The 1153433-nt window shown below is 40.1% G+C and overlaps 6 protein-coding genes and 1 long non-coding RNA gene across 18 annotated transcripts; 2 read left to right on the top strand and 5 right to left on the bottom strand.

Annotated features, from left to right (window-relative positions):
• Positions 1 to 76177: 76177 nt before the first annotated feature.
• Positions 76178 to 173035, bottom strand: MYOM2 (myomesin 2). The gene is made up of 37 exons (XM_089531083.1): positions 172936 to 173035; positions 163092 to 163225; positions 159661 to 159789; positions 154999 to 155140; positions 154655 to 154812; positions 153148 to 153240; positions 139162 to 139250; positions 138782 to 138832; positions 136530 to 136694; positions 131682 to 131843; positions 129136 to 129277; positions 126952 to 127151; positions 125844 to 125897; positions 123930 to 124057; positions 121614 to 121797; positions 119956 to 120130; positions 117350 to 117471; positions 116035 to 116222; positions 115161 to 115287; positions 111424 to 111602; positions 111020 to 111134; positions 109422 to 109578; positions 109232 to 109338; positions 106658 to 106702; positions 106048 to 106184; positions 100159 to 100303; positions 99982 to 100041; positions 98675 to 98742; positions 95272 to 95385; positions 90322 to 90409; positions 88690 to 88728; positions 86509 to 86614; positions 81982 to 82145; positions 81629 to 81665; positions 81496 to 81518; positions 79716 to 79771; positions 76178 to 78310 (listed from the first exon to the last, which is right to left on the bottom strand). Exons 2-37 carry the CDS (start codon positions 163196 to 163198, stop codon positions 77957 to 77959), a joined length of 4410 nt encoding a protein of 1469 aa, XP_089387209.1. The 5' UTR covers positions 163199 to 163225; positions 172936 to 173035; the 3' UTR covers positions 76178 to 77956.
• A 58502-nt stretch (positions 173036 to 231537) lies between these two features.
• On the bottom strand, positions 231538 to 263683 carry KBTBD11 (kelch repeat and BTB domain containing 11). 5 transcript variants are annotated; one of them, XM_089531077.1, is made up of 5 exons: positions 263498 to 263683; positions 254051 to 254224; positions 253192 to 253328; positions 242804 to 243122; positions 231538 to 239518 (listed from the first exon to the last, which is right to left on the bottom strand). In XM_089531077.1, exons 4-5 carry the CDS (start codon positions 242826 to 242828, stop codon positions 237411 to 237413), a joined length of 2133 nt encoding a protein of 710 aa, XP_089387203.1. In that variant the 5' UTR covers positions 242829 to 243122; positions 253192 to 253328; positions 254051 to 254224; positions 263498 to 263683; the 3' UTR covers positions 231538 to 237410. The 5 variants fall into 5 exon arrangements, with proteins under 5 accessions (XP_089387203.1, XP_089387205.1, XP_089387204.1 ...); XM_089531079.1 differs by lacking the exon at positions 253192 to 253328; XM_089531078.1 differs by lacking the exons at positions 253192 to 253328; positions 254051 to 254224.
• Positions 263684 to 273872: 10189 nt separating this feature from the next.
• On the bottom strand, positions 273873 to 405933 carry ARHGEF10 (Rho guanine nucleotide exchange factor 10). Of its 4 annotated transcripts, none has more exons than XM_089531073.1 (29): positions 405846 to 405933; positions 377193 to 377276; positions 362922 to 363092; positions 361118 to 361417; positions 359920 to 359986; positions 356385 to 356464; positions 355058 to 355114; positions 353103 to 353266; positions 351827 to 351943; positions 350324 to 350438; positions 344491 to 344597; positions 339999 to 340076; positions 339636 to 339815; positions 338871 to 338987; positions 337883 to 337975; positions 337222 to 337392; positions 335947 to 336092; positions 332232 to 332404; positions 319611 to 319726; positions 317908 to 318035; positions 317261 to 317361; positions 315416 to 315537; positions 313983 to 314069; positions 312629 to 312852; positions 308774 to 308931; positions 305617 to 305759; positions 297524 to 297695; positions 281697 to 281819; positions 273873 to 277727 (listed from the first exon to the last, which is right to left on the bottom strand). In XM_089531073.1, exons 2-29 carry the CDS (start codon positions 377230 to 377232, stop codon positions 277225 to 277227), a joined length of 4053 nt encoding a protein of 1350 aa, XP_089387199.1. In that variant the 5' UTR covers positions 377233 to 377276; positions 405846 to 405933; the 3' UTR covers positions 273873 to 277224. The 4 variants fall into 4 exon arrangements, with proteins under 4 accessions (XP_089387199.1, XP_089387200.1, XP_089387201.1 ...); XM_089531074.1 differs by lacking the exon at positions 405846 to 405933 and adding an exon at positions 394824 to 394856; XM_089531075.1 differs by lacking the exon at positions 351827 to 351943 and having other exon boundaries at positions 350324 to 350462.
• Positions 405934 to 418533: 12600 nt separating this feature from the next.
• CLN8 (CLN8 transmembrane ER and ERGIC protein) lies at positions 418534 to 437133 on the bottom strand. Of its 2 annotated transcripts, XR_016281798.1 has the most exons (4): positions 437019 to 437133; positions 432614 to 433287; positions 425202 to 425583; positions 418534 to 418910 (listed from the first exon to the last, which is right to left on the bottom strand). XR_016281798.1 is itself a non-coding variant. In XM_089531071.1 (3 exons), exons 2-3 carry the CDS (start codon positions 433163 to 433165, stop codon positions 425260 to 425262), a joined length of 876 nt encoding a protein of 291 aa, XP_089387197.1. In that variant the 5' UTR covers positions 433166 to 433287; positions 437019 to 437133; the 3' UTR covers positions 425137 to 425259. The 2 variants fall into 2 exon arrangements, 1 of the variants encoding a protein (XP_089387197.1); XM_089531071.1 differs by lacking the exon at positions 418534 to 418910 and having other exon boundaries at positions 425137 to 425583.
• A 38259-nt stretch (positions 437134 to 475392) lies between these two features.
• On the bottom strand, positions 475393 to 1022246 carry DLGAP2 (DLG associated protein 2). 4 transcript variants are annotated; one of them, XM_089531068.1, is made up of 17 exons: positions 1021964 to 1022246; positions 969277 to 969386; positions 925122 to 925176; positions 779731 to 779763; positions 655080 to 655112; positions 614127 to 614192; positions 572579 to 573651; positions 560525 to 560736; positions 545736 to 545883; positions 541956 to 542175; positions 517547 to 517896; positions 505905 to 505990; positions 504877 to 505292; positions 495446 to 495537; positions 486954 to 487106; positions 484827 to 484895; positions 475393 to 482117 (listed from the first exon to the last, which is right to left on the bottom strand). In XM_089531068.1, exons 2-17 carry the CDS (start codon positions 969289 to 969291, stop codon positions 481899 to 481901), a joined length of 3240 nt encoding a protein of 1079 aa, XP_089387194.1. In that variant the 5' UTR covers positions 969292 to 969386; positions 1021964 to 1022246; the 3' UTR covers positions 475393 to 481898. The 4 variants fall into 4 exon arrangements, with proteins under 4 accessions (XP_089387194.1, XP_089387193.1, XP_089387195.1 ...); XM_089531067.1 differs by lacking the exon at positions 969277 to 969386; XM_089531069.1 differs by lacking the exons at positions 484827 to 484895; positions 969277 to 969386.
• A 429-nt stretch (positions 1022247 to 1022675) lies between these two features.
• On the top strand, positions 1022676 to 1108929 carry ERICH1 (glutamate rich 1). The gene is made up of 6 exons (XM_089528575.1): positions 1022676 to 1022814; positions 1043420 to 1043572; positions 1058246 to 1058386; positions 1099811 to 1100179; positions 1101506 to 1101700; positions 1106717 to 1108929. The coding sequence occupies exons 1-6, from the start codon at positions 1022787 to 1022789 to the stop codon at positions 1106821 to 1106823; spliced, it is 993 nt and encodes a 330-aa protein (XP_089384701.1). The 5' UTR covers positions 1022676 to 1022786; the 3' UTR covers positions 1106824 to 1108929.
• Positions 1108930 to 1134006: 25077 nt separating this feature from the next.
• On the top strand, positions 1134007 to 1139117 carry LOC149311440 (uncharacterized). The gene is made up of 2 exons (XR_016281630.1): positions 1134007 to 1134250; positions 1137809 to 1139117. It is a non-coding gene; the product is annotated as an uncharacterized LOC149311440 (long non-coding RNA).
• The last annotated feature ends 14316 nt before the right edge of the window (positions 1139118 to 1153433 follow it).

Below are 1153433 nucleotides of genomic sequence, written 5' to 3'. Positions count from 1 at the left end.
ATCCAAATATTAATTCCACCTTTGCTTAGCTTTCAAGGTCAAATGGGATCTGATGGCTTCAAGTTATTTAGACTCTTTTATGGTGAAATACTGTAGTTCTATGTTTTGCTTCAACACAAATCCAGTTTACCGCTTAGCTGCACTTGCTGGACAACGTTCAGCCTATCAGAGGTACTTGGCATGGAAAACATGATTCTGTAGTCCCTGGGAGGGTGACCTGAAAACCATAAGATCTTCTGGACTTTACTCTGTTCTTTATGGAGTGAAGAAGGACGTTGATCCACAGAGGTCTCTTTGAAATACAGGAAACTTTCCACTATCTTTGATGCCCCCAAAAGGGAAAAGGGTGGGTCAATGGTCAGATCAAGGGAGGTTTTGGATCCACATAACCCAAGCCCTCTTGTACCACTTATTCATGTTAATATTTGTGTATGTGTGTACATGTGCATACACACATACACACACATCAATAGGGAAATATGCCTGTTTTGAAGTGGCATACTTATATTAACTACTGAAAAGGTTGGTTTTCTTTGGTCCCAAAGAATTTCCTTGCTAGTGATTAGTTTGACACTGGGTAAAACATAGTTTGTCCAGATACCACACAGACTGGCTCAACCAACAATATACCAATGCCTGAGCTGGATCTAAAGCTAGACATAAATACAGTGTGGGCAATTCACTTCATGTGCCTTCTGCACCTTCATGGATCTGCTGAGTTGATTCTTTGTTTTAAGTAACAAGAGACACAATCTAGCCAGGTCTTTACTTCTGTTTCTGATTCAGTCTCTGAATGCACATATATTAGAATCATGGGAGGGAGGGAGGGAGGGAGGGAGGGAGGGAAGGAAGGAAGGAAGGAAGGAAGGAAGGAGAGATTGCATTCGTACCCTACTTTTAGCTAATAAAGCTGTCAGAAGGTTAAGGGTGGACGGAGGGAAATGAAACTTTCAGATAGATGGGAATGGTCCCAGTAGCCTCATGGAATGGCAACTACTAAAAGATGGGCAGTTGAGGGAAAGCCAAAGATAGCCAATATCTCAGCAGAGGTGGAAACATAACCCTTCTACTCTTCAGACTCCTGGAACAGATGCCACTAGGTCAATAATAACATCAATAATGTCCCTCTAATGTCTAATATGAAATACAATCTTACATTTTCACTGAAATTAACTGAGGAAGAATGACTTTTCCAACATCACCAACTAAGCTTGATTTGGGATTTGAATTTAGGTATCAGACTCAATGCAGCTTGGCTACAGTGACTCATGTAATGATTTCCCCTTAATTACAACACTAGTTAATTTTATCCACTCCTGCTATTTGATCTAACATCCAGGAAACAAATCATTTGCATTGATTTCTATTGTTTTCCCACCACTTTCTTTCCTGCTGTCCCCTTCACTTAGTGCCAGATAATTCAACTGAGATTAGCTGGAGGGGCTGCTGATGAGTAATGTTGTTTACACTACCCCTTTCCACCAAAAGGACTGAAACTTTAATCTTCTCTTCTTCCTTGTGGTGGTCATGGATTGACATGCCTGGAGAAAAAAACCAGAAGATTACTGTTCAACATATCTCAGGAAACTAATACAATACTGTGCCCCAAAACTGATTGCTGCTGCAAGGACTGTAATCAAATTGTTAGTCCAAACTAGTATATGAGTCAATGCAATTTGCATGAGTGTTGATTTTAGCAAATTCCCATGGATTCCATTGGACTAACATTTAGGTTTAGGTCACTGTTTACTGTTCCAAACAGTAAACTTTAATACAACTAGTCCATCCCAAAGACATGCATTCTCTTGCCATCTTACAATTATGGCATGAATGCTTCACTGCATAATGTTTTAATTGTAATAATTTCCACACATGGATGCAAACTTTATGTCTTTTTTTCTAAGTCTGCCCTTGAGGACAAACCAACCATGCAATATGATTAAACGAGGCTGAACTCAGAAGTATCAAGAGATGAAATTGCAGCAAATTCCTTGATGGAGAAAAGAACTCAGACCAAATGATGGACACAATCATTTTACTTTCCTTCAAAAGAGAAAAAATAATATCAGCCAAAATATCAGCCCCAAACAGGTCCCAGCTGCACAGTCCTGGGCTAAGACAGTTGGTTGCATGCCACCAGAAGGGCTGAATTCAGACTGTTTTGGCTTATGGCATATCAAAGCAAATCTCCCAAAACATTTTTCCCCATGTTCAATGTGTTTAACTTTTATTGAAAGTCATATAATGGGATATAACCTAGATTTACCCATCCATAGCTATTCTGTATTCACAATCACTACTTGTTCATGATTGTGAACCTGTTGCCTTGGTGATTATAACTCTTCCCCACTCCCTACAACTGGGCATCAGTGCATGGGGAGAAGGAGGTCCATTCTGCCATCAATTAGAGCACTGGTGAATAATGTTCCCATCAGGTTTGGAGGGGTCAGGCCAGGAGAGGTTAGATAGCTGATATGGAATGTGTTTGTGTATGCACCTGTTGACTTATGGCAACCCCATGAATTTCATAGGGTTTTCTCAGACAATGAATGCTCAGAGAGGTTTTTACCAGTTCTTTCCTCTGAAATATAGCTTACGGTACTTGGTATTCATTGGCAATCCCCCATCCAAGTACTAACCAGGGCTGACCCTGCTTAGCCTCCAAAGTGATGAGATCTGGTGCCTTTAGGGTATTTAGGATACTGACCAAAATTTACAACCTGGCAGCATTCCTTAGCAAAACTCATACTTAACACATATAAACACATTTATTTTCCAGCCTTCAAGTTAACCTATCATTCTCTAAAGACTGACATAAGAATGAGAAGGATCAAGATTACCTCTGTTTCTATTAATGAAATAAATTAATAAAGTAAAGCACTGGTTCTATATCCACAATTTTGAGTGATAACCACACCCCATATCATTAAATGTGGCAACATCATAATACAGGGCATGATGATGCGTGTTTTTTCTTGTCCATGGGGAGGACTGGAATGGAACCCCCATGGATCCAAAGGTTCCACTGTACTTTTTCTATATGTTGTTCTTTCCATTCCATTGAAAAGCAACCAAAATCTTTTGACTTTTGGACAGCTCATGTGAAAGAAAGTACCTACAGCACTGCAGTTTCTCCAACTTTTAGCAGATGTTTCCTTATTTATATAACTGCATTTCAGTGGATTACTATGCCATTGATAAAATGATATTAAAACCATATTAATATATTTTAGCTGAAATTGATTTGAACAGAACAACTTTCCATAAATTATAGTTGTGGTGTTTCAAAAACTGTGCAGAATTATGCTCATATTGGTATTTTTCTGTTTTGTTTCGAACACTGCTACTGTGTGGATCAGATTACTGTTTTAATAATAAGGCCTTATTGCTTAGAAATCTAGGCTCTTGTGTTTTCAAAATAAGAATGTTAGTGAAGAACAAACTTAACTCAGCAGACAGAAACAGGGCATACTCTTTAATGCCTTCTATCATTGGGGGCAGAAAATACCTAGAATTCACACAAGGCAAATTTGTGCATTTTTGTCCCTGAAGGTTAAGATCTTCAAAAGGAGGTTTCTTGGACATGCTGTTATCTGCATAGGGCTACTAGAAGGATGCCTAGGAAAAGGTTGTCTTCTAGTTATCCCAAACAGCAGAAAGTCATCCTTTCAAAATTGCTTTGGTTGTTATTTGTTGGCTTGGGGTTTTTTTGTTTTTGTTTTTTGTTTTGGTGGCAGCTGGTTTGAAAGGCAGTTGTTATGTGCCTAGAAGTTGACCCTATCACAGAGTTTTCTTGTCAAGATTTATTCAGAGGTGGTTTGTCATTGTCTTCCTCAATGGTTAAAGGAGTGTGGCTTGTCCAGCATCACTCAGAGGGTGACCATGGCTGAACAGGTATTTGAACTCATCTCCTGAATTCTTAGCCCAACACCCAAACATTACACCATGCTGGCAATGCATAGAATCATAGAGTTGGAAGGGGGCCTCATGGGCCATTCAGTCCAGCACCTTGCTCAAGGCTCTCCAACTAAAGCATTCCCAAAAGGCAGCTATTCAGCCTCTTTTAGAGGACATCCAGAGAAAGAAACCCCATCACCTGTCTAGGCAATTGGTTTCATTCACAAGCTGTTCTTACTGGCAAGAAGTTTCTTCTAATGTTCAATTGAACTCTACTGTCCTGTAACTTCAACCAATTAGACCTAGTCCTATCCTCTGTGCCAGTAGAGAACAGGATTACTCCCTCCTTTCTGTGATAGTCTTTGAGTTATTTAAAGAATGCAATCATGTTGCCCTTCAGTCTTCTCTTTACCAAGCTAAACATGCCTAGCTCCTTCAACCTTTTCTCAGATATTTTCTTATTCGTGCCTTCTTTGCTGCAGCATTACATTGCTGGCACATGTTCAGTTTATGATCAACAAAGTCATTTTCACATGTAGAACTGCTGACCCATATATCCCCCATCTTATACCTTTGCATTTGTGTTCATTTGTTTATTTGTGGCCTAAATGGAGAATTTTGCATTTGTCTCTATTGAAATTTATTTTGTTAATTTTTGCCCAATTTTGTATCTTATCAAGGTCCTTCTGCATTCTTTCCCTATCTTCCAATATGTTAGCCACCCCTCCCAACTGCAAACTTGATGAGACGTTACTCCACCCTGCCATCTAAGATTCTAAGTCAATTCGTAAAAATGTTGAAGAGTAATAGCTCTAGAACTGAACCCCGGGGAAGTCCACTGGAAAAGCCCTTCCAATTTGAAGTAGAGCCATCGATGATCTCTTTGAACATGGTTTTCCAACCATTTATGGATGCATGTGATAGAGTTCCCATTTATTCCACATTCAATTAGTTTGCTAATCAAAATATTGTGGGGGACCTTATCAAATGCTTTCCTGAAATTTGAGTAAGTGATGTCCATAACATTCCCACCACCTAATAAACTAATTGAAAAGAGATTTAAGATTAATTTGTTAGTATTTGTTCTTGACATCCCATGGTGGACCCCCCTGATCACTGTATTGTCATCGAGATGTTTGTAGTGGACTTCTGCAGTGGGTGGGATTTCCAGAAGTCCAGGGCCAGAAGGACATCCATGAGGGCCGCAGCCCTGCCCCTGGGGAGAGTGAGTGCAGGCCCAGAGAGAGTGAGTGCAGGCCCAGGGAGTTGTCATGCCCAGCCTGGAGGACGGCTTGGAGGACTCAGAGGATGAGCTAGAGCCCCTGGGACCTGAACCTGTAATGGAGGAGCCAGAGCCCCTGGGGCTTGAACCTGTAATGGAGGAACCAGAGGCTGGCCCTAGTTCTGCTGGAGCAGAGTCTATGGCCGCTCCAGAGGTTCAGCAGTCAAGTTTGCCTGGTGCCGAGGCTGTGGACACGGAGGAGGATCTGGGCAGTGTGCCTACCTTCAATGAGCGTCGAGCAGAAAGAGAGGGCCTTCGAAGATCTCGGAGGCTTTATCAGAAGCGTCTTCGTAATCAGACACAGCTGAAGGCCAGCTCCTTGCCTTCTTAAGCACCTGGAGCATGTGTGGTTCTTTGCCAGTGGATATCTGACTCTTTTAGAGGAAAGACTCTGTCTCTGGCTCCTTTGGCTTCTTGTCTTGAATACCTGGAAACCTTGACCTTGGACTGCTTCATCGACCTGCCTATCTGTTACCCTGAACCTCGGACCGTCTGACAATTCTCTTGGTAATCCCTTTTGCTAGAACTACTGTGAATCTCCAGGACTGTGTAGCTTACACTGACTTTGCTGTGCTGGGAGGGGGTTTGTTTGTTTGAAAACTAGCTGCCTTATCAGCCCTTTGGCTGCTTTCCCGGACAGGAGTGCCCACCTGGCTCAAGGAGAGCTATTGCAGTCCGGGGAGAGCCAGCACGAGCCCAAGCAGCTCCCACGCAGGCCAAAACAACACCTGGTCTGGACGCCCTGCACCCCCCAGTGATGCTACTGCCTCCTGTACAGCAGCCCTTCTATTAACTTGGTCCTTCTCCTGTTGCAAATGTATCTGGAGGGGGGAGGATGTTTTGTTGCTCCTTGCTTGCCTAACTAATTTCAGATCATTCTCAGCTTTAACTTTCTTTACTCTTTCTGCAACCTTGGGCTACACATCTGTACTCTTCTTGGTTATCTGAGCATCCTTCCATTTTTTGTACATACTCTGTTTTTATCTGTTTACTTCCTTTTTGAGTTTGTTTTGCAGTCCTACTGGCTTTTTCACGTGTTTTCTGTTTTTCTTCTTCAATGGGACTGTTTCTGATTTAGCTTTTTGCATGATTGTGAGAGCATTTGCACTTTTTTCAGTTATTTTGTTTTTGCATTTGGGGCCAAAAGTTTTTGAATCAAGATACATACACCAAAATCCTATATCTGCTACATAGCTATATCTGTGTAACTGCTGGTCTGAACCCTAGCCCAGACCATTTTAAGAGCCAGCAACTAGATTGCGTGATGAGTGTCTTTTCAGTTTCCTATCAGGATGCAAGGAGGATGACATTTCCATCCCTTTCCCACCAGTGACTGAAGTCATAACAAGGACTTACAACAAGGTCCTGCTTCTGGTTATCACAATCTCACTCATTTGTGCAATGGTGGTGGTGGTGATGATGATGATGACAACAACAACCCCTGTGACAGAACTCCTCCTCCCCAGCCTGGATCTGCAGTTCCAACCCTTGGGCCTATGTCACTCATCTTGCCCTTTTACCCTCAGGATTCCTTCCTACATCTGGTACTTGAGCCTCAAGGTGATCCCAATTATTGACAAGTATCTATTGACAAGGTGTGGTAAGTGTGGCCAGGCTCCCTGACAATTGTTAAATGAAACTGCCAGACACAGGGTACATCTACGCCATAGAAATAATGCAGTTTGACATCACTTTAAGTACAGTAGCTCCATCATATGGAATTCTGGGTTTTGTAATTTTACAAGGTCTTTAGCCTTTTCTGCCAAAGAGTGCTGGTGCCTCACAAAACTACAAATCCAGGATTCTGTAGGATAGAGTCATGGCAGGTAAACTGGGATTCATTATTTCCACAGTTTAGGTGCACCCACAGTGTATAAAATAAAACAAGGAAAGATTTATTATGTAACAAAATGAGTTTAACAAGAAGTCCTTGAACTCTTTCTTCATTCACAACTCCTCAAATCCTATTCAGCTCCCCACTCTGTCTCTCGTTGCCCTCATTCTATTCCGTCTTTTTCTGATCAGACACTTTAACAGACAAACCTCTACTTTGTGTCCTTTCTACCCGATTGGCCCCCTTCACCTAATTCTCTGAGCCGTGGTTTGCTGGCTCTAGCCACACTTGCCCAGCTTCTCTCTTCACAACCCTCAACAAAAATGAAAAGAAATCAAGAAGTAGTGCTGGTCTTTTTAACATTGCATAGGGAGAAATGTCTGGTGGGAGATGACAATTTGTGGACGGGCTGTCATATCAAGATACCCATTCACTTTGAGGATGAGAACATTTGTGAAAGCTCTTTTCATCCCTACTTCAGTATCAATTAATCAACATTTGCAAGGTTAATAAAATAATTGGGAAATATTGATGATACCTTCCATAGGGTATGCCTCTCCAAATATATTTCTCAGTTACAGAAGCAAGGAAACATGAGCCTTACTCCATGAAACAAGGACAGGCTGGAGGTTTCTTTTCTTTCCCTCACTTCTCTTACTTGTTGAGGTAAAAGACATGTATTGCAAGCCTGAGCACTAGAGAACCATAGGAAATATAACCTGGCATGCTAATAATGCTTTGAGCAGAACTGCAGAGCTATCCTTGAGTAGAGCAAAACTCAGCAGTTCAAACAACTTGAGATTTTATACGCAGGGAATGAACAAGCCAACATTGATCTGCCTGATTTAAAATCATAAAGTGGGTGATAAAAGTTATTCAGATAGTTTAAATGCCAGCAAATTGTCCATCAAGGAAAACAATAAACATGGAAATAAAATGGTCCCCCTTTAAAATGAAATGAAAGGGCAATTAAATCTTACTGCAGAAAATATGTAAAGATTAAGCACCCTTGTCGCACACGTGCTGCAGTGGACAGAAACCCCATGCCTAAATTTGCTAACGTTGAGGTCAAAAAGAAGTCTGCAAGCTAAGGCAACCTTGACACTGTCATTTAGAGATGTGGGAGCAAATCTCACAGATTTTAGTTGAGAAGGATTATTTTGGCATGATGAGACAGTCAAGGATCTGCCAATCCCATGATATCTTGCCTTCAGCATGAGATTTGGGGTGCACCTACACTTATGAAATAATGCAGAGCTGACACCACTTTAAGTGTTGTGGTGCCATCCTATGGAATCTTGGAATTTGTAGTTTTACAAGGTCTTCAGCCTTCTCTGCCAACAAGTGCTGATGCCCCACAAAGCTAATTGCCCAAGGTCACCTAGTGCTGAAACAAAAAAGTGTTCACAGCCTCTAAAAGATTAGCCAGGAAGTTGCCAATCTAACTTCCCTAGGGAAAGTGTTGCAGAGCCTGAGAATATCCACCAAGGAGGCCCTCTCCTCTATTCCCAACAGATATACTAGTGAAGGTGATGGGATAAAGAGGAAGGTCTCAACAGAAGATCTCAAGCAGATAAAGTCTTTCAGATAACCTGGACCTGAGCCATAGAGGGCTTTGTAGGTCATAAGCAAGACGTTGAAATATGCCCCAAAACACATCCGTTGCCAGTGGAACTAGTGCAACAAGGAAATTGTGGGTTGCCACAAAGTGATGCATCATCTATGACTGATGCTACAGACTGATACATTTCTGTCACAAACTGATGCAACATGAAACAAAGAATGAATTATCATGCCCAATGGCAGCTTTGTTCCAATTGGAACAACATCATAGAATCCAATGTAGAGAATGAACAATGCCAGGCAGTGCAGTTGGAATCCATCTATGATGGTGGACAATGGGCCTCTTTACCAAAGTCCTTTTTAGAGCTGTATTCTCTCTCCATATTACACAGGGATGATTCTACAATTCTTTTTGTGCAGTGTTAGACTGATATTTGTTGTTGCTGTTAACTGCCATCAGGTTGACTTTGACTTATGGAAACCCTATGAATGAGAGACTTCCAAGTCATTCCTTTATCAACAGCCCTGCTCACATCTTGCAAACTAAAAGTCATGGCATTCTTGATTGAGTTGACTCACCTATAATGCAACCTTCTTCTTTTACAGCTGCCCTCTACCTTGCCAAGCATTATTGCCTTTTCTAGTGAATCATGTCTTCCCACGATATGTCCAAATTATAACAGTCTCAGCTTAACCATATTGGCTTTTAGAGAGAAATCATGATTGATTTCTTCTAGGACAGAGCACTATCACCACCAGTGGAAAGTTTTGCATTTCAACCCATGACTTGCTCCTCCAAATCATTGAATCCCCATCCTCACATATGCTTTAAACTAAACCCAGCCATTGAGGCCAATGGTCAGGGATAATGGGAGTTTATAATCCAATATGATCTGAAGGGCCACAGGTTCCCTATCCCAGTTTAAAGTTCTTTATATGGCAATATATTCAGAGCAAGCCTGTTGCAGCTAAATGTCTGTGGCAGATGTGGAAAAGATGGTATCATTCTCCCACTAAAAGAAAGATTTTGTTTTTCCAAGAAAATATCACACTGTTCTATCAAAATTATTAGGATTCAAATTAAAAGGATTTAAGGGAATGGAACTGCATATGGCATCAGTTTTGAAGGATCAAAGACTGCTACTTTTTGTATTCCTTCTCCTGCTTTCTTCCTCCTCCGTTCATGTCCATACTCCAAGCAGTGAATTATCCCAATGATTCCAAAGCACAGATATTCTGCTGAACTGTCTGTAACCCCTAACAGTCACAGAATGCCACTTTCTATTCATCATTGCACATAAATTAATGGTTCTAATTGCATAGTCATATCTCCTTAGCAATAAGTACAACTGCATGCAGTCAGGCTTGTAAGAAAGATCTTGACTTTATTAAGTCATAAAAACATCTCTTCATTAAGCTGTTTCATGTTATGTGGATAGACAAGCTCTACCATTATGGCACTAAAAGTCATGTTTTCTTTTCTCTCTTCTTTCCAGTAAAACTTCAAGTTAATTCCCTTCCAGAACATAAATTTAATTGTTCTGTTCCCTACATTTCATCTTTCTCAATGTATCAAATAACTAATGTCTATTACATTTGAACCTCTGGGATTGTGAAGCCTTAGCTGATTAATTTCTATCTGTAAGACTGTTAGGTGCACTAAGGAGGAAAATTTACTGAGAAGCTGGGTAAATATGAGTCTTAAAAGTAAAATGTATTCTCCCCTGTAAATAGAAGACTTTGTCTCTCTCTCTCTCCCCTCTCCCCATGTGTCTGCTCTTATTACTGGAATACAGAATATATGTTATGAAATTCATTCCTTCATTTCCATGTATACAATACCTTTTATCCAATAAACTGAAGTTAAAGTGGACCCTCAAAAAGAAGAAGGGAAGCAGAACTACATATTACACTATGAGCAGGACTGCCACTCAAGATATGAGTATGAATTGAGGGTTGAACAACACCTGGGAGAGGCACACATTCCTAATTTGAAGTAGTTGTTATTTGCTATCAAATAGACTTTGAAATGCAGTAACCCAATGAATGAGAGACCTTCAAGATCCCCAAGTCATCAACTGCCAGGCTCAAGTCTTGCAAACTCAGGAATCAGTCCATCATATGGCCAAGTATATGGTCAAAGAAATGGCTATGTTCTCTATCTACAAAAGAGTATGCCAAGGATTGCATTTTACAACTCAAGAATTTAAAAAATAGCATAAAGATATTTCTCACAACCACTATTAACTGTCAAGTTTGGGAATGGGTTTAGGATTATAGGGACCGGAGATGGAGGAGTTGATGGATTCTGAAAACCAGATTAGGATTTCAAGTCCAGACCTTGTGTCATAGGTCATGGATATCATTTCCAAGCAATTGGGTATTTAAACTTTCTACTCAGTACTTTTGTTGTGGTATGGTGGAAAGGGACTTGTTTTCTTATTGTCAGGCCTACTCTCAATGCCTCAGGCATTAAACAAAATCTATTCGTCCCTGCATTATACTTCTTTGCTGAGTTAGATGGAGATCCCTCTTCTCAGCCAACATAAAACCATTGTTTTCCTGGTATTAAGAAACACCACATCAACCTTTATTTCCAAGCCATCTAAAGAAACCCACTGTAACCCTTACTACAGGCCAGATGTATAACAGTCATACATTTATGACCTCATCAAAATACTCATAATCAGATCTAAAGCAACTATCTGTATTTCTTTAAAAGATTTATTGCCTGACTTTCTCCTTGCAAAGTGCCTGGGGTCTCTAAGAAAACAAAACAGGCTAATAAACACTAAGATAATAAACATCAATAAAAACAAAAAAGCAGACTAATACGAGCACAAAAGAGACAGAATCCATTAAAAATGAAGTAAAATTAGGCAATCTAAAAGCTCAAATAGACAAATATGTTTTCAATTGCAGAGAAATCAAGGATGGTGGAAGGAATAGAGAGATCTCTTGGGACAGAGACTTTCACAATAAAGAATCTTTTATGTGTAAACATCAGCTTAGAACAGGGTGCAGTTCATGTCCAAATCTTGAACTACTAGACCTAGCAAACCTAGCCAGCATTTCCCATATTTCAGAATCTGAGAGTTTCACTACAGCAACATGTGGAAGGACATATGAGTCCCACTTCTGGCTTCAAAGGTGGTGAGATGTACAAAAGGCCCTCACTAGGTAACCTGACCAGTATGACTAGGATATTCCATGCAGAAGTTAGCCAATGTGACCCTAAGCCATTTAGCGTGCTGGGTGGTGCTGGGGAACTGTTGTTCATCCTTTTGGCTATTAGCCTGTGGTGTTCCACAGGGGTCAATACTATCTCATATGCATTACAATATCCCCATGAAGCCACTGGGAGAGGTCATCTGTAACTTTGGGGCTGGGCATCATCACTATACTGATGATACCCAGTTCTATCTCTCCCTTACAACTTATGCCAAAAAAAAGCCCTGAATTATTGTCTGGATGCAGTAAAGAACTGGATGCAAGTGAACAGACTGAGGCTTAATCCAGACAAGACATTCACCTTCTCTGTCAGAGAGCTCTGGTGCCACAATAAACTTCAAATGGCAGAACGCCATAGCATTGAGCCATGGGAGTTTATTTATTTAGTTATTTCATTTTTATGCCCCCTTACTCCTGGAAAGGGACCCAAGGCAGCTCACCAAAAAATAAAAAATAAAATAAAAAATAAAAACTTTATTAAAAAACTTTTAAAAACTTTTAAAAACATCAAAATAAAAACAGTATAAAATTACATACATTAAAAAACAAACCAAAGGTACAAGTCACACACCTCATATAAAAGCAGCCCCACTGATTATGTATTAAAAGCCTGCCTGAATAATAACAGTTTTAGTTTTTTGTGGGTTTTTCGGACTATGTGGCCATGTTCTAGAAGAGTTTCTTCCTGACGTTTCACCAGCATCTATGGCTGGCATCTTCAGAGAATGCTTTGCCTGGAAAGGAGTTGGGTATATATAATGTGTGACCTGGAAAAGCAGGAATGATTTGCATGTGTATTGTTCTGTTGCTAATGGCAGGCCTCAGGGTGGGAGGATCTGCAAATCTGCTTGACTAGTTCTCATTGTCTGCTGGGGAACATTTTTGCTTGTCGGTGAAAGGAAACCAGGGACGGGGACAGCCTAGCCTCCTATGGAAGGGCATTCCAGAGGGTGGGAGCAGCCATAGAGAAAGCTCTCTCTCATGTACTCACCAAGGGAGCCTGTGATGGTGGTGGAACCTAGGGAAAGCCTTCCCCTGAAGATCCTAGGGCTCTAGCGGGAGTTAAAGTAGTGTCAAACTACATTATATCTGCAGTGCAGCTTAGACCATAGATTTGGTGTAGATGCAAGTCTGATTCTTCAGGACCAAATTTATGAAAATTTATGCTACAAATTCTTTCACAGTTAGTGTCAAAAGTGCTACAAGATCCCTTTTCAGGTTGAAATTCAGCTACAAAAATTTTTCTCAACCAAGAAATAGGGATTATGGTGGAATGCTTCTAGCCAGGAGGATCTACGCTCTCCCTTTCCTAGTTGAGAAACAAGTAGGATGAATTTGTGCATTTACAACAGTACCAAAGGAAGAGGAGCAAGTGAGTTGTACTTTACTTGGCTTTGTTTTTGGTATTAACATACACTGGATCCATGTTTTATATCTAAGTCTATGCAAGCAGACTTGTGCATGCACAACAAAACCTTTTCTTCCCCCTTTAACCCTACAGATCCCAAGTAACTCCTCTCCCATAAATCTGCTCCAAAAGGTCCCCAGTTTATTCAAAATAGACTTGGGAGCAAGTGATGGGCTCTAGATGTAGAGAATCCCCCCCATCGGGGTATCTATTCCCTTGACAGAAGGATACTATTCAATACAACTGCATGGTAGGAAAACCTGCAGCTTCCATTAAAAGGGAGCGGGGAGTAGGCTAAAACAATAATACTAACATTAAAAAATGCTAATAAAAACAGGCAGTTTTATATCCAACAGGTTTTTAACATTTTCATTTGGGTCTGTGTTTTATAATGCTGTATAATTCAGTATATATTGATATGTATATATGTATATGCCAATAGCATAAATCAGGCATTCTCTCTGTGCCGTTTAAAGCACTCTGAGAGCTAAAAGAATTCACCTGAAATCTGCATTTCAAATAGGTCTCTAGAGGTGTTTTCAAAGGGCCTCTTCCATTAAAGTAGCACTGTCCATATAAATCTCTTTTTACCCTTCTAAAATGGCTGAGATGAATAAATGCATTTTTACAAATTCAATTAAAATTAGCCCATTGTGCCTAAACACCATATTTACACATTTTGTGTCTGATGCTGATCAGAATGGCAAGCGACTACCAAATGGTGCCATGTCTGCCTGAGGTAAAACTTATTTTCATACAAAATGTAACATTTTCTATTCAAATGTGCCATCTGTTCAAGCCTTCCCTGACAAAACCAGAACTAAAGAATAGTGCTTTTGCATCCTGCTTGCCTTCTTTTCAACCTTTGTCACAAAATAGAAAAACAAAAACTTGTCATGCCTTTTAAACTGGTGGTATTCCGATACAAAACTGGAGCAAAATTGAAACAAACAAACAAACAAACAAACAAACCCTCATGTTGGATCCCCTATAAACTAATACAGTCACTGGCCCAGCAGCCTATGTAGACTAGACAGTGAAAATTAGGGGTGTAATTCTTCACCAAGTTGCTTTTCAAAGGAAGCAACAGGTAATTTCAGTAATTTTCTTCCCAGTGACAGAAAGTCTTTGAAAGCCATGCCCACTTGCAGGGCCTATTTGCAATTTGGGTCTTATTCTGTGCATGGCCACTGTGTATTACGTAGCATCGTAACAACTGTACTGCATTTTGAACTGCTTCCCATTCCCTAGCTACATACAGTACTCTAGGCAAATAATACTTGGATTTGTATTAAAAACTGTAAGTGTTTAATATTCACAATCACTATCACAGTTTTCACACTAATGTCAAGAGTTTAACTCCCCCCATCTCAATCTGCTTCACTGGATAGCAGCTGCATGGGGAGAAGAAATTCAATTCTTCTGGTAATGGGAGTGCAAGTGTAAGATATTTCCATCAGGGTTTTTTTTTTGGGGGGGGGGTGGATCAGGTCAGAACAAATTAGCTAGTTAAGTACTTAGTTAAGTATAACCTGATATAGGATTCCAGTAGGGCCTTTGTCCTTATTGAAGATCTGGTTCAGGGTCCCCATCATAATATGAGAACTGGTAGTTTTTGTTTGCAGTGAAGTTGTTGTGCGAGTCAGTATGGTGTAGTGATCAAAATGTTAGACTGGGACTTCAGAGGTCACTTCCCAGAGCTTTTGTGAGGATAAACTGAGGAAAGGCAAAACCATGCACATTGCCTTGAGTTCAGTGGAGGAAAGATGAGATATAAATGTGCAAAGATAGTGGTGGTGGTGATGATGGAAGAGGAGCAGGAGCAGGAGGAGAAGCAGGGGAGAAATACTTCAGATGAATCAAAATTTGCTACATTGCCTGTTACAGACTGCCAAAATAAAGCTGCTTCGGGTCTCTTTGTAAGTGTGCTGTTTAAATGATGCATGCATCCTAAGAATCCAGAAGCTACACCAAAGCTGCACTCCAGTGCTTAGGAAAGGAGTGTGGCTTTGGCGCGACCTCCGGACTCTTAGGACCCATGCATCATTTAAATAGCATACCTCCAAGGAGACCCAAAGGAACTTTATTCTGGCAGTCTGTAACAGGCCTTACTTTCATTTTATGCCTTTCCTTCTCAAAGTTTTACTTATTTATTTCTATGTAGCAAAGCCTAATTTCTCATTTTTTTCCATTTTTGTGGTTCATATATATTGCTCCTTGAAAATGTATATGAAGAGATCTTGCACAAAACCATTGTGCATAGTTTTAAACAGTGGGCCTCTTGAGAACCATTTGAAAACCTATTGGGAATATTTCCTTCTATATTTTTCTCAAACTTTGGCTTCATATATTGCTCTCGGGTGCTCGTTGAAGACTGATCTTAAGGATTGGGCTGGTTCTCTTCTTGACATTAGACGTAATCTGAGCAATAGAATGAGGTCTATTACAGACATAAAAGTCTAAGTCTCACTAATCAGTTGTTAACAATTTCAGAGAAAAGATTTCTAACTCAGGGAGATCAATATGTGCGTATAAATCTAGGAAAGGCCATTTATATAGCCCCCTTTAAAACACAGATTATATTATGCCCTTGAAGATGCATTTCCATGGAAGATTTTCCCCCTTAAGATCTGCATTAAATCAAATTATCAGGGCGAATACTGAAGAATAGTTTGTTAAAACTGGTGGGAAGAGTAATTTGCAGAAAGGGCTGCAGCTTAGTGTTAGCACACATACTTAACATGCAGAAGGTTCCATCTCCACTAATGATGGTTAAGACTGTGAGAAACCTTGCTTTGGACCCCTAAAGACATGTTTACAGTTTGACCAATACTGAGATAGATGGACCAATGATCTGACTCGCTGTAAGACAGCTTCCTGTATTGCGTACTGCTTCCTGTATTTTCTGGATGTAGAAAGGAGTGAACATCTCTGCTGCTAACAAAATATGCTACAAGAACTCAAACACAGGTTTTCATTCAGTCAGAGCCAGCCCTATCATTAGAGCCATTCCTGACAGAATGAAAACTAAAAGGACTTCAGATGACAGAAACTGTATGGATAATTTTGTGTGTCACATGCATAACTTGCTAGGTGTGTCCCAACCCAATCTGCCCTACTGTCCTCAGATGTATCAGAAAACCCGTGTGTGTGTGTGTGTGTGTGTGTGTGTGTGTGTGTGTGTGTGTGAAGTACCAAAAAGGAATTAATCTACCAGTAGTTACTTTTGACAAAAATGGAAGTAAAGAGTTGCTTTTTAACATTTGTAAGCACAGCAGGAACTAACTCTATACTGTGTCTAAGAACTATAACTAACTACTTTTTACAGTAACATCCCAGGCTCTGCTAGATTTTGCTTTTAGGCCTTTGCTCTGAGTGCACAAATATAAGAAATGGAAGGGGTATGGCTAACAGATGAGAAGGAACTGGGGGAGAATTGTGTGCCTTCAAATCATTTCCAACTTATGGCATCCCTAAGTGTACCTATTACGAGGCATTGCTGTTTTTCTGCAAGATTTGTTCAGGGGGCGGTTTGCCATTGCTTTCCTCTGAGTGTGATAGAGTGTGACTTGCCCTAGATCATCCACTCATGGCTGAGCAGGGATTCACCCCCTGTTTCCTGAAGTGCTAATCCAACATTCAAACTATACACTTTGGTAAAATCAAATAGGGGATGTTCACTGACAAAAACAGCATCTTCTGTTGGCAGAACTGGGAGGGAATGTCTCTCATCCCCTCTGCACCCCTGTCATTTTTTTAAAAAAATTGTTCTATCAGCCAGTTTCTAGGCATCGGTGGTAAGAGCTGGGCAAACAGGGGATTGAAGAGAAAAAAAGAATCACATGCACCAATACAGTGTTGTCTCTCAGCCATCATCTCAGTTCAGTTCAAGCTGAACACCTCAGCAGAGCCAGAAAGCAGCAACCGTCCTCTGTGAATTTATATGCAGATACTGCAGTCACCCATTCACAAAGTTTAAAATATCTCTGCACAAGCTAGCATTGACCTCCTTCTGTACCAAGTAATGGGATTATTGAAATATTTATCCTTATACATTGTTGTCAAGGAAAAGCACACGAGAAAAATTCAAAAGGTACAAATCCGGCACCTTGAAGAACATGTTAAGGTTCTTACGCAACAATGTGCTGAGCATGAAAATGAGCTTTTTAATCATAAGTAGCAAACAGGGCAGGACAAAATTCACCCTCCCATCTGTTCTTGACACATTCACTGGTACTGGTTTATACTTTGGTTCATAAAGTGCTGCAGTAAAAGCAGCAGGGCCAGTCTTATCACAAAGTCAGAGGAATGAGTCTGTTTCGGCAATAGGTTTGAAGGGAGGCACTCTTCTCCTGCCCTCAGGCTCCTTTATGTGCATTTAAAACGGATCAGGGAGAAGCATGCCATTTTGACTTTTCACGTCAGGTGTAAAAATGCCTCAGGCAAACATTAAATAATGAAATTCAACCGTGTATATCTTTGGTGAAAGAGCACATGACTGCACACTTCTGGAATGGGGTAGGGGAGGGCTGCTCCCTTATGGCCTCTACAAGATTGTCATGTTGGGATCAGGAAAGCTGCAGAGAAGCCTTTTGCTACTGCTTACATAAAAGGAGCCCTCCTGGATTGGATGAAAAGCCTATCTGGTTCACCATTCTATTTCCACAGTGGCCAACCAGAAGCATCATGGGAAGCGCTCCAGCAGTGCAAGAGCACAGGCGCACTCTCAGCAGCTCCCAGCAGGCATCTCCAATGACAGTTCTAAGACCCATGAGCCACTGATGAAATAATCTATCCAGAAAGAGGATAAGGCTCAAAGAACACTCTGTTCAAGGAGAAGATTAGATGGAATTGTAGTGACAATAGTCTACTCAGGGATGTTTCATTCAAAACTAGCTCAAATGATGACACAGATTTTCCTGTGTAATCATGTCTCAGACTCTTCTTTTGTTTTAAAAAAAATACACAAAACAGTGAAATGCAAATATTCTAAACAACATTTTTGAATGGCACCCTGAGCACCTCCAACAGTGAATAGCTTATTTTCAAGAAAGAGTTTCATGGAAAACTTGTGGGGAAATTGCATTTTTGATACTGATTTTTGAAGTCTGTACTCAGTTTGACTATATATTTTATTATTACTGATGAAGATATATCAAAACAACTTCAAAATCCTCCAGAGGTAGTTGTCTCTACTACCAATCTACTACCAACATTTTCAACTACTAATATAACCACATTATTACTACCACCATCAATTTTACTATTTTCTATCACATCATGTGGAAAATATATTGCTGGAACAGAGGTTGTGAAGAATTCTTCATGAAATTACAGTAGAGGAAGCACAGTGGATTTATTTTTTGCAGGATTTCAATTTCATTGGATATTCTACTACAGCAACATTTACTATCAGTATTTACAATAATGGTAAAGACCTTTTCTGGTCTTCAGTGTTGTTGAATTATATCATACATATATAGTATGCTTTATTCCATCCATATAACTGTTCAAAATATGTATCAATGTGTTTGTTAGTATTATTACAATGTGATTATTTACATAATATTATGGTTATCTTTGATAATTGTTGAGTTTTGGTTTTACTCCTTTGGGATATTTTCATAACAGAGTGTAATTACCATTGTTAGATCACCCCTGAACACATTGCGCTGAGCATGCCGATGTGCTACTAGTGATGTCTCTTTCAGAATTGATCCAAATGGATGAAAATGCCAAAGCTTCAAGCATATGATCAATTTTGGTAGATTACTGGTTGTTAAAGGATTTGAACTGGTTGTGAACCTCATTTCTGGAATTCATGCTACACTGCCGCTGCCACCATTCCGCTCTCTGTGTGTTCACAGAATTGCAAAGTTTAGTTACAATACTAGGTAATGGTTTGATCTGCACTAATTTAGATCTAAACTCAACATGATCTTGTGACTGACTGCTAGTATGATGGGACTTTCTTCTCCTTCCCTCTCTTCTTCATGCAACCCTCCCCGATACCCCAAACTCTTTTCTGGGAGTTCCCAGCCTTCTGGAGCAGGTTTTGTGTGTGCAGTGGGAAAAGAAACAACCACGCTCCCAGGTCCACTAAAAGAAACAGTTCCATCAGCGAAAAACATTCTGTGTGTTTCCTGGGTTCAAATGAAGTATAACATTCAAAAAAATATAAAAGATGATTCCTTCCTTCCTTGCTCAATGGACTTCTTCAGTTCCATTTGCCCTATGGCCTATGACCAAATATATATGGTGAATGCTGGCATGCCACGCACTTCATTTTTCTCTCAGACTTCCTGACACCTGTACATTTGAGGGAAAGTTTTGAGAACTGTAACTTCAGACCTATTACAGTGTAGGTGGGAAAGAATCGACTGAGTTTTCTAAATCAATGTATATCATCCTCGCTGACTTGATGATGTTTATTCAGACAACAGATTGAAAGAAAATGAAAAGCACAATATTAAAACAAGAAAGATGACCTCAATTTTCAGAAGACACAAGAAAATACATCTTTGCAAAGGAAGAAAATGAACATAACATGGAGGAGGAGGAGAATTAATTAGAGATCAGAAAGAGGATGGGAATGAAATTTTCAATATTATTAACAGTTGCAGACTCTGAAAAGACAAATGTTAGATTTACATTATGAAAAAAGATCTCTCTTGGACTTGGAGATAAAGAAAACTTTTGCCAAGATATTTGCAATGCAGCCAGAAGAGAACCACAAGCAGCACAGAGCTGTGTAAAAGAATTCAGATTACTACTTTAACAAATTAACTATGCAAGATATTAATCATGAACAGGCCCAGTCCATACATAATGGGAAAGCCTGATCTGTCATGTTAGTACTACAGTGATCCTTGGACATATGCACTTCCTCTTGTGCCTCCCTCTCTCTTTCTTTGTGTGCAAAGGATGTATGAAGTTTGGAACACATTACAGTCTCATGTTATACTGAAATACAGGAAAGCATGAATTGTTCAAACCACTGGTAGTTAACAAACTGAATTGTAATCTATGTTGTGGCCTTGTTTTTTTTAAATAACTAAATGGGATTTTAGTAAATCAGTTTCCCATATTTTCACAGAATGAGGAATCATCCCTTCTCTTGTGTAAGGATGAAAGAACATACTACACTCAGATGCATACTCATAACAGGAAACTTTGGTCTGTGTATTTCTTCACTGCTCAGGACTGTTGTTGTTTTAATAAGGCAACCATTCAGGCACATTGTCCCCAAAAGAGAACAGTATTACAAGCCTTGTTCCAAATTTTCTCACTGGATAGCTTTTTATATTATATGTAAAGAAAATTGGTACCTGTTGCTTTTCTCCTAAAGGACTATAAACTTCTGGGGAGGGAATTCAATGCTAGGGAATGGGGGGAAAGAATTAAGGTGCCATCCTCACTCCCATGTATCAGGGGCAGTCTCATATGGAAAAATGCAGCCTGGTTAACTACTCTAAAATAGAGAGCACATATCAAGCAAATGCTATGCATGTTTAACCCCATGTACTTCTGTAATTTAAGACAGAGTCCATTTTATTTGAACTAGAGGAAATAATAATAATATCCAGGCTGAGTCCCAGTTTGGGGAGAATTACAAGATATGTGGGAGAGAGAGAGAGAGAGTTATCCAGCATATTTAGTGGGGAAAGTGAAAGATGTGCCATAGTTCTACTAAGGGATGTGTATTCTGAACAACTAGCATTGTTAGCAAGAAAAGTTGTATGTTAAAATGTTACTTTTTGTATTTATTACCTTTTATCCCAGTCACTAGCCAAGAAGGTCAAGAAGGCATATAGATTTGTTCTCTTCTACCTGTTTTACCCTCATAAAAATATTGTGTTAATACTGTGTTAGGTTAAATAAAATTTGCTAATAATAAGTGAGTGAGTTTCATGGCTAGGTAGGGAGCTGAATCCAACATTCACTGACCTTAGTCAACACTCTTAACCATTAAGACACAGTATGACACATTACAGTATATCATATTAAAACACATGAATGAAATTTGTGAGTGGTTCAAAGGCATGGTGGAAAGCATCTAGATGTTGATCAGTGACTTTAGAACAGAAAAAGTATAGTTTAAGAAGGGTAAAGCACACAAACAGCCAATGCTTCTCTGCTCCAAAAGCGTAATTTATCCTCACATCCTCAAAGTATCATATCTCCTTTCTGAAAAGGTCCACCATTTTTTTAATTCAGCCAACAAGTCCTCAAATCTTGAACAGATACATTAATTTTTCATTACATCTTAAAAAACAAAGAAGAAACATCAAAGAGCAAGAGTAATAATCAAATATACTTTATCTCATTTGCACATTTGTATTTTGTTAACCTTATTTAGTTTATATCAAACCTTGTAGTTACCCTAAATACAAAAAATGTGGTTAAATTGCTTCCTTCTTGTTTTTATTGTTAATCTACATTCAGCCTAAGGGCTCTTCATTATTATAACTTCCTAAAGTCATTTAACTTTATTATAGTTTTCTAAAGTTGTATAGTATGTAAGGTTGTCTAGCTCTATCATTTCTGCCAATTTTATAACCCAGTCATCTATTGATGCTATTTCTTTTTCTTTCTGTTTTTGTTTACATGGAGAATACAAGCAACTGTTACAATAGAAAAGGTCCACCATTAAAAAAATAAAATAAACACACACATACATATACATGATGCTTAGAAACAAATGAGATCTGCTGTTAATTGCCCGAATGCAGTTAAAGTGCATCCTTTTTATTATGTGCATTAGAGCGCTTAGGATGGCCAAAGCAGCAAACAGAATTGCACGAATTTAGGGAGAAATATCATCTCTCCGTGCATCTGATGACAAATGCCAACCCTTCCTTTTTTTAGCTGCCATTTCCATTGGAAACAAAACCTCCATCAGCCCAAAGAGACACTTCCCTGTCTATGCAAGGAAGAACTTAAAAGTGATTTTTGTCAAGATCACAGCAAAGGGTTAAATTCATCCTGTCCACTTTAGTTCAGTCGAATAGTTGCATTTGAAAAAGAATCTTGCATTTGAAAAACATCGATGTCACATCTTCTCTGACCCTTTGTGAAGCCCTGGGAGACAGAGAAAGAGTACTAATAATAAATGAGCAAGTAGTGTGGAGGGATTATAGAGAAATAGAAAGAGTCTGCAAGGGTGATTTGAAATGTATTTTTTGCAGCTGACTAAAGAGCATCAGTCTAATGTTAGGTCATCAGAGAGAAAGTTGGAAGAGGTGTCTAGGAGAAAATAGGCACCCTGGCATAGTCAAGAGTTTGAAGAGCAGATGACATGCAGAGAGGAAGGTAAGTGGGACATTTGGGACAGCTGAAGTGGAGGGGGGAAAGGTTCTACTTTGCAATTGTTACCTCGATGTGGCAGGACAAGAAAAGGACATACTCAAAGCTGACCCCAGCATAGCATGCTTGGATAGTGGGAAAGATAACAGTGCGTCTGTGACAGGGGTAGGAGAGGTGATCAACTGCTTTACTACAAACAGAAGCCACCTTTTCAAGTTGTCAGAGCAGTGAAAGATAAAAGAGGGTTGCCCGAGGAAGTGGAAAACAGAATATTTTCTAAAGAGCTGACAAATAAACATGTATAATTAAGGACAACAAATAAGGGGCACAATCCATCATTGCAGTCCCAGAGCTGAGCATCCTCCCGTGGAGAAGCCAATTGGCTGAATCTCCCTATGGCACAGTGTAACAGAAAATGTGTGGGGAACTGTAGGTAAATGATTTCTGCTGAGTGCTGTAGAAATGCTCTCCTGCACCAAACAGATGGATCATGTCCTATTCTATTGGGGAATCCATCCAGCACAGTGATTGCTCACAAAACAGAAGGTAAAATAAGGCAGCTGTCTGGTGCACATTCTGGAACAGAGCTAGTTTGGGACCCTGGATAGTACAATAGGCAACATGGTTGTTTTTTTAAGACAAGGAATACTCAGAGATGGTTATGCTGGTTCCTTTCTCTGAAATATAGCCGACAATACCTGAAAGGGCATTATAGCCTTGTGAAGGAAGCCCACCCACCTGCCATTTGTCCTTCAAAGCAGTGCTGGTCAAAGAGGTAGAGGCCTGAAAGCCACTACTGGTCTGCAAGCCATTGTCTGTCAGTCTGTGGAAACAAACAAACAGTTGTAGCCAATGGGTACAAATATGGTGAGAACCAGCATGGTGTGGTGGTTTGAGTGTTGGACTAGGACTCCAAGAGGCCAGTGCACAAATCCCTACTTGGCCACAGGAACCCCCTGGATGACATTGGGCAAGTCATACTCTCTCAGCCTCATAGGAAGGCAATTGCAAACCCCCTTTTAAAATATTTGCCAGGAAAACCCCAAGGCAGGGTCACCTTAATTTGGAAAATACCTGAAGGCATTCAACAACAAATAAATAAATATGGTACTGACCCCTGGCACATAAAAAACAAAGGCTATTCTTTCACATCAAATAGCCTGAAAAACACTGGTTTATAGCACTAGCACCCTTTTCTTCAGTGAATGGCTTCTTCTGAAGGCTGATGGCTTGAAGAATCATGATCACATTTAGGAATGCTTCCCAGGACATTGCAATTCACTAAAGAAGTCTGAGTTCCCAATCACAGAGACAGTTTGTGGCAATAATTCCATGGGGTTTTCTGAGTGAGGTGAGGGATCCTCCATGGACCATCCTATCTGGGAAGAGACCATAGACCAGTTCTGACTCCTCAAAGAGACTGCTGTTGGAGAATGTATTAATTGCAAGTTCTTAATTCTGGACCATGACACAATGGCCCGTTCTGCACGGGTGTAATAGTACGGACTGGGTCATTACTAGGGTTAGAAAGGGGCATCCCTTCCGGACGCCCCTAACCCTTGTACGGATCGAGTCCGTACAAAATGGCGGCACCCGTTCCACACGGGGGCCGCCATGACTATATCACCACCGCGCCGCCTCCAAACGAGGCAGTGCGGTTGTGACATCGTCACACTGCACAAAGACGCCTAAAGCGCCCTTTCCGCGGCGTGAGAAGGAGCTCCAAAACAGAGCTCCTTCTGCAGTTTGCGTCACTGGCTGCGCCAGGGACGCAAGAGAGAAAGGGGCCGAGCAGCCCCTTTCTCCTCCTCCCCGCTGCCATCAGGTGTCCTTGGGGCATGAAGCCCATTTCCAGGCCACGGGGAAGTGGCCTTTTGCCGCTTCCCTGCAGCCTGGAAAGCGGCAGATCAGGGCCTCGGAGGCTGCCGTTTTGGTGCGTTACAGACCGCCCCTTAGTATTTGATTATTAAATCACTGTGGACCAAGATGTCTATCACCTAAAGGCATCACTAAGGTGGTGCAGGGGTGTGTGGGCTGCATCAGGTGACACCAAAAGTGGGTGACACCACTGCTACAGAGACATCTGGCTTTTGGCAGGAATGGGCTTTGACATTCACCTGTGTCCCTTTAAAACACTGGCGCTCATGGGAAGAGATGATATGAGTAGGGCAAGGCTCAGTGTGAAGAGAAAAGGGAAGCCTCAGGGTTTTTTAACAAAATAATTTTGAATGTTAACATTTAATTTTTAATATAATATTTTAATATAGATTTTAACATTTAATTTTTTAAATTTTTAATTAAAAATCACATCTTACCAAATTTTTACTAACCATATGGAACTATTTGTATGTAAAAAAATTTAGGCTAAGTATATGATATAGTAATTTAAAGGTGTAAGTATAGTCCTCAGACAACACTGGCTCTTTTTGTGGCTGCTTTTTGTGGCTTCTTTTTCTGCCGCAGGGAAGCCTCCCTGTTTGGAGGCTGCAGCTTCCTGGCAGCGGAAATGGAGGCGGCGTCAGACCGCTGCTTTCAGGCGGTCTGTAACGCACCATTCTTTCTTACAGAAAGAATGGAATCTCCTTCTTTGGAAGTCTTTAAGCAGAGGCTGGATGGCCATCTGTTGGGTATGCTTTGATTGGGATTTCCTGCATGGCAGGGGGTTGGACTGGATGGCCTTAGTGGTCTCTTCCAACTCTACGATTCTACGATTCTATGATTCTACAGGTTCTGATCTTAATTGGATGTTCCTGTTTTGTTCATAATTTCAAACATACTAAACAGATTTTATTTTTATTTTTATTTTTATTTTTTTGCTGATATGAAAAATAAAGCAATATATGGGAAACTAAAGATGACAGAAATTGGTAGAAGAATGTCCCTCCCCTCCCTTCCCCTTTTTTTGTCAGCCATAAATTAGTCAGCCTAGAACAGAGCAAACGTCCCTGCCGGTGGAGCAGTGTCAACTCATTTCTTCCGCTACACATTCCTTTCATCTCTTGCAGCATCCCAACAAGGATCCCATGCTGTGCAATCATACAACAGACTCAATGATATTCATATCTCTCAGTGAAAAACATATAATCTTCTCCATGTAAGATATTCTTGATAAAATTGAAGGAGCACAAACACATTGGGGCAGAAGACTCTCCTTCAAATCCATTTTGAGCAACCCAAAGGCCTGCTTTTGCAAAGACAACACAATTTCTTTGGTCTTTGGTGCCCAAGAAAGATATTCAAACTTCTCAATAAAGAGTGTCAAAAAGTGATTTGTCCCCCTTAGATCAGTTTTATATCACACACAGAAGACCTTTTGATAGATCTGGAAGTTACTAATATACCACTTCTATTTCCACTTCCTATGCAATGTGTGAAGGAACCCACTACTCCCCTACAGAGATGCATAAGTCCAGACCATAAGGAGTGTGTATATAGAATGGAAAGAAGGACAAATCACCAAGGAAGAATACACACATGTAGCCCAAGCTTGCAGGGATAGTATAAAGAAAGCTAAAAAAGAGCTGAGACTGGCTAGGCAAGCAAAAAGGGGGGGTTTGAGTCAAGAGAATGAACAAGGAGACACTAGGGTCACTGTTCAATAAGGATGACAAAATGCTAACAGATCACAATGAAATGGCAAAACTATTCAATACTTATTTTGCTTCAAACAACACAAAAGAGAACAATGTACTTCCATGCAGCAGCAGAGATCTTGATGGGCAATGGATCTGGGTTTCAAATCAAGATTGATAGGGAGTTTGTCAGGAATCACCTAGCTAACCTAAATGGGTTCAAATCTGCAGGATCAGATGAACTGCATCCCAAAGAACTGAAAGAACTTGCTGATGTACTTACAGAAACCCTTCCCATCATTTCTGAGAAATCTGGGAGACCAGGTGTCCCTCTCTTTAAAGGGGGCAAAAATAAAAAGATCCAGGAAAATACAGACCAACCTCAGTACCAGGGAAAATATTAGAATAGATTACACAGGAGTCTGTCTGCAAAGATCTTGATGACAATGCAGTGATCAGGAGGAGCTTCGTTTTATCAAGAACAAATGCTGCCAGACTAATCTTGTTATCTTTTTTCAGTCAGGCTACTAGTTTAGTAGATGGTAGTAAAGCTGTGGTTGTCACTTATTACGATTTCAGCCAAGCATCAGATGAGGTCCCCATGGCATTTTGATAAGCGAATTGATTAAATGTAGAATACGTGGGAACACTGTCACATGGATCCATAAGTGATTAAAAAACCATGCTGAAAAAGACACCATGAATGGCTGTGGGTCTAGTTGGACACAGCTCTCAAGTGGGGTGCCTTAAGGTTCTATCCTAGGACCATTACTCTTCAACGTTTTTATCAATGTGAAATCCTTCAACTTTACATTTTATCAATGGCTTAGATGATAAGGTGGAGGGGACCATCAGGTTTGCAGATAACACAGAATTGGGGGGGGGGGTGATATCTAACACACTGGAAGATAGAAATAGAATTCAGAGGGACTTAAGTAACCCAAAAAATTGGGCAGAAATTAATAAAATGAAAATTAATAGAGACAAAAACAAAATTCTACATCTAGAATTCTGCAAAACCCAAAAGCACAGGTATAGGATGAGGGATAACTGGCTTGGCTGTACTCATACATGCTAAAAAGGACCTTGGGATTATTGTTGATCCCAAATTGAACATAAGCAAGCAGTGCATGCTGCAGTAAAAAAGATGAATGCAACTTTGGCCTGCATTAACAGAAACATCATTTCCAAGTTGAGAAAAGTAATAGTCCCTCTATATTCTGCTCAGGTCATGCCAAATCTATAGTACTGTGTTTAGTTCTGTGTGACTCATTTTAAGAAGGATATAGACAAGTTCAGAGAAGGGCAATGAGGATAAGAAGTATGAAGACTAAGACATTTGAGGAATGGTTGAAGGAGCTTGACATGTTTAGCTTCTTAAAGAGAAAACAGAGGGGTGGCATTAATGCATTCTTTGAATACCTCAAGAATTGCCACAAAGAGGAAGGGTGGGCCTGTTCTCTTCTGCCCCAGAGGTCAGGACTAGGTCTCATGGTTTAAAGTTACAGGAGAGTAGAACATTACAGGAGAGTAGAACATTTGAACATTAGAAGGAATCTCTTGACAGTAAGGGTGGTTCAGGAATGGAATCAATTGCCTAGAGAGGTTGTGGAGCCTTATTCTCTGGACATCATAAAAAAAAGCAACCCCTGGACAGTCACCTACTGAAGATGCTTTAGCTGGGGATCCTGCACTAAGAAGGGGGATGGAGTCAATTGGCCATGAGGCCCTTCCAGCAATACGATTCTATGGCCCAATTCCAACTTATCTCTTGATTCGATTCCTGTATCAATTCCTGAAACTGGTTCAGCAAACACAGTGGTTTCCACTTTGTTTGCGCCGGTTTCAAGACTCAGTGCAGGAAGCAACAGCTGCGGCTTCCCCGCTGTGCCTCCCTCCGTCCTCCTGGCCATACTGTGCACAGAGGAGACGCTGGGGCAGAAGGAGAGAGGCAGGCCAGGAGGACTGAGGCATGCTGGGGTGGCAGGAAAGAGGCAGGCCCAGAGGACATAGGACAGAGCAGGCATGTATGGCCGGGAGGCCAGGGAAGCCGCTGCCACTGGGAACCAAGGCGGATTCAAATCCGATTAGGATCTGCCTGGTTTCCACTTGGGCTGAATCGATTTATTTCCAAATAAATTGATTCAGCCCAAAAAACCCCACCCCATTTTACCGGTGTCTTTTTGACACGGATTAAATGGGTAAAAATGGGTAAAAACCATGCCCCCCCATTTCTGAATCACTTCAGTGATTCAAATTAAATGGGAACCATGGTGGTTTAAACTGGATCATTTGGAATTACAATCCAGTTTAAACCACAGTGGGAACAAGGCCTATGATTCTATGTGAGTTTGTGCATCTGACTGTTATTATTCTAGACAAGTCAAACCATATATATGAGAGGAGGAAGAGCTATATAAGCATGTTTATATATCACAGATGGACAAACTGTAGACTTGGATGCCTCAACATTAGTTAAGCCAATGGGGATATTATATAGGTAGAAATGGTGGCAGTTGTGGTTCAGTGACACCTGAGGACTTCAGGTTGCCCACTGATCTACAGAATACACCAGGATGGAAAATGTGTGGCTTTTAGATCTCATACAGCCTCATAAGGTTGCACCATGGTCCTCCTGGATCTCCCTCCCCATGTCCACTTTTGCCAGGAAAGAAATAGCCACATAATGGAGAGTTATACCCTCATAACCCTTGCAAAAGAAACAAGTCTCCATTTTAAAGCTACCATCCCTATTTAGGGATCTCCCACATCCTTTTTTCAAAAGGAAATAAGTGTCTGGTAATTCCAGTTTTGGAAAAATTAGTGAGTGCAGTCCACAGGAGTCCAGATGGAAAACTGGACAGTGGTCTTCCCTCACGCCTCCAATAGTGGTCCATCTCTGGTTTAAAATCTAAAACCAAGAATTTTAACTATGTAGATGGGTAGATTTATCATTTCAGTTTCTATTTTATTAAAGATTTTTTTCCAGCTAGATGTGAAGAAATTTACATTGCAAATTTATATCATAAATGAATTCTTTAAAATTATTATTACTTCCTAATGGACAAAGGGAATGTTTTTCTTCTTAGAGACACTGATCATCATAACCTAGCTGGTAAAAGGTCTAGTAACTATCTTGTCTATCATCCCTTTCTTATGTATTTACTTATATACTTGTTTAATATCTCAGTATGGGATCCACATTAGGCCATGTACAGACAGGTCGTTTGCACCGATATTAGGGCTCGATAGGATGCAGCATCCATATGCGCTGAATATCAGTGGCCTTATGTCACAAGGCTGTGGCCCCGTCCACACGGGGTGTAGCCTCGTGATGTAAGGGCACCCGAGTGTCCAAATGGCTCTGGCCAGAAGAGTCGTCATAAGGCTGTGTCACAGCCCTTATGATGCTTCAAAAAGGAGCCGCCTAGAGCAGCTCCTTTTGGAGGGTGCATCTGTGCTGCAGCATGCAGATGCTGCAGCACAGATGCGGGGCTTACAGAGATGGCTTCTAGCTGCCCCCTTATTTCATGTAGTTGCTACGGCTCTGATCCAGTGCTAAAAGGGACAGTCTGTTGAGCCCCTAAGAGAACATCTGAATCAGCAGGCCAAAATGTCTAAACTGGTGCAAATGGAAATTTGAGACAATTTATAGTCTTCCATGCTTAGATTGTTCTTTCTCTGTACATGAGTTCAGCGGAGCTAAAGTTGACCACTTTTTTTAAAAAAAAATAGTGACAAATTAAGCACATTCTCACATTGAAATCAATGGGCTTTCAAAATGGATAGCTCTGGGTTCTGACAAACACATAGTTCAACAGAAGTTGGGGAAAGGGTAAATTAAGCAATGAAGACTGTAATCTACTGAGCCCTACTTTATTGCAACATCTCTGTTCCTAATGACCTAACATATTTGGACCTACTGATTAATTCATTATTTTAATCAGTAGAAGCAAGGTTTTTAATTAAAATGCAAAATTAGCAACAACATACTGATATGAAGATTCTGCCCAAACAACTCAACAGTATCCATAGCAATGATTGCAATAAATCCGGTCTGGGAGAGACTGAAAAGGCAGACCCAACTCCATCAGGCCTAGCCTGAAGAAGAAGGACCCTCCCTCCATGCCATCTGTCATCATCTGTCCTGGGAGGGGAATGGAAAAGAAGGCCCAACTGCATCAGGGCTAGCCAGAGCAAGAAGAAGGGCCCTCCCTCCAGTCAATCTGCTATGGTCCAGGCCTCAGAGGGAGAAGAGAAGAGCCACTGGACTCGACCCCCTTCCACACCACCATTCCCTTCTCCTTTTGTGTCATGTCTTTTTAGATTGTTAACCTGAGGGCAGGGAACCATCTGAATAACTGAGAGCCTTTAGGGCTGAAGAGCAGGGTATAAAAACAGTAAATAAATACGTTCAAGTGGGTAGCTGTATCAAAAGTGGCCTATTGTAGCTCCAGAATATAAAATATACCTCCAGAATATACCTCCAAATCAGCTCTGAACTTGAGATTTGACAGAACATGCTAGAACCAAACATCAACCAGCATCGTATACAGCATGGTGATGTTAGCAGATTCTTTCCACTAACAACAGTGTGAAGATGCTCCAGGTTTCATATCCTAGAGGTCCCACACTTTCAAAAAAATTAGCTAGGTTATTTAACAAATCACTTAATAGCTTACCCCACTTGATAAACTGGTGACCCTTCATACAATTTAAAGCCACTTTGCTGATAGTGTAGGTGACCCAGTATAAGGGATTTAAAAAGGCATGGGAGTATAATTGAATCAGTGCATACTGGATAGGCCAGAGCTGAGCAAAGTTCAGCCAATGGGACATATGCAACCCTGGAGCTGTTTTGGTGCCCCTCTCGGACTTCCAGGGGTCAATAAATTTCAAAATGCCTCTAAATTACTTTTGGGGGCATAAAGACAATTGTGCCGTGGTTTTGGCCCCCTGGGCAAATTTAGGTCCAAATTTAGCCTTTTTATAAAATAAGAAGTGAACAAGAAGTGACTATGACTCACTTTGTCTTGTTAAAAATGCTTCTCCTAGGGTTAGAGTGGCCTACTGGCTTAGAGGCATGGGAAAAAAGCCTCCATACCCCCTAGAGAGTATTTGGGGGCAAATACATTTTTTTAAAAATGCAATAGCTGCAGTGGTTGGGTGCTGTCCCCTGAAGTCTCCTGGTGAACTAATGCAGCCCCCTAGCTTTCCACAGTTGCCCAGCTCTGTGATTAACAGTGGAACAATCCCAGATAATCATGCCCCCTAAAATTAGTCTCTTCTTATACAAGAGAATCAACAATTTATTTCTAGCATCAAATGCTAGTGTGATCGCCACACATTTCAGCAGGCAATTCAACCATTTGTTGGAGAAGACTGACTTGATTGATTCTTATTTTCACTTATGGTAGTAATTTGCACTTAAATTTGACATTTTTGGCTGACAGAAGAGGGTGAAATAAATACTATCACAAATCAAAATATATGCCTTGATCCTGAGTTGGTCCTGTTAAACCTTTTTTGCTTCGCCTAACAAGACTGTAACTCATAAAGTTCTTACTACCTCCTTGTTGGTTGCAGCTAGACAGGAAATTGCTAAACAGTGGAAATCGGGATCAGTGTTGAGTATACATAATTGGAATAGCAGAGTCCGGAATTTAGCTTTGTCCAAAAAGTTAATATGCAAAGTCAAACAGTTACAGAACCAAGAAAGCACTGGCACATTCTGGGGAACATGGGCTCCTTATATTTCATTGATAAATCAAACAAAAGATCAAACAAACTAGCCTCCAACCTCTTATGTACCTGCATGGATAGACACTGTAATTGGTTCTGGCCTTTCCTTTCACGCCTGTTAGGTACAGATTTCTATATTTTATTGTTCTGTAATCTGCTGCATTTTTGATTTTATTGTGAAGATGTGGATATTTGTAAACACAGGGTTTTTAAAATCAATTATAAAATAACCACAGTGTCAAGATGCCAAGCAGAATGGGTGGCAATGCTCAACATCTGTAGCTTTTGTGGTTTACAATTTAGAATTAAAGCCTGCAAATAGAGAAGCTAGAGGATTGGGCTACTGGCTGTTCATGACACATTGGCATTTGTATAGCAATTCTCAAAATAAGGAAAAAAATTCTAGAACATGGCCACATAGCCCGAAAAACCCACAAAAAACTATGGATGCCAGTCATGAAAGCCTTTGACTTCACATTGAAAAAAATTGTGTTTCAGACTTAGATGGACCTCCCCAACATGCCCGACGTTGCATGGATGTATTCTTTTTTTCATCAATGGCATGTACACTGATTGTGCTGTGGTACACTATTAGCGTAAATTTGACTGAGGAGATCTGAGTTCACAAATAAGAAGTTCACTGGGTATCTTGAAGGCAGTCAATACTGAAGCATAGCATAGCCTTTCTACAAAACAGACCATATGCCAGTCCAGACATCACCCCTCCCTCCTTCCCTCCAGGCTTGAAGCATTGTCATACACTGTTCTAGAAGATGATTGCCACAGTTTCAAAATTTTATTTTGGGCTACAGTTTCCCAAATCCCCCCTCCCTAGCATAGACTGTGGCTGTGCTGGCTGGGGTATTCTAGAAGCTGCAGTCCAAAGAGGAATCTCCCAGTTCTAATGGTATCATTGTTCCTGCTGTGGAAATAATCCTGGAGTAGGTTTCCCCCTTGTTCCTGCTCTACTACATCACTGAAAGTACAGATGACACACTCACCACAAGATGAAGGTTGCCTGAGCTGTTGTCTAACAAAATGGCTTAGAGTTCTTCTGGGAAAGTACGGCTCTATGATTCTTTTTTCTCAAAAATTCAACTCAAAATGAATATTAAGTGTCAGGAAGGAAAGGAATCAGAATAGTGGGTAAACAAGCCTGAGCATTTCTTCTGTCTGCAAGACCCACATATTTACATAATCTTTTTTTTTTTTTCTTCCTCTATTAGGTTACTGAGTGGGTTGCGATCATTTATTTCTCAAGTCAAATTACTTTTGAAGTGGATGCCTCTGTAAGAAGCTTTTCCTGGGAGCAGACTTAAATCAAAATGCTGTTCAGTGTGGTGGAATGAAAAGGGTAGACAAGAGAAAAATCAGAGGCACACCACTCTAAACTATGATTTTTATAAACATAGCTGATACACTCTTTAGAAGCAAAACTGTGAAGGCATAGCTTCCTTAAATTGACTTGTGATGTGAGAAAAATGTTTTCTTAGAATTTTTTCTTTGTGGTTGAGGAATGATTTGAAAGAATATCTTCTCCAGCCCAGTGCTTTCCATATATATTTTTTAAAAATACAAGTCCCATCAGCCCTAGCCATGATGGCCAGTGACAGTGGAAGATAGAAAATACAGTCTGAGGGATGAGGTTGGGGGAAACCAATGGATGTCATCATTTGTAGCTGGTTGGTTACAATAATTCTTTGCCCCAATTCAATTGAAAATGGTTAAGGCCATTTACAATGACTAACGAGAACACAATAAAAATCCAGAGAAGCATGTGTCCACAGTAGCCCTAGTCATATGAAACACTCACAGCTACATCAGTGAGTGAGTACAGCCATTCCAGATCTCATGCATGACACCACTGGTAGGTATATGTATGCTCCAAATGTTTGCAAGGAGGAAGTCTTGCATGAGCCGCTGTGCTGGAGCAGCTTGGGAAATTTTACTAAAATTTTACTAAGATGCTATCTTCCTGCCATTCCATGTAGCTAACTCAACTGGACCAACAAGTGAATCTTAATTTGACACTGGAGACAAGCTGGCATCCTCCACAACATGGGAAGCAGCTGGCTAGTTTAGATAAGGCTGCATTAAGACCTGCAGAAGCCCTGAGGTGTGTCAACTTGAAGAGGCCTCACAGTATTACCTTTTAAAATGTAAATTATTGTAACAATGTTGTTTTTTAAAAAAATTTGTAGAGATCCTTCACAATCTGGGGCCACAAGCTGTATCTTACTTAGCTTGTGGATACAGCAGAGCTGATTCTAGGAAATACATATATCGTTGGACCCGAACAGACAGGCCAAAATAAAGCTGCTTTGGGTCACTTTGGAGGTATGCTGTTTAAATGATGCATGCATCCCAAGAGGCCAGAAGCCACGCCAAAGCCATGCTCCAGTCCTAAGAACTGGATTGCAGCTTTGGCGCAGCTTCTGGACTCTTAAGATGCATGTGTCATTTAAACAGCATACCTCTAAAGTGACCCAAAGCATCTTTATTTTGGCCTGTCTTTTCAGGCCCTATCTTTCAACAAAACAGAACAGTCTGTAGACTCACAAAGAACAGTCATGGGGGACACTTTTGTCCCCCAGTGTCTGTTTTCTGAGGCAACAGAAGTCAGACCTGAGCTTTACAGGTTAAGTAATACCAATGAACACGATTTGGGGATTTATGAGTGCTTTTGCATATACAGCTCCACAGATGTAGCCTTTTCCTCTGAAGATGTTCATTCTGGATGAGCAGAAGTTAGGAACATGTGGCAACATCAGAGCTGATTATAGAGGTAGTCTTGCCTGGTCCTACCCATATGTGATTGAACCTTGTGTCGCATATATTTCCCATGAACATGTTTAGCAATATGTAAATATTTTATTCTCATACAGCAAATTTGTTGGAATCCAAGGTTTTCCCTTCCTCCTGTCTTAAATTCATTGGGATACTTCTTATTCATAGTCCTTAAATCCCAAGGTCATGTGAGCACAAAGTCTACAGGTTTTGAAAGGCTGCCATAATAAAACATGTTGTGTGAAATTCCTTGCAGAGTTAAACTCTGGTTTTGAGTCTGCTTGACTTTTCATAGAAAATATGACCTTGGCTTTCTGATCTCATTATATGTAGACATCCTTGACAATGCAACTGGGACCTGCCTTTACTGAAATCCCAGTGTCAAAGCTGACTACAATAAATCACACGTATAGCTTTGTGCTGGTGTCTCAAGGTCCATGATATCCCAAAAGCCCATTGGATGGTGTCTAGAGAGGTTGGATAATATTATACACAGATTTCAAACAGCGGATGGTGACTAGGGAGGAAAATGAACCCATCTCCTTAAGCTGAGATATAGGAGATTGATCCCTACATCAGCAAAATGAACATGTCTTCATGAGACATATAATTAATTCACAGGGTACATTGAGCAGGATAGTATGTGAAGTTCAGCCTCTCTAAAACAATTATCTGAATATACAGAGTACATTGTCAGAATCCAGACTACTATTATATCCACAATACCATGATACATGGCAGTCTCCATATAATTCAGCAGGACATGGTTCATGTGCAATTTTCTTTTTACCCATGGACTGATAAGTGAATTGGGTAATATGTACAATTGGGGAGCATTTAGTGCCCCCTGTAGCTCCTGAACCCATGAGATTGAAAATAAACTAAACTAGTTTTAATTAGAGCAGAGTGTCTAATTTTAGATGTAATAAAATGGTAATAGTTTCCCTTAACGCAAAGCAACACATGAATCTGTATGCAGGATGACCAGAATGGGCATTGAACTTTACTTCAGCACAGCTATTCTTCACCTCACCTAAAAGGAGTAGGTTCAGGGAGAGAAGAAAGAACTCAGACAGAGTTTGGGGCAGGCACCCTGACACATAGCTCTGTCCTCCAATGGACAAAAGTGCCTACTGTCTTGACTTCCTCTTTCTGAACCATTGTGAGTATCTGCCACCTGAGCTGACTGCTCCACTCTTCCCAATTGAAGCACTAACTTTGCTTTTCATTTTCTGGGGTTTTCCCTGTGGAATCAACCTGACTAGGGCAAAAACATACCATAGCCACATCACATAGCTTATGAACGCAGGCAACAACAGTTTTCCCATCTATTCTTCATTCAGTCGCACTATGCTGCCCAATTTGTACCACAAACTCAGGATGGAATATATTTTCCATAAGAATTTTAAATTAAAAGGAAGTTGTCTGTCATCTAAGTTGTGAGGAGAAACCCTACTGACAAAAAAGCACATTAAAATAATTAAGCTCTTAGCCCACAGATTTTTTTTCATGATGATGATGATTTCCTTTTATTACATTCATGTGCCCAAACCAGCAAGCTGGCACTCCTTGTGCCCACTTTAACCTCACAATAATGAGTTACTAGCTATGAGGTAGATGCAGCTAATAGAAAGTAGCTACTTCAAAGTTACCCAATGAGTTCTGTGGTTCATTCAGGACTAGAAATTGATCTCCCAAATCCTACTCCAACATTCTTACCCTTATACCACATCAAATAAATATGAAGTTTACCATAATTCTAATTCTGATGTGAACCTTACATCCGTGCATATGGGAAGATGAGCATTTAGGAAGGGAAAGTACTTCTTCATCCAGCATGAACTTCTGCTGAGTATTTCCTACTACAAGTTGTGGTGGTGGTTACTAATTTGCATGGCTTTGCAAGAGAGATGAGGCAAACTCATGGAGGATAAATGTTTCATTCACTACAAAGCATGATGGTTATATATTCCCTCCAGTTGCAGAGGCAGTGTGCCTCTCAATATCAGCTGAGAACCCTAGTAGGAGGCTGCAGTACTCCTCCTGCCTCACTTGTGGGCTTCCCAAAGGCATCTAATTGGCCACAGTGGGAGTAGAACATGGGACGAGATGGGCCTTTGGATTCATCCAGAAAGATTCTGCCCAAATACTTTTGACAGTCATATTTATATTCCAGACTGTTGGGAGAATGTTAAATATTATTCTGAAAGAAATATGATCAGCTTCCCAAATATAAACCTCTTTGTTAGTATCCAATGAACAAGTAGTTGACGAGTATAAGTGCAGTTTGCATTGCTTTTAATTTTATACATTAGATAAAATCAGCACAATGCTGTTGTAATTACCGCATAGACCCATAATTCAGTTTTTTCTTCCCTGTTGAATTCTCTTCAGAAATCAAGGATTTGTTGCAATCTGCTATGCATTGCAGGTGTGTTGATTTAGCAAAGTTTACACATTATTTTGATTAAATGGAAGTTAAAGGTTTGTTTGCAAGTGAATTAGAGGACTAATCCAAACCCACAGAAGACAATAGGAGCTTTCCACCTGATTTCAAAGGTTCATTAAAGTACAGTTTATTGATTACAAAGGCCCCCCTGATCATCTTATTTTCATTTGTTCCACTGTTCACAATTCTCTGCAGTGCATTTCAGATCCTTGAAAGTTGTGTTTTCAGGAGGAAATCGTCCTCCTGAAGCTAAGATTTAAAGACTCTTAACCTTGTTGCAGGTTCTTCAGACACACATTTATAACCTGCTTTCTCTCTCCATAAAGGAATGGCCTAAAGAGGCTTACAAAATATAGAAACAGATATGAGGATGAGGAATGAAGATGATGCATCATTGAAACACAATTGCCAGCCTCAAGCTAGCATCAAAGAATCACACAAACACACACACTATCAGTAATTAATGAAGCAACAAGAGAATTTATTTTATTGCCTGAAGAACACAAAGAAAAATAAATCATGAAGTTGCAAGGGACCCTGGAAATCATCTAGTCCAAAGGTGGGAAACACCTTTCAATTTATGGAATAAATTAAATGTCTGAGAAGTTCTTGGGCACTGCAATTCTGTAGCAGGAAGAGTAAAAAGCAAAACAGTGGGACACAAAATTCCAGCTTCTTCAAGGAGGATACCTACGTTTATCTATTCCTCATACCCACTGCACTACTTCCCCCAAGAAAATTGCTTCTGAAGCTGGCAATGCACACTGCATTCACCTTTGGACACATTATAGCTCTTTAAATGCAGCTAAAAAGCCACATTAGTGAGCCAGTGTGGCATAGTGATTTGAGTGTTCAACTACAACTCTGGAGGTCAGGGTTCGATTTCCAGCTTGGCCATGAAGCCCACTGGGTGACCTTGGGCAAGGCACAAACGCTCAACTCAGGGAAAGGCAATGGAAAACCTTCTGTAATCAAATCTTGCCTAGAAAACCCTAAAGTAGGTTTGCCTTAGGATCACCATAAGGTGAAAATGATTTGAAGGCATACAACAACAGCAAAAAGCCATAATGTAACCAATGATGAATGCAGTGTGGATTGCAACCTTCAGGAGCAATTTTCTTGGGGAAGATATTGCAGTGTGTAGAGTGAATAGACAAAAGCAGGTGTTTCCCTTGAAGAAGCCAGAATGAGAGCAGAAAAGCTCTGGAGCAAAAGTCTGCTCTATTCCCTTCCTTGAAGAGAAAATTTGCAGTTACTCCAGTTATCTGTACAAGGAACAAGAGAGAGGGCCATCCCTTTTTGCTATCATTACTCTTACTGAATATTGTATGGAAGTATTCTCTGATTGCCGTGTTTGCCCCAAGGAACTCCTCCGACACCAAACATCTGTGCAAGTAGACCCATTGGAAATGAGCCATGAGAGCTCACACCTGAACCAAATATGCCCAAGAGGGGACATGTGCCTATGGCTTGCCTCCCTCCTCAGGAGTAAGAAGCTAACTCCTGAACATGAGTGATGCGCAGACAAGGGAGGCAGGGATGGGAACAGTAAGCCTGCAGGGTAATAAGGAGAGAAAGGATGGAATAAAGTGAGGGTGATAAAAATCTAAAACTGAAGTGTGCACTCAAGGTAGAAATGAACTTAATAAGAGATTAAACGGGAATTTATGGAAGCTAATAAAGGAGGAAGCATAATCATTAATGCAGGGTTATTAAAGAACCTATATCCCAACAGCAAGATCCTTAGCAAAGAAACAAGATGTCTCAAACTGTATGCATATAGATAAATGTGTAAGATTAAGAGCCTAACTAGAAATTTGCTGGGAGACAGAAATAAAAAAAAATTATTATTAATACCAAGAGATTACAAATTGTATTAGAAGGGGCAAGTAGTCTCATAATCCCTGGGCAATTAAGGCATACAGAGAGGGCACTTTGAAGAGTGAACTGCTGTGTGTTCAATGAGAGCATGACCAGGACATTTTTGCACAAAAAAAGAGTAGGCCCCTGGAATCTCTCTGTCTCCTCTCCCTTTCTCTCCCTCTTTTTCACTCTCCCTCCCTCTTTTTCTCTCTTGCAAACTTTTTTTTCTAGCTCTACAGTAGTAACTAGAGGCTAACTTTTGCCAGACAAGAAGATTGGATGAGGGAGAAATGCTATACATTCAACCAATCCCTCATATGGTGTCATAGTTTAATAGCATGGCTTTCAGTGACATGCAGCTGTCCTCTCAGCTCTGTTTCAGACATTTAAAATAGTAAGTTTCTATAAACTTCAACATTTTCTAGCCTTCTAAGTAGTGCTTAGTCTAGCCTCTCAAATAAAACCGAAGAAATGATGTCCCCACTTGCTTAGACACACCTATAGGAAGTTGGGTTGAACCAAGATGTGTGGGTGCTTGAGGTGCAACAATAAATGGTGGCCCGCTATACCTCCAAATGAAGGTATATAATGCCCCAAACCAGCTCAAATCTCCCCATTTCTGGCACCCAAAACACAATAACAGAAAACTGAATAGCTAACCATTTGCTGCCCTTTCATGGTGGCCACTTCACTCGTCATGAAGGTAGGGCTAACACTGAAAGAGAGGTTCACTTGAATCTCTTTTATACATGAAAGGGAATTAGGACTTTGCTTCATAGCTCTGCCCAACACACATACACACACCATGCCATGCCCCCCAGTTAAAATGCCAGAACCAATACCACCCTCAAAGTGAAGCTATTCACACAGATCTATAAACCTATAGAACCCCTTCTCTTTGAAGCTGATTTCCCGATTTATGGGTGATGTGCAAAGGTCATAGTCAGGTGATGAGTTTTAGCTTTCCACTTGCATTCATAGAATGCTTGCAGGGATTTTCTGGAATGTTCCTTACGTTCCCCTCTTTCTGGCAACTCTACAATCATAAAGGGGGGGAACTACAGTGGGGGGGGGGGGTTCTGGGATATTGTATTTTATTGTGTTTTAATGTTGTTAGCCACCTCAATCTTAATAGAGAGGAGGGGTACATATTATTATTATTATTATTATTATTATTATTATTATTATTATTATTCACCTCCTGAAAAAATCTTCTACTGCTTGAGACAAGGGGCAACATGATGTTTCCCCTATTCCATATATGAATGCTGACCAGTAGACAGTAGAGTCTAATTTTAACACAAGTGATCGTTGGCAAGACAGCAACATAACTGGAGGGAAGGGGTACAAAGAAGGTCACCATTCTCTCCATTCCATGGCCCTGAACATCTCCTGATTGAAGTGGCTGTCTCACTTTGATCATGGTAGGTCTTGTCACTTAGGGGCTGAACAGACCGCCCCTAAGAGGCGGCCTGCAGCCGCCTTTTTCTTTGCTGGATCAGGGCTGTGGCAACTAATGCCATGGTCCCAATCTAGCCTTTCCACAGCACAAAAAAGAGCTGCAAAAAGCGGCTCCTTTTTGCACTGCAGAAAGGGCACCATAGCCGCCGGCGCCACAGCTTTTCAGCACTCCTTTGGCACTGCCTCATCTGGACACAATGTCAGAGGAGTTCTGTAATGTTGCCCACTGTGTGGTGGTGTGCACAATATCATGCCGGCATGGGGGCGGAGTCACAGAGTGCATCGTACGGACACCACACCCCCACTCTGCCCCCATGCCAGCCTTTGATGCCAGTCTGTATGGCCTGTTTCTTTTTTCAGTGTAGGTGACCAAACAAGTAGTTCCACATTTAAAAAAAAAAAAAAGGAACTCGGGTATGGTCATAGGAGATTGGTGCTAAAAGAATTATTCCAAGCCATTGTATTCCCCATCACTATTGTATGGTTGTGAGAGCTGGACAATAAAGGAAGCAGACAGAACAAAGATCAACTCACTTGAGATGTGAGAGAAGAGTGTTTATGATACTGTGGATAACCAAAACAAACAAACAAACAAAAAACAGATTTCTCTTGGAACAGATCAAGCCAGAGATGTCATTAGAAGCCAAGATGATAAAATTTAGACTGACGTACTTTGGCCTTGTAATGAGAAGGCATGGATCAATTGAAAAGACAATAATGCTAGGAAAGACAGAGGACAGAAGGAAGAAAGATCGCCAGATGGATTGACTCTATCAGGGGGCACACGGGCATGGGATTGCAGGAACTAAGCAGTGAATTGGAAGATAGGGGCTTTTGGAGGTGTATCATCCACAGGTTCGCCATGGGTCAAGATCGACTTAGGAGCAGTTAAGAATAACAAAGTATTACTAGACTTTTCTCTAAAACAGCACCTTCATCAGAGGGCCCCATTCATTTCAGTGGGGAGATGTGATCTATATTCAGTATGCATTTCTTTGCATGGGAGGATCAGTTCCTTTTGTTGAACTAGATTCTTATTGGCAGGGAAATGCTGTATATGCTGCACCTGTAAGCAGTCTTTGAATCAAAAACTGTGTCTGCAGCTGTCAGTCAAGTCAATGGTTGTTTTTCCCCACTATACATAAACACAGGAGACATTAAAAATAAGACCAGGTGCTCCCCAATGATGCTTCACTTCAAGAGTTGCTTTTTGCAGAAAGGAAAATAAATACAAAAATAGCAACACAGTGCTAGACTCAATAAAATCAAACTGGATCAAGCACTTGAAAGGACAGACAAATTAGAACCATTAAAGAAGAGCTGTTTGTGAACACAAACAGGCAATTTGCCACCTGCAAAAACAACTACAAAGAAACGGGAAGATTTCAAGACTGTCTTTGCTTACAGGGATGTTAATGTGCATAGACTTCCTCAATTAAAACTAACAACATGAATAAGATTCACTTGAGGAAACTGGTGGTGCAACTTAGAGAGAAGAGCATTAAAATTTTTTTTGTTGGGGCTGGAATAAATCTGAAGCATGTGTCTTCCAGATCCATTTAAGAAAGAGACTTCAAAATTGATGTGTATAGGAAATTCACTTTGTGAGACATGCTTGGTTCCTTTTGAATTAATTACTGAAATTTAAACTACACACGATGGAAGTAGTGGTCTCTTTATTGAACTGAGTTTGCTCCCCAAGATATATAAGCAAGGGGTGCTAGGTGGTTGAACCACAAAACCATGTGTTGTGATTTAGTGAACTATCCCTGTCTCCACCACTGATTAGCTTGCTCTCTTGCGCTCTTCATGTATTCAGACTTATTTCTAGTACCAGAGCATCAGTATTCATGTGAAGGGGTAAGCCTACTACCATTACTGCCCAGGACAAAACCTTTAGAAGAAAAAGAGGGTGCAGTTTGCATGATCCAATGGGAGAAGGAGGAGGAGGGAGGATGGTTTCAGTAGTATTCATACATACTTTGAAGTACGTCCCATTGAACACAATGTCGCTATGCTTCAGAAGTGTTTTTCCTTTAATCAGTAACACGATGGAAGTTTAATTCACAAAATACTAGGAAATGCTGCAAGAATAAGTGTGTGAATATCTACAAAATTTGTTGATAAAATGTTAAAGGATAATATTAGGTTCAAATGGATAAAGCTTGTATATTTCACTTTACTAGAAGGGTACTGACCCAATAATGTTTTTTTTTAAATGCACATGACCCAGCAGTTGATCATAACAACATTCTGTAAAAAGGTTATAGATACTAGAAATGGGCATCCTTCACCTGGATTACCCTGTCACTTTTCACACTCCACTGGAAGCTCAGCTCTCAGACTGCTTATTTTAATATATATCTCATAAATCAAAGGCTCAGATTCAATGAAAGCCACAGAAGGAGGTTATACGTACCATAGATATAAATTCTGAATGATAAAAGTGATTTGCCACCAAGCCTTTAATCAAAGGTGTCCTCATCTTAGCAAAGGCATGATTTGATTTTGATTTCAATGCATGACACTCCAGTGACAGGTACCTGACACACTACAATCCAGATTTGATCTCTGAGGCAATTAAGAGGATATTGTTTTATGAGAGAAATGGGAATTGTTCTGTATTTCAAGAGAAGTGCAACAGACAAAGCACCAAGAGGATGTTTTAATGTAGAAGCAACTTTTATTAGGAAACACACCTGAGGAAAAAATAAATAAATATTTTTTCCACTGCAAGTTCAATTCCTTCAATGAATACGTTACTTTCTTCCTCTCCCTTTACTCACTAGACAAGAAGGCTATCCACATGCATACCTAACACAGTCATCTGCTGCTACTGTCGAGTAGGCAAAGTGGAAATATTAGAGCTCTGTTGTACACATCTAAATCTCAGTGTAAGGATCTCGAGTGGGGGGGGAGGCATTTCAAAGTAAAGCTGACACCACATTGTACTTCAAGCTGAATATCAAGGTGAGTTTGCAAGCACAACAGGGCTGGCTCTGCCGTCAAGCAAAGAAAGGCAGCTACTTCAGACAATACAGTTGGCCCTCCATATCCACAGATTCAATCATCCACACCTTTAAAGTATTCAAATAATATATAAATTTGAAAAAGCAAGCCTTGGTTTGGCTATTTTACATAAAGAACACCATTTTCCTATACCATTATATTTAATAGAACTTGAGCACTATGGCGTGGGGTGAGGTGGGGTCCTGGAACCAAACGCCATCAGATGCTAAGGGCCCATGGTATGCACTGCAGGTGGAGGACATTACAGGAAAAAGATGTGTCCATCACAGGTCCTGCCCTGCACACATATCTCTAAACTATTTTGCTGCCTTTATCCTATTACCTATGCTAATGTTTCATTGGGTGCCAGTCCATTTGGCTTCTGTATGTGGTCTGGTGGGCATTTTGTCCTTTACCTCATGTAACAAATTATCTTGGGCCATACTTGAGGAACAACATGAGAAGAATTTCAAAGGAAGCAAACAGAGCTGCCATAAGTCTAACTAAATTGAGAGGAAGGTCTGGTTTCCCGACCTTCATAGCTGGCACTCAGACAACTTAATATAGGTTGCTAGAAGCACTGTGCGGTGTTTAAGTCTGTTTTGTGCCTATTACAAATACCAGCTAGATCTGGCCTCTTTTTGGTTCTACGCACTGCTGAGTTTTGACAGTTTGCCTGGGGCAAAATAAATAAATAAATAAATAAATAAATAAATAAATAAATAAATAAATAAATATATATCCATTTTCTTTGAAAACAAGGTGTAGAGAGAGTAGAGAGGCAAAATCACATGAGGGACAGTGGTACACACACAAAAAGGTGGAGGGATGTATGTCGTCCATGGGCCTGTTGTTGCCCACATCTACCCAATAAGTTAGCGGTGAGAATTCTACAGGGCATTAAAGGGACACTGGCTTTGGTAATGTCATTTCTTATTTCTCTTTTTCTCATCTGTGCTGTCATATTTGGCAAACTAAAAGTGTACTGCTGCACAATGTTGGAGGTTGGATAAAGCAATGACATGCCAAATGAGACAACCAAGGATTTTCTTTTTATCTGGTGATCCAGGGCCCTGAGCCCAGAAGGCTCCCACACACATGTGCACACTGTCTCCTTCCCTCTCCCTCTCCCTCTCACCACATGCACATGAGCTTCCCAACCCCACCATCACTCTACTCCTTCACCACCAGCATTGATCCACTTATTTCTCCCCACTGTCACTCACTTCCCCTTCCTTCCTTTCCCTTCCAGGACTGGTGGTGGTCCCTGAGCGATTGGTTACCAGACCCTGGTAAGTTTCCAGGAAAGAAAGAAACGATTGTACCCAATGGACACAAATTTAGTACTGGCCCCTGACACATGGGGGAGGGATTATTACTGGACTCCACGTCAGATAGTTTTTTAAGCACTGTGCTTACAGGATGCTGCATTCATGCCTAAAACTGTCATTCCCTTAGATTATCTCTATGCAGCCCCACCTGGGCCTAATGGCATACTGAGTAGGGGCAGATCATTGCTCCCATGGAAGTGGGGTGGTAAATCTGTTCTGAAAGAGGCCAAACATTTAATGAGCTATCTAACATGTTGAACCTATTTTACACTTTGATTCGGCATCTTGGAAAGATCCTTTACAGTTTGGAGTAAATCCCAGAGTGACATACATGCATGCATCTACAGCTCGAACAGATTATGAAAGTTTAAAATAATTAAAGTCACAAGAAAAACAGGGCTGGGTTGTGCTTTTTTGAAAGAAGGGTGGGATAAAATGCCAATAAAACCTCTTCCATCTACACAGCTGTATTCATGGGGTGAAAAACAAAAAGACTGGCTTATGGTGTCTTTCAACACTGGCTATATGTACTTTCCTACCTCCTCTGGTCTGAATACTTCAATTGTAATTATTGCTGAAAGGTTTAAATTGTCCTTAAACAATAAGCCACTTTGTTTCTTTCCTGTCTAATTGGTTTGTTTGGTGTGATGTCTATTATCCAGCCACAGAAGTACATTTTAGTGAACCCCTTGATCAGTAAGATAAAATATATCCAAACCACAGGATACCAAACTGAGTTTAATTTAACCTTGGAGAGAGCTCTCTGCTTGTCGTAAGCCTGCAAGCCTCGTTCTATTTTTGTCTGAAGCATACTGTAATTTTTTTTTATATATTTAACCAAGTTAGTGAAGTGGAAAATCCAGGTGGTAACAAAAATGCCTTTTGGAGCTTGTTAAGGATAGATACCATTTCCTGCTTAAAATCATGCCACAGTTAATACAAATTGTTAAGTCAGCAAGGGTGAGGAACCTATGGCTTTTCTGTGATGTTAGGATTACAAAACCTTTCATCTTTGAGAAGTAGTAATGAGGGCTAGGATTAATAGGAGTGAGAGTCCAACAAAATTTGGAGTGCCACAGTTTCCCCACTTCTGCAGGATATATGGTGTGTGTGTGTGTAAAAATCCTATGTTTATTTGATCATTATTTTTCCTCAGATACTACAAGCTGCTTGAAACATCTCCTCTGATATTCTGTCTATTGGTGGTAGGACAGGGCAGCTGTTGTTAAATCTGCACTCACTATTGGAAAATCCATTTAATGGCAGTGTTGACCTTGGTGCACTACTGCTCAAGCTTTTGGGGGCCAGAGAGCATGGATTAATTTCATATCTCGAAAAGCTACTTTAGTAACAGCTCCTAAACCCCCATGGGTGGGTAGACTGGGACACTCCAAAAAGTTACTTGTCCAAGTTTAGCTTGGACTTCTAGCCTATTGGGTTTTAGGTGTTGTTCTCTCTCTCTTTAAATTTTATTTTAGTCAAGTTGTATTGGTTTAAATTGTTCAATTACTTTATGGTTGTTCTAAAGTTACTTTTTGTGTCTGTTCCTAAATAAATAAATTGTCCCGTATTACAGTCATGTGGCCAGGCTAGCCATACTATTTGGTTAATTCAAACAGAATCAAAATAGATACAACTTATCTTAATACCTCAGGTTTAGCAATCCTGGGATAGATTGAGCCTCCATGCTTTTTATGCAGTGGCATTGTACTGAAATTCTGGAGGAAGTGAAGGGAATGGCTTGTCTTATTCCATGAGGAACCAGAGAACTATTCTGTGGTGTTTAATATCATCAAGAGAACTTCTGCTACCATCCCACCAATTGATTTGTATGCCATGCATTTTCTCTTGATGATTCTGTTTTCATTATCCAAGACTTCCTGCCTAGTTTCAAGTTTCTTTTGGGTTCTTTCCCATTTTGAGCTGAAAGCAGCAGTTGTTTTTTTTCTTTTGAAATCCACATAATTTTCTGAACCATGGGGATGGGGCTTTTTTCTGAATACATTGGAAAGTAGATGCTGTGTTCAGAAAAAAACAAACTATTTAATCTGTTTTCTGGGAAGGCTCATCAGATGCGTTTGACTGTATTGGGTTGTGTAAAATACTGGCACAGAAATGACAGTTTCTAAAAGAGGAAAGTTTCATCACCCAAATCATGGAAATCTTTTGAAATTTAAGAAGTTCATTTTGGATAGTGTATATAAACTTATAAAAACCCATTATTTTCAGAATGTTTAATCCTCCATTTACTTTTTCCATGGCGCGTTACAGACCGCCCAAAACGGGCGGTCTCGCTCCGCTGCCAGTTGCTGCGTCTGGGAACCGCAGCAGCCAAACTGCGTGGTTCCCGGGCGCAGCAACAAAGAAGCGCCAAAATGGTGTTTCTTCCTGGGCCCCGGAAGAGGCACCGCAAAGCGTGAGGCAGCCACTCGCAGCGCCACTTCTGGTGCGCAATGTCTGGATGCTGCGCGTCTGCGCCGTCAAAATGGCGGCACCCATCTGTATAGGGCGCCGCCATTTTGACGCACTCATTACACACAAGGGGCAAGGGGCATAATGACGGCGCCTCAAGGGGCCTGTCTGTAACGCGCCTATGTCTCTTTTTCCTTTTGACTTTATGATTTGGAGGATAAGACCAGCCCTAACATTAGGCAGAATGAGGCAGCCATCTAAGACAACTGGTTTTCGAGGCAATGAAATGAAGCACATTGTTCATTAACATTTTATTATTAATATTGTATTTTTACAATAGGAGACAGATATTTGTATATTTGATTTTCTGCTTCATGTACCAAAACAGATTGGATGGGATTGAGTACTAGGCTTGTTGATTTGGGAATGGGTTCCATTTACTGAACTGCCCCAGACTGCAAAATGTTCTGGAGTGGCCCAGTTCCAGAGACATATCAAACACAAGGAGGTATTTTTGACTGAGTTTCAACAAAATGTTTTCCATGAATAGAATACAATGACTGACATTTTATATTCTGTAGAATGCCAGCTTTACAGGTCATTAGTCCCTAGTACTAAAAGCTGCTTGTATCACAATAAAACAAGTGCCTCTCTAATGAGATAAGTTTTAGATTTCCAGCTTTGTTGTTGGAAAGTTTGTCACATAAAAGGCAGTGGAAGGGAGTGTGAATCATATGAAAATCTACCACAAAATGCCTAAAACAGTTTATTAACAGTTCTGAATAAATGGTGAGCTAGTTAGATTTCCATCTTTTCTACTTAAGCAATAATGAGTCATCAGTGTTGTCTTTCAATAGATGAACTGATAAAATGGGTTCTCAAGCACAACATAAAATGCAAAAGAATTAACCAAATTAACAGAGCAATTAGTTTTCTTTAATTTTGGAGTGTGTAGGAGAGGCCCAGCTTTTTGCTGTTGTATTCTATTGATGGAAATAGCTGATTTATTAAAAAGAAAACCGGTTTTTTAATTGGCTAGTGCATCATATGATTCAGGTTAGGAGACTGCACTTGAAAATAAGATAGCTGAACCTTTTACAAAGGTTCATATTTATCAAATTGGCAAATAATTATCCCTACAACCCCCCCCCCCCCCGTCAGCTACATTAAAGCTTTGCTCCATGAAGTCAGGAATGGGCAAAGTCTATGGAGCTACTGTAACTATGAATTAACTCACTAACATTGGAGATTTCCCAGAAAAACACAAGCTCTGAGGTAATCTTTCAAAGACAGACAGAAAATATTCAGGGGAGGAAATAACATACACACTCAATATGCAACTCCTTCTTTTTATCTTACACAGATATGTTCCACGGGTAGAGTTGTGCACTTGATCTATATTCTAGATTTAAGAGGATTCCTGTATCTGGGTACAAACTGAGAATTAACGCAGGTACAAAGATACTCACAAACAACTGAGCCTGCTCACAAACAATAAATACAGTTTCCACACATGTGTACCATAACAAGTAAATGCAAACCCACACGTCTGTGTCAGTGTTCCATGAAAATTCTATTGTGTATTCAACGAAGAGAACTGGTTGAGTGCTTGTGCTGAACCAACGACACTACTTTGCTTGGCCAACTCAAGCTGCTAGCTTTCAACTCAACATTCTTCTATTTGTGCATACACTATAGATAGGGTTGCCATATTCCATTTTTTCCTGGGGCAATCCTGCTTTTTCAGGCTCTTGGAATGTCCTGGACAGTTTTAAGATCACGTCCTGGCTCCAGTCCTGGCGAAGGAAAAATTGTTGCCTTTTCTGGCCTCTCCTTCCCAAGAGGCAGTGGCCATGTTTTTGGGAGCAGCTGGAGGGGGTTTGCTTCCAGCTCCTCTGTCCCCATTGGCCTGGGAGGAGGGAGCTTTTCAACAGCCTCCCTACTCCTGCACCTTGTTGGGCTCCTTGCTGAGGCGGTGCAGGCAGCAGAGAGTGAGAGCACAGAGAGAGCTTTTGGCAGCAAGGCAGAGGCAGGGATCAGAGGCAGTGGTGGCAGCTGGAGGCCTGGGAGCCTGATAAGGCCTCACTGCGGGGTTTTGGGGGGGGGGGCTAGACCATGCTGCTGCCACTGCCTTTCACTTGTTTTAGGCAGGGGGGCACTCACACATACACATATACACACACTACTTAGCACAAGATTCATAATAAAATGGAATCTTGCTGTGGCTTTCTCCTGTGGGAATATTGAAGTGTGAAGACCCTGGCCATAGGATCTTCACTCCTAGGATGATTTAAAAATTCAGGCAGGTTCACCTACAAAGTCCACTCCAGGATGTTGTCTTGCATGTATTAGTCAAACCAGTACTAGCTCCTGGGGAGTTGTCTTAGCACAATAGTCTTGTTAAAGTCCAGAGAAGGTCAAAGCCTAGAAAGAACTAGATCTGATCTCCATGTCTGTATTTTAAACCAATTAAAAGATACCTTAGCTTAGCATTTCTGCTCTGCAGAGAAATGTTGGAGTTATAAAACTGAAGTCTATTAAAATCATGAGTAGCTTTTTTGCCCAAAAGTTTTACTCCTTTGGCTGATCAGTCAGGGTATGTATATGTCAGCTTATTGAGATACAAAAGTATTGACAAAAATCCTTGTTTATCATTTTGAATGTGCTAGCGATGTCCTAGTCTGCAGTTTACATGGTGTCCAAAAACCAGGAGTGATCCAGATGTTGCTAAAAAGTGCTGCAAGTGAAGGAGAAGTCCAGTATATTCTATGGAGAGTTCAAAATGTGAACAAAACTGTTTGTAACATCCTTTATTACTATGTTACAGGATTGAAAGGTGTGTTGGAAATCAAGAAACAGTTACAGATCTTGTGCCATGCATATATTGTATAAATGTAAGGGGAGTTGGGGAGGATGTGTATCAGGGATGTAGCCAGGAGGGGGTTCTTGGGGTCCGGACCCCCCCCCCTTCATTAGAAAAATGAATGGTGTGTGCTACTGCGCCGCCGCGCCCAAGCCCCATTATAATGGTGGCATTTAGTCTGGAACCCCCCCCCCCTCCTAAAATCCTGGCTACGTCCCTATGTGTAGCTTCCTTCCACCTTCTGAAATTGGTCTGTCCTTGGCAGATTGAACAGCTACTGCATTAAGACTGACTTCTGAGTAGACAAGCATAGATTCAGTGATGGTGAGGAGACATACACAGAAGTAAGCTACTCTTTGTATTCTTAACCAGGAAATATCCAAATGTATTAATTACATCTGGCCATATCTATTTTGAGAGCCAGCAAGGTGTAGTGGTTTGAGTATCAGACTACAGTTCTAGAGAGCAGGGTTTAAATCCCCGGTCAACCATGGGAACACACTGAATGATCTTGGGTAAGTCACATTTTCTCAGCCTCAGAAGAAGGCAAAGGCAAACTCCCTCTGAATAAATTTTGCCAAGAACTTCCCACAATAGGTTTGCCTTAGGGTTGCCATAGGTTGTAAATAACTTGAAGGCAAACAAAAGTATCTACTTTGGTTTGATGTCTTTCACTTTGCTTTGGTGCCCTAAGCACTGCTGGCACCTACCCACGAGGAGCTTTCCATCATTAACATTTGGACCCTGTAGCAAAAAATGTTCCCTATCAAGCCAAAGAAAGGAGTCCATCTCATTATATGAAGCTGACAAAGATTGTGAGACTGACCATTCATCTGGGCCACTATTTGCTTCACAGCTTTTTCTAACCTGTTGCCCTCCACATACTTTGGATCACATGCACACCCAAATTAACCACAGTCAACATGGTGAAAGACCAGGGATGGCAGGTATTATAATCGCAAACTTCTGAAGGACACCAAATTCAGAAGGGCAATTCAACTACAGTTACCAGGAACTCCAACACTTCAGCCCAGGGATCTTTCCTAGTTCCTCTCCATGATCTCCATTAATTGGCAACACTAGGAACAAAATCTAGGAGCTGCTGTGCATACTGCTGTGCTCTTCAGTGGAAGCTGTTGCCACTGAACTATGACACCTCAAGCCATTGGTCACAGCATCAGACCAGGATTTATTTAAAGCGTTCAGATCAAATGCTAAATATCTGCATACAGGCCCCATGTCAGAGAAGAGCAAGAAATAGGTAGGTTTTAAGGGGCTGTCTGTCATTGCATGAGGGGGTAATTAATTATTCCCTCCATAATCATCATAACAACCTTCTGTTGTATCTACAACAGATCCCCATTGATCACAGTGGTGGCTGCCTGATAAGTGAGGGTTGCGGGGATCAAGATGAGATTCACTGCATAGCATCTCAACTATGGTGCTTATGTATTATAACTCCCCAACAGGATTCTGGCTATTTATAATTATAATCTTGCCCATCTTTACTAAACCTGATAGACTGAAACTCCAGGTTTCATTAAGATATCCAACAACACAAGATTTTCAATAGAAAAGCAAGATTTTCCCTCCCTTGAAGAACCACAGTTCTTTACTGGCATCAAACTAGTGTAATGCAAGGACAGAGACTATATTCTACAAAGAATGGCAGACCTTATTCATTGAACTTGCTATGGCTTGATAAATAGTGATAGTCTCTTGACGTATAGTGCTTTGGAACACTGTAAATCACCACCTATCACCTAACTTTATTGTGTTCGCTAGTATTTTGGTAAGTTCTACATGGTTTTTTTGTCCTCCCTAATCAAAATCATGAGTTTCTTAAGGAAGAAGATGACATTCAAGCTTGATGAAAAATATTGCACTTGAAAGTAATGGAAAAATTAAACACTTCAAAAATTGATTCCTTTATAATGTATCTTTCTAAAAACTGGCACTTTTCTCTTGCAGATTTAAACACCAAAGCATTTTGTTCTTTGGTTTTAAAAAAATCCCTGTCAGATAAAAATCGATGAAGTGGACAGCTTGAATCTAACCCACCAATCAGTCAACTTTAATTCTGCAAGTCTTACAAAATGAACAAATTCATCATATCCAATTGAGAGGGGGGGATACTGAAGATAGATTAAAACAATATTTTCCAAATTATTTATTGTGGAAGTAGACAAAAACATCTTACTTTTGTCAAGGACTTAGCTTCTGGCTTCATGGGTGAGTGCAGCCTATCAAATGTTTTCATGTGTTCAGATAATTAGTAATTTCTTGAGCCACAATCCTGTATCACAGTTATGAATGCATAATATGGAGTTATGCACTTGTGACTGATACATATTCATAGTCTCCAGGCAGCCTATAGTTTAGTTGCTATGGAGGGACTGTGAAATTCCCCCAATCCTCATCTACCAAGACATAGCCATTGCAATTGATGAGTGTTTTCTCCATTGTTGATCAATAAGCAGATGGCTGATGGCCCCGTCTCTCTTCTTGCAGAAGGAGATGAGAATATCAGTGCTTCCTCATCAATGGGGGGAAGATACCCCTGTTGATCACAGTGGCTGCTGCCTGATAAGTGGACGTTGGAAGAATCGGGGCAAGATTCACTATGCAGCACTATAACAACAATGTTTATATATATATATATATATATCAAGGCCATACAGGATTCTGGCTTCTGTCTCTTTGGATACTATAAACAAAAAAACAAAACAAACAAGCTTCATTTATATACCGCTTCATACTGCCTAAGCAGTGTCTAAGCAGTTTACAACTGTAAGCTAATCTGCCCCCCACAATCTGGGTACTCATTTTAGTGACCTCGGAAGGATGCAAGCCTGAGTCAAGCTTGAGCCCTTTTGCTGGTCTTGAACTCACAACCTTGTGGTTTTGAGTGAATGGCTGCAGTACAGGCATTTAATCACTGCGCCACCAGGGCTCCTTAAAGAGATTCCACCTAAATAATAAGAACTTCCTGGTGGTAAGAGCTGTTTGACAGTGGAATATGCTACCTTCAAATGTTGTAGAGTCTCCCTCTGTGGGGGTTTTTAAACAGAGGCTGGATTGTCATTTTGTTGGGAGTGCTTTGATTGCATGTTCCTGCATGGCAGGGGGGTTCGACTGAATAACACTTGGGTTCTCTTCCAGCTCTATGATTCTATTATTATACAGTGGGCTCTCGTTGGTTCTTGATGTCTTGGAAAATGCACAATATCTATCACACAGATGCTGGAAAATGTTTTCATTTTCATGTAGTTATTATTTTCTTAAGCTTGTAGATATACAGTGGGCCCTTCCCTTACACAGGGCATCCATTCTAGACACACACACACACACACCCCCCCCGCATAAGGGGAATTCTGCATATGGTCGAGCCCCATTCAAAAGAATGGGGCTTGTGCCCACGGTGCCCGCGCCATTACCCATTACCCATTCCAGGGCTGAAATTTGTGTAAGTCGTGCCTGCATATGATGCAGGTGTACTGTATCCTGAGGGAGTAGTGAAATTATGGAAAATAGTACCTAGCACTCTTAATTAGATTTTTTTAGTGAAAGAAAGGCAAAGTCCCATTGCACAATGACATCTACTCACACTGAGCTGCATGGAACCCAAAAACAAAGATCCTGTATTAAGCAGGTGGGGCATAGTGCTCCATCCACCTGGTTCAATGCTGTCTCTCCTCCCAGCAATTGCCAAGCCCTGAGAGGCCTGCTGGGGAGAAAAAGGAGAAGGTGACTCAGAAGTAAAAGATGCAGCAGGTTTTGGGTTTGAAGGCTAAAGAAATGCAGGCGCATTCCCAGGTGGAGTGAACCCTCATGTGTGTACAAAGTTCACACTTATATGTGCAAAAGTTGCTAACAGAATTTCAGCCAATAGTTTCAGTTTTTGGAAGGCAATGTAAATAAAATAACATCCAAAAGTCTCTACTGAGAAATTTCAGTCTTTCTAGTTTTATAACATGATGAATCAGGGTGAAACTCTCTTGAAGATAGCAGACTGGAATCCTGGTTGGTTAATCCCAGCTAGAGTAGACCTGAGCCAGCATGACATAATGGCTTGAGCACTGGATTATGACTCTAGAGACAAGAATTTAATTCCTGGGTCAGCCATGAAAACCACAGTGTGACCTTGGGCAAATCATGTGCTGCTTTCAGACTCAGGGGAAGGCAATGGCAAACCAATCTTGCCAAGAGAATCCCATGATAAGTTTGATTTAGGACTGCCATAAATTGGAAACAACTTGAAAGTACAGAACAACAAAAGAGTAGACCCATTGAATCAATTGCTGAATGGTGAAAACAAATGGGTAAATCCCACTGATTCAATGGCTCTACTGTAGCTGAAATTTACAATAGAATGTAGGCCACAGTGTCCAGAATAGCCAGCCTTTTCTCTTTTATTCTCCCATGGGGGCATCTATAATTCTATGGATTTATAAGGAGTAAACATAAAGATCCTCTTCTACAGAATTAACTTTAGTGCTGTCTGTCAAGCCAGTCTCTTCCACTCAGGTTCTTAATCTTTCCTACTCACATCTTAATTTTGCATAATCAAGCCTTGTGTCCTCATGAGATACATTTTTTTCTCCAAACTTCTTCAAAGCAGTTACAAAACTATTTTAAATGGAGAGAAGGTGGCATTTGTTGATGGTGTGACTAGAACTAAACAAATCTGCCAGCCACAGCTGAACCCAGCTCAAATCATGATAAATAATGATGTGCTTAATGGCTCCAGTGTTGTGTCCAGATTAATCTGTTAGTGCACACAGCAGAGCATCAAAGTCCACACCTGCAATGACTTTGTGTAATAAACAAGGAGCTTCATTTCTGCAGTTAAGGGACAGGGCTCCCCCACAGAAAGCCAGACAAGCCTCATCCCCAGCTATGCAAACCTCACACAGGCTTAGGAATGGAGCCAATGCTCATTTCACCTCTATTAATTAGCTACAGGGGCTAATGGAGCCTTTGTATTGCTGACAAAGATGCATAAACTCAAACCAACTCTACAAATTAAATGTGAACCATGAATTCCCTTGACCAATTGCAACTATACAGCCAACTCAAATCTATAATCCTGCAAAAGGCAAAGGAATTAACTTTCTGTGAGAAAGTATAGGAAGTGTGTGGAGTGGAATGGAACAGATGCTCTATTTAACAAAATAGATTTCTCTGAAGTAACCCAATGCAGCATTCATGCTGAACAGCTGCAAAGAATTTTCCGGGCTCCTTTTGTAGCTTCATTTTTGTTCATGTGCACAAAGTGAGGAATTCCCTTCATTATAATTACCCTTTGGGGCTGTGGGGAGGAAGGCTAAATGAAACTGTAGTAAATTTCATTAAATTTTCAATACATTTTGACTGCATTATTAGCTGCATGATTCAGCATCTGTGAGAAGAGAGGAAGGGAGTGAACTCCTTAGCACAGTTTCACTACTTTCATCTTGAATTATCAGCTGTATCACAGGAGCTTTTGTGTGAAGCAGAAAATAATTTTATTTTGCCCTATAGACATTAACATGCTGTTAAGTGCAGATATAATATTATTATCTAAGGCTCTAGTAAAAATGGGACATTATTTCTATTCCCTGGGAATGCAAATTCTTCTCATTTGAACTACATTACATCCATGCCTGCTTTGTTCAATGAAATGTTTAGATAATCCAAATTTATGTTGTAAGTATTACAGATAGTGCATACTTCATTTCTATTCATCCTTGACTGGCATAAAAACAGGGCTGGCTCTTGGTCTAGTAATCTCTCTGCAAGATGCCCTCTAATGGCTTCTCAAGTTCATGAGGAGTGTTCCTTGTTGACATGTGGCCCCTTTTCTTGGAATTTTCCTGGTTAGGCTTTCTCCAGAGGAAGACTGGATCAATGGAATTGCTTGAATGGAATTACTACATCCACCAGAATAGATACAGGGGATCTATGCAACTGGAGCTTCCATTTCCATCTTTCTTTGCCTTGTAACCTCTCTCAGATTATCTCAGATTGGAAAAGTTGCCAAGAATTCACACTCAAACTAGGGTGCAATTCACACTCACATTCATATTCACACATTCATATTTACACTCCATGTTGTTTTTGTTGTGTGCCTTCAAGCCATTTGCAACCTATGGTAACCCTAAGACAAACCTATAATGGAGTTTTCTTGACAAGTTTCTTCAGAGTGACATTGCTATCCTCTAAAGCTGAGTGTTACTTGATCAAGGTCACCCAATAGGTTTACATGACTGAACCGGCATTCAAACCCTGATTTCCAGAGTCACAGTCCAATCCTCAAACCACTACACCACCGTGGCTCTCACCCTATATTGGATCATTTATATTTCACACAAAGCATTCACATTCACATATTCACTCTTTCACTCTATATTGGATCATTTATATTTCACACTTTTCCTCTAGAAATAAAAGAAAAGAGTTGGAAGAAACCTTGGCTAAGTTCCTATTGAATCTAGCTACTCCTGCAGTGGACCACAGCATGAACAGCTTGACATTTTCCCTGTTCATCAGGGCATCCAAGACCTTATTACATGAGCAGAAGCTGCATCTTCTACATGAGGATGAGTGTGTACAATGCCAAGCAGCAGGAGCAATCCATTTTTACCATACTGATAGGACTTTCTATTCCACTGGATTCAGTAGGATTGAAAGATATCCCCTGATTGGTGCAGCCAATGTTTCTATTGAAAGAAAATTAAATGTAGGACTGTGTAACTGTTTCAAAAAAGTCATAAATTCCCAGTGGAATTGAACTAGTTTGGACTGATTTAGAAGGGGTCCAAAGAGGAGTGTAGCCTAAATACCCTAAATATATCAGATCCTGTCTTGGAATCTAAGCAGGGTCAGCCCTGCTTAGTATTTGGGTGGGAGACTATCGCTGAATAATGTTGTGGGCTGAACTTCAGAGGAAAGAATTCGCAAAACCACTTCTGAGTCTTCCTTGCCTAAGAAAACTCTATGATCTTCATGGGGTTATCATTCATCAACTGGCAACCCAAAGGCAAACCCACACACACACAAACACCAAAAATGGTCAAATTAGACTGGATCTCGGGCAATTTAGCTAAGTATACAATTATTCAGACCCACTAATATAGAAATATACACTTTTTAAAAGCTGGACAGTATTGTGATAGATACTTCAGGATTTAGTTCTGCATTGGACCTCCAAGCTGACTTATCCAGTTTTGTTACAGAGCATTGCCAACCATGCCTGATGTCCAGAACTAAAGCAAAATCTGATCTGTTCCATAAGGCTTTGAAATGGGTTACTATCCAGATGACATTCTAACCTTTTACCCATTGGCTGTTAACTGATGCCATGGCCTATTTCTAATCCCTTAGACTCGTCATTATCTTATATAGTAAATTCAATTTAACCTCTTGTATCCATTAAATATATATATGATATTAATGTGAATATCTGGACAGACCAGAGCCACCAGCACTGCCACCTAGGCCTATCATAGAGCTAATAATTCTGCAAGCCATGAAAGGCCCAGGCATTATATTGTAAAAGTTTGAACCTGCACAGTGCTTGGTAGATGTGCTGGTTGTATCAGGTGCCTTTCAAATGCCCTACAATCACTGAAAGGAACATTAATCTTGGGCTAGGCACATTTTTCTTAGCTTGGAAAGTGCCATGCCTCCCACCCATACTAGACTTTGCTTATTGACATCTCTAGCTTCCAATCTGGGAAGTAAAAAGCCCTCTCCAGACAGAGCACTTGAAGTGGAGGAATAAGTAAGGTCACCATCAATTCTTCCGAGCAACTATCTGTTCTTTCACCAAATTTAGGTCTCAGCTGCTTCCTGCCAAGTTTCTTTCACTGCACTTTCCAATGCACCTGTACTTCAGTTCTGACCCTTGGTGAAGCTTGCAGAAACTTTAACATCGTGCTTCTAATACTGGAGGGCTTTGCCTATCTACAATACATGCCTTAGTTTCTTTACTCTCTTTCCTTTTTCGTCATGTGTCTGTCTATACTGGGGATGGGCAACTTCAGAGGTAGATTGTATGCATTTTCTTCTGGTGATTTTGGGGGGAAATCAGTGGGGGAAAATAAAAAAGTTTAAAGTTTTGCCTAGGGGCCTCAGTGAAGTGGGGCTCAGGGGCTACATGCAGCCCACAGGCAGCACTTTACCCATCCAAGTCTATAGTGTGCCAACTACAAAGATACAGTGTGCCTCTTATTGTGCAAGTAGCAGACATACATGTGAGACATTCAAGTACAGACGGAAGGATGAGATGGCAGGGCCAAGTACTCAACTAACATACAGAATCTTTGGTGATATTTTTGTACTAATGTTACTCATAAACTGTAATTTCCATATATCACTGAATGTAATGGTAATTGTTGAGACATAAAAGACAAATTAAAAATGTACCTTTAGCCCCATGCACAAAACCTCTTCCTACCTCATGCAGATCCTGGTTCCAAAGATTGGGGGATGCTCCTATGGCCAATTGGTGGATGTAGAAGGATGGGGACGACCACTTAGTAGCTACGGAGGGTTTAGAATGCCTCTGCAGTATCTCGCTGCAAATGGGAAAGAAAACCAGACAACATTCTCCCAGCTCACCCGTATATTTATAGGCAACCTGAGAAGGCCACAATCCCCGTTTTCCTCCTGGATTCTCAAGTGCAGCTGAATGTTGGGCAGGTGTTCTGAACCCTTTCCCAATCAATGCATGGTGGTGGGTGAATCACCAGTGGGAGGTTGCCTTCCACATGAGATGGAGGTTGGGAGCACAGCAGAACTAGGAAGGCAGAACCTTATCCACTGCCCACTTGGATATAAAATCTTGACTCATGTCTTCAAATTTTATATGAGTGTTGAATAGAAATGAAGCAAAAATTTGTGGCAATTTTGGTTTTCCAGTGCAAGCCAATGGAAGAGCCAACGATCTGCATTTCTAAATCTTGATTTGAATTTGGAATCTGAAATGGATCAAATTGTGTGTGTGTCAGACTACATCTGAGCCCAACCGGAATCTTTGGATCTGGCACCAAACAACACTGTATTGATGGAGCAACACAGAACTGAACCAGAGCACATTGCCTTAACAGACCTATGGTTTCTGCTACTGTAAGGAGGCTTTGTGTTTAATATTACCCAAACACCTATCTTCTTGGGAGAAAAGGAAAGCACAAGCAGTACCAGAAGCTCTTTCTGAAGCACATGCTGTTTGTACATTTATAGCCAAGCTCCAGACTAAATAAATCATCCTGAGCACAACTCAAGTATTAATTGGACAGACTAATCAGTTCTTTATAACAACATCTTTATGTGTCCCCCAAAGTGAAAAATGTAGAGCTCAATTGTAATATCATTTTAAACATTTCCATTTGAGAAAAGTTGAAGTATTAATTCAATGGGACTGCTTTAGCAAAAGCAAAAACTGCAAAGAGATCTTAACTTACAAAGTTAAGCTCTTCATCCAATTTTACTGTTATCTGTATATCACTAGGATATCAATAGATTTAAACTGAGTGAACAATTCTTGTCTCTTACACTTTAATTCATTATAATAGATCAATTGATCATAAATTACCCACTGTTTTTCTGATTAATATTTTTGGTTTGGTATGAAGTCGTTGGATCAAAGTATCAGTAATCATGAAGAGCCAGAAAATATCCTTCAGAAATGGAGTCTTTTAATGGATGCAGCAATGTCTCAAAATTAGACATTCAGTTTCAAATATTTTACTAATGCAGATAAGAGCATGGCTATTTCCCAACCATAACAAGGGGAAACACATCCCACATTTTCAGATGGCATTGTAGACACAGAGAACTGGATGGAAAGGGCTAGTTTATTAACCTAGAACCCATTTAAACTTTGCTGAACCAGGAAAGGGGCTGGATCCCTCACACCCACCTACAAGAACCTTTCTCCATATGCTCTCAAGACAAGGTGGCATTGTCCAAGGATGTCAGTAATACTAGTATTGGAAGCACAAGAAAGGGATGATTTTGAGATTTAAAGTTTCCAGTATAAATGTTGAAAATACAACTATGAGCTACTTGTGTTTCTGCATTCTTTCTTCAACAAAATATTCAAAGCAGGCCTATATTATGGTCCTTCTCCTTTCCTCATTACTTTATAATAGTTGTGCTTGAGAAGTATGAAAGAAAAAGGAACTAGAAACATGAAATGAATCAGATATAAAAGAGAGAGTAAGGCCAAGATCTGGCAATGGGATTGCATAGTGTAGTACAATCTCCACATTGTGTACTGATTGTACTACAAAACTCACATGTTGAATAGGAATGTTGTATAACTGAACACCCATCCAAAGTGCAACCAAATACATGAACAAATGTGCATGTATATCCCATCTGCATCCATGTACACCCATGCACATCTGCACGCACTTGGGCATCTGCATTTACAATGGCACCCTATGAGACTCTATCCACCAGTACATATAGCGTCCTTCTTTTCCTACTGCCACCCATTTTACCAATTAGTGATGTCATCTCATGATATGGCCAAAGTACAATACAGTCAGCCCTCCACATTTACAGCTTTGACTTTTGCAGGTTTGATTATTAACAGATTTGAGTAATATGTTCTCTCTAGGAATCTCTAAGTTCTCCAGCACAATTATACCAGAGGTTGATCATAGGATTGCAATGAAAGACCTAGAGATTCCTAGAGAAAACACTTCTCCAGACATTTGAAGGTCCTGTAGTTCAATTCTATGGTTAACTTTCTGTGGATGTTGACTATAGAATTGCACCGAGGGCCTAGAGATTCCTAGCGAGGTGTTCTCTTGGGTTAAAAAAAATAGTGGGTTTTTTAAATGTGCATTTTCCCCACTTTCACAGGGGTCTTGTACCCCTAAACCCCAGTGAATGTGGAGGGCCCACTGTACCTCAGTTTGATCATTTTGGCTTCTGGGAGAGTTTGGGCTTGGTTTGACCTAGGGCCATATATTGGGTTAATTAGAAAAATGAATATTTTGTTGCTGGTGGAAATAGGTATGCAGGACTACTCTGGGGTTTTGCTGTGTGAAGTAGAGAGCAAGATGGCAACCCACTCAACATTCCATGTACAGAAGTTAATTGGACTGGCCATTGACTTTACTTCAATATCCTATTGGCAGTCACCATATAGTAGACTACTTTCAGGGTTACGTAGCAGTTCTTGTACAGTACATACAGCTTTGTTGTCTAGCAAATAAGAATGATTGTAGGACCCATGGGAATGGAAAAGGGTTTACTGCTATCTCCCTGTCTGTTGCCTGAGGTAATTGACTCGCTTGCCCAATGGAGTAGGTCTGGATCCGCAAATCTGACAATATTAGTCTTTGTATCACAAAGCACTTGTGGTCAATTATTAGACTATTTTCTAAAGAAATATTTGCAATATGAACAGAAATCATGAGAGTTCAGGAAATTCAAAGTCTGCCTATTCCATAGCACTATGAACACTCAAAGGTCTTTGAGCCTATCTAGTGAAGCAAATATAAACTGTCAGCCTTGCAGCGGCTGTACAAAACTTGTAACTTAAAAGATCCATAAACAGGTGAGGAAAATTTATATTTCAATAACTTCTAGAAAGAATCTAATATTAGTCCTCCTTGAAACTATTGCAGCATGCCCGAATTGCTTACGCTAACATAGACTGACAGTAGAGGAAGAGAAGCGATAAAGCAAAAGTTGGCATGCCATGATGCACCCAGGTTTGTTTTTTTTAAATTCAGGTGCCATGCTCCCCAAAAGCAACACATGGTAAGTAGACCATAGTGATCTTTCCACATCAGATCACATTGGGTTAGTTTAAAAAAACAAAACAAAGAAACAACCAATAAGACCAAGACATCCTCACTGCCTAAAGTGAAACAGCAAAATGGTGCTCTGTTTCTCAGGCAGAGTGCATACTGTCACAACGCACTCAATTTATGTTGACACCTAAGGCAGTACTTCTCCCTGTTCCCAGCAGCAAATATATTCTTGAAATAATAAAATAAATAAGTAACCATCTTGTGCCCTTTCCTGACATTCTAAACCTGCTGCCTGAGGCAGCCACCTTATTCTCCCTACTGGAGCTATTCCTCACACACATTTAATCTCCTTAGATTATGCCATGGAATGAACAATGAGACTGGCCCAAGATATTTCACTGACTAAAGCAAAACAATGGTTTGCCATCTTTCAGATGTACACTGTCAGAAGACAGATGAGGTATTTTGACACCTAAGACAGTATTTCTCCCTTGTCCCTGGTTGTGGGTCATTCTTTGTACACATTTGGCTGAATACCACACCACATTATTATAGTGCTATCATTCCAAATGAACTGCTATGGTGGCCTCCTGTGGAATCCTGAGATATGCCGTTTAGGGAGGGACATTTAGAATTATCAGACAAAGAGCTCTTAGGTTTCACAAAATTACAAACCCCAGAATGCCACAGAAGCAGCCAGAGCAGTTAACATGGAATAAAAGTACTGTAAGTATGATACTGACTTTAATCTCCTTAAATTATTCCATAGAACAAGTATTTCTCAGCAGTGAGATTCCAGATCTGCTGCAGCCTATTCCAGAACCATGCCAGCCACCATGTTGCCATGCTCTTCTAGCTCATTGCTGTGGATGCTTGACGCCACATTGTGTCTGGGCTAGAAATATTCTAAATTCATCACTGTGAAAAAGAGATGGGCATAAGGGATTTTTATTTATTTATTTATTTTAAGGAGAACATGCAAAACCTCACCCAAGCTTACCCAGTGCTCATTCTCTTGTTTAGAATTATTTTACCATGTATGTACATAGAATGTAGCCCCTAACTTCTTCATAATCCTCCTCAGTTCTGTTTCATAAGGGTGACGAGGACATGATTTGTCCCTCTATCATTATTCAAGGGACTCTCATCCTGGCCCCATTCCTATGTCTGCAGCATTTGAGGATGCCTCCCTCTGTGACTACATATTTGAACAAGCAGGGTAGCACAGTTCTTGGTGGTTTTTCTGTTCTGTTTAATCAATTGTCTAATCAGTTCTCTGCCCTCCAAATTCTGCTGTACTGGATTGCAGCAATAGATAATCCTTCCTAGCCAAAATCCTTGAAACTGCCTTGGTAAATTGCCACTGCAGCAAAGTCTATCAGGTTCTAAGCGGAGGCAGGCAGGCATAAACTTTTATGAGGCTCAGTATTATTCTTGTCAGTTGTAGTTTTGTCGGGCCCTAAGAGGTTTATATTTGTGCCTTAAACAGCATGGATTTTATTTGCCAAGACAGCGAGCAAACATTTCCTGCTAGGATTGCCCTATTTTCTTCCAGTTCACCACAGATCTTCTGTGCACTGGTGTCTCTCTGGCTGCAGATGTTGCTTTCAGTTCTTTCGCTAGATTAATTTCAGCAAGTTTGTTGTAGCAATTATCTTCAGATGATAAAGGCCAAAGTTAAGATCTTGAAGTATATTTGGAAAGCTGCAAAAAACATACCCTGCTCTGACAGAAAACTCTGCAATACAATAGATAATACTTATCATCAAAAAGCAGACATCCAGGCAGGCAGGCAGCTTCTACGTGTGATAATGTGATCACACCAAGACAACTGAAGGGAGGATGTTGTTGTGCTGAAGGATAATTTCTGTAATAACGTTGGTTTTCTGTTAAAAACATTTCTCCCAGATGAATAGTCCTTTGATACTGCTAAAGGGGCTTTCCTGGATCTGGGCTTTGTAATTAAAACAAAATTAGTTCTTGTGCTTAACCAGGCAAAGTGGAATCTAAAACAGTAATAAGATTTCAAAGAAATGGAAAAGCTGTCGGCCAGTATTCTCACCCTGGCATGCAGATTATTTACACAGCATTACAAGCAGAATCTCTCAGAGGAACTGATGAAACCAGATAACTTGGGGAGGACTGTATTCTAACATTTGCATAGGCAGAAAACAGTAATAGAACAGCATTCCCTAAACCAGGAAACTCCAGCTGTAATGCACTACAGATCCCATGATCTCCAGCTGATATGTTGGGGAGATGTTGTTTGTAGTCTGGCACATCTAAAGAGCAGTTGCTTGTGGGAGGCAGAGAATATGGTGAAAACTGGGACACATGTGCCAAGCAACATCAGAGTGGGGTCAAGATGGCAAAAGCTATTCATGAGGAAGAACACATAAATGAGTACAGGCTGCAGCATTTTGCTTTTCCTTGAATCAACTAGTAAGTGTAAAACTCTGACCCATTCTTTTCTCTCCCCACTGCTAGCCAAGCAGAAACTACTTTTGCAGTTTGCACTCATTTGCAGCAATTGAAGCAGAGGACAAAGGGGGGAAATGGGAGTAAGAGAAAGAAACTGGGACATTTTAAGAACGGTTGTTGTCAAATATGGTGATGGTCTCCAACACACTGGGGAAAACCCTGCTAGTCCCCCATATTAGATACCTTATGAAGCACTGCTGTAGGTTGGATGCATTGTAATTTTCCAAGCTTCCATAAGCAACAAGGAAGCACAGCCCTTTAGGTACTCCCTTAGTTGGAAACAAAAAGAATATAGCTGATTTAACTTAATATTTTCCTCTGCATCTCAAAAATGATCTGTATCTACCCATTCTGCCCTGGTGGGTGGGAGCTTTGAGATTTATAGTTCATAAAAGCTACTTTTCCAAGCAGTTCCCAATGGTTCTGGATATATATGTGAATGAGATCAGACTGTAAAGGACAGACAGTTATCAGCTCCTAGGTGTTTGCCATTTGTGCAAAATGCTCCTTCTTTTTGTGCACATTTCCTTTAATTCTGACTTGTGGGCCATAGAGTCTTGTGACATAGGAAACACTGTGGGCTTTTCTTGCAATTGTACATTATGTGTTCGTTGATATGCAGGATGGATGACACTATGGACCAACGGATATAATAAAGAAGAATATAGGAGCCCTGATGGCACAGTGGTTAAATGCCAGTACTGCAGCCACTCACTCACAAACCACAAGGTTGTGAGTTCAATACCAGCCAAGGGCGAGTTACAAACCGCCATTAGGGATGTCCTGAGGATGTCCCAGTTTGAAAAAGGGGCATCTCTTCTAGACGCCCCTTACCCTATCACGGACTCAGTCCATACAAAATGGCGGCGCCCTGTTCATACGGGCACCGCCATTTTGACGTAGCGGACGCTCTGCGTCTGCACGTGGCACACCGGAAGTGACGCCGTGAGTGCGCCCTTTGGTACTCGCGGCGCCTCTTCTGGGGCCTGAGAAGGAGCGCGATTTCCGCACTCCTTCTCTGCAGCGTCCGGGAGCCGCACCGTTTAAAGGCTGCGGTTCCCGGACGCTGCAAGCAGAGGCAGAGCCAGACCACTGCTTCTCAGCGGTCTGTAACACGCCAAGGTCTCAAGCTTGACTCAGGCTTGCATCCTTCCAAGGTCGCTAAAATGAGTACACAGATTGTTGGGGACAATTAGCTTACACATTGTAAACTGCTTAGGGAATGCTTAAGTGCACTGATAAGCGGTATAAAAATGTACTTGCTATTGCTATTGCTATTCTGGAATTCTTCCCATCAAAGTGTATTGATTGTTGCCTTCATGTCATGGTCACTGGGGAGACATCCTAGGAGAGCAATGTTGTGATTAGGTGATGGGAACAGAATTGCCGGAAAGCCTGTGGAAGTGGCTATCAATCCTGCTGCATTACCTGTTGTCTCAGTCAATACTTTTTGGCTTTGATATTTTTATGAATGTTTCCACCTGTCCTGAATGGAATCACGCTTCCCGTGAAGGACTCTGTTCGCAGTCTGGGGGTGCTCCTTGACTCGTCGCTCCACCTGACATCGCAGGTGGATGCAACGGTCAGGAGCACCTGTTATCAGCTTCGGTTGATACGCTAGCTGCGTCCCTACCTGGGCTGGGGGGACCTTGAAACGGTAGTACATGCTCTGGTAACCTCTCGTTTGGATTTCTGCAATGCGCTCTACATGGGGCAACCCTTGTACCATACCCGGAAGCTGCAATTGGTGCAGAATATGGCGTCAAGATTGGTCACTGGTACTTCCAGGGCCAGTCACATAACACTGGTCCTTAAAGATCTTCATTGGCTGCCTATTCACTTCCGGGCGCAATACAAGGTGTTGGTTATTACCTATAAAGCCCTAAATGGCTTGGGCCCAGGGTACTTGGAGGACCGCCTCTCCCCATACAATCCGTCTCGCACACTCAGGTCAGCTGGGAAGCAATTGTTAAGGGTTCCAGAAGCTAGATATACTACCACCACTCAGAGGGCCTTTTCTACCTCGGCCCCCAAGCTCTGGAACTCCCTTCCCGGTGAGCTCCGCTCGGCCACCTCGCTGGACCAATTCAAAAAGGGGTTAAAGACTTATACTGGTCAATGACCGAATAAATTTTATTACAATTATAGGGGTTAAAGACATACCTGTTCCAGCAGGCTTACCCCTAAACCCTGAAGTACTCCCCCCTCCCCTCTCAGCAGCATTTGTTGCTAGCTTGAGATTTTTTAGATTGTAGTAATGTAGATGTATGATATGAGTTAATTTTATGATGGTTTTTATGGTTGTTGATGATGTTATATTGTTGTGTTTTAATATGCTGTTAACCGCCTTGATCTCCAGAAAGGCGGTATATAAATAAAATTTTATTATTTATTTATTTATTTATTTATTTGAGTACTTATACCCTGCCCTTCAGCCCTAAAGGCTATCAGAGCAGCTTACAATTATTATTTTTAATTAGACGGTTCCCTGCCCTCAGGCATACAATCTAAAAAGACACGACACAAAAGGAGAAAGGAATGGTGGTGGGGAAGGTAATCCAGTCCAGCAGTTTTTCTCTCCCTCTGAGGCCTGGACCAAGACAGATGGACCAGAGGGAGGGCCCTTCTTAGTTCAGGCCAGGCCTGATGAAGCGGGAGGCCTCACTCTCCCTCTGATGATGTAGATGGCAAAGGGAGGGCTCATCCGCTTACTGTATATTGGAATTGCATAGGGTCATCACTACATTTACACTGCTAAAATAGATAGCATCCATTGTTATAATAGGACCATAAGATTGTTCTTCTGTCTCACAGGACAGATTTAAGTCCTTAAGAGAGTACTAAAAATAAATAAATAAAGCAATGGCTACAACCACCTGTTGACTAGGAGGCTTCTCTGCAGAAGCATGAGCTTCAACGATGATCCTCCTTGTGTTTGTATGAGGTAGAAATACTGCATTTGTATTGAAGAGGCAGCTTCAGTCAGATGTTTTTTGAATCCAAGATGTGAGACACAAAAAGTTGATAATTATGCTAATTACTACAAAGTAATTTGTTCTGCAGTCACACCAACAAATGTAGGATGAATGGAAAGGGCAGCACACTTGTCTAGATAAAGAGGGCATATTTATGAGTTTGCCTCCTAAAGATAAAAGCATGTCATTAAAGCTGTACATCATATTATTGTTTTGTCTGGTATGTTGTAGCAAGTAAATGGTCCAATGAATATAATCAAGAAGATTTCTTGTGCAGATAAGTGTGTGTGTGTGTGTGTATCTGTGTGTATGTGTGTGTAACCAGGAAACAGATAATAGTCTAAATGAATACTATATTATTAGGATTTATTTTCTTTCAAAGCATGTTTTTCTAGCACAAATATAATTACAAGTCATTTAATAATAACAAAGTGTTATTGTATTATTTTCTATTTCACCTAAGAAAATTTCCACATCATATATAGATGAATGTTCACTTGCAGGCAGTGGACATCCATTTTTACAAATCTGGGATAGGAATACTGATGTCCCCAGTTTTAAAATGTTCTGTAGCTACGTAGCATCATAATGAGAGTACTTTTAAATGGGCATGGGTCATACACATCCCCCCCCCCCAAAAAAAATACCTCATCAACTGGTCAAACTGGGCCATATGGGTTGTATGGTGCATGCAGACTTTAGCTTTTATAACCAATCTTTTTCTTCCTTCCTCCCTCCTGGGGTGGGGATGCCTGACCAGTGTGGGCTTTGCTCTATGGAACAACATGTAGTGGTGGTGGGGAGTGCGTTCCTGAAATTTGGTAGACAAATCTTCAACTAATACAGCATAAGGAAGGGAAGACATTGATCATCCATGCAAGCTATTTTCCAGTCACCCAACCACACTATGCAACTCATTATTTCCACAGGCTGACAGATACCAACTCAAATAGGAAATGAAACACCGGTGTGATAAAAGTAGGTCTAGGGTGACAGTAGCAAAAGAACACAAAAATCATAAAAAGATCCAAAAAAGAAAGTAAAAAATGTGATTCAGGAGCTTCACTTTTGGTGATGCCAGTTTCCAAGTCAGTGTTCAATAGGATGTAACTAGAAAAATTATAATCTCTTAATCCATAAACATCATGATTGGGTAGAAATAAAGTTGTCCTTAAATTTAGTGTGGCAGTAAAACCTGATATTCTAAACTCTCTTTTTCTGTAGGGAACCATACTTGAAATGAAGTGAGAGGCTATCCCATGCCTTTTCAGGTGGCTATAATTGAACCTGATTTAAACTTCCCTTTTTTATTTTATTGCCATTTTGGAACCATCTCCTACTTCCTTTAAAACCATCCCATCTCCTCCCTTCCTCCCCCAATTTAGGCTGTGTGCAAAAACATTTTACAATATGAACTTAGTGGCCATGCAAGATGTCTGTCACAGGTTTTAGTTATTGAAATGTCAGACTGACATTTTGAAACTTCCTTAAATTTTCCTTTTGAGGTAAATTAATACTACTACTAGTAGTAGTATGCCTTCAAGTAGTTGTGTGTTCTGTTGCTACATGTTGTTTTCAACTTACAATAACCCTAAATTGAACCTGTCACAAGGTTTTCTTGGCAAGATTTGTTCAGAGGGGATTTGCCAATGCCCTCTGAGGCCTCTTCACTTGATGGAAAACCCTGATTTTGTTCAAATTTCCAAATGGGGAGGAGTGCTACAATAAAGGCTCTCCTTTTTAGACTACCCTTCATTTGAAGAGAGAAACAATGGAGGAAGATAGGGCTAACTTGCTTCTCTGTATGTTCAGTTAGCCTGATCCCAAATGCATGAATAGGTCTATTAAGCAACCACTCTTGTGAAAGTCTGACTTCCTTACCCCCCAAAAAAACTTAGGGGCGAAGCAGATGGGCATTCAGGAGTGGCCAGAAGCCACTTCTGGCCGGATTGCCCTGCGGCCATGGCAAACACATGTCACAGCCCCAACGGCATCTCTTGCCGTTGTCTCAAATGGACCGCTGCAAGGAGTGGAAAAGATTCAGTCTTTTGGGGCCACCTTAGGCAGCCCAAACACAACCTCAGGACAGCTTACAGGCCCTCCGAGGGCATCAGTCATCTAAATGCCCTCCCCTGGAGCGGCCATAAGCCATCCCTGTCTGCCCATCTGTTTCAGGCCTTAATTTCCATTTGCAAAGATATTTTACATGTAAAATGAAACAAGAACCACATGTTGACAAATCATAGAAGAAATACAGTAACGACGTTCATTTTATCTTAGGAGATAATTAATCCCTCATGAGCCAAAGCTCCTAAAGCACAAGAGGGAAGGATAATTGAGACTCAAATTGTTACATTCGACAACTTGGCAAAAGTCGATGCATCTAAATTTCTCTTGCATACACAAGAGGTTACACAGAGTGTATTCTTGGCATACTGGGAACTGGGAGACTTGATGCCCATGAGCCACACATACTACTCTAATTCAATTGAATAGTTACTTACAACAGCTCCATCCAGAGTGAAAGGCTTTTCTTTCCATGAATACACAAAAACCTTGTTCAGACATGATTTGATCATGCAAGCCAATCACAGTTACAATGGCTGTAAAATGTAGCAATGCTAACACCACTTGTCCTTCCAGCTGCATAATTACAGCCCAGATGTTGGGGCCTATAGTTTCTTGCACTGGGGTGCTAAAGTAAAATATGTAAAGGTCTACACTCTGGCAGTGGAAATTTCTATTGCTGCTTATAATGACCATTTACTGAGATTGTGTTGCATGCTACATTTATGTCATCTTCAGCACAAATCTCAGTGTCATAAAAGTCCTGTAATATCTCACAGACTGCATTTTGATTTCACCTAATGTGTATCATGCCAAGATGAATAGGCTGCATTATTGCAAAAAATCACCTGTTTCCTGGAAACTATAATTTGCTGGACCTGTCCTTGTCCCTGGCAGACATATAATGCTTTTAATAATCTCCTATTCCCTAAGTGATGTGTTTGCATCAAGACAATTGGATTGATATGAAAAGAGTTGGAAGGATGATTTAAAAAAAAACAATACCACACACACAACTTATTTTTATTTTGTTCTTTTGGTGCCACCTAGAGGCCTCATCCCTATATTTAAGAATGCTGGAAAAAATGTTCCCTTTAACTGGTCCCCAAAAATCTCCTTTAAAAATAGTCTCCATGTTACATCCATAATCTGATATAACTATTCTAGCAATCTTTTCACCACCTGTTTCATGGGGATGGTTCAATGTGTATTGGTGCCTGAAACAGCACAGCAAATGATAACCCCTACCTACCTACTCATGGAACATACCACCCAAAGCCAGACAAGTTGCTTTGGGCACAAGGTGCAAGAAATAACAAATTAAGAACTATTGACTGCCCTTTCATGACACCCATAAATAAAAGTCTGGAAACATTACCTGGGGAGGGGGGGACTACAGCATCCAGAATCCTCTAGCCAATATTTAGAAACTGTGGCAGGATACAGACCGCCCAAAAGGACTGTCTCCCACCGCCCTGGTTTGCTGCGCGAGGGAGCCGCAGCAGACAAACCGCATGTCTCCCTCGTGCAGCAAAAAGGACCCTCAAAAAGCGGGTTCCTTCTGCGGCACAGTTGTGATACCTCAAGGCACCAATGGCACACTTGCAGCATCACAAGGGCGCCGAGACCATCACATCAAAATGGCGGCACCCGTATGTACAGGGTGCCGCCATTTTGATGCCCTCGTTGCGTGCCAGGGGTGAGGGGCATCTGAAAGCACCGCCCCTCGCACATCACGACGGCGCCCCATAGGGCCCGTCTAGCGAGTGCCTATGGTCCAAAAAAGTAGCTTTACCAAGTTTAGTTGTTGTTGTGTGTTTTCAAGCCATTTTCAACTTATGGTGACCCTAAGAGAAACCTGTTCTCTTGGCAATATTTTTTCAGAGGAGGTTTGCCAGTGCCTTCCTCTGAGGCTGAGAATATGTGATCTTCCCAAGTTCACCCAGTGGGTTTCATGGCCAAGCTGAGAATCAAACCTTGGTCTCCAGAGCTGGTTCCTTCCCTGAGCAGAGACTCAAACCCTGATCCCTGAACTCCAGCACTCAAACACTATGCCACAGTGGCTGTATATGATGGCCAAAATGGTCTCCTCCCTTTTCCTAGTAGGATGATTTGCATATATGGATAGTTTACATTATACATCTATTTCCACTGAGCTGAAGAAACAATTTTAACCAAACAGGGGTCAAAAAACCTAACTTTGGCTGGAATCTTCTATGGCAGTTACAAATGCATAACCTAGAGTTACACACTTATGACTGTTATGTGTTCACATTGTGTCCTCCAGTCAGCACTTATTAGGGAGTAGCCACTGTGATCAATGGTGGAAGCAACTGGCTGATGGTCTCACCCACACATCCCATGCAAGCAATCTCTGTCCCCAGAGTGACTGGGGAACAGATCCCCATTGGTCATAATAGCTGCTTCACGCTGACCTAGTAAGCTTCCTGGTCAGGTCAGGAATCACTGCGTAGCACCATAAATATGGTGCTTATATGCATGTAAATTCCATACAGGTTTCTAGCCATTACCTGTTAAGAGTAAGTGATGGGTTTTAAAGCAAGGACTCATGAATTACAATCCACTTCCACAGCTACATTAAAAGGACAATCAAATTGAAGGAAATATTGCACCTGTAAATTGTCCAGGTGGGGGAAATGACACAGGATTTAGCTTGTCAGGCATATATAATTCAATGACAGTGTTTTAAAAGGCAGATCCTTGGAGGCAAGGAAGCCTCACAATGGTCTGCTAACACTACATTGCCAGAAGTAACCACACTCATCACACAGCATAACTGGCTAACATCTTATCTGCCTCCTGCGAGAAACCAACTGTGCTCCTTTTCATGCTGGGAACTGTCTAGAAAAGCCTAAGAGGAAAGTTGCCTGACATGTTGCTCACTAGTGAGACAGAAAATCCATCTAATAATAATAATAATAATAATAATAATAATAATAATAATAATAATAATTTCTACTCAGAGCAGCTAACTCTGTAATGGGCTCCTAGATGGAGGAAAGGGGAGACTGAAAACCCAGTGGCTACAATTTCCTGTAGCTTCATTGCCTTCAATAAGGCAAAACTGATTGACAAGACCAAGCCATAAAAGTATGCTTCAGTCTTCCACCCCATCTTAGTACATGGATTTTGATTAAAACAGAGTTGGATAACATGTGGCCCAAAGAATTCATATAACAATTCTTTGTCACAGTTTTTCTTCCTTGCTTCACATTTTTCTTCCCTTCCTATTCATTCTCCAAAAAAAGTTGTCTTTTAGTCACATCTCTTGAGTCATCCAGGGGTTAGCTGTTGAAACCACAAAGCTTGCCCACTGCTGAATACAACTAAACCAGAAAAATGTGTCATCAAAGATCCAGTTTGTTTCATTTCTCTGTATGTGCAATTGTGATCTCACACCTGGCTGCTTTTTTCCTTACACAGGAGGCCTCTTCTGCAAGCTGGTCAAAAGGGTCTTTCCAACTCTTATGGGAAGGATGCAAGTATAAACATCTCTTTTCCATCTTCCTGGGTTGAAATATTTTAGTATTCCATAAGTTGACAGGTGACTTGAAAGCACATGCACACACCCATATTTTCACTGCTCCTTTCTTTGTTGTTGTTGGCAAATTGCCATTATTCTCTGTGGATCTGAGTAGATCCAGTTGTATTGGAGGGCTTAGCTGTAAACAATAGCTTTTTTAAAAATGTGCTCTGGGTAGAAACTAAAGGCAGCAATCAGTGGGTTTTTGATACAGTGTGATGCTTAGTATTCTGTTGTGCAGCTGCACAGTGGTGTCAAGAAAGTGAATTTGCTGTGTGAATTGTTCCAGGTTAAACTGCCTCTCTTGGAATCCTCTAGGAGTATGAAGTCACCTTTCAAATAGGCTACTTCACATTTAAAAACAAATAAACCATTTTTTTCAAAATCAGGAATGGACCTGTGTGGACATATGTCCCATGGACTCACATACAGTTTGGTGTTTTAATGGCTGCCATTAGCGCAAACTTTAAAAACATAAAATAAAATTAAGAAAAAATTGCTGGGAAAAGCATATAACTGCTTATGATAAATCTTCATCCCTTGGAAAACAATGTTCCAAAAAGTGCTAATTTCTCTACTTCAGCAAAGGATTAAATGTCACCATAAATTCTTCCCCCTCTATGTGAAAGAAAACGGCTGCAGCTTAGTTAGCTAAAAAGTGCTAACTGAAGGCAGGGCTGCTGAGATGAGTCTAACCTTGTCTGCAGCTCCCAAGGATACATCTGAAAAACTGCCATAATATGCAGTAATCAAAGACTCTGCTAAATATAACCTACGCAGTGCAAAATACCCCTGGCCCCAACCAACCACCCGACACATTCAAACAAATACAAAGAGAGAATTTTGTCTGTATTATATGCTACATTGATCAGCTCCAGTGTACCCTCTAACTGTCCCAGTTTGGCAGGGACACTCCCAGTTAATCCTCTGTCTCACCACTTTAAAAGCTGCTTTTTGAATGTCCCAGTTTCTTTCGTCTTCACTCCCTTTCCCTGTTGTGCTCAGCTTATTTCAACTGCTGTAAACAAAGTGCAATACTAGTTTGCACTCAATGTTAATTCAGACACAGGGAAATTCTATCCCTCTACCATGCAGGTCCAATTCATGTTATCGAATGCCTTTTCTGCATCAGCAAAAATTAAGGCTGTGCTGCCTTTTTCTCATTATCTTTATCTTATTATTCAATAACATCCAGCACCACTCTAATGTTATCTTTCATTTGTCTCAATGGTAAGAAGCCAGTCTGGTCTTCATTTATGTATTCTTTAAAAATTTGTTTCAGCCTTTTTGCCAAAATGGATGCCACAATTTTTAATAGGAATATTGGTCTGTAATTGCCAGTTTCTTTCTCATCTTTGCCCTCTTTTAGAATCAATGCAATGTTAGAAGATTAGCACTTTTCCAGGTTTCCATTATTCCATTGTTTATCACATAATTCAATGTTTTCTGAAGTGGTAGCTGAATCTCTTCAAATTTCTTATAGTACCACGCAGTAAATCCATCTGGATCAAGAGCTTTGTTCACTTTTAGCTTCTTTATCACCTGTAGTACTTATTTTACACCGATCCTAAAGTCACTCCACTGGCTGCCTATTAGTTTCTGGGTGCAATACAAGGTGTTGGTTATTATCTTTAAAACCCTACATGGCTGATTGTCTTGCTACAGAAGAGCAGGATATAACTAAAAGTTTTATTTATTTTTATTTTAAAATTCCACATTCAGTATTTTCTGTTGGTCTTCCATTATTTGGCCAATTCTCTATTTATCCAAGTAATGTTTTATAAGTTCTTGGTTCAAGTCTTTTTTTTTTTTTTTTGTATAGTTTTGAATAAAAAATCAGGAAGGCTTTTTCAACGTTTCCTTGCAAGTTAATCACTCCCCCCCTTCCTTAATCTCAACAATTGTTTTCCTCTCTTTTCCCCTCTTCAGTCTGTTAGCCAACCAATTTCCGGACTTATTTGTGAACTCAAAATATCTTTGTTTAGCATATTTCGTTTTCTTCACAAGTTCCTCTGTCAGTTTCTTATCCAATTGTTTTCTCAACCATTTCAAATGTTGATTTTTTTTGTCCTTTGTCGGATCATTATTTACTCTAGTTCTGCTTGTACTATCTCTCTTTCTAAATTGTCCATCTCTTGTTGATGCAGGCATTTAATTTCTGCTCCTCTTTGAAGCAAAATGCCTCACATCACTGCCGTGCTAAGCATCCCAAACAGTGGTATATGTGTTTTGACTCATTTAGGAAATCAGTTTGACACCATCTGCCCCCAGAGTCAGAAAAATATATTGATTTACAAACAAGAACACTCAAATCTAGATCCCTTTTTAGTAAGGCCACCAGGAGTATGGTGGTTTTTGTTTGATCATTTCTCTTCAATTTTGCAAAAACTCTCCACCCCCACACCCTGCATGTTTACCAAGAAGAACAGCAGAGGTGGTAAAAATGTCCCTCCCTCTAGATGTTTCTGTTGCCTTTGTTGTTGTATGCCTTCAGGTCATTTCCAACTGATGATGACCCTAAGATGAACCTATCATAGGGTTTTCTGAGGTTGAAAGTGTGTGACATGCACAAGGTCACCCAGTGGGTTTCCATGGCTGAGTGGGGATTTGAACCCTAATCTGCAGGGTCATAATGAAACACTCAAACCATAATAGCTCTTTATCTCTCAGCATCTAAAGTGCTGCCACTATAGGACTAGGTGCAAGAAGCCCTGGAAATTTTACATTTCCAGGAAAAGACTGGAAAAGTTACTTCTTTGGACTACTGCTCCCAGGATTCTGCAGCCACCATTATGACCCCATGCTGGGTGGGTGGGAGATTCCCAGAGTTGTAGTTCAAAAGAATACATTTTCTGAGCTATGTTTCCAAGGGGCACAAATCCATAGTATAGAATAAAACATTCTAGAGAATGATGTCCTCATGTTCATGGTATAGAAACTGCAGTGTTCTAGGTGCCAGAGACAGGAAAGGGGGGAAGTGTATCTTTAAATCCTTGCCACTGTCATCCTTTCTACCCCCAGATGAGCAGAAAAGAATGGAAAGAGAAAGGGACGGGAAGGATTTCAGAATTCAGAATAAAGAACTCTTAAGGCCAAGAAAACAAGCATTATGAGCTGCTGGAGTTCATATTCTAAATTACAAACAGTAGCAGCATTGCTTATTTTAACCACCTTAAACATCATAAATACTAAAGTATGGGCAAGGATAGCTTTTGTTTTGTTTCATTGGACATTCATTTACTGCCCTTCAACTCTCCTCAGGAGTGTCAGCTTCCAAATTTAAAAAGATCAAAATGAAAATACAATGAACCACGCTGTGAAAACATCCAAGCAAAACACAGTGGTGAAACATTATTCACTTTGTTTGTTTACAAAGAAGGTAAATTAAATGATCATGTAACCTAGAACAGTCACACTGATACTGATGGTACTGGACCAAAGAAAACAATAGTGGATTATCCACCTCAAAGATTAAATTTACATGTTGTCATATTGTGATTATCCATCCAGGGTTTATAAATGGTATTCTCTATCTAGTTACTCAGTGGTTTTCAGAGATGAGAGGCTGCTTTGTCTTTTTCCCTGCTGAGCAATAATTTCCATACATGGGGAGGGGGGAGTCGGGTGTTAAGGCAGTAGCCCTTAAAATTAGTTCCAACTATCATAGTTTCTGGAGTATTCTAATTGGCACCTCTGGCATAAGTAATAACCTAAATCTTAGGAAGAGAGATGAAGACAGAAACAATCTCGGATCCAGCACAGTCCCAATAAATCCTTAAACTAGGCAGGATCTGCAAACTCAGGTCAACATCTGAAACTAAGGAGTTAGAAGTCAACTCTCTGCAAGCCACATATGAACACATTTGTAGATTCTTGGTGCCAGCTGAGTGATAATTCCATGGAAGAGTACTATTTCAGTGTCTTCTCTAGCATTTTACCCACTGAAATGATGCCTCTGCAAGCGGCAACATTTTGCAGAATTGTGGTTAGTGCCCATAATACAAATAAAGAGAGTTATGATTTTGCGTTCTTGAGAAAGACCCAATTTGGAAGTAAAATGAGCCTAGGGAAATACTAAATGGCAAAGGTGTCTCCTCTTTAACTGCTTGCTGACCACACCATAAAGTGTAAAATTAAATGCTGCTAAGGGACATAGAGTGACTATGATTAACCATAATTTGTTTTCTTTATTGTAAATCCATTGTCCGCATGCTACCAGCTGTGAAATTGTGCAATAAGCCATAATTAAACAGTAAAAGAGAGTAAACAGAACTAGTTAAGGGTAATTGGGTGCAGTGAGGAACACAAGGTGACTTTTCAAGTTTTTATTAGCACAAAGCGGGGGAAAGAAACAAACAGTGAAACCAATGGCTTAAACAAGTCAAAGGTGATGGTAAAATGGTACCAAAGGTCAGTTTGCACTAAAAAGTAGCAATTATGCAAAGGGGAACTTAGAAGGTCAATCCTTTTTCAGTTCATCTGATTTTTCTGAGGCTGCAGTCTTGCATACGAGTGCATCACTGTAGCCCATTGGAGTTCGGTGGGGTTTTAACTAAAGCACTGAGTGGGGTTTTAACAAAAGCACTGAGAATAATCTCAGATTAAGAAGCAATGTTTCCTTTTTTGTAACTAATCTGTCTTGCTATTGCAGGCCAGGATCTAATGGGGTACCTCCCCTGACTGAGCTGCTTCCATTATCAAAACCATGTGGGGTGAAACTTCCTCCCCCTACATTCCCCTTTATCTGGAGGGGAACGAGACTCTCACCGGAGCCAGCGTTCTGGCAGGGGGTTTCATCATAGTAGCAACCAACTGCTAGGACAATGCTGGATATAGGCCACAGTTGCAGTAGGCAGAGTTGCACCCCATGGATATAATAATGAGTGAACAAAATATAAGTTAATGACAGCTGCCACTGTAATGATCTTTTGTTTTTGGCAAGCTGAGTAACATTTCTCTTCCTAATGATGTGACTGCATATGGAGGTGCTATTGTGAGACAAATGAGACTCTGGCACACACTTCAAAAAGCCTAACTATTCCTTTGACATTGTCAGTTATCTATTTAAGAAAAACTACAGGGGAAAAAAAAGAAGTACAGCTTCACCCACCCCCTTTCCAAATCTACTTCTTGCTACTTTTCCCAGCTTTATCCTTCTTGGAGGATTCTTGAACTGGTTCTGGAGGTATTGGTTTAATTCTACTACTTCCTGCAGCAGGTTTAACTTCTGGCACCTCTTCACCATGTTTGTAAACACTTATGGTGACATCCACCATCTCGCCACCATACTTGTTCTTGACGTTGATGCTGTACTTCCCTGAATCCTCCGATGCCACACCTTTGATTACCAAACTGGCATATTTTCCTTGCTCCAGCTGAACTACATAGTGGTCATTAAGTTCAAGCTCCTTGTCATTCTTGAACCAAACCACTTCAGGGTCAGGATTACCAAACACCGTGCAGGTCAGATTCAGGGTCTAGGAATGCAAGGCAAGAAAGTACAATAAATTGGACACTGTCTGTCTTTAATAGTTTGGAACAGAATTATGCCAACAAAACAACATTGGCTCTGATTCTAAAATAAAGGCAATGAATGCACAGAAGTTTTCCACATCTTTTCTGCTTGCGCCCTTGTGAAAACAAGAGGCTTTCTGATGTATAGGGGACAGCTGGGTGAATGGGAATCATTCTAAATTAGAATATGCCTTTACCTTAGTTTGGGTGACCTTTCCCTCTCACCCCACCCCACTGTGCCCCACTACACACTACTTTGAAAAGCCACCTGGACCCCTGGAAAGGTTTGTGGGGCAGGATATACAGGAAGCTGTACTGGGAAATATTTTTTAAATGTAAACATTGCTATTTTTGAAAAACATGCTTAAAACTTATGAAGAACCTCTCCATTTCTCTTCTTTCACAGTTTCTGTTTCATGTGTGCTTTTTCTCCTGATCATCTGCTGTTCTGTTGCCTTTCTGAGTTATTTGAAAGAACATTGCCTTTTCAGCCCTGTCACTGTGAGCTAATGTATAAGCTATACACATTAAAGACATTTTAAAAGATTGGAATAATGTATATGCTAGGCACATTAAATAATAATCCCCCTGCTATGTGCTGACATAAATGAACACCTGGCTTTAAATGCCACTGGGGAATTGAAAGGTTTCTTTTGTAAGTTTGTTATTGTACACTAATATGCATGCTCTTGCACATTAAAAGTCTCTTTTCAACAGTCATTTCCTGTGAGCTAATATGCATCCAGAGACTTTTTATGCCTTAATGCTGTCCACTGATTTTGATAAAAGCATGGATGTTTTTACAATTCCTCCACCCCTCAGGAAACTTTCCATGCCTTTCTCATGCCTTCTTTTAATTCTTACCTCCAACAAAAAGTGTGTGTGTGTGTGTGTGTGTGTGTGTGTGTATGCACTTTCAAAGGATCAGAACAATATTTGTGAAACTTGTTCCTCTCCTACATCTCAGATCTTTATGAGATACATCTTGATATTAAAATGCATGGCAGATTCATTCCTTGCCAGGAACAAGTTCCACAGCCAATTGCTGTGAGGCTGCACAAAAGTGAAAGATTGGAGCAAATTGAATTTTACCTGAAGAACAGGATAAAAAGACTGGGTGAGTGGGACTGTAGCAATGCTAGACCACTGCACTGCCCCAAGTGTGATCCAATGGCATTATTTGTCCACAGCTTGTTCCCACATGCTGCTTTGTCAGCAAAATGCAAGATGTGAATAGTGTCCTATGTGTCGATAGTAATGCTTTGATAATAAACCAAACATTAAACCATTGAAAAGTTTTCTTACTTTTTTCCACCAGTGATAATTCACACCTAGCCAAGATAACCACACAGTGTGTTTTAGCTTTACCTTGCCTTCCATTATGGTTACGACATCAGGTAATCCACCAATCACTTTACCACGATCTATTGGTATAAAAACAAAGAATGTATGACATATTAATTGCCAGTGAACTCCGACCAGAGTACAGCAGGCATGCAAAATCTTGTCTCCTCAAAGAGTTCACCAATCTACTAAACGATTGCTTTAAATGTTGAGACAAAGAAGTCTTTCATCACCAGTTACTCCAGCAAAGAATCTTATGGGGAAAAAACTATGAACTCTGCATGCAGCTTTAGCCCTTGAGTATATAAACCAAATTATTAAACAATACAATGTATTCTACAACATTTTAATCCACTCTTTCATCGATTTACAAAATATAGTGTACTCCAAATACTATGAGACAAGATTTCTGAGAGACAGAAGTTGGAAAGAGGGAAAAGTAAGTGATTTTGGCATGTGTGTGTGTGTGTGTGCCTTGAAGTCACCTGTCAGCCTATGGAGACCCCATGAATTTCATCAACCAACAGGTTCCTCCTTTCTCTTTACAACTCTCAATTTCTCCTCAAAACACACTCAGGAGTGGGGTTGGAAAGCACCCACCCAGGCAGGTTTTCAGGCAGTGCTGAAAGCCATGGCAGTGGCAACATCCTCTCATGCTAGTAGTCCGATTGTAATATGGCACTGGATTTAAGCCTGAATATATGGATTTGATCATCTCTTGTTTTGCAAGATATTTGTTTGTTAGTTGAGCTGAATTAGAATTAGCCACTATTATCATTTAATGTTTTGCTGAGCAGTGTAACATTGACACATCTAATTATTAAGGGTTAATTAGAATATCACTGTCTTATTTTAATAAGAAGTTATTTATTTATTTATTTATTTATTTATTTAAAATCAATCAGTTAATTCATTAATTAAAATAAGGCAAAAATATAACTTACTTTCAATTGTTATTTCATTACCTTAATGGTTATACTATAATAGTACAAAAAATAAATCCAGTCTCTTGATTTGGGACACAGTTGCTACCATAAAGTAAAGTAAAGTCCTCATTAAACCTGTGAGCAGATATTGGGGGGGGGGGGGGGAGTGCATAAATCTAAATATCAGACACCCCTGACATTTTTATACCACAGGAGCTGCCTAGTCTTTATCTATGGATTTGGCAGGTCCTGCTTATATACAGTGCGCCTGCGCTATAGGCAGGCACCCCATACACAGCTTCCAGCTTACGCAGAAACCGTGTGAAGGGAGAGTGAATGGCGCATGCGCATGTGGCACATGCGCTCTCCCGTGACATGAGCACAAGCCCCATTCAATCCAGATGGATCCAAATACTGTGTAGGCTATTTTTCAAAGAGAAAGGAACTAGCAAAACTACATCTGAGTATTCCTTATCTAAAAGAAAACTCTATGAAATTGATGGGGTTGCCATAAGTCAACTGGTGACCTGAAGGCATATACACATACACATTAACTGTAGAGACACAGTGCATTTGTTTACAACCCTACTGTTAGTAAACAAAGCAAAACAAAACAAAACAAAAAACGATGGAAAGCACCATATGTGTATATCTGTTTCCTTTGTGTTGAACTTCACAGATAACCAGAATCAGAGATTGTCTCACCCTAAAATGGCAGGATGAGGTACTTCCCCAGCTCATATGACAAATAACTAATAACTAGAATACTACAGAACAACTGATTCCTAGAATACTAGCATTGTAGAATATACAGAATACTACAATACTAATAAAATAATATTACTATCTAATATGGTAACTGTAAATAATTTACTTACTCTTCTCAGCAAAAGCTGCAGCCCTAAAGTCAGGAGGAAATGAAACAAACAAACAAAAAGTTATCAGATAATAGTGACACTGATATTCAAGATAAAATAGTTGCAATATATTGTTTTTCTAAGTAAGACTTACTTGAGTCTCTGGAATTCTGCAAACGCATCATCATATGCTAAAAGAAACATTTTTGAGCATTATAAATTTGCCTCATGATCCAGCACAAATACTGTCAGACATACGTATATTTTTTTTTCTTCTCTATTTTTTTTAACTTATGATGTGGCAGAGAAACTTCAGATAAAACTAAATCAGGGGGATCAAAGTCAGCCTAGTGAGAAGAGTTATAGAATGAATGAAACTGGAGCTTTCTCTCAAAATGGTTGGTGAAAAATAAGCATTTGTTTTTTAAAAAATGCCAAATGGTAATTTCTTTACTGTATGGCAGCCCACCTTTACAACAGATAAGTAGTGCTGCTAAAGATTCCTACCTTGCCCAGATAGATCTATCGTCCGCTTATAGGCTTCCTTGCCATCAAACAGCTCGAAGGTGTATTTCCCTTTATCCTTTTCTGTAGGCTCACAAATCTGCATCCAGGCAATTTCATCACTCCCTCCAATCCTCATCTTTTCACTAGAAGAAATCTTAGACTCCCTAGGAAAATAAACACAAGAAAAATTCAATGTATGGTTGCACAATTCCTGTAAAGGTTATCCCCATGCCATGAGGATAAGGGCAAGTCTTATCACTAGGCAGAATTAGACACTAGTCTTAGGCAGTGTATGTGGGCTGTCATGAAAGGGAAGCAAATTGTTAGTTACGTACTGTGCTGTTGAGATATTTTTACTGCCAGAGATGGGGAGAGGTACTAGTGGCATATTGTGCCTCATGTTCTAAAATAACTCGGCTGGCTTTGGGTACCCCATACCTTGCCTTGGATAGGGATATCATTTGTTTTTCCAGCCCAGACATCCAAAGTTCTTAGCATGGCCTTCAAGGGATGGATGGATCTGTCAGTTTTGGTTTCACTCCATTTCTCGTTTTCCCTATTTTGAGTTCATTCTGTCCTATTTCCACATGAAAGCCACATGGAAATTTGTAAAAATCATCAGGCTTTTAGAAATTGACTGCAATGGCCCTTTAATGGTGTGCTGAGCTGTTTTCTTGATTTTGTTAAATATAGACTTTTATATGGCCTTTTGATGAATTTTAAGTGGTTTTATGTTTACAAGTGGTTTTATGTTTACATGTGGTTTAATTGTTATTTGACATTTATCTCTTTTTACTGATGTTTTTGTATAGTTTTTAATCTGTACTGTTTTTAACAAGTGTTAAGATGCCTTGTGCCCCATCATTGGGAAAAAGGCAGAATATAAATGAATAAATGGAGGAGGAGGAGGAGGAGGAGGAGGAAGCAGCTGCTGAACATAATTTCATAATTACTGAACATTTCTTTTCTTTTGGAGATGAACTTTTGATGCACACCCATCCTTTTTTCTTTTCTTGCAAGCCAATGACTTCTCCTTCTTTCATTCTGACTTTATTTTTTATTTATTTCTGATCTGTTCATATTTCAGGTTAATAATCTACATGCATCTTAAAACTATTTTCCCCTCACAGAAAGAACATCTGTCACCTAGGGAGGGTTCTATTACTTCTGCTATTTATCATTTATAGTGCTTTCAAGATGTGTGTGGCATTTTCAGAGTAAAATAAGAAGCAAAGTGAGGGGGAGTGACAGTAAGGGGAAGGGAGAAGAGGACATGAAAGACAACCCAACAGGAGACCAATCAAAAGGAGGTATAGGTAAGATTAGATTAGTCAACATTTTGTGAGCAGAAACAGAAAGGGAAGATAGGCAGAGCAGGAAAATAAGCCTTCCAACACAGTACCAGACTATATGTATGTGTTGCATTGTGTATTATATGGACTTCATTTATCTATAATGGACACTGTGAAGAGAAAACTGAGGGGTGATCCGACTGCATGCTTTATATACCTCAAGGGCTGCCACAGAGGAGGCAAGCAGGTCTGTTCTCTACAGAAATACTATTATTTAGCCAAAGATATAGCCATGTTAGTCTGTGGAATCAGTATGTAGAGAGATTTTGAGACTAACTGAAGGAAAGAAGTTGGCAGCATGAGCTTTCGTAGACTTCAGTCTACTTCCTCAGATCTAATCTATTGTTTATCTGTTATACATTTGTTCTATTTTTGTTCTAGTAGTATCCTATCAGAGATTTTGTGGTTTAGTAGCTGCCCCAAAGGGTAGGACCAGGTCTAATGGTTTGAAGTTACAGGAGGGTAACTTCAGCTTCAACTGAACTTTAGAAGGTACTTCTTGACAGTGAAAGCAGTTCAGCAACTGAACCAATTGCCTAGAAAGGTGGTGGGTCTCCTTCCCTGGACGTCTTCAAAAAGAGGATGGACAGCTATTTGCAGGTGAGGGGATGTTTTAGCTAGAGATCCTGGAGTGAACAGGGAGTTGGACTCTGTGGCCCATGAGACCCCTTCCAACTCTATGATTCTATGAAACTATGACTATAACTTCACTAAAATGCTATGTTGCTACAGCAGTGGCTTGTGGCTGATGCAAACAAAGGCTCTGTCTACCATGCTGAAGCTCCAGGGTTCACTCTCCACTATCCTCTGGTATAGCTGGGAATGACTCCTGTCTGAAATGCTACAGAGCTGCTGTTAGTGCAGACAGTTCTGATATATAGACAGTCAGTATATGGCAGCTTCCTATTATGGTCCTATGTGAAGAATGGAAGCATGTTGTCTAATGACTACAGGGTTAAGAGACAACATGAAAGAGGGTATAATTGCCTTAACTAGTAGGAGATCACTCAAACAAAAGTGAGTCCAGGATTAGGGGTCCCTTCTCAGTCAACAAATTGATGGGTATAACTCCTTAGTTTTCTGACTGGGTATCTGAGAATAGCCCCCTACCCCATATACTGCAGTTTTAGCTGGATTGGAAGGGAGCTTTTAATGCAAGTCATCTTGGAGGATGGACCAGCTGGACTGGAAAAATAAATTCTTGCATCTGTGTGAGCACTCAATAAATCAGTGTATTAAATATATATAACCAATATATTCCTCTCAACTTGTAAGCTGACTCAAATTCTGGTGAAGTTAGAAATACGATATGGTTAACCTTTACAAGAACATGTGATGTTTCAAGACTTTTTAAATCCCAATAAACTTTTCCATTTTTTAAAAACTTGTAACACACTTTAACCCTTTCTCTTTCTTTTTTGCTATTTTAAGGAAATTGGTATTATTTACCAAATGGAAGCTAGTGGCTCAATAATAATAATAATAATAATAATAATTGTATACCACTTTGCCTTCCGATCAAAGCGGTTTTACATCATTAAAACTCTATGATCCAAGTCATAGTACAATATAACAGCAATGCATACAGTTTCAAAAATAGAATCAATTTTTTTTTAAAAAAAAAGATATATAACAGCAGTCGGACATTAGGTAAAAAGTTCATCCATCCGTTAGGGACCAACTTTACAAATCGGGAGGGTATGCTATCCGGAAGAGATAGGTTTTTAGGGCCTTCTTAAAGGATTCCAATGTCGAGCTAAGTCGAATCTTTTCCGGAAGCGCGTTCCAGTGGGTTGGAGCTGTTGCAGAATAGGCTCTTTGATGTGTTACTGCCAATCTTACTTTTGGCCATTCAAGGACATATTTCCCTGTTGTTCTGAGGGTGCGGGGCAGATTATGTAGGGAGAGGCGCTCTCTCAAGTAACTCGGGCCTAAGCCATGTAGGGCTTTATAGGTAACAACCAACCCTTTGTATTGTGCCTGGAAGCTAATTGGCAGCCAGTGTAAAGATTTTAGTACAGGTGTAATATGGTCGGTTCTAGAAGTTCCCACGACCAATCTGGCTGCAGCGTTTTGAACTAATTGAAGCTTCCGGACTTGGTACAAAGGTAGCCCCATGTAGAGCGCATTACAGAAATCCAAACGAGAGGTTACCAGTGCATGTACTATCGTTTCAAGGTCCTTTTGGTCCAGACAGGGACGCAGTTGGCGTATCAGCCAAAGCTGGTACCAAGCACTCTGGATTCTAGTTAGAACTTTAACAGAGCTATTCAAGAGATAGAGTTCAACACTTGACTAAAGAACATCTCAAGTTTAGACTAAAACCTGAGTGGATCTATCTACTGATATTGAAGGTACTAGCCTTCACTGAACTGCCAGACATTTAGAAAAATGTGGCTTGAAGTTGGTGACTGAAGAATTGGCTTGCAAATGATGATTGTCCTACAGACTCACTGGGAATCTAAATTATGCTTTGAAATGATACAACCAGAACAGGAATAAGGAAATGCCTAGCCCTTGGACATGACACACACACACAGAGAGATTGATTCTCCAAATACATTGCCATGCAGAAATCACTAGAGCTCAGTGGCTAACACATCAATAACCTCTGACTAGTTCCCCCTACACTGGTACCTCCATTAGCAACATATTATAAAGGTTAGATTCCTTTGATTAACTAAAAAAATTGTCCAAATGAGGTGACCTGACCTAATGATGATAAAGTCCTAAGAGAAAAAGAGTGAAATATTGGTAAGTTAGCTTTTTCTTTACCATCTTATATTCAGCTCACTGAACCAAACCGACCTCTAGATGGAAACTCAGTTAGATTCCCTGCAGTGCAATGAGTAGATGATTGCATGCTGGCTTTAGGATTTGTTTTTTGCTCCCTGCTATGCAAAGTGTTGGGATGATTCAGGGCTGACTGGGGATTTGCTTGCCATGCTGCCAGCTGTGCTGATGACAGTATGAAAAATAGGGATGAGCTCATTTCTTATGAATAGCTTCCTGCCTGAGAATTTGGGGTTGCTGAGTTTGTTGAAAGGCAAGTTATAGAGGAATACTGTACTAGAAGTTTAACATTTTGTCTCCCCAAAATATCATCTTCAAAATATTTATTTCTGTCCCTGGATGTCAGGCAAAATTCACCCAGGGTTCAATGTTTGTCACTTACTTGTGATACCAACTTGCTTTCATTTCCTCTGTGTAGTACTTCATGAAACACTGAAGCCTTATTCCTTCTGGAGTGCAGTGGATCTTCAGTTCAGAAGCAGATTTACCTGCAGGTATAAACCTTTGTTCAGATCTGGAGTTTAGGTTATAAAATGTCACATCAGGATGTAAACAACAAGCAACAATTTCTTAATTTAATTCGTTTTCCCAACATAATCCACATTTAAGTCACTTTTTTAAAAATGGGGAAAGAAGTGCCAGTTAGTTATAAGTGTTTTTCCTACTTTCACAGGCCTAATTAATACTTTTTTTCAAAGGCAAAATATTTTTTAAGAAATAGTGTTATTATGTAATCTGCATATGCCATTATAAATATCAGGAAAAGGAGAGAGTTGATGTTTATTAAGGCTTTTCTTTAAAAGCCAGAGAGAAATGTCAGAAAATTCTGATTGTCTGAAAATCTCAATGTAACTGCAAGGATGGTGATGATGATGATGATGATGATGATGATGATGATGATGATGATGATAGCTGGCATCCTGTTGAAAAGTTGCAAATGCATAACTAGATTTGCACATTCCTAAGTGTTTGGTATTCATGTTTATGATCATGACATTATTGTCACAATCACAAATACCCCCAAACCTACCTTAACAGCCAGTGCCTGCACCAAGCAAGTTGTTGCAAGGCAGCCAGGAGCCGCCATGCTCTCTGCAGCATGTTGTCTTCTTTCCAAGAGCTCTTGTGGTGTTTCCAAAGCCCAGGAAGAAGCAAGGAGGTGTCAGCTTTCCAAGCACCAGTGCTGAAGCTTAAGTCCTCCCAGGGAACATATGGCCTGTTACAGACAGGCCAAAATAAAGCTGCTTCGAGTCACTTTGGAGGTATGGTATTTCAATGATGCATGAGTCCTAAGACTCCAAAAGCCACACCAAAGCTGCATTCCAGTCCTTAGGACTGGAGCGTGGCTTTGGTGCGGCTTTTGGACACTTAGGACACATGCATCATTGAAATACCATACCTCCAAAGTGACTCGAAGCAGCTTTATTTTGGCCTGTCTGTAACAGGCCTATATAATCCAAATTCCCATTCAGGCTTGAACTGCCTTCCCACTCTTGCAGCCCTTGGCTTATGGAATGCTTATGGTGCTTTGTCACAACTTTATTGGTGTGGCATAGAACAAGTTCTGTTTTTGTGGGTTGAACACAGCTACTACTCAATCATTCCCCATGGGGACCACCTAGGAAGTAGTAGAATTGCACCCAGATCACAGGCATGGAACTGCCTTATTCCCAAGTGGCAGTGCACCTCAACTATCACCCTGTAACTGACTTCTGGCACGACAGGCATAATGGCCAATAGATCACTGGGTCTGTACCCAAATACCACTGTAGCAATAATGAAGTTGTGGCACTTTTACTTCCAACTAAAATGTTGTTTATCAGTTTAATATTCCTCTTTCTGCCGGGCACAAATTCTTCACCACTGGCTTCATAGATGGCAGTTTTCTAATCCAAATATTACAAAAACCAAAAAGGTAGTAAAATACCTTTTTCTTAGGGTTTTTTTTTTTTGTGGGTTTTTCGGGCTATGTGGCCATGTTCTAGAAGAATTTATTCCTGACGTTTCGCCAGAGAATGCTGAACTGGAAGAGAGTGAGTATATGTACACTGTGTGACCCTAGGTAAGGAAGAGTGATTCCCATGTTAATCTGTGTATTGTTCTGTTGTTGATGGTAGGGCCTCAGGGTGGGAGGATATGCAAAGGAGGATTAGTGTCTGCTAACTGGTGTTCATTGTCTGCTGGGAAAGACCCTGACCCTGAGTGGTTTCTCATTTGCATTTGCTGAGTGCTGATTTTGCTATTTTGCTTCTGCCACACACACAGTTTGTGTATGTATACACACACACACACACACACACACACAAGTCCTTTCCAGGTAAGCATTCTCTGAAGATGCCAGCCACAGATGCTGGTGAAATGTCAGGAATAAACTCTTCTAGAACATGGCCACATAGCCCAAAAAACCCACAAAAAACTATGGACGCCGGCCATGAAAGCCTTCGACTTTACCTTTTTTCCTGTTGTGAATTAACAAAATCAAAAATGTCTTCAGACTATTAACTGCACATTTAGAAGATATGGATTATTTAAATTTAATCAAGTAGAAAGAAGATTTACTCACCACTGACTCTACTCAATCCCAGAATCATGTCATCATACACTGAAGAGAGAAAGAGAAATATCTTGTCAGTATGGGCAATATAGTTTTATAGTTTTTATAAGAAAATATATTATGCAGATAAATAATGATACTATAGTACGTATTTCATAGACTCCTGGAATTATAGAGTTGGAAAGGATCCCTGGGGTTATTTAGTTCAGCTCTCTGCCAAGTGACTCCAAGAGTAATCTAGTTCAATTCCATGCCACTGCAGGAATCCACAGGTAAAGCATTCTTGGCAGGAGGAAATCCATTTCAGTAGTACCTGGGTTTATTGTTGTTGCTTTTTATAAGCATTTCTGCCTAGCATGTTTTGTCTGGGTAGAATTATGTGTATGGCTTTAAGTGCAAATTAGGACATTTCAGCATTTGGATTTGGAAATTCACACCAGGTAAGCAATGTGTTCACCTTTTGGTGCTTAACAATATTGGAGCTTAACAATATCCATAGAATCATAGAGTTGGAAGAGACCACAAGGGCCACCCAGTCCAACCCCCTATTGTGTGGGAGCATTTCTAAAACAGCAGCAAAGGCAAGAGTACCAAAAATGGTATTTAGTGGTGTAAAGTAACATGGGAAGTGGGGATCCTGAATGTTTCTGAATATTTGTAAGATCTTCCAAAATTGACCCACTGAATGGAGAAGCAAAAATCTGAATTTTTCAAAATTATACAATCCAGTTTGCCACTGCAAAACTGCGACCCAAAATTTTTATATTAAGGGGAAAGATGTTTTTAAAAGGCATAATTTTGGTTGGCATTTAAATAATATTTGTACCTTTTCTCATTCCAGTGAGCAAAGTGTGCCTCAGTGTGTTGAAAAAACACATTAAAACCTGTCTACCACCACAAGTTTTTTCACCCCAGTGTGAGAGGGAAAAGATCAACATTTTTTTAATCAGCAGCATCACTTTTTTACTTTTACCTTTATTAAGTTTTTTTTACACAAATATGTGCTTTGTAACAGCACATATTTACACAAAACAAGTCCAAAAATATATTTAAAATGCTGTAAAAATTCTCACCCAGCAGGGAGAAACCTTTTGAATAATTTTTCAAAATAAACGAAGATTTATATCCCTGACATTCAGTAAAACCTCTACGAAAACGTGTATACAATTTTGTATGGACTTTCCTTTGGCAGAATTGTGCTGCTGATGTAAATGTGGGCTGAAACAATTTGCAGTTGGGGAAATGAGAAATTTGGCCAAAGAAGGATGTTTACATTTGCACACTTCTGTATGGTGGCACCAGCGGATGCACACAAAATTAGAATCCAGCAGCTTATATTTTACACTTCATTTGCCAAACAGATCTTCTAGCTGTTATCTCTGTTTAAAGCAGCATGGAAACCTCTCAGCTTGAGTATCTACAGAGAGATCTCCCAGCTAGTTTATTTGTATTTATTTTCCCCAAAAAATACTTTACAAGTGTGTGAAGTATCATGAACAAGATCAAAACACTTTGTGAGAGATGCCAAGAAGACTTATGTCTCACACTTGAAAGGACTGTTATGATGTACTCACACCATTTATATCTACAATATATTGGCATTATAATACAATTTTGTATATGGGGGAAAATAAGATTTACCTTTCCCTGACACATCAAGAGCAGAGATATCTTGACCTCGATCATCTGACAGTGTTGCCTTATATTCACCTTGTTCTTTTTTAGACAGCTAGGAATAGAATACAACACATTTGTTAGGCAACTTAAGTGAATTGAAGCTTTTTTAACTATTTGCTACATTTTCCATATGTGAAAGATTTTTTTTAATTTTGATTAAACCAAACTTGCATGAGATGACACTGAAATGATATGAAACCACAGTTAATAATTATTGCATTTATACTCTTAAATCTACTACTTAAAATTAACTAGGCTGCCTTTCAAGCTTTTCCATTGCAATCACAGCATGTTCAATCCCTCCAAATTACAACTAACTTTGTAAAGTCGAAGGAACTATTCATTTTTACAAAGGCCCTGTATGACTGGGCCAAATACAACAGCTTCCCCCCAGTTCCCTCTGTGGGAGGACCAGATGATGCATGACCCAGTTCTTGTGTAAGTAGACTGTATGATGGTCAGTCCATTCACCACCAGAACTGAGTTTTAACCAGATTTTTAAATCTCACTAGGTGCTCTGGATATTTGGGCAAGATCTGGAGCCTCCATTCCCATATTGGGCAGCTGTTTAAAACGCATCCCACTCAGCCACCTGGCATATCCACCTCTGCTGCCAGTCATTTGCTCTGAGGTCAGAACAAGGCACCCAGCCATGTGCTCATCATTGGGCACCTCATTCTGACCTTAGATCAAAGCAATCAGAAGCAGTGGTGGGTGTGCCATATGACTCAGTGGGATGGGTGTGTGTGTGGTCAGCCACCTGGAATCAGAAGAGAAGGCTTTGCAACCAGAGAGGGTCAAAGCAGCTCTGGAGGCAGGATACTCCAGGCTGCCCCATGCCAGTGCAGACAGGACCAGAGAAATAAGTGTTGAATTAAAACACTTATATTTAAAAGAATTCCCTTCTCAGTTTTCACATATACCCATCGCATACATATAGAAGGTAATTTAAGATTCAATACCAAAAACTAGTGTGTTCATATACACATTTACTTAGAAGTAAGACTTACCGAATCCAATGTAGCTTACTCCCAAGTAAGTGGACATAGGACTGGAATCAAAACTAAGTAACTGTGACCACTTTTTAAACAAGCAATAGAGACTGCACCATGATGATTTTATAGTAGGTTCCATAGAAGTTAGAGGAAATATAGAATAAATTTTATTGAAATCAGTGACTTACTTCTGAATGAACCTAGGACATGATCCAGTGACTTACTTCTGAATAAACTTAGGACACAATCCAGTTAAACTAAACACTTCTAAATTCCTTACATTTTAGCACAGCAAAGCAAGTAAATACTTTACCTTTTCACTGAAATCTATAGGATTTATGCTAAGCTTTGGCTAGATCATGCCTATAATTAGGATCAAGCTAAGAGTCAGTGAATTCTTCTTATTATAAGCAGAACAGAAGCATCTCTTTCAAGAAAGAGCTACTATAAAAATTAAGAGCAACTAGTCAAAAGATCAAATGTCTCAAGTGAGGTAATTAAAACATAAAAGTACCATGTGGGAATAACATATTATAATAGACTTACAATACATAGAATGTGCGCATATATTGAATAAAAATAGAATCAGAAAGGTTAGCACGTCACAAGAGGACTGCTGAATAATATAAAAGTTCTCATTCTGTACTGCTTTTTATAAAGCTGAAGCTAAAAGCCATTTTTAAAAAAAATAAAAATAAAATAAGCATATGTGCAACCGACTAGATGTATAAAACTAAATGGGAAATGGAGAAGAAAATAGAAACAAGCAGCCAAAATGTTTGTACATTAATAGCATTTTAAAGGAATCACTGCTTCTGCTTGAAGTGTATCAAGAAATAATGCAGAGAATCTTAGGCCTGTTACAGACAGCCACAATAAAGCTGCTTCGAGTCACAGTGGAGGTATGGTGTTTCAATGATGCATGCGTCCTAAGAGTCCAGAAGCCACACCAAAGCCACGCTCCAGTCCTGAAGGGCTGGAGCATGGCTTTGGCGCAGGGATGTAGCCAGGATTTTAGGAAGGGGGGGGGGTCCAGACTAAGTGCCACCATTATAATGGGGCTTGGGCGCGGCAGCGCAGCAGCACACACCATTCATTTTTCTAATGGAAGGGGGGGTCCAGACCCCAAGATCCCCCCCCCTTGGCTACGTCCCTGTTTGGCGCGACTTCTGGACTCTTAGGATGCATGCATCATTGAAACACCATACCTCCACTGTGACTCGAAGCAGCTTTATTTTGGCTGTCTGTAACAGGCCTATGATAGTGATAAGAAAGAATTAAACTCTTTTGCAGAATTCCAAGCACTTGAACAGCTACCAAACTTGTTTATCTAAAGGGCACAGTGAGACAAAGGAAGTATGTGGGTACATCAGGGAAAATGATCCTTCTCAAAAACCACTTTGAACTAAAGATTGTTTTTTCCCCTCAACCCTAATGGTGGCTAACAGTCAAACCTATTATAGCACTTAAGTGCCAATTTAAAACACCTCATTCACCCTTCTCATGTACCAAAGGTGACCAGAAAAACCTCTTACTGACCACAGAAAATTGCTTGCATATACATGTGGGAAAGGGGGGGGGGGGCATGTCCTATGTATTTTAACTTCACTTTCACTGTGAAGGTTTCCTAGTTCCGAAATAACAGGAATTAGAGGCATGACTCATGCATCAACCGGAGATCTATAACAGTTTTTAAGCAGAAAGGAAAAACATGGTGGGAAGTGAGAAAACAAAAGGAAAATGATAGGCATGGCTAGTTGACATTCTCCTAAGGTTTGGGGTGGGTTTTTTTTTTAAAATAAAAATAACCTATAGAGCAATGAATTGTAAAAGCATATACTTTCACACACACACACACACACACACACTTTTTCTTTTAATTTTGGTACTACACATACAGGTATGGAGTGCTGAAGAAGACCAATAGTATGTTTCCCATAGAAATCTCCAAAGTTTCCTAGCAAGTAGAGAGTCAGATACCTCACCTACATGCTTTCTGGGCCCCTCCACTTATGAGGAGCCAGTGCATGTTGGTGAATAGACAATCACCAAAATGCACTAAACCTTTCTTTTTAAAAGCGTTTGAAATTCCCAGTGGACTTCACCATGAGGCCTCCATGCTTCACAATTAAAATTGGCAAATATCACCCGCAGTCATTTCTACCTACTGGTACTTAGGGCTGTACATTTTCATAAATTCCTTTCTCACATGAAAGAATGAATATTTTACCATTTTTCTCCTCACAGTGAAAAAGTTTTGATCATTTACAATTTGGGACTTACTTGGTGCAAAACAATGCATGTGGAGGAATTGCATGGAAAATAGCATTTCCTGCATGGAAAACAAGTTTCTTTTACTGGAAACACTATTTTTTGTGAAGCACAAGTCTCAGACTGTGAAGATTTTCCCTATCTAAGAGGTTGAACAGTCCAGAAGCCACCTTGAAGCCAGCCTGGCTGTTTGCATGTGGGCAGCTTTATGATACTCTGGTGGTGCGACCTTTACATGCTGCCACAGCATCATGAAACTAGCTTTGAGCTTTGGTGGGGCTGGAAAAGCTGGCCTTTTGCCAGCCGAAAAAGGAGTTAATCTTTGCCACTCCTTTTTTGGTCGGCTTCAAAACAGATTGGGGCTGTGGCGTATGGTTGCCGCAGCCTCGATCCATCTTCAGAAGGGGCAGCTTCAAGTCACCCCTTCAGGGCCATCTGTTCTGGCCCTAAAATCCTGCTCATCAGTGTTTTCTGTTTTTGGACCATTTTTCAAATATTTCAAATATTCATTTTATCTCTACTACTTACCAAATGTGCTTGTGTCACTCTGCATTGCCTCTTCCCCCTCTCCCAACCAACATCCATCTCTGTTTCCCATACGTAAATCACTTTAGATTTCTTTATTTTTGTTTTGGGATTATCCAAGTTTCTCTCATCTCAGCATGCTTGGAATTCATATGCAGTCATAAATACAATCAGTGTCCTTGCAGCTAGTGTTTTGCCTCAATAAGCTGCATACATATTGTATAAGCCTGATTTATGTAGAGAAGGATATTATTTATCAATCTCTTTTTCTTTTCTTTGCATTGATTATATTTCACCACTATATTATTGTTTTATTGAATCTGATTTTTTATTATGATATATCTTCTATATGATTTGCCTTCTTGCATTTATTATGTTCTTTTATGCATCTATGTATTCCATTGTATTGTTGTTAGCTGTCATGGTCATGCTCTCACAGACAGGCAGGTTCCACAAAATGTTGTGTGATCATACTTTCAGTTATACCATGGAATTTCCTTCCTTCCCTGTCTACAATCCCCCATCACTCAAATCTGCTGCAGTGGATCCTATTGAGGCTCCAGAGCAAAGATGTGGAACATAAGGGAATGTGGGAAGACAGAAGGAATTGTCACCTTCCTGTTTCACTAACTGAAGCAACATACATTTATTGGATTTTGCCTGAAATAAATAAATGCATGGATTAATTAATATACATTATTTTAGTCTACTGGATGCCTTAATATGTTATTCACACAATCAGTCCCTTGTGCTAACAGAATGAAGATATTCCTTTTTTGCTGTTTCATTTCATCCTGCCAAACTGGAATTCAAAGAAGATTTCAAAATTGCTAAAACAAAAGAAAACCCCATAAAGAGTTAAACTCAAATGTAAAGCAGATAGACAACCTGATGGAAACCCTCAACATTCTTTAAAATGTATTCTACAGAAGCAAAAGCTTAGTCTTTCAACCAATGGGGAACTCAAATAGAAGCTTAGGGGTAAATCATCAAAACACACACAATGGGAGTTCTAAATGGGTGATAGAGCTAGCACATAACACCATCTGTGCTCTTAAGTCATTCAATGAGATATTAGGAAGGAAGCATGCCATTGTGTAATTTACGAGTCATTGCACCATACCCTTGAAATAGTGAAGCAGCACACTCCTTTCTGCAGATCGGGTGCCTCTTCAAGCTCAATTCCAGCTCCATCTTTGTACCAATTGAAAAAGGTCTCCTTCTTGGTATTTGCTACCTGAACAATGACAACCACAAAATCATCAGAATACTATGTCATGAGAGAAATATATTTCTTGACCATATAAGACATATTTCTTGCCTTATCAAGCATCAGAGGCAATGACATACTCTGACAGACTACCCACCTTCCCCATATGGGTCTATTTGGCCATTAAATTCAACTTTGGAGGCCCTGCCCAGTCTTTGGTTTGTAGTGGATGGTAACACAAAGAATGGCATCCTCAGTGTTGGCCTCTTGATTTGAAACTCTTTACCTATTCAGTTCATCAGCCAATCATCCTCACAGTTTTCAGATTTTTATTCCCTCTGGAATGTACTGGAATGTCACTGCACAGCAGCTGCTGGCTTAATTCTCTGCAAATTTTATTTTACTGCAAATTTCTGTTTTTTAATTTCTATCATGTTACGTTCATTGCCTTTAATAATGCCTTTAAATGAGATGCATAGATATCTTATATCACAAGATAAACGTTTAACAATGTGATAAACCGTTTTGATTGCTAATTACCAGGATAAGTACTAAAACAAATTATATTTGGAAAAATTTAAGGTTGCATTTCTATGTATACCTATCTGGGAATAAATGAATTTAAATCAATGAGCTTGAAATCCAACCCACAGGCTAAGTATATGTGTTCCATCACCTCTTGTCTTATGGCAACCCTATATTTTCATAAGGTTTTCTTAGCCAAGAATAACTCAGAGGTTGTTTGCCATTGCCTTATTCTGAATACAGCCTACAATATAGAGGGTCCTTTCACCTTACACAAATATAATTCTATGATTTTACTTTAACAGCCATGGCTTCATCCTAGGGAATGTTTGAATTTGCAGTTTTGTGAGGCACTAGATCTCTCTGGCTGAGAATTCTAAATGCCTCTCCCCCTAAACTGGAAATCCCAAGAGTCCTTAAATACTGCCATGGCAGTCAAAACAGAATCATAGCGCTAAAATGGTGTAGTGTGAACGGGCCCCTGGTATTCCCTGGCAGTCTCCCTTCAAAATATTAACCAGGCCTGACCCTGCTTAGCTTCTGAGATCAGATGAGATTTGCTGCCTTCAGGTAGGCAGCAATTCATAGCTGGGGCGGGGGAATCTAAAAGTTCCAGTTACACAGATAATAGTCTGGAGATCATAGGAACTCACAGAGCTGTCTTACATTGAATCAGATTATTGGTTGAACTAGCTCAATTATGTATACATTGACTGGAAGCATTTCACTAGTGTTTCAGAACCCCACCTGGAGATGCTGCTGAGGATTGAACTTGAGATCTTGAGCCCATACATATTACACAGTTATAGTCCTATTCTTCCACTTTATCTGTTCTTCCCAGAGTACTCTAGTACTCAGACACTAGAGTACTCTAGACACTAGATACTAGAGTACTCTGGGGTTTGTAGTTTGGTGAGACACTAGAGTACTCTGGCTGAAACTTCTAAATACCCTTCCCTAAACTGCAAATCCCAGGATTGCATGGGTTGTTGCATGACATTTAAAGTGGAATAATAGCACTACATAGTGCTGTTTAGGATGAATGGGTCCCTTTTGTATCCAAAGTATGTTATACCACAGATGTTTTTTTATTCTCTTTTGATTTGTAACTTTGCACAAGCCAGCAGACAAACCAGAAAGTTTTTGCCTCACTGTAGTTTTCAATTTTATCTTAACCAAAGAATTATATAATATCTTTGAAAGAAGCCAGATACTAAACCATCATTGGGAATTGTTTTCATAGTTTCACTTTTTCCAATATGTACAGCTACACTTTACTCACTTGGATGAAATTTTAATTGAAGGCTTCCTGTTGAGCAAAGTGAGGAGTGAACAGGATGCATGCATGTGCAAAAGGTTCATTCATATCTCAGTTTACTAGGTTATGTTCATCCAAAAGTGTCAGTATATATGCTTTATACTTGAAACATAGTGTATTGGTTGACATGTGAAATGTTGTTGAATGAGTGGATTTACATTATATCTTGAAAGAAGCAATTGTTTTCAAAGAAAACAAAAGATTATGACTATTCAGAGATACTGGTCAGTACTGTTGAGGGAGCTGTCCATCAAAGAACTATTTGCATTGTAGCCGCAGTATTTTCATGTAACAATAACCAGAGCAAAAAACCTAACTAAAAGTGGACAAAGCAAAATTACACTTGTGGCCTATAACACTATTTCAGAGTGATGCATATAGAGGCATAATATCCTGACTGTGGAGAGCAACTGTACAAACAAAGGAATACAAACTGCTTAAGAATCTGAAGAAACTTCTCAAAGCAATTTGAGTGAAGGCATGGGGTTATATTAGTCAAAGGAAAGAAGGAAAAAATCATTTGGGGCATAGATAAGCTCTTGAATCTATCAATATAACTTCCTGCATCTTGGTCACTGTACTACTGAAAGAGAAATCTAGGTTCCCTAAGGTGGTTTTGCACAGAACCTTCGACTGTGTCTTATAGCCTGCTGTCATTGTAATGAAGAAAAATAAATTATTCTGGATGTATACTTCTGTTATAAGCTGAGAAGTTGGAAACATAGGGTTAGTGAGGCAACAATGATTGAAAATGTTCTTTTGATGGTCCTAAGAATCTTTCTGTTTCCTTCTTGTTGAAATTATCTGAATTCCACCAGCATTTCCTCCCTGTCCTTGTTTTGTAATTCAATTTATTTTCTTTCTGTGCTGAAATTTGTACATGTTTTAATATAGTTCTCCTAACGTGCACATTTATTTGTGAAATGTACTTGATTTCCATATCTGTCTCCCTTTGACTTAAATGTGTGGAGAAGGTGGAAAACAGGATTCTCCAAGTCCTGCTAATTATAAAAGTTAAGCTCCAGGCATCTTAAGACACAATTTGTTCTTAACAGGCCACAAATAAAGAAATTAGCCTTAATGTTTTCCACCTAAAAGTTGTTTGTGAAGGACCTGATCATGTATGTTTTTTGTTTTGTTTTTGTTTTGTTTTTTTAAAAAACTAACTTAAGAAATTCGTCCTATTTCTCAGTGGCCCATAATTTAGTGATGATACACATGCTTTGCAAAGGAGAGCAGAACCTAATCCTATGAATTTTTACTCAGGAATAGTTCTCAGTGAATGCAGACATGCTTACCATCAAGTAACTATACACATAATTGCTATCTTGGGCTCAATCAGAAACAGAATGGTACAGTCTTTGTTCTAAATTTCTGCTCATTGCAACTACATACATTTATGTCCCATCAAAAAGGGAGTTGTTTTCCCGAAATATTGTTTTATAAAAAATCTATCAAGAAATGATTGCTCACTTTACAGAGCAGCAGCACTTCACATTCTTCTGAAATGTCCCAATACAAATACTCCAGAAAATGAGGACCTAAAAATAAGAAGAATATGCAGTCACTACAAGTATTTAATAAGCATAGAAGGGGAATGAACCTCCTCATCAAGTCATTGCCCCTAATTAATTAATTAATCCCAAAATAAATAGACAGAGAAGAACAGGTAACTGCCAAAATCCTGGTGGCGCAGTGTCCACCAGAGTAAGTGGATGTAAGTATACTATATATTATTATTATATATATATGGTTATATGTAACCATGTAAGTGCTACATAGCTGAGCATATGTAAAGTTATGTAACATAATGGGACATATAGAATTCTGGCAAAACTTAGGTAAGCCTATTCACTTTCATATCTGGGAGACAAAGGGCTAACCTGTCACTAGTTTGGTTTTCAGCATAAAAAAATGTGAATGTAGTTAGGTCAAGGTATTACGTACAGAAAACATGTGGAGTTATTCAATGTAGGAAAAACAAACTGTGGGCATATCTAAACTGATTTTTTTAAAAAACAACCCAAAGTCCCAGATTTTGTTCCTGCTCTTTCCAATTTTATTTTGAAGATCTATGCATGTTTTGTTTATTCCAGAGTATTTTCTGTCATTTCCCAGTATGATCAGTTTTTTTATACCAGCTCTCCAGACCATTTTTTTTAACCTAGTATAAAATCAGAAAGAATAGGAACAAAATCTAGTACTTTTCAATCAATATGGATGTGCTCTGTATTTGCAAAAGCTATGTGAAAAGAAATTAATTCAGACAAATGCTACATTTCACTTTCAATAGCATAGCTGTAACTTGTATTTAGGGGCATATTTTCTCTATCGTATATGAGTTCCTCTTTTTCAGATTTGTCTCCAGAAAAATTGTGAGAACAGACCACAAGCATTTATTTTTTTATGCTGCGTTGCCTACCCTGAAGAGGATAATGGTACCTCCTTTGAAAAGAAAACTCAAACATATTAAAGCTATTGCATCAGTGTACTGCAGCTTAAATATATCTCAGGAACGAATCTTAAAGGATATTCAGCTAGTAACACCAGAAAAAGGACAGTTTGACAATTTGAGGGAAAGACTGAGTATTATGGATTTCTTTCATGGGAGGAAAAGACCAGAGTACTGATTATTTGAATGCTTATCACTGTCAAGGTTAATTAAGGATACATATTATGCTCACAGAATGTTCCTTTCTATCAGATACAAGAAACACAGAATGTTCCCTTTTACCATATACAGCAAAACCCAAAGCTTTCTCAATGGTTTTTCATGTTACCTTGTTTCCTCAGGAACTCCTTTCTCTGGAATTCAGCCTCAGCCAAGACAGCCTTGAATGCTTTAAAAAGACACGAGGACAGAGGGAGTAAGGTTAGGAAAAATAATCTGATTGGTTTGGTATTCAGAAATATTTAAAATATATTCTACTTGACATCAAATAGATTAGGCAACTTACCATCACCTATAAGAACTAATGAAGATTGATTCTTGGCTTTTCCATCTTGGAGCTGGACAGTATAAGTACCTTCATTTTCAATAGTAAAGCGGTCCATGACCATCTCAATAATACCACTTGAATGATCACATTTAATTTTATGTGTCTGAAAATGAGAAAGGTCAAAGAAAATATTTAGAGACTAGGTCTACAACAATTGAGGACTCTTGCACTATGCAACACATAGCATGCATGTATAAAATATTAGAAACCAAATCAAACCCAGGGGAATCAGTGCTGCCTGAAGTGTTAAGGATTAAGAATAGTAAGAAATTAATAGTGTACCTGTGGATCTTATTGGATTTAGCCAATAACACAATGAAGAATGGAACATGTGCTATCCTGTTCAGTTCAATACAATCACCATGTGCTTCTACCCACAACTATAAAAAAAGAACTGGGGGAAACAAAAACCACATACAGTGGAGATGGACAGTTGTGGAATTTCACAGACAACATTTAAATGTAAAACAACAGTTTTACATGAACAATCTAGTTCCACGCCCCTCACCTGGTTCTACACGGTCCAAAACCTGTGCCTTTTTCAGAGCTCTGAAAGTCAATTTTAGGAAGAATGAATGCAGTTATGCGTTGAGGCCACACCTAACTCAGCAGTGGTAGAATGATGCTCTGGGATCTTAAGCATTATCTTGCCACCGGCCATTTATGGATGGCTTCAGCCTGTCATTACATTTGCTTTTCCTATTGTTAACTTCCCCAGCTTTGCTTTTCCACCGAGACAAAGAGTACGGTGGCTAAGGCCTTCTTGACATGGTTCCAACCATTTTATAATGCCCCAAACTTCATTTTGTAAATGTGTTAACCAGTCAACTGCTTTGCCTTTACGTTCTTTTCCATTATTCAGTTCCATCACACACTGGATGCATGTATGCTTCCTTGAAACTGTCACCTCCCCTCATTTTCTCAGTTCATTCATGAATCAACTTGTTAGTAGCAGAGATGAGGTTCGACTCTGAAGCGTAACAACATTCCAGTACAACCCTATGTCTACTCAGATATAAGTCTCATCAAACTCACTTGAGACTTACTGGTGGTTACGTTTTAGAGAATTGCAGCCTAAGTGTGTGATACTAACTGGTCCAGGTGGCCATCAGCCAGCTATGCTGTGATTAGATCAACTGTCCTGAATCTAACCTCTTCCCAACCTAGAAATGCTAGAAATTAGTAAGAACTCCTCTTGAGCAGGAGGGGGTTTGGATCTTTTGTAATTTAGCTCGTCCATCTCACATAAACACTCATTTTCTGCCTGTTTGTTTTTCTTTTGTTTTTGTGTGTTGCTCTTCATCTGGCATATTACAGTCTCTTTTTCACTCCAGTGTTATAGCACTTTGATTCCACTTTAATTGCCATGGCTCCATCCTATGAAATCCTGGAATTTGTAATTTTGTGGAGTTAGAACAGTCTTTGAATGCTCTAGCGTCTCATCATAGAACAAAACCCAAATTCCATAGGATACAGCCATGACACTTAAATTGGAACCAAACTGCTATACTTGTTTAAAAGAGACAATTTCCAGGAGACAGAACAGCATTTCTGCTGGCAGAAGGGGCTCGTACCTAATCCTAATCACCTACAATCTTCACAGTCTTCAGTTAAAGCTGCACTGTAAATCTTTAATCAGGATTAAGTTGAAGGGTTTCTATTTCTTTACAAACACAATATAATTGCAGTGGGCATAAGAATATGCCAGTGAGATAAACACTGAGCATTTCTGTAAAACATCCTTTCTCTCACTGCTGCACTTGTCTACAACACAGTGACTCTAGCAGAGTGCTCTGAAAGCCTCTGTCATTCCAGGAAAGTAGACTAATGTTAAGTTCGTATTGGCAACATTTGTGGAACACTTTCAAGTGTTGAAAACACTCCACATGTTTTATCTAGGTGTAATCCTTACAACAACTTTGTAATATAAGCAGACCTTGGAAAAGTTGACTTTTGGACACAGCTCCCAGAATCTCTCCAAGCAGATACTTTTGCCAAGCACTGAGTACGCCAATTTTATGTTTCCCCATGGAACACTGCCTTGGATTGAGACTGAGAGAGAAGCTTGTCTAACACTACACATACCAGAAATGGTAGAGGCAATATTTGAAATCTGGACTTCCTGTTTTATTGCTCTATTGCCCGGCCACTATGCAAAACCAACTGAAACTGTTATAGATTATGTTGTTCCATAAAATGGTTGTTAAGATGTCTTGTTTGTCTCATAGCATTTGTTAAAAACAATATTTATTTTTTCAAACAATTTAATTGGCATTTTAGCATTTACACCAAAATATTATTCTATGCATTTTAGCATTTACACCAAAATATTATTCGATTCAAATGACACAAATCTTTTTTTAGCAGCATTATTTTCTTAGTAGCTTTCCACCGTCCATAAGGAACATTTAATAAACAAACCCTATTGACATTAATGTAAGTAGTTCATGGGCACTGCTTTATAGCATTTAATATTAATGTACCTTTTGGAGGCGATCTGCCCACTGATTCCATCATATTCTCTTCCCCCAAGCAATGGTGCTATATATACTTGTTTATATAATGTACATCTGCAGTAGATCAGTATTCAAATCAGAAAACTTAACTGTGTTTTGACTCAAAAAAAGAAAAAAGGAAGCAAGAGTGCCATATTCTGTTTCTTTATACTTCACTGGAATATGCTTTCTTCCTCCTTTTTAGCCACAGGGTATGGAATTAAAATTGCCAACTAGAAGAGCTAGCAAATTTATTCCTCCTTTTGTGTTACTTTGTTTCAAAACCGTTGGGGGAAAAAGGCCAAAGGAAGTTGTTCCAATTAAGGCCTTATTGGAAATTATCTATTTTTGGCCAGTGTCAGGAACAAAACTGTATTCTTTCAAGTATGATGGTCTATTGAACATGATCAGCAGTGGCAGTGCCAGTCTCAAGGCAGGTTTTAGGATATAATTAGGTTTCTAGTTATTGCCATTATGTGGCGAGATGAAGTTCAGTGGTTTTATAGCAGCCATAAATACAAGGCTTTTATGTGAATTTCTACAAAAAATATCATCAATTACCAAATGCAAACGTCACCTGTAGTGTGCTAATTAAAGAGGTGAAATAATACTATGGTTCTTTTTCCTTTCCCTCCACTCTAAGGGGCAACTCCAATGCCAATGCTTTCATCTTTGTTAAAAATACAAATATTGGGGAGAGGGGTTAACACAGCAGAGATGGCTCAGATATAGAATAGAAAAAAGTTATAATATTCCCTGAACATTACAGATTCAATAAGGAAGAGGGGGGAAAATAGGCAAAATGTGATATTCCATAGAACATTTCTTATTTAGACCTGTCCATATATAAACTAGTCAGATTCTCCTTGCTCTTGATAGTTGACCAAAAAAATGGAAAGGGATCACAGAAATATTCTTTTATGTAAGGCCTTGCCAATCTTTTTGTGTAAGCAACATTCTATAGCCACTCCAGCAGAGAAGTGTAGAAGGAATGAGAATGTTGTGGGTGAGGAGAGAGTAAGTAAGCTGCTATTACTATGACGTCTGCCAGAAATAATTGCAGCAGTGTGTTAGTTGGTATACACCATGGAAATAATGAAGCAGAATACTTTGAATCTGCATTTCACTCTAGTACAGTAGTTGCAAACTTGGGTCCTTCAATATTGTTGAACTATAGCTTCCAAAATCTCTGAACACTGAGCATGCCAGCTGGGAGTTGAAATCCAAGGACTTTACCACCTGAGGCTAAAAAGCAGAACTTGAACAAGATAAAAGAGTCTTTGGCCAGTACTTATAGCACAATGTCATGTTCATCTTGTTCTGCCCTGCATTCCATTCCTTATTGTAATGCACCTTTTCACTGATGTGCAAAACCCATCAATAAATCTTGCTGCTACTCCATTACTGCCTTTGTGTGATAGCTCGCTTTCTTGGTAGTACCTCTTCTTAGGCAGTCATGTGTGTGAGCAGCTGTGATTTTACTCCTCTCCTCCCTTCTCCCCCTTGTAGCAATCACATTGCCAACAGCTTCCTGAAGCCAGCTGCTGTGTGCACATTCACATAGCAGCTGGCTTCAGGAAGTGCTTGGAAGCCAGGATTGCTTGTCCCCGGCTTCCTTCCAGAGTGTGGGGCAGATAAGTGAATGTACACACAGCAGCCCCACACTTCTGGAAGGGGGAGTAGCAGTACATTAACACAGGCAGTGTTTGGCAGTGTGAAAAACAGATCACATGACCACGGATTGCCAAAGTGCTATTGTGAGAGAAAGTGTGATAAGAAATGATGCCAAACTGGTATGCTTCCATTCTTAACTAACACGACTGTGGTGGGACAAGTCCAAGTGTATCTGAGAGCCAATGCGCCAAACATAGGTGGAAAGGAGTGGCACAGCACTATCCCATGAAACTTAAAAGGAGAAGAAGAACCTGCTAAATAAATTTGGCTAGTTGCTGCCTCACTACTTATATAGAAGTGTGCAAAATGTGCCCTCCCCCCAAGATGTTGCTCAGTTGCAACTTCCATCAGCCCTAGACAGCACAGCTAATGGTGAGGAATGCAGTCCAGTAACTTCTGGAGGGTTATATGTTTCCATCCTTATTTTACATAATGGAGAAATTTTATTCATATAATATCGTAAAATCATGTAGGGGCTTGATGAGTACATCAGAGGCAAGAATGAATCCTGTGCACTAAATTGATTACTAAGAGTTTAAACACTACTACTCAGTATATAGAAAATCCACTTGGGAAGTACCACAAGAAAAGGTAATAAAACCTGGGCTTTGGTACTCCTGTGGACTATTTCCCCCCTGACATCCTTTAATCCAGTATGCAGATCTATCCATGCCAAAAGTGAAGTCATGGATTGGCAGTAGAGAGCAGAATTTGGATGAGCTGAAGGGCACTTTCACAACCATGGCCACCTCTCTCTTGATGCAATCCTTCTGGGCAGCTTTGGCACAAGAATTCAGCACACCTAGGCAACATCTGGGGGGCCCAGCATCCTTCCAGGACTCACTATGCTCACACTTGCCTTTGTTGTTGTGTGCCTTCAAGTTGTTTCTGATTTATGACATCCCTGGGGTTTTCTTGGCAAGATTTGTTCAGACCAGGTTTTCCTTTGCTTTCCTCTGCGGCTGAGAGTGTGTGATTTGCCCAGTGTCATTCAATGGGTTTCTGTGGCCATGCAGGGATTTGAACTCTGTTCTCCAGTCATAGTCCAAAGCTCAAACCACTCCTGGCTGTCATTTGGCTTAGGCCCAACTTACATGATTTTCCCACTGCACTCCAATAAGCCCTGGGTATGACCAATATTGATTTCCCATAGTGGTCCTGATGTAGAAATGTTCTGGGGCATTATGGGACTTTTAAATAATAGCTCCATTAGAGCATTGCTGCTGCCTGCCAATATAAAGTAAGATAGCAGTAGAGAAAGAAAGGTAAATAGAGGTTATTGTGAAACTCACCCCTTCTCAAACCTAGGGCTGGTCTCACAGCTAAGGCAACGGTGATAGTCTTCAGGGGACAAAAACGTACTGTAGGTCTCATGCTACCTGATGCCTTGTGGCTGACCCTCCCATTAATGTTTTCTACTAATAAATTAAGTACTCCCTTTATTGATGCACAACTTATTCTCTCAGTTATTTTCCTCATTAGTGGGTACTGGTGGTATGAACAGTTTTGCAGTGGTTCTGGTGATATGAACCATCCATACCCACTCTCTGGACTCCCATAAAAGTTTATATGGAGAGATGACATAAAAACATTTGTTTGCTGCTAGGACAGAGTACGTTTCCTTTAAATGGCCACTTAGACAAACTCTAACACTGTATTGTCCTGAGTTTGTATTTACCTCACTGTTGATAACTTCACTGTCATTGATTACAAATCTATAGCTGGCATCAGCTGAAATGCTCTCTGCCTGAAGCCAGAAACGAACTTGTCCTCTGTCCAAAATCTCATAGGCTAATTCAGACTTCAGAGGAATAGCTGCAGGAAAAGAGCACAGCATTAGGCAAACATGTGAAGGCCTTTTGGAATAACTGAGCAAAAGATAAGTCCCAGTGGCTTAAAGCTTTTGAGAATCTTAAGCAACAAACAAGTGAAATGTTATGAAAGCTAAACGAAAACCCTCAACTGTATTTGCACAGATGTGTATTAAAGCTGGTTTTTCATGAGTCAGAGCACAAGCTGAAGTACGTATTTATTGCACTATTTAGGGCTTTTAAATACATAATCCAGTAAATATTAGACATATCCAAGTTGAATCCGTTCATCCAAATACATCTGCAGTGCTGAACAAGATCTCTCTTAAACAGAAACTAATATTTGCATTTAATTAATAGAAGGCTAAGCATGCTACCCTATTTTTTTAAAGAAAAGTTTTATTACTTTACTGCAATCTGTAGTGTGTAAACATATTCCTTTTCAAACTGAATATTAGATTCAGAACTCCTACTTACTTGGATTCCTGATTTCATGACTTAGAGCCATCAGACGTTCAAGTTCTAAAATGAAGAAAAAAAGCATATTTCAATTTATTTTGACAGTCAAAATAAATGTTAAGAACAGTGTATGAGTCTATAAAGCACTAATAATCTTCTGTTAAAGGGAAAAAAATATCTACAAAAAATAAAATTTTGAAAAAGAAAGATGAGGGAAAGAGAGAGGTTACATACAAATGTCACAATAAATCAGTCTTATGTACTTCCCTCCCCTTTCTAAATGTTACCACAAGGAGAAGGCCAGAAGCTTCCATTTTTATGTGTTGTCCCCTCTGAACTCAACAAATTGTGTTTAATTTCATATATGGTTTGACAAAAGAAAACCAATTTCAAACCAGGCTTTATGAAGTGGGCTTGTTTAAAGACAACACAGTTTAGGGATTACATGCAATGTTAAATTTAATTTTAGAATGGGACTAACAACAATTTGGAAATTAGATGCAATGGTAAACCAAAATTTACCAAAAAGAGAAGCAAAGGCTTCCAAAATTCTCCTTGAAACCACACCAAAGGAAGAAAGATTTTGTTGTTATTGTTGTTGTTGTTCGGTGCCTTCAAATCATTTCCATCTTATGACAACCTTAAGGCAAACCAGTTATTGGATTTTCTGGGGCCGAGAGTGTGCAGTGGATTTCCATGGCTGAGCAGGGAATCAAACCCTGCACTGCAGAGTCCAAGTCCTATGCTCAAACCACTACACCATGCATGATCTAGGTCTAGAAGGAATGTAAAAGTTCTAGGTAACACAAGATTGGTTTCATGTATGGACATTGTGGACTGCAACTTCAAACATCCTTCACCATTGCCTCTGGTAGCTATGGCTGCTGGGAGGCACAGTCCAATAACATCTAAAGAGACATGTGATTCCCACCTCTGGCCTAGAGAACTTAAAAATGTGGCACATGGATTTAGTAAGCAATCTTAATGGAATGCACTAAAATTTATGGAAGAGTTAAGATGCCATAAATAACCAGAAGTACAAGTTTTGCATCTTCCTCTCATCTGACTCTATTCCACAGTATATGATAAAGAAAGGGTCTCCTGCCAACATTTGGAAAAGAGCATGAAAGCTGCTGTACAGGAAATGTTTACCAAGGCACACTGTAAATGTCAGTAAATCCTCATAGAAATTGTGCAAAAGGCTAAGTTCTACATAGCTGGATATGGAGATTGGCCTACTTAACATATTAGAATTGCTAATAAGGGCTCAGAAAAATGGAACTAATTGCAGGGTGTGCAAATTTACAAGTAACAAAGAAAAGAGCAAATTAGCAAGTGAAACACTGAGGAAGCCAACAGATATTTCTATTTCATTTCTAAATGCCTGCATGTCTCATTCATTCCAACAGTCCCCTCATTTGTACAAATGAGTGGGGCCCACAGCTTGTGATATAAATGAAATAAGACCTCTAAAAACTCTAGACACGACTCATTCTCAGAGAAATAATCACAACAATAATGTCCATGGCTCCATCAAAGAATCTAGAAGGAGGCAATTCTCCTCCCCACATAGCTCTTGTGCACCCTCCACAGGACTTTCTCCTTCTCTTGCTTTCCCTTCCAGCATTCTGTAAAATGTGCAACTATGCAGACAGGTTTTATAGCCATCTAGAAAAATTATGGAAAGTGTTCAGGAGCTAAGGAGGGAGGAGAATCACTTCCCTTTACACTGACTATCGGTACTCGTTTCATCAAGGGATTTCACTGCTGGGTCCCGATCAGAAACATATAACTGGAAAATAATATAATACAGTGAATTTTCTTAGTAGAATAATTTTATTGTTTTAATATTTGCAGAAAATTAATAATGTTTTTTTTAAAAATCCCACTGTTGGAGTCTCCAAATGTTTCATTTCCAAATATTGGCTGGAATTACAACATATGAGCCCAATAGTAGCCAGAGGAATGACTGATGCACCATGCCGCCAATATACAATGGGCACCAATGTGCATCTAGCTAGGAAATGCTAGAGTGCAACAGGAGTGCCTAATTTTCATCAGAAATGTCCAATGCATATCACAAGTTCCCTATGCATGTCAGAAGTGCCCAATGTGCATCAGAAGTGCCAACTGCCCAATGCTTATCAAAAGTCTCCAATGTGCATTAGAAATGTCCAGTGCATATCGGAAGTGCCCAATACATGTCAAAAGTGTCCTATGTGCATCAGATGTGCAACAGAAGTGCCTGATGGTCATCCCAATGCATCCCAATGGCCATCCTGCCAGTGCCTAGTATACATATCTTCACAATTCACTAACAGAGATTTGTTAGTTTTTTGTGGGTTTTTCGGGCTATGTGGCCATGTTCTAGCAGAGATTTGTTACATTTCTGCAACATAACTACTGATTCACAAGGTTATGAAACATAGACCATGATGTAGAATCTCAGCCATTTTCTACAAAATGTGAGGTCCTCTTAGGAACTGGAGGGAAAGTGCAAGACACATTGATTTCACTTGGGAACAGTTAAGTCACCTGTTTAGTTTTACTTAGCTCTGCAACATCTACAAGAAAATAAGATTTTATTCTTACCTTCCTCATCCATAATGAAACTTGATGAGACACCATCAGTATCACTAACAGCCACAGCATATGTCCCCAAATCTTCCTTGTCGGGTTTTTGAAAATAGAGTTTGGAGCTAAAGGGGGAGAAAATCTAATTAGTGGTTTGCAGAAGTTCCCCAATTTCCGAAGGCTTCCATAAAAGGATTTTAAAACTTACTGCTCTCCAGCTGTTTCCACTTTAAACCTTTCAGAATCATCTATCTCTTCATAGAATTTACTCCAAGTAAAATGAGAAGCATCTGAAATTTCTTTGCAGTCAAAGGCAAGGTAAATATTGCCTTCTTCATCCACACCTGCAGTGATTTCCTTGGTGTCTGTAACATATAATTGCTGTTAGAAATGCATTTATTAAGGAAAAGTGTCAGTTTTCCAAAAGTCTGGTTCAATTAAGAACACTTCAGCATTTCCTTAAAATCTGGAGCTTTTCTTTAATTGGATCAGTTTACTTCAACAACCAGAAAGATGACATATACCTTACTAATGGACAACTTTATTTTTAGAGCCTCATTAAAAAGGAAAAACCAAGGGCTCTGCAGGTGTTATTACTGCTTCCAGTATCTTTAAATAATGAAATCCCTAAGACAGGACAAGGGCCTGTCTATGCCAGGGAATAATACCAAATTCACCCCGAAACTGGTGGTGGCAGTCCTCATACAGCTACTTCCATGCTTTCTGGCCCATAACCTAACTTTTCCTTGTACTAAATAAAGTAAAGGGAATGCCCGTGTTTCCCAAAAATCCCAGAGTGACCTTGGGTTCTTTCGGCCTGTGAACAGCTGGGTTGGGGCTGATTCTTCCACGTGCCAAGAGCTGTGCCATCCTCTTTCCCTGTGCTGAAAAGAGCAGGGAAAGGGGGTGCCCTATTTTCAGAGCTGCTGCTTCCTTGCAGGTAGGGGTTCCCAGTAAAGAGCCCTTCCAGTAGTCCATCATTTTTGTTGAGGTCCCTGGGAGCACCTACCTGCAAGGAAGCAGTGAGTTACCCAGATTATGTCACAACTATGTTACATTTAGTAATATACAGGAATTACGATTTATGAGTACAGAAAACATTACCAAGCATTCTGCATGGTATGGTACAGGAGGAGCTCAAAGTGACACCATGAATTACCACACCAGGTGACACCAACCTTAGTGACACTGCTGTGCAGTAAGCATTTTAGCATAGAATCACAGAGTTGTGAGGGGCCCTATGAGTCATTAGGTCCAAGTCCCTGCTCAATGCAGGATCTCCAGCTAGAGTATTTCTATCATGTAGCTGTCTAACCCCCCATTTTTGAAGAAATACAGAAGAGACCAACCACCTCTCTAGGTGTCAAGAAGTTCCTTCTAATGTTCAATCAAAATCTACCCTCCTGTAACTTAAAACCAGTAGACCTAGTTGTACCCCTGGAGCAGCAGAAAACAAGCTTGCATCCTCCTGTTTCTGGAAGCCCTTGAGGTATGATCATGTCACCCCTCAGTCTTCTCTTCACTAAACTGAACATGCCAGATTCCTTCAATCTTTCCTCATATTTTTTGTTCTCCATACTTCTTATAATCCTTTTGTCCTTCTCTGAACTTGCTCCAGCTTGTCTATATCCTTCTTAGAATGAAGCACTCAGAACTGAACACAGTACTCCAGATGAGGCCTGACCAACACAGAATATAGTGGGGCGATTACTTCGCATAACTTGGAAACTATTAAGGCAGGATAAAATAACATGTGACGTTCAACAAAGTAACAACAATGTTGGAATCAACATCATGCATTCATACCTGGTTTTGCCTGAACAAGCACAGCTTCAGAAACATCTGATGCCTTGCCTATGCCAGCATCATTCACTGGGCGAACTCTGAATAAGTAACATTTGCCTTCATGTAATTCAGTGACCTTAAAAAATACATGTAATGAAGTTTTTAATATACCAGCTGAAATCTGCTGTTACACCAGTTGGATGCAGCACGATATGGTGTTTGCCCCTTCCTTCCCCATATGCCCTGCCTGGACTTTTACTCCAGATTGATTTTGGGTGATGATTTGAGAGTATGAGGGAGAGGGGAGCATTGCAGAGAGAAGGAATTATTACTTTCTCAGTTACACTAATGGAAGCAGTTGTGTTGGAATTGCCTCTTATTTTGGATAAGATGAAAGAAAGCACTCTAGGGAAATGATTTTCTACCTTTAGGTAACGGCGTGAAGTTGGTTTCTCATTGAATGTGATCCATTCTTCCCCATCTTCCTCCTTATAGTCCACAAAATATCCAGTAACAGGGCTGCTACCAATGTAGATAGGAGCCTTCCAAAGAATCACAAGAGATGAATTCCTGACCTCACAAAACGTAAGATCATAGGGAGGACCTGAAGCAAATAGAAAGGGCAAATTACCAATAAAGCCAGAATATTGCCTCAAGCAACAAAACTAAAACCTTTTTAATAATTGTGAAATTTTGCATTTCTGCCATTTTTCTGCAGAAAGTGGCTTTACAGTTGTCATTCCTTTCTTAAATAAATATTCATGCTTGCAGTGTTCATTGTCATGATTTCATTACATGTGTTTGTGTGTGTCTTCAAGTCATGGTGACCCCATGAATTTAACAGATTTTTTTAGGCAAGGAATACTCAGAGGTAGTTTTGGATTACCTGTTGTTGTTGTTGTTGTTGTGTGCCTTCAAGTCATTTCTGGCTTATAGCAACTGTAAGGCAAACCTATCATGAGGTTTTCTGTGTCTATGCATATGTGATTTGTTCAAGGTCACCCAGTGGGTTTCCATGGCTGAGAGGGCAACCAGACTCTTATCTTTGGAGTCCAATGTTCAAACCACTAATATCATAGTGGTTCTTATTTGCATTGCATACTGATCAAAATAATATAGGTAATACTTTAACAAAATGTTCCTGCAGTGTTCATGTAACCATTGAGCTGTGTAAGCTCTCTCTGGTATCCACACCAGTTGAGCTTGGAAGGGTGGCAGTATGGAGAGAAGGCCCACCCCTAAAGATCATAAGACTCAAGCAAATCCATAGGAGGAGATGCAGACTATCTGAAATCCCCATGGTCACCTGCTTGCATCTTAAGATCTTTGGGAGAGGGCTTTTTCTTCATGGAAGGACAAGGGAATCTTTTCAGCAGCTGTTCCTAGGCTGTGGAAGTCCTTCCTAAGAATAACCTGGTTGGCTGCTTTTTTTTTCAAAACAGGAAGGAAAAGATCTTCCTGTTTATAAAGGCCATTAGCTTTTAACTGGTTAAAGCAGAAAAATATGCTTGGGCTATATTGCTTTTAATATGTATAAAGTTCTTTCTGTGTTTTTTATTGTCAGAGAAAAAAAGGTAGCAAGCGTAGACTGGCACCACAAACAAGGTTCAGCATGCAGAAATTCAAAGGAAGACTTTCAGAGCTTAAGCATTCCAAGCCCTGGGCCTGGCTGTGCAAATCTGTCACTTTAGCTTTCTCTCCCATTTAAAATTGAGAGGGGGGGGGGGGAAGCTTGCCATGAAACATTTGGGGGGGAAACAAATTTTGATTTTTTTTTCTTATAAAAGATGATCCAAATGTACTTGGTTAACCCAGTTGTCCTTCCAAGTACTGAAGGGAAATATCCCACATAACTCTACCCAATCAAAAATCTAGGAAAGGTCAGAAGTCGTAGATTTTATTAATTGCTTGGTGGTACAGTGCAGATAATCAGTTTACCAAAGGAGCTATTTGCATATTGGGTTATTTTCACCAGTGCCCCTTCTTAAAATATTGCATGCATCCATCCAGTATTTTCCTTGTACAACAATTAATACCCAAGAGCATAGGTTCAGCCTGAGGTAATTCAGTGGGATAATCCATGACTTCATTTGTGTCTGAGTGTGTGTGTGTGTTCATGTGCATACACAAATGCTTCTTTTGCATATCTTTTTAACTCATTATTATTCTGATCCATCAAGTTACTCCACTGAGTTTGGAATTAACATTGTCATTGAATACAAATGATTTCATTAACTGTTATATTGATTTTACTGTTCCACATGAATACCATACATGAAAATGAAAACTAGGTGCCTATACTAAATTTAGCAAAGCAGCAAGTGTCTTTGAATTTCTGTTGCCATGCAGCTCTATATCAATGTGCTTTCTGTTTCATCAGAAAGTACTTCTGATTTTAACACAGAGAAAAAGTCGGCATGAAGCAGAAGGGAAAACTCAAGAAATTTAATATTTGCCTTGAATAGCTTTCTGTGCTGGGAGTCTGCATTTTCACTTTGTGTCATTGAAAGTTCCAGTGCACCCTAGCTCACCACATGAATATCTACATCGAAATATTAAAATACTCTGATAAAAAAAGAAAGTATAGTAGGTTTTGTGCCAGTAGTCTAACTTAATTCACCCTGCTTTATTCAAACCCTGCAGAACAAGGCAGAACGTATATAACGCAAGTATTAATACAGATGCAGATGCATCCATTAAAGGCTATGAGATCTGTCAAAAATTCAACAGACATCCTCCAAGCATTGTACCAAGGCAGTAAGTCAAAGTGGAAGTTAGAAAACGCACTCAAAGAGGCAAACAATTATTTCCTTCCTATCAGCATGAGAATCCTGCTTCTTTGATATGTTCATTTGTTTAGGATCAAACAAAATATGAAGCTAAAGGCACACTTCTACCCAAAAATAAGACAAGCAAACAACATTAACCAGAATGTGTTGTTTGCTTTTCCTGATTACAGACAGGCAAGTGATCCAAAGCTCTCCTTGGATGAACTCAGAAAATATCCGTGTCTCCTTCCTGAACTGGGGAGGGACTTTGATCATTTCCCTTTGGAGAACAGCTTACCTGCTTCCCATGATTTTCTGCCAGAGTTTTTAAAAATTGCCCCTCTGCTCTCCTCATGTGCTGCTGCTGTTCCTTTCCACTGCTCAATAAAATGAGAGGAAGAGTAACTGTACTTATTGGAGACTGGCTGGGATGACTTTGAGGTATGCACCATCTATTGGAGATGTTCATGGGGCAGTTTAGTAAACCCTCAAGTTGGCTTTGAAAATTCATTTGAAATCTTTAAACAAAAGTCTAAACATGAAATTGGAACAGACTACCTGTTTACCAGATCTCAGGGTCCAGCCCTGTGTCTCCACCTTTTATGAGTCATCTCCAGGCAGAAAATGAGGGTGTAAATCCTCTAGTTTTGGGGGTTCAGCTCAAAGCAAGAGGAGAAGACTAAGTGCAAATGTCCATCTCACCTAGGAGAGCACCAACTTGCTACAATTTGCAAGTCTTCATTGATGGGTTGCAGCAACTTGCAAAGACACTCCTGAAGTATTTTCTTAGTTTACTTGCACCTTCCCTCACCTTTGGTTCTTTGCATCCACCTTCTGGCTAGAAGCAAGTAAGCTAGATGTATTGTACTTTATCCCATCTCCTAAATTGGTGAGGAGTAATAATCCCCTCTACTGAATAATCCCTCTAGCTAGGACTTCTGTCTCAATTGTCAAATGGGGAAATATGTTGTGTCTATGTGTATCGGTATGTTTGTATTTGATTGACAAAGTATGAGCAACTGTGGTTGGTACTTATTGCATAATGCTTATTAACGTCACTGGGGCCATCCCTAGGTCTCCAGTTTTGCCATGTAAACCTCAAGATCTGAACTGGTGACCCTACCCATTAGTTATCTGCCCCACTAAGGCCTTTCTTCTGAAAAGGCATTTTTCCACAGAGTAACCAACCTAACATGGTCCATCCCCATATGGAGAAGATGGTGGAAGTAAGCTTAGTTAGCTGCTGCACATCCCAACAAACTGCAAATACTTTTCATGCAGAATCTGCTTAAAAATCCAGCATGTTAAACAGCAGCTGCCACTACCGAGCAGCATATTTTAAACTCTCATATATTTTAAACAACGCAATAAGAATAACCAGATAAACTACTCACCGGGTTCAGGCATAGTCCATGCCTCACATTTGAAATGCTCACTGGGCTCAGAAGGCTGCCCTATGCCAGCTATATTGGCAGCAGCAATTTTGAATTCATAATATGCATTTTCTATCAAATCCTCTACCTTTGCAAAACAACAGTGGACAGGAAAAACACGTTTAATGTGGATAATATTCATTTTGATCCAATAATAATAATAATAATAATAATAGCATTTATATGTTCAAACGTCATTCATTTATTTAGAGTTACCATTTTCTGCCATGTATCAAACTGAATATGGAAAGAAATGTATTGTGAGGAGGTCTCACAATTAAATTAAATTCATAACTATAGTTTCCACTGGCTTGTTCATTTTTTTAAAAAAAAGTGGAGGTGGATGACATCTTGTAATTTAAGGGCCCCCTTTTTGTGGCATAAGCTTTTGTAGACAATAATCCCCAAATAATATTATTCTTCTCTGGAAATATTCCTCTCACCGTACATTGATTGATCTTAAATATTTCACAGATTTTATTGTGGATTCTTTAGGTCCTCAGCAGTTCTGCTTTGTGTTGTATAGTTTTACTTATGCATTACAGATATTTTGCAAGCAACCCATGTCTGAGAGGGGAAAGGTAATGGGTATGCATGTTGTCATTCACTCCAACTTGGCTTTAGACCAGTGGGAATAAGATACCACCGACTCAGTATGGGGATCTCCTCCTGTAGGTATAGCTGCACATGTGAGATGGTAGATCAAGCCCAATATTTCTTTTATTTTATTTGATATTTCAGAACCTAATCTGTCTAGGTACATCACAGTCAAAATGTCATTGTAATTATTAAGTAAAATGTAATCTAAATACCAGGAATTGGAAACAATACTGACCGTATAAATCCTTTCTTTAACAAGGGAAGAGTTGACTTCATGCCAGTTGTGGTGGTGTACCTCCCGTTTGTCAATGTAATAACCCAGAATATGTGATCCGCCACTGTATCTTGGAAGTTTCCAGCCAATGGTCATTGAATGGCCATCACAGCTGAGAAGTGTGACACCATAAGGATAGGATGGGCAGGCTGGAAGAGATCAAATGGATTGAATATTATGACAATGGACCAATATAGTAGATTACAGAAATAACAATAAATATTGTTGCTACTCTTTTATGCTTTGATTACTTGATGGTAAAATAAAGGATTGGCACTCAAAAAGATGTACATTTAAAATGCAGTTCTATATATGTTTGCTCAGAAGTGAGTCCTTCTGTGTTCAATGGGTGTTTATCTCTAAATTTTTAAAGGCTAGATGCATTACAGACTGAGAAAAGCTCAATCAAACCATTCTAACCCATCCCTTTTCAAAAATAACCTTTTATGTTCTGTGGCTGTGAAGTTGACACAAGACTACAAAAATAATCATCTCCAGAAAGTACTACCAAAAATACCAGAAAGTATGCAGAAAAGTTTAGTCTATTAACAGCTACTTCTATATAAATACATAGAATTCAGGGGCAATATTCTAAATGTCTTTAATAAGCCCAGTCATCTGATCTGTATGGAAAGCCACTTCCTCATAAATGATAAATTCCTCACATCTTAATGCAATGTGTCTTTTCATTTCTCATAGGGAAATTCTGGCCATTGTGAAATGTTATCGCACTAAGTTGATGCAGATGCTTCCAGAAACATCAATGAATGGTGATCGGAAATCTACATGTCACATGAGAAGCACTGTTAGATTCAGTACTACCATTCCCACTCTGAAATTCTTTCCCCTGGGAGCTCAGAGAAGAAACAATGTTTTTTGCCAAGGGCCTGTTTGTTTCTGCATTTTCATTTATTAATATCATACTGGCTATTATCCCCATTGCTCTCTTCCTTGTACTGACTGCTGGTATGATTTAACTATTTAGCTGTTTATTTTAAAGTGTTTTAAATTGTTTTTATACTTCTCTAATGCTAACTGCTTGAACATTTCATGAAATCAAGTGATATACAAATATTAAAAATAATAAATCAATACATGCATGCATTCATGTGTTTTATAGTCAGCCAGAGTCACATTTAGGAAACAGCCTGTTACCCGTTTCAGTAACATGTAGCCCAGCCCTTAAATGCATGCGAGTAACAATGGACTGAGATTTCTCTTTTAAAAGCTTAACCCTTACAGAAGCTCATACCCCTGGATATAGAAGCTCACTTACTGAGAGCTGCCTGTACTGTTATAGGTTCAGACTCCTGAGAATTTTCACTCATTCCCACTGCATTTGCAGCCTTGACACGGAAGATGTATTTCTCTCCTGTGGCCAAGCCATGCACAGCAAACCTGAAAGAAATAGAGGGAATGAAAGTCATTGCAATTTTTTTCACTTAAAAGATATGTGATTATAGTGGACTGCAGAATGAGAATTCCTTTCCTGTACATAAGTAAAATAAATGCAAGAGAGAGGACCCAAAGTCTATACTGTGCCCGCCTTGGTCTAATAAAGGGCAACTAAATAGCCTGAGCTAGTCCATTCCAGTGAGTGCATATGGACTGCATAACAGGCAATCTGCAGAATGCTCAGCCAGCTTCCAGTACATACATATTGCATAGATATAGAAGTCACTGGAGAAATAGCCTTTGCTTTTCCTATAGATGACTATTTCATCACTAACTGTGAGATAAATAAGAACAGGAATGCAACAAAATACCCTGACTTACAGGGTGATTGAATCGCTTGTAGTAAATGCTGTGTCTATATTAATGTCTCAAAGCTGCTTGGTGATATTAAGCAATGTGTTCTTTTATGTTCTCTAAGAGAAAAATAGAATAAGCCATCTGGTACAGAGGCCAGTCTTTCCCTGCAATGTACTGCCCTTATTTGCAGTGCAGCTGTTAAAGATCACTGCCCCATCTGCATGGGGAAGTAGCTTGAGTGGCCCACACAATCTCTAATGATACACCTTTGAGCCATGAGAATGAAAGGAGAAAATTTCTTCAGAGTCATTCAGAATCATTATTGAACCAAGGGCACAGACATAACAGGTGTGTCAAGATGGATTGTATTTAATTTTCCTCAGCATTTAAGAAATATTAAATGCCTTGTAAGAAGGTGGGAAGCTTTTATAGGGCTGCATAAGTTGCACACTAAGGCTGGCATCCTGTTGACCCATTCAACCAATTATTGAATGATGAGTTGATACATAAGCACTATCACTAATTCAACAGGATTTAGGCCTATATTTGATACATGGAATGGGGTAGCAAAAGAAAAGTCAACTCTCTGCCTTGATCCTGGCAGGGGAAATTATAATAAAAATGTGCATAATTCAACTGCTAAATAGTTATTTCTGTCTTCTTTCAAGGATTTAATGAAAGATGGAAACTGTAGCAAGTCCAGTGAGAGTGTACAGCTTGAAGAAAGTGTAAATGTGCCTCAAAAAGAGCAATATTAGAGTCTAGGGATATCCAGACCATGGACATAAACAGGTCCCCACCCCCCAATCTAGCCTAATAAAGTATACTCTGACTGTCAAAAAGACTCAAAGGTCTAAGTTAGAGATAAGATACTGGACAAATATAATTCCAAGGGGAAAATTGTTAAGAAGGTTATTGGAAATGAATATCTGTTTGGATGGGTTAGCAGTGGAATACTTATTGGAAGATTGGAACCCACATATTACCATGCTAATGGCCAATTTTCTGGTGGAGGCAACAAGATTATGTCTTAAATTTTAATAACAATCCTGAAGTTTTATTGTAAAAGCATGTTGTTTTTCTATACCTAATAAAGGTTGACTGACTGACTGATACTGAACATATGAAAACATGTGACCCCTTAGGCCTGATTCATGTATCATAACAAAGGTATAAAATCTACTTTCCTGTGATTTATTCCAGAAACACTTTGCTCTGTATGGAAGCACCATATGGGTGGAGAAAATGATATCGAACTTTTCTCTTCTGGCATTTCCTTCCCTTGAAAAGCAGGCAATACTTGTGAGGAAATATACTGTGTGATTTTCCCCTGTCTACATGGTTCTTTCATCCAAATGTTAAAAACAGTGATACCAGATCAGATTAAAGAAAACTGATCACTCTGTGTACCACATATTTTGGGTCTTAGGCCTGTTACAGACAGCCAAAATAAAGCTGCTTCGAGTCACAGTGGAGGTATGGTGTTTCAATGATGCATGAGTCCCAAGAGTCCAGAAGCCGCACCAAAGCCACGCTCCAGTCTGGAGCGTGGCTTTGGTGCGACTTCTGGACTCTTAGGACGCATGCATCATTGAAACACCATACCTCCACTGTGACTCGAAGCAGCTTTATTTTGGCTGTCTGTAACAGGCCTTAGATATCATTGCAATTGGTTGGGATCAAAGTTACAAAGTCATTTAATCTAATCAGAGAAATATCTGCACACCAAACAGTTTTGGAAGATGTAACCAGATGGTGAATTATGATTGTTTTTATGAGCATTTACTGCTGTTATTATGAGCCTTCAAGTTAGCTCTGACTTATGATAAGCCTATCATAGGATATCTTTGCAAAGAGTTGTTCACAAGAGATCATCCAGTAGGTTTCCATGGTTGAGTAGGGATTCCAACCCTGGTCTCTTGGAGGCCTACTGTATTTCCACTACACCATGCATGACCCATATAGTAATATAACCAGATCCAGGGAGGGAGGGAGCACTTAAGAATGATCTGAAAAAGTCTGAAGCTAAGAAGCTCTGTCCCTGAACAGTTAGCATCTGAAGTTATATGGAAGAAAGGCAGGAATGGTATTGTTTTTAATGTCATAAATAATAAAGTCATTTTTTCTTACCGATTGTACTTGATAGGCTTATGGTTACAGGGTTCCCAGTGATTTGATCCCACTACAGAGCAGTCAATATAATAGCCAAACAGATCCTCTTCATGTTTTGGTTTGTCCCACTGTACAATAACAGAGGTCCTGGTGTTTCTTGTTGCCACAATACGTCCAGGGGCAGATGGAACAACTGTGCCACAGAAAAGCGTAAGTAATCTATTGATAGAAATTTGCACGCCAGCCTATAGCCAACTTTCTCTCTGTGTCTAAGGTGTGGGTGGGAATCATGTGGCCCACCAGATGCTAGAACTATCAACTGCCTTAACTCATAAAAACACCTGAACTATTTCAGTTTATCTTGTTAAGTAGAATATTAAATTTCATCTAGTGTTAGCAGACAGTAGAAAGTCTTGTTTTTAATGGGTTGGTGCTTAAAGAAGACAGATTTTAAAAAGGATTTTTAAAGAGACTCATAGAGGAGAGGCAAACCTCAAGAAGCAAATAATGTTTTAAACAAAGGCCCAATCAAAAGAAAAGTCATGCATACTCTATATTCACTTGTTTCCCTTTGATAGCATTAGAAAGTGCAGATTTCAAAAGGCAGCCATTTGTGTTTGCAATACTAATCAGGAGGTGAGGAACAAAAGCAGAACAACTTTGTCCCATTCCCTTCTTGTGTTTTCTGCCTTTATTTTAACAGCCACTGAGCTGAGAAACTTTAACAAGCATAGCAAAAGACAGACTGCCAAACCCAACAAAGGAACTGGAATAGTTACTCTGCAGATCACACCAGAATGTTGATGGTCAGTAGTAATAAATGCTGGAACTGTAATTCAGAAATATCTGGAGATCTGCATGATGACTACCCTGCCGTAGGGTTGATTGTATCAACAAATATTGAAAAGAAGATATTGCAATGGCCAAAATCAGCACATGTTCAGTGCATGGTTCAGTGCAACCAAAGCTAGGCATTCTTCAGTCCCATTGATTTGATGGCCTTATTTATTCCACTGAAACCTTAACAATTTATAATTGTGGCAGAATTGTACCAAAATCCATTAGGCAGGCCCTCACATTGTGTGTTATGATGGCATTACAATAATATTACAATAGGCATATAGACCGAAATATTTTTTAGACATGGTAGTCAGAAGTGGGCATTAAATTAAATGTAGTGTGTTAATAACTCGGGGATGAGGATTGTGCAGTTCTCCAGAGGCTGGACTGTAACTACCAGCAGCCCTGTCCAGCATAGCTAAGGGAGAAAAATGTTGGGAACAGCATTCCAAAATTTAGAGGGCGGTATTATTTCCATCCCTTCTATAACTCTTTAAGAGAAGTGTGAAAGCTGTGAAAAATCACCAATACTACTACATAATCAGAACTCAAAACAGGGTCTGGATAAATTATTTATTTGAACTAGAACTCTCAAAATTCCCAAGGACCAAGGGGATTCTGGAAGTGATGTACCCAAAACAACTCTTTCAAGCTTTGCAGCCGAAGATATATTAGATCTATGGACTGTATTATGGACATTTGGCAGAATGACCCCATAGCAACGCAATCATCATTGGTACATGAGTGAAGTTCTTGTCAAAACACTTTATTCTTTCATACAATTTGTTCTCCAACCCCGCATTTGGTAAAGGCTAAGGGTTTGAAACCTTCCTTACCAATGCCTTCTTGTGCTTGAATGGGTGGTGTTATTTCAGAAGGATCACTCAGGCCATGCTTGTTTGCTGACAATACACGAAACACATACGGTTTTCCCTCCGCCAGATCAAATACTGCATAGCGAGGAGATCTCACTGCCACTTGAGCATTGACCCTCTGCCAGCTCCCACTGCCAACCATGGACTGTATACAGAAAAAACAATGAGAGAGGTTGTTACTATTTTGTGAGAGAGCTGTAGCCAGGTTCTCAAAATACTTGAATTAGTGAACCGTAGACACAAATCCTTATTGTTTCTAGGCAGTAAGTTGCCAGCTATCTGGTTGGCTACCTGGCTGATACGAAATCACAAAGCATGGATTCATGCTGCCAGATCCAATACAACACAATCTTTTCCCTTCACCTTGCGGTAGTTGGGTCTCTGTGAAGCCTGACACAATAATAGAAATATAAAAGCAGAATGATTGTCGGTGTTGTTTCCAAGCATCTTGAAACAGATGCTCCTCAAGCAAGGATTTCTATTTTTGGGAGTTTGGAAATTGTTTAAAGCAATTTGCAGACAAATCACATTGAGAACATAGGTCCTAAGTCTCAATAAATGTATTATTTTACCCTCTCTGTGGTTCTTGAGAATTAAATAGGTTCCAACACCATAATTCCCAGATGTCTCCTTAAAAGTAATCTCTACTAACTTCAGTTGGACTTACTCCCAGGGAAGTGTATATAGGATTGCAACCTTAACCATTTCTCTCATTTTTCTATCACACGATCATGAAGAGAAGATTTTCTTTTTCTCTTATACATGCTAACAGAAAACAGCCTATTCGGTACTGACATTCAGCTATGGATTATTGATATCCTTACACGGCTGTTAATAAGAACATCAGCAAGAATTGGGATGTTGAACCACTTTCAGGTATTAGCTATTCAAGATAGCTCTAGACTCCACAAACAATTTGTAGCAGAAAAGTAGCACAAATTACAGTGGTATCTACAGTACAGCTGCCTTGTATTCATTCTAACAATGAGTAAACATGTCAAGGAAATGCAACATGGGACATGCAGTTATAGAAATAAAATATGTATGTGAGAGTCAGAATGACTAAGCATGAGCAATTAAGAAATCACACAGGTGTAAAGGATGATATAATTTAGAAGTCTTGGGAGCCAAGGACAAAATTAAGGAATGTACATTGGTAACACCTGAGACTTGTTACATGTACAAGGTGATCAGATGATGTTCATGGGTTGGACTTGAGTATGGGATGAACAAAAGTCAACCAATCATCGTGAATGTACACACCCACTGGGTGGTAACTGTCTAGTGGGTGGTAACAAACATTTGCTATAATAATTGTCGGTTTTGCTAATGTAACTTGTGAGTAGTTGAGGAGTATTGGTAGAGTGTAGAGATATTGTGGATTGTTGGGCATATAGAGATAGTAACTGTATATAGTAGAATAAAGTAGATCTTTTATCTAAGACTACTGAGTTGTGTTGGTGTCTTGAGTGAAGATACAAGAACCAGCAGAATCCTGATGGTGTTTGGAGACATCTGAAGAAGAAGAGTGAGAAGGCTTGGAGAAGTTTGTCAGGGTCTTCAGCCTATTCTCAGAAAACTCTGCTGCTTTGGGAGAAAGCAATAACCACTGACCAAAGCTGGTCAGCTCAGCTTCATTAACAAGGTGGTGAGTTACAGCCTGAGGTGTAGAGCAACAACTCCCATCATCCCTGACAAAACTACCGCTTTGGAGGAAATCCTCCAAAATAACAAACCAACCCATTCTCTGCCTCATCTTTACCATGGAAAGGCTAGTGATACAAAATGGTTTAGTATAGTATAATACAATAAACTGAAATTTACCCAGTTGTTGCTCTTGCAACAGCAAAGAGCCAATGCTTTGCAGAACAAGAGAAAGAATCTACAGTATGTGACTCCTATTGTTCATGATCAGTCGATTCTAAGAAAACAGTTAAAAGAACTCCTCTTCTTCCAAGAGAAACTGGATGAAATGCCCCTCTCAGTCTCTCCAGCCACAAATAGGGTAGAATATTATAAGATATCATTTGGGAACAGTTCTGAACCCAACAAGGAAAAAAGACTTTTATTTTTCCAGTCTTGTAATTCAATTCCCATTTGAATGTAGGTAACCAAAACCTCCCATTTATGTGGTGTTTTCTGGCATCTTATTGCCTAGCCTAAACTTGCTAGTTTTATTGTTTTGCTTCACTGTTTTGCTGAGAAAATGATCAGAAATGAAATGGTTATGTGGCCATGAAATGCCTTACAGCAGAACGCAACTATATGGCACAGTACCTTCTCAATGAAATATGATAATGGCTCTTTGCCACGGGGAACAGGTGGATCCCAGCTGAGTACAACATATGTTTTGCTGGTTTCTGAGGCGTGTACGTTGGTGGGAGGTCCTGGAATCTTAATGTCGCCTAGGGGAGTAATAAACTCAGTAAGTGTTAAATGCCAGATTAACCTCCCAGGTCAGTTCTTATGTGAGAGTTTGTCTTTCTGAACTCCCTTGCTAGAGTACATTGCCTAGCTATTAAGGGCTATAATATCAGCTTCACAGTTTCTGAAGGCTGCGTCATTTCTATTTTGAGAAAGCCCAGGCAAGCCAATTAAAAGTACAGCATTGATTTTTCACAGTTCATGTTTTTTTTTAAAAAAAATCATGGAAAAAAGAGAAGATCCATGTGCATTCATTGCACAAGATTTTTTTTTGTTTTACTTTGATCACATTTGAATCACTTTAATCTGCTATACTAAATGCCTTGATAAAGTCTTCATGCTTTATGCAAATACGAGACAGGATTGATCAAAGACAGGAGCCCTACAGCTTCCGCCCCTGAAAAAATGAGCAAGGAGAAACATTTGCATGAGAGATCATAGCAATTAAATATGAAACAGTACAGGTAACGCATGGAGGGGAAAACATCATGGAAGAAATCTCACTTCTATCCTAGGAATGACAATGAGAACCAATGTAATGTGCTGCATAGGAATGAAGAGTTCTTTTCATCTAACTACCTTTGTTCTCCAATTTTCACCAAGTGACAATTCAAGAGCTGGTATTGAAAACAGGGTCTTGATGTCCATCTGTCTGTCTGCAGCAGCCTGGGACTATTTGTATCTCATTCCAGGTACATTGCCAGAGGGTAAAACCAGGCATTACAGAGAAAGAAGGAATTCCTCCAAAATAACAAACCAGCCCACTGTCTGCCTCATCTTTTCCTTGTAAAGGCTAGTGATACAAAATGGTATAGTATAGTATAATACAGTGTCTTCATTATAGTAATTTCTACTGTGTAGAGATAAGGCAAGAGTGGAGATACTACTTTCAGAAACAGGTGTAACATCCATCCTGCATAGCCTGCTTCACTTTTCTTTTCTTTTTTTAAGCTGGAGGCAGGGGTCTATCTATTTGGGGGGGGGGGGGGCAAAATAGTCTTGCCCCATTATTTCTTGTCATAAACATGGCATACATTTTGTAAGCTCCTGCATACATTTACATGGCTAGACTGTACTGTCTTACTTCATGTGCAATTTTCAGGACATACTTAGATTGTAAGCTCATTGTGTTTGCTACACCAAACACTGGACTATCAGTCACTGATAGCCCCTTACTTTGGATAACAATTGCCTTCATCAAACCTGATTGGCATGAAACATATGAATTAACACGAAGGAAAAATTAAATCACCAAACAAAGCATGAAATTGCCATGAGCATCCTGCTAAAGCAATGCTGCATTCTAGATGTGGACTGAGATATTTAGCAGAAATAGTGAGTAATCATAAAAAGAGAAGAAGTCTAAAGTTACACAAGCCTGGACATTTAGTTTTTAAAAACTGACAGCTACTATTGGTCATGGTTATCTGCACATCTCTGTTCTTTGATGTTTCTGTTGTAGAAACTGGAGACAAGTCCAGATCTCTACAGGCTAGTTGGATTCCAAATGGTAACCCACAGAGGAGCAGGTGACAGGGCTGCAGCAAATAAACCTAGCACAGGGATTTGGATCTCCATGGGCATGCCAGGGCTAATGCAGTTCACTCATCTTTATTTCTTCATATGCTTTAATCTCAATAACAACAAATCTTAGTATCTTGAGGTGGTGGCCAGACATCCACATTGGCTATTGATGTTCATTTAATAATACAACAGAAAAGGCATGCCATGGACATACAGAGGCAATACTGCAGACATGTAGCATACCTTCAAGGTCATCTTGATAGATTACAATTTGCTTGCCTTCATCCAGGTGAATAGCTGAAGACCAAAACAAAAACCAATTCTTTATATTTGGCATTCTAGGCTTCTTGAAAGCATCTGTACTTTTCAAAGATTACACTTAATCAACAGTATACTTATTTTTATTTACCTTAATATTCTATTACTATCCAGTATTATGGATTGTTACAAATTAAATACCCTTTCTGCCAGTATTCCCCCAAACAATATTTCTGTAAAGTGTATAGTGCTTTTTAAAGAAAATGAAACCTCCTCTCTTGATTCGAATGAAATTTTTTTAAACGCACACACACACAAACACAAATAGTCAAGGAGGGTATCTGAAAGAGAGAAGTGTAGACCTCTCATTCTAGTATGCAGACGTTTCAGTCTCAATTAGAGTTTACATGCTTACTTGAAACTACAGGAAAAAGCAGAGGGTCGGCTTTACATTATGGCCTAATTTCACTTGCTAATCTTTTCTTTTCCTTGGCTGACATTTGTCCTTTTTCACTTGTTGCTCTCTATTCCATGAATTGCCTTCCTGAATATCTGAGACTGCTCTTTCTCTTGTTGTTTTCCTAAACTTTTGGAATTTTAGTCTAATATCATTTTATAATCTTGAATATTTTCATTGTATGTATTTGTCAATTTGCTATATGTTACATTACATTTGTTTTTCTATTTCTGTCTGGATATTTTTAACAGTTGTTTTGCATAGTTTTACATTGGTATTACTCCTTCCTTCCTCTATGTGTGTCTGTGTATATGTATGTTTATGTGTGTGTTAGATTGTATGCCTTTAGCAGGCCTGGCTAATTTTTGCTGTTCTTTTACTTGAAAAGCTTCATGTACATTGATGGTGCTATATAAATAAATAATGGTGGTGATGGCGACGGTGATAATAATCCAAACCATAATAGAGCTATTAAATGAATTGTTGTATGGCAAATCAACACTTATGTAAAGACCATTGACTAGGACTCGCTGTGTCTAGCAATTGGATTAGGGCCACCTAGACTGACCCTAACTAGCCGAGGTTTGCAGATTGAGTCACGACTAAACAAATATCCTTTGTTCAAATCTTACTTACTCTGAAGCCTCTCCAAATCCAAGGGGTCAAGAGCTGCTACTGCCTCAGAGATTCTGGATGGCCTGCTGATGCCAGATTGGTTGACTGCCCTCACACGGAATACATAGGAGCGTCCTTCAAACAATCCAGTCACTGGGTATTTGCAGATTTTTACTGGAGCATCATTGCACTGAACCCAATTTTCAGTACCCACTTCACACCTGGTTTTGAAATGACAAAGAGATTGTGGGAGGGAAGGCTTCCAGTGTTTCATAATAAACAATCTGTGTAGAACTTGCTGCAGGAAAATGTCACTAATATGAAAGGGTAAATCATGTGGAAAGTTCCATACCACATAAGGTAAAAGCAAATTAATCTTCGTGATTCTGGGAATTGCAGTCCAAAAAGCAACTTTTTTCAAGCTCTGCTCCTCATATATGAGCTACTGCTTCATCAAGATTTCTGAACATTAATTTGTTTGATCAAGATTATTGAACATTATTAATTGCCCTGCATAGCTGGCTTTCCATTCACAAATGAAAGTGAGGCAGGATCAGTGGCCAAAATTCTGTATCATCCAACCTGACACACCCACACTACACACTATCCTTATTTATGAGGCAACTGGCTGCTGTGAGCAATTGGGAAGCAGCTGACTGAAGTTTCCCCCCTCTCCCATGAACAATCTCCAGTACAACAGCCAGAAGGAGGGTTCCTGATGCAATTTCCTTTCACACTGGAGATCCCTTGTTGGGTGGTGGTGCAGAAATGGCATCTGCTTCCCAAACAACAGGGGAACAGATCCCTGTTATTCATAGCAGCTACTGCTCGGTAAGTAACGATGGGATGACTTTCATGGTCTCTACATATTCCCTAAATTAGTGAATATATAGGGATTGTGAATACAAACCAGTCACAAATGTGAATACAAAAAACACAAATGTTAGGTTACACATTTGTAACTGTCTTGGTGAATTCTGACCAACAATTTAAGCAAGACTGAGAGGCAAACAGGACCCTACTGTATGTATTGAAAATCTTCTCTAAGAATGTAGTTGAACTCTGAAGATAAGATTTTGTGCTGACTGGTAGTTACTTTAATGCATCCTGCTACAATTCACTAATAAAAAGATTCATATGGTGTACTGAGCACTTGCTGATTACAGCGTAATTGACATGAAGGGTTCACAGATTATACATCGACAACAAAATGAATATTCATATCTAAGAATTTAAAAATCTCTCTGTGTTAAGTCGGAGGCTTTCATGGCCGGCATCCATAGTTTTTTGTGGGGTTTTCAGGCTATGTGGCCATGTTCTAGAACATGGCCAAATAGCCCGAAACCCCCACAAAAAACTCTCTGTGTTAGTTTTGTTGTATTTTTCCAAACTACACCTACATTTTCTTCCTGTCCTTGCTTCATATCATCTTTTGAAATGGGGCAGGATGCATAGAAATGTCTATGTATTCTGATACACACTTTTCCTAATGTCAGCCATGTTTTGCATTTTTCTTAATATATGCACTTTGTATGTATTTTATCCTCTGGCTAAAACATATTTGTGCATGACAGAAATCTAAAAAAGATGTGCACTTTTTTTTGTTAACAACAAATTGGATGGATTTATATCTAAAATTAGCTATGGATTCTTTTCCCTTTCAATCCAGATCATATGTGGACTATATGTAGTAGGACCTGCAGGTCACCTTAGACAAATTGCTTAAAATGGAATTGGTTCACACCAGGCTGTGAATTATCATGTTTGGATAGAAAAAGTGACAGACATGTATGGGTGAACTAGCTCAAAGAGTCCTGGGTATAAACACTGGAGATTTGTCATTTGTGAAGAAATCATAGAACGCCAGTGGTAGCTTGTGGCTCCAATGTCAGTGGGGTGATGAATATGAGATTTAGGTTGAGCTGTAAAGTAGCTTCCCACAATGCTGAATCTGTTTTGCTGAATCTGTTTTGGGGGTAGGGATCAGTACCATGGTTAGTTCGTTTAGTCTAGATGAAATCCTAGACAGATTAATTTTTCTGCTGCAATTGGTGACACTAGCCGCCTTTGTAAAACACCATACAGAAATAACAACATTAAAAGTGAACTGGAACAACAGTGTTCAACTCACCACAGGGAGCAAAACTGATGCAAAACTTCATGTTAACACAATAGAAACAAAAATTGTTCCTTACAGACTTGTACCTGTCTACAAAATATCCAATAACTGGAGCTTCATGAGTTGTGTTTGGTGGTTTCCAAGTAACTATAACATAATCTCTGTTCGCATCATGGCATTTCACATCCATTGGTGCTCCTGGTGCCCCCATTACCAGTGCATCAGCATCTAAAATCAAAGAAATGTCCAAATTTAATCACTCTTGGGCCTTAATTCAATGAAACAAGGCATTCTGGGTTTCAGTTACACTAAATAAAGCAGCATTAAAAGGAAATGAAACTCTAAATCTGACATTTCAGGCAGCCATTGTTCATGCAGCCACAAAAAAGGGTTACTCTTTACATCCTGATTGATGCAGTTGTGAACTCATAAAGGGACTTCATAAACATGAAGATATGTTCTTCTGTATCAACAACATCCATTCTCCACATTGTGTGCACTGAATATGAACACATTTTCAACACTCCAGAGTTTTATTTGTGGTTATGATCTAGAGAGCTAGTCAATATGAACAAGGTAACCTTTTGCTTGCTGTGTCCTCCTACTGCCATCTTAAGCCTTGTGGAGTAGAATTTTCTCATTTCAGCTGCTGTGGAGTGGAAGCATGGCTCCAACAAAGGGAGAAACTAAAAGACAAAGAGCAGGCTTTCTATGGGGCAGCTCAGAAGCTGGTTTCAGAGGAAGATGAAGTTAGCACCCATGCCCATACACTCACATGGAATGGCATGGGAAAACTGCATGTACAAACAAGTGTTTTTCTGAGAGTATAATCATGAGCTCACCTACTTAGCTGGCCCTGCCACCAGACAGAATGTGGCAACTGCCTAAAGCAGCAAACATTAGAGAAGATAACTGCAAGATTCTGAAAGACAGAGCTGGCCATGCTGATTGAGGGATTCTGAGAATTATAGTCCCTTCAAAAATAATTTTTATGTTCGAAGTATGTGCCATCATCTGTATGTGCCATCCTCATATGTATTGAAGATATTTGTCTCCATGTCACTGCTTAAGTTAGACTCAGTTGATAGATCAGTCTGTTTTTGTGTAGGAAGTGTGCATCTATGTGTGTGTGTGTGTGAGAGAGAGAGAGAGACAGAGACAGAGAGACAGAGAGAAGAGCAGTGTGTGTGTATGCATACATGCATGTGATGCTTCCTTATTCTTTATGTCTGGGATCAAAATGGAACAGACTTGATACAGGGAAGCAAATTCTAGTGAAATGAACTAATATCATCTTACCAGTAGATAAGGTTATTATCAGAATCAGAAAATCACGAAGAGTGAGGCAATTCGTGGTGACAATTAGGACCAAAGTATTTCACACAAGATCATACAGAAATGTGCACATTTAAAATATGAAGAAATGTATCATTGTCTTTTTTGCCCACGAGGACTTAAGTTGCTTTATTCACATTTGCAAGGGGAATTGTCAATGCAAATGTGAGGTTAAATTGTGACCCACACTAAGTCTTAATGTATTCCTCTCCTTTTCATCTTTATATATATATATAAATCTTAAGCAAAGCTTTTGCTCTTCTTCCTAAGACACTACATAAACAGGGCTAAATTCTTTGATAAGTATGAATATTGTGACACAGACACACATGTTCTTAACTCACTTTCTGAACAATAGCCACAATAAGCAGAATCATTGAACTGGGTGTCTCTATAGCAGGAGGTAGAGAAACATAGCCCTTTGGCTTCAAGTGGCCCCAAAGGTCCTTTTGACACCCATACTACTCCCCCAAAATAGTGACCAGAAATGCCCCCATATCCCCACCTAGCCATGTTATGTATAGGACAGGCCTTTCTTTAACTGGAAGTTGGCTTGTGGTTGACCTCTTGTTCAGGGGGAAAAAAGACCTTTCCTGAGCCTGAAGTGGTAGGAGAAGGCAAAAAAAATATATAGCAAAATTACACATCACACCCTTATGGGTTGTGTAGAATTTTTTAAAAAGGTTTAAAAGATCAGTTTAAAAACGAGAAGTAGGAACAAAGTAGGTAGTATGGCCTCCAAATGCCAGCTGTTGTCCTTCTCTGCTCTAAGGACAGGCTCTACCGTCACATAGAATGAGGTGGCTACCTCAGGCAACACATTTTGTGCATCATGGAAGGGCAGCATATTGCTGGTTATTTCATTTCAATTGTTGTGTTTTATGTATGTTAGCCACCTTGGGTCCCACTTTGGGAGAAAGGTGGGATAAAAATAAAATAAACAATTAACTAATTAAATAATTTCTCTGTGTTGCATTTTTTATTGCCAGGATGGGGAGAGGCGTTGGTGGGATTCTCCAACTCAGGTGCCCAGATAACTTCACTGGCTGTGGTACTATCCAACTTGGTTGGGGTCTGTGACTACTTTCTGCTCTGCTACAGGCAGAAAAATGTTTTGTGTCAGGTTATCTAAGGAGCAGTTCTCCTATGCCCTGTAGTGATAGATTTTTATTTTTTTGAAGGACAGTATGTCGAACCTACTTTTTTTTTTCAAGCTCTGATGATCCAACATGTAGAATCAAACAGAGAGAGGAAATCATTCAATCACCATAGAGAAAGATAAGCAAAAATTCCATACCTTTCACAAACAGAAATGCACTGTATTCACTGACCCCTCCTTTTGAGACTATGCGCAGGGTGTACAAGCCTTCATCATCCTTGTTCAGGTGGGTGAAAGATAGTGCTGCCTGACCTTCTCCAAAGAAGGGCTTTGTCCATTTGGATTCCTTGATCAGCACATCTGGAAGAGATTGGCAGTTTTTGGAAACAGAAAAAGAGAGATCAATGCATGTATCAAGTGATCAGTGGAAAGGATATCTAGTCCATGGTGATTATTGTTACATCTTTTTCTCAGTTCTGTATACTTCCTCCTGTTTAGGTCATTATTCTTCTCCATGGAAAACAGTGTTACCTTTGTCTACAAGAGAGAAGGCATGTGGTACTACATCCCAAATAATGGCTGCTAAATTACTTGCATGGATATCCCCTTTAAGGCCTCCTGAAACCAGGTCTAAATTAACCCTTTAAAATCTATATGCCTATGACTGGATGGAATTCCTGTGACAGCAAATGTAAGTTTTACAAAGCCCACTGCACTTTGCTGCAGGGATCCAAATCTTCACCTACTTCATCCTCACATGTGGAGATAAACAATAACAGTAGTTTTCTTATCACTGCAGGAGAAAACAAACATCTCTCCATGGTGTTTTCCTCACATTTGAAGGTCCCAAAGTATTTCATGGAGATTATTCTGCACAGAAAATATTTGCTTGTTTTTCCTGTTTTGTCTGAGCAGGACAAAGAAAAGAGATTTTTGTGCAAAAACTCACATTTTCTGCACAGGATAATAGTTTTGCAACACTTCAGGATGTTCAAATACAGAGATAAAAATGCACAAGATTTTCACTTGTCTATTATTCTTCTCCAAAGGGTTCCTGGACATTGGGAATCCTGTTTTTGACTTGGAAACAAATAATAATGTTCTTTTTATCCCTTCTGTGGTCTTCATAAATACTAAATATTCTCATGGTGATTAAGCCTATGTCATCAATTTCTGATCCTATTCTTACCTGTCTGAATCACCTAGGCACACATTTTAGAGCAAATATAGGCAGTATGAAGTTTCAAAATGATGAAATTCTAACCTTTAAGGTCAGAACTGTCAACCTTCAAATTTATGACACCTCTGATTATTATAAAGACACAAGTGTTCTATTTTTGTGCTACTCAGCACTAGAATTCTTAAGAAACCAACTCACTTGGACCTCCTTCCTCCATATCCCAACCCTTGTGTGAAGTCATGTCATCATATATATATATAAGCATGATTCAGTGAAAGGCAAGTATTTTAAGTCCTATTGATTTCAACAGCAGTGAGTTAAACATGGTCTTTGCTCTCCCTCTGAAACCAATGGTATTTAAATATGCTTAGCTTTGGCTGGATTGCACCCCTAATCAGGAGTTATCACTCCATGTACTTTTCTGATACTTTGAAATAAACCTCTCTATTCGACGCATATGTCAGATTAAACTGAAAGGTGGAGGAATGACTTCAGGCACGAATTCATTTTAATCTGAAGTCTGCTATAAATACACACTTAATTTAAAATCTTTGGGGCATTCCTGCTGAGCAGTGAATCAAATTAACTTTGAATTTCTCACAGGTGAGAGGTTGGGACTCATGATTAATATAAATTAATCTGATTGACTGGTCCAACAAATGCAATAAAATGTGAAGAATACTTTATTTTCCCTCTTACATTAATAATTGATTGTTTATTTTTGTAGGGCAGTCCACTCCCTGGTACATTTTCTGTACACTAGACCCTTGGTGACACAGAGGATAAATGCCTGTGCTGCAGCCACTCACTCATAAACCACAAAGTTGTGAATTCAATCCCAGCCAGGGGCTCAGGGTCAACTCAACCTAGCATCCTTCCAAGGTTGCTAAAATGAATATTCAGCTTGTTGGGGGCAATTAGCTTACAGTTGTAAACTCCTTAGAGACTGCTTAGTGTGGTATGGAGCGCTGTACAAATGAAGCTTTATTAGTATTGCTACACTTAGCCAATGTAATCATTTCCTGTGTGTTCATGCTTACAAACTATGTAATGTTGTAATAATTCTCTGTCTCATCCATTAAAAATAAAGTCACCTATATATTGCATAACACCATTACTCATTGTCAAAGCAGAATTATTACACTTGTGTATACATGGGCAGAAAGCCACATTTTGTTGTTGTGTGCCTTCAAGTTGTCCCCAACTTGTGGTGACCCAAAGGTGACTATATCATGGGGTTTTCTGAGGCTGGAAGTGTGTGACTCACTCAAGGTCAGCCAGTGGGTTTTCATGGCTGAACAGGGAATCAAACCCTGATCACACAATCACGCACCTAAAAAACATGGAACATCTAAAAACATCTGGTGGAGAAAGAATAACCAGTGGAAAATGGCATCATTATTTCCACCATGGCTCAATTTTTCAGACTCCTTTATTTTAGGATTATTCTCTAAACTCGACAGCAGGAGCTGTGCAATCTAGCCTGAATGAAGCCTATTGACTGTTCCCTGTATCAAGTTCCAGCAGCAACCTCTTCTAGAAAATGGAAAGGTCCATGGAGGAATTTATGAGCCCTATTCTGGCAGATGTAGGAAATATCATTCTTCTACATGCATCTCATTTAAGGCGAAGTAAGGATTCCGACACATGAACAGCCCTGGAGAATAACCAAAAGTACCATTCATGGTACCATCCAGCATACTCCACAGCATCATTTTACTATTTATTACTTATGGGTGAATTCTACATACCATTTTATTTAACCTTGTTAAAGGCTATTTCTGTCTTGAACTTACTTTAAAGTTAAAAATGATGAAGAAAAAATAGTTGTTAGGAAATACTTTAAAATTATGCATAGATTTGTTTTACTACAGTCCTTTAACTCCCAATGAAGGGCTTCTTCATTATCTCCAACTCTGCTGCCATACATAGGAAATAGTTACAGTTTTCTTCTGTTATTTCATTATTTTGTGTTGTTTCTTTATTCAGTTTAATAATTGTCCATCTTTTTTCATTTTATAAAAAAAATACTGCTTCTAAATGCAAATATTGACTCAAAGAAAGTAATATTAGTTTTCTTTCCTATATAATCAAAACCTCTTTCCTACTTCTGGACACAGGAAAATTCTAGAGAACTGGCCCATCAGTTGTGTCAGCTCTGTCAACTTCTCAGATATCCCTCTCCCCACCATACTTCTTTGCATTAGCAAACTTGTCAAAATGTATGAACCATTTGAAGAACTAATATTTGATTAGACTGATTATTCCTTTGTCCTTTGCCTGAAATTCCTATTAGCTACGTAAATCAAAAGGCTTTCTGATTTAACAAACGCAAAACATGAGCTACTCACAATGTTGGTTGCAAAGTCAGTGAACAGAGGTAATGGTCTCCTCAAGCAACTGTACAGTTGCAATTGACTGTAAGTAGCTAGCAAAAGAGTACAGTTTGTGCTTAAGATAACTGTAGTGGGTTGGATCCAAATGTCTCATAAAACAAGCTCGTTTCATGAGACCCTCCCACCAGAGGAAGAAAGGGACCACTTTTATCCAGTTCTTCCTTCAACTGAAGATCCCTGAACCTCCCAAAAATCTGCCCTGGAGTATGGGAAGAGGTACAGAAGAAGACAAACAGTTAATCATCCTGAATGCCAATTGTCTGGTCACTGGCATCAATTGGATCAAGGCTTTCTCTATTTATTCTGTATTGGACTTGCCAGTATTTTAATCTGGAGCAAGAATCTGAAAAGACATTTCTATATCTTTTTTCCAATTTTGAGCAGTATTATAGGATCTGATATAACAGAGCTTAATATCTATTCTATTCCTTGGTGTTTAATAGCCAATAAATACTTTACGCTACAATAGTTTTCAGTGATATTTATCATTTCTAGTGCTCTAATTTAACAAACATAGGGGCTCGAGGCAACCTTTTTTGCTCCTGAGGGAGGCCGCAGCAGCCAAAGCATGCAGCCTCCCTCCACACAAAAAAGAATATTCTAAAATCAGGAGCTTTTTGGTGCACGCGGTGGATGCCATGCACAATGACACAAGTGAGGCGCCACAACATGTGGATGCTGCACTGCACTTGCCTCATGATGGCGGCCCCGGTGTGTACGGGAGGCTGCCATGATGGCAGCGCCGTTACGTACTAGGGTTCAGGAGCGTTCAATCTCTCTGCTCTACCGAACCCTAGTTTTAGCCCCAGGGCACCACAAAGCACCCATCTGTACCGGTCCATACACTCCAGAAGCAGCAGCCTATAATTTATATAATTAATTTGGTGAGGGAAGAGATGAATAAAAATTTTATAACACTGAAGAAATAACCCATGAGTCAAATTAGAGAATAAATGCCAGCCCAGTTTTACTTACTGTGTAGTCACAAAATCAGCACTTTCTGGGAAACTAAGGATGCATCTACACTGTAGAAATATTGCAGTTTGACACCACTTTAACAGCTGTGGCTCCATCCTACAGAATCCTGAGATGTGTAGTTTTGTGAGGCACCAGCACTCTTTGGCAGAGAAGGCTAAGATTCCATAGGATGGAGCTACAGCATTTAAACTGGTGTCAAACTGTATTATTTCTACAATATATATATACACCCAAACTCTTCATGTTCAGTCCATTAATATCTGCTGCATTAAAAATGATTTCCTGTTGGTTTTCTGGTCTCATGCTATTAATAACAGAATTGGATATTTCCTTAAAAATATCTTCTGTCCTTTTATACATGCCTGTTGTTCTTGGCAAAGTGATAGATATCCTCAAAGCTGGTTGTCACCTTCAGCTAATACCATAGAGCCATGCAACAGCAGTTTAAGGAGAGCCACATGGTTTGCTTGAAAAGAAGAGTGAAAACCTTACCATCTCTGTACCACTCAGCCCGTGGCCGAAGACGATTCAGCTCAGGTGTCACCAGGAGACCACATCTGAGAGTAAGTGTTTCCCCCTCCACACCAAAAGTGATGCCAAACCGCTCCAAAAACTGCACATCAAAATGGGTGAAACAGATGTCTAGTGGCATTGGCACTGTGAGGAAAGCAAGAACAAGGAAAGTGTAAAGGGCTTAGATAGAGGTAAAACTGACAAATAATTTCAACACTTCATTATAAAACATTAGATGGAGGGACCAGAAATAAGGGGGCAGGGGTCTTCTTCCAGAGAGCTGAAGGTATATTTGGCTTTGATGACTACACTCTGGGTCACCTGATGTCCTCCTTTTCCTAAACATTTCAACCTTCTCTCCAGGAGGAGTCCAAAAATATCCTACATTTTGAGCAAGCCTAACAAGCCCTTTGAGTAGCACCACATTTGCTGTTCCCCTTCAAAAAGTCTGTCTACTTGACAGCCTGTCCTCACTGCAAATAGGAGGATAGGATGATCCTTCTGAAGTTTTTTTTTTCTAGGAGCAGCAGCAGACAAGACTTGACTCCAGAGTTCAAGTATTTGTTTCTCAGAGGTGAAAAGGGCCACAAGCCTGTTAGCAATGGGCTGCTTGAGGACACAATGCAATTGCTGTATGTTTTCTCTTAATTCCAGCACAATGGACAAATCAAAGGAATAATTGAAATGTAGATTCAGTCAAGGGTTTGTTACTATTGTATTTCCAATTTCTATGTTCGATTGTGAAAGCAGGACAGTGAAGAAAGCTGATAGGAAGAAATGAAATCATTTGAACTGTGATACTGGAGGAGAGTTCAGATAACGTGGACTGCCAAAAAGCCAAATAAATGGGTCACAGAGCAAATCAAGCCTGAAGCCAAGATGACTAAACTGAGACTGTTGTACTTTGGCTATATCACGAGAAGACATGGCTCACTAGAAAAGACAGTAATGCTTGATAAGCATTGGTTGGCAGCATTGGGTGATAGAGAGCAGTAGGAACAGAGGAGCATAGCATTATAGATGGATAGACTCTATCAAAGAAACCATGACCTTATAAGACTTGTTGATGAAAGGTGACCAGAAGTCTCTCATTCATAGGATAGCCATAAGTGGAAATCAACTTTATGGCAGTTAACAACAAATTTCTATTGGGCATCTGTTGTTCTTGTGTACCTTCAAGTCATGTTTTACTTATGGCAACCTGAAAGTGGATCTATCATAGGGTTTTCTTGGCAAGATTTCTTCAGTGGTGTTTGTCATTGCTTTCCTCTGAGGAAGAGAGAGTGTAACCCACCCTGTGGGTTTGCATGGCTGAGTGGGTATTCAAAACCTGGTCTCCAAGAGCCATAGTCCAACACTCAAACCAGTACACTAAATGGTCTCAGGACAACCTATAGGCCATTTTTAAAATGACAGCATAGTTTCCAAACTGAAATTGTTACCCACTCTACTCTCCTGTCCAGGACTGACATTAGAGTTAACAAATCTGAGGAAGTAGGCTCAAATCTATGAAAACTCGTGCTATCAACTTATTTCTTTCAGTTAGCCTCAAATGTGCTACAAGAGCCTTTTGCATACTGATTAGAGGTTAACATTCATTTTGATCATTGTCATCATCCTCATGACTATCAATCTGGACTACAGCTGGTCGTTATGTTTCTAGAAATGGCTTCAGAAATTGAAGTCAGCCACTGCTTTTTTCTCCCAAAACTACAGTATAGGCAAAAGCTGATAGCTGTAGCAATATCTAATTCATTCATTCTGCCATCTCCATCTAAACTGTAGACCTCCTAACTGAGTTTTGGGACTTTATTGCTTCTTCCTCCACTCCAGATTGAAAGCTTGCACAATGTCTTCTGGCATTTTGGTTTCTCCTAACTCAGTTACTGCTGAACTGTGTGCTTCAGATCACTGTCACCACAACAACTATCATAATCTTCTGAAGTCCTCTTCTATCTTTTTTTGGAACTAACATCAATGCAACTTACAAACACTAGGGAAACTGATAAATATCAGAAGCCTGAGCTCCAAAAATGGGAGTACAAGCTCATAGAGATGTGCCCCTTAGATAAACAACTCACGTGGCATTTGGGATTTTATGGGTCAGAGCTAGCACCTTAAGCTGTGCTATCAAAGTTACTAAGATTATTGGGAGGGGGGGGGGGACCTGGAAAGTAGTGCTGAAGTTTCTAGCATGGATACAATTGCATCAAATGATAAAGTAAGCTTACAGTGACCAGATAGAATTCCAGCAGGATAGGGCTCTTCATCCCCTCTGTATCCTGAAAGAAAGGGACAGATAGTTGTGACACAAGCATCTGAAACACATATTGCTGTCTCAAAGGTTTCTGTGGCTTACAGTTGACCCTCCATATCTATGGATTCCTTATCCAAGGATTCAACCATCCACAGTTTGTAACTATTTAAATATATACATATTCCCCCCCCCCCCCAAAAAAAACCCTTGATTTGCTATTTTATATAAGGGACACCATTTTACTATCCAATTGGATTTAGTGGGATTTGAGCATCCACTGATTTTGGTATTGGCCGGGGGTGTGTGTGTCCTGGAATGAAACCAAACACCAGTGGATACCAACACTGCACTTACTTCTCACAATGACAGCAGCATTGGTTGATGTCTGTCCATGTACATTTGTTGCCACTGCAGTATAAGTAGCAGTGTCGTCATAGTTAGCTCTAAATAAGGTAAAAAGGAAAGGTACAGTCATATGAAATGCAATTATTGATATTCACAGGCGAATGCTCACATATAAGAGAGAAGTAATCTAACAGGCCTGCATACTTGCATTTAGCTCAAAAGCCAAATGCAGCTAACCAACCAGGTTGCCTTTCCTGCCATTTATTCTGCAAACATGTTTTCATCTCCTGTCCAGTACCACAAAAGTAGAACAATTGTTAAGTACCTTGAGATTCTCAGTATATGGCTCTGTTTTCTCCAGTAGACCATGCTATGAAGATTTTGAGGGGTTTTGTTTCACAAGATGCTCACTGTTCACCCACAACAGCAGCTCCATTATTAAATCTGCCTCTAGAACATCTTAGCATAAATCCAGGGAAAGAAGAATGCATGGATGAATGAATGGATTGATTGACTGATTAATTAATTAATTAATTAATAAGTACTGCAACAGCAGAGTCATTTTTGGGATCCATAATCTAAATTTAACTGTAAAGTTGCACACAGAGCAATTTTTGATGTTATATTACATTATAAAAAGAAAAAAAGGGTATCTTTTTATGCATGCATCAGTCTAAAACTGCCAAGCTCCTTTCCCTTTTTGATCTGTAAAAACATATGTATGGGTGATTTGAGTATTGATTGTCCTTTGCTCCTCCCTCACATAAACAGTTCAGATCATTCTGTCTGCCCTTGAAAAAAATTAAGCTCATTTAATATTTTAAGTATATGTTAATTATGTAATTCAGAAGCAAAACAAAACTCAGTTTAGGAGGCGCAAAACAGCTCTTGGGATGAAACAAGACAGGTGGTTGGTAACATCATAGGTACTTGTCAATCAGATGTCTCCCAAAATTGGTTTCTCCAACCAAAATTTGCTTGATAAAAATTTAGTGACTGCACTATCCTTTGTTGCTGTTATTTACCATCACATCATAGCAACTCTATGAATGGGAGAACTCCAAGAGTTGTAAGCTGCATCCACACTGCAGAAATAATCCATTTTGACACCACTTTGACTGCCAATTCCAGTCAGCAGTTTTGTGAGACATTTTGCTTTCTCTATCAAAGACCTCTATACCACAGTAAAGTACAGATCTCATAATTCCATAGCATTGAGCCATGACAGTTGTGATGTCAAACTGGGTTATTTCAGCAATGCAGATGCAGCTCCAGTCATCAACAGCCCTGCTCAGGCCTTGCAAATTCCGGGTCATGGCTTCCTTGGTTGAATCAATCCATCTGTAATGTGGTCTTCCTCTTTTCCTATTACCCTCTTGATTAAATTATGTTGGAAATGGAGTCATAAAGCATTATGTTTTCTTTTAAATTAGGAGTAAAGACTGACTAACTGCAAAAGAAATGAAATTTTCTATATGGAATATGACTAATGAAATATCAACAACAGGCCTCTCAGGCTAGGGATGCATTTTGACTCCTTCCAGCTTCTATGTCTTTGCTAAAAACTGCAGTGGGAATTGTCCTTGCAAATAACTTGCCAACATACATGGATTGACACTAGGCGGGGGGGGGGGGGGGGCTCTTGTAGCCCTCCAGATGTTGTTGCACTCCATCAGCCCAGCCAAAAATACTGGTAGGAAGTCTACTCTTAATTACAGCAGTTGTAATCCAACAATATGTGGAGGGCCATATGTACCCCCACCTAAGTCATAGTCCAAAAGTCCATGATGGCAGACAAATTATGGATGCTCAACATCTCTGAGGGTGGTCAGATGGCATTGGGAATTCATACCTTGAATTTTGTTTAGGAAATATGAGATGTAAATGAAATATATACAATATATGTTTAGGCTCTGGTTGAACATCCTACAGCCATTGGGGGGGGGAGGGGAGCAGTGTGATGTCACACATCAGAACAAAATTTGGAAAAGTTAATGTTTGGTCTACAACTCCCAAAATTTCCCAATCCAAAATGGCCACAGGTTAGGGAATTCTGGAGGTTCTGGGGGTGATAATCCAAACTATAGTATTTCTGAACTCTGCACCAAATGCAAGACTTTCCACTGCAACAAATGTATCTGCTCAAACAAAACAAAAAACATGGACATGGGCAGACCCACACTCCCTGGAACACATTTTACCATTGCACTTCTGTTGGGCCTTTTAGCTCCAGACATAGCTCCAGAGCTTTTGGAAAACTCTGACTACCACTGTGATCTGCTGGCATCATTTTAGACAGTCCAGTTATATCCTAACCTGCTTACCAATCAAGCTTCTTCCTAAGTGCCAGAAGACACCACTTTGAAGTTTCCATGACTTCATCAGAATGTTTAAGGATCAGATTTCTTCTCCAAAGTATTAACTTGGGGGGAAGCATTTTTTTAGGGAAAAAATATTGGGAAAGTCAGGTGAAAGGGATATAAACATTGCTTCCATGATTGCCTGGGGCATTATGAGCATTTGATCTGACAGACAAAAGGGGACTCCAAGGGCCTAGATACCAAATGTGACAGGCTTGTAGATTGGGTGCTGTGTGCAGCATACCTTCTGTGAAAGGAATGGGCATATTGCAGCCCTGATGGTCATGAGGAAAGAATAAAAAGAACACAAAACAAGGACCTTCAGTCAGAGCACTTATTTTTAAAGTATGATCACCAGAAGGTGGAATATTCACTGCATTTGGATATCTTCTTTATGAATGGCAGTAAACCTGGGAGGAATCACTTTGGTGATATGTAAGGATTGTAGCTCCTCCTAGAGGCAGATCATCACTCATGCAGTGAAAAAAAATCCAGAGGCAAATCTGCAGAATTAGTCAGCACTGTGTGTTATATTACAAGTGTGCATGAGGCAGTCATCATGAAAAATTGTGCTGCGGATGCCCTGGGTTCTTCATTTGTTTTATTTGTTTGAAAAAGCAAACCACATTCTCTTTCTGATGGAACTCAAAGCAGCTAAATAATAAATATAAAGATGGGATTTCTGCTGACTTTTGTTAAAAGAGCATGACTAACAGGGAATTTTTAAATCACAAATTTTACTCAAAACTATTTCCTGTTTTCTGCAAACTTAAAAATGACTGACTTAAATTACTATTTCCTAGCAGCCTTATGTAGCAAGAAGGTGAGAGTCCCCTTTGCTATGCCTGTTGTTAAACAACTGGTAGTCAAACTCCTTTGGACTCCTATTTCATGGGCATTGTGTTTGTTTCATTGCCTCCTCCGGCTCAGTCCTGCTGTAGAGATCTTGGAACACCAATCACTCTGTGAAAAATCAACAGCCTTTCTGATAAGGGGGAAGTGCCCACACATAGCAAAATTGTTGACACATATCATATGACAAGGAAGGGAAGAAAGATGAAGTACATTTTCCACTACAAAATAGGCACACAAAGAGTAGGGAAACTATGTCCACATAGCCCATATTTCAACATGAGTTTTTGACATGCATGACTAATGCATATAGGGATATGGTGGGAATCATATGCCATCCCAAACCATTTTTGCAAGCCTGAGCCCATGTATCTCCCCAAGACAGCTCCAAAAACTGTCCCAACAAGTTTTGGTGGCAATCCACACAAAACAGCGAAGAAGGGGTTGGGAAAGTGTTGCCCAAGCCCCACTTTTGCATCCCTGAAGCTGCAAAATTTCCAAAGCCCCCTGAGCTTCCCAAAAATGTAATGGGGAAGGGAAAGGGACATTCAGTTGACTTATTTTGATTGAAAATAGCCTTACATTCCCCAAAACCTCCCATGAATGTGGCAGTTTGTCTTCCATTTTCCTAAATACCTCCCAAACCTTGAAACTGCATGTTTAACAGCGCAAGTGCCAATTCCCTGAAAATTATTATTATTATTATTATTATAAATTTTATTTGTATTTCCTGCCTCTCCCTGCAGATTGAGGCGGGATTAAAGCAAAGAATAAATAGCACAATACAATACAAAATACAATATTATCTAAAAATACAGTCAATAAAACAATAGCAATATTACTACCAATCACTAAAAAGGCCAAATCGTCATCAATTTTCCATGCTATCAGGTCAGAGTGGGAATCAGCTATAAAAGGTCAGGTGGATAGGCCTGCTGGAAGAGATCCATCTTAAGTGCCCTTTTAAAGGCTTCTAAGGTAGTAATGAGATAGATCTCGCCGGTAAGTTGTTCCATAATTTAGGGGCTGCGGCTGTAAATGCTTTATGGAAAATTGTAGTTAGTCTAGTTTTCATATGTTCCAATAGTTTCCTCCTTGATGTTGTAAGAGTGCGGGGCGGACTGTGTAGAGAGAGGCGTTCCCTTTAGTAACTCAGGCCCAAGCCATGTAGGGCTTTAAAGGTAATAACCAACACTTTGTATTGTGCCCAGAAGCTGATCGGCAGCCAATGAAGATATTTTAATATTGGAGTAATATGGTCAAATCTTGATGTTCCTGTGACCAATCTGGCTGCAGCGTTTTGGATCAATTGAAGCTTCCGAACTTGGTACAAATGTAGCCCCATGTAAACCAGTATTACTGCTTCAAGGTCCCTCTGGGCCAGGTAGGGACACAGTTGGCGCATCAACCGAAGTTGGTACCAAGTACTCCTGGCCATTGCCTCCACCTGAGATGACAGCTGTACAGATGAGTCCAGGAGTACTCCCAAACTGCAAACTTCATCCTTTAGGGGAAGTGTGACCCCGTCCAGGACTGGTTGGTAAATCTCCGTCCCTGGACCAGATGTACCTATTGCAAATAGTCCTGCAATGTAACTACCAGTAAACCTAGATACATGGAGGTAAACTACAGGTGAATATGGAGTGAAGACTGACCCCCTACCTCCCATAGTTATTCACAAGAAGGAAAATAAAAGCAAAGCAATGCATTCTTCATTTGGCAATACAAACCAAACCCAGAAACCTTAGTCCAGGGGTAGGCAACCTGCAGCCCGTGGGCCGGATGCAGCCTGGCAAGGCCTTGGGACTGGCCCCAGCCCAGTCCTGCCATGCATTGCTGCCGGAGCCTTTGGCCTCTCGCGTGAGGGCATGGGGCCTTTGGCCTATCAGGAGGAGGCTGGCAAGGGGGGCAAGCGGCAGGCAAGGGGGGCAAGCAGCGGGCAAGGGGGCAATTGTCTATAGAAGCCTCTGAAACATGCATTTATATTAACATTTTAAAAAAAATCAGCATGTCCTCAATTTTTCAAAAGTGTCCTCCATTTGAAATCTTTGTCCCACATTTGTCCCGGTTTCTTTATTTATTTAATTTTTTTGGGGGGGGGGGCTTCGGCCCCCCAGTTGTCTGAGGGACAGCAACTCGGCCCCTGGCTCAAAAAGGTTGCCTACCCCTGCCTTAGTCTATCTGTACATACATAGGGATCAAACAAATATTCAAAATTATTCAGAAAATAGCCAAAAACTTGTTTAAAAAACGAGAAGAATCCTGGACTGAAGAGAATCTTCACAGTTCAGGAGTGATTCTGTCCAAAATTCACATGTGGTTGTTTTCCTGCACACATAAAAATGTTTTCAATGTAAAACAAACATGTGCAAATTTTACACAGCATAAGCCCCAAATTGTGAATAAGCTCCAAAACCACATCATTTTCAGAATCTTTCTCACAGTGGGGAGACTTTTTGTAAAAAAATAAAAAATAAAAAAAATACTCATTCCTTCCTTCTAGAAGAAACTTAGCGAAGAAGACTCACTCCAACGCTTGACAGAGGAGTCTCATTTGCCCTGGGCTTTCATAGAGCCCTGGTGGCACAGGGGTTAAATGATGATACTGCAGCCACTCATTCACAAAACACGAGGTTGTGAGTTCAATACCAGCCAGGGGCTCAAGGTTGACTCAGCCTGGCATACTTCTGAGGTCACTAACATGAGTACCCAGCTTGTTGGGGGCAATTAGCTTACACATTGTCAACTGCTTGAGGAGTGTTTAAGTGCACTGATAAGCAGTATAGAAATGTACTTGATATTACTATAGAGGGGCCAGCACCGTGGTCACCTAGCTGTTACTCTGAGAGGCTCGGAGTGATAGTGAACAAAGCCCTGGGATGGCAGCTGCCACCACAGTGTTTTGTTGGAGGAGGGGGAAAGATCTCACCTCAAACCTCGTGCAAAATATCGTGGGACATGGAGCTCTCACAATGTTAGCTGTGAGAACTGTCAGGGATGTATGCCTGCACATGTGGCCCACAGCCATTGGTGACTGAGACATCCTTGCAAATCACCCACCCTCCCTATATTGTGTTATGGAGTGGGCACCATATCCCTAGATGTTACCTGGTTGCCTTGAGGGGCTGGGATGGAATTTTCCCATTGTATTGGAGCTTGGGTTTTTCACCTTCTCAGGGGATATTGAGTTTGGAACATATATAGTTTTGTTATCCTTGGGCTTTCACTTTTAGCTACTCTCTAACTGTTCTGTGTATGGCTAGCTATCCGGTGTTATTGCCTACTCAGGATACTCATAGTTAATACATGGAGCCTTGTGGTACTAGGGTGTACAGGTACTTACATCTATCTCACATACGCTGCTTTGTCACAACTTGCAGATATTCCCTCTACCTGAATGTACATTTATTGACTTTGATTAATTTACAAGGCAGTTATGATTTATTTATGATTTTATGATTTATTTATGATAACATTTGATGGATTTATAACAACATTATGGATGATTTAGAATGTCATTATGATTGATATATGATGGTATTATGATTTAGTTATGATGACATTATGAATGATTGATTATGGCAATATGATTGATTTACAATGGCCTTTTGATTGATTTATGACCCCTTTATATTGCAATAAAGTTGTGGCCATTTTATAACCCATATGATGGTGTCCACTCCTCATTGTCACAGCACAATTACATCTCTAATCCAGTGTGAAACTCATAGGGCTCTTTGTAAGATGAGGCCAAAACAGATGGGCTAAATAGAGCAACTTCCGGCCACTTTGGGGCCATGGCATTTAGACAACGCACTTCCCCAAAGTGCCTGAAAGCCACTTCAGAGCCACTGAAGCCTCTAGCAAAAGGAGCAGATTTAATCCGCTCCTGCCAGCAGCCCACTTTGGGAGTGAGCCATCAGGTCACCATGTTCCCAGAGCAATTGAGACCAGCGCAGCCAGAGAGCACTCCTTCCAGGCTGTCTGCTTTGTCCTGAGTTCTTTAGGTACTTTTTATATTGTTAGGGATGGAGATGAAAATTTACATCATGAGGACTGGAGATGAATATTTGAATTTCATAGTTTGAGGACTCTTTCCTATTATCTGAAGACAACAGACATAATACTAGACTCTTAATACCCTGAGCTTTTCCTCCTTCCATGTATACTTTTTAAAAAACATTTTTGCCTGGTTTTGAAAGCTGATGCTGATATCATTCTTCCTATTTGGTTGGCTTAATAAGGAAATTACTACAGTATGGACCTTGATGTAGTTTTGTGTCAGAGGAACCAATCCCTGATATTTCTGGATCTTATGCCATTGCTGAGGTATTACCATGACAGATAATACAGTGAAAACCACACGGTAATGTGTAAAAGAGGTTAGAGAGAAACTAATAATATAGAATCTTAATGCTGAACTTTAAAAACAATATTATACTTTCTGACCTTGGGTTCTCAGACTCTGTTCTTGACTGGTTTAGATCTTACTTGTCTGGCAGATCTTTTGCAGTAGTTGCAGGGGGTCAGACTTCTTCTCCTGTTCCCTTATCTGTTGGAGTTCCCCAGGGCTCTGTTCTGGGTCCCCTTCTGTTTTCTCTCTACACACTGTCCTTAGGAAAACTCATTAGCTCTTTTGGTTTTTCCTACCATCTCTATGCTGATGACACCCAGCTGTATCTTTCCGCCCCTGACCTTTCTCCAATGCTTCAACAGCAAGTCTCGTCCTGCCTCACAGCTGTCTCGCAGTGGATGCGCCATCGGCGTTTGAAGCTCAACATGTCCAAGACGGAGCTTCTTGTCTTTCCTCCTAAGCCCACCCTTCAACACTCTTTTTCTGTCTCTGTGGACAACATTTCTATTCAACCAGTCCAGCAAGCCCGCAGTCTTGGTTTTATCTTTGACTCTTCTCTGTCGTGTATCCCTCAGATCCAGAACACAGCCAAGGCTTGTAGATTCTTTCTGTACAATATTGCCAATATTCGACCTTATCTCTCCGCCTCTACTGCCAAGATCCTGGTCCATGCCCTAGTGGTCTCACGACTTGATTACTGTAACGTCCTCCTGGCTGGGCTTCCTCTTTCTCACCTCCGTCCTTTAATCTCTGTCCAGCATTCAGCTGCACGCATTATCACTTCCACCCACCGCTCTGACCACATCTCTCCTGTGTTGGCATCCCTTCACTGGCTCCCCCTCCCTTTCCGCATTCAGTATAAGCTCCTGCTGTCGACATTTAAAGCCCTCCATCGACTGGCCCCTCTTTACTTATCAGACCTTCTTTCTCCTCACCTTCCCACCAGGGCCCTCCGTTCTGGTAGTCAAGGTCTGCTGTCCCAGCCCAGGATTTCCTCTGCCCCATCCCAGATTCGCCCCTTTTCACTTGCTGCCCCTCACTCCTGGAACCTTCTTCCCCCATAAGCAAGAGCCATCACTTCTTTAACAAGCTTCAAAACGGAGTTGAAAACCATCCTGTTCAGAGAAGCCTTCCCAGGCATTGCATAATTGTCGCTTACCATCTGATGTTCTTTTAGTGCCTGTTTATCAAACCATTTCCTGTATTGCTATGTATTGTATTTGTATTATCCTACTTGAGAGTATATATTTTCACTGGATGAAGATTAACCTTCCATTATGAAGCCAAGCCCTCCCTCCAGTCCATCTGCCTTGGTCCAGGCCTCGGAGGTAGAGAGGAACTGCTGGACCTCTTACCCTTTCCCGCCACCACTCTCTTCTCCTTCTGTGTCATGTCTTTTTAGATTGTAAGCCCGAGGGCAGGGAACCGTCTAACCAAAAAGATTGCATGTACAGCGCTGTGTAAATTTACAGCGCTTCATAAATAAAGGTTAATAATAATAATAATAATAATAATAATAATAATAATAATAATAGAATGGAACTAAGATAAATACTGAGCACTGAAGAAGTATTACATGGAAGACAGGATTTAGTAGATCAGGATTTTGATGACCAATTTCAAAAGTAAATAAAAGCATGGGAGAGATGTTGGCTGAATTTTTTCAAGTTCAAAATGAGTAATCCCAAAGGGGAAACTTCTAGATTTTTTAAAAGATGCAAGAGTCCTCTGAGACAAGCAAATGGAGAGATGAAAGTGTATTCAATTGCAACTTTAAAATGATTGGGTGATGCCACATCTTTGGCTCCTCAAGAATTTTTCCACTGGAGCCAGGGAGCACCCAGTATATTCATAGGAATAAATGTCACACTTGCATCAGAAGGAAAAGTTCTCTGCATAAGCTTCAGAGGACTGCTAAGATGACAGCCAAGAAATTCCTAAGCTGCTTTAAGTAGCCACATATCAGATGACTTGAAACTCAGCATATTGGCATGAACAGCTGAGAAGAATACTGAAATAGGCAGAGAATCCTAACTGTTCTATAACCCCAAAAATTAACACTAAAGATATTTGAATCTTTTTAGTATTTATAACTGCAATGGAATGATCAAATACTTACTTCTCCACACCAAGGCCATCTCCAGGCCTCAAGAAAACATGGGATTTGAAATCCAAATTAGGGGAGTTTGGTATAATGTACATATAGATCTTGCACAAACATTGGAGGTTCATCAGCAAGATAGAAATCTTATCATTTAGAAAATGTAATTCAGCAAACCATATTCATCTGAATTAATTTCAATAGAATCCACTTAATTTCCAGTACTAAAATAAGCAAAAGCCAAAGCAGAAGAGGTGATGAAAATTCACAATCTGAGTTCCATTCTCTTGAAACTGTTGCAAAAGTAATTCTGGGGTCCCAACTGAAGGACATGCATATACCCACATGTCTTCTTTAAGTGAAAGTAGCAGCTTCATAGGAGATGGTACTTTTGATCAAGAAAAGAGAAACATATTATCCCACTCCTTCCCAGATGGTTTATTATATAGGGCCTAACTATATGTTGTATGCCTTCAAGTCATTTACAAGTTATGGAGACTTTAATGCAAATCTATCATGGGACTTTCTTGGCAACATTTGTTCATAAGGAGTTTTGCCTTTATCTTCCTCTGAGGCTGTGAGAGTGTGACTTGCCTAAGGTCACCCAGTGGGTCTCCATAGCTGAGTGAGGATTCAGACCCTGGTCTCCCATGTCATATTCTAATGCTCAGATCATTATGTCATGCTGGTTCCCTGGGCCAAATGGGTATCATGTCATATTCTCTGCAGGATTATTAAAATGTACATCATAGGGACTATAGGGACTATAACACAGAGAGATTTATGGCTTTTCTCTGTGTGACCATAAATATTCCCCTCCCAACAACAGGAAGGGAGGTCCTATTGATACCAAAACCCATGCTAGATGAGGTTGTGGGAACAGCACCTGGAAAGGTGATGGTCCCACTGAGAGAGGCATACTCAGTACACACACTTTGCCTCAAAGGGTTATTGTAAGGACAAAATAGTCAAAGGATTTTGAATGCTACCATTAGTTCACTAGAGGTCATACTCATTATCAGGATGGATAAATAAGGACATAAATATTTGTGTTTAACAGCAGAGAGACTCGCAGAATTTCTCATTGCACTCAATTGCACAAGTTTATTTTACACACATATGTATCAAGTAGCTGGCATAGAACCAGTGGCTAATTTAATTAAATAATATTCTAGGTGGGGTAGGAGGAAGGGAGTGTATGCATGAGTGCCAGTGTGAGCCCTGCAGACTATACAGCAGGGGTAGACAAAGTGTGGCCCTACACAATTTCCATCCGCCCTCATCAGCATTATCAATGGTGAGAAATGCTGGGAGTTGCAGTCCAACAATATGGAAGGCTATGCATCACTCTTCTCTTGCTTTAACTATTATGTTGTCCTAAAGCAGGGCTTACCAGTCTTTTTGACTCACTGAGCCCTTATTTCTATGGTGGAGCCCCTAAGAAGCCTACCCTATGTCTTAGAAGTTAATGGTGTTTAGGAGTATATATAAGAAAGTCGCCCCACTGTTCTTGGGGGGGATCTGTTCTGGAACTCGCCCCCCCCCCCATAAAAATGGAAATCCGCCGATATTCAAGCCCTATTGGCTTGAATGGTGGCTTGCCCCCACAGGCACCCTCCCCATTTTAAGTCTCTCTGTTGGCCCCTTGCAAATAAGCAAGGGACACAGATTCAAAGTCTGCACAAATGGAGGGTGACTGTATTCTTATTCTTTAATTTCATTCAATTTTTATTTCTTTCATTTTCCTGGAGCGGCCACAGAGAACCTGGGAAGTGCCCACAGAGCCCTAAGGGCTCCTCAGAGCACAGGTTGGGAAACACTGTCTAAATTGTAGTAGAGGATCTTTTCTCATTTATACACTGCCTTTTTTTCTTTTCTTTTGCCCTAATAGTCCTGCTACAACAGGAGTGGGCAGCTTTGATGAAGCAATTGTGAAGAGTGCTAGGAGCTGCAGTTTAGCAACAAATGGAGTTCTGCATTTTGCACCCTGCTGTAAAGGGGCATATGGGCATGGATTTCTGCAGAATATTAGTTCCTACCTTTCTTTAATTTATTTAATTGTCCTCAGTTTAGCAAAACTGCTCCTATTCCTTGTTGTTGTGGTTAACTGCCCTGTAGATGAGACATCTCCAAAACCTCCTCCACTACTCTGCTTAGTTCCTGCAAACTCATACCCGTAATAGAGTCCATCCATCTAGCATGCGGATTTTGTCTCTTTCTACTTCCCTCCACATTTCTTAGCATTTATTGTTTTTTTCCCAGTGAGTTGTGCCTTCTCGTGATGTATCTGAAGTACAACAGCCTAAATTTTGTCATCTTGGCTTCCAGGGAGATTTCTGGCTTGACTTGCCCTAGGACCCATTTATTTTTCTTTTTGGCTGTTCACAGCATCCTCAGCAATCTTCTCCAGCACTATATCTCAAATGAATAAATTTTCTTCCTATCTTCTTTCTTAACTGTCCAGCTCTCACATCCATGCATGGTAATAGAGAATACAATGGCTTGTATGATTCTAACTTTTGTGCTCAGTTGTCTATCTTTGCATTTTGGGATCTTTTCTAGTTCTTTCATAGCCACTCTCCCCATTCTTAACATTTGTTAGATTTCCTGGCTGCAGTCCCCATTTCTATCAATGTTCAATCCCAAATATGAGAATTATTTTACTATTGCTATTTCTTCATTGTTTAGATTAAATTTGTGTAGATTCTCCGTGGTCATTATTTCTTGTTTTCTTTATGTTCAACAGTAAGTCTGCTTTTGCACTTTCTTCCTTGATCTTCCTTAGCAGTTGTTCCAGGTCTGGGAGGTTTTCTGCTAGTATTATGGTGTCATTTGAATATCTGAGATTTTTGATATTCCTTCCTCCTATTTTCACTCCGACTTCTTCTATGTCCAGTCTTGCTTTTCTTACAATACAAGTTGAACAGGTAGGGGGATAAGATGCAGCCTTGTCTGCCCCTTTGCCAATATGGACCCACTCTGTTTCTCCGTGTTCTGTTCTGACAGTAGCCTCTTGTTCTGAGTACAGATTCCTCATCAGGACTATCAGATGTGTTGGCAGTCCCATGTTTTCAAGGGTATTCCATAGCCTTTAATGATCTATGCAGTCAAGGGCTTTGCTATAGTCTACAAAGCACATGTTGATTTTCTTCTGGAATTCCTTGGTGTGCTCCATTAGCCATTGTACAGTGCACCCGCGCCATGCGCAGATGCATTTTTCATGGATTCCAGCTTACGCGGAAGCCGCTCAGGGAGGTAAACAATGGTGCTCACGCCGCCACATGCACACATCCCATTATCTCCTATGGGGCTCGAGCATAGGCAGATTTTCCCTTATGCGGGAGGATCCGGAACGGATTCCCCCGCATAAAGAGAGGGCCTGCTGTATATTTGCAATGTGGTCCCTAGTGTCTGTTCCTTTTCTGAAGCCTGGTTGGAACTCTGGGATTTCTCTCTCCCTGTACAGTTGAGTCTACGTTGGCGAAATTTGAGCATAATTTTGCTTGCATGGGAGATTTGTGCTATGGTCCTATACTTGCTGCAGTTTTTTGTGTCTCCTTTTTTGTGGATGGGGATGTATACTGATCGTTTCCAATCTGTTTGCCATCATTTTGTTTTCCATATCTGTCGACATATATTAGTTAGGAGTATAGTTGACTCTGCCAGTGTAGATTGCAGCAGTTTGATTGGGCTATAATCTGTTCCTAGTGATTTGTATTTTGCCATTTCCCTTATTGCAGCTTCCACCTCACTTTTTAGAATTTTGGGTTCATCCTCATATGGCTCTTCATTTGACATGTCATTGATTTTATCATCTATTTTATATAACTCTTCTGTGTATTGCATCCATCTTTTCATTCCTTCCTATTCCTGCTGGCCAGCAGATGCCCTGGACCTCTGACATCAGCATCCTGATTGACTGGCTGGATACTTCCAGGACCAGCCCTAACAGGTAGAGTGAGACCAACTAGCTAAGTTATTCAATGTTAAGGGGTCACCATAAGTTGACAGACAAAGCTTCCTTTTCATGCAGGCTAAACATGTGGTCAGTGAGATGGGGCATTGTTACTAGACATAGCCATAGTAGGATTGGATGCACACAGTCATCTCACATTCTTTACATTATGAAAAAGGTCCTTTGAACCCTGATATGTCTGTTGCTGGATAGTACATAAAATTTATAGAGGTTATTTGCATATTCACATAATGATTTGGTCTGCAGTCTCACACCCACTAACCAAGGAGTAACACCCCCCATTGAATTCAGTGGGAATTATTTCTGAAAAGGCAGATACAAGATTGTGCCTGTAGTGTTTCTCCAAAATTACCTGTTTATTTCCAACACATGCACTCCATATTTGCTTTCAATCCTGTACTTTCCAGGCTCGCTTGCAGGAGTAATCAGTTCTTCATTTTTGTACCTGGCAAATGAATGGAAAACAAACTGAAACAGTAAAAATGGAAAAACTGGTGTGGTTTGGACACAAAGGGGGAACAACACAAGTTGTCAACATCTATAGATGAATAAAGAAGTGATGCTATAGGAACAATGCAGATTTCTTAGCAAAGGTCTGTCTAAAATTATATATATACATTTGGCCAAACACCAGAGCTCTCTCACTGGAAAGGCTAGATATCTCACAAAACTACAAATCTCAAAATTCCATAGCATTGAGTCATGGCAGTTAAAGTACTGTCAAACTGCTTTATTTCTGCAATGTGGAAAAATTTTTCATTGAAGCACTGGCTTTTGCCCACTAAGAAAACTTTTACCAAAATCAGTCACCAGAGTTCTTAACAGTGACAGGAAAGGGAGGAGCTTGTGTGTGGCTCAATGGCAGGGTACATTCTTTCCATGAAGCAAATCTCAGATCCATTGTCCAGCAATTCTAATTCTCTCTGAAATCTGGGGCCCTTTCAAACTACACAGTCATAGTGCTATAACAGCCAGGAAAACATCCAATGGAATCCTGGGGTTTGTAGTTTGGAGAGACAGCAAAGCTCTCTAGCTGAGAATTCTAATTACTCCTCCCTAAACTGCAAATCCCAGCATTCCATAGGAATGGAAGCATAGCACTGTATTTGTGTAATGTGAAAGGCTTCCTAAGTTAGCTGTCAGTATAGATAATGTTAAGCAATGTAGAAAATACATGGGAAAGCTACTGTTTTGGACTACAACTCATATAATCCCACAGCCAGTAGGACCAGCAACAAAACTGTCTGGAAGATTCTGGAAGTTGTAGAACAAACAAGGAACATTTCCAAGCTTTGATATACTAGGTTAGGCAGAGCAATAGTTTGACTTGGTATACAGTACCTCCCTATGCCCCATGACACATAGGAAGTGATCAATAACACACACATGGGAGTTTTCAGGAAACCAGCAGTGATTGAACAAACAAGTTCTAGTTGACTTTCCAGTATTTGATTCATATTTTCAACTAGGAATATGAATCATTGAACTTCATGCTGCTCTGTTTAAATCAGTGCAGGTTCTACCACTGATTTGTAGACTAAAGTAAAACATTCAAACAGAGGCTGTTAAGAAGTACATGTAGCACATCTTTCCCTTGCTCTCTGCTAAGCAATCAGCACAACGTGAAACAGATTCTGAGTTCTGAAATATCCTGTGTATGTCCGCACTGCAGTACAAAGCCTGAAACTTTTCTCCCTTTAGCAGCAATGTCAACAGAACCCATCCAGCGTGTCTTTGAGGATTATAAAGAGGTTTTAACATAGTCATTATGTATGTGACACTTAATAGCTGGGCTGAGGCAACCAAATGAAAGCAGATTAGCACCATTTTGAGATTCCTGGAGAGGGTGAAAGCCTTACCATTGTACAACAGGAGTGGGAAATCCTTGGACGGTGAAGAAAAGCTTGACGGACATTCTTTCCCAAACAGTATGAGACCGGAGCCGTACCAGAATTTCAGGGGCTCGGCTAATGCTCTCTTCAACAGAATACCTTTCCAGTGCCATTTTCTCTTGTACCTGGAAGCACAAGCAGAAACACAAACAGAGGGTGAGGGAAGAAAGAATCAAAATAAGCAGAAATGATATGGAACAAATCTGTCCTGATGTGAACAGCAAGGGAGGAGAATAAGAAATTCTTAATGGCCTATTCAGCAAACCCACAAGCTAAGGAAGGATTAAAAGAAGAAGACACTCTCACAGTACCATCCTCTGTATGGTGACTTTATCCAGTTGTTCTCTAGCAAGGAGCTTGGCTGTGCGAAGCTCCTCTTCCAAAGAGGCCAAGCTCTTGACATACCGGATTCTCCTCTGTTCACTCCAGTGCTGGGACCTTTGCTCCTGACTCCTGCGTGAACAGAAGAAAACATCAGAAAGGGTTAATCCAGCATTAAAGCTGTGATGTTGATACTGAAAAGTTATGGCAGGCCAATCAAGGCTGTGAAGTCACATTAGCTGCATTAAGGAGATGGCGGTTCTGTGTTCTGAATATTCTACATACACATGCTATACACATACATACATGCAGAGAAAAGGCAGATTGGAACTTTGGCAACATGTAATCAGAGTGAGCCTGGCAAAGACAATGGGAGCTTAGCCAAGGAAAGGTGGGGGCTAGTCCCAGGAACAAGTATAAATAGGAAGAGAGGAGCGTCAGTTAGTTAGATAGGGACCAGATAGGGACAGAGCTTTGAGTTAGAGTCTGAGGTTTATTAGACCCTGAGGGGTTTTAACAGCCAAGGTGGCTGAGGTATATTGCTAAGAGGGGCAGTTGGATAGGGCTTTTGAGTATCCAGGTTAAGGACTGGGAGAGTCCTTGGTAAATGGTGTCCAGAAAAATCCTGAGGGATTACAGCCAGGTAAAGGCTTTGGTAATATTTGAGTGGCAATTGGAACTAAGAGAGTTCAAGTGTGAGAGTTTAATTAGGGTGGCTAAGGAAGTCACAGATTTCCAGAAAGGATATAAAGTTATAAGGAAACAATTACAAAGACAAGATAAAGGAACTGTCAAATTGTGCAACAAATGAAGTATTTAAACACCGTATCCAATATGAACACCATCCACTGAAAGAGATACTGTATTCAGCCTGACTTGTAAATAAATCTATTATTTTATTTCAACAAGCAGCTGTCCGGGGTGATTTCAAGAATATATTAAAAACTCTACCAACATTGAGAAAAATCTTTTAGGTTTGGGACACATTAGATAGTGGGTGTGTGGCTGTCAAATAATAGTTGGTGCCAATCTGGGAGGAAATTTGGAACCCAAAGGGCTGAAAAAAAGAGAGAGTTATAGTGCAGGAGACACTAGAGAGAGTCGCAAATTTGAACGTCTCACCATGACAAATTGGTGGCAGAGAAAAAAGAAAAGGTTGTAAGGGATTTGGGCAGTGTCACGTTGTCACCTTGACAATACACACACTCTATAATGGAGCAAGAAACTTGAGGAACAGATACATGCATGTCTCTCTCTTTCTAAATGCCTTTGCTATAAATGGCTTACCAAATTAGACATTCACCCAGATTTCTGCAGCCAGTTGCCTTCAAGAGATCCTAGGCAGGCTGGCTTACAATGCTGGAAATGCAGTCGGACACAAATGGAAGGTCCCTGGTTGGGATTTTAACACACCTTAATGCCAAGGTATTCAAGGGGTGTACATCTGCATCCCCTGTTGTGCTCACAGGAACTCCCGGGGGTACCCAGTAAGCACATGGGTAAGTGAGTACTTGAACATGCTTCTCTCCAGCTAGAATCAGACACTCTACTATCAATATATTAACTTGCTATCTGATCTTTGGTGGTCATTCTCCCCATGACACTGACAATCCAGCAGTAACAATCTTGTTCAGTGTTAGCAGGGAGAACGCAAAGATCCCTTCTGTGTACCTTCAAAAGATCCTGAGCAGACTGGCTTACACAGTACAGCTTACTGTGAGGTAGCTGTGACTCTGTAGTGGGCATTCTTGGTTATCAGTTTGTGGGGAAACAGAGCTATACCTACATACTAAACAGCCTTTAAACCATCCTCAAGAGATGGTTGATCTCAAACCTGAACAAGTGAAAACATGTAGGTAAAAACTGAAGATTTTTAAAATAGCTTGTAAGCAGTTGGTAGGAAAAAATACAGATGACATTCAAAGGTTAGATGGGTGTGTCTCTTATTTCTTTTGTGTATTCCATTGGAAGCGCCTCAGTTTCTGCTTCCTTTAAAAAGTACAACTGTCAGCACAACCACAAATTACACACTTTACTGTTTTGAAGTGCTTTTATCTTTTTTTTTTACAAAACTGCATTTTATTCTTTTAATGAGTGATGTGTTTTAATACTGTAATAGTTTAGTACTATAAATTTGTAAGCTACTTTGAGTCCCAACTTTGGAGAGTGATGTGTTTTAATTCTGTAATAGTTTAATTCTATTTTAAAGCTCACTTTTGTGTGTTTTTAATTGTTTTGTTCCTTTAAATTGTGAGCCACTTGGGGAGGGGGATAACAAGAACAACAACAATACATTACATCAGTTTAATGCTTCAGCTGGCTCCCAGCCTGTGTATGTAGTCTGTATACTTATACAGTGAATTCAGATAATGTACTGAATGGTGGCCACTATTCCATTTTCCCAAACATGTCTTTGGGTGCCCTACACTGTTTGCTTGTGAAAGCATTTCCAAGAGATACTGCCATTGGAGGATGTCTATCAAAAAGGATCCTCAGACTCTACATTCTAGCATTCAGATATGTGCTGAGTGGTGCTTTCAGGTATAAAAGTGAAAGCCTGAGACCTCCATCTTGCCTGCAAAACTGTTTTTGGTCACACTGCTTGACTTAGACCAGGACTAGGGATATTAATCAACCCAGTTCTCATCATCTCTGGCTAGCCTAGTTGGAGCCAAGTACAAAGGGATTCATCAACATTGAGAGGGATGAAGTTTCTCTGTCCCAGTACAGATCAACTTGTAAAAGGAGGAAAGGGAGAATTGCTGATGCAGTAGTTAACAATGCCACTAAAATAAAATTAAACATTAACATGTAGAGAAGTCCCCAGACTTGGGGCAAAGGAATGCTTTTATTGGCTTAAAGGAAATTAGCTCACAGAAACACTCATAGCAATACTTGCAGTGTCAAAAAAGCCCAGTTGCCTGGCTCACACTAGCAAAAAACCCTGCCATTCTCAACAGGGGATTATGTGCAAATACTGTGCCACCTGAATCCAAATTTTTGTTCAATGCATGGATATACACCTACTTCATATAGGGCAACATCCAATGAGAAGTTTCTCCATGCAAATATAACTAAAAGGAGTATTTCAATGGGATTTACATATAAAATCTTTCCAAAATTCACATTTGTTGGTGTCTTACTATGCTATCCTTGGCAATGCTCAAAATCTCCCACTTGAGTTATACATCACACTTTATGTCAGGATCTCTGATGTACAGATACCATTTCTGTAGAAAAAGACCTACAAAGACCTTCTCTGTAGGGAAAGACATTGGACTGCCTCTGTATCATAATTAAGAAGAATTTTTCAAAATTAAAATGAGAAAGATGAAATGGAGGAGAATGCCCAGTGACTCAAGTAAAATACATCTGTTTTCAGCAGGAAGGTGGAATGACCAGACTAGTACCCAGATTCTAAAGTGACAAGCTTGCACAAATAGTCAGGAATGGCTTTAAACCCCAGCGGCTCATATATTAGGCATTGAAAATACCATTTCAGATTTCTCAAATGCCAAGACTTAGTTCAGATCTCAGGGAAAATAGTACGGCATATTCAAAGTATTTCTGAATTATACTAGGGAGAGTGGCATCCAGCAACCTCAATCATGGGCCCGAATCTGAAAGAATCATGTGGTCTACTGAAGAGACAGGACACAGAACCCCAATAATTTCTCCTTCTTTATTTTTGACTTTCTATGGTTTGGTATCACTGATCAGATCCTAATAGACACTGATGTATTGCTGTGGTATGGCTGACAGAAATAGAGATAACTTAGTGTTCTAATGTGATATTGGTAAGCCCAGATCACAGAGACACTTCTATCCTCTTTCCATTGGAATTACTTAATAAAAAGCCTCAACTACGCCAGTCTGCTTATGAGTGAGAAATGTATAAGTGTTACAGAAGAAGCATGACAGCAAATCACCTGAGAGCTTTTGGCATTCTGGGTTTATCTCCTTACAACAGACTAAATCTTCAAGTTTGGATGAATTATTAAAACAAAGATCAGTGTTCATCTGCCATGCAAAGTCAATGCTACCAACAGGTAATTTGAGGTACCTGAACTTGGCTAAAGGGAAGAGATGATGGCATCACCATAACTGACTTTCATAACATACTGTGTCCATATCTCTGATGTATTTTGTCGTACAGTACGTCAGTGGGCACGCAGCCACTCACACAAAACAGGAACACAGTTGTCAGCATATTTATTATAGGAGTGCATCTCTCAGTTGAAACTGAGATGTCACCTTAAACCCCCTGAATGAAAAATAGGATATGAGGAAGATAACTATATTATGAGTAAATAGCTCCAACATATAGTTTCAGAATTTATCAAGGGCGTAGCACATTTTCATGAAAATACACATGCACACTCAGAACAGACTGGCATTTAACTCAGGGGCAAAACACACAGGCAGAAAAAAGTAGCTTCCGGTCACTTTGGAGTCATGCCAATTACACAACGCATGCCTCCAAAGTGGCCAGAAGCCATGCTGAAGCTGCACTCTGGTCCTTTAGACCAGAGAAAAAAGGAGCCAGCATAATCCAGAGTACATTCTCTTTCCCCAGCACTACTTCTTCAACCCCATCTTCACTCCACTTAAAGGCACCATACTGTATGTAGGACAGCTGAAGAAAGCTTTACCTTGCCTGGAGTTCCTGTGACTCTGATGCCTCTTCGGACAAAGCATGCTGTCTCCTGGCACAAAGTACACATGTTGTTTTTCCCAAGTCAGAAGATGTCTGGTAGGAAGCAGCCTGTCTAGAAGCAGCCCTTCAAATGCAAAGCAGAAAGAACAGCAATGCAGTGCAAGATCTTTATACAACTTTCTGCACAAAGGAAATCTATCTTTTGGATTATTTGCGTACATCAAAGGGTGGTGTACTTTAGACAGACCCTGAAGGCAAACTGAGGAATTTCAGGCACTTTACAGACCGCCCAAAAAGGGCAGTCTGCCGGCGCTGCTGGTTGCAGCTTCTTTTTGCGCTGCGGAAATGGCACCGCAAATCGCCAATGGTGCACTCACAATGTCATTTCCACCGCATGATGTGCGGACACTAGGCGTCCGTGACGTCAAGATGGCGGTGCCCATGTAGAACGGGCACCGCCATTTTGTACGCGCTCAGCAAGTACTAGGGTTAGGGGCGTCTGGTAAGGACACCCCTTTCTTACCCTGGTACATGCCGAGCACATACTAGCCGCCCGTCTGTAACAAAAGGAAAGAATTAATGTGAACTTTCCCAGGGTACATCGGCACTATAGAAATAATGTTTTTTGACACCATTTTAAGTGCAGTACCTCCATCCTATGGAATCCTGGGGTTTGTAGTTTTACAAGGTCTTCAGCCTTCTCTACCAAGGAGTTCTGGTGCCTCACAAATCTACAAATCACAGGATTTTGCAGGATGTAGCCATGGCAATTAAAGTGGTGTCAAACTCCATTATTTCTACAGTATAGATGCACCTCTGATTGTAGGTGGAAAAGCCTTCCTTAGATGCAACAGACCTCTGAAATTAACCTTTAATGAAACCCTTCATCATTTTCAACCTTGTTCTGACTGAAACATCCTATCTCTGTAGATTACACAATTGCAGGCAGTAGGTAGGGGTTTAAACAGTGCAAAGCTTGTTACAAATAAAATATGCCCAGCTCATAGAAAATCAGGTTGACTCCAGCTGTCTTCTCTGGGGCTGCTTAACTACTTGTTAAAGGCAGGTTTTGGAAATGCTTCAGACACTGTCAGACAGCTATGCAACTAATGAAGGTGTTCCCAGAGTTTGAGAACATTATGTCTGGGGGCAACAACTTCTCAGATTCCCCAACCAACCTAGCCAGTGGCCTTGTCGCTGGGAGATTCTGGAAGCAGCAGTCCAAAAAGGTAGTTTTCCAAGGTCCAGATGTTTCTACTGTGATTCTGGTGCCATACAGACCAGTGCACTTGGTGCCTATTGAGGCAAGTCTCAAGGCATAGGAGCCAAGCTGGAAGACCTGGTTGTCTTTCCAGTGTAGAATCTCATCCATCCTGCCTGCCTTCTTCCTGATTTCTAGTTTTCACAGTGCAAGATGTATTTTTGTATGAGTTCCCTCTGGCAGTCACACTGCATGCCTCAGATATAAATTAACTGAACTAGACTCTTATTGCAGATGCAAAGATGAACATAGTAAGGAGGAAATTCACATGAACATTTATTAGTATTCTTCAGTGATATGAAAACTAGGTTTTGACACCAAACTCAGTGACATATATTTTATTTTTAAAGGGCTCTGACAGATTAAAAAACACATATTTTATGGTTGATAAAATGCAACATGAGTTTCATTGCCTAGAAAAACATCTATTTTGCTGCTCAAACTTATTAAAAAGCTGACTCTTGCTGAATCCCTATGAAGACTTGACGATATTCCAAAGTTTATATTTGAATATGAGATAAGTTGCATTTGGAATGTCCACTTCCCACTCATTATAACCAACTTAGAAATATGTTTAAGCAAAATGTTTAAGATCTGTGTACATGTTGGACAGCTGTATGGGGAAAGGGAAAGAATCTGGTTGTGTAGGATCAAACAGTTTTCTAGAAAATGAAAACTGGCAGAGAAGTAATGATGCTATTCTGACAGCAGAATCATGCACATATTTGGTAGTCATATAGCCCACTGTACTCAGACAGATTATTTTTCAGCAAATGTGTAAAAGGATTGTAGGATGCAAGTCCAACCCTATGTGCCTGTTTTAGTTTCATTAATTGATAACTGTAGTTTATTTGTCTGTGACAATTTAAGCAATAACCTATGTTTGTGGATGGTTGCCCATGTCTGTCCCAGGAGCATCACTAGGAGAGGTGCATACTGTGCCCAGTGACACCCAAAGTTTAAGTGACACCACTGGTCCCCAAACATCTGTCTTTGTGCAGAAGTGGGCTGTGGCATTTGTCTGTGTCTCATTAAAACAATGAAGAGATGGCATAAGTGGGGTGAAGCTCAGTGGGAAGAGAAAGGAGAGGCCCCAACTTTTTTAATAAATAAATAAATAAATGTTATTTTTAAAAAAATTAATTAAATTATTTTTCAATTTTTTTGAAAAACATCATATCTTACCAAATTTTCATTTTAACCACATGAAACTATGGGCATGTAAACATACGTACATAAGTTACTGCACTGGGTGACACTAACCCTAGTGATGCCACTGCTCGGTCATACTTGCTAAAAGGGATACTTTTGACAGAAGAGAATGGAAACTGATACTGTTTGGGGACCCTTCAGTAATCATTCTAACACTGCACCCACAGGCAATGCATACAAAATGTTTCTTATTTGTTTATTGGATTACAACTGTCAACTCCCCTCCCACAGCCAAACAGCTTGCTGGGGGATTCTGGGAGCCATCCTCCATAATATTCTGAGCTTTGGTCCCCTCCATCATAGTATCTGATCCTTTTCAGCATGTGCCTGTACAAGAGCACCCCCATGTGACATTCATGTTTTGCTTGTTAGCAACCTTATGATCACATTTTAAGTCAGGAAGACTGGACACATATATACCTTAAAGAACCTCTGCACCATGTTATGCAGCAAAAATCAAATACTGACACATGAGCACATGAGCACTGGAATCCTTCAAATCAGATCTATAGATTGTTGCATGGCTGCATATGTTAATCATAGGACTAAACCATAGCACAGGATATGCATAGTTTGTTAGCTCCTCAAGAAAAATCTAGCTTATTGGCCATGTACTGCAGCTTGCCAATGTCTGTCTCTGCAATACAGTTGGCCCTCTGTATCCATGGATTGAGCAACCACAGATTCAACTGTTCACAGATCTTCTTGTTTTGTGCCTTCAAGTCATTTCCAACTTATGGCAACCCTAAGATGAATCTATCATGGGATATTTTAATTCCAAAAGCAAACCTTGATTTTGACATTTTATAAGAGACCCCATTTTACTCCACCATTGTATATGGTGTTTTGCATATCCAAGTGAATTAACAGGTTTCATTTGATTTGGCTTTGTTGGTCAAAAGTTGGACCAGGCTGTGCCATTTTCCTATGGGAATGCAAACTAGGGAACTTACCTCCTTGCTGAATATTCCTGAAGCAAATATCTTGTCTGAATGTTGTGATAGGACTGGTCAAAATGCTTGTGTCTCCTTTGATAGAATGGCACTCTCTTAGATGACATGCTGGAACCCGCTACTTCTCACTGTTCCTGTAAATTAAATAGTGAAAATAATATTTAACCAGGACTTCCATTTCATTCTACTGTTTTTCTTAACACCCTGCTTCTGAAATGGACTGTGCCACCAATATAAGTATTTTTGGCTTTGTCATCTGCTCAGTCAGATAAAGTAGTGGAAATTAGTATCAGACAAACCTGGGTTACTTAGGAATATTCATTAGGAGACATATATTCTAATCACACATATATTTCACCTGTTCTACAATGTGCATTGTATAATTTTGAAGCCTTTTGACATGGCCCTGAACATCTCATCATACACACACACACACACACACACACTCAACATTTACTATCTTCAATGAGCTGATATAAAATTTGCTCTGTAGTAAGTGATTTGTGATTACAGCCTGATGTTATAGTCTGTAGAACTGTCTACCTAACAACTGCAGTTGTCAGGGGTTTACTTTTAAAACATACATGGGCAACACCCTATGTTTTACTAAAAAGAAAAGAAGTGAAACCTAGTTGTCCATTCCATGGTTTTAGTATAACATTATTGCAACTTCAGTTAAAGTGGATCAGAGCAACTGAACATTAAACATGTCATTAAGACAGAACTTATCCATGCATCAATTCAATACAAAATAGGGCTTGTCATGTAGCAAACAGTAAAGTCTGGTGTACCTTTCTGACTAACAAATTTATTATGCCATCAGCTTTCAAGGCCTACAGTCCACTTCATCCAGTGCATGAAGTATTGTCTGAGAATCCGTGTGGAGTATACAACACATGGGTGGGGGAAAGATTCTAAAAAGTGAGGTTAAAGGGGTTGTTGAATATGATGAACTATGTGTAGATTTACTGGTGGCTAGTCTTTCTTCTGTGTAAAGGCTTCTGGCCTCAGACCCTTTAGAGTACAGTCTTTGTAAAAAACAACAAAAAAAACACTTAACAGAGCACAAAACATACAGCAACCTTCAAATGTCAATACATGGTTCAGAAGGACAAGCGTTTATAAAGAGAGTGGCACTCTCAGTCACTGAGAATGTAAACTGCAGTTCTGAAACTTGACCATATTTCTACCCTAGCAGAGTCACTGCTTGATTAGTACATTATAAGTTTGCTCTGCACACATGTCAGAAAGATATAGAGCCTCATGGGTCTCTGAGACAAATAAATGAACACCTCTTGAGGTGAAAGTATTCATTACAAGCAATTCCCCATCCAAGAGGACCATGTGACACATAACTTGTGTGTGGTTAAATGACAAGTGTCAACATCCTCTCTCACAGAGTACATTGCATAACTGTACATTTACTTAGCTATATAACAGAGCCACTAGGAAACCCTGTTAGTGAATGACAAAGGTATCCCAATGCACAATGGAACCAATGCACATTGGTCCCATTGTGCATCATTCCCAATGTACATCAGTCACTTTGTGGACTCCTCTACATAGTAATGTAACAACAGTCCTTTACTGGGTACAGAAGTTACAGAATTGCCAAATTCCAATTCCTGATGTTATCTGTGTGTTCCCTATGAAACCATGCCAATTCAAACATTCACTCCTCTAAAGATCATTCCAAGGCTATTTCATTTCTTTCACAAGCTAGTTTTGAATCACAAAGGTGAGTTTTGGGTTTTGGGTTATGCTGTCATTCAGATATCCTTAACATGGAAATTTAACAGCATTAGCTGGGCTGAGGGTAATGATTTTTTCATATTATGTTTGACTGGTAGCATCCATATAAATTAAAATAAAATCAGGCAGAATCAAGACTGATAGGAAGCAATTGGCAGAGCTGGCCCAAGACATTTTGCAGCCTGAAGCAGAGGAGCCAATTGTCTTTATAGAATCTGTTTCATGCCACATCATAGAATCATAGAGAAGGAATGGGTCTTAAAGTTCCTCAGGTTCAATCCCCTCCTCAGTGCAGGGTCTACCTTTTGGTGCTCAAAGGTATAACAACTCACAGATAAAATACTCTCCTTTTTAATATATATATTAAAACTTACATTGAAAAACATATTTACAGAATTCTAAATGATTTTGGGTCAAACAAAAATACTAACATAAAATATTGACATGGTATATCATCAAAGTACACACTTATGAAATTTAAACTTCCCGTAGATTTTCATTAGATGGAAACAATAAACGTTTGACCACTGAACCTCTAGGTCATTTAATTTATACTAGCTACTTTCCAGAAAAAAAGAGAAAAAGTTAATAAAGGGCCTGAACAGACAGGCCAAAATAAAGCTACTTCAGGTCACTTTGGAGGTATGCTGTTTAAATGATGCATGTGTCCTAAGAGGCCAGAAGCTGCGCCAAAGCCATGCTCCTGTCCTAAGGGCTGGAGCACGGCTTTAGCACAGCTTCTGGACTCTTAAAATATGCATGTCATTTAAACAGCATACCTCCAAAGTGACCCAAAACAGCTTTATTTTCACCTGTCTGTTCAGGCCCAAAGTTAACTATTTATAAAATGAGTATGTGATTTCTTGTTGATTTCTTTGTGTTACATATTTTACATCTCTATACATTCTTTAATTCTTTAATTCAGTGATCATTTATTTCAAATGAACTAAAAGAAGAGCTAAAGATAACCAGAAAAAAATAACCTTGACATTAAGTAACATTAATACATTCACTCTTCCTCTAAGAATAGTATTATCTATCTTATCTATATTGCTTTAGACACTTCCACTTTGGCTTCTTTTATATCCTTCATAATTTTTCAAAAAAGGACAATTCTTTTTCTATTTTATTTGTTGAGCTGTTATTAATTTAAAATGTCATAATATCTAATTCTCTCATGTCCATTATCTGCCTGAAATTTTAAGTGGGTCTTAAAGTTCTTATTGTAGGCTGCATTACATTAAGCAATTTTGCATGGACAACTTTCCCCATTGAAGGTAGTCAGTTTACAGCTGTGGTTCAAGCCATTTTTAGGTCTCAAAGAATCCTGGGCCAGCTTCTTTCATTAGGCCAGCCAGCTTCCACAGCTGCTTTTGAGTCTTGTTCTCACTAAAAATTGAAGTGCAGAGAGGAAATCTAATAGGTATCGCATCTCTTTATGAGGGAAAGGCTGCCAACTACATTCACTGGACAGCTACAGGAGCTGTTGCAAGGTCATTCCTATGTCTTCCCTAGGGAAAGATAGGAGGCCTATTGCTTTCTATAATTTGACTGTAGGGCACAAATTGACTGGAGAGAAAGTGCATGGAATTTCTCAGACCTCTGACTCTATGAGTATTAAGTGCCTAATCAAATCCATCTAGATCCTCAAGATATTTCACATTTATCTATTTTCTAATTAGTTTGAGCACAAGTTAGTTACCACAATGGTTCTCAAACAGTGAGCAGACCCCCAGGTTTGCTCAAGGAGCTGCAGTACTTGGAGGCACAGATCTCCCCTTTTCCCAGACTTTTTTATGTGTAAGATTTACACATGCCTTGACTTAAATATTGAATTTACTTAAATAAAACTGGTCTAATTTGAATATTATTTCCTTGTAAAATGTTAAAATATGAATATACATGAATGTGCATATGAAAATACACACACGAAATAAACAAAATATTCATATACTACATCAACTGCAGAGTGCAACTTCCATATGTTAATGCAAAGGAGGTCCCAAGGGTAAAAAAACTGGAGTACCACTGAGTTACTGTTTTGTTGCAGGTTGCTTGCAGTCAAGAGCTTCCGTATGAAAGGAAAGTGAATATGGCATATTGCTTTAAATATTTGGTTTAAAAGAATATTATTAGATATACAGTATCTTGTTTCAAAGACATCTCTCTGACACGTGAACAGTAGGTGGTATGGCAATGAATATATTGATTTTTTTGAAATTTTAAAACAAAGTCAGTTTAATCCATTGCAGGCAATCCACTAGCCATAGTTGTGCAATTGTTGTGCAATGACAGAAAACCTGTTAACACTCCTCCCCCTGATTCTGCATATCTGACAGGTATACTCTCAAGGCCTAGAGACATAAAGCTGAACTTTACTTGCCATACTTTCTGTTTATCAAGAAGCTACTTGGAGGTCTGTTCCTCTGAAAATCTTCATGTTAATATTAACAAAAGGATGAAGTCACCATATTTGCATTTTTTCCTCTCTATGATTTGCCATGATTTTTTGTTTGCTGTGTGACATATGGTGTTCCTAGGGTGAAGCTATTGTGTAGTTTTCTTGGAAAGGTTTGTTCAGAAGGGGTTTGCATGTGCCATCCTCTAAGGCTGAGAGAGTGTGACTTGCCCAAGTCATCCAGTGGGTTTCTGTGGCCAAGTGGGGATCCAAACCCCTGGTCCCCAAAGTCATACTTCAACACTCCAACCACTATACCATGCTGTCTTTCAGGCACCATAATTATACTTTCTTGAAAATTCTGCTTTACTTACAAGATAGGTAAATTTATAATTAAGCATAGGAAGAGGGGATTTAGTTGTTAGAATTTTAATAAAGGAATTGCCAAATTCTTGCATAATACAATGCATGGTCAGGATTCCAGACATAGAAATAGATCTCAAGGACTAGTGTGCATGGATCCTGACAAATGCCATCCCAGCTGAAGCCCTCCTTATTGCCAAGCTGGGTGTGTCCCTGCAGATCATAGTACAGCAATATTAATTTCATTTGCATCCAAGCAGGGAACTCTCTAAGCCTGTTTTAGTCCTTATGTGCACATTACTCAAGCCATTGATGGTCTTAGATTTGTGATAAGAGATTTGTGATAAGAGTAGATCGTACATGCTGTGCTGAAAGCCTTATCACAAAAGAAAGCTGAGACACAGTACCCTATCACATCGGGTAAAAAACTCATCTTAGCTTTCCTGAACTGAATTCTAATTCAGGGGGCAGCCAAATCACTGCCGAAATCGCCACCCAGATCCAGCCCAGGTCAAAGCCGCACCCAGATGGCCCCTTTTCAAAAACGGAAGCTTCTGGATTTACAAAATGGCGTCCAAAGCATCTCGGGGGACCCGGGCTGTATCTGGGCAGCAATTTCGGTGGTGATTTACATATGATAGGACCTGGCTGCCTCCTGAATTAGAATTCAATTTGGGAAAGGGATGCTGGAGAGAAGCACTTTTCTAGTTGTCTTTCTGCATGCCATCGAAGAACTTCCGTTTTCTTCCTGAGGGAAGCAGTTCTAAAAGCACATCTTTTGTCATGCTGGAAAAATCCATTTGGCAAAAAGGCATGCTTTTATGACCCTCTCTCTGGAAGGAGAACAGAAGTGCTACAACAGCATGTAGAGAGGCAAGGAGAAAGCCACTTCTCTGTCGCAGCATCTTGGCTTTCTCCTGTGATGTGATAAGGTTCTTAATCTCCTCCTCCACTGCCATTCCCTTTTCCTTGTCTGTCATGAATTATTTAGATCATAAGCCTGAGAGCTGGGAACTGCCAAAATAATAGTTTGTAAGCCACTCTGGAAACTTTTTCTGCTGAAGTGTGAGATACAAATACTCTAAATGCCCATAGGCTGCTAAAGTTGTATGAGAAGCACTGCTTGTTAGCAAATGGGCCAGACATCACATAATGACTGTCTTTTACTTATGTAACAGCATTCTGGGCAGGGCAGGGATCATAAACAGAATTTGCAAACCAGTCAATGTTTTGCCAGTGTATCTGTACGGATTGTCCACTTTTTGTTTCTTTAGAGCAAAAGCAAGGTACAAGAATCCCAAGACTGTCCCTTTTCCAGTAGAGATACAATGCAAGTGTCCCATTTATGAGTTTTTCCTTGGAGCATTATAATGGTTTAAGTTGAATTAGCAGTCTGGAAAACAAAGATTAAAATCTCTGCTCTGCTGTAGAAACCCACTGGGTGACCTGGGCAAGTCATGTTCTCACAGAGGAAGACAATTGGCAATGGCAAAGACACTTTAACAGATCTTGCCAAGAAGACTCCGAATCATGATTTCAGTTCAGCTTAAGGTTGCCATAATTAGAAATGGTTTGAAGGCACACAACAACACATCCCCCCCCCCCCAGCATGCTTGGTGGTCTTAGGGGAAGCCACCACAAAGCTCTGTGATTAACGTGGTCATGCCCAGGATATCTGTGATGGAATATGAATTCATTTGCCAAATGGAAAGAATCAGGATTTCAGCCTCCTCTTCCCAGACCTGCCATCAGTGCTAAACCTGACGAAAAAGACCAAGTCTGAGTCCAGCCTAGTTCAGAATTTTAACACAGAACTGGCATGCAAAAGAACCTTCTCTTGTTTAACACATTGTGCTATATAAGTTTTAAGTTCTTTAATACCAAGTAATGGTCAGTTCAGTAATAAAATTGATTACTTTATTGGTTAGTTGTTTCCAAAGAGAAATATGCTGTATGAAGAAAAGTATTAAGAGGCGTTTTGTATAAAGTACTGTATAAAGAAAAGGTATAAAGAGGCATTGGGAGGAATTATCATGAGCATTTTCTGGGATCCATTCTCCATACTGCAAAAAGCAATGGAAATCTCATTTTAAGGCTAGTATAGAAGAATTTATATACAGCTTACAATAATTTGCAATGGTGCTGAATGGATACTGACAGGAAACTTCTTTATTAATTGTATGTATATCTTACCTTCACTCACAAAAAGCCCAGACTGACAAACAACACATGCCACCATTACTATCATAATTCTAAAATCACAGATATACAGGTTGATTCAAAAAGAATGGTGCAAAAGTAAAGCTGTTCTTAATTGATTTTGAACCATTAATTTTGAATCCCTCAAAATTTATCTTTTATACTGAAATACAAAAAAAATGAAAGCAAGGAGCAGCAGCTAAGGAATTAAAGCACTTGCCTATCCCTCTAAAGTTTGCAAATATAGTACATTTTAATGCCTACTTAAGAGACAACAGCATGACAACAGCAACAGTACCCCACTGGGGGTGCATAGGTTTATTGCTGCCACCAAGAAGGTCTTGCCACATATGGTTATTGTTCATTTATTTATTTCATTATTATGCCACCTTTCTCCCAAAAACAGTTGCCCTGTGGGCTACACTCATCCAGAGCATAACAAGTAAAACCTCCCCAAAAGCCTTAAATCCCAGGTCTTAAGTAAGCAATTTAGGAATGTATACCTTTAATTAGACCTGGTAGCTTACTGGCAACCTCTGGAGATATTTCAAAACTGTTATATCCTCATATCTGGCTGCCTCCGTCAATGTGTGGGCCACAGAATTCTGCACTAGCAGCAGCCTCTGCAATGCCATTCTAGGGTTGTGCTTCTTAAACTGTTTGATGTATGGGACCTGCAGTAATTCTCTTCCAGTATGTCAGGGACTGGCACCATATTTGTGTCCTTTGGTTACAACTGTTTCTTTCCTGGGAACTCTGTGGACAAGCAGCTGGTGGCACCGATCCATGGACCATCAATTTGTTTAGCACTGTTCTATGGAAGCATCACATTAGATAATACTGAAGTAATCCAAATGGGGAGTTATCAGATCATGGACTACCATCCCTAGGTTATGTAGGTCCAGGGGCAGTCATAGCTGGCAAATCAGCTATAACCAATCATAATCTCTCAGTGCTACTGAGGTCATTTGGGTCTCCAGTGACAGCACTGATTTGAGGTGTAGTCACAGAGTACAAACTGTACTGTCAGGGGACATACTGCCTCATCCAGGGCACCTCATCTACCTAGTTCAAGAACTATCTAATCACAGAGTCCTCAGCTTATTGGGATTCATTTTCAGCCAATGCTATTTATTATAATTATTTTAATCTGCTGCATTAATATGTTTCAACAGGAACCCAGGGGCTACTTGGGCTCACAAACTCATTGCTCCTTATTCATCTGAAAACTTTGTGGTTGCTGTTGTTGTGTGTGTTCATTGTTTCCAACTTATGGCGACTCTAAGGCAAACCAATAATGGTGTTTTCTTGGCAATATTTGTTCGGGGGGGGGGGTTGCCTCTGCTTTCTTCTGAGGCTGAAAGACTTGCCCAAGGTCCCCCAGTGGGTTTTGATGACTGAAGGGGGATTCAAACCCTGATCTCCCAGAATCCTAGTCCAACACTCAAACCACACTGGCTCTCTTTTTTCTTTGTTCATTACTTAAAAATGACTGCTAGACAAACACAAGTTACTTTTTTCCCCATATGACCTCTAACATATCTGTATGTTTTGATGGCCAAGTGGGAATTCAAACTTTGGACTCCAGAGTCATAGTCCAACCACTACATCACTGCATCCATTCAATTCCCCACTGGGTAGAGGAGAGTTTATGGGATACATCTTGTTTTATGTAAAGATCCCAAATGTACTTTGAGGGGATGGAATGAAACAAAAGAGATGTTTATCTATTACAAAACATGGGCAACCCCTACTTTCTTTGTTCCTCATTTGTAGTCAGTTCATTGATGTCAATAAGGCTGAGTCATCCCAGTTGTCTTGCATAGATCCTGCTGTTCCTGTTCCCTGTGACTTTATGGATAGACCCCACTATTTTCAATGGACATTCTTGTTCATTGTTTTAGCGCATCCCCATATTTGACTACTCCCTGTGCTTTTCATTGACGGACAAAGAATGTAAAGCAAGCAAGAAACTGAAAGGAATCTGTTCCAGCCATCCCAACTTCTACTATCCCTTATGAAGACATTATCCTGGGCTCATACACCCTTCCCTGTTCATCCGATCCCACATTCACTTTCTAGCAGGCATCATTTCAAGTGCAGAAGTGGCATATCTAACATCTTTTCTCTCCATCTCCCAGCAGAAATGCAAGGAGAGATATTGAGAAGCTGTAGAAAGATGCCTGGCAGTTAAGCAACAGGCAAAATTAATAATGGGAAATCATTTTTTAAAGGCAGGACTTCAGTTAAAATCAAAATATTCTAGTAAGTTTTACTTATCAACTTTTTTTTCTTTGTTGTCATTCAAGTCATTTCCAACTTATAGCAACTTAAGGTGAACCTTTCACAAAGTTTTCTTGGCAGGATTTATTCAGAGGGAGGGTTGCCTAAAAGGTCACCCAGTGGGAAGTTGAAGGCTTTCATGGTCAGCATCCATAGTTTTTTGTGGGGTTTTTGGGCTATGTGGCCATGTGGTCATCTGTGGCTGGCATCTTCAGAGAATGCACTCAGTGGTTCTCCATAGCTGAGTGGGGAATGAAACCCTAGGCTCCCAGAGTCCTAGTCCAAACCACACTGGTTCTCTTTTTTCTTTGCCCATTACTTTAAAATGACTACTAGACAAACACAAGTTGCAACTTTTCCCAGATGACCTCTAATATATCTGTATGCTAAATGAAGATAGATCATTAATTATTTTTAAAAGAAATTAATAAACATTAGTGCATTTACATAAAGGAAAAATATATTCTTACTTGGTTTCATATAAATAAATCTATAGTCCAACAGTCTCCTCCCTTTTGTCCATATTAAACACACACACACACTGCTGTGCTCTCACTAATTTTAATGGAACTGGGATGGACCATTAGATTCCAGTTCTTAAACTCCTTAAATCCCATTGGCTTCAGTGGGATGTAAGCAACCTCTACAGAGGACTGTGACATTAATGGATATAAAATAAAGAGGGAAAAGAATGGTTAAAAATGACAATTAATTATTCCTCCCAGGTTAAATCATACAGATCATTGCACCTAGGAGAGGTAAGAATGGACAACATACTTTCCCCCAAAACAGTATTTTCTTCTAATCCAAACAATGCATAGATCTTTTTTTAAATGAGCCTCTACTTACCTAATGAGATGTCAATATGGCAAAGCAGAGGGGAGGAACAGCTTTACCCAGCTTAGCAAGCTCTGGGCTGAGGAAAACAAAAATAATGTCTAACTCTAAAGGAAGGCTACTGCCCCTTGCCTCCCATTTATGGATAGCTATGACTCTATATATAGAATCAATTGAGTTGCTCTCACACACCAGAGATGTGTCTAATAAGCATTTAAGTCCTGTTTAAGTAAATGAACATTCCCAAGTTATCATCTTCTGAAAACCATTTGTTGGGGCAGAATGAACCTTATACTCTAACTACTGGCATACTTTAAAATGTTTCCTGTTGTTGCTGGTGCTCTGGTTGTTTTTGTTGTTGTAAGGAGAAATTGAATGAAATTGAAAATATTATTTTTTCACAAAAAAAATCTGCATAGTGTACAAAGAGTACAGTCGCAATGATAACAGTTAAATAGAGCAAGGAAGGGTCATTAGGTTTTAAAATCTTATTAGTGCCGACATAAGATCTTTCCCTGGTGCCTCAAGCTGTAAATTGATCCTCCCCAAAGTCTCTTTAAGGGCTGCCTGGATTATAAAAAAACATTGTTGCCGTATGTTAAGCTGTATCATCTAAGTTAAAAAAAAAAGCTTGTTAACATGGGAAGAAATCAAGGCCACCTCCGGCAATCATTGCTTAGGTTTCGTCTCCTGTGGCAGCTGTCAGGTCTTCAATATAGCTAACCTGCTTGAAGATGCAAAGTGTTTCTGTTACATAAGTTTATATAAAAGATATGGCATATATAACACATGGCAAAGAAGATAACAGCATATAAGAAAGCAAAAAGGGGGAAGTAAGCTGTGAACACAACACATTTCATAATCCAGTCAAAATGAAATATTCTGAAATGTTGTTAATATCAACTGTGGAAATTTAAATGGATGCTGAAAGTGGCAGTCTTAATCCAGCATTCAGATGTAAACCCATTTTAAAACAGTGGGTTTTAACAGTACAATCCTATATATGTCCACTCAAAAGCAACCTCCCTCAGGTCTATTATAACATTGCAGCCCTATTGCAGGATATACCTAGCTAGCTTTGGGCAACAATTTGGCTGAGTTTCAGGAAAAAATTATCCTGTCTAAATCAATTAGTCTTTATGCTTAGCTCTGTGTGGATTATGCAGTTACGATAAATGTGTGGGGCTAATAGAACCACCACAGACAATAGCAATCTATCTTTAAATTAGTTTGAGGGAACACTCAACTTGGCTATGTGAGAGGGGGCAACAGGATCCAGCACCAGCTATACTTGTAATCCAGCAAGATCCAGCACCAGCTGTACCTGTAATAACTGACAGAGACACTAAGCGTGTGAAACTATGGGCCTGAACAAATAGGCCAAAATAAAGCTGCTTCGGGTCACTTTGGAGGTATGCTGTTTAAATGACACACGCATCTTAAAAGGCCAGAAGCTGCACCAAAGCTGTGCTCCAGTCCTTAGGACTTTACAACACCTAGAGAAGATCTGGATCCCCAAAATGTGAGGACAGGAAGGGGGTGCTGAGAAACAGATAAAAGATAAAAGCGGATTCTGGTCTTGTTTGATCTGGAAGAACTCATCTTTTGGCTGCAATTTCTGTCAGAAAAGCAGATTTTGGGATGTCGGTATTCTATCTTGTAAGCTTCCTCCTCCTCACACGTTCCCCCGTGGCTGTGGCTACATGCCATTCGCTCCCTCTATGTCCAGTGCTATGTGTTGCATTGCATACCACATCAGGTCATGCTGGCACTTTAATATAGTGTCAAACTGCATCTGGACTGATATGTGTATCAGGGGATGCTTAGGAGCATTACAATGCCCAGTAGTAATTTTTGGCATGGGCAGGTGGACTATTTCGCCACTGAAATGTGCAGAATTTGCGACAGTCTTTTGGCTGCCTTCTGAGCATTACGAAAACCCTTTTTATGTGGGGAATCAAATAACCATGAAGTGTTTCTAATTTTGTATTGTAAAAAAAATTAAATAGTTTTATCTGTGAGCTGCTCTGGGTCCCTTTCTGGGAGAAGGGTGGAATAGGAATGGAATGGAATGGAATAAATAAATAAATAAAATGATGTTGAACTACCATTTTGCAGTCCCTGACCATTGGCTACGCTGCATGGTTCTGATAAGAATTGGAGCCCAACCACACCTAAGATGGAGGAGGTTCTTCACTTCTGTTATGCAGTGATTTCAATGTATGTGAGAGAGGTTCTGAAGCTAAAGGAGGCCATCATCTCTCCCCAGCAACAAAATCATGAAAAGATTAGGGAAAGCCCCTACAGATTGCAAATAAATGAGATAATATTGGCAGCGAGAGGCTGCCTAACAAGAAGAATCACCTCCATGTGGATCTGTTTATGGAAATTCTTCCATCAATGAATGTACATCAAATTATGACCCAGAATCTTTTCCTTTCCCCCCCCCCCTCCCCACCGCTGATATGTCATGTCTTTAGAAAAGTACCCCATACTCAGACATATTGCATAGTTTCAGGGAATAAAACAGGCAAAAAAGAATGCTGGGTGAAAGAAAACAAGAGGAAGAAATGGTTAGAAATAGTAAACAGGTGAATGGAATTCTCTCTCCATAATCTGTATGTGCTACTTCCTTCAAGCTTCTCATCTAAATCTTGTGTGCAATCCCTAAAATAGAACAGGATACATGCCAGCAGAGCACTTTATGACTCAAGGTGAGTAAATCACATTTTGAGTATGAACTGTTCCTTGCCAGCTGAACCACATCTGTAAAACCCTCACCTGAACTTTTAGGGGAAGGAGAGAGAGAAATTTACTTTTTGGCAAGGTTGCTTTTTGAATCGTTACTTAAATAAGATTTATGGCTCACCAAGTGTAACTCACTATTGAAACTGGAGTACTTTGACAGTGTGCCTGTGTGGCAGCACTTGATCTAGATGACCATTCCTGTCTCCTTCATGTCTAGTTTTCAGCTATATTAATGTTTTCCATACCCATAACAACAAGCAATATCAAGAGCTCTTGGCTTTAGAAAATGAGTACATGCCCAAGCATGTCTTTAGAGATGTTTTTGACGGTTGATGCAGCCAAGGTCTGTAAGGAACAGGACACCATAGAGCTCTGCACTGCCACAAGCTCTTAGATACCTTGCACTCTGCACCTCACTTTTAGGTAGGACAGTATGTTCCCTCTAGTGTTGTTGGTCAGCTTTATGTATGTTGACAAATTAGAAGGGCTTCTAAAACAAAAAATAAAGGCTGTAAAGGTCTTAGAATACAGGACCTCTGAGGAAAGGTTAGAGCACCATCACATTAAACTTAGTTTGAAAAGCAGGGGGAGAGTGATGATGGTACAGTAATTATATTATTTTGCATTTGTATAATACATTATATGAGCTATACATGTGAAGATATCTGAGTAAACCATAAAATATTCATTTTAGTTACTGCTGGTAAGAAGGAAAACACAAATCTTTATATGTGAGAAGCTATATTTATTTAATATCAATCCCCAAAAATGGAAAATAAGTGGGAAATTATTTAAATATGCGCAAATTGCTTTAATAGAAACAACCATATTTAGGTCATGACAAGAACCAATTAAAAACTATCATTTGTAGTTTGAATAAATATATAAATACTCACAATTTCAGTAACCCAATTTTATATTGAACCTAAGGTTTTCTTCAACAAGAAAGTCAAGAAAAAACCTGGGAAAACATTGTCCTAATAATGAATTATAATGATATAAACAATCAATTAGATTTTATTGTGTGGTACCTGGGTAGAAAATAAAAAGACACAGAAATTACTGCCGAATTGCCGCCCGGATTTGTCCCAGATGCAGCCCACTATAAGCCTCTTCTGCCATTTTTACAAGTCGGGAGCAGCTTACAGGACCCAGGCTGCATCCAGGATGGACCTAGGCAGCTATTCGGTGGCAATTTCTAGGTGATAGGACCCGGCTGCCTCCCAGATTAGCACTGAATTTGGGAAAGGTAAAACGGGGTTTTAATCCCATGCAATAGGGTCCATAGACTGGAGCCAGTGTGTCTGAGCGTTGGACTGTGAGTCTGGAGACCAGGGTTCAATTCCCAGCTCAGCCATGAAACCTGACCTTAGGCAAGTCATACTGTCTCAGCCTCAGAGGATGGTAATAGCAAACCCCTTCTGAACAAATCTTGCCAAGAAAACCACATGACAGGGTTGCCATTAGCTGGAAATGACTTGGAGGCACAACAACAACAACAACAACAGACATAGACAAAAAATATTGCAATTCCACCAAGAGTCTATGGAAAGGAAGCAAAAAAGGAAAGGAGGAAGGGAGGGAGGGCTGTTCTATATTATCTATACTCCAAAATAGACTGTTTGTAAATGCCCCCATACTAAGATATAAACATTTTTTTAAAAAAAATAAAGATCATTTTTAAAATTTGCTATTTTGGATGACCAGGGATGCACTGGTGTTACTTCTGACTACTATACATGTACATACTATTCAAATTTCTATAACTTTTTACATTACAAGACCATAAAATAAACACCATCTAATCAAATTCTACCAATAGCCCAAACATCAATTCATTTTACAGCCTCTTTCAGTCTCTAACTGGCAAAACCACCTGTGAGTATTCCTTGCCTAAGAAAACCCTAGGAAATTCATGGCGTTGCCATACGTTGACAGGTGACTTGAAGGCAGAGATTAATTTATGCTAATGAGATCCATTGATGTTACGCACGGAGATCCATTTATGTTAAAGAGAAAACGTAAGGGACCTGCTGATTTCAACTGAAGTCCCATCTTTCCTAGCACCATACAGTAGATATAGATATTGATGATATAGATATAGATATGGGATTCGAGGCAATTTGTCACATCCTCTTCCGTCACAATTGGCTATGACAGCTAAGACTGATGGGAATTCTAGTCCAACAACATCTGAAAGGCCAAATGTTGCCCACTCCCATATCCTATAATGGACAAAAGAGTTGCCATCTGTCCTCACTTTCCTATGGCAAATCCAGCAAGAGCTGTTATCTCAGCAAAGAGCCAGGACAAATGGTGCAGTTATACCAATTCCTCCCACTCCTTGGTCATCAACATGGTTTCAGTTATTCTCTGGCTTCTGCAGCCTCCTGAACAAATCCTTGACGCTGAAGCCACCTGGCATACAGCAATGTACAATAACATTCAAAAGCCACAGACTAGTGATATCTTTATTGGATCAACCAAAATGCACAAACTATACATGCAAGCTTTCGAAGGTACACTGGCTTCCTCATCAAGCAAAGTGTTTTCCAGACGCAACACCAAAGCCTTCTTAAGAAATTTAGTGTCCCCTGACTAATAAGGGGGTGGGTAGTCTCCCAAAGGACAGATGCAGCTTGAATCTCAAAAGAAGAATCTTTTTGTGTTGCTTAATGGAGTTTAAATTTTACTTCCTCTTTGTATCCTAGAGCCCGCATGGCAAAAGGAAATGGCCTCTTCCTTTAGGGATATCCCTCCATACGATGTTAAATGAGAATAACAACAGCAACATCTTGACAAAATTTGGCCTGTGACTCTAATATCATCATATTTTTCTTTCTCCTATATGATTTGTAACACCTTTGCCTGATGGGGAAGCCAATGGAGCTTTCAAAGCATGCATTATATATTTTATACATTTTTGTTGATCCAATAAAGGTATCACTGTTTGGTGGATTTTGGATGTTAGTCAAACACATAGTAAATCTCTTAACTAAAACCCATATTCCATCAATTGGGACTTTTTTTAGCTTGCATTTTCTAAACCGGGTAATTCAAAAAGAGTAGTGCAAAAGTAAAGCTGCTCTTATTTTGTTTTGCATCATTGTTTTTTACTCACCCTGTATTTTGTCCCTTTTATAGCCTCCCCAAACACTCCCACTGACTGGCTGAGAGGGGAAAACAGTAATATTATATCATCTATATGTTCTGTGCACATAGCATAACAAAGCACCATCTTCTGGCACAAACAGGCAGAAAAAAACCCCTCCATCTGGAAATCAGATTTCTACCAGCTCTCTCTCTCTCTCTCTCTCCATATGAACAGCAATGCAAATTCATATTTCATAAAGGTCATTTCAGTCTCAGCTTTCCAACCCACAACAGCCTGCCCATGTGGCAGTACATCTGAAAATGTAATCACTTCACTTTCAAAAGAAAACATAGGGGCACGTTTAATCTTCCTTGATTCTTGAATGCAAAAAGAGGGTGACGAGATGAATCAAAGCTTGTAGGTCTGGAAGGGCAGACTGAGAGGTACTCATAGGCCACCAGCGAATGTCTAGTCATATGAAACACACAGATGGAATTATGATTTCAGGAGAACTCAACACATGTCTGCACAGAGACAAGTCACATTTAGCTCAGTGTGGCTCAGTCCCACATAACAGTATATAAGATTACACCTTTAACCATCTAACAGAAAACAAACCCAAAAACAAGTAACTATAGAAATTCAAATTACAAATGAGAAAACAAAGTTTTCACTTTTGAAAAGTCAACATTTTTCTGAATGATATCAATAAACTCTGTTTGTCACTAACATTGTTTTCAGAAGTTATGCCTTTTTTCTGTAAGATGTAAATAACTATGAAGGCTGTCATCCAACTGGAAAGTAACATTTCATCAGAAAAGGTGCATTAAAAGACTTCCAAACAGCAGCTGAGCAACAACTTTGGTCTACAAGACAATCCTGTTATAGTTTGTATGATACTTCCTGTGACAGATTATATCCTGTTATAGTTCAGATCTTTGCCAGTACAGGGGTCGACAGACCGCTCCAAAAGGCAGGCTGAAGGTGCCCATTTTTGCTCCTGAGGGAACCCACAGCAACCAAGCCACGTGGGCTCTCTCCACACCAAAAAGAACCCACTAAAAGCAGGGAGGTTTTTTGACACGCATGGCCGCCGCCATTAGTGCACTGTGGTGATTCGATGACGCAAACGAGGTGCCCCGACATGCGGATGCTGCACCGCACTTGCGTCATCATGGTGGCCCCATGAGGGTGGCTGGCCGCCATGATGGCACCGCCGCTGTGCACTAGGGCTTGGGAGCATGCGGATACTCTGCAATACTGAGCAGGAATTTTGGTCTGAGGATGGCACTTTCCGCCCGTCTGTACAGGGTCTATGTTTTCTTTTTTTTAAATGTGATTACCTGAATGATAAGAACATACAAGACCACCACTCCACCTCCACCCTTGTGGATAACAAATTCTGTGGATGTTCAAGTCCCACTATATGCAATGGCATAATAAAATGGTGTCTTGTGTATAAAATGGCAAAATCAAGGTTTGCTTTTGGGAATTCAAATCTCTTTAAAATAGTTTTCAAACCGTGTCTGGTTGAATCCACGGAAAAAGAATCTAAGGATACGGAGGGCTGACTGTATGTTGCAGGTGTGGAACTTGTATGATCCTCCAGATGTTGTGAACTATATCTCCCAGCAGGCCTAGACAGCAATGTCAAGAGTAAGGAAAGCTGCGAACTGAAGTCAACAATATCTGGAGGACACCACAACTCTCACCCCCAACATAACTACAGTTTCCTGGCATTAGTCATTTTTAAAACAAGAAGAAAATGGGTGCAATTAATTAAATTTCAGTCACACTGTACAGTCCATTGGACACAATACTGAACAACTTCTCTTGCACACAAACCTTTCCAAGGAGAGCAACTCTCTAAACAAGCCCCATCATGAAATATAAGACTGTAAAAACCTCAAGTTCTTGTTTTTATTTTTGTCTTAGCTCTTTGTGGTTAATCTTCAGTCTTTATTTAGCTAATACTGATTATGTTTCAGTTATATGTGAATTCTTGGACTTGAAAAATTATTACATTTTGGATTTAGGGTCTCTGTGAACTGTTACTGAACGCTACACCCATGAAGACTGATGTACATGTGTAGTGTGCATTTTATATTTGTGTTAACAATGCCCTAGCACCTCTCCTAACATTTATTTTGTTCCGAGCAAGGGACTCTCACAGCAGGACTAGGAGGGAAAGGATCATGTAGTTAGTAATTCTAGGCTGTATGCCTTTATGGTAATTAAAATCCATTGACCTATGTGTCCTCTACTGTAACTTAATCAAAAAAGTCACCCTTCTGGAATATGTCAAGCTTGGGAACTCCAGATACATGCAAATGTCTTCCTGACTACCAAGTCACTGTCCTAATCAAGCAAACCCCAAAGCGTTATTAAGCACCCCTGCATACAGTACCTCCCACTGTATTTGGTGGGTCTTCATATTTTCATATCTCAAAATAGCATGTTTTTGAGAGATTGATGACCTGCCAGGAACATTAGGTCAAGTTCCCAAGGAAAAAAAGGAATGTTTCCACCAAGGGATGTTGACATCCAGGTAAACAAAGCCATCAGATCTAAAGTGGTCCTCCCTTCCCCCAAGTAATCTGTATTTTTTCACAAAAATTGAAACAAAGGATCTCTTTGCACTCAAAGCAGTAAGCCAGTCTCTCTGCCTAGCCCCTGTTGTGTCCCCAGCCAAACCTCCATCCATCCATCCATCCATCCATCCATCCATCTCAGGGCTATCCAAATCCAATCACTGTTTTTGATACACTAAAATTAAAGCCATCATCCACTCCAGAATCCCATTGTTTATTCCTGGGATAAGCCTTTGATACCTGGCCAGAAAGCACATCACTTGGGGCTAATTTTAAGGTATAAATATGGTTTTGAAATGTAACCTCTGCACATACAGCCTGCATACACACCCACACTCTGTGTATGTTCTGCCTCACCATCAGACCTCTCAGTCTGAGCCACTCCAGCTTTCTGTGGACTTCTCATCAGACAGTAATTATACTGTCTGCAAACCCCTAAAAACTCTGCTATACCCTTTCCGTATTTCTATTTCAGTTGGCTCTGTATGCTGTGTCTGTTTAAATTGCTGTTTTGTGTGCGTGATTGCATTTTTTAAAATAAAAGCTTCACCCAAATCTTAGAGTTCTCCTCAATTAGGACTGATATACACTGGTGCAAGTGGTCCAAAGGTTACCCAAGCGTCTTGCAAAAGCTAATTTCTGCGACATTTGAAATATTGCTGACAATATAGTGGGGACCCCAGCTGCGCCCCATGGCCAATAAGTGACTACCGGGAAGGAACTTCCTCTGGGATCCTTTGCTGCCATTGTGCATCTATGTGAATGGTATTATTCAAGGCAATGCAGGATTCTTTCTCATCATATCTTTAAAAGTATTTGCACTGGTGTAACTGAGAGATATACCAATTCAAGTCACAATAGGATACTTTGTTGTTGTTATCCAACATCAAACCAACTCAAACTTATGGTGACCCTATCATGAAGTTTCTTTGGCAAGATTTGTTCAGAGGAGGTTTGCCATTGCCTTCCTCTAAAGCTGAGGTCACCCAGTTTGTTTTTATTCCTGAACAAAGATACAAAATCTGTTCTCCAAGAGTCATAATTCAACATTCAAACCACTACTCAGTGGAATGTTTCTAGCCATATTTAATCCTGAATCATCACCAGGATAGAACATCATCATCTTATTACCATCATGGTATGCTATAGAGATATCGGAGATTATTGTATTCAATTTAAAGTGGTTTATCCCCGGCAAGATAAAGTCACATTTAATTTTAAAAAAGGGTATTATTGCACTCAGCCACAGCCAGGTGGGTTCAAACCCTGATCTCTGTAACACAATCTGCAGTCCAGATTCCAGCTGCACTTATCCAGGAGCTTTTCAAAAATGGGAGCTTACCATTTTTGAAAAGCCACAGGATAAGCACAGCTGGGATCCGGGCTGTAGACGGGTTGCATTCTCCCAGCTGCGGCTGAGTGCAATAATACCTACTTTTAAAAATTAAACATGACTTTATCCTGTCAGGGATAAATCACATTAAACTGAATGTGATAATCTCCATTGGCTGCAATCCTCTATGACAGTTACAAAAGCAAAAGTAGGATTAACACACTCATGACTGCGATGTATTCACAGTCCCTACATAGCCCCTTAGAGAGTCTGCATGGTGTAGTGGTTTGAGTATTGCATTACAGAGACCAGGGTTTGAACCCATCCTCCCATGTAAATCCACTTAGGTAACCATGGGCAAGTAACAGCCTCAGCCTCAGAGAGAAGCAAAGGCAAACCTCTGAACAAATCTTGCCAAGAAAGCCCATTCCCCTTAGGGTCTCCATAAGTAGGAAATGATTTGAAGGCTCACAACAGTAACAATAACAACAATCACTTAGCCCCAAATTTAGGAGCTATGTAGGGACAATGAAAGTCTCCCAATCCCCACTTGGTGGGAAGCATCCATTGCAATTGACAGGGGTCTGTTCCCCCATCAATCTGGAAGCAGCTGGCTGCTGCCCTCTCCCTCTCATGAGCAATCTCCAGCACAAGGGGGAATTGCAACAGGGGAACCTGCTTCTACCTTCAACAGGTGATCTTCACCAGAGATAATTTACAGGAGGAGGTGGAAATAGCAGCTACATCTTCCAGATCAACAGAGGATCACATCCATGTCAATAGCAGTGACTTGCTTCCCAATAAGCAAGGACTGTAGGGTTGGAGGGAGGATTCACTTCATAGCACTGTAACTACAGTTCTTATGCATACACAAATCCTGTACAGGATTCTGCCCATCATTAAAAAAAACCTAACTATCACTTGGAAGCATGACATTGTAATGCCTAGTCAGCTGCTGTTATTTCAACTGAGCAGCTGGAAATCCAATATAATTCCCTTTCATTCCCAAGAGTCAAAGTATTGACCCTTTGTTCTACCCCATTCTATATCCCGTTAATCCCTTGAATCCAGCTACCCAGGACCTACTGAGAACAGGCATTTCTTCATAAAATGCCAAGATCTTCCTGGGTATTGTCTAACTCCTACTCCTAGTGATACTTCAGAGCACCCACCTTCTCTGCTCTTGCACTTAACTCTTGTTTTCAACGCTAGAGATCTTTTCCTTTTGCCTGAACCACTGCAGAGCCATGCCCAAACAGTTTCATGCCTATGGACCCACTGCAAGCTTTCCAGATGGTTTCCATTCAAATTGCACTGTGAGTTCATTTTGGGTACATGACTTCAAGCATGGAACCCCTGACCTTGAGGATGGGCTTGTGGCATTGGTAGTTGGTCAAAAGAGAAAACTGCTGTGTTAGCACCTGAGCTACTTGGGAACCAGCATAGCACCATTTTCTGATGGCAGAGATGGTTCTTCTCTACCATCCCTCTGCTGTCACTGAGTACCAGACCAAAAATGTTTCACACTAGAGAAATACAGGTCCTGTACAGACAGGCCAAAATAAAGCTGCTTTGAGTCACATTGGAGGTATGCTGTTTAAATTATGCATGCATCCTAAGAGTCTGGAAACCATGCCAAAGCCATGCTTCAGTCCTAAGGACTGGAGCGTGCCTTTGGTGCGGCTTCCGGACTCTTAGGATGCATGCATCATTTAAACAGCATACCTCCAATGTGACCTGAAGCAGCTTTATTTTGGCTTGTCTGTATGGGGCCATAGTATTAGCAACAGCATAGGTTACCATAAGCATTCTAGGCAAAGATTCCAAATTGTAATCATGTAAGAAATCTGAGTTTGGATAGGCGCCTGCTGCTGCTTCGTCTTCTTCTTCCTCCTCCTCCTCCTCCTCCTACTTAGGAAGAATGCGAGCCAGGGGCCTCTGTGAATCCAGAGACCCAAAATAAATCTCAATTTGATTGTATGGTGTGGTGTTCTTGCTACAAGTTATTCTCATTAGTGTCTGGATGATATGAGCAAAAGGAGCAACGACTGCCTCCTGCCTAAGCTGCTGAGGTCATTCCTCTTCATTCTAAAGGATGGATGTGGTGATGGAAGTGTCCACCATTATGCTCATTCACTAATGTAATCTGAGTCACTTTTATTAAAACCTTAGAAGAAAAGTTGCCCTGAGCTGGAGGTTCACAGTGTTACCTCAGGCCTCAGGAGTGCATTTGGTGTAGAAAGATGGGATAGAAATCATAACATTTTTCAAGGTAAGAGGTCAAAGTAAACCTTTTTGTTTATATAGCCACTGCAGCAGCAATTGGAGGTAGTTTTATCGGGTGGAGTCAAAGTTCTATTTTATGGATTCTAAAAATGCCCACCAATTTTAATGAAAGTGGATAGCCCTCATCGGTGGAAGTGATGGCAATATCTGAGAATAATACACAGCCTATCACAGTTCCTCCACTTAGGGAGATATAAATGGAGAGAGAGCCTGTGATTCTATCAAGCCTAAGAGTGGTCTTTGCTTTTTGTAAGAGAAATAGAGAGGACGCTTTCTGCAATTTCATTTATCACCAGTCACCTTGAAAAATAATACACCCACTCTCAATATTGTCCTAAGTTGGTTTAACTTTCTTGACAATAACTGTTGTATTGGCCTGAATCTAAAGGCACTTTGAAACCTTTGGAAAGCCAGCCATTCTGTTTAATAAAAGTAATATTTTCCCTCTCTCCAGAACAATTTGTATCTACCATCTGGTTTCAGAACTGACAAACTTTTCTCATTTCTTTCCCTTCTCTTTTCTTTTCTTTGTTTTTTTCCTCCTTTTGATGAACAAAAAGTGAGACCCAGTAGTGTTAAATCCATTTTACTTCAATTTACTAGTATTTGCTGTTTCCAAGTACTGGCGGTTCGGTATTCTAATAATTTGGTTTGTTCCTATGTTGTTTCTTTTATTACAGAGCTTCATCCATATCTGACCCATGACAATTTTGCTGCCTAGGGAAAAGACAAAATTCCATATGTAGAAGCCAACTGGTCTGGCAGTGAAACCTTAATTCCACACTGGCAAGTGGATAGCATCTCCCATTATATATGTGAGGGCTGAAGCTTACTTCAAGAGATGCAGGAGAGATTGTGTAGAGCAACAACAGCTACATCCTTCAAACTGGAAAGATCTATCAGAGTTTTCCATGTGCTCATTCACAGATGCAAGCTTCCTAGAAACAACAGGGATGTCCTCATCAGAAAAAGCGTTTGCAAACAAGGGAATAAAGACGCCTGGTCTATGCATGATGCAAAACAAAGTAGGAACTCACTGTTAGAATGAACTGTACCAATTTTGACTGCAGGAAGGGGGGCATAAAAATATTTTATGGAAAGAACCCTGCAAGTAGAAAACTTGTACAGTAAAAAGCATGCTAGTATCAGTTCTGTATTTGAAAGGAGTTGTTGCATAGGCATCTCCTAACCACTAGCATGAAGTGGTAAGTAAGCTATGATAAATTGCAGATCCCATGATTGTACTGGATGTTGCCATGGCAGTTAAAGTGGTATCATAACACTCTGAATGGACCCAGAGTGTGCTGCTTCCCTTAAACAAATCATTTTCCATTATTTCAGTGGTGATCAACATAATTGTCAGGAGTAACTCAATATTTATCTGTTTTACAGTTATGACAGAGATGAATGGGAGGCATGACTGACAGAATATTTTCATTCCAAGTAATTGCTTAGGTAGTACATATTGTATTTCCTTCCCTTGAGTAGGTAGAATGCTGCAGATAAAACCTAGGCATTTCCCCAGAAATCAAGACCTTACCCACTCCATTTCATTTCAACACATGCTGAGCCTAGTGCACGGAGAAGAAAGTAATGAGGCGAGAGGTAAGTACATGTACCAAGTATGCATATAGAATAGTCAGGAATTTCAGGCACTTAACTTTTCATCCCTTCAGTGGAGTCATTAGGGCTGGCATCACTTGGTGTGATAACTCATGGTGTCATACCCGCCATTGACCTCCTCCCATTACCAAACCATACAAAATCCTTACTGATGGGGATTTTTTTTACTAATCTTTCTCATAAATCATCATTCCCATATATCACTGAATGTAATGGTAATAGCTGTGACATAAACAAGTTGCAAAATTAAAATTATACAGTGGTCCGTTCCCTTATGCGGGGGATCCGTTCCCCCCCGCCCCCCACGAAAGGAGAAAATTGAGTATGCTTGCACCCCATCTAAAATAACGGGCACAGCACACACACCATGGGCACATGCACCATTCATTAGATTGTCCCGTGGCTTCAGCGTATGCTGAAAGTCACGGAAGTGAAGCCCATGTATGGCGTGGGCTCACTGTACCTTTAAATTACAATTTCATACACACAGCCTAAATGTATTTACACATATGTAGTCTCATGTGGTGAGATGTGATGTTTTTAAAGACATTTTTAAAAGAATTTTTAAATTAATTTTTTAAAGAATTTTTTTTTAAATTAAACCTGAGGCCTCTCCTTTCTCTTCCCACTGAGCCTCGCCCCGTTCACACCATCTCTTCAGGATTTTAAAGGCATGCAAACAAATGACACAGCCTGTTTCTGCCAAAAAGCATATGTTTGGGAATCAGTTGTGTCATTACCTTTTAAAGTGTCACCTAATGTGATCTGAACCCCCCCAGTGACATCCCTGCGTCCCTTCCATAGCATTCCAGAAATAAATTTGTTTCCTTATTTTAGCTAGGCAGTTAACTGGGCTTTTTGGTCTGTCACCAAACTGCTGAAGAGGCCATTTTTAAAATGTTTCTGGTGGCATGAAACCATTACAAAGTACAGCACTGCAGCTCTGCTCACACCAGTGCCAGATGTGTACGGGCAGTTGAGGAAATACAGCATGTGGAGTAGAGATGGGCAATATGCAGCCCATAGGCCACATGCAGACCTCCCTGGGCCATTTTCATGGCACCTAGAGCCCTGTAGGAGGTCAAAATGCTCCAAAATGCCTACTGTGAGGGGCCATGTTTGCCTCATGAATTTGGGCCCAGCGGAGGCCTTTAAAAAAAAAAAAAAGGATGTGAACAGGAGGTTACTTCTGCTCACTTGCTGTTGTTTAAAACTAAATACCTCTCCTGGGCCTAAATTTGTCTATATTCATCACAAAAGTGTCTGCATCCTTCTCAAGAGTGTTTGTGGGCATTTAGAGCCAAAATTGATTTTATTGTGGGGGGGGGGGGGGATGTTGAAGGTGTGGCCCTCCAAGGTTTCCTGGGGGGGGGTAATAATGTAGCCCCTTAGCCTTCCATAGTTGCCCACCCCTGCTTTAGAGAGCGTGTTCCTTCTGCTATAGGAGCAACTGCATTCTTTGCATTCATTCACATTCTGTATACATTAATTATATTCAATAACATGCATAGTATTAATGCACACATGTGTATTGGCCTACTCTTAATTACCCTTAGATCTAGCCGATAGGGCCCTGAGTACATCAGGTCTCAAGCTATGACAGCTAGTTTTTCAGGCTTCATTCTCCTTGGTTTAAACTGTGAGCACATTGCTACAAGTGATCTCACTCAGTGCATCCCATTTGGGGAGTATTTATTGTGCTTATTCATTTCCCTTTCTCTCATATGTTTACAGTGCACAGGACTGTTTGTCGTCTTTGAGTTAATTAATTTTCTGTCTGAATTGGATGCCACAAGAGTGACCATTGTGTGATTATTTTGGTTTGGCTTGGGTTTATTTTTTCTTCTTGCATGATGACTGAAATTCACTTAAGAAACAGAACCCAAACAAGTAGGAACTGGGTGAGACCCATATGCTAAGACATGTTCCAGCCAAGATTCATTTTTAAGGGTGTCTCTTGGAAGATGCTCACATTAGTACACATGGATGGAGAGAGAATTTATTAACAGAAGAGGATTCGGTCATGTGAAGCTCACTAGCAGTCAAACACATCTTCAGTTACTTCATTGAGAAAGGCCATTATTGTTCCAGGGTCAGTGTCACAAAATACTTTCACCAACAATACAGCCATACTCAATAAGAGTACCAGCCCATTTCCAGAGGTTCTGCTTTTCCCAGCAAGATTCCCATGAGTATTGGTGGATTCAGCTCACTACACTCCAGCATCCAGCAAGAATAGAAAAAAGTATTAGTGATTGTCCAGTACCAATTTAATTTCAAAACAGCACATTTCTAAAGTCTATTAAGCCTCACAACCCATACCAAATCACCTGGGAGAAGACCTGTTTAATTAAAAGGATTTCTTTCTGTATACAGTAGAGTCTCAGTTATCCAACATAAACGGGCCAGCTGATAGTTGAATAACCAAAAATGTTGGATAATCCAGACTCCCCCCTCCCCTCCCTTCTTCCTTCCTTCCTTCTTTCCTTCCCTCCCTCACTCCCTTGTTCCTTCCCTGTCTCCTTCCCTCCCTCCTTCCTTCCCTGCTTACCTCTGCTTCCTCCGCGGTGGCAGTGGCTTCTGCCCCGACTTGGCTGTGGGGGGCAGTGTCTGCTGGGGCTGAGAGGGCCAACTTCAAGCCGCAAAGGAGAGGACTGGCCACTCAGCCTAGTCTTCTTCTTCATGGCTTGATTTCCCTCAGCCCAAATGGGGCTCCGCGGACTCCCTTCGGGCTGAGGGAAAGCAAGCAGTGAAGGAGAGGAATGGGCCAAGCACCTGGTCCTCTCCTTCGCAGCTTGGTTTCATTCAGCCCGAACAGGGCTCCATGGACTCCCTTCAGGCTAAGGGAAACCAAGCCGCAAAGGAGAGGAATAGGCCAAGCCCCCAGTCCTCTTCTTCACAACAGACTCCACCTCTCCGCAGCCAAGCCAGTGCAGAATCTGGTGGCGGGGCCTGGTGGCGCTCACCACCACCGCTGCCACCCACTTGGGGCCTTTTCTGTTTGGGGCGTGTCTGGGGGCGCAGAAAGGCCCACAGCCACGCCCCCAAGTTATCCGACAGTCCGATAATCCAGAATGTCGGATAACCGAGACTCTACTGTATCTACATATAGGATTGCACTCTACAAAGCAGTAAAATACATACACATACCATCAGCCTGAGTGGTGCTGGGTTTTTTTAAGGACTGGTATAGGTTGAGTGCAGCATGTACTTAGATCACAGGGTTGCCTAGGGCAGCAAAATATTTCCAAGTGTTTATTTTTATGGACGACTGCAAACTGCAATGTTGAGCAGAGATGGAAGCAGACAGCATAATATATCAACCAGTCACTGTGACATGACTATGCCACTTCAGTTAGAAATAAGGTTTGGGCATTGTTGGGTGTATTTATTTATTTGTTTGTTCAAGAACTCTCTAGCTGAATGTATGTGTTAAGATAAGGCACGGCATTTGAAGTCTGGTGGCAGCTGCATCTGACAATATTTCAAAAAAAATTTTTAAAAATATGCAAAAATATGTAGACATTTATGTGTTGTGCCAAATGTCTTCAAAGCAGCATAAATAACATAAAATATGTCATAAGTACTGTAATTGCACATCTTCTGTATGCAGAGATAAATTTTTCACCAAGCTTCCTTCTAGGGAAGAACAACCGTGTTCATAGCAACCTGGAATGCATACTCAAGATGTCTTAGTGGAGGTCAGTTACCTCTTTAACCAGGCATTCTTAGTCCAAGTGCAGCTGTCCCTGAAAGTTCTAGTTGGCTAAAATGCTGCATCCATAACCTGTATTTGAATAGATCTTCCCATAGATATTCCCCATGCTAGCATTGCATCTCCAGTAGCATGGATTTTATTATGGTGTGTGTTTTCCTCACCAGCATTGCACATGTATCTTGAAGTGCAGCCAAGCATCACAAAATCCCCATAGCCACGCTCCCATGGAAAGTCACAGTGCAGGGGTTAGTATATTGAGACACCCAAGCCTATATCAGAAAAAGAAAGGTGTCCCCAAACCACATTAAATCACCAGTGAGGGATTATCCACAAGTTTCTTTTCTCTCCAGTAGAAAACACTTTACCTCAAATGCAAAAGCCTAATTCTAGCTGTTCCTGTCTCCACCAGAATCAAGTATTTTGTAAAGCCAATGGGTCTCAATTTCCTGTTCCACATCAACATAGCTTCCCGGGGAAATTAATATTTTTCTGCAGGTATTGGGAGGATTGTCACTATTATGAAGCATCAGAGGAAGCAGGGAAATCTGAGCGAGTTGGCAGATAGTGGCATTATCCTTGGTTATCAAAAACTCATGGTGCTTTTGTCCTGCAAGACCTGCCTCCCCTACATCTCTCAGAAACTGAATTTATCCTACCCTAAAGCAGGATGAATTATGCACTGTTAAATAATGGGAACAACAGTTATCATAGCTTCAATGTGATGTTCCAGTATTCAGAGCCACTGTAAAACTTGTTCTCTGAGACTGGTTATAAGATGTGGCTCTTCCTCACCCCACACATACACAGTCCACCTGCAAAAATAATTCTCTGGTAGTAGATTCTCTGGTAGTAGATTCACTGGTGGCAGGAAGACCTTCTCCGCAGCCCATGAGGGCAGTAGACTAGCTTAGGGAGTTCTGTGCTCTAACAATTTGCCATGTCCTTTGCAGACTCCAGAATATGCCATTTTAGGTCATGTTGGACCTCCTCAGATCCAGCTTTTTCACATGGTGGGAAGCAACAGCATATCTTCTAATCCATCCTCCAGCTCTAAAAATATCAATAGTTGGCTGAATTTTTAAAATAATAATAATAATTCTAACCCTAAAATTCATCACGTGTTAATCCAAATTATCTGGTTGGTTCCCAGATTTTATTTGAACTAGTAATCGTATATTTTTGTTGTGGGCCTTCAAGTCATTTCTTATTTATGGCAACCCTAAGGCGACCCTATCATGGGTTTTTCTTGGCATGATTTGTTCAGAGAAGGTTTGCCATTGCCTTCTCCTGAGGCTGAGAGCATGTGTGATTTGCCCAAGGTCACCTAGTGGGTTTCATGGCTGAGCAGGAAATCAAACCTTGGTACCCAGAGTCGTAGTCCAACACTCAAACCATTATGCCACACTGGCTCTAGATTGGCCTAAACACATTGAATTTTAAATGTTTTCATCCTATTCAAAAGTTAGACACCACACATAAAGAAACAGATAGTCAAAGGTGCAACAGAAAGCTGCACTCTCACTTCCCACAATCTACATAAATGCACCTCCCAAAATAGGCCTTTTTCCAACCTAACAAATATCTTGAAGCCTAGATCACAGAGAATGTGAATCTCTGAATACTTGCAACAGCTGTTATCCCACCCCATTAGTCTAGCCGATGTGGTTACATTTGCTGGCAGTTTTCCACAAGTGCCACACATGCTATAGCAACGTCGTTAAGCATAGTGAGAGAACTTCAGAAACCTACAGCTACTGCAAAGGAAACAACATCAAATCCTTCGCCTCTCCTAAAACCCTCTTGTGATTTCATGGGGTGGCAGCATATTGAGATATAACTCAGTTGCTATTGTTCATTGCCTGTATTGTTCCAGTAAATAGTGAAGAGAATGGGGTCCTACAAGAGTTAAAAGAGCAGAACACAGAACTCATGTAAAGGTGCATTACCAAGTTATGACTGGAGTCGGGTAATCTGACAGTCTGCATTTGAGCCAGCAGTCCCTTCCTCTTAGTGAAGTGATAGAATCTAAATATCTGTTTAAAGGGATTGCCAAACAAAACAAACAAACAACCAGGTAAATAAGGAACAAATAAACAAGCTAATGAGTAATCTTCAGTTATTTGGACTTCTCATAACCCCTACCCAAGCCAACATTTATTGGGAGTTTGGCTAAATCTGAAATCCTGTTTTTCTGTATCCTCATGTCAGTGCTGTCTTATGATAATCCTATCATAGGTTTTCTTGGCAAAATGTATTTGAAGGTGGTTTGCCATTGCCTTCTTTTTAGGCTGAGTGACTATGGATTGGCCAAGGTCACCCAGTGGGTTTCTTACTTATAAATAATTCCACTTGAATGAAGAATGCTGCCCCAAATAGTGTCATGTGTTCTTTCTCTTCCCCAGAATCATGTTAGGGTTTTGCTCCTCATCTTCCATCCTTGAGTGGAAGAAGGAGTCCCCACTTTGGGGCAATTCTTCTGGGTAGCTGCCACTACCAGTTCCTGAGCCAGCAACAGGGCTGGATATCACTGGAGTCTGCTTTACTCTTTCTTTCATTTCTGGTTTTCTCCAAGGCCCTTCCCTCCCCGCCTCCTGCCATCTTAAGAAATATGGAAAATCACTTGTGTAGTGAGCACACATGATATGAGTGAAGATGGAAAGGAGGACTTTACAAGAGGAAAGTTTTTTTTATTCTCAATAATAGCTATGCAGTATAAATGCATCATTCACATGAGGGCATCTCCCCCAGGCACATCATAAAACATTGCAGGAATAGAAAATCAGTCCTAGGCAATAAGTGTTAGGTTTAAATTCAGTCAGGGTTAAAATAAACAGATAATCTTAATACAACTCTCTGTGCATGTTCTTAAGACTGCTTACTTGGAACTCTGTAACTTAGAAAACTGGAAATAACTTGGATAGGTTTGACAACTTAACTTGGATAAGATTACTTAGATAACTTTACTTAATTTGGATAATAATAAGTTGGAAATAACATCTGGCCCCTGTTGTTCTTGGCAGAAATGTTAGAACTCTAGATCTTGTCATCTAGCATCAGCCATGCTTCCCCAGAGGCCAACAAAGACAGTGAAAGCTCCCTCCAACATGATTATTGAGGTGTTGCCCCTAAAAAAACCCTTGGTGCTGAATAATCCAGACATTTTCACTCTCTCTAATTTAGCAGTTCTATTAGACATTTAGGAGTTCCATCAAATATAGGTTATCTCTCACAGTCTTCAGAAGGTCCTAAATTATGCTCCTCCTTATGTCTTGGCATTAACCTTATGGTCACCCAGAGGTAATCCCATACAGCTATGTGGTACGCAGTTAAACAAAATGATGGCAGGAAACCAATATCACACCAGACTGCTCTCAAACATATGTATGAACTAGGAGCATATTACATGTTCTGAGTGTACATACTTGTAAAGGATCTTGACATAGATTGGTCCCAAAGGCCCACGTGCACAAAGACTTATTTAACCAGGGGATTTTATTGAACAAGAAAGACTCAAATGGTATATAATTATTATATTGGCAAATAGCAAATATTATGACAGAGCTTCACAAATGATGGATAAAACAAATACTGTAACTAGTTGTTTAAGAACAGAGAGATATTGTCTCAAAGAAGCAGACACATGAAACCGAGAAGGTTCCTAGATCTTCTAACCTGGGACACTATGGTTTCTGTCTCTTGTCCATTTCTTTTATTAAACATCTCATCCACCTCTCCTACAGGGATGGAAAAACAGTCAAAATATACAAAAAATATTTTAAAATGTGTTTCTCAAGTGTTGAGAAACCCTGATGTGGAGAATTCTGAACTGATGAGAATCTTTGCAGTTCAGGACTTACTCTGTGCCAAAAATCATATGGGGCTATTTTTCCATAGCATTTTGTGTACAAGAAACAGCACTTTCTGTGCAGAAAAAAGTATTCTGAATAGAAATGCTGGCTGCAATCCTACATTGCAGTTAAGGATCCATAAACCAGATTTACAAATCTGTAACTACTCCAGACTTAGGTATTAGCTTGAAGAAAATGTCTAAGGCGGGTTACAGATGGGCAAAAAGGGGTGTGTTCATGATGTCATGAAGGTGTAGCCTTTAGACGGGCCTTACCTGAATGCCGCCATGAACGCGCAGCCCACACGCCCCAAGCAGGAAGAAGCGGCATTAAAAAGGTGCCGCTTTTTCCCGCTTCTTTTTGATAAGTGGCGTACGTGCGCATCTCCGTATATAAGCTGCTGCACCGATACGCCAGAATTGTTACGCCGCTAATTTAAGTTGCCCATTTAAAAGCTCCATGTCTGCTGCGTCGCATAATGAGTCAGGGTCCCGGGACATGCGCGGTTTGCAGTCAGGCTTTAATTGCAGCGTCAGATGCCAGGCAGCTGTGGAAGCTGCGGCACAGCTGCACTCTATTTTAATGCTCGTAACCCTAACCCTAGAGCAACATGTACACATGCGCTGCTAGAATTGTGGAAAGTTTGGAATTTAAAGTGAACCCCTACACACATTCCTGCACCATTTTCACCTAACAATAAAAAAACACTAAAACTTTAAATATTTACATATGTACAAGGGAGGTGATGGGGGATGGCAGGGGGACAGCAGTGGCAGTGGTGGCAGCGGCGACAGCTGTGGCTGTGCATTGCAGATTCAGCAAGAGCACGGGGACCAAAGGAGAGGAGGCATCCATGATGCCAGTGAGACTGGCAACGTGCAAGTGGACAAGGGTGCCATCACCAGCTGGCAGGAGGCCACCTTTGTTCTTGGGTAGGGCGGGGGGAAAAGTTTAAAGGGGCCTGGGCGCTTTAAATGTGCACATACGCTTTCTGCCGCAGCTGCGCATCCGCCAGCCGGCAAAAGAAAAAAAAAAGCGCGTTTTTGGCTGCCCGTGCGGAAGCTGCCTCTCTCTTTGCAGCGTCCTGCGAGGTGGTGGTATGAAAGCTGCGGGTAAGAAACGGCCCCAGGTGAGGCGTCTTCACTACCCCCAGTGTGGAAGCCCCATCACCTGAGCCACGCCCCCGGGGCGGGCGGTCTGGAGGCTCCGTATTCAGGTGAAGACACCTTCAAGACGTCTTCCCCTGCCCGTCTGTAGCCCGCCACAATTATTCATTGCTTCCTTCAAGAACAAAATTAATGAAGAATGAGATCCTCATTTACTTATCCAAACAGAGTTCAGTTTAACCAGCACTTTTTAAAACATGCAAACAAATACTAATCTTTGCAGGGATGTTCTGCAGATAACAGCAGCTTGGTAACACATTTAAGATCATTTCCCTCCCCTGTCCTAGCTACAGTCTGGTATCCCATCTGTAATATAATCAGGTGTAAATCCAATTTATGCCTGTGTATGTTTTTAATTTGGTTATTGTGAATTCTTGTGCAATAACCAACCCTGCTGAAAATCTACCTGTTTTGTGTTACTTCCCACCCTAACATGGCCATGGAGTGGCCTTGGGAAAGTGAGGGACAGCTGAGAAGCACCTAGCTATGTGACTGTAGCCAGATGAATAAGGATGAAGGCATCATCCAAGATATTCCAGAGCTCCTCTGGATGCCCTGGCAGATAATGTTGTTGCACATCTGGCTAGAATCACACAGTCAGATGCTTCTCAGTTGTCCCCACTCTCCACTGGCCACTCCATGACCATGAAGCATAGTTGCAGAAGGAAGATAAGTCCTGTGGAATGCACATTGTAGTTCTACTATTTACTATATGGTGCAGGATCTTGCCCATGATTTTGTCACACCAAATTTCCAACCCTACACTGATCAAGCAGGGAAAACTTACACATGATGGCATCATGACATTGTGCACTGTTTTATATATATATTTAATATTATAGCCTGTATTTCAAGGATAAGCTTTTAGCTCAGGGGTCTTAAACATTATGGGGGGAAGTGTCAATATATCAGCCTGAGAAATAGGGTTCAGGGCTTTCAATCATTCCCTTTAGGTTTAGAGTAAAATATGGAATGGATTCACCATCCCACTGTCATGAAAGCCACTAGGCAGGAAAGCTGAAAAGTCATGGAGACTTTGAAAATGCAGGAAACGCGTTGGTCATCTATTCAGTAGAAGGAACTAAACAGCATACTGGAGTCTTTTTAACTTATTTATCACATTCTCTCATCTAAGCATAAATGCACAGTCACTCTGGAAGAATATAAAATGGATAATGTTGTAAGAACTTAACTGAAAACGATAAGTTCGATACAATATATCCCTTGCATGCACTTGTTACTGTGTGGACATTCAAATTTGCCAATAAGGATATTAATTATAGGGCTTTTAGAGACTCAAGTAGTATTGTCCATTTTATGTCCATTTACTTCTGAGAAATCAATATTATACTGCACAGAGTAGAGGCCAAGAAAATGTACTCAGCTGCCCACTGGGGCATAGTATAAATCTCTAAACCAATTAATACATCTGACATAGGTGTTTACATGATGATAGATGTGAATCTACAATTCCTTTATTAAATCAGCAATTGTTCAGCTAATTAAATGTATTTTGTAAAGTACAGAGGTTACAAGAAACAGCAATCAGAAGAGGAAAAAGAGGATATGTCTCCTATAAAATTGACTTCTCTCTCCCCAACGTAAAAACATTATTTAAAATATTTTTGGCCTAAATCACCTTGACTGCTTACATCCCAGAGAAGTGTCAGCAGTTGGTGTGTTCCAAGTTTTATTTGTTACCTGTCAAGCAAAAAAAAGAAAGAAAAGAAAAAGGAGGAAGAAAAAAATGGTTACTGTTTATTGGTGTCTGAATGTGCCTTCATATTACCTGTCAGTTTATGAAAATCTTATATGCTTCCCCCCCCCCATTTCATTGTTTTATCCACTAGATGGTGCCAGAAAACATCAAAGATTCAAGCTGTGGATGGATATGGGGGAGAGGAGTCCTCGAAGTGGGTGCTGAAAAATGTGCCACACCATTATCAAGACTGACAGCTGGAGTGAGGACAAATCACGTCAGAAGAAGAATCAATGTTCTAAATAGGGCTTTCAATAATTAAAGCACAGCTGTATGCGCATGACGACAGCCCATTCTATTTTTTGCAGTGGGGGACAGAGACAGAGAGACATCTCGAGTGGGAAGAAGCGGAAGCAGAGGCAACCCGAGTGGCTGAAAATTTTGGCTCCCTTCCTTCTCAGTAATTAATGCCCCTTCAAAATAATCTGGGATGAAACTTTGTCACATTTGTCAGACACCAACCCACAAAAAGGAGGGGAAATGTTCAGGATTTTATTTATTTATTTATTTTAAGAATTTGTCTGGAGTCAGATGTGGAACGTGCAGTTTGATAGCAATTGTTCAGTCTGAACACAGGCTGATCATCTGTGGGAGCAAGGGAAATATTTGTCTCATAGTGGAACATTCAGCAAGCTGCTTTATTTCTCTAATGTGCTGTGCATGTTTTTAATGCTCCTTGTTTCCCCCTCCTTTTTGTAGTACTCTTAAGAAATAAGATTCAACAGCAATCAAATCAATTGGAATTTTCTCTTTTTACATACAGGGAGTTCACAGATTCCTGTGTTCCTGCTATTGTTCCCATCGCTGAGTCCTTGAATGGTTAGCAAGCAGAGAAACAGCACCATCATGCCATCAGCCCAACCCTTTCTTCACATCCTGCCTCCACACATTACAAGAGAACATGAACATGGTGTCCTAGGCATGCAGGCCCTACAGAAGCATACTCTTCAGTGATGCCATCTGTATGCCTCCTGTCTCCACTACACTGACAATGAACTTGGATCCCCCACATGTAAACTACAATGTGCATAGTCATCTGTTGGTTTGGTGACCGGGTGGTATGAGGGGATAAGCCCAGCAATATATGAAAGCCAGGATGGCACAGTGGTTTGAACGTTCGACTGCAACTCTGGAGAGCAGGGTTTGAATCCCCGATTGGCCATGTAAACCCACTGGATGACCTTGGGCAAGTCACACTCTCTCAGATTCAAAGGAAGGCAAATGCAAACGCTCTCTGAAGAAACTTGCCAAGATGATAGGGCCACCATGAGTCACAAATGACTTGAAGGCACACAGCAACAGCAACAACAACAATATTCCAAATCCTTCCCAAGCCATGTGCACAGGACACCTGGTCAGAATGGGCTCTAGCGTACCGCAGTGTGACACATGGATAGCCAGCTGCATGCACACTCATACACTCAAACATTAGTAGAATATATTCCTTTTGCTTCTCAAATAAACCCTTAGAGAATAAAGAGGAGAAAGAAATCTTATTATACACACTTGGAGTTTTGTGGCTTTTCATCCCCTCATCCCACACATCCTCAGCCCATTCTCCTCTCAGTGCCACTTCTGAAACATTCTATAGTTTGCTTTGCACTGGAGAGATTTGTTTTCACACATGAGAAGTGTTTGGCTTTCTTGAAGATGCCCTCTCACAATTCAACTACAATTTATACTGAACTCTATTTCTCTCCGTCCCCTCTCCTGGAATTATTACTCACAATTCTTTGTATAGCATACTTTAACTGTGAGTCATGGTTACCCCTCTCAACCCAACATCCCCTACCTAACTGTATGGCATACTAGTAGTACAATCACAAGGCTTTGCCTTGCCTGCTGCAGTCCTGTTGTAATACATTCTATGTTGTCTGCATAGGTGGCAGCTGACAACCATAAATTTCTGTCCCATGCAGCAACTGGACAGAACCAGGAATAAAGAAAGACTGCAGAAGAAGTCTTTACAGAGAATAATAACCTAGCCTGGTCCAGAGTTGTCCCACATAATTTCACTGAAGCAGCAGCTTCCTTCTTCTAGCTCCATAGCTTAATTTCACCCTCTCTTATGAGAACAACTGTCCCCCAACATCACCATCTGGAATCTGCCTGAGAGGTAGGAATGGAACCACTGGAGCACAGTGCCCCCAATACCTAACCCCCTCAGGCATTCCAGAAGGATACCATGGTCAATGGTATCAAATGCCGCTGAAATGTCCAAGAGCACCAACAGGGTCACACTTCCCCTATCGATGCCCAGATGGAGATCATCAACTAGGGCGACCATGGCAGTCTCAACTCCGTATCCCACCCTAAAGCCAGTTTGAAATGGGTCCAGATAATTGGCTTCATCCAAGACAGCCTGGTGTTGGAAGGCAACTGCCCTCTTGATCACCTTGCCCAAAAATGATAATAAAGAGACTGGCCTATAGTTATTCCTTATCAGGGGGTCTAGAGAGCGTTTCTTTAAGAGTGGCTTAACCACTGCATGTTTTAATAACATTAAAACACGCTACCAAGAATATAAAGAACACTTTATAGTAGAGACACTTAAATCAGTGGGATAACAAAGGGTTAGAGAGATAGTTTTGAGGTGGGGGGGAGCCTCAGACTATTTAGGATAAGGCAGAAGAAGAATCCGGTGTAACCCAGTAGTCATCACATAATTTGATGCCAATCGCTAGCATCTGCAAGACCCAGTGTGAGGGATCTGAAAGATCTAGTGAGAAAGATCTTAGAGATCCAATCATAATACCTTGTATGCATCATATTGCTGAATTATTCTTTGTATGCTTGTGTGCTTCTTTGCACATTTTCTAAATCATCTTATTCACCTCAAACTGGAGTTCCTTTGTAGTGTGCACTGGTATAAAACAATGTAAGTTCAAGTTCAATGTATTGTGTTACAAGCAAACAGCCAGTTTACAGGAATATAAAAACAAATGAAACAGTTAAAAGATGTAAAAATATCCTAATTAAAATTAAAATATGCCTCCTTTTGATCTAATTAATTCCCCAACATTTCAAAAGGGATGGTGACACTGCTGGAGCAGACTCCAAGTCCCTCCCCGCTACACACACACACACACACACACACACACACTTTGTTGGGTAACAAGGACCAAACCTGAAACCACAGAGTGAGCCCACAACTTGTATTACAAATACAACTGTGTGGTTATTAGATCTATGACAAGGGTTTTACTCCATGTTCTTCAGGGTTGTGATCAGTCTTGATCCACTTGCTTCCCACAGGATACCATGCTAGGAACAACAGCAACAGCACAGACCTGAACTGGAATGCAACCAGTTCCCTTTTCCAGGATTGAAAAAATATGTTAAAAAAGCTCTTTTGCAATTTTTAGTACTGTTGCTAAAAATGCACACATTTCATACACACAGAGACAAACATTTAAAGATAAATGTACAGTGGATCCCTTAATATAAGCAGGGGTTTACAACCACCATCACCCCCACTCCAGTGGACACCAAAAAACACAGACAATCATGCCCCATATTATCCAGTGGCAGCAACGTGAGGCACATTCCCATTGTTGCCACTGAATAACATGGGACATGGCAATCCATGGGTGGTCAGATTAATAGATCTGAAGCCCACCAATATGAAAGGCCCATTTTCATTTATGCTGTAATAGAGGAGAAGCCCATGGATATTCTTAGCATTCCTATCTAAACTGTGTTTTGAGCAAGTGAAAATGTATGGATCTTCTCCTGCTGCACTGCATGAGACATCTAAGACAATAGCCACATAAAGACAAAAGCATTACAAGTTTTGTCCAGTTTATTTCTTCTTAATAGTTAAATTTTTAACCAAACAGTAGCCAGAACTCAGTGGTACAGTTACGGATTTCAAAGAATTTCTCACTTTGCTGTACAAATTTCTAAAAAGCAACCACTACAAGCAAACCTAGAATCCTAGACACCACAAGTGCCATCCAGTCCAACCCCCAGCCATGCAGGAACACAGAATCAAAGCACTCCCAACAGATGGCCATCCAGCCTCTGCTTGAAAACCTCCAAGGAAGGGAACTCCAACACACTCAAAATTGGCCTATTCTATTGTCATACAGCTCTTACCATGAGGAAATTCTTCCTAATATAGAGTGGAATCTCTTTTCCTGTCATTTGAATCCATTGCCACATGTCCTAGTGTCTTGAGAAGCAGAAAACAAGCTTGCTCCATCTTCAGTATTTCAAATATTTAACTATGGGCTTTGATGTCACCACTTAATCTTATAGTAACTTCAGTAGGTTTGATGAGTCTTCTCTGTTATATCATGAGTTTTTGCCCCTGGAGGACAGCATATCTCTCAAGACATCCTGACAGGCCTAAAAACCACTGCTTCTGTTCCCCTCAGCATGGAGTTCCCTACCACCACTACACACCTCTGAGGATTAGCAGGAGCCATTCCATGTGCTGAATCTCCCAAGATCATCTGCACATTCTCTGAAGACTGACACTGTTGCTGTTGTTCCTGATCCTCATCATCACTGACAGGGAGGTCATCACTGATCATCAAGAGCTCTCTGGTGATAAGTAACATCACCAACGTGAAAGGCTGTATGCTGTCTTTGAAGTGAATGCACAGAAACTACTGAAACTTGCTTTACATTCTGTCAAACCACTAGATGATCTAGCTTACTATTGTCTTCATCACGGGTTACCTGTTGCCTTTGAGATATTTTGGACCACAGCTCCCATCAGCCCCAGCCAGTGTCATCAATGATCAAGGATTATGCGTGTTTTAATCTAAACTAGTTGAAAGGCCAAAGGTTGCCTCTGATCTCCATTGCCTGGAAGTTGGTCTAGGACATTTTCCAGTCCTACCTGGTTATTTTAGCAAGCGAGACTCAAGGGTTTCTGCATACAAACCCTGTGCTCTGCCATTTCACAGTGATCCTTCAATAGCTTTCCTGTTGAATTATTGGGGATGAATAATTTGCAACTTGTGAATCAACTCAACAAATCATTCTTTTAATCCTTTGATCTGCATTCCCAATGCTATTTTCAAAATAATTATAGGAATGTATGTAGTGGTTGCTTTCTGGGGGGAGGGGTGGTATGGATAAATAAAATTACTGTTTGCATTCACTAAGTATATTTTCTGAACAACACCCAGTGCCTTTCTGAAGGAGACACTTTGGAGAAAAGGCACATGGGCGGGGTACAGACCGCCGATTTGCGGCGGTCTGCCGCCGCCGCCAGTAGGTCCGCGGGGGAGCCGGAGCCTTCAGACGGCCCGACTCCCGCGCGGACCGAAAAAAGAAGCTCCAAAATGGAGCTTCTTTTCAAGTCGCGTTTGCGACGTAGCGAGGCGCCAGGGGCGCGCTCGCTACGTCAGAAGCGGCGCGACACGTCTGGACGCTGTGCGTCCAGTACGTAAAGATGGCGGCGCCCATGTGGAAGGGGCGCCGCCATCTTGTACGTATTCTATACGTACTAGGGTTAGGGGGGTGCGGAAGCACCGCCCCTTCCTAACCCTAGTACGTATAGAAGACGTACTAAATGGCGGTGTGTATCCCGCCATGGTTCTCCTAATTTGATTCTTGAATGGCATGCAGAGAAAAAAACAGAGGGAACAGAAAAAAACCATGCTTCCAGGAATAAGCAAAGAGAAAGAGCCCATTGTCAAGCTGAATAGGAGGAATTTCACGCATGCACCACCAAGGCCCACAAACATGCATCTCTTCAGTTCTTCCAAAGTCTGAAGCACAAAGTCTTTTACAAACTAAAATTCTGTAAAGGACCGAAACACATTTTTAATGCAAAATTGGCAATCAAGAGTCTAGTATGCTGATCCGCTACATCTGTGATAAATCAAGGCACTCCTGCACATGGATAAACAGTGAGGACAAATAAATAAACACAAACACTTGATTCAATCCAGCTGAAGGTCAGATGCTTTCAAGGGCTATTCTCCTATAGAGTTGTGGATGAGGATGAAGGACACTCACATAGTGCTCAAAACTTGATTCTCCCATTTCTGTACAGGCAGAGTTTTTGTACCATTTTAAGAATGGACTAGGAACTGAATTCTTTTTATATGTGATGGCTCAAAGTAAGGCAACTCGTAATCCTGCCCTCCAATCCAAAGAATATTTATTTATTTCATTTCATTTCTATGCAGCCTTTGTCCCAGAAAGGGACCCAAGGAAGCTCACAAAGAAATGACAGCCCATAGTAATATTTACATCTTTTCAAGATTATGAAGCGATAAAGGTGTTTATTACACAAAGCATTATTGGAAGTCCACAAACACCTATGTACACACAAGCATGACTAGAGTATTTCAAACATGTACCTTGCTCCTGGAAAGTATTAATGCATTTATTTATTTATTTTTAAAAACCTTTTAAACAATGCACAAATTGGGTTGGAATGCTATTATCATGGGTTGTTTTGTTTGCTTTTTCCACAAGGAAAGTTAACTTAGGTCCAAAACACACTGCAGAAATAATCCAGTTTGAGACTTTTTTATCTGCACTGGCTCAATGCTATGGAGTTCAGGGAACTGTAGTTTTGGGAGACATTTAGCCTTCTCTGTCAGAGAGCTCTGGTGCCACAATAAATCACATTTCCCAGGATTCCCTAACACAAAGCCAAGGCAGTTAAAGCTACCTCAAACAGGATTACTTCTGCAGTGTGCTTTGGACTCTAGCCTGGCCTAAGTATCCTATTTCTTTGTCCCCTTCTGAAACCATTCCACAAATTTAGAACCATCATTAATAATTGACAGAAAATGTGACTTAAATATATGGAGGGGTTTTTTTTTCAACAGCTACAATAAACCACCAGGATCTCAAGAAAGGTCAAGCACCAGCCAACAAAAAGAAAAAGAAAAAAGGCTCATATCTATGTGGGTTTTCTATTTTGTCTACAGCATCTCCCTCTTCTGGCTGTAGCATGCATTGCCTACTAGGAACTATACCCTGTTTGCTGTTTGGTGTTTGATGAAGTTTTACAGCAAAGTTTTATGAAGGGATATAGGAGCCTTTTAATATTAGTCAGTTGCTAAGGAAAAATAACAACAAAATGAAGCAAACAGAAACAAGGGGACGATCCCCGCATCACAAGAATCAATAGCATCCTAACGTTGGGACTTATACAAAACAATAAAAAGAAAGAGTTTAAAAAACAATTAAACAGTTTCAAAAAGTTAAAAACGTTACCTGTTCAAATTTAAAAGTTAAAAGCTATTATTAAACCCATGTCAGCGTGACAATGCCTGGTGGCATAAAAATGTTTTTCTCTGCTGACAAAACGAAAGCAGGGATAGAGCCAGCCTGGCCTCTCTAGGGAGGAAGTTCAAGAGCCTGGGAGCAGCCACCAAGAAGGCCCTCTCTCTTGTTCCCACCAAAAGCACTTGAGAGGGTGGTGGGACAGAGAGAAGGGCATCTCCGGATGATCTCAACACTGTAGTGGGCTCGTAAAGGGACATAAATATATCTTCAAACATATGTGGTACTAGCCAATAGGGTCCCCTACCTTGACTTTCAGTTTTCCTCAATATCAGCCTCAAAACACATACACACACACACACACAGAGAGAGAGAGAAGGACAATTGAGAAGTCTCCCTCATTTCCTTACAAAAGAGAAAATGTGGAAGGAAAGAGCAGAAAGGTAATGGAGGGAGAAGGCAGAAAAAGGTGTTGGCTTTCCCCTCAATGTACGGGGAGAAAGCCAACACCTTTCTCCTCATCTTGTTAGGCAGTTATAAGTTCATAAGCCAGACTTATGACCCTGGAACTGTTTCATATTTACATTTACAATTGTGCCACTATCGTCTCATGACCTCGTTGAGCAAAGGAGTTCTGTGGAGCTGGCCAGTGAGATGATGAAAGATGATGTGACTAGCCCCATCCCAACAGTGTGCCACAGCGCAATGTGGAGTTGTGAAATAATTCCACAGGGCTCTGTGTGCCTGCTTGATACACTGTGGTTTGCTGGTGGGAAAGGGTTGTATGTATCATCCCACAGAGACCCACTCATCTGTGCTGTAGAACTCCTTCATTCTTTATGACTGCCAGCCTTTAAAAGTGGGTTTAGAGTTTCAGATTGGGAGACAGAGTATAGCTATGACATTGCAGAAACATGACCCATGCCAGATCTTGGCCTCCATTGGTAATCCTCTTATTCCTCTAATTCAGTTATCCCCAAACTGTGCCCTTTAAGAGATTTTGGACTTCAACTCCCAGAAGCCTCAGCTATGTTGGCCAATAGTCTGGTATGCTGGTAGCTGAAGTCCAAAATCCCTTAAAGAGCACAGTTTGGGGACCACTGCTCTAATTCATACCTTTCTAATACTTATCACCAAGATGGCTGGCTTTGCCTACTCAAGAGGAAAGCATTTCCTTTGTTGGCGAATATCTTTCCTTTTCAACTTTCCTCCATTCCCAGTCATCCTTTTGCTCCTACTATCCTATTCTCCAGTACATAAGTCATGGTCCCGCCTGTTCTATGTGGAAATTGGAATTGTGGCAGTATTTTTTTTACCTATTTAAGTGAATAATAAATTGAAACACAAAGTCTCGCCAACACAGACTCCATATAGAGTTATCTACAGTTCTTCTGTATTTACTAACAAAATTTTGAAGCACACATTCATAATGTTGGAGTGGGGTGCTTATATTTTTAACTACATAAAAATGCCTCGTGTAGTCATGGAAATAATTGCAAGCAAGGAATCTTAGACATGTGATTAAACAAACATGGCTGCCATGGAAACACTTTATTTGACATAGGTATCAAGGGAATTGATGGGAGTTTTATTTAGTCATGAATTCCAAATTTCATTGATTTTCAATGAAAAGCCTCACATCTGTTGGGACCAGTGTCTTCACAGCCATAAATGCCAACCTTGAGTCTTGTGTAAAAAGGAACATCTTCTTCCAACTATTCTTCTCTTCCCTCTCAGATTAAGGGGAGAACACTGGGCATTTATTTACTGGACCACAGAGCAGCATCTTCTCTTTAGGTGTGTCACTCTTCTTTGTATGTCCCTTTGAAGGCATCACAAAAGCAAGGTGAGATCACAAAAGATCTTTGTGATGAAGCAGTGACTTCAAGAGGAAAGTCCAGGCTTAACCAAGAAACTGCCAGACCACCACTGCCTCTTCTAGTCAAAGGTTGCATTATATTGATGCTCCTGCTGAACATGGTGCGGAGAGACCATACCAGAGCTTCAAAAGATGGCTGTGTTGTTCCAGGTAAGAGTCAGTTTGTGGAGTAACATATGTAAACCTCAGCCCCTGATGACTACAGATGTGTGTTCAGCATGGATGTCTGAAAGGGGGAAGCCTAATCCCATAGGCTTTCTGATACTATAGAGCTCTATACAGGTAGGCTTGACCTTTTCAGGTGATGGTGCCCATGGCACAAATATCAAGGCCCTAATGGGCATGGAACCAGGAGGCTCCTGTAGGCCCCACTATTATGCCACACACACACACTGGACTCGCACATAGCATTTGTGTTTCTAGGCAGAAGGGGGGATGCATACACAATGGAGAGCCAGCATAGTGTAGTGGTTTGAAGCTTGGACTAGGACTCTGGAGATGAGGGTTTCGGTGAATTTGCAGTGTTTGTGTAATGCATACTGAGCCACCACTCCATCCTCACCCCAAACAATGTGAACATTATCCTGGGCTTTATTTGAAAATTGGAAAGCAGGATTTTTATTGTCGTTGTTGTAAACTGGTAAGTGTATTAGATTAAATAAGAGCTGAGATGAAAAATACATGAACTCTTGCCATTGGTCTTATCTGTTGCTTGGAATAGATATGTTATTGTCCAATCACAGCTAAACAAAATGTTAGAATGTCTTTATTGTTTTTAAAGGGCTCAGTAGACTAAAAAATGGGTTCAAAATAAATGCAAAAGTCCTTCTGAAGACAAATGTCAATCCATGCCTACCTCTATAACTAGATCTGATCAAAAATTGTCAGTCCTGGCTGTAGCATAGGCCCTATACAGACTGGCAGAAAACACCAGCCTGTGGGTGGAGTCAGGGCACAGTGTTCTGATGCTGGATGCCCTAATTCTGCTCCATGGAACCATGATGGCATGCGCTGGTCAAGACAGTGTGTGCCATCATGATGGACGTTGGGCGCTGCATCCACATTATGCAGCACCAAAGGGGAATCATAAAGCCACACTGCTGCAGCTATGGTACCCCTTGGAGGGCACAAAAGGAAGCGCTTTTTGCAGCTTCTTTTTGCGCTCTCCAGAGGCCAGATTGGAGCCATGGCGTGAGGTTGCCATGGATGCAATACGGCCAGGAAATGAGCAGCTGCATGCTGCCCCTAAGGGGCAATCTGTATAGCCCCTTAATTGGCTGAACACACTTGGTGTAGTGTTGCTTCTCATGTAATTTCTACAAAACCAGGGAAATGGACTATCAAGTGGTTCACATGAGCATCAGTAACCTCAACCAACTGATTACTTTTCAGCTGAAGAAATTGGGCAGGAGTGCACAGTGTGGATAGACATTTGGGGTGGAGCTAGTTGGCTCAACCCCACTTCCTGCTTATACACTGATTTCATTGAGTAAGCAGGTGTTTGACAAGGTCTGAAAAATGAAGATACAAAGTCTCCCAAGTCATATTGCTGGTCACTTTCCATGACGGTGTCACCATAATCATGACTTGTGTGGCTTTGAGGCTAGGTTACAAAAGGCCTTTGTGATGTAAGATGTGACGTCAAAAGGGAAATCTGCTTGGCTACCTCCTGCCAAAGGCAGAATTGTGCTTCTGCTCCTGCAGGGCATGATCTGTAGTGACTGAGTGTCAGAGCTGCTTCAGTCCATGGCTTTCTCATCACTCTTTAGGTCCTGCAGCTTTTGTGCATAAGACTTGATCTGGCTCCAGACCCAACTTTGTACATCCTAGCAGGATGGGTTGGATTCACTTATAAACAGCAGCTAGCATTCACATGTGAATATAAAAATGTCAGAACTACCATACAGGGCCAGATTATAAATCCATCTGGTAGGACTGCTAGAAGTTGAGAACCATACATGGAGGTTGTCAAGGAACGTGGGAGTTACATACAGTGACACTGGCTGAATCTACACAGCAGAATTAATGTAGTTTGACTTTTGACTGCTTTAGCTGCCATGGCTCAGTGCTATGGAATTGTGGGATTTGTAGTTTTCTGAGATATTTAGCCTTCTCTGTCAGAAACCTCTGATGCCACAACAAACTACAAATCCCAAGATTCCATAGCATTGAGCCATGGTGGATAAAGCAGTATGAAACTGCAGTGTAGCAGCAGCTAAAATTTGAGATGCAGAGATTCATAATAATAACAATAGTGTCCATAGCTCCCCAAAATGCAGTGTTGATCCATATTTATAGGTGTATCCACATATCAAGATTTTATAGGAATTTCTATCCTCAGCAATGATCAAACACAGTCCTTACAAGAACCGTGGAGAACCACAGCTAAGCTCAAAAGAACAAAGAATTCAAGGAGGTAAGGTAGGGGAGATGAAAAGATCATCCTTATGAATCCTAATGAAGTTTCTAGTGCTTGTATTCTACAATCTCTGGCTCGACTAAACCTCGATTAGAATGGAAATTGCATGTAGGGCAAAGGCACCTATTTAGGAAGAGGTAAACCAGAGTGACATAGTGGTTCAAGTGTTGGACTATGACTCTGGGGATCAAGGTTTGATTCTCAGCTCAGCCGAGAAAAACTAACAGGGTGACCGTGTGCAAGTCACACTCTCTCAGTCTCAGGGAAAGGCAATGGCAAAACTCATCTGAAGAAATCTTGCCAAGAAAGCCCCATGATAGGGTCGCCTTTTGGTCACTATAAGTCAGAAATGACTTGAAGGTGCACAAGAACAGCAGCAAACGTAATCTGTCAGGAAGACAGGTGAGACAAAATGGAACTCAATAGACATTGAGAAGGGGATGGACAACTGTATGGTGAAACACTGAAGGGGGGGGGGGGGGGGCGTGCTTGCTTCTATGTGTGGATGGAAATAAAAGTTGTTTTCCAGGACACAAAGCTGGGAAATAATGAGTTACAAGAAACACAGTTATCTATAGCAAGTATTTTTTTCTCAGCAAAACAAAGTCACATTTCAAAAATAACATTGTGAGTGGGAATAAAGTTACTTTATTAGCATAACAAGCATTACCTTCTAGTTACTTTTCAAAGTTATCAATCGAAGAGGAATTTTAATAGAATTTTTCAAGTCCATAATAAATCTACCAATCTCAGAATATATATATATATATATATATATATATATATTAGCAAAAAGTGCTGAGCAATGTAAATATCCCGTTCAAAACACTGGAAAAATCACTTTCCAAACATGCAACAGCAGTCAATTACTCCTTGAACACTACAGTGAGTAATAGGAACAAATTACTTTTTTAAAATCATCTTTGCAAACTCTGCCAAACCCCCATATTTATGTGGCCCTCTTTAAATTAGTATGTTTAAGATCCAGTTTATAATTTCTACTCTGTGATGGAGAGAAAGGGAAACTTGCTGACTTCTTTAGTATTCTTTCCAGCAGTGGCTGTAACAAGATTTTCAGATGCCTAACTTTGATTCAGCCAGCCAGTCAACCAATCTCAGTCGTTTTTGATGAATTTCAAAGGGATTATAAAATACTTGTAAAGGATCCTTTATTTTTCAACAAAATAGTTTGAAACCACAGGATGCAATTAAAGAAAAGCATTTGGTGAAGCCCACTGCCTAGGACTGCCACTCCATCACATGGCCCTCAGGCTCTGTTTCACCCTTCAAACACAAGCAGAGTATAACACAGAGTACCCTGTGACCTCCCCCAGGTCTGCCAAATTCTCTTGTGGCTTTGCTAAAACCTGCTTTCAAAGAAAACAAGGGGAAATCTGTTGACAGAGCAGTTAGCCATATTGCTGAAAGAAAATTAAACATGAAACGTGGGAACATCCCCGGATTTTTCAACAAAGAGATGCTTTCATTCTTATCTAGTTGTTCGGAGAAGAGCCAGTGGTACAATGGTTGGAACACTGGACTACAGCTGCTGCCACACTGCAGAATTAATGCAGTTTGACACTGCTTTAACTGCCATGTCTCAATGCTAGGGAATCCTGGGATTTGTAGTTTGATGTGAGAGAAGGCTAAATATCTCACAAAGCTACAAATCCCAGAATTCCATAGCAATGACCCATGGCAGTTAAAGCAGTGTCAAACTGCATTAATTCTGCAGTTTAGGTGCAGCCTGGAGGGCTTGAATCCTTGCTCAGCCATGGAAACCCACTGGGTGACCTTGGGTAAGTCACACTGTCTCAGCCTCAGAGGAAAGGCTAACCCCTTCTGAACAAATTATGCCAAGAAAATCCTATGAAATGTTCACCTTAGAGTCGCCATAAGTCAGAAATGACTTGAAGGTACACAGAGAAATCTTGTAGCACCTTTGAGACTAACTGAAAGAAAGAAGTTGACAGTATGAGCTTTTATAGACTTAACTCTACTTCCTCAGGTACATTTAATGGAATGGAAACCAGAGACAGACCTTGGTACATGAGAATGTCAATTCAACTTCAAAATCCTTTGTGTATGGAAAAGAAGTGGCAAGTCCACTTTGGCATTGGAAACTACCTGCAGGTGAAGAAAATAGATGAGAGTATGGCTGAGGCTCTTCAGAAGGGGGAGCTGGCTGGGGCTGCTCTGCAGCAGGGAGAGTTGCAGGCTGTTCCATCTGGAAGACTTGCCTGGGTCCCTTCCTCACTATCATCATCAGACTCTTCCTCCAGGTCCCAGTCCTACAGCTCCTGGCCCATGACATGTGGTGTGCCAGAAAACTGTTATCCTTGTTCAATCCATTGCTGATGGACTGGAGTCTGTAGATGGACTCCAATTCTGTTTCTCTTTCTCATCTGCCTTTGTAGTTTTTTGAATGAATGAATGAAATTTTGTTCAAGGATCGCTGTTCTGAGGTCTGAGATGGAATGCCCAGAAAGACTGAAATGTTCTGCCATCAGTTTCTGTGTATTCCCATTCTGATTTATGTCTATTTATCCTCTGGTGCAGGGACTGGCCTGTTCAAATAAAAGTGTATTTAAATGGGGTTTCCCCTTTCTTTATTAACCGTCTGTCACATCTTGGGCCATGAATAAAAAAGCTCTCCTTAAAAGAAACAAAGAAAGATATTAAAGTGAAACGTGTCAGAAATGAGGGCCAGAATCCTGTTGGGCAGTTACGAATGTGTAACTTAAGCCTGTTACAGACTGCCAAAATAAAGCTGCTTCGGGTCTCTTTGGAGATATGCTGTTTAAATGATGCATGCATCCTAAGAATCCAGAAGCTGCACCAAAGCTGCCCTCCAGTGCTTAGGAATGGAGTGTGGCTTTGGCGCAACCTCCAGACTCTTAGGACCCATGCATCATTTAAATAGCATACCTCCAAAGAGACCCGAAGCAGCTTCATTTTCGCAGTCTGTAACAGGCCTTAGACTGCATCTGCACTGCAGAAATAATCCAGGTTGACACCACTTTAACTGCCAAAGCTCGATGCTATAGAATTCTGGGAATGGTAGTTTGTTGTGTCACCAGAGCTCTCTGACAGAGAAAGCTAAATGTTGCAGACTCTTCCTCCAGGTCCCAGAACTATAATTCCCAGAATTCTATAGCACTGAGCCATGGCAATTAAAGTGTTGTCAACCTGGATTTTTTCTGCAGTGGGGATGCTGCCTTAGAGTTATGCACTTGTAATTGCTTCATGTTTACACCCATTGGCCTGTTACAGACAGCCAAAATAAAGCTGCTTCGAGTCACAGTGGAGGTATGGTGTTTCAATGATGCATGCGTCCTAAGAGTCCAGAAGTCACACCAAAGCCACGCTCCAGCCCTAAGAATTCGAGTGTGGCTTTGGTGTGGCTTCTGGACTCTTAGGATGCATGCATCATTGAAACACCATACCTCCACTGTGACTCGAAGCAGCTTTATTTTGGCTGTCTGTAACAGGCCATTGATTTCAGCGACTGCTGCTTGGTAAGTGGAGACTGGGGGAACGGGATGGGAGTCACAACATAGCACCATAATTATGCACTTACATGTTTGTAAATCCCCAATAGGATTCCAGCCGAGTGAGGTCCCTATGACCCATGCTTTACCCTGAATGCTATTGGTAGTCGCAATTAAAGTAGGCCACATGAATCAATGCAAATTAAATAAATGTTGACTCATAATTTAACAGTTGGTTCAGTGGATCTTTCCTAGTCAGAGTTATCAATAGTTTTCAGTCCTTGGTACCCTTGATGTGAGCCTAGGTTTCATATTTAATAATCATTTATGTGAGATCTGTTTGTAAAGTTTTTGGTCCATCTATTCTACCTTATTTAATCCTTCCTCTCCCTCTTTAAAGTGAGTGTCTCGCCCTTAGCTGTGGGCAAGAGTGAGCATTATCAAATGTATTGTTTAGATAAGTTCTAAATATACCTGCAAGTTCTTGACTTTAACTACCCATTGCTGAAAGGTTAAGGCCTGATATATAACATTAAAGAAACAGGCTTTTTGAAAGCACGTCTATGAAATGGCTTAATACTGGATAAGTCACTCTGCTCAGTCAAAAATACATATCAGCTACATGGTTATCATCTTGCCTTAGGTTTAGAACACCAAAATTGGAAATGGAAGTTGACATCAACAAAAGCCTATGTTAGTTGTGTGCAAATGTGTCTCTGTGTGTCTTGAAGACCTGCCAGTGCCTGCAGTCTCTCCCACCTCCAAACCTCATTGTACTGTTGCAACATGAAACTTAACAGATGAATTCTGACTGAAGTCTCTGTTACCTGGGAGATGCTAAAGTGAGGGGGTGTAGCAGTACATTTATTTATTATGCACTTAGCTTTGTGACTATAATCCATAGAAAACCAAATGGGGCTTCCATATGTGCATATTTGCAAATTTCTTTTGCAGAAAAAAAAATCTGTATTAAGGAAATACAAACATCAGCGGCTATGAATAAAGTAGAGATAGCCATACTGCTACATTCTTATGATTTTTTAAATAACAGTATTACTATATCACCAATATAGACACCAACAAAACAAAAAGTCACAAACATTTGCATTCACCAGACAATGCTAAGCAAAATGTATAGACGCAGTGGAAAGGATGTTGTTATGTTTGACAAAAACCTAACTTCACAGTTTGTAATATGTTTTATATAGGATTATGGGGAAGTTACATAGACAACCAGTTTGGTAGCCATATGTTCTGCTTTTATGGTCCTCCATCTGAAAGTGCCCTCTGTTTGAAAAGCTGTCTAGTCAAAGTCTGGTTTAAAGATAAAGATAAGGAAGAATAGAGATCTTGTAATAAAATTTATTCGGTCTTTGACCAGTATAAAGAATAGAGATCTTGAAGGTGGACTGCAGCTGAGGGAAGAGTTGTCTGGCACCCAAGGGAATATGGCTGTTGGATTCTGTGCTCTGTTCCATCAATCTGTATGAATCTCTGTGAGTTCTATTGCTCACACGTGTCAGTAATCAAATAAAGATTGAGTTCATGATGCAAATGTACTCAAAGCATGTTCAAGACATGCAGTGGTTTATCATGGTTTATCCTGGGTCTATTCGTACCAGCTGTTCACACAGCCAAGAATGCGAATCTTTTAGGAAAACTGAGGGGGGGGGGTCTGATATTGACTATCCTGGGTTAAATGGGGTTTTTGGCACACACCCCCCCCCAAAAAAAATAGTTCGATGCATTTGGAATGTGTGTGAACAACAAACATTCAACCCACCTTCTACTGGGGTTATCTTCACTGTCTGAATAACCCCTAATACAGTGGTTCTCAAACAGTGAGGTGGGACCCTCAGGGTGTGTAAGAGAGTTGATCAAGGGAGCGTGAGACTTGGAGGCTCTGATCCCTCCTCTTCTTCCTCATCCCAAACTTTTTATGTGTAAAATGTACACATGTGTTGGGTTAAATATCAAAAATATTGAAATAAACTGTTCTAATTTGAACAATGTTATTTCCTTAAAAAATGTTAAACTATGAATATACATGAATGTGCAAATTAAAATATGCACACTGAATAAACAAAATATTTTTATTCATATGGTACGTTGAGTAGGAGGGGGGCACAACATCCACATGTCAATGTAAAGGGGGATCCCAATAGTAAAAAGTTTGAGTACCACTGCCCTAATGAACCAGGATTAACAATCACATGAAGAGGGACAGCTGGACTTCTTCTTTGACTCTAAATCCCAGTAACTAGAAAGGGCTAAAGTAACAAAGTAGGCATTATAATTGGTGGACAGGATTATGGCCAGAGTCACCACAGGAATGAACAATTGGAGCTTATATAGCAGAGTAGTTTGGTTTTGTGTGTGCGTGTTGTAACTCAGACAAGAGTGAGCAGTGGCTATAGAGCCACTAAAAGCAAATGGAAAGTTTTACCTGGAAAGCTCAACAACATTCCCAAGACCACTAAGCAAGCACTCTAGGTAGGCTGACAGCAACAAATTTTGATGAGGAAGTTAGCCTGGTGCATTGCTGACCAACAGCTGAGTTAGTAGAAAACAAATATCCCTGTCTCATCTTCAGTGAATATTGAATAGGCCTGAGGAACCTCATGTATTGAATGGTAGAAGGTGCAAAAATTCAAGAAATTGTTGTCACGTTTACAACAGGCCCTTGGTATCTGCTGGGATTTGGTTCCAGGAACCTCCATGGATACCAAAATCCATGGATGCTCAAGCCCAATTATATACAGTGGCATCATGATATGATGTCACTTACATAATATGGCAAAAATCAAAATTTGCTTTTATGAATCTTTCTAGAAATATTTCCAAGCCATGGATGATTAACTCCATGAATGTTGAATCTGTGGATACAGAGTAAGGCAAGGTAAGACACTATTATGGCAGGTCTGTGAGTTCAAAGGCCCCTCACCTTTCATGGCATTTCTATTCAATTCTGAGAGGACTTATGATCTGCCACTCTCCTATGGCAGAAAGCTTTTAGAGCCAATGTGGGGAAAGTGCAGCATGCTAGCCACATGCTGCATCAGAAAGCTGTTTTTGAGCTGCCCAGAAGCCTCCAGCATCCCCTTCCCAAATCTTCCCACATTGTCCATAGGGAATGGAGGAAAAATTCACCACATTTTAGGAGGCCTCCTGGACTGTATTAGGCCCAGGAGAGGCCTTTTCCCACAGGACGTCAGCTGGAAGCAAGCAGTGTGGGAGTCATGTTGGGTCAATTTTTATATATAAAAGTTTTTAAAATGGAGTTGAGCTACAGCATGGTGCAGTCCTCCAAGGTCATATCAAGAACGTCTCTGCTTTAGCGAAATTTTGCCAATAATGGCAAAGCAACTGTAATATTATCGCCATGAAAAGTCAGAAACCTGCACATTTAAGTTGAGCTGTTTTCTGCAGGGGAGCCCCTGGGGCTTGATGAAGTACTTGATAAAGATATTTTATGTTTTACAAGTTAATGAAAGAGAATGACTATTTCAGATTTCAGAGTTGAAAAGAAATTGTACAGCTCTTCAAAAAAAATCCTTAAGGATGTGGACCTTCATGTATTATCTGTCTACATGTTATATTCATTTAGGCTGTTGATAAGCTATCCAAGATGAGGGGAAAAGCATTGCTTCATTAGAAGCTAATTTGCTTTGATATAGATATACCATGCTGAATTATTTCATCTCATTGTTATTATTACCATTTCTAAGACTACTAATAAACAACATAAACTATATGTTTTTAATTAGGTACATTCTCAGCAGTCTGGTGTTAAGGGACACTAATCTTTGCCTACTTCCAAATATCCCTCTGAAAGTTCAATGTATTCCAAGTGTATTCAAAGCTACTAAATTAAGGAAGATAAATTTGGATTTATTAGAAATCACAATATCATCCAATTAAAGCAATTATTTAATGTGGTGAAAGAACAAAAAATGAAATTTTATTTATTGTGTATCACTCAATGCTAGAAAAACCTTCTATAAGACTTTTACTTCAAGTCTCTGGGAAAAAATGGATACAGGCAACTCTTTTATAAAATTTTGAATAATATGTGCTATTAATTTTGTGATTCTTAGAGCAAGTGGCTCGATTCAAATCTTATTTGAATCCACAGTGGAATGAAGATACCCGTTATCTCCCTTATCGATCTATCCACTGAAACATTTATTAATGCTTTAAGAAATTATCAGTATTTGAGGGTATAGTTATTAGCTACAAAAACATTAAAAACTTTTATATCAGTCTTATTAAAATCTTATCAGTCTTTTCATGGAAGACATAGCCGGGATATTTGTGAAATATATTTAAGATAACTCTTACATATTAGACCTTTAAAAGTTTGGTTTGACACCAGATTTATCCATTAATTGTAGTAAATCTCAGATACTTTAATTTTGTTTTACTTTAAAAGGAAAAGGTATTTTGGTGCAAATACATTTTTATTTATTCAGTTAGTCATATGCTACCTTTCTTCTGGAGTGGATCCCAAGGGATAAGATACTTTAGAATTGTTGGAAAATTTCAGCATTCCCTCTTCCCTCCCTCTTTGCTATTTAGAGCAAGTGGTATTTTAATAAAATAATTTTTATTCAATGCTTGATTAAAATACACACTAACAAGGGACGGCGAAGAGGAAAAAAGAGAAAAGAAAAGAAGAAAAACTTCCCATATACTCTCTAGCTGTATTCTTATTAAATAATCCTATTCCCCTTTCTTAACACTACGTATATCTATATAAAGTCTAAATATATTATAGATATAGAATATATTAGTATATATTCTAAATTCAAATATGTTATATTTGCTACATTCCATATATTACCCATTCTATCACAGTAAAAAGTGACCAAACCCCCCCCCCAATTAAATCTAACATAGAAACTCGTTTTCTAGCTCTTGAACAGAGCAAGTGGGATTTTAGATAACACAGTATTTCCTGCATGTCAAACTTTGCTATCTTCCCTCATTTAAAACCTGCAATTTGCTCACTACTAGCATTGAATTACATGACCATAAATACCTTTTTAACTCTGTAAACAAACCATGTGATTCACTTTTCAGAAGTGACTCACACAAAAAGAACAACTTCTCTCGCTGTCAGGTTGCCATCTCCTCCTCCCATATTGGAAAGATGGTGAGATTAAAGATTTCTTTCTTTTCCTGATCTATTCATTAACTAGTTTGGATGTAGGCTCCCATGGACAGGGACGTAGCTGGGGGGGGGGGGGTTCTTGGGGTCCGGACCCCCCCCTCCATTAGAAAAATGAATGGTGCGTGCTGCTGCGCCGCCGCACCCAAGCCCCATTATAATGGTGGCACTTAGTCTGGACCCCCCCCCCCTTCCTAAAATCCTAGCTACGTCCCTGCCATGGACATATACATTAAAGCCATTAGTACAATCCGCCCTGCACTCTTAGAACATCGGGTAAGAACTTATTTGAAATAGCAACCTCCAAATACACTATTACTTCCCAAAGAGCATTCTCAACAACGGCTCCGAGACTTTGGAACAGCCTTCCCAAGGAGATCCGTTTGATGGCCTCATTAGAAACATTTAGAAAAGCAGTTATAACTGAACTTTTTGGTTGAGCATACCCCCCTGATATCAATAACCCCCGAATATGAATGATACGCTCTTGTCTATGTATGATCCCTGCCTTGCTTGTGATGCTATTGTTATTGTCTGACATTGATTTTTATCGTTTTTAGCGGTTTTTAATTGAATTTTTAGATATATACTTTGTGATTTTACTTAGTCTGTAACCTCGCTTCGATCCACTGGGAGAGGCAGGGAAACATAAATAAAAATTTAGTAGTAGTAGTAGTAGTAAACTTTTCATTAATTGCAAGCTACCTGTGGGGTTTGGTTTTGAGTCAGTTCTATGGCTTTCTCTGTAGCAGTGCCTCAAGTGTGAAACTCCCTGTCCAAAAAAGTTAGGCTGCCTCCACCTGTTTGATTCCAGAGGGTAGTAAAATCAGGGGGTGGCAAGATTTACTCTGGGGTTTGCCATTGCCATTTTCTTAGGCTGAGAGTGAGAAGGGCACCCAATCGATTACATGGCTCACCAGGGATTGGAACTCGGGTGTCCCAAAATCTGAATCCAACACTCAGATCAGCCCTCTCTCCCTGCCACACACAATTTTACTCACATGTGGAGCAGCACATGGCAGTGAAGTGGGTGGTGCTCTTTTTGCCCCACACCCTGGATGTCCAACCCAGAAGCCCCCCCCCAACACACACACGCACACACACACACACACACCAGGTGACACCTTGAGCAGCAACGCCACTGCAACGGACCACAGCTTCAGCAGTCCCATGGACACTATAACTAGCTAGGGACCTGCAGTTGTGTCAGTCCAATACATCTGGAGAATACCAGATTCAAGAAGGCTGGCATAATACTTCCCACATGAAGTCCTACTAGGTAGTAAAAAATAATCTTCCTCCAGTTTAAGTTTCAGTTCATGAATGTTTAAACCCACTGCACTACATAAAGGCAGGAAGCCTTGTTAGCTGATTGAAAGGTGGGAAAAAACTCAGAGTAGCACAGTACATTTGTTTTGGATGTGATCCAAGGGGTAAGATACTTAAGAATTAAGATTTTTTTTTTTAAGAATTAAGAACATTTTGGCATTCTCTCTTCCCTCCCTCTTTGCTATTTAGAGCAAGTGGGATTTTAGATAGCATAGTATTCCCTCTATGTCAAATTTATCTTCCCTCATTTAAAACTTCCCATTTGCTCACTACTAGCATTGAATTATTGTTGTTGTTGCTAACTGCCCTGACTCATGGCAACCCTGTGGATGTGACCTCTCCAAGCATCCCTGTCCTCAACCACTCTGCTCAGTGTGAGCTCCCTGATTGAGTCTAACCATCTCACATGGTCTTCCTCTCTTTCTAATGCCCTCTACCTTTCCTAGCATTATTGTCTTTTCTAGTGTGTCATGTCTCCTCATGATGTGGCCAAAGTACACCAGCCTAAGTTTTGTCATCTTGGCTTCCAGGAAGATTTCTGGCTTGATCTGTTCAATGACCCATTTGTTTGTCTCTTTGGCCATCCACAGTATCCTCAGCACTCTTCTTCAGCGTCACATCTCAAATGAGTTAATTTTTTTTCTATCCACTTTCTTCACTCTCTGACTCTCACATCCACACAGAACAGAGGCCCAAATAAAAATATCATAAAATAATGAGAAAATGTTAAAGTTTACTAAAACTCCTATTCAAACTGAAGTTTGAACAAAGCTGAACTTAGAAACAATGTTGTTCTTTGAATGATAAATGGCTCCCTTTTTTTTATTTTTTTTTGCCAAAGTTCAGCATTCTTCTATTATAAATGAAAAAATAAAAAGTAACTTATTAATTTGAATTGGAACTACCTGATATAAGCAGGACTCAAATCTATGTGTTCAAACAGCCTGAGCTAAGTTACATCCACAACATTAATAGTGCTTGAAAAATTTCACGGTTCATTTCTTCCTGTTGCTTCCTCTTAATTGCTCGAAAATTAAGCCATGTGTAGGAGTAAAAGACACTTGAATAGCTGTACTTTGGAAGGAAAACAGCATCAGTTCTCTGCTTTTGCCCATTCTTACAGTCCCCTTTTTCTCCAGTTTGCTTTAACATGTCTTCCCCTTTGCTGATGAAGTCAGATATATGAAATGGTTGCTAGGGGACCCCTCCTGAGTTTAATGGGAAATGGAACGCTACCCCATTGATTTGTCAAGACAGTGTCCTTACATAGCATAGAAACTGTACTTAAGGAAAACAAAAGTAACGTATAAGAACTCAATCCACATGATAGTTCTTAAGTTCTTAAAATAATAATGGATACGTGGTTAGATGATATTCTTCCGTGCTATAAACTCCTTCACAATACTGGGAAAAGAACTGACAGTTGCAAACAGAAATTTAGCTAGACAGTACAATAAGTACTTAGGAGTGGCAAACTTCTGGCCCTCCTGTTGTTGAACTACAATCCCCATCATGCCTCATCACTAGCTAAGCTGACTGGGACTGCGGTATATAAATGAAACTGTATTTAGAACTGGAGTCTATGCTGAAACTCACTAAGAAGCTTATCGCACACATTATTTCCCCCATTATGGGAATGGGAAGGGGACACTCGGGGCTGCACGCAACTGAGAAAAAACAGATTTTATCGCACAGCAAATCATCCTCAAAATTGCTCCGTTCTGTCCTCCAGTGCCAAGCCATCCCCATTCAGTGCTGAGGCACATCAAATTTTTGGGTTGGAAGACTTCTGGCCGACCAAAATGACGTGCCTCGGCACTGAATGGGGACAGCTTGGTGCTGGGGGATGGAATGGGGCCATTTTGAGGATGATTTGCTGTGCGATAAAATCTGTTTTTTCTCGGTCACATGTATCCCCGAGCACCCCCTTCCCATTCCCATAACAGGGAAAATAATGTGTGCGATAAGCTTCATAGTTTAATGGGGCTTTGCCCAAAGTAAACAGGAATAGGATTGCAAACTAACTTACAGATCTTACAGAATTTACAAGGGCTTTATTGTACACAGCTTTTAAACCATGATTTCACTGGGAAGGAAGCAGCATTGGCAACAGTGATCACACTATGCCACTTCCCTCCTGTACCTGTCCTGTCCTGTTCCCCGAGCTGTCCCTTCTCATTCATGAGAGAAACCTGTGAATGAGCTGCCAATCGTGTGATGCCCCAAGTTCAAAAAGCTATTCCCAGAGCATGTGCACAATTGCCAGTCACATGGCGCTTTATCAAATTAGGGGAGATCCCGGGGGAAATCTGGAGTAAAATGTGATTTAAAGTACATTCAAATTTAAACCAAACTTGCAAATTCGGTTAGTTTATCACACCAGGGACTGCCCAAGTGAAATAACATGAAGTTAATCTGAACACAAGGCAGAAAAAAACAGCAGCTTTTTTACTTTCAGGTTGTTCTGAAAATAAAAAGCTGCTGGTTCTCTCTGCTTTGAGTTCAGATTAACTTCACGTTAATTGTGACATTGTGTGATAAACTTTGAGCATTTCTGGGTTTTCTTTGATTTAAATCTAGTTTAACTCCTGTTTTCCTGCGAAATCCCGCTAGTGTGATAAACTTGATGGTGTCACTGTCCCCTCCTCCTCCCTTTCCCCCTCCCCCTCGCTATTTTTTTTTTAAGTCCTAAGGTTTTTGCACAGTTTTGGAGCAACACAGTCTCAAGTATTATTTTTTTAAAAGGTTAAGTCAGGGCTGCAAAGCTTCGAAACTATTCCCTCAGACATTGGAAAGACAATCACATTGCGATGATAACTGAAATAACAGAGGTTGATTGCTGTTTTATTTTATTTTTTTTACCGTGATTGCAGTGCAAAAGGGGCTGATGTGAGTCTTTAGTCTTTCCCGACTTTTCAGATGTACACACATACACACACACTGGAAGGGCCTTTTTTGCTCTTGGGAACCTCCCAGGCCAAAACACCCAACAAACAGTCCTCCAGAGCCAGTGCTAAATGCCTAGCTCAGAGAGGTCCTTGAAGCATTACGTTTGAAAATCAATTTGATAATATTGAATGTTACAAGCTTGAAAATTAACTTGCTACCATAAATAATAACAATTTTGTATTTGATTGAATTAATGAAAATATTGCCTGAAATATTAATGTTGGCCCAGACCATGGGATTTACAGAGAATGGTATGGAGGCTTTCACTGTTGACCTTAAGGGAGTACATTTTGTTATTGGATCCTTCAGAGGTCTTTTTCTATCCTTATTAAACTTGTCTGTCTCCAACCTAGCTTATCCCCCCCCACCCTTCCATATAGACTACAAAGCCCATAAAAGCCCTTATGAACTGCAAAACCCAGACTTGTTAGCAGGAGTCTAACAAGTCTGTGAACTGTCAGATTGGGAGAAGCTGCCTCAAAGTGTAGGATCTCATTTTACAAACTCTTCAATTCAGATATTATTATTTTTTTTGGGGGGGGGGGGGTCTTTCCATCCTTACAAACACATACACTTGACCTGATCTTTTGTTCCAGGGTGCATCATGACTGATTAAAAAGACCAGAAAGTCCCAGATTTTGTTTAAAAGGTCAATTTGGATTTTAATCCAATATAAAATCAGAAAGCACAAGAACAAAATCTGGAACCTTTCAATCAGTACGGACGTCTCCTAAGTTAGGGAGCACCAATCCACTGCAAAACAGCAATAAAAGAACAACTATAAAGATCACTTGGTGATACAGGGTGCATCTACATTGTAGAAAGAATGTTGTTTGACACTATTTTAACTGCCATGGCTCCATCCTATAGAATCCTGGGGTTTGTAGCAGTGGCACCACTAGGGTTGGTGTCACCTGGTGCAGTAACTCATGGTGTCAGTAACTCATTGCTTACAGTGAAGTACTAACTCCCAGGGGGGATAGTTCAGCCTTTTGGCTCAGATGTTACTTCACACGTAAAGAAATCCTTTGCCTCATTGGCACATCCATCACAATGCCCTGACACTCACAGAGAAAAAGGACAATTTCAGGGCTAAATTCACTACAGGCTTTGCATACTGATGTAGTTCTCCCAATTAAGTGATTGACAAGAATAGAAAATTGTGCTACCAATTCAGAGAGAGGACATCAAATTCCTCTTAATTAGGTTGTAACTAAATTGCTTAAGCCGCTTGGACTTCCTAATAAAATTACTGCTGCTTCATGTCAGATGTTCCACAAAAGGACTGAAAGTACAGTTTGGGGAGAAATTTCAGCTATCGTTTCTCTAGTCTCACTTGTTACTGCCTTATCAGTGTTGTACCATTCAGGAAGTATATCCCCAAAATTATTTGTACAGCATAAAACAAAAATCTCAAGGTGGAGGGAGGGAGGGAGAAAAGGCTTGAAACTGCTTCCCTCTAGGTTCCTTTAACAGAGAAAATGTGTTCTTTACAAGCAGAGAGAGAAGCTTGTTTTTTATTGGTACTCCCATTTTTTTTCAATGCCTTCCTCATCAAAGATTGGAGGACACTGTTACTTAAATTCTGCTGCAAAGTTAAAGTTTATTGGTCAAGACATATGTAAAGATTTGGAGTCGATTTATGCATAGTTCAGTTCAGACCTTGGCAATGTTTTGGGTTTCTCTGCTCATCATACTTCACAAAGGATTTACATTCTACCTTCTTTTCCAGTCCCCTTAATCTCTCCCTGTCCTCTTTCTCCTTCTCTCCATTGTCATTTTTTGAGTCTTCATTTATATTTTCCCCTCTTTGCCTCTTTTTCTCTCTCTAACATTCTCCTTCCATTCCAGTTTCTCCTAGATACACTCATCCTTTTCTTTCTCTCCCCACCTCCCATCTCTCCAACTCTTTCTTCTTTGCCCAGTGCCAAAGAAAACCTTGAAACCATGACTGGAATATGTTAGATTTTCAACATTTTAAAACTGGGCTTCATCCGCACTGCAGAAATAATCCTGTTCAACACTGCTTTAACTGCCATGGCTCAATCCTGTGGAATACTGGGGTTTGTAGTTTGTTGTGGCACCAGAGCTCTCTGACAGAGAAGGCTAAATATCTCACAAAACTACAAAACCCAGAATTCCATAGCATAGATGTTAAAATGGTATCAAACTGGATTATTTCTACAGTGCAGATACAGCTCTGTAAATCTAATTAATCTCAGTAGGGCTTGCTTCTGAATAGACCTGCATAGATAATATTAATTACTCTATTGGTCTCTATTGACTTGTTGGCCCATCCAGCATTATCAGCTCCCCATCCCCCAAATTTTGCGGGATTGTTAGTAGCAATGTTAGGATTCCTATTCTGGGGAAGAAGTGAGGATTCCAGAATAGAAATATTTCTAAAAATGCAAAAAAAAAAAAAAAAAAAAAAATGTGGCCAGAATTATTTGTTGTTGTTGTTGTGTGCCTCCAAGTCATTTTTGACTTATAGCAATCCTAAGGTTTTCTTGGCGAGTTTCTTCAGACTCAGAGAGGGTTTGCCATGTAAGAAGATCTGGCTAATGGTAGCAACCCATTAAAAACAGATTTGGGAATGTTTTGGGGTTTTGTGTTTAAAGGCAGAGCTTGGAAAACATCCTTTTGTTGGTCTGCATTTCCCGAGTATTCTTAAAAGCACTGCTTACAAAGATGTTTTTAAAAAGCAAGCTAGGAAAGTTTAAGTTTTTTTATTGTTCAGCAAAGAGTTTGGAAAACTTTAATTTGTAACCAGAGAAATATCTTCCCCTTCGTTAGACTTTGTGTGTTTATGTGAATGACATACTCTGAGCAACTGTGGCTGCAGCTTAATAAACCACCAGGCCCACCAGGGTAGCACTCCATCATGAGGAACTGTCTTGTTTATTCATTTATTATTTGATTTATATGCTGCCTTTCCCATTAAGGATCCAAAGCGGCCCTCTCTTTCAGCTTGTGGCCCTGAAATTTCAGTACCGAGCCTGCTCTTAACCTGGCAGCCTAGCTTGGATGAAGGATGATTTAAGAATAGAAAACAATTAATTAATTAGCTCTATACATTCCACAACTAAGTGGTGGATTTAGGTCACTACATGACTCCAACCAGTCTTGGGGCATTGTGGAAGTTGTGTGAAGCAGGACTACCAGACAGGTTCCAGTGTGTCACTAATGTCATAGATAATCATTAGACAATCTGGATTTCTTCCAAGCATTTCTGTGGCTGTTTCCACCAGCCCAATGTCCAATTAGCTGTGAAGCAGTTTGAATGGATGGGGAAGGCAAATAGGTCTGATCATAAGAGTCCATATGTATAAAGCAGTTGGAGTATTGGACTAAGAAATCATTACTCAGACATGATGTCCACTGGGTGACCTTGGCATGATCACCTTCTTGCAGTCTAATCCACACCAAAGAAAGTTATTGTGAAACCAAAATGAACACAAGAGAACCGTGTGTGCAGTCCTATATATAGCATGGATATTTATTTGTTAAATACATAATGCATGAACTATAAGGCCTGGTGCTATAAGAAGTAAGAATTTAATTTCACTGTAAGTTTACAAGATGAAGACATTATTATTCCATTGTTCCTTTACCATCTAAGGTCATAGACCAAGTGTCTTTGCCCTTGTAAACACACAATAGTATTCCTGGGATGCTAACATATTTATTTATTTATTTATTTATTTATTTATTTATTTATTTATTTATTTATTGGGTTTATAGCCTGCCTTGCTTCCAGAGTGGGATTCAATATTCTAACATTGGCCTGAATCATGGAATGGGTTTGATAAAAATAGATAGTATCAAATGTTCTGAATAATATCACACACTGAGAATAGTTTCCTATGTCTGAACAAGTGGAACTACCAGTTTCAGGATTTCTGTAAAACCTGTTACCTTGTTGGTGTAGATTATGGCTTCCATGAATTATGGATCCAGCCCATCCAATTCAGGCCAAATGCTCAGAGAGGCCATTCCAAGAGTATGGAGCAGCAAGTGAGAAAGGACAAAGCCGAGCCAAGAAAGAATAAATCCTTGGTTGAATCAGAAGCCTAGAGTTCCTTGAAAGCAGAACCCAAGCAGGCTGGTAGGGGGGAAAAATGAGAGATAAAGGATAGAGGGGAACTAGGTCATGTGGAGCTTTAAATGGCTAAACAAGAAGCCAGAAGCACTGCCATGGCAGAGAGAGCAGAAGTGGTTGGTGCTTCTTTTAGGTGCTCTCAGCATGGACTAAGCTCTCGTCTTTTGCTACTCAACTCAGAGAAGGGCATGTTCCTTTTTTTAATAAGAGCTAAAGTCCATGGAGAAGTGGACCCAGGTTTTTCAGTCAATTTTTTGATTAATTTTTTAAACTTGTAAATGAGTACATACAGTAAGGGTTGTCACTTTGTATTGTTTTCTGATGGTGCTTTTTGTAAACCGCTGTGATCTGCAAGGAATAGCGGTCTAGAAATAAATTTTCATTCATTCATTCATTCATTCATTCATTCATTCTTTTTTTACCTTACATGAGTATCTGGAGTATTTCTCCAGTTTATACCATGAGCATATGTTACCCTAACTGCATACTGCTTAATAAGGATACAAAATATTCCTATAGTTTTCAACCCATCCTTCCTGCCAGCAATCTCTGGTCCAAGGAGGAATTGTGAAAGGTAGAAAGGTCAGTATGATGTTCCCTGATCAATAGGAAAGCAGATCTGCATTGCTCGCAGTGACTGCTGCTTGGTAAAGCAGGACTGGAAGTCTTATCTCTCTCTCTGGCTTTACTTCACGAACGAAGATTCAGGAAGGATTCATCCCGCATTTTCTACAATCGTGTTGATGATTAAAAAGGCCAATCCGAGATAAACAAGTCCGGTTGCAGAAAGCACAGCAGAAAGTCTCCATGGGTGATGTTTCCAGGTTGTGGTTCTTCCTGTGTTGTCGTTTCTCTTCGAGACTCGTTCAGCGTGAGTTTTCGAAAAAGGCTGCAGCATCGTGGATAGTGCGTCTCCATGCCTACCGATGCGAGGCCAGGGCAGACCATTGTTGGTGATCAATTTGGCCGAGCCTGAGATGTTGTTTCAGGGAGTCCTTGTATCTCTTCTTTGGGACGCCCCTCTTACGCTGACCCATGGCAAATTCACCGTAGAATGCTATTTTTGGGAGGTGATGGTCCTTCATCCTAGAAACGTGTCCTGTCTAGCACAGCTGTGTCCTCAATAGCATGGCCTCAATGCTGGTGATCCCTGCTTGCTCAAGGACAGCAACATTTGTCACATAATCAGTCCAGTGTATATTTATAATTGTTTATAAACAGTGCTGATGAAAGTGTTCAAGGAGTTGTAGGTGTTGGTGATAGGTGACCCATGTTTCAGACCCATAAAGGAGAATAGACAGTACAATGGCTCTGTACACACTGATTTTTGTGCTTCGCCTCAAGTGTTTGTTACTCCAGACTCTTTTGCGAAGCCTTTCGAATGCACTATATACCTTTGCACTATATGTCTGTGATCGATCTCTTTATCAGTCTTGGCATCTGAGGAGATGATGCTTCCCAGGTAGGTGAACTGCTGGACGGACTTAAGCACTGATTTGCCTACAGCGATGTGGGAATGGTAGTGTTCTTCCTGAGGTGCCGGCTGGTAGAGAACTTCCGTTTTCTTCAGACTGACTTCCAGCCCAAAGAGCTCTGCAGTTGTAGCAAAACAAGATGTTAGGCGCTGCAGAGCTGCTTCCATATGGGCAACGAGGGCAGCATCATCTTATCGTCTTGTGGTCTCTTCCAACTCTATGATTCTATGATTCTATGATAGTTGTTACAATAATGCTACATCATGACTATCTAGGGACCATGAATACAAATTAGTTATGGGTGTCTAATTCTAAGCGTACACATCTGTAATGTGATAGTGAATTCCAGAAAAGATTTTTCTTTAGCCTATTAGAGTGCAGACTTTATTTGCCCCTTTATTTTCTGCAATACAAAGTGAAGCAGGTAAGTAAAGAACAAAGTGTTCCTTGCCTTTCAGAGGCATTGAAAGACTATCATCAGCTTGGCAGAATCACCTCACATTCATTCTGCCCCATTTGGTAACCATTGTGCAGGCAAAGTAACACAATCGCATTGCAAAGGAAAAAGCAGACAACATGGAAAAGCTGCCACTCATATTCTAACCTACAAGGAGACTGCACTCAAAAACAGGCTCAATGGGCCAACGATTTCAGAGGATAACACAGAGATTCAATTTCATCCTCTTCAGATGCTGCCCAACTGCCTTCCAAATGAAATTCACTCCAGGATGTTTCATTGCTTCTAACCAGGCATCATTGCTGAGTTCTTCCTCAGTTCTCTCTGTCCGAAAGCTATGCAACTAGTAAAAGAGCTTTGAAAAATTAATTTCTTTGACTACAGCACCTGATATCTGTCAGCTAGTGTGACCACTGGCCAGAGAGATTTTCAAAGCTCTGATTACCTGTGGTAACAATGATGTAGTGAGCCTTTAGCATATTAGAGGGTATGGCCCAATATGTAAAACGCTAGGGTAAGGGCAGAGATCCTAGCTCAGCTACCATTGCTGCATCTACACTGAAAAATTGATGCAGTTTGACACCACTTGACTGTCAGGGCTTAATGCTATGGAATTCTAGGGGTCAGTCAGTCAACCTTTATTAGGCATGCAATTCTAGGGTTTTGTGAGATATTTAGCCTCCTCTCTCAGAGAGCTCTGATTCCACAACAAACTACAAATACCAGGATTCCATAGGATAGAGCCATGGCAGTTAAACCAGTGTCAAATTGCATTAATTCTCCAGTATGGCAACAGCTACTAATGGCTATATTTAATACTACAACTTGTACAAATTACACTGGATTGTGCAATCGACTCAGGTTCACTTACGTTTCAAAGAAAAATAACCTACCCTACAAAGATGAGGACACATAAAAAAGAAAACAAGAGCCATCAAATCTTACATTAAGAATATAATTTTCTGTCCATGTTCATAATGCTGCATTGGTAGTGATGTTCATGTTATGCTGCTGGGTGTTGCTTTTTAATGTTATTTCTTTTCTGTGGTTTACACAATGCGCATGAGGAGCACAAATCTTATTTTAAAGCTCCCCCCCCCCCCCCCAGTGTTTTAGAAGCATAATCCAACTAGAAAACACACACCTTGCTCTATAAGTCAATTACAGGGTGGTTTGTTTTTTGTTTTCTGTAGCAAATCTAATAGTGACAGCAGGGGTATCCATTTTTGCTGCAGGCCCTTTATCTCTTGGCTCAGTGGCTATCACAGCATTCTGGATCTCCTGAGAATCACAGGTTCTTATCAGGCAATTTGGGGGCTAAATATATATAACTTTCTTTTTTATCTATTAGTCTTTTACTCTACATACCTACAGTCTTCTGAACAGGAAGAAATCACTGTTGTATTTGAGGGCTGATCTCATTCCATTAACATACACCCATAACAACAAAATTTGTGCTTTGTATGCCTACCAGGAATGCTCTTCTTCAGTGTTCTTCATCTTCTTCATTCATGTTCTCCTCCTCAATACTGTAGTTGTTAAAGGGGCTGAAACTGGGAGATTCTTTGCTCCCAATCCAGTTTTCCTTTTTTTCTTTCCTTCCCAGCAAATAGTCAACATTTCCTGAATAGTGAGCATACACAGTTTTCACTGAGTTCATTCACTCTTCCACCTTCTCTCTCTCATATACAATGGACCTTTCACATTTGTTGGGGTTAGGGCCTCAAGAGCCCCATGGAAGTGAAAAAAACCACAAATAAAAAGCTATTATATTTTTTACTTAAGAGAACACATCTCTAAGAATCTCTAGGTCCTCTAGCACAACTCTGTGAGCAACATTCACTGGAGGTTGAGCACAGAATTGCACTGGAGTACCTACAAATGCCTAGAGAAGTGTTCTCGCTAGCACAATGTTTGGCAGATGTTGACCACAGAGTTGTGCTGGGGGACCTAGAGATTCCTAGAGAGAGCATATTAATGAAATCCATGAATAATCAAATCTACAAAGAAATCTGGTTTATGGTTGTCTATACGTAGGAGAAGGCAATGGCAAACCTCATCTGAACAAAACTTGTCAAGAAAACCCTATGATAGGTTCACCTTAGGGCTGCCATAACTCAGAAATAAAAGTACATCACACACACACACAAATCAAAGCCACAAACAAGAAAGACCAACTGTATATTTCAGTGATGGTGAACCTTTTAGAGGCCGAGTGCCCAAATCGCAACCCAAACCACTTATTTATTGCAAAGTGCCGTGTCCCTCTGGCTTTCCAGTAACAAACTCTGGCAAACTCTGTGCTGGGGCGATGGCACATGTGCCCACAGAGAGGGCTCTAAAAAAAAATCTGCTGTTCTTCCACAAACCTTAGGATTTCCCTGAAAATGCTGGCACTCATTCTTGTTTCTCAGTGACCCTTTCTTGGCTTACACTTCAGTTTCCTAGATGCCTTTAAGTGTGGGAGCTGAAGTCCAAAATAACTGGGAGGTCAAAGGTTGCATTAAAAGTAAAGGTTTCCCCTTTCACAAGGCTGTCCTGTAGGGTCTCGCTGTAGGGGGTGGTCCTCCTCTCCATTTCTGAGCCAAAGAGTGATATCAAAGACTACTCTGTGGGTCACATGGCCAGCATGCCTGCGCAGAATGCTTTTACCTTCCCACCAAAGTGGTACCTATTTATCTGCTTGTACTTTTATATGCTTTTGAACTGCTAGGTTGGCAGAAGCTGGGGCTAGTGATGGGAGCTCACCCCATCCCACGGCACTTGGGTCTCGATGTGCCAACCTGCCAATCTTGTAACCAACAGAATCAGGGTATTAACTGCTGAGGGGGAGGGATTATGATTTCCCACTTTGCAAAACAGCACACTGTAAATGTAAAAAGTTCTGCTCTGTCAGGAGAAGCTAATGCCTTCCAAGCAGGGTAGATTTATATCAAGATTTATAAAATCTGACTTTGAACACAACTGTCTTGGCCGTATTATAAGAATGCATTAACACCATGTATGACACATTAAGAGAAGCCAACACCCTAACTCACTGCAAGATTTCTTTGTTTTGCTTTCTGCTTGCATTTATTCCATTACAGTTTACCCCTAAGTACATAAAATGCTTTATGGAAATGTTTGACCGTGCATTTAAAAACAAACTGCTAATGAAACACATTTGATCTGTATGTAGTTCAGTTCACTCCAGTTGCGCACAATGACCAAAGCATTTGCATTAGTTCATCTGTGATGAGCGGCAGCATCACCATGATCCCCGAAGAAATGTATTCGGTCTTTTCCACTGCGGACACCAAAGCTCACAAAGCACCAAACCAGCTCACTGAAACATTGCGTGGTGCCCTAGATATTTCCCTCATTACAGAAAAGAACTTACACTTGGATGGGTTAGGGGAATGTACTGAAAAATATTATTTTAAGTGTCTTTCTTATGTGTTGAAAACTGGCTTGAATGTGCTGGGAAACAAGTCAAGTGTTCAGAACTGGCTGGAATAAAATAAGACTCGTGATGGTACAATTTGGCTGCAGTTCTGCATCCAATTAGTCATGTGTTAACAGTCTTTTTGTTAATAGTCCTCTAAGACAGGAGGTGGGGGGAGGAGTAGATTTACATTACTGGCTTCTTACTCTCCCACAGTAACTTTTGCAGTCACTGCCCTAAAACAGTGTAGCATGCACTGTTTGCCTGAAGGAATTGCTTAAAGGGATTGTCTAGACTGGCTAAAGGAATCTGACACACAGCATGGTCACTTTCATTTTTCAGAGGCCTTAAAAATCCATCCGTGAAGCATTAGCTTCTTTCAGACCACCTAGTTTCATCAGGATATTACTGAGTAATCAGGAAAACAATTCTAATATGATAGTTTATGACTGTGCCCAAAATGTTTATCCTCTTGCCTACTGATGATAATTTATCATGAAAATAAATATTGGGGAGGACCATTAAATATACTTACTTACACACACACACACACACACACACACACACCCCTGGAAATCCTTTTTGGACAATTCTGTTGTCATAAAACGTGAATTTGAAACTGACAGCCTATTTACTCAGAATGAAACCCACCAGAAATAAAGAAGAGCTGAACACAAGTCTGATGCATAAAGTCAAGCTATAGATTTTTTTAAAAAATCTCCTTAGTTATTATATGCTTTCACCCAAATTTAGTGGGACTACTGCTTTTTATATTTTGCAGATGTGAGCTAGGAGTTTCTATGGCTTTATCACACAGTGGTGCTGTAACACAAAGGCATACCAAGGCAAGAAGTATCATTTACTTTGGATGATCACCTTTCATCCATCTTGGCTTAGTGACAACTGTGTAAGACAGACTCGTGTGACTTCTTCCTTTGGCCACTTCATGCTTGGTCATTCCACTAGTCCTTGAACATATAAAGAACAACTCAATTGTGAATATGAATGCCAGTACACAGTGCCACTGCAGCATCTCTAAAATGTCATCAGAGCTTCCTGTTTTACAACCTTCTTGTGCTTTGCTAGTACACCAACCTGTTCAAGTGGGCACAGCATGTCCTGGGACTGGGATACAGTCCTAACTTGTGCTTTTGTAGCTAGATCAAATTCAATGTCATTGTCAAGGTGGGGAGCAGAAAATAACAAACCATTTATAAGCAGAAAGCTCAAGGTACTGAAAGCCATTCCTCTGTCTGCTCACTAAAAGCACAAGAGAGACACTCAGTTCATGGGAATAATTTATTCTTTTTAAGCATTTGAAATTGTATCAGGTATTTACAAGGGAGTTCGCTGTGCATAAAATACTCATTAGGAACTGCACAATCGTTTTATTCATTAACAGGTATGATTAAAATCATTCCCATTCTATTTAACGAGATCGTTTGTATTTCGGATATTGGATCATTCCTTTCTCAGCTATTCCTGTGAAAGGCCTCACAGAGCAAACTGGATTTATACAAAAACAGTGTTCAAGCAATAAACATATTTAGCATAATTGTTCAATCGCATTTACTGCATTTGGGGGAAAAACGTGTTCTATATTCATTTAGCCAACTTAGTGATGCATTTTTTAAAAAAACAAAAACATTTGCCTGATTTTAGGGGTCTGTGCATGATAAAACAATGGGCACCAAGCAGGAAATCAGTTTGGAAGTGTCCCATATGTTCTATTCCAGAAGAGGCAATGATCTGGGTTTGATTATGCAAACATCTTATAAAGGAAACTACATTAAATGGTCAGTAATTAAGTACAGATTACAGCTCTGGAAATGCTAACTCATGTGCACAACTTCACTTTGAATTCAAGGATGCATTTTTACCAGTGTTGCAAGATTAGTTTTACAGATGTTTCTGAGCTACATGAAACAGAGGAAGCAGGGAAATCCTGCTGGTAAATGTTTTCATCCCATCTCCTTAATAAGATTTTTGTGCAGTTATTCACAAATGATTTGTGAAGACATTCAGGACAGGCTTGCAAACTTTGGAGAAACCTCTAAAGGAATCATTCTACAAAATGAAATCGCTGCGGTGACTTTCCAGTTTTGATCCAACTAAAAGATGCAGTCCAATTAAGCATGAAAAGACAGACATGGCATAACAAACATGTTCCTTACTAGAACTTTATAAAACTGCTGTATCAGGCTGTGTGTTGAAATGCCCAGGAAACCACATTCAGTCATTTGTTCCCCTGAAGTGCACAGCAAGGCAGAGCTGAAGGACTTTGCCGAATGTGTTATAAATTTATTCCACAGTCTATAGGGATCATTAACTTTGAACCATGTTTTTCCCCTTTTTGCTGTGACAGAGAATAATTTATTAATGGAACAGTACAAAGCAGTCTGAACTGGAACAGATGCCCCTGGACATAGATCTGAGCCCTGTGGGGAAAGGACAGAAATCTTATGTTTTACACCTGAAACCCTTTAGCAGTCATTCAACTCAGTCCTCTATGCATTAGAGATAAGTGGGTTTCCCCAGCCCTATGCAGCATGCCAAATACAAAATAAAGTTCAGGAAGAATGGACAGCAAAGGATATCCCATATGTACCATGGAATGAGTTATCATCTTGACACTAAAAAGCCAAAGGGTGTGGTTTTTGAAATATTGGAAGGGATGTCATATTGAGGATGTAGCAAGCTTGTTTTCTGCTGCTAGGACATGGAGCATGAGATTCAAACTACAGGAAAAGAGATTTCACCAAAATGTTAGGAAGAACTTCCCTAAAGTAAGAGCTGTTCAACAGTGGAGCATGCTGCTTCAGAAAGTGGTCGTCTTTTTTGGAGGTTTTTAAATGGCCATCTGTTGGAGGTGCTTTGATTGTGTCTTCTTGCATGGCAAAGGTTTGAACTGGATGGCCCTTGTGGTCTCTTCCAGTTCTATGATTGTTTTTATATTTAGCCACAATGCTGTGTTTTTTTAAAATTAAGGGTTGCATTATATTCTACCTCTACTCCGCCAACCACAAGGTGGTATAGATACGTTTCTTGCCTCTTGCCTTCCCATCATAATAATCCCTTGAGGTAAGTCAGGCAGAATTTCATTGGTTAATCTTTTGTGTAAAATAAGAATGCTCTTGAAATATTAGTTAAAATGCTTCTACTTAACAAACTCTGAAAGACAGAATGGATTTCAAAGCTGATGTAGGATTATAGTCACAGCAAGGGGCTTGGGTCAGAAAAACTTTGAGTCAACTATTTAGCCAGACTGTTTACTGGGTGATCTCAAGTCAGACATTGTTTCTCAGCCTAACTAACTTGCCTCCCAAGATCATTGAGGCAGAGAGGATGGGAGCCCTCTGAAGAAAAAAGGAATGGCTTCTACATTAAAATGTTAGGATTAAATGTTGAGTTTTGTTGGACTTACTGCCAAATGAGCACAAAATTGCTTGGTTTGACATTGCTTTAATTATGGCTATGGCTCAATGCTATGGAATTCAGAGATTTATAGCTATTTAGCCTTCTCTGCCAGAGTGCTCTGGTGCCACAACATATGACAAATGCCAGAATTCCATAGCATGGAACCATGGCAGTTAAAGTGGTGTCAAACATTATTATTGCTGCAGTGCAGATGCAGCCTTGGTCTAAAGCAGTTGTTCCCAACCTTTGGTCCTTCAGATTTCAGCTTCAGCTCCTGTAATTCCTGACTGCTGGCCACATTGGCTGGGGCTTCTGGGAGCTGACGTCCAAAACAAATGGAGGCTGAAAGGTTGGGAACTACTGGTCTAAGGTCTCTTTCGCACTACATAATTATAGCACCATGGTTCCACTTTAATTGCCATGGTTACATCCTAGGGAATCCTGGGGTTTGTAGTTTAGTCAAAGGCATCAGACAAGCTCTCCGACTGAGAATTTGAACTGCCAATCCCAGCATTCCACAGGATGTTACCATGGCAGTTAAAGTGCTATAATTGTTTTGTCTGAAAGATACACATGCTAGAAAGTGCTTCATGAAACTCCATGGAAACAGAGCTCTGAACTGACAGGAGGGAGCCTTTTTTTAAACTTGTTTTTCTCCCATAGCAACTTACTTCTCTCTTCAGGACAAACTGCTTTTGCAACAAGAAGGAAATGTCAAAAGCAGTTTCTGAAAGGTCATGGTGTGTGTCAGCTGTAAAACAAGATTTTCTGTTGTTCTAGTCCAAGTGTGGGCTAGGAGACAAAATTCTGCCCTTGTCCCCTCCACACACAAAGACCCCCCCCCAAAAAAAAAAACAACCCAGAAATGTACAACTGGCTATAACCACCAATTCTAGTACTGAAATGCAGGGGAGTTGTTTTAAACAGGGGAGGGACACAACCTATTTAAAAGGTGACCTGCTTCTCCTGGATCTCCCATCTCCTTTTGGCTCAGGAAAATGACGGTTTGGCAAACATGGATAGGTTGAGGGCCACATGAGCAGCCTTAAGTGGCCCAAGAGTCACACCTTGCCCAACCTTGGGCTACTGCACGCTCTTTTGTGCAAGAATAACCAGCTAGTTGGATGCAAGATGATAGCATTAGTCAAATTTTACACTGACTGAAAGTATCCATTTCCAGTCTATGTAAAAACAAATATGATCCAACTGGAGGCAAGCATGAAAGTTAACCATCTCCTTGTTAGAATGTGCTGGTAAACAATTATTCATCAAAAGGTTCAGAACAGAAAGTATATGGCCTCTGTATATAATGAGTTTGACAAGTGAACTATTAACTACAATAAAATCAGCCTGGTTTACAACCAAGGGTGCTAACACAGCAGGCTGTAAATCACCTTTTCTATCAAAATGTCTTCTTGCTTCCTTAAGTGAATAATGGCAGGAGGGTTTTTTCCCCCTTATCAAAGGACTCTGAAGATGAAAGTGAAATATTCCAGTTGTGTGTAATAAGTTTCCATGTAAGCCACATTTGGTTTTCATTGGCATGCACTGATTTGCAGCTAACAGCAATGAATTAAAACCAACAACAACAACAACAAAATCTCACTGCTATGTTCTCTCTTGCCAATTTGTCAAGGTCTGAACATGTGAGTTATAACACAGAGCCATGACTGAAAACAACCATGACTTTATGTTAAGACCAAACATTATACATTCTTGATAGACTGTGTCTAAAAAAACACACACACACACACACATTTTTTGTTTTTTAAAGAAAAAGCCAAGTAGAATTCTATAGCTCCATTAAAGTGTTTGCTATAGTTTCCTTCTTTTCCCAGTATGTACACATGGGAGAAGTTTGAAGTGTTTCAAACCTTTTGAGTCTGGCCTTTGCTAAATTGTGTACTGTGGTTACAACTTCCTGAGGTTGTACAATGCCATGCTTTCCATAAAGACTCCATTAAACATTTTAAAAGAAAAAAATTGTTACCCATATGATCATCCACTGCTTCTAACACAAGAAGTGTTGAATCATCCTGTTATTATTTTTTTCTAAACCCCACTCATTGCTTGCAGGTTTTTTTTTTCCTTTTCTTTGCACAAGTTGCTATTGGAATACAAGAGAAAAAGAAAGAGGATGTCAAAAAGATCCCCTTTCAAAGATGTGTATGTACAGTATGAACAATCCTATAACTGCAACTCATTTCAAAGCTGCCTCTTTCCTGATTTTGATGCAACCCCGGAATACTTTGAGACCGGAAAGTGGCACAGAGACTATACAACAATTCATATGAATCAACCAGCTTTTCACAGGCTGGTTTATATAAACACCAGGAGGCTTGTTCTTACATGAAGCATACTAAGAAAGCTCTGAACATTTAGGGCTGTCCAGTCAGTGGGATGCTGGAAGTCTCCAAAGGGGTGCATGCATATGTAAATTAAGGAAATTTGTGGCAATGCCTTTCCATTTTGTTTCCACTGGTGAAAGAAAGCTGGTGTCAGATGGGTGATTTCCTACCTCTGCTGGTTATACTAGGTTTGGCACCACAACCACCATTCCTACTGAAGAAGAGTGGAAGGCCATGTTCCTGCCCTGGCCTTTTTCTCAGAAGACGCCTGGCAACACTGACACCACCCAATGGCGCAGTCTAACCAGTTTATCACACGAAGGAGATCGGGAGTTCATCACATGAATATCCTGGAAAAAACGCATAATTATGTGAAATTATTTCACACGACAGTGCACAAACCCCGCCATTAAAGTGGTTCCAAAGACACATTAACATGCATCTTTTTACTTTCAGGATTTCAGCGACAATGCATTTCCCATATCCCTTTATTTGCGCAATTGTTTGTGATAATCATTTGTGCAATTAGTTGCCATTTTCACTTCATGTGCTGGGTGCTTTTAAATGCACTTTACTCTCTCTTTAATGCCAAAATCAGCCCCAGTGTGATAAACTCCTAAGTGACACGGCCTGTGTGCCCCTTCCAAAAGCGGGTTGGCTCTCACAATGTCAGTGGGCTCTCCGGCTCTGCCATTTTCTCCTTCTCTGGGAGGGTGAGGACGAAGGGGAGAAGGAGCCCCTTGGCATCCAAGGGGGCTTTGAGCAGTTCAGGGTCAAAGGTGCCCTTGAGGCTGCCGTCGGCTTCCAGCTGCCCATCCTGGGCCAGGTGGAAGCGCAGCACACCAGTCCGGTTGACACAGTAGATGGTGTTGGCCAAGGCGGCGCAGCGGAAAGGCTGGAGGGGGCTGCCAGAGGGGCGCCAGGAGGCACACTGGCCCCAGTGCTTGGCCACCGTGTTGTAGCGGAAGACCTCCACTGCCCCAGCCTGGCCCGCTTCCCCCCGGCCACTGCTGACATCGAAGCGGTAGATGCAGCTCTTGTAGGCCACCATGTCAGCCGAGCGCCTCCGGCTGGCATTGTAAGGGCACTCCTGCCACTCATCCCGCTTGGGATCGTACTTGAGGAGGCGGTAGAAGAGGGACCCCCCAGAGACATAGATTTCCCCGTTGCAGGTGGTGGCCTCATGGGCCACGGCAAAAGCTCCTTTGGGCAAGGGGGCCACGGGGCTCCAGCGGTCAGCCCGGGGGTCATACTTCTCAACAGTGAAGAGGCACTCCCCACCAATGGCGTAGAGGCAGCCGTCCAGGGCCAGGAGCTTGAGCTGGGAGCGGGGCTGGCCCATGGGCTTCACTTGGCTCCAGGTGTCGGTCAAGGGGTTGTAGCAGAAGACCTTGTCTGAGAGCTTCGGGGGCCCTGGAGTAGTGGCGGTAGTAGTAGTGGCAATGCCCCCGGCTAGGAAGAGGTAGTTGTAGAGGACACACATGGCACAGCCCTTGGCTCTGGCCTCCTCAGGCAACTGGGTCAGCACCCTCCACTCCTGGGCCTCCTCCTGGTAGCAGTGGAGTAAGGCACCACTCTCCTCCAGGGACATCACCGAGGAAGGGCTCTGGGGCCGACTGCTCTCTCTGCTCGGGGGTCTGGACCCGGCCAAGGCGGCTCTCTCGAAGGCATCACTCACCTCAGCCGCTAAGAGACAGGGCCGCCCGGCCTCCCAGCGCCGCCTGAGGATGAGTTCCCTCTCTGTGCCACTGAGCCGCCCATAGACAGAAGGCTGCCGGAGGACCTGGAGGTAGTGGTGGCTCATGAAGCGGTAGGCAGCCTCCCGGAGTGGGGCCAGGCGGTGCCTCTTGGCCAGGGCCAGCAGGGGCAGACAGGTGTCCAGGCGGAGCTGGCCCTGCATCTCCTCAGCAGCACACCGGAGCGCAGAGGGCATCTGCAGGGCCCGGGCCCCGCTCGCCACCTCGCCCAGGTTCTCCGGCCCCAGTGATGACACCATCCTCCCAGTGTAGGCAAACTCCAGCAGCGCCCACACCGCCCCGAAGCTCACCCCAGACACCCGCAGCACCTCCCGCGAGGCCCGTGCCCTGAAGTAGTCGCTTTCCGCTGCCAAGGCGGCCTTGTGGACCCGCAGGCGACGCCCGCACACCTCCAGCACCAGGTCCGGAGGAGGTGAGGATGGAGAGACCCAAGGGAGAAACTCCTGGGAAGGAGAAGAAGATGGAGATGAGGAGGAGAAGGAAGGCTCCTGGCCACCTCTTGCCTCAGTCCTGTCCACCTGCCTCTTCCTCCTTCTCTCCTCCTCCTCTTCTTCTTCTGAGCCAGAATTGGTGGTGCTGTTGTTGTTGTTGTGCATCTCCCACTGGCTCTGGACCACGATGCTGCTGCTTCTGGAGAAGGAGGAGGAAAAAGAAGGAGGAGAAGATGCTGCTTCTGCTTCAGGCTCCAGTGGGCTCCCTGCTTGGAAGCACAGGCTGCAAGGAACCGATGGTGGAGGGGAAGGAGTGCTGGGCTCCCCGCCGTTCTCCTCCTTCTCTTTCTCCTTCCTCTCTTTGTCCTCCTCCTCCTCCTCCTCCTCCTTCTCTTTCTCCTCCTTCCCTTTCTCCTCCTTCATGTCCCCCTTCCTCTCTTTCTCCTCCTTCTCTTTCTCCTCCTTGTTGTTCTCGTTCTTCTCTTCCATGTCGCAGGGCTTGGCGGCGGTTCCTTCCTCCAGAGGCGCCCTGCTCACCTCTGTCTCTCCATTGCGGGCCCTGGGGGGGCTGCCTTGCTCACCTGCAGAGGAGAGGAGGAGACAGGACAAGGCTGAGGTGGCCATATGCCTTCACTCCCCTTTCCCCCCTAAGCCCATTAGCCTGTGGGCCCCCTCACTCCTTGGTTCAGGCCCATGCCCTTCTCTCCCCTCACTTCCACCAGCACTCACTCTCTCAAGGCTACTTGATTTTTTATTTACAAAGAGATGGTTTTGCCTCCCAGAGGGTCAGCTCTCCCTGCTCCCTTCCTCCCCTCGCCTTTGCCCTTCTGCCTGCCTTCATCCTGCCTTCCCTCTCCTTCTCTTTCTCCCTGCTGCCTGGGGGGGGGGCACCTCCCAGGTAAACTTTTGAACCGCCTCCACTTCAGCTGGAGTTCCCACCCTTTCAGGACCAGGACACACTGCAGGCAGAATTCGCTTCCAGACTGCTTGAACTGCCCTGGATCAGGTGCTAGGGAACCCTGGGGATTGTAGTTTATTGTGGCCCCAGAGCTCTCTGACAGAGGCTGCATCCAGATTGGAGAAATAACCTGATTTGGCACCGCTTTAACTCTTTGTCTGGCTCAAGACTATGGAATTCTGGGAGTTGGAGTTTGTTGTGGGGCCCAGAGCGGAGGTTATTTCTCCAGTGTCTCCTTCCTCAGATGCAGTACAAGTCTGCCAAAGCTCATGCCAATGAGACACTGGAAGTGGCATCTTTGGTGCCATTAACTCTGATTCTGGATGCCAAGGGATATTGCAGCACCTGCGAGTCTAAAAGAAAGAAGGTGGTAGCCTCAGCTTTCCTAGACGTAAGACAACTTCACCCCATGCCTCAGAGGAAATAGAGGCTCAAGTATAGGGAGTTTATCACAAGGAGGCAAAGTGCTCAAATCCCATACAGCGATGGGATTTAAAACCCAGGGGGAAAAACCCACAAAAGTGGGTTGTTTTTCAGACACATTTGGGTTAATAAGCACTAACATGACAGTAATCATGACAGAAAGTCAACAAAACATGCTGCTTTTTATTTTCAGGATTTTACAAAAGTAAAAAGCAGCACATCTTGTCAATTTTCCATCCAGGTTAATGTCACATTAATACTCATTATCTCTGATGTCATCTGAAAAACAACCCGCTTTTGCAGGGTTTTTTTTCACTTTTTGTCCTGCTTAATGTCTGACATAGCCCAAAAATCAATCAGTTTTTGTGAGTTTTTTCAGTTTAAATACCGCTTTCACACAGGGTCCCACCCACGTGATAAACTGCCTAGAAGGCTCATGCTATCAACTTCTTACTTTCAGTTAATCTCAGAGCTACTACAAGATCAAGGTGATCAGATATCCTTGTTTTCCTCCTCTCCACCATTTCAACCTTTCTGTCCAGGAAGGATTCCAAAATGCCCTCCATTTGGAGCAGGACTGAGAAACACAAATTTACATTGATATGAGTATTTTTTAGCTTTTCTTTGATCATGTCCTCCATTTTTCTTGCATTTTGTGATGCCTTGTCCTCCTTTATGGTTAGGACATCTGGTCACCCTATTAGACAAGATCCCTAGGCATACAGAAGCAGAGTTAATTGCACCTAAGATGCCACCGCAAGTGATTAAGGCCTGGTACACACGGGCGGAAAGTGCCAAAACTAGGGTTCGGGAGAACGCTCCCAAACCCTAGCACGCAATGGCGGCGCCATCATGGCGACCTCCTGTCCATAGAGGGGGTGCCATGGTGACGCAAACACTGCGCAGCATCCAGACGCCACAGGCAGGAAATGGCCTCATGGTGGCACCCTTTCCTGTTTGCGGCGCTGCCAAAAAGAAGCCGCTCTAGTCAGCTTATTTTTGGCAGTGCGTCAGTGTTGCAGCGTGCGGCTGCTGCAGCACCAACTCGGGGCAAAGACGGGCAGTGCAGAGCTGCAAATCTGTCGAGCTCCTAAATTACATGAGCTTTCATAGGACTTTGTCACACAGGGAACTTCAAGCATTTAAAGAGCAATTTTCCCATGAAAATTGCATAATCACGATTAACATTTTTATACGTCACATTAAAGTGCCATTATACCAAAAGTAAACAGGCAATAAACAGCAATAAATCATTCCTATGAAAATCCTGTGAATGATTTCTTGCTGTTTATTGCCTGTTTATTACCTGTTTATTCCTAGGATAATGGCTCTTTAATCACAAAATTGATTTTCACTGGGAAATTGCTGTTTAAACCAACAATTTCCCCCGTGTGATAAAGTCCATAGACTTAAGATGCATCTGAGGAAGTAAAACTCAAGTTTAGGAAAGCTCATGCTACCAACTTCTTTCTTCCTGTGTTTCCAAAACTTTGCTCCTCCAGAGGTTTTGGACTTCACCTCCCAGAAACCCTAGCCAGTTTTGGCCAAGAGTCAGGAATTCTGGGAGCTGAAGCCCAAAACATTTGGAGGAAAAACGTATAGGAACCACTGAGCTAGTCTCAAAGGTGCTACAAGATCCCTTGGCATAACATTGTGCCTTCCTTCCAATGGATTTGGGACACAACAAGGAATTTCTACCCTCCCTTGTACTTGCCACTCTCACATGCTCTTTACTTTTCCCACACATCACATGGCTGCAATCAATAGTGATTATTCCATTTCCTGCTACCAAGCATTTCCCTTGATATTAATGTAAACATGCTATTACTTTCCTAGCTCAGTTTTGCCTTCTCTGTGCCAAAATGTTCAAAATGTCACACCAAGGCACATTTAACTCCCTGTGGTTTCTTGAAATTATGCAAATAAACATCATCCTCATATATTGACATAACTTACTCAGAAAAGCTAAGCCCCATGCTCTGTTCACTGAGTTCACTGAGCCATCTAGCTTCTAGATTTCACTTGGCATGGATCTCAGTGTCCAATCCATTTGAATAGTCTTAAGAGCTAGAAACTCACTCATCTAAAAATGGAAACAATACGCTCATTTCCAAGTTGAATCCATGGAACCTTGCCTGTTTAAATCTATTGTGTTTCTACTGTGTATGCACAAGAGCAGTAGCAAACACATATAAAACTCTTATTCTTAAGGTAAGCCTGAGTTTACACTTGGACTTTAAATATTCCTATTCTGACTCTTGATTCCAGTTCCATAAAAGTTGTAAAAAAAGAAAAAGAGAGAGAACTGCATAATGTGACATTTGAACATTCTGTAATGTCATGAGAAAAACTGAACCTAGTGGGTGCTTGGTAATTCAAATATTTTACATAAGATTTCCCCCCCTTTTGAACCACTAGTGTTTGTTAAATGTCTGACTGCCCACATGGTTAGGAAAAAATTAGTTTATGGTTATGATCATGCTACCTGAAGTTCTTGTGATGGATGGCATTCTTTGTATTCCCTCTTCAGTGTACGGTGCGTGGGAATGCAATCCTTTTAAAATTATGATGATTATTTATTCTTACTATTTTTAACAGTTATCAAATAGAGTCATTCAAAAATGTAGTCCTGAAATAATTTCAGTGGAACTAATTAACTGCAATACTGAACATTGTCAGTACATTGTAGAACGCGATTCTTCATCACTCTCTCCTTATTCAGCAAGCTGGCATAGGAGAGCCTTCAGTCAGCTTCACAGAGCTCTTCCATGTCTTGCAGGTTTCATTGGACAGCTTTTCTCCACCTGTATAACAAATAAATAAGCAAATAAACAAACTAGGTTTTGATGCTGTTCAGTTTTAAACTGGAACTGTCCTCCTGTCATTTCTTTTGTCTAGACTGACTACTTCACAGAAAGCTTCTATGTAACTATGGTGCTTTTAATACTGAGCTCTGTATTCCATAAGTTAAACACTCTCTCACCCCTGGAGTTCTTCTGACTTAATGCAAGACTAAACACAACACAGCCATTCATTTCAAAACTCTTCTGCTTTTTACTGTAATAAGAGAGTAGCGCATTTCTATTTCCCTAGTTAGGGCTGCTCCATCATACCTATCTGCTAAAGCCTGTCTAGTTGCAGTACTGTGTCATTAACCTGGCACAATGAACAGTGGACCTGGGCTGAGATCTACATTTCCACCCACATCAAAGGTTTCATTCCTACCAATTTCATGGGATCTAAAGTCCTCTTTACTTATTCTGAATGCAGGCTGAATAAGTACTCAAAGTGTGGAAGACACTATCCTGATCCCCTCTCTGGCTGCATCCATCACCTGAAGATGACAACCTCCCCTACATGGTAGAGGCTTTCCAGTTTTCAGAAACCCCTTTGGTTAGGTTGACAGTCAAGTTGTTTGTCCAGATAATCAGTTAAGCTGATTGCCTGGTGTTAGTTTACATCAAGACGATCATAAATTCAATCTATTACTTAAAATTACTCTCCAGTCTTGAAACTCATGTTGACACCATGCCCCAAAGGTATGCCCCAAGCATGTGTTTGTAGAAGCAGTACGTTTTAGCCTTTTGAGTCATATAGATCCTAAAGGTACAGCTGATTTGCAGAATTCAAAGGCATTTAGTGTGGAAAATCAATATGCAAAGGGATCTTGTAGCAACCCTGAGGCTAAATGAAAGAAAGATGGTAGCATGAGCTTTTGTATACTTCCTCAGATGCTTCAGGATGCTTCTGAAGATGTATCTGAGGAAGTAAAATGGATAAAAGCTCATGCTACCAGCTCCTTTTTTTCAGCTGATTTGCAGATCTGTTTCATGTGATCCCATGTTATTTACTGATTTTAACCAATTTTGCAAGTCTTTCAAGTTTTAATAGATACTATAAATAACCAAGGTTGCCTTCTCTTTTAGCCAATGTATATTTTAATTTTCTTTACACATTTTTGAATTTGGAAGTGTTGCAAAACATGCAGGTCTGAAAGATAAAAAAAATACTGTATCTTTCATCAGTATGAATTTCATTTAATGCCACATGCCTGGCTGGGATCAGCAGTTCATTTTCTGGATTCCTCAGTTTGTCTCCTTAACCATAAAGAATCTCATTTACATTAGAAAGAAAGGCTTCACAATTTGCATGTGCTTTGTTTTCTGGAAAGTCTTTTAATTTTTAAAAAATATTTTTAAATATCAAATTTAAAGTTTATGCTGCAATTAAGAAACAAGCTCTTCCAAAAACTGTATATGCAGGACTCTTAGGAGCTTTAATATCTAGGCCAGATTCTGTGGCCACTCATACAAACAAAACCCACTTTTAAAGATTGGATTGCCCATTATAGCCACATAATCTTATTTCTTAAGAAGGAAAAGCTTGCAATGCATTGTCATTGTTGAAATATTTGAACCTAGTCAATAGTGAAATTTTTAATTTGTAAAAGAATTTGGTGTGTGTGTTTGTGTGTTGATACTGTTGCTCCAGTGGATTTAGTTTTGGGATTAAGAGAACTGTAAGGTAGAAGACATGGGAGCCTCCTGCAATCATGAATTGTGCTGACAATCTTGGCAGTGACTTACTAGCAATGTCCTGGACATGTGCCCCTCATTTAGTAAACTGGAACTTAAGTTGGCTGAGAAAGTCTTGGCAGCACAAGAGTCAGTCTTCTGAGATAACATGCTGAGCAAGACTGATGTTTTTGTTATGTACTGAAAGTCGCCATTTCCTTAGCAATAGAACTATTCATTCCCTCACTGCATACGGCCCAATATAATTTTTAGTGATGGTGTAATTTTAATTTAGTTGTAGTTGCTGTTGTTGTTGGGTTTTAACAAAGAAAAAACTTTCACCAAATGTCTAACTGATTCATGGGCAAAGCTTCCACATTACCCTGCCACACTGCACTATAATCCAACTAACCTTGAGATCACTGGGTGTGATCAATTGTGATCACAAGGTAGGACCTCCTGTCCACAGAAATGCATTAGTCAGATTGGCTTTTCTTACTGCCTGCCTTCTGATTATGAATACAGGCAAAGCATGTGTTCTATCACTGAACTGTGTTCGTTCCCAATAAGGCTTTTGCAGATGGTTTTGTGAACAATGATCAAGATGCATTTCTCAAGCAGATCCCACAAAGCTTTCAAAGATTAAGTATTTAGCAGTATCTCATATTTAAATACTGTATTTACCAATATCTCATATCCTCTTTAGCAAAGTTTAAAGCAAAATAATAAAATATATTTATGGAGGCCTTTACAGAGCATGATCCACATAATAGCTAAATGCTTTTTCATTCCAGTTTTCAGTCCCACTGACTGTAACAGGTAACAAGTTAAATGTGTTTATGGGGTATTCCCCTTTGACAAAGTTGTCAAGTTGTGTCCAGCTGTAGGGGGCAGTGCTGATCCCTGTTACTAAGCTGAAGAGCCAGTGTTGTCAGAGACTACTCTGTGGGTCATGTGCTAGCATGACTACACAGAATGCTGTTTACCTTCCCATCAAAGCATTACCTATTTATCTAGTTGCATTTGCATGCTTTTGAGCTGCTAGGTTGGCAGAAGCTGGGACTAGTGATGGGAGCTCACCCCATCACACAGCACCTTGAACTGCCAACCTGTCAATCTTGCAGTCAACAGAGTCAGCAGGTTAACCGCGTGAGCCACCATGTTCTTCAGGCAATTTTGCAGCTGCCCCAAATGTGGGCTTTTCATGCTTTATATGAGGGTCCCATTTTTATTCCATTGTTGTGGTCATCAAATGTGGATTTACAACCTTATCCCACCAACTGTGAGGTTTACACTTCCGCAATCCCACCAATGCCACCGTCAGGATTCTCCCCAGGCAATCCCATCACTCTGGCCAAATGCAGGGGTTTTTTACCCTTTAATCCACCAACTGTGAAGACTTCCACAGTGCTCACTGCAGTTACCTTCCTTCTGTCCCACCTATGTGACACCAACTTTGGGAACTCCCTCAAGTTACCTAGGAGGATTTATGCAACTTCTGCATCAATGAGTACTACCTCTCTATATTCAGTATTGCCACCTTGTCTGAATCCAAGTTCCCAGACAGACAGCATTTCTGGAAGCCAAAAGTGTACAAAAACAAAAACAAATCTTTGTTTACAGAAGTTAAACATAACACAGCTGATTATGTATTTATTACATTTAAAACACTGTATGTACATTCTCACATTCCTCTCACATTAACTCAAACCCTTGCCAGTCATTCAGCTCAAACCCCCTTCTCTCTATCCAACCTTAGTCTAACCCTTTTCTTACTGCACTTTACTCAAACCCTAGGCTAACAAACTCCTCACTCAAAGTGAACTCCCAACTCATTCACCAACTGTCATTCACCAGCCTTATGCAAATCACCTTAAACGAACAATGTTTTCAAATACAAACCTATGATATTACAGTGTGCTTAGCATCGGATAAAAATTAAAAATCATTTGCAGAGTCAGCAGGAACATGGAATGAACTTTCATTTAAAAAAACCAAAAAACACCCTGCCAGTCAACAACCATTTCTCAACTTTCATCTCTGTGTGAGAGCTGGCAAATTTTTGCATGAGAAATTTCAGAAAGGAGTGGCTCTTGTGTTTGTTTCATGTTATAGTGGTGGTCAATAATTTAAGTTTAAGAGTTATTTTGCCTTAACTACAGGATGTGTCTTGAAGAGATTTTCCCATTACATCTGCTCTCAAGGTGCTTATTAAATTTCTTCATGATCCACCGCTGGCTGTACTGTAGTCCCAGGTGCTTAAAAGAAGTGAATTTACTCTCTCTAAATAAATACACATTTCCCTAAACAATCTCTGCAGCAGCAGCAACAAAACTTCCAAGTGTACATTTCCTTAATCAGGACCACACATGCATTACTACATGTAGTAAAGTTAATTTCTTTTTTTAATAAATCATGGAATGTACATTTTACAATGTAACAATGACTTCCAATAGGTTGTCAAAACCTTTAATGATGACTACACAGATCTTAGAAGGGAGATATATATTTGGTTGAATGTCACCCCCATCTCTCCTCTTCTCTCTTATTAAGTAAAGTTTTTACACAGTCAGTACTAGTACTGTGGAGTCGAAGGCTTTCATGGCTTGCATCCATAGTTTTTTGTGGGTTTTCAGGCTATGTGGCCATGTTCTGGAAGAGTTTTCTTCCTGACGTTTCACCAGCATCTGTGGCTGGCATCTTCAGAAAATGCTTGCCTGGAAAAGAGTTGGTGGTCCCTGTGATGAAATGACTTACAAACCATCCAATCAGAAGCTAGAGACCCTAAGCCAATCAGGTGCTGGCTGAGGAGTTTGAAGATTCCACTTGGCAGTTGGTTGAGTCAGTTAGGGTTTGTAATCCTGAGGGATGAAGCTGGAGTTCAGTGGGGAAATAGTTAGGATTAGAGACTGAGGGAATAGTATTTTGATAATAGACCAAGGAAGGGTCTGTTAGGTCCAGAGAGGGGCAGTATTAGTTCTGGAGAGTCTAAACAAAGTCACCCAAACTGACGCCTATCCTATGCCCAGATCCAAGAATCTAATTGAAAAGATGGGACAGGCTCAGTATATCCCCATCCTGGATTTGACTAAGGGATATTGGCAAGTGCCTATGTGCCCTAAAGACCAGTTAAAAACTGCCTTTATTACACATAGGGGATAATATGAATTTACAGTGTTGCCATTTGGGTTAAAGAACACACCCTCCACCTTCCAAAGATTGGTGGACAACATTTTAGCAGGGTTAAAACATTGTGTGGTAGCCTACATTGATGATATCAGTATCTTCAGTAACTCTTGGGGGGAACATATACAACATCTCGCTAAAGTACTGGAGAAACTGAAAGAGAATGGAACGACTGTCAAAAGTTCAAAGTGTCACGTAGGGAAAAGAGAGAGCTGATATTTAGGCTATATTGTGGGTGGCAGGACCATCAAGGCAGAAACTTCTAAAGTGGAAGCCATAGTTAACTGGCCCATCCCTACTTCAAAAAAAGGTGTGCGGTCGTTCCTGGGATTGGCAGGATACTATAGGAAGTTCATTCCAAATTTTAGTAGTATTGCCAGCCCATTATCCGATTTAACCAAAAAGGATAAGCCTGCTAAAGTTCTCTGGTCAGCAAAACGTCTGATGACCACGGCTCCGGTTCTGATAGCTCCGGATTACACCAAGACTTTCATAGTTACTACGGATGCCTCTAATGTTGGTCTGGGTGTCGTGTTAAGGGGAAGAGGATCAGATCCATCCGATCTTATATATAAGTAAGAAACTCCTACCTGGAGAAAGACACTTAGCCACAATAGAAAAAGAATGTTTGGCTATAATGTGGGCTGTAAATAAACTTAAGCCATACTTGTGGGGGGAAAGTTCGTGATCAGAACAGATCACTCTCCCATGTGTTGGTTAAATCAGATGCAGGGAAATAACAGCAAGGACTGTGACTTTGCTATTCAGTATGTCAAGGGTAAGGAAAATGTAGTGGCCGATGGTCTCTCTAGACAATTTGAAGAGGGGTAAAAGAAGAGAGACAAGATTTGTAAACAGGTTGATATGATAATGTATATAAGTGACATATATATGTATATAGTGACGATGTTTACCTGCTGTTTGTATAATGTTATATATAATGGGTAAGTAAAATTTATAACTGAGAGTTCCTTGGTCCGTATAACCGTTTGGTTATGTGTGTCAATGAACCTATTAAAGGGGGGAGGTGTGTGACGAAATGACTTACAAACCATCCAATCAGAAGCTAGAGACCCTAAGCCAATCAGGTGCTGGCTGAGGAGTTTAAAGATTCCGCTTGGCAGTTGGTTGAGTCAGTTAGGGTTTGTAATCCTGAGGGATGAAGCTGGAGTTCAGTGGGGAGATAGTTAGGATTAGAGACTGAGGGAACAGTATTTTGGTAATAGACTAAGGAAGGGTCTGTTAGGTCCAGAGAGGGACAGTATTAGTTCTGGAGAGTCTAGAGAGGTGTAATAAGGAGACCTTTGTCTAGGGAATTTATCATTAGCTCAAACAGAGGAGCGGTCTCTATCCTATGTATACGAAGGTAGCCAAGGTAATAGGTCAACAGAGACAAGTTTTATGAAACTGAATAATGTTTATTATTCATTCACACATAAGACAATTATACACTCACACAATCATCCAAGAACTCAGGAATATAGTAAGTTAGCGCTGGATAGATAACACGAGGCTTTCTAATGGGAATATTCACCTGTACTGGCGCTGCTCCAGGGTTGATGAAGACTCAGCAACACGGAGGGGAAGGGAGGGGGAGTGGATTGGAACTATATCAGAACTCAGACTGACATGAAGTCTGCCTGGATTCTAAGACAGAACATAGACAAAAGATGCTGGTAACAGAGGAGAGACTCATTGTTGCCAGACTCAGAAAGAGGGGTTTGGCTTACATAATTTCTTGAGTGACAGTATAGCCTGTGTGGCTTTGGTATTATTAGAGAGAATTAAAACCAGACCTGTATATATGTAATAAAAGAAGCCAAAGTAACAACTTCATGTCAAAGTTACCTTTGCCTATTCTGTGTTAAAATAAACCTTTATTATGGTTTAACTATCCACTTGGCCTGTGTTTTAACATCCATCCATGCTACTGACCTTTAAAAACTCACAGGGGTGTTGGGTTAAAAGAAAGGAAAGAATTGTGAGGTGGTGGGGAATCGTTACAGTCCCTATGTAGACTTGCCCGCAGCTGCATGGTATGCGGTAAACTCCTGCAGCTGTGAGAGGGTCTCTCTTGTCCTTGGCTGAGCAAAGCATTTGCTGGATTTTCTTCGTCGGTTTGTAAACCATTTGAAGGTTGTGTTTCCTCACCAGTTTTCCTATTCTGTCTGTGACTCCTTTGATGTATGGTAAAAATAACAAATCTACATAGACAAGTCTACATAGGGACCACCAAACTCAGTGTGCAAACAAGAATCAAGGAACATGAGAGACACTGCAGACTGAGTCAGCTGGAAAAATCAGCAGTAGCAGAACATGTTATAAACCATCCTGGACATAAAATGTTGTTTGAAAATACTGAAATTCTGGATCATGCCAACAACTACCATGTCAGAATGCACAGGGAAGCCACTGAAATCCACAAACACCTGGGCAATTTCAACAGGACAGAGGAAACCCTGAAAGTAAACAAGATTTGGCTTCCAGTCCTGAAAAACAGCAAGCTGAAGACTCAACAAATGCAAATGAGAAATGGGTCAGGGGCTCCCCAGCAGACAATGAGCACTAATCAAGCAGACATTAATCCTCCTTTGCATATCCTCCCATCCTGAGGCCTGCCATTAGCAATAAAACAATATACATGCAAATCCCTCCTCCTTTCCCAGGGTGACACAGTAAATATATATAACCAACTCTTGTCCAGGCAAGCATTCTCTGAAGATGCCAGCCACAGATGCTGGCGAAACGTTAGGAAGAAAACATGGCCACTTAGCCCGAAAACCCCACGAAAAACAATACTAGTATTAATTAGAATCATTGTGTGGGAATTTAATTCAACCAAGCCTCAACATCTTCATTCCCTTGGATGCTATGGGCAAGGCCATCCCTACTATTAGGCACCTCAGGCAGCAGGAGCATGGAAAAGCAATGGCATGTTGGAAGATGGAGACACTATTGCCACACAGTCTGCAAGCATTGCCCCTTAGATGAGTGCAGCCTCGCTGCCACTATTGCAAAAAGATTCGTCCTCTACTATTATTTTCCATAGGTGGAATAAGTGGGAAGACATCTTGGGCCAGAACTAGCTGCAGTACAGACTTAACTCACTCTGGGACTCGTCTTTCAAGGCAGGCCAAATTGTATACAGTCAACCCTCCATATCCAAAGATTCTGCACCCACAGATTCAAACATCCACAGCTTGAAAATATTTAAAATCCAAAAGGCTAAAGTTGATTTTGCTATTTTATGTAAGGGACACCATTTTACTATCCCGTTATCTATAATGAAACTTGAGCATCCACAGATTTTGGTATCCATGAAGGATTCTGGAACCAAACCACAGCACATACCAAGGGCCCACTGTATGAGGTTTCCTTCTGAATGACTCCAGTTTTCTAGCCCAAGTTTAAGACTTATGTGCTTAAACAGATACTGTTGTCACCAATAGTGTCTTTTGCCTTATCAGAAAGCACTTCCATTCCAACCAGAGGGAGATACTCATCTATACAGATGGCTCCCCCACACCTGCATCTCCACTCACATGGACTGACTACTGCAACACAGCACTCCTGTATTGGTACACAGAGTCCTTCTTAGCTTTTAGGATTATCTCTGGAGCAGGGCTGCAGTGGGTAGAGGAAATTAGTAAGAATCAGGTGTCCCACCCTGTGTAAATGACAATAGATTCTACTGAGAAAAAGCAATCATTCAATAAAACTACTGTTGCTTAAATTAATTCCAGAGAGATACTCCTGCTCTCTAAAACTATCACCATGCAGGCCTTCCAGTCTTCAGAAAACACATGGATCTAAGGTAGTGGTAGTCAAAGTGGGGCAAATGTGCCACAAGCTAGGCCCAAAGGGTGACACTGTGTTATTCTACTGTATATGCAGTTGACTTCCACACACACAGTTTAGTCTATTTATCCAGTGTGTCAGAGGTTAGCAAAACAGGACATGCAGGTATCCCTGATCTCATTGTATATCGAGCCTCTTATTCCTGCCTTTGGATGTGCCACCCATGACAACCAGTGAATGTCTACCATTGTCAGAGTAATGGAGAATCTGCTCTTTTATTCCAATCTTTCAATCATCTATCCAGTATTTCAAAGCCTACCAGCAAAATAGATTCAGCACCTAAGGTCCAAAACACAATGCAGAAATAATCCAGTTTGAGACTGCTTTAACTGCCCTGGCTCAATGCTAGGAAATCCCAGGAATTATAGTTTATTGTGGCACCAGAATGCTATGACAGAGAAAGCTAAATGTTTCACAGTACTACAGTTCCCAGAATTCCCTAGCACTGACCCAGGGTAGTTTAAGTGGTCTGAAACTATTTCTGCAGCATGTTTTGGACTTAAGACACTTCCTTTAAAGTCTCAGATAAAATCCAGAATGGATTCACCACATCTGTGAAATGGAAGCCTCCAGCTGCCACTGTCACCCATTTCTACTGCCCGTGTCACTTCTAATAAAGGCCAGTCCTACCATTAGATAGGGAGATATGGTCCCCTCACTCTATGTTCTAAGAGCAGATTGTTAATCAATCCATTTCTTTGTTGGTTGTTGTTGTATGACTTCAAGTTGTTTCTGACTTATGGCTACCCTAGGCGAACCCTATCATGGGCCTTTTTTGGCAGGTTTCTTCAGAGGGGGGTTGCCCTTGCCACTTTCTGAGGCTAAGAGAGTGTGACTTTCCCATGGTCATCCAGTGGGTACTCACATAGAGGAAAAAAGAAGAGCTTCTGAGTTTTTTTTCTGACGCATGTGGCATAGTTTTCTATACTCTGCACCTTGACTTGGGTCAGAGGTGTGAATCATTTGCTGCTGTCTTTGGCCAGCCCTGTTTATGGTAGGTGTGCCAGAGGTTAGCCCTGTATTGCTCAAAGGCGGCACCAGGCCTGCAAACATTAGATAGCCAGCACCTTAATCATGAGCTGGCATGACACTTTCCCCACATTACAAAGACAGAAACAAAACTAAACAAAACAATTCATTTCTTGACCTCTACTGAATGCTAGGCTCGTGCAACACTATTCCTTTAGCACCAGAACAGTTGATCTGATGGAGCGGGGGACTTTAAAGTTGTGCAACTATTAAAAATAGACAGCTAAGTCTTGTTGGGGGAGTGGAAATCTAAACCAAACAAACTGTTGAGAGAAGAAAATCTTACCACTTTCTTGTTGGAGGGAGGTGAGAAGAATTACATTTTAGTGATTGTTTTAGATTTAACATATCCTGCCATATTGCCCAGAGTTGAAGCTGCTTAGCCTGGATGTCCTTCCAGACCTTTGCTTCTATTGTGCTTAACTGTTTGGGGATGCAAAGAAGAGGAAAACAAACATACATTTCCCCCTTCCTCTGACTAAAATTGATGCACTAGCCATAACAAATATGACATTTGAAAACAGGCATTTTCCAGCCACCCAACCCCCACTGAGGATGCTTCAGCATCCACTGACTTATTTATTAACAGCCAAAGGGTCTTTGTTTTATGAGGCAGCAGGATTTCACAATACATAACACTATTCTCTCTACACCCTTTTGCGATACAAAGCCAAGCCAATGTGAGTAGGCAAATTTTTAATCAAGTTATACTGCCAGTGAAGATAAGAAGATTTTTATCAGCTGCCTTCAATAATATGCCAAGGATCTTAGAAAAGGATTCAAAGGCAGGCTTTTTTCTCCATGCCTCTCTTCTGCTCTCTCCTTTATAATATCTAAATGGTTGTTATTTTTAAATTTTGGAGAGAGCAGTGAGCTCTTTAAGAAACAGACATAAGATATTGGATGAACTGCAAGTGACTTCACATGGTAAAATCTTGGCTCAACTTCAACTAGGTAGGTCTGAAGAAAGCGTACACAAATAATAAAGGATTAGCAAGGATTAACAGAGAAAGGCCAGGGAGAAGGGAAACTATCCATGGCATTCTGAAAGATCTATATGGCTTCTCCCAACCTAATGCCCTCCAGATGTGCTGGACTACAATACCCATCACCCCCAGCCAGGTAGAAGTTGAAATCCAACATACCTAAAAACACCAGGGTGATGAAGTTTGTTCTAAGCCACCCCCCATAATGCTGAACTGTAGCTCCCAGCATTCCTCGCCATTGCTTCTTCTGTTGCAAGGTCTTGATAGGAAGTGCAGTTCAACAAACATGTAGAGTGAAGTCACATAATCCCTCCTCCTAATCAAAGCAATGCACTGAAAATGAAAGTGGGGAAAATACACTGAAAAGCAGAAAGCACTTCTGTGCTTAGAGTCATAAGTAAAGACTTTTGAGAACAAAGAATGGCTGGAAAACAGGAAAATGTCTATCAGACAAGATTATATAGGCATTTCCCCAAATTAATTTCATTCTGAATACCTAAACACCCTAAATGCACCAGATCCTGTCTGAACTTGGGAGCTAGGCAGGGTCATCCCTGGTTAGTACTTAGATGGGAGATTGCTGATTAATACAAGGAGCTGTACACTTTATTTTCAGAGGAAAAAACTGGCCAGACCACCCCGGAGTATTCCTTGCCTAAGAAAAACCCTTTGAAATTGACAGGTGACTTGAAGGCACATGCACACACACAAACTGGAGATTTAGTGGCTACAGATCTCTGAGTCCTACCTTAACCTATCTACTATATATCAGATGCTGGATTATCATCTTGAAATTTTGAACTTTTGTTAGTTTATTTATATAAAACTGATGATCAAGCATCTGTTCACACATTGCAGCCAGCTCCAGATATTCTGCTGCTTGAAGCAGCGCAACAAATGGCATTCTGCACTCACTCAAATCAAGGTGCACACTGTCCAAAGCTGCCCGTGTTATTTTGGCATGAGGCAGAAAATCCCACTTCCCCATCCTTGACTGTAAAAGGTCTACTTCCCCATCCTTGGCTGTAAAAAAGCAAGAGCAGATTAATAGCTAACTAACAATTAACAATTTGCTGCCGATTCATGGCTCCCAAAATCTGCTACCTGAATCTGCTAGACTTTACTCTGCCTAATGGTAGGACTGGTCCTGTCCCACATTCTTATCTATAGGTACCATATAAAATGACCTCTCTTTGACAGAGCTTTGAATCATTCATGCCAAAAGTTAAACTGGTTTGCATCTGTCCCTTGTGCCTCATCACAGTCAATGCAAGCAGAAATGAATATAAAATAAAGAGTAATCATACATTTGAGATCTAAATTTAAAACAATCAGGCAGACTTGTAATAGAAAAGGGCATCCCCTGAGATGAAGAAGGTTCTCCATCCTTTGGCCACACAGACATACCTATTCCAGTGGCTCCCTCAGCAAACTACCTTCATGGAGGTCAAGTTCAGACTGGTTGACTGTTCATCCACTGAACAAACAGAGGCCATTGTGTGATAAAGTACAGAGCTGACTCATAAAAGACCAAGGAGGTGACATCACTGCTGGGAGGCTGCTCAGCATGGGCACTCCTCAGACTGTTTCCTGAGCCTTTGCCTCCAATGAAAGGGGTCATGGGGAACAAAGTGGCTTGCAACACTATCAGCACTTTACATTAAATACTATCAAAGAACAGCTTGGGTTGACTGTGATTGTATAGTTCCACAACAAAGTGTGTGGGGGATTGTGGGACTAGGAAAGTCATCTTGGCAGTGGGAAAAAAGTGTCACAGGTTTAGCAGATGGGCACTTGACCCTCTTAAAGTTGTCCCTTAGGCTCATCCTAGGTCCCAGGCAGATCTGATGAGTCTGCATTCCACTTCCAAGTCAATAGCCTGGGGCTTCAGTTGTCAAGTTACATGCTCAGAACAGCCTTGTTGACTTAAAGGAGACTCCTCCTGATTCAATAATAATCATTCTCATTCTTTTGTGCAGAAGAGAAATTGGTAAATAGAAGAACAGAAGGCTGAATTTGGCTTTAGGAATTGTTGTTTGTTGTTGTATAAGAACAGAAGGCTGAATTTGGCTTTAGGAATTGTTGTTTGTTGTTGTATGCCTTGAAGTCATTTCCAACTAATGGCAATCCTAAGGCAAACCTATTAAGGAGGTTTACCTGGCAAGACTTGTTCAGAGGGTTTTTGCCTTTGCCTTACTCTGAGGCTGAGAAAGTGTGACCTGCCCAATGTTATCCAGTGTGCTTCCCTCACTGAATGGGGATTTGAACCTGTCACTAGAGTCATAGTCCAACACTCAAACTGCTATGCCACACTGGCTCTTGGTTTTCGCTATAAAGATTCATTTTAAAAAACAACTTGACATCTGACACATCATGAAGTGGTTCCAAATCTTCTTTCTTTACTTACCTAAGAGACGATCTGCCCTTCAGTCAAGAAGGAGAGAAGAATAAGAATATCAAGTCTTCTGTCCTACTGAAGGGCATGGAACCTTTTCAGCTGCATTGCCGCAGAGCTCACTAGCTACAATCAGCACATTAGCTGCAGGATCCATTTCTGATGCAGTAGTAAAGGAAAAGTGAACATGAGCCTGATTTTTCCTACTCTGGGAACCTAGAAAAGTCACTTTTTGACTATCACTCCAAGAAGTCCTTCCAGGCATCATGGATATGTTGACTGGGAAATTCTGGATGTTACAGTTCAAAAAAGTAACTTTTCCAAAATCTTTTTATAATATACTCTGAAAGTAAGTCCTGTGTTCAGTAAGTTCCAGTGCCCTGCATGCTGGACTAAAAATGAGTACCACTGAGCCTCAGAGGCCTGTTTTTCTGAGCTAATATGGCTTAAGGATTGGTGCATGTTGCTACTCTCTCCAGGTAACCAGGCTAGTAAAATTAAAATCCATAACCACCTGAACTCACTTTAGGCTTCTACCAGTACAAGCTCACTTTTATTTATTTATTTTATTTTATTTTTGTAACAGGGTGGATTAGAACAGCTTTTGCCACCTTGGTCTCCTGCAGATGTTTTGGACCACAGCTCCCATCATCCCATCAACCACTGCTGGCTCAAAATGAGACAACCATGGAAGATGCTGTCTGACATCTGGAGGGGCATAGGTTGGAGAAAGCTGCGTTAGAACGTTGGTTAAATTCACTGAGCATGATCAGGAGACTTCAATGTGCTTTTGATTTCTGGTTACACCAGACTCGCTTACCTAAAATAAACCTAGATTAGTTCCAAACATTGTATAATTTTGCTTTTTGGTGGTGGTGAATGATTGTTTCCATGAAGAACAGCAATTCAATAGCAGAGGCTTGGAGTTGATTCACAGTCTGGTCTTAAGCTTAGATGTATACTATTTTTGTTAGGAAGGGGAGGCAGTCTTGAATCTGGATTTCCATGACCCAGTCAAATTTCTGTTACTCTTTATAGAAATAAGTTCACAAGCAGTATAGATGTTACTCATGGGTAACCACCTTCAAAGGGCCAGGGCCAGTTATGTTGCTGTGTGAGGCAGCATCCACTTAAGCCAAGGTGCAAAGTGCAACTAAGTGATTGTAGCAGAAAAGGCAGAAAATCCTATTAATATTCCTTGGCAAAGAATCCAGGTTGCAAATCAAGATTGACAATGAGTTAGGGTCATTTCACACTACACAATTATAGCAGTACGATTTCACTTTAACTGCTATGGCAACATCATATGGCATCCCATGGTTTGTAGTTTGCTGAGGTGTTCTAGCTCTCTGACTGAGAACTCTAAATTCCCCTCCCTAAACTGCAAATCCAAAGATTCCATAGGATGTCACTATGGCAGTTAAAGTGAAGTCATAGTGCTGTAATTGTGTAGTGTGAAAGGAACTCCTGTCAGGAATCATCTAAGTCCAAAACACATTGTAGAAATAATCCAGTTTGAGACCGCTTTAAGTGCTAGGGAATCTTGGGAAATGAAGTTATGGCACCAGACCTCCTGGACAGAGAAGGCTAAATGTCTCACAAAACTACAGTTCCCAGAATTCCCTAGAATTGAGCCAGGGGAGTTAAAATGGTCTCAAACTGGATTACTTCTGCAGTGTGTTTTGGCACCTAGGGGCTGAACAGGCCACTGCTTTCAGTGCCAGATCTGGGCCATGGCAACTACACACCACAGCTCCGATCTGGCCTTTCCATGGCAGAAAAAGGAGTCACAAAAGCAACTCCTTTTTGTGCCACAGAAAGGGTACATTAGCTGCCAGCGCCACAGTTTTCAGCACTCCTTTGGTGCTGTGTCATCTGGATGCAGCGCCAGAGGAACGCCATGATGCCACCTGCCATGTGTGGAGCATGCAGCGTGATACCAACATGGGGTCGGAGTCAGGGTGTGCATTGTGCGGACGCCATGCCCCCACTCTGACCCGATGCCAGCCTTTGATGCCAATCTGTTGAGGCTGCTAGTTAACCTAAATAAGTTCAAGTCTGCAGAGTCAGATTAACTGCATCCCAAGGTATTGAAAGAACTTGCTGTCATACTTGCAAAACCACCTGCCATCATTTTTTTAGAAATCTTAGTGAATGGATGAGGTGCCAAAGGAATGGAGAAGGGTAAACATTGTTCCTCTCTTCAAAAAAGACAAATAAGAAGATCCAGGCAGTCTGACATCAAAATGGGGGGGGGGGGATACTAGAACAGATCATACACAACTCTGTCTGCAAGTATTTTGATGACAATGCAGTAGTTAGTAGGAGCCAGCATGGGTTTCTCAAGAACAAATCCTTCCAATCTAACCATATATCTTTTTTTGATCAGGTCACTAGATTAGTAGATGTGGGAATGCTGTTGATGTCATTTATCTGGATTTCAGCAAAGCATTTGATAAGGTCCCCCAGTTTATTTTGAATAGCAAACTGACTAAATATGGAATAGATCTAAGCATATCCATATCAGATGGATCCATAATCAACTCGACAACTACAGTGCGCCTGCGCCATACGCATATGCATATGCTGAAAGCCGGGCGGCGAGAAGGAGCAGTGCATCCCATAGTAAACAATGGGGTGCGTGCCCATGCCGCGCACACACTGCCATGCCACAACACCACCGCATGCACGAGCCCTATTCATTTAAATGGGGCTCGAGCATAGGCGGAATTTGCTTTATACAGGGGAGTCCATAACAGATCCCCCGCATAAAGTAAGAGCACACTGTATTCTCAGATAGTTGTAACCAGTGGCTGTGCTTCAAACTGGAAAGAGGTCTTAAGTGGAGTGCCACTTGATCATGTCTTTCCACAGAGAATCCAGGAATGGGTCTTTCCACAGAGAATCCAGGAATGGCAATTTGGCAAGAGTTTTGTTTAAAAAGAACACCAAGCAATTTATCCCAAAATTCCCTAGATAAAGAAATAACTGGATTAAGTGTGTCATGCAGATAGATACAAAGAGTCAATTCAGACAGTCATGTGCTGCAGTTTCCATTTGTTTGTAAAATATCAATCAATATGCCATTGGAAAGAGGCTGGCAGCTTGTTACAAAATCATACTGGGCAGGTAGCAGATTTATTATTGTTGTTAAACATCCAAATGAATCACTAGGATTTATATTAATCTCGAGAAAGTATTACTGATTACTGTCATCAGGTTTCAGAGACAGAGGCCCTGTACAGACCAGCTTGAAAGGCCAGCCTGGGGGCAGAGTCGGGGCATAATGTTCTGATGATGCATGTCTGACTCTGCCTTCCAGGGCGCCCTGAGACTGCACCGCTCCAGATGGCACACGGTGTCATGGCGTGCCTCTGGTGCTGTGTCTAGATGACGCAGCCCTGAAGGAGAGCCATGTGGCCACACTGCCATGGCTATGGTGCCCTTTCAAGGGTGCAAAAAGGAGCCTCTTTTTGTAGCTCCTTTTTGTGCCCTTGAAAGGCCAGATTGGGACCATAGTGTGAGGCTGTCACAACTCCGAGCCAGCTGAAGAAGGGTGGCTGGATTATGGCATAAAAATGTAGAGGTGTGTCAGTTCTCAACTTTTTGTGTCTTGGAAAGACCGCAATAGCTGTGGTGGTGCGGCTTTAAGACACTCCTTTGGCACTGCATCATGTGGATGTAGCGCCACAGGAGCGCTGTGACACTGTATGCCATGTAGAGCAGTGCATGGCATCATGTCAGCCTGGGGGCGGAGTCAGGGCATGCATCATGTGGCTACCATGCCCCGACTCCACCCCCAGGCTGGCCTTTATGGCACGCACAGCCCCTAAGTTACTGGTCACATCATGCCATCTGGCAACAACATTGTGCACAATACTTAACAGATCCCTGCCCTGCCAAGTTTACAATCTAAGTTTCAACAGGGGATAATAGTGAACAGAAGCAAAAATAACAAGGGAAGACAATGTGAAAATAAAATTACATCTATTGTGGACTTCTTCTGAGGAATTAACTACATCTAACTACATCAATGAAGAGGTATGTTTTGAGGGGAGAATGCAGGCATGTTGGTTAGGAATGGGGGATGTTTAGTTCTCCAGATGATGTTGCATTGCAACTCCCATCACTCCTAGTCAGAATAGCCAATAATTAGAGATCATGGGAGTTGCTGTCCAACTATATCCAGAGGGCCTTATGATCCCTTGCCCAATTTAGGTGCAACCTGGGATGTTCAGCACAAAAGGAGCAGCAAGATAATATTCTGTACATATCTGAGAGGTAAAATATGCTTTTGTTTTGCTTTGGCTTTAAAGTATAGACAGCTGAGTCAGAGTAAAGGAGACTAGAATATATCAACTTCCTCTCTTACAAGTATCCATATAACTAATAATAATAATATCCAAATAACTGAAGTCATCTTCAATTCAATATTAACATTGCAAATAAAGAACTGTTAAACAATATCCTATGGCATTAAAGTGGAGCTTTTACTGCATAGATTTTTACACAGCGGGCATGAAAATCAAGTGCCCTCATCCCCGTCTTGGCATGCATTTCCTAAGAACTGACAGCCACCATGATGCAAGGCTATGATTGTTGTGTAACACTGAGAGTTGGGTGGTTTGGGAAGACTGTACCAGTTTCTAATAAAATACTTTGAAATCTTATGTTAGACATTTTTAAAGTCAGCACACTAGCTGGGGGAGTGAGGAGAGAAGAGAGGAAATGCTGCAAAACTGCTCAGCATTCCAGCAAGCCACATAGAGAGAAACTGACATTAAAATGATAACCCCGCCACAAACCTTGCAAGAATAACATTACCGTGCTGTGTCTGTTTTTCAGCTTAGCGAGAGAACCAGAAAATATGCCTGCGCATGGAGGAGAGCATGCTCAGTGCCAGTGAGGTCTTACTGTACAGGCTGGGGGCAGTGAAGTGGATTAATCAGGACTATGGGAAGATCAGGGGGGTGAAAGAGAGGAAGCATGATTAGAACTGACATAGTTCCAAATCTCCATTAGCAAACACATCCTGCTTGTTTTCCTGGCTGGCTGGCTGGCTGGTGCACTTTCTCTCTCTCAGTCCCCTCTGCTCCCTGGGTACCATGCCTTCATAGAGCGGGATGGGCGCTTTGTTAACTGTTGCATTAGAGAGAATCAATTACCACATGAAATACTGGACAAGCCAGCGAGATCTTCAACTCGCCTTTGCATAATGCTGGAAGCAAGATACTCAGTTGCTGATGTGTGCCTTCAAGTCGTTTGGGACTTTATGGCAACATCAATCACTCTCATGCTTTTGGGCAGAGGAGAAAATGGCAAACAGAAGAATAGAAGGTTGAATTGGGCTTTAGGAATTGTTGTTGTTTTTGTGTGCCTTCAAGTTGTTTCTTATTTATGACAACTGTAAGGCGAACCTATCATACTTACATTATTATTATTATTATTATTATTTTAACATAACAATTATTGTTGTAGAGAGCCAGAGTGGCATAGTGATTTGAGTGTTGGACTAGGACTCTGGAGACCAGGGTTTGATTCCTGGCTTGGCCATGAGGCCCACTGGGTGACCTTCTGAAGTCACACACTCTCAGCCTCAGGGGAATGCAATGGAAAACCCCCTTTGAACAAATCTTCCCAAGAAAATCCCATGATAGGGTTGCCTTAGGGTTGCCATAAGTTGGAAATGACTCGAAGGCACATAATATAATATAATTACACAACACACATTATTGCTGTTCTTGTTATTAAAAGGGCAGGATCCAAATCCAGTCTATTCCTGCCTCTTGTCTGCAGCAAAGCTCCCCAACTGCTTTTTAAAGGGGCTTTCTATTGCTTTAAAATGTCCAACCATGTTCAGCCTGGTACCTTTCACCCACCTTTCCATAATGCTTGCAGAAAGTGCATTATTATTATTATTATTATTATTATCATCATCATCACCATCAGAAATAAATAATTAAACATAACTATGATTATGACTATTAATTTAACATAACCATTATTTTCATTGTTGTTATTATTGCTGTTATTATCAATTTAACATAACCATTGTAGTAGTTGTTAATTTAATAACTATTACTGTATTATATTCTAGTTATATTATATTATATTATTATATCACATTGTATTATATTATTATTATTATTGTTATTAACACTATTATTAATAATGATATAATTATATTATATCATTATATTATATCATATCGTAATATTATTGCTAATTTAACTATTATTATTATACTGTCATTATTATTTTATTTATTTTATTTTATTACTATTATATTATAGTACTATATTATAATATTGTATCACATTATATTATGTTATTAATTTAAGTATTATTATTATCTTACGGTTATTAATTTAATGCTGTTATTAATAATTATATTATTATATTATCATAAAGTAGATATAAATGTTTTGTCCGCAAAACATTTTCAAGAATTCAAGAATTATATTATATCATATTATAATATTATTGTTAATTTAACTATTATTATTATTATTATACTATCACTATTATTTTAACATATTTATTATGCTTTATATTATATTATAATATTATATTGCATTATATTATTAAATTATTATTTTAACTATTATTATGTTTTCGTTATTGATTTAAGATTATTATTATCAATTATAGTATAGCATAGTATTATATATATATCACATTATCTTATTATATTATTAATTTAATTATTATATTGTCATTATTGATTTAACATTATTATTATCAGTTATATCATAGTATTATATTAGCATATTATATCACATTGTATTACATTATTAATTTAACTATTTATTATTATTATAGTATTATCATATTATATCACATTTATTATTATTATAGTATTATATTACCATGTTATATCACATTATATTACAATATTAATTTATTATTATTATTATTATTATTATGCTGTTGTCATTTAACATTCCTCCTCCTCCTCCTCCTCATGGTTATTTTACCATCGCTGCCATGGCTGGACTTCTTCTTCTCCCAAGGGCAGTCCACCCCTGCTGCCCTTCCTCTCTCCCAGCCTCCCTGCTCCTTCCAGGGCCTTGCGATCAGCCGAGGCAAAAGGCAAGGCAGGCAGCAGTCCCTTTGCAGCCTAGAGAGCGAGAGAGAGAGAGAGCGAGAGAGAGGGGCCTGGGCCAGGAGAGCAGCCAGGGCCAGGGCCAGGGCTGGGGAGAGCCACCTACCTCACCTGGGTCTTCTTCTTCCCTGCTTCAGGAGATGGGCAGCAGCAGCAGCAGCAGCAGGAGGAAGAGGGGGAGGATAGTGCCTCTGCCTCGGCCACTTGGCTGGGATGTGTCGCAGGGGGACCCAGGGATGATGATGCTGCTGCTGCTGCTGCGTCTGGCTCCAGCAGCCACCAAGCCAGGCAAGGAGGCAGGCAGGAAAGGAGGGGAGGCAGGCAGGGAGGCAGGCAGGGAGGCGGGCCCTGCTTGGCTGGGGAGGGGGCTGCTTAAAGCTGGGTCCCCCTTTGGTTAGTCCTCGTCCTCCTCAGAGCAGCCTCAGGTGGGCAGGCAGCAGCCTCTCTCCTCTTGCAAGCGCTCTCTCTCTCTCTGTGTGTGTGTGTAAGAAAGAGAGGGAGGAAGGCGAGTGTGTGTCTGTAGGAAAGAGAAGAGACCCAGCAGCGGAACTGTGTCTGTGTGTGAGAGTCTCTGGAGCTGAAAGAGAAGAAGCCCAGCATTATCCTATGAAGTGTGTCTGTGTCTGTGTATGAGAGAGAGAGAGAGAGAGAGAGATTGAGCGTATGTATGTATGTGTGTGAGAAGTTGGGTGACAGAGCCTGTCTGTGTGAGAAAGTGTGTGTGTGAACGAGAGAGAGAATGAATGAGCCTGTGAGAGAGACTGGGTGTGAGTGTAAGCGAGAGTGTATCTGTGTGAGAAGTTGGGTGGCAGTGTTTGTGAGAAAATGTGTGTGTGTGAAAGAGAGTATGAGTGTGTGAGAGTGTGTTTGAGTGGGAGAGTATGTGTGTGTGAGAGAAGCTGGGTGACAGAGTGTGTGTGTGAGAAAGTGTGTGTAAGAGAGAAGTTGGGTGAGAGTGTGGGTGAGAGAGTGTGATTGGGTGAGAGGGGAAGTGTGTGTATGTGTCTGTGGGCGAGAGAGAGAAGTTGGGTGACAGAGTGGGTAAGAAAGTGTGTGTGTGTGTTTGTGTGTATGTAAGGGGAGGGTGCCAGCTGAGTGTGTGTGACAGACATGGAGAGGGTGGTGGCTGGCTCTCAGTGCTGAGGGAGGCCTCTTTGTTTCCTCCTCCTTTTCCAGGGCATGTCCCAGGCTTCTCTCCAGGAGGAATTCCAAAATGTCCTCCATTTGGGGCAGGACCAAAACACATGGATTTACATTTATATGAATGTATTGAGCTTTTATTTTGTAATGCCCTACGTTTTTTTCCTTGAAGGTCCTCCATTTTGTGGTGCCTTGTCTTCCTTTGCGGTGGTGAGGACATCTGCTCAACCTGACCAGGAGGGGAAAGCCCACTCCCCACCCCTGCACTGCCCTCTTCATCAAGGGGCTCGCTCTGAAACATGCACAAAACCAACAACAATGATACCCAAGAGGTGCAACTAGATTCCTCTCAGTCCTTTTTCAGAGGCAGCTGTTTCCTGGCCTTCTGGCTCCCACCTTTGTTTTCTTTAGTGCACCAGAAAAGCAAATATGGGCAAACCTGTTGTTACCTCTAGTGCCTAATACTAGCAACTTGTCCATCAGCAGCAATCACTATTTCTTTCCAAAGTGTCTTAGCTTGCGAGCAGAGGCTGGTGCACAGTTTACCCTTTCAAGGTAGCATACTGTGTGCCTTCAAGCCCTTTCCATCTTATGGTGACCCTAAGGCGACCCTATCATAGGACTTTCTTGGCAAGTTTCTTCAGCTTCCATCTCCTGAAGCTGAGAGAGTGTGACTTTCCCAAAGTCTCCCTGGAAGTTTACATTGCCCATGCAATTCGAACCCTGATCTCCTGGTCCAACAGTCAAACTAGTACACCATGCTGGCCCTCAAGATGGCAGGAGAAAACAACAGGGGTGGCGGTGGGGGAGAGGTCTTGGAGCAGACTGCCACGAAGCCCCCCATCAGTGCAGGATCCAACTTTGCTTGGAATCAGGCCAGCTAGGCATTGCAGTTCTTTCCCCAGCCCTCTTCATCCCTCTGCCCAACTTACCTTTGCTCATCCAATCTGCAGACTTGCTGGCAAAAGCATCAATGTGTCCCTGGATCCCCAGCCATAAGGCCCGAATGGGAATACGTAACAATGGTTGCAGAACATTTCAGTCTTCCTGGGTTTTCCATCTTGGACCTCAGAATAGCAGTCCTAGTACCAAAAAAACTACAACGGAAGGTTGGACAGAGAAATAGCAGAGTTGGAATATATCAACAAATGGCAGTCCATCAGCAGTGTGGCTGGACAGAAACAATTGTTTCCTGGCACACTTGTTGTTGTGTGCCTTTGGCTAATGGCAAACCTAAGGCGAACCTATAATAGAGTTTTCTTGGCAAGATTTGTTCACAGAAAGTTTACTACTGCCTTCCCTGAGGTTGAGAGTATGTGACTTACCCAAGGTCATGCAGTGGGCTTCATGGCCAAGCAGGGAATCCAACCCCGATCAGCAGAGTCCTAGTCCAACACTCAAACCACTACTCCACACTGGCTCCCCTCCTGGCACACTACACTCATTATAACAATAGTTAACCCCCCAGTCTCATGAGGTCTCTCTTGGCTAGTTCATCATGTCTTCTTTTTGGTTTCCACACTAATTCCCAATACATATTCATATGGTTATCCACTCATCTTGCCTTTGTTCCCCCAATGACCATTGTTAAAACTGAACTTGTCAGCTCATCTCCTCACCCAGAAAGTTTTGCATTCCTATGGACATTCCCACTCACAAACTCTCCCTGGACTTTCTACTGTACCTCATGCATCTGAGGAGTTAGACTCAAATCTATGAAAGTTCATGCTCCCAGCTTCTTTCTCTCTCTGGACTTTTTCACACGGGGACCTATGTGCTTCTATCCTGAAAATGGTTAAAGTGTTGGCATCCCAGAAAAGCAAGCAAATTCGCTAATGCTTATCACACAGAGAGCACAACAAGGGGTTAAAAGCACATTACTCAGGCAAGAAAGGGGGTTGAAAGCAAATTTGGCTTTGTCAGTTTTGCTAGAACTCGGTATAAGGAAACACAACATTTGAACAGTAGCTTTTAAATAATTTTAAATAATTTCCTAAATCCCAGCAGTAAGACCTACCACAGAAAATGTCAAGTTTTAGAGGACAGATCCACATTCGCCTAAAGCACAAATGGGCAAGTGCCAACGGATGCTGGGAGTTGTAGTTCAACAGCATCTATAGGGTCATAACTTCCCATGCTTTAAAACATGCTGCCTAGAACACAACTTCCAGGGTGGGACTTTGCATGGGGATAGATGTTCCTGAACAGGTGCTGTGACAAGGGTAGTTTGAATTTGGCACAGAAACAACTTCAGAGCTGGAACATGGTGGTGTTATGTGCTTTTTGTATCCAATTCCAGACAAGAAGTAAGGTAAAGCATATTGCTAACTTGCAGAGAGCCTCATCACAATATTTGTTTCAGTGTCACCCTCAGTTTCCATTTGTATTCATCATCATCACTGCTGGCATTCCATGTTTCTGGTGATACTGATATCCCTTGATGTGTGTCTTAGGTGTGCTCTTTTGTGCCTGAAAACATAGTAGGCAAACTGTACTGCTCTCCATTTACACATGGGAACAAATGAGGAATGACAACTGACAATAATGGGAATGACATGCCATGGTTGTGGCTATATATGATCCTTGACAGGTAGGCACCAATTAGGAGTAAGATTACAACAGGGATGTTACAGTGTAACAAGAGACAGAAAATGATAATAGGAGTGGCATTGGAACAGCCCTAGCATTACAATAATCTTTGCTTCTAGTAGGTTGTGTTTTGGCCTTCTGTAGACTAGAAGGCTAAAGTAAAACATTAGTTATCAATTACCCATATCCTCCCTCCTTTTTTAAATGTATGACATCTTCTCAAAATGGAACAGAAAAAGAAATTCAATCTTAATATATACTTAATATAATTGTCTTTTTGACCAGCAGGTCTAACAGTTACTGTACAATGGCTTAGACTATCCTCACTTTGGGGTTCAGAGCGATATCTTTACACTGTAGGATCCTGCCCAGTTCCTTCATAGCTGCCCTTCCCATTCCGATTCTTCTAATTTCTTGGCTGCAGTCTCCATTTTGATTAATATTTTATCTAAGATATGAGAATTCCTTGACTGTTTCAATGTCCTTATTATCTAGGATGAATTCTTGTACACCTATTATTTTTGTTTTCGAAATGGTCAACATTAATCCTATCTTGGCACTTTCCTCCTTGACCGTCTGCACTAGTGCTTCCACTAGTTTGTCGGTGTCTGCTGGTAGTATTGTGTTGTCTGCATATCTTAGGCTGCTAATGTTCCTTCCTGCAGTCTTCACTCCTCCTGCCTTTGAGTCCAAGTCTGTGCTGTGAACAATTTTTTCTGCTTGGACAATGTTTTCCGCTTGTCCCGAATACAATTTGGCCTACTTCTATCTTCTCTTTCTAGGACAAGACAGGAGGATGGACACCTATCAGGAGAGACAGCAAATATGCGCTCCAATCACTTTAGACTCCTGGGTGTTTACCTAATGTACAGTGACAACCTATATATGGCTATTCAAAACTAGGTTGCATCAAGTTCCATGGAATTTATTTCCTGGTAAATATATATAGGGCTGCAGTCATGTAGGCTGCTGCCACACTGCAGAGTTAATGCAGTTTGATACCACTGTAACTGTCATGGCTGCATTCTATGGGAATCGTGGGATTTGTAGTTTTATTGTGGCATCAGAGGTCTCTGACAGAGGCGGCTAAATATCTCACAAATCTACAAATCCCATTGCATTGAACCATGACAGTTAATGCAGTGCGAAACTGCATTAATGCCGCTGTCTAGACAAAGCTCTAGTTTGTACATAGAAAACCATCAGCTGAACACCTTTTCACCAGCATTTTTTCCAATGTCTCACAGCATTCTTCTTCTCCTTTCTTTCCTTGTTTTCTCCTTTAAATCTGTTCCAACTTCCCAACAAGAGGACTGAACCATGGCTTGCCGGGGGGGGGGGGGGGGCGGACCTGTAAAGTTATGGTTGCTTTTCTATGCACTCTGATTTTGAACTTTGTCAGACTTAATTTTAGTCACAGATAGGATTTCATGTAACTATTAATTTTTGTTAAGTACAGGTAATAAAAGCAATTTGAAATATTGATTAAACTTTTGTTTATATTAGGAGAACATTATGATTTTAATATAAGGACATGAACATTAGTGTCCACATGCCATGGGTACAGTGAAGCTGCTCATATTAATTACAAATGCTGATGCATTGATATAACAACCATCCAGCCAAAAGAGTATAATTTGAATTATGTAACTTTGGTTTCAATAGGAAAGACCGAAGAGAAGAACACATCACTTTTCTCTGTTGAAATTAATGGAACATTAAAGCAGCTTGCATCTTTCTCTAAATTAGCAGTCCCATTATTTATGAGTTATAGATAACAGCAAAACTTTGTACAAAACCTTGTACTCTAAATGTGATTTAAAGACCTTTTAGCACCACAGAATGCAGACATGGTTGGAATGAATAAGTTTCTCCTTCACACACACAAACGCACAATGTTCAGAGATGGATAACAATGTTTAAGTAGAAAAGATAGGGACAGTACTAGCAGGCTCTGAAAAACCATGAAGTTCGCAGATATATAATTTATTTGGCATGCAGGGGGATCTGAAGGCAGGAGGAGGAGAGCCCATCCATAGAACCTAATAAAACATGAGTGTGATTGTTTTTTGTGGGTTTTTCGGGTATGTGGCCATGTTCTAGAAGAGTTTATTCCTGACGTTTTGCTGTCATCTGTGACTGGCATCTTCAGAGAAGAAGAGCCAGCCACAAAAGCCAGCGAAACGTCAGGAATAAACCCTTCTAGAACATGGCCACATAACCTGAAAAACCCACAAAAAACTATGGATGCTTCACATGAGTGTGATTGTTTGAGGAACGTGATGGAAAACTGGGTGGGAGAGAAATGGAATATGCAGATTTACTATGCAGGATGGTACAGTTGGTTGGCCAAAATATACTGCAAAATATACTGCAACATTTCTACTGATATAAACTGAGCTACAAATTGAATCGTATTCCATACCATCAATGAAGGCAAGTCCATCCACATTCTTGAATATAGGTTTTACTAATGTAATTTTTCTGGATGATGCCTCAGTATATTTAGGCCAGGTGTAGAAGTGCCTGATAGCCACAGTGCAGGATTGTTGTTGTTATGTCTTCAAGCCATTTCCAACTTATGGCAACTCTATGGCAAATCTATCATGGGGTTTTCTTGGCAAGGGTCATTCAGAGTGGGCTTGCCATTGCCTTCCTCTGAAGCTGAGAGAGAGTGTGACTTGCTCAAGGTCACCCAGTGGGTTTCCATGGTTGGGTGGCCCCCATGCTCATAGTCCAGCACTCAAACCACTAAACCACACTGTCTATCCACACCTCAAGATATGAATGTATTAATAACTTTTCCAACACCACAATGGTGATATTCTCCCCAACCCCCATAAAACTAGGACATTCTATGATACTGAAAAATTATCAAGTAAAGCAGGGGAAAAAATCTTGTGGCACCATAAGGGATAAAACCTAAATTTGGTTATTAACCTCAACCAGAAAAGACCCATTGAATCATTTTCTGAATAAACCACCACTTATGTAAACCCCATTGATTCAATAGTACATTCCTGGTTGGAACTAGCAACTGGATTTCAGTGTAACAAATTTACATGTAACAAATTTATTGACTATATGCTTTGACATAATATGTTTGTCTACAAGTTGAAACAGGGCCTTTTCTTTTTTTTGGCAGCAGACTAAAACAGCCACAGCATTGGAAAATGTATTTAACACTTCCTCCATTGATGACTATACTAAATAATACTGTATATATGTTAAAATGTATTAAGATAGATTTAGACAACCAAATTCCTGCCTATCCACTCATGTTCAATTTGCATGGCCAAGAACTGTCTGTATTTTCTTGGCAAGACACCTGTCTTCTCTGATCTTTATAAAATGTATGGATCCATTGGACAAGATTTTGCCATTTGTATACCTCCACACTGGGAGGAGGAGGTTGAACTTTGAATAGCTACTAAAGTACAGAAAAGGTAAGGAGTTGTGTGTGTGAGAGAGAGAGTGATAATTTTACTCTGCTGGGATTTCTAGGGCACTGACAGATTAATGGCTGTAATGTACAAGCCATTTATTCTGCTGTGTTTAGGAGTACTGCAAAAGGACTGCCAGAAAGCAGCTTTTGAATAAGTGGCATATATGGGTCAAACTCCATTTAGCAGAGGTAAAAAGTCTGGATGAAACTGGGATGGGAATAATGTGGCCCTGTGACTATTGTTGGGACTGTAACTGTCATTTCCCCTTGTCACTGGTTGCCCTCGCTAAGAGTGATAGGAATTGCAGTCTAATAAGAGCTGCAAGGCAATGTATTCCTCATTCTGTGTAAAAGATTTCACTCTTATAACTGAAACTCTGTTACAAGGCAGTTTTGAAAGCTGAATGCATTCTTTCAAAACCATCTACCTCAAAGCTTGTTCTACTTCCTCTTCCCCTTTCCTCTTGATCCATGATCTCTTTTCAGCATTGCTGTGTTAAGCACAAGCCTGGCATCAGTTCTGGGGAGCCTACCAAGGGTGAGAAATTATGGGAGTTATAAGCCTGAAACTTCTGGAAGACTCCATTTTCCACATCTGCAGTAGACTTCAGGAAATTTTTCTGGAGAAGAGTGTTCCTTTCTGGAACTCCCTAATATATATTTCAACCCACCAGCCAACCGTGGCTGGAATCCTTAGAATGTACTTTTTATGTATGGGGAAAGCCAGTGTATTAATCACACTTCTTCTACAGCAGTGATTCTACAGCGGCTGAAAGATTCAGGGAGGATGGGAGCGAAAGGGGGCAGCAGGGGGTTTTTCAGTCAAAGTATTGGTGTGCAAGAAAGACAAGGGGAATCACCTGCCCTTTAGGACCATGGTGGGGATGAGGGTTGCATGAAACATGTTTTCAGGGTCCCTTAAAACCACCATAATCAGCCTTATTGAGCACATCATACGATGGTGCCTCCCACTCTTTGCCTGCCGCTTTGAGCTCTCCCTTAGCCACATCTTTCACTAGTAGTAGTGGTAGCAGTTGGGAAGCTTGTGAGGCTTGGGTGCACTGCAGGACATTGCTTCTGTTGCTCAGAGCAGTGCCATTTTGGGACAGACGGATTGACTGGAGCAAGAAGTTAGAGCATGTGGCGGTGGGGAAGGACAGCAAAAAAGGAGCTTTTAATTTGGAAGCCTGCTTAAGCTTGCTGAGCTTTGCTGAGACTTGGCTGGCAGGTAGGAGCAGCATTGCTACTCTTGCTTTCTTTCACCAGACAGCCCAAGTGAAGAGGTGGCAAAAGAAACAATGTTGGTGTATGTGTGTTGTTGTTTTTTGGGGGGGCACACTTGAAGCAATGTGGGGAAGACATGTCTCTGGAGAAGGAGGAGGAGAAGTATCTGGGTTGATTCTTGGAAGGAGTCCTTCACCTTGGAGTAGCTACTGTAATTAAATTATTCACCTTTCCCCATCCACACTAATCCCCAGTCCAGAGCACATGGCCTCTGTAAACCCACTACAAAAACACACTGGCTAGTTCCCTCTCCACTCCAATGAAGACAGACTGAGACTCCTTCCTTGCTAGGGAGAAGCATCTCCCTTTCCATTTGGTCACCTTGGGAGCAGCAACTAGGCAGCCAGCTGAGCAGTGACCAGGAGGTTTCTTGTCCACATTGACCTTCCCTGGAAGGGTGATATAGGTGAGAGGCTTCTCAGTTGCTGGTCAGCTGCTCAGTTGCTGCTCCCAGGGTGACTGGGAGCAAAGGGAGCAGCAAACGAGCAGTCAGTTGAGCAACACCCAAGAAGCCGCTTGATCAGGCTGGCCATTGCTGCAAGGCTGGCATAGGCCTGCGGCTTCTCAGTTGCTGCTCAGTCAGTTTCTCAGTTGCTCTTCCAGAGGTGACTGGGTACAAAGGGAGCAGCAACTGAGATTGATTGTTTTAATTTACAGTAGACCTACTATCAAGAAATAAGCATGTTGGGGGGTTGTCCCCCAAGAAAAGGGGCAGTAGCTAGAAAAGGTTTGGAGAACACTTGTCCTACAGTATAAACAAGTTACTGCTCTAGGACAGGGGTGGGGAACCTATGGCCCTCTAGGCTCTGATGAACTACCATTCCCATCATGCCCTACCACCAGGCTCATGAGGGCTTGGTTATAGCTCTTCCCTTTATGGTGATGCTACATACAGTGTCACCATAAGAGGAGGAGTTACAACCAAGCCCTCATGAGCCTGGTTAAAACTTCCTTCAGTTTGGCTGGTGGTGACGCATGATAGGAATGGTAGTTCATCAGAGACTGGAGGGCCATAGGTTGCCCACCCCTGCTCTAGGGAATCCCCCTTCTGCTCTTTGAAATGCTGTTTGAAGAGGACAGTCCCACATTTTTCCTGTATGGGCCCTATGTTCCATTCCTTCTCTTGTGGCTTAATAGCCATTACATAGTGCTGTGAAAACATCCAAACACACATGGATGTACTTGTCCCAACACCTCATGAAGTTAGGCTTGCTGGGAACATGTAATGGGGCTTTCACTGTAGCCGGCATCTTGACTGCAGAACTCCTTATCCAAGGAAGTTAGGCTAGCCCCATCTCTTTTAAGTTTCCAGCAGGCAGCCAAAAGAGTGCTCTTCCACATGGCATTCAGTGTTTCAAACCACTATGTTAACTATTTCAAAACTGGATTCTAGGATTGTTTTTGGACTACTTTTAGGAGCTTTTTAAAGAGTATTTTAATATGTTTTTAAAAAATCTTTTTTATCTTTGTATTATTTTAATTGGTTTTTATTTGTTCACCAACTTGGGAGCCCTTATAAGATGGATACATATTAGCCATGCCTTGCCATCTGCCAGGTGATCAATCCCATTTTGATAGCCCCAGGTTCAAAGAATACTGATGGGATGTATGGGGCCTGATTAACTGCAATTAATAGGCTTTCCAACTACACCAATGTTTTGAGAAATAGTTATGAATTTATTAGGGTTGCAATCCAGAACTAGGATGGGCTCTCTTGCAACATCATTCTGCACCTAGTAATGGGAACCAGAGCACTTCCATGATTTCTAAGCAATTTTGAGTAGTTTACCAATACACACCAATGTATTAAGGTGTCATCAGACCTGATATAAAGTTATTAGTTTATTAATATTAATATACTGGAATTCCTGTTCAGTTCCATTTATGGAGAGTCCTTTTGAGGACATTTACAGCCAGAACACTACAACTTATGGAGAGTCCTTTTGTAGGCTTACAACTAATAAAATGAGGAAAAAAATTAACATGTTTTGAGGACTTGTTTATTCACAGTTTTATTTAATAAATGTTTTGCTGAGTTTGTTGTGGGACATACACATACATTTTTATGGCTCAGAGTATAATGCATATACTGTTAGATGTTAGAAAATACTGAATGCAATGTAGTGGTTGCACAACTTCCCCTTCTTCCTATTTTTTTCTCTCTTCATTTTTTCAAGTGGAGTCACACACACACAAAATCTGTTCCTCCTAGCAACAGATATATATATACCTCTGTTTGTAGACTCTAAAAGTACATTATTATTGGCTTCCATCAAACATTATTTGCAATATAGTACCATTTTGCTGTATTTTACAAAGCAAATATTGTATCTTGCACTTAGTAATTTGTTAGTATTTTAATCTATACCTACATACAGTTTTATAAGATACTTTAAAGCTCTTTTTTGCTATAACATCTAGCAGCGTATACACAGAATCTCTATCAGCAGAACATAATGGGTGGGATCCAAAGAGAGGCAATGACATATTATAAACCAGTTCTAAAAGGTTCTCCCATTTCTAAAGCTATTCCCTATAGGGAAAACATTGCAGGCAGAGGACTCTGTTTAGGATAGACAACTCCAAACCCCCCAAAATCAGAAAGTTAGTTTTGTTTTTTTGGATCCACCTGGTGAATGATAATGAAGCTACTCAGAGCAGGAAATATAATGAGCTACATAAAGCTTTGAGGTATGCAACTATGGCATCTACATGCCAAATGTTACAATAAATGACAAATGCAAGTGAATCCACTTATTATTTATGTCAGTCCATTGGTTTTTCAAATAGTATGCAACCATGCATATTTAATTGATTGGTTTTAGGGATGAGTGGCCTTGTCCACATTCTGTACAATGCTGAGGAATGTGCGGCCCTCCAACTGTTATTGCACTTCAGCTCTAGCCAGCATAGCCAATGATAAGACAGCATAACCAGCTTCCTATCCTGGCAGTTGCAGTCCAACAACATCTACAGAGCCACATGTTCCCTTTCCCTGAAATAATGTGTTCACCTAATTCATATGAAAACCGTTTACAGCAAGGCAAAAGCAGCAGTCAAACGTAAAGAATTATTCTGACTAGATTTGGAATTAGTTGGATATCATTAAGAACTGGCTGGTCAAGTTGAGACATGAGGTAACCTATTTATTCTTAGCTTTCATAGAAGCCCAATATTCTTTTTATTGACTATTGGACCCAAGACTCAGTTGGGTGTTACTTACTTCAGATCCACATTTACAGAGACTGATTCAGAAAAGGGGCAGGATTTAATTTTTTTTAAAAAGAAAGGGGGCAGGATTTGAAGCTTTTTCTGATGCTGCTAATATAAAAAACCCCAAAATAAACTGGAGCTAGAAATACTTGTCAACCTTTTACAAATCATTTAGTGATCATGTAATAGACCTTCTACTTTATCTCCAGTAAAATCAACTCTAATTTTTCTCTTGTCAAACTGATTATGTGCCCTGACCTGCTACATGACACTCTTAACCTACATAACTCTAGGGTTGAATCCAGACTAGGTCATCCTTGATATCATTTAAATGATGTGCCATTGGTTTCTCTGGATCTACTTAACGTTTGACCAAATCTAGACTCAGTCTTATAGGTACACTTAACAGTAACTGGCCATAATACATCCTTCCATTTTAAAGCTTCCCACTGGGATTCCCCTTACAACAATGCATAAAAGAATTAAACTAGATCTCTGAGTGGTCCAACATCACTTATATGATCCAGCTACTGCTTGTGAATCTACTATTATAATTGGTTTAGCAATTTACTTGCAGCTTCTGAAACTTTAAACTCTCAGACATTCTCCCTCATACAGTGAAATGGATCAAAACAATGTTGTGGTTTTTACCAACTCAGATCTACCCAGTAAAGTGGCCAGCTAAAGAAGGTAACATGGAGTGGTATGAATACAGCTGAGCACTTGTCTCATTCTCACCTAGGCTCCAAGAGCCCTATAGGTTGCAAAGTCCCACGCTGCCTGTAGTTATAGGCTGCAAGCTGTTACAATTTCTCCTGTCAGTAACAGCAAATTGGAAACTGCTTTATTACCTTCAACTAAATCCTAGGTATGCGCAGAGGGTTTTGAAATGGAGTGTATAGTATAAATACAACTCATTACAAATGTGACACATCACACTCTCATCACTGAAATCCGCCTGGAAATGTACATCATAGCATACTTCTTTCCATATACTGTATATTAGGCAGTGTGTTTTGCCTGTACTGATAGCAAAAGTGCATATCAGTTGATTCCCAATTAAAGCCTGCCTTAATATGGTGAACTGTCAGCAGGTATTGATGTTTTGTATAGTGTTGTATTCTTATGGAGAGGTTACAGTTTCTTTCTATTAAATATCTGTTCATTTTGCATTTCTTTCTGTATGATTTTCCCACCCCCAACCCAATGTTATTCAGAACATACACTGTATGCTCTGTCCATAAATGGGGTACATTCCATTGCCAGCAACAAAATGTACTACACTCAAATGAGCACCAGAACATGAACTACTATCTGTAGTTACTAAACTGATCCTTCAGTGTAGGTATTTCCCCAGCTGTTGGGAATGACCAAATTGTTAACCTACCCATTCCACAAGGTCTCTTAATAAGTAAAAGGTGTAAAACATTTGTTTCATGTTTCACATCTTAAACATTTATTTTCTGTTAACATTGATTTTTAAATACTAAATATTAAAATTAGTATTAACTGTTCACTTTAAAGGGTATAAACCTAAAGCAGTATATGAACAAGCTTAATTTCTTTTCTGTTTTCTAACCCTCCCTTGAGGCAATATATTACAAATGTATCTATACACCTTGGAGTTAATCTAACAGACTACACACAAATAATTATTGCTCAAAAATATTTGGTAAAATGAACAGCATGTGAATTATATTGCATTGTAGGTAGGCATTATTTAAGAGACATCATTGGAATGCTGTTTGATCCTTGCTTCATTTTGTGTTCTGCAAGCCATAAACTGAAAATTAAATAAAGGCAAAATGGTAAAAACAAACAAACAAACAAACAAACCAAACAAAACCAATCCACCAAACCCCAACCAACCATTGGAAATAATCCCCTCCTTCCATTACAGTGCTTCTGTTTAGAGTTAAACATCTTCAAACACAGTTCTGAATTAGATTTCTTAGGGTATCTGTAGGTGCCTTAAGCAAACAAACCCACAGAGTTCAGCAAAATCTAGTCTTATAAGTAGAGCTTCACAATCAACACTTAACTCAGAACTCATATTGAGATGGCGGCATCAGAATTCTCTTCTGAAGAAAGTTCACTCTAATGGGTTTAGCCTTCTAAAACTAAAACAGATGTCTTTTGGAGAGTCACAGGGTTTCATGGTTTTAGATCTTTAACAGTGGAATCTGCCAAACCATCACAGATGAAACCAGTTCATCGGGACGCTGCTGCTTTGACTTCTTGTTCACTCTTCTGTGTCCTTGTCCTCCAGAGATGACTAAGACAGAGATAGCTTTCCCTTCTTTGAATCGACGTTTTTTACCCTGGTTAAGAGAGACTTCTTTCAAAAGCTCATAGACAGCACTCTCCTCAGGCCTATGTTCAGTTGTGTTGGATCCATGAGACAATGTTAGAGACCCAGAAGATGAAGACAAGTCACTTTTTTGAGCAATGGATCCTACAGAACCTCCTAGCCAAACAGCACTGTCACTTGGGTTGCTTTGAGTAGAGCTCGGCCTCTCACTGGGAACAACGCTCTTTTCATCATCATCTTTCAGTCCTGAATGTGGATGCCTTGGTTTGTTTTTGCTTCGCTTGCTTGTCACAGAGGCCATGACAAGGAACTTAACAGGGCCATTGTGTGCATGGTAAGAGACCATTCCTCTTCCTGCAGTTAAATGAGATGAAGAAAATAATTAATAGTCTGTTAGCCAGAAAAGGTTGAGTTGCAGTGGCTGGAATATACAAAGGGGCAGCAGCCACGCTCCCTAAAGGTCGAGGAGTCCAATCACCACCCACTTCTGCCATTGGAAGGAGTGAAGAGAAGCATCTTTCCCTCACTCATTCCAAAGGCAGAGGATGTGGCAGCCATGCTCCCCGGAGGTGGGGAAACGCCCTTTGAAATGAGTGAGCACAGGTGATGTAGCAGGGTCTCAAAGGATCTTGTGCTCATTTGTTCCAAAGGCAGAAGTGGGTGGCTGCTGTTAAATATTAAGAATGAAGGTGTGTATGTGTGTGTGTGGGGTGGGGGGGAAGATATTTGCAGTTTTCACATTTTTGCAGAGGTCCTGAGCCCCTTACTCCTACAAATTTGTAGGTTCAACTGTAATAGGGAAATGAAAAATGGGTGAGGCATGACACTTGTAAATGTATTCTAAACTAATAGACACAATTGGTTCTGTATCATCCACCAGGAAACAAATATATGCACAGGTGCAACCCAGAGAGATCATAGGCCAATCTATCCCTGCTCTGGGATGGGTGATGTTTGGAATGACGAGTTCCCCATCTCACCCGCCTTTCACTTCTACAAGCCTGAACACAATTTAAAAACAGAATTCTTGTTAGTTTGGATATTATTTCATTAGGTTTTCTTCTATTTAACTGGCAGCTATGCAGCACTGAACAAAGACCTGGCTAAGTTAACTCAGTCTTTGTATACTGTTAGGTTAACATGGATACTGTTAGATTAGCATGGGTTCAGCAACCATTTCTCTTGCTGAGGAATTATCGCTGACATGGGGAAACTCTATGACTTAGATCCAAAAGCTGCATTCTGCAGATGGAAAGTTTTCTCACACAAATTCCAGCTCAATTTGAGGGGGTTATTCTCCTTCCACCTAAACAACGGCCTACCCTAATCAGAAGATTTTACAAACCTATGAGTAGCATTCTGGAAAGGGAAGGCTGCTCTGGAAGAATGGGGAGGGAATGTCTGCTTCTACACAGCTTAGGCTGGCTCTATTCATCTGATGTCTGGATTGAAGCCAGTGTGATGATCTACTCAGTGAGAATGGCAAGTGGAATCAACCTCATCACCCCAATACTAGTTTTGGATTGCAATCCATAGCAGGTGTTTGCTACAGTTCTTTGTTACTTTGAACTAAATAGACTTCTGCTGATTAGTGGACCCCTGTTGCCTATACTCTACATTTTTGCAGATTATCTTACAACTCATGCCAAACAAGGGGTTTCTGTGTTTTTGGTTCTCATTCCATATTTTCTGATCTTTCCCTGCTGCTACCCTTCCTTCCTGCTCACCTACCCCTGGGTCTACATATGGAAAAACAATGACTACGCTGCACCTCTTCAGACAGCAGCTGGGCCATGCTATTTTTGAATGCTCTTCTCCATTAAAAAAAAAACAGAAACAAACAAACCACAGCAAATAGAAATGCCCCTTTCCTTCTGAGCTATTTTTCTAACTATGTTTTTAATATAGGGAGGCATCAACTTTTGACCATCCACTTCAGTCCGAAATAGCAGAATTGATATTATTCCTAAATCCTCTCCCAGGACTAATGCAGATGAATAATAACAGATTTAAAAAGTTCTCAAAACCAATAAAATGTATACTGAAGTTACCTTTTGACTTTAGAACAAATAATAAATAATTAGAGCATGCAGAGCTGATGCTGACATACAGTTCATACTTTGTTCTCTGTTTTCACAATATCATGAGTAAAGGAATCAGATGACTCGTTTTAGTTGGCATGGTCACTGTTTTAACATTACTAGCTGCCTCCATAGTTCTTGTTTTAAATTCATCTTATTCTACACTTTGTTGCATATTTACTTGTTAGTGTTGGCAACAATGAAATGGAATTTAAACCTTACTGGACAAGCCAGATGAAAGCTTCAAAATTCAGGAACTGGAAGCAGTGGCATTTCTTTTGTAAAGTATATAATTATTGTGGTATTCTAAAATAAAAATTGTGGGATTTCAAACTATTTATTTTCCTGTTAACCCATTTACCTATTAACATGTGGATTTACTTATGCTAATTTACCTATTACCTATGCAATTTACCTATTAGCCTATTAACATCTAGACTAGTCTTTAAAAGTAGTTGATTTGTTTAACAATACCATCCTTGAAAAACAATGCAGAGTTGTTTAAGTTTTATTATTGTTAACTACCATCAAGTGGACTTTCAACTTATGGCAACTCTATGAGTCTAAGAGCCTTATTGCACAGGCCTGACTGGAACTGTACAAAAGGGGCTGGGAAGGGAACAGAACGAGTGAGGGACACATTTTACCGTTCCCAGAACACCACCGCAAGTCCCTATTCCGTTCCCCATCCGTTCCCCATTTGTCCCAGAGGAGGAGTTTTTGAAAACTGTTCTGAACAGTTCTCAAAAATCTCTTCCGTTGGGACAGATGGGAACGGATCAGAATGGGGACTTCTTGTGGGCAGTAAAATGTGTCCCTCACTCATTCCATTACCTTCCCGGCCCCTTTTGTACCGTTTCAGGAGCCTTGTGCGATAAGGCGTTAAGTCAAGTCACCCTGTTATCAACAGCCCTACTCAGGTCTTGCAAATTCAGAGCCTTGGCTTTCCAGAAGAAAGCGAAGGAAGAAAGTTCAAAGACATTAAAGAAAACAAAGAAATAATGACCACAGATGATTTATACAACTTTAAAGAAGACAATAAAGACATTAAGATAGTCAAAGATTTTCTAAACCTTGGCTCAGTCATTAATCAAACTGGAGACTGCAGTCAAGAAACCAGAAGAAGAAGGCTGCTGCTGAACTGCAGAATTAATGAAGTTTGACTCCATTTTAACTGCCTTGGCTCAATGCGGTGCAATTCTGGGAATCATCATTTGTTGTGGCAACAGAGCTGACTGAGAGAGAAGGATAAATGTCTCACAGAACTACAATTTCCAAAATTCCATTACATTGAGCCATGGAAATTAAAGTGGTGTAAAACTGCATTAATTCTGCAGCTTAGGTGCAGCCTAGGACTTGGCAGTGCAGCTATAAAGGAACTAGATTACATCCTCAAATGTAAAGATGTATCATTGACTATCCAAGTCAAGATTGTCCATGCCATTGCTCCTTACATTAAAAGCTTAAACAATATAAGCGCTTCAGATTTAGAAGTTTATGAGCTATTTAAAAGGACCCTCTGATTGTTTATCAAATATACAATACATAATTACTAACAGGCCCTCAAAGTTTCATTTTATATTTATGAAATATATATCTGTATATATCAGATCATTCAGACCAGGGTTTCTCATTAAAATCAAATTACAGTCATCCCTCCTACCTTGCAGATCTGAGATCCATGATCTTGAATATCCGAGAGGGGGGGGACATGCACTATTTTCAATGGTGTGTGCACATGGGGCCGTGCCCCATTCAAACCTATGGGACTTGAATATGCACGAGGCTCCATTTTCGTGGGGGCCCCCCTCTGGAACAGATCCCCCATGAAAATGGAGGGTCAACTGTATTCCTTTCTAGCAATTCCTAACAAGCAAAGAAAGTCTTAATATATACAAGAACATCCTTATAAGTAAAAATTTCCTCACAGAGGTCAGTCAGAAAGAACAACCTCATGTGGACAGAGAAATGTCCATGTCTGGCTGCCTACTCCATTAAAGAAGCTGCAGAAATCCCATTTGCTACATAAAAGTAGCTTAACCTTGGTAGGCTTATGTCTTAACAAGCAGATCAGAAAAGTGTGGGAGAGCTACAGTTTATAAAGGTCTTTTAAGCAAGAAACAGCAGCACCAAGGAGTTACAATTATACAGTATCACATCAATTGCTGCACATTTGTTTAAACAACAGTCAGTATAGGTCACTTTCTCTTCATTTTTACTAGAGCTCTAACATTCTACTCACCAGTTACTTTTGGAATTCCTTGCAAACGAGGAACTGGCAGCGCTACTATAATCCCCAGATTTGTTCCAACCAGCAATAAGCCATGGCATACCAGGAGGCTGGTTACAGACACACGCTGCTGTCCTGCAAGATTTAGAAACCAAAGATTTACTCCCCCATCATGAGCTCTGCAGTTGTAAAAGTTGACCCTGTTGCAAAGCAGACTACTTAATTAAAAGGATGGATCAGATGTTTTTTCCTTTTCTTTTAAACATAAAAACAATAAATCAACATTGCTAATTAACAGATCAAGTGATCACAGCATGCAACACAATAAAACGTGAGAATAAAGAGTACTTACCCTGACCTCCTTCACAAATAATGGCCCTGTGTGTGTTCAAGCTGTCTGTCAATTTATGGCAACCCCATGAATTTCATAGGGTTTTTTTAGGCAAGGAATACTGAGAGGTGGTTTTGCCAGTTCCTTCCACTGAAATATAGCCTACAGCACCTGGTATTCATTCGCAGTATCCCATCCAAGTACAAACGAGGACTGACCCTGCTTAGCTTCAAAAATCAGACAGGATCTGGTGCCTTTAGGGCAGAGGTTCTCAATCTTTTTGACTTGGGAACCCTTATTTCTATGGTGGAGCCTCTAAGAAGTCTACCCTATGTCTTACAAGTTAATGGTGTTTCATTTCATATCATTCAATTTTTATTTCTTTCATTTTCCTGGAGATGCAGCAGAGTACCTGGGAAGTGCACACAGAGCCATAAGGGCTTCTTCGAGCACAGGTTGGGAACCCCTGCTTTAGGGTACTTAGGCCCTATAGGATTCGCTTATTACTATTTCCAATTTCCCCTTCATGCCTACCCTTATATTCAAAATTGGTACTCCAGTATAGGATATGTTAAAGGATGCAATGGTTTAGTGGTTAAGACATCAGTTCCGATGATCAGAAGACCAGAAGGTTGGCAGTTCAAGGCCCAACTGCTGCCTGATGGGAAAGCTCCTGTCACTAGTCCCAGCTTCTGCCAACCTAACAGTTTGAAAGCATGCAAATGCAAGTAGATAAATAGGTACCACTTTGGTGGGAAGGTAACAGCGTTTGGTGCAGTTATGCTGGCCACATGACCACCACAGCAGTCCTTGGACAACACTGGCTCTTTGGCTTAGAAACAGAGATGAGCACCACCCCCTACAGTCAGTTATGACTACATTCACGTTAAGGGACTACCTTTACCTTCATAGGTTATATTATCTACTAGATGATTCATTGGTTCAGTCCCTCTGCTATCCATTTATTAATTGCAGTGTTATAGAGTTCTGTTAATGTGTGGGTTTCCTACAACTGTATAATTCTGAAGAAAGGTCTTTAACAAAGAGGGAGTAAGAGAGCCTCACTGATTCCCACACAGCTTTAGAGACAGTATTTTAGCTGCAGAGCTGTTTTTAACCTTTCCCCATTGCACTGTGCAATGGTGAACCTGTTTTGCTTAATGGAATTTGTGGAGCTTTTTTTTTATTCTTGCTTCTGCTTAAGAGTATTGCATGAATAAGGCATCCTTTCAGTTTGTGCTTAAAGGAAATTACTTATGTGAATGCTAAGGAAGGCTATTAAAATGTATGATCAGACAGTTATGAAAGGGATGTACTGGCTCTTTAAATTGTTGAATGCCCATGTGCTCTGTCAAAACTGATCAGAGAGGCAGCCTTGAAAGAGACTGAAATGTCTGCTCTTCCAGCCAAAAGGTGAATGACACTAAGATGATCACAGCTGGAAAGAAGTGGAAGACATCTGTCAGGGGAAGGTCACTAGGCCTCTCAAACAATGCCAGAAGCTCTGGCCCACAGTTGTTTGTGAAAGTCAAAATATACAGACATGTATGGAGAAAATATTTTCATAAGAAAAATAAGACTTAAAAGTGTTGATGCCAGGTGCAAAGATGATGAGGAGGAGGAGGAGGAAACTCTGAGGGGAAGCCTATTATTATTTCAATCATATGGAAATTATTTATACTGACTTTATTACAAACATAATCATATAATTTGAAGCTGATGTGTGTCTAGCCAAAGTCTATTTCCCAGTGGAAGGGGTCAAAAGCAGTGCATAGACCCAAGTTTTATGAACAGTCATGATACTATAGTAATAACTATGGATTGGGCAACTGCAGCTTTTCAGAAGTGTTTTACCCATAGTTCCTATCAGCCTCAATACAGTTAATGGTGAGGGATTATGGGAGATGCAGTCCAAAAACATCTGGAGTGCAAGAGTTGGCCATCCATGATTGTATTTTCTCTTTCTCCCAAATTAGTATTTCCTATATGGAAGGGCAGGCTGGGGTAATATGAGATCCAAATGCAAGTGACTGTGAAACAGTGAGAGGGCATAAAAGGAAAACACAGTCACTTGCAATATAGGAAACAATATGGCTCAAGATGAGGACCTGCAAATTCCTGCTCCCTTGCTTTTTTTGAACAAAGGAGCATGCTTCAAAATGAATATGGAAGCCATATGGTAGGTAATTGCTTCCTTCTTCTAAATTTAAGGATTAAGTTACTCAGATAAATCAGATGATCAGTTATAGTAAAGTTTTTCCTCTCTGAAGCTGCAGTCCTGTGTGCCATTAAGTAAATAAAACCAATATGTTCAAGCATCATATATCATGACAGATCCATAATTTAACCTCTCAATAGATTTGTTGGGACCCCCTCCATGAAATACTGCTGTGGGGTCTTTAACTGGTTCCTTAATCAAATTCATATAGTCTGCTCAACCTGTTTTAACTACAGGTGAAGTAAAAAGGTACCTCTGCCTTTATCCATTACAAGACAAATGGTAGCTGAGGATGAACATTTTATTTGGGGAAATTGGCACAAAGAGAAAGAGCAGTCATCCCCTCTTCCTAACAGATGTGTTATAGATGTGGGCAGCATACACATTCTACCAGAGCTGCGTGGAGGGAGGGATTAGAGGTGATTTATGCACAATGGAGGCACACAGACATTCTGTCACACATTTTGTCATTGTGTGAAGAAGCCAACTTTGCATATAGATCTATTTATGCAGGGTTTCTTTACACTAGGGAGTGAAGGAATTCTGATTATCTCAGGATCTGCCTTTGCATGGAGGATTTGCATATTTGTATATCAGGCCTATTTTTTTTTCAGTATCTGAATACAGTGGGACCTTGGTATCCACAGACTTGCCATCCACGAATTTAAGCATCTGCGGACGGTAAGCCCCTATTGTCCCCAATGGCAGCATGTGCATGTAGCCGCACTGGCACTAGTGACAGCCCCCACTGACCCCAGTGGTGGTACGTGGACATGACAGTGCCACCCTTGGGGACAATGAGACTTCACCTGAAATCCTGTTGTCTCTAATGGCAGCATGGTCAGTTACATGTGCCACCACTGGGGACAATGGGACACGGTCCCATGGAGTTTGGTATCCGCGGGGGTGGAGGTGTGTCCGGAACAGATTCATCATGGATATCGAGTACAGCATCATAATCCCCTCATTCATTGCATGAATGTATGAATGGGAATCATGTGTGACCACTCATTCCAAATTACTGAGAAGTCAAACTATGGTTCTCCCTCCCATCTAGAATGCAGTTTGTTACCATAATTTAGTGAGTACAAATAAATAAAATGCTGAGCAGTTCTGCACTTGCATCTTCCAAGCTAGACATGTTCTACAGTAAAACATAGTGCAGAGTTGGACACAGGGTGATGCCAATGCTATTTTTGAAATCTCTGCTCCTGAAAGCTATCTAGATTGCCCTTTTTCTAGCAGAAAAGGGGAATGTCTTTTCCTGGAAGCAGGGCTCTCTCTGCATAGTTATAGATCAAAACAAAATAAAAATATCAATCTTTCAAAACCAAGAGTGGATTTCCAGCCACTTTCTGGCTTTTTTGGCAGTCTGTGTAGCTTCTGGAGGGCATCGGGTCAGAAAATTGGCCCCTAGGCCCACCAACATTGCCCAACAGTACTACAGAAAAACAATGTGGAATTACTTAAAATATCCACATGGATAACCTGGTGTGGGATGTGACTATACATGGAAAACCAAAACATTTCTAGGGGTATTTTTGTTTTGTTTTGGTAGGAGGAAGTAATCTTGTTAATCTGTCTCTCAAAAGATCAGACCTTGCATATGAGGCATGGGCAAACTCACTGTCTTTAGTAAGGATGGCATGAGATGTGGAGGCCTCTAATAAAGCTAGCAGAACAGTATTCCTGTATATGTTTGTGTGGTTCCTTCCAGTAGCAGCACAGGGCAAACTTCCAGCTACTTCTGCAGTCACTACCACTTTATTGTTTTAGACTCACAGTTTAGTTACCAGGAATTCCTAGCACTGTGGCTATGAAAGTCAGCTCTTTGGACTGTAGACCATAATTGTAGCTGTGCACTTGAATGCCAAACTGCTTGTTTTCACAGTATGTCTGGTAGCAACCTTTCTCCCTTGCCAATGAGCTGCTTGATTATAAAATTTCAATGCTGCTACATAGTCTTTACAACAAATATCATTCATAACAGAACTGAAGGCACAACCGACATTAGAAGTTAAGTTGTTAGTCAGCCTGGCCTCACTACCATTTGCCTGAGCCATTGCCAAACAGCTGATCCCCTTTACATCATTTTCTCATCAGTTTGTTTTGTTTGTTGGGAGAGAATAGCTTGTAATAGTTCATTGTCTAGCTCCTCTGCAGCATAATTCAGCACAACACATACACAGTTAATAATCAGAGTTTACATGGTAAATCTATCTCCCTTGTTCAAACGGTTGGTGGTCTAAGATAGCCATTTCACCTTCTCCGTGAGGTTTTTTGGCAGGAGTCAGATTACAGCAACCCTAAGGCTGAAGTTGGAATCGTGCAGCCTTGCAAAAATTACTGGACCACATGCTTCACCATTACCAGTGCTGGCCAGAGCAGATTGTAGTTGGCACACATGATTTCCAACCCTCACGTAAAGCACAGAAGCTGTGCTTCCCCTCAGCTGCCAAATAAATGAAATCAAAATCACAGACACACCTATATTAAAAACGTGCTGTCTTTACTGTCTTCTTTCTACAATGCTTGAGCAAATTTGTGTTGATCATTAGCATTTGGAAACAGAGTTGTGGCCAGCCATGGGAAGCCAGAAACTACAGAAACATCTAACTGGTGGTTTGTATCACTCAAATAACATTGTTTCCACATGTGAAAATTGCAAACAATTATTCAGGAATCTAACATTTTGAACATAGGAGGTGTGCTTGGGAATAAACAATTGGAAGTGAGGTCAAACGGAAATCCCCTGCTCTTCAGTGATGGAATAGTTGGAAAATGAGGAAACACCTGTTTGGGATGTGAACATTTAAAGCACGTAATAAATGCAAGATGATACAGCACAAGATTATTTAGATGGACTTTTCCAGGTAAGTATATACTACTAGAAAGTGTTCAGCTTTGCAAAATTTCTTTCTGTTTGCTGTTTTCAGAAAGAATTCCTGAGAAATTCAGTATATAATAATCCAAAATTTATAATCCATACCCTCCAATATTTCACAGATGAAACTTGGACACAGGAGGCCAAGCAATATCAGAATGGGGTTGAGATGGCAGAAGTTATTACTTAGAAGGAACACACGAGTCAAGAGGCTGCAGCAGTTTGCTTTTGCCCGAGTCTACTGTGAAAGGTAGAATTCCAATTTCTTCTTTCCTCTCCTCTCTGCTCAGTTAATTGGATATGTACTATTTCTGCACTTTGAACTCAGTTTACAGCATCTTAAATAAGCTGAGGAGAAAGGGGGGAAAGCGGGAAGAAGAGAGAGACACTGGGGCATTTTAAAAGGTAGCTGAAAAAAGTGGGACAGCAGAAGATCAGCTGGGACTATCCCTTTTAATTTGGGACAGTTGAAAGGCTTGACAATCAGCTCTGAAGAATAAACTAACCTACCCTGGCATTCAAATAGAGAAAAACAGGAATACAACCTTTAAAGAATCATAACATACAAGATGTTTATATTATTGCCTTAATGGCTATTATTCAGACTACTGGAAATAAGGAACATTCTGATCATAAAATGCTCTAAAATAATACTTTACAACAGAGAGTCTTGACCATCATATTATTGCAATTTATCACATATTTCAAGTATTCAGGGTATTTCACATATATTACAATATAAGAAAAATCACATCTGATATAATGTTACCCAGTGAATTGCTGCAGTTGAACAAGGGATTTCCAAGTTCACATCTCTCTACATTCAGATATCTTAGACTTATTTTTAAAAGTGTGGGAGTGGGGCAGGGGCAGGACTCAACAATGGCCCAGACTGTTATTAATTTTACTTGCTTACAGGTACTTGCAAGGGGAAGGCAAATTAATTTTCCTATCTATTACCACCACTTAACATCCTTAAACAAGAAGATTCTTAGATGTACCACGTGTACACAGTAGTGCCCTCCATGTGTTCAGTGCAGCTTACCTCCAAAGTAAGTACAGACAGACAGATGGCAGACAGCCTTGGTTGTTCGTAGAAGTACTCACCAACAATCACTCTCTTAAAAGATTTTGTGCACTTGATCATTTAGCACACTTCTGGCATATATTTCCTGAGAGGGGGCATCAACAATGTAGGAGACTTAGGGCCAAAGCACATTGCAGAAATAATCCAGTTTGAGAGTGCTTTAACTGCCCTGGCTCAGTGTTAAGGAATTATGGGAACTGTAGTTTCTTGTAGTACCAGAACTCTCTGACACAGAAGGCTACATCTCTCACAAATCTACAGTTCCCAGCACTCCCTAGCATTAGGTCAGGACAGATAAAGCGGTCTCAAACTGGATTATTTCTGCAATGTGTTTTGGCCTAGTGGTCCAATTTCTCCAGATCATGGGGCAGGGGTGGGCTCAGTGTCTCAGCGTAGTTTAGGCAGACTCAAGCTCCACATGCTCCTCCTCCCCATTCCAGGGTCTGTGTCTGTATTAACACTACCACGCCTTATGTCATTTATTGTTATCTAGGAGCCAAATCAAATTGTTTCTTCTAATTCTAGAGCATCAATTTATCAGTATCACCACAGGTTACAAATTTATTTAGATGACAATCTTAGCATTTCATAGTTTCATTTTCTGCATTGCCAAATTAACAGAAAACCCTGTTTCATTTTCCTTGCTAAAGGAAACCTCCAGCATCACCCAATTTCACAATGCACAGATCTCTAGGAGTTTATCAAATGGGAAGAATTTCTCTTAAATTCGAATGAAAAGAAAGTGGGGCCAGAACACATTCACTTAAAGTCGCTAGTTTAGCACAATTACGTGAATGCACATTGCATTCGAACTGGCTCCCCACTGCCTGAAAATAGCATGCCATTGCCCCAATTTGTGTGTGGCAGTCTATCACACAATAACATGAAACCACATGATTGCGTTCAGACTGACTTCCCATTGCCCGAATTTGCGTGTGGCGGTCTATCACGCAGTAAAGTTAAACCCCATGATTGCGTTCAGATTGCCATCAGATTATACTTCCAATTCCCCTTGTCAGATAAACTCCTCTGTGTTCGATAACTTTGCTCAAATCTACCCTCTCCTTTAGGAAAAAAAAAATAAAGTGGATATTTAGAAAGAGAGAGTATGTTACAAGGCAGTATTATTGTACTGCTTTTCTTTTCCCTAGTGAGGAAATGTTTACCTATCTCCCCCTCAGTCTCCAGGAAACACATGTGTCCTACTACAAGACAGAGAGTGGAAATTATTCTTTGTTACATAGGTAAGCTGTCACCAGGAACAATTTCTTAAGAGCCAGCAGAATTATTGTGAAATTATGTGAGTTTTATCAAACTTCTCTGACAAAGGAAAAAATGATTGGCTTTAGAATATAGCACAGTATATGCAAATGTATTTCATCAAACAATACAAATTTACATGGATTTATGAAAGTCCACAGTGTGAACTGTAAGACAAATTCTTACAGATCATCTTAGGCTCCTTGGATGAAGCAAAATGGCATGAGAGAAGGTGTCAGATTAACTCCATTGTAGAACTGTATAATCTTGTCTGCTGCCCCATGGTTTCAAGCTTACCAATTGGGCAAACAGCCAAATTATGCATTACCAACTCAGTTCATTCACTGGACTTCCCCATCCCTTTAAACCACCACACTTGTGTTCAGCACTATCATTACAAAAACACATGATCAACAGATATGATAACAGAAGCAGAGATTTACAAAGTTGTAACAAATCATTAAACCAGAACAGGTCTTTTTATTATTATTTGGTAAGAACAGATATTATATTGCTGTTTTTGTTGTTGTGTGCCATCAAATCATTTCCAATTTATGGCAACTCTAGGGTGACCCTATTATGCAGTTTTCTTGGCAAATTTCTTCAGAGGGGGGTTGTCATTGCCATCCTCTGAGGCTGAGAAAATGAGACATGCCCAAGGTCACCCCAATAGGTTTATATGGCTGAGCTGGGATTCGAGCCTTGATCTCCAGTCGTAGTCCAGCGTTCAAACCACTACACCATGCTGGCTCCCATTATATTATTGGGTGTCAAAATTTATTTTGTAAAAGTATCTCTAGACGTCTACAAGATGAACAACCTGGGACAGTGACTGTAATATTGTTGGTATTATTAATTAATCCCCCTCCCACAAACAACCACCACCACCTTTTCCACAAGACTGGAACACAAAATGGCTTACAAACTAAAACAATCATAATTAAAAAGTAAAAAAAAAATCAACATTAAAACAAAATTAAACTATTAAGAACATATTTAAAACAAAACCTTGAAAGGGATAAAAAGCAGTTAATACGGTACAATACACTCTTAAATCTTTGCCTACCAATGGAAGCACAGCACTTTTCAGCCTCCCTAGGGAAGGAGTTCCTGAGCCTAGGAGCAGCCACTGAGGAGGTCCTATCTTGTATTCCCACCAATCATATGTGGGAGGCTGGTGGGACTGAAAGAAGAGTCTCTCCTGAAGATCTTGGGGTCATGATAACCTCATACAGGAAGACACAGTCTGTCAGATAGCCTGGACAAAAGCTGTAAGGAGCCCTGGTGGTGCAGTGGTTAAATGCCCATACTGCAGCCATTCACTCTAAACCACAAGTTTGTGAGTTCAAGACCAGCAAAAGGGCTCAAGCTTGACTCAGGCTTGCATCCTTCCAAGGTTGCTAAAATGTGTACCAAGATTGCTGGGAGCAAATTAGCTTACAATTGTAAACCACTCAGACACTGCTTAGGCGGTATGAAGCGGTATATAAATGAAGTTTGTATAAATGCTTCTTAGGTAAGTCATAGCCAATACAGTGGGCCCTTGGTATCCACTGGGGTTTGGTTCCAAGACCTCCTGTGGAAACCAAAATCCATGGATGCTCAATTTCCATTAAATACAATGGCACAATAAAACGATGTCCCTTATATAAAATGTCAAAATTAAGGCTTGCGTTTTGAAATTTATATAATTTTAAAATATTTTCAAGCTGTGGACAGTTGAATCCATGGATTAAAAATCTGTGGATACGGAGAGCTGACTGTACGTTTAATTGTGCCTGAAAACAGGCCAGGGGGCATTTGAGCTGTCGCAACAAGGGAATTGTATGATCCTTGTAATCACATGGCAAATTGTTGCCACATTTGATCTAAAATATGGTCCATTAAGGAGAACTATAACCCCAAGAAACAGTCTAAACCAGTGGTCCCCAAACTGTGCCTTTTAAGAGATGTTGGACTTCAGCTCCCAGAAGCCTCAGCCATCTTGGCCAATAGTCTGGGATTCTGGCTGCTGAAGTCCAAAATCTCTTAAAGAACACAGTTGTGCAGCTGAAACAAAGCAGTTTTGACACTGTAAATTTCCCTAATTCATAAACCAAAATGTCCCTATTTGAAGGTTATAGGAATGATAAACCAAAAAGGTACCACAGCCATGTCTATCTATGTGGCCACCTGTTTCTTTTATTGGTGTTTTCCTTTAAGAGTAATAAGAGTATGTTACAGCTTAAGGATTTCTTTCTTTAGCTCATGTTTAGAAAAGATTAGAGAGATAGGAGTTTCAGTCTTATCCTGTTGTGGCTGGCTAAATGAAACACTCTGGGCTATGTTTGTGTTTCCTGGTATTTCTGATTCTTTCTCCTTTCCAACGCCATCCTCTTTCAATAGATCCTACCTTAATCTAATATTCTTACCCTGTGGTGCAACTGGCGTGAAGACAATAATAACAAAAGAAGAAGCACACAATCCTGCTGTTCTATGGTCTGCTTGTAATAAAGACTGAAGTTTGTGGCAATTTTATAGTTATAGTTTCTACTGTCGGCTGCCTTAGCTTGGACTGTTCTAATATATTACCAGATAGGTATTCAGCTAGTAAAACAGAGCACCTCATCTCTTATACAGAGACCCAAACAAGGTATGTTATGGTAAGTGTTCACAGAAGTATCATACTGACATATAAAGCAGGGACTGGACATCTTTTGAAAGGAGTACATGGGTGATGGGAGTGGGAAAAAGCTAAATCTACCTTTCCCCCCATATCTTTTCTCAATATAGTCTATTGATTTTATGCAGTTCTCTCTCACGCTGGTTCTGAGACTGGACAATGAACTAGGCTAGAAAGAAAGTGCTTAAAGTAAGTGGCAGCAAGGGTAACGTGTGAAGATGCAAGCATGTATTCCTTGCCTTCCCTGGGCACTCCCTTCCTTTGATGATATTTGCTCTTAGCTCCAAGAGGCTGCCACTGAGAGACAGATGTGCTGGTCCCATCCATCAGCCTTGCTACAAGACCCCCTCTTCAAAGTCTCCTGTCTGTCATCAACAGTAGCCATTTCAATAGACAGCAGCAGAGGAAGGTGAGGTGGGAAACCAACCCAGGCCATTCCCATCCACCCCCTTCTTCCTTGAAGAGGCCTATTTGCTTTGCCCCTCTTTCTTTCCCATAACGTCTTCTTTCTCAGTTATCCTTTTACATTGCAATCTGTGGGCAAGGACTGCCTTTTTAAACTTATTTTTAATAAACTGTTCATATGATCTCAGTTGAGCAGGATAACAATGCTCAAAAAATAAACAAACACAGTGGGCCCTTGGTATCCGCTGGGGTTTGGTTCCAGGATACTCCATGGACACCAAAATCTGTGGATGGTGTCCTTTATATAAAATGGCAAAATCAAGGTTGTCTTATTGGAATTATTTTTTAAAAAATATTTTCAAGCCATGGATGGTTGACTCCATGGATTTAGAGGGCCAACAGCACAAATTTACTTATTTATTGTTCACTAATTTCATTTATATGCCACCTTTCTCCCTGAAGGGACCCAAGGTGGCTTACAGATTTAAAAAGCATTACAATAAAATTTTAAAAAGTAAAAATCACCTAAAATATATCTATAAAATTGCATTTAAAATGTAATGGAAGTTAAAAGGCAATACACATGCTCAATATAAAAACCACTGTGGTGTGGTCATATTTTAAATGCTTCCTTAAATAAAAACACATAGGCTTGCCAATGAAAGGAAAGCAGGGAGGGGGTCAGTCTAGCCTCCTGTGGAAGGGAGTTTCGCAAGGTGAGAGCAACCACCAAGAAGGTCTCTCTCATATCCTCATCAAGTGAGCCTTTGATAGTGGCAAGACTAAGAGAAAGCCTTCCCCTGACAAATGAGAAAAACACAGGATAAAATGCATGGGGCTGCCCCAACAGAAACAATATGGAGGGCTGTGCTCCCAGTTCAACTGACACTGTTAAACTCTTGTATCTTCAATGCATTAATAACTCTGCTTAGATATTCAACAAGAAAAGCAAGCAACCAAAACAGAAGAAACCATATCAAATCAAACCTTCTGTAATGAAGGCTTAATCTCACTGAGTCAGGAGAGACCATGTTTCTTTTGCATTTTTAATACAGGAAGACACGAAAACATGACTGCATCAATAGGTGTTAAATTCCAATTACAAATCCACTACTAAATTAGATGACACTAAATGGCAAATATAATGACTAAATGAATCATGATCAAACATGACAGTCATCCCATTCCTCAAGAAGTTAAGCTTCAAACATTTGTTATCCCACACACATGAATATTACCTAGGTTTCATCACTACTGCCAAATCCTAGGTCCTAATAAAATCAATTTGACAGAGGAGGAGTAGTATTATTTTTCCCATGTGAGGTTATATAATTATGTATACAGCTTTCAATGAATTAATAACCATTCTAGATAGTTAAAACCCAAGGAAGCTATTCTTTCACATAAATGGCCTCTCTCAGTTCAGTCATGCACTTCTGCTCACAGTAAGAGGAACAGAGAAGCAGCAAGGGACAAGGAAGACAAGCATGAGAATAATATCCAAACAAGGGCAAAGATATTTAAATACTAAGCAGCGATTTACAGGCCTAATTAATGTGGAAATCAAAATTCTGCCCAGCTGGTTTTTTGGTTCATAGTCCTTACAAAATGTATATCTGGCTCTGGTATGCAAAAACTGTCAAAGCAGAAGCCATTACAGGTCAAAATTCTGGAGAGACACAACTGAAGTCTGGCATTGCCTTCAATTCTTTTCTTCACCTCCTTTCCCAAGGAAAAATGTAATAAGCCCAGTGACTGTAGGTCTAATCTGCCATGCAGAAATAATGCAATTTTATACCGTTTTCACCGTCATGGCTCTATCCTATGAAATTTTGGAAGTTGGTTAAATATATAGAACTCTATCACACGGAGGCACTTACCATAACGGGAACTTCTGTTATTCAAGAAATGGCTGCTCCGTGAAGTCTTTGGCAGCAGGAAGAAGCGGGATGCCTCAATGATGATTAAGAAGTGCGACCGGCTGTCCCACCTTCGTACTTCAGGAATGCTTCACCGTCTTGCTGACGGTAAGCCTCTGTGTGATAAGGGCCTTAGTCTTCTCTGTCAGAAAAATCTGGTGCCACAACAAACCACAAATCCCAGAATTCCATAGGATGGACCCATGACAGTGAAAGCAGCATTAAACTGTATTGATTCAACTGCAGATTAGACTGTACGCAAATTATTCCTGATCTAAATGGTCTGATTTGACATATGCCTTGGTTACATCCTGTTTGGATTGCTCTATGTGGGACTTCCTTTGGAAACTGTTCAAAGATTGAAGTGGTCCAAGATGCTGCATGCAGGTTGATGGCGGCTGGCTACAGAAAACAAATACCCTCCCTGTTGAAACAGTTTCACTTGCTACTGGCTCATTTCAGGGCACAATTCAAAGTTCTGCTTATAGTCAATAAAGCCCTCCATGGTTTAGGTCTAGAAGACCGAAAGACCCTATCTCCAGATATGAGCCTGCCCAAGTTTTAAGATCCTCACAAGCAAGGCTTTATCTTAGTTCAGCCACTTTCACAGGCATGCTCAATTTAGTCATCTTGGCTTCCAGAGATAGTTCAGGCTGGATTTGTTGAAGGACCCAATGGTTTGTTTTCTCAGCTGTCCATGGTATCCTTAGCACTCTTCTCCAACACCATATCTTAAATGAGTTGATTTTTTTCTATCACCTTCACTGTCCAGTTCTTGCATCCATACATGGTAACTGGAAATAAATGCTTGGACTACCCAAACTTTAGTGCTTATGTTTTTATACTTTAGAATCCTATCCATTTTTTTCATAGCTGGCCTTCCCAGTCCTAGTCTCCTGATTTCTTGACTGTAGTCTCCGTTCTGATTAATGTTTGAAGCAAGGTATGGGAAGTCTTTTAACTATTTCAAGATAACTGCATGTGCACATATGCCACACCCTATTGTTTCATGAAGGAGACCTATCCTTACTAAAGCAGGTCCAATCAGAAGAAAGAATGACCAAATAAAATGTTTAGTGCAGCTGAAGATTTACTGTACCTCCTGCAGGGTTCTCAATATAGCAAGAAATGCAGATGCAGAAAAGCTTTGCTTATCTTGCTTTGATGATCATTTGTTCTTCTTTTTGCAAGTATACTGCACAGAGATGCAAGTAGGGTTTATTTTCTGTTTTTTGCTGTGATTTCCCCCCTCCTTTTATCATGTCTAAAATAATACAGATTTCTACTTACTTAAACATCACACGAATTTCAGCTATGTACTTATTTTTGCCACAGTGTAAATTGTGATTTAAAGAACTCTACTGAAACTTTTAAGTGAAGAGACCTACTAGAGTACAGAAAAAATAATTCTTCAGATAATATAGAATCTGCTGAAATGTAGAGGTAATGACACCAGGAGATGGAGATTTGAATGTAGGGTGGATGCTCCCCCCCCTGTGTGTGTGTGTGTGTGTGTGTGTGTGTGTGTGTGTGTGGTGTTTGTAAAATCAATCTTCAAAAGAAAAAAACAATTTTATCTTGTTTTTCCCCTATTGCAATGACAGCTAAGACTCCTTATCTTCTTACTAGCTGTTTTCTTCCCTCAAATATATTAAAATACTCATTTCTGATCAAAGTACCAAAGTATTCCCCCCCCCTACAGTGCAAAGCACTTCCTTTTTTACCCTTACAAGGAGAAAAGGCTCAATATATACACCACTAGAATGTAAGATGAAGAGAGAAATGACTGGCTGATAGTATGAAATCAAGGACTCTTGCAGATATGAGGAGGGGCTAGGAAACATTTTGTTAAGTTAGAGAGCCTACATTTTGAAACTTATAGGGGAAAAAGAAGAAGAACTGGCAAGGGATGGAGATAGTTTATTGAATTTGTGATCATTTAAGAAATGCCCCACCCCTCACAGCTACTCTCAAATTCAGTAGAAAAACACACACTTTTAAAATAGCTGTCATGTTCACAGATTACCCATTGCAACTGAAGCTGGATAAAGTTGAATTTGTAGGTTTCATATTACTGTTGTAGTAATTTCAATTGTGCACACCATGCCAACTAAGTAGAGAAACTGAATGTATATGGCCCTGAAGTCTGAGTTTCACTAATGAGACAAATAAAAGTAAGACAGCAGAGTCACAACCATGTGGACTTTGCATTTCAAACAAAGGTCTTGACCTTTAATAGGAGACCCCTTTTTAAAAAAAATAAATGGACATTGTAAATATAAAACAATTGCTGCATAGGGCATTAACTCATTTTTATTAGGTATATCAGCGTTCACAGATCACATCTGTTGTTGTTTTGAATAGCTGGCTCCCTGAAATGAAAAACTGTATTTCACTTTTAAATCTAAATGACTGGGTTGTGGGAGCTCTGCATGCAGTTCCAAAATAAAAATAATAATAAATTAGTATATAGTTGTAAAACTATCCATTTACGTCACCTCAAAAAGTAATTATGACCATAGGCATTTCTAACACTGGTGTAAGCAGAAGGGCAGTCAGAAATGTACTGGAATTCTATTTTCATACCACACTATATTTCACTTTTTATCCATATATGGCTTAATTTTAGAATGATATTAACCTTCTGATTCCAGTTGTATTAGGATTCAATTGAAACAGAAATTATGTCTGAAAGACCATTTAGATTTGTGATTATAGATTCTCTATTTGGTACCATCATGCCCTTGAAATAATAGAGATGTATATCCCTGACTACTTTGTCCTCACGTGCAAGGATGGACCATTACAAAGTTTTCTCCCAGCTGTGGGGACAAAATAATATTCACCCCCAGTATACTTCCAATATTTTAACATCTAGAAGTGTTGTGGAGGGATAATTCTGTGCAAGGATTTTGTTCTGCAATACACAAATGTTATGAGAAATTATTTGTGCACAAAAATGAACGATGATGAATATTCTTTCCATTTCTAGTACAAGAGCTCTGCCAAGAGTTACAAAATCTGAACAAAATGCAGATACAGTACTATTGATAAGTATGTATAACATTGGTACCTGACATGTTGTGGACAAGAGGAGCAACATTAACATCTTGAAGATGCTTAAGGGTTTCGGTGTGGAAAAGGCGAAGCGTAGATCCTGATGTGAATGCAATCCAGATCCCAACTCCTGCAACAGCCATATGAGAAATCACCATCCCTTCCTCTTGATGAGCTTCAAAATGGCACTAAATAATAGACAGAAGTCATTGGAAGTTATATAGTATTACAAATAATGTCTGAAATCCATACGTAGCTGTTTTAAGAAGGAAAAAATATTGTACGCTTTACAAAATGTGTCAGTTTTAAATATTCCACTTCTTCCTAACATTTATGGATACAAAACTCTAGTGATTGGTACCCAATGAAAACTGAATTTTAAAAATGGGACTCAGATATTCCTATTACAGGCCTGGAACCACACTTGCTTTACATGAATGGAAAAGATCCTTACATCCAGTGGGCACTTTCTGCTGAAGGAAGTAGGAAAGAGGCAATTCTTGCTTATTCCCCCTTCCCCCTGTAGACCACAGTGGCCCCATCCATACTATTCCAGATGATCATCCAACTTGGACCACCTCTCCACCCAACATGATCTGGATTTTGCTCATTACAAATCTAAATTCAACCAATAAATCCATAAATTATTTGTACCGGCAAAGTGCTACACTTTGCCTGGGGGACCAGATTAAAATCTGAATTTACTATACTAATCAGGAGATGATTTAATGAGAAAATAAATATTCTTTAAAAAAATAAATAAAGAAAGGCAGCTAATAGTAGCAATTCTTTCAATGAACTCTGTATGCCAAAATAATTTAAGACTGGTGAAAAAAAATTAAATTGCATGGGGGGGGACCCTGAATGGTGGTATTAGAGACATATCTTTTAAAATTATGTTATTTTAAAATCATTGGTTGCTGTGATACATATTATCATGTCATACTCTGCAGTATGAATGCTTTATGACTAATATAGGTTGGAGAAAGTTATGAATATTAGTACATTTCAAAACTCATGTTTTGAGGGGAGGCAAGAGTTGGCTGGATATTACTGGAAAAGAGATGCCCAGTTCACAATGGTAAGAAAAGATTAGAGGAAACTCAGCACAGATTTAAAAACCTGAGTAATTTTCTGCATAGATGTTATATGTGAAAAATATGCAGATTCTTCAGCTTGCTTATAAACTAATCTAATGCTCTTTAATCTACTTGACATAGTCTATGACAGCAGTGGAAAATTCATATTCTTGTGACAAAGTGAGACCAATTCTGAATCTACCCCTAACTAGAGTCTGGGAAAACGTACCCAGGGATAACCATGGAGCGTTACAGACCGCCTAAAAGTGGTGGTCTGCCGGCGCTGCCGGTTGCTCTGCAAGGGAGCTGCAGCAGCCAAACCGCCCGATGCCCTCACGGAGCAAAAAGAAGCCCCAAAATGGTGCTTTTTTTGGTGGTGCGGTTATGACGCCACGAGGCGCCAATGGCGCACTCGTGGCGTCATTTGTGCTGCGCAACGTGCGGACACAATGTGTCCGCTATGTCAAGATGGCGGCGCCTGTGTGGAAAGGGGGCCAACATTTTGTGCGCGCTCCATGCGTATTAGGGTTAGGGACATCAGGAAGTGACGCCCTTTTCTAACCCTAGTACGTGCGGAGCACATACTATAGGCCCATGCAGAACGGGCCCATGTTGGCTATACAGCAAAGTACAACATCCAAAATCCAAAAAACAGCAATGCCTTTACTGGGACAATCAAAAGGCACAAAATACACCACACAAGCTTTTGAAGCTCTGCTGGCTTTTTCATTAGACAAAGGCGTTAAAATCATAAATGAGAAAGAAAAATCAATGATGTCAGAATCATAGGCCTACATTTTGTTAAGAGGTTTTCTCTTAAAATGATAGGAAGGAATATCCATGCAGGCAGAGGCCATTCCTTTTAGCCATGTGGGCTCTGAGAGACAAAGTCTTAAAGCCCAGGACATAAAATTTAGACTCTGTTGTTGTTGTTGTTATTATTCTGACTGCAGAAATCCACTAGTCACCATGGCAATTCCCTCCTCCATTTTCCTCTTAAATTACAAATGTTAATCTTAAAAAGATTATTTTATCATACATGTAAATACTATGCCCCTAAAGATAAGCTAGCCCTCTAGTAAGAGGCTGATGAGTGCTACCACCATCCAAGGTACAACTTTACTTCTCAGAATGTATTGCAGTACCAATCCCTCAGTGCCAGACGCTGAAGCTTTCTAGTCAACAGCACTTCTAGGAGGCCACAGGGCAGCTAGCGGACTTTATCAAGCCAGAGGAAAGACTATGCTGCAGGTCCAGCCAATTCATTAGTCACTCCCTGGGGTCAGAGAAGGCTCACATGCAATCCTTAACTGCTAGCTCCACACAATGGAAGCTTGCCCCCAAGTGAGCTGCAGGAAACAACACTGCTCTAGTTGTCTTTTGGTTTAAACCTCAGCCACTCCTCCCCCACATACTGACAGGATATGAAGAGATAATAGAATACTATATTACAAGTGTTTCCATCCTAAATGCCTTTCATTCTGCTAAGGCACTGTTTTTCCACAACCAGTTAAAATGAAATCAAAACAAAGGTTATTCATAGCACTTAATATCTTACCACATGCCCTGCAAAAAGCCTACCAGGGCAACAATCTTAATATTTTACTCAGAAAGCCAATTCTACCCAGTGCAGTTCTTCCAGATACTGTCCTTTTCCACTGGTTCTTCCTCCTTCCCCTTTCCTTAAAAGGGTTTTTTGCTTGGCTACTGGCCTTTTATTTATTTGCTTCCTTTCATCTGCAGACTCAGCATTTTAAAATAAGCACTTTAATTAGGTCAGTGCTAGAGCCAGTGTGGTATAATGGTATGACTATGACTCTAGAGATCAGGGTTTGAATTCCGGCTCAGCCATGTAAACCCACTGGGTGACCTCAGACAACTCACAGTCTCATGCTTTATCACACTAGAGAGCAAACAGGATTTAAAAGAGAGTTAAATGAGAGTTAAACAGGAAATGTCATGTGGTAAACATCAGGAATTCCCTGTTTAACTCTCGTTTAACTCTTGTTTAAATCCTGTTTGCCCCTAGTGCGATAAAGCAGTCAGCCTCAGAGGATGGCAATTGTAAACTCTCTCTGAAGACTTGCCAACAACACCCCATGACAGGTTTACTTTAGTGTCTCCATAAGTCAGAAGCAACTTGAAGAGACACAACAACAACAACAACAACAACAACAACAACAACACTCTGCTTTACACCCAGACTTTAAAAGCAATAATATAAAGATTGCTGAATTCAATTTTTCAGTAAGTCCAAGTCCTTGTTCATTGTTTTTATTCACTAATGAAACTGTAACAGGAAAAAAAATAATGAATGAGAAACCTATGGGACTGCTCCCATTCTAAACATAAGTTGAAGGGCCAACTGATGCCATAAGGATGTTAATTCTCAATTATTCTGCAGCTGTATGCAAACATGAATAATTGCCTTAATTTCCTCCCTGCTTTGAGAGAAACAAAATGTTCCATGCAGAAATACAGTCGCCCCTCCTGACTCGCAGATCTGGGATCCACGACATTGAATACTCACAGAGGGGCAGCTTCCATTATTTTCCAATGGGGTGCATGCCCTACGCGCACTTGCATAGCCCCCATGGGGCTTGGATATGTGTGAGCCTCTTTTTTTATTGGGGGTGGACCAGAATGGATCCCCTACGAAAACGGAGGGCCAACTGTACTGTACATGTAATGGAGCCATGGAGGGGCAGACCAGGATCATTTGTGTATTCTGATAGCTGGACACATCCACAGCTGGCTTCTACCCTCTGTTGGCCACTATAGGGCAGTGTCAGAAAGACACCTGTAACCTTATCACCACCAGAACAGATCTCCGTCTCTTGGTTCAACCGATACCTGGTAAAGTAAGTTGCACTGAGGAGTTATGTTTATGGATTATGGATTAGTTCTGGATGCATAACTGTCATACTGAATTTGGCCATTAAATCTAAATAGATAGTTAATTGATAATATTCATTTTTGAAACAAGAATACAATAATGCAACTAAGTTCAGTGTATAGCTTTACACCATGGAATTCTCTACACAGAAGTGTATATGTGATGATGCTTCTGTGCTGCAAACTTGACTACAAAAAAGCAATTTAAAAATATAGCTAAGAAGAACTTGCATAAAATCATTAAATAATTACAACTGGAAATTATGGGGAAATGAGATGTATTCTGACTAAGGCACGGATGAATCAGGTCAGGCCAGGCCCACCCACTCTTTCTATTTGCCATCATTGCTGCATCACTCGTTCTTCTCCCAGGGACAGATCATCCAGGGCAATCACAGTGCTTCAACTGTTTTCTTCATCAGAAAAGGGCAAGATAGTAATTACGTTTGCTGCTTTTTTCTCATAGTGGTGGGTGGGAAAGGCAACTACTTTCTCCTCTAGTAAAAGAGAAAAAACAAACATGCATACTAGCCATGACAGAAACCTGAGAAAAGTTATGGTTGTGGCTGTACTCAGTATACTCCTCTGCAAAATGAATCAATCCTAGCATTCATCTCTTGCTTGCCACAGTCCATTCTACCTTCACTTCCCTTTCTCTTAAGAGGTCTGCATCTCCTTTCTTGTTCTAATTCTATGGCAACATTAGAGCCCCAGCACTGATTTTCAAATGCCACAGCCAAGTCTTTGAACAGACTGGCGCCTGAGATGCCCAGCCACTGTTAACAACAGCACAACACATAGTTCACATCTTTCTCTTCCCTCCTATTTACACCCAGTACAAACCCTTTTGTGATTTTTGGCCCAAAGAGTTGTGCCAAAGACTGAACCATGCTTTCTCAAGCATAGCAAGTTCTGTATAATGGGCCCCATTGTTCATGAAAAGTGACTGACTAAGTAATTTTAAGGAAGAAGGGGGGGGGGGGGGAGAAAGCAACATTTAGGCATACTACCAAGCAACACTGGGTATTTTTGTTTATCTGGCACAGTTCAACAGGCTTTATTTGCTTTTTAAAATGAAGTTATAATATCCACACAAGGAATGTTCAACTAAAGAATTGTTTTATTATTTACGGTATTTATACCCTGCCCTTCAGCCCTAAAGGCTCTCAGAGCAGCTCTAATGCTTCAGCATAGTTTTCCAGGGACTGAAAAAAAGATCTATTTCACAACAACCCACATAAATGCCATGCTTTCTTTGCACTACACTCTGATAGAGCTGCATGCATAAATAAATATGATGGACAAAAAAATCAAGGATAGTGAAACTAAACCCATGACTGTATTGTGGAATCTTCTGTTAACAGCTTTATCTTGGAAACAAACACACCACAGATTTGATACCACATTAGCACCTCAATGTTACACGCTGCTGGGCTTCCACAGCTATCTTTAGCAATAAGCACTGCAATCCTGGTTTTAAACTGAAACCAGTGCAGCAGCAGAAAGAGAAGTTGCAAGAGGAGTTTAAACTCCCTAGAAAACAATACAGCATTGTCAGGTAAAGGGACTTGAATTTACTCCTCCCCACTCCTATCACAACATGTATGTCTTGGCTTTATTACTGGTAGCTTTTTAGGCCCATTAGAACTACAGATACTAGCAAAAATACATACCAGCCTCCAGTTGCAGTGACAGGGATTTCCTCTCTTACTAAAGATAGTCCTATGACAGCTCCAGCATTATGGGAGGAAGCCCCCCCCCCATTATCCCCCAAAATAAAACTATTTGTTTAACACACATACTCACAGAGAGTAGCCAAAAAAAATATGCAATGCCCTGTGTTTGGCATACAGTTCCCAAGGCATTTCAGGCCAAGGAAGTTATATTTAAGTTCTGCCAACTTCATCTTGAAACTGGGATGTGAAGCAGAATATTCCAAGTGTCAGCAAGGAAGAAGAACAGAGATGCAGAGCAATGTGCCAACATGTTCTCTTTGCTTTGAAAATATTTAACATGTGAGAAAGCCTTGGCTTTTCTTAAGGACTTTGCTTGTTTGTTTACAAAGGACTACTGCCAATCTTAAACCAGAGGCATGGTTGTTTCTTGTGTCAAGAAGAGGAAGAAAACATTGGTAGGACAGGCACTGATGAGTGTCTTATTGTTGGGGGGGATGCTGTCATAGTAGGCTACATGCTAAATATGCAAGAGTCTCATCTGCCTATATCACGAAGCCAGAAATGCCCCACCGTGGATGAGCCATAAGAGCTGGAGGACTGAAAGGAACTGTGCCTCTCTGACCCACTTCAGTCTTGTATAAGAGGTGAAACATGGGTCTCAGGCATAGCTGCAGCACATCGTCCCACTCATTTGTCCTCTGCTTCTGGCTCTCCTTCAAGCATAATTTGCTATGGAAACAGAACTGGCTGCTAGTTAACAGCATTAAGAAGGAAGCCTTCTATCAGGGTAACATTAGGATCTGTGAGTGTTAAGTTTGCAATGATGCTGGGGATGGGTGTGTGTGTGAGAAAGTAGTTCTCTAGTTTTCCTGATACTACAAATTTGTTGCACTGTGCTTTTCCATCAAGCAGAGATGCTGGTGGAGAGGGCTGGGGACCTAAACTGAGAAGGGTCATTCAGGAAAAGTGGCCAGCTGAAGACAATGGTTGTTAGTCTCTATAAAGTTTTGTCTTAAATCATTCTCCTCCTAGGTCTCATACAGCAGTAAGAAGTGGCACCATACTTGCATTCCTGTTGTTATTATTACTATTATTACTTACAAAATTTGTTGTACATTCACAGATGTAAGTGTGACCTGTTATTCAAATAGTCCAGCAGATTATCACCCACAGTATTTGCAGGTTCAATTGTAGTTTGTATTTAACTGTATTGTTCCATAAATATACAGCCCGATGATAAGATTTAGTACTTCAGTTACCAGAGTTATTAGGAAGCTGCCGTGGTAACATACAAATTCCTAAATCATGCAGGAACTTCCACACTGCACCCCCTCTCTGTACCAGCTCACTTTACCCAGAAACACAGAAAAATCTATATACTTGAGTACAAGTTGACTTCATGTTTAAGTCGAGGGTACATTTTGGGACCAAAATTGGGGATTTTGGTATGAGCCGTGGATACGTTGAGGGTAAAATATGGCTGCTGCACCGCCATTGAGTACAACAGGCTCAAATAGGCTCACAATTTAAAAAAACTGACGCAATCCAAATATAAGGGCTTGAAGTAATTGGGTGGGGAGGATAAGCCAAAAAAAAAAAAAAAAAGTAAATTAGGCTCACAACAGGCAAGCAGAGTCTCCCCACAAAGTCCTCCTTCATTCCCGCGCTCCACGTGTGAGCCCCAGGCCCATTGCTCCTGTACCCACGAAAGTCCTCCAGAGTATGCCAACGCTGCCTGCGGAGGCCTCCCCTTGCATGAGGTCGGGAGGGGGCCTGGGCATCTTTCCAGGCCAGGCTCTTTAATGGTTGAGTAGAAGAAGGCCTAAAAACCCCGAAGGGATCAGATTCTGTCTAATCTTGGAAACTAAGTGGGGCCATGCCTGGTTAGTATTTGGATTGAAGGCTGCCATGGAATACCAGGTGCTGTAGGATACATTTCAGAGGGCAATGACAAATCACCTCTGAGTATTCCTTGCTTAACATTATGAAATTAGGCTTGAGGGCACATAGACACACAGAAGAGAGAATTCCTTGTTGCTTGTCACACAAGCTTCATCTACTGAAATTATATACAACCATTAAAGGTACAGGAGCCCTTTCCTTTAATTCACCTGGCAACCCTACTAGTCTTCAGGGAATCCCAAGAGTAAGGAGGAAAAGGGTAGACATGGGAGCACGGGCTTAAATACGTGTGATTCAGGCTGGTATTGAGCTTGCTTGCCTCAGTTCCTTTACTGTTTAGTTCATTTGCCACTTCTAAGGAAGAACTGCAAAAATAACAAGCTTTCTGCTTGCAGACCTTTTAAGGATCACACATTTATACGAGTTCTTTAATTACAGACTAAGGTATGCCACAGAATGACCAAACCAAACAACTATATATAGGTTTACTTGAATGAAAAGCATATACATCACGAATGAAATGACTATAAAAAGACATAATTTAAATATTTGTTTACCTCTACAACATGAGTCTCAGTGCTAATTATAAAAATTTGTCCACCAGAAGCAGCCCAAATGGTTTCTTCCATGACAAGGAGACTTCTTACTGGAAGAACACCCAACTTCACTACTTTCTGAGGTTCTGAGTTCCAGGATCCATCTTCAATAAGAGACAAAAGATATTAAAATAAAACCATAGATCCCTGTGTGAATGATATGCAATGTGTTTTTTTACCAACACTAGTACAGTCTTTCTTGCCCAAAATGTGCTATTTTCTTTTTTTCAGTCCTGCTGTGGCTTCTTTTCAAACTGGTTTTGTAAGCTTTTTGTGCTACTTCAAAAACCTCTTTTACCAGAGACCATGCAATGGTGAGGTGGGATATTGCTTGAACGTATGCAGCCACAGCCAACAACAATTCCACTATTGTATCTTTGAATCATTAACTATATTGCCTCCTACCCAGCTACATTATTGGAAACAACCTGAGAGCATTTCTTGAAAATCACTGGAAGGAAGGCCTTTGCATTACAATATAAATCCCAAGCTGCTATCATGTGCAAGAGAATACAATTGGCCTGCCTTCCTTTGAGTATCTGGCAGCTTCCTTGGCACAACTCTTTTGAGCTTGAAAAAAAGTATTAAAATTATATAGATTAATTCTTTGAAGTTTGTTGATCTTCCCCCTCCCCCTTACACTGCTGAATTAAATGTAATGCTTTCCTTGTCTTCGTATGATTTTGCTCCCTTCTGGTCTCATATAGTGAACAGTCTTCTTTTTGTCTGATAGCTTCCTTTTTACTCTCTCTCTGTAACACCACTGGTATTTCAACATATACCCTTTGGTTAAATCTTAACTGTACTGTACAATGAAGCATAAGTATTAGTATATCATATTATCATAAATAACAACTACTGACAAGTTGCTTTCTTTTAATGACATGATGGTGAGAGAATGCAAGCAACCTGCATTCAAAACAATCTGGGTTTTCTATCATATGTAAGATTAATATTTATTATTCTGCCTATATTCAGGGTCACTATGAATAGAATCAAAGAGTTGGAAGAGACTACAAGGGCCATCCAGTAGCTATCAACCTACACTCAGGATTCTGTGTATCACTATCAGTTATGTGCACTCATTGGTGTAAAAACAGTTGGTAAAAATAATTTTTCATGATTTTACTACTGAGAAGACAAATCATTACTTTTTATTTGGAACATGCCCCTCTTTAGTAGAAGTCTACAAATCCTGTACTGAAAAATGCTAAACTGTTTCTGGTATGCAATACTAAATATCTACTACACTGATTCAAAATGCATGCCATTAAAAATATTATTTAGAGGGAACCACAGAAATCAATCACCCTTATATTAGTCATCATAACCATCTTAAGCGCAATTGCTTTCAATAGGTCTAAGTGTAAATAATCTTAGCTCTCACCATTTGTATTTGAAAGAGTGCAAAAACTGTCCCCTGTATTAAAAGTTTAGCCTCCTAATCAACTGGAGAAATCTTCAGAAGGATGATTTGGAGCAATACTTAAGGTTCACTGATACATGGCTAGTTTTCTTTGAACTTGGTCTTCAAGAGTAGGGGCCATGAAAATAATTCTTTCTTCAGTGAAAGTGTCTAAGGCTGCATCTGCACTGCAGAAATGACCCAGATTGACAGTACTTCGAGCTGCCATGTCTCAATGCTATGGAATTTTGAGACTTGTAGTTTTATAAGACATTTAGCCTTCTCTGTCATAGAGCTCTAGTGCTACAACAAACTCCCAGAATTTCACAGCATTGAGTCATGGCAGTTAAAAGTGCTGTCAATGTTGATTATTTCTGCAGTGCGGATGCAGTCTAAGATGTATTACTCATTCTTCTTATCAGTTTGCTAGGCAGAGAGCTAAGAGCCATTTAAAGCCTCATTTTTCCTTGCAGTCTAGGAACAGATGATCACACAACAAAGCTGCATGGATACACACAAAGGGATTCAGTGCTCAAAGCTATCCAGCACTACATACCACTGGACTAGCTGTATTTCAATTTTTTAAATTCTGTTTATATTTATATGGAAATCATTATATGGAACCTATGACAAACAAGATGAAGAATTGTCCAAACTCTAGAATTAAGTAGTGCAGTTTTCAAGCTCCAGTCATAATTTAGGCCAATTATTTATTTGTCAAATTCTCTGTCCTACTACTCTTCAGATTTGATTTATTAGTCTGGCAAAATAGGTCAGCACTCCATAAAATGGTTCTTTCAGAAATGATTGGAAAAGCATCTTGAGCCTTAATAAGGGTTGCCGTTTCTTTTGTGGCCGGGGAGTGGGTGGGTTCAAAATGACTGGGCTCTCTTTTTATTAGGCATAGAAAATAGTCACAATTACTGAAAAATAATGGGTACAAGCTGAATCAGAAAGATGTACATTAAAAGCCAGAATCCTGTTGTGTCATTACATGAAACTCCTGTTTTGCCAGTGGTTGTATTTTCTCTGTCAATATGGAAGGGTGGTGTACTGAACATGTTTCTACAAGTGGTTTTACCATAGGTAAAAGGTTACACAAGTACTTGTTCTCTTCTTTAAGTATATCCCTGCTGTTTGTATCCCTGACTGTGAACAGATACAGAAAGGGAATCACCAGCATGGGTTTCTCACTGCCAGTCACTGGTACAACTATATGTTCATATAATTAGTTTTCACCAACTGGATGCCAATGGAAAGCCCACATCAGGACATCAACACAAGAGCTCCATCCGGCTTGTATTCCTCAAGAAAAAGTGCTGGGAGATATATTGCCCATGAAAGATACAGCCGTCATGATTAGCAACCACTGATAGCCTTATCCTCTCATAGGTGCATAGAGTCATACATGCCAACATATATGTGTAAGGAGCCCAAATGGCCACATTCCAACTGTATATGCGAAACAGAGACATGTATTCTTCACATGTGATAGCAAACATAGGTTTTATGATATCAAGTAGGCAATTTGCCAATGACAGCACTCTAATGGAAAAGCAAAACAACAACAACACACATTTTATTTGTTATTACTAACATGAATAGGAGTTAAAAAAAAAAAAAAAAGGAAAAGCAGGGCATCAAATCTGCTTTAGCCAAAATACTAGCCCTCAGCAAAGGAAATGTTCAGGTAATTGCATATTATGTCTGTACCTTCCAACTTTGTGTAGATGGCAATGTTCCCATTGACAAGGCCAGCAAACAAGTGGTGAGTTTTGTACACAAGGCTCATGACAGTAGACTTGTCTGGAGTGAAGAAGTGTTGAAGTCTGATTTTCTTTGAGCCTTGGCTACTTTTGTAAACAGAGATGCTGTTTAAAAGATATAGGAGAAATGGAGAAATCCATTAAGTACATATTTATTTTCCGCTTTGAAGTGATATGATATTCCCTAGATACATTCAAAAAGTGGGTGAAGCATTACAGGAAACATTATGGATAAGAGAGTAAAAAAGACAATACAGTACAAGAAGCACTGAATTGCTACCTCTCTGTGCCACCTTAGTTTCTCTTGTAACATTTAATATATGATGTGACACCAACGCGCCATCCAGTTCGTTATTTGCATCTCACACTGGTGAGGAGAGAGACCCAGTTCAGTGGTGTCATATCATGTGTTGTTTATGTAAGGTATTACAAGGATGATATTACAATGATACGTAATAGTGGCAGCATGGTGTTCCTTATAATGTCATATGTGATTCTTGTATCAACCCAGACTTACATTTACTTTGGAACCATTTATATCAATGGAACTTACAATGGCTTGCAGAAGTATTCACCCCGTTTCCCACATTTTGTTAGGATACAGCCTGGAATTGAAATGGGTACGATTGGTACTGTTACCACTTGATGCACACAATGCACACAAGATAACAATGTGAAGGTGCAGAATATTTTTGCAGTGGAACAAAAGTGAAATAAACAACAAACTGGCACTTTGGGTTTAATTTAGGTTCCACTGATGCCAGTAGTCTACTCTACATTTTACTAAGTTTGTACTCAACCCATAGGCTTATCTAAGCACTATTATTTTATGGGATCAGGGCTAAAATATATTTTACATTAAGTACATTGTATGTAACTTGACCTTCTAACCCCTTGCAAAAAAGGCATGGGACCTGATCTGGATTGAGATCACTGTATGCCAGTAGAAGAGATTTAATCCTTCAGGCTAGCTAGTTTTTTTCCTGAATTCATGCTCTACCCATTCAGGGGCTGGAAGTATGGGAACAGGGAAGTCTGTTTGCACCAATGTGGGCAAATTTAGAGGAAAACACAGGGAATTTTTTTTATGTGTGGGAAGGGTTAGATCAAGCCCTAATGTGCTTGCTTAGAAGTATGGTTAGTCCTCCCCATTTGTGGCTTTGGTTTTTTTTTTGTGAATTTGTTTATTCACCGACTTGAGTAATATGTTATCTCTGGAAATCTCTAGGTCCTCCAGTGCACCTCTGCTGGGAGCTGACCATAGAGTTGCAATGGAAGACCTAGCGATTCCTAGAGAAAATATTTCTCTAGGCATTTGTAGCTGCTCCAACACAATTCTGTGGTCAGCTTCCTGTGGAGGTTGACCACAGAGTAGCACTGGAGGACGCAATAATTCCTAGTTAGGTGTTCGCTAAGGTTAAAAAAGTGTTTTTCTATTTGCTGCTTTTCCACTTTCACATAGGTCTTCTGCCCCTAACCCCAGCGAATGTGATGGGCGCATTGTAAAAGAAAATGAGGCTCAGCTAAATAGTTTGTATTCGGAGTAGCATGCAGTTTAGCTATCAGAAATGCTTATAAACTGCCTTTTGTCAGACCATAGGAAAACAATATATTTAGAATGAACTCCCAGAATTTTCCCCAACAAATTTGGCTACAAGGAGCTGGGAGTGATAGCCTGCACCAAAGTATTCCCCTCCCAACTCTGGATAGTCTGAGTATAAATGCTCCACAATTATTATTTCATTGACCCCTCCCAAAATTCTAGCACAACAACCTTCTAGAAGCCAGGGTTGTTGTTATGTGCCTTCAAGTCGTTTCAGACTTATGGCAACCCTATCACAGGGTTTTCTGGGGCTAAGAGTGTATGACACACCCAAGCAGGGAATCAAACCCTGGCCCCAAAGTTATAGTTCAATGCTCAAACCACTACACCATGCTGGCCCTCAAACCACGGTATTCCAAGTTAAAAGCTATAATTGATGTGCACAGCACTACTATCCATGCCAGACCTTCTTCCACAGGACATTTTCCAGTGCTAAAAACAAAGAATCAAAATTCATGTTTGTATCAGCAGAAAATACTTTAATGCTTCTCTCATTCATACTGGTGTGATCCAAAGCAATTGAATGAAAATATGCCCCCTGACCAATGGGTTTTTGTTTCGGCTATTACGTAGTATCTTCTTATGATGCAATATACTCATCCCGCCACATTCACTGGGGTTAGGGGCACAGGGCCCCTGTTAGTATGGAAAAACTGCAGATAACAAAAACACTGTTTTTACCTGAGAGAACACCTCTCTAGGAATCTCTCGGTACTCCAGTGCAACTGTGTGGTCAGCATTGACCAGACATTGACCACAGAATTGCACTGGAGGAGCCACAAATGCCTAGTGGAGTGTTCTCTCTAGGAATGTCTACAAAGATTATCACACCAGTGCTTACCATCTCTCAGTCCGCTCTCAAACGTTGAGGAAATGCGCATGTGTGAAATCCTGACGCACTTCCTCATCGTCAGGTAACTGTCGGCTCCCTCTAGCATCACTGAATCATTCCAGGAGAGAGAATTTCCTCTGAATGCAAATTCCTCTGAATGGAAACTTTGCATTCAGAGGAAATTCCCTCTTCCTGAACGATTAAATGACGCTAGAGGAAGCAGACGATTTCCTGATGATGAGGAAGCGCGCCAGGCTTTCACACATGCATGCTTCCTCACTGTTTTAGAGCCAATTGAAAGATGGTAAGCATTGGTGCGATAATCTTTTAGGTTCTTCACTGAGACATTTCGTTAAAGTTGATCTTAGAAATGTACTGGAGGAGCTAGCTATTCCTAGAGAGAACATATTAAATCTACAAAAAATAAAATCCGCAAAAGTCAAACTTGCAGACATGGAGGGACAGTGTATCCTTCAAAGCTTAAATCTATCTCACATACAGCTTAGGCTCTTAAATAAATGCTCTCACCCTTTTCCTATTTCCAAAGCAGCTGTAACCATGGTGTGTGAAGCTCAGGGGAAAAGGAGTGAGACATGGGGAAAAGGCTGATGAAAAATTTTGCGCCTTGAGGAGACCAAAATTATGTTATGGGTTATAAAATCAGTGGGAGCTAAATCTAATTTCAGTATGCATCCCCTAATTAATATTAATCAGAATAATTCACAGTTTTAACCAAAAATGTCACCTACAAACAAGTTTCCCCATTTATTCCAGTACTTTAAACAGTACTGTACACAGAGTTCAACATAAAATAAAGTGACTTGGAATTAGCAACTGATATATCTGTCCCAGAAAATCTATGGTCGAATGAAGGAACTATTTGTGTCTTTATACATACATACATACATTGAAGTTTATCGCACCGGGGTTAAAACGTTCCCCGGTGTGTTCTAACATGCCCGCACGGGGGTATGCACGGAACGCGATGGGGCCCAGAACGCCATTTTACCGCACACCTGAATGACACCTTTGCCGGCGGGCATTCCCATCGCGTTCCCATTGAGTTCCAGAGGGCGCCATTTCTGGGGACACTTTCCCAGAAATGGCGCCCTCTGGAACTCAATGGGAACGCCTGCCAGCAAAGGCAGTGTTCTGGTGTGCAGTAAAATGGCGTTCTGGGCCCCGTCACGCTCCGTGAGCACCCCCGTGCGTGCACGTTAGAACGCACCGGGGAACGTTTTAACCCCGGTGCGATAAACTTCATTAACAATGTGTGTGCCCATTTCACACACTCATTCTTTCTACCTCCTCTCTCTATTTCCTGGAAAGCTAAACAAATAATAGTGAAGCACAAACATGAATACCACCTTCCTTCTTCCATGCCCAAACAAATGGTGGGCACACTGGAGTGTTTTGTAGATGTATCTTCAGTCTCAGGAGGCACACTGGGCTCTTTCTGTTTCTCCTCTTCTGGGATGTAGACCATGCAGAGGATTCTTGACTCCACATTGAAGCATTCAATAACTTTTGGACTGGAGTTTTGAAATGAAACAATGGCAATTTGGCCCATTTGATTAGTACAACTGCCAATCTAAATTAGGAAGAAAAGATTAATGTTCTTCTGTAAGAATGATCTCTAAAAACAATAATGCTTGCATGGCAACATTAATTAAGGCTAATTTGATCCAGATCTCAGCAGTTCAGTGATGTATTTTTATGTCAACTAAAGGTTATAAGATGAGATTTCAAGCCTAGTGTAACAAATGAAAATACTGAAAAAAGAAAACTTCTTTTTATTCCTAAATTTATGTTCCTTTGAAGGTACTACAGATATGAATGTATACTGAGTGATATTAAGAGGCTTTATTTGTTAGGTCCCTAAACTTAAAAAATAATTTAATTATAGTTGATTTTGCCTATGAGAGTGATTGCAAACAGTGAGAACAATCAGGTTGGAGAGGGTGTTTGTGTGATTTAGGTACCTTGAGGCATTAAAAATGATCATGATCAAGGCATGTGTATCCAAGATAATTTAACATTTCAAAGAATTGTCTCTGCTGTTTTCTTCCACTAATAGGCACTTCAAATGCTTAAACATGGTTGAGAGAATTAAAAATTGAGAGGAAGTAGGAATTTCAAGAATTAATGGTGGTGAGCAAGGTTTATATCCCACATCTCAGGACCACAGGACCCACTTTGCAGGAGCTAAGAACTAAATCCAACTTTATTTAACCTTAATACCAAGAGCCATGCTAGAGAAGGGATGACTAATCCTCAATGTTTAGACCAGCTAGGGTACATCTGTGTATATTTCTGTATGAATACAACCTGGATAGTGACTTGATGCTTGAGGTTTTCCTATCTCATTTCATTTTTTCCAATTTAACTCCCCACCTCACCCTCTATCCTTCTCATGGTAAAACGTATAGCATGTTCTGCTTCACGAAATGCAAAGACAGATTTGGATGGGAAGGGGTCTTATATTAGAATGATAGCATGGGAAAGAAAGTTAAAACACTGCTTCTTGCAGTGTCATCACATCCAGAAGCTAACCATCTTTCTTCCTACCAGTCTACAGAACACTGAACAAAACAAGACAAAACAAAATAACGCATCTACCAGCATTGTATTGAGCTTGGCCATAAGTCAATCACATATTTTTCAATCTTCAATAGTGGCATCATTTCTAATACGTGGTCTTCAAAGAATTTAAACTCTTACCCACAGAAAACCATGCTCTATAGAAAGGGAATCTGGATCACTTTCTTCACAGGAGTATGGTTCAGGATTATATGCTGCACATTCAACCTTGACACAGAAAACAAATTCTGTTAGTAATTTACATTAGGAAGAACCCCCAAAAATATTTTTGGATAGTCCACAACTGATAACTTCCTAACTATGTCATATCATGGAATTAAGACTGTCTCCATCTCCATCCTTGCTACATATAATAGCAAGTTTTCCTTGGACTATGACAATTTAGATACATTTGCCTCTATACTACTCATTTCCTGCTCTTTCCCTTTGGTCATAGTCAGTAGAAGACTTTGGGCAAGGATTGTGTCATTTTATGCTCAATACAACACTTGTTCAACATAATGTTAATGAAGAATAATTAACACTCAGACGTATAATAATCAAACCACACCTGCACATAAGGAATTGTCTACATGCATCCAGTGGCTGCTGGTTTTTTCAAAGTCAGTTGGATGATGAATCAGTTCTGGGTACAGGAAGCACACAATTCCCTAGTTGCAAAAACTCCACTGGCTGTTGGTCTATTTCTTGAAATGATTCAAAGTGTTAAGACCTATAAAGTCCTGTAACGTCCAAGTCCAGATTATAGAAGGCCCATATTCTCCCATATGTGTTTTAATGTATTTTGAGATCTCCTGAGAAGGCTCTTCTCTCTGTCACACCACCTTCACAGGTATATCTGCTAGAAACATAGGAGGCCTCCTTGGTATCTGCCTTGAGTCCCAGACTATGGAAAAGGCAGAATATTAACAAGGATAATGATGGAGATTCTGTCTCCCTACTCAAGAAAGTTATTTTTGTATCATCATCATCATCATCATCATCATCATCATCTGAAGGCCAAAGTACATGGTAGCTTGAATGTATTAACATGTAAATATATACCTCTCCCTTTAATTAACTGCAGCTGCTGTGTGCCTCTCTCTATAATAGGAAGAGGCGTGATTATTTGTGACAAAGCATCTTTATCCTTAACACCAAGAGCCAACAATGAGATTTACCCCTACTTTAAAAGGTTTTAATCAGCACAGGAATCTTTCTATGAGTCTTGAAGTGGAGAGATGTTCCTATTGTCACAAAGGAAACTTTTATCTAAATATATTCTGAGATCTCAAAGGCCAGGATCCAGTTGGGTGCTTCCATTGCACCATAGGGGACAATTTTAATTCCAACTACAACAAACAAGGTTTGCTCTCAGTAAAACTCCTCACCAATTGCTTATTAAAGAAAAACAAAAACAAAGACCCATTATAAATGCTGTGCATTTACAGTAATGGGCAGTTTGGATCTCAGTGAGAAATATGCTGGTATAATCTGCAAGAACATTAAGCGGATCATATCTAAGCTTATTTCAGACAATGTGTTATATCTTCAGCAAGCAAAGTTGAATTCACCTTAAATTCCTGCTGCTTGGCCATCATCACAGGCATATGTTTAACAAGGAGAGGATGTTTCTCCTTTTTTATCTGATTCCCATCGTCATCTATACAGAACCAACCCAGTAGATTCTCCTCAGCTATAATAGCAAGGAGGAAAGTAAAGAATTAAAGTATATTCCAGTGTGTAAACTTTTTGCAATATCAGCTTTTATAGAGCAAGGTGATGAGAACATTTGCCCTCATGAAGAAAAAATTACCTCTAGAATGAAACACAGGTGGTAGCAAATGCTCACACAAGTATTTGGCTGCATAAAGGGGGCGGGGGGAGAGAAAAAGCTTAATACTGGGGAAGGGACTGTAGGATTGCTCAGGATTACAAAGCAATTTAGGTAGAATAGCCTTCTCTGTCAGAGAGATCTTGTGCCACAATAAGCTACAATGATTTTCTAACACGGAGACAAGGCAGTTAAAGCAGTCTCTGCAGTGTGTTTTGTACATTAAAAAGCCAAAATGACTAAACTCAGGCTATTGTACTTTGGACATATCATGAAATATCAGGACCCATTAGAAAATATGATATTGCTCAGCAAAGTGGAAGGCATTAGGAAAAGAGTATGCATGGATAGAATCAATCATGGTTTTGCGAGATCTTAAGAGGGCTGTTGGTAGCAGAGTTGTCATAAGATCTTATCACACTAGAGAAATCCTGAACAGAAACAGGATTTTGAACCTAGAAAAAAACCACAAATGCAGGAAGTTTATCACATGAAATTATGCAAAAGTGAAATAACACGAAAATTAAGCAAACATAAAAGGGACAAAAATGGCAGCTTTTTACTTTCAGAAAGTTCCAAAAGTAAAAAGCTACAATTTTTCTTCTTTTTACGTTCGCTTTATTTTCACGTTATTTCACTTTTTCAGAAACACTGTGTGATAAACTTCCCGCATTTTCAGGGTTTTTCTCCTTTAAATCTACTTTAAATTCCGTTTCTTAGCAGGATTCCTCTAGTGTGATAAGGTCCTTAGAAGTCTCTCACTGACAGGTCTGCCAAAACTCAAAGCCAACTTGCTGGCAAACAACAACAACACACATAATCATGTACACTAAACACCTCTTCATCATTGCAAATTAAAAAACACTGGGCCTTTTCAAAATATTTGAAATCTACCACTTGCCACATTTCAGCAGTTAAGAAGTGAAAAACCAAAACACAATGCAATTGCCAATTTCCAGTCAACTTTAATCTCACAAATATTTGGCTGAAATCTAAATCACTTAAAAGTTGTGAAAGGTTACCATACACATTAATTTGTCTCAGATAATTTCACATAAAGGGCAAAAACTCAAATTCAAAGTACTTAACATCTGTTTAATGTGATTATCTTGGCATGGATCCAAGTGCCACTTGGGTATGCCTAGTGATCCTCTCCCTTCTTTAATACAGTTCACTGTGCTGGTAAATCACATACTTGTTTTCAAACTACTTCTCACAGTTTTACAAGAGGTGTGCTATGTCATATGGGAGGTTTTATTTGCTACTCAGTACTTGCAAGTGCTGGAATACCCTTAGATAAGATGTCCTTTGAATCCTATTCCATTTTTGATCCCAATATAGGATGTGACCTCAATCAAGCAGACACAGTAAAATCTAACAGTATAGATTTTAAAATATTAATAGCAATTTCAAACACAGATTAAAAAGAGTAACGTTCCCAGCTACAATGAGGTATATATCCAGTTTTAAAGGTAAACTTTACAATTCTAATACAATTTTACATTAGAAATGATGCAGAAGCCAAAGCTCACAGTCCCTTAACTTAATATATAGCAGTTTTAAATGTACTAAAAGAAAAACTTACCCAGAGCGAGCTTAGCCATCTGTAAATTTTTGATCCAAGACTGTTTGATGGCAGGGGTAAACGTATTGAAAACTGCTGTAAAGAAAGTAGGTCGGCCCGATCTATCAGAAATAAGAATAATAATAAAAAAATACGTGATTCAATACATTCCTCTGGCAAGGAAAAAAAAGGGATTTTTAGATTACAAGCATAGTGCAAAATAAATAATTAGAAACCACATGCAACAACCTGTTTTCTTATTATTGAGATAAATAAATTTAAAAGTGAAAAGCAGAATTTATGTAATACTAGATGGAGACCTATCAAGTCTGACAGGTGTAAATGAGATGAAAAGACAATTGCCTCCCTTAGGTGTAAAACCAAGCCTGCTTTCCAATACCTGGCTCTCTTCCCTATGCCCTAGAGCAAACATGAACCCTTGATAGGCCCCCCCATATTCAGTATGGGGCAAAAGAGTAAGAAAGAAACATGTCTCCATCCTTCCCATGGTTCCTCTTTTAGAGGACGCTCAACCATCCATTGCCTTGGTGACAGAGGTCCTGTTCAGCCTGGAGAAGTTGCAGGAGGAATGGTAATAAAAGCTACCCTTGGTTTTGCACTGTTAACAGCAGCACTGGCCTCAAGGGTACCACTAGATTGGTACTAACTTGTCTTGCTTTCCTGGAAGCTGAAGTTGAATTCTACAGCGGTCTGCAGCTCTGATTTCATCTTCTTTTCTCAAGATAAGTTTTTGTAAACCTGAGGTCCAATCATGTGCCACTGATTGATTTAAATTCTGACAGAAAGGGGAGAGAAAGGAGGGGGGAAAGCTCAGTTAAAGCTCAGTTTCATTTTGTATTTCCAGTTCTAGACACCATTCACCATCTTTTGAATTACTGTGATAAGACCCTAAGAAAAAGTTTCTTGAAAGGGCTACAGTTTGGACTAAGAAGGTGGATTAATGCCTTATTAAAAAACATAAATCAGCTGTTAGAATAATTCAGCAAAGTTCTAAATTAAATTGTTTTTAATCCATGTACTTTGAAACAGAATTATTGTTTAATTGTTTATTTTGTAAAATAAAATTTCAGTTAATTTTTGTTTAAATTATTGTATGCCACTCTGTATCCTACCGTGAGAGAAAAGTGGAGTATAAATTAAATTAATGAATAAATAATACTAATTCTTTTTTAAAAATTCAATAAGCATTCCAAAAATGCATGTGTTTTATTAATAAACTTATGTACTAATAAACTAAGGTGCTGTTGTTGTTGTGTGACCTCAAGTCATTTCCAATTTACTGGTGACTCTAAGGCAAACGTATCATGGGTTTTCTTGGCAAGATTGTTTTAGAGGGGGTTTGCCATTGCCTTCCTCTGAGGATGAGAGTGGGACTTGCCCAAGGCCAGCTAATGGGTTTCCATGGCTGAAAGGAGATTTCAACCCTGGTCTCCCAGAGCCCAAGGCTAACACTTAAACCACTACATCACACAATCTCTAATTAATGCACTAATGTAAGGAAGCCTAAAGTAAGGGTGATACCAGCACACTCAGGTCCTTGTACACAGCTGTTTTTAAGAGGAGAGGAGGAATTTTAAGTGCCCAAGGACATGTGGGTGGGAGTGTGAGCCTTGCTGCTTGTACCATTTCCCTGTAATCCTTTTCCATATGGAGCCATGGTTCAGAGGGACAAAAGAGCAAAAGGTTTGTGGACAGATGGAAAGAGGTTCCTGCCCCATGATTTCCTTCAGGATATTAAGTTATAGCCTTCACTATAGATGGGATTAAGATTCTTGGCAGACCTGCACTGGATGACATTTATCCATCATGTGTTTGTGTCTGAAAAGACATACACACACAGAGTACAGCATTTAAGAAAAGTCTTTAACAGTGGTAACTAGAGCTTAAATTTTAAGCAGGGCTTGAATACTACCAAAGACATTATTTTGGTTGGTTAAGCCTTAAATGGAGGCTAGACAACAGAGTATTCTGTGTTATATATATTTGTGTGTGTGTGTGTATACACCACAAACACATATTAATTCTATGATCGTATTTTCTTCCCATGCAATTCTAAACACTTCTGTATCAATTTAGCAGCTACTGAGAAGGCCCTGTTAATATCACAGTGTAACTCAAACAACAGAGCAGCAGGGCAAAACAAGATGAGCAAGGCATTTATAATCTACTTACAACTCTAAAGTTAAACATTTAACGATAAACTAATTAGGGTCTGAACAGATTAAATGTGCTTGTTTGGACATGCACACTCATATGAAAGATCACTTTGAGTCATCAGAAAATTCAATAACCTCTAGACTGGAAGCAGAATTGAGAAGCAACTCAAGCATTATTTGTTATTATTTATTACCTGGTAGTTTCCTTTAAGAGTGCTTATCAGTTGACTGATTTGGCCAACTACATTCAAATCATGCAAGAGATTCTGCAAATCATGGTAAAGTTGTCCTGGTCCCATATAAAGCTTGTCTAAAAAACATAGAAAGTATACAGTCATATACACATGCAGCATAATGGTATGAACACAGCTAGTTCTGTGACCAAGGAAAGAACAGCATCCTATACTGTACTTAAAACTACAGCAAGTGTTTTGCTCATCCAAATTTGCTGCAAAATAGATCATTTAAGTTAAGCAAAGTATTTTTGGTTTCTTTCCAATTTGGAATCAACAGATATCCAATTTGTCCACCTACCTAGTTTCAACTATTTAAAATTGTTAAATGTCTTTACATTGTAAATTATCTATCTATCTATCTATCTATCTATCTATCTATCTATCTATCTAAGACGGGGTAGGCAACCTTTTTGAGCCGGGGGCCGGGTTGCTGTCCCTCAGACAACTCGGGGGGCCGAAGCCGGGGGGGTGGAGCTTCCACTCTCCGGGGGCGGGGCTGCATGCCGGGGGCAGAGCTTCCACTGAAGCCCCACGGGGAGGAGGAGGCATGTGCCTGCCCTCTCTTCCTCAGTCCCTTTCTGGCCAAACACCCCCAACCTGCATTCCAAAACACACACAACAGCACATTTGTGCATTTCACATGGATTTACTTAACGTGGCCTCTTGCATATTTCAGAGGCTTATTCCATAACCAAACCCCTTGAGTTTAACACTTAGCATGATTTAACATGGCTATGCATATTGAACATGTCAAGGTAGTTTCACCGTTCTTGCACCAAGTGTACTTCTCAGAAGTGTGTACTTGGTCAAGGGACTTTGGTTTTTCTTCATTGCGCATGAGTTTGTAAAAATCACAGCAATTTACATTGGCCTTGCCTCAGAGGCTTGCTGATATCAATATCACAATTAAAGAACCAAAAACACACAGAAAAGGCACTTTGGAAAGTCACACTCTCTTGGCTTCAGAAACAGTGCGTGCATGCCTCTGAAGCTGACTCATATCATCACCATCACCATCACCATCACCATCATCACCACCACCACCACCACCACCACATCGTCAAAGCAAGGGAGACTTGTTAGCATTAAAAGCACCCAAAACACACTTTGGAAGGTGACACTCTCTTGGCTTCTGAAACAGTGCCTGCATGCCTCTCAAGCTGACTCATCCTCTCCATGCGCCGCGCAGCCTGGGGGCAGGGCGGAGGAGGCAGAGGAGAAGGAGGTGGGCAGCACGGGGAGGCAGGGAGGGCAGCGCGGGGCCCTGTGGGGAGGCAGGGAGGGCAGCGCAGGGCCCCATGGGGAGGCAGGGAGGGCAGCGTGGGGCCCCGTGGGGGAGGCAGGGAGGGCGGCGCGGGGCCCCGCGGGGAGGCAGAGAGGGCGGCGCGGGGCCCCGCGGGGAGGCAGAGAGGGCGGCGCGGGGTCCCGCGGGGAGGCAGGGAGGGCGGCGCGGGGCCCCGTGGGGAGGCAGAGAGGGCGGCGCAGGGCTTCCCCCTTTGCCTCCTCTTCCTTCTCTTCCCCTTCCTGCATGGCCTGGGGGCGGGGCGGAGGAGGCAGAGGAGAAGGAGGTGGGCGGCGTGGGGCTTCCCCCTTTCTCTCCTCTGTCCCAGGCTACGCGGCCCTCCTCTCCCTCCCCTGCATGTTGGAGGAGGAGGAGGGCCGCTTGGCCTGGGGAGGAGGAAGTGGATGAGGCGGCAGTGGCGGCAGGACCGGGCTGGGGCCGGTCCTGCTGCCTCCGCGGGCCGCAACAGGCCCGCGGGCCGGGGGTTGCCAACCCCTGATCTAAGAGATTTCTGTTTCACCCCCAATACACAAGAGCTCCCAAGGCAATGAATAAACAAAAGCAATTAAAACAGTAAAAGATAAAAGATTTTGAAAACACATTAAAAACTTTAAGAAAAAACTTTTTAAAGCAAATGTAAAAGATAATTTTAAAACAGTTCTAAAAGAGCACTGTTGGTGGCCTGCCAGAAATGTATAAGAAAAGCAGCAAGTCATTATTAGATAGAGATTTTCACACTTGTGGCAATGCTACAGAGAAATCCCTGTGTGTTCATACCGACCTAAATTCACAAGGTGTTTGGACACACAACAGGACCTCCTCTGAAGATCTCAAATGCCTGATAGGTTTGTATGGGAGGAGGGAATCTTTCACATATCCTGGCCCCAAGCCATTTAAATCTTTGTAGGTCAATATCAGCAACCTGAATTGAGCTCAGAAGCAAATTTAAAACCAGTACTATTCTTTTGTTGATTTAACATTTTAATTTGATTTTATTGCATGCTGCCCTAAGATCTTTGGATTGGAAAGGGAAGGAATGTAAATATTTCAGTAAATAAATAAATAAATCTGTATTTGAACTAAATTAATAGCAGAAAGCCTGTCATGGATATTTAAAGGTTATAATCCTGCCATTTCTTAAACATCCTATCAAAATTAATACTGAATGAAATTACTCAACTGCAGTTATTCATGTCTAGCTTGGCCATAAGTCAGGGTGGGCAACACACAGCCACTACATGTGATAACAGCATCATTGATTTTTGACAAACCACACCATTAACATTTGGTAGCAAAAAAATAAAGCCTCCTCAAAGCATGCAGGAAACACTCACTTTAAGGATAATTTTGGCACTTTGCTACCCAAATTCAGTTTTTCTGGTTCTACTGAAATTTGGAAGCAACACGAACGGACCTTCAAATTTAATTAATTAGAGATTTGTTGGTTGGCTTCAGACTTTGTTGAACACTAGATAGAACTCATGAAATGGCAATAGAGCCAATAGGAAGGAAACCCTTCCTTCCTTACCAGTTTTCCTCTTCTAATATAAAACAAATAACATTTGGCTGCTTAATGAAAGAGAGAAGAACACTGTTTCCTAAAAGATGAAAAAAAATCTGAAACATTATCGTAAGTCACCAGTGAGCAGTGAATAAAATTTTGTGTCTCTTCTTTTCCCCATGGAGTGTCAGCTTGGAAGTAATACAAGTAATATATAGACCAATAACAACATTAGTTTTCACATATAATGGACAATATTTACTCATTCTTTCTAAGACATTGATGGAGGGGACATTTTGGAGGAATGTCTGACTATTTTCCTAGTTTTTAAATTATATTTTTGTAATGTAAAAACAAAACAAAACAAAAACAAATCAATATATTATTAAAATAGCTCAAAGCAACATTTTTTTCCAGAAAAAAAGCAATGGCAAAAATGCAATTTTAAAAAATGTTCCAAACTCAGTGGAGATTCAAATGCTCTCTCTCTCTGTGTTGTGTGCCTTCAAGTCATTTCTGTCTTATGGCGACCCTAAGGTGAACCCATCATGTGGTTTTCTTGGCAAGACTTGTTCAGAGGAAATATATAGGATAGAAAGAAGGACTAGGCTTAGATATGTACACTTATCTAAGATTATATTTCTAAAATACATTTCTTGAAATTGACATGTATAAAACGTACATTTGTGTGTAGCTTAAAGCAGTAAAATCTTCTGACTACTGAATGATAGATGGCGAATATTTATTTTTACAACCTTAGAGTGTGAAACTAGAATTCTACATGTACTGCGTAATTATGTAACTACCTTAGTTGCTGAACTAAGTAGTGTTTCCTGGCCCGGCCTTCCCAAAAACTTTATTTTACAATACAAAAAAAAAGTGTGACCGAAGACCTGCTTCTGATTGCTGCACTCTCACTGGCAGGCAGGAAGGGGGCGGGATTGTCATCCATCTGCATCCAAATCACCAGCAGAATGGATCTCTCCATGCAACTGATGCCTGATATAATATGTTTGGGGAGACAGGTACAATCATGGTAATAGTGCCACAATAATGACAAAGTTGGGACCATGAATATGGCTCTGTCATGAATGCCTAACTCCAGGTTACGTATCAGTACATCTGATCCTGAACTCCACTCCACTCTAACTACAACAACATCAAGTGTAGTGCTTTCCAACAAAAATTTAGAAGCTAGAGTTAGTGGTTTAAATTTTTCTGAGGGTACGATTGTTTCCAACACATCAGAGGTGGATGAGGCACTCAAGGCTGATGGTCCATACACAGACACCAAAAGGTGAGCAGTTATAAATAATGCCAACATGCATTTGTAGGTAACTGATAACCAGACAGTCACTGCCACCTCGATCGAGTGGGGCTGAAGCCCCGTGCGGCACAGCCGCAGCCCAAAGTCCCATCCCTTCCCAGCCTCCCGGCCAATCAGGAAGGCCACCGGCTGGAAGAAGGGGCAGGGTTTCTGGACGCAAAGCCTGCTGGGGCTTGTAGCCAGCCGGAAGTCTCATCCCTTCCTGGCCTCCCAGCCAATCAGGGAGGCCACTGGCTGGAAGAAGGAATGGGGCTTCTGGCAGCAAAGCCCACTGGGGCTTGCAGGCAGCCGGAAGACCCACCCCTTCCCAGGAAGGGAAACACTAGTGTATACTAAAATAGGTTCTAATTTGGTTCCAAAATTGCCCAAAGAGGACTATCTGAATGAGGCTGTGCTTCCCAGTGTAAGAATGGAAAATTAAACCCAACTTCTGAAAATGACATTTGCATTATTTTCAAGTGAAAACATGGGCTGGAGAAGACCCCCATATAAATTTCCTAAAAACACCACTGATTTTCTAAAAGGAAACCTGAGAAATATACAATGAAATACCTTGAAGAACATACAATATCTGTGGTAGACTAATCATCAAGTATATTAATCTTACCATAAATACTTAATCTGTGTGAATCATTCAAATCCACAGCTATTGCAGAAAGCAATGCAAATGAATATAGTGCAATCATCTGAAAACTATCCCAAGGAATCAATATGCCTCAATACCTAACCAGCTTCTAGACACTAGTTGGGAAACAACCCAGAAGCAGTATTACCATTACGCACAGCCTCAGATTTAGACCAATGAATAGAATAGCCAAAAAGGGCACCAGAACTATCGATTAATTTTCTCAACTCTGCTGCACATAAACATAATCACTGGCTATATAAGCAGCTTGGAAACCAAAACTGTGATACGCCAAAGAGAAGGGACAATGCTTAAGGACCAAAAAGCCTATGGCTGAAATTAAGTGGTTTGAAACTGACGTTTTGTCAAGATCTCACAACAGTCTTCCTGTTAATAGATATGACAATTAATGTTCACGTGCTAAATACAATAGATGCAATAGGAAGTGAAGATTTTCCTGACAACATGAAGTACTGAGATGAAACAAAAAGTCAATTGTACACTTGAAAGTGATGTCAGTTGTGAATAATACTGCGAAGCCTAGCAGGGCAAGATTTGACAAGGCAGCTATGATTCTTGTAAGGACAGGGATGCACGACTTGATTCCACCCACTTAGCCATCTGCTTATAATCAAACAACATACTGAAAAACACACAAATTCAGGGCTGCCTAGAATAGGGATGTGAAATGATATGTGAATGTGAAATTCCATTTTAAGCCATCAGCTACCTTGTTTAGTGTAATGTGCTATACATCCAAAAATAACTTTGCATGGGAAGATGAGGCAGCAGATATAAACTGTACAATATGAAATAGTGTGCACTTGCACAAAATACAGTCTAATATGATTTGAAGCCATAATTTAATCAACTGAAGTTCAGTGACAGATTAATATTTAAGAACATTAATATTGGAGGCGAGGAAATGTTTAAAATATATTTTAAACTTTTATACAAACACAACAGGCTGCTAAGTATATTGAGCAGCATACACACACCAACCTACATGTGTAAAAAACAATGTGGATACTTAAACAGACCAGCTTACATCATGCGGGAGTGAAGAAACTATGCAAACTGCCCTGGGCTTTAACAAAAGTCAGCACCAAAACAATACATGAAAGGGCTGCTTGTTAATTGTTAATGGTTGAGTATATCGACTGTAACTTGGAAATTTCACCTTTTACGTGACTACTCTCAATCCCACTTCATCCTACCCCAATCCTGGCACACATGCCAACCATCATGAAATGGTGGTAGAATTCAAAGGCAACACCATGTTAGTCTGGAAAATCAGTATGCAAAGTGATCCTGTAGTACCTTTGAGACTAACTGAAAGAAAGAAGTTGGTAGCATGAGAAGTAGGCTCAAGTCTACAAAAGCTCGTGCTACCAACTTCTTTCCTTCAGTTAATTTTGAAGGTGCTACAAGATCCCTTTTCATACTGAAAAGGATGATTCTAGGGACTGTCATCCAAAAAGCAACTTCTCCAAATTCTCATTTAGCCACTCTTTTCTGGTTAAATAATACCCCCCCCCCCAATTTATAAATAGGTTCTTTGTACTTCCCCATGCTTTCTCTTTCTCCCTTGCCCACCATGACTTCTATGTTGAAACACAACAGGTTAGTTACAAAATAATATATCAGCTTTTCACCTTCTTAAGCATCCTTGAAAAACATCCTTCTCTTATAAAGCCAGCTGCTGTATAAAAGCAACCCAAAATTCCTGCAGAGGCTTAGATAAAAGGGAAAAGCTTCCATATCAATTTAGATGTAGATCTCAGACTCCCTAGCTTTAAAGATTCATTATTAATGTCAAAGCCAGCCATAAAGCAAATGAGGTTTATTTTTAGCTCCTGCTGCTCTACAAACTTCCTGCACATTTTGTTATGTAACCGGGACCTCTTTACATCTGTACCACCCCCAACAATAGTATTTCATTTGTCTTTCACTATGGTTAGCCCCAGCACTGTTGATGTTTCCATAGCTACCCCTGAAATGTTCCCTCTCCCACCCACTCCCATAACAATGGACATGAACAAATAAATGGGATGCAGGGATTGAGATAAAATGAAGTTTTAGTAAATGTTTAGTGTGGTAAATCCAGTTAAACCTATAAAATATACTTCACAATAAGACTCAATTCTGACAGAAGCAAACATGACTAGGTAGTTGACAAACTTCAAATGAGAGAATACCTGAATTACAGATTAACATCTATACATGAGTAATTATATGCAAACATTTAAAATGAGTTTCAACAAATGATTTCCAGTCCCAAATCACGTTTGCATACTTCAATTTCACACAGTTCAGGGTATGCTTCTCGGTGTAGCAAGCATGATCTTTACATTAATCTATTCTTCCCAAGTAGCATGCTCTTCAAAACTCCTGGATTTGAGCAAAGTATAGCAACAATAACCTAAACACAGCTGTTATTTCCATCTAGTGTAGGATAACTGAATCATTGGGAATATTTAAGCCCTCCTCGCTTTAGGAGTAACAACTGCACTTAGGTCAAAGCATTTAAAGCAGATTTTCTAGGTGTAAATAATGCACTCCATATTGGAATGACCAGGTTGAAAGGCGCTATCTTCCACATATTATCACAAGGAGTATTATGCTTATGAAAATTAATCCTACCAAGCATATGCAGGTATACATAGCCTTTATGTAATTAGGTGGCACATGGAAATTGACTATTGGCCATGATAATCAAGCAGAAAACAGTTTCTGCAATACTCATGCAGGGAGGGCAATGAGGATAGAACATCTATTTCTGAAATTAGCTTGGACTGTCAAAAACCAAAGAGCAATGAAATGAGACACAGCTCTGAGATTACCATACACTGTACTATTATGCTTCAAAGTGCTGTACGTTCTGGAAACTGTGTAGAACAAGCATTATATTAGATTTCTTTCATTTTTAGAAAGCCGAGTAACTATCTTGAATGGTCATGCATGCAAAATAGTACAAAAATGTTGCATGTCCTGCCTAAGGTCAGAAAAGAAGCAGCTACTGTATATACTCAACTATTAGTCAACCTTATGTATAAGTTGAGGGCAGGGTTTGGGGCCAAAATGGTGGATTTTGATATGACCTGTGGATAGGTCAAGAGTAAAACTTAGGGACAGGTAACGACGGATGTAAAGGACGAAGCAAAGGAAAACGATGCCAAAGAACTTACAAAATTCCAGGAAACATAACTAAAGGCTGGACGGATGAGAGAGTAGAGAGTCAGTGCTTCGAAGACAGATTAAATTCTTTGTCCTTCACCATATACATATAAAATACAGTACTTACGCTGACCCTGGATAAGTCGACTCAGGCTTTTTGGGTCAATTTTTTAAGCTAAATATCTAGACTTGTACATGAGTATATACAGTATGTATCCTTGGTGCTTTAAACAATTTAGGTGGGATGTATTAAGAAGCAAAGTGAAACAAAACTACTTAATCTCTTATCATGCTAAACTACAACAGAGAACTTTACTGCATTGGCCCTGGAACAGGCCTGTAGCATTCCAAAAGGGAATGATCTGGGGACACTCGGCGGCGGGGAACGGATTTTACTGCACAGTGAGAACGCTGCCGCTGCACACCCCCATCCTGTTCTGGATGTGTTCCCCAGGGGTCTATTTCTGGGAACACTTCTCAAGCGTTCCCAAAAATCGCCCCCTTTGGGACGCATCTGGAATGGGATGGGGATGCTCGGTGGTGGCAGCAGCGTTCCTGCTGTGCGATAAAATCCGTTCCCCACTGCCAAGCGTCCCCAGAACGTTCCCTTTTGGAACGCTACAGACCCGTTCCAGGGCCAATGCAGTAAAGTTCAGAGGCTCTGTTAGATAAAAGGAAAAACTGGCATCATGTTATGTGGGCCTTCGGTGTTTATCAGTTGTCTGTCTTCTCTGTAGCATGAAGGAGTCTAACACATAACCCCAGTGGAAAATTGGACAAAATTTAATCTTCACTACAATATCTGTGTTAGTGCTATAAATGACCTTAGGAGTCCAAAGTTTAAATAACTCAAAGCAATAAATGTGAAGAATCAAGACAACAATTATATAGTTTGTATTTCCACAGGAAAATAAAGATGAAAAAGAGAAAAAGAAAACTAGCCTATTTGTGTTAAAAGGAAAGAAAGACTCCTGAGTTACGAACTGATTTTCACTTCATTCCCTTTTAAGCAGAAGAGGATTTAAAAGATTAAATCATGTTCAAAGCTAGTTAGGACAGCATTAATGTTTCCTAGAGATTGCATTTAAAAAGCAAATTCAAGCCAATTTCATCACAGTAATTCTTATTGTTCACCACTGGAATGCAGATAGACATCATATTATTACAGACTAGTTTTAAACTCTAGTCATTTTCATGGAAATCAAGTCAGCTACCACTGAGCACTAAGTGTGCAATCAGCTTCTTTAAAAGCTACTAAACCATAAAAAGCAATAATCCTCTCAGCCATAAGGATGATCCAGCATGAAGCTATAAGCGTCCACTATAGAAACTTTTATAAAAACTGTACATTAGCTTTCTGATGGATATCTGTGGGAAAGATATGTACAATTTAAACATCATACAGTTTATGTGTTTCTAAAATTTATACATTGTGTGATAAACTAAGAACGTCAAGTGGTTTATGTTAAAATACACATTATTCAGATATCTATCTAGCCCCACATGAGTCTTTTTGTGAAGTACTTAGTGTGCTGCCAGCCACATGGTGGGTAGTAATGTTGGGTAAAGTCCTCTGCAGGTGGTAACTAAAACAAAACAGAATTACCACTCTAGGAATGCCGTTACAGGGAAAAGGCTAATTGGACTACAAGTCCTCAAATCCCCCAGGCAGAAATGTCTAACCAATGCTGGCTAGGGATTCTGGGGGTTGTAATCCAAAACATAATTCCTCCATGCTCTGCGGAATACCACTTTTCCAGGGAGATTTTGTCTGCTTTTTTATAAAAACCTATAAGTCAGTATGAGTTGTGAGATCTTTAGGGAAACCCCTTCTCTCAGTCCTGACACCATCCCAGGTACATCTGGTAGGAACATGGGAGAAGTATAGTGGTCTTGGAACAAAACCCAGCAGATACCAAGCGCCCACTATACTTCTTGTTTTTCAATGGATATGTTTTTAAAACTCCTTATAATTTTATTGATAGTTTAACTGTATTTAAACTTTTATGTAGCTTTAGTGATGTGAACTTGTATCTATGAACTTTATTGCATAGCGTTATGATAACATTCAGTAATCCTATCCGTTCTTATATAGAGTGATGACATCACGGCATCGCGCCCCAGCTAAAGAAATGTGCATGTGCCATAACAGTATGATATGAGAACGCACTCAGCAAAAGCACCCATTCAAAGGTGGTGCTGTGCAATATAATATGTTCCCGATACGTTATCATCCCGTTATTACTTCTCTAATCCGATGAGTCCTGTTCCCAGATCATTCTGCCACAAAACGTTTTCAAAACTCAATGGGAACGTTACAGGTTCTGATGCAATAAAGTTCTGTATTTCTTTTAAATTTTATAAGCTACCTTGAAGCAGCGTGGTGTAATGGTTTGAGTGTTGGACTATGACTCTGGAGACCAGGTTTTGATTTCCCCCTTTCACCTATGAAACCCACTGGGAGGCCTTGGGCAAGTCACATCTTCTCAGCCTCAGGGGAAGGTAATGGCAAATCTCCTCTAAACAAATCTTGCCAAGAAAACACCATGACTTGAAGGTACACAACAACAACAAAGCTACCTTAAAGCCCTAGAACTGAAAAAAAAGTCAGGATATAAATAAATAAATGTTTTCTTGCTGAGCACTCTTCTTTTGGCTATTGGACAGAGGGCAGATGAAAGGTAATAAGAACTAACAAGATGCTGCAGAAAACAAGACAAGAAGCAGAATACTACCAGAAATTCAAAGGAAGGGCAACATCTGAAAGCTTCTCAGCCACCTTGAGTCTTGGTTTGGGGGGAAACTGGATATAAATAGTGTTGGTGGTAATGGTGATAGTGGTAGAGTGATGATGATGATGATGATGACTTGTAAAAGACAGCTGTATTACAACAGCTGCCCTTTACACACAAAGGATTATACAAGGTTTAGATGACTGGACTACTGGAAAGGAATATATAAACAAACAAATAATATAAACATAAACATACAGGATTTATATGTATGTACACACACACACGCATACACACACACACACACACACACACACACAGAGGTTGAGTTTACTTTATCTGGAATTCCAAAATGCAAAATACTCCAAAAATCAACCCTTTTTTGATGGGTGGCTGAGATAGTGATACCTTTGCTTTACAATGGTACACACTCTTTGTTTCATGCACAAAATTATTGAAAATATTAAATAAAATTACATTCAAGCTATGTGTATAAGGCATACATGACACATACATTAATTTTGTGTTAGATTGGGTCCCATCCCCCAAGATATTTCATTATGGATGCATAAGCAAATTGAGGTATTCCAAAATAAAATTTAAAAATCCCAAATCCAAAGCTTTTTGGATAAGGGCTATTCAACCTCTCTCTGTGTTTGTGTGCACACGCATGTGTGCCTGCATGCACATTACCAATGACATGATTAATGAAATAACAATAATTGTACATCTCTTCCACTATTAATTACATAGCTACAAACAATACCAAAACCAATCTGAGCTCTATTGTAGGGCTTCTTAATGTGTAGAGCTGTTATTTTTCTTTTCCCAGCATATCAAGGACCATATTTGTGTCCATTAGCAACAATTGTTTCTATCTTTCTTGGATACTCTCCAGGACTGCCCTGTGATGGCTCTTGGACCAGCACCACTGCTTTAGGTAGCATTAATAAATTAATTAATATTAATTAATTAATACCCACCCCCCTTTTGAGAGTCTGGGTGAATTCCTTGAGCATATATTCCTGTTAATTTCTATTATCCAACAACATTTACTTATAAAGAGCAAACCTGAGGTGAGTTTCAAAGGTTATTTCACAGTTGCTCTTTGGTGACTTTTAGTCAACTATAGTGTCAATTTCCAGTCTAGCAATATAAGTTGATTATTCCTTATTCAAAATGATTATCCAAAATGACCGGGACAAGAAATGTCTCAGATTTCAGATTTTGGAATATTTCCATATACATAATGAGATATTTGGTGATGGGACCCAAATCTAAACAAGACATTGATTTATACACCTTATGCACGTAGCCTGAAGGTAATTTTATTTAGTATTTTAAATAATTTTGTATGTGAGATAAAGTTTGTGTACATTGAACCATTACATTTGTGGCATCACATCAGTGCTCAAAAAGTTTTGGATTCTGGAGCATTTCGGATGCTCAACTTGTAGTATAACAACAGCAATAACACTTGCATTTCAATATCACTTTATAGTGCTAATCACTCTCTACGCGGTTTACAATGTGTTAGCCAATTGCCCCCAACAAACTGGGTACTCATTTTATCAAAGTACAAAAGGATGGAAGACTGAGTCAATGTGAAGCACTGCAGGACTGAACTCACAACATTTTGGCTGCAGTACCAGCAGTTTAACCATTGTGCCATCAGTGATTTTCACTCTACAGATGTTTGCTAACATGAGATCAGGCCTAGAATAACACACTTTCTGAATATTAAGAAGTGGGAAATCAAGATTTCTGTACATTAATATACAGTCCCACTCTATCCCCTATATCTATCCACAGACAGACAGACAGACAGACAGACAGACAGACAGATGTAATGCATAATAATGTCAATGTCTTATTAAGCACTTCAAAGCACAACAAGAATGTCATAGATACAGATAATTATTGCCTGAGACTTACTTGGCTTAGCATTAACAATAATATTCTCAGAGGAATGTTGTGAAGAGAATCTGCAGTTCTCATCTTGACTTTCACTGCTTCCATATTCTATGACATCTACATGTCCAAGAGGCACACTCCATTTTAGCAAGTACCTTTGGCTTTGCACAATGCCACTACTTTCATGAGAAGAACTGAAACAAAGTCACAACAAAATATTTTATTGTATGAGAGTCATCTTATCCATAATTAAAATTCACACAAAAACTTTGCACTTCATAGATGATTACTTTGCTTATATTTCTTTAGACTGCAGCCCTACCTAGGAGCAAGCCCCACTGAATTCCCTGGGACTTACTTCTGATCACACATGTAGATGACTGCACTTTTAATCACTGTTCTGCAGCTGTAAATCAAGGCATTATTCTTTCCCTTTAAAAACTTTTCTGATGATATTTCACAATTTAAGATGGTTCTCTAATAACAAAGTTTCCAAAGAAATGTTTCCCTTCCTCTAGTCAAAGGACAGCATGATATCATCCAAAAGGAAAAAGCAGTTTTGCAGTTTCCTTTTCCCTCTGTCTTCCATAGGACACAGTGATTTGAGGAAACACCTTGTGTAGCAATTCCCAGATCTTGGTCACAGATTGCCTTTATGTTTTTCATAGCCCTTTAGATATAAAGTATGCATACAATATATTTCCATATCAAAAATAACATTGGATGGGGGGGGGGGGGGGAGTGCCAACTGAAAAGGATAAAGCATACAAGCTGAGGATGGAGAAAAAAAATCTGTACAAGAGATAAAGGGGGAAAACAGCAAACAGAAATAAAGTCAGAAAATCATAATCTCCTTTGGATTATAGACATGTGGAAGGACTTTTAATTTCAGGAAGAGAAGATGAAGACATTTGGGGGACTGTGTGAAGTCAAAGGCTTTCACAGTCAGAATCTATAGTTTTTGTGGGGTTTTCAGAACTGGGGGAACTGCTTAGAAGTATAAACTATTTAGAAATTTATACCATAGGTTACATAAGATTCTTTTCTCCAAATGCCAATCACTATTGCTTGCTTTGGTTAACTTTTCTCCTGTTTGTATTTTAAACTGGCTAACAGAGATAAGCCTGTTTACTTCACAACAGTAGAGCCAAAGCACACATTACAGTTGCCATAGGAATGTTGCTTCCCTGTGGCAAGAGACCCATCCAGGCTACATTTGCAAATACATGCCGCCTACACCATCACTCAACCTCCTTTTCCAGATTCACAGCAGACAATGAACAGGGTTGAGAATTCACAGAATGGTGAACATGAAATGATATCACGCATAGCAAGTATTAACCAGAATTTGGAAACTCTGGTCTGAAAATCATAACTGGAGAGGTCATTTTCAGTACCACCATTTTGAGGTAACTGTGATATGTGATCTCTCTATGATTCTCAGTGGATTCTGCAAAAATAAACAAGGGAACTCAACTACTTTATTTGGAAAAGCCAACACTTACTAGCAACTGATCCCCAAAGTAAAGCTGGGAAGACTCACTCCCACATAACTACGCACAAAGTACTAGATAAGACGCTTCCATGGCAATACTCTGCTTTAAGCCGACAAAATCCAAATACTTTAGCATTCCTTATTTCTGCTCAACTCCTTCAAATATTCTGGATCATCTTGCATTTGTCTTTGATGATTTGGGTGGGATTCAAGAGCTAAGAGGGAAAAGCATTAATATTTCCCCTCTTTATTCCTTTTTTTTTTTACTTCCTTACATACAAGTGCACATTGTCTGTATCTATTGTTATTACAATGGAGGATGAAGATGAGTGTTTGTGAAGAAAAGAAGTCTCTAATGAAGCATATATTTTACTGCAGTTCTCTAAAAAAATGTATGATCATTAAGGAAAGACTTTGACTGAGAACAGTATCTCAGAACAACTTATTTGAGAGTAGAAAAATTAAAATAATAGATCGGGACTAAAAACACAGCAATGAGCATATTTACATTTCACAGACTTGCACAAATGTTCAGTTGCCTTTACACTGGGGAGGTTACTGGGGTCATATGCAGAAATTGGCTCAGTTTTAAACACACCCACCCAAGTTATCAGTTCAGACCTCAAGCAAGAATAAGCCTGTCCTTCTGCAAGCAGTCCACTGACCCAGGAGGAAGACAGGGGGAGAGGGAGAGAGGACAGAAGGAAGCAACAGGAAAAGAAGGGGGAAAGAGAGAGAAAGAAAGCATGCCCCTGCCCACCTTCAGTTCTGACTTCCTCTATCATTGACTTCCTCAACCACTAATATGTGGCCCCTGAGAGATTGTGACTGGAGGAATGTGACCTTGGATAGAGGAAAGGTTGCCCATTTCTGTTTCAGAAGACTTTAGCTTTTATCCTTCCTTGTATCTTTGTGGCAATATTATGAGATAAGGGTCCTGTATCAAGCACAACACATGAGTGCTATGTATACCAGACATGAGTTTGTATGCTTGCTTAGTCTTCTGCTTAGTTTAAAACTGGAAGTAGATGTTTCCAATCTCCTTGTATCTACAACAGAAAGCAGGTATCACACTTACCTTAAGACTCCCTGTTCTAGTACACAGAACACTAGCATTGCTTCCCAAAATATCAAGAAAACCCAGCCAAACTGTCATCTGAATGTGCTACAGTGCAGCCACTGATGGAGACACACAAAGAAAACTTTTTGTGACATACTTTAAAAGTCAGGGAAGGGAATTGTGCTGTCCTACAGATGTTCCTTGACTGCTACTCCCAGCAGCCAGAACTAGCATAGCCAATAATGAGAAATGCTGGGAGCTGTAGTTCAACAACATCTGGTTCTTGTTGTGTGCCTTCAACTCATTTCTGACTTATGGAGACCCTAAGTGAAACGTATCACACACTGTTTTCGTGGCAAGATTTATTCAGAGGAGGTTTGCCTTTGCCAGCCTCTGAGCCTGTGACTTGCCCATAGTCAGCTAGTGGTTTTCTACACCTGAGCCAGAATTAGAGCCCTGGTCTTCAAAGTGATAGTCCACTGCTCCAAGCACTACATGATGCTTCTCACCCATGCTCTAGGTTGAAAAAATGGGTTAAAAGACAAACTCTAGACTGCAATTACTGTACATAATTCCATCTGTTACCAGGATATCCTTTAACAGGACTTTAAAATGTATGTTGCACATGTGGCTAGGAGTTTGAAGTTGGAGAAGCAGTCATACTAAAACTCAAAGGGAATATTTCTGAGTAGAAAACAGGTATTATCTTTTGTATGTGCAGTCAGGTCTGTGTGCCTATTTGTACAGCCAAGCTAAATGTGTAAAATCTCTTACATATGTGAGTAAATAGTCAAAATATCTATACCAGAACTGCAACAATAAGTTGCATTTCCTGTCTTTGAAAACCATGTTACAATACTAATGAAATGAATAAAAGATATACTCCATTCCACGCTCTTTAAAAAAATCAAACTGGTCACAATAAGATAGGTCTAACCAGAAAACTGAGCCTTTTTCTGCTCTCCAGGAATTCAAGGGAAAGCCTCTCCCAGGCCACATAGGAGGTTGTTTTTTTTAACACCAGAGGTTGAACATGGGATCTTCTGAATGAAAAGCATAAGGTCTTTCTACTGAGCCAGTGTCCTGTCACACACAATGCAGTTACCTTAAGTGAATGCAAACCATTATGTTGAGCACTGTCACATTTTCTATCTCTTATCTCATTTTAACTAGAAACTTACCGGAGATTCACAGTAGCACACATTAGGACATCATTCAACATAAACACTCGCCGTTCTTTGGTTTTGATTATTTCTCCTTTGTCATTATAAACAGTTTCTAGCATATCATCACTTCTTATGAGGTATCTGTTCCCACTGCTGAGTAGCTGAAATTTTCAAGAAACAGATCACAGTAGTCAATACATAACATTCCTACACTTGTACTTCTATTGGTTTAAACACTTATGAATCAATACTATATACACAGTGCCTTTGTCAATGCTTTGCACATCTGGATCTCAAAAGAAGTTACTTTTTTGTTGCTAATGGGAGCTGAAATTTTATCACCTCTCTTTTATTACCTGTCTTTGTTTCCAGCCGTCACATGGTCAGTAATGGGAGTGCCGGCACTGAAATCCCTCAATGCCATCTTAACTGACAGCTAAAATAGAATGTAGGCCTGTGACTCAAAAATTGTCACAATTTTTCTCCTCTATGATTTTTTAACACCTTTGCTTAATGAAGAAACCAGTGAAGCTCTGAAAGCTTGCATGATGTATTTTATGCTTTGAAGTTGACCCAAAAAAGGTATTACTGCTTGTGGAGTTTGGATTTCCAAGATTTCCAACCAATCCTCAGAGGTTGGTTGCTCATGCCCCTTGATCATTTAGGGTGTCCCTTTCTATATCTTCTGCAGCTCTACAATTGTCCTATTTGATATTCTGTCTTTAAGATCTGTTCTTTGAAACAGAAAAGATAAGCAGGTGTTTGAGTATTTCCTAATGGGGGAAGTGATACCTATAATTTCTATATTGATGTAACTATGTTATGCTGGATTCAAAAGCCTTGAAAGATTTCTAAATTTTAAAATCTGCTTCCTAACAACAATAGAGGGAAATGTTAAGAGTTGCTATCCTACATGAGGAAACTTTTCCAAATGGGCAAAGGTATATGTTAGAAATATTCAGCAGGTGAAATGGTATAATGGTATTTGACTCTGCTGGGTACACAGAAGACCAATTTTATTATCACAGCCCTCAATGATATCATTACCATTTCCAAGCTACCTTTTAGGCAGAGGAACCAAAATATTATATTTCCCAACTTACAAATATTATATTTCCCAACTGTTGGAAAGTCTCATTTTGGAGCCAGAACTCTCAGATCGTTAGTTCTGCATATTCTAATACAAAACATAACAATTAAATGCTCACATCCTCACTATAGAAAGCCTTTGCTTCACTTCTATTTCCTCTACAAGAGAAACCAGGAAGGATGAAATGATGCTGTTCCAACCTTGTTTAGGTAACGCTCATTCATGGCTTTTGCTATTTGCTTTATTTCACAGCGTTGATCTGCATCCCTTTTCCTTTCATTTAATTTTTCTGCCAATGTTTCAAGCTCTGTGAGAGCCATCTGTAGAGGCAGCCTGTCAGGGTGGCCTTTAGTAGTGTTCTTCAACATATCCTAAAGTGACCAAAAGGGGAGGGGGGAGAATTAAAAAGCAGAATTGTCATAGTGTCAAAACAAGCATAATTCAAGATTTTTTTCCTTGGTTGTGATATACTTAGGAGTTAATCTCAATCCCTTTGTCACAGCACCACCATCACTATCCTTATCTCTAAAGACTACCAATATCATCCACTTAAAAATATGAGAAGCATGCCAAGTAAGAAATACAAAAAATACAAACAGATAATTATTTGAATGTAGAAATACAGCTTCATGGTACATTACATGACAGCAATATATATTTTAGTGCTCATTTAGTATTACCTGAAGACATATTAACTGGTCATCAAAGAAAAAAATAAGAAACAAATTATTTACCTCATAGCCATTGCAACCTTAATGTATATCAAAGCAGGGGTCCAAGGATTTATGAAAGAAAAAGAACTAAGAAAGAAAACAAACTTCAAAACAGTAAGTTATCCCCATTGAAAACATCATAACTTACCTGTAGCAGCAGAATGAACTGAGGAAAGCGTTGTATGGGTTTCATCATTAAGCCATAGAGAGTAATTCTATCAGGACTAGATTCTTGGCATTGCTGTAACGAGATAGTCTGAAGTGTATTATTAGGCACACTGATTTTTCTCATAAGGAACAGAGATTTTAATGTGGACTTTGGCCCCAAACTATATTCCTATCACTTGCTAAGCAATATTTCATAAATTGAAAAGATCAGAGAATCATAGTGTCAGGCAATGTGTTTCTGGTAAATTAGAATACTGTTAAACCCTTAGAATTTAGACAAGCATAGCTATATAGATGTTGCATTAGAATGGATACAAAATAATAAATACAATAAAGGGATATGACATTTTGAAAATTTATGTATACATATGTGCAAATAATAGTTTTATAATGTTTATTTTAAACAATTATACCCTGCTTTTAGCCTTAAGGAAGATCGGGATATTATATAGTGTACTATCTGGTATTTTTAACTGTAAGCCACTTTGGCTGTCTTTGTAATAGAGAAGCAGGATATAAGTAAAGCTTTTATTTTATTTTTTATTATTTATTAACAATTTAACATTGGCACTAAATCAGTAAAACATCGAAGGATATAGATCTTTAAACTAGATTCAATGATCATTCTGACAGGATATATTCAAATGAAAACAGTGAAATATTTGAAAACACAATAACTTTGGCACCACTGATGAAACTCAGTAAGCAGAAATCCAAATAAATTAATAAAGTGATGCAGTGGAAAACATCCTTCATAGTCCCTATACTCTCATTTCAGGTTGCCACATGTAGTCACTCAGCAATGCATTTTGAAATCTTGCTGTACAAACTCTGTTTCTGCAATCCCTGAAAATCAAGTGGCAAATGCACCTATATTCAAAATCTACACAGAATTAGATGTTTTGTTCAGTTAGAACACTCCCATTTTCCCCACCTTCTTAAGGAATTGCAAAGTAAAATGCACTGACCTTTAAAAACTCAAGGAAGGCAGGCTTCGTGGCACATGATTTCTTGAGAATTCCCACAGCGGTGCTAAAATTGTTTACATACTCACTGTAAGCATCAAGCACCATAGATTTCGAAAACTGAAATAATGTAAGAATACAATTAGAAGTTGTTCTAGATCCATGTACTTTGGCATTCAAAGTCAAGACAGTTTTCTCAGAGCATCTGGATCCTTTGTATGGATGGACCTCAGGCATTTGGAGAAAATGATATTTGCCATTGTTTCTGATACAATGCAGCTGTATCCCACCAAGTGTTAGAAGGGAGGTTTCCATAAGATTCTTGTGTTAATGTGCTTGTCAGGCAATTGAGAAGGAGGTGGCAGAATACATGGTCAATCAGGTAGAGACTGAGGGTGAGATGCTGGGACCCTATTTCACAGGGTAGTGGGGAACAACTCAGTTTGCCAAACTCAATTATAAGTTGATCAGACAGAAGTACAGTGCACCCTCGGCTTACGTGGGGGATCCGTTCTAGACCCCCCGCGTAAGCCGAATTCCGCGCATGCTCAAGCCCCATTTGCATGAATGGGGCTTGTGCATGTGGTGGCACAGCGGTGCACACGCACGCCCCATTCATGCGAATGGGACACGCCGCCCCTTGCGCCCCGTACACTCCCTACCAGCCTTGAGCGTATGCTCAAAGCTGCGTATAGGTCGCCCGCATATGACACGGGCTCACTGTAGCTATGGTTTAGCCAGCCTACACTGCTGATATTGTTTACATACCGATGCAACAAAGACATCTCCAATCATTTCAACAGAATCCCACTCAGAAACACGACTGGCCAATGCTATTTGAAACAATGAATGGCACTGAAGAATTTCCTTAATCCGATAGAAGACCATCTTTAATTTTCTCTCACTTAATAATTTGGGTTCCATTTCTGAAAGAGGCTTCTCATATTGCTGAAATTAAAAAAAAAAAGAGGACCATTTACTAGCTACTACAATAATAACTATTTTCTAATTAAAATACTTTCATGATAATAAATACTTTAGTAAAAATTAATCATACATTATGTTTCTTCATTTTTTTCTAATAAAAGAATTATCCATTGGTTCTCAAAGCTGTACAAAGGCCTGAAATACCTCTAGGATCCTTTTAAGAGCATCCACATAGTTTTTCTCACTGTCAACCACAGCACCTAAAATATATCTTCTCACCACCTGTTAAATAAAACACATACACAAAATCACACTTTAATCTTACAGTGATTAAGGTACATCTCTAATCAGTACATAAATGTAGTTAATGCTAACCAGATTTCTGATGTCCAACTTCACAATCTAACTAAAAGGAAATTACCACAGCTAAAGGGCCAGGAAGGTGAATTGACTTTATGCAGGAAAGAGGTGAAGAGGAGCAAGTGTTTTAACCTGTGGTTCTGATTATTCAACCAACAATTAATGGATGCTAATGGTATATGTGGACCACGACCCTGTAGAATAATTTGAAGCTGTCTCTGTGCGGTACACATATGAAATGACTTGGTCCTAGGAACAGAATCACAGATGCAAACTTTCAAAAAAGGAAAGGAAAGGAAATATTATTTCAAAGAAGGAGTACAAGAAGAAATCAGTGGAGCAATGACTCTCTCCCTCCCTAATTCTCCAGTATTTTGTGCTGCAACGTCTAAGTCAGATAATGGAAAACAACTATAAGCAAATCACATTACCAAAAAAATAAAAATAAAAATCAATCAGGTGGTTAATACACAATCCCTCTCTGACTCCAGGCACAAGACTGCAAGAACGACCTTACAGATTTATACAGCTTTAAAATGATAAAATGCATGATGGTTTCCTAATGAGCCACACATTTGTTCAATCACCCTAGTGCCTCCCCAAGGATATTTTTGATATTAGGTCTGCTGTTCTACTGTTAATTTGAAAAAGTCAATCTCACTCACTGCTCCTTTTGCACCAAGTCACCTTTTTCTGTACACCGCTTTGATCTTCTGGAAAAGCGTTATAGAAATAAAATTATTTATTATTATTATTATTATTATTGTTGTTGTTGTTGTTGTGAGCAGCAACTGAGCAGCTGGCTGTGCAGCGACTGAGAAGCTTTTTGCTTGTGCTGGTCTTGCAGCTAAGGCCGGCACAGGCAAGAGTCTTTTTGGTTGCTATTTTACTGGCTGCTCGATCGCTGCTCCCTTAGCACCCTGCCATTTTGGGAGCAGCAACTGAGCAGCTGGCTAAGCAGTGACCAAGAGGCCTCTCACTCACACCAGGCTTGTTGCAAAGGCCAGTGTGGACAAGAGGCCTCTTGGTTGCTTCTCATCCAGTTCCTCAGTTGCTGCTTCCAGGATGACCAGGTTTAAGGGAGAAGCTTCTCCCCAGAGAGGAGGGACTCTCAATCCTTCATTGGGGCAAAGAAAGGCACAGCCTGTCTATTTATAGGGGGTTTGCAGAGGCCGCATGCTCTGGACTGGGAAAGGGAGAAACTTTAACTACTGGAGCTGCTCCAAGACAAAGGACTCTTTCCAATAATTGAGCACAGATGCTCCTTTCCCAGATACATTATCATCATCATCATCTATTGTATTTATAACCCACTCTTTAGAAATGCTCTCAGAGTGGAACACATGTCTTCCCCACACAGCTTCAAGTGTCCACTCTCCCACAAAAATGATTTCTTCTGCTACTTCTTTTTTCACCCTGTCTGATGAAAGAAAGCAAGAATAGCAGTGTAACTCTAACCTGCTAGCTCCAGTCTGTCCCCAAATGGTGCTGCTTTGAGCCAAAGAAGTGATGCCCTGTGCACAAGCCTCACAAGAGTTTTCAAACTGCTACTACTAGCGAAAGATGTCAGTAAGGGAGTGAGCTCACACAGGCAGACAAAAAGCAGGAGACAGCACCAGAGAAAATGATCAGCGAGGCTATGTGGTGGTTTTTTTGAGGAACCTAAAAAAGTTTCATGCTATCCTCATCCCCACCATAGTGCTAAAATCTTCTGGTTCCCCTTGTCTGGCTTGCACACCAGTACTTTTACTGAAGCCCCCCTGACACCCCCTTTTTCCTTCATCAACCCCTACTGCCCCACTTTTCCCTTACCGCCCACCTGGAACCTTCCACCATCCCCAAGGGGGGCATACCAGCCACTTTGGGAATCACTGTTCCAAGAGCATGCCCACAGAGCTGATTCTGTAGCTTTAAGTGACACTAATTTGAACAAAAACAACAACAAACAATTGCATCAAGCAGAAATAGAGCAGAAATGTAGTCCTACGTGGCCAACCAGACTTGCTGTTTTTGCTGAGTTACAGTTTGTTCTTTCCACACGAAGGAGACAGATGGTGTTATCCATGCCCCAGAATAGGTGCTGGTACCTATTTTAGTCATTTTTAAAAAAATACTTAAGAATAAGAGGCATCATAGAGTTTGAAAAATTCCCAGCAGTGACATACTATAGCACAAATCTCATTTTTGTGAATGCAATTTCTATACATTCAGTACATTTGAAATAAAGAATTATACCCCATGTCATCCAAAATACAATGCATGTTCTTCCCCCACCACACCCCATACCCTCTATCTCTCACACACACCCCTCCCCACCACCTTTTATATATGGGTGAACAAAGACATCACAACTATATCAGCATCACCAAATTATCTTAACTGTTTCTACGTCTATGTACTAGAGAGATCAGAAGTAAGTTGAGAAAATAACAGATTTGACCATTCTGCTAGAGACAGGAGAAGGGAGGAATGGTGTAACATCCTTCCTGCCTTATCTCTATCAAAATTGGAAGCCAAGCTTTCACCTTCACCCCACACAAAATGTATTATTGCAGAGAAGAACATAGCTAGTATCTCTTGCTTTCATGCCCTAAAATCATGGTATTCACTGGGTTTGCATAAAATGAAAAGGAAATCTAAAGTGAGTCCAGGCATTGCTTTGTCATTCAATTTCTTGATTTCTCATTTCTTCAATAAAGAAAGAGAGTCATCATTGATGAAGCTTTGGGAGGCAGAGTGAAAGGAAGTTCCTTCCTCCCCAATTTATCCACCCTCTAATCTACCATATCTCCTCTTGTCCCAGCTTCATCACTCACACAGCAGGCATCTCGTCTCTTTGGCCATGGGGATTAACAAGCAGATAGACAAATATTCTGAGCAGCACAGCCAGTCATACTATCGCATATTCCTCAACACCTTGATTCCTGTCTGCGGAAACCTATTCCATACAAAGAAGCCAGAACTACTATAGCTAATGGATGTGGAAGCTCTTAACCAAAACAAACCATATTTTCCCAAATTCCTTAGACTTTGTTTTTATAAAATGCTTTTTTTTAAAAAGCAGCAATCAACACTGCCAACTTTTACATTTTTATTTAATTATTTATTTCTAAATGCTATATACACCTCTATACAGTCATAAAAACATTTGCAGCTCATCCTGCTTCACTATGAACAGGTTTTCTTTGCATAACATGACAAATCCTGATGGGAAAACATTTTGTAATAGGACTAATTTTCATTTCAAAAAGCAATGTTGGTTTACTAAAGATTTTCCTCTACCAGACTTCATCCCAAGAATCAAAATGTTTAAGTTTCTTTCCTAAGTAAATAGCAAGGCACAAATACTGAATGTTAAAGAAGAACCAGGATCCTATTATGCCACCATGTGGCAAGATGCAGCATGTACAGATTTAAATAAATTTATTTCTTCAAGTATTCAATGCTTACCAAGTAAAAGGTCACAAACAGAAGAACTTGAAAAGTTACATTTTTCTAGCTACAGATCCCACAATCCTCCCCTGGCAGCATGCTCAATGGCTATGCTTGCTCAGAGTCTTCTTTGAGTTGTAGTCCAAAAATTAACTTTTCTAAGTTGTTAAATATTCACTAGCTTGAACATGGGTGGCAAATTGCACATCTCAAGCGAATCTTTAGACAAGTCAGTTAAGGTCAAGATAGCTAATCTATATCTATGTTAGAATAAGCAGATAAGGATGCTCAATCGGAAGACAACCGGATCAAATTCATTACTGAGCCTGTAACTGCATTGCAGAAATAGTCCAATTTGATTGGCACACCTCAGTGCAATGGAATTCTGGAAAATATAGTTTGTTTTGGCATCAAAATGCTCTGACAGAGAAGGCTAAAGGTCCCACAAAACTATAGTTCTCAGAATTTCCACTTAATTAGGGCAGTTAAAGTGGTGTCTAACTGGATTATTTCTGCAGTGTGGATGCAGCCTGAGTCAATTTTGGTTTTGCTGTTATTTGAATGTTTAGACTTCATGGATTTTCAGGAAACCACCACAGGAACTAAGCAGATCCAAATTAACATACTGTCTACAGAACAATGACTAAAACTGTAATTATAATTGAAGTTTATTTCAACTCTATTTTCAGTTTCTCTTGAAAAATCAGCCCACACTGTTGAACCAATATCAGCCATTACCTCAGTAAAAAAATACAGAACTCCTTACCATTGCACCTCAGTCTTATAAAAGGCAAATGAACAGTGTGTACATGAAAGTTACTGCACAGTTCAATCTACAAATGGATCACAATTAGAGATACAAGAAGATTTTGTGTTAGATTTCAAAAGCATTCATTACACAAACCTGTTGTTGTGATAATCCATCTGGCATAGGAGTCATGATTGCCTCTGTGTTCATACAGTCAACATCAATAAAGAGCTCCTCTTCTTCCAGACAGGTTGATCTATGATCTAGAAATAATTCATTATTCTAGAATTTTATACACACTGAGAAAAAGAGAGATAGAGAGAGAGAGAGATGGGTGGGAAAAGTGCAACCTTGGAACTGCATGCAGTCCACCCAGGGCTGTTTTTCTGGTCCTTGATCCCTCCACACTCACAAGGCTGCCTTTTTTCATTGTCCCCCCAAAAATGGACTGCCTCTTTTGGAAGTCCTCAGAGCAGTAATTCACCTTTTAAATATGTTTCAGCTCCACTTCAGTGTTTAACTGGGGGGAGGGGGGCAAACACATGTTTGTTTGTTTTTTCAAAATGAGAAATAGATTTAAGGCCATTTACACTGCAGAAAGTATTGCTTTGTTTTCTGGCATTCTTGACAGTCACTGGAAGATCTCCAGACCAGAAAATTGGCTTTCAGATGTGCCAAAGTTGGTCCCCTATTACTATTACTGTTATTACTATTTCACAAGATACAAAAGTTAAAAACGTAACTAATCAAAGTATTAAAACCAGGTTTAAAAATACAACATTAAAGGTAGATGTACTTGCAAACATGCATGCACACACACACACACCAGCATAAAAATTAGCGAGATCCAGCACAATGCTTAGGTTGAGACAAGCCTTATAGAGTCACTCACCAAATGCCTGTCTAAACAGAAAAGTCCTTACTGGACTGCAAAAGAAAGCAGGGAGGACACCAGTCAAACTTCTCTAGGAAGAGACTTTCAGAGCCTGAGGGTAGCAGCTTAGAAGGTAGTCTCCCATGTTCCTACCAGATGTATGTATGGGGGTGGTTGGACAGAGATAAGGACCTCCCCAGCAGATTTCAAAGTATGGACAGACAGGTTCATAATGGAGACTAAAGTCCTTCAAATAACCTGGGCCTGAGCTATAAAGGACTGTATAGATCAGAACCAACACTTTAAACTGTGTCCAGAAATGGACTGGCAGCTAGTGGACCTAATGCAATGAGGGAGTTGTATGTCCCTTGTAGCAGGTCTCAGCAAACTGGCTGCAACTCTTTGGATCAGTTGAAGCTGCCAAACACTCTTGAAAGGCAGCCCCACATATAGTGCTTTACAGTAATCCAAGCAGGAAGTAACTAAGGCATGTGTCACCATGGCCAGATCTGACATCTCAAGTAATGGGCACATCTGGCACACAAGTTATAACTGTGCAATTGCACTCCTAGCCACCACCGAAAACTGAGTTTCCACACTCAGTTGAGTCCAGGAGCACTCCCAAGCTGCAGACTTGCATCTTCGGGGAAGTGTAACCTCATCCTACATAGACTGCATCCCTATGCCCTGATCTGGCTTTTGACTGACCAGGAACACATCTGTCTTGGCTGGATAAAGTTTCAATTTGTTTGTTCTCATCCAATGCATTACTGATGAAAGGTGTTGGTTTAAGACCAAAACAGCTTCCTTGGTTTGTGGTAGATAGGAGCTGGATACTGATGGCACTGAATGCCAACACTCCAGACAACTTCTCCCAGTAGTTACATGTTCATGTATACGTTAAATAGCATGGGGAGAGAACCAAACTCTGGGGTACTCCACAGGATAATGGCCATAGGATTGAGCAGAGACCCCAAGCACCATATTTTGGGTTCACCTTTGTTCCAAGAAGGAACAATGCCACTGTAAAATAGTACTCCAAAGTCCCATCTCAACAAGCTGACTCAAAAGTATGTTGTTGCTGGTGGTACTGAAGAGGTCCATCAGAACCAACTGGGATTCTTTACCTGGTCTAGCTCCTGGTGTAGGTCATCCACCAAGGCGATCAAAACTGTCTTTAGTCCCACAACCAGGCCCTAAAATCAGATTGAAATTAATCTAGATAATCCATTTTATCCAGAAACCCCTAGACCTAGGAGACCACCACATGCTCTTGAACCTTTCCTAAAAATGGAATGTTAGAGACTGGCTAATAATTATCCGGAATGATGGGCTCCAGAAAGGGCTTTCTCAGTAATGGTTTTATAACAGCCTCCTTCAGCTGGAACTCTGTCTTGTTTTGCAGAGGCATTAACCACTCCCTCTGCTGGCCAATAGATGTAATAGAGGCAAAGAAGAAATTTGACTTTGCTGCTTCTAGTACCATAGAATAGGCCTGCAGGTAAGCTTTAGTCTATGTTCAAGCGGACCCACTCTAGTTTTCTGCCAATGTCACTCTAGTCACTTTCCCATGTATTCATTCCTGAAACAAAAATTATAGCAGAGTAACACTGCAGTGTCTTTACCAGATCAGACATGAGTGGACAAGGATAACATTAAAAGACAAATAAAATAAAATAAAACAAAGTGCTTGAATGCTCCAATGTGAAACTACAACTGCTGTCTTCTGTTATTTTATACTTTGCTGCTGCTTTTGCCATGACAGAGAAAGAACTTCCCACAAAATATTTGCATGTTAAATAAGCAGCTTAGTTTGGAAGTCAACTAAAACTTGAATGAGAAAACCTGGCGACTTGATATATACTTAAAACCACTCCACACATTACAGTTTTAAGACAGAGTTCATAAATCACTCTGTGTAGTACAAGTCATTTGCTGCATTTGTTGCAGTGACCAGCACTAAGATGTGAAAGACAGGCATACAAACAGTCACACAATATATAGAAAGGAGTGTTACTATGAAGGTAAGGCTCACTGTCATTCTGAGGACGGTCTTAGCACTTTGAATCTGAAATCCCCATGTAACCCTTTACAGGTATGCCAAACAGAAGTACCAAAAGTAAGGAAGCACTGGTGTATACTGTTAGGGGTACTGCATTCCACTTTAATTTTCATCAGAGGCAGAGATCTTGGTAATAATGCACATATGTCTACCCGCCACCAACAAGCTTCATCTTGGCAAATTCACCTATTAATTGTTCTTAGAAACCCCAGAAAGAAAGCATACTATGAGAGAGCAAAGAAAACAATTCAAATATGAATGAGCAATCACTATGAACAAAAGCCCACACTTGAAATATATACAAAGAATCCTTGCTGCACTACACCCCTGAAATAGCAGGTTTCCCCCCCTTTCGCTATATTTAGAGAAATCCATTTCATGGGGAAACAATCCTTTAAGACATATCTCCAAACAGGTGTTCAGTCCTTATTTATGACAACAGCTTCTCCCTCAGATGTTTCTATCAGCCTACTTGCTTTGCCTTTTCTCCATTTTTAATGTTTATATATTCAGTTTTGCTTGGACATCAAGGAAACACACAACCTGCCAGTGCTCTGTCTTGCTGCAGGGTGGTCTGTCTGAAATACCTTGCAGCTTTTTTGTTATATTCCACTCTGTACCCTTTTGCTGTGGCCATGAGTCTTCATATGAACCATGTAGTGAGCTGCTTAATGTGAGTTTAATGTTGATTATAGCAGGGGCTAGATATTGTTAACTGGCCAATTGGCATGTCTTGTGCTCATTTAAATGCACTATAAGTGACTTGTTAATGTTATATTGCTATATATTACAATTGTGTTTGTTCTGGGAACTGGTGTGACCACGATTCATTGTAGAAATTAATTACTCTCTGTGAAACCCTTATAAAACAATGTCAAAACAATGAAAATGGAGAACAAAGAGAAGCACTGGGAAAATGTGTAAGAGGAAGAGCTTAGTTACAGATTACAGCAGCTAAATGTCACCAACTGTCCAGCTTGTCCCACATCCTCTGCTCAATTAGCCTCACCGGGTGAAAGCTGAGATCTGGACTCCAGCTGCTAAGGTGATATTTTTAAAAGGGCACAAGACTGAGGGCCTTGGTAACATGTTTAACCTACAAAGATTCCATTTCATATAGTGTTCAAAGGGACTTACAAGGGCACAGTTCCTCACCATAACCTTTTCTTAGGATGTTTACAAATAAGCAGCTGTGGATCATTATCTATGATCCAAAGTGCTGATGTATTTGAGAGCTGAAAAGTAATAAGCCCTGGTGTCAAGAATTGTTCCTTCTAGCTCACAGCAGATCACTGCAGAAGAGTCCTTGGAACAGGAGATGTTCATGCTGTGGTCTCCTTTATGACTTCCAAAGTAAATCACTAGCTTACCAAGCAAGCACCTCACCTGAATGTTCCATCTCTACATTCTAACCAACTCACCCTTTCCTAAGTATATCTGGTTTTTATGGAGTAGGTGGGTTTTTAGTTTGTTTTTAACTTCTGTATATTTTTATGTGATTTTATATTGGGTGTAGATGGTTTTATTGTTTTGAATTTTATTGAGATTTTAAATGTTTTGTCTGTGAACCACCTCAGGACCCTCCAGGGAGAAAGGTGGCATATAAATGAAATAAATAAATATCTAGGATCTTTCACTGTCTTATTTATGATCAACCACCTCTTCCTCACACTTTTTCATGATGCTCACGTGAAACCCCTGAATTCCACTCATCCTCAAATTCTCTGTCATTTGTAGATGTAACCACTGTATGTAACCATATCACTGATCATATGAGAATGGTGCCCTTGTACCCATGCTATCTAATTTTGTACTAAACTATATAAATAATTTCGGTAAATGCTGGTGTGTTGCCTATGTTCCCCATTACAAAGTATAATTTTATATAACTATAACAGGACCATCAATTAAAGAGCTAAACATGTGCCACTCAGAGACACATGTGTATTTCCATACAAGTGTAGGCAACAATACAAGGAAACAAGAGGAAATACATAATATGTGTTGTTCTACTATTATTATCTCATGTGTCCACTGTGTGTCTTATGGCATGAATATTATAACGTACTACATGACTGTTATAACGTACATTAAACTAGGATGTATACCACAGTTGAGGAAACATAGCATGAGGCCCCACACATCATAAGCATTGCCCTGTGCTCCATGATTTGTGCCACTTTAGAATATTCAGACTCCTATAATTTTAAATCCATTTACTTTCTATTTTGCATATTCAGGAAAATCCAGAACTTGACTAAATACATGTCTTGTTTCTGATGTGATAAATCACTAAAATAAAAGCTGCTTGGACCAGCTTGTTGTTATATGCCTTGAAGTCATTTCTGATTTATGGCAACCATAAGGTAAACCAATACTATCATATTAATCTTCCCTGTTGTGGGAATAAAACTATGGATTATATTATTTAATTTACAAGTAAACCTAATTCATTTGCACTCACAAAGATTTTATGTGGCCGAATGTCTTGATCTGGATAAATTAACCATTATTCAAAATGTCACTATTTTTGTCATAAAAGGTAAAGCTAAAGGTAGTCCCTTGACATGAATGTCTAGTTGTAACCAATTGTAGGGGGCGGTGCTCACCTCTGTTTCTACGCCAAAGAGCCAGCGTTGTCCAATGACTGCTCTGGTGGTCATGTGGCCAGCATGACCACTCCTAACGCTGTTACCTTCCCACCGAAATGGTACCTATTTATCTACTTGCACTTTTACATGTTTTCAAACTGCTAGATCAGCAGAAATTGGGATTAGTGACAGGAGCTCACTCCATCATGCAGCACTCAGGTCTCAAACTGCTAACCTTCTGACCATCAGAACTGGCGTCTTAACCACTAAGCCACCGCATCATACTTCACTACAATTACTCTTATCTGGGAAGCAGAAATAAACCTTGTTGATTACTCACCAATGTATGATATCTCTATGCAACTAAATTTCTAAAGACATACAACTTATAGATATCAGACTACTGCCCCTTCAACATCAGTACTAATGTGTACAATGTTTTTAAAAGTAATGGACACATACCTTGATTAATAAATGACTTGGTTCTAATGAAGGACCGACCTTTCTTCACAGCAGCTTTAGTCTTCTCAAGCCCATCTTTGGTGCCTTCCCTAGCTGCCCTCATGAGTTTTTGCATCTGCAAAACAGTAAGAAACACATTCTACAAGATCAGTGAATAATAAGAGTGGAATTCAGGGGTTTAAAAATCATGCAGCAAGTTCCACTTTCAAATGGTTGCTTTTAAAAAGAACACTGTCAAGTTGTGGAGGCTAAAAACAAGAATCCATGCTCTGTATCAATGCATGTCTACTGGCATGCCTTACACCTTTCATGATTTTCTAAAGGAGTTTCCATATATTATGTACACACAAATGTAATCCCCCTCAGAATAAATCTTGTCAAGAAACCCCAATTATAAATTTGCCCTAGGGTCACCATAAGTAAAAAGTGACTTGAAGACACACAAAATCAACAAATTCAAAGCACAAATGCAATCCATGCTTATTTTCCACTAAAGGTGTTTTTGTTTCTCACTTCATAAAACCAAAACAAACCTCTTCATTAGTCACATAATTTATCAAAAATGGAATGCCATAATTGCCTGCACTAAGAAAGGCAGCATTTGAACGAAATTCTAGTAAAAAGACATTGTATCTGCCAACTTTTCTTTGAATAGAGTTCAACGCAAGTTAGAGAATTGCAGTGTTTTATTCCTAAATACTGCTGCATCTTGTAATATGTGTGACTCAATGCCTTAGACTGAATTTTACACAAGCACTCATTTATCTGAATGATAAATAACTGTATTTGTCTTGATGTTCTCTGGTGAACAATCCACACAAATTAAAATCTAGAAGGATGGCCTACTTCCTGCTGTAGATGCAGGAATGAGTGGGGGAATCAATTGGCATGAGAAGTCCTTCACTTGCATAGCTGACCTTACATTAGCAGGTAGTCTCTGGAGAGGGACTGAGACTAATAGCTCAGATTTTCAACATCTCCATCCTTTCATAGCTTTCTTCTTCCTGGCCACATTCAAATAAAATAAGATTCCACAAAGAACAATACTTATATTCTGTTCTGGTATGATTTTTAATGGAAGAATTTGTTGGGAGCTAGAAATATATATATAGAGAGAAAAACAACTCAATTTATCTCATTGTCATTCAAATTCGGTAAGGTCTATTACAGTATTGCAACAGAAAGCCACCTTTGCAACCTCAGCTGTCTTTATGCATAATGGCACATCCATATGGATTGGGCTTCAACAGCTTAACTAAAAATCAATATGGAAGATTAAGCTTGAATCTCACTTTGTAGGTGAGAAGAGTAGCAGGGCAAAGAGCCATCAACACTGAAGTCCTTGACAGTTTTCTTTTAATGCCAGTAGCAATGCGGACAGCCCAATTTGAATACATAGTGTCCAATTTTTCCCATCAGTTTTGTTTATTAAAACACATATTCATTGTGTCTGAGGAACAATAATGTTAACATTTATCTTGTTACAAAAATCAGCTACGCTACCTTCAGCTCATGTTTTTGCTTTAGTTGCTGAATCTCTACTGCTCCCACCGTGTTTGCCATCAAATCTTTCATCTTTTTCTCATAGTGCTCCTTTAAACGGGTTAGGTCATGAGAAAGCTATAGCATACAAAAAGATACAATCTTAAACTTTACTCTAAGGCACTTGAGCTGTGTCATGCATGCGGGTGGCTAAGTAAGAAAGTGGGTTCAAAACCAGTAGAAGGAATTATTTTTTGCTTTTAGTACAATGTCAGCTCAGTAATGGGTTTTGTTTCCAGTTCATTGGCGAGGCAAGTTTTCCAAATGTGCAGAACATATTATGTTCTCCTAATTTCTTAATCTACAGCAATATTTATATCACAAGAGAAACCTTTTGCTCCTATCTTATGTTTTTTTATATAATTTTAAAAGCACTGATATGTATCATTATTTAATAATTACTATCGATTAAGTAGATAGAAATTAATGCTTGATGTTACTGCAATCACTCTCATTTTCATTTGACTCTGGTTCTGGAATCCACCATGTTTTAGAAAATGCAAAAAGAAGTTTGTCTCTACTACAGTCATGTCAAAAATACAGAATTACTGACATCTCTTTTTAATAAGGTATTTGCCTGGTGTTGGAAACTATAGTAATATATGATGGAAAATAATAATATTGTTAAAAAATATATTAAAGGAATGAACTAGACTTGTTTACATAATAGAAGAACAATTACACAATCTAGTAAGTTTTTAAAGCAAAACAAAACTAGAATGGAAAGAAACTTGTGCATATTACATATTATTAGCCACATTGCAATAGCAATAGCATTTACATTTCTATTTCATTATCAGTGAACTCAGCACTCTCTACGTGGTTTACAGTCTGTAAGCCAATTGTCTCCAACAAGCTGGGTACTAATTTTCCGACCTACAAAAGGATGAAAGTCTGAGTCAACCTTAGAGCCATGGGATCGAACTCGCAATGTTGTGGCTGTGGTATCGGTACCTAACCACTGTGCCACCAGCGCTCCCTGGTGCTACACTGCTAATACTGTTCTGCCTATAGAGTATTGGCAGATATAAAACAGTAATTTGTTTGCATTTATCAAACTTTCTTATTTGGGGGGGGGGGAGATCTCACTCTGCCCAGATTTTCTTTTCCTTTCCTATTTAAATACTATATTTCTGGTTTGAAATAAGATGCATGAGAAAAACTGGACAATGTAAAGCCTGGATAACCATGGTATTGGAAAGCATGTAAAGAATGTGCTAGAAAAATGCTATCATACTTGTCTTCTGTGGTTGCCACGCAGGAAAGAACTGGGCATTCCATTTTTACATTCTGAGTCACTTTGTTCTTCGTAGCTTTCAAACTCACTTGAACTCCACCCATATTCCAGGGAGCTATTTCCACCTTCATCTCCATTCTCAACATCATCATAAATCATCTCCTCTGCATAAACAAATATACAAGATATAATTTTATTAAGCTACAGAAACAATTACATTCATTGTAAATTCTATTTGACCACTAAATAAAGACTCCCTCTGTACCAGTGACAAGCTGAAGCAGTAAAACATCAGACAGTCCAGGCCATAAAATTTAGGGGAAGGAAGGAAAGGAAAGGGAAGGGAAGGGAAGGGAAGGGAAGGGAAAGGAAGGTGATGAATGGGATGTTTTTATTAAGACATTACAAATTTTGGAATCTGTAAGGCTTCTCATTTCATAGCTCTAGTCTAAAGAATGCACTATCATTTATTGTTGTTGTTTTTTTCTTTTTTAGTGAAGGAAGATTACAACTTCATCTTTTCCTTGTGCAAAAAAGCTTAAAATAACAAAGCTAATATGTTTATCCATGTGTATATATGGCCATATATTGATTTGACAGTGCCAGACACATCATCTTTTCCCCATTATTCCATATTCTACCAGCTTTGACTTTGTTATTCCAATCTTTCAATTTACATTATTGACACAGATCTTTTCCCCCCCTGGAGGCTGATTTGTTATAAATGGTAATTTCATACAGTCAATACTGTACCTTTCTTCAGTAGACAATCTTATCTCTTTCTTCAGTAGATCAGAATGCAGGCATTCCTCAGTTAACAAATCCTCTGAACTGAAGTGCCTTTTTACAGAGTCTTTTATGGCCACCACTCCTTCCCCCCTCCTTTGTTTAGCTTTAAGTTTGTTTGCTTGTTTGTTTGTTTGTTTGTTTGTTTGTTTGTTTGTTTTTAGCAGCATTGGCATTTAGAAGGATGGTGAAAGAGTACTTGTGAAATAGAGACTCTTGGTGTCAGTAAACAATGACATGAAGCTTGAGCGACAAAAGAATAGGATTCTACATTACCTCATCTAGAGTAGAATCCCATTGTTGCACCTACATTGTAGAAATAATGTAGCTTGATACTACTTTAATGGACATGGCTCCATCCTACAGAATCCTGGGATCTGCAGTTTTGTGAGGCACCAGAACTCTTTGGCAGAGAAGGCCAAAGACTTTATAAAACTACACATTCCAGGATTCCAGGATGAAGCTAAAGTACTTAGGTGTGTCAAATTGCATTATATCTACAGTGTAGTGGATGCATAGTGAATATATCCTGTTTAGCTGTTTCCCATCTAGCTGAAGCATGGACATCTAACTGAAATGTACTCAGATGGTTATCTTTCAGGAGTGTTTTACCTGTGTGTTCCTGCATGGCAGATGGACCAAATTGGACCAAATGGCCCTATGTGCTCATCATATGCAGGTGTGTGATGACTGATGGCAAAGCTTTCTGATCACATTGGCCATCACACTATCATGGTCTCAGGTATGCTCACTAATTCACACGATGAATGGTAAATAATGCCATTATAAATGGCAGGGGCAGAAGCGTGTGTGGGAGAAATAATTATCAATTGTCATGAAACTTAATGAAAACTTTATGTTTCAGGAAAGTGGGCTTTTTTTAGTGGAGGGGAAGAATATTCCCTATTACTACCAAAAACCAATACCTTTCCACTGGTTTAAATCACCCCAAATAGGTTCACCCTCCATAGGTGATGAATTGCTTGTTGGGGACAGAAAACTAATTGAAAATGTATGACATTAGAGAAAAGAGAGTGAACTGAAATGGAAATGTGGAAGACAATAAAAGAATTAAGTTTCCCTTCCTTGTAGAACACCTGGTAGATGTTTTTCCTGTACACTTTTTTTGTAATTATTTCAAGTCTAAAAGACAGAATTTAAACTCATACCTGGTTCAGAGTCTGAATTTTCTCTTGGTACATCATCATATATGACCTCATTTGGATCTAAAACCAAGAAGAAATGATCAATACACCACCAATAGAGCTTCGTTTAAACAAGCCAACAATGTGACTTTCATCAAGGAAGTGTTAGAATAGGGATGAGGAAAATTAGATCCTGCAAAATGTTTTAGTTTACAAATTTTAGTCAGTCACATACAGCATTAGCAATGGTATGAAAATGTTGTGCTTGCAGTCAGTGTTGGAGGCTTCCATGTCAGTGGAATGCAGTGCTCCAGCACAACTTTTTAAGCAGCTATCCAAGATGCTGGGCCTATTTTTAGGCTACGATGTGGTTCTGGACCTTGGATACCTCCTTTAGAGTCTGGCATAAAAGAGTGGATTCATCATCCATTTCACCTGGAAGCTACCAGTTGCCTTTGAGTGTAGTCTGTAACATCCGAAGAGGCATCAGAGCGGCTTCCACCTGCTATGGGGGCACAAGCCATGCCCCCAAAGTGGCCAGAAACAGGTTCTTGTGACCTGTGTGTTTCAGGCCTTAGTCTACTTCCTCACATTCATGGAGATGTGGTAAAATAAGTAGAAAGGAGCAGTAATAACTGCAATACAAAAATGTAATCTGTTAAGAGGGAATGCCTTTTTGTTAGAGGGAACATTTTCATACCACTTCATATGCTCAAACAAACTGTAGCCAGATAGGTAGAGTTCAAAACCTGCCCTTTTATTTATTTTGAGCTTCCTTCAGTATGTTATAATGTATTTGCAGAAATCCTCCAATGCTGCAGATTGCTTTACTTTTCCCAATACCTTCTCTGCAATTCTTTTTTTTTATTGTGAAAATAAATGCCTTTATAATTCAGAACTAATATCTGCATGTTGGCATTTTACATGTTGAAAAGCACATTTTACATGGATGGTTGTTAATGCAAAGTATTAAATTTTTTAGCACAAACTATTTATTTTGTCCAGGGGTACAGACCCTATGGCCTTTCCTACATTGTTAGGCTGTAATTCTCATCAACCCTAGCCAACTGTAGTAAAGGATCCTGGGAATTGCAGTCCAACTTCTGGATGGCCACACACTTCCCTAGTCTCTGTACAAAGTCTATAAAGATCAGATTCTTTTCAAATGAAGAATAATTAAATAATTAAAAGAATAATTATCCTGAATAATTAAGCCCATTCAAATATCCAGAAACGGGAAAGAACACTTCCCAGATTTAATTCAGACATTCAAATACAAGCAGTTTTTTTGAGCTGATAGTCAAGATTCACCAACTTATCACAGAGAGGAACTGTGGTCATCAGTACTTACTCTCCATCCATTCTGTATTTGCAGGATCAGCAACCCATTTAGTCAAAACATTATCATCAGTATGCCCCTGATTATCTTCACTTTAAAAGAAGCACACACAGAAAAATAAAGATTAACATTAAAGATGAATTACAGCACAATGTGTTATAAGAAATCCCACTGAGTTCAACTATTCTTGTTCCTAGTCAGGGTGCAAAGGACTGCAGTCTTTGTAATGAAAAAAAAAACTCTTACTGAAATTACAGTGATCTCTCTCCCTCAGTGAGTGAGTGAGTGAGTGTGTGCATGTGTTGGTTAAAACACATATTCCACCACTGTAAGTGTAAAGAATACTTCCATTCAGTTGGTTCTCTAACATTTCTTCAGTTTGTTTCCAAATGAGAACTAAAAAACAAGATTGGTTTCTTTTTTATTGTTTGTTTGTTGTCAATGCCTTCAGGTCATTTCTGACTTATGGCTGCCTTAAGGTGAACCTATCACAGTGTTTTCTTGACAAGTTTCTTCAGAGGTGGTTTGTCATTGACATCCTCTGAAGTTGGGAGGGTGTGATTTGCCCATGGTCACCCAGTAGGTTTGCATGGCTGAGATGGCATTCAAATCCTGTTCACCAGAGTCATAGTCCAATGCTCACCACAGAATGCTGGCTCTTAAGATACCTGAAATGTAATTAGAATGGACCTCACTAACACATTATTTGTATGCACAAATTTTCCTGGTTATGATCTTACATGTACAAAGCATCCTGACAGCTAAGGTCCAAAACAGACTGCATAAATAATCCAGTTTGAGACTGCTTTAACTGCCCTGGCACAATGCTAGCGAATTCTAGGAACTGTAGTTTTGTGAGACATTTCTGCAGTGTGTTTTGGACCTAAGTGGTCTTATCTTGTTTGTGCACTTCTACTACATGCAGACAAGAGCTACAATCCTCAGCAACAATTCTAGCCTCCTAGTGCGCCCAGAAATTAGTAGTCTATGTGTGAATGCAGGAGAACTAGAAGCTGTTGGATACCAATGCTGAGATGGAAGGGAAGATGACACAAGGAGCAGGCAGGCTAAGAATATCAAGCCACTTCTGGGGTAATAAAAGATCTGAAAGTATAGCTGCTGGGCAGAAGTCTCAAGATGTCAGCAACCATATATTGATCACAATATCTAAACAGTGGGTCACACTATATCATCCATCCATCACCCATTTTGATGGAGCCTGGTAAACCATTTACCTCAAATATGGACTCCTGTCTGCATTATTTAGCTAGTTAGTTTTATTTATATCACTTTATACATAATAAAACCACCACTAAAAATAAGTGACATCTAATAAACAAATTAGCCAACAGTAGAGAAAGCAAACAATCAGCAACATACCAAGTCATAATAATGCAATGGGAACTAAAAGACCATACATGCCTTGTTATGCAGATAGGTCTTAACATTTTGCACCATATTAAGAAAGATGGCATTAGAAATATCTTTGGAGGAGGGCATTCCAAAGTCAGGCACCACAAAAGAGAAGGCCCTGTCTCATGTGGTGCTCTCACTCATTTGTACTTGCCCTAAAGTTTTGAGGAGAGAGGCTCCCATCACCTTTTCAGGTACTTCTTCAGAGATCTGAATGTGCTGCTACTGGCTATAAATCCATGAGAAGTTCACCATCAGTATGTTTTTGTTCACAATATAGTGATGTGAAGGTAAGAGGAAGACAACCCTTTTTGTGCGTGTTGTTATTTAATGTCATCTCTGGGTAAAACTGAGAATTATTCTAAATAATATTTATACTAGGTTTTGGAATATTTAGACTAGGTTTGGTAAGGGCAGTTATGAAATAACTGGACAAGATCCTAAAATGTGAATATATAACTCTGAACACTAAAGTGAGGATTGTTCAAGCTATTGGATTCTTAATCACTTCAAGCCATTGTATTCTGAATCACTATCTACAGATGCGAGAGCTGGACAGTGAAGAAAGCTAACAGAAAGAAAATCAACTCAGGTGAGATGTGGTGCTTGAGAAGAGTGCTGAGGATACTGTGGACAGCCAAAAAGTCAAACAATTGGATCCTAGAACAGATTAAGATTGAACTCTCCCTGGAAGCCAGGATGATTAAATTGAGGCTGTTATACTTTGACCAGATCATGGGAAAGCATGAATCATTAGAAAATACAATAATGATACAAAAGGTAGGGAGTAGCAACAGAAGAAGCAGACCACATGCCAGGTAGTTGGACTCAATCAGAGAGGTTACAGGCTTGCAGGACCTGAGCAGAGCAATGGTGGACAGGGTTTTTTGGAGACATCTCATCCACAGGGTTGCCGTAAGTCAAGGTCAACTCAAGGCAGTTAGCAACAACAACAAATGTTTACATATAGTCACACGATAGGACTTTCTTCCATATAAGTGTCCTTTGGGAAAACTGCCTTTGTGTCACAAATGCCAATAGGTCTAAGATGAGAAGCTACTCAAATATGGCCCAGTGGGTACTGCCAGTATGTTTTCTACTAGAAGTCAAAACACACTGATCTGCTTTATCAGAATTACCTGATATATAGTCAGGTAATTATATATATATATATTGGCTTGGGACAAAACAAAACAAAATCAACACCAGAAGTTCCAATTCAACAGTCTCCACCCAGAGTGTTTACAAACTGTACAAGGCAAACATGCCATACAGGAAGAGGTAAAAGAATGACTCAAAATGAATCACAGCTGTAGTCAGTTGGAAGCACAGCTGAAGGTAATGTAAAGCTAAGCTGACTGCTGAGAGAGTGAAGAAGCAAAAAGATTATATTTGACAGAGGGAGCAGCTGTTGTAGGCAGAGGAAACAGAACTATACATATAGACAATGTGGGGATCCTTCAACAACCTATCAGGTTGGGGGGGAAGAGAGAAAAGGGAGTTGGGGAGAAAGGGAGTGGTCTTTTGTCCTCTTAGTCTAGCTCCACCTACCATTGGCATCAGCCTTGCCTACTGTTAATATACAATGGGAATGAAGTCTCTGACCCTTGAGGAAATGCTATCCCTGGTCATAAAAATAAAAAATAAAATAAAAACACTCACCCCAACCACAGAAAGAACAGCAAAATATCTGTGCTGCTGGACTAGCATTGTGCTCCCAGAGTGTCCAATCACCTACTTTTGCAAAGCCCAGAAGGAACATGTAGGTACTAGCTTTCCCTAGAGAACAGGAGGCTGTGTTTGCTAAATGAATGAAATGGTCAGGTATTTAATTCAAGATTAAAAAAAGCTAACAGATGTAGCTACTCACCATCAACTTCCTCCTGATCTCTTACCTCCCTTATTGTAGAAAAACTGCCTTCAGTTAAAGGTGATAGCAAATCACCTCTGAGTGTCCCTTGCCTAAGAAAGCCATACTAAAATCAGAAGGTTGCCATAACTTGACAAGCAGCTTGAAGGCACTTAATTATTAAACATCCAAAAAGGAGCACTGCTATCAATTCCTTCACCCAGCAAGAACTGCTCACTCTCTACAGGGGATTCCCTTGCAAATTCCCAAGTATTTTTGATGTACCTGTTCTGAGGATCTTCTGAACTCTGAGAATTTGAATGGCAGTCTTCAGCTACTATGTGAATGTTTGCTAAAAGAAACAGAAGTAGATGTTCTTGCAATTATAACCATGTCAAAATACATTTATTTTGATTTAATACTTGGCATAAAGTATTACAAAATACATGTTGATAAAGTAAAATACCTTCTATTTAAATGCAACTGACTGATTTTTAATCCCCATGACAGTAATATAATACTTCAGATAGTACACCTGTCCCTCCATATTTGCTAGGGTTAGGGGTGCAAGACTCCCGTGAATATGGAAAAACCACAAATAAAAAAACACAATGTTTTTACTTGAGAGGATACCTCTCTAGGAATCTCTTCTAGGTCCAATTCCAGTGCAACTCTGTGGTCAACATCCAACAGACACTGACCATAGAACTGCGCCAGAGGAGCTACAAAGGCCTAGTAGAGTATTCTCTCTAGGAATCTCTAGGTCTTTCAGTGCGACTTTTAGTTAAAGTTAACCATAGAGTTGCACTGGAGGACGTAGATATTCCTAGAGAGAACATATTAATCAAATCCATGAATAATCTAAGCTGCAAATATCAAAGCTGCAAATATGGAGGGATGAGTGTGCATTTAAACCAGAACAATGAGAGATTCATTTTCCCCACTTGCATACAAAAAAACTACTTTGTTTAATTTAAGGCTGGTATAGAGAGCATCAGCAAACAAATTTGTCAAAGAGCTACAAACGGCCCAGCCCTGTTGCAGATCACTCCTGATGTCCACAATAGTCCTTCTTAGACTCAGTAGTTTCAATCAAGAGAAACTGCACCTTAGGCTGCAAGAATAAAAGAATGATCCACAAAGTGACCTGCAAAATTGTGGATTATATATAATCTCGTATATGCAAGATACACTGAGAAAGGAGAGGAAATGAGAGGGGGGAAGTTTCTGGTTGCTTCTCTCCATTTTCTAATGTAATTGCTTACTGATGAGGGACGGAATGTGTGGTCCTCCACATGCTGTTGTACTGCAGTTCCCATCAGTTCTAGCCAGAATAATTGGCGCTGATAAAGCTGCATAACAACAACCTATAGAGATATTCACAGAACCATACTTACTCATTTCCCCCACACAGAGTACCTGGAATACAATTCTAGTTCGTAAATGTTATACTTGCCACAACCCTTCCCACAAGAAAAATTACCTTCTTCATCCACAGATACACTGCGTATTATAACAGGGCTGGAGTACGCTGGCAACATTAATGGTAAATTAGATGGCACAGCATAGCCACAGGGCACAGGAACAGAATATCCGCTTGAGACAGTAGGGCTTATACTTCCATCTTGTGGACTTGGCTCTGGCGATAATGACGGCTCTTTTTCTTGCATTGGTGAAATGGTTATGACTGAGTATGGGTTAACTCTTGGTAAAACCTCCTCTGCATTGGCTTCAGTTCTTGCCATCTTCTCAGCTCCTTCTACATTTTCTAGATTCTCATTCCCTTGAACATAAAAGATACATTCCATTGTCAACTTCAACTGCAGTAAACAAATGCAGTTCTCTCCTCTCTTCCACCCTCCAGATCCATCCTATACTTTATATCCATAGACTGCTGCACCTGAAGACAGGAGTGATGAACATTAGGAAAACAGGTAAGCTATTCCAAACCACAGCTTGCCTGACAATTTGGATGTCAAAACTGTATCTTAGCTTACTCATTACTCTTACTGCAAATTAGGGTTTGACATGATGTTTGTATTAAAGGTAACACTAATGAGCCACTGTATAAGCTCCTGTAAGAAAATTCCCAGCCACTCTCCAGCCTCCCTGCCAACAGATGCCTGTGCTCCTCCTGAGTGCCTTTTCAGAGGACACAGAAAAAGACCAAAGTTTCCTTCTATATTCACTTCCAAATGATCCTTTCTACTCACATTTGTCTGGATCCATGCCAGTGTTTTTGCTAACAAAATGAGAAAACATAGTCCTCTCAAGCAGTGGGTTGTACTAAATGTTTCAGGTTTCACCATGCTTGTGTTATAACAATCAAACATTTTAAAGACAGTCCTGTACCCATTCACCTCAATCTCATTAAATTCAGTGGGACTTCCATTTGAATAGATCAGCATGGGTCCAAAACACACTGCAGAAATAACCCAGTTTATGACTAATTTAACAGCCCTGGCTGAATCCTAGGGAGTTCTGGGAACTGTACCTTTGTGAGACATTTAACCTTCTCTGTCAGAGATCTCTGGTGCCACAATAAACTATAATTCCCAGAATTCCCTAGCACTGAGCCAGGGCAGTTAAAATGGTCTCAAACTGGATTATTTCTGTGCTGTGTTTTGAACCATGGACATGTACTATAAGCACCATTAATAAGACTGAAGATGTAACAATATGTCTGCTCACCTACATTTTCCATATTGTCTTAAGTCTATGTGTACAAGAACCTTGGGGAAATGGGACTGAACCTACTGCTTCTGATTTCATATACCCAAACTGTCTCAGCACAGGATTCTACACACTGGGACTCCCTACATGGGCAACCTGTTCTTTTTCAATGGCAAATGGACTGTGTTTGCTTCTGCAGAAGTAGTGCATTGAATATGAGATCATAGCCACAGGCTGTCTGATCTTGGAACCTAAACAGACAGCCCTGCTTGCCCTGCTTGGTACTTGGATGGGAGACTACCAATAAATCCCAGGTGCTGTAAGCTATAATTCAGAGGAAGGAACTGGCAAAATCTGACTATTCCTTGCCTAAGAAAACCCTATGAAATTCATGGAGTCACCATGAGCTGACAGGCGACTTGAAGAAATGTGTGCACACGCGCGCACACACACACACACACAAGCCCAATCCTGATTCCATCTCAGTGCATCATTTCTTTGTGGAACAAATATTTCCAGGGGGCTCTAGTATTCTTTTGAAGAGTGACTCATTTTCACAAATAAATAAACTATTAGCAATGTTTTCATGGCTTCTCAGGTGTAAGCATACATACCTATAGAATCCATTCCTTCCTGTTCTGCACTATTTTTGGATTCAGAATTTGGTGGCAAAATGGTTTGTCGATCTGCTTCTGGGATATCATCTCCACTGTCAAAGTCAAATAGTTCTCCTTCCTCCTCCTCTTCATCATCAGCAGCACATGTTTTTAATTCATTATCTAAAACTAAAAAAAGACTTTTTGAAAACAAAACATCACCACCAGTGAAACAATGAAACGGATAAACAGCAACCCACAATTTAAATACTTAGGATGGATGGCTGTTAATACCAACCAGTTATACATAGATAAATCTACACTCCACGTTCTTCAGTTTCAGAAACACTGGATTCAGCTTTCTGAAAACATCTGCTTTCAAAGTTAAAATGAGCACATTTATACTTTTATGACTGTGGAATTAGAGCAGTAAAAAATCATTTTTATTACAATTCCAGAATCTCCAAGTCAGCACGCTTTGCAGAACTGGCTGCTGTATGACACTTTAACTTTACAAGTAACTTTTCAAAGACATAGACACACATTCTCCTCCACTCTTTTAGACAGGTTCAATTTATCCAAAGGGAGAGGTTTTTTTCTCTTTATGCTACCAGTCAACCCATAAATTCTGATAATTTTCAGAGCTTAATTTCCCAGGTCTTATTATATAATATTAATAGAATTTTTCAGTGTATGATTAACACTACCAGTTAATCAAAAAGACTGAACTCTGCCATTCCAAAAAACAATGCTAAAGAATGACCCAGACTATAATTAAGTGCAATTTTATCTATGTACTCTCAAAATATGAGACCAAATTCCAGGGGTGCAGCTATGGCGTTGGTGAGAGAAGAACATAGCTCCCTACAGTAAAAACTCCACCCTCGTGAATTTTTTTCTTCAATTCCCAAATTTCTAAAATTGCAGTAACTTGAAACTTTCGTTGAACATTAAGAAATACAGTTTGAAAAGTGGCAGGCTAAAGTACCAAGGAAATATAAACACAGTAAATGTAAGAGCTCTAGGTATGAATGTTTTTCAGTGTCTTACTCTCTGAAATGGCACAAAAGGAAAATTTCATCTGGGGACAGATTTCTTATTGGGAGGTAATGCTCTCATTTCTCTCCACCACAGACACATCCCTGCACCATTCTACAATACCATAAAAAAGGTTATTAAAACAAGCATCAATCCACTGCAGTCTCAATGCTTGAACATTGTTATTGTGTACCTCCAAGTAATTTGTTGTTATTGTGTACCGCCAAGTAATTTCCTACTTATGGCAACCCTAAGGCAAACTTATCATGGTGCCAGTCACCCAGTGGGTTTACAGGAAATCTCATATGCTTTTATCTTTACTGGTGCTACTCTGACCAGATTTTGTATTTGTTTTCAAAACATTCTTTTCAATTCCTATTCTCATTTCTTCAGATTTCACAATACTATAGAACTTTTAAAAATTCCTTCCGGTTTTTTTTAATTCCCCAATCTTTTTACATCTATACATTTTTCTTAATGCTTTTTAGTGCAAGCTCAAATTAATTTTGAAAATAATATCCCAGACACCTATTTGCATCCAAGATTATTTAACATTTCTCAGGTAAGATGAGGTCAGAGCAGCCCCATGTGAACCTTAGCATACTTCCTGAACTATAAAGGATTTTTTCATCTGTTCTACCAGCTTGAACATGTCCTGCATATTTTCCATGGCAAAGCCCATATAAACACAAACCTTTCAACTGTAAACCTGCCATAGGAGGGGGGAAAAGTCTCCTTGCAAGATATTCTATTTCTTCAGCCAAGTTGAGCCAGCATGTTTTATTTCTGACACTGTAAATTACACCATTAATGCCTTGTTTGTGTTAGAAAGGAAGCTCGGTATCTTTTGCCCTTAAGAACTAAAAGAGCATTCATTACCTAGCTGTCATGTCATATGGCTGAGTTCTCTTGTGTGCTCCTTAAAGGCCTTGCATGTGCTAAACAATTCTGTGTTCAAGTACATCTCATCCTCTCTTATGATCCTATAGGGACTGAACCAGCATCAACAGAGGTTCAAAAGTGAAAAGTTGCTGCTGACTAGGAAGGTCATATACTCTAACATGCTGAGTAAATCAGCTCCGAAAGGCCAAGGAAAGACATTACAAGTAATTAGGTGAACATTGCGCATATGCGGGTATTCTGCTGGTTGCACAAAAGATATATTATCTTTATTATCTTTCCAAAATACTGTACCTCGTACATCGATTGCTTTATGGAACTGTGAAATCAAGATTAGCAATTCACTGGAAGTTGATGAATCAGCCCCATGTTATTGCATTTTAAACTACCAATGAAATAAAGAAATATGGGGGGTGTTCCACACATCTTCAACTTTCCACGTAATGTTCACCTACCTATTCATGGATCAATCAAACATTTCTCTCATCTATGAAGTTACATTGGTTCAAATCATAGAATCATATTATCGTAGAGTTGGAAGAGACCACTAGGGCCATCCAGTCCAACCCCCTGTCATGCAGGAAATCCAAATCAAAGCATCCCTGACAGATGGCCATCCAGCCTCTGTTTGAAGACCTCTAAGGAAGGAGACTCTATCACCCTTTGAGGGAGTGCATTCCACTGTCGAACAGCCCTTACTGTCAGGAAGTTCCTCCTAATGTTGAGGTGGAACCTCTTTTCCTGTAGCTAGCATCCATTGTTCCAGGTTCTGTTCTCTGGAGCAGCAGAAAATAAGCTTGCTCCCTCCCTATAAATGTCTTAATAAAAATATATACAGGCCTTTAGACATCAGAGAAAAAGTCACTAACATGCGCTTTAAGTAGGAGCTCCCAACACAAGGCAGGCAGTAATAAAAATCAATGGGCAGTAATAGGCTGAGGTCAAACAGAGAAGCTTATTATACAGCTCTGGCTACATCAAATCCTTGCTGGAACAGCAAATCCAAGCCTGATCCCATCTATCCAACTTGGACACACAGTGGATCCACCACTTGTGATCCACTCCATGACTAAGCTGGAGCCAAAATATCACAGTGACTAGCCAGGAGTTCCCAATCACTGTGCTATACGGTACATAAAATCTGAAAATCATAGGATTTGTTGGAATCACAAGACTGAAGTTGGGCAGGCCATTGTTCATCTTCATTTCTACCCCAATTGCAGTCCAGCAGTACTGGCTCACACACCCTTCAGCTTTATGTATGATTGGTCATCCGTAGGAATCATTGTGTGCTTCTCTACTGGAGCAGTTGCAGTATGTAGGCCCTGACCCAAAACATTTACATTTCTGCTCTTCTTACTAAAATTTGTGGTAAAGCATGCAGCCAGAAGACTGCGCTGGGAATGCTTTGATATGTCTACCCATGCTGTGACAAATGGAAATAAATTAAATTGGAGGTTATCCAAGTTTACTGTATTATAAATTTATGAATTATTTTTGAACATTACACAAAATGAAAGCAGAGCACCAGCAAATTGTTCTTGTTGTGTGCCTTAAAGTTATTTCCAACTTATTGTGACCCTAAGATGGACCTATCATGGGGTTTTCTTTTTGAAATTTCTTTAAAGAAGGGTTGTCTTTGCCTTCCTCCAAGAGTGAGAAAGTATGACTTGCTCAAGATCACCCAGTGGGTTTCCATGACTGAGCAGGGAGTTGAATCCTGATCTCCAGAGTCATAGTCCAAGGCTCATACCACACTGGCGTTTTAATATATACCAATTCCAGCCTGTATTTCAGACATTTCTAAACTTTGAAGTGTAAGAGGTTCAGATTCAACAGCTGAGAAAAATGTATCAAACTCCTAATGTAGAGACAGGCAACCATGGAAGCCTAGGGAAGCTGTATTAGCCCCACAGGAAATATTGGATGGCCATACCGCACCCCATACTGGACCCACTTCAGCAAAAAGGAAAGAAAGAAAGAAAGAAAGAAAGAAAGAAAGAAAGAAAGAAAAGTAAAAAGAAATGCATTTTTGTACATATATTTTTCCACATGTATTTTCTGTAAAGAAAACTTGCATAGGAATCCGGACAGTTTGTATAAAATACACAATATCTGTGCAGAAACACATTTTCTGTGCAGGAAAACCATGCGTATTTTGTATATATTTTGTGTATATGTGCATATTTGTTGCAAATGAGTGCAAATACAATGATCATACTGCCAAGAATCCAAAGCGGTCATACTGGAACAATGAAGGGCCTGGGTGTCAACAGTGTGGCTTTTAATGTCCTGCCCATTAATTGTTTATATTTGTCTGTTATAATAGATTATACTGGAAAACTATTTTATTGTATTTACTTCTGAAAACTGGATTGCTAGGTAGATTGGGTAGGTAAGGGACAGCAGAGAGTTCTGTTTGATAAACACAAGCCAAAAGTTCCTTTGAGTCTACAGATCTAGTTGTATAGGTCTTTCAATCTTACATTTTGTGTTGTGGTCAAGACATAAAGCTAACTGATTCTTGGAGTGTACTTGAATATGCTTATATATGTACTTGCATGTATTCATACTTGCATATATGAATATGAATGATAGTTGCCGTGCTGTCAGCTCAGTTCATTCCTTTATGACACAAAGCACTGTAAAAGATTAGATTAACATATACAGGTGGAGTGAATAACTCCATTCACCTAACACTTATTATAAAACAAAGTTGACAAATGCAGTGTTGTCTTGCCAAGTCTACCAAAGAAATGCTGAGCTATGAATTCCCCAAATACCCAGCTGTGGAAGCAGCATCAACTGTGAACAACCAGAAATTGGAATAACAACATACCCTTTGACACTTCAGAGAATCAAAACAGGACTAAACAAAACCAACTCCAGAGGAAAATTAATGTAAAAAACCTTGTGTTCCCAAAAACTACACATTGCTGGAGTCTTTTTTCTACCTGAATCAAACTTCCTGATTGAATCATAGAATCATAGTTGGTAGAGACCTCAAGGGCCATCCAGTCCAACCCTCTGCCATGCAGGAACTCTCAGTCAAAGCATCCCCGACAGATGGCCATCCAGCCTCTGCTTAAAACCTCCAAGGAGGGAGACTCCACTACACTCCAAGGGAGTGTGTTCCACTGTCGAACAGCCCTTACTGTCAGGAAGTTCCTCCTAATGTTGAGGTGGAATCTCTGTTCCTGGAGCTTGCATCCATTGTTCCGGGTCCTAGTGTCTGTAGCAGCAGAAAACAAGTCAGCTCCCTCCTCAGTATCATATCCCTTCAAGTATTTAAACAGGGCTATCATATCACCACTTAACCTTCTCTTCTCCAGGCTAAACATCCCCAGCTCCTTAAGTTGTTCCTCATAGGACATAGTTTCCAGACCTTTCACCATTTTAGTTGCGCTCCTTTGGACACACTCCAGTTTTTCAACATCCTTTTTAAATTATGGTGCCCAGAACTGGACACAATATTCCAGGTGGGGCCTGACTAGAGCAGAATAGAGTGGCACTATTACTTCCCTTGATCTAGATACTATACTTCTATTGATGCAGCCTAAAATTGCATTGGACTTGTTAGCTGCCGCATCGCACTGTTGACTCATGTTCAACTTGTGGTCTACTTGGACTCCCAGATCCCTTTCACACATCGTTCAGCCAGGTGTCCCCCATCCTATATCTGTGCATTTTATTTTTTCGCCCTAAGTGCAGTACCTTACAGTTCTCCCTGTTGAAGTTCATTTTGTTAGCTGTGACCCAACTTTCTAGTCTATTCAGGTCATTTTGAATTTTGAATTTTCGGCCTTTGAAGCAGACTGAATGGAGGCTGGCATCCTACTAGGCAGTTATGATGTCAGAGTTAGACTTCTTGTTGCCTTCAAGTCATTTCCAACTTACGGCAGCCCTGAGGTGAAATTATCATGGGTTTTGCCTTCTTCTGAGGCTGAGAGAGTATGACTTGCCTAAGATCACCAAGTGAATTTCCATGGTTGAGCAGGGATTCAAACTCTGGTCTCAGGTTTTAGTCCAATGTAGAAATTGATTTAGTAAACTGAACATAATAATTGGTTGCCTGATAGACCTAAGAGCATTTATTTCAAGTGCAGCTCTAATATATTTAGCATTGACATTTACATTATGGAAAAGCAGCAACAGGAAATAAGTGCACTGGCACTGTGCACATCATGCCTAAGGATTTACACCAGATGTGGATGACAGTAGCCCTCCAGATGTTCTTGGGTTGCAACAACCAATTTTTCAAAGCTGACAATTTGCAGGGCTGGATAATCTTATTTTAAAAAAACTCTTTTTAAAAATCTTAACATCATTCAGCTCTAACTCTTGTCTTCTTTTTTTTCCCCTTCCCTGATCTGAGGCTCCTTGTCTTTGAAAGACTAAGTTCCAAAACAATGATGTTTTTTTTTTTTTTTTTTTTAAATACCCTACTTCAATCTCTCCCAGTTTGGCTATGCCAAACCTTAAAATGAGCTCATTTGGTAATAAAGTTCTGCTCCAGAGCACTATAAATCATGAATCTACTGCACATACTTGTGCACAAGTTGACCTCATGTATAAGTCGAGGGAAGGTTTCAGGATCAAAATCATGGATTTTGATACGACCTGTGGATAAGTCAAGGGTAAAACTTAGGGGGCTATAACAAAGGATGGAAAGGGGGAAATACAACTTCCATCCCTCCTTCTCCTGCTCTGGACCTCTCCTGACCACATAACACCAATTTCCAGGTGCTGGAGGAGAAGTTTTAACATCAGATTGAGAAGGAAAGCAAGCAGAGTTAAAAGGGATGTTTCTTTGATGGGAAGAGAAAACTTGCAAATTGGATTAGGAAGGGCAGGAGGTGGTGTTAAATTAGGTGTTTCTTCCATGGGAAGAGAAGGCTTGCAAATCAGAGTGGGAAAGGAAGGATGTGGTGTTAAAAGGGAACTTTCTTCCATGGGAAGACAAGCATTGCAGATCAGACTGGGAACCTCTTTCACATACCCACATAGAAAAGTGCCCCCAGGGGCATCAGGCTTATTTGTTTCAGGACCTTTCTAAGCAGTATTAGTGCACTGACCTGTATACAAATCAACTCAGAATTTTAGGGTTGATTTTGGGGCATAAATTTTTCGACTTACAGTTGAGTACATATGGTATTCACTGCTTTGAAAATCCTAACAAAAGGAACAGGTGAATCATATTTTAATCTTATGGGGGCTGAATACATTGGAATTCTTAACCTACCTAAACTCAACCAGTGTTTTAAACATCATGTCTAAGAGGTTTCAGGACAGTTTTAAAAGGTAGATGACACAATAAGGTTCTGACCTTCTGTGCAATGTGAAATACAGTCTGCCCTTGTCATACGCAGGGGATTCATTCTGAAACGAACACACACACACCCCTGCGTAAGGCAAATTTCACGTAGGCTGGAGTCCTATTGATTTCAATGACAGTGACTCCTGCACATGCACCATTGTGTCCCTCACCGTCCACGGAAGCTTAAATCCACGTATGGCAAGGGCGCATATGTCAAGGGCACACTGTATTAGATGTCTTAAAATCCCAAGACATCTTGGCAAAGGAAATCCCAAACACCTCTTCCCCAGTATACCAGAAAGCTGCTTTGCTTTGGTAGAGGGCAGGTGTAGTAGTTTGAGCACTGGACTATGACTCTAGAGATCAGGGTTTGTAAACCCACTGCATGACCTTGGGCAAGTTACACTCTGAGTCTCAGTGGCAGCAATGGTAAAACTCCTCTGAAGAAACTTGCCAAGAACCTATCACAGGGTTTTCTTGGTATGTTTCTTCAGAGAGGGCTTGCTCAAGGTCACCCAGGGGGTTGCATGGCTGAGCAGTCATTTGAACCCTGGTCTCTACACCATGCTGGATCTCTCAATGAGCTTTACTCCTCTACTATTAGTCTCACTTTTTTAAAGAGAGCAAAAAGGATCAAATCTCAAGGAGATGTCTATTAATCTCATTTGCCATAATGAAGCAATGGATCTGCAACTGTTCTTATTTGGTGACTATGAAGTTTATCGCACCGGGTTCTCGGCCCGGCCTGGCAGGAAACGGAAACGAGTGGGGGACGGATTTTACCGCACACACCCGTCCCTCACTCATTCCGTTCCCCCGCTCTTCCCTGCCCATTCCGTTCCAGAGGGAACGCTTTTTGAGAACTGTTCAGAACAGTTCTCAAAAATTTCCCCCTCTGGAACAGATTAAGAACGGAAGAGAGGGGGAACGGAACGAATGAGGGACGGGTGCGTGCGGTAAAATCCGTCCCCTACTCGTTCCTCACTCGTCCCTGCTCCTTCCGTTCCGTGCTCAAAACGGAACGGAAGGAGCCAATGCAATAAAGTTCTATGTCTTCTTGCAGCACTGGAACACTGAAAATAACAGAAAGAGCAAAGTGTTCTACTGTCCAAGAAAATTCACCATCTTTCTGGCTGGACAGATCCCATTTTGGCTCTGCCAGACTCTGGACTGAAGCCTAGAGCTATTAAAAGTATTTCTTGTGTTAAATTCAGAAAAATAAGCAATAGAACAGGCCTCTATATTCAGAGCATGTATGCAATACAACCCCCCTCCCCAAAATAATCAGTGCAGAAGGAATAGATGCCTAACAAAAATCTCATTGTTACTGTCATTCCCATGTCATATTTATTTAGTATTGTATTCTGTTCATGGATTTATTTCTAGAGTATGATGCAGATGTTTAGTACCAATACAATCTTTACCAAATACAAACAGCATTATATTTATTAATTTAGTTTGCACCAACTCATGAAAGATCTTCCAGGTTTGGATAAATAGATTTTTTGCCAAATGTATCCTTAATTAATTAGCAGGAATCTCTGCATTACAGCTACCAATCCAAACAACATACATTTCTTTACTGCTTTTTATTCATATCCCCCACTCTGGTCCAAAAACCTTTGTTTAGGTGTGCTTTGATTTCCTTTTCGATGTGGTTTAATTTGAATAATTAATTTGCCAGATAATTTAGTGTATCTTAACAGTCATGCCTGCCTGATAAAAGGGGGAATACAAGGGTCAAGACTTTTATTAATGGATCAAATATAGATTACAGAATTATACTGGAAAAGATGTAATGTCAAGGAGAAATGATGTTCTACTTTATGACATGTCACAAAAAATAGGAGCACTCTCTTTATAAGTCCAGGAATTTTTATACCCTTGTTCATCACATAGCAGACATCCGTGTAATTGTTTGCACAATTAAGAAAGACAAAACCACAATGAAGTCAATGTTGCCAGGTGCATTGTTATTCCTGAAGTATGTCTCACGCAGTCACACTCTTTGATTCTATAATCTCCATTTTGTCAGGGAAAGCTAACGAAGGATGTAGGATCAATACAGAACAAGAAAGCTGTCATCTATACTTGCATTCTTTCCTGGTTAAATCCTCAAAATAAAACCACCCTGGAATGCAAAAAATGAGAACTCAAGAAACAGCAAATATTAAGATGCCTATCTATCAACATCACAATCCCAGTTTTCAAACATCTAAAATATATTTACTGGTTATTGACAAAATAATGCCCCTTCTTCTATACACACAATTACAAATCCAAACATGTGACATGTAGATAAGGGCAATGGTTTTCAAACTTTTTAGCTCTTTACATCTACATACAGATGTCACTTCCCACACTTAACACAGTATATGAATAAAAATATTTTGTTTAGTGTGTCTATTTTCATTCACACATTTATATATATTATATTTTAACATCTTATAAGAAAATAGCTCTCCTCTTTCTCATCCCTCAGGCAGAGGCAGCTGCTCCAAGTGCCCACCTTGCCATTCTTTCCCCTTCCAGGACATAAAAGGTTTGGGAAGAAAAAGAGGAGAGGGATCAGGGCCTTCAAGTCTCATGCATCCCTTGAGTAACTTTTGCCTCCTCTAGGTGGTCCCACCAGTTTGAGAACTACTGCATTGGAGATATATTCTTTCATCTATAGGCATACCATTTTGAGTATACAATATAGTATTCAGGCAGGAAAAACAGATTTATTCTATTCCACCTCCCTACTATAAAAGATTGCTTTGAATAGGATGTTAATATTTTGTCAGATTTTTTTTCTCCTGCTATTTAAGAGGAATAACTTGACCCCTGCCTTTTGGGGGGTTATGCATTATTCTATTCTAAAAATAAATTCAGGCACAAAACAAGTTAGTAACAGCCTCAGAAACAAAAGACTATTGATTACAGTTCAGATGCTATTCTCATTTATCTCAAATCTTGGCCTCATTTTACCATTTTTTGTAACTGTCTGTGTGCTTAAATGGGCATTTGTTACGAACAAATGCAACAGAGACAAAGATCAACTCCCTCTACTGTTGCTATTCAGTTAGGCAATACTTTATAACCCACAAAGCAGGCTTAGTCATGCAGATCTATTCAGTTCTAACATTAAACTCCTGATCCTAGGTGATATGAAAGTAGGAAAACAGTCCATAATTTACAAGTATAATTGACTATACAACTTAATTTTAATGAATTTACTTACTCCTCTGCAACTGTATCAAGCTGAAATCCTGTATTCAATTATGTGGGTTAAATCCTGTTGAACTCAATAGGACTTGGTGCTAAGTGCTCACGCACAGGGTTGCTACACTTGTCTGTCACTAATATGATTGCTGAGAAATGAGGTATTTTTTATTTATTCAAGATTTTAAAGGTAACAAATTCTGTAATGTAACTTATACACACAGTCCAGTTCTGTCCTACTTAGAATCACAGAATCATAGAGCTGGCAGAGACCACAAAGGCCATCCAGTCCAAACCCCTGCCATGCAGGAACTCATAATCAAAGCACCCCTGACAAATGGCCATCCAGCCTCTGTTTAAAAAATTCCAAAGGAGACTCCACCACCCTCCAAGGGAGCATGTTCCACTATCAAACAGCTCTGTTAGGAAGTTCTTCCTAATGTTTAGGTGGAATCTCTTTTCCTGTATTTTGCATCCATTGCTCCATGTCCTAGTCTCTGGAGCTGCTGAAAACACATTTGCTCCATCCTCAATATGACATCCCTTCAAATATTTAAACAGGGCTGTCATATCACACTTATTCTCAATAGTTTTATTTCACAGGCCAAAATGTAGCAGCAGCAGAAAAAACACAGCATCAAATACATCTTGCAAACTCTACTAGGTACTGAACAGCTATGGTTGCAGGCCTTTGGTTACGACACCACTGTAACAAAGCTTTTTTTAGTTTCTGCTGCCTATTGCAGCCTTCAGCAATGCCTGAAAAAATGTTTCCTGAAGGTTTCCTAGCTACCTGCAGCAAATTTTGGGACCACACAGGAAACTACAGTGGGGATAAGATATATTGTCTCCTCCCCTAGTGCCACTAATAGAGGCAGTTCAATCAGCATATTTCCCTTGAGGAATTTAGGCCATAGGTTACACAAGCTGTAGCTCCATCTTTGTATTTTAAAGTTAAAGTAGGAAGAAAATGATATAATTTTACACCAAAAATGGGTTGCAGCACTAAAAGTTGGCAAAATACAGCTTCTTCTACAGAGCTATTAAATATTTGTTTACCGGGATGTGAAAGAGAAGTTGATCTATGCATGCCCTTCTTAAAATGAGTTTTACTGCTTACAAATAGCTACTTTGGAGTGATAGTTGTCTCTCTCCTCTTCGTGACAGCTTCATCTGGGCTGTACTGCAGGTGTTTTAATTTGCAGTTAATTCCTTGGGCAGTTTCTCCTTCATTCCTTTGTGTTCTGTTTTTGTTAATCAAACTGTAATAAAACATTTACCAATCAAATGTCTTCTTAACTGAGAACCACCTATTCCCTTACCATCACTTCTTCATCCATCCTTTCTTCCTTTCTTTTTTAATGTAGGCAATCTTTTCCATCAACTTCTGTATTACATCAAGACTGGCCCTAAATCTACAATTCAAAGGTGCAATATACATATAAAATATGGAAGCCGCTATGTGTGTGTGTGTGTAGCTTCAAGTCATCTGTCAATCCCATGGTGATTTATGGCAACCCCATGAATTTCATAGGATTTTTGTTTTGTTTTGTCTTTTAGGCAAGGAATACTCAGTTCCTTCCTCTGAAATCTAACCTATAACACTTGGTATTCATTGGTGGTCTCCCATCCAAATACTAAATAAGGGTGATCCTGTTTAACTTCCAAGATCAGATGGGATCTTGTGCATTGAGATTTCGGTATGCTTACAGCTGTATCTTTGTTGGGTGTTGTTGTGGGAAGAACTACTACTGAGTAAGAATCATGATGCTTTACATCCTAAGAAGATATGCCAGAGAAAACTTTAGGCCTGAAACAGACAGGTTAAAAGTCCTGGCTTCAGGCCAATCTGGAGGCATGGCGTTCAGATGATGCACGCTCCTGGATCGGGCTGAAGCTGTGCCGTGGCCACGTAAAGTGGGCCAAACATGGCCACAGAAGGAGTGCAAAAAAGCACTCCTTGCCAGTGGTCTGTTGCAAACCACAGTGATGGCTGGTCTTGGGACGGCAGCATCTGGTTGCGTGGTCCCACGCCACTCGGGGAATGCTCATAGTCACTCCAAGCCACCCATCTGATTGAGGCCTATAGCAACATCAAATAGGGCTCCATCTCCTGCACATGTATTGCAGTTTTAAAATTTTAGCTTTTGTGTTTTAGTCTTTGTCCGAATAGAAAGATCAGAGTTTCCTTCATTTGGAAACCTAGAAGCTGGAATTCTCAAAGGTTTCATCCCATTTGTATCTAGCCCTTTTCCAAGGAATAAAGAAGGTACATATGGACTAATCCTTTTTAATCTTCACAACAACTCTGTGAGGTACACCACATATATTTGTTTTTATTTTTAAAATCTACTGCATTCAAGCTAGAAGAAAAGAGATTCCATCTAAACATGAGGAAGAATAGTAAGGAGCTGTTCAACAGTGGAATTTGCTGCCTCGGAGTGTGGTGGAGTCTCCTTCTTTGTAGGTTTTTAAACAGAGGCTGGATGGTCATCTGTTGGGGTGCTTTGATGGTGTCTTCCTGCATGGCAGGGGGGTTGGATACCAATAAATCATTACAGCATAAGTAAAACTGATTATAATTCAAATTCATAATGAAGTTGTAACCATTATCTTATCCCTTACTAGCAAAAAAAACCCCTTTCAAATACAAAGGTTTTACATTTCTATGAAGCTTATCACACACCTTTTCCCCCCATTATGGGAACTGGAAGGAGATGCTCGGGTATGCACGCAACCGGGAAAAATGGAATTTACCGCATAGCAAATTGTCCACAAAAGGGCCCTGTTCCATTCCCTGGCACCAAGCCGTTCCCATTCATTGCTGAGGAGCATTAAATGTTCTGGTCAGAAGTTTTCCGACTAAGGAAAATGGCACCCCTCAGCACTGAATGGGGATGGCTTGGTGCCAGGGGATGGAACAGGGCACTTTTGAGGACAATTTGCTGTGCAATAAACTCCATTTTTTCCAGGTCGCGTGTGGCCCCAAGCATCCCCTTCCAGTTCCCATAATGGGGGGAAAAGGTGTGTGATAAGCTTCCTAGTAATGGTCAAAATGTCCTGAATGAAGAGAAATACTGGACATGCAGTCCAGCAACATCTAAAGAACTGCATGAATCCTCCCCACCATAAATTGTTGTTGGGGAGTACATGGAAAGAGAAGTCCTTTCCAGACTAAGTGCCAAAAAGCAAGGAGCCTCACAGCCAAGCAATGTTCTGAGTGTTACATATGGATGAAAATAAATCCATTACTACATACCACACCCAGCCAATCTAGATACACAACAACCCTCCCTGATCAGCTTAGCTAATATTGTGCAGAAAATTTTATTTAATTCCTCTCTATGGCTTGACTCCAATGTATATACTCAAATTACATAAACAGGAGCTTGTACAATGATGGCTAATGGGGGACTGGAGGCTACAGCTTGCTTTTAAAATAATAAGCTCACTTGTCCTTAAACAAGAAAAAAATATTTCTATTTAAACTGGCTAAACTGTGTTTAGTACACTAGTGTTTTAGATCACAGAAGAACAGAAACCAGTTCCAGGCAGAGGAACAAATGCAAAACTTATTTGAAATAAAGTTTTATTTTTAAAGGCTAGTACCAGCGAATGAAATCATCAGCAGAATTCAAAACACATGCTCTAAAGAAGGCTGTAATTCTTGTGAATTCATAAACACTGGTGATATAATTAATGCAATTCAAAATATTATTAAATCCATATATAAAAACCGTTGTATACTATGAAATAAAACTGACAGGAAGATTTAAAACACACACACACACACACACACACGTTCTAGTATGATGCTGCTAGTTTATTACCTTCAGGAGGTGGTGGTGGAGGGAATCCTTCAGTGTCCATGCTATGCTGTACTCTCTTTTCTTCTTAACACACACTAAATGTCTCTGCAATTGAATATATTTTAAAACAGTTACAAATTCTTTGAAAATGTTTGGTACTGTATATATCACAATCATTATTTATTCGCAATATGACTGGATTTTTGGAGGAAGAAAAATTTGAAGTTAGTGAACAAATGAATGTATGGACATATGGTCAAATGCCCTTCTCTTTACAGCATTCAAGTATCCCAATTCTGCTTGTTGTGCAGACTGTAACACTAGTAGAGAACACACTTTACATGCACAAAGTTGCAGGATCAGTGCCTAACTCTTTACTCAAAACTGGAAGTCAGTGTGAGAGACCTCTACCTACCAGAATTAGATGGCACAGACTGAAATGGGCAAACCTACATTATATGGATCAGTTTAGGAACACTGAATTAAATATGGATTTAAATATCACCTCAGTAATAGTAAATAACTGTTGATCACATTGCTACCACAAATGTTCATTTCCCTAAAAGAATCCATTTTACACTTTTTAGACCCTAGCACCAAAATAAGGTTGAAAGATTGTTAGGTTGCTCAGAGAGTACAAAGGAAAGGCCACCTAGCCTGAAGAACCTACAACAAGCAAAATCATCAAGCCAAGTCTAGCCTGGACCCACTTAGAAGACATAAGTGCTTAGTGGATATGTCAAACTACCTCCCTTCTATAACTTTTGTCTCCATTCCTCTTGCCTTGTCCTACTGTTTTTTCAGTTTATAATCATGTGTTCAAAGCTTGTGCCTTACCTTAATTTATATACAGCACAAGTCAGCAGAATAATGTATTGATATTTATGGCCATAGGCTGAATTGAGACAAAATATGTGGCTGAAAAGCAGAATGCATATGTAAGAAATACTGTATAGACCAAACTATGCTGGGGTTCAGATTTTCCTGGGGGTAAAAGAGCATGATCCATCTTGGAAACTAGCAGCATTCCAATTAGGTGCAAAACATAAGTCTTGTGGTCAGATGGCTGGTCCATTTAGCTCAGAACAGCAACAGCTGTCCAGAGTTTTAGACAGAGGTCTTTCCTATGCCTTCACAGAGATGCCACAGACTGAACCTAGGACCTTATTCAGACAGAGCCTGTGCCCCCTATTTGTCAGATGCAAGCAACTAATAGCATGCTGTCCAACTGTCCTAATCTGGCAGGTCCAGTCCGAATTAATCCTCTGTCAACACATTTTTTGAGCTGTTTGTAAAATGTCTGTTTCTCCTTCCTCCCGACCACATTCCCCCCTTTGTCCTTGGCTGACTTCAGTTGGTGCAAACTGAGTTCAGAGTACTAAATAAATTCACATGCAATTAATCCTGGGGGGAGTGGAAAGAGGGAGTCTTGCCCTTCCCAACAGGTTCAAGGGAAAGCAGCTTCCTGCAGCCTCTCAGAGCTTGTGTGCTCTCCCTCATGTGCACTTTACCATCTTAACCACACTGATATTGCTTGGCCACCCATGTCCTTGCTTTCATCTGTGAAATGTTGGAAAATATCTCTGAGTATATTCCTTGCCTCTGAAAACCCAATTCATGGGCTCGTCATATGCCATAACATGACTTGAAGGCACATACCCACACATGTAAAAGCTATCACCAGAACATGGAGAACTAACAACTAGCCATTGTTACCAAGTACTGAGTAATGGGAGTCAGGTTCGCTGACCCCAAAACTGCACAGCAGCAAGCCTTGTTTTAAACTGAAGCCAGACACGTGTCCTGCTGAACTTGCTCAAAGCTTTCTAATGGTTTGCATTGGAATGAATGTTGCTGGTTACTACAGGTTGCTAGAGGCTTTGGCATATAATCAACATAATTGTGCTTATAGATCTGAATATTCCCCGCTCACTTCATTGTCAACCACCTACTAACTGGTAGTTACCAAGAACAGCAGCGGACAAAACTGAATAGGATGTTACTAAATACTCCTCTAATCCTGTATCTGGGCTAATCCTGCAGTGAACAGGAAGACTGCAGTTAGACCTATTATCACTTCAGAAGATACTGGGCCAAGCACAGGCAAACCTTGCTTCAAATTAATTCTCAACAGTGAGCAAAGGACAGATCATAGAAACTATCAACAGAATTGGGGTGGAAGTAGGAAAATGTGACGACTTAACTTAGTGTGATGTGTCACTGTATTAGTGCACACTCTTTCTTTTCCTTGCAAAAACAATCATTTCTGAACATGGCAACAAACTAAGTGATTTCCCCCTTTTACTTCAAAAACGCTAAGCTTTATTTTGTTATTTCCCCCATGTTTTTATTCAGTAAAATCAAGACATATCTAACAAAGGGAAAATATGGTTCTGGGCCATATAAAAGATATAAAAATGGAGTTATTCCTAAAGTCAAATTTACCATACAACTGTACTCTCTCTCTCTCTCTCTCTCTCTCACACACACACACACACACACACACAAACCAAACCACCACCCTCCTATCTTTAAGTTTTGTGGTCTCCCTCTTCTCTTTCTATGCTCTTCAGTCGACTACTTTTAGCACTGCAGCTCAATGACCAACAGTTTTCAATTATACACAAAATTATTGGGCACAACTCCAAGACTCCAAATTCCTTATGTGGAGAAGCCCAGAGCATACAAAATCTCTTCAGTACAGTTTTAGCAGCCCTTGTTATTACTATGACAAAAAACTCTTACTGACTCTTACTGAAGTAATGTTGTCCAAAGAATCACATATGTGAGTATTATGCAAGAAAGAAGCAGAACCTCCCTTCAAAAGAATCCATGTCACAGGATATAGCAACAGAAACAGCCCACATCACGTAATACATTCCCCGCAGATATCACGTTAATGTATGAAAAACTATACACAGCACAGACATGCCAAACAAGCATGCAGAAAATGTTTTGTTTTGTTTTATTTATATTCCTCCTTTCTCCCAATATGGAATCCAATGCAGCTAATGATTTGAATTAAAACAAAATACAGTTAAAACAATGGATAATACAAAAGTTTTAAAAAGTTAATAAACAATATTAAAAGCATTCATTTAAAACAAATTTTAAAGGCAGTTAAAATACAATGATAATCACAAAAATACAAATACTAATAAACATACCTCAATTACAAGACCTTCTGAAAGAACAATTAACACTCAAGTCAAAACAGAATAAAGAGGGGGACCACTCTAGCCTGCCAGGGAAGGGAATTCCACAGTCTGGGATCAGCCACCAAGAGGTCTATCTTCCATGATTTCACCAAATGTGCTTCTGATGGTAATTTTACCAAAATAGAGCTCTCTCTTGTGGATCTTAAAACTCGGGCAAACTCATACTGAGAGGTGCACTGTTTCATGTGGTCTGCAACCAAATCCTACAGGACTTTATAGGTCATAACAAACTGTCTGAATTGTGCCCAGAAACAGACTGACAGCCAGTGGAGCTTTTTCAACAGTTATGTGTTCCCTATAATTGCTCCAGTCAGCAGCTTGGCTGCAGCATTTTGAACTCACTGCAGTTTCCCAACAGTTTACAGTAGCAGGCCCATGTAGATTCTGTTACAGTAATCCAAACATGATGGATCAAGGCATGTGTCAGTAAGGCCAGATCTGACACATGTAGGAATGTAAGCTAAGATACAGTTGTAAACTGCTTAGAGACTGCTTAGTGCAGTATGAAGCAGTATGAAGCAGTATATAAATGAAGTTGTTATTGCTATTGCTAGGAATGTGCCTAGTTGGAGCATTAGGGTTGCCATAAGTCTGGACCTCCAAACCAGGACAAATGTAGGACAAATGTAGGACAAAATTTTCAGATGGAGGGCACATTTTTAAAAATGGAGGACACACGGAAAAATTGAGGGTTTTAAAAAAATGTTAATATAAATACATGTTTCTTAGGCATGATCAAAATCAAGGGCATTTGGGCATTATTCCTAGACAGATGACAGAAATGTACTTTCCCTTTCTGGCCACCCCCCCTCCCCCCATTCCAAACAGCACATTTGGGCATTGAACATGGCTTTACTTAACATGGCAATCTCTTGCATATTTCAGAGGCTTATTCCATAACCAAACTCTTTGGGTTTCATACTGAATATGTCAAGGTGGTTTAACAAGAAGTGGATTTGCCCTCTGATTCAACTGTACTTCTCAGAAGTGTGTACTTGGTCAAGGGACTTTGGTTTTTTTTTCACTGTGCATGAGTTTGTAACCTCCACCTCCTCCTCTGCCTCCCGGGCCCAAGGAAGTGCCCAGCGCGGAGGTGCGCCAGGCGGAGGAGGCGGTGGGTGGCTGCCTGCCAGTGCCTGTTGCCTTGGCGTGCGCACACGCGCAGGGAGCACCAAGTCAGGCAGGCACCTCTGCCTTCTCCTCCGCTTGGGCCTGGGCTGGGAGGCAGAATAGGAGGAAGGATGAAGGAGGGAGAAAGGAAGGGAGGCTTGGAACGGAGGAGGAGGAGAAGGAGGTGCGCCTCCTGTGCACGCCCATGGCCCCCTCCCCACCACCCTCCCCCACGCACCGCCTCCTCCTTCGCTTCCGAACGGAGGAGGAGGTGGGTGGCGCGGCCACGCGGGGAAGCAGGGGAAGGTGGGTTGGTGCCGCGCCGGGCCCCAAACCGGGGGCTGGGGGCCAAACCGGACCGGGACCGGCAGGGGGCCCCCAAAAGCGGGTTTGTCACGGGGGCCACCGGGTTTTGGCATCCCTAGACGGATGGGAAACGGAATGGAACAGAATGAAGACTTTTGTGTGTGGTAAAATGCATCTCCCACTCGTTCCGGCCCCAGCCCAGCCCCTTTTGTAACGCACAAGGGCCGTTCCAGGGGCCTGTGCATTAAACTCAGTGTACTGGAGACATCTGTCCCCAAAATTTCAGGAGACCTCTCCTAGGAGTTTTATGTAGATATTGAATAGCATGGGGGATAAAACTAAGTTCTGGGAAATACCTTAGGACAACAGCCATAGCATCAAACAGGAATCCCCAGGCATGATGTTCTGAGTTCAACATTCCAAGTAGGACCCAAACCACTGTAAAACACTGCCTTTGTGGCCCATCCCAGAGAGGCAGCTCAGAAAGATACCATGGGTGATGACAGAGGAAAACATTGCAAGAACCAATAGGAACACACTCATCCTGTCTAGTTCTCAGTGAAGGTCATCCATCATATGCATATTTTATTAATGTATTGCAGCATCCTATGCTGAAAAGAGGTGGCTTTGGTGTCAGCGAGGTCTTGAATCTACTCTGGATTTTAATTTGTAATTTTAAGGGTCCATCCAAGAGGAACCCTATCCCCAAAATAGGTTCAGCACTCCTTTAAAGTTTGGACTAAACCCTTTGAAATGAAAGGCACCAGTTGTCATGGTGCACCAAGACTTCATGAGGCTGTGATTTTCATACACAAAGGTATTCATTTTCCTACTTGGTAGTAAAACTTTTTGGGTAAACCTTTCACGTGTTAAGAGACCCTGACTCTCACCCACTAATATGTTCTGCCCTTTGCTTCTGAAGTACAGGCAGAATGCTAATAAGTTATATTTCTTTCATGTATGACATTCAGAGCTGAAACCAAGGATGTTTTCATTAACTACCTTAACAGCTGGATGTATTGGAGAAAATAAAGAGCTAATTGTTCTGTATCCAGGAGTGTCCAGAGGCTTCTCAGCAAAAGTAGACAAAAGGTGTTTTAACTACATTTTAACTTTTAAGATACTCTTACTAACCCCACGTATTCAATGACAGCATGAATGGAAGAGGTAGAGGCTTATTTTAAAGGCATGATTTTGCTTTCATTTCTCCCCTTCATCCTAATTCTTTCTAGATTTGTAATGTATAACACTTAAATATTATAACAATTAACAATTGAGCAATTCTTTTCTCTTTCTCTCCAGTACAGAGAAGCTGCACGTTGTTTACTCCAGAAGAATAGCATCTGGCAGAGCAGTCCCATACAACCTCTTTACCAAAATACCCTCAAATTCTAATTTGTCAGTTCTATTTATCAGTCCTTCCACAAATGACTATAAGATGGTGGTGGCACTCTTCCTGCCAAACTGCTAAGATGTCATTTATCCTTTGAAGAGGTACTTCTAGCAGGTTATTTTCTTCACACCAAAGCAATTAATCATATCTTTTTGGAGGAAATATCTATATCCACATTCTTCCAAGTCCTCCCCAGAACTGGCCTGGATTCTTCACATGTATGTTTGTTAAGATGTACAATGACTTCAACATAGAGAGACAAAGCACATAGCCAACCAGTTGTTGTTGTTGTTGTTTTCTATTAAAGTTTTATAAAGGTGTACCATGATATTTGTCTAAACAAACAGCAAAACCCTATGGGATACTGCATGTTCAAATTTTGCCGCATGAAGAAAAACTCTTATGCAGAGAAAACTTGCATTACAGTGTAAGGTTGTGTTTGTGTGGGTGGGTTGGGTGCGCACTTAAAAATTATATCCCACCTTTCTCCCATCACAAGATCAAAGGTAGTGCACATCATTTAAAAAGCATTTTACAATTTTTGACTTTAGTACAACAGTTAAAACATCAACTAAATTTCTACTTAAAAATCACAGCTAATAAAACAAGTCTGGCCACAAACAGACTGGCAGCCAGTGGAGTTAATTCTATAACCTGCCCTAGTCAGCAATCTCACTACAACTTTCCAGATCAACTGAAATTTCCATACATTCAGTATAAGCTGCTGCTGTCAACGTTTAAAGCCCTCCATGGGCTGGCCCCTCCTTACTTATCAGACCTTCTTTCTCCTCACCTTCCCACTTGGGCCCTCCGTTCTGGTAGTCAAGGTCTGCTGTCTCAGCCCAGGATTTCCTCTGCCCCATCCTGGATTCGCCCCTTTTCACTTGCTGCCCCTCACTCCTGGAACCTTCTTCCCCCGCGAGCAAGAGCCATCACTTCCTTAACCAGCTTCAAAACGGAGTTGAAGACCATCCTGTTCAGAGAAGCGTTCCCAGGCATTGCATAACTGTCACTTGCTATTTGATGTTTCTTTGTTGTCTATTTTATTGAATCATTTCCTGTATTGCTATGTATTTTATTTGTATTATCCTACTAGAAAGGCCCCTTCCCCTCCACCACTCCCTTCTCCTTTTGTGTCGTGTCTTTTTAGATTGTAAGCCTGAGGGCAGGGAACCGTCCAATTAAAAAGATTGTATGTACAGCGCTGTGTAAATTTACAGCGCTTTATAAATAAAGGTTAATAATAATAATAATAATAAATAAATACAGTTTTCAGAAGCAAACTCAAATTCACATAGAGTGCAATAATCCAGAATGGATATAATCAAGGCATGCATCACTGTAGCCAGACCTGACTTCTCAAAGAATGAACACAGCTGGTACACAAGTTTGTGCTGTGTAAGTACAGTCCAGGTTCACATCGGAGTTCAGGTGCTTGCCCAAACTGCCAACCTGAGATTTCCGGGGGGGGGGGGGTAAGCCCATCCAACAGTGGCTGAAACCCTATCCCCAATTTTGCCTTGCCTGCATTATATTTTAATGTGTTTGTTCTCATCCAGTACACTACCAACAGCAGACACTGGTTTAACACAAAGACAGCTTCCTTGAAAATGGATGGAAAGGAGAAATAAAGTTGGTTGCCATCAGCATATTGGTGACCTCCAGTTCCAAAGCTCAGGATAACTTGTCCCAGCAGCTTCGTGTAGATGTTAAATAGCAGACAAAACTGAACCAGGAGGGATGCCACAGGCTAATAGCCAAGGAATCAAGCAGGAATCCTCCAGCACCATCTGTTGAGTTCATGCCTCCAAGAAGGACTAGAACCACTGCGGAACAGTGTGCCCCCTTCACATTTTGTGCCTCCTTGATATTATGGTTCTGTTTATGCAAGCAGCCTGCATCGCACTCTAAACAGAAACTTTTACGCGGTGCATGTGGGCCACTTGAGCAAAGGGTTTTAATTATGCTCCAATTGTGCATTTTCACTCTATTCTGTTTTAAATTATTATGCTTTGTTACAGAAACTAGCAGACAACCAGGCTTGTTAAATTCCAAGATTCCAAAATTAGAAATTTTACTTAAATTGATTCTTTGGTTATATTCTGTCCTATTCTCCATTTATTTCAAGATTTTCCTTACTTAAAAAATGTCTGCATATTTGTACTAAGTGTATTTTTTTTTTTTACATTCTCCAAACTCTCCATATTTCTTACTGTTAGTCTGCATACTAATCACACTTAAGCAGCAGTTCAGTTCTTCTTGTCTGCCTGGCAATGAAATATGCTAAACATCATATTACTCATTCTTAGACTGTATTCTTTTTAAGCCTTGGATATTCTCCTTAGTTAGGGATGCCATAACCCGGCAGCAGGCGGGGCAAACCCGCTTTTGGGGTTGCTGGCACGGTCACGGTCCGGTTTTGTGCCAAAAGCGGGACTGCCCCGCCTGCGGCCACCTCTACCCCCGCACAAGCCTTCTTTATGGCCGCGGCTGCTCATGCAGCTGGCCGGGCACCCACTTCCGCATCCGCCTCCTCTTCCTCTGCCTCCTCCTCCGCCGCCGCCGCTGCCCCCTGCGCGCTCCCTCTGGCCACCAGCCACCCATCTCCGCCTCCTTCTCCAACATCCTCCTCCCCCCGCACATCCCCCTGGCCTGCAGGGCTGTGCGGGGCTGGCTGGCTGGCCACCCACCTCCTCCTCTGCCTCCTCCGCGACCGCGCCGAGCAGTTGCCCAGGCAATTGGCTCGCTTGCGTGCCTGGGCCCTGGCCACACGCCAGCCTCAAAAGGGAGCTGGTCCCTTTAAGGAGGCAGAGCCTTTTTTGTCGCGGAGGAGGATGATGAAGAGGAGGAGGGGGATGAAGAGGAGGAGGAGGGGGAGGAGGATGAAGAGGAGGAGGGGGAGGATGAAGAGGAGGAGGAGGGGGATGAAGAGGAGGAGGAGGGGGAGGAAGATGAAGAGGAGGAGGATGAAAAGGAGGAGGAGGGGGAGGAGGATGAAGAGGAGGAGGAGGAGGATGAAGAGGAGTAGGAGGGGGAGGAGGATGAAGAGGAGGAGGAGGAGGAGGATGAAGAGGAGGAGGAGGGGGAGGAGGATGAAGAGGAGGAGGAGGAGGAGGAGGATGAAGAGGTGAGTGGCCAGTTCCAGTATGAATGTTTTTTTATTTTTTAAAGTCTATTTTTAAAGTCATTTTTAAAGTCTATTTTTTAAAATGCATTTTTAAAGTCTATTTTTAAAGTCATTTTTAAAGTCTATTTTTTAAAATGCATTTTAAAGTCTATTTTAAAGTCTGTTTTTTAAAATCTATTTTTTAAAATGCATTTTAAAGTCTATTTTTTCAAGTGCATTTTTAAAGTGTTTTTAAAGTGTTTTTCAAGTGCATTTGTAAACTGTATATTTTAAAGAGCATATTTTAAAGTGCATTTTTCCCAAGTGCCTTTTCTGTGTGTTTTTGGTGCTTGTAATGCTAACAAGTCTCCCTTGTTTTGTCAATGATAGTGTGGTGATGATGATGATGATGATGATGCAATAAGCCTCTGAAATATGCAAGAGGCCATGTTAAGCCATGTGAAATGCCCAAATGTGCTGCTGTGTGTGTTTTGGAATGGAGGTTGGGGGTGTTTGGCCAGAAAGGGGAGTACATTTCTGTCATCTGTCTAGGAATAATGCCAAAATGTCCTCCATTTTGATGATGCCTAAGAAACATGCATTTATATTAACATTTTTAAAAAAATCATCAAATTTTTTCACATGTCCTCCATTTTTTTAAAAGTGTCCTACATTTGAAAATGTTGTCCTATATTTGTCCTACATTTGTCCCAGTTTGGAGGTCCTGACTAATGGCAACCCTATCCTTAGTTGCCTATCTACATTTTCTCTCTTCAGTGGCTTGCCAGTGTGGGAATTTGTCATGGCCAGCCACGAGGAGGACGAGGAGGAGGACGTGGCTCCTCAGGTGCAAGAGGAACTTGAGGCTATACCAGGTCCCAGTTTTGCCCTGCCAGACCCCAGTCCTGATCTTCCAGCCCCAGTGGTTGAGGCTCAGGCAGACCCTAGCTCTGTGGGGTCCCCTCCAGATGCTCAGCAGCTTAGTGTTGCCCCAGTGGAAGAACAAAGCATGGAGGTTCCTTCCTTTAGGCAAAGGAGAGCTGACAGTTCTTGCTTGTGCAGATCCAAGAGACTTGCAAAGAGGCAATCTGCAGATAAGCAACAGCTGGCACAAGGGAGGGCGTCTCTCATTTAAGCAGCTTCTGTATTATATTTCCTTCATTATATTTCCTCATCCTATTTTCTTATGTCATTATTTTAATAGGTATGAGCCAAGGCCTGTGTGTTATTATTCTACAGCAATTTCAGACCTTGTGAATGAAAATTAAAACTGCAAGACTGCTTTAAATGCTGTTGGATCTCCATAGTGCCTGCACCAAGTTTTAATGTCCTGAATTAAATACAAAATACCACTTTTGCATTTTCAGTCAGACTTTAAGAACATAACTAGCTTTACAGGGAGGAAATGTATTATTTATTATACAGAAAAGTAAACAATTCACATTTTAAACGATAAAGTAATTTTATTTTTAATAAATATCCTAACTATTCCATCCATATTTTAATAACTTATATTGTAAAATATGGTAAGCAGACTGACACAGCCTGCTCCTCACTATGCCAATTATAATGAGTGTTTGTACCACAGCATAATTCGATTGTCATATCTTTACACAAACACAAGGGTAAGTGAAATGAGAATCACTCTTCACTTCCGAAAATAGCTCAGAGATACTTGTTATATTGTCATTAGATATATTCCTATCCATTTTAAAGGACAGAAAGCAGGACAAGTTCCCGACCTTGAGAGTTACCATACTATATTCAGAGGTTTGTCTGAAGAATGTAAGTTTTATACAATATAACAAATAATTGAACCAGTTTTTTTCTTATTATAGGACTTCTATTCATTACTAAATAAATAGGACAGTGTTGTTGGTGTGGGTTAACTGCTTGCCCACACATGACATTAAGTTTTCCCTGTCCATCAGAATAAGTAATGTCTAAGCACAAATTATGCATATAAAACCAAGCACTGTTTTCCAAAGCAGTTTTATTGATACTATTATGGATAAAATGTTAATTCTAATGTACAGATGCTTTGTTCTCCAACATTCCAGTTTGGCATTATTCACATCTGGGAACAAAACTTGTTTCTTACAAATCCTCAGGAAATTATTTAAAGACAGCAGGGTTATTTTCACACAATTGGCTTGTTGAGTTTGCTTTAAATCAGATGGTAAGCCAAAAATAAAAAATTATGTATTGGATGGTATACACTTTTTGTTCAACTGAATGCTTTCCAGCATTAATTGCAGAGCTGGAGTTACAAACCTATCTCAATAATAAGGCTAGATTAGATAAATTGCATTCTACTGTTATAAATGAGAGTAGTAAGAGTCTACATAGGGTTTGCCTTTGCATCCCTCTGAGGAGGCAGAGTGTGACATGCCCAAGGTCACCCAGGGCTCATTCACATTATGATGTAGAAACTGGGTTAAAGGAGGTTGTTCGACCCACACTGATTACACCCGGTACGATTTGGGGGGCAGGGGTTGCCACTGGGGGTTTGGGGGTTTTGCCATTGCTTTGTATCTTGTTTGCTTTCATTTCTGATTTATGGCAACCCTAGAGCCACCCTATCATGGGATTTTATTGACAAGGTTTCTTCAGAGGGGGTTTGCCATTGTCAGCCTCTGACGCTGAGAGAGTGTGACTCCCCCCCCCCCCCAAGGCAAACCTATCATGGGATTTTCTCAGCAATGTTTCTTCATAGGGGCTTGCCCTTGGCGTCCTTCGAGGTGATGAAGGGCATGGTATCACTTTACACACCAGTAGTAATTATAGCAGTTTGCACAGTTTACAATCCCTTTGTACAATACAACCTGGTACTGCAGTTTAACGTTTAACCAGACCGGCAAAACATCACCCCAACAGTGTGAGGAAAAAAATCATCATTTGACAGTTTAAAAAACTTAGAACGACTGAAATGGCAGCACCATTTTAAATCAATACAATAGTAATGTGAACATTAACAGGGTTAACTTGCCATGGAAAGATTCAGTCAAGGTAAACATAGTGGAACTTTGATTCGGTATTTCATCATTAAATTTCCCCAGATCCACTCAGCACAAAAACATAGGTGTGAATGGGGCCCCAGAGGATTTCCACAGCTGAGTGGGGAGATCTCCAAAGACTCTCCAGAATCATAGTCCAATGCTCAAACCACTATATCACATTTGGGCATGGTTAGAACTTCTCAATTTTGCCCGCCCCAGCTTTGACTATCTGTTCTCTTCTTTCAGCTGTGGAACGGATTGTGCGTGTCATCTCTGAGTCACTCTTCTTCTGTGTGTGACTGAATAGTTCAGGCATGTTCAAAGAGAGCCTTGTTAGTCTGTTTTAGTTCAAAAAGACAAAGGAATTCAGTAGCACCTTTAAGACTAATGGGGAAGAAGTTATTTCTAACATAAGCTTTCATAGCCACAATCCACTTCATTAGGGGCATGGAATCAAGCCTCTGTGCACAGACAAGACAGAAAATTGGGGGGGGGGGGGTAAGAAGTACAGTTGTCCCTCCCTTTTCACGGACTTGGAGTTCACGGACTCACTCTTTGCAGGAGGGGCAAGTGGGGTGGGACAAAATGGTAGCGCTCACCATTATTTTCAATGGGACTTGAATATTTGCAAGTCACCATTTTTGCCAGGGTGGGTGGGTGGGTCCGGAATGCAAATTGAGAGGGGCTACTGTAATGGAAGTGCATAACCTGTTGGAGTTATGAATTTCAGTCATAAAAAGTAGTTTAAAGACAAAGGAGGGAGGCAGGTTTGTATACAAACTCAGATTAGCAAACATATGTATAATGGAGGAAGGTCTTTGTCTAGTGCTTGAAGTAAATTATCATCTTAAAGCAGGCATGAGGAGAATCCTCCTGTGTGGGTGTGGCTCTGCTGAAAACTAGCATCTTGATATATACAGTATGCCAAGAAACCATTGTCTCTTTTCTCATCCGGTTTTCCTACTGCCTCAGGACAAGGACGGTATGCTCTGTGAAGAGCAGCACCAACACCACAAAGCATCAGGTACTGCCTTCTATTGAGCCAGACAAGCATAAATACGAGAGGGTATCATAAATAATAATTATCACCTGGAAGTTATGATATATTGACAAAATTATGTCAGTGTCATCATTGATCCCTAAGTGCATAATGTTGAGAAATTCAGCCAATTTTGTCCTTTATTTTTGTTATAGGTTGTGCCAGACATGACTAAAGTGTAAGATGGAGAAGACTGAGGCTCGCAGCATGATAAGGTTCCTGCATTCGAAGGGTAATAGTGCAAGGCAAATTCATGATAAGATTATGATAGTTTATGGAAATGATTGCCCATTTTATGACACTATTGTGAGGTGGAAAAGGAATTTCCAATCTGGTCACATGTCCCTCACAGATAAGCCAAGACCTGGAAGACCATCATTGATGGTTGATGTGGCTTCAGTGAAGAAAGTGGAGTGTTTAATCCTGGAAGGCAGATAAGCAACCATACAGATGATCATGAATTAAACTGGTCTCAATTATGGTCATCTATGGAAAATTATTCATGATGAACTGCACATGTCTAAGGTGTCTGAACACTGGGTTCCACATTTGTTTTCGGAAACAAACACTGTGTGACCTTTCAAGACAGATGTTGACGCTGCAGGAACAGGATGAAGAGGATCTTTCTGGTTGTCTGGTAACCATGGATGAATCTTGGATCTATCAGTATGATCCAGAGACCAAAACCATGAGCATGGAGTGGAAGTATGCCGATTCCCCTCCCCACAAAAAGGCAAAGGTGCAAAAGTCAGCAGGGAACGTCATGCTCTCAGTTTTTTAGGAATGTCATGGAATCATTCTCACAGACTACCTTGCAAAGGGACGAACCATCACTGGCACATAATACAGCAATCTTCTGGACAAGTTGCGAGATGCTCTGAAAAAGAAACACCGCGGTATGCTCTCTAGAGGCATTCGTTTCCTAGCTGACAATGCACCAGATCACTCATCTCAAGTTGCAGTTAACAAAGCAAGGGCATGTGGCTTTGAGATTTTGCAGTATCTGGCTTATTCTCCCGACCTCACACCAAGTGACTTTTTCTTGTTCCCAGAAATGAACAATCTGTTGCAGGGTCACCAATTTGACAACACAAATGATGTCATTCATGAAGTGGAAGAGTGGTTTAAGATGCAATCTGCAGACTTCTACAATAACGGTATTCAGAAGGTCAAGAAACACAGGGAAAAATGTGTAAATCCGGATGGTGACCACATAGAGAAAAGTTACAACTACAAATCAAAACAAACTTTCTGTCAATTTTTTTTAAAGGTGATAATCAAAACTTTATGATACCCCCTCATATCTGGCTTTGAGAGATACTTCCTCAGAGTCATGCATTATGGGCTAGGCAGTAAGTGTGCACACAATCTATCCACAATATCTCTGATGATCCCAGGAGCAAGAAAGAGAGGGGATAGGACAATGTTTAACTCCTGGCATTCTGCTATTTGAGGTAACCCCCCCCCCCCATTATTCAGTCTCATGGACATGCTAGCGCTATCCCTAGTTTAGCCTTTTCTAATCCTTCTGATGATTTCTTATTAAACACATTTCTTCCTTTCCTATCCTGCTGAGGTCCTATCTGCATGAGCCCAGATATTCCAGGGGTAATCCAGAGTATCCTGGTCCCAGAGTTGCCCCAACCTTTTCCACTACAAAGCCCCTTTGTTCTGATGCTGGGTGTCTGTTTGCACATGTATCCCATGAGCCACCCGGCACATCCACCACTTCCATGGGTCACTTTGCTATGAAGTCAGAATGAGACACCCAGCAGCAATCACATGGCTGTGTGTCTAGTTCTGACCTCAGAGTGAGAAATAGGTGACAGTAGTGGACATGCCAGGAGGAAGAGTGGGATGCATTTCAAACAGCCTCCCAGCATTGGAACAGAGGTATTTTAATGCATGTTAAGAGAAGTATATTCTGGTTCTGGTGCTGATCACCAGAACAAGACATCATCCCTCCCATTTCTTGTTTTCAATTTGAAATTTGCCTGTTCACAGAGCTAGTTGATATCGATTTCACAATATGAGGCCAAAGGCTTTCACTGCTAGCATTCGTAGTTTTCTGTGGGTTTTTCAGGCTATGCGGCCATGTTCTGGAAGAATTTATCCCTGACATTTCACCTGCATCTGTAGCTGGCATCTTCAGATAATGTTGGCATGGAGGCATGCAGGGTATATATACTGTGACCCTTGGTTCTCATGTTCCTTGATTGGCATTGGAACACTGTTTGGTGGTTCCTATATACACTTCTCCATAGCTGCATGGTATATGGTAAACATCTGCGGTTTCTACTGTTCTTTGCTGAGCACAACATTAGCTGGATTTTCTTGGTTGGTCTGTAGATCATTTGGAGGTTGTGTTTCCTCATCAGTCTGTCTGTGACTCCTTTGATGTATGGTAAAAATACCTTATCTTCAGGAGGTTCAAATGCGAATCAAGGAACATGAGAGACACGGCAGACAGGGACAGCCAGAAAAATCAGCAGTAGCAGAACATGTTATAAACCAACCTGGGCATAAAATGCTATTTGAAAACACTTAAATTCTGGACCATGCCAACAACTATCAGGTCAGAATGCACAGGGAAGCTATTGAAATCCTCAAACACCTGGACAACTTCAACAGGGAAGAAGAAATCCTGAAAGTAAACTAAGTTTGGCTACCAGTCCTGAAAAACACTAAAAACAAGGGGAGAAACAGATGCCCCCTTTGTGGTCGTTTAGAAAAGCTGCTGTGAAGCCACCAACCCAACCACACAGTGGGCAGCTTTGCAGCACTCCAGCAGCATGGCATTTATATGCACATGCCACAGGAGTGCCGTAAAGTCACAGCAGTGGCAGAAAAGCTGGCTTTTTACTTGCTTCTTTCTGCTGCTTCTTTTTGGGCTAGCAAAAAGCCTGATTGAGGCTGTGGCATGTGGTTGCCATGAACCTGGTCTGTTTCAGCCCTAAGACTCAGCACATGCAAATGAACATCCCCCAAGGTCAGGGGGTTTCCCAGCAGACAATGGATCACTAATTAAACAGACGCAAATCCTCCTCACATATCATCCTACCCTGAGGCCTTGCCATTCACCAACAGACCAACACACAGATTAACATGTAAACCACTTTCTCTCAACCAAGAATCATACTGTATATATACCCCACTCACTTCCATGCTACCATTCTCTGAAGATGCCAGCCACAGTTGCAAGTGAAACATGAGGAATAAATTCTTCCAGAATACGGCCACATAGCCCAAAAAAACCCACAAAAAAACTAATTCCACATTTACTTCAGAAACATGGACTCCACATCAGTCTATTTCAGTAAACAGGTGAATCTGAAAGTTATATCTACCCATCAGCCACTGATAGCCATCCAATTCCATGAATGTGGTAAAGCTGGAACTTGAGCAAACAGAAAATCCTTGACACATGTTAAATCAAAACAGGCTTTTTGTTGCTATTGTTAATCAAATAAGCATTTGTGCAGGGCAAACATAACAGACTGAACCACTTATTGTCATGTGTGAAAAAGACTTAATGAAACCTTGGCATCACAGATTCATATTTTAGTGCAGGCTGGAGGCCATTCAAGCATCTGGGACTCAGATTCTGCAGACTGGATGATGTGAGGAGTGTGGCAGTCTCTCTGAATAACACTTGCTGGGAAAGTGGTAAGGAAGAGCACTCTTGCACCCCTGTCCTGCATATGGGCTTCCCATGGGCATCCAGCTTAATATTAAAACATAAGGCTGGACTTTCAATGTCCTTTTAGTTAGATCCAACATTATCATTTTTACAGTGTGCTTAGGTTTGACATGCAAAGGAGAAGCAAATGTCCAACATTTTAGTCATCCTTGGGCTGGAGAGAATTCTTACCAGACAGAGCAGCTCAATCTCAAGTTATTTCTCCCTGGTGGCATGTGAACTTGCACACGCACAGAGAACAATGTAATGTTATTATTTTTCTACTGGTGTCATCAGTCCGAGAGAGAGAGAGAGAGCTGTCTCTGTTTCAACAGTTCCAGAAAGGGCAGACACTTTCTGTCTATAGATTTTGCAATATACAGTGTGTCCTTGGCATTCACTGAGGTTTGCTCTCATGGATACCAAAATCCATGGCTGCTTAAGTCCCAGTACATATACAATGGAGTAGTAAAATGGTGTCCCTTGTGTAAAATGACAAAAACAAGGTTTGCTTTTTGGAGTATATATACATATATATGTATGTAAAATTTTCAAGCTTTGGATGGTTGAATCCATGGATAAAGAATCTGCAGATACAGAGGACTGTAGATAAAGAAGGTTAATTAATTAGGGTAGTGGATTAAAGGTCCTGCTTTTGGGTATTTAATTTGCTCATATTTGATCTGTTCTAGTGGCATGATGACATTTTGGCAATTTCAAATGGATATAAATCTTCAGTGATTTCACTCTTACACGCAACAAAAATGTCAAAATCTACAAAAAATTCATGAAAATTTTGTACATTTTCCAATTATTTTTCACTTGTGGAGACTGTTTCATGGAATTTCATGGAAGATTTTTTGCACAAGTTATAATTTTCTCCAGAAAGCATACCATTTTTCAGTTGATGCAGCTGAAAAAAAAGGAAGGGAGTGTAATACAAAAAAATCTTGCAGTAGTTCACCATCTTTTAGAACAGTGATCCCCAACTGGCCTTCCAGATATTTTGGACTTCGACTTCCCGAATCCTAGACCACAGGCCAGATAGCTGAGGCTTCTGGGAGCTGAAGTCCAAAACACCTGGAGGACCAGTGTTTGGGAATCACTATTTTAGATGGAGTATCACAACATGTCAAACCCCCTTTTCTCATCAAGGAGAAAATCTGCAAATATCCTTTACACCCCCCTACTATTCCCATCCAAACTCCCACCTCTCATCCCACTTATCATTAACTCTCCCACTTTGTGAGAAGCAGAGGTTTTCCCTAACCACTTGAGATGACAATTAAGAAAACTGAAAATCTGGTTCACTATCTTGCTTTCATTTTTTCTGTGAAAGAGGTTGCTTGTGATTGCTGATTATTTCAACATCTACAGATATTCCCCGCTACATATTGAAAGCAATAGGCCCAGTAAACCTCAAGTACTGGTAAATTTTCTATACTATTAAGCCCAAAGCTACCGTATTTTGAGTAGTAAATCATCTACAGCAGTGATTCCCAAAGTGGGCCGTATTCCCCCCCCCCATGCTTTGAGGGTGGTGGAAGGTTCCAAGGGGCAGTGAAGGAAAAGTGGGGCAGTAGGGGGGCAGTGAGGGGGGAAAAGGGGGTGACAGGGAGTCCTTCTGTAAAGGTATTGGTGTACAAGAAAGACAAGGGGACCAGTGGCCTTTAGGACCATGGTAGGGATGAGGATTGCATGAAACTTCTTTTCAGGGTCCCTTAAAAACCACAACACAGCCTCACTGATCATTTTTTTACAATTTATTATTATTGTTGTTATTATTATTATTAAAATACAACATTCTTATAATATTCAGAGTTTTCTCTTCCTTCATCACTAACAACTCTGGTAACATCTTATGGTTGTAGCAGAGAAGAGCAAAAGCAATTTCTTAAAAAAGAACTTAAACAACTATACCAGAGGGAGTTGATTTCACCTTTCCATTCAAAGCTTCTCCACATTTATTTGTTACATACATATATATTCTTCTTTGTTTAAAATAATAATGTATTCTTTTTTGTACAATATATATGTTGTTATATATATATATATATATATATATATAGTTTCATATATATCTCTAATTTTAGTCTCATTCTTATACATCTTCCTTTCAATATTGCTGGTCCTTATATACGTCTAAATAGGGCTCCTTGCCCTTTTTAGGCTAGGTTCCAAACTTTGTTGATTTTTTCCCCCATTTCCTTTGAAATTGTTGCTCCAATTTATCATTGTTAACCAGTCTTCTAACATGTGGGGATTTCTTCCTTTCCAATACTTTGCTAAAATTAAATGGGCTGCTGTAATCATATATAGCATATCCCCTATTTGGTCTTGGTTCAGTTTCCCTTCTAGTTCTTCTGTGATATTTAATAAAAATAATTTGGGATTTTTTTCAAAGTTTAGTTGAAAGGTATCCTGGATTTTTTTGTGGATTGCTTCCCAAAACTCATTTGCAACCTTGCATGTCCACCACATGTGGAAGTAGTTGGCATCTCACTGACCATTTTGTGTGGTGCTATCTTCTACTCTTTGCCTGTCCATGTGAACTCACCCCCTAACTGCTAGCAATGGCAATTGGGAAACGTGTGAGGCTTGGGCACAGGGCATCACTTCTGTGGCTTGAGCTCAGAGAGGAATCATCTTGGGATGACTGGAGCAAAGAGTTAGAGCATATGGTGGTGGGGGAGAAGTGGCAGCAAAAAGGAGCTTTCAAATTTGCACCCTGCTTAAGGTTTGCTGGGACTTGGCTAACAGGTTGGAGTTGCACTGCTGCTCCTGCTTTTTTCATCAGATGGAGTGAGAGAAGAGGTAGCAGGGGAAAAAACATTTTTGGGTGGGTGAAGGGACACTTGAAGCTGTGTGGAGAAGACATGTCTTCTGCTCTGAGAGCATTTCTAGAGAATGGGGTATTAAATAAATAAATAAATAAATAAATAAATAAATTGTATTTATTTATTTTATCTCTATGCCGCCTTTTGATCCCAAAATGGGACCCAAGGCGGCTCACAACAGAGAAGCACATTAAAACAGAATTTTTAAAAATAATTAAAACACTACAAGGTTAACATTTCAAGCATACAAAAGTTAAAAACATAATCTAAGACATCTCTTCCCATAAAACCAGTCCTCTATGATTTTAAAAAGCATGCTTGCATAAGAATGTTTTTACCTGCCGGTGAAAGGCCAGCAGCAAGGGGGCCAGTCTAGCATCCCATGGAAGGAGTTCCATAGGGTGGGAACAGCCACTGAGAATGCTCTCTCACGTGTCCTCACCAAGCAAGCGTGTGATGGTGGCGGGACTTACAGAAAGCCTTCTCCTGAGGATCTTAGGGTTGTAGCTGGTTCATATGGGGAGATATGATTTCTCAGATAGTCTAGACCTAAACTTGTAAATAATGTCTCTGGGGAACGAGTGTTTGTACTTCGTCTCAGAGAACCCTGTGTTAGATTCACCGTAGGGTTTCTGTAAGTCAGAAATGACTTGAAGGCACACAACAACAGTCTATCTAGTGAACTTGTGCGAGTCATCTGGATGTGGAGGATACAATGGGAGTGAGTGGTTGCTCGTTACCCAGCAAACAAGACAAAATGGATACATACAGATCTGAACATAACATGTGCTAATCTGAAAGGGCTTGCTGCTCCAGGCTAGCAAAAAAAAAAATTATATTGCTTTCATGATGTATACTATCTTGCTAAATTACAGCTGCATTCAGTCTTTTCAACAGCAGTTTAGCAAATGTTCCTTTAAGCTTCCCAGGGACATGGAGGTGATGGCCCTCACTTGCTCTCCTCCAGTATTTAGAATTCCATATTATTCTTTAAATAAGGGCTGGAATGTTAATTGAACTTGAAAATATCCAAAACAATAAGGATGTTCTTGACCTGGAGGATCAAAGGCAGCTGAAAAAACCTAACAGTCATGGGAGAAGAGGAATGACCCTCTCGTGGAACAGCAACTGATTAAGAAATAGAAAACAGCAAATAAGAATAATTGAGCAGTTCTTGCAGTAGAGGCATGTAAATTGTGTCTCCCTCCAATCTTTATTGGGACCAATATTTTTTTTGTAATTATTTGGAATTTGAGTGAGGAGTCAAGCAGACAAGGTTGCTGATGACACCACATTATTTAGATTGGGCTAAAACAAGGATGGCAATGGCAAACCCTTGCTGAAAAAATCTGCAAATAAAACCCCATGGTAGGTTCTACTTAAGAGTGGCCATAAGTCAGAAACTACTTGAAGGAGCAACAACAACAAAAACAAAAAAGGACAGCAAAGAATTTTAAGATGTCAAAAGCAGTCCAACATAAATAAAATGATAGATGAACACAAATTCACTTTAAATACACCAGGACCAGAGAATCTCAGAATCACAGAGTTGGAAGACACTCCAAGGGCCATCCAGTCCAAACCCCTGCCAGGCAGGAAGACACAATCAAAGCACCCTTGACGGATAGCCATCCAGCTTCTGTTTAAAATCCTCCAAAGAAGCTTGCCCCTCTAGCTGTTCTTGGGTTTCAGGTTCCATCAGCTCCAGTCAACATGGCCAATACTATGGAATCATAGGAGCTGTAGTGCAGAATATCAGGAAGGACAGATACAGCTTAATACTGAATATATAACTGCAACTCTGCCCAGCTGGAATTTTAAACCTTGGATCCCACTGCTTTTCGTACAAAGGGTGCTTTTCTTTCCCTTAAGCCTTAATTATATAGGCATTCTGGGAGTTTTTAACTGTTCTGAACACTGAAATAAGCAATGAGTTTTCAAGAAGGGATATCTTAACAAAGCAGTCTCAGTTCTTTAAAAAAAGAACTATCCCAGCACAAGATGGGCATAGGAAAGCCTGAATGCATCTACACTCTTAACTCCCTGTGAGGATGAGCATATATCAGCCTTCTTCAATCCAGCTCCCTGCAGGTGTGTTCCTGCAGCTTCCATTGTCTCCAGCCAATTCTGGCTGAGAATAAAAGAAGCTGAAATCTAAAACCTATGGAGAGAGCCAGATTGGGAAAGTGTGGATATATGCAGTGATCCAGATAAATAACTCATGGACAATGCTTTTATTCATGTTCAATATTATTACAGTGAATCACAAAATCAGGACCCTCCCAAAATACTACATTTATCTGAAGCAGGGGTAACCCCTTATTATTGGCCATACTTGGCACAGTAGTCCAAAACATCTGGAGGACACAAGGTGGCCTAATCCTGATCTAATGCCTTTATAGCCTGTCTTTCTGTCACTTGATGCAGTAGGTAATCAACAAAATACCATAGAGCTTGCAGCACCAACAAGAAATAATAACTAAACCATTACAATGAAAACTATAGGCAATACAACAAACAACCGAAAAAACACAGCAGCATAAAATACATTTCTACTTTGTAAAATAATATTCTCACTTTTATATGTTAATCAATATTAGTGTATCATAACAGCTAAGAGACAGGGGTGTATCCACCCCACAGAAATAAAACTGTTTGACACCACTAACTGCTATGACTCTGTCCTACAGAATCCTGGTGTTTGTAATTTGGCGATGTGACAGACCTATGTGACAGACCAGATTGACAATCTCACCAAACTACAAATTCCAAGATTCCACAGGATGGATCCGTGACAGTTAAAATGGTATCAAACTGCTTTATTTCTGCAGTATGGAAGAGCTGTGACTTGTGAATCACAAAGTTTCTGAGTCAAATCTTGAATTCATCATTAACATTTTACATAAACCACTGTTTCTCAGCCTCGTTCCATCTTTCGTTTTAGGATAATAACAATGTTGTATTTACAGGAGTATTTTAAGGCTACAAGGACAGCTGATGTTTCGACAAGTTTTCAACTAACTACAATTCGCAATTATGTGTAAATCCAAAACTGAAAACAGAAACAAATGCTTCTGAACTTCACTTCGTATGCCTAAGAAGTGATAACTGAACTAAGATTTTGCATTACACCTCAATGCAGCCAACAAATAGGACTTCACAAGATTTCACATACGAATAGCTTCTGTGAACTAACGGAAAAAGACAAAGTAGTACTCTAGTCTGACAGATTCACCAAGATCAACCTTGTGAACAAGGCCAGCAAAGACATTTTGTGGCTCAAGACAAAGGGCAATATTGTGCATTTCCCTATTCTACATAAAGAAGCTGACTGGGCTGGCAGATGACTTTTACTTCAACACTGACCCCCTCAATAGAAAATTGTGTGAGGGCAACAGGCTAGTTTAAGAGACACTGGATGAGTTGTTCGACTGTGAGTGAGACAGAAATGATGGGGGAAGCTGGGAAGAATGGCTACCCAGTCCTAGCATCTGCCCCTTAGAATCAGAGTTGGAAGAGACCTCAAGCACCATCCAGTCTAACCCCCTGCCATGCAGGAACTCACAATCAAAGCACTCCCAAGAAATGGCCATCCAGCCTCTGTTTAAAGATCTCCAAAGACAGAGGCTCCACTACACTCCAAGGGAGTGTCGTCCACTGTCAAACAGCTCTTACTGTCAGGAGGTTCCTTCTAATATTGAGGTGCAATCTCTTTTCCTGTAGCCTGCATCCATTGTTCCATGTCCTGTTCTCTGGAGCAGCAGAAAACAATTTTGCTCCATCCTCACTATGACGACCCTTAAAATAGTTAAACAGGGCAATAACCTTAACCTTCTCTTCTCCAGGTTAAACATACCCAGCAACCTAAGTCACTCTTCATAGGGGATAGTTTTCAGACCTTTCACCATTTTAGTCACCCTCCTCTGGACACAGTCCAGCTTGTCAACATCCTTTTTAAACTGTGGTGTCCTGAACTGGACTGTTCCTCACAGGATAGTTGGACCATATTCTGGAGGAATGGCTGGTTGTTGTACTTTAAAAAAAATCTTCCCAAGTTGAGTTTGAAGAAGTGTAAGGTCATTTTTTCCAAGTCATTTGGATTAATAGTTCAAATAGAAAAGTTTGGTGATTTAAAACATCCTTTTTTAGAGTTAGATTAGCAGTTGTTGTTTAGAAGCAAAATCTTTATGTTTCAGGGACAGCAAACAATTATTAGTGGCCAAGGGTTAATGAGTCAAAATTAGAAGAGTGTTGTCTCTGATTATATATTATCACTTTGTTATCTTTTCCTGATTTGAATCCAAAGGTGATGTAACTAGAGAAATTGATTTGTAGCCTTTACAAAGTTATGACTATGGAGCTTTATGAGCACTGGATAGTAAATCCACTGAACTCTGGGGGCAAATTCATTTTGGAAAGTTACTCCAGCAGCTAGAAAAACCATTCATGCGAGTGGCCTACTTCACCAGAGCCACCACTTCATATGGTTATGGGATCTCAGTTCTATGGGGGTGGGGGAGAGAAATCACAACTTTTGTGACCATGTCCAGAGGAAGGTGATCAAAATGGTGAAACGTGTGGAAACCATGCCCTACAAGGAGCGGCTTAGGGAGCTGGGTATGTTTAGCCTGGAGAAGAGAAGGTTGAGAGGTGCTATGACAGCCCTGTTTAAATATTTGAAGGGATGTGATACTGAAGATGGAGCAAAATTATTTTCTGCAGCTCCAGAGAATAGGACTAAGACCACTGAGTTCAAACTACAGTACAAGAAAAGATTCCGCCTCAACATTAAGAGGAACTTCCTGACACTAAGAGCGGTGGAGTCTCCTTGGAGGTTTTTAAATGGAAGTTAGGTGACCATCTGTCAAGACTAATTAATGTATCTGCGGAAGTAGACCAAGGCCTCATTCACACTACCTTTTAAACCGGATCGCAAATCGGTTTGAACTGGTTTAAATGACCCTGGTTCACACTTGAACCAAATTGCTGAAGCAATTTAGAGAGAAGGGCCATGTGCTAGGCCCTTTTAACCTGCATCTTTTTGATGCTGATTTTTTCTGCGTCTTTTTGGATAAATGGATTCTGCACAAGTGTAAACCAGATGCGGATTGGAATCAATTTAAATTTGCCCTTTGGCCATCTGGAGCAGGTCCATTTTGAATCGATTCATTAGTCAATGTGAACCACAAGTGAGTTATTTTATTTTATTATGCAGCAAGCAAATGTGATTCGGGCAAATATAGTGTGAATCATGCTCTGCTGCCAAACTGATCCATTGATTCGGATTGTAAAGCGATTTATCTGTAAGTGGGAATGAGGCCCATGTCTACGAAAGTTTTGACTACAACTTCTTTCACTCAGTTTTGGTCTCAGAGGTGCTACAGTATCCCTTTGCATACTGATATTCCAGACTAACACTGCTATGTCTCTGAATTCTACTCTCATGGAAACACCAAATTCAGCCAGATGGAGTGGAAATCCATCAGCCTCTTTAAGACTTTTGCCCAGGTACAGACAGACATCCTTTTCAACAAGTGCAAGCAACAGGATTTAATATTTATACTAATTAAATGTGCTTTATGTGTTATAATTGTTTTAAATTAATGACTTAAACTAATGTTTTCATTGGATTGACTATTTAATGCTGTTTAAACTGTTCTCTCTCATACTGTGCCAGGCTTTTTGTTTTAATTTACATTGTAAGTTGTCTTGAGTTTCATTTTGGGGGGAAAGGCAGGATATCAATCCATCAAATTTAGAGACTTCACCAAACAGAAAAAACTGAGAGCAGACAGAAAGTTAATATTCCACCCTATAAATTTTATACTGAATATTATGTTTATTCCAGATTAGAGATGCTTGATCCGAGGTTGCCTCAAATTTGTGCATATCCCAGAGGGCAGCTATCTTCAAGCCACATCAATAATTTGTCATCACCAGCCGATTTGAAATGAGAAGAGGGGTTAGTATCAAACAGGACTGCTGGCATGGGCCTCAGCAACATATTCTATACAAAGAGATCAGCACAGCAGCTTTCAGTGCTGCTGCAGTTTGGCATATCACTACAACACAGAGAAACGTGGCAAGTGAATGAAAAAGTATTCATGTTTCCTTCACACAGAATGCAAACCTTCTTGAACAAATTTCACATACTGCTGGAAGCCTAAGGACCCCCCCCCCCTTGCAATAAACACATGTAAATTGTTGAGGATGCCAGTAATTTTTTTCTTTCTTTTTATATACAAAATAATAATAAAACATAAGTATATATTTACATTAATAAATTATCTTTCACAATAAATTCCATATTTCTGAAGTTGTTTCTTAGATATTTAGTTATCTTAAATTCACTTCCTTAATATTTGTACTTCCCTTCATTAATGTAGTATGCAAAAAAATTAATAACTTCCCCATTTTCTCTGTCTTCACATTTATAGAATCAAGACTTTTCCATACAATCTCTCTGGTTTGTTCATCATAACCTTTTTTGTTTGTGACCAGGTCATTATCAGTTTTATGATTCCAGTAATTCAGGTATCAGGATACATGCACAATTATTGTTGTTAACTGCTTTCACGCCAATCTCAACCCCTGGCGACCCTATGGATGAAACATCTCCAGGCTCTCCTGTCCTCTACTGCTCTGCCCAGCTCCTGCAAACTCATATTCATGGCCTCTTTAATAAAGCCCATCCATCTAGCATGTGGCCTTCAACTCTTTCTACTTCCCCCCACCTTTCCTTATTGTCTTTTCCAATGATTCATGCCTTCTCATGATGTGTCCAAAGTATGACAGTCTAAGTCTTCTCATCTTGGCTTCTAGGGATATTTCTGGCTTGATCTGCTCTAGGACTCATTTGTTTATCCTTTTAGCTGTCCATGGAATCCTCAGCACTCTTCTCCAGCACCACATCTCAAATGCATTGATTTTCCTCCTATCTTCTTTCTTAACTGTCCAGCTCTCACACCCATATGTGGCAATAGGAAATACAGTGGCTATATGGATGTGCTCCTGACCAGAGGGGAGTGGGTACCAACCCCATCCAACAGAAGTTTACTCAGAATTAACAAACTCTTCCTAAATAAACATACATAATATTGTCTTGATTCCAATGGGACCCGCATACCTGGACCAGACAGAAATGCTTCTGCGGTAGTTCTGAGGAAGTAGACTTGTCTACGAAAGCTCATGCTGCCAACTTATTTCTTTCAGTTAGTCTCAAAGCTGCTACAAAATCTCTCTGCATACTGATTCTACAGACTAACACAGCTATACCTTTGAATTTTGGTCCTCCAGGTATGTTGGACTTCAACTCTCAGAATCCCTGACTGTTGGCCAAGCTGGTTGGGGCTTCTGGGAGTTGAAGTCCAAAACATCCGGAGGACCAAAGTTTGGGAACCAGTGCAGAAGCATTTCTGGCTGGATTATACTCCAGGTATGCAAATCCTGTTGGAATCAAGACAATATTGGGAATATTGGGAACCACTGTCTTAAACCCACTGATATCGATAAGATGAAGTCCACCCAGCTTTGTGTTAGATTTAAGCCAGAGAGAAGTGCAGCTGAAATTCAAACCCAGACAATCAGACGTTTTATTAAAACTAACCCAAATTAAATACAGTCGGCCCTCCTTATCCACGGATTGTTTTATCCATGGATTAAAAATATTCACAAAAAAAGTCTAAATTCCAAATAGCAAACCTTGATTTTCCATTTTATATAAGAGACACCATTTTGCTCTGCCATTATTCTTTCATGGGACTTGAGCATCCCTGGATTTGGTCATCCCCGGGGGATCCTGGAACCAAACCCCATTGGATAACAAGGGCCCACAGTATTCCGAGTTTTAAGTCAGAAAGAAAGAAAGACTAGCAGGATTCCCTCTCTCCAACACCCACACGCTGACATTAATTTCTGATGAGATTTGCTGAGCAAAACAAAAAAACCCACTACCAAAAGTGCTCTGCCTTTGGCATCTCTCTGGTGCACTGATGTGCATTTTTTGGCCATGACATCTCCCCTGGCTGGATCCAGCAAAGCCTCCCCACCCACTCCCAGCCCTCTGGCTCCCAGGGAAGGGTTCAGGGGAGGAAAACAGAGGAGAAGAGAAGGTAGAAAAGGCCACAAACACAGCTGAACTTTCCCCTTTCCTGGAGTGTGCCCAGAGGTGGTCCTCCTTTCCAGGATATCTCCCCCATTTCAACCTTCTGTCCAGGAGGAATCCCCAAACGTCCTCCATTTGGAGCAGCAACGAAGACGCCTCCATTTATATTCCTGCCAGTGTTTTTCGTTTTTCTTGGGTCCTTTCTCTTGAAGGTCCTCCATTTAGCGTTGGGATCTGTGGGAATCAAGACAGTCTTGTGCCTTGTCCTCCTTTGTGGTGAGGACACACCTGCAGGGAGACCAGATGTCCTCATGGCAGCAAAGGAGGGCAAGTCACTGCAGAATGTAGGACACTCAAGATGCAGGACATGGCCAAAGAAAAGCCCAGAGCACTCACAGACATCTCAATCCGGGCTTCTGAGTCCTGCTCCAAATGGAGGACCTTGTGGGAAATTCCTCCCGGACAGAAGGCTGAAATGGAGGACAGGTCCGGGAAATAGGATGGTGCCTGGTCAGCCTGGCCAAGAGAGGGTGGCTCCTGAGGGAGGTCTCTCTTTCTGTCTCTCTTTCCCCTCTGCTTCTCTTTCTTGGCATCCTCCTTCCCAAAGGATGCCAGGGCTGTTAGAGTGTTGCACTGCGGTTGTGGCAAAGGGAAGCAGCCAATGCCTCCAAGTGCCCCCCAAAAGTCCCCAAACTTTCCTCCCCAGAGAGCTTTCTCTCTCCTTTCTCCGGCTTCTCCCTCCAGCAGCGCGCCTTTTCCCTCCTCACAGCCCCAAGAAGTGCCCTGGCTCAGCCTCCCCTTCCAGCCCAGCAAAGCCTCCTGAAAAGAAATCAGGGGACATTATTATGAAGGCTTCATGGGAAGCCTGGAAGAGTAGGAGTACCTTCTGAGCCCCAGCCACCAGCCCTGGCCTCCCTCGCCTTCCTTTCTCCTGCTGCTGCTGCTGCGTTGGCAAGTCCCTGGTGCAGCTCTCCAAGTGCAGCCCAGCATCTCCACTCAAAGCATGAAGGCTGCCCCAAATCAGGAGGAGGCGGTGGCTTTGGGGCTCTGAGGCTGCCTGGGATTGGAGGGAGTGTAGAGCCAACCCATCCTCCCATTGGTCCTCCCAGCTGCCAGTCTGGAGAGAGAAAAAGGATGGGAGCCTGGCTTGCAAAGAGAGCCTCCCTGGTCCTCCCTTCCACCCCCGCGCGCGCACACAAGGCCTTGCATTCCTCAATGGGTCACGTGACAGCCCCCCTCAAATCCCTAAATGCACACACACACACACACACACACTCTTTTGCACAGCTGTGCAGCTTCCCAGGCTGAGGAGAGAGTAGTAGTAGCCTCTCCAAGGGAGGCCAAGCAGAGTGGGCAAAAGGGAGGGAACATGCTTCTTCCACTTGGCCCTCTTCTTCGACTAGACCTGCTAAAAAAAAGTGACCAGGGGTCCTCATAACTGCAAAGGAGGACAAGGCACCATAAAATAGGAGAGCTTCCAGAAAAATTGGGAGGACATGACCAAAAGAAAAAGAAAAAACCCCACTCATAGGAATATAAATTCAGGCTTCTTAGTCATGATCCAGACTATGGTCTATATCAGATGGTCTCTGGATGTCAACTCCCAAGAGCCCTAGCCAGATTGATTCCTCTGGTGTGACACAGTGTTTAAGTAATCTTTTCCTTGTTCTGATCATGGTTTTAACTGAGTTTGTAGCTGTGCTGCAGAAGTGAACAAAATTCGATCAAACTGCGTTTGATTGTGAACACATGTTCAGTTTGTTATTATATCTTGAATATCATCGTGATCAGAACAATATTGGGCCTTCCATCAGGAGTACCAGTCAGCTATATGCAAGCAGAAGTTGGATTAATGCCTAGCCAGTTTGATCAACAGTCCAGAATTTGGGGAGCTGAAGTCAAAGATATCTGGAGAACCAAAGTTTGGGAATCACTGCTCCAGATGAAGGAAGATGACAAAATCTCCTGGACAGAAGATTGAAATGAAGGATATGTCTTGGAAAAGGAGGACACCTGGTCACCCTGCATCTGGGGAGAGGTGGAGGAGCCTTTGACTGGCCAACTCCAACTAGATCTGGACCATCCCCACCAGGATGACCTGGGGTCCTCATAACCACAAAAGAGGACAAGGCACCACAAAATGGGAGACCTTCCAGGAAAAAAATGTATAAGACACAACCCATGAAAAACACTAACTGTACATGTAAAACCCCACAAACAACCTATTTTCTTGGCAAGTGTCTTCAGAGGGCTTTCTGTCATGGCCATCCTCTGAGGGTGAGAGCGGGTGCGACACACCCAAGGTTATCCAGTGGGTTTCCATGGCATAATAATAATAATAATTACATATTATTGTATGTAAATATTTGTATTTACATATAAATGTAAAACACTTCATATAAATGTAAAACACCTAATATAAATATAAATGTATATTATTGTTGTGGTTGGTTGTGGCGGTGGTGTACCTCCAAGTTATTTCTGGTTTATGGTGATCCTAAGGCATTGGAAGCTATCGTGGATTGGGTTTTACTGGCAAGTTTCTTCACGGGGGTTTGCCATGGCCATCCTAAGAGGCTGAGAGAGGGTCACTTGCCCAAGGTGGGTTTCCATGGCATAATAATAATGACATATTATTATATGGAAATATATATTTACATGTCATTGTAAAACAATATAAATGTAAACTCATGCCTCCTTGCCTATGCGGCTCAGGCGAGATTCCAATGCAGTCCTGGTAGCTCCAACCTTTCAAAAAAAACAAATCCACCCTCTCTCTCTTTTTTCCCCTTTCTCTCTTGAGCATGTTTGCCTCACCTTGTTGTTGCTGCGTGCCTTGAAGTCATTTCTACCTTATGGCAACCCTATCAGGGGATTTACTTGGCAAGTTTCTTCCAAAAGGATTTGCCATTGCCATCTTCTGAAGCTGAGAGGATGTGAACAGCGCAAGATCACACAGTGGGTGTCCATGGCCTAGCAGGGATTCAACTCTTGGCTCTCTTTCGTATCACCTACTTATTTAAAACCTATCCAGGGTTAGCTATGTTGGCCAGGTAGCAAACTACAATCACTTCAAAAAAGCTACAAAACAGTGAGACCTTCATTGGGATAAACAACCAAAAGGCACATAATACATGTTACATATCCAGGGTTAGCACCGTTGGCCAGGTAGCAAAATCCAGTATCATCAAAAAAAACCTTTAGGGGTCAACCAAAATGCAAAAATATACATGTAGCAAGCTTTTGAAGCTTCACTGGCTTCTTTTTCAAGCACAAGTGTTAAAAACTATTCAGGAAGGTGGGGAAACCATCAGGATGTTATTCCCAAGATGGCATTTTACCAAGATGTGGCCATTCTCAGTTCTTGTGGCTAACATCATCATGATTTCATTTCTCCTGTATGATTTTTAACATCTTTACCTGATGAAGCCAGTGAAGCTTCAAAGGCTTGTAACATGTATTTTGTGCATTTTAGTTGGTCCAGTAAATGTATCACTGTTCAGGGGATTTTTAATGTTATTGTACTCACCTACTGTTATTGACCAAGAAACATATCCAGGAGCAGCCGTGCTGGCCATATGTTCTTGTTGTGTGCATTCAATTTGTTTTTGACTTATGGCGACCTGAAAGTGAAGCTATCTTGGGGTTTTCTTGGCGAGATTTGTTCAGAGGAAGTTTGCCATTGCCTTCCCCTGAGGCTGAGATACTGTGACTTGCCCAAGGTCACCCAGTGAGTTTCATGGCTGAGTTAGGACTCTGGTCTTCAGAGTCATAGTCCAACACTCAAACCACTATGCCACAATGTTTGTACAATGTGGAGAAAACAGAGAGATTATAATGTTGGTGACAGCCAATGGTAGTTAAGCTAGAAAAAAGTGGGTATAAAAAGAGAGGCAGTGATATGAGTTAGCGGAGTGTGTCATTTTACTCTGAAGGGCTAGCAGCCAAGGAGGCTGGGGAAGACTGTTGTGAGGGACAGTTGGAGGGGTTTAATACCCAAGTTAGGGACAAGAATGGTCCAGAGTTAAAGTGGATGTGTTAATATCCAGTGGGATCGAGATTGTTAGGTAGTGGTGGAAATTGTTTAATCACCTGGGGAATGGATGAAGCAGATATTGGTGAACTAAGGAAGTTCAGTTATAGTGACTGGTGTGGTCACAGATAACCAGAAGGGTTTAGAGATACAGAGGCTAGATAAATGTTCTGTGAGAACTAAGAATATAAGGAAAGATTTAAAAAGTCAAGTATAAGAAACTGTTAAACCTTTTAACTACTGAAGCACTTATACACCGTATCAATCTTGAATACTGTAATCAACATAAAATTATTGTGTTTGTTTCAACAAGTAGTTGCTTAAAGTGTGTTTAAAATGCTACTAAAAAGAGAATTTTTTTTTAATTGGGCCACATCAGACAGTAGGTGTGTAGTTACCAATTACCTTGGTGCCAAATTGTTGGGATTAGAAAAATCCAGTGGGATGGCATCTGAAGAGAGTTATAGTCTTATAGTGTAGGAGACACTGGAGAGAGATACGAGTTCAAGGGTCTCGACACATAATTGGTGGTAGTGGGATATAAAAGACCCAGTGTGCTGTCAACCGAGAAAAGTAGTTGGGTGGAAAAGCCTCACCTTCATATAATGGTGTCACTGGCACACAGGGAAAAGGCATGAAAGGTTTTAAGAAATTTTGGAATTGCATCATTGTCACCCCATCACATACATTAACAAATTTGCAAAACAGTGATACATTTATGGGCTTACCAAAATGCATAAAATACATGTTGCAAGCTTTCAAAGCTTCAAAAAGCTTCAGGTTTCAAAAACTTGCAACATATATTTTATGCATTTTGGTAAGTCTGATAAAGGTATCACTGATTTGTGGATTTGGGATGTTATCGTACTTTGTTATTGATCCAGTTGGAAAAGCTTGAGGTTTTTCTCCTGCTACTGCATAACTCTGCTGCAAGTCCTTTTTCAATAGACACCAAAATGACTTGGCTTTCCTGGCTGACATGCTTTTCCATAAGTTTCCCCACAAATCTCTGAGGAGAAAAGGATATTCCAGTGGCAGTCCTGTTTTCCCACACATCTACACTGCACAATTAATGCAGTTTGACACCACTGTAGCTGCCATGGCTCAATGCTATGGATTTTCTGGGATTTGTCATTTTGTGAGACATTTACCCTTCTCTATCAGAGAGCTCTGGTGCCACAACAAACTACACATCCCAGGATGCCATAGGGTGGAGCCATGGCAGTTAAAGTGGTGTCAAACTGCACTAATTGTGCCTTCAGGGGAATCACCACACTCTTCTTTAGTCTGTATGTCAGCAGCTTGAGTTGTTTGGTATGAGTCACAGCCCAGCTCTCTCCAGTGAAGCAGTTGCTTAACCAGGCAATATTTGGGGCGCTGTCACCTGCAGCTCCCTCCAGAGCCAGAACAGAAACTTTAAAAGTGAGGAAAAAGTTTCCAGCCTCAAGAAGCCACAGAGTCCTTAACCCCACAGCAAAACAGAAGGTTGCTTCAACTAGACTGCAACTCTCATCACCCTGCACCACTGGATATGCTGGTTATGATGGGAGCTGCAGTGACACAGCTAGAAAGCCAAACTTTTAACCTCCCACCCCTGCTTCTAGAGAGTGTGAAACAGTGATGCTGGAAAAACATCTGTCGCTTTTTATGGCACAGTTTGGCAACCCTGCTGTCTTCAGAGGCTTTCAGTGCTGCCAATATATTTTTCCTCCACCACTTTGGGGGCAAACTGTGCTCCCAGTCATGCTTGATGCTCAACTGTTCCACAAGCTAAGAGGATCTCCGTTTCAATAGGAGGTCCTCTGCATCATATATTTGTGTTCCTCCCAGCCCAATGAAAAGCATATTTTACAGCGGGAAGAAACAGTTCCGGTAGAAAGCCATCCATTTTAGCCACACACAAAATTTTCTAAAAGGTCATGTATTTCCACTGTGGTTGGGACACTTTAGGGCCCCCTCTTTTATGTCAGGAAAGTCATTGTGGCAAGGAAGTATTCCTTCATTCTGTATCCCCATCTGTAAGGACCCAACTCATGCCCAAGAAGAGTAAGCATGGCTCAGAATCTTTGCATTTTCTGGACAATTTTAAAAGTAATTTACTATCCAACTCTGTGATTCTATGATTTGGAATTCCATGAGGTAGTTTGCTGCCATTGATATATTTACTAACATGTTAACATTTATTGGAAAATGAGGAAATAGCATAGGACTGCTAAATAGGCTTCTTGATAATATCCCCCCCCACCCCACATCGTGTTTGTGTTTGTATAACAAAAATGTTATAGAAAACGATGAAGATTTATTCATCAACAACAGTATGAATTCATTAATGAATATCTCTCAATACTATTTTTAATCAATTCATTCAATCACTCCCTTCACCTCCCAAAATGCAACTGTAAAATTACTTTTTACACCAAATGAAATACATCCCAATAATGTCATTGTCACTAATTAATTTTGTCTCTGTTTGCCATGTTTGTTTGTTTCTTGAGAAATAACTACCTTACAGCCTTTTTTAAAAAAAAAATCTTGTTATAGATAAACTATGTTACTTCTATTCCACGTAACTTCTATGTTACTCTTCAGAAACATAGCTGTATTAGTCTGAAAAATCAGTAAGCAAGAGGATCTTATAGCACCTTTGAGAGTAACTACGCAAAAGAAATGGTAGCATAAGCTTTTGTAGACCAAGGCTGCATTTTCACTCCAGGAATAAAGCAGTTTGACACCATAGTTTCAGTTAAAAATAGCCAGGGAAGTAATTGTAATTGAACCTGAGGAAAAGTTAGATGACAGGTGACCTTCAAATACTGTGTAGTTGTAAAAGATTCTATGAATTATGTATGGTTTTTCAATCAATATCAGGACTGAATTCAGGGACCCCTTATCTCCCCTGTAAGCACAATTTCCTCAACACAGTGCTGATTCGTTATGAATTCTCCCAATAACATATTTTTAATCAATTAAAACAGAAGTCATCCATACCTTCATCTCCCAAACAGGCAATTCCAAAATAAACTGAATTGCGTGCAGACTACAGTAGTATAACTTTGACTGCATTTGTTTATACAAACATTTCTTTGCTGTTTTTTCAGTTTACCAAGGACTCCCATGGCAGAACACCTCTTAAAACTAAAATTAAAACAAACAAAAAAAATTAATCTGAGTATTGACATAATCAAGTCTCCAGAAAGTCCTATTCTGCATCCGTATCAAGGTACAGAGGTGACCCTGGGATCCCAAGGGCAACACCTGTAAAGTACAAGTGCTGGCAGGTTCAATCAAGCTGGTAAGAATTCAGGTAAAGTACTGGTGACAGACTATATCTTTGCCAGCTAAAAGGTTCACCATCACTGCACTAGATTATGAATTATCACAACACCTGAATTAGCCATTATTGACAATCCATACTAGGGAGGAACTATCTCCACTGATGAAGCTTTGGATTTTCAAGGTATAGACATTGTTGTTGTGTCCTTTCAAGTTGTTTCTGACTTATGGTGAACCTATCACAGCATTTTCTGGGTCTGACTGTTTGTGACTTGACCAGTCACCCAGTTGGTTTCCATGGTCAAGTGGGGAATTGAACCCTGGTCGCCAGAGTCTTAGTTTAATGCTCAAACCACTAAACCATGCCGACTTTCAAACCGAGGCCTGTTACAGACAGCCAAAATAAAGCTGCTTCGAGTCACAGTGGAGGTATGGAGTTTCAATGATTCATGCGTCCTAAGAGTCCAGAAGTCACACCAAAGCCACGCTCCAGACTGGAGTGTGGCTTTGGTGTGACTTCTGGACTCTTAGGATGCATGCATCATTGAAACACCATACCTCCACTGTGACTCAAAGCAGCTTTATTTTGGCTGTCCCTTCAAGCTCAAGTTTAAAGCCATAGAAGGGTTTTTAAAAAAATCACTGCCCACTAAGAATGAGACGAATCTAAATTCCTCTTGGAGAAGCTTCTGCTGCTACAGAAAAAGCCTTCTCTTCCCACCTCCTATTACATCAACTTAGGAGATAGCATGTTACTGGTGTCAGGACCATGTTGAAACAGGTCTGATAAAATGACAATGATGTGGCCACAGGTGGGGCTGTTGTGTAAGTTATTTACAGCTCTAGTGGCAATTAGATGTGTCAGCATTTAAACCAGGGGTAGGCAACCTTTTTGAGCCGGAGGCCGGGTTGCTGTCCCTCAGACAACTGGGGGGCCGAAGCCAAAAATTAAATAATTAAATAATTAATTTTTTTTAAAAAAATATAAATAAACCGGGACAAATATAGGACAACATTTTCAAATGGAGAACTTTAAAAAAAAATAATGGAGGACACGTGAAAAAAATGCTGATTTTTAAAAAATGTTAATATAAATGCATGTTTCTGAGGCTTCTATAGACAATTGCCCCCAAAAGGCCCCGGCGGCAATCGGCGGCAGGACTGGGCTGGGGCCAGTCCCAAGGCCTCGCCAGGCCGCATCCGGCCCACAGGCCGTAGGTTGCCTACCCCTGATTTAAACAGTGCATCATTGGAATGTTGATGCAACTGCCAACTGTCGTTCTGAACTGTTACTGAGAGACAGAGAGATGGTTGTGTGTTAATGTGGCTGCCTCAGAGGTTGTGTTTATAGTCGATTGCTTGGTGGAGTAACTTGATGAGTATCCAAGACAGATGTATGATGATCAATGCAATCTTTGTAAATAGTTATGTAAAAGATTAAAGAACCCTCTTCTTGAGAGAAACCTCGTTGTCCAGAGATTCATTCCTGTGTGAGAGGAAGTCTGCCTACGCAACTAAGGCAGGTTACAGACCGCCCTCAAGCGGCCGTTCTCCCGCTGCCGCCATTTGCTGCGGAGGGAAGCCCCAGCGGCCAGACCGCGAGGCTTCCCGGCGCAGTGAAAAAGGAGCGCCGAAATGGTGCTCCTTTTCAAAATGCGGAAGTGGCACCGCGAGGGGCGAAGCGCGCCCTCGTGGCATCACTTCTGTCGCGACACGTCTGGACGCTATGCGTCCAAGACGTCAAAATGGCAGCGCCCATGTGGATGGGTGCCGCCATTTACGACGCGCTCCGTGCGTGTTGGGGCCGGAGCTGGTTAGGAAGGGGCGACTCTTCCTAACCCTACCACTCCCCTTCCTAACCCTAGCACGCACGAAGCGTGTCGTAAGTGGCGGTTTGTAACCCGCCTAAGTTTCTTCAGTTTTCTTCTCCCTGGCGTCCTGTCGACGTGGTTCAACTCTGCAGGTGGTTGTGGTAGAACGAACCACCTTTCTTATTGTGCCACCCAATTATGTGAAGGCCCCATCCAGTCAACCTTCACCCTAATGTTGCCACCAAATTATGTGATGCACACCCAAACCACAATCCTTTTCTATGATGGCAGGCACCTGGGAGTTTTTATCCCACCACTGCCACCCGTGTTTTGTAATGTGAGTAGTGTGGTATTAACTCAAGTCCAGGCATGTCCTTCTTGAATCAAACAACTAAAACTTTATTTACAAGAAGGGTTAACAGTGTTGGTTTTAATCTGATATCTTATGTAATTGTTACTTTCTACTTTGTTACAGTTACTGTTGGTTTTATAAATCTTTAGCTAAATCACCAGTTCCTTATAACTAAGAATCACTCACTATTATTATTAAGTTCCTCTTTTAAAATTAGACCTAACAGTCACCAAAGCTACCACTATCCCTCAGGATATCACACTCCAGCCACTCCCTTTCCTAGAGTCCTGGAAGTGAAACAGTAGGGATCCCTTCTCCACTCAGACTCTACCCCTAACCGTCCTTCTCTATCCCTGGAACCCTCACTCTCAGGATCCCAACTAACTATTCTCTCAGGAACTCATGGAACCCAGTCCTCTCTTGGGCTCAGCTGTTCCCCAGCTGAAGTTCTAAACTGTCCCCGTTCCAACTGACTCCCGACTGTCAGCTCAGAACTTTTAAAAGTCCCAACCCACATTCTATTGGCTGGTCCTCAGTTGCCTTCTGATTGGTTGGTTTTGGAGTCAGTTCATCACAGACACATTGCGTCTTTCCATGCCCCAACAACTGGTAGGTTCATATAAGATGACAAAATGATCTTTTATACACCCTAGCTGTAAACTGTAACTTGGTTCACACTGAGATGAATGGTTCTTCCATTCAGCTTAGTCTGAATTGTTTTTGTGTGCCTTCAAGTCATTTGTGACTTATAGTGGCCTTAAAGTGAAGCTATCACAGTGTTTTCTTGGCAAGATTTGTTCAGAGGGATTTGCATACACCTTTTTCTGAGGGTGAGAAAATGTGACTTGCTGATGATCACCCAGTGAGTTTCCATGGCTCAGTGTGGATTCAAACGCTGGTCTCTAAGTATCCTAGTCCAACCCTCAAACCACTACACTACACTGACTCTCACAACCTAGCCTGCTGCCACATTGCAGAATTAATTAACTGCCATGGATCTATCCTACAGAATCCTGGGACTTAAAGTTTATTGTGCCACCAGAGCACTCTGACAGAGAAGGCTAAATATCTCGCCAAACTACAAATCCCAGAAATTCCATAGCATTGTGCCATGGCACTTAAAGCAATGTCAATTCTGCAGCACAGATATGTTCTTATTCTGAATACCAATATTAGAAGGATCAGTAAGCTTTCTTTCTCCGCATTCATTGAATGTCTTTGATAGTAAGCAGTTCTTGTGGTTGTGGTGGTGGTGATGATGTCCCCTCAAGTCATCTCCAATTTATAGTGACCCTATCATGGGGTTTTCTTGGCAAGATCTGTTCAGAGGTCGTTTGCCATTGCCTTCCCCTGAGAGAATGTGACTTGCCCAAGGTCACCCAGTGGGTTTCATGGCCGAATGGAGAATTGAGCTCTCGTCTCAAAAGTCATAGTCCAACACTCAAATCGCTATGCCAGACTGGCTCACAGTAAGCATTTAAGAAGAGTTAACTGGTCAACACTATGCTAAATGATTTAGTACAATGAAGGATTGTGTATGCTCTAACTTCAAAAGCAGTGTATTATTCTTGATCATCCAAAAACTGTACACTTATTAATAGAGTTTTGCTTACCAGAAACTGTAGAAATGGGGTTGATACCAAGAGCAGAAAAAGAAACAAGAGGAACTACATTCACCCATTTTCCATTCTGTCAAGCAGCACAAAACCAATGGCTCTCATTTTGAGGGTGACTTACCCAGACTGAGCATATGGATCACACGTGTCAGCTTATGAAGTAAACCAAGTGAAGGTATGCATATAATCTATAAACAGCACTTGTAGCCTTCCCTCAACCCATCTGTAAGCCCACACAGAGTCCAGGCACTCAATGAGGTTTTAAAAGGTGGACTATGCAGTCTGTTTTACATTCTTGTGCTTGTAATAGACCAGCTGCTGTTTTCATTATGCAAAACATGGATGGAAGGCCAGCTTGGGCAGAAGAAAGTGATTTCTTAATTATTCCTCCACCGACCCAGTTTCATGTGCCCTCACATAGTGATAAGAGCAAGTGTTTGTTATGGGAAAATGTGCTGGAAGGAAAGCGTCTTAGAGTTAAAAATAAAGGGTGAACAAACAGGTTAGTGCAATTCATGTACTGTTCTCTTCTGTGAACTGTAAACCTATCACAAGTTCTGACACAAGTAGCTGGGCTCCAGAAACATCAAGTTTAAATATAACTTTGCCTAGATAAAGTTTGTGGTCATGTGAATTTCATTTGACCTGTTTTTCCCCATGTTTACTCCTGCAAACCAACTGCAACCAGGGGAGAAACGGCACCTAACCAGGGACACGAGAGCAAATCAATGCATGCTATTGACAGGCATAGAACCAATGTGGTGTAGTGACCTGAGCATTGAACCAGGATTCTGGAGACCACGCTTTGCATCCCCCTCAGCCATGGAAACTCACTGGATGACTTTGGGCAAGACACAGTCTCTTCAGCCATAGAGGAAGGCAAAGGTAAACCTCCTCTGAACACATCTTGCCAAGAAAACAGTGTGATAGGTTCACCTTAGAGGTCAGCGTAAAATGGAAATGATTTGAAGGCACACAACAACAGAGCAAAGACGTCACAGACTATTATACACTATTTATTATATATTAAATTATATTATTTATTGAGCGAGAACTTGAGATTCAGGGTTTAGTTCTATAAATTATTTTTTAAAAATAACTGCAACCTGTCATGCCTGACAAGAGTTTAGTATAGCAACAAAATAAAAATGTAAATAATCTTAAGGCAACTGAAAAAGTAACAGAAGTCAAATGAGAGATGACAAGAGGTGTCATTCATTGAGCAAATGCACAACAAAACAGAAAAATAAGTTAAATGAAAGTAAACAGTGATGCACATTTTATTAATGAGCCTAACTATGACTGAACTGTCAGTGATAAGTCAGGAAAAAATATTTTCGTATCATGTAACTATTCCTGAACTGCTCAATAAAAGCATCACTTCAATACATAGGAACATTAAAGTAAATATCTTAGTGCAGTTGATTCAATTAGAGGACTAGTATTCTTTGATATAAATATACCGTGCAGCCATACTTGTAAGTGAGCACAATCCAGTTGATAGCATCTCATAAGAGACTGTAGAACTAGAAAAGGAACATAAAATGGCAACAGCAATTATAGAATTGGAACACCCTCTCTGTGAGGAAATAATAAAATGTTTGGGGTTTACAGTTTGGAGACAAGAGTGCAGTAAGTGGTTTTAAAAAGCATGGTGTGGAGAAAGCTGATCATTGCAACAAAGGTTTGCCTGCTAAGCTTTAAACAGCCTGGGAGAGGGGGCGGGGGTCTTCGAAATATAGCAAAATTGCCCCCTACTTCTCCTAAAAGATGCATGGCATGTTTTTACTCAAAAGTGGAGAAGTCAAATAAAACATTCCAAGGGCAGAGAAGGTATAGTGGAGGGATGCTGCCCTCCAAAATCATGCAGGGGGCTAATGTGTTTCCCATTGTACCTCCTGCAACCATTCCCATCATATACGCTTGTGTAACTTACCACTAAAGAATACAGTAGTGGCCTGGGATTAGACAAATTTAGAAACGATAGCTGTTTCTGTGACTGTACAATCAGAGACAGTAACTCCACTCAGAAACAGCACCCAATTCCCAGTTCTTGTGAGAGGTCCATAGCCTTTATGTCCTGCCTGTGAGCTTTCTGGACATGGCAACAAGAGAAAGCAGGATATTATACTAGACAGATCTCTAGTAGGACTTAACAGATCTGGCATATTTAAAGCACAGCATTTTATCAAAAGCATTGAGGAGAAAGAGATTAAATTTTATTGAAGAGACCACTTTCATCACTGAAGTGCTAACAGGAAGCTTTTAGTGCTAAGCTGTACAACTGACTGTAAGAATATGTAAATTATTTTAAATGAAAGCAATATATTGCAAAGCCTGTTAAACCACCATCATTTAAAGAGAGGAAGCCATAGTATTTTCATGAAACAAACCAAACATTAGCATATTCACTGACAGAAGAGCAACAAGAAAATAAATCACACCTCCAATGTATAAAATACTTTTTTTATTATACAATTATACCATAAAAACAGTTTTTTTGAAAAAAAATAGGAGGCAGCTTGGAGTGATATCTACTCATATTTCTTTAGGAATACACCCAGATTGCAAATAACAGATAAGGAAAATGAAGGGGAACATGAAGCACAGTATTTCAGTTGGTAATGAAGCCAGAGGATGAATGTGCAAGATGCAGGAAAGATGAGATCCACTACAGTTCAAAGGCATGAAACATCGGACAAGTTGCTCAAAGCCAGTCCTTCACCATCGAACAGGCTCAAGACTCAGGCACCTGAATTCAACTGTTGGTCCCCACAATAGAAGACTCACATGGATTACACTTCTGAAGTTTACTCTTTGATTTACATCTCACAAATGGGACTGCTTTAGCCGAGATGAGAAACTGGAATTAGACCATACAAAATACTCTTCATGACTTTTTAAAAAAGAACATTAATATAGCTTTAAACAATTACAAAGAATAACATTTCTTGTTTCTTCATTAGAACGAAGAACAGAACATTATTCTTGCTTATCATAAATCTTATGTTATTGAGAATACAAACAGATTCTGCTGTGGTATATGCAAAATATATTTATGTGAGATTGTGGAAGGGAAATAAAGCTTGTATTGTAATTTGTATGCAGATATCATTCTGTATTGAATTTTGCTTTGGCTGTTCATTTTCAGAATCTTTTAAATTTAAGATACATTTCCCACCAAGACCAGATTCCAAACTTGGTTCATCTAATCCTTTCATTTAAGGCATTTTCATGTGTCAGTTCACAAATCTTGTCCATCTTGGGATCAGACACAGAGAGCTAGACATTAAATTAGTAAATGTGACTGTGAATGTAACAGGAGGGATATGAGGCAGTAGTGCTTAACACCTTTTGAACATCCCCAAGTTCCACCAGGTCCAGTCTGCAACACCTGATCAGAGCTGTTGAGGACAGGGTGACTTGGAGATCTCTCATTCACGGGGCTAACACCACCACATTTCCTTTTCAGCAGGCCTCTTATGGAAATCCTTTGCCATATAGCATATTTCAAAACCCACCTGCAAAAACAGCTGGGGGATTTGCAGAACAGAACGAATATGAACAGGAGTTGGAGCCCTCCCTGAAACCTTCTAGTTCTGCCTTCATTATTTAAAGGAATTGGGGGAGGGGGGGACCCTGTAACAACACACACACACACACACACACACCATTTCTAGTTGTTTGGTGCTTTGTTTCCAGACTCTTGTTTTTCTCCCCACCTCCACTTCTCAGTAACTTCCTTTATAACTCCCAGAGTAGGATTTGCACAAATAAAACCCATACCATCTATGAAAAATATTTTACTATTATCCAAGCATTCCTCCTCCATCTGTCTAAGGACAAAGATGTGCCTAAGATGCTCTGCTGCAGCAGCACACACATGGGGAAGAAGAAATCTGTGGAGTGTTCTAATAGTGAACAAGTCTCTTCCCTGAAGGAAAGGCAATTCTAAAAGCTCTTTCAACTATTTCTTTCTCTCTCTGAATAGCTCTGGCTCGGAAAAGGCCACTAATGCTACCGCCAGGAGGATCCCCAAAGTAGAAGGGGAGGAGGGCCGGTGTGGGTCCAAGGAAGATGAAGTTCAATGAGTGGGCTCCCAAGAGCATTAAACACACAAAAATAGATCCTGGACCTGGTGGAACTTGGAGTAGTTCCTGACCATCTTGCCACTGGAGATGATGAACTGGGTCAGGGAATGCGGGGCCCAGAACTGTTCTCAGGCAGTAGCCCTGACAGATTTTCTCCTGAGTCAGGAAGAGGCAGAGAAGCAGCAAAAAGAGCAGCAGGTCAAGAATCTCTTGGTAGAACTGGGCAAGAAAGCTCCATTGGACCCCAGGCAGACTTGGAGAGTGATCCAGCAGGAGGGTGGTTGAGGGGGCCCCTTCAAAGATGTTCATAGGTCCAAGATGGTCTCCAAATGCAAGGAGAAAGGTGAACCTACACTGAAATCATTTTCAATAGAAGAAACTGTAGGAAAGATAACCTTGAAACAGATTACCTTTTGGGATGTCGCTGTATATTTCACAGCGGATAAATGGCAACCACTGGATCCGAACCAGAGATTTTTGTACAATGAAGTGATGATGGGAAACTATGAGAATGTGTCCTCCGTGGAAGAACATGCGAGTCATCAGAGAATCCACAGAGGAAAGAAACCATACAAATTCCAGCAGTGTGGATTACATTTTGCTAACAAGTCCAACTTTTTGATCCATCAAATAGTCCACACAGGAGACAAAAAACACAGATTCCAGCAGTGCGGAAAACGTTTTGCTCAAAAGTCACACCTTTAGGATATGTTGCTAAAGGAAGCATCTCAAGTTATTCCCCACATGAGGTGACCTTCCCATTGAATTTACAGAAACATGACCCAATAAAGGTGGGAAAAGAGCTAGGCAGCTCTAGATATGATTCAGCTTCATCAGTATACAGCCAATATATAGTCTACCATTTGGTCACTGATATCTTAGAAATATTATCCAAATCCAGCTCTCTGCCTCTGCCTCCTTTTTCTCCAAGCAGAGCAGCAGTAACAAACCTGCCAGCTGGATGGGAAAAGAACAATGAAGATGTCACCGTCAGAGACCCAAAGAAGCAAGCAGACCCGAGTACCAAGAATGTGTTTGAGCAGCCCTGACTGCGAGCCTCCCTACGTGACCTCCACACCCCATGCAAGACCTACAAATCTATCATTGAGGATGATTTAAAGAAGCTGACCATCATGGACAGCACCACTGCTGAGCAGGAAAGAGTGTCCCCGCAGAAGACACTCCAACGGACCCTCTCAGACAACAGCTTATGCAGCGGGCGATGCAATGCTACCTATGCTAGCACCTAGTGGCGCAGTGGTTAAATGCCTGTACTGCAGCCATTCACTCAAAACCACAAGGTTGCGAGTTCAAGACCAGCAAAAGGGCCCAAGCTCGACTCAGGCTTGCATCCTTCCGAGGTTGCTAAAATGAGTACCCAGACTGTTGGGGGCAAATTAGCTTACTTGCTAATTAGCTTACTCGCTGTTCACCGCTATGATCTTTGGAATAGCGGTATATAAATAAAACAAATTATTATTATTATTACTGCTTTGAGCAACCTCTCTCCAGCAATGTCTTCTTCATCAGCCCCTATCCTTCTAGCACCCTCCCCATGCAGCAGCAGCAGCAGCCGCCGCCTCCCAGCAATGGAAACCTCTCTGAGAAGAAGTCCACCATCTCAGCCTCTGAGCTCTCTCTGAGCGATGTGCGGGACAAATCTCTGCAGGAAAAGTAGGACAAAGTGGTGTAGCGAAAATACAGATAGCAAAAGCCAATCATTAGCCAGCTAGTATCAGCCGATGGCATGCTGGCAGGGAAAAGTTGAAAATTTGTTGTGGCAGTTGGCATTTCAGATAGGGTTTAGACTCCAGAGATAGGGTTGGGCTGAGTCCAGAGAAAGACATAGGTTTTATGAGTTCCACAGAGAGAGCTGTAGTTAAAGTTTAGAGTGAGTGACTTTTAGCCAGATAATTACTCCAAGTGAGGGAGTTACTATAATTAGCCTGAATGGCAATACTATTAGTGTGTAGGCTTAGGAGAACAAGCAAAAAGGGACAGTGTGAGTGTCCTTGAAACCAGTAACATTGATACTCTGTGGAGAGTTGAGATTTTGTAACTGAGGTCCAAAACACATTGCAGAAATAATCCAGTCTCAGACCACTTTAACTGCCCTGGCTCAATGCTAAGGAATTCTGGGAATTGTAGTTTTGTGAAACATTTAGCCTTTTCTATTACAGAGAGCTCTGATGCCACAATAACATGGTTTCACAGGGACCGAGCTGTTCAAGGATGCTGCACTAGGGATACTGATAACAGACTCACTATTGTTTAGAATATATGTGGCTTACAGTCATGAAAACTAGCTAATGATATCTCCCTTCCCCATCAAAGTCATCCCATTCTGTCTCACTGACACTTCAGCCAGAAGAAAACAATTTGTTACTTTCAACATATTTCCACTCAGAAAACCAAGAGCTGAGATTTGTGCAAGTTGAATTCTACCCACTGGGAGATGAATTAAAATTCTCACTAACCAAGTTCTACACTCACTGTAAGAGTTCAAACTTAAATTTCTAGGGCTGAAATTTCACTGGACACATATATGCATGTGATTACTAACAGAAATACACAGTACTTAAGACTACAGGAGTATTGTGTGCTGGATTATCACAAGTACATATATTTGTCTCTTTACTCAAGAGGAAGGGAAGAAAGAAAGAAAGAAAGAAAGAAAGAAAAGCTTAACTTCAAAAACAACTCTGCTCATTCTTAGATAGTTTTGATTTTGTAAATTTCCTACACTCTTTTCTATAGTGGTAGGTGAAGGATATGTGTGAACCAATATTTCATTTAAACCATTTCAAAATAATTTACACAAAAACGCACCAGCTTTAAAAACAAAAACACAACCGCACATAACTACAACAAGTGTAATTATTTTTTGCTGGGCACATCCATATTGACTGGAAAAGCTCCAGATTTTGTTCCTGTATGTTCCAATGTTATGCAAACTAAGCTAAGGAGTCTCTGATTTTACCAGGAGCTGACAGAAAATATTGTGGGATAAACAAAATGTGTATAGATCTCTAAAATAAAATTGGAAAGAACATTAACTCAATTTGGGACCTTCTAGATATTTTTTTAAACCCATCTGGATGGATTGTGCATATATGCTTAGCTTCATTTTGTACCTTCCTTGCTGAAACAGACTAGCTATACACTAGAATGCCCACTAGGTGTCAGTGTTCCACAACCTTTTACCACAATAGATTTTTTTGAGTCACTTTTCTGTAATCTTTAAGGAGGATGTTATTGTTGTGCAATAGTTATAGGGCTTCTTTCACAGTCCCAGTACCTTTCAGAAGCATTGTAAGAGTTAACAAGATGTGACTGGATTTCAGCTGTTGTGGTTAAAAAAGACAGAAGAATATAAGTCTGGCTTTTAATTCTGATTTAAGTTTTACCCCGTTATAATCAGATTTAGAAATCTAAAATTTTATTATTCAAAAAACCTTTAGAGCGAGGCAAGCTATAAGATTAACACATTAGAACATTTGCCGCAATTAAGTCTGTCACCGCTTAATAGCAGCTTTCCCAAGTGGCCAAAATATGGGATGTATTATATTTTATACTTAAGAAGTTTACATTTCACCTTCTGCCATGAAATGCAGCTTATATTTGCTATACTCCAAACAGACTCTTACCATTCAGGTTTAGGTCATGTGTTTTTTCTTTATCTATGGTAAGTATGGTCAAGATTCTGTGCTGGGCAGAAAGAAGCATTTGCTTGGATTTTGCAAAAAGGAGGATGACTTCTGTCCATAAAAGGCTTTTAACCTAGTGGAGGAATCCCACTTGTAGAAAAAGGAGAGAAGATTTCCAACACCTCCCTAACTACTCTGTAAAGTTTGGGAAAGGGGTCTTCCAGTGATGGAAAAGTAGCACATGAAGGTACAGGAGAAGGGAAAATCAAGAAGTTTCAATTCTTCCCTTCTACAGATAGGACCTCCAGGGGCGGCCTCAGCTGGCAGAAGTAAGCAATGTGAAGTAGCTTTCTGAGCTAAAAGAAAATATGAGAATGTAACCTAAAGGGAATGGATGGGCTTTCTTAAGTCTTGTGCAGTCTACTTTTTATAGGAATGCCCTTGGTGGTGTATGTTTATAAAGCAAGTGTGTCCACTTGCAATCTTTTAAACATCGGCACTCCGGCAGACCTAACCTCTGTTAAGCGACGCTCAAATATGAACTCTTGCTCACAAACATGCAAAAATACTTTGTAAGATAGAGTCTCTCATGACAACATTCTTTGCGATCACCCCAGAAGCCAGCAAAGTCTGCTGGACATTTTCTGTCCATACCTGTGAAACAAGATACAATATTAAGAGGTGCCAAAGACTTAGACTATTTGAAGTGATCAGGCATTTCAAAGGCCAGCAAGACTGTTTCTGCAAGACACAATGGGCTATGTTTGTGCATGTCTGAATGCCACATTATCAACAAACAGTAAGCCAGAAGGAACTGAAACCTGTTAATGATGGCTTCTTGAAACCTCCTTCCAAAATGCAAGGAGGACAAGACTTTTGTTTTCCCACTTGATTTCCACCTACAAAGCACAATTACCTTTTGAATTTTCAACCACTCATCAAACTACATGTAATGTATTCTAAGAGTAGTGTTTCCTCTTCCACTTTTTGATCTCCTTTAAGAGGAATGTAAGAATATTACAGTAGTCCTAGCAGTCAGGGAGTAAAACGTAAGTATAAGTTATGTTTCAAAAATGTTGATATATTATAATGGCCATGTACAATAAAGTGTATGGCTAGGACTATGAGCTTGTGTATGTTACAAGCATTGGACTTGATTGCTAAACGCTAGAAATGGCAACCTGATTTTTGAAAGCAGTCATTAATGCCAGCCTCTCCCTTGTATTTGTTTTCTTTCTTTCAGTAATTTCTAGATGTATCCAAAATGTACCCAAAGTTCAAGATTTGTCCACAACATACATTTAAGTTAGTAACACCATCATTTTTGAGTTAATACTGATAAGAAAAAAAATAGTAATAAATATGGTTTAGATCTCTTAACAAGCAAACAGAAGCATCACAATACTAGTTAGCTACCTGCCCTGCATCCTTCTGGCCCTATTTGACTGCTGCCAAAGTGATGCAAATATTAGCATCAAAGCTCTTTCTTCTGTGACACTTTTCCATTCAGTTTTTTGGATGAACCATTTTTCATTGTCCTATTGGTAAAGTTCCAGTCAACAGGGCAGAGAAGCTGCTGAGTCTTTTTGTACATCCAGTAGGGATTAAGTATAAAAGTTACAGCAGTCATTCCAGTGAATACAACTGCAAAATGAAGGAGTCCTAGATTCTCCAGCACAGCGTTCCAGTTGGAAATGCACACCCACCACATATGGTAAGTAAGGATCATGCGGCAGTGGAACATATGGATCATTACCCACTGGTTTGCCTTCCAAAACAAAGTGTCAGCCCAACCAACCTAGGAAAAAAAGAAAGAAAAAACAGAAGTTAAGACTGTATGATGCAGCATTTTCAGAGATTACACAGAACTATATAACATACTTTGCATAATGACAACTCCAAATGTACACACAAAGTAGATCTTCCCAAACACAAGTCCTTACCTATACAGACTTTCGGGAACAAAAGTGTTTCAAGACCAGAAGGCTTTCAAAGTAACTGTGTTCTAATTAGAAGAGAAATAATCTACTTGGAAAGGAATACAATTGGGCTACGAGCAGAGACTTGGTCAAAAAACAAAGGTCCAAAACAAACTGTAGAAATAATCCACTTTGAGCCAGCTTTAACTGCCCTGGCTCAATGCTGGGGAATTCTGGGAACTGTAGTTTTGAGACATTTAACCTTCTCTGTCAGAGAGCTCTGGTGCCACAATGAACTACAATTCCCAGGACTCCCTAGCACTGAACCAGGGCAATTACAGCGGCCTCAAACTGGATTATTCCTGCAGTGTATTTTGGACCAAAGATGACATTTGTCTTAGAACAATAAAATGGGTTGTTATCAGAAATACGAGGCACAGTCTGTCCTGGATTCTAAGGTCAGAGAAATAAAATCAACACTAGAGGAGCAAGCAAATCCATGTCTTTTGGCCTGATGACTAGAAAGGACTGCTCAGTGGTGAAAAGGGCACTTTGCATGTACCAAAACATCCTCATGATACAACCTGTAAGTGGGCTAAGCCACAGAACTGGAAATACTGGGCACAGTTCTACAATGTAATGAGCTGGGAGGTTAGAGGGAACAGCAAATATAGAAGCCTATTTACTTCAGTGCACGTTCTTGCTCTCTCTGTTCTCTGAATTATATCCTGCCTTTATTTTAGAATTGGGTGCAAGGTGGCATCCGAAATAAATAGATTTGGATAAAAACACAATGTGTATACACACACACACTCTCTCTTTAGACTATACTTTTAATACACTAATTCAAACAATTGTAGGACAGGACCTCTCAAGACCATCTGAGCTGCCACCACCCACTGGTTTTAACCCTCCTTGCCTAGTAACTCAGTGGGAAGTTACTGGGGGAACCTGTGTTGTGCTTTCCACCTCTGAGTCTGCAGAGACCTTTCTCGCCCCATTCCACCCCTGTGGGGGATGAGACCCAGTGAAAGAGTGTGGCAGAGAAGTCTGGAAAGAAAGCTTTATTCTGAACAGCACCCTACATAGCAAAAAAGTTTCTCTTCGTGAAGTCCTGTCTGAATAGAAATATCTTTGCCTGCTGGTGGAAGGACAACAGCGGTTGGCCTAACCTCGAGGGGGGGGGGGAAGGAGGGGGTTGTTCTTGTTGTTCATCAAAAGAAGAACCCCTGTTTGACCTGGCAGCAAGTCAAGTCTTTGGCAGAGCTACCACAGTTAAACTATAACCACTAGTTACCAGTTTAACTCCTTAATTTAAGTAGAAGTGCAAGATCAGGTAGTAAATTGTCCCGTTTCTGTTGCTTGAATGTGGAATTCATTCCCTGCTTAGCGTTCTAAAAATACATTGCTATACATCTTTGCATTTTTTGTAGTTGCTCCCCTTTAAAGAATGATGTCAAGTTGTTCATCATTCTCTTAGACAGTTTTCACCAAACAAATTTTAAGTAACAATGGCTTGGATCCTAAGAAAATTAATTTCATAGGTGGTCACAGGTGTTTTTCTGCTGCTTTTTCTTTGTCCCACAACAGTCAGGAGAACTCCCCAAGCCTAAGAGAGGGTTTCTGGGGGTCACAAGTGGCTTCTAGGTGGAACGAAGGGATGGGAAACTTTACTTTGCCTCTGTTCCCTTGAGGTATATTAGGACCCAAACCAGCACCTCAAGAAATCCTGCATTATGTTATAACTTAATTCTAAAGCTCCAGCTCTGTTTCATTGAATAAAGTGACAAAGATATCCAATGCACTCATTCTCTGTACACAGTTTGGGCAGGGCAGACTGTGATGGACCACATGCAGCCTGCCAACTCGCCCTGTGAAGCCCCCGCCTCTGTTGTTGTTGTTAACTGCCCTCAAGTCAGCCTCAACTCATGTCAACCCTGTGGATGAAGGATCCCCAAGACCACCTTGTCCTCCATTGCTCTGCTCAGGTCCTGTAAATTCAAGCCCATGACCTCTCTAGTTGAGTCTAGCTAACTGGTGTGCAGCCTACCTCTCTTTCTACTACTTTCTTTCTTAGCATTATTGTTTTTTTCTAATGAGTCGTGCTTTCTCATTATGTGGCTAAAGTATGACAACCTCAAATTTTGTCATCTTGACTTCCAGAGAGTTCCGGCTTGATCTATTCAAGGACAGATTTGTTTGTCTCTTTGGCCATCCACAGTATTCTCAGCATTCTTCTCCAGCACATCTCAAATGAGTTAATTTTCTTTCTATCTGCTTTCTTCACTGTCCAGGTCTCGCATCTATACATTGTGATGGGAAATTTGATGGCTGGGACAATGGTAACCGATATTCAGTTTGATATTTTTGCACTTTAGGATCTTGTATAGTTCTTTCATTGCTGCCCTTTCCAATCCTAGTCATCTTCTGATTTCTTGACTGCAATCTCCCTTCTGATCAATGACTGATCCAAGCTATGGGGATTTTTTAACTATTTCAATTTCCTTGTCATCTATATTTAACTCCTGTTGCTCCTCCATACTGATTATTCTTGTTTTCTTAATGTTCAACAACAAACTCCTTTATTTTCTCCCACTTGCCATCACAAAATACTGTGCTAAAAATGGACAATACCCTGATAAGTCTCCAGGGATTGCGATTGACCATTTTAACACTATTTAACTAATTAGTTCTGCAGCACACCTAAGCAAGTGATAATTTACTGATGTTAAGATTACCAAATGAGAAGCAAACTGACTGCCAGGATTTCACTGTAACCAGATAGATTTCTCACCCAAATACTTCCTTAATTTCCTGAAAGAGATGGTACAGACAAATTTTGGAAACACCCTCTTCTGAATGAGTTCATCTCTCATGTGTGATAAATCTTTACAGTTGCTCAGCTTGTGCTGGGGCTTAATAAGGGAATACATGGAGAATAATTAGAAATTCTCCTAAGCTAAATCACAAATTTATTTTGATCCGAATATACCACTGCTTCTCCTCAACCGTGTAATGTATGGACATGTTCAAGGCCCTGAAGAGATTTTCACAGGAGAAGTCACTGACAATATTGTAAATTTTACAATCTTCATAAACAAAGAACGACACTAAGAAGAATATAGATTTATTTTGAAGATGGTTCTTCTTTGTTAACTACAGCTACTTTCATCTACTAAAACTAACATCAGTCCTGGCTGCAAAACCAATGTGATGGATGATAGGCACTGTAGTCCAGTAATATCTAGAAGGTTGTCACAGCTGCTGACCTCTTGTCATAGAAAGAATATGCAGGAAAGCATACTTTTGAGAACATCCCCTGAAAAAATATGGCATGTGATGTGGAACAACATGGAAAACTGGAAAATGCTTTTCTTTCCCTATGGGCACAAAGGATCATGTGCTTGTTTTTCATTTCCATCTATACTTTTTGCAGATAACTGTGGAAACACATTCGTTCAGGGCTGGGAAACCAGTGGCTCTCCAGACAGTGTTGGAACACAGCTCCCATCATCTGGGAATGGTAGGAGTTGGGAATCCAACAACATCTAGACAGCCAGAGCCTCCTCACCACTTGAATAGCCCCAGAAGTAACTTAAAAATGCTCTTTGGCTACTTTTTAAAAGTGAGCTTTTACCCCTTTAGAGAGGGAGGGGGAAGGAACAACTGTGGAAAGCTAGAGGCCAGCATTAGGTCCATATGACTCCTTGGAGTGCTGCAAATCCCCATCACACAGTCATCATTATCATGATCTCTCCCCCCCCCAAATACACTGTAAAGGCCGTGCAGATATTATCAACATATTTTAGATCCTTTTGGTCCACTTTAGATCCAGGAGAGGGCTTCTTTAACAACAGGAACTGAGACAACATATCCTGTTCACTTCTTCAGAAAAAGGCATCTTATTGGCCTAAAATGATGGGGCAAACACATGGTGAAAATGCCCCACCTGAGGACATTTGGGGGACAATTTTGATCCTGGAGGCCACATATGGCCTGTAGGCTATACTTTCATTGCTCCTGCTTCAGACCTGGATTTGGAAGATGAAGCTTGTTGTTGTACCTTCAAGTCATTTCTTACTTATGACTATCTGAGATGATGAAGCTTACACTTTATGAAACCTGTATTGTAACCAGGAGCTTGGGTGGTTTCTCTGATAGCAAGGACTGTAAGCTTGCAGAATTTAAACTGCAATTCTGTCATAAGATTTTACAAGACTTGGTTCTGCTATTTGCTCAACTGGGAGATTCCAAATCAAATGGCCATCAACTTGTACATTGTCCTGTCCTTTTAAAACAGGAGTGGGCAACTGTGGGGGTCAATTTCTTGGCTAGTACACTTTGGTGGACTATATGACTACATCTTCAGCTTCCAGTTGTCCAGTACACTTTTGTGGTTGGAAAATATTTTAATCAAATTTGCTATTCATAGACCTTTAGGGGCCATTCTTCATCTAAACATATTGAGGGAGGGGTAAGAAGTATCAAAGGGGCTTTCTCAAGACTAGTGGGGCACAAAAAAATGTTGGCAAAACATTTGGATCCCCCCATCCTTCTTTACAATTTGTTGTTGTGTGCCTTCACCTGATTTCTGGCAAAGGGTTTTCTTAGCAAGATTTGTTCAGAGGAAATTTGCCTTTTCCTTCCTCTGAAGCTGAGAGAGTGTGATTTGTCCAAGATCACACAGTGGGTTTATATGGCTGAACCAGGGATTTGAACACTTGTCTCCAGAGTTGAAGCCGAAGGCTCAAACCACTATACTATGCTGACCATGCTAGCCCTTCAAGCCAGATATATCTTCATCTATGTATGATGGGTACTTCTGGTTCTTCCCTTGACTGACCTCATCCCATGCAAGCTAAAAGGAAGGGCAACAATAGGAAACTGACTCTATATGCTTGACTTTCTAAAAGGTAGAAGGGCCCATTTTCTGCCATTTGTTTTGCTTTCACAAACCTTCCTCCTCCAAGGAAAAGGGTGGGAGAAATAAAGGATCTTCAGACAGAACTAACTGTGTGCATATACCCCCCCCCCCTACAAAAGTTACTGGGGCTTGTGGTGGCCTAATTATTTTTGTTTGTTTGTTTGTTGGAACTAATATGCATGCCATAGAGTTAGGAGTTTAAAGCTTTTGCTATGTCACAGCATGTTTACATGTAATTAGACAAAATGTTTGTAATATTACAAAATGAGAAGTTCCAATATTAAATATTATCCCCAAACTGTGACTTTCCAGCTTCCCTGACAACCCAGTCATTATTTCCACATAAAGTGTGTGAAAATGCATAAAGAATGCTCACCTTGCAACTTTGCGCTGCATATTCTAACACTGATAATATTCTAACCAATGTAAGATATGAAGGCTGCTTTACATGCACTGATGATCTACAGAAAAATGTCCTGCATAGAAGATCATACTGAGGGTTGTAAACTCATAAATTATACAAGCCAAGGAAATACAAATACCCAAACTGACCCGAGGAAGCCTTCACGATCCTATTTATACCCAATGTGCTAGAAATACTAGCATATTAGTTTAGGGTTCCTTCCTTTTCCAATAGCATCTCCTTACACATACCAAAAAAAAAGAAGACCAAATTCAAATTAGTTTGGTGTCCTGTTTAGCTAGTTTTGTAATTATCAACATATGGCAGGGTAAGCTCATCCACTCTCACCTCTCTTATACCTGCAATTATGTTTTGAATAAATATACTTTTCTTCTTTTTAATGTGAAACACTTAAATCTAAACAAATTATAAATTACATGTATAAAAGTTATTGGGAGTCATTAATGAATGAAAATATTAAATAAATGTATTTTGGAAGAACAAATTTAGGGAAATATTATATCCTTCCCTATTTTACTTATACATTCTGGAAAGAAGGAAAGGGAAAGGAAGGGAGGGAAGGGAAGGAATACAGCAGCACTTTTAAGACTAAGTAATTTTTATTTTACCATGAGCCTTCAGGGATATAAATCCACTTCTTTAGATGAATTACTGATTGATATTAAAGTCTCAGGTTATAAAACAGATTTATACAATGAGAGTGGAACAGAATGGACTAGGATCCAGAAAGATGCAAAACATGTCCCTTGCCCTAACTTATGAATATATTAATAGGTGTATTTATTTGGAACTACCTCAGCAGCAATAATTACAATCCATGACTGCTCCCCCCCACCAAAAAAAAAAATTAAAAAATAAGGCAGGAAGGGTACTGGAGGACTAGAAGCAGACATATACTGCAGATGCAGCCACTCCACTAAAAAGCCATCTGTACCAATTGTGGTGTAGTTGTTTGTGAACTGGATGACAATTCTGGAGACAAGCCTTCAAATCCCTGCTTAGCCATGGAAACCCACTGGGAGACCTTGAGCAAGTCACATTCTCTTGGCCTCAGACAAAAGCAATGGCAAACTCCTTTTGAACAAATCTTGCCAAGAAAACCCCAGGAGGTCACCATATGTTGGAAATGACATGAAGCAAGACAACAAACAGGAATAACTATAGCCAATGGATATGAAACAGAGTGACAAGCTCCAGACTAAGAAACAGGCCATTTAAGGTCACCATTCTCCAGCAAAGCAGTGAATACTGAGAGTTGTGAAATGAAAAGAATAAAAGCCCCATTTTAACTCCAGACTGGTTGTCTACTAAGTGTTTTTGACTACAAAATACTGGAATCCATACACAGCCAGGCCCTAGATCCAGAGGGGCTCTGTACAGAACCAGACATTGGCAGCAGCAACAATTCTTTTTCTTTGCCTTCTGAAAAAGGAAGGAAAGAGGAAAGCAAGAGTGATGGAGAAGGGGAAAGAAGGTGAAAATCAAGTTGGCAGCTGTACTATGATCCTGACCAGCTCAGCAGTAATGAAGACAACATTTCATTAGCTTTTTAGTATCTCACCTTTAAGAGCATCCATGATATGCAGGTAAAAGGTGTGCTCATCTCAAGTAGCATTCCCATCAAGGGTATGTAATGTCCAGACTTTACGTTGGTGATCAGACCAAAAAAGCCACCGAAGGCAAGGAAATGGTGAACAACCAAGAACAAGTCAAAAGTTCTGAAGACAGCATTGGAGACGTGAACAGCTACGTTTTCAAGCAAGAAGAAACCAGAGGCTATTAGACAATTGAACCAGCTCCAGTCCTGTTGAGAATGCACCTTGTCAGCTTGAAAAACAGGATCCAAAAGCAAGGCCCACAACCCAGCAACACAACTCTGGATGCCAAACACACCTCGGGTAGCTGCCAGATTCCAGAAGACTTTCTCCTTTGCAGGGAGCAAGCGGTAAGTGATACTCAACCGTGAAGATAGGCAGTGTGAGAGATAAAATACTCCCAAGTAGAGAAAGAAGCCAGCTGCCATTATTTTCAAACGGACTTCCCACAGAACATAATCCCAAGCAAATACAGATCTGGGCATCACCCGATAATTTTCGAGATTCATTTTTTCCATTTTATGTTGCAGTCTTGTGTCCTGTGAATGCTTTGGGGAAAGTTTCCCCCACGTAGCAGGGCTATTCAAGGATCTTGAACCTCTGCCCTTAACTTGAGCAGAGACCACATGCACACTGCCATCTGCAGAGAAAGGGAAAGAAAGTGTATAGAAAAAAATGTGAATATATGTATGTATGCCACTCTCTAACAAATCATACATCAAGGTCTGATTCATACATTAGTAGCTGTAGCATAAGACCCATGACTCTGTGGTTTGTTCCCATGCCTCCCCAACACCACCAGGACCCAGAAATCACATAGGCAGGGTCACAGATTCCTTTACCACCCAGCTCATTCTCTAACAAGTCACACACCTATGTCCAATTAATACATTACTAGTTGCAGCATAGGGGTCATGACTCTGTGGTTTGTTTCCATGTTTCTCCAGCAACACCAGGACCCAGGAACCAAGTAGGCAAGGCCACTGATACAACCCCTTTCCCACTTATCATCACGGTCAGGCAACACTCCAAACACTGTATTGGATCAATGTATTAGACAGTGACATTGGCCCTCCTGTACTTTACAAAAAGCCTGGGGGACTGCTGAGGATTAATGAAAGAAATACCAGTAGTTCATTAATATCTAGAGAACACAAGTTTTCCTGCTCTTTACAGCCATGAAGGAACTCACTACCACAGTTTGGGAACCTCTGTTGTATGTGGTCTGTGGCATTTCCTCTTCAAGTCTCTACTCAATGAGGGTAAGAGACTGGACAAAGGGCATATAGGCGTATGGGATCCTACCTCACAGTGTCTAGGTCGTGGCAGCAACATGAAGATGTCCTATGTGGTTCTGGATGTTTAAGCTCTTACAGGAAACAAACTGCCTACCAATCTCGCTTATTCTGTTCCCAATAAGAGAAGTCACTACAAGGTAAGAGATACTGTGGGATTTCCTCCCATCCTTACCCTTCCTTGGCCCCATGGGTGTCTCATGCTCCACATGCACAACTCACTCATAGTCATTCCTCCTTTCATATGAAGGGTGATTCAGATCATAATCTCACCTGAACATTGTCAAACAGGCAGAACTCACTTCCAACCCAGTAGTCTAAACAATAAAACCTTCAAATACCAAGTCCTTCAAGGTTTGTTCTACATCAGATATCATGTTTAAAATGTATTTTAAAGGCTTATAATCAGAAATGGATATGCTAGGTCAGACTCTTTGCCTGCTTGGCAGGTTTCATCTATTCTGACTGGCAGTGACTTCCCAGGTTTACAGGCAGAAATCTCACACATCAAGCTAGAACCCCAGCCTTTTAATCTGGAGGTGCCAGGGCCTGTTTATATACCAAATCTGCACTCTTTTTACTGGGTAATATCCCATCTCATAAAATCAAAGGTCATAAAAGGACACAATGCTGCCAAGTTTCTTTTTTATTTATTTAAATAAATTTTATTGATTAAAAATTTCAACAAACATATGTTCATACAACACATTTAAACAACACCACACATACCTAAAAAAGGCATTTAACAAAAGATAAAATACATACCACTACACCTACTATACAAACACTATACATTTAATATCCCTTCTCAACCTTCAAACTGAAGAAATCTGATTTCAATGCACTTTCCAGTTATAATCACTCTTTAGCTGTTTAATTCAGTTAGCCTTAATCTTTTGCCATTATCCATACTATATCAATTATAAAGTCTCAATGTCTTAAATATCTTTATCTTATCTACATTACTATTAACACCAATAAATGTTGCTACTTATCCTGTATTCTACCAGTTCTTACTTCTTATATTTCTCTGCGTTATATTTCCTTAACATAACATCAACCTTCATTCCATTACCACAAATGACTTCTATTTTCTAGTAGTTGAAACACTCCAACAATATTTTATGTCTCTCATAGTTACTTATTTCCAACCATCTCATTTCCTCTTTGTGATTCTTATTTTGGTGCTTTCTTTGTTTGCTCCCATGTCCCTTCCCACCTATTTTCATCTCCATCCCTCAGTAAATTTGTGAGTGTATCTGATTCTATCATTTCATATACTTTTTAGGTATCAATCTTTTATTAACAGATCGTCTTTACTTTTACAACGTTTAGCAATCACCATTCTGCCAAGTTTCTTACTAATATCCCTATTTTCTTGGTTACCAACACTTCAGCCATACAATTAGACTGAAGGCCATAACCAGCCTTATCCAGCAGGTAGAAACCCTTTCCCAAAGGTCAGGCTGTTCCCATAGAAAAACACACACACACACCCAGGACAAAACCTCTTTTAAAACAAAACAAAACAAAATCCCTCTGGCAAGCTTTTGAAAACCATCTTGTTGCTGAGGAAGAGGTGCTGTACTCCTTTCCCTTCCTCTCTCTTTCCCTGAGTGCTAAACTGTTTTTTAAATATGTGTTTAACAAGTAAGTCTGAGTGCTGGCAGTATTTTATTTAGTGTTAAGAATGAGTTCTTTTGAGTCTGAATTAAGGGTCCTTTCAGTCCCAGGTCTGTGAGCAGATATAAAGGATATAAACCCCAACACACAACGCCCAACAAAACCAACATGACTGGGGTTGGCAAGCTATATACAGTCTTTGGTATCCTCTAGGGTTTGGTTACATACCAAAATCCATGGATGCTCAAGTCCCACTGAGCACAACAGCATAGTAAACTGGTCTCTTGTAAATATAATGGCAAAATCAAGGTTTGCTTTTGAGGTTTTAAAAATATATATATTTTCAAGCCATGGATGCTTGGATCTGTGGATATTATGGAGGGCTGACTGTACTTTAGTAATCTCAACAAATCCTTACGGAAACCTCACTTGAGGGTTCCCCTTTCAAATAGGAATACAGTGGACCCTTGTTATACACTGGGGTTTGGTTCCAATAACAAAATCCATGTATGCTGAAGTCCCATTGAATATAATGACATAGTAAAATGGTGTCCCTTATAAAAAATGGAAAATCAAGGTTTGATATTTGAAATTTGTACTTTTTTGGAACATTTTCAAACCATGGATGCTTGAATCCGTGTATAAAAAATCCATGTATAAGAAGGGCCAACTGTATTACATATTTATTTTATATATTGTAATGTTATACTGTATATATATATATATATATATATTACATCATATTTTAACATAATCTAATGACATACTATACTATCTTATTAGAGCCTCCAATCATATTGGAGGCTAATAATATAACACAGTATACCATACCATTAGTTTACATTAAAATATGATGTAAAATATTACAATTTATATTACAATATACAACAATTTATATATTATATTTTATATACTGCTGTATATATTGTAATATTTTACATCATATTTTGATATATTCTAATTATATGCTATATTATTATTATTAACTCTGATAATAGAACACAGTATAGCACATCGTTGGATTACATTAAAATATGATATAAAATATTACAATTTATATTACAATATATAAAATAAAGGTGATATATAAAATAATAAGGCTTAAACCGAAATGAAAAGGGCTCTGATTTCCCCTTAAATCGTTCTCCTGGGGAAAACAAAGGAGACACAAGAAGCAACAGCTGCAAAGAGTCAATTAATAATAATAATAATAATAATAATAATATTTTCATTTATATGCCGCCTTTCCCGTAGGATCAAGGCGGCTCACAACATGAGCTACACCGCCTCCGACCTTCTTTCTGAGCTCCTGGGCTTCTGACATGACCCCAGCAGCCCATCCCCCTCCCTCATAACAATAATAATAATAATAATAATAATAATATGTGATCAAGAGCCATGGAAACCCAGTGTGGCTCTCTGTGCAAAGTATGCTCTCCCAAAGAGAACTTACGCTTCGCAAATGCTGAGCTCAGCCTTCCTCCAAAGAGGCCTCTCGGTCCTTCTGCTGGAGCTGCAACTGCCGCTGCTTGCTTTGCCTACTTCCTTTTGCTTCGCTGTTGCTAAACCCAGGCTAAGCCCCGCCTCCCTTTTTCCTGCCGGTCACGCGCTCCTCAACGGCAGCCGCTCGCCCGGGCAAAGCTGCGCCTGCGCCTCAGCTTTAGCTCGTGCGCGCGCGCGCAATGCCTCCCTCGCGCGCGGGCAGGGAGCAAACTGCCCCTGCCGCTACTGTTCCTGCTCCTTTCCCTCTCCCTGCGTCGGGATTGTAGACGTCGCTGATGTTTGGATCAAACCATTTGTTTGCTCACCCCCGGGAGGCAATGGGAATGGAATGGGATGGGCGCGGTTTAAAATCCTCGGCTCGTTCCATTCTCCGCCTTCAGAGGGGGGAGACAAATATGTTTCCTCATTTTTATTATACACACACGCACACATATATATATAATATCTTAAATATAATATATATAATATAATATATATAGTATATATTATGTACATACATATACAGTATATACATTATATACAACATTATTATATATATAATATAATAAAATATATATTATGTACATTTTATATAATATAATATTATATACAATATATATATATATATATATATATATGGACATGTTATAATATATATATATATATTACATTATATCTTAAATATATTGTATATATATATATATATATATATGACAGTATATATAATATATATAGTATATATTATGTACATATTATGTACACTGTATTTTATATTATGATATATAGTATATATAATTATAATATATATATATATTACATATATATTACATATATTTTATGAATAATATATATATATATATATATATATGGTAGCTTTATTTAAAAAAAGATGATAAACCCCAGCATTTTACATTAAATTACATTAAATTAAATAGGGTGGTTTTTATAAAATAAAACAATAACAACAACCAGCATTGCAATGTTAATTTAAAAATAAAGTAGGGTGGATTTTTTTGGACAAATGAAAAAACAACAACTCTTTTAATATTAATTTAAAAATGAAAAGGGTGGGTTTTTTGGTCAAATGAGAAAAAACCCCACTGTATTTTAATATTAATTTAAAAATAAAGTAGGTGGGGAGGTTTTTGGTCAAATGAGAATAAAACAACAAGCAGTACTGTAATATTAATTTAAAAATAAAATAGGGTGGATTTTTTTTGGTCAAATAAAAAATGTTTAAATATTAATTTAAAAATAAATTAGTCTGTTTTTTGGGGTGAAATAAAAAACAGTATTGTAATATTAATTTAAAAATAAAGTAGGGTGGGTATTTTGGGGGGGAAACAAAAACCCCAGTATAGTTAGTGTGTGTGTGTCTGTGTGTGTGTGTATTACAATACTGAAGTTTCTTTTTAATTTGACCAAAAAACCCCACCATCCTACTTTATTTTTAAATTAATATTTTAAATTTTATTTTAATGTGTTAGTTTAGATTTTATATATATATATATATATATATATATATGTTTTCAGTTGAAAAACAACCCTCTTCAATTTTGTTTCAGATTTTTCCCTCTTCAATTTTTTAAAATTTCCTCTTAATTTTTTTTTGTATTTTTCCTCTTTCTTAAATATTTAACTTTTTCCACCGTTCTTAAATTTTGAGGCTGTTCGTGAGGCAAGACTCACATCATGAGATTTGTACACAATTGTTGTGTGCCTTCAAGTTGTTTTTTTTCCTGACCCTAAGCATTGAGCCCTCCGTTGTCAGGGCCTGTCCTCCATTTCAAGCCTTCTGTCCAAGAGGAATTCCAAAGTGTCCTCCATTTTGAGCATTTCTAAAAAGCATGACATGTACATTTATACTGAGTGGATTTTAGCTTTTAGTTGGTCATGTCCTCCATTTATTTTGAATGCCCATTTTGTGGTGCCTTGTTCTCGTTTCAGTTGGGACATTAGGTCACCCTGACCCTAAGTCTAACCTATCACTGGGTTTTCTTGGCATGTTTTTTCAGAGCGGGTTTGCCATTGCCTTCCTCTGAGGCTGAGAGAGTGACTTGCCCAAGTTCACCCAAATTTGAACCCAGGTCTCCAGAGTCATAATCCCAATGCTCAAATCACTACACCATTCTGGTTCTCTTTTTGCCTTCCTTCTCAGTAAACACGTGCGGGATTAAGCCACACTGACTGTGTAAAATGTCAGAATAATAATAATAATAATAATAATAATAAAAATTTATATTCCGCTTAATCTCTAAGAATCCAAGCGGATTATGACAGTAAAGCAAAATACAGTTAAAAGAGAATACATTAAAAATTCCAAGGTCCCCATTCCTCCCCCAGTCATAAAAACATAATTAAATGCTAATTATATTTTAACCCAATATAAAATGAGAAAGTACAGGAACAAAATCTGAGATTTTCCAATCTGTATGGATGTAACCTGAGTTAGGGAGCACCAATCCACTGCAAAAACAGTAATAAATGAATAGCTATAAAGATTAGTCAGGCCATAGAAATAAAAGCTTTGTTTATTTATTTATCCACACTGCAGAAACATTCTGGTTTGACACTGCTTTAACTTCCTTGGCTCAATGCTAAGGAATTCTGGGAAAGTATCCCTTTTTTTGATGTTTTGGCAGAACAAGACTACAAGTATCAGGACAAGAAATGGCAAACGTAAAACAGCGTAACATATACAGTATATCAGTACCGTATCAAATGTGGACAAAATCCCACACAAGTGATTATTTATGTTAACCTGCAAATAAACGTATAATGTTTTCTTTTTCAATAAATGAGCGTTTGGAGTGCTTTCAAAGGTTTGGAGCAGTGCCACATTGTCACCATCACACCGTTGGTGGCACAACAGAATACACTTCCCAGAATTCCATAGCTTTGAGCGAGGACAGTTAAAGTGATGTCAAACCGGATTATTTCTGCAGTGCGGATGCCACCAAAGTGATTCAGGGTGCACCAACATTGTAGAAATAATCTTGGAGTTTGTAGCAGTGGCACCATGAGGATTGGCCTCTGTGTGATAACTCATGATGTGACACACACACTCCTTGGCCTCCTCCCATACTACGCCATACACAATACTTAATAATGTTTTCCTTACTAGTGTTACTCATAAATCATAATTCCCCATATATCTCTGAATGTAATGGTAATAGCTAGCATGTAAACAACTGGCAAAGTTAAAACTATACCTTTCAATTACGCTATCATATAAACACCCTAAATGTATTTTAGAATTTCATGCGGTTAGAGTGAAAATTTGTTAAGTCTTTAAACAAAATCAAAAATAATTTTAAACCATTAATTTTTACATTTAAAATCTGGGGCCTTTCCTTTCTCCTCCCACTGAGCCTTGTCTTACTCATGCCACTTATTTGGGGTTTTAAAGGGACAAAGGTGAACACCACAACCCATTTCTGCCCAAAGGCAGTTGTTTGGGGAGTAAATATCACTGTGTTTAATATGATTTATTCAGCATGGTGCAGTGGTTTGTCTGCTGGACTCTTGAGAACAGGGTTCGAATCCCCACTCAGCCATGAACACCACTGGGTGACCGTGGGCAAATCAACTCTCTCAGCCTCAGACAATGGCAATGGCAAACTCCCTCTGAAGAAACTTGCCAAGAAAATTCACCTTAGGGTTGCCATAAGTTGGAAACGAATTAAAGGCAAACAACAACACATATGCATAAGAAGATTGGGCAGTTTTGGTTGCAACCCTTTGCGTGCATTTACTGGGATTTACTCCCCCAAAGCCTGTGGCTTATTTGGGAGGAAGCCCCATTTAATTCATGCATAAGAGAGGCTGCACATTCTGTACCAGTGATATTCAAAGTGGTGGCCCCTGGCACACTGGGAAAAATAATACTGTCATTCCTGGTCCCTGTCATTAGATAGCCTGAGAAACACTGTTCTGATATAATCAGGTGGGCAACCGTGGAAGGCTTGGGGGGCTGCATTAGCCCCCTAGGAGAGCTTGAAGGGCTGCATCTGCTTCTGCACATCATAATAATAATAATAATAATAATAATAATGATGATGATGATGTCACCCCAAATGCATTTAAGGACTATGGGAGTGTGTGTGTGTGTGTGTCTGTGTGTGTATCACTTTGCCCATCTCACTATTCACACTATGTGTAATTTATATACACCCTCTTGCAAATGTCATCATTACACCTGTGTTAACGCAGTGAAAGCTATAAATAGAGGCAATCAACTTAATTAACAATTAATGAATTATTTCAGATTACCAGCATGGGGCTAACATATTTTCAACAATCAATTGAAAAGAAAGTACTCTATAATTGTGCTTCTGAGATACTAAAACATTTGGTGTTGACTGGGAACTCTTCAATGGCCAGTCTTCTTTGCTATCTTGTCCCAGTTGCATAACGTCTGCCATGTTCTGTGCAACTCTCTTGTCCTTTAAGAAAAATTATTGTCGGGAACTATTAATACTTCTCTGCCTGTCCTGTGGCTCATGTAAAACGAAGAGTTCTTGGAGGCCTTGGGGCAATAAACAGTCAGCATGTTGAATTCCGTCGAAGGCTAGACCTACTTTTAGCTAGAATGAGGCAAATGAGCACCAATGCTCTTTGGCAGAGAAGGCTAAAGACCTTGTAAAACTACAAATGACAAGATTCCATAAGATAGAGCTGCAGCACTTAAAGTGGCATCAAACTGCATTATTTCAACAGTATAGATTCATCCTGAGCCAGGCAGAGTAGTGACTGTGAGATATTGAATCTGCTTTTGCTTTTCTCAGAATCTGAAAGGAGCTATGTAAGATGCTGAATTTCATTCCATTCCAAAAAGTTTGGGATAAAACTCAGAATTGATCCACTACCCCAGTGAAATGGAACTGGAAGACCTACTGTAGATCACAGTGATCAGATTCAGGGTGGCAGCTCCTTTCCTAGCTACTCAACAGCAGCAACAACAAAAACCCTCTTCCCTAGCTTCTCCCATCCTCTTGCCCCATTGGCTGAGCAGCAGTGATGCCTAGTTGCTTCCACTGTTAGGAAAAGTCTCTTATCTTGCACTTGGAAAAATGACTTTCTTGGCTTTAAAGCAACAAAAGAGGCACTGGAGATGCATGGTGCCGGTGATCAGTAGACATGCAGAGGATGGAGTGTGCTATTGAGGTTCTTCTGCCCTATTCTGTATACAGAAGGTCCCTTGTGATGTAAGGTACCCTTAAGACACAGCCATTAGTGATATCAGCTGCAGTATGTATGCCTGGGACTGGCTGTGCTCAATAGCTTATGGATGAATAAACATCACTTGTACATGAAGATTGGACTCTCGATTCTTACAAGATTGGATTCCAACAGCGGACACCACATCCCTGGACTAATACAATCCCAGTTTCTCACACTGTTGTTAGAGGACTCATATGCAACAGCAGCATCACATACTGAAAGACACCAGGTTGAGGAACCCTGGCTTACTGTCTTAGTTTTAATTTGTAATTATGTTTTAATATGGGAGCCAGTGTGGTATAGTGGTTTGAGTGTTGTACTATGACTCTGGAGACCAGGGTTCAAATCCCTGCTCAGTCATGAAAACTGACTAGGTGGCTTTGGGCAAGTCACACTCTCTGGGCCTCGGGGGAAGGCAATGGCAAACCCCTTTCTGAACAAACTTTGTGAAGAAAACCCCATTATAGGTTCAACGTAGGGTCACCGTAAGTCACAAATGACTTGAAGGTACACAACAATGTGTTTTATGTTTCTTTACTTTATTTAAATTAATTTTATTGGTTTAAGCTGTTTTAACTTATTTTTTTAAAAAATTATCTGTAAGCTGCCCTGGGCTCTTTTGTATATATGGTGGGACAGGAATAGTTAATTAATTAATTAATTAATTAGCCCTCCAGATGTTAATGGAGCGTAGCTCACAACCTGCCTTGCCATTGACTGCCAGAAGGTAAAGCCCAATAGCATCCAGAGGGTTGTATGATTCTCCCCCATCCAATGGCAGAATGTATTGTGGCTTTTAATGGGATCTACTGCCAGATAAGTATGCATAAACTGTTTAATTGCTGGTATGTGCTTGTATCATGCATACCCCACCATTTTTACAGCTATTCAGTTTTCATTCATTCACAACTTATGTGCCAGCTTTCAATCTGAACCTGCCTATAAATGCCTTTTCACAATACAGTTGGTCCTTCTTATACACAGATTTTTTATACACAGATTCAAGCATCCACGGTTTGAAAATGTTTTTAAAAAGTATAAATTTCAAATATCAAACCTTAATTTTCCATTTTTTATAAGGGACACCATTTTGCTATGTCATTATATTTAATGGGACTTGAGCATCCACGGATTTTGTTATCCACGGGGGGTCTTGGAACCAAACCGCAGTGTATAACAAGGGTCCACTGTATATATATTGTGCAGATTCACTTTGGAAGGTGGTAGAGCATAAGACAATACCTCCTCCCATGTTATTAAGGCCCAAATAGGTATATGTGAAAGGAGATGGTCTTTCAAATATCCTGGTCCCGAGCCACGTAAGAGCCTCCTTTTTAGGTCTTTAATGTTAGCATACCTCTGATTCCTTTATATGTTGATATTAAATTGATATTAAGTTGATATTAATTTTGATGCCAAAAGTGATTTGGAGAATGGGCGAGGATTCTCCTTTGCAAGCAGCTCACTCCAAGACTGATTGGAGCCATCCAAGAGGAATCTGGAAGCTCATTTCAATGCAAAAACATCAGCATAATCCCTTTGATCAATGGGCAGCATGGCAAAAGGAGATGGAGGTGTCTTTGTAGGTCAAAGATCTCTCTTGCCAAAGACACAAGTGTCGTTCTTTCTCTTGGAAATTCATACTTCTCTCTCTGGAAGTTACCAATTTTGGCTTTGATATGAGAATGATTGCTGCATCCATTAATCATACAGACACATATTCATGGACAATTCTTCTGCAATCCCCATCTAACTTTCCTTCCTGGAAAACGTTTGCCATATTCAAGAACCCCAAGTTCTTGATCTCTACCATCAGATCTCTTTTATAGCATAAATACTGACCTTTAGACCCCCTTGCTTGGATTCACTTGCAAACACATCGACACTCTGTTGGTTTGACCATCTAACATTCTCTTTAGCAAGCATCCTCCACTTCAGCATGGCTATTGAGTCAATTTTGTTCCTGATTCACAAACATTAGAAGCAAGGTTCATCACTGGTGAGTATTGCTGTTAGCAAAGTCTCAAAACCTATTCACCCTTCACCCCATTGAGTTTTTAGTTCTTGTGTGAGTGTGTTTTTGTGTGTATGTTCATTCCCTAATAAATAAAACTAAGTTGGATTTGCCTCTGGAGTTATGTGTGAATCTCGACTCAGTATACATTTGGTGGTTATCCCGGGCTGCCTGTTATCCCAGTCATGATACTACTATCATTTGAGCTAAATATTAAAGTTCCTCTATAACCATAATAATTTGTGGGTGTTCTCTTGGGACCCCAGCAATTTGGATAACATTAAAAGGTCACTGTCAGAATTGGGCTTCTTAGCCTTGTATGGTTGTGTTAAATGTGAATGACAAGGCTGGGGGAAGTTGCACATACTCAAGTGTGAAGCCAGAGAGAGGTATAGTGTTGCAGATCTTTGCATAACAGGCTTTCCTCTTTTCATAACTAAAGGGGATGAATAATCATAGCGGCTATCCTAAATACATAACCCTGTATGTAAATCCCATTGAACATGATAGACTTACTTCAAAGTGCACATGCCTAGGATTGTACTATCATCAAATAATGGCGTGGGACACACCATCCAAAAAGCATGGTCTCCTGGTGCCTGGTTTTGGTCCGTGGGGAAGCCGCAGCCTCCAGACCACGGGACTTGACTGCAGACCAAAAAGAACACACGAAAAGCAGGTTCTTCTTGTGATGCCATTACGACATCATAGTGCACCAATGGTGCACTCACAATGTTGTAATGGCGCTGCGATGTCTGGCACGTCATAATGGCGGCGCCCGTCTATACAGGGTGCCACCATTTTAATGCCCTCGTCACGTGCAAGTGGAGAGGGGCATCTAGAAGCACTGCCCTTCACATGTGATGAAGGCGTCCTTTCCCATCCATCTGGACTGGGCCAATAATTGTTCTTCTGTCCAGGACAAGTACATACAAAGAAGACACTAACCCCCTTCATTTTTCCTAAGCATATTTATAAGTCGCAAGGCTTTTAATCATAAAGGAAAATTACTGTTTTCCAATTATACATTCTATTGATTTGTTCTGTCACCCACATGTGACTGGGCTGGTATGTTCTGCATGCCAATTGGTAACACACCTTTCAAAAAAGTAACATGTCTCCCAAGAGGAAATGTGAGATTATTAAAAAGGGATTAGGACCATACTGCCTCACAATGCACGTGCTACTCACACACCTGCAACTGAACAGAAGGCAATATGTGGCCTTGCAGATGTTGTTGGACTTTAACTCCCATTGGAACTAGTCACCATAGCCCTTGGTGAGAGACAATGGAAGTTTCAGTCCAACATTATCTGAGGACCACATGGATCCCATCGTGATTTATGTTAGTTGTTGTATCCTACTAACACCCCACTCCCACACCAATCAACCAACCTAGATGAATTCAGAACTATAAAATCTTTCCATGGCATCTTTAGCCAGTGTCTCTATTTGTAAATGTGTAAGTATAAATCTACAGTATCTGATGTATGTTCAGTTTTGAAATAGGTAATTCCTGTTTTCATAACAAGAGAACAACTCATAATTACTGCTTAGTGAGAAATCTCAAGAGCCTTACTTAAATGTACAATCCAGATTTGTGCATGTGTCTAGGACTACCCAAAAGGTTACTCAACTATCCATTTCCTCTTGTACTTGCAGAGTAGCTATTTTGCATCTATCTATTTTTATTTCAGGCTAATATGCCAATATGATCTTCTCAACCTGTTGTACCAGGGTAACAGAATTAGGTTATTGCATCATCTGAATTTGTCCTGAAGCCAGGAGGAGAAGAGTCACTTCTCAAGTCGTACATGGTATGAGGTGGTAAGAATTTCTCTTGTGAAGAAGTAAATGTATCTTATGCAACCACATCCTTCTCATGGCTGCTCTTCCATTTCAGCTTTTTAAATAATTTTCTTTGATGTGTCACCTTTGAAGATTTTCTCATGAGGCAAGCTCTTTCTTACACAAAACAATTTAAATCAAGTTATTATATGATGTCTCAGACACAATGCCCTCTGGATATTTTGGACTACAACTCCCTTGAGTTCCATACAGGATAGGAGGGAATATGAAAGTTTAATTTAATTATTCTGTTATCATAAACAATTTGTATCAGATCTAAGCTAGTTCACACTGTCTCCTCTCCTCATACTCTACTGTTTAGTGCACACCAGAGCCTTTTGTTACCTCTGAATTAACAATCTATGATTTGCATTTCCACTCCAAATCAGAATGGAAACCATGGTAGTGACTTCCTTTTCACAATCCCAAGGAACTGCCATTCAGAAAAGAAAACAAACAAACAAACAAACAAACAAACAAACCAGAGCAGGCCTAATGGAATGACAAAAATGGAAAAAGCCATCTCTGTATGAGCTCCCAGTAATTGCTGCTGAGTAAATATGAAAACATATTAAAATATGCAAAGATATAGCTGTGTTAGTCTGTAGAATCAGTATGTAAAGAGATTTCGTAGCACCTTTGAGACTAACTGAAAGAAAGAAGTTGGCAGCACGAGCTTTCCTAGACTACAGTCTACTTAAATGCATCTGAGGAAGTAGACTTTAGTCTATGAAAGCTCATGATGCCAACTTCTTTCCTTCAGTTAGTCTCAAAGGTGCTACAAGATCTCTCTACATATGAAAATATGACACTCAGAAAGAAAGAAAAACTATACTTTTTAAGGAGCGGTGGAAAGTGTGTTCTGGCATGGTAGCTGGAGAAACCACAACATATTATACTTAGTTATGGTTGGAGAAACTGCTGATATGGGTTCACATGGTGTGACTGCTTAACAGAAGAATTTTGTATTTTCTTCTTGAGAAATTCTTAGCATCTAGAGAGAGTGCCAGAAGTGCTACCTTGGGCCGCAGTTCTTAACTGACACAAAGGCATGTCCCATCTCTAATCAATAAAAGGAAGGATCTGCTTTTTGTTCAAGTTTTGTTTTTCAGTTTTCTCCAAATTGCACTGGTAACAGAACCTGGTATGGCTGGCCTCACCTCACCCCTCCCTCCTTTCCTCTTTCTCTCCCTATGTTTCAGTCTTTCTTTTTTTATGCCTGACTCACTGTACTATAGGGATAGCTATGAATTGTGGAGTGGGGCGGATAATACTAAACTGCTACATTCTCAGAATACTTAGTGAGCTAAAGGATGTTTTTGAACTAGATAGCCTGGAGGAAGTAGTAGGTGGATGCAATATAGGGCTTAGTAATTATTGATAGATAGAAATTTAATTTGCTCTGTTGTCAATCATCAGCTGCCTATCATTATTTTATTAGTAGCATTTTATTAGTAACCATTTGTCACTCTTTATAATTTCCTTCCAAGACTTTCCTGGTCATATCTTTATTCAGTCCCACATCCTTCCACTCGCCTCGCTTTCCCCCCAATCTGCCTTTTATTTTATCAAAAGCATATTTATACTGTCTTTTCAAGGCAAAGACTCCTGAAGGCAGTCAGGAATGTAAGGGTTGAAAAATGATAAAATAGAAAACAAAACTAGCATTTCATTTTCTTACCATTCTTTCACTTTCTTTCAAGGCTAGAGAAAAAGCAACTTTTTAAAAAATGTTTTTTTTTACTTTTTCTTTTTTGTTTAAATCTGTTTTGTTTTGTTTTACATTAATGTTTTACTGGGGAAAAATGAGTCATGTTTATCATATGAATACTGTGAAACATTATTTTATGTATTTGGAAGTTTGATCACCCATGTTTTAAGGCTTTTTAGCAATAACAGTTCAAAGTTATTAAGCTTTGACATGACTTACGTCCTCTGATAAGTCTGGGAATTACATTAACAAGTTGGTAGCCTATATATATATATATATATATATATATATATATAGAGAGAGAGAGAGAGAGAGAGAGAGAGGAGTATCGGTCTACACCAATATAGGACTAAATCAGAAAATTAAGTAGCAAAATGCAATTCAGATGTTATGGCCACCAACTTACATAATAATTGTTCTTGAAAGTGTGCTCTTATAAAGCAATTTGTTTCGGTTAAATTTATATTAATGGAAGGATTTCTTTCTGGACAGAACTTCTGCACAATGAAATAGTGATTAAAAAGAAGCAACTGACCCTGGATACTGTCTAACAACAAACAACTGCCAATTAACTGTTAAAGTTAAAAATGTTTAAATTCAATCCGTCATTATTTAGTTTTTTGTGGGTTTTTCAGGCTATGCGGCCATGTTCTAGAAGATTTTCTTCCTGATGTTTCGCCAGCATCTGTGGCTGGCATCAGACATTGTTATTTCAGTAAGAGGGTTGGGAATCCAGACTAGTATCCAGACTATTCTATCTATCTATCTATGAATAATCCATTTAAAAAACCAGGAGTAGTGGGATATTTTTTAAGTCATTTGGTTTAAACCATGGTTTAAGCCGCCAGCCCTACTTTCTTCCTTAAGTTTCAACCACTCACTCTCTCATGACATCCATTTCTTCTCTTTCTTTTCCCTTCCTTCCAGTTTCACACTGTACAGATAAACCTTGCTCCCAAACCACCTCTTGCATCTCTCCCTGTGCCTCTGAAGTAACGTTGCAGGTAGGCTGCTGCGGCTGTTGTCAACCCAGCCAAACAACTTCAGTAGTGCCTGGCTGCTGGACAGTCAGGAGCCTGCCAACACTGAAACCCACCTAAAAGTCAGCTCAAACTTACTGGCTAATAATTTGAGAACACGTGGTTTAATTATTCTTGAGTCTGTGATCTTTGTCATTGGTTATACTTTGACCACTGGAATGAGCATGGGTACAGATTTACTAAACAATAGTTTGTGATCAAGGTGACTAGATGTTATAACCACAAAGGGGAACAAGGCACTGCAAAACGTAGGGCATTGGAGAAAAATGTAGAATGTTACAAAATAAAATCTAAAACACCCCCCCCTCTCTCTCTCTCTCTCTCTCTCTCTCTCTATATATATATATATATATATATATATATATATATATATATAATATTATTATATTATATTATATTATATTATATTATATATACACATACATACATAGTGGGCCCTTATTATCCACTGAGGTTTGGTTCCAGGCCCACCCACCCCCACCCCCGTGTATATCAAAATTCATAGATACTCAAGTCACATTAGAAACAAATGGTACAGTAAAATGGTATCACATAAAATAGCACGATCAAGGTTTGCTATTGGAATTTATACTTTTTTGGAATATTTTCAAGCAGTGGATGCTTAAATCTATAGATAAAGAGTCCATGGACAAGAGAGCTGACTGTACACACATTCATTTCCTATAATGTATTTACAACTGTATTACACATAGTTGTATTTTATTATGTATTCAGCCATATTTTTTTCTGATGAATTTATCTTTGTTAAAAGGTTCATTGGCTTGCAAGACAAATGCTTAAAACTGTACTTTACTAGCCACAAACCTTTCCCTAACTCTACATTTAAATTATTCCTTTCATTTGTCCATTGTAGTGAAATTAAGGGGGGAAACCTTTTCAACACTTCAATTGTGTCCTCAAGCAGCCCATTGCCTAATTGTTTGCTGCCCTTTCCCCATCCAAGAAACAAATGTGCCAGGAGATCTGAGGACTGCTGCTGCTCCTAGGAAAAAAAGAACTTTAGGATATCCACCCTGTCTCCCTATTTCAGCAAGGACAGGCTGCTATGTAAACACATTTCTTGAAGGGGAACAGCAAATGTGACACTACTCAATGGGCTTCTTAGTCGTACTCAAAGTGAAGGAGATCTTGGAATTTCTCCTGGACAGAAGGTTGAAATGTAGGACATGTCCTGGAAATGATGGCTGTTTGGTCACCCTGTTTCTGCTAAATACATGACATGATGGAAAACATATGTTTGTTCAGTCACACCTAGCTCATAAGCAGATTTGCTACCACCTTCATAAAAATTGATTGAATTCTTATCTATTTAATTGTCCTGGATTGTTTGCCATTTTCCCCTTTGTATTTTACTGTAGTTATTTTATTGTTTCATGGTGTATACTCTTTTATTCTGTTTGCATTTTATTACTCTTAGTTGCCTTGAACACCAGTGGTGGAAAGGTGAGGTACAGATGTAAACTGGTTTGAGTGATGGGAAAAGAAATGTGAGATCCCAGAACACATTCCTGATCCCGTAAAAACCTGGAAAGGCAACTTCTAGAGAGTGGGAAAGCAGTATACTGAATCCACAGAACACCCTGGCAGTCGACCTCTGTCCCTGTTGCCATTGATGTACTAGCAAAAATTGTTTCTGTTTTCAAAGCAAACAAGGGTACACAAGAATAGAAATGGAACTTGTAGTGCCTTTATTACTAACTGAAAGGAAGAAATTGGTAGCATGAGTTTTTGTAGACTTGAGCCTGCTTCCTCAGGTGCATGGGGAAGTTGTCTGAAGTCTATGAAAGCCCATGCTACCAATTCTTTCTTTCAGTTAGTCTCAAAGGTGCTACAAAATCCTTTTGCATACTGATTTTTCCAGACTAACATGGCTGTGCCTTTGAATTCTATCACCAAAGGTACACAAGGCCAACATAATTGCATTTTGTACTTTAACATGTTGTACCCTGCCTTGAGTGTTGAGGAGAGATGGGATAATAATTACTACTACTACTACTGGGAGTGCAATCCACCTTAATTTTAATAATTGTATGACCCCCCCCCCACACACACACACACATGTTTAAGTGAGGGATTTTTGTTTTAGTTTTTTTGGCAGTGTTGCTGCTGCTGAGGTTTGTTGATGGGTTCACCAAAAAGAGGGGAGTTGCATACAGTCCACATGTTCCTGAATCTACTTAATGCTATGGTTTTGAGCAATGGGAATTTATTTTTTGTCTGGATTGATCCATCTTAATTGTGCTGGGTGACGCTGGTGTTTCCTGTAGCAGACGCATAATAAGGAAATGTTATACATGCTGTACATATATCCATGACCTCAATCACTGATGTATGCATATCTGGAAAGTTTGAAGGAATCAGAACTCCTCAATAATGTGGAGACAGTTATTTAAAGATGATTGATTGATTTATTAATCACTTCTCAAGGTGGTGTGCACATAGTTCAGAGTGGTTCATGTACAGTCAACCCTTGGTATTTGTGGTGGTTCTGTTCTGGACCCCCCTGCAAATGAAAACAACAACAACAGTGGACCTCAGGTCTTGTAGTCCTCAATGGCATTGCATGTGCATGCGGCCGCTCTACTGTGTGCATGTGTGGCCATTAGGGGCAATGGGGCTTGCTGTCAGCGGATGCTTAAATCCACGGATGGCAAGCCTGCAGTTGGGGAGGGTGGAATGTATATATGTATGCATGGTATGCACATGTGACAGGGCTTTCTCCTGGTGGTACCCTGACTCAGGAACTCCCTTTAATTAGAGATTCGGTAGTCCCATGCACATTTGTACAACAGAGACCAATTAAAAACATAAGCATTTGTAGAGGCTCTTGCAAAATAAATATTTGTCATCTACTGTTGCTTCTTTGTGTCACTTTAATTTGTTTGTAATTTGTGATTTTAATTATGTGGTTTCATGTAGACATCCTAAGATCCTATGAAGAAATATGGAGTATAAATCCCTCCCTCTCTCCCTCTCCACACAGATATATGCTGTGAGAAACCCAATAAAGGAGCCCAAATGTGCAAAGCTGCCCTGATTTCCAGTGTCCCAGGGCCTAGTCGTGAATCTGCCCTCCAGAAAAATAAGCATCACATTGTTATTGTATATAAATGCTACCTAAACTATGGCAATATAATAACCCACCAACATTTCTTGACCATGACCACAATGAGCATAATGAAACAAGCAAAATTATAATACTGACCCAAATTTCTAAAGGCACATTAACTGTCATATGATTGAAGAAAGATCAACCCAGGGCACATACTTGAGGGCTTTCCAGTGCAAGACATCCATTGCAAGCCATTGTGCAAGCATCTTTGTCATCTTGGCTTACATTTATATTACAGGCCATTCAAGTAGCAATTTGCCATGAGTTTGTCATTAGGCTGAATAATGCTGGAGACGCATCGGTCTCTGTTGCATTGTATTGAGTGTACTGGGAAGGAAGGAAGCAGCATCTAATAATACACTATTAAACATTTGTATAACATTTTTCAAAGCACTTCACATGCTTCATCTAACTGTAAAGCTTATAACAAAATTGTAAGTAAGTATTGTTATCCCCAGCATTGTAGATGGGAAGATTGAAGGTGCATCAACACTGTAGAAATAAATCAGTTTGGCTCCACTTTAATTGTCATGGCTCCATCCTATAGACTCCTGGGATTTATAGTTTCATGAGGCATCAGCACTCTTTGGCAGAGAAGGCTAAAGACTTGATAAAACTACAAATCCCAGGATTCCATAGGATGGAGCTACAGCAATTCAAGTGGTGTCAAACTATTATTTCTACAGTGTAGAAACACCCTGAGGCTTGGAGACTGAGTAAATTGCCAGAGACCACCTAATGAGTTCTTAGCAGAGACGACATGTGAGCCTTCAACATCATGATTTGTACTCATTCTCTGGATTATCACTTCTCCTCTCAAGACAGGAGTTTGAAAAGTTCTGTCTAGACAACAGTTTCCAGATCCCCCAGTCACCAGCACTAATTTCCCAAGCTCTGAGTAGATGTGGGTCAGGGTGAGCAGACATGCTCTTTTTCCAAGACATGTCCTACATTCCAGTCTTCTGTCCAGGAGGATTTTCAAAGTGTCCTCCATTTTGAGCAAAAGTAAGAAGCATTAATTTATATTCATGTCTTTACCTTTTATTTTGTAATGCCTTACATTTTTTTCATTGTCTTACTTTTTGCAGTGCCTTGTCCTCCTTTGTGGTTATGACATCTGGTCATCCTGGTGTAGGCAACATGTGCAGGTTTGGAAGACAAATTTTGCTCCCTGGGACCTCCCAGGGGCTGCACTTTCCACTGTTCTACAGCTTTCCAATTTCCCAATTTTTGTCATGGCAGCAAAAAGTTTCCAATTCCATTTAAAAAAGAGGGCAGACCTAAGAGATTTGCTTTAGACAGTACAGCAAATATCCCTTCTCCACTTCAAGGAGCACAATACCCAAGCTAGCCATGTTATACTGGTACACAAGATACAAAACCCTTGAGGGATTTTAGCAATCAAAAGGCAAATACTTTAATGGTTCTACTCTGCATTTTAGATGTTGAGTGCCTTCAGGTCGTTTCTGACTTATGGCGACTCTAAGGCGACGCTATCACAAGGTGTTCTGTAGCTGAGAGTGTGCGACTTGCCCAAGGTCACCCAGTGGGTTTCCATGGCTGAGTGGGGAATGGTCTCCAGGGTCCAGTGCTCAAGCCACTATATCACGCCAGCTTTCTCTGTGCCTTTAGGACCCCTCAAATTTCCTGGCTGGAACAAGGTGCATCCATCCTTGGGACATAGTGCACAAGGAGTGTGCATCTTGCTTATAAAGCAAAAGAAAAGCCCAAGAATGTGGCCACCAACACCACAGTAGTCTGGGATTAGACTGCTATTGTTGTTGTGCCTTCAAGTCACCTCTGACTTATGGTGACCCTAAGGTGAACCTATCATGGGGTTCTCTTGGCACATTTATTCAGAGGGAGTTTGCCACTCCCTTCCTCTGAGGCTGAGAGAGTGTGACTTACCCAAGGTCACCCAGTGGGTTTAGAGTAACATATTAATCATGGTGTTCCTAGTGCATTGGTGGTAGTGTAAGTTGCACAAAAGTTCCAGGGATGTGACTGTATGCCGAATTACTTGGTTTCTAAGGCTTTCTGGGCTCTAACAGTAAGAGTCACAAGCAGAATTTTGAATGAACACTTCACTCCTTTCTCAGAGGTGGAGTCAGCTTTTCTGTGATTCAGCCTCATCTTAAAAAACAAAACAAAAACAAACGAGTTGAAGAACCAGTTTCTGAAAAACCAGCTCGTGAAGAACCAGTTTGTTCAGAACCTGTAAATAGAAACAGATGTGGGGAGTAGTGTATGGATAGTAGTAGCAACAATGGTCTTAGCCAAGCACCTGTCTTTGTCTTGAAATGTTTTGAACACAGCACACAGCAGTACATACCAGTTGCCTTCATAATTAGCAGTTATTTATTAAAATCTACAGCAACAGAGAAGAACAATCTTTGTCTTTCAAAAGCAACATGAACCACTCATCTGTACAATTGTCCCCCGGCTACCAGCAACTTTTCCACACTGCAAGAATAAACCAGCTTTATACCACTTTTACTGTCATGGCTCTGTCCTACAGAATCCTGAGATTTGTAATTTGGTGAGGTATTTGACCTGGTCTGCACAAGAGGTCTGGTGCCTCACTAAACTTCAAAGCCCAGGCTTATGTGGGATACATTTATGGCACTTCAAGTGGTGTCAATCTGGTTTATTTCTCAAGCGTGGAAATACCCCAGGAGAAACATCAAGGTTGAATATTGGCCTTGGCCTCTGAACTGATAGAACTGAAGTCCCCTATTTCTCTTACACCCATCTGATTCACCTTGGCTCCTCTCGTGTGGACTGTCACCACTGAGGCCTATTTACCTCACTTCTTAAAAGACATACAGTCAGCCCTCCATATCCACTGTTTTTTTAAATCCCTAGATTCAGCCACCCACAATTTGAAATGATTAAATACAGATTTATAAATTTCCCAAAAGCAAACTTTGATTTTACCATTTTATGTTGTTGTGGTTGTTAACTGCCCTTAAGTCAGTCCAGACTCATGCTGATCCTATGAATGAGACATCTCCAAGACTCCCTATCCTCCAATGCTCTGCCTAGGTCTTGCAAATTCATGCCTGTGACCTCCTTAATTGAGTCTATCCATCTGGCATGCGATATTCCTCTCTTTCTACTGCCCTCAACTATTCTTAGCATTATGGTCTTTTCTAATGCCTCCTCATGATATGGCCAAAGTACGACAGTCTCAGTTTCATCATCTTGGCTTCCAGGGAGACATCTGTTTGATCTGTTCAAGTGCCGATTTGTTTGCCTTTTTGGCTGTCCACAGTATCCTCAGCACTCTTCTCCAGCGCCACATTTCAAATGAGTTATTTTTCTTAACTGCATTTTTCACTGTCTAGCTCTCACATATGTACATGGTGACGGGGAATACTATGGCTTGGACAATTCTGTATTTGGTGCTCAGTTGTATGTCCTTGCTGTTTAGGATCTTTTCTAGCCTTTTTGTGTAAGAGACATCATTTCACTTCATCATTGTATATAATGGGACTTGAACATCCACAGATTTGGTATCTATGGGGGCTCCTGGAACCAAACCAAGGGCCCACTGTACTATCCCCCAATGCAGAACAGTCCTTCATCCAGGCTAGACCACTTCATATTCACTGCCTTTGCATAGGACTTGACTCCAGAGTTGCCTCAACAGATGATATCCTATAAGTAAAACTCACTATTGTCACTTCCTGGAATTGATGGGGAGGAGCTCCAATCTGGGGGGACAGAGTAGGATAATAGCTGTAGGAGCATGATATGCATTCCTTAAAGCGTAGGGCTGTTTTATTAATTTGTTGTTTGTTTGTTTTGTAGCTGATTCATGTGACATTTCCAGAACTGTCTATTTGCAGTCTCGACCTTATATAATTAGGCAGGCTCTGTTATCTTTGCATCTGTGAATGGAAGCCACTGGTACACCAGGAAGAAGGATGGTTCGTGCCTGGCAGGCTTACCAAAAAGTATACCAGTACTGAGTATCTCTCAACAGAAGCTGTTTATTGCTTACTGTGCAGCAATACCTCAAGGCACTAAGGCAAATCAAGACCCTCTAACAATGAATTTCCAAACATTATATACATTTCACTTGGTCCTCTCCAAAGCTAAGTTGGCAGTTTTAAATGGGTCAAAATCCTATATTATTATTATTATTATTTTGCATAATGATGACTTTTTAGACCATGATTTGTAGTATATAGAAACACCCCCCACCCTCCGGAAACTTTCCACCCAAGTCGACGTAGGTTGCAGATGTCAAAGATGTGTAACTTCCTATGTCTGTAATGGTTAGCCTTATGGTTAGCAACCAGTCCCAAGAAGCTTGCCTCTTATACTGCAAATCTCAGCCCAGCATCAGAATGGCTGCAGTATAAGCATGTCCTGATCAGAAATCAATCTTGCAGTTTCTAGAGGCTTGAATTTACAGGCCTCACAAGGTAGTTGCTTGAGTGGGATTTGTAATCCAGCATATCTGGAAACTTCAAGGTTGGAGAAGGGGATCTAAAAGCATAGCATCTAAAAAGCTGCCTATTACATTTTATCATTGATTTTCATTCCCTTCTTTCTTTCCTCTTCTTTCAGGGAATATTTCAAATGTACACTCCCTCCAGGTTCTTTGCTACCTGTAGGTGGCCCTTGACTAGGGCTCTAAATCTTTGCTTATTTCATCCCCCCTCCCCAATGTGAGGATGAGTAATCAGTTTTCTTTCTACTGCAGGAGAAAACAAATAATCCTCCACAGTATTTGCCCTGTACTCAAACATCCCAAAGGGTTGTGCAGGGCTTATTCTGCAAAGAACAGCACGTGTTTTCTTGCACAACCTCCCCATTCCCCACCTTTTTGCGCAGAAAACAAGTTTCTTGCACAGGAAAGTTTGCAGTGCAGGGAAGCCATTTACTCCACAAAATAGGGGTTTCTTTGTGCAAAAAATGTGTTTTTCTCTGTTGAACTCCAGCACAACCATTGGGATGCCAAATACCAGGGGGACATAGCACAACTTTCTCATAGGTCTGCTATTTTATCTGATAGGGGTTCTTGGCTGTTGGGAAACCTGTTTAGCAACCTGGGAATGAATAACTGAAGATATTCTTTTTATCTCTTGACTGAGAGACTCTCCCTATGCACTCCTCTTTCAGAGAGGTATGATACTCAGCATTCCTAAACTGTCATTCACTTCATCTGTGGCTCCCTCAGGTTAGGCATGCTCGGGACTTACTCTTCTTGCATGATCCTACTGATAAAGATGTAATTGGCTAAATTGGCTGATGCTCCAAGGCCTTGACCTTTTTGGAGTTCACAAATATCAGTGAGTGGCATGTGGGGAATCTCTGAAGTTGCAAGAAGCTGTTTAAGCAGCTAGCACTTGTTGAGGTGCAGCAGTAAAAGTGAAAATTCTGTAACTGCTTCACTTGCACAGAAATGTGCCTTTTGCTACCAGTCCACCAGTGGCTTCAATACTTGGTGAATCTGGTCTTCGGAGTGAATAGTCTTAGCCAATGTTTGCCCTACAGACAGTAAACAGAATTTCATATCTTTGTGCTGTGCCTTCCAAATTATTTGCTTCTAAATACAGAGAATCCCAAGAAACAGTTGACTCACATCATATTCTTTTACATGGCCCAAGGGATGGTGGTATAGTCTCAGATTGTATCCAAGTATTCAATGGACCCCCATCTTCCTTGCCACAATTTTGAATATGGAAAATACATTGAAGAAGACTTTGGTACAAAGACAATGCAACACAACTGCAAGGAAGGCCATCAAACTCAACCGTGATCTGTAAACTTAGTGGAACACTGAGCAACTATCTCTTCCTTTTAAAAGGAACATAAACAGCTTAACCAAACAATTAGCTGGTAGGCCCAGGTCTGTCTGGACCTTTCAGGAACTAAAGGGAGATCCAAACTGCCTTTACTAACCTTTCAAAGGGACTTGCTAGTACTGAGGCTGCCAGGGCAGCACACAACAACAATGTTGCACGTATCTTAGTGTTAATGTATCTTAGAAGATGATCACACCAGCCCCTTTCACGGTGCAGTCATGGGAGTAAAATAAAATAGTAACATACCATTTGTAGAGCAGCCACCACCACATCTCTTTCATTCACACAACTGGGACTGCTGCCCTCTTCCTTAACCCCACATTCCTCCCTTATGCTCTACCCAGAATGCCTTTAGGATTTCAAAATATTTCCCCAACATTTTTCATGCAATTCCAGAGCTCTGCAGCTACGAATTAAGCGTTAAAAAGTTTTTTAATACTTAAATTGAGGCTGCAGAGTTGCAGCAGTGGGGTTGCTAGGGAGTGTGGGGAGTGTGGCCAGCACCAGGTGACACTCCAGAGGGACTAGCATGGCTACCGAGCAAGTGAGAAAGGACACTTTCCCACTTGCCCAGCAACTAAACAGGAGCTCCAGAGGCTGCACCGCTGCCCCCCTTCAGTAGCAGCAGCAGCTGGGAGATGGTGCCTTTGGAGTCCCACACAGCAGTAACGATGCAGACCTCTGAAGGTCAAGAGGGAGGTAATCTTGCCTGGTGGGGGGAGACAGTTCCCTCTCCACACTAGATGATGCCAACCCTAGTGACTCCACTGAGCTGCAGATCTCCATAATTGTGCAAAAAACTGAAAAATAAATAAATAAAAAATCTAGCGAGGGGGAGGGTGGAAGGAGGAGGACATGACACTGACACCACGTGACTGGCAATTTTGCCACTGCCTGGGAATGACTTTTTGCACCTGGAGCATTGTGGGATTGCCAGTTCATTCAAGAGTTTACCCCATGAATGAAAAGGGATGGGTAAGGGACAGGACATCTGCGGGTGGGAGGTGGCATCATGCAGTCAGCATCGTGAAAGCTGCTTCCCTCCCAGAGAAATCACGATTTAAAAGCCACATGTAATCTCTCCCATTGATGGTAAGAAGAGTGAGAAGGGAACCAAAATGCAGCTGGAAGTAAGGCAGCATGACAGGAAACATGGGAGGCAAGCATGCCTCGCTGCAGTAATGGCAATGTGGTTCTCTGTGAACACACTGTTGCAAGATGAGGGAGTTTGTCAAGTTCCCCAACATTTTACAGAGGAAAAGTGGGGCACGCATGGCAAATCAATATCAGAGTGTGGTCAGGATGCCTTTTGAGTTAATTGAGTGCAAACTGCTTTTCCACCTTGAACTCAGTTTGCAGCAACTGAAGTAAGTCAAGGACAAGGGGGGAAACTGGGAGGAAGAGAGAAAAACTGGGATATTTTAAAAGTAGCTGTAAAAGTATGATAACAGAAAAATAATGGAGATTGCCACTGCCAAATCAGCAACATTGAAGGGTTTGGGTCTGGCACAGAATGCACAGAATAGGGATGATGGTGGTGGTGGTGGTGGTGATGATGATGATGATTATTATTATTATTATTTCTGTTCAGTGTATCATATGCCAGACCCAAACCCTTCTATGCTGAGCTCACTGATAAAATGTTTCAGAAATATGAAATGAATTTAATAATAATAATAATAATAATAATAATAATAATAAATTATTATTATTATTATTATTATTATTATTATTATTATTATTATATAAATCACTGAACTGGGCTTCAATCAAAACTGTGGGCTCTTGTGAAGCCCTAGTAAAATCGTGCCTAACATCACATATAGTTTAATTCCAAATTTTCATACACTCCGAACTAAGTTCTACTAAGTTTAGTGGATGATTCAGTACTTTTTGTTTTTGTTGTTAATTGTCATCAAGTTGGCTTCAACTAAAGCCATGCTATGACTAAGGGACCTCCAAGTAATCCTGTCATCAACAGCTCTGATCAAGTCCTGCAAACCGTGCCCTCCTTGATTGAATCTATCCACCTGTTGGAGGGTATGTCTTGTGTATCTGCTTTGTAAGCTGTTTCTCTTCTTCATGCCTTACCAATCTGCTGGAGATGTTTTGAAGTGGTCCTGTATGCATGCAAGGCTTCTCCTGCTCTGGGGTGGCCTGGATGCTTCCCTAGTAATATGAGTCAGATACCTCCCTGCAGGAGTATTTGGTGTTTATACTAGCAGAGTGCAGCAAGGTAGTACAAGGTAAACCTATGATAAAAATGGGAATAATTATTCTAGATGCTTTAGTGAGGTGAAAAGACGATTGGTGTTGGAGCCCTCTCATGGTTCCTCCTGTCTCAAAATTAAAAAAAAAAAGACTACAGTCGGTTCTCAATATTCATGGATTCTGCATCTTCAGATTCTGCTATCCATGGCATGAGAATAGCCTCCCTCCCAAAAAATTCCAAAAAACAAACCTTGAATTTGTCAATTTTTATATGAGATACCATTTCACTACACTATTGTATATAATGGGACTTGAAAGTATCACAGATGTTGGTATTCACAGAGTAGGTGGGCAGGTATGTCCTTGAATCAAACCCCAATAGGATACCAAGGGCCCATTGTAGTTTACTTCCTTGAAGAAGCAGAAAGTGACCTCAACATGTAGGGGGGGGGGGGGGGAAGCATGAAGCCTAAGTAAATAGACCACCCAGAAAAGACAGAAAGCAATTATCTCTCCATTGCTCTATCCCTCTATTCACTTGATGCATGTCTTGATGACCCCGGTTTTTTTTAAACTGCCAACACCACCCACTAAGGAGACACTGTTCTGTGTGTGTAGAGTGTACTTTCTGGAGTGGTGGGTGTATTTCTTCTCATGCCTGCTAGATGCATAATTTCCCCCCTTCCACCACAGTTTGGTGATTATTGGTGTGGCTGTCTTCTGTCCAAGCAATTTTAGCCCTTTACTGCTTGCTATCTGGTGCATTTTTTATTTTTCAGTATTTTGCATTAAATTTGGTAGGAGGAGGGGGAATAAATACTATTGGATTAAAAAAGTCATATAAAAGTTGTAAAAAAAACATATATCTCTAGAAATGCCCTTTGAGAACCATTTTAAAGGTAACTGGAAAATGATGCTCTTTGCATCAATGAGGCATACTTTACAACATTTCACAGATTAAAAGCCTGGACGCATGAGGCCAAGCAATATCAAAATGTGATCAAGAGGGCAAATGATGAGGAAAACACAAGGTACGAGCGTCTGTAGCAGGTTGCTTTTGCCTGAGTATACTGGGAAAGACAGAATTCCACATCTCCCCTCCACTCTCTTCTTCCTCTCCTGAGTTAAGTGAATGCAAAGTACTTTTTCACCTTGAACTCAGTTTGCAGAATTTGAGGTAAGCTGAAGCCAGAAGGAGAAAGTCGGGGAGAGAACAGAAACTGAAATTTTAAAAGCAGCTAAAAAAAGTGGGATGTGTAGCCAAGGGTCTGTTTAGGGGAATTTATAATTAGCTCAGTATTGCAAGATGGGCTGGCTACAACAACCCTGCAAGGTCACCTCCCGTTATGTATACTGAGAAAACCGGGAATCTTATGAAATGTAGTAGACTCAGGGAAAGCATGCAGCAACACAAGCATACATACATTCATACTAGGCTCGGGAAATCAGGGGTTTAGTGTGAGATAGAGTATAAGCAGCACTAGGGTGATACTTACCAAAGACTAGGCTAGTCTTAGGGAATCCGATGGGTCAAAGTGGCAGTGAGAGAAGTCTGTTCAGCAGCGTGGGTTTGAATGGAAAATGTCAAAGCTAAATCAAAGGCCAAATCAACGTGGAGTGTTATGACATTTCAGATAGCATGTGGAGGGAGGAATACTGAGAGTTTTTCTAAGGGCAAAATATAAGCCCTGGCAAAGGTGTGTAATTACCTGGATGACACTCAGATGATGGGGTCTGATTGTCTAAGTGGACTTAGTCCGATCCGACAACACAGTGAGGAGGGGGTAAGCTGATCAGAATGGGCAAACATTGCAACTCCTGATTATTTGGGCAGAATGATAATCTCATCTGCAGCTTCCTAGACTATCTGGGGATAATATTTACTGCAGATGATCTCACATAGGTATGGTGTGTATATGTCCTCTCGCTTGGCTCGTAATGGCTGACAGCCAAGCAGAGTTTGTCTAGAGGTCATATGGAATATCATTAATACCAAAATTTCAGGAAAGAGCAGTTTTGGTAACAGATGGCAGAGGATTCATTGGGACTGTCTCTACCAAATTGGGACAGTTTGGATTATGATGAAATACCTCTGTTCCCATTCATCAGGTTATTTTTTTTAAATATAACTTTGTTATGCTCTTGCTACAAAAAGTAACTCTTTTAGGTAACTGTCTTGCTTGGAGCTCAGTTACTTCCAAACTCTCTGGGCCCTTCCTTCTTAGGAGCAGAAGATAAGGCACAATAAGATTTCTGAGCTTCCAGCCTTTGCCAGCCATCCCAGTCTGTTTAGGAGGTGGTGGCAGTAGAGGTTCACCCCAGCCATGTAATTTTTTCACCCACACCCTGATCGTATCACTGCAGATGTAGATAAAATATAGGTGTATTGTCTTTATTTAATCTCTTTTTCCTCCTCTGTTCAGTGTTCCTGCACAGGTATATCCAGTGAGTGAGCCATACATGTTCTGACATGTGGAGAGTTAAAGGGCTTCCCATAGATGACGTTGCATGAATCTGATGCAAGGCAGTCATGGTTCATATTGAAAGGCTGTGTCATAATATTCAGAATAAGTCATAAGGTGAAAAGTTAACAAATGTACTTAGGATCTAAAGTTTCAAGCTCTGTGCCACACTGGAAACTTTTTATTATGGTATGCTGTACACTATATAGGGTGATTAAAAAATAATGGTGCAGAAGTAAAGATATTCAGTTCTGCCCTCTTCTTTTTGAATCACCTTGTATTTCAGAGGAAGGAACTGGCAAAAATAATCTGCGTATTCCTTTCCCAAGAAAACTCTACAAAATTCATGGGCCCGGGATAAGTCAACAGGTAACTTAAAGACATGTATACACATACACATGAACCTTTGTGCCAAAGTACAGCAAAAAAACTGCATTTTGTGCCAAACTATCATGTGCTTATCAAGTTTCAAATACAGTAACTTGTAGAATGTGTTTTGCTAAACAGTTTGAATATTCAACATAACAATAAAATGCTGTAATTAAAATTAAGAAACCACGGACCTGCTGTAAGTACATCAGACCCTGGTGTTAACTGAAGAATAAATTATTAAGTACCCATGAGTTTGTTTTTGTTTCTGGGATTCATGTGTATCTAGTGCTTCTTCAAGCACAATGCTAAACATGTTTACTTGGAGATAAATCCTGCTGAGTTTAATAGGGCTTCTTAAGTATAGATTGCACAGAGGTTTGCAACATAATGTGCACTTACCTGGAATAAAGAACCACTTCCCACTGCGGTTTACCTCCAAGTAAACATGCACAGGATTACAGTGATAATCTCACTATTTGTCTCACTTCACTCTCTAGTTTATATTGAAGTTGTTCAAGAGGCAACATAAAAATATATAAGTTCAAATGTACAGATTTAAATAGTTGACGCTAATGAACTAGAACTGTTTTCTTTTTTTCCACATAGCTGCACAAAATACCAATTTATGATATGTTTTCCTGTTGGAAAAACTGGCGTGATTATTAGTTATATTTTAGAAGAGTGCTTTACCAGAATTTTTGTCCTTCCCATTTTTAAAAACAGAATGGATACAATCTCACTAAACATGAACATTTTTAATTTGCATAGAATTTATCAGGAAATTAGTATGTGCATTTATATATTCCGTGACATTTGCTTTACTTCCCTGCTGAAATCTGCCAGCATGAATGCCAGCATAAAGACATATGCAGTCTCTCTGTGTCGTTCATCCTGAGTCATCTTTCAAGGTAGATTGTGCATAGAAAACTAACAATAGTGCCGGTTAGCTGTTTGGATGTGTGGGTGCTGATTCAGGACTTTATCACACCAGGCTGCTAAAATGCCACAATCGCGTTACTGTAGGAATTGCAAACATACCAGTTTGGGAACAGTCATTTTTGCTCAGCTCTTCAAAAGTGCCATGATATTGCTGATGTTACTGTTGTTTCTGGTCTAATTTTATCTTTCTTTTATGTGTAAAATTGAAATGAATATATATATATATATATATATATATATATATATATATATATATGTAAAAGTGGCATAGAGCTGCTATGGTCCCAGACATGGAAGCCAGACTGGTGATTGGGAGTTCCAAGTTTGATTCTATCACACCCATTCTAAAATCCCTTCACTGGCTACCTATTAGCTTCCGGGCACAGTATAAGGTGTTGGTTATTACCTATAAAGCCCTACATGGCCTGGGTCCAGCTTACCTGAGGGAACACCTCCTCCCATACAATCCTTCCTGCACTCTCAGATCCTCAGGGAAGAATCTACTACAGTCAGAGAGAACTAGACTGGTAACTACTTCCCAGAGGACATTTTCTGCTGCCGCTCCAAAAATCTGGAATGATCTGCCAGACGAGATCTGCCAACTAACATCTTTGGAGCCCTTTAAGAAGGCAATAAAAACGGATCTCTTCCACTGGGCCTTCCCAAATTGATCCCCTAATCTCACTCTCCACTTGCTTAAATTGTTCTCTTCAGACTGATTCGTTCTTGACTGATTTTATTGCCCATTGTTTGGGAATTGCTTTTAATGTTAATTTTAGGGGGAGGGAGGGAGTGGGAATCTGGAGTCTAGTGTACTTTTATCAGCCATTTCTGTGCCTTTGATTTTATTGTTTTCACTTTTTATATGCTGTTACCTGCCTTGATCCAACACAGGGAGAGGCGGGTTATAAATTATTATTATTATTATTATTATTATTATTATTATTATTTTCCTTTACTTTCTCTGGTAAAAAAACTGATCCTCCTACCAGTTCTAGACTGATACCCTTAGGGTTGCTGGTGCCCTCCTCTTCTCATCAGGACCTTCTCTCTGACCCACCATCTTCACAGGTGCACATCCCAGAGAAGTTAGACTTGCACCTTCTCTACTTTCTTTTTGCAAACCAGGAAAATATTCTATTCTGGCAGGCATTTGATGATTGACTATGTAAGGCCCATCATACACAATGTGTTGGCTATTGTTAGTTGTTGTGCTGATGTGTGTGTGTGTGTGTGTGTGTGTGTGTGAGAGTGCATGTTTAATGATACAATATATGTTTTAAGACAGCTTTAATTTTTTGATTGTTGAATCTTGTTTTAACTTTTTTATCTTGGGGATTTTTATTAATATGCTTATGCTTATAATATTTTATTGTAAGCTGCTTTGAGTCTCAAACTGGGAAAAGGACAGAATAGAAATTAATACTGTATATATTCAACTATAAGTCCATCTCTTGTATAAGTCAAGGGCAGGTTTTGGGGTCAAAATTAAGGATTTTGATATGACTTGTAGATAAGTCAAGGGTAAAAACAAACCAACTAAAGCAGTGATTCCCAAACTTTGGTCCTCCAGATATTTTGGACTTCAGCTCCTAGAATTCCTGATTGTTGGCCAAGCTGTCTGGGGTTTGGGAAACTGAGGTCCAAAACATCTGGAAGCCCAAAGTTTGGGAATCACTGATCCAAAGGATGAAGCAACAGTAATACTAATGGTAATACTACTTTCTTTTGGAGAGTTAGATGAACAAGCATGGCTGATGTCTCCATGTTACTTAGATAGAGTGTGGGTTCTTATCTTCCCCCCTTCTTGCAAGATTTTTCCTACAATAAATATTAAATATTGACCATTTTACTATGACAAAAAATCTCCACAATTTTGCCTTCTGGAATGTGCTTCTCCAGGGATCCCAGTGAGTCCTGTACAAAGCAGACCCATTGAAATGTCCTTATACTGAGAGAAAGGTACGATAATAAGAATAAGAATTAGGCTTATTCTGTTAAAGAAATCCTATTGATTTTGCACCATAGGAAGCTCCCTTATGAGTTGATGTTGCCCAGTAACAGCAACTTTTTCGAGCCTGACTTGGAGATCCTCATACAAGCTCGTGGTCACCCATTAAAGTATTAGCCAGAGACATTTTCACACTATGGAAGTATACCACTATGATTCCATTTGAACTGTCAGGGCTGCATCTTATGGAACCCCAGGGTTTGTCATTTGGTGAGGCACCAGAGGAGCTCTCTACCTGAAAAGTCATATGTGCCCCTCTCTAAACAGAAAATCCCATTATTCCATAGGATGGAATCATGATTCAGGTTGAGTCTCCTTATCTGGAATTCCTAAAATTGAAATATTCCAAAACATAAATGAATTTTGTGTTCAGACTTGGATCCCTTTTCTACGATTTCTCTCAATATGTACACATATGCAAATACAGGTATTCCAAAATAATAATAAAAAATCCAAGCCCCAAAACACTTCTGGTCACAAGCATTTCAAATAAGAGAGACTCACACTATAGTTCAAACTGAATCATAGTACTCTAATAGCGTAACATGAATGTGTTCAGGGTAAGATCTCAAGTCCCACCAACAAGTCTTCTCTAAGTAGGACTAGCATTGGATCATGGCCAATACATTTTTCCTTTCTCAGGTACATTTTAATGCCTAAAAATTGTACATGCCTTTGCAAAACCTAAATGACAACAAGGTGGCTTGCAACTTGACCCAAAGTTTAATAGGCATTTATAGCTGACATGTGTCTTAACATATAAAGTAGCACAGGAAGGCAGGTTGAGATGGTATTCAGCTGCTGTACTGCAATAATGGTAAATAAAATTGTCATTCTGGTGACACACAGTGGATACATGGAGTTCTCGACTTACTCTATTTTAATTTGATATACATTAGGTATGGATATTTAAAAAAACAACTGATTTGGATATCCATCTTGCCTAGTTACATAGAATAAGAAATCAGTAATTGGGAGGCAGCCATGAAAAAATATATATCCTCTAACAATTCAAAGATGAAAACCCAGGGTGCCCAGATGTCATAACGGCAAAGAAGGACAAGGTACCTTGAAATGCAGGACATTAAAGAAAAAAATAGGATGTTACAAAAAAAAAGCTAAAAACACTAATATAAATATAAATTCATTTCATATGGTTTATTCATAACTGAGACACCCGGTGTGGGAATGCTGCTGTCAACCATTCATGGCTTGGAAATATTTGAAAAAAATATAACTTCGACTAAGCAAAGCTTCATTTTGCCATTTTATATAAGTGACATCATTTTACTACTATCCATTGTATTTAATGGGACTTGAGCCTCCATGGATTTTGGTATTCAGAGGAAGTCCTGGAACCAAACCCCAGCAGATATACCAAGAGTCCCTGTATTGAACTATTGGATTTGGAAGATGATGAAGTACTGTAATTTGGAACAATCCAAATTCATGATACAGGTTGTTTAATAAAAGAAAATGGAAAGAAATCCTATTTTCTATTGTCAGAAAGGAACAGATCTATGGTCCAAAACACACTGCAAAAACAATTCAGTTTGAGACCAGTTTCACTGCCCTGGCTCAGTGCTAGGGAATCCTGGAAGTTGTAGTTTATTGTGGCACTGAAGCTCTCTGACAGAGAAGGCTGAATGTCTCACAATAAAGCTATAGCTCCCAGGATTCCCTAGCAGTGAGCCAGGGCAGTGAAAGTGGTCTGAAACTGGATTATTTCTGCAGTGCGTTGTAAGATTCTGATGTCAAAACCAACGAAGTTCATCAAAAACTGCAAAGGTTCCTGTTCCCCTGAACATGGCAGCTGGTGCTCTCATGTAGGGAAAGAAAGTGTGAGTCTGTATATCGTTGTGACTGTGGCTCAGTTTATGCCGTGGGTAAATTCCATCAAGAATGTGAAACCCTCAGGAGGTTTAATTGTTAATGTTTCAGCATCTCCCTCTCCTGGTCACATGAATCTATGACAGTTAAAGTAGTTGCCTGTTCAAGGACTTGCACTTTTATCTTAGTAGAAGGAACTGATTAATGCATACACTCCTGAGTGAATGAGGACAACGCAAATGCAAAGGAACTGAGTTTTTGCACGCCTCTGTGTCATTTTAGTAAGGGCAATCACCAATTAGTAATGCAATCACTAATGCATTTTAGTAATGCAATCACCAATTTCCACTTAGAAATACTGCAAAAACAAAACAAAACAAGCCCGTCATTCTGGACAATCTGTGCCAGTTTACAGCATCTTCTCCTTGCAAGTCTTGAAGTGGACTATTATTGTTGCTGAGTGTTTCCGCTGCCAGAGATAACCCTCAAGGCTACCCACTTGTTTTTACAAAGAATATGCAAGTTACACAATGAAAACCACAGCACTTTCACTTCCCTTTGTGGTTGCCTAAGCAGCCTTGTTTTGAAGGGTGGGGGGATAAAATAAGGAAGAGAGCTGATTTGATTTGAGCAGGCCTTCTCAGTTCATATTTATTGTCATGCACTTATGTTAAATGCTGTATATACTCATGTATAAGTATAGAAATGTAGGTCAAAAAAGTGATCCAAAAATGAGTTGATTTATCCATAGGTCAATGTGAGTACTTAACTCTTATTTTAAAAAGAACCATCCCCTGGTGAAAGGCAAGAATATAATCTGTACTGGAAGCACTGGCCCTCTCTACTCTCTCATTCATCCAGCCTTTAGTATGGCATAAACAGTTATGCCTGCTGGAATTTTGTATGTTCTTTGGTATTGTTTCCCTTTGCTTCATCCTTTACATCATTTCTTAGATGCCTCTAAGGTTTACCCTTGGCTTATCCATGGGTCATATCATAATCCATAATTTTAGTCCCAAAACCTGCCTTTGACTTATACATGAGGTTGACTTATAGTTGAGTATATACGGTAAATGACATTTTACTACTTCTTTAGGTTTTTCAAATGTAAGAAATGCCAGCATGCAGAATCTTTTTGGGTGAAGGCTATGAGTCACTGCCTTGGGTCCCTATATTGGGAGAAAGGAGGGATATAAGATAATAATAATAATAATAATAATAATAATAATAATAATAATTATAATAATGCTGCAATCCTATGTGATTTACCACTTATGAACTGACATGGATAGCTCTCCTTGGCAAATGACCTCTTTTTATGCCTTTGCTGCACTGTTCTTGCACACATTTTAAACCATAGTTGATATAGGTTATCATACCTTTTCCAACACAGTCAAGGCAACTAGTTTGAACCATGCTGGCTGATGAACTGAACTGTGCTCCCATTTGGGATATGAGCACCAGTCTGGCCGAGCAGGGATTTGCTGATCAGCTTCTGGAGGCTTGTGAGTCAGATTACAAGTGGCTAGCCTGACAAAAATCCCACTGAGGGATGCATCTACACTGTAGAAATAATGCAGTTTGACACCACCTTAAGGGCTGTAGCTCCATCCTATGGAATCCTGGGGTTTCGAGTTTTACAAGGTCTTTAGCTTTCTATGCCAAAGAGTGCTGGCACCTCACAAAACCACAAATGCCAAGATTCTTAAGGATGGAGCCATGGCACTTAAAGTGGTGTCAAACTGCATTATGTCTACAATGTAGATGCACACTGGGTCAACTGTTCAGTGAGGGGGAAGGAGGGAGGCTCTGCCTTGTTGTTGCCTTTCTAACCATAGTTATGGCTGATGGGTGAAGCAGGAAGGATGAGATCTTCATCCAGCTTGAAACATGTACATACATGTATACACACAGACACATAAAGCCTATACTAGATTGCTGTACAACAAGGCTTCTGCACTATGGCTGAACTTCTTGTTTTTCTGCTCAGTCTCAGCATACAGTAGTTTGGTTGCAGTTTTAATTTCTTTTCCTTTTTCTAAGGTGAATTAGGAAGTTATTTTAAAGCCCTATCTAAAAATTTGAACCAGCTACAAATGAAATTAAAAACAAAATCAAGAAAACAACAACAACAACACATTGCTTTAAAATGATGGCAGGGCTTGCTTATTTGACTCAGCAAATACCAAAGGGATGTAAATCTTTTATTGTTTAATCCTTCTGTGTGAGGACAAATAGTTACAATAGTTTTCTCCCTGCTGCAGGAAAAAATAAATATACCTGCACAATATTCTTCCCATATTTGAGTGTCCACAAATATTGCATAGGAATTATTTTGCATAGAAAAAGATGCCATTTTTTGCATGTTTTCTACATGGAAAAACAATTACCTGTTCAAAAAATATATATGCAAAAATGTATTTTTCAATGCAGAATAATTCCTTTGTAACACTTCAGGATATTTCTTTTCCTTTGGTCCTTAAGCACTGCAAATTTACCTTTTGCAATCCCTTCACGTATGCTGTTCACATCAAGGAGTGTTAATCAAGTTTCTTTGCTTTCCCAGACTTAGGAGACTTAACATGATGTTCTGAAATGAGCAAGTGATTATTATTTTTTTGTAAATGACATTTGCATTGAACAGAATATTTACAAAAAGACTGTGGTGCTTAAGATGAGCATCTAATAGGATGTTAATTTGTTTATACTCTACCAACTAATTACACATTATCTTGTGTGTATCAATTTGCTCTGAAGAGATTGTTCTCTCTGCTAATGAAGTACAGTGCAGATAAGATCTTAGATTACTATGAGGATATTAAGGAAATAAAATGGAATAAGGAATATTAAGAAAATAAAATGGTATCTTATAAGTTATTCCCCCCCCCCCCTCTGTACGCCCAGGCATTTGATGGTATGCAATTGTCCTTATTTTAGATATCAGATTAAAGACTACAGTTTGTTCTGGCGAGGGGGGGGGGAGATGTTGTTTGTATTGTTTTAACTTTTGCATATTTTATCTGTACGATGAGTAGGGTCTTTTTCAACAACAATAGTAATGTCATAACTAAACTGGTTTTACTCATGGTCAGATTTTTAAAACATATCCTTTGACAGTGGACACAGAATCATGGAAGTGAAATATGATTTGTGCGGTTGATATTCACTTGGGATACGTGGTGCAACTTTTCTTCCTGCACCAAAGCTCTTCAGGTTCAAATGGATATAAGGAAAGCATGAGTGAAGCGGTTAGAAAGATGGCTCATGGTGTTTCATTTGTCTCCAGTAAACATGAATTGCAGGTTTGACAGAGTTTCAAAACCTTGTAAACCTATTTTTAACCGATTGCACCAAAGATGACAGTGGCACACAAAAAAAGAAGAAAAAAAACCTGTATAAAATGGACCAGAAGTGTTTTGGATCTTGGACTGCCTACATATATGTATGTAATCTCATACATATATTAGACTTGGATGGGACCCAAGTCTAAGCATAAAATTTATGTCTCATGTACACCTTATACACATAGTCTGAAGGTAATTTCATATAATATTTTAAAGTAATTTTGTGCATGAAGCAAAGTTTACATACATTGAATCAAGGTGTCACTACCTCAGCCATCAATGAACAAAGTTTTAGTTTTTGGAATAGTTTGGATTTTGAAATTCTGGATAAGGGGACGCTGGATGCATCTGAACTGCAGAAATAATGCAGTTTGACACTACTTTTAACTGCCATGGCTCTATCCTACAGAATTCTGGGATTGATAGTTTTGTGAGGGACTAGCACCCTTTGGCAGTGAAGGCTAAAGACCCTGTAAAACTCCAAATCCCAGGATTCGAAAGGATGAAGCTATAGCATTTAACGTAGTGTCAGACTGCATCATTTCTTCAGTGTAGATACACTCTCAACATGCAGCTCCATTGAAACAATAGAATATTCCATAGTATAAAAAGAAAAACCTGTATCTGCATAGACTTCTTATGCATTTATGTAAGGAACTGTCCTCATTTACATTCTGGAGCCATTAAAGTAGGGCTTGTGTGCCACGTTATACATTTCCTATATACGTGGAACGTTACTTCCGATTCTTGAGTTGGCAAAGTAACCACTTTGTTGTTGTTGTTGTCGTTAATCACTGTGCATTCCCCACTGGATCAAGGCTGTGTTAATAAAAAGTGAAGACAGTTTTCTCAAAAAATTTAATCGCAGAATTATTTACAGAAGATGATCATAAACAATACAGGAACCAATTGAAAGAGGCAGCTTCATAAAAGAGCCGTGGGAATGGGAAGGGGGAGAGATAGTGAAGCACATTTTCTTGTTCTCCTTACAATTAGCTGAAGGCAAATAGAGGATAATGGGGAGAAAAGAAAAAACTCAAGAATCAAACAATTGGCAAAGATGTTCCAAATAAACAAACTAACATTTTTTTTTGGTAAATCAGATATTACTGAGAAGCAAGAAATTATTGTAGCAATGAAACATTATACTGTACATTCAATTTAGGTATCCAGCATGCTACTAAACAGAACTTCTCAAAAGAACCATAAAAGCATGAGAAAGAGAATTACATAAAATAGTTTAAATCTAGTGAAGTGTAGATTTACAGATGGCAAATATTTGGCACTCAGTTCATCCTTATTGTTGATTATGATTTCATGTGTGTGTGCACGCATGCGTGCGCGCACTTATTTATTATACATGCGCACACACATGCACGCACACCCACACACCCACACTTTAATGATAAACTAAAGAGCTAATTTCCTATTTCTAACATTCCTTGAAATTCTATAGGAGGCATTTTATTTAGTCCTTAGGCCGTACTTGAATATTTTGGCACATCACATATTAAGTGAATCTATGAGTTTATTTCTGTACAGAAGAAGCTGCACAGTAAAAGAGGCTTTTCATTTTTACAGGAAAGAACAATTTTGGAGCAGTATTATTTGCACTCTTTAAAAAGGATTCTCTCTTTCTTTAATCCACTCCCCACCCCAAATATATGAACTGGAAGGAATGGTGAATATATGCTGAGCCCTTAAAAAGTGAAATGGAGAACAAATATTAAATCTCGGAGGTAAATCAATGCACAAATATGAATCCACATCCTAAATGTGACATAAAGACTGGTGTGAACGAACAAGACCAGATGAGCATGGCATACTAGGAAACTTATAACTACTGGTAATCGGTTATGCATTTAGTTGGTGTTAACACAAAAGATTGAGTTCATTATGACGATTTTGTAAAATAGTTAACCCAGTAGCTACAACACTATTAAAATAGGCATTTTAAGACTTGAAACCTAACAAAACCCAACAAAATTCTGTACTGATGACAGTATATTTGGAAGAAGAGAATAGCTACTACAGATGATATGCCCTGATATCCAAATATGAGTTGGGTGGCTTTGATTATGTTGTATCAGGTGGTGTACCCTTTCAATAATGTGAGGCCTTTCAGCAATTACGCTGGGTTAAGTAGAATTAAGGCTGAATATTTATCGATGCCAACAGGAAATGTGGCAAGCAGGCATCTTCTATAGCTGCCAATTGAAAAGGAGAAACATCCTCAACAATTTGTCTTAAATCTCCACTAAATGATTCACAAGCAGCGACAGGCTGGAATGGAGAGGAAGAATAGGAAGCAACAATTAGTCTTGCTGTTTTTGTGGATATAACACCTCTGCTAATTATAATTAATTACTTCTCAATTAGTCGGTCCATCTCTTGAGATTTATATTACATCTTATCTAACATTACAAATATTATAAACAAGAATTCTTTACCTCAGGGCCAGGAAAATGTCAGAAACTAATAGGCTGCATCTGCACTGCAGAAATAATCCAGTTTCACACTATGTTAACTGCCATGCCTCAGTGCTTTGAAATTATGAGAGTTGTAGTTTCATGAGATATTTAGCCTATTCTGTCAGAGAGTTCTGGTGCCAAAACAAACTACAAATCTCAGAATTCTATAGTACTGAGCCATGGCAGTTACAGTAATGCTGAACTGGATTATTTCTGCAGTGCCGATGAGTTGCCTAGGCCAAAATGGGAGATTGGTAAGTGGAAACAAGCTTCCTCACATCATTTCCTTGTGGAGTCCTTGGTTAGAATCAGCCTTATTTTTCTGTGTTGACCTCTCTTGCTCTGGAGGCTCTTAAGGACAAGGGTAGTACAGATTTCTCAAGCCATAGAGGAATGTACGCAATAAACACAAAAAGGAAAGCAAATCTATAGTGCCTATTAAAATGGATGCAGAGATTAGAAAAAGGATAAAGAGGATTGTGTTCAACAGAACACTAGAGAAAGGTATAAGAGGGGGCACTGCTCCTATGGAGTGGTTGTGCATGCCACTAGCAGTTGTGCAAATGCTAGGAGAATATCTGAAGAAAACGTACATGAAAGATCTAATAACCCATGATAGCATTTGGGCAAAATGTTGCACAACCAGACATGAAGTATTGGCTTTTGCTTGAGATGGGTATTCTCTAAGTGATGGAAGCATTAAGCTAGAAGAATGAAACTACTGAACACAACCCAGAGATAAATAAGATGTAAAAGGGACTAGAAAGAAAGCACAATGAAGTTTATCACATTAGGGAGATACCGAAGAAAAACGGGATTTAAACTAGATATAAATAAATAAATAAAAACCCACAAATGCCCAAAGTTTATCAGACAACATTGCTGTTAAAGTGAAATAACACAAAGTTAAACTGAATGTAAAGCAGAGAAAAAGGCAGCTTTTTACTTTTGGAACTTCTTGAAAGTAAAAAGCTGCCAGTTTTCTCCACTTTACGTTCGGTTTAACTTCGCGTTATTTCACTTTGGGGGTCATTTAGTGTGATAAACTTCCCGCATTTGCAAGTTTTCTTCAAATCTAAATCTCTTTTAAATCCTGTTTTTCTTCGGGATCTCCCTAGTATGATAAACTCCCATGTCTCCTCTGTTACCCAAACCAAGCATCTCCATAGTGTCATAAAGAGGACAGGGACAGAGGTGGAAAATAACCATCCTGTGCCTGGGGTTGCAATTTGCTAGCAATAGTATCAGTGACTTACAGAGGAAATACAAGGGAAGACAATGCATCCAAGTCTCTCTTACTCTCCAAACCAAATCAGCATCTGACTGGGTCTATGAGTGGTGTAGGAGAATACATCCTAAGGAACTATCTCTATGAGTATGTTCCTCTTTTTTCTAGGAGAACATTCATGATAATGATCTTGATGTTGTAAATGCATGTCCCTAGCTAGATCAGAATAAGACCAAACAATGGAGGGGGGACTAGAAAAAGAGATATAAGAATGGTAAAAGGGATGCAGGCACTTTGAACTCAGTCCAACTATATGCAGCTACACCTGAACACCATCAAAAGCAATGGATTTCAGGTGCCCATTTGACCACCGACACTATTTTCAGCAGATTGCAACTAACACTAAGCTGCAGTAAATGGAGTCAAAACTTTGGTCCCTCTAGCCATTCTCGCCAACACCAGCAAGCCAAAGAGGCTTCCCAATTCCCTGAAGGCTAAAAGTGAAATAGAACTTTCTCTTTTTACTCCATAATGCAAAACTCAACTAAATATTAAGAGATAGTCTACTGAACACTGAACGAATATATCCAGTGGCCAAAGATGATGAATTCCATGACAATTCCTTTAAAAAAAAATTGGGGAGGTTCCAAAGGATGAACTTTTCCTTTTGGACAACTCTTCTAGGAAATGGGAGGGGGGGGGGAGGAACAGCAAGGAAGATGATGACATAGTATTTTCCTGGCTGTTATTAAATGAGAGGCCATGGCCTCTGAGAGATGCAATTCTTCTTCCAATATTGCTCACTGAGCATTAATGCGGCAAGGTCAGCAGCTGCATGAGCCAAAGTCCTACCTGTGGCTTCCAGATATTTGCTCTAAGAGTGAGGTAAGACTGAGAGTGAAGTGGAAAATGCATTTCTCTGTGCTTCAGCAATGTTGCAGGAGGCCATCTTTCCCACTTTCCAGTCTCCAGCATGCTCCTGCTCCAACAATTGAGATTGGCTTCTACATACTTTTAAGAAAGACTCAGAGCAAGGGGGAGTTAAAAAAAAGGGGGGGGGGTTCTCTTTCACCATCCCAAAACATTCCTGATCTGCAGATCGAAGTAGCCCTGCAAGGCACCTGTGTCTTATTCTGGATGGAGGCTTATGAAGCACTGCTCTCAGGAACAAGGAGTCACTGCAACATTTTTTGCAGGGCATCCTACAACATGAAAGACTTGGGTTGGACTGAAGGGTGCCCCCTTTGCTGTTTTGGCATGTTGTGTGTGTTGTGGGAGAGAGAAAGAAATAACACCAAAGATGTAGGGATAAGTGAATATCTCAATAGGGTTGCGCAGAGGACCAGATGGCCATTAAACCACAATTTAGACATTAAAACAACAACAGCAACAACAACCCACAACTTTGAAGCAGTAGTAAGGTAGGGCAGCTTGTGATCCAAGCCAAGTACCTCTCCAGCTCTGACCAGAGACTTCTACTACAGACAATACTACAACCTCTTGGCCACATTTTTGTGCTAGAATTGCCAGTTAGAATGAGCCTATATTGGGAAATACGGTTTGAGAACTTCATAACAGCCTCGCTGCAGCTACGAATGGGGGTGAGAGCTTTGTTGTTATTGTTGTTTCATTAAGAAGAGGGGAAATGAACTTTGGTCATCTTCTCAAAACCAAAGTCAGCCTCCCCCCTTTGAAAATTGCTTAGAAATTTGCCTGTCCTACTCTTAGCAGACTTCTGTGGAGGATAAATAGTTCTTTGAAAAACATGTGTATGTAGCAGCTCAGTACCAGTTTGAAGAGATTTTGGGGTTGTTTTTTTGGAATGGGGCTTTCTGGGCATCCTATCTTGGCTGGTACGTAAGGTCAGGCCTCTGGGTTATTGGCTTCTTTTGCCACTTTAAGGGCATACAGGGAGCCAGTGTGGTGTACTGGTTTGAGTGCCAGATTAGGACTCTGGAGACCAGGGTTCAATTCCCAGCCCAGTCATGAAACCCATGGGTAACCTTGGGCAAATCACATGTTCTCAGCCTCAGTGGATGGCAATGGCAAAAGCAAACCTTCTCTGAACAAATATTGCCAAGAAAACCCCATGATCATTTCACCTTAGGCTCACCATAAATCAGGAATGACCTGAAGGCACACAACAACAATCTATATATACAGCAAATTAGAATAATAACAAAAACGCAATCTCCACAGTTCAAAATTCTTTCTCCAGCTCCTTTCCATTAATGTGTGTGCCTTCAAGTTGCCTGTTGACTTATGGCAACTACATGCATTTCATAAGGGCTCCTTAGGCAGGGAATACTCAGAGGTGGGTTTGTCAGCCCCTTCCTCTGAAATAGAGCCTACAGCTCCTGGAATTCATTGGCAGCCTCCCATCCAAGTAATAACTAGGGCTGACCTTGCTTAGCTTCCAAGATCAGATGGGATTTGGTGCTTTTAGAGCATTTAGGCTTCTCTGTGAATACCCAAATTATTTCTCTTATATTCTTTTGGGCAGCGCTGAAATTGATATGATAGGCAATTTGCTTTTGGTGAAACTAAAACAAAATATCCTTTAAACCATGTCTATGTGTATTTATACAAGGCCATTCTGATTAACCACATAGCAAACCATACACCCACATGGACACAAACATTTTAATGACAGTCATTTTGATAATGTAGTTGGAAGGCTGGAGTGTCAAGTAATAAATAAAATCAATAAATGTGACATAAAATGGAATCTTGATGATACAAAACACAGCCCTGGGCATTGGAAAGAGGTCAAGAATATTTTTCACTTTTATTTAGGGTATGCTCCATGTAGTCCAATCTTTCATATGCTTGTTCAGCAGTCAGCTTTATTGTATTTAGGATACTGATTCACAGGTAAGCCTGCACTGGAATGCTACTTAGTAAGTCTCACTATATTCAATGGGACTCAACACTTAGCCTGTGTCCTTAGGACTGGGCAACAATCTTAGACACTTGGGAGTAAATCCCACTGGGCACAATGAGGTTTACGTCTGAGTAAATATACAAAGGATTCTACTGTTGGCTTTCATTATACTTGTATTTTGCAGTGTATATAAGTCTCGCTGAACTTATTTGGATATGTTTTTGAATAGGCACGTATAAGATTCGGCTATTAACCTGGGTGTCTAATATAATTTTCTAGATTTTAATTTCAGAAATGGTAATTGTGTCATATCTTGAAAAGGGAATATAAATATGTTTAATTGGAAACTGTACATTTTCAGCACTATTGCAGTATATAGCTGTATCTCTCCCCTCCCTTTTAATTATATAAAGGACTTTAAATCTGAAGCATATGAAGTAATACTCTCTATATAATCTTTAGCACTCATTCTAGACTGAAGCCAACTTATTTGCAACACAAATATTATAAACATTAATTTTAAGCCCACCCTGTCCTCTAAAATTTAAATGAATAATAATAAGAAGCTAGGCTTATTATCTACCATTATTGATTTAATCTTTCCTGTACAAAAGAAATTGAATATATTGCACTTAAAAACTTGACTTGTGAACAGTTAACCTTTTATCAGTTAGCAGAAGGCATCTGGTTTACATTTTAACATTTTTTCTTTGGAACAAAAGTGGAACCAAGGAGGTGACCTACAGAGGAAAAGGTTTATGTTCAATATATTATCATCATTGCATGGATAACATGCAGTTTAGGGTTCAGCTGATACAGAATGGCTGAATCTGCGAGAGGCCAAGATCCAACAGTTATGCTGGTGGGGCATAAAGTTGGGCTTCCACATTCCTTGACTGAGCTGTCACTGTTTGGGACTATATATGTGATATGTGTTTTTTGCTGGTGGTCTGGGAGGCTGAGAATTCTCCCTTTTTCTTAGCCACACAACTGCAGCTGGATGGTGCTAGGGCCCCTCCCTGTCCTCTTGGCCACCAATTGACCATGGAAATGGAACTCATGCCATCAAGTTGCCTTGTGCTGGGGGGGAAGTGCACTAGGAGATGATAGACGTCTCCCCATGTAACATCCATCAAAGTACATACTCAAAGACTCCACTGGTGTATTTCACCCGTTGGATCCTGGCCAGAGCATTTTTAAAATGCATTGAAATAAAGCTCATGGGTTGTTTCAGATCAAGTTTTTTGTTTGCACTGGAATCTAGTTTTCCTTTGATGACCCTGCTTAATTCGGAGATGGGCAACACATGGATCACAGCAGACCATTAATGTGATTCTTAGTTATCCCCCCCCCCTCAAACCCCATGCCACTGAAATTTGGAGGCATGCTGGTCTAAGGCTTAAAGAGTAGAGATTGGGCCAAACTAATTGCATGTGATCTTACATGTACACATTTAAAGAGAAAACACCCTTCCATGTTTGTTGGAGTTGTAGGTGTCAATGTGTGCTTTTCCCAGAAAAATGCCTGGCCAGTTATGGTAATGTTGCAAGTGACAGACATAGAATGCTTAATGCAGAAGCACCTTACCCTGATCATAGCTCCAGCAAAAGTGGTTTAAAATTCAATGGGATTTATATGCAAATAATATTTAATGCATTAGACTTTTTGTTTCATCAGCATAGAACTTTTTGTCTCTCTCTCTCTGTAGTTTCCACACTGAAGTACACAGTGGGAAATCAAATGAGATTACCTTATTACCATCAGTCCCTGATCTACACAGGATTACACAAAGAAGAAAAGCACATACGATTTGGCAATACCCGTTAAAAAATGAGATAAAAACATAGCAGCAGCCATAATTGTGATGTGTTGGGAAGAGAAGAACGACAGAAATATATATATTTCAGATTTGCTGTCTTTAGGAAATGCATACCTTATAACTACTTTCATGTGGTTACTTCTAATTAGCAGCTCCATTTGAAAACAAACAAACAAACACAACCCACCCATCTTTAAAGTTGGTTATACCTGCAAATATTCTTGCATTTAAAACAGAGCAATAAGCAGCATTGTACACTACCCAGGAATCCATTCTTTCCAGGTACAGAAATTCTTTGAACACTCTGGGAAAGGGAATATCCTAATTGATACAGAACAATAATTAAAGAGTATCATCATTATCCTTGTCAAAGTCATCACCATTTTTTTTTTTGCATTTTTTAAAATGATATACATTCCTCTTGTTTTTTTGTTTTGTTTTTTTGCTTCCAAATGCAGTTTAAGGCTATTTGGTAAAATCTACATAAGAGATCTGGCTCCATTTACAATGTTCCCTCCTTTCTCAAACATTCAATTCTAAAGGTTCATATCTTGAAGCTAAACATGCTTATATCAGCTTTGCCCTAAAACAGAATGCATGCTTAACAAAATACACAGGAGGAAAGGGTGGGGGAGATGTGAAAACCCAACATCAGACCTGCTTATCCTCCTTTAACATTTCACATTTTCAGTCAGATGACAGGTTGATGGGCTTGTTGCAAAGTACATACTTAAAGTGCTCATCGAGGTGAAGAACCAAAGTGCTGTAGTATTGTTTAAGTAACTGTTCTATGCCTATGGCTAAATACATATTTTTCAAATAAGACTGATAAAATATTTTTCCCTCATGGATTTCAGTTTTGATATTTTGTGTTATTCAGAATCTTGATTTCAGTTTTTGTGGGACAATGCTCTTTGTGTCTTAATGTGAAGACTTTTTTCTTTCTTTCTAGAGCAGTAACATCAACTGGGACTGTAACTTTGAGAAGGTAGATACACTAGAATAATGCTATTTTTATAAATGTCCTTCCCAAGTGTATTACTTCTAGCTTTTGTCTTGGTGCAAATCAAGTGCTTAGAAATTGAGTATTTTTACATTCCACAGTTAGAAGTCACACACACCCTTTGAAATCACACTCTTTCAAATCTGAACAATCAAGAGACTTTTCCATGTCTTTTAAATTAATATTGCATAGGACAGAGGGGAAAAAAAGAATTCTGGAGGGGAAAAAATTACAAATGTAAACCACAGTTCACCTTTTAACCTTAAGATTACCATTTAAACTGAGATATACTTACCACTCACATTCATATTTCTTAAACCAATTACAATGTCACAACTGGTATTTTAAACAAGCAAAGGTGTTTTTTGTGTGTTTTGTTTTAAAGGATACCCTGGAAACTCAACTGATTTAGCATTTGAAACTTCAAATATTACATGTAGCATCACTTTTGAAATTTAACCAAAAATATGTTTGTAAACAAAATAACCACAACATAAAATAACTGTTTAAAATGTAATGAATGTTCCAAAAGAGCAGATAGAACTTTTCATATCTTGCTACAGAAGGTCAAAATTCTTAAGGCTTCCCCCTTCCCCCCCTCTTTTCACTCAACTCATTTTGCACTTTTCCATCAGACATCCGGATGCTTGTTCATACCATCTCTTCACTCCAGGCTGGACTTTCTCGGTCATGAAAAGACTTCCATGCTTTTTGTTTGCTTGTGCCTGATGAATTTTGGAGTTTAATGGCTGGATGTCCCTGTTCATCTCCAAAACTGCAATTCGGCATGAGATGATAGGCCTAGTGTTATTTTGGATTAACAAAGATGAGTGGTACGGCAGAGCACATAGGCAGAAACTTTATATCGGTACAAGGCAAGGAAAATATGGTCCAGGAAAAAGAGACAGAGGGAGAAGATGGGGCAGAAGAAGAGGAGAGGGAGAGAAATGGGTCCTTTCTTTCTTGCACTTTACATTTGTAGCACCTTCTACTTGGATTAGCTAATGCCTCTGGTGAATGGTAAGATGCACCCATTTGAAAGTTTTGTTATTCTTATCCCTAGATATCACATCATTTATAAAAATATAAATAACAAAAAAAGTAAGCTGGGTTCCATCTCAGGAGGTGTTTCTTGTTGTCCTCTGAGAACACATTGGATAAGTAAGGTCTCAACAAGCCCTATCCAGTGGAGCTGATTGTTTAGTCTGATCATAAATATAAAAGAAAAAAAAACATAAAGAGAGAGAGAGAACAGAACAGTTGTTCTTGCGAATGGGCACAGCAAATTCTGGGGGACTCAGAAAGCATTCCACTGTGCAAATGGCACAAAGGACACAATACCAAGGGCCACTGAGTGGCAGTAGGGAGGGTGTGTGTATGTGTGTGACAAAAATGAGCAAGGAGGAGACAAACTGTACAAGCATTTTGCTTTTGCTTTATGACTGTTTGTTTAAAAAAAAGATGAAGAAAGTATGCAGCATTCTGGTCTTTAAAGCCTTGTTTGGGCTTCTGGGATGTATATCTCAATGCTGTCTGCACGTTCTGTGGCTGAATTTTGTCGAAAAGAGGCTGCTCTTTTAGCAGCCATTAGCCTCCTTCGAGCTTCTTGACGCTGTCTGTCAGGCAGGTCTAGAGACTTCTCTCGTGTAATAGGGAATTTTCCTTTTGGGGGCTTCTTTGGTACAGGTGGAGGAACCTTTCTTTCTTCCTGTAATTTTTTAAAAATAAAATAACAATAAAGAAAACATATTAAAGAGACAGAAGGAGACAAAGTGCTACTGTAAGAAGTCAATTGAGACAATTAGCAGTTCTCTTCTCAGATCTCAGAAGTAAATATAAGGGTTACACCAGTTATTAAAGCTTTTGGGAATCCCTGATTCAACACACAAACCTCTGCTGAAGCACTCTAAACAACACACCAGGTCAATCTGAATTTAATTCTGTTGGAAGTAGAGTGACCCACACATATTTGCTACACTCTGGGTACATTGAGCCCTATCTGCTGGGGTTTGGTTCCAGGATTCCCCATGGATACCAAACTCCATGGATGCTTAAGCCCCATTAATACACTGGCATGGTAAAATGATATCCCTTACATAAAATGATATCCTTTACATAAAATTGATTTTTTAAAAAATACTTTCAAGCAGTGGATGCTTGAATCCGTGGATACCTTATTAATATCTTATTAATGCCCCTCACTCTAGGGTTCTCCCATTCAAAGCAAAATGCACCCAAGCTCTTATATTAAATGGCAAAATCAAAGTTTGCTTATTGGAGTGTGTGTGTGTGTGTGTGTGTGTGTGCGCGCGTGTTCAATCCATGGATGGTTGAATCTGTGGATAAAAAAGATCAGTGCATACAGAGGGCTGACCGTACTTTTAAACAACAACCAGTCAAAAGGTATTGTGTGCTGATTCTCTCTTTCTCCTCTTTAATGTAAGCAAAATGGTAGAAGAAACAATGGCCTGTTACAGACAGCCAAAATAAAGCTGCTTTGAGTCACAGTGGAGGTATGGTGTTTCAATGATGCATGCGTCCTAAGAGTCCAGAAGTCGCACCAAAGCCATGCTCCAGCCCTAAGGACTGGACCGTGGCTTTGGTATGGCTTCTGGACTCTTAGGACGCAGGCATCATTGAAACACCATACCTCCACTGTGACTTGAAGCAGCTTTATTTTGGCTGTCTGTAACAGGCCAATGGGAAAGAAATGGGAAGGTTACAAGTAAAAGGCAATTATGTGTGAGCATCATTCGGTTTCATGACTGAGGTAGTCATACTGCAGAACAAAAACCTTAGCAAGCAGCACCTTAATCTTGTGAAAATTACCCATTCTTGTCTTGGAAAACAAAAGGTGCAAGACGGAATAAACGAAGAATGTCCAACCCCTTTCACTTCAATGCAGAAGAGAGAAAGAGTTAAGGATATTTTAAGCTCTCCCCCTGAAGCTTTTGCTTTTATGGCACCCAGGTTTCATTGACTATTGCCATGCTGAATATCTGGTGGATAAAATGTATAAAGGGACTGTTTGTTTAATTAGGCCAGTCCTATTGCACTTGGGTTGTCAGTGAATATGAGATAGTAATTATATGTACATCTCTATTCTCCTCAGTGCACTGCAAGAATCCCATAGTTTTGTTCAGGTAAATCCCAGAGTATCAATTGACTGGGTAGGAACCCCAAGGGGAGTTGAGGTAAGATGCTGTAAATCAGAATCTACAATTTATTCAATAATATGCTGGCAGCAAGGCGAATGCACGCAACACTGAGCATATAGCTTTCACAAGGCAATTAAGAAAACCCTCTGGCTTTAGAAAATCCCATACCAAAATATTCCTTCCAAAGGTATGGGTTGACTGTGTGTGCATGTGCGTGTAGGCACATATGTGTTATCTTTTCTTAGTGTTCAATATATATTATGCTGTTATACATATTCAGAGAAATAAAATCATCTGATTTCATGTTGATTATTCATTGTTTCATTCACTGCATTCTATGGAATAGCAAGGAATGCAAAGCAAGAATTAATAGACTGAAAGAAAAATTAAAAAAAAGAAGAATTACAGGAGGCCTGCTAAGAGTCTTTTAAATTTTTAAAGGTTATTTAAAAGGGGTGGTGACCTTTAACGTAAAATAGGGATGCTACTCCACCAGTTTTGGAAGGAATTAGTGGCATCACATTGTGTGTGAGTGAGTGAGTGAGGCAGACAGACAGAGAGAGAGAAAGAAAGAAGAGAAAACCAGTTTTCTGTTTTGGTGACCTGGTAATAACCTGCATGCAGGACCTATAACCAGCACACTCCTAAGCAGATGAGCTGCTCTAACAAAGACATTTCTAATGACCAGTCTAAAGATGCAACAGAAATCAAAGGCATAGCCATGTCAGTCTGGAAAATCAGTAAGCACCTTTGAGATAAAGTGAAATAAAGAAGCTGGTAACAAGCATTTTCACAAGTCTACTTCCTTAGATGCATGTTTCTGAGGAAGTAGGTTCATGTGTACAAAAGCTTATGCTACCAACCTCTTTCAGTTAGTCTCAAAGGTGCTAGTAGATCCCTTTGTATGCAACAGAAAAGATGCTAAATTTATAAGGTGAGAATTGTACATTTTGGTCGGCCAATAAAGGTATCACTGATGGATTTTTGTTTGTCTCTGTGTATATGTGTGTGTTGTTTGCTTTCAAGTCGTTTCCGACTTATGATGACCCTAAGGTGACGCTATGATGGTGTTTTCTTGGCCTGATTTGTTCAGAGGAGGTATGCCATTACCTCCCCTGAGGCTGAGAGCATGTGACTTGCCCAAGGTCACCCAGTGGATTTCATGGCAGAGTGGGGAATCAAACCCTGATCTCCAGAGTAGCTGTCCAAAACTCAAACCGTTACACCCTGCTGGCTCCCAAATAGGTATTTAGAATTACCAGTTTCTCACAGTCTGTATTGCTACAAGAGAGAAAGGGGGAGGGAAGGTGCCATTCTGAATTTCTCTTCTGTTAAAAAAAGAAGAAAAAAAACCTTCAGCCAATAAAAAAAACCAGCCCAGCATGAAGAGTATTTGCAGAGTATTTGTTTGTTTAATTCAGGGTAGGAGTGAAAAAATATTTGAAAATATATTTTTAAAAGAGTATGCTTTTAGAGTGTCAAGAGACCCTAACAAGAAAAATCCTGCAATGATAATAATCTTTGCTGTCTGGGACTTTTTCCGCACAAAATTTGCATGGTGTGTGAGTGCAGGAAACAGGAATTTGCTGTGCAGAAAGTAATTTTATTTTATTTTCCATACAGAAAAGATGTTTTCTGCACATGAAATAGCTTTTTCTGTACATAAAATCATAGTTCTGTACAGAAATATTAATTTCTACACAGGAAATGCTGCTTCCTGCACAGAAAATGCTCTTTTCTGCACAGAACAGCCACATGCAATTTTTGTGCAGAATAAATGCCCAATTGCAGGGACTGTGTTTTTTTCTTGCAGTGAGAAGAAAAATGCTGCAATTATTTGTTTGTTTTTTCTTCAGGAAGAATATTAGTAAAGAATTACATCCCTAGTTCTGGTACACATTCAAAAATAGCATTCCCTCCTGCACCATGAAATGATACGGTGTACATCCCACTTCATCGATGTTGTATAGGCTTCCATTGCCATTTGGTTTATGCTGCATCAAAACCAAAGAAAACGCTTAACTGTGTTATTACATGTCCAGTGATCAACAAATGCTCTTTTATTCTTCTCAGTAATAAGAAAGAGGTGGAAAGTTATCAAATTTTTCTAACAAGCTGCTAAAGTTTTTCCATGACAAGAGCTTTATTTCCACTTCGAGGAAGTCGCAGGATGTCCTTAGCCTCCACACTGGTGTATGCTCCAGCCTAACATTCCTGCCTCAGAAGTCAGGATTGACTGAACCAGTAAAAATGACTGGCAGTGGAAGGAAGATAGATAAGTTTATATTGCATTTGAAATAATACTCTAATTTCATAAATATAGCCCTTGTTTTGTCAGTAGACTTACTACAACCAGGGCAACAAATAGCATACAGCACTTAACTGCCATAGTGTTCCTTATACATGTGTTTGTGTATTAAAACTACATTATGGTTCAGCAAATTACTAAGTGCACTATAGCCGAAGGGAAAATGAACTACATGCTGTGATATGGACTGTCCCCTTGATTATAGTGTATTCAGTTATCAATGAAATGGTGAATATCATGGTCAGGGTCATAATCAATAGTCAATATTATAGACAGTATAATATTCTTTAAAATTGATTCATTTGACACCCATTTATATATAAATGTAATATTAATTGTTCAAACATGGAGGATCTTATTTGTTAAAAATGAATAGGGAGCATTATGCTTGTTAATAATGAGAAGGAGAAATTTTATCTGTTAATAATGTCTTTCTGTTAATAAGTCATCAACAGATTGAAATATATATACATATCTCCAAAGAGCAAACCTTGATTTTTTACCATTTTATATAAGAGACACCATTTTACATTGCCATTGTACTTAATGAGAATTGAGTATCCACAGCCTCAGAGGAAGGCAAGGGCAAACCCCTTCTGAACAAACTTGCCAAGACAGCCCTAAGACAGGTTCACCTAAGGATCACCATAAGTCAGAAATGACCAGAAGGTACACAAGAACAACAACCAGATATTTCTGGACTGCAAGTTACGTCAGCTCTGGTTAGCATAGCTAATGGTGAAGAATGAGGGAGTTGCAGTGAGAGAACATCTAGAAGAACTCATTTCCTCCTTTCCTGTCTTAGGACTTGTTTTGTGGAGACAAAATCTTAAAGCAACCTTTGGTTCTAATAAATGACTGCCAGCAGTAAGAACTGCCAAATAACAGAGAGTGGGCAGGTATCAGTGACCCATATTGTGTTTTTCATTTTACAACTGGAATTCTTTATTTTGTGATCTTGTTATCCAGTGACTAGCTCAAAGGGAAATAAATGCAGGCTTCCAAATCAACAGCATGCAACACAAGAAGGCTGTCAATGCAAACTGAAAATGAATGGTTCTGCCCACATTCTGCTTACCTTCCTTTCAGGCGATTCTATTATTTTCCATTCATTCAGTTTCAGCTGGTGTAGTTCATCAAACTTCATACTGACATCTTCAATCGAAAGCTGTAACAAGTCCCAGAATCCTGCTAGATCTTGCGAAGTTGGCCGTGGCATAGCACTGGGATCCTGACATGTACACAATAAAGGAAGTGTCAGGAGTGAGAATATAAAACAGATTAGGCAAAAATGTAAGCCCCTTGAGAGAAAACCGTGGCTTCCTGCATAATTTAAATAGTATGAATAATGTTTTCAAGATTTTCATAACTTTGTTGAGTAGATACTTAGGTCTTAGCAAGATATGACCACAGCCACCAAATATTATACACTTCATTATAAAATGGGTTTTCTTTGAAAGTAAACTTATTCTAAACCTTATAATTATGGAAATACATGGGGGAAAATGTAGTTCTTGTCTTCTAGGGGCGTTTACTCCAGGGGAAGTCTAGAGACACAGAGCTGATCCAAATATAAGGCAGAGTGTGGGATACAACAGGTTGCATATTCTAGATATTATGAAATAATTTTAAATGCTTTTTATTTCTTATGCTTGTACTTTTGATCTAGAGATGCTTACAGGATTTTCTGCCAAAAAATTAAAATATTAATAACCATGTGTCAAAATAAATGGTCTGGCTTTAGGTACAGTCTGTGATATGGCCATGTTGGGGGGGGGGGTTCAAATAAAGTCATTGTCCTTCCAAGTATGAATTCTGCCACCTCAATGAAATTTTCTGTTAGTCCCCAAATTTCTAGCATTGTAGAGAGGGAAACACTGAATGCAACCCACACCTGTATTCTTATATATGAGTTCATATTCCTTTAATAACTTTGGCAGCCCAGTTTTGCTTGGGTGCCGAAACTGTATCTCTAGAAGTTCAACTGAAGTATTAAGTCCTTAAAATGTTAGAAATTGGGAGGCTGCAAGAAAATTTAATGGGGGACAGAATCATATTTGGGGAAATGAAGTCTTCATTTTTGCCCCACCATGACTACACATCTCTGTTACACCCTTGCGTACACTTGGCTACACTGAACATTGACTTGAATGAATTAGTTGATAGGTGTTATTTGTTGATCTGTCTTAGGTCAGTAGTTCTCAAATTTGGGTCCTCCAGATGTTTGGGACTTCAGCTCCCCAAATTCCTGACTGTTGGCCAAGTTAGCTAAGGCTTCTGGAAGATTATATCCAAAACACCCAGAAGACCAAAGAGTGAGAATTACTGCTTCAGATCATTCCTGATATCAGCACTTTCACAGCACTCTGCTACTACCCAAAGGCAACAAAAGTTTTCTGCAAGCCACATGTATGTTTCAATATTCCATTTAGAATATCTACTTCAAGATTATCCAGTCAAATTGTAAGTCTGTTTTTTGGAAACCTGTGTTTTTCCAGATTTAACTTTGAAATTTAAGAAACTGTAATAAAGGGGGAGGGGTGTTTTTGGACAGACTATGTTCCACTTACCATTCTACCAATTAAAATCTGTTTTATAGCTCACTAGATTCTACATCAAAGTACACACTAGATTCCAAATCTCTAGCTGATGGAAATTAGTGCTCCTCTGTGTACTGCAAATGAGATTTCAACATTGCAGCATTTAAGAGCCTTTTAACAACTTGTGGGGTAGTTAGCTGGCAATGAATATTAGTCGGTAAAATGTGGGTGCACCCTTGTTTTCCTGATATTGTCCAGACATAAAATATAAATTCACAATTAAAAATAAATCTAGTTATAGCTATTAGATGTTCCATTGTGATTTCCCATTCAATCCTAATCTAATCCTTTTACATTACAATGCAACATTTTAGTCCCCCCCAAATTAAATTTTGTTGCAGAATCCATAGAGAAGCAGATAATATAAAACAAGGTCTTTTAATTGAAGGACTAACACTGGAAAATATATAGAATATGGAAACACTGTAGTCTCTTTCACCATTATAGGACGCTCATCCCATCCTATGGAATACTTGGGATACATAGTTTGGTGATGCACTAGAGCTTTCAGGTGGAGAATTCTAAGTCCTCCAGCAAGCTACAAACCTCAGGATTTCATGGCACTTAAAGTGGTCTCAAAGGGCCATGAGTGTATAGTGTGAAAGAGACCACTGTTTCTTAGAGGATCAGCTACAGTATAAACATTGTAAAACATTATCAGTTATGCAATCATAAATAGTGTCCCCACATTTCAAAAACTTGCCATGCACAGTTTCATTTCTAGAAACAAAAAAATATCTGGGATGAAAAATATCCCAAACAAAGATGTTCATTAAAAGTGAACCATGATACAGCAAAGCAGCAATAACATGCTCTGGTTGTCATTAGGATGTCCCCATTCAAAGGAAGTTCAGCTTTCCTCATAGGGGACACTCAATAGAGTAGACTATGTTCTCTCATTCATGAGTGAGAGCAAATATCCCATAGCACAAAAATGTATGTTTTCTTTTATCTTTTTTTTTAACATCTACCTTCTGTGTTCTAACTATTGGTTTTTTGAGGGGTGGAACACAATTGATTCTGCACACACACACACACACACTGGACATGATTCATTTTTACGTCCAGTATATGTCATAATAAATTGGAATTCTCATCGAAATTAGAAAAATGCTCCACAATTCAAATGATATCAGTGGTTTTATCCTAGGGGTTGCTTATATGATCAAAATACCACAAATGATGCACAGGAATTTGAGTTATTTGTGCCCCCCCCCCCCAAAAAAAAACCCACCTCCTTAATTTGTGCAGAAAAAGGCTTTACACTTTTTATTATCCATGGAAATCTGCAGAAATGCACATTATCATACGTGTGGTTGTCCATTTGTTTTGTATTGATTCAAATGGCTGTGTATTTTCAGCAAAGGGAGGTTTAATAGCTGTCAGTAGGTGGGGATTTGTGCAGGAAAGTGAAGTCAATTAAACACTGATGCAAGTGTGTAAAAATCTGCAGCAATTCACACAATACACTTACACACAGACTAGTGCGAGAGGATTAACGTGATTATGGTTGTTTCCCTGGTGATGCTATAGGAAACAGTGATTTGGTGTACTATATATTTTCCCAGTGTTGTTCCTTCATTGAATGCTTGCTTTGCTTTCTCTGAGCCACAAGAGGGCTGTCTCCTGCTGCTGAAATGTATTATACTGTACATAGATAAAGTACACTGCTCCAGACTAGTAATATCTGCCAAAAGCATTGATAATATAAAGATACTTCATTTTGAGGCAACTGTAAATTTGTTCATAGAAAACTATATGTCTTTTTTAAAAAAAAAAAAAAACCATAGAAATTTAGTTCTCAATTAATTGAATATGTCCCGAAGGTGAAATAGCTAATAAAAAGGGCAGAGATTATGCTTTTCTTTCTGTATTGGTCTATAACTGCTTTGCCTTAAGATGTGATCTCATTACAATTCAGAAGGCCAGCAACATCCATCTCAGGTAAATACTTGTGCAAGGACATCTGCAAAGCAGAACATAGTATGAGGGTTTTTTTTTTAAAAAAGAAAGATATATAGAACTAGAAAATGTGTGCCTATGTTTCTGAGCATGTTCCTATGCTAGTATAAATAATGCACCAAATTAGCTGCATGAGTGAAATATTTCAGTTCTTTAGATCCCTCCCTCCCATCCACCCCCCCTCTCTCTTTATATATCAGATAAGAATATGGTTTATGTATATTGGTGCAATGCAGATTAAGGTAACCATGTTTGTCACTGCATTGAGATTTAGAATTATTATGCAAAGAGATCTATGGAGAATGAGTTCACACCATGGAACTCCTTCTGCAATTGACTACAAAGCCCTCCTTCTTTGATCTGGTTTGTGGAAACGTAATCATTGCAAGGCCTCTCACTCTTTAATGTCCAGTGGACTATCCCCAAATGACCTGAAAAACAAACAAGCAACACAACCCTACATCCTTCATCTTACTCAATAGCTACTTAAAAGCAATTTAAATGTTACTTCTCTGGCAACCGTGACTGCTAGTATCATCCATAACTATGTAAACACACACAGGTTGAATTCTCCACATGTTTCCTTGCATTTATGAGTGACTGTTGATGCAATACTATGGCAGGACAGGTCTTACTGTGTTACTAATACTATGGCTGTATGCATAGCTATGTTTGGCTCATTTTATGAATACAGTTGCCACACAGTACTTTTCTAGGCTGCCACTCATGGTTGATGTTTGTTTGTTACCATTCTTAAGAAGTATGTCATGCTAAAAGTTTGGCCATTTTGGTCACTAAGCCAAGATCCTCTATGTACTCTGGTAGTTCATAACATTCTGTCAATGTATTTATGCTGATGGTCAAGTCTTATCTTTGTTCTAATTGCCCAGATGTTCTCTCCCAGTGAAAACTGGGGGGGCTGAGTTATGCAAGTTCCACTACAGTGTGATTACATGACACATGTAAAAAAACCCAAACCATTTCCACTGAATCTAGCACTCTACCTATGGACTGCAAGGATTAGAGAAAGCCAACCAGTTCATTCAAAACTCAAAAAATCATTTCCACGTGGGAAGTGCCAAGCACACATGCACACACACACACACTTAGTATGCACAACATCAACTAAATCAGTTCAAACCAGTGGGACAGCAGTAGCTGCAAGTCACAGCATTTCAATTTCAACCCCCCAAACACTGGTTGATTTAACCTTATTAGATAACGAGTCTCAAACAGGCCTGCACAAAATGAATGCCTTGTCATGTTGGTAAAGGTTAAGCTGTAAATATTACAGAATGATTGATTTTAAATAAGACAGATTTATAGGTCACATCCTCTAACACCAATTCAAAAAATTATTTAGTTCTCCCATCCTAACAGGGGAAGTAAATGTAACAGGAAATGTTGTCCTTTATTGCCAATGTATCCTGACAGAAGATTCCCTCGCAGCTAATTTAGCACTAAAAGAAAAGAGGTGGGAAGAGTATCTCAAGATGGAAATGACAATTGTTGTGAGGATTTTGCATGACAGTCATTGTCTTGGACTATGGGCCTTTCCATACTATACAAGTATAGAAGTATTATCGCACTTTAATTGTCATGGCAACATCCTAAGGAAACCTGGGGTTTGTACAATTGGCCCTTGGAATATGCTGGGATTTGGTTCCAGGACCCCACGTGGATATTAAAATCCATGGATGTTCATTTCACATTAAATACAATGGCATGGTAAAATGGTGTACCTTATATAATGTTGTAAGCATTCATGGGAGGGGAGTACATGCATAGCTATATCTTGGGGACTATTATGCATATAGAGCCGTCAACATGACCATTCAACAAGAGTTCCAATGCACAATGTATCTCGAAGCACAGTGTGTTCCATTGTGACACACTGTGCAAATCAAGGTTTGCTTTTGGGAATTTATACATATATGTATGTTAATATGTTCAAGCTATGGATGATTGAATCTGTTGATAAAGAATCTGTGGGTACAGAGGGCCGAGTGTAGTCTGGTGAGGCAAATTACTACTCTAGCTTTCTGACACAGAATTCTAAAGGCCCCTCCCTAAACTGCAAATCCCAAGAATCCATAGGAGGTTGCCACAGCAGTTAAAGTGGAATCTTAGTGCTATGCAGTGTAGAAGGCCCCTATAGTGCTATAACTGTGTAGTGTAGAAGGCCCACAGCCTCGTTCTCCTTGCCAAAGTGCCCATGAAGCTTGCAAAAGCATCAGCATACCAGAGGAGTTAAGACACTGACATAGAGCCACAGGCTAAATTGAAGTTGCTACTACCAGCTGAAATAGATCCATTAAATCAATGGGAATATGGCAAACCAATATATATGTAACTTCCATTGACTCAATGGATATATTCTAGTTGGGTCTAGAATTCAAAGACATAGCTGTGTTAGTCTGGATCAGTATGCAAAGGTATCTTGTACAAGCTTTGAGACTAATTGAGAGAAAGAAATTAGTATCATAAGCTTTCATAGACTTAAGACTACTTTTTCAGATGCATGGAATGAAGTGCCTAGAGACAGACCTTTATACCTATGAATGAGGAGGTTGTTTGTGTGAATAGCAACAGAAATACAAAACTTGTGGGTATGACTATGAGATGATGTTTCATTTTAACACTTGGCACTGGAGCACAAAGACAGATGGAAATATGTTGCCAAGGTCAGTAGATAACTGTATGAATGGTGGAAGGAGTTATTAGAATGTAGGATGGTGCTGGCTAGGAACCTGAAAAGAGTTGTGATAAATTGGGCAAGAGAGCCCTCATGCGGCTGGGTATTAACTAGTGTTATAATATGTGTAGAGTGCCATGAAATCATTGTCTCTGTTCAATCCACTGTTGATGGACTGGAGTATGTGGATATTTTCCAATTCTGCTGTTTCTCTTTTGAATCTTCCTTTGTATTTGTTGTTGTTGTTGTTGTTGTTGTTGTTCAAGGACTGCTGTTCTGAGGTCTAAGACAGTAAGCCCAGGAAGTGTTCTGCAACTGGGTTTTGTGCATCTCTATTCCCAATGTCTGATTTATGGCCATTTATCTTCTAGCACAGAGACTGCTGTTTGCCCAATGTAGAGTGCTGAAGGGCTAGTTGGGATTAACAACTAAACTTAGGCCAGAAAGTCACACATCTGACTTATAATGAGAAGAGTGTGTTCGCTCTCACCTCTGTACTGCATCAGTTCTGCCCTCAGGTGGAGAACAACAGCATGAAAAAGAGACCTTCCACTATGTAAGAAGGTACTCTGAAAAATCAGGGTTTTCTCATGTCTGTGGAGAGGCTCCAGACTGTTGCTCTCCACAGAACAAGGGGGAAGGGCTTGCCCAAACAGACTTATGATCATGTAATGGTGGACTACAATGTTGTAAACATCCATGGGAGGGAAATACATGCAAAACTATATCTTGCTGACCATTATGCATATAGAGCCATCAACATGACTATTCAACAAGGGTTCCAATGCACAATGTATCCTGAAGCGCAATGTGTTCCAATGTGACATACTGTGCATTGGACTATGTAACACAATAAGATGCCCCCCATTGAAATCTCACACCATGCCCCATTGTTTGTCATCACAATTCATTAACATGGCTGAGTGATTTAGCGCCACCATTATAAAGTTATACATGGTAGTTTTTAATGTGGCATCTTGGCCTTGTTGAATAATATAAATATGTATATAATATAAATAAATAGATCATTTTGAATCACTATATGATGGAAGCACATCAGAAGATTTCACAACTGAATTTGAGTTTTCACCAAGCCTAACATTCTAGCTTGTTGTTGAGTTGTCTTTGACTCATGGTGACTCTGGGGATGAGAATCTCCAAGACCCCTGTCCTCAACTTCTCTGGTCAGGTCCTGCAGGCCCAGGCCCAGGCCCAGGCTCTCCCTGATCAAGTCTAACTATCTGACATGTTGCCTTCCACTTTTCCTAGCATCAATGCCTTTTCTAATTTTTCTTCATGATGTGGCCAAAGCACTACAGCCTCAATTTAGTCATTTTGGCTTCCAGGTAGAGTTCAGGCTTGATCTGTTCTAGAACCCATATGTTTGTCTTTTTGGCCATCCACAATATCCTCAGCACTCTTCTCCAGAACCACAACTCCAATATTAAAGTTCCTTCCTCCAATATTTGTTCCTTCTGCCCCTGAGTTTAAGCCTGCTCTCTGTATAATATTTTCTGCATAGAGGTTGAATAAATAAGGTAATAGTTTGAAGTCTTGACTGACCCCCTTTGCCAACTGGGAACCGTTCTGTTTCTCTGTATTCAGTTCTGATGGCAGCCTCTTGTCCATTCTAGCTACAGTTGGCTCTTCTTATACACGGATTCAAGCATACACAGTTTGAATATATTCAAAATAAGTATTAATTTCAAATATCAAACCTCGATTTCCCATTTTTTATAAGGGACACCATTTTGCTATGTCATTATATTTAATGGGACTTGAGCATACACAGATTTTGTTACAAACAGGGATCTTTGAACCAAACCCCAGTGTATAACAAGGGTCCACTGTACTTAATAATAATAATAATAATAATAATAATATTTATTTATTTATTTATTTGCTGCCCAATCACTGGGAATCCAGGTGGCTTACAACAGAAGGGATAATACAAACCAATAACAATAAACATGAAATAAAAACCAGATGTAACACAGCAGTATATTAAACTTGAGAATAAACCTTTTCTCTCCCCACCTCCTTTCATTCCAGAAATAAGCTGCCTTCAATTCCATCAACAAATAAATAATAAATAATTGGAAAATATACTGGGTTTCAACTGGTACCATAAAACAGCACACCCAGCATGTCTAAAATGCCTTTAAAAAAGAGTCTTCAGAAAGGTTGTATACAGTTATTACAATGGTTGTAACAGAAAATTGGTCGCCTAATGTTTCTCAGGACAACATGTAAACTTCGAGGCAGAACAGTTAAGTTGCTTTGCACCCAATGAACTAAAGAATGGTGACTTACCAGATTCTGTTGACATAGCCAATAGAATTGCTGGAATTTTTGAGACATAAGCAGCTGAGCACTTCCTACGGCACTCCGGATCTTACCTAGAACTGAACAGGCAGTGAGATTGTAGTCAGTTTGGGCTTGCAGCACTCATGAAAATCCAAGTCATGTAACAGAAATGTTAAGCATTAAACATTTGAAGTTACAGTTAGGGTTCAGATAGCTGTGAAAGATTTTCATAGTTGAACTATGTTCAAGGAAAATGGAAACTAAGATCAGCCCTTCAGATTCATTTTTTAAAAGAGAGAGAAAAGCTCTAGGAAATGCTTTTTTTTTAAAAAAAAAATAAAGATGAAAGGATGCAATTTTCCCTTCTGCTAAAAGAATCAAAGTGAAAACACATAAGCGGACCTTGATGGATTATTGCGAGGCACTGTTTTCTTTCCCGAAAAGCATATTTTGTCACTTGGGTTGCTTTGAAATTACCTGTTTAGTCTAGAACTGGTATTCCTTGTTCAGTCCCCTTTTATGAGAATATTGTCACATTCTTGTTACATACTACCATTAACTGAATAATGCAGTAATATGATTTCTGCCTGAACCTGATTTTTTTTTTTGGGGGGGGGTATTTTTAGTTACATAAACAGGAATTGCAGCATTAGGCTAGCTAGAATGGATGGGCAAAACACTATTGCAATGTGTCCCCATCCTTTTAATTAGTTGTTTCTCTCTCAGCACATTGGCCCTTGATCAGTCATTTCCTGTATTTTCTGTTCAATGGATGGCAGCTTTTAATTTTGGAAGTTCTCCCTCCTTCCTTCTGCAAGGCTGGTCCTACCTCTCTCTACCCACACACTGTACTGCCTTATTGGTGTCTAGTGCCTCCTGCCTGGTGCTGATGCCTGCCCTTCAAATAAGGGTAGAAAGGCAAAGAACCCTTTTATCTTTATATGACATCCCTACCTATTTCCCAAGGAACCCCTTCTCACAGAAGGGCAGATCAGTTTATTTCTGTTTTTATATTAGTTTTTCATGTGTTCCTTCAAAACTGCTATCCTATTGATGCAGCAATCTTCAAATTTTTTAAAAAAGCAAAAGCAAAACAAAAACCACATTATTTTGGGATGATTCCTCCCTTCTAAATAGGGACTTTTATATCTTTTTCCTAAAATATTCCACTTCGTACACAGTTTACTCTAAAATGCACATTTTATATGGATTTCAACCTAAGGAGTTTATCACACCAGGTGCTTCCGTTGCCCAAACATCATCAAAATGGGGCGAAAGCATCCATGGTGTGATCGCACCTGGCTCTACTGAAAAGAAATGGAAGCATTTTCATCATGGAATCGCCAGGAAAACAGTCCTTTTCTTATTAGCGGATTAAATCATTAATAAGAAAAGGGCTGTTTTCCTGGCGATTCCATGACGAAAACGCTTCTGTTTCCCTTCAGTAGCACCAGGGTGCTTCCACCCCATTTTGATGATGTTTGGGCAACGGAAGCGCCTGGTGTGATAAACTCCTAAGAGACACATTTTCATACAGATTAGTACATTTTGCAGCCAAAAGATATATTACAGGATTGTAGAAGTGTAAGATCTATAGTATAATTATGGTATTATGAACCACATGTAAGCCCAGGAAGTATGAATCAGATTAGTTTGCTTAGAACTACATTCTTCAGAATCCCTGCCTAATGAATATTGTGGAGCTTGGAAAGGTTGCATCTCAAGTTTTGGAATTCTGGGAGATGTCATCCAAAAAAAGGAACTTTGCTAAATTCTGAAAAATCCATACAATTTTGGTTTTTATTTTAATCCTGGGAACTGATTACTACTTCCAAATTAATACTGTTTCCCGGTAGACAATTGTACAGTAGAAAATATTATTTTAAAAGCTTGCTGATTCTTTCTTTTTGGCTGCCCATTTGTCAGAAATGACAGGCATAAATACAAATGTCTATGATTTTGGGGGTGGTGGTGGTGGAATGAGCTATCACATGTACAAGCCTATTATAAGCAAATACTTTCTACTAATTTTTACCATACTTGCATAAATAAATTATAATTGTTATCCTATATATATCTATTCAGAAATAATTCCCACTGAATTGCAATGGGATTTACTCTTAGGTAACATTGCAATGTAATAATAATAATAATAATAATAATGATAATAGTATTTATATTTATATTCTGCTTTTTCTCGAAAGAATCAAAGTGGATTACAGGAATATCAGGATAAAATCACATACAATTTTTAAATACAATTAAAAACCCCAACCCCCAAACCCTCCCCCCATTTATATTGAATTTCATATTTTCATGACATTCTGGATTATATTAATTACACTAAAATGTTAATATTCAATGTAGTTCATGGTCTTCAGCTGAATTTTTAATACTCTCATAGATATGTTTTCTATATTTATGGGGAGAGAGGAGGAATGGAAAAAAAAGATATTTATTTTAATTAGCTGTGGAATAACCTTCCATAGTAGCTATTTCCTTAATCTTCATTTTCAGTTTAATATCTTCTGTCAAGATAAAGAATTTACTTGTGGATACAGTCTGGTGAAAACGTCCTGAATTCCATGGATTAACTGTGTCCCTCTAACATTCCTCATGAATGAATATCTAGGCAGGGCAATTAGCTAACAAAATGGAAAGTATTTTGTCAATAAATGCAAAGTAATCCATAGCATACTCTGTGAGCAAGTGTAAGCTATAATATTTGGGTCTTTATTAAATAGGACATAACTCTCAAATTGATCATCAATGATTTTAAAATATTCTTGCAGATTTTATACCTTTCAGATAAAGTGCACAAAAATTAGTTGACTAGGTATTATTAACAAAACTAGAACTTAATTCTGAGTAAGCTCTATTTGGTTGTTTTCAATGAGTTTTGCAGCATTACTTGGAAATATATCCCATTTTATTCAGAGACTACATAACACCAGGCTTAAAAGAACTGTATTGGCTTTCCATTTGCTTTTCAGCTGAATTCAAGGTGCTGCTTTTGACCTAAAAAGCCCTAAAAGGCATGGGGCCAGGATATATGATATATTGCTTCCTACCATATCAGCCTGCCTGAAATTTGAGATCCTCAGAGTAGGCCCTGTTGTATGTCCCAACACCTTGCGAGATTAAGGGCTGGTACACACTGGCGAAATTAGGGCTCAGGAGAGCGGAGCGTCCGCACGCTCCTACCACGATGTCTGGGTGCTATCTTGGCATGTGTGCATCAAAATGGCGCATGTGCCGATGACATGCCTTGTGTGCCACATTCAATCGGCGCGGTGCATGAGGGGCATTATCATGGTGCCTGAGTGTCCCAACAGTGCCTGTTCCAGAAAAGGAGCTTCTTTTTGTTCCGTGCGCAGGCTGCGTAGTGTGGTTGCTGCAGCCTGCTTCCGGAGCAGAAAGGGCAGCATCTTGTCGCCCCTTTCTGCCCATCTATCAAGCCCCTAAGTTGGTAAGCATACATAACAGGGCTTTCAGTGTAACAGCACCCTGATAAACTTCCTGCAATAGGAAGCTGATTCCATCTGTATTGAGCTTTGGCAGGCAACTAAAACAGTACTCTTTTACTTGGCCATTGGCAATAGAAATGGCTTTATTTTGATGGTTTGTTTTACAATTATATTTTAAGATTGTTTTAGACTGATTTTAAAGAGTATTTTAATGGTGTGTGTGTGTGTGTGTGTATCTTTGTAATAGTTTAATTGCTTCTGTTTGTTGTTCATTGCTTCAGGAGCCCTTATGAACTGGGCAGTGACAAATATCTTACAAAATAAATAAATAAATAAATAAATAAATAAATAAATAAATAAATAATAAAAATTCAGCAAGGCTTACTTCCAAATAGGTATGTATAGAATGTTAGTCTTAATATTTGTTGAAATTTGCCTATATAATAGCTGAATTTTGATGGAAACTACAGACTGCTCTTCAAATACATCAGGTATGGTGAAGCTGTGGCCCTCCAGCTATTGCTAGGCTCTTTAACACCCATCAGTCACAGCTCAAGTGGTCAATAGTCAGGGATGTTGGGAAATGTGGTCCAACAAGAACTGCAAGACCAGAGTTTCTTCACCTCTGAGACCAGCAACAGACAGGATAAAAAAAAAAGAACCCTAAAAATTAATTTGATAGTTCATAAAACACTTTTTGAATTTGGAATGGTTCACTGGTTATTTCAATTAAATGAAGCTGAAACCAGGAAAAGGTGGTTCATTTGTGCAATCGCACAGAATTATACCTGTTTAACCATGGATCAAAAAGGTGTAGGATGGCAGCCATAATCACCAATGTGTTTTAATTAAAAATATTGGTCATTGGACTGTATTCACATTTGACCTAATTTAATGCGCAGAATGGAGACAAATTAGCTGAAGAGGAAGGAGTTCAAATAAAAGGATGGAAATGTTCCAGGCGATCAGATCTAAGTGCAATGAGTTACATCTGGGCTGAAAATGCAGGTGGATGGCACTAACAACATGTATCTCTATTGTATGTTTAATAATAAGGTATTAAAACTGTATAGCTGGATAAATATATACAAGTAAAGAATCTTAAATGGACATTTGAGTTTCTTTTATTTGCAGGCTCAGCCCAACTCATCCTGAAAGTCCAGGGTGAGATTAACACTTAAAACAACCATTGTAACCGTGCCAGTTCTGTTGAAGGTTGCAGGAGGTCATAGCTCATTCAGCCAGTAAAGGCATTGATCTTTCTGTCTGAATGAAACTGCATGATAGAATAGGCAGAGATGTTATTCAAGTATCTTTAAGTGTATCACACAGGGGAATCCTCTCCCATGCCTAGTGAATGACCTGCCCTATTGCAGCCTGTCACAATGAGGTGCTCAAGGTATAACAAGCAGCTTCAAAAGTAAGGGAGTCTTCCATCTGGTCTAATTGCATTACTAGTTGTCTGCAGTGTGCAGTTTTAAAGACACAGCCCAATACAATCAGGCTAGGCAGCAGGGAGAAATCAGCCACACTTTCTTCTTGCTCCATGAAAACAGACCAGTGCCCAGTCAAAACTGACTGCAATGACAACAGTAGCACTTGCTCTTATTCTCTACCTTTAGGAAGCCGTGACTCAGAACAGTTTCTGATGCAGCCTGACTCCTGGCACTGGATAACATCCAATATTCAATATTGTGCAAGTCAATTTACTCCTGCATAATGGGACCTTCTTTTCTTTTACTCTCCTCTGCAGCCCCATATACACAGCCCCCAACCCCTTGGAGTGCATATAGGAGGGCTGCACAGGTAAGGGGGTAAAAAGCCAGTGGCATCCATTCCACTGACAGACAGACACTGCTGCATATATCCTTTTTCATTTACAGCTTATTGGCTGGTAGTTCCTTGTTTTCCACACTTGGAGAGCTTTGTCAGCACCTGTGTCAGTGATGAAACTCTCATTGGTATCAACTGGAGAGCACAAAATTCCAATCAAAACACTTAGCTATAAATGGATTGTGGCTATGGCAGCATAGGTAACACATACAGAACCAGCAGAGTGAGCTGATCCATATAAAAACAGCTAACCTAAAATATTATACACTTCACATTGACTTTCTTTGTATTTCAGTAATGTCATTTCAGTCAAAGTAGCTTGGTGTTCTGGTTGCAGAATGGAATATAGAGAACAACATTTTGCTGTATTTCTTGGAAAAGATGACATTTGCCTTGACTAGCCAGTCGGGGGCAGATATCTTTTCCTTCTCCAGCAATGCTCCATGAATGAAGTGTCTGAAGTGGTATCAATGCTTTTACTTGTTTACAAAATGGCAGAGAAACAAATTGCCCTTGCTATTTCATCTTAAATGATGCCCTCCTTAACCATATTAATAGATTCCACACAATCACTTTTGGATGCTATCTGTGTCATGCACCCTTCTGCCTCCCCGCTCCCCAAAGAAAAACACTGATGAAAATACTTTAGCTCAGCTTTAGTTTAAACTATTACATTGAAGTGTGCTTGAAAATTATCAAGAAGCCAACAAAGCTCCTTTTAAAATTAGTGAATGGCATTCTGACTGGCCAGTTTCAGATGGAAAACTGGCTGCTGCATTTTGAGCCTCCATTCTGAGAGCAGTGAAAACCTGGGAAGCACATCTGGTACAAGCAGAGCTCACTGAGGCAAAGAAGGAATAACACAAGTTAAACAATTACATTTTATGGCCATGGTGTTAATTCCCCACATTTCAGGAACTAGTTAAAATGAAAGCGTGAAGGACAGAATTGACTGAAATCTGTATTTAAATCTTGTAGGACTGTTTCTAAATATCCATCTGAGTAATACCTTGTCTGTTGAAGCAAACTGAGCCATTACCAGAGGGACAAATGCCTGATAGAATGAGTAGTATCTTATGGCTACTGGCACAAATATTAGTCAAAAAATATAAATGATGTACTGTAGATTTATTTATGCTAAATATTGAAATTCAACTATATGTTCTAGCAGATGTTTTGTCTTTTAAAGTATCTCTTTCTCTGAAGTAATTTTAAAAGGATTGCTTTTCTTTTTAATGAACATTTTAATTAAATTTAATTCTATTTATTACAATTACAATTTAACACTTTGTATGTTTTCATTGAGAGCTTTTATCTATATATGTTTTAATTTTGACAATCCCACCACTCCTAATAGTAACTACTGTTGAGGTATGTTGAGAGCTGCAGTCCAACAGCCTGGAAGGCTACATGATTCCTAGCTGTGATTTAATGTATTGTTGAGTATGACTGCGTGGATAGCGGAAAGTGGAAATGGATCTGGCCCTCACTTCAGCCTCCCTCTAGTTGGCGAAAGCTCTGAACAGTTTCAGTATGCCCATAACTATACAGGTTGAGTCTCCCTTATCCAGGATTCCAAAATCCACAATACTCCAAGAAACCAAACCTTTGTTCATGGGTGGGTGAGATAGTGACACCTTTGCTTTCTGACAGTTCATTGAACACAAACTTCCATTTCATGCACACAATTACTTAAAATAAATGAATTATATGTTTAGACACGGGTCCCATCTCCAAGGTATCTCATTATGCACACATATGCAAATACAAGTTTTCCAAACTCTGGTCCCAAGCATTTCAGAAAAAAAGAAGACTCAAGCTGTTGGTACTCCTTCAAAAAGGCAAGGTTTCCAGTAATGCATAGGCTCCATTCAGACCTTTCATTGAATGCATGGAGATCAGGAACCAGACCAGAAGGCACCATCAGAAACTGTCAACCTCAGGTGATCAGCCACCAGGGTCAAATAGTCAGGGCTGGCTCTCGCCATCCTATTTGTAAATTTCCCAGAGGCACTCTTGGGTACAGAAAGCTGGACTAAATCAATTTTTGGCTGAGCATGCAAAATATATTCTGACACTGAATTTTTGCTTGCACTGAACCTGACCTTGCCTTTGCAGAATCCCAGATATAAATTACAAAAACACATAGATTTTAACAAAAATTCCACCCAATTTTAATGTTCTGTTGAAAACCATCCTCTTTGAGCAGCACACATGCTCGCATGCACAAAGGAAGAGGGTTCATCACCAAAAGATAATTAATTCATAGCTAGGAAAGAAAAAATTACTTTGGGCTACAGATCTCTGAATTTTCACACCAGAATGGCTACTGGGCTTGTTGGCTTTGGGGCTCTTGGCACTGTTGTCCTAAAAGGTAACTTTCAAAAGCACTGAACTGCAGCTGTGGGCGTATGTGGTTATGTGTACAGTGTTTTAGAATCTCATTATCACTGTGTTTATACAAATCTTCATGCAAAGAATGCAGCCTTGTATTTCAGAATGCATTTCTACTTGAACTAAATCTTTATGAGCTGGAATAAATCATAGACGAGAAACAACATAACTGTACTATCCCATAAATATCACCTAGTTATATTGTAGAGAAGTATCTACTCACGCTACATTAAAATACAGACATGGGCAAGCACTGACATTTTAAATATACAGATGCTCCTTTAAAACCTACTGGAAACTATATTTCACTATAGAAAATAGTGTCAGTTGAATGGAGCTGCCTTGAGCCAAAATAACTTGTTCTCATCAAGAAGTGTTCATATCATCTGTGTCAAGATCAAGATGCATGTCAAGCTGTGACAAATTCTAGAGTCTGTCATAGCAAATGACAATAAAAAGACCACAATAAATCAGTTAGCCTTTAAGGTGTCATGGGACTCTTTGTTATTTCAGGCTGTGATATCACTACAGTATCCTGGTATAAATGTGTCAGACTGTGTATGATTAAAAAGAAGAAGAAGAAGAATTTTTCTTCTGCTTGATTTAACAGGCCTGAATGGGCCCATATAAAACATCAATTTCTTTCCCTATGGATGTGCCCACAGTTTCTTCAACACATATATAGTCTTCTGTATTTACAATGCAGTCCTATGAATACCCAACTGGTAGTAAGGGCCAGTAAATAAAGGGGAACCCACTTCTTCTTAGTAAATGTGCACAGGTTTTCCCATAGGGGTTGGAACCTGCAGCCTACCCCAGATATTTTGGGGTTATAATTTTCATAATCCCTGACTGATGCTGGTGAAATTTTGTTTGCTTGTTTATTTAAATGTTTATACCTCACCTTTTATCATGTGATTTCAGGATGGCATTTAAGAAAGCTGAACTCACTCAGCAGCTGGAGAACCTCAGGTTACCCACCTCTGCTTCACACAGTCTCTTTTATATTTTCAGAAATACAATAATTGAAGGACTTAAAAAAACACTCTGAAATTGTTATCTAATGTTTAAAAAACAACACTTGAGGGAGCATTCAACAAATTCTAGACTTAATCTTATGAATAACAAAACATACAATATGTTATAAACACGTGATTTGTCCTCTCTTTTCTCTTCTGATGTTGTAATAGCTTAGCCTATTGCAATTTCAAATGCTTGTAACTTCATAAATGAAGATAAAAATGAAAAGGAATAAGGAACTGGATCTTCCTTCTCAGGTTGGAATTCAGTTCTTCAACCCATTCTTTATTTCTTTTTTGATGTAAAAGGTCAGGTAATAGTTGTGTGTGTGTGTGTGTGTGTGTGTGTATAATCACCTGTGAATTTCTCTTCTATTGGAAATCTCTGAACAGAGGAGCTAATATGTGTTTGTGATTTACCTTAATGAACTGTTTATACAGACATTTCAACAGTTTGAAACTTCCCAAACGACAGAATACATGTTAGCAGGTAAAACCAATACCTCAGAAATGAACCCTACATAGCAATGAGAGTAAGGATGTCAACACTAGACACTCACTCCAAAACAAAGTGCTATGTCTTCAATTTAATAAACAGAACCAAGTGTTAAGTGATATCTAACAAAGCAATCATAGCAACAATATAAAAAATACAGAGGGAGCTCCATAAACACCTTAAAGGAAAATTTCAAATGTAAGGTAAGATATATATATAAGCTCTTACTTTCTTCAGAGAGATCATTTTCTTCTGCTTCTCTTTCCATCTCTTTACACCACCCTTCCATCCTCTTAGTTTCAGTATGTAGCAACTTCATAAACCATGACCCATCCCGTCGACAGGGAGACATCCGCCCTGTTTCAACTGTCTCAATGGCTGGTTCCAACCAGGGTTCAGGTGGAGGGAGATTAGAAGTGTCTACTTGGGTCCTATAATCTTCTCTGTAACTAAACAGCCCCTGTGTCCGTACAGTTCTTACTGCACCATATTGAGTAGGGGTGCTTGGTTCTGAGTGCCTTTGGAAAGAGCCACCAAACTGAAGTCCCTTATCCTCCATTGTTATATGTCCTGGAAAGCCTTCAAGTTCCAGGTCAGCTTGAACAGCTGCTGTTACACTATTTGATCGCTTAAACCGGCCATGTCTGGAGAAGAATGAGAAGAGATATACATATAAATATAGACACACACACACATGGAAAGAGACACATAGATATAAATATAGATACACACACCAATCATATATTGACAAAAATGTTTAGCATTATTTCACCTTGTTTGCTATTCAGGATTTTTAAAAATATTCTTCTTCAGAAAGTTTTAGAAAAATAATTATGCTTTTTTCCAAAGAAGCATGTGTTTGAAGCATAGGGTACATTTTTAGCATTGATCTGAACAAAGATATGAATGGAAATAATTCAGGCCACATTTAGGCTAACACTGATTTGTTCCCACAATAGAAAACAATGTGCATCATTTGTAAATGAATTGGAAATAAATTGCAAATATTGCCATGATTCACATTACCACTGAACTGAATAAAGGCAAATAAATAAGTTATAACTCAAATTGGGGTGGGCAGGGATGACATTTGCTCACATATTTCTTAGACTTCTGTAACAATAGCAAAATACTGAGATACTCCAGTACATAGACATACAGATGCACATCCTGACATGTGTCTACATTCTTATACTATATACTATACATCAAGCACATAGCAATGCACACACTTTTTGTGTAATTCCTTGACATACCGTTTATCATTTTCCACCTGCACTCCAACTGAATGATATTCTCGTAGGCCTTTGCTCTCAGTATCTGAATCAGTTGCTGTTTCCACCTAGTTCAACACAAAAGATAAATCTGCAGAAGTGAACATTGAAAATCCAAGATTATTACTATCTCATGGATTTAAGATAAGTTACGCTGTCTGTTCCTAACTAGCAAATCTGTTATGTCTGTTTTTACTGACAAACTAGCTGCCTGGATGTTCATTGTAAGTTATTTAACAGAAATGTCAAATGAAGTATAATAAATAGTCCAGTGCAAATAATGTGGCTTACTTTATAAAACTGTGAAGAACCCCTTTTTTTCTGTCACGGTTTGGAAACAATACAGACAGAACGCATAAAGTGGGGCTATGCATGTTGTCCCTGCTACCAACTTCCATAGGTTCAAGAGCTCCATTAATGCACAGAGCTCACACATGTGCCATGTATATGCAGATAGGTACTCTTACTGAGCAAAACTCCAAGTATAATAGGGTAGATGGGTGTGTGGGACTTCTTTTTCTGTGAATGAAAAGACACTTTCCGATCTTGCATGCAACTGGGTTCCATTGGAGGCTTTCCTGGTGAAGGAAAGGGATACGTGGTGACTTTCTCTCATTCCCAGTTCCTTCTATAACTCTTTATGCCATTTCCTACTCTGTTCTAGAAGGTCTCCAACATCCAGTAACAGTGGGGAACTGGCATGGACACCTGCAGGAAGAAGAGGGAAATGGAGACAATTGCCTTGCCAACCCTTTCCTCCAACTCCAGCAGAATTTCTCTGAGCATAAGACAAGAAATGAATTCCATCCCAAGTTTCCAGTACCATGCAAAGAACTGACCTGCCCACATAACTTGGTCACATGCAGGCCTCACGAACCAGTGGAGGTCTGTAGAAAGGTAAGCAGATTTGACTGGCCCAAAACATCATTATCATAGGAATTCCTAGTCCTATACTAACTGATGGAGACTGAAATTCTAATTTATATTTTTAAAGTTCTGAATGTTTAATTCTTTTAGCCAGAAAGGACATATTCTCTCTTGCAAATTATCATCCTGTGCAGCTTGCCAACGCTGACACCGACTAAATACTCCAATGATTAGTCCCATGTTTTAATACCTTTCATTTCCTTGCCATGCCTAGAAGCAGACACTAATGCCAAATAAGGATTTTCTATGCAGTTTGGCAAAGGATACAATTTAGCAGCAAGTGTGCAAAAATAAACCTGAGAAGTAACAAGGGGAAGGGGAGGGACATTTAAAGAAAGGAAAAAAAGGGTGGTTGTTGTTGTTTTTCCTTTTCAAGGAAAAAGGTTTACCATATGATTACATGCCTGCTAAAATCACAGTCAGTTTTGCCATCATAAACAACATACCACAACACTTTACAGTGTTCAAACTGAAATAGTGTGCATCACCTCACAAATATTATATCATGCTTTACCCCACAGACACAGGTGATCCCAGAGAAAGTCTAGCTGGATTTTGAGAGTTCATCATAACCCATCAATTCTGTCAGTCTTATCAAAGGCTGCCTAAATATATACATGCTAGATACAGCCAAGCCTTCTTTTAACACCATGTTTACTCAATGAATATACTAAGTTAAAATGAATAATCTGTGCTAGATTTGTCTGGTCTAAACCTTAATTGTGCACCAGGAAAGCTATGAGTCTCTAACCTGACCTCATGTTTACAGAAGAAGTGGTGTCGAGGTTATTGTTTAGTCTAAAATTAGAAGACTAATTTTCTTTCTTTTATCAGTAACAATATAATCAAACTGAACTGTTTATTATGGGCTAAACCTAACAGGCCTATCTGTGGTTTCAGCAACAGTCATGTTTGAGAGATGAAATGTGTTTGTCTGAGTAAGTGATATTGTCACTGATGGATTTTTTACTTGCCACCCCATCAGTCTGATTACATCTTACCTTGTTTTGCAGAGGGAAGACTTTCTGCCTACTGTTACTGCTGTATTTTCCAAGGTGGTGGAGGTGTCAACACCATTATCTGTGTAGCATATGGGGTGGGGAGGTGGTAATTTGCTTTGCTTGGTAGATGTGGTTTCCTCTTTGGGAAAACCACCTGAAGGGAATCGGAGAGGATCCTCTGTTGGATCTTTTATCTCTATCACACTTATATGAAGGGACTGGCTCCATGTAAAAATCTAGTATACAGTAACCTTGGGAAATGTGCATGAGAGGTGGAAGGCTTTGTGGAGGAGGCAATGGCCCAGAAGCTCCATTCCAGTGAGGGACATATATTTTCTTCAAAATGTTTTAGAAGTTTGTTACCTTTTACATCTTCTTACAGTAACTCTTAATTGGGCAACTAATTAGCCAATCTGACAATTAATTCAGTTGGCTGTTGCACTCTAAATGCCCAAGTGTACTAGCTTGGATGTATGAAGTTCACATTTACATTTTCCCTCTGAAGCTCACCAGGTGGCTTCAGACATGTCATCCTCTCTCATCTTGATTCACCTAACAAGATTATTGTGGGGATCAAGTATTTCATGAATACTATTTCAAAGGAAACCCATTACAAATATAATATATGCAATTACATCTCATCTTTCTAGAGATGTTTGTGCCATTTGTCTTTTCATTTTGAATGTGTTCCATAATATGTCAGATATTTTGGTGGGCATTTCTCTAGGAACAAAACAAAATCTACCAGTGGTAAATTATACCCTGTCATTTCATGAACTCCTTTTTATAATAATGCCAAAGAACAGATATATTACTGCAAGTACACCATTATTGCATAAAAATCTGTTATTATAGCACTATGTCAGCTTTTCAATAACAGACAGATAATTCACTGTATGTTTCTCCTGTCTTAATGGTGTTGAATAACTGTTGGTCATATTTCCAGCTTAGAAAAATGTGTGTCCACATTACCTTGATCACTGACTTATTCAAACCTATTTTCATTTTAACTTAGGTTCCTTGAAATCTAAGGATTATATTCTAAGAACAGGTTGCAAAAGGGGCACAGTAAATATTTGGCTGCCATGGCATCTACCTATAGCATTTATAATATAATTAGTATTGTATTCACTCCATAGTACTATATATGCCAGTGACCTAGACTTCCTGTTGCAAAATACTGAACATTATAAAATGGTACTCCTGAATGAGGCATGGGGCATGCCAATAAATTACAGCAATAAGGATATCTCAATATGTCTGAAACATGTATGGAGGTCCTGCTCATACAGGACCAGTGGGTTGCGGATAATGTGAAACCATCATCAGTGATAATGACAATTGTTCTCTGGAGAGCACCATCTTGGAAGAGGCTGGTCTAGTCCCAAAACTGTTGGAAAATGTATGTATTATATTCTTCTTCCCCTCATTATATATATAGAGACTCCCTCTCTCATTTTATCTATCATGTCACTCCTGTCACTCAATCTTGGAGGCAGTTTAACAGTTCTCTCCCAAGATTCTAAACTGCTTCAAGCAGTCAGTTGTATTTCTTCCTGCTATATTAAAGATGGTGAGATTTTCCCAAACCATCACTAGTTAGGATATGATTTAATTTGTTATGTATTTGTTTATTTAAACCATTATTTTTTGTTTTTAAACTACAAAAGAGTAAGGCTTTATTCTTTAGGAAGACAGATTTAAATAATAGTCTGGGCCACACTTTTGCTGTTCTGCTGATGAAAGCTGAACTCTGACAAGTTTAACTTTCATACTATATATTATATTTTTGTTTCCCTTTAAAAGGGTTAACACTCTGGGAAATTGCACCTCACAGTTGTTCTCTGGAGGGCAGCAGCTTGGAAGAGGCTGATCTAGGTTCAAAACACACTGCAGAAATAATCCAATTTGAGACCACTTTAACTGCCCTGGCTCAGTGTTAGGGAATCCTGGGAATTGTAGTTTATTGTGGCATCAGAGATCTCTGACAGAGAAGACTAAATGTCTCACAAAACTACATTTCCACTGTGCCAGGGAAATTAAAGCACTTAGAAACTCAGTAGTGTAGATTCTAAAGCATTTCCATCCTACAATGTCAGTTCAAATGCCAAGGTGACAGTATTGGTCCATTAGCATCTGTACATGTTGTTAGACTTCCTGTAAACATGACGGTAAAGATGGGAAGCATTCAGTGTGAATGCACTCTTACATAAAACAGATAGCCACATGCAAAGGTCTCTAGTTCTACAAGACCATGGATGGGCTGGTTTATTATGGAATGTATTTCACATTCCATGTTATGGAATGTATTTCATATGTTAGTAAGTATTATGACCAAAGACCTGGGTGTATCTACACCATATAATTGCAACATTTTAATACCACTTTTACTACTCCAGATTTTTAAGTTGGTGAAGGGCTTAGAATTCTGCAATGCTGCAGTTCAGAGGAATGCAATGTGGAATTCTACATCATCATTGTTGTTGTTATGGTTATTATTATATTTATTTATATCCCACTTTCCTCAAAAAAATGGGATTCAAAGTGGCTCACAATTTAAAAAGACAATGCAATTAAAAATATGCAAAAAGTGAGCATTAGAATAGAATCAAACTATTACAGCATTAAAAACCCACACTCAGTAAAAGAATGAAATGCAATTAAAATGACAGAAGTAATTAAAAACAGTAAAATTACCTCTGCAACATGCCCCCTCAAAATCTACAAATTCCAGACTTCCATAGGACAGAGCTTATCAAACTCTTACATTTGTGCAGTGTGGATACACCTTGCGGCTATAACAGAACTGCTTTGATTTTTCATAACAGTTGGGATATACCCATACTGACGTTTCTTGCAGGAAACACATCAAGTGTAAAGGAGTGATGCATGGCCATTAAGTATCTGAAGCTTACAGGTATCAGGCAGCTTTGGCCAAATGCAACTTTCAAATATTCAAGGATCTGTTTTCCCATTACACTTACTCATTGTGCAAAAACAACTGAGCACATGCTCACAGTGGGATAACACCAGCATAATCTGACTGACACATAAAGTGCAAAGTGTGTCAAAGCTGAAAATAAAATAAATCGGAAAGTAGGATAAACTCAGCTACAGTGTTTCAAGCATTCTGAGTGAGGGTTTTAAAACATAATATTCTACTTCTGGGTCCCCCCGCAACCAGTCAGGCCTAAAAATTGTGAAACAATGGTGGTGGTATAACTCCCACTGGTCAGAATGCTGTTTGCATGAATGCTTATTCCTTGGGGGAAAAACCCAGTGTCCTTTAACTGCTCTGTATGGAATTACTGCTAGAGATAGTAGTTGATTTCCATCCGAGCAAACAAGGGGTTAATTGGAGAGCGTCACAGGAGCTTTTTGCCTTAAATTAAGCTTCATTCCTTCATACTGCTGCTGTTGGCTTACAAAACACATTAAACAGCAGTATGATTCTAAAAGTCGAGTAATTAATGATCCTGCTATGAATGAAAACACAGGCAGGTGCACCACAGAGTCATTCCACAGCCATCTATTACAAAACCTATCAGTGCCCTTAATTAAGCAGATATGTAAATATGAGCTGGAATTCTCTGTCAGCTTCATAACTACGTCACTACAGTAGCTATGTAAGTTATGGTCGCACTTACACAATCCTCACTTACTGGGCAGCAGCCACTGAGATCAATGGGAGTCTGTCCCCCTATCAGCTGGGAAGCAGCTGACTGATGTTTGCATCCCTTCCATAAGTGATCTCCAGTGTGGCAGGCAGAAGCAGTGTCCCTGCCACAATTTCTTTCACACCAGGGATTACTACCATGAGAGTATGGGGTGGGAATGGCAGGAAGATGCTTCCCGATCAACACAAGAACAGACTCCATTGCCTGCAGGAGCTGCTGCCCAATAGGTGGAGGTTGGGGGACCTTCATGATCCCTAAGTATCCCCTAAACTAGGGAGTACATTTGTTGATGTTAGCTGCCTTTGAGTTGACCTCAACTCTTGGTGACCATGTGAATGAGACATCTCAAAGCCCCCTATCCTCTACCTCTCTATTCAGTTCCTACAGGCTCAGGCCCATGGTCTACATCTGGCATGTGATCTCTCTTTTTCTGTCCTCTACCTTTCCTAGCATTATTGCCTTTTCTAATGAATCATGCCTTCTCACGATGTAGCCAAAGTACAACAGCCTCAATTTAACCATCTTGACTCCCGAGGAGAGTTCAGGCTTGATTTGTGCTAGGGATCATGAATACAAACCATTCATGAAAACATAACTCTAGGTTACACATATTTATCTGCCAAAGCCAATTCCAGCCAAAGCCATTCTCGCCAATGTTCTAAACATTGGCTTCAGTGAGAAGGCAGCAAGGCTGACAAAGCACATGCTTCCTCCATTGTAATCATGAAAGGTCATGCCACTTTTATTTATTGCAACCATGGTAATCAGTATGAAAAGATACATTTTCATTCATAAATGGCACAACCATCTGAAAGTGACTATAGAAATTATATATCTATAAAAAACAATTTTGCTGATTTTCCACTTCTGAGTTGGTAGGGTTCGTATTCTCAGTGGGATCAGCTGCAGGGGACTAGGTGCAGGAAGGTTTTACTTACTGAAAATTTACAGTTTAGCTTTGTGAGTTTTTTTTTAAATAAGAGCCAGTACCTTTGACAAATAATGTTTGTCATTTGTTGGACTTGAAAGCAAGCAATGGGGACTGAACATCAGATGCTTTGTTGCTATAGAGATTCAACCGTGTAAATGGCTGGACAAATGTATTAAGGGATTTCGTAAATGCAAACCAGGTAATATAAAGGCAGGCATTGCCCCTGGGGAGAGTATTTCCTTCAAAGGAGGAGAAGGAGAGCGGGGGGGGGGGCATCAAATGATAGAATGAGCACTTCTTCCTAATCGGGCTAAAACAGAGACAGGCAGGGAATGGTGGTTTGAATCCACTTTGGACCCAACCTTGACATGAAAGAGATGAGAACCTTCTCTGTCCTCACCTTCCACACTGGAGAAAAAAGTCTAAACAGGGAAATAAAAGAAGGAAGTTTTAGTCATGTCTTTTAACTTTTGTGTATTTTAATGTAATTTTATACTGTTTTTAGATGATTTTGACTGTTTCAAATTTTATTGTATTTTTTTAAATTAGCTGAGAGTCACCTTTAGTCTCTTCTGGAAGAAAGACAGCATGCAAATAATAATAATAATAATAATAATAATAATAACAACAACAATAACAACCCTGTAATAAATAAATAAATAGTCCCTAGAAACCCTATGGGAGGAATCTTCTGGGCTTTTCATCATCATATGTCAATCCCCCTTTAAACAAATAAACAAACACACAAAACCACAAAAAAAGGAAACTTCATTGCAGCGCAGTACACTGGAATATAGCTCTATGTTTAATTACTGCTTATGCATACAGAAAAGAGCTGACCTGAACATTTTATGTTTATGCTATGCTGCATTCTCTATCAAAGTCACTTCAGAGTTAGAAAGGTGGTTTTCCATCCAAACTCAGTAGCATTATATAAGCCTACAATGTTGGCTAGAAATGCTCATTAGGAACCCTTGTAATGTTTACTGCAGAAGTGCTTTTCAAAGATCTCTTTTAAATGAGACATTTCTAACCAGGAAGCTTTTCATAGTATCTATTTAAGCCCTGCAATAAGTACTGTCAGCAGAATGGCTTTTGTTTAAAAGGGACAGTAATTCCACTTAGTGAAGATTTCTTTAAAAAAACAAAACAAACAACAACAGGGTAGCAACTATCCTCCATTATGCTTGAGACAGAGAGGAGATGTTTTCATTATCTCGCGACTTGCTTGCTGTTTGATCATTTACAGTGATGACATGTTAACATAAAGAACAAGGTAAAAAAATGCAAGTTTTTTTTTAAAGAACTAAACCTAGCAATAGGAATCAAATATTTGGTATATTTTTATGCAATATCAAGAACTATTTTCTATAACTTCATAGGACCTTGTATCTTTATGCAAGTCATTCAAAATACTATTAATTATTTACATTCTAGAGCCCTCCAATGACTTGCTGACTAATCATTGTTAGATAGGAGTCAGCTGAGTAAAAGTAGAACCAGCCAGGTAGGGGGAGAACACCATCACTTCTCTGCCTGTTTTTTGCTGGTCTGCTTGTTTCCACTTCTCTTTACCTGTAGACTGGTGCCTGATATCTGTTCTCAATAGGACCAGGCTCCCAGACACTATGCCAGCCAGTCAGGTCCACCTGTTCTCATCCTACAAGGTGATAAAAGCTGGATGCCTCTGGTGGTGGGGTTGAAGGTGGTGATTCCAAAAAGGGAGGCTTATTGTTTGGGGATATGGGTAAGGGTAGGAGTAGTTCTCCTGGTTGGAGTGTGTTTATGAATTTTAATTGTGATCTTTAGAATATTCTGCCTGCTGGAACAAAAAGCAAAGAGGACTTATTTAGGGAGTACAGGAGAGGAGCTGATCCAAGGAGTAGCCATTACTACAGAAATGGGCAGAGGGAGATATGGAGTGGGGAGACAGTGCCATAACCATGAGGAAGGGAAAGCCAGAACTTGTAGCCCTTAAAATGTCCAAATAGTGTGGATAGTCCTGGTAACAGGCCTCCTTGGCTGAAAATGTTGAGGCTCAATGCCAGGTTGATAAATGGAAAAACACCTGATCCTGGATGAGAATGCTGACCTGGCTTGAATAACAAAGACCTCGTTGGATGATTCTGGAGGGTCTGCATAGATTCTTTGTTGCCTGAGTGGCTGGAAGGTAGAGTTGCAGTGGTTTATTGGGATTATTAATTAATTTATTCATTGGGTTTATATTTTGCCTTTCTCCCAAAATGGATTTCAAGGTGGGATTCCATCTTCCTCACCAGGTTGCCCTGTTGCACAGTCTACTGGATCTGAGTGTGTGTTTTTGAAGGTGGGTGGCAGGGAAAGAATACAGTGACACATGCCTTGATTACATCCCATTTGGATTACTTATATGCACTCTATATGGGGCTGTTTTTGGAAACTGTTCAGAAATGTCAGTGGGCCCAAAATGCTGCAGACAGGTTGCTGACTGGGACAGGTTATAGGGAACATAACCCCCTCGCTAAACAACTCCACAGGCTGCTGATCCATTTCCAGGCAGAATTTATAGTTTTAGCTATGACTGTTAAAGCCTTATAGAGCTTAGGTCGAGACTATTTAAAAAACTGTATCTCCCAGTATGAGCCTGCCTATGCTCTAATATTTACCAGGGAAGTCTTTTTCTCACTTCCACCAACATCTCAGGCACATCTAGTGAGTATACATGAGATAGATAGAAAGACAGACTTCTCAGTGGTTGCTCCCAAGTTGTGCAATTCTCTTCCTTGGGTGGTCTGGTGTCCCCCTTCTTGTTGTCTTACCATCAGCAGGTAAAGGCCTGTTTATTTAAAAAGTATTTGGTTTTTAGTATGCTGCAGCAGACAGAGATTTTAATGGTGGTGCCGGTGGTGGTGGGTGTAGTGTTTTTTAAATTTCATAATTTTATTGCTGTTTTAAACATATTAATGCTGTTTTTAACTTGTGTTTTAAACTACAGATTTACTTTAATTGTCTTTTAACTTTTGAACTAAGAACTTTTAAAATTGTACTGTGTTTTTTTAGATGGTGTATACCTCCTTGGATTCCATGATGGGAGACAGATGGAATATACATTAATTAATTAAATAAGTAGCTTGTGAAACACAAAATACTGTTTTTAACTCTGCATTGCAGACTAGCATATCTCATCCCTTGGGGATAAATTCATGCTGGAGCCTTGCGTATCCACAGTTACAAGCAATACTGTTGACAATTTTTAATAATATACACAAGTAGTTATCAGTTGTAGTTATAACTATTCTGACTCATAAGAAGAGCTTGGGAGCATTCGTTTTTGGGCTACAACTCCCGTAAACCACTAGCTGCTGGTATTTTTCCTAAGGTCTAACCATGATGTATCATTGCTATGAAGCCTGGTTCACTGTTATTGGTAGTGAAGGCATCATTATCCCTTCTATTTCCAATGTTCAGATACAAGTGCAAGCAGTACTTTTGCCAAACCAGTACCTTCCATATACAGAAGAGGGCAGTATCGGCAGGTGTGAGATTTTCAGAAATAAAAAAGCAGGAGAGAGTGGATATGGTTAGGAGGGAAACCTGCCAGAAAACAGTCCAAAATAGAAAGCACAGTGAAGAATGATGAAACTCCATGCCCACAGAATGCTAACTGGGCATGGAACAGAATGATGAAGAATACCAAGTAAGACAGGAAATGAGATGGAAGCTGACACATGCTCCATTCTACAACATTTTTTGTTGCGGGACACATTTATAGGAAACTCATGTGCTTGAGTGTGAAACAAAATGGCATCCTTTGCAGCATCCTCAAAACAAGTATGGAAAAGACATCTGAATGCTTATGTATGTAATGTTTGGCTCTGCCCATTGCAATATTGTGGTGGATGGCATGGCTAGTCAACTAGAATTCTGTGCAACAAAGATGGACAGCTGTGGATCTCCAGATGTTTTTGGTCTGAGTTCCCATAAGCCTTCACTTCTCATTATGCCGTAGGCTAAAAACATTTGAAGAGCCCATGCTGGCTACCTCTGCTACCAAGGAACACTCCTGTTAGGGAGTGAATCTATGCTGTTAATATTGTGTTACAGGTTCCACTTGTAATGCCATACGAATAACCAAGTAGTACAAGTGCGGTCTAACTTTTGTTAGCAACTCCTGTGAATGTGTATGTTAGAGCCACTTCCTCTAATTATCTATCTGCGTATTATCCACAGTCACCTTATTTTATGCTAGTTAACATTCTGAGACCTGTTTTAGTCATACAAAATGAGGTGGTACAGGTCTAATGTGGGGCCAGCTGTCATCACTAATTTTAAGCAGGGGAAATATTCATTTTAAAACTTCCTTTTGTTAAAACTCGGACTTTGACAACCATTAATATGTCAGGGATGATCAGCCATTTAATATGTCAGGGATTATTAGCTTCCCTACAGGTATGTTTTGAAAGAATGTTAAGGACATCTTCTTCTATTTCCTCTATCCCATGCAAAGAAAAAAAGATCAGAGAGTATACTATCCCCATCCACAGCTTCAGTTGTACATGGTAATAATATGTTTTGCAACATCCTTTAGTATCTGCCACCATGGATGTTTACTTAAAACATGACCATAAAGGAAACATAGCATAATGCAGTCCTGGTGGCAAGACTCGGAAAAACAAACAGGATATGCCAGGACCTCTTCCTCAAAGTCAGAAAAAGAGGAGAGGGGTTCTCAGCTGAAGTCAATTATTTTACTGCTGGCAGAATCCAATATAAAAGATTCCGAACTGAAAGTGTTGGGGAGGCAGAGTGAAAAAGAGATGAACATGCTGTTCACCTGTGGCTCAGACATATAATTTTCATATCAAGTGTTAATGACGGGAAGCTTGCCTAGAGAGGTATTCATTCATTTTATTTCTAGGCACTGCACATTGGCTGAACCCTGTTCTCCATGACCACATAGTCACAATGTGAAACTGCAATTTGTGCTAAGCAGCCAGGGATTGTCACTTAGGTTATTAGGAGCCAAAAAGTGGGATGACTCATTTTGTGTGCTATTTACAGAGCGAGGGTGAACAACTCATCACAGAAGAGATGGGAACGGCAGGCTACCTGAATCCCTATAGATGAACGCCGACTCTTAAGGAACTCCTCAGCTTTTGTCACGAGGATGGCCTTGTCACTGGTTCGGACCGAGGGGCTTTGACTCTCAGACATGTGGCGTTGTGCAGCTGCAGTTTCCAGGGCAAGGTTCATGGCCTTATTACTATCCAGGCTGTCTGTAGAGTTATACATCCCTCGACTGTCTTGAGGCCAGGGGGAAATCCTCTGAGTCCGACTATCATGATAGGCATCCTGGGTTGATTCTGTGCTGCTCTGTGCTGTAACTGAGATTAGTGGCTTAGAGGTGGTACGAGGGGGTACAGGCGGCGGTGTTTTTTTGTAACTCGTGTAAGTCACAGCTGCAACAGAAATTCAGGAAAAGAAAGAGGAGAGAAAACACAATTATTAGGATGATGTTTTCAAAAATACACATTCCTGTCACTTCTAGCAGGGAGGCAGAAATAGGGTCAAAGGCTTAGTTGTCTGCTTAAAAACAGGAAGCAATCCTGCAATAAACTCATCTGTGGCCCTCACAATCAGCATAAATCCTCTCTCATACAGAGAATGGGTAGCCATAGCAACAGGTTGATTTCATTTCAAATAGGAAACAATGACTCTGAATGTTCCCTCTTGCTCAAACAGTACCCTCAACCACAGTGAAGGCGAGAAGGGAGCTAGCAGAGAACCTCTGCAAATATTTTGACACCTGGAAGGAGGGTCAGAAAATAGGGATCTGAGCTGGCCTGCTCACTGCATGACTCTCCCCGGGCTACAAACAGCACCAGACCAAAGCACATTTTTTTCTCATTGCTGTCATTCAAAACCAGTGTGGCTTCTGCCTGACTACTGGATTAAGCTATCATACTAAATAAATAAATAAATAAATGAATATCATAATGAACCTGAGTTCCCAAGACCTGGACCACAACAGAAGAGAATGTGTGTGATTTTCAGCTATGCGAAGAAATAAGTACAAGTGGGGGAGAGAAAGAGGAGAGGAAATGCAATGAATAAAATGCCTTATTATGATTTATGGAAGGGGGGAAATGGTTACAAATGAAATAGGCTTCCTAAATCCCATTTCTCTCCTTCTGTACAGTGAAGTAGTTTTCCATCTTGTAAAGAGGATGGGTTTAATCCTTCCCAGTTTTTAATTACCAATTTTGTCACATAATAAGGCCCTGAGAAATAACTCAAGGGAAAACCGTGAGAACAGGTGACTGAGGGGCAGAAACATTGAATGCATTGTACTGAAGTCCTACAGACCTCCTCCTTCAATGCAAGGCCCCTGTAGGAAGGTTGCTTTACAGTGAAGCATGAGCAAGTATGTATCCTTTTCCCCCAAAGTTCCCTCACCAAGTTGCTTTTGTTCCCCCTCAACCCACCTCATGTGGCCCCTTCTGCTCCATATCACTTCTTAACATACTGTATACACTCAGCTATAAGTTGACCTCATGTATAAGTCAAAAGCAGGTTTGGGGGGTCAAAATTATGGATTTTGATATGACCCATGGATAGGTCAAGGGTAAAATTTAGGGACAAACAACAAAAGATGTAATAGACAAAGCAAAGGAAAACAATGCCAAAGAACAGCACCATTTTCCTGCCCAGGCATTCAAAAAGGACAGGAGCTGAACTGCAGCAGAGAGAATAGAGGGAGTCTGTGCTTCTTTTAGGTTCTCCCAGAATGGACTAAGTTCTTGCCTTTTACTACTCTACTTAGCAAAAGGGATGATTTCTATTTAGATAAGAGTCAAGGTACAGTCATCACACTGAAATCTGATAAGTCACCCAAGTTTTTTAGGTTGATTTCTTGACTAAAATTTCTGGACTTTTACGTGGGTATATACAGTAGTTGTTTTGCAAATGAGAAGGGAGTGTTACACAGGGTGACCAGATGTCCTAAGCACAAAGGAGACCAAGCCACTGCAAAATGTAGGGCATTGAATAAAAATGGAAGCTATTGCCAAATAAAAGCTAAAAAGACTACTATTTATATATATAAATTCATTTCTTATGGTTTATTTACAGCTATATTACATATACTGTATTTTATAATGTATTTGACCGTATTTTTGAGGTGAACTCCTCTTTGTTAAAATGTCTTGTTGGCTTGCAATATACTTAGAGAACTCCGAGCCAAACAAATGCTAAAGATTGTACTTTGCTAGCAACAAGTCCTTGACTGAATCTACACCTTTGTCAATTGTGCTGAAAAGCCTTTTCAATATTTGTACTGTGTCCTCAAGCAGCCTGTTGCCTAACAACATTTGTTGTCCTTTCCCCCTCTGAGCAATAAATGTGCCTGAGCTCTGGGGGCAAGTCTTGTTTGCTGTTGGTCCTAGGAAAAAGGAATTTTAGAAGGATCCACCCTCTTCCCCTATTTGCAGCAATGACAGGCTGCCAAGTAGATGATTTTCTCAAAGGAGAACAGCAAATGTGATTCTATTCAATGGGCTTCTCAATCATTCTCAAAATGGAGGACATTTTGGAAATCCTCCTAGACATCTGGTTGAAATGTAGGACATGTCCTGGAAAAGGAGACCATCTGGTAACCTTGGTTATTCACAGCTGCAGTGCAACATGGACTTTGGCCCTGAGAAGGAGCTGGACCAACACAACACTGAATCTTCTGAAAATATTATCTGTTGCTTTTCTGCCCTTTGTACAAAGCTATCTATCCCTTCTCAATTTCTTCAAACTGACTCATCTGGCTGTACTGCCCAATGAAGCACAGTATGCTAGAATACGTCTTGACCATATGCTTTTACTGAGGATTATGTTAGACAGAATTATTATTATTTTAGGCAGAACAGAATTTTAGATTGGAAAGCAAAAGGTTAACCGACAAAGCAGGAGAGTCTCAGATAATTTTGCCACCTGAGATGGAGCAGCAAAGTCTGCTCCTCAACTCAAAGTCATTTTGGTACCTGAGGCAATCCATTCCCCACCCCTGATGTAAAATATACTGTGATAATAGTTAATTAAATTTCCTGCCCTTTGGTGAAACCCCTATCATAGCTGCCTTGAATCCCCTTTTTGGAGAAAGGCATGATATAAATCCAATAAATCAATAAGCATCTCACAGAAACAATTGCCTCACTCTGTTAAATGGTAATTTGTTACCACAAATATCTCTGTATGGACCATGATCCATGACGGGTGGAATCCAACCGTTGAAAGTCCTCCCACCATTCCTTACATCTGCACAAAAAAATGCTCAACCTGAACAAAACCTGGCAGCTTGCAAACAAAGTGGGCCAAAGTTGTGAGTGATATGCAGTTGTTTTGGAACTGTGGGGGCAAAATAATTTTAAAGAGTTTGTTAAAATGACAACAGTATAAGATATTTCCTGCTAGCCTAAAGTATTACACATGTTAAAGGATTGGTAAATGTAGAGCCAAGGTGATGAAGTGGTTTGAGTTTTGGGCTAGAACCTGTGCATAGTGCAGTCCTGGTGGCAAAACTGGGAAAAACAAACAGGATATGCCAGGACATCTTCCACAAAGTCAGAAAAAGAGGAGAGGGGTTCTCAACTGTTATTTATTTTTTAAAGACTTTTCTTCACAGGAACAATGCCAAAGTCTGTGCTGTGTCCATGTTCATGGATGAGTGTCTCTCTCACCCACACCCCATGGATGTTCTGTTTGGGAAAGTAAAAAGTAAAACATAATCATTTATCTGCATGCATGCAACAATTTTAAATAGATCATCCATAGAGAAGGGGTGAAACCACACTATCTCACTTACAACAACTTACAAAGGCCCTCTTAACATTAATTTATAGCATTTCCATTTTTTCTTCATTGTTTCTTCTGTTTTTCTGCTTACTGGAAGACAGATTCTGCTCAAGAGGAAAAGATGCATAATCCTTTTGCATTGGGACTGTTATGAGTCTTCTATCTGGAAGTCCCAGTGGCCATTTTGTAAATTTGGGACAGATCAGTAAAATTACAATGACAGAAGATCAAACATTAAAACACACACACACACACACTGATGGTGAGGCATGTTGAAGGAAATATCCTTGCATCACCAGGCTAGGTTATCATAGAACGAAAGGGGTGACTGAAATAAGACCTAAGCATGGTGTAGTGGTTTGAGCATCAGACTATGACTCTGGAGACCAGGGTTTGAATCCCAGCTCAGCCATATAAACCCACTGGGTCACCTTTTGGCAAGTCAGACTCTCTTAGCCTGAGGAGATGACAATGGCAAATCCCCTCTGAAGAAACTTGCCATGAAAGAGTTGCCATAAGTTGGAAATTACTGGAAGGCCCATAGCAACAACAATTTGAAATGGTAAAATACTGTAAAGGTCTTAAGCAGACATATGCACAGTGGCTTCTCCGTGGCCTCTGGAATACCAAAATAACTAGGACTGGACTTCTAATATGAACTAATGTGAATGGACAGGTATCTGAGAACACTAGTGGGCAACCCTTTCCACCCCAAAGGCCACATTCCCTAATCTGTCAGGGGCCACATGCTCACAGTGGCTGGGGCTGACATTGGTGGTAGACGGGACCAGAACATAAGCAAATTAGCTCTTTTCTCTTTAGCCCCCTTTTCTCTCATATTTTCCCCTTCCATTTAGAAGACAGTTAAGGAATGAATAGGCATGAACTGCTTGTTTCTAGAGGACTTTTGAAATTAGTCTCAGGACTGCTGTCTGCCCGTCCTTGCCTTAGATGCATGGTACCAATGCTCACAATTATTGCTTTTGGCCACCTAAGTCCATTCCTGCCTCCAACTATCTCAGTCAATATGTACTCTCCTCTCCTATATATTTGGCTCATGCTGCAGCAGCATGTCCATTGCCATCACCCATGGCCAGATTTTCAGATCCATACAGGACTCTGCCTCCATCCATGATGGCCTTCAGTTTATGATGTTTTAAATGCATTGCCAGCAAATGACCAGGACATCATCAGCATTATAGCCCTTCTGTCCCACTTTGAAAACATCCACCTGGACTGGTTGGACTGCAGAATTTGTAGTGTGGCTCCCAACTAATGCTCCCTCTGCTTGCAGGCTTACTTTCAAGAGTATCAGAGTTGTTGTTTTGTTTAGCCTTCACGTTATCATGCTCCCACACTTATTGGTAGCAACAGAACAGATACATGAAGCCAATACCTCAAAGGTACATAGCATACCTTTGTTATGTATTAAGTTACTAAGGTTAAAATAGTAACTCGATTCATAGCTTGTTATAGTACTTGTAACTCTGTTAAGCATATTATGTGTTACTTTGTTAACCTTGGTGGCGCAATGCTCCAGGACAGAATGGAACTATTGACCTTTGATATGAATGCTGCAGTCTATTGAGTGGGAGGGTTAGATGCAGAAATAAATAAGAGTAGGTAAATACAACCCCCCCCCCAAATTACAATGGCGGGTTACAGACCGCCATTAAAGTACGCGCAGAGCACGCACTAGGGTTAGGAAGGGGCGGTGCTTCCGCACCCCCTAACCCTAGTACGCGCTCCATGCGCACAAAATAGCGGTGGCTGTTCCACACGGCCGCCACCATGATGGCGTCATGAACGCGCTGCCTCCAAACGAAGCAGCGCGGATGTGACACCATTACTCCGCACGAGGGCGCTTAATGCGCCCTTTCGGCAGAGCAGAAAGGAGCTCCAAAATGGAGCTCCTTCCTGGTTTGCATCGCTGGTGCAGCCATGTGAAGGCTGCACCAGCGACGCAAATCACAAAGGGGCCGAGTGGCCCCTTCTGGGAGTCCCCACTGCCATTGGAGTGTCCTTGGGGCTTGAAGCCCCAAGGACACCCCTTTCCAGGCTGCAGGGAAGCGGCCTTTTGCCGCTTCCCTGCAGCCTGCAAAGCGGCGGATCAGGGCCTCGGAGGCTGCCGTTCTGGCAGCTGAGGCCCCGATACAGCGGGGAAAGGGGTGGGTGCAGGCCGCCCCAAACGGGCGGTCTGTAACCCGCCAATGAGTCTTTTTGCAGATTTGATCATACTTACAGTACATTGATTGGTATCAATGAGAATTTGATAACAACAAACATGTATTCTTTAAGATTCATTAAGAAACTAAGCCCTTCCTCCAGTCCATCTGCCTTGGTCCAGGCCTTGGAGGTGGAGAAGATCTGCTGGACCTGATCCTATTCCCCACCACCACTCCCTTCTCCTTTTGTGTCGTGTCTTTTTAGATTGTAAGCCTGAGGGCAGGGAACCGTCTGACTAAAAGATTGTATGTACAGCGCTGTGTAAATTTACAGCACTTTATAAATAAAGGATAATAATAATAATAATAATAATAATAATAATAATAATATTCTGTACATTTTAGAGAACCTGTTCTGAGTATGACAACCTCAGGATCCAGCCCCAGTTATCCAGAATTCATTTGTGCAATTTCTTTAGATAGCATAGAGAAGATGGGAAAGTACCTATCACTTCTTATGGTACAGACCAATGATATCAACAGGTCTGTATTAGAATAACAGTCTTTGAACCATATGGCAAACCCCCTAAGGCTAAGTCTACTGCACACATACAGCAATAACAACAGAAATTCAGTGGATTGGGCAGCCCCAGTCCTTGCTAGTACAGGCAATTTATTGTGTGAGAAGTTCTGAATTACATAATCTGACAATGTGCTGCTGACATGTTCACTCCTAATTATATAATTTTAAAATTGGGAGAAATGCCTGGAAAAGAAAATTGATCATTATTTATAAACTGATGCACAACATTAAAAATAAAAGATACAGCAAGTACTGTAATGTGTAAAACTATCGCACATACGTCCCTACATGAACCCTAGCTTCGATTTATATAGGCCCCTTTGCACTCCCTTAATAGTGAACAAAGGGAATGGTGTGAGTTCTAACTGCCAGCAAAATGATGTAACAGGTGTGTGTGTGTGTGTGGGGGGGGTCATTTACGCTGTCCTCACCCTGATGATAAATCCACAAGCTGTAATTGCAAGGTCACAACCTGCTTGCCAGCTATTGAGGTTCAGATCTTGCAGAGAACAGTGTTCAACACACATTGTACCAATTCACCATTAGGGATGACATAGCTGATATATTAAACTCGGTTTTGGAGAGCTACATTATTCATGGAATTGGCTTTGCTTGTGTTTGGTATAAAAAATTACTCACAGGAATTCTCTCAGATCTTGCACATGTGAATTGGTAGTGAGGTGTGATGGGATGTGCAAGGTCAGTCTTGTACTTGTATTTGTATAACATGTAGAAGAATAATTCTATCCCCAGAATTCATTCCCTGTTTGATTGAACTAGTAGCTCAGAAAGCCAGGTAGGTTTCCCCAAAGTTGTGTTAAACATGTATTGTGCTTTCAGCTGGGAATTACAATATGTTTCTCTTTAGATTTAGCTGAATGAATCAAAATATCCACAGGTGAAAAGAAAAAAGCTCTGTGATGATAGTTTAAATAGGAGTTTTTGCCAAGTAGAGTTCATCTTCATGGAATTCTCAAAGGCATGCCATGCACTAATCTCTCCAAAAATTTCTTCTCATTCAAAAGCAGCGACCTCTCTTCTTTCCATAAAACAATATAAACCCTAGCCTAAGTGCAAAATCTCTAGGCTAACGAAGATAAAGTTTCACCTGGATTTCATTTACTACTTCTTTTTGAAAAAGGCATGGGAGCCTATTCCATTTGCAGTGTAACAAGTCTCATTTATCAAAGGCTCAGGCATGGCTTGCCTCCCAAACGTGGTAGCCTTGCAATAGTCCTTTATGAGACACTCAGAGGAACTTGTTTTGCAGACAGGCAGAGAGAATTTCCCCTCCATCCCAAACTAAGTTGCAGCCATCAGAGTTTTCTATTAACTCTCCATTTTCTTGGCAAGCCTTTGACGGAAAGCTGAGATGAGGGTTGATACTATCTTGGATCTTGTGAGTGGCTGTGCTAAGTTCAAGCTACATTTCTTGGATCATCAGGCTGCCCAAGGAACATGGGAATGGAAAGACCAATTCATTCCTCCATAAAGGTCTGGCCTAAATAGTTATCATTGTTTAATCAAATATATAATTCAATGTACTTAGAGGACAAAAAGGGGAAACGTTTCAGAGATTTTTTAACACATTTGAGGTAAACAGGAGTGACCTCAGTGATTTATAAATGTTTCAAGTTCAGTGGATATGGAACTTTCCATGTTCTGATTTATGGCTCTGCTTTAAAAAGCAAATTTATTTCTGAGTTATGATAGTTTTGGCGGTAAATATTTCATTTTCTAATTACATAATGGCCTCAATTGAGAATATCCTTTGACATCTTCTCTCACTTTAGGGAATTTTACTTTCATATTCTACTATGACATTGTTTAAATTTGGCATGTGTGGGGGGACATTGTTGCCATCCCCTTTCACAATCTGACGTTTTTTTTAATAATAAGAAAGGAAGCATGAAGTAATGCGCAGTGAAGAACAGGGAAAATGTAATATGTTTTATATTTTTTACAACAAATTATTTTATAACCAAATTCCTGTATTAATTTTGAGCAAAGACAGCCTAAATGGGATGTTTAGACATGTCTGTCCTTCACTGTTAAAGGCCTGCAATAAAATGGCATTGATATACTTTGATTCTCACTGAATTTAATTGATGGAGGTTTAAACAAACAAAAAAATGTCTATAGCTTTATGCAAACACCAGGACCAGCCCTATAATCAGGCAGAATGAGGCCCTTGCCTCAGTCATCATTTACCAATGTCACTGGTATGTGTTTCCCAGACATGGTTTGGGTCCAGGTTGCCTACATGATCACCTTCTCCCCTACAATCTGCCCTGTACACTCAGGTCCTCTGGAAAATGTTCGCTCCAACCAGCCAGAATTAGACTGGCAATGGTTTCCCAGATTACTTTTCCATACGCTGCTCTCAGACCGTGGAATGACCTGCTGGAGGAGAAACGACAGCTGAAAATGCTGAGTGCTTTTAAAACAGCATTAAAGACATATCTCTTCTAGCAGTCCTACCCAGTCATTTTTAAATCATGACTTTTTAATTTGAGTATGAGCTTTTACAAGTGTGTCTTAATGGTTTTATAGTATAAGCATTTTATCTGTGGGTTTATGTTTTTTAAATTGTGTTTGAACATGATATACCCCAGCTAAAGCCTTGAGGAGAGGCGGGAAAGAAATAAAATTTATTATTCCTGTATTATTGTTCCTATTTTCCTGAACTGTCAAGCCTGGTAGTGGTGGGGATGATTCTTGCATGTTGCTGCCCTGGACTGAATACTGTGGTGCTAGCACTTACATCTGTTTTATTATTGTTGTATTATTTTAAAGTGTATGGTTTTTATTATCTGTTGTATTATTTTAAAGTGTATGGCTTCTAAGTGGTTTTTAAGCGCTTTTATCTTTTTAAATTGTATTCTGTTTTTAAGCAAATGATCTATTTGCATATTGTAATAGTTTAATTCAATTCTAATTGTACCTTTTGTAGGTTTTTAATTGTACTGTGTTTTTAGACTTTAAGCCGCCATGAATCCCAATTTTGGGGGCAAAGTGGGGTACAAGTAAATATAACAAAAACAACAACAACAATAACCATAATACAGTTGAGCCTCCTTATCCACCGTTTCTTTATCCACGGATTCAAGCTTCCATGGTTTGAAATTTTAAAAATATATAAATTCTAAGAGACAAACCTTGATTTTGCTATTTTATATAAAGAACATCACTTTTTTATTCACTTTATTTAATGAGAATGGAGCATCCACAGATTTTGGTATCTATGGAGAGTTCTGGAACCAAACCTCAGGGAATTCCACTATAATAACCTGGAAGTGGAGGTCTCATAATAATGAATGTACAGTGGGCCCTTGGTATCTGCTGGGGTTTGGTTCCAGGACCCCCCATGGATAACAAAATCCATGGATGCTCAAGTCCCATTAAATACAATGGCCTCATAAAATGGTGTCCCTTATATAAAATGGAAAATCAAGGTTTGCTATTTGGAATTTATACTTGTTTGGAATATTTTCAAGCCGTGGATGCTTGAATCCATGCATAATAAAATCTGTGGATAAGGAGGTGCAACTCTACATCCTTTTTCTCCACAAGAGTTCTGCCCCCCCCCCCACCACAATCTATTTAGAGTAGCAGTGGGTTTGGGGTAAAAGGTTAAATTGCTCTTGGAAATTTGGTGCCTGGAATGCTATTGCATTGGTCAGGGAAACTTCAGAAAAGGTCAAGGGATGATCATAAGGCCTCATGTGAAAGGAAAAGTATTCCCAATCAAGAGAAACTTTAAAAGTTGCAGTGTTATTAATCTCTTAGGCATACCAAGGAAAAGCAGATTCAACATTACCAGAACATCCTGACCCTACCATCAACTATGCTTTCTACTAATAACATTATTTAAAATAGTAAGGAAAAGGTTCAAGATGAATACTGTAGTTGTTACTTGGTGCTTGCTAAGTAATTTTACATTATGGTTTAATGACTGTGGGCTAATATATCCCCAATATCCTCCTATACAGGTAGTTTGCTATATTATTTTAGTATATTGTTGCTAGCTAGATTTTTACAAAATTGATATAAAACAGTAAGGTGTTTGTTTGCTGTAGTGCCAAATTGCTCAGATTGCATGCTGGACATCTGGACTGGCCTTGTGTCATTAAATAAATGTCTGTCTTCACTTGACTATGTTTCCACTTCAGAACATGGGTGCTGAAATCAGGTAAATCAGAGGCAGTGGGAATGTGTGGCAGAGGTCAGGGATTCAAGAGAGGCTTTGTGTGCCCTGCAATGGTGCTTCAGAAATAGGCTTGGGAGAGAAGGATGCCTTAACAACAACACATTTTAGCACATCTAAACAGAGCCAGGAGGAGGTTGAATATGTTATGTCAAGAGTGCTTTCATGTCAAATATAAAACAGAATTGAAGTGGGAGGGAGGGAAGATGGAACACCCTAGTAATCAATGAGATCTGGGGTGGCTGGTAAATTTGGGAACAGAAAAATGAGGCATATTTATTTACTTGAACAGGCTTGTGTTATCTTATCTCTGTAATGCTAACCCTTGCCAATAAATCACATATTATTTGGCACAGTAACTATGTAATTAGGGAATAATAAGAGGGAACAAATGAGAAAAGGAGAAAGTGGAAATAGCCGTTAAGGGGACTATTCAGCAGTTCAGTGACAGATAACAAGGTCAGACTAGAACTGTGTTTAGCAGAATAATAGAGGAATAATGGTGGAGGTCAGGCTTTTACTCTTTATCTATTGGGGGGGGGGGGAATTGTGTGTGTTTTTCACCTCCCCCCCCAAAAAAAAAACCTGGGTTTCTTTGTATTTTTTCTTCTCTGCTCTTTCTCAGATTGTGAGACCTTTGAGAACACAACCACAGCCATCTAAGTTTATTTGCTCAAACCATTTGGACTATGTTACAAATCTGCTTAAACCTATACAAAAATAATTTGTAAAAACAGATCAGTGTACATATTTCTCTATAATTGATTTTCAGTGTAATCTTGAGGGGTTTTTTCAGGCTGTATTAGTTAGTTAATAATGACTTCACATTTCTGAGATGAGTATTTGAAAAATTCCCTTGAAGTTAGGATTGTTAATCATCATAATTCTTTCTCTTACAATTTTTTTCATGACTAACATAAGATTAGTTCTGTTTTCTCTAGCGAGTTTCCCACATATATTCCTTTTGATTTTGTTACTGCTTTTACTGAAGGTTTTCAAAATCACAGGTAAAATATCAACTGGAGATACTTCTTCCAAGTTGAAAGGGCCCACAAAGTCCATAGAGATTATGTGACTACAGCAGATTGAGCTCATTATACTATCTTCATCTTTACTAATCTGTTAATTGGGATGGTGAAATTTGTACCCTAAATGCAGCAGATCCAGTTTGATCTTGGAAGCTAAGTAGGTCCAGCCCTGGTTAGCACTTGGAAGGGAGACTACCAATGAAAACCAGGTGCTGTAAGCTATATTTCAGAGGAAGGAACTAGCAAATCTACCTCTGAATATTCCTTGGCTAAGAAAACCCTATGAAATTCATGGGATTGCCATAATTCAACAGGAGACTTGAAGGCACACACAAATTACAAAGAAACTGGGGTGTGCCAAAGCTGTCTTTTATTTCTGTTATTCCAGTAACAATAGGTTTCTCGACTGCAAATATTTCTGTAAACCGTATGATCACATTATGGTTTTTCTTCAGTTTTAATAATGATATCAGAGCTTTATAATTGTTGCATTATTCGTAATATATTAATTTTAACAAAACTATCAAATGTGAAACAGAGGGGGGGGAGTGAGAAAGAGAGAGACAGATGGACAGGATGGGGAGACGGGGTGAGAGATGACTGAATCTTGAGAAGTAGTTCATCTTTTAAATGGAAAGAAAGACTTACATAATGTGTGAACAAGTTCAAGATACTGTGTGTAAGGAAGAGGCTTAGGCCTTCATTAGGAACATTAGCTAGGTGGCAAAAAGGATCTGTGAGATGGACCCAAGAAACAAGAGGCGAAGAAACTGCGACAGTGTCTTAAGAAGGTAATAAGCAGAAGAAGCAGGATTTGTACCAAAGCGGGCCAGGAGAGGCAGTAAAAGAAGATAAAACAGATATGCTGTACATGGGCCTGTACTTGCACTATGTTAAAAGTGTAAAGAGTCTTGGCCAAAAATATTATAGATGTGTGTCTTAAATGGAGAGGTTCAATTTAGGACATGAAATGTCTACATTTAAAACAAAAGAACAACATAAAAAGGAATTCTACTTATTGAAGCCAGGAAGGCAAAAGATGGTGGTGGAATTCTTGCTGCTAGAGGTTCACTGCCATGCTAGCCCTCTTTTGGGCTTCCAGAGTTTGATTCCCTACTCCCTACAGAGCTTTGAGGGGGGATATTGGCAACTGTTTGACAGCCTGGCTCTAACAAAGGGGGGCTTTCAATCCTGTTTGGTTTTAATGAGGTGTTAGATAATTTTGATTGTATTACAATGTTAGAAGCTAATCCGAAGTCCCATCTAAGGGCAGAACTTGGCACAGAAATTCTGAAGCACTGCCAGTCCATTGAGAAGATGCCAGTACTGAAGCTAACAGTGCTACATAATGAATAACATTTCTAGATAACAGGAATGTTGACCTTCCACCTTTCCAGGCCAGGGGCATCTCATCGGGCCTCTTGCTCAATACACTGGCCTCTAAGCCCCCACCCACTCTTTTTGGCCCTGTCCTTCTACATGCCTGTTTTTCTTCTGCTTCTGTGATGGTTGCTGCTTACAAATCTCCTGTGCACCACTAGTGGAGACTGGTGGCTTCCATCCCTGTAGGACAATGAATCCATTCTGGATTTTAGTAAGAACTATAAGGTGCTGAGCTTCTTTCATAAAAGAGATCCAGCACTGTGGATTGCTCCAAACTGATTTTCTGCCTCCACAATCCTGGAAGGGAGGAGGAAAGAGGAGAGGAGAAAATTGGAGGGGGGGGGGAGGAAGGGGAAGAAAAATAAGTGAAACCTAGAGAGAAGCGAGAAAAAGGAAGAAAGCACAGGAGAAAAAGAAAGTAAGGAAACAAGGGCAGGTAATGTTGCTTCAGTCATACCTGCTTGTGAATATTTTCTGGCAGCCATGCCCTATGGGGAGCAACTTAGGGAGCTCAGCATGTTTAGTCTGGAGAAGAGAAGATGAAGAGGTGATATGATAGCCCTGTTTAAATAAAAGGGATGTCATAGTGAGGAGGGAGCAAGCTTGTTTTCTGCTACTCCAGAGAATAGGACACAGAGCAATGGATGCAAACTACAGGAAAAATGGTTCCACCTCAACATCAGGAAGAATTTCCTGACATTAAGAGCTGTCTGACAGTGGAACACACTCCATCGGAGAGTGGTGGAGTCTCCTTCTTTGGAGGTTTTAAAACAGAGGCTGCATGGCCATCTGTTGGGGGTGCTTTGGCTGTGTCTTCCTGCATGGCAGATTGGGGTTGGACTGGATGGCCCTTGAGGTCTCTTCCAATTCTGTGATTCTACCTACTTTGGGCTTTAGCCATGCCTGCAGCTGGAATGCAGAAATACAGATTCTGTGGGGACAAGTTACAAAATGTTCCCTCGCTTTAGGTTTATGTGCTGAAGTTTACCAAAGCTGTAAGCAAACAAGACTCCAAGGTCACCCACTTGAACATTTGTATTACAGCTGAGGCAATGTGGGCAATGCTGAAGTCCAGGAATGTCTTGATGGACGGCACAGAAAAGATTCTATTTTAGTTCTGCTAATTAGCAATAAATTACATTGTAGCAAGCAGTTTGCATCCTGAGGACACCTAAGTATTGACAGCGGCCACATTGTCTCCTCCCCCTCCCTAGAGAATCCTTATTTCCATCTGATAGGAAACAGAATTTACGGTTCTGTGCACCAGTAAAAGTTGGCACAGTTTCAGAATCCATAAACATTGTGCCATACACACTCTCCATACTTTTATGCAGAGGATGAAGTGTCAAATAACTCCTTAGAGCTCTGGCAGTACTAATTAAGAAGAGTCACGGGGGTGAATCATAATAATGGAGACCCTGCCATATTCATTTTATTTTATTTCATTTTACTTCTGTATTTGTTGAAAATGCACACCTACAGGGGATGTCAGCAATTTTAACTACATCTGCCAAATTATTCACTGCCCCCATGCATGTGTGTGTGTGTGGATTCGTTTAATGCAGATATTTTAATGTTAACATTAATTTATTCAGTAGGTGCAACTACTCATTATTTTGTAAATCTAGAGCTGAAATGAAATTGCTCCCCCATATTCTCAGAACCCCCTTCGGAATTTGAAGGTTGAATATTCCACAGGCATTCTAAATATTTGGAAATCTGTCAAATATTAGTTATTTGCATGTAATGATCTCTCTCCCTCTCCCGCTATTGATGTTTGGCAGTTGACATGCAATGGCATGTAGTTTCTGACATCTGTGATAAATGGCATGCAACAATATATCATAATGATTCTCAAAATGTTCTGCTTCTTAGGAATATTTCTTTTACAATGATTTATTTGCATTTCTTTTTTTTAAAATCTCTATTTGTTTACCATGCCCTGAGTGTTGTAAAAGATTCATTGCGCATAGGTCATTCACCTTTCCCTTTTGGCTACACATGGATGAAGTTTTGCACTTGTAATGATGTAAACCTTTAGGGAAACATGTCCACTCTGATTAAGAATGGGCTTTTGAGAATCTTCCAAAGCATTCAAGAAGGCAGCCCAGAATCCATTTAAAATCATTTGACATTATCTGGTGATTGCTAAACAATGGTATTTAATTTTCCTCAATCAATGTTTCTCAGCTCTCAAGAGACATGTTTTCAGCCATTTTCCAAATATTTTGGAATATTCTTTTTATCTCTATACAGTGACTGCCATTAGAATACAGACTGAGAGGAGCTGTTAGATGACAGAAAAAGCAAATGAAAAAAACAAACAAAAACCCTGCATGGAAGATATGACTGCCAGATTTCCAAATGTGAATCTTTGGAAATACTCAGTAATGTGGTACCAGTGGATAATGCTTCTTGCACCAAACTTTAGGCTCCATGTACAAATTAACCAGGACACCCTTGGGTAAATCCACTAAACTGTGCTATAATGTTTCTGTGATTAGTAACAAAGGCTTTAGGCATCTTTAACATCAGTGCCATTGATGACTTAACAACAACCAGTACTTTGTGTTTCAAGTGACCTTGAAGAATCTTCAAGGACCATGTTTGAGGACCATACAATTTTGGCAGCATTGCATTTTTCTCCTGTTGTATGGCCATTGTTGAATGAAATGTGTTTACAAGCAAAGGGAAAAATATATAATTACCTTCACGGAACTATTGTATAGTTGAGTCCATGAACCAAAAGCCGCTTGAATATTTTTCTGCTTCATTTTTAAAACCGTTCTCTGCTATTCACCTGCACTTAGGGAGTCAGAACTGACCTCCTAACAGCTGGTTTTATGGGGTCAGCAAGATGATTGATTGAAACTCATCTGCATAATTCCATGGAGCCTGACCTTATGCAACTTCCAGAATGCCATTCTTGCTATTGCTCACTTTGTCAACCTCAAGAGCAAAAGTCCCTAGCTCTCCCTCTCCATAACCTTTAACTCCAGCCAGAATGGTTGAGGATGTTTGTTTTAAAAACAGCCTTTCAAGCTTTATCTCACTAATGCAGCTGAAGTGAACTGCATAGGGCTTGTTATCAGTTCCCAGGATCAAAATTTAAGAGGGCAGAAGCTCGGCTTTTTTTCACTTGGGGCTTTCCCTTTGGGACTCATTCTTCTTGATGGTCTGCCAGGACTTCTTTGATTATTTTCGGGATGCATTACAAGACTCATTTATTTCCTTTAGTGCCAAAGAATGCTCCTGAGATTTTGTGTTGCTTTCATTTTGAGCTGGGAATAAAGGCACTGGGTCCTGCCTGATCTTGGAAACTAAGCAGGGTAAGCCCTGGTTAGTACTTGGATGGAGGTCCCCCCAAAATATTGTCTGCTGTTGGCTATATTTCACAAGAAGGAACTGGCAAAACACAGAACAGATGTATGTATAACGCAATAAACACACTGATTCTAAACACAACAAACCATCCTTTAGTTCTTAATGGAATTAGAGGATTATTCTGGCCCTGGACATGATTTATTAATTTGCATATTTATCAATAATATTTCTGTCCCTGCTTTCTAGTTCAAAAACTGAAACTTTCTTCATCATTTGGAATCCATCCAACAATCCTTGAAGTTTTGCACGGACGTCTATGTATAGCACAGAAACTGGAGACTCAAAAGTTGATGAGATGTGCAACTGTCTTAGGGCCAGGGGCCACTTTTCATAATAATAATAATAATAATAATAATAATAATAAATTTTATTAATGTTTCCTCACCTCTCCCATAGGATCGAAGCGGGATTACAGACTATTAAAAAATCACTACAAACAATCTCATAAATAAAATCCAATAATACAAAAAAACTTTAAAAACAATCATACAACATACATATCCAGGGTAGGCAGAGAATCGATGGCATCAGAGATAAAAGCTTCATTCTTCAGGGGGGAAGGCTTGACAAAAGAGAAAGGTTTTAAGACTCTTTTTAAACGATTCCAGGGGGGTCATAAGATGGAGCTCATCAGGAAGACTATTCCAGATCCTCGGGGCTGCTAATGAAAAGGCCATCTGGGATGTAGCAACGTACTTGGAGGATGGTATTTCCAACAGGTTCTTCCCGGATGTTCGAAGTGTGTGGGGTGGATTATATGGGGAGATGCGGTCCCTCAAGTAACTCGGGCCCAAGCCATATAGGGCTTTATAGGTAATAACCAACACTTTGTATTGTGCTCGGAAGCAAATAGGCAGCTAGTGAAGATCTTTCAAAATAGGTGATATATGGTAAAACCTGGATGCACCAGGTGACCAATCTGGCTGCCATATTTTGTACTAATTGAAGCTTCCGGGCTTGGCACAAGGGTAGCCCCATGTAGAGCGCTTTACAGAAATCTAAGTGAGAAGTTACCAGAGCATGTACCACCATTTCAAGGTCCCTTTGGCCCAGGTAGGGTCGCAGTTGGCGTATCAACCGAAGTTGATAGCAAGCACTTCAAGGGTTGAACGTTGTGGTCTTTATTTTCAAAAAGAATATTGTCACAAAGTGACGTCCCCATTTATACACAATTAATTATTATTAAATTTATAATTTATGCATAAAGAACCCTTTAAGGTACTTAAACTGATTTTAATTAACAGGATATTGACTGTAATATTGACAACTGATATTGAATTCAAAGGGGGCATGATATTGACTATTCCAAGGACTATAATACATTTAGCTTTTCCCCACTGACGATAGTGCATTTAGCAGCTTGCTGCCCAATTTTAATGTGTTTTTATTTAAAAAATTCTGGGGATTACATGGGAGTTGCAAAAATGAATCCACAAAACAGACTTTGCACACCTCTGATCTAAAACATCCCCCTAAACAGCACTGAATTGGTAAACCTGGGATCCTATTATTCTGAATAAACATTCTCAGCAAGTACAGCAAGCGAGTTTTCTATAGAGCATTATGGTACCATGGCTTTCATTTATTTCTTCTATGGAAGCCTCTTATGAAATGCCAGCCAAAAACAGATGCCTATATTTTCCTGACTAATTTCATTCAGAGAGAGATAGAGAGAAAGAGAGATGTTATATAACTTATTTATCCATTCTTTCATTACATAGTTTCTTCAAACTGTTTTACTTTAGCTGTCCCAAAAGCACATCTATGATATATTAAGAAATATAAATAATACTTTTTTGCTTTTGTGTCTTCTGTTTCATCCCTTCTGTTTTAAATTCTTTAAAAAAAAAAACATTCAATGGAATAAGAAGATTTCCATTGGAAGCTACACAGTTGGTAACATATGCACCCCTTGATATTTTCAGCCTGAAAATCTGACCTAGAAAATCTGACCTAGAACTGCACAATAAGAGGTAATTTGAATATATGAGTTGTGGGATATTCAGTCATTGCCAAATATAAATAAAACAATTGAGGAAGAGAATCTTTATCATTGCAAGCTAATGACACTGTATTTGTTTCCACAGATATACAACGAGCAAAAATGAAAAATCAAATGTGTGCCTAACATGTTGAGCTTAGTTCTCGTTCTTGAGGTGTACTTTACAATATTTAAACAAATGCATGCACACACCACTTAGAAATGGACTGTACAATTTTAAATATTATTAATATCCCCAAGTAGGCTAATTAAGACTGGAGAACTGGGGTTAACTCCATCTCCCCCCTGAATACAGGAATCAACATGCTTTTTTTTTTTTTTTTTTTTTTTGCATTGAAGAGGATTTAAACATGTGATGCCAGATTTACCACTGGAAATTCTGCAGTCCCAAGATGTGCTCTGATACATTTGCCCTTATCTTGAACGTTACGTCTTGTAAATTTAATCATGAGTATCAAGGGAAGATACAGTTTCTGCTTTTCCAGAAAATTAAGACAATGGATTCATATAGCTGCAGCTCCAGAAAACCTTATCAGATATAAAAATAAGAGAGAGCTATTTAGATCTCCAGGGCCCCCTCCACATGGACAGAATACCCCAGGAACAGGATGGAGTATTCTGGGTTCCAAAGCTGCCCCATATTCCTCTGCCTACAAAGAAGCCTGCGGCCTCACAACATATTGGATTGCAAAAAGAGGATTCCTTGTTGATATGCAAATGGACATTAAATTCCCAGGATTTTTCCCAATTGCTCCATGGCCAGAAGAAGAGAGGCCAGCCTGCTAAAGATACCCTCCCTATACCATCTTAACTAAGGACAGAAACAACAAAATTCAGGCATCTTACTAACATCTCTAATTTTTCTCCTGTTTGGTATGCAACATCTTGCCTGATGAAGAAGCCAGTGGAGCTTCAAAAGCTTGCAACAAGTTTGTTGTGCATTTCAGTTGGCCAATAAAAGTATCACTGCTTGGTGGATTTTTGTCCATATTCCCACTGTTACCTAAGCACTCTGGAGCAACACTAGACAACTGTTTCACAGTACAGCACACCACAGCCACAGTTCATTCTTTCTGAGGTTGAAAACAAGGCATCCAGCATTATTCACATGGTTAGATACCTTGTTCTGACCTCGAAGGGAGTGACTGATGCCAGTGGTGGGGGGTAGCATAGTGAGATGCATGTGTGAACAGTTGATTGCTATCACTCTGTAGAGTTCGAGATTTTCTGGGAAAACTGGGAGCAAAAGATCATTTTAAGGGTGGTATGACACGGAGTTAGTGCTGAACTGACTAGACATCGTCAGGACAGTTTCCACCAGAATCAGGGATTGGATCTTGCATCATCTGGATTGACTGTCATGAGGATGTGTGGGGAGGATGTGTTATTTGACCCATGCAGACACAGTATAGGACTCTTCACTGCATTTGAAAGACCCTTTGGAACTTTATTCTCTTTCTCTCAGTCTTAGTTAAAAAGATCTGGAAATAATAATTCCTAACACTTAAACCTTCTGATGCTGAAAGATTGACCTTTGCCTATTGTGGAAAAATAGAAATCAATACCACTATAAGAAATGGATAAGTATAAGGCTGTGGCAGGCAATCAGATTTCATGAACATCCAAAAGGTCACAATAGCAGTTGATGCTAGCGTTCAGAACACGGTTGCCTTCCTGAGCATATTAGATCACTGGTAACTTCATTTTGAACCCACTGACCTCAGACTCCAGCATAAAGGCCATCTTAACCCACTATAAGAAGCAGGGAAGCTGTGGCTAGCACATAACTGGAAATATGCAGGTCAACCAAGTTAGCAGTAGCAGATTGATAAAATCTGAGCAACTATGATTCTGACCAAATGTCAGTAAAGTACAGATGTTTATATTGACACATCTATGTACAAACACCCTTTCTGATCTTTCTTTAGACTGAGTTTTTTCTTAGTTTGTTTAGCTGTCCTAAAGCCATATGTACAATATATTAAGGATTGTAATAAGTGTGCTTTTACTTATTGTTCTTGTTGCATACTGCTTCATCACCTTTTTTTTAAACCTAATTTCAATATAAAATAATTTTTTCAAAGGAGCATGGAGGGGACCATTCCTGTACGCTGCAGTTAGCTTGGCACTCTATTGGATCTTATTTCACTCACTTCAGCAAACAACCTTTGTGTGCCTGGATCAGGTGGAGCTCACAGCAAGAACACCAATGGTGGCTGGTGGCTATGATGCCCTTTAGTGTGAACTTTAAAAGAGCCATCCAAGATTTATTTTTGTGGTTAACTGCCATCAAGTTTATTTATGATGGCCCTATGGCTGAGAAACCATGTCACCGTATCCTCAACCTGGTGTGCTCTTGCAGACTCAATCCATGGCTTCCTCGGTTGAGTCTATTCATCTGGAATGTGGCGTTTCTCTTTTCCTACTACCTTCTATCTTATTTTCTACCATTATTGCATTTTCTAGTGAGTCAGGTCTTCTCATGATATGGCCAAAGTGTATGACAAAGTTTAGTCATCTTGGCTTCTATGGAAAATTCAAGCTTATTTGCTTTAGCACCCATTTATTTGTCTTTTTCTTCCTGTCAACTATCATCACTGTCCAGCTTTCGCAACAATACATAGAAATTGGAAATATAATAACACGGACAATCCTGACTTTAGTATCCAATGTGCTGAACCAATTTGGGGGATGGGGTTCAATGCCTTGGATAGTTTTCAAACTTCAGATTAAAGCCCAGAGTGCATTCACAGTCCCACTGGCATGGGAACTACCAGCCACCTGTGGAGAACACCTTACTGGAAAGTAATGAATGTAGAGCCTTCCCCAATGAGTCAGGTTGCAAATACCAGAAAGTAAAGACTTCTCTTTCAGGACTTGTTTATAAACAGCTTGTTTTCTATGTACAAAATTATAGAATTAGATACTGTCCTGCAATAATTCAAGATAATTTACCTGAACTATCTGTATGACCCCTTACAAATGTTTTTAACACAGAAAATTTGCTTTTGTAAGCAGATTACATATGAAAATATTAAATGAAATCAGATGAGTTACAACCTCAGATATGCAAGTTCATCAACTAAAAATATTAATTTTCTGAGAACTGCTTTTATGGTTTTCCATTATTAGGAAAAATAATAATAAAAAAGAGTATTAATCTAATATATGATTAAATTCCCCAACTATTCAAAGTAGTCCCAATTTCAACAAATTTGAAGTCTGACCTTTTTGCCTTTTACATAAAAGGCTCTATACATATCCAATTACTTCTAACATGCTGCTCTATATTTAATTTGGGCTGTTTCAAATTAATAAGCAAATGGTCATTTGAAGTGTGAAAATAATGTGCAAAGAAACTGCTGAATTTCAAATGCAGAAATATTGGAACAGCCATTTTAACATTTGAAAGCTAATAACTTAGTTTGGAAACTGAGTACTTCACTTAACACTGTAGCAAATAATTTTTACACTTCTGTTGAAATCACACACACACTGGATTCTTCTCATCCACAGCAGTCTGGTTCCAGACCACCCCATGGATTGCAAAAAATACTGATGGTTGCACCCCATATTATACAATGGCACCAATGTGGGAGTACCTGTGTCTGGATTGGGCATCCACGTGCATGCGCCATTACTGAATAATATGGGACATGGTGATCCACGGATGGTCAAATCTGCAGATCACCAGCTAGTCAATATGAAGGGTCCCCCCGTCTCTCTCTCTCTCTCTGTGTGTATTCCACTGGAATACTGTATGTATTCATTTCCTCAGTAAGCAAGAACTGGTTTGTGCAATGGGATGGATAATTTATGTAATTACAAGTTACAGTGCCTGCAACCAAATTCAGATTTCTAGTCTTTAAAAATTTATTGATGTTTGGAATGATGAACCTGATTCCTTCTTTATAGACATTATTATTTAGAGTAATATGCCGGGGCAATGAAGTATTTGAACAAGAAATTACCTGACCCACGCATGAGAAGGGACGGTATCTGCAGGTGTATAATGAGAGACAGACATTTTCCTAACTCAAAAACAAACAAAAACAAAACAAAAAACCCACTTTGTTTTAACCAGAAGACTGTTAATCAGAATGTGCAATTTTTCATAAGGCATTCAAAAATCAAGACAGAGAACTAAATGTGATTTAAATGTACTTAATTTTGGCTGAGTGGTGTCTTATAGATTTTCAAACGCCTCTTCTATTCCACAGCCCAATATAAATATCCTGGGGAAAAATCTGGAGATGAATGGGTTGAGGTTATTTACCATGTCATTTTCCTTTCGTTATCACCTCCTTTTCAGGCTGCACATTTGGGGAGATTTGGAGGGAAAGATCCTGAGAAGTCTGCTTACCTCTGCACCAGTAGTGATAGCAAAGCATTCTTTGACCTTTAAAATGTATGATTACAGATGCCATTGGTAGAACTCATCCCAGTGGTTGCTCTTTCACTCATTCCCAGAATGCCCTTGATGCAATGCTGCTCCAAGGCATGCTAGGGGAAATGGCAGCAACCACCAGAGAACTATGCCAGCACTGCTTGTACCAAAGATTTTCAATGGAGAATTACATGATGTAGCTTTAAATAATAATAATAATAATAATAATAATAATAATAATAATATGCTATCCATGAACAGTATAAAGAACAGACATACATCCCACAGCAATGCTCATGATCAACACATCCATGGTTGGAATGAGATAGTAAACAATTTCTGACTGATCACAGTGTACACCGAGTATTTATTTAAAAGCTAGTTTACAAAATCAATTTCTCCTTTCTCAAAACAATCAACAAAGCAAAGAAGAAGAAGGAATTATATTGTCATGTCATCATCATTACCACTGTTACCAGTTAAATAACATAGATCACAAGTACAAACAGCATTAAATTGATATTACAGTATATGTTAAAACAGGATAGACTTTTTCCAGTTTTTAGATCTTGTAAGGAAAGTACCAGGAGACTTTGGGCCCTTTCACATTACACCACTATGACTCTACTTTGGTTGGCGAGACACTAGAATTGTCTGGCTGAGAATTCCAAGTACCCCTCCCTCCACAGGATTTTGAAGGACAGACCTGTGATAGTTACAGCGAAATCAAAGTACTATAAGTGTATAGTTTTTGATGGACTTCTGAGACCCCTTCCCTTCTCCTGCCCAAGCTGGATGGGACCCTTGAGTCCACCTTTCATCAAATTAACTCTCACCAGACAATTCTAGTGCCTCTCATCCTTTGATTTGAGTCCTCCCTCTTTAGCAACGCAATGGGACGTTACTGGGATTCCACTTGCACTTTCTGCCTATGATGCTGCAGATATATTTTCCCCCTCCTTTCTCAAATCCTGAGGAAAGGCCATGCTGAGCCAAGGCACATGAAAAGGAGCATGAGAGAGACAGAGTACTTTTAAAGAACAAGCTTTATTCTAAGTCAGGAAATTGTATAGTAAAAGGATATCTCTCTACATGAAGAACCACCTTGTTCTTCAGGCACAGATTAGAAATTACAAATTACAGGTGAGATCACTTCAGCCAAATCAGGAAAGTAACAAAGCACCTGACATGACTAGCTAATGCATTTTCCTAATTCTGCTCACAGATCAGATGTGATTTGTAGTTCTTGCTGTTCCTGGAAAGCTGTGAGTCTGGACTCTGTTGTCCAGCCTCGACCAGCCATCCCAAATAAGAGCTCTTGGCTCCACATGTTCCTTTGTTAGAAGCCCCCAACTGTCTGATCTGAGAGAGGAAGGCCGCCCTCATGGTGCTTTTTATTCAACTTAAGTGTTTTTCCATATGAGAAGCTATGGCTGTGACATTTATCTAGCCTTCAGTACATGCACTGAATTTTGTATTTTTCAACTTATCATATGTGAAACTGTTCACTATAAAGGGGAAAATGTAGAACATCTTACCTGTGGTTGACCTGATTGTTGAGGTGATATTGGAAGATGCCATTGCAGGGATACATTCATCATCTTGAGAGTAACCCGCCTGAATGGCGCGCAAGTAACTGTGGCTTCTGGTTCGGAAACAACCTGGCAGGTCGAGGGCATCCATTGCCTGAGCTTCAACTTCACTAAACACTGATTCACAAACAGATTCAAATTGCCCATTGACCTCTGCTTCACTCATCTAGATAAACAACAACATTGCATTTGTTTTGTTTTTTTGTGTTGGCTTGCTTTGTCAGAAATGGACTCTGCTGCAACACCTCAAAAACAGACACTACCTGAAGATACAAATCACCCACTCAATCTCAACCCTAAAGCCCTCCTGGCATTTTTAAAATCACATAACAATATGTATGAGCATAAGTGAACTGAGCACATTGTCTTTAGGTAGTTCTGATGTGAGTTCAGGGCTAAATATAAAGAGATTGATTTTTGGTTTGACTATGTTAAATATCTTGTAAAAATAAGACAGAGAATTGATACAGTGTATTAGAATAACTTGTGAATAATGCTAGTCTTGAGTTTTTTTTCTTTCCTCCCTCCACATATTTATTTTTCCAGAATGCATCTCTACAGCAAAACAGGAATATGGATATTTTAAAAAACAGTTTCCTCAAATCCCAATAGAGTTGATGAATAGGCAGTTTTTGGAAAAGTGGCAACATTTGAAAACACTATAGTGAACCTTGTATGTAAGGAGAGAAGTTGAAAGCTGGTACATATATCTTGGGGCAAAGCAAGGCATCTTGTTATGACCTACTCCCCCCAAAAGGTGGGGTAGGATGCTCATTTGTTCAATCCATATTTAGTTAATAAATCATTATCTGGAATCAGATGTGTAATAACCATATTCAGAAGATACAGGAAACTATGACCTGTTCCAAATTGTGTGTGCTGTAGCCCCAGAGTAGTAGACTAGAGGAAATGGCTTAACCCCTCCAACTCATGTTGGGATTCCCCAGGGGCACTCTTGCAATATTGTTTCTTGTTAACTTGACTTTCAATGCTTCTGCTATGCTGCTGTATTTTAATGGATGTCTGTAAACTGCTTCAGGGGATATGACTGGCTGTGAAGAGCCAAGTAAAAAATGCAAGGGATGAACAGAAATAAATTTAACAATGGCTTTCCAGGAATAAAATATTCAGTGGGAAATTTCTTTCTTCACAAGAAAAAAGTGCCCTGCCAAATCTCTTCAGTGTTGTATATCAGAAATGTTTTTGTATTAGACATCGGAACTGCCCAAGGGTCAGAGCAAGATCACATATCATCACATGTTGTTCAGAATTAGTATGATGTGTCATTCATAATAGGAGCTGGACTAGTATCAAGTAAAGGCACTAGTACTGTATCACATAAAACAATGACACCAGAATACAGTATCCTTCTTGGTTTGCAAGAACTTGGCTTGAGAGAAAGGACCTATATACTTAACAGGTTTCATCAAGCTTTCTTCATCCAGTCAAGGCAGTGCCATGCTTGGAGAAACTCTACTAGCTTCATTTCTTCTTTAAAAAGTACTATTCCACGCCTCCCCAGATCAGGTACTCTGTATTTATTACTAACATAGGACTACTTTGTACAATTTTTTTTGTCCCTGCAGTTTATTCTCTTTTTATGACTTGATTATGTTTTTATGTGAGGGGGGAGGGTGAAGGATTATGGAATTTTTAATCTCTTTTAATTGTACGGTATTTTACTGCTATAATCCACTTGGATTCCTTGAGATTAAGTGGAATAATAATAATAATAATAATAATAATAATAATAATAATAATTGTTATATTAACATGGATGCCTGTCATGGATGACCACTATTCCACCCTAGTTCCTAGAACTGTGATGGTCTTTTGCTAAGACAGGATTTGCTGTAGACCCATAGTAGGAAATGTGTGAACTTCCAGGGATTGCTAGATTGTAACTGTCATGGGTAGCATTTCCAGTGGTGAGGTCTGATAGGATCTGTAGTCCAGCAACATCTGGAACACTATATGTTGCCCACCTCTGCTGTACACTGTACCCCAGTTGATAGATAGGCCAATGGACGACTGTGATTGTTTGTAATAGGATTCCATGCCCACATCAACTGTAATGCATGAACTGGGTCAATGTAACAGGGAGGGGAAATCCAGGGGACGGAATGTGCATTTTTAGATGTAAAAAAATAATTTGAATGAAGGGTGTATGTAGACACCAAAAGCCTTACTCTTCATTTCCTGTTAATAAAGTCCATAATTAGATTAATGTGAAAATAATTATTTCTGACCCTTGTAATTATTACTATTATTCTAATCAAATTAACTCAAGTAATGTAAGACAAACATTCTTATTCTGAGCAGCCTTATGCTAACACTATTAAGAAATAAAGATGGGATAATATAGTTACAAGAAAGATGGAGATCTTATTTGCTACTTGTAAACTCAATTTGCTGGCAGGAAGCATAACAATTACTAGTAGGATATGTGGAGGGGGAATAGATTTGAGCCCTTCCCTAGCTGCATCTCTCAGACATAACAGTGATACGCCACTAATAGTGAATCAGATTCCTTTACAGTTCAACTGTGACAAACAGAAGATTGTAGTATTTAGGAAAGTTCATAGGATGAAACAGTTTAAAAACTTGCTCCAGTTTAGATGACTTTCCTACATTTCTCATATGAAAGCTATTCACATATCCCCTAACGTGATATGATAGCCCTGTTTAAATATTTGAAGGGATGTCATATTGAGGAGGGAGCAAGTTTGTTTTCTGCTGCTCCAGAGAACAGGACCCGGAGCAATGGATGCAAGCTGCAAGAAAAGAGATTCCACCTCAACATTAGGAGGAAGTTTCTGACAGTAAGGGCTGTTTCACAGTGGAACACACTTCCTCGGAGTATAGTGGGGTCTCATTCCTTGGAGGTCTTTAAACAGAGGCTGGATGGCCATCTGTCGGGGATGCTTTGATCTGGATTTCCTGCATGGCAGGGGGTTGGACTGGATGGCTCTTGTGATCTCTCCCAACTCTATGATTCTATGATTCTATACAATCCTAACACTTATGGCTAGATATTCCAGTGGTTCAACTTATACAACACTGTGTGGTTTCTAACAACTGAAATAAAGCATAGTTAATATCTCTTCTTGCCTCTCATTCTCAAAAGATGAGAGGTAAAATGTGTGGAGGCTGATTATTCCCAATTACAGTTTTTCACAATTTATATTTAGGGCAGCATACCTACTGATTTTATTATATACATTTTGAATAGTGGTTTCCACATATTATGTTTTATCAATCTCATGTTTGCCATCAAAATATATATTCATCATGGAGAGGCCATGCAAAACCCCATATATGTAATCTAGAGTGTACCAATCAGTGTTTCTCACTTTCATGAATGACTTTTTAAAAGTGTAAAACATATCAACCCCTTAAAAACAGTAGTTGTGTGAGTGGGGCCAAGTGTCTTCTAGTTTGTTACAAAACATCATTAAATTCCAAATCTCTGAACTCAGGCACATGACAAATCTCCCCAATTCAGTAATTTTAAATCAGGCCACCACAAATGGTTAAACCCTTAATGCTCCATTTGTTTAATCTGGAACCATTTAAATTCTCACTTTTCTGGTGTTTGGTGAGAAATTAAAAACTTTAATTTCTGAGAACCAGGCTAGAACATGTGACAAACTTTAGGGGTTTAAAACATTATTGTTTCTGCTCTTGTTTCAAAAAGTTGAAAGGGAAGTAATAAAAGTTTCCAACCTGGCTAATGCAGCTGGCCTGACTGAGGGTGCTCACTGCTCTCATGTAACTCTGGTTCCTTGATCGGAACTTGGGGGAATTGTAGTTGGCCGCTGGATCCAAACTGTGACCACCAGGCACGTCACTTGCAGCTTGCAGGTAGCTCTGGCTATTAAGGAAAGATTAAGGGATACAAAATATGAGGGAAAAGAAACTGCAACTAGAAAAAATTAGGAGGGGATGAAAGAGAACCTTGTTTCCCATTACAAATCCTTTAAGCAAAGTGAACAATCAAATTAATTATTCCTTCACATTGGCATATGTGTTTTACCAAAGACAGCAAAATTCTACTGCAAGATTTTGGGCTTTTGCTTTCTTGATCATACCATAGAAACACTGGCCCAGATCCAGCATAGCATGGCTTGGCTGCAAACATCTGCCTTCACCATGGAGAGCCCAAACTCCTGTATCGAAAAAAGCTTGAACTACATTCAGGCTCTTCTCTTACACATGTGGTTGGCACTGTCAACATTAAGATCTCTTAACTATCTGGTCAAAATAGGAATGATTCAAGATCAGCTACAACAGAAATGTCTGGACTCTTGTGTTTTCCTTGCTGCAATCTTTAACTGCACAAATGGCCTTTGAAGATCTGAAACACTAATTTCCAAAGAGACAGCCATGTTAATTTGTCACGGCATAAAAGAAAATGGGGTCCCACCCACCCACATTTTCATTTTAGCTATGCCGTTTTAGTATATCAACTATATTTTAGATGTTTCAGTAATGATTCCGTATTAGTACTACGAAGTTTGTATACTGGATTGTGTCTAGTGGTATGTATTGTACTGTATTTGTTGTAATTGCAGTGGCCATTGGCTTGACAGAAACAAAATTTGACTGGACTTGACCCCCATTTCCTTTTTTATTATATTAACTAGACTGCTCTTAAACTGCTACCATCCTACTTTAGGACATCAGGCTACTGCTATTTGTTCCTCACATTTTATCAAATGCTTCCTCAAATTTTTATCAAAGTCCATGGGGCTTCTCGCCTATGTGTTTTGTAGAATGCACAGCATTCCATTGCCACTAAATAAATGAAAAAGGAGTAATAAGATAATCAGCTTACAGCACTGTATAGCAGTAGTGATTTAATATGGCATGATATCCTGTTGGTGACTCCATTTGCAGCTGCCATGCCCAGTAACATAAACATTGTTTCCACAAATATCCTAACTACAGCTCTCTTGTTTTATCCTTTGTACTGTGGATCTTTTTAATCTGCTCTGTTATACTTACACTTGAATGTGTGGAATATTTTGTTGAAGAGGACACTCTTCACAGATTTTTTTTTTAAAAAACACTCTTATGATCTTACTTAGGTGTGGGCAAAGTGTATGGGCTACATGTGTCCTTGGGACCCCTAGGAGCGGCCCTAAAGCCACCTAGAAGTTCCCCACAGCCCCTAGATTTATTTTCTTAAAACACTCTGTCCAGAATGTGCCCAAAAAACAGAAGTTAGTTTGCCTTGACCCCTCAAGCCCCCTAAACTTTCCCAAGAAACATACAATTTTTTTAAAAAACTGGCTGAATATTGATAAAATGTCAGCCAAAAATAATGATGTACCACTTAAGGTAAGGCAAAATGTACCAGTGTGGCTCCATGAGTGAGTGCAGGGTGGGGAATCTAAATAATGCTTCCTATATGATGCATATTGCCCATTTCATTGATGAAAATGTTGAAACTTCATCAGTCCTTTTCTCTTTTCTTACGAGATATCAATAGGACCTGAAAAACTAGTAAGATTGTGCCTGTTTATTTCTAATAAATATCAACTAATCTAATGTACTGCATCTCTCAGTAGTAAAGATTTGATATTGTTTACTCAGACAGAGCAAAGGGGCCTTTGAAAGTACATATTTAAACATAAGACGTTAAAATCTGAACTTTAAATTAAAAATTCTTTTTTTGTAATGAAGGGCCTTTGGGAAAGTAAAACAAAACCAGGAAACCCCAGAAGTAAACAAGACCAAATGGCTAACATAACTGATGGTACAATGCTGTGGAAGGAGTCCCACTAAACTCAAGAAGGCCTCTTCTAAGCAAACATATATTTGAAACTTCAGGCATTATCAAAAATAAATTATAGGAGTTTTATTCACATGTGATACACCAGAAATCACAAACACTTTTAAGATTTATGTCTGCTTAAAACAGGCATGGGAATTGTTTGGTCCATCATATCTCACCCTGCAATTCCTCCCATTAGTCTGAGGCCTAGAGAAGAAATCACAAATACAGTGCTACCTCGGGTTACGAAATTAATTCGTTCCGCGGCGCCGTTCGTAACCCGATACATTTCGCAACCCGAAAAGGCGCTGGAAAGCCGCTAGCCACGGCTTCCGATTTGAATTTCGCGCCGAAATTAATTTCGTAACCCGAAAAATCTTTCGTAACCCGGAACAGTTTTTTTAAATCTAACTTTTTCGTACCCCGGAAATTTCGTAACGCGGTCAATTCGTATCCCGGGGTACCACTGTACTAAGACTCAGGAGCAGGCCTTGAGTACTGACATCCATAGCTAGAGTTTTTGGGGGTTTCAATAGAAAAATATCTGGAGGATAACTGTGTGTGAGAATATGCAGCAGCCTACAAAGTAGCCCACAGCAATGGAAAGCAGCAACACACGGTGTGATCCTCACAGGTTCTTTGGACCAATTCATGAATAGCAGAATTTGGAAAATGTTACCTTTTGCTTGGAAATATTTCTTTAGTTGAGCTACAATTCTTGTGTGTTCTCAAAAGCTGTGCTTGGAAAACTGGTAAAAACATTGCTGGGAAAAATGTGTATATGTGTGGATTAGAGTACAGTTAGAATACATGTTCTTATGAGGAATGGCTGGTGTTTTGTAAAAGGAACAATGTGAATTGTGATGGCACATATCCAAGTAACATTATCATAACACACTCTTTTGGTCACCAAGAAGGTCATAGAATCCTTCACCAACCGCACAATGACCAAAATCTCTCCCAAACCTTTTCTCATTGATGCAGACCCCTTCTAACATGGCAGTTTCTGCATCATTGGAGTGTGGGAAACTCAGCAGACATCACCTTCAGGGACCTCCTGAAGATCCCTGAGGGGTTCAAAGTAGGGTCTCAGCCAGTTGTAAATGTGTTGAAAATGGAACACAAGAAGTTTGGGGGTTTTTTATTCAGTGCAGAGTTTGTAAAAATGTAATTTCCAGTCATTTGTTACTTTTCCTACTTTGTGTTTTTTTATTTCAATGCACTCAGCCAGTGTGATTGATGTTTAATGCATCTTTAATTTGTCTACACCTGTGACATCACCTTCCCACTAGCTAGCATAGCTAAGGGTAAGGAATGCTGGGAGAGGCAGTTCATCTGGAGGACCACACAATTCCCAGCCTGGTTTTAAAAGATGAGAATAGATACGAGATCCTATCTGATCTTGGAAGCTAAGCAGGATCAGCCCTGATTAGTACTTGGATGGGAGACTGACAATGAATACCAGATGCTGCACACTATATTACAGAGGAAGGAATTGGTAAACCTGTCTCTGAGTATTGTTTGCCTAAGAAAACCCTATAAAATTCATGGGATTGTCATACTTTTAGAGGCAATTTGAAGGAGTGCACGCGTGCACACACAGATACCCAATAGACGTATAGTAGGTGAATCTGAACTAACACAGGCCGGTTACAGACCGGCACTTTAGTGCGTGACGAGCACACACTAGGGTTACAAAAGGGTGGTGCTTCCGCACCGCCCTAACCCTAGTGCGTGCTCATCACGCACTAAACGGCGGCGGCCCTTCCATACGGCCGCCGCCGTGAGGACGTCATGGCCGCGCCGCCTCTAGACGGGGCGGCGCGGACGTAACTTCCTTGCTCCGCACCAGGGCGCTTAGTGCGCCCTGAACACGGAGCAGGAAGGAGCTCCGTTTCGGAGCTCCTTCCTGGTTAAGTCCGCTGGGCGCAGCCTTCAGACGGCTGCGCCCAGCGGACTAAAAGAGAAAGGGGCCAAGTGGCCTCTTTCTCTTCTCCCCGCCGCCGCGGGGTGTCCTTGGGGCTTGAAGCCCCAGGGACACCCCTTTTCAGGCTGCGGGGAAGCGGCGTTTTGCTGCTTCCCCGCAGCCTGAAAAGCAGCGGATCAGGGCCTCAGTGGCTGCCGTTCTGGCCGCTGAGGCCCCGATACTCCGGGGAAAGGGGCGGGTCCAGACTGCCCCAAATGGGCGGTCTATAACCCGCCACAGTCTGGTAGAGAAAATTGTTAGTCTCTCATAGACTACACTAAAGGAACAAGTCACAAGTGAACCCATCAATATCTCTGGAAATTGTGCTTCTAATAAAGCTGTTTATGGCGGATTACAAACTGCCATTAGGGACGTCCTGAGGATGTCCCAGTTTGGAAAAGGGGTGTCTCTTCTAGACGCCCCTTGCCCTATCACGGACTCAGTCCGTACAATATGGCGGCGCCCTGTTCATATGGGCACCACCATTTTGACGTAATGAACGCTCTGCGTCCGCACGTGGTGCCCCAGAAGTGACACGGCGAATGCACCCTTTGGCACTCGTGGCGCCTCTTCCGGGGCCTGAGAAGGAGCGCGATTTCCGCACTCCTTCTCTGCAGCGTCCGGGAACCGCGCCGTTTAAAGGCTGTGGCTCCCTGACGCTGCAAGCGGCGGCGGAGGGAGAGTGCTGCAACCCGGCGGTTTGTAACCCGCCGTTGTTTGTATTAAAACACATCACATGTTCATTTCCTAAGTTGAAAGCTGCAAACATTTTATTGATACATGACTTTCTTAATTCAGATTGGATCAGGTTACACCGGGGAAACAATATTGGCTTTGTTTGTTATCACAGGATAAATGACAAAATGACAGAAGAAGAAGAATAAAAAGAAGAGGAAGGAGGAGGAGGAAGAGGAGGGTGAAAAAAAAGACATGGTAGGATTTTTTCCTCCCCCATATGAATACTGGAAAGATTTTGCACATTGTTATGACTGATTCTGCACATTTCTATAAAATGAAACATTTAACATTGCAGTAAACATTACTTAGTTGCATGGCTATTAAAAATAGTGGTGCTGTATTTTGATTGTCTGTTTTGCTTCTTTTTTATCTATCAATCTGCACTGTTCTGCTTGTTGTGCATGTGCAGCTACAGAAAAGACAACACACTTTGTGTAGAGCAGTTTTGTGTAAACTGTACAAGATATCATAGGGGTGACAGTGGAAGTAAGGATTCTCATGGGGATGGAGAATACTCAAGAGACTGGTTTTTTTTTCCTTTCTCACTCAACATTTCCCCAATTACAAGATCCCCTCCCCCTATATCTCAGTATTACAAGAATGTTGACACAGCTTCCACTGAACATAGGAAAAGCTGATTCTGCGAATGCACCAGATTTTGTTGCCCTGGCCTCATTCTTTTACGTTGTCAATGCATTATAGCATTGAATATCACCACAAATCTTTGAAACTAAATTGTATTGTTTCATGTTTTCCCTGTACAGGGTTTAGCACTATTAAAGTTGCCTTAGATCCTCTTTTAGGAGAAAAGTGGGATAGAAGTGCAATAAATAAAACAAATAAAGTCAGTTCATATGTTATCATTGATACACTATTTTCCTTCCTTGTGCAGCTGAATGTACAATAGCACAGGACATCCTATCAGGCACTCTGCTAACCTCCGAATATAGAAGATTATCACACCAGCGCTGGTAAATTGCCTCTAAAATGTAGAGGAAGCACATTTGTGTGAAAGCCTGGTATGCTTCCTCAGCGTCAGGGAATCGTCAGCTCGTTAACATTATTTTCATTTCAAGATTTAACTCTCAATGGATTTCTTTTCTAAGAAAAACAAGTCTAAATTACCTAGATATTACTTGTCATGTCATATTGCTCCCACCAGTCATATCACTATCTAAATGCCTGCTTGCTGAGATGGATAGTTCATCAAAACTAAAACCATAGACTATGACCTAAGATGTTCAATTATTCCTCATTTAATGTTCTCATTGTTATGGCTTTCAGATGAACTAAGTTTGAGGGTATAGCACTTCTTGCAGACATCTTTTAGTGCTATAAATAATTTAAAAAATATAGCTCAATTTATCATTGTGAATGTCCAGTTTAAAAATATACAGATTCATTCATTGCTATTTTGAATAATGCAGACATGAATGTGTAGACTTGCCACCTTCCCATTTCTTGCATTTTGGCTTCTTAATCTTTGCTCTCCCACTTATAAGTAGAATAGTTTCTTTTCAGGTTGTAATTAAAAATGAATAATGTTGGGGGGAAAAATCTAGACAAACAAGCAGAGTAAGATCATGTAGTAACAAACTAAAATGTATAGAGTAAATCAATTCAGCATTGGAAATGTGAAACATGAAAGATAGAAGGGGGAAAAAGAGTATGGTTGCAAGAAAGCGTAAGATCCAAACAATGGTAGAAAACAAGTAAGAGTAGCTAATTTAGGGAGAGAGAGATGCTCTCCACATACTAAACAAAATAATTTTGATTCATGTATTTCCATTGGTAACTTGAGTAATTTGGGATTGCTAAGCGATATGATTGGCTGAAATACATTTGTGAAGGGAAAAAATGACAAAATTGAAATTGTATAATGTATAATGCATATGTCATATTTTATTATTAATAAAGGTTCAAAAAAAGAAAAGAAAAAAATGAATAATGTTAACATAACCCATTAATAATCATGTGAAACTTTTTTTAAACAAAAGTAAAACCAAATGTCCTCTTGTTTTTCTCTGATTACCAAGTTATACTCATATTTAATGGCCTTTTATCTCCTACTGAAGATGCTCAATTCAAATTTGATAATCCTCAAGAAGTACAGAATTCCAGGGCAGAGAAACAACTTTTAATATTTCCTATTTTCTGCCATGGGGCCATTATGGTCAGGCAGGAAAAAATTCTTTGAGGCACTGAAAGAAATGGAAATTTCTGTCTTGAACAGCATGAACCAATTTTGACTTTTAAGATCAAAGTCTAGCCTTCATTTATAGTAAGGAACATAGTCACTGCAAACTCTAGAGAATTAACATAACATCTTCTGTTTGGGTCAGCTCCTAAATATTTCTAATTTAAAAAGCTAACAGTACGCGGGGAAGACTTCTGGAAGAGCTGATTCAGTACATTGTGCGTGAACTCTATACAACTGTGAGTCTAGAATGCCTTGAGTTAGAACTATGGCTCTAGAGTGCCCTGGTGCTAGAGTGTCACAGTAATAGAGTGCTAAAGTGATATAGCTCTATAGAGCCCTGCGGTAAGTTAAATATTTCTATTTCTGAGATGCTCAGGCTTTGGAGAAGCTACATGTACTCCATATAGTTTGGATTTTGGTGTAAAGAAAGGGTAGAAAGAAGGAGGATGGTAGGAAGCATCCTTGTTGAGTTTCAGGTACTACAGCTCTGGAACTCAAAGGCCTAAATTCTGTTGTTTGTCTTGACTTGAGTAGACCTATTGAACCAGTTGGATTTATCTTTGTGTTGATTCACTTGGTTATTATCTGATTTTTACAGTCTGAAATGAGTTCTCTTTTCAATTTCTAGGTTTGTCTCATCAGTTTGAAGATAGGGGTTGCTTGAAGGCAATTCGCTACTCCTGGAAGCATCCAGGAGCATTAACTGAGCTTTTGGGGGAGTTTTCTGAGGTTTTTCCCCTCAGCTTTTTTGAAGGAGAGCACAAGGGCTTGGGAGGGGACTGAGAGGATTTGGAGACCATAAAAATGGCTTGGAAGTGGCATACAGCCTGTGAAACACACACTCTATTTTAAACATATATCCGTATTTGTTCCCTAATGGGGCAGGTAGCAACTGGGATTGCAGATTTAGAATAAGCAAGTAGCAGAGAGAAAGAGCTGTTCCCTCCCAACCTGATAATCTTCTTAAAGTTGGACTTAAGAGGGAGAGGTTTGCTGTGTAAGTTTCACTGCAAATGACATCCCTGTGATGATTTTTCTAAATCATGGCATAATATATAGAATGTCTTCCCACCTGGATCTCTACCATCAGGTACAAAGTCTCCATAAGTGCATCTGCAGGGAGCTGAGACTATCCTTTTGATTGCAGAGATCCACACAGTATAGCATGTTATATATTTCACCTGCAAGCAGAGAATCAACATAGAGATGCCATTTTTGGCAGCATCTCTGCAAGCAATGATGCATGACCTAATTCTCAAAGTTTGGAATTTTTCAAGAATTTTGGTGGCAAGTCCGTGGTCCTCAGCCTAGTTTCATCCAACACTGAGGCCCATTCCTGCTCTATGGACTGCCCTTATGAGAACTGTCACCACCACCTTCTCCTCCTCTTCCTCCTCCTCTCTTTCTCTCTCTCTTTCCCTTATATTGTATGTCCATGTGAGTGTAATGGAATATAAAAAGCTATGTACATTGTACCCACTGTAGCCTCTGGCTGCATTCATCATCAGGTGTGTCTTTGATTTATCCTTCCTGCGGATCAACTACCCTTCATAGAAAAAATATTCCACATGTCTGAGAGAAGAGAAACCCACAGTTGAAACTAGCCACTCATACACACATTTACAGTATTTATTTTGTAAACAGATAACATGAGAACAATTTTGGCCAGTTTTATGAGATTAGCACACTGGATTTTCCAGGTTGGATATGGGATGAGTACTTCCTGGGGACGGAGCTGTGCAATAAAATCTGTCCCTGCGCATTTACATTCTGCACCAAGCACGGGAATAAAAGCCAGTGCGCTAATCTGCTTTGATATGAAGATTTTGTTTCAGGAGTATTAGTGCTTGGGCAATAATCATAACCAGCATTTTGAGTTGCATCTGGAATATTAGGGAGCAACTACTATAATGTACTCCCAGCAGCTATATTGGTTGATAGTTTCAAGAAATTGCAGTTTTATTTTTTGTGGAGAGAGAACTTCCCCAAGCTCCGCTTAACCATAGACACCCATTAAAAGAATCTGATAATGCCTCCAGATGAGAAAAAGAAAATTCTGAGTCTCAGGTTTTGTACTTGTACAAACCAATTTTATTTTGACAATCCACACAAGATTTTCTTCATCCCAAAATGCTACCTGGGAGCTCCTGGCATTACTAAGGATTCTTCATTCTTGCTCCCCTGGCTGTTGTAAACTAACCTAATACTTTCCAAAATAAAATGCATCTTTACTTGACTGTATGTTAGTACTATCTCAAATATGTTCTTGGAGCTGCATGACTAACAACACAGCAGGCAAGGGGACCGTTTGAGGGACTTCATGAATACAGGCCAGAATGCATTGTTCTTGGTGCGAGCTGCCCTTTCATCTGCCCTCTTTGGATTTTGTATGCCATGACTCACTCACCCATTCTCAGGACAGTATGAGCAATACTGGTCACTTTGGGGTCAGGTAGAAACCACCCCATTATTTGCTTCCTACGCTATACTGTATCTGTTGGGACTTGGTTAACTGGCTATGGGTGGTGTCCATACATTGGCTGTCACTTGGCAGGTCACGGGGGGAGAATATAAGATATCGGTGTACCGTCTGGCATCCCTTTTGGTGAAAGGCTGGGCTCTGAAACTGCTTCTACAGTGCATGGGACCTGGGAGGTGGAGAAGGAGTCCATCCTTGGGGCCAACCAGAGGGTTTACTCTCATTTATAATGTCTTGGGACATGTAGGGGGACCCCTGGTTTTGCCTTCAAATAAATGATTATCTGGGTAGCAACCAACAGTTTTTGGATTACTCTTGGGGCCAGGTTTTTCAAGAGAAGGTTGAGGGAAGTTGACCCTAGGCTTCAACTGGACCCGTCTTGCTCATTCCCAGGCCTTAACCATTTAAATAGGTTATTGGTTAATAGCGTGGTCCTTATTTAACACATTCACTTGCCTCTGCTCTTGTTATTTCATAGTTGATCACCAAAGCAGTAAAAATAGCTGCTGCTAATAAACACAGCTATTGTTTACAGGACACAGATTTGAAAGATTCAAAAGCTTGAGAGGTAATGTTAGCACTAAAGCAAAATGATCCTAATGTTTAACTAATATAATAAGGCTAACACACTTTAGCACTTTGAGTATAACTCCTGAATAATAATTTTAAAAGGCTCAGTGGAAATTAGTAAATAAATCATAAATAAATTGGTGAAAATCAATTCCTGAAATGTTACATGGGACTGAGAAAGGGAAAGGGAAGGACACAAGGGAGGAAAATCCAGCATATTTCAAGAAAGAGACGGGATATAACTGGGGAATAAGCAGGGACAATAAAAAATAAAAATAACTGGACACTTTTGAAACTTTCAGAGACTCCCCTTCCCTTTGAGATGGGAAAAAAATCTCACCTTTCTCACCAGAGAAAATTAATCTTTCCTTATCTAAGGAAACATAACTGCCAAAAGAAGAATTTGAAGTCCTTTAGGATATTACTGCATGCAGATTTTAAACTGTGATTTCACTGGCAAAGAAGTAGCTTTGGCAATACCTATTTGCACACCACTGTCTCTGACCCATAGTCGGGGGGAAAACCCATGAATGATCTGGCAATCGTGCAAGTCCCCAGGTGTGAAATGTCACTCCTGGGGCAGTTACACAATCACGAGACATGTGGTGTCACATAAGGCAGGGTTAAGGGAGAGGGCAGGAAGAGAGTGTGATGGGGGCAGCAGCCCCAGTCATGCATATGAGAGAGGTGCAGTGATGGCTGTATACAAGTGGTATGTTAGCATTTTATTATCAATTGCATGACTGCTGCGAGAACAGGGCTTGTGTGGAAGAGCCCTAGACAAGACATCTAGACAATTCCACATCATGGAGGACAGTCCTTTTATATTTTTGTAATGTATTCAAACATATTATTCAACTTAGAGTGTACCACAAGGAGACATGACAGGCAACAAAGGTACTCCGTAAACAAAGTCCTTTTTAGTACAAGACAATTTATCTTCAATCTAAGCTTTGGCTAACTGTCATTGTCATTGTCATTACTGTAGCTGTCATTATCTGGTGTGATCTGAGGAGAAGTGGTTTTGTACCAAATTAAATAAAATGGTTTTGTACCTAGAGGAGCAATCACATGTGTCCCTTTTCTGTAAAAGAAAACTGTTTACTGGATGGTGGGCAATTATTTAAATAAAATGAGATTGTGTCAGAAAAGAAGTCTTTGCTCTTTTCTCTTTCTACAAACTTTCTCACTGAATTGGGGCTAACTTTTTTCTACTCTTTATTCTTCTTCTTCAAAGAAATCCAGCATTCTTCATGTTTTTAATGTTATGCCTACAGGAGCAGCTGCTTGAGAAAGATTGTATTAGGATAAAATGTAGAGCTGCTAATTCTTAAAATTAATTTACATAGAATTAAGTTTTGTTTTTTTCTTGACTGAAACATTAAACAATCAACATAATCTATATTGGTTTTTATATAATATTGTAGCATGCAGATTGTCATTAAAGTGTTTGTTCATTTATTAAACAATTCTATGTAAAAGCTTTTACTGTATTCATTTTGTGTACAGTGATTATATCCTGAATTCTTTAAATGCTGCTGAATTTATTTCTTTTTAAAAAAAGGTCTTTTAAATTGTAGAAGGTAACTTTTACCCACACACAGCCAATTTACTAATAATCTCTTCTACAGACGTAAATAAATAGAAGAACCAGATAATCTTTTCCCCAATCTTGTCTGAAAAAACAAACAAAACAGAAACAAAAACAGAAAAGCAGGTGCAATCTATGATAACTGATCCCTTCCAATTGTGTGTCACCTTCTCATGTTATGCTCATTAGAAAACAGAAGAGCACTGCTCTGTGACTGATTCATCTACTTGATGTTCACAGCTCACCAAGATCTCCTTTACACAACACAATTATAGCACTTTGATCCTATTCAAGTGCCATGGTTCCAGCCTATATATAGATTGTGGGATTGATAGTTTAGGGAGGGACATTTAGAATTCTTAGCCAGAGAGCTTTAGTGCCTCACCAAACAACAAATTAGGGGGTGTTGTAGGGTGTGTGTGCAGGCCACAAAGCTCTCCAGGTGGGCCAATGCAGCTCCCTTAACCCTAGCAGTTGTGCACCCCTGGTTTAGAGGCTTCAAAACATTTTAAGTGTTGAACATTTGGCAGTGATTCTTTACATATATTTAGGCCTATATTTAGGCTCTGGCCTTGCAGAATCATTGATCAGAACAGAGAGTACAGTCAAGAAATCAGAAGAAGATTAGGACTGGAAAGGGCAGCAATGAAAGAACTAGACAAATCACTAAGTGCAATGATATAAAACTGAACACTAAAGTTAAAATTGTACAAGCCAGCATATTTCCCATCACCAAGTATGGATGTGAGAGCTGGACAGTGAGGAAAGTGGATACAAAGAAAATCAACTCATTTCAGATGTGGTGCTGGAGTGCTGAGGATATGGTGGGTGGCCAAAAAGACAAATAAATGGTTCAAGCTCAAACTGTCCCTGGAAAACAAGATGACTAAAATGTGGCCGTCATAGTTTGGCCATATCAGGAGAAGGCATGACTCACTGGAAAAGACCATAATGCTAGGAAAGGCAGAGGGAAGTAGAAAGAAAAAAATATTGCACACCAGATGGACAGACTCAATCAAGGATGCCACAGAGCTGAGCTTGCAGGATCTGAGCACTGTTGAGGACAGAGGGTCTTGGAGACGTCTCTTTCACAGGATCACCACAAACTGAGCCTGAATCAAAGTGAGTTAACAATGGAGCATATTGCTTTGGCTAATAGGTTGTCCTACCTCTTCTGGTTTCAGTTCTGGATCTGGCATGTCCCTGGATGTTATCATACCTAAATCGCCACCTATCTAGTTGGGATGTCATCAGCCAGATACATTACATCCCGGGTAGAAGCCTTGCTCAGCCCGCACTTTTTCAAAAAATTGGCAGGCTGAGCGAGGCTTCAACCCGGGATGCATCTAGGCGGCAGCATCCCACGTAGATCGGTGATGATTTAGTTATGATAACATCTGGGGGCATCCCAGATCGAGAACTGAAGCCAAAAGTGATAAGGCAGCTTATTGGTCAAAGCGATAAGGTCCAACAAAAATGAGTAAAACCTGACTTATGAGGTGGGGGGGATGACTAAAATTTGTTTCGTAGAAAATTGAATTAAAAGTTACTTTTAGTGATCCAATTTTCTATGAATAATTTCTACTCTTGACTGATGACTTCACTGTAACATGTGAATGCTCACTTCCATACTGAGGAAGTTACTCTGAAAGAGTATCCAAGGACAAAAATTTCATGGAGTAGAGAAATGCCACAGTAAAGGCATTATTTGTACTCAATTATTAATGCCTTTGTTTGTTAATATTTCTTAATTTTGTAGAACTTATAAAATAATTATGTATACACACACACACACACACACACACACACTAACCTGCATGGTGTTTTAAATTTGCCAATGGATACTAGGATTTTCCAAATCACAACAAATCAAATCAAAATAGAAAGATTTTCTCTCACTACGTTTTTTGCCACTAAATATTCCCATCACTAGAGAGATGGCAGTCTTTAAAAAAAATAAAAAATAAGATTCTCAAACTGAATTGAAAATGGATGTATCATTATCTTTCCTTCATCCAAACTTCTCACATGAATGAAGTCTTTGAACAATAGACCATCCATCTGCACAGATAGGGTTTTTAAATGCTATAGAATTATACAGGAGTACAATGTGTGATGGAGACTCCCTGGGCTTCCTTTGATAGGTGTCTCTGATGAGCTGCCAAGCTGCCTCTGTGCGGGCAACAGCTGTCTTTCCAAGACAAAGCTAAGGAATTTAGTACCTCTGGAATTCATGCATTGTGGTCTTTTAAGGTCCAGAAATAAGCTAGAAGGATGAGAAGCAGGCCAAAAGATAACTTTATTCTGAAGAGTCTCCAAGATCCACCTGTACAACAATGTACAGACCCCTTGGAAATTGTCAGTCCTCAAATGACCAGCTTCTTAATTCTAAGGAAGAGTCACAAAACTATAAATTTGTTCACTGTGTGCACTTCAAGTGATTGTTTAGTTTGTCCTGTTTTTGTACAAATGCCTGCAACAAAAGAACAACCAACAAACAAATCAATACACCTCCTCCAAAGGTCCAGGTTTGTAAACGGGAACAAAATTTCTGTCAATCTTCATGCCCTAAGTTAAGAAATAATGAGTCAATGTGATGTAGTGTTTGAATGTTGGACTATAATGGTATCTGCACTGTAGAAATAATGCAGTTCGACACCACTTTAACCTTCATGGCTTAATGCTATGGAATCCTGGGATTTGTAATTTGGTGGAGCATCAAAGTTCTCTGACAAAGAAGGCTAAATCTCTCACAAATCTACAGACTCTACAATTCCATACCATTCAACCATAGCAATTAAAGTGGTGATAAACGGCATTATTTATGCAGTGCAGATGCAGCATAGGACTCTGATCTGAAACTGCAATCAACCAAGCAAACCCACTGAGTGATCTTGGGCAAGCCACATTCTCTCATCCTCAGAGGAAGGCAATGGTAATGAGCTTCCTACAAACGTATCTGGCCAAGATCACCTTAGGTGATTAAATCAGAAATAACTTGCAGGTACACAGCAAGAAGAACCGTTCATTAACTCATTAGCAACAGAAACAATTGAGGAACTAAGGCTACTCATAGTAATATTTTATTTTGAATGCTATTAGTTGTGATAGAATGTGAGGAAAAAACTCACAGAAGGAAATGTACTCAGAGGATGACACTAATGAAGTGTGGGGGGAAATTGTGAGGCTTACTTTTGGTGATCTCCAAGAGCTCTTTGTCCAATAGATTTTAACAACGACTCTGGATGGACTGCTACCTTTGGTGATGTTTTGGGACTAGTGTCAGAATCGCCACTTTCTTCATCTCCCATGGCTTTAATATAACTTCCACTCCTCATCCTTCTGCAGGGAATCTCGTCATCTTTACCACCAGCAGGATACCCTCCCCATTCATCTTGAGGCACCTAGGAGAGCACATTACAGTAAACTCAAAATAGCATTCAATCTGATATTGTTATGGCACCCCTCTAAGAATGAACATTATTATGAATAATAATAATTTAATCAGGCTGTTAAGTTATAAAGTCATGGACTATGAATGCAGAAGGCTAGTCACCAAGTAAGCAAGTAAAAATTAACCACTAGGTTGGACGATTATGAATCAGTAAATTCATCAAGCATTGTACAGATACACTGAACTAGTTTTATAGCCACAAAAATAAAAAAAATACAAGTAGATTAATGTTTATCAGTAAGTTAATGTTTGCTGTTTTAATAGTACATTAAGTTGTTGGTTTTTCCTTCTTCCTTTCCCCCCCCCCCCTGCATTCAAGACACTTTAAGCAAACAAAACTGTTGCACTGGGTAGTAGAAAAACCAATTCATAGCAGACCAATAAGCAGGATCCATGGTATGAATTTTACTCAACCATTTCATTGTGTCTAGTCTGATTTACAAATATTTCTCTCTGAAACATAGGCACTTTCATATGCCTTTCTTCAAAATGGCCATACCACTTCATCCCAGCTTGTGTATTCTGCAACTGCTTCTCTTTCCAACCCAGGTGTTATCTTCACCCACACAGCACAGCATGCATTTAGACATGCTCTTTCTTCTTCCTACCAGTATCCAGGGGAAAGCACATACATGCCAAATAGAGGAGGTGAGCTTTCAATCCCACCCCAACACTTATTTTCAGCAAACATTTCATCAAAATGTGTTATTCATCTTCTGAAATACCTTAAATAGAAAGTGGTGCATATTAGAGGAAGGATTTAAATTGGCTCTCTTGACGGATCAGCACTAAATTGACAAACTCTGGGCAGGTCTACACTGGCCAGAATACTCTGGGCTGCTCCCAGAATATTCTGGCCCAGAAACTACCCTGAATTTCCCTGTTACCTGGGCACTCTGGAGCAATGCTTGTCAGTTTTTTACACGTGTCCTTCTGTGATGCCCAAAAGTTGAAAGCTTCCTGAGGTTGAAAATGAAGTGCCCACTGTTGATCACATGGATGGGCATCTCTGTGTCATCAGAGGGAGCAACTTGCATCAGTAGCATCAGCGCCAGATGGCACAGCAAATGCTGCATAAAGAGCTGCCCGACATCACTCTGGATGGCTATGGATTTTCCTGGAAGATCTGGAGCAAATGGTAGCTTTTAAAAAACTGGATTAAAGAAGGGATGCTCTGGATTCACCATGGAACTGGTCTTCCCATGTGATGACAGTGCTGATTTCAATCATGCCTTTGGACCTGCCTCTTGTGGACCGGGCAATGAGATGGCAGGGTGAAACTGATTGTAAATGGCCTGTTTCGACATGCCTTTGGATGTGAGTTCAGGGACTGATAAAGGATTGAGGAATAAGTTGTTTTTATTATGTACATCCTGAGAAAATAAATCCAGACTCAGGCTCTCCATACACAAGGAATCCACTTTTGACACCTCCTCAATGCTCTCCAGAGCAATGGCACCTAAGTTTGCTATCAAAAATCAGGAGCAAACCACCAAATGCGCACCATAAATAGGAGAAGGGAGCAGGTTCACTGTCATCAATGGGAAAATAAAACTTTGAACTCCCTATTTTTGTGTGTAAGGCAACAGTTAATGCCTTGGTTTTTTCCAGTACATATCACGTCAATTAATCCTCAAATTAATTGAAATGTATAAACTTATTTAAACAAAAGATGAGTGATGAGATGTTATTTGCTAATAATGAGTGAGGAGATTTGATTTAATAAGGAGATTAATCTCTCTAAATGCTAATTAATCAAATATGTGTGGTGGGAAATATTTGTCAGTGGTGAGTAAGGAAAACCTCCCCCCTTAAGAATTACAGTTACATTGAAAAAAATAAAATAATGGAAAAGTACTTTTTGTGTGTTTTGTTCATTTAAAAAAGTATGCTAAGCTCCACCCTTCCCCTTAGGCAACACCCCTTGGGCACCTGACCAACTTGAAAAGTGACTCCCAGCACCATGGGAGTCACTCTCCCTGTTCTAGATGCAATCCACATAACATTGAACTCAACATTAGATTTTAAAGGAACTGGACAAGGTCCCAATGCAAGCGGGCATATTTTATTTGACTTTTGGCACCAGATATAGGCTGTCGTTTCTATTTTAAGGCACCAGTACTATAAGCAGAGGTTTAAATGACTCTTTGATATATTGTAACTGCAGCTTGGCTTCCTGTATGACACTTCCACTGAGCCAAGAATCAGTCAATGGAAAGATGTCATTGACACACGTGAAGGAGCAAACAGGAATCTATGGAAGTTATAGAAGTGAGAGGGATAAAAGGAATATAAAAAATAAATGGAGAAGAATCCAAGTTTACAAACAGCTTACACATTATCCTAATACTATACTAATACTAATATAAAACAAATGGTTCCTTGAGCAGCTAGAAATACTCCTGGAAGCTAAGATGATCTAACTGAGGACCCTATTGCATGAGTTTAAAACCTCGTCTTACCATTCTCAAATTCAGTGCTAATTTGGGAGGGAGCTAGGTCCAATCGCACTTGAATGCCACCAAAATCGCCACCCAGATCGAGCTTGGCTGCAGCCCAGGTCAAAGCTGTGCCCAGAAGGCCTGTTTTTCAACCCAGAAGTTTCCGACTTCTAAAAGCGGCCTACAGGACCCAGCTGCATCCGGGACAGACTTGGGTGGTGATTTGGCGGTGATTTTTGTGTGATAGGACCCAGCTGCCTGCTGAATTAGCACTGAATTTGGGAACGGTAAAACCGGGGTTTTAACCCCATGCGATAGGGTCCATAGTCTGTTGTACTTTGCCCAGGAGAAGGCATGAGTCATTAGAAAAGACAATAATGCTAGGAAAAGTAGAAGGCAGTAGAAAGAGGGGAAAACTGCATGCCAAATGGTTAAACTCAATCAGAGAGGTCATGGGCATTAAATTATAGGAACTGAGTAGAGCAATGGAGGATAGGGAATCTTGGAGATGTCTCATACACAGGGTTGCCATGGATTGGGGATGATTTGAGGGCTGTTAACAATAATTGCAGTGCAGATGAACAGAAAAAATGGTTCGTTTTTCCAGCTATAATCTACTTCTGTCTGTTTTTACATGGTAAACTAAAGTGTCTGTGTGTGTGAGCTGAAACACACATGCTCATGTGTGCACACACACAGAAACACACATGAGCTCCAGACCTGAGTCAACAGTTGATCTCATCCTTCACTGTCTTAGTGAAATTGAAAATGGAGTAGCACAGAGCTGCCACAAGGACCACAGCAACATTAAAAAACCACGATTGCATAAATGTCTTCATTTTGAGAACATAAACAAAATAAGTGTTTCACCTCTGCACTAAATTTGAAACTGAGCACGTCATTGGATCACGTTTCCATAGTCTCAAATAAATCAGATTAGTCCCCTATTTTGTCCGTAGTATAATCTGAATCATTGAGGCATCTGAAATGTCACTTAAAAATCTAGCCTGATATGACAGTTTTCTGATAACTACACTGTACGTCACAAAATTATCACACCTCATAAAAAGCATCTCACTTTCCTTTTCCATTATTCATTTGGAACAGTAGGGGAAAATATGTATACATGCACTGAGACTCATTGAAGTGGCTTTATGGCTTGTGCAAATAGTTACTGGGGCCTGAAATTCCCATCTGCAGAGTTTGCATCTGGTAATTGGGAATGATTACCCTAATTACTGACTTGCAACAAGTGATGATATCTTTAACGTCTAAAAAGCCTTTTTCCTGTTCCAGATTTTAAATTCTTGTATCTGAATTTCATCATGCACACAAGAATGCATATATCTTAGGAGAATGAGTGATGACAGGCTTAGTGCCTACATCAAATAGGGGCAAAATTGGCTCCACAGCACAGGCAAAAATACTATTGCTAGTACCAACTTGAGTAAACGTACTGAATTAATAGGGTACACACCAGCCTTATCATTCACCAATTGATTTGTGATGTAAGTCTACTCAAGTTAGAACTAGCAAACTAATTTACATCAGGAGGAGGAATCATAGGCCCTCCAGATACTTTTTGGACTATAACTCCGACCAGTTCACAACACTTGGTATGTTGGTTATGGCTGCTAGGACTTGCAGTCCAACAACATCTGAAGGATTACATGTTTCTGACCACTTATTTATATCATAGGATTGATTGCAAACTACATTTTATAGGCAAAAATAGATACAACATGCATGCATTTTGTGCTCAGACTTTTGGCCTGAGTATAAAATGTCTTTTGAGAAGCCATTAGAGAAATAACTGGAAGAATTGACAAACACCATTATCTACCAGACTCACATCTGCAACGCTGACATCACAATAGTTCTGTTCAGGCATTTGATCTAAAATGCTAAAAATGCATAGAGACATCTACATTGGCCTCACCCCCTGCATTTCCCTACATGCCAGGCCTGACTCTCAGGGCATGTCTACACAAGCCAATTTCATCGGTTTCCCCCTCTTCTCACTGTAACATGTTTACATGATGCAGGGCCAAAGCCTTGATTCAAATGCAGTAGTTCTGAATCTAGAAACAGAAATGATGACTTCGTTGGCATGGGGAGAGGGAATCACTGCCCCATGTATTGCCCATTTCTACCCTACAGCATATTAAACTACAATTCTGGGATGTTGTAAGGATTATGGAGCCAACGTACGTGAAGTGTGCTGACTGCATGATAAAAGAGGGATAGAAATATTACTCCTGTGATTATTAACTGTATTATTCATTTATTTTAAACTGTAATCTTGCCTAGAAAATATATTCACTTTATTCTTTTCATTCTGCTGTGTGATTATTTACATTTAAACAACAATTTAACTTGAGCAAGGGTTGTAAGTCACTCAATTGTGAGTGGAAAGGGAGGTCAGAAAACCAGATCCCTTTTTAAAACAAGGTGTGGTTCTTTTTCATTTTACTTTAGCATGAATGTGTTTCATTTTTGTCGCACTCCATATAGAAAAAAAGAAAACAAATAATATATTACTGTTATGTTTCCCTCCCCAGGTATCAGTGGGAGTAGAAGTTGTGGGAGGCAGAATTTTACTATGTTCGTTCCGAGTCTATTTGTACCTTTCTTTATGTTTTCACTAGGTTCCTCCAGGAGTCCTCATAGTTATTTAAATGAAGCAAACTATATTTATACTGCCATCAGCTTTTTGCCATCAAAGGCAAGCTGTTCTCTTTACATTCTATGTTCATCGTGTGGGACCATTCCAGTTAGCCACATGGGTTTAGCGCAGAACTTGGAAACATTAACCTTGTAAGCTGCAGCTCCTAAAAGCTCCCAGTCAGCATGGCTGTTACTACCAAGTTATGGCATTTAAATGAACAGCCAAGTGAGGGGACCAGCTGTCCCTCCAGGAGTAGGAAGGCTGGAAAGAAACGAGACTGACAGAAAAGGAGAGGAAGAGCCAAAAAGAACCAGCATTTTTTAAAAAAAAATAATTCTGGACATGTGTAGAAATGTGGCTAGAAAGTGAGGGAAAAGCTTGATATTTTTGAGTGCAAGACAAATGGAATGTGATGGTTCTATTTTATCTATGGAGCTTATTACTTGGGAAGTTTATCGCACTGGGTTTAAAACATTCCCCAGTGCGTTCTAACGTGCCCGCATGGGGGCATGCACAGAACGTGACAGGAACGCAATGGGGCCAAGAACCCCATTTTACTGCACATTGGAATGCCGCCTTTGCCGCCAGGCGTTCCAATCGCATTCCCATTGAGTTCCAGAGGGCGCCATTTCTGGGGATACTTAGAAACAGTTCCTGGAAATGGCGCCCTCTGGAACTCAATGGGAACGTGATTGGAATGCCCGGCGGCAAAGGCGGCGTTCCAGTGTGCGGTAAAATGGGGTTCTTGGCCCCATCGTGTTCCTGTCACGTTTCGTGCGTGCCCCCGCACGGGCATGTTAGAACACACCAGGGAACGTTTTAAACCAAGTGCAATAAACTTCTGGCTTTTAAATTCAGCTTACCTCTATCTAGCTTAAAGCGTAATTTGGGTGGCTTCCTGATGTTATTAGAAGGTTTTTGCCACCCAATTTGCTGCCCAAATACAGCCCTGGTCCATCTCCACTTCCAGGAGCACTCTAGCGGCCATTTTCTTAAGCCAGAAAACTCCAGAATCCAAAAAGAGGCGCAATGAGCACTCCTGGAAGCAGGGATATACCCAGGATGTATTTGGGCAGCAAATTCGATGGCAAAAACCTTCTAATAACATCAGGGTGCTACCTGAATTAAGCTTTAAGCTGGATAGAGGTAAGCCAAATTTAAAAGCCAAGTGATAAGCTCCTAAATTTACTTCATATCCCCTTTTGGTTCTGATTGTACTCCCACTGGCATGGGGCACCCCAACAAGACTTTCAATGCCAGATAGCAATAGCAATATCAGCTTCAAACCATCTAAACAGTCTCTAAGCAGTTTACAACTGTAAGCTAATTGCCCACAACAAGCTGGCTACTCATTTTAGTGATCTCGGAAGTATGCAAGCCTGAGTCGAGCTTGAGCCTTGGGTTATACTGACCTCACAACCTTAGGGGTTTGTGAGTGAGTGGTTGCAGTACAGGCATTTAACCACTGTACCACCAGGCACTGTGACTCTTACCAGATGAAATTACTGACCTAAAATGTTTGTGAACCTCTAGTTTAGGACAGAGCTAGTGTGGTGTTGTAGTCTGAGTGTAGAAACCCACTGGATGATCTTGGGCAAGTCATGCCTTCTCAGCCTGAGAGGAAGACAATGGAAAACCCCCTCTGAACAAATCTTGCCCCAAATCCCTATAATAGCTTCACCTTAGAGTTGCCATAAGTTGGAAACAATTTAAAGGCACATGATGATGACATCAACAACAATAACAACAACGTTTAGGACAACTCACACAATGGTTTCTTATACTGGCTTGTTTCCCTAAACTATGGGTGGGGAAAAGGTGGCCTCCAAAAGTTTCTCCCAAACCCCTCCCCAAACATACCCCCACTACAAAATGGAAAAAAAGCTTTCTTGATTTTTTTTCTCCCCCCCCCCCCCCCAAACCACTACTCCTGCTGTGACAGTTTATCCCTTTACACACCCATGCTCCTTCTTGAACCTGAAAATACAATTTGGAACCCACTTATGGTTTTCCTTTTGCTCCAAAACTGTCTAGAAATAAAGTGAGGTGGACCACCATGGAGATACTGTATAGAAAATCACACATACAACATGCAGCACACACACACCATGCAATGGGAGTGTATTTATTTTGCCAAAGATCTGACCGAGTTTTTCAAGAAGCACATGGAGTTGGGTAGAGAAGGAAATTTTGATCCATTACTGATGTCTGTCCCACCAGTTGGGGACACTTTTAGATACAATCTACTGTGTCCTCTCAATAAATGATTACACCATATATTTTAACTATGAGCTCACCTCTGGTGCAATCTGCATTTACAGTTTTTACAATTTCTTTTTTTTTTTAATTGAAAGAAAAAATGGGATAAGAATATATATTCTCTTATTTATATAATGGTATATAATGATGAACATGAGCTGTTGGGTCTCTGATTACTTCATCTTTTTATTATTATTTTTAAAATTGATATTTTCCATTACATCCTTAGAAATTCTATTTTAAGAAGAGTGATGAACACCTTCCATATATTTTACAAAGAAGACTTAGCAATTCAGCTGCCACTTTATTAATGTACAATTGGCATAGTTCCTTTAAGAACACTGAATATAGTGAATTAATTGCATTCCATTTTACTAATGGGACAACTTATTCCCCCCCCCCCCCCCCGAATCTACTTTAATTTGAAATATATTTTGTTAATTCAATGAATCATTCTCAACCAGGATCTGTTTCCAAATATTTCATGAAAGCAATCTGATCAGCAATGCTGTACCTATCACCTTGGGATCTGGGGAATTGTTCTTCTCAATTAAACGAACAGCCTCAAATATTCCTACCATCCTATTATTTATTCAAGCCCTACACATTTTCTCCGTAAGTTAGGGAAACATTATTGGCAAATATTGACCTAGTGACTCAGGCAGAAAGAGGTTAATATATGCAGTTTGAACACAGTGATAAATGATAGCACTTAAATGATGAATCCTGAAACACAATGAGTACTAACAGCCCATATTCATGCATGGCCATTATTCAAGATGAGACTCCATATGTTTTGGGAAATCAACGGCCAGGTCTCATTTTTAAAAAATACAGCAAACATAATTAGCAGCTCCAGATTGCTCCTTTGAAAGGTAGTACTGTACTAGCAAGTACTTGCTATCCACAGTTTCCCAAGCCAAATTCCACCACTAAAGTTTTTATTAGAGGGAAATATCCAAGCAAGACCCAGGGATGATTTGCAAACTCTGTGCCCTGTGAAATTCTTCCCAGTTGAACACCCCTCAGCTAAAACAGGACAGTTTCCCAGAGTTTGGAGCAGATGAATTTTAAAAAGTTGCATAATTAAATAACTTTAAACAGTGAGGTTTAAATATGTACTTAACATAGACAAAAATGTTCCAGCTGACCAACAATTTTAACAAATGACTGTTAATAAGATTAGGTTGCTCAGGAGCAACGTTTCACACTACACAATTATTGTGCTATGATTCCATTTTAATTGTAATTAATTGTCATGGCAACCTCCTATGTAACCCTGGGATTTGTATTTTAGGGATGGGCATTAGAACCCCCAGCAAGAGAGCTCTAGTCTCTCGCCAAACTACAAACATCCACAGGATGCAGACATGGTAATTAGTTGGAATAATGCTATTACAATTGTGTAGTGTGAAAGGGGCCCTGCTTACTATGGGCTTGTTTGTTGTAGGCTGCAAGAATAGGGTTCCCAAGTTTCATTGCTTGGCCCTAAGTCTCACAGTTTGGTATATCTTCTCCAGCCCCCAGGGCAAGGGGGAAGAATTCAGAAAAGGGTGTGTGTGTATTTTCCTCACTTGTTAGACTTTGCATTTTTATTTGAATTGTATATTCTGTGAAAACATAGTTGATGCTTAAGGTATCATGCTCAGTGACATCACCAGGGCCTGTCTGCTTCGACTTCACAAGGATTATCTCTAAGGCTCAGGTACTGAAGTTTTAGGGTCTGGGATAGTTCTGGTGATCCCAGAAGGAAAAAAAAAACATTGGTTAACCAGTTGTGCATTTGGGCTACTCTCTTGCTGTTTGGATCAGGTCTGGGCCTTGGATTTGGCCTTTGATTTGGAGAAGACACTGAAGCATTTAGGGCTGAAAAGAAGACAAGCAATGTTGGGAAACAGATTTACTCTGGGAGAATTGGACAGCAAAGAGATTAACAGATCAGAGTCTAGAAGAATTTGTCTATGGACTAGTCTATTAAGGTCTGCTGTGGGAAATATGGGAAGTGGGAGGGGAATAAGAAATAGGATTAAATTGGGGTGGGTAAGAGAACTTTACCTCTCAGAAGCCATCATCCACTAAATTTGCTCTTGTTATGTACCTTCAAATCAATTCTGACCAACAGTAACTCTATCATAAGGTTTTCTTGGCAAGGTTTATTCAGGCAGGTTTGCCATTGTCTTCCTCAATGGATGAGAGAGTGTGACTTGCCCCAGGTCACCCAATACATTTCTGTGCCTGATCAGGGGTTTGATCCATAGTCATCTGGAGTCCTAGCCCCACACTCAAAAACACTGTATTACCCTAGCTCTAGACTGGCCCTTTTAAAGGCACCACAGGGACCTGTTACCCAAAGAAAGGTGTGGAACTGGGGAATCCTCACCTAGTATGACAGTGTTACTTTAAAAGTTAGCTTTGCAAGAGGCTGGGTAATCTTTAAGATCATTGGCACCTCTGTATAGCAGTTATAACTGAGGAGGACTCCAGGTCTGGTTTTATTTAAGGTGGTTTTATTTAGGAAAAATGCAAAGTGCAATCACACACACACACAATAGCAATTCAGACACAGCATTCAGAGCTAACTGATATGGAAATATGGAAACTGGGTAGCAGAGTTTCAGGGGTTTAAAGAGGGCAATATTTACCTTCTGAAGAGTGAATCACAGAAAGCAGGAGTGTCTCAGACTGAGGTCTGAGGGTGACACAAATTATGCACCGAATGCAAATGGTGGACTGTGTAATGTGTACATAGAGGCTGTATTTTGGGGACCAGTGGCCGGTGCAGATGGGCCCCAAAGGACGCTCTCGTCATGTGCAAGGGGCACCCCGCCCACACTCCCCTCACACGTGATGAGGGTGTCTTCGCTGCGCGGTGCTGAATAGATGGCGCACGTAGCAATGATGTCACTCCTGCGTGGCCTCCAGATGGAGCTGCGCAGCAGTGACATGCTCATGCCGCTGCCAGCTGTTTGTGGTGGTGCAAAAAGGATTCGTTTTTTAGCGGTCCTTTTTGTTGTGTAGCTGCACCGCGCAATTTGATTGCTGCGGCACAGCTACGCAGCAAAGAGAGGCGGCTGCCAGCCACCTCTTCCTGGCGCGCTCTGTACCACGCCATAATTTATACCTGAAAACTAGCCTCTAGGGATGTGCTATCTTGTAAGGTAACAAAGACGTAATGGATTTCTCAGGAATCAGCAATGGGATTTTGGACTGGCTGGTGCCTTTAACTTTAAGATAACAAAAACAGTCATTGGATGAGTATATATTTTTATTTATTTCTAGGATTTATATCTGCCTTTCTCCCACAATGGGATTCAAGGTGGGTTTTGTATAGACAGTCCTGATTAACCTCTGTCATCCCACTTTTTCAGCTGTTTTTAAAATGTCCTAGTTTCTCTTTCTTCCCATTGTCTTAGGTTTACTTTTCCTTCCATAAGTGCAAACTGTGTTCAAAGTTGCAAAAGTAGCTTGCACTCAACTAACTCAGCATGGGGAGAGGAGAGGAAAGGTGGAATCTTGCCTTTTCCAGTAGATTCAGGCATAAGCAAACTTAATGCAGCCTCTCTTAGCTTGTGCATTCTTCCTCATTAACAACATTCACCATTTTGATAACATTCTGATGTTGCTTGGCCACATGTGTCCCAGTTTTCATTTGTGAAATGATAGTATGTAAATGTAGCTAATTTGTATGTATTATTAACTGAAAAACCTTTATCTCTCCCCCCCCCCCCCCCCCCAGTGTATCATCCTTGAACTAACTTGGAAAATGTTCCCTCTTCTTGCAGCAGTTGGTCAGCTCTGAATCAGTTGAAAGCAATGAGCAATGTTTGGCTTTTGACCTTCCTCACTTTTCAGTACCCCATTCAAACACAACAAGTGAAGTAAACAATGGAGGATCTATTCCACAAAGCATCCATGTTCCATTCAAGGAACCTGATGCTGGGCTCTACAGAATTTCCCAACGAATATTCTCTCATTTGGTTAGTAGTAGGATCCAAGGGGCTCAACGCTGGTTGATATATGCTAGTGCTGGGTAAGAGTTTGTGGATAGTTCAGAAAGAAAATAGCAGCCGCAGGCACCAGAAACGAAGCTGAAAGAAATCTGAATACAAATCTTTCTGTGCAGACATTAAAGCTATAAAACACTGATGGGATTTGTTATGCTAAAATGTTGACTTACTGCAATCCTAATTTACGTGACTAATTTGGCTACCCTTTATGATTTTTGTCAACATCTAGTATGGACTACTTATCTATATGAACATTTCCCTTTTCCTCACTTACATTTTACTACCAGGTACAAATGAACACTGCAAAATGAAGGTACGTTAAAAACCAAAACAGGTCAAGACTGCACAGAGAAACCCCTCTGGCAAATTGCATAACAGTTACAATAAATAATAATATTAACTACATTGAGCTGTTACCTGAAGGTAATGGCATGGCCTCAGGGAAGGTTTGATTTCCTGATGAACTAGAGGCTTATCTAGGTTAAGGGATGACTTGCGATAAGCTTCTTTAGCCTGGCTTACTGTAAGCGTAGACCAAGAGCTCCTTTTCATGTATTTGCCATCGGGGGCCATAGCAAGCCCTTCACAAGCTGAACATTTCACATCATTGTTACTTTTTGAAGTCTTTAATGAGAGGTCCCCAAAGTGTCCCTGAAGAGCTTCAGGATAGCAATGAGAGATATGGTCCACGTGATGCCTGTTGACAACACTAGGTGTTCGGTAAGTGCTGTCACTGTCCAAATTATCATCAGAACTCCACCAACTGCTCATTCCAGTTTTATGCTTACTCTCAGGTTTCCGCTCTTTGCTTTTACTTCTTTTGCTGTGTTTAGAATGATGTCCATGATGATGGTCATCCCCTCGGCCATCTCCCTTTGTCCCGTTGACATTGCTCTTGGAAGAACCTTCCAAAGAATGAGATTTTGTGAAAAGTTTTTGGACTGAATGAACAAGGTGACGTATTCTCCCTGGGCTTTCACTGCGTTGCTCAGCGGCCGTTGAGGTCCTCTGGTACTGTAAAGTATGAAAGCCATCCCTGTGGAGAGGAAGTTGTTTCTCAAACTGATCAAGCAGATTTGCAGGAATTCGATTGATCTTAGGGTTAGCATGAGACATGGTGCAGTCGTCCCGAGTATCGTAATGAGAGGTGTAGTGCATTCTGGGGAAAGTGCTACTGGACATATGATCGCCCATAACCATGGGCATCATCATGCATTCTGAATGGATGGAGCTTCGCGGCGAGCAGCGATGGTGGTCCATCGGGCAGCTCTCCGTTGGACTGAGAAGATATGACTGCCTTGACTCCTGGCCATGGTGAATATGATCATGGGTGTGTTCACAATCTTCAGGGGATGCTAAACCACACGTATGAGCAGAACATAGCTGTGATTGATTGCGACTGCCAGATAATCCTTTCATGTTCCTTGAAACAGGAGAGTATCTTTCCTCATCGAAGTCCTGCTGAGTAGGAGACCATGAGTACGGCTGGTCTGTTAACAAAATAAACACAGTCGTATCACTTAGGACAAATGCAACAGTGTCAAAAGCATAATACAAAAAAAGTATTAACAGTTCACTGGCTACTTGTCATGACAACAATATATATTCACCATCCAGTGTCAGGGGCAGTGCTAGCTGAACATAAGGGGTGTATTTGCTATTTTGCTCATATCCTGCTTGTAGGCTTCCCATAAGCATTTGACTTAACACTAGACCAAATAACTGCACTTTGATGTGATCCAGTCTGGATCATCATGTTTTCCTTTCTCATATCAGTGCAGCTGTCCAATTTCTCTTTTTAGCAAACTTGGACTCATTGTAAGCTTGGGTTTTGTCTGTATTGACACAAATTGTTTTATTCAGTGAAGTCATCTCAATGTTTAACTGACTGCTTGACTGTGTATTCTCTACTTATGCTTTGTTTGCTACCTGTTGTCATGGGTGGTATTACTATTCTCCCACTACTAGGCTGGATCCAACATTGCACAAAATAATCTATCGACCACAGTTATGGCACTCCTGAAATAATTATTCTTATTTGTTCCATTGTAAATGTAATTTCACAAGGTCCAGTCTAGCTAATGTTATTTCTGCTGCAAAAACAAGAGCAGTTATTAAGAGGTAAATTCCACACAACAGTTCATGACTTAAATTTGGAGAAAGGATATTTAGGACTGGGCAGTTAAATTTGGACAGAGTTTAGCATGAGCTCAAAAGGCTATATGCTGCATTTTGTTTTGTATTTTGTATTGGAACAAAGGCAGCATATAAATTAAAAATAACAGCAATAATAATTTCTTTGCAATCACTGTGACACAAAAGGTTTCCATTTTAGCTAGTTAGTGTTCATGTCTTTTGTTAAATGGATTACTGTTATTCATGCCAATTCATTTGTGGAAAAGGAACGATAAATCAACAATTTAAAACATGTTGTGACTGTGGACACTTTTTCTGGTCTATTTTTGAAACAAGCTGGAAAAGGTTCAAATCCACAAATTTATTTCTGACATTTTGTTGGCCAAATATCACAATACTTATATTAGTACTTTCTATCTAGCAATACATATTACTGTATCTACCAATGGTTATGATGAATGCACAGCCTGTTGGACAGGATGGGTTCAAGTGTAATATAATTTAACATTTTAAAGATTTTTCCATGCCTGCTGTATACTTCCATATTCAAGACTATCTGAAAGATTGCACCACCCTATATGAATCTACCCGAGTTTAAAGATCTTGTACAGGATATCAGGACTATTGGAATTTGGAGACCAAGGCCTTCGCTGGTTTTGTTCGTCCGCACTTGGCCCTGCGGTGAACTTTTATATCGCTCTTGGCAGGGTTGGCGGTAGGCGTTCTTCGAACGGCCTTTGTGGCGGCAGCATAGGCCAGGATCTGCACGGTGTGGTACCAGGGCTACGGAGCTCTGGTTTGGGAGTCAGTCGGGACCTGGGGGCGAATAGGGCAGGCGTATGGCCATTGCGGGGGCCATAACGCGAGAGCGCCTCCCGGTGACTAGGGGCTTAGCAAATATGTGAACGCATGGCAGAGATGCGGTCATACGGTGTTCATTAGCCCCTAGGTCATCCCAATGCCTGGTGGGTGCCAGGTTGTGGTTAATCAGACAAACGTGGGGTTGTTTGATTTCGCAGATGCTGACCTCATGCTTTGTGCCAACCCTACCAATGGTTTGCTTAATAAAGTTGTGGCCTTTCCTCCAACACGGTCTCCTGTGGTTATTCGGCAGCAGCATCTGAGGCAAAAAGCGGTTGCCCGACTCGGCGGGCTGACCGCTTTGCCGCTAGACGCAGCGAACGACTACAAGCCCCAGAGTGCTCTGGGGCTTGCCCCAGCTCCCTATTGGTGCGCGGGGCGAAAGGGAGGCCCTTCCGCCCCGCGACGCTCTGGGAGCTGGGCTCTGTGATCGGGAGTTCCGGTCCTCCAGGGCAGATGATTGGTTCAGCTGCCCTGGAGGAGGAGTCTCCTGGTCAGGTGGTACTGAGGGTGGGGCTTAGGCCTATATAGGCCATGCTGCCAGCCCCGGCCCTCAGTCGGCGCTTGGCTCCGGATGGTTAGGAGCCAAGCAGGAAGGGAGGAGGAGCTGAGCCAGGAAAAAAAAAGAACTAGGGAAATTGTCTGTGTTGCACTGCAATTTCCCCATTTCTCCTCTGTCTCTTTCAAACCGTCTCATGCAGATGACCCAGACATTTAAGAAGAAGTCAGCCCACACCATTTCATCTCTTGCCTCTAGATGACAGTAGGAGAGAAGGAGACAGTAGACAAAAAGTGCTTGTTCTGCCACACCACAAGTATTTAGAAGGGGGTCTCCACTATTTGTCCTCACTAGTGCTGGGTTGCTTTCCAAGCTTTCTTCCTCCTGCTGTTCTTCTTCTTGCCTTAGCTGGCCCAAAGTGAGCAGCTGTCCCTGTGTGCCTTCAGGAAGGGCAAAGGTGCTGGGAAATAAGAAGGCAATGCTAGGAATGAGGACTAGCACCACCACCACCACCACTACTGTTACTACATTCAATGTCTTCCTTTCTTCTTTCCCTAACTTTATGTGCAGGAACATGGCTGCTACTTTACAGCAGGAGGAGGGAGAATGGAGAGACAAGTAGCTGCAGCTGTGTTTTTTAGTGGTGGCTTGTGATAACTTTGCTCTGCATTGTGAGGATGAATTTCATCATTTTATCAACCCTAGGGGTTGAAGGAGGTTTCTGGGGCCACAAAAAAGGGTTTTGTTGCTGTTCTGTGCCTTCAAGTCATTTCTGACTGATGCCAGTCCTAAGGTGAACTTATCACAGGATCTTCTGAGGCTGACAGTATGTGATTTGCCTAAAATCACCTAGTGGGTTTCCATGACCAAGCAGGGATTTCAACCCTGTTCTGCATAGTCATAGTCCAGCACTCAAAGCGGTACACCATCCTGGCATCTAAGGCTTTTGGGGGCCTCTGGGCGACACTTTCTGCACCTGTGCTGTATTGCCATGCTCCAGACATTTCTAAGCTTCACAGTACCTTCCCCAAAATGTTTTTTCCTTTGCCTCATTGATGGTGACATTAAGAGAAAGCCCAAGGATTATCGTGAAAGTGTATGAAAAGACTTCTTCTCTAGAGTAGGTGCAGTTGTACAGAATGCTTTAATTGCATTGCCCCACCTAATTACTTAAAAGGTAGGAGCAACACAAATTGAAACGGCAATACTAAAGGCAGCTGCTCTGCCCTCATGCCAGTATGTATATCCGGTTTACATTTAGCTATGTAATGGAGTTCAGCAACCTGTAAAACCACATGATCTTTCTTGTGTCATAAATTCACAAAATACCTAAAAGTACAGCAGTTCTTTCTCAGCTCTTTTACACATTCTATGTGATGAGGAAATATTTATCTACTATACAGCACATTCGTTTCAGGATTATAGAAGTAAGCAATACACTATGTGAAATGTGCAGAGGAAGAGCAAAGAGAAATGTTTTACTAGTACCTTAAACTCAGTAGCCTATACCAAATAGGAAGCTGGGTGAGATCCTTAAAATAGTGGCAGAGAAAGACAGAGTTTGGTATCATGAAAGGCATGCTGGTATACTTTTATATGGCTAAGGAATTATATGGACTATAAAGAATTATAAGGTATTATATGGATTAATTCTTATTTGGAAATTGCCAAATTCTTTCCCACAGAGATTTCCTCATACCAGGAGGTTCTTTAATTCTGCTCCAAATCAAATCCAGATCCTGGGGGGGAGGAGTGTCAGGTTCAGATTTCATTGGATTTTACCAACTCTGTCACAAAACTTTCTTTGGTGTCTGGCAGGATGCATGCAAACCCCAAGGAGATTAAGTCATAAAATATATTATGCACATATGTGCAAATCCAGGGGAAACTCTACAAGAGCAACATGACAAACCTGGAGACTAGAACTGTCCTGCCCAGTGGCTCAGGCCTATGTCTGCATAGCAAACTGTGCCTCGATATGGAGATAACTTCCCCCTATATTTTCATTCACTGATTCGGTTATTCAGACTCTTTCCTGCCCTACACTTTTAAAACTAATAATACTACATTGTAAAAAATACTACATATAAATATATTCTGAAATTGCTTCTGGCTCTTCTGGCTAGTATCAAGGCTTCTACCCAGATCCCTCCTGGGGGTGGTGGACCTATTAGGATGGTCCACCCTCGGAGGCTGATGGAACCCAAAAGGTTCCAAGAAGCCCTAGAGGGGTATATGGTTGGAACTGACGGCGATTCTGTTGATGCCCTGACTAACATCTGGGATACTGATCTCTCCAGGGCTATACACAGTATCGCTCCCAAGCGTCCTCTCAGGCCTGCTTCCTAAAAACAGCCCTGGTATACGGAAGACCTCAGGGAAAGGAAGCGGGTTCTGCAACGACTAGAGCGTGACTGGCGAAGACATCAGGACTTAGCCGACAAGGCACTCCTAGACTCTCTTTTGAAGGCATACAGAGTGGCAATAAGTGCAGCTAAGAATTCGTTCTATGCTGCACGTATTGCGTCCGCGGAGTCATGTCCAGAAGAGCTGTTCAGGGTAGTAAGGGAGCTTACTCAACTGCCTCCCCCCCGAACCCTATTTTGGAACCATCTAAAGCCTGCTGTAACAAGTTTAATAACTTCTTCGTGGATAAAATATCTCGGATAAGGGCTGATCTCGACGCCAGTATTAGTTCAGAATCTAGAGTAGAGGTGTCCAGAGCTTCCGTGGACCCTGTTGTACTGGATCATCTTGAGTCTGTAAGTACCGAGGATGTGGACAAGATTCTTCGTAGTGTTAGGAAGACGACGTGCTCTCTCGATCCCTGTCCTTCTTGGTTGGCAGCTCTGGGGGGAACGGCTGTGACAGAGATGTTACGCTGGATTATTAATTCATTTTTTAGGGAAGGGCAGTTTCCATTGAGCTTAAAAACGGCCGTAGTAAAACCTTTACTAAAAAAGCTCTCCATAGACCGCCTAATTCGGAACAATTATCGGCCTGTTTCGCTGCTGCCGTTTTAAGGGAAGGTGATCGAGAGGGTGGTTGCCTTCCAGCTTCAAAGGGTCTTGGATGAGACGGATTTTCTGGACCCATTTCAAACCGGTTTCCAGGAGGGTTTTGGAGTTGAGACTGCCATGGTCGCCCTGGTTGATGATCTCCATCTGGGCATGGACAGGGGTAGCGTGTCCCTGTTAGTGCTCTTGGACATCTTGGCGGCCTTCGATACCATTGACCATGGTATCCTTCTGGAACGTCTGGGAGAGTTGGGTATCAGGGGCACTGTGCTCCAGTGGTTCCGTTCCTACCTCTCGGGTAGATTCCAGATGGTGCAGCTAGGGGACTGTCGCTCCGATAAGAGGGCCCTTACATCTGGTGTCCCTCAGGGAGCGATTCTGTCCCCCATGCTATTTAACATTTACATGAAGCCACTGGGAGAGATCATCCGGAGACACGGGGCGCGGTGTTATCAGTACGCTGATGACACCCAAATATGTTTCTCTGTGTCTCCGACTGATGCAGTGACCAGGGATGGCATCTCTCCTCTTAATTCCTGTCTGGAGTCGGTAATGGGCTGGATGAGGGAAAACAGACTCAGCTTGAATCCAGAGAAAACGGAAGTACTCGTGATAGGTTCCCCAGGCCTGGGGAAGGATATTTGTCCACCTGTCCTGAATGGGGTCACGCTCCCCTTGAAGGACTCTGTTTGCAGTCTGGGGGTGCTCCTGGACTCGTCGCTCCACCTTACATCTCAGGTGGATGCGACGGTCAGGAGCACCTGTTATCAGCTTCGGCTGATACGCCAGCTGCGACCCTACCTGGGCCGGGGGGACCTGGAAACGGTGGTACATGCCCTGGTAACCTCTCGGTTGGATTTCTGTAATGCGCTCTACATGGGGCAACCCTTGTACCAAACTCAGAAGCTACAATTGGTTCAGAATATGGCAGCAAGGCTGGTCACTGGACCTGCCATATAACACCTATACTGCGAGATCTTCACTGGCTGCCTATTCGCTTCCGGGCGCAATACAAGGTGTTGGTAATGACCTATAAAGCCCTAAATGGCTTGGGCCCAGGGTACTTGGAGGACCGCCTCTCCCCATCCAGTCCGCCCCGCACTCTCAGATTGGGTGGAAAACATCTATTAAGAGTTCCCAAGGCAAGGTTTGTGTCTTCTTCACAAAGGGCACTCTCCATCGTGGCCCCGCAGACCTGGAACTCTTTGCCCGACGAACTCCGCTCAGCAACCTCTCTAGATCTTTTTAGGAAGAATCTGAAGACCTTTTTCTTCTGTCAAGCCTTCCTCCATGTGCCTTGATGTTATCCCTTTCTCTCTATGCATTTTGTTTGATCCAGCTAATTTGTTATATGTGTTTTAATGTGTTTTAATTGGTTTTTATATTGAATGATTGTTTAGAATGTTTTTAGAATTGTTGTATTGTTTTTAAGTGGTACATGTGGGTTTTTTATCGTCTGGTTATGGGCTTTCACTTTGTATTGTCTTTTGATGTTAAATTTTGTAAACCGCTATGATCTCTAAGGAATAGCGGTCTAGAAATAAACTTTCATTCATTCATTCATAAGACAGCCCATATTGCACCTCCTTCCCTTTTCATTTAACTGATAACTAGCCACACTTCCTTTCTGTTTACTCTTCTTTCCTGTCCTCTCCCGCACAAAGTTTACTGGATAGTCAACATGAACTGAGCATCTATCAAACAGAACTTGCAAACTCTGTATCGTAAAATGTCCTCCTCCCCAAAATCAAATTTTAAATTTAAAAACTATGAACCTGCTATACTTCTCCTAAGACATGACCATACAAGGCCACAGGTGGGAATTACAAAGCCTTTCCAAGATGTTGCATGGCAACTCTCAGAGGCTGTAGCCAGCCCAGCCCAGGGTAATAAGTGCTGGGAGTTGCAGAACAACATTTGCAGGGCTACACAATCCTCACCCCACCACTAAACGTTTCTCTGAATATGACACAATAAGCTGCTTCCTGAAAGGCAACGTAGAAATAAATCTAATAATAATCATGTTAATGGGAGGAAAACCTTCAGATTTATCTTCTTGTTTTTAGCTTCCTTCAGGTCAACTTCAACTTATGGCAAGCCTATGAATGAGATTCCTCCAAGTCACCCTATTCTCAACATCCCAGCACAGGTCTTGCAGTCTCAGGACCATGGCTTCTCTTATTGCGTCTCTCCATCTGTAATGTGGGCTTCCTCTTTTCCCGTTTCCCTCAACCATACCCAGCAGAGGTAAATTGTTAAACTTTTAAACTATTATCAGTAAGCTATTTTCTAGATTTTCCATGTAAAAACTGGCACATACAATTTTCAGAGTGATTTTCAGAACAATCTCTTGACTTTTTTTCTGAGCATAAGCTATAGAAAATACTGTAATCAGGAAAAAGTTACTTTTTGACTACAAATGCCCCAAACCCCATCCTGCATGCACACTGGGAGAGCACTACTAAGATCTGAAGCTACTGTACCCTACAAATGAAGAATATTTGGGATTATTCACTTTCTGACTGAAAGAAAGGGTTTCTTAATGCTCAGTAAACCCAGTTTGGAAGAATAACACAAAGGTGACAAATAAAGAAGATAAAGATTTCCACACAGTTTTCAGCCAATATTTACACATATCAAAAATATTTCAGGATATTATTTTATGCAAAAATGCATGAGAGGTTTTGAGCGCAAAAAGTACATTTTTGTGCAAAATCTGTTTAATTTTAAATGCAAAAAAACATTATTTTGCATAAGCAACTGGCATGCTTCTCTGGAAATAGTTATTTTAGGGAGACAAAACTGTGTTTTTTGCACAAAAGGCACTATTTCCAGAAACACACATTATTGCAATAAAAAGTGTATTCCTGGAAAGTATGCTGTTGTTTTTTTTCAATACCACAATTTTTGCACAAAATAATCTCATAGGAATTTCAGTGCAGAGTAATTTCCTGAAACACCTTTTGATATGTAAATACTGGTTGTGTTGGGATGGGTAATGTTGTTTAGAAATAGTTGTCTTCTCCCAAATCAGGGAGAAATGTGTGGAAATTATTAATCCTTGCATTTACATCCCAACTGTACTCCAACCTGATCACTGACTATTATGGTGGAGTGCAATTCACCCAATACAGCTCTGGGGTATTTTCTGCATTCTCACAAGGTAAAGCAAACATAAACTACAGAAGCTGCAGGTTCTGCTAAATGTAATAACTTTGCCTTATGACTTTTGGAATAAAGTTATGTCTAATAAACAAAAAAGTGTTTTTAATTAAGTGATTTTTCCTACAGAAAGCTCTATTGTGCCCACAGTTTGATGAATTCTTTTGCTCGGTGTTATACAAGAGTGTGCAGCTGTGAAATTCTGCAAACTAATCATAGAAAAGAGAAGACACTTCAATTTGATTTAGGTATTCAGAGTCCTCCTCAAACTTCAGTTTATTAAACTTTTTCAAAATAGATGAACATCTGAACTGTAAGAGCAATCCTTTAGAGGAGCAGCCAAACGTTTCAGTAATTGTACTTGGTGTTGGCATCTCCACAATCTTTTTGACATATTTGCTCTACAAAATATAGTTTTTGAAAGATATTATGAAGGCACAATACAAATAAGTAGTACATTTCAAGAGAAATGGAAAGCCAGAGAATACAGCTCTTGTCACTTCAATTGACTGACTTTGAAATGTCCTTTGACGTGACACAGATAATTTTGATCTAATAGATGACACTGGCTCTTTAACTAGAGTGGAAATGGCAACCTTCATAAATACAGGGGCCTTTCAGCCAGTAGATAACTTGATGAAAATGGAATTGGACCTGCTTCATGAGACTGATGTTTACATGAATCTTAGCATGGAATGACTCAAAACAGAAGTGATGGCTGTCAGAGAGATCTCTCTTTCTGAGCAAAACAAAATGGTAACTTGAGCTCTCATGGCATGCAGAGATGAAGTCTTAAAATGAAGGTTATTTTTATTTCTCCAAGAAGTAAGGGTGTGTGGTTTTTTTAAAATGATTCCTGTGTACGGTATTAAACCATTAATACAAAAAAAAACAAAAAACAAAAAAAAAAGGAAAGTAAGCAGCATTATACCTTTACAATACACAGCACTGGGAGAAGAGTCTCTCTCTCTCTCTCTGTGTGCTCTTTTTCTTAACAGCAGATCAGATGGATAAAAAGGAGCACTATTTTCCTTTCTTCACTCTCCTATTTAATCTCCAATCAAGTCCCCAATGAGAACAGACACTTGGGGGACAGGGATGGTAAGAGTGCGCTATGGGAGGCCTTTGGGTAAAGGAACAGCAGTAGTGAGCATGTGTAGGTTTGTATGCTGTTTAATGATTTTATACTGCATATAATGTCTTGTTTTAATAGGATTTTGAGTGCGTGGAAAATTTGATTGTTCTGGTTTTAGGTAATACTTTTTGTGAGCCACCTTTAGAAAGGCAGAATATAAATGAAATAAATAAATAAATAATTCTTATGATGCATTACATGGCAGAAAAGAATTTATTCCATGTATCTTGGGAAAAAAGCTGGAAGACTTTTACAAAAGTTGGTTCCTTTTCCTTCTTCTGCTACAGTGACTAATCTGGTGATTGACCTAGTAAACACTGTGGAGGTGGTGATTTACTGTAACTGTACTAAAATTATTGTGAAAAGATGAGGATTTTTCAATTCTCAAATTCCTCAACACCTTTCTTTTCCTACTGCCTGAGACACCTATGAATAAATAATTACTTAACTTCAATGGTATAATTTTCACTGAAGCTACTAATCAAGGCAACACTCTGGGACTAGCCATGTAACAAAACTCAAATTAAGAGTGGCTAACTCTCTTTATAAAGAAGTCATTATATATTTTGTTGTGCATGTTAAAACTGCTAGGCTTGGAGTGGGATGGGGTGTTGGATTTTACAAACATCAGTACAGTACGCCTGTGTCATACGCAGGCATGCTTTACGCTGCTTTCAGCATACACTGAAAGCTGTGCGGGGAGCAGAGGTGGCATGTCCCATAGGGATGAATGGGGTGTGCACCCGTGGTGCCACCAAACCACCACACCACCGCGCCACTGTGTGCACGAACCCCATTAATTTAAATGGGTCACGAACAAAGGTGGTATTTGCTTTACGAGGGGGAGTCCGGAACGGATCCCCCGCGTAAAGCAAGGGTGCACTGTATAATGCTTTTTGTCTTCTAGGTAACATATGGCTGTTGTGACCTCAGAGTGATTATATGCAGACAGCTATGTATCCATCACTGTGTATGTGTGTGAAAGCTGGATGGTGAAGAAAACTGATGGGGGGAAAACCCAACTCATTTGAGATGTGGTTCTGGAAAAGAGTTCTGAAGATAACATGGATAGCTACAAAGACAAACATATGGGTACGACAGCAAATCAGATCTGAATCTTCCCTAGAAGCCAAGATGACTAAATTGAGGCTGTCATACTTTGGCAACATCATGGAAACACATGACTCACTAGAAAAGATGATAATGCTTGGAAAGATTGAGGGCAGTAGAAAGAGGGGAAGACCACATGAGATGGATGGGCTCAGTCAAAGAGGAGATGGCCCTAAGTCTGCAGGAACTGACCAAAGTTGTTGAGGATGGGGTGTCTGGAGATGCCCCATTCACAAGGTCACCAGAAGTCCAAGTCATTTTGAGGGCAGTTAACAACAACAACAAAGGCTTGTTTAACCTTGGATAGTTTCTCACTTTGGAAAAAAGGCCTGTAATATCTTACTTGCTGCTCAGTTACTGAAGAACGAAGAAAGATTTTGTCTATAGCATCCACTCAATTATTCAGTTGGGACAAACATTAAACATTCAGAGGCACTGCTATGTTCTGCTTTACTTACAAGAGCTGAAAGTGGAAGCAATATTTAATTTAACTTAGTTTATTATAACAAACAGTTTGTGGCCTGCCCTAAATCAGCCAGGTTTTTATCTTGCCAAGACTCCTCTCGAATTATCTGGCTTGCATAAACTGCAAGGTCATCATGGCTATTTTGTTTTTTCTGCAGCATCCAGAGCATTTCCCCCTGTTTTATCCAGACTCTTCAAACTAGTGCATCTCATCTATAACTTTCAACAAATCTCATTCAATTTGGTGAGAATATATATATATATATATATATATATATATTGGAGGGGGGAATGAAAAGTAGAAGAACATTTTATTGAACTTCTTATGGGTGAGGTTCTTGGATTCACCTTTATTGTGAACACCAGAGGCTTGTGGTTTGAGCAGGCAGGGAGCATTTTGGGTAGAAACACTGTCTCCTGCTTTTGGACCACAAGCTGCTCCTGATACCAAATACCTGATACCAAATGATGCATATGGGAGTGTAAGTCTGTGACAAGAGAAAAGCCTTGGGTGGTCAGCAGAAAAGGATGGAGCTGATAATAAAAAATTACCCCAACAAGTTTGCTCCTTTACCTAGCTGTGGCTTCAACACATGGCGGACTAGTATAACTATGACATACATACATGATATGCCCCACTGACCCAGCATCTTAGCTGCTAGGATAGACAGACAAGTGCCTTTGAGATACTTTCAAGAAGGCAATAAGCATCATTATATGGCATTTGCATGTATGCTGTCTTTGGATTTATAGATTCTGTTTAGCTATTTACAGACCTGTTCTCTGTAAATTTGTCTCATCCTGTTGAACCTTTAAAGTGTGAGGATTTTCAAAGACCCTTGTGATTTGTGGGGTATTCCAATGTATAGCTGGATACTGACACCCCTGATAATTTCATTATATTGCAGGCCATGATTGTTGTTTGTGTTTAAGATACATTAGTTTGGGATATTTATTGACTTCTATGAGAATTCTGATGTTCCCCCAAATGGGGAAAAATTCACTTCCCCCAAATGGAACCAACCCCTTCACACTTTTGCTTTGCAGCATTATGGCTGGCTAAAAAGTGACATGGGATATTTTTGTCCCAATATATTATATTGTCTGAGAAGGAGGTAAAAGCACCTCAATGTCCAAGTTTATTGGGATCTCTCTTTTTTAGTTCCAGTTTATTTTAAAAACTGAAGAAGAAGAGCCCTCCCTCCAGTCCATCTGCCTTGGTCCAGGTAGGGTTGCCATCCCCGAGGACCTCCAAATCGGGAAAAATGTAGGACAAGGTTTTAAAATGTAGGACCGTTTTTTAAAATTTCCTGGCCAGGAAATTAAAAACAAAAAGGTCCTACATTTTAAAACCTTGTCCAAGGCCTCGCTGGGGCCTGGGAGACAGCGTCTCCCAAGCCCCGGCGAGGCCTTGGAGGACTCCGCGATTGCGGAGCCGCCTCCAGGGCCTCGCTGGGGGAGAATCCCGGGGGCGGGGCCAAACCCGGGCGGGACCGTGCGGACCTGCCCCAAACTGGGAAAGTCCCGCCCCCAGGCGGGATATGGCAAGCCTAGGTCTAGGCCTCAGAGGAACCACTGGACCTCACCCCCTTTCCCACCACCATTCCCTTCTCCTTTTGTGTTGTGTCTTTTTAGACTGTAAGCATGAGGGCAGGGAACCGTCTATTATCCCCTCTGATGTAAGCCGCCCGGATTCCCAGTGATTGGGCGGCATATAAATAAATCCTATTATTATTATTATTATTATTATTATTATTATTATTAGATGGTAGGTGGCTAATCAATGGCCCTATACAGACAGGCCAAAATAAAGCTGCTACGGTTCACATTGGAGGTATGCTGCTTACATGATTCATGCGTACTAAGTGTCCAGAAGTTGTGTGAAAGCTGTGCTCTGGTCCTTGGGACTGGATCGTGCCTTTGGCACAGCTTCCGGACTCGTAGTACGCATGCATCATGTGAACAGCATACCTCCAAAGTGAACTGAAGCAGTTTTATTTTGGCCTGTCTGTATGGGGCCTTTGAGAACTTGTTTACAACTGTGCACCTCAGAAGGTTGCAGAGTGCACATATTCTACATCTATTTCTGTGTGGAATGTAAAGCTCTAAGGGATTAAGATGTGCCTTGCTGGGGCAAGAAGATTAAAGGCAATTTAGAATTATTATTTTTATGAAACCTTGAGGAAAAGGCTATCTTATCCTCATTAACCTTCACCACAAAAAAGAGCAATAACATTTTCCCACCATTAAACTGGTTTGTATTGTGGGAATTCCTTTTGTTTTTATGGACTGAACTCTAAATTCTTGCTTTCTCAGAACTAGTAAATTACGTCTTGGCTGTGATGAAAAATGGGATACACATCTCACAGGTGCAATTGTATTCAGAGTCTCCTTGTCAAAGTAGGGAAAATGTCATTGATAGTCACAAACAACTGAGAACACAGTGTGAAGACAGTGAAGGAAGCTACTGCTTGAAAAATGTAGATCTGTCTCTGTTTCAAACATTTACGAGGTTATACAATATATCATCTCAGAGCTTGTTTGTAACAGCTGTAATGGAGTCTGTGCTCTCTGTGTAGGAGCTAATATTTGGGGAAATGAGCCAAATTGCCTTCAGCTTGATAAAGGGGTGAGTGTCCCTTATCTGAAATGCTTGAGGCCAGAAGTGTTTTAGATTTCAGAGTTTTTTAGATTTTGGAATACCTGTATCTGGGAGAAAGGTGGCCTACAAATGAAATAAATAATCAAGCAAATAAAAAAATAAATAACATTTATATATAAATATATACTGAGACATCTTGGAGATGGGGCCCAAGTTTAAATACAAAATTCATTTATGTTTTATGTACATCTCATACATATACAAGGTAATAATATACAATATTTTAAATAATTTTGAGCATGAAACAAAGTTTTGTACACCAAATCATCAGAAAGCAAAGGTGTCACTATCTTGGCCAGCCATGAAATTATTTGGATTTCAGAATTCTGGATAAGGGAAACTCAGTCTGTGGTAAAGTCAGATTGCCAATGTAATTAAAATCATTATCAAATGATTTCCATTATCACATTTTCATATATATCAGAAATCTGTTAGTTAATGAAATCAGTTTGGAAAAGGAGTTTTTGGGGGGCTACAGCTTCTAGAATTGATCCTGCTGCCTAGGAGATTTGGGGAGTAAGAGTCCAAAAAAAAGAAACCTTCCAAGCTTTTTGTGAGTTTTTGGGGCTATGTGGCCATGTTCTATGAGAGTTTATTCCTGACGTTTCGCCAGCATCTGTGGCTGGCATGTTCTCTGAATGCTGGTGAAACGTCAAGAATAAACTCTCATAGAACATAGCCACATAGCCCAAAAAACTCACAATTTTTTTCCTCAAGCGTTAGATCAAAATCTCTCTGGTTGCATGAGCTGCTTATTTTATTTTAAAAGATATATATTAAAAACAGGGAAGTATTGGTATGATCCAGTTCTTCCCACATGTCATTTTTGGAGGGAGAGGTCATGGAGCCACTTATATGGAAGACAGGAAGCATAAAGAGAGCTGTCTGGGCATAAAGATAGACACCTGGAAAGGAGGAGGATTTTAGCACTTCTTGTGCATTACTGTATTTTTTACAGGTTGAGCAACCCTAATTTAAAAATTCAAGCTTTTTGAGTGTCAACATGATTCCACAAGTAGGAAATTCCACATCTGACCTGATGCGACAGATTGTGGATGCTGGAGTTCTTGTATATAAAATGGCACAGGGCAGCAGCGGAGGCAGTGGTAAGCCCCAGCCTCTTGGCATGGATTCTTTGAGCTTCTCACCGTCAGAGAGCCTGCCAGCTGCCTGCTTCTGCTCATTCATTTGCAAGGTGAAAGGTTGTTCATTTGCAAGGCTGGCTGGCTTCCTGCAGGCAGGGAATCCTGGAGAATGCACACTTGGTGTCTAGGGCTTGCTGCTGTCTCTGCTGCTGCTCTAGGACCACCTCTCAGCCTGGTTACAGCAGATCTCATGTATTCTCCCCCACCCCACACCAATATTCACTCTGCAGTTGGTTAAATCCAGTATTTAATATTGTTGAAAAGGCATTATGGTAATGCCAAACAACCACAGATTGTTCACCTGGATAGATCATGACACCTTTGCTTTCAATGTACACAAATTTGTTTCATTCACAAATTAATTTAAAAAGTGTATAAATGTATCTGCAGCCTATGTGTATAATGTTTATATGAAACATAAATGTATTTTGTGTTGAGACTTGTGTCCCACCTCCAAGATATATTATTATAAGTATACATACATTTCAAAATCTGGAAATACCCAGAACACTTCTGATCGCAATCATTTTGGATACGGGAAGCTCGAATATTAGTATTTTATTGATGTATTATTCATGTGAATAGGTGGACTGTGGTCTAAAGGGTAGCAGGAGCCACATGCTGTCATGCCACTTCACTTGCCTCCACTACCACTGTGTTCTGCAAAGACTTTGGAAATATTACTTTGGACTATAACTCTCCAAATCCCCAGCTGGCATACTGTTCGTAACTGAGGGATTCTGTAAAAAGTAATGTCTTCAAGCTCTGATTCTGCATAATGCCTGAAGTACAAGAGGTTTCTGTGCTTGCAGAAACTCCACACAATTTGAAAGCCAGCATAATCAGAAATTATGCTCAACAAAGCAACTGTGATCACAGGGGTGGAAGGAATGGTGGCACTTTGGAGATGGGGCTAAAACATTCTACCCACCTTTTCATACCATTTCCCTATGCAGGTAAGTAATACATGAATAAGGATTCAGAAGTTTATAGGAGATTGTTGCTGTGATTGTGTCCTCCAGACTGTTACATATTCTGTGAATGCATGGTGCCTTTCTTCATTTCAAAGAGGGCTTTTAAGAGTCTTAAGTTCCTGCCTCTTTTCCACACAAACATCCTTCATTCCTTACTCAAGCATCAGCGACTTTACCCTGGCAGTTGATTTATACACATGATTTCCATCAGGGAAAATATAGGGTTATTCTACAGAGCCAAATTCCTCTTATTTTTATTTCTGTTACTTATTTCTATTATTTCATTCTATTTCCATTTCTATTATTTATTTAAAACATGCACACCTTTTTTCCCTTGTGGAGAATACAAGGCAGTCAACAACTAGAATAAAACCATAAATTAACAATTTAAAAGCAACCCTGTCAATATAACAAGAAATCAACTGTTTAAAAAAGCACCAGTTTTATCCTTCCATCTCTGGAGCAGCCTTGCCTCTGGTGTTGCTGCACAGAAGTAATTTGAATCATACCTATAGAATCAATCCCAGCCACAGTTACGCTGTTAATACCGACTGCTTTCCTCTCATGGTCCATCCTTATTGCTGCTTCTCCAACTGCAGTATCTCCAGGCTTGACATACAGTGGCCTTGTCTAATATTAAGAGGCCAAAGCTTCTGCGTTTATTCCTAAGCATTCGGTACATTCATGGGAACCGCCTTTTAGCTTTTCTGCCTCCTCCTACTAAGGTCACCGTATAATCATTCCATGGAGAGCAAAGTAATGGCAAAGGCAGTGGAGCAAAGCTGTACAGTCAGTCCTCTATATTTGTGGCTTTGACTTTTGCAGTTTTGATTATTCACTGATCTGATTAATATGTTTTCTCTAGGAATATTTAGGTCCTCCAGTGTGACTATGGTCAACATCCACCAGAAGTCACACTGGAAAACCTAGAGATTCCTAGAGAGAACACTTCTCTAGGCATCTCTAGGTCCTCCAGTGCCATTCTATGGTCAACTTCCAGCAAATGTTTAGTGCAGAGTTGTGCTGGAGGACCTAGAGATTCCTAAAGAGTTATCTCAGTTAAAAAAAGTAATGTGTTTTTTGTACTCTCCCCACTTTAACGAGGGTCCTGCACCCCTAACCCCAGCAAGTGTGGAGGATCCATTGTATTGCTTATGTCTTCCATGCAATAATTTCTCTGAAATGATTTATGCTAAATAAAGCATTTCTTCAGTAACTAAAGAAAAACTCCCAACTTAGACCATTCAGGCGCATCAACAATGAACTACGTCCCATTCTTGACAATAATGCTGCCATTTCAAGGATTCTTGGTGGCAGACCTTTAATCGCCTACAGACAACCTCCAAACCTAAAACAGGTACTTACCTACAGGAGGACACACAACGCAAATGTGGACACTGGTACAAAGTCTTGCCACAAACCAAGATGCCAACTCTGCTCACATGTTTATTCAGGAAATGTAATTACAAGACCTAATAACATATTAGGGGGACTTTTACATGCTCATCCTTCAATGTGAATTATACCATACTATGTCAGCAATGCACTTCAGCACTCTACATTGGGCAAACAGGCCAGTTCCTGCGCCAGAGGGAAAAATGGACATAAATTAGACATTAGGAATGGGAATACACACAAAGTGGTGGCAGAACATTACAATTTCCCTGGGCATTCCATTTCAGATCTCAGAACAGCAGTCCTTGAACAAAAGAACTACAAAGGCAGACAAGAAAGAGAAACAGCAGAATTGAAATTCATCCACAAACTACAGTCCATCAGCAATGGGTTGAATAAAGATAACTGTTTCCTGGCACACTAAATTCATTTTAACACTATCTAAACCCCATCCTCACAAGGGCACCCTTGACTTGTTCATCAAACCACTCTTTATTTCCCCACACTAATCTATTCTCCTCACCTCAGGCTAGTTTCCTCTGTCTTTCTCCACCAACAACCACCATTAAAACTGGACTTGCCACTTAATTACCATACACAAAGGATTTTGAATTTGAACTGACATTTTTAGACACTAATGACATATATAGGTCTGTCCCTGGCTTTCCATTCCACCAAATGCATCTGAGGAAGTAGACTTTACTCTATGAAAGCTCATGCTGCCAACTTCTTTCAGTTAGTCACAAAGTGCTACCTATCTACATAAAGAAAAACGGTCAGTGGAGGAAAACTAAAAGATCGAATGGGCTTTGGTCTCTCAAACCAGAGCCTTACAGGCCACGTGTGGCCCATGGGCCACTTTCCCCACATGTGCTTCAGTTACAACAAAGATGAGGCTCTCCAGATATTGTTACATTATAACTCCAATAATGTTTCACCTTTGGCTATGCTGTCTAGGACATCTGGCAGGCCCATGAACACTATTACTGAGATAAAACACCCTCTTCCTTTCAACTAACGTTTACACACTAGTTTTTCTTACAGAGCATATGTGTACTAAAAGAGGTGATGTCACAAGGACAGTCTTTTCCCTTAAAGTGCACCCACTTGGGGTCACCTGCGTTATTAAGGAAGGACCCATATGCTGGGGAAAGAACTCACTTATCCCCACTTCTACAAATGTAGCGCTGGAATATAAGGAAGAGTGTATAGCCTGTGCAACATCCACAACAATATTTAGCTTCATCCACTTCTAATCCTGGCTGAATCCATCTGTGGCAAAAAGAGCACAGTGGTGTGTGAGGCTAACCAAGTCTTCTAGAGTATATTTTCTGGAAAAGGATACCCCCAGTTGACAACCTAGTCCTGGCTCTTAGGCCCTCCACAGCTTGCTGCCTAGAGAGCCAGGGCCCTTTCACACTACAAGTTATAGGTGTGTAATTCCACTTTAAATGCTGTGGTCCACTCCTATGGAATCCTGGGATTTGCAGTTTAGGAAGAGCTTTTTAGAATTCTCAGGTACAGAGCTCCTGCAAACCCCAGGATTCCACAGGATGTTGCCATACTTCTTTCTCATCAAAGTCTTAATTGCTTTCTGTTTCTTCAGTTTGGGTATGAGGGAGAAGGATTATGGATTTCTTTTTTTGAAAAGCTAAAAGTTCTTACACATTATCAATTTAATATTGCATTTGCCTCATAATTTCAACATCCACTGATATTCATGCAGCTACATGATCTTAGATTTCTCATCATTTATTGGGAATATATGGAATTGTGTTTGGAACGGCAGCTACTTCCCTTTGCCAGTCCCTGAGTTATTTTTGCCTTTCAAATATATCTTCACATTTATGTTTCCTCTCCAAAAGTAGAGTTTGTATTCCCATCATTTCCCTTCCCTAGAAAAGAGGAAATTCTTGTTAAGTATTATTCTGATTTGTAAAATTGTTTTTTGTGTGCAAGCGCATAGAGCTACATAATACCTGAAATTTAATAAAATAAAATGAAAAACCTCTAAAATGAACTGGGATAATTTTTGATCTACTGATATTTAGTTGACTTCATTTTAGACTACTACTGTTACTGCCTCAAGAACAGCCACACCAGACCCTGAAAGCAACCCTCCTGGAAAGGCCTTCAGTGTCCCCCTCAAAAAGGTCTTCAGAGTCCGGTGAAGCTACTCATATCAAACCCTGAAGGCTACAGAGAAGAGTGGCACTGCTGCCTCTGGAGGACCCATTTAGTGTCCAGTGTGGAGGCTGAGTGAACAGGAAAGGGAGGCAATGCCCTTTCTTGCTTGTCCAGTAAACATGCCAGTCCCTCTGGGTGTACCACCTCATCAGGTGATACTGTCCTCTAGGGTGTCACCCAGTGAAGTCCACACATCCCAGACCCTAATGATGCCTCTGGCCACACGTGCCTTGGTTTTCATCTATGTGATATTGGAATGTATGATAATAGCTTGGCAAATGCCCCCTTTTACCTCATACAGTGGAACCTTGGTATCTGCTGAGGTTTGGTTCCAGACCCCTCCGTAGATATCAATTTTTGTGGATGCTCAAGTCCCATTAAATACAATGGCACAGTAAGAGGGTGTCCATTACATAAAATGGCAAAATGAAGCTTTGCTTTTTGGAATTTATTTATATCTAAAATATTTTCAAACCATGGATGCTTGAATCTGTGGATAAAAAATCCATGGATATGGAGTGCTGACTGTATACCTAGACATGTCTGAGGCATGTAATATGTTTTAGTGAAGAACTCTAAAACTATGTGTGCAAAGCGGGGGGTGGGGGGGAATGCATACAACTAAAAATGGATATAGCCTGTTCACTGTTCAGTTTATGGAAATAAGTATGAAAATACATACGGCTGAGAAAGAGTGCACAAAAATCTATACTTGGGGGAAAGGCATGCCAAAATAGGCATATATTTCTGTGAAATAAGAGAGAAAGAGTATTTGCAACCTGCTAAGGAAATGGGATAGGATAAGAATATTGATACAACTCTGAGTAATGCAATGGAAATGAAACTAACAGATTTTCACATCCCTATTTCAAATGAGCTTTAATCACTGAAAGCATGATTCGAAAACCCTGATAGTAGTCAGCTAACAATACAGAAATAATGTCACTGACACTGAGGAATTCAATATTTTTTTAAACAAATAGCAAGGCTAATTTAGAATCCAATGGTACCTGAAATACTGTAGAGAGAACTGGAAATTTCAAGGACATTCAAAATAACTGCAGAATTGCAAAGTGAATGCTAACATCAGCTTCTTTGCTATTGAATGGAAAACATCCATTACATAAATGAATTGCACAATGAATAAACCATTCCTACTACATACCCATGCATTATACATTTTCAAAATGACTCTAATCTTGATTACAAACTTATTGGGTGCCAATATAACCTCACAAGTCATTTGTCTATGCTACTTCAAATGCTGCATACTAATAGATGAGTTCTTTAACAATGTTATGACGGGCATTCACAATTGTAAAAAAGAAAATCTACATGACAGAATAACCCTTTGAGCACAGCATTAATATACATTTCCACACTTCACTCACCAAAGCCAATTGGGCCTGCATGAAACTCTCACTTTGCCATTGATCTCGCATTCAGTTCCCACTAAATACTTCATAGCCTGCTCCCCAAACTAAACATTTTTAGTGGGATTCAATATGGATCTTATGGAAGAACCAGGGTCAAGGAATCTGTGGCCCACCAGATATTGTGGGATTCCAGTTTTTATCAGTTTCAGCCATTCCTGTCAGGGGTGTGAGATATTGCTTTTAATACCTGGAATGCCATAGATTTTGCACTCATTATGTGGAACAGTAACTTATATAGGATGTGCCAGATATTAAATGCCGTGCCGTGATTTCAGTGATGAGATCTAGGAGATCATTGCACTGCTTTTTTCCTGATTTGGGCACAGGCTGAGACTGGGCTGGGAACATATGTTATTGCACAGCTCCATGCCCTGATCGTTACCATTCTGTACCTGGTTGGAATGGCTCCCATTACTTTGGTAAGAATAGAAAAGAAGTGTTTTTAGGAAGGACAGGAGCAGTACAGGATGGTAAAGATCTGGGCACAGAGCTGTGCAATGACATGGTCCCAGCCCAGTTTCAGCCCTTGCCCAAATAGGAAAAGACAGCCTGTGCAATAATCTCCCTAGTTTCAGGAAAAGTGAATGTGCAATTTCATTAGTAGAAAGAAAAGGAAGCATTGGAAATACTACTTTTTGAACCATCGTTCCTAACAAAATGCCACAGTGTAACAACTTTTCTAAGTTACTGCCCAGGGTTCCAAACTGTACAGGATGTGGCATATTGTTCAGTATTGTGTGGCATTTTTTTAGTCACAACTCCCACTTAACAATTTATTGCAATCTGTGTTATAAAGCCTATTTGAAGAATGATTTTTTTCTAGAAAAAAGAAGAATCTGATTTGTGATATAGATCTTAGAAATGTTACTTTCATGTCTACACTTTCTTGAACCCAACATCCCACTTGACCAGTACTCAGACTATTGTGGGGCTGAGGGCAGGTGTTCAAAAGGTTACTTTTCCAAGCTCTGATGTGGTGTGGCACCAACTTTTAAAGTGTACGAAGTCTTACATAGAATTAGGCCATCTAGGCATCTCACCTAATACTGCTGGCTCTGACTAGGAGAGACTCTCCTGAACTGTTTCCCAACTCCTGGTACTTAATTCTGAAATGAGAATATCAAAATTGCTAGGTGTGGAAACTGGGACTTTCTGGATGCAAAGCCTGTGCTCTGGTGCTAAGCTAAAACTTTTCTTTTTAATTTTGCATGAAGACATTGGGCAAATAACACATATCTTTGAAAATGTATAGGTCTCATTTCTATGTTAAATATACTCTAATCCCCTATGTGTTTAATTCTTCTTTCAATGTAAACACAGAACTCTCTTTCCCTTTTCTCCCCAAAAGGTTGCAATATTGATATTTACTGATAAATTGTTAAAGGACTGTTTTTATGTGTGTAATTTTCCTTACATCAGAAATGAATAGAAAAGCCCTGTGCACATGTGGATATTTTAGTTGCTCAGCTATTCATGTGATATTGGGCTTTATATTGAAGCATAAGATTTTTAAAACTGAGAAGCTATATACAATCTAATTATGCTGCAGGGGAAGAAACAGCCCTTCCTTTCCTTACAGAAAATGTAAATTTTGTTTGATGTGTTTACATATCAATATTGATAACACTTTTAAATGTGTCCTCATATTATTATTGTTACAATTTTCACTGGATGTTTTATTGATGTCGTATGCCTTTTATTTATGAAGACACCAATTATTTCACAAGCAATTTTTCATCTGCAGCATTTCTGTTACCTTCCTTGAAAAATCCTGCCTAAATCACCATCTAATAATGACTTCCTAAAGATGTTAAGGTATGATCTCTAGTCTCAAAAGATCCTCAAATTCATTAGATGACAATTTCCTCACAAATATGTGGAAATCAAGGTACATGAGAAGACAGCAGGAGCAGCCTGATTGTATGGGAGCCATTTTGGTAATGGGCCCAATTTCCAACAGAGATACCTCCTGTAAAGATGGCAACAGGTACAGGTGTAGGGAAAGTAAACTGAGATTGGATTCACCATCCCCATGACAACAGATCAGGCAGATGTCCCTGAAAACAGCATATTTAGTGTAGTATCACACAAATGGCATGGTTGCCAGTGTCACGTGGCTGCTTCCCAGTCCTCTCCAGCAATGAGTGTGTGAACAAGACTGTAATTATAATATTGTCACACATCCTTGCCTTTCTGAAGTTCCTCTGGCATGGCTGCAAATATGTTATTCCTCCCCACATCTTGTTGTCAGTCTTATGGGATTATAATGGTAGTTTCAAATGTGAATATTTCAACTGGAGGAGAAACAATTATGGTATTTTTTGTTGATTAGAAAGACTTTGCCAATTCTAAACCCTCCAGATCTTTTCTCAATTTTGTGTGTGTTGGGTTGGATCCAATTTTAGGTGTACGCACATGGGCTGGTGATAGCAACTATTATAGCTGTATATCTGGATGGGGTACATTGTAGTGCAGACAGGATAGGAAAGATTCATGAACCTCAGGCAAATGTATCTTACATGAATGGACCTCTGCTATCAGAAGGTGCCTCTACACAGTATTATTTTTTTGGGGGGGAGGATTTTCTCTTCCCTATCTGTCCCTTGCACCACAGCCCACTCTGTTCAGCAATGTCTATGGACTCTCTGTGTAACCTTTCCAAAGAGCTAGAGGACCTGCCATGGGAAGAGGGATGGCAAACTCCACTTACACCATCCCAATTGCATGCATGTAAATTTGGAGACACATCTCTTTGTGCATCCACACCATCAAAAGATGCTGCAAGACATCTTATGTGACATTTGTAAATTTTAACAGTAGATTGTAGAGGCTGAGATACAGAAGGATGCAAAATATTATGTACTATTTGAAAGCTGAAAGACATTTGTCTACAAAGCTAGTTTCACTTAATGCTACTGTACATTTAACTACAGAAGAAATGTTACCTTTTCAAAGAGGAGGCCCACAAACTCCATTTTTATATGAAAAATTGGATTCCATAGAATACAACAAAATCTGTGAAAGTAATAATAATACTTAATGCTTTGTGCTTTGGATAGTGGCTAACAGTTTTTAACACACTAAATGTAACATTATATTAATCTGTATTTTAATACTATGAAGGAAGCAGAAAAACAAACCAGAAGACCACAGCCAGGATTGGAGATATCAGTAACAAATACTGAGCATTAAGTGTCTAAGCCATATAGGCCATGGTGAGCTTTACTGTTCTTTACTCTCTGGCACACACAAGAAAAGGTTAATAGAAGCTTTAACTGTCCAACCAAAGTTCTTACTGCACTCAACTGCAAGGAAGCCATAGTATGTTCAAACCATGATTAGTTGAAAAAAGCTAGACTCAAAGTCTATAATCCTGGCTTGTCCATTAACCATATTTTCATTTAATCAGAATTGTCTTCATACACATCACTACAAATAGTAACATATAATTATATGTATAGTTACATATGATTATATATATGCAATCCTATACTCTCTGTACTCTAGTTCAGATATATGACAGATTAAACGTTGGAGTGAATCCTTTTGATGTTCTTGCCAGCACATGTCAGAGAAGAAGAGAGTAAATAAAGTGTGTAAAAGTTCAAGGCATGCATATATAATACCAAAGAGTGGCTTAGCATTCTGTCTGGGGGGGTGCATGTACACTGTAGAAATAATGCAATGTGATACCACTTTAACTGCCTGGGATTTGTAGTTGTGTGAGGTACTAGCACATTTTGCCAAAGAAGGCTAAAACTATTAATCACGGTATTCCATAGGCAGGAGCTACAGAATTTAAAGTGGTGTCAAACTGCATTATTTCTAAGGTGTAGATGCACCCTGAACATGAGGAAGGCGCCCTGAGTTGTGCAAGGATTATAATTTCCATAATCCTTCAACAAGCATGGATAATGGCTGGAGGATTCTGGGGGTTTTAATCCACAAAGTAACTATTCCAGGTTGTGGTCTGAACCAACATAGTATATTAAGTAAAAATTGTGGTTTTGGTCTGCCACTGAGAACAAAAACATGTCTTTTTTATTGTTGAGTAACCCCAATGATAATAATCCTGAATTGATTAAAATCTTTGTAGTTTGGGACTTATTCACAAAATGGTGTATAGTGTTGGTCACTCTCAAACACAAAATACATTATCAGCAGTGATGTTTATCTGTTGCTGGACTGTACCACTTCAGACTGCAGGTGGAGGATCTCATAGTTGAATGTTCCTTCCTGGAAACAGACAAAACAAAACTTCCTTCCGTATTCAAAACTAGTATGCTTGTGTACAGATTCATGCTGACATGCTAGTTTTGTATGTACAAATGGTGGCCATAATCAAGAAAAATGTATACATATGGGCCCAAACTGTATACATATGGGCCATGGAACTTAGCAAATTCCCATTGATTCAGTGAGGATCTGTTAACAATTTGGACTAACAATTGCATTTAGGTTATAGGGGGGGGAAGAGCTTATTCATTTAATTCTGTGTTGAATTATGGCTAAATATTGATCATGTGTCAGATATAATCCAATTTATTTATTTATTTATTTAAGGGATTTATATCCTGCCTTTCTCCCAAAATGGGGAAAGAATAATCCCATTCTTCTCACAAGTATCCATTATCATTGTCATGTGGACGAAATAACACACTGCTTTCAATGGGAGATTTGTAAGTACCACACAGATTCCTAAATGAAATAGATTCAGATGGGGCAGCACTTTTTGGACTAATGGACAAAAGCCCTGTGGTCTAGTATGTTTATGCACTATATGTATCAGGAATCTATGGCCAACATACATGGGGAAATTTAGCATGTATGAACTGGGCCTTATGTAGATGGGTAAATGAACAAAAATTATAATGAAATAAAGTTCAACATCTTAAATAAACATTTGGGGAAAAGGTGACATATCATTTTTGCTAGCTCTCTTTAAACAAGCAGTGATTTGTAGTTTGGAAAACACTATAAACTATCAGGCAGTGGGAAGATGAAAGTGAGGGGGAGAAAGAACATAGAAGCCATAGAATAAAATTAGGATGGACTGGGGGGGAAAGTTCCTGAAATTGAAAGCCTAAGCACATCATTTTCACATTCAACAGCATGGAAAGAGAGTATGTAACGAATTGTTAGTGGAACAACAGTGATAAACAAGTGTTGACACAATGAGAAAAAAATACAAAATAGCATGACTGAAGGAGGTGTATTCATATGACTGAGTTTCTGAAATGAATGTAAAGCGGAAAAAACAGAAGCAGTGATAAAGGACATGGCTTCTCCTTCTTCAACATGCACCTATCCTATTCTCAGCATTTCTACTGCTCAGCTCTTTGGGACTCCATCTCAACCTGCTCTCCAACCTTCAGCAGAGGTTTTGCAAACAGCATGGAACATGCAGATGGGAGGAAGCACCAAGAAGCACCCTTTTGAGAGCTTCCTTTCACTCACTGTTCATCTTATCCACTGTAGTTCAAACTGTTATCTGACATTAATGGCATGAATACAATTAATATGCAGTTAGCAACTGGGGTGGAAGCTTTAACACTTAGGACTGTGTGGTGGATGGTTGTGAGAAGTTTAACTCTTTCTCTGCCACAGTGTGTCCCATTCCTCCAAAGACATTACTTGTATTTCAAGAGAGGCTCTTCTTTAATGATGGAGACTTGTTTTTAAAAAGCAAATAGCAGCTTCAAGAGAGGCAGCCTTTGTTGGGACCTTCATAGAAATGAGAGAAAGAGGCAACCTTTCCTGCTTATGCAATACGGTCTCAGAACTGCTAAGTCTTCTTTCCAGCTTCTATTTGCACGGCAAAAACCATGCATGCAGATAAATTGTGTTCACGGGCTTAATGTCATTTGTATGTATTGTTTGGCCCTATTATTTTTTTAAAAAATAATCTTTAAAAGGTTTAAAGGAACAAAAAGCACAGCACTTGTGACAAAAAGTGGCATCCTATAGAACTAGCTACTACACAAGTGAGATGCAGTCACTAACTTTTCTTTTATTATTCCTTACCTTGCCTTTCTCCCAAGGCTGAGAAACAGTTTTCAACCATCTCCTTTAAGGCCAGAAATCTGTGTTATCCCAGGTTTTCTTGAACATGGGAGCGTGGATTTATTTAACCCTACTACACTGTTATCACTTTCCTCAATGGGAAATTGATATGCCTGTAAAGGAGAGGATCCCTCCCATATTTTAAAGATTATTATATTGCTAGTCAGATTCTGTGAGCTAGCTCTTGAGAGCTCTTCTGGTTCCTTTTAATTGGTTTTTTTAAAAGATAGAAATCATCTTGAGCATGTTACTTCTCAGCACAAGGTACTAATCAGTAACGGAGACCATACACAAGGCCTGATGCTGCTATTATTTCATTCCATCACAACTAAACAAAAAGAATGATCAACAAGGATTTAAGCTTCTTCTGACAAGTGATAAGGGAAAGTCAAAAGGGAACTTAAAGGTAAATTGGTTTACTTGAAGCTGATTTTATAGAACTTAGGAAAGTGAACAAATGGCCCTTGAAAGATTAGTTTCATCGGACAGTTTAAGATTCTCTCCAAGTCTCTGTTTAGACTAATCTCAGAGCACAGACATTACTTTTCAGTAGTAATTAGTTAAGAGTTCAGTACCAACACTCACAAAAGAGGTTAGTGACTACTATAGTCATTGGGAGGGGGGGGGGGGACATGAACTCATTAATTTCCCATTTATCAAGGGGTATGGAATAATTTGTGCATCTTCAAGTCATTTCCATCTTATTGAGAGGGAACTTATCATGGGAGTTTTCTTGGCAAAATTTATTCAGAGGTTTGGCTTTGTTTTCTTCTGAGGCCGAGAGAGTGTAACTTACTCAGTGGCTTTCCATGAAGAAACGGCGATTTGAACATTGGTCTCCAGATTTCTAGTCCAATGCTCAAACCACTCTACCATGCTGGGTCATGAAATAATTATTTCTACTTACTTTAAAAAAAAAAACATCTGACAGTTACAAGCTGCTTGTCCAAACATAGTCCAGGCAACTAGCCAAAGGCTTATTGCTACAGAGCTGATAGCAAAGACATAGCACCAAGTAATGAGCCAGAAAAGTAACAGAGCAGCTTACAGTCCAGCACTTACTTTGCTTAGCAAGCAAAAGCCTTAAGCCCCAGAGTTCCTTCACAAGAGACAGATCTCGCAGAGAGTTCAGCAACATCCAAGTCAGGTAAACAGTATCCAAAGTCAACAAACACAGTCCGGGTCAAGCACAGAGTTCAGGAACATGACTAGGAACCAGGTAGGTCAGATAATCTCCAACAACTCTTGGAGGGCAGGGCTGTGAATGTATAGTTTAGCTGTTCAACACAGCAGCTCCTTAACTAATTGCTGCTTCTGATAAATACTCTGACACTTCCTCAATCCCCCCCCCCTTGTTATTTCCACTTTGGGAAGGTAGGTAAGCCTAAGAGGTCTTCTGTGTCTGAATGAGAAGGGCTCTCTGCCAGAGCTGGTGCTGCCCTCTGGTCTGTTTCTGAGGCTTGCGACTCTGGAACCTCCCTCTGCTCTGGTTCAGCAGCATGTTCCAGCAGGTCCACTACTTCAGTCTCTGAGTCAGAGTCCATGTCCATGTTCTGGAAGCAGAACATGACACCACTGGCCTGTACTGCAAACCACAGGCGCTCCCTGCCAACCTCATGGCTACCTCAACACCCACATCAGAACATGAGACAACATCACAAGGCACAGCACAAACCATCACTTGAACCATGGGCCCATTCACATCACACATTATAGCACTATGATTTCACTAATTACTATGGCAGTAACCTACTAAATCCTGGGACTGGCAGTTTGTTGAGGCACTAGAGGAGTGTCTGGCTGAGAATCCACAATGTCCCTCCCCAAATTGCCAATCCCAGGATCCCACAGGCTGCAGGAACCTTAGCATTATGATTGTGTAGTAGGAAAGGACCCCACAGTTCAAGTGTTGGTTCCCAATTGACTAAAATGTATTAGGGCCCATCCAGAATACACAGTCATAGTACTATTATTCCATTTACACATGGCTTCATCCTATGGAATCATGGGGTTTTCAAGTTAAGAAAGAATATTTAAAATTCTCAGCTAGAGCTACTGCTGGTTACTCTCTACAGTCTCTGATATCACTAACACCATCTAGCAAGGAAGAAAATCCCCAATCAGGGCTTAGCCGCGTGATCTTGCTCAGCTGGAAAGCTTCGTCTTTCAAAATTCATGAACCTGAGCCCTGAATGGGGACAGTTTAGGAATGGGCAATGGCATGCGATAAAATGCATTTTCACTCGGCCACGTGCGTCCCTGCTTGTGCTCAGATTGGGGTAAAAGTGTGTGCGATAAGCTCCTAAACTCCATTAAGAAAGTGAACTTGTTGTTGCTGTTATTATTTGCCACCAAGTGTGCTTCAACTTCTGGCAACCCTGTGAAAGAGAAACCTCCAAGATTCACTGGTGAACAACGTGCTACTCCTAACTAAAACTTCTTCACTCAGGTGACACGCTTCAAAAATACTGACTAAGCACACGGGTGCTGCCACAAAATGCAAGATTTACATCAGTCAATCATGCCTTCCTCCAAAAAACAAGAAGCTGTAAGGAGTTTAAGCAAGCTTAGTGCTGCACTCCAAAATCACTCTTTTCCGTTTTCATGTTCTCTACCAAATTATCACAGCTGCTAAAGACTGGTACTGGGTATGGGGCAAGATGGATGATTGGGCTGCCCTCTCTAAATCATCCTACAAATTTACAGAAAACTTGGATACGTTGAGCTTATAGCTACTAGCTAATCTCTTGAGATACCAACATTTATTTCATAATGTACTGAGAGTGTTTTCCCACTATCCAAACCCACAGAAGCCATCCCCATGCCCCTCTCTCTCCTCAGCCCCCCTAATTTGCAGGTTTAGTTCTCATTAGGGCTGTTATTTGGGCAGGGAGATGCCACCCTATTTCTTTTTAAATATGTGCTTCTGTAAACCATTTTGGTTGACACTCACCACCCAAAATAGTTTTTAGTGAAAGTGATATGGGACGGAAGCCATGGTGCAGAGGAAGTGTCACTCTGTGTTCTTGTCACTGTGAAGGATATAGCTAAGCATATTTCCTCTAAATGTCGGAGCCTTCTGCCCTTCAGAACATAGGCAGACCCTGTGCAAATGATTCCCATGAGTTTCCTGAGCCCTCATCTTGAGTCAAGTCAGTTTAGCCAGCTAGAAGATCTTTGGCACAAACTCAAATGAAATGAATGGGACTGCCCAGCAGAACTCTTCTGCCTTCATTTCAACTAATCCAGAAGAAACTGTTCCTGGTGGTCTGTGCCCATTAATAACCTCTCAAATTCTGTCTGAAGTGTTCTGGCTGGCTATTGTATTATTCAAGGGCTACTACAAGCAGATTGGAAGGGAGCCCAGAAAACATAGAACTGGAAAGGTTATCCTTCTGAAAGCACTGCAGAATCAGGCCTTTTGTAAAAATCTGTTGCAAAAGTGTATCACTGGCGTTAACATAGCCATGTTGTTTGGAAGACGAACAAACAAAAGTTAAGTAGGTAATTGCTGTGATTTTTCCTTATAAAAAAATCCTTTCAGTAACATAATACGTGAGTGTCAGGCGAATGACAGCAGACATTGTGTCATTAATAGCCACATATATATGCTTCCCCCCCCCTCCCTTTTGGCATTACTTTGTTTCATTTTTGAGAACCAGCTTCCTGCACCCAGTATTTCTTTTGTTAATACAGTGGTCCTTTATATTAGACAAAAGGAAGAATGATACCACATACAATAATTATAAAAACACATTCTAGTATGTTCTGTGAAACTGTATGCAGTTTTTAAACAATAACAACAATGATGATGTAACATTAGTTATAGGATCCAGGGCAGTGTCTGGGTCAGGCTGCTTTGCAAGTAATTTTTCTTCTTTTTCTTCTTCCTGCCACAACAGCAGCCCACACACAGTTTTTCAAAGGCACTTTTGGCAAGACACAGGGGGATGCTCCAAAAGAGAATGAAAAAGCTCTACTGCATAATCTCTTTCTGGATATGTAAATTGGATTTGCTGGCTTATAGTCTAAATGATGAACCACAGAATACAACAATGCACGTCCCTCCCAACTTTTCAGTAGCAGCTTTCACATCGAAAAATGTAAAACTTAAGTATCTTCAAATACATTTGTAGACTCTGGCAAGGCAATTACTAACCTAGCTAATTTGCACTGTTATTTTGCTTTGTGTGCATTGGCTAGAAGAAGCGGTGGGGTGGGGAGGGGGACTAGAGAAGTATATCTTTAGCACAAAGGAAAATATTATAACTAGTGAGACTTATAACCAAATAAACACCTGGACAGGGAATTGACCTTGTCCAGCTTTGCCCAGACAGATGCATAGGCTAAAAGGTCTGGAGAAGGGTCACCAGAGGATCTTTCTTCCCAGATCTGGAGTTTAAAGGCTCCATCTTTTGTGGTAACCTAAGGACAGACTGCGGAGGTTATTAGCATAACAATCACCTTGCTGCATTTCAACCTTCCTGTCAAGTGGACTGGTACAGATGTGATGTGAAGCTATCTGTCTTCACTGGGCCCTTGCTGCCTGAAGAACTTCAGCATTCATGTCAAAGACACTATGAAACTGACTCAGAATTTCATGGTTTCCAGGATAATCATGGGACTGTTCAAATTTGTTACACAGAGCAGGGTGTGAGAGGGATGGTCTCATGATAGGGGGAATTCACGTGACCCCGTTATTATGGCCAGATTATTACCTGGTGAGAGTTGGATTTACAATATCAGCTTTTCCCATGCAGGACTGCAGGTATGATTAGGATGCTTCCTAGACGTTATCTCAGATCTGCTGAATTATTGCATATTCTGAGGAATTTTGGGGTGCACCTACACTGTAGAAATAATGCAGTTTGAGACTGCATTAAGTGTTGTAGCACCATCCTATGGAATCCTGGGATGTTTAGTTTTACAAGGTTTTTTGGCTTCTCTGCAAGAGTGCTAGTGCCTCACAAAACTACAGAGCAGAGGATTATGTAGGATGGAGCCATGGCAGTTAAAATGGTATCAAACTGTATTATTTTTAAAATGCAGATGCACTCTTCCTGTTGTTACAGAAAGTGAACCTTTGGTCTCTGGAATGGATCATAAAATAAGGGAAGATTTGGCTCCCTGCCCCAAAATATGTGGGCCTGGAATACTTGATACAAGACTTGCACCAAAGCAAAGCTCCTATTCAACAGTGAAAAAAATTCAAGTTTTCTCCCTCAAGAACAAATGGGTCATTTCTTTTTGCACATTTTTAAAGACACCTTTTTCATAATGTGGGTCTTCCAACAATCTTTTGTGTGTAAAATTGGTGTTTATGCAAAATATAATATGTTGTGCAAAAAAAAATATCCTTCTCAAAATTTTTGCAAAGAAGTCCTCAAATGGAAAACACACAGAGAGACAGACACAGAGCAATCCTTCACAGAAGGTGACAATTTGTTTATTTGCTTGTTTCAGTGTGTCAAGACACATTTGTAAAAGACCTTGTAGGTTAATACTAAAACCTTAAACCTGGATGACTAGCAAGTTATCAACATCCAGGCAGATGACATTTTCTGGAACACCCCCGGCAAAGAAATAAAACATGTGTCAAGTCTACTGCAAGTGCAGTGTCTGCTGAAAACCTTTGTACTGACTGGCATTTACTGACATCAGTCATTTCTGACATCTGTCACTTTGATTCTTTACTGATGCCCATTGATTATTTTGTGTAGCTGTGTTGGTTAAATGTAAATGTATTTTTGTCTTAGAATCTTTGTAACAATACATACTATATGGTGTATGCTGCCTGGATATATTATATATGGCAGGTGGTATATAAAAATTAGTATGTAACTATGCATTTATGTATGCATGTATGAATGAATTATGTGCTTTGGACAATTTCTTACATATTATTCAGAAGGGGACAATTGAGAAAAAAATGCTTGAATAACAAATCACATTTTTTAAACATGGAACATGTTGCTAATGGAGTGAACAGATCAGCAGAATGGTTTTGTTGCAAACATTTTACTATAAATAGACCTGTCAGCACAAAACTCCATGAGGACTGAACAGCAGAGGGAGAAATAACTATCTAAACTTGCACTGTATAATTCAGATTACTCACTCCTTGTGCACAAAAGAATTAGAGCTAATAACCAATGGCCAGAATCCAGAATTAGTGCCAACTAGAGTAGGCTTGCCGAATCAATAGCATTAATGCATGTGCCTCCTCATTATTCAACAGTTGATTAAATAGGTAGACTCCAGTTGGGGCTAACCAATAGGGTTGAAGCCAATGTGGCCAGCCACGGCATCTGGATCAGCTTTATTTCTAAATGTCAGCATTGTTTTAGCAGCCTATGCATATATTAAAAAATCTCAGGGAAATGTAGCTAAGCCTTCTTATTTTCTTTCTTTGCTTAGTCACAGAGCTTGGAAGTAATGCATTAGAAATAATGATGTTATTTTTAGGGGTAATGAGAGCACAACCAAGATATGTTCTTGCTATGTGTGTGTAGCCATGTGACAACCACTAATAATATTAGCATTTCTGTGTGTAAAAAGTAATACTTACTCATTAATTCTAAAATGTAAGTGGTTAGGGTCATTAAGGGAAGTCTAACTCCTTTTTTTAAGTGACTAAGCCCCTTCCCCTGTTTTTCCAGTAAAGTAAAAGCAATGCATTCTGGTCTTGTGAGTCTTCAAGTCATTTCCAACTTATGGACACTCTATGATAATCCTATCACTGAGTTTTTTCAGCAAAGTTTGTTCAGAGGAAATTTGACTTTCTCTTCCTCTGAGGATGAGAGAGTGTGATTTTCCCAAGGTCAATTTCCATGGCTGAGTGGGGGATTCAAACTCTGGTCTCCTGAGTCGTATCCCACACTCAAACTACTACACCAAGCTGGCTCTCTTCAAACATTACATTTTTTCATAAGTAACAACCACTTTTAAAAAACAACATTCCAGGAACAGTTCCTCACTTAGGAATACAAAAAATTAGTATTAAATCAGGGACAAGTGACAAGCCTAATTACACAAGGGTCCATTTAAAAACAGACTGACACATTCACTAAATTTCTACAAGCTGTAGAATTTGGAGCCTTAAATTCAGGCCTCTTCTATCAACAGGCCTCTCTTTCAGAAGCAAATATGTTACCCAAAGATAGCAGCTGGCAGAATCCATAAAAAGGTTTAGAGCAAAGCATGTAAAATTTGGCTTAGGCGTGCTAAATAGATATCCAGTGTATTATCTGTCCAGATGAAGGATCTCTGCTTTGTTTTGTGGAAGCAGCTCTACACAGACTTTCTATACACTGTTTTTATTGAATTTTCTACATGGCTACACCCTCCTGGACTGTGGCACTATATGCCTAGTGTGTGTTTAGACACAATAAGGAGACAGCAACTCCAGCTACATTCACACATACCTTCTGACATGGCATGTATCCCTCTATATTGGGGATGTACTTTTTAAAATTAGTTGTTCTGAGGAGGAGAATAAATAATCAATTTTCTCCCTGCCGGGGGAACATCTTTGAAATCTGGTCAGTTTTTGAAGATGTTCTTACAAGGGAGAAGTCTCCTTCGGACTCACCTTTTCCCTGACCCCCAACAGGGCCATATAGTGGCTGGGAGGAAGGTGGAAGCAGCCAAGGATTGCCAGTGGTTACATTCTGATAGTGGAGGCATGATGATACAGGCATCCTCTGGGACTTGCCCTAGAGGAGGATGCCATCATTCTGCACTGGAAATAACTAGAGGTGATTCTTTGTTGCTTCCTGCCCTCCTCTCAATCACTACAAGGTCAAGGGGTAGGAAGGAGAAATACAAATTGGGGCTGTAGGGTCAGGACTCATTCAAAGATGTGTGGGAGAAAATGGGCCTTAGGACAATTCTACTCATCAGGGTTTCCCAATAGGCAAGAAGCCCCATTTTCAGATTTCATCCTGGAGTCTTTGAGTATTCTTTGCAGTCTTAATCTTGACACTGTTAAATTCAGACACTGGACTCTTGGCATGCTCTTTCCCCAACACATGACCCAACGTGATCACACACATATCTATGTTAAAGAACATGGAGACCATACCCTTCTGAATGGTTCCCTAATGGTCATATTCATCAGCTGTTGAAAGGAGATGGAATATTGCATAGGTGGTGTTGGGAAAGAACATATAGACTTTTGTCCTAAGAACCAGCTGTGATGTAAAACTTTACTTATTTTGTCCTTACATGCAAGAATAAAAGAGTTGAAATATTTTCTCCCTGTTGGATAAGATTTTGGAAATTTTTCCTCGATTTTTCAGATGTTGGGACATTTTTGTAAAAAATCTGTGCAAAAATCTTAGGTCTATGCACCCCCCCCCCAAAAAAAAATAATACACCTGCTTTGTAAAACAACAACAACAAGAAGAAGAGTTTTGTTCAGAAAACAGTATACTTAGTGAGAAATGCCTTATTTTTTGTGTGGAAAATCCTATGGATTTGGTGGTAGCAGCTGTGCCGAGTGGTACAGTAAGACACGTTGTGAATACTTACCCAGCATTGCAACAGAGAGCTCTGAATCTTCCAGGAAGATCTGGGGCAAAAGGTTAGTTTTTAAAAAATGTTTTAAGAAGGATGTACTGTGAATTTGTACTGAATTGGTTGGATTGGTTGGAGCCCTGGTGGTGCAATGGTTAAATGCCTGCACTGCTGCCACTCATCTTTCTGAGGTTGCTAAAATGAGTGCCCAGGTTGTTGGGGGCAATCAGCTTACACATTATAAACCACTTAGGGAGTGCGTAAGTGCACTGATAACTGGTATAGAAATGTACCTGCTACTGCTATGTTAGCTAGACTGTCTGCTCCAGAATCAGGGATTGGGCCCTGCTTTGTCATGGGAACAAGGGAAGGATGTTTTATTTGGCAGGGCAGGGCCTAGGACTCCAATACAGAGGAAAGGAATCAGTTCTTTAGAAATATCAATGTTAGAAGTGGTGCTAAACACAGCATGCCAGCCTAGAGTGAAATGAGTCACCCAGGAGATGGCTTGAGTCAGAGATTCTCAAAATAGTATCCCTTGTGTCTCTGGGATTGATTCCCCTGAAAAAGAGTTCTCCTTTTCGATGTTCCTTAGTGAAAGCTCTGCTAATACAAACAATGCACATGATTGAAGTTGGCTAAGAGGTGCCAGCTTCCAGGCCAGAGGACTACTGTTTCAAGGCTTTTTGTTCTTCAGGAATGGGTGAACTCTGGGAAAGAGATATTCGCTTACAGAAGACACAATGGCTCACGTGCCTGCAGCTATCCAAAGTTGCATGACTCCAGTCTGACTATCTGCCTGTCAAACTGAGAAGTCCTGTGGATTCTTCTTAATGTCAATACAGCGCAAGGACATCTACAATGATTCAGAATGTAGCTTATCCTCATAACAAGTTCAAGTACAATTTAAAGACAGCAGAACTAATTTAAAGCCTGCAGTGCCCTAAAAAACATATGGGGTTGTCAAATTGTTCTGTTCTGCAATAAGAAACTTACTCCATGAATTGCTGGGGCTGCCTATAGTTTTCCTTTGGTTCTCCATATTTTTTATATATAAATCAAGGGATTTTTGCACTTGCTTAGTTTTTCCTATAACTGTTGCTCTCCTGCTGACCTATGCTTCCAGAATTTAATTTGTACTTCATAGATTTATAAACAGAAAATCATCCCATAATTGAAAGAAACAGCTACAACAACAAAGACTTAGCATGACTATGTGCTAGTTATGTGGAGCATCTCGGTGTTAGAAAAATGCAAATGGGGTACCATTGCCAGAAGGAAAAAAAGCAAACCCAATGCAATATTGCTTGGCATTTTAATTGTAAACCACGTTTGGGTAAATATTTATGAAGCACACTAGATATGATGCCATGAATAAATAAATACATATATAGATGTAACCATCATATGGCTTAGTAATGGCCAAGTATCCTGTCAGGTATGGAAATTCATTTGTTAATGCTACCCTTTGGAACTAGTGAAATTAATGTTAATGACTGAAATAACTTACTTTGATAAATTATATTAATTAATTGCTTAAGCTATAAGTTTTCAGAAGAAAGCACAGCATGTAAGAGAATGGTGTGGAGTAGTCAGTGTTAACCCCTAGGACTAAGGTTCTCAAATTTTGGTCCTGCAGGGTGTTTTTGAATTTAAATCCCAGAAGCCCTAACCAGCTTGACCAATGATCAAGGATTCTGGGAACTGAAATCCAAAACATCCAGAGGACCAAAGTTTGGGAACCGCTGTATTTTGTTTATTTTTTCCAAAAGTACTCTTTGTCATTTCATATTTCAGTTTGAAATGTCATCTCGGCAATTGTTTCTAGATAGGCTATAAATCCCATAGCACAATTGTTGCCTGGGAAGGTGAGAATAGAAATGGAAAAATTATTTGAAAATACTCATAAAATAGTTGGAAAACATGTTTCTTGAATGCTGAGAAACCCTGAAGAGAAGAAACCCGGACTGATAAGAATCTTTGCGTGTCTGATGTTTATATAACATATTCTTAATCTCTCAGATGTTAATATAAAATTAGCTATCCTCTAGGATTCCTGTACAACCCCTGTTTTCCTATCCCTGAGAACCTTTCTGAGGGGTTCTCAAAATATCCATAATAAGCACATGAGGAATGGAGCATGATAGCTCCCACCCCTTCAGCAGTGCTTTCATCACTTTCCTCATGTAGAAAGAATGACATACTGAAGATCTGTCTCTGTGCATGAAGATCTTCCGCATGATTCAAAACACTGATTTTCCAGCTTTCTGATTCATGTCTATCCTCCCATGGACAGAAGAGACTCTCCTCTTTTGAAAGCTGCCCTCCATGTACATGGACACCATCCTCTGCAATCATATTATTATTGTTATTATTATTGTTATTGTTATTATTGTTATTATTATTATCCATATACAGTGGGGCCTTGTTTCCATGGACACCAAAATTCCTGGATGATCAAGTCCCATTAAATACATTGATTGAGTAAAATAGTGTCCCTTATATAAAACAGCAAAATTGATGCTTCCTTTTTGGAATTAAAAAAAAAAATTAAGCCATGGATGGTTGAATCCATGGATAAAGAATTTGTGGATATGGTGGGTCAATTATATACAGAATGCCTTAAGAGAGCTTACACCAAAGGTAATCAGGTGAAATGAACCTAAATTTAAAGTGAAATGAGACCTGAATGAAAAGTCTTATATTTGTCCCTTTTCCAAATATGTTGATCAAGCAGTAATGGGTGCTTTCCAATCCCCCAAAGTCAAAAATACTCCTTTTGTAAAGTACATAAAGTTCACTTCCCAGATCTTAGGGCCTGATCTGTCTCCTTGGGGACTCAGCAGAAGGGGAGGAATCTTGGGGCAAGAACACTGCCTTGAAAAGTGTGTGCATATGTATTTTGCTCATTACTTAGACTTTATGTTTTAATTTAATAGGGTACTTGATGCAACTGTGACTGATGCTTAATCTGAAATCCTTAATACCAAGAGCTGCCCCTGTGACATCCCTAGGGCTTCTGGTGATTTCCCAAGGGGTCACCACTAGATTATAGGTCTTGGCCCTGCATATAAAATCCTGAATGTAAGGTTAACCATCTTTACATTCCGTTGATTGTATTTATAAGGCTAACTATCTGTTTAACACAGTGATACTCAAACCTTTTATCCTTGCGACCCCCTCTCTTTACATCTACATGCACACATCAGGGACCCCCACTCAACAAAGTACATAAATAAAAATATTTTGTTTGTATTTTCATTCACACATTCATGTATATTTATACACATGAGGAGGGATCACAGCCTCTAAGTCTAGTGCCCCCCTTAAGCAATTCTCATGCTCCCATGGAGATCCCTTCCCACCATTTGAGAACCACTGGCTTAACATTTTATAAGGAAATAGCATCATTCAAATTTGAACAATTTTATCTAAGTAAATTCAATATTTAACTCGATGTGTAAATTTTTGGGGGGAGAGGAGGAGGAGCAGGAGGCATCACAGTCTCCAAGTCTTGTGCCCCTCTTGAGCAATTCTGATGCCCCCCACAGGGGACCTGCCCCACCATTTGAGAACCACTGGTGTAACACAGTCTCATCAAACTAGTGAGCTAGCAACCAAAGATTTGCTCATTTCAAATCAATATGTGATCCATCACCCCTGATCTCTAGTGTCACCCAAGCTTTTCTTTACCTATCACACTTCTTCCTTCTCTTCGTCTGGTTCAGTACTACTTTCAACCCTCCTTGGTCTCTGCTTTTGCTACTCCTCCTTTGCTAGGACTTTCAGCCTTCCTTCCCAGACCAGCCAACAGCAACCAGACTCTTAGAACCAGAGCAGTGACTCTATGCATTAAAGAAAATCATCCCACTGAAGCCAGAATCCTTGTTCCTTTGTGTCAGAGAGTCAGCTGAAACAACCACTTCCAGAGGCTTGATCACTCTCAGATACCTCTACAGTGCACTGCCAATACAATATCCCTCATCAATAAAAATGTTGTACTTGGCCCTTATTGTGGCCGGATTTTCCTCCAATCACAATATGCAAATTATCTATCAACAACCAAGACTGAACTATACTGTGGTCTGTAATTTAAAAAAGACAGATGCGTTTTTATATGTACCACATACCTCCACATATATAACCTTCACTGTAATTTGCTGGATTTGTTATAAAGAAAAAAAGGACTCCTTATGGGAGCAAAGGCCACTATGTGCTGAAAATTGACAGAGCTTTTCCATTGTTGTTCCCTTTCATTGCATTGTAAAGTGACAATAGCCAACTGACAGAAATAGTAACAACATGTACATGCATGTGATTGACAAACAATGTAATATTCAGTGGATACTGCATGTATTTAATGGTTCTTTCTGAAGCTTATGAAGGTTGCCCAGTACACTTTGGATTTTTAATACAAGTGGAAGTGAGGTTAGTGAAGTCAGACCTCCTTCACGCTCAATAAGTTTCTGGGAAGGTAATAGCAGCTAGATATACCATGGATATCCACTATCATATGGGATAAAATCATAACCTCTGATGGCTGGGTGGGCTCCCATTGTATACATGTGACAAAGCAGACTTTTGAAAAGTCATGCACAGCTGATGGTGTGCATTTAGGAATCTAGTAATTTTCCCTAGCTCAGTGGTTCTTGAAATCTGGTCCTCCAGAAGTTTTGGACTTCAACTCCCAGAAAGCTCAGCCAGTATGGCCAATGCTCAGGAATTCTGGGAGCTGAAGTCCCTAACATCTGGAGGACAATTGCCCCTAGTCTGAACCTATTTATGCAAAAGAAGTACTCAAGGCCTTCCACATATGCGTGGTTAGATGGCTGCCATCAAGCAGTAGAACAGCTGCACAACATGGGCCAATGTGTTTACATGAAATTTAGGACTAGATCATCCCTTTTCAATTCTTTATCTGTTCTTTCTTTCTCTCTTTTTATTTTTTGACTTTCATATGTGATTCCAGGGTGTTTTTTGTGGACTAGTACAAATAGTAAGAAAGAAATAGGCCATGAAACTGATGTATTTCCCACAATATTAACTAGTCATTTTGACATTAAATACCCACTCTAGGGAATTCTGGGTAAAAACTGAAAGGTATATAAAAGCACATTTGCTTTTACATTGCTGAAGGGACCAGGAGGAACCTAGCATTTGTTTACAAACAATTTTCACTCTATGAGAAATAAGATTGGTACCTAGCTCTTCCTCTGGTGTTCCTGGAAAACTGATCCCTGTTTTGAGCAGGTCACCACCGTCTTCCTCTGAAAACGAAGGGGGAAAAAAAGTCAGCAGCATAAATATCATCATCATCATCATCACCACCACCACCACCATCACAACTACATAGTCATTACCTATAGTCTTTGTTTTACATGTTGCAGTATTTTGATGTTGATGCTTGTTGTGTTTTTATCTTCTTGTAAATCACCCTGTTGTTTAAATGTTTAAGTGCACTACAAATCCTGCTAGGATTCAGCGGTTGCAGCCAAAGATGGGACCTAATATATTAGGAAGTTGTGGTTTTGTTTTTGTTTTATTAGCTTAAAACTTCTTACAGCCTTAGAAGAGATATTGAAGCCTTTTAGAATGGAGGAAAGAAGCATAAAATTTTGAGATACTACTATATGATGGTGGCATGAGAAGGGAATGTGGAGAAAAGAGTGTGGATTTCCTCCAGAGTGCTGGATTTGGACCCAAAGGCTGCATCCACACTGCAGAAATAATCCAGTTTGGCATCACTTTAACTGCCATTACTCAGAGCTATAGAATCCTGGGAATTGTAGTTTAGCCTTCTCTGTCAGAAAGCTCTGATGTCAAAACAAACTGCAAATCTCAGGACTCCACAGCATTGAGCCATGGCAGTTAAAGTGATGTCAAACTAGATTATTTTTGCAATGTGGATGCAGCCTTACAGTGCTGTATTCAGTCCCAGGAACTGGGGTTTCCCATCCTTGCTTTAAATACATATAAAGAAATATCTCAAAGCCTTCTGCCTAGTGCTCCCTTTTTAAACAATCAAATAATATTCAATCAGTCAATCAATCAACCTGATGTCCTGTTGTGTTGGATACAAACTGAACACAATATGGCCACTTGGGGGATGGGAAGCAATTTAACAAATTCGGAGGACGCCAGATTATGAAAGGCTGCCACAGAATCTGTCTAAATTGCTTTTGCTTCTGATGTAGTATGCATTAGCCATTTGGAAAGAGAGCCAACATGATGTAGTGGTTTGAATGTTGAACTATGACTCTGGAGACCAGGGTTCGAATCCCCACTCAGTCAGGGAAACCCACTGGATGACCTTGGGCAAGTCACAATCTCTCAGCCTCAGAGGAAGGCAAAGGCAAACCCCCTCTGAACAAATCTTGACAAGAAAACCTCATGATAGGGTTGTCTTAGAGTGGCCATAAATCAGAAACTAGCACACAACAACAACCAGGTTTAAACAACATAATGGAAACTAAAGTGCTAATTTGCACAGTTTTGCTTTGGGTGGCATCACTCTCTGAAGGTCAGGTCATATGAATTAGATTGTAATAACAAGAAACATGGTGCAGATTTTGTACACGTCCAGCAGCAGGGCCTGGCAATTCACAATTTTATTTTTTGGTGGGGAGAATCATTTGCTTTTTCTGTCTGAAAGAGTCAAATGAACTATGGATATAATATGCAACCTCCTGGAAATCCAGTCACTCAACTTTCAGATTAAGCATAATGAATCTTTTAAAATGTGACAGGCACATGTATTCAAATTAAATTCTATTTGGAGAGGTAATGGACAACTCTAATTAAATACAAACATAAATCAGGCAGTCACCATGGAGATGGTCCATGTGATCTGTCTACAAGTTAAAACTCAAAAGTGGAAGCTCTAATTTGGCTGCACAAGAAGAAGGCAAAACAATAAGAGGAAGAAAGAATATGCATGGCCTGAAATCCTAAATTGGATTAAACCAGAAAGAGGATCTTGTGGAACTTAATTAAGAAAGTAGCTTCAAAAACAACAAGAGCAGAGGCAAAGAGGGAGCCAGAAGTATCAACTGCATGGGACAAATCACCATCATCCAGCTACAGTTCTTTATCTGTAATCTAAAGTGACAAGAGAAATGGACCTATCTCACAGGGGTCTTCTGTGGGTAAAAATAATCAAGATTGTAAACTTCCATGTACTTTCAGGGGAAACAAAATAGGACCAATTGGTGAAAGGGCTGTCTAGCAGTGCCTTTCAAAGCACAGGAATATACTCATATTCAGGCAGTACTTCACATTCAGAGTTCCTGGGGACACAACCTTCCCAGCCTCCCTATCTAGTGTTCTGTAAAGCCCTTCATGTATATTTCTAACGATTGCACCATTTAATTATTTCTGAAATTGCAACAGACAACCATGTGCTTGTTGTGCAATAAAATCCACACTGCCCCTATCAAATAATAAATGCAGGAAGCAACAACAAGGCAATAGCAAAGTCACAGCTGGTATGCCAAGCAACCTGCTCAACTCCCACTAGTATGATGGAAGACACAGTCGTATCACTAGCATTGAAGTAAGAGTCAATTGTCAATATAGTCAACTGTCAGACAGATGGTGCATGAATTTTTGGTATACAGAGAAAAGGGCAGCATTTGATCCTTAGGCAGAATGATGTCTTGGGTCAACCTGGCTTCTATTAGTGCATCATAGCATTGAACAAATTCATGTTCGTTTATTTTTTTATATATATTATATATACCCATGCATAAGTCTACAAATTTAGGTCAAAAGTTTGACCCAAAAACCTGAGAGGACGTATCCATGGGTCAGTGTAGGTACTGTACTTTAACTCTCATTTTAAAAACAAGAGGAACCATCCCCTGGTGAAAGGCAAGAGTGTCATCTGCCCTGGAATCACTGAACCCTCTCTATTCTCTCGTCTATCCAGCCTTTAGTATGAGCACCAACAGTTATGTCTGCTGGACTTTTGTAAGTTCTTTGGCATTGTTTTCCTTTGCTTTGTCCTTTACAATCCTTTGTTAGATGCTCCTGAGTTTACCCTCGATTTATCTACGGGTCATATCAAAATCCATAATTTTAGTCCCAAAACCTACCCTTGACTTAGACATGAGGTTGACTTATTGTCAAGTATATATGGTAGTATATGTCCTTCATCATTTGGTAGCTCTTAACAGCCAGTCATTTCAATGGAAGATGAACAGAACTAGAACCAGGAAAACTTATTTGTTCGGCATTTGTCCTGCATGCCTTTTACTCGCTCAACTTAACTGATTTTTTTTTAAATGAAAAGAATCATTTTCTTTATTGATCAAACAAAAAATAATGTTGATTTAATGTTATGAGCTGCTCACTGCCTTTCATATCTCCTGCTCCTGATTCAAGACTCTTGATATATCCATTGCTACTACTATCCAGAGTATTATTCTGATATGTATTCAATATCTGCTTTTACTCAGACCTACTAGGTCTAGAAAGGTAAGTAGGTTGTTGTATAACCCCTGAAGGCTAGCTCCAGTATTAACAGCAAAGGGTTTTTGGAGATTTGGATTAAGTGTATACTCCAGATGATAACCAATAACCATACCAGAAATATCGCAACCCCCAATAAATTTCAAATGATGAGTAAAGTCCCTTCAGCAAAAAAAAAAGGGGGGTGAGGAAAAGAAAATGGAGATCATTAATAAAGCATTCTTGTGTTAGAGAATGCTCAGTTCTCTTGGGCAGATAACTATCAAATCTCAGCCTTCCCACTTAATGATCATGGATTAGTATAAAGCAAGATCCAAAATATGCCCTCAGGCTGTAATTCAAGCCATCCAGACTTGTTGTGGTGTCAAAAAAAACCCAGAGACCAGATATGCTTAAATAAAATCTATGAGTATTTGTTTGCTTTGGCGAAATGTAAGATTAAAGGATTCTGTAACACTGGGTTTTTGAAATATTCTGCTTTCTCTAGACCATTGCACACCAGGAAACTCTCCTTTGATTCACATCAGCTCATTACACCAATTATTTCCATGGCTTATCCACAGCAAACCAAAGGGCTTCTGCAGCTTTCCTCCCAAATAAAAGTGTGTATATCTATATGATATACTATTAAAACCTGAACTGTTTGCAAGTTTTCACAGATTTCTATGACTGCTGCAGAAGACTGATGAAAGAGCAGATGAACCAAAGTATTCCCAATAAATAATGCACTGTTTGCTTTGCAGTTTTTAAAGAGTAAAATAACGAAGAGGAGAAGCGGGAAAATTGTGGTCCATCTTTTCTTTATATAGAGAGATAAAAGAAAACTATCTCTTTTGAAGTCTAAAAAAATTAGGGGTCTCCTTGGCATTAACTTCTGGTGCAGTTGTACTACAATAAGTCCATAAGACCTAAGCAAATGTATAGATGTGCAGTGACATGGTAAATGAAGTAGTACAGTAGGAGGACATAAAACATGAAGTTCCTAAGGTCTGCCATGTAGGGGAAATTAAATACTAACTGAGGTAGTAATACTGCAAGATAGTAGACATTCTTTTGACAAATATATTTATTGTTTGGTGTCATTTATAAGAGCCTCATGTAGCTTCAAACCAATGGTTTTGTCACCTGGGTGTAATTTCAGTGCTAAATGATCTCAGATGAAATACACTAGTTTCTCGAAGGCTCCAGAGTTTGCTGAAGAACACTTCTAAACAGATAGCATCATAAAGCTATCAAAGCGAAAACTGTAATAATATTGTACAGAAGCAGCAGTCAGAGTTGGGTTAAATATTATTGAGGTCCTGTTGTTACATATTTATCATCAGGTCTGGAGGAACATTTTGTTGAATTCACAAGTTATGTAGACTTATTTATTATTGTACTTCTGAGCCAATGCATCATCCAAGCCTCCTCTTTATTACATATTATCTTGCATCCTTCCGAGGAGGGAGCTAAAATGAGTACCCAGACTGTTGGGGGCAAATTAGCTTACTTTCTAATTAGCTTACTTGCTATTCACCGCTATGATCTTTGGAATAGCGGTATATAAATAAAACAAAACAAATTATTAATTATTATTAATATTGTACTTCTGAGCCAATGCATCATCCAAGTCTCCTCTTTATTACATATTATCTCAACATTGCCTTAATCTAGGCCTTTCCAACTTGTGACCTTCCATGTATGGTGTCCCTTGAGGCCACTGGTTGGCATGTTCTGGCTTTCCAGATATTCTGGTCTGCAATTCCCATCAACTCTCAGCATTAGCTCAATAGGGGGGCTAGTGAGAACAGCAGTCCAACAACACGTTGAGGGTCACACCTTGCTTTTCTCTGCACTATGATATCAATACGTCCTCCTCTTGTGTTGCTTGCTTCAGGAACACAGGGATTGTTGATCTTGGGGAAAGTCATGAAGCTTCAGTTGTAGAAAAACCTATCTAGATATGCAGAGTCAAATAAGATAACTCTTCAATAAAAGAGATGCAAAAGAAGAATGACAATGCAATTCTATTTTTAAGTTGCAGTCTGGCTTTTGGAGGAAGTCATAAGGTCTTCCATTCAACTGAACTCTTTCCCTGGCTACCCCAACCATTTAGAGTCCACTTATTTTTATGTCACTTCCTCCTGCTCTAAATCAAACCATTAGAATAATTTACAGAGAGTATTGAGTGTAAGCCACAAAAATTCAGGATAATAACAATCTGAGTAAATGGCTGTCAAATGACTCCATTTGAATGGGTATAAATCTACAGTACTGTTTAAGCAGCCTATTTAGTTCCCATCACATTATCCTATTCTGTATCACTTTCTTCATAGCACTGCTGAAAGTTCTTAAGGCACACTCTGCCTTTATTTGTTTGCCAAATGCTTCACGTAAATTCTTAGCTAGAAGATCTGCAGTGAAAAGAGTTAGAATGCAGCATTGAGGTCTTTACATCTGTTCTATTCACTCAAAGTAGACCAGATGTTCGTGTTTATTTCTGACATCATGGTAAACTCATGACACTGTGTGTTTTAACCATCATTTTTGTGTAGTTTCCACTTCTTTTGAATGGGCCATCACACACACTGACAGTAAAATATGAGATTTACCATGTGCTGTAAAACACTTCTATTCAGAAGAACACATTCAAAAAAGAAACATTTGACAAGTACAAGTGTGTTATTTGTCCTTTTAAACTTACATTTATTTTAACCTGATGTTGTGCATTTGCTAATCTGCTGTTGCTCCCCACCTCAGTCCATGGGGAAAGGTGAGTAAGAAATAAATAAATATTGGAAGGTCAGCAGTTCAAGCTCCTGGCACTGTGTGAAGGGGTGAGCTCCCATCACTAGTCCTAGCTTCTGCCAAACTAGCAGGTTGAAAGCATGTAAAAGTGCAAGTAGATAAATAGGTACCACTTTGGTGGGAAGGGAATGGCGTTCGGTGCAGTCATGTTGGCCACATGATCACAGAGTTGTCTTTGACAACATTGGATCTTTGGTTTAGTAATGGAAATGAACACTGTCCCCCACAGTCAGTCATGACTAGCCAAACTTGTAAAAGGAAACCTTTACTACTACCACTACTACTACTAATAATAATAGTAGCAATAGTAAAGAAGGTGAAGGCTTAGGGAGTCTCCCATATGTCATTTAACCACATGTAAATTATCATCCTTGACATCATTATCATCACCACTACCAGTAATTTACAGCATTTGGTAATTTGGAACAGAATTTGGTATAGATTATGGTAGTTTACAAAAAAGAGGTAAACTACTATCTGAAGACTGAAGACTGTAGAATCTAATACAACAGGTAAAATACAATGCTTCCATGAGGTGAATATGAATACTCACTGTTAACTAAATTCATGTTTCATTACAGTTACTAGTTTAAGCCAATTATTGCTTTTGGAAGGGCTAAGCTTCAAGCAGAGGACTGAGAGTGAAAACCCAGCAGTGGGTGCACTTCCTATGCAGTTGACTTGGGCAGTTTTGCAGGCATTATACTTTTCTAAAGACAGTATATCACATGTTGGTTCCCACCTTCCTACTTTGTATACATAAATATATAAATATGAAGACTGCAACAGAGGTTAAGGAACTGGCTTATGCCAGCTCAGGCTGTATGGCTACTTAACCAAGTATTGGATACTCTAACACTGGCTAATGAGGTTCTTAGGCAGAGATCTTTCCCAGCATCTGCTGCCTGCTCTTTCTGACTGCAAACACCAAAGACTGAATCCTGGAATTTCTTGTGTACAAAACTTGTGCACTGCTACTGATTTGCAGTCCCTCTGGTAGCAAGCTAAGAAAAGCAACCCTGGCAACTTTATGAAGTATAGCATGATGTTCTTGGAGAGCTAACAGCACAACCATAAACCCTATAATCTTGCACAGTAATACAGTTGCTTAACATTATAACAAAACACCATTGCATGATATAATTTTGGAGAGGGTAATAGGTTTCACACAGAGGTAAATCAACTCTGAAGATTCAGAGAAAGACATTTTTTCAGGTGACATAACTAAACAGATATCCCTAAGGAAGTTACAGGTGGGTCGCAATTTATGTTACGATTACATTCCTGGATATGTGATATAAATTGAGAGTTATGGGGGAGCCAGTTCCACAGGGAATGACTGGAGATCAGGGGGATGGGTTCTGACAGATCTGAAGTAGCCACAAAATTAGTGGTTTTCTTCAACCTGCCACCAAATTTAAACAGGATTAAAGCATGAAACACCAGACATTGCCTTTTCCCATGCTAGAGAAACCACCTCAGATTCAGATGATTTTGAGATCTGGGAACTGATTAAACAGCCTGTTTGAGATGTGGTTGCATTCCCCTTGAAGGAGCAGATACATAACTTGGGAGTGCTCCTAGATCCATCCTTATCATTAGAGGCACAACTGGTCTCTGGCGTGCAGTGCTTAGCATCAGCTTTGACTGATGTGCAAGCAATGGCCTTTCCTAGACAGAGATAACTTAGCCACTATTGACCATACACTGATGGTCTCTGGATTAGACTACTATAATATATTCTTCACTGTTGTAACCCAACCTGATTCTGCATGATTGGGTGGGCTATAAATAAATAATTTATTATTACTATTACTATTATTATTGTCATTGTTGTTAATGTGCTGTATGTGGGTCTAGCCTTGAAAATGACTCAGAAGCTGCAGCTAGTGAAAAACGCAGCAGCTTGACTGGTGACTAGAATATCATAAAGACAGCAGGCAATGCCAGTCTTATAAGAATAGCACTGGTTGCCAATATGTTTCTAGTCTGAATTCAAGGTCCTTGTGGTGACATTTAAAGCACCAAATGGCTTGGGATCTCAGTACTTGAGGGAATGCCTCTCCCTATATTTGCCTGCCTGAGGATTAAGATCTGCTGAGGGGTCTCCTCCATGTCCCACCACTGAAGTCAATACATTGTGTTGGGGCATGGGAGAGGGCTTTGTCACCCCTTGCACCCCAATTGTGAAATGCTCTCCCTCTGGAGGCCCAACTGGTACCAAAACCCATGCCATTTAGCAACCAAGTTAAAACTGATATACATAGTTTTAAAAACTTTTGAATTTTTAAAATCTGTTCGATCTTATTATAGTGTTTAATATTTTTTAGCTTAGTTAAATCAACTTGCCATTTTTAAGCTGATTTAATGTAATTTGTAAGCTGCCCTGAGATCACTTGATACTGAGAAGGTTTAATAAATAAATAAAAACTCCAATTTGTTTATCCATTACCTAAGCAGACAGAGAAAACCCTTTCTAGTTACACCTAAACTCCAAGATTCCAGTTTCTTCATCTACCTCCCATAGCCCTTCCAAGCAAGCAAAGGGAATATCTTCCTCCAAACAATGGCAAGATTTGAGCTTCTTCCTTCATCTTATGCTCCCCCTTCTAAGGAGGCAAAGAAAGCACCCTCCCTCCAGCAATGTCATTACTCTGACTATTGTCTTCTCCTCCCCACTTATGCAACTTAGACAGGCAAAACATATCCAGTCCAGTCAGCATGTCTTGCTGCCCAAAACTCCCACATCAAAATTAGAAAGAGTCTCACTCTCTCCTCAGCCTTCTTGCTTTACCGCCTCACTCAACTGTGCAGGTACACTGAGAGAGCTATACATTGTGGGCGAGACTTTCATTGATTGATCGGAAAAACCTTGTCAAATTTGAAATGTAAGTCAGGGCAATGCCAATTGTGACTCATTCATACATTCTGACAAATTCTGGGCGTACGTGTAAAGAAATAATGTTTTCTAGATTAGACAGAAATCCAGCGTGACATAGTTTTGACAGTTGGACTACAACTCTGGAGATCAGGGTTCGATTCCAAGCTTGGCCGTGTAACCCACTGGGTGACCTTGGGCATGTCACAGTCTCTCACCCTTGGGCAAAAGCAATGGCAAACCTCCTCTAAACAAATCTTGCCAAGAAAAGCCCATGATAGGTTTGTCTTAGGGTTGCCATAAGTTGGAAACGACATGAAGGCACACCACTACCATCACAATCATTCCAAAACAGCATCTACCTTTAGCCTGTAGGACTTGGGTGAGTATTAAACAGAAACAGAGGACCAGAAAGGCACACAAGCAAAATGGAGGGCCTGTTCTCAAAACTCCCTTTATTAACTGTGCCTTGTACAAAACCCTCTCCAAAAAAGCATCCCGTGTATGGCAACAAGATGTATAAGGGAGCATGGATCAGATTTCTAGTCCATGCCAAAGACAAATACTAGTTTGAGGGCATGCAAAAAGCCTGTATATGCTGCCTTTTGCATTCAGACCAGCAGGTTGATAGATATGGCAAAAAATCTATTTGGGTAGACTGTAAAATGGACCTCCTGTGTGCAGAAATGGATGTGTGTATAGGTCAGTACATGAATCACCAGGATAGCAAAACCTGTGCTCCTAATCTTATAGAGCAAAAAGCTAGAAAATTCAACCCAAACCAGTAATTAGAAACTGAGCACATCACATTGCATACTAGATTAGATCGCCTGGCCTGCTACCCTAAACTCACAACTTCGAAGCTAACTATGGCGGGTTATAAACCTCCGCTTTGAGGCGATCTGCTGCCGCCGCCGTTTGCTCCGTGCGGGAGCCGCAGCAGCCACACCGCGCGGCTCCCGCACGGACCGAAAAAGAAGCTCCAAAATGGAGCTTCTTCTTGCGGTGCCTCTGTGATGTCGCGAGGCGCCAGGGGCGCATTCGCGACGTCACAGATGCTGCGACACGTTCGGAGGCACAGCGTCCGAAATGTAAAGATGGCGCCGACCGTGTGGAACGGCCGGCGCCATATTGTACGGACAGAGTCCGTATTAGAGCCAGGGGAGTCTAGAAGAGACGCCCCTTTTTTAAAATGGGACGTCCTGCGGACGTCCCAAGTGCCGGTCTGTAACCGGCCTTAGCTATGTTATGTCAGACTTAACATCCTGGGAAATGTTTTCTGGTATGACTGAGAACCAGCTGGTACACTGAACTTTTACACATGCCAGTGCTATCTTGAAGTTAATTCAGCTCTTTCATTGGCTGTGCAAAGGTTCTGGATGCTAAATTTTATTGCTCTACAAACTCTTTCGTAAACAAAACTGTTGCACTAGGAAATTCTCACACCGCTTTCTTCTTCCTGAATCCAAGCGTGCAGACATGCCATTTTCAGGCTTTACATCTCCTACATACTTGACTCTACTTGACTTAACATTCTAATAATATCACACTGCCATTTGGATTCTGTGCCACTCCACTGAGAAAAGCATTTTCATAAGATTGTAGGATCATAGTAATGGAAGGGACTAGTCCATTTCCCTGCCAGAGCAGGAATCTACTGCTAAAGCACACATGAAAGTTACCCACTTAGCTTCTGTTTAAAAACTTCCAATGAATAAGAATTCACCACCTTCCAAGGGAATCCATCCCATTGTTGAACAGCTTATTTATTTAATTTCTAGCTTTTTTCCCACCATGAAATCCAAAGCAACTCTTACCATCAGGGTGTTCTTCCTCATTTTTAGTTGGTAGAACTGCTCATGCAGATATCATTATATCAGTGAAGTCTTGGCTTAAGATCTGAAAAGATCTCTTAAGTTAAATCTAATTAATGGCGATGAGTACTCCTTTTTTTATACGGGTGACTTGTAGCCTTCTTTCTAGTCAGCACATCTACCTTTCACTGCACAAGTTTTATTGTAAAATGAAGGCCCAATATTTCATTTGCAGGCTTTCATGCTATTTGAACAAACGCCAGACAAATGGTTTTCTTAATCACAGAATATGCCTCTGCTTTTCCCCATACACATCAACTGGAAATTAAGTTTATTTTAGCTTACATTTGCAGTCAAGTTCCTTTTGAAAACAATTTCCAAAGTTTACATGTAAACAAAATTGCATCATCTGTGGACCTATTTTAACCCAGCAGTGGCCTCAAGGTTAGAAAAAGATGGACCATGAGCTGGTTTAGCATTTTAAAAAATCAGAATTGTACTTATTGCTGTCCTTGGTTTTAGCAGCTGCTTGTTTTCATGCAGCCCTCTTCTTTCTCTTTGTTAATATCTTCCTTCAAACTTAATTACTCTTCAGTACAGATAATACACGTATACGTGATTTATATAACCCCCTTCCACAGTTTCATTCAGAAATCAGGATGCATATATGGCAGCTTCATTGCTGAGTAAATCCCATTTGCAGTCAAGTGTGGGAGTTGAGTGGAGCCTTAGAAGTACAGCTGTGTTCCAAATGGAAGTGGAAGTCAGACATTACAGCTAATCACTGCTATTGTCCTGATAGAGTAAAAATGACTCATTAATTGAACATCTCGCTCATCTTGCCATGGGCAAGGGAAAGAGGCAGTGTGCTAGCAATACATGATACCACAAACTCTTTATTTAAACCTGCGAACATTTTTTAAAAAAATAAAAACATGTGAATGTAGTCCCCACACAGCATACAACTGAATGGTCTGAAACCTACAACACTGAGAGGAGCATAAGTCATGTATACTTGTACTGTGAATAGGATCTATATGACTAGTTATCAATTGACTGCCGTTTATATTTGTAAATGTATTTCTCTATTGTACAGACACAAGATGGCCTAACTTTAATTGCTATTCTTAACTACAGAACAACCATTACATTTATAGAACTTACATAAATTTTTAGATTGTAAGCCCAAGGGCAGGGAACCGTCTAACTAAAAAGATTGTATGTACAGCGCTGTGTAAATTTACAGCGCTTCATAAATAAAGGTTAATAACATAAATGTTGGCTTACCAACTTCCCATTGATTCAGAGGGTCTACTCTAATTGGGACTAACAACTGCATTCAGGCCTCTATGTGATGGTGAACAGGGGTAAATTTTGAGGTCCAGGACCTCAACATGTCAGCTCTGACACTCACAAGTCCAGGGAGAGTCCCCAAACTAACATGGCTATACTTTTGAATTTATTTAGTATAGTAATGGACAGTATGAATATGTTTTTAATCTGCTGTAGTATGCCAGCAATGAATTTTAAAAAAAAAATCACTAGCAGATCTAGCAGCATTTCTAACAATGATGTTCTTTCCTTATATGTAGAATAGAGATCTTGTAGCACTTTCAAACATACATTGCTGAACTCAACTCATTAGAAAACCTTCCCAAAACAGTGCGATATCATAAAGTAGAAGCCACGTTAATGTTGCAGAACAAAACCAACAAACAGTCCCAGTGATCAAGGGTAACCAATTTCCTTTGGCATAACCTTTTGTTGACTGCAGGTGACTGCAATAATCTAACAAGAAACTATATTACATACCTTGTATATTCATGTAAAAGTGCCTTTAAGCAGATTTAGATATGTCTCTCTCTTTCTCTCCCCTGATCAGTCGATCAATACAGACATATTTCACAATATATGTCACAACATAGTAAATGAATTATTGGAATTGAAAGTATCTCTATTTCAACAAATAAGAATATTAACTAGTTCTTAAATTTCTAGAACAATCTATCTTTTGCCTGTTCTCTGACTGTAAATAAACCCTTTGAATGTGGTGCTATTCTAGAGAATAATCCAACGGCGTGTCATTTATAAAGAATCAAGTGATATTTGAATTTCCTTTCATTTAAAGGCTGACCTTCGCATTGATTAAGAACATTCTAATACACAAAAATAATTTTTAAAATGCTGTAGCCCACTAGTAGATGCCATACTTTTCGTGAAGAAGGTCCCAGCTTTAATGCCTGGCATCTCATAGAACCTGAAATCCTGGGGAGTCTCTGCTAGTCAGAGTCAAGAATAATGGACTAGCAGAATAAATAATAAGGCAGCTTTCAATGTATCGGTAAACAACATGGAAAGGAGAACAAGAAACCAATAAACTTTCACTGTTTTTGAAACCCATGTTTTTCTTCTGTTACTATATCATGGAACCAGTAATGATACAGATGAATGCAAGATTAGAACGACAAATAGACCCAAGAATGTGATTAGCACATCAGCAGTTTCACTAACAAAACATTTGCCCTCAGCCATTTCTGTTTTTGAGAATGAGAACTGTTCCACTTGGCACATCATATTCAGATATTATTCAAAGCCCAGAAAAACAGCAAGAGCTAATGATGCTTATTCTTCCCACCATGTTTACAAGCTCTCCGCTGTGGCATAGCTGATACTAACCTGTAACTAATTCAGATTGGGCAATGTAAATAAGTATCTTGAGTGGGAGAAAGTAGGGGGACAGAGAAATGAAACAGCTGAAAAATCTTAAGAAAGGAAGAGGTTTTGCTAGGGATTCCACTCAACATCTCCAAAAGATAAGTGCATCCTAGCTAAACATGTGCCCCAAGTGAATTCTTTCTATAAGAAAACACAGATTTTTCTTTCTGGTACATTTTGAAAGCTAGTTTTAAATTGTAGCTTTCCTTAAATATCTTTAAATGCATAAAGGCACAATTAAGAAGCTGCCGGTTTCGCTGGCTTAGCTTTCCTTCCTCTTTTTGTAGGGATACAGGATTCCAATTTGTGTGATTTATTCATTTTATTTCTTTTATCACATTCTTCTTGGGAAACTGCTTGGAGTAGAAGTATTTTGGGGACAGTGAACAGACCTGAGATAAATCCCTCTAAAACCCTCTAATATTTCTATTGGTGGACAATGGCCCTGAGATCAGACTCCTCATTCCGGCATAATGATACCATGGACTTTGAGAAGACATATAAGGCCATATACAGTCTAAGGAAGACTATAAGGAGGATGCAGTCCTATTTTCCTCAGAGTCTAAGACTGCGAGCCCAGAAATTACACTGGAGCCAACATCTTCCTAACGCACTGGAGCTAGTTGTTGTTAAATCAGACAAGAACGTTCTAACTACAAGAGGCTTCTCCTCAAGTACAAAAGGGAAACTATCAATTCAGACTGAGCTGTCACTGTATTTAAGCCACGTTCTAATCTGTTGCCAAAGCAATGTTCAAGATGTCTTATGCATGAGTCTTTAATTTGAGCTACTTTTGCCTTGACCACCGATGAACAATCATCTGGCTTTGACAGCCAGCCAGAACACAACATGATCTGCAGGTGCAACTCTCAGATCACACATTGCTATGCACATGCTTCAGGGCTAATGTCACTGAAACTTCTTCAGAACACACAGCATTGCAGCTTTGGCTACAAAAATGTCTTCAATTCCTGCAGAAAAGCAATGGAAATGTTTAAAGGAGATGACGATATGCACAGAAACAAAGGTCCACTCTTGCATATATTCAATGCATCCTTGATTCCCTCAGACATGCTAGACCAGGGTTATATCATCATAGTATAGTCACTCTACGGATCGAAAGAATATTTTCAGTTCCCAGTTGGAAAACCCTGTCAGGAAGAATAATAGAGCAGTAAAACTTTTGCAGTTTTCTGTCAGTATTAGAATGACTCAAAGGATTCTGGAGGATTTGTTTCTATGTGGAAGAACATGTGGCTTTTTTGCACAAATGAAACATCAGGTACACAGATTTGTTACTGCTGCTTCTCAAAAAGTCAGATGCAAATGATGGCTAGGCAAAGCCTTGGCCCACTTTTGCCTGGCACACACTTCCTTAAGGAAGGAAGATTTGACCACAGTCATTCATGTTACATGAGTCTAAACGGGACTTGCACACCTTGTGCAAAATGTGGCAGATAGACATTTGTCTGGTGTGTGCCTCTGACCAGTGTATACTTTACACAACAGTCTTGGAAGAACTTTGCTGGCTCCTAGTTCCATTCTAGGCACAACCAAAGGTGTAGGTTTTTCTTTAGAAAGGCCTTATAAGTTGAGAACTAAAAGGATTGCTATGCATGGCCTTTGAACCACAATTAGATCTGGGGAAAAAGCTGCTTTGGCAATACCTATTACACAATATCACCTCTGACCTGTAATTGTTGCATCCCTCAAGCGTGGTGAGGGCATTCCTTTTCATTGATGAGGGAGACGGATCAAGGAAATTGCAATCGCAGTAGTCCTCAGGAATGAAACATTGCTGTCAGAGCAGTTGTATTATTGACTGTTATGTGGTGGTCTCCCCATCCCTCTTGCTATTCCCAAGCAACCTGATTGATTGATTTCCTTCCTTCCTTCTGTTTTTTTTTTTTTAAAAAAAACAACCTTAAACTGCAGTAGAAGAGCCCCAGAATTGCATGAAAAAGTGAAACTAAAAATAGGTTTTAAAAACCCGGAAGACATGCTGCGTAGGGCATAGTGCAGGGAGCTAGGGTTAAGGGGAAATCAGGAAGAGAACATGATGGTGTTGGTTACACAATTCTGAAGACATGCAGTGATGTGGTGAATACTAACAAGTATAATTCCATTATCATTGACAAGCACAACTGTGGCAAAAGTAGGGTTTGTGTGGTAAAGCCCCAAGACAGTGGATCATCTTCTACCAGAAGCTGCCTATAATCTACAATTATCATTAGAGGACTTGTTACATGTCCAACCACCTAGACTGGTCAGTACTCAAGACAGGGTCTTTTGCCAACAGTACCTCAACTGTGCCACTCCCTCCTGTGGCACAGGAATTTGCTTATTTAAGCTTCTTGCTTATTTTGTTGCAGGAAAGACTGGAGTTTCAAGTCTGCATAATGTTTTGTCACTCTTCAGTTTTACTTGCCACTCTCACATTTTAATGCCGTTTTCCTGCTCCTTGTGTTTTGTTTTGCTTTTCATTATATACCCAGTACTCATTTTGTTTCTTGGTTTTATGAGAAGTTTTAATATTTTTATTGTCCCAGGTGCATGGCAAGTGGAGGAGGAATTTATAAAAACCAGTCAATAATCATTACTTGGACCTTGTTTCTTTTACAACTGACAATTTAAGTTTGTGAGGGTCTTCTTCATGCTGTCTCTGTGGACTTTAGCATATGGATTTAATATAAGTATTAGACTTAACACAAATATTGAGGCATAAGTATTATGGCCATTCATGGGCTTCCAAGCCCTAAGGTATGACACTCTTGGCAAGTTGAGAAATTTCTTTAGCATTGCTTTAATTTGTGGCCATCTACTACTGCACCAGTTGATCACTAACCCATCCTAACAGTGCAATTCTGTATATACATGCTTCCAAGTAAGAAGCATTGTATTCAATGGGGCTTACTGTCCGACAAATGTGCATAGGATTGAAACCCAAATTAAATAACTGAAGATATATATGCTTTTATTTTTATTTATTTTTTAGTACAGAAGCCTATTATTTAGTGGAATAAAAAAAGACAGTAAGACTTTGAAATCTTGTACAGGCATTATTTGATACATATCTCTTCAACTTTGTACTCCAAGTCACCAAAATCTTTTTGACCAAAGACACTTTGTTAGCTCTGTTAGTGCCATGCAATAGTAGTTTTTATGACATTAGTTCTGTTAGTGTCATGCAATACTAGTTTTTATAAAGTTGTTTGTTGTCAAAGTTTGGCATTAATTCCATTTATCTTACACCTAAGGAGAACATGCCATGATCAGAATTATATCTACACAGACTGGTGGGGGGAAATTTAAAAGTTGCAATTCAAAAAAGACACCCTTCTCCAAGCTCTGTTTCTATTCTGCACACAAGAATTTTCTTTATATCCATGTCCAAGAATGGTGCATTGAGATTATGGCATGAATCAGCCTCTGTCCTTCCACTAACAGAATGGATGTAACTGTTGGATCAAACCTCCCCTCGTGCCCCAAGGAGAGACTGACTCTGTGGACCAGATCAGATCAGGAAGGTGATGAAGGGGGAGAAGGGAAATCCTTGATCTGTTGAGTTGAAGTCCACTTGGATGTAGACTTGGCACTGAATCTTTGGAAACGCCTTTTTCCTTGCCTTTATATAACAATTCCACACAGACAAAGCTATATTTGCAATTGGGTAGAGGAACTGAATCATCCCTGTTTGAATGACAACCCCAGGGGCGGAAAGCCCAATTGTGTTCTTTCCAGGCCAACTACTTCAGAATGAAAAAGGTCAGCATCACTTGGAGTGGGAGATTGAAAATATTTCATAAATCCCACCATACACTTTGCCACCTTCTACTTCTCAGGCCCAGCTTGGAGTTTTTTCCCCTTCTTCCCCTCCAGTATGGATCCTTTCAGGCACCTTGGAAACAGAACAAGTATCAAGTGATGCAATGGTTGCCATGGAGAAGCTGAGAAGTTTTCTTTATTTGACTTGAATGGCAGAGAATGGCAAAACACAGCAGCTGTACAACTTGCTAGAAAATAAGCAACTGCCAATCAGCTACTTCAATAATTGGAAACTTAAAAAAAAAATCCTAGTTCCATTTCATATTTTCTGCTCTACTCCTTCCAATTCTTTTGATAATGAGGTGCATTCTGGGAAAGACAGTGACTAAAATATCTATATTAGAATTAGGCTGCTTACATTAATGTTGGTCAATTGTATTTGTTCAATATAAGGTTATCAAAAATGGTCCCTACATTTTTTGGTCTTTGGAGTACAAATATGTCACACACCAGATAAATATGTTTTGTCTGCAGAATCTGAGGTCTCCATCTTACACAGCATCCCATCTGATTTTCTGCAGACTATTAGCTTTCATATATCTAAATTTATTTCTTTCACCACACATGAGAGGTATGAGGGATGAAAAGAGACTGAGAGATTTGAGATTTACCAGCAAGTCGTATAATTTTAAATGGCTATGTAAGAATTTTCTGACCTTTATCAGTAAATTTTTACTACTGGCTTAATGCCTCCAGGAAATGGAAATGAATATGATGTTACACATAATTTACAAGTAAAGTGCACTTTCTATGCCTGAATCCCTTTGTTAGTTTGGACTAGAGAAGACCCATTAAGTCAACTGCTGAATGAAAAATCAACACTTACTACAGCAATTCCACTGACTTACTAGGTCTTCTCTAGTTGGGGCTGGCAATTGGATTGAACCCACAGGTGTATATGTAAAATAAATAAGTTGATACCTGGCATTTCCTAGAAAGCCTGGAACATACATAAGATTCACATATACATATCAAATCTCAGGGAATTTCGGTCAGTTTCCAATATTTTAAGAAAACCAGAGAAGTATCTTGGAGTCTTGTTGTTCTTAAATGCTAAGAAGAGTTGTATGACCCACAGTCCCTTTCCACTTAAGGGTGTAAAAGAGGAAGGCAAAGTTTGTTCTCTCTTCTTAATATCCAAATAAATTGGATATTAACAGTTGGTCAGGATTAGAGAACAGAAATAAAAGTCCACTATTTAAAGTAAGATTCAATGCACTGTTAATTGCTGGACAAATTACAGTAATTTGAAGACTAAATGGCAGAGGTAAGATTTAAAGAGGGTATTCATATAAGATCTGATGTTAAACAATGTTAAACACTGAAATCTATCATTGCATCTTGAAATTTACTTTACTGTATTCTAATTACAGATCAGCACCACTGCCCCATAGACTATCTATGAAAGATATATGTGACAAGTATTATGCATTTTTTTAAAAAAAATTAATGATATTTATTACACTGTAATTTTACAGTGGGCTGACTTTCCAAAATAGCATATTAAAGAAATCAAAGGAGGGATGAACCATGGTAGGTTGGGAAATATCAAGGTATACTGAAACCTCCACACAATCATCTAATACTCATTGTACATTGTATTTTCCTGCATCCTTCCTGTATGGATTCCCTTGCATTCCTTTTTAGTGGGTGAGTAAATGGCAAATGGCCTTTCACCAAATTTCATGTATCTGTTTCCTTCTGTCCTAAATGTAAAACAGGGAATAGTGTGTGTGTTGGAGGACACACAGATATAATGAATGGGACTTTTCACATTTTCACATTTATTCTGGTAAAGTTTGTTAGTGTAACAATGCCAGCCGTGAAAGCTTTTGACTTCCCAATGCAGTGTAAGTTTAGCACCAAATTAAAATGTAAGTGTTAATAATAATAATAATAATAATAATAATAATATTTATTTGTATTCCGCTTTTTCACAAAGGAATCAAAGTGGATTCCAACAATATAAATAAAACATCAAATAATTAAAAATTACAATTAAAAAACCTCCAAACCCCAACCCTCCCCCAATCATAAAAACAGTGATCAACCCATAAAAAGAGATTAAACATAAAAATTTTTAAAACTGTCCAATACGAATACACTAAAATTTCAGGCAGATTAGCACAAGAAATGAGTCTTCTTGTAGAGGAGGGGGTGATTGGGGGGGTGATGGTATCAATCAATTTTTGATATCGGTATCAATAGAGTGTACCAAATCCCCTCTTTTCAATAAAAATATAACTAATGTACATTTAAAGCTTTTTAGTGTAAACTTAGGGTGGCCTCTATATAGTGTAGGGCTGCCATTCCCTTCATCCATCACCACTGGCTGTGCTGGCTAAAGCTGTTAAGATTTGAAGTCCAACAATATAATGATGGCTGTACTTTGCTCACTTCTGTAGATGTAATGTCATGGCATTTTCCACTAACTTTTCTATCTTTGCTGATATATGTGAAAACATAGTCATTACAGCCCCATGCCTGCCCCCTTCACAGAAGCACATGAAAGATTCATGCAGTTCATACGCCTGAAACTGGAATCAGGTGAATGCCTAAATAGGGCTGAAGCATAATATAAAATGGAAATAGTATCTACTAAAAACAATTTTGACAAAAGGAACATAAGAATTTAGCTGGCTGGGGCCAAGGGTCCACCTAGAACCAGACGTTGTGTCCGACAGTGACCAGCTAGAGCTTCAAAACCCAGAACATTTACACAAATATTATAATGGATCTATCTTTTTGGGTTCTCAGCTTGCCACTTCTCCAACATCCAGCAATCATCAAAAGCATATGGTTCAATTCAGACTGGCCCTCCCTTGTGTTGGAAATGCAACAAGGCTCAGCACTTAAAGGCGCTAAAATATTTTAGAGAGAGCAGCAGTGATAGGGTCCAGTAGTTTCAAGTGATCCAAAGTCTCCTCTCCACTTTCTACCTCTTCTCTTCTTCCCCTCTTATTCTTTCATTTCTAGTAAAAGTAAAAGCACTGGGTGCTTTCCTGCTTTCCTACAGTAAACGCTTTAGTTTGGCCCCATACAGACTGGCCAAAATAAAGCTGCTCCGGGTCACTTTGAAGGTATGTTGTTTAAATGATGCATGCATCCTAAGAGTCTGGAAGCCATGCCAAAGCCACGATCTAGTCCTAAGGACTGGAGTGCAGCTTTGGTGCAACTTCCGGACTCTTAGTACACATGCCTCATCTAAACAGCATACCTCCAAAGTGACTTGAAGCAGCTTTATTTTGGCCTGTCTGTATGGGGCCTTTGTTTCTCTACTCAATGCTCCTCCTTAATCAGGCCTGAGAGCCACTGCATGCCTACACTCTCCATCATCATCAACTGAAGGATACCTTCTAGTCACAAAGGGGACTGAGATCCAGCAGAAGCTCCCAGTCATTGGCTGCCTCCATTTCCCCCTCAGGTGGAAACTTTCCTTAGGTTTTCAACTATGAAGTTGACATTTCAAGCTAAGGTGTATATTTTAATTTACATACAATTGTCTATTTGCAACATTGCTTTTTAGCAAAAGAAAAACCCAAATAACAAATGATGCACAAATAATTCACCACAGTTGTACACGAAGCCTGTTCTCTAAAGCTTATCACTATTTCCAGGTGGTAGCATCTCTTGAAGTCTTGGGTTTGTTTTTTTTTAAAGAGGGGTAGCCTGTACGTAGGCATGTAATCAAAATGTGAAATTCTGCTCCAAACATACTGTGCATTTCTGAAAGTGGAAGATATGTACAAGACTAACAAAAGCAATACAAACGTAACGGGAACTGGATTGACAATTTTGCTTTGTCCCAGAAATACATTTCCAGAAAAAAAAACCTGTCCTACCATACCAACAATTAGCTTACATAAATGCCTCATTTCTAACAAGTTCTCTACCTTTACTGCTTTTTCTTTCATTCTGGTTTTTTTCCTTAGTAGTTTTGCTTTCTATCCATGTAAAAAGGTCTCTGTGGCACAGATTAAGTCTTTTTCCAAGCTGCTTTTATGGTGTACAGTACAACTGTTATGGCTCCCAGAAGGCAAACAGGCAATCGAGCAAATAAGCAAATAAGCAAACAAATAAATAAATAGTACCTTTATAATAAATGCCACAATTATACTTTTTTAAATATTGGAAAAAAGTGTCGAAAGAAAAAGTCTCCACCAACTGGCAAGTAAAAACAGGGCAAGTCTATTTTGGATTAGAGGGGATTCAACCTTAGGGGAGGGAAAAGCCCCATTGGAATAACAACAAAGAAGAATTTATATAAAATGTGCTGTATGCAGTCAGTAATTTCAGATGGACAGCAGAGAGGTAACAAGTACAGAAGAACATCCTCTGTTGTGAATGGTGCAATTGCTTTTCATAGACCATTACAGTATCGGAGACATTCCCAAGGCAGAGCAGCAGTTAGAGAAGAAGCAATGGCACTGGCATATAAAAAATTATTTATTTTTGCATGCTGTTGTATAATAATAAAATGTTCCTAAACCCACATGCAACCAGAAAGACAGTGTAAAGAGGAGTTATGGAAAAGGAAGACAAAGGGAACAGGAGTCATGCCTCCATCTTGTAAAGAAAATCTGTTTTTTTTCCCTATTCTGGTTATTGTACATTTACATTTATGTTCCAAACCATCAATGAATCCATTTATTTATTTATTTTTGTATAGTTCTGATGCAGTCTTTTTCAACAGAGGAGCTAGAACACAACCCTTAAGCTCCAACCTGCCTCTTTAATAACAACTTGGCTGAATCTGCAGTGCAGAAATAATCCAGTTTGACACCACTTTACCTGCCATGGCTCAATGCTATGGAATTTTGAGATCGGTAGTTTTGTGAGATATTTAGATTTCTCTGTCAGGGAGGTCTGGTACCAAAACTAACTACGATTCCCAGAATTCCACAGCATTGAGCCATGGCAGTTAAAGTGGTGTCAAACAGGATCATGTCTGCAACATGGATGCAGCCCTTGACTCTGAAATATAATTGGGAGCATTTTGGCTTAATCTGTTACTTGGCTCCTTAGGGGACAAGGGGCCTCTGGGGGGGGGACAAAACTCAAGGTGAAGTACACAGACCCAAAGTAAAAGGAACTTGAAGAAGGAAGAGCCAGGATTAGGGCAAGCCCCACCATTAGGCACAGTAAGACAGCTGCCCAAGGCGGTGTAGTATAGTGGTTTGAGTGTTGACCTATAACTCCGGAGACCAGGGTTCAATTTCTTGCTTAGCCATGAAACCCACTTTGGCAAGTGATATGCTCTCAGCTTTAGAGGAAAGCAATGGCAAACCTCCTCTGAACAAATCTTGCCAAGAAAACTCCACGACAGGTTCACCTTAGGGGCCGCCTTACATCAGAAACGACTTGAAGGCACACAACAACAACAACAACCAAGGCAGCAGAGAATGGGCAGAGCTGTGCTTGCCCCTACCCTCACCTCCTATCCTGCCCACAGATGAAACAGAGGAGAAAGCCTTGTCATCATTACTGAAGCAAGATTCAATTGCTAGCATGCAGAAATGGGGAGAGGTGCCATCTTGTCTTTCCCCTCAAGCAGCAAAATTCCTTGCAAACCAGCCCATCTGGCCACCTGAGATGGGGCTATGACACTATGAAAGAGGAAAAGTCTCTCTATGCTGCAGCCTGACAATTCCATGTTTCAATTAATCCCTCTATTATTATCCCTCCTTGAAAAATCTTGGTGTCTGGTTCTTTCCAGGAAGATGACATTCTCTCCAAGTCACAGATCCTAAAGCAACCTCTCCTGTTCCCAAGCCACATATTGGCTTCCCCTTTCTGTTCCGCTGTCAATTTATATGCTGCCTGCCTTCTCCAGGAGTCAGCACTGAAGCAAGCTGCTGGCTCAGCCAAATTGCTGCAATTCGACTTGGCCAGAATTCTCTATTTAATCATCAACAGCTGTGAGGCAGCATTTTGCTACAGGCCAGGCTGCGCTGCTGCTGCTGGATCTTAAAGAGACAACCTGCTCCCCCAAACCCTTTCCTTGAGCTAAAGGTCTGTGACTCTTGTAGCTACTAATTAGATTTGTGCATTTTCTGACCACATAAAAATAACATTTTAAAAAATAAATTAGACATTCTAGGTTGAAAACAACAACAGTGAACAAACCCTGTGTGGGGCAAGGTGTGAAATGTGGATTGCACAGGAAGATCTTGAATCTAAACCCAATTATTAGTCCCACTTCCTGAATCAATGGGACTTCTGTCAGTCAACACTTATTTAAATTCCCCTGGTTCAGTGGGTTTCTTCTAGCTGGGACAAACAATTGGATTTAAGCCATATAAGTATAAAAATGAGTTAATGGAAAACTGACTGGTGTGAACAACATGTTTCATGGCAATCTTGTTCAACCAGGGACCTTACAAATGTTAGACTAAAGTTCCCATTATCTCCAGCAAGGATTTCCAATGATCAAGGTGGGCAGGGTCAATGCAGACAGTGCCAAGGTGAGGGAAGCTGCCTTTGAGTGTATCAGTAACAAAAATCTGACAATGTAAAGATGGAAAGAAGGGAAATGTTACTGGATAGCCTCCTATTTTGACCTGAAAAGATTTAGCGATCAGGATATTAATTGTGCTTTAGCCGATATTTTGAGTGCTGTTAAACCTCCTTCTGGCTTCATTAAGTCATCAGAATAATATGACATGTGTAATAGGATATGATATGGAAATATAGGCCAAGATCCTGCATTGGGAGATGCACATGTCTCATGTATGCAATTGGATCTTGTAACACCTTTGAGACTAACTGAGAAAAACAAGTTGTAGCATTAGCTTTCATAGGTCTAGTCTACTTTCGCAGTACTTCATACATCTGAAGAGATAGACTAAGGGGCTGTACAGACCACCCCTCAGGGGCAGCCTACAGCGACCTCTTTTACTGCCAGATCAGGACTGCAGCAACCACACACCATGGCCCTGATCTCACGTAAAAAGGAGCCGTAAAAAGTGGCTCTATTCTTCACCATGGAAAGGGTGCCACAGCCATGATGTCCCGCCCTGACTCCACCCCCGGGCCAACCAAAGATGCCGGTCTGTACACCCTCTCAGTCTACAAAAGCTTATGCTACAACTTTTTTCTCCTAGTCTCAAAGGTGCTGCAAGATCTCTTTGCTCACTGATATTCCAGGCTAACATGGCTATGACTTTGAATTAATCTCTTATGTAACTATGGCCCGAGACAGACAGGCCAAAAGTGCCGTGTTCTGATACTAGGGTTAGGGAGTGCCCTGTAACTGCACGCTCTCTAATCGTAGTACGTGTGGGTGCTGCCATGATTGTATGGCCCCGCCCACACAGAGCGTGCATCCATGACGTGTTCTGTGTGACGCGTCCAAATTGTGCATTACACAGGACACGTCACCACACTGCTGGAGGGCGCTTATGGTGTCTTACCAGCAGCGTGGAAAGGAGCTGCATTTCGCAGCTCCCTTCTGTGCACACATCGCTGGCATGACAACCATATGGCCGCGCTAAGCTGCAGAGGAGAAAGGTGTTGCCCCTTTCTCTGTTTTAGGGTTGGGGTGCCGGTGGCCATGAAGCCGACAGGGCACCCCTTTCTGGGCATTTTGCTGCTTCTCTTTGGCCCGGAAAAATGCTGGATTGGGGCCACAGGGCTGCACATGGGACCACAGGGCTGCACATCCTGCGCTTCCATGGGTGGCACAGACCTGCCCCTTTCGGGCTTGTCTGTACAGCCCCTATATCTCTGTAGCTATGTCTCCTAATACTACATCACCCCAAACCCATCTTGTAAGCTGTACAGTCCCCTGCCCCAAACACAGATATTTGCAGGTTGTTTGAGAACAAGGGGATCAATGATGATGTGTCCAGCTATTTACTTTAGCAGGGCATGCTGAGACGGCTATGGGCAGGAACCCCCAGCATCCTTGGGACATTCCTTGATGTTACTGCAGCACAACCAGATAAAGGAAAATATCTTGATGTATCCTCACTGATCTCTCTGCTTTCTGACAACAATAGAAATGACCATGTTGGTGTCAGGGCTACAGTGTTTACAAGGTGTGTTGTGGGGAGGGATTCTGGTCACTGTATGGTCACAATGACCAACAAAGTATGATATTGTAAGGCAGATTTAGGAAATCCAACGCAGGCCATAATAATAATAATAATAATAATAATAATAATAATAATAATAAGTCATATAATCTGATCTTAATAACCAGGGGTGAGGGTGCTGATCAAGTATTTCTAGGATGAAGCCAGAACAGTGAGCACAAAGTAGAAAATATACATCGCTCTGAAGAAGGAAGAGTTTCTAATAAAATCCATGCACTTAACTGTAATAAACAACACTGATAGAATTAATAGGCATTCTCCCCTTGCCTGTACAACTAACCCTGGTAAGAACTGAAACTTCTGCTTCATGACATTGCGTAATTACTGCAAAAGAGTCCTTCTAGCTTTCATTCAACACTAGGGAAAGTAAACCACTTTCCAGTGATGCTGTGATGGACTGGTTTATGATTTCACTTATTGTAGTAACAAAACTTTCCCCAAATCATGTCACTCTTCTAGGAAGTACCAATGGTAAACTTCTTCATAGCTATGTTCCTTAATTTACGAAGAAATTTATTTTGTTGGTAAGTCTTTTTATATGGACTCACAATCCTTTTCTGTTATATTTCCACTCAAATCTTTGCTTCATGCCAACTGAACTCCTGCAGTTTGGTCACCAGTTGTTTCTCTCAAAACAGACAGCAATGGATTTTTTTCCAGAAATGCTTATCACCACCAGAAACTTTAGCCATGGTCCAGATTGTGGTAGAAAAAGAATTCTTCCTTGTAAAAAAAGAATTTTTGAGATATATTAGCCACCTCTCATGCTGTGTGTTTAAATAACTGTGGTGTTGTATTTGCACTCCTAGCCCTCACATAGATCTTCAGAGTATTAATTACTGTTAACCATTTTTCTTTAGTCCAACACTGGCTATAATGCTCAGGTCAGCAAAACTAAGTGGCATCTTACAAATCAAAGACTGAAAGGAACTTAAGTACATCCTTCCAGAAGTCATCCACTTCCTGTCTAAACATATCATTTGTTGAAATCTATTGCATACAGCTTAATGAGTTCACTCTCACTGTGTTTGTAGTGTGTAGGTTTTGCACAGCAAATTCAATGAATAAGATTATTTTCTTTTTTTCTGGAACACACACAAACATACATCCTTTCAAAAAGGATAATAGGCCTTACTCACTTGGACGCGAGCCAGGTGGAACCCAGTGGCACTTACTTCTGAGTAGACATACATCAAAATGTGCTGAAAATAGTGCTAAGATTTTTGTTTTCCATTTCACAGTTGAGTTTTCTCCCTATCAGTTTTATTACTGGCTAAAGAAGAATGTTAAATCAGCTCCATTATCTTTTCTGTAATTTGCCACCAAACACACACATTGTAAAAGTACTGACATCCCCTTTATAAGCCAAGCTATTTTTAAAACCACACTGTTCTGTGCAATTAAGCCTTACTTAACATACATTACTTGCTGCAGTATGTTGAAAGAATCCTATGGATTTTTGTTATACACACATACACATGTTGCTGGGCTTTAGTTAACAGAAAGCTTTAAAGAGAAATAAAGTTGAAGCCATAGCCTGGAAGCTACAACATTCATTCCCATAAAGATACACATACACTCCTTCTCTTATCAAAGTGCCTCTGTGATGGATGTCCTCACAACCATCTGTAGCACCCAGAGACTGGTTGCAGAGCAGGTTTTTGCAGAGGGGCTATGCAGCTCAGTGCATCCTTCCATGGTCAAAGCACTCCAGCCAGCATGTGCCCAGTGTTTTGTCCAAGGTACTGAGCCCATCTGTCCTCTACAACCCAGAACCTACTGTACAGTACTTGCCCTGACCTGATCTTAAACCTGTGTGACTCCACCTTATGTGTCCTGACTAGTCTGCCTGGAGGTATCAGTCTTACAGTCTGCTTCCCTTGTCAGCTCAGAACTGATGCAGAACAACTGTCCTACAGTCAATCCCACAGACCCTGCATTTAGGGAGCAGGGGCTTCAAATCATATGCTGTAGCTCTCAGGGAAGGTTCAAATCTTTCTCTTTTTAAAAGTAAAATACTCCTGGTCATGGCTCATAAAAATTCTAATTTCCATTCCAGCTGACTGTCAGCAGCAATAAAGTCAATGTCATATTGACAAACCATCATCATTCTGCATTACAATCTGAGTAATTTCTTTGTGGAAAGTGAAAACAGTAGCAGAAGCAGCAATATGGCAACGGGGTCCATAGTACAGTTTCTCCACTGAAGTTCAACCCAAAATGTTCATCACAGACCACTGAGCAACTCTCTGGAGAGCACTTAGCCAAAGAAAAGGATGCTTGCTGGCCATGCTGCATAAGAAACTCCACATACAGGGCCATATTCCTTCCTTTTGAGAAATCTGCTTTTGTCATTTCAGAACATCCTTGTCCCTGCATATCCTGCCAGCTGTACATATGGCAACATCATTAATTGGGATACTTTCTCTAAACACATGTCCAAATTCTGAGACACATGGAAATTCCAAAGGCAAAAAATAGCATCTGAACAGTCAGTTTCTATGGAGACTGAAATGAAAGTGAACAATTTAATATGAGGGTTTTTAAAAGAAAACCAACCAGAGATTATTCAAAATACTGCTTAATGCTTCAGGGAGAGTTCTTATTCTAAAGAGCATTTTTCATATGGGTTGCTGGCTGGCTATTTTTTTACAGTGAGGCTTCTACTCCTTACTGACATGCAGTTGCTGGAGATTTTAGTGAACTGTGCATCCTAATAAAATATGCTGTGCTTAGGATTGTCACTCCGGTTGCATAAGAAGGTGCTTGTCTCCTTATACTGTTTTCTGCATAAGAATGAGTGACAATTTCCATTCTTTTTCATGCCAGCTTTTGAGCCACCTTCCTTCCTTCCTTCCTTCCTTCCTCTTTTTTTTTGGTGGCGGAAAATCAAGATTCTTCAAGTCAGTTGTCTAATATTCAATTTTTTTTCCAGACATGCAAACCAAAGAGGGGACAAAACGAAGAGATAAGGACTCCTGCATCATTGGGCTCCATTCCCAGACTCTCAGTGCTCCAGAAAAAAATGTAGAACAGACATAAGAGTTCTGTGGCAGGAAGTCACAAATGTTGCATGAACTGTCTGAATTTCTTTTTTTACCAATAGCAGCTAAATGTTCTTCAAAAAGAACAGTGCTGAGATTAGAACAGGGGCAAGCCCCCTGCAACTTTTTGGAAGATGTCAGGATATGGAGGGAGACTTGCTTTCATTTTAAATTAAGACTCTACAGGTTTTAGTGGGTTTTTCAGGCTATGTGGCCATGTTCTGGAAGAGTTTATTCCTGACATTTCTCCAGCAGCTGTGGCTGGCATCTTCAGAGAATGCTGGCATGGAAAGGAGTGGAGTATATATACTATGTGATCCTTGGCTGAGAGGAGGTGATTTGCATTTTAATCTGTTATTGAATGGCAAGGCCTCAGGGTGTCTATTTAACTAGTGATCCATTGTCTGCTGGGAAACCCCCTTGACCCTGGGTGGTTTTCATTTGAACATGCTGGGACTTGATTTTGGTGTTTTTCAGAACTGGCAGCCAAACTTTGTTTACTTTAAGGATTTCTTCTTCCCTGTTGAAGTTGTCCAGGTGTTTGTGGATTTCAATGGCTTCCCTGTGCATTCTGACCTGATAGTTGTTGGCATGGTCCAGAATTGCAATGTTTTCAAACAGCATTTTATGCTCAGGATGGTTTATAACATGTTCTGCTACTGCTGATTTTTCTGGTTGAACTCTGCATTTGGTGGTCCCTATATACTGTAGACTTGTCCGCAGCTTATGGTATGAAGTTTAATCAATGGGACTTATTTCTGTACAGACATGTAAGATTGTGCTTTTAAAATATTTTAATGCAATCAGGCTAGGGGAGTGAGGCTTTTGGAGAGATGTGCTGCAAGAAGTGTTGTTAGGTACAGGCTGTACAGACCAGTCATTAAAGCCGGCCTGGGGGCAGTGTTGGGCAATGCCGTCCACACGACACATGCCCTGACTCTGCCCAGGCTGTTGTGACACTGCGCACTGCACCATACAGCAGGTGGCATCACAGTGATCATCTGGCACTATGTTTAGATGACACAGTGCCAAAGAAGTGCAGAAAAGCTGTGGCACCGGTGGCTATGGTGCCCTTTCTGTGGTGCAGAAAGGAGTCACCTTTTGCAGCTTCTTTTTGTGCCGTGGAAAGGTAAGATTGGGGCCACGGCATGCATTTGCCACGGCACCAATCTGGTGCTAAAAGGGGCAGCTGTAGGCTGCCCCTTAGGGATGGTCTGTACAGTCCCTTAGACAAGCTGCAGTCCTTGGCTGTTCCCTGTGCAGTGTCCAAAAGAAAACATGATGCCGTCCACTTTCCTCGAGAGACCAGATGATCTGCAGTGGAAACATCCGATGTTCCCAAGCTTCCAGAATTTTTGTTTGCCTGCTGCGGGGGGATAGCTGGTAAGCAGGAGGACTGGCCCTACCAGTAGATAAGGTGAGGTAACCACCTCAGGAGGCAAATGCTTCCTGAGACTCCTGGATGCATTCCTGTCTTGGAATTCAGAGTTGTATGTGCCATGCAGCCTATCTTTCCTCTCTGCCCCTTAAACTAGCCTGCTGCCCTCATGTGTGCTACAAGACACTCTGTGATGGCCACTTATAAAAATAAGATTCAGTTTTACTGTAAATGAAATGAAAAGGGATAGCATTAAGGACCAGCAAATATGTCAGTTTAACTACTACTACTTTCTTCCTCCTCATCTTTGCAAATTTTTGGATATGTTTCATGAAAAAATGAACTGAAATGGCATTTTCACCCATTCCCAGGTGCTTCTTGTTCTTTGCTTCAGGCAGTAAAGTGGGTTAGCTCAGCCATGGTAAACAGTGGCCTCAGTGAAGTTATCTGGAGGATGGGAGTTCACAGGGCTCACTGTATCTGCATGCAGAAACTGAGAGTGCTGAACAAATGCCCATCCGTCTGTATATGTGCCTGGGAATCCCCATAAGAATGTGCTTCTCCCACCCCCAAAAAACAACTTCCCAGATATAGCACACACACACACCCCAAAGGAGCCCACACTCTGATATACAATAAGTGTCCTTATGCTAATGGAAATCTTGTGTGAAATGTGATTCTACAGGTTCTGTGGATTGTACAATTGCTTATGAAGTCATTACGGAGTAAGAAAAGGTTCCCATTCTTGTATTGTTTTGTCACCTGTAGAGACCCCTCTGTTCTCATTTTAATAATTTTAATTATTTGCAGGTTCTTTCCTGGTATACAATCGCATTGCTCACTCATAATTTAAAACCAGCCTGAGTAATTTGGGATTGGGATGCCTGAAGATTTTTATTTTAAAATTGGGAATTCTGACACAAGTTGAGCTGATCGGCACCTACCAGATGGACATGTGAATTTAGTTTTCCTTCAGATTTCATACTTCTCTGAATTTTGTGATGAAGCTTCAAAAGGCCTATCAAAATGCATTTTAAAATGCACATTTTGCGAGAAAATGCATTTAAAATACATATTTACCTATGAAATGTGCCTCTTTACATGATGGAACAAACTGATAGATGAATGCATGGTAAAGTGAAGTGGACTAGATAAGGCAATCTACCAGTGCCCCCACTAAAGGAAACTTTTCCAAGTTCTCTTTTTGACTCCCTAAATTGAATTTTTTTTACCAGACATGTAAGGCAGCCCAGCCAGTGCTCAATTTACAGCCATACTTCTGCTCATCTGCAAACCCTCAAAGCCTGTCACAGGCTACATTTCATGACTGGTGGGATGCATTTTTCCTGCTGTACTGATGCTGCAAGTTGTCATCATTCCATGGTTGTGAATTAATTTTAGCTCTTAAAAAGCTTACAGTTTGAATATCATGTTTTTGCAACTAATTTTGCATAGAAAGGCAGCCTTCTCACAACTCATTTACATTTTTTAAAAAATGTATGCACAATAAAAACCATAATGAACATTTTGACACTGGCTAGCACTCGTAGTTATCTGTGGTGGTGATTAAATTTAGAGTTATTTTCCTGTTACATTTTCATTTGAAATAACCTTTTTCTTTCTCTTCCCATGACTCATCTTTTAAATTTAAGGGTTTATTTCACCATAGGAAAATTCTTCCATTAAGAAAACAAAAATAACCCCTAAATCCAAAGTGGCAGGACAAACTATTTAAAAAATAAAGAAATATTCTCTCCCCCCCCCCCCCTCTCTCTCTCTCTCTCTCTCTCTCTCTCTATATATATATATATATATATATATATATACCTTAAGCTCTTGCATAAAACATTTGTGAATGATTGTTCCTATAGAAACAAGAAACAGGTTTTACCTAATATTGAGAGTTTCAGTTCTGGATGCTCCACGGTTATCATAGTCTATAGATAGCTTACTGTTTTTCCCCTCCGCTCCCACTAAGAAGCTCATATTATGACAAGTGTGACACCAGAAATATCTCATGATGGTTGATTGAAATGTTTCTTCTCCATCCCAACTTCATCCCAAATTTGGTTTACCTCTGACATCTTTTATCTTAGCATTTTCACCCCTATGGTTCAAGAGGAAAAGTGTCATTGCCCCCTCCGCCCCCGGTCCTTCCTGCAAGACGGGAAGTTTTGCTTGATGGTGGTGCTTATAGTGGTTTTATTGTCCTGGAATAAAATGTGTGTATTTTGTAGATTAGTTTTCATAACTTGACTAAAACTGCTCTATTGGAAAATGTCATAATTGTTTCTTTTTTGGCTGCACAAATTAAATAGCACTGGAGGTATTCTGCATACATTCTGCAGAAAAATCCCAATATTATAAAACCCGAATTGAAAGCCACATCTCTCTTCTGCTATTGGATTCTTCATGCATGCATCACACCTTGTTTTATTCCCTCCCTCATCACACACACATAATGAAGCTTTTTTTTTCTTTTTTCTTTTACAAAAACTTCATTTTTCCACCTAAAATACTTAAAGTCGAGGAACCTGGACATCTATGTTTTTATTACTTCTCTTAACAGTTTGAAAGAGCTGGTAATTTGCTTCTCTTGCCATCTCTGTTCTCTTAGAGTAACTTTGGAGAAGACAATGTTTGTCTGAAAATGAGCCACCATCTGGTGTGTTAACATTCCGTGATAATGGCTTTATTGTGAAGGATGCTGCAAAGGAGAGACAGTACATGACAGATAAGTACACTTATCTTTATCATCAGTTTCTATTGTGACCACATACACTAAAAATATGCCTTTTCATTTAGCACTCCAACATTTAAGTAATCTAAAGGGGATACAAACACACATTTAGATTAAATATTTCCTCTCTCCTTCTAACCATTTGCTTTCTTACAAAAATGATAACCTCATTACAAAATTCTTTTTGATTGTTTGTGTGCATGTATGTAAAAAAAAAATCCTGAAAAATCTGTTAAAGGATTCCTGGAGTCAGACTGAAATCAATGCAGAACAAGAAAATTAAATGAAACAAGAACAAAAAATGGTTCCAGTCTTTGTTTACTGGAAGAATCACAACCCATTTTAAGGAGAAAAAATCTTGGAAAATTGTTTGTCCTCTCCTTTGGGTGACCCTATAGATGAGACATTTCCAAGACCACCAACCCCCATCCTCCACTGCTCTGCTTAGGTCTTGTAGATTCATGCTTGTCACCACCCTAATTGAGTCTAGCCATCTGGTGTGTGGGCTGTCTCTCTTTCTATTGCCCTCAAACTTTCCTAGCATTATTGTGAGTCATGTCTTCTCATGATGTGGCCAAAGTAAGACAGTCTCAGTTTGATCATCTGGGCTTCCAGGGAGAGATCTGGTTTGATATTTCTAGGATTCATTTGTTCGTCTTTTTGGCTGTCCATGGTATCCTCAGCACTCTTCCCTTGCACCACATCTCAAATGCTTGTGTTCTTTTTACTTGTCCGCTTTTTTCACTGTCCAACTGTCACATCTGCACATGGTGATGAGGAATACTATGGTCTGGATGATTTTGACTTTGGTCCTCACTTGTATCTCTTTGCTTTTTAGGGTCTTTTCTAGTTCTTTTATCTCTGTCCTTTCCATTCCTAGTCTTCTTATTTCTTGGCTATAGTCACCATACTGATCAAGGTTTGATCCTAGTTACAGAAACTCTTTAATTATTTTGATTTCTTCATTGTCTGGGTTGAATTAATATATTTCTTCCATCGTCATTATTTTTATGTTCAGCATTAAGCCTGCCTTTGCACTTCCCTCTTTGACCTTCCTTAGTAATTCCTCCAGATCTGAGATATTTCATCCAAATATCTAAGTTTGTTGCTGTTTCTTCCTCCTATCTTCACTCCTCTTTCTAAATCCATTCCTCAGTTTCTTATGATATTTTCTGCATACAGGTTAACAAACAGGGTGATAGAATGCAGCCTTCTTGCCTTTTTATTCTTTTCCTCCAAGACAGTCCTCTGGAGAAGTGCTTTTTCTCAAAAATGTGCCAGGGTTGTGAAGCTCCAGTAAACCTGAGCCAGTAAAATCCCAGACTAATCCTTTTACTCTGTTTTGTGGCTGGGTCAGTTAGACCTGTATAATATAACAAAATGAAACATTGGATATCTAAAGTATAATGACTCAAATGACTGTAACAGAGTAAATATTAATCTAACTGGACAATAGCTAGTTTATAATGATGAAGTACTGAAGATAATGAAGTGTTAAAAATCATGTATTTTTTCTCCTTTGTTCATACTTCAGAAGATTTTGTATTAAAGAAAAAAATGTGCAAGTAAGGTATCAGGGGTCTAATTAAACACCAAAGAAATTAACAGTGAGGAACATTGCTGGCTCCAGATAATGTACACAAATGATTGACTACACTACAGAATAAGTGTAATGTGCAAAAGTCAGAAAGTTAGACTAGGGGAGAGCCTGCCTTTGATTCCCACTCAGCCATGAAGCTGACTGGGTGACCTGGCTGTTTTTGGCGTGTGCCTTCAAGTCATTTTTGACTTATGGTGGCCATAAGGTGAAACTATCATGGGGTTTTCTTGGCAAGTGTCTCCAGAAAGGGTTTGCCATCCCAGTCTATATCTCCCAGACTAACTCAAACAGTTGTTGTGCAGATGAAGTAGAGTGGGGAGAGAAACCTTGCAATACTTTTCTGTGGTGGCACCTCGGTTGTGGAATTTCTGGTTGTGGAATGTTGGAGGATTCCAACATTTTGGTACTAAGTTAAAAACTGGGGTTTTTAAAAAATTAAAACCTTCAGACAAAGTTGATATTATCCAAGCTGCACACTTCTTATAGTTATATTATTAAAGACTGTTTTAACTGGTTTAAATTGTCTGCTTTTAAATTGAAAAACTAAGATACAGTGGGACCTTGGTATGCGCTGGGTTTGGTTCCAGGAACCCCCATATATACCAAAATCCATGGATGCTCAAGTCCCTTTATGTAAATAGTGGCACAGTGTAATCGTGTCTCTTATATCAAATTGCAAAAGTAAGGTTTGCTTTCTTGAATTTATATCTTTATTGAACATTTTCAAGTTGTGGATGTTAATTCTGTGGATAAAGAATCTGTTGATATGAAGGACCCACTGTATTTTAATCTTTGAAACTTTTGTACCTATTTATAGTTTTAAGTTGATTTTATTGTAATCTGCCCTGAGATTATTGGATAAAGGGCAGGATAGAAACATTTAACATAAATAAATACTTTGAGGACAGGTGGGAGTATAAATACAGTTTATCATTATTGTGTGTGTGTGCCTTCAAGTCGCCTGCCCACTCTAGAGACCCCATGAATTTTCTTAGGCAAGGTATACTCAGAGATGACTTTGCTAGTTGCTTCTTTTGAAATACAACTTATAACACTTGGCATTGGTTGGCAGTCTCCCATCTAATTACTAATCAGGGTTGAACCTTCTTAGCTTCCAAGATCAGACAGGATCTGGTACCCTTTGGGCCATTATTACCATCTATAACCCATACTCCCTTATTACAAGTCAGTATTTACAATATTCATGCAAACACCTTTTGAAAAGGACTATGACTACACTGAGGTCTATTTGACAATAATATTTGATTCGTTTAGTGTTTTTCACAATTGCTAGAGGATGAAAAAGCTAAGATGTCATGTATTTAAATGCATTTTACTATTTTAAAACGTCACTGGTTGTTTAGCCTGGTATTAACTCTATCCTAGGATGAACGGATGGTGAACAATTAACCATGTTTTATTGTGATAATGAAAGACAAATCAGAAAGGCAAAAGCATTCAAAAATTACACTCCAGCCTCTCCTATCTGTCAAACTAATCCTGTGACAATTTAACAAATGGAGCACATTTGTAATTTAAATACGCCTTATTATAATAAAAGTGAAATTATGGCATATGGTCTTAAATCTTTCTAACAAGCAATTTGACAATTATAGTCTGTGCAAAATCAGTATCTTTATTGTTTTGTGTGAGCAGTTCCCCACGTTTTATTGTCTGAGATATATGCAATGAACTGCTCTGAAGCAGGTTTCAAAATGCCCTGCACAGAGTCAATGTATAAGCAGCTGTGTAACTTTGCCAGAAATGACAACAGCAGTACCAGCATCAACAACAAAACTCCAGACCATTGATAGGGATACTACTGAAATTCTCATCTGAATTCTTTCCCGGATTTTAGAGCACCAAATTAGCCTACTCATGTTTGGAAAGGGGAAGCAATGCATTTGATAGCTTCAACTATTAGATTTTAAAACAATAAGCACATGCCTGTTGTAAACAGAATGCTTTACATGCACAACCTTCCATAGTCTTCACTTTATTTTACTCCATGTCTCTGCCCTAAATTGACTTCAGAGCCCAGTGCTCTTCCACTGAGGCAATGGACTAATATCTGGATTTCAGCCAGACTTTTAGATTCCAGAGGAGAAAAGCCATTCATTACACTAGGTACCTTCATGCCTAGTACTTCTTCACTCACTCTGCAATCCCCATCTTGGGAATTAGCCTCATGGCAGATCTAATGGCCACAACATATGGACAGAGCTTTAGAATATTTGTTTCTTCTCTCGTCCTTTAATTTGTTTTGGTATCATCTCCAACCGTTATGGACAACTGAAAAATCTGCACACTTTTTTGACATTTGGTGGTCCTAGAAAGGAATTGTCCTATTGTGATATTTTTCATTTGTTTATGGGTTTTTCCTCCCCCGCCATGATAAAGCACTACCCCTCAAAAATTTATCTTGATGTGTTTGAGTACAATAACACTCAAAATTCACTTATAACTTTATCTGGGTTAAACTTATCTCTGGCCTGGGTCTGAGATACCCTAGGAAGCCCTTGTGCCCACATAGATACCATTGGCCAACACTGGATCTTTTACCTTTTTGGAGGCTAGATAGTCGTCAGCAATCAGTGCTCTTTGTTGTTGCCCCATATCTAGAGATGTGCTAACATCTTTCATGGGACACCATTAGTGAAACTGGGAACGTATATGTCCCACCTTAACTGATGCTACAAATCACTGCCTCATTTCTCCTCCTGTAAGATGATGAAACCTATGCTGGGGAAGATGAAAAATGACAATGCTGGCCTTCCAAGAAATTTTTTTTTCATTAGGGGATGAGTCCAAGACTGCAAATCCTGGTGGGAAAACAAAGCTTTTTGTGTGAAGGAGAATACTTGTGTGAAGCAAGAAGATTACCAAGCTTGGGTAGAGGCAATCAATCACAGCTCATTGAATACTCTGTGGAGGAGAAATATAAAACCCAGATGCTTGTCTAATGTAATATAGGCCCTGTATAGACGGGCCCTTTGTGGCACGCCCATGATGTGCTAGAGTTGCCTCAGGGTGGCACGTGCACACGCCCCACAATCCTAGCACATGATGAGGGCGTTGCAGCTGCGCAGAACCACCCACACAGCATGCACAGCTATGACGTTGCAGCTGCGCAGCATCCAAACAATGCCGCGTAGCTGCAACGTCATCAGGACGTCTTTCTAGGTTTGCAATGGTGCAACTGCGCCACAAAAAGGAGCCGCTTTTTAATGCTCCTTTGTTGCTGTGCAGCAGCATCGCACAGTTTAGTTGCTGTGGTGCTGCTGTGGAGCAAAGAGAGGCACCTCCCCAGCACCTCTTTCTGGCAGTCTGTACCCCGCCATAGATAGGGCCAGTTAGAAATGGGAAGAAAGGAATTGATAAGATCTGAATAGGGGTTTGTGAAGCTCAGATGTGGAGAAGATTCAAGGAGAAATGTTACTTTGAAACACAGGTATTAGTGAGTACCGTGTGTGGAAACAGGATAATGCTATTTTTTTTATTTTTTCAAATACATTTTGAATTTTATATTTCTGTTTAAATTCAGTAGTTAACAAGGAGTTCCAGACACACTTTACCATACGAAACCTAAGAACTAATGCATTGATTTGTCCAGTATAATGATCTCCTTGAGGGCTGAGTACTAGATCTAGGGCAAGGTGAGTTATAGGAGCCCAAGAGTTGGAACTGCACAGCCAGTCTGGATAGAGGATCCATCACAGCCTTTATATCCATAGATTTCCCAATGCCTACTACACAAATGAAGCTCTGTGATGTTACAGGTTTTCCATCATCTGCTGTGGAACAGCCCTACTTCTCTGTCCAAATATATATTTTTTAACAGCTGAGTTGTAGGAAAGAAAAAGAACGGGGTTTCATAATTGAGTGTCCTTTCATACTACCGAATTATAGCACAGTGTTTCCACTTTAATTGCCATGGTTCCAGCCTGTGAAATGGCAGTTTGGTCAGAGGCACTCCCCCGTGAAAAAGAAAAAACACGTAAGCTCAAGCCCCATTGGAAGTAATGAGGCTCGTGCCAGCCACACAACACTGTGCACGCACCATGATCGCATACCCCATTACGTCTTCTGCGGTGTGCAAGCTTTTTTTCTGGGGCGGCTTCCAGAATATGCTGGAAGCTGCATATGACGCACCCACGTATGATGCAGGCACGCTGTAGTTGTATAATGGTATTCTTTTTTAAATGGATCTAGGCTGCCTTTAAGCCTGCAAGAAGAAAAACAGGATATAAAATACACGTGGGGGCCAGGAACGGATTCCCCGCATAAGGCGAATTCCGCCTATGCTCGAGTGCCCCATTCATCTGAATGGAATGTGCTGCCCCACACGCTTCCCACAGTTTGAGCACGTACGCTCAAGCCTGCGTATAGCACTATAAATAAATAAATAAATAAATAAATAAATAAAGTCTTACGTTTTTTAAAAAATACAATAACAAACTTGAAGATGCTTAAAATGTTGCTCACCCTACGTGAAAACAAGCCAGAATCTAAAACTGATAATAACTTGAGTAACATATGTCCTTTGAATCTAGAAAGGATGGCAAACTAAATTTGAAAAATAAAATAAAGCTTCTAATTTCCCATTATGCATGACCTGTATCTGTCTGTTCTTAACCTATCTGAAGGCCTCAAAGGAGCAATTCCCACAAACACAATGCAATGTAACTATCAATTTTCATCGTTGGTTTTTTAACAACCTGAGCTTTAGCAAAAAGGAACGGAAGGAGATTTTACAACTTTCCATAGAAAGTGCATTTCATGGAATTGATGCTTGATCTTGGAACTGATTATAATATCACATGGGAGAAATATAATATGACATGCAATTGATGTCTTCTTGAAAACTTCAGTACAAGAAATATATTTCATTATACTTAAAGCTACATGAAGCTATTTGGTGCACCCCCACCCCAAAATGAGAAGCCCATGCTTTCTCATTAAATACATTATGATGCTCTGAGCAAAACTAGCTGACCACTTCAAAAAGCTTTAGTTTAAATTACCTTCTTTAAGGATTTACTCTTTGCTATAAAATCCAATTTCATGGACTTATGTGTGGCATTAAATTAGGATACAAAACTTGAATATATTTCCACTGAAGAAAACATAACAGATATTCACTCACCTCCATGGGCTTCCAAGTTAATACCTTGATTCATTCCCTGACTGCTTGCTCATTTTGCCCCCCCCCCTTTCCCCCCTAGTATTCACCTCCTTCATCTTTCTTCCTATGTGGGTTGTCCACTGTCCTGTTGATTTCTTCTCTTCCTCCCTAGTACCATTTCCCCAGTTTGACTGATGGAGTTTGGTTTGGAGTTATCTTACCTATATATTGAATTACACCTCCCAAGTTTACATCTGAGCTTTCAGAATTTGGCTTATCGTATTTCACAGATATTTCCTGCTAAGCATATGATACTGGCAGGATATGGTTCAAACCTGATGCTTTTCCTCCAAATTCCCTGCCACTCCTGGCATTTTCAGAGGTTGAGACAGACCTTGAGGGTGGAGGCTTACCTTTGATTTCTTTCTTTCTTTCTACATAAACTAACATTTGACCTTTATCCTCTTCAGCATATTCAGTCTGTTATCTCATTCTTGTCTAAATACTTAGCTGTGATGTAATGATATCTGCCACCAGCTTTACTATAACACTCATGGCTGTTCTTCCTTCCTGCCACCTTCTCTCAGACCTTCTCTCCATTTATCTAGTTCTTCGATCCCTGTGCTAGCTCCTCATGGTCTTCCCCATTAAATACAGGAAGGCCCTGTATTCAAACCTCTGCATCAGGGAGCATGATTTGTTAGTATAGGTTCCTCATAAGATTTATAATCCAGGTTACACTGCACAGGGAGAAGGCTACTGATCGGAGATGTGGAGATGGGAGAAATGAGGATACAGAGTACCAGGATTTACACTCATCTCCACACATACCTATCATACATTTCTTATTGAAAGAGGAACCTGAACATCTGAACAGCTTTGGTGGCTCTTTCAACTGTTCAGGATTTTCTCTTGATGAGCTCCATTTTACATACATTTCCCTACAGTTAACATTGTTTCTGGGGGGGAAAAAGTCAACTCTATGGACTTTATCTCACATGAAAAAAAGATGGAAGCATAGCACTGCGCTCCCATCAATATTGCACAATAACACAAAGATTTTCACACGACGTCGCCATTATCATGCAATTATCCCATGAATAAAGCAGCAAAATCACATTGCTTTTTATTCACAGGATTTCCTAAGTCCTAAGATGTTTAAGGCCAGAGCAAGCATGAAAAGACTAGGGCTTGGTTTTGATTTGGTTTGGAAATTTTTCAACAAAGTCCCACAATGTGAAAATCGTCAGCAAATGTGTGCATGTGCACATGCATGCATGCGCGCACACACACAATATCATAATCCTACCCAGTGGTCAATTTTTTCCTCTACACACAATAATCAATCCCACATCCAATAACAAAATATTGTTATTCATGCATGCATATTTAAGAATATATTCATGTCTTTTAACAGATAGCAGGCAAATATTTAATCTATGTTCCATAATTCCAAATGGTATTTGGTTTTGCAGTATAATATTTTACATTTTCATTTTGTTAAACTTCTTTAAAGATTTTTTTTAAAAAAATATTTTACTAAATGTTTGTTTTAAATCACGTTTCATAGGCATTGTGACATTCATGCTTTAACACAAGCACTAAGACACACACATGTAAACTCACAAGCACAGTATAAGACGTGTGTACAACATAATTCCAGTCTAACTGTAGCTTTACCTGAAAATTCATGCCCTGTTAGTGAATCCAAACCTGAAGTTTAAAAAGTAAAAACAAAACAAAAAACACATACTTGTTTAGTAGTGCAGTAATCTGAATCCAATTTAAACCTCCACTTTTACCACGAGAAATGATAATTTAGGACATGAAGCAGTTCCCTGGATTAAGGCACAATAAGTTACCCATTCAGGAAGGAAGCTCTTACTTTAGCTGAAATGTTTTGCGAATTTAGTGTAATCACTTCCATTCCACTTCAAAAATGTGTTACAATAGTTGTCTCATTCATTTTTTCCAGGAACCTTTTGAGGTAGGTCACAGTTAATCAAATTATTCTAGATGGAGAACTGAAAAAGAGAATGATTACACAGTGGCTGGATCTGTATCCTATTCTTACAGATGCAAAATCCTAACTATGGTTGGCTCATGAAATATTTTCTTCCATAGAACAATATTTCCATGCCACATGCATGTGTCTGCATGTCTATATGTGTGATGGTTTACCTTTATACCTTAGACGAGTGAGAGTCCAGGGCCGTTGCTGTGTGTTTCTGTGTGTTTGTGTGGTGCGTATGTTGTCATTGTGATATTGACTCAAGTCAGTTATGCCTAAAGAGTTAACAGTGCAATGAAAAGCAGATTAAGAATAGTGCATTATAGAACTTGATTCAGTTTGAATTCTGTCATGGTCACCACCACCATCAAATATCCTACAATTCCACTCAAAGCTCTTTCACACTGCAGAAATAAAGCAGTTTGACACAGCTTCAACTGTCATGGCTCCATCCTGTGGGATTCTGGGATTTGACAGCCTGGTCTGTCAGAAAGGTCTGGTGCTGCACCAAACTACAAATCCCCAAAGTCTGAGGATAGATAATGTATTTAATTTACCACAATTTTAATGAATAAATTTTAATAATAATAATTAGGTTTTATTTATATTGTCCCGCCTCTCCCAACGGTTCGAGGTGGGATTACAATCAAAATTATACAAACAGCAATAATACTAGTAACAATTAATTTTAAATCACAATAATCATAATCATAAATGGTGATTCTTACTACTGAAAAATATGAAGGTAAGTATTTGTGGCAGGGGTGGACAAAGTATGACCCCCAAGTTTTTGTAGCCCTTATCTCCTAAAAAGTGGAGATACCGCCAACATTTTAAACAGTTAATAATGCTTGTCGCAACTTGGCACAGACCAGCCTTGACTTGCTGAGGAAGTCAAATATTGTGCAAATGCTCCCTCCCTTCTCATCCTTCCATCCACCTCAATCACTCCCAGAGTCTCAGCTTAAAATCTCATCTCTGGTTTGAAAACCCTCCCACCCCCTCTCTCCATCCACCTCACTCTTGTCCCAGCTTAAAATGTCATCCCTGGCTTGAAAATGCTCCCACCCCCTCCTTCTATCTACTTTACTTCCATTTCTCATTTTTTTCAAACCCACATGACTGATAAACTGAATGGCTAAGATGAAGGGAGGCTGGGTTGCTGCTTAACAGTTGAGATGTAGAGAGGTGCCAATTTTGAATGCTCAGGATGGAGTTGGGCTATCGCCAGTTAAGGATTCATGTTCTGCAAATAGTATTCCTCTATTGTAAAATCAGGCATTACAGCAGAATTTACTGTACTGGCTTAGAGTTTCCTGAGAGTTGAGGTCCAGAAACGTCCTCAGGACTGCACTTTGACCATGCTGTAGTTTAACTTTACAGCATCTTGTGCCTCTTTTTCAGGGAACATGGTTGCTTCCCATGTTTTAATCTTATGAAGACCTTCAACCATGATCTGAATAGTGAGAGTCCAGTGCAGGGAAATGATAGATGCATTTTCCTCCATGCTAGATCATTTTGGAATAACCTCACAGTGTTTGTTGCTCAGGGCTGAGCTTCCACTTAGAATAATAAGCAGGATAAATGTTACTGCTTTTTGTAGAATAATCAGTGTTTCAAACATGGGGGGGGGGCAATTTGCAATTATATTTTTTGTTAAAATAATAATTGTGTTGTTCTGCCTTACTAAGATTTCTCTCTCTTTGTGACTAGAAAACAGATGTGCCATGTGTTGAATAGCAGCCTTTCTTTCAAAGAAAGGTGACTGCTGCTCCTTCGCACATGTAAACAGATTTAAATTGGCAACACATTTTAAACTGTCAATAGACCACTATAGAGAAGCGTGTGGGAGTCTTTCTTTCTTTCTTTTTTGAAAAAGGAGACAAGATGGTTAAGCTAATTTAAATCAATCTAGAGTTTAGAATCCTCCAGTTTTTTGGGAGGCGGGGGGATTTGGGCTCTTAGGAGCCACATGTGACCCATGGGTTGTATGCCCTTCACCTGATATAGATCTTTTTTGATCTGTGATAATGGTGAAACAGGGCAGCATAGCCTGACTATCTGTTTGTTCCTCAGTTATATATTTTAGTTGCGGCCACACAAAGAAAGTATCCTAGTTTTGAACATGATCAAACACTACATCAGGCATATTTTATGTTAGTCTTTTTAATTACAAATGGGAAAATATGCAACCCAAAATACAGAGGAGAAGTATTTTTGATACATCATAGATTTGGAGCTTTCCATGATATTGAACAGTAACCGTTGTTTAAAAAAATCCACTGAGAACATAAACTATCACAGCATATAGAAGGTCTACTGTCAAGTGGAAAGGATCATTTTTAAAAGTCAAAATGCAAAAAGAAGCAACAAGTGGGCTACTAACTAAGCAGCAATAATACAAATGTGATTCTAGGTTGCATCAGTAGAAGTATAGTATCTAGACCAAGGGAAGTAATAGTACCATTCTATTCTGCTTTGGTCAGGCCTCACCTAGAATACTATGTCCAGTTCTGGGCAGCAAAACGTTGACAAGCTGAAGTGTGTTCAGAAGAGGGTGACCAAAATGGTGAAGGGTCTGGAAAACATGCCTTATGAGGAGCAACTTAGCCAGGGATGTTTAACCCAGAGAAGAGAAGGTTATGAGGTGATATGATAGCCCTCTTTAAATATTTGAAAGGATGTCATACTGAGGATGGAGCAAGCTTGTTTTCCGCAGCTCCAGTGAATAGGACCCAGAACAATGGAAAGCTATAGGAAAAGAGATTCTACCTCAACATTAGGAAGAACTTCCTGACAGTAAGAGCTGTTTGATAGTGGAACACACTCCTTTGGAGTGTGATAGAGTCTCCTTCTTTGGAGGTTGGATGGCCATCTCTCAGGGGTGTTATGACTGTGTCTTCCTGCATGACAAGGGGATGGACTGGATGGCCCTTGAGGTCTCTTCCAACTCTATGATTCTATTATTTTGTTCTATGGTTCTAGGTCTCCCACCTCACCCCCCGTGCACCCAGCAAAATTAGTTCTCCCACACAGTGCTATGTAATACCAGTGGAAGAAAGATTTGGGTGAGGTGTCTGTGATAAAAAGTGCTTCAAATAACTAACAGAGATGAATTTGGGTAGCAAAAATATACACATTCACACAGCCTGAAAACTCTGCAAGACCATTTTCCTTCTAACCAATTGATATTTACTGAATGTTCTCTGGCTTTCATCCAGTATGTCAGAAAGGGGAGAATCAATTGTACAGCTTGTGACACTCAAGAAGATGTCAAAGTACTGTCAGTTTGGTCAAATGTTTAATGCTGCCTTGAGAGGCCAATTTGTTCCTGATTTGTACAATAATCAGACATACAGATAGATACTAGCTCAGTGGCATACCTACAATGGGCCCTTGTTATCCGCTGGGGTTTGGTTTCCAGGACCTTCCATGGATAACAAAATCCATGGATGCTCAAGTCCCATTAAATACAAAATGGCGTCCCTTATATAAAAATGGCAAAATCAAGGTTTGCTATTATATACTTTTTTTTAATATTTTCAAGCTGTGGATGCTTGAATCAGTGGTTAAAAAATCAGTGGATAAGGAGGGCCAACTGTAGTATATTTCACACCCGGTGCAGATCATTTTTTAAATACCGTATATACTTGAGTATAACTCGACCTCATGTATAAGTCAAGGGCAGGTTTGGGGACCAAAATTATGGATTTTGATATGACCCGTGAATAAGTCAAGGGTAAAACCTATGGGCATGCAACAAAGGATCTAAATCAGTGGTTCTCAATTTTCTTAATGCCGCAACCCTTTAATACAGTTCCTCATGTTGTGGTGACCCCCAACCATAAAATTCCTTGGTCAGTTCCTAAAACCATCGGATATATGTGTTTTCTGATGGTCTTAGGCGACCCCTGTGAAAGGGTTGTTCAACCCCCAAAGGGGTCGCAACCCACAGGTTGAGAACCGCTGTTCTAAATGATGCCAAAGAACCTACAAAATTCTGGCAGTCATAACTGTTTGTGCTCACCCTAAAGGGTGGATGGATGAGAGAGCGGGGAGGGGGTCATTGCTTCCAGGACACATTACAGTCTTGCCTATCACCGGGGGATGGTTACCTTTTCTATGAGTTGAAGGACAGTATTTACATTGAAAGGTGGATAAGATGACCCAGGTTTTTGGGATCATTTTTTGACAAAAATTTCTAGACTTATACATGAGATACGGTATGCCCCTTCTCTGTTCAATAGCCTCCCTGTAAACATGCAAATTGTTCCTTCCCTCACTGTTTTTAATTCCAATTTGAAAACTTTTTTTGTTTTCTAAAACTTTTGGAATTGCAGATTAATGTTTTATATCTTTAGTTTATTTGATTATCTGTATTGGCTGTTTTGTTTTATTTTGCATTATATTTGTGTATACACTGCACCCTTTCCTTATGCGGGGGGGGGGGGTTCATTTCAGACCCCCCTGCATAAGGAAAAAAAAACCCGTATGCTGGAACCCCATTAGAAGTAATGGGGCTCCAGCATACGTGTTTTTTTAGAAGTAATGGGGCTTATGCTCACAGGCGCACGCCCCATTACTTCTTCCGGATGCGCCAAGGCTTATTCTAGTGCAGGCTTCCAGCGTATGCATATAATGCGGGCACACTGTAGTTTTTTTCTCCACTGCATTTTAATATTGCATTTTAGTATTTTATATCACTGAATAGTTATTAATGTTTTAGACTGTAACTGTTTGTAAAGCAACATGTATATGGATGCTTCTATATAAATAAACAGTCATCATCATCATCATCATCTTTTCTGGACCTGGCAGAGATACTGGCCAGTAGAGTCTTACTTTAACACCCAGCCAGCAGTCCTGGATTGCAGACCCAGTGCACCAGGTGACCCTGTCCTCTGAAGTCTCACCTGGCATAGACCACACCACCCTAGTTATGCCCTTCATACTAGCTGTCTCAGCATTAACACCCACAAAGACAGCTGAGAAGTTGTACAGAATATTTTAATGTTTTTAAAAAATATGTCTTTTAATTTTAACTGTAAAGCAAACCATAAAAGATTTTTGTTTGTTTGTTTGTTTTCTTTTGGAAGGCCAGGGTACAATATCTTAAATAAATAAATAAATAAATAGCATTTCTTTGTTGAGCAAAAGGACAAAGCCTGGGGAAGACCATCATACATGTAAATATTGTGTTCACACTACACAGAATTAGAGTCAAATGTTAGGGCAGTAGTGTGTGCCTTCAAGTCACCTGTCGATTTATGGTTTCCCCATGAATTTCATAGGGTTTTCTTAGGCCAGGAAAACTCAGAGGTGGTTTTGCCAATTCCTTCCTCTGAGATGTAGTGTATAGCACCTGGTACCCTACAACACCTGGTATTTGTTGGAGGTCTCACATCCAATTACAAACCAGGACAGACTCTACTTAGCTTCCTAGATGGGATCTGTTGCTTTTAGGTGCTTTTAGAGTTAGGTGCTCCCTAACACATTCTTGTACAATCATGTTTTCACAGAGAAAAATGTTTCAGATGCCTTAGACTTGCAAATTAATGCTATGTTTATCTTACAAAGATCAGTCACAAAACAAATCACACTAAGTGCAAAAAATGGAGGCAAAGACCAACAGCCATATTTCACCACATGAGAGAGCACCTCTTTTTAAAATGTGTTTAACACACTGCCTACTCTGACCCTGAGATGAATCAATGAGCCCTTCTATCTCCAAACCTTTCCACAGCAATCTCTAAAGTTGTTCAGGGAGGAGTCTCTAAGACAATGAACACTATGTCAAAGAAAGGGGGCAGGGAAAGAGCTAAGAGGCATTTTTCAGTCATCATTTTCTTTTCATTCCTCGAGGGGGTTTGGCAGAGCCAGGGCTTTTTGTTCCTACATAAACTAGACCTAGTTTTCCCTTCTGCCAGTCCTCAATCTCTCAGTCCTCTTCCAGCCACAGGGGAGTTTACCAGACCCTTAGGGATGGGGCAGACAGCAGTGTTTAATCATTTTTAATAATTTCCCCTTCTCACCTACCAACGCCATTGCAGAAAGCAGGCAGAAAAGTCTCCTGTTCTGAAAGGTTATATCAAATGAATTGGAATGTATGGATTAAACTAGAAGGTCAGTCCATATTTTTACCATTTGAGTGCTTCTAGAGGAGGGTCTCCTATTGGTTACAGTTAAAAGGCACAGTAAACATATTCAGCCTTTTTTTCTTAACAGATTTTCTCTAGCTTTGTCTTCATGGTCAAAAGCCCCCCCCCCCCCATATTTTGGCATTGTCCCTGTTTGGAATTGGCCCACACATTAGGACATGGACACGTGGCCCAAACCCTGGTTCTGGTTCTGATGCAAACAGTCTGGATGTGCTTCACTCCACAACTGGGGTATAAAATGGTTAAAACAGAACAAATAGGCTTACTGGTTGCTCTGGGTGTTCTGAGACAATCTAGAGGTCTTTGTTACTGTGTCACAGAGGCTGTCTGCAAGGGTATCTCACTGGGCTGTCCGGCATGTCCACCATCAGTGTGGGTCACTCTTTTTGAGGCCAGAACAAGGCACCCAGAATGTGATCATAACTGGGCACCTTGTTCTGATCTCAGAAATGAGAGACTCATAGTGGCGGACAATTCTCTGGACAGCCCAGTGGAACACCTGTGTAAACAGCTACCATGGAACAGAAACAGAAGCCAACGTAACCGGGGGGGGAGGGGGAGGTCACAGCAGCTGTGGGGCAAGGAAACCCTGGGATGCCTCCGGAGTATCCTAGCCAGTGCAGATATGGCCCCTGTTACAAGAAAGGAAGAAAGGAAGGCAGACAGACAGACAGAAATGAGTGTACTGCAAATAGAAGACAACAGTGTCTGCACACATTGTAAACTACACAAACAAGGCATGTCCTGCAAACTACATAAACAAGGCAGTGTAGATATACAGTAAAGCTTTACCAGAATTACCAAAACACCTGCCATCTCAGTTTTCTTCATCATCCTCAATCAGAGGAAGACAGCAGAGACCTTCCCTGAAGTGTGGCAAGCTTTTCAATACAGTGAAACAGTAGGGAATGATTCCCCATACCTTATCTACCTCCAAGTTGTTGTTGGTGGGGAGCTTTGGACTCCTCTTGTTATATTTGCTAGAGGTCAATGGAGCATTCACAAGGGAACAGTGCAGAGAGGAATGGAGGGCTCATGCTGTCTGTACAAAGTTCAGCTTAATTCAGTTTTATTATATGATCACAGACTCATTAGGAAGGATACATACAGTTGAACAATTTCCCTCACATGGCTCCAGTAATTTTAACCATATCAGAAAAAAAGAAAAGAATTGGCAGTATGCTTAAAGTCAGCATCGGTAGCTATTTCCCACAAAGAGCTGCCTAAGTAGTTTCTTGGCCCAAGCCAAGCCACCAGTAAGCCTGCCATTATTAGCTAGATGAGATAAAGGCCAATTATATCAACATTCTTTAGAGTGTGCCAGAGCAAAGTTGTAGAATTTGCACAATAAGGCCTCCTGGATCTCACCTACTGTGAGTACATAAAATTTCATATTTATCTGTAGCTTGAAAGTTGTATTATTCTATGCAGAAGCCCTGAAAATTCCAGTTTAAAAGCCTGGAAGGGTCAGAACCAGAAACTGTCACTGTCACTTTCAGTTTTCGCATTTACATTTCATATTCCACGTTTGAGAATTTTAATACATTCTAATCAAAATCAAAGTGAAACAAAACTCAGCCTTAGCTAGAAAAGATCAGAGCCTGGAAATGTTACTTTCCATCCTAGTGCTACAGCTCCCACTCTCCATGATGGCTAGGGAATTATGTACCAAAAATGTAAATTTTCCAACTGTGGAGAATAATGCATGATGGGCCACTGTTACCACTTCTTCTCGATTTCAGGTGGTTGTCATCTTATTTAAACTGTTTTGCCATCCATGCTGTTGATTGCCTGTGGAACACCAGTGTGCTCACCTCATATCCACAGAAACTAGAGAACTAGTTTTAATGGCTGCCTAGAACCTCAAATGAGTAAAGTTTATGCATGCATTTAATTACTACATGTTTTCCTTCCAAAAATAGTAATCAACATGGCTCACAACCATGCTCAAGCCAAATTAAAAAGAAATGAAGCAAGCCCCCCACTAAAATCGTCATAATCAATAAACAAAATAAACGTTTTTATGTGTCTAACAAGTACCACAAATTAACCCAGACCTACAACAGGAGCTTACATGCTGTACTCATGGACTAAACACCTCTGCAAGATGAAGAAAGGAAGGAAAAAATATGTGCAGAGGCTGAAAAGCTACATTTAATTTAATGAATACTAATAGGATTGGTGAAAGCCAGTATGGTGTTGTGGTTTGAGTGTTGCACCAGGACACTGGGAGACCAGGGTTCAAATCTCCACTCAGATTCAGAAATCCACTGGGTTATCTTGGGCAAGTCACATTCTTAGCCTCAGAGGAAGGCAATGGCAAAGCTGCTCTGAACAAATCTTTCCAAGGGGGTATGTAGATTGTGTTTTTTTAGCATGACTTTGAATAATCACAGTCACACATTCTGATTTTGTCGTTCACATTATGATATGAATCTTTTAGGAAAAATCAGGAAACCCCCCCGACATCAATTATCCTGAGTTAAGTGGATTTTTTGACAGCTTCCCCCACTCAACTTACTAAGGTACATTCAAAATGCATGTGGACAACAAAGATTCAACCCACATTCTAATGGGATTATCTTCACCATTTGCACCGTTACCAAGAAAACCACATGACTTTAGGATTACCATAAGTCAGAAACTATTTGAAAGCAGACAACAAGAAGAAGACTTGTGCCAAGATAAAGTCATGCTAGCTTGTTATAGTCCTCACATAAAGTGAACATAGGTTGCAGAGTGAAAATTGGAAACAGTTCCTGTCCCTTTAATGGCTGTATAGGAGTCAAAATTTGAGTGCACACATTGCTTGCCATCTCCTTGTGTGACAAACAGCATCTGCTGAAATTGCCTTTTCCACACAACCCTTAAAGGTACAAGCACTGTCTCCAGTCTTTACCCTGACAACCTTGTTGTCTTCTTGAAACCAGAGCTCATGTGAAGGTGGTGGCAGAAGTAAGATGGCCGTCCTCTTTATCACAACTCTTGCATGTGAAGAATTCATTGACCTTCTTAGCTATTTCCAAGCAGCAGATGCTGAGCAGCATATTGAATCCACAAATCATGCTACTTCCCTTCTTCCTTTCACACACACAAAAGGAGGCTGTTTGACACCGCATGAGGATGGCAATGGAAAGGTCCTCATCCCCTGCTGAAGTAAAGGTAAATACACCCTGATGCAGTTGCTGGTTAGACTTCAATAGATGCAATTACCACAGTTAACAACAAAACAAAATCTTTGCTGTGACTATATGTTAAGGGCTTGCTTTAGGGATTCTAGCAGCCTCTGCTGAGAACAGATGGCCATAAGAAGAGCAGAATTCTTAGTTATTAACCAAAAGTGTCACATTTGCTAGGCTAACTTTCATTTAAGCAAAGCTCATCAGGCAGAATATAAGTCCCTGCAACTCAATTTGCTGAATATGATGCTATCCAGGCCGGCGCAAATGCTAGGGTTGCCTCGGGTTGTCCTTTACAGATGCCCTGCAACCCTAGCATGTACTCCGTACGTCAAAATGGCGGCGCCCTGTACAGATGGGCACCGCCATTCTCACGTGATGGCTGTGCTGCATCCAAATGGCGCAGTGCAGGCGTGATGTGCTCACGCTGCGTCAGGCCACTTGTGGCAGCTTAACAGCAGCACTGGAAGGAGCTCCAAAATGGAGCTCCTTCCTGGGGAGTGCCTCGTTCCCACAGCCACAAAACGGCTGCACGAACGAAGCCAGGAGTCTCTCCTGGCACCGGCTCCCTGGGGTGTCCTGAGGCATGAAGCTCCAAAGACACCTCTTTCCAGCCCAGGGGAAAGCGACGTTTTGCCACTTCCCTGAGGCCTGGAAAAGCAGTGGATCAGGGCCTCTGGGGCTGCCACTGTGGCTGCTCAGGCCCTGATCCGGCAGCGATTGCAGCGCCTGCAGGCCGCCCCAAAGGGGCGGTCTGTATCCCGCCTATATGACTCTTGTTAAGCAATGCTCACTGTGTTCCTTGTATGCAAAATCTGATTCACAAGATCGTGTGGGGTGAAATAGAAAAAGATAGCAAACAGCCAGCAAGAGAGGTTTCCATGTCCAAAACATGTCCATCCCATCACAGCCTAGATATGATGACCATGTAGTAGCTGGGACATTTGTAACCTTCAGATGTAACACTTCATGCTGCAACAACTGATCCAGAAAAGCTGGTGCAGTATAAATAATAAATAAAATAAAATTTTTATTTATACCCCGCCCTTCCAAACGATCAGGGCGGCTCACAAGTGCACCAAAGTGCAAACATCAAACAGAGTTAAAAACAGCCAAAAGCATAGACATAAAAACAATCCTTAAAAACAATAAAAAACCCCTTAGCCCAACCTCACGGCCACGAGAGAGGTGGGAGGCCCATAGGATATTTAGTCGGGGAATGCCTGATTAAATAGGAAGGTTTTGAGACCCTTCCTAAATTGGGCCAGGGTGGTAGATGAGCGGAGCTCCGTGGGCAGCGTATTCCAAAGGGCTGGGGCAGCTGTGGAAAAAGATCTTCTGGCAGTAACAGCCAACCTGGCCCCAGGCACCTTCAGGAGTTGCTGCCCAGATGTTCTGAGGGTGCGAGGCGGAATGTACGGGGAGAGACGGTCTTTCAGGAAACCTGGGCCCAAGCCATTTAGGGCTTTATAGGTAATAACCAACGCCTTATATTGAGCTCGGAAGCGAATGGGCAGCCAATGGAGATCTTTAAGCACAGGTGTTATATGGCTGGTCCTGGGGACACCAGTGACCAGCCGCGCTGCCATGTTCTGCACCATTTGCAGCTTCCGAGTTTGGTATAAGGGTTGCCCCATGTAGAGTACATTACAGAAATCCAGTCTCGAAGTTACCAGAGCATGTACAATAGTTTCAAGGTCCCTCTGGGCCAGGTATGGGCGCAGCTGGCGAATCAGCCGAAGCTGATAACAGGTACTCCTGACCGTCGCATTCACCTGAGCAGTCAGGTGAAGGGACGAGTCCAGAAGCACTCCCAGACTGCGCACGGAGTCCTTCACGGGGAGCGTGACCCCGTTCAGGACAGGTGGAACCACCGCCAATCCTGGACCAGGGGAACCTATCACCAGTACCTCCGTTTTCTCTGGATTAAGTTTGAGTCGGTTTTCCCTCATCCAGCCCATTACTGCCTCTAGACAGGCCACGAGAGGAGAGACGCCACCCTCGGTCACTGCATCAGTCGGAGACATAGAGAAGATAATTTGGGTGTCATCAGCGTACTGATAACCCCGCGCCCCATGTCTCCGGATGATCTCTCCCAGCGGTTTCATGTAAATGTTAAATAGCATGGGAGACAGAATGGCTCCTTGAGGGACCCCGGTCTTAAGGGCCCGCTCGCTGGAGCACACGTCTCCCAGCTGCACCATCTGGGACCTCCCAGAGAGGTAGGAGCGGAACCACTGGAGCGCAGTGCCCCCGATTCCCACCTCAGCCAGGCGCCCCAGAAGGATACCATGGTCTATGGTATCGAAAGCCGCTGAGATGTCCAAGAGCACCAACAGGGACACGCTTCCCCTGTCATTGCTCAGACGGAGATCATCGACCAAGGCGACCATGGCCGTCTCAACCCCGTGACCCGCCCGGAAGCCAGTTTGAAATGGGTCCAGATAATCCGTTTCATCCAAGACCGCCTGAAGCTGGATCGCAACCGCCCTCTCGATCACCTTTCCCAAAAATGGTAGCAGCGAAACAGGCCGATAATTATTATGAACCAGGGGGTCCAGGGAGGGCTTTTTTAGGATCGGTCTTACTATGGCCAATTTAAGATCCGATGGAAATCGCCCATCCCTGAAAGATGTATTAATTATCCGGCGTAACAAAGACGTTACCGCCGGTCCCCCCTGGGCCACTAACCATGAGGGACAGGGATCGAGAGAGCAGGTCGTCTTCCGAACACTTCCGAGGATCTTGTCCACATCCTCGGTACTCACCAACTCAAACTGATCCAGTGTAACATAGTCCACGGAGGCTCTGGACACTTCTGCCCCAGGTTCTGCCATAACGTCAGCGTTCAGACCTTCACTTATACGAGAAGTTTTATCCACGAAAAAGTCGTTAAACAAGTCACAGCAGGCCTTAGAAGGTTCGAGGATCTGGTTCAGGGTGGGAGGGAGCTGAGTTAGCTCCCTGACCACTCTGAACAACTCTGCCGGACGCGACTCCGCGGACGCAATACGAGCACCATAGAACGAATTCTTTGTTGCTCGTATTGCCTCTCCATAGTCCTTTAACAGTCGGTCTAGGAGAGTCTTGTCGTCGAAGCAAAGGTGTTTCCGCCAACGGTACTCTAGCCGTCGCAGGACCCGCTTCCTGGCCCGGAGATCTTCCGTATACCAGGGCTTACGTTTGGAAGCGGGCCTGAGAGGGCGCTTGGGAGCGATTCTGTGTATAGCCCCAGAAAGACCGGTATTCCAGATACCGGTAAGGGCATCAACAGAGTCGCCGTCGTTTCCAACCGTGAGCCCCTCTAAGGCTTCTTGGAACCTCTCAGGTTCCATCAGCCTTCGAGGGTGGACCATCCGAATAGGTCCGCCACCCCCGGGGGGGATCTGGGTAGAGGCCTTGATTTTCACCTCTACCAGGAAATGATCCGTCCATGACAAGGGGGAAATATTAGCTATTTCCACCCACGGATTTCCCACCTCCGAACAGAAGACCAAATCGAGAGTATTACCCGCGCAATGCGTAGGACCCTGTATCAGCTGGGACAGGCCCATGGCCGTCATGGTCTCCATGAATTCCCGAGCCGCACCGGGTGGAACATGGCTGGCCGTGAGGGAGATGTTGAAGTCACCCAGGACAAGAAGCCTGGGCGTCTCCAACATCAGCTCAGCGACCAGCTGTGTCAGCTCGTTAAGGGAGTCCGCTAATGCACGGGGTGGCCGATACACTAACAGAATCCCTAGACTGTCCCGAGCCTTTAGGGTCAGGTAAATACACTCGATATAGGAGGTCTGTCGGATGTGGTTCCTGGTGAGGGACACGGTGTTCCTATGTACCAAGGCCACACACCCCCCCCCGCCCACCTAACCTGCGCTGGTCCTTCACCGAGTACCCGAGTATTGTTTTATACACTTTGCACAGTGGGTTTTTTTTACTTCACATAGCTCTGTAAGGGTCTCCCAAGGAGGCCATTTGTGTTGCTTTCTGAAGTATACAGATAATGCAGTTTTGGCACAATTTGTAGAACAGAGGCCATGCATTTCTCTTGTGCTCATACTGTTGTAGCATCATGGATTTCAAGATGGTTTAATAAAGTTCATCATCAGTCAATCAGTCTCCCTTCTAATGTCAGATACACACACACACATTGATAGCAGAATATATCACATAAACTCTATTGTTCAGGCAGGTCGCTGAGCAGAAGTATAAACTGTAGCAAAACTGATGCATGCTGCAGCTAATCTTGTATGGATAGAATTGCTGAACAGTTACCAGCAGTGAATCACAAAAATAAATGGAAACACTTTTCACAAGCTCTGCAACTGAAATTCTTCATGCTTTTCAATAATGTGTGTGTAGGGTGATGGGTCCCCAATGTCCTTGTCAGCTCCAATTTCAAACTTTGCATACTGAGTGGAAGTTCAAAAAAGAGCATCCTGCATTCTGATGCTAGACACATGCAGAATGATTGAAAAGATTAAAAAGTCCCAGATTTTCAAAATTCAAATTTTGAAATTAAGCAAATATATAAAGATCAAGTAATGTAAATATAATGTTAAGTGAAATGTATAATTGGTTCTGAGTAGTAACAGATGACAAACAATTATATGGACAACTAATAGTAACTTTTAGATACTTTTGTTATTTGAATGGAAAATTATTGTTGAAGAATAATAGCATGACATTTAAGAAAATTAACACATAAATAGAAGCCAAATTCTGAAGATAGAAAGGAAAGCCCGAGGGAATTATTTAGTACCAACTCTCTGAAGGTGGGAAGTATTAGATACAATGACTCTGTTCAAATGTTGATATAGTGTGCAGATTTTTATTGCTGAGTCCAATAAAAATACTTTTTAAAAAGTCAGTCCCAGATTTTGTTCCTGTTTGTTTTGGAGATCCATACATGTTGTGTTTATCGCAGAATATTTTCTGACAGCTCCCAGTATGATCAGACACTTTTTATATCACCTCCCCAGTTTGGTTTATTTTAACCCCAGTTTAAAATCAAAAAGAACAAGAACAAAATGTGGAATTTTTAAATCATCCCATGCCATGAGCTGTGAAACTTACTGGGTGAACTCACAGCAGCCACATCTGCTCAGCCTGACATACTTATCAGGTTCTTGTGAAGACTGAAGAAAAGCTGGGATATAAAAGCCCTCCACAACTGCCATCTGCCGGCCTGAGAGGGAGTTTGCCAGGCAAGTCCAGCTCCATCAGGACTAGCCTGGAAGAAGGAAGAGCCCTTCCTCCAATCCATCTGCCTTGGTCCAGGCCTTAGAGGGAGAGAAGAACCACTGGACCTCATCCCCTTTCCCTCCATCATTCCCTTCTCCTTTTGTTTCGTGTCTTTTAGATTGTAAGCCTGAGGGCAGGGAACTGTCTGATTAAAAATATAAATACCTAAATAAATAAATAAATGAAAGTTACATGCATAGATACACATGTTAGGCTTGTGTGTTGGCTCCTCTACATGTCTGTGATTCTCAGCTGCATGGCTGTGAACCCCAGTGACATAAAGATGCCTATGCATGTTTATCCAAATGAGTTTGTATTCTCCCTTCAGACCTCCCACCCAGCAGAGGTTCACTAGCAGCAGATCTCACTGGAACTGGGATGTTGGGGGTGAAGAAAGCTTCTATTTCCCTTTTGGTTTGTTCAAACACAAGGATCATAAATTCTGTATATAGCTATAGTTGAGCTCTTAAGGCTTTCAAGATGAAAGTAAACAAATGTGGATGTCCTTTTTGACAATTAACAATGCAATCTATCCTATGTATGTTGACTCAGAGGTGAGTCCATTGAGGTTTAATGAGACTAGTAGCTATCAAGTGTGTATACCATAAAGCCAAGGTCATGCAGTCTTTCAGCGGAGCATAAATATAAGCCAGCAAACTTACACTAAATAGTACAGTTATGCATAATGAATGCATAATGGGTGCTAAAGTACTGAGCATTTCATGATGGCCAATTAACCCCCAACATACCCAAAAGTGAGAAAGAGAGCTGTGGAATGGCTGGACTCTGGACACACTTATAGGAACCTCTGAGAAACCATAACCACCTGGGCTGTGTCATTTATGTTAGTGTAATGGCTCAACTGCAGCTTAAGTCTTTAAATAAAAATCCTGTTTCGAATGCACCATAAAAACTATGAAAAGGCAAATTAAAAAATGAAATAAATAAAATATCCTAAAGCTAGGATACTGAAACAGTGATGTTTTCAACATATTTTAACAAACTCTTTTTGGAAAAGCCAAAGAAAAATAACCAGATATCATCATGAACCATATCTCTCCAGATGGGGCAGGGAACTGAGTGGCCTAGCAGATGTTATTGGCTGCCATTGCCATAATTTCCGAGCACTGACTATGTTGACCAGGGTAACTGGGAGTTACAATCCTGAAATTCTACACATACTGCAGGAGTTAATGCAGTGTCACGCATTAAGGAAAATTAGGCAACAACTGAGACAGACCTAGAGAGTATTGACAAGCTGAATGCAAGGTGACAACATGATGCTACAGCACAGGGAGAGAGGGGGGAAATCAATGCTATTCTGGGTTGTATGAAGAGAAGCACTGCACTGTCCAAGGTTTGTGAAATATTGCTCTGCAGTGGTTGAATTCATATTATGGAGGACTGTGTTCAATGCTATCTCACAGTTTTAAAAGGATGCTGACAAACTTGCAAGCATTTGGAGGGGAGCTATAACGGTTCAGTTGGACAAGTCAATGGAGGGCATCTTCGCATTTTTCACCCAAAAAGAAGATAAAGTGTAGCAGAGCCCTTACAATGTGTTTGAAGGGTGTTAAGTTCAGATAGTATAGAAATCTATTAATAAAAAGGAAGAAAAGAACCTGGAATAAGCCTCAGATTTTGTGACTCTTCATAGGATGTTTCCTACAACTTTACACTTTTAAGCACCTGAAGTGTGTTAAAGTTAGATGATGACAAAGGCTGCCAACAGCCTTCTGCTCACATGAATCTGTCTGTGTGGCAGATTCAGCTTATATTTACATTTCTGAATACCCTTGACTATGTAACAGAGTAGTGGTTCTCAAATTAATTTTTGTTGCAATGAAGTCCATATGGGCTTTCTCATTCTTTGTGCATCATTTACTTTCCACAAGGGAGAGCATTTGGAAAACTTTTAGAAACAAAGGCCTGTTACAGACTGCCAAAATAAAGCTGCTTTGGGTCTCTTTGGAGGTATGCTGTTTAAATGATGCATGCACCCTAAGAATCCGGAAGCTGCACCAAAGCTGCACTCCAGTGCTTAGGAATCGAGTGTGGCTTTGGTGCAACCTCCGGACTCTTAGGGTGCATGCATCATTTAAACAGCATACCTCCAAAGAGACCCAAAGCAGCTTTATTTTGGCAGTCTGTAACAGGCCAAAGTGTTGCAGGACTTGTCCTCTGTGATTATAATCTAACAAAAAATATGAACATGTGGGAAAATCTGTGCATACCAGGAAATATTTCTCACACCATTTGTATTTCTGAAGAAACCATTTTTGATGGACTGGGTACCATTCAAAGATTTCCCTCCACTGTTTTATCCATTTGAACATCAGGATCACTTAAGAATGAAATGGGACATCTAACCTATCACTGGTGGATTTCAAATTACAGTTTAACAACTGCTAGAAATAAATAGCACAGAATGTGCTCTACCAAAACTACCATTCAAAGGGATCAATAGTTTCTCCTCATTACATAAAGACAGTGGTGTTGGTGGTGATAAATAGCTCAGCAATATCTGACTATGATTTTTGAAACAGAAAACAAGTATTTGGAGTCCTGTATTAAGCAAAATACACACACACCCAACAAAATTCTCAATTGCACAACATGGAAAGTCACAGGGTTTGTGTGCTAGCAGCACTAGCGTAAAAGCTTTGCTACAGCTTGCAGAAATGCCTGTGCATTATTCATTAAAAGAGCGTTCCTGAAGAAGCAGCAACAGCACTTCTTGCTATCAAGGCAATTCCCACACCAAGTTGTAATCAGCAAGTACAGCTATTCCTATTCATCACAATTCCATTCTCTCACTCCCTAGGGGAGTTTGTGCCACACAGAGTAGTATGGGGAGTATTAACCCATTTATGTGTTACATCTTTCTTTCTTCCTTGCTTATTTTTTCCATCCCTAAGCACATTTTACATTTACATTTTTGGGGCTTGGGGGTTGAAATTTTCTTGTGAAGTTCAATTAATGACAATAAATGAATAAAAATCAAAATAGCCTCTGAAATTTTTCATAGAGGATAGATTTATGAATGGCTGTTGGCTAGGACATTTAAATGGACAAACAACAGGGAACAGCTTCCACTTCACCTTCACCGCTGTGAGTTTAGCAGTCTTACCAGCCATTTTTATAAGCAATGCACTGTTGGCTGGAGGGACATTTTATTATGCCCTTGATGTTTGAGGCAGCCAGTGATCGATGGTAAGGGACTGTAGTTATATCTGGAGAAGCAAACACTTCCAGTCTAAACGTTTCCAGTCCTTGCACTAGATGAGCCTATGCTTAAGGATGGAAAGAGTATTAAAATATTTAAAAAGTGCTTGAAACATTTCTGCAGTGTCAAGAAACTCTAACAATGAGAATCTGGAAATGATCAGAACTTTCAAAGTTTAGGACTTCACTCTGTGTAAAATTCAAATGTAAGTAGTCTTTGTTTTTTGTGAGGCATTGCGTATGGTTTCTCAATAGATATACTATTTTCTGTGCAGAAAATTCTGTTTTCTGTATACACACACACACACACACACACACAAATCCATGTCAATTTTGCACAGAATAAACCTCCATTATAGCATTTTCTGCACTGAAAATAATATTTACATGCAGAAATATTTTCTGCGCAAAAATGCTGTTTCCTGTGCAGAAAATGCTGTTTTCTGATCAAAGCAAACAGCCACATGCAAATCTTATATAGAATAAGTCCCAGACTGTGTGTAGTAATTAAAAGCTGTCCAGTTTTCCTCTAACAGTGGGAGGAAAATTTGTGCAACTCATTGCTACCTTTGAGAATGAAATTAGCAAAGAATTACATCTCTGCTTAGGTTCTGATCCAGCAAGATCTGTTCTTAAATTCTCAAGATTATATGAAAGATCTAAAGACATCAAGTAAGGCTGCATACATAATCCAGTTTGACACCAATTTAGCTGCCATGGCTCAATGCCAAGGAATTTTTGGAATTGTAGTTTTGTGAGACATTTAGCCTTCTCTGTCAGGGAGCAATGGTGCCACAACAAACTACAGTCCCCAGAACTCCATAGCATTGTGCCATTGCAGTTAAAGTGGTGTCAGACTGGATTATATCTGCAGTGCAGTTGCGGCCACATTTACTTCAGAATGCCTTATCTTATATCTGAAGAATAATTTAAGAAGAAAGAAAAGTAACACTGGTGGATAATGTTGAAGGCATGAACAGGGCCACACATAGCAGATTTGCTTTTCCTTTTTGTGATTAAGCATAGGCTAACTAGTAATTAAAATGAAATTAAAAACAGGACATAACTTCCCCTAGATTTTGAGGTTGTTTGAAAGAGTTAAGAGAAGTGATTCAGTGAGCAGTTGTTATTGCTAGAGGTTATTATTTATTTAGCAAGGTTGTTCTAGATTCAGAATAGATTGCGAGTTTAAGAAACGTAATTTAATTCTAAGAACAGACAATAGTGGGGGATGTTTCCAGCAGAATGAAGTTAGGCAAGTTTGATTAACTAAAGTAGTGGAAGAAAATACAAATTAAATGTTGTGGAGTTCTTGAGGACAAAACAAGATGAGCACCGATTGACTGTGGAATTCACATCCACAAAATATAGCTATGGTTGCCAATTCATGGAAGATGGAGAGATTAATGGCTTTTAGTCAAGATGGCTCTGTCAATCCCAGTATCAGAAGGATATGTCTGTGTATCAGTTACCAGACAATGTGAGATGGAAGTTGCCAATGCATTTCTCTCTGACCACAATGTGAATAAATGTTGTGTTACATTGGCCTTTGGGTTGTTTAAGCATGCCTCTTCTTAGATTTGTATGGTCGCATTGACTTTAGTGAAGGGAGACCCATTTTATAGAGACTAGGTTAAATGCCTCATAAGGTCCTTGCTGTGATTACCATTAATGATTCTCTTCAGTGTCAAGCAGAATATTTGCAAACTTCTGTAAAATACGAATGCTGGACATTTCATACATTTATGTTCTTTTTACTCAAAGAGTAAAAATGCAAATCAAAGTAATTATTTGATCAGGATTTTCTTGGTAGATTGGTGGGATGAGAAACATCAAATTCAGAAGAACTTTGAAGTTTCCCAGTGTTTATGTCATCTCAGTAAATAAATGAGGTTTAAATAAATTTCTACTGCTACATTTAAAACATGATAAAAGAGAAAATGATGATGATGATGACGACAATTATTTGGTCTGTTATCGAGGAGCATTAAGGGAATAGAAAGCACCAGATATACTAGTACCTCTGAAAAAGCATTTTAGCTCTTACGAGTCAAACAGATGCCTGAAGGTCTAATCCTACATATTGATTTTAAAACCACTGCAATGCAATGCTACAAGTCATTTCAATAGCTAAATTTGTACTTAGACTTTTTTTAACCTTTTGTATCAGGAAAGTCACAGAGGAGAGACACGAAGAGCTGATGATATGAGCACCTGAGATGTAAATCATGCTGCAATATGCAGGAAAATAATCCAAACTTGTCTTGCAAGACTGTTTGTATTTTTAAGGGAAATTTATGTCACTTGACAGGTCAAAGACCTTCACAATTGAGAATTCAGTCAATAAAAACAGTTGAAAACAAATGAATTAACCATTCAGCACAATTCTGTAAGGACTTCATTGAAAATTATCTATGAAGTGGTCTGAACATCTAAAATCAGCTTCTAGCCTGTACTGTAGACCACTTTCATTCTCTTCTATGTTTTCCTTCTGTAAGCAAACAAAGATATTTTTCATTCAGGCAAGTACAGTGTGTCATTTTTTTCCACATGCATGCAAATTCTTGTGAATTTTAAAGACATTTTTTTCTCTACAATTTCCCTTAACACATTGGGGGTTGCAAGCATTTTCTCTTTACAATTTATCCTTGTCTTTCATGCAATATGAATCCACATGTTGTATGCAACTTTTGATCGGAGAATTGCACTGCTATATTCAGCCATGTTAGTCTGTAGAATCAGTATGCAGAGAGATCTTGTAGCACCTTGGAGACTAACTGAAAGAAAGAAGTTGGCAGCATGAGCTTTCATAGACTATACTATGTCATACTATGTCACCAATGCCTATCAGCACTCTACATCAGACAAACAGGCCAGTCCCTGCACCAAAGAATAAATGGATATACGGTAAATCAGGCATTAGGAATGAGAGTACACAAAATACAGTGGCAAAACATTTCAATCTCCCTGGGCTTTCCATCTCAGACCTCAAAACAGCTGTCCTTGAACAAAAGAAGTACAAAGGCAGATTAGAAATAGAAACAACAGAATTGGAGTTCATCTACAAAACAGAGTCCCTACGCAATGGATTGAACAAAGATAATGGCTTCCTGGCACACTACATATATCTTAACACTATCTGACCACATCCTCATGGGGGCATTCTACATTCATCTACACCTACAATCTAGTTTCTAATGCCAAACTGGACTTGCCACTTCATTTCCGTACACAAAGGCTAGTTGGTATTAAAATGCCAGCTAAACACATTTCACCCCTGCCCTACTCTGAACCAGCCTTTTTCCTGTCTTCTTTGTGGCCATATGTTCCATTATGTTTGCAGAATATACAGCCATCTGGCCAAGGGTAGAAGTGGGACCTGTGAGAACCAGGGAGGGTACATACAGTTTTGGTATGGTTCCTGTCCAGGGCTTAGCATTCTAGTCAGTCACTTCCATAACAGAGGTATCAATATATTTTTGTGGGTTTTGGGGGCTATGTGGTCATGTTCTAGAAGATTTTCTTCCTGATGTTTCACTGGCATCTTCAGAGAATGCTTGCCTGGAAAAAAAGTGGGTCTATATATACTGGGAATGCAGGAGTGATTTGCATGTGTATTGTTCGTGCTGATGGCAGGCCTCAGGCTGGGAGGCTAATGCAAAAGAGGATTAGTGTCTGCTAATTGGTGATCATTATCTGCTGGGAAAGCCCCCGGCTCTGCAGTGAACACAGTGAATTCTGGCCCAACACCCTTCCCAGTCCCTTCTTACAGGGCAGCCATCTCTGTGACTGATTCCCGTCACTTGGAAAGCTGTTGATTGCCATCTTCACCCCTTTCTGTGAACAATCTCTGGTGCAACAGGCACTGATAGGGCCCCATTGCAATTCCCCCTTGCAATATCACTTGTGTGGGGTGGGACATCCAGCCATCTGCTTCCCAAATGACAGGAGAACATAATTTTGGAAACCACCGTTTCCTGGTAAATGGGGATTGGAGGACTTTCATGGTCCCTATGTGCCTCCTAAATGAGGGGCTACATGGGGATTGTGAATGCCACATACCTTCAAATTGCTACTCTTGGTTATGCATGTGTATCTCTTTGGGTATGATTTCTTATGTGTAGTATTAGTGATATAAAGTGATTCCTATAATGTGATTGGAAATAATCAGAACCCTACCAATGGCAGTCTGCCTCAGTGGCAGACAAATGAGACACAGCAGTAAGATGCTAGAAGGAAAGGTTGTTTGGTGAGCAGTTTCTCTTCCATCCTTTATGCTTCCCTGGTGTCTTCAGGTGTGTTGGGGGAGCATGCTGTTTCATCACCAGCATTAAAGAAAGAATCTATGTCAGTCGAATTGGAAGATGCATTGGGGGACATGAACTTGTTTTTGCTTCAGGCATCAAAATGCTTTAGTATGGTCCTCAATCTGCAATCTGATCCCATTCTACACAGGTAATGTCTGCAAACAAGAAAAGATACTTCCCACATGGAAAGCAATGATATAGAAGGTAATGTAACAGTGGTTAGAAGTAAGAAGCTGGGTATTTGTTTGGAAGAATCTAGCAGTATCAAAATGTTAAGATACATTATTATTTTTTTGTATCTGTAGTACTCAGGGAAAGTAAACCCTTGCTTTCCTTTACCTTGCTCAAAGAAATATTGGTTTCACAGCTTCAATAATAATAGCAGCCAAATAGTCTACTTCAAACTATATGCATGATCTTGGCTGGAAGTGAAGAAGGAAGAATCTAAGTAATTTATAAGAAGATGCTTCCAAGAATAGTTAGGCAATGCAGAAAATTATCTAGGAAAGCTGTAGCCTCCCTATCTTTAGAAGCTTTAAAAATAGTTTAGAATGACTTAAATCAGCAACAGAACAGATTTAATGGGCTGTGCCTAAATAAAATAAAGCCCATTAGCAAGCTGCAAAAGCTAACATTCACAAATTACTCAGCATAGCATATCTTCATCCTAAATGTCCTTTACATTTCTAGTCTGTTGCATTTTGTTTAGTTCTACATTCAACCATATTTTGTTGATTTCTTGCCTTTTAAATTCATTCCTTCTCTACCTGCTTGTAACAACATAAATTCCAGGTCTACCATCAGACCAGAGAGAAGGGAATAGCAGATGAAGAGGCCTGAACATGCAACAAAAAACATGGCTACTGCATCTACTGCACCATGGGAAGTGAAATTATAGCTGAAATAACCAAGTGACCATTCGGCAACAAGGGGCAACCTTGTGTTGTTGGGGTTTTTGTTTTGTTTTGTTTTGCTTTTTGCCACGGTTGTCTCACCTGATTTCTTCTATTTGGCAGCTCTGTCTGTATGAAATGATGCTACCTAACTTTTAACAACCTCAGACCATGAAAGAAATGATGCTTGTGTACATGAATTGTACGCTGTCACACCAAGGCTTTGAGTTAGTAATTGGCTTTGCAAATATATTTGATCTCGCAGTCTTACAAGATAAATTCATACAATCTGTGACTGAGAGGCAAGACTATAGTCCTATTGAAAATTGGTACTAGGGGAAAAAATGCTATCCAAGACCTTCAAACTATTTATTTGTTTTGTAAATTGTAGTTTCTGGCAATCTAACCAGATTTCTACCCATTTGAATGTGCACATTTCAGCACAAAAAGTTTGTGGGCATGAGAAATGGTTGCTCAATAATTAGATCATAACAAAAATAAACAAATTAATAAGATGAGAACAGAATAGCACTGTTAAATCTGTGTCTTCTAATAACATGTTCTCTCCAGTAAGAATACACATTTATGCACTCACATGTGCATATGTACACACACACATGAGCATTCCTCTTAAGAAGCTGCTGATGAGAGATGAAATCAAAGCACCAACTGAAAATCCTGGAGCACATTACTGTGCATCTAAGTGTTCCATCATTTGTTCATGTAGACTCTTACAGCTGGAAGGGATTATAAGAGCCATATATAGTTCAGCCCCCTGCCATGCAGGAAGACACAGTAAATCACTCCTAAAAGATGCCTGCCCAATCTCACACCTAATGCAGCAGCAGCAGCAGCCACTCCTGAAGGAGGTCAATCTCCTTCAAAGAAGGAGAGTCCACCACCTTTCAAAGCAGTCTATCCCATGGCTGAACAGCTCTTTCAGGAAAGCTTTAGGTACAATCTCTTTTCTTGCTATTTGAATCCATTGGTTCATGTTCCAGTCTTTGGAGCAGCAGAAAACAAACTCCATCTTCTACATGACAGTCTTTCAGATATTTAATGATGGATATCATGTCACCTCTTAGTCTTCTCTTCTCCGAGATATAGTTACCAAATTCCTTTCATTATATTTCATAAGGCTTGTTTTCCTGACCTTTGATCATGTTGGTCACCCTTCTCTGGATACATCCCAGCTTGTTGATATTATTCCATGTGAAATCTGACCAAAACAGAATAGAATGGCACTACTATTTCCTTGATCTGGACACTATGCTCCTATTAACACAGCCTAGCATTGCCTGGGTTTTTTGGCTGCTGCATCTGCTAAGGCCCAGAGATTCCTTTCACATGTACTGTTTTAAGCTACGTGTCACCCATCCTATCTTTGTACATTTCATTTTTCCTGCCTAGTACTATGTTACATTTATCCCTGGTGAAATTTATATTTGTGTGAAACAATATTTAAAAGCAGAAGCACTAGTAAAATCTATGACATTAAACAAAACTTAACTCTTAATTCATCAAGGTCATATATATGATTCAATGCCAGAATCTCAGATGCAGCATGCAAAACTTAGGAAAAAACACCACTGTTCTTCACACAGTATTCAGCAAACAGAAATCTGCAACTATCACAAAAACGCTGGGACAACCAACTGCAACACATTTTATTCCTCAGGGACACAGCCTTTCTAACATGGCCAGATTGCCAAGAGAGAAAGCTTGTGATACAATCATGCTTGGGGAAAAAGAAGATAGAACTTCTGGATCTACAAACTCAGTGTTTTGACACTGCATGGCTTTCTCTTAATGGACAAAACCACGCTTACCTACACCACCATCCACTGAATTCCATTCTTAGATCGCACAAATTCTGTTACTGTCCCAGATGCTGTTTATATCTCATTCCAATGGGCATTACCAAGGAAGCCCCAATGCTTGATGGGTACCATCATACAAATACCCTTTTTGATAATTTTACTACAGTAGAGCCTTATTGTTCACGGGCTTGCCATCCATAGCTTTAAGCATCCCCAATGGTGGTGTGTGCACACAGCCATGCTAGTGGGTGCATGCATATCATGCAGTCATAAGGGACAACAGAACTTGAGGTCTCATGTTTTTTGGTATCCATGGGGGAGGGGGTCTGGAACGGATCCCCCATGGATCCTGAGGTCCGACTATACATCTGTTTCAATTGTAAGATATCTTTCTGGGATCCAGTGCTGTCCGTCTACTTTTCTCTTTTCTCCTCTCTCTCTCTCTCTCTCTCTCTCTCTCTCTCTCTCTCACACACACACACACACACACACACACACTTATTCCAGCTCTAAAGCAATGCTGTCAAATCTGATTATCAAGAAAGTTATAAATTATTTTTAAAAGTAGAGTACCCCTTTCTCAGATTAATTAATACTGTGATTGAAATAGAAAGCCAGATGAGATATAAATAACCACTGATCTGCATAACTGAATTAAGCCATGTGATGTGAACATTAGTAAGTGAATTTTGTAGAGGAAAGGGCAGCAAGGCTGAAAAATGGTGGAAACATCTTTCTCAGGAGCCGAGGTTGTTACAGACCCTCCAACAGTCTGAGAATAGAGCAATATTAATTTTGGAGAACTTATGTGATACTAGTGTTCCATCAATTTAAGGCCCTATTCCTTGTGAGATGCTGAAAGCAATATAAAGGATAGAGGTAGGGATACCTATATTCTCATACAATCTGCAGCAGTAAATTATCATTCAGTTGTCATCAGGCTGGGGCAACCTGGGCTCCTATATCCACACATAGCTCTACTGCTCTCCACTTGGAAAATTCTGAAAAGAGGCGTTACAATTTATAGCCTGAATGACAAATTAATGTGTATTTCTGTAGAGCACTCCTTCTATTGTCCATGTTTATGGGACTGTACATTGCGCCCTTGAAACAGAAAAGCTACAGCAGAAAGACTTAATATTATTTTTGCTGATTGTGGCACAGCTTGAGATTGCTAAACACTTGAGGACTTTCAAAATAGCTTGATGCAGTATGGGCAATTGCACTTATCAAAGAAATTAACCTGACAAATCTGAGCCTCCACAAGGCTAATAACAACAGATGCATTTACTGACACATGGTATGTGTTTATTATGTACATCTGCACAGATCTTCCCTACCATGGACCCCCATCTGCCCAAATACTAGAAAAAAACTCTCTTGATAACTGTAAAAAAAATCCCTTAATGTAATTTTGGAGAATTTTTAATAGAAAGCGATTAACGATATATATTTTTAAATAAACACCATTCTCAGTATTTGTCTCTATGGCATATTTTTCTGGGAAAGCATGTAAAATGGAAAGAAAATTAATGGCATAAATCCAGTATCACACTAGCACACATACGCTGACAGAATGGGCGTTTCTTTCTCCTCCCTAGAAGCCCTCACACCATCCCAAACTATACTACTTTGGAGCAAATTTCAGGCAACATGGACATTTATATGGTGGGAGAATTGCCCCTTTTACATTATGCTAATGGATACCATTTTTTCACCATTATCGAATCATCAGTAGAACGATGCAATTGAGAGATTGGCTTTTTATGTGATGGGACGTTCCTAATGGCCCTTTTCTACTGCAGTATGTTTGCATGCCTGTCTCCCTTACTTATTAAATGGGCTTTATAGATCTGCTTCTTCCTGGCTATTTTGAACTAGAACTGTAAATACTGTTGTGATGTACTGTCACACAGTAAATAGAAAACCTTCATTCTCCCACTCTGATATGAGCCACCAAAAGATGGCATGCTTTAAAGGGAGGGGTTGATTTGCATTGTTTCACTATTGGTATTGGACATTTTTGTACAAGGTGTAGCATTGGAAAATGCAATAATGGTCAACTTGTTGCATGAACTAAGAAGAAGTAGCACTGTAAGGCTTGTCTGTGCCTCTGTAATCAATCAGCTTGTCCTGCTGAGCCTGCTTTGTGTTTGTGCTTAGCTACGCAAAGGGGAAAGCTATAATAGCCTTGCACAGAAACAAGAACTTTATGAGAATAATATTTAGTAGAGATTGTAAAAGCTACAATTTGACATTTCAGTCGCATGCTAAATCTGGGATTTCTTGAGGGCTTTGGAGAATTGTTGGTGAGCTCTTTCACCATGATGCAGTACCCAGTCTTGACTAAGAACCTTATCGCACACATTTTATGTAACATTTTGTGGTTTGAATGAGGACGGAACAGAACAGATTTTATTGCAAAGCCTCATTTCCATAACGTTCTTCTCTGGGGCTCTTTCCGTTCCATTCACGTCATCTTGCTCCAACAACTGAATTCCGTCTTCCCTTCCCAGAAAATGTTATGAAGCCGTTACTCCCAGTGTATGCGATATCTACAGTGTCCCAATTGCTTCCCCATCCGAACCCTAGTGTTATGACATGGCGTGAAACCCCTCCCTCCTGACTTATCATCTTCATCTCTTGCTACTGTTCCTGCCAAGAATTATTATTATTATTATTAACCTTTATTTATGAAGCGCTGTAAATTTACACAGCGCTGTACATGCAATCTTTTTAGCTAGACGGATCCCTGCCCTCGGGCTTACAATCTAAAAAGACATGACACAGAAGGAGAAGGGAGTGGTGGAGGGAAAGGGTAAGAAGGGATGGTGAATTATTCTCCTCAATAGCATTGAAGAGTTTGGATTAATGTCATTCTGTCCTATCAGGTTTTTTGTATCCAGAGTGGAAAGTCTTCCTCTATTGCCACACTGTTTTTTTATTATTACTAAGAAAGCAGGATTCAGACGGTGACATAATGATAGCAAGTGGATGTAAGCAAATCAGTGTGAGAAGATGGACCACTCTCTATATACATATACATCTGCATTATTTTTTTGGGGGAGGGGTAATTATTAATCTGAAAATACTGTAGTATTTTTCTAAACTTCTTGTATATGGAATAATAACACTGTGAAGAAGCAATATGGGAAATCCCTGGAATGCTGGTGTTAAATACATAATTTTATGGTAATTTTAAAGGATATTAAATCCTCTTTCACAAGTGCAGAAAAATGGGAAAGAACAGGTCGCACTTGGGAATGAATGAATGGAGATGTTTTATTCGGTCAATGACCAGCAAAATTTAAAAAGACGCAAAGCATAATACAAAGTGTAACAATAAACTTCAAGTGATACACAATAAAATAAAATAAAATGGAGTAACATAAAAATACTCTCCTGTGATTTTAAATATTTCATAATTACATTATTTGTACAAGATTTTAAAAGATTTCAAAGCCCAGTACATAAGTACAACAGTGGATTTCGAAATGATTCCGTACAGTAGAGTACTATAAAGTAAATTAAATTAAAATAAAGTACAAAATTTGTATTTCCCCTGAAAAAATTTCTTTAAAACTGTAAAGTAATAATATTAAAATAAAATATAAATATATTTAAGATAGGGAGATATTTTTTATCTGGATTTGTCTTATTTTCATTGCAGCAACACGAAATTTAGCAGCTCTATACGTAATATGAGGATTTAAGTCCTGAAGTAGGTATTTCACATAAAAATTATCTGGATACCCCAACCATTTTTCTACTAAAGGTGCAGTACATATTCACCTGATATCGTCATAAAATTTACAATGTAGCAGAACATGTGAAATAGTATCTACTTCTACTTCTCCGCATGGACAAGTGCACTCAATTATGGGAACTTTGCTAAATCTGCCTTGGAGTAGTGCAGATGGGAGGATGTTAAATCTGGCTTTGAAAAAGGCAATTCTCAATCTGGGAAACGTTAATTTTTGTAGGTAACTTGCAGGTTCCCATACTCCCTTGTTTATTAAAAAATCTATTATGTTGTGGGACTCTACCAAGCTCATTCTGAAATCCCATATCTTTTATTCTTTGAATGACTATTTGTTTAACATGATCATTATTTTGTGACAACAAAAATAAAGGGAAAGGTCCATAAGAAGCCAGTCACACTTGGGAAGGGACCTGTCTGTGCGGTGATATCCGTTCACAGCCAGGTCCAAAAATGATAACATGCTGTCTTCTCCAGTAACACTGTGCAATAGCAATCGTTCACAGTACATTCACATATTGAGCAGTAAACTGAATGCGGTAGTATCAGCCCTCCTCTCGTTTCACGGCCTGTCCACTTTGTGAACAGGAACAGAACGGGGAAAAAGTGGGTGCGATAAGGTTCCAAGGCTGCATCCCATTGCAGAAATGATCCAGGTTGACACAACTTTAACTGCCATGGTTCAGTGCTACAGACTTCTGGGAACTGTAGTTTTGTGAGACAATTAGTCTTCTCTGTCAGAGAGCTCTGGTGCCACAACTGCATTTTCCAGAACTCCTGACTACAGTAACTTTTAATACATGAGCAAAATATAACCTGAGAATCTTATAAGTACTAATTTCCTTGCTGATTTCATCGGTTGTGTTATGTGAACATGGCCTCACTGGTTACTTAGCAACCTTAATTCAGTTTCTAAAGAGAAAGTATTACTGTTCACTGTGGATTGAGACTGTACAAACCATTACAAATATACTTAATTCTACAAATGTGTTTACTGTAAATAAAAATAGACAGGTTTAAGAACTCTGAGTACTACAGTTTACAATTGCAAAGTCACTGTGTTAAAAAATGTTGAGAAAAAAAACCCTAGTAAATCTGTCTCTTTCAGTCTCTCAAGTATCCTAAATAACATCAACAATAATAAGATTTTCCACTGCTATGACAGAATACTAAAAAATGAATGCATTGAACAGTATACTTTAGGGGAAACAATCAAACAAGAGAAGAGATGCTGTAAAGATCAGCTGTAGACATTAACCTACATAGCATGAAAAAGCCACCTAAATTAAGAAGGCTTCTTTTACATGGAAAGACGTAACATGCAAATTACATAGCATGTAAGTAAGAAAGAAATGATGTTTTCCTATTCTTGCCAGTATGTTCTTCTCCAGGTCAAAGACAACTGGGCTTTTTTCAACTGCACAGTCACATATGTTTCTAGGACTAATTTCTTCATTGAATTTTAAAATGCATGTGTTTTCATCCACATTTAACAAGGAAATGTTAAATGCGATGGCTCCAATGCTATGGAACACTCCTTGGAAGCAAGCCTCACCAAATTCAACATCTTCTGAGCATGTCCAGTGGAAGCACCCAAAATAATACCATTTGTATATTCAACATTATTTTTATATCTTGTCAGGTAATCTACCTAGTGGTCAGTCTAGGTAGAGTATAAGAAAAGAGACAAGTTTGAATTTAACATAATTGTGGTCAACTTAAAGAATATACCAGAGGGATAGTTGCCATTAGAGTTCTATGGACCCCAAAAAGATTAGGTATAGTTTCAATGTATAAGTAATGGTTTGGTTCCTCTTAAGAAATATAGTGGGCGCTTGATGTCCATTGGGGTTTGGTTCTGGAAACCCTGTGAATACCAAAATCTGTGGATGTTCAAGTCCCATTACATACAATGGCATTATAAAATGGTGTCCCTTTAAAACATGGCAAAATCAAGGTTTGCTTGTTGGAATTTATATTTTTTAAAAATATATATTTTCAAACCATGGATGCTTGAATCTGTGGATATGGATAACAAATCCGTGGATATGGAGGGGTGCTTATAATTCAAAAACAGCATACCAGTGTTACAAGCTAGTGGTCTGTTGTATAAAGATAGTCCTGAGTTTCTTCGCAGTTCAGACTTCTCTTAGGAAAATTTGTGCTAAAATACGTGTAAAAGCAGAAAATGTGTGGAGGTTTATGCAAACAATATTTCTGCAAGGGATTTCTGCAAGGGAAAAAGTATGCTTTGCACAAAATACAGTTTCCTGTGCAATAATATTGTGTTCTTCATAGAAAACAATAAAAGGTACATTTTCTTCACAGAAAAATTGTTCCTATATGTGTGCAATTTTTTTCAAAAGAGGTTCTGAAATATGAGTAATGGTTGAAAGTTGCACATAAACCCTTAATATCTCACACAGCAGAGAGAACACTGGTGAAACAGAAATAAGTGAAAATTTACATCCCCATATAAAATACATTTGTTTCCTGTCTACTTCATACTGTAGTTGCCTCAGCATCTACAAAAACAGCTCACAAGGCAGCCACAGAAGGTGCATCATGAGCAACACTTCAACAATCTGGTATTCGTTGCTGAAGGGGCGGAGCTTCTGTGAGTCACATCTGTGAGTCACAAGGGGGCGGAGCTAGCAGACTAGCTTTATATACCACCTTCCAGAGCCTTCCAGAACAGTCCGGCCAGAGAGAGGAGAAGGAGAGGAGCTGCTTGGCAGCCATTTTGAGACCGTGTGCTTGAGACCGTGTGCTCGTTGCTGAAGGGGGGGAGCTTCTGTGAGTCACATCTGTGAGTCACAAGGGGCGGAGCTAGCAGACTAGCTTTATATACCACCTTCCAGAGCCTTCCAGAACAGTCCGGCCAGAGAGAGGAGAAGGAGAGGAGCTGCTTGGCAGCCATTTTGAGACTGTGTGCTTGAGACCGTGTGCTCGTTGCTGAAGGGGCGGAGCTTCTGTGAGTCACATCTGTGAGTCACAAGGGGCGGAGCTAGCAGACTAGCTTTATATACCACCTTCCAGAGCCTTCCAGAACAGTCCGGCCAGAGAGAGGAGAAGGAGAGGAGCTGCTTGGCAGCCATTTTGAGACCGTGTGCTTGAGACCGTGTGCTCGTTGCTGAAGGGGGGGAGCTTCTGTGAGTCACATCTGTGAGTCACAAGGGGGCGGAGCTAGCAGACTAGCTTTATATACCAACTTCCAGAGCCTTCCAGAACAGTCCGGCCAGAGAGAGGAGAAGGAGAGGAGCTGCTTGGCAGCCATTTTGAGACCGTGTGCTCGAGACCGTGTGCTCGTTGCTGAAGGGGGGGAGCTTCTGTGAGTCACATCTGTGAGTCACAAGGGGCGGAGCTAGCAGACTAGCTTTATATACCACCTTCCAGAGCCTTCCAGAACAGTCCGGCCAGAGAGAGGAGAAGGAGAGGAGCTGCTTGGCAGCCATTTTGAGACTGTGTGCTTGAGACCGTGTGCTCGTTGCTGAAGGGGCGGAGCTTCTGTGAGTCACATCTGTGAGTCACAAGGGGCGGAGCTAGCAGACTAGCTTTATATACCACCTTCCAGAGCCTTCCAGAACAGTCCGGCCAGAGAGAGGAGAAGGAGAGGAGCTGCTTGGCAGCCATTTTGAGACCGTGTGCTTGAGACCGTGTGCTCGTTGCTGAAGGGGGGGAGCTTCTGTGAGTCACATCTGTGAGTCACAAGGGGGCGGAGCTAGCAGACTAGCTTTATATACCAACTTCCAGAGCCTTCCAGAACAGTCCGGCCAGAGAGAGGAGAAGGAGAGGAGCTGCTTGGCAGCCATTTTGAGACCGTGTGCTTGAGACCGTGTGCTCGTTGCTGAAGGGGCGGAGCTTCTGTGAGTCACATCTGTGAGTCACAAGGGGGCGGAGCTAGCAGACTAGCTTTATATACCAACTTCCAGAGAATTTTAGTTTTCTTTAACTGAACAACTCTGCTCAAGTGGCATCAGGTTAGAATCGGATATTGAAACAGAACCTTCCCTTTAAGTGTAAGATAGCAGCCAGTACATTCCTTTAAAGAAGTATTCCCAGTAGATTGACTGTTATACTCATTACTAAAGACTTTGCAGTATGGACAACGAGGGATCTGCTGCAGTCACCTGCAACTCTTGTGGGATGTTTCTCTTCTTGCCTACAGAAGTGGAGAACTTCACATGCACCAAGTGCAAGTTGGTAGCACTCTTGGAGGAGAAAGTGCAGCAGCTGGAGTCCAGAGTAGCTACACTTCAGCATATTAGGGAACAAGAGGATTTCCTGGACACAATAGAACTAACCATCTTGGATGAGTACCACGCAGAGGAAGATGCTCGGGTGGAAGAGGTCACTTGCCAAACAGAGGAGGCAGACAGCTGGAGGAATGTCACAAAGAGAAGTAAGCCAAGAAGGAATTGTTCGGGGAGCTTGCAGCTAGAGAATCGATTCGAAGCTCTTTCCCTTATCAAGGAGGATGAAGAAGAGCAGCATGGACAGACTTCTGGGACAGAGCAGGGGAGCCTGAGAGTCCCACCCGAGGGAACAGTCGCTGCTAAGCCTCGGAGGAGGCGTGTGGTCGTAGTGGGGGACTCCTTGCTGAGGGGTACAGAAGCAGTGATTTGTAGGCCTGATAAGATGTCTCGAGAGGTGTGTTGTCTTCCAGGTGCAAAGATCCGTGATGTGACAGAGAGGCTGACAAGACTGGTCAAGCCTACTGACCAATACCCCTTCCTTTTGGTCTACGTGGGAACTAATGATACTGCAAGACACAGCATTCAGAACATCAAAAGGGATTACGAGGCGCTTGGTAGGAAGCTGAAAGGAATGGATGTACAGGTTGTCATCTCGTCTCTTCTGCCAGTTGAAGGGCATGGTCCAGGAAGGGAGAGGAAAATAGCAGATGTGAACAACTGGCTTCGCAGATGGTGCCACCAAGAAGGATTTGGATTCTTCGATCATGGGCTGCGGTTCCATTAGGAGGGACTTCTTGCAACAGACGGGTTGCATCTCACGCCAGTTGGAAGAAATGTTTTTGCCAACAGTCTCAAGAACTTGATCAGGAGAGCTTTAAACTGAGTTCCGAGGGGAAGGGAGACAATATTAAGGAAGGCGAAAGGGATGGCGAAAATAGTCAAACTGACATAGAGGAAACAAGGCAAACAGTGCAAGGACCCAACAGTGGGAGGCAAAAAAACTTGCACAGGCAGCAAGTAAAAGGGAACCATGGTCTGCGATGTCTCTACACTAATGCACAGAGCATGGGAAATAAGCAAGATGAACTCAAACTCCTAGTACAACAAAGCAAATATGATATAATAGGCATCACTGAAACCTGGTGGGATGAGTCTCATGATTGGAATGTGGAAATAGAGGGGTATAACCTTATTAAGAGAAATAGGCCAAACAGGAAAGGAGGAGGAATAGCACTATATGTCAGAGATATTTACACCAGTGAAGAGATCCTGGACATCAATCATGGAAGCCAGGTGGAGAGCATCTGGATAAGAATCAAAGGGGAGGGAAACAACAAGGGTGTTACGGTGGGAGTCTACTACAGACCCCCAAGTCAGACTGAGGAATTCGATGATGTCTTTCTAGAACAGATGACCACACAGTCAGTAAAGAGAGATGTAGTAGTGATGGGTGACTTCAACTATCCTGATATTTGCTGGAAGTCAAACTCAGCAAAATCCTCAAGGTCTAGCAAATTCCTCACTTGCCTGGAAGACAATTCATGGTCCAAAAGGTGGAAGAGGCAACAAGGGGGTCAGCTATTTTAGATCTGATCCTAACCAACAAGGATGACTTGGTTAATGGGGTGCAAGTGGTGGGATCGTTAGGTGGAAGTGACCATGTTCTCCTGGAGTTTGTAATACAGTGGAAAGGAGAAGCCAGGCAGAGTCAGACACGCATCCTAGACTTTAGGAGAGCGGATTTCAGTAAACTTAGAGAAGTATTGAGGGCGATTCCATGGTCAGAAATACTAAAAGATAAAGGAGTTCAGGACGGATGGGACTTTCTCAAAAGGGAGATACTGAAGGCACAATTTCAAACAGTTCCAGTGAGAAAGAAAAACGGGAGGTGTCTCAAGAAACCAGGATGGATGACTAAGGAACTTTCAACCGAGCTGAGTTTGAAACGGAACATGTATAAGAAATGGAAGAAGGGGGAAATCACGAAAAAGGAATTCAAAGAAATAGCAGGCATGTGTAGGGGTAAAGTCAGAAAAGCTAAAGCGCAGAATGAACTCAGGCTTGCTAGAGAGGTTAAGAACAATAAAAAGGGCTTTTTTGGATATGTCCGCAGCAAAAGGAAGAAGAAGGAAACGGTAGGGTCACTGCGTGGAGAAGATGGCAAAATGCTAACGGAAGACAGAGAAAAGGCAGAATTACTCAACACCTTCTTTGCCTCAGTCTTCTCAGAAAAGGCAAAGGGTGCTCAACCTGAGGATAATGGAGCAGAGGACGGAATAGGGGAATTTCAGCACAGAATAAGTAAAGAGATAGTAGAGGAACACCTTGTTAATCTAAATGAATTTAAGTCTCCGGGACCAGATGAACTCCATCCAAGGGTATTAAAAGAACTGGCAAAAGTAATATCGGAGCCACTGTTAAATGGATCTGTAATTGGTTGACCGGCCGAACCCAAAGGGTGCTCAACAATGGCTCCTTTTCATCCTGGAGAGAAGTGACCAGTGGGGTCCCACAGGGATCTGTCCTGGGCCCAGTGCTATTCAACATCTTTATCAATGACCTGGATGACAGAATTGGGAGCATACTTATCAAATTTGCAGATGACACCAAATTAGGGGGAATAGCTAATACCCCAGAGGACAGGATCAAGATTCAAAATGACCTGAATAGACTAGAAAGCTGGGCCAAAGCTAACAAAATGAAATTCAACACGGAGAAATGTAAAGTATTGCACTTAGGGCGGAAAAATAAAATGCACAGATATAGGATGGGTGACACCTGGCTGAATGAAACTACGTGTGAAAGGGATCTAGGAGTCCAAGTAGACCACAAGTTGAACATGAGTGAACAGTGTGATGCGGCAGCTAAAAAGGCCAATGCTATTTTAGGCTGCATCAATAGAAGTATAGTGTCAAGATCAAGAGAAGTAATAGTGCCACTGTATTCTGCTTTGGTCAGGCCCCACCTAGAATATTGTGTCCAGTTCTGGGCGCCACAATTCAGAAAGGACATTGAGAAACTGGAGCGTGTCCAAAGGAGGGCGACAAAAATGGTGAAGGGTCTGGAAACCATGCCCTATGAGGAACGACTTAGGGAGCTGGGGATGTTTAGCCTGGAGAAGAGAAGGTTAAGAGGTGATATGATAGCCCTGTTTAAATATTTGAAAGGATGTCATATTGAGGAGGGAGCAAGCTTGTTTTCTGCTGCTCCAGAGAACAGGACCCGGAACAATGGATGCAAGCTACAGGAAAAGAGATTCCACCTGAACATTAGGAGGAACTTCCTGACAGTAAGGGCTGTTCGGCAGTGGAATGCACTTCCTCGGAAGGTGATAGAGTCTCCTTCCTTGGAGGTCTTTAAACAGAGGCTGGATGGCCATCTGTCAGGGATGCTTTGATTTGGATTTCCTGTATGGCAGGGGGTTGGACTGGATGGCCCTAGTGGTCTCTTCCAACTCTACGATTCTATGATTCTATGATTCTATGATTTCTATTTAGTGAAGACATGCTTCAATATTTATAAAGATAGCTAAAAATTAAAGTCACACTGCAAAGGGTGCGAAGTTGTCCCTCATTAAGTTACAGTCATAATGTAATACAGATATACATTATTTGAAAAGCAGTTGCATTAAACTAATTGCTTATAGCTAATTACTTCACAGCTCTGGAGTACACCAACACAGATATAACATGTTTCCCTGGTATCAGCAACTGGGATGTATTAATGCTTCAGAATAGTAGCTCTGAATTGTTATCATCACTATATCTGCTCTTTAAAAGACGGTATGGATATTGTAGCAAGAGTTTGGGGAAACACATGATTGTTGAAGCAAAATCTAGTTGACTTTGGCTTCTCTGTTCTGTGCTTTCCCTCATGTATGTGCCTTTTAGTCTCCTATTGACTTAGGATGAAAACCCATGAATTTCATTGGGTTTTCTTAGACAAGAAAAACTCAGAAATGGTTGTGCCCGTTCCTTCCTCTGAAATATAACCTACATTGGTAGTGTGCCATCCAAGTATTAAGCAGAACTGATCCAGCTTAGCTTCCAGATAGGAAATGGTGCTTTTAGGGTATTTAGGCTTTCTGGGCTTTCCACATGGGCCAATAAAATCATCACAATGGATATCCAGGATAGGAGGAATGGGTAGATTTAATTTCAGATAAAGTTCACCCCACCTGACAAAGAACAACTTGCTCCAGTACTGTAATTGCTTGTTTAATAGCCCAAACAACTCAGACAGTTCCTTAGTCTGGCAACAGTGTTGAGGGATGCAGACTAGGCTCTCTGCACATCTCTTCTCGCTAGCCTTGAGGTGTGGGGTGCAGATTTTGCAGAAAATGATTGCCCCCTGTCAAATGATGGAGAGGCCTTTCTTCTGTTTGCTCAATTACTTGTCAGGGAATAAACATTTCTGTAGCTTCCTTCCCCCATCAAATATGGAAATCCCTGTCTGCAGCATCTGACCTTCTTTCTGTCCTTTTGTAATTTTCCATTAAATCATTAAGATTTAGAAAATGCAAGAGACATTTAGCCTCGACATGACGCTGAATTGTTTTAGGCCAGGGGTGGGCAACCTTTTTGAGCCGGGGGCCAGGTTGCTGTCCCTCAGACAACTGGGGGGCTGAAGCCGGGGGTGGAGCTTCCACCCTCTGGGGGGGCGGAGCCACATGCCAGGGGTGGGGCATCCACCCTCCAGGGGCGGAGCCACATAACAGGGGTGGAGCGTCCACCCCCGGGGCGGAGCCGCATGCTGGGGTGGGGCTTCCACCCTCCAGGGCAGAGCCACATAACAGGGGTGGAGCTTCCACCCTCCAGGGGCGGAGCTTCCACAGAAGCATCATCATAATCATCACTACCACCACCTCCACTGCTATCATTGTTACAGCAGACCTTTCAGCCATAAATGCACCAAAAATACACAGAAATACACAGACTTTGGAAAGTCACACTCCTCCTCCTCTTTCTCATTGAGAGGGGATTTTGCACATAGAACACCAAGGGCAAGTGAAAATAATAATAATAATAATAATAATCAGTTACAAGCATGGAAACTACTAAAATGCAATTCAAAATAAAAGGCAGGAAACATGCACTCTTTCAACCCAGAAAAGCCACAAGGTACTACTGAGAGGGCATTTTGCAAAGAACACCAGGGCAATTAAATAATAATATTAATATTAAAGTTACAGGCATGGAGATTACTAAAATGCAATTCAAAATAAAAGGCAGCAAGCAAAGAAAAGCCAGAAAGTACTACTGGGAGGGCATTTTGCAAAGAACACCCACCTAACCCCCTCCCCCAATGAACCAACCTGTGGCTGCAGCTGCTGCTCTGGCTCCGTTTCTCCCTGGCTTTGCCCTCCTTCTGCTGCCTCCTCCTCCTCCTTTCCCTGCTCTTGGGAGGAGGAGGGCGGAGGGCGAGGTGGAGCCTGCTGCAGGCCCACTGCAGCCCCTGGAGCCCTGTTGGAGTGCTCTAGGGGCTGCAACGGGCCTGCTACATGGGCGCCGCCATTTTGTTTTTCAAAATGGCGGCGAAATCTCGTGTGACCTTTGCCATCCTGAGGTCTCGCGAGATTTCGGCCGCCATTTTGAAAAACAAAATGGCGCCCGGAGCAGCAAAAAAACGGGAAGAACAGCCATTGAAAATAAACCATCAAGTGACAAATTTATGTGATAATCATAGCTGTCATTGTGTGGGATTAGAAACTCTTTTCTCTGAATGGCTTTGTTGAACAGCTTGGAGAAGTTACTTTTTAAGGCACCAATCCAAATCTGGCTATGTTGGTGGGGGACCCGAAGTGTTATAGACCAAAAAAATAACTTCCAAACTTTGTTCTGTTATGCAAAACAACAACAGCAACTATGAGAGCTGTAATATTACACCTTGCTACTAATATAAGACTGGTACTATGAAGAGAAGGTGAAATTGTTCCCAAAACCTGACAACTCAAAATTAACACAGATCAAGCAATGAGACTATTTATCTGTTCCCTTACTTCTCCCACACCAGTTTAGTTCTACGTGGGATACATCTAAGATCAGAAATAAATATTCCGAAGAAAATGGTCCCAAAAATGTCAGTCCCAGATCAAGTATTTCCCTTTCTATTCCAACTCTGGAAAAATGTATTTCCACATACTCTGAACCTTCATAACTTTACAAGAGATGAAGATAGAGGGATTTTTTTCAATGGACCAGTGAAAGCTTTTGTTCCCTAGCCCCAAACACAGTAAGGCTGCAGTTGTCTGCATGACTTGTGATTTCCAGATTAAGAATGGATCAATGATCAGAAAGTAGTAGACAGCGAAAGTTGTCTAAGTCCTATTTGCTTTAATGGACACCCTGCTAGGCAAGCTCACACAGCAGGTATAATTCAATAGAACTTAAGCTAATAGAATTGGCATAATTCAATAGAATATAATGTTGGGCATGCAAGGTAGCTGCGACATTAAAATAACAACACAAAATGCCATACAGATAGAAAGAAAATAATTACAACATTTCCAGGAGAGTTCACCACTAAGATAAACACAACCTATGAAACAATCATGTGTTCCTTCCCAGCTTTATTTATCCACTTTTATTCTTTTTCTGTTATTTCCTTCATGCCAAATTGTATATATTAAGCTCTTACCCTTTTTGTAATGTGTCATGCACCTTGACAGTGCTAGGGATGTAAATGGTTGACTATTTCATCCTTGTATGTAAGCACAAATAATTATGATAGTTTTCTCCCTGTTCTGAGAGAAAAATAAATATTCCTCTGCAGCAGCATCTCTATATTTTACAATCCCAAAGTGTCATGAAGGAATTATTCGGGGGGGGGGGGGGGGCATATTTTGGTACCAAAAAATTATTTTTTTCCCACAGAAAACACTACTTTCTGCACAAGAAGCCAATTTCCTGTGCAGAAAACAGGGCTGGGTTTTTATTATATTTTGTTTTACTTTGTTCCCCCCCCCCCATAAAATACAATGGCCAGAATTCTGTATGGAATTTACAGATGTGTAATTTACAGATTCTAAGGAGCCCTGGTAGAGCAATGGTTAAATGCCAGTAGTGCAGTCACAACACTGTGAGTTCGATCCCAGGGCTCCAAGATTGACTCAATGTTCCGTGCTTTCGTAAGTTGAAAATAACTCATTTGTGAAATGAGTACCCAGCATGTTAGGGATAATTGGTTTACAGATTGTAAACCACTTAGAGAATACTGAGTTTACTATTAAGCAATACATTTGTACATTTACAGTGCTTTAGAAATAAACTATAATAATAATACAGAAAGGCAAATGCTGCTATTATAATAATAATTTAATAATTTGTTTTATTTATATACCGCTATTCCAAAGATCATAGCGGTGAACAGCAAGTAAGCAAATTAGCAAGTAAGCTAATTTGCCCCCAACAGTCTGGGTACTCATTTTAGCGACCTCGGAAGGATGCAAGCCTGAGTCGAGCTTGGGCCCTTTGCTGGTCTTGAACTCGCAACCTTGTGGTTTCGAGTGAATGGCTGCAGTACAGGCATTTAACCACTGCGCCACCAGGGCTCCTTATGATGCTATGCAGTGAATCCTGTGCCAATCACCCGAATCCTGTGACTGTAATTGGCAGGAGTATGTTCTCTTTGGCCTTAGGAAGCAGCTGACTGCTTCCTAATCCTCCTTTGGTGGATAAATCCTGGAAATAAAATAATCTCCAGTGCAACAGACAGAAGCAGGACCTCTGTTGCAATTCTTTGTTGCACTGGGGATCACTTGCACAAGGGGGAGTTGGACTGTCAGCCAGGTGCTTCCCAAGTGATAGGGGAATAGATTGTCATTAACCACGGTGGCTTCTTCCTGGTAAGAGGGGATTGAGGGGCTTTTACAGTCCCTACATAGCCCCTAAACTGGGGCCTACATTGGAATGATAACTGGAATGAACAGACAGGCCAAAATAAAGCTGCTTCAGGTCACTTTGGAGGTATGCTATTTAAATGATGCATGCATCCTAAGAGACCAGAAGCCACGCCAAAGTCATGCTCCAGTCCTAAGAACTGGAATGCAGCTTCGGCACAGCTTCTGGCCTCTTAAGATGTGTGTGTCATTTAATAATAGCACTGGGTACACAGCAATGACTTCTTATTACATATCCAATACAGAAGTGTCTCTATGTTGTGAGTGCTGATGGCATTCACTTTACTGCCTGTAGTTTTCTAGGCTAAGGCAAGTGGCATACACTAGTGAAATTCATTACATTGGCATGGCTGCTGGCCCGTCATTTTGGGTTTTTTCCATGTTTTGGGGTTCCCACAGGATTAGAGATGCCTTCCTCTTGTGGAACCTGAGCCAGGCTTTATATAAGACTGCCTCATGTGTCCTGGCCATTCTTGACATGGAATTTGACTCTCTCATATTACTGAATGCTAGCGCGCACACACACACATACTTTCCCATAAGCATCTCTAATCACAAGCAGAAATAAATGGATACATTACAGACTTCCCAACAAATTCATATTAGGACCACTTGCTTGAAATATACCCTGCTTCTTCACCAAATTCATTCCAGCACAGCATGGCCATGCTCTGTGCCTCATATACTAATATTAACTAGGGAGCCATTTAGACTGAACCTCCAAAGAACTAAGCACTAGTTACAGCCAGCTGCAGATCAGTGGAAGACCTTACTACACATAGTGTGAAATGTTTCTCCAACTATCAGGTTTTTATCACTGTAATAAAAATAAAATGCAGACTATGTTTTTAATACTTTCCTATACACACGGGAACTGTAAGAGTACACAGAGAAATCCCTTTAAATGCAATGTACAGCTTCTGTTAAAGAACCTAAGGCTGCAATTCTCAGCATATCCCACCGAACACTGAGAGATTTACTTCCATGTCACAGACTTAAGAGTGCACTGTTAGGTTGCAATCTTTTTTTAACCAATGTCCTACAATATAAGTGTCATTAAACACTATGGAAGTTACTTCTGAGTAAATGTGCCCAAAGGTATTTGTAAATGCAGCATGCATTGAATCAAGCCACACTCAGGACTGTTACACACGATGAAAATTGGGAGGTTATCTGAGGGCGAATCTGAGGGCAATCCTGCTTAGCGTAATTTTGCAATTTTGCGTCACAACCAGTCCACACGGAATCACAAATCACTCCGGGAAAAGCTGAAACAGTGAATTTATACATCCTTTTCCTCAGCAAATTTGCAGTCAATTTGAATTTGACTTGGGCTTGGATTCCCTTCGTTATACATCATCCTCTGACTCCCTCTCCTCTTCTCTGCTCTGATCCACCGACAGGGAGCCTGGCCAGAGCATTCCTGCGCCCTCCTCTGCCTCTTCCTCCCTTCGGCTGAAAGAGTGTGATTTGCAGCAGCGCTTGTGTCCCTCTCCTCCTCCTCCTCCTTCCCCTGCCGTCTTGCCCTGGCCCTGCTTCAACTTCAGGAGGAGGAGGAAGATGGTAAGGATGGAGGAAAGAATGGAGAGGAGCCAGGAAGATCCTCCAAGGGTCCCTTCCTGGTTTCTCTCCATCCCCGCCACCTTCCTCCTCCTCCTGTGGCTGAGGTAGGGCCCACGTCAGCTCCAGAGGCCAGGAAAGGAAGAGGAGCAGGAGGAGCAGGAAGGTGGCAGGGATGGAATAAGGATGGAACGGAGCTCCGGGGTCTCTTATTGGCTCCTCTCCATTCCTCCCTCGATCTCCGCCACCTTCCTCCTCTTCCTCCTTGGGGCCTTGTGGAAATGACAGTTTGGAGTAAGTGCACAACAGGTATTTCTGATGGCAATGGAGATTTGTCCTCCTCCATTTGATACCCAAATTTGCATTGGACCCTATGTAATGTGCTTTTAACCCCTGTTGTGTTCTTTATGTGATGAGCATTAGCAAATAGGTTTGCTTTTCCGGGACGCCAGCACTTTAACCATTTTCGGGATGGAAACACTTAAGTCCCAGTGCGAAAAAGCCCTCAGTGAAGACCAGACACACTGGGAGAGGTCCTTCTCATTCTACTGCAATAAAATTATCAATAAAGGGGGGGGGGTATATAACAACAACAACAAAATTGTACCCTACCTAAAAATGGCAACATGTGTTATTATTGCAGATTGACCTCAAATGTCAAAACTGGCTTCTATTTTTAAACAATTTAGGCTTCTGAAATCTGTAAAATATTTTAAAATAATAATTAATTTTCCTATGGTCGCAGAGAAACCAGAATATAAATACATGATTTTTATCCTAATAATTGATGTAAACTGCTGACAAACTGCAGGATTAACTATGGAATCCTGAGATTTGTAGTTTATTGAGGCACCAGAGCTCTCTGATAGAGAAGACTAAATATCTCACAAAACTGCAATTCTATCACATTGAGCCATGAGATTTACAGTAGTATCAAACTGCACTAATCTTGCAGTGCAAATGCAGTCTAAATTAGCAATTCAATCAATAAAATTTTTAATCACAAATCAGTCTATTAATGTATTGATTAAATATTACAGATTAGAACCTGCCTACTTTGGAGAGAAAGAAAGTGAATGACATTCAGAATACAGAAACATGCAGGATGTCTTTCTTCCGACTAAGCCAGAATTAACAGACAGCAATAGCACCAACAATGTCACCCCCTGCTTTCTACCATATATTTTAGGAAGCAACATGCAAACTCTGCACAGTCCATATCTCAACAAGCCACAACATGACAAAGAAAAAAAATTGGCAAAAGCAAGCTGTTCTGGAAATGTTGGTAGCTGGCACATTGGAAAATATGCTATATTTCTTAGATTTCACATTGTTTGGATTGGAGCACTCATAAGACAGCACTGAACAGGGAAATTTTAATATATCTTTTAAATCCTAATCATAATGTTGAATTTTAGGAATTTAACTCATTGTTACCATAATATGGATCAGGCTATATTCCAAATGGAGGGGTAAAACAGATCAAAGATGGCTTTTTCCCCTAACAACAAGAGGAAACCTTTGGTCACATAAGCTAAAAATGGGGAAAAAATATTCATTTACTGCCCTAATAGCACTGCCCAGTTCCTAATATTTGGGCACAGGTACTGGGGAAACCTTTTCTGGAAGAACAAGAACACACCAGCAAGAAGTCTGTGCCCTTTTCTCCCAGCATTCATACATTCCAAAGCGTCCCAGGGGATTACACCACACAGACCTACATGTGTCTTTTTCTGTGCAAAATCCCACAAAGTGTCCCGCGTGGTTGTTTGCGCAGAAACCACACACCACACATGTGTTTCTGTGCAATGCAATTTCCTTTGACATTTCAGGATGTATGAATACAGGGAGAATCCTGTGAGAAACTCTTCATTTTCTTCAGTAGTGGGAAAGTAATGTTAGAAATTATTTCTTCTTGAACTCAAGGACAAAATAGACAAGGATTGTTATGTGTCTGATAATACACAAGGAATGGCAATTGATACATTGCCTTCCTATACACACCTTTGGGGTGTATGCAAGTTATTCACATTGCAGTTTATTAAGCCAGGTTTCTGCCTTATGATTACTTATGAATGTGGTTTTTGGTTACCAAATTGCTAAAATTCTCATTCTTGATAAATTGTGTTATCTGCCTCAATACTTTAATATATATATGTGTGTGTGTGTGTGTGTGTGTTGCTATGCACTTCTATTTAAATGTAATCAGTTAGTTGTTTTAAAAATCAGGTATTAAATCAACTAAAAACTTAATTTGTTATCTAGAAAAGGCTACTTCTGCTTTTTGAAGCTGTCCCTATAATTTCTGAGGCTCTAAGTATCAGAGGTTAGCAATCTTGAATATAGGATAATAAATCATCCATTGCAACATGCCTAATGAATTACTTGGCAGAGTTCTTGCAGGCTAGCACTAAATAGAAAATGAGGTTTGCAGAAGGATTGGTTTTTGTTTTGTTTTTGCTTTTTTAATACGTGTAGGATATTTTGTTGCAGTATTTTACCTTGTAATTTAAATTACTGCAGGTGGTTTCACTTTAATGTAAGGAATTTCAAAACAGATTGAAGAAATTCAAATCCATAAGAATAAAGGGGAACAGAACGGAAAGGTAGATAGTGTAGCAACGGCAAATGTGGTCTTGTATTACTCATTAGCTCCTTGTTGCAGCCTGCATTAAAGCAGCTGTTATTTTTTTGCTAATCATTAAAGTGCAGAGATACTGAGATAGTGAAAGGATGACCTTCTATATGTCAGATGAAATTGCTGAAGGCATCTCAAACTAATGGCGCTATGCTTCAGCATCCAGAAAGAGTAAATAGGTTTATTAGCTTACTCAGCTGGAAAATGTTTGGCAGCTACTGGTCATCGAACAGCAAATTGAATTCACGGCTTCTTTAGGTATAAACATGAATGTGATCTTTTATTTTATTTTAAAACAAGAATTTCTATATTCAGTGTACTGAACAAGGCAACAATGGCTGAATACTGGAAGTACAGAAAACATTGTCCAGTTCCCAATAGCTGGACACTGGTTTCCTTTAGAAAGAAAGAAAGAAAGAAAGAAAGAAAGAAAGAAAGAAAGGTGTACAGTGTGATTTTATATTGTATAATTTGCCCATGCCTGACCACACAGCAAACAACAGAGATCAAAACACACCTGCTATTATTGTATTTGTAATCAATACTGTAGTGCTATATTTTCCTATTGCAATTTCAGTGGTACAACTGGCACTTAAGATGGTTTAGCACCTTTGGGCTAAAAATCAATGACTCAAATAAGAAACTAGAAGTTGTACTTTATAAGTGCAGGGATCAACATTATCATTTGAGAGTGGAATGATTATGAAATTTATTTCACTTGAAGCGTGCTTAATATATCTTTAGAGCCAGGGCCACATTTCTTTATGTTACATATACTAAGCTAAGTGCTTGGCATTACTTATGGCTATGTTCCCACTATGGAAAAAAAACAAATTGCTGATAGGTGAAAATGACCCTCGTTCCCATTTGAAACCAGTTTCTGTCGCAATGTGATCAATGTCTGTTGTGATAAAGTGAGCCAAAGGCAAAAAAAATGGTTTTTCCAGACAGTAGTTTCTAAGTGGTTCCTTTGAAAAGAATAGATTCCGAAGAGTGTTGAACAGGTAGGAACGACAGATTGGAATCACATCATTCTGGAGCGGAGGGACTAATGGCAGAGGGGTGTTTACCATCCCTCTTCAATTTTTGACAGATCCACACACACACACACACACACACACACACACCCAATTCTCAGCACTGCCTTTGTGGTGTATGTTTTTTTAAAAAAAAAATAAAATTGATAGAATATTTGATTGATTGATTTTGCAATTACATGCAACTAAATTGATTTTGCAACTAAAGCAATGTATCGATTCATCAATTAATTAAAAAAACCATCATCTCCCTCTTCCTCCTCCTGCCATGTCCTCCATCCTCCTCCTGCCATATCCCCCATTTTCCTCTTCCTGCCATGTCCCTTCCTTCCTCCCCACCCAAAGCCTTCATCCCCCTGTTCCTCCTCCTCTCATCCCCCTCTTCCTCTTCCTGCTATGTCCCCCTCGCGCCATCCTCATCCTCCTCTTCCCACCCCCACAGGCTTGTCAAATTGCCTGCCAGTGTCCACCACACACCCAGAGTCCAGGCTGATGATTGACATGCATTTTGAAGTGGCGCTTCTAGTGGGGATGACAATCATGCCAAAAAAGAAGTGATTACACAGGGGTAAGGGGAAAAAATGGTTTTATAGTGGGAACAAGGGACCTTTTGGAATCGATTAGCAACACGGAGCAAAGGTGAATCAGAAATCAATTTAAAATGCAAATAGGAATGAGCCCTTAAGTGTCAGCACTATTAGACATCTAAATGAAGTAACTTCCAATTCAGCCAGTGAGACATGTAGTTAAGAGCCATTTTGGGGGAAATGGCATGTGCTTACATAAAAAAAAGCTACTTTCCCCCTCCCTTTATGTCCATAGACTTTATGGAAGCACTAGTTTAGAAGACAAAAAGCAAGGCCACTTGCACACCATTTTTATTGTTCAGTAACAGCCTATATAATGCTGATCTCAAGAGCCAACATTATGTCATGGTGTGAGTATTAGATTCAGGGAGACCATGGTTCAAATGCTTGCCAGGCTATGGAAAACATACTGGGTGACTTAGGCAAGTCATACTCTTTCAGCCTCAGATGAAGGAAATAGTAAACCTCATCAGAATAAATCTTGCCAAGAAAATTCCAAAATAGATTCCTGGAATCTATTAGGGTTGTCATAGATCAGAAATTGAAGACACACCACCACCACCACAGCAATCTCAATGCATCAGAAAGAGGTAGACACAAAACTTCAGACTCATTAAAATGATGAAATTAACTGTTTTTTTCAATAACAAAGGCATAACTAAATTATATTATGGTTACAATGTAATAATAGATAACTTCACTGCTTGTGTGGTGTAAAACTATAAAACAGATGAAATTACTTTTATAATATTTCTAGTTTCCTTATCTAGATGCATTTTTTTTTTTGCCCAAACTGTTGTTCAGTTCAGGAATGCAGCTTGGCATGGCTAAAGGATTGTTTGAAGATTCCTAGCCCCCATGGAAGAACTAGGCTCCAGTATATGACTGAGATGTCAAATGTTTTTCTCTCTGTGGCTTTCATAATCTATATAAAATATAATTTGTAGAAAACTTCTTTCTGTGTGTGAAACTGAAGCAAACACACTCACAATGGTGAGATTTTTTTTAAATGCCCTTATAACTGTGAGGAGAAGAGCAATGCATCCTGTTCTGTTTGGTTTTGGAGGTAATTAATAGTAGCTATTGTAGTTCCTTTCAAAAATGAGTCAAAATAATTATAACTACAGGTACAAGAGACTTGGGACTATAATGATAAACAATCACTTTTTAGAGTAAATTTCTAAAGTGACAGCTGTTAGAATAAACTACACCCCTCCCACTGGAGATGGGGTTTCATAACTAATATTTAGCATTGGGCATGTTCTGAGAAGTCACAATGACCTGTGAAAACTAAGGCATCACATGTGTATGACCTGACCTGAGGACATGTGTGAGACCTAGGAGTAAGGAAATAGATTTGTCTTTGGCAATGACAACCAAAGACTCCACATGCCTGACTGTATCTGGCATCTGGCAACTGTATCTGGCATTAAGTAGCTATTTCCTGAGCATGTGTAGAAGGTGTGTGTGTTGGGAGGGGGGGCTTTGAAAGTCTCAGAGCAAGGTCCTAAGACACAGAAATGTATGCTGGCAGCAGCAGAATGTGTGGTCTTTGGCTGACAGTCCTTCAGGGCCTTCACTTCTTGGGAGAGGCACCGCCACACCAGGACAGAGAGATGGAGGGGTTTGCTTGGACAGGTTGTCCACTGACCTGTTCTTCCTTTTCTCACAGCCATTTATCATGCTGGGTGGTGGTGCTGCCACCAGTATAACAGGGTACATGCAGTGCTTTGTTCCTGCGTCAGATACCTTCCTCCTTCTATAGACACTCAAGAAGTAGCCATTCCACACAGAGGTGACTGTTGGAGAGCAGGGTGCAGAGACCTCAGTTGTTACCTATCCATTATCTCTCAGTGTGGCTCTGCAGTGGGTTCCTTGCCATGAAGTGGGTAAATTTTGGTTCTGGAGAAAAACATGGATCAGCAGAAGCTCTCCAGAGTGGTCCAGGCCTGACAGGGCAGAGTGGGGTACTCAATTTGTCACCCTCAGTGGGTGAGGCTAATGATGGAGGCTAATGGCAGAACCTGCCCTTGTGAAAATAAGTAAGGTTGATAAAAACTGTATCTGAGATTGAGAGATCAGCCCAACTGATTCTATGCAACTAAATGTTGTTTAGCTGTGTATCTTGGATAGCACACCACATGTCTCAAAGCCAAATAAGAAAAAAGATTTGGGGTATACTACTTTTTAATTCTGGCAAACTTAACAGTAATGTAACAACATTGTATTATTCAAACTATTATTAAAACGTAACTATACATTGTAATGTGATGTTATTTTTTAATGCTTGTGTTGCGTAAATATTCATTAAATATAATTTAAAAAATAAAATATTGCTATGTAGTGTAGAGTTATAATGTTAAATAGTGTTAAACTACCAATCCTGTAATGAAACTTCAGTAGCTCTTACTCCTCCATCATTCTGAGCCTAAATGGGTCTTCGGAACAGCTTCACTTTCTCAACATCATTATGCAATTACATGATGGACAGATAAGCACCACTTTATATTGGAAAATGATCAGCCACTACACATACTTCCGTGCTTCCAGTTCTACAAAAGACCAGACCACAAAACCCATTTGTCTGCAACCAAGCCCTATAATATAACTCTGTCAGTTTACACTAATCAGAGACTTGGAAATTAAGGATTTGCTGTACTTAAGTGAAATTAAGTGAAAAAGCCCAGCCATTATGACCAGGCATGTACCTAAGAATTATTCATAAGAGAAATGACAAAATACCAGTTGTTGTTAGCAATAGTTTCCAACTATAACCCCTCAAAATGGTCACCAGTGATTCAGCTCATTCTAAACACTTCCCTCTCACAGGCACTGGGTGATAGTCTCGTACTTACCTGTGGAAACTAAGGCATCACATATGTAAGGAGTTACACTGACCTGAGGGCATAGGTGAGACCTAGATACAAGGAAATAAGTTTGCCGAGCACCTCTTCAAGACTATACTGCAAGTAGATAACTTCATTTCGCTGACATGATATAATCAGCTACAGATGCCTAAGATGTTCCCCATCTTTAATTGGTTTTGACTAATTTCAAATAAATATGGAAGAGGAGTCTAAACAAGACTATATGAATCAAATGTTATGGAGTCTAAACACCAGATTTTCCTTTGCAGTTCTCCCCCTTCCCACTGCCCTTTCAAATCCATTGCAAAAAGGTTCAATCACCCAAAACGTATGTGATCACATTGTTTTGGGAACATATGTTCACCAATTTTCTAACAAGAAAGATAAACTAGTGTTTTTAAGATGCTCATAATCTGTCTTGAAAGATGCCTAGTATTTTGCCAGCTGAACACACATAGATTCAATGATTAAAACACCAACCAACCAACCACTCTTTGTTTAAGGCTGCAGTTAACTCAAGCTGTATAATACCAGGAAACTGGAACCTAAAAGTAATGCTTTACACAGATGTACCCTGAAATCAAAAGTAATTGTGTGAAATGTCCCCAATCGTGCTTGCTCATAACTTATCCTCTATATACTTTGCCTTGGTTATTCAGGCCCAAATGCAGATTTGGGAAGATGGGTTACCTGCAATCAGCATAGATTACCCTCTTGCTTATGAAGCATTGAGTCTTAGTTTATTGCTAGAGGAATCCTCCTGTGAGTTGGTCCATTCTTTCTTGGTGCTTATATCAATAAGCATTTAAAAGATGTTTAATTTTCTTTTCATGGTACAACAACAAAACATTTTATAAGATTATAAAAGAGAAAATGTTATTATAGCTGGCAGCCAATATAACTGATACAGAATAGCTTGTGTGTTTTTCCACAATGATCACTTTTCTCATCTTGACCATACTCTGATATTGGCTGGTCACATTTGTCCCAGTTTCGACCTGAGAAATGTTGGAAGGTATGCAGAGGGGTGAAAGTTACCGTAATTATTAAAGCCCAGATGCAAGGATGAAATAGTTGAGAATTTACATCCCCAGTACTGACAGCACTCAATGATATTAAGGTCCAGCCAATCTTTGCATGTGGGCACTTGGAGACTTACCAAAACGTACAGCTTGTGTCCAGCTAATTTGAAGCTCCGTATCTCTATGTACGAGTCCCCCAGAATATTGAGGTCATCGAGAAAGGCCCTTATCTCTGTCCCACTACTCTCTCAGGCGTGTTTGGTGGGAACAAGAGAAAGGACCTTTTCAGTGGCTGCTCCCAATCTCTGGAACTCCCTCCCTAGAGAGGCCAGGATGACTCCATCCCTGCTGTCCTTTCGGTGGCACATAAAGACGTTTCTATGCACCAGGCTTTTTCATGACAGAGAAGCTGTTTTGTTTGGTTTTTTGTTTTAAAGAGTTTTAAATTTTAATAATATAATGTTTTTAATTGGTTGTATTGTTTAATTTTTTTAACTTGTATTTTGCATATTTATAGTGTTTTAACTTGGAATGTTTTAGATTTGTTTGTAAGCTGCCTTGAGTCCCTGTAATCGGAGTAAGGTGGGGTATAAACAAACATAATAATAATAATAATAATAATCCCTTACCCTCAGTGCCAAAAATAAATGAAGCAACACTTAATGAGAGGAACAATAGCTATATACAGCAAAGCTGTGCCCCCGTCACTTTCCTTATAATCAGATTTAATAATTCTCTAAAGCAGATTCAAAGACTTTTTTCAGGTATTTATTGTTCTAATTTATGGTGACCCTAACAAGAAGCTAGCATGAATTTTCTTGGCAACATTTGTTCAGAAGGTGTTTACCACTGCTTTCCTCTGAGGCTGAGAGAGCGTGACCTATCTAAGGTCACCCCTTATGTTTCCATGGCCAAGCATGGATTGGAACCTTGATCTCCCAGAGTCCTAGTCCAGCACTCAGACCACTATACCATGCTGGTCTATTTCTGATAAACCTTACTTATAATTTGTGCTAATTTAAAAAGCCAACACTTAAATTAAGAAACCAGATTACAATTATGCACTCTTAGCACCCTATTGAGGCTCAACGCTGTATTCCTAAAATGTGTATAGTTTTAGAAACATGTTCCTTCTTGTGCCTCCCCCCCCCCACTTCCTTAATACTTTTCATGCAATGAAATGAAGATTCAAAAGGCCAGAATTGTTGTCTCTTATGGACTCTTTTATGGCTCAAAGATATCTATATGCAGGCTGTCAGATATAACCATCCCCATTAAAAAAAAAACAGCTTGCATGTGAATCACTTTCCTCAACAGAAAAAAACTGACTAGATTTCCATAAAGGATGGATGGTTTGTATTTGCTTTGTTTTTATCATAACTATAACCATGAATTTGTTTAAAAGTTGTTAGTGCAACACATCACTGCACACCCAATTTATAGCATAATTCTGCTGCTAAAAAAGGAACCTGCCCTTATTTTTCAAAAATGCTCTTCAGGTTTCAGCAACTCGTGATGTGAAATGGAAAAAAACTGTTGATGTTTTAACAGTTGCAGTAAAATGAAAATATACTGAGGTGTGTTCATAGAAATTTCCCATCTTCTACATTCAGAAATCACTGACAAATAATATTCTCTAATTGGATACTTCATCATATAACAGAGGAGTTCACAATGTGGTATTCATTTTGCCTTGATGAGAATGCTTTTGTATAGCTACTTTAAAGAAAGCATTGCTTCTGTTCATCTCCACAGAAATTCCACAAGCTAATTTGCCATTCTGACTGATGGTTTAAGAAGGGTAATATAAATTTGGAACTTGATAATACAATGCTTTCTCTCAGTTGATTGTGTTTTGGGATGGGTGTAGCTTCCACAAAAGCTGTATCTGATCTATGAATAATAGAATCACAGAGTTGGAACAGACTACAAGGGCCATCCAGTCCAACTGCCTGCAATAGAGGAAGTCACAATTAAAGCACCCATGGCAGATGGCCATCCAGTCTCTATTTAAAAACTTCCCAAGAATGAGACCTTACCACTCTCCAAGGCAGCGTATTCTACTGTCAAACAGCTCTTACTATCTTCCTAATGTTGAGGTGGAATCTCTTTTCATGTAGTTTGAATCCAGTAGTTTGAATATGAGAGAGACAAAGAAATCTCCTCTCAGTGGCTGACTGCAGAGTCTGACACTTTCCTTCTTGGGAGAGTTATTTTTCAGACCACAACTTTCAGAATCCCCCAACCAGCATAGCCACTGTCCAGTCTGTAAAGTTTCCATCTATTTGCATTTCTGCATTTGCATCCCCTCTGGGCCTTCTATATCTATCCCCTATCCATTAGAATTCATGTGGATATTATTCTCTACTTGGTCTGACACTGGCAGAGCCTTTTCATCTCCATACATGCTGCAGCCTGATTATCTATGCTGGCTCTTTATCACTTCTCAATACCTGTTAAAATGGCCAAACTTCAAATGATCATGTTTTTGGATTTGCATTCCCAAACACATGTGCACAAATGCTTACCAACTGAATATTTTCTCCGTGGATCATATGAGCTGAGCTGGAGTCCATGAAAGCTTATGCCAAATAAAATCTGCTACTCTTTAAGGTTACATTGGACTCTTTATTGTTTTTGTTTCAACAGACTAACACAATTGACCGATCACTGACTAAATTTTCAACAACCATAAATGGGTAAACAAACAAAAAAAATACAATATCACACATAATGAGGTTGATCCAGATCCAGATGTATGCAATAGAACAGGTGGTTCTTTCTACTTCCTTCTTCCCAGGCTATACAGGCAGGATGTATAGGGGACCATACTGAATGTGATGCAAGGCAGTTCCCAAAAACTGGATAGAGGGATTGCTCATAAGTTGAAATGCAGAAGGCAGATCCTTGATTCAGCCGCTATAAATAATTATACATTTATCATTAAATAGGCCTAAATAACCTGAACACACCAGATCTTGTCTGATCTTGGATGTTAAGCAGGGCCAGACCTGGTTAGTACATGGATGGGGAACCATCAAGGAATACCAGGTGCTTTCAGCTATATTTCAGGGGAAGGAACTGACAAAACCACCACTGAACATTCCTTCCATTATAAAACCTTATGACAAACCTACAAACACACACATATTCATCATCATCATCATCATCATCATCATCATCAAAATTGGAATACTAAATATTACAACATTTTCAATAATGACAAACGTTTATACTTATCAACAGTGCATCTTAATATTAGAAAAAATAGAGACTAGCTAATCCTTAAAAAAAACAACCCTCTGTCTTGGAAACATTTGCTAGTTCTGCATTTTCTCAAACTTTTTTAGCCATTCTGAAAATGAGAAGGATGAACATCTCCACATTTGAACTATTAAAATTCTGGAAGCAGTTATTAAATTCCAATTGTATTTTCTTTTATCTAAAGTAAACTGTTATAAATACCTTAACATAAATATCAAGGTGTCTAAGAGAACAGTCAGGGAAATCGTTTTGGAGCATACATTGCTCCAAAAAGTCTTTATCTCCAGACAACTGTACCAAATATGCCAAAAATCAGAGATCTATACTTCCATATTATCAGTGTGTGTGTGTGTGTGTGTGTGTGTGTGTGTGTGTAACACAATTTATATGGTGTTAAATACTACTGGTGCAAAATTTCATTAAAAAATTCTCTTGTTTTTAGACAAAGTTAACTTTTGTGTATATGTAGACTGTGTGTATTTGCACTGTCATAGTATACTTGATCTGAAAATGAATGTCCAAATGTTATCTCCCCATTTTAATTTCTAAACATTTCCTTTCTGCTTACTTAGGGGTGGAAAACAGACAGTCCATGGTTAGTGTGCACTGCCACCCTTACTAGATTTAATGGCGTGACAGTCTAAAAACTTGTATAACAAAGTGCACAGGGAGCATGCACCATGTTTTTGACTTGAAATGTTTTTCCCCTCTTTTTATAACTGGGCTTCTAAATGTGAGAATTTATGATTTTTATGTATTTATATTTAATTCAATATGGAGGAGATAAAAGTCAATCACATGAACAATATTTCCCATTATTATCGATGTCAGTGGTTCTCAACCTTTCTAATGCCGTGGCCCTTTAATATAGTTCCTCATGTTGTGGTGACCCCCAACCATAAAAGGAGTGGTATCTTGATTCCTAAGACCAACAGAAATATGTGTTTTCTAATGGTCGTAGGAAACCCCCAAGTTAAGAACCGCTGATCTATATCTATAAAAACCATCACGTCTTTTTCTATATATATTAATGTGTTCCCCCCAATCATAAAGTTTTCATTAAAACTAAAAGATGACATGAGATAAATAGCAGAGAAGAAAATATTTTCATGATTATTGCAGTTCTATTTACCTAGTTTGGAATATGATATCCTTTCTCAAGTTCCTCTTGAGACCATAAAACATGGTTCTGCCCATTCACAATCACAGAGTTTTCAGCACTTTTATTTTTGGCTCAGGATTAATGTCCTGGACATTAATCACAATTCAAAGAGCACTGTTCAAAAATCTTCCAAGGCTAGTTTTAAGCCTCTGCATGTAATCCATGACCTGCTAGGAAAGCTCAAGGACAAGTCTGAGTCTTAGGAGTAAAGGAGGAATACCTGAGAGTCTCAGAATGAAAATTTCAAGAAACTTCAAAAACCTGAAAGCATTTTACATCCTTCTCACAAAGCCAACATCATTTAAGTTAGAGTGGGAGAGAGGCCACAGGGCAGCTTTTTTCCTGATGTTTCATAACATTTTCACATCTTTCATACTATTGATCATAAAATCCTCCATAGGATTTATGGAATGAATAAATGCATGAATATTTATGAATAAATATATGCAACCAGTCACAAAGATAATCTTAATGTGTAAATCTGCAAGCATATTTCTAGAACTATGAGAAGTAACAACTTTGAAAACAATATCCAAATCAGAAACAGATTGTGGTCCAAATCCTATTGGAGATGTGTACTGATGGAACTCCTTCCATTAAGAGAATCAGGAGGGGTTTTTCCTCCCTTCTCCAGATTTCTTCATATCTTATTTGAAAAATGGGGTCAAAGGCTTGGAACTCCTTTGGAGCCAATTTTTAAGCAAGGTGGGGTGGAGGAAGGGGAGAAAAAAATATTGCACTTCTACTGCATGCAACACCAGGATGACATTGGATTTAGCTTTACACTGAAAAGACAGATTCCAGATAGATTCACTCACAAGTCCACAGACACACACTCACTCTTGCTCAAGGATATATGTATCATGTTTGTACAATTAAAAAATAGAAGACAGCAGATTAGGAGCCCTGGTGGCGCAGTGGTTAAATGCCTGTACTGCAACCACTCACTCAAAACCACAAGGTTGTGAGTTCAAAACCAGCAAAAGGGCTCAAGCTTGACTCAGGCTTGCATCCTTCCAAGGTTGCTAAAATGAGTACCCAGATTGTTGGGGCAAATTAGCTTACAGTTGTAAACCGCTTAGACACTGCTTAGGCGGTATGAAGTGGTATATAAATGAGGCTTGTTTTTTTAGGAGAGCAGCCTTCTTTGATGGAAAAAAGTTGCAATTATTCCTGAAGTGGCAGTTTACACTTGGAACAGTTCACACTTTTTTGAAACCAAAATATGTCCAAAAATATACGGCTGTGATAATTTAAACTTCTGCTATCTCTTATATCCATATCACAGACAACACCGAGAACTGACATTTCATAGTATATTTCTAGAGAACACAGAAGGTTTAAGCTGATCAAAGGTAACATATCTGTTTGTAGGGTGTGAACGTGCAATAGATGACAGTTTGGCTAAATGCCAGCTTCAACAACTAACAACCTGAAGGGATTAGGTTGTCAGGAAAATATCAGTGATAGGTTGAAGGGCTCTTTTTTTAAAAGCTGTTTGAAATCATGAGCAAATGAGCTCATTGGTTCATATCAAAAGAAAGCAGAAAGTAAGCATGGGCATGTGTTAAAGAAAAATAATACAATGCATTGTTCTCCTCCTACCTGTATTTTCTATTGGGCTTTATCACCAAACTTTCATTTATTTTATTGTTATTACTACTATGATTAGTATTAGGGGTGTAACCACACTGCTAGCTTAACACCACTTTAGCTGCCATGACTTCTCCTACAGAATCTTGGTCTGGTCTGTCAGATAGTCCTGTAACAACACCAAACTACAAACCCCAGGATTCCATAGGAAAGAATAATGGCAGTTAAAGTGCTAAACTGCTTTAATTCTGAAGTGTGGCTACACTTTTAGGAGTACATTTGTACTGTTTTCTAGGGATGGAAAGAATATTTTAAAATATTCAGAAAAATGGTCACAAATGGCCTGTCAAGTGTCAAGAAACCCTGCCAAGAAGAATCCTGGATTGAAGAACCTTCAGAGTTTGGGACTTAGGCCCAGTACAAATGGGCCTGGTACAAATCAGCTCTCACTCTGCCCACAGGACAGAGCTTTTTGCCCATCTGTACTGGGCTCAAGTCTGTGAAAAATTCACATGTGGATGTTTTATGGAATTCCCTACATCTCCTACATTTTCTGTACAGGAAACAGCAATTTTTCTGCAGGAAATAATATTTCTATGCAGAAAGTATGGTTGGCATCCAGCATCGCAATTAGAGATTTGTAAACTAGACAAACAGATCCATAACTGCTCTGTATTCACTTATGGCACACATTCTTGACCATGTCACTATTGCCACAGTTTTAAATGCCTCCTGGGACACAGCTTAAATTCCAAGGGACCACTCCATGAAACGGAGATCTGTAGCCTCGTCTCACCTCTGAGCCAGTGATGTCACTAGGGTGTGAGGGGTGCAGCCCACACTGGGGGACACCCCAGAAAAGGGGTGACCCTTGGTTGAGCCCTCCCCCCGTTGCGGGGTGAGGAGTGGTAAGTGAGCATTTTACGGCTTTGTTGTAGCAGTGGGGGCCTCCTCCGCACCCCTCCCAACCTCACTGTCATGGTGGTGCTCTCATCATGAGGAGAACAATGCCACAGCAGTGAAAGAGAGGGTGAAGTACAGCCCTCCCAACCTCGCTGCTGCAGTGCTACTCTGCTCATGAGTAGAGTGGCCTGCAGCAGCAGAAAACAAGGGGCAACATGCCCTTTTTGCAACTGTCGCTGGAAGCTCTGCTCCCCACCTGGAGCTCTGCCCCCTGCCCAGAACCCCTATGTGATAAGCAGGAGCTTATATGCCATGCACTGCTGCTCAGGAGTTGGAAGGGGCTTGCTGGACTGCAGTTTGGGGTGGACGGGACTAGTGGCCCCATTCTGATGTTTTCCCCTGACCCCTGCTGCGGGAAGTGGCTCCCTCAAGTTTAAGCTGGGTTGCAGGCGTTGATTTCTCAGGGTTCCATTAATATAGTTGCAAACGTAGAATCTCAACTATTCCTTTCTGCATATAAACTGCTGTTTCTTGAGCACAGAATACTGTCATTTGGGACTTATTCTGTGCAAAATTTGTACATGGATGTTCTGTGCAGAAGCCCAACATTTTCTGCAGAGGAAGCAGCAGGAAATAAATGAAATGCTGTTTTCTACACAAAACAACCATGGACAATTTTTGTACAGAATAAATCCTGAATTGTGAATAGACTTCAAACACTGTCCAATTTTTGAACACTTTCTCAGAGTGGGAAGAAAATGTCTAAAATTATTCCTTCCTTTGAAAGGAAAATTAAGAAGAATTGTTTCCCTCCTGCTTTTAAGTGCCTTAAAACAGAACTTGGAAGAATCTACCGTATATACTCGACGATAAGTCGAAAAATTTATGCCCCAAAATGAACTCCAAAATCCTGGGTAGACTTATGGAAGGGTCAATGAGTTAATGCTAATAAATTTTGTGAAAGAAGAAGTGCCCACCTTCCTCTGTAGCCTTGTAACGGCTCCCTGTTTGAAGCCCCGGCGCTGGCTCTCCTCTCCTCCTCTCTCCCTCTGTGTGTGTGTGTGTGTCTGTTCCCAGGCTCTCGGCCTTCCTGCGGAGCCAGACCTAACAAGCTGCTGCTGAGAGAAAGAACACAAAGAAAGTATGCCCAGGCTTGTACCCCATTTTGCCTGGAAGTCCTGGGGGTGAGAATGAGAGAGAGAGAAAGCCCTGTCCTCTATTTCTGAAAGCCATGAGTCTTGGGAGTCCTGGGGGTGAGAATGAGAGAGAGAGAAAGGCCTGTCCTCCATTTCTGCAAGCTATGAGCCTTGGGAGTCCTGGGGGTGACAAGCAGAGAGACAGTGGGGTCTGTCCTCCTTTTCGCAAGCCATGTGCCTTGGAGATGCTTTTGGTAAGGGGAGTGTGTGTGTGTGTGTGTGTGTGTGTGTGTGTGTGTGTGTGTACAGCTGAGGTTTGTTTCCCCTTTTCCATGCTGAGACTGATGCTTGGGAGAGGTCCAGAGAGTGAAATATAGGGAGGAAAGTGGTGCTTTGTCCCCCCCCTCCTTTAGATCTTTTGTAACATCCTCTAGTGTTTGCCTCTCAACTTATCCACGGGTCATATCAAAATCCATGATTTTGGATCCAAAAACTGCCCTCGACTTATACATGAGGTCGACTTATACATGAGTATATACGGTACTTAGAAAACATATGGTGCCTATAATTATCCACTTTCCCCAAAAATGAATGAAGGCATAATTAAGTTAGAGTACAAATAACCCAACTCATTTGTGCAACGTAGCTGCAGCTTTTAGTTTTTTTGTTGTTGTATGCCTTCAAGTCATTTCCAACTTAGGTGACTCTAAGAAGAACCTATCATGGGGTTTTCTTGGCAAGATTTGTTCAGAGGAGGTTTGCTATTGCCTTTCTCCAAGGCCAAGAGCATGTGATTTGCAAAAGGTCACCCAGTGGATTTATATGGCCAAACAGTCCCGCATCACCAGAGTCATAGTCCAACACTCAAACTACTATGTCTTTCTGGTTCTCCAACTAATTTTTAGTTACCTTTATAATTATAAGTGTGTGGCTCATTAAATAGTGGAAAAGAAATAGTGCAAACTCATGCTGTGCCTGATGTTGCTGTTGTCTCATCCTCTCTGTGTGTATGGCTGTGTAACAATGGTGAGAACTCACCATGTTTTGGGAGATGTTTTCTAAAACAGGCCATTGGGTAATATTTGCTGCATAAAAATTGCAATTAGAACAGTAACAAACTCCTTTTTGGGCCTCAGTCCTCTCATAAACTTACTATCTATGCTCAGGCCTTAGAACCAATTCACATAAGTAGTTGTTTTATGATCAGTAGACTCTTCTACAGTCATATTAAAGAAACCATTAAAATGTACATCTGCAGACAGTTAAGACCAATTGGTTTCAAATAAAACAAATTATCTCTTTTATATCATTTCTAAATTCTTCAGGGGAAGTTTCAAGACCACCAACTTTTTACAAACTTCTCTGTATGGATGAGACTCCACAAAAAAAGGGTACTGCTATAATTATATACAAACACTTGATTAAATATACATTTGGCTAAGGTTGTTCAGTGCAAAAGTCTTGGCATTCAGATCTCAAGTTAGAGATATCAGATGAAGCTTGGTCCTGTATATGGTCCTCTGTCCCATATCAATCACGATCACCTGCTACAAAAGAAGGGGTTCTGAAAGTTTTCATAAATAGTATTTAACACTAGTCCAGCTTTCCAGAATGATTAAAAATGTTCCACCATCCTGCTGGAGGGGCTGAGGAGCTATGGGATCATATCAACACATGTGGCTTGACTGCCCCAATGTGAAAAAATTCTGGACTGTGGTTCTAGACTAGATATCTCACATTACTTTTCTCGTTCTTAAGGGGTATTCTTAAGCAAAGAATACTCAGAGCTAGTTTTGCAGTTCCATGCTCTGAAATATAGCCTACAGCACTTGGTGTTCACTGATGATATCCCCCAAGCACTAACCAGGGATGACCTTGCTTAGTTACCAAGAACAGACAGGATTTGGTGCCTTTATGGTACTGTATTATCAATGATCTGATGTTTCTTGTCAAAGCACATTGAATATAATTTACAAGAAAAGTGAGAACTATGAGGACTACTGGCCATAAATGGCCTGGGAGAGCTCCTATGTTGTCCTTTTGAACCCACTGCTTGTTTTTTAAAAAGTTTATTTCCTTAAAAATACAATTTTCAGCCAAAAAAGACAGGAAGAGGGGATCCTTTTACAATCACTTTTTAAAATGACCAGAAATCACGTGTGTGTCGCCTTGAGTTACCATCCCCACAAGGCAAGGAGGTCCTGATAATAGTCCTCCGGTTCTCCATGCCTGCCCAACCCTATATCTAAGGAGCATTTGGAATGCAGGACTGGAGCTTTATGAAATCTAGTGAAGACACTCATGTGCTCATAAGAAGAGTCCTAGAACCTGACTAAAGGCCTACTAAGTTTGTCATTCTGTTTCTGCAAGCCAACATTATATTTTGCCAGACAGATTCTTATAGGTAAGCCTCAAGCAGGACATGAGGGCAGAAGGCTAACTATAGTTTTATACTAGTGGATGGAAAGAAAAGATGAGAGTAATCTAAACTCATAGACTGACTTCTGGCTTACGCCCGAGTCCTCCATCCACTTTCATCTGTTGTATGGAAACAGCTGCTCAAGTGTAATTGATGCTTAATTCCTAGCAATTAAAACCTTTTGAATGGGAAGATAATTAACCCTTGTTATAGCTAGCTGCAAATGCTGTTTACTTCACTGCCAAGTCTTCCTAGGAAGTGTTATTTTTATCTACCTTTCTGTATGTTCTTTATGAAAGAACACAACACAGCTGGGAACACCTGACAAAGGCTAAATATCCACAAGATATCATATTGGTTAGAAAGTGGAACACCTTGCTCAGTAATGATGGATAAGTGAAAATGTTTTGTCTTCTGGGATGACAACTCCCCACCACCACCACCAATGAGTAGTTGTTGCTTTAGTATAACTTGAAGGTCACCATAATCAAGCATTACTAGGCAGCCAGAGAAAATGTATCAGATTAAAGCCCATTGCATTTGTTATTGCAATGACTTCTTCCATTCATTAGTGATCTATACTGAAATTACCTTCCACAACTCAAAGAAATGAATGTCTGATTTCCATTCTCTCTGAAAATGTGACTTTATTGCAGGAAAGAGCATGAAGAGCAAGCTTAATGAGACAATAATTACTTCTCACACTATCTTTGCAAAAGAAATTGGTGTTGTGATACAAATTACAGTGCAATGGGGTTATTAAAAATATTGTTTGAAACATGGAACACTAATAGAGCCTGCCTATTTCCTTTCTCATCACTAAAATTCAGTATGCAAAAACAATTTTAACGTGAATAATGTAGCAATGGTTTGGGCTGTGATCATTTTGTGCAGCCATTTTAAACAAGACACTTTCCTCTCCAATGATTTTTCATAACCTTTAGTAGAACCACTGATCTGTATGAGACCTAAGCAGCATCTCTAGAAAGGCTTGGGAACATTAGTTTTGAGGGCACAACTCTCAGAATGGCACAGCTGATATGACCCAGGGGGAGGGGAAGACCAGACTGGATGAATTCTGTGAGTTGTAGTCCTAAAAGGTAACTTGTCCAAGCTCTCAAAAGCTATCCAGTAATGTTGCACCTGGATCCATCAGTTCTACACATCTCCCACACACCTATGTATTACACAAAAATACTATCTGAAAAGGTCATCTTGGGGGGCTCTCCAGCCCACCCCAAAGGGACGAGTTGGAGGTACCCAGTTTCCCTCTGGAGCGACGCCACAGCAGCCAAACTCTGCGGCGTCCCTCCAGAGCAAAAAGAACCTAGAAAAACCAGTTTCTTTTTGGTGCATGGGGACATCATCAGTGCGCTATTGGCGCACTGTGACACATCCATGATGCAAGCGTGCCCCCGGAGGTGTGGATGTGGCACTACGTTTATGTAGTGCACATGTGCCACGTATGGACGGAACTCTAAAATTGGCCCAAGGACGGCGCTTCATGCCCGTCTGTCTCAGGCCTTTGATCTGAATTATGATGTGTCACTACCAGAATAAATGAATGGAGGTATCATGGAGAAGAAAAGCATCCCTTCCTTCCCAAATATCTAAGTAATAGGAATGAAAAGAATATTCTCAATTATTCATTTCCAGATACCCCCTCCCAAACCCCCTAGTTTCCAACAGTTGGGAAACTGCACTGAGACAAATAATAGAGCAGCAAATTTTTTGCTCCTTTCTTTCTTCTGTTATTCAGACACTGCGAAATGTTGTGGAAGAACAGTATTATGCAGAGTAAAAGATATAAGGTTTTTGGCAGAAAGATTTTTTTTTGTTTGACAACAGATCTTAAATTTTGGGCTACAGAAAAATTAAGTAATAATAATGAGAAGATTCTATTTTTTAAAAAGAAAAGTAGTGTTTTTATGTAGCCCTTGAAGAAAGCCAAAATGAGTTGGACATTTTTTTTCCAAAATAAAAAATAAAAACAGCCATTCACTCAGCATATGGAGATTTATCTCCCCATTTTGGCTCCAGAAAGCCAGACACCCCCCCCCCCCAGTTCCTGTCTTTCCTGTCTCAAAATTATAAATATAACATTAATTTCAGCACAGTTGGGAAGTGATACCCATTCAATACATTTGCCTAAGATAATATCTTTTTCTACAATACGGATCCATTCTATTCACCCTAATGGCTCCCATGATGGCAATTCATTTAAATGTATTTTATGCCCTACACCTGAAACTGAGTCATTAAAAAGATTTGACATTTTTCAAAGCAGCTTTTAAAAACTGAAACATTTCACCTTCTAAAAATAACCTCCTACAATGCTTTCTGTTCACTGCCAAATTCTCATAATTTTTTAAATGAAGTGATGCATGCAAAAATCTTCATTTTTCATCACCAAGATGAGTTTATACCATCGCACCTTGTTATATTAAATGTTGTTTTGTACAGGATCCAAAACACCATGTATTTGGTCCTGAAAATGAATGCAGTTAAGGATGTGTCTCTCTCACACAATGCCCTTACATATAATGCAAATTGTTACTATTAACATGGAGAAGTGTAACAAAAGCAATGTGTGATACAGCACAGTATCTTTCATTCAGTGGTAGGGAGATACCCTGTATAAAGATAGTTAACAAATCTAAGAAATTTAGGCTTTCTGGGAATATTATGGAATGGGTACCTGCTGTTCTTTGGAAGTGAGGAATTCCTGAGGATATAACCAAATAACCCTACAATGGCTTTGAAATATTCTTTAAAAGTAATCAAGGTGGTGTACAGACCGGCCTGCACCCGCCCCTTTCCCCGACGGATCGGGGCCTCAGCTGCCATAGCAGCAGCCCTGAGGCCCCGATCCACTGCTTTTCAGGCTGCAGGAAAGTGGCAAAAGGCCACTTCCCTGCAGCCTGGAAAGGGGTGTCCTTGGGGCTTCATGCCCCAAGGACACCCCAACAGCGGCGGGGAAAGGGAGAAAGGGGCAGCTCAGCCCCTTTCTCCTTTGTGTCTCTGGCGCAGCCATGTAAACACAAACAAAGGAAGGAGCTCCATTTCGGAGCTCCTTCCGGCACCGCAGAAAGGGTGCCACACGTGCCCTTCAGCGGCGCCAAGACATCACGTCCATGCCACCCCATTTGGAGGCAGCGTGGCCGTGATGGCATAATGGCAGCACCCATGTAGAAAGGGCACCACCATTACAATGTACTAGGGTTGAGGGGCGTCTGGAAAGGACACCCCGAGGCAACCCTAGTATGTGTGCAGGCTGGTGCAAAGTGTCGGTCTGTACAGCGCCTAAGAGAAACAAGTTCTGTATATTAGGAATATACAGAGCAATATTACACTGAAACAGATGGTTGGTATTTCTAGCTGGATATTATCTAAACCTACCAGTATCATAAATCTTCATTTATTTTCATTGTCACACTCAAACACAAAGGGTAGCAAATGTTCTTCACACAACATACACTGGGTGGGAATATTGAGAATTCCCTCCCCCCCCCCCCAATTTTTCAATGGTTTTTCACTTTTGGGGACTTTTTTTGAGAAGGTTTTACACACAACAACAACAACAACCCAAAAGCATTTATTTATTTATTTATTTATTTATTTATTTATTTATTGGTGTAAACTCAATTTCTCACACTGGTTTACAGTTTTGGCAACAGAGTATCTCAAAATACTGAGACATCTTTTTGTGTCATAGATGAGAAAATGTGCCAATATTATTTACACATTGAGTAACCCACATGGCTTCAGCCAGGAGTTTGTCCCAGCTATAGTTAGAAATTCTAGATGGTTGAAACAGGATCCCATCAACTTACAAAACATTTGCTGTATGATTTTGACACAACCTTTCTTCCCTTGCACTTCCATTTCCCTGGCTATTACCCTTCCACTAAGGATGTAATTTTCTTCTCAAATGAAGCAATGAAAATTTTTAACCATTTTATTCAAACTACAAGAAAATCTTCAAAAACTGCCATTTTGAAGCCTATTCACAAATTGAGTCTTATTCTGCACAAATTTCACACATGCTTGTTTTGCACAGAACACACCATTTTCTGCACAAGATACACTTGCTGGAATCCTGTTGGGGCCTTATGTTATGTCTTGGTACAAGGATTTATGTCTGTGGGAATGAGAATTGTGCAAATGTATAATGTCTGGTAGGGGGCTGCTGTTATGCTACTATGTAGCACAGCCAGCAAAATTTTTGATTCTCATTTGTGCACAATATGCATTGGAGTGTATCACACTCAAATGTGTATTTCACAATAATATGCATCACACATTTATGTACATCTTGTACTGATAAGCACCAGTCACTCTGGCTGGTGTCCCATAATTACCTTTGCCATTCAATAAAGGGGTTTCTTAGCACCTCTGCTGCATAGCTAGATATATGTAAAGTTACATAACCTAACAGGTCATCTAGGATTGCTATATTTTATTCACAGAACACACAATTTCTGCATAGAAGTTCTTTTTCTGCAATGAATTTTACACAGAATTATGTATTACAGCATTTTCACATCAGAATATGCTGTTTCCTGTTCAGCAAATGTCATCTACACAAAACAACCACATGTGGATTTTTTTTAAAGAATAAGTCCCAGACTATGAAGACTCTTCTGCCCACGATTCTTCTTGTCAGAGCTTCTTGCCTCTTCAAAATAATATTTTCAATCATTTTCTGAATATTTTCAAATATTCTTTCCATCTAGAAAAATATAATGTGCCTGTATTTTCTGCCAACAATGCAAATGCTAGCTTTCTGAGGCGAGTATTGGGGAAAGAAGCATGAAAAGAACACTTAGATGCCTACTTCTTCAATATCATGACTGCCATTTGTAGGTTTATATTATCACCACTGCAACTATGAGTATCTTTTCTGTTGGGATTCTTAGCCCCAAACTGTGTATTATTTTTCATATGGGACATACATTTACTATCACTGTTGTTATTTTTTACTCCAAATTCAACATGGGGTGGGGGGAGATCCATTATAGATGAAAACCCCTTTGTGGGAGCTAGGGGGTCTTTAACCATTTGTCCCCTCTGCAGTCTTGATCTGGATCATATACCTTCCAACTTTTCTTTATGCAACTTGCAGACACAAGCACTATTGGGACAACAGTGTGGAGCCATTCATTAAGACCCCGTCTGCACAGGCCAAATAAAATGGCCTTTTCCTACCCTTCAGTGGAGACAGCAGAAAATGCAGAGCCTTATCTCTCAGTCTAGAGCAAACAGTTTAGATTATGTTTGGTACATTCAGTGCCAAATCCAGGGAATGCCTCTCTAAAAATGGAGGAAAATAAGTCACCACTTGCTCCAGATCTTCCCAGAAGATCCGAAACCCTCTGTTCCAATTTGAGGTAGCTGTTTAAGATGCATCCTACTGGTGCCATATGATCAAGGTTAGGTGCGTCATTCTGACCTCAAAGCGAAGTGGTACACTTTGGAGGTGGTCTCAGTGGGTGGCACAGCAGGATCCGCCTGGAAACAGCTGCCCTACATTGGAATAGTGGGATGCAGGTAACAGGGGGAGGGGAGGGGAGGGTCAGTTCTTGGGCTAGACACCACCAAAATCTCCCTGCTTTGTACTGTGCTAGAAACATGTCCCAGTTCCATCTCCTAGTGCTTACTTTTGAGTAAGTGAAAGAAAATGCTATAGCTGCATGTTACTGTTTAAAAGCAATATGTAGTTTGGCCCTTCAGTTTCCCACTTTTCTTCATGTGAAACTTCCTCATTATACAATCCAGAACAGATTCAATCAATAGGCATCTCCACTGAACATTCTCAGAATCATTTTGGAGATTATAGGGAAGAAACTTTGATTGTTATATGAGGACCGTTTATTACCATCAATAGACAATTTGTTAACAGAGAATATTACACAGTACATTACTTGCAGGCATTTGATTTGAAGGAGTGAAAAATGGAAAGCTATTATTGCATCAATTTTTTATCACATTTGCTCAGACCACAGCATCTATGGCAAACTGAATTTATTATTAATTAATGTAAAAATGTCACTGCTGCAAACTACTGTTTGAAAAATGCACTGGGACCAGATTTACTTTAACTATTTAAGAAAATAAGGTCTGATGCACACCTTTCAGATTTATATTGAAAGTATTTGTGGATGATGTAACAAAAAAAATTGCTTACAGATTTGATCTGAGGGAAGGAGGTGTCAAGTGGAACAGCTAGCTTATTTGTTAATATGGAGAAATGTCTTAGTGACATATCCATCATGAAATTGTATGTCAATGGCAGTTAAATAGAAAATCTGTTTTCAAAAAAGCAATACAGTTCTGGCAACCAGCTGATCAGAATAAACAAGACCAACATTGTTTTTGTTGATTTCTATCTGCTTTTTGAGCCAACTGAGGCCTCTAACATAAATGCTAACTGAAACAGTGAGTTGGATCAACATTTTAAAAGCATGCAACTAGCTTCTTCCTAGCCTGTACTCCCAAGGCCACATCTCTAGTCTCTTGAAAATGCTAAAAAGAGAACAAGGAGGATCCATTAAATTGAGAACCAAAGGTGGGTAGTCCTCCAACAATTTTTAATCCTGTCTAGTGCCATCAGCCACTATAGCCAATGGTCAGAAATTACAGGAGCCACATTCCTAAAATAATTGGAAAGCCATAGTTGCTACCATTGGCGGATGCTGTTGTTGCCGTCTGAGAGGTTTATAAAAGGCCTCCTCAAATCTGGCTGGTTCTCAAGGAAGATGTATTTATCTTGTTTTCAGAGGTTATATACACTATCTTCCCTATTTAGTAGGACCCCTTGACTCCTTGTGCCAATGGATGAGGGGAGAGTTGATGGTGGAGGAGATGCTGTGGGGAAGAGAGGAAGTGGAAGATCCATACACTTGAATCTGTATCAAATCTAGCATGCTGGGTTCAAAGGCCTTACCTCTGATCCAGCAACACTGTTCTTAGGAGGAATGGCTGAGCAACCTCATGCTCAGCCCCCAAATCAATAAGACAGAATCTGAGCATTTATATCAAATTTGTGAAAAGCCCCACAGACATTTTAAAACATTTTTGACCTTATAGATGCTGAACATTCCTCTACCTACTCCTTCCTCTAATGTGAGAAGTGGAGAAAAGGAACAGAACAGTAGTCGAGTCTATGGCCTTCATACACTCAAGCCATCTGACCATGGTCTTCAGATCCTGGTGAGATCCTGCTTCCAAACTGAGTGCCTTCTGCTTCCGTTTCAGGAAGGAAACAGTAACACTTGTGGTTCAGTGGAGTCTGGTGGCTCTGATACTACTGTGGTGGTGGTGAGTCCACTCTAGATTTGTTCTTTTCCTATGATGATGCCAGAACTTAGAAAAAAAATTCTTTGCAGGATTATACTATCTACAGTATGGCCAATTCCAGGAATTTTAGCCTTCAAAGATATTTATTCAATTCTTCGTACAACAACAGAAATATTTAGTCCCATCATTGCTCATTCTCCAGTAGCCATTTTTTTTCCTTTAAAAAAAGTTACTTCATAAATCCTCTTGAGAAACCACTGGTTCAGCTACTGAATATGCTACCAAATTCTGCTATTCTTCTGCTTTCGTTTCAAGTTGTTGTGGGAGGCCCTCGCTCTAGCCCTATGATTTTGTGGGTTTTATATTTTCTTTTCACAGTATGCTGTATTTCATACTGTTTATAAAACCACTGATGTTAGCCTCCTTCCCAGAACTGGGAGAACATGATTTTAAACATAAATAAAACTTATTTAAATGCATCCTCCTCCCCAGCATTTACACAAACACCATCATCAGTGCAAGTGGTGTTTGTTTTCAAGTCAATAAAAATTATGAAATCTGACTCTGCCTGATCTGTTTACTTCCTTGACGCAGAGACCTGGTTAGCAATCCTGTGTTACAGAAGAGGAAATCCATTCATCAAGAAAGAATCGTCAAATTAATGCAAGCAGAACAGATGCTTCAACAGATCAATAATACACTCTTGGCAGTCACTAAGACACAGCAAAGTATAACATCTGACAACAAAGAGATATAAGTCAGTAAGCACCTGTTAATGTTATCTTGGCTTTATAGCTAAGGTGACACCTAGAACTATGGGTAGAATACAAGGCATTATCATGCATCAGACTCTGATATCTTCCTTGAATGGTTGTATACAAACTTTAACATATCTGGTGTGGTCTAGAGATGCACCCATGGAAGCACTGGTGCTTTCAGTTTGTCTCAGGACAAACACCACTATTAGACAAAGTGATAGCACATTTGCTACCTCAAGGAGGCTTTGCACCATTCTTCACAACCTCCATAGCTCCACTCTAAAATTTGATTGTGTCTTCATTTATGGTAGAGGGTTGGACCTGAATGGCCCTTGTGGTCTCTTCCAACTCTACAATTCTATGACACTCTTCACAAATGCCTGGAAGTAAGAGTCCTTGGAATAGGCAGGTGACCTAAGAAAGTGTGTATGACTTGAAAAATCATGACACAAGTGATTTTCCCCCACTATTGCCTGTAGCACTCCTCAGAGCCAGGAATTTGAAAAAGATTTGACGATCATACCAGCCACACTTTGTAGGCAGTGCACACAATCCTCCAGGCCTGGTCTCTGTTGGAGGGTACCTTGGGCAGGAGAGCTTGGGCCAAACCCGGCTTTTCATAAACAAAGACAACATTATGTGACCTTGGCAAGAGACTGCAATCTCATGTACAAGCACATATTTTAAAATGTGATTGTTGAACATCCTCTGTTGATTGATATCCAGAGAAACCATGGACAACTTCATGCAAGAGAATGTGCAGTGCATCTGGGACTTTTTATCTGTCCTTGATGACCTAGTAGAAATACAAGTTTCTGAGGCAGGGGTGAGAATCCTGTTGTCCATGTAAAAACTAGAAATTGTTATAGTTTATTAAATAGGGATTGTAGAAAATCTGCCAAGTTTTCTTTCATTTGAAGTACTGTGCAGATCACAAATTTGTATTATGTTGTGAAAGATATTCCTAAATAATTTATCAGGAGAGAGAAAAATCCACAATGGAGACCTCTCAATTTTTCATCATAATCCCCATGCCGTCTTAAACAACATGCAACGTTCTTACACTTTTAAATTTGAAAACACTGAAAAATTGTATGAAAGTACAAATCCTTACAGATTTTTCTTTGAGCTAAAAGCACCTGAGATTTTACCTCTACGGTATGGTGCTGTTATTCTGTGAAATATAAACCTGAAAATACAACCATGAAGCTAAGAATCCTTTCTTAAAAACACCTCTATGGCTGCACCCCACTGCAGAAACAAACCAGTGTGATGCCACTGTAACTGCCATTTGAAATGCTCAATGCTATGGGATTGTGGGATTTGTAGTTTTGTGAGATATTTAACCTTCTCTGTCAGAGAGGTTTGGTGCCCCACCAAACTACAAATCCCAGGATTCCATAGCACTGAGCCATGGCACTGATTCCATAGTATTGATCTATGGCTGTCAAACTGGATTATTTCTGCAGTTGGGATGCATTTTATATTTCAAGCAGCTTGAGTTAAACTAGCAAGTAGTGTCTAAGGGATGTGGGCAGGAGGGACACCAGAAATATGAACAGTGAAAAGATATCATCAAATACCCTCAGACAAGATTTGGGTTTGGGTTACCTATGGGAGCACCTATTCCCATATAATCTGCCCCATACACTCAGGTCAGAAGAGGTGATATGATAGCCCTGTTTAAATACTTGAAGGGATGTCATATTGAGGAGGGAGCTAGCTTGTTTTCTGCTGCTCCAGAGACTAGGACCCGGAACAATGGATACAAGCTACAGTTACACCTCAACATTAGGAGGAATGTCCTGACAGTAAGGGTTGTTCGACAGTGGAACACACTCCCTTAGAGTGTAGTGGAATCTCCTTCCTTAGAGGTTTTTAAACTGAGTTTGGATGGCCATCTGTCGAGGATGCTTTGATTTGGATTTCCTGCATGGCAGGAGGTTGGACTGGATGGCCCTTGAGGTCTCTTCCAACTCTATGATTCTATGATTCTATGACATTTACTTCTCGATCAGCCAGGACTAGGTTGGTAACTATCAGCCAGAGGACTTTTTCTTCAGCCACCCTTAGACTGTGGAATGACCCGCTGGAAGAGATTCAGCTGAATATGCTACCTGAATTTAAAACAGCATTGAAGATCAGTCTCTTCCAGCATGTTTATCCAATGATTTTTAAGTTATGAATTTTAAATGTGAATTGTTTTAGAATGTGTATGTCTTATTTGTCCTTTTAAACTGTTGTATGTTTTAATTAATGTGTTTGGTTTATTTGTTGTTGTTCCCTGCCTTGATCCATGAAGACTGAAGAAAAGAGAGTTAATAATGTTAATAATAATAATAATTTATATTTTGCTTTCAGTTTCTTTATGTTGCCGATTTTGGAATACCCACCCAAGGGAACATTTGACTGGCACTGACATTACAGCATTTCCAGTGCCAGGTCAAAACATTTTTATTCACCCAGACATTTACAATGGAATTAAACGTTGCCTCTTTTTACATTTTGATGGCACTCTTGTATGTCAAGTTCTAAATTATACAAAGCATGATCTGAGTCTATTTTTTTCATTATACCTTGTGCACACCACCCCAGAATACTTTAGAATATAGAGTCAGTCTAGAAATTCTGAAAATAAAACAGTAATGAACATAATCATGAACCAAGCTTAATTTTTTTTTGCAAGCATGCAATAAGTAATTTTTTCTTGCTGCAAGAAAGTTTTCAAAAGCTCAGCAGTTTTCAGAGACTATTTCTGCACAAAATTTGTTTGTTGTTGTTGCGTGCTTTCAAGTTGTTGCTGACATATGGCAATTTAAGGTAAATCTATCATGGGATTATGTTGTGAAATATATCCCTAAATAATTTATCTGATTTGTTCTGAGGTGGTTTGCCCTTGCCTTTCTCTGTGGCTGAGAGATGTGACTTACCCAAGGTCACCCAGGGAGTTTCCATGGCTGAGTGGGGATTTCAACTCTGGTCTCCAGAGTTTAATCCAATGATCAAACCACTACACAACACTGTCTCCTCGCAAAATCTATATATGGTTGTCTTTCTATGCAGAAATGTTTTCTAATGCACAAAAGGTTGTTCTTGTGCATGCAGACATTCATCTAACAGCCAGGGACAGGGGACAGTCTCAAAACTCTGGAAGTCAGAGATCCTTCCTGTGCCTTTTTATTCTCATACCTCCAATATTTTACAGATGAAAACTAGGACACATGTAGCCAAGCAGCACAAGAGTGTGGTCAAGACAGCAAAAGTTATTAATGATAAAGAGTAGACAAATTAGGAAAAGCTGCAGCAGTTTGCTTTTGCCTCAGCCTTCTGGAAAGGGCAATATTTCACATCCTCATTTCTTCTGCCTCTGATGAATTTATGGAGTGCAAATTACTTTTCCACTTTGAACTCATTTGCAACAACTGAAGTAAAATGAGGATAAAGGGAGAAACTGGGAGAAGGACAGGAGAACTGGGACATTTTCAAAGCAACTGAAACAGTGGAGTGACAAGATGGATTGATATTGTTCCCACCAGATTGAATAAGTTGCATGTATGTAACCACCACCTTTGAACTTTTTTATTTGAACAGGACTATGGAGTCAACTGAATTTCCCTTTCTGCATTGAAGGCTGTAACCATCTTAAGCACTGTTCCATAAAGAAAAGGGAATTCTTTTATTTTCCATTTTATTTTATTCAGGTACACTAGCTAGAAGCAGATGGGGGAAGACAAGCATTTCTGGGGCTGTGATAAAACTACCAATAGATTTGAAGTTTCTAACTAAAGATTCGGAATTTCTTGTTAAAGATTTGAAATTTCCTATTTACATATAAATAATCAATTCAGCCACTATAAACAGAAATACAGAAATGTAGTCTAAACCTGGCAATATGAAATGTGAATCAGGTCACCATTATGTAAAACAAAAATAAAAATAAATCAATGTAACCCAGAGGGGGGGAAATATGTCACATTGACTCCTCAGAATAGATCTCCTGCTGTTCTTTAATCACTCTCTGCCTTAAGCCCAGAACACAAAACACTGAATGAACACACTACTAAACACCAAGTCAAAAATACTCATGGCAAAAATATAATTTCTGTTTCCAAAAGGTGGTGGGAGAAATAATAAGAAAAGAAGTAAATGCTCCATAATTTAATAGAATTGGTATTCAACAATTTTATTTTTGTTCCGGCTATCTAGAATGAAAATTGTGAAAACCCTTATTTAAATGAAGTAAAATAAAATAAAAATATTTCTAATGTTTCCTCTACTAGGGATTGCATTTAGAGGATTAATGGGGGGGGGGGGGGAGAGAGAAGGGATCAGAATATAAGGTTAGATAGTTCTGTTAGACAACTGAGTAGTCATAATGCATGCAATGTACATAATGTGTATGAAACAGCTCTGTATGAAACCCATTAACAAGAAAGCAGCTGAAATGTTTGTGAAAAATTGCAAGGGGGTTACCTCAGGTGCACAAAAAGAAAAGACATTGCCTGTGAAGATATTGGCAACTAGGACAAAACAACAACAACAACAAAACAAAACCCCACACCTTTCTTCCTGGCATTCTTTTTTTTCTAAATACAAAGCTAGAAAACACCAATGCAATGAGAAATAGCCCATTATGATCCTTAAATTCAATCCAAGACAATGAAGTAACATGCAGGAACAAGAAAGGTCTAGAATGCTCCATTGTGTGTAAGCTGATGTTCCCACTAGTTCTGAGTGCACCCGGAGCTGTTTGCAGAGGAGCTATGGGAAAACTCGCTTAACCCCATGTGTTCGACACCGGGTCCTTAAGCACATCTTTTTTAAAAAAGGATCCAGATCTCAGCCAGACAAAAACATAAGTGTGAATGCCCCCTTTATTTATTTTCTGCTCTGGATCAAGTTTAAAAAACCCAAACATACCGAGTTCCTATTTCAAAACATGCATTTTCTTATACATCTTCCTTTGTTTCATCACATCCAGTTGTTCAGTAATGTAACTCCTCACAGACTTGTGACTTTTCTGGCAATGCATAGTTAAATTACACATGAGGTGGGGTGTTGAAATGTGATATGGTTGCCATTCCAGTCAGTCCAAAAGATACAAAATATTTGCTCAGTCCTTGTACTAAAAAGCAGTGAGCCTTGGGAGATACTCGTATATTCTGTTTATTTCGAGAAGGGATGTCTGTTAGGTATTCCTCTGATAAGGTTGCAGAAGGGCAGAAACAGACTTTTGGGAGCTGGCTGGCAAATCCAGTAAAAATTCTTGAGCAGAATAAGCTATTTCCAGCTATGAAGTAATTGCCTTAATTGATGGTTCCTGGGTTGAACACTTCCACCTTGTTGTTGGTCTTTAAGACAGAAGGAACAGGAAACATGGGAGTTATATAGAGAGATCAGACAGCAGTAGCACCAAGGGAGTCTAAATTGCTTCATTAGGCTCTTGGGGCTATGATGTAAGTGTACAGTAGTGGCTGCTTTCAAAACAGGAGACACAAAAAGACAGCGGAGGCAGCAAATAGATGTGACCAGGAGGTTTGAGACACCTTTAAGGCTCTTGATGGTTTTGGCTGCATCCTGGCTACCCTTGCAGCAAAGAAGTGAATAACGGGTTATCATGGCTGTAACATGACTACCCTTCAGCAAACAGAGATGAACCAGGCCACTAGGAATGAGCGAAGCTTTTATCTTTGCAAAGTTTGTTTCATATTTTTAGAGGCTCTCAATGTTATGGATGTGTTAGAGGGCACTCAAAAATCAGAAAATTAGGTAAGAGCTGTATAGTCTCTTTCAAAAAAAGAAAAGAGAGAAAGAGAGAGAGAAAAGTTTTGTTCCACCTAGTGCCTAAACTATACAGTCACACTAACCATAATATCTTGGCACTATACGCTCTATTTTTCACATACATACAGAACTGTTTTACAGATTGTGGGATGAGTGGAAACTGGTAAGAACGGCAGCAGTTCTCAAAGCCAAAACTGTCAGTCAAGTACTGCTCAAAGAAACTGCTTAAATCTGTATGCTGGAACTATGAGCCAGATGGTTAAAATGCGCTTTGGAAAAGGAGAGGAATCAGGTTTGCAAAATGTGCAGCACTATATAAAATGAATGTGTGTGTGTGTGTGTCTCTGTATATATTTGATAAGGCTTGAACATCTTTGCTGCTTTCCTTGGTGCTTTTTTGCTGGCGTTCTCAGGTGCAATCCCAGTAGGCAGCAGCTACTGTTGCTTTGCTGACAGTGGGGTTTGCTGATGGGGTTTATGTGGAGGCTCTTTGCCAGTGGATTACTATAAGAGCCATTTTGACATGGTTCACAAACTGAAAAAGATAGTCATGGGGAAACGTAGATGCTCCTCATTATGTTGAAAGTAGTAGATGTTACTTTGTGTGTTTCCTCTGCATGCCCACACCCTGGGATGGGTTCTTTCATTTACACTTATGTCCCAGCTGTGAAATTCAATTTTGTGTAAAAGAACTCATGGAAGCCTTTAAAAAACACAAATGACAAAATCTGAGAAATGTTAGATGAAGTGAAATCAAACTGGATTATTTCTGCAGTGCAAATCCAGCCTATATCTCTCTATATGAGTCTGTCTGAACTTTAAGACCTTTGGGGGAGAGCTTTCTAGTGGTCCAGCTACCAGAGTCCTTGCATCACAGAACAGGACGATAGTATTTAGGTAAATAATTTCTATCTAGGTGACTTAGGGAGAGTGGCAGAGGGAAGGAACATACATGTAGTATACTGTGGAATTCTGGGAACTTTGGCCCATAAAAGTAACTTTTCCAAGCTCTATTAGAAAGAGGAGAAATGTTTTCCTTGGAAAGTGTGGTGACTAAATTTTTGGAATCCAGCCCCTGGGGGAGGTGGTTACCAAAAAACATCCTATTCCACAGACAAATGATTAACATCACAAACAAAGCCTTCCATCCCAAATCTAAAGAGATTCAGAAAACCAGACAGATATCAGACAGTTCAGATGAAAGATTAACATCCCAACTGTTGTTCTTGTTCAGAGAATATTTTTATTCCCTTTATACCAAATCAAAGAAATGTAGAAATAACCCAGTTTCCCACCGGGTTATTTCCGTAGTGTGAATGACGTCAAATAAAAATAATTATTCTATGCATTCTCTAAAATATTCATTTTGGTTAGCCAGTGGGTACAAACCCATATAGTGCAATAAGTAAACCTTTTTCCAGATTTTTTTTCCTCTTTATCATTAACGTGTATTCCTTATATGTTTTATGTGTAATCTGCTTTCATTTTTGTACAGTCCTGGTTCTGAGGAAAAGGTAGCACTCTGATCATGTGATGGTGGTGCAAAATTATAACATTACTATAGCATTGTGTGGATGCCTTCTTTCAAAACATACAATGGCTTATAGCAGTGATGGTGAACCTTTTACAGACCGAGTGCCCAAACTGCAACCTAGGCCCCACTTATTTCTTGCAAAGTGCCACGTCCCTCTGGCTTTCTAGTAAGAAACTCTGACAAACTCTGTGCTAGGGCGACAGCATGTGTGCCCACAGAGAGGGCTCTGAGTGCCACCTCTGGCATGCGTGCCATAGGTTCGCCATCACTGGCTTATAGTGTCAGATGAAGCCATGTTATTACAACATCCAGCTTTTACAATGAAGAAACAAATAAGTTGCTTTTATAGTTTTCCTCTGATAAATCTGCAGCCATCAAATTAGGTGTTCACCCTCGGTTGGCATTTCTAAGGAGAACGGAAGAAGAAACCAACTAAGCAAAACCAAATAAAAAAACACAAAACTACCACTATTGGAAACATAATTTACAAACACTGTATTCCTTGACTTGGGAATCAATATCCTTCAAACTACACATTTGTACCTTGTCAAAGCTTCAACTTAATATACTGCTGAGGTTTATCTTTTAAGATTGCATCCCAAGTTTCTGCCCAAGATAGCAAAACTTCTACTTTGGAGTCTGAAAAGGTTTTCTGTCATGAATCCTGAGTGTTTCAAAGAAATCAGTGCTATTCCAACACAAAGAGATTAACCTCATTTCTTAAGGATTATTGATTCCTCAACTGCACTCCTTCTTGAACATAATGCACAGAAGAGTTTGAGATAATGTGCTACAAGTAACAGCTTCTGTATGTTCAAGTGAGAATACTATTTCAGTTCATTTTTTGAAACCAGAATTTACCAACATTTACAAATTTACAAATTGTACAAACATGTACAAGAGACGTACAAGACAGTTAAAATGGAAAGTACAACTGAGAGATATTCTAATCCCTAGCAATATAAATAGTAACTTTTTACAGAAACAAGAGCTTAATGTATCATTTTCTAAAAATAAAATAAGTGATGATGGATAACATAATTACTTTACTTATGTAATTATGTTGACATGTTACATTTTCTGAATAGTGTTTGAGGGACAAAACACTCCTTTCTTGGGTTATCTTGAGGGTTGTGCCCTCCCACATTTTTAGATTCATTTCCTATCTTGATTTTCTTTTTAGAAAAGGAACCATTAAGTAACAAGTAATGTCACAAGTAATACAACAATTTACTAATTAAAATGTTTTTTGGGGTGCTTATGATGAATTACATAATTAATCACTTTTCTAGTTATACTTTTTAAAGCTGCTGTGTACATATAACAAATACGAGGATGATATAGTATGAACTAGATGACAGTGTTATCTTTATTACACAAAATGATAAAAAATACTTCCAAAATGTACATCTAATACATGGAAGTTATGAAACAAAGCACATTCTGTTCATTACTCATGCTCCATTAAATTTTTTCCAGGCATTTTGCATAGAAAATTAATTTCTACCAATGCCTGAAGATTTCAAGGATGAGTGTTGTAGTGTTACTACTTGTTGATTACATTTTTAGAATTTAATCACATAAGAGAAGAACACACGGAATCTCACACTGATTTTAAATTGTGTTCTGCATCTGGCTGACACACATTTTATGTTTTTTACCTACTTAGAACAGAATAGAGCGTCAGCATGGTGTAGTGGTTTGAGCATTTGACTATAACTGGAGACAAGGGGTCAATTCACCACTTGGTCATGGAAATACACTTGGTAACCTTGGACAAATCACACTCTCTTAGCTCCAGAAAACCCCATGATAGGTTCACCTTAGAGTCACCATAAGTCAGAAATGACTTGAAGCTACACAAAAACAATAGAGCAGTATAAACCTTAATTTCCTGTTTCCATATTTCCATATTTCTTGGAGCATTCAAGTTATCATTTTTGATACTTTTTTGAATATTGGTACTTCTATATTCTTCCTAGCATTTTGTTTCTCCCCAGCAATTGTCTCATTGTTAATTGATTGTTTTGCTGGCAATTGCTTTTCTGCTAATGGTAACTTTATATGTAACACAATACCTATTCTCCTGAGGAATAGGTAAGTAACAGTCTTATTAAATTTTAGCTGCACTTACCAGGAATATTTCTTTTAGTACTGCTTAGTGCAAGTGAATGCTTATCTATTAAATATTACAAACATTTGTAAAATGAAGTTATGAACATATGATAGACTGCTTAGTCTAGCCTATTTTCATTGGTTTCAAAGGGAATACTCCACTAATTGTTTTCTAAAGCAACCCATGAAGAAAATGCAACCCTTACTTTCCGTGTTGGCAATACAATATTTCACAAGTTTTGCACTCCTGAAAAGGTAAAAGAGGAACAAGGTAGAATATGGATTTTGACCCATCTACAGGAAAAGAGATTCCACCTAAACATTTGGAATGGTAAGAGCTGTTTGACAGTAGAATATGCTGACTCCGAGTGTGAAGGAGTCTCCTTCTTTGGAAGTTTTTAAACAGTAGCTGGATGGCCATCTTATGGAGTGCTTTGATTGTGTATTCCTACTTGGCCATATGTGCTTTCAGTTTTAATTTTCTACAGCTTTACTTTCATTTATTGTATTAATTTTGTCTGTTTTTAATGGTATATGTTTTGATTGCAATAGAAGGTTGTGTTAATATAATAAATGTAATGCAATATAATGATGTAATAAAATGCTATATCTTGCTTTGTGCATTGTGCCTGTCCTCCTTCAGTCACGGGCATTGAAGTTTTTGTTCCACAGCTCAAAATTAATGCTTCAGTTTCATTTTGACTTTTAAAAAACACGAAATATCTTTAAAATTCCATTAATGATTTAGGGCTGATTAAAGGTTTAATAAAGTCACTGAGCTAATGTCCTAGGCAACTGAGATATCACTAGCATGGAATGCATCCAAATAAGATCTATACAATTTTTGTTTAAAAGATGAATACAATAAATAAGAGTTCATGATTGCTTCCATTTTATAATCTTACAAAATCCTTATGTAAATATTACACACAGCATTTATATCCCATTGGGCAGATGGGCTAACCAGGTGGATCCCATTTAGCCAGATATTACCCATCTCTGATTTATGACATTTGTAGCGCAGAAGTAATAATCTACCTGTGTCTGTGTAAGGAGGTATTTCTTTTATTTTCTATGAGAGTCAAAAATCACCTATCATGCCACTCTAATTAATTCAAGGAACAAGTAAGATTGCATCAAAGTAATACATATAATAATTGTTAAGCTTTTACTAAATGTATATCCAAAATTACCCTCCAAGCTGAAACAAATTAATATTCATAAACAGTTTATACACTGGAAAAATGTTGTTTTGAGAATTGGTTTAGAGGTATGACTAATAAATAAAAGAAATAAATATTACAAATATGATTAAAGAACAAGATATTTCAAAATCATGTGGCAATCCCAGAGGCATTGATAATGGTGAGAGTGATTAATAAAATTATATCATGGCTTCATCTGTTTATAGACTATGTAGATTTATGCCTGTGAATCATCATACAGAAGGTTCACTAATTTTAAATCAAAATGTCCTGCCACATCTACACTATTTTTTCAGTTTTAGTTTTCTACTTCAAACATAACATTAATCTTTGTTCTAAAAAAACTTTAAATGATATTTAATTTTTAAAAAACGGATGGTATGAATATTCATAACCCATATATACACTTCTTTGAATCATGACACATATTCACAGCAGATTACAGAGCCTTAAAAAAAGACACAGCAAGAACATCTAAGTATTTTATCACATGACCACACCTTCCGCCAAGATAGTTGTTACAATTCATTACACTAAGATGTACAGTGATCTATACATAAAGACTTCTTCACACTAAGCACTATGAGCTCATTATTCCAGCACTCATTTTAAGTACTACATGTATATCTCCCTTATCTAAAATGCTTGGGACCAGGTTGCATTTGGATTTCCAGATTGATTTTTTTTATTTTTGAATATATGCATATACACAATGAGATATTGTGGAGATGGGACCCAAATCTAAATGAAAAATTCATTTATGTTTCATCTATACCATATACATCTTATAAACATAGCCTGAGGGTTATTTTATGCATAATATTTTAAATAATTTTATGAAACAGAATTTGTGCATCCGTAAACATCAGAAAGCCAAGGTGTCAATATATAAACCATCCATATGAACAATTTTGGATTTTAGACCTTTTCAGATTTCAGAATTCCAGATAAGGGATACGCAACCTGTATAAACATATCAGCATTGCACATTAAGTACTGTGTTTCTTCCAGAAAATATGTTGCTTTATGGAGCAGGAAAAAGCAGGAAACTGGAGCTGAGCAAAATGTGTTTGGATACATAAAAGCCTTTCTAAAAATGCAACAGAAGAATACGTATTCTGCAACTTCACTTTCATCAACCCAGGTTCAAGAGAGGTGATAAATAAAAATATCTTGTTGAATCAATGAATCCATTTTGCTCCAGGATGCTATTGTGGTTCATTTGATGTGGGGAGTGATAGGTGAAAAAAATGCAGAGCTTGGAAAAACTTAGTTTTGGGTACTTGTAACTTCCAGAACGTACTAGCCAGCATGGATGAGTGATTCTGAGAATTGTAGTCCAACAATGGAGTCCATGTTCAGTGGAGAAGACAGATCTGGAGCAACAACAGACCATCAGGAAAGGACTCCAAAATGAATATGCAATCTAGTTCAAGAATGGGCAAAATGCAGACCACAGTCCACAGATGGCTTCCATGCCCTCATTCCTCTCCTCCAGGGCCCTTCTGAGTGCTCCTCAAATTTGCCATTTAAATGTAATTCTCCTCAGATCTGTTTTTAAGCCAAAAGGAGGAAGGTAACACTGGACATTACTTTCAAATCCAGGCAGAATAAAAGTGACCCCTGGGCCCTAAGAAATTGCCTTCCTTTGCTCTACTGATAGTTCTACAGGAGCATTTGCTGTTTGGGTCCTAAAAGAAAACTTTTAGTTTAGTTTAGTCATCAATTTTTCTTTCAAATTATTCTATAAAGGATGACAACTGTCACAAAATGTAAAGACATATTTTAATGGATTGTTTCACAGTTTTTCCCTAAAAAATACCAAACAAACACAAAATGTTGCTTTGCAGAAATACATTTTGAAGCATGAAATGTGATTTACATGACAATCATGTTTACTCACAGGCCTATGCTTTTCTTGGCAAAACTGGTTCACAGGTGGTTTGTCTGCCTTTCTCTGAGTCTGAGAGAGTGTGACTTGCCCAAAGTTGCCCAGTCGGATTTTCATGACTGACTGGGGATTTGAACCCTGCTCCCTAAGTTGTAGTCTAATGCTCAAACCACTATGCTACACTGGTCCCATGCTTCCTAACATTCCACAGATGAAAATGGAACAAATATAGCCAAGCAACAACAGAATGTGGTCAATATGTAAATACTGTATATACTCATGTATAGGTCTAGAAATTTAGGTCAAAGAATTGACCAAAAAAACTTGAGTCGACTTATCCATGGGTCAATGTAAGTACTGTATCTTAACTCTTATTTAAAAGAAGGAACCATCTCCTGGTGAAAAGCAGGAGTATAATATATGAAGCACCAACCCCCTCTACTCTCTCATCCATCCAGCCTTAAGAGTGAGCACAAAGAGTTATGTCTACTGGAGTTCTGTAAGTTCTTAGACATTGTTTTGTTTTTCTTTGCTTCATCCTTTAGTTCCTTTGCTATATGCTCCTAAATTTTATCCTTGACTTTTCCATGGGTCATATCAAAATCCATAATTTTGGCCCCAAAACTTGGCCTTGACTTATACATGAAGTCGACTTATAGTCGAGTATATACGGTATTATTAATGAGGAAGAACACATCAGTGGGAGATGCTGCAGCAGTTTGTTGTTGTCTGAGCCTATTGGGAAAGGCAAATGTATGGCCCAGAAATGACAGGGAAAAAGAAGCACACTTCCAATGCAGCCCAAAGCCACTCCAAAGTCACACTCCAGTTCTTTGGATCAGAGCAAAAAGAATCTGGGATAATCTGGCTCCTGATGGCATAGCTTGGATCCTGTGGCTGTGGCCCCCTTTCAAAGTGGGCAGTGCAGTCACTATGGAATGATCCACTTGCAACTGGAGCAGACTTGGACTGCTCTTTCTCACCAGTCTGGAAGCGCCGCCCCTCGCAAGTGACGACGGCGCCCCACTGCGCCCGTCTGTAGAGCGCCTAAGTAATACAAACTGGGCTGTACTAAAATAGAACACATCTGCCATTTCTTGTCTAGAACTACTTCAGCAAAATAAATCACGTGAGTACCAAAAATAATTATGAAAATTGAAAAGAAAAAAAGGATTAATGCTGTCATTTCTTTTCAGTATACTGTACACTGCAAAATAAAGTAGGCTAAACTTATAAAACGAGATTCGGAAGGGGAGAAATCAAAGAGGATACATTTGAAAGTCCTTTATTATTTATGTTACTCTCTGAACTCTGGATTTAAACTTGATTAAACTTTTTTTTCTCAAAAAGTGTATTTTCAATGTTAGACAATGTGAGTTATATAATACATATTTGTCAATACTATCAAGATGATTTAGACCTATTGTGACATGCCAATGATGTACATTTGAGCTTACTAAGTAAGATTGGGGATGGGATGGAGCAGGGGATAGAATGTCTACTGTACTACATTACATCTATAATGTAAGAAATATTTATAATGGGAAAATGTTAAAAAAAAATTAGACTTTCATACTCATATTCAGGAATATTCAGAAAATGGGACAGGTTAATGAAAACCACCACCAAAATATAATGGTCCTAATCAGAACTGTACAAGCTCAAAGACTGTTTCAGAGGAAGCTGAAATCTGGATTTTATGTTCAGCAATAGAGCCAAACAGTGCCAGCAATATCCTATCCCTATCCAACAGATGGTTCAAGGATAGCCTTGCTGAAGAGGAACATCATGTTTGGGACGTCTTTAAAAAATCAGGAAAACTGCATTCTAAATGTGGTGAAGAGGGAGAATGCACAACCTACAGAGAACATTTAAAAATTACTAAAATGAAGAGAGCCTGCAGGACAGAAGGAAAGACAGTAGTATTTCCCATTCTTTTTCTCTTTGTGCTGCCCTGTTCATGTTGGTCAATGCAAGAGTGAGGTGTACTTGAACAAGGCTACAGTCAAATATTCCTATCTATCAGCAGTGAGGCTTTACCTGACAAGATGTTTCACCTTACACCCAGAACAGGTAATTTTTTTTTCATTTCCCAAGATAATCCAAATTATACAGCAAGTTAGAGTGGTAATATTAAATATGGAGATTCAATATTTTCTTATATGTTATAAAGAGCAACTAGAGCTAGAACTAGAACTTTATGTTGTAAAGTGCAACAAGCACTTTATGCTGGTATTGGACAGTCAACATATATAGATGCTAATGATGCCATCTGCCTTACTTCTCCTGATCTCCCCCCACCAGCACCATTTACCTATAATACAACCCCTCTGCCATGACATAATCATACTACAAGTTTCTTCCAACTCTGCTAAACTTAGAATCATAGAATCATAAAGTTGGAAGAGATCACAAGGGCCATCCAGTCCAACCCCCTGCCCTGCAGAAACTCTCAATCAAAGCATATCTGACAGATGGCCACCCAGCCTCTGCTTAAAGACCTCCAAGGAGGGAAACTCCACCACTCTCCAAGGAAGAGTGTTCTTCTTTTGCTACCACCTGTGAAGACATCAAACTTTTTTCTACCAGTGGATATTCCACTACTGGAGTAAGGAAGAGCATACTTGAGTTTACTAATTTTAAAGAGACTGTTCTAGTTCCCGACTTATTAGGGTTTCTGCAGAGGGATAGTCTGCTTCACTAGCAAGGATAGGAATAGGACTCTAATGATAGAGATCCAAATCATTATCTATTCCAGTCATGCACATGAGAACAAAACGATTGACATATTTTCTCCCAGGGAAAATTACAAAGGTTATTTTACAGGGTGGATTTTTTGGACATCAAGACTTTTTGGTGAAATTTTCACAAAGGGCTTTTTAACATTAATTTTTGTGCAAAACAACATATTTGATTCATAGAACACAAAGCTGCAGGCAGAAATAGTCAGCTTTTCTGATCAACAGGAACAAGAAAACAGCTCAGATATAACTAGCTACTAAAAAAAATCCATTATTTCATACAAGATCACATATGATTGTTTTTAAGATCACTTCCAATAATTAATCAACATACTGTTTTCATCACTGCTACATTTTGTTTAGAAACAGAGCTAAGCCTGCCTCTAACTCTCAGTATATTGCTAGAAATAACATGTCATAAGTATAATAGTGGGAGGTAATAATGTAAGAAATCAATTGTGTAGATAAACTGGGTTCATACCATGTTCTAACATTTTCCCACATAATCTTTACATAATTAATAAAGAACCGTGTTTGAGTAATTTTAAGATTGACACGTTTAATCTGAAAATGTATAGGGTGAGATAAAACACTGCAGATGCAACAGAAGCTAGTTTGAAAACTATGAAGAAGAATGTGTCCACATTTCTGGTGGGCAGCTTAATCAACTCATAATAAACAAATTCAGAAGACAACGTGGAGGAGGAGAGGCAAAGTGTTGGCATATAGCACTATATTATAGTCTATAAGGTGATAATTAGGGCCTTTGTTTTATGGGAAGAAACACAAATCTGACATGCAGAAAGGAGGAGGAGGAATACAAGGAGGAGGAAGTAGTTGTGGAGTAGGAGCAGGAGAAGAAGAGGAGGCAGAAGAAGAGAAGGACGAGGAGGAGAACAACTTTGAACAAGTCAGTTTATCATTATACACATACTTTACACAGTTACATACTTCTACATCTCTATTATTATTATTATTATTATTATTAAACTTTATTTCTAAAGCGCTGTAATTATACACAGCGCTGTACAAAGTCGGTAAAATTAAAAAGTATATAAAAGCCTGCCCAAGGCGTACATTCTAAGATGATAACAATTAAAAGTGGAATAGATAAAATTACCATATAGAAAAGAAAAAACAAATTAAAAACATCAAATATAAAACAAATCACATCACATCAAATATTGTCAGACAGCCAGATGACAATCACAAATTCCCTGAGAACGCTTCCCTAAACAATATGGTTTTCAGCTCAGCCTTAAAGCTGGTTAGGGAAGTGATGAGCCGTGCATGCAGAGGAAGAAGGTTCCAGGAATGATCTCTACTTCTCCAGACTTCATAAACATTTATTTTGCTCACTTTTCTCAACTTCTGATTCTTATTGCTGTTTGTTATCTCCACCAGTATTATAACTATGGAGCATGGTGTTTCAAAATTTATGTTACATCTTCCCATCTTTTCTCGCAAAAAATTCTATGACAGGAATCCATTCTTTGTCTACCTTACTCATGTCTTTGTTATTCATTCTCACAGTTAATTTATCGAGTTCATACATATCAATCAATCTTAATAGCCATTCATCTACCAATTGTGCCTCTTTTTTGTTTTCAGTACCTCACTAGAAGCAAGTAGGATAGATTAAATGCTCCTTAACTCAAATCACTCAGAAAATGAGAATGGATAATCCCTTTATTTCACTGTAGTCTGAGAGCATCCTCTTTAGGAAAGATTTCTATCTTACATTACCAACAAGAAAATATAGTCTCTCTGTGTGTGTTTGAATGACAAGCTGTGAGCATCTGTGATTTTATTTAATGCATAGTGCTTAATGACTTCACGAGGGGCCATTTCTAGGTTTCTGAAATGGCCTGGAAACCTCAGGGCCTGGAACAATCCTGAACTAACAACCCTATATACAAGCTACTCAAACTTTCTTAACAAGAATTGTATGTGTGTGTGTGTGTGATTTTTTCTATGGAAACATTAGCAATCTAAAAATGACTTTATACTGTTCATCTGAACATCTTAAAATGTAATTTTCTTGATTACATGCCATATATGGAACATGGCAAGGTTTACATGTCATGATATCTAAATTATGAACTTTTGGGGGAATATCAAGAGGGCTGGAGCACAGAAAACAGCCCTGGGGGTTGCATATCCCCCCACGTCTTTCACAGTAACCACTGTTCATAGAGGACAACGATAAGAGACTTTTTTTAGTTCTGGACATGGAACAGGGAGACTGAAGTTCAAATCCCTGCATGGTAATGGAATTTAGCCTCTAACCCTGGGCCATTACTACCTCTCAGCAAATATGCCTTACAGGATTAGAGTGAGGATTAATGGGAAACATACAAAATGGCTGTCGACTTTCCTAATATGACACAAATAAACAACACAGACAAAAACACAAACAAATTGAGATTTGATAGGTCCAGGTCCTACGCCTTATAGAGCTACTCTCATTGAAAGTCACTGGCCAGACACTTTTTCTCAACCTTAGTCCTAACCTACTTTTACAGGGTTGTTGTGAGGATCAAGAAAGAGAGCTAAATTGGAAAATAAAAGTAACTAATAAATACATACATAACCCAGGTGTTACAAGATAGGGATAGAAATAATATTTTTAAAAATTCAAACGATGTGCTTCTTGAGTATTGGGAAACCCAATGATAATGCTGGACTGGTGAGAATCTTCACAGTTTTTGACCTTTTTGTGCACTTTTAAAAAAAGATTAGGTACAGAAAATATTGTTTTCTGTGAGAATACACGCGCACGCACGCACACACAATCACAGTTTTTGCATTGAATACGTTCCAAATTGTGAATAGTCTTTTAAAAAACTGCACAGTTTTTGAAGCCTTCCTCACAGCAGGAAGAAAATTGCTAAAATTACTCTCTCCTTCTTTCAAGGAAAAAATTAGTAAAGAAATGCATCCCTACTACAAGGAATAACACAGTAACATGAAGTGATAGGCCACAGTATGCTGCTGAGGGAAAGGAGGGCCTTATTAAGCTTGCTTCACAGGTAGCATGAAGCGTGCAGGTCCTACTGAAAGCAGGGGGAAAGCCAAACTACTGCATAAGACATTCTCTCAACAGCTGCTCTAATGTATGCAAAAGACTTCATCACATGGATCTAATTCAAAGCAAATCCATTCAGGCAAAGATTTAAGCATTGCCAGATTGGTTCGTTAAATAATATGTCGATCTTCTTTAAATAATGGCAAACAAGAATTTGCCACAGTGTATTTTCTTTTCCGTAGTGCAGCTACCCTTTTGATCCAGAAATGCTGACAGTCAGGTACTTCAGAATGTCTCCAGAGGTCTCGATGAAAGATTTCTTTCATTTTCTCTTTTATTCTCCTCCTGGCTCTGTCAGTCAGCAGTGTACTGCTAAAGCATTCTATGATAATGTTCCCCTGAGTAACTAACAGGCCTACCTACTTTAAAATATTGCATCAGCAATGTTTTCTTTGCCACGATGCTACTAATCCCCTATGAAACACTATTTCGCCCCCCTCCTTTCTCCAAAATGCTTCTTTCCTGTTCTTTTAAGATGCTCTAAACAACAAGTGCCAAAGTCATGAAGGATTGATTAGAAAGACTGAATGTTTTTATACTAAAGGTTTTAATAAAAGTAATTTTTGGTTATAGAGATAGGAACTGTTAAGTAGGCAATTCTTCTTGGTTCATGTGAAAAATCTGACTCTGCAGGTCCCAACATCTGTGATCCCTACAATGCCTCAGTATGACAATCCAAGTCCAACCTCAATTTCTTTGGTCATTTGTTGTGCCTAGCAAAAGAAAGAGTAAGTCTCATGCACGTGGGACTTATGTTCCTCATTCTCTCAAGACGAAGAGCAGGGGATGACAAGGCTCCCAATAAGTTTAATGTCTCTCTCTCTTCCTTGCCCTCAAGTTTACCAAGGGCATCCCAAATTATTCTTTTTTGTTTATATGCTCCCCTCTGTATTCTCCCTCCCCCTTAGTTCTCCTTCTGCTATTCCACCTTTCCCAACAACATGGGAAACTAGTGGCATTTGTGTTAGGAATACATAAACATGTGGTAACAGGATCCAACATTTGAAGGGAACAAGCTTGGTAGAAAGTAACCAACAGGAAAAAAAAATTATGTACAGGAAGAGAAACTGGACAGGTTCATACTGTGGATGTTTCAGAGAGCGGCAGGGATACAGTGCTTATTCACTTTCCACTTCCATTTGATCCAGTGAAAAGCATGCATTTATATTGTAAAGAGACACATATACTTTGCATAACTTTTGTGTCCTCCAGTTAACCGAACTGGTAGGAGGTGCCCTCATCTGAGACAGAAACTCTAGACAAACACAAATACCTTTCTGAATGCAAGGCAACAGATGAGGTAACCATGTGATTTTCTTTTTATTCTGAGAGTTCATACCTGTTCTATGGAAGTATGGCTTTATATTGAATAAGGTATGCCTAAAGACGGACAGAATATTTGAAAATATTTCCCCACAAAATGCAATTTTTAAAATTATTCTTGAATGCTGGGGAAACCTGACAAAGAGAATCATTTTTTTGCACAGAATAAGTGCCGAACTGTGGATTCTCTCCTCGAACTATACTGACTTTTATGACTTCCATACAGCAAGTTAAAATGTTATAAAACTATTCATTCTTGCCAGTGGAAGCAAAAATTTATGAAGGTTTACATCTCTAAGCATGTCAAATGCAGTCAGGAAGCCAGGAAGCCAGGAAGGCAATTAGTTATTCCATCAAACTTGTGAACCTCTTGCTTAGTTTGTAGGTTTGAGACGGGAACATACATACATACATACATACACATTGGGATGTGCTTTACATGTTTTTTAAAAAATTACACATTCACACTTTTTAAAAAAAGTCCTAGTGTTTGTGTCTTTGTATGCTATTTACTATGGTCCAAAACGCACTGCAGAAATAATCTAGTTTGACACTGCTTTAATTGCCCTACCTCAGTGCTAGGGAATTCTGGGAACAGTAGAATCATAGAATCAGATTTGGAAGATACTCCAAGGGCTATCCAGTCCAACCCCCTGCCATGCAGGAAATCACAATCAAAGCATCCCCGACAGATGGCCATCCAGCCTCTGCTTCAAAGAAGGAGACTCCACCACACTCTGAGGGAGTGTGTTCCACTGATGATAATTTTGTGAGACATTTAGCCTTCTCTGTCAGAGAGTTCTGGTGCCACAATAAACTACAGTTCCCAGGATTCCCTAGCACTGAGTCAGGTGTAATTAAAGCAGTCTCAAACTGGATTATTTCAGCAGTGTGTTTTGGACCATAGTCAGACACGCATTCTACACTTTAGAAAAGCTGATTTTAGTAAACTTTGAGAAATACTGGGGGATGATCCCATGGTCAGGAATACTAAAAGAGTTCAAGATGGATGGGATTTTCTCAAAAGGCAGATACTGAAGGCACAATTTAAAACAGTTCCAGTGAGGAAGAAAAATGGGAGATGTCTCAAGAAATCACCAAAGAGGAATTAAAAAAAATAGCAAGCCTGTGTAGGGATAAAGTCAGAGAAGCTAAAGTGCAGAATGAACATAGGCTTGCTAGAGAGGTTAAGAACAACAAAAAGGGCTTTTTTGGATATGTCCGCAGCAAAAGGAAGAAGAAGGAAATGGCAGGGCCACTGCGTGGAGAAGATGGCAAAATGCTAACAGGAGATAGAGAAAAGGCAGAATTACTCAACACTTTCTTTGCCTCAGTCTTCTCAGAAAAGGCAAAGGGTGCTCAACCTGAGGATAATGGAGCAGAGGACAGAATAGGGGAATTTCAGCACAAAATAAGTAAAGAGATAGTACAGGAATACCTGTTTAACCTAAATGAATTTAAGTCTCCAGGACCAGATGAGCTACATCCAAGGGTATTAAAAGAACTGGCAAATGTAATATCGGAGCCATTGGCAATCATATTTGAAAACTCCTGGAGAACAGGAGAGATACCAGCTGACTGGAGGAGGGCAAACGTTGTCCCCATCTTCAAAAAGGGGAAGAAAGAGGATCCCAACAATTATCGTCCAGTTAGTCTGACATCAATACCAGGAAAGATTCTGGAGCAGATCATTAAACAGAGAGTCTGTGAACATCTAGATGGCAATTCCATAATCACAAAAACTCAACATGGGTTTCAGAGAAACAAGTCATGCCAGACAAATCTAATCTCTTTCTTTGATAAAATTACCAGCTTGGTAGATGAAGGGAATGCTGTGGATATAGTATATCTTGATTTCAGTAAGGCCTTTGACAAGGTTTCCAATGACATTCTTGCAAACAAGCTTGAAAAATGTGGGCTAGACAAGGCAACTGTTACATGGATTTGTAACTGGTTGACCGGCTGAACCCAAAGGGTGCTCTACAATGGCTCCTTTTCATCCTGGAGAGAAGTGACCAGTGGGGTCCCACAGGGCTCTGTCTTGGGCCCAGTGTTATTCAACATCTTTATCAATGACTTGGAGGACAGAATTGGGGGCATACTTATCAAATTTGCAGATGACACCAAACTAGGGGGAGTAGCTAATATTCCAGAGGACAGGATCAAGATTTAAAATGACCTGAATAGATTAGAAAACTGGGCCACAGCTAACAAAATGAACTTCAACAGGGAGAAATTTTCCACTTAGGGCAGAAAAATGAAATGCACAGATATAGGATGGGGGACATCTGGCTGAATGAAATTACGTGTGAAAGGGATCTAGGCATCCAAGTAGACCACAAGTTGAACATGAGTCAACAGTGTGATGTGGCAGCTAACAAGGCCAATGCGATTTTAGGCTGCTTCAATAGAATTATAGTGTCTAGATCAAGGAAAGTAATAGTGCCATTCTATTCTGCTCTGGTCAGGTCCCACCTGGAATATTGTGTCCAGTTCTGGGCACCACAATTTAAAAAGGATGTTGAAAAACTGGAGCGTGTCCAAAGGAGGGTCATTAAAATGGTGAAGGGCCTGAAACCATGCCCTATGAGGAACGACTTAGGGAGCTGGGTATGTTTAGCCTGGAGAAGAGAAGGTTAAGAAGTGATATGATAGCCCTGTTTAAATATTTGAAGGGCTGTCACATTGAGGAGGGAGCAAGCTTTTTTTCTGCTGCTCCAAAGAACAGGACCTGGAGCAATGGATGCAACCTACAGGAAAAGAGATTCCACCTCAACATTAGGAGGAACTTCCTGACAGTAAGGGCTGTTCAACAATGGAACACACTCCTTCAGAGTGTAGTGGGGTCTCCTTCTGTGGAGGTCTTTAAACAGAGGCTTGATGGTCATCTGTTGGGGATGCTTTGATTGAGAGTTCCTTCATGGCAGGAGGTTGGACTGGATGGTCCTTGTGGTCTCTTCCAATTTTACGATTCTATGATTCTATGACCTATGTTAGTTCTCATTCAACATACTAAACATGAGCCCAAAGTTCAACAGAGCCTTAGCTAGCACTGTATATTTCCGTGTCCATGATGCTCAAAGTGGTTTCCAACAAAGCATGTATTTCCTGCTGATTTCAGTGGAAGAGTATGGAGCACATCCTTGACTTTCCCAGTAAGATCAATGGGTCTTAAATGACCATGGAAGTCGTCTGCACCGTAGCCTGAAACATTGCATGTACTTAGCTCTGTTCCCTCTTCCTTATTAATATGCTAAGATTAAAATGGGATTCTGAGGACAATCCAGCCCCAGAGCACAAGTACCCAGGTGGCCTAATAAGGACAACATGGCTGATCAAACCACTGCCACTTTCCCCCTGAGTCGTTGCACGTTTCATTCATCAGCACATTGCCCAAGCCATTAAGAGCTCAAGGGCAACACTGTCAGCTGTCATACTTGAAGGAACAGGAGACTTGTGGCGTCGCCATGACTACAATGCTATGGATGTAAGGTAGATTAGCTAGAAGGGAGATGAAGGTTACTGCTTCAACACATTCTGTGGGAAAAAGGAGTGTGCATTCTCTCTGAAACCTTAATTATCATATTTATTTACTTAACTTCTATCAGACATGTATCACAACCTCCTTCTTTAAAGAACAAAACAAAAACCAACAGTACAACTGTAGAAACAAGAGACACATTTACAAATACCATAGTCAATAGAAAAAAAATCATAAAAAACTCAGCATATCAGAAAAATGAGTAAAAAACAGCACTGGGCGTGGGAAGCAATACACAGTATGATTAGCCCCTTTGGCTGCATCTGCACTGCAGAAATAATCTGGTTTGGCACTGCTTTAACTACCGTGGCTCAGTGCTATGGAATTCTGGAAATTGTAGTTTGTTGTGCTAAATCTGGACATACTTTTTCTTCTTGTTGACTGCCTTCAAGTTGATCTTGACCCATGGCAACCCTAGAGATGCAACATCTCCAAGACTCCCTGTCCTCCACTGTTCTGCTCAGTTCCTGCAAACTCATACTAGTGATCCCTATAATAGAGTCCATCCATCTAGCATACAGCCTTCCTCTCTTTCTACTTCCATCTACCTTTCCTAACATTATTGGGTTTTTTTCCAATGAGTTGTGTCTTCTCATGCTGTGGCCAAAGTACAACAGCCTCAGTTTTGTCACCTTGGCTTCCAGGGGGATTTCTGGCCTGATCTGCTCCAGGACCCACTTGTTTGTCTTTTTGGCTGTCCACAGAATCCTCAGGACTCTTCTTCAGCACCACATCTCAAATGAGCTGATATGATGATTAGCACGAGAGTGGATTCTGTCAATGTGGATTGTAGCAGTTCGATTGGAATATCATCTGTTCCTGGTTATTTGTTGTTTTCCCCCCCATTTCTCTTATTGTAGCTTCTACCTCACTTTTTAGAATTTGTGGTCCATCTTCATATGGGTCACCTGTCCTTCATTTTGGGTTCCATATGTCCTTCATTTTGTCATCTATTTTATATAGCTCTTCTGTGTATTGCATCCAATGTCTTTTTATTCCTTCCTGGACTTGAACTATGTTATTTTTATTGTCCTAGAATGTCCTGGCCCTTGGTTTGAACTTTCCTTTGATTTCCCAGATATTGTAGGAAATCCCTTTTTGTTGTTGTCTTTTATTTCTCTGCACTGATCATTGCAGTAGCTTTCTTTATCTTTTCGCACTAACTGTTGTACTGTTGTATTAATGGTTCTTAGTTTGTTCCTATCCCCTTTTTGTTTTTCTTCCCTTTATTGGTTGTAGCATTTTCTCTGTCATCCATGGTTTCATCTCTTTCGTTTTGTCCACTGAAAGCTTCTGTCTGCATTTTTCTTTTATTATGTCTCTGGCTTCAGACCATAGTTCCTTTGGTTCTACTACACTTCCCATAATCCCACATCATTGAGCCATGACTGTTAAAGTGGTGCCAAACCAGATTATTTTTTCAGTGCAGATGCAGCCTAATTCTGCTAGTTGCAGAGGAGTAGGATGGGGGCAGAAGTGTCTCTCTGCTTGTGAAAAGAGTCTCTACTAGGGGGTAGCAGGATTACTCTGATGGAACCAGTACAACTGTAGATACCAACAAGGAAGGTAAGGGGGGAAAGTGAACCGAATTGATTAGAATTGTGAACCAGAAAGATTAGAATTGCCCCTACCCTGGCCAGAATGCACAGTGGATAATCCATCACTTCATCTCCCACTTCTGCCCATCCTACCCTACTGAAGATTGTGCTGCCCATCAATCAACACACTACATACCATAAGCAACCAATAAATCATTTTCTGTAAAATGAACCCCTTCAAATAAAATATCTTGAAGGTGTGTTTGTGTGCGTGAGTGCGTGCATTTGGTGCGGAGTAATCTTATTGCAGTGTCTGAAGTTTAATAGGAAAGATGCCAGGTGCACATGCTCATAAATGGCTTTCTTTGCTTGAGGAGAGACTTTTCCGCATCAGCCTCCTCTCTGAATGCAGTAGAACCTAGAATGTGGCCCCTGACCCAAATTCTCAAGGTGGTTTACACTACCTGAGACAGTGTTTTCTTTGCTGGTGTGTTTTTAACCATATGTTGGTTTATGCAAATTTTATTTATTTTTGGTAATTTTATTGTAAGATGCTCTGTAATACTTTTTGATAGAAAGATGGGCCGTAACTGTAATAACAGAATCAGTTAATCAATAAACCAGATAAAGAATGATGGCCAAAATATGAGGAGTAAGATATGAACTTCCCTAAATTGTAAAATTATTCAGACTCAAGAGAAAGAGTTCACAACATTCCCATCAGTATATTATAGAGTTCCCAGATCTTGGGACCAGCCCCTGCCTCTCAGACCAACTCTACGATTCTATGATTCTATGACTGCTGTGTCATAGGAGCCCTGGTGGCACATGGGAGCCCTGGTGGCACAGTGGTTAAATGCCTGTACTGCAGCCATTCACTCAAAACCACAAGGTTGCGAGTTCAAGACCAGCAAAAGGGCCCAAGCTCAACTCAGGTTTGCATCCTTCCGAGGTCGCTAAAATGAGTACCCAGACTGTTGGGGGCAAATTAGCATACTTGCTAATTAGCTTACTTGCTGTTCACCGCTATGATCTTTGGAATAGTGGTATATAAATAAAACTTATTATTATTATTATTATTATTATTATTATTATTAGTTTTTCAGCCTTACACCGTAACATACATTCAGCCTCTCAGTATTGCTGGAAGGTAAGAGATGTTGGACAGATGCTGAAGGTTGGAGGGTATTTTTATGACTGCAGGTAAAGAAAAACTTTCTGCCTCAGCAGTGGAAATTTGGTATTTCAGTCTCAGTATGTACTTGTTTTTAAAGAACAATATCACTTTCCACAAAGATCAATGAACAGAGATACATATTCTTTCTGCATGCTTTTAATTGATATGATCTTACAGATAATCCTTTAGCATCACTTTCATAATGAAACTGTCCAGACCAGAGCTTTGGCCCAGCTTTCTAGTCTATTCAGGTCATCTTGAATTTTGATCCTGTCCTCTGGAGTATTAGCTACTCCTCCTAATTTGGTGTCGTCTGCAAATTTGATAAGTATGCCCCCAATTTTGTCCTCCAAGTCATTAATAAAGATGTTGAATAGCACTGGGCCCAGGACAGACTCCTGTGGGACCCCACTGGTCACTTCTCTCCAGGATGAAAAAGAGCCATTGTTGAGCACCCTTTGGGTTCGGCCGGTCAACCAATTACAAATCCATGTAACAGTTATCTGTGTCTTTATTTCATGTACACAAAATGACTCTTTGTATTTAAACTCAAAAAGTAAATTCAGTATTTTATGTTCTTTCAAATTTTTAGATTTGGAAAAGGACATGAGAATGTTTACCCAGAAATCAGACCCTTAAGGTAACAATATTTTCAATAATTATTTCAAACAAAATTTCAATAACAAGGCATCATTAGTCTTTCAACTGAATGTTTATGTCACCCAGACTGTGTGAAACATATCTATATAGCCTATAGCTCTTAAGAATTATATCAAATTGTGTGTTTCTGTCCATACTATCAATGTCATTATTCATAGGCAACAGATATAAGGAAATAAAACAACTTTAGGTGAACCAATCATGGCAAAACAAAAACATTAACTAAAACCGCTGTCTTCTCTAAATAAATATAGCTGTTCTAAATCATCACTCATCCTTTATTACCTCATGTTAAACAAAAAAAGATCCAATCAGTCACAGGACAAACATCTGTTTTCCATTTCAATTACAGGCCTTTTTAAACATACCACACCAATGATGCAAGAAAAATCTGTCCTTCTCAAAGCTTAGAGAAGTTACAAACAGTTAACAAGGAAATGGCTAACTGCAAATAAATAGTGATTTCATAATTCTTTCCTAGGCCTGTTATAAACAGGCACCCTAGGACGGACTCAGTCCGTGCTAGGGTTAGAAAGGGGCATCTCTTCCAGACGCCCCTAACCCTAGCACAGACTGAGTCCGTAACAAATGGCAGCGGCCGTTCCACACGGCTGCCGCCATCTTGACGTAACGGATGCTCTGCGTCCGTATGTCGTGCCCCGGAAGTGACACCACGAGTGCACAACTAGTGCCTCGCAATGTCTCTTCCGGGGCCCAGAAAGGAGCGCGATTTTCGCACTCCTTCTGTGCAGCGTCCGGGAATCGCGCCGTGTGGCTGCTGCGGTTCCCGGACGCTGCAACCGGCGGCAGCGGCAGACCAATGCTTCTCAGCAGTCTGTAACCCACCGTAGTTAATCTTATAACTATGGGCCCATACAGACAGGCTAAAATAAAACTGTTTTGGGTCACTTTGGAGGTATGCTGTTTAAATGACACGTGCCTCTTAAGAGGCCAGAAACTGTGCCAAATTTGCGTTCCAGTCCATAGGACTGAAACATGACTTTGGCATGGCTCTGGCTTCTTAGGAAGCATGCAATATTTAAACAGCATACCTCCAAAGTGACCCGAAGCAGCTTTATTTTGGCCTGTCTGTATGGGCCCTAAGTTATAGTTAAGCTTTTAACTACAGTACAGTAAAGTGCAACATATCAAAGAATACCTACACTCCATCTTCAGTATAACTGAGAAAATTAGCATCAGAGCTTTGGCTAAGGGTAGCTTATCTAGCCCAACATTTTGTTCCCACAACCAGATGTATTAAGTAAAGCTGAGAAGGAAGACATTTAACAATATCACTGGTACTGAGCAGGGTACTGCCTCCAATATTGGAAGTAGCATATAGCCATCATGACTACCAGTCACTGAATATTCAGGTCAGCAGGTTCTTCTCCATACAAGCCACCCTGGTCTTACTTCCCACTATGTTTTAAACCGGATTCTGATTCCAAATGATTCAGTTTAAACCACCATGGTTCCCACTTAATTCGAATTGCTGAAGCGATTTGGGGGGGGGGGGGCATGGTTTTTATCCGTTTAATTTGCGTTTTACCCATTGAACCCACATCAAAAAGACACTGGTAAAATGGGGTGTTTTGGGGGCTGAATCGATTTATGTAGAAATGAATCAATGCAGTCCAAGTGGGAACCACTTGGCAACAGATTTTCCTTGGCCTCTCCACCCCACCATGCCTCTTCCCGTCCTCAGCCTTCTCCCATCACTGGCCTCTCTTGCCTGCTCCATCTCCAACTTCTCTGTCCTTGGCCCTTTGCCTTCTGGTCCCCATGACCTCCTTACTGACCTCCCGGGCTTCCGTACAACATCCCCTTACGGCTGTCCTGAACTGATTCCTGAAACCGGTGCAAACATAGTGGGAACCACTTAAAGGTAAGTGGGAATTAGGCCCTGGTAATTCAGGGAGTACTGTGCCTGGGGTCTGCTCAGAAATCCAGTTTCAATAGCCCTGGTGACTTAAAATACTGTGTAAATTTACAGCGCTTCATAAATAAAGGTTAATAATAATAATAATAATAATAATAATAATATTAGCCTGTTGTTGATGATGTTGTTGTTGCTGTTGTAGTTTGTGCCTTCATATTGTTTCCAACTGATGGTGACCTAACGATGACCCTATCACGGTGTTTTCTTGGCAGGATTTGTTCAGAGGGGGTTTGCCTTTGCATCTAATGAGGCTGAGATAGTGTGACTTCCTCATGGGTTTCATGGCCGAGCAGGGAATTGAATCCTGGTGTGTAGAATCATTGTCCAACACTCAAACCACTATGCCACGCTGGCTCTCCCTATGGCCCACCAATGGCACTGCATTTTCAAGGTGGTAGGATTGCATGGTCTTGTGAGGCAAGATGCTATGCTGACAGCAACAGTGCTGCTGGTAGGGTCTCCCATGTCAGACAACCTTTTACTGAGGAGTCAGACTAAATGTGCCAAACAGCTACTGGGCAGCAGCAGTTGTGTGTGTATGTGTGTGACACTCGCAAAGAATTTTCCAGAGACAATGGCAGTGGCACCATTGATAAGACTTGTTAGTATTACACAGGAAGAGGCATGGTAAACCCCTTTTTAAAGTTTGGATTTTGTAGTTCAAAGATGCTTAAGAGCTCTTTGGCTGAATGTCCATTGTGAACTACAAGTACCAGAATGCAACAGGAAGATAATCTGTTAACACAAATGGAAAACAAACCAATGGTCCACAAACTGGAAACAATAAATATTTCACTCCTCAATAAAAGAGGTATCATGGATTGCAGTAACCACAGGACCACTGCATTAAGGGGCTGTGCAGGCTGACCCTTTTGCAGCCAGATCGGGGCCATGGCAACCGCATGCTGCAGTCCTGATCTGGCCTTTGCAGGGCGCAAAAAGGAGCCACAAAAGGTAGCAGCGCGGCTTTACAGTGCTTCTACAGCACTGCATCATGCGGATGCAATGTCAGAGGAGTGCTGTGATGCGGTGCACCGTGTGGTGCAGTATGCAGTGTCACGCCACCCTGTGGGCAGAGCTGGAGCATGCATTGTGTAGACGCTACACCCGACTCCGCCTCCAACCAGGCCCAAGCTACCAGTGTGCACAGCCCCTAAGTTCCTATGCATCAAAGTAAAGCTCAAAAATCTACAACAATGGCTCTTACCATACATAGAATCATAGAATCACAGAGTTGGAAGAGATCACAAGGGCCATCCAGTCCAACCCCCTGCCATGCAGGAACTCTCAAAGTATACCCGACAGATGGCCATCCAGCCTCTGTTTAAAGACATGGAGTGAGAAATGCCAGATGTCAAAGCTGGGTCCAGGAAAGAAAGAGGCAGTAGGGATTCTATTGCAAACATAAATTGGGTAATGAAATGAACCAGAAATATGTGAAGAACATCACCCTGTGCTTTATAGATTATAGCAAAGCCTTTGATGGCTAGATTATGAAAAACTGTGGATCACTCTTGGGTGTGCCATGGCATTTGATTGTCCTGATACATAATTTGCACTCAGGACTAGAGGCTACTGTTAGGACAGAATATAAAGAAACAGAATGGTTTCCAATTAGCAAGTGGTTGAGAGAAGTCTGCATTTTATCACTCTATCTGCCTAAATTATACACTGAGCATATCATGCATAAAACAAGAGGTGTGAAAAATGGAAGAAGAAGCATCAACAATTTAAGATATGCAGATGACATCATACTAGTAGCAGAAAAATATCAAAGACTTGAATGATCACTGAACAAATTCAAGGAAGAAAGTGCAAAGAAAAAATGTTTCTAAAGAACATTGAAAAAACAAAAATAATAACAGAAGATGATTTATATAAAGCTGATGATGGAGACATTGAACTAGTTCAAGAATTTGGCTCAGTCATTAATTAGAATGGAGACTGCAGTAAAGAAATCAGAGGAAGACTAGACTCAGAAGGACAGCTAGGACCTAAACAAGATCCCAAGGTGTAAAATATATATCATTGAATATTAAAGCATACTAAAGTTAAGATGGTCTATGCTACTGTAGTTTCCATTTCTATGTATAGTTGTGAAATCTCTCTTTCATAGGGTCATCTTATCTAACAATTATATAATTGTTATTTCTACTAGTACAGAAAAAGGAAATGTAACCTATCATTCTAGTGAAGTTCAATCTAAGGGAAAATATGTAAAGCACAGTAGGAAGGATTAGGAAAAATTCAGTAATTATTGCTTCTGCCTTTCAGACTTCAGTGAATTTATACTAGCAACCAGAGTAGACATCAGTGCTTCCTGATTAACTGTACTTGAGCATGAGAGCTCTCCAATTTGAGTGTAGAACACGTGAGCAGGAAAGTTCTAACACAAAAAGTAACTTTTCCAAGCTCTGTCCCAGTACATACTATAGTTCCTATCCCATTCCCACTAACTCACACACTATTACTACTATTTGCTTAAAAATCAACTTCAATGTATGACAATGCTATTAATGACAGATCTCCAAGATACCCTGTTACTAACAGCTCTGCTCAGATTTTGCAAACTCAGGGCTGTGGCTACCTAGGTTGACTCTATCCACCTGTAATGTGGCATTTCTATTTTCCTACTGCCTTAAACTTTACCAAGTATTATTGGCTTTATAGCAAATCATGTCTTCACATGATATGTCTAAGGTATGATAGTCTCACTTTAATCATTTTGGATTCTACTGACAGTGAAGGCTTGATTTGTTCTAGGACCCATTTAGTTGTCTTTGTAGCTATCCATTGTATCGCTAGAACTCTTTTCAGCATCACATTTCTAAACAAATTAATTTTCATGCCCTCAGTTTTCTTCACTGTCCAGCTTTCACAACCTTATATAGAAATCGGAAATACAGTGGCATGGACAATTCTAACCTTGGTATTCAATGACAGATCTTTACACTTCAAGACCTTGTCTAGTTCCTTCATAGCTGCTTTTCCAAGTTCAGTTGTCTTCTTCTTTTTTTGAATATAGTCTCCCTTTTGATTAATAACTGAGCCAAGATACAGAAAACCTTTAACAATTTCAGTGTCTTCAGCACCCACTCAAAAGTTAAGCAAATCTTCCATGGTCATTATTTCTTTCCTTAAGATTCAGCTGTAACCCTACTTTTGTACTTTCTTCTTTAACTTTCCTCTGTAGCCGTTCCAAATCTTTGCTATTTTCTGCTAGTAATAACAGTGTCATTTGCATATCTTAAATTATTGATGTTTCTTTCTTCAGTTTTCACCTCCTTCCTCCGAAAGTAATCCTGCTTTCCATATGATATGTTCTGCATATAAATTAAATAGATAGGGTGATCAGATGCAGCCTTCTCTGCTCCCTTTGCCAAATGGAAACCATTCTGTTTCTCTGGAAGGCGTACTGACCATAGCCTCTTCTCTAGAGCACTCATCTCACAGGCGAACAATTAAATGTTGTGGCACTCCACTTTCTTTTAGAGTAATCCATTTATTGAAAAAATGATCTACACAGTCAAAAGTGTTGCTGTAATCTTTAAAGGCAGAACGGACTAATAACATCCCACAATTGTATATAAAAAGAGAGCGATAATAATCTTAGGATGTATGAAAGATTTTACTTTTCAAAATAGTCTACTGCATTTTCGCCTGAAAATATTTGTATGGCCTTCTTCAGGGACTGTTAAAATAATAATAAAAAATGCCCACACAAATATCTGCAGGCTGAATGCACTGAGCTATTTTGAGAAATAAAATCTTCCATACTTCATGGGCTTCCTATGTTAGGAATGGAAATAATATCCTCAATTATTCCTTCCCTGGTCCAAAAATGTTGCCTTTTGAGAAGCTTTGTTGGGTAGAGTAATAGAAGAATTAGAAGTTTGCACATTTTTCTCCTGATATTTGAACATCCTGAACAGTTGTTGAGGAATTATTATGTGGAGAAAATACATTGGGGCTTTGTTTTGCTTTTTGTATAAAATATTAGTTTTTCTGTGCAGAAAATGGGTTTCTTGTGCAGAAAAAAACACTTCTGTTCTTCTCTGCAGAATCATTTCTCTGTGATACCCTGGAGCATTTCAATTTGGGGAGAATCATATGAAGGACGGCATAGGTCCAAATGTCAGGGATGATGGGAGTTGTTGCTCTTCACCTCTGGCTCGAACTCACCACCTTGTTACACACCGGCGCTGACCAGTTTTGGCCAGTGGTTAAAGCTTTGCTCTAAAGCAGCAGAGTTACAGAGAATAGGCTGAAGACCCTGACAAACTCTCCAAGCCTTCTCACTCTTGCTTCCACAGAAGTCTTCCCACTTCTTCAGGATCCAGCTGGCTCTTGTATCTTCACTTAAGACACCAGACAACTCAGTAGTCTTATATAAAAGATCTACTTTATTCTACTATCCAACACAACTCCAATACAACAATACTCCTCACTACTACTACCCACAAAATACATTGGGATTCATAGCCATTATTATAGTCCTTGGATCATACCACCCACTCTTGTCAGTTTCCACCCAGTGGGCGTGTACATCCACTCTCATTGGCTCTCTTGTTTCTACCCAGAATTAATGATTTCATCATCTCAGCCTTGACCACTTAACAATTCTCAGGTGTGTTCAATTACCCACTTTGCACTTCTGTCCTTGGCATTCAGGACTTGTTAATTACATTACCATATACACCTGTGTGGCTCTTAATTGCTTCTGCTGAGTCACCCTGACTCTCACATACATGTTTTATTTCATTCACTGTATATCCCATGTTGCTTTTTCCTTAACACCAAACACACTGCATAAATAATCCAGTTTGAGACTGCTTTAACGTACCTGGCTCAGTGCTAAGGAATCTTGGGAATTGTAGTTTGTTGTGGCACCAGAGCTCTCTGACAGAGAAGGCTAAATGTCTCACAAAACAACACATCCCAGAAATCCCTAGCACAGAAGGTATATTTGATTTGATAGACACGTGGTCTATTTGATTTCTGTATTAGCCACCCAGTGATGTCTATGAGTCTAGTTCTCTCTTCAGTTGCTTCAACAAATGCATTCAAATTGTTACATTTTGTGCTGGTCTCACAACATTTTATAACTCCTATCCATGAGCCATATATATATATATATATATATATATATATATATATATATATGAGAGAGAACGAGAAAGAGAAAGAAAGACTGGTGGCTAGTGGATCCAATGTCAGTAGGGCAAGGAATCTGTTTTTTGTTTTAATCTGATTATTCAAGAAAATCTCCAGGTTGCTGAACTCTATCTCCTCCAGAACCTTGAAGAGTTCTTTTCAAAGTTCAGACTTAAAGCCAGAGCAGTCATGAGTCTTAAACCCGCAACTGACATGGAAGCTATAAGCTGCCACTCTGTATACAACTACAGGTTCAGAATGAGCATCATAAAATTGAAAGGATAATTCAAGGAACAGAATTGTCCAATACCCCAGGTTACAACAGCATGGCATAATGTCTATGTAAGGAGCAAACAGTGGAATTGACCTGAAATGTTGCCAAAAAAGAAATTCCGCTTGTCCAGTCCACCTTTAGTCCTTAATGGATTTGTCTGAAAGAAAGCTGTTATAGACCATACAGCCCAATATACATATGGAGTTCCCACAGAAGGGTACTTGCTTATACAGCGATACGGCTTATGTATCTACCGAAACTTTTTTTTCTTAGTCACACCTGAATTAACATGCTTTGAGAAAAACATGAAATATGCATGAAGGTTATCACCTAGCATTGGAGCTATACTATGACTGATAATAAAACTTCCAGAAGCAATTACATTTCCCCCAAGGCAATGATGTTGTGGGCAGCGATGTCATGGTAAAGTTACCCTGGTGGCTGAGAAGCATTGCAAAGTAGCCACTGGATACCAGTACTGGTAATGTCTCAGTGCATCTATCAGTAAATATTAGATAGTTATAAAAGGAAAGGAAAGGAAATTCTTTTTAAAAACATACAATACAGTGGCTGCATCTACGCTGCAGAAATAATCTAGTTTGACACCACTTTAACTGCTATGGTTCAATGCTATGGAATTCTGAGAGTTGTAGTTTTGTGAGATATTTAGCCTTCTCTATCAGAGAATTCTGGTGCCACAACAAACTACAGGTACCAGGATTTCATAATACTAAGCCATGGCAGTTCAAGTGGTATCAAACTGGGTTAGTTCTGCAGTTTAGATGCAGCCAATGAAAACTTTATTGAACACTCCAGCCTGGATACTAATTGAAAGACATTTACACTACATTGGCTTTCAATCTTCAACGGAGATAAATTTAAAGTGATAACAGAAATACCTTAGGATCCACATGGGTAAAACATTGCCATCCATTTGTGAACACATATGGAAACAAGCCAAGTTGATGGTAGTGTGAGGCAGCTGTGGTATCTCCAGCTTGCCATGAACATTTTGGCTGTAGGCCATCAGATAGGCAAATGCAGATACTGCGCTTTCTCTTCTTTCTGAATTCACTGGCCTGAAAAAATGTACCTAGCAGCAAAATTGTGTATCATGTACAGATGGAAATCTCCACGCCAACAAACAAGACAGCAATGGATCAATATAATTTAGGAGGTAATAATTATATGCAAAGTACTCAGTGAATGCATCAATCAAGGAATTTTAATGTTGTTGTTGCTGTTTGAAAGATATGATGGGATCATGCTTTTCAAGTTGTCAGACTTAAAATCAAAAGGAAATGGTGATTTCTTAGATAAATATTTGTTGTATAGTAAGAAAATACCTTATCGATAAGAAACAGGCACAAAGGAAAGTGCTTTAGTATTAAAATACTTCCTGAGGTTAAAGTTTTGGGTGAACGTAACAAAATACTGCCAATATGCCTCCCAAGGAAGTAAAACCAACTTTGCAAAGTCCACTTCAAGGTGAAGAACAAGTGTAGGAATTATTATTATTATGCTTTATTTATATAGCACGCTGTAGATTTACACAGCGCTGTACATATAAACAATAAAATGGATAAAGTAAACTTGCCCGTGGCATACAATCTAAGAAATAATAGCATAATACATATAAACAAAACAGGAAAGGGTTCAATAAAGTAAATCAGGCAACAAATTAAAAACATCAAATAGTAAATAATAGTCAGGCAATGCCTGGGAATGCTTCTCTGAACAGGATGGTCTTCAACTCAGTTCTGAAACTGGTTAAAGAAGTGATGATCTTTGCTTGTGGGGGAAGGAGGTTCCAGGAATGAGGAGGAAGGGATGAATCCAGGACAGGGCAGAGAAAATCCTGGGCTGAGACAGGAGACCTTGACTAATAGAACGGAGGGCCTGAGCGGGAAGGTGAGGAGAAAGAAGGTTTGATAAATAAAGAGAGGCCAGCCCATGGAGGGCTTTAACAGTCAATAACAGGAGCTTATACTGAGTACGGAAGGGGAGGGGGGCGGTGGGCAGATGTAATAAGAGCCATAGTTGCCGGTCCCAGAAGCTGGTGAGGCAACCTCCCTCCATTCCAACTGCCACTGCTGTGGACTCTGAGAGAGAGAAGAGTGTAAAACACCCCAGCAGAGAGAGAAGTAGGGTCCAGGGGGAGGAAGAAGCTGCTGGTTCTACTGGTATTTGGATCTCTGCCTTCCAAATGGATTCCTTGTTGTGGTTCGTGTGCTGCGCCCATAATCCTTGTTGGGACCTATGGAAATGACGCGCAGTGTCCACCACGACCACCTGCAGAGTTCAACCATGTCGACAGGACGCCAAGAAGAAGGAATCTGTGAAGATGTCTTCAACTAATAATGACTCTTACAAGTCTTCACTCTAAACGAGGGCTTTAATCTTCCTTTGCAGTATTTACAATATAGATATACACAGTGTATTGGACATCCGTCTCTAATACACACTATTTACACCAACCAACAATAACACAACCTCTGAGGCAGCCACATTAACACACAACCATCTCACTGCCTCTCAGTAACAGACACAGCCCACTCATAGGCACCAACTGTCTCTCTGTATCAGACACAGCCCACTCTCTGAGGCACCAACTGTCTCTCTCTCTCTCTCAGTGACAGTTGAGAACTGACAGTTGACAGTTGCATCAACATTCCGATGATGCCCTGTTTGAATGTTGACACATTAGCTGCCACTGGAACTGTAAATTATCTGCACAACAGCTCCCCCTAGTGGCCACACCAATGTCATTTCCTGACATTCCTCTCTCTTCAGGACTGAGACCCTGACTCAGTAGGCATTGTGTTTGCCATCACACACAGCTGCTTTGCCTGTTAGGGATATAAAACCAAGACTTGACAGGGCTCTGCTGCATACGGCCATGGAGGGAGAGATGCAGGCCCAGCTCCATTGGGCCTGGCCTGAGCTATTGAAGCAGAGCCCTCCCTTCAGTCCATCTGGTGCCATCCGGCCATGGAGGGAGAGATGCAGGCCCACTTCCATCAGGCCTGGCCTAGATTAAGAAGCTGAGCCCTCCCTCCAGTCCATCTGCCTTGGTCCAGGCCTCAGAGGTAGAGAAGAACTGCCGGACCTGATCCCCTTCCCCACCACATTCCCTTCTCCTTTTGTGTTGTGTCTTTTTAGATTGTAAGCTTGAGGGCAGGGAACCGTCTTATTAATAATAATAATAATTGTAAGCTGCTCTAAGAGCCTTTAGGGCTGAAGGGAGGGGTATAAATACCGCAAATAAATAAATAAATAAATAAATAAATAAATAAATAATGCATGCAGCTGAATGCTGGACAGAAATTAAAGGGCAGAGGTGAGAAAGAGGAAGCCCTGCCAGAGGACTTGTTACAGTAATCAAGTCGTGAGATCACTAGGGCATGGACCAGAATCTTGGCAGTAGAGGCAGAGAGAAATGGTCAGATTTTGGCAATATTGTATAAAAAGAATCTACAAGTCTTGGCTGTGGTCTGGATCTGGGGGATACACAACAGAGAAGAATCAAAGAAAAAACCAAGACTGTGGGCTTCCTGGACTGGTCGAATAGAAATGTCATCAACAGAAACAGAAAAGGAGTACTGAAGAGTAGACTTAGGTGAAAAACACGAGAAGCTCTGTTTTGGACATATTGAGCTTTAAGCGTCGATGCCGCATCCATTGAGAGAGAGCTGTAAGACAGGATGAAACTTGCTGTTCAAGACCCGGAGAAAGGTCAGGGGTGGAAAGATTTAGCTGAGTGTCACTGGTGTACAAATGATAGGAAAAGCCAAAAGAACTAATGAGTTTACCTAGGGACAATGTGTAGAGAGAAAACAAAAGGGGACCCAAAACAGAGCCCTGAGGAACTACAACAGATAAGGGAACAGAGGTCTGACCACCCGTGACCACTGCAAAAGATCTGTCTGACAAATAAGATCTAAACCAGTCAAGAACAGAGTCCGAGAACCCACGGTCAGAATGTATGTCAACTAGAAGACCGTGATCAATGGTGTCAAAGACTGCAGGCAAATCAAGAAGAAAATAATGGAGAGCTTAAACACTACCTTCCCGACACCACAAAAACGGTCAGGAAATATGGAAGATATAAGAGCTGAATTGGATAGGCTAGCCTTAAGAGAGAGAGAACTGGAAAAGGAGAAAGATTTAAACGACAAGGAATTCCAACATGAGAAAAACCCTAGAAATTTCACAAATGGAAACAGAGAAAAAATTGGAAAAGGGAGAGAGAGGAGAAGCAGAGAGCTTGTGAGTTAGATGTATAACATGAAACTGAAGGAACTGGAGTTAACAGCCAGTTTAATTCCTAGAGCTACTAACACTAATGGTTCCAGTGTGAGGTCATTTTTCACCTGTTTTATGAGAGCTTGCAACAATATGGGATTGAAGGAAGCAAAGAGATTGGGATCATTTAAGATCTCAGATATGTATGGGTCTGGCGGAGATATATAGGGAACAGAGAATGGAAGAATCTAGAATTTATAGTTTATATAGGGAAAGGGTTAAACAGAGATTTGGTTTGACTGGCCCAGATCACTAATAAAAAAGAGCCCTCAGGAGACATACTCAATTAGGCTGTAGGCTGGACAAGTTGCAAATGGACTGGATGGATGGATATAAAGCTAAGACAAGAGAGGAAAGTAATAAATTTAGTGGGTTTGAAATAATTTGATAACATACTTCCCCCTCATGGCTGGCCCAGGATAAGAAATCAAAAACTGACAGAGGCAGCAGAAATTACAGGTCACCTGGTACTTATAACACACATGTTACTGAAGAAGCAGTTCTCTGCACACATAATAGTACTGGAAAACAAAAGTGGCTGATGGCTATCTCTGCACTGAGATTCTGAACTCCTGTTAAATTAGTTCAAATTTGAATTTATGGCACAGTTCAAGGTTCTGATATTGCAGCATTATTTACCTAAATGGGCAGTAGACTTAACTCTCTCACTAATCTCTCATTTTCTTCTTCAGTCTTTGTGTATCTGTGCATTCATACATATGTACACATTAGCACTTGTACTTGAAGTATGCAGCTCTAAAGATTGTTGCTGTTGTTATACATTTATATCCTGCCTTTTGCTCAATAATGAGAATCAAGGTAGCTAACAGCATATTTAAAAATGAAACCAATTAAAAACTATGCAAAAACGATAATAAAAAGTATAAATATAAGCACCATTTAAAAAGCAATTAATTTATAAAGTTAAAACATCGAACATTATGAATGTTAACATTCATTGAAGACTATATGCAAGCCCTAAAACAGTTCCACACAGTAATAAAAGCCCATTCCAGTCAGTTTCTAAAAGCTTGATGACATGAAAATATTTTGACTTGCTGATGAAAGAAGAGCAAGGTTGGGGTGTTCCAAAGTCTTGGATTAGTCATTGAGAAGGTCCTCTAACTTGTTTCTACCAAATGGGCCTGAGAAGGTGGGGGGACAGAGAGATCTATCTCCATAAGATTTCTGAGCTCTAATGGGTTGATAAAGGGCAATGCAGTCCTTCAAATAACCTGAACGTAAGTCGTATAGGGATTTATAGGTCAAAACCAGCACTTTGATTTTAACAATGCATTACTCCTGAGAAAAGCCGAAATCTGAAAGGTGGCTGGATTTTCTGCAGAAACTCTTATGCTAGCAAAGTGGATCCATGGGAAATTGTTCCTGAGGATTTCTCACATTGTTAGGACTGGCATGACCTATAAGGATCAGCATAAAGACCAATCTCAGATCAAATGTAAAAAAATAAAATGAAATTGGATTTTAAAATGTATGCTCTTCAATAATAAATACATGACTGCCACTGAAGCTGAAAGACTGTTCACTTCAGCATGCTGGTTTTAGAAATAAAAACTGATTTGGGTTGACAACATTTTCACAGAAAACACCAGACAAAATAAAAAATACTTTCTGACATGGTGCAGTATTAAATCTATGGGGAATACTGAGTGGATAGGGATGATATAAGAATATAAGTGGTGCTGAGCAGACGAAAGCCTCATGCAGCCCACCATCTTGTTTCTGGCAAAGGCACCCTTAGGAAAATGTTGTATCTGTAATATCTTTACAGTACAGTTTGGTTCACCAATAATCCCAGTTTTAGTAAAAGGCGGGGTATAAATAAAATGATGGACGATTAATTAATAAAGGATACATTCTTTTGCCCCTGGAATTTTTTTTCTAGAAAGGAAGTGGTCTGTTTTATTGGAAGCAATTATATTTTGGGGGGAGGAAACAGGTGAATATGAATGTTAAGATCCATAATGCTTGACAGGTGTAAATAAAGGCACCCAGAACATCTTACAGTATTTGGACGTGTTTCTCCTTAAACCATATAACATCTTCCCTGATGGCTTTCTTTAATCATTGGCAAGCGAAGACAAGTTAATCCCATTTCGCAAGATGTCATATTGCACTTTTTGAGAACAGTTTTCAGACTGACACATCTTTTACTCTGTACACACTTTAACATTTTCCTAAGGGTGTCCTGGAGAAAATGAACAGCTTTGAATGTTCTAATGAAGCTGTTAAAAGCCCAGTGCTATCACAATTATCACATGCTCCCTCCGCTGTCAGCAGTTCTTTGTGATCTCCACTCAACTAATATATGTGCAGATGCAGAAATGGAGGCTTCAGAATGTCCAGATATGGTTACAGTTTCATAAAAATGAAAGCTCTTTTCAAGATATCAGGAAACCAGACTGGCGTTGCCTTTGCAAGCTTGTTTTGGGGCTTGTCCAAGGAAGAAATGCACATCAATCTTTAGTAAGAACACACCTTCATATCTATACAAGTAACTTAAGTTACAGTGAAACCACAAAGATGAGGCATTATCTATCATTAGGCTACAGCTGTATTGTATTGGAGTTATAGCTCATTGTTCGAAAAAGGAAGAAGTAGTTTTTAAAAATATTTTAACTAGTAATTTGTTATTTGAAAGTATCTGCTGCCAATCTCTGCTACTGCAACTCTGTATGACAAGGAATTATTTTTATATATTGACCGGTTTACAAACGACAGCATTTTAAAAGGTGGCGAAATCAATCCTTATGTAGTGACAGTCACCATTTCTATTAGCTTAGAAAAAGAATCACAGAGAAATAACAAACACACAAGAAGACTTTGAGGGGATTATTAGATCATCATCACTACATGGGAGATTTCCTGGCTAGACCATCAGTAGAAATAAATGCACCAAAGGCATGCACCAACTGTCTTACCTCTTCCCACAACTGTAAATACTGATCAACTGTGGTTGGAAGCACAACCTATACAAATAAAACAAACAGAAGGACAGAGATGGAACTGGAAGCCCAACTTCTACTCTCCAAATGGCAAATCGTGCTGCATAGGTATAACAAGCAGAGTATTTTTGCCTTTTACTGACGATTACTCTCCAGCTGCTCTGTGCTTCTCCAGGATGCACAGCACTCATTAACCTGGTTTGTACAACTGCTTGTGCCAGGTTTACAGAAACTTTGCAGGAAAGTACAAAGTGGCATTTTGTACTACCAAGTCCAGCCCTATATATCTGTGGGAGGAGGAAAGGATTATCTTAAGATGCCATAAATATTTTATTTAGTCTATTAAAAAAATGGCATTGTGATGAGCTAAATATTTGGGGTGGGAGGACAACAAGAAAATGATAATAAAGCACCAAAACTCCTTGGGCTTCTGTTGGTTCTGAATGAAGGCAACTCTAGGCTCCTGAATTCAGCAGCTAATTAAGAGTTCACCTTAAAACTATAATTTGGTTGCTGGAGGTTTAAGTTGTTTCCTTGAAGCATGATCAAAGAAGGGGCTGCTGGGAATGAATAATCTCTGCACACTGTAATCTCTGCAGGGCATCTTTCATGCTAGCAGTAAAGCAATCAAATGAGGGTTTTACATGCTGATAGGCCCAGCTTGCTAATAAATGAAATGAAAATTTTAAGAACAATTAGCAACAGCCTTTTCTTTTTCCTTCCTTCCTTCATTCCTTTCTTTCTTTTTCTTTTTTGAGATGTAATACCCAAGAGGAATAAATGTCATCCCAAAGTATTGAGAATCCTTTGTACCTTGTAAATACGCACAGCAAGCTATGAAAAGTATCCATTCCTCTGAACCAATCTTGCATCTTCTTTTGGAGTAACAATCTCTTTCGTAGTGCATTTTGTTTAATCTAACACAAAATCTTGCTTTTTTAAACAAAAAAGTATTTAACACTTATCCAAGTTTCAGAGTGACACACATGTTTTAATATGCATGTGTTTGCATGCACATGCACATAGAGAGAAAGTATTTGTCTTCATAGAATAATTCATTTCAATCAATGTGCATGATGGAATCTGCAGGCAGAAATTAATTGGACAAGTATGTCAGGCAAGACAGCTCCATGGGCCACTCAGAGAAACTATAGTAGCTATAAGAAATTGAAATATAGGGTGACTTATTAATAGGAGTATACAATGCAACTGTCACTGATCTAAGAACACACTGCTATGATGCTGGATGGAGGCAGGGAGACCACTTCAAAATCAGGTTTCTATTCAATTTATAATTCTGTATCTGTCTTTGTGTTAATTCCAGATCACAGTTCCCTTTTATGAGGAATATAATTTGTATTTCCAACAACAACAACAATAACAACAACAAAAATAATCTTATATTCTTCCCCTGTACTGAAGTTACTGAAATGAGTTCACTGAGTGACTCCTCAAAATTAGTTCCCCAAATACTGGACAAATTTTATAATTTCTGACTTGGATTTTAATCTGAGCCAGAGAAGAATTCCCTGTCTCCCTCCCTCATTCTGTCTATATCTGGTGCCAGTCACAGAGTAACCCACTTTCTGCAAGAACTACAAGAACCTAAGAAGACCAGACTTTCAGCAGTGACCCAGAGGACCTTCTCATCAGCTGCTCCCAGGCTCTAGAATGACCTGCTGGACGAGATCTGCCATATTACCATCTTGGAAGCTTTTAAAAAAGCTACTAAGATGGATCTCTTCCGGCAGGCCTTCCCAGACTAGGTTAGATCCATTAGACTTGCCTCCCCCCTCTAATGATACCTCTATTGTTCTGATATCAAAATTGATTGATACCATCCCCCCGATTCCCCTGTCATTTCTTGTGCTAATCTGCCTGAAATTTTAGTGTATTCCTATTGGACAATTTTACATTTGGATGTTTAATCTCTTTTTATGGGTTGATTGCTGTTTTTATGATTGGGGGGAGGGCTGGGGTTTGGGGGTTTTTTAAATTGTAATTTTTAATTGTGAGATGTTTTAATTATACTATTGGAATCCATTTTGATTCCTTTGTGAAAAAGTGGAATAATAATAATAATAATAATAATAATTATTATTATTATTATTACATGCAACTTCCGGCTAGGAATGGACAAATCTGTCTGCTTCACTTTATTTCACATTTGTTATTTTCTAAACTTCAATTCTGCAGCCAAATTTAAGGTGAAAAAAATCGATGTTTAAATTTTTTTTATCCAAAAATGACCTAAATATTTTTTTAACCATCTGCATTGGTCAGATTCAATAGGTATTGCCAATTCTAATATGAAGAGTATTACATTCTAGCTACCTGTTTAATAATGAGGAGCCTGACAGGAAAAACGTGGTGCAGTAACCTTTTATTGCATCAGAACCTGTAACCTTCCCACAGACTTCTGAAAACGTTCTGTGGCAGAACAATCTGGGAACAGGACTCATCACATTAGAGAAGTAATAATGGGATGATAACGTATCGGGACCATATTATATTGCACAGCACCTCCTTTGAATGGGTGCTTTTGCAGAGTGCGTTCTCGTATTGTACTGCTGTGGAGCATGCGTATTTCTTTAGCTGGGGTGCGATGCCGTGATGTCATCACTCTATCATCTTTTTACCTTAGACAACTTCCAACAACTTAGACAACTCTAAGACTACAGAGGAGGAAACCGTCTCAGCCGATCAGGACACGAGGACTGACAGAACGGATATAAGAACGGATAGGATTACTGCACTAACTTTTCATCTTCTGGTATGATAACGTTCCAGCTGTCTGAGAACTGTTTCTCATCATTCTCAACCTGGAACGCTGTTGGAATACTTTGAGGTCAGAATGGGAACTCGATGGGAACCAAACCATGCAGTAAACTTTGCCGTGTTCATTCTCATTCGGTTCCCGGAACGTTATCATAATGCTATGCAATAAAGTTCCTTGACTTCAGCAATACTAGCATTCTTGAATCCCTATTCAAAACCTGACTTTCACAGAGTAAAGCACTGAGAGCCCTCTGCCAGGATGGGTAAATCTGTCAGTTTTGCTTTTTCACATTTAAAAAAACAATCTACAAAAGATTACAAAGGTGTTACCATCAAATTTATAAAAAGATGTTTAGAAAACTGAAATATTGCATTAGAGATGGAGGGAACAGATACAGTATGTTCTTCCCTTACGATTGCCATCAGGACTGTTTTGGTTATAGCCAACTCCAGGTTTCTTTTCTGGGGCCTTCAGCAGCTGTAGTAAGGCCCTTATCAACATTGGGGGCAGCAAAGTTTCCTCCCCAGATGGAGGAAATGTTTTCGCAAGGTAAGAAGATGTGAGGAACACAACATGGTCAGCCTTTTGGTGGCCTCCAGTCATTGGAGGATGTCAGCTAGTGCTACCTTCCTTTTTTACAGGTGAAGACCCTTCTAATCTGTTTACCAAATATTGATTAATTCCACAAAAATGAAGTCACATTTATCTAAAATTATACTTTGATCTCATAATCCCAAATTATTTCACATTACTGCTTGAATGTTGTTTTTCAAATTATACATTTTCTTTTTTGTTATTTTTCCTTCCTCTCTCCCTCAGAGTGTAGTGGAGTCTCCTTCCTTGGAGGTCTTTAAACGGAGGCTGGATGGCCATCTGTTGGGGATGCTCTGATTTGGATTTCCTGCATGCCAGAATGGGGTTGGACTGGATGGCCCTTGTGGTCTCTTCCAACTCTATGATTCTAAGATTCTCTTGCTTCCTTCTTCCTTTCCTTTCCTTTCTTCTTTCCTCTTTTTTTTAATAAAGTTTTTTGGTTTCACATCTCACTGTGACAGTCAAACAAATTACTGAGTAAACAGTTGCCAGGAATTATAAAGCATTAATCCCTGCTCCAATAGTGCTTGCAAGGGTTCTCTGGGCAGCTTATAGTCTCTGCTTGACTTCTTTTAGACGTGGAGGAAACACCACTGAACCATCACAGTACAGAACCACTCAGGTGGAAATCAAACCTTCTGAGAACAATCTATCCCATGTTTAAGTGATTATTCTTGAATGCTGCCAGATACTTAATTTTGGGGGGGAGGAGGGATCATACAAGATGTTCAGAAACATCAGGCTTACACTAGGCACAGATGGCGTGAAAGTTGGTGTTACCTGAAATAGAACAGTTATACTTTCCGTCCAACTATTTTCAGACTAGCATACAAAATAGATACAAAACAAAACAAAATAAAATCATATGAAGAGTTTAGGTTCCTCATCCCTCAGTCAAATGTCTATACTTAGGAACATGTTTTCCACCTTTATGATTGAAGGTGCACAGGGGTAATTTTGAAGCAAATGTTAATACTAACAACATTAAAATAAGTGCTTTTGAAATAAGTTCAAAAGATAATAACTATAGTAACAACTTTTATGTTAGAAATTCCTCAGCATGAGGTTGTCTTTCAAGTCCCTAAAACATATCTGGACAATACTCTCAGTATAGTAACATACTATTTACAATAGGTATCTGACATTCTTTTTTTTAAGTCATGAGAGTGTCCCTGTGTGTTACTTATCTAAATATTACTCATTTCAATACCAGTTCAAGCAATGTGTATAAACATTTTAGACTTCTTCATTTTCACCAGATCTTTATAAAGCTTATTTGAAAACACCTCTAGTAGTACAGGGTTTTGGAGATATACAGACACGATCAATAATTTCATCTCATCTCAAGAGAAGCAAGACCTTTACAACATAGAAACCTGTGGTGAGGAAAGTAAAACTTGCAAGTCTCATGAATCTCCATTCCATTGGTGTGACCCTTAAGCTGCCCCCAAATCTCCATCCCACATTTTTCTCCTGAAATGTCAGTTTCTGCTCCATGCAGCTTCTATGAATGGTAGACTTAAGGCACCTCAACCCAACCACAGTCTAATACTATCAAATGAATGGCACACCCCAAAGCTGCAACTGGACATGACTTCTGGTTGTAGTTTTCAACTGATTCTCAGTGAAATTGGGCAGTGTTGCCTGCCACAGCTGTTTGTAGAGGCAAAATGTGCTCCACAATTTGCCTACCCTTATATAGGTATGAATATGTACAAATTGGCACCTGCCTAAATATTTGTGGCCCCAGAAGGAATTTCAGTTTTTCACTGTTGTTGGACCTTCTTATGGATGTCACTAGACACAGCTTGTCACTTGTATGCAGATGGCTGCTCTCCGCTGGCCAATGTTTCTCAGGTGAAAATGGGCATGAATTAAACAAAAGCTTGATTTAGCAGAGCACCAACCTACTATTCTATTCTGATAAACAATCTGTTCAGGAACCCTAACCTGTAACAGGCTACTGACCCAATTGGGTGCCTGCAGAAGTTTCCCAATAAAATTTTCACTAGCTCCTTTTATCAGGTCTGAAAGTGAGACCTTTCACATCTTGAAACCAAACCCAGTTCATTATTGATACTATGAAAATGAAAGTTACACAAAAGATATTTGAAATTTACAACTTGATAGCCCAAGAGGGATTGCTTCTAAATCTCATATTGTACTTTTATGGTCATGCCTGGTAAAATCTGATTCTACACTGTCTCCAATCCCCAGCCAAAGGAATGAGAAATGTCTTAACAATAAAAAGCATCTACTATAGCTGAATGATAATGTTAGAAGGCAATAATAATTTTATATATCATTTGTGTGTATTAATATTAAAATGGTCTAACACACAAACAACAAAGATTTTTCATGGAGCAATTTTCCTCCTCATTCTCTATCCATATTTTCAATCACTTTGTCTTTTCAGCATAAATATTGGACAGATATTTTTATCAAGCTTGCTTTGCATTTTCCTCTTGGTTAATGGCACTTTGTATCACATTTGTACTTTCAAACTCATTGGGTTTGCAAACTCACTGGGATTTATTGGTGCTGTTGTTGCTCATTTCATTAAATGAAAGCCCATGCTTCATGTCAACAAAATATAGAAACTTATCAACCACCTTTGCTTATTTTCAGAGGCAGGGCCAAATTTGAACTTTCAGCTTCACTGTTAGCTGTGTGATCAGATTTCTACCAGAAAGAAAGAAACAAAAGAGACAGATTGTTAGAGGCAAAGACAGAAAGGAAAGGAAAGGATGAGATGCTCGATGAGTTATAATAACTATTATAATAACTTTCAACTAAGCAGTTTTTTTTAAAAGGAATACTTATTCAGTATGGTGAAGACATGGCAGTAAAGTGAACTCCCTTTATAGAATAGTCCACTGACATTTCCAAAGAAAACCTCAACTTTGTGGTTTCTTTTCTGTCCAACTATTTATGGTAAAAGGACTTTCATTAAAAATTGACAAACCCCATCCAAATTTGTGCAAAGTCTCTCCCACTGTACTAACTGGGAAGTGCTGACCAACCATGGAATAATGAGACCAGATATAGAGAACTTAGTTGAACAAATGCCGCTTTACATGACCTAAAATGTATTTTAAGCTGGGTTCAAGATGGAAAGGAGCAAGAGGGGGAAGCAACCTAGAGCCGGATCAGCTGAGGCCAGGTGTCACTCATGCCAACCTCCTCAGCCTTTCCCTAGATGCAACACCTGAGCTCCAAGGGTTGATCTCCAGCCAGACATTTACTGGAAGGAAGACTCGAGATGGCTCCCAAGTCATGGGACTTAAATTGAGAGCAAAACCTTAAGGGTAGACTCCCTCCTCACTGTCTGCATCAAAAGCCCTAAAGACGCAGTTCTAGAGCTCTGCCCTTCACCAAAAGAATGCTAAAGTGTACACCAAAACTCTTACTCTTATCTCCCCCAACAACCTACCAAATGACTGCCTAAAGACACCACCCACAGTCAATCATCAAAGTCCCCCAGATACAGTGTGGGGTAGGCAAAAAAAAGGGGGGGGGGAGTCATCTGTCAACCTCTGTCCTTATAAGTTAATATAGTGGTAGTTTGCATAGTTTTTGAAGATGTAGAAGTAGCAGTTGATAAGTTTTCTTTTTGTTGTTTGCAACGTTTGTAGTATTTGTAATGTAATCTTATATGAAGGGATGCGGTCACCAGTTCGGCAGGTCAGCAGTTCAAGACCCAAGTGCCACGTGATGGAGTGAGCTCCCATCCATAGTTCCAGCTTCTGCCAACCTAGCAGTTTGAATGCATGTAAAAGTGCAAGAAGATAAATAGGTACCACTTTGGTGGAAAGGTAACAGCATTCTGTGCAGTCATACTGACCATATGGCCACAGATTCTTCTTTGACAACACTGGTTCCCTCAGCTTAGTAACAGAGATAAGCACCACCCCCTACAGTTGGACATGACTTGACCATCATGTCAAAGGAGATACCTTTATCTTTTATCTTATATGTGTGTTTTATGTTAAGGAAAAGGGGACAAATTTTTCACCCAGCCCAGAAGTGACCTGCAATTCTCAAACTGCATGGAAAGTGGGATGGTGGGCCGAGAGCAAAATCCAAAGATGCTGCAAGGGTGGTTCAGCATTCTAGAAATTTCTGACCCTGTATTCCAATGCAGAGGGTCATGATGCCTTGCGCCTGATGCAATCATTATTATTATTATTATTATTAACCTTTATTTATGAAGCGCTGTAAATTTACACAGCACTGTACATGCAATCTTTTTAGTTAGACGGTTTCCTGCCCTCGGGCTTACAATCTCCTACATGGAGGCCATAAAAGATCACTGCACAGGTCCAGAGGTGTTTGTGGTCAGTAATATGGCAGATTAGGGAATTGGGGCTGTGCCTGAGCTGGATGGGGTTACACTTCCCCTGAAATCTCAGGCTTGCAGCTTGAGTGTGCTCCTGGACTCCACTCTGAGCTTCGATCCCCAGGTTTCAGCAGTGGCCAGGAGTGCATTTGCACAATTAAAACCTGTATGCCAGCTGCGCCCATTCATTGAGATATTAGATCTGACTACAGTGAGACATTCTTTGGTTACATCCCATTTGGACTATTGGAGACTGTTCGTAAACTTCAGCAGGTCCAAAATGCTGCAGCTAGAATGCTGACCGGAGCCAGTTACAGGGAACGTGTAACTCCTGTATTGAAACAGCTTCACTGGCTACAGGTTCATTTCCGAACACAATTCAAAGTGCTGGTCATGACCTATAAAGCCGGCTTATGTCCAAACTATACGAGACCATATCTCCCCATAAAAATCACCTAGAGCCCTAAGATCTTCAGTAAAAGCTTTCTCTCGCTCCCACCACCATCCCAGGCTTGCCTGGTGAGGAAACGAGAGAGAGCCTTCTCAGTGGCTGCTCCCACCCTCTGGAACTCCCTTCCACGGGAGACTAGGCTGGCCCCTTTACTGCTCGTCTTTCACCATATTTAAACAGACCTTTTAAGATCTTGTCGGCTTGGTTTTATTGGGGGATGAGGAGGTTGGTATTAGATGATCATTTTTAACTTTGTATCTTTTAAATTTTATATTTGTAATTTTTATATATTTTTTATTTTAATTGTATTGTTTTAATTGCTGTTTTAATGTGTTTTATATATGCTGTTAGCTGCCGGGTCCCACTTTGGGAGAAAGGCAGGATAAAAATAAATAAATAAATGATAAAAAATATCTCCCTTCACTGGCTCCCTTTTCCTTTCCGCATCAGGTACAAACTTTTGCTACTCACCTTTAAAGCCCTGCATGGGCTGGCCCCTCTTTATTTAACCGATCTTCTCTCTCCCTACATCCCTACTCGCACTCTCCGCTCTGGTAGCCAAAGTCTCCTCTCCCAACCCAGGGTCTTCTCTGCCCCATCCCGGATCCGTCCCTTCTCTCTTGCTGCCCCTCATTCCTGGAACCTTCTTCCTCTGCATGCACGGCTCATCACTTCCCTAACCAGCTTTAAGGCTGAGCTGAAAACCATATTGTTTAGGGAAGAGTTCTCAGGGAATTTGTGATTGTCATCTGGCTGTCTGACAATATTTGATGTGATGTGATTTGTTTTATATTTGATGTTTTTAATTTGTTTTTTCTTTTCTATATATGTAATTGGTTGACCGGCCGAACCCAAAGGGTGCTCAACAATGGCTCCTTTTCATCCTGGAGAGAAGTAACCAGTGGTGTTCCACAGGGCTCTGTCCTGGGCCCAGTACTGTTCAACATCTTTATCAATGACTTGGAGGAAAAAATTGGGGGAATACTTATCAAATTTGCAGATGACACCAAATTAGGAGGAATAGCTAATACTCCAGAGGACAGGATCAAAATTCAAAATGACCTGAATAGACTAGAAAGCTGGGCCACAGCTAACAGAATGAACTTCAACAGGGAGAAATGTAAGGTACTGCACTTAGGGCGAAAAAATGAAATGAACAGATATAGGATGGGGGACACCTGGCTTAAGGAGACAACATGTGAAAGGGATCTAGGAGTCCAAGTAGACCACAAGCTGAACATGAGTCAACAGTGCGATGCGGCAGCTAACAAGGCCAATGTGATTTTAGGCTGCATCAATAGAAGTATCGTATCTAGATCCAGGGAAGTAATAGTGCCACTATATTCTGCTCTGGTCAGGCCCCACCTGGAATATTGTGTCCAGTTCTGGGCGCCACAATTCAAAAAGGACATTGAGAAACTGGAGCCATGTGTCCAAAGGAGGGCGACTAAAATGGTGAAAGGTCTGGAAACCTTGCCCTATGAGGAACGACTCAGGGAGCTGGGGATGTTTAGCCTGGAGAAGAGAAGGTTAAGAGGTGATATGATAGCCCTATTTAAATACTTGAAGGGATGTCATATTGAGGAGGGAGCAAGCTTGTTTTCTGCTGCTCCAGAGACTAGGACCCGGAGCAATGGATGTAAGCTGCAGGAAAAGAGATTCCACCTCAACATTAGGAGGAATTTCCTGACAGTAAGGGCTGTTTGACAGTGGAACAAACTCCCTCGAAGTGTAGTGGAGGCTCCCTCCTTGGAGGTCTTCAAATGGAGGCTGAATGGCCATCTGTCGGCGATGCTTTGATCTGGATTTCCTGCATGGCAGGGGGTTGGACTGGATGGTCCTTGCGGTCTCTTCCAACTCTATGATTCTATGGTAATTTTATCTACAGTGGATCCTTGTTATACGCTGGGGTTTGGTTCCAAGATCTCCCGTGTATAACAAAATCCGTGTATGCTCAAGTCCCATTAACTATAATGACATAGCAAAATGGTGTCCCTAATAAAAAATGGAACATCAAGGTAAATTTATACTTTTTTGGAACATTTTCAAACTGTGTATGCTTAAATCCGTGTATAAAAAATCCGTGTATAAGAAGGGCCGACTGTATTCCTCTTTTATTGTTATCTTAGAATGTACGCCTTGGGCAGGCTTTTATATACTTTTTAATTTTACCGACTTTGTACAGCGCTGTGTATAATTACAGCGCTTTAGAAATAAAGTTTAATAATAATAAATAATCTCTTACAAAGTATTGGCTGGGTTATTTATTCATTGAAAACATTTATATAAAGCTGGGATGGGCAACATTTGGGGTTACTTTTTGGTCTGGGCAAAGGACCTTAAGTCCAAGTGGCAGGGCTGAAAGGGAAGAGATGGCATTTACAAGACATTTTAATGAAAAAAAATTAAAATATATTAGTCTATAAATATATATATATATATATATATATATATATCCTTATAAATAAATAAATTCTCCCTTCATGCTTGATTGCTGTATATACTCATGTATAAATCTAGGAATTCTAGTCAAAACATTGACCCAAAAAACCTGAGTCAATTTATTGATGGGCCAGTGTGAATATTGTACTACAATTCTTTTTTTTTTTTTTTAAAATAAACTATCCCTTAGTGAAAGAGTTATACCTGCCAGAATTTTGTAAATTCTTCAGCATCATTTTTCTCTGCTTGATCCTTTGGATCCTTTGTTACAAGACCCTGAATTTTACCCTTGACTTATCCATGGGTCATATCAAAATCCATTATTTTGGCCCCCAAAACTGCCCTTGATTTATACATGAGGTCAGCTTATAGTCAGGTATATACAGTAACTCATATTTATAAATATCAGTTTCATTATGTACAAATAGATATGAATGACTCTTAACTATAGTTAATATCATATTGATATCAACTACTGACTACGATATTGACAACTAAATGACAATTACAACAGAATAAACATCACAGAATTTTGGGCTGTTGGAGTTCTTTTCATTAATTGTAATGCATTTAGTAGTTTGCTGCTGAATTTTAGAGGTGAACTACAAATTTTAGAAAAATTAAAAGATTATTGCAGCACTGGGGTGTACCAGGAACATAGGAGGCACAAAAAAGGGCTTGTAGACCACATTTTCTGCCCATCAGTGTCATACTGCTTCTCAGGTAGATAGCCTTCCTAACTGGCTTACAAAAATACTGTAAAGACATGTATACAATGGAAGAATATCAGAATGGATGAGCATTTCGAAAGCTAGATAAATCCATCAGTCATACTCCACCTTCTAAAACTCCTATGCAGAACAAGAGTCTCCCCATGGTACTGATAAGAAAACAGAAATGGCAGCAGCCAGCCTCCCCTGGGGAAATGATTTGCAAAGGATTAGATTCTGAGTGGCAGAGAGATAAATGGTTTTCAACAGCTGTGGAATCTATTGGCTTGGATTCAAAGAACCAGGAGAGAGAAACAATAGAAAATGTGTGAGAGTTGTTGGTGCAAATCTCTTGTGCAAAAGCTAGCAGAAGACTTCATGTAGCCTGCCTAGTGTATCAGAGTTTGGCAAATAAAATAACAAGTAAGAAAAATGAGGAAATATAAACCCTCAATGCTCATACAAATGCTCTGGGTAGAAGCCATATAATATGAATTCATGAGGCCCACACAAACACATGGAGAATGAACTCATGTAAAGACTTACACAAGAACAGGCACAAGTCTAGAAAGTCCTCTGGATATGAGGTCAATTTTTGCACAGGAATCTACCTTGTTAATTTGCACACAATTATTCCATGAATGTAAGAGGGTTTTTTTGCAAGTGGGATGACCACTGGACCCACTTTATCCAGATTATGCCATCAGTTGCTAGGGTTCCCTTCCTGCTCCACAAATTTTACAGTAACTCATAACCAGAGGTTTTGTGCTCTGTGAGCTAAAACCACCCACATTCCTTTTGATTTGGGAGGTCTAGGAGTTTGAGGGTCTCCTGGGGAACCCAAGGGGATCCCAAGGGCTGCATGGAGCCTGTAGGCCACATTTCCCCCATTCTGTCAGTAGGAGATTTTGGGGCAAGGTTCTGTGAGAGGCACAGACTCAGTACCAGAATGCCAAGAGCTCAATAATATCTAGAGCTGCCCTGCATGAAGTCAAAGCTAAGCATCTTTAGTTCAAAACAGATTTAAAAGGCAAGTAAGGTTCAAAATACACTGCAGAAATAACCCAGTCTGAGACTGCTTTAACTGCCCTGGCTCAAGGCTAGGAAATTCTGGGATGTGTAGTTTTGTGAGACATTTAGCCTTCTGTCAGAGAGCTCTGGTGCCACAATAAACTAAAATTCCCAGGATTCCTTAGCACTGAGCCAGAGCAGTTAAAGCAATCTCAAACTCGATTATTTCTGCAGTGTGTTTCGGATCTAAGACATATAATTAAGTTAATAAAGGCAGTTAAGACGGATCTCTTCTGGCGAGCTTACCCACCTGACCTCATATAAGAAATATTGTTCCTCCCTTCTTTGAATTTGTATATTTCCATTCCACCACTGATTTTTGATAGAACTTGTTTTAATAAAATTATTAGTTAATTTTATTGTAATTTATTATTATGCATTGTATGTTTTATTGGGTTGTACTCCCGCCTCGATCCACCTGGGAGAGGCAGGGAAATATAAATAAAAATTGTATTTATTATTAATTTACAGTGTCCCACTGAAATAAAAGAGACTGTGCTTGTTCTGGCTTCTGGCAATGGGAATTCGTGGGTATACTTTATTTATTTAGGTGTTTATTTTGGTAAATAATAAGCATCTCTAACATATAACTTTGTTTTCCAATATTTGTGATATGTTGTTGTCATGTTTGACTATTTTGATTTCTGAAGTTCATAGACAGAACTAGCACTGGGAAAAACAGTGATGCAAACAAGGGGGTGCAATGTTTTCAGCCCTGAGAACTTCATCTAGAATCAGTTAGAGGTCTTGGTTCTGGACATGCATACAAACAGAGAGTGTACATGTGTGCTCCCTTCCCTTCCACACACAAACCTGCTTTCCATCTTCCTGTATACAAAATTGCTCTCCTCTGCCACATGCACATCTCTGCATACAGAGATGAGAAGATTAAAATTTGTCCTCCCTACTCACTGAGATGTGGGGAGCACTTCCAACTCATTGTAATCTCCAGTAAGGTTGCTGTTTCTTGACTAATAGAAGTGGCAGGATTTGGGGGTCATGGGGTGGGGGAAAAGGTAACTTAATTTCACTGAATTTTGCAGTAACCCCCCCCCCCCACACACACACATTGAGATATTCTGGTTTTCACACCAGTAGATGAGGATTTGGCAAGGGGCCATATAATATTGGGGGGGGGGGGGGACTTGCTGAACCCCAAGTTCAGTTTTCTACTGATCCATGAACTATGATGAATTACCTTGGGCCAGTCACTATCTTTCATCTTTAACCTATCTCACAAAGATTTAGGGGTGAAAAAATAATGATGCCAGGAGAAGAAACTAGCACCTCTTTCTTGTCCAGACTAAGATTCAGCTTGCTGGAATATGAATTCAATAGATGAACATCAAATGGCTGCATTAAATCCTAGTCATGCTGCATTTCCATATGATCTCAAATGAATGTTTGTGCCGATGCTTACTGCTAGTTTTACTGACCAATGGACAAGACCTGAGTAAAGGAGCAAATAATTTCATTTTTTATTGAAGAAGAGAATTGGTCATAGTCTGCCTGAAGCATGTTCTGTGCTGTGTGTGTGTGTGTCTTTTCAAGTCGTATGGCAGTCTTATTAATTGCTCAGCATTTAATTCAATTCACTTTTTGGTATCTACCACACAACAGTGTCACACCCCACTTTCCTTTTCTTAACATTGCGTCTAATACCACATTGAGTCTGATGCCACAGTAGAGCAATTGCTAACAGATTAAATAGATCAGGAAACCCAAGCATCATCACTATTGGCTTTGAACATTACTAACGATACAGATATACAACTCACCTTCAGGCTCACCACAGAGTGTACACTGCGATTCTGCAAAACAAAGAGAAAGAGAGAAACTCGTCAATACAATCCTCTCTTTTCAGAGATCATTGCTTTTAAGCCAGGAATGCTCCTTCAGTTTCTCCTAACCTGCTGTTGTATTTGTTTGATGTATTACATTTCAGACAATAAGCACCAGAGGGCAGATCTTCTCTGTCTCTTTCTTTCTGGAGAGCGCAACAGGCTGGACTTACCTGCAATCTTGGATAGCCAAGACAAAAAAAAGAAAAGAAATCTCTCTCTCTCTGTGAGAATTATTATGATGTACTGGCTGGAATTAACTAAGGCAGTTACAAATGTATAACCTAGATTTATGCATTCATCTCAGGTTCATATTCACAATCCCGACATATTCACAAGTTTATGGAATATGTATGGACTGTAAAAAAAAACACCCACCATTTACCAATCAGCAGTTATTGTGATCAATGTGGGTCTGCTCCCTTGTTTATCATGAAGCAGCTGACTGATGCTGTCACCACCCTTTCTATAAGTAAACCAGTGTAAGGGAGAATTGCAACAGAGGCCCTATCTCTGATGTCGCAATGGAGATAGGACATAGAAGGGGATTAAAACATCAGTCAGCTGTTTCCCAATTGACAGGAGAACAAAACCCTGTTGCTCACAATGACTGCTACCTGGTAAGTGGGGATGGAGGATGTTTCAGGCTGGGAGTCTATGTAACTAAGCGAGTTATGCTATGTGCTTTATTTGTATTATCCTATCATTTCTTAGATTGTATGCCATAGGCAGGTTTACTCTTTTATATTTGTTGTTTTTATGTACAGCGCTGTGCAAATCTACAGCGCTATATAAATAATAATAATAATAATAATAATAATAATAATGCATAATTCTGGCAACTGTTTTTATATAGATACAGAACAGTATCATGAGCATTATGGCAGGCTCCATTCTCTATGAACTTCACCTCTGTGGTCAAGACGTCTGAATATGTTCTATGGCAAATGAAGACTGACACAAGGAAGCTCCAACCATAAGATCAATATGTCTCAATATTCTAGTGCCCAGGTGACATGATTTGCATCTATGTTCATAAACATTTTAGGTCAGTGAGGGCCTACTTTGACAGTCCCTCCGAGCATGAAATGACATCTACAAATGGGATGGGGAGAGAGATGGAGGCAGGAAAAAAAAAGGCAGAAATGGATGAACCAAGGTGAATCCACTTTTCTACTTAAAGCCACCTGTGTCTTGAATCATTTATGAAGAAAAGTGAATTTCAAAAGGTTCACCTTTTTAAAAAAAATCAGAATGTTGCAAAAATTCAAAAGCTTAATGCGGCTACCAGGGATCTTAATCTCTGCCAGTATTATACTGTAAACTAGATATGAAAATTTTGACCATCGCTGACAGAATATAAACTTCTCACAAAAAACAAAAAAGAGAACTGAGGCACTTTAAAGACTACCCATTTTTTCTAGCCTGATTCATAAGACAAAAAGATTTCTATTGGTACTATAAAAGGAAAACTGTTGCCTTCCATTTTAACCACTTCTTGAAAGGTAGCCACATTAGTATATTGGGACAAAATCAACAAATGCTATGTAATTTACTGTTACAGTATATATTCTTCCTTCCCCAAATACCCTTGTGTAATATGACCGGATCACTTAGATCTCTCAAACTAGACCTTTCAGATCCCCTCTCACTGTCTCTCAGATCCCACCACACTGAGTCTTTTGGATCCCACCAATTGGCATCAAATTATGTGACCACCACAAGGTTACCCAGGATTCTTCTCCTGCCTTATGACAAATAGTCTGAAGCTTCTTTTACCTCAGAACTATCTCTCCAACTGACTTAAGTCTCTTTATTATTAAGTGTTTATACTATTCATGGTAGCATGTTTTTGATATTAAACATAAATCACTTCAGATGTTAAACATGAATCACTCCTTTGTGAACAAAAAGAAAATAACTTTTATTTACGGAAAGAGTTTATGGTGGTATCTCTTTTGGTACTTGGTTCTCAAAGCTTATGGTTACAAAGCGTATAGTTCTTCATTGGTTTTCCTTTACTACGGTGATTCCCAAACAGATGTGATTCACAAAGCTAGATTATGGTAGAGAAACTGAGCCTGGAGTGGGTGACTCAATGAAGCTTTTTACATTTGAAAGGGGGACTCTTCAAGATGGAAACAGATTTTTTTTTAAAAAAAATTAAGATTTACAATGTATGTTCTCTATGTGGTTGCAGAAGGAACATAACGACATAGTATTCTTCCGCTCTTCTTCAGTACCTGGATTGTATATTATTATCCTTTATTTATAAAGCACTATAACAGGTGGTCCTAAACTTTAAAAACATTTCTCATTTGTATGCCTGCCAAATTTCAAACTATGGTCTGAACAGATGTTAACAGCTTTTTTTTGTTTTTGTCAAAAGCCTGTTTTTATTTCTTTTACACTGTGTTCAACTGAAATTAAAAAAAAAAAAAACAGAGAAACTCATCTTGCCTTTGCCTTTTGTCAGTACAAAGTATGATTGATTGATTGACTGATTGCTTTGGCCCTGAGAAGGCTCTTTCTCTTCTGATACTGTTGCTGTTTCAAACAAAATGCCAAGTTGCTGTTAATGAGGAGTAGTTTCTCACCCTTTCCCAACAGCAAAGTCAATTATAGTCTATCATTACTTTATTCCCCCACCATTAGCAATCATCAGCAATATACAGGATATTTTAATATTAGTTCCCCCCCCCCTCTCGTCAGATGTTTCTTGGTGCTTCCGCTGCCTATGGACCTGTGAAGATCATGTGAATGTACTGATTTCGTGCAGAGGCCACACAGTGGTGGACAGAAGACACATTGGGATTTAGGGATTATCTGAGTAGTTTGAAGTAGTGAGAGTCAAACACTCCCACTCATGCATCAAAGGAGGGAGAGAGGGAGTTGCTGAAAAGGAATATGTGAATGAAAATAGTGCATCGTAGTATACAGAGACTTGTAAACTTGGTTCTGGTACTGAGCATAATTTTTTGGACTGAAGATGCACTTAGAAGTACACTGTTCCTTAATTTTTAATTGCCCAAGCTGCAATTTTAAACATGGCTCTGAGGATGGCTCTGCATTGTTGGTATCATGTGCCTTCAAGTGCACATAACTGAGGTCGTGTTGACTCTGACCTACAGTGACCCTATCATAGGGATTCCCTAGCAGGATTTATTCAGGGAAGGTCTGCCATTGCCTTACTTTAAGGATAAAAAAGTATAACTTGCCCAAGGTCACCCAGTGGGGTTTCCATGGCTGAGCAGGGACTGAAACCCTAGTCTCCCAAAGAGCTGGTCCTGAAGCCATTGGGCCCCGTGACCACTCAACATTAATTTTCTAACTCTGGTCAACCCGAGGAAGATATGACCTATGAATGTAAGTAATGTGTGATATGTAAAAATTGTTGTGTGATACTTGTGTTAAAGTTGTGGCCAAACTCTTAACCCATAGCATGGTGTTTGGCCCTTTGTCTCGGTGCAACTGATCAGCTTTCATGATATACACGCCTTGGCAGCAACAGCACCAGAAGATGATGGGGGAGGGAACAGAAATCTCAAGGGCTGTCAGCCAGCTTTCCACAAGTCCTTGCAGCAAGGTAGGACCCAATGTGAATCCTAGCAGGAATACCAACAACTGCTGCACCTAATGACAATATGCTGCCACTTGCCTGGCTGTAGGGAAAAATGCTTTGTTTTTCTTTTCTGATTCGGGATTGCCCTATTCCTTCTTTAGTCCCATTTTACCCATATTCTAATCTCGGCCCTTTTAACCATTTCCACAATAAGATGACCTAGAAGCAATATTAAGACTTTCAACCTTACTCCTTGACTTGTGACATTACAATAGCAGACCTTGATGTCTCAAGCCCCCAAACCTTGAGCTCAGGTTTTGGCCCTGAAATTTCAGGCAATTGGTTACTGTTGACTTGGGAATCCTAATACAGTCAGCCCTCCTTAGCCACAGATTTTTTTATCCATGAATTCAAGTATCCACGGCTTGAAAATATTCCAAAAAAGTATAAATTCCAAATCGCAAACCTCGATTTTCCATTTATATAAGGGACACCATTTTGCTGTGCCATTATATTTAATGGGACTTGAGCATCCACTGATTTTGTTATCCACGGGGGGTCCTGGAACCAAACCCCAGCAGAGAACAAGGGCCCACTGTATTCATAGACAAGTACTGGTATTTGCCTGTCTAAAGTTTATCTATGTATCTGTGAGCTTGAAAAAATTACTTTTATAAATACATCTCCAGAATTCCTCCGCCCACTATAGCTGCAAGAATAAGAGTAATTTCACACACGAGTAATTTCAGCTTTAAAGACCTGAAATCAGGGATTCCTAACCATTTTAAATCTGTTTAGGTTGCATGTAAATTATCTGCAATAATATCACACCAATTTAAGTACAGAGATGTGTGACTGAGTTATTTTGCAAAGAGAAATGGACATAACAATAGTAAGAATGTAGAACGGAACATGAGAGGAAGCATCCAATTTAAACTCAGCAAAGAGAAATAAAGGTATAAATGCTGTGAACAACAGTCGATTTTTAAAGAAAACATTGATCATTCAAAGTATAGTATTGTCTCTCCTTTGAGTCAACGTTGTCTCAGCTTGACTCCAGGTGCCTGCCTGACATTGGGAATCGGCATCTCTCAACTGAGAAGTAAACAGGCATGGTGATTATAAGATATTGTGCGATCTCTATTTTGTAAACAGCATTTTTAAAATAAGCCCCTCCACCACTATAGCTATGTATGTTCCCCCATAAGCAGTCTTCATATTTGGGAAATGTGTATCTCTGAAGGAATTCCAAAACTTTTCAGTGGGCTTTATGGATGGTCTGACTGTCAGCATGAGGGGGTTCCATACTGCTGCCTGCTAGAGGCCCCATTATTTCTAGAACTTGGGCAAGCATTTGGGAATAAGTTCTGCATCTTCCTAAATCATATGCCCTAACTCCACCAAGGCCCTCCTTTTGCTCCAACTACTCTTTCAAGGCTGAGTAGAGCCCTGAGCAACCATAGTCTCCATTCCCCTACCATAATCTTGCCTCATGACGCTCCCTCTCCCATTTCTAGTATACCTTCTAACCTTCATTATATAGTTTAGTTTCTAGGGCTCACTTTAGGACACAAGAAAAGGTTACTTTTATTGGGGGGGGGGACAGCTCCCAGGATCTCCTATCCAGCATGGACCAAATTCCTCTCCCTACAACTTTGTACGTGCTATAGCTAAGTATAGCACAGTATAATACTGTGATCAGTCTACTGTATATACTCATGTATAAGTCTAGACATTTTAGACAAAAAATTGACCCCCAAAACCTGTATCGACTTATCCACGGGTCAATATAAATACTATATTTTAATACTTATTTCAAAAAGGAGCCATACCCTGGTGAAAGGCAAGAACATAATCTGTCCTGGAAGCACCGACCCTCTTCCATAATCTCATCTATACAGTCTTTAGTATGAGCACAAACAGTTAATGTCTGCTGGAATTTTGTATGTTCTTTGACATTGTTTTCCTTTGCATCATCTTTTACATCTTTTGTTACATGCCCTTAAATTTTACCCTCGACTAATCCATGGGCCATATCAAAATCCCTAATTTTGGCCCCAAAACCTGCCCTCAATTTATACATGAGGACAGCTTATAATTATACAGTAATTCCATTTTAATGTTCACTTTTTGTATGTTTTTTGCTGTAGTGTTTGTTTTAAACGGTACACCTCCTTGAGTCCCAATTTTGAGAGAAAGGTGGGGGTGCAAATTAATAATAACAACAGCATATTTTTCAAGCAGGCGAAATTTAAAACTTCTGACAACCTTTATTCCCCCCCCCCCCAAAAAAAAAAAAAAAAAGCCTGCTGAATGATCCTCTCAAACACTACACAGATCTAGAATTTCCCTTGGATGAGTGAAATTATCCTTTTGTTCAGTTGTTCTCTTTGTAGTGGATAGGAATTAATTGGTTGATCTTGATGTGGGAATCCTCAGAACATCTACTGTAAAACCTGAGGTAAATTAACAACTAATCAGCATGGCTTCCAACATACTTAGACAAAAAATTATACATCTTAGGACTAAATAAAAATGGGGGAGGGATATAATTATAATCATATTTCCAATGCGACAATTGTAGTTTAGCAAAGTTGCCCAGCCACACTTTGGAGTTCACTTATTCTAATATGCCAACTCGTTTAACCTCTTAATTAAGTTGTTTTCCATTCCTGTGTCAGAAAATAAATTGCACACGTTAAAATATGACAGATGAAATGTATATTTACAGTGAGAACGTAAATACATTTTGACCTAGATAGAAGTCTGTGTCAATAACTGCTGCAGTAACAGTTTTTAATTAACACTGTTCATACAAAAAATGCACTTAAAGTCTTCAGCCAACTGTCTGCGCCGTACTGAATATTTCCTTTTGTCTACAAACTTATAATACCTGAAATTATGCCTTGCACAAATTGACAGGCACCATTATAGCATTAATGTCCAGAGTTGCACTTCTTGTTCTTAATTGAAGTTTCCACTGAAATTAATAATTTCTTAATTAAAATTTTCCACGTCCCCCCCATGGTTTTATGGAAAACCATTTTCATCCAGCTAACAGTCTGCTTTCAATGCTGATTAAACTTTTAACAGTGGTAGAATTATTCACAAGCTAGATAAGCAGAAGTTCAATGCCTCAAATTATGAAACACCTCTAAATATTTATCCCCCCAATCTTTTAGAATAATACTGTGGAGAGGAGTAATGCTATGAAGCCTCTTAAAATTGACATTAGCTAAAGGTAAAGGTGGTCAAGGAAATCACCAGCTACTAGGGAGACCTGGAGTTAACCCACAGAAATGGGCTGAATTGATGTACCCATCTTTATTCCCTATTAGTGCTTAGGTATATACAGTACATGAAAAAGGGTAACATATTTTAATGGGTTTATGGTACCCTTGGCTGCTGAGCATTGATTTCTTATTCAAATTATTTTTATTTACTGACTATTTTATTGTAGAATTTTAAAAAATTAACTGTTGATTGATAGTAAGCCTTATTGGTCTTCCACTGTATCTAACCAAAGGCAGGACAGATATATTATCAAAAACTAAAAGCATACTTGGAAATCTGTAATAGATACCAATATACTGACACCACTGGCAGGGCATACTTTGTTCCTTTCGCGTATTCTTGATTATCACCACTATATGACACTTACAAAGGGTTTTCTTTTGGTCATCTGGATTTCTATTTTGTTCTTTCATTGTTCATCTGAGAATGATGGCACAATCTCACATGTAACCAAATCCATCCTGAGAGACCCACCCATTGTTCTCTGTTATCTAGTGTAATATAGTTTTTATATTTGTTCCTACTCCCCATAGCAATAAAATGTAAAGAGTACAAATATGTGTTATGGCAACAAATTTGCTTCAGTTGTATAGGTCTCCTCTAGCCACCTGTTTTTAACTCTGTTAAAGATTACTGCTGAATATCTCATAATGGAAACTCTTCATACTATTTATTTTTTTGCCTGTACACCACATACACAAGCTCTGTTACTAACACATATCTTAGCTACATACAAATCAGTCTGCTGTTGAGAATAAAGTCCTATTATTGGAGGACTACACAGCCAGTGCCCCCTGAAGTGATTACTTCTCCTTTGCCTTCCTTTGATGACTGAACTATTTGAAAGGAATTTTACAGATGGAGTGCTCAACTGTCCATCCTCATGTGCATACCAGGACATACTGTGTATGGTCAACATCCTTCAACTTCCTCCCATGTCTCTCTTTCAAAAAGGGAAATGGGGAGCAGGGCCTGCCCAAGAGCTTTTGGTGCTAGAAGTGAAAGAGAAACTGATGTTCCCCACTCAACTTTTATGTACACAAACAGTCTACCAGAACAGGTGAATTTCACATGAACGCTGACAATGGGATAACATCTTCCACTACAAAATACTTGTGAGAAGAGGAAGCTAGTTAGAAGATGCAGGAGAGGTTGCATTAAAAGGTTGCACAGCTTGGTCCTGATGGCTGCCAACTTGGATAACTTTACAAATCGGTGCAGGGTGGGACGATCAATGGCTGCTGGTCAGGATAACTATTTGTCACCTCCACCATTAGAGCAAGGCATTGCTGTGTAACACATGCTGGGGAGCATGAGATGGAGAGTTGGCTTCATGTCTTGTTGGTGGCTTCCCATGGACCAATGGTGGGCCATTGTGGGAACAAAATGTTGGGCCTATATAAGGCTTTGGTCTAATCCAACATGGCTCATGTGCTCTTATTTTCTCTAACAGAGGAGAAGAGCCATTGGAGCTACAGGAGGTGATTCCAGCCTTTGCATAATAGCAGTGCCAGCCAGGATGGGAAAATGATATGGATTTTCAAAGTTTATTTATTTACTTTTGTAGGAAGCATATATTTCTAATAAGAAGGCTATCATTCCCCATTCTGCCACCACCACCCATGATGTATATGTACTGTATCATACAATAAGGGACCTATGTCAGTGCTAGTAAACTGTGGTTAATTCATGAAATGACGTGCCCCCTGGATAAGAGTCATAAGATTGAAAGATCAATTCCAAGACCAAACTGAAACTACCGATCTATCTAGTCTAAGATGAACTTTGAAAATTTGTTCTAAATATCACATTTAATGCTGCACATTTTCTTCTCATTTATGTCAATGAAAGGCTACTACAAAATATTTCTTTGTCATAATTTGCCTGCCTATTGCTTTACTGATGTCAGGGAAATGGAATTTACAGTCCATTTTCTGGCATTTAAAGGGAAATAAAATATGTATATATTATCATGGGATTGACTACAGCTGGGAGCCAAGGTATAATTTAGAGCAATGCTCAGAGGCTATTAGTCATTTTCAGGATTTTGCTTCAGTATTTGTATCTAAATACAACTATGTGTCACAGCCATAAAATCTGACTGCGTTAAGAATTATGTTTAATTTCCATCGTACTTGTCATGTCTGCCTGCATTTCCCCCTCCTCTATGCCCATATTTTTTGTTAAGGCTGTCACTCCCCTTCCTAAACACAGCACCTCCAGATGAAAAATAAATGTGGCAGGTCTATTATGTGAGGTTTAGTGGGAACCCTTGCAGCTCTGTGCATCACAACAAAACATCCTCTTTGATCCGGCTTTTCTCCAGAGCAAGTCTTCCTGACAGGCTTCCAGTTCTACATGGAGTGTTGTGAGATGCATGAACCTTAAGGGGAACAGAGGTAGAAGAGTATGAAGTCAAAAGGGGGAAAAATGAAGGGGAGCTTGTTGAAAAAGCTCACACAGGTCATGAGGACTGAAAATCTTTTATGTTCTTTGTAGAAAAGGAACATGAGAACAGACATGAGTGCTAGGTAGGCAGACCAGGAAGCTGACAGAGTTGGGATGAAGGAGGTTGTAATGGTGTGAATGCTTGCTTGACAGTCAAGATCCATTGAATACAGACAGTCTTTGTTCTAAGTCAGAGGTGGGCAGCTCTTTAGATGATGCTGGACTGTAGCCTCCAGCATTCCTTGCCACTGGCTATGGCTGGTGGGAGCTATAGTCTGATAACATCTGAGGTGGGAAATGCTGCACTTTATCCAACCCAGTTCTAAGTAAAAACACAAAGGTTCAAAGTGACAAGGAAGCAATAAAATATGAGCACGGATTGGAAGACCACCATGGAGAGTAGTTGTAGGTCTACATTTGGCTTTGCCATTTAGTCTCTATAGCAACTTTATAGCACAGGTTCAACGCACTGATAAAGGAAGCATTTTGCCCTCCAAGACTTCACAGATGAAAACAGAAATACATTTGGCCAAGCAATGTCAGAATTTGGTTAAGATAACAAAAACTATTAATGAAGAAAAACAGACAAGCTAGAAGAGGCTGCAGGAGATTGCTTTTGCCTGAGCCTACTGGGAATGAAAAGATTATGCCCCCTCCTCTTCTGTGCTGAGTGAACTGTGTGCAAAATATTTTTGCACTTTGATCTCACTTTGCAGCAATTAAAGTAAGCTGAGGACACAGGGGCAAAGTGGGAAGGGGAGAGAGAAACTGGGACATTTTCAAAGCAGCTGAAAAAGTGGTGCAACAGAGGGTTAACTGGGACTGTCTATGCCAAACCAAGCCAGGTCATGACTCATCTCTCTTCCCTCAGGATACAGTCACTGAGAGGCCACAATGTGTCTTAGGCCTCACTTTACATGTTATATGCTTTGATGAGGTGCAAGAGCCTTGATGTATACACATTTATACAAACACTAACTGTACATTATATAAGAAATACAGGCAAGGGCTGGGCAATTTTTGTTATTCTGTGTCATCTAGGCAGAAAGTAGATAAAGAGGCTCATGAAAATTTGATCACTAGGGTTTTTTAAAATGTAAAACCAACAGACCTGGAAATGTATGTACATGTATGATTTTACAAGAGAAAGAAAATATTGCCTCCTTCCCATCTTCCAGCTATTTCTTGATCATCCTGCTAACTATTCATTTTTGTTGAAAATGTTTATAATGTGTTTTATTTTCTATTATGATGCAGTTAGAGTCCAACATTTCCATGGGAGATATTTTCCATATAGGTAGCAATGTAGAGCAGAAAAAAACTGAAGGGAGATACAATTATCAAGTACATTTTTAGGAAACATAGGTTTGCTTGTGAGCATTAATACTACTACTACTAATAAAAACCTCTGGCAAAAATGTATTGAGAAACTCAGATCAAGCAATAAACTGATGATGATACGTGTGTAATAGTAGATGGTATTGGGAAAGAACAGCTAATCTGTAAAAAGAAGGTTAAAATTTATTATGTTGCATTACCAATCAGTTTATTAAATGTAATCAGCAAATTATATGATAGACATTTACAGATTAAATTATTTATTATTATTATTATTCTGCTTTTTCACAAAGGAATCAAAGCAGATTCCAACAGTATAATTAAAGCATCAAACAATTAAAAGTTACAATTTAGAAACCCCAAAACCCCAACCCTCCCCCCAATCATAAAAACAGTGATCAACCCATAAAAAGAGATTAAACATCCAAATTTAAAACTTTCCAATAGGAATACACTAAAATTTCAGGCAGATTAGTGCAAGAAATAAGGGGTGGTGGTGGTATCAATCAAATTGATATCGGAACAATAGAGTTATCATTAGAGGGATTCATTGATATCAGAACAATAGAGGTATCATTGGATTGGATGGAACAGGAAAACATACTGGAAGAAGAACAAGTAGGCTTTAGAACAGGATGATCAACTATGGATCAAGGGCTTATCCTACAATATCTAGCTGAAAAATATGCCACCCAATCAGGAGGAACACTTTATGCAGCTTTCATAGATTTTAAATTGGCCTTTGATTTAATACAAATGGATAAACTTTGGCGGAGATTACGGGACACATCAATTGATAAAAGATTATTGATACTTAGGAGATTTTCACATGGAAGCTTACCATTGTTAAATTGCTGGCAAACTGCTCTAGAAGTGCAAAGGAGTGGTAGCTAGTCGTGCTTCTGAAACGTCACTGAAGCACACCTGCTCCTCTCCCGTCGACAAAGTGTTTGCAGAGCAGCCATTAATGTTCATAGACTGGGTCTATCATGCTTTATGTTACAGATTTCCTTTCATTAAGTCTCAAAAGTGCTATAAGATCATTTTGGGCCTCTTTCCCACTACAGAATAAACCGTTTTTTGAGTCAAATCAATGAAGTGGTTTAGCACCAAATAGACGTTCACAGTATTTGAGCAGCAATCGAACCTTACCAGTTTCAATTTATCAATGAATCGATTTAATAAGGAGTCACATCACAGGGCTGACTGCGCCACAGTCTCAGATCCACAGCTCGTTCACACTAGTGCTGAATCGATTAATTGCAAAAGACGCGGGTAATTCAGCGGATGCAGAAGATGCACTTTAAATGGGTTTAGCACTGAGGGTCCCTTCACAAACTGCATCAGGGAATCAGCACAAATGTGAACAAGGGGCATTTAAACTGGTTCAGATCTGCTTGCAAACCAGTTGATTATGTAGTGGAATGAGACCTTGCATACTGATATATATGAGAATGGCTATGTCTTTTAATAGAGTGGGTCTTTGACATCTGCTGGCTTTGGTTTGAGAACTCTTATATTTAACAAAATCTATGGATGCTCAAATCCCATGATATACTATTACACAGTATGCCTCATATAAAATGGCAAAATCAAGGTTTGCTTTTTGGAATTGAAATATATTTTTAAGTATTTTCAGACTGTGGATAGTTGAACCTGTAGATAAGGAATCCATGAATACAGGGAGCTGACCATACTCTATTTTTCCTTATTTGATAGACCAGGTGTTTTTTATTTGAATGTTATACTTTATAACACTTAATATATCATGCTTAACAAAGGCTATCTCTTATGATATCATCCTGGTAACAGAACCAGGATCTGCCTCCTGTGACATTACAAGAGTCATTCCTTGGTCTCAGATTTTGACTTTACCATCTCCAGATCTGGGATAGTCTCTTCCTTAACCACATCCTTAACCATAGATGAAGGATCCTTTGGCTACCTGGAAAGGATTGCTTTTCATTACTAGATTTTTGTAATGCCTTTCACTATTAATTAAATTTTGTGAATTCTGTTTTGGTCCATGGTGCCATCACACCTCAGGGACAGTTGCAGAGAAAGTGTATCTTCAGTTAATGGCTTGGGTGAGACTGTCTCTAATGATTCATAGCATGCCATCCAGAACAGACAGTTACAATCATGACAGTAGGTTTTTAGTTTTTCAGAGGGTTTCTGCCCTCAGCCATCTTAAAGGAAGACCATCCTTTTTTTTCCTTTCATTTATTCATCCTTTGCTCCATCCTGACAATCACTTATATTTCTCAATTCATACTCATTTTCCTTTCTGTCTCTCACAATTTTCCTAGGAAAAAAAAATTAGAAATCACTCACAGGATTGACATTTTGTGTTAGACTGGGGATACAGTCTCGTACATAATTTCATGGGGCTGTGCACTGTACACCCTGTAAACAAGGGAAATCATGTTGCACATGTAGGATTGATCAGGAGAATCACCCTTACATGTACCCTGCTGACACTACTGATTCTGATGAACCTACACACATGCACACACACACAACCAGAAAAGTACCCATTTCCCTTGCTTTTGAGGTAGGGTAGGATGAGGTAGGACTGCAGCATGGCCACATTGTTCATGTCCATGCAAAATAGCATGAGGTGCTAGAAAGATCATGGAGAAGTGTATCTTTGGAAGAAGCCCTCTGGCTTCTTACAACAAGCTCTGAGTTATACATATAAAACCATATTTCCTGCTACTTAGTGAAATAGTTTGTCAGATTTTAGGAGCAATAGTGAGTTTTTTTCTGACACTGAGAAAAAGAAATCAATATTGGGTCCTTTTTTCTGCTCCCCCCCTTTAAAGTCAGATTAATGTTGCTTTAGCTGCTGGACTATCTCACTTTAAAATACAGTCAGCCCTCTGTATCACAGATTCTTTATCCATGGATTCAACCATCTATAGCTTGAAAATATTTTTTTAAAAAAATAAATTCCAAAAAGTAAAGCTTGATTTTGGCATTTTATATAATCAACACCATTTTACAGTGCCACTGCATTTAACAGGACTTTAATACTGCTGGTAAGAAAATCTCACCAAGAGTGTAAAGATTATCAATTTGGGAAAAATAAAGCGCTTTACAAAAATGCTGCTATTTGGGGACAGGGATGTGAGAATGTTGTGATCTCACAACATGTAATCTCTTGTAAGATCTTTTTAAAATGTCATGTGCATGCATGTACACACAGACTCACCATCAGAGAAAATCTACATTTTGACGTAATAGCACTTCCATGTTTTTGGCAACAAAATCCCAGAGTACCAAACTACATGCCGCTTTACAGCCACATCTGATGCTAGCCCAATCGTCTCTTTCCTCTTTCAAAGCACCCTTAAAAAGGGATCACCAATATATAGAAAAGGCAAAGGCATCTTCTTCTCTACCCCAATCCTGCCCATCTGCCAGTGTGCCAATCTCATATTGACTTCATAAACATGGATGCATAATCTTACAGGGTAAATACAAGTCTGGGGCAGACAAGAAAGAAAGACGGTGACCAACAGAAAAGAGTTTTAGAGCTCAACCTCTTCCCTGTTAACCAAAGGATGCTTTATAAAGGAAAAGAAGCTGTCAGACTAAACAATGCACATAACTGCTTGCCTGTATAAGCTGTGGTGCACATTCATCTCTAGTTGCCATTCAGTTCATTTTCACAATTGCATGCCTCCTTTTAAATGTATGTCCAGTGGAAAGAGTTAACAATGGAAATAATATTTGCCATTATTCATTTCCTAGCCCACCACAAGAGTTTCCCAACACCCAAGAAACCTGGTCATGAAGACAAACACATAGATGAAAATTTTGCTTGGTTTTCATTGGGTTTTTGTGCATCTCAATATGAGAAATTATTCTTTGCAGACAAATGAATGTGATGTGTAAAAACCACCTTTTTACTGCAATTTTTTTTACTGCAAACCACAGTTTCTAGATGCTTATATTATTTGTGCAAAAACAAAAATAAAAACAAGAACAGTTTTCATGCAAAAACTATGTTTTTCCCCCATGTGTGCTTCTGGAAATAGCGTGTGTGTGTGTGTGTGTACAAAAAAGAAAGGGGGGGGGGAATTCCCAAAACAATTCTGGATGTGTGGATACTTGGAGAAAATTGTGTGTGAAATTAATTTTCTCCTGCAGTGGAAATTTTTTTGGGAAATCATTCATCTCATCCTAGGATGAAATAACTGAAGATTAATTTCCCTAAACAAGGAGGGGAAAATACTGCAGGAAATCACATCAAATGCTGTTCCTCCTTTGGTCATTTGTCAGTTATAGCAAGATGCTTTACAGAGCACAATGTCTATGTGTTCAGAAATTATATCACAAGAATCTGATACCTAGCTATGAGCATTCCCCACAGGGGCTGCGTATTAATGCCAAATCCCTATACATTGAAGGCCAGACCACTCAGTGGTAGGTTTGATAGCTAAACAGAAGCTATTTATATGAGCAAAAGTGAAGCACTATACTTAAAGACATCCTGGGAACAAGGAATTTACCTGCTTCCTATTCCTATTAACCAACTCTCATTCAGAATCAGGACAGCTTTATCCTTGACCAAGTAATTCTGTGCCAGAAAGTACCAGAGAGTAGAATTATGAAGAGCTTGCTCAGTATTTTGTGACATTTTGGTTAACTCTGATAATGATATTGCCTACTGGGGATGATATTATTATTATTATTATTATTATTATTATTATTATTATTATTTTATTTTATCATATGGACCAATATTCTTGTCTGTGACTGTTAAATTGCATTTTCTTCATCTACAAGCAATTATGCCTTTAGGAAGGGGGATAAGTATTATAAAACAAATGTAAGCCTGCAGGTGGAGGGTATGCTATATACTATACATACAGATACATACACCAGTTGATATGTAATAATGGAAGAGGATGTTGAAATTGTTGTGTCAAAACAAAAACAAAACTAACATTCCAAATTACAATACTTTCTGAAAGGCTGGCATGCTTATGGCAGTCTGTATTTTTTCAGAGAGAAAAAAATACCAACAAAAATATATAATAGTGCTTTTTTGTCCGTACCTCTCTTTTAGTACTCTTTGGGAGTATTTTCATTTCTTATAACAATGATACAGTTTAATTCAGTGTCCTACAATCCATGAAGTAGGACATATATGTAATAAACTAATAAAACAAGCTAAGTAAATCACAGATTAAAACTGGAGCACCTTGGGGCAAGTGACATCAAAGTGTGGTCAAGGTGACAAAAATTATTAATGAGGATGAATACACAAGCTAGGAGAGGCTGCATCAGTTTGCTTTTGCCTAAGCCTAATGGGAAACAGAATTCTCCACCCCTCTCCTCTCTTCTACCCTCCGGCAGAATTGAAAATATTTTGAACTCAGTTTGCAGCAAATGAAGTAAATTGAAAAAGGAGGAAAGTGGGAGGAGAAGAAAGAAACCGGGATATTTGAAAAGCAATTGAGAAAGTGGGAAGACAGAGGATTAATTGGAAGTACTCCTTCCAAATCTGGAAACTTGGATGGTCTGATGTAGCATATAGTGTGTATTAAGTGTCTGTTTGTCTGTCTATCTAACTATATTAGTTTTTATAAATCCTGTACAAAAACCTGGAAAATTCTCACAATATGTAACCTTTTCACATAGTATTAGTCTGTTAGCAGAATCTTCATAGTAGAAATCTCTGCCTTGGAGCAAAGGGGGAGAAAAAAGAATGTTTTTGGCGATGTTGACAAAAACAGTCTTGAACTTCTCACATATCTTTATTTGCCGTACCTTGGCGCAAAATGTTGCTGTCAAAGTAAACCTAAAAGGAAACTGTGTTGAACATGACCAACAAAGTGAAATGTAGGTCATAGTACATTCTCATAAATCCCTTGTAACAGGCCTGTACACAACATTTGACCCACTGAACACACCAGCCATGTCTGGCAGCCCTCAAGAGGCCCAGTACACTGGCTTTTGCTTTTGCTTACGGCTTAACATTGCCAGAGAGCAGGGGGAGAAGGCTGTCAACCACCTGGCAGAAGGACACATGGCACAGAAACTGTGTTTCAGGTGACTTGGCGAGGTACAAGTCATGTAAGATTGATAAGCTGCTCACAATAAGCTATGCAGCTACTAATAAAGTGGCATTTGCAACAACAGTAAAAGATCTGAATGACCTAAAATATGAATATGAATGACCTAAAATATGAATATGCTTGTAATATTTCTGTTATTATATACTGGATGTTATTAATCAAATATAATTAGTTCCTAATTCGTAAGGTATGTAATTCACTATGTTCACTAGAACTATGGTTTAGTTTTATGACTGAATGAGTCCAATATTCCAAACTGATATCCAAACTGGGAGATTTAAAGGAGAATTTGGGAGATAGATATGTTTCCCCTTTGTCAAACCATGTGCCTGGAAATCCATGGGGCAGGGGTTATAGAAGAGAAGTGGTAAGCAGAGAAGGAATCAACCATTATATTCAAAACTTCTTTCCTGAAACAAATCTTCTTACTTCTACCTCTCAAGGAAGGATACTACCCACTGCTCTCCTTTCCCTCCCTGCCAAGTTTGCACTCAAATTATTTTTCAATGTTTGAACTAAAGCAAAGATGAATGAGGAAAGAGGGTAAGAGGCATAAAGAGAAAGAGAGGTTACAGAGGAGAAGTGGTAAGCAGTCAAAGAACTAATCATCCTAAACTTCCTTCCTGGGGAAAACAATACTTTTTACTCCCACCTCTCAGGGAAGGATACTATCCACTCCTCTCCCTCTGCTGAATTTGCACTGAATATATTTTGCGATGTTTGAACTAAACTGAGGATGATGGGAGAAAGGGGGTAAGAGGAGGGAAAAGAAATTGGAACATTTTTGAAGCAGCTAAAAAAGAGGGACAACAGAAGCTTAATCAGGATTGTCCCTGACAAATCAGGTCAAGGGTATGCAAGACCTGAGACCATTTTGTTTCACTAGACAATGGATATAAGCAAACATTTTCACATTACTGATTTACAGCCAAAAGAAACTTGCTGTTAAGTCAACTGATCCAATAGTATAGCTCAGTGAGTCAACAATGAAGCCAGCAAGTTCTTTCTTAGTGGCAGGAGCCAGAACCTAGCAAGATACACACAGAACAGCTACATAACACAGAGGAAAGCCAACATAAATGGCCCACGGTTCTTCTCAGTGAAATGCCAGGAGACATCATAGGCACAATTTATAGAAAAGCATTTTGGATCACTGGGATAGCAACTGAAGAGGCCCTGCATGTTAGAGAGGCCAGCTTGAATCTAGATACTGAGTGTTTCAGATCTCACGCAAAGACTGGTCTCTATGATGAGGTCAGTTTGAAATCAGGCGTTCCTAAAATAATTGCAATCCAGACCATGGTATAGGTCAAAGCAGACATTTTGAATTGGCCCGAAAACATGATGGAAACCACGTTCTAATGTGAAATCACTAAGCTGACTCTCTGCTCAACATCAGCTGGTTTCCAATACTCTATCCAAAGTTAATGTTTCAAAAGCATCTTCATGGCTTGCCCCATGTAAAGTTAATTGTGACAGTGCCCCTTGTTTTAGATAATTTGTCCTCCTTTTGTGTAAGGTAATGGTGACACAGAACCTATATCTAAATATTCCTTGATTTGACTTTTAGTTTTCCTGATACACTTTCAGTCTTTTAACTAGATTCCTGCGTGCTCAGGGAAGGTTTAACAATACAATGATCCCCCCTCTCTCTATATATATATACGTAATTACAGAGGCCACTTACAAGCAAACTTACCAAATTGGTTTTAAGAATATTCCCCTCTGCTGCCATGATTACTGCTCTGAAGCAGACACTTATTTAACCTAGTGGGGAAACTATTGACCCAGCTTTTTCTTAAGAGTTGCAGGGCTCTTGTCACAAGTGAGAAATCGCTAAAAAGACTTGAGGAACAAATGTTTAACAGGTTGTATCAAATGGCAGCTGTTCTTAACAGCCTATCTCGGGTTTCTTTTTTTAAAGGACAAAAGAAATAAAAATCCTAAAGCTAATTGTAAATACTGACTGATTATATTATTTTCCATAAGGCAATGGTTCTTTTAGTTAACGTACAATATAATACAAAGTAGAATGGGGAAGACTTAGGTTTCTTGACAGTGCAATACAAAGGAGATAAATACCTTCCTTGTAAAAATGTATGTAAGGTAATTGAACCAGGATATTTAAAATCATTGGGGTAATTACTGAGTATCCTGCACACTGGTTGAAGTTGACACCACCTGCACAGAAAGACTGGCCATGTGTAGGAACTGCTTTCCTTATGTCTCGCCTTCATTAGATGTGTCCATTACTTGGTTGGGCCACTGTGATCTAGCTGGTATGGAAACCATGTTAAAATTTTAAAATTGCCGTTTTCTCATATTTTATCTACCTGCATGTGTGTGTGTGCATGAACAAGCTTCTGTACATCTGTATATGCCACCATGGCACTGTAGGCAGAAAGCAAAAGCCAATTGAGTTAAAGTGGAACAGTCTTTTATCAAGTTGGAGTCTTGCTGTCCTCCAGCTCATTTAATCATCATTGCCGATTTTAATGCTAGGATAGGTCTGGCTAATGATATGTTATATTCTTCTAAATATTCACATTTGACAGACCTGGAGGGTTGTCGAATTAATTTTACTGAATTTCTAAAGATTAAAGGATTAATTGTTCAAGCTCTTCTTTAGCTCAGTTTATTAGCCATACAGGTCTGGCCATTTTAAATGGGAATGAGAGCTTGATAATAGAAAGTCTATACTTACAACTCAGACAGAGGAAGATAGAGGAGTACAACTGATTATCTGATAGCTTCAGGATCAGTGCTTGATCTCTGTAAAAAATGGTGATGTGGGATATCAACTTGAAGGTGATTCTTTGCCATTAATAACTAATTTGACTAGCCTTCCGTTAATTTAGTTCCAACTCAGTGCCCTTACAATTAGAAAAATGGCTGTTTTGGGCAGGGGGGATGTGAAGTATAACTGGAAGATAAATATTATTCAATTGCAATCCCCTGAGTTAGCAGTCAGCAGTAATATCTCATTAAGAGGAAAATTAGACATTACAAATATTTGACCGACTAATAGCTATTCATGATAATATTACTGTCAAGAGTGTCGATGGAAAGAAGAACAGCGCTTCTAAATAACTGGCAGGTTGGTCTCAAATATGCACAACTCAAAAATATCTTCCATCAAAATGAAAGCACAAGTCTCTGTTAAAGAAGAATTATAACTCTATAGTTGATTATGGAAAATCATAAATGAGACAGGATTTATGAAGATTATTGATAGCTGCACCTTTCAACAAAGATAGAAAAAGATTCTAGCAAAGTTTCAAGTGGTCTGAAAGTGCTCAGCTGGAACTCTCGATTACCGTATTGCTCTGGGTGGGTGTCTGGGAACAAAACTTTGTACCATTTTCAATTATACAAGCGTCTCTTTATATAATCAGAGAGTAGAAGATGATTCACACCTCCAGGAATAGGCTTCAGAGTCATGTTCAGGAAGTTGGGATCTTAATTGTATGTTTCACCCCTTGGGAATCCTGAATTATTATGAACAAGCTGTGTGCAGGTTCCCATTTGTTCCCAATTTGCTCTTCTCTGCTTTGGAATATAAAAGTCAAATTACTAAAGACATTTATGTTCCTCACTTAAGAATCTAGCCTGGAAGCTCCACAAAATAGTGGTCGTATAAGCACTGGCAGAGACTGGTCTAAGGCCTCTACTTCTTACAGAACCAGAAATGCTGTGCTACTCAGGAGAAGAAAAGCAGGAACAAATGGGCTACACAGTTATTTTTATGATAACACAGAATGTCAGAATTCTTGCTTATCATTCACTATGTAGTGTAAACTACAATGGGCCCTCCACATTTGCTGGAACAGGACACCTGTGAAAGTTCCAGGTACTCCAGCACAATTCTGTGATCCACATAAAATCATACTGGAGGAACTACAAATGCTAGAGAAAGTATTTTCTCTAGGAATCTTTATGTCCTCCAATTTGACTCTATAGTCAACTTCCCGCAGAGTCATGATGGGGGACCTACAGATTCTTAGAGGGAACATGTTAATCAAAACCTTGAATAATCAAATCCACAAAAGTCAATGCCACAAATTTAGAGGATCAACTGTATAATTTAATTGTAGTAAGTTTTTGAATGTATTTTTGTTTGTGAGCTGCTTCGGGTCCCTTTCTGGGAGAAAAGTGGCATAGAAATTAAATAAATAAATAACAAAATAATTATACAATGCTCACTATGCGTTACCATCCTCACTGCATTGGCAACCAGGTTCAGTATGTTATGTCACATATTGCATAAAGTAGACATTGTAAAGAAGGTGGAACACAGGGATGTGGAATAATAGCAATAGTCTTTCATAATACCCCTACTTCTATTCTACGTGATAAGTCCAGTATCCCTGGCAGCAGCACATCGGAGTGTCAGAAATGAAAAGAAAGACTGATTTATGAATGATTGACATTTACTGTAGGACTGGCATCTAGGACCAGTTCATTCAATTAATGAAACATTTCTGGTTTCTGAGTAAAGTATGATTTTACTGTAAAGTCGAAGACTCTCATGGCCGGCATTCATAATTTTTTGTGGGGTTTTTTGGGCTATTTTCGGGCCACATAGCCCCAAAAACCCACAAAAAACTATGATTTTATTTATTATTATTTTTTTCAAGCAAGAAAAACGACAGCGTTTATGTGTCCCTTTCCGTTTTTGCCATTGTTTACAACTTGCCAACCCTCCTAGAAAGGAATCATGCTTTGTCAATAAGAAAATACTTGGTACCAACAATCTCTCTGCTGGAGCTGGATACAGCTTTCAGTGCTATGATAACTGGGTCCTAAACAAACAATACACAAATCACCGACAAATGACTGCACAAAGAAGGGTTGCATTCTTGGATGATGCCTTACTTCCAGTGTAATGTATAAAAAGTATTTTTTAATAGGAGACAAGTGCTTTTTATAAACTGCTACATCTATGTGTATACATGTATTTCCAAGCCACACTACTTCTATAGAATAAAACCATGCTTAAATTCTATCAAAATGGTAGCGGTAAGAAATGCTGTAAAGGGAAAGGCATGCATTACATACTATAGTTTAAAATATGGGGCATAATGGAAAAATCCTGATGATGTTCTTATACCACAATATCTTACTAGCATGTGCTGGCATCTGAACATAGCACAGGAAGTCTACTCCATGGAAATAAAATCTCCAGATGGAGAATTTTATAATGATTAGGCACCATGACTTAAATGAAGCAGCCATGAATCATTGCAGAGTTGATGGCGGTCTGTGCCTGAAATAACAAACTAATTTTAAAACAAGTTTATAAGAAGGTTAACATGTATCTATGAATGCTGTTGGTACAGAAAACCTGGAAATCATTTCAAGCTTTTGACTAACTGTTCTAGTTATTGTGAAATTGACCTAAATTGTAGAAATTACCATTTCCATTTGGCCAGTTTTATGATGTTAAATCTGTGGATTTTATTAGTGACAAAGCACAAAAAGAAAAGGCTAGCTTACACATTAGAAGAGGACTCTGTAAAATGTGCTCTTTCTGTCCCTTGTCATCTGTGATGAGAAGGACAAGTAATTTGTGAGCCAAACTCTCTACCAGTACAGGTGCACTTTCCCTGTTCTTTTTGTTAAAGGTTCAGTTCACATCCTGTGATTCAGCAAATTATTTGATTTCCATTCTCACAATATCAATGCAAAGTTAAACAGAAAGATAGAGATTGTGCCTAGGTCACCTAGTGATTTTGGTGGCTGAGTAGAGATTTGAACCCAGTTTTCCCTAGTCTAATTTCCATTGTTCTAGCTACCACAAAACCACTCAATGCTGAGAACAGACAGCCGCTTTCCATGATCCCTTACCAAAAAATTTCACCAGAGTGAAATCTAGTTATGTGAATCTTTAAGACTTAAACCCTGTTTCTTCATCCCATTTCCACTTGTCCTAGGAGTGCGAGACCCTGCCTACCTCCAACTACAGGCATAGGTGGCAGCTGTGGGTTTCTGTAATGTAATCTCAGCCTTTGAAAATTTAGGACAAGGGATATGATTTGCAGCTTTCTGGATCCTATTCCAGTTGGCCCTCATCTTTTGCAGGTTTCATTTCCACAGTTTTGATTATTTGAGAATTTGTAGCTGCTGCTTAACTAGGAAGGAAGCTCCTGCTTAACTTCTTTAAGCAACAGCTACAATGCGCTTAACACCGCCCTTTCTACAACAGTTAGTCCATGCAATACATGCTGGTCTTTTTCTCCTATTCCCCATGGCCCAGGTGATACTGATGGTGATCATAGTCATGAAATGGAGTGGCAGTGGGAGTTCCTCCTGGGGGCCAATGGTTCTGCCTTCCCCCTTCCTCCTTCTTGTTCTTCTACTTCTGCTGTTCCCTAACTTACTTCACATGACTCTCTTGGACCAAGAACCACAAGGCTTTGCAAGAAGTGGGTGAAGGGAGCAGTTGGCCCAATCTGGTCCATCCACAAGACAGAGGAGGAGGATTTGTGTCTGCTGCTGCCACTACCAGGGCTAGATTTGGACCTAGAAAGGGCTCTAGATCTGGGAGACCTTGCAGGGATGGGATGGCAGTGACAGGGGTGGCTCGTTCTCACCCTTCTCCTCCCTACCATCTTCTTTCCCACCAATAGCCATGGCCTCTTACTCCCATTGCCTCTCTAGTACCCTGACACCTCTGCCTTGAGGCCACCTCTGCTGGTCTCCAAGCTTCTCTCCTCTGCCTCCTCCCTGCAACCCAGATAACAGAGAGGTGAGTGGGTGTACTTTATGTATTCCTGTATGTTGGGGATTTGATTGGAATCTCTTCCAATTCTGTGATTCTACAATTCTTAGTGCTGCTGCTAAAATCTTCTTTAGTGTTGTCATCCTAGGACTAGGCAGAGGAGGGACGATCTGAACACCAGTGGAAGCAAAGGAGGTCCAGAAGAGGCAGCCTTGGAGCAAGACAGAGGCATCATGGTGTCCCAGGAGCAAAGGGAGTAAGGCCGGGGCTGTTGGTGGGAAATGAGATGGCGAGGAGGATGGCAAGGAGGATGAGCCACTTCTGATGGTACAGGCCTGACATGACTGCTGCAAAAATAACCTTCTCTTCCTCCTCAAGATGGACAACAACACTGAAGGAGATTTTTGCAACAGCAGCTGGAAATTGTAGTTTGTAGCATGCATGTTTGGGGGGGCCTAGAGATATTTGCGGGTTTTGCACTTTCACTCCTAACCCCTACAAAAGTGGAGGGCTGTTTGTACATTTTATCCCACTCTCACAACTGTATAAATATGCCATATACCTGAAGACTTAATCCCATTCAGTACTGCATCTGAAGAAGTAGGTTTATAGCCACTAAAATAAAAACCTGTTAATCTTAAAGGTGCTGATACACTCCTTTTTCTTTTTTTCCCCTTCCCTTCCCTCTTTTTGTAAACTAAGCAAACCTCTCACCCCTCCTTCCTGGCAGTCTCTCTAGTTTCTGACTACTGTACTGCAGTGAGTTCACAGCCCTGATAATAGATCAAACCAGGAACTATACCTGCAGCAGACATTTTACATATGCCATTCATCACTGAATTTGGGATATTCATTATAAGTTCAAAATGCATGGATGGGCAATGATCTCGTTACTTGTTATTCAGCAATCAACAGTCATCATTATCACTATCACTTTTGGAAAATTTGGGTGAAATCGTGGCTGTAGGTTGGGATTTGTGCTTAAAGCAGAATGTAAAAGAACCTGCAGAAGTCTCCTTCTCTAATGGGGGTTTACTGAATATGGCATCCAACCTGTACCTTTATAAAGACCCATCCATTTTACTATTTAAAGTTTTGGCCAACTTGTTCTGTGATGTATCAGGTCATAGATGCTGCTTTAAGAAAACTGCATCCTTGATACTGGCCAGATGAACCTCACTTATTATTTTTAAAAATGTCAGAGTGTATCTTATTTCAAACCACATGCATTAAGCTGAGGCTAATTTTGCCATTAAAATTACAATTTATTATTGCATTTTACTTACATTTTTAAAGTAAAATGCTCCCTCTGCATTTCCCTGCAAGGTATGATAATAAATGAATAATAAATAAGATACTTGCAATATGATGATCCCTCCCTTCCACCAAAAAATCAGAAAACTTTGGAAATCATTAAATAATTAAGCTTCCCAATATTACTGAGACAAGCTCCTTTGACCTTCATCTTGTTTTTAGCATGAGTGAAACATTTAACATGGAAATGTAATTTTCTAACACAAGAGAATTAAAGCTTATCTTCTCTGGCTCTGTTCTACACTAGTGGCAAAACTATTTTTCTCCTCCTAGAAAAGCTTATGATGAGCTGACATGGGCTTGTTTTTCATGAACATTTTTACTCTTAAAAAGGAGGGAAGGAATCAGAGGAAAAACCATTGTTTGATCTGCAGTTTCTTCATATTCATTCAGAGCAAAGGTAATACTGTAAGCCCTCATTCTGAATTGGCCTTTTGATATTATTTGTCTCCTTCAGGTTGACTGCAGGATGTCACAGTCAAATCGCCACGTTTCTCCTGTGATTGGTTGGAAGAAGTCAATGAGAAGCTTGTTTTAAACAAGAAAAATTGCTGATTTGAGGGCATGACTCAGCCTTCCATCCTTTCATGGCCAGTTAAATTAGTACCTAGATTGTTGGGGGCAATTAGCTTGCAGACTGTAAACTGCTTAGAGAGTGCTGAGTTCATGATTAAGCAGTATAGAAATGTAAATGCTATCGCTATTGCTATGCCATGGAAAACTAAGCAAGAGCTGAAAGTTCTCCAGTGAACCTTTTGCAGTCTGCATCCGCAGTACAGAAATAATGCAGTTTGCCACTGCTCAATGCTATGTAATTTTGTACAACATTTAGCCTTCCCTTTAAGAGAGCTCTGGTGCCATGACAAACTACAAATCCCAAGATTCCACAGCATTGAGCCATGGCAGTTAAAGCGATGTCAACCTGCTTTATTTCTGCATTGCAGATGCAGCCATAGCCTCTAAATAAAAACAGCATATTCTGCAGAAGAAAATTATTAACATAGTGTATGAGCCAGTGTGGCCTTGCGGTTTGAGTGTTGGACTATGACTCTGAAGACCAGGGTTCGATTCCCCACTTGACCATGACACCCACTGGCTAACCTTGGGCAAATCATATGCTCTCAATCTCAGGGAAAGGCAATGGCAACCTCCTGTGAACAAATCTTGCCACATGATAGGGTTGCCACATGTCAGAAACGATTTGAAGGCAGACACCAGCAGCAGCAGCAACAACAAATAAAATGTATAAAAAAGTATTATATAATATACGTATCTTATGTGAGAATTTAAACGGTTACTAATAACAAAAACATTATCATCTATTGGTTTTGTCAGCCAACTACAAGCAAAACTGATACCATACATACTAAGGAAGCAGTTCTACCCTTGGCATGCATAACTAGTGATGAGTTAGTTGTCAAACCTTCTCCTAGACTCATTGGCTTATGAACATCAGCAAAGGGACTGATACCTAAAGAGTATATAAAGGTAGGCAAACGGTTCTGGCCAAGAATATGAACGGCAATCCCACCAATTTGTTTAAATAAAAAATAGCATTCCCCCCCCCCCCCCCAATTTTGGAAATGTCAAATAATTTGCATAAAGTGGAGCAAAGAAGCAAAACCAAGAGCTCTTAGATGCAGCAGCACCTGTTCAGCTTCTCTTTCACATTTGCAGGATCTTCCATGCTCCCAACCCAGTTCATGCCCACAGTCTCAATGTTCGGGGCTCAACAACTAACCCTCTCTCTAAGTTCTTTCCCAAACCATACAGAATTTGATCCTGAGCCTTTAAGGTCAGTTGAAGGAGTCTGCTTAGTCCAGGCACAGAAGAGACTGATGAAGAGGAAGATAGCAGAATAACTTAAGATGGGGTGGGCAACTGCAGCAGAGGCACTCTGAAAGACCACAATCCCTGCTGTACTTCTCCATCCTGAAAATTAATCCTTCTTTAGAAGTTTGCAGTAAAAAAAATGCCCTCTCAGTTCACTTCCTTTTTTAAACACTTCTCTTGGGCCTAAAAGTCCCAGAGGGTTGCAAAATGTAATAAAATTAAATCTCCCATTCCCTTTGGATATTTTTTTTTAAATTTTATTTTTGCAACAAGTAATATACGAAAGAATAACATACAAAATAGTCTTCAAATTTTGTTTTTCAAATCTACATATTTACAATTGACTTGCCATGTTCGTCCAGTCCGTCATTTGTCATTTAAATCTTATATTCTTCTATTCAAAAGTAATGTTTTTTAAACAATTCTTCTGTCTATTTAAAACCTAGCTTAATTTATTTGGATCACTCTATCTCAATTCATACAATTAGCGTATCAACAAATTTAAGTTTGCCTTCTCACAGTACAGTAGTATTGGAGCCCAGTCCTGTTCTACTTTATGTATATTTTGTCTTTTTAATCTAGCAGTTAACATATCCATACTCATCATATCAACTAAGTTCAAAATCCAGTCTCAACAGAAGGTACCCTCTGTTGTTTTCCAATTTTTGGCCTTTGGATGGGTATATTTTTTACCATTTTTTTAAAAAATAGAGGTGCTAGGGATCTTGGTGGGTTGAAAAATGTTCTTAGGACCACTCTTTGACACATCTGATCTAAGGGAAGATACTAATGAAGGAAGTCCCCAACAGACAAGGTGGTGAGCAATGTAGGCGTTTCTACAGTTCCTCAATACACATCACTTCTCTCTTTCTCTCTCTTTCTCTCTCTGTAGAGATAGATAGATAGAGAAATTTATACTCTGCTCTTCTGCCACAAAGGTTTAGTGTGGTTTACAGATTGCTAATTTGACAGTTCCCTGCCCTCATTCTTACAGTCTAAAAACTGACTGATCAAGATAGGCATACGTGTATAAGCCGCTCTGATAGCCTTGGCTGAAGAGCGGGGTAGAAATAAATATTATTATATTATTATTATTATTATTATTATTATTTACTGTGCTATGCCTTTTAATAGGTAATAATAGATAATTAATAGTTTTGTATTCTATAGGCATTTTTGCCTATAGGCATTAATATTTTTGTACCTTTTTGCCCATGTCTACTTTTACATGTATCTGTTTTTTCCTAAGCTGTCTTGAGTCCCAGTTCTGGGTGCAAGACAGGCTATAATACATATGTAAAATAAGAAGAATAACAATATATGTAAGAGAGCCTTTAACAAAATCTGAAATGCACACATATAGGGATTTATGCATACCTCTGAAATGGGAGATCTTATTTTTACAGCTTTAAGTTCACATAAACATAAGCAAGCATATTTGTTACAGAAGGAAAAATGGCTTGTATGGTGTGCTCTCACCTAGCAGGAGTACCAATATCAAGGTACACCTCAGTTAACAAATAGATGTATCCCTGCCCTTTAACAGAAACTTAGGTATCAGAGGTGAAAATAGCATGGAAAGGTAGCTAAGGTAGTCTTAATGCTGAACATCAACAAAACAAAAATAATGCTATGGAATATCTACAAGAATTCATCCTACATGACAAGAAAACTGAAACAGTCAAAGAGTCCCCATACCTTGGATCAAATATTGATCAGAACAGACACTGCAGTCAAGAAGCCTTGGACTGAGAAGGGCAGATATGAAAGGAGCGGACAAGATCCTAAAGTGCAAAGATATAATTTTGAACACTGAAGTGTGGATCGTCCAAGCCATTGTATTTCCCATCACAATGTACAGATGTGAGAGCTGAACAGTGAAGAAAGCCAATAGAAAGAAAATCAACTCATCTGAAATGTAGTGCTGGATAAGAGCGCTTAGGATACTGTGGATGGCCAAGAAGACAAACTACTGGGTCCTAGCACAGATTAAGCTTGAACTCTTACAGGAAGCTAAGATGACTACACTAAAGCTGTGTAGCACTGAAGCTGTGTAGCTTTGAAACATCATGAGAAGGCAATAATCAAAAGAAAAGAAAATAATGCTAGGAAAGGTGGGGATAGCAGAAAGAGAGGAAGACCACATATTAGATGGATGGACTCAGTATAGGACCTAAGCAGAACAGCTGAAGACAGGGCAGTGTCTCACTGACAGTCGCTGTGAGTTGATGTCAACTCGAGGGCAGTTAACAACATGTCATAGGAAAACCCAGGATTTTCCTTCCTTCTACATGACTGAACATTAGGAAAACATTAAAGGCACAGACTAACCTCAGGTTATTCTGCTTGAGTTGCAAAGTTTTTATACAGGAGGCAAATGACTCAAGTGACATAGACATTCTTAAGCATCATGTTATCAAAGAAACAGGTTAAGGATAAAAGAATGGTTGTGAAACAACTGGTATTACAGCAGTGATAGAGACACTGAACAGAGGTTAAGCTGTTTATTAGAGACCCAAACAATTTAATGAAAAATTGATTTAGGCAAGGAACCTAGTCAGTGGGGCTCTTCCTAGAGTTTCCACTAGAATGCAAAGGAGGTACATTCACTCAAGACTGAACCCAGTATGGTTTAAAGCAATGAGTACAAAGGTTTGATTCTGAATAGAAGACTCAAGGGCATTTCTCTCATTTTGATTAAACTTACATACAGCTTGCACAGAATAGTATTCCAAACAAAAGTACCCTGCATTACTGACCTGATAGCAAATCTTGTTTCCTACTCAATTTTTTGACTGACAAATTCAACTGTGGGCTAGTTGGCAGAATAGTGCCATGGCAATCAGGCAATCCTTTCTACATTTCCTCCAGAATTTCTCTTTTAATCTAATCAAGGCAGGGGTGCATACATTCTAGGATTCCTACACTGGCACTCCAGAACCTTAACTTTATTCCTGGCAGCAAATCAGAGTGTGCTGTCTGGTGTAAAATGGGTTACTGAGCCAAATGTCAGAATAACACCAAATATATATGTATCCCGCAGTACACATGTCAGAAAGCCTGTCTGAAGATTCACTGTAAAAGAGGAGAGAAAGAACCTGGAAGCAGTTCTGAGGAAGGGTGCTTGGAAAAAGGCATCAGTAAAAGTTAGTTGACTTCAAGAAGCTCTGAAACTTCAGGAAAAGGCAGCAGAGCTATGTCTTAACTTTGGTGGCTTTGTCGTGGCAACAATGCTTTAACAATGAAGGATCTATTCATCTAAACATATTTCATCTGTTCCTTTAAAAGCAAATAAATATCAGGTCTTAGTGATAACATCTAATCTTTGCTATAATAGAATCTAATACGGAAATGTATTTTAAATAAACAGATACTTAAGTACTGTGATGTCTACATTTGTTTTAGCTTGGAGCATCACAAATTACTGCATTTTAAAAGGATAAACATTAGTTGAGATTGGAAATGGTGGCCAAAATTAAGGGAATTGAAAACGAGGAGATGTTCTGATACAGTGAAATTTTGATGGTATGATGTAGGATTATAAGAAAACCAACCCAATCTTCCACACATTCTGATTAGTGCAGTAGGACAAGGAAAAGCCAAATACCCTCCACATCTTTGGGTGGTAGTGGTGGGATGACTAATAAAAAGCAACCCTCCACACAACAAGTTTAAAAACCTGTGGACTTTCATGAAATTCATGAAATTCTACTGTGTAAAGGAAAGCAGATGTAGAGAACCAAAGCATAAAAGTGAGCATTTGGCTTGTACTGTTGCCACAGGGGTATATTCTCTTCAAATACATTCTTGTTTCTGAGTTGGCAGCTGATAGGCCTTGCAGCACCCTCAGGATTTGGCCCAAAGGCTCATAGTAATTAAGCCATCATCCCCTCCAGTTTTGTGATGCTCCTCTTCCCACACAATTCAGTAACATGGAGAAGGTGGACCAAGGGACATAACTAAAGAGGTGCGTGTTGTTGTTGTTACAGAAAACACTGAGAACACTACTTATTTTTGTATCAGTTTGTCTTCCTCATATCCAACTTTGGCATTCCTACCAACATGAATAAAAATGTTGATACGTGTAACGTCCAAATAAGACAAGTTAGTTGTAAGAAAACAACCTTTGTAAATTGCTCAGGGAAAAAGAGTCCTCCACATGTAAAATATTGGCTTTTTCTGAAACACTATCTATGGTACTAGCAAGTTTTTGCACGAGTCTTACAACTGAAGAGCACTTTACATTTTAATATGAACAAGGCTGATATATCCTGCATTAGAGTTTATTATTATTACAGGCAGAAGCATCCAGATGATTGACAGGTCTTTTAGACCTCTATCAACGTACAGCAAGCTAAGAGGTACTCTACTGCTCTGGCAGCAAGAACATCCGACTATTGACATGTTGCCAGCTGTCAATTTAATTATTACAAGTGCATTTTGGCCAACATCTCTTATCTCCCAATCACTTCCTAGCAGTGATCCAAATCCTGCAAGCATGGCAGAGGAGCCTTTCTCTTTGAGTAACTTAGGGGCTCAACACACCATCCTTTGGAGCAGCCTACAGCCACCTCTTTCCTCGCTGGATTGGGGCCACAGCAACTACATGCCACCACGGCCCCAATCTGGCCTTTCTGCAGTACAAAAAAGAAGCTACAAAAATGGCTCCTTTTTGCCCTGTGGACAGGGCATCCAAACGCTGTGGCAGCAGCTTTTTGCCCCTTCTTCAGTGCAGCACATGTAAGCGCTGTGCCAAAGATATGGCATGATGCCACTTACAGTCTTGTCAGGCAGGTGGTGTGGGGGCAGCATGGGGGCAGACTCAGGGCAGCCAGCCAGCATGCGGACACCATGCCCCATTCTCTCCTGAGGCCAACATATAACATTGGTCTGTACAGTCTGTTTGTGAAACTGTTTTCTTACCATTGCCTTCCCTTCTCTGGAAACTCAAAACAATACATTTTTGTTCAAGTTAGTAGGAATGCTAACTTAGAATGTCAGAGGAAAAAAATTACGAGGAAAGGGGATATTATTCCCATAGATAAAATACGGTGAGCCCTTGGTATCCACTGGGATTTGGTTCCAGGACACAAACATTCCATGTATGCCAAAATCTATGGATGTACAAGACCCATGACATGTAACAGCATTGTAAAATGGTGTCCCTTATATAAAGTGATAATATCAAGTTTGGCTTTTTGGAATTTTTGTGGTGAATATTTTCAAGTTCTAGATGGTTGAATCTGTGGATACTGAGGACCTACTGCATCTAGACTTACCAAATGTATTCCTTAGACTTTACAAAACTCTAGATTGCCAGTTCATATCTGAATTACAATTTTGTGGTGCTAAACTACAAACTACAGAGAATATCAAAAGACAGTACGTATTTTTAAAAAATCATCATTCTGTAATTCACATAATGTTTTTATTACTATGTGGAACAGTTCCAAAATCCACATAAGGCAATATGTTTTTTGGGATCAATGATATATGCACAAAGTTATGGGAATGCTTTTGAGATCCCTAAGTTTCCCCATTGCCAAGATACTGTAAAACATTGGGGTAAGGGAAGAGAAAATATTAGGCCAACTTGAGGTTGAAACAGCATGGCCAGAATCTTAAAATGAAGTTGAAGAGGAGATACAGACTTAAATGCATTAGGGCATATTATGTGCCATGCAGTTTTCAGGTTGCACCAAGGACAACCTGATAATGGCCATTTCTCCAATTTCCCAGTTTCATATCCACATTCCCCAGCAACGCTTGGATTTATCTCCATATTTTCATATGTTTCTGTTAGTAGGTAAAGCATGGAAGGACATTTGCTTCCAGCACTATGTTTAAAGATTTCCTGGAACATTTTCACATATGGTGAAATGGCTCAAAAAATTTAAAGTCCTTTTATGCTTAGTTTGAATGCCTTAAAGATTAAAATGACCGAGTCTAATGGACTTGAGAAAGTGCTGTTGGAGAACTGCTTTGAGTTGATTAATGAGTCTCATAATTGCATGAATTGTGTGTCAGATTCCCCAGAATCCTTTGGTCTTGGAGGCATTCAAGATAAAGAAGAGTCAATATATTATGCACCCTGCCAGCTCTATGCTGGGGAAAATAAAACACCTCCCAGTTTATTTTACAGGAATAATGGGGATGTTCTAAAAATTGATACGCTTGCTGGTTGAATTAGACTCAGAGAAGTAAACAAGGTGACTGTGTACACCACACAATTCACCAAAAACAAAGAACATGTTTAATATGGCGGTGGAGGGGGGAGAATCTCATCTGCTATTCCTATGATAACTCCTGAGCTACCGTAGTAAGAACACTTAACTAAAAGTCAGTGCCACTGAAAATAGATCAGTTCACTTCTGAATGTACCTATATAAGATCCTAACATGAAAGACAGTGGAATATGAACACATACCTTGGATTCTATCAAGGATGGAAATCCTGTGGTCTCCAGAGCTTGTTGGATTACATCTCCTAGCATTCTTCACCATGAGCTGTGATGACTAAAGCCAGTTACAGACTGCCAAAATAAAGCTGCTTCGGGTCTCTTTGGAGGTATGCTGTTTAAATGATGCATGTATCCTAAGAATCCAGAAGCTGCACCAAAGCTGCACTCCAGTGCTTAGGAATGGAGTGTGGCTTTGGCGCAACCTCCGGACTCTTAGGACCCATGCATCATTTAAATAGCATACCTCCAAAGAGACCCGAAGCAGCTTTATTTTGGCAGTCTGTAACAGGCCTAAGTTTGGTGGAAATGGCAGTCCAACAACTTCTGAAGGGTCACATCATTCCCAGTCATTGATGATATAGACTCATCAAAGTAAACAAAAAAGAGCCAGGTGAAATAAAACTCTAAAGCATCTAGCCCTTTTTGCAATATCACCAAGTGATGCGGTAAATAAAGAAGACAAATGTTTTCTAATATATAGAAAATATTCCTCTCATCAGGTATGCAATAAGTATATTCCAAAAGCCAATTTAGTCTTTTATATAAAAAACAACAACAAAAGTTCCTATGACATTCTTTGACCAATAAGATTTGAAAAATTGCCCTTGGTTTGGTAGGTTCACATACACATGGTTAGTTAGATGGGGAAATTTACATTGAAAAAACTTTTCAATCCAAGTATTCCAAGAAAAGAAAATCTGTTTCTGTCCCCCGTGACCAAACTGTGAGATCAGAGGGGAAAGAAATACAGAAAGTACAAACTACGATATCTTAACAATAAATACCTCATGTACCGTTTGGTTTAAAATCAATGTTTGTTTGTTTTTAAATGTGTGCTGTGGGTTTGGTTGTGGTCTTTCTTTTTAAAGAAAGCTATGCATTTGTGGCTTTTATTTTCTTCATATTATAAATTATATCCCACCCACCTCCGCTGCTAAAACTAGCTTTTCAAACAGCATTTTTCAGCTCTAGGTAAACTGACTGTCCATAAATAAAACATGAGAAGAAAAATTCTGGACAAGGATACATCAGAGCAAACATTTTAAACTGCCTGTTAATACAGTAGTTACAGTAGGCGATAATGCCCTTCTGTGGATGCAGAACAGGGCCCACTGCTTCTCCATTGCAGAGGTTTATCCCAGGAGATAGGATTGCCAGTTCAGGATCATCGTGGGCCCTGAGGTTTCTGGGCCAAAATCTGGTGATGTCATTAAAGTGCTATGCTTTAAGTACTAAGTGCAGTTTTTCAGAGCTTGTCACTGAAACATGGGGGTGGGGTACAGTGAGAAAACAAAACATTTTTTTGGTTTATTATGGAAGAAAGCTTCACAGAAAAGACTTCCCAGATCAAGGTGAAATGAGGGCACTTTTGTGGAGATAGGATAAGGAACACTTAATCTGCTTGCTTCTTGCTAGAAAGTGGATACACGGCAGAGTCACTGTGGAGGGGGGAAGCAGAAGCTCACTAAGTAAATACATAAGCCCCCTGGAAAGTATCCGCATGTTGCAACAGCAAATCAATTAAGCCTCAAAAAATTGTAGCATACTATTTCTCTGCTAGCTGAGTTGGAGATTTGAGCACAGCTAACAATCGGAGAATTTGCATCATTGTTATCTGTCTGGAGATGACCCACTGCAGAATTGAGACCAGGCATTGAGATCTGGCTACCCTACAGGAGCTCCATTAATCCATGCAGTTCCACATAGAACCTTTAGTAACTGGGGTGCGGCATACCTCTGGAAAAATGCATACAAAGACACTGGCTATCAAGAACATTATAGTGTGTTATTCAAACCATTTTGATGATTATAATGTTTTAAAGTCCTTTTTTCAGAGCTACTCTTGTTAACAATATATAAATGCAGAATTGCTAGACAGAATGGGGAAACATGGGGGGAGATGCTTAATCTAGAGCAGCAGAACTATTAACCAAATAAATGTTTCTCTTGCACTGATAACGCTTGCAAAAATGCAATCTCACCCATCCCACGAAATCATAAAACACTTTCCCTTCACCATGAACCTTGATGGTCTTGGAATATTTATGTTCTCTCACAATGTTAACTTCCATTAGCTGATCATGGACAACCAACGGAGAAAATATGTTCTGGATGTGTGCAGAAGATATTGAAGTAATTTACAAGAAGGTTGCGTGGAAGACAGAAAAGAAATACTTTGTTATTTACAGCCTCCTTCATGGCTGACCAGTTTTCTTTTCTTATTGGAACATCTATTAATGCATTTTCTCCTGGGAAAGCAACTACCAAATGGGCCTTATCTCAGCATCTGTCTCCGCTGCCTTGATATTGCTAAGTGTGCACTGCATATTTTCCCCTTAACCTCAAGAGGGCTTCTGTATTAGTATGCAAACCCTCCCTACCCCACTTGAACACAAACATGCCCAGCAGAGGTTCACATTTCAAAACTGCTCTTACATACCTTCCAACATTTCACAGACAAAATGTGGCCAAGCAATATCAGAGTGTGGGACACATGTGGCCAAACAATAACAGAGTGGGCAAGAAGACAAAACTTATTAATGAGGAAGAACATACCAGCTAGGAGAGGCTCCAGCACTTTGCTTTTGCCCAAGCCAAGAGAAGGGCAAGAGAAGGGCAAAATTCCAACTTCTTCTCACATCCCTACTGAGTTGAGTGCAAACTAGTATTTTTGCATTTTGAACTGAGTTTGCAGCAAGTGCAATAAGTCAAGGATGGAAGTGGAAGAAGGAGAAAGAAACCGGGACATTTTTAAAGCAGCTGAAAAGCGTGGGAGGATATAGGATTAAACATAACTGTCCCTGCCTAATCGGGACAGTCGGAGGGCATGCTATTATAGCTATTATTCACAATAGATCATACAACAGTTGCAACTGCCTCCAAGAGGCCATAGTTACTTTATTCTAATTACTTCTTATATTCCTATTTCTAATAAAAACATGGCCTCATTACCACTTACAGATAAATTGGTGTGTGATCCAAATTGATGAATCAATTCGACATTGGATCGTGATTTACATTTTCGCATTTTCTGTCATTTTCTAGCATCAAAATAATTCACTTGTGGTTCCCATTCATGAATGAATCGATTCAAATTGATTCGGTTCCAGCCAGCTGAAGGGGAAATTTGAATCGATTTCAATCCGCTTGTGGTTCACTCTTGCATGGAATTGATTTATTGAAAAAGAAGTGGAAAAAATGAACATCAAAAAGATGCGGGTTAAATGGGTCTAGAGCATGGCCCCCTCTTAGAATCGCTTCAGTGATTTGGACTAAGTGGGAACCAGACTGGTTTGAACCAGCTCAAACTGATTTGCAATCCGATTTAAAAGGTAGTGTTTATTTATCTGTTCTTGAAACAGATCTTTTGCTTTTCATTTAAAAAAACTTATCAAGTTGTGTACAAAAAGCATAAAACTGTAAAATACCGAACAACAAATGAATCCAAATAATTTATTTGGTTCATCCAGCTGAAAGATTCTTGTAACTTCCCACACCACTGCACATTCAGCAAATCATCCTCGGAAGAAGAAAGCATTTCACAAGGGCGTTTTGACAGTGCAACAGACAAGGCTGGTAAATGCATGTCCATAAAAAATAGTATTCTATGCAGCCCCAAGATTCCAATTACATCCCTGACATCCATTTTGCCAACATGAAGAGGTGTCACCATAGACAGGGAAAACTGTGGGACAAATATTGATTTGGGTCTCTGGGTCTTCTCCGGGTTGTAAAGGGTAAAATCTTATATTACAGTGAATGGTACCTTATCTCTTTAGCTATTTGATTCAACACCGATATACAGTAAAGGAAACAGCAACTCCTCATTGTCATTCTTATTGTCTTGGTTCAAGTGTGGAGGAGCACACAGATATGATAGTGACAGCAGCAAATGCACAGATAATATGCTCTCTTTTTTTAGTAGTATCAATAGGGTTGGTGTAGTAAATCATGGTGCCACCCCTGATTTCTTCCCATACCACACCACACAGAATCCTAAGTAATGTTTTTGGTACTAATGTTACTCATAAATTGTAATTCCTATATATTTCTGAATGTAATGGCAACAGTTGTGACATAAGCAACTAACAAAGTTAAAATTATACCTTTAAACTACAGTATCCTATGCAAAGTCTGAATGTATTTACATGTACATTGTTTCAAGTAGTTAAAGTGAAAATTTGGTAAGATGTGAGGTTTTTAAATAAAAATTAAAATGAATCCCAAGTTGTGAGGCCCATCCAGCACAGGCAAAGCCCCTATTCCTTGATCTGCCTTTCAGTTCACCAGGAGCACCTCTGTCTTGCCTGGATTGAGCTTCAATTTGTTTGCCCTCATCCAGTCCATTATTGGCAGCTGACACTGGTTCAGTACAGAGACAGCTTCCTTGGAATCAGATGGAAAGGACAGATAGACTTGTGTGTCACTTGCATATTGGTGACACTGCACCCCAAATCTCAGGATCTCCCAGCAGTTTCGTGTAGATATTAAATAACACGTGGGACAAAACAAACCCTGTGGGACTCAACGACGAGAGAGCTTTCTAAATCCAATACTATATTTTTTGCTCAAACAAGATGCTCACAAGAAGTTCAAAATTGTGAAAAATTTCACAGTAGCTGACATTTTCTTTTTGACAGATTTTTCTTTAAATGTTTTACTCTGGAGAGGGCGAAGGAGGAAAGACAGCATACAAGCATATGTAAAAAGAAGCAGTGCTTTCTCAGCCTGATCCAAGAGTCTTCACAGTTATGGATGCATGTGAGAAAAGAGTAGATAATCTGGCTTGCTCTCTGTTTTGCTCCCAGAAGGAAAACAGCTAAATAGACAGGTCTGTGGATTGGATCCAGAACTGGAAATCAATTCCTTCCAGTCATGGTAGGGACTGAAATCCAGTAGAGGTTTCTGCAAAGAAAAGGGAGAGGTGAATCTTACATATTCTCTTTTCCTCCTATGGTCTCCAAACCCCGTTTCTTCTAACAGTGTAATTCAATGAACAGATTGCTGCTAACAGGAACTCTGGACCCTAAGCCATCATGCGTACAACCTCTGCTATCGTACATCTGTACCACTAGATGTGATGTGACAGTTTGGTATAACGTGAGTTAAATGACCTGAGAGGGACTACATAAAGATGGTATAGAGCAAATTAAATCACACTGCTTTTTTTAATGAGGCACATTTGACAATCTATCCAATTAAATATAAAATATGTACCTGTATAAAAACAATAATTCTTTGTCTCTTTATTCTGCTCTTGTTCTACAGAGATCTCTGTATTCTGCTTTACAGAGAATCTCCCAGTCCCTAGATGCCTTATTTGGGGAGGTTTTTTTCCTTTTAATCCATCATAAACTTCTGGAAAACACATTGGAAATACTGGACCTTTAAGAGAGGGCTTCCCAACCTAGGCCCTATTCACACTATGGAAATAAGCTGGTGTGGATCCGGTTTATTTCCATGAAGCTTACACTTACCCTGACTGCACTTGGTACAGTTGGAGGAGGGACCTGGAAAGCCCACTTAAACTTGTTCATTTGGCACAGGACCCCTTGGCAGTTCTTTTTTTAAGAGATGTAATGATCCACTACTTTGGTAGTGTGACCATGTTACCGAATCAGTTTGGATCACACTGCATCATTCTCTGAAATAGAGGCGCCTCCATTTTAAATCAATATAGAAATGTGAATGGCAACAGGGTTAAAATGGCATGGAGAGACTCAATCATGGTAAACGTAGTGGGAACACCAAATCAATTCTGAATCGGTTCTGAATTGGCATGGAGATGCAAATCTTTCCATTCAAAAGTGTAAGTGTGAATGACCTCCTAGGGTGCCAGCATCTCCAGTGGGTACAAGATGGAGTTTCAGGGAGTGTGAGGAAGAGTGATGAGTCCCGAGTCATCACTTATTTTTCTTCTGACTAAATTAGAATCTAATTGCTTAATTTAGATTTGCATTTTATGCACTAAGTTAAAAGCTTATTTTTTAAAAGTTCCATTTGTTCATCCGCAATATTGTACATGCCTCAATTTGTGGTTCAGAAATTAGAAATGCAGATCTCTATAATAATTATTATATTAAAGTATGGAAAGCAATAAAAGAAGATTTTAAAAAATGGAACAAACAACAGCTATCATTGTTAGGTAGAATTGCGGCTATACAAATGAATGTTCTGCTGAGAATGATGTTTTTATTTCAAACCATGCCAATCTTGTTAAACAAACAACCATTTAACCTGTGGAAGAAAGACATTCTCAAATCTATCTGGCAGGGGGAAAGACCATGTATCAAACTAAAAGCCATGTATGATCGTGGAGAAAGAGGGGGACTGGGGCTTCCTCATTTAGAATTTTATTGTTATGCTTGTGCATTATCTTGGGTGAAAGATTGGGTCAATTTATCAGAAAAAAGACTATTAGATTTAGAAGCTCGCAATTTGTCAAAGGGATGGCACACGTAGTTATGTTATGAAGACGCTAAAGGGAAAAAAGAATTTAAGGATCACTATATCAGAAAGCCCCTTTACAGAGTGTGGAACATGTATAAAAGATATTTTTATAACAAATTACCTAGATGTTTTTCATCTCAGGATGCCTCACATAGCAAGGAGAATCTAACTAAAGGGACTTGGCTAAAATATGAGGACCTTTTAGTCAATAAGAAAGAAGAAGTAATGCTAAAATCAATACAAGAACTAAAGAAAGAAGGGGAAAACATCCCATGGTTTGTATAAATACAAATAACAGAAGACTTTAGAAAAGATATAGCTCAATATGGAATAGAGAAAGAAGTAGTACCTTAAAATAAGATCAGTTACAATGAGGATATCATTTTTAAAACAACAACAACAACAACAACAATAATAATAATAATTTCCCACTTCTCCCTTTGGATCAAACAAAAGAATTAAGTTTGCTAATGAACTTGTTTGCAAGGGGGCAAGTGTCATGAACTAAAGGAAAATCTGCCTCTGTTACAAAGGCCACCAGAAAGAGGTTGCTTCACCCTGATCTAATCACGCATAACTGACATGGTTCCCATACTGTTTAGCATTGCACAGATGAATGCTGGGACACATGTGGCCAAGCAACATCTGTATATGGACATCTTTCTTTTCCAAGACATGCCTTTTTTCAACCTTCTGTCTTGGAGAAATTCCACAATGACCTCTATTCTGAGCATGACTAAGAAGCATGTTGAGTAGCACCACACTTGCTATTCCCCTTTGAGAAATTTGTCTGCTTGGCAGCCTGCCCTTGCTGCAAATAAGAGGAGAGATGGATCCTTCTAAAATTCTTTTTTTCTAGGAACATCAGTAGACAGGACTTGCCCCCAGAGCTCCAGGCACATTCGTTTCTCAGAGGCGAAAAGAACAACAAACATGTTAGGCAACAGGCTGTTTGAGGCCACAATGCAAACGCTCAAAGGGGTTTCCCCCTTAATTTCAGCATAATGGACCAATGAAAGGAATAATTTAAACGTAGAGTCAGTCAAGGGGTTGTTGCTAGTTAAGTACAATTTTAAGCATTTGTTTTGCTCAAAAGTTCTATAAGTAGATTGCAAGCCACCAAGGTATTTTAATTAATATAAGTTCATCAGAAAAATATAGTTGAATGCATAATAAAATACAGTATATATAATATGAAGTGAATTTATATTTATGTTAGTGTTTTTAGATTTCTTTTTATAATGTCTTACATTTGGGAGGGGGGTCTTACATTTTGTGGTGCCTTGTTGTCCTTTGTCCTGGCTGTAATGCTAGCCCATTCCCTTTATTTGAAGTGAGGGCAATAGGAGAACCTCATCTGCCTTCAGGGACTCCACAGAACTACACCATAACATTTCCACCACCATGTTTATTGTGTTGTCCTTAGATGTCGGAGTTCATAGCATAGGAAGAAAAAACATTTTTAAGTAAAGGATAATGGTGCCAAAGCAGCAGAAGGATGAAGAAAAGATGATGCAAACAGGTAGGTGTGTGAAATATGAAAAAGGAAAAGCTGTGTGTGGGTTTTTTTTAAAAACTCCTTTTGAATTGCCTTTCCCATGCAGTTTTCAAATGAAAAAAGACCAAGCCTCACTTCACAAAAATAGCATAGCAATAATGGAAATTATTTTTTTAAAAAAAACTCTTGTATTGTTTGACAGTCATCCAATGTCCTAATAAATGAAATCAAACTTGTTATAGAAGCTTTTCATTCTCCAATTCTACTATTTTAGCTGGCCCTTCAACCACAAGGAACTTGAAGATTTCATACAGAAACATTAACATATTTTCAGAGATTGCAGGATTCTTTTAGGTTTAATATATAACAACCCCAAAATTATTAATTTGATCATGCTATCTTCTGTATAACCCAAAAATGTCTGATTGGGAAATACAATGTTTTAGATCTATACCAAAACACAACATACGTATTTTGAAAGCAGGCCAGGTCAAAATGATGTACATTCATAGAATCAGAACTCGAAGGGACCACAAGAGCCATCTTGTCAACTCAACTGCCATGCACAGATACACAACTAAAGCACTCCTGAAATACGCTCAATGAACTTCAGCTTAAATACCTCCAAAGATGGAAGGTCCACTATCCTCTGAGGCAGGTCATTCCACTGTTGAAGAGCTGTTAGAGCAGCAGTTCCCAACCTTTGTTGGGCTGCGACCCCCACTGGGGAGGAAAGTCCCACCCGTGGCCCCCTTGATAGGTTGGGAGGCCAGGAAGGGGTGGGACTTCCAGCCACCTACAAGCCCCAGAGGCCTTTGCGGCCGGAAGTCCTGCCCCTTCCCAGCCCCCCAACCAATTAGGGAGGCCACCAGGGGAGAAGGGGCAGGACCTCTGGCCGCAAAGGCCTCTGGGGCTTGCGTTCCCATCCCCTTCTCCCCGTGGTTGCCTGGCAGCTGCAGGGAGAAGAGGAGGAGGCAGCCCCGACCATCCCTTCCTCCCCGCGGTTGTCTGGCAGCCGCGGGAAGGGAGGCGAGGAGAAGGACCCCCACCCCTTTCCTTCTTCCCCGCGGCTGTCTGGCAGCCGCAGGAAGGGAGGCAAGGAGGAGGAGGGACCCCCCACCCCCTTTCCTTCTTCCCCGCGGCTGTCTGGCAGCCGCGGGAAGGGAGGCAAGGAGGAGGAGGGACCCCCCACCCCCTTTCCTTCCTCCCCACGGCTGTCTGGCAGCCGCGGGAAGGGAGGCAAGGAGGAGGAGGGACCCCCCACCCCCTTTCCTTCCTCCCCACGGCTGTCTGGCAGCCGCGGGAAGGGAGGCAAGGAGGAGGAGGGACCCCCACCCCCTTTCCTTCCTCCCCACAGGTGTCTGGCAGCCGCAGGAAGGGAGGCAAGGAGGAGGAGGGACCGCCCACCCCCTTTCCTTCCTCCCCACGGCTGCCAGACAGCCGCAGAAAGGGAGGCAAGGAGGAGGAGGAGGCGGCCCCACCCCCCATCCCCTTCTCCTTGGGAGTGCCTGTGCCAGGGCCAGCACTCACAAGCAGAAGGGAAACAGGAGGGAGCCCCGCCCCCTCCCCTTTTCCCCGCGTGGTGCCTGCACTAGTGCCGGCACCCACGGAGAAAAGGGGTGGGGGAGGCAGGGGGAATTCACAACCTGGTGACCCCAAAAGGGGTCACGACCCCCAGGTTGGGAACCCCTGTGTTAGAGTAAATTTCCTCCTATTGGAATCTAATTTCTCGTAATTTTAATCTGTTCATTCATGTTCTTATTTCTGGAGCAGCAGGAAAACAAACTTGTTCCATCCGATTTCTTCACTTGGTTCAAAACAATTAGAAAATCACTTTCTTATAAGTAAAAAAAAGTCAAGAGACAGTTCAGAAAGAGAAATGGTTCCCCAGTTTCATGTGTAAGTCCCAAGGCCACACTAAAAAAGGGGAGATGGAACAATTGGATGAGAGCTGACATCAGAGATAGATGGACAAAGTGATCAACTTTAAAGTATAGACTTTACCAAATGAGGTTAGCAAAGTGGAATTTTAACAGGATAAAAGCATCTTTGGCAGATACGTATCACACAACATCCTATCTGCCCTGGTACTGCTTTGCATTTCATCCATTCTTGGAGTGATCCTTTTTATTGAAGGGCAAAACGTGTCAGTGCCTCCCAATATTGCAGCCATTCAATTAGTGCCTTCTCTGTGATCGGTTTCTTCTACTACATTAACAATATGATGGCAGTCACAAAGCATCAGTGGGTGTGATTCTCCTCTTCCATCCCCTTCACTATTCCCATGCAGGCTGTTTCCTTTTTTGTTTCTTTTTCATTTTAAAATTTCATTACATTGTCATAACTGCTCAACTGCAGTAAAATACCATTCTGGGTAAGGCCCAGAATGGGAAGGAGGTGTTATGAAAGCTATGTGGAAGAGAGTGCATGGTGTGATACGTAGCCAAAGCAGTACCTTAGCCCTATTGCAGAAACGTGTGATCATAAATGTTCCCAAATGTTTTCAAAATGCTCCCTTTCCTTAAACTACGTAGGCCTGATACAGGCAGGATACAAACCGCCACTTTGCGGCGCTTCCCCGCCGCCGCCATTTGCTCCGCACGGGAGCTGCAGCAGCCAAACCGCGCGACTCCCGCGCGGAGCAAAAAAGAAGCTCCATTTCGGAGCTTCTTCTTGCGGCGCACTGATGACGTCATGAAGCGCCGCTGGCGCATTCGCGACATCATAGGCGCCGCGACACGTCTGGACGCTATGCGTCCAGTACGTAAAGATGGCGGCGCCCATGTGGAAGGGGCGCCGCCATCTTGTACGTATAGGATACGTACTAGGGTTAGGGGGTGCGGAAGCACCGCCCCTTCCTAACCCTAGTATGTATCCTATACGTACTATATGGCGGTTTGTATCCCGCCACAGACAGCCAAAATAAAGCTGCTTCGAGTCACTTTGGAGGTATGGTGTTTCAATGATACATGCATCCTAAGGACTGGAGTGCAGCTTTGGTGCAGCTTCCAGACTCTTGGGACGCATGCATCATTGAAACACCATACCTCCAAAGTGACTCGAAGCAGCTTTATTTTGGCTGCCTGTATAGGGCCTACAATAGGCTTTTGGTATCCACTGCTGTTTGATTCCAGGACCCCCCATAGATACCAAAATCTAATGGCACTCGTCCCATTACATACAATGGGGAAATAAAATGGTGTCCCTTGTATGAAATGAGAAAATCAAGGTTTGCTTTTTGTAATTTATATATTTTTGAATATTTTCAAACTGTGGATGGTTGAATCCATGGATAAAAAATCTGTGGATATGGAGGGACGACTGTAATGCAACTATGAAGAGACAGTAGGCTGGTGTGATAAAGTCCTAAACCCATATGGTTGAGGCTGATGGAAAATTGTGATTGCACGATTTCCAAGGTCCATATCAATATAGGACCACACTTAATTTAAATGTAAAAACAACACATGCAGTAGTTAGTACATTTAGCAATCCACACATACAACATGAGCATGTACAAATCAGCATATTAAATAGAAGAACCCTGAAAGGCCCAAGCTAATAGTGGAAGTTCTTTATGGTTGCTTCTGTTTTAATTTGAAGCACAAGCAAAGCATTTTTGAGTATGAAACTTTTATTTAGGTGTAAATGACACCAATACATACATACTTTTCCCAATCAAGAATTTAGCAGATAAAATTCAGTCAAATTTGTCATTTGGGAAACACCATCTAGTGACAACCATTTGTATACTGAGGCATTTGTAGAAGGAATGTGTGTGATATACAGTGGTACCCCGGGATACGAATGCACCGCCTTACGAAATTTCCGGGTTACGAAAGAAATTCACTTAATTAATTGTTTCCGGGTTACGAAGGTTATTCCGGGTTGCGAAAGAAATTTTGGTGCTTTTCGGCGCGATTTCACACGGAATCGCGGCTTTCGCTATTAAAGCCTATGGGCTTTTTCGGCTAGCGAAAGTTTCCGGGTTACGAAAGCGGCGGCGGAACGAATTACTTTCGTAACCCGGGGTACCACTGTATTTGCACTGTAGATGAACTATGACACGCTATTAGTTATGCTTTACTCAGTTTCCTGTGACATTTATTCCCACCTAACCTCTAAAAAGAAACCATTTTTTGTACACATAGTACTTCCTGGAAGCTTGCTTGCATCAATGCCTATGATATTCTCCCCTTAAAAATCTATGTATTTAAAAGCATATTCCAAATTTCTTTCCTATCTATCTGAGTGAATTTAAAAGCTTTATTTCTATTTTTCATTTCATTTACAGTAAACACCCTTGTGATGTTCTGTGCTGGGAGGCTGAAAGTCCCCCTAGGCTAGAGGAACTGAGTGTCTTTATAATAAAAGGAAAGTTGATCATATTTCCTCCCCCAGCCTCTTCAAAAGAATAAAATATATAACTAAGAGCATTACAACAGCCTCACATTCAGTAGTGAAATTCATCATGTTATCTAATTTAACTAGACCATCTGAGAATTCTGCTGCATCCACACAAAGGTTCCCAAAACTCATAAGATTGATTTTCCTCATTTGCTCTCTTCTCTTCCCACACTTCTACACAAACAAAGCTCATTCTATCAATATAAATCAGGAGAGGGGAGATTCCTATTTCGGCCCCCAAGATTTTGAAGAAAGAAGAAGCTCAAAGGTTACTTCCTTTGGATCCTTCATTGGACTCTGTTTGTTATTGTTATTATCATCATCTTCATGGAAAGATAATTAACTCCATCAGCTTTTGGCATTTTAAAAATCTCAGCCTTTCATCTGACTAGGGCCCCATACAGACAGGCCGAAATAAAGCTGCTTCGGGTCACTTTGGAGGTATGCTGTTTAAATGATGTATGCTTACTAAGAGTCCAGAAGCTGCACCAAAGCCATGATCTGTCTTAAGGACTGGAGCACAGCTTCCAGACTCTTAGTACGCAGACGTTCATTTATACAGCATACCTCCAAAGTGACCCGAAGCAGCTTTATTTTGGCTTGTCTGTATGGGGCCTAGATTTCATAGTTCTTTGTTTTGTGAAGTCAGCTCTGTATCCCCAAGCTAGTAATTTGATGCAGATAAAAGTAGGAGGGATGGAAATGCTTTCCCCCCTCACTCCACTTAATGTATTTAGTTCTATTTCAACTAGGATGAGCCTTCTAGAGGACACAAATTCCACACAGTTAATTATACAAGGCCAGGAAAACAGAACTGGTGGGGGACCACATCAACAGACAGTGCTTTCTGCACACTACCTGTGTTGGTTGGAAACAGAGTTGGAAACCTGCCACAAAGCAAAGGTAGCATCCAAATGACCTGCCTGTGTGGGATGGAAGACACACATCTTTCCAGTGAAATCAGCACCTCCCTAGAGATCCCACTAGGACGCTGATGCCATATTTTGGACCTGATGATGGCAGCACTGTGAATATATATGTGTGTGTGTCCTGAAACCAAACCCTGTGCATGATAAGGGTCCACTGTATATCAAAACATGGATTTTGCCTCCAATTCTAAACACATTTACTTGAGAATAAGCACCAGTTTGTTTTGAAAAAGCTACATACAAAGACTAATAAAACAAGCCTCTGTAACTCTGTGGATGCTTGTTCTTAATACTCTCTCTCTTCACATAAAATGAAGAAAGGATGCTGCTAGCCAGCAGCATCTCTCTCAGTGGAGCTTGGGATTAACAAACCGAGCCTCTTTGCTGATGCTCCCATCACCTGCCCCTCTCATAGTGGTCATTTGAGTCATTAGACTTTGGCCCCAAGGTCCAGCCCTAGCTACATCTGTGTCGTAATCTATGAATTAAGGACATAAATGGGTCCTGAAAGCTGAGAGGTGGTGCTGAAATAGAATAAGCTCTTGACTAGAAAGTCTAGAATCAAATCTCAGTGCTGCCATCATCACCATGGGTAGCCTGAGGCAAGCAGTATGCTTCAGCTCCCTCTTTCCCAAATATGCAATTTAGGCATAATAATACAATCCTGTGCTACAGAGGTGTGGCAAACAGTGCTGAGATTAAGTTTCTGGAGGATTTAATAACACTGTTCTATGCATGTCTCATTCTTGGTTTAATGAAGAACATAAAAGATATTGCAGCACATACAGTAGCAAATCCAAATAATAAAATATGTAGCTGTTTGTAGTCCAAGCTGTCACCCACCATAGTGCTCAGTGGTGCTTGTTCAATGATGCCTGTTGGGAAACAGTTGTAGATTAGTGGGAGAACGCATGTGTGTTACATCTATGTTGAATCCCTGCACTGAACGTAGCAATCCTTCCTGAAAAAAACTTGAATATTTTTGGAAGATTATTTTGTGTTCATGTTAAAAATAAGAGGATGAGGAATCAACCACACTACCTGTAACGCTTGTACACAGCAATGCAAACAGGAGTCCCTTCTCTGTGCAAGATGACACCACTGCATGAATTTGACATGTCAGCACACTCAGTCAGTATCAAGCCTGAAGAGAAGCTTCCATGGACATTGGAAAGATTCATATGACCAACTGTGCCAGCTTTTATTGTTCTTGTTTTGTGCTTTCAAGTCATTTCCAACTTATGATGACCCTAAGCAAATCTATCATGGGTTTTCTTGGCAGAATTTGTTTAGAAGTTTGCCATTGCCTGAGGCTAAGAGCATGCAACTTTCCCAAGATCATCCAGTGGGTTTCATGGCTGAGCTGGGAATCGAATCCTGGTCTCCAGAATCATAATCCAACACTTAAACGACTATGCCACACTGGCTCCATTAGTTGCATCATTTCCCCACAGGATGGAGATCCTAACCACACAACTAAAGTTATGTGTGATTGGAGCATACTGGTTTCAGTGAAGCTTCCAAGTAAGTATGCTTGGAGTCAGGCAAAAAGATTAAAAGGCTTCATGTCCTTTCACAGACCTACTATGTAAGAGAGAATCTGATGAGCTGCATCTTTTCCCTAGTGCTGCATGACAAGCTAAACTGCTTCACAACATGAAACATTTTCATGAACATCATTGGAACACAGATTATACAATTCTGATACTATAGAGGAGGACCAGCCTGATTACTGTAATTCACGGCCTTTTGGCCAGAATAACAATTCAAAAGAGCCAAAAGGTGTTCGGCTAACTTCCTAAAAAGATTAAGGGCAACTAGGATTTACTAGGATGACAGAAGCAAAGCAGCAACATACAGCTGCTGCCCACAGGTATTGCACTGTTTGTCACTCTCAGCAGGAATGACCTGGAAGCAAGACTTAACAGTTCTGTGTAGGGCACTCTATACTGGCAAGGGCAACCTTCCCCTTAGCTGTCTAATTCTGTCATTGCATGTTTCAGTTCCAACTACTACTTGTTGCACACTATAATCTCAGCAATATGTGTGGGTCAATAAATTTGTGTCCTCTCCCAGTCTTTTAGCCTGCAAACTGTCCATAATCCTAATTTCTCAACTGCCACTCATTCCTCCCTCCACTGTATTCTGTTCCCTATTGTCAAATGTCTTTCAATACTTTGAATAGCTCTGTGGTTCACTTCAACTATTGCATTGTTCTTTCAAACCTGGACTAAATCTATTGTTCTCCAAAATTAACCTGCATTGCATATTCCTCTGCTTTGCTTATTGTTCACTCCATTCATGCACTTTTTGTGAGAATCTAATTTTGAACTGATGGCATCAGAGATCTTGTCAGCTGATGCATTCACAGTGTCACAGACAGCTCTCCATGGACACTGCATGTACAGATTTTATTTTTTGTTCATTTTAGGTTTTGGATGTATAATTTTTGGACTTAATTGCATTGAGCTTTTGAGCTTAACTGCAATGAAGTTATGATAACTAAATACATAATGATTACCTCTCCTTAAATTATTATTTATATCAGTTAACAAGAAACAATAGTCATTAAACATCAAGTTTAACAGTTGTTATTTTTAAAAAAAATTAAAAGAAATTATGGATAGCACATTACATTTTTTAAAATGAACTAATTCCAAGTTCTAGTCAGAAGACCGAAGGATGGGACCAAGGGGAACCAGAGACGAGCCCTCATTCCAGTCCATCTGCCATGATCCAGGCTGCGGAAAGAGAGAAGACCTGCTGGATTATTCCCCTTAGCTACTGCCATTCCCTTCTCCTTTTGTGTTATGTCATTTTTAGATTGTAAGCCTGAGAGCAGGGAAATATCTAATTAACTATCTGTAAGCTGCTGTGAGAGTCTTTCTGGCTGAAGAGCAGAATATAGATACAGTAAATAAATAAATAAATAAATAAATAAATAAATAAATAAATGATAAAAACAAACAAACAAATAAATAAATGATAAAATAAATACCCGGATATTGAGTGGAGGTAGTGTTGACAAAGATGTATTTGAAAATCGATGTTTAAAGCCCTCCATAGTATGGCCCCTCCTTACTTATCAGACCTTCTTTCTCCTCACCTTCCCACTCGGGCCCTCTGTTCTGGTAGTCAAAGGTTCCTGTCTCAGCCCAGGATTTCCTCTGCCCCATCCCGGATTCGCCCCTTTTCACTTGCTGCCCCTCACTCCTGGAACCTTCTTCCCCCATAAGCAAGAGCCATCACTTCTTTAACCAGCTTCAAAACGGAGCTGAAGACCATCCAGTTCCGAGAAGCCTTCCCAGGCATTGAATAATTGTCACTTGCTATTTGATGTTCTTTTGTTGTCTGTTTTATTGAATCACTTCCTGTATTGCTATGTATTTTATATGTATTATCCTACTAGAGAGGCCCCTTCCCCACCACCACTCCCTTTGTGTCGTGTCTTTTTAGATTGTAAGCCTGAGAGCAGGGAACCGTCCAATTAAAAAGATTGTATGTACAGCGCTGTGTAAATTTACAGCGCTTTATAAATAAAGGTTAATAATAATAATAATAATAATAATAATAATGCTATTGTCTGTATTGCACAGTGGCAAACAGTTACTACTTCGTGGAAAGTTTGTCATGTTATCCATTTATTTTTACTCATTTTTCTTAAAATTTGCACAATATTTAAATGGCCTAAAACATCCTGCATACTGTGTTAATAACCTTATTTATCATTTATTAATGAAAACAAAAATTAAATAAATAAAAACTCCACTAGCAAACAAAAGCTTTTAAAAAACATTAATTTTCTACCTTGAACATTCATCCTTCTAAATCATCAACAATCAGTACATCTTCAGCACAGTTACACTGGTTTGATAGTTAAAAAAATGGCATCATCCACACTTATTAGGGCTCCATGAAGAGTTCTAATTTGCAATATTTCAAAACACCATTTCTGGCATATATATATATATTTAAAAACACCTTTCCGTATCAATAGATTTGTGTCTCAAAAGTTTCAAAGATAAGACATCAGCAACTATTGTTTTGTGATGAAAGGTTCTTACTGTTGCTGTTTTTCACAGTATTGCTGCTCTCTCGGAGGGGAATCCTATCAAGTAAATTCAGTCAATAACAATCTTCTAAAACTTAAAGAGAAAGAGCTAAGAAGCCAGATCAATGGAGTACATCCACGCTGTTCTTTGAGTCACAGCATCAATGAATTTGGTTTGAGGTTTTGTGGATCAGTTGTTGAAGGGGTAGAATCTGAGTCTAGGACAGGTTACTGTGTTGTGGTTGTTTTGGAATAAGTGTGTAAGCCGGGCTGCAGGTAGTATTTTATCTGTGTATTTATTTATTTATTTTGCATCCCCTCCCTTTTGTATTAGAACTGGGACTCAAGGATGCTTACAGAGCTTTAACGAAAGATAATATAGATAAAAACAAACAAAAATTGCCATTAAAATGTAAAATATATCCATGGCCAGAATTCACAGAGGGAGTGTAACCTAGAGTTACACATTTGTGACTGGTTGCATTCATGATCCCTATATATTCTCTAGTTTGAGGGATACATTAGGACTGTGAAAGTCCTCCATTGCCTCAATTACCAGGCAGCAGTCACCAAAATCAATGGGGATCTGCTCCCCTGTCAGTCGAGAACCAACTGACTGATGTTCCCACCATTCCCTCGTGTGAGCACTCTCCAGTGTGAGAGGGAATTGTGGGCAGGGATCCTACTTCTGCCTGTTGTACCAGAGATCACTCACGGGAGGGAGTGGGAACATCAGTTAGCTGCTCTCTGATCACAGACTTCCATTAATCACAGGGACTGGTGCCTGGTAAGTAAGGATTTGGGGGGTCAGGCAAGGAAACTGTGTGTAGCTACAGAACTAAGATGGTTACTCAGTCATAACTGCCTGAGTGAATTCTTCCCTAAAAGAGTTTAAAACTATCATTAAAAAAGAGCATTATTCCTGTACAAGCAGGGGGTAAGCATGCACCTACTAGACCTGTATCAATTACAGTGACCAAATTTGAAAAGATCCAAGTAATTTTATCTTCAAAATCCTGTGCAAATTGTTCACAATAGGCTTTTGAGTGTTTTACATTCCATACTCATAGGACAACATGTAATACATCTCTTATCACTCTAGCAGCCATCCCTAAAATGGTGGCATGATCTGTTGTTTTTCTTGTTGTTTTTAATTATTCATATTTTACAGCAAGTCTTCAGTAAGCTGGATTCCATGTTCAGTGGGCCTTATTTTCCAACATCACTGTTCTAATAACTGTCTTGCTGTTTTCCTTACCATCAGATCTCTGAACCAACCAATCAAAGAAGCAAACACACCCACATTCACCCACACACATACACACACCCCAAGGGAGTTGGTTGGTCTCTGTGAGAGATGGCAGACAAGAGTAGCTGCATTCATCACCATGGCCATTTGCAGAGCTCAAACAGGACTTCAATAGAATCCCATGCTGAGATGACATGAAAAGTACCCAAGAACCAGCCCAGCAGGAGATCATCCAGATCAATCACTTTCCTGAGGCTCCCCCGCCACTTTTGCATGTGTTCAGCAAACCTAAAAAAAAAACAATGTAGTGATCTGTCCATGGTAGTGGGACTGTGGAAATTTCCTCCAAAATCATTAGCATCATATGTGGCACAGAAAAATGAGTTCTAGAGTGTGCTCTGTACACGTATGGGCCCACATGTAACTTAGGAGAGAGACCCATGATTGTCTTTGAGGATATGAAGTCCTGAGCCATTCCTGACAGGATAGTGTCAGCAGGTAAATTAAAATCCTCCAGCTCAACAAGCTAAGGGGACTCCAACACCACCCAGAAGCCTATCCTGGCTAGCTCAAAAAGGAGACTGTTGAGCTGTAGGAATCACTATTCTATTCCAGCTGCTCACTTTGAAATGAATACACAGCGTGCACACACAGGCTGAAATGCACACACTGGGAAGGAAGAGTGGAGCAGTCCACTGGCTCACAGAATCAGAATCATAGAGTTGGGAGAGAGCTGAAGGACCATCCAGTCATGCTCCTGCCATACAGGAACACACAATCAAAGCACCCTTGACAGATGGCCATTCAGCCTCCAAAGAAAGGAACTTCACCATTCTCCGAGGGAGTGTGTTCCAGTGCTGAACAGCTCTTACTGTCAGGAAGTTCCTCCTAATGTTGAGGTGGAATCTTTTCTTGTAGCTTGCATCCATTGCTCTGGATCAGCAGAAAACAAGTTTACTCCATCATCAACAAATATCCCTTCAAATATCTAAACATGGCTATCATATTTATTTATTTATTTATTTATTTATTTATTTATTTATTTATTTGTATCCCGCTCTTTTCCCAGGACTGGGACTCAGAGTGACTTCACAGCATTAAAAACAGTACAATAATAATAATAATAATAATAATAATAATAATAATAATAACATTAAAAAGGAATTAAATTATTACAATATTAAAACAGATAGTTATTAAATGAATAAAACATATTTTAAAAATATAAAACTATAAATAAGAGGGGGGAGACTAACAAAGCTGAGTCCAAGAGTACCCCCAAACTGCGAACCTGTGTCTTCAGGGGGAGTGTGACCCCATCTAACACAGGCTGGATCCCTGTTCCCCGATCTGCCTTCCGACTGGCCAGGAGCACCTCTGTCTTGTCTGGATTAAGTTTCAACTTGTTTGCCCTTATCCAGTCCATTACTGAAGACAGACACTGGTTTAGGACCAGGACAGCCTCCTTGGATTGAGGTGGGAAGGAATAGTAGAGTTGAGTGTCATCTGCATATTGATGACACTGCACCCCAAAACTCTGCACAACCTCTCCCAGTGGTTTCAGATATATGTTAAACAACATAGGGGCCAACACAAAACCCTGAGGGACCCTACAGGTCAATGACCAGGGGGTCGAAGAGGAATCCCGCAGTATCACTTTCTGGGTTCGTCCCTCCAGGAAGGAAAGGAGCCACTGTAGAACAGTACCTCCAAGCCCCATCCCAGAGAGGCTGTCCAGAAGGATATCATGATTGATGGTATCAAAAGCCGTTGAGAGGTCCAGGAGAACCAACAGGGACACACTCCCCCTGTCTAGTTCCCTGCGTAGGTCATCCACCAAGGTGATCAAGGCTGTCTCTGTTCCATAGCCAGGCCTGAAACCAGATTGAAATGGATCTAGATAATCCGTTTCATCCAGAAACTCCTGGAGTTGAGAAGCCACCACACGTTCCAAAACCTTGCCCAGAAATGGTAGATTAGACACTGGCTGATAGTTACTCATTATTGTGAGATCTAAGGATGACTTTTTTTAAACAGAGGCCTCATTATATCACCTCTTAATCTTCTCTTCTCCAGGCTAAGTATTCCTAGCTCCCTAAGTCCCTCCTCATAGGGCATGGTTCTAGACTCATCGCCATTTAGAGATGCTGCAGCTTGTCAACAGCCTTTTGGAAGTGAGGTGCCCAGAAATGGATGCAATATTCCAGGTGAGGCCTGACCAGAACAGATCTGGTCAGGTGGGGAGGTGAGGCAAAAGGAGAGGTGAGAAGTGGTCTGCTGACTCCCCTGCCCACCTGCTCATAATAATAATAAGTGGACAAAGCAGAGGGAGGGGAGGGGTTGTCCACTGCTGCTGCCACTGCCCCACACCAGGTGACATTAACCCTAGTGAGGCCACTGTGCACATATTTTACCCCACCAGGGATAAGAACAATGGAATCACCTTCCTCCGCATCAAGCCTTACCTCCCTAAAGCTGCAAAGAGAACCCACATGGGCAAAGCTGTGAAAGACTGTCACCCCCAGATTCATCCAGACAAGTGTCTCTGATATGAGCCAGATTGGCATGCTTGACCAGGATCAACTCCTAAATAGCTGCTGATTTTTCATTTACAGACCTGGCATTCAGCATCAGCATTTTCAACCTAGAGGACTCTATCACTAAAGCTGTACAGGCTGTTGTATACGTGCACGATACTTTGTGTTTTGCCCAAAATCTTATTATATGCAAAATACAATGATTTCCACAAAGAAAAAACTGGCAAGAAAAGTCCTAGAATGTGAGCAGTCAGTCAAAAATGGACTTTTGCATTGAGAAATGCACTTTTGGATGTGGAGAAAACTGTTTTTACTCCCTTCTGCAGAAATGTTTTGAAGACTTTCATTCCTATCTGAATTAAATAAGGGAATACTGTATTGACATCCTTAACTACTCCCTCCATCCCTATTTACAGTGGTTTTAATGTTTTACAAAAGTGGAAAGAACTTGAGTAAAGGCACCCTACTAAATTCTACTAGCTTCCCTGTGCCACTGCAGCATGCCAATTGCATGCTTTCTGAGAGAGTCCCTCGGCCCTCAAGAATGGAGAGGTGAGATGGTAAAGATGAATCTGGAAAAGGAGAAAGGAGCTAGAAGAGCCTCCCTGTACGAGTACAGTTCTGCTTGTCAGTTTCTGGAGCCAACCATATAAATTAAGTAGGACATTTTCGGCCTGTTTTGCAATTTAAATATTGATGAAACTGGCACAGATAGGACATTAAGTTTTGGTTGAGTTATAATATTATTAGATATGATTAGATAGTTTTTTCTATAGTTGAAACTATATTCCGTATCAGATGTTTTGGAAACCAACCTTACAGAAGCTTACTCTTACCACCAGATGATACTGTCAAAAATTATCTTGGAACAACTGTGAAGAACGCTGCTCATCCGCCAAGAAATTTTGTAAGGATTTTATTGTGCAATCTTATCCATGTCTACTTAGAAAGAAGCCCCACTGAGTTCAATGGAGCATACTCCCAATTCACTGTACATAGGACTGCAGCCTTGGATACCCAACTAAAGAGGAAATGAAGGAAGTATGTTGCAGACTGATTACTTTTCTCATACCTGAAATGTTAGCCTGAGCAATATTTACACACACATATTAAACTGTCTGTGCCAAAAATGGCACAATGAAGGTCCCTGAAAATTTAATACATAGGCATATTATATAATCTAGCAACCCTCTAAATAAACTAGGACAAATATCATCTATATTTCTGTTTCTTATTTCTGTCTGATAAATATGTGTCTTTGCTGCTCTTTTTTCCACAATCTAATTTCATTTTATTTTTTATTCTGTAACACTTCCCTGCTACAACTTGTTTAAAACATAAACACACACATCCTTTTGACATTTTTTCATTTTATTTTTAGCATTTCCTTGCCATTTGATAGTTCAGCTTTGTAGATATAAGCGACCATAACTCCTTCAGCTCCTTTCTGTCTGTTGAACAAGCTTTCAATATGGCCATCTATCTTTGCTGTCTGTATGACAACAGTTTCGATTTTTTCCCTACAGTCTACTTTTAGATACATTTCTCCTCTATTCCTCCCCTCCTTTTATGTTTTCTACACACCTTAATGTCACATTGCTTTAGACTGTTATTAATGCCTTGTGTCATGGGTTTCCCCCTTCGCGGGCTTTTTTTTTTGTTCCTGGCCTTTTATTTGGTTGAGAACTTTTTTCCTCCACTTTCACTACATTTACAGATTACACACACAAACACTAACACACACACACACACACACCTCTTTTTACGATATTCATAAAACACATCTCTCTGCTTCCCTCCTATTCTAAATCATTTACAATGTTCTTGACATCTTCCTGTTGATAATACATGTTCAAATATCCCTTCAGTTCATTCAAAAAATACTTGTTATGCCCTCTTAAATTTTACGTATGCACACACACATATCCCTCATTCAGTTTTCATTGGATTAGTTAGTTCCAGAAAATGGGGAAATAAATTTAGAAGTCTTTGCTAGCATTAAAAAAAAAAACCTCTCACTGTCTTTGTATTCTATGTTGTGAAAGTTGTATGTGTATCAGAGGGAGTTTTTACAGAGTTATTCTATTAACTTTATAAATTGCTAGCGGTTGGTTTTCTTCAGTGTATCCACTGCTCGCAACAGATTTTTCCTCCTTACATGAGTTTGCTGCCCTGCAAATATCAATATCCTATCTATGGTTTCCTGTCTGTGAATGCTTTCCTCCTTTCATGTTTCCTCAAATGTACAATGTTTTCATCTTCATTTTTTATATTTTTTATCTCTTTAACTTGTTTCTTTGAACATTAAAAAAAAAAAGACTACACAGTTTTTCTCCTATCTTAAATTGTCAGGTACTTTCCATGTCTCAGTCCCATGGACAAACACAACTATCTCCATTGTCTTTTTAATGACCTTTACTGGGGTTAGAAGGTTTTTACCCTATCTTCACTCCTTTTAACAATGTTTTCTTCTTTCAAAGATAACACAATTTTGATGTGCAGATTTTGTATTATGCAAAAGGGGCCTCGGTATTCATACAGCATCAGAGGTCAATATATTCCTTCCTCTCAGTTATTTCTATGATCTACCTTAGCAGAAAAGCAAATGGACTAATATATGATGTTAGAGGCTGCTGCAACTGCTTCTTTCCATTTCTTGACTGCAGGTAGCATTTCTGGCAACAAAAATGTTGAGACAGTAGTGATCTCCAACCAGGACAATACAAAAGCAATTGTGTAGTCAATACTGCAGTATAACTATGGTGTTTGCATCTGTTCTGTTCTACACAAGAACAAAAAAAAATGGGATAAATAATTTAGGATTTAAGAGCAAAAGGGGGGGGGGGGGAGAAATGCAACTTATAAGAAAATCCTTCAATGCAGCCCTGCTGAAATGAAAGGAATCAAGAACTTATACTCCATAACACACATCTTATTCATCTCAGTGTGTCTTTTCCATAAGTGGTCTTTTTTCCAATTTGATTGTGTTCTGTGATTTAATAGCAAAGGGACAGCATCATTCTTAATGATGGAATACAAAGGTATCAAGGAATCTAACATACCGTGCTGAATTTGTCTCTGATAGACATGTAACTTCTATCTATGTTGTACCTCACGCTTAAAAGATGTTTAAGATTCCCTCTTTCTTTTTTCTCCAAAATTCTTGCCCTAGGAAATATTTGGAAATTAACCATCTGTACAACTGCTACATCCTAGCAAATTCTCATTAAGATCCCAATCCCTTCCAGTGTACCTAAGGCTAGAAAGCAGTGTGACAGGCAAGCTCTCTCCTTTGCACTGTTGTTCATTATTAGACAGGATCAAGTGCCTACTGTACAGGGCAAGAAAGGACCCATATACCGCTTTCACACTATTCAGAAAATACATCCACCCATATTTCAATCTGTGTCTTTTCTGTGAAGCAGGTTCAGAAAACTGACCCCCATCTGTTTAGTCATGTTTGACATTCACATGCTGCTGTTCTGCAGTGGCTAAGAAGCTGAGCTATAAATCGTGGAAGTTCCCAGTTTGAGACTTGTCTGCATCACAAACTCACAACAGGGCCTGAGGCAAGCTCCACTCCCCAGCATCAAACTGTATAAGGAGCAGGTGGGGCAGGATCCACCACCATCACCTAACTAACAGGGCTGTTCTGAGAATAAGCAGGACTCAGAAAAGTTACTCTGTACACCAAACATAATGCTTGCAACCTTCGTGAATTAAATCATACATAGAGCACTCACAGGAAGAGGTGGAATTCCCCCCAAGAGAAATCTTTCCCTTGTCCATCAGTCAGCCTTTTGGAAACAAAGGCCCGGTACAGAGTGGCGTATAGCACTAGCCTGGAGCTGATTTTAGGGCTCGGGAGAGCATAGCATCCGCACGCTCCCAAGCCCTACGGCACCATCCGGGCACCATTTTGGCACGTGCACATTCACACGGAACGCGAGCCAATGATGTGCCTCGTGCGACTCGTCTAAACGGGATGACACACAAGGGACATCACTAATGGTGCCTCGGCAGCGGCTGAGAAAGGCTCTTTTTTCCGAGCGTATCGTTGCCACGACATGCGGTTGCCACAGCAATGATCTGCGAGAGAATGAGGTGGCATCTCACTGCCCCTTTCTTCCCGTCTGTATTCCCCCAAAGAAAAGAAAAGAAGGGGGAATCAACAAGAGGACTGTGGAAAGAGAGAGAGAGAGAGAGAGAGAAAGTAGTGGTCTCCCATTCTACTTGTCACTGGCTTGTGCCCCAACCACTGTCAATTTGCAGCTGTGGATAGGTCACCTGTAATTCCATGCAACCCTCTTCAGAAAAAAGGTGGCCCTTGCTGTAAAGCATGTGATAAATGCTCTCATGGCACAGATCTTGGAAGCAGATAGTTAATATGTCCCAAAAGCCATGAATGCAAAATATTCCAATATCTATGTAAGATCTGAAGCCAGTTGTCAGCCCAGTTAGTCTTGTTTCTTAAGGACTGTCTCACAGTATTTCACGTTAAAGTCCAGCTTTCCCTGAAATGAGTCCATCCACATTTTATTTAAACATTTGATTTGATTTAAACATTTGCTTTGAAATTATACACAGATACTGAATGTAAAAAAATGATTACCCATTAAAAGGTGAAATGAACACAGAGCTAGTGGAACATTCATTGACAAAGAAAAACACACTGACTCAAAAGGTCTGTGGGATCAATTGCAACTTTTTCACTGCTTGCTCAAACTGAAGTCATGCTACGGTGTGGTAAGGTTGTCATATGCCCAGAAATAGGATCCTTTTCCATTGTTGGTTATTCAGTGCAAAAGAGATATCTACAGGTTTACATCAGCCATAACCAGTCACAGAACTCCTTTGTACAGTACAGCCCCTGTTTCTGTAGGGAATATGTCCCAGGCTTATTGCAGACAGTGAAAATTGTGGATAAGAGTAAACCTTATATTTCATAGTGAATCTTATATGAACATAGAGCTCCACAGGAAGACTTCCAGATGTCCAGAGAGAACATATTCTTTCAGAGATGGGTAGGTGAAACCATGGGTACCAGTCCTGCAGATGTAGGGGTTGTTTTCTATGTGAAGGATCATGCAAACCATGTGGTGCGTGCATAAGCTCCAAGGAAATGTATTTACGTTTTTGAGAGTTAACAAAGCCATCATTTGTTTCTTTTCCACAATGGTGAAACTGCCTGGACCAAACTGTCACTAGATCTAGTCTAGTAAACTGAATCACCCTCACCAACTTCAGAACTATATAAGAAAATGCTGGGAGGAATTAATCTAGGAATTAACATGCTTTCCCTGTACTCCTATAGCTAGGTTCCCCAATTATATTTGCACAGTTATCACACTCTCAACAGTGGCATTAAAGGAGAAGTTACTACCATCTCTCTTCAGAAACAATCTATACACAATCAATTTGGATGAGCTCAAACGCTTATTAAAATGTTCTTCCAAGCCTTCCGAGGCAACAAAGCCTTTCTGGAAATAAACCCTGTGACACTGATTAAGGCTTCTCGATTCCAATTTTAAACTAATTACAAAACGAATCAAGACGGTCAGTTTACCACAGAAAGAATAACTCCAGTGAAAGCAGTAATTCTATTGATTAATAGAAACCATTTAATACCAGATAAAAGAGCACAACAGATAGTTCACAAAGGAGAAATGGAGCTTGTTTTAAGCAAAAATTTTAAAATGCTGCACAAAAAGAAACAGCATATATGAATCAAAGAGGCACTCAGTCAGTGAACAGGAACAGATTGACACAGCTTGGTATAACCATTATGTCCACATTCTGGTAAAGCTTCCCAGTCAAATCTTGGCAAGTATAAAGCATAACCATATGTTCTCCTCTTAAATTTAATTGTCTGCATGCTTTCTATTTAGCCCACCTTTGAGACTGTTCTTCCTAATAAGTAGCTGGTGGTCCCACATGTAATATATATGTTGGAAGCCAATGAAATCATGAAACCAATCACTGGTGCTGGTGAAATCATCCACCCAATACAGTAATCAAGAAGAGTTCACTGTTCTCCCTATTGACACATCAAGCATATTACATTACATTTCGTAGCAGGGCTGAACAACACGATCACCCCACTAACTTAGTAGCCAGTTACACTGGTGCATCTCTAATGTCAATCTGGAACAGGGTCTCTGGGATCTGCCACTGGAAGTGCCATCTATTAACATCTACAGTTCGCCACCTACTGAGAGGGGAAAGAGAGGACTGTCGTCTAAGAGATCCCTCACCAGCCAAGTTTTGCAGCAAGGTAGAAATGGACCAACAGCTATTTATGACTTACTGCTTCCACAGATTCCCATTGGCAATCCTTCTTTGCATTTTATGTCACATAAAATTATATTGGTTACATTATTTTTAAGATGCACTTTTTGTAGCTGAGTTAAGTTGTTTCTTAGCATTCATATTGCACAATTATGCCAGGAAAATCAGGGTTGTATGCAAGCTGTTGTTTCCCATTTTATTATCACAAGAAAAGTTTGGGGTGGGTTATCTTGAGAAGTACTGACCTGACCAATACTTAATAGATTATCTATTAAATGGAGCTCTTTGTAGCAAGATGGAATAGAGAGTGGCAACCCAATGATTCACCACAACTTCACCAATCCTGACCTCATTTTCTACCAATGTGGTGGGTAGCAATATGTCACCAGCCGCCATACAGGACTGCTGCTCTCTTAAGAATGGAACCAATTAAAGAAGATTAGTTTGTACTTTGGAGACCACCAACATAGTTCTAGAGTTTCTGTTTAATAAGCTTTATCAGTCCATCTCCCTCCCCTGACCCTTTAATATTCACGATCATGGAAAGAGTTGCTAGATTGTCATAGGCTGATTCCTGATCCTTCCTATTCACGCCTCTATTCCAAATCCAGTTCTCATTATTATGTTATATATTAGTGCTAGAGAAAAGGGATGAATGAAGAAACAAAGACTGAACTGATGACTTGGAAAGACACTAGGTTTACATACTCTGCAAAATTTTACAGATGAAAACCAGGGCACATGGGGCCAAGTAACATCAGAGCGTGGTGAGTCTGGCAAAAGTTACCAGTGAGATAGAACACACAAGCTAGGAGAGAAGTGCAGCAGCTTGCTTTTGCTTGAGTCTCCTGGAAGGTCAAGATTCCATCCTTTTCTTTCCCACACTCAGCTGAGTTAATTGAGTGCTCATAACTTTTGCATTTTAAACTGAGGTTGCGGCAACTGAAATACACCAAGGACAAAGAGGAAATGTGGGAGAAAGAGAGAAAATTAATCAGGGCAGTCTCTGCCAAATCAGTATAGTTGGAGGGTATGCTTTTTCCTCCTGTAACCGTTCAGCAGTCTGGGCTAGTCCTACACAAATTTACAAATTTAGATGCAGTTGAAAACTCATCCAATTAAAAAAAGTGAAAAAAAGCATCTTACATGGAGCAATATCATTTTTGAATATTAGGATCCAATCAAGGGGGCATATGTAGCTTCAAGTCAAACAGTCAGTGTTGTGAGCCTGGGAACAGGATTCTTACCTCTAAACAATTACAACAGATTTTCTCACCATCAAATGTGACTTTTGGGTCAGTGTATGCTAACTGGGTAAGTTGTTTAGCTCGCTTAGGGTTGCCATAAGTTGAAAACAACTTGAAGGTAAACAACAAGCATAATACTCTTGACACTTGGAAATGGAGATTTTGACATACCCTCATAAGCCAAAAGAAATAGGAGAGAAAGACTTTCTCGCTAGATAGGCAAGGTAATGAGATTTTCTAACCAGATGTGTGTGTGTGGAGTGCTTGGGATGTCTGAGGAGAGATGTGTACATCTGTGATGGAGGCTGCTTGATAGACATGCATTAAAAATGTATCTGCTGTTCATCTATCTGTGGACTACAAGCCTATGGCCAATAAAATCTTCAGAATATGTTATTATTGGAGAGGGAGAACCGTATTCTCTGTCCTCAGTTTCCTGAAAGAAAGACAGGATAAAAATGCAATGTAATCCTCAATATGGTGATGTGCCAAACTTTCCACATCCATTTTTAACAGATGACTGAATTTAGAGTTATATAGTTATACAACAGAGGCCTGCCTATTAATATGGAGAGCAGCAAGGTAGAAAAGTGCACTTCCAGGCTTGAAAATTGTCCAAAAACTAACCAAAGGTTCTACACATACAAAGGGGGAGAAGGTGCTTGTGAAATAGTTTTGGGGGAGGGACATTTCTTTCCTACAGTTTGTCTGTTTTTAGAAAAGAGAGAGATGAATACCCTTTTCAAAGAGTCATACACCAGGAGAATAATGATAATTTTTAATAAACTCGGTTCAAAAATGCTGTGGGTGAGAAGGAGAGGTCCTGCATCTTAGGGCACTGACAGCTGGCCCTGGATTCCAGGGAGAGATGCTTGATCAAGCCCCCTCCCTAAATCTAGCAACAGACATTGCAACCACTCTCTGGGATGATGTGATTCCCATTTTTGCAATATATTTTTTTCTTTAACATCCAGATCCTCCATGGGTCCAGACCCTGAGGATTTTGTCCTCACTGCCCTTCCTTCCTCTGGCCTGGCTATGCTTCATCATTAGTAGATACTCGGTCCACAGACAATGCATCCACAAATCACATTTTTTAATCTCAACAACATCAGATGACTTAATTCGAGGGGAGTTTCCTCTTTTTCCCCCTCAGCCAATAGGAATACAGCATTGCCCCAACTCACGTCTGCTGTCAAATGTATAGGTCTAAGCCTCAGGGGAAAACAAGTGCAAACCTCCTCTGAACAAATCTTGTCAAAAAACCCCATGATAAGGTCACCTTAGGGTCTCCATAATTTGGAAACAACTTGAAGGCATCCAACAACAAACAGTAAAATCCTTCTGGATTACAGATATCTACTCAATGATCATGTCTACATTACACCATTATAGCAGTTTGATACTACTTTAGCTCCGATGGCTCCATGTTATGGAATCCTGAATTTTGTAGGTGGAGACATGACAACATCAAATCACTGCAAACAGTGTCATTTAGATACACACTATCTCTTATTATTTATCTCAGCCTTCTTATTACTATTGTTTCCATAATTTGGCCAGACCCTGGAATGGGGTTAGGTTGATAACTTTAGCTGGGATTTCATGAAATCATTATACTCCAATTATACTTCTGTAATCTTTTTTTATATCTATAATTTGTGACATTGACTTTGTCTCATTCACTCTCCATCTAACATCTTTCCCTTTATATCTTGCAATTTCAGATTAATTTTGCAGCAACAGAAAAGCAAATCTTTGCAGCTGGTCACATTTCTTAAATATGGCAATGACAAGTAAAAGAAGAGATTAAAAACCTCCTAAATTGTTGTGCGGGGAGAAGAAAGCAAAACTACATTGAAAAAACTAGAGATGAGTCTCAGCTCTAACAAATCACTAGAGTAATTCTTACAAAAACTAGGTGAGTAAGGTTTCAATACATGCTGTATTTCAACAATGTGAAATCAAGTACTATGTCTTTCACAGTTCTCTAATATATTAGGCCCTTCATATCCACTGGTGTTTGATTCCAGGACCCTTCGTGGATACCAAAATACATGGATGTTCAAATCTTATTAAATACAGTAGATAGTAGAATTGTGTCCTTTATAAAAAAAAATTGCCAAATCAAAGTTTGTTTTTTGACATTTATATATTTTTAAAATATTTTCAAGCCATGGATGCTTGAATCTGTGGATAAAAAAATCCTGTGGATATGGAAGGCTAACTGTAATAAACTCTCAGGGGTTTTTATTGGTAGCTAGGGACTTTATTATATCTTATGTATAAAATGAACCCCAAATGTATGAAATGCCTTCTCCCTTACAAGTATACCTTTGTTTTCTTCCCACAAAATTAGCACGATGGCTGGATGGGGATATTTGCGGTTAAAAAATAAGTGTGGTGTAGTGTTTTGAGTGCTGGACTAGGATACTGGGAGACCAGGGTTCAAATCCCTTCTTAACCGTGGTAATCCACTGGGTGACCTTGGACAAGTCACACTCTTTTAGCCTCAGAGGAAGGAAAGGGCAAAGCCCTCTGAACACATTCTGCCAAGGAAAGCCTGTAAAAGGGATGCCTTAAATCAGAAATGAACTGAAGGCACACAACAAGATGGTGGTAGTAGTGGTGATGTTTTTATTCACGTATATCCCACCCCACCCACCCACCTCAAAAAAAATCTTTGACTCAAAAAGCAAAACAGATGCAGGCATATCCAAAATTGATTGCTAAAATGCAATGACACTTTCTATAGAATTAAAACAATTTTAAACAGATCCATTAAAAAGACAGAAAAGACATTGGGAGAGACATTGCAAGGACTCCCACCCCCCCTAAAAATTAAAACGTTGTTTGTATTATATGCACAATTTGCATAATCATATTCTGTGGGGGATCCACTGTCTATTTGAAACATTATTTTCATGTTATGCTAGGTCTGTTCCCATGGATACATAAAATCCATCCTTGTAGGATTCTCTTAAATTCAGAATTACATGTTCAGTGAATTATTTGTTTCCACATTCAGTACCTCTGGCATTTCATAGCCTTTTAGCCTCAGTGTTTACAGTTGTCTCCCTCAATGTGCTTGTATGCATGCACCTGTCAGTTGAGGATAGCTTCATATATCTGATGACCCTGTTCCACAAAATCTTATGCCACAATAAATCTGTTAGTCTTTAAGGTACCATAAGACTGTTCTGCCTTTTTTTTATCATTAACTACAATTCAGGGTTATAGAATTTATGGAAACATACAACATACACCAGTGTTGTAATCTTGTATCCAGGATTTTCAAAGTTTTGCCACTGCAATGGTTTTGCCAATATATCAAAACCACTCAGTTTTCAAATAATTGTTCCAGAGTCGTTTCTACAAAGGAAACATTAGCCATGCTGGAATGAAATTCATGTCAGGAGAAAAACACTTTCAACAGCATGGAATTGGCCTAAAAGCAAGCAATAAAACCAGTAAGTGCAGCCAAATCCAATGAAGTACAGCCATAATTCACCTACAAATGATACCAAAGATCTAGGCTATCATTTTAAAACACTGCCATTGATAAAAACCAATGCACTTACTCCACACACTGCTGTCATTGCAGCATGGCATGTAGCTCCATCCATCTTTTAGCTGATCAGGAAAGTCAGCAGTGCCCACTGAGTGAACTGAAGACTTCTTGGTAGAAGGAAAAGGGTCTAAATTGAGTCTTCTATGTTCCTGTGTACATCACATGCACATGTGTGTGCATACACACCACAAAAAAGTGAAATATCAGAGACAATAGTACTGGCCCTCTTGGTTGTCCAGTGTGCCCTTTCTCTTACATCAGTTTCCCCTATCTGCAGACCTCCAGACACTTATAGTTCAAATAAGGGAGAGGCAGAAGTTTTCTACTGGTAAATTCAATCTGGGTTCTCTTTACTTCATTACAGAAAGAAGGCTTGGCACTGTATCTCCCAAAAGGAAATACAGTGGGCCCTTGGAATGTACTGAGATTTGGATCCAGGACTCCTCATGGATATAAAAATCTGGCAATGTTCAGGTCACATTAATACAACGGGTTTAGTAAAATGGTGTTCCTTGTATAAAATTACAAATCTAGGTTTTCCTTTTGAAATGTTCATATTTTGAATATCTTCAAGCCATGGATAGTTGAATCAATGGAAAAGAAATCTGTGGATACAGAGGACCAACTATATTCCATGACAGGAAAGCATTCAGTTCTCCTAATAACCCCAGAGTATATCTAAATTATACAGTTATGATATTTTGCTATGGCTTCATCCCATGGAGTCCTGGAATTGATCATTTGGTGAGGTGCTAGACAGCTCCACTTCACCTTTCTGACCTAAAACTCTAGAGCCCTCTATAACAGGGAATTCCAGGTACCTCAGAAAACTGCAAATCCCAGAATTTCATTAGAATGTCACCATGTGAGTTACTACCATCAGACTGTTATAACTGTCTAGTGTAACTCCCAGTCTCCCTATGCACCAATTGGCACAACTTCTCTGTCCTGCATGGAAACTGCTTCCCTTTTACACACTCCCATATAGCTTATGTGTCTGATTGTGATTATCAGGTGGGAAGGGTCCACCATAATCCCTGCATTTGGACACCTAGACCATTTCTAGGCGAGGCTTCCATAATATACTGCCTCCTTGTCTCATTCACTGGGTTTGATGCAAGCTTCAGATGCTTTCATCCTCCCCCTCACTTATTTGTACTGCTTTTTCTGTCTTTTTCTTTATGGTGGGAAAAAAGTACAGGATAAAAAGACAAAATGGCTGGTAAATGCCTTATAATTGTTATCATCTGAATGTATCCTTACTGAAGGTTTTGTTGTGGCAAAAAGATACTCATTTCCCCACAGCTTTATATGTAAAATAGAACAGAGAGTTGTTACTATGAGTTATATGCACACCTGGCTAACTCAGCACTTGGAAAGATAAGATAGGAAGAAGGAACATCAACTGTCTAAGATATGCCCACAACACAAGCAGAAAACATCAATGACTTGGAACAATTACTAAGAAAGGTCAACGAAGAAAGTGCAAAGGCAGGCCTGCTGCTGAACATAAAGAAAACAAAAATAATGACCACAGAGGACCTACATAAATTCAAATTAGACAATGAGGATATTGAAATAGTCAAAGAGTTCTTGTACCTGGGATCAAATATTGCCCAGAATGGAGAGTACAGTCAAAACATAAGAAGACAAGGAATGGGAAGGGCAGCCATGAAAGAGCTAGAGAAGATCCTAAAGGGTAAAGATGTACAACTGAGCACTAAAGTTATCATCGTCCATGCCATGGTATTCTCAATCACTACGTATTGATGTGAGAGCTGGACAGTGAAAAAAGCAGATTTTAAAAAATCAACTTATTTGAGATGTGGTGCTAGAGAATGGGGCTGAGGAGACCATGGACATCCAAAAAGACAAACAAATGGGTCCTTGAACAGATCGGGCCAGAAATACCCTTGGATGATTAAGTTGAGGCTGTCTTACTTTGGCCATATCATGACAAGGCACAACTCATTAGAAAAGACAATAATGCTGATAAAGATTGAGTGAAGAAGAAAGAGAGGAACACTGCATGCTAGATAGATAGACTCAACTAGGGAGGTCATAGGCATGAGTCTGCAGGAAATGAGCAGACCAGTGGAGGACAGGGAGTCTTGGGCATGTCTCATTCATGAGATCGTCACAAGTCCAAGTTGACTCAAGGGCAGCTAACAACAACAAGATAACTTCCTTTTGGTCTCTTTTCAATCTAGATGGCAATATTTTATAGAAGTGAGCAGGAGCTACTGAGAATCAAACTGGACTTATTTGTCTAACCCTATGTTTGTGATCTGGGGTATGACACAATATAAAGACAGTAGGCCATAATGTTGAAAACTGGCTTATATTTAGATGTATTTATTTATATATTGGATTCATATCTTGTTCTGCTTCCCAAAATATAAGACATATATAGTGTTCTTACAAAATCTAACAATTTGCCTGATTCAATTATTCTCATCTGTGCTATCTAATTGTGATGTTTTCCAGGACACATTGCTGCTTCTAGGCCCATAGAGAAAAGTACTGCTGCACTTTCATACCAGATAAGGAACAGCACGCAGGGTGGCCTTGCCTTCGAAAAACTACAATGGCTGCAAAAATGATTGCTTACTTTTCACTAAAAAAATAACCTGAGTTTGCTGCTTTGACACAGAAGCATGGAGAGCACCTGGTGACCTCTTTTTAATCAGACTTTAACTCTGGTTTCCAAATATATTTTACCCATTTGGATGCACCGATAGGAATGGAAAAAATATTCACATTTTTGTTATGTTTCCAGGTTTGAAAAATTAGTTCCCCAACAGTCCAGAAGTCCTGTTGGGATGGATAATACAGCAGCATGATTTTTACCCACTTTTTTCTGGGTGTTTGAACATCCCAAAGTGTTGTGGAGGAATTATTGTATGGAGAAAGACAGAGGCAATGTTTGCTCAAAAACCATTTAGTATTTTATTGTAATGTATTTTTACTGTTGTAAGTCGCCCAGATTCCTAGTGATTGGGCAGGTTATAAATAAGTAATAATAATAATAATAATAATAATAATAATAATTATTATTATTATTATTAAAAACAAGTTCTCTGTTCAAGGAATATATTTCTGTTTTTAAAAAAAGTCAACACATATGCCTTTCTTTGCAGAATAATTACTCTGCAACACTTTTGAACATTTGAAACGGGGCTAGTGTTGTGCAGAAATATTCATTTACTCCTGCAGTGGGAAGAAAAAGACAGAAATTGTTCATTCTTACATGTAAAGCTGAAATAATCGGGGATTTCTATCTCTATGCATCATGTGCATTCAAGGCTTTGCAGAGTACCTGTTATACAACTGGTAGATTTGGGGAAACAATTTCGAAAAGATTAAGATAGACTGCTCTTTCCTGTCATCCTTCTAGGTCACTGACTGATTACTACTGTTTACTGCATAGCTAAAACAAAAGGAGGAGATGGTACTTGTAGTGGAATTGGGCTATCTTAGCTGCAAAACTCTGTCAGATGGAACTGATTAGTGTAATACTTCCAGACTGCCTGAAAAGGTGCAATAAAGTTGGGCAAGTGTAATTAGCCATCTTCTTAGGGTGCATCTAGACGGACTGAAAAATCCTAGATTGTGTTCCTGTTCTTTCCAATTTTATATTGGGGAACTGGTATAAAAAGTATCTGATCATACTGGTAGCTAATGGAAAATATTCTGTGATAAACAAAATGTGCATGGAACTCCAAAATAAAATCAGAAGACTAGAAATAAAATCAGTCTTTTTTACCAGTCTGGATGTATCCTTGGTGACTTGCAAAACTCATGGATTGTTGCCACAAGCACACTTTATACTTCTCAAATGCCCCCATCTGCCCTTTCCAAGTACATTCTAGTTTTGAACCTGGCCTTTGGAGAGAGAGAAACTTTTTTCTTTGCCTACTGTGAGTTCCGCTTCCAGATTTTGGATTTCTATAGTTGTCTAATGTTTGCCCAAAAACATTGGGACAGCCAACCAACCAGCATTGCCCATGGTGTTTGCTTAGCTACTTTGCCATGCAGATCCAACAGAAGAACAACAGAAGAAACAGCCAAAGGCAAAAATCTACTGAAGCTTGGTATATACAAACAGAAAGAAAAATCAGATGTTGGCTCTAGTGTTTTTTAAGGGTGCCAAACAACCACCATCACCTCTCTGACTTTAAAGGAGTTATATTTGCCCTTGATGAGCTGTTCAAACCTGTATCTCTTTCCTACCCTAGGCATGCCTGGTTTTTAAGGAACATCATTAAGAAAACAGAAAAGAAAAGTAGGGGACAGATTCTATATGTATTATTTCCAAAGTCTGACAGAATATGGCGGGTTACAAGCCGCCATTAGGGACGTCCTGAGGACGTCCCAGTTTGGGAAAGGGGCGTCTCTTCTAGACGCCCCTTGCCCTATCACAGACTCAGTCTGTACAAAATGGCGGTGCCCTGTTCATAGAGGTGCTGCCATTTTGACGTAATGGACGCTCTGCGTCCGCACGTGGCACCCCAGAAGTGACGCTGCGAGTGCGCCCTTTGGCACTCGCGGCGCCTCTTCCGGGGCCTGAGAAGGAGCGTGATTTCTGCGCTCCTTCTCTGCAGCATCCGGGAGCCACGCCGTTTAAAGGCTGCGGCTCCCTGACGCTGCAAGCGGCGGCGGAGGGAGAGCGCTGCAACCCGGCGGTTTGTAACCCGCCTATGTAACAGAGGCACAAAGTGCTTTATTTTCAGCACTGCTTTCAGATTTTCAATCATTTGTCCAGGTTCTGCTGTGCACTTCCTAGCTTACGGCACAATTCTTCCATGTATATTACTACTGTGTTAAATAATTTGCTTGTTAAGGCTAACAATAAGCAATATATCTAGGTGTCCTTCACTTTTCTGCACATGATCGCTCATGCTAGCCCATAAGTGCTGGGTAAGCATTTCCAAGTCTCTCAGCAAAATAACCTGCAAAGAATTTCAGTTTACAGTGGCTCTCAATGGTTTCCACTGATGACAAGAAGAGATCATAGGTCAAAGTTTGCTTTCCTTTTCTAGGAATGGGGCATTTCTCACACTCATGTTTGTATATTACAATGCCCAATGAAAATTTCAAATAGTGGTAGTTCTGACAAACACACCCAAAAGCCTAAAGCTCTGGTTGCACTTTCAGGTCTTTCTGTTGCTGTATACTAGATGTGTAATAAATTCATGAAATCTGCTCTACAAAGATTGCTAGTTTCAACATCTTTTTGACACAGATTAAGAAACACTGGGGGGAATTTAGTTTCTCAGTGATACATTATTAAAGTGGGTACATTTTCATCATGAGACAGTTGGTCCCATGACAGTAAGCACATACTTGTAAAGATGTATATCCAATTTTTTTTTTTTTTGGAGTGAGGGTACTTCCATGTTTAACTAACAGTAGACACATCTTTCTCAAGACCTTTTGTTATTGAAGATCCATAGACATACAATATTTTTTCCAAAATATGGTGCTTTCTCTCATGCCATATGGCAAACTGCTTTTACATAGTAGGAAGAGTTTAAAAAGTAGTTTGTAATAAAGAATGATGACTGACTGTATGGATTGAGAATCAGACATTCCACTGAGGTTATTCAAGCCCTTGGTTATGTCTGATGAAACTGTGCAGATCCCATCCAGCATTTCTTTGGCCTAAAGTGAAGTGGGCCTTCATTGGTGCAGAAGACTGCACTGTGAAATGCAACAGAAAATTAACTTATCAGTTTAAGCAAGGTATGTGGATGAGTAGCCTTGAGTACACTTGCATAACAGTTTGCCTGCAATGATTAAGGGAGCTACTGTCTAATTCATCTTGCCAGTTATTCAACCATTGGTGCTAACTTCCTCTCTCTAATGGTATTTAGTTGCCATGTGAAAGTTCTGCATTAACAGGAAACATTTCAAGAGGAAAGGGCAAGATTGACTACAAAAGAAATAAACAGCTGTCAAAAGAAGAAGAAAAATGTGAAGAAATAGAGAAGACTAAATTCTTAATATTCTCACTATCTTCTTAGGTCCCATTTTTGTCATCAGTGAGTAAAATAAATCAGACAGAAATGTGCTTGATGTCACAGAGCCACCTAGAAGGAGCATTTCAAAGAAAGTGAATGTATTCAGTAGGAACATGGTGCTCTAAAATTCTACTCTTCCTACATAGCCAAATAAGACCATGTTTTGTGTTTTCCTGCTGGATCTTTCTCCTTGAAAATGCGCTGCATCACTGTGAAAAACTGGTCAGTCTTCCAAAATGAAATAATATTGGTTTAGAAATAAAACACATTGGTAAGAATTGAGAAAGAGAATGGGCCCCGAATACTTAGGCCTATACTCAGTGATCTCATTGCAGTAATGCAAGGCCAATGGTCCTAACAGTTGCAAACTTTCAGTATTAGCTCAAGGGTGATATCCAATACCAGTTTTGTTGCATAAGCTAACTGTGGAATTGTACTACTTCTTGTGCCATTGTTGTGAATATTTTACACAACAGTACTGTATATGCCAATGCAACTGCACTACCCATTTCCCCGCTCTACTGGTATCATGTTGAATTTGGGACCATAAAGATGAGTAAGACTAGTGGTCCATCTAACACAATATTCTCAACTGTTCACAGAAGATTGCCTGAATTCTTTCCCAGTTTCCACACCTAAAACCAGAATAAGTCATAATTTGAACTTTGGATCTATTGCATGTAAATTGTATGCTCTGTGATGGACCTTCCCTTTCTAAAGAACTGCTGTATTTTAATATGCAATTGATACAGTAATTCACCCAGAGAACATTTCTAATGGGAGGAATTTAAATGTGATAGACTTTAAAAAAAATCCTGAACACACCCCTATAAAGGCAACTCAGTGGTACAGCTGTGTCAGTTCCCCTCTTAGCAGTACGGTTCCTGTGAGAACCATGGATTTTGCCTGAACTCCCCTACAGCTGTACAGCAATATCTACAGAGGCCACCCAGTGGGACATAATAGCTCTTTCATGCAGCATCAGCACCTGATCTGTTTTATGCTACCAAACACATAGATTTAGCAAAGGGCCATTTGAAAGGATAACAGTTTCCCTGGTCAGTCATCCCACAATATGCCAGAAACCTAGACTTACTGAGCTGAGAACCTCTGAAGCACCCATGTGTAATGATCCTAAAAATCTGCATTTCTCTTTTCCAGAGACACTGAAGATCTCCTGTATCTAATCCTTCCACTACCACAATAGAGGAATAACATTTAAGTTTCTGTTTCACTTTGTAGAAACATCCACCGTGATTCCCTAGACTTTAAAAGAACATGGAATGATCATTCTGGAATTCTGTCAGTTTTTCAAATTGGGAGTTAATCAACAATGACCCACGAAATCCTTGGGAGCAGAAAATTCAGAAGGAAGTTCTAAAAAGATATCCAGGCAGTACTCATGTATAATGTCCATTTGTACAATTCTGTGTGAATTCTGTTCCATCAGAAATACGCAGGGCATTACAAGGAGGAAACTCAAAAAACAGGAACAAATGTTTAGTAGCAAATGTCTTGCCTCATGGTCTGTTCCAAATCTAGTCAATATTATTTACAGAAAGTTGCTAGTGTCACATTTTAAAAGACTTGGGTACATGTGTGTGACTGGTGGAACAAGGCCAAGGGTTGGTCAGGCAGCATAGTCAGGTGAAATCTAGCAAAAGCAGAATCTGTATTCCTATGACTAATGAACATGGTAGGCTGAGCTTATGGTGGAGTAAAGTAAGGCTGGAGTCCTGTTAGACCACTACAGTGGCATAAAAATAGTTATACCAGAGTTTGTGCTTTTTTAAAGGCCATATAAGTCTGGTCACTAGTGTAGTCAATCATTCTGCAACTCCTCCACTTCTGACTTTTGGTGAGTGTGGCACTATTTGATCAGTGAGCAATGCATGATCTCAAGAACATAGAAACCACAACCAAATCAGCTAGACAACTGTGGAAGCCATCATAACTCACCAATACAATCAATTTATGGTATACTAAAAGTATATCTTGGCCTAACCATCCAGTGAAATTGGGTGTGATAGCAGTTCCTACAACTTTGCCCACCAAGTTGGCTCAACAGAGCTTGTGGTGTCATCTACTGAGCTGTTATGACTTCTCAAGCATGGGTATGACTCATACCAGCATGGGGCCTTGGGCAAATTCTATGAGCTGCCAAGGACTCCACTTACAGCTATTCTAATAAGCAAAGCAAGCAAAGGTAGAGCCAGGGCACTGGCAGGTGCTTACGGGATCCTTTGCTCTTGGACTGTCCATCTCCTGCAAGGGATCTTAGAATTTGTAGTTCTAGTCCTACTCAAAAGCAAGTAAAAAAACTCAATTGAAAGTTTGGGAATGCCAGCTTCTGTCTGCATCCATTATCTTCCTCTCTCTGCAAGGAACATTTCTGTTACTCAGGGAGTAGCAGTTCACAATTTATGTGCCTTGAGATCTTTGAAGCATCTGAGGTGAATGCCCATTATTCAAGTTTTAAGAAAGTTTAACTGGAATGTTCACCAAAGGTCAACTTTCAAGGTGAATGGCGAGGTGCTAACTGTGCATCCATCATAGATAAGAGATGATGTGCCAACATGTGCTTCATTATCTCCCAAACAGTAGGATTTGAAATTATGTGCTAGCAATAAGCTGAAATAACTCCTCTAGTGAATGGGTGTGGGCCATGCAGTTCAAGCTGCCAACTTTCACTGTCACAATATCAATTTTACTCAGAGGCTTTGGCAACTGGCCAGAATTACCAACTTTTGTGCAACAATATGGCAGCGACTCATTCCAATTTTGTTACGCTTTGTTTTGTTTTAAAGGCTCAGGCTTTTCTGGTTGATTGGCAAGCCTAAAAGGGAATCACCCAGTCTATCTGCAGTTTATTAGTTTTAGAGACAGTAGTACTGTATGGAACTTAAGGTCACCATTTTAAGTTTTCATGTTGCACAGAAAAAAATCATACAAAGAATTTGCATGTAACTCTACTGAGAGAAGGGGAGATGACCTTCGATTTACATGCTTGACAGACAGCTTGAAAAGTTTTACCAATTGTTGCCAATGCTCTGAAAATACCCTAGCAATATTGATTACTTACAAAAACCAACTATGAACAATGTCTATTTCTTACTAGATCAGTTACTGTTCAGGTTGTCAACCCCAACTTTGTACATAGCATATCATCTGAATTGAAAATAACAGTTAGACATATTTCCAGTAACTCTACCGATACCCTAAATGACCAATGTGCTTCTTGTATATTTAGCAGGAACTGATGTAATACCAAAGCTGCAATGCTAAGCATTCTTACTTGACAGTGAGATTTACATCTGAATTACAGTGCTGACGATCATGCTGTACTTCAATTTACGACAGTTATTTAGCCATACAGAAGGCTGAATAGGTGCTCTAAATTTTACATTTAAGCTTTTGCATTTAAGCTTATGCATGTTTGTATAGAAGGTTTTGTAACAAAACTGTATTGCACTCTCCTTTACTGTTCACAACTAAACAAATGCAAATATCTGTGGTTCTGTTTGTTCAGTGCTGCAAAATGAAAAGGAAAAGCATTTTGTTGAGAGTGACAATCCTATGTGCATTTGGGACAGACAGTTAGACTGCAGTCCTATGCACACCTTTAAAATCCATTTCACTAGGGGTCCAGTGGTGTTTCTCAGACAGCATGCAAAAGATGGGTGGCGCACCATTTAGCTGCATTCCCTGCATGAAGACACATACCGTCTTACAACTCCACTTCTGCAAACCAACTTCTAGCTAATACTCACAAGCACAATACAATTACAACAGTTTTATGCTGATGGGTGTTGCTGGCCAGTATCTCTTTTCAGCAATGAGAATACATTGCTCATTGTCAAATAGAATACATTGCCATCATATTTTGTGTTCATCTATATATTTCCAATTATACAAAAATGCTTCCAATTTTTATATTATTTTTAAATGAATATTTATCAAGGTAAATCCATACTTCCCATAATAATTTCCCCAATGTTTTATACACCTTTGGATTACTTCAATTATTTGAAAAGTGTCTGCTCTTTCCTCTCAATTTCAGGCACAAAATATAAGTCGAGGGCGGTAGGACACTGCCTCATTCCAAGTGAGGCCATTGATCCATATAAGTCTGTACTGCTTACAGTGCAGATGGACTAGCAGCAGTTCTCCATGGTTTCAGGCTTTCCCACCTCAACTTGGAGATGCCAATGATCCAATGTGGTAATTTTGCATTTAATGTAAGTGTTCTATCACACGAATGCTTTATAGCCATTCTCTAAAGTACTTATTATGCACCAGCATTTCTGAACCACCATCAGATTAGAGGTGAAGTGCTCAATTTACAGTTCCATTCTATTAATATTGTTGATACCATGGATAGGTTGAATATAAATTCATCACCCATAACATACCATGGAAAAATATATCCATAGTCTAACTCTATGTAGATATAGGCAAATTTGGGTTCACTGATATCAGCAGACTTAACTACATCTAACCTAACTGCAGATGGGATCAGGTTATAAAATAATGTTATCATTATTATTCTATAAAATCTTAACTCTCTATTCCATGTGGTCCTGTGGCTTCTTCATTTATAAGATACCAAGAGATGGCATTCTGTCTGAAAGTATTATCATTCCAATTTAAACCAGATTAATCAAACTGGAGTCAAACCTGTTTTCACATGAGAGAAATATGTCTCCAATTAGAAACTAAATTTTCAGACATGACATTTGTATTTAACATTGCACTTGGTGCAAAATGCTTTGAATATATTAAAGATTCAAGGATCTTTTCCTGCAAACAGATGCAAGTTTCTGAAAATCTGGGCAGTGTGTGTTTGGATTTTTATATCATGCCTATTAAATAAGCCCATATTGGCATATGAAACAGTATTTCATATGATTTGTAATGGGTTTGGAAGATGAAAAAATTGCCACTCCTGTATCCTAGCATCTCATATATTAACTCTGTCCTCCTTCTCCATGTTAAATCAACAGCATACTTTGAAGTGTGTGATTTTCATTGGACTAGACTATTTAAGTACTGTTGGCAGTTGACTGGGAGAGGAAAAAGCCTGAAAATTTTGTCTGAAAGCTAATTTATGCAAATCAGATTATAGTTAAAATTCAATCAGACAGAGTACATAAAATGCTGCATGTCACAATTACAGTAGTGAAAAATATAAGGAAAACAGTGCCTGAATAAAATCTTATCATTCGTACCTATAGTTTCCACATAGATAAACTTAAGTAAATACAACCAAAGGTGTGTTATTTCCCATATTTGGAATAACTTCTTAAGCGTATTAAGGAGATATACTGCATACATTTTCAAAATAAGTATTTCAAACCAGCTTTGCTCAGAAAGTAAAAGGTTGAATGCCCAATAGCAGATATCTGTTTAACGTACTGATCAGCAAAAGTAATTTGGTTTGCCTTCCAGCTTTTTGAGAAACAGTATAATGCCATGCAAAATTGGCTGCTCTCAGTACCAACTGTTTGCATATAGATGTTCTGTAAACTACTTATAGCCAGCTAGTCAGAGCTGAAGGACTTTACATGCATTCTTCTGTCTGATATATGATCTTATCTGATCACTTGTTGCTAAACAAAGAACATGTAGGCTACACCATATGGATAGAAAGCAAGCTGTCTATGGATCCTATGGACACGCTACCTACAGTAGGGATGGGTGGAGGAAGGATGTCGCATTGATTAAAAATGTGGATACAAATTATGTCTGCTAATATTCCTAGACCTTCCTTCAAATGTCATATGATACATGGAAAGGTGTAAGTACAAGTGACAATGATGATGCCTTCTTCTTGGGGGAAAGGAAAAAGGTGACAAAATGAATTGGTTACTTTACATAGACACCAAATAGTTCACTAAGAGTCTACTACTGAATGAATAATTTTGTTGTATTTGTGTGTCATTGCCTAAAATCACTTACCCTTGAAAATCACATTGCATACAGAAGGCAGGAATCTAATGCCTGTTCATATGCATGCTTTTCAAGCCTTCCCTGTCACTAACAGAGAGTTGTTGCAAACTTGCCCATTGCAATAAAGAACATCAGAGGTGAACCTTAGTTTTGTCTTGTCTGTTTTATAAAAGGACAATGAATAGTTTTTTTAAAAAAAAAGAACAGTAAACTAGTGATACAAAAGACCCCTCCACTGTACTCTTTCTCAAGCAATTCTTGCACAGTATGACATCCCCTTTATAATTCATGAAGTAGCAACCTCATTATTAGTGGAATTTCAGCCATTGTCAAAATCACAGTGCTAGCATTCTTTAGACAAAATCTATTGTGGCATCATTGCAATACAACTGTAGCAACTCACTCCATCACCACCCACTTCTCTCTCTCTCGCTCTCTCTCTCTCTCACACACACACACACCTTTCATTTATTGTATTTAATGCATTTGATCAGATGTATCATCACCTGCACCCTGCATTATGGGGTCATTATCGTCATCCTCTGCATCCTGCATTACAAAGAAGAATGGTTTTCATTTCATTTTGTCAGGTACAGCTTTCAAAACTACTGCTTCCACTTCCACTGAAAGGGAATGCAGATAAAGGTCCCCATTTTTATTAAAAAGAATACCAAAAACAAGCAACACCTATGGTACAGACTTTCTGTAAAAGAAGCGTACATCTTAGCATGAGTTCTCGCTTACGAATTACATATTACATAGGCTGAACTTGTCCCTGTCCCTTTCCCCCATCCCACATCACCTGTTAAGTTCGGTACTTTTTCTTAATATGTGTCTTGCTCCAATCTGTTCCTGTGGACAAGAGATGCCAAGCAATTCAGGAAGATTGAAATAATTGTAAAATCCATTGCATTTTACTTGAAGACAGGAGGGCTCTTTGCTTGCAGGGAGGAAAGGGAAAACATGGTGCAAAGTACTGGGGGAGGGGGGGGGAGAGAGAGAGAGAGAGAGAGAGAAGCTGCTACAAATTAACGAGGGAAAGGGCTAATTAAGTTGGTACTCCTCTACTTGAGACAAACACACACACACACACACACAGCATCCTTGTGTCACAGCACAGCATAGAATGAAAGTATACACAGGAGGCAAGAGAGTAAGAATTGAGTCATCTCTGACTTACCGTATTCAAGCCTCTTGCTGTACTGCAGGCAGCATCCAGGCACAGAGCGTGAAGCCTCACACAGATCGGGAAAAATATGCAATCAATGAAGGATTCAGATTCATGGTTTTTTTAAAAACAGAAAGAGAGAGATACCAAGGCCAGAGAGACTGAACTATGTATCCTAGGAAGAACCCGGTGAGTCCCAGCTTTTCCTAGCCTGCTACACAGCTCTGCAAAACATCTACACTGCAGCAGTGTGGCAAGCATAGGATTGCAATGCATGTCCCATATATTCAAGCACAAGAGAAAACATGGTCTGGAGCTTATTCCATGTGGATAAGGGGTTTTTTTTTCCTTTTTGTTTTTTTGCTCAGGCAAAAAAAGAGGCAAGGAGAGTGGTTTCTCCCCACATAATCAAATCACCAGGGGTAGGTGGGGTGGGGGAGATGATCTGTCTTGATGACTGTGGAGCATTATTCCCCAGGATATCAATTACATAAACCAGGTGCCTCTGCCTCCTGTTTTCCAGATAAATGCCTGTAATCTCATTTCACAAATGATCCCTATGTAGAGAGGAGCCACCTATTGTGATGATATCATTTGCTCTAGTCTCCATAAATGGGCAACTTCCTACACAACGTCATGGCCACTGACGAAACAAATCTTTATAATATTTGAGTGGGCAAGGGTGGGGGTGGGGTGTGTGTGGATGGGGCCCCATCCATTTAGAGCAGCAGCAACAGCTTCTTCGAGTGCTGTGTAGCCATGAATCTGACATTGTTCGCTGAAGAGCTGCAAATGAAGAACGAGTCCTGAGAAAACTGCTTGGCACTGTTCAGGAGAGGAGAAGAGAAGTTGTGTTCCAGTTAGAGATGCTAGGAAGATACCTATCATCCAACCCCATAAACTGACATCTTTGCAGTTGTTCTGCATTTCAGAAAGCCCTGGGCAACAACTAGGCTAAAAGAAGTCCATCCACACATGGGAGATATAGTGCTTCCATCCAGCAAAAGAGCAACACTCTATCTGTTTTACCCATCTCACCACTGACAAGAAAACCCAAAAGCTTCTGCATGTAGTAAAAATGTGCACTTGCTGTGTGTGCTCTTTTTTTAATATTTTATGGATTCAAATTACAAGAAAAGAGATTCCATCTTAACAGCAGAAAGAACTTCTTTGCTGTAAGAGGTGTTCAGCAGTGGAATGGTCTGATTCGGGGGTAGGGGTGAACTCTCCATCTTTGGAATTTTTTAAACAGAGGTTAGGCAGACATCTTTCAGGGGTGCTTTAATTGTGCCTACTTGCATGGCAGGGGCTGGAGTGGATGATGAACACTGATGAGGAGAATGTACTTGTTCAGACATTCTACAATATTGGTAGCTTGGCTATGAAGCTTTATGGTTGATGGGGTGAGTTTCACATGGTCTAGTCTTGGTTTGTTGGTTTTATCATAACTCCAGTGCCGAGGAAGACACTGTTTTGTAAGTATTCTAATGGAGAAAGCAACACATCCTTGAGCCGATATTGCACGGCTGAATCTATTGTCCATTCTGTCCTCTCCAAATCTTTTGCAAAAGCAAAGGTAGTCTTGAGTGGGTGGTTAAGATGTGGGTTCAGATTCAGGTTGCATGCATTACTTATTTATTTTGTCCAAATAAAACACAGGGGAAATATCCCTTTTCCCATGACCTACCTCTGACAATATCGTCTTTTGTGCCTTTTCCTCTCCCACTGTCCCTGATTTGTTGTTGTGTGGGTTAAGAAACTGTTTCTTATGGGTCCAACCTAAGACATTTGCTCCTTGCTGCAAATGGTTCCTCCAACTTTTGCTTCACTCAAGTCAGAGTGCACACTGACACCCAATGCCAGCCAAGTGATTTTGGCAATGGAAACAGAACTTCCCAGAAACACCGCTCCTCTATCCTGGCCATAAAAACAGACTGGCACCAATTATTATCATTATTATTATTATTATTATTATTATTATTATTTCCTGACTCTCAGCATACTTGGGATGGTCTCCCTAATGATAAGGCTGGCCCTGGTATTTAAAGTTTCAGTAGTTTTGCTTCAGTTTTTCCCGTAGTTGGATTCAAAAGCTTAGATAGCAAGTATGAATGGTACTGAAGTACTGCCAAACAAACATGAAAGCGAATTGACAGTCTCACTCATTTCTATTGTTTGAAGGCTGCAACACCAGGTGATAATAATGCTAATCTGATAAATGGACAAACAGTTGATCCAGGACCTGATTTTGGATAAGCATGCCAACCTGGCTTATTTTACAGAAACCTGGTTCTGGCAGGATGAAGGTGAGGGGTTTAACCTCTTCCAGTTTTGTCCACCTGGCTTCTCTATGGAGCAGCAAGCAAAGTCTGAGGGACAAGGAGGTAGAATTGTGGTGCTCCATTGGGATTCCATCTCCCTCACTAGGTACCCCGTACCACAGGGTTTGAATGTGTGTACTTAAATGTGAGTGGGTGGGACAAAATAGGGATTTGGTTGGTGTACCACCCACCTCACTGCTCATGAAGCTCACTTCTTGAGCTGGCTGAGTTGGTCTTGGCAGTAGTGGTAGAATCCCTTCAGTTTTGGGGGACTTCAATATCTATGCCGAAACCTCTCTATTGGGAGCAGCTCAGGACTTCATATCCTCCATAACCATGGGTCTGTCACAAGTAGAATCTGGTGCCAACAAATGTTGCACTTGGGATCTAGAATTCTGTCCAAGGTAGGATGATGAAGGAATTGTCTATATAAATTTTATAGTCATGCATAACTCACTATCTGTTGGGTTTTAGATTTTCTGGAATTCAGAGTCTCTGCAGATGGCCTACCCCAGGAAGCTTATGGATCCAAGTAGATTCCTGGTGTCTCTTGGGGTGTTACCTGTTACCTCAGCAAGTGATCCTGCCAAAAGCCTGGTTGATCTGTGGAATAGAGAAATTGCCAGGGCATTGGAAATGATTGCATCTAAACATCCCCTCCCATTGAGTGGAGCCAAGTGAGCACCCTGGTTCACTAGTGAGCTGCCAGTGATGAAACAAGTGGGACAGAGACAAGAGTGATGATGTTGGAAAACTGTAGGTCCAATCAAAACACAGGCTAAGGCTCATCAGAAAGTTATGCTGCAGCAGTGAATAAATCCTTATTTCCTGCCGCCATTGCATCTGCACAGTGCCATTCAATGGAGCTGTCTCAGTGATCAAGGGCCTTTTACACTCTGCCCCACAAGAGCAGTATGGAAATCACTAAGTAGCCTGCTGTGAATAATTTGCTCTGCAATTTGTAAATCAAATCACTTTGATCTGCTCTGACTTGGACGTTGTATTTGATACAGCTCTGGTGGATGTAACCTTGGCATCTACCTGCCCGGTGTCACTGGACATGAGGATGTTGAGAAGGAGAGATGAGAGTCGCCATATGCATATGGGACTCATGGCCTCCCAGGCCTATTAAAAAAAACTAGAGGGAGACTGGATGATTGGGTAGAGGGAGTGGTCAGTGCCTCACTACAGCAAGGCAGGCTTATATTATGCCTAAAAGAGGCTGTGGTGAGGCCACTATAATTCTTCCTGCAATCCACCATATTGGAGAAACTGTCATCCAGTCTCCAAAATCCCTTTGTTGTGCAAGGTTCTAGAATGTGTGGTAGTCTCCCAGTTCCAAGGGTACCTGGAGGGCATAGTTTATCTAGATCCATTTCAATCTGACTTCAGTCCTGGCTATGAGACAGAGGCAGCTTTGATTGCCTTAGCAGATGACCTATACAGTGAATTGGACCGGGGAAATATGTCCCTGTTGGTTCTTCTTGACCTCTCACTGGTAATGCTAAATAAGATACATTTGATGAGAAATGGTGTGCTTTTGGGGGAGGGGGCTAGAAAATAACCAACCTATGTTCTAACAGGATGTTAAGAGCCAATTCCCTGACCCCTTCTAGGGCTTGCGGCAAAAGAGTGTGATTGATAGGTTTGTTCAAACTTTCACACAGCCACTGCTTCCAGCTGCAGTGGCTGTCATGGGAGGTACAGAGGTGACAGTTTTCCACACTTTAAGCTTTCAGTCACGATTACAGATGAACACATCCATTTCATGTCTGACCTGTGTCCCATTCACATGTCCTCACTCCTAGGTCTATTCCATCACATTTCTGCATTAATCTGCAGTTACTGTTGTTACCTTTGTTGCTATTTTAATCTGCAAAGAAGTTTGCATACAAATGCATATTTAAATAAGTATTAATTTTTCTTGCAAAAGGTGCATTTCAAGGGGGTGGGTTTGGAGTAAAGACCTTTATCTGAACACTCAGGAGATCCAAAGACCAGTGGAAAACTAGGTTCCAATCTGTAAATCAGCCATGGAGGCAAAGATCACAAAGATCAAGTTCCACAAACATCTCTAGGCATGGGTTGCACATTTAAGGGATAGAGCTCACAAACAATCCCAGCCAGCTTCACACCCAAGAAAGCAGGAACCCTTATAGATATATACTAGGAATGGTCAAAGTGCAGCCCATGGATCACATGCTGTCCCAAGCCCTTGCTTGTACCCTGCATATCTTCCAACTGTCCTAATTTGGCAGGGACAGTCCCACTTTTTCAGCAGTTTTTAATAATAATAAATAATAATAATGACACTCTCCGTCAAGGATGTGTTCACAGTCTGGGGGTGCTCCTTGACTCGTCGCTCCTGATGTCGAACCAGGTAAATGCGACAGCCAGGAGCGCATGTTATCAGCTTTGGCTGATACGCCAGCCGTGCCCTTTTCTGGAAGTAAGGGATCTTGAGACTGTTGTGCACGCGCTGGTAACCTCACGTCTAGACTTCTGTAATGCGCTCTACATGGGGCTACCCTCGTGCTTGGTCTGGAAACTGCAACTAGTACAGAATATGCCAGCCAGAGTAATTTCTGGAACATCCAGGAGGGACCATATTACCCCAGTTCTAAAGTCCCTCTACTGGCTGCCCATTAGCTTCTGGACCCAGTACAAGGTGTTGGTTATCACCTTTAAAGCCCTAAATGGCTTGGGTCCAAACTATCTTCAGAACCGCCTTCTCCCCTATAATCCTCCCCATGCACTCCGCTCCTGTGGGAGAGGCCTACTTCAGCCACAAACAACTAGGCTCTCGGCTACCTCCCAGAGGGCATTTTCCATTGTTGCCCCCAGACTGTGGAATGGCCTGCCGGATGAAATCCATCTACTTACATCCTTAGACAGCTTTAAAAAGGCTGTTAAGATGGATCTCTTCCAGCAGGCCTTCCCAGAATAGAGAACCCGGCCTCAGAAAAATGTCTGGGAATAAGATACTGCCACTCCCATTGATTACTTGCTGAGGGGTGTTGTTGACCTTTTGGTCAGTTTTTAACTTGTATGTTTTGTTTGTTTGTTTGTTTTTAAATTCTGCATTGGATTTAATACTTTTTTAAGGAGGGGAGGGCACCAGGGATTTTATATGTGCTGTATTTTTAACTTTGTTAGCCACCCCGATTGTTCTCAGAGGGGCGGGATACAAATAAAAATTTATTATTATTATTATTATTATTATTATTATTATTATATAATTTATTTATATTCCGCCTTTTCCCGGAGGAATGAAGGAGGATTACAATAGAAATGATAATAAAACAATTAACAATATTACAACCTAGATAAAAATACAAAATATAAAAAATAGTCACATTATACTGTCCCCATACAACCCCCACCATTACATAATAATAAAACACAACAACAGTTACAATAGTTAAACCATTAAAACAATTTAAACAAACAAAATGAAACAGGACAGCTAAGGGCGGATGTGGCTATCCTTCTTTATCATCCTCCTCTCACTCAATCACCGCCCAGATTTAAATGTCCCAGTTTCCTTCTCCTCCTCCCACTTTCCCCCTTTGTCTTCAGCTGACCATAAGTGATACAAACTGAGTTAAAATTGCAAAAGTACAGTGGACTCTTCCCATCTGGGACCCTGCATGGATGGGGAAAACTGTGGATCTTCCAGTTATTATTCAATGGGTGATTACATGTACACATCCGCATCAGTGAAATATACTATAGATAATGGGGCGGGGGGGATGACAACTAAATGTACTACAGTCAATTGGACACTCAGTATTGTAGTCAATGACCAAGTTTATCAAGCAGGGTGCTTCTTGTGACACATACATCCCTGTTCTTCATTGCTTCTGTCAGCACAGTGGACCACTGAAACTGGTCCAAAGGAGTTACCACCAAAACTTTCCTGAGGAAATCCTAACCACACTGTGCTCACAGCTCTGTCACTAAGTTTGGGTGCTTATGTTAAGACCATGGAAACCCCATCCAGAGGTTTATTCTTCAGCAATCCACTACTTGGACAGTTCATGTCCCATTGTTGACTGAGGACCAAAAATAATGAAGAAGCAGTTTAAGCCATTAAGCACAAATGTTATTGGGTTATAAACCACTTTCTGTGGTATGCAAGTTAAAACCTTTGAGATGTGCCATGAGGGAAGGAGATAAATTAGTCATTTCAACTACCTTTTCACCCAGAGCTTAGAAAAATTATATTTTTGCACTACGACACCTAACAATCCCTCAGAAACACATTGTGCCATCTAGCATGGGAATGGCTGATCCCTTGAGTCAAGGCTGTCCATATCTTGAAGCTTCGTCTGCCCACTGTAAAACATTTGTTCTCCATTTATTTTCAGGGTTATCATGATTACTAATCTGAGTCAGAGTTAAAGGTGTGGGTGGCTTGATCTTTTCTTGTTCTCCTTCTTTTGGATCACATTTAGTGTCTTCAACCTATGTGAAATTAAATAATGGTGGTGCTGAAGGTCTAGATTGTTCACTGCTAACTCCAATAGGTTAATGGAAACACTTCATCCATTTGAGAAAAAAGCTGCTGCTCCTCTTTTAAGACACTCCTCAGAATTATTTGTTTTTAAATTTCTGTTTCAGAGAAGAGTTCAGAACAGAAGGCTGCCAGTTGCATCTTCAACAGTATCTACCATATACCCATAGATTCGTTGTTGTGTGCCTTCATGATGTTTCCAATTAATTATGACTCTAAGGTGAACCTATCATGGGGTTTTCTTGGCAAGATTTGTTCAGAGGGGGGTTTCCAATGCCTTTCCTCTGAGGCTGAGATAATGTTATGTGTCCTGGGTCACATAACATTCTTTCCATGGCCAAGTGAGGATTTGAACACTGTTACCCCAGAGTTCTAGTCCAACTCCCACTTATGAATGCTGCCTATGCATAGCATGCATAGGTGGGAGTTCTGATGTATGTTAAGACTATGAGAAATCTCTATATGGGGCCTCTCCTCTACATATTACAGAGAGTGCTTTCATCTGAATACTGCCACCTTACAAAGAATGCTGCTAAGGCTGTGTATTTAAATTTGGTACCATACATAAAATTAAGAATTATATCTACAGATATGTAGATATCATAACCGAGATTATATTGAGACTATTATTACATTTGATTAAAAATTGTCATAGTAGGACTAGGGATTAGAGAAATAGCCAGGTGTGCCAGTCAGGACTGGCTCTTCCTCCTCTTTCCTGCTCACTTCTTTTCACTTGCAGCCAACATGCTCTTTTTATCACACTAGGAGAGATCTTGTGGGAAAACAGGAGTTAAACACAATTTAAAGTACATTTGAATTTAAACCAAACTTGCAAATTCAGTTAGTTTATCACACTAGGGGACTGCCCAAGTGAAATAACGTGACGTTAATCCAAACGCAAAGCAGAGAAAAATGTCACCTTTTTTACTTTTGGTTGGTTCCAAAAGTAAATAGCTGCCGGTTTTCTCTGCTTTGTGTTTGGATTAACATCGCGTTATTTTACATTAACTGCGACATTGTGTAATAAACTTTGGGCATTTCTTGGGGGGTGTTTGTTTGTTTGTTTAAATCTTAACTCTTATTTTCCAGCAGAATCTCACTAGTGTGATAAACTCCAAATAGTGGAGAGGCGCTAAATGTGTGGGTGATCCAATGGAAGATGAAACCAGCTGGGACTCTGGTAAGAACAGCTGGCCTTAGAACCTCAAGGTTATGAGGGCTCCATCACTGATACATATTATTTTAGCCTGGTCATTCATTTCTGTAGCAAACAAAGAGAAGACAAGCTCTACATGATAAAAGATGGGCAACTATAGTTTTTTGTGGGTTTTTCGGGTTATGTGGCCATGTTCTAGAAGAGTTTATTCCTGACGTTTCTCCTGCATCTGTGGCTGGCATCTTCAGAGATGCTCAACTGTTTATTAGTGTTTAAAAAGCCCAACATGTTTCAACCATCCTAGCAATAGCAGTCTTCCTCAGGGGCTTAAAACAAACATAAATACACTTGGGATATAATATATAAAGAGATAGGACAATACTTATTGAGCGGTGATACAAAAAATATTCATATAGTTGTAAACAAAGTTATATTAATCTAATTCTATATGAATATAAAGTCTTACCCCCTGTGTCTGTGGGGAATACATTCCCAGACTTATAGTGGATAGCAAGAAATAATGATAATGTTGAACACTGTATTTCTGCCAGAGGTTGACCACAGAGTCACACTGGAGTACCTCCAGATGCTACAGAGACCTTTTTTTCCATGTGTGGGTAAGTGACACTGCAGCTACTGATCCTGCATATATGGAGGTCAGGCTTACTACAACAAGAATTAACTCATCACTTTGCCAAGTGCATACATCTAGTTGTAGTCACTGGCAGATCTGATATCAGTGAGTGGGTAAGTTCACTCCAAGTTTTAGTCCAGACTTAAAGTAGCTATCCAGTTTGCTGAAATCTATACACAAAATACGCTCAAGCACCTTGTTTAGGTCCTTTAAAGGTTAAGCTAAATCCCAGAGTGGATTTGCCAGTCCACTGACATTGAAAACACAACCCCTCAGTAAAATTGAGCAGAAAATAATCCTCTAGTTCTGTTTGAGACATCTACACATCCAAACAACCCGTGATGTCAATCTATTTGAGAGCCACATTACTATTATGTTTTTTTTTAAAAAGGACAGCAGGAAAATAAACACTCTTATCCTTTACAGACTCTGTAAAACATCCATGCATATGCTGAGTGTTCTGACTTTTTTCTTTTAGTCAGAAGAGAACTGAAAACTGGTGATTTGTAAAAGGTGAAACCAGTTGATCCCTTTCACCTGTTTCCTTAGTTGCATGCAAATACTACAAATATATCAACAGTTCTCCACTAGTCTTTTAATCACAAACAACATACAATTGTCAGGTTCTCCTGAGATCTTATATCATAGGGGCAAAGCAAACCAGTGGCTAGGAGCGGTTCAGGGCTGCTGGCAAGAGCAGTTTTTATTGCTCCTTTTGCTGGCTGCTTTATGTGGCCTCAGAGCAGCTTTCAACTATGTCAAGGGGGTCATGTAAATGCCATGCCTCTGAAGTGCCTGGAAGCCACTCTATTTGGCCCATCTGTTTCGGACCTGAGTTAGTACACAAAAAAATCCCTCAGTAATATCACCACCATACCATTATCACCATCAGCTCCATTACTGCTACTGCTTTAGATCAATTTCACACTAATGCAATACTGTACTATCTATACACTGTTGTTGTTGTGTGCCTTCAAGTTGTTTCCAACTTATGGCAACCCTATCACAAGGTTTTCTGGGACATCTATATTATATTTATTATTTATTTATTTAATATCTCACCTTTCTCCCAGCATGGGATCCAAGGTAGCATTCAACATTTTAAAGACAAACACAATTAAATACATAAAATTTCTATTAAAAAGAACAAGTTAAAATGGTTTTAAAATAGCATTAAAAACATTTTTTAAAAATAAGGGGGTAGTTTTCAGGGACAACTTCCAAACATCTAGTCGTAATTACTTTAGTTGCTCTTTTACCTCATTTATCTTCCCAATGTCCTTGTTGGGACCTTTGCAAATACATGTTACTCAGATGCATAAAGCAATCTGAGATTATTTTCCTTTCTAACCCCCTCCCCCCCCCCCACACACACACAAAATTCAATAATCTAACAATTAACAGCAAACTGCAGTGACTGGTGTTTTGTTCAGAATATAAATATAACAATGGATGTTTCTGAAGACAATAAACTATAGAACAGTTTGAAACTACTGTTCTCCTATATGCAACAATATTGAACACAAAAGGAGGGAGAATGGAAGCAGGCTTTTCAATTTCATGCTCCATAAGAATTAATGGGCAAAAATAAAAGAAGAATCAATGTTCATAGAATAGAAAGTGGCTAAATCTGATGGGAATTCCCCACCAACTATTACATTCATATTAAAATAAGAATGCACAAAAATAATTAAAGTTTTCTGGGTTACAGCCAACTATGCACAATCTGACGTCCGCTTGCACAATCTTCCCTTCTTCTTTTCAGCCCTTCCTTGAATCACCCCACATCTGCTCCAGAGCATCCCAAAATGCCTCAGAACAAATGTAAGAAGGCATGGGCAGAACAAGAGGGACATATTCTGCTAACATATGTCCTTCTGTTGGAGGAAGAAACTGGTTGGATACTGTGTTTTGGCCTAAATCCTGCTATTCCTGACTAGAAAAGACCAATTGAATCAGTGTTGACTCATCATTCCCCAGTTCATTGAATGGGTCTTCTCTGACTGGAATTCCAGCCCCTCTCTGATCTGCAATTTTAAAAATTGTACTAGTTTTGGAGTTTTTAAAACTTCAGATAAATGAACAAGAATGAGTTGGAATTTGATTCTAATTCTGGTAAGTGAACACAGCAAGGGAGCCCAAATCTTCCTGTTATTGCCAAGGTTAACTTTCAGTAAATCTTCAGGGAATTGCTTTGTTCTCAAGAAACTATTTAACACCCAACGTTCAAGACAGTTTTGGGGCATGGTATAATTAGAAATCAAAGATTCTGCCAATCATTGTCTAAGTTTAGCTCATGATGGCTCAGGCTCACATCAAGAATACTAGGATAGATTCCCCCCCTAATTCATCCTAAATGTATACTAAAGGTAGGAAAACACTATACAGTATAACAGCAACCAGGCATTCACATTCAGAAAGAATGTAGGCTGGCATGCATCAAAATTAAGGCAGCTGCTGAGTTCTTAGTAATGATTTAAGCCTATGCTAAGGTTATGGCTTCATGGGATCAAATTGTTAAAGTAGACATTGTGCAATTAATTATTAATTTCACAGGAAAGGCGGTTGAAGTATTGTCCTTATAGGAAACCTGAGGAGCTGTAATACCTAAATTCAATGGCTAGTTCGAACTAGAGCAAGCCTATTGAACTAAGAGATTTTATGTACCAGTAAGTGTTGCCTCGCTATCTGGTATTAATTCAATGGGTCTACAAGAGTCTACAATACAAGGGATGTGGTGGCTTAGTGGTTAAGACGCCAGTTCTGATGATCACATTGAGGAGGGAACAAGTTTGTTTTCTGCTGCTCCAGAGAACAGGACCAGGAACAATGGATCCAAGCTGCAGGACAAGAGATTCCACCTAAACATTAGGAGGAACTTCCTGGCAGTAAGGGCTGTTGGACAGTGGAACAAACTCCCTCGGAGAGTGGTGGAGTCTCCTTCTTTGGAGGTCTTTAAGCAGAGGCTGGATGGCCATCTGTTGGGGATGGTTCGATTTGGATTTCCTGCATGGCAGGGGTGGGACTGGATGGCCCTTGTGGTCTCTTCCACCTCTACGATTCTATGATTCTATGATTTGGATTTCCTGCATGGCAGGGGTTGGACTGGATGGCCCTTGCGGTCTCTTCCAACTCTCTTATTCTATGATTCTATGATTGGAAGGTTGGCAGTTTGAGGCCCAAGAGCCACATGATGTGTTGAGCTTCTGTTACTAGTCCCAGCTTCTGCCAACCAAGCAGTCTGAAAGCATGCAAATGCAAGTAGATAAATAGGTACCACTTTAGTGAGAAGGTAACAGTGTTCGGTGCAGTCATGCCGGCCACATGACCACCAGAGCAGTCCTTGGATAACACTGCCTCTTTGGCTTAGTAACAATGATGAGCACCACCCCCTGAAGTTAGTTACAAGTAGACAGTCATGTCAAGGGACTACCTTTACTTTTACCTTTTTGCAATAGTTAGGACTCACAACTGTTTTTATGCCCATATATTTTGGACCAGAACACCCAGAATTCCTGGCTGTTAACTGGTGTTATGGGAGTTAGAATCCCAAACAACTGGAGCCATGAGGTTGCTTGGCCTGATGTAAAAAGCAGGACATAAATTTTGCTTATGCAATTAAATATATTGATAAGCATATCAAGGAACATACTAAATGAAAATTAAGAGATTATGTAATAGAAATTTCTCCCCCTAATCAGTGCATTTCAAACTATTTGGTGTGGGGGACCAGCAGTTCCTCCTCTGCCCTCATTGTGTCCGGAACCAGTACCACCATATTTATGTTCATTGGCCAAAATGGTTTCTTTCTTTCTTGGAAACTTTCCAGGGACTGACAGCCAATGGCTTGGAGACTGGCAATATTATTTTGGTTAGCGCTGTTCTAAACGTTGGCTGTTGTTGTAACTTCGCCTCTATTCCATAAGGAGCTACAGCTAATCAGCCACAACTAACCCTCCTTCCATGAGATGCCACAATAAGCAAGCAAATACACAACCCCCCTCCACAACCCCCCCCCCACAGATTGACATTCTTTGTTATGCTTTCAAACTGTATACGGCATGGGGGGGGGATACGTCAAAGAGAGCAAATTGAACTTTTGCTGTTTATCACCCTAGTCGGATGGCTACTTCTAAGGCTAAAACCAGCACTCATGGGGCACTCAACACAAAATCTGAAACACAGGAATGAGATAATATACATCAACCTATTAAATGCTGAGTGGAAATCTTACATTGCTTTGTAACACTTTGCTTTGTAATTTACAACCCCAGAAATAAGGCTCACAGAGAGAATAATGAGGCAGACACAGCAATCTGCTAATAATTTCCTAATGGTTATAAATAGCAATGGAGTGAAATCCTCACAGAGAAATTTGTCTGGGCTTTGTCCAGTGAAGGCCAAGACCTTTATTACTAGTCTGGAACCAACAATATATTGGATAGGCTGAAATAATGCATTACATGTTACTGGAAATGTTCAAAATCATCAGACTATGGGCTGTATAACCATCTAAAGATTCTTAATGCTACCTTCTGTCTTCATGAGGCCTAACACACTGCACTTCAGAAAATGATCAATGGTGGTCATCCAACTTCAGTCCTAGGGAATGAACAATGATTTATCTGTTTTTTAAAGTTGCAGCTGCAAATAGCTCTCACATCATGAGCTAGTGGCTTAAGAGGTGCCATCCAACAAGCTTTCAGCCTGTGGGCTGCTATCACAGGGCTCTGGCTAAAGAACAAATTGGCATGGAGACAGGTCAGAATAACACACAACCCTTGCCTCTTAGCAAAGGAATAATGGGGCCAGTAACAGTGATCACAATCCCTAGAATATGTTAAACACCATACCACAAAATTTGAAAGAAAAATGTATTTTAAAGAAATGTATTCACTGCAGTGTTAAAAAAAATTCATTCTCATTACTCATTACAAAGTGTATTCATTACTATTTTGTTACCTCTCTAGGTAAATTTGATGAGAAGATGATCTAAGGTGCAAATTTTCTATCAAAATCCTGTTAAAATTTGCATGAAAATACTAACTTTGGACTAGAATATATCACCCAACACAACACTGTTGAATAAGTTCCTACATTATGCTGGCGGAGTATAAAGGTGTGACTCCACTCCCTTCCTCATCTCCACATGCTTCACTTACACTACACTACACTACAGTTAGGTCACTCACGTCTCACAGCCATTTAGTGGCTGGGACAGATGTGGATGTGGTCAACCTTGGTCTGTGTTCCTGCAACCAAACATATGAGGACGGCATGGTCCTTCTGGGTTTCAGGAAGATGCCTACTGCGCTGTGTACCTGACTTCAGGAACACAGCTGCCTGGCTGCCTTTCTTTGCCCAAACTCAGCCACTAAATTGGTACAAGCAGGAAATCCATCCACAGAAAAGTAAGTGAAGAGTTCTGGCGGGCAGATGAAGGTGTGGAATAACGCGATATAGCATATCCAAAAAAAGGGGGGGGGATGCAAAGATATGACTTTCAGTTACCCATAGGTATGTCACAATCAGGATGTCAGACAAGATAACTTTAGTCCCATCCAATCCATTACTTCTGAAATGTAACTTCATAGCACCCTCTGTGCAAAACAGGGACTCATTATCTCATTACCCATAGTTGTATTACCTGCCACACAGTACATCCAACCTATGCTATAAAATTAAAATATCATCAGACAATAATCTTCACCACTCATTTGGCAAAAACCCAAACACCATGAATGTAAATACAACAGGACAAAGCTTCCTCTCCCTGTTCTAATAAATTAAAGATAAATTAAAGGCAGCATGTAATGGAATCAAGCATGCTCTACATGATCAAACAAGCATGTTGTTGTTGTTTTACTTTTATTCTGTTTCTGTTTTTGAATGTATTTCAAACCCTGGAAAATCTCAGGTGGAAAGCATCACACAAGAGCCAACTGTTAATGGTTTTCTCAAAGACCAAAAGAGTCATTATCTCATGGCCTCACCTTCTGCTGTCCTAGGAACCAAAGAGAACTATATTTAAATACCCATATGTGCTATGTCAACAACTTGCTGGAAGCAACAGCCAACTTTTGCCATTCAAAAGCTGGTAAAGCTGTGATTAATTTGTCCCATTGTTGTAGCTTTCAAAGAAAAAATAAATAGCATACTAATGAAAACATTTGACAATGAAATGATCCTCTTTTAAGAGGCTGTTTCAACTAGTATGTGGAACATTTTTGCATTTTAGAGTGTTCTCTCTCAAGTATAAAAACAGGCTTGAGAAAGCAGGGCACCACTTTGAAATTACACCCTCTTTATCAGATCTCTTTCAAAAGGTAATGGCCTTTTGCCACTCTTTTCTCACAGTCACGGCAGGCATTGGCTTTTGCAACACAGGGGCTAATGTAGATATGACACAGAGCCAGCGTATGATTCCCAGAGTAAAGACCATCTTGTTCATTTTGTTGCCTTATGTGCAGGTGCTGTAACAGGACTCAAAATCTTCAAACAGAAAACGCATGACATACTGTATTCACACAAAGGCTATTATGTGATAAAATGTGTCCTTTTCAACCTGGCCTCAATGTGCTATAGAGAGTACCCCAGATTCATTAAGAGACTCTCAATTTACAACTATAGCCCCACTGATTCCCATGCATGCGCTGGCAGCCTTTGACACCTTTGATGGGGCAGCATTGTTGAAAAGGCCAACGTTCCTAACAAAGCAAAATTCACCACTATGGCTATGATGTCGCTGCCTTATGTAAAGGATCTTTTTCAGGATAAATTCACACAATCAATATATATATATTTTTAAAAGATCGTCAAAAAGCACTCATCAAAAAGAAAGCCAGTTCCAGCTTATGGGGAAACATGTTGCATACAAGAGCTGAAGTACATTGGCAAAGCTTATATATGCAAGGATCACTATGGTTACAGCCTACACTCGCAAAGCTTAAAATGAAATGCTTCAGTTTGAAAAGCATTGCCATCCGCCAAATGCCTCAAAATATTCAAACATTGGTGCTAAATTTTAAAGGTGAGGTAAGGCCTTTGATTTTAAGTCACTTATTTTCAAATTAAGGCTTTTGCAAAAGAAGGGAGGGGAGAGACCCAGCTACCTGTGTACTTATTGCACCAGCCTCTTTAAAGCTAAAAGACTGGCATTAGAAAGAATGATCACATAAACACTTCATTAGATGCAAATTTCAGCACTCAAGAGATGAACAGCTCCCAGTTCCTGTCAAATGTACAATCTGAAATCCAGGAAACATTTCAATTCTTAATTCTGAACAGGAAACATTCACTGTGGAGTGTGAATGTCAAAAGCCTACAGCAGTGCTGAAATAACGGCACTTTCACACATATATCCTTGTTTGAATTATATCAGTGGGGCAAAAGATTACAGCTAGATAAACTATCCATAAGTCACAAACATAAAAATGCAAATCTGGGAACCTTGAGGTCAGACGTATTTATTTCGTTGTTTCCCCTTGTCATCAGAGGGGTCAGTTTTGTTACCTGTGACTGCTCAGCACTCATTCACTGAGTAGAGATGTACATTGTAATTTTAAATAACTGCCTGACTGGAGCTTTTATTGCTGCTAAGAATCTTACTACTGCTTCCTAGTGAGGACTCCTTTCTTTCATTAGTATTTCTCTGCTATTATATGAATTTACTGCAGCCCTGCATCATTCTCTCTTAATCCTAAGGAACACAAACATTAAGCAATGATCAACATTCATCATATCCCTTTACATATGACAACTCAATTGCAGAAGCCATTTGTACAAAACTTTTATTTTTAATATTTTAACATGGAAAAAGGTAACCTGCATTAAAAATTATCCATTTTAAAACATTTCCATGGACATTCCTTTCCTGTGCTCTAACTGTTAGTCCAACTCTGCTACTGTGTCTTTCTCCCCCATGCAACAGTTTTCAAAGTATTATATCTAAAAGGAGTGCACTTCATTGGCTCCATTTTACAGAATGGGAAAGTGAAGCAAGGCACAGTAAGATGACTCTAGTTACTGTCTGAGCACTTTGAAAGGATGTGAGTTTAGCTAGGAGCAATTGTGGAAATCTGCAGGTACACCATTGCAAGGGCACCTCTGGATGCACTGAGGATGAAAAGAGGCCATTTAATTGAAACTAAGATGCTGGAAAGCATTAAATGGGCTGAGAAGTGAAATTTGTGTTCTCTGTCAAGAGATAGCAAAAAAATAGCCAATGAGAGTTCCTGGTGTGTTAGTAAAAGGAGCAGGGGTCATTTTTGTGGCCCACTTAGCACACCATTGTGACCATTGTTTGGGTACATTTACACTCACAGTGCTATCCCTCAAGAGCACATGGTGGGAATTGCAGAGCTTGCAACTAGGAGGCGCTCGCAAGGAGATGTCCTCAGTGCCACTGGGAAGCTATATATGCGGCTGCTGCAATCTATACAATCAGGATAGTACAAAATAAAAACAAAAAACACCCACCCTATCTCCTACATGAGAGTACATGCACTCCCTCTGGCTCTTGCTCTTATTCTCTTCAAATAAAATCCCTTCTTTTAAGTTTCCAGGTTCTAAATAGGGTCAGTAGCACTTAATTCATTCTTCGGCTGCCAATATTTCCCTAAGCTTTCTCCAAGACCAGATTTAATATTACCATTGAAGTGGCAAGTCAATATCTGGCTCCTTGGTGCCTTTTCATAAGAAAGTGCTGAGGCAAGGGGAAATGGGGCTTTAAAGTCCCTTCTGAAATATATTAATGCAGACAAATGAAGAAGCAAGGGGAATCTAAGCAGTAACTATAAGGAAGTGGGGATGAGTGTAGGTCTACTCTGTTGAACTCTTTTGGGGAAGAGCAGAGGGGATAAGCCAGTAAGAAAATGAGGAAGAAACAAACAATACTTTCTGGCATAGAGACAGCACTACTGTCAGGGGAAGGATCAGTAACTCAGGAGAATACAAGGCAATTGAGTAGTAAATGGCAGGGTCAGATCTGCAAAGGAAGCTGTGAGTGCTGACCTAGCAAAAGCTGTGTAATTATGTTAGCAAAAACTGTGTAATTATGTTAACAAGACTTCTATCACTCCAATGGACCTGTCCAACACATTAGAGCTGACTTTGCATATTGCATATTTTGCATATTGGTCACAGAAATGGAACTTATAAAAAATGACCCAAAGCTGGGTCGGGCATTTCTTGGTCACTTCTTACCCCTTTAATAGGATCAAATGTTCCCAAAGAAGGATGGAGGAGTAAGAAGAGCCATACTGGATCTGGCCAAAGGCCTATTTAATCTAACAATCAATTCCCACTTTGGCAAATCAGATGCATCATGGGAAGTCTATAAGCAGGAGATGAGAGCCATAGCCCAATCTCACTTATCTTATCCAGGCTCTGGTGAAAAGTGGTCCTTGATACTGGAGGTAAAATACATACTCAGAATAACAAGCAGCTATTAGTGGTAGAATTCAGAAACATAGGTGAGTTAGTCTGGAATATCAGTATGCAAAAGGGATCTTATAGCATCTTTGAAACTAACTATGTGAAAGAAGATGTAACATAAGCTTTCATCTGATGAAAGCAGACCACGTCTATGAAAGCTTATGCTATAACATCTTTGGCACAGTTAGCCTAAAAGATGTTACAAGATCCCTTTGCATACTAGTAGCATGGATTTGTCTAATTCCTCTTTAAAGCTAGCCAAGCCAGCCAACATGTAGTGACTTTCAGGAGATGGGCGGATTCTATAATTTTCAAGGGCTATGTCCTTATGAATTTTGTATTTCAGCATATTGCACACTGCCTGCAGCATTGAAGATAGGTGAGAAAGAATTGTTGTTGTTGTTATGTGGGCAAGGGCTTTTCTTTCTTTTAACAATAAAAGGAACAGGTTGCCTTACCCACCACACCCAAGAAGCAGTTGGCTCCTCTCAGCAGTCCACCAGTTTCTTTTCACAAAATGCTCCTGGGAATGGCACTATGTATATCAGCCATGATTAGAAACAATGTGGATGGTATCTCAACAGTTTGACTGGCCTGTTTTTATCTCTTTAAAAGATCCAAAACTTCAAAGATTTGGAACAGGTGAGAATATGAGACTATCATACACATGACACTTACTAAAAACCATGTTGTACTAGACCACATGCCAAAAATTGATGAACTTAAAACCTTAAAATGCAATGCAACTTTGTACACTAGATATGCAAACTCCTTATCCCTCATGAAACATCTGGCTCATGTTAAGTCAAGTCCATACCTCTGTGTTTTCACCCCTGGGCTGAGTAGAGCTGATCTCAATTCCAACTTCTTTCCTTTGGACTTCTGGGAAAACATTTACAGTGGCATCCAAAGTGCTTGTTTTCACTGTAATATCCTGCATTCAATTCAGAAATAATTCATAATATTTGGGTTCTTTGTACTGTAGGAATGGTATGCTGCCAGATTTTCTGTTATCTTTAAGGTCAACTACAACAGTCTCTTAGTTATACTATCCCTACACATGATGAGATCCAGATAAAAAGCCCAAGTGCCATTTAGCAATATAAGTCAACAGTTACTCCCTGGTGTTTTAAGACAGACATGATTCCTCAGGGACATCTTGCCTTTGATTATTATCAGCTGTGTGAAGTAACTGCAACATGTTCTCTTTAAAAGCTATGCCCCCCCCCCCTTATTTTTGCAAACTACAATATCCAAAATCTTTTACTGGTCAGCTGAAATGCATAAAATACATCATGCAAGCTTTTGAAGCTCCACTCGCCTCTTAATCGAGCAAAATATGTTTGTTTGTTTGTTTATTTGTTTAAAAAAACCATATAGGAGAAGAAAAGTGATGCTGTTCGAGTCACCAGTCTATATTTTGCATCAGAAGTTGTTTCTGTTGTGGTTCATTAGTTCTGAAGGGATCTCAATTCAGACAGAGGCCTCTCCCCTTCTTGACCATGAGGGGACCGAGACAAAGGGCAGTAAAATGTGAATTCCATTAGCAGTAATAAAGTAACTTCTCTTAGGATCCCAATTATCTTTTCATTATGGCACCTCTACGGCAAAACTATAATAGTATTTTCTGGGGTTGAGAGGGCGTGATGTGGATTTCCATGGCCAAGTGGGGAATTGATAAATTGTTGAAATTAAAGGGATTTTATTCGATTTGGATGGCATGCTTTCTTATGGTATGGAAAGGTGAAAGCAAACAGAGAATTCAAAGACCATGTGATAAGGAAATCATTGCTAAAAACATGATGGAAATACAATAACAAAATCAGTAGAAAAATTCCTTTATGGGTATCTCGTGAAGAAGCCTTCTTTGGACAATGGAAAGAAGTCGATAAGAGATGGTTAAGATACAAGCACCTGCTGAAAGTAGTTAGCTACAAGAAAATGGAAATAAAAATGAGAGAATTGGAAGATGGAGTTTGTAAATGGTTTTTTATATAAACAAATATATGAAAGATTTAAAATGGACCTGAGATTAGAGGATTTTGAGAGAGAGGAGCTGGATACTGATAAGGCACTGACAGAAAAACCGAGACATGGCATTGCAAAGTATTACAAGATCTTATTACTGATGGACTTGGATAAAGAAGTGGTGAAGGAGACAATGGTTAAAGTGGCATTAGACCCTGGAGAAATTGTTTCATTGGACAATGGGAAAGAACATGGGAAAGAACACAAAAGTTCAAAATATGTCAAGATCTAAAAGAAAACTTTGCAAAAATGTTTCACTGATGGTACATAACACCTGAGAAATTGAATAAAATATATGGATCAGTTGAAAATAGATGTTGGAAGTGCAATAATAATGTAGGATCATTATTTCATACGTGGTGGAGGTGCCCTAAAGCAAAGCTATACTGTGGGGGGGGGGGGGGGATCCATAATGCTGTTACATAAAAAATAGATATTACTTTTCCAGTGTCACCACAACTATACTTACTGAATATGACACACATGTTGAAGAAGAATTAAAGCACTGGAGAATTCTACTATATATGGCCACAGCTGCACGAATATTATTTGCTAATAAATGGAAAGCCCCTGAAACACAGTGGATTACAAAACTAAGAGATATGATAGAACTGGACAAATTTACATATTTGATTAAAAATAAAGCAGTGAAAACATCAGAATTAGACTGGGATCCAATAATAAAATACTGTAAAAATAAATGGCCAGGGCTGAATGCTTGCTTATAACCCATTGGGACAAGAAGGAGATATAGATCTGTTCAAAATTATTATACTAGGATTAAAATGTATTTATATGGATTATCACCCAAGAAGTATGTGGATATATATGTGTGTGTCTGTGTGTGTGTTTAAATAATAGAAAAAGAGGAAAGTATAGGCAGATTAAGCTTTGTATAGAGAAGAAATGGACTTAGAAAAATGTATATAATAACAGATGTCATGAATTAGAAAAATTGGTATAATAGAGAACACATAAGCAAGGTGAGAACAGCAACAAAAACAATGAAGGAATGTTTGAACATGGATTATCTTTGTATATTAAAGATGTTAGATGCATAAATATTAACATTACAAACAACAATAGGTAAACAATACTGTTTGTTTTTTATATACAAAAACAATGAAATTATGTCTAAATGTAGGTATCTTTTTGATTATGTTGTATGAAATAAAAGCATACACCCAAAAAAAAGCAATTGTCACTTTCTCTCTTTTCTAAGGCTTTCGCAAGGGGACTGGAGGTGGGATTAGGCGGAGTAGTAAGAGAATCAGGGAAGAACTTCAGGTAAATACTGGCTCAGAAATTCAGGAGACTTGAATGGAGAACACAACAAGTTATCTTTTCAGATATGATCCAATAGCAAGCCAGGTAGGCCTTTTACAATGCTCTTAATGGAATCGGAAATAAGGCACCTGCCTGAACTGATGATTGGCTATTACAGTTTACCAACACATGAAGTGCCCTTCAGCAAGTTGATCAGAGAGATCAAGCAACATGACATAGAGAATGTGGAAGTGAAACTGCCTAGCACCTGTCTTCTTCTTGTTGTTGCTGCAGCTTTTTCTTTGGATCCTGAGTCAAGCAGAAGCAGCAGCAGTTACAATAGCAACAACAATGCAACAATGCCTCGTGTTCTGCTTACACAAAGAGGTTTTCACACTCTTCAGAGTTTATCAAACCGCCACAGAAGTTGGTTACTTGCACCTTTGGTAATACCTATAGCACGATGACATCTACCCCTTGTCACTGCCTTGTTCTCTAAGTGTGTTTAGTCCACACCTCGTCATTGATGGGAAAACACATCAATGGCCCAACACAGACAGACTTTCTTGAGTGACTTCCAGATGCTTTGGAGGCGTGGTGTACAGATGCATGCCCTCAGAGCAGCTGGAAGCTCCTCTGCAACCACCTAAGGCAGCCCAAAGTTGGCCAAAAAAGGAGCGCTGAAAAAGCACTCCTTCCCAGCAGCCCATTCAGGGCCACAATTTGCATGTCACAGTTTTGTTTCATTAAACTGCTTTAGCATAACTCTGGAATTGCATTAAAAAAACACCCACACACAGATTAAAGGCACACTGGGTAGGACATAGGGCAGGGAAGTAGATTTAAGGATGTGGGTGGAAGAGACAGTGTGGGATCAGCAACAGCCCAGTCATGCTACTGAAGGGAGTACTCCCAAACTGGTATGTATGCAATTACTTTCATTAACACAATTGTGGCAAGAACATGGGTTGTACGGTAAGGTCTTTCCTGACGTTGCAGCCCCTTGCATTCACTGAAGAGATCCTCCACATAGCATCCTTCCAGACCGGCTTCAGAAGGCCTGAGGAACTACCATTGGGATGAATACCAAATATCTTGTATAACCCCAAAATGCTATCATCTCTTCTGCTGAGATGAGGCTGGTGGAACCCAGTCTGAGGTCTACTTCTGGCATAAAGAATCACAATGCACACTAAAAACATACAACAAGCAGTGGAGCAGGATTCTAAAAGTGATATTAAAAATGTTTATATTTATTGTGCTGTAGGAGACTTTGCTGTTGGCTACATTGAGAAGGAGGCAGTGGTAAGCTTTGTTCGCCTTGCTTAACAAACCCCTATGAACTTCATGGAGTCAGTCAACAAGTCATCAAAGGCACTTACAGCCTGCCCTCCCCAACCATGGGCTAGTCATCCACAGATTTAAGCATCCATTGCCCTTAATGGCCGTGCATACATACGGATGTAGCAAAGCAGCTGCATGTGCATGCACTGCCATTGAAAACCATGGGACTTGAGGGCCCACATGTTTTTCATCTGTGGGGGTCCAGAATGGAACCTCTGCAAATGCTAAGTGCCAACTGTATTATTACTATCACTACTAGATTTCTACAGGGAAAATTTACAGAAAGATGGTTGAGAGCCAATAGATCTGACTAAAAATTCGCAGGAGCCTCTGCCTTTATTAGGAATCCTAGGTTGTGTGCATTCTTGTGTGTAAGCTTCAGAAAAGAAAAGGAACGAAAACGAAAAAGGAAGAAATGCTAAGCCAGGGCTTCATTAATTTGCTACCTTCTTGGCAATATTCCCTGCTGTCTTCTCTTCAGGGGGTGGGGGGAAGACAACCAGAAACCAGGGGATTATAGATGGCAACAATATGTCTTATCAAGCATCTTGTGACATGTTCCCACTTATTAGATATATCAGCTTTTATTTACATGAAGTGCAGTGCTATACAAGACTGAAGCTACAAATTTCTCTCCCGTTTTCTCAGGATATAAGAGTGTGGCAATGCACACTGAGCATGACTCAGTTATCAGCAGATCTGTAAGCTGTGGGACGTTATACACGTGGGGGAGCAGGTTGAAAAGCCTAAGACCATCTTGAAAGTGTTTTTAGGACAAGAACTCAAACAAAAGCTCCAGCTACACAATTAGGAGTTATTAATGCACCCCACAGAGTGTGCACCAATTACAGAGGTGCAGCATAAATTCAGGTCAAACTGGTTATGACCCTCACAGGCAGACTATTATATAGACAGTCAAGATTTCTCTGAAGATGCCAGCCACAGATGCTGGTGAAACATCAGAAAGAATCTCTGCTAGAACATGGCCACATAGTCCGAAACACTCACAAAAAACTAAGTCAGGATTGAGGTTCTGTGATTCTGTCTACAGATTTTGTTTGTCTTATAAAAGGCAGCAGCTGGCATTGAGCAGAAGAAGAGGGGCAGTCTGGCCATAGTGGTTCAAGCCTTAATTACCTTCTAATTAGACTACTGTAATGCCCTCTACATGGGGCATCATAAGGCCGCACTGTGGCTCATATGGTGCCCCTTATAGGGTGCAAATAGGATCTGTGTTTCACGACTTCTATTTGCACCGGGTTGGGGGCATGGTGTGCAGATAACGGACACTGTGCATAACGGATGTCATCATGGTGTGCGCTATCTGAACGTGTGCACATCAAGATGGCGCCTGGGTGGTGGACTAGAGTTTCTGAGCATGTAAATGCCCTAGTCCATAAAGTGCCAGTCTGTACACCTCCTTAGTCTTGAAGGTGCTACATGATCTCTCTATATACTGATTTTACAGACTACACAGCTATATCTTTGAATACCTTCTGTAGCATTATTGTATTTTCTAGCAAGCCGTGCCTTTTTATGATGTAGCCAAAGTATGAGAGCCTTAGTTTTATTATCATAGCTTCCAGGGAGAGTTCAGGCTTAATCAGTTCAAGAACCCAACTGTTTGTTTGTTTTTGGCTGTCCACGGTGTCCTCTTCTCCAGCATCACATTTCAAATGAGCTTATTTTTTTTTCTGTTGGGTTTCTTCACTGTCCATTTCTCACATCCATACATAGGTATGGGGAATGTAATGACTTAGATGATTCTAACTTTAGTGCTCTTTAAGATCTTGTTCAGTCCTTTCATGACCGCCCTTCCCATTCCTTGTCTTCTTATTTCTTGATGGCAATTTCCATTCTGTTCAATGTTTGATCAAGATATGGGAAATCTTTAACTATTTCGATTTGCTTTTTATCTACGTTGAATTTATGTATATCCTTTGTGATCATTATTTTTTTGTTTTCTTTATGTTCAGCAATAATCCTGCCTTTGCATTTTTTTTCTTTGATATTCCTCTGTAATTGATCCAAATCTATGATGCTTTTTTGCTAGTAGTAAGGTGTCATCCACATGCCTTTGATTGATCTACAAAGCCTAAATGGTTTGGAGCCAAGATATCAGAAAGACTGTTTCTTTCCACATGAGCTTGCCCAACATTTAAGATCTTCAGCAAAGGCCCTGTTGCATGCCCCAACCCCTAAACAGCTTAGGTTGGTGGTAGGATTGCAAATTCAGGGTCCTCTTAGGCCCTGTGGCTTCCAGTCCAAAGCCAGAGATCTAGCTATGATTGCTGGTGATGTCATTAAACATTATACATTAAGTAGCAGTGATTACTGATTACACCATGTAATTCAGACTGCCACACTGCAGAATTAATGCACTTCAACATTGCTTTAACTACCATGTTTCAGTCCTATGGAATCCTGGGATTGTAGTTTGTTGTAGCACCAGAGCTCTCTGACAGAGAAGGCTAAATATCCCAAGATTCCATAGCACTGAGCCATGGAAGTTAAAGTGGTGTCAAACTGCATTAATTCTGCTGTGTAGTTGCAATTTCAAACATATAGTAATCAAAGAACACATTTTTCCTGTTTAGAAATTAAGACAGAAATCACAATTAAAAGGGCTGTACCCAGTTCAATGGGAGCAATATTCCTTTTTGCTTTCTTAGTGACACAATTAGTGAGTCTTTGCAAGTTGCAACAAATCAATTAAGCCTTGCAAATTGTAGCAAACTGCTGCTCTATTAGCTGAGCTAGAGATTTGCACAGAGTCCTTTACTCTTGCCCAGAGCTGAGCCCACCACAAATGGAGAATTTTCACCCTTGTCTCCCGAATGGAGATGGCCCATGAAAACTGGAGACTTGGGGCCAGATCCCAAGATATGGCACCCTTAATTGTGGGTACATGTGGCACAGCTATTACTATAGAAGCACCCCAATCACTGAACTCCGTCCCAAGAGAAATCAGGCTGTTTGCCTGATTTTGCTGTTTTACATAAGGAGCACCATTTTACTATGCCACTATACTTACTGGGACATGAGCATCCATGGATTTTGATATCTCCAGAGTGTCCTGGAACCAAACTTTAGCAGATCCCAAGGTAAGGGCCCACTGTAGTTGTCTTACTTAGTTTTTAAAATGTTTTTACTCGTGTATTTAATGTTTTAATTTAAAATTTTTTGTTGTGCATTGCCTTGGGGACTACAGTAGGTTGAGAGGTGATAGGTGATTGAGAAATGCATATATGCACACAACCAAAGTTCTTTCCCTAGCAGATGTAAACCCAGATTTAACTCAATATATATTGGCTATTCTTCATTAGGATTTTCACAAAAAAGTAAATAAATAAACCAATACATGATATGATCTTTGGCAGGAATAAATGCTTTGGGGAGATTATTTTTGGTAGGAAAAGAGAAAGAGGAGTAAGGGTTAAACAGCCTTCTCCCTCTACTCCATTGCACTCTGCTCACACTGCAGTCTCAGCAGCCTCCATTTGTAAAAGGAAAATCTATCAATGAATCCCAAAGGAGGAGAATGTAGAGGAGGGATGGGATGGCAAAGCAAAATTAACAGCTAGGTTGCAATTAAACAGAAACTCATTTACAATTGTGCCTTCTGAATGAGGCAGTATGAAAACTCTTTCTACATTTTTTTTTGAAAATGCAAAATGTTGCACAGGAGTTGATTATTAAAACATATATATATATATATATATATATATATATATATATATATATAATGACATGGTAGCCCTGTTTAAATATTTGAAGGGATATCATTCTGAGGAAGGCACAAGTTTGTTTTCTGCTGCTACAGATAATAGGACATGGAGCAATGGATGCAAACTGCAGGAAAAGAAATTCCACTTCAATATTAGGAAGAACTTCCTGACAGTAAGAGCTGTTCGATAGTGGATCACACTCCCTCAGAGGGAGGTGGAGTCTCCCTCCTTGGAACTCTTTAAACAGAGGCTGGATGGTCATCTATCAGCGGTGCTTTGATTATCAGATCCTGCATGGCAGAATGGGGTTGGACTGGATGGCCCTTGTCCTTCCCATGTTCTTCCTGCTCTATGATGCTATGGACTTTATCACATGGGGAAAATCGGGGGTTCAAACAGCAATTATCCCTTGAAAATCACACAATCATGATTAACATTTTCACACACATCGTGATTAAAAGAGCCATTACCATGGGAATAAACAGGCAATAAAAACCAACAAATCATTCCTGGAATTTCCCCGTGAATAATTTGTTGCTATTTATTGCCTGTTTATTCCTGGGATAGTGGCACTTTAATCGCAACATCATGTGAAAATGTTAATCACGATTGCGCAATTTGCACAGGATAACTGTTTAAACCCCAAATTTCCCCCGTGTGATAAAGTCCTAAGAGTTTGTTTAGGATGCATAAATTGTGAATATGTCATTCATGCGGTTCTGGATACCAAGATTTCCCTTCTTGTCAATCAAGGAAAAGTATTCTTGACTTATCTGAATTCTTAACTGAATTGAGAAGTTTCCTTCTCATTTACTGAACAAAATTTCACCCCACTGATTTTTCTGGATCAGGGTAGAATTTCAGTTAGTTCTACATTCCCTTTACAATGGCATCTACTATGTAAGATCAATGAGACCTTTCTAATGGCATCTGGGCTCCAAGGCTGGAAAGCAATTACAGATAATTTGAACTGAAAGTTTACGTTTTCTACTTTTGGAATGAGGGACCTATGGCTTTTTAGAGGTTGTTTTCTTTTCCGTTTAGGAGAGATGACAGCAGTGGTTCACTAACATCCAGAAGGCCACAAGTCTCCAGCCCCTTTTTCTCCTTTCTTTTTTCTTATGGTTGGTGGGTTATATCCTTCAATTACTGGTTGATAAAAAAGGAGAGGATAATAATACACCCCAAATTATAATTCCAAATAATGAAGCACATTTTAATTCCATCCCATAAAGATTGACAGTACCCAACTGTACTTTGATTTTAGCATAACAGCCAAAAATCAAAGGGCCAGTCTGGGAAGGTGAAGACACCACTTGGTCTCTTGGCAAAACAGTCTACTTGAAAGTTTCACCATGACTCTTAAATCCATTTTTGTGGCATTGCCCCCTGAGAAAATTTACATTTTACATTCAAGAAAGGATTCCTCTATTTCATTTTGCTATATCTCTAGTGGACAGCTCCATCTAGAGGACTGTTTCCCCATTTGATTCAATTTTACCATATCTCTAGGAAATGAAGAAAAGAAGTGCTGCTTGGGTTTTTTCTGCTGCTCAGGTCTTAGAATGTTTTTTCCCCCTTGTTTTAACTGGAGTAAGGAGTAATTCTGAAATCTTTCCCTTGTAGAGAGAATGAACCAAATTACCAAACTATAACATCACACTTTCAAACTGTGGAAATACTACCCACAGTTCATCCTTGTTGTTGTGTGCCTTCAAGTCTTTCCCAACTTATGGCGACCCTAAGGCCACAGGGTTTTCTTGGCAAGTTTCTCCAGAGGGGAGTTGCCATTGCTATCCTCTGAGGCTGAGCGAATGTGACATGTTCAAGGTCAGCCAGTGGGTTTACATGGCGGAACTGGGATTCAAACCCTGCTCTCCAGAGTCAACACTCAAACCACAGCTCATCCTAGCAGATTATAAATTAGAAGTGATTCTCTGCATTACTTAACAAGAAAAAAAATCACATAATGCATGGAAAATTAAAATTTTAATTTTAAAAAAAGAATATCCGCAGATCATAGATCTTTGAATCAGACTCAGGGATCTCCAGTCTGTAGCCTCAGGGGTACCCAATATGTTGGAATCTTTGAGGGTCCCAGGCCCTCTAGTGATGTTTGGGTCTGGTATCTCCTCCCTTTGCTCCACTAGTTCCTCAGCCTCTGAGTCTGTATTCAGGTTATTATTGGCCTCCAAAGTCATGATACAGGAGGCCTTGTTCCCCCACATTACCATCCCAAGCAAGTATTATGTGAACTGGTAGGAGAAGATTCTTACATTGATTCAATGCACCTATCATTACTTTGTTTATTTACTTATTTTTTTATCATTTTCAAATACTTTTATACTATTTTTAAATGTGATGCCTTTACGTCAGGGTTTAAATGATTTCTTCTGTAAGCCATCTTGGGTCCTGTTCCAGGAGAAAGGCAGCATATAAATACAATCATTGTATTTCTGAACTGCTGTAAATGTTTGGTTTGTTAGAATTGTATGCTGATACGTGGTAGTCTTGTTGTTTCTGTTGTGATCTGCTTGGCATTTATCCCTGTGGACATCATTTTGAAATATGTTCCTGCTTACTTATTTTATTCTTAACATTTCAATACCTAATGGAACAAAAAAGTTACTGGGACAGTTTATGCATCAGTTGAGCACAGTAACAATCACTTCCACATTTTACAAGTATAGATTACTCTATTATTAAAGACATACCATATACAGTTGGCCCTCCTTATCCACGGGTTTCTTATCCATGGATTCAAGCATCCACAGCTTGGAAATATTTTAAAAAACATATACATTCCAATAAGCAAACCTTGATTTTGCCATTTTATATAAGGGACACTATTTTACTATGCCACTGTATTTAATGGGACTTGAGCATCCATGGGTTTTGGTATCCGGGGGGGGGGGGGGGGTCCTGGAACCAAACTCCAGTGGATACCAAGGGCCCATTGTATACTTTACTATAAGTCTACCACATGTATAAGTCAAGGGCAAGTTTTGGGGCCAATATTGTGGATTTTGATATGACCTGTGCGTAAGTTGAGGGCATATAATTAAGAATTAAAGGGTGAAGGAAAGGAAAACGATGCCAAAGAACTTTAAAAATTACTACAATAATGATTCTTATGCTCACACTAGAGACTGGATAGATGAGAGAGTTGGGGGGGTCAGTGCCTCCAGGACAGATTATGCTCTTGTCTTTCACCAGGGGATGATTCCTATTTTATTTAAGAAAAGAATTTACATCAACCTATGAATAAGCTGACTTGGGTTTTTTAGATCAATTTTTTGACTAAAATTTATAGACTTATACATGAGTATATGCACTATCAACTGGTCACAAAGCACAACTCCTGTTGTTGTAAGCAGTGAGGGGAATTTAAGTGTAAGTCTCCACCATTTCATACACCACCACAAAATATATACAGCGGACTATTGTTATATGCTGGGGTTTGGTTCCAACATCCCCCGTGGATAACAAAATCTATAGATGCTCAAGTTCCATTAAATATAATAAGATAGCAAAATGGTGTTCCTTATTTTAAAAAAATGTAAAATCAAGGTTTGATATTAGAAATTTATACTTTTTTGAACTTTTTCAAACCATGGATGCTTGAATCCGTGTATAAAAAATCAGTGTATAAGAAGGGCCAACTGTATAAGCTTTGGAAGTACAACCCCTAATGATAGTTTGGCTCATTACCAACACATTCCACTCTGGATGCTCTCACTGTTGGGAAAACTAGTTGTTCTCCAAAGACCATCCTATGTTCAGAATCCACATGTGTATTCAGCAGGTTTCTACAGGGAAGGACAACTCATCTGCAGCATTACAGAAATCTTACATAGTCCATGCCTGGTAGACACTAGGCCACGGTTGGGGGAAACATGGCCATCTGGGTGATGCCAGTTCTCAGCATACCTTGCCAACATGGACAATGATGGAGGGTGAGAGTTGTCATCTGTCAACACTGGGAAGGCCACAGGTTCTCCACTTCTTCAGTAGATAAAAGATGGATTCATGAGTGGATCCATAGCTAGAACTGTCATGCCTGCCCTTGACAGTTTGTTTTCAGTTGACCAAACAGCCATACCACAGCTAAAAAAGAAGACTGACAGCCAGTTGAGTTGTCTGGAAGAAGGAGTCAGAAGAAAGAGTTCCAGATCCACAGAAAAGACACAGATTTTGATAATTTTTTGTGGGTTTTTCGGGCTATGTGGCCATGTTCTAGAAGATTTTCTTCCTGAGGTTTCACCAGCATCTGTGGCTGGCATCTTCAGAAGAAGATGCCAGCCACAGATGCTGGTGAAACCTCAGGAAGAAAATCTTCTAGAATATGGCCACATAGCCCAAAAAAACCCACAAAAAACTATGGATGCCGACCATGAAAGCCTTCGACTTCACACAGGTTTTGATATTTGGCACAAAGTCAAACCCTCTCCAGCAGGCCAAGTGAGAGGATATGCATGCACAGCTGTGAAACACAAGCGTGAAAAACAGTCTGCAAGATACATGTTGCTAACCAGGGTGGCACTATAAACCAGGGCTTTCCCCCATTCAAATTGCTGGAAGCAAGCTTGTGGTCTACCTCTCAACCTGCTGTGAATAATTAATTTACAACCCTGAATTGTTTCTTGACTCTGCTACCATTCTACTACTTGGACTTTGTTCTAATCTCTGACCCATGACTGTTTGTATCGGGATACCACTTGTTTCTTCAGCTTCTGAACTGCTGGCACTCTGCCTACTAGTGCATTGTGAAAACAGGTCAGAATGCTGGTTGACCATCTTAACATAAGGACAGTCATACCAACTCTTAAGGTATTAAAAGAGCAGGAGAATGCTGTATGCCTACTGAGGACACTGTATCCTCCTACAAAGCCCTCAAGTAAAAGCATCTGGCTCAATAATATATCCATAAATAATGGGCTCTAGGATTACACTCCTCATCACATTCCAGCATTGGCTTACATCCATCAAGAATTAAATACTATGACATTCTGGTTCTACTGTCATTTTCTCGCCACGCTGACAAATTATGGCCGCTCTGCAGTGGGATCCATATGTTAAAGCAAAGCAGCATTGACTAGTAAAATGCAAATAATTCCAAGCAGAATGGGCCTGTTCTGTTCATTCTAAATCAATTTCCCTTGTCTATATTAGCTACTGGCTTGCTACACTATTACCATTTTCATTCTATTCCCATCAAATGAAAGCTAAGTACACAATACTTTTGGAAAAAGTAATGACAGATGTTAGGGACAGATATGTGGCCTTTTAAACTTTTCTAAAAGAATAGTTTCCCCTCTTCCAAAAGATTTTTATGCAACATTTTATGAACTGCTTCAAGAACTGTGGCAGCCCAAGAAAACAGTGATAAGTAGGGTAACTGAATACAAAATAGCTCTCTGAACAGCTGCCATGATCTCTCTTTTTAACTTGCATCTGAGCCAGTCTCTAAGTCACATACCCAGCAGGAATCAGTTTGACTTTTGAGAAGCCCACCACACACCATCTTGATAGGGACCCACGGGCCAGGTGAACATGCTATTACAGCGAGTCTTCCACATTTGCTAGGGTAAGGGCACAGGACCCCTACAAAAGTGAAAAACTGTAAATAAAAACATGTTTTTTTAATCTGAGAGAACACCTCTTTAGGAATCTGTATGTCCTCCTGTGCAACATCTATGAGACACTGACCACAGAATTGCAATGAAGAACCTACAAATGCCTAGAAAAGTGTTCTCTTGAGGAATCTCTAGGTCCTCCAGCATGACCTTTGGCAGTTGTTATCATAGAGTTGTGCTATAGGACCTAGAGGTTCCTAGAGAAAACATACTAATCAAATCGGTGAATAATCAAAACTGCAAAAGTCAAAGCAACAAATGTGGAAGCCTCAGCCAGTATGGTCAATAGTCAGAGACCCTGTGATTCCATCATTCCCCCTCTGCCTGAATCCTGAAGCCCATGGCCCATATCCTATATTATTTCCTAGGATTTCTTCAACATCCTAGTAAAACAGGGGCTACAGGAGGAAAAAATGGGTAGGAAATCCCCATCCAAATAAGGGAATCTAGCCACTTAAATGGAAACCAATCCCTTCACCACTAGTTTCACTCCAACTCATTTTATGTACATTATGCATGATTAAAACCCTCAAATTACTTCCTCCTTCTCAACATCAGAAATGCAGGAAGACAGTAATGGCAAGATCAATGCCAAAGGAGAAGTGGTAACTCAGTGGGCTGAGTACGCACAACTTACTTGCAGAGGATCCCAGGTCCAGTGTATTGGTTTGCCCAGAAAGGACTTAGAAAGAACCCTCAGAAACTCCCAAGATCTCCTGCCAGTCAACATACACAACACTGGGCTACATAATTCCATATAAACTTGCTTACTATGAGATATGGTAGGACAGATGCAATATATAAAACACTCTTTTGACTTTTTTGCAAACGTAGCCAAAGTACATCGATATGAAGAATGGGCAAGGCACTCAAATGTCTAGCAAACTGAGATATGTGATGGACTTGGAAGAAATACTTCAGCAGGATTTTTTTAATGAAATTTTCAGGGACATATATTTATTTCCAGACATTGTAATGGATGTCATCTTGTTCAATGTTAACCTAGCTGCATTAGATTAATCACATATTTGGAAGGAACATGCACATACAACAAAGACAAACATTCTAAAGTGTGGTGGGAATGGTGTGTCCATTCATTATCTATGCTGAAAACAAGTGCCCTCAACACGCAGTTTCATTTGCTTGTGATGATAAATACATCACCAAGTACTATTACAATATGATATATCATGCATCACACAGAAACAGTAGAATGAAATGCCTATTCTTCTTCATAAAGAGGCAAAGCATCCTGAATGGAGAATTCAGCAACTCATGGCAAACTATACTATGTGCAAGGAATTCACCAGACAAGTCAGTAAGCTTCCTTTCAAGGCAGCAGCTAGTTTGAAGAGATCACTCCAAACCTAAGAGTACATTCATACTGCATCATTACAGCAGTTTCATCCCACCTTATCTGCCATGACTCCATCCTACAGAACCTATGATTTGTAGTTCGGTGAAGTTCTTGGAATTCTCTGCTTGATAGCTCAAGTCTACATCACTGAATGGCAGAAAATTCTAAGTTCTTCAACAAACCACAGGATTTCAAAGGATATAGCCAAAGTAGTGAAAGTGAGATCAAACTACTGTAACTGTGTATTGTAGTGTAAACCAAACTACATATCAATGTAATGGTTTGTTTGAAAAGCAAAATAAGTAATGCTTTTGCTATTTCAGTAATTATTTCTTAAAACCACCCTTTTATCTTAAAAAAACCCAACACATCTCTCCACATGGTTCCACTGACAGAAGAGTCATTAATCTGATGGAATTTCCACCTAATTGATACATCCTAGGGTACAAAATGAAAAACCAGGCCTGTGTCCAAGAGAGGATCTTTAAATAACTTTGTGAATTTGTCAGACTAAAAATACAACCCAATCACCCTGTGGTTAGTCTGAGATGCCCATATTGGTGCCAATTTTTCAAACAATGCAAGAACATTTTATGACAAAAATACTATTGTTAGTTGGCAAGATATCATTCTATTTCTTTTCCCTCTTCTGGGATTCAGTTTAAGTTTTCAGGATCTGCATATTAACAAGCGACCAAAATAGTTGTGTGTGCATGTGGAGCTGCTGTGTTTCTACTGAAGACATTTCCACCTCCTCCTACTGAACAGCTGCCTTTGATAATATGCTTGAAATACTTCTTTCCATTTAATCATGAGAAGGCTTCTTCACACTTCTGTTCTGTTCTGTTCTTTTACATGTGGAAGGGGGAAAAGATATTACAGACTTTACTTCTCCCTAGTCAAAATCATGCTCTAGAACTCCATGGCCAAAGTAAATGTTGGTATTTGTCTTACATGCCATATACACTGATAGAGAACTCAATTTCTGAGGGCCAGTCCTTTTTGTAGCTGAAACAAAAATGTCAAGGGCACAATAGGTTTGGTGAACCCATAAGTTGGCAATACTACAAAAGATAGATAAATAGAGCAGAAACCCCTCTAAAGGATGGGAGGGAGGAAGTGTTGTTACATTTATAAGTGCAATTAAGATAAACTATGGTTATGTATGCAATGTATTGTGTATGTTATAAAGTAAGGATCTGTAAGGAATGCTAGGTCTGACTCATGACTGGCTGAATGTTTTAAGGGATGTTTAAAAGGCTAGATGCATGTCAGTGTCAGAAAGAGAGTTGAGTCTATGCTACATATTCTTCTGTTAGGATATGAGTTAGAGAAAAAGTGAAAGATATGAGTGCTGCTGTTAGAAATACAAGAAAAAGATATGAATTAGAGTTAGGGTCAGTTATCATTTAGATGTATTAAATAAGTAATCTTTGATGTTACATTCATTTTCTGTTTAATAAATTATTGTATTATGTACTATGCCTTTGAAAAGCTAAGAGTTATTGGAAAGTTTGAATTGGGATACCTGACATTTGTGGTGGCAGCAGCTGGGTCCAGTTGAGAGATTAGATGAATAAAGCATCACACAGGAAGCATGAGGGCATCTAGAAGATCCCCATATTTTATGTCATAGCAGTGAGACAAGAGGAGATCCTCAAAACTGGTGACAGAGGGGGGAATAAGTAGGAGCCTATAACAGGAGACAGATCTCCAAACAGTGCAAGTTGTTTTGCAAGCTCAGTGGCTATACAGAACAATGAGTATCTACAGAAAGAAATGAGGGGGAAGGTTTTGAACGATAAATAGAATGGCATGTCTTGGGAAGCGGATAAGATTGGTGCAGCAAGAACTTTCTTCCAAGTCCCACTTATGAATATCCAATATAAAATGCACTAAAAATCATTTTGTTCTCTTTTTTATCAGTTCTTCATGAATGATCTTAGAAACAACTGAACTACACATTATACAAGACAGTGGACAGCCACCAAAAACCATTTAAGTCAAATTGCACCATCCAGTCTACTTTGGACGCTAGAGATTTCTCCAAAACTATTCCATGAAACTGGCTAGTTGGGGCATGAAAAAAACCTGGCTTAACATGAAGGAAATAAGAGAGTATACATTAGGGGAAGAAATAAACAGAAGATGCCAACTGGATGTGTAACTGGACTTGAGTCTATGGGAATTAAAATTTCACGATTGTGTAATATCCATATCCAGTACAGACAGCAAAGTAGCAGAGCTAGCAAAGTGCCCAATGAACATCGGTGCTCAATGTACAGTGGGACCAATGTGTAGGACTGATGTGCATCACATCATTCCTCATGCACATTGTATTGCTCTTGATGAGCATGAGATACCACTGCGAATTGGCTAGTGTCCCTTTCTGCATCTTTGCAATTCAATAACCAAGTTTCTTTCTAGGTATACGTTACATTAGATAAAAAGTCATATAGGAATCCAGGAGCCATTTTTAGCAGCATCCCCAAAAGTCAGAATAAAACAGCTCTATTCTGAAACAATACGTCAAATGAAATACAATGTTATAGGATATGAGCCATATCTAAGTCCACAGTGGTGCACATTATTGCATCACCAGAGGGCCCTCTTTCTCTTTAGGACAGTGCCTGGTCATTAGTCAGAAAAAGATGCTGGCAGAATCCAATCCTGTTGCAAAGAGTAGGTTACCGTGGGATACAGGAAATTTGGTGAACTTCCTTACTGTGGATGGACTGGAGTGAGCAATAATGGGATGGAAAGGATGGAGGACTCCATTTGGCTCTCTTTCTCTCGCTCTCTGTAGACAATCATCAAGTGTAAAGTTGAAAAGCATTCTCGTTTATTAATCCATTGTCTACTTATACCTACTATAATAAAAATAAGAGAGAAATATTGGTGAGAGTGGAGTGGAATTCTCTCCCTTCTGTAGCCAATTAAATTGTCCACCACTGTCATAGCAGACCCTAGGTAGAAGCACAGGAGAAAGCATCTATTTCACACAGATATGCACACACATACAGAGACACATCTCTTTTTATAGAACCATGGATTGTTGACAAGGTGACGAAACACTGCTCAGTCACACTGAGGCTTAAGTATGGACCACACTTCATAATGGTCCTACCTCCCCCAAAATTATTCTGATTGAATTGTTTAGCATGAGTGGGGGGATGACAAAATAAATTTAAACTATCACAACACGGAAAAGGAACTGAAATAATTAAACAACTGAGAATTAGTCTGCAGCATTGATTAGAACCAATTCATAAAATAATCAACTCAGCTGAGGCCACAGCAGGTGACGCTTGCAGAGAAATGAAAAGGAGAATATCTGAGATGCATTCTCAATCAAAGTTGCTGAGAAGCATCCCTACTTGTCCTGTAGCCAAGCAGCCAAAGCATTTGTCACCTACATGATGCTACAAGCGCTGAACAGCATGAGGCATATGCTAAGAGTTAAACTAAATGTCAGCTTCAATACACTGTATGCAACCACATATGCAAAAGAAAGTATTCTTTGCCCATATGCAAAAGAAAGCATAGTAATTTGAATCAAGGTCCAAGCCCCGACTGTGCCCTGATCCAGATCAAGAGTCCAGAAGACTCCACACACACAAACACACTGGATCTAGCAATTTGCACAGGTGGGGAAAGGTAAATGGGGAACGTGTGTGTTTGATTGTAAAATTGTGAACAAAGAAATGGGGGAAAGTTAAAGTATCTCTATAGCCCACACTAAAGTCTCAGTTATATAAGGCCCCTATGCTTCTGAAGAAGGAAAAGGTGGAGTAAAAGTTACATACTGTCTAGGAAAATAGACGTAGTTTGACTATTGGGCTTCATCTGCACTACAGAAATAATGGACTTTGTCACTGCTTTAACTGCCATGGCTCCATCCTATGGAATTCTGCAATTTGTTGTTTGTTATGCCACCTGAGCTCTCTGACAGAGAAGGCTAAAGATCTCACAAAACTACAAATCCCCAGAATTCCACAGCATTGAGCCATGGCAATTAAAGCAGTGTCAAACTGCATTATTTCTGCAGTGCAGGCAAAGCCTTAGACTCAATAGTAACAATGGGACTGGAGCACAAATTTTGTATTGGGAAGCATTTGGCTCAAAGGCTATATACAAATATACCAAATACACAATATAAATGTGTGGCCCACAGGCTGCACATTGTCCACCTCTTCTTTATTATATATAAATTTTGGAAACCTAGGTTTCCATCCTTCATGCAACCCAAACTCAAAGTTCTTTGCTTGTTTGGTTTGGTTTGTCCCTTTATCACACCTTTGACCTTAAACTCTGTTTTATCCTGGTGCTCTGTAGATTGTCACTAGATCTCCATCTGCACAGGAGGTCACCATTTTAGAACATATGTTAATGTTTTCTGATAGCTACATACTCGTCCAAAGTGTATCACCCTATTCTTTGTGACAACATCAATGACTCTAATTGTTTTATAAATCCATAGCAGAATATTATGAAAGGTAGACATTCTACATTTTTGATTCCTAATTCCAGCACCTATTCTTCCTTTGCACATCACCATCACTTTAACCAAGAAACCTATAAAATCAGGGCACTAACTGCAATCCTACCTGGAGTTAGGGATGTTTATACACCCATTTTCATCAGTGGATTGAAACATAGCTCTCTCTGCAACTGAACTGTATCTACTTCGCTTAATGCAATGACAGCCTATAACTCATCTGAATCAATAGAACAGAAGCACACAGATAAATGCTTGAGACACACAGATTCAAAGAAGCAACAAAATTTCTGGTCACACTGTAGCAAATATTCAAAGAGAACAGGTTCTTTGACAAAGAATAGCATTATTATTATTATTATTATTATTATTATTATTATTACCATTTCTACTCAGAACCATTTCCTTTAATTATGTGATGAAGAAACTTCAAAAAGTACCAAATACGTATCCTCCAACTGTCTTGATTTCGAAGGGATAGCCTTGATTAAACATCTGTCACCCCGATGGGTGCTGGCGAGAATGAGCACCCAACTCCCTTGTTGCAACAGCCCATGCTTTGAGATCTGCTGAGAAGGCCCTTTTCTCTATCCCACCATCTTCACAAGTACAACTGATGGGAACATGGGCCTTCTCAGTGGCTGCCCACTGAGGCTCTGGTTCTCCTTTCCCAGAGAGGTTAGACTACCTACTTTCTTTTTGCAGACATGCAAAGACTTTTCTATTCTGTCAGGCATTTGAGGAGAATTATGTAAGACTCATCTTACACAATGCGCTGGTTATTGCTAATCGCTGTGCTGATTTGTGTGTGTGTTTTAATGATATATGATACAACTTGTTTTCAATTTTTTTTCTGATTTTGTTTTAGGTTTTGTGGATTTTTAACAATTTTTTTAATCAATGTAAGCGACTTTGTCCAAATCTGGGGAAAAGAGAGGACAGAAATAAATATCACCATCATACTTTTTAGCTGCTTTTAAAATGTTCCAGTTTCTCTCTCCTTCTCCCATGTTTCCCCTCTATCCTTAGCTTATTTCAGTTCAAATTGCAAAACTCATTTGAATGCAATTAACCCATTAGTGAAGAAAGGAAAGGAGGGAGAAGAATCTCACCCTTCCCAGTAGACTCAGGCAAATACAAACTGTTGTAACGTCTCCTAGCTTGGGTGGTCTTCCCCATTAAAACCTTTGCCATCTTGACCACAGTCTGATGTTGCTGGGCCACATATGTCCCACTTTTCATCTCTGAAAAGTTGGAGGGTGTGCAAGCAGGGCAGAGCAAAGTTTTTCAGTTCTTCCAGGTGCACCTGGTTTGTATGGAAGAATACAACAACATCCTTGTTGTCTGTGTCCCCTTGTATATGCGTCCTTCATCGCACATTGCATCTGACTTGTCTCAGTTTTGTAACCTTTGTCCTAAACAGCCCTTTACTGAAGTCATACTGTTGGCATTTCACTGATAGATCATTTGAGATTGAAAACTGGTAGCTTTGGACAGGGCCTCCAGCCTCAGACACAGTATGTTTTTGAAAAGACAAGAATAATGACAGAACATATTCAAATTATGCAAAGACTTGGCACTTGTTAATGGCAGGACTTCCCTTGACTTGTTGTGCTTCTCAGGTCATGAAATAACATTCTCATTAAATGTTCATGAGAGAAGAGAAAGGGTGTAATCCAGAAAGCATTAGATATACCATTGTCCCATTAGAAATCAGTAGATGTGAGATCAAACGTGGTGTAGTTGTTTGAACTTTGGCCTAGGATTGTGGAGACCAGGGTTTGAATGCCTGCTTAGACCTGGGAACCCACTGGGTGCTCTTGGGCAAGTCACACTCTATCAGCCTCAGAGGAAGGCAATGGCAAACCTCCCCAAATAAATCCTGCCAGGTAATTTCTATAGAGTCAACTTGAAGGTGCATGACACCAATAATAAAGAGCCATTCTTAGAGCCATGTTTAAAATTTCAGCTTAGGCAATTACAAATTAAGGGACAGTATTCTTTTTAAGTTTATATTCAGTCCAAAAAAATATGATCAGTACCATAACCAAGTTCACAAGACTCTGTATACCAACCACAATGCACTATTTTCCACACACATATTTTCCAGCAACTCCTTCCCTCCCTCACTAAGTAAGTGGAAGTCAAACACTCTTCAAAGTCTAATTCAAACTACTCAGGTATTAAGTAAAGCCTGAGAGAAAGGCAAAGGCAAAACCACCTCTGAACAAATTCTGCCAAGAAAATTATGTGTTCCATAAATCAGAAATGACTTGAAGACACTCAACAATAACATGTGCATAGGTAAGTGTTTAGATACTATTACTTCCTTACACACATCCCAATAAGCATCTACTAATGAGCCTTTCTCTTGACCCACAGAGTACACACTTTTTTTCAAACATGAGAGATGTATTACTTTTCTCTTTACAGTCCCACCTTCCATCCAAGGTCATCAGGAGAGGCTCTCTGAAATTACAGGTCTTCTACAATTATGATAACTGATTTGAAAGTTTAGAATTTAAAACAATCAGAATAATTTGCATTATTTATACCAAGATTGCAACTTTATTAGCACTTTCTTTCAAAATGCTTTATAAATGTCAAATAACTTTATTGGCCAATCAAAATATAGGCAAAGGTTATGAAGAAGACAGTGAAGCTTCAAAAGCTTGCATAATAGATTTTATGCATTTCAGTCGGCCAGTAAATGTATCACTCTTTCGTAGATTTTGGATTTTGTTGTATCTGCTGCATGGCCAACACAGCTGCCCTTGAATATGTTTTCAAATAACTTTGTACTACACCTGAACCACCATTATCTATAATAATCAAAACTGTTACATGTCGCCTCACTCCCCAACTCAAGCTCATATTTCACAGAAATCACATTTGTTCACCACCTCAGAGAAACAAAACCGATTGTGCTGACATGGTATGGTGTGCCATGCTGTCAGATTAAAGAACCATTTAAAGACCATTAATTGCATGTGGTTACAGGATAGAAATTGACATGCTCTTGCACATTTCTTAATTCCTAGTTTAATTCAATAAGATGTTGCTCAGGGGCATATCACATTTCATTTCATTTTTAATGTGCAAAATGAATGAGTCATGCTTTAAGTAGAATGTTAAGCATCTGGATAAATGCTCAAGACAAGCCACAAATTTTCTCCATAAGCAGGGCCAGCCATAGAGATGGGCAAGCTGAGTGGCTTTCCTGGGATTAAAGATGAAGAGGACAGCAAAATGAGTTTAATGGCTCAATGCCTAGAGACTGCACAATCTGCAGGAGGAGCAGTAAATGTCTTTAAACTTTTCTTCTCCCACAAACTCTACAAGGTGTTTGACATTACATCAAGAAATGAACTTCCCGCAGTAACCAATATCCATCAAGTCAACTGGATTTTGCAACATCCTTCTTGATGCCATTTGTCCATCAAAACTATAGCTTTACTCTGAGGCAAAATGGAAGTTGTTATGTTTCTTCCGGTCAACTCTGACTTATGGTGACACTATTGCAGGGTTTTCTTAGCAAAACCTATTTCAGAAGGGATTTGCCATTGCATCCAACTAAGGCTGAGGGAATGTGACCCAGTCACCTTTCCACAGATGGGCAAGGATTTGAACCCTGGTCTTCTGGCATCCTAGTCCAACACTCAAGCATAATACCTCACTGGCTTTCAAGGCAACATTACCAAGGCAACATTACCAATTATGTAAAAATATCATACAATATTGTACTTTTTAAAAAAAAATAAATATTGCTTGACAACACTGCAAAACTGAGTCGAATGGAGGTGCACCAAACGCTTTCCCTGCCAGAACAAGCCCTGCCTGTGAGATCAGATGCAGTCTACAGTGACTCAGTCCAAAATGGAGGGAACCTTTATGGCCAATTTTGGACCATTAATGTCACTTGGGAAATCTTCTTCCATCAATTTGCACCTGTTTGGATAAATATTTCGGTAAAGAATACAAAGCTAAGATATTTTGTGGGAGTATATTGACTTATGACATTGATTCCATTGATATCCTACCCAGTTTCAGTGATAAAATGCAATCTGGCACTTCATTCAAGCACCTACTCAAAGCTTTCATAACCCCACCCGCAACCCAGCCACAGACTAGACCTGCTCTCCTCCATTTCTCACACTCTCTAGCCTGCCAATTTCTCTAAAACCACCACTGGCTGGAAGATTCTGGGAATTGTGGTCCAGGGAATTGGCTTTTCCAAGTTCTGTCCTCCTGTCCTCAACATCTAAGAGGGCTTTTGATCTTCCACAGTTATCTGTTTTGTAACTTCCAGAATCCCAGTGCACACTTCACCTTGATGGCTTGAAAAGCAAGCTACAAATCTACTAACAAGTTGGTCTGTGTGGGTAACAAGCTGGATTGGGATTTAGGAAATCTAGATTCAAGTCCCAACTGAGCCATGAAATTTACTAGATGAGTGTAGATGACTCTTTCCTTCTCTCTCTCTCTCTCTCTCTCTCTCTCTTAATTTCTCTCTCTCTCAGCCTGACCCATCTGATAAGGTGATTGTTTTAAGGATAAAATGCAGGGGAAGCACCATGTACACTGCCTTTTGCTGAGACATAGGAAAGACATATTTAATAAAGTAAAATAAATATGATATTTATCATTGTCATCACCATCATCTGAAAGTCCAGGTAGAATTTGTTACTTCTTTTCAATATATATGTTTTTAGTGTGTTTACAACTGCAATGTGTTTTAATTGATGTTATCTGTATTTTATTATTGTTGCCACACTGACCACTAATTTTAGTGGAAAGCCAGGAGATGATTGACAGGCAGACAGACAGACAGGAATATTATGCATTCTGGCCTTTTTTAACAGGGAGGTGTGTGCATGCATCTGCAAGATTAAGTGTGTTTCCTCCGCCGATTACCTAGGTGTCCTGAACAACAGGAAGTTTCAGCCTCATTAAAAGGCCTTTCAGTTGTAATCAGAAGATACCAGTGAATTGTGGCATCTTTTATATTTGTGGAGAAATGCATGTTACAAAACAGAGGAGAGCCAGTTTAGTACAGTGATTTGAGTGTTGGACTATGACTCTGCAGACCAGGGTCTGAATTCCCACTCAGCTGCAGGAACCCACTGGGCAACCTTGGGCAAATCATACTCTTTCAGCCTTAGAGGAAGGCAAAGGCAAAACCCTCTGTACAAATCTTGCCAAGAAATCCCCATAATAGGGTTGCCTTTTGGTTACCATAAACTGGAAATGACTTGAAGGCACACAACAGTTCTCTAGAGTAGGGAAAAGGCTGCCTCTCCAGTTAGTAAGCACATTCATTGACATCATTAGACTACATCTGGAAATTTATAACGGGACATATCCTGTTTAAGAGGTATCACCCCCACTGCCATCTACCATCCAAGCTACATTGACTATGAATATTAAAAGGAGCTTAATGAGTGAGTAATCCATCCTAATGCAGCTTCATTATGCTACCTGAGTCACTAAGAAATGAATCTAGAAAAGTGATAGGTGGATGGATGGCCATGGCAACAGATTGGAAACATTGAGGGGGGGAATTACTCTTTTTTTCTTTTTCTTGTTTCTTTTTTTCTTTTGATGGGGCATTGCTCTAACAGCTTCTTTTGCTTTGGCTGCTTTTCATCTTTGGAAATAATTGTATGACTGTAAATCTTTAGCCCAATCCAGTCAAAGAGGAAAGCATTAGCATACCCCAGTAGCTCACTGTAGCTGTTATCTACTAATGGCTTGTAAGAGTGATGCACTCAGCAGCAAAGCATAAGCTAGAAAAACATGCCAGTGCCCCCAAGTGGGGGTGGTGCTATTCAAATGGGTGCATGCAACACTTAGGATGGAAATAATCTGGATATTAATAAAATGCATAATCCAACAGAAAGAGGCACATATAACGGAGTCCATCCAGTTAATGCATTTTGCTATTGTTGTTTCTATAGCAACAACAGTTTGAATGTTTTAAAATTTTTGTACTAGGAAACTAATTCAGAAGATTCACACACACACACTTTAAAAAGCTGCACAAACACACACATTCTGTCACCATACAATTAAAACTGTGCTGTGCATTTCTTCCTGAAACAAAAGGTTATTGCTCTTTGTTGGTATGAAACTTCTAGCTCCAAGAGAATTACATAAAATCAAGGTACGGATGCCATCTATTTAAATAAAAAATCTTCATTAATTACTGGAAAAGCTTGTACTGAGAGAATTTACTTGTGACAGACAGAATAACAGTGGCAGTTCTAGCAAGTTATATAATATAAAGAGGATTTAATAAGAAAGTGGCATCAAGACACAATGGCCAACACTTATTTCCCAAATTTGTCTTTGTTAGAAGAATGTTTGATTTCATCCTACTTACATTTGTCACCTACAGTGTACTTCCAATGTCTTTTCTTATGCGCTACAATGTAAGTTTGGTGAGTCATAAATTCTCCATTATTCCAGTTACTTTGGCTAAGAAAATGCAAAATTTTCAAGAGAAATTTTAAAGGCAGATTTTACAATATTGTCCATTGTTGAAAAGCATCTATAAGATTAGTCAGTGTTTCAATTGTTTCCATGTGAAAATGCTCAAAATATGCCATGCACACATATACATGTACAAACACACTCAGCTTATCATGCCTTTGATATAAGCATCCTAAACCTAGGTCATTCTATAGAGTATTAATGAGTACTTTCCATTTTTTAAGAGCCGTAAAAACTAAAATGTTACAGTGACATAGGTTAGTATTTGATATTCCATAAATGCCTGTCCTGGGCTCAATTCATGGTTTGACTTCACAAAACAAGCTATTTGCCTAAAGAGTCACAAAACAACCGTGCTGTTTCTGAACCTATTTCTGAGACCCTCTTTAGATCTTGCTTCATAATCAACAAAGCCATCAGAAACACAGCCAAGGGCCCAACATGCCTTCATAAACCTCTCATGCCCCCATTAGTTCTCTAACCCTCCAATGAGGCTCTATTCTCACTCCCAGACACCTTATTGCTGGACCAACGTAACAGAAGGAGCAGGTCTCTGTTCACTTCTGTCACCTGGTTGCAGCAGCTATATTGTTGATAAAGAAAAAGACAGCGGGCAGGTCTCTCATTTCCTCCCTCCTTTCTCTATTCCACCTGTCCTCGGCAGCTACAAAAGTATGCCATGCAGTGATTAGAACACTGGGCTGAGATTTGTAAGATTAAGATTCAAGTACCCATTCGCTCATAAACTCATTGTGTGACCATGGGCCAATCTCACATCCACATGGAGATCCTCCATTCAGACCTTTGAAAAGGTTCACGACAGTGATAAGTAGGGTTGCCATAAGTCAGGACCTCCAAACCGGGACAAATGTAGGACAATATTTTCAAATGGAGGACATGTGAAAAAATAGATTATTTTTTTAAAATGTTAATATAAATGCATGTTTCTTAGGCATGATCAAAATGGAGGACATTTTGGCATTATTCCTAGACAAATGACAGAAATGGACTTCCCTTTCTGGCCAACCCCCCCTCCCCCCATTCCAAAACACACACGAAGCACATTTGGGCATTTGCAAACTGACTCACACAGCTATGTCTTTGCACGCTAATAATAATAATAACATTGATAATCATGGAAGGTCCCTTTGCAAACTGACTCACTCAGCTAGCTCTTTGCATAATAATAACAACAACAACAACAACAATGATGATGATAATCATGGAAGGTCCCTTTGCAAACTGAGGGAAGCCGAAAACGTTCCCCCCCCCTCCCCTGGCCCCTTTGGTCCTCTCCTCTGCTGCCTCAGTCTGCCGCTGTTGCTGCTTCTGCTGCTGCTTTTTTATTTATTTATTTATTTTATAATAATCTTTATTGGCAATTTTAAAAAAAACACAACATAATACACAATACAGACATAATACAACCCCTCACAACTACAGATACAAATACAATATACAATACTCCATACATACAAATGGTAACACATAGACAAAACTACAAAAACAGATCAACATCCATTACTTCCTAGAGGAGAATGAGCCATGATACAGCCAAAATAAGGTCCTTAATACAATAAAATCCTAAGAACTATTTACTTCATGCACTTTTCAAGTCTCGCTTCTGCTGCTGCTTTTGTTGTTGCTGCCCAGGAGCGGGGAAAGACCCAGGAGAAACGCCAAACCGTACTGTGACGAACAGTCCAGAAACGGGAAATTCACGCCCCCCCACACCGGGTTATGGCAACCCTAGTGATAAGGGACTTATCTGCTGGGAGTGGGACATTCAGGTGTCATACCTCCACAAACCTCGAGATTTCAGAAACAGGCTGTTTATATTATAATTTACATTGTAGCGGGGGGAGGAGGATGTCAGAGAGATAAACTACTTTTGTAATCACAGCCAATCCTGCGTTATATTGCCAAGAAAGCCTGTTTCTCAACCATTTTAAGTGATGTAAGCCACTCTGATAATCGTTTGGCTGAATAGTGGGGTATGTATAAATAAATAAATAAATAAATAAATATTATTATTCCTTCAGTGTCTTGATCCAAAATGTTCTCTATAGGTAGATAGTTATAGATATAGGCACTATACAGACCACCCCAAAAGTGCGGTCTGCCGGTGCCTTGCTTTGCTGCGGACAAACTGCTTGGCTCCCTCACGCAGCAAAATGAACCCACAAAAAGCAGGTTCTTTCTGCAGCGCCATAAGGACATCGCAGTACACCAATGGTGCACTCGTGATGTCCTTATGATGCTGGAATGTGTGGATGCTAAGCGTCCGTCGTGTCAAAATGGCAGCGCCCGTGTGTACGCCCCCGTCACATGCTAGGGGTGAGGTCAGTATGGGCCAACCCCTAGCACGTGATGGGGGCACCGCAAAGGCCCGTCTGGATCGGGCCATACACACACACACACACACACATATATATATATTGTGGGCAATGCAAGTTAGCAATGAGTTAGTTCCATTAGGCAGTATCCAAATCTAATTTCCAGACTTTCTTCCAGCATGCATAAAATAGTAGTTTACGGCCCTATACAGACAGGCCAAAATAAAGCTGCTTCGGGTCACTTTGGAGGTATGCTGTTTCAATGATGCATGCGTACTAAGAGTCTGGAAGCCGCACCAAAGCCATGATCCAGTCCTAAGGACTAGAGCACAGCTTTGGCGCAGCTTCCAGACTCTTAGTATGTATGCATAATTGAAAGAGCATACCTCCAAAGTGACCTGAAGCAGCTTTATTTTGGCCTGTCTGTATTGGGCCTACATGCTTTATTTTTTAAGAGTTAATAATAAGTAAGAACCAATAATCTAGGAGAATTTGCAGCAGTCTGCTTTTGCCTGAGCTTACTGGGAAGAAGAGCCCATCCTCTCTTCTCTCTCCCCAACTGAGTGCAAACTAACTTTACATTTGTGAAGTCGAAGGCTTTGATGGCCAGCATCCATAGTTTTTGGTGGTTTGGGGGGGGGGGGGGGCTATATGGCCATGTTCTAGAAGAGTTTCTTGCTGACGTTTCGCCAGCATCTGTGACTGACATCTTCAGAGAAAGACCTTGGCTGAATGATCCAGACTATTTTATAACTTCTACAAGTGAGCCTGGAGGAAAGGTGCCCTTCATGAAGAGAGATTATCTTTTGCTAATGTAGATTTCTTGCTTAGAATAAAGTCTTCCTTTATAAGACTTGCTCGCTCTGCTACAGAAGCAAGGATGGGATGCACAGTGCAAGTGGACCCCAATCAATGCCCCTTTGCATTGTTGTGCAAGGGAAATTCAAATCAATGGATGGCAGCAGCTACAACAGATGTCCTGTGAAGAACCCATTCAGCTCAGGAAGAAGCAGGAGAAGATCAGTGAGATCTTCACACAAAAAAAAGGGGAAAAAAGGAGTTGCCCAATGGAAGCTTTCCCATAGGTAACAGTAATAGGGATAGGCAGAACTATAAAGTCCATTTCTGCAGCAATCACTCTTTTCCTGTCTCTGCATTCATTCCATGTCAGTTCTGTGAAGAAAAATTTAATGAAAAATCCCCCGTGCATATTTTGTTCATGTTGATCAAATGGATGCATTATTCCATGCATACTTCCTTTAAAAATGGTTGGGAATATTCTAATCCCAGGTGAATAAGATTATACCCAAATGTTGATCATTCTGAGGAGAATTCCAGATGGATGAGAATGTTTTTGCCATTTGGGATTTATTCTGCACAAAAAATGAACATAGACTTTTTTTTTTTTTTTTACCCAGAGAAAATGGCATTTCTGCATGGAGGCTTTATGTTTTTGTACAGAAAGCAAATTTCTGGCACAAAAAGCATGGAATATATATATATATATATATTTCCTTAGGGTGGGGGTGGGGGAATCCATGTGTGGAATTTTGCTCAAACAGCAACTTATGGTCAGAAAGTCTGCAGTTTACAAGGACTTTTTCATTGCAGGGAGAAGAATAGTTAAATCATTAATTCTTGCCCACTAGCACAAAATTTATGAAGAGTCACGTCCCTATTGTGCTCACTTTAGAAAAGTATACAGTATTTTGGGGTCCACCTTTCAAACGTGTGTTTGTTGTGAAGTACATTTTATTTCTATCATTGAATATAACACAAGCCCATAAAAGTAGAGATTTCTGATGCTAAACTGCCCCTCGTTTCTTGTTCAGTTCTGGCAGCAAAAGTAGAGAAACAATGGGCCCAAACAGACATTCATAAATAAAGCTGCTTCAGATCATTTTGGAGGTATACTGTTTAAATGATGCATGTGTCCTAAGAGATCAGAAGCTGCACCAAAGCCACGCTCCAGTACTAAGGACTGGAACGCAGCCTTGGCTCAGCTTCTGGCCCCTTAAAATGTATGTGTTACCTCCAAAGTAACCCAAAATAGCTTTATTTTGGCCTGTCTGTACAGGCTCTAAGTCACAATTTCTGAGCTTCAGGTTAACCTTTATCTAACCACCCTTCTCGCTGGTTTGCCTTACATAGTCCTTGTATCAACTACTGAGATAACCTAAGATGTTTTGAGTTCTTGAAGATATAGAAATGCCAAGTATGATTCAATCTACCCCCACCCAGTGTACTCCAAATTTCTAGACTATAACCCCCATACTGCCTGCTGATTGGTCATGATGACTGTTGGTTATGGGAATCATGATATATAACATCTGGAGAGCATCAAATGAGGGAGACCACTGTATACTTTAACCATATTAAAACTTTAAACTCTCCCTGCCTTTGCTCCTTTTATCTTCACTCAAGTAACCTGTATAATACTCAAGCACAGATAAGTATTCCCATTTCATTTTCACAATAATGAATTTTAAATAGGCCAGATGTCAGGGAGGGTAATTTATCACTGTCCCTTTTCAGATGTGACCATTATTCCAGCTCTTTTGTTTCTCAGCTTTTAACCATTAGCAGTTCTCAAAAGCCTGCTTTCTACCACAAGGCTATTTTGAAACCCAAGAAGAAGAACAATTCCAAATGATTTGCAAAACTAATATGCTGCATTCTGGATATTTGGAAGTATTGTTTTACTGGCCTTATGAACTTTGCACTAGCCTAATCAACTACCATGGCTAGCTATTGTGATGTTATTTAATTCTGTGTTTTTTGAGGGAGAGCACCATTTCAGTATTTTTCTTTTAAGTCTTTTTTCTAGCAACTGAGAAATGTAGGTAACTTTTTGCATTTAAGGGTGAAAGCGTTTAGGAAGTGTATGCATTTATTGTTAACTTTGTGATCACACTATAAAAATGAAGAGTGCATTTACACTGACAGACACAAACCAAGATATCGTTGAAAACTGTGCTTGGAATCTGTTATAGGGTTCTCTAAGAAAATATTGAGAGCATTTTAAATTATTGTTGCTGGAACATCAGCCTTCAGAACAAAACCACCATGGTTCATACAATATACTATGGGTAATTAAAGGGTCTAATACACTTTTCTGCAATATGCTGCATTCAACAGTTGCTGTTTGATCACAATCCCTAACCATTGGTCATGCTGACTGGGAGTGATGGAAATTGTATTCCAACATGGATACCAGTTGGAGAAGGCTGATGTAATGCCACTGTTCTCACAGTATCTTGACCACCCAAGTCATATAATGAAGCCATGTTCTAGAAGAGTTTATTCCTGACATTTTGCCAGCAGCTGTGGCTGACATCTTCAGAGAATGCTGGCATGGAAGGGAGTGAGGCCTATATACTGTTGGTTGAGAGGAGGTGATTTGCTTGTTAATCTGTATATTGTTCTGTTGTTGAATGGCAAGGCCTACTGGATGTCTATTTAATTAGTGAGCCATTATCTGCTGAGAATTCACCTAACCCTGAGTGGTTTTCATTTGCATCTAATTTTGTTCTTTTTCAGGATTGACAGCCAAACTTTGTTTACTTTAAGGGTTTCTTTTTTCCTGTTGAAGTTGTCCAGGTGTTTATAGATTTAAATGGTTCCCTGTGCATTCTGACCTGATGGCCCAGATTTTCAGTGTTTTCAAACAGCATTTTATGTCCAGGATGGTTTATAATGTGTTCTGCTACTGCTGGTTTTTCTGGCTGATCCAGTCTACAGTGTCTCTCATGTTCCTTGATTTGAGTTTGAACATTGCATTTGGTGGTCCCTATGGAGACTTGTCCACAGCTGCATGGTATGCGGTAAACCCCTGTGGCTGTGAGAGGGTCTCTCCTGTACTTTGCTGAGCACAGAATTTGCTGGATTTTCTTGGTCGGTTTGTAGACCATTTGGAGGTTATGTTTCCTCACCAGTTTCCCTATTATCTGTGCGACTATTTTGATATATGGTAAAAAAATACCTTCCCTTTGGGTGGTTGCTTGTCTTCACTCCTCTGGTTTTTCTGGATCTGGCAGCCCTTCTCATGTCTGAAATGGAGTAACCATTTACTGTAAATTTACAGCGCTTCATAAATAAAGGTTAATAATAATAATAATAATAATAATAATAAACCTGTAGAGCCCAATCTAGGTGCTTCAATTCCTCTTCCAGGAAGTGGGGTTTACAGGTCCTTTTTGCCCGGTCTACCAGTGTTTTTACTGTGCTTCTTTTTTGTCCTGGGTGATGGTTGGAGTTCTTGTGTAGGTATCTGTCTCTATGTGTAGATTTTCTCTATACTGTGAGGCCCAACCATTGGTTCACTTTGCGGATAACCAGGACATCCAAGAATGGCAATGTGCCTTCCTTTTCTTTTTCCATCGTGATATCAATATTTGGGTGGATGTTGTTCATAAGGTTCAAAAACACAGCCAGATCTTCTCCATGGCTCCAGATAGTGAAGGTGTCACCCACATATTGGAACCATGTTGTGGGCTTTTTTTTTTGGTGCTGTTTCCAGTGCTTGCTTTTCAAAGTGTTCCATGTAAAAGTTTGCTATTACTTGGATCAGAAGACTTCCCATTGCTGCCCTATCTTTCTGCTCATAGAATCCATTGTTCCACTGGAAATAGCTTGTGGTGAGGCAATGTTTGAACAGGGCTGTGCTATCTTCCAGAAAAAATTGTCGGATGAGTGCCATGGTGTCCATTATGGAGACTTTGGTGAACAAAGAGACCACATCAAAACTGATTAGTATGTCTCTGGGTTTGAGTTCAAGGTTGTTGATTTTTTCTATGAAGTGAGCTGAGTCCTTCATGTAATGGGAGGTTTGCCCTATATAGGTTTATAACTGTGTGGCCAGAAACTTGGCCAAGTCATTTGTGGGGGATCCAATGGTGCTCACTATGGGTCAGAGTGGAATGGAATCCTTGTAGATCTTGAGAAGTCCATACAGTCTTGGTGGGAGAGCTTCAGATTTGCATAAACTTGTAGGCCTGTGGACCTTGCCATTCAACAGCAGAACAATACACAGATTAGCATGCAAATCACCTCTTCTCAACCAACAGTATATAAACTCCACGCCCTTCCATTCCAGCATTTTCTGAAGATGCCAGCCACAGCTGCTGGTGAAATGTCAGGAACAAACTCTTCTAGAACATGACATATAGCCTGAAAAACCCACAAAAAACCAAGAATTATATGACTTGGGTGGTCTAGATACTGTAAGAACCATGGCATCACATCACCCTTCTCAAAAACCCACAAAAAAACCTATGGATGCTGTCCGTGAAAGCCTTTGACTTCTCATATAATTCTCTTGCATATAAGCACTGTAGATGGAATATGATAAAAACCCTTTTCCCCCCCATCATCAGTGAAAAGTGCATTAGACAAACATTCAAAGGGATAGAAAATTGCCAAGGCCTGGTTTGGAAGCTGCTTTTCTATGTATATTGCAAGGGGGAATAAAATACCTCCTTCCCTCCCCACCTATCTGTTACCTCTCCTAGACCATACCAGATGTCTGTCAGTATATTCACCTTTTGTACAGGACACATATGATACAGTCAGTAGTCAGTATACTTCCATTCTAGGCTGTAGCTACAGGGACATTCTTGCCAGCTGCAGATCACAGTTAAGGACTATAGAAAGCTTATTATGAGAAAGAGTGAAAGTTAGGCCAGACAACAAACAAAGATCATGGATATATATAAATCATGTGATCAGCTATCTCTGATTTATTTTGTTTGTTTTTAAGTAACTACAAACAGCAACAATCCAAATTAGGACCATGGCACATGAAGATAATGTATGCCTCTCTCTGCCCATGAGATATCTCTACATCAGAGATGGTGAACCTGCCCCACCATGCCATGAAGAGTAAACCCTTTCCATCACATTCTCTCAGCCTGAGAGGGAGGCAATGGCAAACCTCTTCTGAACAATTCTTGAGAAGAAAACCCCATGATAGGGTCACCCTAGGGTTTGTTGAAGGCACGCAACAACAAACTCTTTCCAAGGGACATTAGGGATGTTGCAAAGGGCATGGAGTTTAAGATCTCTCTCTTGTCATGCACACATCTCACAAGCCTATACATGTCAGAAGTAACCTTCAATGAATCCAGTGGTGCTTACTCCCAGTTAAGTGGGTGTATGACTGCAACCTCAATCTACAGACAGGATTTTGTTGAGTTCTTAAATATAAAAAATGGTTTTAAGCTGTAAATATTTACTCAATTTTAATACATTTAGCAGACCATATGAGTTTTTAGTGTTATTGCTGGTTCTTGTTTGTGCTTAATTTTTAGGATTCTCATTCTATTGTTACTGAAAACTATTAACTTCATATTATTGCATATCAATAGTTGAAGGAAAGAAGATTAGTCTAAAACAGTTTATTCATATTTTAAATCCCCTCCTCTTCACACTCACACCCACATACTATGAATTTAGCACGTCATGTTTTAGGCTAAGCACTTCGGTGTTCTGTTCCACACAACTGCATGTCAAAATGCCATCCATATAGAGTAGATGCTTCAGGATGATTTATACACTGTCTTAGTACCTATTTACGAATTAAATTGAACCACTAAACAAACAAACAGTGGCTTTTAAATAAAACATCAATCATTCTTGCCATTTCCCATCTTCATTTTGCTTTGTAGTTAATCAGCATCAACACAGGCTATAAAACGTTAACTGATGCAACTTGTGTTGCTGACAGTGTATATTATTTTCTTTTTAAAAACAACAACAACAATACTTCAGAGTCATAGATCAACAGATTCACCAGGGCATCTTTTTTCAAAGTGATTTTCGTTAAGGCAAGACAAAATTGCCTTCACTAATCTTGAGGTTCAAAATAAACAAATCAAAAGGTGATGCTCTCATACCAGAGAGCCTCATAATCACACTTCTGTAAACAGGTAGGCTCTGTTTTAAACACATTACCATTTCATCTCTGATCAGCCGTACAGTTTCAGGAATTTATCATACTAGCGAGATTCTGCAGGAAAACGGAAGTTAAACAGAATTTAAAACAAAGAAACCCCAGAAATGGCCAAAGTTTATCACAGAACGTCGCAGTTAACATGAAATAACGCGAAGTTAATCCGAGTGCAAAGCAGAGAAAACCGGCAGCTTTTTACTTTTCGAACAACCCAAAAGTAAAAAAGCTGCAGGTTTTCTCTGCTTTGAGTTCAGATTAACTTCACGTTATTTCACTTGGGCAGTCCCCTAGTGTGATAAACTCCCCGAATTTGCAAGTTTTGTTTAAATTCAAATCTAGGTTAAATCTCATTTAACTCCAGTTTTCCCACTGTTTTCCCATGGGATCTCACTAGTGTGATAAACTCCTCAGTCATCCTGTGTTTATTTCCAGCTGCACTGCTTTGCAAAGGAGCACCGAAACTCTACTACTACAAAGGTTGCTTCATCTCCTAAGCTGCTGCTACAGTCGAAGAAGGGCTATTGCCACAGACAGGTGGTTGTGATGAAAGGCCCTCGAACTGTGCAGTGACATAGTTCAATATTCACTATTCAGTAGCAGTGTAGAAGTAACAACTTCTGTCAGAAGATATAAACAATGGCATAGCAGTAACAATGGAGAGGTTTTGTTCCTCCTCCTGTCATGGCAGATAGTGGAGTGCAGGAATCACCTTTTCTGCAAAGTCTTTGTAACAGCTGCCCATGGGATACCTCTACATCAGGGATGGTGAACCTGTGGCCCTCCAGATGTGTTCAGGCAGCAACCCTTTAATTCCTCACCAATTGTCTTGCCTGCCTTCGGCTGATGGGAGTTGCAGGCCAAGAACATGTTCAACACCCTGATCTATTTAAATAAGCCCAAGTACAAGTAGCAAACATAATACCATATTCTCCCCTTGTTGAACCTTGCCTTTACTTTCTTTTACATCTTCTGCTGGCCTTAGATTTCTTCTTAGATTATAAACACATGGAATAGGGAGCATTTGACTTGCTTGTTGCAAAACCTCCACTGAATACTGTTCTGTTTCCAGGCAAAAGTCAAAGTGCTGGTTAACACCTATAAAGCCCTATACGGCTTGGGTGCAGGCTGTCTGAAGAACCATATCTTCTCCTTGAGCCTGAGCCTGTCCAAACTCTAAAATCTTCAGGGGAGGCATTTCTCTCTGACCTACCACCTTCGCAAGCATGTTTTGTTGGAAATGTGGGAGATTGACTTCTCTGTGGCCGCTCCTAGACTATAAAAGGGATACTACATAGATAAATAGCAAAATGAAGAGATGGGGGCTACACCAATTGTATTGGTCTTGGGGAAATGACACTTCCTCTATCTAGAATGCAAACTGGGTAGAATTAAGTGCAAGCTGATCATATCACAACAGTAAGAGAGGGTTATATTTGATCTGGCGTGGGGGGAACCTACCATACAGATCTGGCCATAAAAGAAGAACTGAGTAAGGAAACATAGAACCTTACTGCACAAGGCTCCAGGCACGGGATGAGAACAGTCCAAAAGGTGCAGGGAAGGGAACGGAATGAATGGGGGACACATTTTACTGCACACAGGAAGTCCCTCACTCGTTCTGTTCCCTTCCATTCCATTCCCTATCTGTCCCAGAAGAGGCGACTTTTGAGAACTGTTCTGAACAGTTCTCAAAAATCCCATCCTCTGGGACAGATAGGGAACGGAAGGGAAAGGAATGGAACGAGTGAGGGACTTCTGTGTGCAGTAAAATGCATCTCCCACTCGTTCCCGGCCCCCTTTGTTCTGTTCTCCTTCCGTTCCGTAGAGCCCCAGTGCGGTAAGGTTCATAGTTCATAATTAGATAGGAAAAGGAGCAGCACTCTAAGAAGAATGGATTGTCCCACTAGCTTCCATCACCACCAGTCAAATCAGAAAAAAGAAGGGAGATGTAATTTATTCCTCTTTCTCATCAAGAAATATACACCTAAAGGGATGTGTACTGCTCTATCTATCTATCTATCTATCTATCTATCTATCTATCTATCTAATCTGATTCCATTTACTCATACAGACACATCACTGAGTATAGACAGCATCACTAGATCTAACATTAGCCAGCCACACCTACTAGGAGCCAGCATGAAAAATCAGCATCCAAATTGCCAATCATACTCCCAGAAACCTCTGTAAATTATGACTGGGCATTTACAGGAGGCACAATATATTAACAGCCAATTGCATCTCTGTTAGAAGCTTCTGGGAACATTATTAGCTATTTTCACAACTTTTTTTGCAGCATTTGAAAATCCAGGGTATCATGTGCCTACCACAGGCCACATCTTGCCCCCCCCCCCTTGGCTATGGGCCAAATTTAAAGAGCATTATGTACTTCCCTTTATAGCTGCCTGGAGGTCTGCCATGTGGGCTGAGAACCAAACATTAGATCTAAACTGATATTTTTCTCCTGCTGAACTCCACATCTTTTTCTTTCCCCCCTGTGAAATGTAAAAAGAGGCCTTTTTTAAAAACCCTACTGTAATTTCTTATAGGTTTGCAAATGGTTAACAAAACTGGCCCAGCTGCTTGATGATACAGTAAGATATTGCTGTTAGAAAATACTGTCAGAAAGTCTAAATTCAGATGAGCTGCTTTCAGGAAAGTATGTGACTCTTTTTCTTCTTTCTTAAGCAAAAACTGCAGTCTGGCACCAGCAGCTTTTCAGGCTGCAAGACCTCTGTCCAGAAAACCCTCCCGCCCATGGCATCTCATCAATGTCAACCATTTTTCAGAGTGCCAGTGAAGCATGGCCGTTCCAGGAGGTCCTGGTCTTGGAAGAATACCAAGACAAGCAGGGTCAGCAACATGGAGAGCTTTCAACGTTAGACAAAATGCCCTGTAGGAGACTCTTTGTGCATCAAAGGAGAAAAGGCACAGTGTACTGGCAAAGCAGTTACTGTATATACTTGACTATAAATTGAGAAATTTAAGCCCTAAAATTGACCCTAAAATCCTGGGTTGACGTATATACTGGTCAATACACTAATACTGCTTAGAAAGTTCCTGAAACAAGCATCACATGACAATGCGCTCTTTGTACCTTGAGGCAGATGTGTGTGTGAGTGTGAGTGTAAAAGAGGTTCCCAATCTATTTTGTAAGCAGTCTTTTCCCATCAGAGAAACCCTCCATTTAATTCCACTTCTGTCCCTCCCCAATCTGATGTTAAAACCTCTCCTCCAACATCAGGGAAGTGGTGATAGGTGGTCAGGAGGAGGAGAAAGGGAAGTGGTGTTTTCCCCTTTACATCCTTTGTTATAGTCCCTTAAGTTTTACCCTCGACTTATCCATGCGTCATATCGAAATCCATGATTTTGATCCTGAAACCTTCCTTCGACATATATACACAAGTATATACTGTGAGTGTCTTATTTAACAACCAGTGCAAAAATGTCTTAACCATTCTTAATCCAGGAACTGGTGAGCTCTTGATTCACTTCACCCTTCCCAGCCACTGAAATGAATGCCACTTAATAATGTAGAATTGTAGAATGGGCACGCATATTTAAAAATAATTTTCTTTCTTCACCAGTGTAGGATCCCTTTGTTTCTCGACAAAGTGATTGCCTATTTTATTTCACTGAGGCACACTTAGACCAAGGCGGGTTATAAGCCGCCGCTTTGAGGCGGTCTGCCACTGTCGCCGTTTGCTCCGTGCGGGAGCCGCAGCAGCCACACCGTGTGGCTCCCGCACGGACCGAAAAAGAAGCTCCAAAATGGAGCTTCTTCTTGCGGCGCCTCTGTGACGTTGCGAGGCACCAGGGGCGCATTCACGACGTCACAGACACTGCAACACGTTCAGACACACAGCGTCCGATACGTAAAGATGGCGCCGGCCGTGTGGAACGGCCGGCACCATATTGTACGGACAGAGTCCGTACTAGAGCCAGGGGCGTCTAGAAGAGACGCCCCTTTTTTAAAATGGGACGTCCTGTGGACGTCCCAAGTGGCGGTTTGTAACCCGCCCAAATGTCTAGGAGATTGAAATATACAAATATTACATCAGTGCCATTTGCTGAACACTTTTCTCTCTCCTCTGCCCCCATCTCCATTCTGTTAAATCCCTCTTCAAAATCCACGTTTCTCACACTCCCTTTGGCTTATCTTCTTAAAGCTTATTCCCAAACATTCCAAAGGTTATGTATAAAAACACTCACCCACACTTCTCTTTCCCTACTGGGTATTTTCCCTTAATTTCCATTGGTTCCCTGTTTTCTATTTTAAATTGTAAGTTCCTTGGGAACAGGAACCTTCCCTTGTTATCCACTTCAGCTGATACACCAGCTGTGTCCTTTCCTGGAGCCAGGAGATCTGGAAACTGTAGTGCACGTGCTGGTAACCTCAAGACTTAACCTCCGTAATGCGCTCAACAAGGGGCTACCCTTGTGCGTACTCTGGAAACTTCAACTAGTTCCAAATATGCCAGCCAGATTGGTCACTGGGAAAGCCAGAGGTGACCACATAACACAAATCTCTGCACTGGTTGCCCATTAGTTTCCAGGCACAGTACAAGGTGTTGGTGTTGACATTTAAAGCCCTTCATGGCTTGGGTCCAGCCTACTCGCGGGATCGCCTTCTTCCACATGATTCACCCCGCACATTTAGGTCCTCTGGATAAAACCTACTGCAGCCAAAAAAAAGACTAGATTGCCTGCGGTCACCCAAAGGGCCTTTTCATCTGCCTCTCCCAAACTATGGAATGGTCTGCCGGAGGAGATCCGACACATTACCAAGTTAGATGGCTTCAAAAAAAGCCATCAAGATGGATTTATTCCAACAGGCCTTCCCTGAATAATGCACTCGGTCGCCCCCATTTTCTGACTACTCCTTACCGATTACCCCATGATACTCCATTTCTTCCTGTCTCTGATTGTTTTAATTAACTGTTTTAAGGATTTAATGTATATTTTATTATTATGTTGAATTATTATTTTATATGGGTAAGGGGGGAAGGAATAGCGAGTTTGATCTGTACTGTATGAATTTTACTGTAATTGTAAGCCACCTTGATCCTATGGGAGAGGTGGGATAAAAACAAAATTTTATTATTTATTTATTTATTTATTTATTTATTTATTTATTGTGACTAGCAATACTCTGCAGGACATTATGTTTACTGACAAGTGATAATGATGGAGATGCCCTCACGGATGATGACGACAATGACAATGATAATGGGCAGCAGGCAAATCCTTGTAAACTAGCTAGCACTTTATCATTGTTAAGATCCTCTCACCATTAAACAGTTTATATCTGTAGTGCAGATATGCCCTGTTAATCAGTGAAACAGGATTGGCTTTACCCAGTTTTGCCAATGACATTGAAAAGTTAAAGGTATTCATCTCTCAGAAGTGTGCCTAGAACAGCAATTTCAAACAGTGTGGCTGTATCACATTTTCTTTTTCTTCTGGTGATTCCTGTGGCTGTATGTGTACAGACCTCTCCATCAATCACAGTAAGTTTATTGAGAGGGTGAGAGGATGGATGTGTATGCCAGCATCTCTTACATGTCTGTCTTGTGAAGACCCCTAGGAAATCCTTCAGGGATGGAAGCAAAAGGAGAGTCAGATATTTTCTTTCTCACTTACTTACACTTATAAAAGTGAAGTATAAAGACAGAGAGTGGGAATAATGTAAAAAATAAAAATAAAAATAAAAACCCTCTCTCCACTGAACACTTGGACAGTGAATAGTATTTTCTGGATTAGATGGAGATTAAGAGGCTACTTGCCATCACTTCTGTCAAAAGCTCTCTTAACTCCCACATTTCCATAGAAACAAGGCTTGATAGCAGCAGCTCACAAAGTACAGCTATGCTTTTTCATAGTAACATTCTGTAAAGCACAAGACAAAAACTAGAAAGGCTGCATTGCAAGAGGGATATATCACTGAAATATGAAATACCCCTCTTTCAACAGCTGTAGTGTGGCTGGCGGAGGATCTCTCAGAGACAAGGGCAGTGGCACCATAGCTAAAACTTGTTAATATTTTGCAGAAGGAGACAACGGTAGACCACACTTGAAAGCTCATACCCTGAAAACCTTATGAGGAGACAATCCAAACTAAAACAAGAGACAGTGCCAGAAGATGACACTCTCAACTTGGAAGGCACTCAATGAGCTACTGGGTTACAGCAGAAGGCAAGTATGAGTAGCATGGTAGCTAATTATGCATTTGAACTCAAGTTGAAAGGACATTAAGCTCTTGACATGCTCAGAGGTGAAAGGAAAGTCTGAAGCCACACAACATATGTTATAGGAACATGGAATGTGAGAAACATGAGTCAGGGGAAGTAAGGCATTGTAAAACAAGAAATGCAGTGTATAAACATTGTAATACTTGGGGTGAGTAAGCTAAAGTGACAAGAAGGGGATATTTTGAGTCAGATAATTGCATAGTGTTTTACTCAGGAAAGGAAAATATAAGAAATGAGATAACATTTATAGTGACAAGACATATAACAAAAGCAGTCAAAGTACAGTGTGCCCGTGCTATAGGCGGCTCCCCATATGCGGCTTCCAGCTTACACGGAAGCCGCACAGCGGGGGAGTGAATGTTGTGCACGCTCATGGCGCATATACTCTCTTGCGACGTGAACACAAGCCCCATACAATCAAATGGGACTCGATCTTATGCGTTTTTTGGCTTATGTGAGGGGAGTCCGGAATGGATCCCCCACATAAGCCAAGGGTCCACTGTAGAATCAAAGATTGTAGGAAAATTTGGGTTGGGAAAATTTGAAATAGGAGAGCAACTGACTGAATTTTGCAAGACCAACATTTTCTTCACTGCAAAGACATTCTTCAGAAGAGACTGAATACATGGACATCACATGATAGCTAATATAGAAATCAAATAGACCTTGTCACTGAAAGCAGAAGATGGAGAAGCTCCATCTTCTCTGCAAAAACAAGATCAGGTACAGATTGTGGCACAGACCATGAACTACTGATAACAAAAGTTAGAATAAAGCTAAACAAAGAACACTAAACCTGAAGAACATAAATAAAAAGATAATGGAAACAATACACAGAAAAACTATATAGAAAAAAAAGATAATAGATTCATTCAAGGACAAAGTATTTGAGATAAACCTACAATTTCAGCAAGTGAAGTGGAAGCTGCACTCAGGGCACTTGGGAGAAATAAATCACCAGGATGACACACCAATAGAGCTGCTTCAGGCTACAGAGACAAAATCTAATCTAGTTGTAACTAAATTTTATCAACAACTATGGAAAACATATGAATGGCCCACAGACTGGAAACACTCAATATACATCCCAGTTCTCGAGAAATGGGACAGTAGGGTTTGCAGCAACCACCAGACCACTGCATTAATCTCCCACACAAGCAGAATCATGTTCAAAGTTCTGCAACAACAATTTTCTAAAAATACAATAACTTAATTGTATATATAGTAAAACATTAGTTGTAGAACTGTAAACATGACTTTGCTACATGTGGGACGAGAAATCTCAGATTTCCAAACTTTGCAAGTTCAGGAAAGAAAGAGACACTAGGGATAACACAGCAAACATGTTGGATAATGGAACACAGCAAAGAATTTTAAAACAAAATCAGACTGCATATTATAGATTAAAGCAAAGCCTATGATTGTGTAAATAATGAAAAACTTTGGATAGCTTTTTTAAAAATTGGGTATACCAATTTGAGTGTCCTACTTGTACTTGGCATAAGAGGTTACCATCAGGAGAGAATATGGGTAAAATGGAATGGTTTCCAACTGGCTAGGGGGATCAGGCAAGGGTTCATTTTATCACCCTATGTGTTTCATTTGTATGTTCAATATATGATATGCAAAGCTGGATTCAAATGGGCCATCTGGAGATCACAGAACTGCCCCCAGCAGTGATCTGGCTGGGCAGCAGGCAGCTAGCCAAGGAGAGGCAAACAAGGCAGAGGGAGGGAGGGTGGGGCAGCCCAATGATGCCAGCCCCTCATGCTTTTTCGGGCATACATAGAGTTGGAAGAAACCTCAAGAGCTATCGTCCAATCCCCTGCCATGTAGGAACATACAATCAAAGCACTTGCAATAGATGGCCATCCAGCCTCTGTTTAAAAAACCTTCAAATCACAAATTACCAAATTCACGAATCCCAAGTCCATGAATTCTCTTTTTACAATTTATGTTATATACAGAAGCTTTGATAAGTAAAAGAACTATGTATCTTGCTTGAGAAGTGCCTCTGCTACTTTAATTTTTGTATCCCTACCCTGGTCATTCACAGCATTGTTCCAGAAGTGATTATTGGTGGAAACGAAGAGCCAGCTTTCCACAGCAGTTGTGCAATCAATGATTGCCAATGTGCTGACAGAAAGCTTTCCCAGAACTCTGCAGAAGCTGTCACAATGCCCTTGACACTTTCTCAGCTTTCCAAGTGTACTCACCTGTCCAGATATTTTATTTTATTTATGGGATTTATAGCTGGCCTTTCTCCCAAAATAGGATTCATCTCATAGACAGACAGACAGACAGACAGATATAAAATAACTGTGTATTATAAGGCACATTAGTGATTCATTTTAAGTATGGAAAATTAGAACATTAGAGCCTTGCTGAATAAAATCAAAGGCTTCTCTCATACAGCACTGGAGCAAACCAGATGCATAGGGATGCCACAACTGAAGCATGAGGACAATAGTACCAATCTATTATAAATAAATAATAAGGATTATTTTTAGCAGGATAATTTCTCAACATAACAACAGCTTCTTATAGGCATTTTAAATTATTGCAAGATAAGCTATAATCGACATTCACAATGAACTGAACAAACTATCTGAAACTTAAATTCTCACCAGTTGTCTCTATGTAGCATTCCTTCTAATCAGAAAAGAACACTTAAAACCATTCTGCTACCAATATTAAAGGTAAAGGTAGGTGATAAATGGGAGTCTTACAATTTGTTCACTGTTAGTATGTTTATTGTGTGTTACTATGAGTTTATTAATGTATAAGTATTATACATTATATTTAATTATACATTATATAATATTATACATGTATAATGTATTACATATATTAAATTATATTATAATATTATGTGTTATTATTAAGGTATAAGTAGTAATTGGATGGTTTTTTCCCCTTTTCTGCATTGGTGGGTATTTAACTTTTGTTTTAATAATAAAGCTTCATTAAAAATATTAAATAGTTTAAAAGAACTGGGAGGATGAATGGTATTATCATGTTAGTCTTACTGAAATGTTGTTGTAATTCTCCATAGGTGAAAGGTTGGCTAAGCATTTGTTCAGCTGCTGCAGCATTTCCAAGTCTATCTATTAACCCTTTAAAGTTATGAGTTTAAAAACATTAATAAATCACTAAATGTAGGTGGGTGTTTTAAAAGCCAGGGTTAGATGTAAAAGTTGCTATTCTACACAGCAGGTGTGAAAATCCCATGCTTGCTTTTGCACAAAAGTGAGGATTAAATTCTGATATCATGCTTGCAGCTTTATTTTACTCTATTAAATGTATACAAGTGCATTTGTTTAAATGGGCACCTGTTATTTGTATGTATGCAGCTTGTTTAAACCAAACTCTGTCCAAACAGATCAGATGGTTTAGGTATTTCCTCTGCAATTATGTAATAAACAATGCATACACTGACAGATAATAATCTCCAACTGCTTGTGAACTATCAAGAAGAAATAACTAAAAGTTAATGTTTAGACTGGGAGCATATATACTCATAAGCAATGGGAAGACAAGTATCAGTGCAGCCAATGCTCATCAGTCCTCTTTGAAACAGACACATATATATCTCCAGTGGTTGCCCATCAGCTTCCAGACACTGTTCAGTGTGGTAGCTATGTTTTTAAAAGAGACAAGTAGTCTAGATTCCATATTTTTTACAGAGAGTACATCTACTCATACCTATTTTTTTTCATCAGGGCTTGGGGTCCACAGGGAAGATGCAGGATGTTGGACAGATTGAAGGAAGTCAGATATATCAGACTGAATTCAGTAAGTCTGAGGCAAATTGATAAATTAGGTCAAGGGAGGGCAAATCAGTTCACTTTGTCAAATTACAGCAGGTTTTGATGAACAGTAGCCAAGGCCCTGGATAGCTCCCAATACATGTTGCTAATTGACCTGCTGAAAGCCATGGTACCCTTACAAAATATTCTGCTATGGAGCTGCAAATGGTGACAACACTGCAAATGTTGCAGCACCTGCTCAAAACCTTTTTGTTTACCCAGGCATTACAATGATGTGATTTTGTACTTTTTAAAATAGCATTTGCTGCCTTCTTGTGATGGTGATGTATTTTCAGTGGTTTTATTGTTATTGGGTATTTTTAAAATTGTATTTGCACACTGCCCATGTAGCCGCAAGGATGAACAGTTTCTTTTGAAGGTTGAAATGGATAATAAATAAAAATGTTTTACCAAAAGACTCTATGAAAAAGCTGTCAGGGCTTGATTGTCATGTGACTCTGTACACACACACACACACACACACACACACACAGCAGTGGCAACTACAGGGAAGACATTTTGCAAGTCTGAGGAAGATGAGAGACCCATGTTTTCACAATGGGAGGTCAAAGAAGGGCATCATCTGTGCTTCATCTCAATCAGAAGCCTCCTTGGAGCAATGCTGGGATTCAGATAAACAGACAACAACATATTCCCTGATATCCTAGGGCAGGGATGGAAATCATGAAACCTTCCAGATATTGATGAGTACAACTCCCAGCTTTCCTCATACTGGCTAGGGCTGCTGGAACCTGCAGTCCAACACCATTTGGAGGGCCACATGATTCCAATCCCTCTCCCAAGGAAATGAATTTTAGTAACAGGGAAAAGGCTTCCCCAATAATTCAGGGGTGGTTAACTGTAGCCCTCCAGTTGTTTGACTGCAATGATCCCTCACCACTGAAATTTCTGGCTAGAGCTCTTTGGAGACAAAATGTGCTTGGATGGCCATGAGTGGCAAGTGAATAGTTTTTCCCAAGCTGACATTCAGACAGAGAAATGAATACATGACAAATACTGGATCAGATTTAGATTTAGGAATGAAAACGTAGGCCAAAAGACCCATGTCCTTCTCCACAGCCTAGCATTGTGTAGCCCCCCTTTGAGTTTATAGGCTTCTGATGAATGGGTTATGCCTACATAAGTTCTTATGATTTCAGTGGGTCCATTCCATGTAGGGCTGAGGAGCCAATCAATTGTGTTATCTGGGGGGGACTCACCATAGCAAGATTAATCACTGCTCAGAAGCAGTTTTTAGGTAGTTAAACTATGTAACAATCAATTTGGTGTGCTTTTGTTTCTTTGTTTCCATTCCGCTTTTCCATCTCCTCCTTTAAATTCTGACCCCTGCATTAGGTTGCATAAATGCTGATCCATTAATAAGGTTGCATTGAATGGATTAAATCAGTATAGGCAACTATGCTGCACCAACATTTTTGGTTTGCAGTTCGCATAATTCCGCCCCAAGAACTATGTTGAGAAGGGGCTGGGATGGGGTGATAAGAGTTTTTTGCAGGCTCCAGCTGCCCATCTTTGGGTTACATGGATCCAATCTATAATCCGTCCTATGGCGGGCAAACTGAAGCCCTCTAGATACTGGACTGTTCACCACTGGCTGTGCCAGTTAAGGCTGACAGGGCTTGCACTTTGGTCAGTGTTCCCCTATCAGAAAGTAAAAGGTCAGCAGAAGAATAGCTAGTCAAGAGTGCTCCAAACATCTCCAACTCTTGTTGGATAATAACACAGGTAACACTCCAAGAAGCCATTGTCACCACAAAAGGAAGTATGAGAATGACCACTTAATTACTGCTGCTAGAGTTCCTTCAGGCAGCAATATCCAACTTTCTGGGGGAGGAAGGGCCATCAGAAGGAGGGCTTTCCTGGTTTAATCCTTGGTGATTGGCCACTCATAGAGAGTGACTGGCCACTCTCCAGCACGTCACTCTTGGCCTGCTAGAGAGTGACATTGTGCTCACCATGGCAAGCAGATTCATCAAAGCCTGTCCTGAAAATCCTATGTAAATAGGACAAAACTGTGCAGTTGATTCTCAGATTTTTATCTAGGAACCTGTTGCACAATTTTAGCTTGTGCCAAGAGAATTAAGCCTGATTCATATAGAAGATTCTTGTATGGACAGTCAAGGTTGAGAGAGGCAGGGCTGATATCCATTTCAGTGAATAGACTGGGTCAAACCAAGACAGTGCCTCATTTGTTTATAATGCTAAAGTAGTATTTTAAGCATATAGAAAAGCATAACTCCATCTTTAAACTCTAGTTGTCTTCCATTCCTGCCTCAAATGCAGGAGTAAAGGCATCAGTTCTCTAAAACAACAAGTAGCAAGCACATAAGATAAGCCTATTTTGATCAAGGTATAAAGACAGGCTTCAGAGTACTTTAACAGACATGCCTTTTGCAGACAATTATTTAAAATCAATTGTATGCAGCATACTGAAAACAGCTACTTTCTTATTAACCACAACTACCAAGTTGTAGTATTCTCAAAACTGAACTTAAACAGCATAGCCAACATTGTGTCATTCCAAAGGAACTTACATAACAAGAGGCAACTTACTACAGTATCACCTTCAGCTCCATATAAAGATACAGAGTTTAAAACTAATGAGAATATAAAGCCACCAAATTTACTCAGCATGTGTATTGTTAATTTTGTGGATTTTTCTGAAATGAATAACTAAAAATATATTTTAAAAATACATAGCTCAGGAACAGATACAAAACTCAAAATAGCAACAGCCAAAATAAATTTCCAAGAAAAGTAATGGCCTTAAATGGCTCATGTTTTGTAAACATGCTATTCTACAGAGAACCGCAAATTTAAATTCAGGGATTGGATTGCATTAAGTAATCCATATCTCACCGCTTCAGTTATTTCAGCATCCTTCGTGAGAAGCAGCAAGGGAATCCTCTGACTTATGTACAGTTTTCACAATTCTTTCTCTCAGAGCAAAGGGATAATTTAACTTTCCCAAGCTAGTGCCCTCTAGAATGCTAGCGTACAATTCCATCAACCTCAAGCAAAATGGCCACTGCTATTGTAGTCCAACATAGTTGTGGAAGGCAGGCTTGGGAAGGCTGAAGTAAAAGAAAAGAATGCCAGCCCAGGGGCACCTTAATGCTTACCTGTATTCCGGTCTGGTAAAATACAGCAATGCTTCTGCAGAATGCCAGGCAAAACCTGTAACAGCAAGGACAAAACAGAATATATGCTGTTACTATAGGAGAGTAAAAATATATGCATAATTTACAGCAATTCAAGAGTATTCTGACATGCAATTATTTCTTATTTCATTGGCTGTTTATCCTAATTAATCTATCAGATAACCTCACTTGATAATAGCCACTGAAAACACTGTTGTTGTTGTTGTTGTTGTTTTCCAGTCAGGAGCAGTAATAGGCCAGTTGGATATAATGTTTTATTTATAATATATGTGATTAATAAATGTTTCTACTGTTCAAATATCAAATGTTCTCAGGTTCATAATCATATAAAAATATTTGTCAAGAAAAACAATAATAAAAGACAATAAACAATCAAATTCCAATATTAAAATGTCAAAACATTAAGAATACTAGGCCTGGAATAAAACTAATAATATTTTTTTAAAAAAATATGTTAAACATTTAAATATCTGCCAGAAGAGGAAGGTCTAAACCTGAAGCCTAAACTTAATATAATAAGGGTGACAGCCAGCTCTCTTTAGAGAAAGTATTCTTCAAATAAGAAACTACTATGAAGAAGGCTCTTAACTGTCCATTATACATTGTAGAAGCCAGCATACAAAGAAAATCTTCCAAGGATGCCCTTAATAACCAGGGAGGATAGAAAATTGAGGAGAAGGTGCTCCTTTAGATAGATTGGTCCTAAGCCATATATCCTATTGGCCGACGGCAATTCACATTAACGATTCAACTACTCATGTGTTTTGAACCATTAGATTTTCATATAAAGCATAAATCCACATGTAGTGAGCCCTTTTGAGTTATAAAAGAAATTGCTGGAATTTCAAATAGGCATCCCTTTGTAGCTAAGTACAAAGTGCTTTTTCGGGATGGGGTAGGTGGGTGGGAGGGAATCGAATCATGAAAACCTTTCCTGTTCCTTCAGCAGATATGACAGTCAACCAGCCACTCAACATGTAACATCAAATCCGCAAATGCCAGGGAAAAAATACTAGCTGTTCATGAGTAATGGCATGACGCACACCTTTACAAGTTAAGGTTGCTTTTTTTGTATGATTCTCTTCCCCTATCACAAGATGATTCCCCCAGTAAAGAATGACAGCAAATGGGTGATATCATTCAGCAAACAACCTGTCTTTCCAGCCCCCACTCAGATAAATTTGGCTAGTTCCTGACAGCTACATGATGGTTGGCACCCACTTCTAGAGGATCAGAGTTTATGCAAATACCTCAAAGCAAGTAGGGACTAAGAGCAACAAACTGCAATACCAGTTTTGTTTTGTTACAGCCATGTCAACAAGAAGTTCACATGTATAATATGAAAAAGGGGCTCCATTAAAATAACTACAAATCTCTAGCTGCTTTCTTTTTAGTAGGGTAACATACAGATGAGGAGGAAATGCTGTTGAATTTTATATGTGTATTATTAAATTCACATCTCTAGAAGGGTGGCTACAGATGTCTGTTGAGCCAAAAACAGCAAATAGCCTTGTGACAGATCCAAACACTAAGAAATTTATGAAGGCAACAGTGTTTTTATGACTCTAATTCAAAGATATAGCCTTGTTAGTCTGTAGAATCAGTATGAGGAGAGATCTTGTAGCACCTTTGACACTAAGAAAGAAGTTGGCAGCATGAGCTTTCATAGACTGAAGTCTACTTACTGAAATGCATCTGCATCTACAAAAGCTCATGCTGCCAACTTTTTTCTTTCGGTTAGTCTCAAAGGTGCTTCAAGAACTCTTTACACATTTATGGACTCTAGTCCACTTGTTTACTCCATGCAACTCATGATGTGAATTCTAGTATGCAAAAAAATGATACCATAAGACCCTTGGTTGATTTATATACAAAACAGTACCTGGATTTTTTGAGGAAGAGTCAAAACAGATGTTACGGTGTAATGTTAAATGTGTGCATTTATTTGAGCATGGCTCCTGACAGCTACATGATGGCTGAGACCCACCTCTAGAGGACCAAAGGAGCATTGGACTACATCTATGGAGACCAGGGTTTGAATCCCTACTGAGCCAAGGCAATTCACATTCTTTGAGGCTTAAATGTAAACCCCCTCTGAACAAATATCAGCAAGAAAACCTAGCCTTAGGATCATCATAAGTTGGAAATGACTTGACGGCACACAACAACAATAAGAACAACAACAACAACAACTTTCAGTTTTCCCTTTTGTGCGTTGCCTTGCATCCCTCCAGGGAGAAAGGTAGTGTATAAATGAAATAAATAAATATAAATAAATAAATGTAAGTAATGATTGCCAGCCACGAGGGTCTCCTGACATGGAATTGGCTACAACATGGTTCAAACAAGAATCCACCAGCCCAGCATGCAACTCAAAGCCATTAGTCCTGTGCTATTACACTGCTGTCAACAGAAACTTCAGTCTTACAACTAACAACTTCAACTAACAACCTTTTACCAGGTCAGACCATGAATCCATTTAGTCCAGTACCATAAACTCCGAAAGATAGTGGTTCTTTAGGGTTCCAGGCAGGATTCTTTCCTATCATACCTAGTGATTTCCCATCCAAATCCTCACCAGGCTTAACCACTTCTGAAACCTGGTGAGATCAGATATGTTTCCATGAAATGATAGGGGGGGAATCTTCATCAAAATCATGGCAAAGGGGAAGGAGGTTTTTTTAAATTCCCTTCATGCTACAGCTTTAGTCCTACTTTCTCCATCCTACAGCTTCTATTTGTAATAAAGGAGGAAACATACATCTCAAAATGCACTCATACATTTTGCATCGCAGCTGAGTCCAGAAAAATTGAGTATACTCCTAAGCATTATTTTGCAAAGGTGAAAAAATGTGAAAATGTAAGCAATAGAATCTTGTTCTTGTTCTCTCCAAGTTGTTCCCAAGACTCTCCTACAATCCTATCTCACTACTGGGAAACTTTGTGACAATCCCACAATCAACTAAGTTATAAAGTACATTGTGTTCTGTGCTTTATAACTACTTAGAGAGCCATGCATTGTTTCTACACGATTTATGCTGAAAGTACACAACAGATACAGAGCTTATAAGTCTTAACAGAAAAGAGGAAGATGAGAGCCAGCCTTACCATTGACATACTCTCCAACTGTCCCTGTTTGTCAAGGGCAGTCTCAATTAATCCATTTGTCGTTTCACTTTCTCAGTTGCTTTTAAAATGTCTCAGGCTTTTTTCTCCCTTTTCCCCGTTTCATCATTGGTTTCTGCCAACTGAATTCAATGTACAAAAGTAATTTGCATACAATTAACTCAAGAAGGAGAGGAGGGAAAGAATCTTGCCCTTCTCAATGGGCTGAGACAGAAGCAAACTGCTGCAGTTTTTCCTAAATGTGTGTGTGTTGTGTGAAGTTGAAGGCTTTCATGGCCAGCATGCACAGTTTTTTGTGGGTTTTTTTGGACAATGTGGCTGTGTTCTGGAATAAATTCTTCCAGATCATGGCCACATAGACTGAAAAACCCCACAAAAACTATGTGTGTGTGTTCTTCCTCATTAATAATTTTTGCCGTCTTGATCACACTCCAGTGTTTATGGCCACACTTGTCACACTTTTTTATCTGTTAAAGGTTGGAGGGTATGCAGTGAGCAGGGTGAGACAGTTGGCTGTGTGCCGTGTGGACAGATGACAGACATGGTAAGAACCTCACTGACTTCCACCTTCCCTGCCCTCAGCTACCCTATTGCCTTCAGCTGTGGTGGATGGACATGCCAACTCATTCCTGCCATGAAAGTCAGATACTTTAGGCACAATAGGGAGGAAGCACCTTGTTCTTTGTTTCTGTCGATTAAGTTACTTGGGCCAACCATAATAATAATAATAATAATAATAATAATAATAATAATAATAATACTTTTTATTTATATATTTCCCGCCTCTCCCTGTAGATCGAGGTGGGAGTACAACAATAAATTTAAAATTACAGTCCAGTTAAAATTCATTTATATAACATAAAATCCATAAAAACACAACAATAAATTAGTCCTATAAAATTCCATATCAACATCTAACTTCCAATACATGCTCAGAATGAAGTGTTTTCTTATAATTATTATAGCAGGTCAGGGGGATAGGCTTGCTGGAACAGATCCGTCTTGAGTGCCTTCTTGAAGGCATCTAAGGTGGTAATAAGACAGATCTCCTCGGGCAAGCCATTCCAAAATTTGGGAGCCATAGCAGTAAATGCCCTGTGGGAAGTTGATCTTAATCTAGTCTTTGGATAATCCAATAGGTTCTTCCCAAATGTTCTAAGAATGCAGGGCGAATTGTGTAGGGAGAGGAGTTCCCTCAAGTAACTCGGGCCCAAGCCATGTAGGGCTTTAAAAGTAATAACCAACACTTTGTACTGTGCCCAGAAACTAATCGGCAGCCAGTGAAGTGATTTTAGTACTGGTGTTATGTGGTCTGACCTAGGTGTTCTGGTGTCCAGTCTGGTTGCTGCATTTTGCACCAGTTGAAGTTTCCAAACTTGGTACAAAGGTAGCCCCATGTAAAGCGCATTACAGAAATCAAGATGAGAGATTACCAGTGCAAGTACCACTGCTTAAAGGTCCTTTCGGTCCAGGTAAGGACACAGTTGGCATATAAACCGAAGTTGATACCAGGCACTTCTGGCCATCGCATCTACTTGAGATGATAACTGTAGAGATGGATGCAGAAGTACCCCCAAACTGCAAACTTCATCCTTTAGGGGAAGTGTGACCCCATCCAGGACTAGTTGACAAATCTCCATGCCTGGACTTGGGGAGCCTATCACAAGTACCTCCATTTTCTCTGGATTCAGCTTGAGTTTGTTTTCCCTCATCCAGCCCATTACCAACTTAAGACAGGTGTCCAGAGGAGAGATGCCATTCTCAGTCATTGCATCAGTCGGAGACACAGAGAAGTAGGTTTGGGTGTCATCAGCGTACTGATAACACTACACCCCTTGTCTCAGGTGAGCTCTCCCAGTGGTTTCATGTAAAATGTTCAACAGCAAGGGGTACAGAATGGTGCCCTGAGGGATGCCAGATGTCAGCTCTCTTTTAGAAGAGCATGAATCCCCCAGCTTCACCATCTGGAATCTGCCTGAGAGGTAGGAATGGAACCACTGGAGTGCCGTGCCCCCAATACCTAACTCACTCAGGCATTCCAGAAGGATACTATGGTCTATGATATCGAAAGCCACTGAGATGTCCAAGAGCATCAACAAGGTCACACATCCCTCATCGATGTCCAGACAGAGATCATCAGCTAAGGCAATCATGGCTATCTCAACTCCGTATCCCATCCTAAACCATGGAAGAATCAGGTTGCCTGCCATCTATTGAACCTTTATAAAATATTAAATGCAAGTGCTAAGAGATAGGTGGCCTTAGCTATTGTGTCACCCAACCTTAAACCCAGAACTCTGACACAAGACCAAGCCACCATCCAGATCTCCTCCATAGGCAGAGAAAGAGAGGGGAGGGAGACAGACAGATACAGAGAGTATATGTGTGAGAGAGCTTTCTACCTCTTAATGGAATTTCCCTTCAGTCTCCAACTTTCTAACACTGCAATCACCTAAAACCTCAGCTGAGAATTTAGAAATATACTTCAGGCATCCAAAGCAAACAGGCAAGCAAAGAGCCCAAGGGAATGCAAACACAGTAAAAAAGAAGAGTTCAACGTGTGAGCGACTTTCGATTTCTCACTTTCTGCAATGCAATTTGCAATGCAATGCAATGCAATTTGGGATCTGAGGGAAACTGTCATGGTAGGAGGATAGAATTCTTATTTGGAGAGGCAATGCCTTCATTCCACCACCACCCTGTAGCTATAGCACTGTCTCTGGCTGGAATGGAGGCAAACCCCATGCCTCCTTTTCTGCTTAGAATTTCTATGTACTGTCATAGTTTGAGCACTGAACTACAACTCTGGAGATCAGAGTTCGATTCCCTGCCTGGCCTTGGGAACCCTCTGGGTGACCTTGGGTGAGTCATACACTGTCAGCCCCAGAAAACCCCATGATAGGGCCAGGGGTTATTGAAAGTCAGAAACAACTTGAAGGCACAAAACTACAAAGAATAGCCCTCCTACTCCCCTTCCCCCATGAAACCACTTTCCCAATACTCTTCTCCAGCCTTCTTTCTAGTGCCATTCCCTGTCTCCTTTTACTGCTTCATAACATATCAGGTCACAAGTAGGCTCTGTGAAATGCAGCTTTACCCAGTAACTACTGTAGTGTCAACAAAACCATTTCTAGGTAGTACCTAATAGTATACCAGATGTTGAGGAGGTCTCTTTCTCCCTTCAGTCTCCCTGCCTCCCAGATCTTGCTGCTGCCACCACCAATGCTGTGTGGTGATAGGGAAGGTGGGTTTTGATGTTTTTGTTGCTGTAGTTATGTGCTTTCAAATTATGGCAATTTTTTTAGCAAGATTTATTCTTAGAAGTTTTGCCCTTGCCTTCCTGAGGCTAGGTGTGTGTGATTTGCCTATGATCACCCCATGCGTATCCATGGTAGAGTGGTGATTTGAACCCTGGTCTCTTGAGAGTCCTAGTCCAACATTCAAATCATACTGACTTATCAGGCAGGAGGGAGAGACTTTAGGTAAAAGGAAATTCTGTCTTGCTTCCTAATTTAAATTGGCTCTGCAATAAGCCAAACTATCCCCCAATTTTTGGGGCAGCAGGTTCATCAGAATATCTCTGCAAATCCAAGATAAGCTGTGAGGAGAGATGACCTGTCGTTCCTTTCTGCTTCAAATAAATATAGCCAGCAATGATGAACAGATAGGGCCCCATGTATGGCGCTGTCATAGGGGGAAACAGTGACTGCCATAAGTGTGCAATCTTCCTATTTTTCTCTCCTCCTCTATAATAATGTGGCTGGAAAATTTTCATTTTTTTTTACCTGTCATTCTCCTGTCCCAGTCTTCTGAAATGCCTCTCACACTTGAGAGGCTCCAGTGCTAGTCAGATTGGAGATGCATTGTAACTGTATTCTATTTTAGCCACCCCAAGGGCCATGCAAGCATCCTGTTGCAGTATTGCAATTTATAAATAACATAAATGTATGAAACATTTACTATATGAAGCAGCATGTTTCCTATTTGCAAAGCCCCATAGGCTAAACAGGCTTAGAACCAATCTCCTTTTCCTTGTTTTCCATTTTGTATTTTCTGAAACACAAAAGCCAGTTAATGGTGGTGCACAAATGCTACATTAAGTTACTCCCCACTATAGTTACTTGACAATATCTTGCAAACTCAGTTTATAAGGCTTTCCCACTATCAGGAGAATAATACAATTCCATTATATACTCTACATGTTTTCCTTGGTGTGCTAAGAATTTTCATCTAAAACTTGTGGCTGTTGCTAATGCTGTTTTGAGCATGAGGGATCTTCATTATCTTGAAAAGCTCAATCATTATACTCTTAATTTTGTCTCCATCGTGTCATATGAGTTGGGCGGCTGGGGGGGCCGACTGAGGCCAAAGATTTCATATAGGTATAATTTTATATTCCTTGACAGTCTTCATCTTTCAAACTGACCCCCATCAGAATCACATGGAACACATTGGGAAAGATAGAGAAGCCCTTTTACTGTGCCAATGGGGAAACAAAGAAGAGTAGGAGGTTTTTGAGGTTAGCTGGACAGTAAAAAGTATGAGTAGCGCTGGAGCTAACAATGCAAGGGGAAATCAAGCCGACAGGACATTCATGTGAAAGGAAGGTCCAAAGCTGCACAACACATCAGAAGAACATGGAATGTGGAAAGCATGAATCAAGGGCAGCTAGAAATAGTAAAAAAAGAAACAGAACATACAGTCAGCCCATGCCATACGCAAGCTTCCATTCCACAGCTTTCAGCATACACTGAAGTGGTGGTACAATCTAATGAATGGCACATGCTCCCCATTGTTTTCCATGGGGATCCAGCATATGCAGTTTTCCCCTTGCAGTGGGGGGGGGGGGGGGGGTTGGAACGGATGCCCATGTAAGGGAAAGGAGGACTGTATAAATATTGCATTACTTGGGGAGAACAAGCTAAAATGGACAGGAATTGACATTTCTGACTCAGATAATTTACACAGTGTTTTACTCATGAAAGGAAAAGGTATGAAGAAATGACGTGCCCTTGTAGCTATGAGACATGTAGCAAAAGCAGTCAAAGAATATAATGCAAAGTCTGACAGAAACATGTCAATAGGACTTCAGGGAAATTCCAACAACACAACCATAGCCCAAATTTATCTTTCAATCACAGAGGCAAGAGAAGAAGCAATTTAAAGATTCCATGCTGGAGTAGAGGAAGAAATTGATCACACGCCAAAACAGGACTTGTTAATCATATGTGATTGGAATGAAAAATAGGAACCAGAGCAGAATCCAAAACTGTAGGAAAATTTAGACTAGGATTAAGAAATGAAGCAGGAGAGCAACTGACTGAATTTTGCAAGGCCAACAGCCTGTTCTTCACAAACACATTCTTCAAATAACCTAAGAAGCAATTGTATACATGGGCATCACCTGAGGGCCAATACAGAATTCAAATACATTACATAATTGGAAGCAGAAGATGGAGAAGTTCCATTCTCTCTGCAAAAACAGGACTAGGAACAGATTGTGGCAAAGACAATAAACCACTAATAATAAAAGTTAGAGTCAGGCCGAAGGAGAACACTAAGCCAACCACCATGCTGAAATGCAACCTGAAGAACATACTCATATAATTTAAAGATAATGTAAAAATATATATTTGCACTGTTAAAATCAATTATTGATCAGGAAACAGAAGAACGTTGGACTGAAGCCAGAGACATTGTCAAAGAGGAATGCAAAAAGACACTATTTGCACCAATGAGAGAGAGAGAGAGAGGCCTCAACGGAAGAGAGATAAAACTTCTCAAGCAGTTAAAGGCAGGTGAAAAGCAAAACTGAAAGGTGACAAAATAGGGTCAGGACCGCGAATGCAACTATTCAATGATTTTTTCACAGGGGCAAGACAGTGACAACGAAAAGGAAAAACAAGAGACCTCTTCCCAAACATCTGAAAAATCAGTTATGACCAGCTAAGAAACACATTGCATGACCAAGTAGGTATAAAATTATGGAAACAATACCTGAAAGAACTACAGAGAAGAAATGAAAGGATAACAGATTCATTCAAGGAAGAACCATTTGAAGATGAACCTACAATTAGAAAGTGAAATGGAAGCTGCACTCAAAGCACTTGGGAGAAATAAATCAGTAGGAACAGCTGGCTTACTAATTGAGCTGCTTCAGCCCACAGACACAGAAATACTCTAGTTCTAACTAAAATCTATAAACAAATACAGAAAACCAAAGACTGGAAACACTCAGTATACAAAAATGCTAAGACAAAAATGCTTAGCAAAAAGAAGGGAGTGGGAAAAAGGAAGAACACATTCTAGAGGAATCCTTTCAATCAGGGAAGCGACATCTCTGAGTCTGCCAAGACTTGAGCAGGGCTGTTAATGATAGTCACCATAAGCCAAAGTCAAACTGATGGCAGTGAACAGCAAAAAAAGGAAAATGTACATGGGTCCACATCTTGTTGCTATGGGAATGTAAGTCAAGCTCTGTCTTTAGCAGCATGGATGCCACTTCCTTTATTATTAAGTGAAATGAATACCACAGATAACAAAAAAAATATCCAGTGTTCTCTCTCCAAAGAAAGGAAACTATATTTGGCCCTCCATATCCATGGATTCCTTACCCACAGATTCAACCATTCATGCTACTGCTGATTTTTCTGGCTAACCCTGTCTGCAGCGTCTCTCATGTTCCTTGATTCATGTTTGAACACTGTGTTTGGTGGTCCCCATGTAGACTTGTCCAGAGCTGCACGGTATGTGGTAAAAAAATCAGCAGTAGCAGACCACGTTATAAACCATCCTGGGCATAAAATGCTGTTTGAAAACACTGAAATTCTGGATCATGCCAACAACTTTCAGGTCAGAATGCACAGGGAAGCCATTGAAATCCATAAACACCTGGACAACTTCAACAGGAAAGAAGAAACCCCTAAAGTAAACAAAGGCGGGGTACAAACCGCCGCTTTGCGGCGGTCTGCCGCCGCCGCCGGTAGATCCGTGGGGGAGCCGGAGCCTTCAGACGGCGCGGCTCCCGCGCGGACCGAAACAGAAGCTCCAAAATGGAGCTTCTTTTTCAGTCGCGTTTGTGACGTAGCGAGGCGCCAGGGGCGCACTCGCTACGTCATAAAGGCTGCAACACGTACGGACGCTCAGCGTCCGATACGTAAAGATGGCGGCGCCCATGTGGAAGGGGCGCCGCCATCTTGTACGTATAGGATACGTACTAGGGTTAGGGGGGTGCGGAAGCACCGCCCCTTCCTAACCCTAGTACGTATCCTATACGTACTAAATGGCGGTATGTATCCCGCCAAAGTTTGGTTACCAGTCCTGAAAAACACCAAAATCAAGTCCCAGCATGTTCTAATGAAAACCACCCAGTATGAGGGGAATTCCCAGCAGCCAATGAATCATAAATTAGACACCCTGAGGCCTTGCCATTCAACAACAGAACAATACACAGATTAACATGCAAATCACCTCCTCTCAACCAACAGTATATGTACCCTACTCTCTTCCATGCCAGCATTCTCTGAAGATGCCAACCACAGCTTCTGGCAAAATGTAAGGAATAAACTCTTCTAGAACACGGCCTCATAGCCCGAAAACCCCACAAAAAACTACAAATAATAAACTAAGAAGAAACGTAGAACAAAGCTACACAACTTCAGTCCACCAAAAAAAAACACATGCTAAAAAGAAACAAAACCAATTCACACAGAGCAGCTTGAGGTAATTTGTTGTCAGTGGGTAAATATATAAATAAATCCTTAATACAAGAGGCATGCGGTTATGTACAAGTGAATGTCAGTTTTATATAAATCATAACAATAATAGAAGAAAGATAATCACAAACGCGAATAAGCTGGAGGGTTTTTAAAGTGTGCCATCCTCTTCAGTGGCCAATTTTTTAAAAAGTCATTATAATGTGAAGCCTTTCCATTCTTATTAAAAGCCAGAGTCAAACAATGCTCTGGAGTTTACGACTGGTGAGGGGAAGAGATATTTGCTGTCATGTAAAAAGTGAGAAGCTTCCCTATATGAGAAATTTCTTTTCTGAGCTTACAAGTGATAGCAACTGAGACAGAAACTTTCTATCCACTTGGTCTGTTACATCACAAATGCAGTAATCGTATAAGTCCCTGAAGATGGGAGAGAAAATAAAGTAGCATAGCCTCCAACAGTTCACAGATGAAACCCAGGACACCTGTGGCCAAACGACAACAGACTGCAGTCAAGATGGAAAATGCTATTGGGGAAAAACACACAAGCCAGTAGACAGAAGAGGGTGCTGCAGTTTGCTTTTGCTTGAACCTACTGAGACAGGCAAGATACTGCTCCCTCCTCTCTTCTCATCTATGCTGAGTTAATTCAGTACAAACTGATCAAGTGCATGCATGTAACAGCTAGCTACTATGATTAAGAAGCACTGACCCCTGATAGCTACAGGAAATAAAATAAGCTTTTATTATAGGAACTCCATTAGCAGTAGGAAAGAACAAAAAAGAATTGGAGAGAAGAGGGGGAGTGATCTCTAATCAGAATATTAGTTTAAGAGAGATAAAGTTAAGAGGAAAAGACATGAGGAAGTTTTAGATCACTGAAACATCAATCCTGCCACTGCTGTTCTTTCTAAGGTTCAAAACACACTGCAGAAATAATCTAGTTTGAGATTGTTTTAACGACCCTGGTTCAATGCAAGGGAATTCTGGAAATTGTAGTTCTGTGAGACATTTAGCCTTCTCTGTCATAGAGTTCTGGTGCCACAATGCACTACAGTTCCCAGGATTTCCTAGTACTGAGCCCAGGGCAGTTAAAGCAGTCTCAAACTGGATTATTTCTGCAGTGTATTTTGGACCTAAGACACGTTTAATTCTTTAAACACTGAGTGCTGCATTTCCAACACAATTTATGTTTGCAATTTGAACTCGGTTTGCAGCGACTAAAGTAAATCAAGGATAAAGGGGGAAAGTGATGTCATCTGGCAATTCATGGAAACTGAGCCAGAAATCCTGGCCATAGAAACAATCATGTCTGTCTACTTTGCTGAGCAAGGCAAGGAGCTCCTCTCTATCTATGAGCAAACACAGGCTGCTTCTGCTGACAAGGCTCAGCCTCAGCTGCTGAAATTCTGTTCCACACCGCAACTGCCAATGGCTTCCAGATGGTGTCCAGTGGGGCACAGAGCAAAGCAGCCAGCAACTGGCTCATCACAAGTATGGACAGGTGGCTGACTGGTCTGGGGGTGAGAACTTGCCTACTTTTGTTGTAGTAACTCACTATGATTCTTTTGGGGTAGACCTGTGACTCTCCCATGGCTTTTAGAGTTGGCCAAACTGTTCTCTAACCTCTACACCTACAAACGGATCCACACCAGGTGCAATCTACTGTTTTTTTGCCTCTGGAAGCAGCAAGTTTAATTATCAAGGGACCAAGTGGTGGTTAGAAGACAACCTGGATCACACAGGTGTGTCAGACAAGGGCATTCTCTCAGTGTGGAGGTTTTAGGTGCTGGCTTTGATTTGGAAGAGGCTGGGCATGGAGAAGAAGTTGCATGCGATGGTTGGATGAGAGGCCATACCAAGAAAGTGAAATGTATTCCATGCTGATAAATGCATCCAAGTGTGACCATGAATAAATAGCTAGTTAACAAGATATGGCAGTATCTGCTGGACTTGATCACCTTTCCCACTGCCATTCCCTTTCCATTTGTCATGTCCTCAGATTGTAAACCTGATGATAGGGAACTGTTCCCCCCCCCCCCCCCCATTGTTCTTTATCTTGTAAAGTGCCATGTACAATGATGGCACTCAAAAATTAAATGAGAAATGAGATTCAACATGGAGAAATGTAAGGTTCTGCACTTAGGGTGGAAAAATGAAATAAACAGATATAGGATGTGAGATACCTAGCTGAATGGAATTATTTATGAAAGGGATCTAGGAGTCCAACTAGACTGCAAGTTGAACATGAGTCAACAGTGCGATGTGGCAGCTAAAAAGGCCAATGTAATTTTAGGCTGCATCAATAGAAGTATAGTGTCTAGATTAAGGGAAGTAACCATGCCACTCTATTCTGCTTTGGTCAGATCCCACCAGAATACTGTGTCCAGTTCTGGGCACCACGAGAGTGTCCAAAGGAGGGCAACTAAAATGGTGAAGGGTCTGGAAACCATGCCCTATAAGGAACTACTTAGGGAGCTGGGTATGTTTAGCCTAGAAAAGAGAAGGTTAAGAGGTGATATGATAGCCCTGTTTAAATATTTGAAGGGAAGTCATACTGAGGAGGAAACAAGCTTGTTTTCTGCTGCTCCAAAGAACAGGACCTGGAACAATGGATACAAGCTACAGGAAAAGTTATTCCACCTAAACATTAGGAGGAACCTCCTGACAGTAAGGGCTGTCAGAGAGTAGTGGAGTCTCCTTCCCTGGAGGTCATCTGTCAGGGATACTTTGATTGTGATTTTCTGCATGGCAGGGGGTTGGACTGGATGGTCTCTTCCAACTCTATGATTCTATGAGAAGAAGAAGAAAGTAGTAATGGTGATGGTTGTGGTGGAAGGAAGAGAGAAGACTTGGTATTTTAAAAGCATCTGAAAAAGTAGGAAGACAGGGGATTAATCAGAAGTGTCCATGCCAAATTGGGACAGTTGAAGGGCACAGAGTACCCAGTTTCTCTGTCTGACCCATTTTGGCATGGCCTTGAGAGGGCAGGACTGGACTGACTCCATCTACAAGGTTGGAACCTTGCTGAAGGGGCCTAGAGACCATCTAGGAACAAACATCAGGATTTATGGCTGCAATAACAATTAGCTTTGGGTGGACATTATTATTGTGCAACTATTTGGATTTCTTTCTTTCTTTCTTTCTTTCTTTCTTTCTTTCTTTCTTTTATTAAGCCTTTGTCTGCTTTGAATTATTAAGATGTTATAATATTGATGTGCATTTATTTCTCTGAGATGTTGAGCCTATTTTTATGGCTGTGCAAATCTTTAGCTGTAATTGTTATTTATTGGTAGGTGTCAGGTTGGTTCCTGGTCTATTTTAGAAGGATTTAAAGTGGGCATTTGTAACAATCAATATACAGTAATATGGTGGAGTAATTAGATAATATACTTCAACCGACTAAAGTGAATTTTGGATTTATTGCATATATAGTGAGGGAGGGGAGAGAGAGAATGTTGGACTACCAAAGGTATTCTGGTCCTTTTGTTAACTGCGTAAGAATACACTCTGGAAACGTTTATTGTGTATATTATGACTGTATTTTAATACTAAATGCTACTATATGTACCACTTTATCTTTAGGTTGTGGTTGTGTGCCGCCAAGTAATTTCTGACTTATATCAACCCTAAGGTGAAGGTATCATGGGGGTTTCTTGGCAAGATTTGTTCAGAGTGGGTTGCCAATACCTCTATCCTCCATTGAGGCTGAGGACTCTATCACATGGGAGGCAGGTGTCATGAAAATGTGAGTAAAACATGGTAATAGTGTGATTGGGAGGAAGATTATCACACCTCCATGCACTTCTCTCATTTGTGTCCTGTGTGTAAACTGTAATGAAAGCATCTTTGGGTAATAATGGAAACTTCTGTTATTATCCAAAGTCGCATCCATTATACTTTACGCATGGGACACAAACGGGAGAAACACGTGGGGTGTGTGATGATCTTCCCCCTGATCACGGTATTACCACATTTTAATCACATTTTCATGATGCTTGCCTCCTCTGTGTGATAGTGTCCTGAGAGTGTGGCTTGCCCAAGATCACCCACTGGGTTTCCGTGGCCAAGCAAAGATCTGAATCCTGGTCTCCCTGAATCCTAGTCCAGCACTCAAACCACTCCACCATGCTGATTCTTGTTATATATGATGCTATAGCCAAAAGAATTTAATAATAATCAATTTATTTAAAAAAATCTTAACATGTAATTCTTTAATTATCTAGAAATGATCTAGCACTTTTTAATGCTGCTGTAAACTTGTTGAAGAGCATGGGGAAATGGCATAAAATAAATTTATGCTCAATATCCAAAGTCATTTTCCCCCAAAATGTCTGGTAAGGGGTGTCAGGGCACATCCCCCACATTTTGGGGACCACTGGACAAATTTATACCCATGAGAGGCCTTTTTTGAAACAAGACGTGAACAGGAAGTAACTTCCTGTTGTTTAAAAAAAACCCTCCCCTAGGCCAAAATGTATGTCCCTTAGATTTCTTGGCAATCATATGAGGCAAAAAAAATTATATAGGAGCACCCCCATAGCATCCAACTCGTGTGTGTGTGTGTGTGTGTGTGTGTGTGTGTGTGCAGGACTTGGATGCTGTGGAGGTGCTCCCATAGGGCTAATATGCCTTCCACAGTTATCCACCCCAATGTAAACTAAATTTAAAGCCTATAATAGATAACAAGAATCAAGAAAAATCAAGAGACCCATTTCAGACAAAATGTTTGGAGAGGTGTCACTGGCATTTGTGAAGAGTACTTGCTACTCAAAGTCTAACAGTATATGTGGCTTCTGATAAAGTGTATGTGGCCCAAAGCGTATGGGTCCAAATAAGGGTAACTTCTATAAAATCATGGAGTTGATGAAAGTATAATTCCATTCTCTTCTGAGGAGAGAAGCCACCATAGAAATCCATACTTGCTGCCTGAGAGAAACAAATCAAAATGAAATCACCAACTGGCAATAGAAGTCAAACGTAATATTATGTCTATCCTGCAGTCTGCGTATTAATATTCAATTATTCTCTATGTTACACCTTCCACCAGCCATACTGAGTACATGATTTTAATGCTTTATTTTGTTACAGCAACAGAACCAAGAGAAAAATTAGTTATTATAGGCTTGCAGCTATAGTAGCAAAGGTCAGAAAAATATTTACTGGAAACTGAGCACCATGGATAATACTATGGGTGCTGGTAAAACAAACATGCTTTTTTTTAGAAAGCTTGAAAACAGATTGAACAGATTACAAGTTGAGTTTCCCTTATCTCAAGTTCTAAAAACTAAAACATTCCAAAATCCAGATTTGTCCACATGGCTGCCTGAGATGGTGACACCTTTGCTTTCTGATGATTCAGTGCATACAAACTTTGCTTCATGCACAAAATTATTAAAAATATTGTGTATTAAATCATTTTCAGGCTATGCGTATAAGGTGAATATGAAAACTAATGAATTTTGTGTTAAGACCTCAGTCCCATCTCCAAAATAACTCATTATATATATGCAAAATTTTCCAAAATCCAGAAAAATCCTAAATATTTCTAGCCCCAAGCATTTCCGATAAAGACGACTCAACCTATATATGAGGACACTGAACTTTGATAACAGAGCAGAAATAGGAAGGTGTAGCCTTCCAGATGTTGTTTTAGTGCAGATCCCAGCATCCCAAAATACCATTGCCAATAGTGAGGCTTTGTGAGAGTAAGAGCCTAACAACAATATTCCAACCCCTGTAATAAAACTACTATGGAGATTTCAGACACACATACCATGGTATAGTCCCCATTCACTGAATAACATAGGGCCCATACAGACAGGCCAAAATAATGCTGCTTTGAGTCACTTTGGAGGTATACTATTTAAATGATGTATGTGTCCTAAGAGTCTGGAAGCTGCACCAAAGCCACGCTTTCCTTAGGACTGGAACGTGGCTTTGGCATGGCTTCTGGACTTTCAGGGCACATGCATCATTTAAACAGCATATCTCCAAAGTGACCCGAAGCAGCATTATTTTGGCCTGTCTGTATGGGGCCATAAGCAGCTATTGTTTTTTTATTTTTAAAACATCACTAACTTTTTCTCCACATTCAAATATTGATGTATTAGAATATCAAGTATTAGAATACCTAGTAAAGTCCAATTTCATACTAAGCCACTGAATCTCAGACAGCACTAGCTAAAAATCAATTATTAAGTTGAAAATAAATCTAATAAAATGGCAACTTAAATTTTCAACTAAATTGCCTTTAGTAGAAAATTCAACAGTATATGTAATTATGTCATTCAGTGATTAAATTAGGGAGAATGTGATAGTGCCAGCAGGTTCTTTACCAAAATCCTAATTCTTCTGAATTTTTGCAAAACTACTTTTTGCTTTTTGTTTAGTTTCTCACAGCTGAGGAGATAATAATAATAATAAAATTTTATGTATATCCCACATCTCCATCAGGATCTAGGTGGTGTACAGTAAAGTAAAAATACAAGATATAAGATGCAGGCAACAGGTTCAAAGCATATAGATTGTAAGAGGTGTGTTATGATATTGTAAGGGTCTAAGAAACAGAAAGCAAGATTTGGGTGGGTGAGAAATGGGGTGAGGTAGGTGAGAAATTGGCCGAGGTGAGAAATTTCAACAGTTCATGCAATTGTTGCCTTCTATCCCAAATTCACAGTAAAAGGATGGGAGGGCAAGAACAAAATCATGGATGCTATTTTTTTAGTTTTGGTTTGGTAATCTAACTTAAATTTAAATGGCAATAAAATGTATTTAATTTATAAATTTAGATCACTATAATTATAAATGTAATTTTCTCTCCTCACATGAACACACTTGAGTCAAGTTTTTCTAATCCTACTAACAATTAACTAAAACATTCACTAAGTTTTCTGTCTCTAGTCTAAAATGATTAGAAAACCATATCTTGATGAATAAAGGCACCTGAACTGGAAAATAGATGGGTCTCTAGTTGCAGGCATTGAATGATGATACTGCTTCTAGCAGAGAAAGGTAGAAAGAGTTGGAATTGCCATGAAAATACACCACTTCAAATGCCTTTGTGGCTTACTGATGTGTAGCATTATGTACTATTTCAAATAAACGTCAAAAGCAAAATCTCCAAGGGACTAACCTTGATATTTCTGGAACCACTACCTAATAGAAAAAGAGAACTCATTCTTCGAGGGCTATCGTTTGGATGAATGATTTGAAAAAGAAGTTGGCAACTGTAGAAATGTTGGCAAGGCACTTAGGTATTGATGCTGTGTTTTCCACCTGTGTGAGTGGCACAGTCTATTTCGTTTCATTTCCCCTTTTGTTATCACCAAAAAAGCACTTCCATTCTTTTGGTATGTTTTTTGACAGTTAACCACAAAATGTCATGTCTCTTTTGTCCAAGCCCTTGAAACTAATAACAACACAGGGAGAGCTGTGGAAGTCTAAGACTCAGGTCCCATCCATGAACTCAAAGCATTATTTTTAGAGGTTCCAGGAAATTGTACACTTCCTGAAGCATGGCCAGCTCAAGTCATTTCGCTGCCTGAGATGCAGGAGAAGATGATGCTTTCTATTCCTTGTACAGAAGCAAACCAGATTAACAGTTTACTACAGTATTGGTGCTGTACTTTGGCATGCTTGGGACCACCAAATTTTCCCAGTTCTGTCCCTAATGGACAAACTGAATGAGTTCAGATTTTTCATCCTTACCCTTCATATACACACACAGAGAGAGAGAGAGAGAGAGAAAGAGAGAGAGAGAGAGAGATGTCACAATTGCGAATTAATGCACTTTGACACCACTTTAACTGCCATGGCTCAATGCTATGGTATACTGGGATTTGTAGTCTATTGTGGCACCAAAGCTCTCTGGCAGAGAAGGCTAAATATCTCATAAAATCACAAATCCCAGAATTCCGTAGCATTGAGCTATGGCAGTAAAAGCAGTATCAAACTGCATTATTTCTGCAGTGCAGATTATACTTAGTCGAAGAGTTGATTTAAACCCTTCTGTAAGCCTGTAAACCCTTCTCCTAGCTTACCTCAGCTCAATCCTACTCCTCCCTCTGCATTAGCTACATTTGTAAAAATTAGCAGGAGGGTTTACAGAAAAGTAAATCGAAATGACCTATGCATCACTTTATTTGGGTACAAGGATTTCTTCAAGCACATTCTGACAAAATATGAGACTTTGTAATAACCCTTCCCCTAAGTACCAGGGAGTCAGAGAATACATGATCCCATAGTGCATTCATTTATTATTTGTGTGTCCTGCATTTTTCTCCAATAAATTCAAGCTCTTCTCATTCCCATTTTATTCTCCAAACAAACCGATGAGGGAAGCCTGGCTGAACAAGAGTGACTGGCCCCAGGTCACTCTGGAGATTATCACACCAGGTTTTACTTTGGGAATAAACTGTATGAAATCGGATGTTGTGATTTTTATTATTGCACGATGCAGTGCCTGTCCTGTAGTCAAGGTGTAGTTCTCCTGTTTGCCTAGTGGATCTTTTCATTCACGGGAGGAACCTATGAATTAGTACAATATCCCTGCTTTTCCAGTAATAGTTGCCAGTACCATCATTCAACACATTGCAGTCAATATATAACAGTGAGCACATGGACCTGGTACTTTCTGGGTGTCTGTCTCTTCCCTTCTTCCTTAGAGATATCTGCCCCTGACAGATCTCACTCTAGCTTCTTCCATGTACTTATCTTCTTTCTCAATTTCTTGACAGACAACTTCTCTTGTATCTAGACTCTGTGGCAGCCACACTGATGTTTCATTTGTTTTACAGTCTGGCTGCATACATCCATTGAGCTTTTCCCTCTGAGTAGTTAAAAAGATCATAAACATTCCATAAAATCACTGCAGGTTAGGCAATTGTTTTTCAGGCAATGAGAAACAATGGGTTTTTAGCCTGCCACTTAATAGGCCTTACTAAATTAATACAGTATTTTTGAATCCTGGTATATCACATTTACTAGATGATGTAAGAGATCCAGTTCTGAATTCGGTTCATTAGATGTCCTGTAATAAATGTGTGTGATCAGACTCAAACTGTGCTGTTGTATTTGCCAGAAGAACCAGCAGTTACGATACTCAGTGCCATAACTAAATTGCTAGGCTCAATTACTATTGTCAAGCAAACCTGAAATTTCAGAAAGAGACCATTCAACTAGCCAGAACAGCCAAGTTGACAGATACCACCAGGACTAGCAGAAAAGTGGCCCCACAATCATAATTATTTCCCCCCCACTATGAATCATTACATTACATAACAGCTATAGACTTTATTTTTAGTGATGGCAATCCCTGCTTCAACGACTTCCTGTATGCCCTTTTAGAGTATTACTGATGCCCTTCATAGACAGAAGAATCTTTAATGGTGCCATTTCATTTAAAAGGTGTCTATGGAGAGAGCAAAACAGAAATGGCATCTGTCATTTTGCAAACGAGTCATGATCTCAGGGGTTGCTTCTTAATTAGAGCAGTAATACCATGAGGTTTCTTTTTTCTCACCAACATTTTCCACAATTACAATGGCGGGATATAGACCGCTGCTTTGCGGTGGTCTCCCGCCGGTGCCATTTGCTCCGCGAGGGAGCCGCAGCAGCCAAACCGCGCGGCTCCCGCGCGGAGCAAAAAAGAAGCTCCATTTCGGAGCTTCTTTTTGCGGCGCCTTTATGACGTCGCGAGGCGCCGCTGGCGCATTCGCGACATCATAGGCGCCGCGACACGTCTGGACGCTATGCGTCCAGTACGTAAACATGGCGGCCCCCATGTGGAAGGGGCGCCGCCATGTTGTACGTATTCTATACGTACTAGGGTTAGGGGGTGCGGAAGCACCGCCCCTTCCTAACCCTAGTACATATAGAAGACGTACTATATGGCGGTTTGTATCCCGCCAATGTTTCTATCCAATTCAAAAATGATCAGCACTGTTCATGATAACACCAGAAGTAGAACTGAATAATAATAATAATAATAATAATAATAATAGTAATTATTATTATTATTATTATTATATTTCCTGCCTCTCCCTGAGGATCGAGGCGGGATCACATCAACATTAAACAACAAAAGACTGAATCCAGCAGTTGGTTTATCTTAGTAGAAAGCACTTCCAAACATGAAAGGAAGATTATTTTTTACCAGTCCATTGTATCAATTGCAGCCCTCTGAACTATTCCCATTCTGATCCAGATGGTCTTCCAACTCTCAGGGATAGCTTGGAAGAGGGAATGCAGGAACATTATGGCAGGAAACTGCAAAGATCTGGTGTCCTGCCTTCTGCAAGTGGTGAAAGACAATTGATTATGTTTGGATATTCCCAGAGTTGTAGTTAAAAAAGGACTTTCCTCATGCCCTGGCAGAGCAACTTACTCTCAGTCAGAGGTACTGCATTTTTTCAAATAAGAAATGCAGCTGTCACAGAGGGAAAATTCAGAATAAAGTTAGATCATATTTGAGAACAGTTGACCTTTCTCCATATTAACTGCATTCATGACCTAAGTCACAGGACTAAACAATTACTGCATGGAATCTACATGTTTTCCTCTGTTGGATAAATGGGGGTGAGATTCAGATCTAGAAAGAACAAGGGGAAGAGATTAAACCCTGCATAATCACCAACAAATACAGTGGACTCTTGTTATACGCTGGGGTTTGGTTCCAAGATGCCCTGTGTATAACAAAATCCATGTATGCTCAAGTCCCATTCAATATAATGACAAAGCAAAATGGTGTCCCTTATAAAAATGGAAAATCAAGGTTTGATATTTGAAATTTATACTTTTTTCGAACATTTTCAAACTGTATGCTTGAATCTGTGTATTAAAAATCCATGTATAAGAAGGGCCAACTGTACCAGGTGCTATAGGCTACATTTTAGAGAAAGCAAAACCACTTCTGAGTACTCCTTGCCTAAGAAAACCCTATTGCAATTCATGGGAATGCCATAAATTGACAGGCAGCATAAGATGCATGTGCACAACACTGACCCACCATGACATGAATCCGGCTTTGTCCACACTCTTGCCCCAGCACCACCACCATTGTTACATACAGGGCCGGCTCATCCATATAGGCAAACTAGGCAGCCGCCTAGGGTGGCAAAATTTAGGGGCGGCATTAAATACGCTATTTTCTTGTGTTTCTATGTTTTTTTATTGAAACTCCATTCCAAATATCACAGCAATAAAAAAGTCTTTAACCTGTAAAAACCTAATTGGCTTTTTGATTAATTCTGAATACTGTGACGAGAGATTGGAACCTAAGTTGTATGTCATGTTTAGCTTTAACAAACGAAACAGCAGAAGTCAAGGGGTGAAAATAATTATGAGGGGCAACAGGGGGTGCCAACATATTTCTCGCCTAGGATGGCCAAATACCTAGAGCTGGCCCTGGTTACATATTCACTTAACAAAATTGCAGGACTCTCCCATTTCATCTAGTTTGATTCTTGGATATAACAAAAGCTAAGGATAGAATGTAGAAATTAGTTCTGGTTGAAGCAGTGCAGACACAAGCAGGAGTGTGGTGACATTTGCGGTACACATATCAAGCTACAGAATTTCTATTGCTGTGAAATACTGCAAGTGGAAGTGTCATCCTGGGTTTCCCTTAAAGCAGTGACTGGTGATCAATGTCTAGGATTTTAACAACAAACAAAAATGTTGTTAAATACTAAAGGAAGACCAATGGAAATCTCATGGAAAGAGGGAGTGAAGTGGGGTGAGTTTATAACGTTTATGGGCAGAGGTTCATACTGCTATAATTAAGTGATATTGCACCACCCACTAATGGTAAAGACAGGCAAGAGAGGCTTGATGGTCCTATGGCAGAGCAGGGATCAGAGGCCTCCAAGATGTTGTCTGGCTGAGGCTTTCATCATTCCTCATCATTGGCTAGACTGGCTAAGCCTGATGGGAGTTACAATGCCACAACATCAAGCGGGTACACAACTTGTCCACCCACGGGTTAGAGAGCAATTCTCTTGGAGGAATCTGATGAGGGAAAGCTGATCAGCTTCCTGATGGAAGTATGTTGCCATTTACCTCCAGCTTCCCACTTTTACTGGTGCATGTGTTCTCATTTCAAAAATACTATATCCCTTAAGGGATCTCTACTCTAGAGGATGCCAGATCTGAGCAATGTTAGCCTGAAAACTGCTCTGGGTAGTGTGAAGTGTGTAATGTAATATAAACGACTGCTCTGGGTAGTGTGAAGCGTGTAATGTAATATAAAGGACTAGGCATGGGAAGCCACATGAAATTGGAATGGGAGAACTACCAAAAACTAAATGGTGGAATTAAATGACCTAGCAGCCTGCATCTGTAGCTATCCAGATGTTATTAGGCTGCAACTCCCATCAGCCCTGAGTCAGCCTAGCGAATGATGAGGAATGCTGGTTGGTGCAGTCCAAAAGCATCTGGAGCTCTGCATGATTCCCTGTCCTGTAACAATTACAGCCATGCTACAGTCCAGTCTTCTTCTTGTACACAGTGAGAAAAAACATGTGAACAAGTCACAGTGACCTCACAAGGACAGGAAATACAAACACTCCATGCTCTCCAACATGGCAGCCCTTTCTTGATGCTACGATGACAGTCATACAAGCATACATCAGTTTATAAAGCCTCGGACAAAGAAGTGCCTTGTTGCAAAGACTTTTATATCTGTCCTGCCCCCTTGTCCTCTTTCTAACTGCAGCATCTTTAGGATGATGGTGAAGGGTCTGGTAATAGGTTGCATCATTATTTGCTATAAACAATGCAACAAAGCTTCAACTGGGAAAGAGCAGGATTATCCTGCAACTGATCACTATAACTGTGTGCCTGCCTAAAACAAATTAAGGGAAATAGCAGCTTCCTTGGGGATATCTTATTGAATATGCACAAACAACAAAGTAGAAAGGGAACTGCAGATAAATCTGCCTTACCAGCTCCCCTAGACATATAACAATAGATCTATATGTTTATTCACAAAAATGGAAATAATAAGGAAAGTGGAAGCTTATGATTTTTTGAAGTTATCCATAGCTGCATTTTAGAAGACTCCTGAGTCAAAAATGTTTTTGCAACATATCTGAGGAGTTTGGGACAAGTGGCTAAGGGTGATGGCAATAAATAGGTTTCCACCTGGCAGGTAGCAGAGGAGAATGTAAAAGTTTCAGTTGTATACCTTGGCATCCATGTGGTGTAGGGTAGCACTTTGGAACCACCTTACTAGGGGTATGTCCTGGGGGTGGAGAGGGATCCTGTTCTAAAGGTGGGTATAGGGTTTTCTCCCACATTTAAAGTTACACAGTTTAGGAGGAAGCACCTGAGTCTGCCTTCCAGCAGATGACCAGTCAGGGAGCAAACCAGCCCATTGGACTGCCCCCCTCCTGGGGTCAGGCATTTGGCCCAATTTCCTGGGAAGGTAGCCAAGGGATGATGCCTCACCTCAGCTGGACCCATATCTGGTTGCTCCCCCTCTTGTGGTCTTCCAGGATTGTAAATATTATTAATTAGATCAGTAAAGTGGCCCTTGTTAAACCAGCTCCTTTTGTCTGGTTTCATTACTCCATGGCAAGCCATAAAGCATGGGTTCCAAATGTTGTTTACGTATGCAAGGCTTTCTTGGCTAGTTGTTCATTTCACATGCATAATATGGGTAGTTTTCAATACAGGTTTTTCTGAAACACATGTATTTGCTCTTCATTTTGTGTGTGTTCTTTCCATGCTTTTCTTGCCTCTGGTACAAAATTTTCTGTTAAAGAAGTCATTAACTGAGGTATAGCTGTATTCATTCAGCCCTTGTGTCTTCTTTTCCTAATTTCCAAATGCATCAAAGCTAGTCCCATTGTTCCCACAGTAAAGAAACCTAACTTTCGGGTTCTTTTCTTTTCCCTTCAGTCTTGCTAGGTATGCATACCTAGTGCTGGAATGCTCAGACAGTCCCATTTTTCACACTGCCATCCACACACAGACATTCCATTATGTTTGGATGTGATATGACACCAAAGGAGCTCTATCAGCACTTGCACGAGTAGCATGCTAAGAATAAATGTGCAGGGAAGAGGCAAAGCTGACCCAATACATTTTCCAACTAATTCCCCTTCTCTCTTGTTAGGGCCAACATTTTAAAATGACATCTTCATAATACACAGACACAATTCCTCCCTTCTTCTATTCTACTCTTACCAATTGGCAATCATTCTTGCCCAGTTTACATGGTTCTACTGTATCTAAGCTGGTTGCCTAACCATTAATCATAGCAAGGACAGAGCCACCCTGGGGGGTTGTTTTTAATCTATCTTGTAACAACCTGCCATTTCAAATCAAGATGCATATAAAATCCTTGTTCACATTTCTCCCACAGTGTCCACTGGATGTGGGAATTTATATTGCCAAAAATGTTTAATAGAGGAAAACCGATGAAGTTGGGGTGCAGGCTTCTTTTTTAGTTGAATTTCTAGAAGATAATGGCAACAGATGTCATCTGATCTTGAAAGTTAAGCACAGTGAGCTCTGGTTAGTACCTGGATAGGAGACAACCAATGAACCAGCAACCCCAGCACCATTTCAAAGGAAGGAACTAGGAAAAAAAACCTGTAAGTATTCCTTGTCTATGAACCTATGAGATTGATGGGGTTGCTTTCAAGGCACATGCACACGCACACACAACCGTTTTTTTAAAAAAAATTACAGTGTGTTGTAAGTTTCCATGCTGGCAACACAAGACACAAAAGTCCAGAATTTGGCATTCTGAAACAGGAATTTCTCCACTCACTGAGAAGTAAAAGTATACAGTTGTTTCTGCTTCTGTGCAGTAAATTCACATTGATCTCATAGAAGTTCAGAAAAGAGAGATGAAGAGAGATACTTCCTTCTTTTTTAAAAAGTCTCCCTTTTTTTCTTTCCTTGCTATTTTTGAGCATTAAGAAGTTTCAACACTTCAGAGATTCTGCCAAACTCTTTTCTCCAGACTTAGAGATCCATCACACTTTGTTAATATCAAATAGCGAATGGCCTCTTTCATTTCTCCAGTCCAGTCCAGTAAGGCAACATTACTAGAAACCAGCACTTCTTGTTTGTAATTTTTACCAGGAGCATCGCTGAATGAACCATAGGTATAGCTTATGCAAGACATGTGGGTGGCAGATTGGAGAATGGTGGGGGAAGTGAAAAGCGGTTGATATAGAAACACAGGAATGACAGAGAGAGAGATGGCAGAAGAAAGCCAGGAGATGCAATTGTTGAAATGCTGAATTGTTGAAATGCCAATAAGTAAGAGTGAAAGAAAGTTCAGTTAGATGGTACTGCTTCCTATAAAACATATCATGGAATAGATACACACAGATTATCAAGCTCTTTACTCTTCTGGTGCCAAAAAGAATACTATCCTGTACCTACAATATTGTTGATCATAACTGTCCACACAATCCCAACTAGCTTTCAGTAACTGAAATTAAGCCACTGAGCTTGATGGCATGAACGTATGTGAGCCGCCATGTCCATTCCCCTCCATACAAGTACTAGGCAGCAAAACACAGCCTTTGCCTGCTGAGTTTCATTTAGCTTATTGTGTCATTAGCTGAGTAAGTCTCTAGTCTGAACCATAATTGTAGTATTCCATCAAAATCAAGGATAGCTTGTCTTCCCAAAAGAGCCAGTATAAGTAACTGAAAAACATAGATTTTATTAACCTCTGTTTTATCTGCGCATGGAGCCTATGAGCAGACAGTTCTTTGGCTCAGAGACTAATTTTATATAATATGAACACAGGCAATTTGGCACTCTGAAACAGAAACTTCTCCACTCACTGAAAAGTAAACAGGTAACCTTTTAAAAGCCAATGACACATTTTTTTTAAAAGTCCACTGCACTGAAGAAAAAAGATAGACCATAAAGGAGCTGAGTTGGTTCAACATCTCTAGTCCCAAAGAAGCCTTCCTTACTTGTAAGAATGATTTGGCAGGTACCAAACAGATATGACTTGAGACATGGGAAAATGGTGGATAAAGATTAGAGCAAGGAGCTCGAGTGGCATAGTGGTTTGAGTATTGAGCAAAAAAAAAAATCCTTTGCAGGTTTTTAAGTGACCTGGAAATGCTGGCCCAGAAGTTGTGGGTCAATTGGAGGACACCTGGATATATTGGTTATTTTTAGCTTTAAAAGCATATTATTTAATTTGATAGTAGTATAGAGCATGGCATAACAGTTTAAGTGTTGGACTGTAACTCTGGAGACCAGGGTTCAATTCCACACTTAGCCATGAAACCCACTGGGTGACCTTGGGCAAGTCACATCCTCTCAGCCTCAGGGGTAGGCAATGGCAAACCTCTTCTGAACAAATCTTGCCAAGGAAACACTGTGATAGGTTCACTTTAGGGTTGCCATAAGTTGGAAATGACTTGAAGGCATATCACAGGAAAACAACAATAAGATTAGAACACAGACCTTTTGTGGGGGATGTTAATTCTTTGGCCTGTGTGACAGATGATTCAGTTCACACAGTCAGCACTTACATGCCCCCCCCCCCAATATTTCACAGATGAAAACCAGAATAGGGTGTGGCCAAGAACACCACAGTGTGGTCAAGATCATAAAAGTTGTTAATCATGAAACACACACAAGGTAGTAGAGGCTGCAGCAATTTGCTCTTGCCTGAGCTTACTGGGAAAAGCAAGATTTTGATGCAAGTAGAAAATTTTAGGATTCCAATTGTTCTCTTCTCAGAGAAAAGGGACTCACAGAAGTAAGTTTATTCTCTCTGTGTAGTAGTACGTAGTTTCAAGTTAAAAGATGCCACAAACCTGCTAAAACTGAACCAATCAGCCACATATGGAAAAGGTTTGGATGGGATTCTGCCTGGGAATCTTTAGTAAACTATTACTGAAAAAAGGTGGGGCATAAAGGTAGTTAATAGTTGAGGGATAAAAATGCAATTTAAAAGTTGGTCACTCAGAAGAAATGCTGAGGAACACTGCAAAAATAAAACAGTGGAAGACAATGGATGAAGGTAAAGTTTATGGAATTCTGCTAGTACATGGCTTTTATTTTATAGTCAACAGCTATGATCAATCAAAACTAATGCAAAGCTAGATAGGAACTATCCCTATTTATTGTGAGACAGTTACAACAATCACTTTGTTGAGGCATGAAAGTAAATAATATAATAGAGCAAAAGTAATTTTACACTATATTTACAATAAAGAAGTGGGATGGGTTAAAGCTAATTCACAAATACGCATATGTCACTTGATTACTCAACATTTGGTGATTCAGATTAATGTCTGAACTGGCTTCACTGTGTTTGTTGATAAACTGTTGATGTCTTTGTTGATAGTTATTAGGTTTGTTGATATCTGCCTGTTGTGATTCATCTATGATGGCTAATTCATAAATATAAATGAGCACCCAATGCTACTGTGAATGAATAAGAATGGACGTAATGAGGACTTTTTTCTGACCATAGAAGACTAGATAAAAGCCAGAGTTTGGCTAAAATTGGCGTTGCCAATTGCCCTTCCAAATTTTCCCTCCCATATCTCAATGTACCATTAGTAAAATGTGCACACACAATATACCAATACTAAAATGTGCACAGGGGAACATGTCCTGTGTGACATCTTATTTATAATTTAGTTTATGGCTTTTGTTCTATATTCAGTATTATTAATACACAAATATACTTGACACAACAATCTATTTTTATTCAAGTGTTCTCCCTGCTAAACATTCCCATCTTTTTGAGGTATTAGGGAAACTGTGGGTAACTGATTATTAAAGATAACAACAAACATTCATAGGAGGTGTCTGTTATTACTCAGAACTTCTCAAACCTTGGACCAAACACTCAGATGGTAGATAGAAAGAAACTACATACTGGAGCTGGGGATTTGTCTTATGACCAATAGAACTACTTTTGTTCTGTAAGTGACATGAAGAATTTAAGCATTCAATAGCTGACTCCTACACCGGAAGAGGAGGTTTTTATACTAAAGTACTTGAAGCTGAGCTTTTATTCTCTAAAGATATACCCAGTTTAGCTACTGGGCAAAACTATTTAATTTGGCTTATACTGACTTATTATAAACTTAATACAGTATCTAAAATTATCTCCTGCACTGTTAACACAAATATGTGCCCTTGAGAGCATAGAGAGTGATTTTTCTCATGAAAGGCAAGTATAAACCCTTCTATTACTTGTCAAGGCCTTTGCCATATATGGCCTCTTGCATCATGTACACACTAAGATGCAGCTAAGAAAGTAAGGAAGCTGAGACCATCCTGTCCCTCACCTAAAAGCATTCACCAGCAGGAGGTGAAGATGAGCAAAGGGGTAGTATTAGCCTCATGCCCTGCTTGTGGGCTTCCGGAGGTATCTAGATGGCTATTAGAAGGCACACATTGCAGTGGTTTAGCAAAAGAAAGTATGTGTCATTCTTGAGTCCCACAGGAGCTGCTTTGCACCCTGTTCCCTGTACGCAAATTCTGTCAAATTGTTGTCCTAGTGAGCACACTCCAAAGGACATTAAGTGTCCTCTTAACCCCAGCAAAAATCAATGACATTTAAGATGAGCTTTAACTATGCATTTAAGACCTTTCACTTAAAGATCTTCTCCAGACTGTAAGCTTTCGATCTCCATTTCAGCAATAATGTTGTATTCTGCAACTGTCCATGCAAATCTCATTAGGATCTAATAACAATTTCACATTTTTACATGGATGTAAGAATTCAAATAGACTCATCCCCACCATTCATTCAATAAGATGCTCTGAACCATTTCTAGCTTATGGCAGGATACAGACTGCCCCTTTGGGGCGGTCTGCACCCTCCCCTTTCCCCAACAGATCGGGGCCTCAGCTGCCACAGCGGCAGCCCTAGAGGCCCCAATCTGCCACTTTTCCAAAATGCCGCTACCCCGCAGCCTGGAAAGGGGTGTCCTTGGGGCTTCGTGCCCCAAGGACACCCTGACAGTGGCGGAGAAAAGGAGAAAGGGGCTGTTCGGCCCCTTTCTCTTTGTATCGCTGGTGCGGCCGTTTAAAAGCCACGCCAGTGATACGCGCAGCAGAACGAGCTCCAAAACGGGTCACAAGCACCCTCCAGCGGCGCCAGGACATCACATCCACGCTGTGTATTTTGGCTGCGGCGTGGCCGTGACGTCGTAATGGCGGCGCCCATGTATAACAGGCACCACCATTACAACATACTAGGGTTGCGAGGCATCTGGAAAGGACGCCCCAAGGCAACTCTAGTATTTATCCAGGCCAGCGCTTTCCGCCGGTCTGGATACCGCCTATGTTTACCTAAATATGCTTAACATTGTTCCACCAGAAACTTTGGTAAGGCAGGGTCTTGTTCTTATGTTCATCTAAATATGTTTACTGCTCTTTCAGACATGCTCGCTGCAATGGCATCCTTAGTGTTGGTGTCACCTGGTGTGGTCACTAATAGGAGGGGGGGCAGGACTTATGGGACAGGAGTTCTGGCATGCAAAGGAGCACCAGAAATACCTGTGCGCCTCCAGGGAGCAGCCACCTTGCCCGGGGTGCCTCTGTGTGGGGTCTAGGCAGCCTGAAAAGCCCCTGCATGGGGACAGAGAGCCAGCCTGGTGTCACCCCTCCCTCTTGCGTGACATTCCCCTTCTGGCATGTCACCCAGTGTGGCACGCACCCTCCGCACCCCACCCCAGTGATACTGCTGGTTCACAATTTTGAGAAAATGAAGAATCCATACATTTGCTGCAGTGCACAGCCTGGTTTATAGCTGAGAACCACAATTCCTATCAGTTGCCAAGTTAATACAAATGCTGATGTTAGTCAGTGATTAAAGAGACTAATGAAGGGCACATTTTCCCATCACCCATTCATTCAAAGCAACCTTTCATCAAAGGTTTAGCAAAAGTCAGTCTCTCTCTCAATCTCTCTCTCCCCAAAACAATTGCATAATTAAACATTTGGAGGAACAGGTACAAGATCAGCACTGCCAGTGAATGTTGTCAGCAAACTAATGCCTCAGGCTTGGAAATTAAACCTTTTACTTTTGACCTTTCCTTTCCAATAAACATCTCAGCCCAAGAATGGTGAGAAGAGGGGGAAACTGCTTTCTATTCTTCTTACCTTCCCCTGCTCTCTCTCTCTCTCTCTCTCTCTCTCTCTCTCTCTCTCTCTCTCTCTCTCTCTCTCTGTGTGTGCATCACCTGTCAACTTACGGCAACCCCATGGATTTCAATAGAGTTTTCTTAGGCAAGGATTACTCAGAGGTGGCATTGGCAGCTCCTTCCTTCCTTCCTTCCTTCCTTCCTTCCTTCCTTCCTTCCTGTTTTCTAGCCTGACAAAAGGTTTTGCAGAAATTTGTGGAAGGGATAAGGGTTTTAGATTAACAGTGGTGGTAGGGAAAGGGGTGGGAATACCAGCAAAATGTCTGATACAAAATGAAAACAAGGAAAGCAAGCCGTTGGGCTACACAGACATTTTGTAAACTCCTGTTTTTACAAATCACAAGACTAATTTACACTTGTGGCATTCTAAGTGGAAAAGCAAATAGCATCACCTACCACACTTTGTCTCCACATTACTGCATTTTGGATGTCCTGAAAAGGTAGCAAATAGTTAATATTTTAATTTATTATATTGGTATTTTTGGAGACAGGAAGGCAGGGGAGGTGCTTCTGAGATGTTCTGCTTCAGGTGATAGATAAATTTGATTGATAACAATAACAACAAAAAACATTTATTTATAGTCCCCTTTTCACCAGAGGGCAGAACATCTGACATATATAATCAAGAATGAAACAATAAAAAACAACACTATAATATATTAATATATTAAAATAACATACTAATGTATTAAAGATAAAATCGTCATCGGTCGTTAATCATCTTGTCCACCTTAGGCACAGTCAGCAGCTTAATCTGGCAAATCAAAGAGGAAGGTTTTCAACCCTTTATGAAAATGGGTAACCCCTCCCCCAGCCAGACGTGCAAAGGAAGACTGTTCCACAGTGTGGAACCCAGTTCCTAAAAGGCTTGCAGCCTTGATAGAGCAGTATGTGTTGGTGGAACCACCAATAATCTTTTGTCAGTGGATTTTAAATTCCTAGTGCATAGCATACAAGCTGAACTTCCAGCTTCTGGGGGAGGTTCAAGCCTTAACTACCAAGACCAAAAGCATGTAGTGAGCCCTGGCCTGAACTGGTAGTCAGGAATTTACAAAGGGAAGAGAGTTGTGAGTGTTTAGAGATTTTAAAAAACCTGACCAGCACTGTTCTGGATTAAAACCAGAGAATTAAAGAGCAGGAAGTCAAGCCTGCCAGTAATAAGCTATTAAAATACTCCAGGCATGAAATAACTAAGGATACTATCTACCCATTCACCCCTCATTATTATAGCTGTTTGATACTACTTTAGGTAGCATGGCTCCATCCTTGTGGAATCCTGGAATTTGTAGCTGAAGCCATGACAATCAAGAGTGTTATCAAATGGCTGTAAACTGTGCTGTGTATATGCACACCATCTCTTAAGATGTATTTCTGCCTTCTCAGTACATGGCACAATATCACAGGCTCATTAGCTGTTATTTCCTCATCCCCATCCCCACCTTTGCTCAGCCCTGGATCTGTGTTTGCTTAACATGTACAATAGTTTATGTGCATCCTGTTGCTTTCCATCAGCAAAGGCTGCCCTGGGTGCAGATAGCTCAGAAGGCAAATGATTGGGGGCAGCAACAAATAACGTGAGACATTCTTGTCTCTGCTTGCTTATCATAGTCACCATACAGACTGCCAAAATAAATCTGCTTTGGGTCACTTTGGAGGTATGCTGTTTAAATGATGCATGCGTCCTAAGAATCTGGAAGCTGTGGCAAAGCTGAGCTCCAGTCCAAATAAACAGGATGAGGTGGCTGGGAACACAGCAAGGGGCAAGCAGAGAGGTTGGCTTACTGCTTTGGGTGCAAGAAGATCCGTTGTCTCAAGGTGCAACAGGAGATGCAGATGACTTGGGGAAAGGAAAGAGAAATCAGCAGCTTTTGTTACATTATTATCTGGATCATCCATATGCCTCAGATCTTGCTCCTTTTCTCCTGGAAACCTGACCTAGTGTTCCTAAAGGTCATCATGATCTTTCAAGAACATGCTGGATTCAAATATGAAATATGGGGACCCCAAATACAGTGCGGGCTATGCAGGGTGTGTTCACATTGTCAGATCTTTCATTCATATATGAACTGATTGATAATCTAAGGCAGCAAATCCCATTACACCTACATTTGCATATTTTACTTCAGTGGATCTTAATCAATTCTAAAGTGATCTTAGTATTTTTTTTAAGATTATCTTGTCTATGCAAATATGAAAATGGGGATTTGGGGGATATTCATGATGATAGCACCTTATCCCAACCAATATTTTGAGGATGATATTTCTTTTCTGTTCAGTAGAGGTATATGTTGATCAGTGTCCATTACAAGAAGACTGGACAGGTAGAGCCAATCCCATGATTATAGTTGTTGCATCCCTCAGATGTTCTTTATGTGGTTATTTACAATGATGAAGTGGTAAATTTCAAAGTTCAGGGATTCATCATGACATTGTGTATATATATGCGATGCCATGAAGAACTCCTCTGCTTCAAAATATACCACTGCACCACTGTAAAAACCATGACATTGTGTGTGTGTGTGTGTGTGTGTGTGTGTATACACACACACATACATGCACACAAACACAAGCAGAAAGACAGACAGATGTACACACACAGAAAGAGAGGGAGGGAGAGCAGCAACAACAACAACAGCGCCTGGAAGAGTTACATTTTTATACTACAACTCCCAGCCATCCCAGGCCAATGAAAAGGAAATCTGTCCAGGTTCTGAAAAGCAGTCCATAGTATCATACCCCATTTATAACGAGTACCCAGCTTGTTGGGGACAATTAGCTTTACAGTTGGAAACTGCTTAGACACTGTTAGTTCAGTATGAAGCGATATATAAATGAAGCTGCTTGTTTTTGTTTTTAGCAATAATAATCCTGCGCATATTTATTTGGAAGTAAGCTCCTTTCGTGTTTACTTCTGACTGTACAAGTTCAATCTGTAAAACATGCTGAGTTTTAATAAAAGATTTCCAGTGAGCTGAAATATTAACATAATGTCTGTCTGCCTATCAAGAGATCTACCTTTAGATATGCACATGCATACGTATGGTTCTCCTGCTAGGGAGAAGCAGGGAATCCATCAAAGAGAAAACATATTGAGCTTCTGCAGTGGTGTCACTAGGATTGGTGTCACCCGATGCAGTTACTCATTGTATCACCCACCCCCCATTGACCTCCTCCCATACTACACCAATATAGAATCCTTAGTCATGTTGTTCATGTTGTTACCCATAAATTGTAATTCTCATATATCACTGAATCTAATGATAATAGTTGTAAGATAAACAAAATTAAAATTATCTTTAAATTACAGTATCATATGAACAGAATATACATAGTTTGATGTGATTAAAGTGAAAGTTTGGTAAAATGTGATGTTTTAAATTATTTTAAAAAATTAAAATTAAAAAAATTAAATTAAACTTTGAAATTTGAATATTTTTTTTAAAATGGGTCCTCTCCTTTCTCCTCCCACTGACCCTCACCCCACTCACATCATCTTTTCAGCATTTTAAAGAGGTACACCACATTTCCACACCATACTCTTATAGTGCTGCTATTCCACTATTACTGCCCTGTCTACCTCCTGTTGCATTCTAAGGCTTGTAGTTCAATGAGGCCTGACAGCCCCCTTGCTAAAAATACTAAGTGCCCCTCCCTCAACTGCAAATCCCAGAATGCAACAGGAGGCAGCCAGAGTACTACTAGTGGAATAAGAGCACTATAAGAGTGTTGTGTGGAAATGTGGACAGGCAAATGTGTTGGCTGTAATACAATACAATAGGTTGGCTGCAGTACAAATGCAATACAATATTGGATGCAAATGTGTTGGATGTAGTGAAAGACGTTGGATGCAATACACAGAAGAGTTATATAAAAGAGATGACAAAATGAATGACACATGGGTCAAAGAGCCATATGAAGATGAACCCCAAATTCTAGAAAGTGAGGTGGCAGCTTCAATAGGAGAAATGGCAAAAAACAAGTCTCCAGGAACAGATGATATTCCAAATGAACTGCTGCATTCCACATTGACAAAGTCAACTCTAGTGCTAACCAACATATGTCAACAGATATGAGAAACAAAATGATGGCCAAAAGACTAGAAATGATCAAAATACATTCCCATTTACAAAACAGGAGACACAAAGGACTGCAACAACTATAGAACTATGGCACTAACCTCCCATGCAAGCAAACTCATGCTCAAAATTCTGCAATATAGACCCCAACCATACACGGAGAGAGAAATCCTAGAGGTCCAAGCAGGGGTCAAGAAAGAAAGAGGCACTACGGACCACATTGCAAACATGCAATAGTTAATGGAACGTACCAAAGACTGTATCAAAGGCTATGGAATGCCCTTAGAGACATAGGAGTGCCAACACATCTGATAGTCCTGATGAGGAATCTGTACTGAGGACAAGAGACTATTGTTAGAACAGAACATGGAGAGACAAAATGGGTCCATATTGGCAAAGGAGTCAGATAAGGCTGCATTTTATCACCCTATCTGTTCAACTTATATGCAGAGCATATTGCAAGAAAAGCAGGCCTGGATACAGAAGAAAGAGGAGTGAAAATAGGGGGAAGGAATATCAACAGTATAAGAGATTCAGATGACATCATTATACTAGCAGAAAACTTCCCAGACCTGGAACTACTACTAAGAAAGCTCAAGAAAGAAAGTGCAAAGGCAGGTCTACTGTTGAACATAAAGAAAACAAAAATAATGACAATGGAGAATCTTGACGAATTCAACCTAGACAATGAGATAATAGAAATACTAAAAGAAATCTCACACCTAGAATCAAACATTGATAGAAATGGGAATTGCAGCCAGGAAATCTGAAGAAGATTAAGAATGGGGAGAGCGGATATGAAAGAACTAGAAAAGATTCTAAAATGCAAAGATGTACAACTGAGCACAAAAGTTAGAATCATACAAGCCACTGTATTTCCTATTACCACGTATGGATGCAAGAGCTGGACAGTGAAGAAAACAGATAGGAAGAAAATAAATGCATTGGCAATGTGGTGCTGGAGAAGAGTGCTCAGGATCCCATGGATGGCCAAAAAGACAAACAAATGGGTCCTAAAGCAGGTCAAGTCAGAGATCTCTCTGGAAGCCAAGATGACAAAACTGAGGCTGTCGTACTTCAGGCACATCATGAGAAGGGAGGTCTCACTGCAAAAAACAATAGAGGAAAGTAGAAAGAGAGGAAGGCCACATGCTAGATGGATGGACTCTATTAAGGAGATATGAGTTTACGGGACATAAGCAGAGCAGTGGAGGACAGGGAATCTTGAAGATGTCTCATCCACAGGGTCACCATGGGTCAAGATTGACTTGAGGGAAGTTAACAAGAACAACGAACAGGCAAATGCTACTGCCTGTTTCTGCCAAAATATAGATGTTTGAGGAGCAGTGGTATCACCACTCCCTTAGGTGCAGTCCGCACTTCCCGCACCCCTAATGACACCGCTGAACTTGTGTATTAATTATTTTCCTCGTTTCCTGAATTTCTGTGTCCAAATTCTCTGTCACATACAGTAACTAAACTTGAAAGTTGTATTATCCCCTATTCACTTGACAAGAGCAGGTTAAGCCTGGCATTCGATACCATTGACCACGGTATCCTTGTGGAATGCCTGAGAGAGTTAGGTATCGGGGGGCATTGTGCTCCAGTTGCTCCGTTCCTACCTCTCAGGCAGATTCCAGATGGTGATACTGGGGGACAGCTGCTCCTCAAAAAGAGAGCTGACATCTGGCGTCCCTCAGGGCACCATTCTATCCCCCACGCTGTTTAACATTTACATGAAGCCGCTGGGAAAGATCATCTGGAGACATGGGGCGTGGTGTTATTAGTACGCTGATGACACCCAAATATACTTCTCTATGTCTCCGACTGTTGCAGTGACTAAGGATGGTGTCTCTCCTCTGAAAACCTGCCTTGAGTTGGTAATGGGCTGGATGAGGGAAAACATACTCAGACTGAATCCAGAGAAAACGGAGGTACTAGTGATAGGTACCCCTGGCTCGGGGAAGGAAATTTGTCGACCTGTCCTGGATGAGGTTACACTCCTCCTAAAGGACAAAGGTCGCAGCTTGGGAGTACTCCTGGACTCATCACTACAGCTGTCACCTCAAACTGACGCGACAGCCAGGAGTGCCTGTTATCAACTTCGGTTGATACACCAGCTGCGCCCCTGCCTGGACCAGAGAGACCTTGAAGCAGTAGTACATGCACTGATAACCTCTCGTCTTGATTTCTGTAACGCACTCTACATAGGACTACCCTTATGCCAAGTTTGGAAGCTTCAACTGGTTCAAAATATGACAGCCAGATTGGTCACTGGTACTTCCAGATTTGACCATATAACCCGTTTTAAAATCACTCCACTGGCTGCCAGTCAGCTTCCGGGCGCAGTATAAGGTGTTGGTTATTACCTTTAAAGCCCTATATGGCTTGGGCCCGAGTTACTTGCAGGAACGCCTCTCCCGGCACAATCCGCCCTGCACTCTCAGAATATCTGGGGAAAATCTACTGGAAATATAATGTATCAGATTGCACATGACTTCCCAAAGAACTTTTACTGCTGCTGCCCCTAAACTGTGGAACAGCCTGCTGGAAGAGGCTGTCTTATCACTACCTTATATGCCTTTAAGAAGGCAGTCAAGCCGGAGCTCTTCCAGCAGGCCTACCCTCCTGAGCTTGATTAGGACATTCCCCTCAAAGAAGACTCTTTGGCCTGTTACAGACTGCCAGAATAAAGCTGCTTCGGGTCTCTTTGGAGGTATGCTGTTTAAATGATGCATGCATCCTAAGAATCCAGAAGCTGCACCAAAGCTGCACTCCAGTGCTTAGGAATGGAGTGTGGCTTTGGCACGACCTCCGGACTCTTAGGACCCATGCATCATTTAAATAGCATACCTCCAAAGAGACCTGAAGCAGCTTTATTTTGGCAGTCTGTAACAGGCCTTTGTATATAACCACTGATGTATTTATTGGAACTGTTGGATTTTATGATTGCACTGTATGTTTTTATGAGGTTGTAACTCCACCTTGATCCGTAGGGAGAGGCGAGGCAATATAAATAAAATTATTAGTAGTAGTAGTATTAGTATAATTCCTCTGAAAAAAAAATCCTGAAGTTATGCTCTCCCACATTCCTTCTCCATCTACCAATGAAGATTAATTTGACTCATGGCCTCATTTACTGCTGATTAGAATGTCTGTGGTAGCTCCAGAATATGATTGGTTTCCCTACAGAGAAAAATGTATAATGACATAACATTAAAGGTTTTAAAAATTACATACATGATAAAGTGGGGAAGGGGGGTAGAAATAAGATTAAAAGCATAAAATGCTTTTGTTAAGACTATAGCTAAACGATTTATTAGGAGTGTGATATAAGAGAAAATATTTAAGTCTTTAAAGTTTGCTGTTGCAATGATAATCAGTTTGATAATTGTTAAACAGTTTAACAGTCATTCCCTCTGTGACATATATATCTGATAACACACATGCATGCACATGCACACACACTTATTTTATTTATATCCAACCTTCCTTCCAGGACTGAGATTCAAGGAAGCTTAAAACAAAATTAAATAATGGACGCAGATAAAAACAAATTTCTAAAGTTCAAACCCAATTAAACCATTTCAGTTTTTAAAAAATTTGATTAGAAAGCAATTTAAAATCACATCAATAAAAAAGTGTATTATCAATTTCTCACCAGGTTTTTATTATATGCAAGTAAATAAATATGGAAGTTAATGTTTAGCTGCATGTACTCAACACAATGTCTAGGTTGATCCTAAATAGTACAAACATTACAGGGCTTGTACTATGACTCTGTATCTGTCTTTAAGAATGATAGCAAGGTCACATAGTACTTTTGTGAAAAACACCTTTGTACCCATACTGCAGAAATGAAGCAATTTGACACTACTTTAACGACCATGACTCTATCCTATAGAATCCTGGGATTTGTAGTTTGGTGAAGCGCCGCAGCTCCCTCTCAGATTTGGCTGAATACCTCACCAAACTACAAATCCTAAGATTCCACACAGGATGACATCATGATAATGAAGTGGTGTTCAGCGGCTTTATGTCTGCTGTGTGAAAAAACAGCCAGTTGGCCAATGTGATTGACTCCATAGCCAGATCCAATCGATGCTAACTGGCACCATAGCCAGAGAAAATGACTTGTCCAGAAAAAAAACCTTTGTCTAATAATACAAAACTGCTCTTTGTGATGGTCTAAAACAGGAAAGGCTGCTTGAGATTCCAGTCTCTACTCAGCATGGAACTCCTTGGGTGAACCTGGGCCAGTCCATTTCCTTCAGCATCATCTACCTCATAGTTTCACCACAAGAATAATGAATAAAACAGAGAGGAGAAAAAAAGCCAAGAAAGCCACCCTAAGCACCATGAAGCAATAATGGGATTTACCACATATGTACTAACAATGCAACCCGTGGTCATTTTTGACACCGCTACACAATATGGTACTCAAGGCCTTGGCTCTTATGTTGTTGTTGTGTGACTTCAAGTCACTTCTGACTTATGGAAACCCTAAGATGAACCTATCATAGGGTATTCTTGGCAAGATTTGTACAGAAGGGGTTTGCCATTGCCATTCCCTGAGGTGGAGAGAGTGTGACTTGTGGGTTTCCATGGCCAAGCTGGGCCATGGAACACTCAAACCACTGCACCATAAAGTCAAAACTGGTAGTTCTTTCTCCACATGAATTCCAAGGCAGTGCATGTCTTCTCAGTTTTACTCTGAGTTTCAACAGGTTACCAGAACGCTGAGGACAGATCCTTATAAGTCTGAAAGAAAAGCTGGAGCAGACTGAGCACTCCACTGACATAGAAGCCCTTAGCTGCCAGATGGACCTTCTGTGAACAGATCCATGGTGGCAATTCAATTTCATTGCAGTTGTGATTACTGGCAGACAGGGCTCTATCATGTAAGACGAAGTGTACATTTAAAGGTCAAATCTCTCTCTCTCTCTAGAGAGAGAGAGAAGATCTGGGGATTCTGTGTTCCTCCAGTTGTTGTTGGATTCCATTTCGCATCAGCCACACAGCCAAACTGACTAATGGTAAATTGATGGGGCTTGTAGTCTAACAACTGGAAGGCAGCTTCTTCACACTGAGAAACTATTGTAATGTATGAACAATACTACATTTTTGTCTGGAATGCCATATTGTTCTGCTAGAACTCTATTAAATGATAGCTAGCAAATGAAATAAAATTAATCCTACCTCTAGTGTAACAAGTCAATATATTCCATTAATAAATTAATCCTAATAAAAGCAAGAAAATTTGAAAATATTCTTAAGCAAAAGCAACCCTATTGTGTACTAAGTGCTTCGATGTTTACTTTGGTTTGCTCATGTTAATAAATTATGCTGTTTCTTATAAGCATGCATACACTTTGCAAAAGCGAACAAGCTACTGGTAACATTATCACTTATGTTAAGCACACACAAGGGGGTGCTGCTAGAGTATTATTTCTATGGGTCTTTATTTTTAAAAATGAGGGGAAACCGTCAGCTTCAGAACATTCTTTCATTCATTATATTTAATGTATCTCAAGGAACATCAAACATTTTGGGGTAGGGGAGAGAAGAGAATGATACAAATGTGAAATAATTTATTTAACCAATAATGCATTGGAAATAATCAGCCTAATTAATTTACAATAATGAACCAATAGACAGCCAACTGAATTGCAAAATGATTTCTTTGCCCCACCAAGAGTGAGAAGTGTGTCCAGGTGAAGTAGATGGAGGTCCAAATGAAGTCTCATTGTGAGAAGTGTGTTCAGGTGAAGGAGATGGCAGTCCAAATGAGGCTCCTATTGTGAGAAGTGTGTTCAGGTGAAGGAGATGGAGCTGCAAATAAGGCTCCTATTGTGAGATCACACTGCCTTATTCACAGAATTTTAAAGGAGAGCTAACAGTGAGTGTTCCAGTTGTAATTTCCCCAGGATTTCTCATTTGTGAAGGAGGAAAAATGTGAAATAGCTGTGCCATTGTTCTCCTTGGCACCACTGGGAGCTGGCCATCTGGCAGCACCTGGGCCTTCAGGATATACAGTACCTGAATTTGTTTTGTGGAGTCTCAGTCTTTGCTTTTGAATAAACTGGCAATTTATAAGGAAGTGGTAGAAACAAAGCTTGTTGCACCACGAGGTCCTGCTGGTTCTGTTACTGAGGCAAAAGGCACCCAAGCTTTAGGTGGCACATGTTAGGTGGAGGCAACAGATACAGCCCACTAGCCATTTCTTCTGAACCATCTGTCCAATCCCCTCGGTTAAGCTGGTCTGCTGTTCTCATATGCAATAGATGTGAAGTAAAATTATGTAGCCAAAGTAAAATCATGTCACCTGTTATGGTCCCTCTGAGTTGTTCTCCCACTTCTTCTGAGTAGGATGGAACTGCCAAAGATCCTGTGATGGGTTCTCTGCTTCTCCCTCCTGCGTTTGCCTCAGCTGGATGGGACCCCTTCAGACCATCTTAAATGAACTAAGCTTCCACAGCCTTCTGAATTGACCTTCCCCTTGTCATAATAACTCAGAAGGAAGTTACTTTGGGTTTACATTCCATCTGACACCACAGAGACTTGCCTCCTCCTCCTTCCTCCCCCTAACTCTGGTGAGGAGGTGAAACCAAGTAAAGGCATGTGAAAGAGGGGTGTGAGAAAGGGAGTACTTCCAAGAAAACAGTTTTATTCTAAGGAAGGAAATCCTGTAACAAAACAATTTTTCTTACATGAAAAATGATCTTGTCCTTCAGGCACAGAGAGAAAGATATCAGCAAGAGAGCAAATAATTTAAGCCAAATCAGGAATAGACTCAAAATATCCTAATGCAATTGGCTAGTATCTTTTCCTAATATTACAGATAAGAAGGGATTTGTAGTGTCTGATGGTCATGGGATAGCTGGAAGCCTGGACTCAATTTTCCAGCTTCAACCAGTCTTTCCAAAGGAACACCCCACTCCAGATATTCATTTGTTTCAGCTATCTCCTCATGGTGTCTCTTAAGCTTTTTTTAAACCTCTGCCCGGTCATCTCAAAGGTTCAGACTTTTACCTACCCCTTTTGATAACTGTTATCACCTATGATGCTGAGCCTAATTAAAATGTAACTGTATTTCTTCCCACATTTAACCCTTTATTAGCTGGGGAGGAGGCTCTGAGATATGGAAGGATTCCCATTTATCACATAGCCAATCTAGCTTGTTTCTCTATGTGAAACAGAGGGCAGGGTCAACAGCATATTCTTTGTTTCAAGCAACAGAACATCAGAAGTTGATCCTTGAGTGTAATGGGGTTGGTCCAAAGCCAGAAATATGTCATTATATTTATATAAGGCAAGGTGGGTCCATGGAAGAGATTCTGGCAAATTCACTGCATTACCAAACATTTGCTTTCCAGGCAAAGAAAGATGCTGAAGACACTTTTGCCATATTTTTTTTAACTATATGCCAGTCTGTGCCAGTAGGGGTCTGATATATCCCCTCTGTGGCACAATTTGTTGGCCCAAGCAATGTACTCAGTCAGGGCCAAACCATGAGAGAGTTCATGTTCTTAGACTATGTGTAATTTTGATATGAGCAACCCCATAGCTTTAGAAATCAGGAAGAGCTGCTCTCGGAAAGGGGGCTCAACCTTTCTACCTGTACCCTATTTCCAGTGGCAGGGAAACAGATCCCCCTCGTGTAAGATTATATTAGCCTAAGAAAGGTGAAGAGACTGAGAAAGGTGAGGGACCTTTCTGGCTGTCATTTGTGGGCTGTCTTATCCTGCATTCGTTCATAGTATGTTTTTCTGCTCTCATTGTCTGGCATTAAATTCCATGATGTTAATTAGCTTTGGATCAAGAGAGTCTGGCTGACAGAGTGGGTAGGCAGACACAAGTTGATCACCCCATCCAGCTTTGGAGTTCACTAAGGAAGCTTAGACAAGCCAGTATTTTTTAATATGTGCAACAGGGATGTGTTGCAAGGCTAAAACATCACTCTCACCATGTTGGAAAAGAAAGGCTCTCCCGAAAAGAAACAAATTAAATACAGATATTCACAGCTTGAAAAGGCCAGGGCAGGGAATGTCAGTGGTCTTAAGAAGAAAAGCAAATCTGAGACATCCCTTTTAAGAGGCTGGTGATAAGGTACAGGTGTGGAATGGCCTGACACTGCAGGTTCTACCTCAAACTTACATATTGTTTTGTTACTGCTGCTGTTTTTAGTTTAGCTGTAGCTGAAACATGACACTACCCCCTCTTCTTTCTCAGCATTCCACCTGCACACTGAATCTCTCAGAGAACAGAAGCTTTGTATTGATCTACAAGCATTAAACCAATCTGTGATGATTTGCCCTCCAAACAATTGCTTGAGCAATCCTGGAAGCCTCTGCATGTGGTCGACTAGCTAGGTTTTGTTTTTGGTGTTGCTTTTTATGTATGTATGTATAATAAAATGTTATTTGAGACTTAGAAAACTTTACCTTTTATGTAAACTGAACTAGATACCAAAAAGTCCTGTATTCTTGGGTGTAGGGCCTTCATAAAAGCAGACTTGCATCATATAATTTACGAATGTGAAAAATATACTAATTTTATATAGAAACACATGGTTAAGTTAAATGAAATCAATACTTTTATTTGGTATTTAAGTACAACACAAACTTTTTAATAGCTACTTTCTGATTGTCAGCCCTCCATGTCATGAATTTTGACTATCCATTATTGCTAGTTCGAAAACTAGTGTATGTATGTACATACGTACGTATTTTGCATTGTAGTTCTTAGTAAAGGAGCTGGTTAAAAAGGCAAATGTTCATCATGATTTACAAACCAACAAAGTTGATTATATCAACCAACATCCACATTCATGGTAAATGTTTTCCATTAAAGACCAGCCTTTATCTACCTTTCTGACAGAGCATCAGCTAAATAATCTTCAGGCTGCTCAATACCAGCAAGAGAAGCAAAATCAACCCACTATGAGTGACCATGCATGGTACTTATTATATATTGTCTAGTCAATGCACACATTATTTCTTCTGTTCAAAAAAAGGAGGCATTTGCCCTAGGAGGTTAACTGTACCTGAGTTGTCCCCATAATGTCTGACTCTTGTGCGCGTTGCAGGCATTCACAAGAAGCAGCAGAAGGTGAACTTGTGGGAGTTACATTCACACTTCATAGGATGAGAAACCCTAAGATGAGGAATGAATAGAAATGGAAAAAGAAAACAATTTCATAGCAAAAGCTTAGAAGCCCCCTTATCCCCACCCCTCTGCAAAAAGGTAAAGTATAAATGCATGTGGTGTTCATATGGGGGTGGGGGGTAGGCAAACAAAATGAGATTAAAACAAAACCAATAGTCCCACACAGCACCTATTTCAACCTGGGGCAGCAATGGAACATGAAGCAAATAAGTGCAGAGTCGTAAACTGCATGTTATGCAAACACTGGTAACAAGAATTATTAATCTAATTCATTGCTTCCGGTCACTATCATGCAAAACAAATATAAACAGAGGTTTTTCATTCAATAGGAAAGAGAATCATAAATTTTGCAAACATAGCTTAACTTTGACAGTATCACACCAATACCCTTTCTCATTGATGCAGAATGAGCACATGAAGTGGGGTAAACTGACAATGATGGGACGCTTCATCTTCACCATCATCCAGACCCCCTTCCACCCATCCAAAGCCTATTCATATTCATTTAAAAGTCTGAAGACAGCTTCAAAAGGCAAATTTCCCTATTTCATTGGAAAATCCCATCCTCTATGTACAAAAACCAGAGATGCAGTGTAATCTTTACTAAATCCCCATTAAAAGTTAGAAACATAGTGCCTTAGCAAAGTGAGCAACCTTGCAACTACAATTTGCATTTACAACCTAGGTACACAGTTGTATTTGTATAGGCTCTAAATCAGGACAGAGAAGATATATTTTCTTACACCTGTTGCTAGGCTGCATTTCCAATCAATCCTAGTCAGTAAAGACATCAGTGAAGTTAGATGGGAGTTGGAGTCAAATAACATTGGGAGAGCCATTTGTTCCCTATCTCAGTTGTAAACAAGACAAAGATTTGTTAGTCAGAAAAGTGTTTCCAATGTAATTCTGCTTCCATCCCCACCAGCCCATGAATTAATTCTACTTTGCATACCATTATAAAAAGCCTGAAGGCATATCAAGGTTGGATCCACATTTCCAACCTTTAGGATACTATTACTCACTTTGCCCTTTTACCCTTAAAATCCCTCCCTGGATCTGGTACTTGGGCCTCATATCTGACCAAGTGGGTGTGTTGATTATTGGGTTGAGTGTGGTTATGCATGATCAGTCTTCCTCATTAATTATAAAATTAAAACATTCAGACAGTGATGCAGAATATAAAAACAGTGAATATTTATTGTATAATAAACATCTAGCCTTATGCTGGCACCACACAATATACACTGTTATAACCTCAGTCTTGGAGAAGTCCTTGAACCCTCCCATCTCTCAGAAACTGTTCAGATCTCCATTCTCCTCTTCCCAGTTATCCAACGCTATTTCCAACTGGCCACATCTTTATTTCTTTCTGGCCTCAACTGAATGTTTAGGAGATGAGGCTCTAGTTTATACAGGTGCCCCTCACAATATTAGAAAGGCTCTGATTGGCAGACTCTTCACTTCACACGCATATAAAACTGGGAACAAAAATGTCAGTCATACAGCAGAAAAGTAAAAGATTAGTTCTAAGGGGACATGTTCTACCAGTTCATGTTAATCGCTGTTTGGCAGTTGCTCTTCCAGCTAGTCACTTCTTATTGCTGCCAAAACAGTAATTGTACAAGGGAAGGAACAGACAGGCACAGGAGGAGGCGATGCTAATCTCAATCCAACATCAGCATTGCTCCCTCTCCTACCACCACCCCCATGAAAAAAAATAAAGCAATAAAGCACATTTTAAACTCGACACAAACTGCATCTGCATTGCAGAAATAATCCAGGTTGACACCTCTTTAACTGGTATGGCACAATGCTACTGAATCCTGGGGACTGTATTTTTGTGAGACATATAGTCTTCTCTGACAGAACTTTTGTGCCACAACAAACTACAATTCCCAGAATTTCATAACATTGAGCTATGCCAGTTAAAGTCGTGTCAAAATGGGTTATCTCTGCAGTACGGATGCAGTGACTTCTTGTTGTTGTCTGCCTTCAAGCCTTTTCTGAAACACGGTGACCCTAGACAAACGTATCACAAGGTTTTCTTGGCAAGACTTGTTCAGAGTGGGCTTGCCTTTGCTTTACTCTGAGGCAGTGAGAGTGTGACTTGCCCTATGTTACACAACAGGTTATAGGCTGAGCAAGAATTCGAACCCTGGTTTCCACAGTTGTAGTCCAACACTCAAACCACTATGCTGGCTCTCTTCTTCTTGTTAGTCAACCCTAAGAGTGTCTGTGGTCCAAAACACACTGCAGAAACAATCCAGTTTGAAACCGCTTTAACTGCCATGACTCGTTGCTATTTATTTCTGTGAACTGTAGTTTTGTGAGACATTTAGCTCTGTCAAAGAGCTCTTGTATAAATAAGGAACTAAAGGTTTGCTGCAGAGAGATGGTGCCACAATAAACTACAGTTCCCAGAATTCCCTGACCCAGGGCAGATTAAAAGTGAATTATTTCTGCAATGTGTTTTGGACCTATATGTCCATTTCTTGTCAGTTTTAGGAAAATTACATTTTTGGACTAAGACTTGCATAATCATGATCACTGGCAGATGAATTCTGGGCTCCTTAGTCCATAAAATCAAATTTTCTAAGTTTTTGTCCCACAAAGCATTTAGCTCCCACGAGGAGAGTATTCTAGATTGTTAGGACATGAATGGAACAGTGGTGCTCTTGAAACAAATACCTTTAGCTACCTTACTATTAAAAATAAGGAGAGGTGGCTAATTATTTGTTTTGAGCAACAAAACAGAGTAATTGGCATCACCTCCACATGGCATGCAATAATGAAATCGGCACAAAAGCCTTTTTAAATCTTTTTGGGAGGAAACTAATGTTTTAAAAATCCATTATATATACTTGAGATAGGAATACAGGCTGCCTCCATCTATATGAAAAGTTAGTTTTGCCTTAAGTGTGTAGTGAAAGATGAGCCACCTGCTTTCTTACCCAGACAATGGTTTCCAGGTTTTCAGGTGGTATCTGATCACCACTAAAAATTTAAGAGGATGTTTCTTTTCCTTTATTCTTATCCCAGTCACCCTGAGACAACAATAGTAATCTGCATGCAAAGACACATTTCCAGATACAGAGATCAACTAGTCACAGGTGCACAATAGACTTCTATACCAGCAAAGAACATCTTGTGCAGAGAAGAGCTAACATCTGCCTAGGCACACACATACGCTCTCGCGCGCACACAGACAATAAAGCAGGATCATACTGAATTGCTAAATTGATTTCTGCAGAATAAAAATAAGTACACCAATTCATCTAACCCTCTCCTATGGCCACCTTTGAGCAGAAAGGTGGGTGTTCATTTTGAAAATAAGGACAGTCAGCCCTCTGCATCCACGGCTTTTTTACCCATGGATTCAACCATCCATGGCTTGAAAATAGTCAAAAAATATAAACATTCCAATGAACAAACCTTGATTTTGCCATTTTATATAAGGGACACCATTTTACTATGCCATTTTACTTGATGGGACTTTAGCATCCATGGAGTTTCGTGTCCATAGGGCATGGGGTCCTGGAACCAAACCCCAGCAGATGCACTGTAATAACATCATGAATACCATGATGAGTATTTTCAGCCACAAAAGGCTGATTTGATATCCTTTAGGTGCAAGCTTTAACATTTACAGATTAGATACCACATTAGACTTAGCAGTTTTAATGTACAGCCTTGAAGAAGATGTTTTAGTCAATATGCACCCTTCAATTTTTCTTTTTCATATTCTGTATTTATTCTTTCTCTCTATCCCTCACCAAAACCAAGAGGAATAGTTTTAGACTGAAACTCCTTCCCATGCCAGTTGCATGAAAGTTAGTGAGTCTGACTGTGTCCAAATCAGATCCATTCTTTCAGCTCTGCTCCACCAGATTCTACACACAGAGTGATGGTCTAAATATGGTGCTGACTGCACCCACGGCTAAATCAACCCGCTTTCCAAAGGCAAAAGTTAATGGACGCTTATTATCTCACAGTGTACTTCTATTATTTCAGTTGACTGGATAGCAATATGAACTTTGAGAAGATAAAGGAAGACACATAATTTAAAGGTAAGGAAAATGCTAGTCTAACCAAGATGATGGTGTATATTTATTATTTTAATATTACATTTTATAATTCAGGTAGATTCTTTATCCAGATAGCACATACTTTAATTAAAAATGCAGGGCAAGACTCTTTATATAGCACACAAGGTGCTTGTAACATATTTTTGAGAAGTATTCTTGCATCTGAAAATCAATTATTAATGATTCAGCAGATAAAACTCCTGATGGTAAGGAATAAGCAAAAATAGCATTCTAACATAAAGATTGCTGGGGGGGGGGGGGATTGTAATTTCTTAGAAGGCTGCAACTTTGAGCTTTTACTGACAAATGCTAATCTTTTATTTAATTAATCACTAGTAGAACTAGTTCAAATGTTTCTTACCTAACTCTGAGAATTTAACTAGTGGGCTAAAATTATAAATAATTATTAGCCAGTTCATCCAAAGTGCCTATTGATTGACTCATAGCAACCTTGTCCTCTTAACACAGCTCTGACAGACAATATCATGTAGTGGGAACTGTGTGGCAATATATTTTTTTTCCTTTTATAGTAATGCCATCTTTTTTTTTCTTTACAGTTTTACTTATTTTATTCAGAGAAATGTATATCATTTTTAAAAAAATCACTGTGTGGTAGTGTATAACATCATCAATATTTTTGAAAATAAAAGCCTGGAGCCCTGTTGAAACTCTAGTCTCAACTAGAGTAGACTAGAGTAGACCCCTTTCATCAACTGCTGAATAGTAAGTCAACACATTGATAAATCCCATTGTCACCACTGGGTCTACTCTAATTAGAACTGGAAATAAGCAAATAATACAATTTCTTAGGAGATAGAATGTGTGACTTGGGAAATGGGAGTCTCAGGAGACCACCATTCAAATCCTTGGCCATAGGCAAAACGCACTAGATCACCTACCGCACTGCAGAAATAATCCTTTAACTGCTATGGCTCAATGCTATGAACGTCTGGGATTTGCAGTTTGTTGTGGCACCAGGGCTCTTTGACAGAAAAGGCCAAATGTCTCACAAAACTAGAATTCCATAGCATTGAGCCATATTTCTACAGTGTGGATGCAGCCTAGATGGTTTTAAGCAACTGATGTATCTTTCAGCTTAACTCATTTCACAAGACTATTGTGAGCATGGAGCTCCGTTGCTTCCCATAGCATTGCACCCACACATGTCTCTCTGCACAGCCTAAACTCTTTAGAATAAGTGATATAAATAGAATAACCCTTTTTGCTCAGTGTATTAGCCAATGTGTCTGTCTTTTTAAACTGCTTAGAAGTTTCAAGACACACATAGAGCTCTTGATAGAACTAGATCATGGTATTCAGCTGCAGCATCTCTGTTATTATCTCTGCCCCCACTACCATTTGGAAAAGCACTTATCAACACATGGGGCACTTAGGTTTAGTTTATTAAAATGGCTTCTGTATGCCAGACCAAAATGGGAGTACTCCTTAAAGGTTAAAAGATCCAAGTATTTGCCTTTCTTACACCAAGGGCCAGAATACTCTGGGCTGTTTCTGGAGTATGCCATAAATTCCTCTGTTACCCCTGCATTCTGGAGCAATGAAAACAAGGCATCCACCATCAGTCGCATGGCTGGGTGTTTTGTCGTGACATCAGAGGGAGCAACCTGCACCAGCGGAGGCACTGGGCAGTACGGTGGGACTCTGTGTAAACAGACACCCAGAGTTGCTCCAAAGTGTTCCAGAGCCAAAGGTTTTCTTGGTAAATTTGATTTGAGGGATGACCTGGATTCCGTGCAGAACTGGCCTTTCTACATGAAGACACGCCACATTCAAATCAGGACTTTGGGCCCTTCATCGCCTGGATAAGGCAATGTGAGGGTGTGAGGAAAGCAGTATAAATGTTCTGTGTAGATAGGCTCCAAGTGAAATAGCATTCATTTAGCTCAATGCAGTCTGTTGTGTGTAGTGTCAGACCTCACCAGGGTCTAAAGCAGAGAATTAGTCCAGTTGATCACAACCATCTTTAAGTGTCGATGGAGTTTATCTCTTAAATTCGAATGAAAAGAAAGTGGGGCCAGAATGCATTCACTTAAAGTCGCTAGTTTCGCGCAATTACGTGAATATGCATTGCATTCGAACTGGCTTCCCACTGCCCAAAAATAGCATGCCATTGCCTGAATTTGCATGTGGCAGTCTATCACGCAATAACGTGAAACCACATGATTGCATTCGGACTGACTTCCCATTGCCCGAATTTGTGTGTAGTGGGTTATCACGCAATAACGTTAAATCCCATGATTGCATTCAGATTGTCATCGGATTATACTTCCAATTCTCCTTGTCTGATAAACTCCGGTGCCACAGACTGAATCTAAGGAGTTTACCACACAGGACTGAGGGATGTTCTGAGAACGGATTGGGAGGAGCAGGAACGAGTGGGAAGCAGATTTTACTGCACACCCTAGTCCCGTTCCCCCTCTCTTCCGTGCCCATTCTGTTCCAGAGAGGAACAGTTTCTGAGAAACAGATTAAGAACGGAAGAGAGGGGGAACAGAACAAGTGAGGGACTGGAGTGTGCGGTAAAATCTGTCCCCCACTCGTTCCACACTTGTTCCTGCTCCTTCCGTTCCGTTCTCAGAACAGACCGCACAGGAACAATGCTGTAATCTCCTAAGTGTGAAAATCATGAGTTCTCACAGAATTAGATTTGCCTCCTCTGTATATTCAAATCTAGCATACACTCCCCTTAACTGCCAAGTTCTGTGAATCACTATGCTGCCACAGTAACCAGTTATTCTGAAAAACAGGACCCTAGGCCCATCATAATGGCATAATTTCTTTCTTTGTCACCACACTATTATCCAATTCTAGATTTACTAGTGTTGCCCCAGTAGTAGCCATCTTGATCAACGCTACAATCATTAAGGTTGTTCCTTCCTTTGCTGGTTCTCCTGAGGAATATAATGATAGCAATTGGTCCCTATTGATTGCGGATACCCTTTCAGTCATAGGTACAAAGTTACAATACATTTTTACATCAAGAAAGTTACTACAAGCTATTGTAGGTATCCACAATCGACAGGGACCAGTCTGTCTCCTTTGAGACTGTGCTATATGGAAAGACCCCTCACAAAACACAATCTTGTGCAGAAGTGTAGCTTTAAACTCCAGATTCTCATTTAGTAGTGGCAGCCAATGACAATGGGAAAACACTTGGTAGCACAGCTCTGTGCTAACTGCAAGAAATACAACACAACACTGCAGCCACTGCAGGAACACAGAGTGGGAAGCAGAATAACAATACAAGAAATAAATCTAGTTGATTATAAGTAAAGCTTAAGGACTGCCAACAAACACCAGGTGTTATAGACTGTATTTCAGAGGAAGGAACTGGCAAAACCACCTCTGAAAATGCTATGAAATTCACGGGGTCACCATAATTGAACAAGCCACTTGGAGGCTGAGAGAGAGAAAGCACAAGGCACAAGCAAGAAACAAAAGGAATCTCAGGGCAGTTAAACTAACAAGCAAAGCATATGTATATTACGGTTATATATACACACACACACACACACACACACCCCTCACTAATTTTCCTCTTGAAGGAACCAGCAAGTGATTATAACAATTTTCTTGCCACTATAAAGTTTTTGAAGCCTATTGTAAATTTGGGACTTATTATATGCAAAATTTGCAGATGATTGTTTTGCATAAGACCAGCAGCACCATTTTCTGCACAAGAAACAGTGTCTGTGCATACAATAATATTTCTATACAGAAATGTCATTTTGAACAGAAAAGGCTGTTTCCAGTGCAGTAAATGCTGTTTTCTGTGCAAAACAACCACCTGCAAATTTGGCATAGAATGGGTCCTCAATTTCAGCATTTTTTGTGTGCAAGAAACAGCATTTTCTCTATTATTTGTGCATTGTGCAGAAGATTTTTCCTGAACGTAACTTTTTTCCCCATGCAAAACCACCATGTGGAAATCTTGGACAGAATAAGCCCCAAACTGCAAAGATTCTTATCAGTCCAGCAATTTTTTGCAATGTACTTTCCATCTCTTAATTTATTGTCCATGTTTGTTATGGTGTTTTTTATTTGAATGGCCCACTCTCAGAAACCGTGATTGGGCTTTAGTGTAAGCAACTAGGCTGCAACTACTAGTATTCTATTAGTAGCAGTAGTAATAATCATAGTATTTTAACCATTAATTGGCTGTTGTTACATATGGTGTTTGTTTTTTAAATGGGGGAACTCTGTTTGCTGTTCTTCCTATCTGTTATGCTTTAAATGGTTTTTAACAGTTGTTTATTTGGTGCAATTTTACCCTGATAATTTGCTTTTAATATCTCAAATTTTTCATTAATTTATTTATTCATTGTCTGTTCTGTTTAATTTTAGCTGCTTTCGATTTCAATCAGCTTTGGGTCCCAGACTGGTAGAAAGGTGGCATATAAATACAATAATATTAATGCTATACCACCTCATCGTTGTCTGTCCTGGCTAAGCCTGGTGAGACTTGCAGACCTCATGGGCAGGTCCACAGTTACCAACCATTGCTTTAGAGGTACAGTTACATGCCATACCATAAAACGTTACGCTAATTAGTTGTCAGAATACTATCAGGGTTTCTGCTTTTAATGCAAAAGCACAAATATGTGCGTAACTTTCAGATCTCTCAGGATGCTCTTCCCCAAGTGTACAGTGCGGGTTCTCCTCTAATACAAATGTACCACGTTCCATAACAGAATGTAATTACACCTGTAAAGCTACAAACAGTGAAAAGGGATATAGAAAGGGCAGATGACTCTGGGGTGTATTTCATAAAGCCTCAAAATAAAGTTTGATTTCAGAATGCACAAGGGAGCTTAGCTAGGAGTGTAATGTGCACTACAAATTGCAGAATCGATTTCTTAGTAGGCCCCTGAGAAGTGAAATAAACCTTTGGGCCTCACAATGAAACACTGAGGAAGAGTTGAAACTGGTACATGGTAGCAAGATCACCAAAGCAAAAATCTGTCCAAAAAACAACAACAATGAATATCATCATTTTCACTGAAGATGAAATACATTAAGACCAGGAAAGGAAAAAAATAGTTATAAAATAATGATAAAGGTCTTGAAAAGATAATTGGGAAACAGCTTTATTAATCAGGGTCCAGATGGCCTGAATGTATTTGTTTGAACCTTTGTCATCTGCCTTGAGTCCCAGAGTTGGGGGAAAGATAGGATATATTAAAAAATTAATAACAATAGCAACAATAATAATGAAATTGCAAATAATTCCCAGATTAAGACTTTCTTTTTTTAAAAAAGTGAGTGATGGTTTGAAATTCAGGGGCTGTTATTTTTGGATGTATAGTTCAGTATTTGTTTGAGATGTTGTTTTGTGAAGATTATTTTGTGTTTATGTGTTGTTGTTATTGTTATAATTCATCCTTTTATAATGCTATTTCCCATGGACATATTTAGTAAGATGTATAGAGTTTTTCATGACCTAGTCCTGTTCTTTTTGTGTAATAGCGCCTTTTAGTTATTCTTAGTATTCTTGGAATGATTTGGCAGGTTTTTAAATCTCTGTATTTTCCTTCAAAAATAAGTATCCCACATGGCTTCCACAAGGTCACCTCACAAGTTGGATGACTTTTCACAATATGGTTGGTACTCAAGCAAAGACATAGTGACACACCAGTATAAAATACATGGGCACTCTTGCTCCTGTGAAAGCAGTGTGTGTGTAGCGGTCTACTTCCTCCTTAACAGAAGTGGTGGTTGGAAAAAAACATGATGTGCTACTTCACTTTCTTTTTGAAGGGCCTAACTATGAGTAAGATGTGTGTGCAGCTTTCGCAACAGATCCAAAAGGCAGATATTTTCTTCTTAGTATCTCTGTGTTTAAAAGGCTGTAGGAGATAATACCACTATATAAAACCTTAGAACATATAAGTACTTGGGGCACTTCCCAGAGAGAAATGCCCCAGGCAAATGACAACTTGGATCCTTTCATTTGCAACCACACGGCTTTCAGGCCACACAGTAAGTAACCTTATGATGACTCTTTTCTGAAAGACTGGAGTTGTGCCTCTGCAGGGTTTGCATGAAAAGGAAGGATGTATGAGATGAAAATAATGAATGGGGAATGGAGGTAAGTCTGCCACTCCATCCCAGGAAATGTACGCCAGAACACTTCACACTTCAGTTTTCTCTCCAACTGAGATTAAAGGCTGTCTTGCTTGCTTCCAATTGGTTGGTGAGTGCTACTAGGTCTGAACTGTATTTGCCTCCTTCAAGTAGGGTTGCCATATCCTGCCTGGGGGCGGGACTTTCCTGGTTTGAGGCAGGGCCACACAGTCCCACCCTGGTTTGGCCCCACCCCCAGGACTCCCCCCCAGCGAGGCCCTGGAGGCAGCTCCACCCCTCCCCGTGGCTGTGTCCCACCCTCCCTGCCTGGAATAGCCTAGACAGCAGGTCTTCAGGAGACCTGCCACTCAGAGCTATTGCCAGCCCACTTGGTATATATGTCTTGCAAGAGGCCTTACTTTCCAGGTTACAGTGAGGGAAAAAAGGCCATCAATCGTTCCTGTTTCCCTGGGAGTCTAAATGCCTCATCTTTTAAATGTATACTGCGTCAGTATTGTTGTAATTCTTTATCACAGGGTCGTTTTTGAGGCCCTAAACACCTTTACTTGTAATATGCAAATGTCTCCCGAAGCTGACCAATGGGAAAGAAGCAATCAGCCCTCCATTTGGGTTGGTTTTCAATGGCTTGGTGAAGGAAGAGATTTTGCCTTGCTTGTAAATAGGAAGGGCTTTCGGGGTAGCAAAAGGCTGCAGAAATAGTTTGACCCCTCCTTAAACATCCATGGCTCAGTGCTATGGGATTCTGGGAATTGTAGTTTCTTGTGGCACCAGAGCTCTCTTGACAAAAGGAGGCTGAATGGTCCACAGAGCTACAGTTCCCAGGATTCCATAGCCTTGAGGAGGAGGAGAAGGGGGAGCAGAAGGAGGAGGAGGAGGAGGAGGAAAGCTGAGTCAGTGGCCATTAGGTCTGCCTTGGTTTTTGGGGTTTTTTTTTAATTATTTTAAAAAAATATAAAATACTTATTTTATTTTATTAATTTTTATTATTGCTTTTTATTTTTTATTTTATTAATTTTTATTATTGCTTGTTTTATTTTATTTCATTAATTTTTATTATTGCTTGTTTTATTTTATTTTATTAATTTTTATTATTGCTTGTTTTTTATTTTATTACATTAATTTTTATTATTAAATATATACATCCCTGCCTTTTTTTTTCATTATTTTTTATTATTAAATATATGCAAGTGCATTTTCTGTGTATTTATGGCGCTTTGAATGCTAACAAGTCTGCCTTTCCTGGACAATTATAGTGGTAGTAGTGGTGGTGGTGATGATGATGATGATGATGATGATGATATTGATATCAACAAGCCTCTGAAGCACGACCAATGTAAGTTGCTGTGATTTTTACAAACTCATGCGCAGTGAAGAAAAACCACAGTCCCTTGCCCAAGTACACACTTCTGAGAAGTACAGTTGAACCCGAGGGCAAGTACATTTCTGCCATCTGTCTAAGAATAATGTCAAAATGTCCTCCATTTTGATCATGCCTAAAAAACATGCATTTATATTAACATTTAAAAAAACCCTCAATTTTTTTGCACGTCCTCCATTTTTATGAAAATGTGTCCTACATTTGTCCCGGTTTGGAGGTCCTGACTTATGGTCAAGCATGGCATGACCTTGTCATTCATTCACCTTGCAGCTCTTCCTCTCTGCTCCCTACCCTACCTATTTTCATATATGTTGAGAGATCTTGTAGCACCTTTGAGACTAAATGAAAGAAAGAAGTTGGCAGCATGACCTTTTGTAGACTTCAGTCTACTTCCTAAGATGCATTTGGTGGAGTGGAAGCCAGGCAGAGACATATATATGCCATTTATATGTGAGGATGTAATTAAGATGAACTGGCAGATTCAGTTTTGCAATGGGAGTAGCCTGTGGTGAGGGGAATAGATGAATGTAGGGAACCCCCATGAAGATGGGGGTCAGATAGTGTTGAAGTATTTGAAGATTTAATCCGTTATTAAAGAAAGGCCCTTTTAAAAACAATTACAAGAACTGGGGGTCAGATAGTGTTGAAGTATTTGAAGATTTAATCCGTTATTAAAGAAGGGCCCTTTTTAAAACAATTACAAGAACGCTTCCATGATGAAAACGGAAGCGTTCCCCTTTAATAGCGCCATCCACGATCCCACCAAGAGTCTCCAGTCGCAGATCAGTGACGCTGGGGCGACGGGAGCAGAGCAGAAGGTAAGTAGTGTGATAAACTCCTATGTCTAGCTTCCCTTCACTCATGCCTCTCACACTCCACATCCCTATTTTATGTGTGATGCCACTTTAGATAGCATTTGCCTTTCTGCGCATGTTTACTACTTGCCTCGTCATCTTTCCCTGCCCTTATCTTTTCTTATTAGTATGTTTTCCTTGAGTATCACTTGAGATATCTCACCATAGTTTTTTCTAAGTGAGGGGGTTACACAAGGAGGGCCACCTACACCTCCCTGTGCTCCGTGCTAAGAAGTGTTAGCTGTGATGTCACTGCTGTTCTTTCACTTTAGTGACACCCACCACTACTTCTGCTGCCCAGTAGTTGTTTTCCTATGTCATCTTCCCTATTGTTGTTGAATTGATTGTTTCCCTACCTGCTTCCTCCTTCCTTCTTTCTCTCCTTTTCCCATGTTCTTCTTTCCTTTAGTTTCTCGTCTGTCTCCTAGGCTCTATTCAAATTTCCTCTGGGCTCTCTTATCCCCTCTCCTCTGTGTCTCTTCTTCAGTCTGCTTCTCCTTTCCTCCTTCTGGGAGCTTGGGAGGGGGCAGAGGTGGGCTTTGCCCTCCCCTTCCCTCTGTGCCTCACCGGCTTTTTAGCCTCTTGGCCTTTCTCTTCTTCCTGGCCTCTGTGTTGCTGCCCACTTGCAATGTAGTGCAGCCAACATGGAAAATGCTCGATTTGTTTGGGAGTGAAGTTGGTGGTCTAAAGATAACATTTCAGCCTCCATTTCCTCTGCTGGATAGAACTGACATTGTCATGTAAATGGAGATAGTTGAACAGCTGATGTATAGTCTTCAATAAGACTATAGTATTCAAAATCATATTTGGAGTCCCTTCTGTGACTACAGAATAGAGCCAAGATGAAGTCTATGTAGGAACCCATCCTGTATCATTTCCAACACATTACTGTCTTGCTCGTTAAAATTACAGTACTGGAGAAGATACTGCCAAAGAATTATTACCTAGAGCTAATGGCCAGGAGTAATATAAATGACTGGGCCCAAGGAATTTGCAATTATATCTCATTAGGGTTAAAGATTAAAAGTGCTGAAGTGAGCTCTCTCCATTACAGCAAAGACATAAATTAGAAAGCTTGGTATCTTGTGATGTATAAGATTTTTTTTTCATAGTTCATGGAGCACACTGTTTTCATAGATATGGCCGAACTACCACATTTCTACAGTCTCTGAGATACAGGAAGTACAGCAATTAAAATATTGTTGATGGAGCAGGGGAAGGAAAGTTCTATTTCTGAAATAAAGAAGTTAGTACAACCCTCTGGAGATTATCCAATGATTAATCAGCTGCAGGTTACATGCATTTCTAACAGTAAGAGATGGAACTTACTGCACTGCCCCATCCCCAGGCAGTAGACAGTCCCAACCCAGACTGCTCCAGCAGTTTTTCATGAATGGGCTTTTCCCATTCCTGAAAAGCTGAAGAAGGAGCCCGGGTTGGGTACAGACTGTCTACAGCCGAGAGACGGGGCAGTGCAGTAAGATCCGTCTCTTATGGTTAGAAATGCATAGAACCCACGGCTGATTTCCTGTGCATTTGTTGTGGCACCAGAGCTCTTTGACAAAGGTTAAGTAACTCACAAAACTATCATTCCTGAAATGCCACAGCTCTGAGCCATTGCAGTTAAAGTGGTATCAAACTGGATCATTTCTGCACTGTGGATGTAGCTCCTGTGGGAAACCAAACAGTAATTAGTTTCTCAGTTCTGGAGAGGGGGTACTTCATAACCCACAGCTTCCACAAATAACAACTGAGGAATCAGGGCAAAGTCTGAGAACTTCTTTCATTTCAGATCTCTCCTAGTCCTTAGAATTACAGAAAGATCCTGTTCAGTGCTCTGAGACAAATGACATCCGCTAAAATTTATCATAACATCCAAACCTTTATCTTTCTTTTTGTCATGCAGTCCTGATTTTCTCTCCAGAGTCTTCAGATTTTTTTTCTACTGAGAAGGATTTAGAAAAAATCCACTACCCCTACTTGCATCTACAACTCAATTGCCTGTTTTTCCTCCTGTTTTTGCCCCTCTCCCATAGAGACTCGGAAAGAAGGGTGTACACTCTCTTTCATTTGCTCACACTTTCCCTTTTCTTTTGTCTTGCTTCGGTCATTTTCTTTGGCACATCACTATCTCCTAAATCAGCCCAAGCTTCCACCTGAGAAAGATCTCTTTAAAAATAGTGTTGGCTCTATTCATGGGTCTTTACTTCTCTTTTTTCACTCTCCATCATCCATCATATTATTTGCTCTGCTTTCTTGTTGACTCCTGTCCTCTGCTGACAAGTATTTAATAATGTTCACCTTGGAACTCATGTCCACTCTGCTTCTCCCACTCTGATGCCAAACTGTTGTTTGCTGGCTTCCAGCTTGCAGGAACAATCAGCTTGCAGACACACATCTGAGAGCTGGTGTAGCAGTTGCAACCCTTCCTGGAAATGTTAGTTTTGGCTATAGTGACACACGTCTTGATTAGATCCTATTTGGATAACTGTGGCACACTCTGTGTACCTTTGAAAATAGACCAGAAACTTCAATGAGGGCAAAATACTACAGCCAGACTACTGACTGGGGATGATTAAAGGGAACATGTAACACCTGCTTTTTTGAAACAGCTTAATTAGCAGTCTATTTCTGAGCATTATTCAAAGTCGTGGTTTATAAACCCCTATATCGCTTAGGTCTAGACTATCTGAAGGACCATATCTACATGTATGAACCTCTTGAGTGTTATGATCTTCAGAGGAAGAATTTCTCTCCATCAGTCTGAGGAAGTAGACTGAAGTCAACAAAAGCTCATGCTGCCAACTTCTTTCTTTCATATAGTCTCAAAGGTGCTACAAGATCTCTCTACATACTGGAACAGGGAAGAAGACCATGAAGGAGTAGCTAATACCCCAGAGGACAGGATCAAAATTCAAAATGACCTTAATAGATTAGAAAGCTGGGCCAAAGCTAGCAAAATGAATTTCAACACGGAAAAATGAAATGCACAGATATAGGATGGGTGACACCTGGCTGAATGAAACTATATGTGAAAGGGATCTGGGAGTCCAAGTAGACCACAAATTGAACATGAGTCAACAGTGCGATGCGGCAGCTAACAAGGCCAATACGATTTTAGGCTGCATCAATAAAAGTACAGTGTCACTCTAGATCAAAGGAAGTAATAGTGCCACTGTATTCTGCTCTGGTCAGGCCCTACCTGGAATATTGTGTCAAGTTCTGGGCACCACAATTTAAATAGGATGTTGAAAAACTGGAGCGTGTCCAAAGGAGAGCGGCTAAAATGGTGAAAGGTCTGGAAACTATGCTCCATGAGGATCAACTTAGGGAGCTGGGAATGTTTAGCCTGAAGAAGAGAAGGTTAAGGGGTGATACGATAGCCCTGTTTAAATACTTGAAGGAATGTCATATTGAGGAGGGAGCTAACTTGTTTTCTGCTGCTCCAGAGACTAGGGCCCGGAACAGTGGATGCAAGCTACAGGAAAAGAGATTCCAGCTCAACATTAGGAGGAACTTCCTGACAGTAAGGGCTGTTCGACAGTGGAACACACTCCCTCGGAGTGTAGTGGGGTCTCCTTCCTTAGAGGTCTTTAAACAGAGGCTGGATGGCCATTTGTTCGGGATGCTTTGATTTAGATTTCCTGCATGGCAGGGGGTTGGACTGGATGGCCCCTGCGGTCTCTTCCAACTCTATGATTCTATGATTCACATTACAAAATTATAGCACTATTATTTCACTTCAACAACCATGGTACTGTCCTGTGGAAACCTGGGATTTGCATTATAGGGAGTGGCATTTAGAATTCTCAGCTTGAGAGCTCTAGTATCTCACCAAACTGTCAATCGCAGGATTTCACAGGATGGGACCATGACCGTTAAAGTGGAATGATAGCAGTATAACTGTGCATGAGCCCCTTGACTCAGACTAAGAAGCTAGCCAGGAAGTTGTTCAGCAGAATGGACAGTGGACAGAAGGCAGAGAGGACAAAAATACAACTAAGGGAAAAAGGACCAAGCCACAACCACAGGTCCATTTGTGGGAGAAGACTCCAGTGAAGTAACATGAAGTCAAATGAAGCAACTGTGAATAGGCCTTCCTATATTTACCTCTTTAAAGAAATCTTACTTACCTGGAGAAGTAGTCCTATACTTAGTGAAACAAGACTTCTTGTTTCAAGTCCCCAAACCTGCCCTCCACTTATACAGGAAGTCGACTTATAGTCAAGTATATACAGCACTTATCTAGAAGTCGAAAAATGTCTGCCCAAATTTATGCCCCCCAAATCCCAGGTCAACATATTTACAGGTCAGTATGGTAATGTGATTTCAGCTTTCAGATTCCCCCATGCAGTCAGAAAAGCAGTTTCTTTCTCTTTTGACCCAAACAGAAAGAGCCCTGGGTGATTGACTGATATTGCTGTTTGTTAAGAGTCCATTTCCCTCCCGTGCACCTCACTGTCTAAGGAGTGAGCGCTGAAACAAAAGCTGAAATACCGAAGCAAAAAGCTTAAATTAGAGTCCCTCTTGTTGCATGCACACATACATACAATGAAGGTACCTCCAAGTTTTATCCTTGATTTATCCACAGGTCATGACAAAATCTATTAATTGTGGCCCCAAAACCTGCCCTTGATGTATATGTGAGATCGACTTACAGTCAAGTATTTATGGTACGTGTCTGTGTCTATGCAGCCAATAGTTTGTAGTAAGTGGTTCATACCGTGCCCTCAGTATGCCTCCCATAACAGATTTCTCTCAGACAATTTTTCTCACAAGCGTAAATAAGACCAACTTTGAAAGAGAATAATATCTTTGTCTACTGTGGGACGGTATATGCATCTGCGGCTCAGCAAATTAGACACAATTTCGCCTTGTCTAGTGTGTTCTAAACAATCTAAATTTAGGTTTATTCCATCTTGAGCATTATCATTTAAAATAATATCCTCTCATATTCTGCTTCTTTGTATGAAGGACAACTGGTGTATCTTGCTTGAACAATACAATGTCTTGCAGAGGTATTCACACACCCCTTTGATTATTATTTTTTTCATTTTTTGTTGTGTTGTAACCTTCGGATGAAATGGATTTATTTGGCTTTGTTACCACTTGATGTAGCCAAGATACTGAATCTCATAAAGGCACAACATGTTTTTACTGCAACACAAAATGTTACATAAACAAAAATAAAGTGGCGGTAGCATTCACCCTTTCTTTGTGCTGTGGAGTACCTAATTAAGTTCTGGTGCAACCCCCTGCCTTCAGAGGTCACATAAGTAGTTGAATACAGGCCACTGGGGTGCAGTTCCAGTGGCAGATGATCTCAGGTTTAATACACCTGTTTCTGGAAGGCTCTTTGGTTTATCAAATAGTATATCTCAACAAACAGCATCACAAAGACCAAGAAGCTATTGAAACAAGTATGGAATAAAGTTGCACAGAAGCACCAAAAATCCAAACTCTGAGCATCCCTGAGAGCACCATTAAATCCATTACTACAAAACTGAAAGGCATGGCTTAAGTGTGACTTTGCTTATAGAGGATGATCCATCCCAACTCAGTGACTGGATAAGGAGAACATTAGTCAGAGAGACAACTAAGAGGCTAATGGAAACTCAGTTCCAAGACACACTGCAGAAATAATCCAGTTTGAGACTATTTTAACTGCCCTGGCTCAATGCTAGGGAATCCTGGGAACTGTAATTCGTTGGGGCACCAGAGCTATACAGTTCCCAGGATTACCTATCACTGAGCCAGGGCAGTTAAAGCAGTCTCAAACTGGATTATTTCTGCAGTGTGTTTTGGACTTCAGAACCAGCTGGAGAAATCCACAGCTGAGATAAGAGAAACAGTCCATGGAATAACTCTCACATGGATGCTCCACAGAGCTGGTCTTTATAGAAGAGTGAAAGTCATTACTGAAAGCCATATCCAAGCCTGTTTGGCATTTGCAGAAAGGCACATTGGAGACTCAGAAACCAATGTTTAGTAAATCCAGAACAGAATATTTTGACCTTGCTACAAAACACCATGTGAGGTGCAAAGCCAGCAGTACTCATTGCCCAAGAACACCATCCCCACCGTGAAGCATCGTAGTGGCAGTATTGGGTTGAAAGGATTCTTTTCCTAAGCAAGGGCTGGAAAACTGGTCAGGATTGAGAGCACAACAAGTACGGGGCAACTGTAAAGGAAAACCTGTTTCATTCTACACCAAATATAGGGCAATATAGGGCTGAGGTGTCAAACCCTTTCACTCACTCTCTCATTTTTCTCCCTCTTTTCTTCCCCCTCTCTCCCTCAACCTAACCTACATCTCAGGCTTGTGGTGACAAAAGTAAAGAGAGCTTGGGCACTTTGATGAAACAGAAGACTCTGTAATCTAATAGAATTAACAAGTAATTCATGCATGTTTTTGTTGTACGTATATCTTTAGCTCCCCCAGCTAACAGATCTGTTTTCAGCTATGTCAGATTACTTTCATATCATAGAAACCAGGTTTGACAATCAAGGCATAAGTGAGACAGAATCCTGATCTTTTCTTTTTCTTAAAATAATCAAATAATCACTGAACTCCCCACCTCATATTCTCTACTTGAAATTTCACCAAGCATCATGTAAGTGTTCATTTTAGCTTATTCCAGAATAATTCTGTGGTGGCCCAAGGGCCAGCCCTTCAGATAACCACAAGGATAATATTCCAGACTGTCTTCTCATGTGTGAAAATAACCTTTATCATGTTCCCATAATACCAAACTGAAGTAGGTATATTTCACTGCCTCTTTTATATTTTCTTCTCCCACTGCTACTTTTGACGCTGTATGAGCCCAGAGCTATAGGTCATCCATCTTTATCTGCTGAACATTTTAGTATGAAAATGAATGAGATTTTCTATCTGCAGACAATACCAGTGTTCCCATATATATACAGCTGTCAAAGTATTGTTTAGCAATCCCTATGGGGCACATTCTCACACTAGCTGATTTTCACACTTTGAGCTTGCCTCCAATATCCAACAGGACTTGGGTACATTTGAGGGTGGGAGTTAGATGTCAATGATTAACTGCTTTTGGAAAGCATTTGAACTAGCATTTTGCACAACTGAATTCTAATGTTAATGCCTAGCTGATCAGGGTTTTGGGTTTGTTTTTGTTTTTAAATCAAGAATTCAGCCAGACTGAAATGAATATCACTATTTCATTCCGGACCCTTCCCTGTCCCCTAATTCTACCACAATCTGGAGCTAATCAGTGTTATTACAGGCTTACCTTATAAGGCCATTCAACTATTCATATAATACCTATGAAACCATTTCTGAACACTTGAAATGTATTAGCATATTTACAAGACGTGCTGAGAACTGATAAGAGATTAGGTGAGGTCTGTCCTGTTTGCCCCAAAATGACTCAGAAATTATTCAAATTCTTCTGGGGCAGTTAGGAAAAAACCAGGGGCCTTACACACTTCATGATTATAATGGTATCATCCTATTTTAACTGCCGTGTCTCTTTCCTATGGAATCCTGGGAGTTTGGCAAGGTTTCAGCTGAAATTTCTAACTGAACTGCAAATCCCAGGATTCCACAGGATACATCCATGGCAGGTAACTGGAATCCCAAAGTTATCATTGTGCTGTGAAAAGGCCCCCAAGGGAATGTCCCCCAATTGGAGAGGAATGGGCTGGTATGTTGTCAATGATGGCTGCTGGTGTTGATGTCAGTGGCATAGTGAATGCACTCTAGGTTTTAATCCAGACTGTAGATGTGCCAAAACATACTGATATAGCTCCTTTACCATTCAAACTGACCCAGAGTAGATCTGCCATCCCACTGGACATTGCAGCAAGCGAGTTCACTAGGGGCAAGAAAAGTCCAGGAGCTGCAACAGCAACACTGCTGTGAGAGTTTCCAAGGAGTGGTGGTGTGTATTGTACCAAGTGGGAGCACAACAGGAAAAGCATTAGCCCTGAAGGGCTTCTCACAGTACACTGTTTCAGTATCGTGGATCCTGATGACAAGCCTGTTCCAAGGCAATCTGAGGCTTTGAAGAAAAGACCCTGCATCCCTACCAGCCCTCTTCACGTGCTTCACATGCCTTCCACACCCCATAATATTTGCTGTCCTTCCCAGATGGACAAACCTGCTCTTTTCCTCTCTCTGCAGGGGAAGTGGGAAGGTGGCTGGCAGGGAGGACTTCTGGAGAATGAAAGAAAGGAAAGGCAAGGAGGAAAGCTGGGCCCAGAGAGAATCCCAGGCTTTCCACCTTTCCTCTTCCTCATTCCCCAAAAGTCCTCCCTGCCAGATCATTTTCATCTGGTCTGGAGCAAAATTTCTATGTGCTTTTTTAAGTACTCCCCATAACTAGAATACTTTTCTGAGGCTAGCTTCAGAGAACTTTGCCAGCATCACAGTTCATCATGTGTATTTTACAGCCTTCTGCTTCACCATTCTTTCTTATGTCAAGAAAGACTCTATTTTGTTGTTCATTGTTACAAGAAAAGCTAAAGGCAGAGAGACAGAGAGAGAGAGAGAATAAATAAAACATTTAAGCATTCTGCATAATGTATCATGATTACGTTGTTTAGAGTTCTTTAAAACAAGCAAAGACAAAACCACTAAGACCAGGCTATTGTGCAATGGTCTCTTGAAAGCCACCACCTTATTTGCAGATAGTGAATTGGGGAAAGTCATTTCATTATCCTACTCTTTCTCAGACTGATTCTTGCTGCCTCAATAACAATTCCAATAGACAGAGGAAGAGAGATCTGGATTCCCTGAACCCAATCTGATGTTGGACTGATATAAGAGGTGCTGAGAAAGCGACATTTCCCAGTGCTCCTAATGTCACAGCATAGGGATATAAACCTTTTCTTATCTCCTTTTGCTAGTCTGGCAACAGGTTTTTTGAGTAGTTTTTGGAAAGTGTTCAAATTAAGTTTCCGTGCAAATTGTACAAAACTCTTTTGTGCAAATTATGATGGCTGCTGCCTACTAGCATAGAGTTTTTGAAGGAATAAACAATAGATGAAGTGATTTGTACCTTTTGGACCAATAATCCTGTCACTCTGTACTTTTGGTGTATGTGGGCTTGCACACAGGTGTGCTTTTCATTAAATAAAAGGGGAAGAGTCTAGTTTTACACAGAGGCTTCTTGCTGCAGTTGCAAGGAAACTGATGAGGGGCAGTGCGTGCCTTTTCAGTCAGGTGCAGTTGATTTTGAACAGGGTATTTCACTGTGTTGAGACACCCTTTCTTGTTCTGGGGAAATATTTTACTGAATATTCTCTACTACAGCTAGAGGACAGGGAGAATTACCCTCCATTCCCCTATTGTCATGGCTGGAACAGTAAATGGTTGGAACAGAGGGGAAGGAGGAGACAAAAGTGAGGAGGGATGCAATAGCAATAGCAACTATATTTCTATACCGCTTACCGATATACTCAGTGGTTATAAAGTGTAAGCTAATTGCCTCCAACAAGCTGGGTATTCATGGTAGCAGCCTATGGAAGGAAGCCAGGTATTGAACTCAGTGGCTGCAGTACAGGCATTTAACCACTGCGCCACCAGGGTTAACTTTGAAGTTTGGGGGGCAGTAGAATGAAGTAGGAATTGGGACCGGACACATACCTGATGACAAGAGGGTACAAATTGGCCTTGGAACTGAAGTACTAATATTTCCCCCCTTAATTTGGAGGAAATTGCTTTGCTTTTCTGAGCCTGGCTAGCTCACCTCTCTACATCGCTAAGTGTAACATAAAATTTTATGGGCCAGAAACCACTTAGAGAGTGGGGTGTTATTCCCAATCACCAAATACAGAAGAGAGTTAAACAGGAGGGGGAAAGAACTGGCAAAGCATGGTGAACAGCACACAGTTTAATTTCTCATATAATATATATTTATTTCTATCCCACCTTTTTTCCAATCTGGGACTCAAGGCAGTGTACAGAAGTTAAAAACAAATACACTTATAAGATTCACATCATACAAAACTTTTAAAATGTAATTAAACAAGCAACAGAATTAAAAACAGTTTAAAATGACAATTAAAAAGAAAACAACAAATAAACATAAAAGCACATTCTGAAAGGTCCTTTTTCTCCCTGAGCAATCAGCTTACAAAGGTTTGCCGACTTTACCGGCTTATGGAAGAATAGCAGGGAGGGTGCCAGTCTAACCTCTCTAGGAAGGGAATTTCAGAGTCTGGGAGCAGGTACCAAAAAGGACCTCTATGTTCATTTAGTTTTAGTCCAAAGATTTCAGGGTAGGGTACAACAAAATCTGTTTAAGACAAAAAAATAACAATAACATTAATTTAAAAGTCTAAAAATATATTAAATCAATTATCACTTAAAAGTAGACAATTTAAAGACAGATAAAACAATTTTACAATGTTGTACCTGTGAGAATGGTGGGACAATGAGAAAGGTCTCCCTAGAAAATCTCAAAACAAGAAGAAGCTTGTGTGAGAAAATACATTCCTTCATATAACCTGGACATGGCCCATATAGGAATTTATAGGTTATCATCAGCACTTTGAGTTGTCCCCAGAAACAGGCAGGCAACCAGTGGAGCTCTTGCAAAAAGAGAGTTGTAGTTAACAATGAGAATGTAGACCTTTGGACCAGCTGGTGTTTCTGAACGTTCTTCAAAGGAATCCTCACTTAGCGCACCTTACAGTAATTGAAAAGGCATGTGACCATGGCCAGATCCAACATTTCAAATGTCATAAGGCTGTGAAAGAGTTATGAATTAATGGAATATAAAATAGAACAAGAATGCACAAAGCACACCCTTCATGTTCTTGGACTGCATCTTCCAGCAGCCTTAGGAAGCACAGATAATAATAAGGAATGTTGGGAGCTGCAGTAAACAACATCTGTAGCCAATGATATATCTTGCCTATCTATAATATAGAAATGCCACACATAGGACTTCCATAGAACACTGATAATAATAGCTTTAACTTTTGTATTTTGAAAGGATCATTATATTAGTAATTCTACACAGCATTAAATATATAATACTAAAATATTAAAAAGAGGGAAGGTCACAAGTAAAGTGCAAGATGGAAAAAGAACTGTTTTATTTTTAAATTTCACTGATTACCGATACCTGGTGCATGTGAATTTGTGTGGGCAATAAAGAGAAAACCAAGACCTGGTAACAGCTCATCCAAGAAACGGACTTATTCGTTTTATATATTCAGAAATGTGCATTTCCCACCTGAAGTACAAACAACACAACTTTCTATTCCTGAAATATAGTTTTGAAATTACATTTTCTGTTTTAGCATTAAAGCAGAAATACCACAGTCAGCAGCTGTAACATCATCTGCTGCTTGTATTTTTCCTAGTGAAAAAAAACTTTAAGGAATGACAGGAAATTAATAAAAATGAAGTAGTTGCCAGCAATCATAAAAAATCATCTTCAAAAAGGAAATTCAAATGTAGGCAGCAGAGGGCACCAAAACCCTTTGTTACTGAACACTAGAAGTTGAAATCCTATATAAAACTTCCAACAAAATACCAAATGTATAGTATTGGCCACACATATGATGCTGTACTAATAGAAATTCATAGCTAATCATGATGAATTATAGACAGCCAGTAACTATAACAACTATTGTATATATTCATGCATAAGTCTACAAATTTTAGTCAAAAAAGTGACCCCTGAGTCGACTAATCCACGTGCCATTGTAAGTATTGTACTTTAACTCATAGGAACCATCCCCTGGTAAAAGGCAAGAGAGTAATTTGTCCTGGAAGCACTGACTTCCCTCTATTCTCATCAATCCAGCTTTTAATACGAGCACAAATAGTTATGCCTCCTGGAATTTTATAAGTTTTTTGGCATCGTTTTTCTTTGCTTTACATTCTTCATTACATGCCCTTGACTTATCCACAGGTCATGGGGCCAAAATCCATAATTTTGGCCCCAAAACATGCCCTCAATTTATACATGAGGTCAATTTATAGTCGAGTAAGTAAATCCCACATCTTTGTTGTATATAATAGAGAACTAGGGCAAGGACTGCATTTGTCATGCTTATCAAAAATCATGTCTATGATCTTATGTACATTACCTGTTTGTTTTAAAGGAAAATTGGAAACAAAATGTAAAAGTTTCACAATATAGCTAGCAGCAATGTGACTTTCTTAACGTAGAAGTGCAGGTGACCTGATCCAGATGAACACCAGTTCTAATCATGCTGGTCACACAGTTTTTATTGCTGGAAAGTGATCTGTTCAAACAAATTACTTTTTGATACTAAAAACTGCAGGCACAGTGGAGGATTGTCTGATCTGGACTAGGACTTTAGATGGGGCAAATGATTAATGTTCCTCTGTCCACTATGGTATAATCCTAGGATGGCCACATTCCCATGCTTCCTCCACAGCAGGTGTGGGAAACATGCGGCCATTGGCCAATATGTAGTCCCCCAGAAATTTTTATACCCCTGCAACCCTCACTACCGCTATCACATTAGGCGTGATGGAAAAAGATACTGCTTTCCGATTTAATTTGCTGCAGTACTTGTTCTTGTTAATTGCCCTCGAGCAGTACTCAACTCATGGCGACCCTGTGGATGAATCATCTCCAGGACGCCTGTCCTCCACTGCTCTGCTAAAGTCCTGTAGATTAAGGCCCGTAGCCTCCCTGGTGAGTCTAGCCAACTGGTTTGCAGGCTTCTTTTCTTTCTGCTGCCTTTTGCCCTTCCTAGCATTATCACTTTTTCTAATGAGTCATGCCTTCTCATAGTGTAGCCAAAGTATGACAGCTTCAGTTTCACCATCTTGGCTGGGAACTGTAGTTTTGTGAGACATTTAACTTTATCTGTCAGAGAGCTCTGGTGCCACAATAAACTACGGCCCCATTCTCACTAGCCCATTTGCTCTGGATAGAACTGGGCAGATCCAGTTGCCCCATACCGAATCTCCCCGGGTAGAAGTTCTGACTACCCTTTACCTCGATCGATGCAATTTGCCCCTCTGAAGTTCACATTTGCAGTACCACTTTAAAATGGAGCCTCCTTTGTTGTCAATCAAATTCACTTCCACTTTCATCAAAGGTGACATATCCTACATCCATTGGCCAACTGAATGGGTGCTTCCCCCCTGCTTTTTTTTAAAAAAACAACTGGCGGCAGTGTGCACATATTCAGTCAACTTCTCAAATTTAAAAACCTCCACATGTGTGTATGTGTGTGTTGTGTGTATTTGGGTCATTACAGATTATGGCAACCCTAAAACAACCCCAACCTGGGATTTTCTTGGCAAGCTTGGTTCCAAAGAAATTTCCCATTGCCTTTCCCCTGAGGCTGAGAGAGTGTGACTCCCCCAAAGTCACCTCATGGTTTCCACAGGCTTCCCTCTGAATGCCAGCCTCTAGCTTCCCCTTCACTTCCAGCCCAGCATTTCCTCCTCTTTGGAACCTCTTCCCTTCCCTTCCCTTCAAGCCCAATGGCATCTCCAAAGCCCTTGCCTCCCCCCCAGACGCCAGCCTCTTCCCTTCCCTTCCAGCCCAAAGCATTTGCATAATCCGTCACAATAATAATAATAACAAGTGTTGCTTGCAGGGCAGGCCACCCCAGAATGCCATCTCTGCATCCGCTTCCTTTGCTTTCCCTCCGATTGCCACCCCAGAATGCCATCTCGCCTTACATACACATATGTAGCAAAAACATTCTCATATTGTATCAGTTTGCCAAATTTAAAAGGGAAACATATGTAGCAAAAGCATTCACATATTCTGTCACACACACACAAAAATAATTTTTAAAAAATGCCGCTTGGAAAGTGACCGGTGCAAGAGGGGAGGTATGTTCTGCCCACTGCCCTCCCTCTGACCTAAATCCCTCACCTGAACTGGACCCGATCATGACCGGGGACAAGTTTATATTTACTGCCAGCAGAGAAGAAACGGGTTTTCCTAAAAGAAACTGGAAATAATCCACTTTCGGAAAAACCGCTCTATGGGGGATTTGCCCTGGATTGGGTGTGCAAGACCCTAATTCTGATGTGTTTAAATTGGTGCCAATGGGAACTTCCCACTTTTAATCCGGGTTACAATTCGGTACAAAAGGTAGTCTGAATGGCCCCTACAATTCCCAGGATTGCCTAGCACTGAGCCAGGGCAGTTAAAGCAGTTTCAAAGTGGATTATTTCTGCAGTGTGTTTTGGATCACAGTATTTTAGACTATACTTTCCAGCATTCCTGATGACTGACCATGGTGAAAGAAGGCTAGAGAACTTTCAGTATCACATTGCAACAGCATGTCTGCAGTAATCGATGCAATAAAGCTTGAGCTAAGAAAGAATAGGATTCGGATCTAGCCAATCCTACTGTAGCTTTGTGTGCTCTACCTATAACAGTAAAAGTAAATAGCAGCTGCTGCTTGCAGAACCCCTTACTGAGCATGTGTGAATAGCAAAACAAAAAGAAGGAAGGATATCAGCCTGCCTGACAAGGCACTCCCAGATACCTCATTCTTTCTCAGCTCAAGCTTTATATCATTGATTACTGCAGACATACAGTACTACTGCAATGTGATACTGAAAGTCTCTTTGTCCAGCCCTCCTTCACCATCCTCCCAATGCTAATGCTGCTAAAAGCTAAAAGCAAAAAAATCCCTTCTTGCTAGTTAGAAGCCCAGGATATAAAGGGGGGACTGGGTAGGTGTAAAAAAACTTTGTCAGCTTCTTTGTCAGAGGCTCTGTTAATGGACATATGCCTGTACTTGGAAGTATGTTATGCCATATTCAATGGGTCTTATTCCACAGTAACTGTGCATAACATTAGAGGCTTATTTTAACTCTTAGCTTTCCCTGATAGAAAAGCCATGCCCCTCAAGGAAATCTGTGAAACTACACAAACTTAAATTCAGTCTGGACTTTCCCACAATCAATGCTACTGGATACAAACTTTGCATGTCCAAGAGCAAGTCCACTTATACCTATGTTACTTAAATTGCAGGGCACCCACAAATTGCATTCAATGGGGAAATTTAGTTCAATAGGGAGCAACAAAAGGGCCAGGATAAACTAGCCAGGATTTTTCAAGGTATGTTTACCCGTGTCAGAAAAATCCCTAGAACTACAGCTTACTAAGTACAACTCAGTCTCATTATCTGAACAACAAGAGGGATATCCACATTTACATGAAATACATACACACACACGCACGCACGCACGCGCACACACATGGACTAAGATATAAAAGGTAGCAGTGGATAGCAAATTAAAGGAATGCACTGGGCAATGCTTGCCAGTTCCAGAAGCCAGGCTCCAATCTGGTGAATGGATGCAAAATAGGTTGGATGCAGATCACTAACTGGGACTGAGTTCAGCTAGCAATATGAAGAGTTTCAGCTGGAATCCAACAGCATGTCTGCTTGACTCCAACTGAGACTAAAATAGGAATACCCAACCAGGGATATTTATGGAACAAATTTGACTTGTGCCAGTTTGAGTTGATTTTCCAGGAATCCCAGAAACAATGGAATTCCCACCTGATTTTGACTTTAAATTTAGAGTTACAAAATGAATATTTTTGGTTGATGGCAACATTGATTTAATCAAACAGGAATAAAATCAGGACAACCCCAGGGAGTTTGAGATCGGATGGGGTGTGGGAAAATACCATGGGGGCTAGAAGAAAAATGGGCTTAGTGCTTTAGGGTGACACGCCCTTTTCTGTGACCTTCAGGAGGAAATGCACATGGCAGGGGGTGGGGAAGTAGCAATATTCACAGCCATAAAGTTACAGGGTCCTTTCCACATGCGCTCAGGTCTATGTGACCAATCATCAGAAGTTCACTTAAAGGTCATCTGACCATTCCAAATTCATGCTTTTTGTCCTCTCTGTAACTGTTATTATAACAAAATATAACAAAATATTTGCACCCCAAAATAATGCAGAGTATGCAAGGGTAATAACACCTAGATAAAGACCCACATAGAGAATTGGATAGAAATGGCCACAACTATTTATTGATTACAGTTGCAGTTAGTTTGCACATACATGCGATCGGATCTGGGCATTGGCTGACCAATGAAACCAACCTCTGGTCTCTGGCAGATAATGGAAGTGGGGCATTGGGAACTTGCCCAAACACAGGTGTGAAGGGCACCCACCCATGCTAAGTCCCCAAGCAGATTGGAGGTTCAGTGGAAAACAAGAAGCATTGAGAGCTAGAGAGGGACAGACTTCTGCTGGGGTTTCCAGGGAATGGACCCTATAAGCACTGGAAAAGGCTGTTATTCCAACCGCATCCTGTCTGTTGCTCTCTGCTGCTGCCACTTGGGTTCCCTCTGGAGTGCCACATTCGGAAGGAGTTCCTGGAGAACTGTGTCCTGGGAAAGCGGCCAAGAAGGCTGGTAGCAACACACAGTATTAAACAATGTCTGGAAGTTAATGCAATCCAGTAAAGCAAGCAAGAGAGTCCAAGAGTTCAAACCAAGACAGTTGTCAGCGATCCGAAGTCCAGGGTTCCAGAGAATGATGAGACATGTAGGCAAATTCAAGGTCAAAAAGTCCAGAGAGACAAGGCAACCAGCACTCCGAGGAGCAGGGTTTCCAGCCAGGAAAACAAGGGAGGTCAGGATCAAGGGTGCCTTCGCAGGGAAGCTCAGATAATCTCTGACATCGAAGCAGGCATTCTGCACCTGTTTAAATTCCCAAGCTGCAGGAATCCAACTGTTGATTACCTCGTCATTTTAGATAAAGCCTCCTCAAACAGCGGAGGCCCTCCCTCTCTGCTCATCGTTGGCTGAAGATAGGTACTGTAGGTGCTGCTGTTCCTTCTCCATGTCTGTAGGCTCTGTTGCTGGGAGGCTTGGCTGCTGAGTCTCCTTGGAAGCCACAGGCTCTGTTGGAGCTGGCAGGGGCAAACTAGGGCCAGGTTCACACTCAGTTTCTGGCACAGGTCCAAGGCTCTTGCTCAGCCTCCTCGTCCTCAACCTGGCTAGACATGACCAACTGGTCCAGCCGGGCAGCAATACGGCAATATATGCTGCTTTGGCTGACCAGAATGAAGACTGCAAAGTAGCAATGTTCCCACTGGCTGGTCTCCCAGCAAGCCAATGGGAGCTAAGCAGGCACCTCTCCCCATTCGTTGCTAGGCACTGCCTCCCCTGGGGCTATAGGGCCTCCTGCAAAGGAGACAAGCTGGCCAGTGGCCGTAGGAGCCATGTGGGAAAAAATTTCTGATCTGAACTGCATTTTTTAACCATGGGTAAGTCCCGCAACCCATTTAAAACTAATCAATAACCTTGAAAATACAGTGGGCCTTTGTTATCCGCTGGGGTTTGGTTCCAGGACCCCCTGTGCATAACAAAATCCGTGGATGCTCAAGTCCCATTCAATCCAATGGCATAACAAAATGGTGTCTCTTATATAAAATGGAAAAATCGAGGTTTGCTATTTGGAATTTATGCTTTTTCTGAATATTTTCAAGCCGTGGATGCTTGAATCCGTGGATAAAAAATCCGTAGATAAGGAGGGCTGACTGTATCTAATTCTAAACTTGTGATATAAAGTTTGACATTGTTTTCTCAGGGTCAAAAGTACATTGCACTCTTCTTATCCTTAGACTTGCCATCCATATATCTGAGCTTATGCGGACAACTAGCCCCTGTTGTTTGCAATGGAGTCATGGGCACATGGTCGCACCGCCATAGAAAATAACGGGGCTTAAGGTCCCACTTTTTTGGTATCCATGGGGTGGTGAAGAATGGATTCCCCACAGATACAAAGGAACAACTGTATGTCTACGTGGTAACCAACTGCTGTGCTACTTCATTAAGTCCAACCTATATAGCTCAGGTTACACCTTAATGAAGAGGTGAGAATTCTATTTCTGCAATCATTGCAGCTTGTTTGGAAAGTAAACTGGTCCATACCTGTGATGCAGATAAAGTAAACCATCATAAGCTGAGCCATATAGAGGTATTGAAAGAACCAGGGACAATATTAAATTTCCAAAGCATCTTTGTTAACAGTAGACTCTAATAGCCATAGGGTATGATGGTACTAAGTGAATGAGTATCTCCTGAATACTCTTCAAGGACCTTCTATATTACTAAAATATTAGTTTCAATAGACATCTATTATTGCTGCAGTAAACTGAGATTCAGTAGATGCTTTAAAGTTTCCACTTACATACAAGTATCTTATAAATATGATGCCAGAATCAGCTCTGTTAAAACAGTATGCTATCAGACTTTGCCAAAATGAAACACCTCCACTTAGAGCTTACTGCACTAATGGATGTGCTTCTTTCAGACAAGATGAGAAATAGGAACATTTTCCTCTTTATTGCATTCCTTTTTCCAGTAGTAAAGGCCTGTCAATCTTTTTTTCTTATGGCGCAGGGCTTGTACAATAAATGCATATTGTCTATCTGGCACTAATTGCCATAGAGGTGGAAAAGCTTATTTGGAACCACCTCTCATAATTCCCCCAAACAATCACCTTTTGAGCTAAACATTCCCATATAATTTTCTGTCCAAAAAAGGAAAATTTATTTTTGCATTCATTAACCTGGTTGTTAGCTGAGTAGAGGAATAGGAAGTTCATCTTCACTGAGCAGAGGGTCTTGCTAGGCTATTTTAATTTTATTCAACTACCCCAATTATACAGAACCCTATACAGGGTTCTAACCCAATATCCATTAACAAACTGGGTTTAAAATTTTATTTCTTTTCTCTTCCTGTTCTCATTATTATTTTTTCCTGTCATAGTGAATTTGAAACTAAAACAACAACAATGTGAACTAGAAAGGTCAAGAACTGCTGAACTATTCTCTAATTTTGATGGCCCCATCTCTCTGCTCATCTAACAAGGCTTAGAATACCCAAGGTGAATATCAGAAACATCTGATATATTTTCTTCATCCCTAACATCTGTTAAGATATTTTTGAAAAAGTTAAGTATATTACAGAAAATATTTATGTTACACAAAATATTTATGGGGAGCCAACAGCCTGTTTTTAAAACCATACTATTCCATTATGCTACCTTAAACACACACACACTGCAAAATTGTGTTTACTGCCTGAGTTAATGACTAGCATCAAGTCATCTACAGATAAAAATCATCAGAATGCCTTGAAAGAGCTCTTGCCAGGGGTTATTACTGCAAGAAATGACAGAGTACTTGTTCCACCCTTAGCAGGTTTTTCTAATAGGAAAAGCTTATCCGCTAGCTTAAGCAAGGGAAATTCTTTCTTTATATTTACACAGTAGTTCTTCTCAAACGAGTTATTTTATTGCTCTTGCTTCATTCATTGGGAACCCATGGACAGAGAAGCTATCAATTCTGCCATAAATGCAGTAATGGTGGTTGGTTGGTATTACATCATGGAAAGATACAAGGAAGAACAAATATATTAACTGAAAACATATACTGTAAATAAGGAGGGAAAGTCGGAGAAGAGAATTTTCTTGAAACTCAAATAATATTATAGCACTTTCTAATACACAGCAGTCTTCTCTAGTTCAGAGCAAATACATGTTATTCATTCTAGATGTTCATCCGTTGTTTTTTTAAGTTTTAAAGCAGTGCAAGGGAAACATCAAGATTGTGAGATCTACTCTGTCTTTTCAGTTTTAATCATGAATCTCATCACTAGCGAGATGAGATGCATGTAGGGTTGCCATAATTGTCCACTTTTACCAGGGACAAAATGTGGAACAAATTCAAGACCAAACTGTAGGACAACTGCAGGACAAAACTCAGCCCAAAATGTAGGACATTGAAGAAAAATGGTGGACCTTAAATGTCCTACATTTTGAGCTGAGTTTTGTCCTGCAGTTGCCCTACAGTTTGGTCTTGAATTTGTCCTACATTTTGTCCCTGGTAAAAGTGGACAATTATGGCAGCCCTAGATGCATGAGAACAGCTTGGAAACAGGTACAAAGCAGTGGCTAGCCTACATGCCACAAGTATATCCTGATCTACCTTGTTTCCATTCCTTTTTTCAAAAAAGGATGGATAACCTTCCAGGTGCAGGGGAATGCACACCTGCCCAAAGTATAGAGAAAATAATTTTGGCCTACAATTCCTAGATATACTCAGAGGCCATGATGGCACAGTAGTTATGGAAACTGTAGTCTAAAAAAGTAACTTGTCTAAGCTCCAGCCAGTGACATGATTCCTACCTGCTGCCCCAAACTAGGAGCTGATACAGAGTTTCAGCACCACAGCCAACAAAATCTGACTGCAACTGTGTAAAACCAGACTACCTTCCTGCATCCTAAAGGCCTGGTGGTCTGCAGTATAATGCCATCTGCATCCTTCTCTGGAAGGAATAGAGAGTGCAAAACACCATTTTTGGTGTTTCCTTTGACCGATTTTTGTTGGTGCAATTCAAGCAGCGGAGACATTCAACAAGGAAAACCAAAACAGTAAATATAGCTTTGGGATAATAAGAACAGTCTTCAGGCTAGATGTAACCTATGCGCTAGTCTTGCTATATGGTATTCCTGTTTGGAAAGACAAATGTCTAAAAGAGTTTCATAGAGACTATATTGAGAAATTGCATCTTTTAACAGGCTGAACAGCTGGATATTGCACTAAAAAGTAAAATTACTGAGTACAACCCAATGAAACCTCTCCTTTCCCTAATGATTTCACAACTCTCCATAGGCATGGAAGCGATTAGCATTCTTTTTAGCACAGAAAGGAGAGCTCATTGCACAACCGCCTTGGCCTGGCATATCAACAAATAAGTTTATTTCCTTAAAAGAATCGTTCAGACTAGTTGTGAGAAGCATAGAGGAGGTGGCTGCTTGGCTCTTCTGTCCCCAAAGCTTTAGAGGTTGAAGAAGAGCTTGCTCTTGCAAACTAGGGATTCCTTTGCTGAGTCTTTCACTATTTAAATCCCTTGCATGAGACCTCACTTTGGTCTTATCTGTCAGTGGAAAATGCCTGTGTCAGTCTACAGAAACTGTGCTTTACTGACCTTGGGTTACATCCAGGTATTACCTGGGGACCTGTGTCATCACCACCTGTGAAGAAATTTCAGCTCTCTATAGGCTAAAGCAGTGGTCCCCAAACAGTGCCCTTTAAGGGATTTGGGACTTCAGCTCCCAGAATTCCAGACTATTGGCCAACATGGCTAAGGCTTCTGGGAGCTGAAGTTCAAAATCTCTTAAAGGGCACAGTTTGGGGACCACTGGGATAAAGGATGTTGAAGATTTCTTTGTAAAGAAGCACACCTGCTGCATTAATTACCAATAAAATCTTGCTTTACATCAGTGGTCCCCAAACTGTGCCCTTTAAGAGATTTTGGACTTCAGCTCCCAGTAGCCTCAGCCATTTTGGCCAATAGTCTGGGTTTCTAGGAGCTGAAATCCAAAATCTCTCAAAGGGCACAGTGTGGGACCATTGCTTTACACCAATGGCTTCTTGATGCATTTCAAATTTGTTAGCTTGGAACACAGATAAATCCACACACACGCAAATGAGCTCTGCATTGCATCTTGCAAAAGAGACATGTAGAGGGAAATACCCACACAGGTTGCCTGGGAGAATATTCTCTAAATATATATATCTCAGCATATTGTCAAAAATATTTTTTGCTAATTTTCTGATTTTTCATTATATCTTTAAATATATTGCATTCAGCTTTTATATTCTTAAATGTTACAGAGCTTCCCTGGGCATTCCAGATGGTTTGAGAACTTTACAGAACATTTCAGACCTAAAATGCACTATTCTTCTCTGTTGGTCTAGTCCTCCATCCCCACTTCTCCATCTTACCCTCTGTTGCTGCTACCCTCATACATCCCTCTCTCTGCTCTCCTTCTCTTCTACCTCCTTGAAGGTGGGTAACAAGGGCAGAACAGTAGTTCTGTTTGTGTACCACCCTCTTCACTGCTCAGTGCTTCCCTGTTTATGCTGGTAGAGGTGATCTTGGTGGTAGCAATGCTATGCTGGAACCACCTCAGTTTATGGTTGTTGGTGAGACTATGCTGTCAGAAGATGCTTAGGACTTCATAACTTCCATGATGATCATGGGTCTGTCATAAGAGGGATTTGTCTCCTTCCCAGTTGCTAACTACACCACCGACAGTTTTCTGTTTCAGGCATTGGTAATGATGATCTGAGGTTGGATCCACACTGCAAAAATAATCCAGTTTGACACCACTTTAACTGCCATGGATTAATGCTATGGAATTCTTGGACATGTAGTTTTGTGAGATGTTTAGCCTTTTTTGTCAGAGAGCTGTGGTGTCACAACAAACTACAAATCTCAGGATTCCATAGCATTGAGCTGTGGCAGTTAAAGTGGTCAAATTGGATCATTTCTGCAGTGTGGATGCAGTCTGGGTGTGGAAGAACTTTCTATTGTCAAGGGCTGATCATTACCAGGTAGAATTTATACTCACTGGGACTGGGACTTTGCAGGCGTCCAGTGTATATAGATCCTTGGGATGTAAATATGGCTTCTGTTTATCCTATGCCACATAATATATTTCAGTTTGTGCAGCCTGAGGATGTGGACAGGACACTCTTGGAAATGTGAGAGCAAGTAAGGGAGCATACAACAGCTTTCCCGTCTGCCAACCAGTTTACAAGCAGAACTCAAAGTCCTGGTTATGGCTTACTGGCTCAGGTCCAGGCCATCTTGGAAAACTGCATTTCTTTAAATGAGCCTTCCTGAGTTTGAGATCCTTTGGGAGTGGGACTTTCTCTCGGTCTCACTATCATCATAGGCACAGTTGGTGAAGACACATGAGTAAGCCTTCTCAATGGCTGCTGGGATTCTGGCTACCATATTTAGGAATATGATTCCCACATTGCACAAAGTGCTGCTTGTGTATACATGGATAATAACAAAAATTTATCAGCTCTCATCTATTTGGTGGTGTTGGCAGTCTGCATCCATTGGACAAATGGGTCCAATAAACACTCTGATTGCTACGTATCATAGTATATGAAAATCACAGTGTACACAGGTCAGCTGTAAAAAATTCAATCAGCTATAAAAGTAGATGTTGATTTATCTCTGCTTAGCTACATTTAGAGACTAAGTGTGGTATAATGGTTTGAGTGTTGGACTAGAATACTAGGACACCATGGAAACACACTGGGTGATTCTGGGCAAGTCACACACTCTCACCTTCAGAGGGAGGCAAGGGCAAACCCCCCTCTGAACAAATTCTGCCAAGAAAACTCTATGAAAGGTTTGCCTTAAGAGACATCAAAAATGATTTGAAGGCACACAGCAACAACAAAATGGCATTTAGAGCAATTGTTCTGTGTTGCACATATAATATTTCTAATGGGGGAAAAAAGAAAATCTTGGAAGCCACATATCAGCCACTTTCCTCACTAAGGTTGCAATTCTTCTCACAGATCTGTTATGGTGCTTTCCCTCATCCCCACCCTGAGTTCTTGGAAGAGCTGGGCAATACAGGCCTAGGCCATCTAAGAGACTGATAGGATATGAAAACTCCTATATACTGGGTAGGTTCCAAATGGTCAGCAGAACTGGAAGGGTATGATTTAACAGAGAGAGTGAGAGAGAGTAGACAGCCTCTTGTATGCACTTAAAACCTGATCTTGAGGTCTGGAGAACCCCCCCCCCCCAACAGCAGATTTCCTGGAGGGAAAGAAACTCCTGTCATGTTAGTGGACATCAGCTGGCAAAATTTTGGGTTTAATTTTCACATTGTAAAATGATTTCATGTAGATTCAGACTGTGCCCTGAAACTACACGCTAAATACAAGTAGCTTTGAAGATACATTCTGTCAAGACTGGGTTCTTCCAAAATTTGAATGTGTATCGTATCATTCATTATTTTTTACTGCTAGCTCTTAAAATTTTGTTATCCTTTTGTTGGATTTATTTGTCTTTTCTGTAAAGATTGTAATTTTATTGGCTGACTTTTCTGTATTTGCATAATCCAACACCTGAGCGGGATAAAAGCATTTTAAATAGGTAAGCTAAAGTAATGAAACCAGGGATGTACATATAAACCAAAAGGGTTTCATCACATTATCTCTTTATTTTTAAAAAAATTAAGTATGTATAGTGGACCTTGATACCTGCTAGGGTTCCAGGAAACTCTCCCCTCCCCCATGGATACCAAAATCGGTAGATGCTCGTCCCATTAAATACAATGTAGGGATGTAGCCAGGGGAGGTCCGTGGGGTCCGGCTCCCCCCTTCCGTTAGATACAATGAATGGGGTTTGCTGCCGCACCACCACACCCAAGCCCCATTATAATGGCGGCACTTAATCTGGACCCCCCCCCCCCTTCCCAAAATCCTGGCTACGTCCCTGTACAATGCCATAGTAAAAGAGTTCCTTTATATAAAATGGCAAAATCAAGGTTTGCTTTTTGGAATTTATACATTTTTAAAAATATTTTGAAGCTGTGGATGGTTGTATCTGCGGGTAAAGAATCCGTAGCTATGAAAGCTTGGCTGTAATGTTCTTCCATGTCGGTAACAAAAAGAAATCTAAATGTTCAGAAACATAACTGTTAAAGATTCCATATTTAACACACATTTATTATATTCCATATTAGTGCACTACCTTTATTAAACCAACTAAAAGATCACAGCTACATTCGATTTTGGAACTGCTATATTGTTCATGCTAAGAGACTTGGTCACAGAGGATAAGAATGCACTCTTCAGAATAAAAATACTGTTTATATTACTTGATTTACAATACCCAGGGAAGAAATCACATGATCTAATGTAATAGTTCTACACTATAACTGCTTTAAATAGTAACTTCCACAATTATGCTATTTATGACAAAGTGAACTTAAAGTAGAACCTGTAGCCTCAGATTTACCAGGTCTGTTTAAACGAAGGGACTCACTGCCGAGCGCTGGACTGGCTAGTAAGATTTCTCCTCTTAATAAAACAGAACTGCAGTGGCTGTTCTCCTTTGACTCATGTAGTCTGAAAAGCCTCCAGTGACATACTCTGGGATAACAAGGCTATTTTAGAATTCTATTGCCAAAACTGCTTAGAGGATTATAAGAGATGCAAAAGAAAATTGATTTACCTTCATGTAATTCCATTTCTTAATTGTTCATAACTATTCAAAATAGGCATTCAATGCACTTTATCCCTGACTTCAATATCCATAAAATTATTGCATGGATGATTTAACCTTCCAGTAATCTAATACAGTCAGATATGCAAACTGAAAGTGAGACAATAAAAATGATCATCTATGAGCTTCTTTGGATACAGGTATATATATGTGTGTATAAATATAAGAGAGAAAGAGGGCGACATACACCTCAAACTGTCAGAAGAAAATTATGTAAACAGAAAAGCAGAGGAAACACTGCCTAAATAGGACTAATATATATATATGCTGGATGCTAAACAAATGTTCCTTAATATGGCAGGTCTCTTCCTTATGCAGCTTAGAAACCCAGTATGCCTTTTGCATACTGACATGACTAAGGAACAGAAAGTGTCCAGATGGGCAGGAGTTGTCAGTTCTCTAGACCCATTTCTGAAAATTGGCAACTTTGCTGATAGGAAGCCCACAAGAAGGAAGGACAGCTATGACTCAGAGATGGATTATTTATATTCAAGCTAGTCCTGGCAGTACTGTATTTATCTTCCTCTGGCCCCTGCTCCCCCTCCATCTAGGTTAGATGTTTCCCCAGATACTGTATAAATGGGGAGATGCTAACTGATTACACAGTGACTGTGATTACTATAGTATAGATTAAATGCAGTGAAATCCACAGCATGCGCACTCATAAACAAGATCCACCCATCTGAATAGGACTTACTCCCATGTGAGTGTCTTTAGGATTGCAGCCATAATTACAGATTATTTTTCCCAGTTCAAAATATTAGAGGTAAGAATGGAATCTAATGCACATTTATCTGGAGGAATTCCTCTTCACTTGGATTTACCACATAAAGGATTGCACTCCAAATTTTACCAATTCCAATGTAGTTTAGGGCTTAGTAAGACCATTAGGGCGAACTTTTATTTGCTACGGGATACTTTTTGAGATTTAAATAAAGTTTTAAAATATTACAATGCATATGGCCATTTAGAATAATTCATTACATTCTGAATAATCTAAATAACCCTTTCTACAATCCTGGTGAGTTTATCTTCCTCCTAGAGTAGGAGTTGGGGTGAGGGGGAGGGCAAGAGTGGGAACTTACTGTATATACTCATGTACTAGTCTAGAAATTCAAGTCAAAAAATGGACCCCAAAAACCTTAGTCGGCTTATCCATGGGTTAATGTAAGTATTGTACCTTAACTCTTATTGAAAAACAGGAACCATCCCCTGGTGAAAGGCAAGAGTGTAATCTGTCCCAGTCTACTCTCTTATCTATCCAGCCTTTAGTGCGAGCACAGACAGGTATGCCTGCTGGGATTTTGTAAGTTCTTTAGCATTGTTTTCTTTACTTCATCTTTTAAATACTTTGTTATATGCCTCGATTTATCCATGGGTCATATTAAAATCCATAATTTTGTCCCCAAAACTCACCCTCAACTTATACATGGGGCCAACTTATAGTCGAGTATATACGGTACCTAAAAGCACTGAATGCTTTATCACACTAGCGGGCAAACAGGATTTAAAGAGAGTTAACTAGGGAGAGCCAGGAAATGCCTGAAGTTTATCACACGGCATTTCCTGGTTTTCTCTGGTTTAACTCTCATTTAAATCTCATTTGCCCACTAGTGTGATAAAGCAGTGAGTAAAATTATGGTTATGGTGACATTTAAACCAAGGATGTAGGACATAGTTTCAAGTTTTGGCTACAAGAGGGAGATATTTCTCTGCATATTACTTGGGATAGGAGGAAAGGTCATAACAAGGTTCAAATTATCATTGCATAAATTTACAATGGGATGGAAAAGATATTGCTACACTTTAAGATTGTTGCAACTATTATTCATAATAACCTGATAATATAGATGAAACATGTTCCCTTCTACCTTCCTATTGGCATTATACAATAAGGGGAAAGGTATCTCACTCCTTTCATACTGGCATTGTTACACCACTTCTCAGAGGTTCCCATACTTCAATAATTCATGCTAACACTTCCCCCAAAACTTCATCCAGAACTCCCTCAAGTGCTATCAATGCTGCAGACCCAAATAGAGACTGGTTGGATTTTTTTTTTTACATCAGTCCATTTTATATAAGATTTTTAAAAAACTTTTTTAACAACTGTTACTGAAGCAAATAGAGACTTTAAAAATTTCAACATAAGAGAAACAAAGAGTCTGTACAGACCGGTGTTATACGCTAGCGTGGGGGCGGAGTGAGGATGGAGTGTACGAAGAGTGGCCTCCCCCCCTCTGGCACAGCGGGGGTGTCATGGCTCTCTGTTGGCACAGCGTTTAAATGCGCTGCACCAAAGGAACGCCAAAAAGCTGCAGCCACTGCTAGGATGCCCTTTCCATGGTGTGAAAAGGAGCCACTTTTTGCGGCTTCTTTTTGCCCTGCGGAAAGGCCAGATCAGGGCCACAGTGTGTGGTTGCCGGAACCCTGATCCGGTGAGGACAGGGGTGGCCTTCTGAGCTGCAAACCCCATAATTTGTGCACCCAGTTCCAAGGCATTGAGTGCATATATAGGATGGGAGAGGGACAACCCTGAGATTGGAGCTATTTAGTTTTTGAGTTTGTTTTTTTAAATTCCCATGTGGAAGAAAACAAAATCTAACACGTTTTCCTGTTCCTAATTCTGTTGCTGTCAAGAATTTAAGAGTCAAAAGAACTAACAATTAAGTGGGACTTACTTTCAAGTATCTATGGCACGTTACAGACCCAGCGGCCAGACCGCGAGGCTTCCCGGCGCAGCTAAAAAGGAGCGCCAAAAAGGAGCGCCCCTGGAAGTGGCCCCCAGAAGTTTTTGGCCCCCGGAAGTCACGTCGCGAGGCACAAGGCGCGCACTTGCGGCGTCACTTCCACTGTGCGTCCGAGACGTCAAAATGGCGGCCCCCGTGTGGACAGGGGCCGCCATTTAGTACACGCTCCGCGCATACTAGGCTCAGGGGCCGTGAGGAAGGTAAGACCCTTCCTAACCCTAGCACGCCCCTTCCTAACCCTAGTACGCACAGAGCGCGTACTAAATGGCCGTTTATAACGCGCCTATGTTTTTAATCTGTTCATAAAGCAAAACAGATTACTCAACTAAGTTCATCATTCTTCCTGTTACAGATCATGAAGGAAAGAGAAACATCCAGGCATCCCACTCTTACTCAGTGTACCCAAAATATCCAATTATTCTGAAAATCACATGACTATAAGTATTTGCTTAATATCACCAAGTCAAACCATTGCTTTGTCTAGCTCATTAATGTCTACATTGACTAGCAATGGCTCTCTACTAAGTGGTCATTCACATGTTTTTGTGCAAATAATCTCAGTCATTCACTCTCATTCTCATTCCGGGTTTGTTATTTACACTACGGAACTGCATCTATGTGCATCTCTGCAAGTTCAGTTGCTCACACAAATCAGCACTCAAATCAACATGGAGCCGATGGTGCGAATGTATTCAAAGCACATTCAAGGCGTGCAGAGTTTTATCCCAGTTTATTCTGGGTCTATTCACATTGGTTATTCATACAGCTGAGAATCTGAATCTTTTAGAAAAACTCAGGAAAAAAATCCAACATCTATTATGCCGGGTTAAGTGGGGTTTTAGGCAGCCTCCCCAAAACTTAATTGCATGCATCTGAAATGCATATGAACAACAAAGATTCAAACCAGATTCTACTTGGATTCTTTTCACCATCTGAATAACCCCTAAGATTTCCAACCAAGATCTTTCCTAGACTTCAACTTTATATGGCATCATCAGCCTGAAGCTAGAACTTTCTGCATGGCACGCATGAGCTCTGTCACTATTAAGCTGCAGCCCTTGATATCTTTCATGCTTAACATATTTTGCTCTCTAAAGAAAAATCCATCAGTGATACCTTTATTGGCCAACCAAAAAGCACAATATACTTGTTGCAAACTTTCGAAGCTCCATGGGCTTCTTCATCAGGCAAAATGTTGCAAACCAAACAGGAGAAAAAAAACAACTGAAGATGTTAGTCAGATGCCTGCATGTGATAATAAATGGCTCAGACTACAATCCTGTACACACTTGTACATGATCATAAAGTCATGCTGAATTTAATAGGGTTACTTCTGAATAAACACGCATGGGCTAAAATTGTCAGTAACTTCTTAGAGCCAACCAACATTATTAGGGAGTAAGCAGAAAGATATGTTCATTGTACCCCACTGTCTGAGAAAGAAACCAACTAGGTATGGAGAATCCTTGTATCAGCTGGCTTGGCTTTTTCATTTCTCCTGCTGAAAATGTTAAGAAAGTCTGCCCTATCTCACCAAGCATTTTCCCCTTCCTAATTACTATTCCTGAACAAGTATTGTTTATCTGACATTTAGGTCCTAAATGATGCAAAACTGACTCCCTTGGGGCAGATTACCTCCCACTTCAAATGAGATCAAGGCTGGGCCCCATAACTTTCAGAAAGAGGCTAATGACAGTCCAGAGCTAATGCTGTGCAGGCAAATTGTACTCAGATAGAAAGCTGAGAGCTGAGAGTGCATTATGATATTGTATATAGTTCTAAAGGAAGCTATTATTTATTTTTTTAATGAGACATTTATATATCAGCTTTCCATTAAAGACAAAACATTTTATTTTGCTGATTGGATAGCTTTTTAAAATTTCTCCTTGAACATTTCAATGTTATGCCTTATGTTCTTTTTTTTAAAAAATTAGCCCTGTTTTCTGAACTGCCCAAAGAATATCATATTTTAAGCAATGTAGAAATGTAATAAATAAAGCATAGCAACAAAATACAAGTAAACTGTGTTTTAAAATTACTTCATAGACTCGGATATCAGAATTAAGAACATTAAAAACTTTTGTGTCAACAGGATTGCTCAAGCTGAAATCAGAGCAAACTAAGCCCAAAAACCAATTCCTGGTCACATCTAGAGTAGAACCACTGAATGAGTTTTAATAAGAGTTTCCAAAAAATCACACACACACACACACACACACACACACACACTTATATAAATTGTGAAACATTTATGCCCTAAAACTAATGCAATTCCCCAAGTGGTCAGATTTTACTAACTTGGCACTGAACCAACAATACAGCTTTGTTGCAATGTCTCTTTACACATTTGTTGTTGTCCATAATGAGAAACAGAGAAAGATAAAGAATAATGGCATTATCTCGCATAAGCAGACAGACCAAGTTCCCATTGATTTACTGGGTCTACTTTTGTTGTTGTTAGGTGCCTTCAAGGCATTTCTGCTATATAGCAACCCTAAGGTGCACCTATAACAGAGTGTTCTTGGCAAAATTTGTTTAGAGGGGCTTTCCTTTGAGGCTGAGAGAGTGACTTGTCCAAGGTTACCCAGAGGGCTTCCTTGGCTGAGTGAGGATTGAAGCCCTGGTCTCCAGAGATGTAGCCCAATACTCAAAGCCCAACATCATGATGGTTCTAGCTGGACTTCTTATATGATTTTAGCCAAAGCAATGAACATAAGCTAAATTATATCCCATATCTCATATCAAAAGAAACTTCTAAATACAATGCTTCATTCCAGCTGACTTGAAGCTCAACAAGTATCTTCCCAGGAGTTTCTGGTGCTCAGGATGCACCCCAGTGTTCCCTAGACACAATCAATCCAACATTAAGCATGTTTTCATTCCCAATCATTTCCATAAGTGACTTAAGTTTGTGCAGTGTGACTGAAAGTATTTTGGTTGCATATGTAGTTAAACACTGCAAGCACTGACTTAATGTTCTCTCTTGCCTTTTCTTTTTCATAGGGCAGGGGGGTGGCCTCCTTCCCCTGAGCAAAAAGTGCTCAGTTAGTTCCTTGATTAAGGAACAAAATCATTACATATAAACTCATTTAATACTGACTATTACAATCTATTATATACCTTGAAATGATTCATGACACCCTGGTTACTTTAAAGAGAAAGCAAGATGATTCATGAACGAAATCCAACCTTAAAGGCAGGAAAACCTTCCAAGCCTTTAAAAAAAGTATTGGTGCTGTCATTGTGAGTGGGAGACCTCTTTGTGAATTTATTTAGTGCCAATTGAAGAAAATGACATATCAGTAATTTTTTTTAACATATAGCTGCAGCAGTGTTGAAAGCACACAGCTTTTGTGATCATTTTTAAGCCTTCATTCAGAAGAGCTACTCATTCACTTCAACCATCTAAAATGAGATGGTAATGCAAGAGTTTCAGGCAAAGCTCTTATGTAATCTCTGATGCCCTGAAACATTAGAACCTGCTAAAATTGTTTAGAAATAAGATCCCGGAGCTAATAGCGTACATCGGAGAGGTGAAACAGGCCAGTCCTTAGTGAAAAATGCTGCTTTAGGCTATGACTCTGTGCATATTTATTTTGGCATAAACAACACTCACTGAATTGAGTGGAATTTCTGGGTCCAATTGCATAGGACTGCACTGTGCATTTAGTAATCAAACTGGCCAGAAAGAACTTGTTAGCATGTTCCTACAGACATCACAAGAAATTCCCACTGAGCTCCATGGGTTCATTGTGCAGCCTTAGAGACAGAAGAATGGAACAGCAAAGGTTTTTCTTCTAGCCTGGGGCATAATGCTATGCATGTCTACAAGTAAGCACCAGTGAGTTTAATGGAAACTTCCCCCAGGTAAATGGATATAGAACTGTAGTCAACAATCCTTTCTACAGCCACAGTGGAAATGAGGACAAAACAGAAATTGGGATTTCTGAAATCATTTATCTAAAAGCAGTGCTGAAGATGTTACTGTCTAGGTTTGCATTGTAATAACAGATAATTTTCTTTACCTAGAATCCACTGGGTGACCTTGGACTAGTCAGACACTCTCAGCCTTAGAGGGAGGCAAAGGCAAACTCCTGAACAAATCTTGCCAAGAAAACCCCCACAATAGGCTAACCTTAGGGTCGCCATAAGTCTGAAATGACTTGAAGGCGCAGAGCAGCAACAACAACAACAACAAAGTGCCAGAATGTTTGCAGGAGCTGGGTAAATGGCCAGTTCTAATTATGTAATTGTCACTGTCATTACTTTCTGTATTTAATTTCCTTCTGACGTCACTCTCTACAGAGACATCTCTCCCAACCCCAATCACAGGTACTCTAGATATACCTGAAATTCTAGATAACACTTTAGTGATCAGATGAAGTGGACTCTAGTCTATGAAAGCCTGCATTAGTCCTTAAGGTGTAACAGGACACAATGTTAAAAATAGAGATCTTCCTTCCTTCCTTTGGTCTCAAAATGTGACACCATTCTTGCTGTTGTGCCTTCAAGTTGTTTTCATCTTATGGCAACCCTAAGGTGAACCTATCATGGACTTTTCTTGGCCAGATTTGTTCAGAGAAGGTTTGCCATTGCCTTCCCCTGAGGCTGAGAGCATGTGATTTGCCCAAGATCATCCAGTGGGTTTCATGGCCAAGCCCTGGTCTCCAACACTCAAACCACTACACCACATGGGCTCACACCATTCTCTTTAAGGAAAGTATTTTTGATTTATTGGGGGTAGGGGTGTGAAGAAAATAAATAGGTGTCAACTGAAAAAATATAAATAACTCAGACAAGTAAAAATGTATAACAGTCAATTACACAGGGAAGCCATAGCTTCGGACCCACAAAACTGAACACAACCAGTTAGGTATGGCAACTCACCAAGATTATGTAAGTTTACCAGAGCATAACCCAAGGCCCATTCACAATACATGATTACAGCACTATGATTCCCTTTGAACTGTCAGCGCTGCTGCATCCTATAGAACCCAGATTTCATCATTTGTCAGAGGCACTAGAGGAGCTCCCTAGATGTAAATGCCCTCCCTAAAAGGCAAATCCCAAGATCCCAGAGGATGCAGCCATGACAGCTGAAGTGGCATAAAAAGTACTATTACAATGTAGTGCAAACAGGCCCCTAGTCTCATTGATACCAGCCTAGGGGATTGGGAAAAGGAGAGATATCAAGCAGCTGGCAGGACATAACACAAACAAAACACCAGTAAGTGATAAGATGGAATCATGCCTGGTGTTAATTGCGTATTGTTACGCTATGCCAAAATCTTCTGAATTTTGGTGTGTGTGCTTTCCCTATGGCCCCAAACAGACGCTGTACTCTGGGCAACCATAATCTCAAGGCAAGTGGTCACATCCACATTACCCCATATGCAGATCAAACAATAGTTTGGGAGTTGCAAATGAAAAACTTCAACACCTTCAAAGTCAGGAAGACAGGCGATTGAGGCAGGATGTTTTGCTGGACAAGTCTGATAAGGCTGATTTATGACTTAATTCTCACTCTAGACATTGCCAGACCAAGCAATCCTTTACAATGTAGATTTGATTTTCTTTGATGTAGGACAAACACCTTTTCCTTCAGGCTAGGTTTTGCCTAGAAATGATCCCCCAAATAATTTGTTATTAGGCTAGGTACATCCGTTCCCCCCTCCACTCACCCGAATGGACATATCCCAAGCCATCCTCCTCACAGCTGGATCTGGAGACAAGCCTTGTCTTGTGTATAGCCATTAGTTCAGCCTCCAACTATTCCAAGCTAACTCCTGATTTCCTTAGTCCTGGCATGCATGTGTGAGTCAATGTGGACTGTTGTGTGATTTCCCCCCTTAATAAAGAAATACTTCCTTTAATTCTGCCTCTGCAAAGTTCCTTTGTTTTTCTTTCAGTACAGGTTTGCTACAGTATCATAAAGAGCATGCATCACTGGTTAGCTCAGGAGTGATCTAGGATATTTTGCTGCCTGAGAATGCACAGTATATTATGTTTTCATGTAATACCAATGTCATGGGTCCAAAACACAGAGCAGAAGTAATCCAGTTTGAGACTGCTTTGACTGCCCTGGCTCAATGCTAAAGAATTCTGGGAACTGTAGTTTTGTGAGACATGTAGCCTTCTCTGTCAGAGCGCTCTGGTGCCACAATGAATTACAGTTCCCAGAATTCTCTAGCACTAAGCCAGGGTAGTTAAAGCGGTCTTGAACTGCATTATTTCTGCAGTGTGTTTTGAACCATGGTGTGTAGCCCCTTGGGACAGCCAAATCATCCTGGCATCTGAGGTAGAAAATATGGCAACCTCCTCTGCCCTCCTCCTTCCTGGCAGTAAAAAGTTCAATTTATTTATTTTCATTGCTGGCCTTTCATAACACCCAAAATTGGAGGTACAGGCTACTCCTAACTCTGAAACCTGAGATACACGCAAACCAATAATTTATACATCCATTCAGCCACTATTTTGAAGACTGTAAGCCTGAGGGAGGGAACTGTCTTATTAATGATTTGTAAGCCGCCATGAGAACCTTTGAGGCAGGCGAGTGAGGAATAAATATTCCAAAATTGATGAATGAAATGAATGAAAACCTCTGTAACTTGAGCCTCAACACTGGAAATCCCACTGTGGTGAATATGCTCCTCACTGCTATCAAAGCTTTTTGATTCAGTCACTCCAAACCATCACCTCAGAACAATTGGGCTTCTGCAGATGCAACCTTCCCTTCCAACACACATATATCTATCCCGATAGGCAGCTTCTTCTTGATTTGCCAACACTCCCAGCTTTTAGCTGCTCCTTCCCAAGAATACCTTTTCAAACTGAACACAGTTAACCCAGAGGTCCTCACTGCAAAGGACACAAGGCGTCATAAAATGTAGGACATTCAGGAAGAACATAGGTCACAAAATAAAAGCTAAAAACACTAATGTAAGTGTAAATCCATGCTTCTTAGTGATGCTCCAAATCGAGGGCCTTCTGTAATCACTCCTGGAGAGAAGGCTTGAAATGGAGGACAGGCCATGGAAAAGGAGGATGTGTGGTCATCCTGGGTTAACCCTCCCAGGAGAAGTCCTCCACGACCTTCCAGTTACACCGACAGCCCATCCTGTCCATTGGCTTGTTCTAACCCACAGACCAAGTTGGCCCATGTCCCTTTGCCATTGATTTATTGCTCCAGTGAAGAGCGAATGCAATACTTATGAATACCATTAGCACCACACTGCCAATGCTGCTGCTGCTGCTGCTGCTGCCGCTGCTCTTTAATATTACGGTTCATGCCATCTCACACCAAATGAAAACAATCTATGAAGAAGAGACTTGCAATATTTTATTCTGGAGTTCTGCTCCTTCTCTTTAATCCTTTAATCCAGTGGGGAGGAAAGTCGCCTGACTAAAGTTTGCAGAGCATGACCAAGTGGGCTTGCAAATCTTGCTCCTTGCTGTGCCGAGGGCGCTGACACACACTTTGCTGCTGCTGTGGGCCTTCATAAGCTCTCAGGCAAACCTATCATGGGGTTTTCTTGGCAAGATTTGTTCAGAGGGGGTTTGCCATGGCCATCCTCTGAGGCTGAGAGTGTGTGACTCATAGCTAGGGATAAAGCCCCAAGTTCCATAAGGCTTACCTCTGAGCAGGCAAGTATAGGAAGAATTACACTGCCAAGCACAAAAAAGGATTGGCTGATCGACAGAGAATGATCAAATCAGGCATTTTTTGAGCAGTGACCAGCCCTTGCCTTCTTTGAGGACTTGTCCATTTCAACCAGGAGGAATTCCCAGATGCCCTCCATTCTGAGCACGACTGAGAAGCATGGATTTATAGTTCTATGAGGACTTTTTAGCTTTTCTTTGGTTGTGCGTCCTCCATTTTGCAATGCCTCGTCCTCCTTTGCGGTGGTTAGGACATCAAGTCACCTTGTTGTTGAGCTATGCTGCCTGGTGAAGGGCTCCACTGTGGTTTTATTCCTGTTTAAAATCTTCCAGAATGACAGCACAGAAGAAACCATGCTGCTTAGTCCTGCTCCAAATGGAGGACGTTTTGATATTCCTCCTGGAGAGAAGGTTGAAATGTAGGACGTGTCTGGGGGAAAAAAGAGGTCTGGCCACCCTGCCAGAGATGCCCCCCTCCCCTCCCCAATACTAAAAGTAATCATCCCTCCTTAAATTGGTCTTGCAAACCCTGCCATAAGTGGGAAACGACTTGAAGGCACACAACAAACACCAATGCAGTTATGAGAAGGGAGCAGCCCATGTTTCCCTTCTAAAACATGCTTTAAAAAAAAAAAAAACAAATCATCACCCCTAATTTTGTGTGGTCCTGACTCATCGGAAACAAAGCCCAATGACATGTGTCCCCTGTGCATTGCATGTGTAGGGGTTTCAAACTCTCTTTGGATGCACAGAAATACTGAGCTGCCTCCATGAAATTGCACCATTCTCTGGCCATGGCTCCTGGGCCAGGAAGATGTGCAGCTCCCGGATGGCTCCAGCTCTTAGGCACGTCCTCCTTTTCCTAGGACCTGTCCTCCATTCCAACCTTCTTCTGCCCAGGAGGAATCCCCCAGCGCTTTCCATCTGGGGCATCAACTAAGAAGGATGCGTTTATATTTATATCAAGTGCTTTCTAACTTTGTATTTGGCCGTGTCCCCCCATTTTTTTCCTCGAAGCTTCTCCATCCTGCGGTGCCTTTGTCCTCCTTTGCGGAGAGGACCTTTGGGTGGGGGTTCAGCTCCTGTTAAAGAGGGAAAGTTGAAGTCTCCTTCCCTCGCCCCAAATGCAGGGTTACCAAATGTCCTCCTTTTCCAGGACCTGTCCTCCTTTTCATCACCTTCTGTCCAGGAGGAATCCCAAAACGTCCTCTATCTGGAGCAGGACTTAGAAGCATGCATTTACTATTTCTGTGTTTTGAGCTTTTTCTTTGGTCATTTCCATGCTGAGCCTGGCTAAAAGGATACATTTACTATTTCTTTGTGAATCATGGAATCACATATAGTGCTTTGCGCTTTGCGTTTGGTCATGTCCTCCATTTATCTTGAAGGCCCTCCATTTTGGGGTGTCTTGCAGTTATGAGGACCCCTGGTCAGCCAGTGGAGGTGGTCCAGCTCTAGTTGAGGAGGAGTCTCCCCCCTTTGCCCCAAAGACAGGCTGAATAGACATCCTCCTTTTTCCAGGACTTGTCCTCCATTCCTTCTATCCAGGATGAATCCCAAAACTGCCTCCATTTTCAACATCAACGAAGAAGCACGAATTGTACGTTTATATTAAGTCCTTTTTAAGCTTTTTATTTTGGTCGTGTCTTCCTTTTTTCTTCTTTTTCTCTTTCTTCTTTTTCTTGAAGGTCCTCCTTTGCGGTTAAAGACATCTTGTTGTCCCCCTTGCTGTCCCTTAAGTGGCTGGAGGTGGACTGGAGGATCCCCATCGGATAAGGACTTCTAGGTATACCTCTTTACTCCCTGGTGTTTGCCTCCACAGCCTCAGCACAAGGAGAGCCTTTTCTAGCGAAGTTCCTCCTATATGTTCAGGTGGAATCTCTTTTCCTGTAGCTTGCATCCATTGCTCTGTGTCCTCTTCTCTGGAGCAGCAGAAAACAGGATTACTCCCTCCTCAATATGACACTCCTTCAAATACTTAAAGAGGGCTATCATATCCACCTCTTAACCATTTCTTTTCCAGGCTAAACATACCCTGCTCCCTAAGTCTTTCTTCACAAGGCATGGTTTTGGAGGACATGACCAAAGAAAAAGCTAAAAACACTCATATAGAAAATAGTAAATGCATGCTCCTTAGTCCTGCTCTAGATGGAGGAAGTTTTGGAATGCCTCCTGGACAGAAGGCTGAAATGAAGGACATGTCTTGGAAAAGGAGGACCAAAGAAAAGGTTGAAATGAAGGACATGTCTTGGAAAAGGAGGACTAAAGAAAAGGTTGAAATGAAGGACATGTCTTGGAAAAGGAGGACCAAAGAAAAGGTTGAAATGAAGGACATGTCTTGGAAAAGGAGGACCAAAGATATTTGGTCACTCTGCATTTGGGGCAAGGGAAGGAGAGAGTTCAAAACTAGAGCTGGACCTCCACCAGAGGCTCTCATCGCAAAAGAGGATGAAGGCAACACAAGGATGTAGGACCCCCAAAGGGAAAAAAATGGAGGACCAAAGAAAAAGCTCAGAACGCTCACAGAAATGTAAATGCATGCTGCTTAGTTTATGCTCCGAATAGAGGATGTTTTGGAATTCCTCCTGGGGACAGAAGAAGGTTGGGATGGAGGACCTGTCCTGGAAAAGGAGGCCCTGGAGTAGGATGTCACATGAACCTCTTTTGATATATGTCCTCTGCCATTCATGCTTGTGGAGAAACTATACAGGACTTCTGGATAAGACACAAACTCGCCTCTACCTTCAGTCCAGGGGGCTTCCACACAAACCTCACACAACCAACTATCCCAACCCCTTCCCAGTGCCCAGTTATTGTGGTAAAGCTAACACAGAGGTTACACAAGCTCCCCATGTGTGTATTTGGTGCTTGGGTACCCTATAAAAGTATCCCTGTTTTGTGGATTTGGGATTTGAGAGAAAGAGAGATTTTTTCAACCCACATTTCCACACATGAAATGACCTGGTCTGAAAAAGCACCTCAGACTCCAAAACCCAATATCCACATTTATTGTCATCTTTCAGTCACATGGCTTTTTATAAAGACTCCCAACTCTATAAAGACTTTCCAGGTTGCCTCAATCTCTTCTGTTGTTGCTGTTGTTGTTGTTGTTGTTGTTGTTGTGTGCTTTCAAATCGTTCCCTAACCCTATCTTGCAGATTTCTTGGCAAATTCTTTTCATGGTCATCTTCTGAGGCTGAGAGAGTGTGACTTCTTGCCCAAGGTCACCCAGTGGGTTTCCATGGCTGAGTCAGGATTCGAACCCTAGTCTTCCAGGAGGGTCCCACCAACCCACACAGGCTCCCTCAAAACCCTTAAACTGGAAAACTGGAGGATTACCCCCCCTTTTTTTCCCCCAGTAGCCAGAGATGCCCTTCTTCAAGCCCCAAAAGCAGCCCTAGAAGAGCCCTCCAAGGAGGAAGAGGCCTCAGCCATGACACCACTGGGGTCCAGCAACTGTCCCCCTCTCACTCAGCAGCAACCACAATCCCTCCTCACACAACAACCATAACCCACCTCTCAGGCACAGACGACAATAACCACAACCTCCCCAGCAACCATAATCCCCCCACATACAACTGAGACCACAATCTCCCTCACACAACAACCATGACCCCCTCACATAACAGCAATCACAATCCCCTAACAAAGCAGCAACCATAATCCTCTCTCATACAACAACAACCATAACCCACCTTCACACAACAGCAACCATCGCCTCCTTCCTCTCCACATGCAGGGAGTTTGCAGGGCTCTAACCCAGGACAGGGCACTGGAGGCTGATGGGTGCCTCTGTGTGTTTTAGTGCTAACACACACACAAATACACACTTGCACATGTTGCACCCAGCAGTGAGGGGAAGGCGTGCAAGAAGCAGCGCTCCACAGTTCCCCTTCTCCCTCGGTCCCCACTTTACACACACACACATACACACACACACGTGTGTGTATAGATATATATTGTACACTCATATATATATATATATATATATATATGTATACATATGCACATACATATATGCATATATGTACATATATGTGCATATACAGTGGAAGAGTGTATATATATATATATATATACACACATACACGTGTACATATATGCATATGTATGTATATATACGTATATATCTTACACACATATATACATATATACATATGTATATGTGTGTGTAAGGTGTGTGTGTGTGTGTGTGTGTGTGTGTGTATATCCATATGGATATAGATATACATCTCCTCCCAATCTAGGGACTAGAGCTCCTCGACACCCTCACTTCCTTTGAAGCCCTTTACTTACACAAACACACACAGACACACACACACCTCTGTGTGTGTGTGTGTGTGTGTGTGTGTGTGTATCTTCCCCCGGGGGGGGGATTTGTGCTCCTTGGCCCCTTCTTCTGTGCCCACTTCCTTCAAAGCCCTTTACACCCAGATATATAGAGATAGATAGATAGATAGATAGATAGATATTTCCTCTCCCTTGGAAGGACTTGAGCTCCTTGAACCCTTCTCCTCTACCCACTTCCTTGAAAGTCCCTTCCACACTTATACACACACACAGATAGGTAGATAGATGATAGATAGATAGATAGATAGATAGATAGATAGAGATAGAGATGCCCCCTTCCTCCTGGGAGAAGCAGTTACTTACCTTTTTGAGCGCGGACATATCTAGTGCATTATCCCTTTGGAGCAGAAAGAGGGGCTTCAGCGACTCAGGAGGAGAGAGAGAGGGAAGGATGGAGGAGAAGAGCAAGAAGAAGAAGAAGAAGAAGTGGTGGTAACAGCAGCAGCAGCAGCAGCAATAGTGTCAGCAGTGGAAGTGACAGTGTTGGAGGTGCAAGAAGAAGAAGAAGATGCAAAAAGAGGAGGAGAAGAGGAGCAGAAGCGTGCCTCCAACAACAACAACCACAACAACCACAACAACCACATGATCTCCTTTGGACGGGAGAAAAGCTAGCCTCCTTGTGCTTCTCCCGCCGCCACGTCTAAGAAGCTCGCAGCTAGCGCTGCTGCTTGCAAAGAAAGAGGGTGCTGCTGCTGCTGCTGCTGCTGCTCTGGAACAGCGCGCGCTGACTACTTGGGAGCGCGCGCTGCCCGGTCCGCTAGAGTTCTCACGCTCTGCGCAGGCGCACTCTCTCTCTCTCTCTCTTCCTCCTCTTCTTGCTCTACAGCTGCCGGAGCCTCTATAGAACTGGGCAAGCCCCGACGTTCCATGGCTTTGCAGCGGCGCGCGGTAGAGTTCTGGGACCGCCCCTTTGCTTCGCCTCGACCAATAGGAAGCCGGCTGAGCTTGCTGAGAGCCCCTAGAAGGGGGAAGAAGAAGAGTCCCGGGGAAAGAAAGAGGCAGCGGGCGCGAGACAGTGCGCGCGACACCCGGCCGAGGCTGCAGCGGTTGTTTGCTGCTGCTGCTGCTGCTGTTGCTGCTGCTGCTCTGGAGGGTGGATTCGGTTTGCAAGAGAAAGAGAAGATCCATGGCCCTCCTCCCTGGAAAGGCGGAAGGTGAGCCCAAAGACTAGCTGCCTCTGTGGGTAGGAAAAGCTGGAGAGCAGGCCCAGGAAGAGAGGGGCGTGGGAGCAGATCTTGCAGCGCTTCTGCCTGGGTCCAGAGGCGTCATAGGACTCTATCACACTGGGGCTAATTTCGGGATTGAGATTAAAGCGCATTTAAAGCACCCAGCAAGTAAAGCCAAAATGGTAAGTGCTGTAATTGAGCAAATGGTTATCACACACAATTGCGCAAATAAAGCGAGATGATGGGGAATGTGGTGTTGCTGAAATCCCAAAAGTAAAAAGATGCGCATCGATGCTTCTTTGTGTAATGGCGGGCTTTGCGCAACGCTGTGCAAAATTGTTTTGCGTAATGACGCGGTTTTTCCGGGATATTTGTGGCATAAACTTTTGACCCCTTCTGTGTGATAAACTCCATAGCCATCTTGCAGAGGGATCTTGCAGCGCCTTTATAAGACTAACGGTACGAAAGAAGCTGGGAGCAGGAGCCTTCCTAGGCTTGAGCTGCCACTTCCTCAGATGCATCTCAGGTCTGTATGGCAGACAGCTCATGCCAGAGTTAGTCACTCCCGCTGGCATCTTTGGTGTAATTTAACCCTGATTCTCTATGCCAGGGGATCTTTTAGCAGCTTTGAAACTACTGTATTATATACTCATGTGTGTCTTAGACATCTTAGTCAAAAAATTGACACCCCCCCCCAAAAAAAAAAATCTGAGTCAATTTAGTAACTGCACTTTAACTCTTATTTAAACAAGGAACCATCCCCTGGTGAAAGGCAAGAGTATCATCTGCCCTGGAAGCACTGACCCTCCTCTACTCTCTCCTCCATCCAGCATTTAATGTGAACAGAAACAGTTATGTCTGCTGGAATTTTGTACATTCTTTAACACTGTTTTCCTTTGCTCCTTCCTTTAGATCCTTTATTACATGCACCTAAGTTTTACCCTCAACCTATCTGCGGGTCATAGCAAAATCCATAATTTTGGCCCCCAAACCTGCCCTTGACTTATACATGAGGTTGACTTATTGTTGAGTATATACGGTTCTGAAAGAAACCCTCCGTATCCATGGATATTTTTAATCTATGGATTCAGCCATCCACAACATGTAAATGTTGATTTTGCTATTTTGTATAAGGGACACCATTTTACCTCCCCATTGTCTATAATGGGACTTGAGCATCCATGGATTTTGGTATCCATTCAGGGTCCTGGAACCAAACCTCAGCGGATACCAAGGGCCCACTGTAGTCTCAGGTGCTACAAGATCCCTTTGCATGCATGAGAGAGAGAAGGAGAATGTGAATGAATGGATTTAGGTCCTGTCTTTAAGGCATTCTCCACCTGGGACAGATGCACAGATGAAATTAGAGAACATCACTCAAGTTGGCACAGATGGAAACAACATAAGCAGAAGGTGTCTTTTCTAAATGGCAAAGCTGAAGCAAATGTGTATGGTTCACAATAATGTGCAGCGCTGACTGTCCTCTCCTACAACTGTCCAGCTTAAGAAATAGACTGGAAATGGTTCCTGCAACTGTTGGAAGGAAAGGCGTATCAAAACATTGGAAAGCATCTGGCTAAGAAGGTGGTGTGCGTTGGAAAAAGTGTGCATGCATGGATGGAAGTTTGTGCAGCGGAGCAGTGCTTCTCAGACTATCTGATGTGGGGGAGCAGCAATTACTATTTTTGTTTTCTCTTGTGCCAGGGACAAGCACCATATTTGTGTCTCTTGGCTGCAATTGCTTCTTTCTTTCATAGAAACTTGACAGGGACCAGCAGCTAATGGCTCAGGACTTGCCCCAGTCCAGGGATCACCCTTTTTGTAGCACTGCACTGCCCTGCACTGAGTAGCACTGCACTGGAGCCTTATTTTCTGAATAAAGTGTTGTTGTTTTCCAAAAGTCACAAGTTAAAACAAAGTTGATAAACCATCCAAAGAAGGCTGAGACCACGGGATGGTTTGGTGTTCGCTGCTGAAGAAAACATTTGCTGGAAATGCAGTTAACCTTGAAATCCCCCCCCCCCCCACAAAAAATATTGTCTACTAACATAAGTGAAGTGGATGCCTGAGATGGTGGGATGCTAGTGGTACTGGTCAGAGAGCAAGGAGTAATGTTCTGGAGAACAAAACTGCTCTTAAGTGCAGTAGAAGATGATCTCCGTCGCCAGATGTTTCAGAAGTAGGATTCTTGTGCCAGTCAAGTACTTGGAATGCTATGATATCGCCAGAACAGCCCAACCCAGCCCAGCCTTCTTACTGAACTGGATGGGATGCAGTTGTACTCACTGACCTTGTAATATGGAGCTACTTATGTATTAGGGTGGAGAGTGGTATCTTTTTGCTTTGGTGAATTGTGAATATTGCAGATGAGATCTTTCATGAATCTGAAGCACAGGTTGAAATAGTGCTTGAAACTGTACAAGTGGGAGCAGGTAGTGTCCAGAGGTAAAACTGGAGTGGAGCCTACATTTCAGGATTGCATGTGGCCGCTTTGGGGATTAATGGGAAAGCAGCAAACAGCAATAAAGTTTGTTGGTTTACACTTCTGTCGTGAGCACGCCTGCCTAGTGCCACTGAATTCAGTTGAGTTATTTATTTATTTATTTATTTATTTATTTATTTTGCATCATAGTATGTATTCAGACACACAACTTTATTAGTCTGGAATATTGGTATGCAGAGGGATCTTGTAGCACCTTTGAGACACAATTGTGTGAAAGAAATTGTAGTGTTGGCATTTGCACACTTGGTCTGCTTCCTCAGATGCATGGAGTGGACTGTTGTCCAGGTCCTTCCTGGGCAACTGAGGAAGCAGACTATGAGCCAAAACGGACAGGCCAAAAGGAGCGGCCAGAGGCCACTCCAGCCCCGATCGGCTCAGGACTGAAGTAACTGGATGGCCCTCTTCTGAATGGACTGCTGGCAGGAGCAGATTTAATCTACACCTTAAGCAGCCTCGGAGTGGCTTCTGGCCGCATCTGGGGCATGTGTTGTGTAAACACTATACCCCTGAAGCAGTAGAAGCAGCTCTGTTTGGTCTGTCTGTTTTGGGCCCATGTCTACGAAAGCTTGTGCTACAACATCTTTCGCACAGTTAGTCTCAAAGATGTTACAAGATCCCTTTGCATACATCAGTACACATGGGTAGGATTCCACTGTTAGCCTAATTTGTTCCAAAAAGCATTGTTAAGTAGTGATTTTGTATTTTTAATCAAGGCTAGGCTCAGCATAGAGGCTTTCATCTGATATAATAATTAATTACTATAATATGACCAAGTGAAAACTTTTGTGGGTAATGTCAAAAGATGTAAGAGCTTCCTCTTTGGCAAGTGTATTTATTGTTTTTTTAAAAGTGTTCTTCTTAAAGAGCTGCTTATGTTCAAATGCCAAGATGGAGAAAGTATGAACCAGTATAATGCAGCATTATATAAGCTTCCTATTAGCATGGCATTTTGGTACCCATTAAAGTGGATGCAAAAAAGTGCCACTGTATCTCCAGTCAGATGCTTATTTTCATATGGTAGTCCTGCATTTTTCCCTTTGAGATATCACAGTTGTGTTTATAAAAATGCACAGTATTATAATGACACTCCAAAAGACATTGGACAACTTAGAATGGAAAATGTTGTATTAACTGTCAGAGGTGAAAAACTTTTTCAGTGACTACTGGATAGTTGTGGTGCAGCCAAAAGTAAGGGGAAACAGTATTTATCAAAAGAGTCTCTTTGGACTGTATGTTATTTGTTTTAAGTTCTGTAACTTTTCTTAAGGCTAGTGGAACTACTTTTTGCTGGATCATCAGTCTATTGTATGTAGACAGCAGAGCCCTTTGGTCGCCCAAAACATACAAGTGGAGATGTTATTATTATTAATAATAATAATAATAATGTATTTATTTGTATCCCGCCTCTCCCTTTAGAGGATTGAGGCAGGTAATTAGATATTTACCACTTAAATCCATGGGTGACTTGTGGATCAATAAGGTGGTGTTTCCACCATCTTTTCAGAGTGTAGATAACATGCCCACCCTGGTTCATGTGCTGCCATTTGGGACCTGTGAGTTTTAAGAGTTTTAACAAATCTAGGCTATGTTGGGAAAAATATAAGCAAATTCCAGCTGATATGGCACATGTTCACTCCTCCCAGCACCATTTCCCTGATCATAATCCTCCTGCTCCCTTCTACTATTTGTTTCTTGGGAACAGGGGAAATAAAAGTACTTGCTGGTGTTCTGTCTTACCCATTTCTACTCCACTTCTTCTCCTTCCATATATTTACCATATTTTTGCATAGCTTTTAAACTTCTCCCTCTGTCTTCTGTGCTACTTTTCCTTACCCCTTTTCTAAACCCATTCATTTGCCAAATAAATACCTAACCACTGCTCTGGTGGCACAGTAGTTAAATGCCAGTATTGTAGCCACTCACTCACAAACCACAAGGTTGTAAATTCAATCCCAGCCAGGGGCTTAGGGTTGACTCAGCCTTGCATCCTTCTGAGGTTGCTAAAATGAGTACCCAGCATGTTGGGGGCAGTTAGCTTACACTTTGTAAACCACTTAGAGAGACTGCTTAGTGCGGTATGAAGTGGTATATAAATGAAGCTGCTATTGCTATAATAATCTCCTTTTCACAGTGTATCTTTGTACTGCCTACTTTCCTTTTAAAATGTGTCTTTTATGTTGCATTGTTGAACTCTAATTATTAAAAGTGCTTTCTTCCTTGCTGTTCTTTAAGCTGAAAAATGCTTCTGTGTCTATCACAGAAGGAATCCTAGTAGGCAGAATCTCTCCCCCATACTTTCCCCAATCTACTTTTTCTTTTAAGTATCTTGGAATTGTTAAAGCTTTGTTGGTGCATTGCTTCGGCATAGAATGTGTATGAATAGGTAAAGGACAAACACATGAACACCATAGTTAAAATGCTTAAATGTAGTATGCACAGAAGGACCAGTATTGTCTCACATTAAAGCATTTGGGGAGGAGGGAATTACCTTCCTGCACAATAAATAAGGAAAACATCTTATGCTGAGGCATGTTACTGTTATTCATTTATATCCCACATTTCTGACAGTAGGGTGGCTTGTTGTTGTGTACCTTTCAACTTAGGGCAAACCCAAAGTTGAACCTGTCACAGGTTTTTCTGGGGCTAAGAATGTGCGATTCGCCCAAAGGCACCCAATGGGTTTCCATGGCCGAGCAAGGAATCGAACCCCATTCTCCAGAGTTCAAGTTCTATGGTCTAATCACTACACCATGCTAACAACATATTTATAACTAATGCAAATTAAAAATTATGCAAAATCATTAATAAAAGTATAAATATAAGAGTTATTTTAAAAGTGATTAAACTATTTATAATGTTTAAACATTAAAGTTTATTAAAAGACTCTATATAAACCTTTAAAACAGCACTACACACCATTAAAATCTGACACAGATCAGTTTCTAAGAGCTTGACAACATAAAAATGTTCTGATGTGCTGACAGAAGGAGAACAAGGATGGGGCCATCCTGGCCTCTCTAGGGAGGGATGTCCAAAATCTGGGAGCAGCTACTGAGAAGGCCTTCTCCCTTGTTCTAACCAAATGAGCCTGAGAAGATGGCAGAACAGAGAGAAAGGCCTCCAGACGATCTTGGAGCTCTTATGGGGTCATAAAAGGAGATTTATTATTATTATTATTATTATTATTATTATTATTATTATTATTATTATTATTTGCCCAGGAAAGACCCGGACAACAGTCCACTCCATGCATCTGAGGAAGCAGACCAAGTGTACAAAAGCCAACACTACAACTTCTTTCATACAGTTGTGTCTCAAAGATGCTACAAGATCCCTCTACATACTGATATTCCAGACTAACACAGTTGTGTGTCTGAATACATACTCTTGATACAATATAAATATAAATAATAATAATAATAATATGGTCCTTCAAATAACCTGGACGCAAGCCATTTGCAAGAATCACATTTTCTGTAATTCTTACAATGTACACAACTTCATCCCTAAGTAAAGTAAAACAGCTTCATTAATACCAAAGAGAATAATCATTGCATTAGAGAATTGGTTGCATTTACAGAAATCGACACAAAATATCTTGCTTTTTTAAAGAGCAAAATCTCATGTACAGCTTCATTTTCTATCAAGTATGGTAGTCTAATGGAGAACATTTTGGAATTCCTCCTGGATGGAAGGTTGCAATTTAGGATGTGTCCTGGAAAAGGATGATATCTGGTCACCCTGACCATGATGGGCCCTCTTCTCTGGATGCCAATAGCTTGCTTAAAGCGAAGCACCCTGAACTGGACATGGTACTTCAAATCCATTGTGGTTAATAGAGCAAAAGTATTACTTTCCGTGATCTGGCCACTGTGCTGCTTTTGATGCAGCCTAAGATTGTGTTATCTTCCTTAGCCTCATATTGCTCACTCATTCTTACCTTGTGATTAACTGAGACAACTAGGTCCTTTTTTTACACCTAGCATTTTCTATTTGTGACCTTTTTTGTGTCTGGATGTACTACTTCTTCTCAATCTAATGCTGTGAGTTTCAGTCCAGTGTTCCAGCCTATTTAGATTCTTGGTATCTTGATTCTGTCTCATATAAGGTTAACTATCCCTCCTTCCTTCTTGTAATGTGCAGGTTTGATAAGTAGCCCCATTTTCCCCTACTGAATTCACTTATAAAAATGTTAGAAAGCACAGGGACTAAAATCAAGCTTTATGATGCTTTATTTGATCTTTCCCTTCAAGACCATGATGTGCCATTAATCAGCACTCATTGAACCACAATTTTATGAAGGGCTTCCAGGCCCCTTTTATCTGGTAGCCCTTCCATGCAAAAGGGAGGGCAAAGAGGGGAATGACCAAATAGGGAGGCCTAGCTGTTGTTGTGTGCCTTCAAGTTGTTTCCAACTTATGGTGACCCTAAGATGATGGGGTTTTCATGGCAAGATTTGCCCATAGAAAGTTTACCATTGCCTTCCCCTGAGGCTGAGAACATGTAACTTGCCCAAGGTTTCCTGGCTGAGCTGGAAATCGAACCCTGGTCTCCAGAATCATGGTCCAACACTCAAGCCACTATGCTATGATGGGTCTCAACCCCGCAATAGGGTCACTTTAGGTTCACCATAAGCTGGAAACAACTTGAAATTATCATTGACTTAGATGAAAGAACTGAGGGCATGTTTATCACATTTGCAGATGACACCAAATTAGGAGGAGGAGCTAATACCTCAGAAATGAGGATCGAAATTCAAAATGACTTTAATATGTTAGAAATCTGGGCCAAAACTAATAAAATGAATTTCAACACAGAGAAATGTAAGGTACTGCACTTAAGTAGAAAAAATGAAATGCACAGATATAGGATGGAGGACACCTGGCTTGACAACAATACATGTTAGAGGGATCTAGGACTCCTAGTAGACCACAAGTTGAACATGAGTCAGCAGTGTGATGCGGCAGCTAAAAAATCCAATGCAATTCTATACTTTATCAATAGAAGTACAGTGCCTAGGCTAATACCACTCTATTCTGCTTTGGTCAGGAGCTGTCCAGATGAGGGCAACCAAAATGGTAAAAGGCCTGAAAACCATGTCCTATGAGGAGAGGCCCAAGGAGCTGAATATGTTCAGCCTGGAGAAGAGGCGATTAAGAGATGATGTTTAAGTATTTGAAGGGGATATTGAGGATGGAGTAAGTGTGTTTTCTGCTGCTCCACAGAATAGGACACGGAACAATGGATGCAAGTTCCAAGAAAAGAGATTCTACCTGAACATTAGGAGGAACTTCCTGACACTGGGAGCTGTTCAATAGTGGACCATACTCCCTTGGAAAGTGGTGGAGTCTTCTTCTTTGAAAGTTTTTAAACAGAGGCTGGATGGCCTTCTGTTGGGGGGGGGGGGGGGTTTCTCTGATTCTGTATTCCTGCATGGCAGGGGGTTGGACTGGATAGCCCTTGAGGGCTGTTTCAACTCTATAATTCTATGAAGTCACACAACAACAAACACAACTAACATTATTGGCTGGCTAAAGGAAATGACAGTTTTTCCTTCCCTGCCTTGCCCTGGCAAAAGAGTGATAGCTGCTGTTTGATTGACAGGGTTTCCAAACCTTTGTCTGGAAGCAATCCTGCAGTTTGTGACTGAGACTTCTTGTTCAGTACAGCTCTGACAATATACATGCTGTATGGGGTTTTCTTGGGAGAATGGATAGACTTCCTTTGTGTGGATGGCAGGGTGATGCCACCATGATGTTCTAGTTGTCACATGAGTGGATTAATGCCTTCTGTAAATGCCATCTGTATTGGTAATATGGGTTGCTACTGGAATAGGATGTTGAAATGGCAATGTCGTTATCAGGCATGGCTATTTTGCTTTCTTTATTACTGCCAAAAGTCCTTTCACTTGAAACTAGATTAAGTATGGCAAAGAAAACAAGATTAACTAAACATTCATACAGATTTCTCCAATTTGTGGCTTGCAAGGCTGTTAAAAATCCCAGTGCAGCTTTCAGCTTCTTGCCACTGGGACGAAAATACATATCAAATATTCATGTGGGAGTCAAAAACAAGGTTGTGCAACACAGTGTGAAACAGACGGGAGCAGAATTCCCAGTGGGATTTGGAGAAAATTGAGATAGAGATTTTCATTTCCACAAGTTTGCACAGACTGAATTGGTGATAGGAGAGATGTTAGCATAGGAGTGCTGACATATTTATGTGTTGAAACTGTATGTCAACACATAAGTAGCAAAGGCAGCTTTGAAAAATTACTTGCATTTATCTGTCAAAAGTTATACTATTTTTAAAGGCTTCTGATTTAAATAAAAATTTATTTACTTAACGTTTTACCCTATGTTTTCTCCAGGTAACTCAAGATAGTATACATGACCCCCACTCCCCAAATACTTATAGCATCCCTGCTGAGATAATTAAACTAAAACATGATGTTGGGCTGAAGGATTAGGTATTAACATTCATATTTTAGGAAAGCTTTGAACATAGGTCTTTCTGCTTCAGGTCTGGTATTCTACACACCTGTGGGGACATTTGGAGTTCTGAGAAAATGTATGGCCACACAAAATGGTTACCATAGTTGGGAACTTGTTTGTATATATAATAGCTTCTACAGTGGACATAGCCAGCCACAAAAATGTACATTTTCTGGGAGGCAAACTGAGGAGGCTAAAAGAAAAGTAACCTACCCCCAAAGTATAAGGTAGCATGGCATATGAGTTCTCAAATACAAAACCACTCCTTTGAACATATTTTTTTCTGCTTGTAGCATGTTCAGAAACAAATAACTTGGCTAAGAAACCGTCTACAGATCCAAGCCTGAAATGCCACATCTTGTATTTTCCCCATAAAACCAACAAAGTGTCCATATCTGAGAGGGCAAGTTGGTGATGCTCCAGGCAGAATATACATGCATGAAACTCAGATGGAACACAATATACCAAAGTGAGTGAGCCAGCGAATGAGCACACATAGCATAGGCAAAATATCTCACTCCCCTATCATTGTTACAACTCTGAACCTTACTGTATATACTCATGTATTTGTCTAGAAATTTTAGTCAAATATTGACCCAAAAAACCCAGAGTTGACTTATCCACGGGTTAATGTAAGTACTGTACTTTAACTCTTATTAAGGCAAGAGTATAAGTTATCCTGGAAGCACTGACCCTCCTCTACTCTCTCATCCATCCAGCATTTAATGTGAGCAGAAACAATTATTCCTGTTGGAATTTTGTACATTCTTTACTATCGTTTTCCTTTGCTTCATCCTTTAGATCCTTTGTTACGTTCACCTAAGTTTTACCCTCGACTTATCCATAATTTTTACACCCAAACCTACCCTTGACTTATACGTGAGGTCGACTTATAGTCAAGTATACATGGTACTTTTTTTTCTGGGTAGTTTGTTATGTTCAGAATGAACCATTGTTCTATAGCCACCTTCTGTTTTTTCCCCCAATAATTATTCTGGTTCCATGTGCCAGAAATAAAATTAGCACTGAAAGCTGATGCTTCACAATGCAGCATACCAATTTCCCATTAACTTTTTTCAACTAAAAAGAAGAAAAATGTGAGCAGAGGGAATGAGTCTTGAGATTGCCAGGCAGGGAGGTGTTTGCAGGTACCATGTTGGAGATACCAGTGCATGGTGGTAAAAGTAACTAATAATATTACTTCTACCACCTTGACTTTGAAATGCCCACAACCCTGTATTGCTACAAAACAAAGCTTCTTCCATGCCTTCATTTACCTTGCTTGCACCACCCATTTTGGTAAAATAGCAGTTGTATTACTGTGGCAGAAAATGCATGAGTGCCTGGTTAAATGTGCACTTACATCAGTCCAAAATACATACAGACATTGAGGCATATCATTTATTTTCTTTTAAATTGGACTTTATCTCTCATCCAGGACTAGAAGTGCAATGCACTGCTGAACAGCAGACTGCACGGTTCATTGCTGCTTGAGAAGGCATGTCCGATTTTGAAGCTGCCCTCGGGTATGTGTGTATGTGGGAAAGAGCAGTCATGGCTCCTAGCAGCAGGCACCTTGTGCTTTACCATTTGATTTATAAGGTGTCAAGTACATATTGATCAACAATATAAATGTTTCCTAGCTTTCAAGGGGTATGGTACTTCGGGCTCTATATACAAACAGTTGTCCAATACAAATTGAATAAAATACTTTTCCTTGAATCTGCAAGCATGCGTCTAAAATACACAGAATGAAATGATTCTGTAAAAATGATTTAATAGGGAATATTCCATAGGGAATAGCTCAGAGTAGATGTCTCTCAGGATTCTGGCTATTTTGCAAGTCCTTCTTGCAACCTCTGAACGTGTGGTAATATGCAGTTTTGTAGAAGGAAGGAGTGGAGCCGAAAATGAATGGGCAAGTTAGAGTACTACATGCATTAACTTTAGCAAAGGTATGTCAGTTTTGCAGAGGGCAGCTAAGATTAAAGCTATTAAAATCTGGAGGGCAACACTGACCTTACTGCTATCGTTACAAATAATTTATTTCACCATTTTCCTCCGTAACAATGTTAAGTGACGATGTCTTCACATTGCTTTCTAATTATAAACTTATTTTACTTTGTAGAGGACTTTCTTTTATTGAGTGCTGCATTTCAGCTGGAGAAGATTTTAAGGTCCAAATCATTGTAACTTGTGTTTCAAATTAAGCCAAATGCCAGGGGCTCCTCAACTAGTAATATGAACAGGAATTTAGTTGTGTATCCCACTGAAATTTGGCAGGAATAGCTACACTAGCTCACTTGAATTTAGAGTGCTTTATGAGCTGTGGCTACTCAAAGCAATCCTACTTGGTTGTTGTGACCTAGAACAGATTTTCTCAACGAGAGTTCCATGGAACTTGTGTTCCTCAAGAGGTTGCTAGAGGTTCTGTGAGAGACTGTGATTGAAAAATAGGGAGTTTGTTTTGATCTGTAGATATAATAATTTATATGCTGAGATTCCCTGATACCTGGAAATTATTTCCAGGGTACAAAGGTTGAGAAAGGCTGGACTTAGAGAATTGTTTGTAGACATCAGTCAAGTCCTGTGGTGATCCCAGCATTACCATGGTGCTCTCCAACTTGTTGGAAATACCTGGCAATTAAATGGCAATTTTCTGATTGGTGTGGTTCTTACTCTGTACCCTATGCCCATGCTCTGCTTGCCTTCTGAAAAGGAGAAGTGGCTCAGGTGACAGACACAACATAATCTTCACCAAGTAGATGCCCTACACTCCCTTGAGGGAGGGGTATGATGGATATGAGGGCAATAGAATGAGGAGGAGAAGACTGGAACGCAGATTGTGAAAAACTGAAGAGGAATCAGTTCAAATACCAGAGAGTCTGGCCTGGTGTAGTAGCAATGGGCCACAGATACAGTTGTTCTTCACTATTATATCCTTTCAGTATCATCCCATTAGAGCTTTTCAATGTGGTAAGATGCCTTTTGAAATCTAGCGCTTAAGAGCTGTGCTAGAATCCTTGATAGCACACTGGAATACATTTGTAAGACATTTTGAGGGTGATATTTCCTATGTATGTCCTTTTCAGCAGTAACTTTCTTCATTCTGTCATTCACACCCTAAGAAGTCAGACTCATTGGCCCTCTGTTTGGCTTCTCTTTAGTTGGACCATGAAGACTGGTTTCAGTGACATGGGTAGGTTTTTAATAGTTCCGTTCCACTTCCTAGATGTTTGTAAAATCTATTGGCCCATTTTAAATTTTTTTTAAAAAATGTTTTAAAGATTATTCTTACCTTTAGTCAAAACAGTAGTTGCACAGATATTTTAATTTAAAAAAACCCGCCTGTTTGGATTTGGATTCCACAACTAATGTAGAATTACTAGTGGAGGTGTCCAGAGCACCCTCTGGTCTAGTTTTGTTTGCCTTTTGGTTATTGGAACCTGAAGACATTGGCAAGACAGTTTCATCAAGTGCTCTGACCTCTAGATGGTTTCGGGAATCAAAAGTAGTGGTTTAAGACTGAATGGCTTGGAACATGTTCACCTGAGAGATTGCCAATCCCTACCTTGGACTTTCAGGTACACTTCTGAGGCCCTGCTCTAAAGACTTAAGATAAAATGGCTTGCGACATTGTTACAAGACAGATTACACAGTTGTCAACTTTGAATCCTGATTGTAAAGGTCAGAATTAACCTAATGTAGCCTAGAGCAACTTTGCTTCCCCAGATGTTTTGGACTTCAACTCCCAGAAACCCTAACCAATTGGGCCAACAATCAGACACTCTGGGAGCTGAAATCCAAAATATCTGGAGAACCAAAGTTTGGAAACCACTGGTTTAGAGTGCAGACATACCGTATATACAGTCTGCCCATGGTTTACACGGGGGATCCGTTCTGGACCCCCCCCCCCCCCCGGCTAAGCCAAATACTGTGCATGCTCAAGCCCCATTCAAACGTATGGAGCTCGTGCATGAGGTGACGCGGCTGCATGCACACGCCATGGGCATGTGCCCCATTCATCCAAATGGGACACGCCATCCCATGCGCTCCTGCACAGCTTTCAACATATGCTGAAAGCCGTGGATAGCGCACCCGCGTATGACGCAGGCGCACTGTACTCAACTATAAGTCGACCTCATGTATAAGACGAGGCAGGTTTTGGGGGCAAAATTATGGATTTTGATACGACCCTTGGATAAGTCGACAGTAAAATTTAGGGACATTCAACAAAAGATCTAAATGATGAAGTAAAGGAAAACAATGTCAAAGAGCCTGCAAAATTCTGTCAGGCATAATGGTTTTGGCTCACACTAGGATGGATGGAAGAGAGAGGAGAGAGAGGTCAGTGCTTCCAGGATTGATTGCACTCTTGCTTTTTACCAGGGATGGTTCTTTTTTTAATAAGAGTTAAAATATAATATTTAGATCAACCCGTGGATAAGTCGACCTAGGTTTTTGGGGTCAACTTTTTGACTAAAATTTCTAGACTTATTATACATCAGAACTAATTCAGGCAATTAGATATATGAGCATGTATTCCTTCTTTCTTTGATGTATCATTAGGAAACCAGCTTCAGTTTCAGTCTGGGCTACATGCCATATTAATTGAAATGTAAATAAAGATAATGCTCATTCCTCCTGAAATTTTATTACTTATAAATTTATTTTGAAAATTATCATTTATCCTGAAATTCCAATACTTAAGAATGCTTAAGTGGAGTATTAATGGTACTTTGACTATATGGCTTAATCACCATCACCATTTGGGTACTCAGGTGGCCAGAAGGTGATGGCAGATGACCCGACAGAATTCCAATTAACTGAAAAATGGCAAGGACTTTCATCATTGAGGGAGAGGAAACCATGTCTGTTTCAACATCTTTTCCTGAGAGACTGCCTGCTCCTATATGTCCCTTTCTGGACCTTCAGATACTCTCCTAAGACTCTGCTCGGAAGGAATAAGATGAAATGGCTCAGGACATGTTCACCTGAGAAACTGACTTCTTCTGTAGTTTTCTACCTGGACCTTAAGAAGCAGATGATCACTATGGAGAGGACTTTTTTGATGATGGTATCCCAGTTGTTGAACAACCATCAAGCCTTCCAAGGGCATCTTGCTTGGCACTGTCTTAGTCATTTCTCCAATAGCATGTGAAATCTTTTTTTCTTGACCCAGACCAACTGGACAACTTATTTTCTTGGTTTGAGAAAGAAAGTTTAAAAGTTTAAAAGTCTGTGTCTCCTGACTCTTTTAATTTTGAATAGCTTATTTTTTATGTTATGTATGCTTACGTACTGGCCAGATAACTTTTAATGGAGGAACTGTTTAAATACAATAATAAATAGTAAGCAAAGCATGAAGCACGGAGCATTGAAAAGGTCATTCCTAGATTATCTCTCTAGTTAGAACTTCTTGATGAGGAAAGAAAGAGGGTAACAGATGTTACTGCATTTTTTTTACTTACTCTGCAATTTAATGCACTATGTAATTGGTTCTAGTGAAAATGCAAAACAGGGGGGTAATTTTCTCTTCATGCATTCTGCACCTCCTATGATCATGTTGCATTGTTTGTGAACAGATTCTGGTTATAGCCTAGGCTGGAGTATCAGGCAGCATGGTAATTTCACTTCAAACTGTATCATTAGATGTTGCTGTATTTTTTTCCTCCCATCATTAATTTTTATTGAAGTTCTCTGACCCCATGAGACAGTTACTGGAACAGAAGATACAGGGGGAAATTTTTGAAAATGAAATAACTAGATATTGAGATGCATTATGTAAGCTCCTTTCTTAAGTGCTTGGAGGAGATTGTCCAGTGCCTCTGAAGTAATGGTTATTTTCCTCCCAAACATCTGATGCATGATGAAGAAAGCACTCTGTTGACTTCACACCATTGTGGTATAAAAACTAGCAAGCTAGGAGAGTAAAGTTCCATGTTTGGTGTGGCGTCATGAGTTACTTTCAGCATTGCCCTTATATGAAAACGGACTCTGACTTATGACTTGGCTAGGGTTCCTTCTGTCCTGGAACTTTGTAACAGAGGTCCTTCTAAAGAGTACACTTGGTGCACTGTAGGGATGTAAATCTTCATGCATTTTGCTCTTTCACTCGTGAAAGAACAAAAAAATCTAAACATTTATCCCCCTCTATATATGGTTATAAGAGCATTTGTGCCTTGTTTTAAAGGCCTCTGTCAAATGTCGTGAAGCAGATGATCACTATGGAGAGGACCTTTTTGATGATGGTATCGCAGTTGTTGAACAACCTCCAAGCCTTCCAAGAGCATCTTGCTTGGCACTGAGTGGTCTCTCCAATAGCATGTGGAATCTTTTTTTCTTGACCCAGCCCATATAGACAACTTTTTCCCTTGGTTTGAGAAGAAAAGTTTCGATCGTTTACTGTATTTCAGAATTTTTTTGTGATGGAAAAAGGCAATAGAAAAGCATTATTTTAGTTCAAAAAGCAGTATTTGCAAAGAAAATAGAGTATTTAGCACAAAACACACTATTTTGTGTGGAATTTTTTTCTTACTCCCCCCCCCCTTTTTTCAATTAAAGCTTTTCCATACCAAACAATATTGTACCACTTAAAAACATAATTACATAAAAGTCAAATTCATTTCTAACATAAATTATAGTCACATTTATGAGTTCCGCTTTTATTCTATTGCTAAACTAATCTTACGTTACAATTTTTTAGATATTCAGTAGCTTTACAGTCATCAGTTTATATCAATATAGCAATCTACATTCTGCATCTTATATACCGAAAATGTTAATTTTGTATTTAACTTTATATTTATTTTATTCATTTTTTGTGTCTTAAATCTTAAATTATTTTTTGTTTCCTTTTTCTTTATTCTTTGTTATATGCATACAATGAGTCTATTTTCCTTTGTATTTTCACTTCCTTTCTGTTTTGCTGGTTTGTGAATTTTCTTTCTAGAATTTTCTCCACTTTGATTTTTGGATGCTTATTATTTCTTACTTCAGTATCTTTACAATTTATTGTTTGTTTGTTTTTACCTTTTTTCTTTTCTTATTTTCTCCTTTCAGCTCTTCTTCTATTTCTTTCTACCTTCCCATTCCTCTTAAGGTGTTCGGTGTTCCATTTTTGATTACAATATTCTGTTATCTTATTCCATTCTAATTCTGACTTTTCTGACAATTACCATTAATCCAACATGTCAGCTTGTCCATCTGTTTAGTTTCTATCAGCTTCAGTAACCAATCATCTATTGTTGGAATGATATTCGATTTCCAATGTTGAGCGAGTAGAATTCTTGCTGTGGTTACCATATGCAGCATTTGTTTCCAGTGTTCTTTTCTTGCTATGCTTGGAATTTTATTAATCAGGTCGAGTAAATATATCTCTGGTCTCCTTTGAAATATTACTTTCAACAGTGATTTCCCCCAAATACACATACAAACAGCCCTTCGGCCAATGTTTTCAGGGGAAATGCAAGAGTTTTAAAATGGGGGGCGGAAAATCTCACAGTAGTTCTCCATTTTTGTGTGTCGAGACACCCTCACTTGCTGAGGACAAGAAAACTGGTAAGCATTCATTATGCAGCTATATGATGACAAATTATGCTGCTGTACATAGTACAGTTGATTGCCAGAAAAATAATTATCATGTGGCCAAAGAATGCCACAACCATCTTTAGTTGCAAAGCCACAGGACTGCTGTTCTGCTCTCTGTATTTTTCTCTCTTGTGCACATGCTTGTGTGTGTATGTGTGTGTGTGAGAGAAAGAGATATCTTTGGTAATCATGCTTACAATATCCCCAGTCTCAAAACAGCAAATCCAGCTGTTTCTTTTAGTAACATAATAGAATTTGATGTGTGCTGCTCTCATTCCATCTCTTTTGAAGGCTGCTCTCCTCTGTGCACACACCCCATGAGGTATCCACTTTATACCGAAATTTGCAGAGAAAAGGTCTCCCTACAGGCATATCTAGATCCATGCTAAAAGGCAAAGATTTCCCATATGTATTCTCAAGTATATTTCTTTTCCTAAAGCAGCTTGTGTGCTGTTCCCATTCAAATTGAGTACTGTTCATTGTTCAGTGTAAGGTGCATGATGTGAAAGAGAAGAAATCTGCATTGTCTATGCAGTTACAATTTTGGTACTTGGGAATTCATAAAAAAAACAAAAACCCGAGAGGCATTTTTGTCCCTAGGCAATATTCTAATTATTTTTCTGGCCATTTAGAATATGCTGCCTGAGGCACAGCTGTCATTTTTCTGTTCGAGTTTCTGTCTCTCAGTTGAAAAACTCCACTGTGAAGAGGGACATTATTGAAGACTTCTCCTCAGAGCTGTGAATTCTCTGTGTGAACCTGGATGGCATCATAATGACAAAGCATTCAGTAACAACTTTGGGAAGCTTTGAGGGTAAAGAATTGAAGGAAACATACCTAAGCTTTCTCATTAGTACCACATTTTTAAAAAACTCAAGTCTGACGTTTAATTCTAATTAATTATAATTTTATATGAGTAAGTGACTAGTAGCCACTTGTGCTTGCAAGTATAAGGTGGTGGCAACAACGGGATAGAATAATGAGATGCCAGGAAGCTTAGTTCTAAGAACCGCTGACAAGCAATACCTATGTTGCATTGTTTTGTCCAGGGTGGTAAAAATAATCAGCTGTTCAATTTAATTTTTGCTTCATTCAAAACATAAGATATTAAACTCCTCACTCCATGTACAGTGAAGTGTGTACTTTTACTCTGAAATTACTTACTAATATCAAAGTGCTTTGTATGGATCTCCAAATAAGCCTGATTTATGAACAAAAATCATATATAAATAGTGCTTAATACATGCCCACTCTTCACGCCCCCAACCCATTATAGATACAGGCTTTCTCCAATGCCACAAAAGTGGCCCAAGGGTTCCACATCATCCTAGTCATGAGAAGCCTGTGTCTGTGCATGCCAGTGTTATTTATACATCTTAGTTTAGATGTGAAAATATCCTTGGCATTTTACCTGTAGGCTAAAACTACCATGGGAATTCTTCCTTCCTACCCGTGGCTCTTGTGAAAATGTGTTCCAAAGGACTTCAGAGATTTTGGGGGACCGTAGAGAAGACGTGGGAAGGAGGGGAGACTACCATCCTCGGTTTTATGAATGCAAAAGTGGGCAAATAAAGATCTGGGCAGCAAGCAACCCCCAAACCCTCACACCCTCGACCCTTCACACCCCATGCCCAGTTTGTTTCTGGAGACAGCAGATTAACTTGGAACACATTCTTCTACTACCCACAAAGGAACCAAAGTATGTCCAGCAAATCCAGAAGTCACTTTCCACCCATGTCTGTGTGTTTAGGTACGTACATGTGTGAATAGGGTTTAATTAAAACTGTGCCCCAATGAGATTTTTAAAATATACAGTCAGCCCTCTGTATCCACGGATTTTTTATCCACAGACTCAAGCATCCACGCCTTGAAAATATCAAAAAATACATAAATTCCAAAAAAGCAATCCTTGATTTTGCTATTTTGTAGAAGGAACACCATTTTACTATGCCACTATGTTTAATGGGATTTAAACATCCACAGATTTTGGTATCCACGGGAGGTCTTGGAACCAAACCCCAATGGCTACCAGGGGCCCACTCTGTGTGTGTGTGTGTGTGTTCATAAACCCCTCTTGCAAAAAGTTATCATTTTTATTCTATATGTTTTACAGTATGTCCCCAATTTTGTAGCAGTTTGTTTTCTTGAAAACAGGTGCTCATTTTCTTTCTTTAGAGCAGGATGCGCAACTGTGGCAGACAACAGGAGCTGTATTAAAACCTTTGACTGCCGCACCCCCACCTCCACACCTAGTCTTCCCCAAAATCAGTGTATGTGTGTGTCACCAAATGTTCCCTAGGGGATATGGAGAGTATTTTCACCATGTTATGTTTTAGGTCTAAGAAAGTTCTTTTTTCACAACACAAAGTGGTCACTTCCCATTTACTTCCTATTTTCAAAAAATGCCACTTCTGGGCCTAAATTGGCTCTTGGTGTCCCTGAAACATGGTGGGAAAGCCACACACACCAAGTTGGGTGGGCATTTGTGGGCAAAAAATGATTTTGAGAAATTTTGCAAATTTTGTTTTGACCCCAGAGGCCCGGGAGCGAGGGTCTCCAGACATGATGAAAATTCCCTCTACACAACTCAGAAGTCAGCTTGGGTTATTTGAGGGCAACTAAATCTTTGACCACTTGGAGGCAGCACTTTGCCCATCCCTGGCTTAAAGTTCCTTCTAAAATGTCATGGCGCTTTGACAGTTTTATTACAAAAAGTGGGATACAAATAAAAGTTCTATTATTATTATTATTATTATTATTATTATTTATGCCTTATAACTGTGGGCTCAACCAAAGTGCTATTTGGTAAGTGGTTCTCAGTTGAATCTCCAGTGAACACTATCTGTCATGGACAACATTTTGAGTTTTTGCTCAGTGTCTTTTATTAAATAAAATGAAGGAGATATGTGGGGCGAGGGGGGGGGTCATACTGACAGGGGCTGTCATGTTGTTGTTGTTGTTGTTGTTGTATGCCTTCAAGTCATTTCCATCTTATGGTGACCCTAAAAGGAATGCTGTGGCAGACACCAATTCTGACGATTGGAAGGTTGGCAGTTCAAGTGCCGCATGATGGGAAAGCTCCTGTCACTAGTCCCAGCTTCTGCCAACCTATCAGTTGAAAAGCATGTGAATGCAAGTAGATAAAGAGGTACCACATGACCACCAGCTTCATCTTCGGACAACGCTGGCTCTTCGGCTTAGTAACAGAGATGAGCACCACCTCCTACATTCGGACACAATTAGACGTTCATATCAAGGGACTACCGTTACCTTTTATTGGCAAACTTATCATGGGGTTTTCTTGCCAAGTTTCTTCACAGGGTTTTTGGCATTACCATGCTCTAAGGCTGAGAGAGTGTGACTTGTCCAAGGTCACCCAGTGGGCTCACATGGCTGAGTGGGGATTCGATCTCCAGAATCATAGTCCAGTGCTCAAACCACTACACCATGCTGACTAAAACAGAATAGAAGACATAGTTGACATCGGATTAGATCACTCTACACCCCAGCATAATGATATCACCGTTGTATGCAAAGCTTATTTTATTTATTTGTTTGTTTATTTATTGGATTTATATCCTGCCTTTCTCCCAAAATGGGAGGCCTCTTGTGGTTAGTAGCTGTCCCCATACACCATTTTGTTTTTGCCAGTTGCAAAATTTTTGAACTCCCACAGAAGGGATGTTCTTTCCAAAGAAGTTTCAGTGTGGACATAAGAGAATCTAACCTTTATCACATGTTATGAGACCCACTGTAGTTTACTATTTTGAATATTGGATTAGGACTCTGGGAGACCTGGGTTCAAATCCCAACTTAGCCATGAAACCCCCTGGATGACCTTGGGCAAGTCGCACTATGTCAGTCTCAGAAATAAACCCCTCTGAACCAGTTTCACCAAAAACAAACTCTGATAGGGTTGTCTTAGGGTTGCCATAAGTTAGGAACAACTTGAAGGCACATGATTAATAGCATCTCAAGTTATAAATAACAATTATTTTGTTTGTAGTGTTCAGAAAGAAAGTACTGGAGAAACTCTTTCCTGTTCCTCCTGGTGTGGTTTCTTCAGATGTGGAGACAAGCACGGTTCCAAGAGCGCCAGTTTCAGCTCGAGAAGATTCTGATAATGCAACAGCTTTTCCAGGCTGCTCAAGGTTTTCAGGTAATGCAGTTTCCAAATGGAGAGAGTTTGTGGTGTGTGTTCAGATGTCACATAGGTCGTTGCAGGAAGTTAAAAAAAATAGCATGCTCTATATGAAGCTGAAACCTTGAACTGATGGTAAATATGAGAAACTGGCATAATAAGGCTATTTGCTTTCAATAGAATAGATGTAAAGGGATTTTTTAAAAAGTCATCAGTACACTATTCTTTGTGCTGGGTTTTCATGTTGAATTTAATTGCACTACTATGCTATGTTTTAGTTTTGTTTCTCAACCTAACTGTACATTGCCTTAGAAAACTCATGTTATTGTCCTAAACATTCAACCAACATTGATCTGATTGCTCAGGAAAATCACCTTTGATTATTTGCCATTACAATAATGTAACTGGAAGCTGTAAACTGCATTCTTAAAGTACTGATTAATTCTTTCCTTAAAATTCAGCAAAGAAAATTCAGCAGGGTGCATATGTATATTAAACACTTGCACGTTTATATTACATACACTTGCTAGTACTGTTCAAGGAGGTAAACCTGCACAACTCATATCTGGACTCTGAGTAGTATCTTGAAGATCCCATGAATTTGTTTGCCCCTCACATTATTATTATTATTATTATTATTATTCATTTATATCCTATCTGTGATGGGATTCAAGCCAGCTAACAAAATTTAAAAGTTAAAAGAAAGTATAAAATATAAATTAAATGATCACATTAAAACAATTTAAAATATTAAAACGTGCTATAAACTAGATACAAACACTTAAAAAAAACTTTCAGATTAGCACCAGACAACATTAAGAGCCCAAGCTCAACAGTTTGTAAAGGCCTGGTGGCACAAAAATGTTCTAAGCTGCCGCTGGAATGAGAACAAGGATAGAACCAGCCTGGCTTCTCTGGGGAGGGAGTTCTAAAGTATGGGAGCAACCACTGAGAAGGCCCTCTCCCTTCTTCCCACCAGATTAGCCTGAGAAGGTGATGGGACAAAAAGGAAGGACTTTCCAGATGATGTTAAAACCCTAATAGGCTAATACAGGGAGATTATTATTGTTAGTTGTTGTTGTGTAATTTCAAGTCATTTCTGATTTACGATGACCCTAAGAAGAACCTACCATGGGGTTTTCTTGGCAAGATTTGTTCAGAGGAGGGTTGCCATTGCCTTTCCCTGAGGCTGTGAACATGTAACTTGCTGGTAGGTTTCATGGCCAAGCTGGGAATCAAACCCTGATCTCCATAGTCATAGTCTAACACTCAAACCACTATGCCAAGTCTTTTAAATAGCCTGAACTCAAACCATATAGGGCTTTATAGATAAAAAAACAGAAATTATGCTCAGAAACAGACTGGTAGCCAGTGGAGCTTTTGCGACAAGGGAGTGGTGTGTTCCCTGTAGCCAGCCCCAGTTAACAACCTGGCTGCAGCTCTTTGGGCCAGTTGAAATTTCTGAACACTTTTCAAAAGCAGACCTAAGTAGAGTACATTACAGTAGTCCTAACAGGATGTAACCAAGGCAAGTAGAGCTCCGGCATGATCCATCTTCAAAGGTATAAAAACAGTCTTCTTAAATTCTAACAGAACAGAATATTGACTGGGGTGGATTTTTTTGCTTAACTTCATGTTATATTGATGTGTCAGTTGATTTCAGTGGGCTGTGTCCAGGGATGTAAAATGCTGCAAAGTGTCCTGGAGCTGAAATGTGCAATGGATGTTCCATTATTTGTGGACATAATTGATGCAGCAGATTTTGTAAATGTGTGGATGCAGCTGGTTGTTTGCTGAGGGCTGTTTGCAAAACGGCACATTTCTATCCTTATTTGAATTTTATGTATGTGTCTAATTCCACTTATAAGTATATCCTATCAATACACATCCCCAAGCATCTTAGGTTTGGCAAGGAGAGGAGGGAAGGAGGATGTGTGATGCTTATTCTAGGAAGAAAGCCAGAAAGGTAAGAGAGATTTTAAAAGGGAAAGCTGCCAACCCCCCCCCCCTCCAAAAAAAACCCCTACTTCTTTTGATAAACATGTGTATTTTAGGACAACTGTAAAAACCGGAGGGATGGGAAAAGAAGGGAAAGTGCACACAAATACAGGAGCCAAATCAGCAATCCTGTTCTGGCTCTTTGCACACAGAAGGTTATTAGTTCCCATGGTCTCCTGAACCACCCTTGCCCACTCCTGCAGAGCTAAAGGGGACCTCCTGAAGCCATCTATTCCAAGCTGCCACCACCTAGTGAATTACAATGAACTTCCTTAGACCACACTAGGACTTGCTAAGTGAACTATAGTTCCCTCTCTTGCTAACTTAAGGAAGCAGTAACTGAGCTAAAGCAGTGTGATAGAAAGCCAAGATACTTTTTAAAGAAAAGCTTTTATTGTAATTAATGAATTCTAGAGCAAAAGAGATATCACTCATACAAGACCTCCTTGTCTTGTAGGCACAGAATGTGAGGTACAGAAAACAGTCATTTCAGCCAAGCCAGGTAAAATAAACCAGAAAACTTAATCGCCCTAACTAACACATATTCCTAATCCTACTTGCAGGCTCAGATAGATATTGTAGTCCTTGACGTTTCTGGATGCTACGAGCTTGGACTCCATGTCCAGCTCGACCAGCCCCTTAGGCCTACCCCTGGGTACACGGACCACCAGCTGGACAGGCCAACAAAGGGAAGACTCAAACCACATGGTCTCAACAAGCCTTTTTAAAAACTCTGTATGGAAATCTGTTCCCAGGTCTGCTCAACTGCTTGGTCAGTTGGGCATTATCTTAGCTGTGATGTAACCGCATTAGAATGTGATATGAACCCTCATTGGCCTGCAGGACCTTCCCCCAACCTTCAACCCTTTCAAATCCTCAGATGAATGGAGGACCCATTCATCACATCTTCCCTCAGCCTTTTGGATTCAGAATCAGTAGTCTTCTGGGCAAACCATAGGAAACCCTTTGAAATGGAGCATAGGCCTCCCAGTTGGTATCCTAGGTCCTGACGAGACAACACTCATCAATCCTAACTTCAGATTCACATAGTCAGGCATGGGATGAGGGGAGGGTGGGAAATCTCTGCTATAATACAAAGCACGGGTACAGAGGAAGGCTGGAGAGGTGTGCTGTCTTCCTGGGGCAAAAATTTACGATGTAATGGAGACACTGACAAGATTCCTCAGGCTCACTGAGCATTATTCTTTCCTTTTGGTCCATGTGGGAACCAGTGTTACTGCAAGGCATAGCTTTCAGAATATCACAAGGATTATGAGGCTCTGGATAGGAGGATGAAGGGTCTGGACGCACAGGTGGTTATTTTGTCTGCCTTCCAGTGGAAGGCACAGCCCAGGAAGGGAGAAAGAAAATAGTGGAGGTGAACAACTGGCCCCAAAGATGGTGCCACTGCAAATTATTTGGCTTCCTAGACCAAGGTGTGCAATTTTATTGAGGTGGACTTTTGTTAAGGGATGGGTTACCCCTCAAAGCTTTTGGCAGGAAAGGTTTTGCTAATAGTCTGAAAGATCTGATCAGGAGGCCATTAAACTGAGTTATGTGGGGGGAAGAAGACAGTATTCTAGAAGGCACAAATTTATCAAGTGCTGGCAATAATAGCCCAAATGTTATACATAGAGCAAGGCAAATAGCACAAAAAGCAAACAGTGGGAAGGATTGGGGGATGGCCCATGGTTTTAAGTGTCTCTATATAAAGCATGGGAAATAAACAGGATGCACTCTTAGCACAGCAAGGCAAATGTGATATACAGTAATAGGCATCACTGAATATAGTAATAGAGAGTATAACCTATTCCAGAGAAATAGACCAAAGGAAAGGAGGTGAAATAGCATTATACATTAAGGATGTGTATACCATTTAACAGATCCATGACTTAAATCATGGAAGCCAAGATGAGAGCGTTTGGATAAAAATTAAGGGGAGAGAAACAACAGGGACGTGGCAGTTAGAGTCTGCTACACATCTCCAAGTCAAAATGAGGACTTAGATGAAGCCTTTCTAGAACAGATGACCACACATTCAGAAATTAGAGATATAGTAGTAATGAGGGATTTTAACCTGATATTTGTCAGAAGTCAAATTCTCCAAAAAAAATTAAGGTCCAACAAATATTGTATATACTCATGCATAAGTCTCATGCTGCCATGAGGACGTCACGAGCGCGCCGCCTCTATACGGGGCAGCGCGGACGTGATGTCCTCGCTCTGTTCCAGGGCGCTTAGTTTCGGAGCTCCTTCCTGATTTGGTCCGCTGGGCGCAGCCTTCACACGGCTGCGCCCAGCGGACCAAAGGAGAAAGGGGCCAAGCGGCCCCTTTCTCCTCCTCCCCGCCGCCGCGGGGTGTCCTTGGGGCTTGAAGCCCCAGGGACACCTCTTTTCAGGCTGCGGGGAAGCAGCATTTTGCCGCTTCCCCGCAGCCTGAAAAGTGGCGGATCGGGGCCTCAGCGGCTGCCGTTCTGGCCACTGAGGCCCCGATACACTGGGGAAAGGGGCGGGTGCAACCTGCCCCAAATGGGCGGTCTGTAACCCGCCATAGTGTCTAGAATAGATCAAGGGAAGTAAAAGTACCACTCCATTCTGCTTTGGTCAGACATCAACTGGAATACTGTGTCGAGTTCTGGTCACTGCGATTCAAGAAGGATGTGGACAAGCTGGAATGTGTTCAGTGGAGGGAGACCAAAATGGTGAAAGGTCTGTAAACCATGTCCTATGAGGAGTGGCTTAGGAGCTGGGTACGCTTAGCCTGGAGAAGAGAGGTTTAAGAGGTGACATGATAGCCATGTTTAAATATTTGAAAGGATGTCATATTGAGGATGGAGCAAGCTTGTTTTTTGCTGTTCCAAAGATTAGAACACAGAGCAATGGATTCAAGCCACAGGAAAAGAGATTCCACCTCAACATTAGGAAGAACTTCTTGACAATGGGGTTGTTCCCACTAGGTGAAACCCCGCGTTCTGAATCGAATCCAAGGAGTGGTGTTCCTATTAGGATCCGATTTAAACCTAGAACGGTTCTAGAGCAACCCGCAATCGTCCCCACTACAAATCGAATCGTAGAGCGGGATAAAAATTTAAATCGAGTTTTCCTCATTTAACGCGTGTTAAAAAAACACTAGGGTCCGGCCTACGTTTTTCCCTTGATTCGAGTTAGGAACCGGAGCATTTAAATAGGAACGACAACCTTTGAAATTGGGTTAGATGGATGGGAGGAGCCGAGTGCGATGGGGCTGGCCTTCGGGGAGTTGCCCTTTCTGTCCCCATCCATCTGGCTGTTGCCATTTTTGCTTCCCTCACCCCTTTGTCCGCTGTGGTCTTTCAATAAGAGATAAGGATTATTTTTATTTTTTATTTTAATGGTTTACAGGCGCTTAATCTCTTCAGCGCTTTAAGCGCCTGAAGTCCCGGCTGCTCAAGCGCCTGCATCTGCCGGTGGATTGCAACCTCCCCTCTGTGTGGGGAAAGCCCATTTCTAACGGAGGAGAGGCAGGAAGGGAAGGCTCCTCTCGAAGAGGCATTCCCTGCCCGCTTGGGCTCTGATCTCGCCCAGACAGGGAAGGGAAGGCTCCTCGCGAGGAGGCATCTGATCGCACCCAGGCGGGGAAGGGCTCTGATCAATGGGGGGGGGGGAATAGAGCCTTTCTCCCTCCCTTTCTCAAATGGAATCTGCCTTCTCCTCCAACCCTGGAAAGAGAATCTTTGGGAAGAGTGCTCCCTCCCTGCTTTTCCAGCAGCCTCCTTCATTGATCTCTGGGCTCTCTGAAGGGATTCTCCCTGGCTGTCTTGGGAGACATGAAGAGGGGATGCTGTCATGGAAAACCTATCCCATAGTTCCTCTGGAAAGAGCTTGGGTTTCCTAAATTCGCTTTCCTAAATTCGCTAAATTCACAAACAGTCAATGAAATGGAAACGATGCCAAAAGATAAATCGCTTCCAAATATTCCGGATTAACGTTACGTCATTCTGACGTACTATTGATTGACAGCTCCAAATAAGGTATGGAGGAGAAGAATCGCTTTATTTAAACACCGATTCCATGCCAAGTAGGAACGCTTGCAGGTAAAAACTTCGACTTAAATAACCAGATGGGAACGATGAACAAAGCGATTCGGATAGCGGGATAAGAACAGTGTTATTTTGAATCGATTTTATTAAAAACGTTGTATTTTAAATCGTTTCAAATCTTAAGTGGGAACAACCCCAATAAGTGCTGTTTGACAGTAGATCACACTACCTTGGAAAATTTAAAACAGAGGCTGGCTGGCCATCTGTCGAGGGGGCTTTGATTGTGTATCCCTATGATTCTGTGATAGAAAAGAGCCCTCTTTAGGTATTGAGCAGGTATTCAGATGTATGTACATGGATGTCTGTGTGACATTTTGCACAAGAATGGCTTCACATTATTATTATTATTATTATTATTATTATTATTATTATTATTATTATTATATAAATCCATACTACACATGCATTGCTCTGGCATCATCATTGATCTGTCAGTATTCTGATTCAAAAAATTAAATAAGAATATCCACTGGCAGGATAAAGGAACTTAAGGTCAACTGGGAACAGATATACAACATAAAGATTTTCTTGCAATTCCCTGGCTTATTACAGGGAAGAACAAAAGGGGGCAGTTTCTGCCTTCCCTAGCTGTCATGTATTTAATGTGCTGGCTACAGCAGGAGTGGGGAACCTTTGACACTCCAGGTGTTAGATCTCATATCTCAAAAGCCCAGCCAGCATGATAGCTAGTAAAAGTCTGTGGGAACATTAGACCAAACATTTAGAGGGTCAGAAATTCTACACCCCTGCATTATACTATTAGATTAAAAAGCCAGTGTTGAGTGACAAACACATTTTCTCTTTGAGTGGTTTCATACTATGAAAAGAACTCGATGTACTTCCTTTTCCCTGGGTCTGCCTGCAGTGGGTGATTTATTTTCTAACACAAATATTAGGGACAGGGTTCAGTTACTTTTTCCAAACATTTGTTCAAGTAAACAAGAAAATACCACAGCAGTGATCTCAAAGACACTCTTTAAAATCTTCACAAACTGTAACACTTTATTCAGATGTTAATGGGTATGAATATAGCAAATGTAAGTCACGCTCTCTCATCCTCAGGGGGAAGCCGTGAAGAACTCCTCTGAACAAATTCTGGCAATGCTAGGTTCACCTTAGGGTCACTATAAGTTGGAAGCAACTTGAAGGCACACAACACACATACACACACAGTAACTCAGTACCATGCAAGCTTGTTCAGAAGTATGCCCCATAGTGAGCTTAATCTCTAGTAAATAAGTTTGGAACTAAAGTCCCTCTTCTGTCTGCATTTATTACTCAACATCAAAAATTGCTTTGACATCATCATATTTTAAAAAAATCAGCATCCTATTAAAAGCAAAAGTCTTCACTTGGTGCTTAAAATCAAAAGACAATTAACATTCTTAATGGCAGGGCTATCAAACTAGAGCTGTAATATTGTATTTCTTCATATTGGTAATGTAGAAAGCATTGGGGCATTTTTAGGGAAGAATCCAATGGGCAAAGCGGGAAAACATCATAATTCTTGTCCCCACTGGCTTTTCAACTACTGTGCTTCTGTCCTGAAGCAAGTTTCCTTCACCTGGTTTCCCAATGCCAGATGTATGCTCATTGAGGCAGGATGAGGAAGAGAGACTGCCTCTGAACAGAGTGATGTTTTCAAGGGAGAATTAAGGATTGGGGAATGATTAACCATGACCCTTTTGTCTGTATATCCATTCTCCCCTGTGAATGTTCTCTTCCCTTGCATTCAGAGCAAATACGCCTTGAAGAATACTGCCTGACATTTACAATGAGAACTGTGTACTCCTCCAGCTGTTGTTAGATTGTAATTCATCAGTCTTCAGATGTTGATTGTGATAATGAGAATCTCAGTCTAATATCATCTGGAGGGCTTCACATTTCTCCATCCCATTATAAACACAGAGAATCAATAAGTTATGGTACTCTCCTTTCTGCAATATTTGAAGGCATTTTCAATGTCTAATGGCAAGAACCTTAACTTATCAGTTGACCTATCATTCAAAATTACTGGAAAGCGATTCACTTATTTGTAGAAATATAGGAGATGGTATAGGTCTGTAGTTGGTATATTTATTGGTGGAAACAATAACATGTTGAAATAAATCCTGATTATTATTTTTTACATGCAGTATAGATCTTCATAAGCTGTTTTTACTTCTGTTAAGCCAATACAGAAGGGAAGCCCTAATGTAGAAGAGAAGCAGTACTTCTTCACTAATGCTGTTGCCTTAGTCCCCAAGTAACATTTGCATTTGCACACATGTTCCTGCTAAAATTTTGCTTGCCTCTATTAAAAGTGGGTTGTGTCTTTTTTTTTTTAAAGAATGCTTTGATTTGTGGATTCATTATCAATGATACACTGCCAAGCAAGGCAAATATTGTCTATACATATTCATGAGAAAAATTTTGGCAGTGTAATAATGGAATAAACAACTTTTGCAGACTGATTAAACAATTCATTTTAGCAGTTAATTATTGTGGCAAGAATGAGCAGCAGACTGTAATTATTACATTGTAGAGTAGAATATGACATTTTAAATGCCTTTCCATCAAGAATTTGTATTCTGTTGACTGATTATGCTAACATGGCATAACTGTCAATAAGATGGTTGATTGTTCATAATGTCCTGAGGTCATAGTTTTTCTGTGCGGATCAACAAACTGCTGCTTTTATCTCTCAGTTTTTGTTGGGCCTCAGTCTCTTCTCAAATGCCATCAGTCTTCTCTAGAGGGACCCCAAAAAACCATTGCAGCTGATCCTTCTCCATTTGGTATCTACAAAAATATGGACTATGTTGTTGCTACCTTATTTTTCTTCAGATCTCCATGTGCTGGAGAATTGGTCAGATAAAACAGTACACTCAGTATGTATTCTGAAGATCCACATACATAAGTAGAACTTTCAAATAAATCATTCCCTAAGATAAATGCTTGGATTCTCGTTTGTTATCAAAAGTAGTTCACATAACAGCAGCAAGCCTTTGCTTAATAGGATTACAAGATAGAAATCTCAGAATAGAAGTGTAGCCAACTGCAAAAAGCCACATATTGGGAAGACAAAGGTTTCCTACAAACAATTTATTTTAAATCCCTTTAAACGCTGTGCCTTCATAAATGCTTCGTGTTCAGACTGTCCTCTACAATCAAGTGTTATAAACTGTCTTTAAAAAGGAAAAAAAAATTACATTCCCTTGGCACTAGGCAGAAACTCCCAGAGTGCAATAAATGAAGCAATAGGTTGCTTAACTACTTGTTAATGGCTTGAAATAATAATTCCTAAACTATATGCCATGTGAAGTAAATTAGAAATGCAAATCTCTGTAGGTCCTACTTGTCAGTAAGTCTGTCTTTGTTCCAGAGAACATGATTACCTATGTCAAAGCAGGAACATAGACATGTTTCTGCAGAAGGAACATCCAAAGTGGTTATTCCTGCAGAGATACAGGGGATGGGCTTCTTGATGCCTCTGCTTGAAACCTTTCCAAGTGCACGAATGTCCAGTGTTATTCAGAAAGGCTTCTGGAAGTTTGTGAATTCTAGTATTGTCCAAGGCCTTTTGCAAATGCTCTTTAGTTCATGAGTGAAAAATTCTGCTCGAGAATCTGATGGCATGTCTTAAGAATTACAATTTTTCTTTCCTAAGCAAGACTGATTTTGTCCAATACATTCTAACACCCTGAAGAACTTTCACATTTGCTTCTCATTAATTCCAGCACTGATTAACACCTCATTATTAATCATCACTGGTAGAAGAAATCAGCCCCAAGACTGTAGTTCGAGGGGTTTAGCATGAGTTTAAAGAAGTGAATTTACCGAATAGTTTCAATTAATTTTAACTTTATGTCTGTCTCTTCAGAATGCATGATTAATCAGTTTGTATCTTATGGCATTATTTCTCTGTTTCCTTTATTAACCTCTAAAAGTGAAGACTTTTCCTTAATCTTTGGAGTGGGAAACAAACTGTATTTTGACACTGGGTTTTTATTTATTTGTTTCTTATTGAGGGGAGTGGAATGATGATTGGAGAGTTAACCTCCTGAAGCCACTGAAATTTCCTTATTTCTACTTTTGAGCAAAAAAAGACATGCAGATGTTTTCGATTGCTCATCAAGATCTATAAGAGTCCTGTACACAAGTGTAGCATAGTCCGCAGTCCGCAGCTTGTGTGAAGCAGTCATTGTGAGAGCAGGTGTTCCTTGAACTACATTGAATTTCTCAGTAGCTACACATTTAAAATCCACAAGATAATAGTGATATCATGCTTTTTGTAAATTGTAGCCATGTTCTTTAAAGGCTCAGCAGGCCTTTGAGAAGTGCATTATAATTGCATATGAGTGCTACTTCTCCTTCTACTCTTCAACAAAATTATTGTAGGAGGATTATAGTTTTTATAAAATTACTCCATATTACATTCCATTATTGCAGTGTTCCTGTGTGTGTTTTGTAGAGGCTGAGTGATAATTTTTGGAAAAAATGCTACTGTTTGCTTTACTGAATGTTGGGGGGAAAGACACTGTACCAGGGCTGGAGATCAGGTGCTGCTGTTGATCAGAAGTAGTTCTTGGTTGAATCTGCAATGATGATGAAGTGACCATATTAGTGCCTTCTCGTAGTTGCTATGGGATCAGTGACTTACATGTATTTAATCATGCAGGCGAAAGGGAAGGGAGATTCCTAAATTCTGAAAGACTGTACGCCTGCAAGAGGAAGTCATAATCAAAGTGTATTTCAGAATTTTACACCCTCCCCTCATTCCCATATAAATCTGGAGATCATGTAACTGGGTGGCTTAATGCAACTGATAAAGCGAAATCTTGTTGTTACATTCACATGGAATAGTTCCTTAGTTGATTTTTACCTGTCAATTTAACTTCTTGTTACAGTTGAGGACAACATAGCCCATTTCCCTCAATTTTGGCACTGTCAAGGAAGTACAAGGTCTAATCCTAAATCCCCAAGGTCTAGCAAATTCCTCACTTGCTTTGGAGACAGTTTCATTGTCTAAAAGATGGAAGAGGCAGCAAGGGGGCCATCTATTTTGGATCTGATCCTAACCAACAGGGATGACCTAGCTAATGGAGTGCAAGTGGTGGGATCCTTAGGTGGGAGTGATCATGTACTCCTGGAGTTTGTTATACAATGGAAAGGAGAAGCCAGACATAGTCAGACACGCATCCTAGACTTTAGGAGAGTGGATTTCAGTAAACTTAGAGAAATACTGGAGGTGATCCCATGGTCAGGAATACTAAAAGAGAAGGGAGTTCAAGACGGATGGGAGTTTCTCAAAAGGGAGATACTGAAGGCACAATTTCAAACAATTCCAATGAGGAAGAAAAATGGGAAATGTCTCAAGAAACCAGGATGGATGACTAAGGAACTTTCAACTGAGCTAAGTTTTAAACAGAATATGTATAAGAAATGGAAAAATAGGGAAATCACCAAAGAGGAATTCAAAAAAATAGCAAGTATGTGTAGGGGTAAAGTCAGAGAAGCTAACACGCAGAATGAACTCAGGCTTGCTAGAGAGGTTAAGAACAACAATGTCGGCAGCAAAAGGAAGAAAAAGGAAACGGTAGGGTCACTGCGTGGAGAAGATGGCAAAATGCTAAGAGGGGACAGAGAAAAGGCAGAATTACTCAGCACCTTCTTTGCCTCAGTCTTCTCAGAAAAGGCAAAGGGTGCTCAACCTGAGGATAATGGAGCAGAGGACAGATTAGGCGAATTTCAGCACAGAATAAGTAAAGAGATAGTATAGGAATACCTGGTTAATCTAAATGAATATAAATCTCCAGAACCAGATGAACTACATCCAAGGGTATTAAATAACTGGCAAATGTAATATCACAGCCATTGGCAATGCTCTTTGAGAACTCCTGGAGAACAGGAGAAGTCTCAGCAGACTGGAGGAGGGCAAACGTTGTCCCCATCTTCAAAAAGGGGAGGAAAAGAGAATCCCAAGAATTATCGTCCAGGAAAGATTCTAGAGCAGATCATTAAACAGAGAGTCTGTGAACATTTAGAAGGCAATTCCATAATCACAAAAAGTCAACATGGGTTTCAGAGAAACAAGTCATGCCAGACAAATCTAATCTTTTGGTTTTTGATAAAATTACCAGCTTGTTAGATGAAGGGAATGCTGTGGATATAGTGTATCTTGATTTCATAAAGCTTTTGACAGGGTTCCCCATGACATTCTTGCAAACAAGCTTGTAGAATGTGGGCTAGACAAGGCAACTGTTACATGGATTTGTAATTGGTTGACCGGACAAACCCAAAGGGTGCTCAATAATGGCTCCTTTTCATCCTGGAGAGAAGTGACCAGTGGGGTCCCACAGGGCTCTGTCCTGGGCCCAGTGTTATTCAACATCTCAATGACTTGGATGACAGAATTGGGGGCATACTTATCAAATTTGCAGATGACACCAAACTAGGGGGAGTAGCTAATACCCCTGAGGACAGGATCAAAATTCAAAATGACCTTAATAGATTAGAAAGCTGGGCCAAAGCTAACAAAATGAATTTCAACACGGAGAAATGTAAGGTACTGCACTTAGGGCGGAAAAAATGAAATGCACAGATATGACACCTGGCTGGACGAGACTACATGTGAAAGAGATCTGGGAGTCTAAGTAGACCACAGATTGAACATGAATCAACAGTGTGATGCGGCAGCTAACAAGGCCAATGCGATTTTAGGCTGCATCAATAGAAGTATAGTGTCTAGATCAAGGGAAGTAATAGTGCCACTCTATTCTGCTCTGGTCAGGCCCCACCTGGAATATTGCATCCAGTTCTGGGCACCACAATTCAAAAAGGATGTTCAGAAACTGGGGCGTGTCCAAAGGAGGGCGACTGAAATGGTGAAGGGTCTGGAAACCATGCCCTATGAGGAATGATTTAGGGAGCTGGGGATGTTTAACCTAGAGAAGAGAAGGCTAATAGGAGATATGATAGCCCTGTTTAAGTATTTGAAGGGATGTCATATTGAGGAGGGAGCAAGCTTGTTTTCTGCTGCTCCAGAGACTAGGACCCGGAGCAATGGATGCAAGCTCCAGGAAAAGAGATTCCACTTCAACATTAGGAGGAACGTCCTGACAGTAAGGGCTGTTCGACAGTAGAACACACCCCCTCGGAGTGTAGTGGAATCTCCTTCCTTAGAGGTCTTTAAATAGAGGCTGGATGGCCATCTGTGCTTTGATATAGAGTCCCTGCGTGGCAGGGGCTTGGACTGGATGGCCCTTGCGGTCTCTTCCAACTCTGTGATTCTATGATTCTACAGGCAAATTAGAAAGAATTAGAGGTGTAAAGCTTTTGCTTATTTGGTTCTTGTTCTTGCGCTGCTTGTGTAATTCCCTATATATGAAAATAAGTGCAGCTAGCCCTCTATATCAATAGATTCTGCATCCATGGATTCAACCATCGGCAGCTTGAAAATATTTTTTAAAAATTTCAAAAAGCAAATAGCAATAGCAACTATGTTTTTATACTGCTTATCAGCACACTTAAGCACTCCCTAAGCAGTGTAAGCTAATTGGCTCCAACAAGCTGGATACTCATTTTAGCGACCTCAGGAGAATGCAAGGCTGAGCTGACCCTGAGCCCCTGGCTGGTATTGAACTCGCAACCTTGTGGTTTTTCAAGTGAGTGGCTGCAGTACAGGCATTTAACCACTATGCGACCAGGACTCCTAGAATCTTGACTTTACCATTTTATATAAGGGACATCATTTTATTAGTATGTGATGCTATGTAATGGAACTTGGAACATCCATGCATTTTGGTATCCACGGGGGTCCTGGAACCAAACTCCATAAAATATTAGGGCTCATTGTCTGGCCACTTTGGGGGCATAGTGTTTACACAACGCATGGCCCCAAAGTGGCCAGAAGCTGCCATGAGGCTGCGCAAAGCCAGGAAGAGCTGTCCCCAAAAGAGCAGATTTTATCCGCTCCTACTGGTGACCATGTGGTACCATGGTGGTGGCCTGCTTTGGAAGAGGGCTGTGCTGTCACCACGGTCCTTACGCGAACAGGGCCAAAGCAGCCATAGGCCGCTCCTTCCAGGCCATCTCCTTCAGCTCTTAGCCTTGGCTTAAGTTCTTTCAGAACAGAGAGGGTGTAACAGAAATCTTTATGCTTTCCAAGAGTACAGTCTCTCAGGTGATGCAAGTTAGCGATGTGAATTTACATGTATTTCAATTTTAAAAGAATAAAGAACTTGAGAGGCTTTCTTCCTGCTAAGTGGGACATAGGGTTTTGTCCATCTTTTTGATTATTTTTAGGCATTTAGAAACATTTTTTATGAAAATATCATTTCTAAAAAAAGGAGATCAGTTTTGTAGTGGGAAAGCCTTGCCATGCACAAATACACTGTTTTCTGTGCAAAAATGTATTTTCTGAAAAGATAAATGTTTTTGCACAACCAAAATTTAGCAGAAAATGGAAAGTGCAGAAAAATCTCATGATGATTGACCATTTCTTGGATGGAGTGTATCAGTGTATCAAGACATCCATTTGTATTGTGGACAAGAACATTTGGAAGTATTCTTTATATCCCAGTAATCACACAGGTGTTGTAGCAAAAATAACGTTCTTGTTATTGTCTTCCAGATAAAAAGGGTGAGATTCTGGCTCCAAAGAAAATGTATACAGTGGTTCTTCCTCCTGAAGATTATGTACCAGCTATTAATACTGAAGTCAGTAATGAAGATTCTGGGAGCGATGATGATGGTGATGATGCCGATGTTCCAGGTGAAAAACAGTGTTTCAGTGTTGTGTTGTTTTTACAGTGGTCAGTATTTAAAACTAGATGGGCTGGGTAAGAATGGGCTGTTCATGGAGTTGTGCTGGTTTACAGACGTATGGAACTGAGAGGCTCGGATTTTACTAGATGATAGTCTTCTTTTGCTTTGGTGGCAGTTTCCACATGGTGAAGCTCCCTGCCAAATAAGGCAAAAACAATCGGATCAGTTTGTCCAGATAGTGGTTTGTGTCTAAATGTGGTAATTTGAAAGCCTGAGCTATTGACTTCAGTGAAACCTGTACTGGGGAATTTCAATAGCTGTCTCCTTGGAAAGTGAGATGACACAAACTTTTGCACATTTTTTTGGATTTAAAAAATATTTTTAAAAATAAACCTTTTGCATTTGGTGTTTACATCAGTCAGAGACAACCTGGAGGCACACAACAGGAAAAGCAACAGCAATGCTTATATGAAAATTTCATTTCTTAAAAAAAAAACCCAAAACAGTTTTGTGTGGGGAAAGTCCTATGTTGCATAAAAACACATTGTGCAACAATTCATAGGGTTCTTGCTACAGTTTTTACTGGTCTTCACCACATAAGGTACCTAGACAGAGGACTCAATGTTTGTACTGCAACACTTTGAAATGTCACTCTGTGTCTGAAAAACTAGCTTGCAGAGAGAGTCTCTCTGCCAAAAGCTTTCTTCCTAATATAGTAGATACAAGAAGATTTAGCTTTTGTATTAAACAAGTAAAAATTGGTCAGACGGAGAAGCTCATAATACATGTATATTGCCTGTGTTCAACACAATGGGATAAAACCCATGTGGGCCTGCAGTGCTTTGGGTTTTTGTGTGGCTTATAGAATTGTTGTCTTCTTTCAAGTTATTTCCAATTTATGACAACCCTCAGGTGACCCTAGCACAGGGTTTGATGGGACTGAGAGTGTGTGAATCACCCAAGGTCACTCAGTAATTCAAACCCTGATCTCTGGAGGCCAAGTCCTATGCTCAGACCACTATACCATGCTGTATATAATTATAATTGTATTAAATCAAAATCATGAAATATTTTATATGCCAAATATTTGTTTGTTTGTTTTTAAATTTAATTTATATAACAGTCGCGTTCTCCCAATTTAGAGATTTGTTGCTGGCAAGCAAAACTACACAGAACTTTCTTTCTTACAGGAGTGCCTCTGTTTATTTGAATGGAATCTGAGTGTGGAAAATGAGAATTATTTTGTCTGTGTTGAACTGAATGTGGACTATATGTTGAGTATTTAGGAAATACTTTGGTACATTAGTAGAACCCGAAAGGGAGGAGATTGTTCACACTAGGCAAAGCCACATAGCACTGATGCCCCCCACAAAAGGCAGGTAATTATTGAAACAGTTACAACACAGGTGAATATTCAGTCAGTAACTATAAACCGCAGTGTCAAAGCCATGGCTTTAAAAAATTGCTGGAAGTACTTAAAGCTTACAAACAGAACATAATTTGTCAGTAGCAAAATATGCCAGTTTAAGACATGGGTTGTCACACATTTCTCTGTTCATTATTCCTTCGCCATTTTATAAGGGTAGGTGTTTTATGGCCTGGGAAGAATGAGAAGGTCTAATTTATGACAAACTTTGCTATAGAGGTCTAGGGTTGTGCCTAGCCTGATTCAAGGTCTATGTAAGCTGTACCAGACAGCATATTTATCTATGCTATTTGTGTTGCTAGAATGCATCTTAGTACAAAAATTGTAACTTGTTCTCCTGTTAATTTCTTTATAGACTAAAGCTTAAAAATTGTTAAGCTTTAATACCTAAATATTAATACTTAATACGGACATTGATCTGACTTTTGTATAGAACTGTGGTACCTTGAGAGCATAGGTTTCAAGTACAGGATTGCTTCAGTTCAGAAATTCAAGCTTTAGTAGTGAACCAGAAAACTTGGTTCAGGAACTAAAGATGTTTCCAGCAAATATACATTGTCAGGACAGAAAAGCCAGCTTTAACACATAGTATAGTTAAAGCATACAGTAATTCAGATTTTAAGCGGGATGACACTCCATTCATCCAGAAAGCCAAATGCTCTCATTTTCCAAGGGTCAGCCTCCTTCTAACCCGGTACCATCCATTCTCATGAGATTGACTGTGAGACTCCAAGCATAGCCTTTCCCCACTTCATACCTGCTCATTAATCACCAAAGGAATGCATGCAGTAGCCTTAGCAATTATCTTAGAACTGTGTTTCCCATCATCCAGCGTTAGTACAAGATAATAGGTTTCTAGCAAGCAGGGTGGATCACCATTAACTATGGCAGACAAGCTGAAAAACTCAGATCCTGACATTAGGTGACCAGCACAGCAACTCCTAGAAAATCCAAACAGATCCAGAGCAACAGGCATAAAGCAAAGAATCTTCAGTCATCTACAAATTATAGAGGTTATGAATAGTATTTAGCTCTGACAGTATTTAATATTATCTCTTTTCTGTAGTTCCGTTAAATAATACATCCTTTTGAATGAATATGATTATAATTAAATAAGTTTTTAAATAATCAAAGGCTTTTCCCTAAAAGTAAGTCTTGGAACTGAAGCTTTTCTCTTTCTTGTATTAGCTTGGGCAAACAGTGTCCAGCATGCTCAAACTGCTTTTCTCCAAACTTGATTTAAGGGGAAAGCAGATGGCCCTGAAGGGGCGGCTTGAAGCTGCCCCTTCCGAAGACATATTGGAGCTGTCGCAAACACACACTGTGGCCTCAGTCTGCCTTGAAGCCAGCCAAAACAGGAGAGGCAAATATCCATTCCTTTTTTGGTTGGCAAAAAGCTGGCCTTTCCTTCCCCACCATGGCTTGAAGTTGACTGCAAACCGCCCTAGCAGCATGCAGCATATAAATGCAGCGGTGCTGGAGCATCTTGAAGCTGCCCACATCTGGGTGGCTTCAGAGTATCATCTGAGTATGTGGCTTGTAAACGCCGCATTCTGATGATGCACTGAAAGCGTCTTTTACGGGCCATCTGTTCCAGCCCTTAGTGACAGTGGTACATAGGATGTGTTCATGTAACATAACACACCATGCCGGAAATTTTCAGGAATCCTTACTCATGATGAAGTAGCAGTCTGCTGCTGCACCCTGACTGATTGATCCAAAATCTCTGGCTTCTCATGTCGTACACAGCCATAGCCAACAGGACTACCTGCTTATACAGTGTCAATCTCTGTAATAGTTGTGATATATTCTTTCTGCCAACTCTCTTTTCTCATCCATTTATGAAAGACTCCCTGCTCATGCCACAATGCATAAAAGAGGCAAATTCTCATAGTGGAACCTGGTGTCTTTTAAGTGTTCTGGACTATAATTTATAAAGTTCTTTGTCATGATAGCTGTGACAGATGGGAGTTGTAGTCCAAAATGAGTATAGTGACTGAGGAAGGCTAAACTAATTTCTGTTATGTATGGAGTTACTGAGCATTTGTTTACATTTATTTCACATGTCCATTTTGCCAAGGCTCACATTTTAGCAGTAGCTGATGCATTCACTAGGCTTCCCTATAGAAATTACTTTAGATTATAGTATTCCGACATCAGAAGCATATCTGTTTTCTAGAAATGTGTATGCATAGAAATCTGTTTTGGACAGTCATAGGAAATTAGAAGGACATATGTATACCTTCTGCCTTACTGCTCCCCCCTCCATCAACATCTTATTGACAACCCCTGTCAGTTACTTTCCCCCTTACTAGAACATATGTGCAGGATTATAGCTTCATCAGTATAATTAGCAGGGCACAGGATGAGCAAGATGTTTGAGCATGAGCCCTCTGAAGCTAGATCCTGTTTTGTGAAAACTGTTATTTATAGCAGCTCCAGAGCACTACTCTAAAACAAGAGCAATAAAATAGACCTGGAAAAAGATTTCCTTAACTGTGGAAATGGCTATACTACCTAAGGATTTTGACAAATTTGAATTTCGGAATGAAACAGGTTAAAACTTGGGGTTCTAGGAAACATTGAGTCTGAAATTGCCAATTTTGATAACATTTTCAATGGCTGTAATCTGATAGTCAGCATTTGGGCCATAGATAAACTATCATCTGTCAAAAGCCAGTAGCTAATTCAATAACTTCATTGCTCCAAGCTGTTTAATTTTGAACTATGGTTCTTCTGATGTATTTTATTATTATCTATTTACTTAAAAACATTCCTTTAGGAAAAATGTCTTAAGGCCTACCATCTGGCTTGGAAAGGAACAAAGAGTGAAAGCTTTGATGGGGAAGTAATGTTAGTCATGTTCTCGCTTTTTCATGACATATTGCTGCTTATAAGCAGTGTTTTAAAGTCTTAAAAATCTGTATTCTAACTCTTATGTAAGGCAGAGTTCCGACTTAGTGGTAACTAACAATAAATGCTGTATGCATTGTATATGCATTTGAGGAAGTAGACTTCAGTCAACAAAAGCTCATGCTACCAACTTTTTTCTTTCAGTTAGTCTCAAAGGTGCTACAAGATCTCTCTACATGCTAATTCTACAGACTAACATGGCTATATCTTTTAATAAAATTATCAAAACAGTACTGTACAAGTCAATGACAGGTTTCCTTAGATGTTAATCAGTTTCTCCAGTATTGAATGCTGGCATCTGAACACAGACCTGAGGCGCAGTAGGCCCTTTTCATTCAGCTGGATTTACCCAGTTCTCAAGAGAGGTTTTGGTGTTAGAGGGGAGACATAAGTGAATTGCAGAAATCAATTAAAAATTGAACTCCTCATCCAGTGTGAAGAGACATGCTTTGTCCTAAGGGATAGCCACCATGACAGGATCCTTTGTGTTTATAGTTCTTTTTTACCTTCTTAGGTTACACATTGTACGTCTCTGGATCAGTTATCATTCTGATAGATACAGGTGTACTTTCCAAGTTCTTTCCTCTCTGGCAGCTTCACTCGCTGATCTGAACACAATTCTGGGATTGAAGAATTTGTCATACAGTAGCATATCCTAGATAACACCTTGCATGTACTGGTATATCATTAGTGGAATGATAGAGGTTTTAAAGTCACCTCACCAGTGGGATTTCAAGTAGGTATATAGAGAGATATGTAATGAAAATGCAGTCCTGAACATAATGGAACAACATGGAAATTCACCCTAATACAATAAATTGTTCTGACATCATTGAAGAACACAGTGTTCTCACCTTTTTGAGTCTGAAACGTTTTGATTAGCAGCTCGCTTTAAACATTAGTTCATTTCCAATTAATTGTAAAAAAAATTCTAAACTCTTGTTTGTTCCTCATTAATAGACTCCTGCTTATATAACCCTTTAGAGCTGTACTGAATAACTTTGCTGGTGACAGTGGCCTCATTTAATGTAATATTATTCATTAAATCATGGGATCAGTACAGATTTCTTCACCATCTGGAAGCCTTTCCTTGTTAAATATTATTTTGGGACTTGTTACTTGGTATTTTATTATAAAGAGTTTTATAGTGTAATCAAATGTAAATTGTCATGTCTCTAAAATATGTTTCTTTGTATCTCTTATGTCCAATAACAGAATGTTGTTTTCCCTTCTTAAATATTCCTGAATATTCAGCAGTGCTTCCTCCTCCAGTTCTCACTCTCACATAATTTACCCTTGTATTCTACCAATGTGTACCTTAAAGTATCTAATTGTTTCTGTGCATTGCTGTTAGATGAGGGTGATTTTCTTCTTGCTAGAATTTTGATTCATGCTGCTCCAATGCCATAAATGCAGTGTTGGATATGTGTCTTTTGGGCATTTAAACAAAATTGATCCAATTATGTATATTGACCTCTGAGACTATTATTCTTAATGTTTAGTTTATATAACAGCAGTATACTCTGTGCAGCATGCAGGGGAGCAAGTGTGCAATCTCTGCCTAGAGATTTTGAATGGCCTGTTGTATAACTGGGATGTGCCTGGATTAGGAATATTTTTAATAATGTGAATGATCCTATAGTTAATACTCTCTTGCCTGGAAAGGTAATGATAGAATAGCTCAAAGGAGTCAGGAGATAGCAATAGTGTTACCAGTGGGGCGGTGGTCTTTCCACTACCTGAACAATATTAGAAAAAGTCTCCTTACCATGAATATTGTAATACTTCATACCAAAACATCAAATCAATGGTCTCAGTTTTAATCTTGCTGTTCTTTACCATATTCTGTGAAACCCCAGGTTGAAAGGGTGATTTCCCATTAAATAAAAAGCTAGGGGTGAATTTTATTTGAAACAAAAACATTCATCCTATTAAACACCAAGAAATAGTTACTTTAATATATACAGCCATTTGGGGGAAGAAAATCTTGTTTTGTACTTAGTAATAATATTTGTTTTACACCATATCTGCCAATGCATTCAATTGGGGTACAACTAATACCATAAATAACCATTCTGTAACAGTAGGAGTGGGTCTAAATACTCTAAAAGCACCAGACCCCATTTGATCTTGGATGCTAAGCAGGGTCAGCCCTGGTTAGTACTTGGATGGGAGACTGCCAACCAATACCAGATACTGTATGTTATATTACAGTGGAAGGGTCAGGCCAAACTACCTCTGAGTATTCCTTGCCTAAGAAAAACCTATGAAATTCATGGATCGCCATAAGTCAATAGGCAACTTGGAGGCACACACATGCCATCAGTAGGGATCACAGGGGCTTTTACATACCTTGCTAGCAAAGTCCTGACTGCAGTTAGTAAATTGACAATCAATTTCTTAGCAGTGTCATCAGCACTATTCCCAACTCTGGTGGGAGTAAAGATAAGACTGTTGTCTCAATTGTGCTGTCTGGGACAAATCAGGAAGTTTATACACAGCTGGCCTAAAAGGGGTTGATGCATAACCACTAATCCTGATTTGCCATACTGCAAAATCAGTCCTCCATTGGGGAAGCTCACATGTGTGCATAATTGGGAGGGGAGTGGAACTCCTTCAGTCCCCCAACCAACTTAATTCAGCCTTGGTTGTATGGTTGAATGGGCTCCCTTGGTAATCAAGTTTTGTCACCTTGCCTACCCCTCATCTTACTGCAGCCCTAGTAGATTGGGATCTCTGGACTGCATTTCTAAGCTAGTTAAAGCATTTAGTGGGACCAGGGTTCACATAGTCAAAGCCCCACAACTTTTTGATTACCAAGGACTATGCCCACTCCCATTTGGACCCCCCTGTGGATTTTGGGTTCAGCTGTCCACAGTAATTGAGAGGGAAATTGATTTTCTCGGCCAGGTATATTGTTGTGAGCTATCCCTGTTGTAATTCTAAGTATTTAGGGTGGCTTTACAAAAGACTGGAGATGAAAACTGCTGGAAATGGGTTTTAGATTAGCACAGTTACCCAAATGTGACTCTCTGTGGGTGTATCACTAGAAACTGTCCTGGTGAGGGCTTACACTTCAAATATCACCAACACAATATTGCTTTTTGTTGTTGTTGTGTGCCTCCAAGTCATTTTTTACTTATAGCGACCCATAGGGTTTTCTTGCCACCTTTCTTCAGAGGGGGGTTGCCTTTGCCATGCTCTGAGGCTGAGAGAGTGTGACTTGGTCAAGGTCATCCAGTGGGTATTTACTTGAGTGGGGATTTGGACCCTGGGAGATTGTCAGTCTGGGTGGGAGGAGTAAAAGTCATACTCCCGGCAAACTCATGCAATCGTACTGAAGATTTTCAGGCAGATCATGCTTATCCAGGACTTAATCCATGAAGATCTAGGAATGCTCCAGCAACAAACCATTCATGGTGAAATCCCAGGAGTGGTTTGTTGCTGGAGCATTCCTGGATCTTCATGGATTAAGAGTATGCCTTTTTCCCCCCAGTTTCCCTCTCTCTGATAACCTTCCTGGTCTCCAGTATAGTCTTAACTCTCAAACTACTACACCAAATTGGACATCTGTAACATTGCTTAACTGTGCTTAATTTATTGTTGCTTCACCAATTTTTACTTAAGCTTTTCACCCCAACTTTTTTAAAAAAAAATTATATTTCCTGCCTCTCCCTACAGATTGAGACAGGATTACATCATAAAAACAGCAATACTGTATAAATTACATACAGTAAAACAATATCATTACTCATAACTTACATTCAGTACAGTATAGTCATCATGTAAAATGCACAGTTACAACCAAAGTGGGATTTTTCTTCGAGTCTTTTATAAGAGATCGGGTGGGTAGGCACGCCGGAAGAGATCCGTTTTAAGATGGATCTCCTCTGGCAAGTTGTTCCACAATTTGGGGGCTGCGGCAATGAATGCTCTGTGAGCTTTCTTAGAGCCATGCAAGATGTCTGGTGATGGCGGTAGTTGTTTGAAGTTCAAGTCCAACTACCTAACATTCATGCTGCTGCTGCTGTAAGAAACATGTTTTCTGTGTATCTTTCACCTCTAAATTCTTTTAATTCTCCCTATCCTCTCCCTGCCCTTCTCTGCTTTCCCACTCACTTCTCTTTTTTCCCCTCTGTTCTGCAGCATGTTCTCTTTATTCCCTGTAGATTTGCAGCAAGCATCCTGTTGTCATAGTGACAGTGGGCCACTTGTAGAAAAGGAAAAGAGTCGGAGGCATTGCAACCACTACCTGGTTGCTTCTCCACAGGTGCCTGCAAAAAGCCACAAAGATGGCTGTATGCCTGCATGCATGTCTTGCTATAGCTGCAGGGATGCTTCACGCTGTCTGGATGCTTTAATGTTGCCTTCAGAGGTGTTTATCTTCACCAGGAGATAAAGCTTCTCAGAAGGGAGTCAGCTGGCAGAAGTATTATTTGTTTCATTCTTAGCTCAATTCATGTCTTCTCCCCAGTGAAGTTGCATATATAACTCTTTGCCCTACTTAATTTTCATGACAACCCTATGAGGTAGGTCAGTCTGAGAGAAGGAGAGAGTAACTGGCACAGGATCACCCAATAAGTATTATGGAGAAGTGGGGACTGTGCCCTGAGGGACTTTAGCATCTACACTTTGCGTTCATAGGAAATTGCTGCTCCCCAAACGATTTGGGGATGCTGGAGGCGAGGGGGCAATACCCTGACGTTGAGGAAATGCATCAGGCTTTCACACACACACACACACACACTTCCTAAATATTTCATTGCCATTTTACCTGCGCTTACCCCACGGTAAGTGCTGGTATGAAACTCTTCTCTGTCAGGAGCAGCTCAAGGTGTTTGGTCATTCACATTGATCATGGTTCCATCCCAAATAGTATATGGTCACTTCCATTCTGCAGGACACACTTTGGACCTCGTTTTGTATACTGGTGGGATGATGGTGATCTGAAGGTGAGAGAACTACAGGTCTGTTATCATAGACTATCTCACAAGGTTTAGATATACTAAGACACAGAGCCTCTACTGGAGTGCCCACACCGATTAAAATGGCCCACTTTAGGAAATTTAGATTCACTGGGACTCAGAGCCTCTGCAGAGGTGCCACCCCACTGATTAAGATGGCCCACCACTTCAGGAGTTTTATGGATTCCTGAATATTCTTCAGGAGTTTCCTGTTGCTATGGCAGGTGATCTTGTCAAAGCTCTGGTTGATCTCTGGAATGGAAAAATGACTAGGATGGTGGATACGATTTTCCCAAGTGTCCCTTCCCCCAGAGTAGTACCAAGCAAGATCCCTGGTTTACTCAGGATACTGTAATTGGTAGAAAAATGATTCCCAAAGTGGGCAGTCCCTTTGTGGTTTTAAGGGTCCCTTACTTGCAGCCTTACTTTTTGTGGTGGTGTCTGTTGCTCTTCACCTGCGTGCACAACTTCACTCTCTTAGCTGTGTCTTTCACTAATATTGTCAGGAAACTCTTGCAAAGTTGGGTTCAGGACAACATTTCTGAGGTTTGGCACCATTTGGGGGAAGACTGACTGAATGGAGCAAGGCGTTAGAGCATGTAGAGATGGGGAAGAAGTAGCAGCAAAAAGGAGCTTTCAAATTTGAGACCTTGCTTAAGCTTTGTGAGCTTTACCAGGCCTTGGCTGTCAGGTTGGAGCTGCTCTGCTACTCCTGTTTTCTTTCATCAGACAGGCTAAGAGAAGAATTAGCAGAAGAAGCAATGTTTGTGTGTATGTGCAAGGGGAGACATTTGAAGCGTGTGGGGAAATCATGTCTCTGAGAAAGGAGTGGGAGGAATATCTATGGTTGATTCTTGGAAAGAGTCCTTTGCCTTGGAGCAGCTCCTGTGGTTAAAATATCTCCCTTTCCCAGTCCATTCCAGTCTTCAATCCAGAGTATGTGGCCTCTGTAAACCCATTACACACACACTGGCTGCACCCCTCTCTGGCCCAATGAAAGAGGATTGGGAGTCCTTCCTTGCCAAGAATAATAATAATAATAATAACAACATTTATTTATATCTCACCTCTCTACAAAATGCAATCTGTGTGGCTTACAAGGTTAAAATATACAGTCGAAACCCTCAACCCACATCTTCAGGATATACAAAGCTTCTCCCTTTGCACCTGGTCACTGGGAACAGCAACCAAGCTGTTGGATGAGCACTGATCAAGAAGTTTCTTGCCCGCACTGGCCTTTGCCACAAGGCTGGAATGGGCAAGAGATTTCTCAGTCACTGCTTAGCCAGTGCTTGGTTGCTTCTCCCAGGGTGACCAGCTGCAAAGTGCAGCGACCGAGCAGCCAGTGAAGCAGCAACTGAGAAGCCTTTAACCTGTGCCAGCCTTTTCCACAAGATTGGTACTGGGAACAAGGTGCAGCAAACAAAGGGAGCAATGACCAAAATTGGTTGTTTTAAATTTGCAGTAGAACAGTAGACCTAATAACAGGAAATAGGCATTGGGTGGGCACTGGAGCTGTCACCCAAGAGGAAAGGGGGCAGAGGCCTGCAAAAGTTTGTGGACCACTGCTATAACTGATACAGGTCCAGTGTCTATAGCCTTGGCACCTGCTTGCCCTTTGTTATTGGCAGTTTGTGCATCCTGATGATGTGAACAGGATCCTTGGAGAAATGAGAGCTGCCACATGAATGCTGGCTCCTTGCCTTCCTGGCTAATTAGAGCAGCCCAAGGGGGACAGGCTGAATGGGTAATGGGTAGTGAATGATTCGCTGCAGCGAGGTGGAGTTCCATCCTGCCTCAAGCTGTGATTAGGCCTTTACTGAAGAAATCCTCCCTGAATGGCACGTTACTAGAGAATTAACCAGCTTGTCTCAAATATCCCTTTTTTGAACAAAGTTATTGAGTGTGTTGTGGCTTCTCAACTCCAGGGGCTCCTTGATGAAACTGATCTAGATCATTTCATTCTGGCTTCAGACCTAGTTATGGGAGAGAGACAGCTTTGGTCACCTTGGTGGATGAACTGCAGTGGAAACTGGACAGGTGAAGTATTTTCTGTTGCTTCTGCTGAATCTCTCACTGGCTTTCAATAACATTGAAAGATGGTACGCCATCTTTCTGGGATGGGACCTGAAGGCACTGTTTTAAAGTGGTTCTGTTTCTTTCTGGATGGGCAAACCCAGAAGGTGGGGCTGAGGAGCTCTTTTGACACCCTGGCTGTTGGTCTGTGGGATTATGTCTTGTCCCTAATGCTGTTTAACATATATGTGAAAGTGTTGGAAGAGGTTGTCTGAAATTTTGGAGTTTGGTATCATCAGTGTGCACATGACACTTAGCTCTATCTCCTTTTCATCTGACTCCAAGGGAACTGTCTCTGTACTAAACCAATATCTATTACCAGTAATGGACTGGATGAGGGCAAACAAATTGAAGCTTAAACTAGACAAGACAGAGGTTCTCTGATCAGGAGAAGGCAGATCTGGGGACAGATTCAGCCTGTGTTGGATGAGAACACACACCCCTGCAAAATCTCGGGTTCATAGCTTGGGCATGCATCTGGACTGTGCTCTGAGCCCCTGGGCTATGACCTGAGTCTAGATGCCCAGGTTTTGCTGGTAGCTACAAGTGTGTTTGCCTAGTTAAAACTAGTGAGTAAAATATGTCCTTCCTTGCAAAGTCAGATCTGGTTGTGGCTACAACACATGCCTTGATTACATCCCAGTTGGATTAATGTAAAACATTCTGCATTTGGCTGTCTTTGGAAACTGTTCAGAAACTTCAGAAGGCCCAGAGTGCTGTGGCTACACTGCTGTCTGGAGCTGGCTACAGAGAGCATATAACTCCCTTGCATTGACTGCTGGTCCATTTCTGAGCACAGTTCAAAGTGCTGGTTCTGAACTATAAAGCCCTATATGGCTTACGGTAGGTCCAGTCTATCTGAAAGCCTGTATCTCCCCATATGAATCTGCCCAGGTCTTACAGTCCATCCAGTCACCCTCCCAGACTCATCTGGTAAAGACATGGGAGAGACCCTTCTAGGTGGCTGCTCCTGAGGGTTTGATTTATGACCTCTCTGCTGTCTTTTTGCTGGTAGGTGAAGGGCATTGCAGTTTAAGCAGCTTTCAGCCGCAAATGACCAGGGAAACATGCAATGTGCTGTTTTTAATATGTACCGCAATTCTTTTTATATTATTTTAAAGTTAATGTCTTAAAAGCAGGGTTTTAATTCAACTCATGGTGTAACAACAACAGCAACAACAACAATAATAATAATAATAATAATAATAATAATAATAATAATAATATACTCAACTATACGTCGACCTCATGTATACGTCAAGGGCAGGTTTGGGGGCCAAAATTGTAGATTTTGATGTGACTCATAGATAAGTTGAGGGTAAAACTTAGACATGTAACAAAGGATGTAAAAGACAATGACATATAACTTATAAAATTCCAGCAAACATAACTGTTTGTGCTCACCCTAAAGGCTAGATGGATGAGAGAATGGGGCGGGGAGCTGGGGGTCAGTGCTTCCAGGACCGATTACACTCTTGCCTTTCATCAGAGGATGGTTCCTTTTTAAAATAAGAGTTCAGTACAGTACTTACATGAACCCATGAATAAATTGACTCAGGTTTTTAGGGCCAATTTTTTGACCTAAATTTCTAGACTTACACATGAGATGATGGTTGATGATGATGATAATAATGATTTCTTACCCACCTCGAGCTGGGGAACAACAACAATTAACAGACAAACATTAGTGTAAAAGACAATGGTTAAAATACACATCAATTAAAAGAACAAACAAGATGTACACATATTAAAACAATCTACATTTAAGCTTAATCATTTGAATAAGCCTGCTGGAAGAGATTGGTCTTTAATGCTCCTATTCAGATGTCTTCTGGCAGGTCATCCCACAGTCTAGGGATGGCTAAAGAAAAAATCCTCCAGCTGACAGTTGCCAGTTTAGTCCTGGCTGAGAGGAGTAAATGTCTGCCAAAGGACCTGGGCATATAAAGCAGATTTTATAGGAAGGGGCAATCCTGTGGGTAACCTGGACCCAAACCATGTAGGACTTTAAAGGTAATAACCAATACCTTATACCTTTCCTGAAGACTAACGGACAGCCAGTGGAGTGATTTTAGTATTGGTGTAATATGATCACCCCTGGATGTCCCAGTAATCAATCTGTATTCTGAATCAGTTGGAGTTTCGGGATTTGGCACAAAGGTAGCCCAATGTATATCGCATTACAGAAGCCCAGCCTTGAGGTTACATTTGCATGCACTACCATTTTTAGGTCCTCCAACTCTAGGTAGGGGCTCAGCTGGCATATCAGTTGAAGCTGATAGTAATGCATTGTCAGTTTTTGTACTTAATATTGTTTTAGCTGTTCTGTTTTTTTTTTAATATAAAACCAATATACAAATACTTAAGTTTTACATAAACATCGGAGATAACATTCCATATTTTATGGAACACAGCCTCCCTAAAGTAGCTTGAATTTTCATCAACTGCCATCTCCCCAAAAGTGTCCAAACAAACAGTCATAGTTCTTTTAGCTGTTCTGTTTTAAACTTATATTGTAAGCTGCTTTGAGTCCCATTTGAGAAAGCAGCTGAATATAAAATAATGAAATATCCTAAGACCCAGTCCAACACTTTAAACTTACAAAACACACCAGGAGTTGAGTTCCTGAAAATATATAGAAAAAAATACACCAATTTTTCTTCTGTGGGATGCTCATGTAAAAAATTATTTTTAGGCTAATGCTACACAAAAAGATGTAGCATTACCCAACTAAAATTAAGGAAACAGAGTAAAATCAAGAATCTTTTGCTGATAGATTCAGCATCAATAGCTTCAACGTATGTTCATAGATTTCTTTCATTTATGTTCTGCCTGTCATCGTAGAAAACATTTTTGTTTCCATTACTTCATTTTATCTTCCCAACAAAAGTAAAGTTGCATAAGGCTGATAGTTCGTGACCGGCCTAGGATAATTCATTGAGGTTCGGAACTGAGTGAAGACTCAGGTCTCTACTTATGGTCTGACCCTCTACATTGAATTATTACTCATTGCTTTCTGACCAGATCATGAGTTTGAAAGTCTGACTCTAAATAAAATCATCTCTACTGAAAACCTTCATTTCAAATTTTTTCAATTTCAGGATACAATTTTGATTGCAGGAGTATGTAATGCTGAATACCAACTAATGAAAGAACTAACCACATGTAATGCCCAGTTGATAAGGGGCAATCACACTTGTCAAAATACCATCTGGAAGTAACACAAGAATGCTTCTTAAAAGAAGGGAGAAGGTAAATAATCTCATTTCCAAGAATTGTGGTAATATAGTGCCTACATTTATGGCCTAAATACCTTAAAAGATACCAGACCTCCTCTCATTTTGAAACAAAAGCAGGGGCAGTCCTGGTTCCTACTTGAATGGGAGACCACTAATGAATATCAAGTGTTGTAGGCTATATTTTAGAGCAAGGAAGTAGCCAAACAATTTCTGAGTATTCTTTTCCTAAGAAAACCCTATGAAATTCATAGTGTCACTGTAAGTCAAAAGAGGACTTGAAGGCACACACACACAAACACACACACAAGTTCTCACGTTTCTAAAAATCCTTGATTTATCTACTTTTTGCTACAAACAATTCCTAGCCCTGTACATCCACATTTTCTCTGTAGACTGGGATGAGAAACTGTCTGGGACATTGGCCCTTCCTGGGACCTTGAAGACCCACACACCTTGCCGTGCCCCTAAAACACTCTCTCTTTTTTATTTTTTAAAATAGGCAAAGTTACTGGGCAGACATTCTAGCTTAATTTTGTAGCATTTTATATTTTCACATTTCAGAGGGCAAAATGTTAGTACTGCTTGAACTAAAAGATTGCCAAGCAGCAAATTGCCAAGCCTGACTAATCCTATCTTGCAAAATCCTCGCGTCTTAAAATGTGCTGATATAGAATTCACTGGAAGGCATCCATAAGCAACAGACTTTGGCATGGCATTCTCGTACAAGGGAATAAAAGTGGCAGAATCTGGTGGTGGTAGAATGCATTGTACTGTTTCAGGTCACCAGTGAATAATATTTAAAGGAATATCAAAAGTGTTTTTACAAGTAAAGCAAAAATGGAACGTAGCACATCAGAATAGGGCTTCCAGTCCACTCTCTTCTATACTAGGTTTTTACATTTGGAGGGATTCCCCCCCCCCAAAAAAAAAACAACCATAGTATTGAAAAGATATTCCAACCCTGACTTTTTCAATTCATATTTATTTATTAAGCTTATAGCCCTTACAGGAAAATTAATATAGATCAAATATGACATTTTAAGAAAACAATTAAAATAAAGAGTAAAAAGCATAAAGATAAGGTAAATTTAAAGGTAGTATGTAAAAGGTTCTTTTAACTAGATAGCTTTTATCCCTGTTCTCAGCAAAAGTTTAGCTGTAGTTTCTGTTGTAGGCTCTTGTGTCAGACAGTAGGAAAGAGACATGACATTCAGGTGGTCTTCCTGGAATATGAAATGATTACTGAGTTATTAGGGTTACAAGAGTGTTCATTAAAATAAAAGCTGGGAAGGAGAAAAATGTGGCTTAACATTGCAGTGAATATGTAATCTCCTTCCCCAGTGGAGTCTGAAGCACTGCCATATACTTGCCTTTTGCAATATCTCTATTTCACTGTCTTCGTATAGTTGTACTTTCATGTCAATGCAATTTTATAGTACCTTTAAAGAGTTCCATAATATATTTACAGAAGTATTTCTTTTACATTTGTATTCCTTTCTATAACTGGTAAACAATTTGATTAACTGCCCAGTCACCCATTGCTACCGAATAGGATGACACTATTCATCTTTATCAGATGTACTGAAGACAGTTGAAATTGTACGCTGCTTAATAATAATTTATTAACTTCTATTTCCAATGCATTAGTGTCAGAGAAATGCATTGGGGCATGTTATTGAGATGACTCATGAAATGGGATCATGAGGGTCATTTATAGTGGGGTACATGACCAGTAAAAATTAGAGAAAGAGCTCACTTCTGGCAATCAAGTATTTCATGAAGTATATATTAAAAAAAGAGAAAGCAATTTTCTACCACCTCCTTGATCTCTCTGGGCCAAGTATATGATATATTAAATATGTACAGGCATATCTCAGTTAGAAGCTAACGTGATGTAGCGGTGTGAGTACTGGACTATGACTCTGGAAATCAAGATTTGAATCCCTGCTTAGTCATGGAAACACACTAAGTGAACTTGCGCAAGTCACACATGTCCAGCCTTAGAAAACACCGTGATAAGTTCACCTTAGAGTTACCATAAGTCAGAATGACTTGAAGGCACGCAACAACCACAGCAGCAACTACAATAAGTCTCAATTTAAAAAGCCCCTGACAGTGAAGTTCATTTTTACAAAGTCTTTATGCAACCTTTTGTGTGTGTGTGCCTTCAATAGCACGTCAACTTAAACAATTTGGCAATTCCTGGCTGTGATGAATGGGGTCCCCTCATTCATCTGAGAACTCTCTCAGACAACAAAGTGTTAAAGGTTGGGTGAGAGGTCCATCCCAATGCTGGAATTTACATCACATTCTAATGAGGTTACATCACAGCTGATGTAATGCCAATTTACCAATCAGTTGGGGAGAACTGGGAAACTGAAGAATCTTCTCAACAGAGCTTTTAAAAAGCCTTTTGGACCATGCGGTCTTGAGTCCTTTCTTTGGCACAGTACAGACTGTTGAGAAACGGTGGCTTGCCGGAGCCTGTTTTTATTCCGATGGGCCGGCGCAGCCCCCAAAACTTGCGCCGTCACTCTGGAGTAAAAAAAAACCAGGAAAACTGGGTTCTTTTTGTGCTGCCGGAGTGACATTGCGAGTGTGCCAATGGTGCACTCGTGACGTAACTGGTGCGGTGCGACGTGCAGATGCTCTGCTTCCGTTACATCATAATGGCGATGCCCGTGTACACGAGACGCTGCCCTTTTTGCGCCGCCTGAACGTTTTAGGGTCTGTACCACGCCTATGTCTGCTTTGGAGATATATGAACTGGATGCTCGCCAGAGCTGGGCAATGGAGTCCAGGCTTCCAGAATACAGAAATATCAAGGGCTAAAAAGCCTATCTGAGATTGTGAGTAGTTAGAAATGTATTAGCTAGCGCGACTAGGCCTTTATTTTCTTGGCTTAGTTGAAATGACTGAATTCTGTAACTATATTTCTGTGCCAACAGAACAAGGGGTCCTGTATGTAGTGATATCTTGTGCTCTAGAATTCCTTAATCAGAATAAAGCTTTTCTTTAAAAGTAACTTGCTTCTTCTTACAGTCCTCTACATGGGTCCTGACTCGGCTAGGGTTACTGCTTGCTTAGGGGGCTGAACAGACCGCCCTTTTCAGTGCCAGATTGGGGCTGCTGCAACTACATGCTGCGGCCCTGATCTGACATTTCCACGGCACAAAAAGGAGCCGCAAAAAGTGCTGTGGAAAGACCTTCTGGTACTTCTTTTAGCACTGTGTCATTTTGACACAGTGCCAACGGAGCGCCATGATGCCACCCACTGTGCAGCCGGGCACACAGCATGATGGAAGCATTGGGGCATGCGCCATGTGGATGCCACACCCCTACTCTGTCCTGAGGCCAGCGTTTATCGGCAATCTATTCAGGCCCTTCTTAGCAAGGGAGGGAACTATAATTCACTTAGTAAATCCTAGGGAGTTATCACACCCGAGACTTACTGTGCTTAAATTGCCAGCAAATGCTCTAGAACCACAAAGATGTAATAGCTTGTCCTGCTTCTGAAGTGTCACTGAAGTGTCCCTTTTCCTCTCCTGTTAACAAAGCATTTACAGAGCAGCCATGTCTTCAATAATGGGAACTTCCATTATGAAGAAATGGCTGCTCCACAAATGCTTTGCTGATGGGAGAGGTGAGGGGATGCTTCAGTGATGCTTCAGAAGCGTGCCTGGCTGTCACACCTTTGCGCTTTTGGAGCATTTTGCCAGTGGTTTAAGCACGGTAAGCCTTGGGTGTGATAATCTCCTTAGTGTGTGCTAAGGGAGTTCATTGTAATTCACTAGCAGCTTGGTGGCAGCTTGGGCTAGATGGTCTCAAGGAGTCCCCTGCAAGAGTGGGAAGGAGGATTGAAGAGACCAGGGACTAATGATCTTCTCTGTGCAAAGAGGCAGAACAGAGTTGCAGTGTTTGACTGCTGAGCCCAGAGATCATCGCATGGCAGCAGTCTTTGGACCTGGGAGTTATAATTGTAGCTAGGTACAGAGAAAGAAAAGTTATGTGCTCTCTCTCTCTCTCTCTCTCTCTCTCTCTCTCTCTCTCTCTCTTACCTGCTTAGAGGCAGGATTGGAAAGGAGTGGGCGCAGGAAGAGGGGACTCTGTTGCACTCAGGGGATCCTGAGGAGTGTGTGCTCGTTTGTTGGATTCTGTCCTCACGGCCTGGAGTGACTCCTAGTGTGGCTGTGTAGCAAGAAAAAAAGGAGGGGGGGTTGCTGGAATTTTCTCATGGCCTGGGGGTGCTTTGATGATTTGCTGTTGGAGAGGAAGGGGAGGGCGACCCCTTTGCGGCAAACAGCTGTTTGATGGGCTTTTGTGTTATGTTTTGGTTCTGTCCTCCTTGCTGCCTCGAGTGGCTTCAGGAGAACCAGGGTTGGCTGTTAGCAAGAGAAAGAGGGATGTGTGGGCTTGGCTCACACTGGGATCTTCTTTGAGTTTGTTTTGGCTCATTTTTGGAAGCCCCCAAAAAGAAGGGGAGGTAGATCTACCCACACAGGTATCCCTTTTGGGAGAAGCTGTTTTCTCTTATCGGGTGTGGCTCTAGCTGTTTGGCCAGAAAAATGGTGGTGGGAGCTTTGGATTTCTGCCCAGGTCTTGCTCCACAGAGCTTGGAAAGTTAAAAGCCCTGGTTGGGAGCTGCAACACAGTTTTTTTAACAGTTATAGTATATAGATAGAAAGAAAATCAACTAATTTGAGATGTGGTGCAGGAGAAGAGTTATGTGGCTAGAGTGAAAGGCGAAAAAGACAAACAAATGGGTAGAAGAGTGAATCAGATCTGAACTTTCCCTAGCAGCCAATTGAAACTGTCATAGATTGGCCACATCAAGAGAAGACATGACTCACTAGAAAAAACAATAATGCTTAGAGGGATGCTATCACCAGATGGTTAGATGCAATCAAAGAGGACATGGCCCTAGGTTTGCAGGAACTGAGCAGATCTGTTCACAATAGGGAGTCTTGGAGATGCTTCAGTCACAGGGTTGCCAGAGGTTGAAGTCAACTTGTGGACAGTTAACGATAACAATAGCATTGTAGTGCATCAATGAAATGGCGCTTTTGTACTGCAACTGTATAACTCTTTTGAGTCAGGTGGATTTGCTGTGTTCTGCTGTTCTGCCAGTTTGCTTGGACTTGATACCAAGTTGTTGTGCCAGAACAATAGGGTTTCCAGTTGTTCCTTATAAGGGATGCCCCTTATTCAAAGACCAGAAAGCTGGTCCCTTAAAGGGATGGCAGATGTCTCCTATTATAAGGTGTGTCCCCTGCTTGAGATTTGGAAAGCATTTTCTTTTATTTACACTGAACAAGGGGCCAGAAAATCCTGTTTGCGGGTGTGAGCTCTTCATGAAGATAAAAATGTGTGCATCATACAGGTTAGGAATACGACTATGGATGCTTAATTTTATAGAGAAACATATGGCTAGATTAACTTAAATCAATACTTTAATTTGGTATTCAGTAAGAACACAAATTTGTCAATAGCAACTTCTTGATTGTCAGCCCTGCATGTTATAAAATTTAATTATCCCTTATTGCTGTTTTGAAAACCTGGCAATACTACACAGTAGTATAAGCCTTTGCACTTGCCAATGCTATTTTACTCAGGGAATGATATCCTGAAAGACACTCTGATCTTCTACATTACAACAATGCTAATTTCTATTGGGAATAATATTGGGAAAGTAGGTATATCATTGTTACTGATGCTATGACAAAAAGATACATTTAATGTCAGTATGCTGAATATTAATGCATATGATATAATATTTTGGTATACAGGGAGATTGCTGAAACTTAGTTATTGGTATTACTGCCAGTGTTGTGTGGTTGTTAAAAACTAAAACAGAAAAAACTAAAAGATCAATTTATCTGAAGCTGGCAAATTTTCCCCCTTTATTAGCTCCTATCAATGTCATTGCTTGCTTGAAATAGTAACTGCCTTGCCTTTCTGAAAGCTATCAAATTTGGTTTCTAAAATGATTTTTTGATGGTTTTAGAATACCTTGAGATAAATTTTGGAGTAATATAAGAAGAATTATGGCATAGTAAGTCCAGTGCGTGTACATTACCTTGGATGACTTTTAGGAAGATAGGCAATATAAGGCATTTAATCTTTCTATGGCTATATACTGTGAATATATTTTAAATGGAAAATATGTATATATATATGAGAGGCAAGGCATGTACTCATCAATCCTGTTCATTTTTACTTAGAAAATCAGTCCAGTTGGTTTTGTGTGTACTTTCAGATAAATGTGCTTAAATGAAAACACGTGTATTTTTAATTTATTTATTTTTCTAGTCCACCTTATCCCAGGCTCTTATAGCAAGTCAGAGACAACTGTTCACTCTGAAAGGTTGCAATCTGATATTTTGACTCTAAGGGAATAATTTGTGTTGCCCTGAAACATACTTAATTTTGTCTTTGTTAATTTTTTAAAAAACAAAAAAAAGCTATTTTTCTGGGTGCTTTCAGCTGTTTCCTTCAAAACTAATATGTATAGCTTCACCTCCTAGCAGAGTACAACTCCTTGGCTTTCAAGGTTCAAAATGGCATATCTCCTTCCTGCCAAAATTAGGCTTTCAGAATCCTAACACAGCTCTTCAGTAACTTATATTTTTTATTAAGCAGTCATGGAAAATGTGCATCCCTCCAGATGTTGTTACAGAGAGCTAGTGTGGGCAGTTTGAGTGTTGGATTACAACTCTGGAGACCAGGGTTCAATTCCCAGCTTGGTGACCTTGGGCAAGTCATATGCTCTTATCCTCAGGGAAGAAATGTTTTCTGAAGAAATCTTGCCAAGAAAATCCCACAATAGGTTCTCCTCAGGGTTGCCATAAATCAGAAATGATTTCAAGGCACAAAATAACAAAGTGATATCAACCCTAACCAGCATAACCAAAGTTGATAAATGCTGGGATTTGTAGTACAACAAAATCTGCAGGGCCACATAACTCACCTCGGTTTAAAGTACGGTACATACAGAACACTGTTAAATTAAATCACAAAATATATTGTGTTGATAGAATATTCCAAACACAATAACACTGACAGCCAAATTCATGTTTAATCCTGTTTTAAGGGGGGGGGGGGGATTTGGAACATAATGTTGTGAATGTGGATATTTTAATATGTTTTGAGCTGCTTTGATTGTCTCATCACAGAAGAGCGGGATAAAAATAAAAGTTTTATTTATTATTTATTTAGTTGTTACTTCCAAATTCAGTAGACCCACTGAGTCAATAAAAATAAAAAAGATTGCACTTTTGTAAGTTCCATTGATTCAACTATATTTGGGAGTCACATTGCATTTAGGACATAAATTTAACTATCAATACAAAAGATGTAACTAACTCATCAATAAAAGTTATTAGAACCTTCTGATAATTAGTTACATACTAACATCAGTCACATTAAAGGCCACTACAATCCTATAAAAGCACCAACAATAAGATTTTACATGGCATCTAAAGTTCTTCAGATCAGGTGCAATAAATGAGGACCAAAGACTAAGGAGGCCCTGTTTCTGAATGTCATCCAGTTTATCCCCAGAAATTGCACTCTCTATGTGGCATCTTATGCAGTCATACAGACTCTTCCCAAGGGAGGGCTCAGGACCATCTAACTGTGGGAGCCAGCTGAACAAACTAAAGCTAAAGAGAGAGAGGACAGTGTGCTTCCAGGTGGAAGAAACTAGACTGGGCTAAACCTGGGCTGAACAAGCTCCATTTCATTTCCTTTTTGAATATAAAGCTGAGGAGGTGGAGAACCATTCTGTCAGACTCCCATTGACATTGCCATCTGGAGGGAAGGGAGTGAGAACCACCCACAGTTGTCTTTCTCCCCCCTCTGTGAAATGTGGTGAGCCATGTAGGTGTGTGGAGGGCCCTCAGAGGAGATGGAAACTGCACTGCAGATGGTAGCCCTGCTGCCAGTGTGAGATTTCTGGTGCCTTAGGTCTTAATGTAGGCTGTGGCTGGCTAAGTTTCATCTCTCTTGTCATGATGCTCAGACAAAAAATATGTCTTTTCTATGGATTGACTTGGGATTCTCCATGCATCTCTCATTTTCTCTTTCTCCAGATATGTATGGGTCCTGCTTGCTCACAGAACTATTCCAATATTCTTTGTGGAAACAGAACTACAGAAGCTCTGTTCATTCTAGAAGGGGTGTATAAAAGCATTTTTTCCTATTCATAGTGATATATAATGAGGAATATCTATAGTCCAGTGGGTGATTCACTAGAAAATAATCTTATTTCTCTACTGACAATTATCTGGCTTCATTTTTGTGGAACAGTCTGATTTTTGTTTGGCTCTTAAGACATTTGCATAGCTAGACTCCAAGCATGTATAGTTTGCTGCAGCAACTATATGGATATAATGTTTATTTCATCAAAGCTTTAGTGCAGATATATTTGTACAATGTATATAAAGAGACTGGTCAGCATGTTTCCTGCAGTTTGTGTATGCAAAGAAGCACATATATGCAATCATGTTAGTGCCAAAAGATGAGCACCTATTGCAATCAGAAAATTATCTTGAATGAATCCCACTGAAAAAAATAATTTCTGTACAGAAGCACTGGTTACCTCATGCAACAGTACAATAATATTTTCTAAGAACGGAATGTAATTTGTTGTCCCCACAACTCTCAACTGAGCCATGCAGCTGCAATGCAGGATCCACTTGGTTCACAAGTTTTTATTAAATGTACTAATGTGTGTACAGAGGTCTATATAAAATCACCCGAAGAATATACTGTCTGCAAGAGCTGTCTGTAAGAGCTGTTTTACAGTATGGTTAGTAATAAAAAATAATAATTTAACAAAAGCATGTTTTATAGGTTTTTCTCCAGGCTGCCTGGAGGGCTGGCCCATCTGGTTTGAAAGTTCCTTTCCCAAGTCTCTGATTGGAGCTGCTTGCTTAATGATGAGAGGAAAGACGCTTCAGAGATTAGAAGAAAGGAACTTTCAAATCATGCTACTTCCACACACACAGCCCCCATATTTCACATGTTCCAAAGCTGATCCTTGATGTTAAAAATGGGCTGTGGGTGTAAGGTTTAAGCATTGGAGTGTGACTCTGGAGACCAGGATTTGATTCCCCACTCAGCCATGAAACCCACTGGGTGACTGAGCACATTGCATGCTCTCAGCCTCAGGGGAAGGCAATGGAAAACCTTTTCTGAACAAATCTTGCCAAGAAAAGCCCATGATACTTTTGCCTTAGGGTCACCACAAGTCGGAAACACATGACAACAATAACAATGGGTGTAAACCAGTAAGATCTTTGACTCTCCAAGATGATTTTTATTTCTGCCTTCTCATATTTTATTTTAAAAGAGAGAGGTGTTTTTGGTGTGAAATGTTAAGGTATGAAAGTGCACATGAAAGGTCAGTGGACATTGTTTTAGCGACAGAATGGGGTCTACATTTCACATTGAGCAATGTTAGCTTCAGTTTTTCCTCTTGCACAGAGGTCACCCATTTTTGTCACAATATAATTTGTTAACCTGGACACAAGAGGCAAAAGACTTCATAATTCACTTTAAAAGTATTCTCTGCATTTTCCACTGGCAGTGAGCAGGAAATTAAAAAGCTTTTCTCATTCTTCTTCATGCCCTTCAACAAAGCCCAGGTTTTAAGTCTGTGTCCCTATTTTCCTCTTCCACAAGATGGCACTGATCTTCAATTTTGTTCCCAGAGTGGGCAGTGATGACAGGGACAGAGGTTCACAGTGCTCTGTACCGCTCAGGCTGTTCCTGTTTCTCTTGAAAGGTTTTCCTGTAGCAGTCACATTGTTAACACTGATGCTGAACTGCCCTGTACTGTGAACAGATGATCTTCTCCTGGATGATATGGATCAGACTGGCAGTCTGTGGAATGGACTGATTTAGGCTGACAGCTCTGCAGAAGCCATTTCCCTGTGCTGTGCAATGTAGGGATACAGCACGAAAGCCCAGGGTGGAAGCTAATTGGAAACTTTTTCTTGGATGTAGATCTATAGTATTCTCTAATACAAAAAAAAAAAGAAAGAAAGAAAGAAAAGAAAAGAAAAGAAAAAAGTGATCTTCAGGAAAAGCTTAGAAAAAATGTGAGAAATTTTGATTCCTCCTGAATTCCAGGTGTAAAGTGTTTGTGATTTTCATGAATCAGTCATAAAATATAGCATCAGTGAGCATTTGGAGGGCTTTTTTTTTTTACTAATTTTCCCCCCCCCCCCCAGTTTCATATTGTAATACATTATTTTATATGCTCCAGAATGGTGTGTGTGTAAACTAAATACTCAGCTTCAACTAATTCTACCGCTTTCATTAAATCATTGGGCTAGAGAAGATGGGAACCCATATATGTAACACAGGCACATTCTTTTATTAAGATAGGAATAAACCCTATCTTATCGAAATATTCTCATCTAAATTCACTTTGTGTTCGTAATATAACCTTGAAGCTGTTTCTGTTCCTTCAAATTTCTAATTTGTTTGACATTTTACTTGAGTTACTGTGCATCTGTGAATAAACGGAACATGTTCAAGCTTTCATCCCAATTCCATCTAGCTAGTTTCATTTAGGATTCAATGCCCCACTCTCCTATTGTTCATTGTACAGCAAGTATTTATTATGCTAAAGAAAGCCTGCAATAAATGCATTTTGGCATATTTGACTCACATGTTGTAGTTTACATTGCATACATTTTATCAGAGGTTAGTGCTCTCTGGTCACATCTTGACCATAGCTTATAATGGCCTATTTCCGTAAACTATAGTTAAGACTGACCACCATTTGTTTGGGTTTATATATAATGCTAAACATGCAACTAGTTAAACACAGACGTAAAAGTTTTCTGCCTCCTCAAGACGATATGAAATGAGAAGAGTTTACATCTGAAATGGCACTGCTTGGTGAGTCACCATTGTCCATCCAGTGGATACATGACCAAGGTTGGCTGACTTTTCAAAAATACACCTTTAAAAAAAGATTTGTGGGTTTTTTTAAAAGTCTGGGTATTGCAGTTTTCCAACCCTCTTACTGGAAAAACAATAACTGTTTGAATATAAAAAAATTTACTTTGTTAATTGGCAGTTGTTCATTGTTATACCTGTATCCAGTGCCAGTTGCTTCTTTTTAATCACTTTATTTTATAGTGCAAGAAATGCCATTCAGAAACAAATCCACAGACAGGTCAAAATAATGCTGCTTTGAGTCACTTTGGAGGTATGCTGTTTAAATGATACATGCATCCTAAGAGTCCAGAAGCCGCACCAAAGCCACACTCCAGTCCTAAGGACTGGAGTGCAGCTTTGGTGCAGCTTCCAGACTCTTAGGACACATGCATCGTTGAAACACCATACCTCCAAATGACCTGAAGCTGCTTTATTTTGGCATGTCTGTATAGGGCCATAAATTCAACCAAAACAACTCCAAGAGTACTTTGTATGTTTTATTATGTATTGTCTGCATATATTTAGATTTAACTGTTTTTTCCCAACCCTGTACATGACTGAGCTGACCTTTGAAAATTGTTCATTCAGCACAGAGCTTGAAATACATTACCTTTCTAAAACCACAACTTCCAGAATCTCTTGACCATGCTGGCTGGGGGTTTCTAGAGGTTGTAGTTAAAAACATTAATTTTTTCCCAATTCAGCTTGACTGCAGTTGAGTGTCATACTGCATTGCACTGCCATCATTCACACCAAGGGGCCTCTTCTGTATACATTATCATTCAATCATTGTGGCACTCTAACTGGTTGCATTTTATGATGCCTCAGAATCAAGGCATGTTTAGTATTTTCTTAGAGGTTTATCACACTAGCAAGACCCCGCAGGAAAACGTGATTTAAAGTACATTAAAATTTAAACAGAACTTGCAAATTTGGGGAGTTTATCACACTAGGGGACTGCCCGAGTGAAATAACGCGAACTTAATCCAAATGCAAAGCAGAGAAAACTGGCAGCTTTTTTACTTCTGGGTTGTTCCGAAAGTAAAAAACTACCTTTTTTTTCCAAATAATTTTTATTTTCATTCATTACATAGAACATTTCTTTTATCTTTTATCTATACGTCTTCATTCTTGATTTTCAGATTATTCATTTTTCTTTATGAGAAAAAGCTACCAGTTTTCTCTGCTTTTTGTTTGGATTAATGTCGTGTTATTTCACATTAACTGCAACATCATGTGATAAACTTTGGGCATTTCCAGGTTTCTTTACTTTAAATCTCATTTAACTCCCGTTTTACCACAGGATCTCACTAGTGTGATAAACTCCTTAGGCATGCGAGAAGTCAAGCACACATACAGGGTTCTCTGCTTGCTTCTGTAGTCAGACTGGTTGGTTCCTCCCTTTGAAATAAATGAACAATCCAACATAGAGCTCCTTGCCCATCTTGGGAATCTACATTAGTGTCATGGCATTGAAATGGTCAGTAGATATATCCCTGGAGAAATTAAATTTAGCATTTTACTTTCAACTGCACTTTGAAGCATTATGGATAGCAATAAAATGGAAGGAATTCTGCAAATCCCCCAAAGGATGGCATCCTGTAAGTGTTCCAACTGCTGTATGTAAACGCACTTTCAAATTGCAAGAAACTGAGGGCTTTTTGTATTTTAAATCATTGTTCTATAATATTTTAAAATCTCTCATAGGCTTGGCTTCTCTGGATAAACCACCAAAAACAAACTTGCATCTTTAAGTTCCTTGTCAATACAAGCATACCACAATTAATAATAATAATAATAATAATAATAATAATAATAATAATAATTTTTATTTATATTGTCCTGCCTCTCCCGATGGTTCGAAGCGGGATTACAATTCACCAAAGCCTCTGACAAAGAAGAGTGCTGTATGGTCTTTTTACAGTCTTTCTGTGACCACCCAGCCCCTCTTCTTTTTCTTCTTTTCCCTCTGTCTAGCTGGTTGTTCTTTTTGCTAGCTGCCCTTGAGTCGAGTTCAACTCATGGTGACCCTGTGTATGAGACACCTCCAAGACCCCCTATCTTCCACTGCTTTGCTTAGGTCCTGCAGATTCAAGCCTGTGACCTCTCTGATTGAGTCTAACTATTGGGCATGCAGTCTTCCTCTCTTTCTACTGCCCTCCACCTTTCCTAGCATGAGTCTTCTCATGATGTGACTGAAGTACAACAGCCTCTGTTTTGCCATCTTGGCTTCCAGGGAGAGTTCAGGCCAGTTTAGCTGGACAATTATTATTTTTTAAACAGCATTAACATTGAAGAACTGGAAAAACCTTCAGACATTCCATTGCCTGGTTGCAGCAGCATGGTCACAGTAAACAGGGCAAGAAAGCTTGAACTTCCTAATCTGTGGTAGTTGTCTGTGCCTGCCTACGGCAGGCAAGGTATACAACCGTTGCCTCTAGAATCTCTTACTGAGCATGGGTGAACAGCAAAACCGAGAGAAAGGAAGGAAAGTGAATTAGTCTTCATCAACAGCTATCCCTAGAATATTTTTTAAAAGCAAAGATCTATGAGTTTGGACACCAAAATGGAAATCAAAGAGAAAAAGTGGAGGCTGGTAAAAGAAAAAGTCATTGATGGGTGCATTTTGAAAGAAGCTTGCAAGTGGTTTGTAGAAAGTTTGAGGTGTTTTTGTTTACCTGGTCTGCTTCTTTCATTTCATATGTGCATACTGTTAGTTCTGAATAAAAACTTCAGTGAAACATATTGAACTACTCTTCCTTTTTTGTGGTATAGGAACTTATCCCTGTTCTATTCATATAATTTCTACCTTTGGTACCAAGAAGAAAGGTCCAGGAACACAACTACTTGTTAATTAAGGTATACCTGTAATTGTAGCTTCAATTCCAGGTGCTTCTTGCATCAGGGAATTTGTATGGGTGCCACAAACTCAAAAGAGAGAAGTGGGCAGGGGAGTTGCTGCTGCTCTGGAGGCTTAATAGCCTGGCAGGAATCCAGTAAAGATAAAGATGGCAAAGTACATCAATAATGTGGTTTGTTACCCTGGCACCACTCAGAACATGTGCACCCTTGCTGAAAATTAAGTTAGAGATACCTTACCCATGGTATAATGAAGTACTGACATAGATCAGGCAATGCTCCCTCCCTTTTGCAGGGTAGGATGCTGATGTCTGGAAATGAGGAAACATATTTTCAGGGAATTGTTTTTGTCTGGTATGTTTTTGTTTGTCTGTTTTTAGTTTCAGTGCACAAGAAGGTGTATGTATTTTTCTTTCACAAGCTCAAAAAATACTTCACTGTAGAGAAACTGATTTCCTTCCCTATCCCTAAAGTTCAGGATGTATAACAAACATTGTATTGTATACATGGATGGCTTTTGCTGTCTTGCTTTTAGTCTTTGTTTTAAATTGTTTAAATCTTGTTGATAATTTAACATCATTTTCATCACAACTTTTTGTATGTTTTTAGCCATGACTATTTTTATTTATAATTCTCTATATGTCATATGATATCTTGTATCTCAGCATCCAGAAATGGCAGGGTACAAATAAAGAGAGGGATGAGGAAGTAATGCCTTCCTGGAAAAAGAGGTTATCTGGCATTATGAACACAGCCATATTTATATTTATGTGGCAGTTTTACTCCAGTATCAGTGTGGACTAGGACTCCAGGAGACTAGGGTTCAAATCCCCACCTAGACATGGATCTGGGTGAAACTCTTCCAGTTTCAGAGGAAGGCAATAGCAAACCCACACTGAACAAATTTTACAAAAAAATCCTGATAGATTTGCCTTAAGGTGGGAATAAATTTGAAATGACTTGAAGAAGGAACAAAACAACAACATCTAGGAGCAGCCTGTCTCTGTATATCAGTTGATGGGAATATCTGCTTGAGATACTCCCATAATGCATCTGGTGAGTCCTTGTATGAACAGAAAAATGGACTGGATAGAAACTTTGATTTGGTCCAGCAGGACTTTGGTTTAATTTGAAAAAGATATTTTATAAAGGTATTAAGTCAATACTTTTATTGAGACTAACCAAAATGTCACAAATAATGAGCAAGCTTTGAGTTCATGGCCCTCTTCATTGGGAAGTGGAGGCGTATTGTATTCCCCTCCTTACAGTTTTGTTTGTTCACTACTCTGGTGACATTTAGGCTTGTTTTAATGGAACCCAGTGGTGGATTTTGAACTTTTCCACCCTCGGATGGGTGTGCACAGTTTCCTCTTTCTTTTTGCATCTTTCTATTATATGGTAGAACAGCAAGTGTCATGAACTATTGATTATCAGTGTCATTGTTCACAGTACAATAACTCTGTACTGAAATAATCTATAGGTGCGGACAGATTAGTATACTGAAATTGAACCTGTAGCTTGTCAGTGCTTGTTTTGTTCCTCACAGTTTTTGTGGTGAGATTTTGTGCACTTTCCATAAATCATAAATGAGTTTGGATTTTAATTTTTTCTTTCTAATGTTCATTACGTTGGGGTATCCAGCTGTGCAATTAATAAAATAAAATGTACTTGGAACATCAACTTGGGGAGAGGGAAAAAAGAGAGGGATTTCAGTGGGTTTCTGGAATAACAAAGGGTTATGGAAAAAATAAGTAGCTTCAGCTAAGAATTTAGAAAAGAAAGTAACATTATTTAAGATGAAATCAATACCGTAGATAATTTTTGTAGGCAAGGTTCCAGGTAATGTGGTAGGGGACAATTGCCAGACATGATGTGGGAGGAGGGCTTTTTAATAAGGTAGAATATTATTTTTTAATGAGAATCATTCTGCACTGCCAGTTTATGTGTGATTTTTCTGTATGAGATTCCCCTAAAAAAGTTGTGGTTAAGAAACATTCTTGTCTTAATTTAATAGCAAATTGGATAGAGATTGCAGATTGAAGTCTTATTAACAGACAAAATGGATGGATGAATGTCAGATTATGGCAGTTTCATAAACCCTCTCACCCTACACAAAATTGCTGAAAATAGACGACAACAACAACAAAAGTTTGTATAATAATAGTGTTGCAAGCTGTTGTAAGGTAGTCTTATCAGTCTAAAATCTCTATATGGTGCAATCCTATGCATATTTACATGGAAGTAGTTCTCCTAGGTAATTGTGAATAGGATCATAGTATTAGCTAACTGTATTCTATATGTGTATGTTGTTTGCTTTCAAGCGACCTTAAGGCAAACATATCACAGGGTGGTGGGTTTTTTTGTAAGTTTCTTCAGAAGGGGCTTCCCTTTACAATCCTTTGAGGCTGAGAGACTGTGATGTGCTCAAGGTCACCCAGTGGGTTTTCATGCCCAAGAGGAGATTGAGACCCTGCTTTCAAGAGTCATGGTCCAGTGCTCAAACTACTACAACATGGTGGCTCTCACATTCCATATAGGCATAGTAAAATAGAAGTCTGGCATTAATTTTTAAAATAAATATATGTGGTGGGGATTATTATTCTTTATTGAAATAGGAGAGATACATAGCTAAGACTCTGGAAAATCTATCTTGTTTTTGCCTTCCTTCCTATTTAATATGCCCTTAACCACATAAGCAGGTTTTCTACTAGATACCAAAAACAAAAGCTTTATTTCTTCAGAATAATGAACTTTGGCAAGCTTATTTTTGGCCAATGACTCTAATCTACCAGCATAATCTGAAAGGATTGATGGGTATACCTGCTTGAAAAAACACTCTACCCTGCTGTCCTAGCACATCAAGGTCTTCATCATTCAATTACATACATCCAAAGCCATTCCTTCCCCTTTCTTGGGGTTTTTTTTTTTAGTCAACATAAAAATAAGTCAGAATTTCAGTACTGTCCTCTCCTTCCCTGCCTGTCCACCTTCATCACACTCCCATTCACTTCTCTAACCAATGTCAGTTTCACTGAGCACATAGTGAATGGCACAAGGCAGTAAAACCTGATTTATCTCAAGGTGCTCTCTGACCAGCTATCTCTCAGCTTTCAAAAGCCTATGATTTCCAGGCTATCCATATATGAAACAACAGATTTTTAAAAATCATGTGGCTACAACTTAAACATCCTTCCAGAACTGTAGATAGTTAGCTTTGTTTGTACCTCTGAGAAGAGGAGTGATCCCCTAAAAGACGCAGGCTAAACTGGAGCATGTGGATTCTTGAATATGTGGTTAAAAATGTGTGCATAAGACTGTACATCATTATAACATTTTGATTCCACTTTAACTATCATGGCTGAATCCTATGAAAATCTAGGGTTTGTTGTTCATTGAGACACCGGAGGAGATCTCTGCATCTGAGAATTCAAAATACCTGTCCCTAGTCTCCCAGTGTGGTACTGGTATAGTTGTTTGAATATGATTCTGGAGAACTGGGTTCAAATCTCCACACAGCCATGGAAACCCACTGGCTGATCTTAGGAAAGTCACGCTCTCTCAACCTAAGGAAGGCGATAGCAAACCTCTGAACAAATCTTGCCAAGAAATCCCTGCGATAGGTTCACCTTGAGTCACCATAAATTGGAAACACCCTGGAGGCACACAACAATAACAAATGATTTTAAATAGGTCTTGGGCCAGCACTACACTGAAGATATGACCCCATATGCACATGCTCTGTCAGAGCCACTGAGCAACTTTAATAAGGAGGGGTTTTTCCCCCTCTCACAAATCCCTTACCAAGATCTGTAATACTCAAGATCCCTTTCATCTGTATTTTGGTTTGATAAAATATATATCCACTAAAACTTTTAACTTTTGAATGCAGCTTCATTGTTTAAACATTGTTGTTATTTTTTTGGTTTTGTCTATGGATATTTCGTATGTGTTTACAGCAGAAAAAGTATCTTTAAATATTCCAGATGAAGAGAGGGGAAGTTTTGTAAAATAAACATTTTGAAATGTAAATCTGAAAGTGAAAAAGCTAGAAATGTTTTAGCCAGTTAAATAAATAGAATCTTGTTATGTAGTTTTAAGTACTAAAAAAATCATCTTCAGCTTATGAATATAAATTGCTGCAATAAAAGCAGCTGCCACTTTTGAATTTCAAGGTAAAAACTAATCTTATTAACCCCAAAGTCCCTTTAGTAGCAATTAGTTCCTGCAGGTGCTGAACTGCAAAACTCAAAATGTCCTGCATTAAATATTCTTACGGCAATTTTGAACGTACCTTCTAAAGAAAAAAAAAAGGAAAAACAACAGCAGTGGCAGTAATTTATCAGACAAGTTTATTTTAATCCACCTCTGCTACGCCACCTCTCATACAGGGTATGCCTCATGGAGCTTGGAAATGTTATTTATTTGGATTTTTGATACCATGGTCCAAATAAAGAGAGAAACTTTCACAGCTGTGCATTTCCTCAGCCATCACTTTTACTCACAATGAATACTATGACATGTGCAAGTATGACATGTGCAAGTATATAGTTATCTCTCTTTGGGAATGATCATGTTTATAATATGCCATCCTTTTGTCCACAGTAGCATTTATTGGGCAAGGCAGGGAAAGGTTTTCCTGTTTTATTAGCAAATGAGTGAGGTAGGTAAATATGCAAAATAATGATTGGCTTAAGGCTATAAAGTAACTTTCATTGTTCCTTGATGTTCAGCTCAATATCTCCCCAATGCCCTATCAGAGATTCATGTACATGTCTCTTTAATCAGGAATTGCAGATTAAGCGAGAAATAAACACAATATGAATGAGCAGTATGCTGACACAAGTCCATTCTACCCTATTTTAGATGTCCATACACAAAAGTTTGTAAACAGATGAAGTAGGAGAGAGCTTCACTTTATCTCTGAAACTGAGATTATGGTTAAGAGCACCCAAACAAGCCAGGATCATAAGCCACTTTTATACTGGAGTTTGGTGTTCTCTTATGAATTGTCACTTGAGAACACACAATTGACTATAACCCCATGTTTGGAAATGACACAAAACCTTTTGGCATCCACAGCTTGAAAATATTTTAACAATACATGCATTCCAAAGACATTGAGTTTGCCATTATATCTAAGGGGCACCCTTTTACTATGCCTTTGTATTTAATGGGACTCCAGCATACATGAATTCTGGTATCCATGGGGGATCCTGGAACCAAACCCCAGTAGATATAAAGGGCTCACTGTACATGATCTTACAGTGGGAGGAGTGCCCAGATATTGTACAGATGTAGCCACTGTATTGACACACCCACATGTTCTAGGTGTCACACATCCTTAAAATTTGCTTGTATCTGAAGACATACCTGCCCAGGTGGAGGCTTCTTTAAATCCTTGCATAGGTTAACAGTCACAATGTGGTGAACAATACAGAGATGTGTCAGTTTTCTCTAGGGACACATGAGCATCCCTTGGATTACTTTGAAAGTGCCTAATCTGTTTTTCAAGATCAGTGTGACAGAATATTGTTTCCCTAGTGGGAATGTCTGCGAGGCATTATTTTCCTGCTGGGGTCAATTGGACTTGTAGTTTCTATCCCTTCCTCAACAGCAAAGGAGCTGGACTTCTTTCCGCATTGCTTCCCCCCCCCCCCCCCCCTTCTCTACTTCTATTAAAGCCAATCTTTGGAGTGGAAAGGAAGGCTGTGATGTGCCCTGCTGACCTTTAGCAATTCATCAGAAATCTGAAATGTCATCCCTGATTTTATGAACACCTCTGTTTAGATTCTTATAATATCCTCCCCTTTTTGTTTAAATGTGAGTGCCCAAACCGTCATCTGCAACAATGTGCAGAAAATTGCTTAAACCACATGGTGTGCAACCATAAATTAGCATTTTCTCCTTACACAGGCAATAAAAATATAATCATTTCTAACAGATCTTAGCCAGAATAATGGTTTCACAACATCAATGCCATTTTGGCCCAGCTACTTTTCAGTAGATTTAAAAAAAAACTCCCCATCCCTTTTTACAGTACTGATACATTACAGGCATTTGTTCTTCCTCCCATCTGCCTGTATCCTCCTGAAATATGGTTATTTCAAATGTCACACATGAGAGAGGCTTTTGAATTGTAGGTACATACAGCAAATTATTTTGGTCTTTGCCATGCTGCAATGTTGAATTGCAAATGTATTTTTATTCCTCCGCCTCCTTCATAGAAAGTATCACAACTGTTCCGCAGTGAGTCACTCATCTGTCAGCTGAAGAAGAACTGAAGGTCTGATGCTGGTATTAAAAGAGGAGTGTTTTTGAGATAACACTGTTCAAGGAAGGAGAACAAGCAAAAATGAAATCCCAGTCCTCATCCTCAGGGCATATTTATTTTTATAAGGACTAAAAATGAATTTACAAGGAAGATGCCAGACAAATATTGGATGCCAAAGGCCAAGCTGTGAAAATAAAGCATTTTAGAAGCAATAAAACAGACTGCCATGCATTATTCTATCAGTGTTGTCTCAGCAGGTTGCTTGAGCAGCCTTAGGATACTCATTGGCTTTACCAGATAATCAAGGCTCTGTCACATCATCATTTGTGAAGCTCAGATGAGCATGGGAATGGCATCATATATTGTTTCTTTCATCTCCCCAGGATCACAAGATGGCATGGTTGGTCACTGGGCCCCTTTTTCAGAGTACCCCCCCACACACACCTTTTGGACTTTAGTTCCCAGAATACATGCATTTTAACAAACATTGGATCATCAATATCCCAGGAAAAGCAGTGCCTCTATAGGTGGGAATCTAGTAGCAACTGTAAGGTGACCCCAAAGATCTTGTATGGCTTCTAGTCAACCTCTAAACACCCATTTCAAATACTTTGCCATCCACCTGTCCAGCCACTGTCTCTTTATTTATTTATTTATTTATTTATTTATTTATTTCTCTCTTGCCTCCCTCTTTCAGTGACTCTCCACCCAACTTTTCTTCCCTTCTGCTCCCTTCTAGCATGGTTGCTCCCTCATCCCCATAGCTGTCCCATTCTCTTGTCTTTCTTGGTCCCTCCCTAAAATTTTATATATTTATATATTCTGAAACATGAAGGAATCATACCTCCATTCCCACCCACCCCAAGTGTTGCATTTGTTTCTCTGTATGTACTTTAGATTGCAAGCCACTTTTCATGCATGAAAAGATGGACTATTCAAATCACCATCATCTCCTTCCTTCTCCTGCCTGACTGGTCAAACACACTGTTTGCAATATGTACACACTATTCTGTATATCTGTCCTTGCATCCTTCTGTACCACATATTTGCACAAGGCGATGACTCTTGAAACAGGCATGGTTCCCTACCCCTGTCTCTTCAGACTGAGGGACCATACTGTTTGAAGATTTTCATACCTGACATAAACGTGGCTCAAACGTCGCTGAAATGTCCTGAAAAGGTGGCAGGAGCATGCATGTCTAAATGTCAGGTGCGCTTCCTCCATCGTCATTCAATCATCATTCCCTCCTTAGCATCCCTGAATCGTTCCTGGGGACCAAATTTTCTATGAATGCAAAGTTTGTGTTCATAGGAAATCCGCACTCCTTGCAATGATTCAGGGACGCTAGAGGGAGCCACATTTCCATGATGATTAAGGAAGTGCACCTGGCGTTCACACATGTGCGCTTCCGCCACATTTTCAGGACATTTCAGAGACATTTGAGCCATGTTTATGCCAGGTATGAAAATCTTCTTTACCAGCTATTCTGTCTTGGCTCATATCACCACCTGCTGGCTACCTAGGAGTCCAGCTTGTGCTGGTGGTGAAAACCAGAAAGGACAATTAACACTTCACTTAAGCATTCTTAAGTACTGGAATATCAGGATATCTATATGGGAAATTAGTAATCCTTTTGGTAATCTTTTAGGCTATTTATTATAGACAGTCATGTCAATGTCTGGGTATTTTTCTTGCCTTGCATAACATATCATATATGATAACAAACATCTTAAAACATCATTGAGTTCTTTCATACTTTCCATTGTGCCCTAAGGCATTATGAGGGCATTTCATAATGATATAGAATTCTGTCACTTGTATCATATCCTTAACCATCTATCCATCAATAAATACAGTCTCAGCTGTTGAGGCATTACACATCAGGGGTTAATAACCCTGAGCATTGTTACATCTATAAACCTCCGTTACATAGCTATAAACATCTTTACATCTAACATAGTTTAATTGGCTCTTAACCAGCATCAGCATGTCTGGGCAGTTTATCAGTAATCAGGAACAGCATTTGTCAACTTGAAAGCAGTATTACTGTCTTCTCTTCATATGATGGAGACTGGCAAAGTGGTCTGATTTTGGCCTCTTCTGGGCTTCTTTAATTCTCCCTCCCTCTCTCCATCTATCAGCTGGCCTATCAAAATAAAGGCCTTGATAGTGCCTCATTTATCTTATCCAATGAAAACAAAGATCTTAAACATGATGTCACTCTAATCTTTTCTGATATAATATAAATAACCTGTATAGAGCTCGATCTTGGTTATTGGCTGCCTTCCATCAGATTACATCAGCTATTGTGTCCCCTACAAGTAGGGTTCCCATATCCCGCCTGGGGGCGGGACTTCCCCGATTTGGGGCGGGTCCGCACGGTCCCGCCCCGGTTTGGCCCCGCCCCCGGGACCCCCCCCCCCAGCGAGTCCTGCAGGCTTGGCTGGGGCTTGGAGGACGGCTGTCTTCCAAGCCCTAGCCATGCCCTGGGGGCTCCTCCGCGATCGCGGAGTCCTCCAGGCTTGGCTGGGGCTTGGAGGATGGCTGAAGCCAAGCCCCAAACCTCTGCCTGGCTGCCTCCGTCTCTGGGGGGGGGGGGGAAATCCCGGGGGTGGGGGCAAAACGGCGACGGAGGCAGCCAGGCAGGGGTTTGGGGCTTGGCTTCAGCGAGGCCCCATTCCCTTGCCTGGCTTCCTCCGTTGGCGACGGAGGCAGCCAGGCAGGGGAAAGAGCCTTTCCTCTTTCTCCTCCTCCTCTTCTTCTGCCTCCTTTTCTTCCTCCCCTTCTTCCTCCTCCTCTTCTTCTTCTTTCTCCTCCTCTTCCTCCCCTTCTTCTTCATCTTTTTCCTCCTCTTCTTCTTCCTCCTCTCCTCCTCCTCCTCCTCTTCCTCCCCTTCTTCCTCTTCCTTCTTCCTCCCTTTCCTCCTCTTCTTCATCTTCCTTCTCCTCCTCTTCTTCTCCATCTCTTCTTCTCCTCCTCCTCTTCCTCCCCTTCTTCCTCTTCCTTCTTCCTCCCTTTCCTCCTCTTCTTCATCTTCCTTCTCCTCTTCTTCTTCTCCATCTCTTCTTCTCCTCCTCCTTTCTTCCTCCCCTTCTTCCTCTTCCTTCTTCCTCCTTTTCCTCCTCTTCCTCATCTTCTTCCTCCTCCTCTTCTTCTCCTCCTCCTCTTCCTCCCCTTCTTCCTCCCCTTCTTCCTCTTCCTTCTTCCTCCTTTTCCTCCTCTTCTTCATCTTCTTTCTCCTCCTCCTCTTCTCCATCTCTTCTTCTCCTCCTCCTCTTCCTCCCCTTCTTTCTTCTCCTCTTCCTCCTCCTCTACCTTTTCCACTCTTCCTCCTCTTCAATGCCCAAATATGCTGTTTGGAATGTGGGGGGGGAGGTTAGCCAGAAAGGGAAGTACATTTCTGCCATCTGTCTAGGAACAATGCCAAAATGTCCTCCAGTTTGATCATGCCTAAGAAACATGCATTTATATTAACATTTTTTAAAAAATCATCAATTTTTTGCGTGTCCTCCATTTTAAAAAAGTGTGTCCTACATTTGAAAATTTTGTCCTACTTTTGTCCTACATTTGTCCCAGTTTGGAGGTCCAGAATTATGGCAACCCTACCTACAAGGGTTATTAGTGGTCACATCTGCTCATATCTTGGTGTTGATAGAAATGCAGACATTCTAATTTCTTTGTTCACATTTCAGTAGGCATTCTCCCCAACATTAGCCTGTCTCTAGCATTCCCAGAAACACACACACACACACAAATTTTGTAATACACATAGCTTCCTGCATTATATCTTACACGTTATATCTTATACATTATAGGTTATACTCTGTACATACTCTCTGTGTATATCAAGGCCTCAAAGCACAGGAAGTGCATGCAGACCTCATGTGTTAGAATTAACAGCCAGCTAAAACATATAAGAACGGAGCAGTTGAGCCTTCTGCCAGTCTCCTTCTTTGGAAGGAGATGGATTGTGCTCCACCACTGAAAGCTGAAAATGCAGGGTCCTTAATAATGCACCAAAGCTACATCTGTTTCTGGTGTGCTGCCATCTTCCATGGAGATGCTCTATATTTGAACTGCATGACCACTTAGAATTCCTGTCAGTATTCATGGGGAGATTGTGTTTACTGCAGAGAGCTGCACTTTGCAGGTCTCCACACTTGCGTTGTAAATGTTTAAAACATCCTTGTAGATGTGGGATATATGTTGCTTTGGTGTATGAAATGAAAGGGTGAAATAACAGAAGTGTCCAGGAGTCTTTGAAATTTATGAGAAGTGGTATTTAGTTCAGCCAGGAAAAAATGCCTATTAGTTAAGATAGGAAATCATTTGAGGCATATATCTCAGCATTAATGTGTTAGCATGGACTCTGTCAGAAGTTCTCTGGCTTTGATAGTCAGACACGCTCTCTGATGTGGCATAGCACAGGGCCAAGGATTCCTGCAGAGTTCAGGGTGGGGGAGCAAAGCTTGGTTCTGAGCGAAAGGGACTGAAAGTTGACTCAGAGTTGGTCTGTGTTTTCAGATCTTAGTGGACAATTAGGCAAATAATTTCACTGCTGCTGCTGGAACGATAAGAACCTAAATGTGTGGCTGACTCCAATCAGAATGCAAATAAGGTTCCCATTCTTGTGGATCTCTATCCCATTTGAGGTCTGTCAGTGAGTATTAGTCACAGTGGATTTGTGGATTTTTCTCTGGTAATAGAGGTGGTGAGCCACTGAACACTGGCTGGTGAGGATGGATAGTGCCTTCAGGCCCTGTTTATGGGCCTTGTGAGTGTTGGTTCCCATGGGTAGACCTTTTGTGGAACTGTAATTCCCACAGTTCGTGGGGCCATGTTGTCTATGGGATTCTTGGAGGCGTCATCCAGCAAAGTAACTTTTTCAGTCTCCTGGCTGTGGGAAGCATGATCCTGGGCAAGATACAACCACAACAATTCTTTATTACAATCCAGGGACCCAGCAAAATAAAATTCACAACATATAAAATAAAGTAAAAGCACAAGGAACAATTCATACAGACCGAGCTTTTTTTAGACATTTGGGCAAGTTGGATGTTTGCCTGTAAGCTCTTTGCATTCAAAACCAAAACCTAACACTGTAATGGGATGTGTAGTGAAGAAACTGACTAACTGAAGCTAAACTATATTTTAGCATTGTTCAGCACCATAAGCATTGCAGTGCTGTTTCATATCCTTTTCTGCTTAGAATTGTGAATGTTTAGCAGCATGGAGAGGAGATTCACCCTTTCTTTTGGCTTACTGGCCTTTTTCTTATGCACAATCATATTGTTGTTTGCCACTGCAAACCCATTCCACAAGCAGCAGGTATGGTCATACATTACCCCTCCCTCCATCTTAATTTTTTTGTTTGGTTGTATTTTCCCAGCATGACCAATTTCTGCCATGGGAATAATTGTATTTAGAATAGGTGGGAGAAGGCACCGCCTCTTACTCAAGAGGAAGCGAGCACTTTCTCTTGTGATTTGCATTTGCCAGATGAGGCAAACTGTAGGACCCCCTGCCTTTGCCTTGTAGTGTTAGCTCTGCCCCATGAGTCAGATCCCATGTATGACACTGAGACTCCATTTCTACTATGTCAGAAGAACGTGCAGCATAAGTCCTCAAAATAGCTGGGATGGAGGAACGTAATCTCTCTCTTGTTTGGCCCTTTGGTTCCTCAAGCCCAGTACTATCTCCTCTGACTGACATTGCTTTAGGCAGAGGCCATTCATGCCACTTGTTCATTTATCCTTTTACACTAGATATGCCAGGGATTTCTTGCACGCAAAATATAATCTCCCCTTAGTGGTGTGTTCAGATGAAGGTACATGGCATTGACAGTACTCCAGGAGGCCACCTTTCTCTCTTCAAATCCTTATTATTTTCTGCAAAGCCTACAGCCTTACCATTTAGCCCTTATCTCCAGCTGAGCCAAATGCAAAGTGTATGAACTGGCACTTGTTTATACTTCTTGTTCCCCCTGCATTCCTTCCTCCCTTTTTTATTTTGTGCTTCCCTATTATCAAAACATAATTAGGAATGAATCCAGATCTGTTTAACTAGAGTCCTCATTCCCCCCCCCCCCCTCTGCACAGCATTATCTCCTGTCCTGTTAAAATGCTACACAAAAGTGTAAGAGTATACTGAATGATTTGAAATTTGGCCTGTCAGTGGATTATGCCATCAGGAAGGATCCCTGGAAATTGGCCAGACGCACCTTCCAGTGACCTGTTCTGCCATCAGAAGGCAGATCCTGCCTGAAGCCAGTGCATAGACCAATAGCTGCTTGTATTGGAGATCTACATTTCTGTTCCTTTTGTTCCTGTTGCTCTGTACACTGGTTGTGCTGACTGAATAATAATAACCTTTATAACCATCCAAACATTCCATGCCATTGTACCTAAACACCCCAGTTCTGGAAGAAAGGGGGCCATTCCTGTCTTTGTTGTTGTGTGCCTTCAAGTCATTTCTGACTTATGGCATCCCTAAGGTGAATCTATCACAGGATTTTCTTGGCAAGATTTGTTCAGAGGGAGTTTGCCTTTGCCTTCTTCTGAGGCTGAGAGACTGTGACCTGCCCAAGGACACCCAGTGGGCTTCCATGGCCCAGCAGGGATTCAAACCCTGGTCTCTAGAGTGATAGTCAACTGTGCTGTCTCCCATTCACAATTACTTCTTACATCTCATTTTATTTACAATCCCAATGTGCTTCTTTTAAACCTACAGAGGGGAGTTGTGAAGGTCAGCCCCAGAGGAAACGTATTCGAAGAAGGAAACGGAAGAATGTTTTGCAAAATCCTGATAACTTACATGGAGGCTTGGCAGATTGTGGAAAGCCTGAAAATCTGATTGAAGATAAGTTACAGCTGCAGCACGCAGAAGGCCCTAACCTAAGTAGAAACAAAAAGAGGAAAATGAAAAAGAAGCGGCAGAAAGAAAAGATGAGAGCAGCTGGCTTGTTAACAAAGCCAGCCAGTATAGATTTCATGTACAAGCCGGAGATGGAAGAAGGAACAGACTTTGAAGATGCAGATAAAAATGTTGATAACCTTCTGGATTTTTTGCAAGCAACACAAGAAATCTATTTCTCTGACAGTAGGTACATCCCTCTTCCTCCATTTCATTTGTAACTTGAAATAGGAGAATTAAGTATTGCTTATTTTTCCTCTGTAAAATGCAAAAGAAATCTCTCTCTCTCTCTCTCTCTCTCTCTCTCTCTCTCTCTCTCTCTCTCTCTCTCTCATGGTCTCAGTTTGACAAAACAAGAATAAGCATATATAAGCTCCAGCACCCAAGAGCCAAAAGTGCTGCCCAGTTGTTCATTGGTAATAAGGTTCTTGTGATAGGAAATGGGAAATGGTCTCTGTGGTACTTCAGTTGGCAGTGAAGCAAATAGCAATTACAGTAGATAGAATTGCTTTAATGTTCATGTGGTTATCACTTGGAATTCAAAATCTATGGAGTTTGTTCCATAAGGAAAATTCTTAGTGTGAAATACCTCACAATGAAGACCTGGAAATATTTTGCTATGGCACACCAAGACATTATCTTTGGTAGCTGCAGTGCCACAGTTCCCTATCTCCAAATCTCCATTGTGTTTTGTTTGCACACTAACAACTTTACAGATGGAACAACGTCCACTTTTTTTTTTCAATTGTAAGTGACAACCACACAAAACTTGTTTGGATTTGTCCTCAGATGTGGTCTGGAAAAATCCTTCTTTTATTAAAATAAAAACATGCATCCAAATGGTAATGTAATTCATTGGCCACAACTATCAGATGAAATATTAATGTATTTGCAGGTTTGGAACTGGTTGTACTTAATACAGATCTCCTAATCTGTATCTTGCAGTCTTATTTGTTCTTATTGGCACAATTATACAGCTCCTTTGGGCTGGTTATATATGTTTATCACTTATACTGAACCAAGTGAAAAGTTGATATGTGTGAATGAGACACCACATTTTAATAATAAGACAACTTCTATATCAACATACCACTCTATAGCCTATTTGAATCAGAAGTAGGCAACTCTGGTCTTCCAAATATTACTGGACTGCAGCTGTGAGTATCCTTCAACATTGGCTATGCTGACTAAGGTTGATGGGAGTTGCAGCCCAACAACATCTGGAAGGCTTCATTAAAATGAGCTGTTTTACACATTTGACTTCCATTCATCAAGAGATGAATAATAAAGTTATGTTTTGTGAAGGTGAAAACTAGCCCTTAATTCATAAATGAGCAAAGCAGAGACCTTAACATGCTGTTGGACTATAATACATGTTCTAACCGGACATCAGTGCCTCTCAGGTTTACATGGGCTTGTGTTTTTTATTTAGATTTCAAAACAGAAAAGTGATGTTGAAAAGAGAGGGTAATACACTTTTCTAAACAAACGTCCTTGTTTTTCTTTCCTTAGAGCAATCAAAATGTGCTGAGTCAGCTGTGAGTTCACAAAACATTCATGAGATCTTACACAGTCTCGAATCGCGCAGTATGTCTTTGTCAGATGTTGCCCTTTTGCATCAGATGAAAGCCCTTGTACTTCTGCGGGATGCTGAGAGACTAAAAAGTACTGTGGAAGAGTTCCGCACGCAGTCAGCGATGCCTCCTGGTATGTTCTGGGCACCCAGTTGTGCTATTAATGTTTGTCCTATGGGCTAGGATGCAGATTTTCTTTTCCTATGCAGAAAATGGCAAATCTATTCTTCATGGATTTTTTTCCATATTCAATATTTCTGTAAATACATATATAGGGGGATTGATCCAGAGGTGCCCTGCCTTGAGCAGAGGCTCTTACATGTGCAAGAAAGGCATAACAATTTCAACATAACAGTCGTAAACACAAACTTAAAAAAAACACATAATTTCACAAAAAAGCTATAAGACAAAAAACTAAAAAACAAAAAGATACAGATACTGACTTCCTTCCTAGCAGTTCCTGCTTTTAATGGAAAATAGCTGTCTGATCTCATTCCAAGTGATAATCATTGAATTCTATTATTAGACAAATAACCATGCTTTTCTTTACTCTTTGATAAAGTAAACATTTATAACTTTATATTTATAATATTGCTTATAATTATTACCTAAATTTCTGTTTCTTTGTATAGAATGCATTTATATATTAATTCCTTAAATATACAAGTCTTAATTCTTCTGTGCTTTAAAGTTATTAACAATAATATCTTCCACGCAGGATATTCCAACAATATGTGCAAAATTTTTTTTAATGGATTCTTCAGTTTTATCAACAAGTCAAAAGCTTTTTTTCCTGTACGAGATCTTTATGTAACAAAAGAGAGCGGAAATCCAGATATGGGCTTCCATAACCCAAAACACATTACAGAAATAATCGAGTTTGAGGCTGTTTTTAGCGGCCCTGGCTCAGTGCTAGGGCACCAGAGCTCTCTGACAGAGAAAGCTAAACGTCTCACAAAACTACACTTCCCAGAATTCCCAGGGAATGGTTAAAGCAGTCTCAAACTTTCTTTCTGCAGTGTGTTTAGGACCCATTTGTGAATGGCAGCTCACAGTCTTCCATGCAAGATTTGTGTCACCAACACAAGATGTTGCACAATGTCACATGATCCCCCTTGCACCACTGCAAGAATCCCTTTGTTAGTATTAATTTGGAGGATGGAAGGGGACTGTATTTAGTGATTATGATGTAAACATACCCAAATCTAAGTACTGCTCATTTTTTTTAGGTCAATGGATACTAGGTTAAGGGTATCAGCCACCCAGCAACACTGGCCTTATAGCCAAGCAGAGCCAAGGAAGTCATCTTTTTGTGTGTGCAATGGTTTATTGTTCATGTCAGAGTCCTCATCCCAAGAATGTTTCATCATGTTGTTGTCAGGAATACAGTGAGGCTCTCTTTGCTGCTGGAATAAGGAGAGAACAGCTGCAGAGAGAGAGAGGAGGAGGAGGTTCGCTTTTGCCTTCCTCTCTGGTTGAGATAGTATGACTTGCCTAAGGTCACTCAGTGGGTTTCCCTGTCCAAGCTTAGGTTCAAACCCTGGTCTCCAGAGTCCTAGTCCAACACTCAAACCACTACATCACAATGGCTTTCTGATGTTCTCTTTACTATGACTAAGGTTTGAAGTGACACCATTTTCTAGAACATCCAGAATTGGAAAGAGCAGAGAAAATATCACAGCTGTCATTCTGAGTCCGTACAAAGAGCTTAAATTGCTGGGGGTGGAGGAGTGTTCTCTTCCTTCTTGCTATTAATACAAAAGGTGAATCAAGTCAAATCTTACATAAGGAAAAAAATGTAATAAATAACCCTTTTTCAAAGAGGAAACCATTTTTGCCTTGCTTTCAATAAGGGTTTTGTTGTTGTATAATTTTTTCCCCAAACAACTGCTTCCATTCGTATTCTAATGAAACAAAACCAGACTGTCTGGGACTTGGGGGTAATGAGTTGAATGCAAAGGAGTGCCACTTGGCAGGTACTTCACATGTTTCAGAACATCTGGAAAACAGAGAATGGGAAGCCACTTTGGAAAACATAATTTCCCATGTGGCTTTGTCTTGGGCAAAGGAAAAGGTGGCAAAGCCACACATGGAGGGGAGAAGGTATTCCTTGTGTCAAGAAGTTTTACAAATGCTGTCCCTCTTTCTAGGCTGGAACTCACTTTTTGGGGCCCTGGTCTTCGATAACATTTTCTTACTTGTTGGGAAGCATCAAGTCATAAATAGCCATCTTTCTTGTTGCCTAGGAAATTATCACCCACTAAAGAGCTAAAAATGTATTCTGAAAGGCTTTTTAAAAATCTGCAGAACTAACCTCCTAATAATTCCTCCTCCATTTATTTGTGAATTTTGCAGATCAGTAGACTATATAGTTCTCGTTCACCCGCCATTCACATCTTGGATTACCCATATGCTCTGCAGTTATTTTTTAAAAATGAACAAACAACAAACAGTATTTAATGGAAAGGAAATTAAATAGGAGGTGGATTAAAATATAGTGCACTGTAGAAAAATACTTAACATTTAAAATAAATAGTATTTGGTAGACAGTAGGCTGTTATTATGTATCAGTATTTTTCAGCCTGGTAGTCCTCAGACAGAGGGATGCAGTGGCTTAGTGGTTAAGAAGCCAATTCGGAAGGTTGGCAGTTTGAGGCCCGAGTGCTGCATGATGGGGTGAGCTCCTATCACTAGTCCCAGCTTCTGCCAACCTAGCAGTTTGAAAGCATGCAAATGCAAGTAGATAAATAGGTACCACTTCTCCATGGAAAGGTAACAGTGTTCGGTGCAGTCATGCTGGCCACATGACCACCAGAGCAATCCTTAGACAATGCTGGCTCTTCAGCTTAGAAACAGAGATGAGCACCACCCCCTACAGTTGGTTATGACTAGACATTCATGTCAAGGGACTAACATTACCATTTTACTCTCCAGATATTTTGGATTCATCTTCCATAATGGTGCAGCCAGCTATACCAGCTGAGGAACTGAGGGAGCTATAGTGGAATACCAATTTAGAGGAAGGGTGGTGCATGCTGTCATGTGCTTCAAGTCATTTCCAACTTAGTTTCCCATTAAGGTGAACATATCACAAGGGTGTGTTGGTTCATTTGTTTTTTACAAGATTTGTTCATAGAGGGGTTTGCCCTTGCCTTCTTCCAAGGCTGAGAGAGTGTTAGTGGGCCAAAATCACTCGCTGAGTTTCCATGCCTGAATAGGGATTTGAGCACTGGTCTCTCAGATTCCTAGCCCAGGATTCAGACCACCACATCTCACTGGTCCTCTGGTATATATTTTGTTAAATACTAGATCTAGTATCTTGAAATATAAGACTTGGAAAGTATCTCTCCTGTAGGATTGCATCTGCACTACAGAAATAATGTACAATAGTTTGACACCACTTTATTGTCATGGGTTAGTGCTATGGAATTCTGATATTTGTAGTTTTGTGAGATACTTAGCCTTCTCTGTCCCAACTGTGGGCAGAGACAGAAAGATTTTCTCTTTTGTGGACCATAGCAATCTATCCAATAAATACCATGTGGTTGGCAGAAAATAGATAAGAGTGAGAGCTGAGTCATGTGGACTGGAGATTTGGATGTGCAAGATAAGTACATCCAAATACACCAAGAAGACATTTAAGATTTCTTTAGAAAGTTTAGATGTATACATGGGTTCCTGGAAGGAAATTCACCTTATGCCTGAATATTCACACAAGGAATTGTATGGTTAACATGTTCCATGTCTGCAAGACCCTGTAAACACTATTTGCAACAAAATACCTTACATAACAAACACACCCTTAAAGAGGAACCCTTTACGTAACAAACACACCCTTAAAGTTGTGGCTGTTTTTCTCTCTCCTTATTTCCAGAAATAAGACTTTTTTTATATGCACTTGGATGTGTAATGTGGAGCCGCATGCATTTTATAATTTTTTGTGTATGGTGGGCATAATCAGCAGTAGCAGCAACATCATCCTATCTCATTTATAAAGTATCTAAAATTAATTGGTGCTCTACAATAAAAAGTCTGTTCTCTGATCACAAGCTCACATTCCAAAAGATGCTGATAAGGAAGGGAAGGAGGAATGGTTCAGAAAGGTGGAGGATGAAAGAAAACAAAAGGAAATACAGAAGAATGTGTTTTGCAGTTATAACTTTAACAAGTATTTGCAGAACAAACAGAAAAAGAAAGGGATCAGGAAAACCAAATATAAAGAGACAGAGATTTCCAAACATAAAGAGAGTTCAGAAGAGATGACAGATGTTGAAGAAATGCTGAGGAATCAAGCAAAAACCAGAAGATTAGAATGAACAGGGTGTAAAATAAGGGAAGATATATAAGGGAAAGTGAAGGAAAAGGAAGGAATGAGAGAGCTAAGAGACTTAATAATGCAATGCAAAACAAAACAAAAGAATAAAAGAAAAAAGACATCAGTACCTGATCAAAGCTAGGAAAAGGTAGCGGGGGGGGGGGGGGCACAAGATAACAAGATTAAAAAGCAAGATGATAAAAAGATTCAGGACTGATGAGGAGAAAAGTAAAATACTGAAAGGACAGTAAGAAAAATATTAGTATAATTTAGACAAGGACTAGTAAACATTATTATTATTATTATTATTATCAGCAGCAGTAGCAGTAGTAGTAGTATTCACATTTCTATCTCAACAATCTTCATAAGAATTCAGCCTGGTTAGCAAACTACCTAAAAACATTAGTTAAAATCATAGTTCTAAATACCTGAATATACAAATACATACTATAATAGTAAAATACAATAAAAACAATAGAAACACCAACAGTTTTTAAAATCCTTGGCTCTTGTTTGTAGTTGCTTATGTCCCTTTCTTCTTTATATAAAGTGACTGTGTTTCACAATATAAGTTTGGGTCATTCCTGCTATATGCTGTTCATGTCATAGCTGTAATTATTTGTTTAAAGATTAGAAATCTTGAGGTTTTCCATTTTCTCTGGCTTCGGTGGATAGGTGTTTAACTCAACATCATATTCCAAAGCCAATTGGAGAGAGATAGTAAAACACAACACAATCATTTGTTTTGTTTTGTTTTTCTTTTTATCATAAGGAATGTGTTTACTGAAAACGATCATGTTAATGTTTCATGAAGAATTCTCTTTTCCTTTGCAGATCATGCCAAAACAATCTCTTCTCTGTTTCTGTACTGGATTACAGATATCCTTCCTGGAAAGCACAAGAAGGAAGCAGAATGTGTGCATCCATCTGTACAGAGTTAGAACTCAATATATAAAACTCTGAACTGAATCCAAGAATATTCAGAAATGGCAATGCAACTAAACAGATTTGCAAATTCACCAAGCATTGCTGGGATTTATTTATTTATTACTGACTGTATTGGGAACTTTTGTTTTACATATACTAGGCTGAGAGAGGACCATAGAAGCATCTGTTTACCCCATCAGTGCACATTTTTTTTTTTTGGCTTTACTGCATCTGGATTCATGTAAGGAGGAATCATTTGTGAGAAGCATCATATCTACTAAATCTACTTGGTAGCTACAGCTGAGTGAAAATTACACTTGTCAATTGATCTGTTGTTTATACTTTGCCAGAATCCATATTTTTTTTTCCATAAAATAAAGAGTGAAAGTAGGTAGGACAGATTTTCATATTTGGTATAGAACTCTAAGCAGATCTGCTCCTTTTGAGTGCAGTGACATGCCTACCCTTCACTGTGAATTACATAATATAAAGATTATGACTATTTGAAACAATTTCACTAGTTAAATGCCCAATTTATTATTTTTCTCATAGCAGTCTTCACCAAATTGCACTTACCATCAATAGAGATTAGGAAAACAGCTAAATGCAAGACTTCTGTACCATGAATAATTAATTGTATGGCTCTGGGGCTTTTTTATGTGGGGTTGTGTTGTTTTTTAAAGAGCAGACTTGCATTTTCTAACCCTAACATGAAAGTCTGAATCTGCCAAAATTCCTTCCTCACAGAACTATAGCAGCTCCTGCACATGGTTGCTGTAGGGGGCTGCATGTCCAAGAGGAAATTGAATTGAATACCCAGAGGAAACAAGGTAGAATAGATACAATATTTGTTTATTAATCAGGTTCCAGAGGTCCCATTTGCAGGCATACAACCCAAATCCTGTTTCCTCTACCCTTTATTGTCCCCAAACTTTTGTCAGCATAGAGTATGTCATGTCTATCGAATTTGAATTTGGTATTTACTGGTTAACATGGAATTTCAGTATGCTCAGTGTAGGGGACAAAACTGATGTGTTTTAAATACTGAAGAAGTGATTATATCACAACAGTGTGCCCTCATTCTAGCTATGCCCTACAGCAGCATACTACCAATTTCCAAAGTGGTCTTACCTGTAAAATCTGTCTTAGATCATACAAAAGGAAACCTATAGCACCTTCAAGACTTAGAATTACTGTATATATGCTCATGTATAAGTCTAGAAATTTTAGTCAAAAAATTGACCCCAAAAACCTAGGTCGACTTATTCATGGGTCAATATAAATATTATACTTTAACTCTTATTAAAAAGAGAACCATCCCTGGTAAAAAGCAAGAGTGGTATCTGTCTTGGAAGCACTGACCTCTCTCTGCTCTGTGTTCCATTCATCCTTTAGTGTGAGCCAAAACCATTATGCCTGCCAGAATTTTGTAGGTTCTTTGGCATTGTTTTCCTTTGCTTCATCATTTGGAGCCTTTGTTGCATGTCCCTAAGTTTTACCCTCAACCAATCCAAGGGTCATATCAAAATCCATAATTTTGCCCCCAAACCTGCTCTTGAATTATACATGAGGTCGGCTTATAGTCGAGTATATACGGTATGCTTGTATGAGCTTTCATGGACTGCAGTCTACTTTTTCCAACACATGAAGTATCTTTCAGAGGTTCAGGTATGTATACAAGTACACAGGATGTTGACAGTGAGCATAACTGATAGATGCATTCTGTGCTGTGTGCAACCAGTCGACACACCCCTTTGTCCAGTTAGTGGCCTCTCTCCCCATTTCTCCAGCAAACCATATTTGATAGAACCAATTTCTACATTTCTGACATATCACAATTTGCTTTTCTCTGGCTGAACTTGGTGCTGCCCTGGTAAGATATAAATAACTGGACTGTGTAGGAAGTTCTTGTTTTGATGCTTCATTTGCCTGAGTGCTGAAGCACTGATGGGGATCCGTCTTCCTGATCCAACCCTTGCACTTGATTTCATTATTCAGATAATCCAGGCACAGAAATGGCAGCCATGGTATATGTTCATCATACCTACTAGTATGGAACTCAGCTTTTATGGAACTAGAGTAGCATCATTTTTTGTCTCACACATACACACACACCATGGTCGAGGGGGCGGGGTGCATTTAATTGTTGTTATTGTTGTGTGTCTTCAAGTATGGTGATCCTAAGGCAAGCCTGTCATGGGGTTTCTTGGCAGGTTTCTTCAGAGGTTTGCCTTTGCCATCCTCTGAGACTGAGTGAGTGTGACACACCCAGGGTCACCCAGTGGGTTTACATGGCCAACCTGGGATTCAAACCCTGGCCTCCAGAGTCATAGTCCAAACCACTACACCATACTGGCTCTCTCCTGTGTTTAGAGAAGTATTGCAAAAATCAGGGAGAAAAATTAAAGGGGACAATTCCCAGCTCCCCTCCCTGCAAAAAGCTGCACAAAAGGTAAGCATGATCAGTAACCATGGCAAACTGAGTGAACTGGAAAAGAAAAGCAGGAAGGAATAGAATTGGTTGAGTGGAAGGTTCTAGTCAAGGAAGAGTTTGGCTTCAGAAAGCTGAGAAGCAGACACAAAAGTCTGGTTGAGAGAGAAGGTGAAAGATAAGACTGGAAGGTGAGCAGTTACCTCTGTCTCTCTCTCCAATCCTTTTTCATCTTCCAAAAGAAACTGGAAAAAGAGAACAGCAATGAATGCGCAGCTAGATGTAAAAAGAGTAGAACAGCATAGATTTTTGAAAGGCAATGAATCGTCTGGATGGTTCTTTTCTAGTTCACTTGAAGATCTTTTGAAATGTCTCAATGGATGGAAGTGAGAGTTTTCCACAGAGATAACTGGAAATCCAAGGTTTTAAAGTAGCCAGAATAAATAACCAGTATCATACATGTCCCAACAAAAAATAGCAATGAGAAGAGTTTTGGGTGTTTTTTTTTTTTTATAATGTGGGGGGAAAAACACCTTGTTAATGTGAATTCCAAAAGAAGGGCTATTGTCCTCATATTATAAATTGGAACAGTTACACACAATTACTGAAAATCAGTGTCTGAATAGTTTATATTAAACCACTAGTGTTGTCTAAAGATACTAAAGTATTACAAGTTGGGAATTGGTTTGAAAGAGAAACTATCCGCACTGCAGAAATAATCCAGTGTGACACCATGTTAACTGCCATGGCTCAGTGCTATGGAATTCTGGGAATTCTAGTTGGTTGTGGCACCAGAGCGCTCTGACAGAAAAGTCTGAATGTTTAACAAAATTACAATTCCCATAATTCCATAGTACTGTGCCATGGCACTTAAGGTGGTGTCAAACTAGATTATTTCTGCAGTGCAGACGCAGTCTAAGAGAGTATCTTACAACAACCCTGTAATGTATTCTGTTGTTTTTATGTTCATGTTATAGATTGTGTTGTAAAACTTGATGAATAGAACCTTACTGCAGGTAGGGATGGAAAGAATATTTGCCATTTTTTGTTTCGTGGCTGAAAAATGAGTTGTGTGGCATTCTGGAAACCTGATCATGAAGAATAACACAATGGCAAGACTTTTGTGATGTTTTCACATTTTAGTTATTTATTTTCTATACACCTTTCTTCCAGGACAGATTTCAAGGTGGCTATTATTTGCTCCCCCAAAATATCAATCTTGTACTATCTTGTTTTTTTATATATATGTATGTAGAAAAATAATTGTTTTCACAAGAACACATTTTGGGGGAATCCCCTCCCCTTTTTCAGATAACCACATGTGTGAGGATTGTTAAAATCATCTATCTTGTCCTTAAAGTCATGTAGCTATCAAAGTAGCTTTGTGTGCGGAAAAATTATTTTGCTGCAAAACCAGCAGTCTTACACAAAGGCCACATAGCTGTCTGGAAACTTTTCTTTTCTTTTCTTTTTTGGCACAAAACCTCATGAGTAGTTTTGCAGTGAATAATTTCCTGAGACATTTATGATTTGCAAATGCTGTGCTACATCTGCATAGAAAAACGCATTTTCTCTTGCACCCTGGAGAAAACTGGAAATTATGTGTCCTCAAATGCAAGGATGAAATAGTCAAATAGTAGCAGGTTAGTGGGTTGTGCTGAGAAGGAGTAGCTTACACCAGCCTTGCGCTATAGTCTGTTGTTGATGTTGCATATTTAGAGATGAACCTGAGGCCTTTTTCATTCCTCTACCAAAATCCCCCATAACCCTACACTTGCAGCATAGAAGGCTAACCTTGAGTTACACCAGAAATCTCATGTTGGCTTGTAGCATGGTTGCACTTCGTTGTTGTGTGCCTTCAAGTCATTTTCGATTTATGGTGATCCTAAGACGAACCTATCATGATGTTTTTGTAACAAGGTTTGTTCACAGGAGGTTTGTTATTGCCTTCCCCTGAGGCTGAGAGCATATGACATAACCAAGGTCACCCAGTGGGTTTCATAGACAAGATGAGGATCCAACTCTGGTCTCCAGACTTGCAGTTGCACTTACTCGTGTTCAAAAACAAATTCTACACATGAAGTAAAACCCACGTTAGAGCAAGCGTTTTTCTGTCTTGTTTTTCCAGTTGCAGGTTTAGGATTCGTACTGGTGGCATATGAAAAAAGAAAACAAATTAGAATGAAACCACAGAACAGTACCTGTGTCCTCTTTGTGTCCTTTACAGCATCTAATAAAATGTTTGCAGTCAATGTTTAGTAAGAGAGAAATTCCTTTCATGTGAGAAAACTTCCACACCAACTATGGCTTTTGATTTGTACATGGAGACTCAAGACTGGAGCTGAGGGAATACAGTTGGTTCTCCATATTTACAGAGTTTTTATCCATGGAGTGGAGCGTCCATGGATTGAATATATTCCCAAAAATACAATTTCCAAAAAGCAAAGCTTGATTTTGCTATCTTATATAAGGGACACCATTTTACTGTGCCATTGTATTTAATGGGGCTTGAGCATCCATGGATTTTGGTATCCATGGGGGAACCAAACCCCAGCAAATACCAAGGGTCCGCTGTAAAGCTATATCTGAGCTGTACCACTGGGACCTGCAGGTAGGAGGATGCTCCTTTACCTAAAAGAGTTCCCTCCACAGAGAAAAACAGCATGTTCTGAAGAAAGCTATAAAAGTCTCTTCTGTGACATGCAGTTTTCTGTGGGATAAATTTCTTTGTATCGAGGAGGATTCAATCACACATGAGCGATGCGCTTCAAGGCTCAAGTGGTAAAGGTCAAGCACAGGCTTGCCACCTCAGCCAGCGCTAAACCTTAACAACAAGAAGAAATTGTTATTTGGTTTAGTTTTGTTTTTGGAATAGGTATGACATCATGAGAGAGGAAAAGAAAATCTCCATTTCCTGTGGTATCACTCAATGCATTACAGTTCTCGTTTTGAGGCATCACAGCTTCCATAGAGACCCAAATAATAAAATTCTGACAGAAGGAATATTTCATTTCCGCTCAACAAACTGAAAATGTGAACTGACTAGTGAGAAGAGAAAGGGGACACTCATGTACAAAAACTCCTATATGCTACTATTTCACTGTTGGGCCAGAATTGGGCATTTTTGTTTTGTTTGCAAAAGAGCTTGTGATCATTATACGCATAAATGGAGACTGCACAGTTTCAATACTGTGATTGAGGTTGGAACAGAAATGTCCTTAGAAGATGAGAAAGTACTTTGCTTCTCAGCTTCTCTCTTTCTTTCTCATTCTCTGAGTTTATTTTTGTCATGCAAATCTTTCATTCTTTGTTATTGGTATTTAGCATGAATGCCATATGACAGGAGAATACCCATTCTTATTTAAGGGAATGCAAGTGATATTTGAGGCCAGTGGTAATCCAAGCCATTGTTCTTTGCCCACGGTGTTCTGGTGTTCTGTTATCGTGCTTGCTCAGGAGATGCACGTCTAAACAGATCCACACAGTATACTTTCTAGACTGCAAATGAGTACTCAGAAATGTGCATGGCAAATCATTTCCCACTCTGACAGTGCCTGGATATTCTGAAAGAGGACAAGGTGCTGTTTGTCTAAGTAAAAATCGACCGCCAAACTAGCGCTCTAAGCTAACACAAGGGAACCAAATGTGCATAAATGCTTTGTCAAGATAGCAGAGTCCCCCATAAGGTACTCTGTAAGCAATCCTGAAGATCCTAGTGCTTTTCCAGAAAATGGAGTTTTACTGAAGAAGTATTAACAATTACAACAAGAATAGCAATTGAGTAGCACCCTGCTGAGGAATTTCAAGGAATATAGAGTAGAAGAGAAATACGATTGCGGTCTGAGTAGCGCACTTCAGCAATGTGACTTCAGAGGAAGTGGAGAAAGAAATGTGGCTGAAAAGCCACTTTGACAGAAGGAAATCTTTAAAAGGGGGATAAATTCGCCTATCCTTTCTTGGCTGCATTCACACTTGAGAAATAATCTAGTTTGCACCACTTTAACTGCTATGGCTCGATGCTGTGGGATTCTGGGAATTGTAATGTGCTGTGGCACCAGAGCTCTCTCACAGAGAAGGGTAAATGTCTCACAAAACTACAATTCACAGAATTCCATAGCATTGAGCCAAGGCACTTAAGGTGGTGTCAAACTACATTATTTCTGCAGTGCGCCTGCAGCTTTTGCCTTCTGTTCCAAAACCCCAAAGAATGGGAACGGTAATCCAATGATGCAAGAATAGACACCCAATCTGGAGCATTGGACATAGGAGTTATAAAAGTCAGAGAGGGGAAGTTTAAGAAGGAGAACATTCTCTCCGAAACAGCTTGCAAGAATATGTGAAGGACAAGATGCACAAACTCAAGGGACTATTCCATGACGTAACATAGCATGGATAGCACAAAAGCTTGTTGAGTTTCTCAAAGCTGCTTGAGCAACAATATTGTCCTGAAAAGGGCATTTTGAGAGGGGGGAATGAAAACAAACGATTCTTTAACAAAAGTAGGATGTGAGGGTGATCTGGCTGTGACATCTGCCACCCCCATTGGTTGCTAGCATTGATTCGGTTTAACAAAAGTATACAGTATGTGAAAACAGTGAGTTGAACTTAACACGAATTGTCTGTCTGGTCACAGAAAATCTTCTGTATGCGATTAGTAATACTTGACTACTGGGTTAGCAAATTACTTTGTTTCCAACCTATGTGAGAATTGTATAATCTCACTTTTACTCCATCCTATTGTCACAACAAAAACTGAAATTATATGCATGTGTTTCTGTATTTTTGTATTCATTTCCCCTAAGGCAAACATTTATGCCCCCAAAGATGCACATTATTGTATACATTTTTTTAGCCAAAAACTGCATTGCAAAATGTTTGATAACTGCAGAGAATACAATTCACATATTTGTGCAGGAAGCATGAATCAGGTTTATTTGCTTAAAAAATCAGACCAAATGAAATTATCCAGCATCCCTAACTAAAATGCTGAAGTAGAAAAAAGTCAATGCAAAAAACACAGCCTAAGGTATTTGAATTTCATTTACTGTGGACTCCTAACCAAACTGAACAAGCTTTAGGGACGAAGAGAGGAAGCCAATTGAGGTCAATATTGCCTGATAGCTTTATAAATTACCTGTAACATAAAATAAACCTGTTCACTAATCAAAGTTGGTGCTACTAGAATAGAAGAAATTGAAAGCACTGTGCAGAATGAAAATAGCTAACTGGCTGTTGCTTTTAAAATAAATAAGAGTGTTTTTTGTTTTTGCACTGCAAGATGGATGAAAGAGAAACAGTGCAGAAAAGCATTATCAATCCAAGGGCATATCAGGACACTTGAATAAAATTAAATGCTTGTTAAGAATATAATAGGGGGTTGATCCCTGTCAATGTATTTTATTCAGTGCTTCCACTTGAAACGCTTCAGCTTTCAAAAGCCTACTCAGTTTACCCAATGACTGTTTTCCACCATGTCGATTTCTGGCAGTACTGACAAAGTTGGATTTCTTCTAATAATGAAATGGATATTTTAATATGATTTTTGTATTGTATTTTTATATTTATGTGACATTGTTGTGATACATCAGGTGGATGACAAATTATTTTCCTAAGCAGTAGATCAATTTATAAAATAAACAATAAATGAAAATATCTACCATAATTCAGAATAAACTTCACCTGTTTTCTCATCCTTCACTCCTCCAATTGTGGACTTAAATACAACCGTTTTAAAAATTAGGGCCTCAGATGTACCTGTACGTCTTCTTTGTAGGCTGCAGAGTGACATGGCAAAGGGCTGCCATTTTCTCTTTTCCCTTCATTTTCACCTGAGAAAACATGTTTTGCAGGATCTGAGTGACTAGTAACTGCTAGGGCAGGAATGAGTGAATAGGTTTCATTCAGTTCAGGCTCTGGTGTATACATTTAGCTCCCCTCCCACGCCAACAGCATTTGCACTCTTGCTGCCTTCCTACTCTCCCTGACTGGTATTATGCATATCACTGCATTTGTAAATGCGTTTTTGCAATTGAAATTCATCACAATTTGATGGTGGGGCTTTGGGATTCCTCTTGAGGGACTTTGGAATGCAAGTGGCTCAACCCAGTTGAGGGACCATCGTACCTATCTCAGCCCAAGGTGGCACTGAACCACCCAGTACTGTAGTCCCAAGTGAATTCTTCACCTGTCACTCCATAGTGTACCTCCACAGTTGAGTCAAGGAGGTTGGAGTACTCAAGAGACAAAAAATGCATTGTCCCGGGCCCCCATTGATACCTTGGGCCATGCCAGCATTATTCAGCTGTAATACTAACAACCTTCTGGCCCCCAATTGTCCCAACCAGACCATTTGTGTATATTTTGTGTTTTCTCCACTCACAACAATACCTCATTGTTAAGCCTACAAGTATCTTTACAGATCTCAGTTTAATTTTTTTACTCTGTGGGTCAAAGAAAATCAACATGGCGATTGGAAGTGTTCTGCTTGTGTTGGAAAGTGTTACTGCAGATCCCCAGGGAAACATCAGGTTGTTATAATTTGCTTTGAGGACCAAGAAGGAGAGCTTACAGTTGTAAACCACTTAGACACTATTAGTTCAGTATGAAGCAGTATATAAATGAAGCTGCTTGTTTTTGTTTGTTCATAAGCACCATAAAATCTGTGCCACGTGTAAAATATATGGATGACAGGAGTGGCTTAAGGTGGATGTTGTAATGTTGAAGGATGTCAGATTTTCTTATTTCAATCTCCCTGTATTATTTTGATAAGCAGATAGATTTTCCATAAAATCTACAAAGGTGTTACACTGCAGTGCAGTCCTGAGTGTGTTTACTCAGAGGCAAGTCGCTGTTTTCAGCAGGGCTTATATATGTAAATAAAATGTGGTTTCTCTCAGTTTGTTACCACAAACATGAAAACAGTTAGATTTTTATCACATTTGGAGAGTGCTTGGAATGATATGACTTAAAATATCGGGTATGTGGGTGGGTATGCGTGCACCTTAAAGTTGCCTAATGACTTATGGCAACCCCATGAATTTCATAGGGTTTTCTTGGGCAAGGAATACTCAGAGCTGGTTTTGCCCATTTCTTCCTCTGAACTATAACCTACAGCACCTGGCCTTTGTTGCAAGTACTTACCAGGGCTGACCCTGCTTAACTTCCAAAATGAGACAGGATCTGCTGCATTTAAGGTATTTGGGCCTACACAAAAATCACTTTGATGGCCCTAAGGGCACCCCAGTTAATTTTTCATTCACTCTTCACTCAGTTTGGACAGGGGTGGCTGTGATGACCATGTAGCAAAGTAGAGCATCATCCAAAATCCACAAGTTTATTGGGCCAACCAAAATGCACATTATGCATGTTGCAAGCTTTCGAAGCTCCACTGGCCTCCTCATCAGACAAAGGTTTTAAAAATAGTACAGGAGAAAGAATTAAAAAATTGACCATGTTCATCATAGCCCTGCATTTGGTCAAGATGTTGTGGTTGTCCTCAGTTCAGATGGTGTGGAAAGGGATTCATACAGGTGGCCCCCTCTTCCTTCTGGCCATGTGGGTACTGGGAGATTCAGTCTAGGAAATAAATTCTATATTCCATTTAAATTTGGAAGGTATGTCTGGGATGGTCTCACATAACACAGACTATATGGCAAACACAAAATTCAGTTCCAACAATTTTAATGAAACAAGTTAAAAAAACAGGCCGAGATCTGCTGCGGGAAACAGCTATAGACTCCTGCTAAGTGCCCCACGCCAAAAAAAAAAAGAGACCTTTTAAGCAGCATAGCCTCTTCCACAACACAGACATTTCTGAGAAGGAACAATCCAGCTCTTTGTCAGTAGCTGGACATGCTGCAACAGGCATCCTCTGTAGAGGTCCCTGCAGATGACTGTCACAACATGTCCAGCTACAGGAGAAGACTTGGACATATCCTCACACTTCCCCCTTGCTCTCCTGCAACACGGAAATGGCTGGGGGAGCAGCACTGCTTAGAAGGTAGGTTGTGGAGAGGAGTTTTGGTTGTTGCCTGGTTGGTAGAGACTTCCAACCTATGCAATGACTGCAAAAATGAATTAAGATGAGTCAGACTTATGCCATTGAAAAAAAGATCTTGCAGCAGCCTTCAGACTATATGAAAACGTTGTAGCATAAGTTTTCACAGACTTGATCTATTTCCTCAGAGTTCACTCCATGCATCTAAGTAAGTAGACCAAGTCTACAAAAGCTTATGATACAACTTCTTTTCCTCAGTTAGTCTTAAAAGGTACTGCAAGATCCCTTTGCATAGTGACATTACAGACTAAAACAGCTATGTATGAATTATGGCACTAAAATTAATGAACAGGGTGCAGCCATATCCTTTTTTTAAAAAATGCTGTAACTTCATAATTAAAATTTTGTTGCCATATCACACATAAATAGCTCGGTATATTTTCACAAAATTAGGAGGATTTGTTTGAGATTATTTGACTTAACATTCAGATATATGCCATACATAGTATTCACTAGCATTTTTTCCCCATTCAAGTAGAGCTAAGCATTTGGTGACTGATCAGGAGAGGCATGCTCTCTCAAGGGCAAATGAGACTGGTGAACAATGTGAACAGTGCCTCAGCATATAAAGAGAGAAACAGATGAAACTGAACTGTTGTTAATAATCGCTAGCAATTCTCTTGAGTACTGCTGGGTAACTACAGCTAATTCCTTAACAAGGATGCAATTTTATACCGTCTTATCTGGAAGTAAGTCCCACTGTATTCCATGGGTCTTTTTTCTGAGTAGGTGTGTAAAGTATTGCATTGCAAGGATGATTAAGACTGCAGTCTTTGCTTCTATTAATTATATTCACAAATGAGTAAGTAATCAACCTTTAATAAGCTTGCAGTCTTACACTCTTTCGTTGGGAGTAAGTCCTGTTACATTCCATGTATAGTTATGAGTAGTTATTGTTGTAGTCTTTACTTCACTGCTTATACCTGCAATTAATTAATAAATTAATTATTCGGTTAAAACAGTGAAAGTACTGAATACTAGCTAAATGTTGAAAAATGCATAGACAGGGAAATAATACAATCACACCAGAGTCAGTAATCAACCACATCGATTGTGTTTTTGTTTAATTTATGGTAGAAGCCAACAACGAAGGTCAGATCTGAATCCTATCATAAGTCAGGCAAAGCATTCTTGTTTGTTAGAATTACTAGACTGTGGTATTCCATTTACACTGGTAAACAGATTAAAATACTTGGCATGTTATTCAATTAAATGCAAGATTGCTAACTGACAGGTTGAAGTGCATTGATTCCCCCCCCCCCCCCATTACATTAAGCAAAGTACACAGCAAAAAGTTTCATTAGTTTTCCTGCTTAACCCTTTCCAACTTCACTAATACAACATGCAGAATCAGACTCTTAAAGCAAATGTGATATTTAATTTCCTAAATAATCTGCGTTAAAACTCCAATTTTTTAAACTTTGTTTTTTAAAAATGTGAGCTCATCTTATTTTTCCCTATTGCTATAATTTGTTGTTGTTGTTGATATCGTGTGCCTTCACATCATTTCCAACTTATGGCAACCCTAAGGCAAATCTGTCACAGGGTTTTCTGGAGTTGAGTATGACTTGCCTAAGGTCACCCAATGAGTTTCCATGACCAAGTGGGGAATCGAACCCTGATCTCCAGAGCCATTACCCAACACTCAAACCACTTTCCATCCTTAGTCTACACTGAAATAGAAAAATAATAATTTACTCTGTGACTACTGTTGGCTTCCATGTCAGTGAATCCACTCTGGGCTATAGTCCAAACTTTAAAAGAGCTATCCAGAGTGTTGAACCTATGTATAATGTTTTTAAAAATGTATTTGGGGTATTTCTATCCCAACCTTCAGCCAAAGTTTACAAATAGTTAATTTGCCAGTTCCATGCCCTTAGTTTACAATCTAAAAAGATACAATACACAAGAAAAAGGGAATGGTAGTAGAAGAGGAGATTAGTCCCATTCATGCTAGCTGTTATTCACTCCCTTTGAAGCCACATGAGTGGCAGTTGGGATGGAGCGAGAGCCTTAATCTCCTTTACTGGGACCTAGACATGATGGAAAAGGGTGGAATGGATTACTACCCCATTGATATGGAAGCAACCAGATACCACTATAGTTTCCTTCCCCTTCTCCTCCCAAAAATACAGTGTACTGGACAAGGATGCACCTCCATGCTTTCCCATCCTTCTTAATTTCCACATCTACTCACACCAGATCTTTCACTCCTTCCCAAATCCAGAAAGAGAAGTTTCTCCACACAAGCAACTTCTGAACATTTGAAATCAGGAATATCTTCAACATCTCAGGACTTATCAGTGAGGCAGACCTGATCTGCCAGCGCTCTTGTGTTAAAAATATGGTAATGAGAAATGCTAGCTTGATTTAGCCATGCGGGTCACATGCACAGCTTCAGATCTGGAGGAAAAGCTTCACCATATGTGGTATAAGGTGGTTGTTTTTTTTATCGCCTTACACACAGACACAGATAGTTACTCAACCGAGGCTAATGTTGCACCAGTTTCAATGGTGTGCCAAAGAGGCCTGAGAAAAAACAGAGTAACTGTGAGGTGTTTTACACTGAACAGCATTTCCTGCAAATGTCAGGTATTTATTTTTTACTTTACAGCTCTGGCGGGAAATGGTTTGTGTTAGACATACTGTTTATTCCAAAAGGTTTCATTCTCTCGTATCATCAAAGAATGCATTATGCTCATTTTATTCCCTAACAGATTATGATTCCATTCCATTATGACTGCCAACTACATGCAATGGGCTGTTGGGTTTTCTGACATTCTCCTATTTCAGCAAACTAACCAGATGGTATTGTTACATTATCTACAATATCTGCTGTATTATTTTTTGACAACAGGTACAGAAACATTTTAGGATGATTGGCTGTTACAGACAAAACTGTGATGAACTGCAAGAAATTCTCTCCTTCCTTTTCCTCACTAAGATTTTTAGTGGGCTTTAACAGAAATACAGACAAGTAAGTAACAATAGAGGTAGTTAAATGATCCTTACCTTTCTTCAATGCTCCACATTAACCCACTTCTAGAGAAGAAAAGTGGGTAACAGAGAACTTGCAGCTGTAACAAGCAGCCACATAGTACACAAGAAGGATTGTATCTTGGTGTAAGAGCACTTATATTGCATTTAAATAATTCTGGATTTGAACACAGGCATTTTCAGGTAAGACTGGAAAAGGCTATTGCTTGCACCCTTGGAAGATATATGTTGTTGTTAATCTATGGTAATTTAAGTTTCCCAAGGCTTCAGTCTTTGTAAAGGAAACAAAAATATTTAAATATCAGAAACGTCAAAGCCAAGCCTATTAGGGTCTACCTTTAAATCACCAGAGTAGCAGAAATGTGCCTTTGTCTAACTATGCTTCCCTAAGAACTGAAACTGACTCAAAAACAACAAACATGTAGTTTGTAGTTTAAAACAAATGTTTACTAATGGCTTTAATCTATATATACATAAAAACTATATCCTTATCTAGTTAGTGAATAGTTCAGGAAAAAAGAAATCTTTATCTCTCCCATCTTTCCAAAGAATATTGAGAAAAGAGGAAGATGGAAAACCAACAGTTCAGTTGAGATAGTGTCAGTCCCAAAAGTGAGTGACTTAAATCACATGGTTAGTTTGAATAAGGGGGGGGGGGGGGGGTTGCATGCAGAATATCCCTATGGAAAGCAAAAGAAAATGCAAAAATCTTCCAACGGTTAACAAGTGTGAAGTCAGCTTCGACTTGTGACCCTATGAATGAGAGACCTCCAAGTCACCCTGACCTCAACAGTCCTGCTCAGGTCTTGCAAGCTCAGAGCCATAGCTTCCTTGACTGAGTCTATCCATCTGGATTGTGGCTTCATCTTTTGTTGCTGCCTTCTTTCTTGCCTAGCATCTTTTCTAGCAAGTCCTGTCTTCTCATGATATGGCCAAAATATGGCAGTCTCATTTCAGCCATCTTGGTTTGGGCAATTTGCTGTCAGCTCCTACTTAAAAGCTTTTGTCTGGAGCAAGAGAAACCCCTAGATTTGAAGGTGGGAATCACGTGGCCCTCAAAGTAATGTTGATCTGCATCTCCCAGTGTTCTTCACCATTAAATATATTGGCTGCTTGGGCTATTGAGAGATGCAGTCTGGCAATATCTGGAGAGGCACAAGATATCCATCCCTATTCTAGGGTAATGTGTTTACCATGTTTGGACCATTTAACTTAGCATGCCCTGACTTCTGGTGGAATCCCTTTATGTGATCTCATCCTGACTTGGACGTCTTGCTTGTGTCTTGCATACTATGCCCTCTGAAGCCCAAAGAGTGACTTTGGGCAGTTTGTGCGAAGCATCACTTTCACTTGTCTACACCTACATCTTGCCTGTCGGTGCTCCAAAATCGTCACCAAGTTTGCCCATGGATCTCCTTCACTTTGCTGCTTGCTGGGCCTCACAGTACTCCAGATATTTCTGGACAGCATCTCCCAACAGCCCCAGCCGGCATAGCCAATGGTGAAGTATGCTAGGAGCTGCAGTTCAACAAGATCTGAAGGGCCGCACAATTCCTACTTCTGGTCTACTGATTTGAGCTTTATCAGCCTACTTTACATGATCACAGTGCATTAAGTAAAGCAACCTAAAAGCTCTTCATCTGTGAAACAAGATTAATTGAGTAACCTTAATATTGCCTATATTCTGTTCTAAAATTTTCACCAACTTTGCCTGTGCATTTCCTTGACCTTGCTTCACTCCCATTATACTGAGTATTACATTTCTGGCTGGCCTAGACTCTAGATTGCAGTCTAATGTTCCTGACCCTCTCTGGAGCCAAACCCTGGAGGAAGCAGGATGGGCGACAGCAGTGGCAGACTCCCAGTTACTTCTGAACACCTGAGCTGTTCCTTTCTATTGGTTGGGTCAAATAACCTGCCCTGTTTCCCACTTGCCTGTTTAAGTCAAATACCCAGCCATGGCTCCTTTAAACTAGATTAAATCCTCCAATGCAGTAGATGCCACTTTTCAGTTGCTTTTCCAGTCAGCTTCTGTATGTGGACATAGTAGGGATAAAATGCCATGAAAGATTTGATCATGAAAAAACTTGCAAGTTGACCCGGTGTCAAATATACCGGGGAAAATGGGTTTTTGGAGGGCCTTCCTGCAAACTGTACCGAATGCAGATGGGGACAATGTGAATGCCTATTAAATAACCCAGGTTCCACACCAGGTTATTTCGTAGTGTGAACGGGGCCTAAATGTATTTTAAACAACAACAATGTAGCCCAGCTGATTTCTCTCATAGTTCAGTCCTGTACAGATCTACTTAAAAGTAACCCCCACTGAGTTCTTAAGTACACTGACCTAGGAATAAGTCCCACTGAAGAAAATTGTGGAGATAAGAGGAAAATGAACAAAGCACTCTCAGATATTTTCCCAGGAGTGGACAAATAAGGACTGTAACCCTGACCCAGGAAATGTCTTAAGTCATATGGTGGAAAAATAGGTGGTTTCATCACAGGGATAAAGATCACATTTATTCAGCAGAACCCTGGAATTGATTTTTTTAAAAAAACAACACAAGCTGCCACACTTTTTTTTTTCAGAGTCCAGTGCACAAAGCTACACAGCCATTGATCTTTTGCTCCTAACACATCAATTACTGTGCTTTTTCTTTTTGGAGAGTCTCTCTGTGTGTCCCCAAGATGATAGGCCACCCTTTAATATGGCAGCAGCCTATTCTTCACAGTGACGCTTCTTTAGAAGAACGTAGCTTGTGTGTGTGTGTGTTTGAGAAAGAGCGAGCGAGAAAGAGCAAACATACAAAATCATCTCCCTTGAATGAATTACATCTTGCCTGGCTACTGTGTTTTGTACTGTAGCATGACAAAGCAAACTCTGAAATGTTTAGATAAGCAAGCCATAAATTGCTTGTGCCTCAGCTGAGTAAATGGAGTTGAATCTGTACAGCAAAGGCGTTTGCACCTCGAGTGATGCTAGAAATAAAGAGATATGTACACAATATCCCCAAAGGGCTAAAGAATAATAATAAAACAAATGCAGTCCAATCTCCTGCCAGGGCAATGGAGGTCAGCTATGATTCCCAGCCTCCTTACCTGCCTCAGCATTGTTCTTGCATTCATCTTGGTCTTGTAAAGTGTTGAGAGAAAAACAAGAATGCTGTGAATCCTACTGTATCCAAAGTGTCTGTCTTTTGTTCAGTTTGTAGACAATCGTCCCTCTGGATTCACTGACTTCCCATCCATGGTTTTGAATTTCTGCGGACAGGAAGCCAGGAGGGACAAAATATTGTTTCCGCCCGTAGTGCATGCACCGGGCCACATGCAGGAGCACACGGCCATTAAAAACAATGGAGCTCCAATATTTGCGTTTTTTCTGATTTGTGGCTGGGGGGGGGGGGGTCTGGAACGGATTTCCTGTGAATCAGGACAACTGTATATGTTTCTAGGGTCTGAAGCTGAACAGGTGGTTGATCAAAGCATTTGTGACACCCTCTCATCTGAAGGCTTCAGGTTCATTGTTTCATCTTATAATTTTTGCTTTGCAAAAAAAGAGGTAAAAACATGTCACTTAAGGTGAGTTATGAAACCCTGGGAGACAGGGCCAAGGCAAAGATGTTCAAGTCATAAAAGAAACTGAATTATATTATTCTATAACAGCAACACTGAATATTCCTTATGTACAGCACCCTTGAAGTAATGCTGTTGTAATCCAAAATCTCAAAGTAAAGAAGTGGAAGAAGATGGTTTAATAAAATAGTTATGCCATGAAACTCACTAGCATAGTTTTATTGAAATGCAGTGACAGCCGCCAGCTTTGATACCATTAACAATGGATAAGGTGAATTTGTGAAGGATAAAGCTATGAATCACTGCTAGTGATGATGGCTATTATTGCTGAGATTCAAGACAATATGAGTCTGTATTGTTTATTATTATTTATTTAAAGCATTTATCTATTGCTACTCAGTGTCTCCGAGTCAGTCTACAACAGATGAAAACATTGATATTAAATGCAGAAATACATTATCTTATTGAACCCACATCCACTCCCAAAGCAACAGAAAGTAATTGGCAAATAGTGAGCAGCGTGGCTAGTAATGTAACTAGTTACTTTTCAGTGCTGCAATGAGTAGCCACAGTACATTACTTTCCAAACACTGCATGGTGTGAAGAATGAATTGCTTTTTTAAAAAGTAACTTTCCACCCCTGTGCTAGTACACTCAGGGTGCTATTTCACTCAGGTCTTCTTCAGAGGGTGCTATTGCATGCCGGCCTGCCTGTGGACTTCCCATATAGGCACCTGTTTGGCCACTATGAGGGCCACAGGATGGTAGGCTAGACAGGCCTTTAGTCTGATATAACAAGAGGTATCATCTTCCTCTTCTCATGGTGCGAGGGACAGTGGTGGCAGTGCCTCCAGCTCCTCTTCCTGAGCAGCTTCTCTGCTATTTCCATACTATCCAAAATTTAACAGTTGAAAACTGGGACACACGTGGCCAAGCAACATCAGACTAGAGTGCAGACAAGGAGGCAAAAGTTATGGATGAGGAAGAAGACCCAAGCTAAGAGAGCCTGCAGCAATTTCCTTTTGCCTGATCTGACTGGAAAGGGTGAGATTCTGCCCCCTGCCCTCCTCTTTTTTCCTCCTGCTGGGTTGGTTGAATGCAAGCTACTTTTGCACTATGAACTTAGTTTGCACCAATGGAAATAAACCAGGCCAAAGTGGGGGAATGGAGGGAAGAGAGAGAAACTGGGACATTTTAGAAGCAGCTGAAAAAGTGGGAGGACAGGGGCTTAACTGGGACTATACCCACCAAATCAGGACAGTTGGAAGGTATGCTTTTCCCTGTGTCAGTGAACAGCGCTCTCTGTGATACAAGGCAGAGGTAGCAGAGGAAGCTGTCTTATTCCTGATAATCAGATTCAATTGTCAGTCCAGTCAATGTCCGTATGTAGAATAAAGGGGAACACTATCTCATCTCTCACCTCAGGCAGCAGAACGCCTTTTTCTGGCCTTGATTCTAAATTACACTGCTTAGTAATCCAGAGCGTTCTCTAACAGACTTTTACAAATCACCAGAGGAACTGACAGGTTCTTTGTAAGAAGTGGAAGAGGTTGAAAAACAAACCCAGTCCCCCACCCATGCCTAGCCATTGCACATTTTGAACAAGCTCATCACACACTTGCAAAGCTGAGGGGAAACGGCTGCTTCACTCTCTTTTCAAAGGCAACCATCTACTCACTCAGGGGATGCTGCTGCCCTGTCTTCCTGGCTGCCAGGTTTCATCTGGTGCTTGCTCCAGGGCCTGCCAGAATTTGACAGTCCAGAAGATGAATAGTTGAAGGAGAAGGAGAGAGAGGAAGAAGAGGAAAAAGCAGGGAGCTCAAAGGGAGCTCTGGGCAGGGGCAGAGGAAGCAGTGACAAAGCCTGAGCTGAGCAAGAGGCAGCTGTAACTCATTCGGTCAAACACTGTCCTGTCTGGCATCAATGCAGAGGGACTTTGACTATGACCCTCATTCAAAGAACAGGATTTGGGGCACCCTTCTGCTGCTGAATGACAGAAGGAAAAGCTGGGTTTCCTATGTTATCAGAATCCTATGAATGATACTCAATGTATTAATATTAACTTGTTAATACAGTTGGCCCTCCTTATCTACAGATTTTTTATCCATGGATTTGAGCATACACGGCTTAAAGTATTCCAAAAAAGTATAAATTCCAAATAGCAAACCTTGATTTTCCATTTTATATATGGGACACCATTTTGTTGTGCCATTATATTTAATGGGACTTGAGCATCCATGGATTTTGTTATCCATGGGCTGTGTGTGCGTGTCTGTGTATATGTGTCCTGGAACCAAACCCCAGCAAATATCAAGGACTCACTGTATTCATATTTTTATTAATGTATTAATTTCATTCCTTCTTCTCAATAAGGGATCCAAAGCAGCTTTCAATACAAGTTAGAGAAAAAAGCATATATACCCACCTGTGTGCATATGTAGGACAACAGTTTGAAAAACTACTAAACAACCAATTCAACTAAAAATGAATTTAAAACAATTAAAAACACAGTCAGACATAATAAAATATACAGTACTGCCACTGAACATCTGCCTGCCCAAACCAGTTAAAGGCTGAAGGCCTGATTAGAAAATAAGGTCTCTGGCTGCCTGCAAAAAGAAGCCAGCCAAGCCTCTCCTTGGAGAAATTGCACAAACTTGCATGACCAATTTTTAAAAAACATTTTGTCTATGCATATACTGGCCAACATTTCATTGTTAGTCCTATTGAACAAATGGAACTTACTTTATTCCCATTGATTCAATGGATTTGCTCCAGTTTTTGACTACCCTTGACTCTATTAGATTGTATCACCAGAATTTTTATTCCAAGAATTGGTAATCCTATTCATTGCATAGCCTACAAAATGTCTCAGCATCCCTGGGATACACAGATGAGCAATAATGCTGGTTAAAGTTCCAATGATAGCTTGAAAGCAAGAGAGAGAATACATAAGGTGTCATACAATTGATTAGAATTGTTCTTCTAGTCAATAAATTCATTATCCCCCCCACCCAAATTGACCATCTGTTTTCTCCAACTTTTAATTAAAAAATGTTATTCACTGCTGATGAATATTTTGGATTTTTTTCTTATTATTTAAATTTGTATTTGGTGTGCATTTGTTTATTTATAAGCATGCAGGCTGCAGGCTTGAAAGGAGCTATGAAACATGTGAAATAAAGAAACGCATTCATGGTGTCTATTTTCTGACCTCTGTTCCTCCAGTTATTAAAGGAAAATGCCAACACCATTAAAAACTATTAAAGTCTGTTACTTTCATGCAGAATGAACACAGTCTGAAGAAATGTGCTAGGAGAAGGACTGGAACTTTGCAGAATTAATGCAGTTTGACATTGTTTTAACTGCTATGGCTCCATGCTATGGAATTCTGGGATTTATAGTTTTGTGAAATAGTTAGCCTTCTCTGTCAGAGACCTCTGGTGCCACAACAAACTACAAATCCTAGGATTCCACAGCACTGAGCCATAACAGTTAAAGTGGTGTCAAATTGCATTAATTCTGATGTGAGACTGCAGCCTGAGAGAGAGAGAGTTTGTGAAGGGTAAAGACGAAAAATCTGAGCTCATTCAGTTTATCATTCAGGACACAAGAAAACAATATTAGAAGAAGCACTGAGGTATGGCATACTTTTTGTCATGTCTAGTCATGTGAAGAAGGCAAAGGAAGGAACAGTGGTAAATCTACAGAATAGAAAATCTGATTTTCTTCTTGTATGCCCTGTCTCTAAATCCCCCGCCTTTTTGTTTCTGTGTGGCACAGTCTGAAGTGTCGATTTTAATTCTTTCTTCTCTTAATGTTCTTCCTCCCAAACACACACACACATATATACACACACAAACAAAATGCTAGCCTTCTTATAGTCTGTTAAAATCACTTTCCCCGCTCATTCTCTCAGAGCTTAATCATAATTATGTTCTTTCTAAATTAAAACAAAATGTTACACAAAAGCTTGGCTCCAACCTTAGATGGGTCATTTTATAAATGCAGTAATGCATTTTCTATGGTGGAAGACTTTCAGCTCAGCGAAGGGATGGCAGAGTTCAGCCAAAGTATGACATAAAGTACCTCTTAATGCAGATCATCCCTAAGAATACCTATCTGATCTAGTTAAATCACTACCAACTGCGCTGGCACAATGCTCTTCCCCGAATAAGAGCTGGCATTTAAACAGATTAGGATATTAATTTCTTAAATAAAAATATTAAATCTTTTTTTAAAAAAAGAGGCCCAAGTAATCAACATGCAAATAGCCATCCCACAGAGAAAATTTGGTGAGAGCAGAAATTCATATAGAAAAGGGTTGATTCTTATAGGGGCATTTCAGCAAATTTGACCCCTCTCCAAGTTGGGTGTCATCATTTATATTGTGTTGTGATGCAGAAAAACTGAACCAGTATTTCATAGGTGCAGTCCAATCTTTCTGAGCTAGATTAATTTTGCAAGTCTTCTCACCTGCATGAAATACTTGCCAATAGGAAACTTGGACACTCATAGCAAAGTGCAAAGACTGCTGAAATTGTGTGCCTGAAATGTCAATCGCTAATTCATAGTACTTATACACATTGAGCTTCTGGGTGGCTTCCTTCCTGACAGTGATGGAAGAGGTGGCTTCTACCTCAATTTGTCAATCTGTTGCATGAGTGCTCACTTTGGGCATGTGCCCAGCCAAAGTTAAGCATAATTAAATACCATTGATTTTTATGGCAGAGAATTAAAGACATGTTTATCTATTCTGAACCAATGGGACTTGTTAAAAATGCTCAGCCTTGATTGGATTGTGCCCAGGGTTCATCAAGATGCCATATCATATAGAGAGAATGTTACCATTCTAGGCGGTGTGCCAAATCCACCTTGGCTCTCTAGAAAGCAGCAACAAAATACTCAAAAGGGCATGTAACTGCTTATTAATTCCTTGCCATCCCACTACTGTTGCAGGCAAATATAATGTCTATTTGCATAGTGTCTTTGAATTCAGACTCCAAAGGGCACTTAATAAATGGACCACATCAACTTGTTATCTAGACCTGGTACTATATTTGAGCTGCAGATGGGTAGTCATTCCATCACAGACTGTTGAAAGAATAAGTATCACATACGTATGGTTTAATATTGTAAGCTGCTTTGATTGTTTTAACAAAAAGCGGGGTAGAAATAAAAGTTTTATTTATTATTTATTATTACGTTAGCTAGGAGTATGCCATAAATCCTTCAAAATGGATCAGGAAAAAACTTTCCTGCACACAGAAAGCATAAACAGTCAAGTTTTCAAACTCAGGCTTAAAGAGCAGAAAGGATTTTTTGCCATCATGGTGAGAAAACAGAAAATCCTCTTCTGTGAATAACAGATCAATAGGGGTGCCATCCTTAAATGAAGTCTCATGGTTTTTCTACAGTTGTGTTGAATATCTCTAGATTCGGATGGATAACTCAGTCAGTACTAAAGACTTCCTTTTGTGATAAAATATGTGCTCTGTGTGAACCTCTTGCTGTTACTTGTTGCAGTGTTTAAAAATGCAACTCATTGCATTGCTTGCTATTTTTTTATTATTTTAAAACCACAGCAATATAGGATTTGTAACAGAATGTCATAAAACTTGGGGGGGGGGGGATTCCTGCCAAAATGCCTCTAAAATGACCTAGAAAACAAGACTAAAATTGCACCTACAATAACTTTGCTGCCTCTTGTCAGGCTAGAGTTTAAATGTAATGCTAAATGTAAATGTGATCTTTGTTACAAAAAGTAACTTGTTGGGCGTCTCTTTCACATCACACAGTTACAGCACTTTGATGCCAGTGGTGCTTCCCATAGAATCTTGTAATCTGTAGTTTTGTGAGTTATCCAGAATTCTCTACCAGAGAACTGTAGTGCTTCATCAAACTACAATTTCCAGGGTTCCATAAAATGAAGCCATGGCAGTTAAAGCAGAAACATAGCACTATAATGGTGTAGTATGAAAGAGACCTGTGTTACTTGTAACTCATTATGTCAAAGCTAAGCATATTTCAGTGTGCACCTCTTAATACATCAATTTAACAATTTTGTTTAGTCCGAGTTCAGTACATTTAGTTATTGCAAAAAACCGCTTCTACAGTGTAATTGGCAGACCTTTGTAGCTGTCAGGGATAAGAGACATTTAGCAGCCAAATGCATAGGATGTAATCTAGCCAACACTGAGTAGTAGGTGTGAGAGAGAAATTATCTAGGCTTAAGGGGGGCTTTTTAATTTATTTGTCCAATTTCATGTGCTTGAACTAAACGCAGGACACACTTAATTTCTGGGGTTGGTATGTCTTTTTTGCAAGAAGGGATAAAGCATTTAACAAGGTGTATACATTTGGTAAATGTGCTCCCCAATGTGAAAAAGTGAAAGTATGTAAAAAGAGATTAATGTAGTACTTTGGGCATTGGACTACGACCCTGGAGACTAGGGTTCGATTCCCACACTTGGCCATGGAAACCCACTGTGTGATTTTGGTCAAGTCACACACTCTCAATCCCAGAAACCCCCATGATAGGTGCATCTTAGGGGCACCATAGATCAGAAATGACCTGAAAACACACAACAACAACAGCCTACTGAATACAGCTAAGTCCTATTCATTTATCCAGATAATGAAGGTAAGGTTATTCTCAGCTCTCTCCCAATAAAATTGGTGGTTAGCAGACTCAGCATTGCATGGACCATTTCCGTGGTGGACAAGATTCTCTCTCACTGTATAATTAACCAAGAGAACTGATTGCTGCAAGATGTGGCCCTGGGTACTATCTTAGAGCCTGTACAGACAGACCCAAAAAAAGCTGCTTTGAGTCACTTTGGAGGCATGCTGTTTAAATGATGCATGTGTCCTAAGAGGCCAGAAGCCGTGCCAAAACCATTCTCCAGTCTTAAGGACTGGAGCATGACTTTGGCGCAGCTTCTGGCTTCTTAAGATGTGTGTGTCATTTAAACAGTATACCTCCAAAGTGACCCGAAGCAGCTTTATTTTGGCCTGTCTGTACAGGCCCTTAGATGGCTTTTTAAAAAAGAGATTCAACAAATTAATGGAGGATGTTCCATTCCATACAGACCCATGCTGATGTTTTAAGACAGGGGTGGGAAAAGTGCGTGCTGCAGACAGTCCAAGGTTGTATTTGCATGCCTCCCATCATCCTATGCCATTCCCCTAAAATTTAAGAGGTCTGGTGTGTTCTTTTCTCTGAAAGTGCGCATAACATTTTGAAGGTGCTGCTGACCACTTGGCTGCATTGGAGAAGGATCTCACCTTTTTAAGGCCCACATAAGGATCTTCTGTTCAGTCAGGAGGTCACTGCTTTCCAATAGTTCAATGGAGCATCCACATTCAGAGGCTGTTTAGTACCAGAGACCAGGGACAGCTGTTGCCTTTTTGCCTTCCTTATGACCTTCCAAGAACTTTGTAAAACCCTGGATTAGGATGATTCTTGATGTCAACCAGAAATTCTCTCTTGATATTCTTTTTCTATGTGACAGTTGACCTGGAAAAGTAATTTCAGACAACATGGCTGTCATATGATATTTCCAGTTATAAAATGATCAGCTTTCTTGCTGTAAGATTAATCATGCACCTTTCCATGAGGTTATAGTCATTAGATTAGTTACTTAGGCTTAGTGCCATGAGAGCTAATAGGATGTATTTCAAAATAAATATGCAAATCAACAGCAAAATAAAGTTACTGTAGTCAAGGAAATGCTGGAAAGGCCACAATGGCCCTAAATTATGCCACTCAGACAGTCTGAAGTGGCTTAATTCCTTCTACAATTTTTTTTAAACCTGTTTACTTGTAGTCTGTTTTAACTGTGCCTTCAAGTTGTTTCCAACTTATGGTGACTCAAAGGTGAACCGAGCATGGAGTTTCGTTGGCAAGATTTGTTCAGAGGGGGTTGTCATTCCCTTCCTCTGAGGCTGAGAGTGTGTAGCTTGGCCAAAGTCACTCCATGGGTTTCCATGGCTGAGTGAAGGTATTAACCCTGGTCTCCCAGAGTCCTACTCCAACACTCACATCATTACAGCAGGCTGGCACTGTAGTATATACTAGTCTACAGTATAACAAAGTATTTAAATGCAGAGTTGCCCACAAAAGGTTTAAATTCACAGGCAGAGTGTATTTGGTCAAAATACTATTTTTTAATAAAAAAATGTATCAGTGACCAGGTATCAAAATGCATCAAGAAGACTGCACTGTAGATTTTAATTGATGTCCTTATGTGAGTGGCCTTGGGTCTCACTTTGGGGGAAAGGTAGCATATTATATGAATGGATGGATGGATGGATGGATGGATGAATGAATTCCTAGGAGTTCAGACACTTGACATTTATAATATAATGTAAAGGATATTATATTCCTGTAAAGTTCTTTTACTCTTGCTATATTAACTGTTTTATTTATCTGGACCTAATCTACCCTAGGCTCCACTTAGGTATCAGAATTATGGAATAGGGGTGAGCTGTGGGAGCTGGTAATACTACCCAAGAGCAGGCTCTGAACCAGCAAACAGAAATAAAATAACACAGGGGCACAGCAGATAGGTAGGAAAGAGTGACCCAAAGCTGCTTGTTCCAAGAGTGGGCCAAGACCCTGCTAACTGTACAACCTGCTCCCAAGGCAGCCCGCATATGCATGCCATGACCACATGGCATGGCATCAAGCTGTGCTGCTGGGTTTTGGATTTTTTTTTACTTTTGCCCCCCCCCCCCCCCCATCCATGTGGTCACCGTCACACAAATACAACTCTGATGACTGCCTGCTGCCTAGATGCCATCCCATTGGATGCCTACCCCCTTTGACCATACATAGTTTCACCTGTGGCCCTCCACCAGGACAAGGCATGGGAGCAAAGCTGTGCCCAGTAAAACACTGGCAATGCACAATCGTGGAGGTTCCCCTGACCACCAGCTCTGTCTTTTTTAAATGTGGACCTGCACTGTGCATTTATATGCCACTTTAGCATTAGGGGTTGGATGAAGCCCTCTTTTGGGACCAGTCCCGCATCGGGGCATTTATGTGCAGGGTTGAAGGTATGCACTTTTCTTTCCATTTCTTTTTAGACTGACTTTTCCTCCCTTAGAGAGGCTACGTAATGGTTTCTGGCCACTTTGGGAGCATGTGTCATCTAAATGCCATGCCCCCAAAGCAGCCTGAAAGCGCTTCTTTTGGTCTGTCTATTTGAGGCCACAGTTAATCCTATAAGCTGTGTTGCAACCTATGCCAATCATGGCTTTTTGTCCCAATATTAAAACATGACTTTCTCTTTTGAGAAAGACCAGAATTAGATTCAAGGGTAGGGTCATGGATTGAAGCTAATGTGCCATATCAGTCCTTGCAGTAGGTGGGCCGACGCAGGAGACCAGACAATCTGAGCCACTGGGCTGTACAACTTGTTGTTAAGAAATCAGTCCTACTTTGCCCTTGGACAATGTTCCTGGTTTCTCAGTTGGGATGCCAAAATGGCAGAGCAGGACTGCAGGGGGTGAGGGTGACTTGGTGGATGTTTCTTTTTTAAAAGATGAACTATTTAAATGGCACAGCAGGGGAGTCTCCAGCCTCAAAAGAAGCAGATTAATACTTCAGCAGTAGGAAATAAGAATGGGCACTGTCTATATGTGTAGCAGGAGGAAAAATGGAAACTCTTCACCTTTCCACACCTACACAGGTTGTTTGTCAGGCAGTAATCTTAGTTCATCCTCTTAAAACCTCCATGCTTAGACAAACCACTGTGGTGCCCTTGACCTTATGCTATATTAAATCAGTAGAATCCAATTTGCATTGTCACAGCTCTCCAATGACCTCCTTTCCCTCTCTGCTTTATTTTCAGTACAGTTTATAACCATTAACCTTTCTATCTATAGTGAAGGCAAAGGCTTAGATCTCTTCGTTCTGAAGCTGGCTCTAGCTCTTGATTTGCTTTCCTAATGAGCTTGGGACATACCAAGAGAGTTTTCCAATATTGGAGACATACCTTGCTCCAGGCAAGAGACTTAAGACCTTCTGCCAATACTTAAGCTTTGCAGATGGATCACATGTGACAGCTTATATAATTGGCCAGGGCTTTATATACCAGTAGAACACTGGCATAGAAAAAAGCTTAATGAGAAGAACTGTACCAGGTCTGGGGAAAAAATATGCATGTTTGCCTGACTGTTCTGTAGATCTCCATTCAGATTGTATTGGTTATAATACATACTTGTTCTAGAACTGTTTGATCGCATTAAGATATCATCTACTCACTAAGTCTATAAAAAGGTGGAACTTTTAGAAGTTGAACATCACAAAAAAAAAAAGTTGGATAAAATGGTTATCCTTCTGCGGAGAATCACACCAGGATATATACGATTACTGCAGGTAAGATATTCATTCCTCTTGTCCCCACCCCATTTATGCTTTTGAATTTTTTTCTGTTTTGCTCAGAGAGCTTGTGGTATGTCTAGTGACTTAGAAAAATAATGGATTTGGTGGTTCTAAATTCACCTGATCAAGGCTTTGCTGGGGAGTGCATTTGCTTAAAGCTTTTGACCATTGGTGTCATGGTAGACTAAACAAGGCAAGAACATGTGTGCTGTATCTGTATGTTACAACTTATTGACTCTAATCTAATTAGGACATTTTGGTCTCCCAGAATCACATTTTCTTGCAGAATCTAAACAGACCTACACCTACAAAGTATGACATGAAAAGTTGAAAATGGTGTTCTCCAAATTTTTCTCATTTACACACACTTTTTCTGTCCATATATGTGCGCGCATGTGTGTCTGCACCTTCAGGTTGACTCCAACCTATGATGACTTTGTAAACTGCTTAAGGAGTGCTTAAGTGCACTGATAATTGGTATAGAAATGTACTTGATATTGCTATTGCTATGATGCTCTCATAGAATTTTTCTGGGTGAGTTTTATTTATTATTTATTTATTTATTTATGGTATTTACCCCGCCCTCATTGGAGGTTTGAAAGAGTATGACTTGCCCAATGTCATCCAATGGTTTCCTTATGAATCAAATGCTTCTTGTCACTCAGGTACATTTGTGGTTTGAGTGTTGGACTATGACTCTGGAGACTAGGGTTCAAATCCAGATTGGCCATGTAAACCCACTGGTTAATCTTGGGCAAGTCATATTCGCTCAGCCTCAGAAGGTGACAGTGGCAACCCCCCTCTGAAGAACCTTGCCAAGAAAAACCCTGCAATAAGTTGGAAATTACTTGAAAGGCACCCAACAACAGATGTAATGTAGCACCATCTGGTTACCAGGAGTCTTGCCCTAGTGCGCAAGTCGAGGGGAGATATATTGGAATGCTCAGTGAATTCAGGAAATATAAGAGGTATAAAGTTAACCTTGCCACTAACCCTAATCCTAACTCTCCCACTTAAACTCAACCGTAACTTCCCTTAAACCTAACCCTAAACACCTTAGCATTCCATTAAGTGAGAAACTACCTGAGAACTCAGTGCATACGTTTGTTTTTGAACCCTACCTGGATGAAGGTTAAACAATGTGTACAGTTGTGTCTGTCCATGGTATTGGCACCACTAGCAGAACAAATTTGCCTCTCAAAGTGCTCCTTGAGTGGAGAACTGAAGGACTACTCTGGAAGAACAGAGGACCCTCTGGAGGGAAGCTAGGGGTCTGAAACAGAAACAAGTGGAAAAGGGGGTCCCATTGTGTGATGAGATCTATCAATGCAACATAGCTTCATATTGTTTTAAACTGCAAAAAAAAAAAGGCTATGCAAGCTGTACACCCCCATTGAACTAGATATAATCACATACAGCTGGCCCTTAGTATCCATTGGGGTTTGGTTCCAAGACCCCTCATGGATGCTAAAATCAATGGAAATCCAAGTCCCAACACATAAAGATAGCAAAACGGTGTCCCTTATATAAAAGGGCAGAATCAAGGTTTGCTTTTTGGTGTGTGTGTGTGTGTATAAAATATTTTCAAGCCATGGATTCTTGAGTCCATAGATAAAGAACCAGTGGATATGGAGGGCCAACTGTACCACACCCCTTATTGAACTCAATGGAAGGAACAGCATCATATAAAGAATTCAGACTTTCTTCTCAGCAGACTTACATAACATTGTGCAGTTGGTATGTGATGTAAATGTTAATAACATCCATATGGCAAAGTTAGAAATCCATTAACTTTTGCGAGGGGTGAAATATTACAGTCTTTGGTGACAATGTCCTCAATTTTTAACCCATACAGAAGAATCACAGCTTCAGGGGAACTAATTTATTTTTGTCCTACACCCAGAAATACAGCAGCCACATGATATAAGAGCTCACAATAGTAACATAAAAGACAAAGGCCTTGAGCACAGCTCCATGGCATTTACAACACCCCACTGTTCCTTTCGCAGGAAGTCCCACAGGTGTTGGCAGAATAGTTTATCATACAAGCAAAATGGCAGAGTGACGATCTCTATGGCAACGCAATATAGAATGACTTTCCCGTCACCTTGTACCCCTCTGTCTTTTATTAACTGCAATGCTTATACTGTAGTTTCTCTTCTGCATGTCCTTATGAATCTTTGTTTAGAATGCACTGAGGCACCAGTGGCATTCATCAAGGCTGAAGCCATAAACTCTCCTACTTCACACTTATGCAGAATAATGATGAACCCAGCCTATGAGGGCTATGAGAGGGGTGTTTAAAAAGCTCTTCCAAATGTTAAAATGTGACAAAGGTGTCTTTCAAGTCAAGGCTTGTAGGCATAGCTACACCAGGATAATGTTTGCAGAAAGATGGCGTATCACGCAAGGTTTCTGTCTGGAAAATCTGGACAAAACTGACATTCCATAACTTCTCCCATTTGCAGCCATGCGTGTTTGTGTGCCTTCAAGTCGTCTATTGACTTATAGTGACCATACATTTTGTAGAGGTTTCTTAGGCAATTAAAATCCCTTGGTGGCTTGCAATATACTTACAGAATTCAGAGCAAGACAAATGCTTAAAACTGTACTTTACTAGCAACAAACCCTTGACTGAATCTACATTTAAACTATTCCTTTCATCGTGCTGAAATTAAGTGGGGGGGGACCTTTGCATTTTGTCCTCAAGCAGCCCATTGCCTAACATGTTTGTTGTCCTTTTCCCCTCTGAGAAACACACACCTTGAGCTCTGGGTGGGAATCCTGTTTGCTGCTGCTCCTAGGGGGGAAAAACCTGTAGATGCATCCTATTCTCCTTTTTGCAGTAAAGACTGGTTGCCTAGTAGACAAACTTCTTAAAGGGGAACAGCAAACATGGCAGTAGTGAGCTTCTTAGGCCTGCTCCAAAAGGAGGACATTTTGGAATTCCTCCTGGAGAGAAGGTTGGAATGTAGGGCATGTTGCGGAAGAAAAGGACATCTGGTTACCCTAGAAAGAAGCATGAAATGTTGGGGGAAAAGGTTTTTAAAAACCTATAATTTATCACAGGCTGGACATATGATTTTTCATTGTTTGGATATACAGTTAAAAAGAGGCCGTGAAAAGGGATGGGGAATCATTTGGAAATCATCACTCTCTTGGTAGTAGAGCATTCAAGTGGTGAGTGCTAACAAGACTGGATCCAAAATGGGACCACTCAGAAACGTGAAGGAGGCCTTCCCCTGTGTGGTCAATATCCCGCTCTCACATACACACAAACTCAGCCCAGTGGAGACTGAGCACACTTACTAGGCATGAAGTGTGGAATGACTGTTTGAAAAGCTAAATGGATTCCTCAGAGCCTGGGGGGACTGAAATGCCTTGAACGGAGAGCATAGACTGATGGATCTCTGAGCAAATTAGGAGAATAGATACATTGCAATGTTTTGTTGCAGGCCCCATTCATTTATTCCATGTTCTTTTTTTAAAAAAAATCCCAAATTTTTCTCTGTTTTGAAAATTTAATATATCCTATGCTCTTCTTTCTTACAGACCCAAGCTGCTGGGAAAATAGTCATCAACACAACAGACAACCTGATGCAACGGGCAGCTGTGGTCCTGGGCATGTTTGGAATCGGTATGTCCACCTACAGCACCCTCCAGCTCACTCAGAAGAAAAGGTTCCCTTTGACTTTTTAGCCTCAGCTGGGATCTCAGATATGCTCCAAAGCCCACATTTATTTCCTCATGAATGCACAAGGAGGCCAATCTTCTACCTATACGATGGCCTGAGGCTCTGCAATCATCATGAGATGCACATTTCTTATGTTCATTTTTTGGGGGAAGCCACAAAGTTTAAGTGATGGGGAAAGAACTACACATTTTTCCCCAGAAGAAAATAAATGGCCACTAACAGCAAGATGGAGTGCCTGCAAAATCCAGATGTGATGGTTTTCTTTTGCTCTGCACAACAAATACAAAAAGACAGCAGTGGCATGTCTAAATGGATAATTAATATCTGATTAGTGCAGACAGATTGACAAGGGTCTTGGTGTGTTCAGTTAGGGCCACCTTGTTAGTGCCTTAGCAAATAATTGTTGACAGAAGGACACTTACCTGCAACGGGTGGGAAAGCTTAAAATGACCATGCCATGAATCAGGACAGAAAAGCTTTAGATCTGTTTTTTACGTACATTCAGAGCAATTTGGCATAGATATAGTGATGTCAATGCAATAATAGGGTGAGACTTCAGGTGACAGGCATGAGCTTTGTGTAAAGCAGCACCTGCAATCAGAAGAAAATGAATGGGCTTTGACTACTTTAGATATAGATCCCTGTCCAGAGATTCATGCATGGTGATTCTAGCTTTGGTGGTACAGATTGTCAGACCATCTGTCTGACATGATATTTGCAGTGCAGGACCATGAAATATACATCATTGAATGCTTGACATAGAGAGATGACTTCCTCCATGTGGCATCCTTCTGCACCAGCAGCATGTTCCATGTTTACAGAAACTTTGATGTTTGGACTTTGATGTGTGGGAGTGATGCACTGAAAACATGACTGCTAATAACAGAGGTTTTTTTTAAATAACAGAACTTTGTGTTTAATTTGCACTCTTAGCTTCATTTTTTCTACATTAGAAGGATGAGTCCAACATGTTTGATCACTTTTCTTCTGTTCCCTGAGGAACCGAGAATACATCTTGATTCAGCAGTGAACTGAATTTGCCTTTTCTATGCATTCTGTTCAACACAACATAGTACAAAGTGACAACAGCCATTCTTTTGCAAACTGCTCTCTGGTGCAAAGACTGCTTTCATCTAAAGATTTTAAAAAAAGAAAAAGAAAATAAAAGAAACCAGCATTATTATTGTTCTGTATTCATTAAACACTTTCATCATTATCTCCCACTCTGTTTTAGCTAGTCTTATTTTAGACAATTTTATTTTGTATCCTACTTTTAAAAGTTTGCTTTTAGTTAGTCTGTGTCCGTTTTAACCCCTTATTTGAGTTTTAAATGTGACTCAGTTTTATCTTTGTATATATGCGGACATTCTGATATTTTTACCTTGTATTTTATATGCTGTAATTTTGTAACTGTGTTTAGTATTCTATTGATATCGTCAGCTGACTACTCAATAAACTTATTGTTGTTGTATTCATTGTAAAAACTTTCCCCCTTCTTTTCATTAATTATTTTCTTTGAAAATAGTATTTATGTTCAACCACTGTGAGGCATTCTACACAACTGTTATAGAATATAGCCCTCCCTCTGGATTATTTAATGCAGTATTATAAATCACAGATTTAAGATTATATGATGTAGTGTTAATTTTATAATTTCCAAGAAAAACTGTGATGTATTCAAACAAATAGACAATTAGTTTCAGAAGCGGTTCTGGAAAATTACCTAGCATGGTTATATTTATTTACTTTTTCTTATAATATAGCATTGTTCAGCAAAACATTCTTTATTCAACCTGTGCTCTCATGCAAGAGAGCTTTATATGACTTTGAAAAATATTTGGAAATGTTTATCAGTAGTAGATTTATTGTCTCTTGTTCTATCAGACAAATGCTTCTCATGTTTTTGATCAATGACATATGTTGTAATATGTTGCATTTTATAAGGATTTCTTTTGCAAATGGAAACCACCATGGTGCAAGAGTAAAGATTAAAAAGTTGGAGAGTCATCAATTTCAGTTTCTTATTTATAACAGATATTGTATTTTCTAACTGAGGAACATCATGCCCAATGCTTTGACAAGTTACCATCTGACATAGCTAATAGACACAATGTCTGGGGGATTATGAGAGTTGTAGCCCCAAATTGTAATTTGTCCAAACTCCAAAAGTGCTCCTTATCCTCTCCCATTCCCTAGTGTGACTTGTGCTAATATGTTCTTGTTGTGTGTTGCTATTTTCGAGTTCTAGTCCTCTGAGGAAAGGCTCCTGATGGCAAGACAGGTCTGATATTTTATCTGATGCTCCGTAGGTTAATAACTCCATGAACAAAAGACACTGGTTAAATTACAACAGTTTTAAGTTATTAGTTTTGTAATTATCCTATATTTAGGTAGTAGAGATGTATACCATGCTGGCAAGCCTTAGTTTGCATATGCATCTTGCTGGGCTGCATCTCATGAGCACAGGGCCAGCTCTAGTCATGTATCTGCCTAACCAATGGAGCCTCTGTCCCCATATGAAGTACAAAAACTAGGACACAATTGGGTACTTATTATGGAAAGAAGAAATTCCATCAATGGATCCAGGAGGAGATTATTTCCTTCCACACTGGGTGCCCACAAAATAGGCTGTCCTTCTGCCCTTCCTTCCTTAGTACAATTCCCCCAGAGCTGTGTATTTTATGTTACTCAGTTAGGACCCAATTTCAGTCTTTATTCATTATTCATTACCCCCGAATTCAGCAGTAGCACCAGTTCATTACCACCAGATTTGGCAATACTACCATTCACCAGTTCATACAGAGAGGAGCATGGGTAGCTAAATCCAAGCCCTCAGACACTCTTAGTCTTCCACAATTAATAGGTGGTTTGATTGGGAACACAAAGGGCCACAATGCTGCCCATATATTATTCTGACTCAAGGTCACTGTACAATACACCTTGTACTACAGAAATGTGTGTATATGTCTCTGTGGTTAGATCAGCTTTGCACTTGAGCATTGGGCTGGTGGCCACAGGCAACGAGAAATTGTATATAGCAGAGCCTGCATGGACAAGGAATCCTATGCCAGCTGCTGGAGAAGAGAGGTCTTATCTTCCATGGCCAGTGTAGACATGAAATAGGAGCTCTCTCCATTATTTCTCTAGTAGCTAGCAGGGTAGTAACTTTTTCTTTTTTGCAGACCAGAGCTGTGGTCACCTGTGTAATCCGTGGCCTCCCAGACATTGGTGGACTCCAGCTCTCATAATCTCCAACCCACCTTGTCAAGATGAAGATGTGGTGAGCACCTTTAGGGCAAGGGTGCCACATCACTGCTAAGTATATTTCTTGGGATTACTTACAAAACTGGGATTCATCTTAAATAATGCCAGCTCTGGTCATTAAAGGAGGAGAAGGAGAAGAAGGGTTTATTTACTTGCCACTTATACAAATTCTCAATGAGTGTCTCATCCATGGCAGACCGATTCAGCTACCAATTCATATCATGCCCTGACACCTGAGTGTCAGGATATAGAGACTCCAGTTAATGACTGCAGCATGAAGTGATGACATGAACATGAAACAGTCTACACAAAGTAAATGCTACAGACAGCATTCACAACTGTGAGACAAGACTTATCCCATTGCCTAAAGTGATAGGCATACAGAGCTAAAATAATCCCCAGTCCATCTTTTTTCAGCCTAGGCCCTTTCAGGTGTGTTAAATAATCTTGAGGTGATGGGAGCTATAATCAAGAACATCTGGAATATCAAGGAAGGCTGTCTTACTTGGCAATACAATTGGCAAAAATCTTTGGTGGTGCTTAACTTTCCAATATATTAGAAACTCTGTAATTTTACATATTTTTAAAAGATACTAGAATCCTATGACTATAAATCTACAGAATTAGTTTTACTTTTGGTATAAATGTCAGATTTGTGATGCAATGGTGAACACATGTACTGGGCTCTAATTACATATGCCTCATAGAAGCATACTAAGATGCGGTGCTGGAGAAGAGTGCTTAGGTAACCATGAACAGCCAAAAAGACAAACAAATGGATCCTAAAATCTCTCTGGAAGCCAAGATGATGAAACTGAGGCTGTGGCATTTTGGGTACATCACAAGAAGGTAGAAGACCACATGCCTGATGGTTACACTCAATCAGGAAAGGCCTGGGCCTGAGCCTGCAGGACCTAAGCAGAGTAGCAGAGGACAGGATGCTTTGGAGATGTCTCATCCACGGGGTCACCATGAGTTAGGGTAGACTCTAAGACAGTCTACCCTAACTAAGAAAAACAACAATGCTTCATAGACGTTGATGGAGCTTGCAATAAAATGGCAGCCATGTGGACTGCTCACTGTTCAGGCATTTCCCTCCCATCTCCTTGCCAGATTTTCATGGCATACCTTTCAACAGTCTTAATTTGGCAGGAACAGTCCTGATTTTGCCTCTGCCATCCCACTTTTTCAACTGTTTTTAAAATGCCCCTGTTTCTCTCTCCTCCTTCCTCTTTACCCCTTTGCCCTCATCTTACTTCAGCTGCTGCCAACTGAGTTGAAAGTGCAAAAGTAGTTTGTAATCAGTTAACTCAGCAGTGTGGGCATAATCTTGCCCTTTCCAGTAGGATCAGGCAAAATGCCTGCTACAACATTTCTTAACCTGTTTGTTCTTCCTCATGAATTACTTTTGCCATCTTGATCACACTTTGGAGTTGCTTGGCCACATCTGTCCTGGTTTTCATTCATGAAATGTTGAGGGTATACCATGGGTTCCCTCATACCAAGTCAGTAAGAATAAAGATTGGGAAAATTCCATTTTTGGACTGCAACTCTCAAATTCTCATTATTTCCCCCCCTAAAAGCAAAATAAAACTGCACTCCTGAAAACCTTGGTGTTCCTCTGGTCTTGCTGATTCCTCTTTTCTGTATGTGTGGTTCCATTTTATTTAAATAAATGATGGCACTGACAGACAAGCAAGAAATTAATGTTAAAATACACATGCACAGGCTAAACCTCTCACAAAATAGACTTTTGGAAGTGCAGAGCTATGCTTTTCAAAATCAAGGCAGGGTGGGACTGTTTTCTTAAATCCTTCACCTCTACTACAGTTACAAAGATTTTTATTTATCTCTATTCTTTTTAGTTTAAATTGCTTTCACTTCAAAATCCTTGGCCTTTCATCAACAATTTATCCTGAAGTTCAAGCCAAGCTGAGGATGCTGGCCAGCACTCAGAAGTATGAAACAATGTATGTCATATTTTTGGCACTTAGCAGGCATGCATTTATTGGGCACACAGTTTTTAGCATTATGAATTCTACTATAGGAGGATCCCACCTCCACATCCTTACCTACCTATGGTTATGGTGATGCAGCTTAAAGAAATAAGTAGCTTGAGGATGGCAGATTTTCTCTGCTTTCCTTCATCACCAATACATGTTCCTAGAAATGACATGCTCTCCAACTGTCCCAATTTGTCAGGTGCAATTCTAGAATAATCCTCTGTCTTCCCACTTGTTCAGCTGCTTTTAAAATGTCCCAGTTTCTCATTCCTAGTCCCACTTTCTTTCTTTGCCCTCATCTTATTTCAGTTGCTGCAAATTGACTTTAAAGTGCAACAGTAGTTCCCACTCAGTTAACTCAGCAGCGAGGTCAGAAGTGAAGGAGAATGTTTCTAGTAGGCTCATACAAAAGCACACTGGTGCAGCTTCACTTAGTTCATCTGCTTTGCTTCATTAATAACTTTTGTCATCTTGACCACACTGTGATGTTGCTTGGCCACACATGTCCTGGTTTTCATCTACAAAATGTTGATGGATGTGAGAAAGCATTCTCTTTCTTATGGAGAAGAAGGATGGATAACAGGCAACAATGAACACACAACTGTAGTTTTGGATGGATTGACTAGCCACTGCACAAATTGCCTATTGGATCAGTATGCATGTGATCTGAAGAACAAATGTGTTGTGCTCCATCCCTAAATTCATATTATCTTATGTAGATTAGTTCTGTTCATAATCATTGCAATGTGCAAAGCATTTGTCAGCACCTTGTAAAATCACCTCTCTTCTTGTGATAGAAATATTCACACTTCTTGACCCTGCTAGTGGACACAAGCTGGTGTGTTTTAAAATTAGGACTGAAACACTTTGTTGATTTAGAGAACAGAAAACCAAAACCTTCTTCACAAATCTTTAAATATTTTATGGCAGCCTTTCACAATCTTGTGTCCTATGATATGCTAGACTACATCTCCCATCATCCATCTTGAAACTGCCATGCTACATGCAAGGTACTATGTATGTCTGAATGGGAAGACTAAGGTCTTTCAATAAACTTGCCTCATGGAAGAAGAGCTTTTAAAATCTTCCACCTGAAAACGCCTTTACATGTGGTGAGAAAATGTAAAGTAGGCTGGCAGATTAAAGTTCAAATCAGTAAATCAGGGGGTGGGAATTTTGTTGACATCTGCACTTTGATGAACTGCAGCTCCCAATATCTTTCTTTGGCTATGCTGGCTAGAGATGCTGGGAGCTGCAGTTCAGCAATATCTGGAATACTATGAGGTGCAACAAGCACCAAAGTCAAACCCCATAGACAAAGTTGCTGAATATTTCAGAGCACAGGACAGGCAAAGTGTAGGCAAGTGACAAAGTCAGAAACAGACCAAGATCACTTACAGGGGTTCAGAGGGCATAGCATGCAAGAAACTAGCAAGAAACAGTCCAAGTCAGTCTGAAATGCAATCCAACAATGATGGAAACACAATGCTACAATGGGAGAGATACGCCTTCATGTGCTAAATCCCAGCAAAAGACACTGTAACTGTGATTTACCTGCCTTGTGTGATAAAAGCCCAAGGTCATACATAGGGGTTCCAGGAGAAAGAGATAGCAGGGCATGCTAGGATAAGATTAAAGTATCCAGATCTGATAAACCTATTACTCTTGAATAGCGATGATGAGTATCTTGTTGTCCAAATACTGCAGGACTGCATCTCTCAATAGCCTCGGTCGCCAGCATAACTAACAATTAGGAAAGTTGGGACATTGTACTTCATATAACTCTGGAGACCAGGATTCAATTCCCAGCTCGGCCATGAAGCCCACTGGGGTGACCTTGGACAAGTCATATGCTCTTAGCCTCAGGAGAAAGCAATGGCAAAAATCCTCTGAGCAAATCTTGCTAAGAAAACCTCATGATAGGGTCACCTTAGGGCTGCCATAAGTTGGAAACTACTTGAAGGCACACAACAACAAGAAACTTCAACATCATCTGGGGAGTAACACAATTCCTACCCCTACAGTAAACCATCTGAATAATCTCATGAGCAATATAATCCTCATAACTAATTAAGGCCTTGGCTTTGAAAAAAAATACAATTTTTGTAAATAACTGATTCATTTGTTAAATTAAACATGATCACTATGGCCATAGGATGGAAGAGAATGTCTTTTAACCTGGCATGCTTTAGGGAAAACAACTGTGAGATCATGCTGTTGCACATGGAATCTGCTTGTGGGCTTCACACAGGGGCATCAGTTTGGCCAGTGGGAGAACAGAATGTTGTCCCAAAGAGGCCATTGGTTTAGTCTGTCAGGCTTCTTTTTCAAACCTTATGCTGTCACACACTGCCTGGAATGGTAAGGCGACCAGTTGCTGTTTCAATGAAAAGTTCTGTGGGATATTGAATGAGTGGTATGCCCGCAATCCTTATTTCTACCCCACAGGAGAAGTTGGATCTTCCTGGACCCATAAGCCTCACCACCACTCAGGTGAACAACTTGTTTAAAAACCAGTAGAGCACAACCAAGCCACAGAGGTTAAGGATAGATGGGTGCTACCCTACATGGCTTGGGCTCAACCTATCTAAGGGATCACCTGCTTCCATATAATCCACCCCATACACTCAGGTCCTCTGGGAGGAATTTATTACAGCCCTTGAAGACCAGGTTGACGACATTCTCTGCAGCCGCTCCCAACTTATGGAATGGCCTGCCATATGAAATCCATCAAATCACCAATCTAGAGAGCTTTAAAAAGGCCATTAAGATGGATCTCTTCCGGCAGGCCTTCCCGGAATAAAATGCTCGGCCACAAATAAGACTCCCCATCCAGTGAACTCTGCCCATGATGATTTTTACTTAGCTTAGTTGGTTTTAATATGTAGTTTTTAATCTTACATTGTTTAATCTTGTTTTAAGGGGGTGTATTTTGTATATATGGATGTATTTTAACCTGTTGTACGCCGCTTTGATTGCTTGGCAAAAAGCAAGATAGAAATAAAATTATTATTATTATTATTATTATTATTATTATTGCTGTAATAGCTAAGTGGAGTGGGGAGCTTCAGTTGGGAAGTTTCTGGGAACTGTCATCCCAAACAGGTGGATTTTCCACAGTCTAATAGAAAAGTAATCAATAGGGTGGTAGGTGTCCTTGCAAGATCCTTGGACTTCACAAGATTTACTTTCCACTTATACTGCCAGAGGGCTGCATATCATGGGCTAATGGGATTTTTTACACTCATTGTCACTAACCCAGTTAAGACAAGGCAGGGAATCTATCCACAGTTTCCTTCTTTGCTTTCCCTTTGGAGGGAAATCTGCTTTGCTTTACTGTTATTCTCACTCTCCCTATGCCCTGTGTACACATATGCACATGTTTGCACACATGCAATTAATGCTATACTTCTTGACAAAGTTGCATACATTCCCCTTCATGAGTTAGTGGGATGATAGCTGAAGCACCATCAAACTGGCTTACTTTGATACTTGCCGGATGGATGGATGGATATATATATATATGTGTGTGCGTGCGTGCGTGCGTGCGTGCGTGAGGGGGGGGACACGAGAGGACATTTCTGGAAATGGCTCAGGCAGCAGATATCTTACATCCTGTGCATTGTTACCTAGATATTCCAGGAAGTTTAACCAGTGGGAAACCATAGAGAGAGACTTGTGTGTCTGTGAAAGATTTTGTTGTTGCTGTTGATTTTTTTTTAAAAAAGGAAGTGGGGGCTCAGTCATCTTGTAAGCTTGTAATTCTATATCCATTTATCTAGGAGTAACTTCAGCTGAATTCAATGGGACTTATTTCTAACTAGTTGTGTGATCAGCATGGAAAACAGCATGCCTTCCTCATAAAATTAAGTGAAATTTATTTATTCCCCACAAAGGTAGGTATTATTTTTTAAAAAGCATCTTTCACTCATCATTTTGTAAAAGACAAGCATTAATTTTATCTTTCTCTTAGTAGAATGTGATTATAGCTCTATTTTACTTATGAATTTCAAGTGTCTATGTATTTTTATGGATGTTAAGCTACGGGAAATGGGAAGGGAGTAGAAGGAAGGTCATTTGAGGTCCAAAAGTGTGGAAACAATCTCACAATACATAGACGCCAGAAGGCCTTAATGGGAGAACAGTGCCAAGAAAAGAAACAAAAGAGTTATCCCTTGACCTCTTCCATGCTGTTCAGGAAAAGGAGATGCTTGACAACCCTAAGTTAAAAGGTAATGTAATTGAAGGGCAACTTAATACATACAATCAGAAGGTCATACTCTTGTCCTCAAGCAGTTTTATCTGGAGTCTTGAACACCAGCAAATTTTAATCAGGGTTTCTACATGATGTCCAGCTGTTCTCAGGAAATTATTGCTTTTCTGCCTTTCAGCTTTAGCACCTGGCTGTGATGGCTTACTAACAAAACTTTGAAGTTAACAAAAAGGAAGTCGTCTAATCCTTTGCATTTCTCAACAGAACCTCTGCCAGAATCATATTGACACAAGGGAGGGGGGAGCCCACAATGTAGCCCATCATTAAGATATGTTAATCAAAAACACATTGAAAAGAGGACAAAATATCAAGATGACTAGATTTCCAGATGGGCGGTGGAGATCTCATTTTCAGTGAAGACTGAAATAGATGTATAGGTACCAAATTAGCATGTTCTCTTCCTCCATTCTTTGCCTCTGCTTTTCAGAAAAGGGTCTCAATCGAAGCCCAGCATACTGAGCCCTTTGGACAGAATCTACACAGAATACTCTGTGGGATCAATGCTACCATTTTAAAATTTTATTTATTTATTTGGTCCCATGTATGCCCTTGGGAACCAGATTATGTGATCATGCAACATTGTTCTCCTGGGGCATTGCTGTCCTCTTGTGTTGCAAAGTGCACAGCAGCCAAGCTTGGAGAAGTTCCTGAGTTTTCTTTTTGATAGCTCCAGGGGTCACTTTTTGGTCCCTAAAATATTCTGGGGTTATATGAATTACCCTAAATGTTAAAAACAATCCCAAACCCCAAATAGAAATGGGCAGAAGTCCAGTCTTGGATTTGAAAAAAATGCATTTTAATGTTAAATCCAGGGGCAAGGTTGGAACATATTTTAAAAGTGAATGCAGCCTTTGTTGTTATGTGCCTTCAAAATGTTTCCAATTTATGGAGAACCTGTCACGGGGTTTTCCTGGCAAGATTTATTCAGAGGGGTTCACTTTTGCCTTCTTCAGAGGCTGAGAGAGTGTTACTTGCCCACAGTCACCCAGAGGCTTTCCATGAATGAGCAGTGATTCAAACCCTGGTCTCCAGAGTCCAAGTCCAGCACTCAAACCACTGGCTCTTGAATTTAAGCTACACTCCTTGAAGCCCTTTTCCTTTTGACAGAAGAAGGTCAATCCAGGGGATCTGGAGAGATTAATGATCCTGGGGGTTGCATGAACTTTGCTTACCTTTCTTACAAAGCAGGAGAAGAGGGTGAGAAAGAGGAAGTTGTTCTTGTTTTATAAGATTTTGAGTCATGGTAATTTAAAATGATCCAGTAGGAATAGCATTAGGCTCCTAAGAACTGTGCTGATCAAACCAAAGGCCTCCCTAGTTCAGCATTTTGTTCTCACAGTAGTCAGACCGATGCCCCAATGGAAAACCTGCAAACAAGATAGGAAGGGATTAATATATAGCCATAATGACTAATGGCAGTGTGTTGTAGTGGCTTATATACCACTGGGTCAATGAGAGTCAGCATGATGTAGTGGTTTGAGCTCTGATTCTGATAGCTATAACTATGATTCTGGAGAACCATGTTCAAATCCCTACTCAGCTATGAAACCCGTTGAATGACCCTAGTATGAACTTAAGTAATACTCTCTCATCCCCAGAGAATGGCAAAAGCAAACCCTCTGAGAAGAAATTTGCCAAGAAAACCTCATGATAGGGTTGCCTTAGGGTTGCTATAAATTGGAGACAACTGTTAAGCCTTTTCCTTCACAGAGCTTTCTAGTCCCTTTTGAATCCTTCCAGGATGGCTGTGACTGCATCTTCTGACAGTGAGTTCCATAGGTTAACCATGTGGTGTGTGAAGACATTCTTCTTTTTGTTTGTCCTAATTCTGCCAACATTGAGTTTGACTAGATAAAAGTGGGAGAAGGAGAAAGAAACTGGTATATATCAAAGGCAGCTGAAAAAGTGGGATGACAGCAGATTAACCAAGACAGTTCCTATCAAATCAGGATAGTTGCATACTATGTATAGTGTCCTGGCAGGATACTATACACAGTCCTGCAGCAGGATGCTTTCTTGTTCGAGAGAAGAAAAAGACAGAAGCATTCTGAAGACACATTGTTCTGGAGAACACAATGCAGAATTAGTTCACAGTGTGCAAGGAAAATAAATATATTGAGAGCATTGTGGCTGAAAGTGTCTGTGTCTGTGAGGTTTCTTTAAGAATGTGTGTGAGAAAACAGAAGGAAGGAGAGAAAGCTATGCCTGCCCAGTGTATATTCAAGGTCAAGAAGAGAGCTCAGAGGATAGGATTACAGGAGACTGCTAATGAAGAGGTGAGAAGGGGACTGTCAGGCTTGTAATCCAAGGCCACTGCTAATCCTTAAATAGAAGACAAAAGCTTCCCTTGGTTCCAGCTTCCAAGCAAGAGTAGCCATTTGGCTCTCGCTAGCGATCTCTCATCAAGCAACTCAGTCACATTACTGATTAAACACATTGCTTTGGACATAAAATCTGCCCGGGAGATGATTATTTTCTGCGTTCTTCCCTTATTGGTAATGTGGTTCTTAACTTGATAATAAGAGCCAGTGTGGTGCAGTAGTTTGAGTGCTGAACTATAACTCTGGGAACCAGGGTTTGATTCCTCGCTCAGCCATGGAAAGCCACTGGGTGACCCTGGGCAAGTCACACACTCTCAGCCTCAGTGGAAAGCAAAGCAGACCTGCTCTGAACAAATCTTGCCAAAGAACCCTATGATAGGGTTGCCATAAGTCAGAAATGACTTGAAGGCACAAAAGAACAACAATTTGATAATAGCTAGGAGTGTAGTGAGTGAATGAATACAGTGCTGCCCTTAATACTAATATTGTTTTTCTTAATGCAGTCTGGATGCTGGGTGGCTGGGTGCCAAATCTGATTTTAATTCATGCACCATTCCCATGATAGCTCTTTCATTTACATCTCCAGTCTACTCCTTGCAATGAAAGATTATTAAGCGAAGGGAAGAAAATGAAGCAAATTTATCTCCCACATTCAATATGTACAACAAACTCCTAGCACTTTTCAGTTTTAAAAAAACAACAGCTTTAGCTGTGTTGAAGCAGTGCTACTGTTATTAGAAGGCAGCAATCAATCAATCAATCAGTCAATCAACTCTGCCTCTCCCCAAAACTTAAAATATGCCATTATTTTACAAATTAACCTTGAATGGTTATCTTGTGAACTTTTCTGAATCTTAATAAGCTCCTGCAACACATATTCACTGAAATCTGAAACAGCACATTGGTACTGGCTTTAATACAGTTTTGCTGTTTAGCAAAGCCTTGGAGGATTTCTCCATATATGCCCGTCTCCTGTGCCTTGTTTCTTTCTGTCAGAGTGAATAGGCATACACACAATGCAACAAAACCATGCCTGTATTTGAATCCATGTTGCTTCTGATTGCATTGTTAGTCTCTTCTGTGTTTCATGGCCATTTCCCTCTATGTAGGATGGTGCTTGCTAAAAGACATACCTCTTTCAAAGGCAATTTTTTGATTCCTCGCCATCTATTATGGAATAATAAGGTGTTTTGGCACCTTTATCCCAAGTATTAAAAACCATTTATTGTATTCTGATTCTGTTTGCATCACTCAACTTTGGCTGCTGCTCAAGGGCTCTGTGTAAACAAGTTGTTTTCAGCTTGTTTTCTGTTTATTGTGTTGTTGTATGTATTGCCACAAATCAACAGATAACTTGAAGGCACATACCCACACACATGTACACTGAGGTATAATAAATGCGTGGGAGAAATATCTGTGGTTCTGTACTGCATTGCAAAGAAATATTGTGCTTTGGGCTTACAGTACATTTGAGATGTTACAGGATACCACTGAAGGAGGAAACAAACACAGCCACAATCCCTTGCCAGTGTTTCACAGTGTGGTTATTTATCACACAGTGCAAAGTTCCAGCTATTTAACTGGTTTCACATACTGAGATGATGCCCCAGAGACTAACTGAATAAAAGAAGCTGGTAGCATGAGCTTTCATAGACTTGAGTCTACTTCCTTGCATGCATGGGGTGGACTGGACAGACTTATATAACCAAGTCGTGTGTAGAATGGCAATAGACATGCAAACCTTGTGAATGTGGAAATGAGATGACAAGTTCAGTTTTAATTATGATAGCTGGGGGACAAAGACAGGAGGAAAGATGTTGCCCAAAGCCAATATGAGTAGATAACCATATGAATGAATAGTGGAATGTAGCGTGAGAACCAGAAAGGAGATGTGATGAACTGGCCAAGAGAGCCCACATGAGGCTGAGGTGTTAACCAGTGTTATAATGTGTGTAGTGTACTAGGAAACCATTGTTTCTGTTTACTCCACTGTTGATGGACTGGAATTTATGGATACATCCCAATTCTGATATTTCTCTTTCCAATTTTCCTTTGTAGCTTTTGTTCAAGGAATGCTGTTCTCAGATCCGAGGTGGAATGCTCTTGGCTTTAGACAACATACTTCCACCTGCCTTTGTCCCCCAACAGCCATAGTTAATAGCAAACCTGTCACCTCATTTCCATACCCACAAAGTTTTGTATTTCTTTTGCCATTCTCACACATGGCCTGCTCACAATACCCCTTCCTTTTGGTCCACGTGGGAACTAATGATACTGCAAGACACAGCATTCAGAACATCAAAAGGGATTACGAGGCGCTTGGTAGGAAGCTGAAAGGAATGGATGTACAGGTTGTCATCTCGTCTCTTCTGCCAGTTGAAGGGCATGGTCCAGGAAGGGAGAGGAAAATAGCAGATGTGAACAACTGGCTTCGCAGATGGTGCCGCCGAGAAGGATTTGGATTCTTCGATCATGGGCTGCGGTTCCATGAGGAGGGACTTCTTGCAACAGACGGGTTGCATCTCACGCCAGTTGGAAGAAATGTTTTTGCCAACAGTCTCAAGAACTTGATCAGGAGAGCTTTAAACTGAGTTCCGAGGGGAAGGGAGACAATATTAAGGAAGGCGAAAGGGATGGCGAAAATAGTCAAACTGACATAGAGGAAACAAGGCAAACAGTGCAAGGACCCAGCAGTGGGAGGCAAAAAAACTTGCACAGGCAGCAAATAAAAGGGAACCATGGTCTGCGATGTCTCTACACTAATGCACAGAGCATGGGAAATAAGCAAGATGAACTCGAACTCCTAGTACAACAAAGCAAATATGATATAATAGGCATCACTGAAACCTGGTGGGATGAGTCTCATGATTGGAATGTGGAAATAGAGGGGTATAACCTTATTAAGAGAAATAGGCCAAACAGGAAAGGAGGAGGAATAGCACTATATGTCAGAGATATTTACACCAGTGACGAGATCCTGGACATCAATCATGGAAGCCAGGTGGAGAGCATCTGGATAAGAATCAAAGGGGAGGGAAACAACAAGGATGTTACAGTGGGAGTCTACTACAGACCCCCAAGTCAGACTGAGGAATTGGATGATGCCTTTCTAGAACAGATGACCACACACTCAGAAAGGAGAGATGTAGTAGTGATGGGTGACTTCAACTATCCTGATATTTGCTGGAAGTCAAACTCAGCAAAATCCTCAAGGTCTAGCAAATTCCTCACTTGCCTGGAAGACAATTTCATGGCCCAAAAGGTGGAAGAGGCAACAAGGGGGTCAGCTATTTTAGATCTGATCCTAACCAACAAGGATGACTTGGTTAATGAGGTGCAAGTGGTGGGATCCTTAGGTGGAAGCGACCATGTTCTCCTGGAGTTTGTTATACAATGGAGAGGAGAAGCCAGGCAGAGTCAGACACGCATCCTAGACTTTAGGAGAGCGGATTTCAGTAAACTTAGAGAAGTATTGAGGGCGATTCCATGGTCAGAAATACTAAAAGATAAAGGAGTTCAGGACGGATGGGACTTTCTCAAAAGGGAGATACTGAAGGCACAATTTCAAACAGTTCCAGTGAGAAAGAAAAATGGGAGGTGTCTCAAGAAACCAGGATGGATG

Source organism: Sceloporus occidentalis, unplaced genomic scaffold (genome assembly GCF_023333645.1).
Source record: "Sceloporus occidentalis isolate IW3139 unplaced genomic scaffold, rSceOcc1.0.p SCAF_6, whole genome shotgun sequence".
NCBI classification, from domain to species: Eukaryota; Metazoa; Chordata; class Lepidosauria; order Squamata; family Phrynosomatidae; genus Sceloporus; species Sceloporus occidentalis.
Note: the sequence above shows the minus strand (reverse complement) of the source record. Positions and strands in the feature narration are given on the sequence as shown.

Excerpts from the sequence above, each read along its gene's own strand:
- ARHGEF10 (XM_089531073.1), bottom strand. The coding sequence starts at position 377,232 with ATGGACACTGAAGGATTCCCTCCACCACCACCTCCTGAAG. Across the intron at positions 359,987-361,117 it reads TGTATCTGTGGATGAAGAAG|CAAACATTCACATAGTAGCT; the intron begins GTAATTTTTCTT and ends TGTTTCTTTTAG. Across the intron at positions 337,976-338,870 it reads CCTTCCTTGAGTTTTTAAAG|CAATGCCAAGAATCTAGTCC; the intron begins GTCAGTGCATTT and ends ATCTCGTTACAG.
- ERICH1 (XM_089528575.1), top strand. The coding sequence starts at position 1,022,787 with ATGGCCCTCCTCCCTGGAAAGGCGGAAG. Across the intron at positions 1,100,180-1,101,505 it reads AGAAATCTATTTCTCTGACA|AGCAATCAAAATGTGCTGAG; the intron begins GTAGGTACATCC and ends TTCTTTCCTTAG. Across the intron at positions 1,101,701-1,106,716 it reads GCAGTCAGCGATGCCTCCTG|ATCATGCCAAAACAATCTCT; the intron begins GTATGTTCTGGG and ends TTTCCTTTGCAG.
- CLN8 (XM_089531071.1), bottom strand. The coding sequence starts at position 433,165 with ATGGAAAAAATGAATCTCGAAAATTATCGGGTGATGCCCAGATCTGTA. Across the intron at positions 425,584-432,613 it reads TATCATGGATGCTCTTAAAG|GTTGGTTGGGCTGACACTTT; the intron begins GTGAGATACTAA and ends TTTTTTTCCTAG.
- MYOM2 (XM_089531083.1), bottom strand. The coding sequence starts at position 163,198 with ATGTCATCTAAGAGAGTGCCATTCTATCAAAGGAGACACAAGCATTTT. Across the intron at positions 90,410-95,271 it reads GCTGCTTCACTATTTCAAGG|CTGTCTAAAAAAGAACAAGG; the intron begins GTATGGTGCAAT and ends TTCTATTCCTAG. Across the intron at positions 88,729-90,321 it reads TCTTGATGTGTCAGGGAAAG|TGTATGATGACATGATTCTG; the intron begins GTAAATCTTATT and ends TTCTCTCTTCAG.
- DLGAP2 (XM_089531067.1), bottom strand. Across the intron at positions 779,764-925,121 it reads TTTACCAGACCGGAATACAG|AATCGCAGTGTACACTCTGT; the intron begins GTAAGCATTAAG and ends TTTGTTTTGCAG. Across the intron at positions 482,118-484,826 it reads ATACAGACTGTGAGAAACTG|GAAGAAAGAAAGGTTCCTCC; the intron begins GTAATTCTAAAT and ends AAAAAATTACAG.
- KBTBD11 (XM_089531077.1), bottom strand. The coding sequence starts at position 242,828 with ATGCCATCCATCACAAGAACTTCAG. Across the intron at positions 239,519-242,803 it reads ATCCATCACAAGAACTTCAG|GTGAGCAAGGCAGCCCCCCC; the intron begins GTAGCATGATCA and ends TCTCCTCTGCAG.